The following is a 1099571-nucleotide window of genomic DNA, read 5'->3' as shown; positions in this document are numbered from 1 at the left end:
GCTCCTCCTCTCCCATCCTGCCAAGACAAGGCCTACCCAACATATTTGTACAAAAAAAGAAATAGGGGATAAAGGGGAACAAAGGAAAATAGGGGAAAAGTAGGACAGGAAAAATTCAAATAAACTACTAACACAGCCCAACTATACCCAAACTAACACTACCCACAACAGACTCCCAACTAAACAAAGACAATAGTTTACAACGCAAATGACCACAAAAAACACTCAGACAGGATACTACAACAAGTTTTTAATCACAAAAAGACAATAAAAAGACCACACAGGAGACAAATTCACTAAATACACAGAGACAAATTGAGACACAGCCACACAGTCAGGAAATATCACAGACTCCAAAGTGAAACTGAAAGTACACCCACTGTACCTATTCTGTAAACAGGATATCCTATTACATCACTTCCTGCCCAAAATGCGGGCGGTTTTATTGTCATGCGTCAAAATATTTTTACGCCATCAGTCTGCGCGTCATTTTTATCGACTCAAAGGAGTAGATTTGAGCCCGCATCCATATGTTTCTAAATAGTTTTAACTTAACCAACTTTCGGAGGTACAGTGTGGAAGATACTGCGCAGGGCCAGTGGTTCTTTCAGGGCATTATGCGTTGTTTTTCGGCCATAAGCGTAATTTTTTGACCCATGTGCGTCTTTTTTTGACGTGTATGCAGCAAACTTTCAGCCATTAACTGGGTTTGTGTCATTTTACAATTTGTATGTAAAATTACAGTTGGGACAATACTGAGATAGGCTGATTGCACCCACTTTGGGCATGACAGTGTATGGGCACATGTGACACATCATACTACTGCGGACCATGATCCGCTACTTCATGTACAGGATTTTCACTCTTGACTGACGCAATAGCTGGCCAAACGTGTGGCCTACATATATGTATTGCACAAATTGGGCATGTTTTGCGTCAGGAGAGGATAGCAAGGTGACGCACATAAGTACAATACCTCAATGCCTATGGCTCAATGTGTGTGCACTGGCTACTAATATTGTTGTTGACCCACTGTGTGACCATCACAAGATGCATTATAGCAAATATGCTTCTATGCATGTGGAGTCAATGTGTCCAACCCTCAGATGCAAGTCAGTGTGGAAATGAGAGAGGACATGTGTTAGTCATACATGTAGCAACAACTGCTGTGTGCACTTTATAGTTTTTGGGTAACATAAACACCACAAATGACAAAGCGTGCACCGGATAGATAGCAGACGGTTGTTCATGTCAATGGTCCAAAGCTTGGCCATCACATGTCCTGGAATTTTGGATACTGCTTCCTAGGCACTTGTTGGTGAACCCACCATGAGTCAGGCACATGTGGGTACCGTGTTTTTGACACGGAGAGCCAAAGATAAACCACATTTGTAATCTCACGCCACAGTTGAGGTCATATGACAGAGCCACAACACTCCTGTGGCAGTGGAGGACCAGCAGACCAAGCAGCACGTGGCCACATATTTCCAGTGATCAATTGCACAGAGGTGTCTGGTTCATGTGTGTGGGCCAATGTTAATCCTGTAAATTTTTAGGGGTCTATGTTGTCACAGTTACGTCTAGGTCTAGTCATGAGTCTGTGGTGGCTATTCCTGTATCTACTGAGTATCCTTCGGAGATCACTGGAAGTAAATCCAATGAGGATTTGAGAACCCACATGGGGATGGTCCTACCCTGACACTGCAGACGTGTTATGAGACTGTCAACAGGGCAACCTTGGTGTGCTGAGTAAGATCATATCTCAGGATTCTTGTACCGGCAGGTGTCATTACAACATTTGTACACAGGTTGGCCTCTGAAATTCCCACTGCATCTGGGAACATCATAGCCTCTGTGCTGCTTATTCTTGCAGCTATTCACCATGCATGGCCCATCAATATGTTGTGAGCAATGTGAATCAGCGTGTGAACTGTCAGGGTCCTAACATGTGTGGAGTTTTCTGGCACATTATCTGCCGTTGCTGGTTCTGCTGGAGGCACCATACCCAAGCCCTGCATACGGCCATGGTACACTGTCACAATTTTTTGCTCATGCATACATGAGACCCAGACAAGGGATAGGCCATGATTTGGGTATTTGGAGACAAGTTCCCAACAATGGTACGATAAATAAGCAGATTATGCTATACAATGTATTTGAGTATGCATTGAAGAACCACCTGACAAAATACCCCTGGAGGAATGTGAGGGTTGGGAAAGCAACTATGATACATATGTAGCCACAAGGAACCTTTAGGGTAACGCACAGACAGGTGCCAGTCAGGCTAACAGGATGCAGGGTCAATCAAGATCCAGCAATTTCACAAGGTACATACTCAGTGGTCTGACTGAGACTGGTCGGAGGAGGAACAAGACAGTTGACATGGAAAACTGTGATTGTCCTGTGTTTTGGAAGGTAACACATTAGCCCAAGGGCTGTGTTACACATCTGATTTTTATGGCAATGCATAACAGTGTAATCGATAAATTAGCAGCTTCTATGCTGTTCCAAGTATCTGCAAGGGCAGTGCATGTTCAAATGGCTGGTCTGCATGGAGGTGCTCACAGGTGTGTGCTGTATCAGTCTCCCACAAGTCCTGTAGGTGAGATTCTAGTTCAAATGTCCAACAGTACTTTTCACATGGGAAGCAATCTACAGGTGATAACTGGGCTTAGGGACTACAAGCCAGTGCATTATTTAACCTGACGTCCATGAAGACAGATGTACAATGACTATGGCATACCATACTAAAGGGTGAAGCACACTGGATTAAAATTGTTAGTCTGTGTGTGTGTAGAGGAGGGAATATCTGGGTACACATATTACCATTCCAGGGACCTCTTAAAACGGGTGGATGAGACCGGGAACATGGGTGTGTCAGGATTTAGGACATAGGCTGACATGTACATGGAATTTCATGTGCCCAATGCTTGTCATAGGTGTGGCACTTGTGCTATCTAGGTTCTGCTTATATGGAATTCTAGTCACACATGGTCCTTGCAAAGATAGGTGATGTAACAGTTACTGCTGTCAAGGGTGTGGCCATACATTAATGTTACTAATGCAATAGCACATCCACTGCCTCATGTATGATGCTTTTTGTTCCATTATTGACTGATGGTGTCTTAGTTGTGTGCCATATGCTGCAAAGAATCATGTTGCCAACATGTATGTGTGAAATAGGTGTAGTCCTCTGCTATTGCACTTCAAATGTGAAATGTACAGGATATATGTCATTTACAGTGTGTGTGAATGTGACTGTTGATTAATACGCATCACAATTGCTTTGGACATTTCTGTGTCCTGATCGGTATATCAGCAATGCTCCATGAGGCTACACTAATTTATTCTGATAGTTAATGATAAAGGTGAGCAAAAATGATTACCCAGACCATGATATGGTGATTATTATAGATGTTTATTTACATATGTTAATACAGGGGTGATGGTGAGTTGATTCAAAAGAAATTGTTGACAATATGTTGGCGCCTACATAATCCTGCAGCTGCATTTGGTTGGTCCCCCTCATGTTGATTGCCAGCATCCTCCTCTTCCTCCTCTTCAGGCATTTGTGGCTCTGGTTCTAATAGGGGAATGTTCTTTCGTACACAAATGTTGTGCAGGATGGCACAGGTTAAAATCATCTTGCAGACCATTTCTGGTGAGTATAGGAGGCTTCCTCCAGTGATGTGGAGGCACCTGAATCTCGACTTCAGGATGCCAAAGGTCCGCTCGACTATGGTGTGTGTCCTCCTATGTGCCTCATTGTAGGCACGCTCTGCTGCAGTGCTTGGGTTGCCAAATGGGGTCATAATCCATGGCTGGATCCCATACCCCTGATCAGCTGAAAGAGAAAATGATTGTGATCATGTTGATGTTACTTGCCCCATTAATATCACCTTGCATGGCAGTAGTTCTCTTGTGTTGCCTGTGACTCATTTGTGTTTGTGTTATTGTGTCGATTCCTAGGCTTCTAGGATGTACCATCAGCATTGGGTTGTTTCCTTGGCTGAACAAGTGTTTGGCTGCTGACTGGTTGTCAGCAGTATATTTTGAGAGTTGCAGTACAGTGTGTACTCCCTTGCATTGTGACTTGTGATACAGGTGTCCCTGTGTCTTCACTGGGGGTGAGATGATAGTTCCATACACAGAATCAAATCAACAGTGGTGGTAACATGTTTTCATCTATGTACCCTGGACATCCCATACATTTTGACATATGCAACAGATTAATTTAACCATCAGTGAGACGCTTACATTTTGCAAGGTACGTTGTGATCATTGACGTCTTAACATTTGACTGTACACTAATTTCACATGTGTGACAAGTTCACTGCAGACCTATTTCTCTGCCCTTGGCAAGTTGACTCAGGTTGTAATGTCTACCTAGACTACTGCACATGGTCTAGTTCAGCTGGCTAACTTGGTTGTGAGGTTGTTGTTTCGAGTTTCAGAAGGTCCGTATGGCAGTACATCTGTTGTGTGTGTGTTTATTTGTCACAATGCGTATGTGTAGGAATGTGCACTTTCCATATTGTCCCATCAAGATGTGTTCTTCGCACAGTCCACTTGTCTCTCGGTAGTGGGCAATGTGAGAGCAGGAGTGATGTGAGATATTGGAATGGCCTCAATGATTGCATGTGACCTTGATTGTAGTCATCATCATGCTATGTGAGTCACGGTGTTTGACCTGCAGCAAATTACATTCCACACCCCTTACACAGTACGTATTGGCTGGAAGGGTGTTTGATTGGGTGTTATTGATGTGTTATTGGAGTTTTATCTTTGCAGATGTAATGCTAGCTGACACCATGTGTTTGTCATTGTGTTGTTTTACATTTTCCCCTTGTGTCTGTGGAGTGGCATCAGTTGTTATTTTGAAAGGTCATTTGTCCCTAGGTGTGTCTCCCATTGGGTGAGGATATGAAACATGCCTAGCGGTGTCACAACCTCAGTGTGTTCCTGTCCACATGTCGCTGTCGTGGTGTATGTGTTGTTTGTCCTAGATGGTTGCTATGCAATGTGTATATAAGTAGGTTTCTGTACTTACCAACAAGTAGTCCATTTCCATATCGTCCATCCTGGAAGTGTTGATTTATAGTACAGTGACGGAAGATGAATGAATCATGAACACTCCCAGGATACTTTGCCACAATGTTGGTGATCAATCCCTGGTGATCCACAATGGCCTGCACATTGATGGAGTGTGTGTGCTTCCTGTTGCGGTATAGATGTTCGGTTGCAGCAGGTGACACAAGGCGTACATGTGTGCAGTCAATGGCATCAAGGACGTGTGGAAATCCATTAATGAGGTAAAACCCCCTGTTTGGTCTCCTGCTTCTTCTGCTGTGTGTTGGGAAAGCAGATGTGGCGGGCGTGAGTGTGATGATGGCATCCAGTACCTTGGGCAGGAAGGCGGAGAATGATGGCTGTGAGATCCCAGCAACCAGGGCACCAGTGGTTTGAAAGGAGCCACTTGCCAACATATGTAGTACAGCTAGCAGCTTGGTTTCTGGTGGGATGGTGCGGGGTGTCTGCAAGCTGGGTGCCAACTGTGGCTCAATGTTGCGCAGCAGCTGCTGAATGGCTTGCCAGTTCAACCTGTACCCCTGGATGATGTCATGTTCCCTGAGGCCATGAAGGGTTGTTCTGGTGTGGAATATCCTCTCCTGCCTTCTGCGTTGCCTTTGGGGTTCCTGCTGGTGTTGTGGAGGCTGTTGTTGCTGGTCCTGTGCTCTGCGTCTGCATGCACGCTGGATGAGAAGCACCTCCATGTCTTCCTTTTTGGAGCTCTGCTGTTGCTTCTGTGTGTTTTGATTAAATACAGGTGTGTTTGCCCCATTTTAACGCCTGCCCTGTCCCAGGCGTTAATTTTTTACACTAATCGGGTTGTGCGTCATTTTCCGCCTCCGCCACCCGACCGTGCGTCATTTTTGCGTGGTAGCATAATAAGGCGCACAGGTGTTTTTGTCATTTTTTGGACGGGAACGCTTACCTTGCATATCATTAACGCAAGGCGGTTTCCCGCATCCAGAAAATGACGCACACAGTGGGATTTTGACGTTCGCAGGCTCAGGCGTCAAAGTTTAAATATTTTTTGACGCACATTTGGCGCAGACGGAGTATAAATATGCCCCTTTGTCCCTTGTTCACAGTTCTCTAGATGGGTCACAAACATGTAGCCTGATCTAGTATGCTGGTATGTTGCATGGACAGCCTTTGTGTACTTGTGTCAACACTTTAAAGTGACCGCTCCCCTTTAATGACAGCCAATGAATGCCTTGTAGTGTAGGAGAATAGTATTTATTCTGGGCAGGCCATCAAATGCTCCTGATGTATACTTTCATGAGATTCAATGTACGGGTATGTACGTAGAGAGCATTACAGTAATCATTCTTGGCACAGACAGTATTGATTTTGTCATCCAAAGTAATTCTGTCTTTGAAGATCAGCCTTGGGGTCTTATCCTTATCCCTGGGGCTGTAAGTAGCACAACCTCCCACCTTAAAGCAGAGGTTACTGTTTTCACGTTTTTCACAGAATTGGAGCTTCTGACTAGGAACTCTGTTTTGTCTCCATTTAAAATAAAGAACTGGATAATTATCCAATCTTGAAGACCCAAGCAACTTTTGGGCTATTCTGGGGTCTATTACTTTAACCCCGAAGAGTTTAAAAACTACATGAGTATCATTGGCGTAGTTGTGGAATTTTTCTCTTGATGCCTCCTAAAATTTGTTTTAAATACTTGAAGAGCATGAATAACAGAAAAGACCCTTGTGAGATTTCAAAGGTAACTTCTTCTGGAGGGGACCTAAAATCTCCCACACACACTGCAAAGGCCCTCTCATGTAGAAAGAAGTAAAACATTTATCAGTGACCTTCCAATGTCAACACAGCATCTTTCAATCTTTAAAGGAATTAGTCATAATCAAAGGAGTATGTGGTCACAGAAAAATCCAAAGAATAAGTAGGGCTAACTGAACATCACAGAAGATGGTCAAGATAGATGACTGCACATGCATTAAGGTGGTCTTCATACCCTGGATGGGCATGAACATGGATTGCCAATTACCCAAGTATTCACTTCCTTGGAACCACCATTACACTTGAAAGGATGATCAGTCAAATAGTCGTTCAGGACCCTGGACTAAGGTTTTTAATATTCCTGGATCTAACAGTGCCCTCTGTCTTTGTCGAGCTATATTATATTGGGACCAAATATATGATCAGGGCACCGAAAAAAAAAATAGTGGAAGACATTTGAAAACCATGAGTAATTGGACAATATTGCTTGGGTAGTTCTGGGACAGTTCAGCAACAATCGTGCCTCGCTTCGCTCATAAGGAGCGGGGTGGGAGCAGCACGTGGGGTGGGGAGCAGGTCTAAAAATTAATTAAAAAACAAAAGAAAAAATTACCTCGCTCTTTGCCGCACCGCGCCTCTCCTCCGCCTCGCTGCAGGCAGACTCCCAGCTTGCCCTGCAGCAGGTCACGTCAGGATTGGCTGGGAGCACCCAGCCAGGGTGCTCCCAGGCAGACTGGGAGCCTGTGGAGGTTCTCTCCAGTTCGGAAACACAGTGTTGGGCTGGACAGAGCCTACTGCGCATGTGTGTTTGGTCAGCCCGAGACGGCCGGCCAAACACACATGCACTCTGACAGTCCATTCCCTTCACTGCTCGCCACCCCCATGGCCCGCCCCTTTCACAACAAAGGGATACTAAACATAATTTATTATCCCTTCGTTGGAAAGGGTTTTCCAGCTTTTGCTGCTGGCGGGGGGAGGGTGGGAGCCCCTCCTCCGCCCTAACGGAGGAGCCACCCCTGCTCAACAAGGCCAAGGATAGCAACTCTGTGACCAAAGTACTCCCAAAGAAGGTACACAGCACAAACGAGGAAGTACAACTTATTGGTGAGGGAATGGACAGCATATGTGGTTTAGGTTGTGGATCACTTTTCAGAACCAATGACAAAACATCAACAAACAGCACTTATGCACAGGCAGAACCTGTGCTGGGTCACTTACTGCAGAACTTACCAGCTCAGCTTAACCAAACAATTGTCTTTGGCTTTTGCCTAAAGATAGCAAGTGAGAGCCCTAATGCTAAATAGGTTAGTAAAGCAAGTTTGGTCACCTGGAGTGGAGTGGAGTTGTGAGGTGACATCTTGGGACTACAAGCAGAGGGTTGTCGCCTGTGGGAAGATGTCCTATGTGGACAAGTGATGTGGCTGATTGCAGTGCTTGATTTGGGAACAATAAGTGCAGGTACCCAAATGTTTCTTGGGCAGTGGCCATCTATTTCCATTACTATCCTGCACTGACACCCCTCCCTCAAGGACAGTTTGCAAGAAGTGATTGAAAGGAATGAGTAGAACTTCCTCAATGAGAGCTTGGGGGTGTTCTCCCTTCCGTCGGGGTAATTTAAGGAAAAAAGAGGCTCAAAAGGAGCCTTTTCCAACACAATTTAAACCTTACATTTGCTAGAAAGCCACAATCTCTGAAATGGCACTCTGAAAGAGCACTCATGAAACATTCAGGCTCTGGGTTTGTGGAGTAAGGCACTTTATACAGCGACTATTATATGTATTCTTGTTAAAAATCCTGGAGGTAGGCTAACAAGAGAACATTTGGCCTACAGTTCAATTGTCTGAAATGTGTAGAACATCTAAACTGTTTCTGCTTAGTTGCTCAGATTGTGACATTTTGAGGCAATTTATATATAAAACTGGGATGCATAAGAGCCAGTATTCGATCTTAACAGGATAATATCCATTTCAGGAGGTCTGACTGTAAGGAAATGCCTCCTTGGCATGGTTACCCCCTGACTTTTTGCCTTTGCTGATGCTATGTTTTGAATTGAAAGTGTACTGAGGCCTGCTAACCAGGCCCCAGCACCAGTGTTCTTTCCCTAACCTGTACTTTTTGATTCCACAATTGGCACACCCTGGCATCCAGGTAAGTCCCTTGTAACTGGTACCCCTGGTACCAAGGGCCCTGATGCCAGGGAAGGTCTCTAAGGGCTGCAGCATATATTATGCCACCCTGGGGACCCCTCACTCAGCACAGACACACTGCTTGCCAGCTTGTGTGTGCTGGTGAGGACAAAACGAGTAAGTCGACATGGCACTCCCCTCAGGGTGCCATGCCAACCTCACACTGCCTATGCAGTATAGATAAGTCACCCCTCTAGTAGGCCTTACAGCCCTAAGGCAAGGTGCACTATACCATAGGTGAGGGCACCCGTGCATGAGCACTGTGCCCCTACAGTGTCTAAGCCAAACCTTAGACATTGTAAGTGCAGGGTAGCCATAAGAGTATATGGTCTGGGAGTCTGTCAAACACGAACTCCACAGCACCATAATGGCTACACTGAAAACTGGGAAGTTTGGTATCAAACTTCTCAGCACAATAAATGCACACTGATGCCAGTGTACATTTTATTGTAAACTACACCCCAGAGGGCACCTTAGAGGTGCCCCCTGAAACCTAAACCAACTACCCGTGTAGGCTGACTGGTTCTAGCAGCCTGCCACACTCGAGACATGTTGCTGGCCACATGGGGAGAGTGCCTTTGTCACTCTGTGGCCAGTAACAAAGCCTGCACTGGGTGGAGATGCTATCACCTCCCCCAGGCAGGAGCTGTAACACCTGGCGGTGAGCCTCTAAGGCTTACCCCCTTTGTTCCAGCACCGCAGGGCACTCCAGCTAGTGGAGTTGCCCGCCTCCTCCGGCCACTGCCCCACTTTTGGCGGCAAGGCCGGAGGAAATAATGAGAATAACAAGGAGGAGTCACTGGCCAGTCAGGACAGCCCCTAAGGTGTCCTGAGCTGAAGTGACTCTAACTTTTAGAAATCCTCCATCTTGCAGAGGGAGGATTCCCCCAATAGGAATGTGCCCCCCTCCCCTTGGGAGGAGGCACAAAGAGGGTGTACCCACCCTCAGGGCTAGTAGCCATTGGCTACTAACCCCCCAGACCTAAACACGCCCTTAAATTTAGTATTTAAGGGATCCCCTGAACCTAAGAATTTAGATTCCTGCAACTTACAGAAGAAGAAGACTGCTGAGCTGAAAACCCCTGCAGAAGAAGAAAGAAGACACCAACTGCTTTGGCCCCAGTCCTACCGGCCTGTCTCCTGCCTTCTAAAGAAAACTGCTCCAGCGATGCTTTCTCCAGGACCAGCGACCTCTGAATCCTCAGAGGACTGCCCTGCTTCCAAGAGACCAAGAAACTCCCGAGAACAGCGGCCCTGTTCAACAAAGACCGCAACTTTGTATCCAGAGGAGCAGATTTAAAGACCCCTGCAATCCCCGCAAGAAGCATGAGACTTGCAACACTGCACGCGGCGACCCCGACTCAACTGGTGGAGAAACAACACCTCAGGGAGGACCCTCCGGCGACTCCGACACTGTGAGTAACCAAAGTTGTCCCCCCTGAGCCCCCACAGCGACGCTTGCAGAGGGAATCCCGAGGCTCCCCCTGACCGCGACTGCCTGACTCTAAAATCCCGACGGCTGGAAAAGACCCTGCACCCGCAGCCCCCAACACCTGAAGGATCGGAACTTCAGTGCAGGAGTGACCCCCAGGAGGCCCTCTCCCTTGCCCAGGTGGTTGCTACCCCGAGGAGCCCCCCCCTTGCCTGCCTGCACCGCTGAAGAGACCCCTTGGTCTCCCATTGAATCCTATTGCGAACCCGACGCTTGTTTTCACACTGCACCCGGCCGCCCCCGCGCTGCTGAGGGTGTACTTTTTGTGTGGACTTGTGTCCCCCCCGGTGCCCTACAAAACCCCCCTGGTCTGCCCTCCGAAGACGCGGGTACTTACCTGCTGGCAGACTGGAACCGGGGCACCCCCTTCTCCATTGAAGCCTATGTGTTTTGGGCACCACTTTGAACTCTGCACCTGACCGGCCCTGAGCTGCTGGTGTGATGACGTTGGGGTTGCTCTGAACCCCCAACGGTGGGCTACCTTGGACCCCAATTTGAACCCCGTAGGTGGTTTACTTAGCTGCAAGAAGTAACATTACTTTACCTCCCCCATGAACTGTGAAAATTGCACTGTGTCCACTTTTAAAACAGCTAAATGTGTTTTATGTAAAAAGTATATATGCTATTGTGATTATTCAAAGTTCCTAAAGTACTTACCTGCAATATCTTTCAAATGAGATATTACATGTAGAATTTGAACCTTTGGTTCTTAAAATAAACTAAGAAAAGATAATTTTCTATAGCAAAACCTATTGGCCTGGAATTGTCTCTGAGTGTGTGTTCCTCATTTATTGCCTGTGTGTATGTACAACAAATGCTTAACACTACTCCTTTGATAAGCCTACTGCTCGACCACACTACCACAAAATAGAGCATTAGTATTATCTCTTTTTGCCACTATCTTACCTCTAAGGGGAACCCTTGGACTCTGTGCATACTATTCCTTACTTTGAAATAGTGCAGACAGAGCCAACTTCCTACACTGACTCTATGAAGGTAAACTTTGTATCTGCAGGACAAGTGGAACTGGCACTTACGAAAAAAGAACATGAGCTCTTAGTTTACCCTAATTCCTTTTAGAGGATGTTGGTACTTTAGGATGCTGTATTCGACAACATTTGGTGGACTTTGTCATATTTCTCTTTAATTGAATTTGCCTCACAGAATGCATTCTGAAATATATACCTAGTGCTCTTGACTGTGGGTCTTCAATAGAAAACAGAGGCTTGTGGGCAGGGTGCAGAGGATATATTCCAAATTCAATATGGTCGTACATGGCACTGTGGTACTGATGCCATTGTGCTGGGAGCTGTGCTGTAGGATTAGAGTACTGCAGGGGGGCCTGTAGTGGAGCCATTAGGCTATACTGCTTGAAGTGCACCACAACACTCCGATCAGTGCAGGCACATGCTTGGTGTCACCGCAGAAGAGTACAAATAAAATCAGAGCAAGCTTCCCATCTTCCCTGTGGTGGATCATGCCACCAGGTATTCAGAGCTGTTACTTCTGAAATGGACAACTGCAAAGGTAGCTTCTAGGGCACTATGAGGGATCTTTTCGTGTGTTGAAGTTTGAAGATAGAGAGTTCTGACAGGGTAACAAACTTTATCTTCTCTTACATGAGAGAGATGTTGGGAGCAAACGTGTATGTGACCTACCACTTCTCCATCACATTCCACCTACAAACTAATAGGTTGGTGGAAAGGTTTAAGGAATCCTCTGAAAGCATGATGAAAACTCTACCAAAGAGCCTCAGGAGTAAGTGGGATTATTTTCTATTATGGCTCTTGTTTGCTTATAGAGAAATACCACAGAAGGGGAAGGGTGCAGTCTCCTTGAGCTTCTGTTTAGGCACCCAGTGTTTGGCCCACTCACCTCAATCTGTGAAGGGTGAGAATGAAATTCCAAGTCCTTGGTGGACTATGAGATTAGCCTTAGGAAGCTGCTGGTGCAATACATGAGTTGAGCAAAAAAAGCCTATGGCATGTTAAGTGCTGAAGGGGGTCAGGAGGAGTTGGTGTTTATGGCCACTCGCCTAAGAACTTTGGATGACAAGTGGTGTGGGCCATGCAAGGTAAAGCAGAAGGTTTATGAGGTAAATTACTTGGTGAACACACGTGAACAGGCTTAAGCCATACCTTTGTAGAAACTTTACATTGAGCATTATGGCGACTTTGGAGAAGGCTGAGAAAAACAGTGAGCCAGTATCTGACCTGTTGCGGAGATATGAAGGATGGTTCTGTGTATGGGGTACAACATCTCCCTGGCCTACATCTGAGCAGCCAAAAGTGTATAGAGAAGTGCAGGGACAATTGTCCCATTTCTTTTTGCGAATTCCTAGTTTGACATCTGCTTGTGTACACAACATTGATACAGGAAATATCTTGCCAGTAGAGAGAAAGGTATGCAGGACATCTAACCAAGTTTAGGACTGCATAAGGCAGAGGTTGCTAAGCTGTTCGACTAGGGAGTAAATAAGTGATCCCATAGTGCTTGGGCCTGTCCTTTAGAATTGATGCCTACACAAGAATCTACAGACTTACCATCTTTGAGGACTACTGAGCTCTCAAAGAGGTAACCAAGACCGACTCACAACTCAATCCCAGAGTTCAGGTAATGGACCGGTTAGAGAATGCCTGTTATGTAAGTGAAGTATACAAAATAGTGAAAGACAGAATGCTTGAATTAATCTCTGCTACTGGCAATTACTCGGGCCGCATCTCAGTCCATCATTATTTAGCACACCATGCTACCTCAGTTTGGACCCAGCCATATACAACTCAGTCTAGACCCCAATCCGAACAGCCCAGTTCCAACTGTCAAGCCAGGTCCTCCTTGATCCCAGACACAATCAACCAAAGACTGTTTTATCCCTGATTCGGTGTAGCTTAGTGCCAGTGGCACCGGAGCATGGGACCCATGTCTTACAAACCCATCACATTTAAGGCATTGAACTGAAGTATACAAAAAAGTGATGGATGGAATTCTTGAATTAATCTCAGTCACTGGTAGTTACTTGGGCTGCATCCCAGTCCATCATTGTTTTACACACCATGCCACCTCAGGTTGGAACGAGCCATATACAAATTAGTCTTGACTCTGCCCCATCACCTTGTTTTTGCAGTTGATGCCCTAAATGTGATGCCTAGAAGTAAGATGTGGGTCCTGTGCTTACTATGCCATAACTCAAGATATACCTCAATGATGAGACCTAAGCAGGTCGAAACTGGTCTGGCATTGCTTGTGTTCCCATCCAAGGGGGACCTTGCATGGCAGTTCGGGCTCGACTGTTCCTATTGGAGCAGGGCAAGACTGATTTGCATACAATGGATTTCTATCTAGAATTGCACAGTGGGCAAAAAACAGTCTGGAATGCGGCCAGTGGCTGAGATTAATTCAAGCATTCCTTCGCTCACCTTATTCTTTTTGTAATGAATGCTCAAAGGGAATACCCACATGCAGGTCCTATGCTCACAGTTCCACAGGACTCAAGCTGTACCTTACTGCTGAGACCTAGGTAGATTGAGACCGGTCTGTGGTTGCTTGTCTTCCCATCTGGAGGGAGCCAGGCCTAGCAGTTTTGGCTAAACTGTCGCTAAGGGAGCAGGACTAAGACTGATTTGCACAAGCAGGGTCACTTGGCAGCCTAACACCCATGAAGCTGCCTAGGATGGTGATCTAGACTGCAGAGTGTCAGAAGGCCTTTGGGGACTTGCGGCACGGTATGATTCACCTAGTAGACACCTGCCTAAGGTCAGCCCTTCATTGTGCAGACTGATATGTTGCTAAAGGAGGTAGAGCATTACTGGCTCAACATGATGACAAGAGTAGAGAGGGAGAGGGGGTATCAGCCGCAAAGGGCTCCCTAGAGAACAGAACTAAGCGGCCATTGAAAAAGAATGCTCTGCCAGCCTTCTTTGTTTTGCCCCAAGTTTGTGGTCCAGGGAGATCACAAGCCACGCAATTGGTTAACGGCAATGAAGGGTAAGTTACTGAGATGGTCTATCTCTTTACAAGGCCTAGATTTCACTGTGAAATACAAAGCCAGAAAGACTCATCGGAAAGCAAATGGACTTTCCCGCCAGTTTTGCCGATCTGATGACCAGACGTCTCCAGTGGTGAAGTAGAGATCTCGGTAGACCGATCTCGGAGGATGATCTATTGGGGCGGGAATGTCCCTGCATGGTGAACCTGAATGTACATCTGTTCTGAGTGTTTCACTACATGTGAATCTGGTATCCTGACTTTTATTTAGCCCCTAGTTTCATGCTGATCTAGCATGTGCACAGAGGCATACCTGTCTATGACAATGTGTGATACCTCGACCTGGAGGGACCCACTAAGCATGCCCTCTTAGTAATCTGGACTACTGCCCCTGTCCTGGGTGCACCTTAGAGCGGTGGTGGCAGCATACCATGTTTTGTGATTTCCACTATGACCAGCATTTTTCATCCGTCAGTGAGAGAATAGCATACTAACCCCTCTTGTGTAAATTTATGCTGTTATGTGTAATCCAGAAACTTAAGTCAGATGTACAACTATCTGGTAGCAAACTGCGACCAGTATTTTTGCAACTAGTGATGTGTCAGAGTCCGACCTACCTCATGAATATTAATAAGGTAGGTTGCAAGTAGCAATTCACTACAGTTGGGTGTCATCACAGGGATGGTGGCTTGCTAGGGTTACAAATGTTTTTGTTTTAGAGTTTGCAGTGCCCACGGGGACCACTGACTAATTCCAAGCAAACTTTTTTAACATTCATGAAGGGGAAGGGATCCCCATAGGGGATTAGGGTACAACCTCAATATGGGGGTCAGTAGCTTTACAACCATTAATACAAATAGATAGGAATCAAATTTTGGAAAGGAAGCCTGTAACATGCCCCTTACAAACAGTGATTCCCTAACCTTTTTTTAAACTGATTTTGGGTGTCGGTATAAAGTTACAGAATCCCACAATGAGCTTAGTGTGCTGCTAAAAGCAGTTTTTCAGTTGCAAACTCTGAATCGGAGAATTTATTACTGAAATGCTGCTTTGTAAAACTGGCCACTTATGCTGACATACGCTGTGTATGTCAAGTGTGTGTGCATGTAGAGTAAGCAAGTAGTACATAATGTGGTAGTAGGACTCTAGTGCGTATAAGTCTGCATACTGAAGCCAATGGGATCAATTTTGGATGCCCCTGGTTGAGCATGGCACAAGACAAATCATGAGAACAGCTTACCCTGAGAGTTGAAGTGTATTTCCTGAATTCCTGAGGTTGGAGGGTGGAGATCTAGACATTGAAGTGAGGGGGGTGGAGACATGGCTCCACCACAAACCCAACACATCAAACAACACCATCCCAACCCTCTATGCTCCTGGACCCAACACCAACCCTCTATGCTCCTGGACCGACATCAACAATGAAGACACCATCAACACCATGGCCTCCATCCACTCCGGCTCACCCTCGGACCCCTGCCCACACCAGATCTTCAACAAAGCCAGCAACATCATCGCACCCCACCTCTGCACAATCATCAACAGCTCCTTTGAGACAGCCACCTTCCCGGAGAGATGGAAACACGCCGACGTCAACGCCCTGTTGAAGAAACCCAAAGCAGATCCAGATAACCCCATTAACTACCGACCTATCTCCCTCCTGCCCCTTCCCAGCGAAGGTCATTGAAAAAATCGTGAACAGCCATCTTTCCCGCTACCTGGAGGACCTCCCAATCCGGATTTGGCAAGAACCACAGCACGGAGACCGCACTCATTGCTGCCACAGATGACATCAGGACAATGCTCGACAAAGGCGAAACTGCAGCACTCATCCTCTTGGACCTTTCTGCAGCTTTCGACACTGTCTGTCGCCACACCCTTCGAACACGCCTCCACAACACCGGGATCCGCGGCAAGGCCCTCAACTGGATCTCCTCTTTCCTCTCCGGCAGAACCCAGAGAGACCGCCTTCCGCCTTACCTGTCTGAATCCTCCAAAACCATCTGTGGCGTCCCTCAAGGATCCTCCCTCAGCCCAACACTTTTCAAGGTTTACATGGCTCCCTTCGCCAACATCGCACGATCCCACCACATCACATAGTATCCTACGCAGACGACACCCAGCTGATCATCTCCCTCACGAAAGACCCCACAACAGCAATAAACAACCTCCACAAGGGACTTCACGCTATTGCCGACTGGATGGAATCAAGCCTCCTCAAGCTAAACACAGACAAAACAGAGGTCCTCATCCTCAGCAGCAACCTCTCCACCTGGAATGACTCCTGGTGGCCTACCTACCTCGGAGCCGCCCCCACCCCCACCACCCAAGTACGGAACCTGGGCATCATCCTTGACTCAGCACTCAGCATGACTCAGCAGGTCAACGCAGTCTCCTCCTCCTGATACAACACCCTCCGCATGCTCTACAAGATCTTCAAATGGATTCCAATAGAAACCAGAAAAACAGTCACCCGTGCCCTAGTCAGCAGCCGACTGGACTTCGGCAACGTGCTCTATGCAGGAACCACGGCCAAACTACAAAAGAAAATGCAACATATCCAAAAGGCCTCCGCCCGACTCATCCTTGACACCCCACGCCGCAACCACAGCTCTGCCCACCTCAGAGAGCTACACTGGCTACCCGTATCAAAGAGGATTACCTTCAAACTACTCACCCACGCACACAAAGCCCTCCACACCACACGTCCGGCCTACCTCAACGACAGACTCACATTCCACACCCCCGCCCGCCAGCTCTGCTCCGTCAGCCTCGCCCTCGTATCCTTCTCTTACCTCGCCACCAAGACCTGGAACTCCCTACCGCTCCAACTACGCCAGACCCAAGACCTCCTGGCCTTCAGAAAACACCTCAAGACATGGCTATTCGACCAATAGCTCCCCCCCCAGCGCCTTGAGACACTGACAGGTGAGTAGCGCGCTTTATAAATTGATGATTGATTGATTGATTAAACATTCCATGAAGACTCTGTTAGCAAGGGGCTGCTGACTAGTTCTTCCTGAGCACTGCCATTGGGTAGGTGGTAGGATATAAGGGTGTGTCTGCAGTTTCTGTCGTTCAAGGTTAGGAAGTTTCACAGTGAGGGCTGGCCCTTGTCCCCAATAACTCCTTTAGAAAGGTTCATGACAGACAGGTGCAGAAAATCACACTTCATTGTGTCCATGTGGTAGATGATCCTATTTGGACATAGCCCCAGTGCTATCTGCTGTGCCAAGCATCACTTTACGCAAAGGTAATGTCAGAAAGCAGCCTGACAAAGAAAACTGAAATGAGACAAACCCAAACCAGCGCTGAAGTTTGAGATAGTGCATCCACATACCTGGTCAGAAAATATGTATAAAGGGGGATCCAAACTACCCCACCTTGTTCCAGTCCTAAGTTCTTCTTGGCCAAGGAAGGGAGTGCTCTACAGAGTACACAAAGAGCAGCTGTGTAAACTGGGCTGGTGTTTGCCTGACAGCCAGTCTTCCAGAAGTGAAGGGCTATCACCTAATGTCTCTGCTTTTTGCTGGCACAGCTATGAGTCAACTTAGTGTCTAGCAGCCTGCTTGCCTGCTGAAAGGAGCAAGGCATGTGCCAGGCCTTAAAGGAGACTCTGTCAAAGAGAAGAAGCCCACCATGGTCCGGTGTGTGGAGCACCAAAAGAAATCAAACAGTATGAGAGAGCAAAGCCAGGTGAGACCTGTATTTTACATGGGTCTCCCAGGTACCTGAAAACTGCACTAAAGAACACCAAATGAAGCGTGGCTGTTTCTGCTGTCGGCCTCTGCAGCTGTGAACTAGTGCTGCTGCTACCACTATACCAAGAGTGCATGTCACTGCTGAGTGAGCCTGATCTGTCTGAGAGGCCACCATAGCATGTCCGCCTGTAGACCTGATGAGCTTTGATGGCTGTAAGTGCACACCACCTATGTGAGCCTGATCAGCCTGGGAGACTGCAAATCGCTGCCGTAAACCTGATTGACCAGGACTGGCTGGAGACGCCATGCCATGATACCAAGGTCTGCTGTGTTGCATTTACCCAGTGAAGACGCACCAGGGGGACACTAGCACAAAAATACAAGGCAAGGGCTGCGCCAATCTCTACACTCAATCTACAAGAAGGAAATCGAGTGCGAGGACTTGAGACATAGGCCCTCATTTTGACATTGGCAGTAAAAACCGCCTACCGCCGCGGAGATGGCCGCCAAAAGACCGTCGCCCGGCTACCATCCACCCGTCATAATATGACCACACCCGGATTTCCGCAACAAGAAGGGCGGAAATCCAGCTGTGGCCATACTGGTAGATGGTGGTAAGGTGGCGCTGCTACCACCAGCAGCGCCACGCCAGTAGACCGCCGCCAGCCATATTTTGACAAATAGTACGGCCTAACAGTGTTCTGCAGGCGGGCGCTGCTGGCGGTAGCTGCGCCCCGTCCCCTGCCATAAGACCCCTGGATCCAGGTAAATCGGGTCTCCAACAGGGGAGAGGGGTGGGGGCATTGTATGTGTGTGTATGGGGGTGTGTGCATGGATGTGTGAGTGTGTGCGTGAATGCAAGTGTGTATATTGTGTTGTTTGCGTGCATGTATGAATGTGTGTGAGTGCGTGGATTAATGTGTGAGTGCATGGATGTATGGTAATGTGTATGCATGTCGGCGTGTATGTTATGATGTGTGTGCGGATGTATGCATGAATGAATGTATGCATGTGTGTATGTATGTCGGATGAGTGTGTGTCTGCGTGCATGTGTGTTTTGGGGGTGTGGATGTAGGGAGGGGTGGGGGGCATCTGGGGAGTTGTTGAGGGGGGGCGCCTATCAGTGACAGGGAAGGAATTCCCTGTCACTGGTAGGGCCTACCGCCATTGTTTTCGTGGCGTTAAAACCATGGCGGTATTCAGGGACATGGCTGTCGGAGTGGTACATTGGCGGGTTGGCTTCAGCCAAACCTGCCAATATCATAATGTGGCAGTAAGTACCGCCAGCCTGTTGGTGGTATTACCACCAGATTAGCACCGACCGCCGGGGTCATAATGACCCCCTTAATGCCTAAAGTAAGGCTGAAGTACTGAGTGGTACTTCAGAGCCCAATGGACTAGCAATTATATAATCTGCACCTTTGCCTAATTTGTTTCCTGGTTACCAGTTACTAGTCACAGTAGCGCCTAGGGTTACCCTGGTGTGAAGAGGATACTATAGTGGGAAGACGAAGTACTGTTAAGGACCTGATGAGTTTGAATCTGACATGAACCTGACACTCCACTTTGTCATTGTCAATGCTGACGATATACAGACAAACACTGTAAATAGTCAGGGGGGAGAACAGGGACTGGAAAAAGAGAGAGTAACACAGCTGTGGTCACGTTTCTTCCAAGCATTATATATGGAGACCTGTCTGCTGGTACTGCTTGTTCACCAGGTACGTATTCGTCAGAGTACTCAGTGACATTTCTTGTACAGAATGGTATTTAAGTTAACAGAGTAGTCTGGTACGATCACACCAAATCCAGAGTTATACCACATCAAAAGGAAACACACGTAATAGCAAGACTTACAAACAATTCAGAATTGGCATCCCTCTTTCCAACTTCCACCAGTGGTGCACTGGGGATCTTTGAGAAAGACCAGGAGACCTGCCCAACAACCAGGCAAAAGCCAACACGAGGAAGCCAACAACTGCAGAAGGGGTAAGCAACAGTTGAAACAGCTATAACGTGTCAAACGAGCAGGTATAATTGAACTGAAATGAGGGGAAGGGGAAAGCAAAACAAAAGTGAATGAAGGGAAGGCCGTGAGACCGACTGAAGTGATAGCGAAAACAATTTAGCAAAACGCACAATTCCCAGGCAAGGTCCTGGTTGCTCTACATGCCTCCTTATGCAGGAGTACCTATGATGACCCGGAAGTCACACTTAGAGAACCATCTGTTGCTGCAAAATGCTACACCACTTACCTACGCCTAAGGCGCCATCTCCCCATTTTCCCTTTATTATTTCCCAGCTTCACGCGAGATCCTGACCCTTCTTAATAGATAGAAGTGCCTTCTGAAGAACGCAACCAGGGATACAACCCTGCACTTACTTACAATTATTTTTTGTAGCTGATTATTGGCAAACACTTGTGGAGTTCAGTGTACGGCAATGTTCACACAGTCAGGAACTCACATTTACTCTGAACATGTGTATAACATAACAATGCATTCATATGAACGAGACAATTGCTTTTACTGGCCCAACATATGTTGTCACCCTCATGTTTGAATGTCAGGACAGGAAAGGAAGCCAACCATCCAGCATCCAAAGCTCTCCCAAGAGCCCCATACCTTCTCAAATGTTTTGATGCAGCCACGTCCTTGGTGGACAAATCTTTCAGCACTCAAGCACCAGTCCATATTCCTAGCCCACTGGTGACTGACTCTCCCCATAGTCCAAGAAATCACTGTTTTTGATCCAGAGCTAGTGTTAATGAGGTGACAATGGTAAGACATTGCACCACCTCAGCCCAATAGGCTTAAACCTCCTGGCAGATCCATATCATGTGGATAAATGTTCCCACACAGACACAGCATTGGAGGTGGTCCTGATTATTGGTTTGCCCCATATTCATCAGAGGGTGGCTTGTATAGAAGATTCTGTGAAGTATCTTAATTTGTATTAAATGTAATGACCTAAATTCCACCCTAATCGCACCACCCTGGGATAATGAGTGCCTCGTCCAGTCATCATCACTCCTAGAACTCTCTCAGCAGGGACAGTGTATCTGGCATGCTATTGATTAGTGTATATATATATATATATATGTATATATATATATATATGTATTACAAAGCAAGAAGATTATGGCAACGCACTCAGTTAAGGCTTATTCTTTCACTTTAATCAGTGCAACAAAACAAAACGACGCGTTTCAACCAAACGGTCTTCTTCCGAGTTTACAAGTCCTTTCACTCTGTTCGCTTTTATATTTACTCACCATTATTACCAATACAATGCATTATGGGATTTGTAGTGCATTACAAAAGAAAACAATTACTTTATTTGTGAATAAATTCAAATATTATAGTACCACATAATATAATTTTAAATTTGCATATCCACTGACATTATTTTTACAAAATTAGATTAATAATGAATTTGAGAGAGAAAAAAGACTGTAAATTTCAATATCATATGAAATATTCTCAAGAATGGTTTGATAGCCTATAATTCTCGATTAATTTTGAAGCATCTTCGATGTTTTTTACAGAGCCCAATTTCCTTGATATCAGAGAACTTTAAAATATTATTAAAATATTTTCTCATTCAAATAATCCAATGATTATACACAGATATCGGTGTAGTACCAAAATACATGCTACAGAAAATGTATACATGTACAAAAAGCTCCTCATCATTGTTCAATCCATATGGTGTTTTTGTTCTCATTTGAATGATATATCTCGACTCTAATTGTCTTATCTTCCTGGTGACTTTTTCAAGGCTAAAGAGTGGGTAGAGTTGTAGAAAATTCCAAATTGGGATGTAATATGATACCGATTCCACGAGAACATAACGCTACACGGTACTCCGTCTCATATGGACTGCGCTAGGACTTATCAAGGTCCTTCAATCCAAGTACTTTATAACTGTGTCGACATTCCGTACCCGGGCGCGTTTAATTACCGGCCCAATACAGTTCACGATTTGCATATTACATCCCAATTTGGAATTTTCTACAACTCTACCCACTCTTTAGCCTTGAAAAAGTCACCTGCGTGACGAAACACGTGTTGGCGTGACGAAACACGTGTTCCCTCTCAATGAAGCAAACTGCGTTTTCAAATAAAAAGATTTTCTATTAAGAACGTGGGACATTAACGTGCCTTATTCACCAACGAACTCTACACACCTTGGAAGTTACTATTTATGTATCACTGCTCTGTACATTGTGTGCTGTGGTCTTTACTGCTCATTGATATTTGAAACTCTGTAAAGTTGCCTGGAATAACAATTTCACTATCAAATTGATCCAGTTTTCCTTTTGCCCATCTGATTCATTTGTTTGTTGTATCTATTATGAAGCTGAAATCCCAACCTCGTTGCTTTAGAGAATCTGTGGTTTTAGTTACCATTCAATATGCCTACAGTACATCCATACCTTACATTTGCAAGTACAGAGATAAAGGAGTGGTATTTCAAAAAATAAATAGATACATATGTGCAGTTCAAATGGTATCAAATGTTATTAGTTCTGTATCTGAGCTCATCATTGAAGCTGTCTGACAAGGATAGCTCTTACATAGTTTGAAGAGCCTCAGTGTACATGGCATGGCTTAGGTCATTGTATAAACCAAACATCTTTGTCAGTGCTACATCTTTTGCTTGGGAAGGGTATGGCCAGACGTGGACCTGTGCTCGCTATACCACTGGTTTCAAGCTAGCCTGGCTTATGATGGATGATACCCCGAAATTAGTCCCAGGATGCTTGTTTTCTAGTCCAGGGAGAACCTGACTTGGCAGTTTTGGCTGGATTGCTCCTATGAGGAGCAGGGTCAAGACTGATTTGTATATAGCTTGGTCCAAACTAGAATGGCGTGGCAAGCAAAATAATGATGGATTAAACCCAGATCTGTGACTGGGGATGAATGTTTGACAGTGTTCAGCATTCTGTCCACCATCTTTTTGTGTTGCATCTTTGGCCCACCATCTTATTTCTCCAATCGTGGAGATGGACTGGAACTGTGCTTGAATGCGTTTGTCTCCCTACACGTTCCTACGAAGGTATGATTCCCTGAGACATACAGCACAAGACTTTAGCAGCCCAAACAGTGATTTTGCAGATATAAAGATTTTAGTGTCATCAATCATGACAAGGTTAAGTAAATGTGCGTAGCACCACACATGAATCTGCTCAGGTGCTTTCTTTACTTAGCCATGCTACTCCAGTCTATCCTACTGTATCCCAGTCCAATCCACCCCACCCCAGTTCAGCCCACCCCACTCAGTCCAATCCATCCAGCTCACCCCACTCAAGTCCACCCCACTTCAATCCAACCCACACAAATCCAACCCACCCACTTCAGTCCAATCCACCCCACTCCAATCCAATCGAGTTCTCCTCCTCCCTCCAGTTCAATCTAATCCACCCTACTCCAGACCAGTCTAATCCACATGCTACATCTGTCGAGTTACCAACACAATTTGCAACATTAATGTTCATGGATTCAAGTGCAATAAACAACAGTTCACTTCCCAGTTCGCCTACAATTCATCACAGATACAAGGCATTTGTGGGCATCGGTCACATATCTGATCATAATAGAGCACTGATCTACAAAGGGTATGTCCTGTGTCGTATCCAGCTGTATTGTGAACATTTCAGCTTAATTGATTTCTTATTTTAGTAATGAGGAAATTATACCTATGAGAGAGTTAACAGTTGAAATCAGGGTAACCAGATTGCCAGGTCCTTTACCACTCTCTGCAACTCATGGAATTTTTCACTCTTTTTTATGACTTCTTCAAGGTGACCTTTTTTATAAGGGATCACATTTTTTGAGATACTGAAGAAGTTTCAATTAAATGCCATTATCTAATGGTTCATCTTCTAAGGTGTAAGTTGCATCTGTAGTTGCTTGATTGCTCAGACCTCTATTGCGAATCAGTTTTATGATTTCAACTACTCTTTCTAGAATGCAATGTTTTTTGTTTCACATGCTCTTGTTTCACCGAGGCGTGCTTTTGAAGATGATGGCTACATATACCTACGTTTCTTGATCGCATCATGAAGGATTCAAAATTATTATGATGAAGGATGCTGTCTTCGTGCACATCGATTTTTTCATGCATATGCCGTTCATCAGAATAGACATCAATGAAAGCACTTCTTTCCTTCTTTTTGCTAAAAGCCAGACATACCACACAGAAAAAAGCTCTGGCTTTGTGTGATTAAGTCAACCACTGCCTTGGTTTCCCATTTTTTGGCTGATATCATTTTTTAGCATTCCAACGTAGACCATCTGCTTGACAGGGATGAAACTTAAAAAAGGCATTACATTTTTCATATGATGGTCTTATAAACCATTGTGTCTCATCAACCTTTTTAGCTGAATCAGTCAAAGTCATATCAGCGCATGTTGCTTCCTCAACTATGGGGGCTTCTTGAAACTTATCTTCAAGATCTCCATCACTTTCTAATTCAATGCAACCTTCTATAGACTCAGGGGCAGCCTCCTTTACTGCTGCATCACTGCTTATGTCAGTTTCTTCAACAGTTTCAGTACTGACGCTTGTGGAAGAGGTGCCTCCTTCACGAAAAATCAATTATGTTTTGGACATAAACATGTCACTCACTTTCTGGTAAAGGATTGCTTCGTTCTCATGCTTTTTCTATAATTTTTTCATGGTCTTTCTCAGCAACTCCTTTCTCGTGTGATTTCTTCTTCCCAACACCTTTCCTGTCTATAGTGAAAATCTAGAATGACAGACAAGAGGTTTCTCAGAGCTGACACAGGACTGATGCATTTGGATTTGGAACAAGGCATTCCTTAGAACAGTTCTGCACACAACATAACTAAGGTTACCGGAATTTAAAGAATGAATACTTTTATGTGTTTAGATCTGTGTGATAAGGATTCACAGAAGCCATCACTCTTAAGCTATGCAAATGGAACAGGTAGGTATACTCCAATCATAGCTATGCCGGGCTATGCTATTTAAGCTTGAAATTTGGTAAGCACTTCATGACACTGCAGGTGTTTATGACTATAAAACTGTGCATTATTTCCTGTTCCATGGCTGAGCACCACACACATCTTTGGCAATGCTCTTAAGTCTGACATGTAGCACCTCAGCCACACTACTGAGAGCCACGTATAGCTGTGGCAGGCTACTGCACCTCCATCGAACAGGTGGTAGTACTTACTAGCCCACAGTTCAGTCTACCAAACATAGCTCTGCCATGACACATTGATAATCTATCCGCTGCCATACCAGTCCTTCATCCTCCCCATGTCCCTATGGTCACCCCCACTCACTGGTCTAATACTTTCAGCCTCTCAATGACATTTTCGATCTCAACCTTGTCAAGAGACTGAGAGGGTACTGGGCACCTTTCAGTGACTACAGATTGATGTGATTCAGTCTGATTCTGAATTGCATTTTATATATATATATATATATATATATATATATATATATATATATATATATATATATAGCACTTACTACCCTTATGTGGGGCGCTGTAGCACTTGGCTACGTGGGTAGCTCACTACACCATGTAGGTTTTTTTTGTTGAAAGTGTCTTGTCTTTGTTTTGATCCTGCATGGGAAATGTTTCCACCATGTTGTGCGTGGAGACCACAGAGGCATTGATATCGTGGAACAAAGAGCTTAGCAGTGTGATGGATGAGGAAACGTGAGAGACAGGTGCAATGATCTGGCGACCTGTGGAGGGTCATGGACGACAAGAAACCCTCCTTCGAGTGGAATCATTTGCATTCTCCCATCTCAGGATGGCCTGACCTAGCTGCTGCACTTCAGGACGTTAGTGCATGAAAATAATACATTTATGTTGTTTTTATATTAGCATCCATATCCTGTCATGGGCACTGGGCCAATTCACACAAGTGAGGTACTTTTTATCGGAAGACATGTGGGAAAATAGAATGGTAGAAAATCTCTTATTACCAACTGGATTTTGCTGCATCTGTACCTTCCAAGTGTAAGCCAGTAATTGTTGCTGGGAGAGAAAAGGAAGAGAGAAATAATAAGAATAAGGTGGTGCCTGTTGAAATGTATTTGACACAAGCAGGCTGCAGCATGATATTTCTTGCAGAAACACTGTTCATAGGAGAAGGGTGATATGTAGTGTGGTATGTAGATAAGGGGAGATAAATAACCAAGGTGGATGCTTGAGGCATTGATTGAAGAGGTAACAAACAGGTAACAATAACAGTAGTTTTACAGTAGGCCAATTTACAATTTGCACAGTACATGAATAATTGTAGCAATGAAGTGATGACTAGTATGAATATAGAAATTACAATAATATATGAGAATACACAAAATCTAATAATGACAACTGAAGCAATCTCCCTGGAAACTGGTCCAAATTATTTAGTACAAACAACTCCTCAACTTAGAATTCCAGTCTGAATGTACAGTGGGGCAAAGTCTGGAGAAAGGAGTGTGGAAGGGCCGATCACATAAAAAGTGCAAGGTGAATGAGCCGTCAGGACACCTCTGTACAGTACTTTGTGGGCTGAGTGAGGCAGGAGAACAACTTATAAGAAAGACATCAAACTCCAGAGAGAGGCTCAGATATTTTATTGTGTCTACATTTTCAGTGACTGCGCAGTCCTGTACTTTTCAAAGCTAAAGAACAAGCTGCAACAAGAGCTCTGGGCTCTATTGATCTCTAAAACACAGCAGCGGTTCGGGTGCGCGGAAAGGGCAGGGCGGCATGTTGGGGGGGAGGGGAATGAACATTGATTTAATTTAATTTTTAAAAAAACACTCACCTTCCCTCGCCGCCACGCTGCGCCGCTCCTCTCCTTTATCGCAGGCTGTAGGCACAGGCTCCCAGCCTGCCCTGGGGCCAATCCCGATGCTGCTCAGTGCAGTGTCAGGATTGGCTGGGAGAAACCCAGTCAGGGCGCTCGCAGTCAGACTGGGAGCCTGTGCAGGCTTTCTCCAGCCCGGCAACTGTGTTGCTTGGCTGGAGATAGCCTACTGCAGGTGTGTTTGGCTGGCCCGAGGAGGCCAGCCAAACATACATGTGCAGTGAAGGGGAGTGCTGTACACTCCCCCTCACTGCTCCCCACCTACGTGGCCCTGCCCCTTTACCAGTAAATGATAATAAACTAAGCTTATTATTGTTTTTTTGGTAAAGGTTTTGCAGCTGCCACGGTTGGCGGGGTGACGCTCCTCCGCCCAAACGGAGGAACCGCCCCTGCTAAAACATGAGTTCTCAGATGTAGCACTGGGCCTTCTGCATGCAAAACAGAACTGTGATCAGGCAGCTCGGGACTGCACGCGCCACCAGAGCCTTCAGGGCAGCGACTGGGCAGCTCAGGGCCGCTAACCGGCGGCTCAGTGCTGCGACCAGGCTGCTCGCATTTTGTACATTGGGTCAATCACTGAACGGAGACGTACTGTTTCTTACCTTCACTACTGCACTTGAGTGAACACTGTTCATACCATGACATGTTGGCCTTAGCACAGGAGGGGAAGGACGAAAGTGAGGGAATGGGCACAGAGCAGATGTGCCTGCTAAGTCAGGAGTCTGCCCATCGGTTACCACCAATGGCTGTTGGTTGATTTCTGATCATTCTGCTTGGCTTGGCTGCTGCCCTGGCGGGCTGTTGTGGGCCTGCACATGTACAGCATCTGAAAGAGCTCCAGCCAGCCACTACAAGGTCTGACGTCATCATGTTGACAACTCAGGGGGAGAGCATGAAGTGTGTGACTAAGTGAGGGAGGGTGAAGAACACGGGAGTGGGACAAAATTATATGATTGGTGAGATATTATGCCAGGGTTGTCATTAGTAATGCTTTTGTGCGCTCCTTGAGATTGACAGCTGCTTGACTTTTCATCCTTGGCGTGGTCTCCCTTAACTTTTTGCCGCTGTTTCCCAAGTTGTTGATGTGTGCTAGACCCTGATTTTGCTGTTTTTGTTACTCTGGGCACTTTACCACTGCTAACCAGTGCTAAAGTGCAAGTGCTCTGTTACAAAATGTGTATGTAATTGGCTTATCCATGATTGGCATGTCTGATTTATTAGTAAGTCCCTAGTACAGTACACTAGAGGTACCCAGGGCCTGTAAATCAAATGCTACTAGTGGGCCCACATAAGTAGCTCTGTAATCATGCCTCAGACCTGCCACTGCAGTGTCTGCAGTTTTAACTGTAAATTCGACTTGGCAAGTGTACCCACTTTCCAAGCCCACACCTTCCCTTTTCCTACATGTAAGGCACTCCTAAGGTAGGCCCCAAGGGCAGGGTGCAGTGTATGGTTAAGGTAGGTCATATAGTAATGTGTTTATATATCCTGACAGTGAAATATTGCTAAATATGTTTTTCGCTGTTGCAAGGCCTGTCCCTCTCATAGGTTAACATGGGGGCTAATCTGATTAAAGTGTAGATTCCCTTTGGGAGCGGATGGACATGTGGAATTTGGGGTCTCTGAGCTCAAAATTTAAAAATACATCTTTTAGTAAAGTTGATTTTAAGATTGTGTGTTTGAAAATGCCACCTTTAGAAAGTGAGCATTTCCTTGCTTTTACCATTTCTGTGACTCTGCCTGTTTGTGGATTCCCTGTCTGGGTCAGTTTGACATTTGGGCTGGTTGCACCTCACACTAGACAGTGACACAAATGGAGCTGGGGATGTAGCCTGCATATCCTGATGAGCCATCTGTGCTAGGAGTGAGGGGAGGAGTGGTCACTCACACCTGAAAGGGCTGTGCCTGCCCTCACACAATGCAGTCTCCAACCCCCTGGTGAGTGTCTGGGGCCTGGCCTGGGCAAAGCAGGATTTCACAATCAAGAGAGACTTTGCTTTGAAGTAGGCCTACTTCAAAGGAGAAAACAAGTATAAGAAGGGCACCCAAAAACACAGACTTTAGAACACTTCTGGAAAGCAAGAGGAACCTCTGCCTGGAGAAGAGCTGAAGAGCTGAGGAAGAAGAGCTGCCCTGCCTGTGACTGCTTAGTGGAGCTATCCTGCAGTTTCTACTTCTGCCAGAGAAAGAGGGCAAAGACCGGACTCTGTGTGCCTTCCATCTTGTGAAGATCTCCAAGGGGTTGATTTAGAACTTGCCTCCTGTTGTTTGAAGTCTCAGGGACAGCAATGAATTCTCTCTGCCAGCACATGGAGTCTCTGGAGAGACTCCTACTCTGCCCTGTGGTCCCCATCCAGTTCTTGGGACCCTGAAAGGAGAGGCTGGCAGCCTAAGAGGAAGAAATCCACGCACACAATGCCCTGTTGGGAAAAGATCGATGCAACTCCGAAAAATCGCCGTGCTGCTGGCTTTGTGGCTGAAAATCAACGCTCGCCTGCAACGCGATCGAAGAATCGACGCACGGAGCTGGACAAACAACGCACAGCATCGCTGACGGAGGCTGGGAGTTCGCAACCTGCGTTGCGTGGTTTTCAGATCATCGTGCGGCCGGATTTCCGACGCAAGTACCGCTGGGTGTGTAAAAACACCGCAAGGCCTGCCCGGACCCGAGAGTGCTGACTGGATCGGTGCATCGCTCTCCTGCGGAGAGACGAAACGATGCGCCCCGACCCGACAAAAGGAGAAACGACGCAAGGTCTCGCTCGTGAGTGAAATCTACGCATCGCAAGCCTTTAACACACACTCACCCGTGCTGGATTATTTTTTACGCACCCCAGGTACATTTTCACGCTAACAGTGTTAGTGTGTGTTTAAAACTACATGAAGACTCTTTTTGCTTTTTAAATAACTTGACTTGTGTACTGTGGATTTTTGTCGTTTTAGTCTTGTTTTGTATAGATAAATATTTTCTATTTTTCTAAACCTGTGTTGTGTCATTTTGTAGTGTTTTCATTAAGTTGCTGTGTGTGGTGGTACAAATACTTTACACCTAGCACTCTGAAGTTAAGCCTACTGCTCGTGCCAAGCTACCAAGGGGGTAAGCAGGGGTTAGCTGAGGGTATAGGTGAGACCCAATGTTTGATGTTGGCAACAGTGTCTCAAAAGTGAGATGCATGCGCTAGCACATGCTCTCGCAGGTTTGACCATAAAAATGTAAAAACTGTGGTTCCAAAAAAAAGAAAAAGGGTTTTTTGGGGGGGGGCAATTGTGCTTGTTCCTGAAAGCTGGGAAGATGGTATCTTAGCACAGCAGTTCTTTTGTTGATGCTATTTTCAGGAACAAAATGCTTTCTTGCACAGCCCTTTTTTGCCAAAAAACACGCAAAATGTACAAATGTTTTTTATTTGTTATTTCGATGTCCTCCAAAGAAATCCACAAACTCCAGGTACGAGAAGCCCAAAAATACATGGGAAAAAAGACGTACGATTGGTCCAGCTAACTGTTGTGGAAACAGTTAGTGAGTAGTGAGGGGGTGGGCTACCAGTCAATGGGATAAAGTACATGCGTAAACAAGGGAAAAAACAAAACTATCTTACACCAAAAACATCGGAGTAGCTCACTAAACACAGTTCAATAGGGAGAAGAGCATGATGGGAAGACGGAACTACAGCAGGCGCAAAGGACCTAGCAAAGAAACAACCCGCCTCCCGCCCCAACCTATTGGAAGCCCTCCTGGTCACGTGATCTCCAATTCCCGCGAAACTTTACTTGCAGAAACAGCCGTTCTAGAGAGCTCCGTGTCCGTGGTTTCTTCCAATCTCTATTGTGACCTTACCCGGCGTCCCCTAAAGATACGTGCTGCGGCCGCTCCATTGTTACCCGCTTCCGCGGCGTTCTTTTTCAGAACACCGTGTGCCTCTTCCTTTGTGACCCGCCATGGCCCAGCTTCGGATGACCGATTACTTCGCCCAGGCGAAATCCGGCACCCCGTTCTCCCCCGGGCCCGGCGCAACCAAGAGCCGCAAGCTGCTGGCCGAGCACGCGGCCTCGCTCAGCCCCTCGCGGAACGTCGAGCTCTCCGTGCCCCGCACGCCGCCTGGCACCGACCCGCCCGCCCTGTGCACCCCCCGCTCCTCGGCCAACAGGAAGAAGCGAGCGCGTCCATCATCCGACAGCGACCCCCAGCCCGTGGAGGCCAAGCGATCTGCCCGCAAGAAGCTCATCCTCCCTGGGGTTGAGTTGCGGGAGGTCCCGGGCGTTGAGCAGGTAAGATTGAGATCGAATGAGTGGGGGAAGGGAAGTTTGGCGAGCAACTAAAGAAAGAGGACGCGACAACTGTTTCCAATGGCATGTGTTAAAGGAGACTCGAGCACTGGGAAAGTCCTTTAAACTCGGTTTCCCCTAGTTAGCGCTTCGAGGTAGGCAAGCTTACAGAAAAATGACAAAAGAGTGTAATTTACGTTCTTGTGGGTTTGTGTGTGCGTAAACCAGGGGGTGCATTGGCGCAGGTACTTATACTAGAGGATGCAAGTTGTTTATCGGTGGAGGGTAAGTCCATAATACAGAGTTTCTAAAGTGGGGCGAGTAGTTGCAATGGGGCAACTAGAAAAATAGGTGGAGATAACTTCCCGAATAGTTACGTGATGGGCCTGTATTTAAGTTTAGGAACTACAAGGAGGTATCGAGAATACCCAGTCGCTAACCAGGGTGGAAAAAGTATGTTGAAGAGGGTATTTGTTTCCCGGAAGTGCGAGAGTATGAACCAGTGGCGACAGAGTACGTATGGCATTGTTTTGCATGAAGTATTTTAGCGTAGGCTTTCTGTACACTGCACACTTCACCATACTTGACTTGTATGGCAATGCATGCATCCTCTGTTATGCTCATGTGTGGTGAGTGATAGCTTTGAACACCATTTGCAGGTTGCAAGTCTGAACTCTGGGCCAGTCCTTCAGCCGTCCACCCCTGCATCCCTGGACAAGAATGCCAAAAATGTGGCCAACGGGATCCTGTCACCTGGGCTGAGGCAAGACAGTCGATGGGAAGATGACCCCAATTTTCTGGAAGTGAAGGTGGGCTGAAGGCGCATCATCTCTGTGGCAGTAGTTAACAATGTGTTTTGACACACTTGTATAACATTTGCGGTACCCTAAAGCTGTTTAAGGGCTGAACTAAAAGTGCAGGTGCTATTTTACGTACCTGCCAAATAACAATACAACAGTGTGCAATAAACATCACCTATTAAGAGTTTGTGGGGAATAACGCGTTTAATGCACCCGAATCCTGATTGTACGGTAATTAACATACCTATTTCCAGTGTTAAATTTTGTCGTGTCTGACCTGAAATTTAACAAAGCTTAAGGTGTTTAATGTATCAGATAATTACCGTATACATTCAATTATGTTCATTGCGACCCATGCATAAACAAGGGTTTACTCTGTGGATTGGAATTAACTGACCCACTCGTATTCAGGCTCTTAGTGTTGCAGAGCCGTGTGTGTATCCATGGTGACTTGTACCCTTGGCTTACTCCGTGCGTTGCCCTTTATGATCTTAGCACATGTTGTTGTTCTGCTGTGGCATCATGTCTAGAAGCTTTGAGGTACTCTGTTTTGTGCCTTGCTCCATTGTGTATTAGACTCAGTCACATCCTTAGGAGAACCCCCTTCCCTTGTCCTAATTCTATTTTTCCATTACAGGCCGAGCCAACCCGAAACCTGGCAGAGCTCAGATCGCGCATGCAGAGAATCCAAGAGCTAACCCAGAAACTGAATCTGTCAACATCACCGGCGACCAAGACTCCACCAACACCAGCTGCAACGAATGCCACCTCTTCCCCCAAGGCCCCAACAACAGCACCGCCTGTGATCAACACCTCCGATCTTAAGAGCCTCCAAAAACGGCTGCAGAAGTTAGAAGCGCTGAAACGGAAGCAGAAGGCCAAAGAACTAGAGGAGAAACCTATGCTTGTTGAGTCTGGGGACAGAGCCCAAAGGAGTGAGGAAAGGCAAGTATACCCTGGCGGTTTGGGCTTGAGTGCTTGGCCAGGAGCTCACTAGGACTGCTAAAATTCTTCATTTGGCGCTAGTCTGTGATTTTGCTGATGTGTTGCCTTTATTAGATCTTTGTTGTGTGGTAGCACGAAAGAAAGACTTACGCGCAGAGGTAGGATATGTCGCTACCTTTATTTTTTGTAAATATGAATCTACATGTCCCTTGCTCACCGGCTTCCCAGGACCAACCAACTGCTCTCCCTGGAATCCCGCTTCCACACAGTTCCCCTTAGAGGTAAGATAGTGGCAAAAAGAGATAATTCTAATGCTCTGTTTTGTGGTAGTGTGGTCGAGCAGTAGGCTTATCAGAGGAGTAGTGTTAAGCATTTGTTGTACACACACAAGCAATAAATGAGGAACACACACTCAGACAATTCCAGGCCAATAGGTTTTTGTATAGAAAAATATATTTTCTTTATTTTAAGAACCACAGGTTCAAGATTTACAAGTAATACTTCAAATGAAAGGTATTTCAGGTAGGTACTTTAGGAACTTTGAATTAGCAAAATAGCATATACAGTTTTCACATAAATGCTATATAGCTATTTTAAAACTAGACTGCAATTTTTAACAGTTCCTGGGGGCAGTAAGAGTTTGTTAGTTTTTGCAGGTAAGTAAACCACCTACAGGATTCAAGTTTGGGTCCAAGGTAGCCCACCGTGGGGGGGTTCAGAGCAACCCCAAAGTTACCACACCAGCAGCTCAGGGCCGGTCAGGTGCAGAGGTCAAAGTGGTGCCCAAAACGCATAGGCTTCAATGGAGAAGGGGGTGCCCCGGTTCCAGTCTGCCAGCAGGTAAGTACCCGTGTCTTCGGAGGGCAGACCAGGGGGGTTTTGTAGGGCACAGGGGGGGTACACAAGTCCACACAAAAAGTACACCCTCAGCGGCCGGGTGCAGTGTGCAAACAAGCGTCGGGTTCGCAATAGGATTCAATGGGAGACCAAGGGGGGTCTTCAGCGATGCAGGCAAGGGAGGGCTCCTCTGGGTAGCCACCACCTGGGCAAGGGAGAGGGCCACCTGGGGGTCGCTCCTGCACTGGAGGTTGGATCCTTCAGTTCCTGGGGGCTGCTGGTGCAGAGTCTTTACCAGGCGTCAGGTCTTTGAAGCAGGCAGTCACGGTCAGGGAGAGCCTCGGGATTCCCTCTGCAGGCGTTGCTGTGGGGGGCTCGGGGCCAACTCTGGCTACTCACGGTCTCGTAGTCGCCGTGGAGTCCTCCATGAAGTGATTGTTCTCCACAAGTTGAGCCGGGGGCGTCGGGTGCAGAGTGCCAAGTCTCATGCTTCAGGCGGGAAACACGAGTTGTCTCAAAGTTGCTTCTTTGTTGCAAAGTTGCAGTCTTTGGTGAACAGAGCCGCTGTCCTCAGGAGTTCTTGGTCCTTCTAGATGCAGGGCAGTCCTCTGAGGCTTCAGAGGTCGCTGGTCTCTGTGGAAAGCGTTGCTGGAGCAGTGTCTTTAGAAGTGGGGGAGACAGGCCGGTAGAGCTGGGGCCAAAGCAGTTGGTGTCTCCGTCTTCTCTGCAGGTTTTTTTCCAGCTCAGCAGTCCTCTTCTTCTTAGGTTGCAGGAATCTAGTTTTCTAGGTTCTGGGGAGCCCCTAAATACTGAATTTAGGGGTGTGTTCAGGTCTAGGGGGTTAGTAGCCAATGGCTACTAGCCCTGAGGGTGGCTACACCCTCTTTGTGCCTCCTCCCTGAGGGGAGGAGGGGGCACATCCCTAATCCTATTGGGGAATCCTACATCTGCAAGATGGAATGGAGGATTTCTAAAAGTCATTCACCTCATCTCAGGACACCTTAGGGGCTGTCCTGACTGGCCAGTGACTCCTTGTTTTTCTCATTATCTCTCCTGGACTTCCTGCCAAAAGTATGGGCTGTGTCCAAGGGGCGGGCATCTCCACTAGCTGGAGTGCCCTGGGGCATTGTAACACGAAGCCTGAGCCTTTGAGGCTCACTGCTAGGTGTTACAGTTCCTGCAGGGGGGAGGTGTGATGCACCTCCGCCCAGATCAGGCTTTTGTTTCTGTCCTCAGAGAGCACAAAGGCCCTCACCACATGGGGTCAGAAACTCGTCTCTCAGCAGCAGGCTGGCGCAGCCCAGTCAGTCCTGCACTGAACAATTGGGTAAAATACACGGGGCGTCTCAAAGATGCCCTCTGTGTGCATTTTTTTAATAAATCCAACACTGGCATCAGTGTGGGTTTATTATTCTGAGAAGTTTGTTACCAAACTTCCCAGTATTCAGTGTAGCCATTATGGAGCTGTGGAGTTCGTTTTTGACAAACTCCCAGACCATATACTCTTATGGCTACCCTGCACTTACAATGTCTAAGGTTTTGCTTAGACACTGTAGGGGCATATTGCTCATGCACCTATGCCCTCACCTGTGGTATAGTGCACCCTGCCTTAGGGCTGTAAGGCCTGCTAGAGGGGTGACTTAACTATGCCACAGGCAGTGTGAGGTTGGCATGGCGCCCTGAGGGGGGTGTCGACTTAGTAATTTTCTCCCCACCAGCACACACAAGCGGGCAAGCAGTGTGTCTGTGCTGAGTGAGGGGTCCCTAGGGTGGCATAAGACATGCTGCAGCCCTTAGAGACCTTCCCTGGCATCAGGGCCCTTGGTACCAGGGGTACCAGTTACAAGGGACTTACCTGGGTGCCAGGGTTGTGCCAATTGTGGAGACAATGGTACATTTTAGGTGAAAGAACCCTGGTCCTGGGGCCTGGTTAGCAGGGTCCCAGCACACTTCTCAGTCAAGTCAGCATCAGTCAAGAAGTGGGGGGAAACTGCAACAGGGAGCCATTTCTTTACAGTATATATAATGCATGCTGTGGTGGTCATATTTCTCCTTTACTGCTTATTTATGCCCTGATGATTTCACTCGAAGTCATGAAAAAAAGTATGTCATCCTATTTTCCTGTTTTTATATATTAGGGCACAGATGTCCTTCATCTGGTCCAACATTATTTAGAAATAGTACTCATCCGCAGAATTTCTTGCGTAACTGTGGATTTGCTGCATTTGTCACACAATCCATCTGCTGTATGATCTGCAGATTTTAACAAAAAAATGTCCATCTTTAACAGCTCAAAAGTTACTAGACTCAGTGACCCGAGCTGCCGCACCTTGAAGGGTGTTTGCAAAGGTTGATTGGTCAGCTTTCTGTTGCTTATTGCTATGTTTTATATGTTGGTGCAACCTATTTATTCCCAGACATTTAACAAGTGTAGAAATGACCAACTAATTGCAAAGTAGGCGAAGTGAAATTTATTTGAGATTTAGTTAATGTTGGGACTTATGTTGTTAAACTCATAGGATTAACAAGTACGTTTTCCACCCTGTTCAGATGGTATACTCCCAGTGGCTGGGCATAGACATGCACTGTACGTCCATAGCTTTTCACTAGTATGTCGCCTGCTGAAGTTGTATGTGTGGTATGCAGCTGTGGCTGTCTGGTTTGAGTTTTCTGATGAGGTAGGACATGAGGTGAAACTACTCATAGCTTTCATTTGAGGAGGTTTTGGGAGCTGAGGTGTGGTATGCAGCAGGCCACAGTTTTCATGTTTTTTTTAGTGGGTGGAACTCTTCCATCCATAGTTTCATCCTTTGGGCTCCAGGGTGTGGCTGGCTGGATAGTTTCTGAACCTCCTGTGTTTCCTTTTACCACCACTGTGAGTTTTGACTGTTTAGTGTGCTTTTATACCTTTTTATCATGGTCTGCTGCATTGGATATATGGTACATTTTAGTTATCGTATTTGTTATCTGGGATAATGGTTTAGGTTTTGTGTGCTTGTTCCTGTGTTGGGCAGTGTTCTTCTTCCACAGGAGATAATCTTCTAATGACGAAGGCTGGAAGTGCAGTCTACCTTTCATAGTTTGGGTTGGTGCATTGATGGTTGAGGTGGAGTGTGTATTAAACTAAGTTTCAGTGCTTCTATTTGGACTTTTTCTAATTCCTCCCCTTTTCTGGTCTCTCCAGCCCTGTTCCAGAGAAGGCGCCTGCTTACCAGCGTTTCCACACCCTTGCCCAGGATGTGCCTCCTGGGCTGTCTTTGCCCTACAAGTACAAGGTTCTGGCTGAGATGTTCCGTAGCATGGACACCATCGTGGGAATGCTCTTCAACCGAAGCGAGACTGTGACCTTCGCCAAAGTGAAGCAAGGCGTGCAGGACATGATGCACAAGTAAGTGTGGGCTGTCCCCTGGAGTCAGTTCTTCCGTCGTTCATTTTTCAAGTGTGGGCTTGGGATCCCATTGCCTATTCATGTGCGTGAACGTTTGGTGCTGAGATGTTTTTTGTTTTCGTCTCTTGGTCCTACTGGTGTTACCACTTCTGTCATAATTTTCTCACTGTTTGAGAAGGCTGTGTGTGTTTTGTTCAAGTTATCGAACGTCATGATGTAACTGGTGATGGATAACTAGTTATTTTGATTACAAATTTAGGAACACTTTGGCACAGTGTTAGTTTGCTTGTTCTTGTGACTGTAGCAGTTTGTGACCCATGGTATCCATACTGTTAAGACCTGCAGTATCTCTCTGTCCTCCTTCAGACATATGTCAGCTGGTTCTGGGCACAGGTGATGCCGAAAACAGGAGAACAGGGTGCCTGTTCAGTACTTTGAAAATCTTAGTGGCATAATGGGCTGTACAGGAAGTAATCTCTGCAAGGAAACCAAGGCATGCTTTTTTAAAAGGTGTCTATGTCTCGGAGTATTTGACGTGGTGTAGGAAGTTGGCTCTGTATGCACTATTTCAAAGTAAGGAATAGTATGCACAGAGTCCAAGGGTTCCCCTTAGAGGTAAGATAGTGGCAAAAAGAGATAATACTAATGCTCTATTTTGTGGTAGTGTGGTCGAGCAGTAGGCTTATCAAAGGCGTAGTGTTAAGCATTTGTTGTACATACACCCAGGCAATAAATGAGAAACACAAACTCAGGCCAATAGGTTTTTGTTATAGAAAATATATTTTCTTTATTTTAAGAACCACAGGTTCAAATTCTACATGTAATATCTCATTTGAAAGGTATTGCAGGTAAGTACTTTAGGAACTTTGAATAATCACAATAGCATATATACTTTATACATAAAACACACTTTAGCTGTTTTAAAAGTGGACACAGTGCAATTTTCACAGTTCCTGGGGGAGGTAAAGTAATGTTAGTTCTTGCAGGTAAGTGAACCACCTACAGGGTTCAAATTGGGGTCCAAGGTAGCCCACCGTTGGGGGTTCAGAGCAACCCCAAAGTCACCACACCAGCAGCTCAGGGCCGGTCAGGTGCAGAGTTCAAAGTGGTGCCCAAAACACATAGGCTTCAATGGAGAAGGGGGTGCCCCGGTTCCAGTCTGCCAGCAGGTAAGTACCCATGTCTTCGGAGGGCAGACCAGGGGGGTTTTGTAGGGCACCGGGGGGGGGGGGGGAGGGAGGACACAAGTCCACACAGAAAGTACACCCTCAGCAGCGCGGGGGCGGCCGGGTGCAGTGTGCAAACAAGCGTCGGGTTTGTAATAGGAATCAATGGGAGACCAAGGGGTCTCTTCAGCGGTGCAGGCAGGCAAGGGGGGGCTCCTCGGGGCAGCCACCACCTGGGCAAGGGAGAGGGCCTCCTGGGGGTCACTCCTGCACTGAAGTTCCGATCCTTCAGGTGCTGGGGGCTGCGGGTGCAGGGTCTTTTCCAGCCGTCGGGATTTTAGAGTCAGGCAGTCGCGGTCAGGGGGAGCCTCGGGATTCCCTCTGCAGGCGTTGCTGTGGGGGCTCCGGGGGGACAACTTTGGTTACTCAGTCTCTGAGTCGCCGGAGGGTCCTCCCTGAGGTGTTGTTTCTCCACCAGTCGAGTCGGGGTCGCCGGGTGCAGTGTTGCAAGTCTCACGCTGATTGCAGGGGTCTTTAAATCTGCTCCTTTGGATACAAAGTTGCAGTCTTTGTTGAACAGGGCCACTGTTCTCAGGAGTTTCTTGGTCTCTTGGAAGCAGGGCAGTCCTCTGAGGATTCAGAGGTCGCTGGTCCTGGGGAAAGCGTCGCTGGAGCAGTTTTCTTTAGAAGGCAGGAGACAGGCTGGTAGGACTGGGGCCAAAGCAGTTGGTGTCTTTCTTCTTCTGCAGGGGTTTTTCAGCTCAGCAGTCCTCTTCTTCTGTAAGTTGCAGGAATCTAAATTCTTAGGTTCAGGGAAGCCCTTAAATACTAAATTTAAGGGCGTGTTTAGGTCTGGGGGGTTAGTAGCGAATGGCTACTAGCCCTGAGGGTGGGTACACCCTCTTTGTGCCTCCTCCCAAGGGGAGGGGGGCACATTCCTATCCCTATTGGGGGAATCCTCCATCTGCAAGATGGAGGATTTCTAAAAGTTAGTCACTTCAGCTCAGGACACCTTAGGGGCTGTCCTGACTGGGCAGTGACTCCTCCTTGTTATTCTCATTATCTCCTCCGGCCTTGCCGCCAACAGTGGGGCCGTGGCCGGAGGGGGCGGGCAACTCCACTCCCTGCGGTGCTGGAACAAATGGGGTAAGCTTTTGAGGCTCACCGCCAGGTGTTACAGCTCCTCCCTGGGGGAGGTGCTAGCATCTCCACCCAGTGCAGGCTTTGTTACTGGCCACAGAGTGACAAAGGCACTCTCCCCATGTGGCCAGCAACATGTCTCGAGTGTGGCAGGCTGCTAGAACCAGTCAGCCTACACGGGTAGTTGGTTTAGGTTTCAGGGGGCACCTCTAAGGTGCCCTCTGGGGTGTTCCCAGTTTTCAGTGTAGCCATTATGGTGCTGTGGAGTCCTGGTTTGACAGGCTCCCAGACCATATACTCTTATGGCTACCCTGCACTTACAATGTTTAAGGTTTGGCTTAGATACTGTAGGGGCACAGTGCTCATGCACTGGTGCCCTCACTTATGGTATAGTGCACCCTGCCTTAGGGCTGTAAGGCCTACTAGAGGGGTGACTTACCTATACTGCATAGGCAGTATGAGGTTGGCATGGCACCCTGAGGGGAGTGCCATGTCGACTTACTCGTTTTGTTCTCACCAGCACACACAAGCTGGCAAGCAGTGTGTCTGTGCTGAGTGAGGGGTCCCTAGGGTGGCATAAGATATGCTGCGGCCCTTAGAGACCTTCCCTGGCATCAGGGCCCTTGGTACCAGGGGTACCAGTTACAAGGGATTTACCTGGATGCCAGGGTGTGCCAATTGTGGAATCGAAAGTACAGGTTAGGGAAAGAACACTGGTGCTGGGGCCTGGTTAGCAGGCCTCGGCGCACTTTCAATTCAAAACATAGCATCAGCAAAGGCAAAAAGTCAGGGGGTAACCATGCCAAGGAGGCATTTCCTTACACGTGGCCATTACCAACTTTTCTTTTGTGTTGCAGGCCTTTTGAAGAGAGAAACGTTGGTCAGATCAAAACAGTTTATCCCACAGCCTACCGTTTCCGCCAGGAGAACAATATCCCAACATACAAGGATGGCATGAAAAAGTCTGACTATCAGCTCACTGTTGAGCCCTTAGTTGCCAACGGTAGGTTGCTGCTCTCCCACCCTGCACATCCGCTGTAGTTTAGTTTACTTGTACATTTACTTCCTAGAGGCCCAGAACAAATTACACTAAAAATGTTATTTTGCCCTTCTACAGAAAAGCCGGATGGGCGGCCGCAGCTCTCTGCATCGTGCCTCCTGGAGCGACGCCGCGTCTTCGGAAGCAACCTGTTGAACATAGTAAAGCGGCATCACAGGGTACGGTTGTGATTGAGGAGAGTAAGGATGACTATGTATGAGTGGAACGTCATCTCTACTGTTTTTGCACATCACTTCATTTGCAGTGGGCTTGAGTGGGTACCATAAAGCAAATGCTTATGACTTTATATTTTGGCAAAAAGATTTTAAGTAAAGTCTCCTGTTTTCTCACCCATAGTTGATCTGTGCGGGTATACACTTTTTCCAAGGGGCATTTAATGCAATTCTAGTTACTAGCATACTTGATTTCTTCCTCTGCACAACCTCCTTGGACATACAAACTTCTGAATATTTGATCTTAAGCTCCATGTCTGAAGGAGGGAATGAGAGAAGAGCAGAAAGAATTAAGGAATTAGGGTGGAGAAGTGTAAATGATATCCTAGGTGACATGCATCCACCCTTTTGTAGATAAACACTGTAGCTTACATTGTCGTTTACTTGTGAGTGCTATGTGCCACTTTTTTATTTGATGCTTGGTGAGATGATTTTTAAACATTTGGTCTGACTTTATTGGCATCAGATGGACTTAGGCGTTTGAACTTGTGACTCTTGAGCATGGGTTTCCTGTGCATGTTTAAGCATAGTTTTTTCAGGGCGTGTGCCTTTTATTGCAACACATCCACGCGATATTTTGCTAGGTTTCAAGAAACAATGTCACACTTTTCTGTAAAGACATCAGTATATGAGTAGGACAGGGGCTCAGCACTCACTTGTACAATTTTGTCTCTCACCACCAGTATCCCTCTGCACAAAGTTAAGTGGGGGGGTTTCTATCCAGCACTTCAGTTTAAATGCAGCATGTTGTTGAAGTTGTAATCTGGACCAATATAATTATGCGGATGTGGCAATTTTTGCATAATTAGAAATGTGTTGCATCTGCCGCATAAGCTGCAGATTTTAACAAAAGATGTTTCTAGCTCAGACGGGTCAAAAGTTATAGAAAGATCCAGCAACAGATGTTGCGTGGTGGAAGGCCATTTGCAAAGCTGGACTTGTCATTTTCCTGTTGCTTATTGTTATATTTGAGTACTAGGTTGGTACTAATGAGGTGCAATGACCAGACAGTGTTACCATGTTTAAAAATGACGAAGTGATACTATTACCAAATGTGCCACGTTATGCTGCATCATTTGCCTTTTCTTGCTGCCTAATTTACACAACCCTTTGGCACTCCTCTGCCACCTTATTCCAGCGGCCCTGGTTTTAATACCTCTGTTGGCACAGTTGCCCCTTATGCTCAAGATCTTGTGAGAACTCTGACCCCTCCTTTGACTCCTGCTGAATAATTGAGTGCGGAGGCTCCACTGTTTTGACATGTTTGCTGCACTTTTGTAATAACATTCCATTTTCTGGGCAGGCTTTCCTGGAGTCTCTGGATTCCCGTCTGGTTGTGGCTGATGACAGCATCACTCGCTGGCACCCTCGCTTTAACGTAGATACTGTGCCGGATGTTCCTTCTGCTGAGCTCCCGCAGCCTCCACAGGTCAATAAGATGACCTCCGCGCAGGAAGTACTGAACAGGGCTCGTGGCATGATGACTCCCAAGGTAAGTCCAGGCAATAACAATTATTTGCAATGGGGCTCGCGTTTGCTTGAGTTACAGCTGTTAGTGTTGTAAATTCTTAACTCAACTTTTCTTGCCACATAAAATGAAAAGAACCGGTTTAGAGTGCCACTGCCACCATGAGCGTGAAGGAGAGACACCTAAGGAAAAAGGTTTGCTTGTAGTCGAACATATTGGCAAAAGTGCAATTATCCATGTAACAGTCGATGGCCAAGGCAGTAACAAAACTGCCCCAAGGAGGGACAAACAAAGCCTTTACCAATGATAATAAAGGATTTTTGAAAGGCAAGCCCACGAACGAATTATAGTGATGGGCGAGTGGTGGCTGTGGTTTAAAGTCCACAGATGGATTACAACAGGCCGGAGCGCTTGCCCACTTGACCTAAAAAGGAGCACTACTTTGACCTCTAAAGCTACTTGTTTTTGCTTACATTGACGTTCATTTGTACTGCTGAGAAATAATAGTCAGCGAATATAGTATTACATTAGCTAAACGCTAGTTATGTCCTGATGGCATGAATGGCATCCGGTTAGGCATGAGGACAGAATATACTGTTGAACTCAGTGGTTGACAGGATACAGACTACCTGTGTGAGCGCATGCCACATTGATAAATTGGAGGTACTCTGTTGTTCTCCAGTGTAAGTTCATCATGGTGTGAGCAAAAGCATTGTCAGCAAATCAGAACATTGGAATAAATTACTTCATGCAGCCTTACCACACCACATTATTCGACTACACGACTATTAATTCACCCCCCCCCCCATGCTGATGTCATCCAGTTATGTCGGAACAAAATACAAAACAATGAATTATTGTGAGTGAATGCAATACAGCAAGCAGTTGGAACATTCTTGGAAAGATACATTAATGAACCCATGCCAGAGTCTTCTGTTCAAGAACAATATCATTCGAAAATGAACATGACTTGCTTGAATACCTACAGCAAAAATAAATGTTGCTCAAAGTAGATGAGACATCATTTTCAACAGGTTGGTGTTGAACTTTTTAGCAAAATCGTTTCATGGGCAATAACATCTAAATGTACACTTGGGAATTTGAATGTAGATCACTATTCTGCACAATAACAATGCTCAGTTCTAATGATGCACAGACTCCCCTACAGTGACTTCTTCATCCAAGTGTATACTTGTTACCCAGGACCTACAGTCTGCATTAGTAATGCCTTACAATTTAGGGCTAGGCTTTATAACCTTTGCTCGAAAATACCTGTTCCTTGAAATAATCTGTTACTTTCACCTTGTGATTATCTCTGTGATTGTACCCTCCCTTCGAACAAACCAAAGAGTCCTACGTCTTGGTTCTACCTCTAACTGGAGGATGCCTCGTCACCCTAACAAAACATGTCTGTGTTCCCTGGTTTGCTGTACCCCAGTAAAAATGGTCTTATGGGTGTGTTGGTGAGCATTCTCTGTGCACATTAATGGTGTTATTAGAGAAGGGGGTTATGTGATAAGCCATTGGTTGATACAAGGAATAGTTAGGTTTTGGGTATATGGGTTCAAAGAAAGACTGACAGGCATGTGATTTCGGATAGTCCTCCATACTAAAAGCTTATAGAAGGGGAAATAGAGGGTCATAAATATTTTACTAAAGGACTGTGTGGGTAGCGCACGGTCATTTTACAGATATACAGATATTACACCTATATTCCATTGAAATGGCCACAAACCTTCCACTAACATTTAGTTTTAATGATAAAACTATCTGGTTAAAGAGTGTTTGGAAATTGGGTTTGAACAAAAATATTTAACACTTGCACATCACCAAGTAAATTGTTCTGATTTGTTTTCATCCTATAAAACTTTTTTTTAACCTCGCAGAATTGCAAAAATGTGCCTTCATAACTACTGAAATATATTTTGAAATGTTAGTACAGTTCACTTATTAGTTGTTTCAATGTTATGTTAAGAAAAAAAAAAGCCTAAAATCTTAAAGCCTTTCATTTCACACGTTTTTCTCAGCACGATTGTTCCAGTTCACTTTATAAAGTCCTTCAACTTTAGAGTCCAAGTGAAGTAAATGTAGGAAGGCGAACTGACTTTCACCCATCTCTGAATGCCAAGCATATTTGGCTCGATTTAAAGACCTCTTTATTGCTCACTCACCACCAGTTATTTTTCAGTTCCCCAGAACTTGCGAGCAGGTCCTAGAAACAGCTTGTCCTGATAAAATCTGACTGGCCATAGGGAGTGGGAGAGTATAGTTCTATAACCCTGCACTAAACATGATCATGTAAATATCCACCGACTTCCAATATAACTGGGTGGTTGAAAAGAGTGGTACAGCAGCAATAATTAGTAAATTTGGCGCGCCATTTGTGACCCATCGATTACCTGGTTGAGAATGCTGTAGGAAAGTGCTGCCCCCTCCCCTGTAAACAACCTGGCCCCACAGACCATCTCCCATTGTTTGAATGTCTCGTGGGCACCAGTACTGCCCAGCGTTCACCATGCCTTCTTGTGGGGGGGGGGGGTTTGAAAGCCTTTCATGTATATGTGGGAAAGCCGTCGATCAGACCAGAGGAAATGTTTGAAAGTATTTGCTGTTTGAGAGATCTGATTTCAAAGTATGAGGAACCGTGGAAGGAACGCAGAAGACAACATGCAGGGTGTGTGCAGGTTAATATTAACCAATCAGTATGATGCGGTAGATGTAGAGAGAAGGGACAATACAATTCTTTCCTTGTGATGGCTTGATAACTGAAGTGACTTTGGTGTGTTTTTGTATTTTTCATTTTTTGTAGTCTTATTCTCTCTATGGGGGGGGGTGGCTGCCAGCCCTCTATCGGTTAGTCTGTGTGCCTTACAGCATACAAGGTGGGGGAGTGGGACAGACCTTAAGCTGTTGGCTGCCTTCGCTGCGAGTGACCGCACCCTGTGCTCCCCCAAGGAGCACACCCGCACTCTAAGAAGTGGTCCTTGCTGCCAAGGAGTACTGTGGCAAGTTGTGCTTTTTTTTATACCAAAAAAGCAGTTTGCAATTTTTATTTATTTTGGTTAGTGTTGGTTGAGGAGGAGCCAAACCACAACAAAGCCAAAATATTGGGAGCCAATTCCAGAGTTGTTGCCTTTGCCAGTGCTTGTCTTTTGGTTTGTGAATACCCCACCTGCCCCCTCACTGGTGCCACAGTATCTAGCTATCGCTGTGCGTAAGAGGAGTCCAGATCAGACACCGTGTTTCCCTCACACATTAACACGTGATGCCTTTTCACCTGTATAGATGGAGAAAGCGCTGGCAAATCTGGCCTTGCGGACTGTGGAAACGAACATGGCGGAGACGAAAGAGGCCGACCCTGTGAAGCCGAGCGCCGCCGCCAGCGTCCCCGGTGCCTTGAAGGGAGTTCCAGAGTCCCTCCTGGAGAGAGTGAGTACTACTGCCCATCTAAACATTCTTGTATTGTCTTAAACCAACAAAAGGGAGAAGAGAACATTAGCACAATGTGGCATTAATCCTTCGTATTCTCCCCTTACTCTGAGGGGTACTATGCGACCCCCGTCTCTACCTCAAGCTGTTCTGGTTTGCAAGTTAGCCTTTCCAAGCTCTCTGAAGTTTACAGTTTTGAAGGGTAAGACCAGTGAAAGTTAGTGTGTTTCTGAGGTGGACCTAGGTTACAAATTCTGCCATGGAATTAAATATCGACACTTGAACAAGTTTGCATTAGGCGCTCTGTTTTTCCCTTCCGTAGCTGCACAGTTTTATATACTGTGCGTTTCCTGCCATCTAGTGGTTGGTCTGCAAAAGTTTGCCTGCGCCACACTGTCTGCGCCCAGTTTTTGCCCCATGTATCTGACGTATTTAGTCCCAGCGGACGGGACTGACCACGGATACTTTATTGCAGGAACATGGTCCTCACCACAGCGAAGGAGCGAGCCAAAAATCAAAGATGGTGTCCTGGTCTTATTTCTGGCATTGAGTCCTTGTGCTCTTTTATTCTGAGGACGAGATCGTCGTCGCGCAGGTGTTAATAGGATTGCAACCAAAGTGTATGCAGTTAATAGCAGGTGGGGGAATTGAACGTGATTCTCTTGGTTATAGGCAGGGCCACTGAAATTGTGGCCATGGGAGGGTGAAGCTAAGGAATAGGGTTGACGAAAGTGTTGCAAGAAATGGCAAATTATGCAGCATAAAGGCAAATTTTATGATAGTACGTTAGCTTGTAATTTTTACACATTAGCCTAATCTGGCCAAAGGTTTCACCTCACTAATGGCAGGCTGACACAGTAATACAGCAGTAAGTTACGGAGGTAATCTTTTGCTAAGGGCTTGCCACTGCATCAGCACACCACCTCATGGGCGGGGTCGGGGGGGATGGGGGGGCGGCGGTTATAGGTAAATGTTGACAACAGATGGGATTCCCTTGTCCTGAATTTAATCGAGCCAGATATTTTTCTTAGCATTGGTTGTAGGTGCAGACAAGCCTGCACACCTAGGTGTTGGTATACACCTGTGTAGTAGTTGACAGAAGCATACTGGTCAGATAAAACATCTAGTCGGTTAGGCATAAACATTAATTAGCCTTGCATCCATGATCTGGAGTTAGTCTTTGAGCAACTGCTTGTATCTCTCTTGGCGGCTGTTGATTGGAAAATGTCCTTTTCTATCTCTCTGGGTTGGTGACTGCTACAGGGTGGGAGATGGTCCCATGTGCATCTTAATTGTACCAGCATAAAGCAACATTTATTCCATTTGAGGTATTCAAGTTAACCAATATGCTGCTACTGTTTAGAACACCAGGCAGCCGACACATGTTTCGTCTAGGGCAGTGATACTCCAAGTACGGCCCGAGGGGCCGCATGCAGTCCTTTTGACCTTTTAAATGCGGCCCCCCAGGGAAGCAGTAGCACTAGGCTGCGGTTTACTGAACTCAACAGGCGATACTTTATTTAAACACTGTTGAAGATAAAGGAAGTAAGGAATGAGTCCTGAACCGCTTAACTGCAGGAACACTTTTTTTTTTTTTTTTTTTTTTAAAGAAATCTTGCAGCAAATGTCTGCAACTATAAGGGTCCTTAAAAATTCAAAAAGTGCTTCATTTACACACAGGACCATTTCATCTTACTACTTCAGATGATATCAGAGCATGGAGGAGATTTTTTTTTTTTTTTTTTTTTTCTTTCAACAATAGATTTCAAATATAAATTCAGACACATTCATTCATACCCTCACCTTGATGATAATGCCAATAATGGATTAATTCAGTCATCTGCAATCTTTGATTGGCCCGATTTGCAATTATACCTGAACAACGTCCTAGTTTATTAAATAAAACACAGGAGAAGGGTTCGCACAGCACACATACTGAAGTCATGCATTGTGAGGTCCTCCTATGTGCAATAATAAAGGGAACGTGAAATAAAACAATTGCCTGGGATCACACAATTTGGTAAAGTGGGGAAGCTGGGATGAATGCCAGGTTTTCTGGTTTCACATTAAGCGATTCAGCTGCTAGATTTATATGCTTTGCTGCCCCTTACACCCCTCCCCATCCAGAGTCCCCGCCTCCCTTTGATCATCACGCTGCTAGCATCAGCGCGACCCTCGGTCACACCACAGACCAAACTTTGTGGCCCCTGGGGAAATGTTTGTGAGTACCCATGGTCTAGGGACTTTTTCAAGGCTGTAACACTTCGTCTGAAGCTACACCCCTGTGTAAAGCTTGTACTGCTGCTGCATGTGCTCTGCCTGTGACACCTGTACTGTGGAGATGAGGGTTCTGCTTCAGTGGAGAAGTGTGGCTCAATGGTTAGAGCGGCAGACCCTGAAGCAGAGATCTGGCTCAAGACCAGGGTTCAAGTCCTGCTTCGGCAGGTCTTGGGCTCAATTCCCCTTGACCAGATAATTCTCGCCTCGGTGCCTAATCTAATTCATGGGTCCCACTCTGCAACTCTGGGCAATAGCTTGCTTAATCTCCACAACGGCCCCAACAGCGCTTGGATGCCTGGCTTCACCCTGGGGGTGCCCAGGAGTGGGCACCTCACAGGGAAAAGCCAGGAGGGGTCCCATAGCGGTATGAGTACAGCGCCTTGAGACCCTAACGGGTGAGTAGTGCGCTATACAAGTGCAAATTTACATTTACATGGCATGTGTATTGTGGCGTGTAGTGCTGCCCGGCTGTCTAGTGTGGAGAGCTTGCTCTGCACAATGTGCTGCCCTGTTAGATGCTCACCCGCTGCTGCCACCAGTGAACTCGTTGCCTGTAAGAGCCCTGCAGTGCTGCTTGTCGTGTACCTATGAGACCGCCTGAGCCAATCCTTCCACTTACCAGACGCGCTTTTATATGTTAGTTTCCAGGTTGGTAATCTCGCTGCTCACACTGGGAAGGTGCCTGGTGTTTTGTGGGTGACTGGCCATACATCCACTCCCCCCCCCCCCCCCCTCCCCCTCCCCTTTTTCCTAAGTGCTTTTGCTTTATCGGTAGACCTTTATGGTGCGAATGTCTTGCTGCAGCTAGCAGCACGAGTCGAAATGTGACCCGGCTGGCATGATAATAGCTGGGTTCTGATTCTAGTTTCCGTATTTCAATACATTTTGTGATCCTGGCAGTTCATTTCCCTGAACCTTCTGTAACAAAAATTGTGAATGCATAGGAAAGGATTATTGTCCCATTGTGAGGTTGCACGTGTTCAGCTTTTGAGACCACTTTTCTTTGGGCTGCGCTAGAAAGGTTTGACTGCGTGGCTGTGCCTACGGTGATGCCACCACGGTATCAGGTTGCTGGGAAGAGCTTATGAAGTGATCCTTGCCTGGACACGTGGTGTTCCTCGACACCTGTACTTTTTTAGAAACGTGAAGCTGTTACAGGAGCTGATCCTGCCACCCTCCCTGACCCACTTCCCTGTGTGTTCATGCTAGGTAGGATTGCCAACAAAACTAAGTGGTTACTGGATTTCTTCGATTAAGTATTTGTAGTAGTTAGTGCTCAGGCCTCCATATTTTTTTGTCCATATAATGTATCCACTGCAACTTTGTTGTTTTTGGTTTTTGCCCCTCAACGTCTGTGTGATTCTAAAGGCACCCAGGGTTTGCGGATGTCCCAAGAGGGGACAGAGAAAGTCCAAAATATAGCTTTTTTTTTTTTTTTTTTGTGAGGGGGGGAATATAGCAAAAAATGCTCTGGTTTAAGTCCGTCTCTTCCCCCCAATCTCCCCCCTCACCCCCCCCCCCCTTCTGTCTTACAAAAAATAGCACCACCATAGTTTACTGTGCTAAAATCACCAGCTTTCAGGAACATGCAGAGCTGAATTAAAAGAAGAAAAAAAACTTCTTTGACCAGTTGAGGCTTTTTTCAGAGGTAGCTAAAAAAAACTTTTTTTTCTTTTGTGTGTGCTTTCAACCTACTTCAGTTTAGTAGAAACCAGTATGAAACCTATGGGTGATTCTGAGAAGTTATAGATTTCTGAAAAGTGGCCAGAATTGTGAATTTAGCAAGGGGTCATATGTAGATGCCTAAGGATTTTCCCAAAAAGTGTTGCCCCAAAAAAAAAATTGGAAACAAGTAGGGGGAACACAGCCTTTTTTCAGTGTTCATCTCACTTTGTCGCAATGGCTAATTTACAAAAGCAGTGCACCATTACGTAAGCTAGACCCCTTGGTTTTGGTGATACATAGGGTTTGTAGGTTCTCCAAGAACCGGAGGTAACCCAGATTCAACAACTGAGCTGCACCGTACAATGGTTTTTCATGGAGTACAGAGTGTAGACTAATCCTTATGGTGTAATAGGAAGTGAAAAATTAATATCAAGGAAACTTACATATTCGTGAAATGAGCACAAGCTATGGAGTTTAGGAACTGTGGTTATTTCTACATCTCTGAATTTGTAGGTACCCATAGGAGCATATAATTTAGAGGATATTTCTCAAAATGTCTGAAACCAACTGGCTTACATGTGGGAGGCAGAAATGCAGCAAAATCTAAATGTTAATGACAAACATCCTAGTATTGTTGAATGCTCCCACAAGTCTTCTGATAAAAATCTCACTTGTGCAACTAGGCCTAGTCCCTGTGACAGGAAAGTGCCCAAAACGCAACATGGACATATCACTTTTCCACTCAACTGGCACTTTTTTTTTTTTTTTTGCAAAATAGGTGGCTGTGGATTTTGGGCTGTAGCTCAGCCGGCACTTAAGAAACCTAGCAAACTAAATTTTTTTTTTTTTTTTTTTTTTTTTTTTGTTTTTTTTTTTAACTAGACACCTAGGAGAATCCAGGATGGGATGACTTGCGTGGCTATTGTAGTGTTGTGTTATCCAGAATACCTTGCAAACCTCAGATTTTAACTCTGCAGATTCCAGAACTTTAAATCGCAGAAATGTGAGAGATTTTTGTTTTTGTCATTCACTTATACTGAGCATTACACTTTGGATAAAAAATGGTACCTCATTAGTGTGGGTAGGGCTTGTGCTGCCTGAGGGAACTGCTCAAACCCAAAAAAACAAATGGATACATGAGATTTTTCCACTCAAACCTGACCTTTCTCTTTTCTTCTATTTTTCTATTTTGCAAAGTGGGTTGCTGTGGTTTTTGGGCCTTGGGTCAGCTGGCACAAAACCTGGCAAACATGCACATTTTTTTAAAACTAGACACCTAGCAGAATCCCGGATTGGGTGACTTGCCTGAAATCCCACATTTTCCTTAAATTTCTGTGATTAAAAATGTCTGGAATCTGGTGGAATCCACAGAATTCCCCACTTGTGCCAATAAAAATGATGCCACTGTTCTGTGGCTGGGCCTAGTGCCTGCGACAGGACCGAATCAAGGTCATTCTGAGTCCTTGCATGGGACTCCTATTGACCCACTCCTGTCACTGGCTCCTGGCCCAACCAAACAAGCGGCACTGCGTTTTTATTGGCACAGGTGGTGCACTGCAGGGTGGTAGGACTTTTGTGGATTCCTGTAGATTCCTGATGTTTCTATCACAGAAATGTAAGGAAAAATTATGATTTCAGATAAAGTTTGAGGTTAGCTGCCTTTGTGGGTATGGAAACGGTCTGGGATCCATGCAGATGTCCAGTTTTCAGAACTGTCGGTCTGGTAGGATTTTCCAGCTGTCAGCCTACCCTTGCGAAAAAGTGCAGCCGTTCACCATTGCAAGTGGGATGATATGGCGAGTTTGCCAAACTTTCCTGGCCCGTATGTAAAAACAACTCTGAAGAATCAAATGTCCTTTTTCCTGCCGATGGGATGCTGTAGTCCGCAGGGTAGCAGAAAGACTGAGGTTTTAGGGGCAAGTGTGAGGCCTGATAAGCTGTGTTGGGCCCATTCTATTTTTATTAAAAATGTGTATTGCTGCCATATAGTGGGCTTTCTGCCCTATTCACCCAGTCCCCCAAATCGAGGCAGATCGGGGGTAAAACTACCCCTTTTAGTTGGGTCAGGTGGCATGCACATGGTGCAGCCCGCATATTTCACTGGCGTCCAGTGGACTTTGTGACTGGTTTCAGATCGAGTGTAGTTTGTTTTTCTGCAGATTGTTTTGGAGGGGGGGGGTGATCCTTTTTATTTGGAATTGGGGTGGGGCTTTTAAAATGTAATACTCCCTGGTGTCTAGTGTGGGTTGGGATGGCTCTGTAGGTCATAGGATCTTATGGGACCTCGCCGTCTAACTGTGTAAACTGTTGATTGGATGGGTAGGAGGAGGGCCACTGATATTGCTGGTGAATCCGTTTTGGGACTCCAGGGTGTTGCGAGTACATATGGTTGTGCAAAGAGATGTCCATGTGAACAGTTTTTAAAACGTTAATTCTCTTAGAACTATTTCCCCCCTCTCCGCCCCCCACACTACTGCTAATAATCTTTATTGAATGAAACGAGTCTTAAGTGCCATGATAAGAATAAACCTTAACTACTTTGAGGAGAGAAGGGGCTACTGAGCTGCAGGCCCCAGGGCAGACTGACTGATTAAATAAAAGTAACTCGCTCAGGCGTCAGTCTCCCAGGAGACACTGGGGAACCAAATCCGAATCTCCTGCGAGAACCTGAATAGCCGGAGGGGGGCGTTATTGCAGGACTGAGGTTGTGAAGCTGCCCTAATGGAGGTTCCATCCCAGGTTCTGGGCTGTGGCCTGTGGCCTGTCTGGTAAGGTTCATCTCACTGGTCCTGGAGCAGTTTGAACAACCTCTCTGACCTTTGCTGTTTGAGATGAGCGTGTTCAAAGTCTCTCACCGACCCTAATTCCCAAGTTATAACTAGCGGAACTTGCCTGGTTTCAACTGGCCTGGATTAACTTTCACTTTGCGTAGGATCCCAGTTACTGTTCGTCTTTAATATATTTATGGGAACCTTGGCCACGTGGACACAAGCCCCCTGAGTTGTCCCCTATGGCATTGAGGGGTGTCACGGGCTAGGACTAGATCATCATAGTACACTTTTTTTTTTTTTTGTGTCTCTTCCCTGTTTGGGGATTTAAAACATTCGTTAATCCAATGTCTTGAGAAAGCAGCAGAGACTAAATGCCTGGATTTAGAACAATAGTCTCTGTGCTGTAAATGTGGTTGGCCGAGGCCTTCACTGGTGTTTGGTGTGTAGTGCCTTGGCAGCGCGGAATCGTCACTGTTCTTGACGAAGTGTCATGATTTACTGATGCTGAGGTGCAACCGTACTTGAACGACACCTGTTGCACAAAGTGTTTGGGTAGTAACAATCACACTAACCATGTGTATGCGCTCTGCATGTCTTGGACGCCAAGGAAGAGGTCTCCCTTGTAACTACCTCACAGACCCGATGGAAGCCGGTTTGCGATGTATCGTCCGATTCACCTGTATCTTAAATCGGCCTGCACCTCTACCGATCCGGCCCAGCAGCACTCGGGTAGCCAGTGTGTCCATGTTATTTCTTATGGCCTCCATTGCCAGATTTCTTGCAGGCAGTGGGACAGTCGTCGCCCTCCCTGGGTCATGGATGCTGTTTGATTCCTGCATCCAGTCTAGCACAGAAAATACACGTTTCTCTTACCTGATCCTGGAGAGTTGAGAAGCCCCTCGATCTAGTGGGGTGTCTGATCTTGGTTCAGTTTAATGCACGCAGGATCTCCCTGCGAGAGGTCTGTTACCAGGCTGCTAAGAGGACACTGTAATGCTAGTCCCCAACCAAGCCGTTGTTTCTGACCACCTAAGGAAATTCCCAGCTACATGCAGTTCATTGCTTTAAGTTGCACATGTTTGCTGGGGATGTGTAATTAGATATCTCGAAGAGGTTAACAGCCTGGTTTCTTCTTTCGTTATTCTGATTTTCATCTTTATTTATTTGTTTTCCCCTCCTGCCATCTGTGTAGTCAACCACATATTTAAAATTTCTGCTTCTCAGATCCGAGCCAAGGAAGCTCAGAAAATGCAAGCCTTGATGACGCGGAACCCTCAGCAAGAGGAGCGGCTCGCCATGATGTCCAGGCTTCCAGAAATGGCCCGGATATTGCGGAACGTCTTTGTGTCGGAGAAGAAGCCAGCACTGACCATGGAGGTCTCCTGCAACAGAGTGATCGGCAGCTATCGCTCCTCGATGACGCAGAGTAAGGCTCCATGAGACAGATGTCTCTTTCCTACTATGTGGTGGTTTATTTAAAACATGTTCTAAGACTCCAAAATGACGAAAATAAACATTGATTCTCACTGAGGCTCCGCAGTTAAGCTAACCCCGTAACCACCCTCCACTGCAGTTTAAGCTCACCCCGTGTAACCGCATGCATGGAAGCTTCTCTGGCACGTGAGAACTTAGCGCTGCTTCTATCCCACAAAATTGTGGGGGTGGGGGTTGGCTGGTGCTGGCCCTGGAGTACATTTCCTACTATTTCTCACCACAAATGGAAAGTTTGTTTGTTTTTTGCAATTTGAATTTTTTTTTTTTTTTGCCACTGGCAATCATACATGTGTGGATATATTGAGTACTCGTGTTTATGAAGTCTCTTTAGTGTGCAAAACTTCCATAGACGTTCACACCATGGCTATAATGTAGCTTATCTTCCTTGATCGGTAACCAGAAAGTAACCCCCATGTGTCTTCTTTCCTGATAGGAGAGATGGAGAGACACCTCCGCCTCCTCGCTGTACTGGTGCCCAGCTGGCTCGGCGTTCACACAATCCGGAAAGAAACCTACTTGAAATTGGACAAGACTGTGGAGCTCGGCGCTGTCCTCGAGGCTCTGGATAAGAAAGTAAAGGAAGAAGAAAGACTGTAGCCTTTGTACCTTCGCTTGGACTAGACTCGCTCTGGAATGGGATTTTGAGCGTTGCGCACATCTTTCAGAGTTGCGTGACTGAGCAGACTTACTTTTGCAGCACATCAACGTTTTGAAAAATTTGTATTTGGCATCGGGAATCCTTATTGCAGCAGATCTTGCATTTTGTTTGAAGTACGTTGTAACAGCCTAGGTACCTGGAAATAACTATTTTGGTCCCCTTCTAGGGTTCTTTAAACTTTGTTTTTTTACTGGGTCATGTTCTCCACTTTTTCTGCAGCAGGTGCCCTTTTAAATGCTTTAATCTACCAAGATTTTAGACTCCAAGCACATTGCTCAACTTTAGCTTGCTCAAGCATGGTATCTTAGCAGGACTACTTAACCGTGTTTTTGTCTGTTCTATCAAGTGGCCGTCTTACTGTGATGCACAACCTACGATGTTGATGATGTGGGAAGGGGTGGATTGGTGGGAAGGGGAAAGGTCAACACTGGATTTGTTGGCTTGCACCACGTGCCAGCAATGTGTAGTGGAGGGTTTAGACAGCCCTTCTGAGTCATGGACTTTCTAGTCCCTTTTTATAGAGCTAGCCATGTTAATTTGCACATTTTATTTTATATATATATTATTCTTTTTTTAATAGCCTGTGTTTGGGTCTAACTGTTGCACCATCCATTTCACCTGTTGTATGCAAAATATTGTTTTAATTAAAAAGATCCTTGTACTCAAACTCTTCAGGTGGTAGTTGTCATTTGAGGTCCCATATCTGTTGACCGGGTGGTGAGAATGGGGTTATTTGGCCCAAATTGTATTTTGGTGGGGTTTGTTCTCTGATGCTAGTTTGGGAGTTGTCAGCACTGTGCCTGGATTATCTCTTGTGAAGGAAGTTAAGAGGTGCAGCTTGAACATTCTAACATGTAATGGTAACCAGGCTGGAGTAATCTTGATCGTGTGTCTGTGATTGCCAGTCGTTGGTTGTGGTGCTGCTTTCTCTGGCAGTCCATGTGCGTTGAAGTCTTGGACATGGGTTCTGTCCGTGAATGAAACGTAATGTTTGTCTCCGAATTATCCCCGTCCTCATTGCTGCCCCTTGATGGCTTGTTTAGAAATCGTGGCAGTCAGTCTGACAGCTCACCCAACATTTGAAAAGGCTTACACACTGCTAATTGTGGTTTTGAGGGTACTACTTGGCATACATTTTTTTTGTAAGCTTGCAGTCATTGTAATTGGTTGCGGGAACTTTAAGCCTTGGTACACTGTGTTCCTAAATTGTTGTTTCTGACACTAGGGAATTGGCATACTGGTGGTAGAAGATCTTAAACCGGTGGTTCCCAAACGTTTGAGTTCTGCGGACCCCCACTGAGTCATTACTGGAACCCGGTGACCCCCACTGAATCAATACAGGAACCCAGGAGATCCGCCACCCCCGCCCCAATGAGTCATTACTGAAAGCTGGGGTCTCCGGCCTGAACACTGTACAGAAACCAGTATTTCATCAAACACATACACAAATTATAACTCACTTCATTTAATTTGCAAACAACTAAGCTACAATAAATTACATTTTTAATAATCTGGTTGGAGTCTTTCTAAATTCAAATCACAGTGTCCACATTATATTCTGTTTGCACCTGCCTCGCTCCCACAAATCAATCTGAGGATACTAATTTCATGTTTACCTTCCAATTTCAAATTCCTTCAAATTTACACTACATTTAAAAATGTTCAAGTGTGCATTTAGCCACTTTATTAATTTGTCAACATTCAATTTTCTAACCAGTCGCAAAGGACTCTTCGTGGACCGCCAGGGGGGTCCCGGGCCACAGGGTGGTAAACGCGGTTTTAAACCACGGGCTCTAGGTTAGGCAGACGACTCGTGATTGAGAGGGTAGTGGATGGCGACTTCTCCTGGTTGCATCCTGAGAGCATCTTTGACTGCGTAGAATCTTAGCCCAAAAGACCAATCACTAAGCCTGCAATGCAGGAATAAGCGAGTGAAGCATGAAGCTTTCATATAACCCATCGACATTCTTTTCTTTGCTCTGAGCATTTGAGCTATATTCGTTCGGAATTTTATTGTTAGGACTGTGTGTGCAGCTTTAAGTTCTTTTGCGGCCCGAGTCGTCAGCTCAGTTCTGCTGTCTTCCATTGCATGTGGTCAACTTCCCACTGCTTGCGAGATTCATGCTGAAAAATGCCAGTTTTGTTAAAATGCCTCTTATTTCGGTCAATCGGTTTGTGTCGGTGTGGGCCCATCTTTTATTTTGTGCTTTCTCAGCTGAGAACTATGGACCCTGCAGTGCGCACTCTTTTTAGTTCCTTTATGTACTGGGCTTCTTTTTCAATTTACTGTTTTTCGTGCAGTCACAAACACGTTTAGGAAGTTAGAACGAAAGGAAAACTGACATTTTAACACCAGTCCTTCATTAGCTAATAATTGTGAATGAACCAGAAACTCGAATATAATTCGGACTCCATGTGGGGAAAACCTGTTTTGAATGTTCAAATAACTTCATTATATCCAAGGGGGAGAAAGGCATCTCCGACCTCTTGTTCAACATTCCTTATAACCCCGACGAATATTTGTGAGAAGTTACCTACACTTGAGACCCCGTGGCTGTGGTCGCAAGCCGGATGGGTGATACTGGACCGTAAATTGAATTTCCAAGTACTTTCCCCTTCAGTGCTTCACTCCAAGTGATGGCGGCTGCTGAACCCAGCTCATCAATGTCCTCGCGTGTAAGTGCAGTGCTCGATGTCTTCCACTCTGTGCAGCACCAGTTCAAGTATCTGCAGTTCAAGCACTGATCCTGTTTCCAGTGCAGAGGCTTTCGCAGCAGCTGGTGCTGGAATGTTATTGAGGTGCTTAAGAGCCTGTCACAGGAAGTCGTCACACCCTCCTCCTAAACATGTGAAGCGTCCACCCAAGTCCTTTGCGGCAAATCCGTTACTTTCTATGAGGTGCAGAGGGTAAAGTCTGCTTTTGGGGGCACAGTACTTACCGGAGACGTCTGACCCACAGGCCCACTGCAGGTGGCAGAGTGGGGTCGTTTTGGGGCCCAGTACATATGAATCCCTGGCATGGTGGGAGGCATATTTAAAAGGCACAATATTTTTTGAATTGCTGGTGATTTAAATGTTCTGACACCGGGTTTCCACGTGATTGGGGGCAAAGACTGCACCCCCCCCCCCCCCCCCCCCCACACTCAGTTCCTGCCAGGTCATGTCCCCTGACAAGTGGTGCGAGCAGAGGTGAACCTCGGGGCTCCAGGAGGCATCTTCACTGGATGATCTCTATCTTCTGCAGCATGAATGGAGCCCAGGAATACCTTGGTGGGCTAAAGGAGCACTCCTGTTACCCTTCAACAGGATCACCAGGTCTTGCAATCCCTCTTCCAACCATCCCAACAGCTAGGATCTTGGAGATACTCAAATGCGATTTGCTCACTTCCTTCCTGAGCCACGTTATCTTTACTGACCTCATAAAATGCTAAATCAGGATGCAGAACTAAAATGCCAAAATATCTTAACCCACAGAAGTCGAATTGCATCAAACCTTCTCTGGAACGTCCCCACAAACTCGTAAAAAAATGGGATCAAATTCTTGGTTCTCTGCTCTGCCCACAAATGATGGAACGACAAAAGGCTAAAATTCAACCTAGAAATTAGCTCCGCACCTGACAGCGACACCTACTTATGTGTTGCTTGCTTGTTATTCAGCCCTTGTTAAAGTCGAAATGCACAAGTAGAGTACAAGGTCCAAGATTGTAGGATGTCCTTGTCCCTTAACGGTCAGAATAAAATAATTTATTCCAGGAAACCCCTAAAAATGTTTTTAGCAGACCGCAGAGGATCTTGTGGACTGCCATATGCCACAATGCCAGAGCACCTGCTTTAGGAGCCCCCCCCCCCCCAATATGTGATTAGAGAAATTCTCCTGTTTTTTTTTTTTTTCATGTTTGTTCCTTATTTTGCGCTTCTCTCTGGGTTCTTTCCCTTTTTGACGTTTTAAGTTTGGGCAAGTTGGTGGCACAACAAACGCGTTTCAGATGGAAGGGAGGTTTGAGGTTCCCAGCATCAGGCCTATGAATATGGAATTCCCTACCCTGGTTGTTTGGGTGAAACAACATTTACTCGTGTTTAGTAAAGCTCTAAATACCCAATAATGCAATGGTCTCATCCGTCTGAATGACTTCAGTTGTCCATTCCAACTTGAGCTTGCCTGTCTGCTTTAGAAACAGTGTAGCCAATGGAATTTAGAAACAGTGAGGGTTGTGGAGTGTGCCATACAAGTAGGTAACCATAAAGACGAGTATCTGGATTGTGTGTGGAATTTGGTATCAGACTTTATAAATGGATTATTGCAAGCCCCTTTTTGCAGGGTTCCAAATAGGTATCATTCAATCGCCTATAAAATGCAAAGGGTACTCCAGTGCCTGACCTTATAATCGAATGTATGCAAGGCTAGTGGTGGTGTTGGCTAGTCCCACTCTGCCCACAGAAAGAGAACTTGTTTTATCAAAAGTTAATATTAATTTATTGTGGCCCATCTCCATTTATAAATGTAGTAGTGCAGAACATTAAACATTGTTGTTGACTGTCAGAAGTAAAAGTGCATTTTTAAGATGCGAACAAGAAAAGCTACACAAAACTTAGATACGCAGCGTTTGAGTCATGGTTAGGATTGACTTTTTTCCTTCTATTTTTAAAAAAACTTGTATGACTGACTTAAATCACATGTATCTATTAACTTACGCTAGATGGAAAGCCTTATCAAACTTTCGTTTTTTTTGGTGGTTCACACGTCATCTACTACCCTTTTGCGTTGTAGTCATTTATTCTTTTCTGTATTCACTTAAGATGCGGATTTTTCTAACTTATATGAAAATAACATTTATATAAACAAAGAAAAAAATGGTTAACTGAAATGCTCTTGTAGTTAGCTGTAACAGTAGCCAGTAAAAACTACACGTCCCAGGATCCAATGTAACAGAACTAAAAAATCACCACTAGTCAGCCACCAAAAATCTTTTTTTTTTTTTAAAGTAGCAAGTCCTCTTAACAAAATTATAGAGGATGCTTGTCTGCGTCCAAAAATCCCTAGATGCAATATCCCTTCCAACTGAGTTCACCTCAAAGCTGACTACACTTAATAAGCACGGATGTGGTACTCTGCACCGTTCTATCGCCAAACGAAAGGTTTCAAATCCCTAAACCAAATACATGTAACATCTGTATTTTTGTTCCTTTTTCAATATTTTTGCTTTATTTTTTTTCTTCGTTTTTTTTTTTTTAAGCTAATCAGCCTTTCATCCACTTTTGGAATGTCGAAGACCTCACTGGTTTAGAAAAATTCAGAAAAAAGGAATATGGTGCTAGGCTAAATTGTGAATACTGCTCAGCTGTCCTTGCAGCATGCTCCTTTAGGTAACTAGTATACCTAATTTTTGTTGCTGTGGTAATGCCGGATCATTGGCACTTGCTGAGAAACTTTGGGTTGTGAAAACGAATAGCCTGACAAATACTATGCAGGAGAAACTCAACGTCCTCACAGTAGAAGCTGTTCTGGGGGACACAGTGTGGCAAATTATGCAGAGATCATTCATAGAAAAAGAATTGTTATCGAATTTGTGCAAGAAATCTCACTATATTGATGCCTCCGAGCACAGAGTATCCCATTGTAGAGCGTATAGTCACTCAGCAAAATGAACAGTCACCAGACTACACTGTGTGGAACTTTCTCGGTGGGCACATGTTTTAGTTGCGGATTTTTCATATCTGTGGATCCCCACTAAATCGCCACTGGAACCCTGAATTAGGATCCGAGCAAATTCAACAATTTGAACCACAAAACAATACACAAAAATGGATACAGATATTCAAACATACACATTATAACATATTTAATTCATGAACAAAAAATACAAATCGAAATGTTTTGATGGGCTGGTTGGAGCTTTTTCAAAATATTTTTTTTATTTGTAAAAGATAGATGGGCCAGACTGTAGGATGTCACGCCACTCTTTGCTGCTAATGCATGCTCTTTGCCAGTGCATATCAGTTCTTCAATTGAAGCCGTTATCATCCATCCTAGATTCTGCGCTGAATTTGTGCTACTTCCATTCAGTATGCCAAACTAATTTTTATCCTCCAGTTTAAAATTTCTTCAATTTACAGAGCATTTTTACATTTTAAATTGAGTTTTTATGTGAATCAACTCCTATATATATATATATATATATATATATATATATATATATATATATATATATATATATATATTTTTTTTTTTTTTTTTTTTTTACACTGTGGATGCTAGGGTAAGGTTTGCTAGTCTGGGTTACTCAAACATTGAGTGTGTGCTTCTCCGACATCAGAAGCGGTCTCTCACCAGCCTGCACTGTCCATCCAGTAGAAGCTCAGACAGCTCGCTGGTGGTCTTCAGAATATGCTACTGCTAATGTAAACCACAAACGCAGTCAGTGCCACGTTAATATGAATGAAGGTTTGCTCAGAGTAGAAAAAGGCTAGTTGTATCTGGCTTGAGCAGCTAGAAGGCAGACTTCCAGACTGAACACTGTAGTGTTGGACTCCTGTAGGTGGTTATTGGTAGGCTACAGTTAGTGATTTGTTGGCGTTTTGTCCCCTTGTATCATGCCATCATTAAATGTTAAAATGTACCTCCAGTTGGCTTCTCTTTCCCATTCCCTTTTCTGGGTATTTTATTCACCTGGCTATACTGTACTAAGTAGTCATCTAAATTCAATTATGTGACATAGGGAGTAGGTTTAAGTGCATTGTTTTATTCCAGGTTTTGTTTTGTTTTTTGTTCCTTTAGGGCACAGCTTACGAGACAGTGCAGCTGTCTTGTTTGCTAAAGACATCTGGGGACTTTCAGAAATTTTACCTAGGAATGCTTTCTGCTCTTTGATTGCCATTGGGTTTGTGGTTTGTAACTCACACATTCAGTCTTTCCATTTGCTAGCTTTATTTGCTTTAGGCTCTCCGGGTTCAGTTTTGTTCCTCCTGTTGCCTAAACCTTGGTTTATGTATTCTTCCACAAACATGCTTTCTGTTTAAACAGGCCTTTAAATCTTGTTCTTATCTCGTCACATTTGCTGTGCATTCAAAGACAGGTCAAATGTCAGGCACTATATTCCAAGGGCACTTGTTTACTTTTCTATTTCTGACTTCAAATTGAGAGTATTTATGTGACAATCTTGCTGGATACTGGGGACAAAAAAACTGTTTTCTAGCACACAACATTTAAATGAACTGTAAGTAATTCAGAATTATGAACACACAAATTAACTTTTTTTTTTTTTCCTGAAGTGTTGGAAACAAATACTTTAGTATGATCAAAATAAATCGTTAAACTAGGTTAGGCACATTTCCAAACATTTTCATTTGTATAGTTTTATTAGTAAAGCTGTATGTCTGTGCAAATGTAATGGTAGTTTCAAGTGAAAATGTGTTGTCTGTAATGGCAGTGTGCTACCACCCCATGAATACTTAACTCTATGCTACTTCACTCTGTAACACTCCATACCACTGCACTATAGTGTGCACCACTCCATTTCACACCACTCCACTGCACTCTGCCACACTTCACTCTGTCCTCTTTGCCACTCTACTCTTCGCCACTCCACTCCTCACCACTCCAGTCTAGGCCACAACAATCTATTCTACAGAACTTCATTCTGCGCTACTGTGCACTCTACACCACTGTACTCTACACTACTGCTCTCAATGCCAATACACTCTACGCCAATACACTTTACTCTGTAACACAACTCTATGCCAATCCACTGTATGCCACTCTAATCTACTTTGTACCACTTCACTCACACCACTTCCATGCCATTGCACTCTGCCACTGTACACAACTGCACTCTACTCTGCCCCACTCCACTATACTCTGAAACCATCTACTCTGCCACTCTACTCCCTCTGCTCTGCCACTACACTCTCACTACTCTTAACTGCACTATATGCCAATGTACTCTACATAACTGCACTGTCACTGCATTCTACACCACTGCACTCTGCATCAGTGTACTCTGTGCCACTGCTCTCAAATCCACACCACTGCACTCTGCAACATTGCTCTCTACGCCACTCTACTCTACTATGACACTGCACTCTACGCCACTATACTCTACACCATTATACGCCACTGCACTCTATTCCATTTAACTCTACTCCGCACTTTGTGCCATTCTGTGCTGCATCGTCCTAACCTACGCCACTGCATTCTATGATGCTGCATTGTACACCCCTGAATTCAATGCCACTGCATTCTACACCACTATACTCTGCAACACTCTATGCCAATCCACTTTACACCAGTCCACTGTGCCACTCCATTGTATACCACTTTATGTGGCTCCATACTATGCCATTACAATACGACACTCTGCCACTCCACTCTACAACGTTCTACTCTTCTCCATTGAACTCTGACACTCCACTCTCCTCTATGCCACTAACTTTAGCCATAGTGCACAGCAGCCACGCTCGTGAACAACACGGCTAACACACACTGACAAAGGCAATAGCTTTTGCCTGGGCGAGATCTATTGGCTTTACCAATGCTTGTTTCATTTTTCAAACACACTCGCCCCATTTCTCATCTTCCTCGGCCTGGTATTTGTTTGTTAGGACCAATCCATTCACTCGGCTGGTATGTATGTGTGTCTATTGCCATGTCCTATGCACATTCAAATATAACATGGATTTCTGTAGTTCTCATTGGCTTCCGCCAGGGCGCAGTACAGGCACAGAAGTTGTTGAAATGATTTATAGGTAGTTTGTTGCAACTCTCGGAGTTAATATCTGTGAAGAATGCGCGGGGTCTCGGAGATAATTTCGCCCACACAAGCTACAGGTGTGAAATATACATTATTGTGGAGCGAGAGAAAACTGGCTTGTGAGTTTAAAGGACCTGTGAATCCCCACCAGCGCTGTCAGTAGAACGGATGCCCTGTGCCCTGGTGGAAGCAGGAGAATTGGCATGAGTGGAATTTGCGTGGTCAAATACTGCATTAATCACGGCTCATTGGGACTCTGAGGTCTCTGGGGCCCGGTGCCACTGCACCCACAGATAACCACTCCACGAAGCACGGGGGGAGGGGGGTTGGAAGAGTCACGTGCTCCTGCCCCGTGACGATTTCCACGGGCACCTTAGACCTTTGGCTACTGAAATACGTCGAGATTGGAGCCACAGCCCCAGTTTGAACAAGACTTGACCCCCAGCACTAGGGGTGCCTAAAAAGTATTTCGGGAAATGCCTGAAGACTGAATGGAATGAGGATAGTGATTGAATAACTTCTGACAGGACCCACCCTCTATCGATGTACTTTCCACCCTCTTGTTGATTCTATGGAAGCCTATAGTGCGAGGGGTTATCTGAAACTATTAAATCAATGTGGACATTGTGTAATCTTGTGCAGTCGTTTGTTTCCCAAATCCGTCCAACTTAGCATTCATCCTTCTAAGGTCGATATCATGCTTACAAGCGAATTGCTTTACAAAGGCATCAATTATTTACTTTTAGTGGTCATTCAGAATTTAATTATTTGACTTACTCTGAATCTTTCGAAACTGGAGCTAGTCAGTCTCCTTCGTCCCCTTGTACATTAGCTTAGCTGGAATGACAAAGATGCACTTTTATGGCCTTCTGCATTGCATACAGACCTTTAACGAACAAAGGCCCCTTATATCTTAGAACATGGGTACACAAACATTTTCCGAGGGCCAAAAGTATTGTCTGCGGTGTGACCGAAGGCCACATTGATGGGGGTGGGTCATGGGGGAAGGGAGTGTATTGTGGGTGAACGGGAAGCAAAGTAAGTATATGGTGTGGACAGTGAGTCGGGGTATTTTGAGGGTTTCTTGCCATCCTGCCCTCTGAATTAAACCCTTAGTCTCTGAAAGAGTCTTAGATTTGGCAGTGCTGCTAGCTGTTTCTGAGTACTATCCTTCCACACCTCCGTGTAAGCCTTCCCTGCTTGCTTACCACTACCATGGCCGAATCAAGTAGGCAAAGGAAGTAACTTGATTATTGAATTGGATTGAAATAGAAGTGTATAATGTGAAACCAGAACATCTAAGATCAACCCTGACTGCCCCATGTGACCAAATTGTGTGATCCTATCCAGTTGTTTAATTCACTGCCTCCTTTTTCTTCATTATACCATTTAATAAATTCACGATGTTAGCTGTAAAAAAGAAAAAAAATCCCTTGTTTGATTTAATACAGTATAATGTTATAATAAAAACTCATGCCACCCAGAAAGGTCCAAATCACAAATGATTTGCCACTTAGTTCCCAATCCCCATTGTTGTCCGGAATTTGGGGAGGCAGCCATGAGTGTTTCTGTGTTCATGTTTGAAAACTATCACTTTAAAAAAAAAAAATACTTCTCAATCCACTGCTAATATATTACATTATATACTTATGTTATATGATGAACTAAGGTGAAATGCTTCTGCATGTTAATGAAATACACTTTTTTGAATTTTGAAGAGACTATCATATTTTTACCCATTTGTTGCAAGACGTCTTTTAAAGTGAATGTGTTCCTAAAGCTAAAAGGTGCAGTGCACCTATTTTTTCCTTTTACTTTAGTCAACATGTATGTAGATTCTTGCTTGTTTACCGGCGTTTTGAATGTTAGTGCTTTCTCATGTGAATAGCAGCCCAGTGCCTCTGTTCATCGGGGGTCGCATGTACAGGTCTGGAGGGCAGGAAGTGCTCCTTGGACTATACTTAGAGTCATCACTGTCTTAGAAGAAAGGTGTGCCTCTACAGAGCTGTTCGTGTTCTTTGATCATCCACTGCTAATCGTTAGCATCTACCTGTGGTCCAGAGATGTTTAATTTGACACCTTTTTCTTATAGGGTTCTTAAAATCTGGAATTAACTTCCAGGGGGCCACAGTTTCTTCTGTGTATCTTTCTTTCTGGAAAGGTCTTAAGCTTTTCCTGAAGTAAAGAGACATTTTTAAATCGCTTTAATTCCTCCTTTCTCTCTTCTTGCTGTTGTGACCTCCTTGGAGCCAGGACAGAGGGTCTGCTGACCAATGGTGCGACCAAGCAGTGTTCAGAGAGCAGGTCTGACAGATAAGTGTACACGGGGGTTATTTAGCAGTTTGTGACCCTGTTTTATACTCTGGTGGGCTGCTTTTAGCTGTTGATTTCCTAGATATTACTGCAAATATTGTCTGCTACAAGCACAAATGTATGCAGGCAGCCATACCTTCCAAAACATTTATGCAGCTTGCTTTTACATAGGTAAACTGCTCCGATTTGCAGAACAGGCAGCTTTTTTTTTGCTATCTGGTTCACTACTGATTAGACACTTCCTTTGGTGCTCGGACCTCCTCCGCCAAGTTGACACGTATCTGGGGTACCAGCTGCACTTTAGAAACGATATTCATTCGTAGGCCCAGTCAGTTTCTACTGCATAAATGTTTAAAATCCTGAGGAATATATTTCTAAGAATAAAGTTAGATGCAATGATAATGAGATAATTGTTTTTGAGGCATTTGATGAGGAAACAAAAGAGGTTAGGACTAGACTTGGGCCTGTGATTTGCGGTAATAAAATGCCTTCCTATTGCCTATTTCCATTGCCCAAAAAGTTGAAGATATTTTTTGAGATTAAGATCATCTGTGGAGCATTTTGATTTTGGAGAAAAGAGCCTTTTTGGTATTTAGCATACATTTGGTTGTATTTGCACGAATTTTCACTGGAGGTGGGAGGGGATGCATGGGGGGGGGTGTAGACAAAGGCCCGGAGTTGCTCATGCTGGCTGGTAACTCAGCATCTGTTACTAGCCATTATAATTTTCCAGTTTCCAAACCCAAAATCGGTGATAAATATGTGAGTCATGGAATTACCAGAGTCCGCTGCGAGTCATGGAATTACCAGAGTCCGCTGCTGCATACCGTACATGTGCAAGCCTCATGTTGCGCACATTTATAATTGTTTGGTTTTACCAGGCGAATCCCTGCATCCGGTAAAACTGAGGAGTGTGCAACACTACGCGTGACTATGGATGAGGAGATCGTGAGAGACCAGGCTTTAAACACTGTGCTTGTAGTCTCCTCAAACCGCCTGCTCGACAGTACGTCACCTCACTCTCCCGTGGCCTTTCTTTAAATAGGGCAGAATGTGTCTTCAATGCATCTCCCTAAATCACTTTAACTCACTCTCCAGTTTCGTAACCTGTGGAGAAATCTCCTGATTCCTGCTATTAACAGCAGCACATACAACAAATTCTCTCAGCCCTGTGGTGTCTTGTGTAACAAAGTTCAGAAATATTCCGCAGGAGGCTGCTTTGAAAGTGGGAAAGGAATTCAACTGCAGAGATGAGCCCAGACGGGTTCCAACATTGTGGAGCTATTGAGGATAGCCATGACCAAGAGCTTTTTGGTTTTCCAGAGAGATTATGCCCCAGACCTGGCTAACATTTGCATGCACCACTAAGAATGCACCTTCTTTCTAGGAAACATCAGTTTATGCAAGAGGCATATTGATGATATTTTGATGATTTGCACTGGTGACAGCCAAACTTGTAGAAGGTTTTGGGTAGCTAAGCAGTAGGTCAACAGACATACCTTTCACCTTATCATCCAATAGGTTTGAGATGAACTATTTTGGACATCACTATAAAAGTGAAAGATGAGAAACGGTGCGCCACGTTTGTTTTGCAAGCCCACTGAAAGTAATACACAGCGAACATATACTAGTCATCATCCTAGGGGCTTGTGAGAACTTCCCTTTCAGACAGTTCTTCAGAATGAGGAGGAATTGTTCTCAAAAGGTGGATTTCTTTAGTGAGTCAGACATCTTGATCCTCAGGGTACAAGGCGGGGCTACTTTAAAGGAACTTCTGAAACTTTCCTCCAAGAGAGTCTGGTACTGTCCCAGACAAACTGTCAGAGCACAAGAATAAAACAGGCACCACCAATAAAAGATTGATATGTTATCACTTTTTTCACCCATAGTAATGAAGTTAGGAAGATCATTAATAAACAATGGAATTTGGCCTCAAACGAATTAGCATTAAGAACAAATTACTATTTGCATTCAAGAAAGGTAATTGTGTTAGAGACCGTGTTGTTTGTGCTCTACTAAAGACATCAGACTGTGAATCTGTTATCCCAGTGGAACTTGCCTCCTGTGTTGGGGGCATTTCAGATGTTGTAAATCTAAGGCGTGTCATCTTTCTGTGAACACAAAATAATTTTTGCACAATGCTAAGAAATACACTATTTAGAGTCACGCTGATTTTAACAGCACTGATGTAATCTATGTTGTGAAATGCCCATGCGATCTGGCATATGTGTGCCACACTCGTCAGAAGGTCAAGGCCAGGATTTTACAACATTGCAACAGGATATGATGCAAAACCTAAGGGGCTCCTTTGGTTGAGCACTTTACTAGGATGGGTCGCCCTGCAGAAAGTTTGAAGTGGCTGGCGGTTCAGAAGTCCACCAGGAACCCCAGAGGGGGAGATCCTTCAATTGTCCTAAATCTGAGAGAGTGCAAATAGATTAACTTGTTGGACACTGTTAACAGGGGACTCAATGAGTTGGAAGAAATTACCAAAGAAGTTGCTGTGTTCAGCAGTGGTTGAAACAGATTGTACTTGTGTTTCAAATTCCTTAAGGTTGTGATACCCGACATTGTTCTCTTTCTCAACAAATCTAACATTTGTTACTTTACGTTGTTCTAACCTATCGTAAAAGTGTAGGTATGGTACAAAAAAATTAACTTTTGAACGCATATGGCTTTCAGTTGGGATCCTGACTGCAGGACATCCATAACAGTAATATCATGTGATTTGCATTATTTGGCAGAGATTAACATAGTATTTCAATTGATCCAATTTTCTGACAATATATGGACCTATTGTATAATTTTTCTGAATTCGAAATTTTTTATTTTACCTTAGACCTGATTAGATACGGAACCAGAGGAGTTTGCTTCAGGCTACTATATGTTTTCACCTAAGTGAAATAAATTTGACGATTGCGTTTGAGGAAGAAGCCCCAGAATCCTTTTTTGGATGAAGCCTTTAGTGTTGCCAAGATGGGTCTCAAGTCACCGGTATCAGGGACCCCAAATATTAGGGATGCACCTATCCGTTGTAGCTTTACTGGACTGTTCTTTGAGCCTGTGTCACCTTTCTGTGAAGAGATGCTCTTTGGTAGCCCAATCTAGCAGATTTTAAGTCCACTAAGGGGTACAAGGGAAATTGAACTTTTTTTTCGACCCGAACTTGCAGGCCAGGCATTCAGAATGCTTTTATATGCCCTGATTTCCAAGGCTTTCTACGGGACAAGATCTTCTCTTCTAGCCTAATGCTGAAAGACCCAGTTATCAAAACTGGATTTTCCTTTAGAGCTGTCTAACGGGAAGCACTTCTTCCTTGGACCTACCAGTCTACCGTGGACTTTAGAGGCAGAGAAGTCCTTGCTGTTCTTTGCTTTCCTCACACTCCCCTCCTCCTTGCCCCCTCCCCTTTTCTCCCAGCGCGGATCCTCTGTTTCTGCCTTCCAAGCAAGCGTGCGTCCTCCAAGCCCACCTTTAACCATGGTGTCTCTGACCACTTTTCTTCCCTCGTAGTTACAGCTTTTCTGGACCAGGGACACCGTTTTAGTGCGTCCACATCTCATCCAGCATTGCTTCCAGCCCCGCACCAAGATGTTCTTTGTGCATTCCATGTTGGTGCCGCACTGGGTGTGATCCATCACCTGTATCCCTGGTGTCCTGTTCCCAGGAGGGAGCTGGGGGGTTTGATCCCTTTAGCACTGACATGGCATCTCTGTGACCTTATTTGTATTAGGTGGCTTGTAGCGCTAAAAGTCTTTACTGGTTTTACCCTTTCACACACTATAGCATCTTGGGTATCGCTTTTTCCTGGTTTGTTCCTTAATTAATGTTGCTTATCTTAAAAATAAAAAAAAAGTAATCTTTTATGGGTTGTTATTCGTCTTTGTTTAATATTTACCAGTATGATTTTGTCTGCATTGACTAGCCATAAATGCTGACGAGCCTTAGTATGTCAAGAGAACAGCTCTCCCCAGAGTGAAGCTGCCTGGCTCAGTGGCCCTTTAGATACAGTTTAGGCAGCAATCTGGATGCAAAAGAAGCAGCATGGGGCCTGGGATCAAGGACACAAAAATGGGGGGCGGGGGTTGGGACGGGCTTGGCAGGGTGCAATGGCAACGCAGGGGGGGGGGGGGAGGCTGGATCAAGGTGGCGTGGACGGAGGCTGCGCTATAAGGAGCACAACACCCGCGCTTTTAGTAGAAGGTTGGCCTTTGAATGAGCCATGTTTATTGTTCACCTGACACCACGCGGTGCTACCCCTGCTGTTACTGGTACAGCCCATCACGTGGCTCAGCATTTGACCCTCCCCTTTACATTGCCCCCTCCCCTCTCACTTCCCCCTCCCACGATTCTTCATTCCAGGTAGATATAATTCTCTTTCCTCCCTTTGACCATCATCACCGTCCCTTCTTTGTGACCCCTGCCCCCATCCTTTCCCTCCGGCTCGGGCTGTGGGCCTCTCTAGTCAACAGCTTAGAGAACACCCAGGAACACGGATAAACCAGCTGCAAAAGGGAAGGGACGATTTAACAAGCCCGCCCCCCCCCCCCCCCCTTCCCCCCTTTGAAATACACTGGACCCTTCTGAGCAGGCTCTTGTGATCAACCCTAAATCAGGGTAAATCTGTGCCAGTTGTTCAGTAGCATTTAGAGTAAATTAGGACTTGTGAACTTGCGCGTAGGCGTGGTAGACGCGAGGCATCTGCACGGGTTGGCCCACTCTATGGAGCAACTGTAGAGTGTGGATGACATGAAATGTCCCTGCTGATCAGACGAGGCCCCTCTTCCTGCAGTCACAGTAAGGAATCATCTCCGGAATCCCTATGTGCACCGGACGCTAGAGAACATTCCCAGAGTTCAGCCATCTTTCCCATCAGGCATTGTCACTGTCAATACACATAAAGAGCTCCATGGAAGCAGCGCACGGCTAAAGAAACGGAGCTAAACGCCCGCAAAGAGGGTTTGAGGCAGCCGGCCCAAGAGTAAGAGTAGCACGTGCGTTACTTTCTGCCACTAACGTTTGCTTCCTCTCTGGCCCGTCTTATCGACATTGGAAGGATGAAAAGCCGCATGGATCAGTCGGGATATGAGCACATGAACTCAAGGCAAACAGATTTCTGGAGTAGATGCACTCATTCCTTGACCGAGCAGACTCTGCTCGTTCGTATGGATCCTCTCTCCATTGTTGATATCTCTTTCACACTCCCTTCCTCTCCCTCTCAATGTTCCTTACTCTCTCGCTCGCTGCTGATCTGTTTCCATTGTCTGCCCATCTCTGGTTCACCCTTCTTCATGTTTGACACAGATCTGAGAGACCGTGTAAACTGCTGCTCCAGCATCCTGCCCAGTGTCATCTTAAGGTTTTTGTTGGGGGGCTCAGTCATGACGTACTTTAGGGGCGCCAGTCCAGAACAGTTTTGCATTTTATTACCCATTTTCTTCTAATTCACTCCCAACGACGTCCCTCAATGTTTAATATCATTAAATGATGAGGTGGGGAGTGGAGTAGACAGATGTGAGATGGAGAGAAAGGCCACTTTCCCTTTTCTGTGTAATTTACCTGGGTTTCTTTCTTCCCTGTGTTTCTTTCTGTGGATATCAGCTTTTCCCACTTTATTTGCAGCTTCGTCGGCCTGGGGCCATGTTTCTATGCACAGTTTATGCTTTTGTTTTTGTCTCTGCCTGACTTCCACTTCTATCTCTGCTGCTGCTGTTTCTTTTAGGCTATCCGTTTCTGCGTGTGCCCCGTCTGTCCGCCACATTAGCCTTTTTCTATATCTGCCTTTGGTCTAACTATGTCCCTGTCTCTCTTTGTTAATACATATCTTTTTTTATGAAATGAAATATCTTTATTGCTCAATTAATAAAAACCATTGCAATATAAAATGTAATAAAACATGATAAAATGACCAATTGCTAGAGTCAAAAGTTAAGTTCTTAGAAATGCTTGACGCAATAGGCTCTAGAGTGTTAACAGAGGCTGTATGAAATGAATGAGAGCCCTGCCTGCTTGTTACAGTCATTGATGGAGCAGAGCGGAAACATTTGTGCTCAATACAATCATAAATCATGAGTGGGGATTAAAACTAAGTTCTTAAGGTGGAGAGACTTGCAATGTGGTATTCGCAATGCTGTATGAATCAACAGTTATCTCAAATCGGCCATGGTCAGTTTCTTTTGAAGCCGATGTAAAAACTTTACACCCCTGCAGCAGAATGGAACTGAATCGCCCTTGAGCCAGGTTATTACCGCTGGTCTGCAGGAGCGGATATTATGATTTAAAAAGACAGGTTTTAGCAGCTTCCTTCTTTCTGGGTCTAGATCTGAGCAGATGCAAAAGGCGTGAAACAATGATTCCTGATTGTATCCACAAAGGAGGGAGTTCTGATCTGGATACTGCTCTTTCCAGGGTGGGCGAACATCTTTGGTGTCAAAGAATCCCATGCGATATAGCAGAAATTATTGTTTTGTTCGATTGGAAAAGTGTTCAGCTAGGTAACCTCGAGAAGACAGAATCGAGTAGGATCCTAAAACTGCCCAGGCTGCCGTCTTTTGGCTAAGGAGGCTTTGTCAGTGATGACTGAAGTAGAGCGAACAGAGATATTAACTAATCTAATGAATTTAGACTTTGCTGCACCGCTTTTCCATGCATCTTCCATACCTAGGCTAATAATGACTTAGTTTAGATAACTTCCCCAAGATCCTTTTCTGTTACTAGTTTGTTGTGCCTGGACTTCTTGCCAGCAGGAGTGGAGTATGGAGGTGTTCTCTGCAAGCCGCAGCCTCCATGATGCGTTGAGAAAAGCTCCCTGTCGCTGAAATATCTGATTTTTAAGCCCATCTCCAGCCTGACCTAGGCGGGGGGAGACGCTTTTCGGAATGTTAAAGACGGCCTTGTAAGCTGTAACTTGGCTGGTGCTTAATGATGGAATCTCCCGGCCCTGCAACACTTCGGTCCCATAAGAAATAGCTGGGAGCAACTGGGCTGCCATGATATTTAAAAGGTGAGACCAATTTGGACAATCCAGCTTCCTCTTAAGCAACTTAAAACTGTAAGTTAGTGAGTGGGCCTTTGCCTGGATTGACTGCAGGTGGCATTTCCATCTCAGATGTGGTTCGAGATGGACTCCCAAATATTTATATGACTGGATCACTTCCACTTTTTGTCTCCTAGGAACCAATTAAAAAAGATTTATGATTCGCCCCAAGGAGCCTCATCAGTTTTTTTTTGGCCAGGTCTATTTCTAGACCTTGCTGGTCCATAAAAGTTTTAAGCGCTGATAGACTCTGTTGCAGGCCTCGTGGGGTGTGACTCAGTAATAAGATGTCATCGGCATATTGTAGGCACCCGATTTTCTCTGGACCTAGAGCCGTGGGGGGGGAGGTTGGTATTTACCTGTGCCAATGCACTGGCGAGGTCTGCCAGATATAAATTGAAAAGAATTGGGGCCAAAACATAGCCTTGCTTTAGGCCTAACTTTGTGGGGATTCTTTTTCTGAGTCTGGTGCCATCTCCGATTTTGACCTGAACCCAAGTGTCTGTGTAATTGTCTATAATGGCTCTTAGCAGGTTGTGTGGGACGCCCCATTTGGCCAACTTGGATCAAAGCCTTTCCCTGGGGATCCGGTCAAAGGCCTACTTAAGAACAACAAAAGATGCATAAAAGCTCAATTTCCTGTGGATGGCCTTTTCCACGATAAGGGAGAGGGCGATTAGGTTTGTTGACGTTCCCATGCCTGTGAACCAACAGAAGAGGGTGGGGTAGTGATTGATTGGCGCTCCTACTTCCACAAATTATAGCTTCAAAATTAACACGGTGCACAGAACTCAGGTAACCACCCTCCAAGAATTACCTCCACGATATACCCTTAGGGATATCTAACAGTACTATAAAGAGTAATGGCACACAAGTGATATTTCACTCTAAGTAGATCAAATGTTAACCTTACACCAGTCACAAAAATCTATACACTGTATCTATCTAGAAATACACAACATTTTATCCTTATATACATTTATTACATTTATTGATCCTATTGATCATTATCCTTATATACATTAGTTGATCCTATTAATCAATCTGAAATCCACAAAATTATATGAACTGTATACAATATGAGTATCACTCTATTCCCAAACCTATATAAAGTCATAAATCCGAAAAGAAATACAAATCATTATCAATTTCATAGTTCATAATCAAACCCAAATTTAATTTAATTGACACAACTGTCTAAAACCAACAAAAAACTCCCAAATCGCTTCTCCATCGTCAATATGTGTTTCATCCGGGGGAGAACCCCTAGGATTTCCTCAGGACTTTCTTGTCAAAAGAAGATTCATCAAAGACTTCCTACAAAACAGTATTATCATATGATACGAGTCAATTACTACTGTCTCCTATTCATCCATAACCAATAGTAAATTTCAAATTGAAAACCAACCATGTGCTCAGGTGAGAACCATGCAAGTGTCTGACATCATCATTATATGAGTGGTGTTTCATTGTGCAACTGAGTCAACTACTCATTTTTTAAATATTTCACCCCATATGGTATAGAAAGTATAGTGGTGTATAAACCAGGTGAGTGCATCCCCACTTAAAATTAGATTGAAATCATATATAGTGCCTGAATCATATACACATAAATAAATCAATAAAATAATAAAAGTTTAATTTAAATAATAAATTATAAAATTATAAGAACAGTACAAATATGTCCCATGCCTGCCCTGAAGCCCGTTTGAAATCTCGGAAGAAGCATATTATCATCAGCCCAGGTTTGAAGATGCTGTAACAGGCAGGAGCAGTATACCTTAGTTTCTACATCTGTGAGAGCTACTAGCCTGTAGTTCGAAGGTAGGGCCCGGTTTCCGCTTTTAAAGATACTATGTATAATACCGCCTCTCCACGATTCTGGGATCCGATTAGCATAAGCAGCGGTGATGAAGAGTGGTGTGAGGTACTGCGACCAGTATTCTGGATTGCATTTAAAGATTATTAATACATATCATTCTTTTGTGTATCCTTCTTAAAAAAAAAAAAAAACTTTTAATCATATGCCCAGTGCTTAATTGGAGCCCGTGGTTTCCGGTGCGGGGCACCAGCATTTATTTTTGAGGGCCGGCTCTTATTCTTCTGCCTCAAGCATTTCTTGCGAGCAAAACACACATATGGGAAAGTCAGAGGAAAAAAAAATGAATAAGCGTCACAAAGTGAGAAAGCTGCAAGAGTGAGCCAGAGGGGCAGGAAGTGGCTGTAAATGAATTAAAGAGGCCCGAGATGGCTTGTTCCGTGTTGGGAACTGGCACGTTTTTATTTACAAATGAAGCACTATGTATGCCTGCTCATTCTTCTCTGCCTCTGTCCTTTTCTGTCTCTGACTATGTCTCTGGCCTAATTTGTTTGCATCCCTATCTTATATGGCCAACTATCTTCCTGCCCCACTCCTTTTCAGGGCCATCTTGGCCCTGAAATCCACAACATTAGTTGTGGATAAAAAAGGGCTCAACTGTGACATTTCTGCTGCATGATAAAATTATTATGGCACTGGCAAGGAGAGGTGCCAATTCAAACCACCCAGTGCCGTCACATGCACCCTCCTGCACTCCCCGATATGTCACAAGGCAAGCTGCAGTCGAATGTCCGATGCTGTCCATGGGCTTGAGTAGGGAGTGTCATGGAAATGCCATACTGCGCTCCGGGAAGCATTTTTATTTTTAAAAGTATGGAAACGGTTAATGCCAAATCAAAAAAAAGTACTGGAACGCCATTCTCAACAGACTTCATCAACTGAGCCACATGCCTCGACCACTTGATCATCAGCAGAAGTATCCTTTCCGCTTGTTTGCCAGATTTTACCTGGAGTTCGTAGTTTTAAATCGGCCATCGAGCATGACTAAGGAGTGATAAGACTTTCTTTGCAGGTGATACTCGTCTTAAGGCCTTCAAGTAGATTTCATGGTCTCTGTTTCATAAAAGTTGACATGTTTCATTTCCCTTTTGCAAAATAGCTGACCACCCTATCGTTGTATCTGTGTGGGTTTATCCAGATCTCAGTGGAAACAGTCTGGTTGGACCCAATGATCTTTGAGTTTGCATGCATGGATAATCCTGTTGAATATTGTGAAAATTGTGCTCTTTTCTAATCGGATATCAGGTTTACATTGGCCTTTGAAAAGTAGAAGCGAAACATGTGTCGGCTATTTTCGAATAAAATGCCTTTTTTTGTGAATGATTAGAAATCAATGAATTTAGAAGTAAAAATAGATTATGTCAAAGCTTCAGTCAAAGTGTGCGGTCGCTCTCGAAATGTTTGTCATTTTATGTCGTGGTTGGACCGTTTGACAAAGATTGTAAGTCAAATAATTGCTACAGGGATTCTTTAGAGAGCACAGGTGTAGCACCTTACATCTCTATTTCAGTTTATATCTGTTAATTGCATTGATTGTGCCATATTACGGTGACTTAAAAAAACGGTATTCTTGTTCAGATCTTTAAAACGTGCAATAATTATATTGTAAGCTATTTATTCAGTATTCGCCACAAACTAACTTCTCTATTTATTGACACTTATTTTGCAGGAGTTTTTATTTTCCTGATCAAATGGCCCTCATTATATAGACCTGATAATGGTGAAAAACCAAGTGTACCTCATGATATTTATTGAGCCACGTGGCTGTCTTTCATCTGTGACTTTCAGACAGTCTTCCTTTCTTAGCCAACAACGATTTGTATCCTGGCTCTTGTACTTTTTGTCTTGTCATCCTATATAGAGGTTTACGAGGTCCTACAATGTAATTTGCTCTTGGCTAAAAATCCATGACTGGTTGAAGAGTAAGTAACAGTGTTTTGTACTTGGGCTCTGAAGGTTTTTGGCCCTTGCCGAGATGGCCTTGAAAATTAAAGTTAATGATTTTTTACCTCTTCATGTCTCTAGCTGTGTTTCTGTGAGGATGATCGACAAGTGTAAGAGTCATTCAAAGCAACGGGCATTTCATGCTTGTCTCTGAATGAAGCAAACAGTGATCCCTGCTTTAGGTCTCGGCTGTAGACAGTGCATGCGCTGTCTTGAAGAAACACGCTGTGTCTACTTTTGTGGCCTTCAGCCTGCCCATACGCTTCCCATTTGCTGGCTCTATCGTTGCTCTCCTGTTCTTTCTCTCCCATTGTCCATGGCATGCACTTGTCATGCCCCTTTCTGTGTTTACTCCTTCCTGAGATCAGGGTCCAAGTACACTACCCCTCATTCTATGACCATTTTGGGAGCTTCTTTTTTCTTTGTTAACAAGAATGCTTCTGTTTTCTTTCACTCCAGCGCTGAGCGCCTTTTTTTTTTTATTAGCCCTTCCCACTTTTCATTTGCTCCATTCATCATTGGCTGCGCATGAGGAAGAGCAGGGGCAATAACAGATGACAGTGGCGTGGTTTTGCCGTACGGATGTGTCGCACTGTTTTTTTTTTTTCATCGCACAGAAAGAAAAAAAAAACAGGGAGTGCTGTGTCAGCTTCTCCCCGAGCTCTAGTCTCTCTCTCTCCCTCTCTCTCTCCCTCTTTCTCTCTCTCCCTCTCTCCCTCTCTTCCTCTCTCCCTCTCTGTCTCCCTCTCTCCCTCTCCAGCAACTGGTCAATTGTGGCAGATCTGAAGATTGGGTTTGGAGGCGTCCCTGCGTCCAGTACTCATAAAGAAAGTGTGAATTTTCCTTACACTGTTGATGCTACTGGTTTATAAAGCTACTGCTGTGCTTTGCTTTTTCCTTTGGGGATAGAGCAATCACTATGTCCTGACAACACTACATCCATCTGCCTGCCCTCTGCTTGCCATCACCTTGCCTACAACTGCGACACCTGTGACTAGAAACACACACCTTTACAGCAAACTCATTAGCTAGGATGGGTATCCCATGTCTTCACCAGATTCACATAATGCCCCGGGCAGTATTGCAGGTGCACTGAGGCTCCAAAGGCTTCAGAGAATGCAGACAAGCAAGTTCACAGGCCCCTCTGATCCCCTGGAGGAGATGCTCTTCTCTGAGGTGGACGAGAAAGCAGTCAGTGACTTAGTGGGATCTCTTCAATCGCAGCTGACCAGGCACGGGCCTGTTGCAGCGGGAGGTGGCACTTGGGCTTCTCGGGGACTGAGCAATGCTCAGCAGCAGCAAAGAACTGGTGGGTCAGTGCTTAGTATACGAGGAGGGACTGGGCACAGCGGCAAGAGTCAGATCTCTCCACTGTCAGTGCTCAGCCTGTTGCAAGTGCGCATGTTAACAGTCATGGCAGGCGGCAGCTACTTGGGGCACCTCATATCACAACACCAATGGCTCCCCATGCCAGTGTATTACTATTGAGCCCCCCTGTCCCACCACAGTGCTAAGAAGTTCCAGCAGCCAAATTGCCACCAGTGGGCCTTTCTGCCCCAGCTATAAAGATGAGCTCCGCACCCCTAGCTTCTTTATCTACACCTACGATGAGTTCCACACTGCCTGCTGTTTACAGTCACTTCCACCAGCCTACTCAGCACAGCTCCTTGTCGAATATGTATCCTACAGGGGCAGTTAGCTGTGCAGGCAGCAATAGTTCAAACATGACTATTCTATGCAGTCCCAAAAGTGCATCTCCTGCCGCTCATCAAAGTCCGCTTCAAGCCACCTTGATGGATGTCACCAACCAGCCCTCTTTCCTTTTTCTGAGACACTAAGCTCACATAGCAGCCATTATACAAAATGGGCATTGTAGCTCAGTTGACCCTGTGTTGATGCAGGATGTTGACTGTGCATGGCGCTCTCACGCACCAGCGTCAGTAACACACGTTGTCAGCCATCAGTACCCATCTATAACTCACTGTAAGCTGCATTCTCAATGCAGCTTAAAACATCAGTAGTGCACCTTCACCTTGCGGCAGGATCTTCACTCTGCAAACCCTCAATGTCTGTTTCAATAATGATGCCACCCATAAGCCTAACGCACAGTACTCTAGTTACACTACAGCTCGTTGTGCGGCCTTCTCAATAAAGCACAATCCAGTTGCCTCCAGGTCTTACTATTCCACACAGTAAGTGACTCTGTAATACTTGGATCCTTCTTGAGTTTACAATTTGGACAAACCATTCTGCGTTCCATATTTTTGCTATTGATAACATGAATCATTGTTTTGGAAAAAAAATAAACCTTTCTACACTTTTCACATGTTGTGAAACTAAGCTTAGATACAAATAGATTATTCATGTCTAAGTGATTTCTGAATTCAAGGGCCATGGAGAGATCCTAAAGAAAATAAACATCCAAGTATGGCGCCTCATCCAAGGCCCTGTTGGTGAAGGTAAACCTGGCAGTGGAGTGACACTAAGAGCCGCACTCTCTATCTCTGCCCTCAGTCACTTGTACACCCATCTAGCCCACTCACCCTTCACAGTTGAGGGCACCCCGGTATTGTAGGTGGAGCACGCTCTGCCTGTCCATGTTGTGTGTTAGGGGGGAGGTATGCGCTCCCGGGTGTATGTGGTGTGCGTTACTCTGTATTAGCATGGATGCTCCCCGTTCCATGGATGGACGCCTGCATTCTGTCCTTGTTTGCACACTCTTTCTCTTGCATATGTGGGCCTCCCGGTGCACTGGGTTCTGCCTGTTTGTGCTGCAGCGTCCCTTTCACCATCTCTGTACTTAGGCACTCCCATTGCCAAGACCGATTGGATTTGCCAGTGCTTGTTCCTAGAAGTTCTGGATTGGTTGCTGCAGCATCCTGCCCTCGGAGACCTACGTGGTTTCCTCTGCCAGCAGAAAGTACTCGCATTTTCTTTTCTTTTTATGAAGTGCTGTTGATAACACGTTTTTCAGACGAGCAAATTGTCCTCAAATTCACTTCTAGGAGGCAGGCCTACTTTCCTGTGCGTGACTAACTCGGAGAAGCTAGGAAAAAACGTTCACTCTGTGTCTGCAAAGCCCTGCACTGCCCCACATTTCTCAGTACCTGCCCTTATGTCCTCAGCATATCAAACTGTCGGTCAGGCACCTGACAAATTCTGTTTATGCCCCAGGTTGCTCGACTGTTGTACAATATCAGTGGCAATCTCTGTCCGTGTGTCCTCTGCTCCTTACAATGGGCCAAATTTATCAAGCCCTTACGCCAGTTCAGTGTCACAAAAAGCGATACAAACTGGCATAATGTGCAGCACACGTACAAACTTGGAAAAGTTTTATACTATGTATAAATGTAGTATTTTGTCCTGGACAGTCCAATAGAAAACCAGTGCTAGGGATTACGCACACGCCCTTACATATGGCGCCAGGTCACTTAAAGTGCACCGGAGCATGGGGAGAGAGATACAGCGCTACTCCTTATTAAAGATGGCGCTGTTCTTCTCTCTCCCTCCGACCCAACGCAGCGCCTGTGGTTGATGTGCTGCATCAAATGTAAGTGATTCTGTCCCAGTGCCTCTTCACTTTTCTCAAGCTCCTCACGATATTTGCCTCGAGCTCCCACCGTGCCTGTGTCCCTTCCCCCGACTGTTCACGTTGATCATGTGCCTCAACGTCCACGCACTGTAGGCAATGATTCCTCAACGCTGTGATCATGACCTCCAAGTGCTCAGGGCTGTTTATGCGCTTCATGCTTCATGCTTCTTGCTAGGCCCCTCATGCAGGACGATTACACGTGGTCCTGCGGCACCATTCATTCATAGATTGTTACTACATGACTGCTGCTGTATTAACAATGAGGCAGCTTACACGGCCATGCCACTTGAAGGTGCCGGATGCAGAGCTGCCATATTTTCTCTTCCCCTGGAGGACGTCATGTATGTTTTTTTAATATTTAGAATCTTGTGCTCGTGGCACTTGGGAAACAGAAGAAACATCTGGTGGGCCTGCATCCGAGTTTTGACTAAGGCCATGCGCTCATTTCTGGGGTGCCTTCCTCTTTGTCTGCCCGGGTGATACCGATCTCGTCAGGTTGGTGAGAAGATGCTCAGATTTGACACAACCGGGTCATGGAAGCCATCCTTCCCTGAGTGTGCCCCAGTAGGCATTGGTCTTTAAGGACATTTGACGTGAAAAATAAAGACAGTGTTACAACGCGCTGAGTTTGTCCTGTGGTTGAAGGTGGTGGGCATCTACATTCAACATCAGACTTTATACAAAAGTAAGAGAGAAACCCAGAAAAGGAGAAAGAGAAACATCGTAAAACAGTGACCAAAGGAGAACTCAGGAATAAAAAAAGAGCCCCAAGAGTGGGATAAATGGATACAAAGTGTGGGATGGTGGAAGAAAAAGGCATGAGGTGGAATCAAGACTAGACCGCCATGGAATTCGGCAATTGCAGCATTCAACAGCAGGCACCTAAGACAATATGGTCTCCTTCACTTTTTTAAAAGTGATTAAGCAGTGGTATTAACTGAGCGCTGGGCTTCAGTCAGGGCCCCGAGCATGGTGCAGTGATCCTGACCACCTGACGACTCCCAGGAGCCTCAGTTGCAGAGACTTCTCTGGCTCTTGGAGACACATGAATAATTCAGGCAGTTGTTACAATAGATGAGTGGAACAGAACAAGAAAACCTACTCCCAACAACTCACACAGATTTGGGACCTACCACCACCTTATGGGTGCGAACATGTGCTGGGGAATGGTACAGCTGCGACGGAAACCAGTAACATGGTAACAAAAGGCAACATCACCACAAATGGAATTTCATTTAAAAAAAACGTTTTATTTGTTTAGCAATTCATCTCGCCATCAAGCCATTACCAGCAGACAAAATGACGAACCATGCCATAGTGTATTAAATTAGACATAATCAAATAGATAGTGTATTTAAATGCCATCGCTACACATAATAAATAATTACACGCTATCAATTCACAGAGATACAAAAATATTATTTGTATAGTCTCCTAAATCTCTATATATATGTGTCATGATGACTTTCTTTAAAATCACTTTTTTAAAGGCTCATAAATCAGCGTGGCCTTTCAATAAATAGATCTACAATAAATACATTATAAATACACAATAAATAGATATTAAATACACATCTTCGTCCGTATTTCGATATTTTGCAAGCGCTTAACGATTGCTTACACAGGGAACTAGGCCATCCGGTTTCTCTGCCTTGCCAGCAGGACAGGCTGCATTCCAGACAGGTTCCCAGGGCACAGCGTCAGGATTGAAAGAGTTTGTTAGACTCGTGCTTCAGACAGGAAGTGCGCTTGAGAAACAAATCCGCTTCCAAAGGTGACTGTTTTCACAACTTTGGGGACCAGCTGAATTCGTGAGCTGACTCATTGGAGGTTAAAGTAGCAATTATGCGGTAAAACGAATAATTGGCAATACAGATATGCAATATAATTAACGTACATACACCATATAATTAATAACATTAAAATACATATACCATATAATAAATAGCACTGCTATATACAGGCAGTTCTATCAAATATTTAAACATGTCAAATGCGTTTTGCATTAAAAGAACATAGTACCATACTATAACTTCAACATACTAGCTGGGTTAAAGGTCATTGTGAAATCCAGGATCAAGATTTAGAAGTCTTGTGCATAATGGGTAATCAACCAAAGTCCATTTTTTTTTAATGTGTAACCCAGGGAGGGGGTGGTTTGGCCATTGTGTAGCAGGACATTTTAAAATGGTGGCCATTGTCGCACATCAACATGTGCCAGGTACAAAACTGAACATGGTAACTTCAGACAAACTTTGTAAGGTAATTCTAAATGGGCTTCTATGTGAATTTAAAATAAAGGCTGGTGCTACTGCGCTTAGACACATGGTGAATTCCGTATTAGACCCTATTTAAAAAGCCATCTAACTAACCTTCATGATGAATTACATACGTGGGCACAGGAATTGACTATGAACTTGCTATTGCTGCACAAAACTCAAAATCGAATATCCTGGAATTCCATTCTGCTCGTGAATTTACTGTTCCACCGAGCAGACAATGACCTACGAGGCCCTACTAGTAAAAAGACGTCTTAAGTGTTTTAAAACAAACAAACTGGTTGTGTGTGAACAATCACACTACAGGGTTGGCTATCATCGTACTGAACTCCATAGGAGCTCTGCGGGGGTCACCCGTGGCTGCGTCCTCAGTATTTGGGTACCACACAGGTGCAGCCCACTGGGACCTTGATGTAGTCCACCTCAAAGGTGAACGTGGCTGGTGGATCGTGGCACGGCTTCCGCCGGAGGACCATCATGGTCTGCTCCAGGACCACTGAGTTCAGAGAGGAATTCTCTTCTCCAGTCCGGGTGCTGATGCAACCGGAACACAGGCACTCTGCGAAGGCCAGCTTTTGGGGGTACCGGTCCTCGTCCTCGTGAATTCTGGAAAAAACATAAGAAAATGCAATTTTGAGTCACTTTGAAGGAATAGAGCAGAATGTGAATCCAGAAAGGCCTGGGATATGCACGAAAATGTATATGTCAAGGCCTGGTGTATCCAATGCAAAAAGAAGGCGCTTTGGGTATTTTGGGACTTTCTTTCATTAAATGTGTGCTCTTTAAGTTTTGGTCTTTTAAACACCCAAAACGTAAGAACAACACAATATAAAACAAGTCAATTATTGTGTCTTAATTTTAGAAAAAAAAATTGTGACGAAGTGTATGAGTGTCCTAGTAGTTTGGTGACAATTGCCGTATTTTATATTGTGTTGTTTTTATTAAGTTTTGTGTGTTTAAAAGACAACGTCCTTAAAACTATTTCATGGTCTTATAAAAAGCAACAGCACCCAGAGGCATTTAGGCGATTTACATTCAATAGTAAGCATGCCTTTAACAATTCTCATTTGAGACGGCAAGTGCATTGTGGGTAAAATAAAAGCTGTTCGAAGAGGGCGTGCGCGCGGGGCTGGGCGCGCAGTTAAGGCGTCTTGCAGCATGGCCTCCTTCCCTAGAGCGACGAATGGGACCCAGCTCGGCTCCTCGCAGCACCTCAGGTTTCTAGCCTCGTGCTGCTCTATTTCGCTGTCTCATGGTTTGGGTATCCTAACTGTAATGCTGACTGGCCTTGGAAAGTGCAGCTAACATCTCTGCCATGAATGAGGGGGATGGAAGCAACTTTTCTAACATTCCTTAGTTTAGTACAAACCTCATAACGCATTGAAAATAAACGTCCGATATAGGACGCGCTGCCCTTTCCATTTATACCAGAACTCTCGTCCTATCATATTCATATTTCTATGATTATCCGAGCGCTCCTGGCGCTGTGCAAAACGGCCCAATAGATAAATAGCCTACAAGCTAGTCCCATGAATAGTTAACACAGCACTGGAAATAGTACTCACAATCCCCGCATTACAGTAACTGCTTTTCATATAGTGCCCGGAGCGAAATCCTGCAGCTCCTTAGCGCTATAACTATTGCTCCACTCCGCGATCTTCATTTTATTGACATCGGAAATATGGAAGGCCTGCCAGGGATTCCATTTTTGCCTTGCTTACAGGATGCACGTAGAAGGTAGACTCATCCAGTAATTTGGTTTAATAAACCAAGTTTTATCATAAACCGGTGAGTTTGAATGTTTAGCTATCTAGCTCTCAAATAGATTCGAACTTGCCTACAGGGAAATCGGGAGATTCTGGACCAAACTGAAACAAAATACACACTTCAACATTTTTTCTGCTATTGGCAAAGTCAATAGGTCTGGGTTTAATGCACTGATGTGACGTTAGCCCATTAGAGTGCGACACACATAGGGAGCAAGCAGAAGTGGACAGAGAGGTTTATTATTAATAAGTAGTTCCTCATACAGTGTAATGCAAGCACTCAGTGGGCGAGGAACCCTACCAGCTGATAGCATTTCTGCCTTTCCTGATTTGAAAGCAGTAGAGTTATTGCAAAATTAACACATTGACATATCCTTATGTAATAACGGCCAGACTAAACTTGGGGGGAAAAGCTGTAGTTTCGCAGCTTCTCATACCATGTGCTAAAACAGCACCCCATACGTTTGTACCCTTTTTGGCCTAATTACTAACACCACGTAACATGGCCAAAAAAAATCATTGATAGCACGTCATAGTGCCCCGACAACACCTGACCTCAGGCCAAGTGCAATGCTAAATTTAAAATTGAGCATAAATGATGATTGCGTCCAATTTAAAATCACAAGATTTTTGCAAGTTGCGTTCGGTCCCAAGGTTATTGCATGGTCATTTTTCTCTAGGCAATACGCAGGAAAATGTCACTAGAAAAACAGTGCATAAAGGAGAATACCATGTGCTCAAGCTTCTCATAAATAACTTCTCTGCATGTTGTTCCACACTACGTGGGGGTAAAAAAACATAATCCTGTTGGGCGTGAATTTGATTTTTACAGGCTTCGATTAAACGTGACCCCTTGAATTGGCTAACCCTTGTAGTTCACGGTGTGACTATCTTGCAAGAGTGTAGGTTGGGGGGATTGGATTGGATTCTTACCGGTATCTCCAGGGAGAGATGGAACGTTCGTTGTGGTGTTTGAAGTCATCCTGCGAGATGGACTTGAAAGATGGACACTTTTTGTCGGTGTTCATTCGGTGCCTCTTTTTGTCCCCCTGTATCTTCTCTAGGTGGGGCACCATGGTCACCGCGCTGTACCTGTCCCACTTAAATGTGCTCCCACTGAACTGCTGCATCCAGTTGTGCTCACTCAGCTGCTCCTTGGTGAAGCATTGCGGCTGGTGGTGGTCAGGATGGGGCTTCACTACGTGCCTCCGGCTTGCCACACTGTGTTGTAGGCAGAGGAGGACAAGTGAGCACAGCAACCACTGGAGGAAGAGATGTGGAAAGAGAATACAGGGTTAGCCCAGAGCCTCACACATGCAGGAGCCAATTTAAAAAATAAAACACTTATGAGTAGGAAAAGTAGTCCTACAGGAGTAGTCTTTTACACCCTCTTACATGCCTTTGTGAATCAGCCCAAAAAGTCCACTTCCCTGTTAGTAAAAGTGTAAAGAGGGCAGAGGCCTTTATATTTGAACTAATCATATATGAATATTCACACAATATTCCCGTTTTAGATGTGTTGGGCCATTTCACAAAGCAGTGTAAACATACGTAAAACAGTACTATGGGAGCAAGTATTTCCATGCTCCAATATGCCCTTCTGAATAGGCTCTATAGAGAGCATTCTCCACACTAGGAACTTCCACTAGATACTTCCAGTGAATGCCAGACGTTGACTGACCTGCTGGGAAATTGGGAGAAGACCTAACTCACTTTGTGCCTATAACAAGTTAGTAGGTTTGCATATCAGCTGGTCACATTTTGGGTTTATATAATTTACAGTCCACTTACTGTCTGATGTGAATGAACCTACCCAGCCCTGTCAGTCTTTTACAGGACCCAAGTGTTAAGAAATGCCCTTTATCCCCCACACCCCAAAACCACGGCCAGGTCTGCGTAGAACAGCGTTGACCACACCTGGAGGCCACCGTAGTCTGAGATCTTCTGTAACTTCCTGTCACCCACTTAGAGCTACTCACAAAGTTTCGTCATAGAAGATACAAACCACCTATATCTAGTATTCTCCTGGCCCAGCCCCCTTTGAAGGCCCACTTCTTTAGTTCTCTAGAGTCCCTTTGGTTCTCTAGAGCCCCTGGCACAAAACCAGGGCCTTATTTACAAAACTGTGCATTATCTGCATAGACACCCCAATTAGTCATTGCTCCTGAAAGAAGACACCATAGCTTTATTGGCATTTCTAGGCTAAGGAAAACGGAAGAAGGAGGCGTTGTTTTATTGCCCTACATATGCCAATGGCAACAGCACAATAAGCCACAACTTCATTACCCTACCGTTATCAACGAAAACAGAAGAGGTAGCCGTTACTTGATTGCCACCTCTGTGCCAATGGATTTGCGTTACCAGAAGTTATTGTACTACCAGAGAAACCATATGACCAGTTGTGGCCTTTTCTTTTGCATACCGTTTTAACTTGTGCCTTTAGTTCAACTATTTCCATAGATTCGAACACATACTACAACTCCCAAAATGCAATAGGTTATTTTATGGAACTCAGAAATAGAGCAAGATGCCTCTGTGTCATGTCGAGATCTAGTCACCCTATGCAAGGTAAACACAGAAGAACGTATTTGACACAAGTATGGATTGTTCTGACACATCCATGTGCACTCTAATTACTGAAAATTACTGAAAAAACAGTGTGTAAGTCTAAAATAGCCAATCAGGGGGATATTTTGAAAAAGAAAGAGATGCCTTACAAAGCACGTGCAAGATACCTGCATACGAAAAGCTGCAAAAGAAATGGTCACTGCATACCCTATGAAAATGAACTTTTTAATCAATATAGATGTCAATATTCAGTGCAGGAGCTCCAAATGGGAAACCTAAGTTTGTGCATTAGGTGCTATGGCCTAGTAATCTCGTGGGCAACTGATTCTATACCGGCTGTCCCACTGTGACCAAATTGTGTGATCTTGTGCAAATCATGTTCTTTTCATCGCCTTTAATTTACATTGACTGAAAAACTGTGAGCACTCCAACACTGCGCCCTAACGGTATAAAATTAACAAAAATCCCTTTTAGCAGATGACTTGAGTCCTCCTGACCCTGTCCACTGCACCTGTATATTCAAATACTCAGAAAATGTGTGTACTACTTACCAGGATGGATGACTGCATTGCAGGGCGAAGGCTTCTCTCTAGTTCAGGATGAGGGATGATTTTCTGGCTTCCTGTACCACTGGAATCCACTACCAATAGCAGCAGCAGCTGTTCCCCACCTCTGTCAGCCTCCCAGACTCCTTCAGCACCTACACCTCGGTAGGGAGTCCTGCTTCCCTTTCGCTCTATTCTCTTGGCTGAGCCTCAGACTTTGTACCTGCCTCTGGGGCAGGCCGCCTCCCTTTTTATACACCTGTCTGAAGCTCCAGCCCTCATTGGAAAATCCAGGCAGGTGTAAAATAACCTGCATCTCTTCCTTCCCTTTGATTTTTTTTGGTTGCCTGTGTCGTAAAAGGAAGTCGGGCCTTTATTTACAGTCACTTCCTCATAGGCGAGCCCTGCACGCGCCAGGTTCCCCAGGTGAGGCCACGAGATGCTCAGAGCACGGCCTACCAGAGAGCTTACTTTTTGTTTTGATTTTCACAAATACTTGACTGATAACGTTAAGTGGAAGTTTTTAGTGTGACAGAAACGGTTTATTCAGCACACTGTCTCATGTCTTTTCTGCCGGAAATGGTACATTTCTTCGGCCACTGCGCTCTTTGAGGACACAGACCCAAGTCCTCAAACAGGTGTTATCATTGTTTAATAAAACAATTTAGCAGTGGCTAGACAGCGAGCGTAAAGTGCTGGCTCGAAATGCCTGAACACATCGTTATCACTGTTTTAACATTTTATTCAGCGCGCCTGTGACCTGGTATGAGCTTGACTCTAGCTGCACGGGTTCGAATCCTGCCTCAGCCACTCCTCGTAGCCGAGCCCCTTGTATTCCGTCCTTTTATAACCCACAGTCCCCTGGTATGTTAGTCCCATTGAAGCAAATAAATCCTACAACTTCCAGAAATCAGTGCTTTGTTAAATGTAAGTCCAGAGCCGTTTTTTGTTTGTTTTGTGTACATGGAGCGACAAGTCTTTGGTAGTCTGAGGCCCCTTTCCTGTGGCACTGCAACCAAGTGACCCCTGTACTTTGCATGACAGCTTGTTCTTGAGCTAGTCCTGAATTTTTAGCCGGGAGCTGTTTGCCTGCTCAGGCTTGCTTACAAGGGAAAAAATGAAACTACCTGAAGTAAAGTTATTTTTTTTATTAACTGTCCACTAGTATCTGAAAGTGTCACACTTTACCTGTAGGGGGGGGCAGATGCTGAATGTCACTGGGATGCCATTTTTTGGTGCAATTACCCTAATTAAAATGAACCAAGACTACAACTCCTAAAATGCACTGATATGTTAAATCATTACCCAGAACTGGGTAATGTTGCAGTGACATGAAGTAATGTGGTCACCCTATCAACATGACCTATCAACAGTGGCTGGACATGGTGTGTGGGAAGGAACTACACTGAATATTTTAATATTCTATTGGAAATGTGGTCATGTAGTCAAGCAAATTTTGTTTTTTAGTTGTTAGCAAAGTCCCAAGCCCAATAAATTTAACGCTTGGAGCAAGAATAAGAGAGCTTTATGCGTGTGTTTTGCCACGTTTCTTTAATTCTTGTTTTTAGTTGTGTATCTTTTGCTAAACCAAGAAAATAACTAATTACGAGCAACAAACCAGTTTGATTTAAATTTGTAAAATGCGCATATCTGATATCAAGTACATGTAGTAAACGGAATCGTCCTTTGGTGAAAAGCAGTATTTAATAGGTTGTTATAAAAGTGCTTAGCTTATCAGACTAACTGAACTTTTAACAAATACTTGCTGAATATCTACAAAGCTGTTGGTCATTGGTGCCCTATTCCAGAAATGGCTTTCTAGACATCATCATCTAACATGCTGGGAGGCCCATACTTAAAACAGGCACAACTACAAGATCCAAAATATAAAGCACTGTTTGGCTGAAGAGTCAGGTCTGGGTGATTGTGTCACACAGGACACAGAGCCAATAGGCAGCTGTCTGCCAATTTTAAACCCCTTCCTTCCACTAGTGAAAGCTTGACTGCCTTCATGAGAATCCTTGGGGAGAAAAGGGAGCACCGAGTGGGCATGAGTTTTCAGCTAGTCCATGTCAGGATGGTGAACTTCGGTCCTCTTCTGCCAGTTGTAGTTTCACTTTTCCCATTATACATTTGAACCTACAACTATTTATGTTGCAATACATTTATGTATTTAAAAAAACTCTGCTAACAATAGTTCTGTATATAATAACAACAAACACACAAACGTTAATGGGAGGACGCTTGCAATAAATCTAACCTCTGGCAATTGTTCGGTTGTAGCATTCCGACCTATGTTCTTATGTCCACCGTGCCACTTCAGATTAGACCCATGGAAATCAGTATTGATCCTCCTCAAATAGGAGCAGTCCAGCCTGAAATGCCAAGCCAGGTCCTCTCTGAACCAGAACACAAGCAACCCAAGACTGGTTTTGCCATAATTGGGACTTTTCAGTCAGGTGTATCTTGGATCCAGTGGCTATAGTAAATGAGGGCCCCACGTCTTGGCCACTTGGGGCATTACATCAAACACACAAAAGTTGATGGGAGGATGCTTGCGAAAATTCTAACCACTGGCAATCACTTGAGGTAGTAGTCCAAGTCACCAGGGGTTGCTTGTGTTCTGGTTCAGGGAGGACCTAGTAGATGTGGCTGGACTGTTCCCATTGGAGCAGGGTCAATGCTGATTTGCATATGATTGTGTGCACACTGAGGTGACATGGCATGCAAAAAATGATGGATTGGGATGTGGCCCTGAGTATTTACCAGTGACTGAGATTAATTCAAGCATTCAATCCTTCACTTTTTGTATACTTTAGTTTGTCACCCTAAGTGCGAGGGGTATTCCCAGAGTTGGGTCCCATGCACATTTTGCCACTAGAATCAAGTTATACTTGGTTAATGAGCTCTAATAAAAGTGAAACCATGCTTGGGTTGTTTGTGCTCCTGTCCAGGGAGGACCTAGCCTGGCTGTTTGTTCCCACTGGAGAAGAGTCAAGATTGAGTTGCAAATGGCTAGGTTCAAACACAAGTATTTTAGGCGACACAGTACTGGAGGGGAATGATGATGAATTGAACAGTACTTTACATCATACATTTTTTACCATGCAAACATTTACATTTTCAGGCACAGGGAAATGAAGTGATTTCCCCCCAAATCACACAATTACTGGTGTAATGCAGATGAGAATTCTGGTTCCAGCTCCATAGTGCTGAAAAACAAAACATGGTTGAATATTGCTGCCATGACATCAAACCACTTGCCAGGAATGATAGGAGGGAGTTTTCACCTGCCACCAGAAATGTGAAGAAAGTCTGTGCAACACCATTCTGCGAATTCCAATAAGTGTCCTATTGTACAGCTGCACCTCTCTGTGGTGTATACACAGAACTCTCTCATAAATATAAAATGAAGCTGGCTAGAAATTTGACTTTCTGATTGAACCATGTATATTGGATTTGTTGATTTTGGATGCGATGAACCCTCCCTGACCTTTATCGCAAGTTGCCCATAATGCACTTTTGTATAGGCTGTCACAAAAGAGAAGATTGCATATTTTCATTTTTAGACTAGTCTATCCCTGACCATCCCATATACATGCCTGATATAACTACCCAAGTAAGTTTTGGGGGAAGAATCCATCCCTCCGCGAGAGGGTTGGACTCCATTGATAATCTCCCTTATTCAGTGCACTATGGATGGGAAGTAGACATGTTCCATTGCTGCTTTTGGCGCCCAGTCCAACCCTGATTACGACATTGTGGTTCCACTGGAAGCTTGTGATGTGGTCAGCTTGTCAGAGGAACATGTAAATCTAAGAGATCTGACAGGTTTCCATTTTTCCTGGATGTCAGGGGAATCCTCTGCCTCTCCGGCTTCCAAAAGGTTAAGAACCATTGGTTTAGGCGGCATGGTCTCTCTTCTGCTCCCTGCACAGTCACTCATCTTCACCCTCTAGCTTCTTCCAGGTTATCTACATGCGAAGGTATCCATCCCTCGTGAGTCCCTGGAAGACTGTTTTACCGAGCTTTCCTCTCTTGGAGACCTTCCACTCCCCGAATCCCCCTCCCCGCGCCCTTCCCTGGACTACGGTGGTGCCCGTGCAGGCGCGAGGAGGACCCCGATAGAGGTTCCCATTCGTCCCCCCAGAGAGGAGTCTCCACTGGGAACTGCGCAAGCGATCTCTAGCACCCAACACATCCTGAAGTTCTGATTCTGGCAGGGCAGACTTAGGCCCTGATTATAACCCCGGCGGTCTTCGACCGCCGGGGCGAGGGTCGGCGGGAGCACCGCCGACAGGCCGGCGGTGCCCCGCAGGGCATTCTGACCGCGGCGCTTTGGCCGCGGTCAGAAGAGGCAAACCGGCGGTCTCCCGCCGGTTTACCGCTGCCATGGGGGATTCTGACCCCCCCTACTGCCATCCTGTTCATGGCGGGAAAGCCGCCATGAACAGGATGGCGGTAGGGGGGGTCGCGGGGCCCCTGGGGGCCCCTGCCGTGCCCATGCCAATGGCATGGGCACGGCAGGGGCCCCCGTAAGAGGGCCCCGCAAGGTATTTCAGTGTCTGCCTTGCAGACACTGAAATACGCGACGGGTGCTACTGCACCCGTCACACCTTCCCACTCCGCCGGCTCGATTACGAGCCGGCATCCTCGTGGGAAGGGAGTTTTTCCCTGGGCTGGCGGGTGGTCTTTTGGAGACCGCCCGCCAGCCCAGGGAAAAACTCATAATACCCTCCGCGGTCTTCTGACCGCGGAGTGGTATTATGGGGGCGGAATTCTGGCGGGCGGCCTCCGCCGCCCGCCAGAATTAGAATCACCCCCTTAGTCTTTCATTCGCAAACAGGGACCCATAACATTTTGCGATGGTAAAATCTGTTGCTGACTGCGATCAGAAATGGAGGAAGAGTTGCATGAACACTAAATGGAAATATGACGTCATTATATTTTTTGTTGCGGATTTCTGTAGCGCAAGCTCGACCCGAAGGCATTGGAGCGCTTTACATGAGCACCAGTTACGTTAAACAAGGACACATTCATTTTTGGTAAGCACGGTAAGATTGAGTGATTTACCCAAAATATCATAAGAGCCGACAAAGTTATCTGGTACACAGTTTTATATATTTCAGAATCAGTGATAAGTGTAATCAGTTCGGTCGACTAAGGGACAAGCGCGCCCCTCCTGACTTCTTTTTCACACACTTCTTTTCACACACTTCTGCACTGACCGACGGGTCCTGGCTCAGCCCTGGTAGAGTCTCCTGCATTGACCTCTACTGTCCAGCAGAGGGAGCACTGGTGCTCCGCATCCGGAGAGGCCCAACTCAGTGCCCCGCTGCCGCAGTTCAGTTACAAGAGAAGTATGGGCCCTCCTAGGCTGGGCTCGCATAAATAGGGTGTATGAGTGGACATTTTCAGGATGTTTCAGTTATTTCTGCATTACTCCGTTGGCAGTGGCGCTGACTGGACATCTCCCATAGGCCTCTGCCCTGCATGGAATTTGCGGCAAATAAGTAGCATCAGTCCTGAACGGCGAGGCCCGGTTAGCGCAGAGCCCCAGCCTGACAGGAAGGCACTGGCGCTCATTAGCCTCGTGGGGATGTTGGCTCCGCGTGCTCCATGTCAAGGAGAGTATCTCGTTCAGGCGCAGAGGTAGAGGCCGGCCCCGTTACAGGAATTTATATCTGGATGGGCCAACGGTGCGTTTGGGTAGGCCAGTGTGCGCCCAGTTTTCGACAATTCTGGTGGTAGCCTAAAACCCGGGCTCTGGTGCCACTGCACCTGCTGCATCATTGGCAGGTAAACCCCTGCCTTCTCTTCCGTAACACACACCGCCCCACTGCAGCGTGCCTCAGACATGAGCTAAGGTCGCCCCTGGGCTGTGCTCTTTTTACGGGCATGCCCAGACTCTTGTCTCAGACAGTAGAAAAACAGGGAAAATCATCTAAAGGTGGTATTTTTCTCCCGATCAGAACACAAGTGAAACAGCTATTATTAAGAAAATTGCACTATAAAATGTATTCTAGACATTTCTTATTTCCCCGACTGATAGTTAAAGTGAACAAAAGTGAAATAAAAAATCACATCTGCGGACATGGAGGAAGCACTCGTGCCTTCTCTGTGGCCTATTTTGTTGTTACTGGGCAGGCCAAAGGTCATGTTTGGGTGGGCCTAGCCCATCCGCTTGAACTGGGCCTGGGTAGAGGACAGAGGAGAGTCACCAGACCTGCAACACCCGTGTTGTTACTAAGTGTGCAACTCTAAGTGACTCAACACTATGAGCTCCAATCTCCGCGGGCGCGTGACTGGATTCAGGGCGGGAACAGATGCCTTGAAGGGCTAGCTTCTGACAAACCTCGGTCCCATCCGCCCTTGCTGCAGGCCTCAAAACTACACAGCTGGGTATCACTGGCAGAGCCAATTACTAAGGGGTGACCCTCCTGGCACCTGCTTGCACAAGGAGTCATGCTTCACTGCATATCGTTCACTAGTGTGACTACCCAGAGTGAGAGGAGGGCACCTGTCACATAGACCAATCGGAGAGAGTTACGGGGCTCCTGCCCTTGATGGAGTAAAGGGAGAGATGTTACCTTACTGGTGTGAGTGTGCCATGATGTCAGTGAGAGTGAGGAACAGTATGATTGTTCATAAGTACTCTTGAGTGTACCTATACACCAAGCCGTGCTTGTCTTTCATTAAATTGTGCCCGGTGCAACAGGGCTCAGTCTGTAAAATCCCTTTTTGGGCATGGCACAAGCCAGCCTGTGTCTAGGCCAATGCACAGTTGGGGTTTTCTTGACCCGTGTACACGATCGACAAACTTGGATTCACCTGAAGAATGTCATCATGCTCATATAGGTTGTTGGACATACAACAAGAGCATTGTGCCCTTTCTGTGTACGTTGGCACCAGCTCAACCCACCTAGATGAGTGTTGACTGAGTGTTTTTCACTGTGCACTGGTTACCATTGCTTTCCTAAAATGCTGAAAAGCAGGCTATGTTATTTCCATATTGGGTTCATTAGCCTTACCGCCATCTTCTAATCTTGAGCGAAAAGGTCGTTCTGGTAACATTACGGACATCCTGTTGTGGTTCAAACAGGTTAGATCCTATTAGGAACATTGGATAACTGACTGATATGCCAAGGGATCTTGGCAGGTCAATAACCTGTGACCTAGCCTGACTGGCTTGGAAGAGTCTCTGGTCTGTTGGCAACTCTCCCAATTTCACTGTAGGCCAACCCTTCTGTTGCAAGTCCAGAATATCTCTGAAATTTGGATGAGTGAAGTTGAGTCTTTCACTGCCCAGAAAAAGGCCAGGAATCTGAGGGTAACTTGAATACAGCCATATCCTCTGGTCGAGAATCAAGTCGACTATAGCAGCCCATACTGACGTCTCACCTTACGGCAGCTGGTGGGGTGCAAGGTATTACCTGTGCTGCATTGTATGTCACAATATCGAGGTCAGAAATATTGACCCACACAAATATCTACTCAAAAACATTTACTATTACTATACTGTCAAGGTAACTGTGTATACGGGAGTATAGATTTACTATTCTAACCCCTCTTCGTCTTACTCAGATCATATAGTGAAAGTCCATAACATGTACCAATATTTTAAGGATTAATATTTCAGGTTTTATGTCACAATATCAATGTCAGAACCATCAATCTGCACAAATATCGAGTCCATAATATTTAATATCACTAAACTGTCAAGGTAACTATGTATACACAAAAGTAGAGATTTGCTAGTCTAGCTCCCCATCTATTTAGTCTGTTCATATAGTGAAAGTCGATAACATGCAACCAATATGCCTACATATGGTTGGCATTTAAGGTTGATATTGTGATGCTCTACCCTGAGTTCCTTCTCTGTTTGTGGTAACTGAGGAAAGACAGCTGTCTGTGGCTGCATGGAGACCATACGCAGTTACAAGACCCTGAGAAGCATTGACGGGGCAGCAGCAACATTGAGGTCCTGATTCATAAAGTTAAACTTAGGCCTGATGTTTAAGTTTAGACCTGAAGCATATGTTTGGACTTCAGCTCTAAAGTTAGACTTCGGATCTAAACTTAGACTTCATGCCTAAACTTACACTTCAGGTCTACGTTAGACTCTAGGGTTAAACTTAGATTTCAGGCCTAAGTGTACCTTTGTGAATTGGGCCCCGAGTATCATGGGCTGAGCGAGAGGGGTCCAAATAAAAAATAATTAATAACAGGCAAGCCCGGGTCAGTCTGATGGCCAGTCTCCAGTGTAACAGTACCAAATGGCACACCTGAGGTGGAGGGGCAGGGGCTGAAAGGCACATCCTTCCCGCTCAATTGGACGTCACCCTTAAATACTATTAAATACACTCTGATGGGTCACTTGAAGGAGGTCAGGGGATCTGTTCACATTTTGTTCTCTTACAACTTTTTAAACCTTCCATTGCAAAAAAGTTCTGGGACACATTTCAGAAAATATAGCTTCCCCAATGGATAGAGCTGATTCTCCATTGAACATCAACGATTTAGATTCATGTACAAGCTCAAATAGTGTTTATCACTTTCACATCTTAAAATAACTGCATTGTAATTCTCTTGTTTGTTTTCATAAACACATTTTTACTTTGCCAACATGTGTTTCACACGTCAGTATTTTTGCAGGGCACATTAACAAGTACCCCAGTGCTAGGCCTTTGTTTAAAATCTCCGTGGACACTGAAAAACACAGAAAAAAAACACTTCGTAGTTTACGGCAAGCATGCAGGGACACTTACTAGACAGAGGACTGCTTGAATGCAAGGCCTTAAAGAAGCACTGAGATGCGAAACAGTATTTTATTTCAAAGTAAGGAGCGCAAATAGAAAAACTATTTGTGTGTATACCAATGAGTCTTGAAATGTTAAACATCTGTACCAGACCCTAAAATGTAATAATATGCCAGGACCTAGTGGGTGGTAATGCACTTTACCAATACACATGGCATAACATAATAATCGAACACTGCATAAAATAGATGTGAATATGGATTGAAAGTTGTATTAAGGACTATTTCCAACTGCTTGAAGAAAAGAAAGATGTGTGATTAAATGAAATTTCTTATGGCAATGTTTCCCAAAATGCAGTACCTTTAAAGCCTTCCTAAAACATGAAATATAATTATTTTCCTATTCTTGTGGGAACCCATTCAAAAGTTGGCAGGTCAGTAGTTCAAATCGTAAGGCTAGCTCATCCTTTTTGAGGTCAGTAAATTGGGTACCATTAAAAGGGGTAGTACATAGAACTCAGATTGCTTAGAAACTGAAAGAAAGAAAATGAATAGCAACATGCTTTGACCATGAATATTGTAGAGGCGAACACAAATAAGTTCCAGTGTAAATCTGCAGGGCCAAGGCATGCAAAGGATTCAATGGGAGCACCACAAACTATGAGGGACTCATCACCCGGAACCCTGATGTGAATCCCCCTCCAACACATACACACATACCACAGTCCCCTCAACCACAACCATCAACAAAATCACCACCAGAAACACTGCTACAATCCGAACCACAGGTAGTAGGCACACATTTCCATCCCGAGAATGGAAATCTCTGGCCCACATCCAGACATCCGATCACTACTCCTCATGCAAAGTATGCTAAATACGTAGAGGGAACAGAGGAGGATACATATCACATGGAGTTGATTATTAAATTGGGAAGCAACAATTTAAGGTCAAAGAATTACCTGTATAAATTATGTGAATGATTTTATTTCGATGTACAAATGCAAAATTGATAAAATGAGTGTGAACATGAAGTGAAAGTGTATTATTAAATGCAGCATATTGTGTTTGACTGTGTCATTATTATAGTGCAACAGTGTTGCATCGGATGGTATTGGTGGACAATGGGTCAGTTTCCTCATTCACAAGACACTGCCCAACCACAACAAGTCAGCAATCAAATCTGAAGCTCATATGCATTGTAGACCCCACCTCTGCTTTGTGATCCACCCCAGGAACCTGGATGTGGCTGTAGATCAAGGGTGACACCTATATGTAAGCCCCTTCGCACAGCGATGTTGTGAAACGTGCAGCAGGTTGCTACTATCCTTCGCACAGCTTCTGTGGGGCACAGCAGCAGCCCTCGTACAGTCGGGATATCCGAGGCAGGATGTAAGGATACCAGAGAGTGCTCAGTGGTGTATAGGTGTTTGCCCTATTATACCTCTGTCGAGGCAGTGTGCCTGTATATTGGAAAGATGTGAAGAGTTAATGAGAGAGAGCCCGTCCAATATCACCTGCATCAAAGACGTGATATTTACTAACGTGGTTCCATTATAAATGTATCACATCATATGTACATCCATGCCGTTTCTGTTAAGGTAATGTGTATCTTTTGTACTGTAGTGAATAATGAGTTGGTATGTTTGAGAAGCCATCCATCCATAAATGCACATGGGGCCCCAGTGTGAGATGTTGTAGCTTAGCTTTGAGCCACATGTAACCACAATTCTCAGCAGTCAAACCCACATGCAAGAGCTTTGACTGACAGAAGCTTCCATGTGTGCTTCTAGGAAAGGCAGTGTACACATCAGTGAAGCGCCCCCTGGCATCACAGACAGCTTCCACATTAATGGGGTGCCACCAGTGCCGGTTGTGGAAAAGGTCCTACCTGAGGTGCGGTGGCTGAAGTACCACTTGGAAACAATCAATGGCGCTTAATACATGAGTGAAGTGGGCAAAGGCATTCCATTCCATTGCCATCCCTTGCCTTTGCTCCAGTGACTGTGGCTTGGTGATAAACTGGTGCCTTCTTCTGGCGAGGCATCTCGATATCTGCTACAAGCACTGAGATTGGCTTGCCTGTGAAAAACCTACATTGTCAGATGGGACCTTCTGGAAAGACCCAGTAGCTATGAAATGGATCAAATATTTGGACACGGGTTGGGATAGCCTGGGAGCTGAGTGTAGGCGAGTAAGGTTCCCGCGGGCAGCTTGCAGTCATGTCAAAGATCACTTTATGTAACCACTTCTTTTGAGAAGCAGTATCTGACAATGACTGTACATGCCAAAGATGTTGATCCTTTGCCAGTAAACCATCTCTCTCCACCTCAAATGATTGTTCCTCAAAATGAAGAGCAAACTACAAAGGCATTCACCGATCAAGTGACCCAAAATGTATACGGGGTGTGAGTTCATTTGTTAAGTGGTCCATCTGCATGTGATTTATTGGTCTTGTAACACATTTTACCTATAGATGATTGGTAGAGTCCTGAGCTATCACTCCTCCCCCTTGCATTATCAGGTGTGTTCCTTGGGTTGGGAGCTTGTTGTAACATGTCTTCAAAAGCTTTACATCTTAATGAATATACATACAAAATACCAATACAAATGGTGAAGCCATAAAAAACATTTTACCCTTAATATTTCTATTTTTCCATAGTGTTATTACTTGCCTCCTTTGTTTTATATGAAAATCTGTTGCAGTACCAGTGATTGGCCATGTGTGGTGCTTAACTCATTTCAAGGTATGGGTGGAGTACATTTGAACCTACTGTGTCACTAACTGAGCTATAGGAGAATAAGAAATGTATTTTGAGAATTGTCTTATTCTTTTGTGGGTGTATTTTAATATTTGCATTACCCTCCCTAAGCACCCCCCTAAATGTCCATTAAGCCCACCCATCTTGTAGTAATAATCCCCCATTTTCCAGTCCTTCCCTCTCATCCTTCTAGCATTTACTAAAAAACATATACTGGCGTGTGCAGAAACATGTGGCAGAGATGTCTGTACAGAAAAGATAAGAGATGTGGAGGTGGAGATTTTCAACCAGAGGTGTGTGAATTGTAATTTGTACACAGTTATTAGTTCTACTGGATTATTTTGTAGTGCTACAAGGCCACGCAGCAATACGGACACATGAGTTGGTACTACACATACGCACTGCATTCCAGCCTAAAGCCTGCGCTCCCAGCACACTTTATTTATATGCTCTGATGACATACCCCTGACAAGACCACTCCTGTGCAATGCACAGGGTCACCTCGCTGTATATCAGCACATGGGTCAAACCAAAACCATAACACTAGAGTACTACTTCATGTACTCCAAATTGCAGTTTGTGAATCCGGCTCTAAGTATTACACACAATTATGAGCCAATCGTGGCTGTAGGCGGTGTTATTAGCTTCACCAAGGGATGAAGCATTGCATCATGGGCCTAATGTATTGAACTGTTTTACTGATTCTGTTTTCTATGGTGAAATGTGTTGATACAGAAGGGTCCGTATTTTCACTATCACAAAATGGCAGGGAAGGATACGTGGATCCAATCACATGAAGCCATAAGGAGGGTTTATGTGATGGTTAAGACAATCCAACCTGATGAAAGCTATCAGAAGAAGATCTGCAGAGAAGGAGGAAAAAGGTTTAAAAGTGAAGGAGATTGTGGACTGGGAAAAGCACGTCAGTTTGGGAACCAAACAAGAGTCTATACGTGGATGAAGTGGAGTCATCTTTCAGACTGAGGATCTGGGGAAAGCAGGTACGGCCTCTAAAGGCATATAAAGGAAAAGGGTCATTGTGGACTGATGTGGGCAACAGTGACAGAAGAAGGAAACTTTTGCCTGAAAGTTAGCGAGGAGGAACAGAAAGGAGTAGAGGACAACAGAGTCTGAATGCGTGTTTGCCCCAGGACAAATGACCTATTCAGAAATAAGAGAAAGGTCTTCTGCTTCAAAGTTAGATGAAAAGAAGGATATCCATACACTGTTGGAAGACATACAAGAAGGGAGTAAAAGGAGATCTTACTGTTTGAAGATTTGGAGTACTACTGCTGTAAGGGAGCATGGAGAAGAGTAAAAACACATAGGCCCATATTTATACTTTTTTTTAGCTCCGCATTTGCGTCATTTTTTTATGCAAAAGCGGCACAACCTTACAAAATACAATTATAATTTGTAAGTTTGCACCACTTTTGCATCAAAACATACCTCTGTCCCATAAATAATTGGCATTGCTATTAACACAGGGGTACTCACTCATTCCATCGACTTTAGAAGGATAGTAATCTGGCAGGATTCTAACCATTACCAAATGTACACTAAGCCAAGTTCTGGCTCGCAGAAAGAATTTACAAAGGTACCCCCAGCTAGAATTGTTAGTTGTCCAATTTAACTGGAGAAGAAAAAATAAGGAAAGTCTAAGGCAAGTGGCAGGGCTCCTAAAGAAGGTGAGAGTTCCTTGATGAGGTAATACCAACTCTGCTTAGTGTCAGGGAGTTTTTTTTACTCCTTCAAAACACCCACCCTGTTAATTTGCCTAAGAATTTTACAAAGAACTTCAAATATAGACCTCCGAGGGAACACTTGGACACACCCATTATTGACCATTATCAGGACACACAATAAAGAAAATGTAAACTTGATCTTTCATTGTTTGCCCATAATAACTCTTTCTGCACCAAAGTTTTCTCAGTGCCTGACAGGCTACTCAGAATTCCAAAGTTCCACATGACAGAGACATCATCATCTTGGCAGCTGTAGCTCAGAATACTTTATAAGGCAGTAAAATTGTGTCTTAAATATTGTTTACAGATATATAGTACCACTGAGTGTAGTTCTTTCTATTATTGAATTCAACGGGGCAATATATTTGTAAATGATGTTTAGAGCACAATATTTATGTTGGACAATACTTTGACTGCAATATTTTGAGAGCACACTCATGTTAGTGTCACCCTTTCTCGAGGCAGAAATGACTATCTCTATATAAAATACCAGTAAAGTTATGATTTAAACATCTAACACCAACCTGAAACTCTCCAACACATATTTCAAATGTTCTTTAACTTTAGAAAAATCTAGTGTAAACGGCTGCGATCATCCTACTAACGTCCTCCAGCGTCACATTAAATGACAGGATTCCAAAGGAAATCAACATACATAGTCTCTCTAATTCACTTGACCTACAACTTCTATGAAATCTTACATCCTAGCTCTACTTTTCTTCTCAGGCTTACTAATTCACTGCAACTTAACTCTATCAAAACACCCTATAGTACTCCAGTGTATCTGCCCCCTATTCAAAACATAACAAATTTCATATCATAAACATCTCCCCTAGATAAAAACTCTTATTTACTGAACAATCAATTGAAATTGTTGATAATTGCGACTTTTTATCTAATAACGCTTTAGGGAACTTCGGTCTTCAGTGGACAGGCCCAGTGAGTCAGCCGTCTCTCATTTATCTAAGACACCAATGGATCGATTGCATCATTTCATGGTTTTATTGTACTTCCTTCTATGCAAAAAACGGTAGTGACCCCCTATCAATCAATCAAACACAAACAATGGATCAGTGACTACGAGGATATTTTTCCCACTTTTGCAGTATGGTTCTCCTCAAACTTTCAAAATATCCCAGAAAAGTTCAGGAGCAACTACAGCAGGACATGGTTGAGATCATTGGTGGTACTGAACCACTCAAACGGAGGAGACCAAAACTAAAAAAATAAAAAAATAAAAAAAAGTAATACTTTCTAGAATAGCTCTTAATAAGGAAAGAAAATTAATTTGATCCACTGAAAATATCTTGTGACAAAATCCCTCCCAGAGGAATTTGGAAATATTTCATATGTTTGTAAACAAATGAGCAGCTCCATCGCTAAAGCAACCTTCCTCAGTCTTGAAATAAACTCACAAAAAATACTCCAGAAAGCTATTTCAGATTGTGAAACAGGATACATTTTTTCTTACTCACCTATCCACAACTCCACTAGTACATGATGACAATTTCTCCAAAGTATTTGATGAGAAACTAAACAACATTGAACTCCCCCACTCAAAACCAAAAAGTGAACCCGCTATCTCTCAAAACTTGTAAGAGGCAGGCATCTGGTTATCCTTCAGAGAAAACCCTTCAGAACTCATTAACACCCTGGCAAAGGTCAAACCCTCCTTCTGCTTCCTGGACCCTATCTCCACACTCCTTTTGGAAGGCAACAACACCACACCGAATAACTCCATCCTAGACTAGGGGGAAGTCCTGCACTTCCCACACATAGTTCAGCTCACACCACTATTAAAAACAATCATTATCAAAGCCAATCGGGCTGGCCTTGATTGGCATACATTTTTTGCAAGCATATGTAATGGAAATTAAAAGTTTAATAGCAAAACATAAATACTGATTTTTTTAAAAAACGTTATCACGTTGTATACAGCAATGCAAACAAGTCATGATAGTCAATGAAAAGAGGAATGCGCAATGCAATCCCACCTGAGGTACAGCATTTGAAAGTTAATACATGTCCCTCAGTGGCTGCCAGATATCTTTTGGTCTAGACGTGGGGGGTTGAAGTGACGCATAGGTTTCGCTGGTAGTGTCGCAGTAAATGAGGCTTGTTCGTCATCGCTTGGTCGTGGGCGCGTTTTTGGTTCCCCAGAGGAGTGCTATCTCTCTTTTGGGCGGTAAGAGCGTTTTGGCAGTGAAGCGCCTCATGTTTTTACACATATCTCCCATGCATCCCAAGGGGGCCATCGGTGGGTTAGGGTGGAGGGTCATGCTCAGCATCTGCGAAAGCCGGTCGAATACGTCACGCCAGTAGTGGCAAATGGGGGCGCATGTCCATGTCATATGCAGGAAATCGGCCAGGGGTGTGCAGCACTTGGGGAAGGCAGAGGAGGGGTCCATATGGGCGATAGCACTAGGTGTTATGTATGCCCTGTGTAAGAATTTGAAGTGTATTGTGTCAGTGATTGAAGACACTAATCGGGTTTGGGTGCAACATGCTGACCATATACTCTCGATGGGAGCCGCCCCAGATCCGCTTCCGAGGCCTCCCTGAGTTCACCTCTGAAACAGGTAGGATGGCAATGCACGCTTGGTAGGGTTTGGAGACGAGTCATGCCCCAGAGTCTGCTGTAATGACAAGTCTCAGGGGCCAAAGCCAGCTGTGGCCAATGGATATGAGAAGCGTTGGGTGCACAGGGCACTTTATGGGCAGCATAGTACAAAGGCTTCTAAGTGGGTAGCGTTGGCAAAGCATTCACCTTCAGTGCACGAAAAAATGTGGGAGTTAGGAAATGCATCCCATTAGGTGCGAATATGTAGTGCTTGTAGAGAACATTGAACTAGTATTTCCTGCATGATGGAGAAAAAAAGATTGTCAATGTCCGTGCAGGAGAGCAAAGTAATTCACCCTGAAGTATGCGAACAACTTTACGCCATGCCCAGCTGGCGCTGGGTAGTGTTTGTATGTCCATGGGGAGGCCCTGAGGCGGGAGAGCTCGCTGGGGAACTGGGCAGAAAGATCACACCCTGGGATTGCGTAAGCAACCCATGCATCAGTATAAAACCAGTGGTATGAATTGGCACTGCGCTGCCAAGTAATAAAGTTGAAGAGGGGCACTCCGAAGCCACCGCATTCATACGGGAGGTTGAAGCCTTCCAATTGGATACGGTGGTGCCTACCTGCTCACACAAGCCGAATTAGCGAGCTGTGAAGAGAGGCAAAGAAAGAGTTAGTGAGTGGGATAGGGGTATTTAAAAAAAGATATAGAAATTGTGGGAGTACTATCATTTTAATAAGAGAGATGCAGCCTGCCATGGACAGCTGGAGTGCCACTCGGCGATCCACCTGTGCGTTTAGTCTTTCAATGCCAAGCGCAAAGTTGAGTCATATCGCCTTCTCTTTGTCGCTATGAATGCGAATGCTGAGATATTTCGTTGAATCACTGCATAGTTTTAGGGGGAATTCCGTGCGGGGTGGTGTGGTGCTGTCAGTGAGTGGGAAGAGTTCAGATTTTTCCCAAAAATGTGCCAAAGTGGACTATTTCGTCTAGCGCAGGTTTAAGGTTATCTGCGGGTCGGCGCACGAATGACAATATGTCGTCTGCATATAGCGATATTAGAAGCAATCCACTAGGGAATTGTAGGCCCTTATCGATATATCTGTCCTGCAGGTGGCGCACCAGAGAGTCCATTGCTATAATGAAGAGCAGGGGGGTCCCTATCGGCTACCCCACTCAATGAGTAAATAAGGGGAAAGTGTTCCGTTGAGGCGCATAGTAGCTGAGGGCTGTGTATACAGCAGGGAGACCAGGGCGGTGTATCCATGTGGGAACCCAAGTTTGCTAGCATGGAGGAATGGCCACTCAAGGGGATTAAACACCTTTTCTACATCCAGCAATGCTATCGCTGCCGGCGTCATGGGAGACACCCTGTTTATTACTGAGAAAACCGTGCGGAGATTGATGGACGTGGAGCGGAGCGGGACAAAGCCCGACTGAGCTGGAGATATGATTTGATCTAGGAGAAGGGAGAGGAGCGTAGCTATCTGCCTGGCAAGTATCTTAATATCGAAACTGAGGAGGGATAGCGGTGGTAGGAGCTGCAGTGAAGTGGGTCTTTGCCAGGTTTGGGCAGCTGGGTGATGACCGCCTCCTGCAGTGTTGGGGGGAGTGCTCCAGTCTCAATAACCTCTGTGTACACTGAGTGGAGATGCGGCGCAAGCAGCTGTTTGTATGCTTTATAAAAAATACCAAGTCAGCCCATCCAACCCGAGGGCACGTATCCCTTCTAAGGTGTCGACTGCCTGCATTATTTCCTCAGTGGTAAAGGGTTTCGCTAAGGAATTGTTGTTGGGCAGTGGTCAACCACACCATTGCAACCTCCTCAAGATATTGTTGCAGCGCTATGTGGGATGAGCTAGGTTGGGCATAGTAGAGAGCGGGAGTAGTAGTTGGAAAAATTCTGACTGGACCTCTACAAAATTGGCACACGTGCCATCTTCCCTCTTTAGTTCCAGTATGTATGCAACATAGTAGGATGGGCGAAGAAGTCTGGCCAGGGTGTGCTCCGGTCGTTCTCTCTCCCCATATCTGTGGGCCCATATAATTTACATCTCTTTCTGCAAAGTCGCAGAATTCATCCAGGAGTGTTTTGCATTGGTGTAGTTCAGATTTGGTACCTAGCTCTGTAAGTGTGCCATCAAGCGGCGGAGGCTGTTCCTCTACCCGCGTAATGCTGTGCCGAATATCACGCAACACCCTGGAGTGCGTGGAAATACAGATGCCCCTGGTATACACTCTGAATGCATCCCATAGGGTCCACTTGTGTACTCACAGAGCCATCATCCAACCGGAAATAGTTAGTGATGGCCTCTCCTAGTTTGGAACGGAATAGCGCATCCTGCAGTGCCATGTCCAGGTAAACGCCACTGTCTCAAGACGCCTCCATGCACGGGAATACTTAATGTGATCTGTACTGGTGAATGGTTGGATAATGTGCATGGGAGGTCCTTGATGGAGGTGACCCACTGAGTGATTAAACTAGTTATGAGCCAGAAGTCAATGCACGTCTCGTGGCAGTGGGGCGCCAAATGGAAAGTGTAGGCCTGAGCATCAGTGTTGTAGAGTCGCCACGGGTCATGCAGCGAGTATGTCTCACAGATTGTCTGCAAGACCCAGAGGTATTGGGGTTTAGTGGTTGGAGCCGTGGCTGTAGTGTCTAAAAAAGGATCCATCGCCATGTTCACATTGCCCCCCAGGAGAGCATGGTTGGCCTCAAAGTGATCCATGTGAGATCATAAGGTGTGGAAAAAATCAGGTGAGTCAACGTTTGGTGCATAAACATTTACAAGCAATACCTTGAGGCCTGCGACCACTCCTGCAACCAGTATATATCTACCCTCTCCATCAGCGTAGGAGGAGTCATATTGGAATGGAAGGCTCTAATGCACCAAGATGCATACCCCCGAGAATACATGCTGTAGCTGGCATAGTAGCGATGTGGCCCCTATGTAGATGCAAAGGAATGTGTTGTGCCCACGGGAAGGTGTGTTTCCTGCAGGAAGGCTACCTGTACATTGTGCCTGCTCAAGTATTGCGGCACATGCTTACCCCGGCGTGGGTTATTGCGGCCGCTTATGTTCCATGACATGAAGGTTATGTCTACTGCCTGTCTCCTACTTAGTGCGCTGCCTGTGACGTGCATAGGGTGTTGTGTCACTGCAATTGGTTAATCATTTGTAATATCCAGCATTTCGTCAGGATGTAAGATTTTAAGTGTTCAACCCAGTAAAAAACATGGACCCCAACGAAGTAACATCACAAACTTGGTAGTGTAAAACTTGGTATCAACCATGTGGGCATGACAACGCAATGGCGAAGTACCCCCGGATTAGTAAAGTTGAATGATAGCGGATCGGAATAAGAATGGACAAAAGTTAGTGGTTAGAGACAGTGATTAACGATCCTGAGCAGCAGTCCCAACAAACTTTACTGATGCTTAATGTAATCGCACCTGAAAACAGCAGTGTACAGTTTTGCGGGCAAAGGCAGCGACATCAATCTCAAGGGAAAAGGTCCATGCTGGCGGAGGGGTCCGCATCTGAGGCCTCACGTTCTGGGGTGATGAACTATGTTTAGTTTGTTGTTTACAGAAGGCCATGGCATCAGTGGGGTTGTCAAAATAGTGAGACTTGACATTAACTTCAACCTGCTGCGTGACAGGGTATAGCATGCCATAGCGGAGGCCCAGATTTTGGAGTACTCGCTTCACAATTGAGAATTTCGTCCTAGACAGCAGGTGTAAAGTCTGGGGCTGGAGGAATAACTGTGCCCTGATAGTGCTGTGGTTCTTTCTCTAGCAAGGCAGGGCAGAGTAGCGTTGTCTCTGTAATTGAGCAACCTCGCGATAATGTTAAGGGACTGGGGCCTCAGGGCGGGCTGCGGCCCTAATGTACGATGTGCCCTCTCCACCACGAACGTTGAAGTGAAGTTTTGATGACCTAATAGCTCTACACGTACATAGAGATCCATTTGCCCAGTATTTGTGGACTCCAGAAATACGCAGGTTGTTTTGGTGGCCCCTAGCTTCCAAGTCTTCATTCTTAATGGCCACTGTCCTCAGCCTGGTTTCCATTTTCTCCAGGCTTTTTATGAACTCCGCAGTTCTGTCCTCTAGTCCAGAGATACACTCCTCCACGCCCTCCAGGCATGTTTGTTGTCTGTCGAGGAGTTCCCCCATGCCATCAAGTCTGGTGGTTAGGGTGTTGAACCGAGTGTCGATGGCGCGGAAGCCCACCCGTAGTTGCACCATGATATCTTCAGTGTCTACCATCTGTGACTGTGCTGGCCCCCCGGTGGCCTCCCTCAGGTGTTGGCGCCTCAGTAGTGGTGTCCAATGGTGTGTTCTACTCAAAGGGAAGTTTTTGTTCTTTTGGGTCCCCACACACCATTTCCATATAGGGGCGTGGAGCAATGCCGTCCCTCAGGACCACACACTGCAGGGACTCCCTATGGGCTTCCGTGAAAGTTCAGTTGAATTGGCGCTCAGTCTTCGCAGAAAGGTAGGCAGAGCTCTGGTGTGTGATGGCACACAGTTTGAATAAGGATCCCCCTCTTGGTGCGGCCGAAGGTTGGGCGTCGTGAGTGCGAGGTGTGAGGGTGTCCAGGAGCTGCAAACGTGGGGCCTGGCAGTCGAGCCAAGTTGAGCGATGGTGCAGTCTGCACCAGAAAGGCGTAATAGTGGCAGGGGGAGTGGTTGCAGTCTCTGTTAAGTAGATTGGTGCTTGAGGAGTGGCCAATGCTTATTTATAAATGGTCCCCAGGGCCTGTAGGCAGATCACCATTGCAGGGCAGGACTTTTGTGGTGGCCGATCCTTCGCCAGGTTCATTGCGGCAGGCGGGGGTCAGTAATTTGCACTGGGAGGCCGCGTGCAGGTCTCATTCCTTTCGGCGTGGTTGAGGGGGCCTCACTGGGCTGCACCGCGCTGTGGCAGTGACTTTTGGCCCACACACTCCTCAGGTTCAAGGGGGGTCAGCAGTCATTGGACGGTATGTGGGGGAAGGATATGAGGGGCCAGCACCCAGTATTCACGTACAGTACTGCGCTGCCTGGTCGACCGCATGCTTCAGGTTCACCCAAAGTCCCTGTCACCTCAGGGCCTCCGAAGCGCATTGGCCAATTGTGAGCAGGCCATCAGAAGGCCACGGGGCCAGCTCTAGCAAGTTGAGAGTTGTTGTGGCTCTCCCCCACATCCCCCACCTTCAGGCGATGTGGGCCAGCATTCCTTGCTGTCCATGAGGTCGGATGCCGCCCATCCAGTCAATTAATCTGGGAGGCACCAATGGAGCTTCATCGCTGAGCAGCCATTGCGGTCATCAGAGCGGCCACGCCCCACTAAATACTGGATTTAAAAATTAATGGAAAGAAGAGATTCTTCCACCAGCTGTGGCAATGAACTGCACTTCTTTTAAAACAAATGTGCATAGGTGATCAGCAAAATGCCATCCTTCACAGGGCAAGACAATCAATGGATGAAGTAGGCTGAATGATTGCTCCATGCTTTAAGGAGTGGTGGCCAAAGCAAAATGTGAATGACATTTTAACAGGCCAGGGGAGGAGGAAGTCTTGCTCAAAGCCCCTGTACGTATGCATTTTTATTTATAATTTTTTTTTAATAGATGAGGCTGGTGAAAATTTAAGGTGATACATTAAAACAAACACAGATCTGGAAGATAAAAAAAAACATACATCTGCTCTCTGTCTAATCTACTCTTCTTCGCCAAAGCCTTTGAACAGAGTGAACAGGGGACTAAAAAGTATCCTTGACAAAGGCAGCTCTTACCTTCTTATTCTTCTTGAGCTGCCAGCAGTATCTGGCATGGGTAATCAGTGCCAGACTGGCCGTAGCGGGCATCAAGCGTTTTCCCCGTGGGCTGGAAGGGTGAGCGCCAGTTTTTCAGTGGTGGTGCCAGTTTTGTTGCTAGGGACCGGTTTTGCAGCAGCGCTGCAATATCATATCAGCTCCCAGGAACAAAAGAACAAAAGCAACATTGCTTAGTCCTCCCCCCACATCCCACCCCTGACCCGGGAGCTGGTCTGACAAAATTGCCAGGGCTGCTTTGGGTTCCCAGTCCAGTGAGGGTAATCACTCCTGTCTCCTAAAATCTCTGGAAAAAAGAGTTGCATTTAGTGGGACATTTCTTAGCTGGTCTCCCACCTATCTGGACTACATCTCCCAATGCAGATATCCAACTCTTTTTCCTATGCCACCTTTCTTTTAACGTGGCTCCCCCATAGCTCTGTCTTATCTCCTGCTCCATTTAACTTACATAGAGATCTTCTAGGTGCACTTCCAAAACTCGCTAGCATCTCCTTCCATCACTACACCGGAGTAACCCATCCGCTGAGTTCTAAATCAGGCCCAAAATTATGATCCTGTCCCCTTATCTCATTCCATTGCAAACCTAGTGTGACACACCCCATATGTTTGATTGTACGCCACCCCTCAATTATTGTGCCCAGACTCTGATTTATGCTGGAGAAAACTCTGAACCCGAATGCTCACATAAATTCCCTTGCCAAAGATGGATTGTATCAAATCAGACTCATTCGAGGGATTGAACCTGATATCCCTGAGGTCACATCACATTTTGCCACCCAAATGAGGCTCCCTTTGAAACCACGAGCCTGTTTAAATTGGCCTATATAGTGTCTAAAACTTTACATTGTGGAATACCTGATTGACCTAGACACACTCTAAGTCAGATTCCACTCCCTCAGTGGTCAGATAACTCCCTTCTTGAAACCTCTTCTATCAAGAATAAAAGAGAACCCTCATGCAAGCTTTCTCAGGGTTTGGAACTCGACTCCCTTCCCGCAATTAGCACAAATTCCTCCTAGGGAGTATTCAGAATTAATCTACATTCCTACTGTTTCAGCTACATTTACACTACTAATTCCATGAAGGATGTCATGCTAAATGAATCCTTTCAACTCTGTTTTTTAACCCTGCGGTAATGTCCATTGACCCTATCTACTTAACCCTACGGTATTGTGCACCAACACTGTTCCTCTGCCTGGACCTGTTACTGCCATTGTGCACATGTTTACTATCTTGCTATTGTTACATTGTCCTGCTCAAACTTATTTTCTAAACATTGTTGCTATGTTTCACTTGCTGTGTATACATTTTGGGACCTGACATGGCTATTCAACTATCTGTTTATGTAAATTGCTGTGCTGCTTCCCCCTGGTGTGGTACATGTTATGAAAAACACAAATAAACAAATTTGAAACATTAGAACTCAAAGAGCTCCACTGAATTCAATGGCGTAGCTCAGGGCTAATAGGCTGGTGAAGGCCTCCTGCTCGAAAATTCCACTGTTTGTCTTTATATTTCTCCCTTTTTAATTTAGCACTTTCTAATCCCAGTGGATGGAATTTTGTAATACAATAATAGCCCTACAGCCTTGGGCTATACATTTTGTTAAAGGCCACTACCTCATTATTGGCCCTCGCCTGTGGATAGGGCTTGTACATCAGTTTCAGAACCTTTAACAACCAGTATATCCCCCGGCAGCCTGCTGTAAGGCTATGATAAAGTATGAAGCAAAGTGTGACCATAAGACTTTGCGTCAGAAGCTAGAGAGAGTCACACCACACCATCCACCAGTGCTTCATTTGCAAATAAAAACATGCTGGTGCCCAAAGCTTTCCTATGAAACACGCAGCTGCTGTAATTAAATGTGCGAGCATGGAATACTGAGGCAGTGTAACCCCGAAGCCATCTCGGGTCTCTAATCCTTTTACAGCCACTCCCTGCCACTTCAGCTCACTTTTGCAGCTTTCTGCTTTTTTCCTTTTGTGGTACTTCTTCGTTTATATCTTCCTCCGTCTTTTCCATATGTGTCTTTCGCTGGCAGGAAATGCCTGACGGAGAAATATAAGTGTCAGCCCTCAAAAATAAGTGCTGGTTTAAATAAATTTGCATCTACGCTATGTGTAAAAAGGAATAAAAAGGGTTAGTTAGACTTCTACTATGTGTGGAACACGTTACTGCCAGGTGGTCTATTCGGAATACAGGATAGATGGTGTCTAGTTCCATTTTCAGTATTCATCAAGAATGTGTGTGATCCTGCACACATTATTTTCTTCCTGTGCTTTAGATCTCCCACAAGCAAAAAAAAGTTCTTAGAAATCTATAGAATACCAGAGTCGGTTCCTGTGTAAGAAATACATTTTGTGTTTGGCTTGGAAATGTCTTCGTGACATTCAGTTTGCAGTGTTGTTAATTTCTGTTAATATATATGCATACAACTTTTTCACCATTAAACTGGCCTTTACGTCATTGCCACTGGAATTACACACGAGGGAAGTACCAAATTATGAAACATGGTGTACTAAATTATGCGGCAAGAAAAAGCAAATAGCATACCTCATTATTTTGACATTTTACACGTTAACACTGCCTAGGCAGAGGTTTCTCCTTATTAGTACCAGTTTGATACCCAAATACAGCAATAAGCAACAGAAAGGCGACCAGTTAACCTGTGCGAAGGGCCTTCCACTGCAGTAACTCTTGATCCCTTTGAGCTGGAAACAAATATTTTTTGTTTAAATCTGCAGATCGGTCACCAGATGTGCAAATGCAGCAAATCCATAATTATGCGGAAAACGCTGCTGCCGCAAGATCACATAATTCTACTGGCCCTGCATTAAATACTTTTGTAGTCTGGGCACCCATCAGGTTTCTGTGATTCTTTGCTTTGCAAATCTGCTTTCTCACCCACCCTCTCTTTCTTTCGCTTACCAGGGTGTTTTTAGGCGGGATTTTCTCTAATCGTGCCATGTTTGCCAAGAACGAATGACAAACTGCAGCAGAAAGGGGAAGTCGTGTTTCTGTGAGCCGACTCACTGGAGAGACTGCGATCAAGCTGCCTTGCCCTTAGTTCACAGTAGCTCAATTTGTAATACATTTATTATAGTTTTAGGAAGTGTAGAGGTGAGGAATTTCTATGACATATGTGGCATTTTCATAGTCACAAGTCCTAGTGGGCGTTTCAAAGGGATACTAAGCTGTGGTATTAGTAGCGCAGCCAATGTGTAATGGGATCAGATTTCAAGGAAAGAAAATGCGGGCCCCGCCGACTGCCGTTTGAACTATAAAATGTAGCGTTAATCAGGGCTCAGCGGGCCCCGGTGCCACTGCACCTGCTGCACCAATGGAAGGCACGCCCCTTGGTGCTAGGCGCAAACATGCAACTATACTGTACTCATGAACGACAATTCACCAAAATGCTAGGGGTAGCAGAAGTGACATCACATGCCCTTTGACCTTCAGTTTAACACACACATTCTTACACATACACACTCTCGCTCTCACATAAACACACACTCACCCGCAAGCAGACATGCAACATACATTTAAAAAAAATTTTTTTTACTTACCTTAGCTGCCAGGGAAAGCTATATTCCAGCTAATTATACTCCAATTTGTACAGTAAGAGTGAATAATGAAACAGTATTCACTATTAGTGTAATAAAAACATTGAAAGAAAACCAGAGTGGAGTCCCAACCGACTGTGTTCCTGGCACTGATTTTGCCACCTTTGAGGCCAGGGGTCGCCAGGATAGTGCCAGGGGTCGCAAAGGGCAGGCCAGGGGTCTCAGCTGCGACCCTGGCGACCCCTAAATGACGCACATGACTGTACTATGTTATACTGCAGTTCGATGGCCTGATTCACAAAGCGATGTGTGTAGGTCAGACACTAACTGGCAAACAACTTTGTTGTGAGGGCCAGACCACTTACTGAATTCATAAAGTTAGTTGTACACTTCTAAAAGGATTTACTGTAGAGTGTTTTGTTTGTGTGAGTACATCTAGTTACCGGAGAAGGGAGTAGGGGGAGTTGGACAGTCCATACTTGAAACAGGAGTCTGTGTTTACCCACAAAGCTACATATTTTTGGACATTAACTCTCGCTGGCATCTTTTCATTCGGGAAAAGACTGAACAGTTATTCTTGGCATGAGTAGATTCCTTTTCAGGGTGGTAAAGGTTCTCCCAGAATTAGCAGGGGTATAGAGAAAAGAGTTCCCCGCTGGGGAAAAAATAAAAGCATTTGCACCTGCCGCGCGGATTTTGCGGGAGCAAATATAAAAGTTTACATTTGTTCATGCAGAAATGGAATTCACAAAGGTTTTCCGAGTCCGGCTACTATGACTGCCCCAGGTATGCTTCTGAAGACCTTTGCAGACTTGTAGGTGTCGGGCCCCTATAAACACACTTTGATGAACCCAGTCAAATAGCTCAGAAGTGTCGGAAGGTTCATTGACACAGCAACTGTTACACTGGATCTGAGGTCTGGAAGGCTTAAAAAACATTTTTAAAATTCTTCAGACAAATTTTAAAAAAAATTCCTAACTTACGCGTACCCATCATACACAGACTTAGGCTGTTTCCCTGCAGAACTCTGCTAGGGAGTGAGGCTATCAAATAGATTTCGAGATTTTGGCCATACATATTGTCAGAAAAATATAGAAATGATGATATGGAATACGCTCATCAGATGTTAGAGGATGGTGTGCTCATTGTATAGCGCTAGGTAGTATGCATTTCAAATCCTACAGCATCAATTTGTTCTACTCAATATGCTCAATGCAAAGTGCAATGTAAAAGATGTCATGCTAGAGAACATGTCGTCAGAGAGGGCGAATAGAAGCCCACCATATACTGCCAGTAAGGAAGCCCCTGATAAATAGTGCCAGAAAATATGCCCTCCAAATGGTGTTCAAAAGTGTACCGCTAACACCGTGATTAAGGATATTGACAACTTATGCCTTATAATATGCCAATCACTCATTGTCAACTTATATGCCCATCTTTCAGTGCTGTATAACATTCCTATCAGATTATCAAGCAATAACAAGAATATTTACATGGCAGAGAGCTGCAGGATATGCTCATGAAATGATGACATTAGATAAACTCATCAACCATTAAAGAGACTATAGCCATCAGATTGAGGTAGTTATGTGCAGATCAAATTGTATCAGAGAAAATACCTAACATTTTATATCAGAGATGGCACCCATTACAAGGAGTACGAGAATATGAAGGCAGAGAACATACCCCTCAAAGTGTGCATGAAGATATTTGTCTCAAATGGCTATGGAGAGTACACATGCAGGCAATATGTCTTTCCTGTGTGTGAACCACATATTTTGAGACTTTTGTTGGACCCTATATTTTTGCTGTTTTTAGACCTCAGTGCTCTTTACCTCTGCTAACCTGTACTAAAGTACCTATGCCCCCCCCCTTTAAACATGATCAAATTGGCATATTCCCAATTGGTATATTTAACTTACCTATAAGTCCCTAACACATGGTACAAGTAGGCTATCTTGTTTTAGTTTTAAACCTATAATAAATTATAAAACCCCAAACAAAAGGGAACCAGCCCTCATTAGTGTAAACATATAAAAACAGATAAACATTTGTACAACCACCAACTAAAATGACATTCAAAGACAAGAAAGTGAGAGGAAATTAGCCAGTTTTACTTCTTCCTTAAGGGGCCAACACAATGTAACTTTGTTATACAAAGTAACAGCAAGACAAAACTAATCTAAGATTGTTCTGCTTGAGATGTTTTGTTTAAGGATGTCACTAAAATATTCTTCCTTCTTTTTGTTTCCTCTAGTTTTGTGTGTTTGGATTAAAGGTGCAGGGATTAGAAGCATATTATAGGTCTAACCTGATTTTTATACCCTTCAGAGAATACAGGTGTATTAACATTCTATTTGATCTTTTGACAGTTTTTTATGATCTCACTGATTGGTGAAAATGCTCTCTCATAAGACTCTTGGCCAGTATGTACTGTCACATTTACACTGAGACACAGAATGAGCAAAACCTATTTTCTAACACTTCAGTATTGATTGCAGGTCAACTGACAAACACACTAGGCTTTAACAATGCAATGTAAGGTATAGTGACTGGCAGTGCTTGATTTGTTAATAAGAACGTGCCGGTGCTCAAAGCCATCCTCTTAAATACGCGGCTGCTGCAATTAAATGTGCCAGCACATAATACTGAGGTAGCGTAATCCTGAAGCCACCTCTGACCTTTTTAATCCATTTACAGCCACTCCCTGCCCCTTCAGCTGACTCTTGCAGCTTCCTGCTTTCTCCCATGGTGAGGCTTTTTCGTTTCTCTCTTTCTCCGTCTTTCCCATAGGTGTCTTTTGCTCGCAGCAAATGCTTGAGGCAGAAGACTAAGCGCCGGCCCTCAAAAATAAGTGCCGGTGCTCAGCACCGGAGACAACAAGCACAAATTAAGCACTGGTGACTGGTACATGTGAAAAGAATGCTGTCACCATACAATAAATAGTAGTGAAAACTTGACAAAAGACCTTCAGTATACCAACAAAACCCATAGTTGTAAGGTGTCCTATTGTTATGCATGATACGTTCACCTAATCCTGCCTTTTCACGCGACTGCTTTTTACCACTTGGGCTTTCGAGCCCATAGTTACAGTGATAATGACAAAAATTCAAGTCTCAGAATACAATGTAATGCCTGTTAAAAAGGTTGAGACTGCCTTAAAGTGAGACATTTGTCATAGGGCCCCTGGCAGCTCTGAATGTCAAATCAAATCAAATCCATTTATAAAGCGCGCTACTCACCCGTGAGGGTCTCAAGGCGCTAGGGGAGGGGGTTACTGCTGCTCGAAGAGCCAGGTCTTGAGCTGCCTCTGGAATGCGAGGTGGTCCTGGGTGGTCCTGAGGTTGGCGGGGAGGGAATTCCATGTCTTGGCCCCCAGGTAGGAGAAGGATTTCCCACCTGCCGTGGTGCGGCAGATGCGAGGGACGGCGGCGAGTGCGAGGTTGGCGGAGCAAAGTTGACGGGTGGGCGTGTAGAAACTGAGGCGACAGTTGAGGTATTCGGGTCCCTTGTTGTGGAGGGCTTTGTGTGCGTGGGTGAGGAGCCGGAAGGTGATCCTTTTGTTGACGGGAAGCCAGTGCAGGTGTCTCAGGTGGGCGGAGATGTGGCTGTTGCGGGTTATGTCGAGGACGAGGCGGGCGGAGGTGTTTTGTATTCGCTACAGACGTTTCTGGAGTTTAGCGGTGGTTCCTGCGTATAGGGTGTTTCCGTAGTCCAGGCGGCTCGTGACGAGGGCGTGGGTCACTGTCTTTCTGGTGTCGGCAGGGATCCAGCGGAAGATCTTTCAGAGCATGCGGAGGGTGAGGAAGCAGGAAGATGATACGGCGTTGACTTGTTTGGTCATGGTGAGAAGCAGGTCCAGGATGAATCCGAGGTTGCGTGCGTGGTCTGAGGGGATTGGTGCGGTGCCTAGGGCCGTGGGCCACCAAGAGTCGTCCCAGGCGGACGGGGTGTTTTTGAGGATGAGGACTTCCGTTTTTTCTGAGTTCAGTTTCAGACGGCTGAGTTTCATCCATTCTGCGACGTCTTTCATTCCATCTTGTAGGTTGGTCTTGGCGCCAGTGGGGTCCTTGGTGAGGGAAAGGAACAGCTGAGTGTCGTTGGCGTAGGAGGTGATGTTGATGTTGTGTTTGCGTACGATGTCGGCGAGGGGGCTCATGTAGACATTGAAGAGAGTCGGGCTGAGCGAGGAGCCTTGTGGGACGCCGCAGATGATCTCGGTGGGGTCTGAGCGGAACGGAGGGAGGTAGACTCCTTGGGAGCGGTTAGAGAGGAAAGAGGTGATCCAGTCCAGGGCCAGTCCTTGGATACCGGTGGAGCGCAGGCGGGATGTTAGGGTTCGGTGGCAGACGGTGTCGAAGGCAGCCGAGAGGTCGAGGAGGATGAGGGCGACTGTTTCTCCGTTGTCCATCAGAGTTCTGATGTCGTCTGTGACTGAGATGAGGGCGGTTTCTGTGCTGTGATTGGCTCCGAATCCGAACTGAGAGGGGTCGAGTAGGTTGTTGTCTTCAAGGAAATTGGTAAGTTGCTTGTTGACGGTCTTCTCTATGACTTTGGCAGGGAAGGGGAGGAGCAAGATGGGGCGGAAGTTCTTCAGGTCGCTGGGGTCCGCCGTAGGTTTCTTCAGTAGGGCGTTGACTTCTGCGTGTTTCCAGCTCTCGGGGAAGGTGGCAGAAGCAAACGAGCTGTTGATGATGGTCTGGAGATGCGGGGCGATGATGTCGTCGGCTTTGTTGAAGATGAAGTGTGGACAGGGGTCCGAGGGGGCACCGGAGTGGATGGAGTTCATGGTAGCTTTGGTCTCCTCCGTGCTGATGTGAGTCCAGGCGTTGAGGGTGATGGCTGGGGTTGTAGGTTCTGTGGTGGTTGGCTAGGTCTGGTGTCTGAAGCTGTCGTGTAGGTCGGTCATCTTACGATGGAAGAAGGTGGCGAGGGAGTTGCAGAGGTCTTGTGAGGGCGTGATGGAGTTGGAGTTGGCGTTAGGATTGGAGAGCTCTTTGACAATGTTGAATGTCCACATAACATTAGCGCCACCTTACTGTTGACAGGCAAAGGGGGAGTAAAAGCGGCAGGGCGCATGCTTGAAGCATCAAGTTTCAGGTGCATTACAATCCTTGGCTACTAATTAATCTGGTGTAAATCAAAAGTTTAATGGTTTTACAAGGTACCATGATGTTGGCAGGATTGACCACCCCTACAATGTCATAATACTGAGTAAAGAGTGGGTGAACGACCGCAACTATGTCCAGGAATGTGTTTGTTAAGCATTTGAATACAGCACTCTTACTTTTTAAATCCTTTAAGAGTCCTGTAAATCAGACAGTCCTGACAGAATGAGTGTGATAGGTAATGCAATGTCAGAGAGGGTAAAGAAGTGTGAGAGTGAGTGAGAGTGCATTAAAGGGACTTTCTCTGCTAATAACAGTGTAACATACGTCCATTGGACCCACTGGCGATTGGAAGATACTTCATACCCTGCTTTACTCCTCCTTTAAAATAAAAATGTGCTTTATATAAATCACTGAAAAAAACCAACACAAGGAAAACAGTGTTTCTGCCTATTTTGGGAATGTGGCAGCTTAATAAACACTGATATGCATTCAGAATCAGAATAACGTTTATTGTATAATTATTTAAAATCATTACAAAACAGTGATCATATTTTTTAGGAGACTATATGCACTGAAATCCCAAAGAGTAAAATCACAAGGTATAAAAACCTGTAAGTACCACTATTTAACCTGTTCTAAGAGTGTTAGGTCTCAAGGTATACTAAGGCACAAGTAGCTGCCTTCATGGTGTCATAAGGTGATCATTTCAATGTTCAAAAGAAGCAAAACAAGAGTAAGGTCTCTATTAGAGGAGGGTAGTTACATCATGCAAGTGCTGTACATATATGGGCAAAGTTTGCACTTGCCACTCGCCTGAAGATTTCTTCAAGTTTTTTATCTCAATGTTCATAACTGTCAAAAATTTCATGAAACAACAGATCATTCTAGTGGCCTTCGATCAGAGCGGGCCAGGGTGCATTCCTGCTCAAACATATGTTGCTCCCTGTGAAGGCCTGGCCTCTAGGAACACTCATAAACACTAATTTCAAAAGGTTTGGAAAACACTGAGAAAACACCACTGGAAAAACAGACACCGCGGACACGACAGCCTACGTACAAGGTGTACCCAGGGCCTTAAAGCTAAATGCCACCTGTAGACTACTGCACCAAGTCAATGAGGACTTCAGGAGTTTTCTTCTGCTCACAGAGTAAGCGGAATATAGAATGTAATTTTTGCAAGTGTTAAGGTTTCTTTCTCTGCATTGGTCTTTTTTCTTTTCATCAGACTTGTTTAATCTCGCACATACGTGAAGAGGTACATGCAGTACGATGAGGATCAATATTACTCGGGTCGAGTCTTGTTTCATATTGATTATTTTAAAAAGAAAGAACATATGGTTGAGGGAACAAAACCAAGTATCTTATTATAGTGTTGTCATGTTGGTGATTTTTTCATGGAATATGGAACTTAAAAACGGGGGTTGGGATTTCAGTTTCACGTGTAACAATGCATGATGCTGTCACTGACTTTAGATACATTGTGTTTATGGTCATTTAATTCAAAGCAAATAGGTTAATAACAAAGGAATACAATGAGTGGTTTCATTCTGGTATGTCGAAAACACAGTTTCACCTGTTTAGATTGCTCTTTGAGATCACAATGGCAGTGTGGTTTGCAATTGCAGCTCGCTGCGTGTTGAATGGGCTGGGCGACGTGCAGGGGGGGAACAAAAACATTAAATTAAAAAATAAAATAAAAATGTACCTGTGCGTCGTGCCACCGCTCCTCCGACTCCTCAGCAGGCACAGGCTCCCAGCCTGCCCTGCAGCCAATCCTGATGCCGCTCAGAGCAGCTTTAGGATTGGTTGGAGCGCCCAGCCAGGGCATTCCCAGGCAGACCGGGAACCTGTGCCTGCCCTTTCCATCCCAGCAACACAGTGCCGAGCTAGAGAGAGCACGATGCACATGTGTGTTTGGCCGGCCATAGACGGCCTGCCAAACACACATGCGCACTGAGGGGAGTGCTCAGTGCACCCCCTCATCCCCATAATCCCACTTGGCCCTGCCCCTTTAACAACGAATGGATAAAAAACATAGGGCCTCATTCTGACATTGGCGGGCGGCAGAGGCCGCCCGCCAATGTCCCGCCGTCAGAATACCGCTGCGCGGTCAAAAGACCGCCGCGGTTATTCTGAGTTTCCCGCTGGGCTGGCTGAGTTTCCTGCTGGGCTGGCTGGGGGTAGCCCAGCGGGAAACCCCCTTCCATGAGGATGCCGGCTCCGAATGGAGCCGGCGGAGTGGAAGGGGTGCGATGGGTGCAGTTGCACCCGTCGCGATTTTCAGTGTCTGCTTGGCAGACACTGAAAATCTTGTTGGGGCCCTGTTAGGGGGCCCCTGCAGCCCTAGGGCAGCGGGAAACCGGCGGGACACCGCCGGTTTCCCGTTTCTGACCGCGGCTGTGCCGCCGCGGTCAGAATGCCCAAGGATGCACCGCCAGCCTGTTGGCGGTGCATCCGCGGTCCCCGGCCCTGGCGGTTTTTACCGCCAGGGTCGGAATGACCCCCATAGTCTATTATCCTTTCATTGTTAAAGTTTTGCGGCTGCTCGCGGGGGAACGAAGCTCTGCCGACATAGCGGAGGAGCCGCTGCTGGTGGTTTGGTGATGAATTCCCTTCACAGGTATCACACCATTTCTGAAGAAATACACGCTTAGCAAACATGAGTGACTTGATATAGGTATTGTTCAGTTCTAGATTAGTTGTAGAATCCCTGTATAAGGACTACCAATCTGACATGCATTGGTATTATTTACATTCAGTGTAGAAGCCAAAACATGTGCCTGATGTTTGTAAAATGAAGATTTATAAACATGATGTAAGGAAAGATCTTTTTTTTTTAAATATAGTAGTGAACTATTGCTTTGAAAGAACAAGATGTTCAAGATTATTTTGAAAGCCACTCTGCCTACTAGGCCAATGTTGACCAAGGATTATTAGGGTAATAACATATAAGATATTACTTATACTTGAATGCTGAAGAACAGAAAACCTACTTGATCAGTACGTAAAAAATCTGAAACATTAGATGTGGGTAAGGAGCCTAATATTTTCATACCTGTTATTGTTAGGGCATCAATTGCCTGAGATGTTCACACTAGGCCTGCTGGTAGATCTGTGTAACTTTTCCTTTTTCCATCCTGCCACTTCCAGGTGGAATAAAAAGTATATTCGATGATTTTAGTCTGCTTAGAAGGGGCATCATGTGTTAGGGAAAAATGGAGACCGTCATTCTGAGTGGCAGGGGAATACAGAATGAGTATTCCACAGAATTAACCATAATGTGGGGATCTGGAATTCTGAGATGTGGGCCTACGTTGATATTGCGACTTGTAGCCAGACAAATGGAGTATTACAGTAGGAATACATGTTTTGCAACCCATTCCTCAGGTAAATTTTCATTTTCAGACTGCTTACCAAATGCACATTTTGCCTGTTTTTTGCTGTGCAAATATGTGTGGGGGGCAGGGTAGGGACAGGGGGCTCGAAAGGGGAACATCAAAAATCAGAGATTTTACCCATTGCTTGTAATTCAGAATGAGACAGCTTGGTTACCCGAAAAATTTTAAATGATGATGGCTCCAGCTGAGGGCATGATTATGGTATTTTACATACTTAGAACAATGAAGGAAGCTAATGTAAAATTCCATCTCCATACTTGGACTGTTTGTAACACCATTGTCTTTTTAGCAAATTCTTAAAGGTAAATGGACTGTGAAATACACCATACGGCTACATTTCTTTGAACATTTTCTTGGACTGGAATAGCATATTAAATGTCTCCTCTGAATTACCCCTAGATCCTAATGTGCTTTAAATAATTGTTAAAGTTCTGCGTGGAATGACCCACTTGTTCCCATTTTTAAGTTTTTCTTTTTCGCCCCCCCCCAACACACACACACATATTTTGTTTATGAGGCTCTGGCTTAGACCTTGAGCTCGTTCATGCAATTTGGGGAAGCTATCCCTGCTCCATGAGTTTGAAAGAGCATGTGCTTCCTTTCTGTAGAGCAGGTGTCTCCAACGAGTAGCTTGCGAGCTACTGGTAGCTTTCCAGCTACCTATAAGTAGGTCTCCTGTGTGCAAGCCAAGCTACTAAATTAAAATCTTTTGATTAGTTAAATTAATATAATTGCTCCTGATGGTCCAATGAAATGAGTTATTGTGGTGCTCTCATTTCAGGTGGTGCGTTACTCATGGCAGGAACACGCTGCTTCACAGCAAGGTTCTAATACGCTGCACCCACTGTACAACGAGTCACACTCTCAGGGGAAGCTTACAATTCTTTTTTTGTCCTTTATTTGTCAATTATACAGCAGTAGGGAAAGCTCCCAAATTAATATCAGCATACCAAAATTTAAAAGTGTGTATTTGAGACAATAATGTATGCATTTTTAGAGCTTCGAAGCTGATGTTTTTCGAATAATGGTTGAATTTCCAAAATGTGTTTTAAATCTGTTTTGAGTAGTAAATCATTCAGCGTTGGGGAGCCTTAACACTTATAGAATTGCCTTGGTGCCAGGGTAATCTCAGTTATGGCTGCAATGTATTACACACTATTAGACCTGTCCCTTTTTGCATGGATATCCCCTAGCTTTTTGACTTCTTCCTCCTATTTTTTCCAACCTGTTTTTTTTTGGCTTTAGGACTCTAGGTACTTTACCATTGCTGACCAGTGCTAAAGTGAAAGTGCTCTTTATCTAAATTGCATTGGTGATTGGTTTATCCATAATTGGCATATTTGATTCACTAGTAAGTCGCTAGTATAGTGCACTAGAGGTGCTCAGGGTCTGTAAATCAAATGCTACTAGTGGGCCTGCAGCACTGATTGTGCCACCCACATGAGTAGCCCTGTAACCATGACTTAGACCTGCCACTGCAGTGTCTGTGTGTGCAGTTTTAAACTGCTATTTCTACCTGGCAAGAGCACCCACTTGCCAGGCCTGACCTTCCCTTTTATTACCTGTAAGTTACCCCTAAGGTAGGTTCAGTCCCATGGGCAGGGCACAGGGTATTTAAAAGGTAGAACATGTACTGGTGTGTTTTACATGTCTCACTAGTAAAATACTGCTAAATTCGTTTTTCACTATTGCAAGAACTATCTCTCCCACAGGGTAACATGAGGATTGCCTTGAAATATTTTTAAGTGTAATTTCCCATTGGGAGCGGATAGAGGTCGAGAGTTTGGGGGTCTCTGAACTCACCATTAAAAAATACAACTTTTGGTGAAGTCGGTTTTTGAATTGTAAGCTTTAAAATGCCACTTTTAGAAAGTGGGCATTTTCTTGCTGAACCATTCCGTGCCTCGGCCTGTCTGTGGAATACACGTCTGGGTCAGGATGACAGTTGGGCTGTTTGTGCATTCACTCTAGACAGTCACACAGAGGGAGATGAGGTGTGCCCTGCATATCCTAATGGTCCATCACCAGGCTGAGCTAGAGTGGTGGGAGGAGCTGACACCTGCACCTAAAAAAGGCTGTGCTTTTTCTCACACAAACCAGTCTCCAGCCCCCTGGAGTGCATCTGGGGCCAGGGCGGGGAAAAGCAGGGTGTTGTGCACTACAAATACTTCTCTTTGAAGTTTGCCTCAAAGACAGAAATGGGTATAAGTACTGGACCTCTGACACCAGTGTTAGAACATTTATGGACTGAGGGCATTCTTCAAGGAAGTGCTGGATGATGTAGGGGAGTGAAAGGACTGGACTTTGCTTTCAACATCCTGCTTTCCAAGATTTTCCAAGGGCTTGAGCTGAGCTTGCCTCCTGTTAAAAAGTCTCAGGACCATCAAAGACTTCACTTACCACTACCTGGACTCTCTAGCTGAGAGTCCTAACTTGCCAAGTGGTGCCAAATAAATCCCGTTCTTTGGAAACTAAGTACATGGACTCCAGAGCGACTTTGAAAGCGGTGCGCCTCTCTGACTCCAAGCCGCTGCCTGCACTGGAGCCATGGTCCCTGCTGAGTACCACGATACAACCTGCAAAACAGGCCTGATGCCGCAGCACCTCCAAAGTCCTGCCACAGCGTGTCTCCTGAGTGCCATATCACCGATGTCTGTGACACCCGACTATGACTGCCACAGCACCCGTGGCCCCATGGTGTGACAGTGACATTGCAAAGTCGACACCTTGCTTCTTGACATGCTGGATTCATCGGCCCAGCCTTATCGTAAGGAACTGATGCGTCACAACCAATGCTGCATCACCTCCCCTGCAACTGTAAGGAACCAACAACAAACCTCCCCTGCCTAGCAGTAAGGAACTGAAGCCTCACGTCCCCTGTAGCGGTACGGAACCAAAGCCTCACAGGCTCCAGCAACGTCTCACTTCCCCGACTCCATACAATGTCTTTGCTTCCTCATTGTTTTCCAAGGTACTGTACCTGGGGGGAGTCTGTGCGACTCTGTAACTGGCCCGCACTCCCTCACGAGTTACGTCGGACTGTTGGGAACAACTCTGTCAAGAGGCCACGATAGCCCCAGTTAGAACTATTGTGTTTCTAAGTGCTTTACTAAGATTTGATCTTTGACAATTCATATCTTTACTTGTGCATGTTGGATTTTTGTAGTTGTGGTCTTGTTTTACTCAGATAAACATTGGCTATTTTTCTGAACTATTGTGGAGTACTTTTATGGCGTTTTCACTGTGTTACTGTGTGTGTGAACAAATACTTTACACGTTGCCTCTGAGATAAGAGTGACTGCTTGAGCCAAGCTGCCAACGGAGTGAGTAGGGGTTATTCTAGCTGTGTGACTCCCTTGCTCTGACTAGCGTGAGGGTCCCTACTTGGACAGGGTGCAAACCACTGCCAAATAGAGACCCCATTTCTAACACACTCGTAAAGCCATTCCAAATTGACAGACTCTTTTAAATTACTTTTGGTAAATTTGCCTGCTGAACTGAGGTGATCACTGCTGGTAATCCTGCATATGGTTTTGCCACTAATGTATTTGTCTGATGTGGTCGCTACTACAACACAAATAATATTAGTAGCTCAGGGTGAATTTCATTAAATGTAAGTAGCTCTTATTACAGAAAAGGAGACTGGAGACACCTGCTAGAAAGGCTGCTCTTTGCTGCTAGCGGATTGGCTTCTTGCATTGTGTCTGTGGGATGGAGCAGAGATGCTGGCATCATCCTCAGCAGTGGGAGCACAAGCAGCTGGGAAAATCTCAGCAGGAACGGGGGAGGGGTAGCTATCAACAGTGCTGCAGCTCCAGTGACATCAGAGCCCACCCATGCTTGAGGACCACTGCACTCCAGCTGCATTTGTCTTTTACTACCCGGCTAGGAGCAGGGGGCACATTTACCTTGATGGCATATGGGCTGATGGAACCGTAGCTACACCGATGAGTAATATGAGTAGCATATCCGGGAACCAACTCCCCCTGTAGGGCCAGCTTCTAATGAGCTAGTGTAAAGTAAGCTGGGAACAAAATATCCAAACGCGAGGTCAGTGAAGTTTAAGCGTTTATTTAATAATAAGTAATGTTCCAACTAAATCACCCCAGAGCACCGGTGAGACGGCCCTCGGTGTTGCAGATCCCCACTGCGTCCGGCAGTTGCCTTTCTCCGAATGGTCGGCGTTCCTTGTGCTCACAACGCGAAAAGGAACCCCCAACAGCGAAGAACGGCCTCGTGTGAGCGTCTCCGCTGCGCGTGCGATACCGTAGAACAGCTGACAAGCACGTGCAGCGGTTTCTGCTGCTATCAAAGCCACTACATAGTGGGTTTAAAGATGGGGGGGATACATGGAAGAGGTCCCATTTTACTCACTTGAAGAAGGAGCTGTAAAAGTACCACAGGCCGTAAGAAGTCTGACATATCTGTATTTAGCCTGTGAATTCTCAGAATAGAATGACTAAGGGGGTTATTCTAACTTTGGAGGAGTGTTAATCCGCCCCAAAAGTGACGGTAAAGTGACGGATATACCACCAGCCGTATTACGAGTTCCATAGGATATAATGGACTCGTAATACGGCTGGTGGTAAATCCGTCACTTTTCCGTCACTTTTGGGACGGATTAACACCTCCTCCAAAGTTAGAATAACCCCCTAAGTGTCGCCTTCTGCTGGGAGCACTAGTAATGTCACATTCATTAATTTATGCACATCATGTATAGTATTTCAAGCAAAAGTGTCCAACAAACATTACATATTAGCAGTTTTGAAACATTTCCCACTCTTCAAAGGGAAGAAAGGAGCAAAATAGAGTCAAACACATCGGCCTTCGAAATGCTACGGGGATAAAATCATTACATTAGCGAACAATCAGATTTAGGAGCCACGCTTACTACTGATAACACGTGGACAAGTCTTTGTAAGACTTTGCACAAAACACAGTGTTGCGTTACAGTACGAATTTGCACGGCTATTTAAAATGGCACCTGCAATCACAACAGTATTGAGGAAAGCAGGTTATTTTAAATGTTCGTCCATTTTGATGATGTATGTAGCCATCTCTAAATGTATATAGACATCTCTATATCGGACAAACCCCCGTATTGTTTCTTAGGTGATGTATACAACAGTGCACGTTGTAACGGATGTTGGTTTCGTTTTGAAAACTCAAATAAAGAGATGTGAAAAGGCCCTCACTGTTGGTGCATGTAGTTGCTAGGCAACCAAACAATGTGTTCACCAAACTTTGTTTGACAGGTGCTGACTTGAAGCCTCAGTGCTAGTTGTTAAGTCTGTAGTGATGCGCGACTAACAGTATTAGCCTAAAAACATAAATGACTGGACACCCGATAAGGTTTGAAAAGTAGGCGTAGTTTATAATAGTGCAAAGCTGAATAATGCAACTGTCCTAAAGTTCACAATCTGCTTTTCTCTTCCAATCCTTTGACCTATGACAGGAACTTCCCGGCAGTGTCTAGATACACACATCCACACTGTACATCACCATGGAGATGCGACATACAACTTAAACAGAGAAGTGACTTCATTACTGTCCTGAGGCTCCTGTGACAAATAACGCCGGGGCAGAACTTCTTAACATGTTTCCTCAGTGGAGGCAAATAGGGTAATTTAGAAGGAGAAAACCAGTGCTTCTCAGCAGAGGTGGGATACTCTTAATAAAAGAGTACCAGCACTTCTTGGCAGGAATGTGATTCTTTTAATGTTAGAATACCAGCACTTCACAGCAGGGAAATTATGCTTTGACTGGGAGAGTACCAGCACTTCTCGGTAGGGATGCAGCATTGCTAATGGGAAAGTACCAACACTTCACAGCAGGGATGCAACAGTGCTAATGGGAGAGTACCAACACTTCTCAGTAGGGATGAAGCTTTGCTAATGGGAGAGTACCAACAATTTTCAACAGAAGTGTGATACTTTTAGTAAGAGGGTACCAATACTTCTCATCAGGGATGCAGCATCCCTAATGAGAGTACCAGTACTTTTCAGCAGGGATGCAGCATTGCTAATGTGAATGTTCCAGCGCTTCTCATCAGGGATGCAGCATTGCTAATGGTAGAGTACCAGCACTTCACAGCAGGGATGCAGCATTGCCAATCAGAGAGTACTGGCACTACACCGCAGGGACGCATCAATGCTAATGGGAGAGCACCAGCACTTGTCAGCAGGGATGCAGAATTGCTAATTAGAGAGCGCCAGCACTTGAGAGCAGGGAGGCAGCATTTCTAATGGGAGAGCACCAGCACTTCTCAGCAGGGATGCAGCATTGCTAATGAGAGTACCAGTACTTCTCAGCAGGGATGCAGCATTGCTAATGTGAGTGTTCCAGCGCTTCTCATCAGGGACGCAGCATTGCTAATAGTAGAGTACCAGCACTTCACAGCAGGGATGCAGCATTGCCAATCAGAGAGTACTGGCACTACACCGCAGAGACGCATCAATGCTAATGGGAGAGCACCAGCACTTGTCAGCAGGGATGCAGAATTGCTAATTAGAGAGCGCCAGCACTTGAGAGCAGGGATGCAGCATTGCTAATGAGAGTACCAGTACTTCTCAGCAGGGATGCAGCATTGCTAATGTGAGTGTTCCGGTGCTTCTCATCAGGGATACAGCATTTCTAGTGGTAGAGTACCGGCACTTCACAGCAGGGATGCAGCATTGCTAATCAGAGAGTACTAGCACTACACAGCAGGGACGCATCAATGCTAATGGGAGAGCACCAGCACTTGTCAGCAGGGATGCAGAATTGCTAATTAGAGAGCGCCAGCACTTGAGAGCAGGGAGGCAGCATTTCTAATGGGAAAGCACCAGCACTTCTCAGCAGGGATGCAGCATTGCTAATGAGAGTACCAGTACTTCTCAGCAGGGATGCAGCATTGCTATTGTGAGTGTTCCAGCGCTTCTCATCAGGGATGAAGCATTTCTAGTGGTAGAGTACAAGCACTTCACAGCAGGGGTGCAGCATTGCTAATCAGAGAGTACTAGCACTACACAGCAGGGACGCATCAATGCTAATGGGAGAGCACAGCACTTGTCAGCAGGGATGCAGCATTGCTAATGAGAGTACCAGTACTTCTCAGCAGGGAGGCAGCATTGCTAGTGTGAGTGTTCCAGCGCTTCTCATCAGGGATGAAGCATTTCTAGTGGTAGAGTACAAGCACTTCACAGCAGGGGTGCAGCATTGCTAATCAGAGAGTACTAGCACTACACATAAGGGACGCATCAGTGCTAATGGGAGAGCACCAGCACTTGTCAGCAGGGATGCAGCATTGCTAATGAGAGTACCAGTACTTCTCAGCAGGGATGCAGCATTGCTAGTGTGAGTGTTCCAGCGCTTCTCATCAGGGATGAAGCATTTCTAGTGGTAGAGTACAAGCACTTCACAGCAGGGGTGCAGCATTGCTAATCAGAGAGTACTAGCACTACACAGAAGGGACGCATCAGTGCTAATGGGAGAGCACCAGCACTTGTCAGCAGGGATGCAGCATTGCTAATTAGAGAGCGCCAGCACTTGAGAGCAGGGAGGCAGCATTTCTAATGGGAAAGCACCAGCACTTCTCAGCAGGGATGCAGCATTGCTAATGAGAGTACCAGTACTTCTCAGCAGGGATGCAGCATTGCTAGTGTGAGTGTTCCAGCGCTTCTCATCAGGGATGAAGCATTTCTAGTGGTAGAGTACAAGCACTTCACAGCAGGGGTGCAGCATTGCTAATCAGAGAGTACTAGCACTACACAGAAGGGACGCATCAGTGCTAATGGGAGAGCACCAGCACTTGTCAGCAGGGATGCAGCATTGCTAATGAGAGTACCAGTACTTCTCAGCAGGGATGCAGCATTGCTAGTGTGAGTGTTCCAGCGCTTCTCATCAGGGATGAAGCATTTCTAGTGGTAGAGTACCAGCACTTCACAGCAGGGGTGCAGCATTGCTAATCAGAGAGTACTAGCACTACACAGCAGGGACGCATCAATGCTAATGGGAGAGCACCAGCACTTGTCAGCAGGGATGCAGAATTGCTAATGGGAGCATAGCAGCCCTTCAGAGCAGGGATGCAGCATTGCTAATGGAAGAGCACTGGCACTTCACAGGAGGGATGCAGCATTGCTAGTGGGCGAGTATCAGTGCTTCACATCAATGATGCAGCGTTGCTAATGACAGAACACTAGCACTCTTCAGTAGCAAATATGTCTAGTGGGATGGTTAGGACTGGCTCCTCTGTATTTCCATTACAAGCACTGAAAAGAAGACGATGATTATCAAATCGCTCAAAATTCACGCGAGTGCAGTATTACCACATTATTATATTTTTCTCTGAGGACTAACCCTGGTGTTTCTCTGCAGATTCTTGGATTTTTTTCACTTATTCAGCAGCCAACGCACACATTTTATACCAGGTTGTTCCTTGTGAACCCTGCATAGGGAAGGGAACCCAGGAGTGGGATTTTGAGGCAAATCTCAGGATCCTGATTGTGGTGGAAACGGATTTTCCTCCAGAATCAGGATTACTAATAAAGTTATAACGAGGGCATGTGTGTCCTACTTTTAGTAAGATGTGATGCATGTTCAATAGTGTTCATGGCAGGCTCGGTGGTATATTAAGTAGGGCAGTGGTTCTTAACCTGTGGTCCTGGAAACCTTGGGGGTCCATGAAGTCTATTCAGGGTGTCCACAACTGCTTAGAAAATGAAATAATAACAGAATAATAGAGTGGATAGAAATAAAGAAGCACAACATAAAATCAAACATTTTAAAAGGTTCTTTTAATATTGGTTTGTGAATTGAAACAAATATGTCATTATTTGTGTATTTGTTTGATGAATGCTTGTACCGGTATTTTTTGTGTATTGTTTTGCAGTTCACATGATCGAAAATGCTTGTTCTGGGATCCCCAGCTACTAGTAATGACTCACTGGTTGGGTCCCCGGATTCCAAAATGACTCAGTGGGGGGTCCTCAGACAGTGGTGCTCCACAGAAGTCTAAAGGTTAAGGAGCACTTAGGGCATGGTGTAAGTGTTACATTGACTGAGGCATGTTCTGCGTGCTAGTGTGACCGGGGCATGATGCGTGGGCTCGTGCGACTAAGGTGTATCGTGTGTGCCACTGCAACATGGGAGATATTGTCTCTGATCCTCGGCCCAGGGCATATTCTCTGTACCATGGTGGGTTGGAGCAGATGTACTCACACCTTTTCTGAAGAGCCTAAAAGTGTGATTAGTTATATGACCGGGGACACATTGATGACTGACCGCAGGGTTTTCAACCGATCTCCAATATCCTCTCTTTATTAATAACCATTGCATTCTAAATAAATAATTGTGGTGTTCTTAAATGATGGCTGTGTATACACAATTCATTAAAATGTATTTTAGTAAAAATATAGCATTATTTCACTTAATTAGTTGCAGACTAGGGTTCTCCCTCAAGGGTGTGAAGGAATAAATAGTCCCTAATGGTGCACATTATCAAACAAAGGTATATTCTAGAACCTTTTCTGTAGGGGATTGTTGATGATGTAAGCCTGGGTACCAGGACATGCTTCATACTGTTCGCTGGATTTCCATTTTAGTTGCATTAGAGCTGCTGCCATTTTGATGGACCACAAACCCATTTATTTTAGCCATTTAGCTATCATTTTATTATTCAGATTAGTTTAATTTATTAACAGTTTATGATTTATAAAGAAAGACTTCAAAAGAATTTGAAATTTACACAAATGCAAAGCTGAACATTATCAGCTGTCTTAAAATCCAATTCTCCTCCCCAGACCTCTGGCAGGTACTCACTGCCAGTGTGGGCATACACTCATCCACATTGTACAGCCATCACCATGGAGATAAGATACAAACAACAAACTGGGACGTGGCCTTAATAATGTCACGAAGCACTTGCGGAAAATACAGCCAGGGGCATGTATTTTTGTAACAAGAGACGGTAAGAGGACTTCTGGGTTATATTTTGTGAATGAGTGACTTGGACACACCACGTGTACTGCATTTCTTAAATATCCTGCGCTATATTGCTTAAAACAATCTATGTATGTTGTAATGATTAAAGCGCGTAATGGGTGGTAAACTGGCTTGGGCCCAGATTTACTAACCTTAATGTACAGAGTGTGAAAATCTATAGCACTCCGTTGCATCAATGGTCAAAAATGGCAGCTGGGTTTAGCTTGAGACACTTACCGACGAGGTGATTGGTTGTGCTTGCTCTGAAGGGCTGTTTTAGCGTAATGCCAGCCATACTCCCACACTGTGAAGGCGACTCAACTGCACCCTGTGTGAGATCTGTACTCGGGTGAAACCCTCCAGTACACATCTCAGTGCAAAGGCATCCGACCAGGTGTGAGCCACAGAAGATGTGTGAGTTTTGACAACTTACGTGCAGGAATATCACATGACATTCTAGTTGCCGTTTTAGTGTCTGGTTTATTTTAGGCATTACAATTTCCCACAAAGCCAGGTCACACTGTTCTAGTTGATCTCTCTTTGGATGCGAACCTACGGGTGTTTGCCTTGTTCCCACTCCATAATGCCTTTTTTTCGAGTTCTAAATATTTTATTGGCATTTTTATTAGGGAGCAAGAAAAAAATGTAAGAGAAACAGGGGCTTATTTACAAGCCCCTTCCACCGCATAGAGTCATTTATTTTACTCTAAGGTGTTCTTTTCACCGCGCCATATTTACAAAGTGGTGCAATGCCAGCATTGAGCCACTGTGTAACCCCTTGCGCCACATTATGCCTGCGCCAGGCATAATGTATGCAAGGGGGCATTCCCCCGCAGGGAGGATAGAAACAATGGTGCAGTGAAATTTACAACATTTCTCTGCAGCATTTTTAATGCCTGCTTAGAGCAGACGTTAAAATGTCGCACTCATTAAAATAAATGGGCCTCCCTGCGCTTCGCTGCACTAGTGTCAACATTTTTGACGCTAGTGTACAAAGCTCCACATTAGCATCAAACGTTTTGACCACTTGTACTAACATTCACCATATTGTGCCGTATTGTAAATATGGCGCAACCATGGTGTTGTTAGGTGGCGGTAGGGGCACTCAAGGAACGTGGTGCATCGAGACTGATGCGCCACTTTCTTGTAAGTATGCCCCAAAGTTTGATACAAATTGATACAAAGAGCGAGACATTTATCTACGTAAGGTACAAGGGAGCATGTCCATCATGTAAAACATAACTTATGATTATTGAAAAAGTCACAGAACATCTATGTCACTTTAGGATGATGATTGGCGATTGAACAGGTGATTAGAGGACAATAGGTCATAGAAGAGTTCAGAATGATTGATTTGTGAATCAGATTAGATTTATGGATGGCTCCTGAGGAATGGACCTGGATAATGTGTACATGACATATATGTCATAACAAATGCAGACATGTTAGAGGGTTAAGGAAATGGGAGGAATGGTGGAGACTGGGGAGTGTGGTGTAAGACGATGGAGATGAAATTTCATCATATATGCAGCCAGGGCTTCTGACCAAGCCATAACGATTGGTGAGTCTCGTACTGTTAGGGTATGCTGTGAGTAAAAACGTCAAGGCCAATATTCATACTTTTTTAGCGCCGCATTTGCGTAGTTTTTTTTATGCAAAATAGGCGCAAACTGACAAAATACAATTGTATTTTGTAAGTTTGCGCCGCTTTTGCGTCAAAAAACGACACAAATGCGGCGCTAAAAAAGTATAAATATGGGCCCAAGAGTTTCCCATTTGCGTTGCAATCCTATAGGATTGCTTTTAACAAAGGATTGAGTGATATGTGTGCTTCTTAAGGAGGTAACCCATGCCCACCAAGTATGGTAAGATACATTGTTGATGAACTTCCAGTCGATTAAAATTACTTTTAGGACAGTGGTGAGTAGAGGATCAAGTGAGCTGAGGTCCGAGTCTGGAAGATCAATTAGAGGATCTGCAAAGTGTGGGCCCAGAATGATTGGTGGAAAGATAGTGGGATGGTGGTCTTGAAAAGTTTGTGTAGCAGGGAAGAGATATCTCACCAAAAGGAAGACCATTATGCCTCCTTTGCATAAGCTACTGCCAGGCTGACACTTTGTGGTGCAAACTGTTTTAGTGCAACACACAAGTCAACTTTCGCCATGTAACAGTCTGTGCACGCAAAAGTTGATTGAATGTGTCTTTTGTGCCAGCAGAAGCACATGATGAATCTGGGCTTAAACCATACATCAGTCTTGCAATACTGATGGCACACTGTAGTTGGTTCATGTGGTAATAAACAATTACGGCAACGTTGTGTGTCCTTGTAAGAGTAAGGCATAATTTGCCTACTATAATGACATGTGGCATACTTTGGCCCTCATTACCATTCATGCAGGCATGAATATTATTATTGCACATGGAATTACCAATACTGCAGTGCTGAGTAAGACCATGGTGTAGTATTACCGCATAATTACAAGTTTCCCCAAAGAAATGGGGTATAGCCGCCTTAATCGGTATTTATGCACTGATTCCCGAAAAATTGTCCCTCCTTCGTCAGCCATATTCCAGCACACATTTCACTGGGCTTTTCCTGGTGAAACATGCGTGGGGAAAGGGACTGTGGGGTTTGGTTTTTCAGCAGATCTCATAACACACATTCTGGTGGATAGTCCTGAATCCACGCTTGTCAGGGTTACAGAGAAAGATGTGAAGAGGATATGTGTATACCATATTAATTCAGACATACTGCATATGGGATACTGGCCATGCATTAAATGGAGTATAATTATTGAGACACACAGTATGTACTGTATAGGACTGGGGGGTACTCTGTGTTCTATTACAGCATGGCAAATACTATCTCTGCCACTGTGATAGCAGCATATTATGTGCTCTGTACTCAGGGCCACTGGAGTTATTGAATTGTGCAGCTGCTGTGATTTTTGCATAGTTATACATTTGCCACATAATCTATCATTTGCAACATAATCTGCAAATTTTAACAAAACAAATTATTTCTAGCTCAAACAGTTCAAAAGTTGCTAAAAATTCAGGAACACGTGTTGCTGCAGACTGAAAGGCCCCTTTAAAGCTGGACTGGTCACATTTTAGTTGCTTATTACTATATTTGGGTAAGAAAATGGAACTAATGAGGTGCAACCAATGCCCAGACAGTGTTACCAAGTTTTTTTTTAAAATGACGAACTAATGTAGTAATACTATTACAAAATGTGCCAAATTATTTCACATAATTTGCCTTTTTTGTGGCACTTAATTTACTCAACTCCACCCCATAATTTGGCCCTCTCCTGCCGCATAATTCCAGTGGCCCTCCTATATTGAATTGGCTAGAGGTATTTAGAAACTAGTTCTGTAGGGTCAATAAGTATGGTCTATTGTTTGATCAAGTGCCACATTGATGACTGACCACTGCCTTCCTCCTCACCCAAACGTTGGCAAAAGCATAGAAGGTTTTATCAAGCCCTTTATGAGGAGTGGGATTAGCGTGTCGCTCTAAGGTACTCTGAGGATACATCAGGCCTCATTTACAAAGTTTTGGCGCAGAGCAGCGTCACAAGCATGTATGCTGTGTTGTCCTGCATCAAAACAAAAGGGCAGAAATGTGCTGTATCTACAAGATACAGCGCATTCCTCTCCTTGACCCCTGCGCTGGTATACAAATTGCTGTCATGTGCCAACGCAGGCACCCTGGCACCATGGTGCAAGGATGGCTGCATTGCGGGGATGATTGTTTTTGTGCAGGAACTGACACCTTCCTGCAAAAAAAAAAATCACCATAGGTGTTTTCCTCTTTCTATGTGTGCTGCAGAATAGAGCACACATGGAAAGAGGAAAAACAGGGAGAAATAATGTTATTTCTCCCCCATTGCGGCATCCTTATGCCACCCCTGCAGTAGCGTAGGAAAATCACGCATTCCCATGTTTACGAAAACTTGTAAATCTGGGAATGCATCAGATTGCATGGGTGTTGTGTGGGAGCACCCACAGCAACACCCATAGAATGGCCCTTTCACACAGAGTAGTGCATGTAAGGGGGGTCAAGTCTACAAGGCCATGTAAATCTGTGCAAAGTGACTTTGCGCTGCCTTGTAGATATGGCCCTGCAGCCTGCACCACTTGTGCATCAAAAAATGTGACACATCGGTGGCGAAGGCCGATTGTAACTGAGGTCCATAGTCCGAAATTTCAAAGCACAGTGGGCCATTAACACTGGTAAAGAAATGGAAGCATGTACAGGCCTTTTCAAAGGACGTACAATAGGTAATTTGTCTCAATTATGCAATAACATTATTATCAGGTCATCTGGAATTATGTGACAGGATAGGGCTCATTTATGTAGCAGGTTTGGATAAAATATGCAGCACGAAAAGGCAAATGTGGCACATTTTGTTGAAGTATTACTTCACTATTTTGTCATTTTTACACCTGTTAACACTGTCTGGGCAAACTGTTCACGACGTTAGGATCAAGTGGCCAGATCAACTTGGCAAAGGGCCTGCCACTGTGCTGGAACACGTTTGTTAAAATCTGTAAATTATGCAGCAGATTATAGATTGTGTGTCAAGAGCACCAAATTCATAATTATGTGGAAACCTTTGCAGCAGCAGAATCACATAATTCCACTGGCCATGGCTGTTGTGTGCTAGTTTTAATGTAGACATTTCTGTCGTCTTATGTCCTACTTACAAGCTGACTTGTACAGAGGAGTAATCCAGAACAGTGCAGGAACAAATGCTGCAGTATGTTTGCTACTGTCCTGTTACTAGATGGGTGCTTCTTCGATAACCGTATGGTTGATACCCTAGGAAAGAAGATCTATTTGAAATGACAGGAAATACTGCAAAAACTTTGGGGTTCTATATGTACTAAACTGTCTCGCAACGTTGCGCAGTAACCACAGTTGCGGCATGGCATGAGAGGGAGAGAGCAGGACAGTGCCATATGTACTGAGATAGTGTGTGGTGCTGCACTTTCCCCAATGCTGGCACATAGTCAAGCTGCCGGCTCCATACAGCATTGCACCTTACGGCAAGCATTTGTGCATGATGTCTAGCATTTTTTGTCCTGGAAGGGCAGCCTAACTTTTAAACTTTTCCTACCTTGTCTGTGTGCTGTGCAGTGCAGTACATGTGTAAAGCTGGAAAAGATGGGAGAAATTAAAGAATTTTCCTCGATAACACCAATGTCAAAACAACATTTGGCCTGATTTAGAGTTTTACGGACAGGTTACTGCGTCACAAATGTGACGGATATCCTGTCCGCCATATTACGATGTCCATAGGATATAATGGAATCATAATATAGCGGACGGGATATCCATTACATCTGTGGTGGAGTAACCCCATCCACCAAACTAAATTAGGCCTTTAATTTTTTTATACAAACTTCAGCTACTTTTTTTTTTAGTAGAAAGGGTTTTCCATCAAAAATCATGAATGGTTGCTTGGGAATGCCCATGTACCACCCAAGTAATGCCCCCTTGACTCTAAGTTATGCAAAGCAGTGCTATATGTAGGTTTGTGTTTCTTTCAGTTGACTTTCCAGCACAAAATTAAGATTTGCTCAAAAGTAAATTCCAAATATACATTTAGCTCCTGTTTGCATCAGTTTTGTGACGCAATACCGGCACAAAATGTTAGTAAATATACCCCGTTGTCTGTGCTAACAAATGCAGAATGCATACTAGTAAAAAATAAACTTTTGAAAAAGAGGCAGGCATCATCCACATACTTCCTATATAATCTCCTAAAATCATTGGCACACATCAAAATGTTATTACTGAAGTACAGCAAACAGAAGGCCTAAAAAAATCATCAGTTGACCGGAGGATAAGCTGTGTGCTACGGTAGTCACTAGAGCATATTTTGCCTGTTTGTTAGGTCGGGTACAGCAGCGCACAAGCACTGCTCTTCCTGACATGTTGTAATCTATTCTGTGGGCTTTAACCACACCCACCTCACACCTATCACTTTCATTGGTTCCTGGGCCTGCCTTTCAAAAATTCCTTGATATTGTTGGCATATGCTTTATGTTTGTCTCGCCTTGAGGCTGGTTTGTTACCGCCTTGGAGACTGACGTTGTTACATGGATTATTGCATGATAGCGAGATACCTTAGTGTGGCACACTATTTTTTCATTTGCCCTGCTGTTTCGCGCTGCGTGGCCTTATGTTGTTTCTTCCTATTTATTTTTGGTCATCTTGCTGTTTCTTTGCCATGTCTGCAGGGTCTTTTTTTATTTTATTTTTTCACAGCTTTATGTAGCGCAAACTCAACACTAAAGTATTGGAGCACTTATTTAATATTTTGTTTTTTGCAGTTATATAAAGCTGGAACAGGATACAAAGGTATTACAGCACTTTATATGAGCACCGGTTACATTACACAAGAACACATTCATTTTGGTAACGGAGAGATTAAGTGATTTGACCAGAATCATAGGATATTAAGCCGGTACTGAGACTCGAACCGTGTTCCTCAGCTCCAAAGTCAGCAGCTCTGACCCTTACGCCACATTCTCTCCTTTAGGGTTCTTTGTCTGGTGAATGTTGGGGCAGTCTAGTAATAATTTATATATTTTTTTATATAATGCTTGGTAACACATTTCATAGCGTTGCAAAGCCGGTGCCATTCTTAAAAAATGTGCTATAATTCATTTGCATCGACCTTGCAGAGATGAAGAGGTGAAAAAGCTATGTTAGGATTGTAATCTGTGACATTCTCATTCTGTTAAGACCTCTGCAATGGGTGCATTAACCAAGTGACTTGATTAGAGCTTAATACTAGGCGATAGCACGTGCTCTTGATATCCTCCGGAGGGTCACCAAGCTAGGCAAGAAGATTGTGAAAGGTGTTCTCTCCAAAATGGTGAAAAGGGTTGTGACTACAGCCCCAAGCACTTCATGGCCTCAAGCTTGATAGCAAAAAACATCTAGCATTTGGATGTACATTTGGGCTCTTCCAATTTAGTTCAACTAGTAGAGGCAGCCATTTTCCTAACCTGGTAGCACAAAGAAGCTCACACAAGGGTGGCAACTCACTTGTGTGGGTAGGTCTAATGCCTGCAGCAGGAAACGAAGCATGGACACATCACATTTTTACATTGAAAACTGACGTGTTTATTGGAAAGTGCCTAACTGTGGATTTTGATCTCTAGCTCAGCAGGCAACTAGGAAAACCTACCAAACCTGTGTATTTTTTAAAACTAGACACCTAGTGAAATCCAGGATGGGGTGACTTGTGGGGCTCTAACCAGGTTCTGTTTCCCAGAATCCTTTGCAAACCTCAAAATGTGACCAAAAAAACACTTTTTCCTCAAATTTCAGTGACAGAAAGTTCTGGAATCTAAGAGGAGCCACACATTTCCTTCCACCCAGCATTCCCCCAAGTCTCCCGATAAAATGGTGCCTCACTTGTGTGGGTAGGCGTAGTGCCCGCAACAGGAAATGCTCCAACACACAACGTGGACACATCACATTTTCCCAAAGAAAACAGAGCTGTTTTTTTAAAAGTGCCTAGCTATGGATTTTGGTCTCTAGCTCAACCGGCACCTAGGAAAACCTACCAAACCTGTGCCTTTTTGAAAGCTAGACACCTAGGGGAATCCAGGATGGGGTGACTTGTGGGGCTCTCACCTAGTTCTGTTACCCAGAATCCTTTGCAAACCTCAAAATGTGGCTAAAAAAACACCTTTTCCTCACATTTCGTGCCAGAAAATTCTGGAAACTGAGAGGAGCCACAAATGTCCTTCCCCACAGCGTTCTCCCAGGTCTCCCGATAAAAATGATACCTCACTTGTGTGGGTGGCCCAGGTGTCTGCAACAGAAAAAGGCCAACAACCTGTAGAGATTTAGGGGATAGCACAGCAAGTTGATAAGCACATATTTTTCTCTTATACATATTTAGGCTGGCTCTTCTCTGGGGACCCACACAAGTGAGGTATAATTTTACTTGGGAGACTGAGGGGAACACTGGGTGGTAGGAAATTTTCATCAGAGTGGTGATCCTTGCTTCTTTACGCAAATTTTGAGGTTTGCAGAGGAGTCCTTGGGGTGTCTATTTTTAAAAAATGTCGGGGTTTGGTAGGTTTCCCTAGATGAAGGCTGCACCCGGGACCAAAAACATAGGTGCCTCCCTCCAAACACAGGTAGTTTTGCAATAATCATTTTGATGTGTCCATGTACTTCTGTGATGTCCCAAACACTAAAATTGTGAAAAGAAATGCACTTAGGTTATGTTAAAAAGACCCCTCACCCACCAACCAAGCTGGTGGCATGCTTCATCGCGGGGTCCCACCCGAGACACCTAGGCCCTCATAACAACCCTGGCGGTCAATCCCGCTTTCCACCGCGCAGAAGACCGCCAACATACCGCTGTGGCCGCGTAATTCCGCTACAGGTATTACGACCTGCATCTTGGAATCCGCCACAATACAGACACCCACACAAGTCCGCCACACCAAAGGTCAGTAATAAACTGGCGAAACCAAAACCTACACCGTCACGCCAACGGGAATATGCCCCCAGTATCACGACCCACGAATCAACGCGGCGGTCTTTCAAAGTCAGTAAACCATTGGCGGTACACACCGCTGTGTTAAAAATATACACACATTTACAAAACACAACCACATTGCACAAATCGAAATACACACACCTGATACACATACACACACCACACCCACACACTCACACACTCACACCACTATAAAACACACACCTACATTGCCCACAACCCGTTACAATGAATTTTTTGGAAGAAGCAGAGAGAGAGATTGCCTAAAACAAACACCAGCATCCACAGACGCCCAACACCAACACTTATACAACATACACGCTCCTCAAACAACACACACTAACACATCCCCTCACACATCACAACAGACAGCACCTCACACATCACCCACACCACATCATGACACCTCAAAGACACCCCAGGTTCTCTGAGGAAGAGCTCAGGGTCATGGTGGAGGAAATCGTCCGGGTAGAGCCACTGCTATTTGGATCATCGGTGCAGCAGACATCCATTGCAAGGAAGATGGAGCTATGGTGAAGAATTGTCAACAGGGTTAACACAGTGGGACAGCATCCAAGAACACGGGATGACATCAGGAAGAAGTGGAACGACCTACGGGGGAAGGTACGTTCCGTGGTATCCAGACACCAGAACGCTGTACAGAGGACTGGCGGTGGACCCCCACCTCCTCCCCTACAACTAACAACATGGGAGGAGCAAGTCTTGGCGATCATGCATCCTGAGGGCCTCGCAGGAGTAGCAGGAGGACTGGACTCTGGAAAGTCATATCTTAACTACTTTATCCCCCCACCCCACCTGCATGCCATCACATACCACCACCTTTACCCTCACACCCATCACCCAAACAAACCAGAGATACCCCACTAACACAACCCAGACATCCCAAAACCAAGCCCTGCATGTAACAACAATGCATGGAAACCCATCATCAAAGCATGTCCAGTAGAGAGACTCACTCATGCCCCAAAATCACCAATCACACAAGGGCCACGGCAATAATGCAAGCACAGGAGTAGAGGGTCACTCACCCATTGCACAAGATGACACACACAGATACATTAACTATGCATTTACACCCCAACAGGACCCCTACTCAACATCACCGGACAGGAGGTGCCAGTCATATCCAGTCCCCCCCACAGAAAAGGCCTACAGTGATGACAGCAGCTCTGCACTGCTGGATCAAGATGACCAGCCTGGCCCATCAGCGACCTCGGGACAGTCGGTTCCCCTGACACATTCACAAACCACCACTGAACCTCCCCCCTCAGGAAACAACTCCACAGCACCCACCCAGCGGGCCCATCCCTCTGTCCCCAGGACACGTCAATCAGCAGTGTGTCCACCACTACAGGGAACCCAGGCAACCCCACTAACACAGGACGATCAGGGACCTGGGGGCAGTGGCAGTGGGCACACGGTTCGGGGGACAGAGGCACAGGATAACAGGGAAGCTGGGAGGACTGCTGTGCGACGGGGGGAGGACAGGCCCAGGGAACCGACCCTCCACGAGGCACTCTCCAACATCATGGGAGCTTACCACCATTCCCAGGAGACCATTGGCATGGTACTGGCCAAGTTTCAGGAGACCCAGCGGCTGCAGGAGGAACACTACCTGGGGATCAGGGAGGACTTGCAGTCCATCAACACCACCCTGGTCACCATTGCAGGGGTGCTGGCAGACCTTCTCAACACCAGGAGGGACACAGTGGCACACCAACGGGCCCCTGACACTAACCTGGACGATGAACAGCCCTCCACCTCTGCCGGCGCTAGTGGACAGGAGGCACCGCCACAGGACCAACAGGCCACCAGCACCCCACCCCCTACAGATGGAGAACCACCCCGCAAACAGTCCCTGAGATCCAGGAACAAGACAGAGAACATTACCAAGACCCCCGCCATGAAATAAGACCCCCTGAATGTCACCCTTCTGTCCCACTTTGTCACCCTGTCCACCTTAAACTGCCATTGCTCCACTTCCTATGCCCCTTTGGACAATGCACCTGTGAAACAAAGTGGGACCCAGATCTGTGAAATGGAAATTCACAGTGACAAGTCAGTGTCCATACACTGAGTGAAAATGACAGACTTATGCTAGCTCCAACAATAGTATGAGATGTGGGAAGCAGTAACATCTTCTTACGTGTGTCTCACTGGAAGTATTGCATGATGATGTTGTTTCGGTTGTCGCCATCATCTTCTTCTGCCTCCTCTTCTTCACTGTCCACAGCTGCCACAAGACCACCATCTGGCCCATCCTCCTGCAGAAAAGGCACCTGCCGTCGCAAAGCCAGGTTGTGCAGCATACAGCAGGCCACGATTATCTGGCACACCTTCTTCGGTGAGTAGTATAGGGATCCACCTGCCAGATGGAGGCATCAGAATCTGGCCTTCAGGAGGCCGAAGGTGCGTTCTATAATCCTCCTAGTTCGCCCATGTGCCTCATTGTAGCATTCCTCTGCCCTTGTCCTGGGATTCCTCACTGGGGTCAGTAACCATGACAGGTTGAGGTAACCAGAGTCACCTGCAAATTTCGTGGGACAACTGTTAGACACACACTAACCCTTAGGGACAACCCCATACCCAGACACCTATGTCAATTGTATTGGGACCTTGGCCTCACCTATTAGCCACACACTGTACCTCTGGAGTTGCCCCATCACATAAGGGATGCTGCTATTCCTCAAAATTTAAGCGTCATGCACTGAGCCAGGATACTTGGCATTGACATGGGAAATGTACTGGTCTGCCAAACACACCATCTGCACATTCATCGGATGGTAGCTTTTGAGGTTTCTGTACACCTGTTCATTCCTGCGGGGGGGGTACAAATGCCACATGTGTTCCATCAATGGCACCAATGATGTTGGGGATATGTCCCAGGGCATAGAAGTCGCCTTTCACTGTGGGCAAATTCTCCACTTGAGGGAAAACGATCTAGCTGCGCATGGCAGATAACACTCTGGACAACACGTTAGAGAACATTGGCTGGGACATCCCTGATGCCATGACCACTGTTGTTTGAAAAGACCCACTGGCCAGGAAATGGAGTACAGACAGGACCTGCACTAGAGGGGGGATTCCTGTGGGATAGCGGATAGCTGACATCAGGTCTGGCTCCAACTGGGCACACAGTTCATGGATTGTTGCACGATCAAGTCTGTATATGATTATGATGTGTCTCTCTTCCATTGTCGACAGGTCCACCAGGGGTCTGTACACCGGAGGATGCCGCCATCTCATCACCTGCCCCAGCAGACTTGCCCTGTGGAGGAGAACAGCGAGCAGAGAGTCATCCAACACTGAGGTATCACAATGTGTTATTTGCAGAAACGTTTGTAATTCGCAATGTGCCGGTATCTGTCTGTATTACTGGCCTAGATAGGTGTGATGCAGTTTTTATCCATCCCATGTGGCCCCCTGAAATGGCGGCTGCCTGACCTATAAGGTGAGACAAGGGGAAATGAGGTAACTGCGCTGGCATTGTACACCGTCGCAGTGGGTGGTCAAAGACCGCAGCACAATTTTGCATTTGTTAACATTGGGCCCTATGGGTCCCAGGAGCCATTGACGATGTACGCCGGTGGTGACAGTACGCACTGCCACGGACGTGACCGCCATTTTCTGTCTGTTCACTCACTTGATACCTGACCTTCAACAGGAGAGGACCTACACTGCAAGTGCTGCTGTGACCTCTGTTTGGAAGCGACGATGGCTACAGTGCCTGGGGAAAGGGCCCCTGCCTTCACTGCGGAGGAGTTGGAGAAACTAGTGGATGGTTGAGTACACTGTGAGCATGCTGGGTGGGCAATGCCTGTTTTGAGTGGTGTGGATGGAAGATACATGGGGGGGGGCTGAGGCCTGCATGTGCGTATGGTGAGTGTATGTGCATCAGGGCATGGGTGGGAACTGGTGGCCAATGACTATGACGGTCCGGACCGGTGAGTAATTTCCTTTCCGCCTGTACCATTCCTCTAGGTCAGCGCCCACTAGAAGAAGGGTATTTGGCGTGCCATCGCCAAGGGCGTCCAGACCCTGGGGGTCTACCAGAGACAGAGCACCCACTGCCGTAAAAGATGGGAGGACCTTCGCCGCTGGAGCAATAAGACGGCGGAGGCCCAGCTGGGGATGGCCTCCCAACGTGGAAGGGGTGCCTGTCGCACCATGACCCCCCTGATGTACCGGATCCTGGCGGTGGCCTATCTGGAGTTGGATGGGCGCTTGAGAGCATCACAGCAGCCACAAGGGGGTGAGTACACTCTAATTCGGCTGACTCTGTGCGCATTACGAGGTGTCTGGGTTGGGGAGGTGGGCACTGGGTTCCCCTAGGCCAGGGCGAACTTGGTAGGCAAGGTCTCTTGTGAGGCAGGCTCTGTGGCACCCCAACCCCACTAGTGGTAAGAGCCATCTACACCTAGTCAGGCTCCTGTGACTTCCAGGTGTGCAGCAATTGGGCTTAGGCCTCGTACCCCATGGGCATGTGAATTTTCTAGGAACTGTTAGCGCATGGCGTAGTGCAGAGGGCTGCTCCCTGTGTGTTGTGTCTGCCAACGGTAGTGGTGTTGCATGCACTGAACATGTTTTCTTTCTGTCTCTCCCCCCCCTTTTTGTTGTCTCCCTGTTCTTGTGTGCAATAGCATCATCAGGCGTAGGAGCAGTGGCACCGGAGCAGGAGGGAGCTGCAACCCACTTGTCCCTGGAGGGTGAACCAAGGGAGTCTGAAGCCACCAGTGGGACGGAGGGTGAGGGGAGCTCCACGACGGGGACAGGAGCATACACCAGTGACAGCGACTCCTCCTCTGATGGGAGCTCCCTTTCGGTGGCGGCACCTCTGTGCCCACCGCATCAATAGGTACAGCTGCCACCACCCCTACCAGCACCGCCCTCCCAGCAGCCCCTCAGCGTGTTTCCCGTGCCCACTAACCCAGGAGGGTGGGCATCTCCTTCACCCCAGGCAACTAAGGCCCTGTCCCAGTCAGCCCTGCTGTCTTCAGTGAGGAGGCTATTGACCTCCTGAGATCCCTAGCTGTTGGGCAATCTATGATTTTGAATGCCATCCAGGGTGTTGAGAGGCATTTGCAACAAACAAATGCATACCTGGAGGGCATTCTTTCTGGGCAGGCGGCCCAATAGAGAGCATTTCAGGCTCTGGCCTCAGCACTGATGGCAGCCATTGTCCCTGTGTCCAGCCTCCCCCCTTCAACTTCCTCCACCCAGACCCAATCCCCTGTACCTCAGCCTATCCCAAGCACACCATCAGACCAGCATGCACACTCATCAACGCACAAGAGTGGACATGGCAAACATAAGCACCCCACATACCACAAGCGCTCACACAAGCACCATCCCCAAGCAGACACAGAAACATCAACTGCCTCCACCGTGTCTACCTCCTCCACTTCCTCCCCTCCCTCCCTGTCTCGTCTCCACTCACACCTGCATGCACTACATCTTCATCCACTGCCTCCGTCACCAGCACGCCCATCACCACTCACCACCCCCACTACCATGCACACATCCCCTGTGTCCTCTCCCAGTGTGTCTGTGAGCCCTCCTCCCAAAGTACACAAACGCAGGCACACACCCACCCAACAGCCATCCACCTCACAACAGCCTCTGGCCCATGCACCTTCACCCAAATTCAGCAAACGTACACCTCCTACAACCACTACCTCTTCCTCCACACCCAAACCCCCTCCATCTTCCCATCCAAGTCTGTCTAAAACACTTTTCCTGGCTAACATTGACCTCTTCCCTTCACCTCCCCCCACCGTCCTTCCCCTAGGGCCAGGCTTTCCAGGTCCCAGCCCACCACCTCAGCCACCAAATCCCCAGGCACAGTGGTGCCAGCAACTGCAGGGTCATCGAGTGCGCCACCCATCAGGGCTGCCAGTGTGCCACGTAGCGAGGGCAAGGACATTCCGCCACCTGCCAAGGTGAAGAAGGTGCCCACATCCCGGAGGGAGAAACTGCACCTACCAGCCACCGAGGGCTCCACAAAAATAAAAAGAGATAGTGGCAAGACACCTGGGGCACCATCAAAGGTGGGGAAGGGACAAAAGCAGAAGAGCAGGTCAGGACAGGGCAAGGTGGCACCGACTGAGGGAACAGTGTCACCCCTTCTTTCCACAACAACACCAACCTGTACGGCGGCAAACACCGCAAGCTGTACCAGCACCGCCACCTGCACCGCCACATGCACCGCCACCTGCACAGCCACTGGCATGTTTGCAGCCTCAGCGACAGTCCCCAGCATCTTCCCCAGTGGGCAGCCGTCTGAGGCTGCAGGAGAAATCCTGCTGTGTCCCTCAATAGGTGCTGACCCATGCACCACCGCCAGCACCGCCGCCACAGACACCGCCACCAGCCCGCGACGTGCTTGGACAGTGGCACCACCGCTGACATGGCTGTCATCCCCAGCGGTCAGTCGTCCGAGGCTGGAGGAGACTTCCTGGACCCTGGCCTGCTTCCATGAGGCATGACTTCCATCACTGTTTGCACCTGCAGGTGGAAGGCGAGGCCGCGGCAGTGTGGGGTATGTCTCTGCCTCCATGGCGTATCATGCTACCTGTTCCTCGGCAGTCTCATGGCACACACACCCAGGTGAGGGAATGGTACCGGCCACACTGCACGTGGAGCACTCTGGGCACCATGCCCCCTCCAGAACCAGTGGAGAATGACATCCACTACCTCAGTCCTTGGCAGGATGAAGCACTCTGGGCACCAGGCCCCCTCCAGAACCAGTGGAGAATGACATCCACTACCTCAGTCCTTGGCAGGATGAAGCACTCTGGGCACATGCCCCCTCCAGAACCAGTGGAGAATGACATCCACTACCTCAGTCCTTGGCAGGATGAAGCACTCTGGGCACAAAGCCCCCTCCAGAACCAGTGGAGACTGTTATCCACTTGATAGACTGTAGCTTTGCAATCCCCAGGATAAAGCAGTGGGCCAACCACCCACTGGAGAGACTTGAGAGACTGTGGCTTTGCACTCCGCAGGATAAAGCAGTGGGCAAACCACCCACTGGAGAGACTTGAGAAACTGTGGCTTTGTACTCCACAGGATACAGCAATGGGCATGGAGCCCCCTCGTGCAGCAGTGGCGTTGTGCGTTTATCTGGCTGAGGTGCCCCCCTCCTCCTCCCCCTGAGGTGCTTGCTTATTTTCGCTCTGATGCCCCAGCAGTGTTCTCTCCGTTTCCAGTCAGGTATCTTGTGTGGGCTTTGCCCATGCATTTTGGGACCAGTGGTCCACGGACAATGATTGGTACACTATCCGGACTTGTGTAGTTGGTGTGCATATTTGTATATACTGAATTTTGAACTTTGACTATCAGATTTTTCATGATTACAATCGTTACAATCATTTAATTTTGTCCTTGCATTCTTCCGGGGGGTGGGGGGTGTATATGTAATGTTGCTGCATGTATTTGTGTGTATGTTGTTGTGGGTGAGGGTGTGGTGGGGGTATTGCGTGTTGCATGTGTGTGTCACTCTCTTTTCCCTCCCCCCTCCCCTGTGTTGTAGGTGCAGTACTCACCGTGGTCGTCAACGGCATCTATCCTGCTCCTGATAGAGCAGGAGGAAGAGCAGCATAGGCAGGACGTGTAGTTCGGCCTCCATGGTGTCCTTGTTCCTTGTTGGGTGTCGAGAGGTGAGTGGTTTCCCTCCTGTGTACTGTTTCTGCTGTGCTTTTGATAGCGTTGGTTCCGCCCCGGAAAAGGTGGCGGATAGGCCTGTTGTGATAGGGTGGGCGGTACTTTGTCTTCCGCCTGTCTGTTGGCGGTTACCGCCGCGGTGCTTGTTTCTACCGCCGTGGGGGTCGGAGTGTTAAAGTGGCTGTCTGTGTTGGCAGTTTCCGTAATGGTCGTGATTCCATATTTTTTCCCGCCGGCCTGTTGGCGGTATTACCGCCGCTTTAACACCGACCGCCAGGGTTGAAATGAGGGCCCTAGCGTATGACAGTGTGCTGCGACACCTGATTGCATTGGAGGAGGTTTTGTCATTTTTACCACGCATACTGGTTGGATTTGACACGAGGATGAGTGATGGTTCAGTAGCTCAAATTTTATTAACAAGAGATTTCACAAAAATGAAATGCACTGTTAAAAACTGAAAGGACAAAAAACTGAACCAATGACTCACAGCTCCTGAGCTGTAAAGCCACAACAAGGCACCAACCGCTTTACAGCCCATTCACACACCTTTCATACATGACATGCACAAGACCATTCACGCCGCCAGCCACGGGCCCGGCACATTACAACACTTGCATCGATAGACAGCGCCACTCAAGGGCCCATCACTTACATATGCCCACATGCCTGATACAGGAATCACACCAGCTGATGAGAGTGTGTGCACTGGCGTTTGGCTGGCAGTGTGTTGCAGTAGTCAACAGCAAGTCAATCTTTACACCGCCAGCCAAGCGCCACTCCTTCACTTTTTTTTTTTTAGACAACAAAGAAACCACTAACTAATTAGAAAAATGTACAAAACTACAAACACAAAAGCTGTAACTAAATACATGACAGAAATGCCAACCATGAAACCGAGCACATGAAAATATAGAACAGGCAGTTTATGCTCACTGTAGTACCCAGTAATTCTTTTGGGTGTGGTAATTCCTGAAACAGCCACCCACACACAGCCCAGGCTTTGAAGAACAATCTGGGCAGTACATTTGAGTCTCCCCCCGGATACCTTTTCGAGCACAGACTCTACATTTCTTAGCTGGAAAGTCTTTTTTGGGCGTGGGAGGAATGTGCTCAGCAAAGTGGCGATCTTTCAGTCTAGCCACATCCTCCACCACTGCTTCTCTAGGAACTCTTGCCTGTTCCACCACAATAAGGCTCTCTATCACTGACTCCTAATAATTCACAAATGTCATCTTTGACTCTGGAGACCTATCCTTGAACACAATAAAAGCATTAAAAGTTGGCAAGTGGAACAGGTGATTTGCTAACTTCTTATACCAAACGTAAGACTTACGAACAGCAGTATAAGGTTCCAACCTCTGATCAACTCTATCTACACCTCCCATATGCTTATTATAATCTAAAATGCACACAAGTGCAGGCAATATAGCCATTGCCATCAAGGGACTAGTAGACCAATAAGAAGCCAGTGAGGGCTTCTTTATCAACCCCATCAAAAAAGTCAAACCCAAAAACATTTTCATCTCTTCCAAATTTGTGGGAATCTACTGGGTAGCTCTAGAGTGTGGCCTAAGTCTGGCAGCGTTGTCCCTCAAATACTGTTCTGCACACAAATTAGTTTGCTCAACAATCTCTTCCAAAAACACATCGTCCATAAACAACTCAAAGAAATTGACAGGCAAAATGTTCTCCGTGTTGACTTTCCACCCCGGGAGACCAGTAAAGGCAGGCAACTCTGGCTGCTCCATGGTTGGGGCAACCCAGAGTTCAGGTCTTCCAATGGGAAAACTTTCAGCCCCAGGTTGCTGCACTATTGGCACATGAGTGTCCTCCTCTAAAACAGTCCCTTCATCTGCACTGAGAGTGGCTCCTCAGCAGAAGATTGCTTTCAGACAGAAACAACTTCACTGCCAGAATCTCTCACTTCCTCCTCTGCCTCAGATGCAGAGTCAGTCTCATAATCATGATCAAACAATGACTCAAAAAGCATACCAACAACCTGCTGAGCGGGCATCCTGCGGCTAGCCATGATCCTTCCTACGAAAAGTAACTGGTCAAATGCACAACCAGCACTGTGCAAGATAAGTAATAAACAAAGTTTGGCTTTATCACAAAGAGTTATGTACTGAAAAACTCTACCACTCACCTGCCTGAAAATCTACTCTCCCTGGCGTTCCTGTGGTTTCTGCCTCCTTTGGGGGCAGATCAGCCTAAAAATAATAGGCCTATGGCCATAAAATATATGCCTCCCAAAGGGGATCACCCCTTGCCTAAGGGGCCACTCCCCAACACATATAAAACAAAAATAAAACATATAAATAAAATCCCTGGTATCTAGTGGCATTCCTGCAGCCTGATCGCGATCGGGCAGCAGGAATGCTCAAAGAGACATCAAAGGAAAAGAAAACCATTTACTTTCCCCTGATACCTCTTAGTGTGCAATCCCCCCCTGGCTGGAGGAGAAACTTGCCTCTTCCTTCTATCGTGCGCTGGAAGCAATTGGCTTCCAGCACGACTTGCACCCTCTAATGATGTCAGAGCAGGGGGGGTGAGGGGTGGAAGGGGAAGAGCTCCCCCTTCCATCCCTACCCTGGGGGGGGATGGGAGGGAAGCCCATAGAGGGGGCTCTCGCGCTCCCTCTGAGCTCCGGTGCCAGGATGTAATAGTTACATCCTTGGCACAGGAGCACTGTGCCGCAGGACGTAACCATTATGTCCGCAGCTCAATACGAGTTAAGAGGTAGGGCATGTAATGGTGTGTTTTACATGTCCTGATAGTGAAATACTGCCAAATTCAGTTTTCACCTTTGCATGGCCTATCTCTCCCATAGGTTAACATGGGGACTGCCTTTAAATATCTTTCAAGTACAGTTTCCCAATGAGAGCAGATAGAGATTTGGAGTTTGAGGTCTCTAAACTCACAATTTAAAAATACATCTTTTGGTAGAGTTGGCTTTTAGATTGTTTGAAAATGCCTTTTAGAAAGTGTGTTTTTTCTTGCTTAACCATTCTGTGCCTCTGCCTGCCTCTGGAATCCACGTCTGGGTTAGAGTGACAGTCGGGTTGTTTGTGAATTCCCTCTAGATAGTGACACAAAGGGAGCTGAGGAGTGCTTTGCATATCCTGATGAGTCGCCTAGGCTAGAGTGGGGAGGAATGAGCTGACACCCGCACTTGATAGGGCTGTGCCTGTCCTCTCACAATACAGTCTCCAACCCCCTGCTGTGTGTCTGAGGCAGGGCAAGGCGGAGGCAGGGTCTTGTGCACTACAAAGACATTCCTTTGAAGTTTGAGTACTTCAAAGGAATAAATTAGTATATGTATTGGACTGCTGACCCCACAACTTTAGAACACTTCTGGATCAAGATGAACCTCTGCCAAAGAGAAGAGCAGGAGAGCTGGAGGAGTAGTAATGCCCCTTTGCTGTGTGTGCTTTAATGGGTTGGCCTGCAGTTGCTGCTTCTGCTCTAGAGAGGACAAAGACTGGACTTTGCAGTGTATCCTGCTTGTGAAGTTTATCCAAGGGCTTGAGCTGAGCTTGCCTCCTGTTAAAAAGTCTCAGGCACATCAAAGACTTCATCAGCCAGCACCTGGGCTCTCTTGCTGAGACTCCCTGACTTGCCAAGTGGTGCCACATTCAGTCCCTGGGCTCCTGGAAGGAGAAGCTGACAGAACCTGAGTGAAAATCGACGCACCGGAGCCAAGCAGCAGAAAATTTGATGCAGAGCCTGCACCGCAGCTGAAAAATTGACACATCACCGGTAAAATTGATGCATAGCCAGCTCAGCGTGGATTCCTCGCTGCCGTGCATCCGTATTTCCCACGCATCGTCCCTGTGCGTCAAAGTCTTCAACATCACTGCACGGATCCGACTCTTCACTCACCTGGCGGAGAAAGAATCGATTCACTGCCTCACTTGCAAATAAGGTATTGACGCATTGCTTGCTTTTCTGACATACGCTCGCCCTTGCTGCATTATGTTTCACACATACCAGGTACTTTTGTGCTAGAACAACGCACCAATTTATTTAAAAATTCATATACTTACTTGTGTATGTTGAATTTTTGTTGTTTTGGTCTTGTTTGATTTAGATAAATATTGGCCATGTTTCTAAACTGATGTGGAGTCCTTTTGTGGTGTTTTCACTGTGTTAGTGTGTGTGTTGATACAAATACTTTACACATTTCCCCTGAGATAAGCCTGACTGCTTGCACCAAGCTACTAAGGGGTTGAGTAGGGTTTATTTGAGCTGTGTATCTTCCTTACACTGACTAGAGTGAGGGTCCCTACTTGGAAAGGGTGTACTCTGACTGCCAACTCGAGACCCCATTTCTGACACTCTTGTTTGTTGATATCCTTCCACTCCTTTTTCAGGATATCCCTGATGATATTATGCAAAGGCAAATCATCCACTATACTGTGCATAAAAGCCATCATCCACCAAAGACTTAGGTTCAAAACCAAGAAAGTCTTGAATATGGGCCAACATGTGTGAAAAAACCTTGCCCTGGACATATTTGTCTTTTGGGGAATTGTCCAACTCCTCATCATCATCCACCTTCTGCTTTTTGCAGTAGACTCAGCCAACGCAGCCTGAACCACATAATTAATCAAATCCTGCAAATCAGTCTGGGAAATTTGTAAAACATCATCCTCCTCCAACTCCTGAACAAGTGTCCTCTTGGAAACAGACTTGCCAAGCACAGGTGCAGACTCAGGCAACACAAAAGGATGATGGAAGGAATGCTGAACAATTCAAACATTCACCCCCAGTCACAGATCTGGGTTTAATCCATTGTTCTTTTTCTCACCATGCCGCCCCAGTTTGGACCCAGCCATATGCAAATCAGTCTTGACCCTGGTCCCCATGGGAACAGTCCAGCCCGAACTGCCAGGCCATACCCGAAACTGGTCCCAGGATGCTTGTTTCCAGTGCAAGGAAGACCTGGCCTGGCAGTGCAGGCTGGACTGTTCCCCTGGGAACAGGGTCAAGACTGATTTACATTTGGCTGGGTCCAAACTGTAATGGCATGGGTAGCAAAAAAACAATGGATTTAGGCCCAGATCACTGTACTGGGGGTGAATGTTTGACATTGTTCAGCATTCCGTCCATCACTTGTTCTTTTTGCAATTGTTGCCCCAAGTGGGGAGGATATGCCCAGACATGGGTCCTGTGCTCCCCATGCCGCTGGATTCAACTAGCCTGGCTGAGCAGGGGTGATACCCTGAACTGGTCCCAGGATGCTTGTTTCCAGTCCAGGGAAGACCTGGCCTGGCAGTTCGGGCTGGACTGTACCCATGGGAAACAGGGTCAAGACTGATTTGCATATGGCTGGGTGCAAACTGGAATGGCATGGAATAGCAAAATAACGATGGATTTAGGCCCAGATCCCTGTACTGGGGTTGAATGTTTGACATTGGTCAGCATTCTGTCCATCTCTTGTTCTTTTTGCAACAGGTACAGACTCCTCATCGCCCAGGTTGAGACCTCAGTCAAGCAGGAAGTGTACAACTACTACTTCCTATTTATACTGTCCCCCTAGCAACCAAGTCTCAATCCCTACAAGATCTTGGAGGCATAAAAGACAGCCCTGTCGCCTCCTCCACAGCCATATAGAAACAGAACACAGCTGTAGAGGCCAAGTGCTGCTATAAACACCCAGCACATGATGGCCCTGCTCATGACCTCACAGAACGCTCCAAGCACATGTGCGGGGAGCGCGGCGTGAGAGGAGCAAGAATCCAGACATAATCATTGACACTCACTTATTAGTGTAAAACGACATTTATTAGGGCAGTATTGCAAACGTAACATAACATTGATATACACTGTAAATTCAACTTATCAGCCTTTCAACCCCTTTGAACTCCCCCATCCTTCCTTTTTACTTCATTCTTCCAATCTTGTTTCCGTTCCAGCATCCACATCCATTCCCCCACACATCCCTGTTTTCCTTTCGTCCCCTGCCTGTCTCGGGCATCCCCCACTCTGTCATCCTTCACCTGTTTCTTCTTCTCCCCCTGGAAGGGTGGCCAGACCCGCATCTGACTCTGCACCTTCCCCCATCTACTGCCCCCCACTTCGCAAACCTGCCATACCCTGGCATCATCCCCCCTTTGCTCTTGCCACACCTCCCAATACTAAATCACCTTTACCTCATACCCCATGTAGGGCGGGTGGGTGGCCAACTTTGCAGCAGCGCAGCAGGCTGTTGCGGAAGAGGCTGTTCCCTCGCGCTAACCCCCTGTATATGCCTCCACCCTTAAACCCTCCCCAGCCTGAACCCAGCCAATACCTGTCCTTTCCGTCACTTCCCCCGGCCCGAATGCTCCCGTGGAGAGACTAGAATGCGTCTGCTCTCCACGGGGCCTACATCTGGAACTGCGACTCCCACCCGACAACACATGCAGTAAGGGAAGCGGCGACAAATATATGCAAAAAGCAATAATTCACAAAACAAAGAAAGAAACACTCATGTGAGCTCCTTACACAGTAAAACACGCAGAACCGCACAGGTGAAAGACCTGTCGCAAGACAGGAAAATAAGCAGGCATGGCGGAGGGTGGAAGGGGCCTTTATAATAATATTTTTAAAAGGGACTGGCGATCTAGATGCCTGTCTGGAGGCGGGATCGCCTCACTGTTGTAATGACTGGGTTGAGGAAGTCCTATGAGGGGGTATTGTAAGTTTACCGCCAAATTTACCTTTTTTCACCTACCGGTACTTCAGAGAAAGCTTCCTGGCAGGTGTAAGCCCGTTTATGCGTGCAAAGGTCTCTTCAATGAGCGTGAAGCTCTCCACACCTGCAAATTCCACCCAAGTGGTGGGAAAGTGGGTGGCCATTTGAATACCCACAAAGATGAACATGGTTCAGCATTTGCAAACTCCTCTCATTCTGTTTTAACCTTTAAAAGGATCGGATTCTTACTCTTGCTAACGCCTGGCATAAATTATTTTCCACGGTAGGAAGGGGGATGAATACGCTTCCCCACTTGGTGGTGGTGGAGTGATAGGGGAAGAGGATTTTCCACAGGGATTCTTTTCAGTTCATCATGAGAAAAAAATGTCTTAGCACAGGGCATCTTATTCCCCCTGTGCGAAGATAAATATCTAACGTGGAAGACTGCACAATGGGAACATCAAACGATCTTCACAGGAATAGGCATGGAAAGTAATGCAGCTTTCCACGAACATGCCTGGGAATGTTTGGGAATTTCAGCAAGACGTTAATCTAGATGAACACGCATGAGTAGATCTGCAAGTGCAGATTTCCTTTTTTGTGAATCAGACCCAATGTTTTTCTTTTGATAGTCTTCAGGAAGTTTGTTTTCTAGAACTACGTCAAGTCAGAGCATCGAAGCTGTCATCGGGCTGCAGTATGCTTGTTTTAATAAATTATAAACAAACAGAAGCAGGGAGGTTGTATATTTTACACCTTCTGGCGCATGCTTTAAGGGAAGTGTTTCACCAACAGGCCCTTTAGACTACGCAATGTATCACCATTGACGTACTTTATCGCCCCGAACCCTGCACATCTGCTCCAAAGGTCACCGTGAGTGGGCACCTCGAGGTAAAATGAAAGCTATGTGCCCCTCCGGGCTTCATTGCTGAAACATGTGCTGCCCAAACAGGATTTGTTTATGGGCGAAGTTGTGTGTGACAGCTGCAAGTCAAGCAGGCTGCACACAGTATGCTGAAAACAACACGTACGAAATACGTCAGCTAACGCCAGGATGACGTCTATAGATATGGCGGGGCTTTTTATTCTTCGTTCACGCCCTAGCTGCGCGTGGCTCCTGACTCGTGTGCAGGGTGTAGGGATTTGACATCTGTGTCAACCCAATGAAACACATTTGCTGAATACCCCTACAAACAGCATTATTCGCACTAACCAAAATTGACAGAAGCCTTTGCAGATCACATGCTTTATTTATTAAAGTTGGTGAAATTGCAAGGGTTAATACTGTCCAACCCAAAATCCTCTTTGGGGTCGAGCCTGCTATAGCATGTGCTAGCGTATGCGTATGGCTTGCGAGACGCTGTTGTAGTTAGAAAATGGTTTGGGGCCCATCCATTGCTTATAATTTGTTGGATTGCATGGCACTCTTCTTTATCGCCCATAATTAATGACGGCTGGCATTTCATAATTTCCGTTTCTGTCCATGGTGCAGGGACCAAGCACTGATTGATGCAACTTAATCAGTGCGGGTCCACTGCTCCTGACCTGATTCAGGTACTATTTAGTTTTTTTGAACTTCTTATGAGCTGCAAACAGAAGGCGCGTGACTGCCAAAAACATGCTCACCAGGAAGAATAAATTTGCAAAGTTTTATTTTCCACAATTAACTTTTTTTTTTTTTTTGCCAAGTCTTCTTTTCTCACTTACCACTCATGTTTTACTATGTTTTTGCTCATGGGGACTTTTCTCAAAAGAAGACTATTATCTTGTTCTACATTTATCAAAGCAGCATTGTTTTTTTATGTGTAATTTTCTTATGTGTAATTTTCATAGTTAGGCTGTAACACATAATTTTGCAGTACACCCCAGTCCACCTCACTCCAATCCAATCCACCCCAAACCAATTCGAAACACTCACCCCAAACCACTCCAGTTCACTACACGCTAGGGCAGTGGTACTCATAGTATGGCCCAGGGGCCGCATGCGGCCCCCAGGGCAACAGCTGCACTGTGCTGCTGTTTATTCAACTTGGCACCAACACTAAAAATTGTTAAATAAATGGGCAAGTATTTAATTGAAGGCTAATTGAAAAGGGGAGTAACTATGGTGTCATGGAACTCAACTTTAGAAACACCTTCATTATTAAAGACATTGTGTAGCAAAAATCTAAAAGTATGATGTGTTTGAAATTAAAAAAGTGCAATTCATTAACCTGCAGAACCGTTTCACCTTAGTACACACAATTATATCACTGCATTGAGAAATATTTTTAAAGTGATAGTTTTGCAAACATAAATTTAGAAACTTTCATCCCCTCCCCACACCCTGACAACAATGTGAACAAAGAGGCAAGCCAGTTGTTATGTAAACTCTTTGGGAGGTCTGGGTGTCTATTATACATGGACAACATTATGGGGGTCATTCCAACCCTGGCGGTCATCGACCGCCAGGGTGGAGGACCACGGAAGCACCGCCAATAGGCTGGCGGAGCTTCCCTGCCCATTCGCCGCGGTCAGAAAAGGGGATCCGGCGGTTTCCCGACGGATTTCCCCTGTCTGGGCTAAATCTCCATGGCGGCGCTGCTGAGATTCCGACCCCCTTCCCGCCACCCTGTTTCTGGCATGGGCAGTGCAGGGGCCCCCTAACAGGGCCCCAGCATGATTTTCACTGTCTGCTTAGCAGACACTGAAAATCCCGATGGGTGCAACTGCACCCGTCGCACCCCTGCAACACCGCCGGCTCCATTCGGAGCCGGCTTCTATGTTGCAGGGCCTTTCCCGCTGGGCCGGTGGGCGCTCCTTTGGCGGGCGCCCGCCGGGCCAGCGGGAAAGCCAGAGTGGCCTCCGCGGTCTTTTGACCGCAGTGCGGCCAAATGGCGGTGACCGCATGGCCGGCGGCTACCGCTGCCCGCCGCGGTTAGAATGACCACCTATATTTTATTAAATCCGACACACAAGGTTTTATGCAGCATACATCCTGAAGACGCATCTCGTGGGTCTTATATGTGATGATGAAGAAAAAAGGAAAAGAGGAGATAAAGTGAAATAAAACATTTGTGTAGGATCACACAGTTTGGTTAAGTAGAGAAGCCGGGATTTATACCTAAGTTTCTGTTTTCACATTGCGCAATTCAGACCCTAGGTGTATACTGTATGCTTCACTTACCCTATAACCACTTTACCACTACCCCTCCCCAGCCCTCCGACCACCGCCCTGCTGACATCAATTCGGCCCTCGGTCACATCACAGACCAAACAGTGTGGCCCCTGCAAAAATGTTTGTGAGTAGCCATGCTCTAGGGTGACCAGATTTTGAGAAGCAAAGCCATATAAATAAAAATATATATTCCAAGTGGAGGTCCTGCCACAGCTAGTGTTATATAACATAGCCTTTTAAATTAGTGTATTATATATGTATATGCATTTACAAGGCTACGTTATTTAACATTAGCTGTGGCAGGACCCCCAGCCTGCCCCCCCACTCTGTCTTCTCTCTGCTGACAAACACGGAGCCACCTCCTCCTGTGCTGCCTGAAAGAAACAGATAGTACATTAAATTAGTTTAGCTTCCTGTCTTGAAAGGAGAGCCCAGTTTAATTTCTTTCTTTGCAGAATTACTTTATTCGTCCCAAAAAACAGGACACATTTAGGAATAGTGTTGGGACGCGGGGACAGTCCTCTGAGACTTTCTGGGGAAATCCAGGATGTCTGGTCACCCTTCTTCACCCTGATCCACCCAACCCAACCCACCCCACTCCAGTTTTCCGCACTCCAAAACAATCTGCACCACTCCAATCCAAGAAAAATCTGCCCCAGTCCAGTACATCAGTCCCAAGAAATCTGCCCCATTCCCATCCACAACAATATGCCCCACTCCAATCCCAAAAAATCTGCCCACTCCACACCAAAGCAATCTGCCCCACTCCAGACTACCCCACTCCAGTTCAAAATAATCTGCCCCACTCCATTCCAAACCAATATCTCCCACTCCAATCGAAAATAATTTGTCCCACTCCGATCCAAAACAATTTGCCTCACTCCAATCCAATCCACCCCACCCCACTCTAATCCATTCCACCCCACTCCAATCCAGTCCACCTCACCCGCTATACCCCATTCCACCTCACCCCAACCCACCCAACTCTAATATGCCCCACTCCAAGCTGCCCCACTCTGATCTGACCCACTCCAATCCAGAACAATCTGCCCCACTCCAGTCCAAAATAATCTGCCTCTGAAACACTCTGATCCAAAACAATCTGCCCCACTCCAATCTGTCTCACTCCAACTCAAAATAGTCTGCCCTACTCCAATCCAAAACTGTCTGTCCCACTCCAATCAAAAACAATATACCCAACTCCAATCCAGAACAACCCACCCACTCCAGTCTGCCCCACTACAGTCCAGAAAATCTTCCCCACTACAGTCCAAAACAATCTTCCCCACTACAATTCACAACAATCTGCCCCACTCTAATCTATTCCCGTATAATCCAAAACAATCAGCCCCACTCCAATCTGCCCCACTCCAGTCCGAAGCAACCTGCCCTATTTAAATCCAAAACAATCTGCCCTACTTAAATCCGAAACAATCTGCCCCATTCTAATCCAAAACAATCTGCCACACTCCCTCCATCATGATAATCTACCACAAGGCAGTATGCCGCGCTCCAATCTAAAACAATCTGCTCCAAGTCAATCTGCCCCACTCCAATCAAAAATAATCTGACCAACTGCTAACTAAAACAATCTGCCCCACTCCAATCTAAAACAATCTGCCCCACTCCAATCTAAAACAATCTGCCCCACTACAAACCAAAACAATATGCTGCATTCAAATCTGTCCAACTCCAATCCAAAACAATCTGCCACTCTTGAATCCAAAACAATCTGCCCCACCAGTCTCCCCCACTCCAATCCTGTTATAAATGGGGGTTCTGGTTGGCTAGGATGTGCACCTCAGCCAGGCAGAACCCACCACTCTAGTCAGGGCAAGGAAGCTACACACCCAAGATGCCCACCCCCTTGGTAGTTTGGCACGAGCAGTCAGGCCTATCCCAGAGGCAACGTGTAAAGCATTTGCACAACACACACAACCCTAGTGACACAATAAATACACCACAAAGAAAACTCCACATCAAGGTATATAAAAATAAATTGTATTGCATGGAACATCATTAGACCAAAAATGACATGTATCAGTAATACCCTGCTAGACAAGCAGTTGTCAGGCTATCACATAGGTTAGTATTACTTGGAAAACCAGCAGGAGTCAGATCAGTACATAGTTACTAACACTCTGAAAAAATAAGCAGTTGTCAATATCACCATTATCACCAAAAATGCATATGTCATACATTATCGTGAATGCCAAGACATCACCATGAATGCACATAAAAGAGAAACATTTGCAAATGGTAGATCAGCATTGTCACCAAAATAAAGGCACATATCATGGAAACATTTCCTTAGGGCATATGTCATAGCATGTGATGCAGCAGTGAGGCATGCGAATTATAAATAGTGTGCATCGGACGCAGCACAAGGTACCTGAATCATCACAGTATTATTATCAGGATACCAGTAATAATCCCACCTGGGTACTGGGACCGCTGCACTCCTATTAGTGGAGTTACAGTCATTTTCCAGGTGCCTGGTGGAAACAGGTACACTTGTGCAAATGGGCAGGTCGCAGGTGCCAGCACGCCTACTACAGAGAATGCGGTAACACACTATGGCATTCACAAAGTCTTAGTAGGGCCTCTGTTGAGGATTTGGCCCATATGAATACTCAGGATATCAGTGCCCAAAGGAGGTGCTATTCCCTCAACAAACGAGGTTCCCGGGCCCGGCCCAAAGAGAGGAGCGAGAGTAGTGTCAGAGAGACAATCGCTGCCCCCCCCACCCCCCCACCCGGGGTAAGGTCACCGCAGAGGCAGCCACCCGAAAACACGTGGGACAACTGCTGTGGTGCAAGGTCCCGGGCAGCCCGCTTCTGCCCCGGGCGCTGCAAGCGCAACTAAGGCTGGTTATGAGGTGCCAGCAGCCTGGCCTGTGGCACAGGGCTGCTCGGCAAAGGGGCAGCGGTGCCACTCCAGCAGCGCTTCCCCACAGGGAAATGGGGCTTGGAGACTCGTACCGGCACTTCGAAGACGATCCTCCTGTCGGTCCGCTCCGCGACCGGCCCGGCATGAGGCCACTGCAGCTGACCGCAGTAGTGTGCATGGTGGGCCGAGACCCCCTGTCGGCCACAATATCCTTTATGAGGTAGCAGGAACCTCTCTCCCCTGGGCTCTTTTTCCTGAAAACAGTGTTGCCACTCGGGGAAACCCTCGTGGTATGGGCCGTGCGGTCCAGCAGGAATGCAGTTCAGGTCTCGGGCGCCCAACTTGGGAAGCGCATGTCTTCGGCAGGGGGCAACTGTTGAGTCCCTGAGGAGCCCCTGAAAAGCAGTGGCCCAGCCATTCGCTGGGAGAAAAATAAAACCACTGTCCACTTGCTCAGTAGAGGCTGAAAAAAACAAAAAAAATGAGGTGCTTTCAATACGCAGATTGCAGGGGCCAGGGGCACTCAGTGAATAAGGCAGTTACAAGGCAACATAAACCCTGTGCCAGCCCCTGGGAAAACAGTGGTGGGGAAAACACAAGGCAGGCAGGCCAGCACAGTTAAATTGGTAGCGGTTCCTCCTGGCAGCCCAACAGTGTTGGAGGAACCCCAATGTCAGGGAGCAACTGGCAGCAGGACAACAAGCAGAAAAGCAATCCAGATGAGCCCTTTGGGCCACCCAGTAGACACCAGGCAGCAGGGCAATAAAAGAAGAGCAGGCCAGATGAGTCCTTTGTGCAGTCCAGCAAGTCCTCTGGCAGGGGTTCTGTCCCAGTTCCAAAAGTGCTCTCACCAACAGGAGCAAGAGCCCTCTACTTATACTAAAAAATGCCTTTGTTCAGGGGGTAACATCAAAGGACCCCTTTCAAGTCAATCACATCACCCTTTCAACCCAGCCCTATCTCCAGAGGGCAGGACACAGCCTATTGACATTTGAGGTGTGAACGACCCTCCCTCTCCCTAGCCCATGAAGACTATCAGTGTGCAGATGCCTCTTCTGTCACACCCAGCCCCTCCTGTGTGATGGCTGTCTGGAAAGTATGCACCAAGTGGAGCTGTTACTCTGCCCCAGACATGGATTGGAGTCAGGCTGCAAAGCACTAGAGTTACAAGCACAAAGAGCTGCTCACTTTCTAAAAGTGCCATTTTTACAATAGTAATAAAAAATCCACCTACATCAATAAGCAGGATTTCTCACTACCATTCCAAACATACTAAACATGCCCACGCTATACCTCATAGATCCGAAGATATCACATCAACATTTATCAGGGCATTTCCAATGTAATCCTATGAGAGGAGCAGCACTCACAGAAGTGAGAAGCTAAATAGGCTGTCACTACTAGGACATATAGTACATTAAGACATATGTCTTACCTTTTACATACACAGCACTCTACCCAAAGGGCTAGCTAGGGCCTACCATAGGGGTGACTTAGGTGTAGCAAAAAGGGAGTTTAGGCTTTGGCAAGTAGTTTGATTTGCCAAGTCAGGGTGGCAGTAAACTGCACATGCAGGCCCTGCGGTGGCATGCCGAGACAGGTTTGAAAGGCTAAGTCTGTGGGTGCACTAGTAGCATTTAATTTACAGGCCATGGGTTAATTAATTAATAAATTTTAAAAAGCCAATCAGGCGTAAGACAATCATACCAAGTTTAGAAGGAAGAGCCCATGCACTTTAGCACTGATCAACAGTGATAAAGTGCCCAGGGTCCTAGAGCCAAAAAGAGGTCAGAAAAATTGGAGGAAGGTAAAAATGTTTGGGGATGACCCTCCAAAAAGGGCCAGGTACAACAAATCCAAAACAATCTGCCCCACTCAATCCAAGACACTCTTCCCCACATAAAATCTGTCCCACTCCAATCCAAAACAATCAGCCCCATTCTGATCCAAAACAACCTGCCCCACTCCATTCTACCCCACATCAATTCAAAACAATCTGCCCCACTCCAATCCAAAACAATCTGCCCGCTCCAATCCAAAACAATCTTCCCATTGCTAATACAAAAACATCTGCCCACTTCAATCCATGATAATCTACCTTATCCCAGTTTGGTTTGCTTCAATCCAAAACAATCTACCCCAAACCAATCTGCCACGTTCTAATAAAAAAACATTATGCCCCTTTCCAATCCATAACAATCTGCCCCACTCCCATCTGCCCCACTGCAAACCAAAACAATCTGATCCACTCAAATCCTTCCCACTGTAATCTAAATCAATCTGCCTTGCTTGAATCCAAAACAATCTGCCCCACAGTCTGCTGAACTCAGTCCAATGCAATCTAGCCCACTCAAGTTTGCCCCACTCCAATCTAAAATAATCTGCCACTCCCCAGTCTAAAACAATCTGTCCCACTCCAATCCAAAACCATCTGCCCCAATCCAAATCCAAAACAATCCGCCCACTCTAATGCAAAACAACCTGCCCCACTTCAATCTTCCCCACATCAATCCAAAACATTCTGCTCCACTCCATCAAAAAACAACCTTCCCCACTCCAATCCAAAACAATCTGCCCCATTCCCATCTGCCCCCTCCAATCCAGAATAATCTGCCCCACTCAAATCCCAAACAATCCGCCCACTCCCACTAGCCCCACTGCAAACCCAAACAATCTGCCCCACTCAAATTTGCCCCACACCAATCCAAAATAATCTGCCACGCCCCAGTCCAAAACAATCTGTCCCACTCCAATCCAAAACCATCTGCCCCAATCCAAATCCAAAACAATCTTCCCACTCTAATGCAAAACAACCTGCCCCACTTCAATCTTCCCCACATCAATCCAAAACATTCTGCTCCACTCCAATCCAAAACACTCTGCCCCACTCCAATCCAAAACAATCTGCCCCATTCCAATTTGCCCCACTCCAATCCAAAACAATCTGCCCACTCTAATGCAAAACAACCTGCCCCACTTCAATCTTCCCCACATCAATCCAAAACATTCTGCTCCACTCCAATCCAAAACACTCTGCCCCACTCCAATCCAAAACAATCTGCCCCATTCCAATTTGCCCCACTCCAATCCAAAAATATCTGCCACACTTGAATCCAAAACAGTCTGCCTCACTCCAATCCAAAATAATCTGCCCCACTCAATCCAAAACAGTCTGCCCCACTCCAATCCAAAGCAATCTGCCCTACTCCAATCCAAAACAATCTGTCTGACTCCAATCCAAAACAATCAACCCCACTCTAATCCAAAACAACCTGTCCCACTCCAATCTCCTGCACATCAATCCAAAACAATTTGCTCCACTCCAATAAGAACAATTTGCCCGACTCCAATCCAAAAACAATCTGCCCTACTCCAATCCAAAACAATCTGTCCAATTCTAATCCATAACAATCTGCCACACTCTAATCCATGATAATCTATCCACTTTAGACTGCCACGTTTCGGTCCAAAACAATCTGTCCCAAACTAATCTGCCACACTCCAATCAAAACCAATCTGCCATGCTCCAATCTAAAACTATCTTCCCCACTTCAAACCAAAACAATGTGCCCCACTCCAATCCGCCCCACTCAAATCTTTCCCACTCCAATCCAAAATAATCTGCCACACCCCAGTCCAAAACAATCTGTCCCACTCCAATCCAAAACCATCTGCCTCACTCCAAATCCAAAGTATTATGCCCACTCTAATGCAAAACAACCTGCCCCACTTCAATCTGCCCCAGATCAATCCAAAACATTCTGCCCCACTCTAACAAAAAACAAGCTACCCCACTCCAATCCAAAACAATCTGCCCCATTCCAAACTGCCCCCTCCAATCCAAAATAATCTGCCCCACTCCAATCCCAAACAATCCACCAACTCTCATCAGCCCCACTGCAAACCCAAACAATCTGCCCCACTCAAATCTGACCCACTCCAATCCAAAACAATCTGCCACACTTCAATCTAAAACAGTCTGCCCCACTCCAATCCAAAATAATCTGCCCCACTCAATCCAAATCAATTTGCCTCACTCAATCTGCTCTACTCCAATCCAAAACAGTCTGCCCCAACCCAATCCAAAACAATCTGTCTACTATAATCCAAAGCAATCAGCCCTACTCCAGTCCAAAACAACCTGCTCCACTACAATCTGCTGATCATCAACCCAAAACAATCTGCTCCACTCCAATAAGAAACAGTTTTCCCCACTCCAATCCAAAACAAACTGCCCACTCCAATCCAAAAACAACCTGCCCCACTACAATAAAAAAAAAAAACCTGTCCCACCCCAATCCAAACTAATCTGTCTGATTCTAATCCAAAACAATCTGGCCCACTCCAATCCATGCTAATCCATGCCACTTCAGTCTGCCCCAGTCCAAAACAATCTGCCCCAAACCAATCTGCCATACTCCAGTCAAAAACAATCTGCCACACTCAGTCCAAAACAATCTGCCCCACTCCAACCCAAAACAGTCTGCAACACCCTAAACCAAAACAATCTGTTCCACTCCAATCCAAAACAATCTGACTCACACCAGTCCAGACGAATCTGCCCCACTCCAATCTGCCCGACATCAATCCAAAACATTCTGCCCCACTCAAATCCAAATCACTCTGCCCCACTCCAATCCAAAACAATCTGCCCCATTCCAAGTTGCCCCACTCCAATCCAAAACAATCTGCCCACTCTAATGCAAAACAACCTGCCCTACTTCAATCTTCCCCACATCAATCCAAAACATTCTGCTCCACTCCAATCCAAAACACTCTGCCCCACTCCAATCCAAAACAATCTGCCCCATTCCAATTTGCCCCACTCCAATCCAAAACTATCTGCCACACTTGAATCCAAAACAGTCTGCCTCACTCTAATCCAAAATAATCTGCCCCACTCAATCCAAAACAGTCTGCCCCACTCCAATCCAAAGCAATCTGCCCTACTCCAATCCAAAACAATCTGTCTGACTCCAATCCAAAACAATCAACCCCACTCTAATCCAAAACAACCTGTCCCACTCCAATCTCCTGCACATCAATCCAAAACAATCTGCTCCACTCCAATAAGAAACAATTTGCCCGACTCCAATCCAAAAACAATCTGCCCTACTCCAATCCAAAACAATCTGTCCAATTTTAATCCATAACAATCTGCCACACTCTAATCCATGATAATCTATGCCACTTTAGACTGCCACGTTTCGGTCCAAAACAATCTGTCCCAAACTAATCTGCCACACTCCAATCAAAACCAATCTGCCATGCTCCAATCTAAAACTATCTTCCCCACTGCATACCAAAACAATGTGCCCCACTCCAATCCAAAACAATCGGCCCCACTCAAATCTTTCCCACTCCAATCCAAAATAATCTGCCACACCCCAGTCCAAAACAATCTGTCCCACTCCAATCCAAAACCATCTGCCTCACTCCAAATCCAAAATATTACGCCCACTCTAATGCAAAACAACCTGCCCCACTTCAATCTGCCCCAGATCAATCCAAAACATTCTGCCCCACTCTAACAAAAAACAAACTACCCCCCTCCAAAACAATTTGCCCCATTCCAACTGCCCCCTCCAATCCAAAATAATCTGCCCCACTCCAAGCCCAAACAATCCGCCAACTCTCATTAGCACCACTGCAAACCCAAACAATCTGCCCCACTCAAATCTGACTCACTCAAATCCAAAACAATCTGCCACACTTGAATCTAAAACAGCCTGCCCCACTCCAATCCAAAATAATCTGCCCCACTCAATCCAAATCAATTTGCCTCACTCAATCTGCTCTACTCCAATCCAAAACAGTCTGCCCCACCCCAATCCAAAACAATCTGTCCCACTATAATCCAAAGCAATCAGCCCCACTCCAGTCCAAAACAACCTGCTCCACTACAATCTGCTGACCATCATCCCAAAACAATCTGCTCCACTCCAATAAGAAACAGTTTCCCCACTCCAATCCAAAACAAACTGCCCACTCCAATCCAAAAACAACCTGCCCCACTACAATAAAAAAAAAAAGAAACTGTCCCACCCCAATCCAAACCAATCTGTCTGATTCTAATCCAAAACAATCTGGCCCACTCCAATCCATGCTAATCTATGCCACTCCAGTCTGCCCTGTTCCGGTCCAAAACAATCTGCCCCAAAACAATCTGCCACACTCCAGTCAAAAACAATCAGCCACACTCAGTCCAAAACAATCTGCCCCACTCCAACCCAAAACAGTCTGCAACACCCTAAACCAAAACAATCTGTTCCACTCCAGTCCAAAACAATCTGACCCACACCAGTCCAGACAAATCTGCCCCACTCCAATCTGCCCGACATCAATCCAAAACATTCTCCCCCACTCAAATCCAAAACACTCTGCCCCACTCAAATCCAAAACACTCTGCCCCACTCCAATCCAAAACAATCTGCCACACTTGAATCCAAAACAGTGTGCCTCACTGAAATCCAAAATGATCTGCCCCACTCAATCCAAAACAGTCTGCCCCACTCAAATCTGCCCCACTCCAATCCAAAGCAATCTGCCCTACCCCAGTCCAAAACAATCTGTCCCACTCCAATCCAAAACCATCTGCCCCAATCCAAATCCAAAACAATCCGCCCACTCTAATGCAAAACAACCTGCCCCACTTCAATCTTCCCCACATCAATCCAAAACATTCTGCTCCACTCCATCAAAAAACAACCTACCCCACTCCAATCCAAAACAATCTGCCCCATTCCCATCTGCCCCCTCCAATCCAAAATAATCTGCCCCACTCCAATCCCAAACAATCCGCCCACTCCCACTAGCCCCACTGCAAACCCAAACAATCTGCCCCAATCAAATTTGCCCCACTCCAATCCAAAATAATCTGCCACACCCCAGTCCAAAACAATCTGTCCCACTCCAATCCAAAACCATCTGCCCCAATCCAAATCCAAAACAATCTTCCCACTCTAATGCAAAACAACCTTCCCCACTTCAATCTTCCCCACATCAATGCAAAACATTCTGCTCCACTCCAATCCAAAACACGCTGCCCCACTCCAATCCAAAACAATCTGCCCCATTCCAATTTGCCCCACTCCAATCCAAAACAATCTGCCCACTCTAATGCAAAACAACCTGCCCCACTTCAATCTTCCCCACATCAATCCAAAACATTCTGCTCCACTCCAATCCAAAACACTCTGCCCCACTCCAATCCAAAACAATGTGCCCCATTCCAATTTGCCCCACTCCAATCCAAAACAATCTGCCACACTTGAATCCAAAACAGTCTGCCTCACTCCAATCCAAAATAATCTGCCCCACTCAATCCAAAACAGTCTGCCCCACTCCAATCCAAAGGAATCTGCCCTACTCCAATCCAAAACAATCTGTCTGACTCCAATCCAAAACAATCAACCCCACTCCAATCCGAAACAACCTGTCCCACTCCAATCTCCCGCGCATCAATCCAAAAATATCTGCTCCACTTCAATAAAAAACAATTTGCCTGACTCCAATCCAAAAACAATCTGCCCTACTCCAATCCAAAACAATCTGTCCAATTCTAATCCATAACAATCTGTCACACTCTAATCCATGATAATCTATGCCACTTTAGACTGCCCTTTTTCGGTCCAAAACAATCTGTCCCAAACTAATCTGCCACACTCCAATCAAAACCAATCTGCCATGCTCCAATCTAAAACTATCTTCCCCACTGCAAACCAAAACAATGTGCCCCACTCCAATCCAAAACAATCTGCCCCACTCAAATCTTTCCCACTCCAATCCAAAATAATCTGCCACACCCCAGTCCAAAACAATCTGTCCCACTCCAATCCAAAACCATCTGCCTCACTCCAAATCCAAAACATTACGCCCACTCTAATGCAAAAGTACCTGCCCCACTTCAATCTGCCCCAGATCAATCCAAAACATTCTGCCCCACTCTAACAAAAAACAAGCTACCCCACCCCAATCCAAAACAATCTGCCCCATTCCAAACTGCCCCCTCCAATCCAAAATAATCTGTCCCACTCCAATCCCAAACAATCCGCCAACTCCCATTAGCCCCACTGCAAACCCAAACAATCTGCCCCACTCAAATCTGACCCACTCCAATCCAAAACAATCTGCCACACTTGAATCTAAAACAGTCTGCCCCACTCCAATCCAAAATAATCTGCCCCACTCAATCCAAATCAATTTGCCTCACTCAATCTGCTCTACTCCAATCCAAAACAGTCTGCCCCACCCCAATCCAAAACAATCTGTCCCACCATAATCCAAAGCAATCAGCCCCACTCCAGTCCAAAACAACCTGCTCCACTACAATCTGCTGATCACCAACCCAAAACAATCTGCTCCACTCCAATAAGGAACAGTTTTCCCCACTCCAATCCAAAACAAACTGCCCACTCCAATCCAAAAACAACCTGCCCCACTACAATAAAAAAAAACAACCTGCCCCACCCCATCCAAACTAATCTGTCTGATTCTAATCCAAAACAATCTGGCCCACTCCAATCCATGCTAATCTATGCCACTCCAGTCTGCCCTGTTCCATTCCAAAACAATCTGCCCCAAACCAATCTGCCACACTCCAGTCAATAACAATCTGCCACACTCAGTCCAAAACAATCTGCCCCACTCCAACCCAAAACAGTCTGCAACACCCTAAACCAAAACAATCTGTTCCACTCCAATCCAAAACAATCTGACACACACCAGTCCAGACGAATCTGCCCCACTCCAATGCAAAACAACCTGCCCCACTCCAATCTGCCCGACATCAATCCAAAACACTCTGCCCCACTCCAATCCAAAACAATCTGCCACACTTGAATCCAAAACAGTGTGCCTCACTGAAATCCAAAATAATCTGCCCCACTCAATCCAAAACAGTCTGCCCCACTCAAATCTGCCCCACTCCAATCCAAAGCAATCTGCCCTACCCCAATCCAAAACAATCTGTCCGACTCCAATCCAAAACAATCAACCCCACTTCAATCCAAAAAAAACTGTCCCACTCCAATCTGCCGCACATCAATCCAAAACAATCTGCTCCATTCCGATCCAAAACAACCTGCCTTATTCCAATCCAAAACAACCTGCCTTATTCCAATCCAAAACAACCTGCCTCACTCCAATCCAAAAACAATCTGCCCCACTCCAATTCAAAAGAATCTGTCAAATTTGAATACAAAATAATCTGCCACACTCTAATCCATGATTATCTACGCCACTCTAGTCTGCCCCGTTCCAGTCCAAAATAATCTGCCCCAAAGCAATCTGCTACACTCCAATCAAAACCAATTTGACATGCTCCAATCTAAAACAATCTGCCCCACTCCAATCCAAAACAATCTGCCAACTTCAATCCAAAACAATCTGTCCCACTCAAATCTTTCCCACCCCAATCCAAAACAATCTGCCACACCCCAATCCAAAACAATCTCTTCCACTCCATCCAAAACAATCTGCCCCACTCTAGACCGAAACATTCTGCCCCACTCTAATGCAAAACAATCCTGCCCCACTTCAATCTGCCCCACATCAATCCAAAACATTTTGTCCCACTCCAATAAAAAACAATCTTCCCCACCCAAATCCAAAACAATCTGCCTCATTCTAATCTGCCCCACTCCAATCCAAAACAATCTCCCCCACTACAATCCACCCCACTCCAATTCACTCTGCCCCACTCCAATTCACTCTGCCCCACTCCAATCCACTCCACCCCACTCCAGTCCAGTCCACCTCACCCTGATCTATCCCACTCTGTCCCGCCTCAACCCACCCCACTCCAATCTACCCCACTCCAAGCTGCCACACTCCGATCTGCCCCACTACAATCCAGAACAATCTGCCCCACACCAATCCAAAATAATCTGCCACACGACAATACAAAATAATCTGCCCCTTTCCAATCTGTCCCACTCCATCCCAAAAGTGTCTGTCCTACTGCAATCCAACAAAAGTGTGCCCCACTAAAATCTAAAACAGCCGCCCCACTCCAGTCTGCCCACTACAATCTAAAATATCTGCCCAGTACACTCCAAAACAAACTGCTGTCTACAATTCATAACAATGTGGCCTACTCCAATCTGTCCCAGTACAATACAAAACAATCTGTCCCACTCCCATCTGTCCCCTCCAATTCAAAACTATCTGCCCACTCTAACTCAAAACAATCTGCCTTATTCCAATGTGCCCCACTCCAATCCAAAACAATCTGCCCCACTGCTAACCAAAACAACCTGCCCCACTCCAGTACAAAACAATCTGCCCCACTCCAATCCAAAACAATCTGCCACACTCCAATTCAAAACAATCTGCCACATTCCAATCCAAAAAAATCTGCCCCACTCAATCCAAAACAATCTACTCCACTCAAACCAAATCAAATCAATCTGCCACACTCCAATCCAAAACAATGTACCCCACTCCAATCCAAACCAGCCTGCCTCACTCCAGTCAGCCTCACTCCAGACCACCACACTGAAATACACCCCCTCCAATCCAGTCCACCTCACCCCAACCAATCATCCCCACCCCACTCCATCCCAATTCACCCAACTCCAGTGGCGGCCGGCAGCTTTAGGAGGGAGGGGGGCGGGCGGGACGCAGACGCACACACACACACACACACACACACTCACACAACACATTCATTCTTTCACACACAGACACGCATGCACGCACATCCATTAACAACACTCATACCATTCAAACATGCACACACGCACCAGACATTCATTTTAAAACATCACACACACTCATTCTTTCACACACACACGCACGCACGCATGCATGCACGCACATCCATTAACAACACTCAAACATGCACGCGTGCACCAAACATTCATTTTAAAACATCACACACACACACATTTACCTTCAGCTTCCAGGTCCCAGGAGGCTTGGGACTGCTGTCTTCCCTCATTGGCTGACTTTAGGTCAGCCAATGAGGGAAGGCAGCAGTCCCAGCCTCGTCACAGAGTGGGATGGGGTCAGTGAGACTGCTGACCCCACCCCACTCTGTGACTAAGTGTCACTGATTGACACTCGCCCTGGGCATTTCAGGGCTTAAACCTGAAGTGCCCAGGGAGAGTGTCAATTGGTGATGCTTTCCTCGTCACCCAGGGGAGGGCCTCGAGGCACCTTTGCTGAGCTGAGGAGGTCACGCCCATAGGAGCTGTGACCTCCTCAGCCCAGCAAAGCTCAGCTCACGCAGCCAGGAGTGTGAGCAAATCGCGCATGTCTGCTCCTGGCTGCCTGAGCTGAACATGGAGAGTGTCTTTCAGGCTGACCTTTGTTCAGCCTGACAGACACTCTTCATGAGGGGCAAAAGGTGGGGGGGCATAGCCCATCCGCCCTAAAGGACGGGCCGCCACTGGCCAACTCAAATATGTCACAACCACCCCACACCTATCCACCCCAATCAATCCCACTCCACTCCAATCCAATCTACCCCACTTCAATCCACCACAATCCAATCAAGTCCAACCCACCCCACTCCAGTCCAGCCAACCCCACTCCAATCCAGCCCATCCCCTCCAATACACCACATTCCAATAAAACACACCCCACTTCAGTCCAACCTATTTCAATCCAACCCATTCCAATCTAACCCTATCCACCCCATTCAATCCAACCGCCTCACTTCAATCCATTTAATGCCAATCCAATTCACCTGTGTCCTTCCAGATACAATCTAGTTCACCTTATTCAACCCCTCTCCAAACTAATACACCCCACACCTCCTTAAGCCACCCCACTCCACTCCAAGTCAATCCACTGCACTCTAAATCAAATACATCCCACTGCAATACAATCCACCCCACCCAAATCCAATCCAACCCACCCCACTCAATCCAATCCACCTCACTCCATTCCTGTCCATCCCACTCCAGGCCATCCCACTCCAATCCAATTAACCTCACTCAATCTGGTTTACCCCACTTTAATCCAATCGACCCTCCTTAATGTATTCCATCCCACTCCAATCCACTGTACTGAATCCCTATCCAACCCACCCCACTTGAATCCAATCCACCCCACCCGGTTCACCCCACCCCATTTTAATCCACCCCACTCCAATCCATCTCACCCCACTGTACGTCAATCCACCCCACTCTACTCCAATTCTATCCACTGTACCTCTATCCACCCATTCTACTCCAATCCCCCACTCCACTCCAATCCACCCCACTCTACCCCAATCCAACTAGTACCACCCCAGTTCAGTCCACCCCACTCCAATTCACCCCACTCCAATCCATCCTACTCCAGTTCAATTCACCTTAACCAAGAGCAAATAGGTGAAAAGGAATTTGTGTTAACTTGTCAACATTCTTTTGTAACATGTCAATCATCCATCTATGTGCGTGCACAGTCATTCTGAAGGAGAAAAAATACCAGATTTCACTGTTTTTCCAAATAATTTACTGGTCTAGACTTAAAAATACAGGCCATACAGGCAAAATAATGGCCAGGTCACACCCCTATTTGCATGCTTGTTTTGTATTGGTACAACACATACCTTACGTACCGTGTAATGTATCATGTAAACTGTTCATCCAATCTTGTTTTATAATTCTGACACTTGAAGTTCTGCTTTTCAAGTTAACAGTGTGGTGCTGCAAGAACTACGTGAGCTACTAACAGTTCAATTTGCAAATTAAAAAAAATAAAATAAAAAATAAACAGATAGATAGATAGATACATAGGTAGATAAATAGATATGTAGGTAGATAGATAAAGGCAGGGTCCCACATTTTGTTTTTAGGAGCCTCCCTACAATATGAGTGTTGGTGCTAACCAAATGCAAACAGCGGCATAAATCTGCCATGGGATGCCCTGCACGCCACAGACAGTTCTCACAGTATAAAATACAAGCATTGGCAAAGCCAATAAGCCTCACTTATGCAAGAGCTATTGGCTTTGGCAATGTTTTTATCTATGTTGTACACCAATTGTGGCTGCTGTGCAGCATGGCTAAAAGTTAGTGCCATTGAGGGGTATTTGGACAAAATATCCACTTAAAAATATTGGTAGACAGAACTATTGGAGATTAAATATTGTGACAACAAATATCATGCTACACAAAGATCATTGAAAATAATATCATTTTTTAGGTAAGTAAATCATATTAAATAATATTGATGTTTTAAATGTCATTTCCAATAATATAGAGGGTAAAAATTGTAATTTGTAATTATTTGAATGTGTTTAGGTGATACATTAATATTATGTGTTACTATTGCTTACATAAATGTTATTTGCTTTATAAATCTATGACTTTTAATTTTAAGTGATTTAGAATTTGTTTATTTTTTAATAGGAATTTATAGTTTTGTAGTGGGTTGTTGGATTTATAGGGGGCTAGGGCGGGACGTTTATAATTAATTATGAATTATTTAATACATTTTATTTACTTATATGATTGATAATTTTTGTGTAAATCAGGTACTACTTATTTTCATGTTATTTGTAGGCTGCTAGGCTTGTAGGGACATAAGGTGGGAAGTTAATTAAGTAATAATTAATTAACAATTAATTATTAATTATTTATTTGATTTTTAATTATGCAATGTGTTAAATACTGATTTATTGTACATATATTTCAACTGCAGAATCCTAGTTTTGTATGGGTGTAAAGCAGTAAATAACACTTTATTATTTGTAAATTAATTATTTAATTGAATTTGAAATATGTAAATTACAGAATACTTATTTATTTGAATTATATTTTAGTTGCAGGTTGCTAGGTTTGTAGGGGTCTAGGGTGGAAATCTAATTAATGAATAACAAATATTGACCTATTGATAATTATTTTATTGAATAGTATTTATGTTAATTGATTGTTTTTTTATACATATATATATATATATATATATTATATGTTAATGAATAATTTTTATATTAGGGGTTTAATATTTTTCTACATTTATGGTGTTACTTATATACGTAATGTGTTTGAGGTGAAGTACTTTCCTTTCTCCTTTTTAGACTGCAGTAGGAATAGTAACATTAATCTCTTTGCAGTGTAACACTTTCCCTACCACTAAGCTGTTTGGAGTAAGCATAGTAAATTTCACTGCTCCAAAATCCAATGCCTTCCCTACTGTTTTACAGACTGGAGTGGTAATGGTAAATATTATCCTTCCAAAGTCCAACACTTTCCCTACTGTTGTGCTGTTTGCCTAAAACTCTGAATTTGAGTTTGTGTGACTCATTTATAGAGTTTTCATTTGGACATATACACATATATACACACACACAACTAAAAATATTTATTTTACATTATAATGATTTGTGTCAGTATTTCAGCTGTGTTACTGTGTTACTATATATATATAGTAAGACATTTAAACTATTACAAAACAATATAAATACTAATTCTATTAGTTTTATCAAAATTTCAAAATGTCAAATGTATTACTATTATTAGATAGATAAATAGATAGGTATATTCATAGTAATACATTTTAAATATTTAAAAAATGAATTTAATGTAAAATATTATGTTAATATACCTATATTGAGATAAACAAACACAAATATGTTTTGTTTGTGTGTTTCTATAAGTATATTTATATATAGTATAAAGTATCAGTCACATTTATTTAATTCATAATATATTAAATGTTTATATTATCAATATTATTGCATATTTTTAGATAATATTAGTTTTAACGACATTTGTTTCCGATATATTTGTATTTACCATTATAAGTATAGGAGCACATTATTGTCGTAAACACTATTTTTGTCAAAGATATTTTCACCACAATAGTGGAAGTGATCCGCATAGAGGAGAGTGGTGTGGAGTGGAGTGGCATTCAGTGAAGTAGAATGTTGTAGAGTGGAGTGTCATAGAGCATCATGGAGTGGCTTACAGTGGAGGGTTGTGGAGTGGTGTACACTGGAGAGGAGTTTTGTGGAGTGTCGTAGAATGGAGCAGCCGCGGCTCCCCTGTTAGGGCAGATGAGCGTCACCCCCCGCCAGCAGCCTCTGCTGCAAATCCTTTCACAACCCAGCATTGAGGATGATGAGGATCTGAGGGGAGTGGACTGTGCACTCCCCTCAGTGCGCATGTATGTTTGGGCGTCCATCACAGCGCTGGCCAAACAAACATGCACAGTAGACTGTCAGTTGCCGGGCTGGAGAAAGCAGGCACAGGCTCCCAGTCTGCCTGGAAGCACCCAGGCTGGGCTCTCCCAGCCAAACCTATTGCTGTTCTGAGAAGAGTCAGGATTGGCCACAGGGCAGGCTGGGAGCCTGTGAGGAGACCAAGGAGGGGCACGGCGTGGTGCGGCGCACAGGTACGTTTTTTATTTTATTTTACCCGCATGCGCCGCACCCATCCCGCCCAGCATGATGGCAGCGAGCATGGAATGGAGTGGCATAGAGCGTTGTAAAGCAGAGCGGAGTGTCATGGAGTAGAGTGGAATGTTGTTGAGTTCAGAACATTGGAGTGGAGTGGAACAGAGTTGAGTAGTGTGGAATGGTGTAGATTAGCGTAGAGTGTGGGGACATACAGCAGAGGGGTATAAACTGGAGTAGAATGGCATAGAGTGTCATAGATTGGGGTGGCATAGAGTGGCAGAGTGGAGTGGAGTGGCTTAGAGTGGAGTAGAGGAGTAGAGTTAAGTAGTGTGTCATAGAGTGGAGTGGAGTGTTGTAGAGTGGAGTAAAGTGGCATGAAATGGCATAGAGGGAGTTGTATAGAGTATAGTAGAGTGTCGTGGAGTGGAGTAGAGTGTCAGAGTCGAGAAGCAGAGAGTGTAGGGGTGTAAAGTGGAGTAGAGTGTCAGGCTAGAGTGGTATAAAGTGGAGAAGTACGTTTTAGAGTGGAATAGAGTTGTGTAGAGTGCACCAGACCGCAGTGCAGTAGAGTGGAGTGGTGCAGAATGGAGTGCAGTAGAGTGGCCTCGAGTGTGGTAGAGTGTAGTGCCGTAGAGTGGAATAGAGTGTCATGGAATAGTGTCATAGAGTGAAGTGGCATAGAGTTGAGTAAATAAGTGTGTTGTAGATTAGAGTGGCATACAGTGGAATGACACAATGTGGAGTGGCGTAGAGGGCAGTGGGATAGAGTGCAGTGCCACAGAGGTGGAGTGGAATGGTGTAGAGTACAATGTTGTAGAGTAAAGTGGCGTAGACTGTCATAGAGTGGATGGATTTAGGAAGGCCTAGAGTGAAGTGTCATAGAGTACAGTGGCATAGATTGGAATATGGGTGGTCTGGTAGTGCACTGACATTGCAGATAACACATTTTCAATTGAAATGACCATTACATTTACACAGGCATACAGTTTTACTGCTTATACTATACTGCACACAAATGATAATGTGTGGAAATTGTTTCACCTAGTGTATTGATTTATTTTGATTATATTATAATCACTTGTTTCCAGCATACGTCAGATTACAAAAATGTGCTTTATTTGTACTTTCCTAATGCTGATATAGTGTGAAATATTACGACAAATTTTGTCATGTGTTAGAACAAAGCCTTTCTTTTCACACCCTAAGATGGTCAAATAAATCCTCTCACTTTGAAGTCAGAGAAAGAAAAGTAAACAACAAGCTTCCTTTGAAGACAGTGCCTGACATTTGACCTCTGCCTTTGAATATACAGCAAATGTGACAAGATAAGAACAAAACGCCATGGTCCCCTGCTGCTGAATCGCTCTCTCCTGTTCTCTGTCTCGTTCTCACTGCCTTCTCCTCCTCTACTCCCGTCTTTTCAAGTTCTTTCTCCTGCCCTGCTTCCTGCCTCATTTTCACTGCTTTCTTCTTCCTTCATCTATTTTTCTCAGTGCTTTCTCCTCCTCTCCCTTTGTTTTTCCGAGTGCTTTCTCCTGCTTTCTGCCTCGTTTTTCCTGCTTTCTCACTTCTTTCACCTATTTTTCTCAATGCTTTCTCCTACTTTCTTCCTTGTTTTCACTGCTTTCTCCTTCATTTCCCCATTTTTCTGGGTGCTTTCGCCTTCTTTTTGCCTCATTTTTACTGTTTTCTCCTCCTCTCACCCTGTTTTCTGAGTGCTTTCTCCTTCTTTCTGCCTTATTTTTACTGCTTTATCCTCCTGTCCCCCTGTTTTTGAGTGTTCTCTCCTGCTTTTTGCCTCGTTTTTCCTGCTTTCTCCTTCCTTTCCCTTGTTTTTCAGAGTATTTTCTCCTGCTTTTTGATTACATTTTTTCATGGTTCTTTCCTTTTTTTCCCATTACTGCTGTCTGTTTAAATGCCTCCCGCCTATCCCTGCCCCCCACCAGCGTCCCTTTTTCCTCCCAGAACCTACTTAATGGAGGCCACAGTGTGGGCATGCCACTGGCCTGCCTGCCACGTCAATGGCAAGCCTGTTTGCTCCCATCTGCGCCTTGACCACACCCAGTGCCAGGGCCCATGGCTGTTTCACCCCATGAAAATACACCTCCCCTGACCTCTGAGTCTCCGACCCCCAGACACACCAACAACCAGTGCTGCCGCACATCCCTGCGTATCATGAGAGTACCATTCTCCTGCCGACACTGCCGCCTCCCCTTCAGCATTGAAGCAACCAACAACACCAGCAACACTACAAATGCGGCCGCACCTGGCATATCGAGCGAGGCCACCACAACAGAACTTCAGTGCATCTTACTCAACACATGATCACTAGTTAAACATGCCACCAAGATCTCGGACACGATCTCCTCTCTTACCCCGGACGTCATCTTCCTCACATAATCCTAGCTCAACTTCACCTGCGCACCAGACATCACTAATGCCATCCACAAAGGTTACAAGATAACACACCGGGCCTGAACCAACAAGCACAGAAGCAGAATTGCCATCATCTATAGGGACACCATCCACTTCACTACATCCCCTGACAACCCAATACTGGTAAGGGAACACTTTAACTTCCAACTCCACACAGACCGAAAAAGCACCATCAGAGACACCCATGCCTACAGACCACCAGGACCACGCCCCAGCATCTGCAACACCATGCCAGAATTCATCGCCCCGTAAGCAATCGACTCCCATCACTACATATTCCTAGGGGACCTCAAAATCCACCTCGATTACCCCAGAGACGTCAACTCCACCGACCTCCTGGAAAGTTTGAGCAACAACGGCCTCAAGCAGCTTGTCACTGACCCTACCCACATTGCAGGACACATGCTTGACCCCATCTTCACATCCAGTGACAGAGTCAGGTACCCCCACCCCACACTACTCACCTGGCCTGACCAAAACAGCATACAGTTTATCATCTCAGGACCCACCTACCCAGGCCCCGTGCCCTGCAGTTTCTTGTGAAAAAACTGGAAAAAGGTATCAGAGAACACTCTCCACTCTCACCTCCCAGACTCTACACACAACCCTGAACAAGCAGCAAAGAGCGCCTTCCAATGGATCACAGAATGCACCAGTGCCGCCACCCCTGCCAAGTCAGCCAAGGTCAAAGAACAAAGTAAAAGAGTGAGCTGGCTCACCGAGGAGCTGCACTCCACCAAATGCAACAGTCGACAACTTGAAAGGAAGTGGTGCATCAGCAAAAAAAAGAAGACCGCACCACCTTCAGGACTGCTCTCAACCTGTACCACCTCCTCCTGAAAAAAACCCAAGAAGAACGCACTAGCAGACCGCATCAAAGTGAGCACAAACCACAGCAAAGAACTCTTCGGTATTGTAAAGGAGTTCACCAATTCCGTAGTCAGCGACAATGACATTCTTCCCTCCCAGGAACTGTGCGTCAACCTCACAGATGTCTTCCACACAAGATCCCAGCCATCTACGAAAACTTTGAATGCCAACCCTCCGTCACAAACAGCATCAACCAGCTCACATGCACAAACACAAACCCCAAACACCTTCTCACCCACTGGGAACTCCTCACCACGCAAGACACTACCTCCATCATGAACTCAATGCACTTCGGAGCATGCACCAACCCTTGCCCCTACCAGGTCTTCAACCTCAGAAGCATGACAATTGGTGATGAGCTCAAGAAGGTCCTGAATACCTCCCTCCCTGCAGCCTTCTTCCCAGAGGTCTGGAAACATGCTGCAGTGAGACCCCTCCTGAAAAAGAAAATATTTGCCAACCCAGCTGAACTGAAGAACTACCGGCCCATCTTAGTGCTCCCCTATCCAGCAAAAGACCTTGAGAAAGCGATCAAGCAGCATCTCACCCAACACCTAGAAGACCACAACCTCCTGGACCACTCCCAGTCCGGAGTTCAAGCTAACCACAGCACTGAGACAGCCCTGACTGCAGCGACAGATGACATCTGAGCCCTCCTGGACTGTGGGGAAACAGCAGCCCTCATTCTTCTGGACCTGTCTGCCGCGTTTTACATATCTCCTACCACACCCTGATTAACAGACTCTACCACATCGGGATTCAAGGAAACACCCTAAAATGAATCGCCTCATGTCTCACTGGCAGAACCCAAAAGAACCATCTCCCAGCGTTCACCTCAGAGCCCAAGAAGATCATCTGTGGAGTCCCCCAAGGATCGTCTCACAGCCCAACCCTCTTCAACACCTACATGACCCCCCTGGCCATCACTATCAGATCACATGGACTCAACATCATCTCCTAAGCTGGCGACACACAGCTCATCCTCTCACTGCCTGAAATCCCTCCATCACAAAAACTAACTTCCATAGATGCATGATGAATTCAGCGGACTGGATGAAGGACAACTGTCACAAACTCAACACCAAAAAAACAGAAGTCCTTATGTTTGGGAACAACACCTCCCTATGGAATGACACATGGTGGCCTGCAGAGCTCAGTACACCAACAGACCACACCTGGAAGCTATCCATGAAGAAACAAGTTACCACAGTCTCATCAGCCTGCTTCCACACCCTTCGCATGCTCATGCTTTGCAAGGTCTTCAGGTGGCTCCCATCAAACACAAGAAGGACCGTCACGCAGGCCCTCATCACTAGCAGACTGGAATAGGGAAACACGCTCTATGTAGGAATCACAGCACGCCTTCTGAAGAGACTCTAGACAATACAGAACTCAGTGACAAGACTCAAACTCTACTGTCCCAGAAGGACCAATATCACTCAATCAGTCATTTGTAGAGCACATCACTGTCACCCCTGGGGGTACCTGGGTGCTGGGGTGCAATGTCTTTGTTGAAGGCCAGGTCTTGAGTCTCTTTCTGAAGTCTGCCAGTGAGGGTGCAGTTCAGAGGGGGAAGGGTTCTTGGTGTGTTTGAGAGGGCCAGGGAGGAAGAACGCCGGTGTCTGGAGGGTTTGTGGAAGTGTAGACAGTGGTTGATGTAGCCCCGTCCTTGATCGTTGATTGTAGGTGTGTGTGAGGAGCTTCAAATTACATCTCTTCTGGACGGGGTGCCAGTGGAGGGTTCTGAGGTGGGGGGGTGATGTGGGTGCACCTGGGAAGGTTCAGGATGACACTGGCAGTGGTGTTCTGTATTGTCTGGACTCTCTTTAGGAGCTGGGAGGACATGCCGGCATAGAGATTGTTGCGTAGACAAGGGCCTGGGTGATGGTTTTCTTGGTGTTGGCTGGGATCCATCTTAATATTCTGCGGAGCAGGAGGAGGTAACTGTGTTGATCTGCTGCTTTAGGGTCAGTTCACTGTCAAGGACGATACCAAGGTTGCAAGTCTGGTCTGTAAGTGTGGGAGTGGGTCCACATGTGGAGGTGTGTTTCCCAAAGATCAGGATTTCCGTCTTGTCCGAACTGAGCTTCAGCAAGTTGTTTTTCATCCAGTCGACTACAGTGGTCATGGCAGAAGTTGTTTCTAGTGGTAAAGGGATTCTCAGTAAGTGAGAGGATCAGTTGGGTATTGTCTGCGTAGGAGATGATGTTGCATCCGTGGGGGCTCTAATGATGTCAGCCATGGGGGATCATTTATGTATTGAACAGAGAGGGGCTGAGGGATGAACCTTGGGATATGCCGCAAAAGATGCTCTTGGGTGCGGCGGTGAAAGGGGGTAGTCGGACGCTCTGAGTGTGTCTTGTCAGAAAGGAGGCGATCCATTTGATGGCTTCGTGTTGTATGCCGATGCTGTGGAGTCTGTTAAATAGGGGGGGGTGGGAGATGGTGTTGAATGCAGCTGATAGGTTGAGGAGGATCAGAGCGGTGGTTTCCCCACAGTCGGGGAGTGCTCTGATGCCATCAGTGGCAGCATTGGATTGGGAAGTAACCAATAGATTATTTTCTTCCAGGTAGCTGGTATCTTGATTGAGGGCATTCTCAAGTACTTTGGCTGGGTAGGGGAGTAGGGAGATGGGTCAGTAATTCTTGAGTTCGTTATGGTCGGCAGAGGGTTTTTTCAGGGGGGTTTTGATTTCTGCATGTTTCCATTTGTTCAGAAAAACTGCTGAGGTTATGGAAGTGTTGAGGATGTTGATGAGTTCCATGCTGATCAGGTTGGTTCCAAGGCTGAACAGGTGGTGGGGGCATGGGTCGGTGGGTGCCCTGGAGTGAAAGGATGACATGATGGCTGAGGTGGATTGAGTGGTGCCCATGTGGAGGTTGTACTGTTGGAATGCTCTGGGAAGATGACAGAGCAGAGGTTGGAGATCGTGGGTTGGGGATCGAAGTTGTAGATGCTGGCAATCTTGCTGTGGAAGTAGTCTCGAAGGGTGTTGCAGAGTTCTCGGGGGGTGGATGGTGTTCAAAGTGGCTTTTGGGTTGGAGTGTTCTTTGACTATCTTGAAAAGTTCTACTGTGCAGTTGGATGCGGAGTCAATGCGGGTAGTGAGGGCCGCTCTCTTGGCCTCCTTGTGTTGTCGGTGGTAGTTGCTAAGGGCTGCTTTGTGAGCTGTTCTGTCAGAGGGCTTCCTGATAGATCGCCATTGTTTCTCAAGTTTGTAGAAGCCTTGCTTGGTGGCTCTGAGCTCCGGGGTGTACCAGCTGGCATTTGTTGAGGTTTTGTTGGTTCTGATTGGTTTAAGCAGGGAACTGCGCTGATGCATTCGGGGATCCAGGAGGAGAAGTTCAGGATGGCCTGGTCGAATTAGGCCTTGGGTTTGAAGACCCAGGGGCCGGCGTCCACTGTGATTCAGTTACTCTACTCCAGTTGCGGTAGTCAACTCTGTGGTTCCTGGTGGCAGAGTGTTGGGCATCAGCAACAGTGAAGTAGATAATTCTGTGGTCAGACCAGGAGAGTTCTGTGACGTGGCTGAATCTGAGTCAGTAGAGGAGGTCAAAAGTGTGTCCAGCCTTGTGTGTGGGTACGTTGACTAGTTGGCTGAGGTCTATGTTTTTAGGTTTTCAAGGAGGGAAGTGGAGTTGGCAAAGTTGGGGTTGTCAATTTGGAAATTGAGGTCACCGAGTAGAATGTAGTGGTTGAAGTTGATGGTTAGTGGTGCGACGATGTTGGGGATTGCATTGCAGAAGGCTGGTTGGGGCCCTAAGGGTCTTAACATGAGAGTGCCTCTTAAGGTAATTTTGACATCAGTTTGTATTTGGAAATTGAGGTGTTCTATGAGGGGTGAGGAGTCTTCATTGGTTTGCGATACATCAAATGGAGTTCTTAACCCCTTGGCAGCCAAGGACATAACGGTTACGTCCTTGGCTGCGGTGCTGAGGTGCCAAGAATGTAACTGTTACGTCCTGGGACCGGCTCGGTACCCCTACTGCAGGGATGTAAGAGGAATCGCTTAAAAAATGGGCAAAAGACAATTTGACCCCCAGAGGAGCGACCCTTGTCTAAGAGGTTGCTCCCCACATATAATAAAATAAAATAAACAAAACAAAAAACCTGGTGTCTAGGGTTTTGGATCAGCCTAATTACATTAGGCCGATCTGACCCCAAGGGGGCAGATCAGCCTATTTCTATTATTCCTATCTGCCCCAGGGTGGGGGGCAGAAACCACTTAGGCACCAGGGATTGGTGTGTGTTTATGTGTGTGTTTTGTTTGGGGGGTCAGCCCCTTGGGCAAGGGTCGCTCCCCAGGGGGGCACAATACTGTTGGCCATATCTGCCCCTCTTGGGGGCAGATCGGCCTAATTTTGGAAGGCCCATCTGCCCCCAAGTGGGGCAGAAAGCCCACCAGAGACCAGGGAAGATTTATTTTCCAAAATAAGATGGTGGGGGTATGGCCATACCCCACCCCAAATAAATGGGGCCAAAGTTATTCTGCCCACTAGTGGGCAGATGGGACAATTACCCCGATCAACACCCTGTGGGGGCGGGGGTGGGGGGGGCAGAAAGTCTACAAAATGCCAGGGAATTAAAAAAAAAATAGTGGGGTGGTGGCTACCTACCAGTATGGGCCTGGTTATGCCCCCACCCCAACTGAAGCGGGTAACAGCCTTTCAGCTCTCCACCCGCACACTAAAACATCCTCTCCCACAGCAAGCAAGAGGACATTTGATTATTTTGGGTTTGGTTTTACACAAGCTTGGCTAACTCTCAAAATCGTACCACTGGGAATGGTGAGGGCTGCATTTTTTGGACTTTGGGTCGCTGTCATGTAGAAAAATCCACAAGAACTAGACACATCTGAAAACAAAACATCTGGGTGATTCCAGTGTTGTTTGCTTCACATGCACCCCGCACCATTTTCTTACCCACAATGCCCTGCAAACCTCCAACTTTGCTGGAAATCACACATTTTTCCCACATTTTTGTGATGGAACCTTCCGGAATCTGCAGGAGTCTACAAAATTCCTACCACCCAGCATTGACTCATCTATAACGATAAAAATTCTGCTGCACTTGTCAGCCTAAAATGTTTTTTTTTAAACTGCCCTTTAGGACCCCCTTTGTTTCCCCTCAATTTCGACATGTGTTTGGCTCTTCCCTGTCACAGGCACTTGGCCCACCTACACAAGTGAGGTATAATTTTTACCGGGAAACTGAGGGGAATTTTGGGTAGTAGGAAATATGTCCTGGTGTGGTGATCCCACACAGAAATGTAGGAAAATTGGATTTTTTTAGCTTAATTTGAGGTTTGCCGAGAATTCTGGGTAAGAAAACATTGGGGGATCCATGCAAGTCACACCTCCCTGGACTCCCTCGGGTGTCTAGTTTTCAGAAATGTTTGGGTTTGGTAAGTTTCCCTAGATGGCTGCTGAGCCCAGGCCCAGAAACACAGGTGCCTCCTCCATCCCGCAAAAACAGATAGTTTTGTATTTGATAATTTTGATGTGTCCAGATAGTGTTTTGGGACATTTCCTGTTGCGGGCGCTAGGCCTTCTCACACAAGTGAGGTACTATTTTTATCGGGAGACTTGGGGAAACGCTGGGTGGAAGGAAATTTGTGACTCCTCTGAGATTCCAGAACTTTCTGTCGCCAAAATGTGAAGAAAAAGTGTTTTTTTGCCAAATTTTGAGGTTTGCAAAGGATTCTGAGTAACAGAACCTGGTGAGATCCCCACAAGTCAACCCATCTTAGATTTCCCTAGGTGTCTAGCTTTAAAAAATGTGCACGTTTGGTAGGTTTCCCTAGGTGCTGGCTGGGCTAGAGGCCAAAACCTACAGCTAGGCACTTTGCAAAAAACTCGTCAGATTTCATTGTAAAAATGTAATGTGTCCATGTTGCGTTTCCTGTCGCGAGCATTAGGCCTACCCACGCAAGTTAGGTAGCTTTTTTATCAGGAGACTTAGGGGAACACAGAATAGTAAAACAAGTGTTATTGCCCCTTGTCTTTCTCTACATTTTTTCCTTCCAAATGTAAGACAATATGTAAAAAAGAAGTCTATTTGAGAAATGCCCTAGAATTCACATGCTAGTATGGGGACCCCGGAATTCAGAGATGTGCAGATAACCACTGCTTCTCAACACCTTATCTTGTGCCCATTTTGGAAATACAAAGGTTTTCTTGATACCTATTTTTCACTCTTTATATTTCAGCAAATGAATTGCTGTACACCCGGTATAGGATGAAAACCCATTGCAAGGTGCAGCTCATTTATTGGCTCTGGGTACCTAGGGTTCTTGATGAACCTACAAGCCCTATATATCCCCCACAACCAGAAGAGTCCAGCAGAGGTAACAGTATATTGCTTTCAAAAATCTGAAATTGCAGGAAAAAATTACATAGTAAAACGTGGAGAAAAATGACAGTTTTTTTCACCTCAATTTCAATATTTGTTTTTTCAGCTGTTGTTTTCTGTAGGAAACCCTTGTAGGATCTACACAAATTACCCCTTGCTGAATTCAGAATTGTGTCTACGTTTTAGAAATGTCTAGTTTCCTGGGATCCAACATTGGTTTCGCACTAATTTCTGTCACTAACTGGAAGAAGGCTGAAAACACAAAAAATAGTACAAGTGGGGTATGTCCCAGTAAAATGGCAAAATTGTGTTAAAAAATTTAGTTTTCTGATTCAAGTCTGCCTGTTCCTGAAAGCTGGGAAGATGGTGATTTTAGCACCACAAACCCTTTGTTGGTGCCATTTTCAGGGAAAAAAGCACAAGCCTTCTTCTGTAGCCCTTTTTTCCTATTAAAAAAATAATTTTTTTGCTGTATTTTGGCTAATTTCTTGGTCTCCTTCATGGGAACCCACAAAGTCTGGGTACGTCTAGAATCCCTAAGATGTTGGAAAACAGGACGCAAATTTGGCGTGGGTAGCTTATGTGGACAAAACGTTACGAGGGCCTAAGCGCGAACAGCCCAAAACAGCCCAAAAAGGTCTTGGCACCTGAGGGGGAAAAGGCCTGGCAGCGAAGGGGTTAAATATGATGGTGATGCCACCGCCGTGTTTGTTGGTGCAGTCTCTGTGCATGATCTTGTAGCTGTTGGGTGTCGCGGTGGCGATGTCGGGGTTCGAGGAGGGGTTTAGCCAGGTTTCGGTGATGAAGGCAACATCTGGTGAGAAGGAAGTGATGGTAACCTAGATTTACATGTAGTGCTGCAAAGGGGTATGGCATTGAGCAGGATACACTGGAGAGGGTTGTGGTTGACTGTGACCTTCTGGGTGGGTATGGGGTCTTGTGTGGGCTGGCAGTTCGGTGCTGCAAGAAAAGCAGCAGTTTCAGCAGATGAAGGGTCCTTTGGTAGCACAAGCGGGTGTGGTGCAGCAGTTGTTGTGGCATCCAGGATTCAAGGCTCAGGGCTCCTCGGTGGAGTAGCGATGGGTGGCTGGAGGGCCAGGGTTCCTGATGCTAGGGGTCGTCCTGGTGTGGACAGGCGCAGACAGGCTTGTCTTTGGCGTGCCTTGAGGCGATGCCGCTTCCATTAAGTAGGTCCCGGGGAGGGTGGGGCGCTGGATGGCGGGAGGCAAGAAACAGCGGGAGGAGGGAAACGGGGAAGAGAGGAGAAGAATCAAAAAAGGCAAAAGCAGGGCAAAAACTAGCAGAAAAGAGGAGGAAACGGTGCAGAAAATGAGTAGGAAAGAGCAGGAAAAGGTGCTGAAAAGGATCAGAAAAGACGAGGAAAAGGTGCAAAAAACAAGCAGGAAAGAGGAGGCAAAGGTGCAGAAAACAAGAAGAAAAGAGAAGAAAAGGAGCAGACAGGGAGCAGAACCGGACAGCAGTAGGTGCAGAGGTCAAGCTGGACAGGAGGCTGTCACGGGGGAGCTGGCATGAGGACCTGCTCAATGGGGTCACACTGCAGCCTCCAATAAGTAGATCCTGGGACGAGGCAGGCGTATCTAGTGGCGGGAGGTGGGAAACAATGGGAGGAGGGAAATGGGGAAGAGAGAAGGATCACAAAAGGTAAAAGCAGAGCAATTACAAGCAGAAAAGAGGAAAAAAGGTGCAGAAAATGAGCAGAAAAGAGGAAGAAAAGGTGCAGAAAATGAGCAGGCAAGAGGAGGAAAAGGTGCAGAAGAGGAGCAAAAGAGGGGAAAAGGAGCAGACAAGTAGAAAAGAGGAGGAAAAGATGCAGAAAACAAGTAGAAAAGAGAAGAAAATGAGCAGACAACAAGCTGAACTAGGCAGCAGAAGGTGGCAGAGATCAAGCTGGACAAGAGACTGTCATGGGGGAGCTGGCTTGAGGACCTGCTCGTGCTGCGGCCTCCAATAAGTAGGTCCTGAGGCGAAGGCGTATTGCTGAATGGCAAGAGGCAGGAAACAGAGGGAGAAGGAAAATGGTGAAGAGAGGAGAATGAGCAGAAAAGGCAAAAGCAGAGCAAAAACGATGAGGAAAAGAGAAGAAAAGGAGCAGACAGCAGGCAGAAAAGAGGAGGAAAAGGTGCAGAAAATGAGTAGAAAAAAGGAGAGAAGGAGCAGACAAGAAGTTGAACCAGGCACCAGAAGGTGCAAAGGTCAAGTTGGATAGGAGACTGTCACGGGAGAGCTGGCACGAGTACCGACTCAATGGGAAAGGATGGGGTGCTGGGTGGTGGGAGGAAGGAAACAACAGGAGGAGGGAAATGGGGGAAGAAAGGAGTAGGAGCAGAAAAGGCAAAAGCAAGGCAAAACAAGCAGAAAAGAGGAGGAAATGGTGCAAGAAACAAGCAGAAAAGAGGAGGAAAAGCTGCAGAAAGCGAGCAGAAATTAGGAGGAAAAGGTGCAGAAACCAAGCACAAAACATGAGAAAAGGAGCAGACAACGAGCAGAACCAGGCAGCAGAAGATGGCAGAGGCCAAGCTGGACAGGAGACTGTCAAAGGGGAGCTGGCATGAGGACCTGGTCTCCCACACCATCTCACACCCCGTCTGAAGAAACTACACTGGCTCACAATTCAAAAGAGATGCCAGTTCAATATGTTGACCCATACCTACAAGGCCCTGCACAATGAAGGACCAGCATTCATCAACAAATGCCTGACCTTCCACCAACTGACCAGACACCTCCGATCAGCTTCCCTCTCCCTTGCAGACACCCCATGAATAAGCCAACAGCAGATGATGCTCCTTCTCGCACCTGGCAACCAAGGCTTGGAACAACCTCCCGCTGCACCTCAGGACTGCACCGTCACTCCAGCGATTCAGAAGAGAACTAAAGACCTGGATGTTCAATGATCATACCTCCTCGCAGCAGCATACAGATCCAGTGCCTCAAGACCCTCACGTCTGATTTGCCGCACTCTAAAAAAATGTGATTGATTGAACGTATAGGCCTGTTTACAGAAAGCAGAGACTCATGGGAGAATACAGTAAACATGCTATGCTCTACAGGAGGGACTGACTCGAGCTGAACAGCACAAAAAAACTTTCCCTCTAATTCCTCATCTTATTGATTTCAACTTCACACTTATCTGGTAATTTCTCCAGTTTATCATGGGCTTAGTTTGCACATATGGCTGCTTCTTTGATCAGATATCTCATTTCATCAACACTGTGTGCCAATAGTCTATTTTAATCTATTGTAACATTCTCACAAATTCAATTTTCAAAAGACCAACATTAGTAGTTCTCTCTTTCGGAGTGTCTTCTACCGTGACACTAATAGCACTCAGTACGGCTGTCATTGCAATTTCAGGTGGGGCACTTGTCCTTGGACAAGCAACCACATCCATGGTTGTTCTCTATCTCTGCACAGCTGTGCTGGCTCCTGCTGCACCCATACCTGGTACCCTACTAGGACCAGCACAATTCCCTGTGCACTGTCAGCATATGGAGGAGGTCTAGAATTCAAAAGATCATCAATAAAACGATCTTCCTCATTGGTATAATGACTCTGCTCCATTTCCACCTTTGGTGTTTCCGTATTCTCAGTTTATTTTTTGCAGGAAAAACCCTCACACCTTACATCGAATCCTCCCGCCATCATTTCTCCTGTCTATCCCACGTATTCTCTAATCATTGTCTAAATAAACCCTTCACTTCATTTACCATTTTCTAGCTTTCCTTTTCAGTGGCCATTCGATCCATTTACTTAAGGCCTCCAATTAGGTGAGTCTAGACAGCAACTTTCTCTCAATCATTGTTTGTTTGAGGAAAGCTAGATCATTATGCAGTTCAGATATCCAGATACATGGCTAGAACTCAATGTCCATCAATTCATACTCAGGCATTTCCTCAGCAGGCAATTTCTGACCCCCAGTAGCATGTGTAGCATGTACAACAGAAATGTTGGGGGGCTTATTTACAAGCCCTGTGTGCCACCAGTGCATCACTGTTTGTGGCACACTGGTGGTGCAAAGTGCAGGCCCATATCTATAAGGTCACTTTGCGTGGCTTGCGTGGCTTATTTGCGTGGCTTTTCATGACCTTGTAGATATGGTATAAGGCAACGCAGCGCAGGTCACTACATTGCATTAGACTCCGTCAGGGAGGCGTTCCATGGGTGTTGCAGGTGGTTTTCCCATGCAACACCCATGGGTTTTGACTCATTCCCAGATTTACAAGAATCTGTAAACCTGGGAATGCAACAAAATCTTACACCTCCCTAGGGGAGGCGCAATGAGGAGAAATATCTTTATTTCTCCTTGTGATTTCCTCTTTTGATGTGTGCTGTACTCTGCAGCACACATCGAAAGAGGAAAAAGTGTCCCTGGTGTTTGTGCAGGAAGGTGTCACTTCCTGCACACAAATAATCCTGTCTGTGACACAGGCATCCTTGCCTAAAGGTGGCTGCGGCAGCACTAGGCACCCACTGTGCACCAGCGTAGGGGGAGAGGACTGAAATGCTCTGTTTCTTGTAGATATGGCGCATTTCTGCCCTTTCCCTGTGGTGCAGGGCAGCACAGTAAGGTTACTTGCTGTGCTGTCCTGCGCCAGGGAAATTGTAAATAAGCCCAAAGTTTTTTCCAATTCAGCATATTTTTCACTCAAATCAACCTCAAAAATCATACAAACAACTAGCAAACAATAACCAATCCCAGCACAGCTCAGTCATAGGTCAACCTATCACATAGCGCAGCTATGTCAGTAATCCAGCCAATTAAAGTGTAGCTTTATGGGGACATATAACCAATCCAATTGCAGCTCCCTTGCTGACTACCCAATCACAGCAGGACTTCTCAGTAACCAAGGAAAACAACTGCAAAACATTTCATAATCATTTTACATAAAATACACTCATCTGCTCATCCTAATTAAAAGAAATCAGGAAATTATAGTAAAACAATTCTCAGACTCAAATAGAGGCAAGAACAAAGAACCGGACACTTCCTGATACAGTTTTAAAACACAACTCAAACTAGGTACACTCCCATCCAGCACTCACTCCTGTGCACTAAGGATAAAAGTACACCAAACCAAATTAAACACACAACCCTTTAAAGTAAAGTATGTTAATTCAGAAACTCCTATTTGTGTGCATGCAGCACCTCACACTATAAGGTAAGCAGATAAGCAGATAAGTAAAACACAATATCTTGATATCTTGGATTGCGACGAATCTGATAACCAAACCATCCAATAGTAAAGCAAATTCTTTATAAACAAAATTCATAAATAACTATAATACACCAGCATGACAGTGATCAAACCAGCAATCGAGTCCAGACTCAGCATTGTATACACAAACCGTTCACATACTGCATTATAATCCATCTCACAACTCAACTTCTGTAACACATCACAAACATCACACAAGGCGCAGACCTCATAAAAACATATTACCCTATTCATACTTACACTGCAAATCATTCAGGAACAGCACTGCGAGGTAAACTTCTCTGAAAAATATCGGCACTGGGAATTCTACAGAAAAATCACTATTTCTCAGGCAGGGTAAAAGACCAAAAGAAAACCTAGAGGGGGGTCCATCCTCCTCCATGCAACCATCCTCTGCTACCAGTATTTATGGGAGCAAAACTGTACCCCAAAATTTGGACACCCCAAAATTTAAACACCCCCAAACTTTTGTCTCATCCTGTTCTCCAACAAATTAAATTGCTGGTTAAGGTACACCCTAAACATCAATTAACAGAGTAAACAATTCAGATACATAAGGGGCCCACTTAATAATTAGATCAATTTGAAAGTAAAGAATTTTATTACAAAAATCTAAAAATAAGTGATACAGAATAAATGCTACAAAGGCTTTCAAGTGCAGAGCTATTAAGAGTATGCAAAATCAGAAACATTTCTGAGCCCCAAATGAGCCGCAAAATCAAAGAGAAATTGAACAGCATCGCTTGTTGAAAAGGACATCTTCTGGCTCACCCCACAAATGAAGGGGTTCTTATACACAACTCTCAGTTAATAAATTCTTTAGAAAATCAGAACACAAGGAAAATTACATGTCAGTACTTTAACACATAAGCACCGACCCATTGTTAAAAAAGTATTCAGCACCATCTGTACTAATACCATCCAAAAATGTTCTAACAAATTTGATCCATTTAAACAAAGGAACTTTCAGTGAATGAATGGGCTTTTATTTACTATGGGAGGCAGCAGATGGACCTTGATAATGTTTCAAGTCATTGGAAATAGGCGAAAGTTAATTGAAAGCAAGGTAATCATAACAGTGGAAATAAACCATTACCTGTTAACTTGACCTCTAGTCTGCAGAGCCTGTAGGGGTAAGATGCACACAGTGAGGTCGGAAAGCAGGAGTGAGGATGTCATCCATCTTGTCGAACATGGTGTCTACCTGGAAAATGTGTCATAACTACAAGACATGAATAAATACACTTCTATGCATTAGATGAAATTAGTTTAAACTGCAGTCATATTAATTTAGCCTACATATGTAAAATGTAATGTAAAAAGACATATTAATTGTCATTAATAATGCACAAAATATAAACCCAAAAAAACAATCCAACATTTTCCTGAAGCCCACCAGAATTTCTAGTTACTTATCTGAATCTTTGGAAGGTGATTCTTATTCTAATAAATGTGTGAGTTCGCTCGCAGATTTGTTTCCCTATCCTCTGTGCTCCTAATGCTGTGGTTTGCTAAAGGCGTGAACTAGAGATTTTCCATATGTTGAGATCCACTTTGATTTCAATATACTTCAGAGTTTTGTTCCATACTTTGTCCAGCTTTATCATTCCTTTGCTTGCAGTGCTTAATTTGAAAATAAAAAGGTGCCGGTGCCCAAAGCCTTCCTTTTAAACACACGGCTGCTGCATTTAAATATTGCGAGCCCGGAATACCTAGAGAGCGTAATCGTGAAGCCATCTCGGGCCTCTTCAATCCATTTAGAGGCACTCCCTGCCCCTTCAGCTCACTCTTACAGCTTTCTGCTTTCTACCTTTGTGACGCTTTTTCGTTTTTCTATTCCTCCGTCTTTCCCATATGTGTCTTTTGCTCTCAGCAAATGCTTGAGGCGGAAGAATAAGCCCCGGCCCTCAAAAATAAGTGCCGCTGCTCAGGACCGGAAACAATAAGCACAAATTAAGCACTCTTTGCTTGTCTCCTCCCCAGTCCTTGTCTATGTTTTCACTACAGTCAGCAGTCTTTGAAATGTTCAGTGTTTTGTTTGGAAATCCGAGGGGAAACAATATTTTGATGTTGACTCACTTTACTCTTACATATTTGGGGTTCTAATATCAGACTAATCCTGGTGCTTTCTCTGAATTTTTGTTGTCTTTGTGGATCACTTTTTTCTTTTATTCAACTCAAGATTCCTGGGATACATGTCTGGCGTATTTCCAGATTGTAACTGACCTTTCTTCTTCTTTCTCTCTAAAGGTGGTGAAGTTGGTGGGTCCTGGCACAATCATGTTAAACCAGAAATTGTACTATCCAACCTGCTGCAATTTTGGATGATGTACAGGCATGACCATTGTGGAATCCACAAAAGCCTCCCTCACCATGGAGGCTCCTCTGTTGATGAACTAAATCTGAAACTTTCAATTCATCCTACCCCATTTTGGCCCTTGTTAAGAAAATCATTCAAGAATTCCATCTGTAGTGATGGTTTTGAATCAGTTCTAGTGACAACCCTGATACCAAATTTACATCTGAGCCACTGTAGTTACAAACTTTTATTTGGACATTTTGCATTTTCTAAGGGGTTTTAGGCATATCTTTGTCCAGGCTAATGAATAGTTGGATTGTTCCTTTCCATAGTGATTACTTGTGCTCTCCATCCAAACTTTACTTTGTTCCTTCACGTGAAAAGTTATATCTTGCACCGTTATTTGCCTGCTACACAAGTTATTTTCAAAATGCCTGTGACAATTCATTTTTGTGGTTACTGTGATTTAGAAAACTCCTCCATTGCTTTCTTCATCATCTGTAGTTCTGTGGGTAGTTTAATTCAACATGTTTCAGCCTTCAGCATTTTCTCTGAAGAGTCTGCTCTGAGTATGGCCATATCTTAGTTCATTTTGCGAGTAGGCCTCTGGACATAGATTCTTTCTATTCGGGTCAGTGGTGAGAACAGGTAGGTGGTTTGACCGGCCATCTCTAATCTCACAGGAGGAAGGAGAAGCAATTCTGTATTCAAGGGTTTTTTGCCATGCTTTGCTACAGATGTTTGCTCCTCAGTGCATGTTGCTGAAAGCCCATTATTGCGTGGAGAGACCCAGTATTTATTTCTGGGTTCATCCGCTTTGCTTCTTTGGGCTACTCTCTGTGGGTAGAGGTGAAGACTAGGTGAGTCTTGTAGGTTACTTTATGTGCTTTTTATAACCTACATTTCTGCCATGCAATCCTGCAGTAGATGATGCAGAGGTAGGTGTGTTTCCTTTCCCCTGGGTGAAGGATAATTTTGATTTGAGATGAATCACCAGGAAAAGGTGTATTTTTGGAAAGTGTGTTAATCCATCCGGGCATTCTGGCATTGAATAACATGTTTATTGTTGCCCAACTCAATGTTACAAATTTTTATACAATGTTGAAAAGATGAAATTCTGAGTGGGCCCACCAGAATTCACACCTGGTACCATGAGGCTTAACACGGAATCCGGTAGTATATGAATTAGTCATCAGACCTACTACTTGTGGCAATATTCCACTGTTTCAGAGAGGGTCCTCCGTGTGTACCACTTTTCAGATAGTATCTGGAGTGGCTTTCACGAGCTAATGCTGTCCCGTGTCCCAGTGGCTGCTAATTTCTAGGTGATACTTCAGATAGGGTGTGTGTTGTGGTTGCTCCCTGTCATTGTGTTAGATGACTAGAACTTTGTGGGTGGGACCAGTTTGGATCTCTTTCCTAGTGGTGAGAAATACAACAGTCACTCGTAGTGAGACGCGCCTCATTTTCCAGCATTTTCAGCCTGTTTTGGGCTCCCAACATCTCTCTTTCCAAAGCATTCAATGCAACCCACTGGTGGTGTCCTTCCTCTCCATTCCCAGCCCTCAAGTTGTACAGGCAGCAGGTATAGGTGTTTAGCCATTGTTTCTAGAGATTCCATGACCGAGGCTGGGAGATTTTTTAATGTTTCTCTGGGATGTTATCAGACTCTTTCAGCCTCTCTTTTCAAACCACTGCTTTTTGTTTCAGACTCCACTGTCCCCTTTGAGCCTACCTCTGAATTTGCCATCTATGTACCCTGATACCTCATGATGTTTATTAGGGAGCCATGCGGTCTAGTAGCTAGGCAATCCACATGTTTTCCAATATCAGCTCTGGCATTTGACTGAACATTGTGCGATTCTGTGCAAATCACATAATATCTCTGTGCCTAAAACCATAAGTAAATATATGATACATAATGCAAAAGTGTGTAAATATCTATTAATGTGCAGTGCTTCATTCCTCACAGTTAGATTGGTGCTACATAAATGCAACTGATGCTGGTCATGTTGGCTTCCATTTTAAAGAGCCTTTTCCATGTTTTTTGCATATATTGTTTTTTTTTCCTTTAGGTAGAAAAACGATGTCCTGGTCAGTTGCTGTGATTTTAGTAATTTGTAAAAGAGCCTTTGTAAAGAGCTGCAGTAAAGTGCGTGCACATCAATCCACATTTTAAACACAATGTCAAGAATCCCTGTAAAATTCATTCTGGTTGCAGCCACCAAATTCCCCAACATCACGGGGGATATAAAAACAGTCAAAAAATCTCTTGGAAATCATAGCTAGAGAAAATGTTGGCACAACAGTTATGAATAGTCCCCCAAAAGCAAAATTAAAAATTAAAAAAGGTTCCTCAAAACTAGCCAATAAGCCTTCAATATTTCCATGAACATGCCTATAAAAATAGTTTTATATCACGTTTTGAAACAGTTCGTTATTAACAATATTCATAAAAATACAAGAAACAAGATGTTTCTTTTGAAGTAACACAACAGAGGAACTGTATTGTGATCCTCCTCTAGAGGAGAGCACAGCTAGGAATACAGTCAGGAAAAGATTGCATGTGGAAGAGGCAGTCAGGCTGCTACCAGGAACGGGTGGGAGCATGGGGAGCACGCGGAGCAGGGGTTGCAGGGGCAGCTACATAAAAAAATATTAACTTACCTGCTCCTCTGTGATGCGCCGCTCCACTCCAGGCACCTTGTCTTCTCTCCCAAACCAATAACAACACTTCTTTCATGCTGTTACACAGCATGAAAGAAGTGCAGTGATTGGCCTGAGCCTGCAGAAATGCCGCTCAGGGGGAGAGTGGGGCACTTTTCTTGGCCTCCAACTGGCTGTAAAATACAATCAGGTGGAGAGTTTCTAAGTGCACATGTCAGTTTGGCCGGCCTCGGCCAGCCGGCCCAAGTGACATGAGCATTTAGAAGCGCACACATCATTAATACTCCACTTGATGTGGAGGAGGCTGGACCCGCCCTACTAAGGCGGAAAAAAAAAGGGATAATAAAAAATGCTTTTATTATCCCTTTATTTTTCTGCTTTTCGTCAGTGGGGCGACTCTCCTCCGCCATAGCGGAGGGGCCGCACCTGGGAAGAGGATCACTTTTCACACAAAAAATGATAAACTCTAAGCCTCATTTACAAGCTCCTTGCGCCACAGATGCATCATTTTATTATGCAGCGGCGGCACTAGCAGTGCACTACACTACTTTTACAAACTGATGCATGGAGCCCAATTCGTCAGTTTGTAAAGCCCTGCGCCACATTATACCTGCTCCAGGTATAATGTATGCAGGGTAGGTGTTTCCACGGAAAAAGCCATGTAGAACTAACGCAGTGAAATTTACAATTTTTCACTGCGTCACTTTATGACTTCACTGTGCCAAACTTTAACCTCCTGCTCAGACCAGGTGTAAAATTGACACTGGGCTTTTCCCAAAGGGATCCTCCTCGCATTGCTGGAGTTGCATTGTTAAACTGATGCAAATGCGTCACTTTAGTGCCAACAGATGCATCAGAATTTCTAATGCATCAGTGAAAGTGTGCACCATGGAGCTCTGTATTGTTACATACAGCGCATCCATGGCGTCGTTAAAGGATGTGCGGCAGATGCAAGAAATCTGATGCATTGATGATGATGTGTCAGTTCCTTGTAAATTAGGCTCTCAATGTCAAACACACTCATATGTACCAACAAGAACTGCTAGTGTCTAGTGAGTCTCTAAAGCCGTAACTGTAAACACTTTCAATCACTATATGGCCACACTTATGTTTAAATATCTCATCACTTTCTCTGTTTTCCAGGGCTTGTTTGAGAGAATCTAATAGCCTCTATGAGCACTCCCTAAATAGCAACCAGTGAATAACAATAAACATTAATACCTCATAATACCTCAATTTAATATAACAGAACGAGAATTAATGTCTTAGCAAAGACACATTTAAGTAAGAGCATGTATGCGGGTACAATACTGACCCACAGCAATGTCTCTTCTGGACAGGCATTTTCTGGTGGGTGGCGCCTCCGGCTCATAATAGCCAAATTACTTCTCTCATGAATTTTTGGTTTCAGTAATATCGCCATAACAGGAAGCAGAAAGTGAGACTTGGTGCCCCTTTTTCTCTTGTGAATTATCACGGAGCTATCTATTCTTAGGTATACACAGAAACATATGCACTATATATATATGAGATTGCCCTGGACTAGTTTGAAGATCTCAACCTGTTTTTATTCCTGTCCACTGTCTCCTGGGGATTAAGACCAATATTAGCTTGATGGGCCAATAAAAACGTTAAACTAAATGAAAGCAAAATGATGGTCCTCATCAGGGCCAGTGAGAGGGGGCCCTGGTTATGCTGTTCTGCAGACCAGATTTAGAGGAAATGAAGCTTTCCCCTAGTAGACATGTGTACGTGCATAAAAGAGATTTCCTAGAATCAGTTCAACAGGCCTCTTTAGGGTTCCAAATCTCTCCTGCACATGTATCATGCAACAAGGTTTTGGCCTGACCTGAGGGAGACAGGAGTTGGAGCCATGAAAGTTGCTTTTCCCCTGGCCCATGATGGCGCTCGGTATCCCTGATCCTATTTCCTATCCGCCACACCTCTCAGAAGTACTCGTCAAACATGCTCTCACCTACATTTTTAGCTGGATCTTACCATTTAACTTGTTATTAAAGCCAGCATCTTTAGGACCACTCCCTTAATACGCACGCTCAGCTGAGATGGGTGTCAAAGTTACCTGGTTACCAGTCAGTGCTCCTTATGTGCTCCTTCATAGCAATCTAGAAAAAAAATGAATGACTGCGGGTGTACTGCTAAATTTATTTCTTTACCACTCTAAAGGCCTAGTAGACTTCCATGACCCCTAAGCAGAGGGCGTTTAAATGGCCGGGAGAGCAGTCCTTGGGTTGCAAGGGCATAAACCAATTTTCAGTTCACCTCAGGAGAGACACTGGTCCTGCCTGGAAGCTAGAGTAGACTTAAATGTGACAGGTTTCACCCCCAGTTCATTCATGGGCTGGGCATCCGTTTACATGAGGATCAAAATCCAGCAGTTTCACCCTCTGAGAACCCTCAGTTTATCAGATCAGATCTTGATTCCAAGAAATAAGCTTGAGAAAAGAGTTCTGTGCAATAGACTGCTGAAATCCACAAACATTCCTCTGATATGTGCTTGTATTGAGATAGTGACTGGTCCATGTTATCTGTTGTGCCATGTTGTGTTATCTATTGTGCCACGTTATCTGTTGTGCTGTATATGGAGACAATCTTTTGAATACAACATTCTACAGAAATAATAACAGTAAAAACAAAGAATGAAACTAGCTGTTGTGCGGGATCAAAGGAAGAGTTGAAGACTTTAGTGGGGTTTTGTTCAATTAGAATTGTCAGGGAACAGGTGTTGATGGCTCTTTAGGCCTTTCCTGCAGTTAGCATGTATCATGTTGTATTAAAGACTTTTCTATATCACTTAAGTACATCATAACCAGGTTTCATGGCGCTAGGAAGAGCATAGATCTGTAACCCACAACAGACTATGCAAGTACGGTCAGCAAGAACCCAAACACAAGGTTTTGTGTAGTGGTTTGGGGGTCCGATTTTCTCTCTCTTATTACCTCTTTGCATAAAGGATCAGCGACCACCTGTCCCCTCATGCTATTTCACCTTACAGAGATTTGCACAGCATCATATTGTTATTCACATGGCTTCATAGCGCTGTAGGAGTTCGTCTGCCTTCTAGGGCAGAAAATAAGGAAATGCAGAAATACAACTGAAGAACCCCGCAATTAAAAATAGCATATTTGGGCAATTAAAAGCAGTCACTTTGTGCTTAAATATGGCCAAAAAAAATGCCCTATTCAGCAAAACGTAAGATTTTCCGTAAACCCCCGTGTTGTCAGTCACGTGATTGTAGCAAAGTGTACTGGAGCACAAATGCTGGTTTGCACGTGATCAGTCCCCTTTCTACAGTGGGTCAGTCAAGTGGAGAAATAATGGCACGCGGCGGTGCTACCCACAAGAATTCTAAACCTTTATGACATTTCTGAAGCAGCCAAACCTTTGCAGGTAGCGCGCTATAAAACTTTCAAATAAATAAGTCAAGCATATCAGATGTCACTTTTTTTAAACTTAGAAAGCGTTCAGCTCTGCATGCTTCTGCGTATCCACTGGAACTTCCTCGAGTTCCTGTGCCGGACTGGTGACTAGGCAAACATGTTTTAGTCATGTAAACATCTGAAGAACAAAGCGTTCTTTGCAGTTTAGACAATGGGGGTAGTTTTAACATTGCTTCATTCACGACATTCTGAAATATGATTCGAGAATATAAAGTGAGCGTTAACTGTTGACTAAAACCAAAGAAACATCAGTTTTTCAGTATTTGTTTCTCTTCTTAACACTTCCATTTTATGCAGTCAATAAGTTTGGCCTTTTAAGTGGAGTGCATTTTTTAGGCAATTATCTTCTTCGGCAATATACTGGATACGTGTCGATTTCAGTTAGAATTAGGCTTTAAGACAAACGTCTGCATTTAATTTATGTTTCGACTGGGATCGCGTTAGGGGTAAAATAAAGCTTACATTGTCACTTACATTTTGCATTAAAACTTATACCCTCGTGTCCACAATTGTAGTCATCGCGATTAGCACAGATACAGACTGTGAGGGTGCTTTAGACCCCAGCCGACAGTTTACAGAGCCTATGATCTTTGCTTCTCTAGCAGACGACAGCCCAAGGCTTGACATAGTGAGACCCCCCACCTGCAGAACAGTCACCTCAAATGGTTTCTTTTTAATCCTCAATGCAGCAGCTGCAGTGAATTCTGTGAGTTCTGCAGAATGGTTGCCATGTTTGTTGCTCCAATTAGCAAAGTACTTTTAGTTCTCACCTGCCAACAACGAGCCTGCCCTTGCGTACCATTTGTTGGCTTCATTGTCACTCTTTTTTGCTACATCTTAATTGGCCAGCACTTACCGATCTCACTTCCTGTTCTTTTGTTTGCAGCACAGACCACGTAATGATTGATATAGTTTGATCAGTGTCCTTGCGCTGTCCATTTACTTTTTACGGTTATTCAGGTACTATTTTCTTAATTTTTCCATCCATATTTCTTCTTCCCCTCCTATACCCCTGTTTATTCTCCCCCTCTCATCACCCATCTTTCCCTCCCACTCCCACCCTTGTCTGTGCTGCTTCTTAGCCTCCGACCCTTGTACATGTTGATTCTTTCCTCCTATCCCCACCCTCCAGTTGTCCATATTGCTTCTTTCTTCCTACCACCCACCCTCTCTTTGTCTGTGTTGCCCCACCACCCGCCATAAGAAAAACAAGCACTATGACACGGCCAGCGCTGGCAGCATCATATATCTTTTTTACCATCCTGTTGTTGTTACCTCTTATCCTCCTGTTGACTGTGTTACCTGCTACAACCCTCCCTCCCATTGTCCGCGTTGCCCACCACCACACCACAAGAACACCACAAGAAAAGAAAGTGCCATGACCACATCTTTGACCAGTCAACCTTAGGGTGGTCTTCCTCCAAACGTTTTGCCTGCTTACCTAATATTTTTGCTGACTCTTTTTGTTAAAACTGTAAACTTCTCACTTGTATAGCACACTACTCACCCGTTAGGGTCTCAAGGTGCTGTATGTATACCGCTGTGGAACCCCTCCTGGCTTTTCCCTGTGAGGCACCCACTCCTGGACAGCCCCAGGGTGAAGCCAGGCATCCAAGCGCTGTGAGGGCCATTGTGAAGATTAAGCAAGCTATTGCCCAGAGTGACAGACACTCCTGGACGGCCCCAGCGTGAAGCCAGGCACCCAAGCGCTGTGAGGGCCATTGTGAAGATTAAGCAAGCTATTGCCCAGAGTGACAGAGTGGGACCCATTAATTAGATTAGGCACCGAGGCAAGAATTAGCTGGTCCCAGGGAATTGAGCCCAAGACCCACGAGGCGGGAATTGAACCCTGGTCCTGGGCCAGATCTCTGCATCAGGGTCTGCCGCTCTAACCATTGTGCCACACTTCTGTTGGCCTTAGAACTCTGAGCAAGCACTATACCACTGCTGACCACTGATTACGTGTATGTGCTTCTCCTCTAAAGATGGTAACATTGGTGGATGAACTATTGGCATAATTCATCCACCTGTAAGTACCTTGTAAAATGGTATACCATGTAACCAGGGCCATGTAGATTAAATGCTACTAGTGGACCTGCAGCACAGATTGTGCCACACACTTAAGTAGCCCCTTTAAACATGTTTCAGGCCTGCCACTGCAGAATCTGTGTGTGGAGTCTGACTGCCACTTCAACCGTACAATTAAAACCCTTTGCCAAGCCCTAAACTCCCCTTTTATCACACGTAGGTCACCGCTAACGTAGGCCCTAGGTAGCCCATTGGACACAGTGCTATGTAGTTAAAAGATAGGATGTATACTTTTATGTTTTGCATATCCTGGAAGTGAAAAACTTCCAAAGTTGTTTTTCACTACTGTGAGGCCTTCCCCTATAATAGTTTAACAATGGGGGTTTCTTATTATACTTTTAAGCTGTAATTCCTGATTGACAAGGAGCAGCCATGTCATGTTTCATATCATTGGAATGGTAATTATAAATCTCCTTTACTGGTAAAGCTGGATTTAACATTGCCAATATTAGAAAGTGGGCCTTTCTCTGCTCTTACAGCTCTGTGCACCTGCCGCCTGTCTCCAATACACATCTGGGCTGGGTGACAATTATACTTTGTGCATTCTCTCTAGACATCCACAAACACAGGAAGGTTAGGTGTGTCTGAGTGGTCGTCTGCATTCAGCTGCATTCTGATTGCTCTTCCAGGTCAGGAAGGGAGGAGGGGGCTGACACTTACACCCGAATAGACAGTGCCTGTCCTCACACAAAGGGTTGATTACCCACTACTAATAGTCTGGAGCCAGGGCTGAGAAAAAAAGGATAGTTATGCACTTCGAAGACCTTTCTTTGAAGTCACTCCCACTTCAAAGGCACATTTGGGTATAAGTACTAGGTCTTTGACTTCACCAAATCAGACACCTCTGGACCTACAACTGGACACTGTCAGAAGAACTGCTGTGCTGCATCCAGGACTGACACTCTGTTGGACTGCTGACCTGGAAGCACTGCTTTTCTGCTGTGCTGCCCTGCTGCTCTCTGACCTTGCTGCGGGAGAGCTGGACTCTGCCTCACACCGCAAACTGATCTCCAAAGGCTTGTTGGCTTGCCTTCTGTTGCTAGAGACTCAAGATTATCAAAGTCTCTACTCATGCTCCTGTGCCTGGTTCACTGTAAGCAGTGAAATCAATGCATTTCCTGCCTGATGGAAGCGGCAACCGATGCATCGACCATGCTGCAAGAGTAAAACTGTCTCATCACCTTTGGGACCCAAGCAGCTCTTCTGGAACTGCTGCATCGACTGATGCATCCCCTGCCTGTTGGAAGGGGCAACCGGCACATCGGCACAAACACAGCACTGAAACCACTGCATCCCCGCCATCGCTGAAGGAAGATCGACACAGCCCATCGACAGCATAACTGTCTCCAGAAACCAACGCATTGCCACAACTGAGTGAGAAAAAATCAACCCATCACCCCCACTGTTGCCCTGGCATTGATGCACCCACCAACCATCGCTAGCCTGTGCTCCGCATCTTACTGTTGCGACCAGGATCAAGGTACTCTGTTCACCGGGCCTGTTTGGCTCCTGTACTTGGCGCGCATTCCATCACGGTCAGCTTCAACTGTTGACTTGGCCCTGGTCCAGCGTGATCTCAAGTAATCCCTAAAGAGCTATTTGCTACTAGAACTCTTTTATTCTTCTAAAATCCATATCTCGATTTCTACTCATTGGATATTTGTCATTCTGGTCTTGGATTATTTATGAAATCATAATCTATTTTTCTAACCTGTTGTGGAGTCTCTTTGTGGTGTTTTCACTGTGTTACTGTGCGCGTGTGTTGCAGAAATAGTTCATAAAAATCACCAAGAGTGAAGCCTCTCCATATATATCACCAAGGTTTCTCTGAGCTGATTTTAAGACCCTCATCAATAATTTTCTACCAATTGTATTCTTTCCTTTGGTGTACTAATGGCTGATAGCATCATCATCAGGGGACTACACCCCCCCAATAAACACATTTTCTTGTAAATAGTTGTGTACAGGTGTTTTCAGTTGGGTATGGTGAGGTGTTTGTTTGATTTCATCACACATATTTACACATACGGACAAAAACGCACACACACTTTCTCCCTTTCTCTGTTGTGAAAGTCTTCAAAAATGTTGGTAAGTTTACAAAATACTGTGTTTTCCCTCACTTAGTACCCCAACCAATCTGCATCCCTCGCTCTTTCCACTGCCCCTTAAGCCCCTCTCATGCGCACTGCCCCGAATAATGTATTTTTAAATTTCATGCCAGCCTGATTGTTGGAAAATCTGAAGCTTCCCCTCTCCCCCTGCCCCCCCAGTCTTACTGACCAAGCTAGGCCCCTGATCATCACTGGGCCTTTTTATACCTCCAACCAGGAGGGACTGCCACTACTGGTCATGGAGACATGTTTGGATCTGTGAGAAAGTGCAGTGAAAGTGAAAAGTGAATTAAAAATACCTCTATACCCATATAAATTCGCAGTTTATTATAACTGGTAGAGGGCAAAGATAAAAACAGTGTGATGTGATTGGAACAAACTATTTATCCTTCACTTCGAATGGTCTGGTTAACATGTTTCAGCCCACTTGCACCTAAAAATAGGTTGTCTGCTTTCTTCAGGATTTTTTTATTACAGATCCCAAAAGACCAAAAAAGGATATTCCCCCATGCAACTTTTATACTTATGAGTGCAGGGCCTTCATGGACCTACAGACTTGACTGTCAGTCCTAAAAAAAAACACAAGATAAATGCCAGCCGCTAGATTAGTGTAGCTTAGAAACAAACTATAGTATTCCCAGCCATCTATTATTTACAGAGAGCAAGTTAGAACCCTGCAAAATTGGACCTGAGTAGGTCCTATTATATTAATGTTAGATGAGGTAATTTTATTCACTTTTCACTTTCACTGCACTTTCTCACAGATTCCACAATTTAATATTTTGTAGCCATTATATACACTGGTGTGGCTGCTGTTCAACATTGCTAAAAGTGAGTGGTGTGGAGTGGGGTGGGGTAAATTGGGGTACAGTGGAATGGGGTAGATTGGGGTTGAGTGGAGTGGGGTACATTGAAATAGAGTAGAGTAGGGGTAGAATGGAGTGGGGTGGATTGGAGTGGGGTTTGAGTAGATTAGCATGGTAGATTGGAGTGGGGTAAATTGAATTGGCTAAATTGGTGTGGTGTGGGGTAGAATGGAGTGAAGTACACAGAGTAGACAAGAGTGTGGTAGATTGGAGTGTGGTGGATAGAAGTAGGGTAGATCAGGGTAGATATGGTAAGAGCGGAGTGGGGTGGATTGGGGTAGATTAGAGTGAAATGCGGTAAAATGAAGTGGACTCGGGTAGATTGGAGTATGGTGGCATAGATTGGTGGATAATAGTATGGTAGAATGAAATGGGGTGGGGTAGAGTGGGGTAGTTTGGAATGGGGTACACTGGGATAGAGGAGTGGGGTAGATTGGGTATATTGTATTAGCGTCGGGTAGATCGGTATAAGGAGGGATGGATTGGAGTGGGGTGGAGTGGGGTAGATTGGAGATGAGTGGAGTAAATTGTAGTGGGGTAGATTGGGGTAGATTGGAGTAGGTAAGATTGGAGTGAGGCAGTGGGGTAGAGTGGACTGGAGTAGATCAGAGTGGGGTAGACTGGGGTGGGGAGATCAGGGTGGAGTGGGATATATTGGGTAGATTGGAGTGGAGTAGGGTAGACTGGAGAGTGGTAGATTGGAGTGGAGAGGTGTAGATAGGAGTGGAGAGGAGAAGATGAGGTGGAGTGTTGTAAATTAGGGTAGAGTGGGGTAGAATGGAGTGGGATAGATTGGGTGGATTATAGTATGGTAAATTGGAGTAAAGTGGGGTCGATTGGAGTGAGATAGATAGGAGCAGGGTAGTTTGTAGAGGGATAGTTTGGAGTGGAGTAGATTTGAGTGGAGCTGTATAGAGTGATGTGGGGTAGATTGGAGTAGGGTAGATTGGAGTGGGGTAGATTGGGTTAGGGTGGGGTAGATTGAAGTGGAGTAGACTGAGGTAGACTGGAGTGGGGTAGTTTGGAGTAGGGTAGTTTTGGGTAGAGTGGGGTAGGGGATATTGGAGTGGGGTGGATTGGGTTGGAGTCGGTTAGATTGGGTGGATTTGGATGACATGCGGCAGACTGGAGTGAAGTGGAATAGGGTTAATTGGGTGGAGTGAAATGGAGTGTTGCAGGGTAGGGTAGGTTGGAGTGTGGTAGATTGCGTAGAGTGGAGTTGGGTAGATTCGGGTATGATAGATTAGAGTGGATTCTAGTTTGTAGTGGAGTGAGATACCATGGTAAAGAGTGGAGTGGAGTAGATTGGGTGGATTAGAGGAGGGTAGATTGGAATGGAGTGGGGTAGATTGGGGTTGGGTTGACTGAAGAGGGGCGATTTGAATGCAGTACTTTGGAGTGGGGTATATCGGTTTAGAGTGGGGTAGATTGGACTGGAGTAGATTGGGGTGGCCTGTGGTAGACTGGAGTAAAGTGTAGTGGGCTGTATTGGGTATAGTGGAATTAGGTTTGGTATATTAGGGTACAGTGGAGTGGGTAGATTGGGTGGACTGGAGTGGGTAGATTGGAGATTGGAAAGTGGTAGTTCAGGCTAGTGTGGCGTGGTGTAGATTGGGATGGAGTGGAGTTGGATATATTGGAGTGGAGTTGAGACTGGAGTGGAGTGAGATAGATTAGGAGGAGTGAGGTAGATTGGAGTGCCGTGCAGTAGGGTAGATTACAGATGAGTGGGGCAGAGTGGGTGGATTAGACTAGGGTATATTAGAATAGACTGGGGTAGACTGGAGTGGGGTAATTTGAAGCAGGATAATTGGAGTGGGGTAGATTGGAGGAGGTAGAGTGGTGTGGGATAGAGTGGGGTGGAGTAGCATCAGTGGGGTAGGGTAGAGTGGGGTGATTGGGGTAGAGTGTGGTAAATTGGGGTAGAGTGGAGTAAATTGAAGTGGAATGGAGTTGTTGTGGTAGATTGGTGGGAGGAAATTGGAGTAGGGTAGATTAGGATAAGGTGTGGTAGACTGGAGTGGAGTGGATTTGGGTGGAGTGAGTTAGATTGGAGTGGAGTGGGGTAGATTTGAGGTGAGTGTGGTAGATTGGAGCGGGGTACATAGGAGTGAAGTAGAGTGGGCTAGATCTGGGTAAAGTGAAGTGGGGTAGATTAGAGTGGAGTGAGGTGTATTGCAGTGGGGCAGATTTCAGTGGAGTGGGGGAGATTGTGGTAGTTTGGAGTGGGGTAGATTTTGGTGGAGTGGGGTACATTGGAGTGTAGTGGAGTACAATGAAGTGGAGAGGAATTGGATAGATTGCAGTGGAGTGGGGCCTATTGGAATGGAGTGGGGTAAATTGAAGTGGAGTAGAATGGAGTGTGGTAGATTGGAGTCGAGTAGGGTTGATTGGATCGTAGTGGAGTCAAATCGGGTAGATTGAAATGGAGTGGGGTAGAGTGGGTTAGAGTGGGATACATTGTATTAGAGTGGAGTAGACTGAAGTGGGGCGAGGTGGAGTGGGGTCAGTTAATTTTAGTGAGGTAGAATGGAATGGAGTGGGGTAGAATGGGTGAAGTGGGGTAGATTGGAGTGGAGTAGTTGGGGTAAATTGTAGCAAAGTGCACTGGAATGGGGTATACTGGGGTACATTGGAATGGAGTGGATAGATTGGAGTGTGGTGGGGTAGAGTGGGGTGGGGTAAGTGGTGTGGAATGGAGGCACATAGAGCGGAGGAGCAAAAAGTGGAGTGTTGCGTCATTGAGTGAGTGGCATAGACTGGATTGGTGTGAAGTTACGTGGCGTGTCATAGTGTGTCTTAACGTGGAGGGGAGTGCAGTGGCATGTGGTAGAGTGGCGTGGAGTGTTGTAGAATGGAGTGGTGTAGCACAGTGGAAGGACATAGAGTGGGGGTGGTGTAGTGTGGAGTATGCATGGTGTGGTAGACAAGACATTTTCAATTGAAATGACCACTACATTTGAACCAAAATACGGTTTTACTACACACAAATGATTAAGGGGGTTATTCTAACTTTGGAGGAGTGTTAATCCGTCCCAAAAGTGACGGTAAAGTGACGGATATACCACCAGCCGTATTACGAGTTCCATAGGATATAATGGACTCGTAATACGGCTGGTGGTAAATCCGTCAATTTTCCGTCACTTTTGGGACGGATTAACACCTCCTCCAAAGTTAGAATAACCCCCTATGTGTGGAAATGTCATCACCTAGTGTTTTGTTTTGTATTCAAATATTTGTTTCCACCACACTTCCGAATTACAAAAAAAAGTTCCTCGTTTGTACTGATTCCGATGTATTCTGAAACATCAGACTACACCCTCTCCTCACATTGATACTCGGCAAAATTTTCACATAAATTCTCTCACTTTAAAGTGAGGAAAATAAAAATAAACACCAAGCTCCCTGGAAGAGAGAGCCCTACATTTGACCTCTGTCTTTTAATGCACAGTGAAAGTGACAAGATAAGAACAAGACTTAAAGGCCTGTTTACAGAAGTCGAGTTGGTGGAAGAATACAGTAAACATGGTTTAGGCAGAGGGAGGGACACTCTTGCACTAGACAACCCAAAACAAATAAAACCAGCAAACAAAAAAACAGAAAATGCGAGTTCCAGACTACAACGCCAATGGTAATCAACGGGTTGAATGCATTCCTAGGTAAATGTTCTGAAAGTCCCTTAAATGTCTTTAGCAAACCAAACAGCTGCGGTGTCTGGTAGGTTGCGACCTTAAAAAAAACACTAATGGCCCTGATGTGTTGAGAGTTTTCTCCATTTGCATCAAGGCCATTAATTGAATGCCTTCCCGGGACTGCCATGCTTCACACACCAGTCCCACGCAGGGAAATCTATTGACAGTTGCCTTGCATTAATTGAGGCCAGCAATCAACACTGAGGCATACTTATCCAGTGGAAGACAGGACGCCACGTACAATGCTTACCCCAGAAAAGCCGGCAGAGGTTTTCTGCCTCAGTAAACCTGGCACACTGCCCAACTCTAAATGGTGTAGGGGATTTGCTGAATTGATAGACCAGGAGAATCGCTGATTTACGTGGGACTCCTGCACCAAATATCCTTAAATTACCCCCCATGTGTTCCTTTTCTTCTGTCCAAAAGGTCTTCTCTTCGAGCAATTGTGTCAATGAAAATTGCATTAAGAAAACTCACAAAGATATTACCCAAGAACACCCTGAAGTAGGAGTTTGCAGCTGCATCTCAAACAAAAAGCCAGAGAATAAAAAAAGCAAGGCACGCACTTGTGACCATTGCTGCTTCCATTTTAGGTTTAACTGCTCTTCATTGAAATGTGTAACAACAAAATGGGAATGGCCCGCCCACAACCCCACTTGGACCCGTAAAAACACAGGGGAAGTGAGGGTAAAAATAAAAAACATACATCAACTCTTCTCAAACATCTTATAGAGCATTTCAAGCCTCCATCTCAATGTTATACAGTTCATGACCACTGAGGGACAGAAGGCAGTAGACCAACACCTTCAGGAAATATCTTAATTTGAGCCGGTAGTTTCCGGTTGGAGGACCCTGGCACTTATTTTTGAGGGCCGGCACTTATTTTTCCGCATCAGACATTTACTGTGAGCAAAAGACACATATGGAAAAGACAGAGAACGATAAAAACGGTATAAAGCAACACAAAGGGGAAAAGCAGAAAGCTGCAAGAGTGAGCCCAAGGGGCAGGGAGTGGCTGGAAAAGGATTAAAGAGGCCCAAGGTGGCTTCAGACTACGTCGCCTTTGTATTCCAAACTCGCATATTTAATTTCAGCAGCCGTCCGTTTCAAAGGAGAGCTTTGGTCACAATTGATAATTAGCCCATATAAGTGAAAAAGGCCAATTAATTGTCGATTGCTATGCTAAACAAACACTCCGAGCACGTTAGGAAAGTCACACACATTCATAAAGGAGACCCAAGTTAAAAAGATAGAGAAGCAGGTACAGGGAGAAAAAGAAAGAGGGTCACAGGGTGAAGTGAATTACTAGGAATTGCTGTTCAAGCAAATCAATAAAAATATGTATCCATTTTGACTGACTGTGACAAGAAATTAACACCTTTTCTCTAAGATAATAGGGGTCACAAACCCAGCATACTGACATTAGATTCACAATAAACACTGTCAGAAACGCTGGCAGCCCCATGCACAACACACCCATTCACTCAAACAATCCACTAAGACCTAAAACACATTCAGTTGTACCAAGTTAAGTGCCAAGTCCCCAGGTATTAATTGAAATAGCTGGCATGGCTCAGATCATGGGTACTCGCAAACATTTCCCCAGGGGCCACAAAACACTGTCTGTGGCATGCCCGAGGGCCGCACTGATGCCAGTAGGCCAAGAGTAGGGGGTGATGGCAGGTGGGCACAAGGGGGGGGCGCAAAGTAAGGTAAAACGCTCATGCATTTAAACACTTTTTTGAAGTTTGCTGACAGTTTATCATGTTCTTACATGTCTAGTGCAAGATATCTTTAAAACTAAATGTGTTCCTAAAGATAAGTTGTCTAGGCCACTTAATGTGTAAATAAAGTATGCCCATTTCACAGCTTTCTGAATTTTTCTGCTTTGTCAAGTGAACAGCTGCTGTTCACGGGGGTCACAATTAAAGGTAAGGAGGGCCGCATGTGGCCCCCGGGCCGTACTTTGAGTATTCCTGGCTTAGATGGAAGGTTTAATGACCCACGCCTGACTTCTACACTCTCTGCAGAGACAACCTTTATATAACCACACCCTTACTTCAGCTTAACACCACTACTTTCATAAAATTTTCTGTGGTCTGTCAAGTAGACCTCACATGAAGATACGAACATGTGGAAGCAATATCGATAAAGGACACTAATTGAAGGACATGCGCTATGCGATGTGTGATATAAGGGGTCATAATGTAAGTTCATAACCATTCCATTCAACATCAAATTTTAATGTGGATGGGAACTGGGTTTGTAAGCATTTTGCACCACCACCTTTCATATAAATAATAGTTTGTGTCTCTATTTTAGTGTACATCTCACATATAACACAGTGCTGTATTATTTTCATTTGTGAACATATTATTCCATGTAGTATTAGCTTTCACTGTCAGTAAAGCGTGGGCTTTGCCTATGCCATGGTCTAAATAGGTGTAGAAAACCAGTGCCTCCATATTGGTATGAAACAGCTTGTATCTGAAGTAGTGGCTTAGATATATGTATTATTTGTGATAATCATATGCCTTCCTAGTTGCTTCTCAAAATGGAATAGAAGAGGTGCGAGGCAGTAGGAGCGCAAGAGCTCTGTTTTGGTATTGTTCAACCAGGTTTTGGTGACGATCAGGATGTTGTTGTTGTGTCCGATAATCGTTCCCGAGATCTCAAGGCAGAGTTTGACTGCAGAGCGACAGTTGTGCAGCATGCAAATAAGGGAGGAACTATGGGTCTGTGTTTGGTTTGCCTGAGAGGAAGAGTTGTGATATGGATCAGGCTAGAGGATATGTGTACAGTTAGGGTGGGGATGAGGAATACATCTTGCGTATGGTTCAAAATAATGGTGGGGATAGGGAGGCTATTTTGTTTGTCAAGTTGTTTTTATTGAGATGAAAGATATTACAGAAATCATAATAAGATGTCTTAACTTCTTCTGTCATCGCATAGTAGCCAATTATAGAACACAGCATATAATGTGACAGAAAACATCGTCTCATGGTTATCCCAATATTGGACATTCCAACCTTTAAGTAATTACTAATAACAAGGAAATCAAAACAACAATGAAAAAAGACATTCATGGGTCAAGGGGGGTAAATGTGTTCTTTTGTCTGGTGGGATGGAGCAATCATCAGGTAGGGGTATTGCCCATCGCCCAATGGGCTCTGGGCCTTCTGCTTTGCCATTCCCGGAAGGGCCCAGCAGCAGCATGGATAGCAATCTCGGGGATGGGTAAACCGCCTGCTTCTAAATCTGGAACAGATGTAGGGCAAGTGAATAGTTAGTAAGCCTAACAATAAATAAGGAACTAGAGCTCCCAACATATATTCAAAGTTTTTAAAGTCATTCGCTAATATACTTGCCATCCTCTCTAATGTCAATGCCTTCCAGAGGTGGGCGTGCCACCGTGTAATGGCTGGGGCCTCCTTCTTGTTCCAAGGTGCCGCTAGTGCCATTTTAGCTGCACCAAGGCAGAGCCAGAGAATTACCCTAGCACTGCGTGTTTGGTGTTGGAGGGACACATCACGCACTCCCAAGAGGGCAATGCCAAGTGTGTGGGGTATTAGGTATCCTAATATGTCTTAAATGTGTGCTAGGATTTAATTCCAGAAGGGGCAAATTGTTGAACAATCGCACCATATATGTCAAAAATCGCCCAGTAACTCACATCCTCTCCAACAAAGATTTAATGTGTCTGGAAATAGTTTTTTCAATTTAGTATGGTACACGTACCAATCGTACATGATCTTATGGTGGGCTTCCCTCAAAGAGATGGAACGATTGTACTTTAAAATGTCCTGACACAATTATTCCACTGTGCATCAGGCATGTTATCCCCAAGATTTGCTGCCAAAAAGTAAGGTGGCGAGGTTTTATTAATGTTAGTGTAGTGAGAAGCAAGGCGAGGAGGAAGGTTATAGTCCCTTGGGAGTGATGTTGGGAGGCTATTTTGTTTTTGGCTGGGGAACTGAGTGTTGAAGGCATTGGTGTTTTCATAGCTTTTTCCAAGGTTTTCTATTTCGTACAAATGTGAGAAAATGGGTTGTTGTTGACTAGGGTGTGAACCCTGGCCAAGCAAAAGCCACAGTCCCTGCCCGGGTGAACCACAAAAAGTTACTAAATTAACCTGTTTTGAACCCTAGGTTGCTTTGAACAAAAAGCAGTCAGCCTTAATTTAGAGGCAATGTGTAAAATATTTATGCCAAACACGAACTGCAATAAAGAGAAAACACAACACAAATAAATCCCACTGCCATATCGAGGACTGGAGCAAATTTTAATGAATTATTTGACTACAAATTAACAAAACTCCAATCAGTAGAACCAGAGTTATGAATTTTTAAAGTTTTTAGTAAACACTAGTGTCTAAAAGATTAACGTGCCTAGCGCGGACATCTAGCTGCGTGAAACGATCAAAGTTGAAAAATATGGCCTAGTGCAATGGACCATGGATCAAATATAAGATGTGGATTGGGCCCGGTTGGCACTTACCTTCGGACTTAGAATAAATTCTGGTGAAAAGGTTCTGAAAAGGTAAAGGTCAGTGGGACAAGGCTGCAGGTGGCGTCCGAGGAGGGAGCCTCATTGTTGGAGAGCCGCAAGACGAAGTCGCAGTGAAGATTTCGACTTTCAGGATTTAGTCACTTTTATGGAAGTCAAAAATCTCCAGCTGATGAGGCAGGAGGCTGCAGCGGATGAAAATTGAACAGGATTTGCTGCTGCATCGACAAATGTAGCAGGAGCATCCTTAAAGTCAGGCTGACCAGCAATGTACCTTGGGCAGATAGACAAGCAGATTGGTCCCCGCGTTCGCTCAGTTCTCAGAGCCTTTTTTAGCCACAAATGTTCTGAGTCCCACGTTTTGAATTTTGGCTATCTGGGCATCTTTATCATCACCACCAAGGGTCCAGACTGGAGGGGCACATTTGCGGGGTTACGACTCATGCTGGGTCCAGGTGCGGGTTCAAGATGTTGGGAACAGACGGACAGAAAACTAGCCCTTGGAGTCAAACTGGTGGTCATGGGTTCAAGTGACAAAGAAGGGCTCAAGCAGAAGGAGAGCCATCTGGGGGTTCAAAGCAGGCTCCTTGCAGCAAAGCAGTCCTTCGAGATGCAGCAAAGCAGTCTTATGGAGTACACAGCAGCAGGCAGTCCTCTGAGAGTCCTTCTGCAGATCCAGAAAATAAACTGAAGAGTGGGTCTGAGGGCGTCTAATTTTATGCCTGGTGCCTTCTTTGAAGTTAGGAGAAGTTTTTAGAGGTTTCCCTTGTAGTGCTTGGAATTTGCTCTCTCCAAGCTGGTGCAGAGACAATGCAATGGTGACAAGCCCCTTTGTGCGGAGGCAGAGCACAGCCTATGCAGTTGCAAGCAGGGCTGTGTCCTGCTCAGCCCCTTATTTTGCCAGCAGATGTCCCATAATTCACAAAGTCCCAATTGCAAACTACACCCATTTGTGTAACCAAGGGGAGGCTGCAGGCCCCAAACGGCAGATGGGGAAAAGGCTACTTTATAAAAGTGTCATTTTCAAAATTGTAATTTAAAATCTGGCTTTGCCATTAAAGATGTTTTTTAACAACAATTTCATAGATATCGAACATGAAAAGTGAATTTAGGAGTTTACTATCCGGATATGTTAAAGTTAAAAATACATGTCCAAACTTTTAATTACAATGCACCCTGCCCTATGGGCTATTTAGGGTTTACCTTAGAGGTGACAAATATGCAACAAAAGGGGAGTGTAAGGCTTGGCAAGGAGGCTATATTGCCAAGTCGAAATAGCAGTTTAAAGCTGATTTCAGGAGCAATGGAAGGCCTGGGTCATGTTTTAAGGGGCTATTTAATTGTGTCATGCAATAAGTGCTGTAGGCTCACTAGTAGCATTTACTTTACAGGCACTGTATACATGGCATACCACTCTACAAGAGACTTATAAGTAAATTAAACGTGCCAATCAGGTATAAATCAATGTTACTATGTTTAGAAGAGTGAGCATAACTTTAGTACTGGTTAACAGTTGAAAAGTGCACAGAGTCCTAAGGCCAACAAAAACATACTTCAGCAAAAAATGGAGGAAAATAGACAAAATGTTTGAGGGTGACCCTGCAAGTGGGCCAGGACCAACACACACTGTTTGAGTGGGAATTATGGCAATTTGTGTCTAGGGGGATGATTATCCAGACATTTCTTGATTAGAGAGGGCTCTTGAAGAGGGCTCTTGACCTATGCATATTGAGGTGGATCATATTTGTGAGAGGTAAAGGAATTGCTGGAATAAGAGAAGGCCTGGGTAAGGATGGATATTTTCTTTGTGTTATAAGATATAGAGAACAGGAGTGTAGAGAGAGGCGCTAGTATTGTACATGGGAGACCTGAGGCCTAGGAGGTTCTTTTGTGGTAGGTGTTGGGGAAGGCTAATGGATCCAGGTAGTCAGCTGCATGTGGGATGGAGTGGGCAGAAGTGTATAATTAAGAAAGGAAGTTTTCGGAAGGTGATTGCTCCTTTTGGATTAGACGGTGATGGGGGCAGGTTAATGGCCTGGAGAGTTGTCGACTACCAAATTATTGGAGGTTTGGAGAGAAAGTTGAAGGGGGAGGGTAGTTTTTGTGTGAGGGGTGGGAGGGTGTGTCCTATACAGTGACTCCTCATGCCCATGAACTGTACTGCAACACACTCCTACACATGGCTTGCAGGATCCTCAACTTTCATTTGGAAAGACTTACCTGGTGTTTGAGAACATTCACAGATATACGCTGCACTGGTGCATGCACACTTGGATTACACGTAATAAGCTAAATACACTTAAGAAAACTACATTGAATGAAGAAAAGGCACTGAATGGAGGAAAGCACTAGGTTTCTGCCAACCTTGATGTACTGTTGTTCAGCATTTTTCGTGAAGGAAGTCGCCTATTTTGTCTTATCAGAAAAATTAAGCTTCTCTGAATTTACGACCTCTTATGACTTTTCTCCCATATGCACCAAATGTGCCATCCTGAGAGGTTAATGTTTGAAAGCATTTGTTTCAAGTATGTAAGGTGGTAAATGTGGGAAAGCAATATATGCATACAACATATGTAACAGGTAACCATGCAATCTTGTCCTCCTTTGCCATTGCAGGGGAATGGTTCCTTCATAAACCACAAGACCAAATATTACCTAAACCCTCAGATGGCAATGTAGGAAAATATTAAACAAGTAATCCTTTTTTGCATATTTAGATATTACCTATTTATTTTAGAGCACTTATGAAGAAACTAATATTTAAGCACACAAAAAAATAACATGTATCTCACGTTTAAGGTTTATAAATAGTCCTTCTTTACTCGGTCAATATTTAGAGTTCCCATAAATCGATACATAACAGTTATAGTGTTTACACAGATCACGAGACGATATTGCGAATATTTCAGCCGTTGTAACTTCTTCGGTACTCCGCAGTTCACACTTTACCTTGCAGTAAAGAGAAAGGGCTTTTCTGCCCCGCAAAAATCACGTGTGTTTTATTGATATGGGAACTTTTCACAATTGTAGTTGCTTGGCTGCTGCTTGTCAGCCGAGTTCCTGTGTTTTTCCAGCACCTCGTCTCACAGGTATGTGAGGTCCCGAAGTCCCACGCCGGGATAACCCAGGGGAAGCTCGCTCTTCTGGGACTTTCCTACGTCAGAGGTCAGCGAGGTCTGTGTCCTATGGGGGCAAAACGAGAACTACTGATTCTACTGACGTCAGCTGAAGGGCGCAGGCTGAGTGACCAGTCTCTCCCGAGGGCCTGATGTCGCCAAGGGGAGACCCCGGGGCTGTGGCGCGGCCTTCCAGGCTAGAGCGTGAACAAGTGCTGCAGTTGACCGGAGGCTGTCGGGCCCACTGGGTCCCAGTGGGCCCGACAGCCTCCGGTCAACTGCAGCACTTGTGGGTCCCACTCCGAGACGGCCAAGGATGCAAGGAGACCCTCAGGGGTGCTCTAAGGTAGAGGTGAGCGAGTGACATATGGACCGTCTGGCAGGGGTGTCTTCGAGCGTCAGCGCCCCTTCCCTCCAAGTCTGGAGCTGCAAAACGTTTAAAATAAAATGATAATAGATATAGTTTATTATTTTTATTATAGTTTTATTTTTAAAGGGGCGGGGCTTGGGGGTGACGAGCAGTTGGGGAGTGCACAGAGCACTCCCATCTCCTCTCAGTGCACATGTATGTTTGTCCAGCGGTCTCTGGCCGGCCAAACACACGCGCACAAGGGCACTCTCCAACCTGGAACCATGTTGCCGCGTTGGAGAGAGCAAGCCCAGGCTCCCCAGTCTGCGTTGGAGCGCCCAGCCAGGGCGCTCCAATCAATCATAACGCTGCTTTGAGCAGTGCCTTGACTGGCCTTAGGGCAGGCTGGGAGCCTGGAGTGCGGCGGAGAGTGCCATTGCGTGGTGGCGAGGTTCAGATAAGGTAAAACATTTTTTGTTTCATTCCCTCCACCCCCGCCCGCCACTTTTTTCAGTTGCGGCTGCCGTTTGGGTAATTCTAGGTGGGGTTGTGCGGCCAAATGCACTACCCCATAGGGGAAGCTTGATGTCATTGCACGTGAAGTTGTATTTTGTTCTTTTCCACACAGCCTCAGAGCAGTATTTTTCCTGTGGATAGAGTGGAGAGGTTAAGACACTCATTATCTCTTCACTGCAGTATTTTTCCTAGAGGGATGAGGGTACTGTTGGGAAGTTCTGTTCTTTTTGTCGACACTGTGAGCCTTGTACCATCTAGGTAGGAGATTTAGCAGGTGGCAGAAGTAAGCAAAAGCCGCATCTCACAGGGACTAACCTGATAAGGCAATGAAAAAACCTGAAAAGATAACACGTTTGTAAAAACATCTGGAAAGACACCACCTACTTGAATCCTCCCAATGTGGTTTCTGCTCCAACCACAGCACCGACACCGCCCTTATCACCGCAACGGACAAAATCAGGTCCCTCCTCGACCACAGAGAGAACGTGGCCCTGATCCACCTGGCCCTCTCTGCTGCGTTCAACACCATCTCCCACTTCACCCTCACCTCCAGACTCCACCACATCAGGATCTGAAGCAGCGCCCTCAAATGGATCCATGCCTTCATCAAAGGCCACACCCAGAGGCTCTGCCTCCCAGCCTTCACCTCAGAACCTTAAGATCAACATATGCGGCTTCCTTCAGGATCCTCTTTCAGCCAAACCTTTTTTAATGTTTCAGTGGCGCCGTTGGCTGAGATTGTTCGTTCCAATGGACTCAACATCATCTATTACGCCGATGGCACCTAGCTAATACTCTCCCTTTCCGAAGACCATGCCACCCCCAGAGACAACTTCAGCGTTGCCATGGCACACGTTGCCAAATGGATGAAATCCAACTGCTTGAAACCGAACACGGACAGATGGAAAAGATCATCATTGGAAGCAACCCCTCCCCTTGGAACAACTCCTGGAGGCCCTCCACACTGGGAAAAACCCTGACCCCAGCTGACCACGCCCGCAACCTCAGCATCATCAACAGCCAACTCACCTTCAAACAGCAGATAGACGCAGTGGCCTCCTGTAGCTTCCACAAACTCCACATGCTATGAAAGATCTTCAGATGAATCCCCATCAAAACCAGAAAGACAGTCATCCAAGCCATCAACACCAGCAGACTAGACTACGGAAATGACCTCTACGTCGATCCCCTCGCCCAGCTACTCTACCGCCTCCAGACCATCCATAATGCAGCAGCGAAACTCGTCCTAGACCTCCCCAGAAGGACCCTCATCACCCCCCGCCCCCACCTCAGAGGTCTACACTGGCTACCTGTGCACAAGAGGTGCAAATTCCAGGCTCTCACCACTGCATACTAAACCCTCCACAACCTTGGACCCAAGCTAATGAACCACAGACTTTCCTTCCACTAGCCGAACAGGGAGCTCCATTCAACAACTCTCGCCCTCGCTCATGTCCCTAACACCCGACACAGCGGAGGGCACTCCTTCACCTACCTTGCTGCCAAACCCTGGAATGACATCCCCCCCACCTTCACACCTCGCCCACCCTCCTCAACTTCAGGATAAAGCTAAAGACACAGCTCTTCGAGGAGTAGCTCTAATGCACATCACAACCCTGAGCGCCTCGATATCCCCGGGTGATAAGCCGCACTTTACAAATCTAATGATTGATTGACTGTAATTTCATGTACCCCTGTGCATACTTTGGCTGTATTTGTTGCCTGAGGATCATGCCAGGAAAGTACTTTTGTATTGTTTTTTCCTCTCAACGGACATGGAGGCAGCTCAGCCATACCTGCCAAGGTTCCACATGTAATGTGAGACCTTCGGCTAATGTTTTTTTTTTTTTTTTTTGGGTGCGGGGCTTCGAGGCGAGGGAATAGTATGTTGCATTCTGGAGCTTGAAGTTCCTGCAGATGCAATTTTAGGTGTGAGACAGCTAAAATAAAGCAGTTTGAAGGCTTAACAAATCGGAAGTCTCCCTCCTGAATTGTGTCTGTTGGCATGTATGCTATCCATTTGTCCAGCGTAGCAGTTTTCGTGAAGAAAATAACCAATTTTTTCATAATAACTTTCTGAATTTTAGGAATGCCAATTCACTTCTGAGCGGTAGGGTAAGTGTGTTCTGCTGCTTGGATGCTGCAAACTAAAAGGCTCTGCGACTCACAGTAGTTCGTTTGAAGTTGGGCCTTTTTTTTTTTTTTACCTTAAACTGGTCCATGATTTGTACAAGGAGAACCTTTTGCAGAGTGTGCTCATCTGTCCTCTTTCCAATTAGGTATGGCCCTAGCAAACAGCCTTAAACTTTATCATTTGCACAGCTGGCAACCAATGTTGTTTTGCCAATTCAGGGTAGATCTATTCCGATTTATTGACATTTCAAATGAACCTTGTGGCTACATTCTTGTTAGCTTACAATGTCTTTAAAGGTTTAGCAGGTAAAGTTAGGTACACTGCATTACAATAGTCAAGTTTTGCTGAAACAAAGTAATTTAATGTCTCAACTATTTGTGAATAATGCATGCGGAAAAGACAAGTTCTCACCATAGGTTATTTTGTCTTTTAAAGAGAAGTTATAATCGATTAACAAGCATAGATTTTTTTTATTTTTGTAAGAGCATTGGGGTTTCACCCTTTGAAGGAGGCCAGAAGTTGTGGTTCCAGATTCCATAAAAGAACCTCAAATTTATGCTTTATTCAAATTTAATCAGTTTTAGTTCCATCCAAATTAGACATTACCTAAGCATCTTTTGAGGAAATGTGAACTATTATATGGTGTGATTGTGCGACCTCACCATGTAATACACTTGCCAACCCCTTTAGGACTAGTTGGTTTCATTTTTTTAATCTTCCAGCTTGACCCTGGGGAGCTGTTGCTCTGAGGAGCAAGGCTTACACAAAGGAACAAGTGTAAAGCATTTAAACAGCATCAAAACGACTGAAGAAGCAACCACTGAGACACTCAAGAAATTTGACACCAATTTCTAAAAATATAGACAGTATGTTTGTGTATTTTTAGACACTGCAACAAAAAAGATCTACTGGATCTCTGACCTGCAGACTACTCCCCAGCACCTGCTTTCAATCCTTCGAGTGTTTATCACTGGAAGTAATATCACAAGCCTCCTCTAATGTCATGTTGAATGTCATCTACCACCCTCCCATTCAAACCAACACATTTATTGAAGAGCGCATGGAATTCTTCACAGCCCATTAATTAGTTCTATCAACATTATATTTTTCAGTGACTTCAACCTTCATTGGGGTTCCAAAGGAAATAAACCACTTGACTACTTTTCAAATTACCTAGATGCCAGTGACCTCCACCAGCTGTGCCAGAAACCAACACACTGCAAGGATGCCATTCTCAACCTGATCATCTCCAAATCACCTCTCGTTTTGGCCTTTGATCCAATCCCAGTTAAATGGTTGAATCACCTATAGATTCCCTTTTTAGTGTCCTTCTTAAACAAGAAAACCCTCAGCCATCTGAAAAAAGAAAGACTGGATCAGTGATACCAGTAACATTGATACAGAACCATGGCCAACCTAGCTCTATCAAACCTCTCCTCAATAGTACCTCAGCTTGACATCAGCAGTACTGTGAGCAGTCTCAACTCCTGCATGGATTCCCTGATCGAGGAATTTGTACCCATCAAGAGCAAATATAGTAGGTACTCCAAAGCCCTCTATGAATAAAGGGAAAACATCAGAAAGTTGGAGAAACATAGGAGGTGAGCATCCTCACCTTTAAATCTAACAAAGCTTTGTACTGCGAAACAAAAGTGCAAATGCCACATCTCCATAGCCAAGACATCACATATCAGATCCCTCCTCGATACGGCAAAGAACAGACCAAAAAACTATTTAAGGCAAATAATCAAGCCAGCAACCTTCCCTCTAAACCACAATTTAAGGCATCGAGGGCCAGATGTACCAAAGGGTTTTATCCATTCTGTGTCTATGGGAAAATGTGTTAGTACATATGGGCCCAAATATCCTTTGCCTTAACTATGTAGAATTCTTTGACAAAGACATTAACACCCCTCTTCCTTCCAAACTCGGCAGCATACTTGAAGATTTACTACCCTATAGCCATGGTCCTCTTTCTTCCCAATCTCTGAGGCAGATTCCCAATCTCTGAGGTAGATTTACTTCCAACCTATCAAAGGTGGAACCCTCTAACCATCTTTGCAACACCATTCCTGGCTCCAACAGTAGCTGATGCTTATTTGGGTGTAAGTCAGAATCTCTAGCACATGTTGTATGTATATGTCCCCAACTGTTTAGTGAGGGTTAAGATTGGGCTTCCTGAAAGGTGGCTGTCGTAAACTGAATGAGGCTGTCTGGTGAGCTTTAAAGGACGGAAATATGCAAATGTTGTATGCCCTAGTTAAATTCATACACCAGGCAATTAAGTTGATAACTGGAAAGGGTGAAGGCCTTGGTTTTAGCACTGTTACCACCTAGAACACAGCCCTCAGGGGGAATGAGAAGCATTGTGTGTGATATAGGATAAAATCTGCAGTAAATGCCTACTTATACCTCAGCTACTTCTTTGTTAGAGATGGGATTTTTTATTTAAAGGTTCAAATTACCTGCCTGTTTAAAAGAGGAGGTTTTAACTGGCATTTTAAGGATGTGTTAATTCAGATTTTAACTTTACACTATTGATTATTCTGTTCTTGTATGTTTGACGGTATTGCACTCCTTTATGGTTTTAATTAACTAAATAAAGTTTTTTTTCAAGTCAAAGTCAAACCATTCCAGGCTCCATCGGTAAATCACTAGCTAAGGTACTTCTTCTGATTTGGACAACACTGGTTAACTCATCATTGGTCAGCTTTTGTTCCAAGACCATCTAAAAAGGGGTCAAATTTATCCTCTCCTAAAAAAAAATTAAAAAAACAATCTTTGGACCCCAATGACTTGAACAACTTCTGCCTTATTTCCACCCTGCCTCTCCTAGGCAAGGTGACTGAAAGTTGTGTTGCCTCCTGTCATTCCACATCCTGGACAACAACCTCCTCGATTCCCTTCAGTCCAGATTCAGTCAGGGCAACAGCATGGACACCTCATTCTCAAGTTTGTGGGCTACGCCCTCTGTATCCTAGGCACAGGCTGTGTACTTGCGTTCCTCAGCCTCTCCCTGGCAGTGGCTTTACAAAGGATCCTGCAGCCCAGCAGTGCAGGGGGCTGAGCTCCACGGGGCCCCCTTAGCATAGAATCCTGGACTGAGTGCTCCTGAGTGAGTGTGTGGGGGGGATCCATGTAATTTGCAGGGGGGCCCCCTCAACTTTCATTACGCCAGTTCTCTCATGTATTTGACACAGTCAACCACCAGGTGATGTTTGACACCCTGAAGCACTGAATGGGTATCAATAGTGTCATCCTTGAATGGTTCACCATTTACCTAACTAACTGCTCCCTGACTGCATAAATTGGGAATGCCATCTCAGATCCAGCCATCCTGCATTAAGGGGTCCCACAAGTTTCAATTTTTTCCCCAACCCTTTTCAATCTCTACCTCAAACCCCTCTGCACAGTCCTCAGGAATTCAGGAGTCCTCACACCAATGACACCCAAATCTACTTAAAAGCCTGAAAGTGTGTGCCCACTTATCCAACTCCTTGAATAGAATTCAAACTTGGATAGCTAACAATATCCTCAAACTTAATAAAGTTCAAACAGAGAAAGATAACCTGCTAATCCAAGACTAGATAGATCTCCTCCTGGACATGGCCGGTTCACTTTCCATCATACGGAATGCCAAATCTCTGGGATTCACCCTCAACAGATGTCTTAACCTCCAGAAGCATATCTCCTCCATTGCTAAGAGTGCTCGTTTCCAGCTAAGGCTTCTTTGGGGAATCACAAACCTCATCCCAGCACACAACCTTAATTCTGGCACTTGTGCTCTCCAAACTTGACTACAGAATTGCAATCCTTTTCAACATTCCCAAAGTTCACCTATATACTCTCAGAGCAATTTATCACAGGACACAAAAAGCTGGACCACATCTTCCCCGTTCTACACACCTTCAGTGGCTTCCCATGTAAGAGAGAGCTTAATTTAAAACTACCTGCATCACTCATAAAGCTCGCACTCCACTTTACCCTCATACCTTTTAGAGAAAGTGAAATTCTCACCCCCTCACCCCACCACCTTCAAGCACGATCGATACATGAACCAATCCTTCTACGGAAGCTCCACAAGATTATATAACTCTCTCTCACCGGGCCTCTGCCGGACCACGTCAGGCCACCTTCAAAAAAGACCTCAGCGCTCTTCTCTTTGAATCTGCTCCTACCCCCTCACACTCCCACCAAGTGTACACCAACTTCAACCAGCACAAAGGGTTGTTGTCCAGCTCGTGGTAGTGTACCAACTGCTTGTCACTGCTGTGTTTTACAATAAATATGTGTGCAGCGCTTTACCTCATGGGGAGGCTAACCTGGTGTTCTCTCCACCTTTAATGTTACATGTGTATTTTCCATTTGTTACTGGCACTTCTGACGTTTTGTAAAGTGCTCTGAAGCCTACGGCCTACATCACCACTATACAAAATCACAAAAATAAATAAATAAAAAGTAGTGCTAACAGGGTGAGGGCAAGCCTTTGCCCATGTCAGTTTAGTGGTGGACTTTATTTTTTATTTTCGCAACTCATAAATTGTAACAACAGCACTTTAGGGGCGGATCCTCCATTAGGGCGGAGAAGTGTTGCCCCCCTCCCCCACCAGCTGCAAAAACTTTACAAGAAAACGATAATAAACTATGTTTATTATAATTTTCTTGTAAAGGGGCGGGGCTACAGGGGTGCCGAGCAGTGACGGGGAGTGCACAGCATGTCTTGGGCCGGCCAAACACACATACACAGTAGGCTCTCTCCACCCCAGCACTGTGTTGCCGGGCTGGAGAGAGTAGACACGGGCTCCCAATCAATCCTAAGGCCGCTCTGAGCAGCGTCAGGATCGGCCGCAGGGCAGGCTGGGAGCCTGTTCCTGCAGGAGAGGACCAGTGCAGTGGTGTAAGCGATCGAGGTGTTTAAAAAAAAAAAAAAATTATGTTTATTCCTACTCCAAGGCCCCCCCCCCCCAAACCAGGCTCCGCCCTGCCCCTTCTGCACACCACGAGCCACAACACTTCTACACATGGTTTGCAGGATCCTCAACTTTCATTTAGAAAGATTTATCTGGTGTTTGAGAACATTGATAGATAAATTGCTGCACTGGTGCATTTACACTTGGATTACACATTAATTTGAAGACGCTTAAGGAAAATACACTTAACAAAGAAAAGGCATCGAATGGAGGTAAGCACTATGTAACTGAAAATTATAATGTACTATTGTTTAGCTTTTTTGGACTTATTTGTGAAAGAAGTCTCCCATTCTGTCTTGTTTGAAAAATGAAGGTTCTCAGAATTTACAACCTCTTATAACTTTTTCTAAATGTACCAAATGTGGCATATTGAGAGATTTAAGTTTGAAAGAATGTGCTTCAAATATGTAAGCTGGTAAAAGGGTGAAGATGTATATAAATATATGATACATAACAAGTAATTATAAAATATGGCCCTACGTTGCCATTCGTTGCAGCGGTATGGTTCTTTCATAAACCACGAGACCGAAGGCCCGGCCCTGTAGTTTGTAAATATTACCAGAACCCTGAGATGACATTAGAGGAAATATTAAACAAGTAATCATTTTTGTATATTTAGATATTATCTATTTATTTTAGTGAAATTATGAAGAAACCATTATTTAAGCACAGAAACAAATAACGTATCGCACGTTTAAGGTTTATAAATAGTTCTTCTTTACTCAGTCAATGTTTAGAGTTCCCATAAATCGATACATAACAGTTATAGTGTTTACACAGATCACGAGACGATATTGCGAATGTTTCAGCCGTTGTAACTTCTTCGGTACTCCGCAGTTCACATTTTACCATGCAGAAAAGAGAAAGGGGTTTCCTGCCCCGCACAAATCACGTGTGTTTTATTGATATGGGAACTTTTCACAATTGGAGTTGCTTGGCTGCTGCTTGTCAGTCGAGTTCCTGTGTTTTTCCAGCACCTCGTCTCACAGGTATGTTGAGGTCCCGAAGTCCCCCGGGATAACCCAGGGTAAGCTCGCTCTTCTGGAACTTTCCCACGTCAGAGGTCAGCGAGGTCTGTGTCCTATGGGGGCAAAACGAGAAATACTGATTCTACTGACGTCAGCTGAAAGGGCGCAGGCTGAGTGACCAGTCTCTCCCGAGGGCCTGATGTCGCCAAGGGGAGACCCCGGGGCTGTGGCGCGGCCTTCCAGGCTAGAGCGTGAACAGGTGCTGCACACAGTTGACCCGGGGCTGTCCGGTCCACCGGGACCCACTTCCCGAGACGGCCAGGGATGCAAGGGGACCCTCAGGGGTGCTCTGAGGGTGGGGTGAGCTAGTGAAAGATGGACCGTCTGGGTGGCTCGTGCGGCCAAATACATTACTTCACTGGGAAAGCTTGAAGTCGGTGCACGTGCAGTTGTTACATTTTCCACACAGCCTCAGGGCAGTATTTTTCCTGGTTGGATAGGGTGAGAGGTGAAGGCAGTTCATTACCTCCTCGCTGCAGTACTTTTCCTAGAGAGACGAGGGTACTGTCGGCAGTTCTGTTTCCTCCCACAGAGACGAACCTGGTAAGGCAACGAAGAAAACTGGAAAGATAACACACGTCTGTTATTTCATGTGCATACTCCAGCGGTATTTGTTGCCTGATATTCATGCTAGCAGGTTTTTTCGTGTGTGGGAGGAAGAATAACACGCTGCATTCTGGGGTTTGAAGTTCATGCAGATGAAATTTTAATACAACACAGTTTTTTCTTAACTTTCTGAATTTTAGGAATGCCAATTCACTTCTGAACGGTAGGGGTTGTGTGTTCTGCCGTTTGGATGCTGCAAACGAAAAGGCTCTGCGACTCAGTAGTTCGTTTGAAGTTTGACTTTTTTATCTTAAATTGCTCATTGATTTGTATTGTATTGTAATAGTATTTATATAGCGCTTACTACCCCTGACGAGGCGTCGAAGCGCTTTTCGGTGAGCAGCATGCTACTCAGGAACCCAACAAGAATTAGTGATGGATTAGTATCGGGAAATAGGAGTATAATTTTAGTATTATTATGAGTTAATTCGAGCCGCGGATATGTGCGCTTGTTAGTTAGATTGACTGGAGTAATGGAGGGCGGAGGAGGAAAGAATCCAGAAGTGTTAATTGGAAGTATATGGTAATAGGATTTAGGCTTAGGATGAGTAAAGGGGGATAGCGGAGGAAAGAGTCTGTGGAAGGGGTTGGGGAGATCATAGTAGCAGGGTGAGAATAATGAGGGTTAATTTAGTAGGGTTGTTTGGGAGGTCACGGTAGTAGAGTGAGATTTGCTGAGTTAGATGTGGAAGCGGAGGGAAGAGCTTACGCAGAGTTATATAGGAGATGAAAGTAGTAGAATAGATTTGGGATGAGTCAGAGTGGGAATGGAGGATAGACTGATAGAGACATGACATATTATGATGGGTACATAAGTGTGATAAGATAAGAGCAGGAATTCATAAATATCTAGTATAACAACCCACCCAGGAGCCATGCAATCAATCAATCAATCAAATTTATAGAGCGCGCTAATCACCCGTGCGGGTCTCAAGGCGCTTGGGGGGGATCAAGGGGGGTGCAGGGAGGGTCACTGTTCGAACAACCATGTCTTGAGGTTCTTTCTGAAGAGCAGGAGGTCTTTGGTTTTGTGAAAGTTGGTGGGGAGGGAGTTCCAGGTTTTGGGGGGCGAGGTAGGAGAAGGACCTGCCTCCTGTGGTGGTGCATTGGATGCGGGGGACTGTGGCTAGGGCGAGGTCGGCTGATCGGAGGTTGCGTGTGGGAGTGTGGAAGTTTACTCTTTCGTTGAGGTAGGTTGGGCCGGTGTTGTGGAGGGATTTGTGTGCATGGATGAGGATCTTGAATGTGATTCTCTTGTCTATGGGGAGCCAGTGAAGGGATTTGAGGTGTGGTGAGATTCGTTCATGGCGGGGGAGGCCAAGGACGAGGCGTGCGGCTGCGTTCTGGATTCTCTGGAGTTTGCGTTTGAGTTTGAGTGTGGTGCCGGCGTAGAGGGCGTTACCGTAGACTAGTCTGCTGCTGATGAGTGCATGGGTGACTGTCTTCCTGCTCTCTGGAGGAATCCATTTGAAGAATTTTTTTTAGAGTGCGGAGTGTGTGGAAGCAGGAGGAGGTAAGAGCATTGATTTGCTGTGTCATGGAGAGGGAGGCGTCCAGGATGATGCCGAGGTTGCATGCAGGGTTGGGGGGGGGGGCTAGGGTGGTGGGCCACCAGGAGTCATACCATGTGGTTTTGTTGGGGCCGAAGATGATGATCTCGGTTTTGTTGGTTGCAATGACCCACGAACATGCCAAGCACAGAACAACATACACATATATATATACTTACACACATGAATACACACACATATGCACACATATATGTATATACAATACATATTTAGAGCCATGGGTAAATATACTTAGTTAAACAGGTTTGAAGAGTGTGTGTGTATTTTATTGTTTTATTGTTATGATATAGTAGCAATACATATTTTCTAAAGACCTATACATAACTAGAAATATACACATAATGAGAAACAATATTTATCAACATAGGCATATGCAGTCCATAGTTGTTTGAATATGGTGGTTATGAAGGAAAGAGCAAACTCTTCAGTAGTTTTCTGAAGACAAGAAAGTTATCTGTGGCTCTTATAGTTGGGGGTAATGAATTCCATAGTTTGGCTGCTTGAACGGAGTAGGATGTAACACCTATAGTCTTTTTCTTGTATGGTGGTGTTCTAAGGCGGGGTGCCAATCTTGAGCGGATGTTTCTTTGTTTGATGTATTTGGTTATTTTGTTTCTGATAAAAAGCGGTCCTGTTCCATGTATAGCTTTGTGGGTGATACAAAGCAGCTTGAAAGTGCATCTTTTGGCAATGGGTAACCAGTGTAGTGCTTTCAAGGCAGGGGAGATGTGGGCTTGCGGCTTTACATGTAATAGTAGCCTGGCTGCGGAGTTCTGAATATGTTGTAGTTTTTTCATAATAGATAGAGATGATCCATGGTAGAGGCCATTGGCATAATCCAGTTTGGATAGTACAAGCGAGATAGTAGCTTGCACCTTGTGTGGAAATCCGAGGTGGGGGAAGATGCGTCGTAGAGTCTTCAAGGTGATGAAGCTTGTTCGTGCTAATTTGTCCACTTGGGCATTCATAGTTAACCTGGAGTTCATGGTGATTCCAAGGTTTTTAACTTCCTTGGATAATTGAGGAGGTGGTCCGAGATCGTCAGGCCAGACGCACAGAGGGTCATAACTTTTCCAGTCACCACATATGAGTATTTCTGTTTTGGAGGTATTTAGTTTGAGAAGGCTCCAGGTCATCCACTGATTAGCGGCTCTGAGGAAACTGAAGATTTCTGAGTTTTCAATGTTTTTGGGGCATTCTAGTTTAAGTAGTATTTGTGTGTCATCTGCATAGTTGTAGCATGTGAGATGAAAATCATTGATCAGTTCTGGTAATGATATCATGTAGATGTTGAAAAGCAAAGGTGAGATGATTGATTCTTGAGGGACCCCGGCTTTTGTGAGGTAGGGTTTGGACGAGAAGGGGGGCAAGTAAATGATATTAGCTCTTTTTTGAAGACAGGAAGTAATTCAGTCGAGAGCAGTCCCTTGTATGCCGGCTTCGTGGAGTTTTTGAATTGGGTGTCATGGTCAACCGTATCAAGGGCAGCCGAGAGGACCAAGAGAAGTAGTGCAGCAACTCCATTGCGGTCGACTGTGTTTCTAGGATCATCCCAGATTGCAAATACAGGATACACAGCACAGCAGTCTGGTAGTTTAAAGTAACCAACTAGAAGTGAAAAATCAATGGTCTTCAAAAGTGTTACTTTCCTTATTACAAGAGTGCCAAAAGAGTCTCAAAGATTTTACAGCATTTTAAGAGTAAAACTACTAACAGTCGCTACATGACCAGACGAGCAGAACTTTCTCACAAAAAGAACAAGTTACTTATCTCTGGAAATGCTCTTTTGAATACTCCATCTACCCACAGATTCCTCACCTCTTGAATTCTCCTAAATGATCAGGCAATGTTTTAGCCATGGCTCTTGTGTACAGATAGGCGTCACCATAGCGTCTTCCTGACAACTTCACTGTTCCCCAAACATGACGTCAGTGAGCTGCATACAGACGCCACCCAGACACACTGACATAAGTTTACAGTAAAGCATTGTGGGCCTTAGATGTAGAGAATCAATAACAGATTAGAATTGAGATAGTGTGCAGCATATAATATGTACCTTTATCACAACCTAGACCTTGAGGCTTACTCCATAGAATGGGAAGAATAAGGCAATGAGCAATGTATGGTTAGAGTACCCACCAGAAAGAGCTTTTGAGAAAGAAGTATTAACCAGAAAACAGGTTATTCAAACTGTATAGGCCTCATCTTGTGAAACAATACCTAAGCAGTATGCTCCAAAGGTGATGGGTCTGAGAATAAACTTTACACTCGGAAGTCCTGCAGAGCCGATAGGGCAAATTGACTCTCCCTGCAGACCTTTGCATCGATAAAGTAGTGCCTGGTGGAGGTCTGAATGGAAGCCCATGTAGCAACCTGCCAGATGTACACCACTGGAACATCCCTAGCTAAAGCCACAGTGGCAGTCGTAGCTCTAGTAGAATGACTGGCGGTCCTCAAAAGGGTCCTTAGCAAAGACACAACACACTTGTGTGCAGAGAAAAATCCGGCAGGATAATACCTGTTTTTCTATTTAACACTGGTGAATCTCACAAAAGATTTGCTGTAAACCATAAGCTTCTTAGTCCGATTCACGTAAAAACTACGGACTCTCTTGAAATCTAATCGCAATAAACCTCCCCTTAAAAGGGATGTTGTGGAGAGACGAATGCTGGAAGCATGATAGGATGCCTCACACAGAATGGCGACAATATCTTTGGCAGAAAGGACACCAACGCCCAAAGGACCAAGTTGTCTTGAAAGGTATTATATGGTGGTTCACTGATGCGTAATGCAGAAGTTATTGAGATGAGGAAGTTAGTCTGTTGATCCTAAAGTCAGAAAGAATAGCTTTGTTTAGGCTCAAAGGGTGTGCATGTTCAATCAGTAAGAATTAAGTAAAGGTCTCAGAGTGTTAAAACAATAAGGTGCAAGAAAAAAAATTGTATGTAAAACCCTCCAAAAACATAACAGGTGAAAAGGTAGAAGGGCTGGTGAGGCATATGTATGAATATCAAGAGGTATGGCAAATAACACTTAAAAGTGCCAACAAGGCGTGGCTTGGCCAAGGAAAGGACGAACAGAAGTACATTAAAAAGCTTAGCCTAAAGCAGATCAACCCAACACTCCTTGCGCTAGACCACAAACTTTGCCCATCACCCAGGATAATTTAACTTCATGGAAAGATGGTGAGCAGCAAGGGGACATCCACTAATTTCTAAGGCAGATCTAACCTGCTTGAGTAATTCCACTGAGATGTAGGTTGATGAGGTTTGGAGTTTAAAGGCCACATTGCAATATTTCTGTGAGCAAAATAGATTTAGTTTCCACAGCTGGTGATTGCAGGTCCAACACCTCTGCGGTCCCATAGGACCACTAAACCAAACGAGGTACTCTTCTCAAGGGATGCAACGGTGAGTCCAAGTATGTCTCTGACGTGGCAACAACACTACAAGCACACCGACAGCATTAATACAACCAGCATCAGTATAATAAGGGACAACAGACTGAACCCCCACCTTCATGGTTACGTGGTCTATTTTGAATGACGTATACTGGATCAGTCTGATCTGAACAAGGCTTCAAAATGATGAAAGTACTGGCACAGGAGAGAATCCTCCCACACCCTGTGCTGTGCCTTGGTGATCTCATAATGAGACACTGGTCAACATCCAGCTGAGCGCTTCTCTAGATCCGAGGCTAGTCAAAACTAGCATGACTGAGCAAAGGAATCATAACAAGAGGAGTCAGTACCAGGGAAGAACGTGGCAGTGGAAATCCAACTGGGGGCCCAACCAGGCCCAAAGGCACTCCAAGGGGAAAGTCCCAAAGAGCTGCAGCTCAGCCTCACTGAAAGCTGCTACCTGCCGTGGAATCAAAGATTGCCCAACAAATGGGGGCACATCAGCTCCAACTGTGGAAATGAGTTGCAGTTTGATGAATGGTGTTAAGTTAGGCTTCTTGAGTGCCAACTGCATGATCTCGCTAGAGCAGGAGAAACCAGAAAAGTACTGTGGTCCGGGCCACTTGTGCAGAAATTTCTCCTTCAACTTTGCCTTGGACTCTACTAGATGACAGAAATCTGAACAAGGACTTGAAGAGGGAATGGGCTTGCGATTTGGAGCACAACCGGCCCAGTTTCTTGTGCTATGCAATGTACAACTTCACCTCCAAGGTGTATTTGTCACACAACTTTGAAACATGGTTGGATCATAGATACTAAAGCCAGACATTGTGCAGCCCAAACTTCTGTTTCTCGCAGGTGTGTCACAATTTGAAGCCTTCAGAGAGTACATGTATAATCACAGGGGACACTGAAAAGCCGTTGTCATAACTGTAAGAGCCACCAAAAAAACACAACAGTAGTTGAACCAAAGTTAGCAGGAAAAAAAAAATCTGTGCGAAAAAGGTGGCACAGAGGGGAAATTTAAAAAGACAGTATTTCACAGGTGGAAATATCCATCAGAAATAAACGACTGGCAGGTTTGAGAATGCACAAGCCTCGTGATACGTTAGGTAAAGCACCAAGGCGAATGTTTCTCATACCTAGAAGGAAAACAAAAGCTGGCTAGTTATTCTGGGATTTTAAATGGAATGCAATTACTTGCAATGATCAATGTAAACTAGTAATGAAAAGAGAAGTTATGTTTGAATACGGCACAACACATTTAAAGAGGGTTTCATTCCTTGCAACAGTTTTCCAGTATGGGCTCTGCAAAGAAGAACTGCAGAGGTGAATAGACCCATCAAGTCTTTATAGTGAAAGTGTTTTTTTTATTTTGTAGAGCGCACCAAAGTCACTCTAGACCTCCCGAATTTCCCCATCAATAAGCCCTATAAACAGATTTGAACTAAATTTCATATAAGTGAAAATAGAACTATTAAGAACATGCATCTACCAGTGATGGGATTCAGTCACTGCTTCAATTAAGGCATCAAACCCAAGTTGCTCGTCAGTTTGCGTTTAGTTCCTTATAGTCAAAGAGTGAAGTAGTATTCCCAAAGCCCATGACCATAAATTCTTATTACTAAACTCACATTTACTGCATACATTTTCATAAATCCCACATCTTATTACTATGGCAAGATTCAGGGGGTTAGCTACAAAAATGTTTGCATCTTCAGTGTATGCCAAAAAAGTGAATTTCAGTGCTTCCACTAGGTTTGGAAAGCATGTTAATATTAAAGTTAAACGTTAGGCATTAGAAAAATCAAAATGGCCCCAAAGATGAAACATTAACCCAACGAGGTTAAAGTTATTGTAAGATAGGAAAAATAACTTCGTAGGAATGAAGTTAACTGAGTGATAGTCTATCTATCTCCATGTCTGACAAGTGGCACATGACAAACCTTATCAAATGACTTGGATACATCGGGAAGAAAGATGAAGACACAGTTTAAACTACAATTCTGCCTGTGTTAGTACTCGTCCATATGGGTAGATGCAGTGAATTTGTCCTATAACCTACCTGAACCCTGCGGTGTGTTCAGGAGCCCTCTTTAGTGGAATCATCGTGATTTGAACATAAAGATGAAGCAAGCAGTTGAAGCCAGGTTGCTAAAAAGAAAACCTTTGGCAGAGTGCGCTCATCTTTCAACTGATATATGGCCCAAGCAAACGTCCTCAAACTTTATCCTTTGACCAGCAGGCAACCAATGTTGTTTCGCCATTCCAGGAGAGGTCGATTCGGATTTGTTGACATTTCGAATGAATCTTGTGGCTACATTCTTGAGAGCTTACAATGTCTTTACAGATTTAACAGATACAGTTATGTACACTGCATTACAATAGTCAAGCTTTGCCGAAACAAAGTAATTTATTGTCTCAACTGTTTGTGAATGATTGAACATATATAAAATTCTCTTCAGCCGCTGCATGTGGAAAAGACACGTCCAAACCACAGGTTATTTGGTCTTCTAAAGAGAAATTATAATCGATTAACAGGCCTGGATTTTTTAGTTTTTGAAGGATTGGTGGGTTTTAGCCCTTTGATGGAGGCCAGAAGTTGTGGTTCCGGACTTCAGTCGTTCTTGAATGTAAAATAAACTCAAATTGTCCTCTACTCAGATTTAATCGATTTTAGGCCATCCATATTTGGACATTACCTAACCATGTTATGAGGAAATGTGGAATATTATCTGGTGTGATTATGCGACCTCACCGTGCAATACACTTAATAACCCCTATTATGACCAGTTGGTTTCATTTGTTAAATTCTTATACTCAACATTGCAGAGCTGTTCCACTGAGCAGCAAGGCCTACACAAAGGAACAAGTATAAAGCATTTAAACTGCACTAAAGCAACTGAATAAGAAACCACAGAGACACTCAAGAAATTTGACACCAGTTTATATCAAGCATTTGCAATGCAACAGGTCTCGCATTCCGTCGAGTTAGTGCTATTAGCGTTGTAAGCTCCTAACCGGACTTTTCTTGCCACATTAAATGGAAAAAAAAGGGCACAATCGCGCTGCGAAATAAAGAGAAAAAGTAGTCCAGAAACCATATGGAAAACATGGAGCCTCGTATGTTTCCAGTAGTTTACCGGTGCTCTCGAGGAGGGCTAAACACCTGAAAAGGCATGACATATGCATGCCTTTCAGAAATGAAAACAAACGGATTTTAAAAGGCAAGCCCACGAACCAATGAAAGTGACTGACGTAACATGAGCGTGGTTAAAATCCCCCTAAAGAGAGATTAGAAGAGGGACGGAGCGATTTGCGCTCGCCCCTACAAAAATATACTGTATTTTTGTGTATTTTTAGACACTACAATGAAAAGGATCTACCGAAGGGTTTCGGAGATATAGAGTTTACAAGGTATAATAAATCAAAGCATTTCACTCAACCCTGCACAAGCATTGGTAAATTCAACAAATTTGACACTTGAAATCTTTTCCAGCAAAAAGTTGGGCTAGTTGTATGCGGTCACTAAGAGTCACTTAAGTTGATCAACTCCCGTGGGGAAGGGGGCAGAGCTAGCCAGCCAGCAAGATGGCCGGCACATTGTGAGGCTCTGCTGGGGCCTGCAACCTTTTTTTTTACATTTCTCCGGTCAGGACGGGCCTTTCTTGAAGTTTCCTAGCGGGGCCGCACCTCGGAACGGTGACGCTCTGGCTGCGGTGGCGGCAAGCCTGTTGCAGTGGCGGATTGGTGGGACCAGGCGGCAGAGACAGAGGGCCTGGTCGTGCGGGCCTTCTACCCGTGCTGGGCTGAGGAGGGCGGTGGGTGGCGTCGCTTGCGGCGCCGCCGCCTGCCAGGTGAGAGGGGTTCAGCGGGGGCCTGATCGGGGGTCGGGCCGGACCGCTGTACCCCCGCGGCTCCATTGGGCAACTGCCGGGCTCCTGTGGTGGGGCCGGGCACTGCGCAGCGCTGCTTGGTGACGCTTGTTGGAGTGTGGGGGGCTGCCGGGGGCCGATCGGCGGTCAGGTCGGACCGCGGCTCCCCGGTTTCCCTGTGACTGCAGCAACTTCAGCCCTGTGTCCTGAGGTGAGATGGTCTCGGTGTGGATTGACAGGCTGCGGGGCCTGTGGGGCCGGGCCGCTGGAAGCTGTTGGGCCTGGAGGCCTGGTGGTAGGGTCGGCTGGCTGAGTGGCCACTGGGAGTGTGGCGGCTCCCTGCTGTGCTGCGTCCCTGGGTTCGCGGGGCTGGATGGCCCACGCTGGGGGCTGCTGACCGCATCGGGGGCCACAGTTGACGCCCCTGGCGGGAAGGGAGGCGGCGGACCTGAAGAAGGCGACTGGGCTGAGGCCGGCTGGACAGCTGGTAGGAAGAGTGGACTGCCTGAATTGGACGTGGAGCTGCGGACAACATGCGGCTTCGCTGGACCCGGGTTTCCTACGTTTGGAGTAGTAGGCCTGGCCTGGAGCTGGACCGAGATTGGAGGCCGGAGGAGTGAGGACCGGTGCTGGAAGGATTGGCTGGGGAGGGGTGCCCTGTGGTGCTTGTGGACACGGACTGTGAGACCAGTCTATGTTGACTGTATTCTGACTGCACTGGCGGTGAACAGTTTGGCTGAGGGTTGCCAGTTGCATGATGGGGAAAGCGGAACAGAGACAAGCGAAGATCTCCTTGATGGAGGTCGGAAGAAAGAGGGAGCACCTACTTTTCAGCCTGAGGAGATGGCGGTAGGGGAGGGGTCTCCAGACGTGTCAGTCAAAGCTATGTTCCTAGATCTGAAGAACAGCCTGACAGGAATTGATGGGAAGCTTGACTATGTTGACTGTTTAACGGAGCAGCTGGACCATATCAGAGCCCGGGTGGATGATCACGACTCTCGTATTGATCAACTGGAGGTGCGTGCTTCTGGACTGGAGGATATGCGGCAGAGTAAGCAAGAACAGCTGATACGTGTAGAGAGAGTGCTGGAAGTCATCTGTGCTAAAAATGAAGATGTAGAGGCTCGCTCGCGCCGCAATAATATTAGACTGGTTGGCCTCTCAGAGTCCACGGATATGGGCAGAATGGAGGATTTTGTGGAAGATATGTTCTCTGAACTTTTCCCTGGTCCACTGTCTCGCCTGTTAGTGGTGGTGAGAGCGCATCAGTCGCTGGGACCCCGGCCTCCTCCTGGGACCCCTCCGTGCCCCATAATTATTCGGCTCCTGAATTATCGTGATAGGGATGCGGTTCTGCGACTGGCTAGAGAGCGCCGACCGGTGATATATAAGAACACTGAACTGAGTTTCTTCCGGACTATACTCCTGGCCTACAGGCTGCGCGCAGGGCATTCTTACCGGTTAAACGCTCTCTTGGCCTAACGGATGCCAGGTTTTCCCTTATCTACCCTGTGAAACTGAAAGTGCAGCTGGAGGGAAATTCCATTTCTTCACGGATCTGCAGTTGGTGGCTAAATTTGCCAAGACTCTTCCTCGGAAGTCTGCTGCAGTGCCCCCAAGCGAACATGCTGCGGAGCGCGAGTCCCTGAGCGATAATGATTGAATAGCCCTGATTGCCGCCTGACTATCTGGCCATCTGAATATGCCGCATGTGTCTTGTTGTTGTATTATTTGCTGTCCTGATGCTGCTCCTTCATTTAGGCCCTATGCCTGGCCATCCCTGTCCTGATTAGGATGATGGTTGGGTGGCTAGCTACTCGCCCTTTGGATGAGTCCTGTTACTATGCTTGGTTGGGCATATGTGGTTATAAGGAGATGAATATCTGCTTTGACCTGGTTGGGGGGGTCTGCGTGGGTGGTGGGTGGGGTTTCACCTGGGGCTGTTGTTATATGTTCTTCTGATTCCTCTTTACTGTTTTCTTTGTCTGAGCGAGGCTGGTTGGTCTGGGAGAGTGGCAGTGCTGAACTATGTTTTTGAAGAAGTGAGGCGATGACACAGGAGGGCGTGACATGGATCCGTTGCCTCACTTGGAATGTGCGAGGTTTGAATGACAGGCGTAAGGCGCGGCTTATGTCTACGTCTGTTAAGCGCCAGAATATAGATATATGCATGCTGCAGGAGACGCATCTGGTGGCGGCTACGCTGCATCATTTGAAAGTTTGGTGGATTGGGGAATGTCATGGCTCCGTCTATTCGCGCTATGCCGGGGGGGTAGCGATTCTGATACGGAAGGGGCTGCAGTGGCACACTCAGAGGGCAATTGTTGACCCTCATGGTCGTTATGTATTGCTAAGCGGGACGCTGTTGGACAGGCCATGTAAACTTGTGTCGGTGTATGGCCCTAACACGGACGATCCGGAGTTTTTCAGTGAGGTCTGGCGATTGGCTGAGACACCTGGGGGAGAGGCTGTGATTTGGGGAGGGGATTTCAATGTGATCCTTGACCCTGATCGTGACCGGGAGAGCATGGCACGGGTGCAGCATGTGGCTGCTGCCCGTGCTTTATCTGCGATTATGGCAGATGCAACGTTGGTGGACTTGTGGCGGATGAAGCACGCCGAGGCGAGAGAGGGTACATGTGTCAATAATGTACATAATAGATGGTTGCGCATTGACCGCTGGCTGGGTTCGCGGGATGTGGCGCTGTGGACTCGGTCGGCAGATCATCTGGCTCGCATGCTATCGGACCACTCTCCGGTCAGATTGGAGTTTGCGGTGCCTGGCAGGCCCGCGCGTGCCTTTATGTGGCGTTTGCCACAGGGGGCGCTTCGGGATGAGATGTTCCGCGAGGAGCTACGTCGGGATATTGTCCTATATTTTGAGGAGAATGCTGGCACGGTTGGCAGGCACAATATGGTCGTTCGTGGGATATGTATTTCGAAGCAACATGGCATGATGCGTGTGCAGCGGTGGGAGCTGGCTGAGCTGGAGGCTCAGATAGTGGAGCTGGAGTCTCGTCTGGTGGAGGATTGGTCCGGTGACACGCTGGCGGCTCTTCGAGATGCAGTATCCTCGTACGAAGAGGCATCCATGAGGGAGATATGTTTCTTGGGGAGGTTTGCGAGGGCGAGGCGTTACGGCAAGGGTGAGAGAGCCGGTCGTATGCTGGCGAATATGCTCTGCAGGCCTTGGGCCAGCAGCTATGTTACTGAGGTGAATGATTTGAGGGGTGAGCACGTGTTCGACACAGATGGTGTTCTGAAGGTATTCACTGAATTTTTCATGGATCTGTACTCTGCCCCTACTGAATTGCCTGCTGAGGTGGTCCAGGACTACTTCTCTGAGATCAGCTTGCTCTGGTTTGATAATGCACACAGGGAGTATTTTGATGCTCCTTTTACTGAGGAAGAGGTAAAGGCTGCAATTCGCAGTTTGCCTGGAGATGAGGCCCCCGGCCTGGATGGTCTGACTCCCGCGTTCTATAAAGAATATTCTGATATCCTTGTGCCTCATTTGCTGGAGGTTTATGCCGAGGCCCTGCAGAATGGAATCCTCTCGGCTTCTCTTCGAGAGGCACTTATAGTTACGAGTCTCAAGCCTGGAAAGGACCCACATAGTTGTGATTCGTATCGCCCACTTTCTATGATCAACATAGATAACAATATCTTGGCTAAGATGATAGCGGCACAGCTGCAGCGGCTGATGACGAAACTGGTGTTGCCGGATCAGTCGGGGTTTGTTCCGGGACGGTCTGCGGCGCATATCCTGCACACGTTCTTTGCGGTTGCTGGCTCGGTTGCCGCTGACGATGAGGCTGCGGCAGTGTTTTTAGACACTAGAAAGGCATTTGATTCACTGGTGTGGCAATATCTGTTTGCGCTTCTTGACAAAGTTGGGATGAGTGCACGCTTTGTGAGTTGGATGTGTTTGTTATACATGCAGCCGGTCTCCCACCTGCGGATGAATGGCAGTATGTCGACCCCCTTCCTGGTAGCGCGTGGGACCAGACAGGGCTGACCTCTGTCTCTGTTGCTTTTTGCGATAGCGATGGAACCTCTGGTGGCCTTTTTACGACAGCGCACTAGAGGGTTGCCGTTCCGCCAGAGGTCTATTCTGATTTCTATGTATGCGGACGACGTTTCGTTGTACGTGCGAGAGCCCGGCCACAATTTAGATGTTTTGTTGGATGAGATTGTTCGGTTTGGTGGAATTTCCGTATTAATGATAAGCTGGTCTAAGTCCGTTGTGCTGCCTCTTTCGCCGGGGACGGCGGTTTGCCAATCCCGGTATCCTATTGTGTGGGAGGACGGTCCGGTTCGGTACTTGGGAGTATGGCTGAGTTGTTCTGGCTGGCCAATTATGGGAAAGCTATGTCTTGGCTGGAAGACAGAATTGAAGTGTGGCGCTCCTTGCCATTGTCCTTGACCGGGCGGATTGCTATAGCAAAAATGATGGTGCGGCCTAAATTCCTGTACTTGTTAGTTAATCTTCCTCTCGTCCTCACAGCCTGTTTTTTGCAACGCCTCCGCTCCGCTATGATTCGACTGGTCTGGGCCGGCGGTCATCCTCGAATCGCATGGAAGAAATTGGCGTTACCATTTGAATTGGGTAGACTTGCGGCACCTGACCTGGAGCTTTATTACCATTGTGCGCAGGCTCATTTTGCGTATTACTGTATCCTCCCGGTTCGTTATATGCCGCATCTCGCCTCAGAGTGATGCGGTATGGCCGGATGGTCTGGAGCGCGTGCTTGGGAGCTTGTCGAGGGCCCGCCCCCGGGTTGTGGATACAGTGGTGTGTACTGTCAGAGCCTGGACGGTCCTGCTGAAGCGATCCGGGGTGCGTGAGCCCTTTGCGCTGTCGATTTCGGTGGCGGCTGTGGCCGATGAGGCGATGTTTCGGGATTTGCAGATACAAAACTATCTCCGTGATTCGGATTTGTTGCTCTTTGGGGACTGGTTTGTGGACGGGAGGTTGATCTCCCCGGGGGCGGCGCTAGGGGATGAGCCTGCTGGTGCGCTGCATTGATTATTTGTGCTACGGGTGTGTGCCATGCTTCGTGTGCGATATCCCAGTCTTCCTGAGATTCCGCTGACATGTCGTGCGCTGGAAGTGCTGTGAAGCACAAAGTCCCCGAAGAAGCTTATTACTAAATTGTACAGCTGCATGCAGGAACAAGGGGAGGGACTGGTGATGTCTGCTAAGGCGAAGTGGGTGGCTGATGTAGGAGAGGATATTTCGGATGTAGTCTGGAGGGTGTGCTGTGCGCATATGAGGGAGTTGCGCCTTATTCACTTTAAATTCCTGCATCGTCTATACCACACTCATCGGGCCTGTGTGCTAAGGGGTTGTGTGTGGATGCTAACTGTGAAAGATGTCATGCTTCGGATGCCAATTTTCTTCATCTGGCGTGGCACTGTGGGGCAGTACATGACTTCTGGTGGGAGGTTTTTCATGCGATTGAGGAGATGCTTGGACTAGAGTTGACTCCCTCTCCTGTGCTGGCGCTGCTGGGTGGATGGGGTGCCGTTGGTGGTGCGGAGATTAGTGGGCATGCTGCTGCTTTTGGCTAAGCGCTGAGTCGCGATTTGCTGGGGCCGGTCCCCTCGGGTCTCCGATTGGCTGCGGGATGCTGCGTTTTGTCAGGAACAACTGACAATTTACTGGGAATTGGCACCAGAGGGCTCTAGGCCACGTGATATTTGGCCCCCCCTACGATCCGATCTTACGACTGTGCATAACTAGAGGGCACTCTTGCTGACTGGGTGTACATGTGGGATTGTTTGAGTTACCGATCTTGTGTGTTGCAGCTGGCTGGGAAGACTGCTGATGGTGCTGTCTGCTTCCCTTTCCGGCTTCCTTGCTCTTCTTTGTTGATTGTTCTTCTGTTTTTCGCCCTTCGAGCCCAGATACTTAGTGTGGCTGGTTCGGCTCTATGTTACCTATGAATAGACATTTAGGGGGTTATTCTAACTTTGGAGGAGTGTTAATCCGTCCCAAAAGTGACGGTAAAGTGACGGATATACCACCAGCCGTATTACGAGTTCCATAGGATATAATGGACTCGTAATACGGCTGGTGGTAAATCCGTCACTTTTCCGTCACTTTTGGGACGGATTAACACCTCCTCCAAAGTTAGAATAACCCCCTTAATATCACATTTGGACTCTGTTTTCCAGAATTGAGTGGACTATTCGAGACACTTCGCATTGTGAGCGTACGGAGATGCCTCTTAGCTGAATCAGGCTGAAGCTATGTTTACTTTAATGTTATACGAGCTGAAGGGTGTCTTTTTGTCTGTTACAAAAGCATAAATAAATAAATTACAAAATTAAATAAAAACTCCATTGGGGAACCAGTCAGGGGGACTAGCAGTGTAATCAGAAACAGTTACCTCAGCAGGTGAAAGAGTCCTCAGTCAGTCCCAGACACTTGTATCCGTTGCAGTGGTTTACTATGGAAGTGGTCCTGATGCAAGGTATACAGGATGCTTAAGATACTCAAGGATGCTCTGGATGCCATGTGGCTGAACTTGGGTGGAACTTTGAGCATCAGGTCCCAGTCTCTGGTGCTGCACATGGCAGTTGGTGGCAAGGTGCAGATCTGGGATACCAACATGCCCCAGCAGGCTTCTCGGCTGTAGTGGCTCAGTGCTGTGAACAGGAGGTCAGCAACTGACCCTTTGAGTTGTTTTGCTTCATTTGACCTCTGGAGATTACCTCTCGTCAAGCAGGACACAGCAGGCAGTCATTTACTAGCCATCAGGTGAAGCAGGTACCGTCCACACCAGTGCAGCCTCTCTTTGCCGATTCCTCGGTGCAGCAGGGCAGTCCTTCTGCGGTCCTTTTTCCATTCCTGTCGAGATCTGAGTTCTGGGTACAGGGGCACTCTGTTTATGTTCAGAAAGTTCTCTTAGGGTAGATGTGGTCAGTAGCCAATGACTACTAGTTTCCCCTCCCTTCTGATGACCACTACCTAGATCGTGTGGCATCTGGCTATCCCAAGATGTACCATTTGCCCACTTCCAACATGGCAGAACTCTTTTCTCGACATCCAGAGCTCCATACTCAGAGATGTGACTACCAAGGGGTCTACACACCCCTGGAAAACTGGTTTAGCAACTGGTTTCCCTTTTCCTGTTCCTATATCCAGCCTGTCTCCTATGTGTTACCCATATGCCCTTCAAAGGCACATTCTCCTTTGACGCTCGCCTTTCGGGCCAACCTCAATGTGGCTTCCTGCAGAGGGAGGTAACACCTCTCTCCAGTGCAGGCTTCTCTTTTCTCCTTTCCTGGGAGTCGTAAGCATATCTCCTTAGGAGGGCAGAAAGCGGTCTTGGGTACAGGATCCTTGTGCAACTTTTCAGGACTCGGTAGACTAAAGGCAGCAAAGTGTCAACTTTGTAAAGTTGCACACTGCAACATGTTAGATTAATTTCAACTTGAAAATCAGGTCTGGCTTAATTTATCAAGTTGTTTGATACTTTGAACCATTCAGGAGTTAGTATAGCTTAGGGATCCGTGTGTGTAAGAAAATGGCTCCCTGTTTCAGTTACCCCCCACTTTTTGCCTGATACTGATGCTGACTTGACTGAGAAGTGTGCTGGGACCCTGCTAACCAGGCCCCAGCACCAGTGTTCTTTCACCTAAAATGTACCATTGTTTCCACAATTGGCACACCCCTGGCACACAGATAAGTCCCTTGTAAAAGGTACCAGTGGTACCAAGGGCCCTGTGACCAGGGAAGGTCCCTAAGGGCTGCAGCATATGTTGTGCCACCCTAAGGGACCCCTCACCTAACACATGCACAATACCATTGCAGATTGTGTGTGTTGGTGGGGAGAAAAAAGTAAAGTCGACATGGCATCCCCCTCAGGATGCCATGCACACAAAATACTGCCTGTGGCATAGGTAAGTCACCCCTCTAGCAGGCCTTACAGCCCTAAGGCAGGGATCACTATACCACAGGTGAGGGTATAGCTGCATGAGCAATATGCCCCTACAGTGTCTAAGTCTATTCTTAGACATTGTAAGTACAGTGTGGCCATATTAAGTATATGGTCTGGGAGTTTGTCAAAAACGAACTCCACAGCTCCATATTGGCTACACTGAATACTGGGAAGTTTGGTAACAAACTTCTCAGAATAATAAACCCACACTGATGCCAGTGTTGGATTTATTAAAAAATGCACACAGAGGGCATCTTAGAGATGTCCCCTGTATTTTACCCAATTGTTCAGTGCAGGACTGACTGGTCTTTTCCAGCCTGCTGCTGAGAGACGAATTTCTGACCCCATGTGGTGAGGGCCTTTGTGCTCTCTGAGGACAGAAACAAAAGCCTGCCCTGGGTGGAGGTGCTCCACACCTCCCCCCTGCAGGAACTGTAACACCTAGCAGTGAGCCTCAAAGGCTCAGGCTTCATGTTACAATGCCCCAGGGCACTCCAGCTAGTGGAGCTGCCCGCCCCCTGGACACAGCCCCCACTTTTGGCGGCAAGTCCAGGGGAGATAATGAGAAAAACAAGGAGGAGTCACCCACCAGTCAGGACAGCCCCTAAGGTGTCCTGAGCTGAGGTGACCCCTGCCTTTAGAAATCCTCCATCTTGGTTTTGGAGGATTCCCCCAATAGGATTAGGGATGTGCCCCCCTCCCCACAGGGAGGAGGCACTAAGAGGGTGTAGCCACCCTCAAGGACAGTAGCCATTGGCTACTGCCCTCCCAGACCTAAACACACCCCTAAATTCAGTATTTAGGGGCTCCCCAGAACCTAGGAAAGTAGATTCCTGCAACCTGAAGATGAAGAAGGACTGCTGACCTGAAGCCCTGCAGAGAAGAAGGAGACACCAACTGCTTTGGCCCCAGCCCTACCGGCCTGTCTCCCCACTTCAAGAAAAACTGCAACAGCGATGCTTCCCCCAGGGTCCAGCGACCTCTGAAGCCTCAGAGGACTACCCTGCATCTAAAAGGTCAAGAACTCCAGAGGACAGCGGCCCTGTTCCACAAAGACTGAAACTTGCAACAAAGGAACAACTTTTAAAGGACTCCACGTTTCCCGCCGGAAGCGTGAGACTTTCCACTCTGCACCCGATGCCCCCGGCTCGACCTGCGGAGAAACAACACTACAGGGAGGACTCCACGGTGACTGCGAGCCCGTGAGTGGCCAGAGTTGACCCCCCTGAGCCCCAACGGCGACGCCTGCAGAGGCAATCCAGAGGCTCCCCCTGACCGCGACTGCCTGCTTCAAAGAACCTGACGCCTGGTAAAGACACTGCACCCGCAGCCCCCAGGACCTGAAGGATCCGACCTCCAGTGCAGAAGCGACCCCCAGGTGGCCCTCTCCCTTTCCCAGGTTTTGGCTACCCCGAGGAGCCCCCCCCCCTTGCCTGCCTGCTTCGCTGAAGAGACCCCTGGGTCTCCCATTGAAACCAATTGCAAACCCGACGCCTGTTTGCACTCTGACCCGGCCGCCCCTGTGCCGCTGAGGGTGTACTTTTTGTTCTGACTTGTGTCCCCCCCGGTGCCCTACAAAACCCCCTGGTCTGCCATCCGAAGTCGTGGGTACTTACCTGCTGGCAGACTGGAACCGGGGCACCCCCTTCTCCATTGAAGCCTATGCGTTTTGGGCACCACTTTGACCTCTGCACCTGACCGGCCCTGAGCTGCTGGTGTGGTAACTTTGGGGTTGCCCTGAACCCCCAACAGTGGGCTACCTTGGACCCAACTTTGAACCCTGTAGGTGTTTTACTTACCTGCAAAACTAACCAATACTTACTTCCCCCAGGAACTGTTGAAAATTGCACTGTCTAGTTTTAAAATAGCTTAATGCCATTTTTGCTAAAACTGTACATGATATTGTGTTGATTCAAAGTTCCTAAGATACCTGAGTGAAATACCTTTCATTTGAAGTATTACTTGTAAATCTTGAACCTGTGGTTCTTAAAATAAACTGAGAAAATATATTTTTCTATATAAAAACCTATCGGCCTGGAATTGTCTTTGAGTGTGTGTTCCTCATTTATTGCCTGTGTGTGTACAACAAATGCTTAACACTACCCTCTGATAAGCCTACTGCTCGACCACACTACCACAAAATAGAGCATTAGAATTATCTCTTTTTGCCATTATCTTACCTCTAAGGGGAACCCTTGGACTCTGTGCATAATATTTCTTACTTTGAAATAGTACATACAGAGCCAACTTCCTACAGTGTGTAACCCTGTTCTTACCAATGGGGCGATTAGGTCCTTCCATAGTGAAAAAAAAAAATTCAGTTTCACGTTTTTACTGCCATAACTTGAAAAATACATGCTCTACCCTTGAAACATGCTGCACCCTACTTTAGGGCTCAGTAGGCATTTCATAGGTATTACTTACATATATTGTAGAGGGAAGTTTGGCTTTCACATTGCTTTAAATGGCAATGTCTGACCAGCAGTTTAAAACTGCTCTTCCAGTCTGCAGTGGCAGACAGGGAGGCTCGACTTACCTGTATCAGACCCACGGTGGCACAACCAGTTCTGCAATCCATGGGGTGCCCCCCAACCTACATGCCCTGTGTACCCTGGATACCATATATTAGGGACTTGCAGATAAGTTAGCCTATGCCAATTGGGTGTAGCCATTGTATGCTACACGTTTTGGGGGTCTGGGCACTGTGGTCTGGATAGCAGGCCTCAGCGCTCTCTTAGAGTCGAAAAACTGGCAGCATCAGTCCAAAAACTTTGGGGTTATCATACAAAAAAAGGCATTTCCTCACACATCATAAGAATGTCGCTTAGGCTGCGTTTTCATTAATTTTAAACAGAATATATGTATTGTATGCACACATAACAGAATACAGTCCACTGACTGGAACCGTTTGGCAAATGAGGAGCACAGATTCCAGTGGCATTCCTTAGAATTGTTGCTTTAGGTCAGAAATTTGCCTCTCCAGTTGCACTTGGATGAACAGCTTATACAGAATTCTGTGAAGTAATTTAAACACTGAGCCACGCACACTGAGGACCTCCGTCTAAGTTAATTGTATCTGGTTCTCCGTGGTGTCAAGCACCACAGATAAACGCAACGGGATTACATCCACTGTAGTATTGTGATTGTCATCTGCCCGGAGGACATCTAGCACAGCAGATATGACACATTCTGTACTGCAGCCCTCCCTGAAACCTGCTCGTGATGAGTTGGAAGTAGACTGAAATGACACAGAAGTTGGAAGCTAGTTAAATATGGAAAGTTCAAGCAGTTTCTCTCAAAACAGTTATTGGGACATAGGCCTGTAATTTTCTAGGCGATCCTGGTGTAGAGTGCATTTTTTAGCAGAGGCATGACTCGCACTGCTTTTAACCCAGTAGGCACCATGCCAGTCTTCAAAGAAGCGCTCATAATATCTCCAACAGTAGATTGTGATCCCAGCAGGAAGGATTTATGCCACATGGCAGGTATAATGCCTGCCCCACAGCTCTAGGGCCTGCTGTTCTTAATTGGCACCAGTCTTTTTCATTAAATTCAATAAACTGATGTAATCTGTTTAACTCCATAGGTGCAGTTGTTACACACTTTGATTCACCGAGGACACGGTGCTAGCATCAATCTGAGCATTAAGTTTAACAGTTTACTCCTCGAATAAAGGACAATTTTAAGTACTCGCCCAAAAATCCAAGGGTGAAATATCATCATAACTAGATTGCCATGAATTGTATTGTACATGACATGGGTCTGTTTGGAAAGTGTTGAGTTCTGAATAGCTTCAGTCAGCAGATGCAAGCTGCTTGGAATGTACCTGAGGTGAGGTGTACAGGCACTGCAGAGTGCAGTGTTTACTGTTTTACAATTTCGTTTTTCTGTAATTTCTATGTGAAGAATTGTGCAAGTAGTTCAGTATTTTTCCTGTGAGGAGGAGGAAGTTGATCAGAGTTAATATTTTTGCATTGGTTGGAGAAAGAGTGCAAGCAGTTGTGTACCTTTCTTGAAGGTGGGAGGACAGAGAGTGAGTCAAGACATGTTAGTACTTCCATGAAAGTGGGATTAAGGGGCTGGAGTGAGTGGGTGGATGAAGAAGACACTTACAGACTTCTTTGTTGTGTTGTGGTTGGAGACTGTTCCCTACTTTGCAGCAGGGCAGAGATTTCACCAATTTAGTGTGGATATCAGGTCTCAAAAAAACATTAAAATGTTACCACTCCAGCAAGCCTAGTGACTTGAATAATCTACTTGACGTAACTGATGCCTTTGACCCATAAACTCGTCTCAAAATGTGTGATCCTAGGCAAATAAATATTTTGCTCCACAAAGCCACCTTTATCTTCATTATCACATACAAGAACACCTTCAAATATGTGAGTTCAGCATGTCTGCTGTACAAAAAACCTTTATTTGATTTAATAGACTAATATTTTTTCCATGTGTAAGGCAAATCTAGCCCACATATATTGTACACAGGACCCCTGACTTGCCTCTTAATTCGGTAACAGCATTGTCATCAGGGCGGGGCACCCAAATATTTCTCAGTTCATCTCACTTTCTCAAGGCTTATGCAGAAACGCACTGTCATTTACAATTAGCATGTTTCCATTGAAATGGCCATAAATGTCTCACTGACATGCAGTTTTACTGCTAGAATTGTGCAAGCGATAATGTTTGGAAATCAGGTTTCTGGAAATATTTATAATTTGCACATGGCAAGTAAAGTTCTGACTTGTTTTGACCTTATTTAAATCTTTGTTTCCATCACACTTCTGAATTACCAAAACGTGCTTTCCTAATTGCTGATGGAGTTAGAAATACGTGTACTGTTTATTTACAAGTTATTTAAATATGTTGTGTGTTAGAAAAAAAAACTGACATCTTAAAGCCTTTCATTTCACCACGATTGTGGGGCATTTCATTTGACAAACACCTCTAACTTTGCAGTCAGAGAAAGAAAAGTAAACACCAACCTCCAGGTTAAAATAAGAAGCAATTGTAAGAAGACAGAGCTGACGCTTGACCTTGTTCATTATATGGTTCAAAATAATGTTAGAATATGGTTTAAAAAATGCCCAATACATATTGGTCCAGAAAATACTAATTGCATGTTCCAGAATATTCTCATATATGAAACTGAAAGCATTAAATGCAGAAGAGGTATTGTGAAAGATGTCTCATGTTAAAGGAGAGGGCACTCTTACAATGCTTGGCATACATTTTTTTTATCAAAACAAACTGACCATCATTTAGATGTTTTAGAACATTTGACATTTCATTGGTTGAAACGGATTAGGTATTTTATTTAAGATACTTGATGCAGTAAGACACTGTTCCACTAAGTATTTAAGAATTACCTGTCCACAAAGAATGACTGGATCATGAGAGTTCACGTAAGGAGCACGAACTAGAAACTTCCTTCTATCCTGTTATATTACCTTTTTATGTTCTCTGAGAATTGTACTTTTCCATAATTGTTGCCCTAAAACATCCTAGAATCAGTTTACAAAAAAAATGCAACAACTTCAGTAAAATCATACTGGCACATAAGCTTGATTTGGTACAGATGGCAAACACTGCATTTAAGTGATCCTGTAGTTTATCAAAAAATGACTCTAGAAAACATGGTTAGTATGATGTGATTGTTTTGCCCATTTTTCTTTGGCTATTGATCAACTGGGATGTTTCCCCTTAAATTAATATATTGACTCTTTCACAGAGAAATGCATCTGTGGATTATTTAGCTCTGTCATAGAGCGGAGTAGACCATTTCCAAGCACAGGAGGGAAAATCAGTGATGTGTATAGACTCACCCCTTGTTTTCCATCTTCCAAATTATGTGTAATGAGATTTTGTATGCCGTTCAAGACATGTCCCATTTCAATGTATCCAGGTCTTATTCTATTGGGATGGAGAAAGGTATCAGGGGCGATGGCCAAGGCAGTAACAAAACCTCCCCAGGGAGGAGCAAATGTAAGCCATTTCCCAATGTAATCAAAGTATTTTTGAAGGGCAAGCCCATGAACAAGTGGTAGTAATGGGCGTTATGTGGGCGTTGCTAAAAGCCCAGATACATACCAGCACGTCGGAAAAGCAGCGCTTGCGCCCTGCTATGCTTGACATAAAAACAGCTGCCTGAAACTAAACACTGACAAAACGGAAGTCCCGATCTTCAGGAAGAACCCCTCCGTATGGGACCACAGCTGGTACCCAGCAGAACTCAGACCAACGCTCTCTCCATCAGACCATGCACATAACCTCAGCATCATCCTCGACTGGCAACTATCCATGAATCGACAAGTACACTCAGTCGCCTCCTCCTGCTTATACATCCTCTGTATGCTCTGCCGAGTCTTCAAATGGATCCCCACGGACACCAGAAAGAGAGACACGCATGCCGTCGCCACTAGCTGACTCAACTATGGCAACGCTCTCTACGCCGGAGTGTCCTCCCAGCTACTTAAAAGACTCCAGACTCTACAGAACACCTCAGCCAGACTCATCCTCAACCTCCCCAAGCGCTCAAGCATCATCCCGCACCCCAGGAATCTCAACCGGCACCCCGTCCAGAAGAGATGCCAATCCAGAATCCTCAAACTCTCAAGGCTCTCCACAACCTAGGGCCATCCTACATCAACCACCGACTGAGCTTCTACATCCCAGCAAGATAACTACGCTCCGTGGGGCTAAACATCGCACACACACACCGCAACTAAAGCGGAGGTAGCTCATTCTCCTACACAGCAGTCAAGTCCTGCAACAGCCTGCCCCCTCTGCCTCTGACCAGCTCCCTCCCTGGTTGACTTCAGAAGGAGACTCAAGACATGGCTTTTCGACTGAGACATGGCACCCTTAGCACCCAGATACCCTGAGGGGTGAGAGTGCTGCGCTTTACAAATGCCATGATTTATTGATACCTACAAGATGGAGGACAGTTACTGTAGTCTTTGATAAAATCTGTGGTATAATATTATATACCCACTCATTACACGATCTCTTTTCATCAGCATGAGCGATATATCATGTATTAAAGTACTTGTTCAACTTTGCTGGCAGCAGGATGGCATCAGATGCATGCTATACCATCAGGGTGACTCAATACTAACCAGAGAGCCTGCCGAGACCAAAATAAATCAACCACAAACTGCTGGTCATCACAGGAATCTAATACAGCCCACCCTGCACACACCAAATAGTCACATACCCTGAGCACTAACATCCTAGAATTTAGGAAAATCTTGTCAATTGACATCTCACAATGGAAATATTATAAAGTAGGACTGCAATGCAGTGTATCCAGGCATATCTCTTATCCCACCATAGTCTAACAACACTGGTTACATCTTGCCTATTCATACAATCACAGAGTGGACTCTCTCCTGCCAAAGTCAGAATAGGAAATCAGACCTCGAACAAAAAAGGTAGACAGCCAACATAAAAAAATACCTACAGAGCTAATCAGAACTGACAACATAACCCATAATATAAAAATGCTTGTCTGTCTTTCACAAGCCCTTATTCAGTACACAGCTACGCAATGTAACCCATAAAATGATAACCAAACCTCAGTGCTCTTCATGTACGACATGGATACATTGTCTTTGTAGGCTCAAAACTATTCCTCTGCTAACCACACACCCACTTGTTGTAGCATGCTATCCACAAGGACAAGCACTTCCGCGTCCGACACATGGGTAGTATGCACTATACAAATACCATAACACAATACTGCAACATACAGTACAAGATGCAAGCTCACCACACTTGAGTCCCACAAGACCTCATCAGAGACGGCAGCATTAATTTTGTCATACCCAAAGTCAAAGAGAAGAATAAAGACATCCTAAACTATGACTATTTTGTGAAGGCACTAGTTGAGTCACCGCTGTCTCACAATGGGAACACCTTTATTATTGTCCAGTTTCCAGTCCCACAAGTGTAAAACAGGCCCATACTCACATGCGCACAACCCAACCCACACATCATGCATTGGGAGAAGTAAAGATCCCAGTTCTGGGGGGGTGTTTTGATGTTCCAGGTGAGGATAAATAATGTACCCAAACCACGGTAACAAGTACGGGTAGCAAATTCCACCCTTTTTAAAAATCTGTGCAAAGCAAATACAAAACTTGGGGCAATTCCACCTGTTTTGGTTCGTTTCACATCAGACTGCCCTATAGTAAAAAAAAAAAACAAGCATTTTCAATCCAAGGGGTCTCGCATTTGTTCGAGTTAGAGCTATTAGCGTTGTAAAGCAAAAAAAAAAACGCAGCACGATCGCGCTATGTAAAATGCAGCGCCATCATGCTGCGTGGAAAATAAACAGATAAAGTAGTCCAGACTCCAGGCTGAAAGCATCGAGCCTCTATGTTTTTGGTACTTTAACGGTGCTGTGTAGGTGGGCTAAACACCGTAAAAGGCATGACGTGTGGATGCCTTTCACAAATGAAAGCAAGAAGATTTTATAAGGCAAGCCCACGAACCAATGTAAGTGACTGACATGGCATGGGCGTGGTTTCAAGCCGAAAGAGAGATTACAGAATGGACGGAGCACTTTGTGCTCGCCCATAAAAAGTGAAATACAGACGGAATGCCACTGAAGCAAAAGAATTACTTATGTGGAAAGTGCGTATTTTGTACTCGTCCTATCAGGGGATGGGCAATGTAACTACCATATTGGCATCTGCTTTAAGTTATTTAGATTGTCTGCCACCTCACGGTGCATCTAAGCAGGTTCCCCATCAGTGGAGCCTGTGTGTGGGTCCCAGTCTTGTACAGCACCATGATGACTCTGCAGGCAGTGCTACACGCAGTCCTTTCTGCTGGGGAAGTTGCTTTCAACAACATTGTCAGTGGTCCGTGCAAAGTATTAACCTTAATACAATTATCATTAAGGTAAACATACAGTCCGACTTTTACCATCTTGCGGTAGCCAAGACCTGTTGATTTTACTACAATTATATTTATAATGTGCATGCATATAGGGGCTTTCAGCCAGCCCTCTTTATCCAGTTTTTTCTTGTGTCACTCACATTTTTCTTCCACCCCCACAGCAAGGGGAATGGGTCAGTCCACCTCAGCACTTGACTAACTTCATTGTCAATGGTGTAATTCTGCTATTTCATAAGGCGCACATGCTCACGCAGAGTAGTTACATTCATCTGCCGGCAGCTACTCTTGCAATATATGCTTTTTAAGACCTATCAACGTTTTACAAACACCCTGGCAAAGCAGAACAAGCACTGGCAAATATAAAAGACCAGCTGCCAACACATGCTTGTTTTTTCCTGCCTATGGAGTCACTGCCCACTTTGTGGATGAACAAGTGCCGTTGCCAAATGTTTTGGACAGAAACCCATGGCTGGACCTATTGAATGTCAGGGTGCCGAATCCCAAGAATGATGAGTAGTCTTGATTCCACCTCATGCAGGTACTTTTTGTTTCCCCAGTTTCTCCTTTTTTCACTGTATCTCTGTCTTTCTCTTCCTCCTCCTTTCCCTCATTTGCATTTTTCTCACTCTTGCTCTGAATCAAAATCTGTTGAGGAAAAATAAGTGTCAGTCTCCAAAAACGAGTGCCAGTGGGCCCGACCTACACCGACTGGCTCAAACTAAGCACTGTGTGGAGTACAGAAGCAATCCTGATTCTGCTCTGCAGGTGGAAAAATACAAACAGGTGAATTCTGCATGTTTCAAACTGTGCCTTTTTTTAAAATGCATTAATGTTTATAAATTTTGGTCAGGATCAATCATAACATATAAATAAGGCAATGTATTAAGTATGAGATATTTAAGAAAAGATACAAAAAATGCATTCATACGCCTCTTCAGCTAGAGGCACTAAATCTAGACATAATAGCACTGCAGAGTAACTTTGTACAAGGACAGCACTTCATTCATGAAAACAAACAATAAATCCGACAACACCTTCGGATTAGCAATAGGCAATTACCAATTAGGTATGCAAATTATCCCATAAATCCCAATTGAACTTAAACCAGGTTCTATCAAACTTCTTAAGCGAGTGCCCCCCCCTTGCTTTGGCAAGAGCAAGTAAGTTCTTGCTCAGAAATCCTCTGCGTGTTCGGCCACCATTCCGTGACCCACGGTGGGGTTGAGCACACCCAACATCTGGCAAAACAAAGTCTAGCCGCAACTATAATAATGGACAGCAGCCGCCTAAAACCAACATCATATACCAGTCTGTATCTCATCATGATTCCTTATGGGTAAATTGCATTTCAGAGCAACAACATAACGCTGTTACTTGGCTAACCCTAGCCCAAAAATCCTGCAAAGCTGGGCAGGTTGCAAACATATGTATGATGTCGGCGGCCACATGACCCCACTTAGGGCAGCTAGTTTTATCCACACTAATGTTCCCACCCCACCTCATAATTCTCTCGGGTGTATGATCTAAACAAACAAATGGTCTTAAATTGCTGTGACTTAAGCTTAACAGAGTGCACAGACCCCTCCGCAGTCTCCAAAGCACTGTATATTTCTGTAGGTGTAATCTTGCGGTCAAACGCCTTGCTCCGCTTAGAGGCTAAAAGTAATCCAACATCCAACCTAGACTCACAAAACTCCAGATAACTTGTGCTAATTAAGGATATACTGCAAGTCCAGTGCCGGAAATTCATAATAGTAGAGTCTTCTAAGTCGATTGGGGTCTTCTAGCCAGACAGGAAATCGTTTCTTAACTGCAAGTACTTAAACAAGCATTTTCAATGCAACGGGTCTCGCATTTGTTCAAGTTAGAGCTATTAGCGTCGTAAAGCAACAAAAAAAGCGCAGCACGATCGCGCTGCGTAGAAGATAAAGTAGTCCGGACTCCAGGTTGAAAATATCGAGCCTCGTATGTTTTTGGTACTTTACCGGTGCTGTGTAGGTGGGCTAAACACCAGAAAAGGCATGACGTATGCATGCCTTTCACAAATGAAAGCAAGCGGATTTTAAAAGGCAAGCCCACAAACCAATGTAAGTGACCGACGTAGCATGGGCATGGTTTCAAGCCCAATGAGAGATTACAGAATGGACGGAGCACTTTGTGCTTGCCCATAAAAATGGTGTTGAGGGATATTACAGGTGGCTTAGAGCCTAGCAAATGACTGAAATCTATTCAGGTCATATAGCTGCCCCACAGTTACAATGCCAAATCTCGCCCAGTACCTGCCAATCCCATCATGAAACACCTCCGGAAATGCTGGATTATTACATTGCAGTGTGTTGCAATTTATTAATCCTAAAGAGTATTTGGCACAGATCTCCTGCCATATAAAATGATATCCTTAATAAACTTGAAACAAACCCATTTGTAGTAATTGGGATCCGTTATTCTATATAGAAAAAGCCTATATCGACCCCAGTGCTAGTCGATATCCCTGTACTGAAGGATCTGTCTCACTAGCAGCGAGCAGACTGCGGAGTCGTCCAGCAAACGCTGCCCATCAATAAAGTTTAAAATATGGTAGTGGTAGCCCCGCCTGCTTGTATGGTAACTTAAGATACCGAACAGCGCGACAAGCCCACCTATACCCCCAGATAAAAGCTGCTTAAGGCCCCTTCAAGCCATTTAAAAAACAAATTCGGGACCTTAAGTGGGATTGGTCGAAATAAGTATAAAAATTTAGACAATATGTTCATTTTAATGATGTTGCACCAACAGATAATTCTTATCGGAGGTCTCTTTCGCAGCCTCAGTTTAGAAAGAATGGATTGCAACAAATGCTCATAATTTAACTTAAAAATATTAACCTGGGCGCTCACTTGAATACCCAGTTAAGTAGCTGAAGAAACCACCCCCGGGATTTGGTCAGTTGGTCTGAAATTCAACAAGAATTGGATTTTATGTACATTCAACTTGTAGCCAGAATATGAGCCAAACCATTCTGCTTCTTCTATCACACATTTCATAACATCAGATTGATTAGATGCTAATATGGCATAGGCTGTGATTTTAAACTCGTAGTCTCCAGAAACCATTGGCCAAGTCCCATTATTCTTAAATAAGAACTGCAAATAAGGCTCTAGGTAGAGCGCAATCAGAAGTGGAGAAAGCGGGCACCCCTGCCGGGTGCCTCACAATATCTTCAACGGTGGAGAGGAGATCCCCGAGCAAAACAGTTTTGCACATGTATTCTGATATAAAGATTGCACCCATCCATAAAACAAGTCGCCAATCACAAATGCCCCCATTAAAGTCTTCATGACATCCTAAACATCCTGATCAAATGCTTTCTCCGCATCTAATAATATTATACACAACTTCTTCCCCATTTTTCCAGATACTTCAAAGGCAGCAATTGCTGTACTGATATGTCTAGTGGTGTCTCTGCCAGGGATAAAGCCATGTTGCTGCAGCGAGACAAAACCTACCAGGAGTGGAGCAAGCCGGGTCACTAGAAGTTTAGCACACATTTTTGCATCAGCATTAATCAAAGAGATGGGACAATATGACCTCCTCCCGCAGCCTTACCTATCGGGAGAGCCGCCATACCTGCCAAAATTTCCCCAATAGTGATATCGCTCTGGAGCGCTAACTTTGAAGACTCCCCTAGGCTGGGGAGCCTACAATTCTGGATACATATCTCTAATCCAACAGATCTGGACGCTTGAGACTGGCATACAGTTCCTGATAAAAAAGAAAGAACTGCTCTGTGACATGCCAAGGGATGGTATGGACCAATCCATCACTGCTTTTAATACTTTGTATAGCACATGTTGCCCTTTTGTCTTCAATTTGATGCTCCAGGACCCGTCCCACTAGTTCTCCATATTCATATTGGAAAGCCTTATGTTTAGCGCAGCTAACTGCTACCTTCTCTCTCAGGCTTTGCCCTTAAAGAGACAGTTTATTTATCAGCTGAAGATGTAAATTCTGCTCATCAGACCTACAGTTACCCCTTGTACTTATAACCCTGGCATGCAGTTTTCGGCAATGAGATTTCCTGACCCAACTGCCTCAGCACAGTTAAAGTATTTTGGCTTGTACTGTAAATAAACTGCTCTTTAATCCCCGGATATAGGTTTTCATGGTATCCTACCCCACATACGGGGTGGCTGGCCCATATAAATCCTCAAAAATTCCATAAAGGGGTTGTAAAATATTTGCAGTACTCTGGTTAGGAAGAAGGTATAGTGGAAATGTAAACTGACCTCTCTCCCGCCTTACCACCTGAAGTTTGATTGACAATAGTATGGGGTTATGATCAGAGGTGATTCTGGGACAGACCTTCATGTCAGCATCTAGTGCCAGGGTCCTTTTAGCAAAGATCATATTCATCCTTGAGTAACGCTTGTCTGAAAACGAAAAAAAAAGTATAGCCCAGGATGGTCCGATGCAGTGCCCTCCAACTATCTACCAACCCGTGCAGGTGAGCGAGCTCCTGTGTGGACGCTCCAGTTTTAACCATGCGAGGCATAGCACGATGATTAGTAGAATCAATACTGTAATATTTAACACAGTTAAAGTCCCCCATTATAAACAGCTCCCTAGACTATTCCGACAATTCAAGTTTAAGCACATCAAATACCCCAGGATCATCCACATTCAGTCCATACACAGCCCAGACAACAAATTTCTGACCATTTATCAAACCGCACAATGCTGATCTCCCCTGCGGGTCCACAGCTGTTTTTAATACCCTAATCTCTGAATTATGAGGTACCATAATAGCGACCCCCCTGCCCCCCAAATGGATTCAGACTGAGAAGTGCTAATAATATTTTTATAGTCCAGCTGATTGAGTAAGAAACTGTCTTTATAAACAAGATGGGTCTCTGTTAGGGCTAACAGGAGTGGGGAATACATCCTGATCGCCTCCCGCAGTAGTTGACGTTTGTTGGGTGAGTTGAGGCCTGACATGTAACAACACGTGCAGTTAAACAGTCATTTTAGCAGTGCCCGTAGCTGCATACAGACCGCCAACTGCCAAAATCTATTCTCAGCATAAAACCATGAAGACATTGATTCTGGTAGCAATGCTTGATCGTACTGACCTTTTTCACCCCACAATCCCAGCATGTATGAGACACATCTGCGAAGTGTGATCCCCGAACGTACCCTTCCCCTCAACCCATACCCCTCCCTCCGCATATCTGAATGAGAGAATCCTCCCCATCCCTCGGCTGTCGATGGAAGAAAGAGAGCTCAAGGTGCCAACCTTCCCAGACCGCTCCCCGCTGCCTACCCACTCCCCCTGCCACCCAAAGAAGAGAAAGAAAGAATTTACAGCTCCCCAAACATACCATGAAAGAACCAGGAACAAAACACAGATTACAAAAAGAAAACTGTGAGCACCAAGCATTTCAAGGGGCTCACTCAAAATTGACACCAATTCTACTCACCATTAGCAAAGTCATTAGCAGACATGTAGTCTATGGCGCAGAGCTTTTCACACTGCTTAGAACCTGTGCTGCATCTTGCTCAGTAAGGCACACCCTGGTACAGCCATCCTTGATAATCTTGAGTCTAGCTGGCTCCTGCAAGAAGACTTGGACCCCCAACTGCTTTAAAAGAATCAATCAGCTGACGAAACTTCCATCTTCTGGTTATTGTAGATTTACACAGGTCTGACCGAACAAAAACAGTGATAGAGTCAACAGCCACTGGGAAGTGTAGGATGGGCTTTAAAATATATTGCCTGCCTTAGCAAGTAATTACCAACATAGGTTAAAATTGTTCTAGGAGTTGTAGGCTTAGCTTTGGACTCAGGTGCATCATTATTCTGATTAATTGGAAGCCAGTGTGCCCTTTGTATGTGAGAATTCATATCCCTATCTGATAGATCTGGGAATGCCCTCCCGAACAGCTGCACAATGTATTGTCTTTCATCATCACCTTCCCTCCCTTCTGGAATTCTGAAAACTTGCAAGTACTTCCTCCATTGATGATTTTCCAAAACTTACATTTTTGACTAAAGCAGTGCCAGACAGCGATCATGATTCTTCACAGTTTTGACCATTGCTGATCTAGCCTCTTCCACATTAGCCACTCGCTGCAACAATTCCAAAGCATCTGAAGAGGGGGCTGTTACTTTACCACTTACTTCAATCAGTGATTGCTGGATTGACACTATTAGCCCTGACTTGGGCATAATGTTGTTGCGCCTCCACTCGCTGTGCTTGGAGTAATTGTATTATTGAAGACAAAGACGGTCCCTGTGCACCGCCATCAACAAAAGAGGCATCAGTAGATGAGACTGGTGAAAGGAGTGTACCACCTGAAGCATTAAGGCTGTTCCCAGGAGATGATGAGCTCTCAGATCTAGGAGGGGCTAGGTTAGATACCACTGCGCCTTTCCGCATATCTTCGGATTGTGATGCCCAACACTCCTTCTTAACTGTAGATAGTCAGGAGATTGAGGCTTTATCCTCCCACTTTGACATAACCCAGTCCCGCAATGGGCTACCTGTGATGCCGCTACTTGTTGTCCTCCTCCTTACCTGTGAGGGAGTGGTCTTACCAAGCTGGGGGTCTCTTTGTGCTGCCTTTGGCTTGGGTTTCTTTGTATTGTCCTGGCTTTTCCTTGCAGAGGGTGGAAACAGTGAGACAATAGCGTGTTCTATAATCTTTAAGTCAGTGACTGAAGCATCCACATTAGCACCCCGAGCACCATCAGTCTCACCCTCTTGAATAGATTGAAAAAGTGGGAGAGTGTGGCTAGCAGGAAAACGGGAATCATCAGAGCCTCTGCCAAAGTGGAGTCTTCTCCTAAGGCTGGCGGTCCCATGGCCTGCGTCTGTAAGAGGCCATCTGCTCCTCCCGACTCTAGCAGTTTCAGTATTGGGTGCCCTAACCCCAGAGCGTGCTTCTCCTTTGGTGACTGCAAATGCCCAGGGGCCTCGGAAATCTCGCTATTTGTAAATTGGCCGCAGGCTTTAGTCACACCATGATCCCCATCGGCCACCCAGGTTTCTGGTCTTACTGGAGATCGAGGTTGCTGAGCGGATAACGATCCGCTATACTCTCAGGATCTGCAGTACTCTCAGGAGCAGCATTATGTATCCCCGCTGCCTCCCAGCACACCGTAGTAACATGCACGGTCCTTAAGTGCTCCAGATCTTTTACAAGGCTTGAATAAGGCACAAAAACAGTTTGTGGTAGTGGCTAGAAATCATCAAACAGGCAGGCGTGTGTAGCTGTAGCCGTGACTGCGGCAGCAAGCAGTCAAGCATGGCAGCGGTGTAGGAGAGGGGAGGAGCTCACAGTGGCAAGATCAACCCACCATCTTCCCTCAGCTGGGCAACTGTGCCTGCATTCTTCACCAACCCCTAGTAACAGGTACAAAGGCCTTCGCCTCTGAACTATAATCAGCTGCTGCCGCCATACATCTTCCCATAACCATATATGAGGGAGAAGCTGCCACTCCTGACAATAGCTAAGGGTACATTTTAGGTGCATTCCTTGGTAAGATTAGCTTTGGGAAATGCTGTGGAACGTGGCTAAAAGCATAAAATACTTCCAAGGGACTCATTAACTGAGCCAACCAGAAAAAGGCTGTACTGTGGTCGGGTGACTGACCTTTTCAAGCCTTAAGAAGACGTCATCTCTACATGAAAAATTGTCTTTACTGCACACTGACGTGGCAAGTCTGACAACACAATTACGTCAAATATAGTAGACAATTACAATGGAGGTGTCCATGTTAATAAACCTGCCTGGGTAGAACCATGAAAAATTCTCCCTAAGCCCTGCCAAAGATGAGTCATAAGCTGAAGTCAGTCAAATGGGGCTTCCTTAGTCTTCACTCTGCCCAGGCTAGCCCAGCAGGCTCCTAGCCAACAAGGAAGCTCTGCGCTCTGCTTGCACCGGCCACATGGTTCACCTGTAAACTAGGGGGGAGGAAAGAACCAAGAGCAAGAACCGTCTTACTGAAAAGGTATCTATCAAATCAGAATTTACATTATTAGGTGAGGTTTTAGATGCCTCAACCAAACTATCACAAAGTTTTTTTTAACACTCTTTTATTCTTGGAGGTAGATAGGATAGTACCAATAAAAATAACTCTCTTGCATCCATGTAAAATTAAATAAATGATTGGGAATAGCTTTTATTAACGTCTTTGTTGAATTTGTATGCTTTACATGCTTAGGACACATTTCTATTTTCTGAAACATTGGGATCTGTAGTGGTAATGGGTATACCCATGTGTTAAAAAATCACAGCTGGATAAAGCCACACATTGATACTGCAAATAATCAATGAGAAGTTCACATTATGCAAGAGGCCCCCACGGTAAGTATGTTCTTTTCAGGTTGACAGTTTATCAGGTGGTCATGACTGAGGGGGGAGTAGAGAGGAACAGGCTGGTGTAAGTCTGTCCACTGTTATGTTCGAACCACTAACTTGTTCTATACAAATACACATCTATAAATCGTGGGGGCCTGCAATCTCTGTAGGCAGGCGTAAATCGAATTTCATTTATAAAGAGATGAAGTCTCTAGTCACCTGTATTATGAAACACAGCTGCTTAACTGTAATATGTTATTACAGCTGAGTTCTGACATCATTAAGCCAGCTGACAGAGAACCAGCCAAGGTGAAAGACCGGTCACGGCTACAGTTTAAGCAAGGAAAAGGATACCTGGATTTTCACTCCGGTTATCTTTTTTCTGAAAGGAGCAGTAATCAGCAGAAACAAGGTATGAATGGAGGCGTGTTTAGATCATTGCAGGCAAGATCTGATTTACGAATGTTTTACGCATTCTGAGCTACGGCATGTTTACTCTTCCTTACAGTAAACTAATTCTTGTATCTTTTTGCAACAATTTGAGAACTTCTTTTGTAGTGTTTATTTTGAACTGTAGGTTCTACTTGTGTTCTCTTCGTGTCTACAAACATAACATTTGTTTCATATGAAAGAGAATGGCAGCCAAGACTAAAGCAGCGTGTGTGGAGGTTGATGATGTGACCATTACTATAAGGAATATTCGAGTTTCATGGCCTGACAAAGGACTCTGCCTTCAACCTCGTTCCTCTGTTTGGTCAAATAAATGCTTGTTGGCCTGCAATGCCTTTGTAACATACAGCACAGAGGTTTCTAGCCCATAAACAATCTGAAGCTATATAAAACCGTCAAACAAACTTCTTTCTAGTGGAATGTGTTAATTGTTCCAGTCAGAGGGTGGATTTGTCCGGGGGGGGTGGATGGGAGATTTTTTGAATCACCTGGCTATCTCACCCAACTTGATCTCAGTGACCTTTTTAACATTTTACAATTATTGAGACACAGGCCTAAGGACGTTGCTGTAAAAATGATTTTGATCTCTATCAATTGGCCTGCACGTTTTGGTATGGGAGGAGCAGAGAAACAGGCCCACGGCGCTGCGGTTCTTTTGCCTCCCCCATTAACCCATTAATATAGAAGGTGTTATCTTTAACTTAAGTAACAGTCTTTGCCCCCTCAGAGTAATAGGAATGAAATGGAGCTGTGTGATGTGTTCCCGTTCTTCCAGGTGCTGCAGAAGTACATCAAGGCAGTAATTTGACCCAGATCAATGCCAACCTCCATAATGAGGTTCCTCCTCCTTAGGATCAAAACATTTAAGAAGCATTGACAAAGCCAAGAGGCATACCCATCAACTTCTTGACACAAAAATGCAAGTGCAGTCAGGCGTTTAAGAGATTCATCCTTTTAAATAAATGAAAAATGTACATTTTTTAACAGTAACATATGACTGAAACACAGAAAACTCCATTAAAGACTCATTTTTATTTGTCAGGTAGGCGAATTTCAGTTAAAATAGCGTGTTACGGCTGCCAAAGGTGGGCAACTTGACAGGCCTGAGATTTCGAATGCTGATTGAAATATAAAAGTTAAGCCTGCTGCAGTACAATGAGTCAGTGTACATTTTAGATGTAAAACAGTCCCACTACAGGAGGCGGAATAACATACTGAAAAGCCAATAGCATTCGTAAAGGATACTGCCTCTCTGGTTGGAGCGAAAGTCCACTCTGTTCATAGTTTGAAAAACTGGTAAAAACAGGATTAAAATAGGTGTGCACTGTCAAGCCAAACATAAAAATGATCCCTGGAAAATCACGAGGAGTCCGACTATCCTGTGCTAAAACAACAATGTGCCAGATACCCACGTGAAATGTTGATACATTTCAGTGCTAAATAAATTGGAAGATACTTTTCAGTACTCAGAGCTGTGGTGGCTCCTCCGTTTGGGCGGAGGAGAGTCGCCCCCCTCTCCTCCCGCCAGCAGCGGCAGCTGCAACACTTCTTAAAGAGAAGATCATAAGCTATGTTTATTATCATTTTGTTTGAAAGGGGCGGGCCACAGGGTTGACATGCACTGAGGGGGAGTGCTGCGCACTCCCCCTTCACAGGGCATGTGTGTCTGGCTGGCTGCCTCAGGCTGGCCAAACACACTTGCGCTGCAGGCTCTCTCCAGCCCAGCAACACAGTTGCCGGGCTGGAGAGAGTCTGCACAGGCTCCCAGTCTGCCTGGGAGCACCCTGGGTGGGCGCTCCCAGCCAATCCTGATGCTGCTTGAAAGCAGTGTCAGGATTGGCGCAGGACAGGCTACGAGCCTGTGCCTGCAGTGAGGAGCATCGAGGGACAGAAGAGCGGCGGTGGAGGTAAGTGTTTTTTTAAAATTCAATTGAATGTTTATTTCCCTCCCACACCACCCTGCCCCCCCCCCCCCCCTTCCGCAGCCCGCAACCTGCTAATGACTCACAGGTGCAGATACAAACACCAAGCCTTTTCATTTCCTCTACAGTAAGCACCTGATAATTTATTTTGTAGCCTGCATTAGCAGTTTATAAAACATGTGCAAAATGTATCTCCTTTATGAGCCACCCCCACTGCAGTCACTACCATCAACAATGCAACACACAATTACACTACAACTGAAACAATATCTTGCCTGTTTTAATGCTGGATTCATTTTACGCCTATTCCACTTTACCCAACGTTTTTCAGTCAGGGCACAAGCTGGAACTGACACAGCACGTGAGACTCTTCTTGCAAGCTATTTGAGTTACTGCTCCACGATCCATCTAAAATGAATTCAAAGGTGGACATGACAAGTAGACAAACCTCTAGGACACCATCTTGAAATCATCTTGTGACCATCCAGTCCCTTTTAAAGATATATTAGGTCCAGCAAAAGCTCAACCATCTGAACCCTGGTACACAAACACCCAAGACAGCTTAAAAGCCAGTGGCCATGTGCCCCAGAAAATGGCAGAGGTTGAAAGAGGAGTCTGGTGAATATGCTGTCAATCTCCTGATGTCCTGTTCTAGATGGGCCACTAAGAAGGCAAACCTCCAATATTATAAAATTCAGATAGCTTACACAGTGAACCATAAAAAGGACCTATTTTGGATCCTTGGTCAGGCTACATTACTAACACTGAGTTTCCGGATTTTTTCAAATGTCTGTTTCATATTATTATTATTATTGATTTATAGAGCGCATAGCTATTGTACGGTACTATTTATGTCCTTCGCGTTCATGCATGGATCACCTTGGTATATATCAGAGAGGGGCCAGTGGCTTCTCTTCTTTAGGCTGGGAAAACACCTCCTTTTATTCTATGGAGGCCTGGCCCTTTGTTCACTAGGTGAAAGAGACATCTATATCACCGAGTGCCCGGGAAGACATGTCCTGCTATCTTAATCAAAGCTGTTAATTAGGAATGTATCTGTCCCGATCACCATATCGATCACTAATTTATCCATTATAATGGTTCATGTTTCCAAGTCCCTACAAAATCATCTTTGCACCCGCTGATCCTGCCAGTTACAGGCTGATTGCTGGTACCCGTTTGTTTATAAAGTCTGACAAAAACAGTGGTTATCATACAGTTGTCTGAGTATCTGGAAGTGAACCATCTACTGGGTGACCTGCAATCAGGTTTTCATTTGCAGCATGGAATCAGCTTTTGTGGACATCTGTGAAAGAAAGCGCTAAACTGCGGAAGAGGGTTCGGCATCACTTTTAAGTTTTGCGTGACCTCTTGGAGACTTCTGGCATTATGAATCACAATCTGCTTATTGGCCGCTGCCATCTTGTTTTTGGAGTAGCACCCTCCTACAACCAGTAGTTTAGATAATTTCTAGCTTATATAACCACTCTGGTGTCTAAACATGCTGTGCTTGCTCCAGTGATGGTGTAGCCTTATGGAGTTCTGCAGGATTCTGCTTTACTGCTCTTGCATATGTTCATGAAACCTTTACATGATCTGCTCAAAACTCAGGGGCATGTTTTCACAATCATGTCGACAACACAAATAGTCTTACTAGGGAGTACTAGGGAGACAACTTATTGTCCTTGACCTCACTAATGGAGGATGTCTAGGCTTGAATGCTCTAAATAAAGAAAACACCAAGCTGATGCTGGATGACTTTCGTTCCTTGGTGTCCAAACTCAGTGATTCCAGCCAACAATGGAATGTAGATGAATGAATGAATGAATTAATTAATGATATCATATATACAGCACACAGCTACTCCATGCTCTATGTTAATCTTTGTCCTGAAGTTACAAATCTGGGTGTGATATTCAACTGTTCTATGAGACAGCACGGTCAAGCCAACCATCTAATCAAATCCACTGTTCACCTGCTTTCACCTCTCCAGCCTGGGCTGTCAAAGGATATCTGAGCTACAATGTCCCAGGCCACTGGAGGCTGCTGCCTTGATCACTGTAGCTCTGTCTTTGTGGATGTTTCTAATAAGGTGTTAGGCCATCTATCGAGACTCACGTTTTCCGGTGTGGTTGGTCTGCAGTGCAAAGATCCCACAAGCACTACTCTATGGAAACTAGATTTGCTCCATGTAGCAGTGCGTAAATTAAAGCCCCTAAACATCACCAAGCTTAAAGAGTTTTGTAAAGAGGAGACAGAAGTCCTTACGAGCAGTGTGAGAGACTGGTAAACTTTTACAGGAAACATTTACTTCAAGTTATCGCTGCTAATGGTATTTCCATCTGTTACTGGATCTGTCTTGAGATTTGGAGTAGCCATTTGAATATCTTAACAAAGCATGCAGAGAGTGAAGAAGCAAGAAGAGGAAACAGATTTTTTTTTTTTTTAATTCAATTTTGCCATACACAAAAAACATACATTAGAACAAACAAGTCCCTCAACATGAAAATCAGTGGAAAAAGCTGCAGACCATTCAGCTTCAACATTATCCCAGACCACAAGGAGCTCTCTGTTAAAGACTCTCGCTGTATGCAACAATATCAAGGGACCCATCTCCAAACATCCTCCACAGACGGCGAAGCAAAGATATCCGCAGCGCCAATGCAGGAGGAAGCCTTACCCATCTGAGGTCTCGGCATAGAATAGCCGAATGGAAAAAACTACAGGGAAAACAAACTAACAAAAGGCAGGTGGAGCACACAACCATATCGTACAGGCTGATCTTAATAGCACACCTAATCCAGGGAGGGGATGAACCTCGCCTGCGGGCACCACCAGTCACACCGCTCACACATTCCGGACCGCCAGATATTCATTCAGCGGGCCCAGATATCCCTGGGATGAGACCCCACTGGCATGAGTCCCCAAAAAACCGACAGCTGATCATGGCAGAAAGCTGCATCCCGCAGCCATTCAGATCTACGCGGCGCTCTCCTCCGACCCCAGCACATAGCAACCCTACGCTTGGCCAACAACAGGAGCAAGCCCACTAGACGCCTATGCGGCACCTGAATCTCATCAACACATCCCAACAACGCAACCTTAGGGGAAATAGGCATCTCCAGTTCGACCATTTCAGTGATCGTTTGCCAAACCTCCACCCAGAAATTGTAGACTTCCGCACACTCCCACGCCAGATGTAAAAAGCCTGCATCCGGAGCCCCGCAGCGCGCACAACATGCATCCGCCCACAGCCCCATAGAGTGAAGCCCCTTGGGCGTATAATATAGTTGATGCAAAAACGTAAAGTGCAGCAGACGTAACCTATAGTTCGGGGACAGTGCTTTCATGTGAGCGGAACAGCTGCGCCACGTTGCCTCTGTGATGGGCTCTCCCACATCTCTCTCCCATGCAGTCCTAGAGGACTCCCCATAACCGCCCCCCTGCACCTGCATACAATTGTAAAACTTAGTTACCAGCTTAGCGGGAGACTGCGCACCGCAGAGTACCTCAAGAGCCCGAAACACCAGGGGAGCCCCAGACGAACCTAAAAAGCGATCCCGCAACAGAGCACGGACCCGGAGAGCGTACATTTGTTGCAACACTGTACCATCACAACCCGCAAGTGCCTTAGAGATATCAAGCAAGCGGCCGTCCACCAACCAGTCTCGCAGCACCGTCAGGCCAGCATCCCGAAGGAAACTGCGAACCCCACCGTCGCGAAACATCTGTGCATCAGCAATCGCCATAACAGGCAACAAAGGGGCGAAAGGGGCAGAAACCCCAGAACGCTGCATCCGCGCCCTCCACGCTCTCGCAGTGCAGGCCACCGTGTCGATTCCCTTAGATCGGGATGGCACCCGACTTCCAAGCACATGTACTAAGCCATCCGGCCACACGGAGTCACTCTCAGGCGCCAGATGTGGCATGTAACGGATCGGATTCAGCCAGTAGTAGGCAAAGTGCGCCTGAGCACAATGGTAGTATAACTCCAGGTCTGGAGCTGCCAGCCCGCCCAGCTCAAACGGCAACGTCATTTTCTCCCAGGAAATGCGCGGCTGGTGTCCCGCCCACGCCAAACGAATGAGCGCAGATCGGAGACGCCGGAATTAACCCCCAGCAAGCAGGAGGGGAAGATTCACAAACAGATACAAGAATTTGGGGAGAACCACCATCTTCGCAATGGCAATGCGCCCAATTAGCGAAAGCGGTAGAGTACGCCAGATCTCCACCTTTTCCTCCAGCCATGCCAGTGCTGCCCCGTAGTTAGCGAGACGCAACGCATCCACGTCACAGCACAGGTGTATACCCAAATAGCGCACTGGACCCTCCGCACAAACCAAAGGATACCGAGAGTCAAATCTGTCCACGCTGGGGGTCAGAGGCAGGACCGTCGACTTCGACCAATTGATAGTGACGCCAGAAAAAGTCCCAAAGCGCACTATTTCATCCAGCAAAATATCTAAATTCTGACCTGGGTTTCGCACGTATAACGCAATGTCATCCGCGTACAAAGATATCAGGACAGGACGTTCTCGGAATTGTAAGCCTCTGTTATTATATTTCTATCGCAGCCCCGCTGCCAAAGGCTCCATAGCTGTAGCAAAAAGGAGCGGAGACAGCGGGCACCCCTGACGCGTACCACGCGCAACAGGAAATGGAGCCGATACACATCCGTTAAGACGCAACCTGGCAGTGGGCAGAGTGTACAACAGTCTGATCCAGTGCACAAAGCACGCGCTGAGCCCCACTTGGCCTAAAAGTGCAAACATATATTCCCAGGCCAGGGAATTGAAGGCCTTAGCTGCATCAAGAAACACCGCAGCTACATTATCGCCTGTCTCCAATGAGCCCGCCACCGCGAAGAAGGTGCGCAAATTATGACACATAGATCTCCCAGGGACAAATCCCGACTGATCCGGAAGCACCAACCTGGAAAGAAGTGGCTGCAAGCGCGCCGCTATCATCTTTGCTAAAATGTTATTATCAATGTTTATCATGGAGAGTGGGCGGTACGAATCACACCGGGTCGGGTCTTTCCCGGGCTTTAAAACTGTTATTAACAGAGCCTCCCGGAGTGAGGCCGGAAGCGACCCAGCCTCCAGGAACTCCGCATACACCTCCAACAAGCACGGAGCAAGGATATCCACATATTCTTTATAAAACGCAGGGGTCAGTCCATCAACACCTGGAGATTTCTCGCCAGGTAGACTCCGAATCGCCGCAACCACCTCCTCTACTGTAAACAGCGCATCCAGATACGCCCTGTGCGCCTCTTCAAACCACACAAGCTCAATATTCTCAAAATACTCCTGCACATCCGCCTCCCTCAGGCCCTCCGGAGCCGCATATAACTGTGTGAAATATTCTGTAAACACTTGCATTACACCATTCGATCCGGTCACCTTTCCGCCCCCAGCGTCAATCACCTCAGTGACATAATTACTGGCCCAAGGCCTACGCAGCAACCCCGCTAGTGTTCTCCCCGCTCTCTCGCCCTCCCCGTACCTACGAGCCTGTGCATGTCTCCCAGAGAAGCAAACCTGTCTCAGGGAGGTCTCCTCGTATAAGGACACCTTTCGCCGAATCTCTGCAAGAACTTCACTTGACCACGTCTCAGCCAAACGTCTTTCCAGCTCTATAAGCCTCCCTTCAATATCAGCCATCTCCCGTCTCAAGGCCTTCACAATGCCATGCTGCTTCGAGAGACACACTCCACGATTAACAACTTTAAATGCCTCCCAAAGAGTGCCGACAGACCCCACAGATCCGCGGTTCTCAGAAAAAAAGAGCCGAATCGCCTCCCGTACTTCCTTCCGAAAGACCTCATCCCGGAGCGCTCCCCTGGGCAACCGCCACATAACCATTGATTGCAGTTCACTGGGTATCGCCAACTCTAATTGCACCGGCGAGTGGTCCGACAGCGTACGGGGAAGATGGTCTACCGCTCTAGTCCAAGCCTCCACATCTCTGGTGCCCAGCCAGCGATCAATACGAGACCAACTGCTGTGAACATAGTTCAGGCACGTTCCCTCTCGCACGCCTTCATGCCTCTGTCGCCACAAGTCCACCAGCGCTCCACTCCTCATCACTGCCGCCAGAGACCTCGCCGCAGAAACATGCTGCACCCTGGCTGCACTCCCACGATCCAACTTAGCATCCAGGACCACATTAAAATCACCACCCCAGATCACTGCCCCAGCACCCAACGACTCCACAAGGCGCCACAACTCCAGGAAAAACTCTGGGTCATCAACATTCGGTCCATACACAGCCACAAGTTGACAAGCCCTGTCCAGTAACGTTCCACTCAGTAGAACATATCTACCATTTGGATCGATAATAATTTCACGCGTGCGCCACTGCAATCCTCTGCGGATAATAATTGCTACCCCGCGTGCATAACTAGAATACGTGGAGCAATGAGCCTCACCAACCCAACCAACTTTCAGTCTGCCCACCGCAGCCGCCATCAGATGCGTCTCCTGTAACATACAGATATCTATTCCATGTCGCTTAACATATGCAGCCACCAACCGAGCCTTCCGCCTATCGTTGAGCCCACGCACATTCCATGTCAAACATCTAACAACTGACGTATCATCACCTCTCATCCCAAACTACAGACATCCAGCTCTGCATGAAAACACACCTCTCCACCTGCCAGAAACTTAACAAAAGAATAACCTGAAATGCTCCAGAATTGGCCCAAACCCCCCACCAACCACACAGGCCCCCCAATCGGACCCTTACAATAACCCACCCTCCCAACCCTAAAACCCACCCCCTGTATTTAAAGCAGAAAGTAATAGGACTCATCCTAGGGGCAGTAGCCTGCCTAACAGCTCTCCACCCAGAACATTCTAGGGAAGAGGGGCCCCTGGACCAAGCAGCAAACTACACATCAGGTGACCCACGCACGGGGCAGCCCCGCGCACACCTGCAGCCCCAAACAGTACTGTATGCCATACAAAGCCGGTTAGTCATTGTTGCTTAGGGCGGCATCCCCGGCCCCCCAGATCCCGCAGCCCCCAACTGTCTTGGTAATCGTCTGGCAAACTTGGCCGCCTGCTTTGGGTCCGTGAAATACAGCACTTTGCCCTCGTGCCGCACCCTCAGTCTGGCCGGATATAATAGGGCAAACCCAACTCCAGCCTGGCTCAGCAAACGTTTCGACTGCAGAAAGGCCCGCCTCTGGGCCTCCACACCAGGGGTATAATCAGGAAAAAAAGTTTATTTCGGAATTCTTGTATACTAGAGGCCTTCTCTCCCTTGCCAGTCGAAGGACAGCATCCCGATCTCTGTAGTTCAATAGACGCGCAATAATTGGACGTGGAGGTGTTCCCGGCAGGGGCCGAAGCCCCAAGGACCGGTGCGCCCAATCAATCACCAGCATCCGTGAGAGCTCGCCAGCAAACAGCTCCTGCAACATACTCTCCACAGTCTTCCATACGACTCATATCGGTTGCCTCCGGCAGCCCCACGATGCGTATGTTATTACGTCGGGACCGCGCCTCCAAGTCCTCATTTTTATTCCGTATCACCTCTAGGAGATGTTCCATTTGTGCAATCTGTTCTCTGTCACCCCTGCGCGCATCTTCCATTTCTGACGTGCGTGACTCCAGAACCTCAAACCTGGTGTCATGGTCATCAACCCGGGCTCTAATGCGGTCAAGCCGCTCCGTCACATGGTCCAGCTTGGCATCAATGCCAGCCAAACTGGTCTTAAGCTCTAAGAACATGAACCGCACAGTCATCTCTGGATTCTCTTCACCTGTCTCGGCATCTCCAGGCTGGGAGGCGGGAACAGCGCTCCTCTTTTTCCCACCCTCGAAGGTGAGTTTTGCTTGCCGCTTGTCTGCCTTGCCCATCGTTCAGAATAACACGTGCAATCTCAGCTTGCGCCAACACTCGGATAAAGATCGAAGACAGCGGGCCCCCACCTCCGATAATCACCCTACTAGCAGCCCGGCTCACCCTGCAGGCCACCAGACAGCTTCCAGGCGACCCGGCCCCCTCACAGCACCTCTCAGATCAGGCCAGACTACACCGCAGGGTACTCCGCCGACACCACCAACAGCACGGGGATCCGCACAGCACGGGGGGGAGGCCCAGGCCCCCAGTCAAACCCTGCGTCCAAGAAACAGGGTATTCCACAGCCCCAAACCTCCAGGAGACCTCCACAAGCGTGATCCGCAGCACCGATCCCCGGGCCTTCTTCCTCCCCGTCCAGCCACCTACACTAGAGTCCAATCAGGCCTTCCAGACGGTGCAGTTCAGGGCTTCCAATATAATATGGTGGTCTCCCCAGGAGCAACCTCAGGGGAACACCGCAGATCCGAGCCGCAGTCTTCTCCAGCCGTCCACTCACCAAAACTGAGTGCCCCAGGTCGTCACCCTCCTCTAGCTTATCTCCTCCTCATGGGGCCAGGCAGCTCTCCACAGCATGTGCGCTCTCCGCGCGCCTCCAGGCCGTCCAGGCCCGGTCCCCGCCATCAGCACACTCCAGCCGGAAGTCCTGAGGGCCGCGAGGCCCAGGCAAGTCCCTCAGCCACAGGGCAACAGGAGCCCAGGGGGGCCCGGGCAACAGGAGCCACGATATCCACTGGGGGGGGGGGGCGCGGCCCGATATAGCCACCGAACAGGCCCCCAGTCACTCTCTCGTGCTCCCAGCACTGCTCTCTTGCCGGGAGCGGCCTCAGAACTTCCCCTCTCCCCGCACGCAAGCAACACACGCGCGCGCGGGCAAAAGTCGGCGTCGGGCCCGTCTGCTCGGATCCAGTTTTCCGCGTCCGCCTCAGCCGCTTCCCGGCACACAAAAAAGTCACTGGAGCCTCCGGGGGGAGTCACCCAGGTCTGCGCCCGTCGTAGCCGCTTGCAGGATAAATATAATTAAATAAATAGCCCGGGCCCCGGCAGAGCCTCACGCCGTGTCGGCCATCTTTCCCGGCGGCCAGGCCACGCCCCCAGAGTTGACTTGAGTCATCATGGTTAGTTTGTTTGGTTCCAAACGCTCCGCATGCTATGCAAAATCTTCAAGTGACTCCCTATCAACACAAGAAAGGCAGCACCGCATGCCCTCATAACCAGCTGACTGGACTACGGCAAAGCACTCTATGCAGGCACCAATACCGAACTCAAGCAAAAGCTCTAATCAATACAAAATGCAGCCGCCAGACTGATCCTCAACCTGCCTAAAAAAGCCCACATCATCCGGCAACTGAAAGACCTCAACTGACTCCCAGTCCAGAAGAGATGCCACTTCAAGCTCCTGATCCACACCTACAAAGCCCTCCACGACCAAGAACCTGCCTACCTGAACCAGCGCCTGCATGTCCACCACCCCCACATGAACCTCTGCTCCACACACTTAGCCATCGCACAGATCCCTCACACATGCCGCTGCCACACTGGAGGACGCTCCTTCTCCCATCTTGCTGCCAAAGCCTGGAACGCCCTCCTCCTCAACCTATGCACCTCCCCCTCACTGATCGAATTCAGAAAGGGGTTCAAGACCTGGCTCTTCGAATGAGACCTACATCAAGCGGCTGCATACCCTCATGGGTGACAAGCTGCGTTTTACAAATACATAAGTGATTGATGTGTCATAAGTGTTGAAAAGGGTGGGGCTAAGAAACGATCCTTGGGGTATTCCACAAATTATTCACTGGAGTTCGGAGGTGAAGGGAGTAAAGCAGACTTTTTGAAATCTTTAAGATGCCTATGTTGTGCTGCCTTGCGATGAGTGTGTGGTGGGAGACCGTATTGAAGGCTGCTGAGAGGTGTAGGAGCATCAGAGCTGCAGTCTCTCCTCGGTCACGCATGGCTTGAATGTCATCAGTAGCCGTGATAAGGGTTGTCTCGGTGCTGTGGTTGCTGCAGAATCCAGATTGGGAGGAGTCAATTAGGAGGTTACGTTCCAGATGCAAGGAGAGTTGTTGGTTGACAGCTTTTTCTTATACTTGAGCCAGGAACAGGAACATAGAGAACGGTCTGTAGTTGTTGAGTTTGCTGGGGTCTGCCAGTACTTTCTTTAGTAGAGCACTGACTTCTGTATGTTTCCAGTCCTCAGGGAAGGTGGCATGGCAATTCAGGTGTTGAACAAGGTGGTGAGTAACTGGCTGATTCTGGCTTTGCCTGGTGAGGTTATGGGTCGTTTGGGGCTTCTGAGTGGACCATGTTCATGATGGAGGCGGTGTCCTGAGAGGCGAGTTGTCTCTACTCAGGTATTCAGATGTGTATGGTGGTAGCAGGGTCGTTGTGTTACTTGAAGTTGGTGGCTTTGGGCTGGGGTCTGAAGTTTCTGAAGATGTTGGCGATCTTGTCGTGGAAGTAGTTTGCAAGGTTGTCGCACAGTTCCTGTGAGCGAGTAATGTTGTTTGATGCAGCTGAGGGGTTGGAGAATTATTTTACGATGCTGAAGAGTTCTTTGCTTTTATTGAATCTTGATTCTCTCACCTGTCTGTGGTAGAGGTTAAGGGTTGTACTGAAGGTGGACTTGTCAGTTGTGTCCTTGCTGGTGCATCAACTCCTTTCTAGTTGTTTAATGGTTCTCAGGTCTTCAGTGTACCAGCTAGACTGCCTGCTGGACCTTCTTGCGTGTTGTTGCCGATAGGACTGGTGCTGTAGGAACAGTTGGTGATCCAATTTTTGAAGTTTCTGATGCTCTGGTTTAAGTTGTTGGAGGAGATGGGCTGGGGGCTGTTGAGGGTGTCGATCCATGTGTCCTTTAAGACTTTGTTCTAGCTGTGGTGGGGGATGTTAGGCAGACTGGGGGTGGAGGACTGTGAGCTGGTGATGTTGAAGTGGGCGATGGAGTGGTCGGTTCAGGTGAGTTCTGTGGTGAGGCTGCACCCGATGCACAAGTTTGGTAGGTTTCCCTAGGTGCCGGCTGAGCTAGAGGCCAAAATCCACAGCTAGGCACTTTCCGAAAAACAGCTCTGTTTTCTTTGGGAAAATCTGATGTGAAACCGATAAGTTTGACAGGCAGCAAACTTCTTTTTCCTTTTGTGTGTCTCTTCACGCCGATTCTCATGGCAGCCATGGTGCTGTGAATCAGCTTGCTTATGTGAAATTGTTTTACTTTTAATTTTCAGTTTATGTGGCACGAAAAGTTTGGTTAGGAGTTTACAACGCTAATAGCTCTAACTCGAGCAAATGCAAGACCCGTTGCATTGCAAATGCTTGTTTATTCATGTTGCTATGTTAATCATGGCGTTGCGGAAGATGGCTTTGGCATTGTTGGGGGTCTTCGGTGAGTGAGATGATTAGTTGAGTGTCGTTGGTGTAGGTGTCTGTGAGGGGGTCATTTAGATGTTGAACAGGGTTGGGCTGAGGGAGGATCCTTGGGGTACGGCGTAGGTGATGTTCTTGGGTATAGAAGTGAAGGAAGGAAGGCGGATGCTCTGCGTACCGCCTGAGAGGAAAGAGGCGACCAACTTAAGGCCGTTTTGTTGAATGCCTCTGTTGTGGGGTCTGTTGAGAAGAGTGTGGTGGGAGACTGTATCGAATGCTGCGGCGAGGACCAGAAGAATCAGAGCTGCCAACTCTCCTTGGTCAAGGAGGGTCCTGATGTTGTCCGTGGCATCGATCAGTGCAGTCTCCATGCTGTGTTTGGCTCAGAATCCTGATTGAGATGTGTTGAGGAGGTGGTTTCCTTCGAGGTAGTCCATGAGTGTTTGGTGATGGCTTTCTCAAGCACTTTGACCAGGAAGGGGAGAAGCCAGATCGGTCTGTAGTTTTTGAGGTTGCTGGGGTCAGCAAAGGGTTTTGGGAGGGGGCTGATATCTACATCCTTCCATTCGTCGGGGAAGATTGCCGTAGAGATGGAGGTGTTGAGGATTCAGGATAGTTCTGTGCTAATAGTGTTGGCTCTGAGGTGGAAAAGCCGGTGGGGGCAGGGGTCGGTGGGTGCCTCGAAGTGGATGGATGGCATGATGGATGCAGTAGTCTGTGTGATAATCGGGGACCAGGAGCTTATCGTGCGGCTGATGTTCGCTGCTTGAGAGATGTTGTCTATTCTGGAGATGGAGGTTTGTAGCTCAAAATTGTTGCATGTGGTGGTGATCTTGCTGTGGAAGTAGTCTGAGAGGGTGTTCCTGGGATTAGTGGATGGTGGTCTCTGTGGCTATTGTGTTAGATAATTCCTTGATGATTTGGAAGAGTTGCTTTGTGTGGTTGGCTGGTGTGTCAATGGGGCAGTGATTGCTGCTCTTTTTTTCTGCCTTTATGTGTTGGGGTAGTTGTTGAAGGCTGCCTTCTAGGAGGTTCTGTTGGGGCGGGGTCCTTGGTCACACGTCACTGTTTCTCAAGTCGGCGACAGTCACGTTTGGAGTTTCTGAGCATCAGAGTGTACCATCTTGCTGGTTTGGAGGTGTTGGTTTTAGCTGGTTTCAGCGGGGTGGCTGTCGGCAGATTTGGTGATCCAGATGGTGACGTTTTGGATGGCCTGGTTGAGGTCGAGGTCTGCTGTGGGATCAGGTTCTGTGGTGCCTAGGGCCTGTGCCCATAGGGTCTCGGTGACCTTGTCCCAGCTTTGGTGTAGGGTGCCGAGGTGCTTGGAGGTGGTGTGCTGGGAATTGGAGATGGTAAAGTGGATGATGACGTGGTTGGTCCAGGTGAGTTCAATTATATGGGTGAAATTGATTCTGTGGCTAGAAGTGAAGATGGTGTCCAGTGTCTCTCCAGCTTTGTGCGTAGGTTTTTTGCTTTCACTAATGACCGAGCTGACAAAAATCGCTGGAATGCACTTCTTAGTTTAAAGAAGACATTTATTATTACTTCACCACGAGCTTCCTGAAAAAGGAGATTAGTAGGTCGGAGGCACACGTTTAAAAATAGTAACAGCAATGAAAGGAAAATATATCAAAGTGATTCTCAACTGCAATGTACACAGCAAATATATGTGATTATCGTATAGTATAATTGCAAAGCAAAGAATAAAGGCAAAATTCATCAGCGTAGGGCCTGCCAATGCTCTTCAACTTTCTCATGCCAGCAAGTTGATGACCCCTGTTCAACTGCGAGAAAGAGATTTCCACCCTCACGGGGAAATGTCAGGCATTGGACGTCCAACCTTGACTGAAGTCTCAGAAATTCCCCTCGCTGCTACCCAGGGACACCTTTTATAGCTTAAATAATCATGGAAAAAAGCCTTCTGAAAGGCCCTTCCCTCTCAGATGTAAATATTCAAAACATGCTGGCTACTGTAGGGCAGAGTTGGAAGAAACAAAATTGAAAACTGGCCAAGATTTCAAGGCTCCTTCTTCCAAGGCCAACTTCTTCCCTGCACTAAAGAAAAACACAAAATATGCGCTTCCTTATCATGCTATTGTGTTCGGTATGAGAAAATACGAAAAACACAAGCTTAGTTTACCGGAAAAACTCAGCTCATCTGCAATGTCTCAACTGCAATGTCTAACGACACGATAATGCCAACAGGCAGCTAAACTGAATACAAAATGTCATCTGCAACTGGTGAACATAAAACAACTAATATGCACAGTGGTGAAACACAAAGTCAGTGGTCAAACATACTTATTGTCACTACATCTCCACCCTCTTACCAATGACCTTTGTTTACTTTTCTCTTATTTCAAAGAAAAAAACAAAAATATTGTAAGCAAATCAGGTTTGCATTGTATACAGCAACATAATGTAATGATAAAAGCAATCACTGTAAAGCAATGAAAGTGGATTAACGTATTGAGCTCATAATCTTTCAAATCAGACACACCTACAATGAAAAGACTGAAGAAGCTTATATATATTCTAATTGGGAGAATAACTGATTGAATACTGTCTCTAAAATAGCAAGTTGGTGTAGAATTAGATGGAAACATCGTGAGTTCTAATCATGTAAAGGTACACGGTCCACCTGGAATGTAAGTGAAAGTAAGGTTTCCACATGAAAAACAGACAGCTAACTGTCAAAGTTGCTTAATGAGAACAAGCCATGGGTTAGTTCCGGTGGAAGAATGTAATCAAACAAGTTGACAGAACATCCATGGTACTCTGTATTGATCCCATGCAAAACTTGAACCGGAGACGCAAGTTGCGCAAAATGGATCCATAGGTTTTTGGACTTTAAAAGCAGCAGGAGTGTTGCAAAAAAGTTATCAATCAGGTTCAGGTGGGAGGTGCGGTTCCTCCCCCGCACCTACACGCAAACGCCCAAAGGGAGGCCACACAGCACACTCATGGTCAGTGGTAAGTCGTAGTAGGATCTGCAAAAGAAACAAGCATGACTTTTCTTGCAAATAACATTTGTCATCTGAAATGTGCTCTCCTTTTTCCTTTCCTTGTTTTATAATCAGTAGGACATTATTGGGGCCCTTTGCTATAATTTCTGCAGGTTCTGGAGGGCCATTTGGGGATTCAAACCACACCTTAGCACTGAGGTTTTTATCTGCTGCACCACAGCTTCCCTTTCCTTGCACTGTCAGAAGGGCTGGGGCAGACTCCTTCCTTACCAAACCTCCATTTACTGCACTTATGACAAGTTGGGCAATTCTGTCTCCAATCTGTATGAATGAATCGAATTCTCCACTTTATCAGAATAACTTTGATTTCTCCTTGGGAATCTGCATCAATCACTCCCCTTAAAACCTGAATACCTTTAAAGGCCAACACAGATCTGGAAGCAATCAATCCAAAATGCTCTAGGGGAATCTGTATTCCAACACCTGTTTCACACAACGCTATGTCTAGGGGTTTCAGTCTGTAAGCTTGTAAAGCTTGTAAGTCACGACCTGCAGATTCAGGTGTGGCTCTGTAAGGAGCTAACACTCCAGGTTTTACTTCAGAGTAAGTGATGGTATTGATGGCCACATGTGGTTGTATTTGCAAAGCTGGAGTTAACATTTGCGTCAAAGGTGTTTCCGCATTTGTTACTGGTCTATTGTTCAGAATCTAGAGGGCTTCATTTAAGTGCTCTCTCCAATTTTTCAAAGTTCCATCAGATAATTTACACAATTGAGCTTTCAATAAACCCTTAATTCTGTCAATCAGTCCTGAGGCCTGTGGATTCTAAGCAATATGATTTGTCCACTCAATATTGTGCAGAGAACAGTAGTCATGTACCAAATTGCCTTTGAAGTGTGACCTAGTGTCACTCTGGATCTGGAATGGTACTCCATAGTATAACATTAACACATCCAGAGTTCTGATCGTATTGTGCTGAGTAGCACGTTTGCAAGGGACAGCAATCAAGTATCCAGAATAAGTGTCCACTATAGTGCAGGCGTATTGACACCTGCGACTAATCGGTAGTGGTCCAATGTAATCAATTTGCCATATCTGTTCTGGTAACTTTCCTCTCCCCAATTGACCTTTGACTGTTTGTGGGACAGACAGACCTCTGTTGTGTGTGCTGACAAATAAGACATTGCAAAATCACAGTTGTTATCAAATCTAGGGGAATGTGCATCTCTCTAATCTCTGCCCACCTGTAAGTGACTTTTTCTCCCAGATGTCCACATTTCTGGTGTGCCCACTTAGCCATCCCCACCAAGTCAGAATTCTGGGTTGACACTTCTGCCTCTGCACTTTTGTCTTTAACATCTGCAAGGGAATTGAACCAGCTTTCTAATGAGTCAATGGGACAATGAGCATCTATGACTTTACTCTGTTCTAACATTTCCCAAATTTCCTGGCACAACTCTTTGCTCCTCACCTATTTTGAATGAATGAACCAGTTATGTGCATGCCATGTGGAAAGCCAAACGGCTAATCCATTGGCAGTGAACCAAGAATCAGTGTGAAAATGACATGTCTCAAGCAGCTCTTGCTTTAAAGTCTTACACACAGTGTACAACTCTGCATATTGGCAACTTGTTCCTTCTCCTGTGGTAGACAACTACTTTTCAGTTACTGGATTGTATAACAATGCTTTCCAATGTCTTTTAGTACTCACGTATTTCAATGAATCATTAGTGAACCAAACATGCTTTCTATCCTCAGGGAACAAGAATTCAAATGGTGCACTCCATTTCAATGGTGACTCTTTTACCTGTGGTACTCCCTGCACCCTCTCCTCATCCTGTAAAGGGGCGTGTGACAACTGTTCATGTAGGGCTGCAGTGCCTGTCGGTTCTACTTGAGCCCTGTCTTGTATGTACCAGATCCAGTGAATGATACTAGTCTCTTGTGCATGTTCTATATGGTGAAATTTAAGTGGATTTATCACCCACTGCATGATTGATATTTTAGGTTTCAGCATTACCTTAAAGACTAGTGTCATTTGCTCAGTGTTCAGTAGAGCCCAATAACAAGTCAAAAGCTGTTTTTCAAGCGGAGTATAGTGCTCCACAAAATCAAGTGGTTTTCTAGTCCAAAGCCCCAGGGGCACCCTTGTCCTCCCCTGTTTCTGCCACATACTCAAGTTTGCATATTGTTCTTGAACAGTTACATGTAGCTCAATGTTTCCCTCTCGCACTGCGCACAAATATGAAGTCTGTTGAATTATTTCATTTGCCAAATCAAACCACACAGCTGCTCCTCACTCCATTCAAACTCATGTTTTTTCGTAGTTACTTTGTACCAAAGTGTTAAGATTTTGCTCAGATGAAGGCTATACTGTTTACAAAAATCAAACAGTTTCATGAAACTATGTGTCTCTTGCTTAGTGCAAATAGTAGCAAACTCCCAATTTTTTTTTTTTACTTGTAACAACATCTGTCTATGTTCTGGATTCCACTGAATTCTCAGAAACTGCACATTTTGCAACAGTATCTCTGTCTTGTCTGAATTAATTTTACACATCGTACTCTGCAAAAGTGGTTTGAATGTACCGGTAACATCGTCAACTTCTTGCTCAGTGTAATCTTTTAAAGAATGCACTTCAACTCCTGCCAAAAACTGTGGGCTGCTCTGCGCACGGAGAACTACGCTCTGCTCATGAGGCTCACACTGGCCCCCACCTTTTTTAACCTCCTCATTACTGGAATGTGAAAAGACAGATTCTCCTGTAACAGCTTTGTAAATTTCAGTTTTATCTTGCAATAATTTGTTCTGGCTAATTTGCTCATGTAAATTCTTATTTTCATGTTCTAACTGCTTACATCTCTCATGTATTTTTCTGTAAGCAGACAAAAGTATCCAAACCCTTGTGTCAAGAGGAAAAGGGACATATCATTCCTTTCAAAAAGTACCTTTTTTAAATATGAAAAGACTTTAGTTTTATCCAAGCACTCATCCCAAAACTTAGAAAGTCCTGATAAACAAGAAAACCTGTTTGTCACAACACCATAAGGCAGTTTAACTTCACATGCATTTTCAAACGTGGTTTGCGGTGCTTCCTTTAATTCTCTAAACAACACCAACAACAAAATTTACACTTTTAAATCGTGCACTTCCTATGTCCAACTCAACTCTCAGACTGACGACTACGTCAAAATGTTTTGCTTTAACTAATGACCGAGCTGACAAAAATCTCTGGAATGCACTTCTTAGTTTAAAGAATACATTTATTATTACTTCACCACGAGGTTCCTGAAAAAAAAGATTAGTAGGTTGGAGGCACACGTTTAAACATAGTCACAGTAATGAAAGGAATATATATCAAAGTGATTCTCAACTGCAATGCACACAGCAAATACAGGGAGTGCAGAATTATTAGGCAAGTTGTATTTTTGAGGATTAATTTTATTATTGAACAACAACCATGTTCTCAATGAACCCAAAAAACTCATTAATATCAAAGCTGAATATATTTGGAAGTAGTTTTTAGTTTGTTTTTAGTTTTAGCTATGTTAGGGGGATATCTGTGTGTGCAGGTGACTATTACTGTGCATAATTATTAGGCAACTTAACAAAAAAAAATATATACCCATTTCAATTATTTATTATTACCAGTGAAACCAATATAACATCTCAACATTCACAAATATACATTTCTGACATTCAAAAACAAAACAAAAACAAATCAGTGACCAATATAGCCACCTTTCTTTGCAAGGACACTCAAAAGCCTGCCATCCATGGATTCTGTCAGTGTTTTGATGTGTTCACCATCAACATTGCGTGCAGCAGCAACCACAGCCTCCCAGACACTGTTCAGAGAGGTGTACTGTTTTCCCTCCTTGTAAATCTCACATTTGATGATGGACCACAGGTTCTCAATGGGGTTCAGATCAGGTGAACAAGGAGGCCATGTCATTAGATTTCCTTCTTTTATACCCTTTCTTGCCAGCCACGCTGTGGAGTGCTTGGACGCGTGTGATGGAGCATTGTCCTGCATGAAAATCATGTTTTTCTTGAAGGATGCAGACTTCTTCCTGTACCACTGCTTGAAGAAGGTGTCTTCCAGGAACTGGCAGTAGGACTGGGAGTTGAGCTTGACTCCATCCTCAACCCGAAAAGGCCCCACAAGCTCATCTTTGATGATACCAGCCCAAACCAGTACTCCACCTCCACCTTGCTGGCGTCTGAGTCGGACTGGAGCTCTCTGCCCTTTACCAATCCAGCCACGGGCCCATCCATCTGGCCCATCAAGACTCACTCTCATTTCATCAGTCCATAAAACCTTAGAAAAATCAGTCTTGAGATATTTCTTGGCCCAGTCTTGACGTTTCAGCTAGTGTGTCTTGTTCAGTGGTGGTCGTCTTTCAGCCTTTCTTACCTTGGCCATGTCTCTGAGTATTGCACACCTTGTGCTTTTGGGCACTCCAGTGATGTTGCAGCTCTGAAATATGGCCAAACTGGTGGCAAGTGGCATCGTGGCAGCTGCACGCTTGACTTTTCTCAGTTCATGGGCAGTTATTTTGCGCCTTGGTTTTTCCACACGCTTCTTGCGACCCTGTTGACTATTTTGAATGAAACACTTGATTGTTCGATGATCACGCTTCAGAAGCTTTGCAATTTTAAGAGTGCTGCATCCCTCTGCAAGATATCTCACTATTTTTTACTTTTCTGAGCCTGTCAAGTCCTTCTTTTGACCCATTTTGCCAAAGGAAAGGAAGTTGCCTAATAATTATGCATACCTGATATAGGGTGTTGATGTCATTAGACCACACCCCTTCTCATTACAGAGATGCACATCACCTAATATGCTTAATTGGTAGTAGGCTTTCGAGCCTATACAGCTTGGAGTAAGACAACATGCATAAAGAGGATGATGTGGTCAAAATACTCATTTGCCTAATAATTCTGCACTCCCTGTATATGTGATTATATTATAGCATGATTGCAAAGCAAAGAATAAAGTCAAAATTCATCAGCGCATGGCCTGCCAATGCTCTTCATCTTTCTCATGCCAGCAAGTTGATGACCCCTGTTCAACTGCGAGAAAGAGATTTCCACCCTCACGGGAAAATGTCAGGCATTTGGCGTCCAATCCTGACTGAAGTCTCGGAAATTCCCCTCGCTGCTGCCCAGGGACACCTTTTATAGCTTAAAAAAATCATGGAAAAAAAGCCTTCTGAAAGGCCTTTCCCTCTCAGGTGTAAATATTCAAAACATGCTGGCTACTGTAGGTCAGAGTTGGAAGAAAGAAAGTTGAAAATTGGCCAAGATTTCAAGGCTCCTTCTTCGAAGACCAACTTCTTCCCTGCACTGAAGAAAAACACAAAGTATGCGCTTCCTTATCATGCTATCATGTTCAGTATGAGAAAATACGAAAAACACAAGCTTAGTTTACTATGTGGAAAAACGCAGCTCATCTGCAATATCTCAACTGCAATGCCTAACACCACGATAAAGCCAATAGGCAGCTAAACTGAATACAAAATGTAATGTCTAATGCCACGATAAAGCCAATACGCAGCTAAAGTGAACGCAAAATGTAATCTGCAACTGGTGAACATTGAACAGCTAATATGCACAGTGGTGAAACACAAAGTCAGTGGTCAAAAATATTTATTTTCACTACAGGGGGTTTGGTGACCTTGGTGACCAGTTGTGTGAGGCCGATATCGTTGAGGGTCTTTATGAGGGAAGTGGAATTGATGCCATTGGGGTTATTAAGGTGGAAATCAAGATTGCCGAGTAAAATGTAGTGGAGGGAGTCGATGGCGAAGGGGGCGATGAGGTTGGCAATGGTGTTGCAGAAGGCTGGGCATGGTTACGGGGGTCTGTATGCAAGGGTACCTTGCATTGTGGTATTGGCATCGGTCTGCAGACGGAAGTTGAGGTGCTCCATGAGGGGCATTGGGTCGTTGTTGGTGATGGTGCATTGGATGGCTTCCTTGAAGATGATGGCGATGCCCCTGTCATGTTTGTTGGTGCGGTCTTGGTGTATCATCTTGTAGCCATTAGGGGTAGCCGTTGCGATGTTGGGGTTTGAGGAGGGTTTTAGCCAGGTTTCGGTGATGAAGGCAACGTCCTGGTCATGGTTGGTGAGGGTGCCCTAGATTTCCGTGGCGTGTTTCCATAAGGAGCGGGCGTTTACCAGGATGCACTGGAGTGGTGTTTGGTTGTTCGTAGTCTTCTGTGTGGGTGCAGTGCAGACGTTGGTGTGCGCAGGTGGGCCTGCATTTCAGGAGAAGCGGCAGTGTAGGAAGGTGAAGGGTCCTTTGGTTGAGCGTGGGGAGTCTGTGAAGCAGCTGTTATTGGGGTATCCAATGCTCAGCGCCTGGACCTCCGTGGTGTTGTAGCAGAAGTGGGTGTGAGGACCAGGGTCCTGGCACTGGGTGCAGTCCAGGCACGGAGGAAGAAAGGTGGGCTTGCCTTTGGCGCACCTTTGGGATCCCTGCTGCATGCATCTGCTGCACACCCGTGCTGCGGCCTCCAATATATGACTTGGTAGGTGGGAGGGAGCAGGGTGGGAGGCGGGATGGCAGGAGGGTGGGAGTGGCACTGGCACGAAGGAAGCGTCAGCAGGGGTGTGACAGACGCAGTCATGCTCAGGAATGTAGGCAAAGCTGTCGTAATCAAGCTCAGGAATGCGGGCAGAGCTGTCGCTATCAGGTTCAGGAATGTGGGCTTAGCTGTAGCAGTCAGGTTCAGGAATGCAGAAAGGGCTGTCAGCAGCAGGCAGGAGGGCATGGAGCAGCTAGGGAGCTGTGGCTGGCCCAATAGGTCAGCCACTTCTCACCGAGACTGAGGTGCGGCCTCCATTATATGTCATGGGAGGTGGGAGGGGCCAGGGTGGGAGCAGCAGTGGCGCGAAGGTGTCGACAGGGGCGTGAACAAAAGCAATCAGGCTCAGGAATGCGGGCAGAGCTGTTGCAATCAGGCTCGGGAATGCGGCCAGAGCTGTCGCAATTGGGCTCAGGAATGCGGGCGGAGCTGTCGCTATCAGGCTCAAGAATGTGGGTGGTGCTATCAGCGGAAGCAGGAAGGCCATGGATTGGTTGGGGAGCTGTGACTGGCCCAATGAGTAGAGGTAGAAAATAGAGTAGACCTAGTTTACTATGACTGTGAAGTGTGGAGGGCTATGTTTAGAGTACCATATGTCATAAACCAAGTTCTGGGATCTTCGGTGCAGAATGACTACAAGTACCTTTAGTGCTGATTGAAAAGGCGTTGTTATTATGTAAAATCTGAACCTTGAGGTCATGGTGAAGGTATGTTGGGTGAAGTTCCCAAGTTTGGGTTGAAAACATGTGTGTCCTCTTAGTATTGGGTGCGGGTCCATACTGTTCCATAGTCCTTGGCCATGTTTACATTTGTAGGAGGATTATCATTCTGAGATCTATCCCAGGGTCAGCAGCTGATGTAATTATCCTGGGAACAGCCATGTTCCGAACTTTAAATGTTCCACGCTGGTATTTTTGCTATTTCCCACAGGTGTCTTTGCAGTGTTGAGCTTTAGGTGGTTAATCACCATCCACCATCTTTTTCTCGCTGGCAAACACTTGCACAAATTATACTTTGCACAGGGGAATGGGGTGATAAACCTTATTAAAATTAGTCCTAGAAGAACAACTCGTTTTTTTTTTAGCAAAATGACTGTTTCATTATAATATACCTGTTATTATAGTGTGAGTGGTGTGCTGAAACGTGTGGTGAAAAGCTTTTTGCACCAAATTATGTGTTTGATTTGGGAGCCACTTGGTTGCCTCTCGGTCTGGAGGGGCTGTAAAGAAAGGGTGCTGGCACCTCTGTGCTTTTCTCGCTGGCAAACTCTTGCACAAATTTGACTTTGCACATTGGAACCGGTGGGGGGGTTAGAGAGAAAAACGTTTTAAAGTTATTCCTAGAATAACAACTTGTTTTTTAGCAAAATACCTGTTTTTACTGTAATATACCTGTTTTTATTGTGTGAGCGGTGTGATGAAACACTTTTTGCACCAAATTACCTGTTTGATTGGGGAGCCACTTGGCGGCTGCCATTTTAGTGGGCAGTCTAGTTGTTTCTTGGTCAAGGAGGGGCTATAAATGAAGGGAGCTGGCGCGTCTGTGTCAATCTGCGCCTGTCCGTGAACCGACTGCACACAGCGTCAGCCATGCTGCTATTTGGGATACAGGGGAACTGAAGACATCGGAGAGGTTAATTTACTCGAGTAAGGAGCTACACAAGCTTAGGCCAAATATAAATAGTGAAGAGAACAGGGAAGGGAGACCAGCACAGGGGAAAGAGGTCATGTTAACCCAGCAGAAGGGGGAGGGAATAGGGGCCAGATGTAGCAAAGGGTTTTTCCCATTCTGTGTCAATAGGAAAATGTGTTCGTACATATGGCCCCTAGTGTCTTAACCCAGCTGAAGGGGGAAGCAGTAGGTGGTGAAGATCAAGTGCAGATTACTTAATGCACGGTCCTTGGTAAAACATCCTTCTTGAATCAAATGAATGGGACTTTATTTTCATTACAGAGACCTGAATCCACCCAGATTCAGATGTTAATCTGGGATTTACCTGCCCCTCATTCTATAAAACCATACATCAATCAAGAGTAGTGAAGAGAGGAGGAGGAGTCGCCATTATCTTTGAGGAGAAATTGGAGATAACTGGCAGACAAACTGACAAAATCGAGGTAATGGAGCTAATGGGCTTTTCCCTAAAAATCAAAGGTAGGAAGGCCTTTTCAGGAATATTATCCTATCGGTCACCAAAGGCCATGACTAATATTATATAACCACTATTGGAACTAATTGTAAACCTTGCACTTACACGCTCTAATTTCTTCGCGCTAGGGGACTTCAGTATTTGTGCAGATGACTGCACGTTATCTCAATGTAAAGAACTCCTAGGCCTGAGCAGCATTTTAGGTCTAGAACAACTTGTTACTGGCCCAACACGTTTAGGGGGCATACCCTTGATCTAGTATTTGCTTGAAAAGATCATAATACAGTAGGAAATCTGACCCCCCCCCAAGTTGGTAGATCATGTACTGATACTTTTTGAACTATGTGTCCAAATCGACTGAAGGAGATAGTTTGATTAGGAAAGCCGTTCAGGGCAGAGCTTAGCATAATTTAAAGAAGTTAAAGTTGGGGGAAGTAAAAGTTTTTGAAACTACATTATGTTATCAACATGAGGCCATGGTGGATGATAACTATTATTATTTACAGGAGTCAATAGTAAACACCCTGGGTAAAATAATATCCTTGAAAACGATGAATCAGAGATGCAAAGTTTCAGCACCCCGGTGTACAGAACCTTAAGAGAGATAAAAATTAACTGTAAGAAACTGGAGAGAAAGTGGAAAAGGCATTGAATAACTACAAAAACGAAATCAGGAAAGCTAAACAGAAATAATATACTAAATCTTTCACAGAGCTTCAACCATGCCTAGAAAGGTATTTGGCGTAATAAGGGCTCTAAGTAACCAGATTGTGTGAAACAAGACATAAAACCATTGCAGGAACTCTGTGACAAACTGTTGGAATTCTTTAATAATTAAATTGAGGAAATATAGAGGATATAAACAGTGTTACTCCGATTGAGGTTACACTTTATGAGGAGATGGTTACTAGGAGAACACAAACAGCAGTGGTGCCCTCAAAACTAGACAATATAGAGTTACTTAATGATGAAGAATTTACATCCTTGGCCCTGACAATTTCTTCTGGCTCTCCCCTAGACCCATTCTCCCCCAACATATGGATGGGCGGATGATCTTTGTCAAAGTTTACTGAAGATCTGTGATCAGTCCCTGTTGACCGGTATAGTACCTCAAGCCTGAAAACATGCTTTAATCACCCTGTTTCTAAAAAAGCCTACCGCAGATAAAAATGATCTCAGTAATTATCGTCCCATCTCTTTCCTCCCTTATCCAGCAAAAATAATTGAGAAATATGTTAGGAAGATGTTGCAAAGCTATTTAGAAACTCATAAGATTCTGAAGAATGAGCAGATGGGCTTTAGACCAGCACATGGCACAGATTCAGTGCTGATCCTGGCCATTGATGAACTGAGGATGACAGTGGATAGGGATCAAACTACAGTCTTGATATTACTTGACCTGCCTGCTTCATTTGACAATGTTAACCATCACATATTGTCATCCAGGTTGAGGGAAATTTCAAACATCAAATATTGTCATCCATGTTTGGTGGGAAATAGGGCTAGAAGGCAAAGTACTGGAATGGATCGAATCCTATTTTTTTTTTTAAAAACAGGACCCAAGCAATTTCACCTCCTCCTTTCCGCTCAGAGTTCAAGAAATCAGATCATAGGGTCCCACATTGATCAGCGTTATGCCCCATTCTCTTCAGCATTTACCTGCACCCATGATTGACCCTGATCAGGTCATATTGGATCTCCTTTGTGAAGTACACAGATGATACACAGCTGATTTTGTCCTTCGACAAGAAGAGTCTCATGCCTCCTGAGGGATTCTATAACTTTCTGAAAGAGATGGCAAACTGGTTAAAATTGAATTCATTAAAGTTCAATGAGGAAAAACAAAGTTTCTATGCTGTTCCCCCTCTAAGGAGCCCAATTCACTCTCCGATAATTTCTGACCATGGGCCGACATTGATAATCTTAAAGTGGCCTAGGTGGTAAGGAACCTAGGAGTGCAGGGGGGTGATAAACTAGTCTTAGTGAATCATATTAACAAAACTGCAGCCACATGTTTTGGGTTACTCCGGAACCTCCGGAAAATTGTACCTTTGCTGCCTCATCCAGAAAGGAAACTAGCGGTTCAGCGTATCATTCTAAGCAGGATTGACTACTGCAATGCACTCTTACTTGTTGCAGGTGACTACCTGATTAAAAAACTGTATAGAGTCCAAACAGTGGCGGCTAAGCTTGCATTAAACAAATCCAGATATGATTCTTTTACAAGTGCTTTGAGAGAGCTTCATTGGCTCCCAGTAAAAGAGCCAATAATTTTTAAATCAATATGTGTGGATTACAAAGCCCTGAACAAGATAGGACTGGTACTGCTACAACAAAAATGTACACCCTATGGGCCTCAGTGGTATTTGCAGACCCCCTCTGCTAATTTACTTTGTGCGCAAAAATTTAGGAAAGCATGGATCGGGGGAAATTCTTTCAAGATATAGGCTGCACAACTGTGGAATAATCTTCCAGCCAGCCTCAGAGCAAGTGCGAACACCACCCGCTTTAGAAAGCATCTAAAAACCTGCCTTTTTCCAAAAAATAGTGGAAGCCCAGAGATAGGTTGGTTAGGATAGTTAATGAGATAGTAGGGCAAAGAGCACTTTGTATGGTGGTGGGTACTAGTGAGATGTGATAGCGCCAAGATACTTGTAAGATGGACGTTGTGCTCCTAGTTTCTTACATTCATTTAGCTAAGGCACTGAGGCAATCACCAATCACATCAAATCACCAAATCAAATCAAGTTAATATGAAGTTGTTTTCCTCGGTAAAACTGGCGAGTTGAGTACAAACTGCTCTTTTGAATAGTTTACCTAGGCACAGGGTCGGCCTGGAGTTTGCTGGGTTGGATATGTCTAGGTGCTTTCCCGCGGGCAGTGGGCTATTGTAAGATGTTTTTAACGTGTGGAAACGATCGTAATCGCAAAGACTTGTAGAAAACAGCCCTTAGTAAACCAGAGAGTTCACAACATCTTCAGACAAGTTCCAAACCGTTTACCAGAGAATAGTATTGATGGTGGGAATTCATAATGTTCGCTTTCTTCTCTGACTACTTAAACTGTTGTTGTGTTTGGCCTGAGAGGGTTCTAGTGGCTTATGTTTTCTTTTTGTGCTTTGCATAATTTTAACGGCCCTAAATTTCTATGTCTAAATACCAAAACACAATATTTAACAAATATATAATTTTGTCAGGACATTGAATGTATGCTTACCACTTAACTGTGTCATACAAATTAGAGTTCCATTTCCTCTTTTACCCCCTGCTTGCCCTCGCCACCCTTGGAGTGTTCGGGGTAAAAATGAAGTAACCCGCTTAACCAGTTGCTGTTGCAGATGCATTTAACTAATCGTATAAAAATATGACACACTTAAGCAATAACTGGCGGCCAATGTGGACCCTTTGTTGACACCCCTTTAGCCACGTTCCTGTTAAGTGTGCTCCAGTCAGTCTCCTCAGGGAGTGTCATTTAGTGCCTGGTTTACGCGTGGGGACAGTTCTCCTAAGCGCTTAAATCAAAATTCTATAAAGGCGTGACCCTAGAATCCAAACTCCTCACCCCACACCCACCCCAAGATCCCATTTTATGAATAAGGATATTTTTTACCTGGCCTTATTGTCTCCTAAATTATGAGGAATTACAATAGGGTACGATGTAAAAAAAATAGATACAGCGATTTCATACTATTTATAACCGGTTCTCATTGCTCTCATACACTTCTGCTCATGGGATACTGCACAGTGCACTCCTCTTCGGGAATCAAATTGTTGTCAGATGACCTTACGTGCCAAGTTTATTATGCTTGCTGGCTTGGGCGTTGAGGTGATTTATGGGACATGTAACTGCTGAAAGCTCTGAGTGTGGCACCTGCTCTCTGTGCAGCAGAAAATCACATGGCAGACATGGGACCCAGGTCACGGGATGGCTCGCTGATGGTTTTGACCCAGATGACAAAATACGAGTGCAATGGCATGATCTAAATTAGTGCCATGTGACCGAGGGCAGCCTTCCCTTCACTAACGGATTGCGTCACCAGCAAACATACCAAAGCAGTGCCGTATTGACTCCAGTAGCTGCTGCCAGCCTTTCTTCGCAATTAACTGCGGGTTTTTTAGAAGGTTGTCGGTAATTATCTTTCTGCCTAGCGAGCTATCTTTCTGACCTCTTGTCAAGTTAATTTCACAGCTTCTCCAAAAGCTGGAGGATGAAGCATATCAGTAGGTATGCGTGGCTGTCAGAAGGCATCAGCCTGCTGTCGGCGAGGTTGGTAACACGATCCCGGGCAGTGAACAACAGTAGTGGAGAGGAGAGGCCGGGAGAGCCTGGGGTCATCAGTGGACCCTCACGTGAAGAACTCTGGAAGCTGCTGCGGCCTCTAGCCGCGGCGCACGTGCTCAGCAGAGGGTTGGTCTTCCGTCCACACGGTTCGACCTTTTCTCTCTTTCTCCGAGGAGTCACGTTGCACCAATCTGTCGCAGACTGCACTGGCAAGCCCCCGGAACAGGCACGTCTTTTATAGATAACACTGTAAATGTAAGGAGTATGTATGGCACTAATCAGTGCTTTAAATGGGCAGGTACAGCCGATGCCGAGTACCTGCACTTCTTTAATTCTAAGGGGAGAGTACCTGCACTTCTCAGCGCTGCTGCAGTTCATTACAATAGATGAGTAGCGGCACTTCTCAGGAGCAAATGGTAGTCTAGAGAGCGCATGCACTTCTGTATTTCCATTTCAGCCCTGGCACTAATAACGCGTGTAGCCCCTGCCTTCCAGGATTGTCCTAATTAATAGCTCATCATTCCTGGTCCAGTGTAAGAATAACCCTTGCTCTTGCTAAGTCACATGCATGGCGGTTGGGTGGATAGATTTCTGTACAAAAGCCCTCATTTAGTGTTTCAGTCTCCAGAAGTCGGTAACATGAGTGGCATTGATTTGGCCAGTAATAACCAGGGTTACTGGAATTATGCACTGAAGAACACATTATGGGGCAAGGAAGTACCAAATATGTAGCATACGTAGGTATTACTATTTTGAAATTATAACGAACATTGATACAGATACCATGCCAGCTTTACAGATAATACGAAGGAAAACTGTACACATGTAGGAGATCCCATAGAAAACGTTATTAACTAGCAGAGTGTTTTAGTTTTGCAGAAAACACACAGAACCCCTTTTCACTGTCCTTTCGAACTCCCATATAATTCAGTTTGAATCAAGCATATAATGTTACATTCAGCGAAACACAGACCTACAAGCTTGCACTTAACATAAGAAAAGGTATAATTTTTTATTCTGGGCATCACACATATTTTTTGAAATAGGTCTTCAGTTTCCGGATTAGTCTGTGTTGATATCAAGGGTCTCTTTTTTTATTTTTAAAAACGCCTATTTATTGCATTTTATCAAAGTAGACATGTTCAAAGCTCTACACGAATTGCAGCATGGATGATGTAAAGCAGCTGGTAAAGAAACAAACAAATACTTTCGAACCAAAACCTAAATATATCTCACATGATCAGAAATCACCCAGTAGTAAGTATGCATGCACATCGGTGACAGTATCTCCATTATGAAGACATAGAACAATAAACCCGGGAAGAATTAAAAGTTATCCTCCACCCACAACCATCCCAACCAAACATTCCAGATGCCAATCCCAGTCTGCACAGAGCATTAGAAGTATGGGAAAAGGTCGAAGAAAGTCCCAGCCTATGATGGATCCAATATAATTGTATGTTGATGTGCTCCATCATGTGCGGGGAAGGACAGGGGGTACTGGGCCATTTGGAGAGAGCCCAGAATATCCTGTGAGGAGTTACAAGGTGTCCGGTACTCCTGCACGGAAGTGCTCCAACAAGGTGTCCCACAAAATAGCCATAGGGCGTTTACGCAGGCCTCTATATTCCTCTCTCCTCAGAGCCATAACCTCCACCGAACCCCAGTGGCTAACCTCCTTGTGCCAGCTCTGCTCCGAGGATGAACCAGGTGACTTCCAACAGTGGGTTATCTTACTTTTAGCACATAAAAGTGCTAAGTCTACAAAGCGGAACTGCATCGAGGCAGATTTGGGATGAGGAGATAACCCTAGTATAGAGTGTTTCATGGTACCCTAGTACATGCGCTCCGTAAGAGTCCTAAGCTTGAACCTCACACTTTTCCAGTAACAAGACAACCTAGGACACACCCATAACAAAGGCAAAATATCAGCATCTTCTGCTCGGCATCCCGGACAGTTGGACGTAGCCCAAGGAAATATGTGGAGTGTGGATGGCGTCAGATAAGCTCTATGAAAAAGTGTATACTGGATGAATTAAAATCTAGTATTTCGAGGTCTCTTGCTTGAGTACTCAAAAAGAAACTGCCATTCTATATTATGATAAGTTCGTTCCCCAGCGGTCACAAAGTGCCATCAGACCTACATGTAAATGGGAGCGTATCCCCAGTATAACCATTTAACCAAATGCCTCCCTGTGTCCATTTCGTGAACCGTGTGCACTGGTGCATGGGTATTTGGTTCCGTTCCCTGAGGGGACCAGTGATGACGTATGAACCACAGGGTGAAGGCATGTGTGAGAAATAAAGCACCAGGAAGATCGCAAGACTGGATAAAGTCACGGTGCAGGATTTCAAAGAGATCACCAAGCGCAGATACGCCAGTAGCCTCCCAGGGAATCAGTGTGGCCAATGAAAGAATGCCTGCCATGGTCGGAAGGACACACAGTGGGATGTTCAGAGCGTATGCAGGTGGGGTCCATGTAATACGGAGTGCAGTGTTCCAGTATCGAAGGGCATTGTGGAAGAGAAATGGTAAGGCAGATAGGGGACGTTTACTTCCCGGTAGAAGCAAAGATTGTAAGCTCCCAGTGTGTAGTTTAGTAAGTGTATAATCTATTTGTTGTAAATTTAGACCATCTAGCCAATATGAAAGCCACTGCAACTGAGCAGCAAGGCCCTAGGACCGAAAATCTGGGTCACTCAGGCCACTGCCATGTGTTGGCAGCTGCAGCTTGTGAAGCTCAATGTGGTGATGGCCAGGGCCCCATATAAGGTCGGCCAAAAGAGTGTCTAAGGTCTTGATAACATGTTGTGGAATTACTACTGGAATGTTGGCAAAGTAATATAATAATTTAGGGAGCATCACCATTTTGGCAAGTGTCAACCTGCCCATCACAGACAAGGGCAGAGTGCTCCATAAATTAACCTGGGCTCTCAACGTGGAAATGGCTTTTAGCAGGTTACCCTCAAGGAGATTTATGTGTGTCCGAAAGACCTGAATACCTAAGTAACAAAAAGTATGATGTGCCACCGGGACCTGGTGGTCACCACAGGGGATACCATCACTCAGTGCTGGTCCTTGAAAATGAAAAGCATATGACTTTGGCGTGGTTTACACAGAGACCAGACAGACTACCAGGTAGTTGGAGTATATTGGAAATAGGAGCAAGGTCCCTCCCAAGGTCACGGATATATACAAGCATGTCATCTGCATACAAGGAAACTAAGTGCAATTGAGGCCCATACGAAATATCCCAGGTCCCTGCCTCTTGACGAAGCCTCTGCGCCAGAGGTTCCATTGCCATCCAAATAATAAAGGTGATAGTGAGCATCCCCGGCACGCACCTTGGGATATTGTGATTTGCTCAGAGATATGAGTGCCCGGGCCATTGGTTTAGTGTATAGCACCTTAACCCATGCTATGAATGCGACAGGAAAGTCAAACGTTTGCAACAATGAGAAGAGGTATTCTCAGTCTAAGGAGTCAGAAGCTTGCTGTAGGTCAAGCGATAGGCAGCCAGTGCTGGGGAAAGTGTCATGTGCTAGTTCCATGACTTGGTAGAGGCATCTACTATTCAGTGAGGTACCCTACGAGGGTCAAAGCCACATTGATCTACATGGATCAACTCTGGAAGTAAAGGTAAGGTTCTTTGCGACATGACCTTGCTAAGAATCTTATAATCTGTAGTCAAAAGAGAGAGGGGCCTGTAAGAGGCAAGGTCCTGTGGGTCTCACCCAGGCTTAAGCAAGGAGGTGGCCAGTGCCTGGCTAGTTCTGGGGGGCAGTGTCCCCACTTCCAGAGAAGCCTTGTAGAGCTTCTCCAAGCAGGAAACCAGACGCGTAGCAAAGGTAAAGTAAAATTCAAAAGATAGACCATCAATACCCGATGACTTATTACAGGCCATTGCTCAAATGGCAGTACGGAATTCTTCAGGAGTGAGAGGGGCCTCTAAGGACTCGCACTCCGCCTCCGATACTCGCAGAAGATGCAGAGAGCTCAGGAAGTCATCCTTTACCTCTGGAAGAGGTGGGGGCAAGCTTCATACAGGTGTGCATATTATGAGTGAAAAGCATCATTAATGGCTAGTTGACTAATAGTATGTGTGCCAGCAGATGTGTTTATGGATAGAATTGGCGTGGGTGAAATCTGCGGTCGGCCTTTGAGCAAGAAGAGTACCCGCTCTGTATCCCTTGGAGTGTAACTTGTGTGTATGTTTTGTAGTCAAGCAGAAAACATCTTTCTCTGTGTTCCGTGCATAAATACTACAGATGACCACCGTCGCCCTGTCCAGCAAACCCCGTACTTGGACGTAACGTCTCTGATCATCTATTTTTGTAGTTTGCACTTCAAACTGGATGCCAGCCCATACCCAACCTGCTGCCCCACCGGACGACACCAGAGCAGGTCGTTGCAAATAATTGCCCTATCCATTTCATACTAGCTTAGTGGCTTCCGAGGTAGCACATATACTATGTTGGCTTTCCTACGGTGAAACTGTGGCAACACCCTATGACATTTATGGACTGACCCCAGCCCCCCTGACATTCCATGTCAGTTTCTTATAGCACTGTAGCATTGTAGACGTCTTGTTATTACAGTACTAACCATATCGGAGGGGACATACACAGCATAAAAACAACTGTTAGACTTGGCGGCCACTTTGCTGAAAGAAAAAACAATTACCCAATACTAGGTCAAAGATGTAAACTATGTTGGACCAAATCAAGTTATCACAACTAAGTAGGAAACACAGATAAACCGTTGTGCAATCGTATGAAATAGGGGAACAAGTAGACAATTATTGCCCCTTCTAGTAGGGAGCAGGAGTTGCATACATTCCGTTCTGGCTACCTGAGAACTCTATGCAAAGATAACTGGAGGAAGAAATAAGTCATATTATTGTGTTTCCAGCAACAATTCAAGTGTACAGTAACTACCTAGGAAAGCCAGCTCACAGCCATAGGAGCAGATAACAGGGGGAGGTGGAAAGGTTTACCCATAAAGGACTATGGACCAGTAAATAAACAACAGTGTACAAGAGGTTTCCTTCAAGGTCATATTATAATATCTGCAGTTTGCAGCGTCAGAATTGGGAACAGGGCTATGCTGGCATTAGAGTCGAAGTAAGAGTTTGCACTCACTGAAGAGCTTGATAGAGAGGGCTGACGCTTCTGTGAACCCAGCAATGCCATTGTGGTCAGTACAGCTATTCTGATCTTAAAGGCTTGTTTTGGGGAGTGCGCCTCCTTAGAGATCAATTGCCTCTGCCACCTACGACAAGGCAGTCCTCACTCCACCCGTTATGGTCTCTCCGAGGGGGGTGGATTATGTGCTTTGGGGTAGCGCTGCTTCAACCAATCCCAGGTGGCTTCAGCATCATCAAAGAACAGTGAGCGTTCCTCATGCATGACCTTCAAGCAGACCAGGAACAATAAAGCATGCTGAAGCCCTTCGGCTCTCACCTGATGATTGATCATCTGAAAGGAGGCTCATCGCCTCTGCACTTCTAGTGTGTAGTAGGGGTAGAGAGGTACTATTGTATTGTCGACCCTAATAGGAGCTACCTCCCTGGCCTTCTCTAGGCTCATGGTCCCTGTAATTGAGTATCCGGACTACAACTGGCATTGGCGGTACCCCAAGGGGAGGACACCAAGTGGGCACTCTGTGAGCACGCTCCACTGTGAACAAAGATGAAAGGCCTTGAGGGGCACAGATTTTAGAAGCGATTGCTCTTTGAAGAGTGCTGGGTTGGGACCTTCTGTACATTCCCGGAGGCCCAATATGTGTATATTATTACAGCAGGCCCGGCCCTCGGCGTCCCCTGCTATATCATAAAGGTACTGACATTGCCTCTGTAGTTCCGTTATTGCAACCAGATTTGAAGCCTGCTGGGGGGCAAGTTCTGACAACGTGGTTACCGCTGCATGCATTTTGTAAGAGAGCTTGCGGTGATCTTCTCGTATACGCCCAGGTCTGTAGAGAGGGAGTTAATATGATGCTCAATGACAGATCTGGAGGTGCGTATTTCATGGAGTGTTAAGCATAGTGTATCCTGTGGAGGAGCCAGATTCGTGGGCAGGATACAGTCCTCTTAGGTGTGTGTGGAGGAGGCATCTGATTGACTGTGCTGCGTGGACTCACAACCTTGTTTATACAACGAGCGCACAGACTTGGTGCGCCCCATGATGGTGTCATGGAACTGGTTTTTGTGCAAGACAGTAGGGCACGGAATGGCATTCCCCACGGGGGATGGAGGTAGTTTCCAGACATCCAGCCATGGCAGCTGCCAAAGCCCCGCCTATTCAGCAATCTGCAGGACCACATAGCCCACACTCCAATTCCACGGCCTGGGCCATGAAGTCAGTGCCGTTTCACGTAGCTGCTCTAGGGGCGAGTCGCAGGAAACACAGGCAGGAGCCCAGCACCCCCCACCTCAGGAGATTATCACTTGCACCAAAAGCAGCCCCCCTGTGGAGAAGGGGATCAGAGTTGGACTGCTTCGGGCCCCAACGTCGGGCGCAGCCACAGTATCCAGGCCGCTGCAACACTGCATAATCAACACTAGAGTAGAGGAGACGAAGGAATCCTTGACGTTGAGTTCCACTTCCCTTTTCCCCTGCAGTGCAGGGTGCTCTCTCTTCAGCTGTGACCTCTCTGATAGGAGGGGGAATGGAGCTGGGCAGGTGTTGCACTTCCTCTCGCTGCTGCCTCGGCCAACACAGGACATCCACGGGGCTCCTCCGATATCCTGACAAGGGGAAAGGGAGGGCCAGGAATCCAAACCAGCAGATGATCCCGTGCACACCAGGTCATCGGGCACTGCGTACTCTTCCACTCTGTGTAGTGCTCAGCAGCAACGGCCATTGGAGCTGTAAGGTGCCACAAGGCACTCCACTAGGCCTGTGTGGCCTCACACTTCGTGCCGGCAGGAATCGGGACTGGCTAGGCTAGGCAGGTTGAGGTGGGGTCCATTGCAACTATAGAAGCAGAGCTGTAGTTTAACAGTATGTGAGTCCTCAGTCCAACAGGGTTAGTGACAGATGATGAGGGATTCTCGGCTGCTCTGTGGGAGACTTAGAATCACTCAGCTGCTATCTTCGGCGGTTGGCCACGCCCCCTACACCAAGGTCTCTTAAAGCACCTCTTTCCATGGGAAACTGACCTGTTGTACAATGCGTATGCACCAAGTGTCTCAGTAGGAGGCACTCTATGCTTCAAGATATAGGACCTTTGCTACAGAACTAAGGGGGTCATTACGACCCCGGCAGTCGGCGATAATGTGGCGGTAAGTACCACCAACAGGCTGGTCCCCTGTCGGAGACCTGACTTACATTATGACATTGGCAGGTTGGCTGAAGCCAACCCACCAATGTACCACTCCGACCACCACGGCGGTAACAGCCGCCGGGCTGGAGATATCTATCTCCAGGGGGTCCTGCGGCAGGAGACGGGACAGGGCGCTGCTACCTCGAGCAGCGCCCGCCAGCAGAACACCGCCAGGCCGTAATATTTCTCATAATACGGCTGGCGGCCGTCTACTGGTGTGGCGCTGCTGGCGGTAGCAGCGCCACCTTACCGCCATCCGCTGGCATGGCCACAGCTGGATTTCCGCCATTCTTGTTACGGAAATTCGGCTGTGGTCATAATATGGCGGATGGCTGGTAGCAGCAGCAACAGTCTTTTGGCGGCCGTCGCTGCAGCTGTAGGCGGTTTTTACTGCCAAAGTTATAATGAGGGCCTAAGTATTTAGGATTTTTCTATGCTCTCTGCTGCAGTTGAGAAAGAAATGTACCGTTTGAAAACGGCTACATAATTTACACACTTCAAATTATGTAACCATCTTGAAAACTGTCAACAAAGTCTAGGTGTCCTGCAACAGCATGCAAGAAGTGTAGTGCATCATACATGCATCAATATGCACTGTGGCATAATAAGCTTTGAAGGTAGTGGCAAAATGTAAAGCATGCTGTCAGGGGCATAGCCATCAATGATGCAGCATGTGCAGTAGTACTTTGTCAATGATGCAGCAAGTGCAGTAGTACTTTTCCCCACAGGCCCGGGGATCCACTAATCCATGATTTTTAGCATAATTGTACTATCCATCCGGCAGGGGCAATTTATGTGCTTGCACTAGGGGCAATGGTGGAGTTCCTACTACTCCTCGTGAATCACCAGCATTCCTCAAGCCTCACACCTTCAGTGCTACCATACCAAAAACAAAAGGTTGATGCTCAACATGTTCTACCATCACATACATTCTCCCTTCCAACTACTACCATATGAACAAAATATGCTGATTTGATTCTTCAAGTGATGTTTAGGTGGCAAAAGTAATTACATCAAATGTCTCAAAAATGAGCCTTTCATATTACGAAGAAATAACAATGATAGGGTTTAAAATAAGCTCATGTTATGGCTTGAAATACATATCACATTAATAAGACCTGCTCGATGTGAGATACAAATAAGCAGATTTTATGGGTAATGGCAAGTCATAGTAACACTTTTGGGTCTGCAGCAGTCACTGATGCTTACGCAAAGTCAGTGTTTAATTTAAGTATGAGTGACAAATGAGTGAGTTTGAGAAAAGCAAGGAATATATGGATTAATTTTACTTCCCTAGAAAGTCAACAGATTAACTGGACAAAATTGAAATTAAGTCCAGTTTGAGAAGGGTGCATAAATAGACATTATACATTTTATGTAACTTTTGTTATTAATGGCATGTCGCTCGGTGTTCCCTTCACCACGCTTGTTGAGCTAGGCAGATGGCTGGTCACTGCAAGCTCCTACTGCCAAATGAGGACGCAGAGGTAAATCTTGAGAGACTGGTCTGTGGGTTCAGACTATCTTGAGGGTCAGCATGTGTTACTGTGTGCAAGCCCTCTTCCTGAATCTGGTAGCCACAAGTTCGTGTTGGAGACCTGTCCCTTTGAGAGTAAGGGCTCCTATAGCAGCATGCTAACCACCGAATAATTACCTGAAAGGAGAAGTTACTACATGCTTCTTGAATCTTTAGATGGTTACGTAGTTATAACCTCGTGGCAAATTTAAGTTTGCTTCAAAAAGGGGAAATAGACTTATCAAAGGCCTTGCCTCCCACTATTTCTTTCTTTGTTTTTCCCCGTGGTCTATCCTTTGTGCACATCAGAGAGGACTGAGTGGCTGAGGAGCCTATTTTCCAGCTGTTAGGACTTGCACGCAAGATTTCTTTTTGCAAGGTGAACAGAAGCAGTAAATATCACCTTGTTTTAAACTTGGCACCCAGTGGTGTGTTGTTTTGAAGGCTGGAGACGTTGTTCAGGATTCTTCAAGCTGAGGCACATTCTAGGTATATTATTTGGCATCCTCTGCAGTTCCTCCGGTTTTATGCCTTGAGAGTCACGGAGAGAGGATGTCACAATGGTTTAGTCTAGAGAGGATCAGATATCTTCTCACCTGCATGAAGTGGTAAGAAGGTGATTTAATCTATTTACTCTATAAAAAAATCTGCTTCCTCTTTCATTCTGTCAGTATCGACACTTGATCAGTCTGGTTGTAAATACCCGCCTAGAGTTCTAAAAGGCCTCCACGCTGGACGCCCAGAATCTCAAATTTGGAGATTTTACGGGGCTCAAAATGAAGTTGTACAAGTATGAACAGAAGATCTTTACACATGTCAATCGTAGCAGACCTAATGCGATTCAAAATTAAGTGTCTAAAATATATTTTCATGTCTTTAAACTAGTTTACTAGGAAAACAGTATCAGCCAGAACATCATTTATGCATCAGAATTAAACATTTAATAACCATAGGTTATTTTAAAGTACTTACAAAGGGGAAGGATTCTTCTCAGTTCAGGACCCTTCCATTCGTAAGTCCATACCTGTCAAACTGTCACAACCCTCCTCCCTGTTCATCTTTAGATACAGGGCCGGACTGGGAACCCATAGCAGCCATGGCAATTTTGTCAGACCAGGGAGGTGCAAGTGCGAAGCACTGCTGCTTTTGTTACTGGAGTCTGATATTCACAGCACCTGCACCAAGAGACCCTTTGAGTGGACGTGCTAAACATGCAGTCCCATAGAAGGCACTACAAATCAGTGGTGGCTGGTGACTGAAAGCAGTGGTGGGGCACAAATACAAGACGGAATTGCACCTTGTGAGAGAGCCTCACTACCCACGTATTTCCATTCACCTACTCACCCACTGCCTTTGGTCACCTACCCATTTACTCATCCACATTGTCATCCACTGCCATTCACACAACTCTTATACACAGACACCCACATTTTCTCAGCCACTCAGTCAAGCCCTGCAAACACTTATTCAAATAAGCACACATTGCCTCACCCATCCAGTATCCAGCAGTTTCAGTGATAAAAGCTACATGTTTATTTGAGCTGCAGATTACATGTTTAATATGACATATCACGTCATTAGTCTGCAGAAGAAATAAAACAATAACTAGCCATGATAAATTACTGGAACCATTACTGCCTTTGAGAGATGAAATCACCTACAGAGGCAGTAAAAGGAGAGGAGAGCTGAGAGAACAGATTTTTTTCTTATTGTCTGCAAAAAAGATAGAGCTCCAACTTACTTGTGTGCAGGGTTGTCTTTGGCATATTTATGACTTGAGGTCTTCAGGTCACACTCCTGTCTCCCAGAGAGCCCTGGATGGAGTTATTGTATTTATTCAATTTCTCTGCCACAGACTGCTTGTAATGCAGGAAAAGGGGATTTTCTTTGCACAATGCCACATTCTTTTAATAAAATATGAACCTCTGGTACGTAGACCCTTCTGATCACACCCCACCATTTGAGTAAATAGGAAAGGGTGGAGAATAATATCTCAGAAACCCGGGCTGAACAAAAAACACTCCAGGCTGTTTACTATCAGGGCTTCTGGTGGAGGAGGAGATAAGCCAGGGGCGTCACTGCGTTCTGAGAAAACGTAAGGGCTTTGCGTGGGAAAGCCCTGTCAGCCCTGCTGTGCAGCTTTCAGCCACATACTGACGCAGGCGCAGTGGGGCTTTTCAAAGTGCACAACTTTCACTCGGAAAATGTTGTGCAGAAAATGTTTTACTTTCTTCATGTAATTAAATATATGCTTCACTAGAGAGGCCAGAAAAGGCTAGGGGCGCAGCCCCTTAGCCCTTGAACACCAGCCGCCCCTGCTACAAATAAAGGTGTTATACTTGAAGGTAAAATAATGTTTTTTGAATTTTCAGTAGAACTTACTCCAGATTCGGAATTGATTTTATACATTTATACATCTGGTTAGAGGGTAGTATTTTTTATGGGGGGGAGGGGCATGGTATTTTATTAATGGGCTATAATGTCACCAAAGGGAATATTAGGTAAAATTGTATCAAGCACAATGTAGCCGACTGGGTGCGTTGGTTGGTTCTTGTGGGGCAGCGAGTTCAAACCCATTTTGCCAGGAATCCACTTAAAAGTAAGACTCACCTTAAGGCAAAGAATTGGCAGAGGAGGGCGAACCGAGAGTGTTTTGTGAAAAACATTTGGTTGTAATACATTATAGGGAAGCAATGAGAACTAAAGTTCTCATTGTGTGGAAGACAAATTTCGTCTTTGTCAGGACTAGTCTTTTGTGATTCAGAGGAAGTTAATGTATCTTAATGTAAATGCCATTGTAGATTTGTCAAAAGGCAAGAAAATGCTGTCCTGCATTGATTACATCATGTATAGGATGTCAAAAAGATGTGTATCATTGTCAACTTACATTGTGTCAATAAAGATGGGGTCAAGGAATGCACATGGTTGAAAATAGTTGACTCTTTATTTTCAGTAGGTGCCATGTTGGTCACTTTGTGTGCCCCACAAACCACATGAAAAAAAAACACAAGTACTGTTGGTGGTGGCTCTGAAACAAGGTAACACAGAACTTTTCACAGGCATTTGAATTCAGTAAGGCTGCATTCGGTAAGGCCCCATACCATTATGGTAGATGTAGTCATTGTGTTGAGGTTTAAGTAATGTTATTTCATTTAAACAGTTCAATCTTCAAAAATGTATTTCCTTTTTCGGGACCGAAAGATGTTTTGCTTCCTTTAAAGCACCTCAAACCCAGTGTTGCCAGGTGTGTGCTAACTTTGAATTTTGCAGAACAATTCACAAGGTAAAATACGACAATACTTCTTCCACATGAAAGAAAAGTTTATCCTTTGAGTATAGTTCTCCATTTCCCATAAGAAACCTCACCAGATTTGATTGATTTTCTTTGGTGATTCCAGTTGGTCAACGAAAGAGAACTGAGCTACCTTAACTTTGAAGTGGTCTTCCCTCTGCCTTACATTTTTATTTTTAGCAAACTTTATTGGCATTTTTATTTATTCATGTACATTTTTCTCTTTTCGGTATGGCTTAACATATCCTCTGTACATTTATCACAGTTTTGCTTGAAAGCTGTTCCCACTGCTTTATGTGGACTAGGTAGATTATTGCCTCAAAAACATAGTCACTGATAGACATTTTACATCAATATAATTGCTATTGACCTGAATCAGAATGAGCACTTGTACACTGTTTATCACAAACTCAACTGCTTCTGGTTGCTGGCCTACTTAGCAACTGCAAGGAAAAGAGGAGTGTTTGTGGTACACATTCACAGATTTAATATGAAGTAGTTTGAGATTATGAGAGAAGGAATGGGAGTTTTGGTTCTAATGTTTGAGGATATTACAAGCAAGAATAATGCTTCTTTAAGTTGTGTGTTTTCTCAAATGGGTGGACTAGACAATACATTTTGTAATGATGATGACAGGTCGTGAGTTGAAGCTTAAGGTACTCTCTTGCTGGCCAGTTTAAGAATTCTGGTCCACACAGACATGACCTGTTTGTTTTTTAAGGTGATTCAAATGTTCTTCGGATGGTGGCATCAACATATTGCCTACGGTCCACTTGTAAAGAAGTTCCTCCTCTGCCACAGCAACATTGTTACTTTGAGCTCAACTAGCTAATGAGATCCAGTGGTACGAGAAGCCAGACATTTGAAGTGGGCAGACTTAGAGAGCCATTGGCGTTAAACATTCATGTCCTCTGTGAAAAAAAGCAGCTGTGCACCTAACAACAGCAGGGACTACCCTGTCTTGTGTCTTAACCAGGGATGGTTTCTCTTTTAAGGCTGAGGGGCTAGACATTCATATGCAAAATATTAAAAAGATCGATTTGTTTAGAGATGTGATCGTATCTCCAAACAAATCGATGCATTCAAGTCTGGGCCGTCTGTCCCAGCTGCCTGCACCACCTCGCTTTGAAGCACGAGACAGAACCCAGGCAGTAAATCAACTTTCTTCACTATGACGCACAACGCATGGCTGACTGCTCTAAAGCCCTTCATTTCCAATGTAGTCTATGGCAGTATCCACTATAGGCAAGGCCACTGGAATTATGTGATTGTGCAGCCATGGCGATTTTCGCATAATTGGAAATTTGCCACAATTGCCCTATAATCCATCAACTGCCACATAATCTGCAGATTTTTTAAAAAAAATTGTTTCTAGCTCAAACGGTTCAAAAGTTACTAAAAATGCAGTGCGTGCACTACCGCTCAGTGGATGGCCCTTTGCAAAGTTAAATTTTTGTTGTTATATTGCTATATTTGGGTGATAAAGTGGTAGTAATTAGGTCCAACAATGCCCAGACAATGTTAACAAGTTTGAAAATGACAAAATAATGAAGTAATACTATCACAAAATGTGCTGCATTATGCAGCATAATTTGCATTTTCTTGCTGCATAATTTACTCAACCCTGCCGCATAATTTGGCCCTCTCCAGTCAGTGGCCCTGACTATAGGCTGGTGATGCTTTTAGCGTCATGATTTTGGGCGTTGGAGCCTTTATCCCTGCATGAGGGCAGCCATCTGTCATTCACAGGCATAGGTCCCTCCTCCTTTCCCCATTCGTCACGCAGTAGAAGTAGATGCAAGCACGTGTAACTTAGTGCCTTGTCTTCGGTAACGGTAAGTGTGATAATGCTAATCTTGAGTTATTTTTTATTGTACTGAGACCCTTTGTCACACTAACCTCCCCCGTGTGACACCCCAGGCCCTGGCTGCAGATTGCTGGCTCCTTTAGAAGTAGAGCTGCTATATTTATTCCTCATGAAACTCTTTCAAAAGACAAGCAGGATCCTTGTGAAATGGTTCCAAATATCCGAGTCAAGAACAAGGGCAGAAATACATGCTTGCAGTAAAGACAGTTATATGCTGAATGGCGTTAATGGTGGCCCTAGCTTCAAGCCCTTAACACTAATGCCACAAACATTGATTGATATTCGAACAATGAATACTAAAATGTGTGTATTGTGTGTCAGCCATTTAGTTCTCTTGTTTTACTTAATGTTGCATTCCGCAAGAGAGTTAGCTGTTTGATCATGCTGTGTTTCTGTGCATTGTATTACTCTTGCATAGTGCATACTTTGACTTTTGCCAGGTGTTTATGAGGGGCTTTGATTGAGAGCGCTAGTGCTGAGGCAAAAGACAAAGCAAAGTGCCTGACAGTGGGTTGGTCTCTCTGCAGAGCACACAGAACAATGGTCATGTATTCCAGTTGCAAATGAAATGCAGTGTAAATGTTTGTAAAGTGGTGCGTAGAGGTCAAAATATTTAGAAGGCAAAAGCAAAATGAAATAAAGTGTTTAAATGTGAATGAGTGCAGTGTATGGGGTGGTAAAATGAGGGAGATGCGAGGGAGTGCATTCAGTGGAGAGGGAAATACTTGTGTTAAGAAACTATAACTCATAACCTAAAGTTTCCGGGACAAATGATAGTTTCTTCAGATAAGTATAACTATAAGTGTTAGAAATGGGGTTTCTGAATGGCTAGGGCATGCACTTAAGCTAGGCAGAACCCACCACTCTAGTCAGGGCACATAAGTTACAGACCAAAGATGACCTGTGCTCACCCGCTGGTAGCTTGGCACAGAGCAGTCAGGCTTATCCTTAGAGGTCAGGTGCAAAGACACCACACAAGTCACCCCTGCACTGGCTCTGAGATGCCAGTCAATTCAGAAACATGCCGGTCCCTGTGCAGCCCTTCCTCTTCAAGGCTGAATACAGGTGTGCTAGTAGGGAGCCCGCCGGCCCAGATGCTGTGCTCGATCAGGGCAGCGCGAGTCGGGCACGGGGACATGCTGGTCCCAGGAGCAAGGTACAGCGCTCACCACACGCTAATTTTGGAAGAGGCCGGGAGCAATAACCAGCACTACCCACAAGCTGGTAGCAAATAAGGCGCTTATTACGCGCTTAGTGTTAAAAAGGACGTGAAAGTATAAAGCACTCACCCTGCGGTGAGGACTGTGGGGCCGTACTCAGAGTTTCACTGCCAAATCTGGGTCAATCCAGTCCCAGTAGAACACTTGGGAGGCACAGGGCAAGCAGGCAGGCCAGCAGAAGAGTCCTTATTGCAGGGTGGCAGTCTCTCCAGCAACCTAACACGCGGGCAGGCCAGGATACAACAAGAGGTTCGAATGACAGTTCCTTCCGACTACCCGTGGTGATCGTGATGTACTGATGAGAGCATGGAATATCGTGACATCTTGAGAGCGATGTCACAGTGTTCCGTGTTCCAAGGTGACAGTTGGAAAGCCTCAGAGCTCTGTGCCCCTTTTACTATCTGTACGCTTTGCCATGAACTCTTTATCTATAAATTAAATTTATTAAGGAACGCCCGCTGTTGTTGAGAAATCATTTCAGTGGCGACGAGGATCAAAAGGAAGCTCTGTCGGATACGCTAGAAGTGGAGAGTTCGGCCGTAGAAGTGGAGAGATCGTCCGTCTGATACTGAGCGTTTCGTCGCTTTCACGTGAGCCGCTTCGTTTTTCTTTATTATTTATGAGTCGTGCCGCTGGGGGCACATAGCCGGTTTCGGTGCTGCAAGAATTTTAATTAGATTTTTGTCAGGAACGTTTCCTGGCACAAGCATACCCGCTCGTGCAACGGCACCAGCACACGCGGCCTCACAAGGCTCACTCGCGTGCCTACACGAGCGTGTGTACCTTCATTTGACACTCGAGCGTCTGCACGAGCGCGCGTAGCTTTTCTTTGTACACGCGTCTCGGAACGAGAGCACGTGTTTTCATCAAACTCCCTGTTAATTATGAAAGAAAAAGTAAAAGAAGGGAAAGAAGAAGAAAACCTTCCGGACCTGATTTTTGTGTCACCACCGACGAGCTCCTGTTGTTCATCGAATGCTCCTCTTAAAAAAAATTGGCTGTAAACATAGAAGAGGTATCCAGCCCTGAACTTTACCATGGAAATAGAAGATGGACTCATATATGAAGCTCATCTTTTTGGTTTCTTTTTCAGCCATCTTTTAATTGGTGTTTTGCTTGAACATAAAAAAAATATATAATAACAAGAAGTAATACAGAGTACAATTTTTTTTTTCTTTTCTCTCTCTTTCTCTATTTATTTTTTTAAAAAAATTAACAATAATAATAATAATTATTTGCATATAATAATAATAATATGCAAAACGTAGTACCTCCAGCACCTTTTCTACAAGATCCTGGTGATCCACCTCTTGAATGGAAGTTGTGGCTACTCTCGTTCAAGGCATACCTTGGGGCCATAGATGGCCACAAATTTAGACCACAAAGAAAAAAAAAGTTTATTGTATTATCATCTAGGTGTTGAAGGCCAGAACATTTTTGATCATCTTCCGGCTTATGAATTGGCTGAAGAAGAGGAGCTGGATGAATTTGAAATGGCCATTGCCCAATTAGATAAATATTTTATCAAAACAAAGAGCATTGTGGTACATCGATACAAATTTTTCACAAGATCACAAAACTTCAGTGAGAGCATAGACACTTTTATAACTGCTTTGAAGGTTTTAGCAGCCAAGTGTGAATTTGAGAACTTTACTTCACAACTCATTAGAGATCAGTTAATAGCCAGATGTCATTTAAAAAGAATCCAAGAGAAATTACTGACATGCAAGGATCCCTCGTTAGACAAGGCCATTGACATTGCCAAGAGCATTGAATATTCAGTGGAAGATGCCAAACAACTAGAAGCATCTATGTCTAAAGCTACCATTTCTGGAGCAGTTGTTAATGTGCAAAACAGCAACAATAAAAAACAAGATTAATTTGAAAAAAAACAGGACAACGCTTCGTTCAAGAATACATTTAATCAAAAACTAATATGTTACAGATGTGGTTCTTCTCCGCATGTGTCATCTTTTAAAAACTGCCCAGCGATTCATAAACAATGCAGAAATTGTAACAAAACAGGACATTTTGCGAGAGTATGTAGAGGCGCCAAAAGGAACAATGTTTGTTGTGTATTGTGCGATGACACTGAAAGCGTTACTGGTCACCAAATGAATGAGTATGTTTTAGTGCTCAAAGATGTTGCCAATATCAACAAGGTTGTCAATGATCTGGATATTGATGTAATGATTGACGGGACAAATATCAAATTATTGGTTGATACTGGGGCTAGAATAACCATTATAGCACAAGACAAATATAGGGAATACTGGATTTCTAAAATTCTCTGTCCTCCAGATGTAGCCACGGTTGCGTTTGAAGGCAGCAAGATTGATTTGCTGGGTTATTTCTGCGCATCATTGACTATTTTAGATAAGACATTACGAGGAAAAGTCTATGTTGCTAAGAAAGGCATCAATGTTTTAGGACTACTTCATCAAGCTGAATTCAATCTTGCAATCAAACCAGGTCGAGACAAACCTGTGGTAATAGAAAGAGAGAGTGCATGTCCTATTAATGTTGCTTCCAACCACGTATATCATTGGCAACAAAAGTTTAAGAAATTGTTCTGTGAACAGTTAGGTAAAATTACTGATTATGCACACAGAATAAAACTCAAGCATGATGCTGTGCCTGTTCAACAGAAACTAAGAAATGTACCCTTAAGTGTAAGGTCTTAATTATCTAATCTGTTGAAACAAATGTGTGAACAAGGAGTATTAGAAAAAGTTGAGGCGACATTGTGGTTGTCTCCCATAGTTCTAGCCAAGAAAAAAACAGGTGACCTAAGTATGTGTGTGGACTTGAGAAGCTTAAACGAAGCAATATGGCTAGACAGTTTTCCTCTTCCTAGAATCGATGACCTCATTGCAAAAATTGGTTCATCCAGATGGTTGACCAAACTAGATCTAAAGTCGGCCTATCATCAAGTGGATTTAGATGCAGACTCAAGACATTTGACAGCGTTCATTACTCCGGATGGATCCTTCCAATTCTGCAGGTTACCTTTTGGATTAGCCTCAGCGGCTGCAGCGTTTCCAAGACTGATGTCAGACATGTTTCCTGACAATCCCAATGTTGTAATTTTTCAAGATGAAATTACACATGATAAAATTTTAGAAGAAGTTCTATGTACATTAGAAAATAGAGGTGTGACATTAAGAGGTGACAAATTATTTTTCAAAGTCAGGGAGATTGAGTATCTTGGCCATGTTTTTTCAGAGGGTGGTGTTAAACCTAAGCCAAGTTTAGTTAAAAGTATATTAGAAGCTCCAGCTCCCAAGTCCAGAGATCAGCTGTTGTTGTTTCTTGGTTTGTGCGAATTCTATGCTAAATTCCAAATAAAATTTGCAAAAAACACAGAATGCTTTAGATCAGCGTTGAGAAATTCTGTATTCGTGTGGTCTGATGAATGTAACAGTATGTTTGAGCAGATCAAACATGAAATCATTGACGTTCCTGCCTTACAACCATTTTCAGAAAAAAAGAGTGCTGTAGTGACTGTTGATGCATGTGAATATGGTCTTGGGGCTGTTCTTTCACAATTGTCTGATGATGGATATGAAAGTACTGTGGGGTTTGCATCAAGAACACTAAGACAGGTCGAACATAAATATTCTGTTATCGAAAAGGAACTCCTAGCTTGTGTGTGGAGTATTGAAAAATTTAGACAGTATCTGTGGGGCAGACCTTTCACATTGAAAACTGATCATAGACCTCTAGTGGAAATACTATCTGGCAGAAAAATGAAACGTTCAAAGGCGCGAATTGCTAGATTATCTGCCAAGTTGCTGGAATTTACATTTTCAGTTTAATTTATTCCTGGTGGGAGGAATAGGAGAGCAGACTGTCTATCCAGGTTACCCATTGAAGATAGTGAAGAACAGGAATGGGAAACCGAAATCGAGGAATGTTTTGTTGCCTGTGTAACTGAGAATGACACGCCTTTAAATGAAGAAGAATGGACAAAGGCAGTGTTAAATGACAAAGTTTTGTGCGAAGTAATGCGTATGGTCAAAGTAGGTTGGCCCAAGGAAAAGTGTTTAGCATCAGAGTTACAACCTTATTGGAAAGTATCTGACGAATTGTCTATTGAAGGTGACAAACTAGTCAGAGGGAAGAAACTTGTTCCACCAGTGTGTTTGAGGAGGAATTTAATTGCTACTTCACATACTGGTCATCTGGGGGAACGATCACTAAAAGAAAATCGAGGTCTGATTACTGGTGGCCAGGGATGGATAAAGAAATTGATGATTTTGTAAAAAACTGTACAATGTGTTGTACTAGTGATAAAGTGTTGATTACTGAAGGGGTGACCAGTACTTTTGTTCCGTCTCCTGCAAGAGCTTGGCAAAAATTGGGGCTTGATTTTCTTGGCCCTTATCACATTTTGCCTCCTGACATGAGATATTTTGTGGTCATAGTTGACCATCTATCCAGATGGGTAGAAGTTGAACCAGTAAGGTTTCCCACCACTCGCCTTGTAATTAACTGTTTAAAGAAAATTTTTAGTCATGAAGGTTTCCCAGAGCAAATTCTAACTGACAATGGGGTTCAATTTGTGTCGTCAGAGATGCTTCAATTCTTGAGTAGGTGTGGAGTCAAGCACATAAGAACACCTCTTTATAATCCACAAAGCAATGGCATGGTAGAGTGATTCAATCGTGTTTTAGTAGACTGCATTCAGGCTTCTTACAGAAATCATTCACCAGTAGACCAAGCTATAAAGCAACTAGTGTGGTTTTATCGCACTACACCTCACGTAGCCACGGGAAAAACTCCTTTCGAACTAATTAGAGGGAGATTGGCTTCTACGGAAATATGTCCTTTTTGGATGGTGAAGTTGTTCCATGAGGGTAGTAATTTGAAAGAGGTCTGGCAAGTAGCAAAACATAACGCTAATTTATGTGGTCTACAGAGATCAGACGAGAATAACAGGATTAGGGAGTTGCAAGTGGGTGATTGGGTAAGAGTGAAAAACCCCGTATTACTTAAAAAAGGGCTATCTAAATTCAAAGAGTCTCAACAGATACGTGAGGTACGTAAAAATGCAGTGATGTTATCTGATGGGATTTGGTGGAGCACTTCACGCATAGCTTTGGATCCTGCTGTAAAAAAAGAGGTTAAGGATACTCAATCCAGTAGAATAAGTAAACCAGTTAGTGGTTATCACAGAAGTAGAACGAGTACTAGAATTTGTCACAAACCAAAGAAATTTCAAGATTTTATCACGAATTAGTGATATTCATATAACACACATTTCGATGTGTATTTTGTGTCACTGTAAGTTAGCGGTATTAAAGTTATGTAGTAGTAGTGTATTGTTTTAATTCTGTTTTAAAAGTTAGCGGTATTAAAGTTATGTAGTAGTAGTGTATTGTTTTAATTCTGTTTTTAAAAAAAAGGGGGGAAATAATGTGGTGATCGTGATGTATTGATGAGAGCATGGAATATCGTGACATCATGAGAGCGATGTCACGGTGTCCCGTGTTCCAAGGTGACAGTTGGAAAGCCTCAGAGCTCTGTGCCCCTTTTACTAGCGATGTCACGGTGTTCCGTGTTCCAAGGTGACAGTTGGAAAGCCTCAGAGCTCTGTGCCCCTTTTACTATCTGTACGCTTTGCCATGAACTCTTTATCTATAAATTACATTTATTAAGGAACGCCCGCTGTTGTGGAGAAATCATTTCACTACCCCACATTGCCTTGGTATCTATCACAAAGTCAGGGACCAGCTGGCAGCAGGGCAACAACAGAAAAGCAATCCAATGAGTTCTTTCGCTGCCCAGCAAGTAGCAGGCAGCAGGGCAATAGCAGAAGAGGAGGCCAAATGAGTCATTTGGGTCAGCACAGCAGTCCTTCTGACAGAGGTTCAGTCCCAGTTCCGAAAGTGCTCTATAAATCATTCGGTCAGAGCCCCTGTACTTATACTCCAAAATGTCTTTGTTCAGGGGCTGACTTCAAAGGAACCCTTCGAAGTGTAACAAAACTCCTTTCAACCTAGTCCTGGCTCCAGGCCTCAGTAGGGGATATATCAGCCCTTTGTGTGAGGGCAGGACACATCCTATTGACATGCAAGGTGTGAACGACCTCTCCCAGCCCTGGAAGACTATCAGTATGTAGATGGATGCAGATGCCTCTCCTGTCCCACCCAGCCTCTCCTGTGTTGTTGCTGTCTGTAAAGTATGCACAAAGTGTAACTGTCACTCTGCCCTAGACTTGGATTGGCTGCAAAACATTAGAGGTATAAGCACAGAGAAATGCCCACTTTCTAAAAGTGGCATTTCTAGAATAGTAATGTAAAGACCACCTACACCAATAAGCAGGATTTCTCACTACCATTCCAAACATAACAAACATGCCTATGCTACTCCTTCCAGATCAGAAATTACCACTTAAACACATACAAGGTAATTTCCAATGCAATCCTATGAGAGGACCAGCCCTCCCAGTACTGAAAAATGAAATAGGCCGATTGTCACGACTAGGACATGCAAAGCATAAAAGTATATGTGCTACCTTTTACATACACAGCACCCTGCCCATAGGGCTATCTTGGCTCTACTTTAGGGGTGACCTTGGTGTAGTTAAAAGGAAGTTTAGGCCTTGGCAAGTAGTTTGAATTGCCAAGTATATGTGACAGTAAACTGTGCACGTAGGCACTGCAGTGGCAGGCCTGAGACAAGTTTGAAAGGCTACTTCTATGGGTGGGGCAATCGGTGCTGCAGGCCCACTAGTAGCATTTAACTTACAGGCCCTGTGTATATGAGATACCACTTTATAAGGAACTTACATGTAAATTAAATAAGCCAAACAGGTGTAAGACAATCATACCAAGTTTTAGGGGAGCAACCACATGCATTTCAACACTGGTTAGTGTGGTAAAGTGCCCAGAGTCCCAAAGCCAACAAAAAGAGGGTCGGAAAAATATGAGGAGGAAGGCATAAAGTTTGGGGATAACTCTGCAGGAAGGGCCATTTCCTACAACAAGTGTAACTATAGCTGCTCAATTTCGATGGTTTGGTTTGGGTAAAATGTGAACCTAACTATAACATCCCTTTAACCTTCGTTTTTTTTCATTAAATTTCTATTTTTTTTAACATAAAGTAGTATATAAATACCGTATGTTAATACAAGCACCACCACGCATGGCCTTCGGCCAACCCCCACCCCTTGCACCCAACCCCATGCTGCACGCTCGACCTTTGGCCTTGCACAATGGGGTATGGTGTGTGAGTTTTTTTCCTATTGAACTTCGTATCCGCCGGTACTCGCTGATCCACAAAGGATCAGCGTCCCTAGATAGCTATATTTTTTTCCTTTAATAACTCCAAAACTACTGAACAGATGTAGATTAAGGCCAATATTTATACTCTGTTTGCGCGGGATTTGCGTCATTTATTTTTACGCAAATTCAGCGCAAACTTAACTCCATATTTATACTTTGGCACTAGACCCATCTAGCGCCAAAGTTATGGAGTTTGAGTCATTTTTTGTACGTGAAAACCTACCTTGCGCTAATGACACTCTAAAGCATGTGCGCCTTATTTGTCCTCCGGCGTCAAAATGACGCACAGGAGGAGGCAGGCCTTAAAACATGATGTCCAGCCGGATTGGCGCAGTTTTTTAACGCCTGGGTCAGGGTAGGCGTTAAGGGACCTGTGGGCTCATTTCCATGGTAGGAGACCATAGTAGCAGCCCTTCCCTGCACCCCGGGACACCCCCTGCCACCCTCGCCCACCCCTGGAGGACACCCATGGATGGGGGGACGCATCCATGGTGAGTGCAGGTAAGTATATATATATTTTTTTAAAGTGGCATGGGGGGGGCTAACTTGGGCCCTCTTACATGCCACTGTGCCCAATGGCCATGTCCAGGGGACAGAAGTCCCCTGGGCATGGCCATTGGGCAGGGGGGCATGACTCCTATCTTTGCTAAGACAGGAGTCATTTTCAATCAATATGGGCAGTACTATATGCCCCTTGAAAAAGCGTATTTTAACCCCTTCGCTGCCAGGCCTTTTCCCCCTCCTGTGCCAGGCCTTTTCTTGCCTATTTGGGGCAGTTCGCGCTTAGGCCCTCATAACTTTTTGTCCACATAAGCTAACCAAGCCAAATTTACGTCCTTTTTTTCCAACATCCTAGGGATTCTAGAGGTACCCAGACTTTGTGGGTTCCCCTGAAGGAGGCCAAGAAATTAGCCAAAATACAGTGAAAATTTCGTTTTTTTTAAAAAAAAATGGAAAAAGTGGCTGCAGATGAAGGCTTGTGGTTTTTCCCCTGAAAATGCCACCAACAAAGGGGTTGCGGTGCTAAACTCAGCAGCTTCCCAGCTTTCAGGAACAGGCAGACTTGAATCAGAAAACCCAATTTTTCAACACAATTTTGGCATTTTACTGGGACATACCCCATTTTTGCTATTTTTTGTGCTTTCAGCCTCCTTCCAGTCAGTGACAGAAATGTGCATAAAACCAATGCTGGATCCCAGAAACCTAAACATTTCTGAAAAGTAGACAACATTTTGAATTCAGCAAGGGGTCATTTGTGTAGATCCTACAAGGGTTTCCTACAGAAAATAACAACTGAAAAAGAAAATTATTGAAATTGAGGTGAAAAAAACATCAATTTTTCTCTACGTTTTACTCTGTAACTTTTCCCTGCAATGTCAGATTATCGAAAGCAATATACCGTTACATCTGCTGGACTCCTCTGGTTGCAGGGATATATAGGGCTTGTAGGTTCATCAAGAACCCGAGGAACCCAGAGCCAATAAATGAGCTGCACCCTGCAGTGCATTTTCATTCTATACCGGGTATACAGCAATTCATTTGCTGAAATATAAAGAGTAAAAAATAGCTATCAAGAAAACCTTTGTTTTTCCAAAAAGTGCACAAGATAAGGTGTTGAGGAGCAGTGGTTATTGGCACATCTCTGAATTCCGGGGTGACCATACTAGCATGTGAATTACAGGGCATTTCTCAAATAGATGTCTTTTTTACACACACTCCTATATTTGGAAGGAAAAAATGTAGAGAAAGACAAGGGGCAATAACACTTGTTTCGCTAATCTATGTTCCCCCAAGTCTCCCGATAAAAATGATACCTCACTTGTGTGGGTAGGCCTAGCGCCCGCGACGGGAAACGCCCCAAAGCGCAACGTGGACACATCCAATTTTTTTTAAAGAAAACGGGTGTTTTTTGCAAAGTGCCTACCTGTAGATTTTGGCCTCTAGCTCAGCCGGGGAAACCTACCAAACCTGTGCATTTCTGAAAACTAGAGACCTGGGGGAATCCAAGATGGGGTGACTTGTGGGGCTCGGACCAGGTTCTGTTACCCAGAATCCTTTACAAACCTCAAAATTTGGCTAAAAAAACACATGTTCCTCACATTTCTGTGGCAGAAAGTTCTGGAATCTGAGAGGAGCCACAAATTTCCTTCCACCCAGCGTTCCACCAAGTCTCCCGATAAAAATGATACCTCACTTGTGTGGGTAGGCCTAGCGCCCGCGACAGGAAACGCCCCAAAGCGCAACGTGGACACATCCAATTTTTTGAAAGAAAACAGAGGTGATTTTTGCGAAGTGCCTACCTGTAGATTTTGGCCTCTAGATCAGCCGGCACCTAGGGAAACCTACCAAACCTGTACATTACTGAAAACTAGAGACCTAGGGGAATCCAAGATGGGGTGACTTGTGGGGCTCGGACCAGGTTCTGTTACCCAGAATCCTTTGCAAACCTCAAAATTTGGCTAAAAAAACACATGTTCCTCACATTTCTGTGGCAGAAAGTTCTGGAATCTGAGAGGAGCCACAAATTTCCTTCCACCCAGCGTTCCCCCAAGTCTCCCGATAAAAATGATACCTCACTTGTGTGGGTAGGCCTAGCGCCCGCGACAGGGAACGCCCCAAAGTGCAACGTGGACACATCCAATTTTTTGAAAGAAAACAGAGGTGATTTTTGCGAAGTGCCTACCTGTAGATTTTGGCCTCTAGCTCAGCCGGCACCTAAGGAAACCTACCAAACCTGTGCATTTCTGAAAACTAGAGACCTAGGGGAATCCAAGATGGGGTGACTTGTGGGGCTCGGACCAGGTTCTGTTACCCAGAATCCTTTGCAAACCTCAAAATTTGGCTAAAACAACACATGTTCCTCACATTTCTGTGGCAGAAAGTTCTGGAATCTGAGAGGAGCCACAAATTTCCTTCCACCCAGCGTTCCCCCAAGTCTCCCGATAAAAATGATACCTCACTTGTGTGGGTAGGACTATCGCCCACGAAAGGAAATGGCCCAAAACACACCGTGGACACATCACATTTTTTCATAGAAAACAGTGCCTACCTGTGGATTTTGGCCTGTTGCTCAGCCGGCACCTGGGGAAACCTAGCAAACCAGCGCATTTTTGAAAACTAGAAGCCCAGGGGAATCCAAGATGGGGTGACTTGCGGGGCTCTGACCAGGTTATGTTACCCAGAATCCTTTGCAAACATCAAAATTTGGCCAAAAAAACACTTTTTCCTCTCATTTCGGTGACAGAAAGTTCTGGAATCTGAGAGGAGCCACAAATTTCCTTCCACCCAGCGTTCCCCTAAGTCTCTCGATAAAAATGGTACCTCACTTCTGTGGGTAGGCCTAGGGCCCACGAAAGGAAATGGCCCAAAACACAACGTGGACACAACATATTTTTTTTCCAGAAAACAGAGGTGTTTTTTGCAAAGTGCCTACCTGTGGAGTTTGGCCTCTAGCTCAGCCGGCCCCAGGGGGGGGCAAAAATGCCCTAAAATAAATTTGACCTCCCCCCAAACCCCTCCTGCCCGGGATTGACTCTTGCGTACGGGGTCGCTCCCCCTGCGTGACATTGGCGCCAAAAAACAAATCCCCGGTGCCTAGTGGTTCTTGCCCCCTTGGGGACAGATTGACCTAAAATCGACCAATCTGCCCCCAAGGGGGGCAGAAATGGTCTAAATACAATTTGCCCCCCAGGGGAGCGACCCTTGCCTGATGGGTCGCTCCCCATCTCTAAAAAAAAAAAAAAAAAAAAAAAAAAAAAAAAAAAGAGGAAATTTGCCCTGGCGCCTAGAGGTTTCTGCCCCCCCCTGGGGGCAGAAATGGCCTAAAATAAATTTGCCCCCCCAACCCCCCCCCCCCCCCACCGGGAGCGACCCTTGCCTACGGGGTCGCTCCCCCTGCGTGACATTGGCGCCAAAAAACGAATCCCCGGTGCCTAGTGGTTCTTGCCCCCTTGGGGGCAGATTGACCTAAAATCAACCAATCTTCCCCCAAGGGGGACAGAAATGGTCTAAATACAATTTGCCCCCCAGGGGAGCGACCCTTGCCTGATGGGTCGCTCCCCATCTCTAAAAAAACAAAAAAAACAAAAAAAAGAAATTGCCCTGGGTGCAGAAATGGCCTAAAATACATTTGCCCCTCTCCAACCCTCCCCCCCCCTCCGGGAGCGACACTTGCCTACGGGGTCGCTCCCCCTGCGTGACATTGGCGCCAAAAAACAAATCCCCGGTGCCTAGTGGTTCTTGCCCCCTTGGGGGCAGATTGACCTAAAATCAACCAACTTCCCCCAAGGGGGACAGAAATGGTCTAAATACAATTTGCCCCCCAGGGGAGCGACCCTTGCCTGATGGGTCGCTCCCCATCTCTAAAAAAACAAAAAAAAAAAAAAAAAGAAATTGCCCTGGGTGCAGAAATGGCCTAAAATAAATGTGCCCCCCCCCAACCGTCCCCCCTCCTCCGGGAGCGACACTTGCCTACGGGGTCGCTCCCCCTGCGTGACATTGGCGCCAAAAAACAAATCCCCGGTGCCTAGTGGTTCTTGCCCCCTTGGGGGCAGATTGACCTAAAATCGACCAATCTGCCCCCAAGGGGGGCAGAAATGGTCTAAATACAATTTGCCCCCCAGGGGAGCGACCCTTGCCTGATGGCTCGCTCCCAATCTCTAAAAAAAACTAATAAAATAAAAAAAATTTGCCCTGGCGCCTAGAGGTTTCTGCCCCCCCCTGGGGGCAGATCGGCCTAATAATAGGCCAATCTGCCCCCAGGGGGGGGCAGAAATGGCCTAAAATAAATTTTACCCCCCAACCCTTCCCCCCCTCCGGGAGCGACCCTTGCCTACGGGGTCGTTCCCCCTGCGTGACATTGGCGCCAAAAAACAAATCCCCGGTGCCTAGTGGTTTCTGCCCCCTTGGGGGCAGATTGACCTAAAATCGACCGGGGCAGAAATGGTCTAAATACAATTTGTCCCCCAGGGCAGCGATCCTTGCATGATGGGTCGCTACCCATCTTTAAAAAAACAAACAAACAAACAAAAAAAAAAAAACCCAGGGGGGGCAGAAATGGCCTAAAAAAACAAAAATAAAAATTATCCCTGGTGCCTAGAGGTTTCTGCCCCCCCTGGGGGCAGATCGGCCTAATATTAGAGACGGTTGGAGTCTCGATATATCATCAAATTGAAAACCAAGATGCCATATGGGATTAATTACGATTAAGAATTATATTGTCATCTCTGACTTTGAACATAGAATAGGGATAAGATCTCACTGTCATTGCAAAAATGAATAACTAAAAAACATGAAATAACCATAGTCTAGAAAAATGGGGAGAAGTATCCCTATGGTGAAATGAGGAAATATAGGTTGAAATATTGTTAAAAGGATAAATGTAAATTTCTGAGTTGAAAATGCAAATAGCAAGGACAGTGGAATATTATCACAAGACAATGATGAGTAGAGTAGCTGTTGTAGTGGTTATGATTTTGCCTTTTTTGTATGGTTGCACTGAGATTTTAGACTGATGTATTTGTATTTTTAGTTTTTCTTCTATATTAGTAATATACACTGGGGTCATTCAGGTTATTGGTGTGGTGTTTAGCACAATAGATATTGCAAATACTACATATCCCAGAATGCCACATAAGGGCATTGCTTAGAGGATGAGTATAAATAGTGCATGTAATGGATTGATGAATTACCGTGATCAAGCTCGGGAAGGTCGAAACGCGTTGGTGTTAGGTTGTTGGGTGTCTTTTCATGTAATAAAAGAAGATTGACGGAATCCTGTGAGTGCCGCATCTTTGACTTAATTGTTAAACTGGTGTGAAGATTAATGGGAGTAGGTCCTTCCCTGATGCTGGCACTGACGAGAAACGAGCGCGCCTTTCTTGGACCTGTTGGAGTTGATATATATATATATATATATATATAACATACACACACCTTAAATAGACGTACTACTCGTGCGTAGTAAATGCATGTGTGGTAAAATCTATGTGGTAAAGGCACTTCATGTTAATTGCCACATTGGGAAGGCTGTTGCCCCCCCCATATGTCAGAACCTAAATCTGTAGTACAGGTGTTGCCCCAGGAATTGGCATTAAGCCCTACCCTATATAATGAATACTTGTGGCCGGTGACTAAACTGCTTCATCATGAGGGGTTGGGTTTTCTTTATGAACTATGCTGACGACACCCAGCTTATAATATCTTTTGACCCAAAAAACCCTCAACATATGATAGTTTCCATCAATGTATGCTGTAGATTACAAGCTAGCTGAGTTTGAACTCTCTCAGATTCAATGAAGACAGACAGAGGTACTTTGTTGTGCATTGGACAAGGTCCCACAAGTATCGGCAGCGAACTTTGCCTCAGACCAATTTTCCACAGTCCGCATCCTTGGAGGTCAGAAATCTTAGATTCGTCTATCGCTGACCTCCCATGTTTACAGACTATTTTTAACTTGATTTACACTACTCAAAATATTAAATAAACTATTTCCATTTCTTCCGGCAAAATATTCGAGCCCTTATTGTACAAAGCACCATTCTCAGCCGGTTAGATTATAATTCTCTGCTCTTGGGCACATCTGATTTGTCCATTAAAGGGCTGGCTCGCATTCAGAATGTGGCAGCGCGACTAGCTCTGGATCTTCCACAAACTTCCTCTACCTCGTTGGTGTTTAAAAAGCTGCTTGGACTACAGGTAGGTAAGATGATCCTCTGAATCACCATGCATGGTGTACAGAGCTCTACATATGATGGGACATGTTTCTATGCGAAACAAGCTCACTGTGCAGGACACCAGCGGAGATCAACGGAAGCTGGTCTGATCCTGAGCCTCTCTGGTCGGAGATGGGGCTTTTTTGGTACAGGTAGCTCACTGGCGGAACAACTTACCATTCTCTTTGTGAAAGTCACCAGATTTTAATCAGTTTAGGAAATCGCTTAAAACGTGGCTGTTTACTAGCAAAGGTTGGGATTTAGTGCGACCGACGCCATCACTTTGTGTCAGTACCAGGTCCCCTTTAAGGCAATCTTGCGCTCTAGAAATACAGTTAATAATATTTTAAAATATATGTAAGTACGTGTCAATGTGCAAGGCTGTAGCAGTGCTTTAAACAGGTATAAAGACGAAGTCACAAATGTTATTACAAATGGCTTATTCATATATAAAAAAAAAAATACGTTCTCACATGTATTTGTAAACTAACTATAGATGCTAGTATAACATAAACACAACTAAGTGCTCTCGAATGACGTAAGAATACTAAATATCCATTGCTGGCATTAGAGAGGCCATGCCACTACACCGGGTCTCTGGGCACAACCCAAGAGATAACTGGTGTATGTGTTTAAGATATTGTAAATTAAGTCGAATCTCAATCTGTAAACTAATGGAGAATAAATAGGTTTTAGGAAGCAATCCTGCAGTTGCCTGGTTCTACTCCAGCCATAGCACTCAGATTGAAACTAAATAAAATGTTTGTGTTGTGAATATCCTCAGAGCGACCAGAATAGGAGTCGGAACAACCTATGCTGGAATCACGCATGCCTAAACAACGCGGTCGGAACAGCAACCGCGTTGTTACCACGAATGCCTTTACCACGAATGCCTTTACCACGAATGCCTTAACAACGATTTTTTGTTGTAAAGACATTCCTGGTAAAGGCATGCATGAACGGCATGCGTGGTTCCAGCATGCGACTCCCCCCACCCTAACCCTCAACCCTAAAACATTCATACCCGAACCCCCACCCCACCGCTAAAAGCAGCTCCACCACTACCCCAACCCCCACCCCTAAAACCTAAACTACCCCTGCCCCTAAAACTACAGCGCCCCACCACTCTAAAACCTAAACTACACGGACCCCACCCACACCACCCCAAAAAAATAAAAATACCCCAACCCCCCACCCCGCCCCTAAAACTACAGCGACCCCCCACCCTGGCCCCTAAAACTACTGTGATCCTCACCCCCCTAAAACCTAAACTACCCGAGCCCCCACCCCGCCCCTAAAAACTAAAAATACCCTGCCCCTAAAACAACAGCGACCCCCACACCCCTAAAACCACAGCGATCCCCCACCCCCTAAAACCTAAACTACCCCGATCCCCCAACCCCTGCCACTAAACACAAAAAATACCCCAACCCTCTCCACCCGCCTCAAAAATTACCGCAACCCCCACCCCCAAAACCTAAACTACCCAGGCCCCCACCCCGCCCCTAAAAACTAAAAATACCCTGACTCCCCCACCCCTTCCCCTAAAACTACTGTGACTCCCCTCCCCCAAAAACCTAAACTAACCCAACCCGCCACCCCTGCCCCTAAAACTACCCCAACCCCCCACCCCACCCCTAAAAACTAAAAATACACGACCCCCCCACCCCTGCCCCAAAAACTACCACGAACCCCCAACCCCTAAAACCTAAACTACCTGACCCTCCCACCCCTGCCCCTAAAAACTAAAAATCCCCCCACCCGCCCCTAAACCTAAACTACCAGACACCCAAAAAACTAAAAATACCCGACCCCCCACCCCACCCCTAAAGCTACAGCGACACCTCGTCCCTAAAACTAAAAATGAACGACCCCGCCACCCCACCCCTAAAACTTCCCCAGCCCCACTTACCTGATCGCCTCCTCCGACGAAGCCGACTCCCTTCTTCTGTGCCTTAGCCACGCATGTGCGTTTGTTCAGTACATGTGTGGTTAAGGCACTGAACAAGGAAGTCGTGGTTAACGAAAGCGTTGTTCCGCTTTCGTTGTTCACGACTTTGTGGTGTGGGAGTTGTGCTTGGGGATGTTTTCCCAGCCAGTGTCCCTATAGTAGCACTATGCAGAGGCACCTCAGTTTGATTAACAGAGCAAGGCATCTATAGCAGACATCATGCTGAGAATGTGGAGGTAACTGGGGCTGTACTCCGAAGCACCTCTGCTTCCTATCAAGACAAGGGCGGAGTGATTGAACTGGAGGCGCACCCTGATGTTGGAATATGAAAGAGGCACTGTCAGCCTTATCAGGGGCATGCACTGATATATGCCTTCTAGAGAGGATGGCGCCATAAATTGTATATTTTTTAGATATCGCCTCCAGCAGTGTATGTGATCTCTCTTGTAAGAGATACGTATACAACAAGGGACTTGCAGCCCCCTATTGCTTACCATTTGTTGACTTCAATGTCACTCTTATTTGCTGCCTTCATTTGACCAGTGCGTGCTGGCTTCACTTCCTGTTCTTTCTGCTGGAGCATGGACCAAGTGCTGATTGCTTCAGCTTAATTGCTGATCACACTGTGATTGTGGTACTAATTTTTATCCAACCCTGGTCCTGTTGTATTGTCTTTTTAATTGTCTCGTTGCCCTTTCCCTTCCAGTGTTGCCTGTTCCTTACCACCCTCCCTCGTATTTGTTGCCCACCCCCAAAGAAAAAAAAAGTCTATGACACGGCCAACGCTGGCCACGTCAGCGCCCTTTTTAACAACTTGTAGCCATACTGCAGAGCAGCCGTGCTACTCTACAACATGGCTAAAAGACATTGGCAGTGCGCCTAGGCAATCTGGGTTTCTTCCAAAGCACTCTACAGAATCTGCCTTGGAAGTTGCAGATACATTAAAATTGACATTGAGCACAGGCAAAAATCCCGTACCGGTTTTATTAGACTTATCTGCAGCTTTTGATACCATCTCTCATGAAATTCTTCTTCAGCGTGTCAGAGGAGTCGGAAGAGCCTTTTCTTGGTTAAAGTCATTTCTTACCAACAGAAGACAGATAGTTAAGCTGGGGCCTTGTTTTTCCAAAGAATCCCCTGTTATGTCTGGTGTCCCGCAAGGATCTTCTTTGAGCCCTGTTCTATTTAACATCTATATGGCTCCCTTAATTTCCACTATCCCTTCTTTTGGAATAGATATTATGTCAAATGCTGATGATCCCCAGATGGTATTATCGTTGGTTAACTCTTCACTGGGGTCAGAACAGAATTTCAGTGGATGCATGCCAACCACTTGAAATGTAACACAGATAAAACTGAAATCATGCTTTTTGGCAAACTTAATGATTTTGTGCCCTCTCTATTGTGGCCTTTTCCGCCTGCTTTGTTAGCGGCAGGGACTTACTTCAATCAAATTAAATCTCTCAAGAATTCTTTGACCTCTTGCCGTTATCTGTAAGGAAAACTGTTGCCTGTGCGCTTATCACTTCCAGGTTGGACTAATGTAATAGTTTGTACGCAGGTTCTTCCACACAGACTATACACAAACTACAAGTGGTTCACCATATAGCTGCCAAAACAGTCCTTAAATTAACTATAAGGTAATCTGACTCTGCTGTGTTAAAAACTCTTCATTGGTTACCGGTCGATAAGAGAATTCTTTTGAAACCTCTTATGACCTTTGGAGTCTTCACTGTGACCAGTCCCACATTTCTCGTAGATAGGTTTATTCACCATAAGTCTGGCAGAGCCTTGAGATCATGACAGGCAAATTTGCTTAAACCAGCTTCTTTTAGATTAAAAACCAGAGGCAGCAAATCCTTTTCTGTCCTTGGCACCAAGCTGAGAATACCTTGCCCAGACATTTAAGGTTCATAAATGAGGAATCAGTTTTCGGAAAGCAACTTAAAACATGGATTATTGAGATCCCCGATACCCTAAGCTATTCTCTTATCCTGTGAATATTAGGCTTCTTGGGTATCATCCTTCTCTCATAGCAGTTAGTTCTGATTCACTGTAGCGCCAGGATGCTCCATTGGGAGTGACAGATGTGCTATATAAATATGAATAGAAATAGAAAAATAGCTCTTGGATATGCCAGAACAATTGACTTTGCCAATGCTTGCTGTACATTTAAAATCAGCTGCTGAAAAAGGGCACAGACAGCAATTCTGAATGGCACGTGGTACTATAAGAGGGAAGAAACAATACACTGGAACTTAGAGACTCACTCTGCTGAAGATTACATTGGGATGCAATCGGGCCTTGGGTTGCAGAGGCAAGGCGGGCAGGTTGTCCAAAAGCAACCAGTCCCATAAAATATTTAAGACATGCCTATGTCTGTAAAAGATAATTGCAAACAAGGCCTATAGACTGTGTACTGCAGCCCACTACTGTAAGTGAGGCATCCATTTTGGTTGAAGACATTAAAGTATCTCTGCAATTATGTGGAAAACAAACTGGAAGTGTAGAGGAGTAACTCATATGGTTTGACTTGAGAAAATATTGGACAGGATGAGGTAGGTTAATGTATAGATTAGAGACCAAAAAACTGATGTGTCCACATTACAATCTCATGTGCAGGAGCTACTGGACAGAATTAATGAGCTGGAAGCAAGGAATAAGGATGGTAAAAATAGTGAAAATAGCTCCCTAAAAAATAAGGTCATGGGTCAGCTGGAAATTTATGATCGTAACCAGGAGTGGGCAATTAATTCCACTCCATCGGCAGAGCTGATGGAATTTTGGTCACTCTGCATTACGCATGTAGAAAATCTACTTAAGCGGCAGCAAAATCAACTTGAGCAGCAGTACCCTCTGGAGTGCTGCGTGGTGCAGTTTGTACTGATTTTTCAGCATGGAGGGCACTCTTAGTGGTAAAGTGCAGCACGAGCAGGGTAGCGTGCTGATTTCTGCCTGCTTGTGGAACTCTGCGGAATCTTGCAGTGTTTTCATGCAGCTCGGTGGAATTCCGCAGATTGAAACTCCACGAGTTCCACCCACCCCTATCTTAACATGGGTTATTTTTATTGAAATGGTATGGGCCAAACTGTGGCTAAAGGATCTATCTCCCTTTGCTTCAATCAAAGGGGCTGGAACATGTGTCTTTAAAGCACGAATGGCTAGTGCTCGGAGGGACATCCAATGAGACCTCCAGAATGTTAGGGATGGCTCGCCAATCTTTTACCACATAGAAAAACAAGATCCTTATGTTCCCTGATATGTACGTGGAATGTGTATGTGTGTAAGGCTTGTAAAGCTTGAACTTAGCTATAGAAAGTGTCAATTTTGCATATCACCATTAGCCTTTATCTGCACCCTTTGCAGTTGACTAAGCAACTGGTTTCTTGCCTTGGCATATAGTTCACACCGAATAATTCATTATAATAGTCCTTACACTGGTCCACAAACGTATGACAATAGCTGCCCTTCTCAAAAGCTGAGCTCAATACATACAAGTCAAATTATTCAAGGGTGAAGTGGTAAACCTATATTTCGTATACAAAATCTTTCCTAATTAAGTTTCAAATTCATCCAGATAATCTCCAAATGTACGTGTGGACTTCATTGTCAAGAATGCTTGTGGTAAAGTGCCCTGTTTGTCTACTTCTTCTGTTAACTAGGATCTACAAATATGTTTTACCTTAGCATAATTAAAACATTTACTAAAAGGACAGAAGTGTGATGCAAACATCTGAAAATACGGAGAAGGAGGAGCATTATCCTCTCTTTTGTTTAGCTAGAATAGATAAAATTAATAGGCTTCCCCTCTTTCCGTCCCCCCACTCAACAGCACCTGGCAAGGCTACATAAAGCAGGTAGGGTTTGTGACACCTCCAAAAGGGTATCTTGCTTAGACTTGGTGACAACAAGAGGCATTCTAATGTACTCTTGAGCATCCACTTGTAGGAATAGCAAATATGTTGTTTTAATTGTTGCTAATTCTTGTTTTGAAGTTGACTCCATAATAGGGAAACAGGTGCGAAATTCTGGGGTTGGGATTATGGAAGGGGTAAGATTTGGTACAGTTATGCTCATCTAGTCAACATAATTGAACGGGGTGGATGGGATTGTTTAAGCAGGCGTGGAATTTAATAAAATATCTACTTGTCTATGGGACAGGTAGCATCATACATCTACGTGTCTTGTAAAAGAAAGAAAAATCCACTTGTCTCTTTGGTGCCACGTAGTGCAGCGACCGACAAATTATGGTAGCAATCTCATCTATACAGGAGCTCAGATAATAGTTTCTCTGATTATTCCAGGGCTCATACTATAGTAGAGTTTAAATACTAGCAATTCCCTTATTTTGCCACCTTTTTGCAGATCTACATACTGGGGCTGGAGGTAGCTTATTCTTACTAGATAATTTACCTCCACGCAGATCAGAAGATTAATGTTATACCCCAAGCTTTTCTTATTACTGACTAAAGATATTTAAAGAGTTAAAAGCTGAACAATGGACAGATATTTGGGTATTTACTACAGGCAGGGCCTAACGACTCCTCACATGCCCCGAGGCCGAGACCACAACAAGAATTTTTTTTTCTCTGGGTATGGGCAGGCCTTTGGACCATAGAGAGTGTCAGAATATATACTTTCTATCACAGTGGGTGAACATGGACATATTGTGGTCTATGTCTGAGTGACATACAATAAATCTTAAATGATAGTAGTATCTGCGGTGAGGTACAGGACCAGACTGACTTTAACATTTTCAATGTTCAATTTAATCGTAAAACTTTTTCCTGGGGAATTTGAGTATATTAGTTCATGACCCAATTCATGTTTTTATTCTCCTACTCCAATAACTCATTTTTTTTTTTTTATTTAATTATTTTTTTAATTTTCAGAGGCTGTGTTTTAGGCAGGTGTAGCACACTGAGAATGTGAATTGAATGTCTTTATTATTTTGTAATATTCGAATGCTATTTTAGGGCCATTGAAAAACCTGTTTCAGTGTTTTGACATGCGAGACAATTTGGGTAAATAACTTCTTCTGTGTGCTTTCTAGTACAACAGTAGTGGAATCCCTTTTAAGCTCATTGTACATGAGCTGTTTGACTGACAAACTTAATAGCCGCCTAACAGCCTTTCAAGTCTGAGCCAGTGACTTACGGTAAAGTGAACAGAAGGGGTGGGATTTCCTGCTATCCATCTGATGCAAAAGTATACATCTATTCTTACTTTAGGACTTTCCATCAGTACTGCTACCTGTCCAGAGGTACGAGCCTTGACACATTTTTTTCACATCAAATGGTAGCCAAGCTTCTGTTGAGGTGCTACTGAGAGGTGTAAATCTTTATTCACGCTGAAATTGCTTTCTGATCAAAAACTTTACAAAGTATTGCAGTTTGCATATGTCATAATTAAATTAAAGAACATTCCAAAAGAAAAAGAGCTTCTTAGCGGCAGAGATCAGCTACATGGTAAGTGAAAAATACCTAATGAACCATTTGTTCCATTTGTTAAATGCAAACTGTCAAATGTTCTGCTTCAGTTATAAAACATGTGACACAGTTTAGGCCACTGTCATGTCTTGGCTTGGAGACTGTGTCTAGGTCTTTGGTTAATTCAGTGAATACAAACTAATATTTAGTTTTAGCCTGAACAAAAATATTCCTGCAACTGAAGTCTCAGTTGACTACTACCTGCATCCTGCATCCACTCACCAGGTCACAATCTCAATCTTGTCTTCTCTTAGGTCTTGGCTCTTCAGCTGCTGGGTTACCTACCAATGCCTTTCCCTCATGATGCCCTAATTAGCTTCTCATTTCTTGATGGATTCGATATCAGAAAGCTCGTGGAATAATTTGCCATTCTCCAGCATAGATCCTAGCCTAAATGAATAGGACTGTACCACTCACCTGCCATAAGCCGCCCTCTGCACTAAACAAAAATGTAAAACAGTAAATTCCAGAATGAAAAATGGTTTTGGATTTACCTTTGCCTGAAATGTGAAGTTAGAGCTCTTGACGATGAATCAGAAAAAAATGCCTACGAACGTATGGCTTATTTTATTAATCACTGGTACTATAAATGTCTTCTATTTTGTTCAAAAAAGGTTTAAGTTTAACCCTGCATAACGGAAGCTGATAATTTAGCTAAAGAATATGTGAAAGCTTACAGGTTGATGGTGAACCCCTTTCTCCTTAGTGACACAATCACATTAAGTCATATTTGGGTCAAAAGCAAGACCATTGGAGGCAGTATTCAGCTACCCATTACCACAGCTCACATCCATGTCTGAAATGACTCGTAGAAGAAACGGATTGCACACATTTTCTTTTGCCTGTAAAACAGATACAGAAACATGAATAACACCCTAGTGCCAACAGCCCACTAGTATCAGTATCAGTACCAGGCTTAGTAAATTCTGTCCAGCAACACTTACCTTTCTCATCACTACATTTGTCAACGTTTCTCTCTGCCTTGAGAATGTTCCACTGCTGGTCAAGCATGCTCTGAATACTTCTCTGCTGGAGAAGCCAGTGCTAACTCAGAAACCCTTGCCAACTAATGCCTGAGATCAAGTCACATCTGCTTAGCTAATACTGTATACATAAGTGTGTAGGTAACACTCAACTTTCAGCCTACCGCAAACAGAACACATCCACCTTGTGAATTAATATCACTGTTGATTCTGCCCAAACAGTGGGAATGAGACCTCCATCATCATTATCTGACAATATCTTCTAGCTGTGTTGTATCGAAGGGACTAACTTGCAAGCTATTGTGGTTAGCCCTCCAAATAATATCTTTAGTCCTTCTTCCTGCACCATTTCATTGATGTTGCCTCTGGAGTCCCTCTTCGGGCAGTATTTTGTCCCCTCAGTAGCATTAATGAACCAGGTGATAATGAACAAATCATTCGCTCCTTTAGCGCTAACCTCTGGGCCTCCTTGGGACAAATTAAAAATTGACAATTACTGTGTCATGTGTGGTGTTGTAGAGCAAGAGCCGGATGGTGGTTTCCCATGATTTGATGCCACTTGCGGGTAAGAATCACTAAAACTTTTCTAGTTAAGGCACACTGTGGTCTAATCCAAGGGCAAAAGTTCAGCAAAGCTTATGAGGTACGGGTGTCTTTGGGGAAAAACCCAGGTGGAATCAATCGTCTCATTCCCTTCCTGTCTTGTAGATCATGTGACGCGCCAATGCTTGTGTAAAAACGATTCAGACTCTGACGATAAGGACTTTATAAGTTCTGCTCATGAAAAAAGCATGGCATAAACCATGCATGCATTTGTGTAGCATGTCATTTGCTATTAATTATCGATGGTGAGGAAAGGGTGTCATAATCTACACGAGGCTTCGCCGTTAGTAATTCTTAACTCCCTCCCCAGACTACTAAAGAGTAATAAACATTACTCTCTGTGCATTTATATCATATCTATGTATTTCTTTAAATCTAATACGTGCTGGTCAGTCATTTTATTTTAAGTATAATGTAATACCTCTGTTTCTAATTTAGAATTTACATAATGTTTTTCTAATATTTTCCAAAATGTAATTTTCTTCTAGGTGCATTGGGTCCCCAAAGAGTGTTCACATGTGCATTGTAATTCAAAATGACAATTACTAACCAAAGTGCACTTTTAGGCAGTGCAAATTCATGCAGGTTTCTGTGACCATAAGCATGCCTTTAGCAGAGCAGCACCCTGTGCCCTTCCAAACTCCTTCCAATACTCCATCCCTTGCCCCGATGTCCACTTCAAGTGCAGGAAAGATGTGGCCTAATGGCCTGAGCTGCCGACTTTGGAACTGGTAACACAGGCTCAAATTCTGATGTTGGTTAAAGATCCCATGATTCTAGGGAAATCACCTAATCTCCCTGCCTGAAGGAAAAATATATATTTTTTATATATATGTTTGTATGCCTGTGTGTGTGTATACATATATATATATATATATATATATATATATATATATATATATATATATATGTACATGTATTATGTAATGTTATCTGGTGCCATTGTAAAGCGCTTTGATGCTCTTAGGCAAGGTTTGTGATACAAAAAAAACTGCAAAAAAGGTTCTCCACATTTCTACTAAAGAGCAGAAGCGGTCATAGTCTCATTGTTTTTCTTCTCTCATGCACAAACATTTTTAACTCATCATCTGATATTTAGTTGTATCCACCTCATATATTGTTCTGACCCACAGAGTGTTAGCAGTGCTTTGTGAAGAAGAGAATACCTTTGTAAAAAACCTAATATAATGTCATAGGAACAAATTACGTGTCCTTCACATATATCAAGTCAGAGCGACATGTTTCAGCCCACTCTTGCCCAAAAGGGTCATTGGCTTTCTTCAGGACCAAAGGATCTACAGATCCCAAAGTGCTCAGATATGAGTTTTACCTTGCAGGACTTCTCAATCTACTGCGATGACTTCACAAGCTCCATCCTTGTGGTGTCCTACTGCTCTTTATTCAGAGAATCACATACTCCTTCTGTTTTTTACAGAGACACATCTCTTGATGTTTTACATCATTGTGTTAAAGTCCATGAATTAATTTGCACAGCTTGTATGACCAGATGGTAACTACCTCCTATCACATTATATTTGTTTTTAAAGATACCCTGTCCCAGCCATAGTAAAGTTGGATTGTAGCTGAGGCATTTTTAGATCATTTTCTCACTTTCACTACACTTTTTAGTATTTTCTTCACTAATCCCTAATAGTTTCCTGGACCCCATGATGACGCTATTAGCTATGAGTACACGGAGGAATACTATATTTGTGGTAGAAAATAGCTGGTGGGGGTCTCCCAAAAGAAACTAGAGGGACTCCTTGGTGAATACTGGGACAAGTGGTTAAACGCCTGTTGATATTAAAAGATTGTTGGTTGGGAAGCTGAGTGTTAACCTGATACTTCTACCTCTCCTGCTTGATTCTGGTGCCCTTACAACTGAATGCAACACATCTCCCCCCCTTTCTAACTCAACAAGAAACAAAATAAGAAAACAACACAAAGAAAAATATCAAAAGGATAACAATGAATGCAAGCAACCTGTACATTATCTTCTAAGTAACGAGGAGGTCTACGGTTCCTGGGAATTCGTGACTCCCTTACCTCTCCGGCAGAATCATTCATGCATGCGTCCCTCCACCATTCACAACATCTCTACTCGCCTCCCCTCTTGAATCATTCACCAACTCATCATCATTCATCATCATGTAGCTGTTGAGTCCTTCATTGGTATGTCTCTCATTCACATCAACTGCCCCCACTTTTGTATGGTGCTACTTTCCATTTATTGCCATTCTCCACCTCCGCATACCCTTCACAGACTCTCTTCACTTTGAATGGGCCCCAAAATGTGGATAGTCCTCCACTCACTCTTCCATGCTTTATTTTCACCCAGTCGCCATCTTTCAGGACTCCATTCTTCCCTCATTCACATTCTTCTCAAAACTATTGTTGGTCAGCCATGCTGGAGTTAACTTAGTTCCAGGCTTCCCCCCTCATTTTTGTAAAGGGAGATACACTGGTTACAGTGTTTACTGTAGTGTGATGAGCCCACACTATGTCATTTACCATCATCTCAACATCTCTTCCACATTGAGTGGCCATAGGTATGGTACCCTTCACCAACTGGTTGACCCTTTCTACCATTCAATTTCCCTCTAGGTTATACAATGCTGTGCAATGATGCTTAATTCCGCAAGTCTCCAAAAATCCTTTCATTTCATGCAAAGTGAGCTATGTCCCATCGTTCATTATTAAGGCATGCATAAGTCCCTCCTCGAGGGACACTTTATTAAGCATTTCAATGGTACATCTCATGGTCACTTCAGACAAAAAATTGACAACCACCTATCTGGAATGAACTGATTTTGAGGCCTTGCATGAGGCTGCTAATATCCAAGCACACTATATTTCACGGTATGCCTGGGTCCTCAGTATGCCCTCGCACAGAATGAGCTCCTGTCTTCAACCTTTTTTTGCTTTCTTTACAGACATCACAGTCTTCCATCCATTGTGTTACATATCATCCGTACCCATCTACCAAACATTCTCTCTGATTCTCTTCTTAGTCATAGTCTTCCCAAAAAGACCCTCTCAGGCAATGCTAACACTCCTTTTTTTCAGTCCCTCTGGTGGCACAAATTTGTCATTTCTCATGTAAGCTTGCCCACAAACTTCACATATGGTCTCAATGATGGGGCAACTGCCCTCTCTCTCCGTCTACCTCCAACAACCATTTGCTCTACCCCTTTGAGAACCAAATCATCTTCCATACATTTCTTGCATTCTCCTGCCATAAATGTTTTTTCCACACATTCTTCAACATCACATAACCGTGCTGCAGCCCCCTCATGATTCCTGGCTAAAATGTTGGTACCATCCATTTCTTCCCTATTTAGGGTTAACCTTGAAAGACAGTCTGCTTGCACATTTTTTTTCAGCCAGGGATATGTTCTACCTTAAAGCAATATTCTTGAAGTCTTGAAGCTAATCTCGCTAGCCTGGCAGATCCTATGCCTGCTCCTCCAGGACTCAACACTTTAACAAGTGGTTTGTGATCAGCACACAAGTAAAAATTAATCCACCACAGGAAAGTTCTGAAATGTTCTACAGACCAAGCAGCAGCCAACGCTTTGCATTCCGTCACAGATTAGTTTAGCTCACTGTCTCCTCCTTCCTGCGACGTAGTTGGAATAGGACAGCTCCCACTCCACAAGCACTGGCCTCCACTGTCAAAATAGTTTTGCGCTGTGTATCAGAAGGCCCTACAATACCAGCTTTCTATATGTCTTCCCTCACCACATTAAACGCTTCCTGTTTAACATCCTCCCATTTAAATGCACAGCCTTTGCGCAAAAGCATCCTTAATCCTTCAGTCTTCTCTGCAAAGTTGCTGACAAACTTGGAATAACATTCTATAAGACACATGAAAGATGGTAGTTGATCATTATCACGGGGAACAGGTGCAGATCTAATGGCTTTTAACAAATCTCACTTGGGTTTGATTCCTTTTCCCGAGATCGTGTGACCCAGGTATTCAATCTCCTCAACTACAAATTTACATTTGTCTCTCCTCAAGGTGAGTCATGCTTCTTTTAGTTTGCCCAAATCAAACTTTAACACTGGATTATGCTTCTTTACTGTCTCCCCAAACACCAAGATGTCAGACTTGAAGTATTTCACATTCTGTGCTCCTTTGAAAACTTCTGACATTAATCTCTGAAACACACTCGCAGCTGAGTACAACCCGAACGGCATCCTCGTAAACTGGAACATGCCCTCTGTCGTAACAAATGCTGTAAGAGCTTTAGATTCATCATGGAATTTTATTTCATGGTAAACACTTTTTAGGTCTAATTTAGAAAAGTACTTACAACCCTTAAGTAATAACAGAAGCTCATTTATGTTTGGGAGATGGAATGTGTCTGATGCTGATTCAAGCTGTGAAGATCCACACAGAACTGGCGCCTACCATCACTTTTTTTCGTTATGACCACTGGAGAAGTCCACACTGAGGCCTCCACCGGTTCTATGATTCCTTCCTTCAGCATGTCATCTAAAACTTTTTTCACTTCCCCTCTCACAACTATTGGAACTCACCTCACTTTCTGATGTACAGGAATGGTGCCTTCCTCCAAAACAATTCTATGCATGTACACCTTCTACTCCCCAAACCTTTCATCAAAAACCTCCTTCACCTCATTCAATACTTCTTCAATACTCAAGTCATTCACAACCAACACTTTGTCAGTAGAATGAGGGTCAATTACAATATGCAAGTCATACTGATTCACCCATCCTAATTTGGGCAGTCCAGCTATAGCCATGCAGATTTTTCCTTCAATTCGCAAGACTTGAACACGGTATATGATGCAAAGTATCCTAAAACATCTGTTTTTGATCCTTGATATTCTTTTGGATTAATGTCTTTAGGCCGCAGGGTAATCAGTGGCCACTCCTTCCTCCACATTGTCTTAGGTACAACTGTATAGAGCAAGCCAGAGTTTATAATTAGTTCCACTCTTTAGTCTGAAATCACAAAAGGTGTTTTTGATCTAACTTTTCATTCCTTCTCTTCAGTTTTAGTATGTACCATCAACATGTGATTTTCCCTGCCATCCTTTTTCTACAGATCCTTGTGTGACTGCCACTCATGATTTTCCACCATCTTTGCACATCTGAGCATAATGTCCTTTGCAACTGTATTTTCTGCATTCTTTGTTTGAAGCAAAGCACCAGCTAGCATCACTGGTATGTGCTGAACTTACACATCTAGAGCATACTTTTGCCTTAGTTCCTTTTTGAGACTTGTTGTATTGCCTGCCGATTGTTCCCACATTTCCATGAGCGCCATCTTTTCTACCTACGACAGCAATTTCACCTTCACCGTTTACACTATCTTTTTTGTTTATTTCTCTCATGCACTGTACTGACTCCTATAGTATTTTCACAATGGTGAGAGCATCCTTAAGCGATGTTTTTTTTGCTGCCCATAAACGTTCTCGCGTTTTTTCCTTCTACATTGCACAATAAGTTGGTCACAGATCAATTCCTCAGTCATTTGACCAAACTTACATTTAACTGACAATTCACGTAAGCTTGAGACAAAGTCTTCCAGTGATTTCTCCCAGTTTTTGAGACCTGCTATAAAATTTATAACGCAAAATCACAATGTTCTCCTCTTTAACAAATCTTTTTTCGAAGCACAATTTGGCCTCTTTGTACACATCCTCCATTGGTAGGTTGTCATTTACTAGTACCCCAAGTAAGTATTTCAGCGCTCTAGTCTCTCCGCTGGCACATTTGGGAGGACAGGAAGTGGTGCAAGGTAACCAGATTGGCCACAGGTAAGTGGGGGAGGGTTTTAGGTTTATTGTTTAAAAGGGTGGGGAGGAGGGATCGGCCTCTTTCCGCACCGACCGTTGTGAGGAGCGGAATTTGACCGCCCACCCACCTGGCATTTGGAAGAAGTAGAAGGGGAGATGGCGACACTGGGTGCCACGAAAAGGGGCTAGGAGAGGGTTGTTGAGCGTCAGTTAGGGCAGGTGGCAATATAGGGTAAGGCAGTAGATGGGGGAGGGTGGAGAGCCAGATGCGGGCTTGACCACCCTACCAAGGGGAAAAACAAGTAGGTGAAGAATCAGAGTCGGGGGGATACACGAAGCAAGTAGGGCATGAAAGGAATAGGGGAGTGTCTAGGGGAGGAGAAGCGAAGAGAGGGTTTGGAAGAGAGAAAGATGAGCAAGAAAATCTTGAAGAGTTGGGATTCTTTAATGTTGGGGTATACGTCAAAAGTTTAAATGATGTATTCTGGTTAAATCCTGTCCTAAATAAATGACCTTTTACACTAATGATTGGTGTCACTGTAAGTGTGTCCTGAAATATTTTGCTGCGCATTTAACGTGAGATCACTCACGCTCGTGCTAGTCAGGCGCGCAAGTCACAGTGCGAGTATTCTGATGGGCGAAAATACTACATTCTACGCACATGACTGAAGAGATTCCAGCTGTAGCTGTGCTCGTGTTCTGGTGGCGCTCGAGCCACTACATATGAAGGTCCCTCAATACAGTCTTGTCTCCTTTGTGAAATATTACTCACATGCATATTGTTATTTAATGCTGTACGTGGATTACACGTTTTAGCTCAAACCTTTGTTCAGCTGGCCTCCTCTTTCGCATCTTGCATGTGGGGGTTAAACTTGTGACCCGATGTGGTCACCGAAGTTGAATTGCGTCAGAGTCCAGCAGGGCTGCTTTTACCTTGTGGCTGGCACTTGTCGCCAAACATGTTGTGGTTAAAAGGGCACACAGCTCTGGTGAAAGCAGTTGAATGTGTTTTAATCAGAACCGGACTAACGTGATCCTTTCCTCACCAGCCATCGGGTTACTGACCAGGAGGGAACCACACTGTGCGTACGGTTCTAAATGAATAAGCAAAAGGATCATTCCATGAGTTAAAGGTACAACACAGTAACCAGGAAACAGTGTTAAGGAAAAGGCACAATATGTTTAACTTGAGGCCCCTTACAACTGAATTCAACAATATGCCAAGAGTTCTGAAGATGATAACGTTATTAGTTACGGGATAAAAACGTCAACTTTAATCGCAGGCCCCCACCTACATTGGTGATAATTGATCTATGGACTATGCTATTCTTGTTTCTCCCATGGTAATTTAGAATATTCTACCCTCGGTGGAATGTTCTAATAGCCTTATACCCTTTGTGCCGCGGGCTATACCAGTTGTTAAAGGCCCTCACCATAGTTACTGGCCTTTGCCTGCGGGTTGGGCCCTCTGCAGCAGGCTCTAACGCTCTACTAGATGAGCACTTTTATTTTCCGTTGCATCTGCCTGGAGGCTCCAAGAGGAGGAGTGCCCTGATCGAGTTGCTTCTGTTTATGCCTTAGGTTGGCAATATGAAATTGTCTCAAGATAACAAGTTGCAGTCCTTGTACATCCAAAAAGCACAATACTATTAAAACACACACACTGCACTGCATGTATCATCTACGTGACCAGTATCCACATAGTTCATGTGACGTTGTACCATTGTAAGACGTGTCACCTTTGGAGTTCATTTACTAATGGGGTAGTGGGTTGTTTGGTGGCAGGAGTGATCGACCTGTTTCTGCACCCTGAAGAACTGAAATTTTCTGACTGAAGACATCAGCTCTTCAACAAAATACAATGCAAAATACATTAAAATACAATGCAGTGTAATAGCCTGACATGCATTTATGAGGATTGTTGCACCTCATACAACTGTTCTCATATTGTTTTTCCATATCATGCTGCGCATGAGTAGATGTTTTCATTTTAAGAGCCTTTGCATGGAAGGCGTAGCCCTGGTCCCATATTAGTTTTGCCCTTTATTTTCAATATGATTTTTTGGTAAATAATGGTGTGAAATACCTATTTATTAGTATCTAGGTCCATCACATAGGGGTGCATTTCTAAGAGCAGCATAACGTTGCCACTAAAATGAAGCTGTGCTTTTCAGCCTGGTTTTGTAAAGTGCATGCATTACAAGAGAGTCAGACCGGCTAGCTTTGGCAATATTTTTGTTTTCTTTCCACTTCTGCTGTTAGGCTAATCCGTCTCCATACTCGTTGCAAGATGTTTTGGTGTGATAAATTTTACAAATTCATCTATTTTTAATCTTCTAACCCAAATCTGATCCCTCTAATCCCAATCGTGATGTTGCCACACTGTGTAGCGATGTAAACAAAAATATGGGTAAATGTTACAAATATGTTGCACCCGAGAATGAATCTTTGGGAGAATACTCTGTTGTTTTTTATTCATTTTATTCACAATGTGACTTGACATTTCTAGCAGAGTCGTTTTACACAGTAATAATGACGGTACATTGCTTATGAGACATGATGGATTACATAAAGCAGAATAGATATTGAGGTTTTGAATAAAGATGATGCTTTGTGATGGAACAGCAACATATCAACAGCTAAGAAATAAGAATGGCAAGATAGCAGGCATACATGGTATAGTAACATGGTTTAATAAATATTCACAACATTGGTTCAGTCGTCCATTCACTCAGTTTCCACTGGATGACATTTTACAGTGGGTTTAAAGCAGGCTAGGATCTCTGGTGCAGTGGATTCAAGTGAGATCACAATCTGGAGACTGCACATGGTAGTTTCGTTGTGACAAGGAGGTTCTGGGTACCAGATAATTGATTTCTGGTTGGAGTCTAGTGACTCAGTTGCTTGTAAGGGCGTCTAAGGAGGTATCTAAGGAGGTACCTTGACCACTTTGTATGGTATTGCCAACAGATCATAGATGGAGCTGTTTGTAGCGGAGACCCATCCAGCCTTATCACAGTTGGGAGTAATGGGCGTGTGTCTGGGAAGGTTGAATAAGGTTCTGGTAGCAAAGGTGAGAACTTTGTACACTTGAGAGAAAGAATATTGCTTGTGGGCCAAAAGTAGACTGAAGAAATAATCGAATTTGTTACATATAAGTGAATTAACTAGTGCCTTGGTGATGTAGAACAGAAGCTTCTGGTGCATTTTCATATATTTAGTAGCTGATAACGTGCTCCAGTGGCACACCATTCCGTATGCATTGAAGAATGATCCAAAGTAATGCACAGTGTGAGATGCCACGTTCAGATGAAGGAGGTTAACGACAGGACACAAGAAATTGTGTTGCACAAATGAGATGGGACTGACAACATCAAGTATGGTTTTGGTTGAGTAGAGCACCCAGAAGCTTGGCTGAGAAATGTTGAGAAGTGTGACAGAGGAGACAGATGTGACAAGTTGGCTAAAGACTCAGTGTGCCAGTATGTTGGAGTAGAAAGGTAATTGGGATACACAGTACAGTACAATAGAGTCATTAAACAATTACCCAACCCTTGGCACTCATAGTAAGGCTCTCTCTAGGATTTCCGTCTTGCACAAGCAATTCTTGGAACATAAATTTAGTCGTGCCTCGTCAATTCTTCTGATCTTCATTAGAAGGGTGCAAACACTGTCGCCTGTTCCTTCTCTATGTTGAAGACATACTTTATGCATAACTGTATATCCCAACCTTCTCGCCTCACTGCAGTGAAGAATCACAGACAACCTTGCAGTCTTGTCACCCCATCTCTTCAGATATTATATGTTTTTGTTGGAACTACCCATACTTTGTGTCAGCCTGCAACATCTTGGTCACTTTCCATCCATGCTCTCTTTCAGGCCTCTGTAGTCCCTTGCCTGTTCCCGTCTCTTTGCCAGGGCATGGCAGTTTTCCCCACTCTGTACAAATCCCGCTACAGGCCCTTGCTAACCGGTACCTTGACTCATTAAAGTCGTTGACTGCCCAGCCTCGCACTTGGGTATCCTCTGCAGGGACATTGCGTTTTTTCACATTTTACCAAATCTCACAAAGTTGCAACAGTCCACTGCTGTCCCATTAATGCAGTCATAAGTCGTCTACGCTACGTAAAAAGCTCTCTAGTCTGCTCCTTGTAACTAACTCCTTTCCCAGTATAACTCCTTTCCCAGTATAACTCCTTTCCCAGTATACCTCCCCCCAGGGATAAAGGACTGCTAGCCTCTTATTCAACCACTTTTCTCTCCTTTCACGTACTTGTTGTGCCCCCTGTGTGCAATCATCCAATGTGCTATTGCAGCTTCCCCCTTTTAACTTTGGAGTTGTTTATATGGCACTTCTAAGCAACAGACAGGGCAGGGCGTTTGACTACTGTTTTACATTAAATGCTTGCACACATTTACAAAAATACAATATTCATGAATGTATAACATGCTATTAATATTGCATTATACACTGATGGGTATTTATAGTTACAATTTGTCGCATAGTCACATGACACGTACATTATGTGGTAATCATGTACAAGGAAGAGAATGGGAGAGAGAGCCGGTACCGGCCACGGATGTCACGTGGTGGTCAGTCACAGGGCATGCATGTCGTGTCCCTCAGTAGTAATTGGGGGAAGGAAAATTAACAAATGTTATGTGGTCGGGGGCAGAAACCTCAACCCAGAATGGGGAGAGTACATCATGGGAGGGGGAAAAGGTTAGTCAGGGTGTAGTACGAATTTCCAGAACCCCTGAGCTCCCTGTGCCTTCGTCTCTCACTAGTCTTAAAATACTTTTCAGAACGTATGTGATGCACAGGCCCATCCAACTTGAATGGTAACCTTCTTGTTTGAATTTGTGCTGCCTCACTCTGCCACCCTTCCACCACCAAGATCCTGCCAGCTACCTTGCAGTATATTCACTTCCTCCATGTATATTCCCCTAAAGAATCTTCATAACCACTCCTAATCCTAAACTATGTAGCACCTGAAAATAATTGTTCTACAGTGTTGACTTTGCTCTCAAGTAGTATCACAGAACTTGCATTTTTACGAATGGGGGAATGCATGCCCTGCACAGTAAGAGGAGCAGAATCTGCCCAGGCAGATCAAACTAATACAAGTTGCTGCAATCATTCTTGATACTAATTTTGTTGTTTGGGCAGTGTTGATCAGCAAAGCGGAAATCCACTGCAGTTTGGTAAGAACAAAAAATGTTTTGCAATGGTTAGAACAATGTAGGTCACACTGACAGAGCAAACAGTGAGTTTAGCTATTTTGCATAACATTGGTACCATTAGGTAATAAGAGGTTTCTTAGCTGCAGGGCCAGTTGTCCTCATCTAATTTCCGTTGCCTGAATGTCCAAGGGTACAAGTAGGCTTCTTGATATATCAAGCTTGGGCTCCTCGTCGCATATCAAGTATGACCTTTATTCGCCCAATTATACTTAGCCAAAAAAAAAAGTTAAAATCTAGGCACTTGGTGGGAAAATTATATTTTAATACAAAACAGTTTTATGGAATATATATTTGTGTTTCCTAAACACTGGATTCTTTCTAGAAATCCCACCTCCTAATTGGGTTATGATGGAGCATTTGTAAGCTATGAACCCTGCATTTACATTCAACTCGAGGGAAGGGGGCATCATCTATGCATTCCCCAAATCAGTAGTTCGCCCAATTAATGTCCTGTACCAGCAAAGAGTTCTCTTCAATGTAAATGAGGAAGGGTGGAAATAACAATGGTAAGAGTGCTAATAATCGTAATAGCTCAATATGTTATGCCTGTATCGCCTAGGTTTAGCTGTTCAGGTTCTCAAGTGACTTGCTGGGATGCTGTAGACTTTTGTATGTGCTGTACAAAAATATCTGATAAATAATAAATACATCAGCCAGCTCACAACCCATCAATACAGAGTACAAACAAACAGACACATTCTGTTTTATACGTTGTCACTATGAGCATGGCCAATGTAGGAAATGTAAATTTAAGGTGCTTTTCGAAGCCCCTGTAGGTGACAAGACAAAGGTGAAGGTACCCTTAAATCAAACATGCACAGTTATCTTTTAGCTTGAGGAGGGACATGTCTGGAAAAACGTATGTCGGTTTAAATATGAAACTACTCTGGGCACACATCAGAAACAACAAGAATGGCAGAGGATTTGCAGTTCATTCATGTGGAATCTGCAATTGTCTAATTGGAAGAGATGCTGCTCATTCATTTTCCCAGGTCTTCGAGTTAATGGAAAGTGAAAGCTAGCCATTGAAGAACAAAGTTTATTCAACTAATTTTTATTTGGGATTGGATACGACAAAGGTACCGTCTAAAGTTGAAGCTGAGCTTCTGACAGGCGACTTTGAATTTCCAATGAACCAGCAGTTGTTTAACTTTGTTAACAGTAAAGATGAAAGTCTGCATCTTCCTTTGTTCTTATTCGCGACAGGTAGGGAATCCAGGTCTTTGAGTAGTGGTTGACTCTGTGACTTAAAACAGGACCATATTAGCACAGTGAGTGCAGTCTTGGCCTCAGTGGATTATCAGACTCTCTTGTCAAACTCTCCTACTTGCTGTTAACGCTAGCTTTCTTAGAAACAGAGGATCAGTGTTAATCAGTGTGGACTTGCTCCAGATCTGATTACTTCGTTTCTTTCTTGGCCTATCCTATCAGTTTTTTGTGTCTCTGGCAGTTCAGATATCACTGATAGCCTCGTTTTTGGGAAGACTCACGATTGGCTTATATTTAAAAGGAAGGAGCTCAGGGATAAAGGTACGTCTGTTTGGTAAATGCTTATTATTACTTACCCACCTGCACGAAAAGGTCAAATGTTACACTTCTGCATGCTCTTCTGTCAGCTGGCCAGTGCATGTTGTTCATTTTAAATCCCAGTCAGGTAAAGGGGACCCAGGATGTTTCGGTCACGTTCCTCCTCTTGAATACCCTTGCACCTGATGTCAGAGTTGTTCTAGGGTTATTGCACAAGGCATTCAAAACTATCATGTAGGCCTGAAACTCTTTCTGTATATGTGACTGATTGTGGTTAGGTGCATTTCCTTGTACAGTGCTTGTGCCAAGAGGGGATTTAGCTCTCTAAGGAAGCCAGAAAACTAAGTAAGTGTCCCAAAAAGTAGAAATAGCATTTTGACTAGACATCATACACCATACTACTTTCAATGTAGAATGCATTCTAGAAAGCCTTTGGTCCCAGAAACCACGTCCTTTCAGGCTGAGATATCTGTGACCAAGAAACATGCCCAGAATGACACATCCAGCCCCATACATTGACAACAAAGTATACCTTCAGAAACGCTGTCTTGTCTGTAGAAGAGCAAATATTTTGAGGAAAGGAAGACTTTGAGCCTATGTGTCCATTATACATTCCTTCATCAGAGGTGCAAAGAAAAGTTGTCGGAACACCGTACTGCCCTCCTTGCACGTTTCTATACATTCATTTTGTTTCATAAGAATCCTATGTTACTTGATGGTATACTTTTTCCATTTCTCTGTGGCAAAAATTAATTTTCTCCAAAATGTGTCAAATAGTGTTCCATTGAAATTACCACCAACTCTCCTCACGCAGCTTCTGTGTGTGCTTTATTTATGTGAACGTTCCATGGAGCACTTCCCAGAGCTCTTCAGTTGAGGGCAAGCTCAAATATTGGAAAGTATGTTATAATGTACAACCATAATAAAAATTATTTTATATAGTGTTTTTCACGTTGGCACTGCACGTAAGTCAGCAGTAGCAAAACAGTCCTGAATCCAGAGTCTTCTCTGAGTGAGGCGACCTGTACTAGACTTCTGGGGTTTAGGCGTGTGGAAAGCCGGAGGTGGAACCCCAAGCTTAGGACCTTTCCCGCTGCTACAATATTCACTGGGCTAATCAATAGGGCCTGAACTACAGGTCCGACGCACTGACCATGTTTGTGCCGCAGTGCACCCTTAACCCGGTGCACCTGGCACATCCCTGGGCAGTGCACCCTGTTAAAGAAAATCCACGGTGCCCACGGCATGTGTAAACCAACTCAGAACAGTGCGTTAGTGAAAAATGGAACTGCTGTTTCAAGCAGCCAGTCCACCTTTTCCTGTAGGCAGGAGACCTGACGTCCCCTTCAATAGGGACAGGGGCCTCCATGAAGGCAGGTGCTGTGTGTGGCTTCACCTGCCCCCATGGTTCTGGGATTCCTGTGTCTCCCTTCCTTCGGTCGTCCTCTGGGGGAGGAGGTTCACCGATTATGCGTCACATCGTATGTGTTGCACAGTCGCTACACCTTTCAACAGCTTTCTTGTCTCTGCACCCACATCTGGAACGTGACATGCATACAAAGGCAGGTGGCCCACTCATTTGCATGAGCCCATGTCCCCAAACCTTTGTTATTATTCTGGCCCCTTCTGTAATACCAAAGGTTCTAGGATGTGCAAAAAGTGGAAACAAGCGCCAATTGCACCCTTGTACAACATTATAAAATATGGCCCCAGGTGTTCAAGTAGGAACTGTTAAAGTACATCTAACATTTAAAGCCAGGGGCTGTATCATAATGGACTGTGCTCGCGAAACCAGACCAGAGCGCATGTTTTATGCGCATGCAGTGCATAAAGTGAGTTAATTTAACCTGATATTTTTCTGCGTTAGTGCTTTATTTTCAGCCAGCACATCTGAGAAACAGAAAGAAGGAAACATTGCTCACTGCTTCTGACCGGTGCTATCTGAAAATAAAGCACTAACTAGAAGAAATGCCATGTTAATTTTATTCCCTTCATGCACTGAGGTACATAAAATAGACTCCCATTTCTACGCTGCACCATCAAAGTATTTTATGATATGGCCCCAGATGTAACAAATCCATCCACAAACTACAATGTGCACTTTGCACACAAACTGGTTTGCAAATGCGTATGTAATTTTTTTTTAATGATTTTATGTTCTAATAAGGTTGCATCCATATTGCACATTTGCAGGGTGGGTCACAAAACGACCTGCCAAATGAGCATTAATTGTGCAGTTCACAACTTGTGACCTGTTTGAATGGCTGCGAATGCAGGGATGGTGGCCTTGAAGGGACAGCAGGCCACAATCTTTGCATTTCTTTTCCCAAATACAGAACTTTTTTTTGTTTTTTAAAGTAGCTCGTTTCTAAAAATGTACCTGATTGAGAACGCATCAGGAGGGAGTAGGCAGTGCCCACTTCCCAGACCACTGCCGACTGCCCGACACAGTTCTTCCTCTTCGGGAATCCGATGCCTCACCAACAAGGGTGCCATTGATTCATCCCATTGTGACTTCAAAATAGGAGAGGGATGCCCCTTTCACAGCCCCTGATCTATTTGCAAATTGTAGTGGATCGCAAGCCCCATTTTAAGATTTGGGATGACATTTCCAATTAACAAAAAGCGCTTAGTACACAGCAAAATAGTTTTTTCGTGGTGGCCAAGCTTGTTTTTTGTGGTTCATAGGCTTTGCGTGCTTTTTTTATTGCTAAAAAGTTTTGTAACTTCGGTCCCATGGTTTTAAAACATGTTGCGGCCAAGTTAAGATAACAGTAAGCATTCCGCCTAACGAGGGGGGAACTAAATGTACTCCCATGGCATAGAACATGGATACAAGCCAACATTTTCTCAGGGACCAAAAAGTTTCTTCCATGATGTGACTGAGGGCCGCATTGGTGCCAGCAGGATGACCGTTGGGGAAGTTGGTGGTAAAGTGGTTGTGAGGGAAGCAAAGCATATACATCTAGGTGGATACATTACACAATGTGCAATCAGAAAACCTGGGGTTAAACCTTGCTTTCCCACTTTACCAAATTGTGTAATCCTAGACAGTGGTTTTATTTCACTTTCCCTCCTATTCCTTCATTATCACATGTAAGAGGACCTCAAAATACATGAATTTGGGATGTGTGCTGTACAAAACCTTCTCCTGTTTTTGACTTAATAAACTTTAATCCTCATGTGTAATAGGGGCCCAGGCCACCCAGAGAGAGCACATAACAAATAATTTGCTCTTAGTTAACTGGTGGTATTATTATAAGGGTTGAGGGAAGAACTAATGTTTCCACATTCATGTTTGAAAACTGGAAAAAAACTTCTCAGTGCACTGATATATTCTTATGTGCCATGGTGAAACGGTTCTGCTTTGTAATGAAACACTCTTTGCAAGATGTCTTTAAAAATAAAGGTGTTCCTAGAGTTTGGCAGTGCAAGACTCATTAGTTACTTCCTTTCTTTAACTTCAATCAACCTTTAAATAAATGCTGCCTGTTTACTAAACATCTTTTTATTGTGAGTAGAGTCGAGTACGCAGCAGCCCAGTGCTGCTGCTGCACAGAGGGCTACATGTACAGGTCTTGTTGCACAGAGGGCTACGTGTAAAGGTCAAGAGGGCCGCATCCCCCCCCCCTCCTCCATCCATACTTTTAGTATTACAGTTCTGTCAAGTGCCAAGCATCGCGGTTTAGGCTAACGCATTTTAATGCCTTTTCCTGCATCACCGCACTGGCATTAAATGTTACGCATTAGTGCCCTTAATTGGTCAAGGCGCTGCAGCTATTGTCCATGCAGCTTTAGCGCCCAGTACGGAATAGCTCTGCTGTATGTGCCTCTGGAAGCCAGAGCGTGAGCTGAGCCCAGTGTCCAGGAGGGTCTGCGGTTGCCATGGATACACAGTCATTTCTGTCTGGGCCTGGCTCTCACATCACGTGCTTCTGCCGTCCCTCTTTCCTGGAGTTCAACTGCACGCTGCTTTGTTGTAAAAGGGCAGGCATCTCCTTCCTGTGGTGTCCGGAGAAGGTGGTCGGCAAGCTGTTCCATGACTGGCACCCGACCGTCAGAACCACACAAAACGGCCCGGGACTGGGAGTCCTGAGGCTCGTGGGGCCCTAGGCCTGGTTAAGGGAGCTCTCTACAGATGGGCGAGACTTTATGAAATACATCTGTAATTAGTTGTAGGCTCTTTTGTACCTAGGCACGGTGTGCGCTATTAAACTGTTAAAAAATAAACGTGTAATGATTGCAAGTTTATATTTTAGCAGGTTATATAGTGCAAACCTTGCATAGTGAAAGGGAAAAAAGAGCACGTGATAGCTCTTAAGACTACATTATTAACCCCTTTGAAGCCAGTCCTTTCCCCCCTCAGTTGTCAGGCCTTTTTTTTTGGCTATTTGGGGCAGTTCGTGCATAGGCCCTCATAATTTGTTTGTCCACATAAGCTACCCACGCCAAATGTGCGTCCTTTTTTTCTAACATCATAGGGATTCTAGAGGTACCCAGAGTTTGTAGGTTACCTTGGAGGAGACCAAGAAATTTGCCAAAATACAGGAAAAATTCTGTTTAAAAAAAAATAAAAAAATGGTGGAAAAAAGGGCTGCAGAAGAAGGCGTGTGTTTTTTTCCCCTGAAATTGGTATTAACAAAGAGTTTGCGGTGCTAAAATCACCATCTTCCCAGCTTTCAGGAACAGGCAGACTTGAATCAGGAAACCACATTTTTCAACACAATTGTGGCATTTTACTGGGACATACCCCATTTTTACTATATTTTTTGCCTTTTTAGCCTCCTTTCAGTTAATGACAGAAATGGGTGTGAAACCAATGCTGGACTCCGGAAAGCTAAACATTTCTTAAAAGTAGACACAATTCTGAATTCAGCAGGGGGTCATTTGTGTAGCTCCTACAAGAGTTTCCTACAGAAAATAACACGTGAACCGAAAAAGTATTGAAATTGAGGTAAAAAAACAGCAATTTTTCCTCCACGTTTTACTCTGTAACATTTTCCTGCAATGTCAGATTTTTTAAAGCAATATACCGTTACGTCTGCTGGACTCTTCTTGTTGCGGGTATATATAAGTCTTGTAGATTCATCAAGAACCCTAGGTACCCAGAGCCAATAAATGAGCTGCACCTTGCAGTGGGTTTTCATTGTAAACCGGGTATACAGCAATTCATTTGCTGAAAAAATAGAGAGTGAAAAATAGGTATCAAGGAAACCTTTGTATTTCCAAAATGGGCACAAGATAAGGTGTTGAGAAGCAGTGGTTATTTGCACATCTCTGAATTCCGGGGTCCCCATATTAGCATGTGAATTACAGGGCATTTCTCAAATAGATATCTTTTTTACACACTGTCTTACATTTGGAAGGAAAAAATGTTGAGAAAGACAAGAGGCAATAGCACTTGTTCTTATATACTGTGTTCCCCCAAGTCTCCCAATAAAAATGGTACCTCACTTGTGTGGGTAGGCCTAGTGTCTGCGACAGGAAACACAACATGGACACATCACATTTTTACATTGAAATCTGATTTTGTTTTTTGCAAATTGCCTAGCTGTGGATTTTGGCCTCTAGCTCAGCTGGCACCTAGGAAACCTACCAAACCTGTGCATCTTTCAAAAATAGACATCTCGGGGAATCCAAGATGGGGTGACTTTTGGGGCTCTCACCAGGTTCTCGTAGTACCCAGAATTCTTTGCAAACCTCAAAATTTGGCAAAAAAAACACCTTTTCCTCACATTTCTGGAATCTGAGAGGAGCCACAAATTTCCTTCCACCCAGCGTTCCTCCAAGTATCCCGATAAAAATGGTACCTTCACTTGTGTGGGTAGGCCTAGTGCCCGCGAAAGGAAATGCCCCGAAACACACATCAGAATGATCAAATACAAAACTACCTGTTTTTGCGGGGAGCACCTGCGTTTTTGGTCCTGGGCTCAGGAGCCATATAGGGAAACCTACCAAATCCAAACATTTCTTAAAACTAGACACCCGAGGGAGTCCAGGGAGGTGTGACTTGTGTGGATCCCTCAGTGTTTTCTTACCCGGAATCCTCAGCAAACCTCAAATTTAGTTAAAAAATCTAATTTTTCCCACATTTCTGTGTGGGGTCACTGCACCGGGACACATTTCCTACCACCCAATGTTCCCTTCAGTCTCCCGGTAAAAATGATACCTCACTTATGTAGGTGGGCCAAGTGCCTGTGATAGGGGAGAACCAAAACATGTTGAAATTGAGGGGGAACCAAAGCGGATCCAAAAGGGCAGTTTGAAAATAAAAATTTTTAGGCTGACAAGTGGGGCAGGATTTTTATAGGTATAGATGGAACTGGATTGTAGGAATTTTGTGAATTCCTGCAGATTCCGGAAGTGTCCATCACAAAAATGTGGGAAAATGTGTGATTTCCAGCCGGGTTGGAGGGTTGCAGGGCATTGTGGGTGAGAAAATGGTGCGGGTGCATGTGAAGCACACCACCCTGGGCTCACTCAAATGTTTGTTTTTCAGATGTGTCTAGGTCTTGTGGATTTTTCTACATCGCAGTGCACCAAAGTCCTAAAAGTGCAGCCCTCACCATTCCAAGTCGGACGATTTTGAGAGTTAGACAAGCTCTCATGGCCCAAATGTAAAACCAAAACCCAAAATAATCAAATGCCCTCTTGCTTGCAGTGGGATAAGATGTGTTAGTGTGCAGGGGAAAGCTGAAAGACTATTACCCCCTTTAGTTGGGGTGGGGGCATAACCATTCCCATACTGGTTGGTTGCCACCACCCCACTATTTTTGTTTTAATTTCCTGTCATATAGTAGGCTTTCTGACCCCCAGGGAGTGGATTGGGGGTAATTGCCCCATCTGCCCACCGGTTGGCAGAACAACTTTGGCCCCATTTATTTGGGGTGGGAGTATAGCCATACCCCAACCCTATTTTTTTTTAAACAAATCTTCTCTGGTAGGCTTTCTGCCCCCCTTGTGAGCAGACAGGCCTTCCACAAATAGGCCGATCTGCACCTAAGGGGGGCAGATATGGCCAACAGTAATGTGCCCCACTGGGGAGCGACCCTTGCCCAAGGGGCGGTTCCCCCCCCAAACAAAACACATACACACCACTCCCTAGTGCCTAAGTGGTTTCTGCCCCTCGGGGCAGATCGGCCTAATAGAAATAGGCCAATCTGCCCCCAAGGGGGTGCAGAGATGGCCTAAAATAAAGTTGCCTCCCAGGGGAGCGACCCTTGCCTAAGGGGTCACTCCCCTTGCGTGAAATTGGCGCAAGAAAACAAATCCCTGGTGTCTAGTGGTTTCTGCCCCCCTTGGGGGCAGATCGGCCCAATAATAATAGGCCGATCTGCCCCCAAGGGAGGCAGAAATGGCTTGAAATAAATGTACCCCCCAAGGGAACAACCATTGCCTAACGGGTAGCTCCCCTCGTGTGAAAATTGACGCAAAAAAATAAAAATCCCTGGTGTCTAGTGGTTTGTGCCCCACTTGGGGGCAGATTGGCCAAATAAAAATAGGGCGATTGGGCAGAAATGGCCTAAAAAAGTTTTTTCCCCCAGGGGAGCGACCCTTGCCTAAGGGGTCGCTCCCCACGTCGATTTTTTTTTTTTAAAAAGATCCCTGGTGCCTAGAGGTTATTGCCCCCCGGGGGCAGATTGGCCTAATTATAATAGGCCGATCTGCCCCCAAAGGGGCAATAATGGCCTGAAACAAATTTTCTCCTTCCAGGGGAGCGACCCTTGCCTAAGGGGTCGCACCCCTCCTGTCAAACTACCCCAAAAAAATACCTAGTGTCTAGTAGTTTCTACCCCAAAGGGGGGCAGATTGGCCTAATAAAAACAGGCCGATCTAGCCTAAAGTAAATTTTGCCCCCAGGGCAATGACCCTTGCCTGAAGGGTCGCACCCCACATCTAAAAAAATAAAACAACAAAAAAATTATAATAATCCATGGTGTCTAGCGGTTTCTGCCCTCAGCCTAATTATAGTAGGCCAATCTGCACCCGGGGGGGCAGAAATGGCCTAAAAATAATTTCCCCCCATGGGGAGCGGCCCTTGTCCAAGGGGTCACTCCCCTTATTCAGAAACAAAACATAAAAAACTCCCTGGTGTCTAGTGGGCATTTCTGCTGCCCGATCGCATTGCGATCGGGCAGCAGAAATGCTGTCTCGAGAAATCAAAAGAAAGGAAAGGCCTTTTCTTTCCTTTGATGCCTCTCTCGCCCCCTCCACGTGATCGGAGGAGAAAGGCTAAAGCATTTCTTCTCCGATCCGCGCTGGATGCTGGGGGCAGCCTCTGATGAGGTCAGTGCGCAATCGCGCACTGATGTCATCAGATGCCACGGAGGTGGGGGTGGGGATGTAAGGGGAAGCAATTCCCCTTCTATCCCTGCCATGGGTCGTGAAGGTGAGGCTCATGGGGGCAGCGCTAGCGCTCACCCCAAAGAGCCGGGCTAAAGACATAAAGGTTACATCCTTTTCGCCTCAGCGCTGCAGCCAAGGACATAACCGTTACATCCTTGGCTGCGAACGGGTTAATTGAGTCTGTATTATCACACATGAGAACACCTTCACCTTTGTGATAAGTTCAGGATGTGTGCTGTACAAATTCCTCTCTTGTTTTTGATATAACAGCCTATTGTGGGCTAATGGTTGTGGGGTTTTGGAGCAGTTTCAGGGCCTTTCAGAGCTTTATGTTGTTCAAAAAGCGGGTAATTTCCGATAATATTTATTTTTCCCGTAGACTTCACTGCTTGGTTTTAATCGTGAGAAAGTGTCACTCTAAATGTCACACATTTGGCAGCAGACTGGACTGTCACTCATACTTCCTTTGAAATCAATTGAATGTCACATAAATAATTTTAAAACTTGGCAGGTAAACTGCTCTCCACACTGCAAACGTTTGCCACACGGCGAATGTTCTAGCGCGTAATTAGAATGTTCAGTAGGAGAGCGACCAATAAGAATATTGGAAATAGCACACATGCCTACATGCGGGTGAACTGATTCATTGTTGTACTAACACCTGTTAAGGCCCCATTGATAGGCCTGAGAAGGCAGCAACAAAGTTTTGTTGGAGTCTTGTAATATTCAGGGAAAGTGAAGCGATATGATGGAAATTTAGTGAAGCATGTTTCGTATCTAGCCACTGAAGACTGTAGAGTTAAACTCTTTTCTTTGAAGAAAGATGACAGCATTGAGGATGGAGAAAGGTTTGGCAGCAACTACCATTCATACCTGCCCAAAGGCACTATTACCCATGACATTCTGTATAACACAGTGTGGAATGTTAAAGAACCCTACATAATAACCCCAATAGCATAACCCCAATAACAGATTTTAAAGAGAGAATCCAAAACTTGTGAAATAGCAGGTACTATTTCAAATAATAATCATTCATCCTGGCAGCCTTCTTACAAAACCGTCCTGATTTCATAACTTTCACACTCTCGGCTCCAGTGCTTGTCTTCACCTTTAACCTGATTTACACACCCAGTGTTTTCTTCACTCCCAATACCTGCTTCACCAGTTTCATTTCCAGCTACTTAAGTTGCTCAGGATCAAACACACTGTAAATCACTTACATGGACAGGTGCCATGTATCCTTGTTGCTGTATTACAATATGTCTGTGGCAACTGATACTATCTTTAAATAAACGGAATACAGATTGCTCCCCAGTTTGAACCTCTAAATTATCTTTAACGTCCCACTGGACTAAAAAAAATGGCAAAATGTTCCTGATTACTTTATAATAAAGTCATAGCTGATTGAAACGCTAAAACTGACATGCAGCCTTCTTCTCTTCCCACTACTTTCTCTGTATCCTCAGATTTGGTCTTTAATTTCCCACCTCTCCTCAGCAGAAATTGCCCTGGGGAAGACATGTCCTATTCAGTCAATCCCTTCCCCACAAAGCAACAATGTTCCTTTTTCATACTATGTTACCTTACTGGCCTTCCCCACATCTTTGAAGGTGAAGCATGTAAACCCTTTTTAGGCTAAAGCATACCACACAGCAGAGGTGTCTGGTTTGTTAAAGACATCTGGTGACATTCAGAAAGCTGACCTAGGATGCATTCTGTCAGTTGCTTACCATTGGCTTTGTGGTTTTTAGCTCACATTTTCAGGCTTTCTACTTGCTGGATTTATTTTCTTTCAGCTGCCCAGCATGCATTTATTCCTCCTGTTGCCCAAACCTTGTTTACTGTATTCTTCCACAAACTCACTTTCTGTAAACCGTCCTTTACATCGTGTTCTTATCTTGTCACATTTGCTGTGCATTCAAAGACAGAGGTCAACTGTCAGGCTCTCTCTTCCAGGAAGCGTGGTGACTTTAAAGGGAGAGAAGTTATGTGACATTCCTGCTGAGTTCCCATGTAAGACGTAGGATGTTATAACTGTGCTACACTAGGTGATGACATTTGCACATATTATCGCTTGTGTTCAGTAAAACCTTATTTTGGTGCAAATGTAATGGTCATTTCAATTGAAAATGTGTTGTCTGTAATGGCAGTGTGCCACCACACCATGCATACTCCACACTACACCACTCCATTCTTTGCCCTTCCACTCTATGCAACACTGTTCCTGTCTACAACACTCCTTTCCACTCTACGACATACCACTCCACTCTAGGCCCCTCCACTCTAAGATACGCTACTCTTCTCGACTCCACACCACTCCAATCTATGACACCCACCCCACAAAACAAAATGCCACTCTACTCTATGCCCTTCTGCTCCAAATCACTTACCACGCTCAACTCTACCCCACTCCAGTTTACCCCAATCCACTCCAGTCAATCCCACTTCACTCCAGTGTACCTCAATCTACCTCATCCCACTTCACTTCTCTACAATCTACCCCAATCTAATCCATTTAACCCGATCGACCCCACTCCTCTCCAGTCTACCCTACTCCACTTTAATCTACCCCACCCCAATTTAGCCATCTGACTCCACCCCAGCCTATCCCACACTACTCCGATCTAACCCACTTCAATCTACCCCACTTCAATTTACCACACTCAAACCAGTCTACCCCTTTCCACTCCAGTCTTCCCAATCCACTCCACTGTAATCCAGTCCACCCGCTCCACTACAATCTACTCCACTCCTCTAAGTCTAACCTAGTCTACCCCACTCCACCCCAATCTACCAAACTCTACTCAAATCTACCCCTCTCTGCTCCAATCTACCACACTCTACTCCACGCCACCCCAATCCAATGTACCCCACTCATACCCACTCTACTCCAGTCTGCCTGACCACACTTCAGTTTACCCCACTACACTACACTCCAATTTATCCCACTCCATTACAGCTTACTCCACTCCACTCTGAACTCCACTGCAATCTATCCAACTCCTCTCTACTCTGAGCTACCACACTCCACCACAATCTACCCCACTCCAGTCTACCAGTCTACTTCACTCCACTTCACTCTACCACACTCCAATCCACCCAACCTACCCCATTCCACTCTACCCCACTTCACTCTACCACACTTCATTCTACCCACATCTACCAACCCTACTTCACTCCAGTCTACCACACTCCACTCAAATCTACCAAACTACGCCCCAATCTAACCCACTCTACCTCATTCCACCACACTTCGATTTACCCCACCTGACTCTATCCCAATATACACTACTCTAATCTACCCCACCTCTCTCTACCCCACTCGAATCTACCTCCAGCTACTCCACTTCACTTTACTCCACCCCACTCTACCCCAGTTCACCCCACTCAGCCATACCCCACTGCCATCTATCCCTCTGTACCCCACTTCAATCCCCTTCACTCCACTCCAGTCTACCCCTTTCCAAACTATCCCACTCCACTCATCTCTCTTTTATCTACCCAACTCCAAAGTACCCTACTCTATTCCCATCTACACTACTCTAATCCACCCAGTCTATCCCACTCCACTCTTCCCCAGTCTATCTCACTCCACTCTCGACTCCACTCTAATCTATCCAACTCCACTCCATTCCATCCCTCACCACTTCATCCTCCCCCAGTCCACTCTACCCCAACCTACCCCTACTCAAATTTACCCACTCCAATCCACCCAGTCTGTCCCACTGTGCCCCAGGCTACCACACTCCTTTGCAGTCTACCCAATCTACCCACTTCACTCCAATCCACCCCACATCACTCTACCACACTCCACTTTATCCAAATCTGTCCCACTCCACTCCACTTCACTCTAGTCTACTCCACTTCAGTCAGCCACACCCCCACTCCACCGCACTCCAGTCTACATCACTGTACCCCAATCCAGTATATCCCTATCTACTCCACTCTACTCACTCTACCCCAGTCTGCTGTACTTCATTTACCTCCACCCCCTCCATTGCAATCTATCCTACTCCGGTCATCCCAACTACACTTTAGTCTACCTCACTCAGGTCTACCCCATTCCATTCCAGTGGAACCTACTGTAATCCACCCAATCTACCTCACTGCTGTCCACCTTAATCTACCCCACTCCATGCCAGTCTACCCCACTTCAATTCTCCCCAATCTATCTCACTCCACTCAACTCAACTCTCGACACCAATCCAATCTATCTAATTCCACTCCACCCCACTCCTTTCTAATCTACCCCTCTTCACTCTACCCCACTCCAGTCTACCTACCCAGTCCACCCAGTCTACCTCATTCCACTCTACCCCAGTTACCTATTCCAATTCACTCCAATTGACCACATGCCATTGAATGCTACCCCTGTCCCGTCCAACCTATCCCATTCCACCAAAATCCCCCAACTCAAATCTAGCATACCCTAACCCCCCAAACTACCCTACTCCAACCTATCCTAATCTACTCCACTCCATCCTACCTCCTCCTAACTGAATCTACCCCACCCTAATCTACCCCATCCAAAACTATAGCACACCACTCTATACAACTCCACTCCAACCTTCTACACTCCATCCTACTCCACTTCACTCCAGCCTACTCCAATGTACCCCAGTCCAAATTACCCCACTCCTATTCATCTCACTCCAACCTGACCCACTCCAACTCAATCCACCCCCTTCAATCTGCCCCACCACACTCTAACTCAGAATTCTCTACTCCAATCTACCCCACCTCTACCTACCGTACTCCAGTCTACCTCTATCTACCTCACTCCACTCTACCCCAGTCTAACCCACTTCACCCCATTCCACCATATCCCACTGCAATCTACCCTGCTGTACCCCACTTCATTCCACTGCTCCCCACTCCAATCTACCCCACTCCAAACGATCCCACTACAATCATCCCTCTTCAATCTACCCCTCGCCAATGTACCCCACTCCATTCCAATCTACACTAATTTAAATCCACTCAGTCTATCCCACTCCACTCTTCCCTGGTCTCACTCCACTCCAATCTCTTCAGCCCGCTCCACCCCACTGCTGTCTTCCCCACTCCAGTCCACCTCATTCTACTCTGCCCCTCTAAACTCCAATCTACCCCACTCCAATGAACCCCATTCCAGTCTACCCCTCTGTAATCCACTCAATCTACTCAATGGCTCTCCACCCTAATCTACCCCACTACACTACAATCCAGTCTACCCCACTTCACTCCTCCCCAATCTTTCTCACTCCACTCCAGTCTCAACTCCAATCCAATCTATCCATCTCCACTCCACCCCAGTCTAATCTACCCCACTTCAGTCCACCTCATTCCAATCTACCTACTCCAGTCCACCGAATCTACCTCACCCTACCCCAATCTACCACACTCCACTTCACTCCAATATACCACATGCCTCTTAAATCTACCCAAGTCCAGTCTATTCCATTCCACACAAATCCACTCCAGTCTACCCTACCACACTCCACCCCTAACAGCCCTACTTCAATCTACCCTAATCTACTCCACTCAACCTAATTCACTCTAACCCAATCTACCCTACCACAGTCTACCCCACACCACTATATCCAACTCCACTCCAGTCTACCCCAATGTACCCCACTTCAAATTACCCAACTCATATCAATCTCACTCCAGTCTACCCCACTCCACTCCAATCTACCCCACTTCACTCCGCCCAACTACACTTCAGTCTACCACACTCCAGTCTACCTCGTTTAATTCCAGTCGAACCTACTGTAATCCACCCAATCTACCTCACTGCTGTACACCTTAGTCTACCCCACTCCATGCCAGTCTACCCCACTTCACTTCTCTACCACAATCAGCCAATATATCCCACGCCAATCAACCCCACTCCAGTCTACCTCACTCTACTTCAATGTACCCCAATCCATTGCATTCCACTCTTTCCCAATCTACCCCTCCACTCCACTGTATATTCCACTCCACTCTCCCCACTCCACTCCATTAACCCAACACCATCCCAATCTACTCCACTCCATCACAATCTATCCCAGTTCACTCTGGCACACTCCCTCACTCCAATCTACTCCATTATCTGACAGAACCATGCATGCAATAACCCTGCATGCCTTTACTACAAAACGTATACCACGCATGCCTTTACAATGACTATTTCGTTGTAAAGGCATGCATGGTAAAGGCATATGAGTAGTAAAAATTTAAGAGGTTAGTATAATATATATATATACATACACACACAGGATACAGGGGCGTTATAGTTAGGCTCACATTTTAAATGTACAAAGCCATAGAAAGAAATTCAGCTGTTATAGTTAGAGTTATTTCAAGTAACTATAACTTGAGCCCTAAGGTAACTATAACTCACACCCTTGCCATGCACAGTCTTCTCCTCAACAGTTTTACTGCAAATATTACATTGATATTATCAATGGTGTCATCAAAGATGTCATGAGTGTTGCAATATGTGGGGTAATTAGCAGTGCATGGCGAAGGCGCGAGTTATAGTTACCTTAGGGTACAAGTTATAGTTACTTGAAATAACTCTTAACTATAACAGCTGAATTTCTATGGTTTCGTACATTCAAAAGGTGAGCCTAACTATAACGTCCCTGTAACCATTAGTTTTTAAAGTGAATTTCTAAATTTTTAAAATTCTATCGTCTAACTATAATGTCCCTATAACCTTTGTTTTTTTCAGTGAATTTCGATGTTTTTTAATGTAAAGTAATTTTAATTATTAAACTTTAAACCAGTGGTTCCCAACCTTTTGACATCTGTGGACCCCCACTTTATTATTACTGGATTCCAGGGACTCCACTGAATCATTATTGGAATCCGGGGACCCCCTACTAAGTCATTACTGAAAGCTGGGGACCTAATCTGTTAAGGTTATTTAATTTTCTAATCAGTCATGGACCCCCTGAGGAAGCTTTGCAGACCCTAGGGGTCCCTAGATCACAGGTTGGGAACCACTGCTTTAAACCAACCAGCGCAGTGCACAGCCTTTGGTCATGCACAGTGGGGGTTGGCAGCAAGGCCTGCCTTCACCACATTATAACCACCAAACCCTGCGCCACACACTGCCTTCGGCCTTGTGCAGCGGCTGTTGGCTGTAGGGCCTAGCCTGTGGCCATCCCCCTATAACTGCACGTCATGCATGACCTTAGGCTGTGCGAGGCGGGGTTTGGCTGCAGGGCCTGCATCCAGTCCCCTAAAACCACCCAACCCCATGCCAGGCATGGCCTTCAGCTGTGCGCGGCAGGGGTTGGCCACAGGTCCTGGCTATATTTTTAAACTATGCAGATGTGTTACGCGGACCCCTCTGGATCCCTGGGAACAACCACCTCCCTGGAACAACATTTAAAAAAAATATGGGGGAGTGTCACAGACCCCGCCCCACCCCAAGTCCAGGATACCACCACCTCCCATGAGCAACAACTTTATACTTTTGAGTGTGGGGGGGTACACTGACTCCCCTGGGTACCTGGGACCACCTCCTCCCTGGGGCTACAATAATAAAATAACATGGGGTGGGGGCTTGTGGACTCCCTGGGCTCCATGGACGACCACCACCTCCCCAGGGCTATATTTAAGGAAAAATGTGGGGGGTGGGCAAGCGGGCTACAACAAAAAAATTAAGGGGGTGGACTGCATGTCCTCCCTCCCTAGGCCGGTTTCATCCGCCGGGGCCTGGCCAGATGTGTATGGGTGCCCGGCCCCACCCAGGGCACCCAGTTAAGAGTTATACGGACCACGGGAGGAGCCTCAAGGCACCCACAGTCCCACTGGTTCCTGTCTCCTGCAGGAGGCGGCATTGCTCCCACGCTCTGAGAGCTGCTTTATTAGCAGCTCCCTACATGCAGGAGCAGCGTTTTCATCTCTTTCTCAGGGAAAGAGATGAAAACTTCATTTTCAGCATGTTGGAGCATTTTTCAAGCTCCCGCTTCCTGAAAGTGCAATTATGTTTGCTTCTGCTTGATGGGAGCTGAAGTAAACAGTTACCTCCCGAGGGTGGACACTTCATGAGGTAGCAGGAGCTGTCCCTAGGGGGTGGCAGTCCCCAGGGCCATATATGGCTCCACAAGGGGGGCCGTGCAACCCCGCTCCTTCTTTTCAATTTGGCCCTTGGGAGGTGGTGGTCCCCGGGACCTGGGGTCCACGACAGACCCCCTTCTTAAATGTATTCATAGCCCCGGGGAGGTGGCGGTCCACTGGGCCCAGGTTTGACCCCCCTATTTTTTTTGTCAGATGTTGCCACAGAGAGCGGTGGTCCCTGGAGTGTAGTGGTCCATGGGTGTGTGGGGACTGCACGCCCCGCATATTTGTAAGACATCGCCTCGGGAGGTGGCTGTCCCCGGAGCCATGGGGGCTCTGCAGGACCCCCTCCCCAATTAAATGTATATGTTGCTCTGGGGAGGTGGTGGTCCCCGGGGTACGGGGGCTGTGCTATCCTCCTTCATATTTTATAAACATAACCCTAGGGTGTCCAAAGGACCCCCCTATTATTTAAATAGTATGTTGCCCCAGGGGGGTTGTGGTGCCACAGGTGCGGGCCCCATGGCCCAACCATATACCTTGAAAACATAGCCCCTGGGAAGTGGTTGTCCTTGGAGCCCCGGGATGGTCCACTGGATCCCCCATTATACTATTTTATATTTAGTCCAAGGGAGGTGAAAGTCCCTGAGGAGCAGGATGCACCACAGCCTCTGCATATTTATTAAGCATTGTCCCAGGGAGGTGGTGGTCCCCAGGGCTTGTAAAAGCCCTAGTAGGGGGGATCCCGTGCGCCACCCTCCTTTTTTTTGCCCCCATAATGCCCCCGGGACCTGGCCCACCTGTGCGCCACAGCATTTTTAAATGTGGGAGACCGTTTTTTTTTTAATTCGCAGCAAAATTGGCATATTTTTCTGTGAATTAAAAAAAATGCTTTTTAGCCCTGGAGGGGCACCAGGGGTACCCATGCACAAAGGCTAGGGGGTTAGGTTAATGTACCCTGTCCCCTTTTTTTTTTTTCATTTGTTTTTGAGACTCGGCTGAAGCTGAGTCTCAAAATGGCTACCAATTTCTGGTTGAAGTATTGGCAGGCAGTCAGATCTCTGCATGAGATGAGCAGTTTTTGCGAAGTTGTTGCGACCCTATACATACAAATTTGGATTTCCTTTAGTTTCTCTTAAACTATGGATGGATTTATACCAAATAAAAAAAAGGGTCATCTGCGGACCAAAAGCTACCTTTCTGCCAAATTTGGTGTAATTCCAACTAGCGGTTCAGATTGCGGGCGAGTCTATGGGAATTAACATGGGAAACACACTTTTTTTCACCACCCCCCTTTTTCTGTGCCCACACTTGATGGATCACCCTGAAACTCCATGCACAACAAGACCCTAGAAGGCACTTTTTAAAAAAGTTTTGTTCATCAAGCGGTGCTAAATATAAAGCCATGTCAAAAAACTATTTTCCTATGGAAACTAGGTCCTAACTGTAACTACCTACTGGGGACTGCCCATATATATACTGCATATATATATATATATATATATTAAAAACCAAGGGTCACAGGGATGTTATACTTAGGAAAGAGAATTAAAAAAACAACATAAAAATTCACATAAAAAACCAAAGGCTACAGGGATGTTATAGTTAGTTTCTGACTTTGCTCGCATGAAACCATAGAAATTCAGCAGTTGTGTTTATCTCAAGTAACTATAACTTGTACCGTAAGGTAACTATAACTCGTGCCTCTGCCATGCACAGTATTCTCTTCAATTATTTGACTGCTAATGTTACATTGATATTTTTAATGATGTTATAAAAGATGTCATGAGTGCTGAAATATCTAGGATAATTAGCAATGCATGGTGAGGGCGCAAGATATATTTACCTTAGGGTGCGAGTTATAGTTACTTGAATTAACCATAACTATGACTGCTGAGTTTCTGTGGTTTTGTGCAAGCAAATTCAAAACCTAACTATACCGTCCCTGTAACCTCTGTTTTTTTCAATGAATATATATATATATATATATATATATATATATACATACACACCACTCAATCGCTGATTCCCTGCCACTATCCGACGGTCAGCCTGCAGCAGGGTAGGGACACCTTCGATATCCAACAAAACCTAATCATCTTCGCGTCAGTCACATGCAACAAGCAGAAATGTGCTGCTGCTTCTTTGCACAGAGCATATGCATTTCATTAAATTGTGCAAGCAAACAAACTAAGCCAGTGCGTTTCGGAGCCCACGTTCCTTGATCACGTGTCTTAGTACTTTACAGAAGTGGAGCTTCAATTTGTGCATCTGCTTTGTTATTTTTCTGTAAGTGCTTCACATTAGGTTTACATTTTTGGAAATGAGCTCTGTGCCATAATGAATCCTGCTCTGGGTATTTAGTATAAATATGCAGGGCAGGATTCGTTTTTTTCTTAATTTGTCGGGTACCGGTGGAGGGGGGAGGGGTATGCTGGTGGGGCTTCAAGGCCCTGCATTGCTCCTGCACTCAGGGAGCTGCTGAAAATGCAGCTCCCTGCATGTGGGAGCAATACTTACAACTGACATGCAGGCAGGGAAAGAGATGAAAACTGCTTCCAGCAAGGAGGAGCATTTTGACAGCTCCTGCTTGCTGGAAGCAGTGTTTTTGCTTTTGCTTGGCGGGAGCTGCCACAGCTCCCGCCAAGCAAAAGCAAACAGTTACGTCCCAAGGGTGGACACCTTTAGAGGTAGCAGGAGCCGTCCCTGGGGGGGTGGCAGTCCCCAGGGACATATATGGCTCCAGGATGGTGGCCACACAGCCCCCATCCTTTGTTTAGTGTGGGCTGTCTCCAGGGAGGTGGTGGTCCCCGGGGCCTGGGGGGTTTGCAGAGCTCCAATATTCATTTTATTAATAGCCCGGGAGGTGGTAGTCCCCAGGGCATGCAGGGGTCCGTGCGCCCCCTGCTCATAGTTTCACATGTAGCCCCAGGGAGGTAGACCATAGAGTGTTGTGTCTGTTTCCAGCCCAAACAGACTCATTCCTCAGCACTGTCTCCTTAGATCTCTTTAGCCCAGGCAACGGGCAGTCTGTCACTCGCAGACCATCACCCTCCAGTTCATGGGTGACATCCTTCACATACTTGAGAAGAGTGCCTGCTGGTCCTGTTGGACCGCTTGACAGCATTTGATAATGTTGATCACAAATTCCTGCTGAAAATCCTAAAGACCATCAATGGGATTCAGAGCTCTGCTGCTGAGCTAGTTTACATCATTCTCAGGTATTATTATCAGAATATTATAGCTGGTCATTCTTCAGCTCTTCCATCTCTGGTACCATTGGTGTTACCAAGGTTCCAGTCCACCCCCAACACTGTTGATCTTGTATATGTGGCTGCTAACATCTTGGCACCATATATTTAGAGGCCTACAGTGTCATGGTGATACATAGCTATACCTGCATGACTCCTTAGGGCTCGGTGTCCATCTTAGTGTTGTTAGGTCTGGATTGTTGATTGAAGTCTCAAGTTTAATCCTTCCATGATTGAGCTTGTTTTGTCCCTATGTTTACTCCTTGGCTGTTGATTAGATCGTTCTCACGTTCGTGCCACAACTATCGTTTGGTCTTGTTTGGTGTTCAATTCAAATGCTTCAGTGGGCTTGATGATACCTGCATCTTGTAGCCTGTCTAGTTCTTTTTTAAGCTCTCCCCTATCATAGAGATATTACGAACTTTGTGAATTTTAGGTGTGACTGATGTCTTAACTCTAATTTTGTGGGTGAATCCTTTGAGTTTGCCAATCTTCCCATCAAACACATCTTTGAACTCACTCAGAACCCATTTAACAGTGTTTTCACCATTACATGCCACCAAAACTTGTTCTGAATTGTTGGGATCAATTATAATATTTAACACCCTTTGGTCCTTCCACCCAAGAACCGAAGGCCCATCAGCTGCAACATACAATTTACCTGTGGCTCTATGTTTCTTGAATTAAAAAACCAACAGTTTATACTCTAACATATCAATATTTTTACCAGTAAAACTTTCTGGATTAACATCTGTAGGTTCTAAATATGGTCCTAAGGAATTTACAAACTTATTTTTCCACACACTACGAGCAATGATGGTGGAAGGGAGAACCAGAATCCGCTGCCATCTGTGAAGGAGTGCCCCCAAAACGTATTATCCATAATGGCTTGGATCTGTCACTAATCTTAATGTTCAAAACAGCACTTTTCTTTTTGTACGTTTTGTTGGAACAAAAGCTTCCAGCTCAACTTCATCATAACTTTCTGTAGAATCTGATTCATCACTTTCTGTTACACAAGCAATACTTTTTCCCCTTTATTCTTGCAAACTCTTGTGAAATATCCTGTGATGCAGCATTCCAGACATATAGTTGATTTAGCTCGACATCTTTCAGACCTTTCGTTGTGCGCATTACTACCACAGCGATAACAATGTTAAAAGTTTCCCTTGTTTTGCTGTGTTATGGTTTGGTGGGCGTTTGTTAAGAGCGATTTTATAGTCAAATGTATTACTTGAACTCTTTCCTTTTACATCTGAAACTTTATTCACAGACACGCTCCTCTCAAAAGAAGCTACAGCTTTAGCACACTGTTTAAAAGTCCGTCTTTCTTAACCAACGTTCTGATATCTTTTAAATTCGAGTCCCCTTCAATCCAGAGTTTGTCTTGAATTCCTTTGTTTTTTGTACACAAGACCACTTGATTACAGATTATTTCATCATATAAATTACCAAAATTGCATGATGCTGCCAAGGTTCAAAGATTGGACACTCACTCTTTCATAGATTTTTTTAAAAGTTGTTTACTTTTAAAGAATGACCGTCTAGCCACCTCTATACACACTGTGGGACGGTAGTGTTCCTCTAAGTCCAAAATGGCGCATTTAAATACATCAAAATCACCTGCTCTTTCCACTTTGTGCAGTTGGTTATATACTCTTAATCGCTCAGGACCAAGACATGGCATAAGGAGTTTTTTCTTTCTGTCTGGAGATAACACATTCTTGTTGTCTTCTAAAGTGGCAATATAATTTAGAAAATAATCCTTCCATTCCGCCCACCGACTTCCAACTTTAGTACAGTGTGAGACAGTGCTTGAAATGGAAAATAGAATTGCTTATTTCCAAGAAGTGGCGGTACGCCCCAATTAAAAGTATTACGTTTTTCTTGAGAGATGCATTGTACTATCCCTCTAAAAATAAAAAAGTGCCGATACTCCATACCGGACAGTACCGGCCCATTTAAAGCACTGGTGTGAGAAAATATGCTCAATATGTGATACCTTAATAACTTGTGGAATGAAAACAGACATAAAATTCAAAATACCGTATGATTTGGGGGAAACAGGGTAATTGAGATTTTCCTAGCCTTGGTGTCTGAAAGGCTAGATTTTATTAAAGACACGGAGGCGAGTATTATGCAGTATTTTCTTGCTTTAATTTTAATAGCAGCCAAGTAGAAAACTACAGTTCCCAGTGAAAAACAAACTACAAAGTGACATCATGAAGGAACAACCAATAGGATATCGAACACCAGTACTAATATCTTAACTGCGAGCAACAAGTCTTCTTTTCTTGATGCGAAACTAAAGAGGAGAACTAACAAACAAAATGACATAAAATATAGAAACCAGTGTCTCAATGTCCATGAAACAATCCCGAAAATGGTGAGTGTGGAGCGAAGTCTGGGAAGAGTGCACGCTGATGGCAGAATCCAATGCTGGAAAAAGTTGTCCATGTAAATCATGAAGAGCCAACGCTGGAAGAGGGAGTTGGCACTGAAATAAAGATACAGGGCGGGTTAGAAACAGTGGCGGGATAATACTTGCCTCCGTGTCTTTAATAAAATCTAGCCTTTTCAGACACCAAGGTTAGGAAAATCTCAATTTTATTACAAGACCGGAGGCTCATATTATGCATGTGCAAAGCATGGCAATAACTGAATCTGAAACATGAGAAATTGGCTTACAATAAAAAGTTCTAAAAGTACTTTCATTAGACCAATCTGCAGACTTGAGAATATCTTGTAAAGAGGATCCTGCCAGAAAGCGCGAGAGGCCATAGCACCTCTAGCAGAATGGGCACCGAAAAACTCTATATCAATGCCAGCTAGGGACATGATCCATTTGACCCAGCGAGCTAGAGTAGGAGAGGAAACAGGATTGTGGGGTTTCTGAAAGGAAATAAGTAATTGGGAGCCAGAGGATGATCTCAAATCTGCAGTACAAGTCACATAGCTTTTCAAACAATTTCCAACACACAATTTGGGTTGTGAGGGAAAAAACGGATAATTGACACAAGCTAAATTAGTTTTAGTACGTCTCTTGATTTGAAAAGAAACACCAAGTGGAGAGAAGAAAAATGAAGTAACATCTACTGCCTTAACATCTGAAACACGTTTTAGAGAGACGAGACACAAGAGCATAGTCAATTTAGCAGAAAGCTGTTTGAGAGAGAGTAAATCATTATCTGGCCAAGTTGTAAGAAATGTTAATACTAAATTAACGTCCAACATAACATTGTACTTAGGAGATGGAGGAAAACACATCTTACTCCCTTTAACAGTTGGCAGATAAGAGGATGTTCACCGATTGGTCTGCCATTGATTCTTTGGTGAATCAAGCAGAGATGACAGATCTGTAAAGATTAATAGTGCGATAGGCCTTACCTTGGGAGGCTAAAGAAGCAAGGAAATTTACAACTAACACTACATCATCTGAAAAGGGATCTGAATTCCTGTCCATACACCAGCTGTTCCAAAGGGCCCATGCAGATTTGTAGGCCTTGGAGGTACCAGGGGCCCTAGCCTCCTGGATGAGTTTAGCAGCATCTTCCGAAATTCCTGGGGTTCTCCAGGACGACCCGAAATCCTCCAAGCTACGAGGAACAAGGAATTGCTGAGAATCAAATGATGTTGTTGGCCTTGGGGATCTAAAAGGAGGTTGGGAAAGTGAGGAAGCCAGACGGGCCGATCGATTGCCAACTCAAATAAAGTTGGATACCAAGGTTGAGCCTGCCAGAAAGGAGTTATGAGAACTAGAGTGGACCGTTGTCTGCGTGTTTGTGCAAGGACTCGAGGAATGAGGAGGAAGGGGGGAAAAGCGTAAAGAAGGGATGATGGCCAAGTCTGAAGGAAAGCATCCGTGGCAAGAGCCTGTGGATCTGGCCTCCAACTGAAATAAAAAGGAAGGTGAGCATTGAGGTGAGAAGCAAAAAGGTCTATGGACATTTCGCCAAAGATGGAAGTAAGATGATTGAATACTGAAGGGTGCAATTGCCAATCGCTGGAGTTGTGAAGATGTCTGGAATACCAGTCCGCTACTGTATTTAGCCTGCCTGGGAGAAACACCGCCTTGACTGAGATTCGACGAGGAAGACAATACTCCCAAAGATGTTTCACCAGAGTGGAGAGAATCTTGGATTTGGTACCGCCTAGATGGTTGATATACCTGACCGCTGACAAATTGTCCATCCTTAGAAGGATGGTGCAACTTACTCTGTCCTTTGTAAAAGTGCGGATGGCAAAGGAGCCTGCAAGCATCTCTAAACTGTTTATGTGCAAGAAGGACTCCTTCAGAGACCATGCGCCTCCAGTCGAGAACTGACCACATCTTGCGCCCCAACCGGTCCGACTTGCATCAGATTCTAATACAAGATCTGGGGCGGCAGAGAAGATAGTTCTGCCATTCCAAGCATCTAGATGAGTCAACCACCATAGGAGTTCTTCCTTGGATTCAGAATCTAGAACCAAAGGGTCTGAATAAGCGAGACCCTTGTGAAGATGGCAGATCTTGAGTCGTTGAAGGGCGCGATAATGTAGAGGACCTGGGAAGATGGCTTGAATAGAGGAAGCCAGGAGCCCTACTAGACGAGCCAGAGTTCTGAGGGAGATGTGAGGAAGGGATAAGGATTGACAAATTTCTTTTTTGATTAAGGATACCTTGTGTTGAGGCAGCTGGAGCACCGACTGAGTAGTGTTTATGAGAAAACCGAGAAATTTCTAATTCTGAGTTGGAGTTAGAACCGACTTCTGAAAGTTGATGAGGAAACCCCGGCCGAGAAGAAGGTTTTGACAAAATTGAAGATGGTCGAGAAGAAGACGTGTTTGTCTTGTGCCATCAAGAGAAAATCGTTTAAGTAAAGAATCAGACGAACACCGTGAGCGCGGAGGAAGGCTGCGACGGGCTTGAGAATCTTGGTGAAGCACCAAGGAGCGGAAGAAAGACCGAAAGGAAGAACTCTAAACTGATAGAAAGAGTTTTGCCACTGGAATTGAAGGAATTTCCTGTGTGAGTAATGAATTGGCACCGTGAGGTAGGCGTCTTGAAGGTCCAATCTGACCAACCAATCGTTCTGAAGAGGAATGTCTCTGAGATGGAGGATAGTTTCCATCTTGAAATGTCAGTAGACCACAAAATTGTTGAAAGTCTTTAGGTTTAAGACTAAACGAAATTTCTGATTCTTCTTCTGAACGAGACAAATGGTGCTGAGGAAACCTGAAGGGTCGAACAGGACAGGCTCTATAGCATGCTTCGGAGGAGAGGCTGGATTTCGTTGTGCAGAAGATCGGTTTGATCTTGGGGAAAAAACAAGGGGAAGAGGAAAACAGGATTGAAGTGGGGTTTGGTAAAACTCTAAAAGGTAACCTTGAACGGATTGAATTACCCAGGGATCTGAAGTGAGAGAAAGCCATGAATTTAGAAATAGAGCCAGTCTGCCTCCTACTGGAGGAAGGCCAGAACTGGAAACACTTACCGGAGGTTTGATCTCCCTTGATGGCGTAACCCCTGTGACGATAGCCTCTTGAGCGACAGGGTAGAATCTTGGCTTGTATCCTGTGTAGGTCTCAAGCTGGGGTTGCTGATTGTAGGAGTCTCTGTTTGTATATTGGCCTCTGATGGAGCGGCCGGCAAAGCGACTTCTGCCTTTGCCGGCCCTGGCAAAAACCTGAGATGAGAAAATCTTTTTCATGGAAAGCTGAGCTTTGTCAAGGGATGCAAAGGTGGACACGTATTTGCCAAGCTCTTTGATAAAAGAATCCCCAAATAATTGGCCCTTAGCTGACAGACCATCGTCCTTGGAGGCTAAAGAAGCCAGTTTGGGATCAATTTTTAACAGGAGACTTTTCCTCCTTTCAATGGACAATTGAGTATTGGCATTGCCCAACATACAAATGGCGCGTTGCGCCCAGTTCGAAAGAATCTCAGGATCTATCGGTGTGTTGTCCATTTTAGCCTCCTCCGCTAAATCAAAAATCCTGGTGAGAGAACCCACCAAATCCAGAAGCTTGTCTTGACAACCTGATCAGGCTCTATCGACACCTTTTTTGGGATCCTTGCCAAATTTGGTGGAAAACATGAGCATATTGGGATCAATAACTGGGGTAGAAGTAATGTTATCGGGTAACGAAGGGCGAGGACATTCTGATTTAAGTTTATTCCGGGTAGCTTTATCAAGAGGGTGACGTAAAAAGAAGGAGACATAGTCAGCAACATGGTCAGACGGGTACCACTCTTTTGAATTTGGATGAACCATTAGGGAAGGGTCAAACATGGGCTCACCAGAATGGTCCACCAAAATATGAGACACAGGGTGAACGTCACCACCGTCACCAGAAGAAATTTTACACCTTTTCTCCAGAGGCCCAGGCAAAAAAGGATCCGAAGATCCGTCCATATCATCAGTATGACTAGGGGAGTCATCATCCTCATCATCAGTGTCTCTCAATTGAGTTATATGCATTGGAGAAAGAGAGGAGCCCGATTTAAACACCTTTCGGGTGGAAGGACAAGAAGAAACGCCTTTTGAAGGTACCGGGAGGGTAGCCGCACGTTTCTTGCCTTTGCTAGAAGGCACTTTAGAAGTGGACATAATTTTGGAAAAGGAGGCTTCTAAATTTTTTGTTATGTCAGACATAGAAACAGCAACTGCTTGCTGAACTGAATCCTTGATAAAAGATTTCAAATTTTCTTGGAAAACTTGGGAATCTTCTTCCTCAGCCATTGTATTCAAAAGGGATTAGTAGTAAATATATACGTATCAGAAAAATACCTGTAGTGAAAACTATCCGGATAACCAGGGGTTAAAACTATGAGGAAAATAGAGAAGGAGTGGCTAAAGGGGGCAGGAGCCTCGAATTTGGGGCGGTTCCCAAGAAGCAAACAGTCTCAGAAGGAGACGCGCTCCGAGCTGCGTGTAGAACCGGAGCCCGACCTAAAAGAAAAACGAGCAAAAATACGCTCGAAATGAGCTCCGAGGCAAGGGCTGCACGACGCGTTATTCAGGTAGGGAAATGAAATGAAAGGCGTACACGCTTGCACTCGCGCGTCTATAACGGTCAAAAAAGACCATTGAAAGACGCGCTGCTGAACGGTCGAAAAGACCGTTGAAAGACGCGCTGTTGAAAAACAGTAACACGCGCGTAGAAAGCGCATAAGCAAGCTAAACATTAACATTCAATATAAATAATAATAACATTGCCTTTAAATCACATTATGAATTTGAGGAAAAAACATAGTGATACTTATCTTGACTGCGAGCAGCAAGAAAAGAGGACTTGTTGCTCGCAGTTAAGATATTAGTACTGGTGTTCGATATCCTATTGGTTGTTCCTTCATGATGTCACTTTGTAGTTTGTTTTTCACTGGGAACTGTAGTTTTCTACTTGGCTGCTATTAAAATTAAAGCAAGAAAAGACTGCATAATATTAGCCTCCGGTCTTGTAATAAAATTCATAGTCATGTGCTGATATTGTTTAAATGAAGTAAAAAGCAAAGGCGGGGGAAATATATTCGAGAACGGTAGCCGCTTCCTCAAATTGCCCTTGGGAATGCGATTGCATGAATCACACACACTGTTTAGAAAAACAAAGATGGCGGCAGGTAATGACCTGACGATGGTGGTCGCAGACATCAATGCGCCTGATGCGCAGAATACTGGGGAATGCCGTGCGTCAAGTTCTAAGAAGGACATGTGCACTGAACAAAAAGCATCTTTCAAAGTGAGTGCGCTTTAACTCTAACAGAAAGTAATCTCCGGGCAACAGTCTCATTTGCCTGTAAGAAATTCCTTGATACTTCTTACTGTCCGAGATTACTAGAGAGCAGTGCTTTAAATGGTCCGGCACTTCTTATTTTTCTCACCGTGAGTATCAGCACTTCTCTGCTGCCAAGGAGAGTACCGTACCCATGAAAGGTGGGCTCATGAGTTGCTAGTGAGCACTAGGCTGTCAGAGTTGAACCTGCCTCTGACATATAAGTTGCTTCTGTAGTCCTGAGCCGACCCCAGCTGAGCTATTCAGCAGGGAGTATGTGCCTAGTGTCTGGATATTCGCCATCACGCTGTGTTTGACAGAACAGGGTCCATTCGGGCCCTGTGCTGTCAATCACATTCACACTACTGTGTGCATATGTGCAAACACAGGAATGGAGGCAGCCCCACTGACAGTGACAACTAAGAACGCATTGTGGGAGGGAAGAGGTTTAAAATGGCTTTAATCCCACCTGAGTCTTTTGAACGAGGGTCTGTTTATGTATGTGTTTGCCTGCTTGTATGTGTGTGTTTTTGTGTGAGAGAAAAGCGAATGAAAGAGGGAGAGAGTCGGGACACTTTAAGGAGGTCTGTGTGGAATGCTTTGTGTGTGCGTGTCTGCGTGTTTCTGTGTGTTTGTGCACCCTCAAGAATATACAGTATTGTGCAAAACGACAGCAAATAACAGTATGGCATCGAGAAGCTGCAAATATTACAAAACAAAAGAAATGTTAAAATATCATTGTGTTTCACGTTCGTTTTGTGTAACGAGTTAACTTTTTTTTTTGTTTAAACACATTTCTCACGTGTCTTGGTATGTGCTGCAACTAGTATATAAGTCATAAAGTACTCATGTCTTGCTCTTAGCCACGCCCCTAGCCCCACCCACCACACTACTAGTTAATGAGTACCTGCACTTATTTTTTCCCCAATTAAAGCACTGCTAGAGAGAGATGCACATATTTCATGAAATAATTCCAAAACGATGTAACTCTGTAGAGAAGAGTTTAGGGATAAAGTGACAGATGAAATTGTAGAATACGCGGGGGCTGCTCCTTCGTCACCAAAATCTATGTAGTATCGCCGGGTGTACTCAAAGAGGATACACGAGGTGGATTTAAATATCTCCTTTCTGAGCCGACCGTATGCGTATAGGTTGCAAGTAACCACAGGCGGCGAATGCCTGACCTGTATTCCATGCCCAGCCATTTTGTAAGCCGAACCATGGAACACCATTACATTCACCGCTTCCAAATTAGAATTACAGCATAGCAAAGGTTCCAATGTTAAGCGTACCAATACTACACAAAGCTAGGCTACCCCGGCTCACACAACCTTTACCATGCATGCTCGTTTGCTGAGGTGTCAACTAGTAAAACAGCATGTCCCTGGGAGTTTTAGCGGTTGGGTGGCGACTGTGATATTGTGTTTAGTTTTAGGTCTGGCATTTTGACTGTATTATAATTCTATGTACATTACACAGACCTTTTCAGGTAGCCACTTTGACCCTTTGGTCTGTAGCAGTGTCATTCACTTGTTGAATCAGTGCACTACAGTATGGAATAGGGGAGAATTTGTCAGCCCACTTCAGGAACTGGTATCTTCACCGCGAGTGCCGTTTCAGCATCACACATTAGGACATTATTTTCATTACCAAGGACTACTGTGGGAAATGTGTACATTTTGCGACCAACACATCGTTTTGCTTTTAGCCAATGTTGTATATATTGACGAGTGTGGCAGCTCCCCAAAAATAAAGTTTTAACTAAATCATGACAAAATAAGACTTGTCCAGCCAAAAGAGTGGCAGCCAACGCCAGACCTATTGCTTTGCCAATGCTCGTTGTTTGCGTTCAGTTTGCAGGAAGTGCCTGGCCAGACGCACAGCAAGGCCAGGCATTACCTTTGCTTCCTGGGAGTGCGTGGGAAGAGTCAAGGTAAGGGCTCGGCTCCAAAGTAAGAGCCGCTGTTCTGTACATTACGTCATGAGGGGCTGCATTCCTCCCTGCACACGACTCAGCATTCTCTCCGACAGATCAGTGCTGGGCTTGCAATATGCTGACGTCCTGTATGATTGGGAAACACTGGAAACCCTGCCTTTCAGTCTAGGAGGAGCTACTGGTATCACATAATCATGATTTAATTACCCTTTATTTTGATGGCCTGAAGGATCCTATTTGGTACGTTTGTGTAGTTTTGAATATTTTGGTCCTATTGTACGTGTGCTTTCTACCAGGTGTGGAAAACTACTGTGATAGGCCCACCTGATGTAATTATCCATCAAAGGGAAAATTAACTGCATTGAGATGCCAACTTTTGTTTGTGATTGCATTATGTGTACATTGAGCCAACACAACGAAAATGGCAACTGTGTGTGTCATGCAGCTGTAAGCTCAGATATCACAAATGCGTCCCCCCGGACATTAGATCCAGCGAGACCATGGGAACCTGCCTCTCTATGGCAGTTTGGCTCAGTCTATTAGAGGTCCCGACTTTGCTCCAGCTTTCTAGCTTGTGTGGTCCCCTTGGCCATCTTATGACCTTTTCAGCAGGGTGCAAGTGGATGGGCTAGGCTCACCCTCGACAATGGTGTTTTTGTGGTGCCACTGTGATGGGGGAAGCAGTCGTGGCCTCACCAGGTCTTCTTGGATTATTATTGGAAGCTTGCTGAGTTGTGGGTGATAAGAGAGGCAAAGATGGCAGTCCTGGTGTGGCCACAACCCTGAGCAGTGGTTGGAGGCTAGGCTGGGAGGCAGTGTGGATGTAGAACAAAGCGATAACACAGAGGACGCTGTAATATTAGCGCTCATAGCTGTATCTTGGCACTTATGGTTGCAGCCTATATATAACGATCCCCTGGGGTGGCACACTTGGCTGGACATGAGCTGAGGTAGACCTAAAACCCCAATGTTGGTGGAGGAGACCTCTTTTCCAATGGGATCGCTAGGTTCTGCTGCTGGATTGAACTGGACCCTCTCCTCCTAGGCTCCTTGCTGATGTCTCCTGGGGTGCCACTTTTCACCCAAAATGCATTTTGTCTGCTGAGGTAAGATCTGAATTCTGCATTCTCCTCCACATTGCTGTGAGTAGCCACATTGAAATAACACTCCTTTTTTCACACCGTAACCCATCTCTAGATATAGGAAAATTGAGCCTACTGATGTGCCCCCTGTGAATACTGAGATAACAAACTACAAGCACACACCCCTTACTTCATTTAATGACCTTCTTGCAAAAATGAGGCTAGGTCAATAGATGTAGTGATGAAGGGTGTATAGGAGAAACCGGTGGGCCTAAATAGAAGAGTTTTAAATGTAGTGTACAAAGCTGAGGCTCTGGAAGGCGGGAAACGGCCGTTTCTACGCGGGCGTAACCACGCAAGCGTTATCACACTTGCCTGAACCACGCAAATGCGTGGTTAAGGTACCATGCATATGCGTGGTTCAGGCACACAGCGGGAACAGCTGAGCGAGAGTTTAGGGTTCCGGGCGGGAGGTCTCGGTAGTTTTTAGGACAGGGTGGGATAGGTTTTAGGGTTGGGGTGGGGGGGTCGGGATATTTGTTAGGACAGGGGAGGTAGCTTTTAGGGGTCAGAGCAGGGTGGGCGGGTCAGGGTAATTGTCAGGACAGAGTGGGGTAGTTTTTAGGGTTTAGGGCATGGGGTCAGGGCAGTTTGTAGGGAAGGGTGAGGTAGGTTTTAGGGATCATAGTGGGGATGGGGGGTCAGGGTAGTTTTTAGGACTGGGCGGGGTAGCTTTTATGGTTCAGGGCAGAGGTGGGGGGATTGGGGTAGTTTTTAGGACCGGACAGGTTAGGTTTTAGGGTGGGGGGATTGAATCTTTTTAAGACTGTGGGGGTAGCTTTTAGGGTTCATGGCAGGGGTGGGGGAGTCGGGGGAGTTTTTAGGACAGGGTGGAGAAGGCTTTAGGGTTCAGGGCGGGGGCACAAGATCGGGGTAGTTTTTAGGACAGGGCTGGGTAGCTTTTAGAGTTCAGGGCAGGGGTGGGGGTGTCAGGGTAGTTTTTAGGACAGGGATCAGGGTGGGGGGTCAGGGTAATAGGACATGGTGGGGTAGGTTTTAGGGTTCAGGGTGGGGGGTCGAGGTAGATATTAGGACAGGATGGGGTAGGCTTTATGGTGCAGGGCAAGGGGTCAAGGTAGTTTTTAGGACAGGGCAGGTAGCTTTTAGTGTTAGGAGCGGGGGCAGGGTAGTTTTTAGGGGTGGGTGGGGTAGATTTTAGTGTTCTGGGTGGGTCAGGGGGTCGGACATTTTTTAGGACATGGTGGGGTAGGTTTTAGGGTTCAGGGCAGAGGTGGGAGTGGGTAGTTCTTAGAAATGGGTGGGGTAGGTTTTAGGGTTGAAGGTGAGGGCAGGGGCGTCGGAGTAGTTTTTAGGACAGGGAGGGTAGGTTTTAGGGTTCAGGGGGTCGGGGTAGATTTTAGGACAGGATGGGGTTGGTTTTAGGGTTCAGGGCGGGGTCAGGTAGTTTTTAGGGTTCACAGTGGAAGTAGGGGGTCGGGTAATTTTTAGCTTTAATGGCGGGCTAGGTCTTAGGGTTCAGGGTGGAGGCGCAGGGGAGGGGTAGTTTTTAGGACAGGGTTGGGTAGCTTTTAGGGCTCAGGGCAGGGGTAGGGGTGTCAGGGTAGTTTTTAGGACAGGGTGGGGTGGGATTTAGGGTTCAGAGTGGGGGTGGGGGCTTAAGGTAGTTCTTAGGACAGGTTGGGGTAGGTTTTACGGATCAGGGCGAGGGGTCAGGGTAGTTTTTAGGACAGGGCGGGTAGCTTTTAGTGTTAGGAGCAGGGGGGTCGGGGTAATTTGTAGGACAGGGTGGGTAGGTTTTAGTGTTCTGGGTGGGGACAGGGGTCAGGACATTTTTTTTAGGACAGGGTGGGGTAGGTTTTAGGGTTCAAGGCAGAGGCGGAGTAGATAGTTTTGAGGACAGGGTGGGGTAGGTTTTAGGGTTCAGGGTGAGGGCAGGGGGTCGGGTTGTTTTCAGGACAGGGCAGGGTACGTTTTAGGGTTCGGGGGTCAGGGTAGTTTTTAGATCAGGGCGGGGTAGGTTTTAGGGTTCAGGGGGTTGGGGTAGTTTTTAGGGCAGGGTAGGTTTTAGGGTTCAGGGTGGAAGCAGGGGTCAGAGTCGTTTTTAGGACAGGGTGGGGTAGGTTTTAGGGTTTAGGGTATGGGTGGGGGTCGGGGTGGGGTTTAGGGCAGGGGGGTCTGGTAGTTTTTAGGACAGAGCAGGGTAGGTTTTTAGGGGTCAGGATGGAGCCGGGGTAGTTTTTAGGGCAGGGAAGGATAGGTTTTAGGGTTCAGGATGGGGTCGGGGGAACAAGGTAGTTTTTCGGACAAAGTGGGTAGGGTTTTAGGGTTCAGGGTGGGGGCTGTGGTAGTTTTGTAGACCATGTTGTAGACCAGCATGGCTGCTCCTCAACTTAGCTAAAAGATAGTGGCGTAGAGGAGAGTGGCATTGAGTGGAGTGGCTTAGAGTGGAGTAGAGTGGAGAAAAGTGCAGTAGAGTGGCGTAGCATGTCAAAGAGTGGAGTAAAGTGGCGAAGGGTAGTGTTTCAGAGTGGAGGGGCATAAAATGGACTGGCATAGAGTGGGGGGGGTGGAGGGGGGTAGAGTGGAATAAAGTGTCATCAACATCCTCTCTTAGGATCTCACAGTTCCAGTTAGGTACCACCGTAATTTTAATAAAAAAATAGTATTTATAAAGCGCTCCTGCATAAGCCTCCAAGTTCAGACATCAAAAAAAGGCTTTCTTGATTATAGTCATATTTATTATAAGATAAGAAATAGAGCAGAGTCTTATTTATGTACAGGTATGAACCTTTTTTTTTTTAGCCCTGAAGAAGCGGAGATTCCCCGAAACACGTGTTAGCTACTTCAGTGCTAGGATTGCGCAGCCACAATATTGAAATATCAGTCCATTGAACTATCTCTATACAGTGATCATGATCTAATACCAGTTGATGAGAATTTATATTTCAAATTAGTTGGGTTCCTATTATGAAGAATATATATGTCTATGTAATTAAGGATCCTGTATGCTTGTATTGATGTTACAAACTATATATAAAAATAATGTATCCCTATTTTCTTTTGCGATCATGTATGCTTTGTATATTTGATTCACCATTTAATAGAACACCTTTTTCTCCCCACGATCCCAAAAATAATTGTTGTAACTTGTGTCAGTAGGGTAAGCTGACTTGGTAAGTGAGACTGCAGGTCCAATTTTTCAGTTTACCCATCCCTTTTGTTTCAAATGGATTAGAGTAGGTGTCATATTATGTGGACTGGCTCCACCTAATATTCAGAATCTGGACAGTCCAGTAGGACTCTGAGTAGAGAGTAAGAAAACAGTTTAGTTTATCAATATAACTTACCTGTATCATGGATTGTGTCTGTGTCTAATTTATTGCAAGAAAACCCTGCCTTGGGTCTTTGGTGTTTGCTCTAGAAACAAGCATTGGCAAGGCCAATAGGTCTTGCCTATGCAAGAGCTATTGGCATTGCCAATATGTTTTAGCCATGTTCTAGACCAGCCTGGCTGCTGTTCAACTTAGCTACAAGTTAGTGGCATAGAGGAGAGTGGCACTGAGTGGTGTGGCTTAGAGTGGCGAACCATGTCAAACAGTAGAGTGGTGAAGGGTAGAGTGTCAGTGGAGTAGAGTGGAGGGTAATAAAATGGACAAGCATGGAGTCGAGGGGGTAAAGTGGAATAAAGTGTCATAAAATGGTGTAGAGAGGCGCAAAGTGGAGTAGAGTTATATTGTGGAGTAGCATACAGTAGAATGGAACGGCGTGGCCTTGAGTGAAGTGGCATTGAGTGGAGTGGCGTATAGTTGCATAGAGGGGAGTAGACTGTCATAAAATGGAGTGGAGTACAGTGTCATGAAGTGGTGTAAAGTGTCAGAGAGATGAGTGGTGTAGAGTGGAGTGGTGTAGGGTGGAAGGACCTAGAGCAGAAGGGCTTTGAGTTGAGGAGCATAGAGTGGAGTAGAGTAGAGTAGAGTGGAGTGGCGTAGAGTGGATTATCGTAAGGTGGCCTAGTGTGAAGTGGCATACAGCGGAATGGAGTATTATATCATGGCGTAAAGTGTAGTAGTGTTGTGGCTTAGAGTGGAGGGGCATGGTGTAGAGTGGGGTAGCATGAAGTATGCATGGTGTGGTAGCACAATGGTATTACAGACAACACATTTTCACTGGAAATGACAATTAGATTTGCACATGCAGTTTTACTTACAAAATTATACAGCACACAAACAGTAATGTGTAGAAATGGTGTCACCTAATGTACTGATTTATTTTGATTATATCAAAATATGTGTTTCCACCACACTTCCAAATTACAATTTTTTTTATTCATTTGTGCTTTCCTAATTCCAACATATTTTGAAACATTTGCACAGTTCATCAAACAGACATTTAAATGTTGTTGTGTGCTAGGAAAACATATTTTCTTTCCCAGTACCCACAAGATTGTCATGTAAATCCTCTGACTTTGAAGTCAGAGAAAGAAAAGTAATCACCAAGCTCCCTCGGAAGACAGAACCTGACATTTGACCCCTGTATTTGAAAACACAGCAAATGTGACAAGATAAGAACAAAATTGTAAGGCCTGTTTAGAGAAAACAAGGATGCGTGGTACAATATGAGAAGTAATGGTGAACAAGGTTTGCTCCAAGGAGAGATGAAGACATGCTGGACAGCCTATAACTAAAACAAATGAAGCCAGCAAACAGAAAACCATAAAATGTGAGTTACAAACCATAAAGCCAATGGTAAGCAATGAGTGGAATGCATTCCCAGGAAAGCTTTTACAATGCTGACAAAACTTATTTTCGCAACCAAACAGGCTTCGACCTAAAAAAAGAAAGACGTTTTTGAAAAGTCAAATTATCTTTACTTAGACAAATCTTCAGCAGCCAGTTGGAATGTGTGGATCGACCCAAAGATGCTTGCTTCAAGAATGCCTTTGTTTCACATGTTTCCCTGTTAAAATACCTTTTTTACCCCGTGGCTTACTCTTTTAGATATATTTAAGTGTCAGTGAGGTGGGTCTATGCCATCCAAGACAAGAAGGCGATTGGGGATATAGGCACCAGTCGGGATCTCTTGTCCCCCTCCGTTTGTACCTACTCTTATTTAGGCTCTGTGAGAATCAAATGAAGTCCACAGATAAAACTCAGTACTGTGAAAATGCTCTGTTATCTGCAAAGTAAAAATTAAATATGTGCAACAAAACCCCAGATGAGTTGCCCCAAAACAACATTTTACTCTGCTTAGGATGACCTTGTTCTCAGATTGAAAACAATTGATCTACGGGGAGCAGTACAGAAGGTGTCACTCTGCGTGACAGTGCTATTATTAGATTTCCTTGTGTTGTGGGTGTTAACTGCTATACGTAGCACCTTTTTGTTACATGAATGATGCATTCAAGTGCAGTATGACTAAAAGGACTCCCTTACAATTTAGATGAATGGGAGGTCAACACACTTCTAGTGTGTGGAATTCTCAGCATCATGGAGAGATTGGGCTCTCCATCTGGTGGACATTTTCATTCCTGTGAATGTTTATTAACATCATTTAAAAAACAAATTCCACGAAGGACAGACTTGGCATACCCATCATAAGGATGCTAGGGTCGAAGATGCGGTGAGACTTCATAAACTAGGTGCTCCCTTCTATGCCTGCTTTCTTTTTCTTTATTGTAGTGCAGTATTTGAGTGTATTTTTTGCTCCATTGGTCAGGTGTTGTAGAGGACACAACAATGAAGCGATATGTATTACGTCATGACCCATAGCATTCTCAGGTCAATGCAACCCCCCACCACCCAACCAAGGTATAGCGCTGTCATGGCGAAGAGGAAGAACTGGGTAATATAAGACTTGTTTTTATCTGTAATAATGACTGGGATTTTACCTTGGTTTCTTCTTTGAAGGCTTTCCAGAAGGTGAATGGGTGTGAAAAACTGCACTTGGCTCTTCATATGATTTCCAGTTCCAAGGAAATTGCTTTTATCATTGACAACTGGACCTGGAGCCAGCTTTGAAACATTCAGATCCCAAAACAGTAACCTTATCTGTGGTTAACAGGGGCTACGATTTGTATTTATGATTACTGTGGGCGTGTTACTGCAAGCCAAAGCCTGTGGTATTATAAATACTAACCAGGGAGGCAGGCACGGCAGTGCAGTGGTAAACCCCACCTTTGATGCTGTCACGTATGTTTACACGCTAGCGCAGCTTATCTTGGGATGATGTGAACTACTCCAGAGTAGACCCTGTCACCCTTCACACTGTGCCGTGTTTCTCGTGTTGAGTTTGACTCTCCACGTTTTGGAACACTACAAACTAGCCTACAGAATCGCCATGACTATTTCTTCTCTTCTGCTTGCTTGCAAGTGTCTCAGATGCTAAGACGTGGCGCATACACGCCATACCTGTGTCCCAATGAGGTTTGGAGGGGTCAAGCAGAGAGATCTCGCTAAGCATGCTTCTCCCTTTCTGCAAACCGACTTAGATAGAATGAGAAGATTGGCTGTTGGTGTGAAATTATTCCACACATTGGGATGAAGTTGCTTCCATAAGAATGTAAATGAAGATACTATACATTCAAGGCTTTTCCAAGCGGCTTTGCACTTTTGTTTGTTACCTTAAACACAGCTTCTATGAGCTAGAGCAACACAATTCAAAAAAGATGCCATGGAATTGTTTTAAAGAGGATCTCCCAGTGGTTAGACAAGCAATCTTCCTGATATCTGTTTTTAACAGAGGCACTAACGACACCCATATAAAATAGGTGATTCTTAGGTTCGAAGGATGTGCGTAGAAGAAGAGAAGCAAGGCAGCTTGTCAATTAAAACATTATTGGAAGCTGAATTGATATACCTTTTGGTTGTTTTCCAATTTTTTTTCTAATGTTCAACATTGGTTAATGCCCAACTTGGCATCTTTAGAGGGGACAGCCATAATTTTGAGATTTACAGAAGCCCATTATATGCATTTTCAGCTAGTCGTAAAGACACATACTTGACAGCAGATAGTCCCAGTTTGAGCAAAATAGTTGGTCATGGTTAACATGCTGGTTGGGACCTATGGGTACAGTATTTTGTGTATTGTAGGGTATAACATCTTCGAGCCATCAGTAGACTTTGAGGTGTATGAACACAACTTGCCTTTGCTTTGTGGATTGTGGTTGGAGAGTGCAATAAGACGCCATACATATTGGGTTTAGCACATTTTAAATTGTGACTCTTCAGTTAAAAAATGTTCTGAGTTATACGCAGTAACTGTTGGTGGTTCAGAAGATGAGGGCATGTAGTTTTCTCAGGTTCGGGATAGTAACATGTTCTGGAATTCGAAGTGAGGTTGTTGAGTGATGGTAGTTATTTATCCCTATTTGCTCTATTGGTGTGCCGTAGTTTGAGGCAAACTTTTGCTGGTGTCAACGATTTGTTGGTTACTTATACCTTATGTGACCTTTTTATGCCATGCTGTGATTTATGGCTGGGTGTTGATTGATTTTGTGTGATGTTGGTAAGCAGGGAAATTAAACACCCTCCCCTAATTCTTGTCTCCAGAGTTTCTCTGAGCGCCCCTGCTTTGGTTCTTTCTATATTTCTGTCGGTTAAATGTTTCATACAGGCACTGGCCACATTTTTCTCCATTCCAGTAAACTTGTCCTTTCACCAACCAGAGTCTTTATCCCCATCACATTTTTTCATTGCACCATGTGCCGTGATAGTGACAAAACTGCTGTAATAGATTTCAAAGTACAGAGTGTGCAATGTCTATATATATTATGAAGCAGATCACTTGTGACTCCAAGCGTTCCAATTTCCTTTACTGACTTCCTACTTCATTCCATCAATGGGCGGTGACTCACAACTTTTTTTTAATTCTTGTTTGTCTAATTAGTGTTATTCCTAGCAGTGAGTGCCACTCTGCTGAGCTATCAAGGGACTGCTTCAGTGCTGGTGATGCAACTGGGGACTTCACCTTCATGTTCATTGTTAGACTTTTCATCCTTGGCCTGGTCTCCCTTAACTTTTTGCTACTCTGGGCACTTTACCACTGCTAACCAGTGCTAAAGTGCAATTGCTCCTATACAAAATGTGTATGTAGTTGGCTTATCCATGATTGGCATATTTGAATTACTAGTAAGTCCCTAGTACAGTGCACTAGAGGTGCCAGGGCCTGTAAATCAAATGTAAATCAAATGCTACTAGTGGGCCAGCAGCACTGGTTGTGCCACCCACATAAGTAGCCCTGTAATCATGTCTCAGACCTGCCACTGCAGTGTCTGTGTCTGCAGTTTTAACAGTAAATTCGACTTGTCAAGTGGGGTACCCACTTGCCAGGCCTAAACCTTCCCTTTTCTTACATATAAGACACCCCTAAGGTAGGCCCTACGTAGTCCCAAGGGCAGGGTGCAGTGTATGGTTAAGGTAGGGCATATAGTAATGTGTTTTATATGTCCTGACAGTGAAATATTGCTAAATTCGTTTTTCACTGTTGCAAGGCCTGTCCTTCTCATAGGTTAACATGGGGGCTACCTTTAAATCTGATTAAAGAGTAGATTCCCTTTGGGAGTGCCTGGACATGTGGAGTTTGGGGTCTCTGAGCTCACAATTTTAAAATACATCTTTTAGTAAAGTTGATTTTAAGATTGTGTGTTTGAAAATGCCACTTTTAGAAAGTGAGCATTTTCTTGCTTAAACCATTTCTGTGACTCTGTCAGTTTGTGGATTACACCTCTCACTAGACAGTGACACAAAGGGAGCTGGGGTGTATCAGCATTTCCTGATGAGCCGTCTGTGCTAGGAGGGAGGAGAGAAGTGGTCACTCACACCTGAAAGGGCTGCACCTGCCCTCACACAATGCAGTCTCCAACCTCCTGGTGTGTGTCCGGGGTCTGCCCTGGGCAAGGCAGGATTTCACAAACAAGAGAGACTTTTCTTTGAAGTAGGCCTACTTCAAAGGGCAAAGTGGGTATAAGAAGGGCACCCAAAACCACAGACTTTAGAACACTTCTGGAAACCAAGAGGAACCTCTGCCTGGAGAAGAGCTGAAGAGCTGAGGAAGAAGAGCTGCCCTGCCTGTGACTGTGCTTTGTGGAGCTATCCTGCAGTTGCTGCTTCTGCCTGTGGACAAAGACTGGACTTTGTGTTGCCATCCTTCTTGTGAAGAACTCTCCAAGGGCTTGATTTAGAGCTTGCCTCCTGTTGTTTGAAGTCTCAGGGACAGCAAAGACTTCTCTCTGCCAGCACCTGGAGCCTCTGTTGAGACTTCTACTCTGCCAAGTGATGCCCATCCTGTTCCTGGGACCATGAAAGGAGAAACTAGAAGGCCAAGAGTGAGAAATCCACGCAATGACGCCATGCAGGGAAAAGATCGATGCAACTCCGATCGGTGGCTGAAAAATCGGCGCGCTGCTGGCTTCGCGGCAGAAAATCGACGCTTGCCTGCAACGCGACTGGAAGATCGACGACCACACCTGGAGAAACGATGCCCAGCATCACTGACGGAGACCGGTGAGATCGCAGCCCAAGCTGCATGGTTTTCGGATCATCGTGCGGCTGGAGAAACAACGCAAACACCGCTGGGCATGTGAAAATGACGCAAGGCCTTCCCGGACCCGAGAAGTGCTGACCAGATCGACGAATCGCTCTCCTGCGGAGAGAAGAAACAACGCATGCCGACCCGACTAAAGGAGAAACGACACAAGGTATCGCTCGTGAGTGATATCAGCACATCGCAAGCCCTTTTTTGATGCACACTCACACATGCAGGGTAATTTTTGATGCACCCAAGGTACATTTTCACGCTAACAGCGTTAGCGTTGTGTTTAAAATTACATGAAGACTTTTTGTTTTGTGATAACTTGACTTCTGTATTGTGGATTTTTGTCGTTTTGGTCTTGTTTTGTTTAGATAAATATTTTCTATTTTTCTAAACACGTATTGTGTCATTTTGTAGTGTTTTCATTGAGTTACTGTGTTTTGGTACAAATACTTTACACCTAGCGCTCTGAAGTTAAGCCTACTGCTCATGCCAACCTACCAAGGGGGTAAGCAGAGGTTAGCTGAGGGTGATTCTCTTTTACCCTGACTAGATTGAGGGTCCTTGCTTGGACAGGAGGTAACCTGACTGCCAACCATTTCTAACATGCATGATTTGGTTTGCATTGAGTACTGTGTAATTGATCCTGTTCGCTCCTTCACCTACCTCACCCTCCCAGATTTCATGTCTATCTATTTGTTCACCCACAGCAAAGCTCTTCCTCTTCTCTATCCAATTCACACAGAACCACAGCCTCCCACTTCCCCTCCACATTGCTGGCTCCCCATGCCCTAGACCCTTTGCATTTCTATGCTCAAGCCCTAGGCCGCCTAAGAAAACAAGGCCAAAGCAGATGATTTCGGAAATTGATTCCACAAGAGAAGAAACAGCTAAAGAGACAGCTGCCAATTAATTGCTTTAATTGCTTTACAGAGACTCCCGTGTTTTAATAACAGAAAAAATTGGAGGGGTGCCCATGGTTGGTAAAAGTATTGGACAAACCATCTTGTAAAACTAATGGGAGGCTGATTTAATACAACCTGTGTGCCTTTTATGCTATTTCAGTATAGCATAACTCTCTAACTCTCTTTGTCAGGAAGTAGCTACAAGATTTGGAAGATTAGTTACAAATGTTTATTTTTCAGTTGTTTTAAAGCATACAGCTACGTCCTCTTGACAAACAAACCCTGTGTTGTCTACAGTTTTACCCCTTCTGTATTTCTGCGGGAATGCTCTTTCAAGCATGAACACCTTTTCTGTAGAAGACATTCACATTTCCTAATGTTGATCACGACCTTCTCTTCTGCTAGCTCATTTTGATAACTTTCTTGTTCCTATCTCTCCTTTATTCAAGTGTTTTCTTGTATAACGTTTTATGCTCTTTTGATAGGATTTTTGATTTATACAATCCAGTACTCTTATAGAGCATTTGTACATTTCATGCATGCGTTCAAACCTACATTAGGTAAATCTAACAAGGAATGAGTGGTGAGCTTTATATGGTAAAGTGGAAAGGAAACGTTTCTAGATTATTTACTGGTAGAGAGTGGAGGGAAACACATCAACTTTCTGGACTGTCTCCCAACTCTTTATGTTTTTGATGTTTAGATAGCTAGAGCTAAGCTCTAAACTTCAAGTGAGTCCTATCTACTAGGTTACAATACTCCAGATAAGGCACATACATCTCCACATAACACTCCAGCGGTCCTGCAACAATGCTATGTACATTGGTAAGACTACCTCCCTCCTACAGCTTTCCTTATGCACCACAGCATACTTTTCACCTCCAGAAGTTGTGACACTGTCAAAAAGCTTTAATGTGATCAAACATAAGCCCAACATCTCACAACTGTCTAATAGTAATTAGAACATTGGAATTCTGGGAGCTCCATTGACGACAATGAAGTGGCTCAGCGCTAATGATAGCTGGTATAATTCTTCTGCTCCAGCATTTCAATGTTTGTCTTTAGGTTTCTCTTTTTTTAGTTCAGAACATTATACCCTCAGTGGGTAGAATGTTTTAGTAGCCGTCCAGCCCTCCTAGCTACACCAGTTGTTAAAGGCCCTCTCCCTTGTTATAAGTCCTTGTATTCAAAGCCTTTAACAACTGCGATAGTCTTTGGCAGTGGGCTCTAAGGCCATATAATGACTTATTTTTATATAGCACCTTAGACCACACTTCTGCAAAAAATACAGAGTTTTATTTGTGCTGGTGGTTGTGAGTGGTAGGCACTGGAACTCAGTTTTGGGGATGGTGATTTACTTTTCTTCATCTGACTTTGAGTCAGAGCAAACAAAAGAAAGGTTGGGAAAGGGCAAAGAAGGAGGTACAGAAAGATGGGAAAAACATGACAAAAGAAGAGAATCAGTGATGCCAAAAACCTGCAAGGTTGAGCTAAATAGACAGGAAGTGTTAGAAAGAAAAAAGGCATCAGGTGGAATCAAGACAAGGTACCCTCGTGTTTGCAAGAAACAAAGGTGACTTCCTAAGAAAAACATTAGGACTGTGCACTTATTTTTACTGACCTCAGAAGGATGGAAGCCGAAGTACACCTCGACACAATTTAAACTTTTCACCTGCAAATCACAGCATGTTTTAATGAGCCACCCCGTTGGCCCTACTAACTGCATATTGATATTTGAAACTTACCTTGATTAATTTTAGATCAAGATTTCTTTACTTTAAATGGACCAACCAGTTGAAAGTAAGAAAATAGTCTTTTATCCACTCTAACATCAACTATCTTCAGCCATAATGGTCCTGGAATGTCTCTTTGCATTAGGATGTCTGTTTGGGAAGTTAAACCTAATGTGACATTATACACTAGATTACCCCTTGCTGAGTTGAACCCAAGCTGCCACCTGCTAGACTATTCCATCTCTTCCACCTTTTTAAACGGACAGCTGGAGTAAATATTTGCAATAACAATTTAAGAGACGAGCTACCATGCCGATTTGTGAAACTGCACTCAGTAGATACATTTTAAGATTAAAAAACAGAGAGTTTGTTTTCTCCTTCGGTTGATTGGCCAGTCTCTTTGGACTTATCCGCTTGATCTCAAGATAAGTGACAAGGAATCAGTAGTACGAATGAGTGTTCATTTAAATATATTAACAAGGTTCAGTCTGGAGCCCAACTGGAGACAGGGAATCAATTCTGACATCAGTATCTAGTCTTGGCTGAGCATCTTAAAGCTGTGGGAATCTATGTAAAAGATCTTAACCAAATTTCCCCAAGATAAAGATCATAGTCCACAGTATCCAGCATAGAAAGCTCTTCTTCCCCATCTCTAGACATGGCGTGGTTCATGGTGTAAACAATGCTGAATATTTGAACAAGAATACTAACCTTGCTGTTGTGGCAGACCTTTGTATGCTCTGTTAATGGCCCCACATTAGCAGGCACAGCAAAAACCACAGCACCAGTACCAGAGAAGTTTTGGGCATTATCTTCCCCAACCTTATGGATGAATGCTAGTTGGTTCCTGTTGATGCCTTGCTTGTCAGGCAGGCATTTGGGGAATGTAGTGAGGGTCATAATTATCCGTCATCCCCCTTTCTGCGTGCTCTATTTGAGTGCACTTGCTTCATTGTGACTAAATGTGACCATGATGAGCTAGATTTGTATGGCACCAAAACAAATGAATAGGATAGGGTGGTCTTTAGAAGTGGCTTCACTGGGATCTGAAGGCCTGCATGTAGTTTGTGCCATCTGCTCTATGATTATCTTTAAAGGTTCAAGGCAGAACCTCTGGTATATCTTAAATCATTCTAAAACTGGATCTGCTGCTACCTGCACTAATCTCCCCAGCATGCTGACTGTTTAACAGTAGAATGGCTGGTGATTAATGGCTGGGAGTTTCTCCATTTTTAATCTATCTAGCTTACCTTCTGGTCCAGCATCCCCTACCTTTAGTTTTTATTCACTTCACACAAACATATAATTCATAGTAGTGCAAAAGTAGCGTACTATTGGCTTCCGATTAATGTACATTCACTGCATAGTTTAATCACAGAAGGTTGACTGAAAGAAAGTCAATTCTAAAGAATGATAAAAAGTATTGGCAAAGTTTTTGCCCCCAGCCCTGGCCCTGCATTGCACTTCTTTTTTACCCGATCAGTGCACGTGATTGAGAAAAAAATGCCATCACTGACAGTGCTAGAGAGCTGCAGTCGGCCGACCCATTCTCCTATGCAGCACACCGAAACAAAATGTTAAAGACAGTTGAATGGACCAGTGGATGATGATGGCTGACCTAAAGCCCCCTGTGTATATTTATGCGTTTGTTATTTATATTTTTTGCTTACATGATTTATGCAAGGTAGCCAGCTAAAGTTGCTTCTAATCCAGACTTTAAAAAACGAAAGGGATCTCTCTAGTTATTGAGAGATGCTAATTAGGAGTGGGTTGTTCTCACTTACAAAGTTCCAGGGTTGGAAATTTAGAAGTGTAGACTTTGAGGGCCATAATAATGGCCCTAGTTGCATTGCGCTTGCAGCACGCAAGGTGGTGCAAGCGTGACACAACTCTTAATATAAGAGGCTCCCTTTAGCGGATCAGATATCTAAAAAAGTGGCCTCTTCTGCAAATCATGACAGTTTTGAACATGTTTAAACACACCCTGCAGGTGTTTAGCTTGGGTTGGGCGAGTACATGCATTTGTTCTTGCTGCAGGCAGTGTGTGTGGTAATATCACATAAAATGACAGTAAAAATAGGCAACCCAGAGTATAAAGAACAGGCCCATAAATCTGGAACAGCGCAATGCAGCTCAAAATGCTGTGCTGCGTTACTCTGCCCTGGGAAGGCATTTCATGGGCGTTGCATGGGTGTCCTTGTTTGAGAGGTCTGTGACAAGTCGTTCAGCTGTCTGCTATGGGGTGTCCATGAAGCCCTCATTGTACAGCATGGTGATCACTGCTAAAGCCCATTTCTCAACCTCCTTTATCCACTTGCAGTGTGGAAGGCCCGCAGTGCATTGCCACTGCTCTCCTACTTAGCTCATACTAACGCCAGGTCAGAAATCTGTTCCACACTTGTCCAGGCCTAGTGTGTGGGTATAACCCCAGAGGCATATATCAGGAGTACACACTGCAGTTTTCTTCTAGGCTCGTTCTAGGTTGGATAACACCCTTCGCCAAAGTCGTACAATTATGGGGCAATCCCAGACCATGTGGGAGAAACCAACATCTACTTGGTTGCAGCTCTTGTCCTCTGTTACTGCTGTTAACTTAAATCTGTGTGGTGTTAAGTAGGTTGTGGGCACAAAATTAATTTGTACATATCTGAAACTTGTATTTCTGGAGGCCTTATGTGGGTGCTCCAGTACTTTATTTCTTATCCTTAAATGGTCTATTGAGCTTTCCCTCCCATATAACTCTCAGGGTCTGGGGATGGCCTGTGCACATGGATGCTAATGATTTATAAAGTCAGAATACCACTTTCTGTCCTGTTCCTGATGTGAGGGGGACTTAATTGTATCTATTTCATACATCCTGGTCTGAAGCAGAGATTCCGTGAGAAAAATGAAGAAGCATTCTGGGAGAGTCTTGAAAGTGCAAGGATTTATTTTCTGCAGCCAGCAGGTTTTGATTGGCAAGCCTATGGCGTATGATTGGTTGGTAGAGTCGGGCAGTCTGGTCCAGTAGCAGGAAGACTGACATAAAGTGCTTTAAGTTGTCACAGGATCCTTTTGCCCATTGTTCCTTGGTTGGAAGCCAGGGCAGACATTTAATTGGCTGGGATATACAGGGAGTGCAGAATTATTAGGCAAGTTGTATTTTTGAGGATTAATTTTATTATTGAACAACAACCATGCTCTCAATGAACCCAAAAAACTCATTAATATCAAAGCTGAATATTTTTGGAAGTAGTTTTTAGTTTGTTTTTAGTTTTAGCTATGTTAGGGGGATATCTGTGTGTGCAGGTGACTATTACTGTGCATAATTATTAGGCAACTTAACAAAAAAAAATATATACCCATTTCAATTATTTATTATTACCAGTGAAACCAATATAACATCTCAACATTCACAAATATACATTTCTGACATTCAAAAACAAAACAAAAACAAATCAGTGACCAATATAGCCACCTTTCTGTGCAAGGACACTCAAAAGCCTGCCATCCATGGATTCTGTCAGTGTTTTGATCTGTTCACCATCAACATTGCGTGCAGCAGCAACCACAGCCTCCCAGACACTGTTCAGAGAGGTGTACTGTTTTCCCTCCTTGTAAATCTCACATTTGATGATGGACCACAGGTTCTCAATGGGGTTCAGATCAGGTGAACAAGGAGGCCATGTCATTAGATTTCCTTCTTTTATACCCTTTCTTGCCAGCCACGCTGTGGAGTACTTGGACGCGTGTGATGGAGCATTGTCCTGCATGAAAATCATGTTTGCAGACTTCTTCCTGTACCACTGCTTGAAGAAGGTGTCTTCCAGGAACTGGCAGTAGGACTGGGAGTTGAGCTTGACTCCATCCTCAACCCGAAAAGGCCCCACAAGCTCATCTTTGATGATACCAGCCCAAACCAGTACTCCACCTCCACCTTGCTGGCGTCTGAGTCGGACTGGAGCTCTCTGCCCTTTACCAATCCAGCCACGGGCCCATCCATCTGGCCCATCAAGACTCACTCTCATTTCATCAGTCCATAAAACCTTAGAAAAATCAGTCTTGAGATATTTCTTGGCCCAGTCTTGACGTTTCAGCTTGTGTGTCTTGTTCAGTGGTGGTCGTCTTTCAGCCTTTCTTACCTTGGCCATGTCTCTGAGTATTGCACACCTTGTGCTTTTGGGCACTCCAGTGATGTTGCAGCTCTGAAATATGGCCAAACTGGTGGCAAGTGGCATTGTGGCAGCTGCACGCTTGACTTTTCTCAGTTCATGGGCAGTTATTTTGCGCCTTGGTTTTTCCACATGCTTCTTGCGACCCTGTTGACTATTTTGAATGAAACGCTTGATTGTTCGATGATCACGCTTCAGAAGCTTTGCAATTTTAAGAGTGCTGCATCCCTCTGCAAGATATCTCACTATTTTTGACTTTTCTGAGCCTGTCAAGTCCTTCTTTTGACCCATTTTGCCAAAGGAAAGGAAGTTGCCTAATAATTATGCACACCTGATATAGGGTGTTGATGTCATTAGACCACACCCCTTCTCATTACAGAGATGCACATCACCTAATATGCTTAATTGGTAGTAGGCTTTCGAGCCTATACAGCTTGGAGTAAGACAACATGCATAAAGAGGATGATGTGGTCAAAATACTCATTTGCCTAATAATTCTGCACTCCCTGTATGGTCTAATCTCTGTGGACTGAAGGTAAGGCAGGGGCATAGCTCTGGCCATGTTGTAGGTTGTTCAGAATCCTTGCAAAGATCCTACCATAACGAAAATGATGTGGCAAAACCAGGACAACAAAATTGCTAGGACCAGCATGAAACTAGCTTGTATGTGGTGGACGTATGTCTTGCAGCGGCCTCCAGTTGTAGAAGAGTGACTTGGTTACAGTGTTCACCATGACATTGGCCCAACTGGCCACATGAATATCTGCAATTACTATAGTAACTTGGCACCAGGGTCGGACTAGGACAGAAAAGAGGCCCAGGCACCAGAATACAAGTGGCCACTGTTAGCAGATCATATATCTAAAAAAGTGGCCACATTCGCAAATCGTGGCAGTTTTGAACATGTACAAACACACTATGCAGGTGTTTTTCAAGGGTTGGAGAGTACATGCATTTATTCTTGCTGCAGGCAATGTTTGTGGTAATACCACAAAAATTAACAGTAAAAATAGGCAACCTAGAGTATAAAAAAACAGGTCTACAAAAAAGCAAAAAATAGCCTACACACTGACCTGTCAACCCAGCCACCCTACCTCCCCCCCACCACTGCCAGATTGCAATATTGGGACTTGTGTACTCCCCACAACTGTGTATTCCCTACAGTCATAACGTAGAAGGAAATTAGATCTACGAATTCACAGGGTGGGGGCTGCTTTCAAAGCAGAGTGGGGTTCCAGGCCAGTGGCTCCAATTTACTTGGAGTCTAATGCAGTGTTGTGTGGTTTGAACATCTGTGTCAGGGCTGATTTTTATTTCAAGTCTGGCTATGATAGTGGTGGCATAAGGGTCAAAGTGTGTTTTCAATTTACTTTTGAAAGTAAGGTGGTTTGGGCCAGTGTTTGAAATGAAAATATATAAGTGTAGGTAACCACAATCCTAGAGCAGCTATTTGCTACTAACCAGTGCAGTTTTCATTTGATGTTTTTAGTTTAGATATAAGGGAGTCCATTTGATTTATACCGGTAAAATCCATAGCTATATAAATAAATAAATAAAGGTGTATGTTAAATGGTCAATCCATCAGTTTTTGTAAAGTGTGGCTACACACCTGTGAGGGTCTCAAGGCGCTGAGTGGGTGCCTCATCCAAAGAGCCAAATCTTGAGGTACTTCCTGAAGATGGTGAGCGATGAGCTTTGTCTGAGGTGCAGGGGGAGATTGTTCCAGCTCTTTGCTGCGATGTAGGTGAAGGATGGTACAATAGTGTTCCGCTATTCACCAGGGTTCTGTGATTTTCTATCAGTACCAATATATATTAAATGACATATTTAAGAAGGAAAAAAGTACAAAAGGCCAATAGTAAGGCATGGTATCAATTATGGTTACAACAGAAATATCATCAAGCTAGTCAGTCCAGAGGTTTGTGGCCTACGCAGTGATCAGTTAGATCTAGTCTGATTGCATGAGGGTGGGGTGTCTTTTGCTTTGGTTCTGTTTGGTGAGTATGGGTGGTAGGTTGGAATATTTCTAAAGTTTTAAGTCTGTGCTTTGCTTTAGGCAGGGTGTTTGGTATGTGGTTTTCGCTGTCTGAAGTTAAGGTTTGTATGAGTATTTGTATTATGTATATTTTGGTTGTGTTTGGGGTGCTGCTTTGATTATTTAGTGAAGTGTATTTCTGGTCACAGCAGAGGAAATTGTGTGATGGGGTAGGGGTATTTGTAAGTGAAAAGAACTGGGAAAGATCCATAGTCAAGAGTTGCTGACTTTTTGGCCCTTTGTTGGACCCTGGCGGTGCTGCGGGTGGAGGAGGTGTAGAAAGTCTTGTGTACTCTTTATCCTAAAAACAAACAGGATATGAACGCTGCATGTAATCCAGAACCGAAGTTGAGGCCTCTCAGATTCATTGCCTTCTTATTGGGTATTTAAACAGTGCAGACCATGCCCTGGTGACTGTGTAGTGCTCAACATAGTCTGTGATCTGTTGCTACATAAATGAGAGGTGCTGCATTAGAAAACAAGCATTGGTATAACCAATAGTTCGCGCCTTTGGGACCTTATAAGAGATTAGCTTGAGCAATTGGTTTTGCCAATCTTTGTAAGCTATATTGTACAGTACTGGGCCTCGTTTGCAGCATGTCGATAAGATGCAAGAAGACAAGGAATGAAAACAAAAGTGCTACAGAACCCTTGTAGTCAATTTGAGCACATATTTAAAAAAATATTTATTTTTTTACTGCAAACACGCAAATTAAAAAAACATTTACACAACAAAACAATTTTTAAAATCAAAACATTCACATACTAAATATATAGGACCTGATTACGACTTTGGCGGAGGGAATTACTCCGTCCCAAATGTGACGGATATCACGCCCGCCGTATTACGAGTTCCATAGGATAAAATGGATTTGTAATTTGGCGGGCGGGATATCTGTCACATTTGAGACAGAGTAATACCCTCCGCCAAAGTCATAATCAGGCCCATAGTGGTTTAATGGGTTTTTATCTGAATCTGAACAAAGTAGCATTTCCAACAATTAAATAAAAGCAAAGAAAGAATGCCGACCCATGTGCAGCGTTTAAAAAAAAAAAAAAAACTGTAACAGTATGGTGTTAACAGTACTTTATCTTTTCCTTGCCTGTGAAACAGGGTGGGACTGACCCCATATTGGCAAAAGAAGGTAAGATAGAAAGGTAACAAAGGGCCTCCATGGAGACAGTCGCACTGATCATTTGAGGGAATGTTCACTCGGTAACAGCTGTCTGCGACTGTGGTGTTATTAAAACCCACAGACACTTTAACCAGGAAAACCGACAGTAATTAAAGACCTAAAACACGAGCTGGAAAAGGGTAGAAACATACCACCTGTTTAGAAAGTACACAGGCAAGCACATAAGCGCATATGCCCAAAATAAATACAGTGCACATAAGCTGAGGCGCACATATAAAATAAACATAACTGTGTTTATAAAGGAACAGAAACGAAAGAACAAAATAAATATATAGTCGTTTTTCAGTTTTGATCTAAAACCGAACAAAAAAGCATTTCCAACAATTACATGTAAGTGGCGAAAGAATGCAGACACACGTACAGCGATGTTGAAGGAAGTGTCAACTGTAACAGCAGGGCGCGGTGACCTCTTGACTTTGTGTGAAGCGTGCACAGTGCTGAACCATGGTCACAATCATGCACAAGAGCAGAGCAAATTAAATCTCGGAGGCATTTATGCTGTGTTTAGGTTTGGCGGGAGGGCTAATGCAGAAGACCAGTCTGAAGAATAGGATGGGGTTTATGCAAATGCAACTGTTCTTGTAGAGAAAGTACATCATGTTGCACAGTATTGCCTGGGCAGCCGTCGTAAATGTCAAGGGAGGGAGGGGTAGGGCGGGGGGACAATGGGGAAAACATGGAAAAAAAATACCTACGGTTTCGTCGCCGCTGCCTGCCATCTTCTTCTGTCTCGCTCGTCGCCCCTCTTTTGGTGTCCCAGCATTCAATGCTGGGACACCATCACAGGCTCCCCAGCAATCCTGGCACTGCTTTTATGCTGAACTTAGCATTAAAGCAGCATCAGGATTGGTCTGAGCAGCAGTGACTGCCGCTCAGACACAGCCCTAAGGTCTGTGCAGTTCCTTCAGCCCAGCTGTTAAACATAGCCAGGCTGGAGAAACCTAAGTGCGCATCTGTGTTTGGCCAGCCTGAGATGGCACTCTCCCCTCCTCCCCCTCTCACCACCCGTGGCCCAGCCCCACCCCTAACTGTACTGCTGGCTGAGCCAGCAGATGAAAAATGAAACAATACTAAAATATTATTTTATTTTTCGTCTCCTGGCTCTTGGCCAGGGATCAAAGCTCCTCCACCATTGCAGATGAGCCACCCCGAGTACTGGTAACAAGTTTATGTCGAACACCTTACACTGGTATGAGTAGTGTTTTAAAGCAAAGAAGAAGGACGAAATCTACACATGTAAGGTGCCCTTCCAGCACTGCAATTACACCATGCATGAGACAATAGGAAGAGCACACAGGGGCAAGCATAAAAGGGAAGGGGGAGGGCCGCAAAGAACAACGAGGGCATTAAACACATATGAGTGAGAACAATAGGGAGGGCGGCCAAGAGCAACCCAAGCATTTGCAATGCAATAGGTCTCGTGTTTGCTTGAGCTAGAGCTATTAGCGTGGTATATTCCTAACTGGACTTTTCTTGCCACTTAAATTGAAAATTAAAAGTAAAACTCTTGACATAAGCAAGCCGATTCAAAGCGCCATGGCCGCCATGAGCGCGGAGGAGAGACACAAAAAGAAAAAGAAGTTCGCTTGCAGTCAAATGTATCAGCAATCATGCAGTAATCTATGTAACAGGGGGCAGTCTGCAAGGCAGTAACAAAACCGCCCGAAGAAGGGACAAACGTAAAACATTTACCAATGATAACAAAGGATTTTTGAAAGGCAAGCCCAGGTACCAGTGGAAGTGATTGGCATGCAGTGGGTGTGGTTAAATGCCCACAATACTTACAACAGGTCAAAGCACTTGTGCGCTCAACCTAAGAAAGGTAAAGAAGTATAAATATAGGAGTGTATGTGGAGAGGTAATGAACAATAAAAGCAAGAAGCCTTTATGAAAACGTTATTTACTGACTTTAACAGGCTGTTTGTATAAAGTAAATACTGGAAATGTAGAGCACATAGCTTGATGTAGTGTTGGCGCTATATAAAACAGAACCTGAATTACACAATTGGGTTTAGAGATGGCGGGAACTGGTGGTTGGAGGAGATGTGTGCTGAGGAGGTTATTGGTGCAGTGAGTTTAGAGGAGGCAAGCAGCGAGGTGCTGGCAGGAGTTCTGCAAACCAAATTAAATGTGGGCATGTATAGAGTGAGTAAGTGATTTGCCTCAGTTTACATAGATCCTATGTAAAGTAATTGGTACTTAAATGTAGCGCTCCAGTGCTTTCGGGTGTTGTTGCAATATAAAATACCTGAAAACTAAAATTGTGAAAAGCATAGATTGAAATTTAATAAAAAAACATATATGCAGGTCTGGGTGCAGAAGCAATTTGGAGGTGCATGGAATGTGTGCAAAGGTACCATATTCAATATTATTATATTCCATAGCTCGGTGACTCTGCATACACAGGCCTAGCAGTTCCAGGCCCGGTTTATTAAGGCATGCCCACAAATCAAACATTAAATTAGCAGCAGTACGCTTGGCAAGTTTACGTATGTTTAATGTGTGTTTTTGTAATACGTAACTGCTAAAATACAGGAGTGTATGTGAAGAAGGAATTATTAATAAATGTGACAAACCCTTTGGAAGAAGTGTTTTGGTGGCGTAAGCGGGGTGTTTGTATAAAGTAAGTAGTGGAAATGCTAAGTGCTCCAATACCTTCAGGTAGTGTTTGTGTTATATAAACAGTAACCAAATTAAACAAACCTGGTTAGAGGTGGCGGGAACTGGTGGTTGGAGGGGATGTGGGCTGAGGAGGGAATCAGTGTAATGGGAGTTTAGCGGGTGCAAGCAGCGAACTGGAGGCAGGATATGTAAAGTAATGGGTGCTTATAGGAAGCGCTCCAGTACTTTAAGGTGTTATTGGTGCAATATAAAAGAACAGATCAATTAAAGCATATTTTGAAACTTAGTAGACAAACATATGCGCAGGTTTGGGTGCAGAAGCGATTTGGGGGGGGAGGGGTGGAGTGAATCTGTGCAAAGGCCCTACATACTGTAGCCATGCCCCTTTCAAGCCCGATGCCTCAGCAAACGCAACACCTGCAGCACCGCAATAACAGCTGGATGCGATTAGTAAATGCCCTTAAAAAAGAACAGCAATTCCAAAGAAACGAGCCCTGATATTACCAAAATATTGGGACTGCAGCTTTAGGAGCTTCAAACCTGAGAGGAAGCCTTATTTAATAAACATTACGTATGGTAGGCGCGGCCCTTTTAAGCCTGGTGCCTCAGCAAACACGTTCCCCTCAGTGCCGAGGCTCAGCCCTTTAAAGCCCGATAACTCTGCATACAGAGCCCAGGCAGCGTCGCACCTATAGCTACACCTTTAGTAAATGTATAAAATATTTTCTAAAGTAAGCATTTTGTAAATAAAAATACAATCCAACTTAAGCGACGCATGAGTGCAGCCCTTTGTAGCCTGGTGCCTCGGCAAACACAAGCCCTGTAGCACATCAGCTACAGCTGGACACAACAGCAATCCAAGAAAGACCTGCCAACTCTGGAGATGGGGAACAGGGTTCGAGTTTTGGCACCAGGTCAACATCCTGTGATTCTGGGCAATTCACTTAATCTCCCCTTCCTACCACAAATATGTGTCCTTGTGTATCATAACCAGTGCTCATGTAAAGCACTCTAATACCTTTGAGTTTGCGCTATATAAAACCGCAAAAAAAACCAAATAAAGCGCTCAAATATCTTTGTGTCGAGTTTGCACTAAATAAAACGACAGGAAAAAATAAAATAGAAAATAATCCCCAGACATCACAAAGAAACATCAAAATGTCCAAAAACAAGGAAGAGGAAGAAACAAAATACTGCTATGAGCATGAAGGCAAAAGAAAAAAGTAGTGCGCACACACTAAGGTATGTGGCCCATCTTGCAATAATCCAGTAGGGCCAGTCTACAAGGCGGTAACAGAACAGCTTTAATACGGGACAAACATAAAGCATATACCTAAAAAAACCAAAGGACTTTGGAATGTCAGGTCAAGGAATGAATGAAAGTGATGGGCATGTGATGGCTGTGGTGAAAGCCCACATAAGTACATTACATCATGTTGAGATCTCGACCTAAAAATGGGGCTCGACTATGGGGGTTATTACAACTTTGGAGGAGGTGCTAATCCGTCCCAAAAGTGACGGTAAAGTGACGGATATACCACCAGCCGTATTACGAGTCCATTATGGGGGTCATTAAGAGCTCGGCGGTCTTCCTAGAAGACCACCGAGGCCGCGGGAGACGTAATACTGCCGCAGAATACCGCCATTGCCGGCAGTATTCCTGCCTCCCTATTATGACATTTCCGCTGGGCCAGCGGATGGTAACAGTGTTACCGTCCGCTGGCCCAGCGGAAATGTCACATCAACATTGCTGCCGGCTCGTAATGGAGCCGGCGGCAATGCTGATGTGCAGCGGGTGCAGTAGCACCCGTCGCACATTTCACTGCCCGAAATTCGGGCAGTGAAATGTGCGACGGGGCTATGCCTGGGGGCCCCTGCACTGCCCATGCCAAGTGCATGGGCAGTGTAGGGGCCCCCAGGGGCACCCAAAGTCCCCTTACCGCCAGCCTTTCCATGGCGGTGTATACCGCCACGGACAGGCTGGCGGTCGGGGACTCACAATCCCCAGGGCAGCGGTGCTTGCACCGCTGCCCTGGGGATTATGACCGCCAGGCGGAGACCTGGCGGTAAAGTGGAGGGGCCGGCGGTATGGCCATGGCTTTTGCGCCATAGTCATAATAGCTGGCAGGACACCGCCAGCCTGTTGGCGGTGTTCCCGCCACCTTACCGCCGGCCACCAGGGTCAAAATGACCCCCTAAATCCTATGGAACTCGTAATACGGCTGGTGGTATATCCGTCACATTTGGGACGGATTAAGCCTCTCTGCCAAAGTTGTAATAACCCCCTATATCTGTTACTTTGCAGTTGCACAAACCTACCTTGCTTGCAGTCTGATGGTGTCTTGCTGTGGGTGCACCCAGAGCCCCCAGAGATGGCGAGCTTGTCAGCCAGATAAGTGGAATTGCCTGTTGTGATGATGTTGTCAATGATGCAGCAGGTTTTGAATGATGTAGGCTGGCAAGGAGAGCCAGTGGAGTTCCATCATCATGGGGTGATGTGGTGTGCCATTTTAATCAGTATTTCATTGCCTTCTGATCAGTGCATTTATTTAAAGAGTAACAGCCGTCAAGTGTGGAACAGGTTTTTTTAACTTACTTTGTAGTGCCCAGGACAAAAATGAAGACATTTATGATTTGTAAGCAATATCAAGGGCTACTGAAAAATGCGGTGCCCTGATAATCCGCAAACATTTTCAGACTTGTTGAATTTGAAGTATCATTCAAAGTACAAATTGCAGATGTCACAAAGATATGTTTTATCATGAAAAGATCAAACGTTATAAATCAAACTGCATGTAAAATGCAGGGCTGCTCCTGAAGCTTTACAGGTAATGTTTGCTTACTTTTTACCAGTTAATTGCTCTTTCTTAGAAGAGTTTTATAATCTATTTTCACTCCAAATAAAATAAATGGTCTTTCAATGTACTTCCTAAGGTGCAGACAAAAGGTAATTTTTAGCTAGTTTTAAGGAGTAATAGAAAGTTACATATCTTAACATAATTAAAACAAGCTTAAAAATTACTAGTCGAATATTTTCGCTGAGCTAAATATTAAGGTGGGAAAAATAAGAGAGAACAAATACAATGTTACATATGTAAGCAGTTTCCTGAATCAGATTTCAGTGCTAGTTGTTACTTATTATATTTTTATTTTCACTGTGCAAGTACAAGGAGAGGAAACTCGTCTTTTCCAAAGGAGGATTTGGTTTCCACTGCTGTTATCTATTGCCCTCAGGTCTGCAGTGCAAAGGCTTCCTGGTTGAGGACTCCCACACATGGAACCTCTCTCTAAAAATAGCTGCTTTAAAAAATGAATTTGCATAAAAAAGGTATTTTTGATGTGTAATATGGTGGCTTCAAAATCTCTTCGTTATGACATTTGGGTTGCCTTTCCGTGCCTAGGGACATGTGCTTTCACACTTGGAAACAATGTTTACATTTGTTTTCCGGCACTGCTCTAAATCGCCCATGCACAAGAATATGTTTTGAATGTGTATTTTAGATTATATCTCTTAGTGACAAAGCAGTGGAACCTTTACTGTGGAGGATCACCCTTCCAACAGTAATCGGCTCCCTCTGCAATGCTTCACAAAAAAAAAAACATTCCGTTTGGAACATATTTTATGAAAATAGCTGCTTACCTACAAGCAGCCTTTATCCTACTCAGATTAGAGTGAGCATACACATTCTACAGGTGGTGCACAATCTATTCCAGGGCATCTGAATGGAGGGTCTATATTTATTTTTTTTTTGCTATTTTTTTTTCGGGTTCTCTACAGACCTTTTTGTGTTTTACCTGGAAATAAATTAATCAACTAATGCGATAATGAGTTTGATTCCTTGCACACCGATATATCTGCGCAGCATCTTACAGCAATTCATTGCTCACGGTAACCCAGCACATAGATGGAAATTAATTTTGAGACCTAGTTGAAAAGTACTGCTTTGAAGAGCTTTATGAAGGTGAACTGGGATTGTGTGGTTCTTATTTAACCAAGTACATTGTTCCAAAGCTCACTGTCGCGGGCTGAACATTTTTGCCATCAAACTACTTTTTGAACTCTATAGGATGGATCAGCAAGTAAGAAAAGGAACACAGAAGCTGAGTCTTGGGCATAATGAACAAACATAGTGGCAAGAAACCAGTCCTAGGAATTCAGGGCAGTACTAAGAGGTTTTCAAGATGTGATCGAGGTAGCTGGTAGCTAAAGAGTTGCCCTATTCTGCAGATATTAAATTAGGCAGATTTAGCTACTTGATGGTTCGCCATGAGGCCCTAAAATCTATAATAAACTAGAGAACTATCATTCCCCCAAGTCGCTGTACTATGTAGCTTTGAAATACATAATCTCTCGGACTCGAATCTGAGGTATGAAAAATAAAAAATATCCTGTATTACATATACTTAAAGCCAAAGTATGTGGCACTTTATGTGGCATTACTTCACTCATATTTTATATCACTTGGGTGTTGACATATAACAAACACTTTTGAAAATAGAAAGGCTGTGATTCACAAAGGTATTTTCAGCTATAACCCTTATATTCAGAGCCACAAATTTTGTAACTGAAGTCCAAATGATTTCTGGCTGAATTGTGTGACAAAAAAGACAAAATACTCTGTAATATATGCAATTAAAGGCAATTTATGTGCCACATTCTGTGTCATTATTTACAACCATATTTTATTATTATTGGATGTTGTTATTAAACAAACACATTAGGAAATAAAGAGGACCTAATTAGCAAAGCTGTTTTCAACCATAAACCTATTTTTATTGCTCAGAATATCTCTATTTAAGCCTCACAGTAACTTGAATTAAAAAAACGTCAACATTTCTCTGCATTCCCATACTCTGAGCTGACCATAAAATGCTATTCAGGAGACCAGGGACAGCAACGCTCCTAGGAATGCCATGAGATCTAGGTTGAATGTTGCAAGTTTCACTGCGAGATGCAAGAAGAAAAAAAACACGTGATGGAATGATTTATGGGCGTTACATGATGTATTTTGCAGATTTAATTAGAACTTTTACTAATCAATTGTAGGGCAGATTCACTTGGACCATGCTTTGCTGAGTAGGGCTTAGGCTTACATTTAACTTTCTGAAGACTCTTGACCGAGCTTCTGAAATGCTGACACCTTCCCCTTATTTTTAATTTTCCCTTCCTAATGTTGAATTCATTTTTGTCCTGTTTTTGCTTCTCACCTTTGGCTCATATGTCCTGTAATTAGATTCCCATTTTTGTAGTCTAGATCTCAAAGGAGATGCCCAAATTATTATGATTCATTTCAGCTGGTTGATTTACTTGCACAAAGATTTGACCAGCGCCTGGTTCTGACCATCAGATCATATTCTTAATGTTTTGCATTGCATTGACGAAATTTGTTTGCCTTATGCTAATTTCTTTAGAATATTTGGTTATCCGATTGCTATTCTGTATCATTACAGCGTGCTTTTGAGATTTGTTTACATAAGAGTGTCAATTTGTAGTACAACTCTTTAACTTTATTTCTAACTTGGGTTTTCACTGTGTGGCAAATTGGTTGCACTGATAAGAAAATGTTACTTTGACTTTTTCCTAATTCCCGAGTCAACCTTGTGCCCAGACTCAAGGTCCATCTACCTTGAAATAGAGCATACAATTGCTCCAGCAAACATTCACTGTCACCCTAACTGTCAATTGAAGGCTAAAATCATCAAATATCTATGTATCTAGTTTTGCAATGAGTCCTCGGAATAAATAACTCGTAGATCTACTGGGTGTGTGGATCCCAAATATATCTCATTGTAGGGCAGGCTAGACTCTATTAACATGATTGTTTCCCCACTAATCACCTTCTTGACTTGCATGATCCCTGTTCCAATGTCTCAGGAGTTTTTCTCAATTGGTGATAAAATTAGATTTGTATCATATATATATATATATATATATATATATATATATATATATATATTTACACAGAATTTCTATGGGGGCAAGGAAAAGCTTGTTCCTTTGTATTACACTTGACAGCCTTAGGGTGGTCGCCCCCCAACTTTTTTTGCATGCCTACCTCCATTTGTCTGATCCCACTTTTGCTGGTTTTAGGACTTTGCACACTTTACCACTGCTGACCAGCATTAAAGTGCTAATAATTTCTCCCCTATATATGGTAACATTGGCTCCTACCCAAATGGCATATTTAATTTACCTATACATCCCTAGTAGCGTGCACTATATGTGCCCAGGGCCAGTAAATTAAAGCCTACTAGTGGGCCTGCAGCATTGAATGTGCCACCAACACAAGTACCCCTTAACCATGAGTCAGGCCTTCGATTGCAAGGCCTGTGTGAGACTTTTTTCTGCTACCTTAACTTGGCAGGTAAAACCCTTTGCCAAGCCTCAAATCCCCCTTTTATTACAAATAATTCACCCCAAGGTAGGCCCTATGTGAACCACCGGGCAGGGTTCAGTGTTGGTAATCAGCAGGATATGTAATATTAATTTTTACATGCCCTGGCAGTGAAAAACTGTCAAAGTTGTTTTTCACTATTGGGAAGCCTGCTCCTCTCATAGATCAGCTTTGGGGATTCCTTGAAATACTTTTAAGCTGTAATTTCTGATGAGAGAGAAGCGGATACCTTATCTTTCAAATAATTGGAATGGTAATGAAAAAGCCTCTTTATTGGCCAAGACGGATTTGACATTACTATTAGAGAAAGGTCAATTGAATAACATTTTCAAAACCTCCACTTCACTGAACTTCCCAGTGGTGATACTTGGGTCGCACACAGCAGTATCAACTATCGAGATCTCAGACTCAGACCTTGCTGTACTTGATTTGCTGTTCACTACTGCTCTTGAGGTTATACTGATAGAGTGGAAATCCTTTAACAATGTCTCTTACCATACATGGGGGTGTGGGTAATTTACCGTAGAAGTACACATATAGCCCAATGGCATGACAGGGGCAACCCTGTGACAGTGCATTGCACATGCGAGACACTCGACACCCGTAAGGGTATTTTTTGCCCCTGCTACCTCGATACAGGACTCACATTTTACCTCAATACTATCAAACCACCAACCAGTTCACCTGGCTCCCCCTCCTTTTCTCCTATTCTTCCCCCTCTTTTAACCCCTCTCTCATTTCTTTTTTCTATCTCTATCTATATTTTGTGTCTCAATCAACTGTTGTTTTTCTCGGAATGATGTAAGTTTCAGCCTTTTCTCAAAGTGACCAAACTTATACAAAACGTTTTATCTCAGCTTCCTAAATCAGTGATACCCAAAAGATGTGCCTTGATATCACCTCTATTGTCAATGTTCAGGTGCTCTTCTATGCTCTTTACAATTCCAATAATCAACATTTTGTGTTGTTATGTTTTTGTTGACTTCCCTAAAACCTTCAAAAAAATAATTAGAACAAAAAAAAAGTATGGGACAAGGAAACCATATTTCAAGTTACCCGAGCAGATGGTCCAATCTTCTATTAAAACACACTAATATATCTCTTTCTAGATTACACCATGGCGGTACAGCATCATAGAACCTCATTCCTGGGCATGAAGCTCTGGCAAGTTGGTCTAGGATACTCACTACTACTCCCAGCTCAGCTAAGCTAAAGATTATGGCCAATAACACCAGCTATTTTTTCACCGAACCCACAGATGCATGGGACGGGGTGGAGCAGCGCCAATTTGATACGTGAACCCAATCTTCGCCACCAACGTGGCCCCGAGCAGACAGACCCAGGAGGAGTGATGACAGAATCACAGAACTGTGCAGATTAGAGGAATCCGCACACTGGAACAGGCAAAGTACGACCCATCCCAGACACTGTTTACAGCTACTTTCTGGTGGGCTAAGCAGCGGTCGCCACTGCAGACAGCCACTGATGACGTCCCCTCAGAGGTGGACTCATGAACCTCACTAAGTGGTGCTGCATCCCTGGTCTTCACGGGCGTAACTTTGCAGACAGCCGACAACATCATCTAAACACTTTGGCCCATATTTATACTTTTTTAACGCCGCATTTGCATCATTTTTTTTACGCAAAAGCGGCACAAACTTACAAAATATAATAGCATTTTCTAAGTTTGCGCTGCTTTTGCATCAAAACAATGGTGCAAATGCGGCGCAAAAAAAGTATAAATCAGGCCCTTTGACTCTTAAAGGATAATGACACGTTCAGTTTTCGGCTGAACCCCACCTCTAAGATTTATGGCAGCGTGTGCTGACTCATCTCCCTGCATGGCTTCTCCACCCTAGGAGACTATAACTCTGTCCAAGTCACAAGACTGCCAGCCTACAGCTGATGTGTGAGGTGGCAATTAGTGTCCTGTTCCTCACTGTTTCTAAATTGGAAAAAACTACCTACCTTTGCAGTGAAGAAATGGGTCTGTTTCCCTTTTCCTCCCCCCCTCTTTCCTTGTTTGCTCTTGAAGTCTTCAGTAAATGGGGGTTGACTCCAGAAGGCCACATATACTGCCCCCCTACATGCTCCAAAGAGACAACATCGGTACATGTGAGAGATTTACAGCTTTCCTCTCATGGGATTTTCGGTTAACTGTTTGGATAGTCGCCCATTTTGGGAGTTGAAGGGGGCTTTATCAGTTTTTGTTACACAGATCATACAAACACAGTGGACCTAGCAAATGATGGTGCTTCCCCCCAGGGAATGATGTGTTCAGGCGAGTTTAGTGGTGTCCTTCACAGTCCTCCCTTCCCGGCACTGACCTGCCCCCCTCCACTTCTTCTCCCAGTCCCCTTTTCTGCCCATTGGTATGGCTAAGATTGGGATACTAACTTATAACGTTTGGGGAATGGGTACAACACGCAGGCGGCATGTGGTGCAGCAATACATGAGGAGAAGAGGAGCGCAGATAGCGCTTATCCAAGAAAAACATATTGCTAAACGTGAAAAGAATCACTTGCAAAAGCGCTGGTAAGGGCAATGTGATAGCACTACACATTCTGGTTTTGTGAGAGAAGCGCTCCTCTGGAGCAGACTAGGGGTCCCATTCTGGCACATAGCTGATGACATAGATGCCCTGGTGGATGCCAACCTGACTGTAGACCCCTACTATGGGGGAGCATATATGCACTGAATACAGCAGTCTTGGCGTGCCTTTCCCTTTTCCTAACTCGATGGGCCCACATACCCTGGATTCTCAAGGGGGGGGGGGGAGGGGGGCGGATTTTAATTGTGTCCTTGATCCACAGCTCGACCGCTCACATCCTCCATTACCAGCTTCTCTAGTGGTGTCGGCTGCCACCTGCCTTATGCAGTGGCTTACTCATTGGTCCCTCCATGATAGCTGACGAGTCCTGAACCCAGGGATCAGGGAATACTCCTTCTATTCATACCTACACGAGCTGCATGTGTGGTTGGATCGCATGCTCTGCCGTTCTACACTCCTGGTGCAGGTAACAGGTGTAGAATACCTAGGTAAAACTTTTCCGATCATAACCCGCTTCAGATGTACCGCATGTGGGAAATACCACGCCCCCCAACCCCACATGGCGGTTGTAGAGGATCAGGCCTATAGGGAGGAGATGCAAGTGGTCATAATGCATTACTTTGAAGATAACTCGGGCTCAGCCACCTCCAGTCAAATCGAATGGGAGACACTAAAAGTGGTGATCAGAGGTCAGTCCATTAGGGCAGTGGTGGGGGCTAGAGCAGACATACACAGAGACTGAGGTGGTCATTCCGAGTCTGGCGGTCTTGGGACCGCCAGACTCGGGGTGGCCATTGGACTGCTGCGGTAGTGGCGGTCCGATCTGCCACATTCCGACTGCGGCTGAAACGTCACGGTAATACCGCTGACACCGCCAGGCTGGAGACAGCCTCCAGCCTGGCGGTCCCAGAGGTTGTAATCCACCAGGGCAGTGCTGCAAGCAGCGCTGGCCGACGGATTACGAGTTCCATTCTGCCAGGCTTTCCATGGTGGTTCACACCGTCATGGAAAATCTGGCAGAATGGGGTTACCGGGGGGCCCCTGCACTGCCCATGCACTTGGCATGGGCAGTGCAAGGCCCCCATGCACAGCCCCGTCACGCATTTCACTGCCCGAATTACGGGCAGTGAAATGCGCGACGGGTGCTGCTGCACCTGCTCCACTACCACATTGGTGCCGGCTCGATTCCGAGCCGGCAACAATGTTAAGGCCCTCTTCACCGCAGGGCCGGCCAGCCCTGCAGTGATGTCGTAATAGGGCCGCAGCCGTCAGGTGGTGGGTTGGGTTTGGTGGGCGGCCTCTGCCGCCCGCCAAACTCGGAATGACCCCCTTAGTGTAGACTGAGGCATTGCCAGAGACTCTAGGGTTGGTAGTCTGGTCAAGCTTATTAGAACAGCAAGTTCTAACCGAGGAGTTAGAGCACCATGCCCGCTTGATAGAACAGTTGCGTTGCCTGGACTTGAGCGCATACCAGACAAAGATACATGCTGAAGGGGCAAATCAGGCCATCTATTAGCATGGCTACTGCGCAGTGCAACACCTACAACTCCCATCATCATGATCAGAGAGACTCTGATGCGTACCATCACTAGCCTAGTGGACATACTCTCTGCATTCACCACAGGTTATCAAAGGTTATATGCCCCTTCTCCACAGATCGGGAGAGACACATTGCAGAGTTCCTCAGTGGCATTAAGTTACTTTCCCTTGATCCCTTTGAAAGAGAGGAGCTGAATCCCCCTCTCATGATCCAGGAAATTTGAGGGGCCATTAGGCACATCAACACAGAAACCCCAGGCCTTGACGGCTTACCCGTTGAGTTCTATAAAACTTATGAATCTCTCCTAGGCACAAAATTCCTGGAGTTATACCAGGATGCTCCTACCGAGGGCTGCCTTCTACAGTCACTCAGAGAATCGCTGCTGGTGTCCCTGGCCAAGCCTGATAAGGACCTGATGGAGGTAACCTCTACCCGCCCACTATCAATGCTGGGAACACACTACAGAATCCTCAGTAAAATTACAGCGGTCCCCCTATTCGAGCACCTGCCTCGCCTGGTACAATCAGACCAAAGTGGCTTTATTCCCAGGAAATCCATCACTCCAAATGTCCGGGAATACCACTGAACGTGGGAATGCATGTAGTCTCGCTATATGCAGATGATTGACTCATATATGTATGTGACACCTAAGAAGGGATTCCTGGGGTCACAGAGAGCCTCTTGGACTTCCAAAGGAACTCAGGTCTGGGAATCAATTGGTCCAAATCGTGTGTTCACCCAATTCGAGTGAACTGCCCTCCGCAACAGCTGACAGTGGGCACGCACCCACTGGGAATCCCATACGTTCCATTATTTAGGTATCCATATATACCATGATACACAAGACCTGACAAATGGAAATCTGACAAGAGCCATTTCCTCCGTCCACCCTCAAATGGCTTTTTGGAGCACCCTGCCACTTACAGTTCAAGGACGACTGTACCTGCCCAAAATGGTTATGCTGCCTCTGCTCTTGTATTTCTTTCTTTCACAACCTTACTGTGCATATCCCACGGTTCACCTCTCATGCTTTACACATTGCACTGCAGAGATTTATATAGAAAAAGGGCAGGAGATGGGTGGCACTATGTAAGCTGCAACTGCCTGTAGATAAGTGGGTTTAGGTGCACCGAATTACGAGTATTACTAATTGGCGGCGCAGTTACAATGGCCCACGCGATGGCAGCTGGACGTCAGACAGTAGAGGTGGGTTTGCCAACTAAAGCTAGGGCACAGGCAGTGATTGAAGGAGTGTTGCTCCTACACGCAAGACTTCCCTGAGAGACCAACAATTTAGTGCGCATAGCATATGAAATTTACCACAGAGGGCTTTACCTCATATGCTGTGCATCACTCCATACCCTCCCGCAATGACAATAAACAATATTGGACCATCTTGTGAACAAATAGGAAGGGACGGTCTAACGACCTAGGTTGAGGCTGGGGTGGGAACCACTGAAGATTTATTTAGAAGTGGCACATTTATACCATTTGACCAATTACTGGAGAAATAGGAATTACCAGTGGGGCACTTCCTGGCCTGTGGAAAACTAGTAGCTGTATTGGGCCAGTTATCGAACATCATAGACAATGAACATGAGCAACATTCAGTTGTACATACCCTTCACATCATGGGGACTTGCCGCTGGCTCATTACGTTGTTCACTAGAGTACTGGCACACATGACCCTAGAACCCTTACTTGCGACGCACAGATTCTTGGAAAGAGACATAGACCAAGATTTGACACTGAAAGAATGGGAAACAGCACTACATTATCCGCAGACGCTATCTCGTAATGCTAAATTCCAGTACATCCAACATAACAACCTTAATAGGGCCTACCTCACCCCTGCAGGTTTACATAAAATGTTTGGATCCCCTTCCTGCTGCCCCAAGTGCCATGCTCCAAATGCCAACATGGCAGTAATGTTCTGAAGCTGCTGCATGGCTGCAACACTATGGAGGGAGGTTACAGAAGCGCTGTTGGAAGTAGCAGGTATGGAGTTTTGCTCACCATGGAAGGGACAGTACTAGGCCCATATAAGCAGAAAAAAGCCCAAAAGGTAACTTATCAATTCACAGATCTAGCATTGCTCATCACTCACCACTCCATAGCGATGCACTGGAAGGCAAATGCCATCCCGAGCATGCAACACTGGTGCGCATTGACACTAAAGTGGGGTAGATTTGAGGCAGATGCGCTGAGACGGTGGGAAGCCAGAGGGCTGCATATTGTACCCATAGCAGCGCCATGGCATGTCATACTACAAGATCTGCAGACATTGCAGGATGCTATCACCCCCTAGATAGAGGCCATCTTTCCACAGCAGAAATGCAAAACCATGTGCTAGCCTGTGAATGGCCTCCCCCATTGTTCTTTTTGTACCCCTTCACAGGTATTCCGTTTCTTTCCCCGTATCAGCAGTCTTACGCATAGAAATATGAGAGGGGAGGACGCACAGATGGTATCCATGGTTTTAGACATGCACAGGCATGGAAGGGGCACTTGCATAGACAAGAACATCAACTCAGCAACATAAACATATGAGATTGGACTCCACTGTTGTGATCGGAAGTTTGAAAATGTTACTGTATTTATGTTTCTGAACTATCAGCTCCTACCAACATACTGATCAGAATGTGTAAATGGTTTTGTATGATACAATATTTTGTGTTATACGCCATGATGAAAACTGGTAAAATTGGTTTAAAAAAGTAGTTATGTGGCACATTTTGTGACATTATTCGCTAGTATTATAATTTATTATTCTTGAGTGTTGTTATAAAACCCCCTTAAAAAATAAGGAGGGCTTAATTTACAAAGCTGTTTTCGAACACAAACCTATATGTATGGCGAAATATACCTCCATTTATTTGCTGCCAGCAATTAAAAAAATAATTTAAAAAAACTATTCATTTGTTGGCAATCCAAAACTCTAGGCTGACCGTTTCCCACTGTGGAAATGGTAAGAAATTTACTCCTGGCAGAAGCTTCAGAAAACATCTGTTCCAGGTTGTGATAAATCAATGTTTTTTTCAAAAGGAAATGATCACATAGAACCTCTTTCCCTTTCAGAAATAAAAAAGAAATAGTTTGTTGGGGGGAAGTCAGTTGTCCAAGGGACCACTTTCAGTTCTCAAGCAAACTTTTGAAAAAAATACATTGTTTTCTTAAACGCAGTTGCATTTCTTATCAGGAAAAGGGGCTTCATTAAAAAATGGTTTACTTAAGTGCAATGATACAAGTGCTTCCATCTGATGGTATCCAATCAGAGTAACTTGCAATTTAGTACCTCTCATATTACAATTCATGAGGCAGGTCAGATTGCGACCTCCTTCAAATGCTAATGTTTGCAAATCACCTTTAGCACATGGGCTGGTAAAAATTAACAGTGACCGCAAATTCTAACCAGTGTATGTACATCAGGCCCTAAATGACTAGCACAAATGCTTGAAAACAGAGTTATTCACACTTGATGTCCATGGAACTCTCCACGGAAAAGTGGCTGCAGCTGACTACTATATAATACAAATTTCCCATCTCACCAATTTGGACTCTTAACTTTACCGTCCTAGCACGAAGCTGTCATTCCCTAAAAATCCTCAGCGCTCTGAAGTAGTAAAATGACAGGGCAGAGTTCTTTATAAAACCACTATATAAATATACGGAGGAAATCCGGAGCCACGTGAGCACGAATGGTCTTCTAATGTCATGAATCATACACAGGAAGGGCCCTCCTCCAAATCTTTGGAATTAAACCTAGAAGCTGACAAGTGGGCCTTTGGTTACTCCAACTTTATGATTAAAAACCAGACATGTATACTGGCAGTGTAATTATTTAGTTGTGTAAAGACACTGGTAGATTAGGATTCATTTTGAGTTGCTATCTGCAAACTTTAGGGCTTTCATAATGCCTACCCCTTTTTAAAGTGCATGGAAAAAGTTTCGAATGTATTTCTTACAGAGCTCTATTTTAAACATTATTGAGAAGAAATTGTAGCATGTCCTCTAAGTTTTAACTGATGGTGGAAGTACGAGGAGAGGAAACTCGTCTTTTCCAAAGGAGGATTTGGTTTCCATTGCTGTTATCTATTGCCCTCAGGTCTGCAGTGCAAAGGCTTCCTGGTTGAGGACTCCCACACATGGAACCTCTCCCTAAAAATAGCTGCTTTAAAAAATGAATTTGCATAAAAAATGTATTTTTGATGTGTAATATGGTGGCTTCAAAATCTCTTCGTTATGACATTTGGGTTGCCTTTCCGTGCCTAGGGACATGTGCTTTCACACTTGGAAACAATGTTTACATTTGTTTTCCTGCACTGCTCTAAATCGCCCATGCACAAGAATATGTTTTGAACGTGTATTTTAGATTATATCTACCAGTGACGAGGCAGTGGAACCTTTGCTGTGAGGGATCTCCCTTCCTGCACGTAATCGGCATCCTCTGCAATGCTTCACAAAAAAAAAAACATTCCGTTTGGAACATATTTTATGAAAATAGCTGCTTACCTACAGGCAGCCTTTATCCTACTCAGATTAGAGTGAGCATACACATTCTACAGGTGGTGCACAATCTATTCCAGGGCATCTGAATGGAGGGTCTATAGTTTTTTTTTGTGCAAAAATTTTCTTCGGGTTCTCTACAGTCCTTTTTGTGCTTTACCTGGAAATAAATTGATCAACTAATGCTATAATGAGTTTGTTTCCTTGCACACCGATATATCTGCGCAGCATCTTACAGCAATTCATTGCTCACGGTAACCCAGCACATAGATGGAAATTAATTTTGAGACCTAGCTGAAAAGTACAGCTTTGAAGAGCTTTATGAAAGTGAAGTGGGATTGTGTGGTTCTTATTTAACCTAGTACATTGTTCCAAAGCTCACTGTCGCGGGCTGAACATTTTTGCCATCAAACTACTTTCTGAACTCTAAAGGATGGATCAGCAAGTAAGAAAAGGAACACAGAGGCTGAGTCTTGGGCATAATGAACAAACATAGTGGCAAGAAACTGATCTACTTCAAACATACTCAGTCCTAGGAATTCAGGGCAGTACTAAGAGGTTTTCAAGATGTGATCGAGGTAGCTGGTAGCTAAAGAGTTGCCCTATTCTGCAGACATTAAATTAGGCAGATTTAGCTACTTGATGCTTCGCCATGAGGCCCTAAAATCTCAAATAAACTAGAGAACTATCATTCCCCCAAGTCGCTGTACTATGTAGCTTTGAAATACATAATCTCTCTGACTCGATTCTGAGGTATGAAAAATACAAAATATCCTGTATTACATATACTTAAAGACAAAGTATGTGTCACGTTAAGTGGCATTACTTCACTCATATTTTATATCACTTGGGTGTTGAAATAAACACTTTTGAAAATAAAAAGACTGTGATTCACAAAGGTACTTTCAACTGTAACCCTTATATTCAGAGCCACAGATTTTGTAAATGAAGTCCAAATGATTTCTGGCTGAATTGTGTGACAAAAAGACAAAATACTCTGTAATATATGCAATTAAAGTCAATTTACGTGCCACATCCTGTGTCATTATTTGCAACCAGATTTTATTATTCTTGGATGTTGTTATAAAACAAACACATTGGGAAATAAAGAGGAACTAATTAGCAAAGCTGTTTTCAACCATAAACCTATTTTTATTGCTCAAAATACTTTTATTTGAGCCTGACAGTAACTTGAATTAAAAAAAGTCAACATTTCTCTGCATTCCAATACTATGAGCTGACCATTTTTCACTGTGGAAATGGTTAGGTGTTTTCTCCACGCTGGGGCTGGGGAAAATGTCCCTCCTGGGATGCGATGTATTAATGTTTTGCAACCATAATGGGGCTGCAAAACTGAAAATGTTCTGACTCCTTAGTTGGGGGGTAATGCATTCACCAAAAAGCAAGGGGACAGACACCCCCCCACCCCCCGAGGCCCCTTCCCCTTTCAGAATTAAAAAGTAAAGGTTTGTTGGGGAGTAGACAGTGGTCCAAGTGTTCTCTTTCAGCTTTCAGCTCTCAAACAAACTTAAAAATAGAAAACTTTTTCTGTTTAACACAGCACCATTTGCCATAAGAAAAATTGCCTGCATTTAAGAAAAGTTTCCTTTATTTATATGCAATCACAGAAATGCTTCCTTGTGATGGTATACAATCGGCGTAAGTCTCAGTGTATGCCCACTCATATTAAAATTCATGGGCTAGGTCAGATTGTGATCCCCTACAAATGGGAATTTTGCAACCCGACCGATTTGTACTTAGGTTAGTTCATAAAATTCAACAGTGGTTGTAAATGGTGACCAGCGTTTTGTACATCAGGCTCTAGATGGCTAGAAGAAATACCTGAAAACAGAATTATTTAACTCAGCTTCAATGGAACCTTGCCGAAAAGTGGATGCAACACCAAAGTTCCTACCTCACCCATTTGGACTCACAGTCCTGGCATGAAACTGACATTTCCGTAAAATTGACAGCACTCTGAAGTAATTGAATGGAGAGGCATAACATTTTCTAAAACCACTAAATATATTGAAGGAAAACTTCCATCTTCATGTGAGAAGGAATGGTTTACAAAGGGATGAGAGATGAGCCAAGCACATGAAAGTATCTCCTCCAAATCTTTGGAGTTTGGCAGAGCAGCCGACAAGTGGGCCTTTTGTTACTCCAGTGTCAGGATTAACATGCACTAGCAGAGCCAACAGGTCTCGCCTAGGAGACCTACTGGCTATGGCAATGATTTGTAGCCATGCTATACAGCAGTGCAGCATGGATAAAAAATAATTAGAAAAAAGTGGTAATGCACTTTCTTTAAACAAAAACAAAAGCACATTGCCACTGTGCTAATTTTAAAAATTATTTTTAAATCCTGTGCTCCCCATCCCTTCTCGCAAAAACACTCCCCAACCCTATCCTTCTGTACCACTCTCCTTCTCTACCTCTGCATTGCTTCACCGCAACTCACAGAGTGTGGGCCCGAGGGGCTGGGGTGAGCTCATGGCACACACAAATTAGGCTGGGCAGGAAGTGCTAGGAGAAGCAAAGGGACAATGCAGGGTTGGAGGGGGGTTAAGGTAAGCACACGAACAATGGAAGGTGGGTTGGAGGGGCGGGGAAGCACAGGGCCAATGAGGGGAAGGCGGGAGGGCCTAGGGCTGGCGCACTGACAACAGGAGGTGGGTGGAAGGGGCAAGCACACGGACAATTAAGGCTGCATGGGAAGGGCTGAGGAAGTAAAAGGAGACGCACATGGACAACTCAGGGTGGCAGCTGCTGCTGGGGAAGCACACAGACAACAGAGAGTCGGCAGAAGGGAAATGGAGAAGGAACACGGATGGAGAAATACATGCGAGAGGCAGCTGGAAAACACATATACCCTCGCAGAGTGTTTCAATAAAAAGAAAAAAGTAGTTGATGATAAAGCAAACAGAGAAAATACACAGTAAGGTGCTCATTCACGAGGATGAATGAAAGCCTACAGAAACCGATGAAGTAGAAGAAAGCAAATGAGCGCAATAATTAAGCCAACCAATAGTAAGTAGTGGCTGGGTTCTGAGTCTACAGTAAGGTAACAAAATGTCTTGCAACAGATTGTGCATGCGCTGTATGTGGCAAGACCCAAAATCATAAATGATATGCCAAGAGTGCATTTATTTAGTATGTGTAAAGATATGGATACATTTGCTAATTTTAGGGCTTCCTTATTGCTGCCCCATTTTAAAAGACGTTGAGGATGCGTCACATTTAATTGTAGCACAACTCTAGTTTAAAAATTATTACCAAGAAATACTGAACATGTCCATTTAGTTTTAGCTGATAGTGATAATTAGGGGAAACCAAGCTTTTCCAAAGGAGGATTTTGTTTCAGCTGCTGTGTCTGTTATAAAAATACACTGCACTGTATGTAATTTACATAATACTGTGTGGCACATTCTGTGGCCTTACTTCAATAATTTATAATAGACATGAGCGAGGATGCAAGTTTCTTGCACAGCGTCTCAGCCAATCCGGTGGTAGTTTGTATCATGGCAATCTAGGCAATGGCTGGTAGCAGAGTTGGCGGCCCTGACAGGGCTAGGCAAGGCTACTGAAGGCCCAGGACATGGGCGCCTTGATATTGCTCCCCTTTCCACTCGTTTCATCGCCCCCCCCCCTTGGGTTTTTAGTCTTCCCTGTGTTAGTTAACAGGGCTGTTAGGAGACTGGATACCTGCAAGAGAATCATTGGGCACAGCAGAGTCTTTCGGCGCCGCAGGACATTTCAGGAGCAACAGAGTGCCCTGGGAGAACACCCAGAGGGGATAAAGGAATCTGGCGCAGGGGAAGTGCAAGAGCGCTCAGGATCAGAACCCACTGTGGAACACAAGGAGCAAGTTAAGTTCCCTGTTCATGACACCCACTGCTCTTTGCAAGAAACCATCGAGAGTGGTGGCTGACTTCATTTGAGTAATTCTACTCTTCCCCATTGTACTCCGATGACAAAGCGCCAACAAGAACTGCTCCTTCCGAGCAAGTAGACTGAGAGTATTACTGCAGGTTCAGGGAAAGTAGTGCAAAAAACAAACAAATGCAAAGAGCATCGAGTTCAGTAGCTTTAGTTGTAAACAGAAGAGGGCTGGCCCATCCCAGCCTCTTCCAGAGGATGACAGGCCAAGAAGGGCCTGGTCTTGCCCTGGGTGCATGTCCTGGCGTGTCCTGTGCCGCAGTGCAAATGGAGCGTATCTATAGCATGTGGCACCAGCCCCCAATTAATTCAAGGGCAAAGTCTCCTGGGGGACATAGTCCCACCCCAGCAAGTAGCAGCAACCAACCGTTGCAGAGTCTCTAGGCGCGTCCCGTGCCGCGGTGTAAATGGAGCGCTTCTATAGCATGGGGTGCCAGCCCCGTCCTCCTTCAAGGGCAAAGCCTGCTGGGGGACATAGTCCACTCCATCAGGTAGCAGCAACACGCAGCGGCAGAGTCTCTAGGCGCGTCCTACATAATACTTGTGTTGACATAAAACAAACACTTTAGAAAATAAAGAGGATGTGATTCACAAAGGTCTTTTCAGACATAAACTTCATCCCCAAAACCACAAACCCTGTAGCTATGAAAGAGCACATTAGTCCTGGATGAATTTTGCAGAACAAAATCTGAAAAAATATCCTATATTGTGTTACATTCAAAATATGTGACACATACTGTGGCATTGTGTCTAAAATTGTACTTTATTATTTTGGGGTGTTGTGGTGAAATAAATGCATTAGACGATAATAAGGGCCTAATACACAAAGCATTTTTAAACCATACACATATGTTTATGGCTGAAAATCCTCCATTTACTCCAGCCAGAAAATCAAAAAAATATTCCTCGCTGGCGTAAATGGACTTACTACTGTGAATTTCTCTGCCACCACTGTGGAGACATTCACAATAGTAAATCCCAAACGGGGTGTAAAGTGGAAATTTCAAGCCATGGTTGGCATTATAAGTAAGAGATCTCTTTTTATATAGGTTCACTGGTTGAAGACGAATATTGTAACAAACTACCAAAATGAACATTTCCACCATTCTAATTTTATCTTTCTTGTAACAAGAAACATTTTCAGAATTCTTCTTTTCAGAGAGGGTGATAACAGATGAGAAACGACGTTCTCCTTCTTCAGTCAAGCTCAGGTGGCCAGTTAACTGGGTGGAGACTGCAGAGAGTTGATTGACCTCACTTTTTAAGTACACACTGCCCTTACCTGGGTCATCTGAGATGCCATTCTTAGAGATTTCCGATTTTAACCTGCAATAAATGTGCTTAGAAGTAGCAAAGGAATTGCGAAGGGATCACTTTCCATTAAACTGCAGGAAGATGTTTAAGTTAATGCAGGATTTTAAATTTGAAAAAATGGCATATGGAGGATCAAACAAACCTATTATGATATAGCTTACTTATGGAGGATCAAACAAACCTGTTATTATGATGTAGCCTCCTCACAATGACACTTATATGTCTTGGCTGGGTTAAGTATTTTGTCTGCATAATAAGATCAATGCTATTTCGGCTGACCTTTTCCAAGTGCCATTTTACGTATTTGTCCCATTATGGTTGGAAATGAACTTAATGCTTGGAGTTTGAGGAGAAGAATGTGGACGTAGGGATCGCGTTGCAACAGTGCCTGTGCCCAAACCCACAGTCGGAGCTAGGTATCAGTTGGCAGTGAGCCAGGGTTTATGTGGGAAACCTGTAAGAAAGGGAGAAGCATCCAGTTTTACTGGTCAGTAAAACCGAAACCGCATGTTATCCCGCAGTCTGACATGCAAAACGTGGTAAAGTTGGCCGTCCAAAAGAAATGCCGAAGTCAGGGCGAGGGCTTTGAGCTTTGCACCAATGTGTTTTGCTGCAAAGCTAATTTATAAAGCATGCTCAACATATTTTTATATTATAATTTGTTGTATTTATCTAGCACCTCCTAGCCACGGAGCAGCAGCGCACTTCACATAAAATGTATAGCAAATAATATAGACACATACACATTGTGTAAATAAATAAACATAAAAGAAGAACAATTGATATACAGTGAGTATAGACTAATACAGCAAAAATAGGGTTAACTCTAGTCTTAAGTAAGTATAGTTTGAAGAGGTGAATTTTTAGGTCTACACAGGAGGACGGTAGTTCCTGGTTAGATGTTTTGTATTGTTTTGTTTCTGAGGATTTCAAAGATCAGTCTTTCCCTGATCCTTCTTTTGTTGCTCACTCATGAGTTTCAATTTCTACTTCAGACAGACAGGCAGTCCTTTATGTATTGTTTTTTAGGTTGTGCGTGCCTCCTTAAAATCCATTCTTGCCTAGAGGGTGTCACATCTCCATCTTGTGCCCTTTGTGCGGTGAGTTTTACTTGCCGGGCTCATGTCACCCTTCCCTTGTGGTACCTCCCTGACCTTAGTATTTCCAGTGATGCCTGCTTCCCTAGTGGTGTTTCCCACCCCAGTGCTTGCAATGGTTTCCACCCCCTCCCAAAGTCTGAACCATTGACCCTCCTGTTGCTATGCAAGTTTCATGTAGTTTCCACCTGCAGATATCATGTGTCTATTTAGGATAATTATGTTTCCACCAGTATCCACAATGCACTTGTGTTCTGTTGTAATAGTTACAGTGTCAATAGGTGGCGTAAAAAAACATAGATGCCCCCCCCCCCCCTTCCTGCAAAGTACATGGATGTCACCTCCAGACTCACAGAGGAGCTTTCAGGCCAGAGTACTGAGCTAATGGGGACTCCAGGAGCTCAGTACCCCCTTGCACCGTGAGGGCTATGGGGGCCTTTGTTGCGCCACTAGTGTCAATTACTGTTTCCACCTACTACCTGTTAGGCCCATTTCCATTGGTATTTAACACTTGATTGCTCCCCAGGGTCACTGGAATGTTCCACGCTTCCACGTGGGTCACTTGCCCTTCTGGAACACTCTTGGCTTCCTCTATAAATATCCCCCCTTGAACTTGCATTGGTGCTTGGCCTCAAACCTGTTCCTGACATGTACAAGCAAAATTCCTGCACCCACCTTCCCGCATTCCAGTCCTGCGCAAATCTCTTCTCTGAGATTTGCACAGAGTTTCCACCACTCTAGTCTTCTAAGCCTTTCTGATGACTCTGTGATTCTGGCATCTGCAACGCTTCCAGTGTCTTTCTTCATGAGTTACAATTCTGCCTCTTTTTGAGCTTCTTGTACCATGTTTCCTGTCGCCTTTGGATTTCAGTTCCAGTATTGTTAAGGCTAAGTAATTATCTCTCAGGTTAAAGCGTGCTAATCTATAGACTAGGAATATTCCAAGAATTAATTCCCTAAAGGCATGAGCCTGCTTTCGATTTTGAACATTGTTGGAGTACTAAACCCTCCCCTTGAGGCCCAGGGCTCAGGACAATTTCATCGTGGTGCTCTAAACTCTTCGTACACAAACTGAAAGTTTGTTATTGTGTTTCTTGACAAGATATTACTTATTTAGGAATAAGTTCCTAGAGACTAAAGTTGTATTTGTTAAGAATCGGAAATCCTGATGTTCCGGCGTTCCAGAGGTTCACCATTTATTATTGAATTGATTGGGGCTCTCTCTTTCATGCAATGTTTATAATGATGCCTGTAAGTGTACCAGAAGCAAAAACTATTGTTTGAGATTCTAAGTAGGGAACCTATAGGTAACACAGTCTTTTGTTGCTTGTAGTGAATTGCAGCTGCACAGAGGATATCGAGATCCAGAAAGTCCCAACCTTCTAGGCAGTGCACAAGGCCGTCGAGCAGTTCCCGCAGTGACATGGGCTCATCTTTTCTTGTTTTATCGTATCCCTCTTCTCCCCCTCCCCCGGGGGTTGTCGGTGGAACTAGACAGTTATTACACTGTGCAACCCCAGCTGGGATTGGAGGTCCAGCATCGCCCTGGAGGTTGGAACCAGGTGAGTGTGTGACAGATGGCAAGCAAGGGAGACAGTTTCTGCTCCAGGGTTAATGTGAGATTATCAGATTTTGCTCATTACAGCTAGTGTAATCTACTGATTGTATCCAGCTAGAGCTCTCTGGCAATGAAAGGGCAAAGTAAGCTGTGCTACTGGCTAAATTAAGTGGCATGCAAAGACACAAGTATATTTGATTAAAGACAAAATATGTGGCACATGTTGTATTATTTCAGTAGCATGATATTTTCAAGCACTTGGGTATTAACACTGGGAAAAGCGAAACCTATATGTATTGAGCTATTATCTTAAATGTAATTTACCAATGGTTAATTATTTTGTCTTAACTGGAAACACCGGAAAAGCATTTTGCAATGAAGACCTGGACAAGACCTAGCCACCAAAAAGAGTAATTTTTTTGTGCAAGACTTAACATTTTGTGAGTTGCATTTTTCATTGCCAGCTGTTTTTGTTTTTTAATCTATTTCCAGGAAATTGGTGTATGGTTTATTGTGTGTTCACACTTTAGAGCAGAGACGAAACCACACATTTCCATCATGAAACAGCCTTACAAAAAAGTATGTACGTTATATATTTATTAAGCAGTGTCACAGTGAGACTCTAACCAAGATACAAAACCTAAGACCGGAAGACAGATGTATAATATTAAAGGTTTTTCAAAGCTCTAACTGCTAAATTGAAAAAAACTACAGTTTTGAGTACACTGTGGTGGAGCCAAACTTTGACAACTACTGTGAAAAACACACCATCAGTTAAAACCTAGAGGAAATGTTACAATTTCTTCTCAATAATGTTTAAATTAGAGCTCTGTAAGAAATACATTCAAAACTTTTTCCATGCACTTTAAAAAGGGGTAGGCATTATGAAAGCCCTACATTTTGCAGATAGCAACTCAAAATGAATCCTAAACTGCCAGTGTCTTTACACAACTAAATAATTACACAGCCAGTATACATGTCTGGTTTTTAATCATAAAGCTGGAGTAACCAAAGGCCCACTTGTCAGCTTCTAGGTTTAATTCCAAAGATTTGGAGGAGGGCTCTTCGTGTGTATGATTCATGACATTAGAAGACCATTCGTGCTCACGTGGCTCCGGATTTCCTCCGTATATTTATATAGTGCGCTGAGGATTTTTAGGGAATGACAGCTTCATGCTAGGACGGTAAAGTTAAGAGTCCAAATTGGTGAGATGGGAAATTTGTATTATATAGTAGTCAGCTGCAGCCACTTTTCCGTGGAGAGTTCCATGGACATCAAGTGTGAATAACTGTTTTCAAGCATTTGTGCTAGTCATTTAGGGCCTGATGTACATGCACTGGTTAGAATTTGCCATCACTGTTCATTTTTACCAGCCCATGTGCTAAAGGTGATTTGCAAACATTAGCATTTGAAGGAGGTCGCAATCTGACCTGCCTCATGAATTGTAATATGAGAGGTACTAAATTGCAAGTTACTCTGATTGGATACCATCAGATGGAAGCACTTGTATCATTGCACTTAAGTAAACCATTTTTTAATGAAGCCCCTTTTCCTGATAAGAAATGCAACTGCGTTTAAGAAAACAATGTATTTTTTTCAAAAGTTTGCTTGAGAACTGAAAGTGGTCCCTTGGACAACTGACGTCTCCCCAACAAACTATTTCTTTTTTATTTTTGAAAAGGAAAGAGGTTCTATGTGGTCATTTCCTTTTGAAAAAAACATTGATTTATCACAACCTGGAACAGATGTTTTCTGAAGCTTCTGCCAGGAGTACATTTCTTATCATTTCCACAGTGGGAAACGGTCAGCCTAGAGTTTTGGATTGCCAACAAATGTATAGTTTTTTTAAAATTATTTTTTTAATTGCTGGCAGCAAATAAATGGAGGTATATTTCGCCATACATATAGGTTTGTGTTCGAAAACAGCTTTGTACCTTTGTAAATTAGGCCCTCCTTATTTTTTAATGGGGTTTTATAACAACACTCAAGAATGATAAATTATAATACTAGCGAATAATGTCACAAAATGTGCCATATAACTACTTTTTTTAACCAATTTTTCCAGTTTTCATCATGGCGTATAACACAAAATATTGTATCATACAAAACCATTTACACATTCTGATCAGTATTTTGGTAGGAGCAGATAGTTCAGAAACATAAATACAGTAACATTTTCAAACTTCAGATCACAACAGTGGAGTCCAATCTCATATGTTTATGTTGCCGTGTTGATGTCCTCGTCTATGCAAGTGCACCTTCCATGCCTGTGCACGTCTAAAACCATGGATACCATCTGTGCGTCCTCCCCGCTCACATTTGTATGCGTAAGACTGCTGATACGGGGAAAGAAACGGAATACCTGTGAAGGGGTACAAAAAGAACAATGGGGGAGGCCATTCACAGGCTAGCACATGGTTTTGCATTTCTGCTGTGGAAAGATGGCCTCTATCTTGGCGGTGATAGCATCCTGCAATGTCTGCAGATCTTGTAGTATGACATGCCATGGCGCTGGTATGGGTACAATATGCAGCCTCTGGCTTCCTACCGTCTCAGCGCATCTGCCTCAAATCTACCCCACTTTAGTGTCAATGTGCACCAGTGCTATATGCTTGAGATGGCATTTGCCTTCCAGTGCATTACTATGGAGTGGTGAGTGATGAGCAATGCTAGATCTGTGAATTGATTAGTTACCTTTTGGACTTTTTTCTGCTTATATAGGCCTAGTAATGTCCCTTCCATGGTGAGCAAAACTCCATACCTGCTACTTCCAACAGCGGTTCTGTAACCTCCCTCCATAATGTTGCAGCCGTGCAGCAGCTTCAGAACATGACTGCCATGTTGGCATTTGGAGCATGGCACTTGGGGCAGCAGGAAGGTGATCCAAACATTTTATGTAAACCCGCAGGGGTGAGGTAGGCCCTATTAAGGATGTTATGTTGGATGTACTGGAATTTAGCATTACGAGATAGCTTCTGTGGATAATGTAGTGCTGTTTCCCATTCTTTCAGTGTCAAATCTTGGTCTATGTCTCTTTCCGAGCATCTGTGCGTCGCAAGTAAGGGTTCTAGGGTCATGTGTGCCAGTGCTCTAGTGAACAACTTAATGAACCAGCCGCCACTCCCCATGATGTGAAGGGTATGTACAACTGAATGTTGCTCATGCTCATTGTCTATGATGTTCTATAACCGGCCCAATACAGCTACTAGTTTTCCACAAGCCAGGAAGTGCCCCACTGGTAATTCTCATTTCTCCAGCAATTGGTCAAATGGTATGAACGTGCCATTTCTAAATAAATATCCAGTGGTTCCCAACTCAGACTCAACCCAGGTCGTCAGACCGTCCCTTCCTATTTGTTCACAGGATGGTCCAATATTGCTTATTCTCATTGCGGGAGGGTATGGAGTGAAGCACAGCATATGAGGCAAAGCCCACTGTGGTAAGTTTCATATGCTATGTGCCCTAAATTGTTGGTCTCTCAGGGAAGTCTTGCGTGTAGGAGCAACACTCCTTCAATTACTGCCTGTGCCCTAGCTTTAGTTGTCAAACCCACCTCTACTGTCTGACGTCCAGCTAGCCATCTCGTGGGCCATTGTAACTGCGCCACCAAATAGTAATACTCGAAATGTGGTGCGCCTAAACCCACTGATCTACACGCAGTTGCAGCTTACATGGTGCCACCCATCTCCTGCCCTTTTTCTATATAAATCACTCCAGTGCATTGTGTAAAGCATGAGAGGTGAACCGTTGGATATGCACAGTAAGGTTGTGAAAGAAAGAAATACAAGAGCCGAGGCAGCATAACCATTTTGGGCAGGTACAGTCGTCCTTGAACTGTAAGTGGCAGGGTGCTCCAAAAAGCCATTTGAGGGTGGATGGAGGAAATGACTGTTGTCAGATTTCCATTTGTCAGATCTTGGGTATCATGGTATATACGGATACCTAAATAATGGAACGTATGGGACTCCCAGTGGGTGCGTGCCCACTGTCAGCTGCTGCGGAGGGCAGTTCACTCAAAGTGGGTGAACACACGATTTGGACCAATTAATTCCCATACCTGAAGTCCTTTGGAAGTCTAAGAGGCTCTCTGTGACCCCAGGAATCCCTTCTTAGGTGTCACATACATATATGAGTCAATCATCTGCATATATCGAGACTACATGCATTCCCGCGTTCAGTGGTATTCCCCACTCCCCCACCCTGTTGCCGGAGCTGCTGGACAAGCGGCTCCATCGCCAGGGCAAATAGGAACGCCAAAATAGGACATCTCTGATGGGTCCCTCTACTCACTGAGAATGGAGGTGAGATGAGTTGGCCTATTTTTACCCAGGCCGTGGGTTCCGTGTAAGAGGGTCTGATGAGTGTCTGGAGTCTCCCAGTGATGTCCAGTGTAGTCAGAGTGGAGAAGAGGTAGCCTCAGTCCACTGTGTCAAACGTCTTTCTAACTCCACCAGGAGCAGGCTACATAAGGCCCCCGGGCTGGGACCACCTCCTTCACCGTATACAATCTGCGGACATTTGGAGTGATGGATTTCCTGGGAATAAAGCCACTTTGGTCTGATTGTACCAGGGGAGGCAGGTGCCCAAATAGGGGGACCGCTATAATTTTACTGAGGATTTTGTAGTCTGTTCCCAGCATCCATAGTGGGTGGGTAGAGGTTACCTCCATTAGGTCCTTATGAGGCTTGGCCAGGGACACTAGCAGCGATTCTCTGAGTGACTGTAGAAGGCAGGCCTCAGTAGGAGCATCCTGGTATAACTCCAGGAATTTTGTGCCTAGGAGAGATTCATAAGCTTTATAGAACTCAACGGGTAAGCCGTCAAGGCCTGGGGTTTCTGTGTTGATGTGCCTCTAATGGCCCCTCACATTTCCTGGATCATGAGAGGGGCATTCAGCTCCTCTCTTTCACAGGGATCAAGGGCAAGTAACTTAATGCCATTGAGGAACTCTGCAATGTGTCACTCCCGATCTGTGGAGAAGGGGCATATAACCTTTGATAACCTGTGGTGAATGCAGAGAGTATGTCCGCTAGGCTAGTGATGGTACGCATCAGAGTCTCTCTGATCACGATGATGGGGGTTGTAGGTGTTGCACTGCGCAGTAGCCATGCTAATAGGCAGCCTGATTTGGCCCTTCAGCATGTATCTTTGTCTGGTATGCGCTCAAGTCCAGGCAACGCAACTGTTCTAACCCTAGAGTCTCCGGCAATGCCTCAGTCTACACTAAGGGGGTCATTCCGAGTTTGGCGGGCGGCAGAGACCGCCCACCAAACCCAACCCACCACCTGACCACTGGTGCCATCAGGACACCGCCGGCCCTATTCCGACATCACTGTAGGGCTGGCGGGCGGGAACAGTGTTGCCGCCGGCCGGCCCTGCGGTGAAGAGGGCCTTAACATTGTTGCCGGCTCAGAATCGAGCCGGCACCAATGTGGTAGTGGAGCAGGTGCAGCAGCACCCGTCGCGCATTTCACTGCCCGTAATTCGGGGAGTGAAAAGCGTAACTGGGCTGAGCATGGGGGCCTTGCACTGCCCATGCCAAGTGCATGGGCAGTGCAGGGGCCCCAGGGGTCCCCCGGTACCCCCATTCTGCCAGATTTTCCACAGCAGTGTGAACCGCCATGGAAAGGCTGGCAGAATGGAACTCGTAATCCGTCGGCCAGCGCTGCTTGCAGCACTGCCCTGGTGGATTACAACCTCTGGGACCGCCAGGCTGAAGACTGTCTCCAGCCTGGCGGTGTCAGCGGTATTACTGTGGCGTTTCAGCCGCAGTCAGAATGTGGTGGATCGGACCGCCACTACTGCGACAGTCCAATGACCACCCCGAGTCTGGAGGTCTCAAGACCGCCAGACTCGGAATGACCACCTCAGTCTCTGTGTATGTCTGCTCTAGCCCCCACCACTGCCCTAATGCACTGACCTCTGATCACCACTTTTAGTGTCTCCCATTCGATTTGACTGGAGGTGGCTGAGCCCCAGTTAACTTCAAAGTAATGCATTATGACCACTTGCATCTCCTCCCTATAGGCCTGATCCTCTACAACCGCCATGTGGGGTTGGGGGGGCATGGTATTTCCCAAATGAGGTACATCTGAAGCGGGTTATGATCAGAAAGGTTTTACCTAGGTATTCTACACCTGTGTCCTGCACCAGGAGTGTAGAATGGCAGAGCATGCGGTCCAACCACACATGCAGCTCGTGTAGGTATGAATAGAAATAGTATTCCCTGATCCCTGGGCTCAGGCCTCGTCAGCTATCATGGAGGGATCAATGAGTAAGCCACTGCATAAGGCAGGTGGCAGCCGACACCACTAGAGAAGCTGGTAATGGAGGATGTGAGCGGTCGAGCTGTGGATCAAGGACACAATTAAAATCCCCCCCCCCTTGAGAATCTAGGGTATGTGGGCCCATCAAGTTAGGAAAAGTGAAAGGCATGCCAAGACTGCTGTATTCAGTGCATATATGCTCCCCATAGTAGGGGTCTACAGTCAGGTTGGCACTCCACCAGGACATCTATGTCATCAGCTATGTGCCGGAATGGGACCCCTAGTCTGCTCCAGAGGAGCGCTTCTCTCGCAAAACCAGAATATGTAGTGCTATCACATTGCCCTTACCAGGGCTTTTGCAAGTGATTCTTTTCACGTTTAGCAATATGTTTTTCTTGGATAAGCGCTATCTGCGCTCCTCTTCTCCTCATGTATTGCTGCACCACATGCCGCCTGCGTGTTGTACCCATTCCCCAAACGTTCTAAGTTAGTATCCCAATCTTAGCCATACCAATGGGCAGAAAAGGGGACTGGGAGAAGAAGTGGAGGGGGGCAGGTCAGTGCCGGGAAGGGAGGACTGTGAAGGACACCACTAAGCTCACCTGAACACATCATTCCCTGGGGGGAAGCACCATCATTTACTAGGTCGACTGTTTGTATGATCTGTGTAACAAAAACTGATAAAGCCCCCTTCAACTCCTAAAATGGGCGACTATCCAAACAGTTAACCGAAAATCTCATGAGAGAAAAGCTGCAAATCTCTCACATGTACCGATGTTGTCTCTTTGGAGCATGTAGGGGGGCGGTATATGTGGCCTTCCAGAGTCAAACCACAGTTACTGAAGACTTCAAGAGCAGACAAGGAAAGAGGGGGGAGGAAAAGGGAAACAGACCCATTTCTTTACTGCAAAGGTAGGTAGTTTTTTCCAATTTAGAAACAGTGAGGAACAGGGCACTAATTGCCACCTCACACATCAGCTGTAGGCTGGCAGTCTTGTGACTTGGACAGAGTTATAGTCTCCTAGGGTGGAGAAGCCATGCAGGGAGATGAGTCAGCACACGCTGCCATAAATCTTAGAGGTGGGGTTCAGCCGAAAGCTGAACATGTCATTATCCTTTAAGAGTCAAAGGGCCTGATTTTTACTTTTTTTGCGCCGCATTTGCACCATTGTTTTGATGCAAAAGCAGCGCAAACTTAGAAAATGCAATTATATTTTGTAAGTTTGTGCCGCTTTTGCGTAAAAAAAATGATGCAAATGCGGCGTTAAAAAAGTATGAATATGGGCCAAAGTGTTTAGATGATGTTGTCGGCTGTCTGCAAAGTTACGCCCGTGAAGACCAGGGATGCAGCACCACTTAGTGAGGTTCATGAGTCCACCTCTGAGGGGACGTCATCAGTGGCTGTCTGCAGTGGCAACCGCTGCTTAGCCCACCAGAAAGTAGCTGTAAACAGTGTCTGGGATGGGTCCTACTTTGCCTGTTCCAGTGTGCGGATTCCTCTAATCTGCACAGTTCTGTGATTCTGTCATCACTCCTCCTGGGTCTGTCTGCTCGAGGCCACGTTGGTGGCAAAGACTGGGTTCACGTATCAAATCGGTGCTGCTCCACCCCGTCCCAGGCATCTGTGGGTTCGGTGAAAAAATAGCTGGTGTTATTGGCCATAATCTTTAGCTTAGCTGAGCTGGGAGTAGTAGTGAGTATCCTAGACCAACTTGCCAGAGCTTCATGCCCAGGAATGAGGTTCTATGAGGCTGTACCCCCATGGTTTAATCTAGAAAGAGATATATTAGTGTGTTTTAATAGAAGATTGGACCAGCTGCTCGGGTAACTTAAAGTATGGTTTCCTTGTCCCATACTTTTTTTTTTGTTCTAATTATTTTGTTGAGGGTTTTAGGGAAGTCAACAAAAACATAACAACACAAAATGGTGATTAATGGAATTGTTAAAGAGCATAGAGGAGCACCTGAACATTGACAATAGAGGTGATAACAAGGCACATCTTTTGGGTATCACTGATTTAGGAAGCTGAGATAAAACGTTTTGTATAAGTTTGGTCACTTTGAGAAAAGGCTGAAACTTACATCATTCCGAGAAAAACAACAGTTGATTGAGACAAAAAATATAGATAGAGATAGCAAAAAGAAATGAGAGAGGGGCTAAAAGAGAGGGAAGAATAGGAGAAAAGGAGGGGTAGCCATGTGAACTTGTTGGTGGTTTGATAGTATTGAGGTAAAATGTGAGTCCTGTATCGAGGTAGCAGGGGCAAAAAAATACCCTTACGGGTGTTAGAGGTTGTGAATGACGGTGTCAAGTGTCTCCCATGTGCAATGCACTGTCACAGGGTTGCCCCTGTCATGCCATTGGGCTATATGTGTACTTCTAAGGTAAATGACCCACAACCCCATGTGTGGTAAGAGACATTGTTAAAGGATTTCCACTCTATCAGTATAACCTCAAGAGCAGTAGTGAACAGCAAATCAACTACAGCAATGTCTGAGTCTGAGATCTCGATAGTTGATACTGCTGTGTGCGACCCAAGTATCACCACTGGGAAGTTCAGTGAAGTGGAGGTTTTGAAAATGTTATTCAATTGACCTTTCTCTAATAGTAATGTCAAATCCGTCTTGGCCAATAAAGAGGCTTTTTCATTACCATTCCAATTATTTGAATGATAAGGTATCCGCTCCTCTCTGATCAGAAATTACAGCTTAAAAGTATTTCAAGGAATCCCCAAAGCTGATCTATGAGAGGAGCAGGCTTCCCAATAGTGAAAAACAACTTTGACAGTTTTTCACTACCAGGGCATGTAAAAATTAATATTACATATCCTGTCGATTACCAACACTGATCCCTGCCCGGTGGTTCACATAGGGCCTACCTTGGGGTGAATTATTTGTAATAAAAGGGGGATTTGAGGCTTTGCAAAGGGTTTTACCTGACAAGTTAAGGTAGCAGAAAAACGTCTCACACAGGCCTTGCAATCGAAGGCCTGACTCATGGTTAAGGGGTACTTGTGTTGGTGGCACATTCAATGGTGCAGGCCCAGTAGTAGCATTTAATTTACTGGCCCTGGGCACATATAGTGCACTCTACTAGGGATGTATAGGTAAATTAAATATGCCATTTGGGTAGGAGCCAATGTTACCATGTTTAGGGGAGAAATGAGTAGCACTTTAATGCTGGTCAGCAGTGGTAAAGTGTGCAAAGTCCTAAAACCAGCAAAAGTGGGATCAGACAAATGGAGGTAGGCATGAAGGCTGTCAAGTGTGATACAAAGGAACAAGCTTTTCTTTGCCCCCATAGAAATTCTGTGTAACAATATATATATATATATATATATATATATATATATATATATATATATATATATATATATATATATATATATATGTATATGTTACACATATAATTTTAGCTACAATTGAGAAAAACTCCTGAGACATTGGAACAGGAATCATGCACGTCAAGAAGGTGATTAGTGGGGAAACAATCATGTTAATAGAGTCTAGCCTGCCCTACAATGAGATATATTTGGGATCCACACACCCAGTAGATGTCCGAGTTATTTATTCCGAGGGCTCTTTGCAAAACCAGATACATAGATATTTGATGATTTTAGACTTCAATTAAAAGTTAGGGTGTCAGTGAATGTTTGCTGGAGCAATTGTATGCTCTATTTCAAGGTAGATGGACCTTGAGTCTGGGCACGAGGTTGACTCGGGAATTAGGAAAAAGTCAAAGTAACATTTTCTTATCAGTGCAACCAATTTGCCACACAGTGAAAACCCAAGTTGGAAATAAAGTTAAAGAGTTGTACTACAAATTGACACTCTTATGTAAACAAATCTCAAAAGCATGCTGTAATGATACAGAATAGCAATCGGATAACCAAATCTTCTAAAGAAATTAGCATAAGGCAAACAAATTTTGTCAATGCAATGCAAAACATTAAGAATATGATCTGATGGTCAGAAACAGACGCTGGTCAAATCTTTGTGAAAATAAATCAACCAGCTGAAATGAATCATAATAATTTGGGCATCTCCTTTGAGATCTAGACTACAAAAATGGGAATCTAACTACAGGACATATGAGCCAAATGTGAGAAGCAAAAACAGGACAAAAATGAATTCAACAATAGGAAGGGATAATTAAAAATAAGGGGAAGGTGTCAGCATTTCAGAAGTTCGGTCAAGAGTCTTCAGAAAGTTAAGTGTAAGCCTAAGCCCTACTCAGCAAAGCATGGTCCAAGTGAATCTTCCCTACAATTGATTAGTAAAAGTTCTAATTAAATCTGCAAAATACATCATGTAACGCCCATAAATCATTCCATCACGTGTCTTTTTCTTCTCGCATCTCTCGGTGAAACTTGCAACATTCAAGCTAGATCTCACGGCATTCCTAGGAGCGTTGCTGTCCCTGGTCTCCTGAATAGCATTTTATGGTCAGCTCAGAGTATGGGAATGCAGAGAAATGTTGACGTTTTTTTAATTCAAGTTACTGTGAGGCTTAAATAGAGATATTTTGAGCAATAAAAATAGGTTTATGGTTGAAAACAGCTTTGCTAATTAGGTCCTCTTTATTTCCTAATGTGTTTGTTTAATAACAACATCCAATAATAATAAAATATGGTTGTAAATAATGACACAGAATGTGGCACATAAATTGCCTTTAATTGCATATATTACAGAGTATTTTGTCTTTTTTTGTCACACAATTCAGCCAGAAATAATTTGGACTTCAGTTACAAAATTTGTGGCTCTGAATATAAGGGTTGTAGCTGAAAATACCTTTGTGAATCACAGCCTTTCTATTTTCAAAAGTGTTTATGTCAACACCCAAGTGATATAAAATATGAGTGAAGTAATGCCACTTAACGTGCCACATACTTTGGCTTTAAGTATATGCAATACAGGATATTTTGTATTTGTCATACCTCAGATTCGAGTCAGAGAGATGATGTATTTCAAAGCTACATAGTACAGCGACTTGGGGGAATGATAGTTCTCTAGTTTATTACAGATTTTAGGGCCTCAGGCGAAGCATCAAGTAGCTATATCTGCCTAATTTAATGTCTGCAGAATAGGGCAACTCTTTAGCTACCAGCTACCTCGATCACATCTTGAAAACCTCTTAGTACTGCCCTGAATTCCTAGGACTGAGTATGTTTGAAGTAGATCAGTTTCTTGCCACTATGTTTGTTCATTATGCCCAAGACTCAGCCTCTGTGTTCCTTTTCTTACTTGCTGATCCATCCTATAGAGTTCAGAAAGTAGTTTGATGGCAAAAAAGTTCAGCCCGCGACAGTGAGCTTTGGAACAATGTACTAGGTTAAATAAGAACCACACAATCCCACTTCACCTTCATAAAGCTCTTCAAAGCTGTACTTTTCAGCTAGGTCTCAAAATTAATTTCCATCTATGTGCTGGGTTACCTGAGCAATGAATTGCTGAAAGATGCTGCGCAGATATATCGGTGTGCAAGGAAACAAACTCATTATCGCATTTGTTTATCAATTTATTTCCAGGTAAAGCACAAAAATGTCTGTAGAGAACCCGAAGAAAATTTTGCAAAAAACAAAAAAACTATAGACCCTCCATTCAGATGCCCTGGAATAGATTGTGCACCACCTGTAGAATGTGTATGCCCTCTCCTATCTGAGTAGGATAAAGGCTGCCTGTAGGTAAGCAGCTATTTTCATAAAATAATTTCCAAACGGAATGTTTTTTTTTTTTTGTGTGAAGCATTGCAGGGGGACGTCGATTACGTGCAGGAAGGGAGATCCCTCACAGAAAAGGTTCCACTGCTATGTCACTAATAGATATGATCTACAATACACATTCAAAACATATTCTTGTGCATGGGCGATTTAGAGCAGTGCAGGAAAACAAATTTAAACATTGTTTCCAAGTGTGAAAGCACATTCCCCTAGGCACGGAAAGGCAACCCAAATATCATAGCGAAGAGATTATGAAGCCACCATATTACACATCAAAAATACCTTTTTTATGCAAATTAATTTTTTAAAGCAGCTATTTTTAGGGAGAGGTTCCATGTGTGGGAGTCCTCAACCAGGAAGCCTTTGCACTGCAGACCTGAGGGCGATAGACAACAGCAGCGGAAACCAAATCCTCCTTTGGAAGAGACGAGTTTCCCCTCCTTGTTACTGGCACCATCAGTTAAAACCTAGAGGAAATGTTACAATTTCTTCTCAATAATGTTTAAATTAGAGCTCTGTAAGAAATACATTTGAAACTTATTCCATGCACTTTAAAAAGGGATAGGCATTATGAAAGCCCTAAATTTTGCAGATTATAACTCAAAATGAATCATAATCTACCAGTGTCTTTACACAACTAAATAATTACACTGCCAGTATACATGTCTGTTTTTTAATCATAAAGCTGGAGTAACCAAAGGCCCACTTGTCAGCTTCTAGGTTTAATTCCAAAGATTTGGTGGAGGGCCCTTCCTGTGTATGACTCATGACATTAGAAGACCATTCGTGCTCGCATGGCTCTAGATTTCCTCCGTATATTTATATAGTGCGCTGAGAATTTTTAGGGAATGACAGCTTTGTGCTAGGATGGTAAAGTTAAGAGTCCAAATAGGTGAGATGGGAAATTTGTATTATATAGTAGTCAGCTGCAGCCACTTTTCCGTGGAGAGTTCCATGGACATCAAGTGTGAATAACTCTGTTTTCAAGCATTTGTGCTAGTCATTTAGGGCCTGATGTACATACACTGGTTAGAATTTGCCATCACTGTTAATTTTTACCAGCCCATGTGCTAAAGGTGATTTGCAAACATTAGCATTTGAAGGAGGTCGCAATCTGACCTGCCTCATGAATTGTAATATGAGAGGTACTAAATTGCAAGTTACTCTGATTGGATACCATCAGATGGAAGCACTTGTATCATTGCACTTAAGTAAACCATTTTTTAATGAAGCCCCTTTTCCTGATAAGAAATGCAACTGCGTTTAAGAAAACAATGTATTTTTTTCAAAAGTTTGCTTGAGAACTGAAAGTGGTCCCTTGGACAACTGACGTCTCCCCAACAAACTATTTCTTTTTTATTTCTGAAAGGGAAAGAGGTTCTATGTGGTCATTTCCTTTTGAAAAAAACATTGATTTATCACAACCTGGAACAGATGTTTTCTGAAGCTTCTGCCAGGAGTAAATTTCTTACCATTTCCACAGTGGGAAACGGTCAGCCTAGAGTTTTGGATTGCCAACAAATGTATCGTTTTTTTAAATTATTTTTTTAATTGCTGGCAGCAAATAAATGGAGGTATATTTCGCCATACATATAGGTTTGTGTTCGAAAACACCTTTGTAAATTAGGCCCTCCTTATTTTTTAATGGGGTTTTATAACAACACTCAAGAATGATAAATTATAATACTAGTGAATAATATCACAAAATGTGCCACATAACTACTTTTTTTTAACCAATTTTACCAGTTTTCATCATGGCGTATAACACAAAATATTGTATCATACAAAACCATTTACACATTCTGATCAGTATTTTGGTAGGAGCAGATAGTTCAGAAACATAAATACAGTAACATTTTCAAACTTCAGATCACAACAGTGGAGTCCAATCTCATATGTTTATGTTGCCGAGTTGATGTCCTCGTGTATGCTAGTGCCCCTTCCATGCCTGTGCACGTCTAAAACCATGGATACCATCTGTGCGTCCTCCCCTCTCATATTTTTATGCGTAAGACTGCTGATACGGGGAAAGAAACGGAATACCTGTGAAGGGGTACAAAAAGAACAATGGGGGAGGCCATTCACAGGCTAGCACATGGTTTTGCATTTCTGCTGTGGAAAGATGGCCTCTATCTAGGGGGTGATATCATCCTGCAATGTCTGCAGATCTTGTAGTATGACATCCCATGGCGCTGCTATGGGTACAATATGCAGCCCTCTGGCTTCCTACAGTCTCAGCGCATCTGCCTCAAATCTACCCCACGTTAGTGTCAATGCGCACCAGTGTTGTATGCTCGGGATGGCATTTGCCTTCCAGTGCATCGCTATGGAGTGGTGAGTGATGAGCAATGCTAGATCTGTGAATTGATTAGTTTCCTTTTGGGCTTTTTTCTGCTTATATAGGCCTAGTAATGTCCCTTCCATGGTCAGCAAAACTCCATACCTGCTACTTCCAACAGCGCTTCTGTAACCTCCCTCCATAGTGTTGCAGCCGTGCAGCAGCTTCAGAACATGACTGCCATGTTGGCATTTGGAGCATGGCACTTGGGGCAGCAGGAAGGGGATCTAAACATTTTATGTAAACCCGCAGGGGTGAGGTAGGCCCTATTAAGGTTGTTATGTTGGATGTACTGGAATTTAGCATTACGAGATAGCTTCTGTGGATAATGTAGTGCTGTTTCCCATTCTTTCAGCGTCAAATCTCGGTCTATGTCTCTTTCCCAGCTTCTGTGCGTCGCAAGTAAGGGGTCTAGGGTCATGTGTGCCAGTGCTCTAGTGAACAACTTAATGAACCAGCCGCCACTCCCCATGATGTGAAGGGTATGTACAACTGAATGTTGCTTATGCTCATTGTCTATGATGTTCTATAACCGGCCCAATACAGCTACTAGTTTTCCACAGGCCAGGAAGTGCCCCACTGGTAATTCTCATTTCTCCAGCAATTGGTCAAATGGTATGAACGTGCCATTTCTAAATAAATATCCAGTGGTTCCCAACTCAGACTCAACCCAGGTCGTCAGACCGTCCCTTCCTATTTGTTCACAGGATGGTCCAATATTGCTTATACTCATTGTGGGAGGGTATGGAGTGAAGCACAGCATATGAGGCAAAGCCCACTGTGGTAAGCTTCATATGCTATGTGCACAAAATTGTTGGTCTCTCAGGGAAGTCTTGCGTGTAGGAGCAACTCTCCTTCAATTACTGCCTGTGCCCTAGCTTTAGTTGGCAAACCCACCTCTACTGTCTGACGTCCAGCTAGCCATCTCGTGGGCCATTGTAACTGCGCCACCGAATAGTAATACTCAAAATTCGGTGCGTCAAACCCACTGATCTACACGCAGTTGCAGCTTACATAGTGCCACCCATCTCCTGCCCTTTTTCTATATAAATCACTCCAGGGCATTGTGTAAAGCATGAGAGGTGAACCTTGGGATATGCACAGTAAGGTTGTGAAAGAAAGAAATACAAGAGCCGAGGCAACATAACCATTTTGGACAGGTACAGTTGTCCTTGAACTGTAAGTGGCAGGGTGCTCCAAAAAGCCATTTGAGGGTGGATGGAGGAAATGGCTGTTGTCAGATTTCCATTTGTCAGATCTTGTGTATCATGGTATATACGGATACCTAAATAATGGAATGTATGGGACTCCCAGTGGGTGCGTGCCCACTGTCAGCTGCTGCGGAGGGCAGTTCACTCGAATTGGGTGAACACACGATTTGGACCAATTGATTCCCAGACCTGAGGTCCTTTGGAAGTCCAAGAGGCTCTCTGTGACCCCAGGAATCCCTTCTTAGGTGTCACATACATATATGAGTCAATCATCTGCATATATCGCGACTACATGCATTCCCGCGTTCAGTGGTATTCCCCACTCCCCCACCCTGTTGCCGGAGCTGCTGGACAAGCGGCTCCATCGCCAGGCCAAATAGGAACACCAAAAAAGGACATCTCTGATGGGTCCCTCTACTCACTGAGAATGGAGGTGAGATGAGTTGGCCTATTTTTACCCAGGCCATGGGTTTCGTGTAAGAGGGTCTGATGAGTCTCTGGAGTCTCCCAATGATGTCCAGTGTAGTCAGAGTGCAGAAGAGGTACTCTCAATCCACTGTGTCAAACGTCTTTCTAACTCCAACAGGAGCAGGCTTAATAAGGCCCCCAGGCCGGGACCATCTCCTTCACTGTATACAATCTTCGGATATTTAGAGTGATGGATTTCCCGGGAATAAAGCCACTTTGGTCTGATTGTACCAGGTGAGGCAGGTGCTCGAATAGGGGGACCACTATAATTTTATTGAGGATTTTGTAGTCTGTTCCCAGCATTGGATAGTGGACGGGTAGAGGTTACCTCCATCAGGTCCTTATCAGGCTTGGCCAGAGATACCAGCAGTGGTTCTCTGAGTGACTGTAGAAGGCAGCCCTCGGTAGGAGCATCTTAGTATAACTGCAGGGATTTTGTGCCTAGGAGAGACTCATAAGCTTTATAGAAATCAATGGGTAAGCCGTCAAGGCCTGGGGTTTCTGTGTAGATGTGCCTCTAATGGCCCCTCAAATTTCCTGGATCATGAGAGGGGAATTCAGCTCCTCTCTTTCAAAGGGATCAAGGGCAAGTAACTTAATGCCATTTAGGAACACTGCAATGTGTCTCTCCCGATCTGTGGAGAAGGGGCATATAACCTTTGATAACCTGTGGTGAATGCAGAGAGTATGTCCGCTAGGCTAGTGATTGTACGCATCAGAGTCTCGCTGATCATGATGATGGGAGTTGTAGGTGTTGCACTACGCAGGAGCCATGCTAATAGGTGGCCTGATTTGCCCCTTCAGCATGTATCTTTGTCTGGTATGCGCTCAAGTCCATGCAACGCAACTGTTCTCTCAAGCCGGCATGGTGCTCTAACTCCTCAGATAGAGCTTGCTGTTCTGCGGAGCTTGACCAGACTACCAACCCTAGAGTCTCCGGCAATGCCGCAGTCTACTCTAAGGGGGTAATTCCGAGTTCAGCAGGTGGCGGAGGCGTCCGCCAAACCCAACCCACCACCTGAATGCCGGTGCAGTTAGGACACCGCCAGCCCTATTCCGACATCACCGAAGGGCCGGCGGGCGGGAACAATGTTTCTGCCGGCCCTGCGGTGAAGAGGGCCTTAACACTGACGCCGGCTCAGAATCGAGCCAGCGCCAATGTGGTAGAGGAGCAGGTGCGGCAGCACCCGTCGCGCATTTCACTGCCCGTAATTCAAGCAGTGAAATGCGCGACTGGGCTGTGCATGGGGGCCTTGCACTGCCCATGCCAAGTGCATGGGCAGTGCAGGGACGCTAGGGGTCCCCCGGTACCCCCATTCCGCCAGATTTTCCACGGCGGTGTGAACTGCCATGGAAAGGCTGGCGGAATGGAACTTGTACTCCGGCGGGCAACGCTGCTTGAAGCACTGCCCTGGTGGAGTACAACCTCTGGGACCACTAGGCTGGAGGCTGTCTGAAGCCTGGTGGTGTCGGCGGTATTACCGTGGTGTTTCATCCGCAGTCGGAATGTGGCGGATCGGACCGTCACTACCGCAGCGGTCCAATGGCCACCCCAAGTCTGGCGGTCTTAAGACCGCCAGACTCAGAATGACCACCTCAGTCTCTGTGTATGTCTACTTTAGCCCCCACCACTGCCCTAATGCACTGAACTCTGATCACCACTTTTAGTGTCTCCCATTAGATTTGACTGGAGGTGGCTGAGCCCCAGTTATCTTCAAAGTAATGCATTATGACCACTTGCATCTCCTCCCTATAGGCCTGATCCTCTACAACCGCCATGTGGGGTTGGGGGGCGTGGTATTTCCCACATGAGGTACATCTGGAGCGGTTTATGATCAGAAAAGTTTTACCTAGGTAATCTACACCTGTTACCTGCACCAGGAGTGTAGAATGGCAGAGCATGCAGTCCAACCACACATGCAGCTCGTGTAGGTATGAATAGAAGGAGTATTCCCTGATCCCTGGGTTCAGGACTCGTCAGCTATCATGGAGGGACCAATGAGTAAGCCACTGCATAAGGCAGGTGGCAGCCGACACCACTAGAGAAGCTGGTTATGGAGGATGTGAGCGGTCGAGCTGTGGATCAAGGACACAATCAAACCCCCCCCTTAAGAATCCGGGTATGTGGGCCCATCGAGTTAGGAAAAGTGAAAGGCATGCCAAGACTGCTGTATTCAGTGCATATATGCTCCCCAATAGTAGGGGTCTACAGTCAGGTTGGCACTCCACCAGGACATCTATGTCATCAGCTATGTGCCGGAATGGGACTCCTAGTCTGCTCCAGAGGAGCGCTTCTCTCACAAAACCAGAATATGTAGTGCTATAACATTGCCCTTACCAGGGCTTTTGCAAGTGATTCTTTTCACGTTTAGCAATATGTTTTTCTTGGATAAGCGCTATCTGCGCTCCTCTTCTCCTCATGTATTGCTGCACCACATGCCGCCTCGTGTTGTACCCATTCCCCAAACGTTCTAAGTTAGTACCCCGATCTTAGCCATACCAATGGGCAGAAAAGGGGACTGGGAGAAGAAGTGGAGGGGGGCAGGTCAGTGCCGGGAAGGGAGGACTGTGAAGGACACCACTAAACTCGCCTGAACACATCATTCCCTGGGGGGAAGCACCATCATTTGCTAGGTCCACTGTGTTTGTATGATCTGTGTAACAAAAACTGATAAAGCCCCCTTCAACTCCCAAAATGGGCGACTATCCAAACAGTTAACCGAAAATCTCATGATAGGAAAGCCGTAAATCTCTCACATGTACCGATGTTGTCTCTTTGGAGCATGTAGGGGGGCAGTATATGTGGCCTTCCGGAGTCAAACCCCAGTTACTGAAGACTTCAAGAGCAAACAAGGCAAGAGGGGGGAGGAAAAGGGAAACAGACCCATTTCATCACTGCAAAGGTAGGTAGTTTTTTCCAATTTAGAATCACTGAGGAACAGGGCACTAATTGCCACCTCCCACATCAGCTGTAGTCTGGCAGTCTTGCGACTTGGACAGAGTTATAGTCTCCCAGGGTGGAGAAGCCATGCATGGAGATGAGTCAGCACCCGCTGCCATAAATCTTAGAGGTGGGGTTCAGCCGAAAGCTGAACGTGTCATTATCCTTTAAGAGTCAAAGGGCCTGATTTATACTTTTTTTGCGCCGCATTTGCACCATTTTTTTGATGCAAAAGCAGCGCAAACTTACAAAATTCAATTATATTTTGTAAGTTTGTGCCGCTTTTGCATCAAAAAATGATGCAAATGCGCCGTTAATAAAGTATAAATATGGGCCAAAGTGTTTAGATGATGTTGTCGGCTGTCTGCAAAGTTACGTCCGTGAAGACCAGGGATGCAGCACCACTTAGTGAGGTTCATGAGTCCACCTCTGAGGAGACGTCATCAGTGGCTGTCTGCAGTGGCAACCGCTGCTCAGCCCACCAGAATGTAGCTGTAAACAGTGTCTGAGATGGGTCGTACTTTGCCTGTTCCAGTGTGCGGATTCCTCTAATCTGCACAGTTCTGTGATTCTGTCATCACTCCTCCTGGGTCTGTCTGCTCGGGGCCACGTTGGTGGCGAAGACTGGGTTCACGTATCAAATCGGCTGCTTGGGTAACTTAAAGTATGGTTTCCTTGTCCCATACTTTTTTTTTGTTCTAATTATTTTGTTGAAGGTTTTAGGGAAGTCAACAAAAACATAACACAAAATGTTGATTAATGGAATTGTAAGGAGCATAGAGGAGCACCTGAACATTGACAATAGAGGTGATAACAAGGCACATCTTTTGGGTATCACTGATTTGGGAAGCTGAGATAAAACGTTTTTTATAAGTATGGTCACTTTGAGAAAAGGCTGAAACTTACATCATTCCGAAAAAAACAACAGTTGATTGAGACAAAAAATATAGATAGAGATAGCAAAAAGAAATGAGAGAGGGGCTAAAAGAGGGGGAAGAATAGGAGAAAAGGAGGGGGAGCCATGTGAACTGGTTGGTGGTTTGATAGTATTGAGGTAAAATGTGAGTCCTGTATCGAGGTAGCAGGGGCAAAAAATACCCTTACGGGTGTCGAGTGTCTCGCATGTGCAATGCACTGTCACAGGGTTGCCCCTGTCATGCCATTGGGCTATATGTGTACTTCTAAGGTAAATGACCCACACCCCCATGTGTGGTAAGAGACATTGTTAAAGGATTTCCACTCTATCAGTATAACCTCAAGAGCAGTAGTGAACAGCAAATCAAGTACAGCAAGGTCTGAGTCTGAGATCTCGATAGTTGATACTGCTGTGTGCGACCCAAGTATCACCACTGGGAAGTTCCGTGAGGTGGAGGTTTTGAAAATGTTATTCAATTGACCTTTCTCTAATAGTAATGTCAAATCCGTCTTGGCCAATAAAGAGGCTTTTTCATTACCATTCCAATTATTTGAAAGATAAGGTATCCGCTCCTCTCTGATCAGAAATTACAGCTTAAAAGTATTTCAAGGAATCCCCAAAGCTGATCTATGAGAGGAGCAGGCTTCCCAATAGTGAAAAACAACTTTGACAGTTTTTCACTACCAGGGCATGTAAAAATTAATATTACATATCCTGTCGATTACCAACACTGAACCCTGCCTGGTGGTTCACATAGGGCCTACCTTGGGGTGAATTATTTGTAATAAAAGGGGGATTTGAGGCTTGGCAAAGGGTTTTACCTGCCAAGTTAAGGTAGCAGAAAAACGTCTCACACAGGCCTTGCAATCAAAGGCCTGACTCATAGTTAAGGGGTACTTGTGTTGGTGGCACATTCAATGGTGCAGGCCCAGTAGTAGCATTTCATTTACTGGCCCTGGGCACATATAGTGCACTCTACTAGGGATGTATAGGTAAATTAAATATGCCATTTGGGTAGGAGCCAATGTTACCATGTTTAGGGGAGAAATGAGTAGCACTTTAATGCTGGTCAGCAGTGGTAAAGTGTGCAAAGTCCTAAAACCAGCAAAAGTGGGATCAGACAAATGGAGGTAGGCATGAAGGCTGTCAAGTGTGATACAAAGGAACAAGCTTTTCTTTGCCCCCATAGAAATTCTCTGTAACAATATATGTATATATATATATATATATATATATATATATATATATATATATGTTACAAATATAATTTTAGCAACAATTGAGAAAAACTCCTGAGACATTGGAACAGGAATCATGCACGTCAAGAAGGTGATTAGTGGGGAAACAATCATGTTAATAGAGTCTAGCCTGCCCTACAATGAGATATATTTGGGATCCACACACCCAGTAGATGTCCGAGTTATTTATTCCGAGGGCTCATTGCAAAACCAGATACATAGATATTTGATGATTTTAGACTTCAATTGAAAGTTAGGGTGTCAGTGAATGTTTGCTGGAGCAATTGTATGCTCTATTTCAAGGTAGATGGACCTTGAGTCTGGGCACGAGGTTGACTCAGGAATTAGGAAAAAGTCAAAGTAACATTTTCTTATCAGTGCAACCAATTTGCCACACAGTGAAAACCCAAGTTGGAAATAAAGTTAAAGAGTTGTACTACAAATTGACACTCTTATGTAAACAAATCTCAAAAGCATGCTGTAATGATACAGAATAGCAATCGGATAACCAAATCTTCTAAAGAAATTAGCATAAGGCAAACAAATTTTGTCAATGCAATGCAAAACATTAAGAATATGATCTGATGGTCAGAAACAGACGCTGGTCAAATCTTTGTGAAAATAAATCAACCAGCTGAAATGAATCATAATAATTTGGGCATCTCCTTTGAGATCTGGACTACAAAAATGGGAATCTAACTACAGGACATATAAGCCAAATGTGAGAAGCAAAAACAGGACAAAAATGAATTCAACAATAGGAAGGGAAAATTAAAAATAAGGGGAAGGTGTCAGCATTTCAGAAGTTCGGTCAAGAGTCTTCAGAAAGTTAAGTGTAAGCCTAAGCCCTACTCAGCAAAGCATGGTTCAAGTGAATCTGCCCTACAATTGATTAGTAAAAGTTCTAATTAAATCTGCAAAATACATCATGTAACGCCCATAAATCATTCCATCACGTGTCTTTTTCTTCTCGCATCTCGCGGTGAAACTTGCAACATTCAAGCTAGATCTCACGGCATTCCTAGGAGCGTTGCTGTCCCTGGTCTCCTGAATAGCATTTTATGGTCAGCTCAGAGTATGGGAATGCAGAGAAATGTTGACGTCTTTTGAATTCAAGTTACTGTGAGGTTTAAATAGAGATATTGTGAGCAATAAAAATAGGTTTATGGTTGAAAACAGCTTTGCTAATTAGGTCCTCTTTATTTCCTAATGTGTTTGTTTAATAACAACATCCAATAATAATAAAATATGGTTGTAAATAATGACACAGAATGTGGCACATAAATTGCCTTTAATTGCATATATTACAGAGTATTTTGTCTTATTTTGTCACACAATTCAGCCAGAAATAATTTGGACTTCATTTACAAAATTTGTGGCTCTGAATATAAGGGTTATAGCTGAAAATACCTTTGTGAATCACAGCCTTTCTATTTTCAAAAGTGTTTGTCAACACCCAAGTGATATAAAATATGAGTGACGTAATGCCACTTAACGTGCCACATACTTTGGCTTTAAGTATATGTAATACAGGATATTTTGTATTTTTCATACCTCAGAATCGAGTCAGAGAGATGATGTATTTCAAAGCTACATAGTACAGCGACTTGCGGGAATGATAGTTCTCTAGTTTATTACAGATTTTAGGGCCTCATGGCGAAGCATCAAGTAGCTAAATCTACCTAATTTAATGTCTGCAAAATAGGGCAACTCTTTAGCTACCAGCTACCTCGATCACATCTTGAAAACCTCTTAGTACTGCCCTGAATTCCTAGGACTGAGTATGTTTGAAGTAGATCAGTTTCTTGCCACTATGTTTGTTCATTATGCCCAAGACTCAGCCTCTGTGTTCCTTTTCTTACTTGCTGATCCATCCTATAGAGTTCAGAAAGTAGTTTGATGGCAAAAAAGTTCAGTCCGCGACAGTGATCTTTGGAACAATGTACTAGGTTAAATAAGAACCACACAATCCCACTTCACCTTCATAAAGCTCTTCAAAGCTGTACTTTTCAGCTAGGTCTCAAAATTAATTTCCATCTATGTGCTGGGTTACCTGAGCAATGAATTGCTGAAAGATGCTGCGCAGATATATCGGTGTGCAAGGAAACAAACTCATTATCGCATTTGTTGATCAATTTATTTCCAGGTAAAGCACAAAAAGGACTGTTTAGAACCCAAAGAAAATTTTGCACAAAAAAAAAAAACTATAGACCCTCCATTCAGATGCCCTGGAATAGATTGTGCACCACCTGTAGAATGTGTATGCTCACTCTAATCTGAGTAGGATAAAGGCTGCTTGTAGGTAAGCAGCTATTTCATAAAATATGTTCCAAACGGAATGTTTTTTTTGTGAAGCATTGCAGAGGATGCCGATTACGTGCAGGAAGGGAAATCCTCCACAGTAAAGGTTCCACTGCTTTGTCACTAATAGATATGATCTAAAATACACATTCAAAACACGTTCTTTGTACATGTGCGTTTCAGAGCAGTGCAGGAAAACAAATGTAAACATTGTTTCTAAGTGTGAAAGCACATGCCCCTAGGCACGGAAAGGCAACCCATGTTTCAAAATGAAGAGATTTTGAAGCCACCATATTACACATGAAAAATACATTTTTTATGCAAATTCATTTTTTAAAGCAACTATTTTTAGGGAGAGGTTCCATGTGTGGGAGTCCTCAACCAGGAAGCCTTTGCACTGCAGACCTGAGGGCAATAGATAACAGCAGCAGAAACTAAATCCTCCTTTGGAAAAGACAAGTTTTCCCTCCTTGTTACTTGCACCATCAGTTAAAACTTAGAGGACACCTTACAATTTCTTCTCAATAATGTTTAAATAACACTTAAAATGAATCCTAATCTATCAGTGCCTTTACACAACTAAATAATTACACTGTCAGTATAAATGTTTGATTTTTAACCATAAAGCTGGTGTAACCAAAGGCCCACTTGTAAAGCATCCATTTTAGGACATCCTCATTCCTCACTCCTCATCCCTACTTCTCATCCCTGCTTTTCAGCCATCATCCCTACTTCTCATCCATCATACATCATCCCTACTTCTCATCCATCATCCCTGCTTCTCTTCCATCATCCCTACTTCTCATCCATCATACATCATCCCTACGTCTTATCCATCATCCCAACTTCTCATCCATCATATATCATCCCTACTTCTCATCCATAATTCTCATCCACCATACGTCATACCTACTTCTCATCCATCATCCCTACTTCTCATCCATCATACATCATCCCTACTTCTCATCCCTCATCCATGCTTCTCATCCCTACTTCTCATCCATCCTCTCGAATTCTCATCCATCATACATCCTCCCTACTTCTCATCCATCATCTTTACTTCTATTCCATAATCCCTACTTCCTATCCCTCATCCCTGCTTCTCATCCACACTTCTTTTCCATCATTCCTACTTCTCTTCCATCATTCCTACTTCTCATGCCTCTGCCATCATCCTTACTCCTCAGCCATCATGCCTAGTCATTCCTCATCCCTCACTCATACCAACATATTTTCAGTTTTGTGAAACACACCTTCACACTGATTTGTTGGCAACAGTCAATCAGAATTATGAGAGAGAGAGCTGCATTCTATCTGAGGGAAAAACAGCATTTTCGTTGTATGTGCTGGACAAAGACGGAGGAGAGGAAATGCAACTGTGTGTTTGTTTCCAGTGAATTCAAGCTGTACAACATTTCATTTTATTTAACTAAGTGTTTTTCTGTTTACACAGGCTCCTGCAGAAAGGTCTGCTGGTTTGGGAAATACAGGGAGCCCACACCTTGGGCCACAAATCAGCTCTTTGAGAAAGGGTTATGCAGTTTATCTACAGTTCAGCCAAAAACCTTTCCACAGTGTCAAACGCCTTTCTAAATCCAGTACGAAGCAGGCTGCATAGGGCCACCTCCATCACCCTATGCAATCTTCGGACATTTAGCCATTTTGGTCTGAGTGTACCAGACGAGGCATGTGCTCCAATAGGCAGACTGTTATCATTTTTCTGAGGATTTTGTAGTCTGTTTCCAGCATTGATAGTGGGCAGTTACCTCCATCGGGTCCTTATCAGGCTTGGGCAGGGACACCAGCAATGATTCTCAGACTGATATCAGAAGACAGCCCTTGGTAAGAGCAGCCTGGTATAACTCCAGGAGTTTTGTGGCTAGGAGAGACTCATAAGCTTTATAGAACTCAATGGGTAAGTCATTGAGGCCTGAGGTTTTCTGTGTGGTTGTGTCTCTAATGTCCTGCCGAATTTCCTGGATCATGAGAGGGGGATTCAGCTCCTCCATTTCGAAGGGATCAAGGGGAAGTAACTAGATGCCATTAAGGAACGTGTTATGGTATGTGGACCCATCGGATTAGGATAAGGGAAAGGCGCTCCAAGAATACTGTATTCGGCACATATATGCTTCCCAAAAGTAGGGGTGTACTGTCAGTATGGAGTGATGCACAGCATGATGCATAGCCCTCTGCAGTAACTTTAATATGCTATGTACACAAAATTGTTGGTCTCTCAGGGAGTCTTGCGAAAGACAGAAATAAACAAGCCAAGGTAGCATAACAATTTTGGACAGGGACACTCGTCCTTGAACTGTAAGTGACAGGGTGCTCCAAAAAGCCATTTGAGGGCGGAAAGAAGAAATGGCTCTCGTCAGATTTCCTTCTATGAGGTCTTGTGTATCATGGTATTTACGGATACCTATATAATGGAACATACAGGAATCCCAGCAGGTGCTTGCCCACTGTTAGCTGCAGCAGAGGGCAGTTCACTTAGATTAAGAAGGCACACTTTTTGGACCAATTGACTCCCAGACCCGAAGTCCTTTGAAACTCCGAGAGTCTCTCTGTGATCCCAGGAATCCCTTCTCCAATGTCACGTACATATATGAGTACATCATCTGCATATAGCGAGACTCAAGCATTTCCACGTTCAGTGGTATCCCCCACTCCCTGCCCTGTTGCCAGAGCAGCTTGTCCAGCGGCTCCATCGCCAGAGCAGGTAGGAGCATCAAAAGGGAACATTCCTGACAGGTTCCTCTACTCCCTGAGAATGGAAGTGAGATGAGTCAGCCTATTTTTACCCAGGCCTTGAGTAACATGTAAAAGCGTCTGATTGTCTCTGGAATCTCCCAGTGATGTCCAGTGTATTCAGAGTGGAGAAGAGGTAGCCCCAGTCCACCATGTCAAACACCTTTCTAAATCCAACACAAAGCAGAATGCATAGGGCCCCCGGGCCGGGACCACCTCCTTCACCCTATGCAATCTTAGGACATTTAAAGAGGTGGATTGCCCAGGAATAAAGCCATTTTGGTCTGAGTCTACCAGACGAGGCATGTGCTCCAATAGACGAACCGCTTCAGTTTTTCTGAGGATTTTCTAATCTATTCTCAGCATTGATAGTGGGAGGTAAGATGTTACCTCCATCTGGTCCTTATCAGGCTTGGGCAGGGACACCAGCAGCGATTCTCAGAGTGACTGCAGATGACAGCCTTTGGTAAAAGCAGCCTGGTACAACTCCAGGAGTTGTGTGGCTAATAAAGACTCATAAGCTTTATAGAACTCAACTGGTAAGCCGTGGAGGCCTGTGGTTTTCTGTGTGGCTTTGCCTCTAATGGCCCCTCGAATTTCCTGGATTATGAGAGGGGCATTCAGCTCTTCCCTTTCAAAGAGATCAAGGGTAAGTAACTCAATGCCATTGCAAAACTCAGCAATGTGGGTCTCTGGACCCTTGAGGGGAGGGGCATATAACCTTTGATGATCTGTGGTGAATACTGAGTGTATGTCCACTAGGCTAGTGATTGTACACATCGAAGTGTCTCTGATCATGGTGATGGGAGTCGTAGGTGTTGCACTGCGCAGTAGCCATGCTAATACGTGGCCTGATTTGTCCCCTTCAGCATGCATCTTTGCCTGGAATGCTCTAAAGCCCAGGCAACACAACTGTTATATCAAGCCAGCATGGTGCTCTAACTCCTTGGTTAGAGCTTACTGATCTGCGGAGCTTGAGCTGGCTGCCAACTCTAGACTCCCCAGTGATGCCTCAGTCTGCACTAAGTCTGTGTGTATGTCTGCTCTAGCCCCCACCACTGCCCTAATGCTGAGACCTCAGATCACCACTTTTAGTGCCTCCCATTCAATTTGCCTGGAGGGGGCAGAGCCCCACTTATCTTCAAAGCAATGCGTTATGAACTCTTGCATCATCTCCCTATAGGCCTGATCCTCTAGCATGGTCGGCTACAACCACCATGTGCTGATAGGGGGGGCACGGTGTTCCCCACCTGATGTCCATCTAAAGCAGGTTATGGTCAGAGAAGGTTTACCCAGGTATTCTACACCTGTTACCTGCACTTGGAGAGTAGAATGACAGAGAATGTTGTCCAACCACACATGTATCTCGTGTAGGGCTGAATAGTAGGAGTATTCCCTGATCCCCAGGTTCAGGATTTGCCTACTATCATGGAGGGACCAATGAGTAAGCCACTGCATAAAGCAGGTGGCAGTTGACACTACCGGAGAAGCTGGTAATGGAGGATGTGAGCAGTCCAGCTTGGCTCAAGAACGCAATTAAAATCCCCCCTGAGAATCAGGGTATTTGGACCCATCAAGTTAGGATAAGGGAAAGGCGTGCCAAGAGTGCTTTATTTGGCTCCTATATGCTCCCCAATAGTAGGGGTCTGCAGTAAGGTTGGCCCTCCACCAGGACAAAGCACCCCTCTGAGACCATGTCCTCAGCTATGTGCCAGTATAGGACCACCGGTTGGCTCCAAATGAGCACTCCTCTCACAAAACCACAATATGTAGTGCTGTAACATTGCCTTTGCCAGAGCTTTTGCAAGCGATTCTCTTTGCATTTAGCATTGTGGGTTTCATGAATAAGCGCTATATGCGCTCCTCTTCTCCTAATGTATTGCTACACTACATGCCGCCTGCGTGTTGTGCACATTCCCCGAACGTTCCGAGTTAGTACCCCGATCTTAGCCGTACCAGTGTGCAGAAAGGGGGACTAGTCAGCTCAGGGAAGGGAAGATTGGGGAGGACATCACTAAACTCGCCTGCACACATTGTTCCCTGGGGGGAAACACCACAATTTGCTAGGTCCACTCTCTTTGTGTGATCTGTGTAACATAAACTGATAAAGCCCCTTCAACTTCCAACCCAGGGCAATCCCAAATGGGCGACTTCCCAAACAGTTAACCAAAAATCTCATGATTGGGAAGCTCTAAATCTCTCTCACATGTACCGATATGGTCTCTGGAGGATGTAGGGGGGCAGTATTTGTGGCCTTCGTTAGTCAAACCCCAGCTACTGAAGGTTTCAAGAGCAAACATTGAAAGAGAGGGGAGGAAAAGGCTAAACAATCCCATTTCTTCACTGCAAAGGAAGGTAGTTTATCAAATTCAGAATCACTGGGAGACATCGCATTAGTTGCCGCCTCCCACATCAGCTGTAGTCCGGCAGTTTTGCGACCGTGACAGGGTTATAGTCTCCCAGGGTCGAGAAGCCATGGTGAGGTTATGCATGGAGATGTGTGAGCACCCACTGCCATAGGTCTTAGAGGTGGGGTTCAGCCGAAAACGCATTGTGTCATTATCCTGTAAGAGTCAAAGTGTTTAGATCATGTTGATGGCTGTCTGCGGAGTTATGACCGGGAGGACCAGGGATGCAGCTTTACTTAGTGAAGCTCGTGAGTCCGCCTCTGAGGGTGTCATCAGTGGCTGTAGACAGTGGGGACCACCGCTCATCCCATCAGGAAGTAGCTGTAGACAGTGTCTGGCACAAGTCCTACCTCACTTATTCCGGTGTTGGGTTTCCGCTAATGTGCACAGTTCTGTGACCTGATTCCAGCATCTGCCTCTCCTACTGGGTCTCTCCGCTCGAGGCCACGTTGACAGCGAAGACTTGGTTCCTGCATCAAATCGTGGGTTCGGTGAAAAAATATCTGGTGTTATTGGTCATAACCTTTAGCTTAGCCCAGCAATGAGGCTCTTTGACACTGTACTGCCATGGTGTAATCCGGAAAGAGATATATTTGTGTGTTTTAATACAGGATTGGATCAGCTGCTCGGGTTGCTTGAAGTATAGTTTCCTTGTGCCATACTGTGTTTTTTTGGTTCTGATTACTTTATTGAAGGTTTTAGGGAAATAAAAAAAAAACATAACACAAAATGTCGATCAATGGAATTGTAATGAGCTTGAGGAGCACAGCAACATTAACGATAGAGGCGATTTCAAAGTTCATCCTTTGGGTATCATTGAGCCAGGAAGCTGAGATAAAACATTTTTGTACAAGTCTGGTCACTTTGAGTAGAGCCTGAGAGATGCATAATTGGGAGAAAAAACAACAGTTGATGCACTATCTATCTGGGAACACAATCGAGACAAAAAATATAGATAAACGTAGCAAAAAAGAAAAAGAGAGAGGGGCTAAAAGAGGGGGAAGAATAGGAGAAAAGGACAGGGAGCCATGCGAACTGGTTGGTGGTTTGACAGTATCAAAGCATAATGCGAGTCCTATATTGGGGTAGCCGGATCAAAGGATACCCATACAGGTGTTACAGGTTGTGAATGAAGACGTCTAGTGTCTCCCATATGCAATGCAATGTAACAGGGTTGCCCCTGTCGTGCAGTGGGCTACATGTGAACTTCTAAGGTAAGTGACCCACACACCCATGTATGGTAAGAGACATTGTTAAAGGATTTCCACTCTATCATTATAACCTCAAGAGCAGTAGTGAGCAGCAAATCAAGTAGAGCAAGGGCTGAGTCTGGGATCTCGATAGAGGGTACTGCTGTGTGTAGCCCAAGTATCACCACTTGGGAGTTCAATGAGATCGAGGTTTTAAAAATTCTATTCAAATGAAAAGTGATTTCCACCCAAAAGGAAGATAAGCTGGGGCATGATACCAAGATAAGCTCAATGTCACCAAGTGATGATTTACATGACCAGCAAGTGCCAGAATCTATTAGTTTTAGTTTAAGGAGTTGTGTAGGGGTCCAATAGAGGAAGCGAGATGCAAAGAACTTTGTAACATTGAAGGGATTAGTTTGTTTTGAAGCAGCCGAGGGTACATTTCTGACCTGGTTTCCACAACAAGGGGCACTGCACCTTTAGTAGAGACGTTTGAAGACAATTTTGTTTGTAGGATGAGGTTTCATTGAGTGGGTGTGGCTTTATTCAGTACTTTGTAATTCTTGGACGCAACACGACCCCCCCCCCCCCCGCTTGAAGGAGTTAAATAGTGGGGAGAAAAGATGATTTTCAAAGTTTACTTAACTTGATTTTTGTTTTGATTTGTAAGAAATTGTAGAAATCCATGTTGGAGAATCCATGTTTTATTTGGAGAGACACAAAGAATAATGGTTCGGAGTCTGTATTAAGATCTTCTATTATAGAGGTACCTTGCTAGCCCATTTGGGCTGATGATTAGGGAATTCGCAGTCTGCTGTCTCTTATAATTCCATAGTGATATGGAGCAGGATTTGTGTACATTGGATGAAAGAACATTATCTACTGACAATAAAGCTGAGATTGTGTTTCAAAAAATATTAGAGTGTAGATAAGAGTGGTGGGACATGGTCAAGTTTGCTTGTAATGGGAAGGGGTGACTGGTGGCTTGTTATATATTGAGCCACACAGGTTTTTTGATGGCCTCAACTTCAAAGTGTTAGAAACCGCGGTCTCTGGTTGGCAGAGGTGTGCACCCTGTCCAAGTAGAAACCACAATTTAAATCCGGGCAGGTCACAATGCAAACTAAATTATCCTGTACTCACCCTCGGGTAGCCTTGCATAGATTTAGAAGGCAATGTGTAAAGTATTTGTGCAATAACACATATAGCAACACATTGAAACACTACAAAAACAACTCCACACACAGTTAGAAAAATAAAAGTTATTTATCTGAAGGAATCAAGGCAAAGACGATACAGATTCTCTAAGCAGAGAACAAGAGAATCTTTGGAAAAGGTATCCCCACAATGCGTTGCAAATTGGTGCACTCCTTTTAGGCGTGTTATGGTAAAGTTAAAGTAGGGGCCCAGAGACTGGAAATGGGCACCAGGGAGAGGGCCAGTGGCAGAGCATGCAGGTCTCTGGTAAATCAGTACCTGTGTGGGAACAGAGGCTGTACTCGGCACTCGGCTCCAGACACGATCGGTGAGCAAACACACTCCTCCTGAGAAGCTCATCACAGTCCACCAGGTGGGGGTTCGGTTGCAGAGCTGTTTAGAGGGTGCAGGCGGCACTGCCCTTGCGAGAGGGGACTCTGGTCAGTAGGCACCACAGCTGTAGAGCAGCGTGGGGGCTGCGAAGAAACACCACACTCGCTAGTGGGAATCCACAGCAATAGACACAACTCTTGGGCAAGTGGCTCACAGGCTGTGGAGAGGCCTGCACTCAATAATGATGATCCGGTGCACTAGGCATAACTTCGAAAGAGCAGCGCGAGACAGCAGAGAGGCTTCGCACTCTCTAGCATTACTCCGTGACACCAGGAACAACTTCACAGCAGTGGCACAGGTCCTTCAGAGAAGCAATGTGGTGGCTGGCGATAATCCGTGACAAAGTTTCACCTGGTCAGAGCAGCATTGGGGCTGATGAAGTACCATTCATAGGCCCTCATTACAACCCTGGCGGTCGGTGTTAAAGCGGCGGTAATACCGCCAACAGGACGGCGGAAAAAAATTGGAATCACGACCACGGTGGAAACCGCCAACATAGACAGCCACTTTAACACTCCGACTGCCACGGCGGCACAAACAAACAGCGCGGCGGTAACCCCTGGCGGAAGACAATGTACTACCCACCCTATCACAACCCGTCAATCCGCCACCTTTTCTGGGGCGGAACCAACCAAAATAAAAACACGGCGGAAACAGTACACAAAAGGGAAAATCACTCACCTCTCCACACCCCACGAGGAACCAGGATGCCATGGAGCCAGAACTGCACATCCTTCCGGCGATGGTCTTCCTACTCCTCTATCAGGAGCTCCAACGACAGCGGCGACGACCATGGTGAGTACTGTGCCTACAACACAGGGGAGGGGGGAGGGAAAAGAGAGTGACACACACACACAACACCCCTACCCCCACCCCCACCCACAACTCCATACACACAAATACATGCAGCAACATTACATTTACACTCCCCTACCCCAAGCCTGAATAACGCAAGCACAAAAGGAAATTAATTGAACGATTGTAATCAATAAAAATCCAGTAGTCAAAACTCCAAATCCAGCATATACAATTATGTACACCAACTACACAAGTCCGGATAGTGCACCAATCATTGTCTGTAGACCACTGGGCCCAAAATGCATGGGCGAGGCCCACACTAGATACCTGACTGGAAACGGAGAGAACACTGCAGGGGCATCAGATCGAAATGAAACTGGCACCTCAGCCTGATGAACGCACGACGCCACTGCTCCACGAGGGGGCTCCATGCCCATTGATGTATTCTGGGGAGTGCAAAGCCACAGTCTCACAAGTCTTTTCAGTGGGTGGTTTGCCCACTGCTTTATCCTGGGGAGTGCAAAGCCACGGTCTCACAAGTCATTTCAGTGGGCGGTTTTCCCACTGCTTTATCCTGGGGAGTGCAAAGCCACATTCTCACAAGTCTTTTCAGTGGGTGGGCTGCCCACTGCTTTATCCTGGGGAGTGCAAAGCCACAGTCTCACAAGTCTTTTCAGTGGGTGGGTTGCCCACTGCTTTATCCTGGGGAGTGCAAAGCCACAGTCTCACAAGTGGATAACAGTCCCCACTGGTTCTGGAGGGGGCTTTGTGCCCAGAGTGCTTCATCCTGCCAATGACTGAGGTAGTGGATGCCTTTCTCCACTGGTTCTGGAGGGGGCTTTGTGCCCAGAGTGCTTCATCCTGCCAAGGACTGAGGTAGTGGATGTATCTCTCCACTGGTTCTGGAGGGGGCTTTGTGCCCAGAGTGCTTCATCCTGCCAAGGACTGAGGTAGTGAATGTATCTCTCCACTGGTTCTGGAGGGGGCTTTGTGCCCAGAGTGCTTTATCCTGCCAAGGACTGAGGTAGTGGATGCCTTTCTCCACTGGTTCTGGAGGGGGCTTTGTGCCCAGAGTGCTTCATCCTGCCAAGGACTGAGGTTGTGGATGTATCTCTCCACTGGTTCTGGAGGGGGCTTTGTCCCCAGAGTACTTCATCCTGCCAAGGACTGAGGTAGTGGATGCCTTTCTCGACTGAAAGTGATGCTTCATGGAAGCTGCCCATGCACCTGGAGCTCACCACTAGCCTCGGACAACTGACCACTGGGGATGGCAGCCATGTCTGCGGTGGTGCCACTGGCTCAGGATGTCGCAGGGCCGCTGGCGGTGCTTGCGGCGGTGTCAGTCGCGGCGGTGCTTGCGGCGGTGTCAATCGCGGCGGTGCTTGCTGCGGGCTCTGTGGCGGCGGTGCTTGCTGCGGGCTCTGTGGCAGCGGTGCTTGCGGCGGGCTCTGTGGTGGCAGCGGTGCTTGCGGCGGGCTCTGTGGTGGCGGTGGCGGCGGCGGTGCTTGCGGCGGGCTCTGTGGCGGCGGTGCTGGCGACAGGCTCTGTGGCGGCGGTGCTGGCAACAGGCTCTGTGGCGGGGGTGCTGGCGGCGGGCTCTGTGGCGGGGGTGCTGGCGGCGGGCTCTGTGGCGGGGGTGCTGGCGGCGGGCTCTGTGGCGGGGGTGCTGGCGGCGGGCTCTGTGGCGGGGGTGCTGGCGGCGGGCTCTGTGGCGGGGGTGCTGGCGGCGGGCTCTGTGGCGGGGGTGCTGGCGGCGGGCTCTGTGGCGGGGGTGCTGGCGGCGGGCTCTGTGGCGGGGGTGCTGGCGGCGGGCTCTGTGGTGGCGGTGCTGGCGGCGGGCTCTGTGGCGGAGGTGCTGGCGGTGGACTCTGTGGCGGCGGTGCTGGCAGCGGGCTCTGTGGAGGCGGTGCTGGTCGCGGGCTCTGTGGCGGTGGTGCTGGTGGCGGTCTTCTCCGCCGTACAGGTTGGCATCGACGTGGAAAGAAGGTGTGACACTGGTCCCTCAGTCGGTGCCACCATGCCCTCTCCTGACCTGCCCTTCAGTTTCTGGCCCTTCCCCACCTTTGATGATGGCGCAGCTGTCTTGCCACTATCCCCTTTCGTTTTCCCTGACCCCTTGGTGGCAGGTGTTTTCTGCTTCTCCTTCCGGGATGTGGGCAACTTTTTTAGCTTGGCAGGTGGTGGAATGTCCTTGCCCCCGCTCCCTGGCACACTGGCAGCCCTGATGTTTGGCGCACTCCAATAGCCCGCAGTTGCTGGCACCACTGTGCCTGGGGATGTGGTGGCTGAGGTGCTGGGTTGGGATCTGGAAAGCCTGGCCCTAGGGGACGGACGGGGGGAGGTGTAGGGAAGAGGTCAATATTAGCCAGGAAAAGTTTTTTAGACACACTGGGACGGGTAGATGGAGGGGGTTTGGGAGTGGAGGAAGAGGTAGTGGTTGTAGGAGGTGTACGTCTGCTGAATTTGGGTGAAGGTGCATGGGCTGGAGTCTGTTGTGAGGTCGATGGCTGTTGGGTGGGTGTGTGCCTGCGTTTGTGTACTTTGGGAGGAGAGTTCACTGACACACTGGGAGAGGACACTGGGGACGTGTGAATGGTAGTGGGGGTGGTGAGTGCACGTGAGCGGTGTGTGGTGATGGGCGTGCTGGTGATGGAGGTAGTGGCTGAAGATGTAGTGCATACAGGTGTGAGTGGAGACGAGACTGTTAGGGAGGAGGGAGACGTGGAGGAGGGGGACACAGTGGAGGCGGTGGATGTTGGTATGTGTGCATGGGTATGATGCTTGTGTGAGTGCCTGTGGGATGTGTGGTGCTTATGTTTGCCTGAGCCACTTTTGTGTGTTGAGGTGTGTGCATGCTGGTCTGATGGTGTGCTTGGGATAGGCTGAGGTATAGGGGATTGGGTCTGGGTGGAGGAAGTTGGAGGGGGGAGGCTGGACACAGGGACAATGGCTACCATCAGTGCTGAGGCCAGAGCCTTAAATGCTCTCTGTTGGGCCGCCTGGCCAGAATGAATGCCCTCCAGGTATGCATTTGTTTGTTGCAAATGCCTCTCAACACCCTGGATGGCATTCAGAATGGTAGACTGCCCAACTGTGAGGGATCTCAGGAGGTCAATAGCCTCCTCACTGAGGGCAGCAGGGCTGACTGGGGGAGGGCCTGAGGTGCCTGGGGCGAAGGAGATGCCCACACTCCTGGATAAGCAGGGAAAGGGACACACGCTTAGGGGCTGCTGGGACGGCGGTGCCGGCTGTACCTGTTGATGCGGGGGCACAGAGGGGCCTGTCACTGCAAGGGAGCTCCCATCAGAGGAGGAGTTGCTGTCACTGCTGTCACCTCATGTCCCTTCCGTGGAGCTCCCCTCGCCCTCCGTCCCACTGGTGGCTTCTGCCTCCGTTTGTTTCGCCCTCCAGGGCCAAGTGGGATGCAGCTCCCTCCTGCTCCGGTGCCACTGCTCCTCAGCCTGATGATGCTATTGCACACAAGAACAGGGAGACCACAAAAAGGGTGTGGGGAAGACAGAAGAAAGACATGTTCAGTGCATGCAACACCACTACAGTTGGAGGACACTACAGACGCAGCAGCCCTCTGCACTACGCCATGCACTTATTGTTCCTAGATTATTCACATGCCCATGGGGTACAAGGCCTAAGCCCGATTGCTGCACACATGAAAGTCACAGGAGCCTGACAAGGTGTAGATGGCACTAACCACTAGTGGGGTTGGGGTTCCACTGAACCTGCCTCTCAAGGAACCTTGCCTACCAAGCTCGCCCTGGCCTAGGGGAACCCACTGCCCACCTCCCCCACTCAGACACCTCGTAATGCGCACAGAGTCAGATGAATGTGACTGTACTCACCCCCTTGTGGCTGCTGTGATGCCCTCAAGCGCCCATCCAACTCCGAATACGGCACCGCCAGGATCCGGAACATCAGGGGGGTCATGGTGCGACGGGCACCCCTCCCACGTTGGGAGGCCATCCCCAGCTGGGCCTCCGCCATCTTCTTGGTCCAGCGGCGAATGTCCTCCCATCTTTTACGGCAGTGGGTGCTCCGTCTGTGGTGGACCCCCAGGGTCCGGACGTCCTTGGCGATGGCACGCCAAATATCCTTCTTCTGGTGGACGCTGACCTAGAGGAATAGTATAGGGGAAAAGGAAGATCTTTACCCGTCCGGACCGTCATGCTCATTGGCCCATGTTCCCACCCTTGCCCTGACGCACATACACTCATCGTCCACTCATGCAGGCCTCATTCCACCCCTGTGTATCTTCCATCCGCACCACTCCAAACAGGCATTGCCCATGCAGCATGGTCACAGTGTACTCACCTGTTTGTCTGGAGGACCGTAGAGTTGTGTGTACTTGCAGTGTAGGTCCTCTACTCTTGAAGGTCAGGTATCAAGTGAGTGAACAGACAGAAAATGGTGGTCACGTCCGCAGCGGTGCATACCGTCACCGCCGGCGTACATCGTCATTGGCTCCCCGGACCCATAGGGTCCAATGTTAACCAATGCAGGATTGTGCTGCGGTCTTCGACCGCCTACCGCGACGGTGTAGAACGCCAGCGCAGTTACCTCATATCCCCTTGTCCCACCTTACAGGTCAGGCAGCCGCCATTTCAGGGGGCCACATGGCATTAGTAATAACTGCATCACACCTATCTAGGCCTTGCATACACACAGTAACAGGCACATTGCGGATTAATAAATGTGTGAAAATGACATTTTGTGATACCTCAGTGTAGGCTGACTCTCTGCTCACTGTTCTCCTCCATAGGGCACGTCCGCTGGGGCAGGTGATGAGATGGCAGCATCCTCCGGTGTACAGACCGCTGGTGGACCTGTCGAAAACGGAAGAGAGACACGTAATAGACACCTACAGACTTGATCGTGCAACAATCCATGAACTGTGTGCCCAGTTGGAGCCAGACCTGATGTCAGCTATCCGCCATCCCACAGGGATACCCCCTCTAGTGCAGGTCTTGTCAGTACTCCATTTCCTGGTAAGTGGGTCTTTTCAAACAACAGTGGCCATTGCATCAGGGATGTCCCAGCCAATGTTCTCTAATGTGCCGTCCAGAGTGTTGTCTGCCCTGCTGAAACACATGCACAGCTACATCGTTTTCCCTCAGGTGGAGGATTTGCCTACAGTGAAAGGTGACTTCTATGCCCTGGGACATATCCCCAACATCATAGGTGCCATTGATGGGACACATGTGGCATTGGTACCTCCACGCAGGAGTGAACAGGTGTACAGAAACCGGAAAGGCTATCATTCGATGAATGTGCAGATGGTGTGTTTGGCTGACAAGTACTTCTCCAATGTGAATGCCAAATTTCCTGGCTCAGTGCATGACGCTTACATTCTGAGGAATAGCAGCATCCCTTATGTGATGGGGCAACTCTAGAGGCACTGGTGAGGACAAGGACCCTATACAGTGTGAATAGGTGTCTGGGTGTGGGGTTGTCCATACGGATTAGTATGTGTCTAACAGTTGTCCCTCGAAATTTGCAGGTGACTCTGGGTACCCCAACCTGTCATGGCTACTGACCCCAGTGAGAAATCCCAGGACAAGGTCAGAGGAAAGCTACAATGAGGCACATGGGCAAAATAGGAGGGTGATCGAATGGACCTTCGGACTCCTGAAGGCCAGGTTCCGGTGCCTCCATATGACATGTGGTTCTCTCTACTACTCACCAAAGAAGGTGTGCCAGATCATCGTGGCCTGCTGTATGCTGCACAACCTGGCTTTGCGACGACAAGTGCCTTTTCTGCAGGAGGATGGTCCAGCTGGAGGTCTTGTGGCACCTGTGGAGCCTGTGGACATTGAAGAAGAGGAGGCAGAAGAAGAGGATATCGACAACAGAAACAACGTTATCCAGGAATACTTCCAGTGAGACACAGGTAAGATGATGTCACTGCCTCACATATCTCATACTATTAATTGAGCTATCAGAAGTCTGTCATTTTCAACCAGTGTATGGACCCTGACTTGTCACTTTGACTTTCCATTTAACAGATGTGGGTCCCACTTTGTGCCCTCTGCTATATTTCCTCAAGACCTACAGCTGTGTTTCATCGGTATGTGGACAATTAAATTGACATTGCTATATTCCATAGTTATTGCAATTACACATTAGTGAAAGCACAGACTGACTCCAGATTGTTTTGTGCTTGATGTGTGTTTATTTCTGTGCAAATAAGTGGAAGGGGGTGTAAAATGGGCAGGGGTGATGGTGGAGGAATGTCCATGGCAGAGTACAGTCTATTTGTTTCACAGGTGCATTGTCCAAAGGGGCATAGGAAGTGGAGCAAGGACAGTTGATGGATGGACAAAGTGGGACAGAAGGGTGACATTCAGGGGGGGGGTCTCATTTCCTGGCGGGGGTCTTGGCAATGTTCTCTGTCTTGTTCCTGGATCTCAGGGACCGTTTGCGGGGTGACTCTCCATCTGCAGGGGGGGGGGGGCTCCTGGTGTTGTGGTCCTGTGGCTGTGCCTCCTGTCCACTAGCACCGGCTGAGGTGGAGGGCTGTTCATCATCCAGGTTAGTGTCAGGGGCCCCTTGTTGTGCCACAGTGTCCCTCCTGGTGTTGACAAGGTCCTTCAGCACCCCTACAATGGTGACCAGGGTGGTGTTAATGGACTTCAGTTCCTCCCTGGTCCCCAGATAGTGTTCCTCCTTCAGCCGCTGGGTCTCCTGAAAGTTTTCCAGTACCATTGCCATCGTCTCCTGGGAATGATGGTACGCACCCATGATGTTGGAGAGAGCCTCGTGGAGAGTGGGTTCCCTGGGACTGTCCTCCTCCTGTCGCACAGCTGTCCTCCCAGTTCCCCTGTTTTCCTGTTCATCTGTCCCCTGAACCGTGTGCCCACTGCTACTGCCCCCAGGTCCCTGATTTTCTTGGGGTGGTGGGTTTGCCTGGGTTCCCTGTAGTGGGGAACACATTGCTGCTTGACGTGTCCTGGGGACAGAGGGATGGGCCCACTGGGTGGGTGCTGTGCTGGTGTTTCCTGAGGGGGGAAGGCTCTGTGGTGGCTTGTGCCAGTGTCAGTGGAACCGACTGTCCCGAGGTCCCTGATGGGCTGGGCTGGTCATCTTGATCCAGTTGTGCATAGATGCTGTCATCACTGTGGGCTTCTTCTGTTGGGGGACTGGATATGTCTGGAACCTCCTGTCCAGTGATGTTGGGTAGGGGTCCTGCAGGGGTGTAAAGGCATGATTATTGCATCTGTGTGTGAAATGGGTGTGTGACCCTGCACTCCAGTGCTTGCATTCTTGTCAAGGTCCTTGTGTGATATTTGGTTTGGGGTCTGTGTGGGTATCTGTAGTGGACATGCTTTGGTGATGGGTGTCCCTGCTTTTGTGTTGCATGCAGGGCTTGGTGTTGGGATGGGTGGGTTGTGATTGTGGGACATATGTGAGTTGTTGGAGTGATGGGGGTGAGGGTTAGGGTTAGGGTGGGGGTATGTGATGGCATGCCGGTAGGGTGGGGGATATAATAGTTAAGAGTTGACTTACCAGAGTCCATTCCTCCTGCTACTCCTGCAAGGCCCTCAGGATGCAGTATTGCCAAGACTTGCTCCTCCCATGTTGTTAGTTGTGGGGGAGGTGGTGGGGGTCCACCGCCAATCCTCTGTACTGCAATCTGGTGTCTTGAGACCACAGAACGCACCATCCCCGTAGGTCATTCCACCTCTTCCTGATGTCATCCTGTGTTCTTGGATGCTGTCCCACTGCGTTGACCCTATCGACGATTCTGCACCATAGCTCTATCTTCCTAGCAATGGAGGTGTGCTGCACCTGTGATCCGAATAGCTGTGGCTCTACCCGGACGATTTCCTCCACCATGACCCTGAGCTCCTCCTCAGAGAACCTGGGGTGTTGTTGTGGTGCCATGATGTGGTGTGGGTGATGTGTGTTGTGATGTGTGAGGGGATGTGTTTTTGTGTGTTGTTTGAGGTGCATGGATGTTGTGCGAGTGATCATTTTGTGTGTCTGTGGATGCTAGTGTTGTTTCTAGTGGTGTCTCTCTCTGGCCTTCTTTCGGAATTTTTGGTATTAAGGGTTTGTGGGTGATGTGGGTGTGTGCTTTATATTGGATTGGGTGTGTGGGAGTGGTGTGTGTATGTGTATCAGGTGTGTGTATTTCGATTTGTCCAATGTGGTTGTGTTTTGTAAATGTATGTGTATTTTGAGCGCGGCAGTGTGTACCGCCAGTGGTATACTGCGGTTGAAAGACCACTGCGTGGATTCGTGGGTCGTGATAGTGTGGGTGTATTCCTGTTGGCGTGACGGTGGAGGTTTTGTTATCGCCAGTTTATCACTGACCTTTGGTGTGGCGGACTTGTGTGGGTGTCTGTATTATGGCGGATTCCGAGCTGTGGGTCGTGATAGCTGTAGCTGAATTCTGCCGCCGCAGCGGTGTGTTGCCGGTCTTCTGCACGGCGGTAAGCGGCATTTACCGCCAATGTTGTAATGAGGGCCATAATGTCTTTAATGTCCTTAAGACCTCGGGGAAAACAGGGGGCAAGCCAGCAAACCCTTGAAAATCACTTCTAGTCATGAAGAGGCAGAGTCCTTCTTGCAGGGTCAGAGGGCAGCAGTGGTTTAAACTGTGTTTGGAAAGTGTATGCACCACTTGTTTTTGCCTTGAAAAAGCCATGTATTTGAGTGCGCGGCAAGCAGTATTTCAGTGGTTTCAAATTTGTCCCTTACCTGAAAAGTAGAATCTGCTAGCTTGGAAGTGTGGATTGGGCCTGTCTGTATCCAAGGAGATTTTGAATAGAGGAGCACCTCCTTCCTCCCTTCCACAGGGATCTGGGTTTAAGATAACTTGACCCTTATATAAGTTTCTATTGATTGTTGCATTTGTTGTTGTGATTGGTTGTTGGGACTAGTATTTCTGTTGTTTTAAGGGCTTAGGGTTTGTGTTCTGATTGACTCTAGGGCTTCTTACTGGAGTAAAAGTCTGGGGTTTGCATTCTGATTGGTACTAGGCCTAGGTTTCCTATTTTAATAAGGGTTTAGGATTACAGTTCTTTTTGACTGTTGGGGCTAGGGTTGTGATTGCTTAATAGGACCAGGCCTCCCATTTGCTCTTGAGTTTAGGATTAAGATTCTGATTGGCTAGGGCTAGGGTCTCAATGGCCAATAGGGATATTTAAGCCTAGGTCCCGGGGCGTCTCAGCCAGGGCGTTGAGGCTAAGGATAGAGATAACAAGGGCAGCTGCCTGTTTGGGCCTAGAGTCAGAGATGGTGCCCAATTTTCCATTTATCAAAAAGGGCCTTAATCCCTCCACATTTTCCAACATCCAAACACAAAATCAGCAAATGCACTCTAAACATACACCACAAACAAACCTCATACAGATCTCATTGCCTCAACAACCATTACACAACTGCACAAACCACACCTATATTCCATTTTACCCCAACTACAACACTATGGCACCTCCATTCTCACACAAACTACAAATCTGTCCCATACCACTAACACATCCACACATTACAAACACAATTCAAAGCTACATTATACTAAATATAATGCATCCAGACACACTCCATGTTCATACAAAACACCAGCTCACTACATACTCATAACAGACCCCTTTTTATAATGACAAAATCTATATTCAGCCTTCCATCACACCATCCACAAACACACTCCTCCTCTCTTTACCAATTACACACAACTATAGATTCCTTACACTCTAATCCACCACACATATTACCTCTTCCAGTGATCAAATCCATCACAATTATAACTCATGTTCGTCTCCTCTTACTCACAACGTACACTATTCTCCAAAACACATCACCACTCCTACCCTGTTAAAACACCACCTTCCAGCAGTTGCTCACATACAATCCGTCACCAAAACACTACATCCGTTTCTCCTCTTGCTACTCCTCAAAACCACACACACACAAGCACATTAAAATCACAAACACTTTCAAGATACTTTACATCACACCCACTACCACCCTCCTGACTATACAAATAATGCAAATCCAAAACGACCTTTACTCCAACATGCACATTCTTCACCAACATCTACCACAAACACCCCAACACAGCAACATGCATCCATTGCACAATTCAGAGCGTTACAATATGATCCACATGCTCCACCACCACCCCTAACCCATACTCTTTCCACCCTAAACAGATGCAAACAAGACATGGCAGTCGTCACAATTTTGCAGTCCCATATCTATTGCACAACAAGGACACTACTCTAAAAAAAAAAAAAAAAAAACACACACAACTCACCATCATACACACAACCACTATCTCCACCACCAAAACATGCAGACCCAACAGACCATGGAACAAACTCAATTTTGAACACTTAGATACACTACTAAAAGCCAACACAGATGTAGAAACAATACATTCTATCCAAAAACGTTACAAGTAGCTGCAGAAATCTATGGATATCCTAATACCACTAAGAAAAACTAAACAGGACAAAAGAAAACAAGCACCTTGGAGCAATACAGAAGTAAAAAAATAAAACAACAAATCAAAAGTTTGCAGCAAACCTGGCTCAAATCAAACAACATTGAAGATGACCTTCAGCTACCCAAACTGAATAGAATATACCAATCAACAATCAAAAAAGCGAAAAAAGGTACCACTCAGAATTCAAAATGCTATATCTGCAAATATAGAATTTTATACAATTCTCAACACATTTTGCAAACCTAAATGCACAGAAGGAACTCATCCCATCACTCAACATTTCGCAAACTGGCAAACCATTATACAACCAAGGCAGGCAACTTGGACTCCTATTTAAAGCAAAGGAAAACCACTAGCACCAAACCGTTTCCAAACATTCCCTCCAAGAGTAAGCCAACCCAGCCTCTGCACTCCTTAAAACAAATATCACAAAGTGAATTGATGCATCTAGTCAAAGCAAGCAGGCCTTCAGAATGCCCCTGTGACCCTTGTCCACCACGCAATTTCAGGAATATTCTTTTATCTAGCTGTACTACATCAGTAAGAAGAATCAGCAATACTTCTTTAGCCATGGGACTCTTTCCTGAAGATCGTAAAAAGGCTGTTATAAAAAAATTAAAAAAAACCTGGACCCACAAGAGCCCAACAATTACAGACCGATTACAAATGGACATTTCCTAGGCAAACTGATAGAAAGAGCAGCTTTTGCCCAGATGTCACAATTCATTGAAGATAACACCATACTTTTAGACTACAAAACTATATTCTGCCCAGGAAGAGGCACTGAATCTGCTCTCATCGCCATCTGGTATGATCTTAAAAAACACTAGATCGCAATAGGGGGTGCTGCACTACTTCTCCTGGACCTCACAGCTGCCTTTGACACAGTTGACAACGAAGCCTGCGTGGAGGGGGCTGCTCTCGACTGGATCACATCCTACCTTCAAACAGAACAAATGTCATCCATTCTCCCCCTTTCTCATCTAAACCCTGCTTCACAAAAGCAGGAGTCTCTCAAGGCTCAGTCATCTCACCCATTCTTCTCTACATTTACATGATGTCATTACCAACAATGATCAATGAATTTCAACTCGCATGCTACAACTATGCAGATGACACACAAATACTCCTTAAACTAGAATGCCCTTGCAAATTCACAAATCTTCAGTTGCCTCAGAGCCGTTATCAGTGGATGACATGGAGCCATCTCAAACTGAATGCTTCCAAAACAGAAAAACCCACATGTGGGGATTGGAGAAATGATGACCCACTCTGCGCCTGGTCTGACAATCTGGGGCCATCTCCTCAACTATCTAAGGAAGTAAGAAACCTTAGAATTACCATGGACTCCAAGTTAACAATGAATGCACAAGTGGACAAATTAGCAAGATCAAGCTTCACACCATGAAAACTCTGCAACACCTCTTCCCCCACCTTGGATTTCCACACAAGGTGCAGACTACTATCTCTCTTGTACTATCTAACCTGAATTATGCCAATGGCCTCTACCATGGATCATCTCTATCTACTATGAAAAAACTACAATGCATTAACTTGGCTGCCAGACTACTCCTACATGTAAAACCACTAGCCCACATCTCCCCTGCCTTGAAGGCCCTGCATTGGTTGCTGGTTGCCAGAAGATCCACCTTCAAGCTACTCTGTATCACCCACAAAACAATACATGGAACAGGACCGCTTTTCATCAGAAATAAAATCACCAAATATATTCAACAAAGAAACCTCCGCTCAAGATTGGCACCCCGCCTCAAAACACCACCAAACAAGAAAAAGACAATAGGTGGTAAATCTTTCTCTGTTAAAGTGGCCAAACTATGGAATGTGTATATATATATATGTATATATGTATATATATATATATATATATGTGTGTATTATTCTACACTTGACATGTTCATAGGTATGTTGCTTGATTAGATGCTTCTGAGTCTCTGTTTTTATGTTATCTATCACAATAGGTAAATATTATCTTAACTATTTATTTACTAGCATTTCACTATCGAAATATTGAGGAAAGATAAAATACTGTTATAAATGTAGACAAATAAATTAACTTCAAACACTGTAACTTTTGAAAGCCTGTATTTATACAATACAACTTTAAATATGAATATATTATATTCATTACACATTTATTCCGTTGATTATATAATCATGCATCTATATATTTACTACTCTGATCCTACTGTACAAGAGAAAAAGTTACTCTCTCCAAAGCTTTACTCTGTCTGACCATCAGCCTATACCTCTATCAATTAATCCTCTATCTCCACTCTCTGACTCATCCCAAACCCAATCTACTACTATGATCTCCAAAATAACCCTTCCCAGACTCTTCCCTTCTCTATCCCTCCTGGCTCACCGCAAATCTCAGTTTATGACTATGAACTGCCAAGCAGCCCCACTAAATTCAACTTCATTTATCTCTTCATTTATTTTTCGTTTAACTACTATGATCTCCCTAATACCTTTCTACACACTCTTACATCCTCCACCTCTCCTTTACTCATCCCAAAACTCATCTTACCACTATGATTTCCCAATTAACACTTCTGGATTCTGCCCTCCTCTATCCCTCCATTATTCTGTTCAAATCATCCAACAGACTCACATGTCCTCTGCTCAAATGAACTCATACCTCCCTACACTAATGCTAATACCGTACTCATATTTCCCTATACTATTCCACCACTAATACTTTTGGGTTCCGGAGTAGCGTACTACTCGCCAAAAGTGACTTTGACTCCTCGTCAGGGGTAGTAAGTGCTATATGAATACAATTACCATTACACTGCACACTGCCCAGTGGGTCACTTACACCCTACCTTAGCGGTGACTTATTCGTAATAAAATTGGGGTTTGAGGCTTGAAAAAGGGTTTTACATGCTAATTCGAGGTGGTAGAGTAACTGCCCACACAGACCCTGCAATGGCAGGCCTGACACATAGTTAAGGTGTACTTGCGTTGGTGGCACAATCAGTGCTGGAGGCCCATTGGGCCCTGGGCACAAGTAATGCACCGTACTAGGGACTAATAGGTAAATTAAATATGCCATTTGGTTAGGAGCCAATGTTACCATGTTGAGGGGAGAGAGCACAAGCACTTTAGCACTGGTCAGCAGTGGTAAAGTGTGCCAAGTCCTAAAACCAGCAAAAGTGGCATCGGACACATTGAGGGAGGCAGGCAAAAAACATGTTGGGGGAAGACCACCGAAAGACTGTCAGGTCTGACACAATGCAACAAGCTCCTTGTGCTTGCTGGAATGAGGCTTGCTAATAAAATCAGCGTGGGAAGTTTCATCCACCATCCTTGGAGCTAACGCTTAGTTTTTAAAGACGTATTCTAACCTTTTTCTTGCCCCATAGTAATAGTGAGATAATCTTAGCAATATTTTGATAAAAACTCCTGAGACATCTGAACGGAGAGCATGCTAGTCAAGAAGGTGACTAGTGGGGACACAATCATTTTAATAGAGTGTAGCCTGCCCCACAATGAGATATTTTAGGGGTCCACACAGCCAGTAGGTCTCTTTTATTTCAGTTGTTTTTAGTTCATTCTGAGTTACTGATTCCGAGGGGTCATTGCTAAACAAGATACCTAGATATTTGATGATTTTAGACTTCCATTGAAAGTTTGAATTACTGACACAGGAAGGGTGACAGTGAACGTTTGCTGGAGCATTTTGTATGCTGTAATTCAAGGGCAATGAACCTTTGAATCAGGTCATGGGGGTTGACCCGGGAATTAGGCAAAAGTCAAATTAACATTTCCTTAACAGTGCAACCAATTTGACCACACAGTGAAAACCAAATCCAGAAATAAATGTAAAGAGTTGTATTACAAATTGCCACTCCGGTTATGTAAACACATTTTAAAAACACATCGTAAAGATACAGAACAGCAATCGGATAACCAAATTTCCTAAAGAAATTTAAACTAATAAGCATAAGACAAACAAGACATTCAGTCAATACAATGCAAAACATTAAGAACGTGATCTGATATTCAGAAACAGACACTGGTCAAATCTTTTACACATTAGTACAACTAAATCAACTAGCTGAAATGAAACATAATAATTTGGGCTTCTCCTCTGAGATCTAGTCTTCAAAAATGGTAATCTAACTACAGGACATATGAGCCAAAGGTGAGAAGCAAAAACAGGGTGAAAATGAATTCAAAAATAGGAAGGGAAAATGAAAAATAAGGGGAAGGTGTCAGCATTTCAGAAGCTCGGTCAAGAGTTTTCTTCAGAGAGTTAAGTGTAAGCCTAAGCCACACTCAGCAAAGCATGAGGAAGTCTGTACTTTTCAAAGTCCAAGTGAATCTGCCCTACAACCGATCAGTAAATGTCCTACAACCGATCAGTAAATGTCCTACAACCAATCAGTAAATGTCCTACAACCGATCAGTAAAACTCCTAATTAAATCTGCAAATTACATCATATAGCACCCATAAATCATTCCATCATGTGTTTTGTTCTTCTCCAGTCTCACGGTGAAACTTGCAACAGTGGAGCTAGATCTTACGGCATTCCTGGGAGCGTTGCTGTCCTTGGTCTCCTGAATCATATTTTGCAACAAGTATGGATAGCAACAATTCGCTCTTTTTCGGTTTCTCTATGTACCTTCTCAAGGATGTTTTCTCAGACCCTGTAACTAAGACAATAGCACATCTATCTCCAAACTACCATTTTGTGTGATGAACACCTGCAATTAAATGATACGTTAGCAGAAAATTGAAAACAGTTTCTCACGTTAAAGAAGTCTCAGTCATAGTTAGGCTAATGTCAAGCAAATGCACATTTAATTTCATGCTCTACTGTGCACATGTTTAATTCTTCATTAGTATAACTGCAAAGTACAATTTCTAAATTAGGATCACATGACACCATGAATATAAATGCAGACTTTACTAAAACACAAGTGTAAATTTAATGCAGATGTACATTTCAACCTTAACCTTCAACATTAGTGCGCCCATTACATAAACTATCGTTCTAATTGCAAATACATCCAAATAATAGGAGGATGGTTTTAGGAATCCATTCAATGATTACATTTGAATTATTAGGTTAAAACACAGAAGATACATTTTCTCCTAACACAAAGTGGATGCACTTTAACATAAAGTTCAAGTGCACCACTTAATATTAGATAACAGTTATAACACACAATTGAGTATGTGTCATGGGTACATATGGATCATATTAATGTTGTAAGGTGTAGTAGCTAATTCTCTGCTGCGCCACGTTCAAAGGTAAGACTTGTGTTTTATCTTTATTGAGAGAGTATCCAGAAAGACTGGAGAACTAGTTAATAATATTCAAGATTGCCGGGATTGCTATATCTGAGGAGTATGTAAATATTAATGTGTTGTCTGCGTATACAGCTATTTTGTAGACCAGGTTAACACATTTTATGCCAGCTATTTCAACATTAATAGACAGGGTTTGAAAGAATAAATAATATGGGAATGGTGGGCAGCCTTGGCAAGTACCATGCTGTAAGGCAAAGGGGTGTGACAAGGCACCATTGATTTTAACTCTAGCTGAGGGATTAGAATTCAATGTCATTGTCTTTCTGATAAGAGTCACCTAGGTTACCTTTGTATAAGGTGGCTTCCCTTTAGGGCCAGGACACCTTATCAAAGGCTTTCTCCTCATCTAGAGCTATAGCAGCTGCTGATGGGGAGAGTGAGCTAGAGAGTTTCTCAGTTACATGACAAAATTAGCAAGTATTGTCACAGGCTAATCAGCCTTTAATAAAGCCCATCTGGATAAAATGGACCAGTTTAGTGATCAGGGGTGCAAGCTGCTTGGCCAACATTTTAGCTTAAAGCTTTGATTATATATATATTAACGAAATGGGTCTGAAATGTTTACGATCAGAGTGATCTTTCCTTTCCTTGGTGATATTCACAATATTGGCCCCAGAAGCAGTACCAGACACTTTGCCTGAGGTGGAAACATGACTTAGGACAGACTTTAATGTGTCCATAATCATGGAGCAAAGTTTCTGTAGCGGTAAAGGGGACACAATCTGAGCCTGGGGCTTTACCAGTTGGAATCGTCTTTATTGTTAACATAATCTCTTTCCTGTAGATAGGCCTGTTCAATGCAGGATGATCAGTGGCATAGATCAGTTTTATTGGTAGACTGGAGAACTTTTAAACATGTCTCTTTAGGAATGTTTATTGAAGTGGTGTAAAGCTCATTATAGAATCTCTGGAAGGCTTTCGATATACATGGTTACCTTGGTGATCTTTAATGCTCTGGATTAATGCAGGTTTACTCTTGAATTTCAGGTATACCGCTAGAGACCTACCTGCGTTATTTAAGTAGAACAATTTCTTGCCATGCACCCATAAGTGTGCATGTGTACTGATAACGGAGTCATATTTATATTTAAAACATGTTTTATGTTCATGTTTCAGTGCAGCCATGTCTAAAGGGTCTTTTGAATGCCTATAAAGAATTTCCTCCGCTTTAATCACTGCAGCTAATTTATCCAGGGAGGAGTTTATTGTTTTGTTTTTCCTAGACATGCAACTTGTCACCTGGCCTCTGAAGAAACACTATAGTGAATCCCAGAGTATAATGGGGAGGAGGCAGAGGCTTTGTTCACCTGTATAAACAAGACAAATTCTTTATGGAGTTCACCCACCTCTTGTTATGACTCTGTCGCCCCATCTCTAGGGGGTGCTGTAAAGGGACTGTCTGTAGCCTGGGAATCACCTTGAACACTCATCTAGAGTCCCTTTCTGACTCCCGTTCGTTTCCCTTTTCGCTATGGTATGCTTTTGTAGAATTACATTTGCTTCCTGGGACAGCAAATCCCATAATGCACAGCCTGGTAGTCAGGAAAGCCTGGATTCTGCTATACACTGTTTTCTATGGGAGAAGTCCATTTGCTCCTTTTTACTGGATGCTCTCCTACAAGACTTGCGAGTGTCTGAAACTACACACACCTGAGACCTCTCCTGTGCAGCCCAGTCATGTGATTCCACCTGGGGTTTGCTGCAGACTGGAACTGCTTATAAGCAGCCATTTCCTCAAGATCCTCATTGTGCATTGGAGTTCGATTCCTTTGTGTTCCAGACCCTTTATCGGATGGTGTTCCAGTCTTGTTCCTGTTCTGTTTCAGCTTGAACCTGCTTTCTGTTTCTCTGCCCTGTTCCTGCTTGTTCCAGCCAGAGTCGGCTCCCTGTCTCTTAGCCTTGTTCCTGTTTGTTTCTTCCAGAGCCTGCTCCCTGTTTCTCAGTCCTGTTCCTGCCTTGTTTCAGCCTGAACCTGCTCTCAGTTTCCCAGTCCTGTTTCCTGCTTGTTTCAACTTCCTGTATTCTAGTCCTTTTCTTGCTTGTTCCAGCCACAGCCTGCTCTCTTTCCCATTCCTGTTTCCGCTTGTTCCTGCCAGAGCTTGTGCTCTGCTTTCCAGTCCCTTTCCTGCCTTTGCTTCAGCCTGAGCCTGTTCCCAGTTCTTGCCTCTGCCTCCTAGTTTGTTCCTTCTGTTTCCTCTTGGGTATTTGTGTCTGGTAAGTGTACTATCAGTCTTTACCTGTGTATAAGTATTTTCCTTTGTACTGGGTTTGGCTTCTGGTTTGCAGGAAGCAATTACAGCCCCCATCCTTTGTCTAGTGTTATATGTAGTCTTTAGTGCCTAAAAGTGACAGTGTGCTATTGCTGTTTTTCCAGGAATTGCCACTGTGTATCCAGCTGGACCCACAAGGGCTTGTCTTGTGTATGTAAGTATAATCCTTGTTTGTGCTCCAAGGGTCCAGAGACAGAATCACTTCTGCTGCCTCCTTTCTATGTGGCTTGCCGGGTGATCTGTAAGAGCAATCTGCACAGAGGCATTGATGTTCCCTGTTGCTGTAGGTAGTTCTGAGCCCTACCCTGTGTACAACTTTAGTGGTAACCCTAGTGTGTTTGTCCATTAGTAATCCGTTCTCTGTTTGTTCACACTAAGGTTGCTCTGCTTTTACTTTCCTGTTTCCTGTGCCTGTCCATAGTTGTCCTTTCCAGTGTATGCCTTTAGCTGCTCTTCTGCCCCAGTACACTACCTCTTTGGGATATTCTGTGACCTCAAGGGGTGCCCCAACCAGAGTCCTGATCAGACCCACTCGAACCCGTGACCCCTCTCCCTCATCATCCAAAACCTCAATGTTCATACGCCATGTACGACCTTTAGATCGAATGGGTAGTATCTGCAGGGATATCAAAATAGCACCGTGGTCCAAAATCATGATAGGTTCAATGGACGGACAGGACCTATCTTGGAGTAGAGATGAGTTGATCAGGATGTAGTCACTTCTCGAAAATCTATTGTGCGGTGGATTTATTGTCCCATTGGGGTTTATGCAGTCTCCAGACATCAAATAGTCCTTGTGTTGTACAAAGAGAGTGCATAGCTTTATGAGCCTTATGTACTCAGTAACTGAAGGCAGAGCTCCTATCTAAGGTAATGTCTATCAGAAGATTGAAATCACTGCATAGAACAATCGAGGCTTTAGGGGGAGTAGAAGTGTGAGTTTTGCAGACAATTTGTCCCAGAATTATGGGTCATCTATAGTGTAGGCATAAATGTTTACTCTGTATATTTGTGTTGCACTGCTTTGAAGTTGTATGATGAACTTTCTACCACTATCGTCTTATTCAGACATAATAATTGAGAGTCCAGTATTTTTAGAAATGAAGGTGCTCACACTGTTCTTCTTGGAGACTGCAGCAGAGCAGGCACCCAGCCTGTGCGCATGGAGAGTACTTCTTAATAGCTACTCCTGGTTTCCTGGAGGAAGACTAGATCTCATAAGTGAGTGGTAGTAATCAGCAAACTTTCTATATTTCACCGGATGGCTAAGGCCTTTAGTGTTGAGATAAACAACTTTGAACAAAGGCATAGGTTGATCAGTCATCAGAAACGAAGGTGACTGTTGTATGTGTGGTGTGAGTTGGGGCCACCATTTTAATTTACATAATACAGTATATGTTGTCCTTTGTGTGTCAGAATTCAGACAGGAATAATTTGGTTTTTCATTGCTACAGAGAGGTGTTTGATTTGTCAATAGAAACTTGCTGGTGCCCAAAGCTCTCCTTGGAACTCATGGCTGCTGCAATTAAATGTGTGAGCACAGAATACTGAGGCGGTGTACTTCTGAAGCCATCCCGGGGCTTTTTAATCCATTTACAGCTACTCCCTTCACCACACTCTTGCAGCTTTCTGCTTTCTCTCTTTGTGACATTTTTTCGTTTTTCTCCTCCGCCTTTCCCATCTTTGCCTTTTGCTCACAGTAAGTGCCTGATGCAGAAAAATAAGTGTCAGCCCTCTAAAATAAGTGCCAGTTCCCTGTACCGGAAAACACCGGCTCAAATTAAGCACTGCTACAGAGTCTGTGGCTTTGAATATAAGGTTTATGGCTGACAGTATCTTTGTGAATCACACCCTCTTTAATTTCTCAAGTGTTTGTTATTTATCAGCACCCAAGTATTATAAAAAAAAAATTGTGAAGTAAAGCCACATCATGTGTCACATAATTAGACTTTAAATATATGTCATATACTACATTTCATATTTTTCATATCTCAGAATTCAGTCAGAGATAATATATAATATAGTCATTGCTACGTAGTTTTAGTGGTTTGAGGTATAATCTGCAGTTTATTTTAGAATTTAGGACCTTAAGATGAGGTCCCTGAGCAGTATGTTCCTAGACCTGCCTAATTCAGTGTCTGCAGAGCAGGGCAACTTTCTTTACTACCTTGAGCACTTCTCAAAAACTTGAGTACTGCCCTGAATTCTTATGACTGAGTATGTTTGAAGTAGATCAGTTTCCCGCCACTATGTTTATGCATTATGCTAACATTCATCTTCTGTGTTTCTTTTCTTCCTTGCTGATCCGACCCATAGAGTTCAGAAAGAACAGTTTGATGTCAAATCTTTTCAGCCTAAGACCGTGAACTTTGGTCTAGTGGTGTAATGAAACTTGAGGGGGCCTCCCCGCCTACATAATACACAAAGCCCCCCCCCTCCCACGCAGGACCAGCTTTAGCACTGGGGGTGCCTGGTGCGTCCTTGGTACTTTTGACTCTGCATGTGCTTTTTATGGCTTTGAGAGCCAAAATAAAGTTTTTATTGATTGATTGTGTCACTCGTTTTTGGTGCACCCCCGATGACCTCCTTCTCTACAAATTTCCCCTCTACCACAGTGCCGCTCACCTCTTCATAGCCCCCCTCTGACACACATTTATTTTTTGAAACGCTATTCATAGTTCACTCACAGTTTTGTGATCTGCATGGTATGTGTTCTTTGCAGCAGGCACAGTATCCCTCTGCACTACTTTATAAGTAAAAACTTCCACTAGGCAAAACTCGGATCTCTCACCAGCAGTACCATTAATCAGCAGAGTTATATGGACATTTTTATTGTTGACTGAAAACTGCGGGATGTACAACCAAGTTTAACCCCTCAGTGCCCTGGACGAGCTGCTTTCGCCCTCGGCCACAGTTGCCGTGTGCTGAGGAAGAGACCAACTCGTCCTGCACCCGGCCCACGGGGAGAGCGCTAGCCTCCCACCCCCTTCCCATGGGCAGGGATGGAAGGGGAGTCACGTCCCCTTCCACCCCGACCCCCTCTCCAACCCCCCAACAATCACACCCTGACCTCAGAGGCTACCCCCACCGCGCTGGAAGCTAAGCTTCAGCGCAGATTGGAAGAGAAATGATCGGAAGAGAAATGCCTTGCATTTCTCGTCCCATCTGGGGTTGGGGCAGGCAGAGGCATGAAAGGAAAGGCCTTTCCTTTCCTTTCATGTCTGTTTAAGCATTTCTGCAGCCCGATCATGAAGCAATCGGGCTGCAGAAATGCCCGCTAGATACTAGGGATGTTTACTTTCTTTTTTTTATATTTTTATTTATGCATAAGGGGAGTGACCCCTTTGGCAGGGCGTGCTCCCCAGGGGAGCAATTTATTATTAGGCCTTTTCTGCCCCCCTGCCCCACCCCCGGGGGCAGATCTGCCTATTTTAATTAGAGAAGCAGAAGCCACTAGACACCAGGGAGTTTTTTTATTTTTATGTTAACAATGAAGGGGAGCAACCCCTTGAGCAAGGGACGCTCCCCAGAGGGGCAATTTTTTAATAGGCCATTTCTGCACCCCCTTGGGGCAGAACCCACTAGACACCAGGGGTAATTTTTTTTTTTTAACTTTTATACACGTGGGGAGCTACCCCTTAGGTAAGGTAAATTATTAGGTCATTTCTGTCCCAGATCGGCCTATTTTAATTAGGCAGATCTTTCCCCAAGGGGGCTGAAACCACTAGGCACCAGGGATTTTTTTTTTTTACAGATTCAGAGCGACCCCTTAGGCAAGGGTTGCTCCCCTGGGGGGGCAGACTTATTTTAGGCCATTTCTGCCTGACTTGGGGGCAGATCGGTCTCTATGAAGGGGGGAAGAAAGCCCACCAGAGAACAGGGAAGATTATTTAAAAAAAGAAGTTGGGGGTATGACCATACCCCACCTCAAATAAATGGGGACAAAGTTGTTCTGCCCACCCTGAGGGGGTGGGGGGCAGAAAGCCTACTAGATGGCAGGGAATTAAAAAAATAGTGGGTTGGTTGCTACCAACCAGAATGGGCATGGTTATGCCCCAACCCCAACTGAAGGGGGTAACAGTCTATCACTAAAAGATCTTATCCCAATGGCAAGCAAGAAGACATTTGATTATTTTGGGTTTTGGTTTTACATTTGGGCCATGAGAGCTTGTCTAACTCTGAAAAGCGTCCCACTTGGAATGGTGAGGGCTGCACTTGTTGGACTTTGGGACGCTGCCATGAGGAAAAATCTACGAGACCTAGACATATCTGAAAACTAAACATCTGGGTGAGTCCAGGGTGGTGTGTTTCACATGCACTCCCGACCATTTTCTTACCCACAATGCCCTGCAAACCTCCAATTCTGCTTCAAATCAAACATTTTTCCCACATTTCTGTGATGGAACCTTCCAGAATCCACAAAATTCCTACCACCCAGCATTGTTACATCTATTCCGATAAAAATTCTGCCCCACTTGTCAGCGTAAAAATGTTTTTTTTGCAAACTGCCCTTTCTAGACCTACTTTGCCCCCCCCCTCATTTTCAACATGTTTTTAGTTCTTCCCTGTCACAGACACTAGGCCCACCTACACAAGTGAGGTATAATTTTTACCCGTAGACTGAGAGGAACGTTTGGTGGTAGGAAATTTGTGCCGTTGCGGTGATCCCACACAGAAATGTGGGAAAAATTTGATTTTTTTTTTTTAGCTAAATTTGAGGTTTGCTGAGGATTTTGGATAAGTAAACTCTGGTGGGTCCACGCAAGTCACACCTCCCTTGAATCCCTTAGAGGTCTAGGTTTCAGAAATGTTTGGGTTTGGTAGGTTTCCCTAGAAGGCTGCTAAGCCCAGGAGCAAAAACAGGTAGTTTTGTATTTGATAATTTTGAAGTGTCCAGATAGTGTTTTGGGGCATTTCCTGTAGCTGGCACTAGGCTTACCCACACAAGTGAGGTACCATTTTTAGTAGGAGACCTGGGGAATGCTGGGTAGAAGGAGGTTTGTGACTCCCCTCAGATTCTCGAAATTTGCAGGACCGAAATGTGAAGAAAAAGTGTTTTTTTTGCCAAATTTTGAGGTTTGCTAAGGATTCTAGGTATCAGAACCTGGTGAGAGTGCCAAATGTTATACCATCCTGGGTTCCCCTAGGTGTCTGTTTTTCAGAAATGTCCAGGTTTGCTAGGTTTTCCTAGGTGCCGGATGAGCTAGAGGCCAAAGTCCACAGCTAGGCACTTTGCAAAACAAAGGTCAGTTTTCTTTGGGCAAAAGTGATATGTCCATGTTGTGTTGTGGGGCATTTCCTATCGCAGGCACTAGTCCTACCCACACCAGTGAGGTACCATTTGTATCGGGAGACTTGGGGGAGTGCTGGGTGGGAGGAAATTTGTGGTTCCTTTCAGATTCCAGAACTTTCTATCACCAAAATGTGAGGAAAAAGTTTTTTTTGGCCACATTTTGAGGTTTGCAAAGGATTCTGGGTAACAGAACTTGGTGAGAGCACCATCAGTTTCCACATCCTAGGTTCCCCTAGGTGTCTAGTTTTAAAAAGTGCACAGGTTTGGTAGGTTTCCCTAGGTGCCGGCTGAGCTAGAGACCAAAATCCATAGCTAGGCATGTTCCAAAAAACACATCAGTGTAAACATTTGATGTGTCCATATTGCGTGTCAGGGCATTTCCTGTTGCGTACACTAGGCCTACCAACAAAAGTGAGGTATCGTTTTTATTGGGAGACTTAAGGGAATGCTGGGTCGAAGCAAATTTGTGGTTACTCTCAGAGTCCAGAACTTTCTATCACCGAAATATGAGGAAAAAGTTTTTTTAGTTTTTTTTTGCAAAATGTTGAGGTTAGCAAAGGATTCTGGATAACAGAAACTGGTGAACGCCCCACAAGTCACCCCATTCTGAATTCCCCTAGGTGTCTAGTTTATAAAAATGTATAGGTTTGGTAGGTTTCCCTAGGTGTCGGCTGAGCTAGAGACCAAAATCCACAGCTAGGCACTTTGCAAAAATAGGTCAGTTTTCTTTGGGAAAATGTATGTGTCCACCTTGTGTTTTGTGGCATTTCCTGTCCCGGGCACTAGGCCTACCCACACAAGTGAGGTACCATTTCTATCGGGAGACTTGGAGGAATGCTGGGTGGAAAGAAATTTGTGGCTCTTCTCTGATGCCAGAACTTTCTATCACCGAAATGTGAGGAAAAGTGTTTTTTTTTTTGCCAAATTTTGAGATTTGTAAAAGATTCTGGGTTACAGAACCTGGTGAGAGCTCCACAAGTCACCCCCATCCTGAATTCCCCTAGGTGGCTAGTTTTCAAAAATGCACAGGTTTGGTAGATTTCCCTAGGGGCCAGCTGAGCTAGAGGCTAATATCTACTACTAGGCACTTTCCAAAAAACACATCAGATTTCAATGTAAAAATGTGATGTGACCATGTTGTGTTTCCTGTTGCGGGCATTTGGCCTACCCACGCCAGTGAGGTACCATTTTTATGGGGAGACTTGGTGGAACACAGAAAAGAAGAGCAAGTGTTATTGCCCCTTGTCTTTCTCTACATTTATTCCTTCCAAATGTAAGACAGCGTGTAAAAAAATATGTCTATTTAAGAAATGCCCTGTAATTCACATGCTAGTATGGGCACCCCGGAATACAGAGATGTGCAAATAACTACTGCTTCTCAACACCTTATCTTGTGCCCATTTTGGAAATACAAAGGTTTCCTTGATACCTATTTTTCACTCTTTATATTTCACCAAATTAATTGCTGTATACACGGTGTACAATAAAAGCCCATTTCAAGGTGCAGCTCATTCATTGGCTCTGGGTATCTAGGGATCTTGATGAACCTACAAGCCCTATATATCCCCACAACCAGAAGTCTCCAGCAGACGTAACGGTATATTGCTTTAAAAAATCTCACAATGCAGGAAAAGGTTACAGAGTAAAACGTGGAGAGAAATCACTGTTTTTTTTCACCTCAATGTCAATATTTTAATTTCTGCTGTTATTTTCTGTAAGAAAACTGTATAGGCTGTACACAAATGAGACCTTGCTGAATTCAGAATTTTGTCTAGTTTTCAGAAATGTTTAGCTGTCAAGGATCCAGCATTGGTTTCACACCCATTTCTGTCACTGACTGGAAGGAGGCTGAAAGCACAAAAAATAGTAAAAATGGGGTATGTCCCAGTAAAATGTCAAAATTGTGTTGAAAAATGTGTTTTTCTGATTCAAGTCTGCTGGTTCCGGAAAGCTGGGAAGATGGTGATTTTAGCACCGCAAACACTTTGTTGATGCCGGTTTCAGGGAAAAAAATGCAAGCTTTCTTTTGCAACCCTTTTTTTTCCCCACATTAAAAAAAAAAACATTTTTGCAGTATTTTGACTTATTTCTTGGTCTCCTTCAGGGGAACCCAAAAACTCTGGGTATCTCTAGAATCCCTCTGATGTTGGAAAAACACACTAGAATCCCTCTGATGTTGGAAAAACACAGGACGCACATTTGGCGTGGGTAGCTTATGTGGACAAAACGTTTTGAGGGCCTAAGCGCAACTGCCCCAAATAGCCACAAAAAAAAAAAGCCAGCCATCTGAGGGGGAAAAGTCCCGGCAGTGAAGGGGTTAATGCTTCTAAACCCTTAAGTTATTTTTAAACGCAGCGCCCACACCAAAGTCAGAGCACCGGTTGTACCGCCCTAAAGCAGGATCTGCCCCCTCGCTCGGACCTAGGCAGGATCCCTCTGGCCAGGGGCTCGTGCACAGTGCCAGGGGGGGGGGAACCCTGGTACTTGCCCCCTCCCCCCCACCCCCAAAAGGGCTGCAGGGGCGAATCTGCGAGTTTGCATACGAGCCACTCAAGATCCTTTCACCTCCATAAACCTCTTAAAAGCAACACTTTTATGTCACAAAATTCATTTCCATCTACTGTATGTGCTGGGTTAACGTGAGCCATGAATTGCCTTAAGACGCTGCGCAGATATATCAATATGCAAGGAAACAAACTCTATATTACATTAGTTTAGCGTTCTATTTTCGGATAAGGCAAGGAAAAGGTCTGCAGAGAAACCGAAGAAAATATTACAAAAGTATTCCACGCCCTCCATTCAGGTGCCCTGGAATAAATTGTGCAACATCTGAAGGATGCATATGCTTCCTCTTATCTGAGTAGGATACAGACTGCCTGTAGGTAAGCAGCTATTTTCATAAAATATGTTCGAAACGGTATGTTTTTTTTATTTTGTGAAGCATTGCAGAGGGACGCCGATTATATGCAGTGAGGGACATCCTCCACAGTAAAAGTTCCACTGCCTCGTCACTAGTAGATATAATCTAAAATACACATATAGAACATATTCTGGTGCATGGGCGATTTAGTGCAATGCAAGCAAACTATTTTAAACATTGTTCCTAAGTGAGAAAGCACATGCTATTAACATGCTATGAGGCACAGAAACGCAACCCAAATGTCAAAACGAAGAGATTTTGAAGCCAACACAATACACACTGCGGACTTGAGCGCAATAAAAAGAAGCGGAAAGGAAATCCTTATTTGGAAAACACGGGTTATGCCTTCTTGTCACTTTCACAATCAGCTAAAACTAAAGGGACATATTACAATTTCTTCTGAATGATGTTTAACTTAAAACCTGCAAGAAAGAAACTTGAAACTTCCTCCATGCACTTTAAAAGGGATTCGGCATTATCAAAGCCCTAAAATTAACAAATAGCAACTCAAAAGGAACCCTAATCTACCAATATCTTTACACACCCTAAATACTTACACTGTCTGTATGTGAGTGTCTGATTTTTAATCATGAAGCTGGAGTAACCAAAGGCCCACTTGCCAGATGCCCGGCTTGACTCCAAAAATTTGAAGGAGGGCCCTTCGTGTGTATGACTCATGACATTGGAAGACCATTTGTGCTCACATGACTCCAGATTTCCTCAGTATATTTATATACTGGTTGTATAAGACGCGTTGCTTTGGCATTCTATTACTTGAGAGCGCTGAGGATTTTGGGGAAAAGTCAATTTTAGGCAGGGACGGGGAAGTTAAGAGCCCTAATGAGTGACATGGGAACTTTGCATGATATATTCTTCAGGAGTAGCTCCTTTTCTCCAGAAAGTGCCTTCATAGTCAAGCTTGAATAAAGTTATTCAGGTGTTTCTGCTAGTCAGTTAGGGCCAGATGTAAGAAACACTAGTTGCAAAATGCGACCAGTGTTGAATTTTGCAAAATGATTTATGTACTAGTAGGTTGGGTCACACGTAGTCCGACCTACCTCATGAGTATTAACTAGGTAGGCTGTACATTGCGACTCACTCCATTTGGATATCATCACATCCAAGGTCAGCAAATTACCATTTCTTTGATTGCAGCTAAATAAAGTAAACTTTTTTTTTTTTTTTAATGCAGCCTATTAATCTCCCCCCCCCCCCATCTTCCCACTCATTACTATTTGAGGCACCACAGACAGAGTGCATAACATGCGGTCTAATCCCTGATCTGAATTGTTCAATTATTTTCCTATATTCATTGTAGCATTGCCCCTCCCGTACTGTCTCTGTCCTGCGACAGGAAAGTAAGTCATGCAGCATTTTTTTGTCATCACTCTTTAAATGTTATTAATTGACTTTTGTAGATGTCCGATATATATCTTAGTAAATGCTGATTGGTACCTGTGCATGATGCTGGTTGCAGGGAATTCTTTGCACCAACTTCAGACGAGCTCCCTGCTCATGCTGGGCTGGAGCAGTGAAGCCACGTGGCTTTGGTATTGGGATTGTCAGGAACCACTAGTGAGTGTGTCCTGTTCCTCGGCTAGTGCCTTTTCGAATGCAGGAAGGACGAAGGATGCATGGCAAGGTTTTCCTTGGTAATGAGATCTCACAAGTGTTGGGATTTTGTTACTGAGGTGACCTATATAAACAGAAGGAATGCTGCTAAAGCGCTTTCCAACTCTGTTTAGCAATATGAAGAGCAAAAAGGCTACAGAAGAAAAACATAATATTAATGAGTCTCACCAAATGGAAGAAGATAAAGTCCTCCAGATTTCAAATTCTGATCTTCAGGCATTAATTAGAAAAACTGTGAACTCAGCCTTGGCAGAACCAAGAGCTAAAAGACAGAGTGAGAATCTTGAGGGTGATCAAAATAGGGTCAAAGGGGTAAATACATCGAAGCCACTCAATTAAGTGACCTTCTCAAACACATAAGAGAAGTTCTTGGTTCTGAGGAAGAAATCCTGGTGGAGGGTGGGTTTTTACTTTCAGTACAGTGGGCCTGCTGTGGAGAGTTTGCCGCTGCTTGATGTCATAAAGGCAATAATGTTGAAGGGGTGGCAGAACCCTGACATGTCATCGGTTCCATGCTTTCTGAACAAAAGATACATACTAAAGGACTTTGATGGTAATTTCTCTGAGACACTTAAAGTCAATACCATCTTTAATGGCATCTACATCCTCTTTAGCCTCGAGGAGTGTACACTACCAGAAGTGGTTGATATAAAAGATAAGGCACAGCTTAAAAGATCATATGCAAATTATGCTGTCAGAACTAATATATACACAGCCTATGCCACTAAGGTGCTGCTTAGAGACGATCAAGTGTTGTATGATTGGATTCAGGAAAATTGAAACTTGTATACTATTTTGGGGAATATGGAACTGTTAGCACAATTCCTTTCATATGTGACTTTTGACATATTTTGACTGCTGCAGGAATTGCTAGTTGTCACTTACTCTGGATAAAGCCATGGAAACTTGATTCCAGCCTGAGGTCCTTAATCCAGAAACTGCCTTTTACTGGACAAAAGTTCCATCCGGAGTTAGAAGGTAACTGAGGAGAAGAAAATTCTTAAGCTTTTTAAGTTATACTCTGCCACATAGTCAATTCCGTCCAAATGTCTAACAAAGGACATTCAGGAAAAACATTTGCTTTGAGGCCGAGCCTATGGTGGGGGAGCTGTGTTGGCTTCCAAAACAGAGCCTACCAGTTTCAGAGATCAAACTGGAGGTCAAATCAAAAAGGACTATCTCGGAATTGGAGGAAGGCTAAAACTGTTTTTACTGGAAGGGGTTTATTCAGTTCTCTTTCTTGTACCAAAGGCAGACGGAAGACAACGTCCTGTTTTGAATTTGAAGCCATTGAACAAATATGTTCTAGTGGATTTTTTTCTGAATGATTTTCATTCAGCCTATTAGCTGTACAAAGCCTGCTATTTCGATGCTCCAATTCTCCCTGAGAGCCAGAAGTTCATGTGTTTCACTGTGGCAGATCAACATTTTCAGTTCCAAACCCTTCTTTTTGGCCTTGTGTCTTCTCCCAGAGAATTTACAAAGATATTGGCTGATGTTGTTGAATACCTTCAATAGAGAGGAATCACTATTTCCCATATCTCAATGACTGATTATTTTATGCTGCCTCTTTTTTTAAAGGCAGCCAAGAATGTGGAGGTGGTAACCAAGGAGCTCCAGGATCTGAGTTTTGTGATCAATTTTGAGGCGTCCGTTCTGGAGCCAGGTCAGGAAAAGAAGTTCAATAGTGCTTAGTTTGACACCTGTGTGGGAAGAGTATTTCTTCCCCGTATGAGGATCACAGCAATTCAGGACAGTTTGAGAGACCTGCTCGCACGACCTACACCAAAGGCCACATCTATGTTAAAAGTGCAGGGGTTGATGGCGGCAGATGGCAGTAGTGCCACGGGCATGGTTTCATCTAAAATCCCTGAATGATTGGTCCCAGAGTTCATAACTGTTCCAGCATCTGATTCTGATAACGCCTCAGATAAACCAGGAACTGAGGTGGTGGCTGGTATTAAAGAACTTATAGAAAGGAGTAACATTATTCTACATTGCCTTCAATCAACTGACAACAGATGCTAGTCATTAGGGTGCAACTCTAAAAGACCAGGAAAGGAAGGGCTCTTGGTCCGAAGTGAAGATGAATGGACAAGTTACTTACTTTCAGTAACACTCTTTGTGATGGATTCTTTATCAAGATGCAGATTCCTCATCTTTTGAATAGTCTCCAGTCGTGAGACTGGATCCAGAAACGTTTTTGCAGTATTTGTGCACACTGTCAGGTAGCGTCATGTACATCTGTGCCATTGTCATTCCACTCCAGAAGGAACTTACAAAGACACATACAAGTTCCACCTGTGCATGCTGATGTCAGTTGCTTTCTAGGCCATCTATGTCCCCCAGGTGTAGAGCCCAACAATGTATTGGCTTTGACCACTGTGCAGATCTCTCCACTTGGAACCTTATTAGATGGAAAAAGAGTCCAGTCCACAGAATGGGGTGGGGGGGTGGAATGGAATGGTTGGTGAGGAATCTGCAGTTAGAGTATTCATCAGTAGGAGTGTTACCAAAGGTAAGTAACTTGTTTTCTGAGGTACACTTCTAACTGAAGATTCCTCCCCTTTTGACTAGATACCAATGCAGTACCTCCCAGGTAGTGGGTCAATGAACTGACTCAGACCAAAAAGCCCTGCAGGACCGCACAGGCAAAGTACCCCCTTCTAGGGGCCTGGCCATCCAGACAGCAGTGCTTCGTGAATATATTGAAGTGACACCCATGTAGCGGCCTCACAGATGTCCAGGACAAGCACTCCATGTTCCAACACAGTGGTAGAACCTATGCCTCTGGTGCAATGAGCCTGCAAACATTTTGGGGGTGCTTCTTAGCCATTGCATAGTAACTTGTGTTGTAGGAAGGATCCAGTGAGAAATGGTCCTTTTTTGCACTACCTCGCCTTTCTTCACTCCAGCAAATTCAACAAAGACCTGATAATCCACATGGTGATCCTTGGTACAATCAGTGAACAAGCTGAGGGCTCATTTAGGATCCAGCCAAAGAATTATCTCTTCTGCCGTAGAGGAGTGAGGTGGAGCAAAGAATGCCGGGAGGATGATGTTGTGCCTCACATGAAAAGGAGCAACCACTTTTAGAAGAAAAGATTTTTATGTCCTCAACACAAGCTTGTCTCGAAAGACAGTTGCATATGGCAGGCTGACAGAGAGGGCTTGTAGTGTATTCACATGCTGTGCCGATGTTATGGCAGTATAAAAGACTGCCTTTGGAGGAAAAAACTACATTGAACAGCTATGCAGCAATTCAGAGGGATTAAATATTAGGAATGTGAGGACTAAATTTAGGTCCCACAGGGACATGATAAAATGTGTAGGTGGGATCAAAAGCAACAAACCTTTCAAAAAATGCATCACAACAGGTAATTTAAATAAGGAGGCCTGTGCCACCAACCTCAAAAAAGCTGAAAGAGCAGACAGCCTTTAACTGTGCCCAAACAAGTCCTTGCTGGGCCAGAGACAACACAAAAAGCAATACCTTGGACATACCTGGCCTGAAGTGGGTCAATCTTTTTAGTTCTGTGCCAAGTAACAAACTTGTACAAGCAGCAGGGGCATACTGCTTTTGAGGTGGGACACCTGGCTGCCAAAATGACATCAGCAACTTCAGGAGGGAGGTCAAATGCAGTCACTGTGTCTGCTCAGTCTCCAAGCTTGGAAAGGGAGATTCTGCAGACAGATTTGCAAGACCCTGCCCTGCTGCTGCGACAAAAGCTCGCACTGAAGCAGCATCCTGATTGGAGGACAAATGCTCATGCCCAGGAGTTCTGGATACCACACTTTCCTTGCTCATACTGGTACAACAAGGTTAATTTGGGACAGGTTGTTCCTGATCCTTTTCAGAATTTGGGTCAGGAGAGGTAGTGGAGGCAAAGCATATAAGATTCCCAAGCTCCTCTCTAGATGGGTGTTGACTCTGAGAGTGAGTCTTGGAAACTCTAACCTGGAAAAATGCTCACATTAGAGTGAAAATGTCCCCAATGATTCCGCGTTTCCAGAGGCTTAGTATCTCCTGACACAGAGTCCACTACCCCACCCTACCCCACTGTGTTTATTGCCATAGCACATGGTGGTGGTGTCTGTGAGCACCTGTACGGGTCTCCCTTTGATGGATAGCAGAATGCCATTCAATGCCAATAGGATGGCTAGAAAGTCCAATAGGTTGATGTGGAGCTGGCTGCAGCTGGAGACCTGATGCCTCATCTTCATCTCTCGCAGATGGCCTCCCCAACCCAGAAGTGATGCATCTGTCACCACTTTCAGGGTGGAGTAAGGGGAGGGGCCTACCGGTGACCCAGTTACCATCCAGCTGTTAGGGTTTGTGCACAGCAAAGAGCATGTCCCCTCTCACTGCACTAGTGGGTTCGGTAATAGCTCCCTTTTAAACTTACTATTGAAAGCCTTTCTTGTTATCTCACCTTCCCCCCCCCCCCCCCCCCCCCCCCTAGGCTTCTGTGTATGTTGTTTAATGTGCTGTTTTGTTTACACATTGGGCCTTGCTTTTACCAAGGCTTCTTTAAAACAGTCCTCTCTAGGCCATGTGTTAATTTAACTCATTTGCATAATAACTGAAACTCTGCACACCTTTCAAGAACATGTGCAGCATGTGAGGACCACACCCAGCTCTTCAAACCACACCCAGCTCTGCACACCTTTCAAGAACATGTGCAGCATGTGAGGTCCACACCCAGCCCTGTCTATAAAAGGCAGCCCTCGAGCCTCGCCCAGTGCTTGTGCTCGTCTACCTCCCGCTTACCTGAGGACAGATCCCTCGGCGCTGGCACTCCTGCTCTCTACAGACTTTCATTGGCTTCAATGGGCGCAGCTGCTGGCTCTTCCTTCTTCCGGTTTCCGGTTCCTCCTTGCCTCAGCCTCTCTCCTACAAGCAACCTGCAGAAGAGAAAGAAGACAAGGTTAGACGGATCAGTATCTCTTGCCAGCAACAAGTAAGTGCAAAACTTTTATTACCTGAAAGAACTTTGACAACAATTTCTGGATTCATGTATAGACAATTTGAAACAAGATACCTTCCACGAACATTGTGATTCAAACTCTTTGTTACAACAATACTTTGCGGAACTTTGTGAAGCAAACATTTTTTTATGGAACTTTTAAGAATCGAACCGTGGAAACCATTAACAGCAAGGCAAACAGTAAATCAAGGACTTGCACAAATTACATGCTGTATTTTGACGTAAAAGTACAGTATTTGTTTTATAAAAGATTCTGGAAATATGGGAAAAGTGAGTCTGCTATTGGCAACTTAGGCTTTAGTTATATTAAGATGAATGTTTGATATTGATAATTCTGATAACGGTATTTGTTTAATGTTTTAGAAGCTTTAGAGTAATAGAAAGCACATCCCAGAGCAGTAACACATTCCAAACCTGGAAACTAGAGACCAGGATCCAAGAGGTACTTTTAGAAGAAACTTTCTAATAAATAAAGGGATAGTCAGGAACCCAGTTAGGAATAGGATGTACTTATCTGTTCTTTGTTTATGTTTCATTAGGCACCAGTTTCTACCGAAGTCAGAGAGGGCCGCAGATTTGTGCAGCACTTCAACAGTGGAAACGCAAGAACGCTGTTGTCTCTTTATTTTATTTTATCCACTTCCCCCCTTCCCTTGAGCTTCTGTTCTTAGTGCACTGTTTTAAAAACTAGTGTGCTGGAACAAGCAGTTTCAGGGTGGGGTCGGATTGTCTTCAACCTCCATCAGAACTGAACAAGGACTCAGGTGAGCTGGGCTTTGACAGAAGCACAAGCCTTAAATAAAAACAAAAATTTTCAGTTCTGGTGGACGATGAATATCTGGGAAGAAATAGAGGGCATTGACGTCACGGATATGGCGCAGGCCCTAAATGAGGACTTGGCTCATAATGAATCAGTGTCTGGCATCTTGCAACATATGCAAGAGGAAATAGAGAGATTAAAGATGGAGAATACCTCTTTAAAACAGGATTTAAGCAGGTATAAATTTAGGGTATCTCAGTGGAACACAGCTTTTACGCCTTTGTTTAAAACCTCCTCACAGACAGGGGCGCCATCAAAACATACAACTTTGCCTCCCCCAGTTGAGGTCACTGTTAATGTTCCTAATGCTGTGCCCTTAGCAGCACCTGAACGTTTTCATGGAGATAGTAACAAATTCCATGTTTTTATCAATCAATGTCAATTACACTTCGTTTGTAAGCCACAACAGTTCCCTACTGATGCTACGAAAGTGGCATTCGTCTTGTCTTATTTGGGTGGCACAGCAGCCAATTGGTCAATTCCTTTAGTGGAGAGAGATGATCCCATCCTCCATAATTGGAATCAATTTAAACGTACCATGACCAGCCTTTTTGCAAAACACACTTTCATGCAGGCAAGTGATAATGAGCTTTTAAATCTTAAACAAGGTAACAAGGATTTATTGACCTATCTCACTAGTTTTAATCGTTTACTCACCGAGACACACTGGCCAGAAGAAAAGCGTGTCTCCCTTTTCTATAAAGGTTTGAGAGATGAGTTAAAAGATGCGCTGGCTCATATCGTTGATTTGCCAGAAGACTATTCGGACTTTGTAGATTTAGTTGTGAAATTAGAACATAGACTAGGAGAAAGAAAGGGAGATAAATACAAACTGGAATCACAGTTAACTTGTATTAGACACGAGAAGAAAGACCCAGATAATAAACTCCCTGAACCTGAGCCTATGCAAATAGGGACACTCAGAGGTTCACTCACATCAGAGGAAAAAGAAAGAAGGAGAAAACTTAAATTATGTTTATATTGTGGAAGGGCAGGTCACTTTGCCAGAGAATGTCCAGTAAAGCCTAAAAATCCACAAAAGGGTGCTGTTTCCTCCACCTCCTCAACTGAATCGGGAAACGATTAAGCTCGACAAGGGGAGAGGTTACTTGTTCGAGAAAACATCTTAATCAAACCTCTAATGCTGCAGCCTTCATGGTACCGCACATACCTAGACATTTCATAATTCAGGTCGTTTTAATTGTTACTACCCAAGTGAGGCATTCTCTCCCTGTCCTACTGGACTCAGGCACGACAGGAAATTTTGTGGATAATAAGTTAGCTGAGAACTTAGGACTTCCTATGTGCCTAAAGCCTTGTCCAGAAGCAGTATGTGCAGTGGATGGGTCAAAATTGACCTCTGGATTAATCACAAAACAAACAAGTCCACTTGTTATGGTCTGTCAGAACGGGCACACAGAGGTGATTAGCTTTGATCTGATAGATACTCCTAATTTTGGTTTGATTCTCGGGGTACCCTGGTTAACAACTCATAACCCAAAAATTGATTGGGTGAATAGAAATGTTACTTTGGATTCCTCTTTCTGTAGAACCAATTGCTATCAAGAAGCAGGTACAGAACAGAGCACAGTATTACACTGTGCTAGTGTTATACAAGATGAACCAAGTCTCCCTCCTGAATATTCTGACTTTAAAGACGTCTTTGATCCAGTAAAGGCTAGAGTGCTGCCCCCACATAGGTCTTATGACTGTCGTATAGATCTTATCCCAGGGGCCCCTTTACCTAATAACAGAGTATATGCTTTGACTGACAAAGAAACCAAATACTTAAGAACCTACCTAGATGACCTACTACAGTCTGGGTTCATCCGTCATTCCACATCTCCGGTGTCATCTCCACTCTTTTTTTATCCCGAAGCCGGATAAATCCCTGCGCGCGTGTATCGATTATAGAGGACTAAATAAGGCTACAATAAAGAATAAATATCCTCTTCCTCTAATACCTGTGTTGTTGGATCAGTTAAGACATTCTACTGTATACACTAAACTAGATCTGCGGGAGCTTACCACCTGGTCCGAGTAAAAGAGGGGGATGAGTGGAAGACAGCTTTCAAGACAAAGTTTGTTTATTTGAGTACACAGTAATGCCCTTTGGGTTATGTAATGCCCCTGCGGCCTTTCAGTTCTTTATAAATGAGGTCCTACACGAATTCCTGGACGTTTGTGTCATAGTATACATAGACGACATCCTCATTTACTCTAAGAACTCAGAAGAACATACCCAACATGTTCGTGCAGTATTATCAAAGTTAAAAGAAAATCATCTTTTTGCTAAGTTAGACAAGTGTACTTTTAATGTCAGCAAGGTGGACTTTTTAGGATACTGCCTGTCACCTCAAGGAATAACTATGGATGTAAAGAAAATCAGTGCTATTGCTGATTGGCCAGAACCATCCTCTGTAAAAGATATTCAGAAATTTCTGGGTTTCGCCAATTTTTATAGAAGGTTTATTGCACATTTCACAGACATTGCGGCCCCAATAACTACCTTGTTGCGGAAAGGGCTACGATTTCTTTGGACTGATGAGGCGGCACTCGCCTTTCAACTCCTAAAACAAAAGTTCACTTCAGCCCCAATTCTGAAACATCCTGATCCTGACTTGCCTTTTTTTGTTGAAGCGGATGCTTCACAAGTAGCTTTAGGAGGAGTTCTCTCTCAACGAGATGCAGTAGATGGCCAGTTACATCCTATAGCCTTCTATTCCAAAAAGTTATTACCAGCTGAACAAAATTACACTGTGGCTGAAAGGGAAGTACTAGCTATCAAAGTAGCCTTTTCAGAATGGAGGCACCATTTAATGGGAGCCAAGTACCCAGTTACAATCTTTTCTGACCATAGGAACCTACAGTTTTTTGGATCACTTAAAGCATTAACACCACGTCAGATGCGCTAGTTAATTTTTTTTAGCACATTTGACTTTGTAATACCTATAGACCAGGTGCACAACAAATTCAATCTGATGTGTTATCTAGATACGGACATACTTCAGACATGAAACAAGATAAAATAGGAGAACCCATTATTCCTCCCCAAAAGTTTTTGGCACCAGTACAACAGAAGGATTTCATCACAGATCTATATAATGCACACATGCAAATAGCACCTCAGGATTGGTTAAAAGATTCCCATAACACAATACAACGAGGTTTATTGTATCACGACAACATGCTGTTAGTGCCCACCTCTGAATTACAAACACAGGTGATAATTTGGCATCACGCCTCACTGTTGGCAGGTCATCCTGGTTGGGTAAAAACCCTGGAAAATGTGCAAAAACACTTTTGGTGGGACACTATAAGAAAGGACATTAAGCAATTTGTCACTACCTGTCCAATTTGTGCAAGACATAAATCTTCTCATAAGGCCCCTGACGGTTTGTTAATACCAATGCCAACACCCAAGCAACCTTGGCACACTGTGAGCGTAGACTTTATTGTAGGTTTACCACCTGTAAAATCTTTCACAACAGTGTTGGTTATAGTGGATTTTTTATCTAAAATGGCACATTTTGTACCATTACGGAAATTACCCATGGCGGCAGAATTTGCCGATATTTTTATAAGGGAAATTGTGCGTTTACATGGTTTGCCAAGCAAAGTGGTGTCAGACCGAGGGAGCCAGTTCAACTCTAAATTTTGGAAAAAATTATGTAAAAAACTAAAAATAGATGTGGCATTATCCACTGCTTTCCACCCAGAGACAGATGGACAGACTGAACGACTGAACCAAACCTTACTTCAAACGCTACGTTGTTTATTGGCTGATTATTCTAGTGAATGGTTGGAAGCTCTCCCTGTAGCGGAGTTTGTTTATAATAATACTGAGCATTCAGCTCTACTTTGCTCACCATTCTATTTCTTGCAGGGGTATCATCCAAGAGCTATACCCATTTTGTTAGAAGATTCTCTGTTACCTACAGTAACGGATAGACTAACAAGGTTAGGTGACATACAAGACAAAGCCAGGAAACATTTATTAAAGTACAAGGAAAGCATGAAAAGACAAGCAGACAAACACAGATCTGAGGCCCCAATGTATAAAATCGGTGACAAGGTATGGCTCTCCACAAAGAACCTAAACATAGAGGGATCCCGAAAGCTGCAACCACGTTTCATTGGACCCTTTAGTATAACTGCCATAGTAAACCCGGTAACAGTAAAATTAGATTTACCAAAAGAATATCCAGTACATACTACATTCCATGTGTCCTTGCTTAAGCCGTACAATCCAAAAACCCGACCTGAACCATCACCTCCACCCATACCAATTAAGGGAAATCTAGAATATGAAGTGAAAAGCATAAAAGACTCAAAAAGAATTAGTGGACGTCTGTTTTATTTAGTAGAATGGAAAGGATATGATGAATCTGAGAATTCATGGGAACCAGCATCATATGTACATGCCCCACAGCTGATTAGACGGTTTTATTTAAAAAATCCAGGGAAACTCCGTCCTGTAGGAGGGCCTTTGAGGGGGGCAACTGTTAGGATTTGTGCACCGCAAAGAGCATGTCCCCTCTCACTGCACTAGTGGGTTCTGTAATAGCTCCCTTTTAAACTTACTATTGAAAGCCTTTCTTGTTATCTCACCTTCCCCCACCCCCCCCCCTAGGCTTCTGTGTATGTTGTTTAATGTGCTGTTTTGTTTACACATTGGGCCTTGCTTTTACCAAGGCTTCTTTAAAACACTCCTCTCTAGGCCATGTGTTAATTTAACTCATTTGCATAATAACTGAAACTCTGCACACCTTTCAAGAACATGTGCAGCATGTGAGGACCACACCCAGCCCTGTCTATAAAAGGAAGCCCTCGAGCCTCGCCTCCCGCTTACCTGAGGACAGATCCCTCGGCGCTGGCACTCTTGCTCTCTACAGACTTTCATTGGCTTCAATGGGCGCAGCTGCTGTCTCTTCCTTCTTCCGGTTTCCGGTTCCTCCTTGCCTCAGCCTCTCTCCTACAAGCAACCTGCAAAAGAGAAAGAAGACAAGGTTAGACTGATCAGTATCTCTTGCCAGCAACAAGTAAGTGCAAAACTTTTATTACCTGAAAGAACTTTGACAACAATTTCTGGATTCGTGTATAGACAATTTGAAACAAGATACCTTCCACGAACATTGTGATTCAAACTCTTTGTTACAACAATACTTTGCGGAACTTTGTGAAGCAAACATTTTTTTATGGAACTTTTAAGAATCGAACCGTGGAAACCATTAACAGCAAGGCAAACAGTAAATCAAGGACTTGCACAAATTACATGCTGTATTTTGACGTAAAAGTACAGTATTTGTTTTATAAAAGATTCTGGAAATATGGGAAAAGTGAGTCTGCTATTGGCAACTTAGGCTTTAGTTATATTAAGATGAATGTTTGATATTGATAATTCTGATAACGGTATTTGTTTAATGTTTTAGAAGCTTTAGAGTAATAGAAAGCACATCCCAGAGCAGTAACACATTCCAAACCTGGAAACTAGAGACCAGGATCCAAGAGGTACTTTTAGAAGAAAATTTCTAATAAATAAAGGGATAGTCAGGAACCCAGTTAGGAATAGGATGTACTTATCTGTTCTTTGTTTATGTTTCATTAGGCACCAGTTTCTACCGAAGTCAGAGAGGGCCGCAGATTTGTGCAGCACTTCAACAGTGGAAACGCAAGAACGCTGTTGTCTCTTTATTTTATTTTATCCACTTCCCCCCTTCCCTTGAGCTTCTGTTCTTAGTGCACTGTTTCAAAAACTAGTGTGGTGGAACAAGCAGTTTCAGGGTGGGGTCGGATTGTCTTCAACCTCCATCAGAACTGAACAAGGACTCAGGTGAGCTGGGCTTTGACACCAGCAACCCAGCTGAAGGTCTCTTGCAGTCTCTTCTGAAATCTGGACTCAATCATACATATCCCCCACTGGTGCTGTGCCCAGTGGGACTTCAGATCTCAATGCAGACGCTTCACCAGCAAGATGCAGGAGACCAGTAGCTCCACGATCCTCAGAGCCAAGATCCAGGACAGAAACATCAGGAACGTAGCCCCACTATCCTGGGCTCTCCGCACCGGGGAGGGAGGTACAAAACTGCACTGTGTCTAGAATAGCTCTGATGAATGGGACTGCAAAGGAGTCAGGTATGATGTTGGAACGTAGATAGTGAACCCCAACAATATGTGCAGTTTAGCCATAGTCTGGAGATGAGTGACGACTACTTGGGGCAAGCCCACAGTTGGCAGCCAGTCATTGAAGTCGGGGAACACTAGGATCCCTGACCTCCCAAGGTAATCTGTGACCACCGCCATCACAATTGTGAACACATGAGGGGCACTGATGAAGCCAAAGGGGAGCTCTGCAAACTATAAATAACCGTGAACCGCAGATAGCATCAGTGGGCCTACCGTACCGTAACTGCAGGTCCAATGCTACTGTCCAGTCCTAAGGGTCTGGGACAGATATGACCAAGGGAAGCATCTTGAATTTGCCTTTTTGCAGGGAAGCATTGAGAGGACACAGGTCTAAAACAAGTCAGAGGCCTCCATCCTCCTTTGGCACCATAAAATAGTGGGACTATGAGCCAGTTCCTGTTTCTGATGGCAGGACTCTCTCTGTGGCTCCTATGGCCAGAAGGGCCTGTAATTCCTGCTGTAAAACAGCTAGATGGTCATGTCAGCTGACTTGAGGGTATTTCAGCCCTATTGGATGCTTTCCCGGAGGAAGGAACGCCAAATAGGTTTAAGATGCACAGAGAAGCCTTTGACAAATGTGAGACTACAAGGCTCCCCCCTCGTTCACTCTTTCATGAGGCCAAAAGCTTCCAAACTGAGGGATCTCATGGACACTGATTGAGAAGCGATTACTTCACTCACCAGCTGAAACATTACAAGGGTGTTGATTGTGTGAGTGCTGGTCTTATATGCTTGAAGTCAGGGACTTATTATAGGAAAATACAGGGATTCTGGTCCTGATGAAAGCCCTTGACTTATGCATGACGTCGGCTAAAACATGTTGACCTGATGGATTTAGGTGTAATAAAACTCTCCTTTTGCATCCTATACTATGTTCTAATTAACTCTTCACCAACCCTACTATTAAAGGGGATATTGTCTTTGGACAGGTGATAGGTTTTTTTTAATTTGCTTCCTTCTCTGGGTCCTTCACCACTTATGCCTGCAAATACTCTCAATATATTTGAGTGCCTGCTGCCAAAAGAGGGTTCTTTGGCAAGCGAGGAATGTCCGATGAATGACACCCAGGGCAATGTGTGAGGTCATGCCAATAATTTTTTACAATATTCAAAGTTTCCTATATTGTTTGACATAGGGGACAGCTGTAGGAATTAGGTTTCGTTCAGAAATGAAATCAGGAACACAGAGGCTTTAATATTGAGTTTCCATCATTCTACGTTTTTTGTGTGGCAGGAGTCAGGGTGTCGCCATATTTAAATCACATGTATTTTCTTTGTTAAAAAAAAACATTAATTACAATGGAATGTATATTTAAATAATTCAAGCAGCGCAATGTTTAATAAAAACTGATTTTCAGAAAAAATTTAATAAAATCTATTTCCAGAAAAAAACACCAAAATGTCTGAGTCATTTTTAATTTTTCAAACTGCAAAGTGCAGCTATAGAACATATTTCAAGGGGGCTTTGCATTCTAGCTGAAGAGCATAGAGCTCCAGCTAGGTGTGCTTTAAAAAAAAAAAAAAGGTAAACTCTCCTGGGGTCATGGATTTAATGACCAAGGAGACTTATGTTTTAATGTTCTAAGGCATCGACAAAGCTCCAGTTTTTTTTTGTGTAAAAGAGCACTCCCCAGACATAATAGGGCACTCCTTAAGGAGCAGTGAATAATAAATCATTTACTATTCATATTTGTATTTTATTTTGGGTATCCCGGTGCCTACTGGGGTTACCCAGGTACTTACTATTTGGGGGGGGGGGTGGGGCTGCAGGGGGAGCCCCAGGTCCCTTGCAGCTCTGCTGCCTTCCCTTGATGCACCTATCCTGGGTGCCGGCTTTGCTCCTGTCCTGCAGTACAAGGGTTATTTCTATGCTCCTGCACAGTGGAATTAATCTCTGTTCCATGCAAGAGCATAGGCAGGGAAACAATTGAGTGTCTCGACCCATCGGGAGCATATTTGCAGCTCCCATCGAGTTGGAGCTGTGACATAGGGTGGGCTCCCCAGGACACAATAGGGGAGCCTACCACATGGATGGGGTCCCCAGAGCCTTTAAAGGCTTGGGGAGGGGGGCCAGACGTAGCCCTCCACTACATGTAAAAACATCCTCGGGGATGGGTCCCCTGGGGTCAGGGAGAGGGGTCTTCACTATGTGTGAATTCATCTTTCGTGAGTAGCCTGAAAATGTGCCATTGAGCCGTCCTCCATGATCTACAGTGGGCACCCAATTTAAACATCCTGCAGTCTAGCCTATATCTTGCCATGGTCTGGATATGACTAGCATCGACCAGATCATAGGATGATGTGATCTTTGATAGAAATCGCTACTAACGACAATCACATTATTTTTTTAATTTGGCGATCCGAACAAAAGCTGAACAACCATTTATTGCAGATTTATATTGGCTCCATGAAATCTTAACAGCTGTAAAGACTGAAGTCCAGACTTTCATCCTGGGAGTGAAGCACTCTAAAGTCACCTTCATTAAAGTAGCTGCAGATCATGCACTTGAGCTAATGATAATCAAGATTTAGAGGCTGTGTAATTGGCATAAGGGCATGTGGAAACCGGTCTTTCCTGGTGTCTTCCATATCACATGAAATGCAATATTGGCTCTGTACTAGATGGCGTTTATAGCCATATTATAACATGTTTGGACCCTTTAAATCAAATAAATGGTCAAAAGATGACAATTCAGGATTCAGTAAATTATAGAATTGTTCAATCAATCCTGCTAAAATTACTCAATCAAAATGCCTTTGCCAGAAAGTTACCCGAAGCAGCCAATAACAGGACTGTTGCATTGTTGACATTTTAGTGTAGTTCACGGAGGGCTGATACCAAGACTTTTGGTGACTTAGTGGAGACAATTTAATAGACTGTGATAAAATAATTATTAGCAGATGATGGACAGACCTAGTGAAATACACTTACTCTATTAACAGGACTACAATTATGCCAACTGCTCTTGGAGCAAAACAAGAGTGGAGGTGGTGTACGTTCTTTGGAGATAATAATTGCAGGTCTCAACAACATGATGCCTGTTTATTGGAAGGTTTCCACACCATCCAACCTTAAAATAATAGCCTCCCTCGAATCTCCTGTGCAAAACTAGACATGAAAATCCTCCTGGATGTATGTTCCACATCACCAAATACTGTCCCAGAAGTAAAAGATCCGTTTTACTATGAAGAAGATGACACGTACATGTTTGCCCATATTCATAACATTTTCAGAATACATTGTTGCATTATTTCTCCACAATGGATATTCGAGATTTATCATTTAAACAGCAATGTGATCCACTTCTTGAGCATGACAAATAAGACGCCTATTATATGTTGCACCGTGTCAACATTAATACGACTGAGTGGGCCAACAACAAAACACTTAAAAACACTAAAGTGGCTTTTAGGTTGGCCCCTCCACAAGGTGGTGATTCAGAGTGCACTGAAAGAGTAGGAGAAGAACGAGCTGAGGCATAAATTTTTTTTTTTAGATATTTGTTTTCAACATCTCACTGTGGATGAATTTAAGTACAGGTTACATGACCGCTGATTAAGTGTATAACTGAATCCATCCTCTCTGACGCCCATGTTGAATAGATTACAGCCACATCTCTTTCACACACATCTTTAATCCATATTTCCCTCCTTACTCCCAAAGCACGCACACAATAAACTAACTCGCCAGGCTTTGCAAATAGCTCATCTACAGAACAACACTCCATATCAAGTGAGTCTCTTTACAAGCAACCACCTATGGGAGAAAGAAAAAGGACAATGACAGTGGGTACCCACCCTCTCCCCTCACCACTACCACCCACTTCAATCACCCATGGGAGAAAGACAAGGAAAAGAGGCAGCTCCTTATACTTAATCAATGTTCTCACCTCTCCTTTGCTGCATTCAAAGAGGTCATCTCTGCAAGCACACCCTTGTACATCACTGTCTAATAGTAGTCCAAAATCTCCATGCTGTCTACAACACAAACCCTCCTGCTGTCTCACTGAGGGGAACCATACCAATCACTGCTAAGCCTCTTCGAACTGGACAGCAACAGAATGGATCCCATGAATCAAGGACCCCTCCCTTAGACAACACACCGACCACCAATACCTACTCTTACCAAACAACCCCTACCTCGTTCATCCAGTGTCTCCTCTCTAAGTTGTATGTTCGTCAATGCCAGGTAAGTACCTAAAAACAAAGAACACATATACTAACTATTATCTGACAAAAACAGAGACATATTTTTCATCACAGATTCTTGTCTGCGGGATGATATGGTTCCAGTACTTCACCTTGCAGTTCCACCAAGATATAGATGCTTTGTGCAAGACAAAAAAGCATTTGCAATGTAATAGGTCTTGCATTTGCGAGATTTAGAGCTATCAGCGTTGTAAATGACAATGTCTTTTATCTATGTGTTTTGGTTTGGAGTTGAAATGTGTAGTCTGAATTGCAATTGTGAAATTGTGCGGGGTGGAATTGTATAGTGTGGAGTGTATTTGTGTAGTGGAATTATGTGGAATCTGCAGCTGTTAAAAAATAATAATTTCTAGCTCTAACGGTACAAAAGTTACTAAAACGCAGTGATGTGTTGCCGCCCAGTGAAAGGCCTTTGCAAAGGTTGACTGGTCACTTTTTTGGCTTATTGCTATATTTGTGCCTGTATTAATGAGGTGCAACCTATGCAAGGCAGTGTTCACAAGTGTAAAAACTGGTGTACTTTTAACACATATTTTTGCCGCTTTTTCTATTGCTTTATCTAGACATTGTGAAAGCAATTTAAATGTGCCTGTTTTAAAGGTCATGTGAAAAGGATGTTTGGGCACATAGTTCATCTGTCGCCAGAAGTTGGGTTTGCATCATGTTGCTTCTACTTTCCACACCGAGCATTTTATTCCGTGGCAGTCAGTGCCGAATCGACTTGCATTTAACATTGTGTAATTGTGCTTGTGTGCCACTTGTTTGTCTTTAAATGTGTATTTGATAGGAAGTGTAGCATGAGGACCAGGTGTCTTAAACGTTATTACATTTTAAATTAATAAATGAGACTAAAAATCGATTTTTGCCCTATAATCTCTCTCTCTCTATACACACACACACACATATATATATATATATATATATATATATATATATACACATGTTTAGTCAGGTACAGCATAGTGTAGTGATATTTATGTTGCATGCACACACATATACGCACTCACACACAACACACGTGCACGCTTTTAAATGCATGCTCATGTTTACAAAATACATGTCTATACATTTTATACAAATGTATGTGTACCGATGTATTTTATATGTATTTTATATGCCTATTCTATATGTATGTGCATAAACATATACATATTTATATCTGTATCTAACGCAATCAATGATAGCACCTACTCCAGCACACACACACATGTGCATGCATTTTAAGAAACATCTATAATGTATACATATTTCTCTAAACTTAATATTTACATATTTGTGTTTCGTGCTCTCAGTGATCGGTAAGTGAGAGCTGGTGACACCATAATATTACGCCAAGTTGAAGTGTATTTTTTCCTGAATGCTAGGCTGCGCAATACCTTGCTGTTTTATGCTACAAAAATGGGTTGCAAGTTGCGCGTCTTAAATCTGTCAGTGAGAAATAATGGGCTGTCATGACAGTGGCTGAATGTGCAGTATATAGGTGCCAACAAGGTAACCTTTACCGGACACAACATAAGGGTAAGAAGAACAGATGCTCCATGTCCGAACCTTACAGAAGTGAGTGAAATCATCCACTTTAAGCGCGCATTGCATTTAATCCCATACTTGCCCAGCTAGTCTTGCAGATGTTTGTGGCCTTGGACGTGTGCCATTGCAGTTTACAGCAGTCTTAAGTCAGTGGGAGTGAAGTGTGCTCCAAACTGGCAATGCGCCTCTGGTTTCACGAACGTGCAATCAGGGCGCTGTCTGCCGAGATGAGCGGGAGCCCCAGCCGCTTCCCGGGATGCACTCATCATTATACAGTAAGTTACATCAGAATGTGCCAGGGCTAGCCTACTGAGTAAGTTGGTCACACTTGGGACACAGGGCTGGAACAAAACAGCGCAAGAACAGTGGGTCTGACCCTCAGTGGCAAGGCCTCAAAAGCGGAGCCTGCCAAACACGGTACTTCTGAGCGAGATGCTGGACTTAAAAGCATGTTTTCGTCTTATGTCCATGTGCGCCCATTGTTTATTGTCCTGCGGTATTATCAAGATTTGTTTTTCTCTGACTTTGTGTTTGTGAAGTTTGTACCTGGAATTCTTGGCAACCTACAATTTAGGCAAGCACACAGCTTAGTTTGAAGATATAGCACACTAAGCATGTCCGTGCACAGAGATTATTGGTGCATCATTAGCTAAGTGGGCTAACAATAATGAAGGGTGATTATTAATATTTTTAAAGCAAAATGTGTGTTTTTACCTTTGGAATATGAATGTGATTTTAAAATAGGGAAGCATCTATACGGATACTGAGTGAGGCTGAAAAACATCTAAGCACTGGGAGGAGGGAGGGAATTACAAGCAACGCGATCTAGTCTTTGAACTCACAGCAAATGTGACCAGATAAGATTTACCGCCCAGTTTACAGCAGAGCTCGGAAAGACAAATACTTCCCTCCAGTGCTCCAGATGAAAGATCAAAGTAGTCCCTGAACACATCTTAAAATGGTGAGCAGTGTATTTAGAGTAGCTGGTCCGATCTCGTGGGAGGAGACAAAAAAAAGATGGGACAAAGAGTAAGATTACCCAGTAGCAAGCACGTATTTGTAAAGGACACTGACATACGCAAATCACAATGCCTGGGTGGAGCTGAATCTCACAAACAACAGGTCCCTAAGCAACAGCGCAAGCGCTGTCCAGGCTTGACCTAAAAAGGTGGAGGTCTAGCTGGGATATTGAAGGAATACAATCATCAGCATAAGGTAAGATAACAAAACCATATTGTGAATCTCTGCTGACAAGATGTCACCCTACACCCTATTGTTTGCATGTGGGGGTAGGGTGACACCTCCACCAAAAAAAGAAACATTCACAGATACTCTTCTAGACACCATATCTGACATTACCATCCAATACCCGATTTATGAGTCTTCTATGCATTAAATATTTAACTTGACGAATAAAAATGGAACAGCCTGATGCCATCATGTCTGGACTAGCCACACTCAACTTGTCCCAAACATTCTTTGGGTCAACTTACTAAAGTGGACACAAACTGGACGATGTGTTCTATAATCAGGAGCTTTTGAAAATCACAGAAATTGCCCCTGTCCCATGGAGCAACCATTCCTCATCTCTATGAACCATAATATTCCAACAACACCTCTAAACAATCCCCTGTTTCACAGGTCAACATACAGAGATTGAACAAAACACTCTATTTAAAAGCCAGGTCATCCTTAGCAAATATACAGATGGACCAGATAAAATCAAAGGAAACGCTATCAGACTGAGTTACCATAAAAGTATCAAGACAACAGAAAAGGAAACAGACACAGCTTTTGATGAATGATGATATAGCACAATTCATAGTACAAGACCAACAACATATTGGACAAAAGATGCCTACAAAGACACTGCAGGATGTACCAATCAAAGAGCAAAGAACACCAACAGTATACACACAATTATCACTCTAAATGTCCCACAAGAAATGCACAAAATTCTGTTAGAATTTTGCAATCTAGATTTCTCAACTACGTCCACTTTAATCCACAGTGCAAGTTTGATTTCCAATTAACTTTGGGTTAAAGACCTTTTGTGAGAAATAGACCTAGCCCTTGCTTGAAATTAATCTTGTTTTAAAATCTGTTTAGCCTTTGTGGTTCCTAATTTAATTTCCAAACCTGTCACTAAGTAAGACAAGACATGTGTGAACTGAGTTAATATTATATTTCCTCTGGCAGAGTGGAATCTGAATGCCTTACATGGTTTCTAATTGCGGAAACTAGGCAGCTACATTCATTTAATGACATGCTGATGGAATAAGGTCTAGATGGTGGCTTCAGAAAGGCATGGATCCTAATAAGCATTTACTGGAATAAAATACAGTTGGGTTGCCTGGTTTTCCCATCATTAATTGAGTATTATTTGCCCTGGATTGATGGTTAGATCGAGATGATTTTAAGCTTTGCAAGCGGAGGGAGCAATCTTCGTAATTGTGACAGTCTCCCTTTTGGGAAGGTCAGCTTTTCTATTTAAATTATAGCTTTGCTTTTGATAAGCTCCTTTCCTCTTGACATGTAGACAGGACCAAATGTACCATTATGTAGCTCTGGCATTTCCTCAGTAGGCTGCATTCCGAGGAGGAGGGGCTGACGTAATCCAGCCATAACCCAAATCTGGCAAATGTTATTTACCAGTACTGTGGATGACCTTTTGAAGTACACTGCATTGTGAATGTGGTGAGATGGATTTCAGTGGGTTGTTGCCTGCCCTAAAGCAGTTTGAACTCACCAAATCTACGCTGCTTGATGTTCTGTTCAACAAGAATGGACCACAAACTGCAGTGATATGTTGGCCACATTGCACTAACTTCTTTGTTTCATAATCTTAGAGAACTTCTCCAGTTCCAGAAAGTACAGAGAAAGGTAGGCTTCTAGGACTGCGGAGCAGGGAAAAGCACAGTGGCCAAAGAAAGGTAGCAGCTGCTGCTGAGAGCCATGCTCAGCCAAGCGAATGTTTCAGGTGGCATACATGGTCTATGGAAGAAAAGGGCAAATGAGAGAATGAAAAAAATATTAAGAAGCACAGAGACAATGGAAGAGATTCTAGAAAAGGAGAGAAGAAGAAAGAAAGGGGAGTAAATAAGATCAAAAGACAGGAAGAGGATGATAGATGCAGTGACAAACAGAGGGATGGTGGAGGGTAAAGGTTGAAAGAGGCAGTGGGGACAGTGATTAAGAGATGAGGAGAGAAGAGAGAAAGTAAGAGAGAGTCTGAAGGAGCAAAATGAGAACCCGATATGGGTGGAAAAATGGTGATTGGAGATTTTAAATGGAAGGTATAGCTTATTATGTTTCAGCCATACACCTGACCCAATGTGATTTCAGTTCGCAGTATAGCACTTTGGCCCTCCTTATGACCCTGGCAGTCTATGGTAATTTCCCAAATTATGACAAACTGCCAATGTACCACTCCGACTGCCAGGGTGGTAACGGCTGCTGGGCCGGAGACTTCGGTCTCCAGCCAGGCGGCCGTCACAATCCCACCCTCGGGGTTATGACCCTGCCTACCCCTATGGTTTTTGTGGCAAGCGTACCGCCACGAAAACCATGGCAGTATGCACTATCAGTGCCAGGGAATTCCTTCTCTGGCACTGATAGTGGTCTTCCTCGCCCCCTCCCCAGGGTCCTCCCTCACCCTCTCCTGCCCCCCGCACATTTACACACCCCACGCGCACACATATACACACATGCATACCTACATCCACCCACGCATGCACACATACATACCCACACACCGCAACATACACTAACATACATTGTTGCACACACGCATTCACAACACACAACATACACATACACTCACATTCAGTCATTTACACACTCATTGAACACAACTCACACCCACATGCATGCATACAAAAACACACACACCCCCAAACATGCACACAACACCCCCCACCCCCTCTCCTGTCGGAGAACCCGACTTACCTGCTTGCAGGGGGTCCTCCGGCTAGAGACAGGTCGCGGCACTGCTGTCAGCAGCAGCGTCCGCCAGCAAAACACTGCCAGGCCGTATCATTGCTCATGATACGGTAGGTGGTGTTTTGCTGGCGTGGCGCTGCTGCTGACAGCAGCACCACCTTACCGCCATGACCGTCAATGGAATTCTGCCAGCCTTCTGGTGGAATTCGGTCTACGGTCATAATGCAGGTTGGCGGCTGGTAGCCACAGCAACGGTATGTTGGCGGCCATCGCCGTGGCGGTAGGCAGCAGTTACCGCCAAAGTTGAAATGAGGGCCTTTATTTTCTAAAAAGGGATCTTCGTCTAAGATTACAAAATCAATGTTGCATAGTGGCCTTTAAAGTCTTATTAAGCTCTTCTTGTTGTTACTTGTCCCACATTACTTTTTGCAAACTGTTAAAAATGACACCCCATTGAAATTTGTTGCTAAATCCTCTGGGCAAGAAGAGCTGATTCCTCCTCTTTTAATGCTTACCAGCAATGCCTACGTTTGCTAGTATAGTCGCTTGAAAGTACAGCCTAATTGCTGAGAAGCTCAAATTCCATAATAAAAGTGATTTGGCTTTCTAGTATATATTTAAATCTGTCAGTCTTAACTGTTTCATAACATGAAGCTTGACGGCTATCTGCACCTTTAATAATGATGGCCAATTCCTCTACAAGTATTTATAATTTCTAGTACACATGGCAGGCTTCCATGCTTTCTAAATTTGCCACGCAGAAATGTGCATGGTGGTCCAAGCAATGTTCGGGACATAGAGGGTGCCATCTTGAGGATTCTATGCAAGGAGGTTACTGCATGTGAAAAAAGGAGAATGTCCATATCTTCAGTAGTGGAGGACTGTAGCATCCAAATGGAAGGTACCATGCCAGCATTATCAAAGGGATAGGTCATCAGAGAGCAAGGTCCTAGATGCAAAAGGTGAAACCACCACTCAGAGTCTTAGAGACAGTGCTGCTGCCTGCCCTTCTATGGCTTCTTTAAGTGGAGAAGAAACTACTAGTGTACTGAGGCAAGACATGGGCCTCAGTGGATCCACCCCAGCCTCACACAATCACCTTTCATTTATCATGGCTAAATGTCTTGCTGGTCTGTGTATGACAATGGTCATCTTTCGTACATCACCTTTCGCACAGTCCGCCAGTAACTATGAGGGGTATATGCTAATGTCAGAGCGTCCTTCAAGCCCATGCAGTTTTGACTGTTGCTGTTGATTAAATGTATTTGAGCTATCCTTTTTTGAGGCAACCTTATAGTGAAATTCAACTTCTGTTTAGTTCTCACCATTGTTGCATCCCTAAAATGTTTAAAACACTGTTTGCCACAAATTTTCCAAAATGTTCTTTATGGCAAGTTAAATTAAAACTTCACTTATGAAGTTGGGCAGAGTTTTCGAAGCAGATGAGGTTTTCTAACTTTATGCAAGGTAAGGTATATCCCTTCCGGCATTCCAGGTGTGATGATTTCCTGATGCAGAATGTCCCAGATAGAACATCCTTCAGCAAAAAAGAACGCTGTGTGGGCAGGTGGACATCCATCACCTCAGGTAATAGTTGTTGGAGAGAGGGTTCTGAGCTGAGGTCAGCTTTAAAAAAAAAAAAAAAAAAAAGCTTCATAAGCTTTTTTTATCATAAAAAGCTTGAACAGTTTAGAAAATTCACAAAGTTGCGAGTCAGCTGAATGTACAACTTTACATCCCCTGACCTTAAATCCCATCGAATTGATAGGATTTATATTTTAATTGTGAAAAGTTGATTGGGTATGCTTTAATATGCACCTTAAAAAGATCCATCTTTTCCTTCACATAGAATCACACAGGATGCACACTCAATATCGAAACCAGAATATCAGTGGCACAGAATATGAAGAACAGAAAATCTAATCCAAAACAGTGACAGGTAAGTGTAGATTTTCTATACCTTACTCCACAAATGTACCTACAGGATGTAGATATCTTCAAGGGTACGCAGATGTGGAGTTAGGAATAGTAAATCTATACTTTCCTATATGCACTTGCTTTTCAATCTTCTGTCCTTGATTTTCTTGTACCACGTTATTCGGGGTGGGGAGGCCGATATTTAGTAGTAGAACTTATATTTGGGAAAGAATGCACCTACAGTTCACAACGTTAATGTTTGACACAGCTGAGGCCCCTGTCTCTTAGAGATATACTTCTGGCTACGGCCTGACTGGAGAGAGAGAAGAGCGGTGATGATGTGGCCATAACTTACGGCACTGTTGGCAGCAAGTGACCTGAAGAATACATTTATACTGGTTAAAAGACACTTTTACCGCTGCAGATTCCTCTGTAAGTGTTCTCACATGCTAAACTTGATACTGACACCTGCTTACTAGTCACCAGGTAGCATAGAGTGACAGAGGAACTGTACATGAGTTGTCACTGAAAGTGGCATACATGGGCCATGCCTGTGCGGCCTATGCCCATTCCTTGATACCTTTTCCATGCAACATGGCACACAAGCTGTGCTTGCAGCATCTCTTTATTTTTTTTTCTCATTTAACACATACGGTCTTTTCAAAAGGGTGTCTACATTTTCAAGGCTTCAAACCTTGTGACTTCAACAACCAAATGGCATTGTTCGAACTACAGCGACAAACTGCATGTTGGTTGGTGTCCAACTACAACCTTGGTGTATGGAGTTGTTCTTTGCACTCAAGGCAAACTTTTTTTGTGCTGCACTGCCACAGTGAAAGGAGTGAAAGTGAAACCCAGTCAAGCTATCTGTAGTGGAGCTAGTCTGAGCCGTCCTAGAGAAAACATTCTCAGAGAATGAAGAGGATTATGTGGTCCTTTTCTAAGTTGTCATTTTCATTTAAGCACAGCTCCAGTTTGGGATTGAACCAGCCCCGGGAAAAGAAGGATTTGAATGCACAAAAGAAAATCCAGATACTTTCCTGTCCCTCCGTAGCCCTGCCTTAGTTTATGGATGTCAGACAGTTCATGCTCCAAATGTATAGGAATGTGCCGCCTGAAGATCAAAGGTTGGCCCTTGAAGCCTCATCAGTGGATGACACAACCCCTGATGCCCCGTCCAAGATTTGTGTTTCATCAGCACCACTACAGTCTGTGGATCCCATCATAAAGCTCCAGCAACACTTTTAGTGCCATTGTCTTCAAATGCATCCCGGTTGACAGCTGCAAAGCAATCACCCACGCCCTAGTCACTAGTAAGCCTAGACTACAGCAACGCACTCTATGCCGGCACCACAACAAAGAACATCAGGAAAATACAACTCATCTAAAATGCTGCCGCAAGACTCGTCCTGAACCTCCCCTGCCAAGAACACATCTCCCAAAAGAGAAACAAATCAACTTCAAACTACTCACCCACACCTACAAGGCTCTGCACAACATTGGATCGGCCTACCTGTACCACTGCATCTCCTTCCATAACGCAGCCAGACCCCTCTGCTCTGTCAAGCAGGCGCTAGCTACCATCCCACGCATCTGGAAAACCACCGCAGGAGGAAGATCTTTCGCATATCTCGCAGCCAAGAGCTGGAACAACCTGCCAATGCACCTCAGACAAGGCCCATCTCTCATCATCTTCAGGAAGAGCCTCAAAACATGGCTCTTCGAATGAGGCCCAGACCCACCACCAGCGCCTTGAGACCCTCACGGGTGAGTAGTTGTGCTTTACAAAAACTGATTGATTGAAAACTAAGAGGTTGTAGTCTATTTGGTGCCAGTGCTGCCTCTAGCATCATGTAAGCCCCTGGACAAAGTGAGCCCTATTCCACCTGATGTGGGTCACAGGGCAGAAAAAGCCTCCCTTACGTAGTGAATCAGGAGAACCCAACCCTTTACCTATCTCATCTCTGCCTGTTATGCAGGGATCACCTTGTCTTAAAAGATGGCCTACAGCTGACCCGTAAAATATACAAGTGATCTTTTGCTCTCAACTTGGCTGAGGAACTGGAGCATACTAGAGTTGGGAGGCTTCAGCAAGAATGAAGGGCTGATCCCAAGAAGAAACGAGTGATGTATATGATGGGAGGATGGTGGTCAGAGGAAATTAATACACTACTGAAACAGAGGAATAATATGCCGTGCGTATATTGGCTTACTTGAAGCCAGTCTTTATGAAGGGGCTAAACACTTTACAGTGTGCACTGAAATATTTCATCCATACACCTCTTCCAAACCACAGTGCCAGTTTCCACCTCTACCCTGAAGCTTCTCAGAGATCACCCATCAAGGCTGCATACTCCAACAAACTGAATCAATTCTCTTGGTGCTGGTCAGTATCTTTCTCCTCCATAAACACACATTCTAAAGTTCTAGAGTTTACATTTTCCCCGGCAAGGAAGAATATTTGGTTCATTAAAAGTTTTATGTTGCTTTTTAAATTGTTCGTGCTCCAGTGTAGGGCTCTTTGTTCAAGGTTTTTCTCATTGCATAATTTCAGAAATGGTTGTTAAACCTCTCTTGTAATCACCTACTGTGCGCTTCCTACAGGCTCTAATGCGCCTCCAACTCGTGAAACCTTTCATTCTGAAACAACAGTATCTGAATTTGGTACAAAAAATTCCTAATGGAGAATCCCTTTGAGCCTTATCGCGCCCACTGTATTACAAGTGCCATAGGATATAAGGCACTTGTAATATGGCAGATGGCATATTTGTTATGTTTGACAGAATTACTGTCCACCAAGACAACCTTTCCATTTGATACACTTCATTGGTTCAGCCAATTGCTTGTGTGTTTTGATGCCAGGTTAGTTTGCTTTCCATTCAAGTTTGAGGAACATGTGTTGGATCAACATATATTGATCATTCAGATTGCTTTCTGTCCACTGACTTCCAGATATTTTACTTTAACATTCCAAAAAAAGACTTTACTGTGCAAAACGTACTCACTAGATCAATCCAAATGCGGGACCAGGCACATAAATTAATCTGGGAGATTGAATAATTTCTATGGCTAATTATAAATCCTCTCATCACAAGTTAGCACACTACTGTCCTGATGAGTGATGTCAAAAACGTTTTGCGTCAACGGTCTAAACAGCCCAATATGAAGTCGGTGGTGCTGGTGTGATGTGAAGAAATCAAACATTGGCAAATTGATTGATGTCAGTCACATAGAACCTGCTCCATAAATGGACATTGCTGTCTTTGAAAATGATGGTATGGCCTTGACTGAGTTACTGCCTTCATTCATCTGTAACCCAAAACGTTCTACACTGTAATTACGAGCAGTGATACTTGGCTGCTATCTCTCTTGCTTGACCATGTTGGCTTCCTCGATGGCTGCAAATAGTTTACTAATTTTATAATCCAGTACTGTACCCAATTTTTTTATGATTACCAGAAATTGATGCTGTGGTTACTGTGCAGGTGGCACAACACCTGGAACCACCTTTCAATACCAGGATACCACTGTTATAATGCCAGAGGTATTCTGCTCTATACTGATTCTTTTAAGTTATCATTGGCGCGTGCAACAACCAGACAAATATGGCGAACAATATCCAGTGGAAGTTGTAGCTATACATGTCTTTCTGGTAAGTATTGTACCATATGTACCACTGCATTCTAACGTGGCATAAATGCAACAGTATCCAAGCAACTTCGGATTTTGGACATGTTTCTTGTGAAGTGGATACAAAATTCAGTTTTCTATCCCTTTGATTAGAGGTAGAAAGCGTTTTGGTAAATAGACAAGTTTTTTTACTAACGTTCCCAGATAACTGTCTTCTTTCCTACTCTCTAGTGTAAGACTGAAGGTCCCGTTCTATGCTTCTGGCACACAGGTTTTCAAACGCTCATTACAAATGTTTCGCTTCACATACTAGAGCACTAAAGTGAAATTCTGTAGTGCTAATGGGACTCGTAGAATTGCAGAAAGTGCTAATAACTACATCCTTGTCACATCAAACGTAGGGGCATATTTATACTTTTGACTCAAAACTGCACTAACACAGTTTTGCATCAAAACGTTTAGCGCTGGCATGCGCCATTCTACAGTGCCAGCTGGGTGCTATATTTAAAGAATGGGCTAGAGTAAAAAAAAAAAAAAAAGACACTAGCTGGGTGGGGGTGGCGGTATGGGAAAAGGAGGTTGTGCTACAGAAAATGACGGAAGGCTGGTTAACGACAAAATTAATACCGATAACCAGCCTAGCGTCATTTCCTGACGCACAACTACTCAAAAATGACTCTTGTCTCAGTAAAGACGGGAGTCATGTCCACCACCCCAATGGCCAGCACAGGGGACTAGTGTCCTCTGGACATGGCCATTACACCCAGTGCGAGGCAGGGGGCCCCATGTAAGGGTCCCCAATGGCACTTCAAAAAAAATAATAAATACTTACCTTACCTAGGATGGGGTCCTTCGGGTGTGGGTGGGGGTATTCCTGGGACTTGGGATGGGCACCTGTCAGCCCATTCCATGGTGTTTGGCCATGGAAATGGGTCCACAGGTACCTTAACGCCTGGTCTGACCCAGGCGTTAAACAAAGAAGTTAAGCAAGCTTAGCTTCTGTATTTGGGTCTGCCTCCCACCTGTGCGTCATTTATGCACAGGGAGATAATGGCTCAATGGGCTTAGAGTAATTTTTGGATGGGAACACCTACTTTGTATCTCATTGACACAAGGTGGGTTCACGCATCCAATCAATGGCGCTAACGCCAATATTTTGAGGCTAGATGGGCCTAATGTCAAAATTTAAATATGGAGATAGGTTTGCGACATTCTAGCGTTAAAAAAAAAATATGACGCTAAAATGGCTATGCCCCTTGGTTAATCAGCCACATCGTTTTTAGAACAGTACTGTTAAACATAATTGTATTTCTGTGACTTGTGCTTGAATTTAAAACAAACAAGGTAAGTTCTTCTCCCATAATGCTGAGTGAGCTTCTTCTAGACAGATGAGGCTACACACTTGGAACCAGAAGGGTCCCTCAGCCTCGAAATGGGGAAGAGAAAATGTGAGATTGGCAGATAGAACTTATGGCAATCTATAAAAGGCCCCACAAATGTGTTTTCCCATTTCAGAAAAACTTTCTTGTATCAATGTTAATGCAGTAATCTCAGTTGGCAGCTTACCATCTTTCATTTATTTATTTAATTTTGTTTATTTTATAAAGCTTGCAATTGCCAACAGGCAAGGCAGGGTGAGCGACCTCTGACCTGTTTTTGGTCTAGAGCTCGCCCCCCACGTCCGCAGCACCACCTTGCTGTCTCGTGCCCCTGACCCCCGCCCACGCTGCTGCTAGCGTGTTCGAGGCCCTCCTCCACCCGCAGGCATCCTCCTGCGCCTGATCCCTGGTGTCTAGTGGGCTCTGGTAAGCTTCGCTAGACCCGTGTGCACTCTGCCGCTTTCGCCATATCTGTAAGTGTTTTCTACTTTTCAGCGCCTTGCCTCCTTGCGCTCTTGCCCCCTTTTGTGCCCCTTCTGATTGCTGTATTCCGCTTGTATTTTGTGCCATTTACCGTATTTGTGACTGTTTTTGACTTGTGCTTTATTTGTCACTTTTGTGCCTTTTTTTACCTGGTTTTCGCCCCTTAGGCGCTCCCCCCTGCCTCCCTGCGGCCCCGCCCCCTTGCGCCCCCATTCGCCGCTCCCTCCCGCCTCCCAGCTGCTCCTCCCTCCCCCCTCCCTTCTTAATGGCTGGCGCTGCACGTCGAGGGTGAGCGACCTCTGACCTGTGTTTGGTCTAGAGCTCGCCCCCCACGTCCGCAGCACCACCTTGCTGTCTCGTGCCCCTGACCCCCACCCACGCTGCTGCTAGCGTGTTCGAGGCCCTCCTCCACCCGCAGGCATCCTCCTGCGCCTCATCCCTGGTGTCTAGTGGGCTCTGGTAAGCTTCGCTAGACCCGTGTGCACTCTGCCGCTTTCGCTGTATCTGTAAGTGTTTTTTACTTTTCAGCACCTTGCATCCTTGCGCTCTTGCCCCCTTTTGTGCCCCTTCTGATTGCTGTATTCCGCTTGTATTTTGTGCCATTTACCGTATTTGTGACTGTTTTTGACTTGTGCTTTATTTGTCACTTTTGTGCCTTTTTTTTACCTGGTTTTCGCCCCTTAGGCGCTCCCCCTTGCTGCTTCCCCTGCCGCTGCCTCCCTGCGGCCCGCCCCCCTCGCGCCCCCATTCTCCGCTCCCTCCCGCCTCCCGCCTGCTCCTCCCGCCTCCCGCCTGCTCCTCCCTCCCCCCTCCCTTCTTAATGGCTGGCGCTGCGCGTCGAGGGTGAGCGACCTCTGACCTGTTTTTGGTCTAGAGCTCGCCCCCCACGTCCGCAGCACCACCTTGCTGTCTTGTGCCCCTGACCCCCGCTGCTGCTAGCGTGTTCGAGGCCCTCCTCCACCCGCAGGCATCCTCCTGCGCCTCATCCCTGGTGTCTAGTGGGCTCTGGTAAGCTTCGCTAGACCCGTGTGCACTCTGCCGCTTTCGCCGTATCTGTAAGTGTTTTTTACTTTTCAGCGTCTTGCCTCCTTGCGCTCTTGCCCCCTTCTGATTGCTGTATTCCGCTTGTATTTTGTGCCATTTACCGTATTTGTGACTGTTTTTGACTTGTGCTTTATTTGTCACTTTTGTGCCTTTTTTTACCTGTTTTTCACCCCTTAGGTGCTCCCCCTTGCCGCTTCCCCTGCCGCTGCCTCCCTGCGGCTCGCCCCCCTCGCGCCCCCATTCGCCGCTCCCTCCCGCCTCCCAGCTGCTCCCCCCTCCTTTCTTAATGGGTGGCGCTGCGCGTCCGCACGCAGCGGACGCGCCGCTGGCGCGCCAGAGGCAAGCCCGTCTGCGCCCGTCCGCGCCTGGTCCGCGCCCAGCGCCACCCCCCCTGGTCCGCACGCCCCCCGCACCACCAGTCTTCGCTACTCGGCTAGCGAACTCCTCCCCCTCAACCCTGGCCCCTCCACAGCCTGCTTCCAGGCCACTCCGAAGCACACCAAAGGACCCTTCTCCTGCCACACCTGCAACTTCAACTGCAACAAAACAAGGAAGCCTGCAACAACCAACACCAACCACCTCCACTGCATCCTCCTCAACACACGCTCCACACGAAAGCATGCCATCGAGCTCTGGGACCTGCTCGACACCACCGCCCCAGACGTAGCCTTCCTGACCGAAACCTGGTGGAACGACTCCTCTGCCCCAGACATCGCCATCGCCATCCCCGACGGCTACAAGATCACCAGAAGAGATCGCACCAATGGAATCGGTGGAGGAATAGCCATCGTCCACAAATCCACCCTCAAGATCCACACCCACACGGACAACACCCTCAAGACAGCTGAACACCTCCTCTTCCGGATCCACACGGACCCCAACACTACCCTCAGAGGAACTCTCATATACCGACCTCCTGGACCAAGAGCCCCCTTTAGTGACACCATTGCCGACCTCGCAAGCACCCACGCCCTCGCATCGACAGACTACATCCTCCTTGGAGACCTCAACTTCCACCTGGAGAACAACAACGACGCCAACACCACATCGCTGACCACCAACCTCTCCAACCTCGGACTCAGACAACTGGTCAACACTCCCACCCACATCGCCGGCCACACGCTAGACCCAGTCTTCACTGCAAGCAACCACATCTCCTTCAGCCACACCACCGAACTCCACTGGACCGACCACCACTGCGTCCACTTCACATTCAAGAAACACACTGAGCACCACCGCACCCCACTACCGCCACACCACCGCTGGGGCAAAGTCACCGAAGACCAACTAACCAGCACCCTCGCCATGAACCCGCCTACCGACCCGGACTCCGCCGCCATCAGCCTCCAACAGTGGATCCTCAACTGCGCCAACACCCTCGCACCACTCAAGAGGCCCACCGTCAACCAAGAAAAGAAAAAAGCAGCCTGGTTCACAGACGAACTCACAACCTCCAAACGCACCTGCCAGAAACTTAAGAAAAAATGGCTTCTCGAACACACACCCGACAGCCTGGCAAACCACAAGGAAGCCACCCGCAAGCACCACCAACTTATCCGACTTGCCAAACGCTCCCACTTCACAGAACGCCTAAACAACAACGCACACGACAGCAAGGAGCTCTTCTGCATCGTGAAGGAGCTCTCCAACCCCAGCGCCAACGATGTCCCACCATCCCAGAAACTCTGCGACGCACTCTCCACCTTCTTCTACCAGAAGATCGCCGCCATCCACGACAGCCTCAACACCACACCTCCGCCAGACCCCACCCCGACAACTCCTCCCACGCCAACCGCCTTACCACCTGGACCCACGTAGATGACACCGAAACTCGAAAGACCATGAATTCCATCCACTCAGGATCCCCCTCAGACCCCTGCTCACACCACGTCTACAACAAAGCCGACTCCACCATCGCCCCCCAACTTCGAATGATCATCAACCTATCCTTCGATACCGTGACTTTCCCGGACAGCTGGAAGCACGCCGATATCCAAGCCCTCCTCAAGAAACCCAAGGCTGACCTCAACGAACTCAAAAACTTCCGCCCGATCTCCCTCCTCCCCTTCCCAGCGAAGGTCATCGAGAAGATCGTCAACGCCCAGCTCACCCACTACCTCGAGGACAACTCCATCCTGGACCCCTCCCAATCCGGCTTCAGACGCAATCACAGCACCGAGACTGCGCTCATCACCGCCACAGATGACATCAGACAGCAAATGGACAACGGCGAAACTTCAGCCCTCATCCTCCTGGACCTCTCCGCTGCCTTCGATACGGTCTGCCACCGCACTCTACTAACACGTCTCCACGAAGCCGGAATACAAGACAAAGCCCTCAACTGGATCTCCTCATTCCTCTCCGGCAGAACCCAGAGAGTCCGACTCGCACCCTTCCGCTCCGAAGCCACTAACCTCATCTGCGGCGTCCCCCAAGGCTCCTCACTAAGCCTGACGCTGTTCAACGTCTACATGGCACCCCTCGCACAACTGTCCCGTCAGCACAACCTCAGCATTCTCTCCTATGCCGACGACACCCAGCTCATCCTCTCCCTCACCAATGACCCACACACCGCCAAAGCCAACCTCCATGAGGGATTAAAATCCATCGCCGAGTGGATGAGAAACAGCCGCCTGAAATTAAACTCCGACAAGACGGAGGTCCTCATCCTCGGACGCACCCCCTCAGCCTGGGATGACACCTGGTGGCCCACTGCGCTGGGACCCCCCCCCTACTTCAGCCAACCACGCATGCAACCTCGGCTTCATCCTCGACTCCGCTCTCACCATGTCCAAACAGGTCAACGCAGTCTCCTCCTCCTGCTTCAACACCCTCCGCATGCTCCGTAGAATCTACAAGTGGATCCCGACGGAAACCAGAAAAACTGTGGCCCAGACCCTCGTCAGTAGCAGACTTGACTACGGTAACGCACTCTACACAGGCATCCCAGCAAAAGACATCCAACGACTCCAACGCATCCAGAACGCCTCCGCCCGCTTGATCCTCGACGTACCCCGCCGATGCCACATCTCCCACCACCTAAAGGACCTCCACTGGCTCCCCGTGGACAAGAGGATCACCTTTAAACTCCTCACCCACGCACACAAAGCGCTCCACAACGCCGGACCCGCCTACCTGAACAACAGACTCAACTTCTACGTCCCCTCCCGCCAACTCCGCTCTGCCAACCTCTCCCTTGCCATTGTTCCCCGATTCCAACGCAAGACCTCCGGCGGCAGATCCTTCTCCCACCTCGCCGCCAAGACCTGGAACTCCCTCCCTACCCCCCTGCGCCAGACCCAGGACCTCCTCACCTTCAGGAGACCCCTCAAGACCTGGCTCTTCGACCAATAGCAGCCACCCCCCCTCCACTCAGCGCCTTGAAACCCTAACGGGTACGTAGCGCGCTTTAGAAATTTATTGATTGACAGGCGTCCTGGCACTAAACAGACACCAACAAAAAGCCAATCTAAAAACCATAGTGATGAAAAAGCAGGGGTGGCCCCTCCGCTAAGGCAGAGGAGCGTCACCCCACTGGTTTATTCAAAAAGGAAAAATAAAATGATAACGTACATTACCTTATCATCATTTTATTTTTCCTTGGAGGGCGGGGCTGGAAGGAGGGTGCCAGAGGAGGGCTATGTGCAGACAAAGTGCGCATGTCTTTTTTGCCTGCCGGCCAAAAAGAAATGCACTCTTTGCATGTTCTCTACCCAGCTGTATAGCACAGCTGGGTGTTGAACATGCACAGTTCCCATTGCCAGTATGAGCGGTGCAGCAGGCTGCTCTGACCAATCACAACGCTGCTTTCAGATGAACTCGTCTCCCCTCTAAGGTAAGTGTTTTCGTTTTTATTTTTTTTTAAATTTATTTTATTAAACCTCCCCCGCCCCCCGTCCCTTTGCGCTCTGTCCCACACCGCTACCCCTGTCCGGTGGCAGCCACCACTGCGAAAAAGCTAAATTTTTAGTTATTTCCCAAATCTATACAGATTAGATTCACACCGCAGATGAAGAGTAACCTGGACCTTGATACCCTGTGGAAGGATGACGATGGGATACTGCATCGCAGGCAGCATCTGGTCACCAATTGCAGAGGACATTGCATGTCAGCACGAGGCCCTATGCACGTCACTACCTGTACAGCTGAGATCATATTTTTTCCACTATTGGAGCATGTGTTACTTAGAAATGATGTCAGTTTATATTTGCGGCTGAATTTCCACTTGTTGCAACTCTTACACACCGTTGTTTACACACAGATTAGTTATCGCTTGATCCGGGCAGGACATTATATTTGAATTATTACTCATTACAGCAATATCTCGTGTGGAAGTAGACAATATGTTTCTTGAGCCAAAGGAGAACCCTGGTCGCTAAGATAATTGAAACAAATGCTGAAAATTTTAAATAGATTTTTGCCCTTACTGGCAGCCAGTGCAGTTTCTGAAGATGACAAGGGACTGGCGAATGCCAAGAAAGTTTCAAAAGTGAATTATTTAAAAACACAATTGTATACTCTGCGAGACTAAAAGGAGAGTATTGCAGTAATCTAAGCAATTACAGCTTGGATAATGAAAAGTGAGGTCACACTGGTGATCAGAAAGAAGTTTCCTTCACAGCTTTAGTTGGGAAAAAACACACATTGAGGTACATTTGTCAATCAATTGCTGAAAGGATACAAGAGGTAAATCTCCTGGAGATTCTTTACAGAATTCTGCGGTTCAGGGGGATGACCGAGAGAGAGCCCAGAATATGGATGATCAAGGGGAGGTAGCACGCCCCCCAAATTAAGGCCGCGGTTTTAACCGAGTTTAGTCTCGGGTAGTAGTTGGACATCAGTCTGCAACTACTTTTAAACTTACACAGAAACCACCCAGTCTAAGGATGACCCTCGTGTCACCTGCATAGCTCGTGTGAGATAATTGGGATTTCCTCATAAGAGCTATCTAGGCAGCAACAACATTTAAACAAAAAAAGGCAAAAACGAGAAGGACTAAGGGTAGACTCCTATGGTACACCAGTTTGCAAATAGTAGTGATGGGAATCCATTAAAACCATTTGACTCCAACCGGTTTGAAATTAATAAAACAGTTTCACCACTAGGGTCTTAATGCCAATCTCAACATGCCTGGTCAGTAAAATATAGTAACACAAAAGGATGATGGACGGAGTGCTGAAACTTTTGAAACACTAACCCCCAGTCACAGATCTGGGTTAAATCCATCATTCTTTTGCTCACCATGTCTCCCCAGTTTGGACCCAGCCACGTGGAAATCAGTCTTGACCCTGCTCCCCATGGGAACAGTCCAGCCTGAACTGCCAGGCCAGGTTCTCCCTTGCTTGTTGCCCACTGGGTTCAAGCTAGCCTGGCCGGTGAGGGGTGATACCCCGAAACCGGTCCCAGGATGCTTGTTTCCGGTCCACGGAGGACCTGGATTGGCAGTTCGGGCATTTGCATATGGCTGGGCCCAAACTGCGGTGACGTGGCGAGCAAAATAACAACAGATTAAACCCAGATCTGTGACTGGGGATGAGGGTTTCAAAAGTTTTATATAGTGCAAACTCGTTTATAGCGCTTTACATGCGCACCGGTCAAGGAACTTATTCATCTTTGGCAGCAAGGGGAGATTAGATGATTTGCCCAGACTCACAGGATGTTGAGCTGGCCCTGAGACTCAAACTGTGTTCCCCAGCTCCAAAGTCGGCAGCTTTGGCCCTTACACCACATCCTATCCCCTTGGGTTGCAAAGCAGGTGCCATTCTTAACAACATCGCTATAAGTCATTTGCATTGGCCTTGCATGGATGAAGAGGTGAAAAAGCTATTTCAGGATTGTAATCTGTGACATTCTGATCTGTCAAGACCTCTGCAGTGGGTGCATTAACCAATTGACTTGAGTAGAGCTTAACGCTAGGCGATAGCACATGCTCTTGATAACCTTCGGAGGGTTACCAACCAAGCACATAGTTTGGTTCTAGGCAAGAAGATGGCAATGGTTGGTGGAAAAGGGGTCGTGACCCCAGACCCAAGCACTTCATGGCCTCAAGCTTGATAGCAAAAGACATCTAGCCTTTGGACATGAATTGGGCCTCTTCAAATAGATTTCAGTTAGAGCAAACTTGATACAAAGGTATTACAGCCCTTTACTTGAGCACTGGTTATGTTACACAAGAACACATACATTTTTGGTAGCAAGGGAAGATCAAGTGATTTGCCCAGAATCACAGGATGTTGAGCCGGCACCAAGACTCAAACCAGGTTCCATAGCTCCACGGTCGGCAGATCTGGCCCATACGCCACATCCTCTCCCCTAGGGTTCTTTGTCTGGTGCATCGTAGGGCAGTCTGGGAATAACTCGTTTTTTGTTTTTTTTGTATTACAGCGCTTGGTAATACAGGTTCTGCCATTTCATAGTTCTTTAAAGCAGGTGCCATTCTTAACAAAATCGCTGTAATTCATTTGCAGTTAAGCTGCTTCTTCTATTATTCTCTTTGTGTAGTCAATGTTTTTAAAAGTTAGGCTGGTATTGTCAATGTAGAGGAATCATTTCTTTAAAGGTTTAACACACAGAAATATATGTCTGCTCCCTTTTCTTTGCTCCTAACTCCTTTGACCCCCTCATTCTTCAGTTAAATGCCACAAAGGTGCCTCTTTGTGGCATGTTTGGTGCTATAAAAGTTTAGGAAAACACACTAGAAAGGGTTGCATCTCGAGGGTGTCACAGCCAGTCTGTTGGAATGAGGCAAAAATGCTCACAAGATGGCAGCCTTGTTGTGTACTCTCTCCTGCAGCGACAGGCCTGGGAGGGTTGCTGTAGCACCTGGCATACACCCACTACACGTCAAACCAAAACACATAGGTAAAATACATTGTCGTTTACAACGCCAGTAGCTCTAACTCTCACAAATGAAAGTCCTATTGCATTGCCAATGCTTGTTTGCAATCTGGGTGTCAGTAGATTTTGGGCCCCAGCTCAGTCAGCACCTAGGGAAACCTACCAAAATGCACAGTTTTGAAAACTAAGGGCCATATTTATACTTTTCGACGCACAACTGCGCCAACGCCAGCCAGACGCCAGTTCACACACACCGCCAGCCAGACGCCAGTCCACACACACACCACCAGCCAGACACAAGTCCACACACACTGCCAGCCAAATGTGAGTTCACACACACCGCCAGCCAAACACCAGTCCATACACACCGCCAGCCAAACACCAGCCCACACACACTGCCAGCCAAACTCCTGTCCACATGCACTGCCAGCCAAACGCCACTCAGACATTATGAAACTCCACATCATTTAATGGAGATTTGTGGTAGTCCACTGAGTAGCTGTAGAGTGGATCTTAAGTGTGGCACTGTTGTCTCTCAAATACTGTCCTGAATATAAATTGTTCTACTCAACAATATCATCCAAAAACACATAATCAATAAACAGCTGGTAGGAACAGATGGGCAAAAGCTTTCTTTATTATTTCTACACCCTGCAACACCACTAACGGCAGACAAAACTGGCTGCACCTTGTTAGGAGTAATGTTTCAACACTTCCAATGGGAAGCCTTCCAGCCACTGGCTGCAAACCAGCTTGCTCACGCTCCAGTACAGGGACATCAATATCTACTTCTAAACAAAGTACTTCAGCAGTGCTAGTAAGTGGATTTATCATCAGATGATTCATTTCAGACAGAAAATTCGTCAAATTAGAACTCAACAAACTGTGGCTGTATCAAACATCAAATACAACTACTGAATATAACTATATGGAAAGAAACTATCAGTGGAAACCACACAATGAACTTTCTACTACAAAAAGATACCTAGATGCTTCTGACTTGCCACAGACAGCTAGACTGAGAATCAACTGCACCTACTTTGCACAAACACAGCAAGCCCCAAAGATATCCCATGAGAAAGTAAAAACAAAACAAATACACACAAGACAACACAACTCCGATCTTGCACAAATCCAAACTTGACACACAATAAAACTTAAGTAAATATGCTACAATCTCATAGAGACTTCTAGGCGCAGGTTCTGTACATCAGAATATTCCCCAGGCATCAGACTATATCTGTATTTTTTTTTAGCAGTATGGCTGTGTGCCGGCAGGTGGTATCGTTTGTCTCCGTGTCTTCTGCATTCAATGTGATGTGCGCAGTTCCAATATAGGTGCCACCCTAACGTGCTATCATCAGTTCCTTTCTTTCCGCAACATCAGCACAGATTCAGAGAGAGCTACCTCTGTGCACCTTTTGGACACTTTTTTGACAGATGGTCATTTATTTTTAGACTTTGACTCCCAGTGTGTTAAGGATGTCCCCCTAAACATGGTGGGGTTTAAACCCTGTGGTTCCTGGCACAGAGTGATATCTTGTCAGACCCCAGTCTGGTTTGTCTCTAATGCCTGGAGCAGGACCACTAATCCAAAGCCTGTGAAGACTGTCACACCATGAACCCCAAAGCCTTGTGGGAGTGTTCCTTGAAGTTCCTGTACACTTAGGCGTTTGCCATATTTTAGACCTGCACACTCAACTTCTTCCTGAAAAAGGAGAAATTCAAGATGTTTACGTTAGCTCAGGTTCTATCTGCCCTGGAGTGTGGAATCTGAAGGATAGGTCTGGATTTGCAGGACACCAACTTAGACATCCCATTCTCACCTGCTCACAGGCATCACCCTGCAGTTCACTGTGGGCCACAAGCATTTTCAGTTTGATGTGCTCCTTTTTGACCTCACCAATGCCCCTTGGGTGTTCACCAAGGTGATGGTGGTGGTTGCAGCCCATCTATGAGTTCAGGGGTTCTAGTCTCCCCCTATCTTGACAATTGGCTGTTAAAGGCGGGATCACTCCAATGCAAGTCGTCTTCCATCTCCAGACTATGGCAGACCTCCTGAATTTCCTAAGATTCTTCATCGTCTTGTCAAAGCCACACCATACTCCCTCTCAGGTGCTCACTTTCATCAGAGCTATTCTGGACAAAGTGCAGTTTCTGGCCTATCCTCCAGAGGGGTCAGTCCAGGACATTCAGGCTATGATTCTGATGTTTCAGCCTCAGTGCTGGATTTCAGTGAGACAGGCTCTGCTGGGCCTCATGGCCTCCTGAATCCTACTGGTAACACATGCCCGCTAGCATATGCGAGTCAGGTCCTTCATAACAGGTCCTCCTGGATTTTCTGGTCTAAATCAGTTCCCACCTAGGGGGAGGTATTGTCTGTGTATTGTAAGGTAAGGAATCTGCAGCTAGAAATCTCTATCAGATGGACAAGTTACTTACCTTTGGTAATGCCTTATCTGGCACAGACTATCTAGCTGCAGATTCCTTACCAACCTGCCCATCCTCCCTGCTCCACAAACAGATTTCTTTGCTTAGGGTTACCCTCATAGGTCCCAAGTGTCTGCACACTGGCCTATCAGTTTTCTGTCATGGCTGCATGTGTCTGACGTGGAAAGAACTTGACATCAGCATGCTGTGGTGGCTCCTTTATAGGCACTGCATACATCAAACAAGTTACTTTCCTTCGGTAACGCATTATATGGTAGCGACTCTATATAACTGCAGATTCCTTACCTTTAAAATTTCCAGGCATCAAATTGGAATCCAGAATATTTGCTGAGCAATACCCCCCTGCACCCCCTTGGGTAGTGTCGTTTGGATCCGAGTGGCATCATCAGTATCATTGGAGCCATCTGACACGTCACTGTCACATATAAAGGTAACACCACGGTGCCCGTACATCAGTACTTTTACACAAACTTCCACGCCAGAAGCGCAGAGCCTTGGAAAGACCTACCAGGTTTGTCTGCGCAAAATACTAGGGCCCTGAAAGGAACAATCCTTAACCCAAGGAAATGAGTCCGCAGAGAGGGATAGAGCCTCCACCAGATAATGCATTACCAAAGGTAAGTAACTTGTTCATCTGATAGAAACTTCTAGCTGCAGAATCCTTACCTTTAGAATAGATACCCAAGCCATAACCTCCTGGTGGTGGGCTGCAGACAAATTCACCTCAAACTAAAAAGTCCTGCAAGACCGAACAGGCAAAGTACCTGTTTCTGCAAACCTGACTGTCCAGGCAGTAGTGTTTGGCAAATGTGTGCAGAGACGCCCATGTTGCAGCCTGACGGATGTCCAGGAGTGGTACACCTCTTGCTAATGCAGTGATAGCAGCTTTGCCCCTATTGGAATGAGCTCTCAAAGCCCTCAGGAGGCTGCTTTTTGGCCAGAGTGTACCAGATTGTTATGCAGAGAATGACCCAGCGCAAAATGTTTAGTTGGTCATCCACCCGGAACTCCTTTGTGTGGTCAAGGTAGAACGACAACACTCTTTTTGGTTCCAGTCGATGGAGTAGCTCCTGTTCCTTAGAGGGATGCAGGGGAGCAAAAAAGGTGGGCAGGGTGATGTCCTGATCCAGGTGAAATGGGATCACCACCTTAGGGAGAAAAGAGGCACGCTTGTGAACACTACCTTGTCCGAAAACATGGTGAGATACAGAGGATTTGACGAGAGAGCCTGCATCTCACTCACCCTGCTGACAGATGTTATTGTCACTAAGAAGGCTGTCTTGATGGTAAGCAGCTGGAGGGGGCAATTGTGCAAAGGCTCAAAGGGAGCACACTTGAGAAAAGTGAGAACCAGATTTAAGTCCCACTGAGGCACGATAAAGGGCATAGGAGGAAACATTTGTACAAGCCCTTTAAGGAATCTATTTACATATGGCAGAAAGATATCCCTTGAGTGTGCCCAATGCAGAGCCCTGCTGAGCCAGGGACAACATAAAGAGAAGGATATCGGAGAGAGAAGCAGAAATAGGATCAAAGGATCTTTCGGTACAATAATATACAAAGTGTTTCCAACAGCAGGTGTATACTGTCTTGGTGGAGGGATGCCTGGCTCCCAGAATACCTTTACAGACTTCAGGAGGAAGGTTGAAGGCTGTCAACTGCCACTGTTCAATCTCCACGCATAAAGGCGCATAGTTGACAGGATCGAGTGGAGAAACTTCCCCTGCTGCTGCGACAGAAGATCCTCCCAAAAAGGCAGCCTGAATGGAGGATCAACACTTTTTCAGAAGCTCGGGATACTAGACTGTCCATGCCCAGTCCAGAGCCACCATGATTATTTGGACCCAGTCCTTCCTGATCTTCTTGAGAACTCTGGGCAGAAGTGGTATGGGTGGAAAGGCGTACAAGAGGCCTGAGATCCACTTGCAACAAAGTGTCACCAAGCGATTGCCACCTTGGATACTCCAAGGCACAATACTGCTGACATTGCACATTCTCTTCAGAGGTAAACAGATCTAACTAAGGCTCTCCCCACTTCTGAAAGAGTTCTTGTGCCACCTCCAGGTGGAGATGCCACTCGTGATCCACTAGGCATTGACGGCTGAGTTTGTCCGCCCTGGTATTCAGAGAACCTGCCAGGTGTTGAACCACCTGTGTTATTCTTTGCTGTTCCTGCCATGTCCAGAGGCGCAAGGCCTCTTGACAAAGAGTCCACGACCCCACACCACCCTGTTTGTTGCAGCACCACATTGCGGTTGTTTTGTCCATGAACACCTGCACTATTTTCCCTTTGACAAGAGGAAGAAATGACTTCAATGCTAGCTGGATCGCCCACAGCTCCAGTAAGTTGATATTGAGTCTGGATTCCGCCACAGACCAGATACCTCTGATCTCCACCTCTCCCAGATGACTGCCACATCCCAGAAGTGACATCTGTCACTACTGTAAAATCTGGTAGGGGAAGGGAGAGAAGTCTGCCTCTGACCCAATCGGGGTTCTTTAACCTCCAATGTGGATCTTTTGCAGTTCCCTCCGAGATCTGAACCATGCCAGAGAGGTTTCCCTGATGCTGCGCCCACTAGAACTTCAGGTCCCACTGCAGAGCCCTCATATGCCATCTGGCATGTTTTACTAATGGGATGCAGGAGGCATGAGGCCCAGCAGTTTCAATGCCTGTCTCACCGAAATCAAGGATGGAGGCCGAAACATCGGAATTATAACCTGAATATCCTGGACTCGCTGCTCAGGAGGATAGGCCCGAAATTGCACTGTGTCCAGAACAGCTCCTATCAAAGGGAGAGTCTGAGAGGGAGTCAGGTGTGACTTTGGCACGTTTATAGTGAACCCCAGTGAATGCAGGAGGTTCGCCGTAGTCTGAAAGTAGGTGACAGCCTGGGGCGAAGGAGCCTTCAACAGGCAGTCATCGAGGTAGAGTAAGACTGAAACCCCTAACCTGCGCATATGAACTGCGACCACCGCCATCACCTTGGTGAACACCTGAGGGACAGTGGTAAGGTCGAAGGGTAGCACAGTAAACTGAAAGTGCTCATGGCCCACATCCTGCAAGTCCAGTTCTACCATACAGTCTCCTTGGTCTAAGGCAGACAAGACCTAAGCTAGAGTAAGCATTTTGAATTTCTCCTTTTTGAGGTAGAGATTGACATCTCGTAAATTTAGAATAAGGCGAAGACCCTTGTTCTTTTTGAGTATCAAAAAGTAGCAGGAATAACCACTGCCTACTTCTGATATCGGGACCCTTTCCTTGGCTCCCTTGGACAAGAGAGCTATGAATTAATCGCCGACCAAAACCAAGTGCTTCTCCATCAGCCATTCTTTTTAGGGAGCCATTGGGGGAGGGAAATACTGGAAGAGGAGGGAATAGCCCTTCTGTATGATCTGCAAGGGCCATTTTTCCGATGTTATGGACCGACAGTAAGGGAGATGAAATTGAATCCTCCCTCCAACTGGACGTACATGGCAGGGGGCTGGGTGGCAGACAACTTCTGGTCAGAGCCTTGGGGTCTGAAAGCACCACAACTGTGTCCGCGCACAGGATGTGGGCGTGGCACTGGATGGTGGTAACTTGTGAGTGTTGTGGCACTATGCCCCTTCCTTAGTCACGAAAGGCAGACTGTGGGTGAGGGGCCGCTGACAGGCCTAAGGACTCGCCCGCAGCCAGAGAGTCCTTTAATCGCTCCAGCGCCAAATCTGCCTTTTCGCCAAACAGGCAGGATCCATTGAAAGGCATGTCCATAATGTTTGCCTGGATATCCCCTAAAAACCTGATGTATGTATCCAGGCGTGGTGTTGAAGGGCCACTGTCGATGAAATCACTCTACAGAGCGAGTGAGTCATGTCCAAACCATACCTTATGGTAATCTTTGCTGCATCTTTCCTGTCCTTAACTGCTAGAGAGAGAATGGCCTGCACGTCCTTCGGGACCTGAGGCAGCACCTGTGCCACACTATCCCACAAAGTGTGAGAAAAACCACCCAATAAGCTTGAGGTGCTTACCGACCTCAATGCCAGGCTGTTGGCAGAAAACATTTTCTTCCCAAGCGGATCCAGCCTCTTATATTCTCCATCCGGAGGTGCGAAAGGGAAGGTGCCATGGGAAGTGGATGCTTGGCATACCAAGCTCTCCGAGGTGGGGTGCTAGATGAGGAAACTAACGTCGCCCAGAGCCGGGGGATGGTGGCGGATAATTGTCCTATTTACAGGAGCCCCTGTGCTGGGTTTGGACCACGTCCTGAGCAGGACTTCAGTGAGGGCTTCATTAAAGGACAACATTGGTTCTGATGTGGATGCCCCCGGCTGGAGCAACTCTGTCAGGAGGTTAGTCCTGACCTGCACAGAGGGCAGTTTGAGTTCAAAGACTTCCGCTGCCATACGCACCATCAGTGCATATGATGCACCCTCCTCCGTAGCCACAGTAGGAGGGGAGAGGAAGCCAGTACCTCGAGAGGTATCCAGTGCACTGGCCTCCCCTAGTTTCTCATTCCAGTCCAGAGGCTTAATATAGATTTCAAGAGGGTCCAAAGACCCGTCCCATTCCTCACCAGTGCCTGGTTGATCGAGCAAATGTTCAGACAATGATCTGGCACCTGTGGATGCTGGATCATCAGTGATGAGAATAGGGCTGGTGGCGCCGGGAGCGTCAACATTGGGAGTGGCGCTGGAGAAGGTTGATTATGTGAAGCTGGTGTGGATCCGGATTTGGATCCACAAGGCCCCATCAAAGCTGCAGGCGCAGAACCTGATGGAGCCTCCGCCGACCCCGTGGGGCCTGAAGGTGCTCCTACGGGGCCAGCCTGCTCAAATACAAGGCTCTTGGCCTCTAAAAATTCCTTTAACTGAGAGGGGGTCGCTCTTGCTTCCGGAAAGAGAGAAAGGTGCGGAGCGGCCTTGGCATTGATTTCGCTGAACCATGCCAAGAACGTCGACGTTCCCAAGTCGCCTCGTCGGTCAACGGGTGAAAGGAAGTCCACTTGGATGACTTCTTCTTCTTGTGCCTATTCCCTGAGTGCTCAGAGGACCTCGAGTGGGATGAAGAGGACTTGGGGCTCCTGGTGTGGTCCAGCAACCTTCACCTTGACCGGGACTTCCAAGGAGTCGTGCCCACCAATGTGGACTGCAAGGGCCGCCACTAACTTCAGGGACCGCCCACTCAAAGCTTTCAGAGCCTTGACCCGGCAGTCTGAGCGTGACGTCAAGTCTTGGTTGCATTTGAGACACCAGCATACCTGATGGTGATCTGTCACTGACATGGGGCGATGGCAGGCGCCACACGGCTTGAATCCCATCTTCCTCAAAGTCACCCTTAGCACAGACAAAAAACTTGACAAAAAGGTTTTTAAATGGCCTGTCAAAAAAGACAGTGGGGTAGCTCAATTCCGGATCTGCGCTAACCGGCGCAGAAGAAATAAACGGACAAACCGTGATGTCACGGACTCCTCCAATAATGCCCTGTGGATCCGAATGACGCCACCCGATGGCGCAAGCTGGGGTATTTCTCAGTAAAAGTTCTGGATTCCAAGCTGAGGCCTGAAAATTCTAAAGGTAAGGAATCTGCAGCTAGAAGTCTCTGTCAGATACTTCTGGCATGGATGACGCCACGTGCTGTCATGCACAGGTACTGCCCAAAAATGTCCAGATCCAGCCTAACACCTGGGGAATATTCTAATGTAAGAGATAAGCTAGATAGTCTGTCTACCAGAAAAGGTATTACTGAAGGTAAGGAACTTGTTTATTATTCCAACAGTTAAAAAAAATATTCAAGTCGAACAATGATACTCATTTGAAGTAAACCTTACCAAACACATGCAACTACACAAACTGCAGATCTACCAGCGTCAAAATCACAAGTCGCCACCTTGGAGAGCAAAAGCTTTGTACTGCAATAAAAAGGAGAAATAAAGCATTAAGTTTACAAACACAAATTATCTCAAGCAATAAAACAGCTACAATTATAAAACACAATGAAGTTTGCCACTGGGGCAGATTGGCATCACAAACATCCAGTCTGCCCATAAGGGGGCACAAAACAAAGGCAAAGAATTGGCATTCCAGAGGGGAGTGACCACTATCCCAGTGGCAGCTTCCCCACAGAGAGCAACGTATTCCCTGGTTTTCAGTAATTTTCTTGCCCCCTCACCGCCTGTGGGCAGATTGGCCTAAAAAATAGTCTGATCATCCCATCTCTTTGGAGCGGAAAACAAAGGACATGTGTGGGCAATACTTGGGGGGCAACCCTTGCCCAAGCGGTCACTCCACCATCATACATAAAAGAAAAATTCCCTGGTGTCTAGTGGTTTTTAGCCCCTCTTGGAGGAGGATCAGCAGGGGAGGGGGGCACAAAGCAGATGTCCATTTCAAAATGGGGAACGATCCTTGCCTAAGTGTCTGCTGCCCCACATCCATAAATAAATGCTCCGTGGTGACTAGTGGTTTTCTGCCCATCCTTGATGGCAGGTCAGCCTAAAAAAATGGCTCCTCTGCCTCGGGATGTGGGGAAGGAGAATAGCCATAGCATAATATCACAAAATTGGGTAGACACTCATGCACTAGGGCTGCTCCCCAAACAAAACAAAAAAAAACACAAAAAAAGGAGCCCTGGTGTCTAGTGGGTGCAATCATGTTGTACGGTTGCAGTGCCACCAGCGATCCTGCAGTAGGAATGCATTGATTAGAAATGCCAAGGGAAAGGAAAACTCTTCCCTTTCCCCTGGTATCTCTCTTCCCACCCGTTCCCGCTGCAACAGGACTTACCTTGGTGCAGGTCCTCTTCCCCTTCCAAGCTGGAATCAAATGGCTTCCAGTGCTGCACCTGATGTCATCAGATCACCGGAGGAATAGGAGGGGATCGCAGCAGAAGCCATCATCTGTAAAGTTGTGTGACGGAGAAGCATGCAGTGTCCAAAACATCCTTAGCATCCAAGTGATTATATATATTTTTTTAATTTAAAACAACCATACAAGCTAATTTCTTTTCAGGTAAATCATGTCTGTGCATTGGTACAAACCCGCATCATTTCCTTTTTGCAGCCAGAACATTTAATGTAAAATGTAATTATATTTTATTTTGTTAAAACAGATTTGCTCAATGTTTTGATGCATTTCTGAAATGGAGAAACATAAGTCATGGAACGATAACCAAAGGAAACGTTGCCCTGAATGTCTGTAGTTAGGTTTTCCTAGAGAATATAGTATGCACATTCAATAATGTAGTAGAAGCAGAGATCACTCGGGACTATATGGAACGTATAACAAAAACTATGTAATTACTAATTCTGTACAACCTAAGGAATCTATAGGTGCAGCCCAGAATCATCTTGCGATCACTGGCTGTCCAGTAAAATATACAGAACATAAAGTTTGTCAAACTTTTAGAAGTTTTTTTGTGAACAAAATATTCACTCCAGTCTCACTCACAAAGGATCATACTGCTGCAAAGGCTTGATCCCCCAGATTTGTTCCTTTGGATCTTCTGAGAGTGGGGGTATTAGACATGAATGTGTTTCTCTGGGGAAAGCAGCTGCAAGCAAACGGCAAGTTACTCAAATTTGGCAATTTTCTCTTTGGTCGATACTCTATCTGCACATTCATGGCTAATCTCCTCTAGGCACCAGACTTGATTTGGAAAATTAAAATAGCTCTCCTGTGCCAATAGGTGACATTGTGCTCCATTTCAGCTCTTGGATAAAACACTCAAAAGGACATCACACAGTTACAGACAGTGCAGGACTGGTACATTGACATCAGTTCCCAGTTGTTTTCCCTATGGCATCTGAGCTGGAGAAGAGACTGCTGAGATAGACAGAAACAGCAATGTACCAGAAGTCGGTAGGGACCCCGTTAAAGTTGTATGACCATTCCTTAGAACATGGAGGTGGGTTAAATCAGTGAGTGATCTGCAAGTAGATAGATTATCCACCAGAAGCATCATTACCAAAGGTAAGTAACTTGTTCTTCAGATGGATACTTCTGCCTGCATATTCACTACCTCTTGAATCATTACCGAAGAAGTAACTCGAAGATGATTGGTCTGATGACATACAAAGAAGTTCTATTGCACAGATCTAGCAAAATGGCCACCCCTGCAGTCTTAACAAGTTATTACCAGTGAAGGTATGGTCTGAAGCCCATGTTGTTTGTAGCCCAGCAGATATCGCGGACAGCGCAGATGAAGCAGGATTCACAGTGGTGGAATGGGCCCCATGGCCTCGGAAGGCTCAGTCTTAGCAAGAACATAGCAGATTTTGAGGCACAACGTGATCTAGCTGGAAATAGTGTGCTTCTGAATCACCTTGCTTCTCTTAGAATCAGCACAGCCAAGGAGAAACTGATCATCATGTCTGGTGCCCGCATGTCTTTTCATTGTAAAATCCGAAGGCCATGTGTAGATCCAGGTGATAAAATCTCTCTTCATCTTTGGTGGGATGTGGCAGGAGCTAAAGTGTTGGTATAGCGATGCACTAACTGACCTAAATTGGGGCGACTATATTCAGCAGAAAAGAAGCCTTTGACCAAAAAAGTAGTTTGTTTGGTAGGAATGCTGTAAAGGAAGGACCAACAAACAAAGCCTGCAGCTCGTAGACATGCTGAGCTAATGGAGGTCAAGAACAGTCTTTCAGGTGAGCAGCCACACAGGAGGATTGTGCCTAGACTGAAAGGGTGAGCCTATGAAGAATGTAAGCTCCAAATTAGGGTCCCACTGAGGCATACCAAAAGGGGAAAGGGGAGCAAATGGGGCAACCACCTTTAAAATACATATAATAATAGGAGACTTTAACCATGATCAGCTGAAAGGGCTTACAAATAGCCCTTAACTTTGCCGAAAGCATCAAGAGGTAAAAATGGGCCATGGCTCAGAAAAAAACAAAATGGTAAATGGGTGACAAGCAGACAAAATTGCATTTACAACCTCAGAAGGCAATTTAACTATTTCTGGTTGACTTGCCCAATCTCCAAGCATGAAGGTGGAGCCACTAAAGGTTCTGATGCAGGATGTGCCTCTCCCACTGGGAGTGAAGGTACCACTGTGAGTGAAGGTCCGCCCTGAGTAGAGGAGGAGGGTACAGGGACAAGCAGAGCAGAAAAGTTCTACAACTTCTGAGGCTAGTCTGGCGCTAATAACCTCAATCGCTTGTGATCCTGATGCCTCTTCCTCAGATCCCAAGGATTCAGAGATATAGGACCACTGATAATGAAGAGGAAAATCCCATCTCAGGTTGAACACATCTCCCAGGGCTCCCTGCAGCAGGACCACCAAGACACTGAACTAAGGGCAATGAGTGTTGTTGTGAATGGCAAAGAGATCCAGTGGAAGACTGTCCTGAAGCCTGAAGATAGACTGCTGCACCTCCTGGCAAACACGCCACTTGTGATCAGTAAGAAGGCATGACTGAGATCATTGGCTTGCACCTTCAGAGAGCCAGTAAGATGGTTCATGACCAGCCAGTCATTAATGAGCCTGATTCCAGAGACCACAGCTTCAGGCATAGGAGTGCAAACCTATGCCACCCTGCTTGTTGGATTACTACATTGCAGCCAACCGTCAATCAGGGCTTGGACCACTCAAGTTTGGATGGAAGGCAGGAGCTCTATAAGGACTAGGCGGATTGCTTGGAGCTCGAGCTTAAGCTCAGCTCTGAAGGCAACCACCGTTCTCTGGTCACCAGTGCATCGAGGTGTCTGAAACACCTACCAAAGAAGGTCTCAAGATTTTTCTGGGAAATTCAAATGCTGGCCCATCAGAACCCTCCACTCCTCGGCCTAATGAAAAAGAAGACACTACTGGAATGTATGCATGTACAATCGAGCATGGGCAGGAGGATGTAAGAGACTAACAGGTCCAAAAGACCGAGTACTCTCAGTACCGGCAGCACAGCTCCCTCCCAAAACTTCAGGATCATAGCCTGAATGTCCTGAACTTACTGGTCAGGTGAGGTGGCCTTGATGGAGAATGTGTTCAATTCTGTTCCAAGGAAGAGGAGACATTAGGAAGAATGGGGGTGGAACTTGGGGAGTGATAAAAAAAACACAGGTAAAAGAGGAGGGAGACCGTGGCCTGCAGGTGGTTTGACATGATCTACTGTGACCCAGCCTTTAGTATCCAGTTGTTGAGGTGCCGGAAAACTGCAATCTCCAACCTGTGAAGATGTGCTGTCACCACCAATATCACCTTTGTGAACAATCATGGGGCTGATGTTAACCCAAATGTGATGACAGCGAATGATAGTGGGTGTAGCCACCACAAAATGCAGGAACCTCTTAGATGACTGTAAAATCGGATATCCTGAATGTTGCGTAATACAATACAATCTTCATTGGGTGCCAGACCTCCCTCACCTTGCTTGACTGCAGGGGAGATCACGCTAAACATGGCATTGGTCAGATATTGTAAAACATGGTAGGTCCTTTCAGTCTCCCTTGAGACTCAGCTTTGTTCCACTGGGTCTCCCGAGTGTGGGGTTACCAGACGTGTACGAGTTTTCTAGGGGCATGGCATGCTCAGGTCATAAACTGGGAGTAGTGCATCTGGGGAATTTGGAAAGGAACTTAAAGAGAAATGCTGGTTTAGGTTACCTGTCTTTTGGCCACAAGTAGGACCCCTGGGTTGGATGGAAATCTGCCACACCCATATATGTTAACACACATCAAAAGATTTCTGTCGCTGGGTGACAGTCCACCCTTACCCTGGTTGACTGGCTGGGAAAACATGCTGAACACGACTTTTGCCAGAATTCCAGCATTGTTTTTCGCAAAACACCATGGTTTCCTTAAAACTTCCTTACCCATGAACATATCTCTGCCAACACTTGACCAAAATCTGTGTTCCCCCAAGGTCACCTTAGTATTGCCTTATCAGACGTGCGAGTTGTCCATGGATTTCAGCAAGGATCCACATTCTAGACAGCAGGGTTATATTGCTGCAGGATGCCTGCAGTATTTGAGCCCAGAGTCAGCCAGCACACTGAGAACCTACCCAACCCAAATATCTTCTGAAACCTAGAAACAGGAGAATTCACTGTGATGTGGCTTGCATGAATCTCAACCCTTTTCTGTGACAGAAAACTTCAGATAAATATCCAATGTCCTACCATCCAATGTTCCCACACTCCTCCCAATAAAAATAGCACCCCACACGTATGTATGGGCGCATTGCCTGGGACAGGCATGGGGCGAAATTATGAGCATGCAAAGAAGACACTATATTGACTGCACAAAGTAATAGATTCCTGTCAGTTACGAAAGGCTCACCCACACATGAGGTACGGCTTTATTATTAGACGTGTGGGAACTGAGTGGCGGGAGTCTTTCTGTTCCCAACGAATTGAAGAGCTTTCTGGGACAGAATTTTTTTAGAAAATTCGATTTTTTAAATCAATGTTTGAACAGTGGAGGCAGTCTGTGTAAGAAAAGCAGTGGCATCCCTACAAGCCACACTATCCAGAACTCCTTAAGGTATCATGTACTCTGAAGTGCCCCAGGGGAGGTCGGTTTGCTTTGGTGCCGCACATAATGCAGCTACTCGCATCCCAAAAGTCAACCTAATTCTGAGCTTCTTTCTTGTGCTTGCCACGTGCAAGTTCTTGGGTTGTTACTGTCTCAAGCAATAATCTTGTTGGGTAACTTTTTAATTAAAAGTGTGGCAATGCAGGATGGTAGGACATTTGATATTATCCTTTGAATGTCACAATATTTATGGCTTCCTCTTGTAAGTCAGGGTCCACAAAATACGCCTCTTGAAAAAACGTCGCCAGCATCATCTGGCACTTTGGGTAATATAGAATTTGGTGTTGTACAAAGGTCCTATAGTCCTAAACACAAATTCTTGGGCATATTTCTAAAACATATAGCATTCATTCACCCATTCTTTTTTAGTCAGTGGATTTTATCAAGTGCTACATTCTTCGTGCAGTGTGGAACAGAGTATTTTAAACCACAGCTCAATTACTGGTTCTTGGTATTATGGGCTTTTGACCAAACTACAAAAAAAATGCATGTCTGCTACAGGAAGGGTAATTGCATATTATGTTTGAGTATCTGCCTTCTGTGCAAAGATTTAAAAGTTAAAAACCTTGTGATACGTTACTCAGGCAACTAGTTAGTTTAGATTTTTTTTCTTAGCCTATGAAAAAATCCAGAGTGTCTTGTTCCTTGCTGGAGCACAGATATAGTCCTGCGCATGCAAGGAGCCAGGTGCTGTACGGATTCTTTCTTAATTTACGAAAAACCCTAAGAGCTTCTGGTGCCTTCATGGCACAGACATACAGTTCTGTGGCCCAATCAAGGAGTCATGACAGGCTTAGATTTTTTTTTATAGCCCAAGAAAAAAATCAATCTGTGTCTGGCTACTAGCTGTGGCACAGGCAGCTTTTGTGCCCAAGCAAGAAGTCAGCTGCTGTTTGGATCTTAGCCTGAGAAAAAATCCCAAAAGTGCCTTTCTCCTGGTGGGGCACAGACATGTGCCTAGGTCCCAGTACGGAGACAGGCATGCTTGGCCAAACTAAGAGGCACCTGGCTCCTTTCTGGGGCATATGTGTGGGTCCCAGGAAGGATCCAGATGCCCCATCATTTTTTTCTTAGCATAATAAAAAATCCAATCATCATATATGTGTCTGCGCATCTGAAAGGAGTCATGCTGTTTGGTTCTTCTCTTAAGCTAATAAAAAAATAGCTACACAGTGTCTGGCTCTTCATTTCACAATACCTCTCTTGTACAGAGAATTGTGAAACGAAATCATGAAATGTGGATATGAAAAGGAGAGACTACGAACAATCCAAGTACTGTCCCTTCAGATCCTCACCTTCGGGTACAGTTCTCCTGTTGGTGAGGTGGGAGAGGTTGTAGGAAGGAGCATGAGAAGAGCTTGGCTGGTCCTCCCACCATCTCTCACTCCAAAAGAAAATACATGGATTGAGATGATGGCCATGGATAGGCAGGAGCTGGGAGGCATTAATAGCTGCCTTTAGCCCAGCCCATTAGCTCCATCCTTAGATGGACGTGCAAAGGGCTGGGGAATCATTCCTACATCCACCCGATGTGTGTGTGATGGCAAACATTAATGAGGTGGCCCAGAAATGAGCACTTGGTTGCCTCTGTCAGGAGTTTGTGGTGCCAAGAAGCACCTTCTCATGGCGTATATATAAATCTAAGGGACAGCTAATGGGTAATACTCTTAGCTTGCAGTCTTTTTGGCACAGAGATTATCCATGTTTTCCTCAACTTGATGGATACAATTTGCACTGAAGTGGCATGTGTTTTGAAGTTTGTTAAACTAGACTGGAAAATAATTCATATTTCCATTATAGGATGGCGTAATGATTAATTGATTTTTGAACTTGTAAAGTGCATGTTACCCAAGAGTGCCCTGGTGCTGAAGTCAGGTAATCAGTTGCAGCAACACAGCAATAGGGAAAGAAAAAGTTACTGGGATAAGGGAAAAGCTTCCAAGGATTAACAGAAAGTGAAATGATTGGGTTTACAGTGGATCGCCATGGGGAGGGAATTCCGCCATAGGAAAAGGATCACCTACTTTAGCAGGGTTTAAAGATCCTTGGCTTTATTGGCTGATCTTAGAGTTCTGAAAAACATACAGCAGACAACATTTTATGGAAAATATTGAATTTGTTGGAGGAAGAAGACACAATGAGACCTGCAGTGGGATTCTGATGCAATTTCTCTTGTAGACAGTCAGCCGCTGAAGTTTGGCTAAGCCCGAGGCAAGTCACATTTCTTCAAACCTAACAAGAGTGGCATTAGGTTTTTGGACATGGCTCGTAAACCAGCCCCACACTAAACACATTTGTTGATTCCGTCTGTTGGATTACTACAGACAATGAATTGCTATAGATTCATACTTATAATACCGAGATCTTGCAAACCAACCATTTGAACTATTCATTACATAGTCACCACCGTTTAGTTTGCATAAAAGGCTCTGCCAAGTATAATAGAAATATTCTGAAAAGTACACAGGACTTTGATTTCCGGGGTAAGCCACTTGTGTACCTCCCATAAACCTGAAATACCCATAACGGCACGGTATTGGGAATTTCTATGCAAAATACACTTTTCTCATTTGATGAGAGGTATCGCACTAGAATCCTTTGCTATCCAGGAGTGTGCCACTAATTTATTTTCCTAAATTCCTGTTTTTTGGTTGCCATACCACACCTCATTGTGATGTATTTTTCGAGTTATCACTCTTAAATATTTGCTGTGTTCACCGTCCATTTTGTCGAGACAAAACATACATTAATGTGAACTAAGAAGTTAAACACTAACTGCCAGAGTATGACAAGCTTAAGGGCCCTCACAGATATTCCCCTTCCCTAGTATCTATCTAGAGACACACATAGTACTTTTTCTTTTTGACGGTTCTTGGTTTTATTGAATGTGCCTATTCTATTTAGTTGACCAAATTACACTTTTGTGCCTAGGCATTCCGAGGCAGTGACATAAAAAGGGTACTTTAGGCTCACATGCGTACGGTCAATGTGTGTCCTCTATAAACAGTTTGGTAGTAAAGGAAAAAATAATTTTTTGGCCGAGAGACCCCTCACACATCTGTACCCTAAGGCAACTGCACCTGCACTACTATTGGTAGTTACGCCTCTTTTTGAAGGTTGGCCTCTTCAGGTAAAAACACATAATTCAGTATCGCATTATTACCTGCATATACGCTATGCAACTAATCAATTACAAATAAAGCACAACATCTAACCACTAAGCCGTTCCTCTATTTAGATCTCAACCTCCCTTGCAGTCATGTATTTATTTCTTTTAAAAAAGCAGAAGTAAACAACTTAATAAGCTGGCCAGTATCCTAATAGCGCCAACTTTGAGTGTTCATTAATGCTGTATTGTCTCGATCTCTTACTCAAGTTATTCTTGGATTACTCTGTCCTGCTGCTTCATCTGCTAGTTGAAGTGTAGTAATGCTCTTTTTGCAGTGTTTTTTGACAAATGTATTCATTTTTATAAACGCAGTAACATATTTTTGGCCAGCGTGTGAGGAAAATTCTGGTTGATACTCTGTGTCCAACATTAGGGATGCAACAGAATCCAGGCAAGACTGAAATGCAGAACAGTGGTCACAGTGCAGAAATACATTAACTATAGCTTGTATGGATGGCTGAATGTATCAGAAAAAAGGCAGTTGTCCAAATACCTGTTGTGGGGACTCCATAGAAAAAGGAGTATGTTCCAAACGCTGTCTGGTATCTCCAGAGAACTGCATACAAATGCCTACAGGTTCCTTTAATGGAATAATAAAAAGCTGGTCTAGAAGAACAATTATTTACCTTCAGTAATGTCCTTTACAGGGGGTAGTGTATCTAAATGCAGACTCCTCACCTTCAGAGTATCCCCAAGAGCCAAACTGGATCTGGAGAAATTTTATGAGTTGTACTTCAGTGACCCGACAGGTGCTATTGTGAGGCTTCGTATTAACTATTCTGCCTTGGTTGCGACAGAGCAGAGCCACATATATGTGCCAACTCTGCATGCTGACATCAGTTTGCTCTGTTCCTCTCCACACCTTCAGAAACAGAGCAATGAACAATTGTTGGTGACTATGTACCAGTATCTAACTTGTGACTTTTTTTTAGATGGGAAAGAGGGCACTCCGAGAAAGGAAGGAGAGAGGTCAGTGATGAATCTGCATATCCACTACAAAGAGTAATACAGATGCTAAGAAACGTGTTCTTCTCATGGGTACTTATTACCACAGTTTGCTGACCTTCAGAATAGATACCAAAGCAATATCTCCCAAAGGTGGAGGGTCTGTGGAGTTGTCTCAGGCAAAAAGTCCTGTAGGACCATTCAAGCAAAGCGACTTTCCTGCCAGCCATAGCTATCAAGGCAGCAGTGCTTTGCCAAAGTGTGCACCAATGAGCCTGGCAGATAACAAGTACTACTCTTGTTAAAGCCCTTTTAGTGGCTGTGGCCCTGCTGAAATTGGCTCTCATTTTAGTAGGCTGTTTCTTTGCCAGAACATAGCAGATCTTGATGCAGAAGGCTTCACCAGGTCTTCTTCTGCACAGTCTTCCCTTTCTTTGCTCCAAACATCCCCACAAAGAGCTGATTGGCCACTTAGTGGGCCTTGGTTCGATTCACTATAAACACTGATGAATGAGGCCTCTCGTCCTGTTATGAAGGTTGTGGGGGAGCTGGTGAAGTGACTGGCAGCCCAAGGAGGGAGTCACAACCTTAAGTCCCCGGAAGACCTCATGGCCTTCAAATCCGCCATCAAATCCCACCTCATCAAATCCACCAGGAAAGCCGCCATGCAGGACTGTATCAGTGCCACCGCACAGAACACCAAAGAGCTTTTCACCGTGGTCAAAGAGCTTATCAAACCCCAATCAGAAGTGGCAAATATCCCTCCATCTCAGGACCCCTGCAACAGAATAGCCACCTTCTTTCACCGGAAAATCAAAGACTTCTATGATAGCATTGGACCCCCCCCCCCCCAATACTCCCCAAGCCCACCAACAACCCACCAGCTCAGACCCTCCGAAGCTTCACAGATCCTGCACGGCTAGACCACCCTCACCACAGATGAGACCTGCTCCATCATGAACGGCATCCACTCCGGAGCCCCCTACTGACCCCTGTCCTCACCATATTTTCAACAAAGCCAGCACCTTTATCGCACCGGGCTCCGCCACACTCAACTGTTCCATGGAGACAGCTACCTTCCCAAAGGATTGGAAGCATGCAGAGATCCGCCCGAACCTGAAGAAAACCACAGCCTTGACTTCAAGAACTAACGCCCCATCTCTCTGCTGCCTTTCCCAGCCTAAGTCATTGAAAAGGCCATCAACGCACAGCTCTGCAAACACATCGAGGACAACAACATCCTGGACGTCTCCCAATCAGGTTTCAAAAGCAACCAAAGCACAGAAACTGCCCTCCTCACCGCCACAGATGACATCCGCTTGCTCCTCTGCCAAACAGCCGCCCTCATCCTACTGGGCCTATCGGCCCACTTTCGACACAACCTCTCACCACACCTTGTGCTCCAGACTCCACGCAGCTGGCATCCGCGGAAAGGCCCTACAATGGATACGCTCCTTTCGGACAGGCAAAACACAGAGTCAGCCTCTCGCCTTACCTGTCAGAATCTACAGAGATCAGTTGTAGAGTTTCACAGGGCTTCTCCCTGAGCCTCAAACTCTTCAACATTTACATGGCCCTGCTCGCATTGATTGTCAAGAACAACGGACTGAGCATTGTTTCCTATGCAGACGACACCCAGCTAATCATCTCACTGGCTGAAAACCCCACAACTGCAAAGAAGAATTTCCACAACAGGATGAAGCAGTCACCGCCTGGATAAAGGAGAGCTGCCTCAAGCTCAACTCTGACAAGACGGAGATCCTCATCCTGGGACCCTCCACATCAGCCTGGGACGACTCTGGGTGGCCTGCTATCCTCGGCACGCCCCCCCCCCCCTCCAACAAACCACACATGCAACCTCTGATTCATCATCCACTATGACCTGCCAAGACAACTTGGTTGCAGCCTCCTGTTTCCACACACTACGACTTCTCCAGAAGATCTTCGAATGGATCCCAAAAGACTGTCTAAAAACCGTAACCCATGCTCTGGTCACCAGCAGACTCGACTTTGGCAAGACCCTCTACGCTGGGACCACCCAGAAGAACCTGAATATGTCTGATGAATAGAAGCCAGTATGAGGGAATCAGTTGGAATTTAACACCTTTATGGTAAACAGCATCAATATTAGGATTTCTACTGTTGTACGGAGGTGGCCAGTGACTGACTACTGTGAACCAGGTTTCAGCAGTCAGTCGAGAACCTAACCCCTAAATATATGTAGTGGCAATTGCCATCTTTTTTTTGTGGGTGTCCTTGGCCCCCATGATCCACAAGTACCACCTGTGGGTCTGCAGGACAGATATGAAACTATGCACCCTGCAAGCCAAGGTGACACCACCCTGTTTCCCAGGTTCACAGCAGACTTAACCTAAGCCAATATGAACATTTTGAATGTGTCCAACAGGAAGACATTCCACGGTCAAAGGTGCAGGATAGGCCTGAAGCCCTTTTTCGGAACTGAGGAAAAAGCGTTAACAATCCCTGCCTCTGTCCTGTTAGATGGGACTAAAAGGTGTACCTCCTGCAGCTCGATAGACACATGCTCCCCTGAAATTCATTCTGGTATGGGAGCAATGTGGGATGGGCAGCAAATGAAGAACAAGTTACTTAGCTTCTTTTATGCTTTATTTGGTAGAGACTCTAGCTAGCCACAGACTCCTTACCTTAGAATATCCCTCAGGCGTCAGTCTGGATCAGGTAACATTTTAAGAGCAGTACCCCGTGTGCTGGTAGGTAGTGTTGTTTGGCTTCATGTGTGCTGGAAGTGACGTGCACGGTGGCTATATTAGCACCATCTCAAGACCGCTGATGTCAGTTTTTTTTGTTTTTTTGTGTGCAACATTCCACACCAGAAGCGCAGAGCCACCAGTAACTCTGGCATGAGAGGCCCTTAAAGGGTCATTTCATTACACCATAATCCATTTGAAGGGAGGGTGGCAGGCTTGATAGGGAATCTGCGACTAGATTGAATCGTTACCAGATAAGGCATTACTGAAGGTAAGTAACTTGTTCATCTGATTGAGACTGCTAGCCGCAGATTCCTTACCTTAGAATAGATACAAACACAGTGCCTCCCCCGAAGTAGGACTGCTATACGAGTTAGACTTAAATCCTGTAGGATAGTATGGGCAAAGTGACTGTCACTCTGGACCTGTCTGCCCAGGCAATAGTGCTTTGTAAACAAGTGCAAAGAAGCCCACGCTGCTGTCTGACAGTTATTCAGGACAGAAACTTTGTGTGCTAAAGGAGAGGTTGCAGCCTTGGTTCTAGAGTGAGCGCACAAACTCTCAGGGGAGTTGCTTTTGTTCGCATGCCTAGCCGATTTTAATGCAGAGCACTATCCATTGTGAAATGGTCTGCTTCTGCACCAACTTCCCTTTCTTGGCCCCAACATAGCCCACAAAGAGTTGATCGTCCACCTGGAACGTATGAGTATGATCAAGGTAGAACAGCAGCACATTCTTTGGATCCAGTCAGTGGAGTCTCATCTTTAGAGGGGTGAGGTGGAGCGTAAAAGATATGCAGAGTGATGGACTAGCCTACAAAGAAGGGAGTTCCTACTTTTTGGTAAGAAGGATGGTTGAGTTCGAAGGACCAGCTTGTCTAGATAGAAGGTATGGAGGATTGGCAGGTGCCTGTAACCCACTGACTGGCAGATGTTATTGCCACTAGGAAGCCGTTTTATAGTGAGAAGTCTAAGTGGACGGTTATGGAGCGGTTTGAAGCGAACGCACATCAGAAATGTGAGAACCAGGTTAAGGTCCCACTGAGGAACAATAAAAGACGCTGGTGGGAATATATGCTGGAGTCCTTTCAGGAACCTATGCACAATAGGGTATTTTAAAAGAGATGGCCCTGCTGGGCTATGGTGAGAGCAAACAAAGGAACCTGAGAAAGGGGTGAAGATAGAGGGTCAGCAGACTTATCTGTACACCATGTCATTAACTTGCTCCTAGGCAGGTGTATACAGTCTTGGTGGAGGGACGCCTGGCTGCCTAGATAACACTGCAGTATTCGGGCTGAAGGTCAGAGATGTCAACTGTCGCCGCTCAATCTCCATCTCAGACAGAAGATCCTCCTGAAGAGGCACCCTAGTCAGAGGGCCAATGCTCATGCCCAACAGCTCAGGATACCATACTATCTTTGCCAATAAGGAGCCATAAGGATGACTTGGTTTGGTCCTTTCTGATCTTCTTGAGAACTCTCTGCAAGAATGGTATTGGTGGAAAGGCGCACAGGAGACCAGATCTGCACTGGAGATGCAAAGTGTCTCCGAGCGGGAGCTGCCTTGGAAACTCCAGCACACAGAATTGCTGACATTGTGCGTTCTCAGCAGAGACGAATGTAACCAAGGATCTCCCCACTCTTGGAAGAGACCTTGCACCACCTTGCAATGGAGACATCATTCGTGATCTACAAGGCGTCAATGGCTGAATTTGTTTGCTTGGTCCTTCAGAGAGCCCGTCAAGTGTTGAACCACTAGGGATATGACCTGGTGTCCCCCGGATCCAGGGCAGATAGGACTTGTCTGAACATTATGAATTTATCCTTTTTCAGGAAGGAGTTGAGAGGGCACAGGTCTAGAATAGGACAAAGGCCTCAGTTCGTCTTGTGCACCAGAAGGTAGTGGGAATAGCAACCACAACCTACATGTGATGCCAGCACCCTGTCTATAGCTATCTTGATCAAGAGAGCCAACACTTCCTGATAGAGCAAGGAGAGGTGGTCCTTTGTCTGAATGTCGTAAGTTGGAGACATGGGTAGAGGGGGTGGCTAAAAGGGGAGGGAGTTGCCCTTTTGGACAAGCTGCAAAACTCAAAGGTTGTAGGTTATTGACCTCCAGCGGTCCAGGGGATGGTGTATCCTGCCCCCCCCCAATGGATGCCCATGATAGTTGGAGGGAAAACTAAAGGGGTTTGGAGGCTGCTGGGGTGGTGGCGGTGGACTGGCTCAACGTCTGGCTACCTGTCCCACGTGGTCTGTGGGAACTGCGTCCTAGACCACGAAAATATTGTGAAAGTTGCTAGCTGTGGTGGGTGGGAGACTAGAGATGCAGTTGAAAGCCCCTTCAGTGGCCACAAAAGGGGCAGATGGTGGACAGGGTTTGGCCAGGGGCCATGGAAAGGACAAAGGACCTGGCCGTAACCCTGCTGACCTTAAAGCTCTCCAGTGCTGAGTCCGCCCTCTCTCCGAACAAAAGGGAGGCATCAAAGGGCATGTCCATGGACATCCCCCTGAAAAGCCAGTGGTTCTCAACCAGGCACGGTGCCTCAGAGCAACAAACATTGGAAACGCTCTGGCCAGCGAGTCCTTCATGTTCAACTCATATCTCATGGTGAACTTGCTGCATCTCTCCCATCAGCAATTGCTTGAGAAAATATGGCTCAGGCCTCCCCCGAGACGATGGCAGCACTTGTGCATGCGAGTTCCATATTCTATGGCCGAATTGACATAAGAGGCATCTGGTGTTCACTGAGACAGGGCCAGGCTGGCAGAAGAGAACATGGTCTTCCCAAAGGTATTCAGACTTTTGAATTCCCTATCCAGTGGAGTGGTAGGGAAAGCACACAGGTTGATTTTGGAAGTGGATGCCTGGACCACCAAGCTCTCCTGAGTGGGGTGCTGGGTGAAGAAACTGGCATCCTCTGGGGCAGGCAACTGTCCAATGCACAGGAGCCCCTGTGCAGGACTTGGACACGGCCCCAAGTAAGACTTTGGTAAAGGCTTCATGAAATGTTAGTAATGGTTTGATGGGGTAACACCTGGCTGAAGCAACACCGTGAAGATGTTAGTCTTGACTGCCACTGAGGATAGCGTAAGGTCTAGGACCTCAGCCATCATCACCACCACCGCTGCAAATGAGGTCTCCTCCTCTGGAGTCGTGATAGGGGGAGAGACGAGGCCAGTGTCTGGAGAGGTGTCCAGTCCACTGGCATCTGCCAGATCCTCATACCAGTTGTCCTCACAATCTTAAAATGGCTGGTATCCATAAACGTCCTCCCAATCATCACCCAATCAAGGCCTATCGTAAGACTAAGGCACTAGCTCTGAAATGGGGTGGGGTCTGCTCCCCCCGCCTCCAGTTGACACCATAGCTGGCATCAAACAACCCCTTCCTGACTTCTTATCAGACGGGGCAGAGCCACTGTGAGAGGCACTGGAGCAGGCACCGGGAAAGGTCACTCACTTTCTAAAAGTGGCGTTTTCAAACAGACAATTTAAAAACCAACTTCAATAAAAGATGTATTTTTAAATTGTGAGTTCAGAGACCATTAACTCCACATTTTCATCTGCTCTCAAGGGAAATCTGCACTTTAAAGATGTTTAAAGGCAGCCCCCATGTTAACCTCTGAGAGAGATAGGCCTTGCACAGTGAAAACCAAATTTGGCAGAATTTCACTGTTAGGACATATAAAACACACTAGTATATGTCCTACCTCAAACATACACTACACCCTGCCCCTGGGGCTACCTAGTGCCTATCTTAGGGGTGCCTGACGTGGGTGAAAGGGAAGGTTTAGGCCTGCCCAGTGGGTACACTTGCCTAGTCAAATTGGCAGTTAAAACTGCACACAGACACTGCAGTGGCAGGTCTGAGCCATGTTTACAGGGCTACTAATGTGGGTGGCACAACCAGAGCTGCAGGCCCACTAGTAGCATTTGATTTACAGGCCCTGGGCACCTCTTGTGCACTTTACTAGGGCCTTACCAGTAAATCAAATATGCCAATGATGGATAAACCAATCAACAGTACAATTTACACAGAGAGCATATGCACTTTAGCACTGTGTTAGCAGTGGTAAAGGGCCCAGAGTCCTAAAGCCAACAAAAACTGGTCAGAAAAATTAGGAGGAAGGAGGCAAAAAGACTGGGGATGACCCAGCAAAAAGGGCCAGGTGCAACAGCTGCCATCAAGGCATCTGTGAGGATGTCCTTGAATGGGAGCAAGGGCTCCTACGTCCCTGTCCCAGATTGTAGAATCTCCATTAAAACATTCGTCTTAGTCTCAATGGAGGGCAACTGCATTTCTAGTGCTTCAGCTACCCACCAATGTACAACTGCAAATAAGGCACGTTCCTAAGTTGGTGGCCAGTGTGGTGAGTCTAGCTCTCATTTTAGGGGTGGTGTCAAGCTTAATGGCGTTTTGCAAGTTAAGATAAAATACATTGTTAGTTTAATGACGGAAAGGAAAGAAATCTCCCTCTTCATTGGACAAGTTACATACCTTCTTATCTGGTAGAGAACTTATCTAGTTGCAGATTCCTTACTTAGAATTTTGCTCAGGTATCAGTCTGGATTCAGAGAATTTTCTTGAGCAGTACCCTAATGTGCTGTTAAGTGGTGTTGATTGGCATCTGCATCCGTCATCGGTGCCGGATATGACATTGTGGGTCCTATATAGGAACCACCCTGCATGCTGACATCAGTTTCTTTTCACGACTTTCCATGCCAGAAGAGCAGAGCCATGAAGAACACTGACCACTGGTGCATCAAAACTAGGGCCCTGAAAGGGAGTTCCTGTCCCAGAAATCAGTTCGCAGAGCGGGAAGGATGGGTGTGTCGGTAAGGAATCTGCAACTAGATACTGTCTCTACCAGATAAAGCGTTATTGAAGGTAAGTAACTGATAGAGACATCTAATTGGAGATTCCTTACGTTAAAATATATATACCCAAACAATACCATCCCGAGAGGTGGGTCTCTGAACTAAGATCATAATAGAAAGTTCTGCAGGACTGAATAGGCAAAGTGCCCATCCCTACGGACCAGACTGTCCAGGCAGTAGTGTTTGGTACACGTGCAGAGATTTCCATGTTGCCACCTGGCATTTGTCAAGGACTGCAACTCCGCAGGCTAATGCAGTGGTCATACCTGTAGCTCTAGTAGAATGAGCACCCAAAATTCAGGGGGTTGCTTCCTAGCCAGTATGTAGTATATTTTAATGCAGAGTACAAATCATCTGGAGACGGTACTCTTTGGTACTGCCCGATTTTCCTTTGCACCCACATAAGCAACAAAGAGTTGATCATCCAACCGGAACTCTTTGGTATCATAAAGGTTGAACGCCAACGCTCCTTTTGGGTCCAAGCAGCGGAGTCTCTCCTCTTCCTCAGACAGATGTGGGGGTGCGTAAAAAGTAGGCAATGTGACGGACTGGCCTACATGGCAAGTGTAACCACTTTTGGCAGAAAAGAGGCCCTATGGCGAAGCATCACTTTGTCAGGATAGATGGAAAGGTAGGTGGCTTAGATGACAATGCCTGCAGCTCAGTCACCCTGCGAGCAGATGTACTCAGAGTGAGAAGCCTGAGAGGACAATTGTGGAGAGTCTTGAAAGGGGCGCACATCAAATGTCAAATCCTATTGGGGCATAATAAATGAGATGGAGGAAACATGAGTAAGGCCTTTAAGGAACCCATTCACAATTGGAGACTTAATGAAGGTAGATCAGGCAACCGCAAATAAGCAGAAATTGCAGACATATAACCTTTGAAAAGGCCCATAGCAGAGCCCTGCTGGGCCAGAGAAAGCAAACAACTAAATCCTAAAGAGGGCACTGGGGCAGCACACTTTTCTTCGCACCATACTACAAATTTCTTCCTAGGACAGGCATACTCCGTTTTGGTGGAGGGACACCTGGCTGCCAAGATTACATTGCAGTCTGTGGGAAGAAGGTCAAAAGTTGTCAACTGCCACCATTCAATCTCTATTAAGGACTGGACAGGTCCTGGTGGAAAACCGCCCTAGGCATTCCCCCCTCCGGTCCCCCCCTCCAACAGCACCTTGAGATCCTACTGGGTGAGTAGCGCGCTTAATAGATCTTTTGATTGATTGAGAGGATTGATTGCCATGCTTAATAGCTCGTTAGACCAGTATGCCCAGGGCAGAGCCACAAGGATTACTTGGGCTGGGTCATTCTTGATCTTCTTGGCAACTCTGGGCAGAAGTGATATGGGTGGAAAGGCGTACAGGAAGCCGGAGTTCCACTTGAAACGTGTCTCCAAGCAATTGCCACTTTGGAAACTCCAATGTGTAATATTGCTGACATAGCATTTTCTTTGCGCACATGAACAGATCTCATCAAGGCTCTCTCCACTGCTGAAACAGACCTTGCCCCCCTCCGGATGGAGGCAAGATTCGTGATTGACTAGGCATTGTCAGCTGAGTTAGTCTGTTGTGGCGTTCAGAGAGCCTACCAGATGTTGAACCACTAGGGAAGTGCCATGTTGCTCCAGCCACGTCGAGAGGCACAGAGCCTCTTGGCAAAGGGTCCATGACTCCACCACACTTATTGCAGTACCACAAGGCGGTGTCCTTTAACACCTGAACTACCTTCCCTTTGAGAGAGGGAAGAAATTCTTACAATGCTAGTTTCATCACCTAGAGCTCTAACAGTTTGATATGGAGTCCAAATGTCCCTGATATTAGCCTCTCCCAGGTGGCCACCCCAACTCAGAAGTGCAGCATCTGTCACTAATGTCAGATATGGTTTTGGAAGGGAGAGGGATCTGCCTCTGACACAACTGCAGTTTGTTAGCCACCACTGCAGATCTTGTGCAGTTCCCTCTGAGATCTGGTCCATGTCGGAGAGATTTCCCTGGTTCTGCGTCCATTGGAACTCTAGGTACCACTGCAGAGCCTGCATATGCCACCATGCATGTGTCACCAGCAGGTTCAATGAGGCCTTGAGGATCAGCAGCCTCAGAGTCATTCTCACCAATATCTAGGATAGAGGCTAAACCTTCTGTATCATAGCCTGAATATCCTGGACTCACCACTTGGGAGGATAAGCCCAAACTGAACTGAACTGTGTCCAGAACAGCTCTGTGGAAAGGGGGTTTCTGAGAGGGAGTCAGGTGTGACTCTGGCACGTTTATAGTCAACCCCAGCGAATGCAGGCTGTGGCAAGCCTGACTTCAACAGCCAGCTGTCAAGATACAAGATAGGGGAAGACTGAAACCCCTGATCTTCGCTTGGAGATCCTCCAAAAGTCAGAGGTCCTCAGGCGTGGCACCTAAGGCCACTGTCGAAGCAACTGCTCTGCCCAGTGAGTCGGTCGTGTCCACTCCACAGTGGATCATGAATTTTGCTGCATCTCTCCCATCAGCATCTGCTTGGGAAAGTACATACCGGGCCTCCTCTGTGACCTGTTGCAGTGCTTGCGCAACTGTACCCCACAGCATGTGGGAATAGTGGCCTAAAAGGTATGTGCTGTTTACGGACCGCAATGCCAGGTAGGTGGAAGAAAGCATCTTCCCAAGTGTGTCCAGCCATATGGATTCCTTATCGGGGGTGCAGAAGGGAACACGCCTGGGGAAGTGGAGGCTTTGATAACCAAATTCTCAAAGGTGGGTTGTTGCGTCAGGAAACCCGGGTCACCTGGTTCAGTGCAATGGCATCAGGCAATCGTCCTATTCAAAGGAGCCCATGTGCTGGATTTGGACCAAATTAAGGGCTTCAATTAAAGGGAAGCCCCAGGCTGAAGCACCTCTGTCAGGAGATTAGTCCTGACTGCCCCAAAGGCAGCTCAAGGTCCAGGACCTCGCCTGCTCTCCGCACCATCATTGAATATAAAGCTTCCTCCTCCACAGCCATGGTGAGCAGAGAACGTATGGTGGTATCTGTTAAGGTATCCAGTCCACTGCCTTCACTCAGGTCTGTACGCCATTCCATAGGGTCTTGGAGCTGGTATTCTAAAGGGTCCAGCGACCCCTCCTATTCCTCACTGTTATCTAGCCCAAATGAATAAGGCTCAGGATGTGGCATAAGGGGCAAGGACCTGTTGGTGCCAGGATCTCCATGTTATGAGGATGAAGGTGGCACCACCCTGTGGTATGGGGGGGTGCCAGGAGCGTGAACATCAGGGAAAGTTGAGGTGGTATGAACGGCACCTGTCTGGATCCAGTAATGGATCCATGTGTGCCCCTTGGATCAGAGGCTGAAGCTGCCTGTGTGGAACCTGAAGGGCCCCCTTCCGACTTCACAGGACCTGAAGGCATGCCAGCAGAGTCAGAGTGCCCAAAAATGAGGCTCATAAAACTGCTTGATTTGGGCAGGGATCGCTCTGGCTCCCGGAAAATCGGGGAGATGCGGAGTCAGCCCAGATGCAGGCTCTGCACAGGGAGGACTAGATCGACAATGCTCCCGCGTCGGCCGACGGACAAGGTGAAGTTGAAGAATGCTTCACCTTTGACTTCTTCTTATGCCTGAACTTACACGATCGTCTTGAGGACTTGGAGTGGGACGACAAAGAGGGTGGGCTCCGCGACTGATCCCAAAACCTTCCTCTCAACCGACACCAGGACTTATGTGAAACCGAGCACCAGGCCACCACCAGCTTTCGTGATCGCTCCCTCAAAGCCCTCAGATCCATGGCCTGTCCCTCAGAGCACGACTTTGGGTTATGGCTGCACCCTAGACATCAAAGGCACACAAGGTACGGATTTGTCACGGACATTGCCTAATGGCAGGATCCACAGGGCTTGAACCTGTTCTTACAAGAAGACATCCCTTGACGCACCAGAAGTAGAAATATTCCAAAAAAGCTTTGACAAAAGTGGAGAAAAGACCAGTCAAAAAGTAACTGAGGGGTAGCTCTTTCTTCAGATCAGTGCTGGTTGGTGCGTAAAGAAAAGAACTGACACCAATGTGCAGGGGTGCCACCTATATAGGACCTGTGATGTCATATCCTGCACAGACGATGCTGGACACTGAGTCAGACTGATGCCTGGGGGAAATTCTAAGGTAAGGAATCTGCAACTAGATGTCTGTCAGATATCATTTCTATCCTGGGTTAAGTAAAGGTGGAAAATGTTGATATATGTTTAGTTGTGGATCGTGGTATTAGATGTATGATGTATTTGTATTGCAGCCCTGATGTTCACAGGAAGTGAACGAAACGCGTTGGCTGTATTCTATGTATTTTTGGCAAAAAAGAAAATGAATAAAGGATTTATGAATGTACACTTTTGGACTTGGAGTTGAACTTCAAAAGCAGTCATATGACATTGGTGCACCGTCAATCATAAGGATTGATTATCCCGAGTTATAGTCAGGCCGCATAACAACCAACTGAGCTTTCATAATCTTGCAGCATGACATTGATGGAACTTTGGTTGGGGTCCCGGCACTTGGTCTTCTATCTGCTCCGGTGTAATTTGTATCAGTGTTGGAGCAACAGGATCCTGCAAAGTGTATACCAGAGTCAGTATGGACCCGGTGACTGGTCCCAAGGGTACAATACAAATGGCAAAGGAGAAGGACCCAGCTGTGTAACCCGCCAATACGCCACTGCTGATCTGTTGGCCTAAAGGCTTGCCAGATAGAGCCGCAAGCGCACTAAAGATTTGCAGCACAGCCTTCTTGAAGGCTTTGATTTGCTGCAGGATGGATGACAGTCCAGGGAACCTGAGGTGATTGAGACCCGCTGAGGTATCTGCTCCATGACCTTCAAATAATGCGACTTAAGTCTTGATGCCCCTGTGCCTCCTCTTTGGAGCCACAGTGAAGGAGTGGTGTTGAGTCGTGGTTCTCTGTTTCATCTTTGCTTTGGATTTTGATTTCAACTCACGTGAAGATTTTGAGTGGGAAGTGGAGTGGTTGCGGGAAAGGCTTCATGACTGGGATGAGGTCTGGGCCTGCAACTTGGAAGTGGAACCTGTGTGGAGACAGCAACTAATACTACTGTTCAAGCAAAGTACAGCTCACCTCCAAGTCTCAAATTGCTGTCAGATCACATGAATTCAGAGTCGTGGCTGTAGACTAGAGGCACCAGAGGCGCACCTCATATAGGGGTCCGAGCCAGGGGTGGGTGGGTGTGTGTGTGTGTGTGTGTGCATATATGTGTGTGTATATCTATCTATCTATCAATCACATCCTGGCACAATGAATAGATTAAATTCAATACCATAAGAAGGCAGAGTCTGTAGCAGGGCTCTGGGTCTGTACTTGAAGGCGCAGAAATAAACTGATTTCAGCGTGAACGGGTGGAGCTTATATGCAGCTCAGCTCCGTCATGTCTGGCCCAATGTGGAGTGAACACACCACCCCCACGACCCCACCAGCCGACACAAAGAAGCACTGCAGTTAAAATTCTCAAGATCCATTTTGGCACCAGGGAATATTCTGAAGGTGAAAAATCTGCAGTTAGCAGTGCCTATCAATCAAAAGTAAACTAATTATGATTTATCAAACCCCTCTACATATATCATAATAAAGGCCGCTGTGCTTGAAATTAGAGAAAGCCTAGCTATAAAAAGAAAAGTGGTGCTTCTATCTCAGTTACCAAGGTAGATTCTGGAAAAACCTAGTAATTGCCTCACTACCAATTTCAACCATTTCTTTCTTCACTGTTTCTTGCTCATAATCTTGTGTTTTTGGGGAAGAAGCAGTGCAGACTCCAGCAGCAGACCTTGGTGCCTGAAGTGGTATTGAGTTGTATTCATTAGTCTGTTTACTCTTGACATGATGTGTTTTCAACACCTTCGAGCAGGATAGTGTTTTGGGATCTGCTGTAGCAAAGGATTCGTGTCTAGTACCCCACGTACCAACAAACTGGTACCATGATCCTAGAGGGAGAGACGCGAACAAACTCCAAGATGAACTGCTTACAGACCGATTCACCGAGTTATTAAATGTGAGAGCAGGCAAGAACCTACATCTCATTGATAGAAAAAGATAGCAGTATTATGCGTCATCACTTAAACCTTATTTTCCTGACTCTTCAAAAGGAAAGCTGAGAGAGCAACCTCAGTGGCCAGGGTGCACATAGGCACTTGCTGAGACCAGGACGCTCCTCAATAATACTAGGGAAGCATCTGAGAACACAGTTATTTGAGGCCACAGGGGGCTGAATGGATAAAATTTAAAGGGTTTTGGAGATCAATTCCATCATTTGAAATCACACTGTTCTGATCGTAAGAATAAAGATCCAACCCTCCATTTTGCCATAAAACTGGTCCCTAAGAGCCAATGCAGGGCATGCATATTAGAACATACCTGGGGTGCCCTAAATATACAAGGTGCCATCATAAAATAATTGACTAAAACCAGTCTCCCCAACTACAGACAAGCAAAGGAAAATGTAGCCTATGTCCATGATAAATCAAAATCAGTATATTTTAAAAACCTCACCATCTCAAGTCATTTCCTACGTTGATGTGCATGCAGTGCTTTCTGTTTCACAAACATTGGACATACTCAATCTGCCCACTAATTAATTGGCTTCCTACTTCTCTTCCAAACCACTATCAAAGAAGTGCTTAATCCACAATGCCGCCCCACTTCTTCTACACCCCAACAAACCCGCACTAAGCACTACTCACAATTCAAGCACTTCTACAGAGCTCTTCCAAATTACCGTATCACACCTCTTGTTCTCTCCTCTTAGGTCCTTCCATGATAAACGTATTTTTCTGATCGAGATGTCTAACTGCAGATTTCTCACCTTACAATATTCCCCGGGCATCAGACTGGATCTGAGAAACCTTGAGCAGTAACTGTGAGCACTAGTAGGTGGCGTCTGCAGCACTGTGTCAGTGCGGTCTGTCAGAAGTGATGTGCTCAGTGCCTATATAGGTGCCACCCCAGGGAGCTGACGTAAGTTCCTTGAATTTCGAGGATCTGGAGAGGTACAATAGTCATTTTTTGATCTTTTGTTGAACTTTTTGGACTGTTGCTCCCAGTGTTCTAGGGTATTGTCCTAACAAAACTACGAGTTTAAACCTTTGTGGGGGACTGTCACAGGCAGATGTCTCTGTTGGACCACCACTTGGTCTGTCTTTGGTGTCTGATGTCGGACCACGACTCCAGGGTCTGTGCTGTTGGTCAATGCACTCAAAGGTGATTCATGAGTGGGCCATGAGCCTACTGGCGGTGCTGCACAAGAAAGCACTGAGTTGTTTCTGAGGAAGATCTTGGGCCTTGTTACGGAGTCGGTCCACAATAGGTTATCTGGACCGACTTGGATAGGAAGTCCAAGAAGCACAAGAAAAAAGTCGAAGCATTCTTTGCTTTCTCCCTCTCAACCTTGTGCTTCCAGCCCCTGCACTCTTTTCATGGAGTTGGTGGCTGGGTCCTCTTGGTGCCTTCCTGATTTCTCTGGAGCGACCCCTGCCCAAGTTAGGGAGTGTCTTGCCACCATGCACTCTATCTTTGGGCCCTTGAATCCCTCTGACATGCCTTCCGGCCCCACAGAGCCAAGATGTGCCCTAGCTGAGTTACTGCTGGTGGGCCAATGCCTGCTATCAAAAGGGCCATCTGGATCCACTTCTGAATCTGGTCTGCCTCTGGCCTCGAAGCAAAGACCTACACCAGAGAGGGTCCTCCACATACCACACCCAGTGTCACTGGCACCACCCTATGATACGGAACCCATTGTCCTGTCTGACTCTAAGACAGCGCTGTCACGATGACGCTCAAGTCACCACCATGCTGACTAGACCCCACCTGTCCAGTTCAGGCACATTACCTGTGTCCTTCAATAGATTTGGGGAAGGGGGGAACTTTAAGTTTGAGGATGGTGAGGCCAACGGCTACGAGTACCTCGGCCTAACCGATGACCTATGCCAACCCTATGAGGTGGATAACTGGTATGAGGAGCTAGAAAATGTCAGCAGACTTGACATGTTTCCAGAAACTGCCTTGTTTTGCCTCCAGGAGGGTCCATCCATTCTTCATGGTGGGTAGGAGTGTGTCGGAGGTAACAAAACTGCAAAATTCCTCTGTCACAACAAACTAAAGTAGACATGGGTGCTTCTACTGGAGCTCTCATCTACTAAGTTCCTCCTTACCTTTAATAAAGCACATACGGATATTCTTCTGGAGGCCTATGCCCAGAAATGCACAGGTGTACTGGTCCATATGATGATTGTTAGTCTCCTGCCCTGCACCTGGGAACCCAGCTTTTCATACCCAGCAAAGCAATCCTGAGAGCTTCGGCTGCCAAAGTTAACACAAGCACATTCCCTACCACTCCACTGGATAGGGAATCCAAAAGGCTGGATATCTCTGGGAAGAGAAATTTTTCTTCCACCAGCCAGGCCTTGCGGTTGGTTAACACTGCATACCTCTTGGGCCAGTACTCCCACACCTTGTGAACTCTGTTACGGAAGTGCTGCCCTTGGTCATAGTGGAGGCCCAGGCTATACTCAACCAGGCCATACTTGATGACCGGGATGCAGCAGAGTTCACCATTCGGTGTTGCTCTGACATCATGGACTCTCTGGGCAGGGCCACTGCTTCCACCGTGGCACTCCACGGCCATGCCTGGTTCAGATAAGCTGGCTTTTCAGGGGATATCCAGTTGGCACTGAAGGTCTTCTTCGATAGTTCCCGCCTGTTCGTCGAGAAGGCTGATAGTGTCCAAGTGCTTTCAGGATAGCTGGGTTACTGCCAGGTCATTGAGAACTTCCCTGGTGCAGTGCCAACCAACCGTACTCCCCTGTTCGCTCCTTCTGTGACTAGGGTAGGCAGCCCTGTGTTGCAATACTAACCCCACCCTCCAGGCTTTCAGGCTCTCAGGCTTCCCAGCCTTTTAGTGACTGTGGACACAGTTCCCACAAAGAATGTGGGACTCAAAGCCAGTGTACTGTACAATCCCACCGCACCCCCAGCTACCACAGCCTCCAAGGCTCTTTAGCATGCCCTCAACACAGCGACATCCTGTTGGAAGCAGGATCGTGCACCATCTGCCCCAGTGGCAAACAATATCAGAAAAGTGGGTGCTTCGAATCGTCCTTTGAGGCAATGCCATGCCATTTTAGGAAACCCTGCCGCCCTTTCCATTGTCCTCAGGTCGGCTGACGGGGGACCACTTCTTGCTACGCCGATAAGTGTAGGCTGTTTTGGCGAAAGGAGCCATCAAGAGGGTACCAACATCAGAAGTAGGTGTTGGTTGTTTTTTCTGCTACTTGCTGATGCCAAAAAAGGACAAAGGCCTTGGCCCTATCCTAGATTTTCATCCTCTCAACGCCTTCCTATGAAAGGCTCAGGTCTGGCCTGCCCTTAATCCTGGACTGTTGGATCTCCAGGATGCGTAGTTCCACATACCGTCCCACAGGCATTACCTGTGGTTCACGCTGGTTCAGAAGCATCTCCGGATCACAGTGCACCCTTTTGACCTCACCAGTGCAGATTGGATGTTCTAAAAAAAATTACGGTGGTGGTGGTTACACATCTTCGGAGGTCAGGGGTTCCAGTCTTCCCCTACCTAGCCAACTGACTGCTGAAGATGGGCTTGCTATAAGCAATCGTCTCCCACCTCCAGACGACAACGAACCTTCTCCATTCATTCATTGTGATTTACTATCAACATGCCAAAGACACACCTGACTCCTCCTCAGACGCTCCCCTTCACTGGAGTTATATGGACACAGTGGGGTTGCATGTTTACCCTCCGGAACTGAGAGTCTGGGGCACCCAGTGATGGAGCAAGGGGTTTTCTGAGAACGGTGAGAACTTTGGCTCGATCTATTTGCTACCACCAAGAATGCGCAATGTCACCACTTCTTGTTGGAGTTTCAAAAGCGCTCTCACTTGGAGATGTTTTCGGTTTAGAATGGGACTACTGTATGCAGCTCCACCAATACCCCTTCTGCCTAGAGCTCCCAAGAAGATCAAAACCAACAAGGCCCAAGACATCCTAGTGGTTTCAGACTGGGCACAGAAAGTGTGGTATCCATAACTCCTGGACATGGAGTATATGTCCTACAATCAGGCTTCCCTTTTGGTAGGGCCTCCCATCACACCAATAGGGCAGGGTCTTGCACTCGAAGCTGCACACTCTCCATGTTAATGCTTGGAAATTGAGCGGCAACAGTTTCTTTTTTCCTGCTGAGATCTGAGGCATCATTTTCGGAGCCACATGTTCTTCAACAAAAACCGTATATGCCTGCTGTTGAAACAAGTTTGTGGCTTGGTGCTCTTCACGACAGATTGCCCCACTTTCTGCCTCTCTTATCGGAGGTGATGTTGTTTGTGTTGTCTCTGGTCCGGTAAAGGCCTTGCCCTGGGCACTATAAAAGGATTCTTTCTCCATTTCGTATTTTCTTTTAGTTGCCAGATCAGCCCTCTGTTTCAGTCACTGATTGTGACAGGGTTTCTTAAGGGCTTACCTCATCTATTTCCACCTACCCCTTTTGTTATGTCTCAGTGGCAACATAATTTGGTCCAGATGTATTTGATGTGCTCTCAATTTGAGCCTAGGCATATGTTTTCTCTGAAAATTGTGACCCTTAGGACAGTCTTTTTGGTGGCAGTATGATTGGCTAGGAGGGTGAGAGCTTCAAGCCCTCTCCGTTAACACATGCGCACACCAGCTTCTACTCAGTCAAAGTGGTACTGGCTCTTCGAACTCATGCCTTATTTCTGCAGAAGGTTGTGACCCCTTTCAAAATCCACTAAAACATCATGCTGCTGACGTTTCTTTTTTGCTCCACCTCACTCTTTCAAGGGGAGAGGCTCCATCGTTTGGACCCAAAAAGGGCCCTCTCCTTTAACTTTGCCTGTACCAAGGAAAAACAGATAGACTATAAGCTGTTCACTGGGTTTGCTAGAGCGAAAAAAGGCAAGGTGGTGCAGAAATGGACCATGTCGATGGATTGTACTCTGCATCAAAATCTGCTACACATTAGCTAAGAAGCAGCCCCCTGAGGGAATACGGACTCATTTCACCAGAGCCAAGGCCAATACTACTGCTTTAGCATGCAGTGTGCCTGTTCTGAACATTTTTTTTAGGCTGCGATGTGGGCATCACTCCACACATTTACAAAACACTACTGCCTGGACAGTCAGGCCTATTAAGACGGACATTTTCATGCTCAGACCTCCAGAGCTTTCTGCTTTGAACCAGTTCGCAGAACACAAAAATGGGGTGACTGGGAGTGCGTCTAGGCCCAACATACAAACGCTATAAATATACATGTATACAAGTGGAGTATGAAGTTCCTAAAGAAATCAGAAAAGGAAACCAAATTGGCAATCGGTCGGGATGGGTCTGAGCAAGCAGATCAAAGGGGGTCTGATTACTCAGAAGCAAGAGCCCTCACACAACCAGATGGGTGTTATACTTCATCATTGGGCAGCTCTTTGTTGGGCCAGTGCTGCAATGCCCAGCAGACTCCTCATGAGGGCCTTTTGCCGGAGGTCTTTTAAAATAAGATGCAGTGATGAAATTTAAGTGGAGGTGTTTTGTGTGTGCATTGGTGTAGGTGTGGTGTGAAAATAGCTGAGAGAGATGCATGAAAGTTTTAACACCTACAGAATATTCGAAGGTGAAGAATATGCAGTTAGTCTCTACTAGAAAAAGCGTTACTAAAGGTAAGTAACTTTTTCATTTAACCACACTTCACATTTCGCATCTACAATGAATGCCTCAAATCTGCAGCAGTCCTACCTTTGTTTAAAAAAAGGCCTACTTTCCTATCTTTATTTAAACAAGTGTTGGCAAAGCCAATAGGTCTCACCTATGCAAGAACTATTGGGTTTCTCAATGTGTTTTAGCAATGCTGTACGCAAGTGTGGCTGCTGTTCAGCATAGATAAAAGGTAGTAGCGCAGAGGAGAGTTGTGTGGAGTATTGTAGAGTGGAATGGTGGAGTAAATTGTTGCAGAGTGGAGTACTGTGTATTGGACTGGCAGAGTGTGGAGTCGCACAGAGTGACCTTCACTGGAGCAGCCTATAGTAGAGTGGACTAGCGGAGTGCACTGGCGTACAGTGTTGCAAAGTATAGTGGTGTGCTGTAGACTTGAGTGGCGCAGAGTGTAGTGTTGTGGAGTGGTGTAGAGTTAAGGGATTCAGGGGGCAGTGGCGCAGAATAGAGTCAAATGGCATAGTGCAGTAGCTTACAGTGCAGAGAAGAGTCGAGTAGCATAGAGTGGAGTGGCGCAGAGTGGGCACAGCAGAGTAGTGTAAAGTGGTGTAGGATATAGTGTGCAGAGTGTAGTGGTGCAGAGCAGAGGGATGTAGAGTGGAGTAGAGTTGAGTGATGCAGAGAGGAGTGCAGAGTGAAATCGAGTGGCAGAGTGCTGTGGTGTAGAGTAGCATAGAGTTATCCAGAGTATAGTGTATAGAGTGCAGTGGCATAGAGTGGAGTAGTGCCGGGTAGAGTGGCGGACAGTACAGTGATGTAGAGTATCAGAGTGCAGTGGTTTAGAGTGGAGTAAAGTGGCACTGAGAGCAGTGGTGTAGAGTACAGTGAGTGCAGTTGTGTAACATGCACTGCCGTAGAGTGCAGTGGCGTAGAGTAGATTGTTTCAGAGTAAATGGAATGGTGCACGGTAGAGTGTAGTTGCATACAGTGTAATGGCGGAGAGTAAGGTGGTGTATAGTGCAGTGGTACATGATTTGTTTTGACCATATTAGAGTATTTTTTTCCAGCACACTTTAGAAATAACTAAAATATTTGTGTTCCTTATTACGATATATTCTGAAATACTTACACAGTTCATTTATGTGTTGTTGTGTGCTAGAAAATGTCTCTTTCCTGCCCCCAGTATCCAGCAACGTAGTCACATAAATCCTCTTACTTTGAAGTGAGAAAGAAAGGTAAACAAATGCCCTCGAGAAACTGCGCCTCACATTTGACCTTGGTCTTTGAACGCACAGCAGATGTGACAAAATAAGAACAATAATTAAATGCCTGTTTACAGAAAGAAAGTTTGTGGAAGAATACAATTAACACGGTTTAGGCAACGGGAGAGACAAACTGAACCTGGTGCGTCTAAAGCAAATAAAGCCAGAAAGTATGAGTTACAAACCACAAATCCAATGATGGTAATCTTAGGTCAACTTTATGAAAGTCCCCAAGATGTCTTTAGCAGACCAGACAGCTGTGCTGACTAGCAGGCTGTGACCTAAAAAGGCCTACAGCCGACCCTTCACTGCCCTCTAACTGCCATCCCTTCTTTTCCAAAATACTGGAACAGCTCGTTGTTAATCTCTTCTCTAACAACCTGCTCAACATACTCGAACCTCTTTTTTTTAAAATAGTTTTCATTTAACTGAAGTTGCCCTCACATGTCACAAATTCTGTTGCATCCGTCCACCAGAACCACCGCTCATTAATCCTCCTACTGTTTGATATAACTGCTGTGTTTAGCACCACTGACTTGCCTCGGTTCATACCCTAAGAATTTCTGCCTGTACCTCAATCTGTCAACTGGCTCTTCGCTCTTTAGCCAGCTCTTGGTACCAGGTGATTCCAAATTGTCCACCTTGACTCCACTACCTGTTGATGTGCACCAGGGCTAAGTTCTGTGAAATGTCCAGTTCTTCATACACTCAACCGCTCAGCGATATCTAGTTTAGTATCTCTTACCCTCTAAATACACATATGCTTGTGCATTTCACCTCTTCTCCCAATGGACAATGGCTTAAACGATGGAAACGGAAAAATGCACAGCCTAGCAAAACACACTCCCCACCTCTACTCTTTCATTACCGACAAGACTCCCTCATTGCTACAAGTCCTTCTACAAGCAATGAAAAGTGTTTTTTTAAAGCCACCCATCAACTATACCCAGATTACTTCTAACCCCCTGGCTTGTTACCCCCTTAGTTCCAATTTAAGATCTACGAATCATACATCCCAAGTCTCCCCTAAATCACCATGAGTGGCATCTAGATTTCGACTTCCACTCAAATGCACTCCTATCAGTCATCTGAATGTGCATCTCTCGCCAAGACTTTTAAAAAGCCCTGAAGTGGTGTCACCCAGTGCTTAATTTGTGCTTGTTGTTTCCGGTGCTGAGCACCGGCACTTATTTGTGAGGGCCGGGACTTACTCTTATGCCTCAAGCATTTGCTGCGAGCAAAAGACACACATGGGAAAGACGGATGAAGGGAAAATGAAAAAGCGTCATAAAGGGAGAAAGTAGAAAGTTGCCGGGTGAGCTGAAGGGGCAGGGGTGGCCGTAAATGGATTTAAGAGGTCCGAGACGGCTTCAGGATTACGCTGCCTCAGTATTCTGTGCTGGCAGATTTAATTACAGCAGCCTTGTGTTTAAGAGGAGGGCTTTGAGCACCGGCACCTCTTTATTTACAAATTAAGCACTGGTGTCACCTCCTACTCATAAACTGAAGATATACTTGGTGCTGCTTGTGTCTTTAGCTAGAGCATGTTTATCTGACTTCTGCCTATACTGTGGTAACATTCACACAATGACACCTTGAGTCTCACTGCTTGTTGTACTTTATGGCCTATGACGACCACCCACTTCTCCTCGCTGTAGCAATATTTTCTTTTACAGAGTAGACCTAATGCTTTGGCCTTCAGTCAGAACATAAATACAATACCTTTACTGCAGCTTAAAAGCAGGCAAAATGCAATATAAAAGTATACTGACACCATACCAAGCCACAGAGTGAACCAGAATTGTTTATCAAAATACTTTATTTCTGGAGAATCTACCCACTTCATCCCCAAAAAAGACCCTCTTTGTTGGCCAGACACCTTAACAATACCTTTGAGTTATTTTGTTTCCCCCTCTTTGAAAGAAATAAAACAATCTTATGTTTAAAACAAAAGACAGGCATAATTTTCATTCAAACTTCATCAAATATATATATAAGTATATATATATATATTCATTCCTTGTAAGAGTGGAACAGAGGGAAGGGGAGGGAGAAGGGTAGATATGCCAGTAGTTCACAGCAGATTTCGGTTTCTGTTTTGGACAGTATAAAGGACTGCATTTCTGAAGCCGCGACACAGCAAGGAAAGCTAAAATACAACTCATGGCACTGCGTGGAACGGGAGCAGATGGGGTAGTATTCCTTTACAGAGACTGAAACTGTTTCCTCCATGCATAAGTTACATTGACGAGTCACTAAAGCCTGAAGTCTTTATACAAGTTTGCTCGGTTTCTCTGGTGCTGTGTGCTTACATATGGAGGAAGGCGATCACTGCGTTCTGAAGCTGCGCTAGCCAGATCGGACAGCTTTTGCCTTTCTCGTTTGAAGGCGCTGGCTATTTTGTACATTTTATTAAGTTTAAAAAGAACTTGCAGCCAAAATAAGACAACTCCAAAAACCCCAAAATGGCTGTTCTTACACTATTTATAAAAACAACAAATTGTCTTTCTTCCATAGATGTTCGCTCATAGGTTCATACCCGTGTGTTATACTTTTCCTGGAATTTTTGCTCGTTTGCGGGCAATGGCATCCTCTACAGCTTTCAGTTGTTTCAGAAGCTCCTCTCGCCGTGTCAAGGTGCTAGTTTTGCTAGATTTTGCACTGGTTGATGCTACCTGCCCGGCATCAGCTGGTTTGCCTGGTACACTTGTAACCTTACCAGGAACACTAGTCACCTTGCTGGGCCCGCTTGTACTCTTGCTTGGTCCACTGATACTTTTGCTGGGCCCCCCTACGCTCTTGCTGGGAACACTTGAAACTTTGACCGGACTGGTCTGAACTTTGACAAGTCCACTTGGAATTTTGCTGGGACCGGTTGGAATTTTGTTAGCACCAGTCAGAACTTTGTTAGACCCACTTGGAACTTTGCTGGAACTGCTTGGAACTTTGCTGGAACTACTTGGAACTTTGCTGGAACTGCTTGTGGTTTTTGTCGGTCCACTGGGTATCTTCACCGGCCCACTCGCAGTCTTCCCTGACCCACTTGTGGCCTTGGTTGGCATGCTTGGGCTTTTGCTTGGTATGTTTGTTACCTTGCCTGAGCTCTTCGGCGGTGGAGATAATGCCCGCTTCCTATAATAGAAAGGAGGTCCAAGCATTAGCACTAGAACAAACTGGCCAGTGTGACACATTTCACAAAGATATTAAAACATGCAGCATAGCCGGGCTTTACCAAATCTCGATTAGTATGTTTTTTAGTAACTGTAACTGCAACATTCGCAATGTTTAGAAAAACAGGGTACAGCGGTTCTGCCTGGGGTTTTAGAAACTAGAAGGGGATACATACAGCAACAGGACTCTGGATGATCCTTCACGTGATGTGCTTATTGCAACTGGTGGAGTACGCTGGAAAAAGGACTCCATTAGAGGCAAACATCGAGTGGGTTTAAATAAGGTGAAACTCACCTATTTACTAGACTGAACAATTTGGATATTGCTTAGCCACTTGCAGGAATATCTCAAAGGATAATGCCATTTAACCACATGGGAAAAAACGTGGAGTATCCTCCATCACTAATTGAAAAATGTAGACCTAAAAAAGATAACAGCACAAGCATCCCAACCTCCAAGGAACGGGACTAAAACTGCAAAAATGGTTGCCAAGATCAACTCATAACTTCAAACTCTAAAGACAACTACGTGCTATATGTAACTGGACACCTACTGATCCCAAAAAGCCTAAACTGAAATGTAATGACAATAAACCCCTAAAACGCCCTGAAGCATCAAGCCCTGGAAGCTTGCCAGAAGGAATTCAATCCACACAACTCTGTTTTGTGCCTAAGACTGTGGCTACACCTGGTAGGCACCTTTTGGCACTGAGGTAGTGAACGCATACTTATATGTCGTGCAGACCAGAGAAAACGTACGTGACCCATGACCTTGCCCTCAAAGATTACCTTAAGAAAAAGATTTATTGTACGCCAACCTGCTACAAACCGTCTACACCAATGGTCAGGAATATCACAAGTATATTGGCAATAGTGAAAAACAAAAATGTATAGAAAATGAAGTTATCATTACATCAGTTGCTATGTCTTTTTATGCCCTACACAGCCTAGTGCGAATTACAAGTAGCTAGGTAATCTGCCATAATGAGATGAGATGCAGAACCATGTGATGCTCAGGACCCAAACGTTCACTATCCTAAAGTGTGGGACTGAATTTCATCTAAATAATATTTTATCTCAGTTCCCTTTCTCAGTTAACAGTCATTCTCATCTGAGAAGCTGCCACACAATAATGGCGTTAAACACATTCCCAGAGGGAGTGAACTTTGGCTTTGAGGAACACAAAATCAAACTATTTGCTGACGATGTCTTCTTGAACCTAACGGAGCCGAGCTCATCCCTGGCAGGGGTTTGTAGATACTTGAAGGATTACGAAAAGATATCAGGGATTAGGATCAACACAGACAAATCAGTGAATCTAAATGTGTTTTTCCCAGTGATCACAAGAAACACCTAAGTGATACCTGCCCTGTGAAATGGGAAACATATACAATAAAATACGTAGGCATCTATATCACAAACTCGGTTTCACATGGACCAAGACTGGCCTAAATTAAAGGAGCAGTTAATAGAGGATCTGATCAAGTTGAAGGGGCAATTTAATAAATGTAGTGAAAATGAATATGCTCCCTCGTCTTTTATATCTGTTCCAATCAACACCTATAGCCATACCTAAAACTGGGTTGCGATTCCTTCAGAATTACAATACAAAATATGTGGGGGAGGGAGAGATTGAGTGAGACTTAGCAAAAAAAAATGTAACGCCCCCCCTGGAGAAAGATGGTTTGTCACCTAAGATGTCTCCAAATACAACCAAGCAGCCCAATTCAGAATATTAACAGAATTGTCAATGCATGAATTCGAAACGCAGTATCTCTATATGGATAGAGTGCTGGCGGGAACAGTGCTTTGGGACCTACCATGGCTACCTAAATGTCAAAGACCTGGATCGCTCTATCAGATGTAACTAAAACATCTGAAATATGGGACCACATATTTGGCAAAAGGTCTCTCGACATCTGTGGCATCATACACATCGAACCCAAATTTCCTCTAAGTCTTGACACGGGCTGATTCAGAATTGGAAAAACGGGGGTTGCCTCATGATACGTAACATGTTTCACAATGGAAAAAAATCAACACCTTCTGAGACTATATAAGAGATTTTAAAGTAGACAATGTGAAAGGTTGCAATTTGTTCAGATAAGACATTGGGTGATGCATCAGTGCATCACGGACCAGGCAACTAGAACCCTCAACGCCATCTGAAAAACTGCTTGATATATATGACACCACCAAAGGGCTCATAAGGACTCTGTACCAAATCTTGATGGCCAAAGCGGTTGACTCGAAACAGTTCTACTAAAAAGCATGGGAAAGGGAGCGGACACAAACATACAGAGATAAAATGTGGACTTCACAATGGCAATCTTATGCAAAATAATTAGGTCTACAACATAGAGAGGCAGACTATAAAATACTTATGAAGTGGTATCTCAAATCTTAAAAACGCAAGACCTTGTATCCATCCACATCAGACAAACCTAGAGGTACAGAACTGACAAAGGTACAGTCACCTAGATCTGGTGGGTATGTCCAGTGATTCAGACGGTCAGGAAAGAATTTGTGAGCCACATAGACTCCATAATAGTGGAGGCAAAGGGCTGCTGGAGCACATTCTAGGGGCAGCTAAATGACTGATCACAGCATTCTGGAAAAAAGATGACGACACCATAAACAGAATTATGGATACGAAATCTATGGCAAACAATTCCTCTGGAGAAACTATCTATCTGCTAGAAAACAGTAAAAAATGGAGGAATTTGAACCCAACTGCAACAATAGCTTACCTCTATAAAGATGACACTGTCCATGTTCTTTCAACAGGACTAGGTCATAGTTAATCACTTAATGAAAACACTCAAGCTGAGGTAGCATCACAGATGGCGAGGGTGGACTCTGTTAAGGCAGCTGATCTGGACAAAGCAAGCACGATAGCCGTGTTCCTGGGGAAGGGGTGGGCGGGATTCTGGATTGATTTATTGTGGTTTATCTTTTTGTTTAATGCCATATGCAGAATATGGGGCATGAGGCAGTGGATGTTGAGTTTGATATACTAAAGAGATATACACCATACCCTGATGTATAGGCCTGTAATTTGCAAACCAAAAATCAATAAAACTTCTTATACAATATTCTCAGATTTTATTTTGACAAAAGAAGCAGTTCAGGTTTTAGTGACCAATTTCTTATCACTTATGGTGCTACAGATGTAGCCAAATATGCTTCCAAAACCGTTTTTGCAGGCTGGATTGATTCCTACATCTCCTAATGTGCTCTGCAACAGCAATACTCTTCTACTGAATCTACTAGGAGAACAAGCTACTTACCTTCAGTAAGACGTTATCTGGTAGAGATTATGCATAGCTGAAGATTCCTTATCTTTGAAGTCTCCCCAGGCATATCAGACTGGATCCAGGAGATTTTTTGTGAGCAGTACCCCTGAGCGCTGGTAGGTGGCGTTGGTCAGCTCAGCGAGGCATCATCCAAGTCAAAGGTGACGTCCGATTCACCTGTATAGGTGCCACCTCAGCGCACCGACGTCAGTTACTTTTCACAACTTTCTACTCCAGAAGTACAGCGCCATGAAGTGCATTGCCACTGGTGTGTCCAAACTAAGGCTCTAAAAGGGTTGAATCCTGACCCTAGAAATCTGTCCACAGAATGGATGTGTCGGTAAGGAATCTGCAGCTAGATATAGTCTCTACCAGATAAGGTGTTAGCAAAGGTAAGTAACTTGCTCATCTGAAAGAGACTTCTTGTCGTAGGTTCCTTACCTTTGAATGGATATCCAAGCAATACCATCCCCGGTGGTGGGTCTGCAGACAAACTCAGACTAAGAAGTCTTGTAGAACTAAACAGGCAAAGTGCCCGTCCCTGTGGACCCGACTGTCCAGGCAATAATGCTTGTTTAACATGTGCAGGGAATCCCACAATGCTGCCTGGCAGATGTCCAGGACTCCATGTACCATGCAGTGGTCGCACCTTTAGCTCTGGTAGAATGAGCGCGTAAGTGTTCAGGAGGCTGCTTCTTTGCTAGTGCGTAACATCTTGATGCGTAGAATGACCCCCTGGAGAGACTGTCAGTTTCTGCACCGCCCGACCTTCCTTAGCACCAACACACCTCAAGAAGAGTTGGTTGTCTACCCAGAACTCTCATGTGTGGTCAAGGTAGAACAACAACGCTCTTCTTGGGTCTAGACGGTGGGGTTGCTCCTCTTCTTTAGAGGGATGTGGAGGAGCATAATAAGTGGACAAGGTGACAGATTGGCCCACATGAAATAGTGTTACCACTTTCGTCAGGAAAGATGCACTAGTGCGAAGCACCAGTTTGTCTAGAAACAGAGAGTAAGGAAGGCTTGGAAGATAAAACCTGCAGCTCACTCACCCTTTGGGCTGACGTAATCACCACAAGAAAAGCGGTTTTGATTGTGAGCAGCCTAAGGGGACAATTGTGCAAAGGCTCGAAGGGGGTGCACATCAAGAAAGTGAGAACCAAGTTAAGGTTCCACTGAGACATAATGAAAGGAGAAGGGTGAAACATATAAACAAAGCCCTTTAAAAATCTAAGTTCAAAGAGGGTTGATCAAGCAGCCGCAAGAAGGCAGACAGAGCAGAAAAATAACCCTTTAGAGTGCCCAAAGCAGAGCCCTGCTGGGCAAGGGTAAGCATTAGAAGCTAAATGTCAGAAAGGGAAGCCGAAAGTGGGTTAATTGACTTTTCTTTACAATATGATACAAATTGCTTCCAACAGCAGGCGTAAACAGACTTGGTGGAGGGACACCTGGATGCCAGAGTAACATTACAGACTTCGGGAGGAAGGTCAAAAGCTATCAATTGCTGCCACTCAATCACCACGCAAGAAGTCAATGAGTTGACAGGTTTGAATGGAGGACCCTCTCCTGTTGCTGCAACAGAAGATCCTCCTGAAGGGGCACCATGATCGGAGGATCAACACTTATTCAGAAGCTCAGGATACCAGACTCTCTTGCCCAATCTGAAGCCACATCTTCTTGAGAACACTGGGCTGGAGTGGTAGGAGTGGAAAGGCGTTCAAGAGGCCTGATCTCCATTCAAGACAAAAAGTGTCTCCAAATGAGTCTCACCTTGCAAACTACAACGCACAAAATTGCTGACATTGTATGTTCTCGGCTGAGGCGAACAGATCTAACCAAAGCACTCCCTACAGCTGAAAGAGACCTTGCGCCACCTCTGCGCACCACTTGTGATTCACTAGACATCAACGGCCGAGTTTGTCCGCTCTGGTGTTCAAGGAACCCGTAAGATATTAAACCACCAAAGATATGACCTGCTTTTCTAGCCATGTCCAGAGACGCAGGGCCTCTTGACAGAGGGTCCACAACCTCATCCTTCACTGTTTATTGCAGTACCACATAGTGGTGGTGTTGTCCATGAACAGTTGCACTAGCCTTATCTTGATGGAGTGTAGGAAGGCTTTCAATGCCAGATGAATCGCATGGAGCTCTATTAAGTTTATGTGGAGTATGGATTCCACTGGAGAACAGAGTCCTTGGATCTCCACCTCTCCTAAATGACCACCCCATTTCAAGGGTGATGTATCTGTCACTACTGTGAGACCTGGCTGTGGAAGGCAGAGGGGTCGACCTCAGATTCAATCACGGTTCGTTAGCCACCATGCAGAGGTCTTGCAGTTCCCTCTGAGATTTGGACTATGTCGGAGAGATTCTCCTGATTTTGCGTCCACTGGAACTTCAGGTCTCACTGCAAAGCTCGCATATGCCATCTGGCATGTGTCGCTAGCAGGATTGAGCAGGCCATGAGGCTCAGCAGCCTCAGAGTCAGTTTCACAGAAACTCAGGATAAAGGCTGAGACATAGGTATTATAGCCAGAAGAACGAGTTACTTACCTTCGGTAACGACTTTTCTGGTGGATACATTAGCTACCTGTGGATTCCTCACCTAATGAATACTCCCATGGCGCCAGCATTAGACGGAAATCTTCTTCCTAGTCTCTGCACGTCGACGAGGACGTCACTCTAGCCCACGCGATGCCGTCTGACGTCATACGGGCAATAAGAGGTCCTCGACGACGTGCCGACGTCAGTACCAACATTTTTTACGTGCATGAGAACAACAACCCAATGCAATGAAAGAGCAAGGCAACATCCCATAACATTGTAAAATACACAACATTGCAATAAAATGGCTGTAAATTTAATATAACTCTTTTTTTTTTTTTTTTAAACCAACAAATATATGCAAATCATGTATATACATAAAGATATATATATATATATATATATATATATATATATATATATAAATATACACAAGTATCCATATATACAACATCTATTGCAACCTTGAATACCAAGAGGAGCGCACTCAAGGATTACTTGGTAAGACCAGAAAGGCAACGGGGAGGCGGGTGGGACCGTGAGGAATCCACAGGAAGCTAATGTATCCACCAGAAAAGTTGTTACCGAAGGTAAGTAACTCGTTCTTCTGATGGATACAACTACCTGTGGATTCCTCACCTAATGAATAGAGTCCCAAAGCAGTACCACTCCCGGTGGAGGGTGCCTGTATGGTCAAACCAAGAAATCCTGCAGCACTGACCGTGCAAAATGGCCGTCCCTTCTGACCTCAGAGTCCAAACAGTAATGTTTCGCAAAAGTGTGAAGGGACGACCAAGTTGCGGCCTTGCAGATGTCGACCACAGGAACACCTCTGGCCAAGGCCGTAGTGGCCGACTTAGCTCTGGTGGAATGAGCTCTAATGCCATCAGGAGGATCCTTCTTTGCCAAAGAGTAACAGATTTTAATGCAAAGAACAACCCACCTGGAGAGTGTTCTCTTGTGGACTGCCTTTCCTCTCCTCTTGCCCACGTATCCGATGAACAGCTGATCCTCCAGCCTGAAATCCTTCGTTCTATCAATGAAGAAGCTCAACGCCCTCTTTGGGTCCAATCGATGTAGTCTCTCTTCCTCCTTTGAAGGATGAGGCGGAGGATAGAACGTGGACAAAGTAATTGTCTGGGCCAAATGGAAGGGTGAAACAACCTTCGGGAGGAAAGCAGCCTTGGTCCTCAACACCACCTTATCCCCATAAAAAGTTGTATAAGGGGGTTTTACCGATAAGGCCTGCAACTCACTCACTCTCCTTGCAGATGTTATAGCCACCAGGAAGACTGTTTTAATAACCAAATACCTTAATGGGCAAGAATGCATAGGCTCAAAAGGGGACCCCATAAGGAAAGTGAGGACCAAGGACAAATCCCATTGAGGCATCACGAATGGTTTTGGAGGATATTTATTTAGAAGACCTTTCAAGAATCTGAGAACAATAGGGGATTTAAATAACGATGGTTGATCTGGAAGACAAATGAAGGCTGACAGGGCAGACAAATAACCTTTAATGGTAGCCACTGCACAACCTTTCTGCGCTAGAGACAGAGCAAAAGACAAAACATCTGACAGATGAGCATGTAAGGGATCAATCTGTCTCTCTCCACACCAGATAACAAATTTAGACCACCTATTAGCGTAGATAGATTTAGTGGAGTGTCGCCTGGTCGCTAATATAACATCCACTACATCAGGCGGGAGAGAGAAGGAACTCAGGTTGCCCCGTTCAATCTCCAGGCATGTAGGTGTAGACTCTGGAGGTTGGGGTGTAAAACCTGCCCCTGCGACTGCGAGAGGAGGTCTGCCCTGAGAGGGAGACGGAGCGGAGGGCACAGCGAGAGTTGGAGAAGGTCGGAGTACCACACCCTCCTTGGCCAATCCGGAGCTATTAAGATGACTTGAGCCCGGTCTTGGCGAATCTTCCTCAACACTCGAGGAATCAAGGGTATGGGGGGAAACGCGTAAAGCAACTGGACGCACCAGGTTATCAGAAACGCGTCCCCCAATGCTCCCTGCACCGGATACTGGAGGCTGCAGAATAACGGACAATGCGCGTTCTCCCGAGTGGCAAACAGATCTATCCGAGGAAACCCCCACATCTGGAAGATTAAACGGACTTGATCTGGATGGAGACGCCACTCGTGGTCGGCCGAGAATTGGCGACTGAGACTGTCCGCACGTACATTCAAGACCCCGGCCAGATGATTTGCTACCAAGCAAATCTGATGGTCCTTTGCCCAGGACCATAGTCGAAGAGCTTCTCTGCAGAGAAGGTACGACCCTACTCCTCCCTGTTTGTTTATGTACCACATCGTGGTAGTATTGTCCGTCAGGACCTGTACCGACTGACCACGAAGGGAAGGGAGGAAGGCCTTGAGAGCCAGACGTACAGCCCGTAACTCTAACAGATTGATATGAAACCTCTGTTCCTCTGGAGACCAAAGTCCTTTGATCTCCAGATCCCCCAGATGAGCTCCCCACCCTAGAGTGGAAGCATCCGTTATGACCGTGGCCACTGGTGGCGACTGCGCGAACGGCTTTCCTTGTGAAAGATTGTTGCTCGCAATCCACCACTTCAAGTCCACAGCAGCATCTCTGGAGATCTTGACCGCACCTTCTAGATCTCCCTTGTGTTGAGACCACTGCCTTCGGAGGCACCACTGAAGAGCCCTCATGTGCCAGCGAGCATGCGTGACCAACAGTATGCAGGAGGCAAATAGACCGAGCAGACGAAGGACCTTGAGGACTGGAACTACCGCTCCATTTCGAAACATTGGAACCAATTCCTGAATATCTTGAACCCGCTGAGGCGGAATAAAGGCTCGATTCAATGTTGTATCCAGTACTGCCCCTATGAACAGGAGGCGCTGAGAGGGCTCCAGGTGAGATTTGGGCATGTTCACCGAAAAGCCCAGGTCGAACAACAACTGGGTTGTTGACTGCAGATGATACGACACAAGCTCCGGGGACTTGGCTTTGATCAACCAGTCGTCCAAGTAAGGGAATACTGCTATCCCCTTCATTCTGAGCTCTGCCGCAACCACTGACATCACCTTCGTGAAGACTCGAGGTGCTGAAGTAAGACCAAACGGGAGGACCGCAAACTGATAGTGCTGCGACCCTACCACAAACCGGAGATACTTCCTGTGCGACTTGAGTATCGGGATATGAAAATAAGCATCCTGCAAGTCGACAGACACCATCCAATCTTCTTTGTTCAACGCCAAAAGCACCTGTGCTAGGGTCAGCATCTTGAACTTTTCCTGATTGAGGAACCAATTCAAGATCCTCAGATCCAGGATCGGTCTCAACCGACCATCTTTCTTGGGAATCAGGAAGTACCTTGAGTAACAACCTTGACCCCTTTCCTGCTCTGGAACCAACTCCACTGCGCCCTTTGAAAGGAGGACTTGAACCTCCTGTTCTAGCAACAGGAGGTGTTCTTCTGAACAATAAAATGGGCGGGGCGGGAGGGGGGGCGGAAACTCCCGAAAGGGAAGGGTGTAGCCTTTCTCCACAATACTGATAACCCAAGTGTCCGTTGTAATAGTCTCCCACTTGTGGAGAAAATGCCGTAATCTTCCCCCTACAGGAGAGGAGTGAGTGGGAAATGGTGGAAGCCTAAGGCTGCTTTCCCTGCTGCACCCCTCCAGAGGACGAGGAAGAGGCAGAGTGCTGTTGAGAGGCTCCTCTGGTGCGGGCCCTACCTCTCCCTCTAAATGATCTATAGGGGTGAGAAGAGGCGGCTTGCTGGAACCTCCCCCGAAAGGAAGAGGCGGAAGAGCCACGCCCAAATCCACGAAACCTCCTGAAAAATCTGGAAGAGGCAGAGGAAGAAGGAGCTTGCAGCCCTAACGATTTGGCTGTGGCCCTGCTCTCTTTAAATTGCTCCAAGGCCGAATCTGCCTTTGCTCCAAACAGTTTGTCCCCATCAAACGGGAGGTCTAATAGGGTCGACTGTACATCCGCAGAAAACCCTGAATTACGGAGCCAGGCCTGTCTCCTTGCCACCACAGCCGTGCCCATCGCCCTAGCCACCGAGTCGGTCGTGTCCAGTCCAGACTGGATAATCTGGGTTGCGGCAGCCTGGGCGTCTGAGACAAAATCCAAGAGTCCCTGGGGAAGCTCCGTAAAAGAAGATGAAATATCATCCATAAGAGCATGGACATATCTCCCCAGAATGCAAGTTGCGTTGGTGGCCTTCAACGCCAAACTGCAAGAAGAAAATATTTTCTTGGATTGCGCATCCAGTTTTTTGGAGTCCCTGTCCCCTGGCACCGTCGGGAAGGATCCAGGCGCTGATTTTGAAGAACAGGAGGCTTGTACCACCAAGCTCTCCGGCGTAGGGTGTCTTGAAAGAAAGCCAGGGTCAGATGGTGCAGTCCGATATCTCCTGGCCACAGCCCTATGAACTGCTGAGGAAGATACAGGCTTCTTCCACACCTCCAACACGGGATCAAGCAAAGCCTCATTAAACGGCAAGAGAGGCTCCGCTGCAGCAGAGGCCGGATGCAGCACCTCCGTTAATAAATTCTGCTTCGCCTCTGCCACTGGCAAAGGCAGGCCCAGAAAATTAGCCGCCTTCCTCACCACCGCGTGAAAGGAAACAGCCTCCTCCGTATACTCCCCTGGAGATGAAAGGTCCCACTCAGGGGAAGTATCCAGCCCACTGGCCGTAACCAGACCATGCAGTCCATCACCCGAGTCCTCAACCTCTCCTTCCTCCAGGACTCGATGGTACTCCTGCTCTTCCAACAGACGGAGAGCACGCCTCCTTGAATGTAGTCTCTGCTCAATGCGCGGAGTCGACATGGCCTCTGCCGAAGTCGAAGATCGGCGCCGATCTCCAGAAGCATCCGACGCCGCATCCGGCACACAGACAGCTTCGGCGCCGATGAAGGAACAGGACAAAGGGATCTTGGAGCCGATGGACCCACCGGAGTCACAGGACAAAATCCCGACGTCGACGGGATGGAAACATCCGGAGCCAATCCCTCTGAAGCCACCGGAGCGGCCACCGGCGCCGAGCCCACATTCCCAAAAGGGAGAAAGGGCATAAAGGGTGCCGGCCGAAGAGGCGCAGGATCACCCAATGAAAAGGCCAAAGGCCCCGAAGGACCAGACGGAGCACCTCCTGGAGCCATCTGCTGAAAGATGGTATACATCGCATTCAGAAATGCGGTACTATCGGCTCCAGGGGCTGGAAAAGCCGGATACTGGGGTGCCTGGATCGAAGGCGACCCAGACGCCGGCCTCGACGTCCGCGACGCCGGAGACATCACAAGAGGCTGCATCACCTCAACCACAGACGCTTGTCCAGGCGAAGTCGGTGACGCCAGAGAGGGCAACGGCGTCGATGGATGCGGCGTGACCGTGGGACTGACCTCCCAAGTCCTCTGACGTCGAGCCGAAGGCGACCTCGAACGAGTCTCCTTGCTTGAATGACGCCGTGAATCTCTACGGCGCCGGGAGTCTCGATGACGCCGATGAGACCTTGGCGAGGAAGACTTCTTGTGATGTTTTTCCTTTCTCTTCGACTTCGCCAGGAATAATTTAGCCTCACGTTCCTTGAGGGCCTTCGGATTCATGTGCTGACATGAATCGCAAGTCACAAAGTCGTGATCGGAGCTCAAGCACCAGAGACAGTCGGAGTGAGGATCTGTAACGGACATCTTGCCCCCACACTCTCGACAGGGCTTGAAACCCGACTTTCTCTGAGACATTGTTACCGCAGAGAAGAACTACGCAGCAGAAAAAACACTGTAACCACTACAGTAACAGTAGCTCCCTCGAAGATAACCGCTTCGAATGCACGGAAAAAAGGGAACTGACGTCGGCACGTCGTCGAGGACCTCTTATTGCCTGTATGACGTCAGACGGCGTCGCGTGGGCTAGAGTGACGTCCTCGTCAACGTGCAGAGACTAGGAAGAAGATTTCCGTCGAATGCTGGCGCCATGGGAGTATTCATTAGGTGAGGAATCCACAGGTAGTTGTATCCATCAGAATATCCTGGTCTTGCCGCTTGGGAGGATGATCCCCAAACTGCACTGTGTCCAGAACAGCTCATATGAAACAGTCTGAGAGGGAGTCAAGTGTGACTTTAGCAGTTTGAAAGCGAACCCCAGTGAATGCAGGAGGTTCGCTGTAGTATGGAGATGGGAGACGACAGGCTTGGGTGAGCCCGCCTTCAACAGCCAGTCATCGAGATGCAGGAAGACTGGCACCCTTGATCTCTGCAGGTGAGCTGCGACAACAACTATCAACTTGGTGAACACCCGAGGGGCGCTGGTAAGGCCAAAAGGGAGCACAGTGAACTGAAAGTGCTAGTGGCCTACCGTTAACCTCTGATGGGCAGACAGGATGGGATGTGAAAATAGGCTTCCTGCAAGCCCAATGCTATCATCCAGTCTCTTGGGTCCAGGGCAGAACAGATGTGAGCCAATGTGAGCATCTTGAACTTCTCCTCTTTCAGGAAGTAGCTGAGGGTTCAGAGATCAAGGATAGGATGAACACCCTTGTCCTTTCTGGGGACCAGAACGCAGCGAGAATGGCAACCACAGCCTACTTCTGGCACTGGAACCCTCTTCTATGGCTCCCTTGGCCAAGAGAGCCACGACTCCCTCTCAGAGTATGGACAAATAATTCTTCCTCAGCCGGTCTTACCATGGAGGCAATGAGGTAAGGTTTGTTTCGAAGGGGAGAGAGTAGCCCCTTACAACGATCTGTAGAACCAACCTGTCTATTGTTATGGACTGCCAGTGGTCGAGATGATGAGGGGATCCTACCGCCAACTGGACACCCATGATCTAAATGGACAAGATTAGCTGGGTTTTGAGGCTGCAGCTGCCAACTTCACGGGGGGAGGGGAGAGGGGATTGGCGGTGTTTGGACCACACCATTGGCTACTCGACCCATGGGATTGGTAGCAACTGCACCCTGGTCCACGCAGAGGCTGGGAGGCTTGCATTGCCCAATGACTGCCATAGGATTGACAGTTGAAAGCCCCTTCCGTAGCCATGAAAGGAGCGAAAAGCAGACTGGGGATGATGCGGGGCAGCTGAGAGGCCAAAGGTCTTGGACGTAGCCCGCGAGTGCATGAAGCGCTCCAGCCCAGAATCTTCCTAGTCTTTGAAGGAACAGGTGCCATCAAAGGGCATGTCCATGAGGAAAGCCTGGACATCCCCCAAAAAGCCAGACGTTCTCAGACAAGCGTGACGTCTGAGTGCCACCAGTGCTGAAACCACTCTGCCTAGCGAGTTGGTTGTGTCCAAACCACAGCATATATTGAAATTTGCTGCATCTCTCCAGTCGGTGACTGCTTGAGAGAGAGAATAGCCAGGCCTCCTCTGGGACCTGTGGTTGGAACTGCACAACCATTTCCCACAGTGATTGGGAACAGTGGCCCAATAAGCATGTGGTGTTCACCGAACGCAATGCAAGGCTGACTGAAGAAAACATTTTCTTACCCAAGTTATCCAGCCTCGGATTCCCTGACTGGGGGGTGCAACAGGGAACACACCATAGGAAGTAGAAGCTTAGACTACCAAACTCTCCAGGGTAGTGTGTTGGGTGAGGAAGTTTGGGTCTCCTGAAGCAGGGCAATCATCCTTTCCATAGGAGCCACTGTGCTGAGTTTGGACCACGTTCCCAGAAGGACGTTGGTGAGGGCTTTGTTGAAAGGGAGCAGGAGATCATAGGAGGAAGCTCCTTTTGCAGCATCTGTCAAGATGTTGGCCTTGACTGTCACAGAAGGCAACAGATGGTCATGGTCCTGGCAGGAGTTTGAAGAATACCCAAAGGTGTATACTTGTAGAAGGCTGAAGAGGACACACAGGTTAGGAACATAAGGGCCCTTCCCTACTAGGCATAACAAGTCTGTCAACCAAGAGCAAAAGATAGTAGGTGGCATGAGTTAGGGCATGCAGTGCATACCCTATGGTGAATTTCAGAGAATTTCAGGACTTTTTCTGGTTTGTGTTCGTTGCCAAAAGTAACCTTAGCAGTGTAACCATCTGTTTGTAGTGTATTGTGCTGTAGAAATCACATGCTCTGCATACTCCTGCCTTCAAGTGTTGGACCCTGACATTTATAACTTGTTTTTCTTCGAAAATGTCTGTCAGCCCCCACCCAGTCCATTATGAAAAAGAACAATGACTCCATTTCAGACCGTTTTCCACTCTGTGAGCCAGGGCCGTAAGGGTAGTGTAGTGTAGTGTAGAAAGTGGGTGGGTGGGAGGAGCACTGCAGACCACTGGGTGGGGCAGGAGCACCGTAGACAAGTGTGTAAGGGGGCAACACAGAAGAAGGATGGAGGGGTGGGGCGGGAGGGGAAAGGCACACGTGTGCATTGTGCATAGTAAAGGAAAACATCTGTGGTCATTGCTAGCTTCCAGGGAGGACGGTGGGTGCAAGTAAATCTACAGAACTACACTACAAATGGTTACAGCTAAGTAACATTTCCCGTTTGTTGCATGTGTGGCTGTAGATTATAAAGCAGAGCCTAACCAAAGAGGTTGCTTGTGAGTAAACGATGCAAATGTTTGAAAAAGTACTCCCGGGACAGCTTTGCCAACTAAAGCCTGGCAACTCAATGGTCTGGTTCATGTGAAAAGGTGAAACCACCTTGGGTAGAAATCTAGGGTTGGCCCTTAGAACTATCCTATCTTTGTGAACCTGGACGAATGGTTCCTGTACTCAAAGAGCTTAGAGCTTACTATTAAAACTGAGGGAGCTGACTGCGACTCTGAAGGCCACCTTCAAAGACAAGAGCTGCAGATCACACGTATAGGGACTCAAAGGGAGGGTCCATAAGTTATGCAAGGACCACATTAGGGTTCCACACAGGTGCAAGGGTGTACTTGTAGGTATTAGCATCTTAGGCCTTATAGTAAGTGATGAGTGTAGTCTGTGTTGAAGTTTTGTCGCAACTGTGTTAAGTGTAAGCATACAGAAGTGTGTGGGAAGGTCTATCTTGTATAGGTGTAGAAGATAAAAAAGAAATTCCATTTGTAGACTTGTTTATGCAGCCTGCTTATGAGGCCTGAAAAATTGCTCTCCACTCCCAGCAAATGCTTTGGTGACACATGAATGTTGTTGCAGGTTGCCCAGTACCAAATCTTCTGAGCTACAGCAGACAGAGTGTGGGTGGCCCCTACTTCTGTATGTGAAATAATTGTTATAAGTAGTGTTTTCTCCTTGACAAACCAGAGGAAAGATTGTAGGACTAATCTGATGGCTAGGAGCTCCAGATAGATTTATATGGTGCACCTTACAGACAAGGTAATTTGGACAGTCAGGAGCTTCTCACCCCAAAGAGACACGCTGGTGGTGAAGGACAACAGTGGAAGTGGGTCTAGAAAGGGCCTGCCCACCAATTGGATGTTGCTGTTCCAACACAGCAGATAGTACTGAGCCTCTCTAAAGCCCTTCCGCCTGTGCCTATTGCTTTTAGAGACACTCTTGTAGCAGGTGACTGTTTAACTTGGCCTATGCTACAATCTCATTGCTTGAAGCAATCAATACCAACATTTGTGTCATCGTTCCAACAGGCAGAGCCAGGGTCAGACTAAGTGAACCTTGGGGAATTCAAGATCAGAGGAGGCAGCTGAGATGGGCAGGGCAGGGCAGGTTGTTCCAGGTCAGTGAAGTAGGAGAAGGCATGACTGCTAGATCTAGTTCTGCATATACACTGGATGTGTGCGAGTAGGAATCTGGCTGAGTGGGGGTGTCTGTTAGGTTTGAGGAAATGTATGCTGTTGTTGAGGTATGTGGGGCCAATGTTGTGTCAGGCTTTGTTTAGTTGTGTGCTTTAGGAACATGAAGACTGCTCATTTGTGGATTGGGAGTCAGTGGAGCTCTTTGAGGTGCGGGATGATATGAGTCCAGGGTGTGGGGTTGAGGGGGAGACAGGCTACTGAGTTTCATATGGTCTAAAGTCTTCTGGTAAATTGAGTGTTGATTCCAGCATGGAGTATGTTGCCGTGGTACAGCTTCCTGGTGAGGTGGGCTTGGGTGACGGTGTTGCAGGTGTTGGTGGGGAGTCTTTTTGAGTATCTTGAGCGTGTGGAAGCAGGAGACTGGGACTGCATTCACTTGACCGCTCTTGGTGAGCTGGTTGTTGATTACTATTCTGAGGTTCTTTGCTTGGGCTGCTGGGAGGGGTGTGGGTTTGAGCTTGGCAGGCTACCAAGGTGAAGTCCCAGAGCGAGTTGTCTTTGCCTAAGATTACAACTGCCTCCTTGTCTGCGTCGAGCTTTAAGCAGGTGGTGTGCATCCATCTGCGACTCTGATCAAGCAGGAGGATAAACAGGTCAGGGTATTAGGTGTCTTGCTGCAGAAAAAGAGTATGAGCCGAGTGTCAGCGTAGGATATGATGTTGAATTTGTGGGTGTGGATGATGCTGGCGAGTGGGGTCATGTAGGCTTTGAACAGAGTAGGACCGAAAGAGGATCCGTGTGAAAGTCCACAGATGAGGATGACGGCGTCCTAAGTGATGGGGGGCATGTTGTCCGACTAATACGTTATTAAAAGCCATTCACAGAATCACCATAACTCCAAAGGCAGCCTAGTCTTTCACAGTTCACCCCGCCTTACTCAGTTCGAGACAGATTAATTCTTGTAGCTTATTAAAAGAAGAATACAATTAATAAACAATCCACCTCAAACACGTTCTTGTATATACAAGACATAAACAATATTTTTTTCTGCCCTGGTATCATTTTGCCATTCCCTTCACTGGTAAATGAATCACTTTTCCTGCTTGTAAGTCAAACGTGGTACTCTCTGCTTGTGATGCCTTACATGGCTACATAGGGTTACCTTCCCCTATGCTTGGCCATATGTATGTAATTGAAGTAGACTGTAAAGGGGATCGTGATGAAGTCTTACCTGTCGGGTGGAGTAGCTGCCAATTTTGCATTCAATCCTCTTGCACGGTCTTGCTTTGGTGAGGGTGGCCTTACAGTGATTTTTCTATCACGCACTGAAGGAATAAGAAAATGAAAACTGAGTATTTACTGCCTCTGGGAAATCGTCTGAACTAAAATAACGTTCAACCCACAAATGATACAGTCATGCAAGATAGTATCAAAGCATGTCTTACACCGATAAGCAAGCCTAAGAGGTTGTACACCTCGGGGCAACCCTGGTTCAACAATTCAACAAGAGAACAAATGTGAAGGCATATTTGTAATGTATATGAAACCAGCAAAAGCCAGCATGCTGCAGCTATTCTGTATACAGTATGTTTTTATTGGCAGTGACAGCTACATTTTTAGAAGATGAGCTCCAGGGGCTGGGCTGCTGACTTTGAAAACCGAGGACTTGGGTTTGAATCCTAGTCTCAACTCAACATTAGACTGCTCAAAATCACTTCTTTGAAAATTACAATCCTGCTTCACTTCAAAAATTGAATCTTTGACCAATCACTTGAAGATCACTCACTGCTACCAGTCGTTCTTTGGTTGCTGACTACTTATCGACGCTGCCTAAATCCACATCAAGGAATAACATCCGTAGAGTTATAGGCTGAAAAGGTGTCTGTGTGATGGCAGCCTCTCAAGCAGACGACAGTTTGGACAAAAGCCAACCAAAACAATCAATTGTGCTATTGTAGAATACTGTGAATAGTATGTTTCAGAAAACCTCCCAACTCAGCCTCTCCATTGTCAGAAATACCATCACTCCACAATGGTACTTAACCTCCCAAGCGCTTGATTACTTGAACTACTTACATCTTATGTTTACGTAAATGTGCACCCCGTAAATGTAAACAAATGCAGCCGTTGGAGAAAGCATCTCTCTGGTTACTGTTCTCCCCTCTTTGTTATCGCTCATTTATGAGTTGCTCTTGAAGATTACATACTTGGTTTTGGGAATCCCAGCATGGTCGATCTCCTGGTTTTCATTTTATCAGCACAAGGTTGACCATTATCATGCTGTACTGCAATGGACGCAGTGTGGTCACAGAGAATCATTGGCAGAGCGCCAGACAGGAATTGGGTCCGAGTTTCCAAGTCCGAACATAAAAAGGCTCATATTTTTAATTAATAAAGCAGGGTCACACTAAACCTGCTTCATCTAGAAATACGATCCTGCTTTATATTAAAAAAATGAAACGCTACACTCAATACTGTCTGTTCCGCCAATCAGGGAATGGCTCACTGCTGTCAGCCATGCTACAAGGTAGTGAGAGCTATCATTTTTTGGAACCAATCCTGTTTGAAAGTATTCCAACCAATCATTCAGGCTGGCCTGCCAGCTCCAACTTTCGTGGTGACAGATTCGGGCTTGCCTAGGCCCCACCTCCAACTCTTAACTCTGAATGCACTCAGGAAATGCTATACAGCAGTGGTTCCCAACCTTTTGACTTCTGTGGACCCCCACTTCATCATAACTGGAGCCCGGGAACCCCCACTGAATCGTTATTGGAATCCAGGGACCCCCTAATGAGTCATTACTGAAAGCAGGGGACCTAATCTGTTAATATTATTACATTTTCTAAGCAGTCGCGGACCCCCTGAGAAGGCTTCACGGACCCCCAGGGGTCCCCGGACCACAGGTTGGGAACCACTGCTATACAGTTTTCCCCAAGGGAGCGTGTGTAAGACTCCTGTGTACTCAAGAGGGCATAATTCAGTGCCCATATGCATACTGTTGAATGCTGTACTGGGCATGGAAGGACTGCGCTGTGTCTCACCACTGCCACAACTGAGATACAAATTAAGTTCTGTACACGCTCCAAAGAACCGAATCAAATAATTCTCCAACGGCCGCTCTCATGCATTAGGACAGAAATGAAAAACACTCTTGCTTACCTAGTGAAGGATTAACATGCACTAACTAACCAAAAACTAGAAATTGGGCGCAGGCTAAATTCTTGAGTCAGATTAGCTTGTGACAGTCACTTAGACCAATTTTTTTTTTTTAAGTACTCTGGCAAGGGATGTCAGAACCGGAAATCTATATGCATTCCAACCGGTCCTCTGGTTGGAATGCATATAGTGTCCTTCGGCTGTTAACACTGCCACAATCAACGTGACTTCGGTTTGCTCCTGGGTGGATTCCATAGAGTCTCTGTGACTGAAATGTGGAGCCACTGATTCAGGTTCTCCTGGGTACACTTCATTTAGCTTACTAAGGCTCTTTAACCCCACCAACAGGGACGAGGGCCCGTTAACCCTATGCGGATTCTACAGTTTCCCTGGCGGATTACAGCGACGGCACGGATTTCTCTTACTGCTGGGTTGTCACATTCAGTATAACACCAAGTATCTGTTGATCCACATCGTTTGTGGAACCCACTGCATGATTTAGTCCACCTTACAAATGGCAAGTATCCACTGGGATCTACTCCCACATTCCCTGCATTAGTGCAAGTCTCCAACCCTCCTACACCTCAATCATTACCTGTTCTATTAGTCCAACTACTCTCAACACCCTTTTTGAATCCTGCAGTCTGAGGCGGCGCACAAGAACCCAATGCAACCCTGAGCACTTTGTCACCAAGTCCAAAACAAGCAATACAACTGTTCCAATACAAAGAATGAATGCAGTATCCGGAAGGCTTGGTACGTCAAGAGACCGATACGTTTCCCTCTTGCAAATGGCTAACATATTCGGTAATTCCAGGTCAAAGGTCTTCACAGTGGGAATGGGAAGGTAAAGTGCGAGGCAGGGACGGGGGTCTCCACTCCCCCCAACCACCACTGTGTGAATGGGAATGTTAACTATGAGGACAAGTAACGGGCCGGAGGCACAGTTGATGCTCACCTCTGTCTGGTGAAAGGTTTGCTCTCTTGGCTGGGGGAGAGGGCTGCCGGTCCTTGTCTGAAGGCTCGTACCTCTTCCTGCTTCCTTTATCAGCTGCCTGGAAGAGACAAGAAAATAAACTAGACAAACGCTACATAAACACTCCACAGCAAGGCAAAGGTGTCAGTGCTTAATTTCCAAGTAAAAACGTGCCGGTGGCCATAGCTCTCTTCAGACACGCGGCTGCTGCAGTTAAATGTGCGGTCACGGAATACCGAGGCAGCGTAATCCTCTTTAATCAATGTACAGCCATTTCCTGCCCCTTCAGCCCACTCTGACAGCTTTCTCCCTTTGTGCGCTTTTCCGTCTCTCTTTTCCTCCGTCTTGTCCATGTATCTTTTGCTCGCGGTAAATACTTGATGCAGAAAAAAAAAAAGTACTGGTACCCCTCACCCCCCCCTCAAGGAAACCACCAGCTCAAATCAAGCACTGAAAGGTGTGCAGAAGACGAGCGCCATGAAAAATCGGTACTTTTCCCAACGAGGTAAGCAGCATCACGGGATGCTAAAGCCACATGTGTCACCTGATATGCGCTGCTGTCACCAGGCGCACCCAACTTAGTTCCAAGAATCGCCAGTACAGGATAGCAGCCATGAACATAAAGATTGTTACCTTTATCCTTAAATAACCAGGGCCGTGAACATGTCCTGCGAGATCATTTGACTAATCCATACCTCCTCTTGGCACGAATATGCTCAAAGTCTTACGCGGTATTTTAAAATGCCAATTTGTTTGTTTTGGTACCGGCCTGGGCTCATTCCTGTTCGCTGGATGTCTGCCAATCCTCGTACAAGAAAATAGAAAAATACTTCACTTTCCTTGTACGCATTACTATTAGATTTGTTTCAATGCGTGAATTAGTTTGTGCCCTTATTTGCCTCGAATTTGACAATGTATTAAATAGTGATCCATTAACTACTGTAATGCTGGTCTTCCAAAAAAAGGTGCACGTGCACTAAAATACAAAGGGCCTCTGTTATTCATGTGTATGTACAATGTGCAAGACAAGACACACGTATCAAAAGTCGGGAAACGGAAAGAAGCATCAATCCTTTTGCACATCCTAGCCACATCAGATCAGAAATGTCGATGAACACAACACAATATCACAATTAGTAAATAAAACATAACTAACCTCCATTTGCCATAGGCAGGAATTTTGATTAGCTATTCAGTGGCTTACTTATGAAGTCACTACCAGGGCTTTGTGGGCACCAGCTAGACTGCTCAATACATTTCCGGTTCTATCCCATGGCGTTCGGAGAGGCTAAACTTATGGAATTCAAAAAAGATAGCAGTAATCATTAAAAACAGACTGCCCCAGCCAATCAGGATTTAAGCGGGAGATGCCGAGCTTGGGGCGCATATCACGGTGTTTACTGCCTGGAGGGTGCGCAATTCCAAGCAGGGTAACGATCTCTCATCTCACAGGCTCCTCCTGGGGCAGCCCTCATAGAGGTACAACTACACAGCCCACTCCAGGCTGTGCCCTGCCTTTGGGGTGTCAGCCCTCCATTCTAAATAATGCCGCCTCCTGTCCATGTCTACCAAGGGTGCCAACCAATCTCTGTTTAGTCATTCTACAAATCTAAAATCATTCAGCTCAAAGAAACCCTAACTCATTCATCTCCAGATCCATCGCACACTTAGAAGAACCTCCCTCTTGCCTTGCCTGTTTATGGACCAGGTATGCCTATTTAGGAACCAAAGTGGACTGTTGGCAATGGAACATATGCTAAAGCTGCCCTGAATTCAGTGCTCCTGGACCTACGATTGCCAAGAAAGGGAATGTCAGATATAGTGGTAGAGCGTCTTCTTTTCCAGAACTGGAAATAGGCCAGTCTTCAAACCTGGTCGCGGGGTGGGCTTGCACCCGCAGAAACCGATCACGTGAAAGTTCTCAGCTAGTTTCGATTGGAAGCAAGGATTAGACGTAAAACGCTGTGCATCTCAGACCTGATGGTACCAAGATCCAGGGTACCTGTAAAAGCTGACTCCAGCTGAGAATCGTCAAAAAGCCCCTTCACATTCTCTTCCGCCCTAGGTCTATCAAATGGCTGAAGCACAACTGTTTATCAGTGGTCACAGTGGACAGTGCCAGCGTGAGTCTGGATCTGTGCCAGAGGGCTGAACTATCTGCAGTTCAGTAAAAAATCTCAGAACATAACTATGCAGACCGTCACTCTACTGAGGTCTTTTTCCAGGGATGTTGAATGAATAACATTAAATACAGATCTCTCTCCCATAGCAATCTATTCCAACGACCCTTGTTGATCTGCTTACAATCCGTGCTTTTCGCTGTACTTGAGCACTCTGAAGTTGCCAGGGCAACGTGCAGTGGTTTACAACGCGTCATAATTGTTGAAGCCACATTAGCCTGCAACCAAGAGACTAAACACTACAAACGTAGACTCCTGGGCTGATGAAAAGCGGACACTTCTACAACTTCCAACAACAGGTGGAATACATTTGACTGTAGTCAGGTCCAATTCTACATCCCTTTATCTTCCTACTATACTGTCTTTAAAGAAGCATTCTCTTGTCAACCTCGAAGAGAGGCATGCGGGAAGACAGAACAAAAGAAAAGGCCTAGTTCCAGATCACAGACACGGATGGTTTCGCTATACTAGGGTTCATCAGAGGATCACACATTTCATTTCTATGCATGTTTTACCAACCAATTAAGTCACAAAAAACTCTCGAAATTTAAAATTACTTACTCTGAACCCACCCTGTTAATATTATAACAAAGGCAAAAACATCAAGGTGCTGCTTTTAGAATGAACTGTTTAAATGGACTGTTAGGCTTACACATACCATTGCGTACAACCACCTTGATGGTGAGAAACTAAAACCGCAAATTCCTGGTCAGTATAACTCTCCACATTCCATCTGTATATTCGAGAGCCTCGCAGCTTGCATATTAAGTTACAAATGTAGCCCCACCCCAGCGAGCACACACTGCAGAGAATGGACAGTATAATGCGTTGTCCCCAAGTCACCTGGCTGAACTCAGTTTAGAGCGCTCTTCAAGAACAATGCACATCTGGAGGTATCTTAGCAAGCAGTTTCTCTAAATTCCTTCGAAGTGAAAGACAACACGAGAAACCATTTCGTTTTAAATAAGCTGGGAGATTGTAGTAGTATACGTCTTGTAAGTATTTCTTCTGTGTTTTATTTAATATGTCATTACATTCTGGATTTGGAATGCAGGGAAGATTTTCTTATCTCTAGGGGAGGCAGTCGAGGCGGGCCTGTACAAGACAAAAGCTTTCTGCCTCGTTCCTCCGTCGTGGGTTTTATCTGTATAGACTAGAATAAACTGGAAGTGCTTAAACCACTCTTCGAGTCAACCTTTCTGTTTGCAGAAAGTCCCTACCACTGAGGAGTGAGTTTTCTCCATTGTCAGAACATTCAAAAGCTGAAACAGCCAATCTATGAGGTCCTGGACTACTAGCTTACCCACGGAGCCAGAATGGAATGTACTACTTGCGTTACGGCCAGAGAGTTTGTAGAATGGTGAGCAGCTTTAAACAAGCCATTTTCGCTCGACAGTTCCATAGCTATTTGTTTGTAAGTATTGATTTCCCCACAATATTTTTTTTTTGTTGGGCCAACCATGCTTGATATAATACAGGACTTGTGATAGTAAGGCGTCAACTCCCAGTCTTCTTGTGTGAAAAACTCATCTGATGCAGAAATCAAATCCAACACCCTTACTACACATTCCATGTCTTGATTATCACAAACATCATTAGTGTATGGCAGTGGAAGTCTAGATAGGCAATCTGCCCTTACATTTTTCCCTCCAGTTACGTACTTCACTTCAAGGTTATACTCTTGCAATTTAGATAAGAGTCGCACCAACCGGGCAGACGCCTTACCCATACCTATGCCGCTCAATAAGTATACTAAAGGTTTGTGATCTGTGTAGATCTCAAAATGAGTTCCCCAGATGTATGTCTTAAACTTCTGAATGGCCTAAACGCAAGCTAAGGCTTCCCTTTCAATAGTGATGTAGTTACTTTCAGCACCAAATGCAACTGCAACTGTATGTTCTTGAGCATTCTGCCACTGCCCAAACACTGCGCTCCAAGCCCCTTTAGACCAGCATCAACTGTTATGAACGACCTAGAAGAAGGAATAAAAGACTTCAAAGTAGGTCAGATAGAATAACTTGGTTGATGTGCTCAAATGCGTCATTAACTTGCTTGTCCCAGTCAAATTTGCTCCCTTTTTTCAGTAGTGACTGGAGAGGTTGAACTATTATTGCAAAACCATTAACAAATCTGGAATAATACTTGCACAGTCCAAGAAAGGAGCGCAATTCGTCTTTGTTAGACGGAGAAGGGGTTTCCTTAATAGCTTGCAGACTGCACATTTTGGGTTTAATGCCTTCAGCAGATACAGAATGACCAAGGTAGTCCACACTTTCAACCAAGAAATTGCATTTCTCCGTCTTGATAGTCAAACCACAATTTTGGAGGAGACAAAATACTTTATCTAGAGCTTGCTCATGCTCTTCTATGGTTGCCATGTGGATTAGACAGTCATCTCGGAAAGCGCAAACTTCCTTAAGATGCTCAAACAAAGTATCCATAATTTTTTGAAAAACGCTCGCCGCTGAGGCAAGACCAAAAGGCAATCTGAGGAACTTAAATGCACTGTAGGATGTAACGAAAGTAGTTAAATCTTGGGAGTCCTTGCTAAGGGGAATTTGGTGATAAGCTGAATGTAGGTCTATGGTTGAGAAAAATGTTGTGTTTCCCACCGTGGTTATCAGTTCTTGTATATGTGGTAGTGGGTGACAATCAACCAGGATATTTTTATTGAGTAATCTCAAATCTACACATAGACTAAGGTCTCCATTTTTCTTTTTTTGTGACCACTATCGGAGAAACCCACTCTGATGCATTTGTTGGAGTAATGATGCTGTCTGTTACTAACTTGTTGAGCAACACTAAGTTGGTCTCTGATGGACAGCAGGACTGGCCTGACTTTATGAGAAACAGGAATAGCTCCTTCTTTGAGTTTGATAGTGTGCTCAAAACCTTTGACGTTCCCAACTTTATCAACAGAAATCTTGGGAAACTTAAGTGTATAGTGTTCTGGAACTAAGTTATTGGGCATGATGAGTAAAACAGATCCACCTTCATCCATGTATGGCCTCTCACCTAATCTTATAGGATTCTCCTGCCCTGGGCATAGTACAATGCCCAAACGTGCTAAGTCCTTCCACCCTATTGTGTTCCTGCCTTTCAAAGCCACATAGATTTTTGTAATAATAGATCTACCCAACATTTCTAAAGCAGCATAGAAGAAACCCAAAAGATCAATAACTTGATCTCCAAATGCCTTGGGTGCGATGTCGGCTCTTTCTAGTTTTTAAGTCTCTGGCCATAGTTGGAAAACTGTTTTGTCTGCCAGAATGGTGACAGAAGCACCGGAGTCGGCCATAACAAATATTACTCTTGAATCTACACTCGCTTCACATATTGGACCCTTGAAGTGTTCCCCAAAACACCCCTTACTCTGATTAGGAAGGTCCACAGTGAGAACTACATTAGATAATCTACTAGAACAATGAGCTATTTCTTCTGCATCTTCAGTATACACGTTGCTGATTCTCATATTGGACCCAGAATTCGAATTAAAGCCTGACTGCTTACAAACTGCTTGTAAGTGACCAATTTTACGGCTTTTTAAACACATTTTCCCTACAGCAGGACAGGTAGGATTGTTACCTATGTGATTGTGAGAACCACAACTGAAGCAGGCCCTACCCAATTGGGGTTGAACCTTCTTCTGTTTAATTGATGTCTCTCTAATAAAGCTTACTGTGGATTCATCAACTAACTGATTAAGCGAATGTCATTCACCTTGCCCATATGCAACACTCTGCCCACACACAACTCTGGATGTGACGATTGATCTCTCAATAGCTTTAGCTAAATCGTCAAGCTCACCTAAGGAAGGGTTGCGACACGCTAGTAGGCCTTCTTGAATTTTCTTCGAATAGCAATGGAAAACAAACTGGTCTCTAATGTACGTATCAACAATGTTACCAAAATCACATTTTGCTGCAAGTACACGTAAATTAGCCAAATATTCATCTACAGATTCATCTGCAGACTGCTTGCACATTGCAAAGTTAAACCTCTCCAGCAAAACATTGGAGTCTTCTGAATATTGTTTTTTGATCCTCTCCTTTCCTTCGATGTAAACGTCCCAAACAATGTTATCTCCCGCTGGTGGTTGGATTATAGGTAGATTGTCAAATATACGTTGACCAGCAATTCCCAGACATTTAAACAGAAGCGCCATTTTCCTGGATGGTGAGTATCCAACAGCGTCTATCGCCGACAAATAGTTTTCAAAAATTGTCAGCCATTCATTCCATCTTATTTCCGGATTGCCAGCTTTTTGCAAGAAAGGAGGTAGTTGCATCACCAACTGATTTGAAGCCATACTAACAGGGTATAATGTGAGTGCTCCAAACAAACAAGCACAAAAATGAGCAAAAAAAATAATATCATTATTAAATGTTTCAAGTAATAAAACAGATCAAGACGTAGGCAAATAGTGTCTCACAGAACTCCTTCCCGTGGGATTAAAACAGGCAAAATATGGGCAAGGATTATTATTTTATTTTAATTATTTTTTAAACACCCTTTTTTCCTGCGTCTGGTTCAATGTCAAGCTCCCAATTTTGTGTAACGCAGAAGCCAAGCGTTGATTTGGGACAGTAAAATAATTCACAATCTTTAATGTTACCGCGTCTGAAGTATCGTGCAGAGCCTGGCATGGACTCACAGGATTAAACGTGGGTCTAAATAGATTGTCAGCAGAAGTCAAGGAGATGGTCTCCAGCGTAGAAGCGTTGCCCTAGCAACTCAAGCATCAGAAATACACGCAGTAGGAGACGCGAGGTTGCTAGGTAGCAGTTAGCGTCAAGTGACGCAAGAAGGCACGCTCGTGTGTACACACACCGGGAGTCAGCCGTGCGCCCGAGCGCTTAACGAGGAAACCCTTTTCCGCTCGAGCGCTCAACAAGAAAATCCTTTCTCTCGCTCTCCTCGCCGAAGCTTACCTCCTGGGCAGAAATAAAGAAAAATAAGCATTGCCCACGGAAGGAGGCAAATGTAGTTCTTCGAAGACGTCCAGAAACACCGGTTGCGGTCGGTGGATCAAATTTCGGTACCTCACTCCTGGTACCAAAAATTGTAGAATGGTGGGCAGCTTTAAACACAAGGGAAGAACTACTGCTCACACTCCTGTGTAAGTTCTTGTAGATTCTTTATTAATTTTGATCCATGACAGCAAGCAGCACCTTGTCGAGTCCAGAGCCAGTCTCCAATTGTCAACCACGGGCTATAGAACCCCGCCAGGGCACTGATGCAATATGGAATACAGAACACAAATAGAACAGATAAGTCAAAGAAACAGAACATCACATATTAAAGGGTTGTTTGCCCAGCTGTGAATTGGGGGCACGTTTGCCCTGGGATGGGAAGCCATAAAGATCACCTCTGGGTTTGAACGTTTAGCACATGATTTTCTGCCTGCAGAATGTCGCCCTAATATTTACCTAACTCTGGCCAGTGCCAAAGGAGGTGGCTAAGTACATCCACAGTTCCACATCCCCTCTTGCATGTCTCTCAACCCCAATCCCACATCCAACACCCCCCTCTAAAAATCCCCTTCATTAAACATAACTAATGAAAACCATAACAGAACATTTCCACCTAATGGGTATGTCTCCTCCCTTCACTGGACTGACACAGGTCACTATATCTTCTGAAGTCTGTATGCCTCTCCCTGGCGCACAGCAACCATCTGCCAGGTACCAGCTAGCATCCATCGCCACAGCACTGGTTTCTTGGCATAAAGGGCATCAGGCTGTTGCAGTTGATTCTAGAGATCTTTGCCACATCTTCTCCACCCGATTTGCTGATTGTTTTCACCTCTTACAGGTCCTCCACTGTAGGTTTCTCTATTTCCTTTTCAGAGAGAAGTTTCTCCTGCCTCTGAGGTGCACCATCTGCCTATTTTGGACGTTGTTTGGCTGCACCAGTACCACTTTCCCGTCAAGGGCTATCACAGGACCATGCAGATGCACTTCCATCTGCTTGAATACTCCAGATGCACCCTACATCAGCAAGAGTTTGCCATCACTTTTCATTGTCCCAAGTGAAGATCAGGAGAAATGGATGACCCCCTGACAAGGATCACACTTCTCAAATGTGAAACTCGTCTAAACTCCCTCCTACTCGTCTACATGTTTGCTGCTACATCGAAGACTAGGTCACCTATGTTGAGACCAAGTTCACAATTTTCTCTTTGTCTTCACACAAGTGTACTTTTGGTAAAATGCCTGGTGGGGCTTCCTCCGGCAGTAGTCTCCTCACCCGATGTATACAGTCAGGACAAACTGGGTGGAGGGCATTGGGGGGGGGGGGGGGGGTGGGGGGGGGGGTGCATCTGGTTCCTGATGTAGTGGAGCAGCTTCCTAATAAACATTAGAATATCTGATCCCTTACCATTTGTAGGAAGGCCTCTTATAGGAATGCTTTTGAAACCTGATCTATTCTCCATCTCTTAAAGCTTCAGCAGTAGCTCATTGTATTTAAATTCCGGAGCTAAGATTCAGAGGCCCTTATTATGCTGTTTCCCCCTCCCAGTTGTCGACTGTATTTTCCAAACCATCCACCCTATCCTCTATTGTGCGTATATCATCTGCAACTTGTGCAGGCCGGATATGATCGTGCCCACTTCTTCTCTTATCGTCTTCAAAATTATTTGTAGATAGTCCTGCGTTATAGTGGTTAGAGCGTCAGCGCCTGATGATCTTTCAAGAAAGATCTATCCAAACGAATCGATATATCCTCTGTCACATTTAGTGGCTTTCACAGATAGTATATCTGCCACGGAGTGGTCTGTGTGGCTTCTAACGTTGGCCACTGTGACAAGTATTCACGGCAGAGACCAGATCCACAGTATGGCCTCGCACTATAAGATAAGTGGTAAGAAAATGATTAAGAACCTCTGAGTGGTGATATCGCTAACAGGAGGACAGCATCTAGTGCTGGGTTTGTGGCACTTTTCAGTCTTGTCAAAGGCCTGAAACGATCCTCTGACTTATTGTCTCAGATAACACGGAGACGGAGGAAACAGGGAGCCAGTCACTGGATTCCCGCTTGCACAGGCCTCAGCAAGTTTGGCTCCTGTGCATAGTGTCCCCGCAGGGGCCATACTTTATCACCCTCAGTTACAACACTTAGTTTGAGCTTCTATGCTCCAATGTCCCTGTCTTTATTTAGATTAAATGCATCTGCAGTGGTCCCTTGTAGGTGGCAACTAAAATGCGAACAATTTAAGATATAATTATATTTAAATCATCTTTGCTACCACCAAAACAATTGCAATTTTGAAACTAGTACAGACTGGTTTGCCACATTTCTAGCAGATGATAGTAACTAATTTGACTGAGACATAAGGTTGTGTATGACATTCGAAAGAAGTGGTCCAAACATCTAACATTTTAAAATCCTTTGATAGTCTCTTTTGGAAGAGTCTGATTTTAACTGTACTAAAAAAATGAAAAAAAATAAAGTCTGATGCATATCGAGTGTACATTCTTTTTTCTTAACATACTATTCGGCATCTTCAAAGTTGTATCCCAAAATACAGGCCTGTTTTTCTGTTGTAAGCACAGTCTATTGATCATTCACTTTCTCAACATCATTCAAAGACATAGGGCAGAAAGTAACTCATTAACAACAATGCTCTGATTTATCTTACCTTATTTAAGAGCGTCAACTTGATCTCTTTGTGGGCGCTGAAGCCACTCTGGGTCAGTGACTGCTGCGGTGGAGGTGGCAGCATCGGGGGCAGCAGAGGTACTTTGCTACTCTGCAGTGACTTTGATGCTTTGGGGGTAGTTTTCTGTGACTGGGGTGCCGAATCCCGTTTCCGCTTTTCCTCTTTAACGCTATCTTCTTTTTTTGATTTTCCACCTAAAATGAGAAATCATAATGGTTCTCATGTAGTTTTAATAGCCTCTGAGCTTATTTCGCTTTATGTTGTAAATTTAAGGTACGGCACAAGAAATGGTGGAGGCTGGGCGATAATTAAATACTCCATAGAAAAGTAGCTTTTGACATGGCTTTTGAAAGAGTCCACAACGAAGGAGGCTCCTCGCACTGTGAATCTTCTGTTGGTGGCTCTGATGGTGTTGTGTTGATTGAACCTCCAGGGTCCGAGGTAAAAAGCATCAAAGGGGTTTCCATGCACCTTAGTTTATCAATTACTACATATGTCCATGCCCTGGCTACTGCTCATTACTGCATTACCTACACTCCCTCCTATAACAAACACAGTTATGCTGTTTTAGCCATCTAAGCCAAAATGCCCTTCTATAGATCTCTACACACTGCTGCATTATCTCTCTGCAAGTCTCACCTGAGACAGTGCAAACACTGTCACCTGAGAGTCATTTTGTTTACTTACAGGAGGCTTAGAGCCCACCTGTAACTTGCCATTGGTTGGCTTCATCGCCACTCTGCTTTTATTGCTTCACTTTGGTCAGCATGTGCCAGCTTCACTTCCTATCTGTTTTTGTCCATGGCCCAAGTGCTGGTTCCTTTCCCAGTTTCTTTCCACTCATAGCACTTTTGGAGTTACTTTTTTTCTTTCAGGTGCATCATTCCAAAAGAATGCATGTGTTTACAAGTCATCTACCCCCCGTCCTTTGGCTTATCCTGTCCCACCCTCTCCCCTCCCACACTGTTGCTTGCCCCATCCCATCCGCCCCCCTCCCTGCGTTGTTGCTTGCTTGTCCTGCTCCACCTGCACCCTTGCCTGTTTGCCCTGTCTCTCCGGGCTCCTCCTAAGTTGTTGCCTACCCATCCGGTAGCTGCCTTGTTGTTTGCCCCATCCCTCCCGCACCCCATCAGCGTTACTGCTGCTTGCCCCATTCCTCTGCCACCCTCCTGCATTGCCTCTGCTTGCACCACAGTGCCCCCCCCCCCCATCATTAAGCCATGCTGCTGTGCACTCTCACATAGGGAAGGCCTACTGGCATGTGTTGTAGCGTGTGCTGGGTAACAGAATTAAATTAACTACACAGTGCCATAGACAGAATGAACAAGTTCAATGTATTGCAGTCCACTGGGCCAGAGTTGGACTGCATCCGTTTTATGTTACTACTATGTGCATATAAATGTTAATGGTACTTGCTGCTGCATCACCCTACGCCAAGTTATGATTTAATTTTAAAAGGAATTGCTTCAGGGCCCCACTTCATGCAATACTAAGCAAGCAGAATTCCTAAAGCCCAAAGCGTTTGGGTGGGAGATACCCTGTACTGCATTGGGAAATACTTACCTATTACCTCCTGCCCAAATAATGTACTGCAGTGGAGGTTGATGCAGGCACACTGAAGTCTCATACACTTGCAAAGTGAGGTACATCAAGATTCCCAAAGATAAATATATTTTGAATGCCCGTTTCTATTCATTTTAGCAAGAGAGTTTTCACTGGAAGATTCATATTACCCATAGCATTTCCATGAGATCCTACAGGGTTCCAGTGATGTAACTGATTTTACTCGGAGTTGCTTATGATGCTCACATATACCCAAACCACTTCAGTGGGAGATTACTGTTGCCTGGAGTTTGAAGTAGATCCATCTGAGTAGAAGCAGTTTCAACTTAAGACCTGCTATGCACAATCTACAAATCTAACCGTTCTTGGTATGTGCCCAGTTACATGAGATCAAATCAGGTTTGCTACAAACAGAAGGTGCAACAGTTTTGCAACATAGACAGTAGTGTGGGGACACATAGCTAATATCATCCAGGCATGATAATGGTTCATCTGTAGCTTGTGAAGTGATACAGAACTTGTCAGGACGTTCGCTCGTTTCTCTGACGGAGACACAAGGGTGTAAACTCATGATGCGCGACGTTGCGATACACAGGCAATAAAACACTCTTTTGTGACGTTTTCATTGCATGCGAGGTACATGCGAATTACATCGTATCTCAGTTGAGACCAGGAAGTGAGAGTAAAATTAAAGAATATGATATGGGCCCAATATGAAGAAGCCATATATATAGGTTGTATTGTATCAAGTCCTAACGGAGATTGTGAGACAGAGATGTATGAATGACTAAGCCTTGAAGAAATCCAGTTTGGACGAAACACGTGTCGGCTGATGTTCCATGATCTTCATATTTAGCATCATCATTGTACTGTTGTTTGTCATAAATTGTTTTCATTATATGTGTTGTCTTTAATAAACGTTTGTATGTATTAAATATTTTTTTTGTATAGTACGAAACGAGAACCAACACCATTGTAGGTAATTCAAAATATGATAACAAGAATAACTGGAAATTCCTAATACTGTTTCTAAGACATAATTGGTCCCTAATTTGTTTATACAGTTGATTACTTTGTGTGCTCCACTAATCTTTTTTCTCTCAGGATGGTCATTCCACTGACCTGCCACTTAAACCAGAACACCTAGCCAGAAATCTAAGGCAATCGTTCAGGAGGAGGTGACCATAATTTCTGAACAAAAGACAGTTTTGTGCTAAGATGTTCAACCAACGCCACCTCATCATTCCATAAAACTACACTTGGGAAAGGACATATGATTTTGCCAGATAAGTCAATAATGATCTACCTTAACCTGTCTTTGCACACCTTTTAAATGAAGACAGAAATATTCTGCTACCTGGCACCTTTTCAGGATTGCTTTCCGCAAGAGTGATTGGCTTCCACATGAAGATGTACGCGAGAACTCAATGTTTTGTTTACTGCATGTATTTTGGCCGTGCACAGCATTGGAAATTTTGAGACTGAATCTTCATTATGAGGCGTCTGCATTTTTCCATGCACTAACAAAACGGCGATTCTGCCTAATGCTACGAACTGAGTTTGGCCTGGATAGAAGATTGTCCCTAAGGCCTTTCCCATCGCCACCTGTTCGGTCACTGGGTGTGCGCTAGTTTGAAGCTGGGAGAGGTAACACTGGGCATGTCTTGGCTTAGAGGTTACTATTAGCCGGGATTGGTCATGGGTGCTTACTCTCCGGATGTTTAGTTTGTGTTGGGACCAGTACTGTGTTTTCAGGATATTGTTACTTATCATTTTCAGTAGCTGTATTAATTCTCAATTATTATTTGTAAAGAAAGCTTAGCCACAGACCTTCAACCTACCTATGTTGTCTTCATTCAAGACCATTAGGCGACTATGACTGTGGCCTTATGTCAGGTGTTAAGGCGGTGAACGGATTCTACTTATACTATGGCCATGCAGCCGAGTGGGAGGGGTGAAGACGGGTGGTACTGCCCAAGGGCTGAGCACCATTACAGAATAGGAACATTGCAATCAGTATTCAAAATAAACGCGAAGCACATATTTCTACAGAAAAATGTAGATGGATCCAATGTGCAAATTTGCTTTACAATACTTTAGTGAACAGAGTTTGTGAACCGTATTTAATATCCAGAGTATTGCAGTGTTCCATTCATCTATACAGGTACACCGTGTAAAGCAACACGTGCAATGCTGCCAGTTGCACAGTACAGTAAATGGACAAGAAGGTTTCCCCAAGGAGCTGCAAACATCCGATATAAAAATTACTGTCAAAATCTTTCCTCTGAACAAACACAAATATTTTACAGGTTTAAAAAACACACTCAAAACTGAAAGTAATGCCCAATTCTTGCACAGTGGTAAAAGTCTGCAAATGCAGTTCAATTCTAGTGGGAACTGTAGTCGCTGCCTTGGTCAGTTATGAACCCACAGAGCCTGCTATTCGTTAACTTTTTATTTTCTTATTCGTAGGCAAAGTGACAGAAATCAAATGCCCACCATAGCTGGCAGGACAGAGTTCATGCACATCAAGGCAACCGGCTGACATGAGCTGCAAAAGATACCTTTATCCTTCTTGGTCTGCGCGGGAGTTGGGGACCGCGAGCTGGCCGACGAGATGGGACTGGCGAGGTCTGCATACATGTCCTCAGAGTCGGCGCTACGGACGGAGCTGCTGCTGGAGGAGGCGCTAGAAACCGAGGAAACACTGCTCACGCTGAGGGACCTGAAGCACACAAACCAGAGGAAGAACACTCAGCGGCAAGAACATAGAGAGATCTGGCAGGAAGATGAAGACAAGAATCAACCGTGGATGCGGAGGGGGCAGAATGCACATCTCATTACAACTCCGAAACAAGAGGAATCCTCGAACATTATATACTAATTGTATACTAAGACGCCGGCAATGGCCATCTTTACTGAAACCTGGCCTCCCTTGCCACTTATGAACAGGGTAGTGGACTAAGTCCCTCATCTTTAACGAAAAACATGTATTTGTGGAAAGCAGCGGCAGAAGCCGATAATGTTATGTGACAATCTTTAAGCAAATCGAATGCTTAAAAGTAATTTGGTATATGTTATAGGAATCTCACTTTCATTTTCCCGTCTCTGATGCGTTATGTTTTGTGTACTCCAATAGATGCATAAAGTGGTGTTCCCTTAATAAAGAGGAACTTATGATCTTGTGTTAGTGTTTTATCTTCTTACACATAAGCATAAGAAGTAACAAATATGGCTGTCTCTTAATATTTATATGGCACTAATACATATTTATCCTTTAATAAAATTCGCTCTACAAAACAAAAAAAGGAGAAAACCCTAATCTTGCAATGAACTGCAACACACATTTTTCTGTTGTACAAGCAGGGCAGGGTTATAGTCATAGCGGTATTGTGCTGTTGGGCTCACGTAGTCAACATACCTGGACTTCCTGTACTCGGCACACATCAAAGGAAAGAGGAGAAAAAAAAAACATTTGTTTACACTCAATTTTCTGGCATAATTTACAACCTTTATATCGTGTCACAAACAGAACAGGGCAAAGGCAAACATTTTAAAATGCTAATGTCAGCATGTCAACAAACCCCCTGAACTCCACTTTCTCCATGTTACTCACCTCACAGCACGGGTCATTTCAGCACAAGCGGCAGCCTTTGTGTTGTAACTAAACGCAAGCGAGTGTATTGATAAGAGGCACTACTGGCAGGAGCTGCTCAAACCTCCCACACAGACAGCACGGCAAAATCATCCACCAGGCACAGGTCTCTCTCCCTGCCCCGTGGTTTCTGTGTTATATCAGTGAAGAATGTAGAGGTCAGGGGCAGGATACTGGGGGGAGGGGGGCACATTTAGGACTTCAGTGCAGATGCCTAAGATGCAGGACTCTGAATACCAATCCCTTTTATTTCTGCGTCGTAGGCACAGCTGCCAAGATTTCAGTTTGCTTCAATGAGACATTTCCATGTTTCGAAAGTACTTCTGTATGACACTTCAGTGCGTCATGTAGGACACTTGATAGGGAGAAGAATAAAACATGCTGAGTTCATATAATGCTACAAATATCCGAAATAACCCATCTGACCAGTTTTCTAAGGCATTTAATAGATCACTCTAACAGTCTAGAGACTGCCACAGAACATCTGCGACGTTCCTGCAGTGCTCATGCAAGCTGACTAACCTATCGCTTGCCCACTTTTTTTTTTTTTTTTAAACATGCAGCAGGGAACTGGCATGCACGGTACTTAAACGTTTACCTGCCGTGTGTCTCTTGCCCTGTGCTAGTTCCAAGATATCGGACCAGGATTGAGTGTATCACATCCTTTGCGCCTGCTGTATCCTTTCAGACTTTTGCAGATGCGCCTTTCCCCATAGACCTCTAGATGCTCGGTGTGTCTGCGGGCAAAGGACCTTAAGCTACACAGCTTTCTAATGAGCTGCCCCGGAAGTGAAGGGGACTTTTCTGATGCGGGCAGATCTAAGATCTGATTTAGAACTGAACCTCAACAGAAAAACGTATCCCACCCCTGGATGACGTGCCGAGACTGGAGGAGACCACTAATTACACCCAGTTCAATAGGCGTCCAGCACACGCCACCAGATCGAGCACCTTCACTAGGAAACTAGAGCATTCCCCACCACGACACAGCTTCATACTAGGCCCAATATTTCTGGACTGCAAGACCACTTAGCACACTGAAGTGACCAGAGTGCCATCTCAGGGCTAGATAACACGCCTTTCCCTCTTTTCTTCCTTTCTTCGTCACTCTGCTTCTCCAGATCTCCTCTTCCTTTTCTACTTCCTCTTTTCTACCTCTTCTTTAATAATTTGCTGGTCTTTCTTTCCTCACTCACTTAACCCATTGCACTCACCTCTATCCTGCTTTTGTATATCTTTATCTCCTACCTCACCCATTTCCCCCTTTTTTTTTTTTTAAACTTTTTCATACTTCGTCTCAACCTGCACGCCTCTCTGTCTCCCCCCCCCCCCCCACCCCCCCGTGCTCGGTTTTTTAGGTCGAGCGTGCAAGCGTTCTGGCCTTTTGTAATGTATCTGTGGGCTTTTAACCACACCCACTGCATGCCCATCACTATCACTCGTTCATGGGCTTGCCTTTCGAAAATCCTTTATCATTGGTAAATGCTTTGTGTCTGTCCCTCCTTGGGGCAGTTGTGTTACGCCTTGGCCATCGCCCCTGTTACATGGATAATTGTACTTCTGCCGATAAGTCTGACTGCGAGCAAACTTTTTCCTTTTGTGTCTCTCCTCCACGCTCATGCTCACAGCGGCCGTGGCGCTTTGAATTGCCTCGCTTATGTCAACTGTTTTACTTTTCATTTTCAATTAATGTGGCAAGGAAAGTCCAGTTAGGAATTTACAACGCTAATAGCTCTAACTCGAGCAAACGCGAGGCCCCCTGTACTGCAAATGCTTGGTTTCTTTCTCACCCCTCGAACTCCTCTCTTAACTCTTCTAATGTTCTGTGCTCTTCTTTTTTTGCCTCCAGTGGAATCTCTTTCTCGCGTCTCTATTGGCCGTCTGTCGCTTTCTCTTTCTCTCACTTCGCTTGCCTGATAATTCCTCTCCTTTTTCATCTCTATGGAGTCATCACTCACCTCCCACCTTTGCTGTCCCGATTTCTCACCTCCCTGCCTCCTCCTCTATGGCTGCCAACATCACACAGTAACAGTAAACTCACTTTGGACAGTGTTACTGATTTCAAGTATGTATTTGAGCTCATTTAGTCCTCAAACATAACTCGTTTGGCCCAATATTATTATGAATCTGCAAAAAGAATACTTCAGATATAGAAAGAAACATTTGGTATTCTTCATTCTTATTTATCATTGAAACAAAGAATAAACACTGCACTGACCAAGAACCTTACTGGTTTGGAACAATAAGTATTTTGGCCAAACTTGTCTTTTTATTTTGGTGCAGAATTTCGGCAGCGGTGTTGCTCAAGTCACTGCTACTTGTATAATCACTGCCATGGTATAATGCGCCACTGAATACCTGCTAGCGTCTTGTTTTTCTGCACTGCGAGTGAGGGGAGTCATTGGGGGATGTAGGCTAGGGTGGCTTGGCATCCTGGTGACAGTCCCACTGGTCTTCATACATTGTCCAGACAGCAGTATTGGCAGCACATGCCCTTATGAAACTTTCACATGTTTCTTGGTGCCATAATAGGGTTTTGTGAGTTAACTACAAGTAGAAATTCAGCAATTATGCAGCTGCCGCAGGATTACCAGTTAGGACGAGGCGAGGGGGTCAGCCCAAACCACATCCATGAAATTTCAGTAAGACATAGGCATATGCATGGAAATTTCACCCACTTTCGCCTCCGGGCTCTGCTTGTCCTGGTAATAAATATACACCACCACCACTCTGGAACCCACCAGCAGTTAGGGCATAGAGGCATTTTAATTGCGCGACTAATGCACTTTATTGTGGAGGTGTGGGCACAATGACTAAAGTGGGTGGAACATGGTAGGGAGGTGTATGGTTTTCATTGATAGCTATATATGTTAGAACAGAGCAGCAAGTTAATCTGCAGTATTCTAGGAAAGAATGACGTTAGACTATAACTACATTATATTTTGTCTCTGAAACATTTAACCAAAAAGGATTTTCACAGAAGGTTAGCCGACTGCAGTATATGCTCTGGCATCAGAGACTAAACCGTAATGTTCAGTAAACATACTGACAAATTTCCAAGAACCACTTTACTTATTACATTCAGTCAAAAATTTGTCATCCTTGCTGCTGCAGCTGCTTTTCTCCTAATGGAATGCACTATCCGAAAATGGTCTGTTTGTTAACTGCTAACAAAAGATAATATGGGAGACATTCCATTTCATTCGATGGATTAAATCAGGGAAGGGCAATACATAAGGTACCATAGGTAATGGAAAGATGATAAGATTTTATTCAACATGTGGTTCTGTCTTGGTACAAGACTAGTCGCATCTACAGAATGGAGAGATATTTCAGCTAGAGTTGAAGGATGACAAAAAAAACAGGTAGAGAGCTAGAGTGGTTAATGCGGACATCAGACTACTTTAGGAAGAAGCAACAGATGATTTCTCATTGCTACTCTATTGGAATGAAATGCAGTGCAAGGCTCAACAGCAGACACAGCTTGTAATACACTCACTCTACAAGTGGATGTGACAGTCACAAGGAATGCCACCTTCCCTGACAATTACTGCAATGTTGCTATATTTATTTGCTCTAATGGCGAAGCCATCAGTTTTGAAGAGACCGAATTGAGTAGCTTTGGTGGGGAAGTTGTACAAATGGCAAGGAACATACTTTTCTAACTTCAGAAAATCCTTTTTATTGCCTTGGTAAATATATATATATATATATATGCTGAAAAGGACCTTTTGTATATGCAATTATAGCAGCCAAGTGGACCTTGAATCTTGCAAGGAGCAGAAGATAACAGAAGTATCACCTCTTCTTGAAAGGTAATTAGGTTCACATTTTGTTTTCAGCACTGTAAGCGAAATCCCTCCGGGTTGAAAGAACATGTCACCTTATGGAATGTCTCTTGGCTTTTTTTAAAGACCTCCCACAACACATAGTGGAGGTACGTTTAAATATGCATACTGAACAAACTCACCATGCTGCTAAGTTCAATAATTACATTTTGGGGAGGAACACTTGGCCCTGAAGAGAGTGTATGACATGTTTTCGATGGAATCCTGTTGTGTGGCCCGAAATACATCTAGAGCAGATCCAGATACCATCACTGCCTGAGCTTTATTTGCATAATCAGAACTAATATGGCTTTGAAATAATGCAGTTTGATTAGATCTGATGGTACTAGAGAGATCAGTGGAAAAACAAAGAAACTGCACTAAATCAGGGGTCTCCAACCTTTTCTGTAATAAAAGTTACTTATGTTCAATGAAACTCATTGAGAGCTACTAACATCATCTGTGGTTTAATAGTGACCATTTCAGACAAATTTACATTAGTGGCTACTACGTGCTACATTATTACCAGTGATCACCTCAGTGCAACAGGTGTAGTTGCTAGCCGTATAAAGGGCTTTGCCAATATAGAATGCCTCTACGTGGGTAATACATAACAGCCATAGCAGCAAAGCCTCCGGGACCAAGATATTTTAAAAAGTCTCCCCAATGTCATCTGATTTATCACTCAAATATCAGATTAAACATACTTTGGAAATTCAGCCTTTTTTCTCAAAATATCAGCTTATGAGTTCCTCAAATATACACTCTTAATTTGGTATACATATATTAATTCAACCAAGCAGAAGCTTCTAATTTAGTAGGCTTAGCTGGACAGAGGAGAGGCACTTACAGGTAGTTAGAGAGCTACCAGTAATTTACGAGCTACTCGTTAGAGAAGCGTGAGCTAGATCATCAAAAGTTCATCTTTAGGCAAGGTAGGGCATGGTCTCTTATTGGTATTACCCGTGTTAGGTGTAGTACCTGAGGGACTGGTTACAAGAGTCGTTCATTTAACAAAATATGCTCCGTCAGGTAGCCAGAATAGGGCAGGTGGATTCTTTATAGATAAAGACTAGGTCCATAAAGTGCAAAAGAAAAGGTGGACAAGGAAGTCACCCTGAGGCTGGAGGTACTAGTGATTGTAGTGTGGTTGTGTCAGGAGCCGCAGCGTAGCTCACTAAGTAGCAATTCATGATACTAAGGATCCTGGATTGGTTTGTTGATTCTATAATGGCATGCCGAGTCTGGGGAATTATTAGAGCTACAGTTGTTCTACTAAGTCCCAATGCAATGGGTCTAGGAGAGAGAATTAAGTGGTCCCAGGGATAGGAACACTACAGAATGGACACATAAGAAGCAGACATACCTTTGCTAAACTTAGTTGGATACCTTTAGTGGAAGAATGGTTGAAGTTGTGAGTGTAAAAAGTAAAAACCCCTGCAAGTCGAGAGAGAAGAGAAATTACTCAGTTTGCTGTGGCTCTTGCCGGGGAAGAGGCAGCGGGGGGACAGATGAGTTCGCGAGAGAGTGTTACGGTGTGCTAGAGTGTCACTGCGGGAAGGGCACATGGCAGCATACTTGGAAGGTGCCAGGAGCCCTGTTAGCAATCTAGGTCACTGACATCTCTGCAGTCAGAAATACACGAGGCAGGCGAACTCTGACAAAAGAGGATGAATACATAATTACATATGATGGTGCACTTATGAAACACATTTTTATAAAAGAAGCGAGTTCCTTAATTTATTGATTAACACTGGGAAACAGCCATCGTTGAGTGTTATGGCTACTATTTGCTAGCCCTGTTTCCGTAATCAGGTCTGTAATATGCAGCCAGGAGCACAAGTTCAAAAGTATGATACAAAATGCTGAAAAATAGTGGAAAATCATCAAGGAGGTTAAAAGCTTCATTAGAAAAATAATGATGTAGCCTTTGCTATCCTAATGAGTTTGCGACAATGGCAAAGGAATTAGGCACTATTTTATGACAAAATGATTTGATGCTCAACTAATGGAGCCATAGATCATTATTTTCTTGAGAAAATTGGGGGGTGGGGTCGGTCACATGGGGCACTATCTGGGCAGCAGCTAAGGTGGTCACCCGAGAAGAGCTCATATCCACACACACATACACACACAGCACACAAATTAATACGTAATTAAAAAAAAAAATAGACCTACAGCAAAAAATAAAGAAAATGAAACTCGGACACGAACAAACAGGGTCTAGGCATGTGGCTCGAGGCGAAATGAAGCAAATGTTTGTGGGGGAGGAGGGGTTTTGCCCGCAAGAAGCTATGCTTTGTGTAAGCAACAATAGTGATCTAGCCGATCGGTTGTTTACATACTAATTGAAAATTCAATCTTCTTGCAATTATGTTTAAAACACTAAACTCCGAAAGTGGGATAGTAGGTACACCTGAAAAGCATAGTTCAATGTTTACATGATTCTAATTCAAGCCTCTACAGAGGTGTGGAGGCACCTGATGCAGTCCCGACAATTTTTTTAATTTTATCCAACCTCACAAAAAATACTAATATCCTGATATAATCTGAAACAACACTACTGTCAAAACTTAACGAGGATCCTAAATCCCGTGGGGCATATAAACTCACAACACTACTTAAAATGGATGCCAAGAATTACATAAAAGTATTACGAGGGCGCTTGGAAGATCTCTGGAGCATTATTATCCAACCAGCCCAATCAGGGTTTATCAAGCACAGGCAAGCCTTGGCTTTGGACTCAAGAGGTAGACGTAAAATGAATTCTCAAATGCCCCTTTTCAGGGGTTTAATAGAGTGGACTGCGTGTTCCTAATGCAGGTTATAAAGCCGGCCTGGGTCCCACTATAACCTCTTACATTTTGGCAAACTTCAGCAGCCCAAGCACTAAGCTTAAGGTTAATGGAGTGAAAACGTCCCCTACAGTGCTTATTAGAGGGATGAGACGTGGTTGTCCCCTGTCCCCATCATTGTTTCTCTTGATTTTTGGGAACTCTTGTAACAACCCCTGCCATCCATGGAGTAACAGTTGGCAATAGCTCATATAAATGGTCTCGCTTCGCTGATGAAATTTTGTGTATTTTGACCCAACTTGAACAGTCTTTACTGCATTTAATTACTGAAATCCAGGAATTCGGCAAGGTGTCAGGGTTTCTTAACAATTGCTCAAAGTCACTGGGCTTTGGTGTTCCACAGGCGTCTGAGCATCTGTTAGCCGGTGCACTGTTACAGGGGCTGCAGGTACGTCTTCCTCCCTACACAACATGGGACAATGAATAACTGCTTCTTTACACAAGCTACACAAGGCGACTCTACCCTCTCTTTTAGATGTGCTGTTCACAGATCCGTACCATTGGGGCAAGCTGGGGATATCTTGTGGTTTGGCCGAGTAGCAGCAATAAAAATGAACTTCACTAGTTTAGTTTGTACCAGCTAGACATTACCATTACCGCTGCGACCCAAAGTACTAAAGGGAAATGAAATGAAAAAGAGACTTAAATAGCGCTCTAAACCCAAAGGTATCAAGGCACGGTCTCTCTCCAAGACAAGCTATTCGCATTTACATGGGATAAAGCCCAGAGGAAATAAATAAAAAGAAAACACAGTTTCAACCTATTCATGAAGAAAGCCTTATATGCCCACACTTGATTTCTTATATCCCCATCACCCAGAATTGGCCCATAATGGATACTGTCAATATAAGCAAGGGAAAACCATGGGTGTAGGGTATTTAATCTAGACAGCTTCTAAGTGCTGTTTTGGTTGGCCCAAAGCACCAGGACGTAAAAACTCTATTAACATCAACCTGAATAACTTAAAACACTGGATGGTAGTCACAAGAGGGGGTGGGATGACATCACAATCCCTCCTAATTCCGATCCTAAATAAGCCTGGCTTCCGTCCGGGTCTCCATGATAGAAACTTCAGGGTCTGGCAAGGAGATACTGAGGTCATTGGCCTCTTGTTTGCAATTATGGCACTTCCCTAAGGGGTGGCAATTCTAAATATTTACAGTTGACTCACTGAGCCCCCTGACTCAAAGAGAAAAAGGGTGCTCTTCGAGAACATACCTAACTAGAATCTTATATGAAAAGAAGTCCCACTAAAAGAGGCATCTTGAGTCTATAAATTATTTACTCTCAGACAGCCTCTCCATGAGGAGGTGGTCTCCTCATATGTGGCCACCGTGAAAACAGGCCTAAGATCACAGATTGCTCACTCACTTTCTAGCAGAAGATAGTCTTACGATAAAGCCACTGAAGCCTCCTTTTCTGAATATGTGGTGATGAAAGCTATGGAATATACATGCTATAGACAAACTGACAGCCTTAATTAGGGACACTGTACAAAGTTGAGAAGGACAAGTTACTTATCCTTGGTAACGACTTATCTGGTAGAAACAATACCTAGCTGCAGATTCCTTACGTTAGAATTTCCCGCAGGCTTAAGTCTGGATCCGAAGATTTTTCTCAAGCAGTATCCCTGCGTGCCGTTAGATGGCATCGTCCGCACTGGATATGACATTGCATGTCCTAAAAAGGCGCCACCCCGGCATGCTGACGTCAGTTTCTTTTCACGACGTTCCACGCCAAAAGCACAGAGCCATGAAGAACACTGACCACTGGTGCGTCAAAACTAATGCCCTGAAAGGGGAGTCCCTAATCCTAAAAATAAGTTCGCACACCAGGAGGTGGATGGGTGAGTCAGTAAGAAATCTGCAACTAGATACTGTCTCTACCAGATAAGGCGTTACCAAAAGTAAGTAACCCTCTGATAGAGACATCTAGTTGCAGATTCCTTACCTTAGAATAGATACCCAAGCAATACCCTGCCCGGAGGAGGGTCTGCAAACCAAGATCATACTAGAAATACCTACAGGACCGAAGAGGCAAAGTGCCCATCCCTCTGGACCGGACTGTCCAGGCAGTAGTGTGTGGTAAACGTATGCAGAGAAGCCCATTCCGCAGCCTGACAGTTATCAAGGACTGTAACTCTGCAGGCTAATGTAACGGTCGCAGCTTTAGCTCTGACAGAATGTGCACGCAAACCCTCAGGGGGTTGCTTCTTGACCAGTGCGTAACAAATTTTTAAGCAGAGGACAACGCATCTGAAGGTGGTCCACTTCTGCACTGCCTGACCTTTCTTCTCACCCACATAACTGACTAAGTGTTGATCATCCACCTGGAGGTCTTTTGTACAATCAAGGTAGAACACCAACGTTCTTTGTGGGGCCAGGCGGTGGAGTCTCTCCTCTTTCTTAGAAAGATGTGAGGGCGCGTAAAAAGTAGGCAAGGTGATAGATTAGCCTACATGAAATTGAGTAACCACTTTTGGCAAGGATAGATGGAAAGACTGGGCAGCTTATATGACAATGCCTGCAGCTCATTCACCCTGCGGGCTAAGGTAATGGCCACAAGTAAGGCTGTTTTCAAGGTGAGAAGCCTAAGAGGACATTTGTGTACAGCCTTGAAAGCAGCGCACATCAGGAAGGTCAAAACCAAATTCAAGTCCCACTGAGACATAATGAATGAGGATGGAAAAAACATATGAGTAAGGCCTTTGAAGAACCTATTTATAATAGGAGACTTAAAGAAGGTTGATCAGGCAACTGAAATAAAAGCAGAAATGGCAGATAAATGACCTTTGAGAGTGCCCTTAGCAGAGCTCTGCAGGACCAAAGAAAGTATAAACAACAGAACCTAGGAGAAAGGGGCAAAAACAGGGTCAACAGACTTGCCTGTGCAACAAATTTCTTCGAACAACAGGCGAATACAGTTTTGGTGGAGGGACGTCTGGCTGCCAGATTACATTACAGACTTTGGGAGGAAGGTGGAAGACTGTCAACTGTCGCTGCTCAATCTCCACACAAGAAGGTGGAGAATTGACAGGCTTGGGTGGAGAACTCTTCCCTGCTGCTGCAACAGAAGATCCTCCCAAAGGGGCAGTCTGATCGGAGGATCGATGGCCATATGCTCAGTAGCTCAGGACACCAAACTCCCAATGCCCAGTCCGGAGCCACAAGGATGACTTGGGCCCAGTTGTTCTTGATCTTCTTGAGAACGAAGAGGGATGGGTGTACAGGAGGCCTGAGTTCCACAAAAGATGAAAAGCATCACCGAGTGATTGCCACCTTGGAAACTCCAACACGCAATACTGCTTACACTGCACGTTCTTTGCAGAGGCGAACAGATCTAACAAGGGCTCTCCCCACTGCTGAAACAGACCTTGCTCCAACTCCAGACAGAGAGACCATTTGTGATCGACTAAACATTGGTGGCTGAGTTTGTCTACTCTGGCATTCAGAGAACCCACCAGATGTTGAATCACCAGGGAAATGCCCCGTTGTTCCAGCCATGTCGAAAGGCGCAGAGCCTCCTGAAAAAAGGTTCATGACCCACCCTGCTTGGAGGACCACATGGCGGTGGTGTTGTCCATAAACACCTGCACTACCTTTCCCTTGAGAGAGGGAAGAAATGGAGTCATGCGTCAGGCCGCCATCAGCTTTAGGGACTGCTCCCTCAAAGCCTTCGGATTCATGGCCTGTAACTTGGAGCACGGCTTCAGGTTGTGGTCGCGCTCCCGGCACCAAAGGCACACAAGGTGCGGATGTGTCACAGGCATCGCCCTAAGACAGGACTCACAGGGCTTGAACCGGGTCTCCCTCGATGCACCAGGAGTTAACAACTTAAAAAAAACTTTGACAAAAAGTAAAAAAAGGCCAGTCAAAAACTGACTGAGGGGTAGCTCTCTTCAGATAAGCACTGGCTGGCTGGCATGGAAAGAAAAGATCTGACATCTGTGTGCCGGGGTGGTGCTTAAATAGGCCCTGCGATGTCATATCCGGCACCGACAACGGATGCAGAGCTGATTGACGCCACCTAACACCGTGCAGGGGCACTGCTTGAGAAAAATCTCTGGATCCAGACTGACACATGGGGGAAGTTCTAAGGTAAGGAATCTGCAACTTGATGACTATCAGATAACTTGGACCACACTCTGTACTTTTATCAAGACCATGGGAATCCCAGAGGGGAGAGTTTAGGCCTTATATTTATGGTTCTACGAATGTCTGGTTTGCGTCAGACCAGTTCCTCTAAATCCATTGGATATGAAGAAAAAACAGTGTATCCCAGTATGTAGAATGTACACTCACAAAAAGCTGCTCTGGTTTATAGTTAAGAGGGACATTTATGAGACCTACTTGCAATGAGTTTAATGGTTGATGAATACAATTACCATATGTGAATCCTAATTATTGTGCTCAATATGCTGAACTAATTAATTTGTGGCTATCTACTGTAATAAAGGGTGTTGTAGCGCACTGTTATCACATTCTATGTATCATGTCTGAAATCCTTTAAACAAAAACTTAAAAAATAATAATTATGCTTTTGGTAGGGTGCTATGATGATAATTATTTTAAGCATGAACTGTGATGTTACAATGTTTTTCCTAGTGGTAAAGTTTCCTCTCCCAGTATAATTTTAGACAGTAGCGGAGATATTAAGCTGCCTTTGAAGTATGCTGTATATGAGGATTCTGAAGTTGATACAGTACAGGATGCAGTCATCATGAGCTGGATATTTCCAAAATAAAGTTGGTAACGGGGCCAAGGATAAGAGACGGGTTACCTTTAAATGAGGTCAGAGTTATTTAAATCGCAAGTGGATTTCAGTGTCTTTTTAAGTCCAGATTTGGTTGTCTCCACTTTAAAAATTTGTTCACTTTCCCATCATCTTAATCTAAGCTCCCGGTTAACTTCCTGGGAGTGAATGGGTCAAGATGGCCAAAGCACACAGAATAAATAGTCCAACAGTGTGGCAAGGATAGGAGATCCCTGATGGTGTGTTGTCGGTTGAAGGAAGTAAGAGGTTGAAAAAAGTCTTAAGGCTTAGTTGTAGATGGTGTCTTTATTTGTAGGTGCTAGAAATCATAGTGCCTTCATCAAGATACAGCCAACACGTGTTTCGTCACACAGGTGACTTCATCAAGGCTGTAAAACAGTAATAAAAGCAAAATTGGCATATGTACATGTTCGGAATCGATTGTGGACATGTTGGTGACATATATGAAAGGTTCCATGAACCGGAAACCAGTGAACAGTAATCAGTGTACGAGCTTGAGTATGTGGGTATAGAGTGAACATGGCAAGTCAAATAGGTGATTGGGACCCAGACTATGCAATATGAAAGACAAAGTAAGCCACTGTGACCATGTGAATTATATGTGAGAATCAAAATTCCGTAAAGGCATTTTTATTTATTTAACCAGAGTGTTTAGTGGATAGAAGAAGCGTTTAAGTGGAAATAAATGTACAGAAATTGTACAGAGAGGTGTGATAAGTAGGAGAGTAGAGCAGGACTGAGAGAGACCAGACAAATGGGAGAGTAGAGAAGCATTGAGGGAGATATAAAACCGCACACGGTAAATTAGCGGATAGATAACAAGGGAGGGGGGGCCACAGTAGTAACTCATACCTGGGCCGTCCGTCCAGAATGGTAAGTAAAGTGGGTGCCCGGTGATCAGCTAAGTGGGCTATAGGAAATGAAATAGATCTGGGAAGAGAAAAAAACGGATATTATTGGCTGTGTATAGCCAATAGTCCAAATGAAACGTGAGTAATCTTAGAAACATTGAAGACCAAGTGGTCAGTTCTCTAATGGATGAAAAAAATGGGTCACTGTGTACATACCTATTCAAATAAGTAGATCTGTAAGTAATAAAGCTGCCCATGCAGCAACAGCTGAGTATGGTAATGAGCAAGTGTGGTGTGACAGGTATAGGAGACCCTGATAAGCCTGGAATCAAAACCTACGAAAATGTCAGACAAAAATGCGAAAAGAAAAGACATGAGTAGATTCAACCTGGATGGAGGGAACAAAAGATGTAGTTAAGGTACTGTGTCACCACAAATAGTAGTGGTAACATTGGAGGCAGTAAAATGAAATAAAATAAAACGCTAACGTGAATTCCCAAGAAAATTCAAGGGTTAATAAAATTAGCCAGCAAAAACTATCGAGTTTACAAAGTCAGTGATAGCCATAAACAAGCGGAAAATAACTCATTGTGAATTGCCTCTGATAAAATATAGAACCATGACTATAAACATCATGGACGTGAGCGTTAGGAAAGGTCTAAACAAATACAAGTAGTGAGACTTAACAACTGAAAGTACCGAGTAACCTAGTTAGTTGTTGGCCAGTGACAGTTAGAAGGCAACAAATTGGCAACCGAAACCTAAAGCGGTCGCAGCGTGAGAGAGAACACTTACATGTGGCCAAAATTAATGTAGTCCGATCTAGTAGTGTGGCGAGTCGACTGCAGTTGCTAAGAATTGTGTAAAAGTAATAAACTAGGAAAGAATAGTGGCATGCGGCTAATGTACAGAGCAGTAAGTGTCTCGGCTACAAAGTTGAAATCCGAGTAAACACGCGAATGCGAGCGCGAGGGATGATTCCAATACGCGTCTTGGCTACAAGGTTAAAACCAGAATAAAAACGCGAACGCGAGCGCATTGTGTAGCACGAAGTGAGTGAATCCAGTCGTTCCTGGCAAGAGAGAACACTTACCTGTGAGAACCGGTATGCACAAGTGTAGCGCGCGATGTCCGGAGCGTGTAAAGATCGGGTGAGGTCAAACGCTCGCCTAATAAGATGGGAAGTGGGAGATAAAAGAAGGACTACGAAAAATAGGTGAATTGGGCATAACGGCGGCCATCTTAGGTGTATGAAGCGAAAGTCAATAAACAGGGAAATGGACTAAATCAAAAAGCAAAAAGTGAGTAGGAAAGGAAGCAGCCATATTGTAACAAAGCAGGGCACAGGGTAGGAGCCTAGAGTTAGGCAATCCGAAAGAAATGTGTGTAGTGGAAACGAGCAGAAAAGATAAGAGGCAAGAACAAAGAGAAAACGTGGGAAACGCGGCTGGTTGATGGACAGTGTAGAGTATCCAGTGAGAGGAAAACACACCCCGGCTGCAAGTAGGCTAGAGTAGTTGCCAATAGTATTATGCAATCAGGGGACCGTTATAACAAGATGCTAGAGGGCAGTGATAGATGTGAAGTAAAAAAGACGATTTGGTAACGTGAAAGTAGAGCCGGAGGAAGGTGATAATATAGAAAATTTAGGGGATGCGATGATAAACCAAATGGTGGGTACAACAATAGAATCATAGAGTTTAGTATAACGAAAGCAATGGTACATATCGAAAAACGAGAACACAGAATACAGTAATCAATTACAGCGGTAAGATCATTACATAGGTGCACGAGTACAGAAGTCACACACTAAGTTAACCACAATATTGACACAATTAACTTATGCTGCCATGTATACTATAGGGCATACGCCCCAAATTGTCCATGAGTAAATAGGATGCAAGGTTAAATATACAAGAAAGGGGACAAAGGAACCGATTGGCGAGTACAACAGTGGAAACGTTAAGTTTAGCATAACAAAAGCAATGGAGCAAATCAAAACCAAGACCACGTAATACGGTATTCAAGTGCAGCGGTAAGGTCGTTGTATAAGTACATTAGTGCAGTAGTGGAACACTAAGTTATCATGACATTGTAAAAATAAAGTCATAATAATAGTAAGATAATGATGCATAAGTGCACTGTAGAGCTTAACACAGTTTTTCATGAGTATATATAGGGTGCAGTATTAAGTATACAGAAACAGTACAAAGGAACAGAGCAATCACGTAAGGAAAAAGTGTAATTCACGATCAGTGTTGAGGCCTAGCTCAACTGCGCGAAGTTTAATGATCCATTTGGCCTCACATCTGCGCAGGTCCCTGGTTCTGTCTCCCCATCTTGGTGAGTTGGAGACCTGAGTGATACCATGGAATCTGATATTCAAGAGGTCTTTTTCCCCGTGTGTGGTATTAAAGTGAACAGCAAGGGGATAGTTGATATTGACATTTCTGATGGCTCTGAAATGCTCCTGGATACGTTCCTTCATTGGGCGTATGTAGCTTCCAATGTAAATCAAACCACATACACAAATCAGGCAGTAAACCGTGTACTTCGTGTTGCAATTCATAAAGGTCCTGATGTGGTACGTAGTCCCGGTGTTGTAGGAAAAGGATAAGGTTTTGTTAAGGGCTAGTTGGCAGGAAATGCAGCAGCCACATTTGTAGAAGCCATTTGGTTTCTCTGGGATCCATCCTGGAGTGCATGTATGGGGTGAGGGACAAAGAAAGCTGGGGCACAAAATGTTCCTAAGAGTGCGACTCCTGCTGTGTACAATGATGGGAGACCCGCCTACTGTGTCTTTAAGACATGTGTCCAACATTAGCAAGTGCCAGTGTTTCTTGAGAATACGTAGTACCGCCTTACTCGCCGGGCTATACTGGGTAATGAAAGAGACCGGTCTTTTGTTGGAAGAGCCCTTGGCACCAGGTTCTTTAGGGCTTTTGATCAGTAAATCGTGTTGGTCCTTACTGGAGATGCGTTTGCTGGCTACCGAGATGAGTTTGTTGGTGTAACCCCTAGCTCGGAAGCGGTGAGTCAGGTTCTTGAGTTCCTGCTTGAAAACATCATTATCAGTGCAGTTACGTCTAATCCTGACCATTTCTCCATATGGGATGGCCCTGATTTGTGTGAGGGGATGAGCGCTCTCTGCATGCAGAATAGAATTGCAGGCAGTGGGTTTCCTGTAAAGTCTCGACATGATCTTATTGTTGGTGGTGTACAAAAGTAAATCCAAAAACTCAATGTGAGTGGCGTCCACCTTGTGAGTGAACACTAAATTAAACTCATTTGAGTTGAGGTGTTCAAAAAGTATATCGAGGTCAGGTATGTTCCCAGTCCAAATAGCAAGGATATCATCAATATACCTCCCCCAGTATAGGATATGTTGGGTGAGATATGTCGGACACTTGGACCATAAGTGAATTTTCTCAAATTGGCCCATGTATAGATTGGCGTACGATGGAGAGAATTTGGCTCCCATGGCTACGCCCTGACACTGCTGAAACCACTTGCCATCATGCAGAAATACATTGTACTCTAGCACTAGTCGTGTGAGGTCAAGAAGCATATGTGTGTGTTCATAAAGTGTGGCATCTCGGGCACTGAGCGTGAGCTGGAGCATTTCGAGACCCCTTTCCAGGGGTATGGATGTGTAACTTCCTGGGAGTGCTTGGGAGTAGGTTCTAGTACCAAAATAAGGTGAAGGTTAGATTATGTTTATGGCATTGCAGAACAAGTTACTTAAGTTCAGGAAGTAGACCATCTAGCAGCAAATTCCTTAACCTTGGAATATTCCCCAAGCATCAGGATGGATAGAGAAAACTTGAGCAGCATCTGTGTGCTGGTAGGTGGTGTAGATCGGCTTTGCATCAGCTACATCATCTGCACTGGAAGTGATGTGTGTGGTGCATATGTAGGCACCACCCCAGCATACGGACATCAGTTTCTTTTCATGACATTTAGGCACCAGAAGCACAGAACCATGATAGAAAGCAGATGGACCAGTGTGCAGACACTAAGGAACGACAGGGGCCTTTTTTAGACAGAAAAGTCAATTTGCAGAAGCGGGGAGGATAGGAGGATCTGTAAGGAATCTGCGGCTAGACAGAGTCTCTACAGTTAAGGCGTTACCAAATGATATGGCAAAAAAAATCCTCTAACTGTGCATTAACCAAAGCCTTCCCGGACTAATGATAACACAAACACCACCACGGACAAAGGTGTCAACAGAGAATCAAAAGGTTTGCTAGTGCACCAAGCCACAAACTTGTCCAAACGGCAGACATTTACAGTCTTAGTTGAGGGACGCTTGGCTGCCAGAATAACTTTACAGACTTATGCAGTTAGGTCACAGACTATCAGCTGCTGCAGGTCAATCGTCATGAATGAAGGCGGAGTGTGTGAGGGTCTGAGTGCAGAACCCTGCCCTGTTGCTGCAACAGGAGAATCTCCCGAAAGGGCAATCTGAATGGAAGACTGATGCTCAAGAGTTCGGGATACCATACTCTCTGTGCCCAACCCAGAGCCATAAGAATGACTTGGGCCCGGTTGTTCCTGAACTTCTTGAGAACCCTGGACATGAATAGTATCAGCGAAAAGGCATATAGGAGGGATGAATTCCACTCCAGACAAAATGCGTGAGAACTGCCCTGAAAGCTCCAGCACACTGAAGTGCTGACACTGTGTTCTCGGCGGTGGCGAATAGATCGAATCAAGGTTCACCTCAGTAGACCTTGCACCACATCTGGATGGAAATGCCTTTTGTGATCCGCACGGTATCGACGGCTGAGTATCTCCTCCCTGATGTTCCAGTCATGTCCAGTGATGAAGGGCCTCTTGACAGAATCCACAACCTCACCCTGCCCTACTTGTTGCAATACCACAAAGCAGTGGTGTTGTCTGTGAACACGCAAACCAGCCTTCCCTTGATGGAAGGAAGAAAGGCTTTCAATGCCAAGCGAATCGATCTCAACTCCAACAGGTTTTATGTGGACCTGGGACTTCGCTGGAGACCAGGGTCCTTTTATCGCTATGTCTCCCAGATGGCCACCCCAACCAAGGAGGGACATCTGTCCCCCACCAAGAGCTCTGGGTGGGAAAGGGAGAGGGGTGTTCTGCTGGCTCACTTCGTCAGCCACCAATTCATAACTTTTGCAGGTGCCTCTGGTACCTGGACCAGCTCAGAGAGATTTTGCCAAAGCTGCGCGCACTGGGACTTCAGGTCCCATTGCAGAGAAGCAGCAGGATTCATGAGGACCAGCAGCATCAGAATCAGTCTCACCAAAATCCAGGATAGAGGCTGAAACACTTGCAATCATAGCCTGAATATCCTGGATGCGCTATTCCAGAGGATAGCGCCACAATTTCACTGTGTTCAGAATGGCTTAAATGAAAGGGAGCATCTGAGAGGGAATTCGGTGAGACTTCGGCATGATGATATTTAACCCCAGAAAATACAGGAGCTTCACTGTAGTCTGAAGGTAGGAGACGACTGCCTAGGGTGAGCCCACCTTCAGCAGCCAGTTGTCAAGGTAGGAGAAGACAGGAAGTCCTGACCTCCACAGTTGGGTTGACATCAATGCCATCATCTTTGTAAACACCCTAGGTGTGTGGGTAAGGCGAAAGGGGAGCACAGCAAACAAAGGTTGTGGCTCACCATGAACCGCATGTAACATCTGTGGCCTGGCAAGACTGGTATGTGAAAATAGACGTCCTACAAGTCCAACGCTACCATCCAGCCTTCAGGGCAGACAGGACCTGTGACAATGTGAGCATTTTGAATTTCCTTTTTTTCAGCAAGTAGTTGAGAGGGCGCAGGCCTAGAATAGGGCTGAGGCCTCCGTCCTTTTTCAGCACCAAAAAACAGCAGGATTAACAACACAACCTACTTCTGATGTCAGAACCCTCTGAATGTCTCCTTTAGCCAAAAGAGCCTGCACTTCTTAGCGCAGAGGCGGTTCCCTGTCAACCAGCTGAGAATGTAGGCATGGGTGGTAGGGTTTCTGCACATTGAAGGAAATGTGTAACCCCTTGGAACAATCTGGAGCACATATTTGTCTGAAATGATGGACTGCCATTGGGACAGGTGGTGCTTGATTCTGTCGCCAAACGGTTGCCTATGATGGGAAGAGGACAGATTAAAGGGATTTGGAGGCTGCAGCTGTTGGGTGGTGGACTGGGTAGATCTCTGGCCTTGGGTCCACAGGTCTTTTGGGAACTGCATCTGTGGCCATAAAAGGCTAGGGAGCCTGTTGGCTATGGTGGCTGAGTAGGAATGGACGTGGTTGGTACAGAAGAGGAGAATTCATATCACCTGATGTCTGAGCCATGTGGATTTTAGTTTCAGATATTAAGACTTAAAGTCTTGTTTGTTCTATGGGCAACGAGACATGAAGTTACTGTAAGAAAGGACAGAGCAGTGGCACCCGGGTGGCTCCTAGACAATCAGGACAACAGAAACAGAACCTGTGACTGGCCACAATATTATGACTGTCCTTATGTCCGGGATTGCCCCTTCCTAAGATAAAGCACCTTATGTTGTTAAAACTACGTGGCAGTGGGCTTACGGGCCAGCAGTGACTAAGTGGCTAAGTGGCTGACACAAGGGTGGGTGAAGAAACATCATAAAAATCTTGTTTTTCCCCCAGTCACTGACATGCACAAATACTGGAGCACATGAGCTTTGTGAAAACTGCAAGAAACCTTCAACACTATGATTTTCAAGGTGGGAGAATAGGGAATGAATGAGGCCTTGTACCCATGTCCTTCAGGTTTCTGTGATAAACTTTCTGATAAGTTTGAGCAGCTGCCTCAAACCCAATTCGACAAGATGGAAGTTCTCATTTTCAGCTCCACCCCCTCCGCATGGGACAACTCCTGGTGGCCTGCCCACTTGGAGCCGCGCCGACTCCCACCGACCCCACACGCAACCTAGGATTCATCTTGGACTCCTCATTATCCATGACCCAGCAAGTCAATGCCATCTCCTCCTCCTGCTTCAACACCCTCCGCATGCCCCCGAAAGATCTACAAATGGATACCCACCTAAACCAGAAAAACAGTCACCCAAGCCATCGTAAGCAGCAAACTGGACTACAACAATGCCCTCTATGCAGGAACCACAGCCAAACTCCAGAAGAGGCAACGCATCAAGAACGCCTCTGCACGCCTCATTCTGGACATCCCCTCACCACTGCCACATCACAGACCACCTGAGAAACCTGCACTGGCTCCCAGTCAACAAGAGAATCACCTTCAAACTCCTCACCCACGCTCACAAAGCACTGCACAACACCGTACAAGAATACCTCAACAGACGGCATCTACACCCCGACCCACCATCTCTCACGCGTCCGCAGAACTACAACCGGTGGTAGATCATTCTTGCACCTCGCCGCCAAAACGTGGAACACTCTTCCCACCCACCTGCCCCAGACCAAAGACCTGGTTACCTTCAGGAAACTTCTCAAGACCTGGCTGTTCGAGCAGTAGCAGCACCCCCGCGCCATGAGACCCTCATGGGTGGGTAGTGCACCTTACAAATTCCTGATTGATAATTCCTCCTCCCTCTCTACAAATCGGCCAGATCCCTAGCTTGAAGGCTGCCGCTGGGCCCTCTCGTGGCTTTTGATTCCATGTTTTTCTTGCCCCCTTCTCTCAAGATACTGTGTGCTTTTAATGCGCCCTTGGACTCAAATATCTATCTCTGGTAATAGCGCTGTCAGACGGCTTTGTGCCTTCCCCCAGCAGCCTGCAGGAATTGTGCAGTGTGGGAATATTCAGCTTTCCGTCCACGCCTGGTTGCCCCACTGCAAAGGCTGTGGCAAGGCGTTGGAGTTCTGCTGCAGAGAGAGGATGCGTGTCTGAAGGGTCTGATTGTGTCCACGTAGGATTGACAATACCTCGTATTTTCACCTCTCTCCATCGCTTATCCTGCAACTGCTGAGGCCTCTTTACTTCTGTTCCATGTGGTAATCCTCCCTGTACAGTATTTATCTCAGGCAGATTGACACAGATCAAACCCCTTCTCTCTCCATCAGATCTCAAATATTCCGTCCTTGTTCTCATACAGGCTTTTACTGTTCTTTGCTTCCTGCTCGATCTCCATTACTTCCTCCAGCTCTCCTGAATGCTGAATTACTGACCCTGTATATGCCCATGCTTGTTCTCCCTTGCACTTGTCTACATATTCTGTGTTATATGCCACTGCACTGAACCTATGACCGCATCATGTCCAGTCTACCCTTCCGCCCCTTTCCTCTCAGCTGCCATCTCTGAGTCTTGGCAGAAACATCGGCCAATGAATGGCAATAGGTCTGCTGATGGCACTGTCTGCTGCAGAGTTTGTGTGTTTGCACGCTGAGTGTCTACATCGTGCCTGAGTGTGCATGCATAATCGGGTCTGTGTGAATCTGGGTAGTGGGGTCTGTTGGACCAGGCCCTTTTTGCAGGATTAGCCCCAAACTTTTTCCCTACCTGCTTTTCTGTCCCCCTTTTTGTTGCCGTTAGGACTCTGGGCATTTTACCACTGCTGATAAGTGCTAAAGTACATGTGCTCTCTACTTAAAATATGGTATGACTCACACCTGTTTGCTTATTTAATCTGCCTGTAAGACCCTTGTAGAGTGGTATACCATATACCCAGGGACTGTAAATGAAATACTACTAGTAGGCATGCAGCGCAGATTGCGCCACCCACAGAAGTAGCCTTTCAAACCTGTCTCAGGCCTTCCACTGCAGGACCTGCGTGTGCAGATTACTCCCACACTGACTTGGCAAGGTAACATACTTGCCTAGGCCTAAAAAACCCTTTTTACTACACCTACATCACCCCTAAGGTAGGCCCTAGCTAACCCTATGGGCAGGGTGCTGTGTATGTAAAAGGTAGGACATATTTTTATGTGTTATATGTCCTAGTAGTGACAAACAGCTTATTTTGTTTTCCACTGCTGTGAGTGCTGCTCCTCTCACAGGGTTGGATTGGAAATTCCATTACATATGACTAAGTGGTAATTTCTGATCTATGAGGAAGATGTTTGGTATGTTTGGAATGGTAGTGAGAAAAATCCTGCTTAATGGTGTAGGTGGATTTGTCATTACTATTGTGGAAATCCCACTTTTAGAAAGTGGGAATTTCACTGTGCTTGTGACTCTTGGTCATTGCAGCCTGACTCCACTCCACGTCTAGTGTACAGTGAAAGCTGGGCTTTGTGCATTCTTTCCAGACAGTCATCACATGGGGAGGGAAGTAACAGGATGATACTTGCATACTGAATGGCTTTCCTGGCCTAGGAGAGAGGGAGGCGGGGTGCACTTACATTTGTATAGGCTGTGTCCAGTCCTCACACAAAGGGCTTGTTTACCCCCTATTGAGATCTGGAGCCAGGGCTGGGTTTGAAAGGGGGTGTTGTGCACTTCTAAGATTCTTTTGAAGTTCCCCATAGATCAAAGACATTTTGAGTATAAGCACAAGGGCTCTGGCCCCATGATTTATGGAGTACTTTTGGAACTAGGACTGAACCTCTGTCAGAAGGACTGCTGGGCTGCACAAAGGACTCATCTGTACTGCTCTTCTGTTGTTGCCCTGATACTTGCTGTTGGGTCGCATAAAAGACTCATCTGGATTGTTTTTCTGCATGTTGCCTTGCTGCCAGCTGTATCCTGATATTGGACTGCAAGGAGACTATAGGTACTACCAGGACAGATCGTCATCCAGACTGCTGGGTTGGCTGTGCTGGTCTTCTTGCTGCCAGCCCTCTGTACCTCCCCAAAGAGTCCTCATAAGGGTACCAGTGCGTGGAGAGCCTGAGGTGCTGCCCCATGAATTATAGTGCCTGTTGAGCGCCATAATTTCATTGTTTTTGGTTGTTCCCCTTAGCGCATAGTGAAAGCTTCCTTCCTCAGTCAGCACTATTGGGGCCTCCCATTCAGCACATGGGGTGACCAGCTTGCTAGGATCAGAAAATGCCACTAAGCCCCACAGTCGCACTCTGCCTAGGAGCTATAGATGGACACCATTCTGGGAAATGAGCGCTTGGTGAGGGTTTCATTTCTACTTCCTTTCCTTGTTGCACTCATCATTATGTTTGTGACAACTGCCTAGTGACAAAGTAATCACTGATTTATGTTGTACTGGTTAATAATCTATGTATAATATACTTAATATTTTTCATTGATATTGTGTGGAGTCTCTTATGTGGTGTATTTGTTGTGTCACTGGTGTAGTGTGTTGCACAAAAGCTTTACACATGACCTCATAGTAAGCCTGACTGCTCTGTGCCAAGCTACCGGGGGCGAGCACAGGTTATCTTTAGTGTGTAACTAACTCACCCTGACTATAGTGGTGGGTTCTGCCTGGCTGAGGTGCATACCCAGGCCAACCAGAAACCCCATTTATAACAGGGTCTATCAGGCAGGAGGCTTGGCAAGCAAAGGGATTTGTATGTGTGCACACACAGTGTGTCTACTGGACGCTGAGTGTTGGGCTGACAGATGTGTGCACATCAGTGAAGATGGTAGGCCTGTCTTTGCAGGGTGTGTACATCTGCATGAGGAACATCTGTGTGCGCCTTTCTCTTTGCAGGTGTTAATGGCATGTTGGTTGCTCTTCTGGGACTCAGTTCTCTGTACAGAGTTGTTTAGTATCACTAACTTAAAAAAACTGCTCTTGAAGTGACTGTGCTTTGCTTGTCACTTTAGCAGGAATAAATGATCAAGATAAGATAGCAGTCAAAGAAAGAATAGGCCAAAGAACAAAAGCAGTATTGAGAAAAAAAAAAAAACACACGAATGGTAGGGTAGAGAAAATAATAGAAAGATAGCTGCAAAAATATGAAATAACTAAATGTGTAGGCTAAGGAGCCAGAGATTTAAAAAAAAAAAAAAGAGGACAAGGAAAGTGAAGAGAAAAAACAAATTGCTAAAAAAAAAAAGTTGAACTGTAGTTTATGTGTTAAAATAAGATTTACATGCAACATTAGCATTTCCAACTAAGAGTCGTAGATGTAATTTGCTGCTGACTGGTATTAATATTTGAACCAATTTTAGAGCTATGAGGTTGAGTTTTATTTTAACCCCAGTCACAAAACTATGGGTTAATGCCCCTACTGTTAGAGATCTATGCAATTTCATGCAGCCACATTTTCTAACCATAGTGAGAGATTTCAGTAGATTAGTGCACCAACGACAGCTATTTTACATTTATTGGTCCCAAGTTCCTATCACCATTCTGTATAAGTGGGTTAATGCAAAGGTCTGTGTCACATGTGTATCACACGTACCAACTCTGATGAAATAACTATTCCAGTAGTGTTCTGCCAGTGTGAGCTCTGTACCAGGCACCCAAGATACCTTCAAGCTTTCCCTAAACTATACTTTTTTTTGCCTATTAAACTACTAATGTGTCTGTTCTGGTCCATCTAAATTATAGGAAGGACAAGTAGATTTCTTTAAAGCAAGAGTTCTCAACCTTCTGATTTATGTGGACACCCACTTTATCATTATTGGAGCCCAGGGACCTCCACTGAATAATTATTGGAATCCAGGACCCCACCATTCGGTCATTACTAGAAGTGGGGACCCAGGCCTAAACATTGTTGATGATTTGAACCGCAAAACACAAAAAATACAGAAATAAGCATTCCATCAAACATATACACAAATGATAACACATTTTATTTACTTTTCAAACAAATATAAATACAAAAAAAGAATTTTAATAGGAAGGTTGGAGCTTTTCTAAATTCAACTGGAGCCACATATCGTCCAAACTATATTCTGTTTGATGCACCTGCACTGCTCCCACAAATCAATCTGAGGACACCAATTTAATTTACAGCCTCCAATTTCAAATTCCTTGGCATTTACAGTATGTTTTAAAATGTTCAATTGTATATTTAGCTATTTTATTTATATACATGTTATCAATCTGTTAATATTATTTAATATTCCAAGCAGTCACAGACCCTTTGAGGAGGCTTTGAGGACCCCCAGGAGTCCCCGGACAACAGGTTGGAAACGACTGCTTTAATGGACAAGTAGATTCCTATATCATTCTGCATCTTGAACAGGCTGATTTTTAAAATAATCTCATATGCTTGGGTTGGTAGCCCCAACCACGCCCATGGAAGGCACGAACGGCAGAGAAGGTGCTAGTGCGGGGCTGTGGAGGGGTTCCCAGCAACCAGGAGATGGCTATGCTGTCCTTAAAGTGCTTGAGCCCCGAATCGCCCTTATTGACAAACAGACAAGTGCTTTTGAAGTACATGTCTATAATTGATGCCTACCTGGACATCCCCAAAAAGCCAGCAGACGTCAACCAGGCATGGTGACAGAGTGCCAATGAAAAAGCAACCGCTCTGCCTAGCAAGTCAGTCCTATTCAGTCCGCAGAATATAGTCCCTGCCATCTGCAATAGCCTGGGAAAGTATGGCTCTGGCATCCTTTGAGACCATGGGCAACAATTGCGCAGCCAAATCCTAAACTGTGTGGGAATACCACCCAAAAGGCACGTAGTGTTCACTGACTGCAGTGCTAGGTTGGTGGGAGGGAAAACCCTGTTCGTTAAGGAGAATAGCTTCTTGAATTCCCTATCAGGTGGCGCAGTAGGGAACGCAACAGGGTTGACTTTGGTCGTGGAGGCCTGGACCACCAGACTCTCAGGAGTAGGGGTGCTGGGTGAGGAGAGCGGGCTCTCCAGGAGCGGGGTAATAGTGGCAGGCAATAGTCCTCTGTAGAGAAACCCCTGTTCAGGGCTTAGGAGCAGGACATCAGTGAGGGCTTCATTAAAGGGGAGAAGAGGTTCTGTGGGGGGTAAAAGTACTTCTGAAGCACAGGCTGAAGCACTTCTGTCAGGACGTTCGTCTTGACTGCCACAGAGTGCAGAGTTAGGTCCGGGACCTCAGCCACCCTCCTCACCACCATGGCAAATGAAGCCCCTTCATCAATAAAAGGAGGCATTGTCTCTGGTCCAGAGGGTTGGTTCCGACAGCACAGAAGACAACATTAAACGACACCAGTCCGGCTCTATATCGGAGTTGGATATAAAGATGGGGTCAGCGTCGACGGTGCTGGGACCATCTGTATTGCAAAAGGTTCCAAGAATAGTCGCAGACTTGCACCGGAGCCCATACAGATTCAGGAACAGATCCAAAACATTCAACTGTTGCCGAGGACGAACCCACCAGCAGGAATTCAGTGAGGGCACCTAAAAAACACCTGTGTCACTCGAAAGTGCTGCAAAGGGATGGGCTCACACAACAATGATGTGCATGGCTTCATATAATTCTTTTAGTTGGGCATGTGGGAACAGGGTCAGATCTGTGGCGTCGATTGCACGCTTGGCCGGAAGACTTGGACTGGCGAGGTGAAGTCAAAGAGCACTTCCATTACTTTAACTTCTTAGATTATTTTGTGTGACTTACCAGACGAAGTCTTCAAGTGTGGCAATGATCAACAGGAACAGCTCTGGCGGGACAAGAAGTTGACAGGCATTGAGAGACCAGTAGCTTAAGGGAATGCTCCCGAAAAGCCTTGGGGTTCATAGCATGACAGTCGTGGCAGGCCTTGGAGTTGTGGCCTAGCTCCAGACACCAAAGGCAAACTAGGTGGGAGTCTGCACAAATATCTGCCTGTGATAGTATTCACAGGGTTTAAGCCCCACAGGTTTTTAGGGGCTGCCCTAGAGCACACTAGGAACTCCGCTCAAAAATAATTTTTGAAAAAGGTCCAAAATATAGACTGAGGTAGCTCTCTCCATATCTGCAGTGATGGCGCAGAAAGAAAAGAACTGATGTCAACTCATTGGTCTGGAGTCCATACAGGCACTGCGCACGTCACTTCCAGTGCGGAAGACACAGACAATGCGGAGCCGTTTAACGCCAAGAGTTACTGCCTAAGATTTTCCAGGTCCAGTTTGACACATGGGGAATATACTAAGGTAAGGAATCTGCAGCTAGAAGTCCCTTTCACATAAAAATGTTCCATTAAGGCCAGTCTGTTGTCTTGTCTGTTTTGTGAATATTTCTGTAGTGCTCTTTGATCCTCTGACTTTAGTTGGATTGTGCTACTCAAGTATATCTACTACAAGGGTACTTGAAAATCTAGGTGACGTATCCGGTCACCTACTGGCTCCTGATGTCCCTGCGGACTAGGAAGGCTTGGAGGCTTAGGTAGGGGTGGGGGTGGACTGGGCGACCCACTGGCTCCCTGATCCCTGGGAACGTGGGATCCAGCAGCCATGCAGGGGCTGCACAGCATGCGCGGGTCTGTGGCCAGGTGGAAGAGGACGCGGTTGGGTGCCCCTTCCGTAGCAACGAAAGGGGTGAAAGGTGGACTGCTGGGGTCTAGGTGCGAGCGCGAGGCCAAGGGACCAGGCCGTGGCTTGGGAATCCTTAAAGCGCTCAAGCGCCGAGTCTGCCTTGTCTCCGAAGAGACGTGTGCCATTAAAGGGCATGTCCATCAAGGATTGCTGGACATCTTCCGAAAAGCCAGATGTTCTCAGCCAGGCGTGGCGTCTCAATGCCACAGTCGATGCAACCGATCTGCCCAGAGAGTCGGTCGTATCCAGTCCGAAACGAATCATGAGCTGCATCCCTCCCATCTCTTACGGCTTGGGACAGGACAGTCCAGGCCTCCTCTGGAACTGCAGGCAGCACTTGCGCGACCATATCTCAGAGAGTATGGCAATAGCGGCCAAAAAGGCATGCAGTGTTCACGGTCCGCAGCCCTAGACTAGAAAACAACTTCTTCCCCAAATCATCTAGTCTTTTTGATTCCCTATCCGGGGGTGCGGCAGGGAATGAGCCAGATAAAGAAGAAGCCTGGATGACAAGGCGTGGGGTGTTGGGTCAGGACTTTCGAGTCTGAAGTCGCAGGCCGATGGTGGTGGGCTCTCAGGCGTGGGGTGTTGGGCCAGAACTTTTGAGTCTGACGTCGCAGGCCGATGGCGGCGGGCAATCGTCCTATTCACAGGAGTCCCTGTGCTGCATCTGGACCAAGTACCCAAAAGGACGTCTGTCAGTGCTTCATCGAAGGGTAAAAGGAACTCGGAAGAGAAAGACCCCGGTTGAAGCATGTCTGTTAGGATGTTAGGCCTAACCTCCACGGAAGGAAGTTTGAGGTCCAGGACCTCAGCCGCCCTTCTCACCACCATAGAGTAAGAAGCACCCTCCTCCGTAGCCAGGATAGGAGGAGAGGGCATACCAGAAGAAGGCTCAGTTGACGGATGCCTAGAGCGTCAGTGCTCTTCCCCGTGTCGTATCATCCGACCGACCGGGTGATGTCGAAGAACGCTTGTCTTTCCTCTACTTCTTTTTTGTGACCCAAATGTCCCGCTGACTTGGAGGACAAAGAGTGGTAGTGACTCCGCGTCCGATCTCAAGACCTTCCTCTTGAACGGGGCTGTGAGCGCCGCAGAGTCGAGTGTCGGGCTGGCATGAGCTTTAGAGACCGCTCCCTCAAAGCCTTCAGGTTCATGGCCTGACACTCGGAGCACGACTTCGGGTTGTGATTGTGCTCCAAACACCATAAGCACACGAGGTGCGGATCCAACACTGACATAGTTCGGTGACAGGAGTTTGAGAAGGAGGAGTTTAGTGCACCTGAAGTTCCAACCATCCTCAGAATTATGAGGGACAATCTGAATAACCAAGTAGAAACCAGTTTTTGGTTTACTAATGCAGAATGACCTTACTTTCCATGGGTCGTATTTAAGTTTGGGAATGCAGAATGATTTCATAATGTTTTTGGAGGGCCATATATCCTATTTGGAAAAGGGTTTTTATTTTTTATTACGTCTGATACCATCATTCATGAGTGGCAGCAGTGCAGTTTTTCCTCAAACACAAGCATCTTTCATGGCGGAAACAGTCCCTTATGACAGCTACCAAATTTTGATTAGAGTGCATACAATTTTCTCATTTTTAAATCTTAAATATTCTTCAAATGTTTCATATGAATATTTTCCCAATACTGCTATGTATTGTACAAACCGAGGAACATAAGTCTATCTTGACTTGTGCCAGACATATACTCACTTTCATATCCTTGCTTGACTTCCTCAGATGCATTTGTTACACTGACATTTTGTTCTAAATTTGTGTCCAGAATTTTTACCATTTACCCTGATTTTGTAATGTCACTGTCCTGAATTTGCCTGCCATGCAAGACAGTTTCACTCGAAGGGCCTCATTTTTAATGATATTAGTCTCAGCCAAAACAATCTTCTTAAGGTTTGCAAAGTTGGTCATAACCTCTTTGAAGGGCCTAACTTGTGAAAAGTCTGAGGCTCATATTGTTACTCATGTTGGTACTCGTCCTCTTTAAAAGGCTCCACCTCGTATTCAAATCAGTGCACTTCTAATCGTGCAGGCCTAAAGGCAGGGTCTTAAACCTGCTCTTGGGCACTGACCTCATCTTTCTATTCAGGATTCAGAAAGTACAGCAGAAGTCAGAAAAATAAATTCTGGTGCTGTCCCTGAGGTAGACGTAGTCGAAGAGGCTGCATCCCTAGTCACTGCGGTTAATGGTAGTTGAATTGAAGTTGCTGTTGACGAGGAAGTGATGGTTAACAGAAGGATCACAGACTGTGTTGTCAAATGTACTGTAGTGCACAGAATCTTCTTGGTCGTCAGCTACAGGATACTGCCAGATGACTTTCATGGGGAACGATCTTTCAGGAAAGGGCCGCTCCCCGGGGGCATAAAATATCTGTGTTTGGTCCCTTTGGGGGCTAGTTTGGCTGTTTGTTTTGAGATGAGGTGTCTGTCGACAGAATGGCAGTCAACGAAAGGACTTCTTTCGCTGGAGAATCTGTTGTCGACAACATCTGAGGGGACATCATCAGCACTGGATTTTCACACAATTTTTGTGCATGCTGCTTTTTGTCTTATTTGTATGCCTTTTCTCTGGAATGTTTTGTATTTTCCTTGGAGGCTGTAACTGCAGGGGACTGAGGCAAATTAGAATTAGGAAAACGCCTCATGCTTCTGCGTCCCTTTTGTAGAAGTGCTTTGTGAGGCACTTTCAACTAAATCTTACCCAGATGAATGGGCATCCACTTTAGAAGAGGGGGGATCTCTTCTTTTCCAGCAAATACAGAATTAACCTCCTTTATTTATAATGAAGGGTCTTAGAAGGGAAAAGTCTCACAAATGTCGCTAGAAGATAGTTTATTTTGGAGTACAGACAATACGTACACTGTATCATGAAGATCATCAGCATAGATGATCTTATAGCTTTCCTCTCAGGGGTGTGGAATTTATTAAAATATCTACTTGTCCAGGGGACAGGTTGCTTCTCAAATCTACTTGTCCTGTAAAAAGATCTACTTGTCCCTTTGGTGCCATGTAGTGTGGCGACAAATTATGGCAGCAATTAATAGCCTCTCTGATTATGCCAGGGCTACTACCATAGTAGGGCTTGAATACTTGGAGTTTCAATCCCTACTGTAGCAATTTCCTTATTTTGCCACCTTTCTGCAGATCTGCATACTGGGGCTGGAGGAAGCAGTAAGCAATAGTTCCAGGGCTGGAATGCCTTTGAGTCCGCAAACCTACTAACCTGCATGTTTTAAAGATTTTTACCAGCTTCTCTCTAATATTTTCCCATAATAAGAAATGTTGGACATTTACTCCTGACAATGGCAGAGTTAGAACATCTTCCAGGGTTGGGAAGAAAGTGGCTGGAGGGAAAATGAACTTGCAAATGCTCAATAGATTTTCACATGAGCAAATCTACACATCGTATTTACCCATGCTAAAATACAGTTCACAAATATTTTATAGGGGTACGACATATACCATGGGTGCACTTTTGTGACTTTCTTTTAGAATTTGGGGCCACATGTAGGTAGGTTCAGATTTGTGACCTGCAAATTGCGAGTCGCAAATCCGAATGTAGGATGGTGTCCTTGACACCATCTGTGATTCGCAAGGGCTTCGCAAATGCCCACCTCATGAATAATCATGAGGTGGGTCGCAATTTGCGACCCCCTCGCGAATGGTGGCCGGCTGGAGACAGCAGACCACCATGTCTGTGACTGCTTTTCAAGAAAGCAGTTTTTTTTATTTTTTTTTGTAATGCAGCCCGTTTTCCTTAAAGGAAAACGAGATGCATAACAAAAACGAAAAATTAAACGTTTTGCGGACCACTGCCTGCTCTGAAAAAATGTTTACAGTGACATTCACAATGGGGAAGGGGTCCCATGGGGATCCCTTCCCTTTTGCAAAAGTGTTAGCACCCATTTGAAATGGGTGCAAACTGCGATTGGTTTGCTCCCGCGTTCGCGGTCACAAAACAATCCTACATTGCACTGCGAGTTGCAATTAGGAAGGGAACACCCCTTACTAATTGAAAGTCGCAAACCCGTTTTGTGATTCGGTAACCAGGTTACTGAATCGCAAAACTGGGTTTGTGCATCGCAATGTGCTTTTTGCACGTCGCAAACAGCGGAAGTCGCTGTTTGCGACATGCAAAAAGCTACCTACATGTGGGTCTTGGTCCCTAATTAGGTCTGGTGTTAACAAAGACATTTTGTTTTTATTAAACTTCTATTTCGGCTGGCTTTACTGTGAGTGATCGCATTCTGCTCTTCCACAAGGAGCATATTGCCACACAAAGTAGTTTTGTTCAGTGTCAGGAACTACAGTGGCAATCAGTGAAGTAACGAAACTGGAGGGTGCCCCTTTGCAAAGAACATGGAGGAGTCCCCTCTCCAGACTCACTCAGGGCAGGTGCTGTGCTGAAGGGGCCCCCTGGAGAGCGGCTGCGGGGCCTTTGTTATGCCGCTGATGGCAACGTGTGCTTTAAGAGTTCAAAAACTTTAGGGGGGAGTTTTGCCAATGTTTGTTACAATGTTGAGGGCCTGGTAGCTCCCACAACAATAAAGTGTTACAAAAGCCATGTCAAAACAAGACACACATTGATGAAACTAAAAGACTTATAAAAATATGTCAGATCAGTTGGCTTTGTCAGTGTTGGTTTATTTTCATGCTTCCCATAATCGTGTTGAAAATGGTTACACTGATTTTCCATTAGAAATATTTTTGGGAAATACTAGCATGCATCAACACATTTTACTAAATGACACTTCATTTGCATATAATCAGAGAGCATTCTGGGAGCATTATACTTAGCCTCTTAGCCTAAACTTTTCAAACATGTGTGTACACGTTTTTTTTTTTTTGTACTGGAACCAACGTCAGTAGTGAAGTGTGACCTTAAAATATTTATTTACAGCACTCACCCTAATAATGAAGGCTTTCAAATAATGAATCATAAATACAAGTTCGAACAGCATTATCTTTTGGAAACACATTACCTCAACTGCAGAGAATTCCACTCTCTGTAAACAGGCAGCCAAAGGGTTTGTGCTGCAGGGGGTTGGGCCTACTTGTCCCAAGGACAAAGTAAACATAAAAACTTGTTGCCCTTGACCCCAAACAAGATGTCCCGGGCGGGAATTCCACATCCCTGCCTCTTTTTCAGCTAAAGTGTGGGCGGGTTACAGGCAGCAGGGCCTCCTGGACCAGTAATGAGAAGAAAATTCCAGAAAACCCCTTAAAAACAACTACCAGTTTGATGAAAGCTGAATTTAGGGCAGGCTGAAACCCAAGGATGACAAAGAAGAGGTTGGGATGTAACCAGAATAAGGTCAACCATGGATCAATGCATAAGTCTTTACAGGGACTTCCTAACACACAATGGGCAGTAGAACCAGAGCTAAGGTGACTTCCAGGGGAGTATAGACCTCCGCACTTTCACATAATTGGCTGAAGTGTGGGTTGCTTAAAATGAGGTGAATGTGCAAATAACCAAACATTGTTTTTGGCTCTATATCCAGTTTAACACAGGTTACTGCTATTCAAAGTTACCTGGGATTCACAGTATGATGACAGGGAATGTACCAAACATGTGAATCTATAAAATAACTAATACTGGAGAAACTATACATTTAAAGACTGAAGGAGAAACTATACATTTAAAGATTGACAGCTTTTTAAGGCAACTTTGAAACCTATACATTATATATCCATGCTGACTTTTTATTTCTATTTTGGCAACTATATGCCATAAAGATGCCTTTTTTCCTAATATCCTAACTGAAGTAAAAAGAAAAAAAAAAAGAAAAAAAAAGGTTTCTGAAACTGTATGACTTTAAAATTGTACACCTACTCCTTTACAACAAAGCTCATGTAACCTCGGGTTTAAGTACTAAATAGCTGTGCATGAAGTTTTCAATTCAGACGTACAACTGACTTACAAAGTCTTAAAACTGGCATTTAAATATAAGAACAGGTTCAGATTTACTTCTAACACTGAGGCCTATCCTTGAGCAATAAAAGGCTGTTTTCAGCTCATGTTACAGGGTTTCCTCCAAACGTTAAAGGAAAAGGCTCCTCTGATGGTGTCACACTTCGAATTTGACATCTGAGTAACAAGGGGAATTTGTGTGCAACTAACATATATAACCCAAATATCAAAGGAACAGCAAAAAACAGTTTCCTGATTTATGAAAAGGTACACGCAACAGAGTGGGTTAGCAGTTCCTCAAAGTCCAAAGATCTAAATACCAGCTGTCCAGGGTCCAAAAACCGAAATGTTCCAATGGAAATGCACCAGAAGATAGATTTCATTACACACCACCTCCCCCAAATGTCAATGGAAACTAACCACACTCCTGAGACACTGCTAAGAAGAAAGAATGTACACATTTCAACTTGACATGCCACTTGTCTGATTTCAGCTTCCAGGGACATTCTAGTACGCCCCCCCTCCCGTCATATTTTATCTTTAGTACATCTGGCTATGGCTGGTATTTCTGTTCTTCTGGAAAATCACTGACACAATAGTAAAGCCAAGGAACTTTCATTTATGCCTTTGAGAACTTTACACTGTAATGCTATTATTTGTGGCCAAATTGAGTGTTAACCGAAATCAAGAAACTTCTTGAAAATGCATGTTAGAAATATCTAAGTGTAATTTGTAGTTATAAACAATTCCCCATAATGAAATGGGTCCCCTGGCCTAATGGTAGAGTTGGTTGACTTCGAGCCACAAGTTTGATGATTCTCTGCTTCATCTGTTAACTTCAAGATTAAGCAGACATTTATGAAGGCAAAAATACGAAAAACGTATTTCCAGTAATCAAAACGTGCCATCTGAAGGCATATCCTTTTACACTAATGACATTTTACAAAGTCTTGTTTCCTATAATACCACAACTAATAAATACCAAGGGAGTAATCTTCCACATGAAAGTGACCAGTAATGCACCTGCTAGTGATGTCTGTGTGGTTTGCAAATTTGCTGGTTTGGATTTCAGCAGGTTCAGCTGTTCTTTTGTACTTTCAGGGAGTTTACAGCTTTTGTTTTGGGCAGAAAGTGTTTGCAGGACAAAATCATTTTTATTTAGGGACTAACTAGATTGATTATTTGTTAGTGACCGTTTCTTCTTCAGTTCATATAAGATCCAAGCTCAGGTGACTAGCAAGACTGGTCTTTTTATCCCCAGCCGATCTGCCCCTTGGCGCAAGAGTCACTCCCTTTGGGGAGGGGGTGGGGTAGTTGAAGGAATTGTGTTGCATACCACCTCACCTCCCCAGGGTAGATCAGTTCTTATTAGACCAACATGCCCATGGTAGGGAGATAGGGTCAGGAGACACCATTAGACACCAGGGATTCAGCACAGTTAGGGCAATTTTGGGCACATACTGGCCGATTCTGACCCCCTTTTGGGGCAAACTAGTGATATTTTTAGGCCCATCTACCATCAAGGGGACAGAAAACCACTAGCACCAGGGAAAGTTTCTGTGTGCGGACTTGGGCTTGGCTGTCGGTGTGTGTGGACTGCCGGTGTGTGTAGACTGGTGCTTGCCTGGTGGTCTGCATGTACTGGCATCTGGCTGGGGGTGTAACGTTTTTTCTCTTATTTATTCTAGTGCATAGCTTTTGATTTCCTTTGCTGCGACTTCTGATTGCGGTTTCGGCACTGGTAGATGTGCAGTTTATGTAGTTGCATGTGTTCTGTAAGAAAATCTTTTTTGTACTGTTTATTCCAAATGACTATCACTGCCCTGCATGAATGCGTTTGTTTATAAATGGTGTAATAGTGGCAGCATATTTAGCATTGGTTTTACTGGGTGTGAAATTCTCTCTGGATTTGTGCAAGATGTGTATTGTGTTGTCTTGTGTGTAATTTTCTTTTGTTTTTCCTTTCTATCTGGATATTGTTGGTGCTTGCTGTGTTTGTGCAAATTAGGTGCAGGTAATCCAGAGTCTAGCTGTCTCTGGAAAGTGAGTGGTATCAGTTTTGAGTATATAGGTCTTTGTATGCCTTGGATAAACTAACTCGTCCTTCAGTATTACTATATGCCATAGTTTTACTTTCTGTTTGATAAAGCCACACTTTTTGTGTATCACTTATTTTACACAGTGTTAGTTATTGTTGACTTATTTGTCAAGTTACTTTTACTAGTAAGGATTATGGCTAGCCGCAGAATTACCACTCAGCAGGTTGTTGGTATGCTTTTCAATTCTTCTTCCGACCATTATTATAAGACTGATTTTGCATCTGAGGCAGAGGAGGAAGTCCAGGATTCTGGCAGTTAATTATCTGTCCAAGAGGAATCATCTGACTATGAAACCACTCAGTGTGGAGGAAGTGCCTCATACATTGGTATGCTGATAGTGCAGCAAGATGCATCTGGATTGCACCCTGGGGCTGAAAGACTGCCCACTGGAAATGTTGAACTCTGGGTTGGCCCAAACATGGTGTAACCTATGGTGCCTGCTTTTACTAGTGTTGCAGGATGTACAGTGAATACTGAAAACCTATATTTTACGTGGATAGCTGAGTGGATTAGTAAAGGCAACCTTTAGAAGTGCCTTAAAACAAATGAATGTATGGGAAAGGCGGGGCTATGGCGAGATGAGGGGCACATCTGTCAGGTGGTATTGAGTGAATCCGAGGAGGTGGTCATGGGGTGGGACCCAAAATAGACTGTCGCACAGGGCGCCACCAGCGCTAGCGGCCCTGCTTGAGGAATAGATGATTGTGCAGTAATATTCGTCTTCACTGTCTTTTTCTGCTAGGGCGTACATTATCTCTACATTGCCTGCTGATGTGAGTGTTGTAATATCCTGGGCCCATGATAGGCGGTGTGAATGGTCGTGTATGTCACGCATGCATGAAAGGTGTGGGAATGGCCTGTAAAGTGGTTGGACTGTTCCCATGGAGAACAGGGTCAAGACTGATTTACATATGGCTGGGTCCAAAATGGGGTGGCATGGTGAGCAAAAGAACAATGGATTTAACCCAGATCTGTGACAGAGGGTGAGTGTTCGAAAAGTTTCAGTACTCATTCGATCATCTTGTGTTGCTATGTCCACCCTAAGTGGCAGGGTATGCCCAGATGTGGGTCCCTTGCTCACTGTGCCACTGGATTCAAGCTAGACTGCTGATGAGGGACGATACCCTCAAACTAGTCCTAGGATGCTTGTTTCCGTTCAAAGGAGGGCCTGGACTAGCAGTTCGGGCTGGACTGTTCCCATGGGGAACAGGGTCAAGACTGATTTGCATATGGCTGGGTCCAAAATGGGGTGGCATGGTGAGCAAAAGAACAATGGGTTTAACCCAGATCTGTGACAGGGGGTGAGTGTTTGAAAAGTTTCAGCACTTCATCCATAAACTTGTTGTGTTGCTGCAAAGCGGTGGGTGCCTTGCAGTGACTTTACAGCGTACAAGCTGTGAGTCATTGGTTTCGTTTTTTGAGCTTTCAACTATTAATAGTGTATTTCATTTTTGTGAAATTTCTCAGTAATAAAATTTTTACATTTTGAACCTTTCACTCACCTGCATGCCAAATCCAACCAGTGTTTGTGTACTTGAGGAATAGACGGTTGTGTAGTAATGTTTGTCTTTCTTTGCCATGGTGTACATTGACTCTAGGAAAATCTATTAACTCTAGATATTTTTGTAAACTAGACACCCAGGGGAGTACAGAGTGTTGTGCCACTCGTGAATCCCAACAAGTTTTCATGCCCACAATGCCCTACAAACCTCAAAATGTGACTAAAATTACACCTTTTTCCTTGCATTTCTGTGCTATATTCTTCTGGAATCAGAAGGAAACCACAAAATTCATAGCACCCAGCGTTTCTCCACTTGTCCCAATAGAAATGTTGCCCCACTTGTGTGGCTGGGGCTAGTGCCTGTGATAGGAACTGATCAAACTAACATCAACAGGAGTCCTTGCAAAGAGACCCTCCTTTGACCTTGGTTTGATTTATTCTGGTGCAGGCACTAGGCCCAACCACAGAAGTGAGGTATCATTTTTATCGAGAGTCTTGGGGAATGCCGGGGGAAAGGGAAGTTTGTGGCTCCCCATAGATTCCAGAACTTTACATCACAGAAATGTGAGGAAAATGTGTTTTTTTTAGTCCACGTTTGAGGTTTGCAGGACATTCTGGGTAACAAAACCTGGTGAGAGCCATGCAAGTCAGCCCACCAAGGATACAACTAGGTGTCTAGTTTTCAAAAATGCACAGGTTAGCTAGGTTTCCCTAGGTGCCAGTCGAGCTAGGGTCCAAAATCTAGAGCTAACCACACTGGAAAAAGAGGTTACATTTTGGGTGGAAAAATGCCCTGTGTCCATGTTGTGTTTTGGGCCATTTCCGTTGCGGGGACTAGGTCTACGCACACAAGTGAGGTGCCATTTTGTATCAGGAAACTTGGGGGGGGGGGGGGGGGGGGGGGGGGGGGAATGCCGGGTGGATGGAAGATTGTAGCTCCCTGCAGATTCCAGAACTTTCCATCACAGAAATGTGAGGAAAATGTGTTTTTGTAATGTAAGTTTGCGGTTTGCAAGGAATTCTGGGCAACAAAACATGGTGAAAGCCATGCAAGTCAGCCCACCCTGGATACCCCTGTGTGTGTGTCTAGTTTTAAAAAATGTACAGGCTGGCTAGGTTTTCCTAAGTGCCAGATGACCTAAGGTCCAAAGTCTAGAGCTACCCCCATTGGAAAAAGAGGGTCAGTTTTGGGTGGAAAAATGTGCTGAGTCGATGTTGCTTTGTGGGCCGTTTCCTGTCGCGGGGATTAGGTCTATCCACACCAGTGAGGTACAATTTTTTTATTTGGGGACTTGGGGGGAATGCCGGGTGGATGGAAGATTGTAGCTTGCTGCAGATTACAGAACTTTCCATCACAGAAACGTGAGGAAAATGTTTGTTTTATTTGTCAAAGTTTGAGGTTTGCAAGAGATTCTGGGTAACAAAATGTGGTGCGAGCCATGCAAGTCAGCCCACCACGGATACCCCTAGGTGTCTACTTTTCAAAAATGTACATGTTGGCTAGGTTTTCCTAGGTACCAGCTGAGATAGGGTCCAAAATCTAGAGCTACCCACATTGTAAAAAGAGGGTCCACTTTGAGTAGAAAAATGAACTGCGTCCATGTTGCGTCTTGGGCTGTTTCCTGTCACAGGCACTAGGTCTGTCCACAGAAGTGAGATACCATTTTTAACAGGAGTCTTGTGAGAGCATAGAATAGTAGAACATTTGTTATTACCAATTGGATTTCGCTGCATTTGTGCCTTTCAAATGTAAGCCAGTGTATAAGAAATATGCCCTCTAAATCATACACTAGTATGGGTACCCACAAATTCAGAAATGCAGAAATAACCACTGCTTCTTAAACTCTATATCTTGTGCCCATTTCAGAAATACATAAATTGTCATTATACCCATTTTTCACTGTGCCTATTTCACTATAAAAATTGGTCTGTACTCAATAAAAAAAATCATTTTACGGTGCCGCTCAGTTGTTTGCTCTAGGTACCTGGGGTTCTTGGGGAACCTAAAACCCTATACATTCTGCAAACAGAAGTGTCTAACGGACGTAACGGCATATTGCTTTTGTTAATCAGCCATTATGACAAAACGTTACAGATTAAAATGTTGCCACAAATGCCCGTTTCTTTTTCCCTACTCATTTTCAATTTATCTTTATTTCAACAGTTAATTCTCTTTGGAAAAACTTGAGGGATTTACACATATGACCCCTCTCTGAATTCAGAATTTCATCCAGTTTTCAGAAATGTATAGTTTTTTTGGATCACCCATCGGTTTCACACTGGTTTCTACCACAAACTGGAAGTACGTTGAGAGCACAAAAAACACAAGGAAAATAGGCTATCTCTTAGAAAAATGCCAAATCAGGGTAGAAAATGTGTTTTTTTGATTGAGCTCTGTATGTTCCTGAAGTTTGGGAAGATGGTGACTTAAATACAGCGATCCGTTCGTGGATGCCATTTTTAGATTTTTTTTTTTAGAAAACAGCCACTTACCTGAAGCACTTTCCCCCATTTTTTATTTTTTTTTAATCATAATTTTGTAATATTTTGCCTATTTTCGCGGTCCCTCCAGGGGAATCCATAAACCCTGGGTATGTTTAGGATCACCGGGATATTGGGGAAAAAAGCTGCAAATTTGTCATGGATAACTTATCTAGAAAAAAAAGATATGGAGCCCTAAGCACAAACTACCCCAAGTAGGCGAAAAGGGGATCGAGCAGGTGAAGGGGTTAGCAGCAGAGGGGGTTATAAGACCCCTGTATGTGAGGAAAACATTGGAATGGCATTCCCGAGACATACCAGCGTTACACAGGCTTCTATAGATTAAAACACAACGTCCTATAATAAAGTATTTGGTTCATAATTTCTCATACTGAATTTTGATGCATTGTCATAACCTATATTGATACACGATTCTCACCATCGCAACATGCCTGAGGCCTAATTTGCCTGAATTAAAGCAAGATGTACCATCACTCAGCAATGTGTCGGCATTAGTATCATAATTACTGCTTCCCCATCATAACACCAGCATTCTGTGGATATAATTTGTGCTGCAATTTAAGCTATGGGAGCATTATTAAAATATCTGAAAGATAGTGCTTGGTTCACTTCTCTTTTCTATTAAGCAATTTCAGTACTTTTTGTTTTAGTATAAACTAAAGAGCAGAACATGGGAAAGTACTATACATGGAGAAATGCATTTTGCACAGGAGTAAGTTACTGAGTGCTGTTTTGTAAATGCAGTCACTACCAGCTGCACCCCTCATTAAACCTAAGAATGGAAGGACACCCCCTAAATAAGCGAGAGAGACTGTTTGGCCATTTTCATCCTTCTCTTAGTTTGGATCCATTCACTATGAACCTCTGGTGTGCCCATAAGTAAAAATACTACTAGCTGAAAAGAAAGCAGAAAGGATTGCTTACCGAGATTTCTTAGACCCTGCTGGAGATGGAGATCCTGTTGCTGAGGATGAATGGGAGTGAGACCTGGAGCCAGACCGAGACACTGAGCGGGAACTGGAGCCACTGTAGCTGCTAGCACTACCACTGAGGCTGCCACTGATCGTCCGCCTAAAAGCAAAACGAATATGTTAAATAACGAGGTCAAAATGAATATGCAATTTTCCAGGAAATATGGAAAGGTGCAAAGCTATTCAAGCCACGGCTCCATGTTGGTTGTGGTTTAGATTATTTGTTGGACAACTGAAAACTGACAACGAGTGCAATATGAACATCAGTCATATTTGCCTTGGTAGTGCTTGTGACCATCCTGCATGGTCCTGTATACAGTTTTGGCTACTTAGCTTGATTATGTGGACCTGCAGCAATAAACTGTGCCTAGTTTTTTTCTTTACCCGAGAACAAGAGGTACTGTGCACGCCCACATCTTTGTACGTTCGACAATCTTTTGAACAATCACCTGTGGCTTCTCACAGCAAACATGATTAAGGTTGTTTTAGGGCCCTAAGCTATATGGATATGCTAATTTAATCTTTTGGAGCGTACAAAAATCGGTCTCTACTTCACTGTGCATGCACCTTCTTGACAAAAGCTGATCACAGAAAATGCCAAAACACGCAACATCAAAAATTGAGTTTTCTTTTCTTGCAAGAATGTTCACACATGTAAGAATCTCAGATGCCTCCCATTTATAATATCCCAAGGAGCCAAACTGAATCTGAACTTTTTCAAGCACTCACTCCCCCATTCCAGTAGGAGGTTCCAATGGATTCCTCAACGGCTCAGCACCACTTCCACAAGTGAAGGTGTAGAGCTGCATTTATACGCCACCCCTGCGTGATGAGGTCAGTTTACTTTCAACTCATCTGAGCTCTAGATATGCGGATTCCTTGTGACAGATTAGAGATGACAGTCTGCAGAAATCTGGGACCTTCGTAACAGCTATGAAAGTCCATTCTACTAAATTTTAAGTAGGGAGGGTTGTGAGGAATCTCTGACAAGAAAGAATATCAACCAGAAGAATTATGTTACTTGCCTTGTGAGCATCCATTTCTTATATGTAGTGCTGTAGACTCGGACGTACACAGCTTGATGTTCTGGGAAGAAGTCTTTCCAGTCACAACATTCCGTGACTACTCCTCTTCTAGGTAATGCACATGGTAATCTGCTCCATCGTCAGATTGTTTTTCTCATATCAGGTGCAGGTATAGTGGAGTTAGAAATAGCCTACACCAATGACTATGCGTTGTGAATGTAAATAAAATGAGTATGTGAATTATTTGATTATCAGGAACAAGCAATGACTTCTGAAGAGGAGGGTGGGCGCATGCCAATCTACAGCACAGCATGCAACAAACAGATTCTTACAATATAAGGAACACTCAATTTGTAGCATGTCTGGTTGTAGATACACATGCTATGAATAGTCCCTTAAGAAGTTCTCCTCACGTAGTGACTAGTCACTGGGTGTTGCAGATGTTTGAAATAAAGTTCTCAGTATGGCTTGTTCTACGTGTGCTTGTTGCAAGCAAGAACATCCACATAATAATGTTTGGTGAACATATGAGGGGTTAACCAAGCAGTTGCTTTGTAAATGCCAGGTATGGAAAATGTCACTTACCCAGTGTACATCTGTTCGTGGCATTAGTCGCTGCAGATTCACATGCTGTGCATAGTCCGCCGTCTGGTGTTGGGCTCGGAGTGTTACAAGTTGTTTTTCTTCGAAGAAGTCTTTTTTCGAGTCACGAGACCGAGGGACTCCTCCTACTTTGGTTCCATTGAGCATGGGCGTCGACTCCATCTTAGATTGTTTTCCCCGCAGAGGGTGAGGTAGGAGTTGTGTATGCTAGTAATAGTGCCCATGCAATGGAATGAATAAGTATGTACAAAATGAAGGTTAAAGTAATATATTTACAAATGTACAAATGTTGAGGATTACTTCCAAACGGCTACAGGCTCCCGGGGAGGCGGGTGGGCGCATGTGAATCTGCAGCGACTAATGCAACGAACAGATGTACACTGGGAAAGTGACATTTTCCGTTCGGTGGCATGTGTAGCTGCAGATACACATGCTGTGCATAGACTAGTAAGCAGTTATCTCCCCAAAAGCGGTGGTTCAGCCTGTAGGAGTGGAAGTAGTTTGAAATAAAGTTCTTAGTACGGCTTGACCTACTGTGGCTTGTTGTGCAGATAACACATCTACACAGTAGTGTTTAGTAAATGTATGAGGCGTAGACCATGTTGCTGCCTTGCATATTTCGTTCATTGGAATATTTCCTAGAAAGGCCATAGTAGCACCTTTCTTTCTGGTTGAGTGTGCCTTTGGAGTGATAGGCAGTTCTCTTTTTGCTTTAAGATAGCAGGTTTGGATGCATTTTACTATCCATCTAGCAATACCTAGTTTCGAAATTGGATTTCCTGCATGAGGTTTATGGAAGGCAATAAATAGTTGTTTTGTCTTCCTAATTTGTTTTGTCCTGTCAATGTAGTACATTAGCGCTCTCTTGATGTCTAACGTATGTAGTGCTCTTTCAGCTATTGAATCTGGCTGTGGGAAGAACACTGGTAATTCCACTGTTTGGTTTAAGTGGAACGGTGAGATAACCTTTGGTAAGAATTTTGGATTTGTTCTTAGAACGACTTTATTTTTGTGAATTTGAATAAATGGTTCTTGTATGGTAAACGCCTGTATTTCACTTACTCTTCTTAGAGATGTGATGGCAATGAGAAATGCAACTTTCCACGTTAAGTATTGCATTTCACAAGAATGCATGGGTTCGAAAGGTGGACCCATGAGCCTTGTTAAGACAATGTTGAGGTTCCATGAAGGAACAGGTGGTGTCCTTGGTGGTATAATTCTCTTTAAGCCCTCCATAAACGCTTTAATGACAGGTATTCTAAATAGGGATGTTGAATGAGTAATCTGCAGGTAAGCAGATATTGCTGCGAGATGTATTTTTATGGAAGAGAAAGCTAGATTTGATTTCTGTAAATGTAGTAAATATCCTACTACATCTTTCGGAGATGCATGCAATGGTTGAATTTGATTATTATGACAGTAACAAACAAATCTTTTCCATTTACTTGCATAGCAATGTCTAGTGGAAGGTTTCCTGGCTTGTTTTATGACCTCCATACACTCTTGAGTGAGGCCTAAGTGTCCAAATTCTAGGATTTCAGGAGCCAAATTGCTAGATGCAGGGTTTGGATGTCTGATCTGTTGTTTGTGTTGTGTTAACAGATCTGGCCTGTTGGGTAGTTTGACATGAGGTACTACTGACAGGTCTAGTAGTGTCGTATACCAAGGTTGTCTTGCCCATGTTGGTGCTATTAGTATGAGTTTGAGTTTGTTTTGGCTCAATCTGTTTACTAGATATGGAAGGAGAGGGAGAGGGGGAAAAGCGTAAGCAAATATCCCTGACCAATTCATCCATAGAGCATTGCCTTGGGATTGCCGGTGTGGGTACCTGGATGCGAAGTTTTGGCATTTTGCGTTTTCTTTTGTTGCAAATAGATCTATTTGTGGTGTTCCCCAAATTTGGAAGTAATCGTTCAGGATTTGGGGGTGAATTTCCCATTCGTGGACCTGTTGGTGATCCCGAGAGAGATTGTCTGCTAGCTGGTTCTGGATCCCTGAAATAAATTGTGCCATTAGGCGAATGTGGTTGTGAATTGCCCAATGCCATATTTTTTGTGTTAGGAGACACAACAGAATGTATTTGTGTGTTATCATGGGTTGGAATGCTTTCAATGCTAGAAATACTGCTAACAGTTCTAGGTGATTTATATGAAACTTTCTTTGATGTATGTCCCATTGTCCTTGGATGCTGTGTTGATTGAGGTGTGCTCCCCACCCTGTCATGGAAGCATCGGTTGTTATCACGTATTGTGGCACTGGGTCTTGGAAAGGCCGCCCTTTGTTTAAATTTGTACTGTTCCACCATAGAAGCGAGATGTATGTTTGGCGGTCTATCAACACCAGATCTAGAAGTTGACCCTGTGCATGTGACCATTGTGATGCTAGGCACTGTTGTAAGGGCCGCATGTGCAATCTTGCGTTTGGGACAATGGCTATGCATGAGGACATCATGCCTAGAAGTTTTAATACCATCTGTGCATGTATCTTTTGAGTTGGATACATGGCTTGTATCACCTTGTGAAAATTTTGAACCCTTTGTGGACTTGGAGTGGCTATCCCTTTTGTTGTGTTGATTGTCGCTCCCAAGTATTGCTGTGTTTGACACGGCAAAAGGTGTGACTTTGCATAGTTGATGGAGAAACCCAGCTTGTAAAGGGTTTGTATAACATAATCTGTGTGGTGTGAACACTTTGTTAGCGAGTTGGTCTTGATTAGCCAATCGTCTAGGTACGGGAACACGTGTATTTGCTGCCTCCTGATGTGTGCAGCTACTACTGCTAGACATTTTGTAAAGACTCTTGGCGCTGTTGTTATTCCGAATGGCAACACTTTGAATTGGTAATGTATTACTTTGAATACGAACCTTAGGTATTTCCTGTGCGAGGGATGTATCGGTATATGGAAATACGCGTCCTTTAGATCGAACGTTGTCATGTAGTCTTGCTGTTTTAGCAGTGGTATTACGTCTTGTAGCGTGACCATGTGAAAGTGGTCTGATTTGATGTAGGTGTTTAGTGTTCTGAGATCTAATATTGGTCTCAGAGTTTTGTCCTTTTTTGGTATTAGAAAGTACAGTGAGTAAACTCCTGTGTTCTTTTGTGGACTTGGTACTAATTCTCTTGCGTCTTTTTGCAGTAATGCTTGAACTTCTAGTCCTAGAAGGTCTATATGCTGTTTCGACATATTGTGTGTTTTTGGTGGGACGTTTGGAGGGAGTTGGATAAATTCTATGCAATAACCATGTTGGACAATTGCTAAGACCCAAGTGTCTGTTGTTATTTTTTCCCAAGAGTTGTAGAACTGGCTTAGTCTCCCCCCCACTGGTGTTGTGTGAAGGGGTTGTGTGACTTGTGAGTCACTGTTTATTTTGAGGGGTTTTGGGACCTTGACATTTTCCCCGGTTTCTTGGGAATTGGCCCCCTCTGTATTGGCCCCGAAAACCTCCCCTTTAATATTGTCCCTGGTAGGTAGGTGGTCTTGCTTGTGAGGTGCTGGCTTCTGTGGCTTGACCTCGAAACCCCCCTCTGAAAGTTGTTTTGCGAAATGTGCCAAATGTGCCTCTGCCCTGCGGGGAATAGAGTGCGCCCATGGCTTTGGCTGTGTCGGTGTCCTTCTTTAATTTTTCGATTGCAGTGTCCACCTCCGGCCCAAACAATTGCTGTTCATTAAACGGCATATTAAGCACAGCCTGTTGTATCTCAGGTTTGAAGCCAGATGTGCGCAGCCATGCGTGCCTCCTTATCGTCACAGCAGTATTTATTGTTCTTGCTGCTGTATCTGCTGCATCCATAGAAGAACGAATCTGGTTGTTGGAGATATTTTGTCCCTCTTCAACCACTTGTTGCGCTCGTTTCTGGAATTCTTTGGGGAGGTGCTGGATGAAATGCTGCATCTCGTCCCAATGGGCCCTGTCGTAGCGCGCTAGGAGTGCCTGCGAGTTGGCGATGCGCCACTGGTTTGCAGCTTGTGCTGCAACCCTTTTTCCCGCTGCATCAAACTTGCGGCTCTCCTTGTCTGGAGGTGGTGCGTCGCCTGATGTTTGCGAGTTGGCTCTTTTACGGGCTGCTCCTACGACTACTGAATCTGGTGTCTGTTGTGACGTAATAAAAGCAGGGTCTGTGGGCGGTGCCTTATATTTTTTCTCCACCCTTGGAGTTATTGCTCTGCTTTTAACTGGCTCCTTAAAAATCTGTTTTGCGTGCCTTAGCATTCCTGGGAGCATAGGAAGGCTTTGATAATGGCTATGGGTGGAGGACAGGGTGTTAAAGAGGAAGTCATTCTCGATAGGCTCTGAATGTAGCGATACATTATGAAATTCGGCTGCCCTAGCTACCACCTGTGCATATGCTGTACTGTCCTCAGGTGGTGAGGGTTTAGATGGGTACGCCTCTGGGCTATTGTCCGATACCGGAGCGTCATAGAGGTCCCATGCGTCCTGATCATCTTGGCTCATGGTGGTATGAGCTGGTGATTGTGGTGGAGTCTGTGCCGGTGATACATGAGCTGACGGTGGTGGAGAGGGTGGTGGATTTACCTTCTTTGCCACCTTTGCTTGTGGTTGCTTGTCTTGTTGCTGGAAGTCAAGTTTCCTTTTCCTCCTAATTGGGGGAAGGGTGCTGATCTTCCCTGTACCCTCTTGGATAAAGATACGCTTTTGCGTGTGATCTATTTCTGTTGTTTGTAATTCCTCCTCAAATCTGTGTCTTTTTAGTTGGGAGGACAGTGATTGTTCCTCTGAGTAGGAACTGGTTTTCGGTTCGGTTGCCGGGTGTTTTGGCACCGAAACCGTGTCTTTAGTTTTTTTCGGCTCCGACGAGATCTTTCTCTTTTTTGGTGTTGTGCCGTCTCGGTGCCGAACATCTTCGGTGCCGCGGTCTCTGTGCCGAGCAGCTTCGGTGCCGGTGTCTCTGTGCCGAGCAGCTTCGGTGCTGCTCTCTCGGTGTCGACCCTTTTCTGCACCACTCTCTCGGTCCCGAGATTGCTGAGTGCCTGTGTCTCGACCTGAGTCGGACGACTTCGGCACCAGCTCGCCCTTTTCGGTGCCGATGGACGGTCACCTACTTTATGGGTTAAGCCATGGCCTGTTGGCAGTGGCGTCCCCTGGGCTTTGTCTGCCTTTTCGTGTGATCTTTGTTTCGACGTCCTACTCACGGTTGGTTGATCTTCGACGTCGAACTCTTCGGAATCCGACTCGTGGATGGAGAAAGATTCTTCCTCTTCCTCCTCCTCGAACGTTTGATGTGCTGTCGGCGTGGACGCCATCTGCAACCTCCTGGCTCTTCGGTCTCTGAGTGTTTTTCTCGACCGAAACGTGCGACAGGCCTCACACGTTTCCTCCTTGTGCTCGGGGGAAAAGCACAAGTTACAGACCAAATGTTGGTCCGTATAGGGATATTTATTGTGGCATTTAGGACAGAATCGGAACGGGGTCCGTTCCATCAGTCTCGATGTTGCACGTGGTTGGGCCGACCAGGCCCCGACGGGGGATCGAAAATACCCCGAAGGGCTACCGGAGCTCTTCAAGATTCGGTGTTGATTCTAATCTAACCCGATACCGAACGAAACAATACCAACGTAATTTTCCGAGATTCTGACTAACTTTCCGACCCCAAACACGGAGCGAAAAGGAACACGTCCGAACCCGATGGCGGAACAAAAACAATCTAAGATGGAGTCGACGCCCATGCGCAATGGAACCAAAGTAGGAGGAGTCCCTCGGTCTCGTGACTCGAAAAAAGACTTCTTCGAAGAAAAACAACTTGTAACACTCCGAGCCCAACACCAGACGGCGGACTATGCACAGCATGTGTATCTGCAGCTACACATTTCACCGAACTGGGATGTTACCTAAGAAAGCCACAGAAACAACCTTCTTCCAAGTAGAATATGCCTATTGGTGACTTTGTAGGGTTCTCTTTGTCTTGGCATAACAGGTTGATTACATCTCATAATCGATATAGCAATGCCTGTTCTGGATATGGTGTGACCCGGTCACAGGTTAGAAAAAGCTACAAACAATTGTTGCATTTTCCTAAAATATTTGATTATGCCAATGTAGTATGGTAATGCTCTCTTAACAACTAAAGTGTGGATTGGTTAAGAAAACTCTCAGCTAGTCTGACTGACATGAAAAGATGACAGAACTTTAAGCAAAAACTTTGGACTGGGTCTGAAGATGACTCTCTCCTCATATACTTGACAGAACGGCACTTGTAAAGTGGATGCCTGCAACTTACTAACTGTTCTGAGTGAGGTAATTGTCACTAGAAAAGTATCCTTTCATGAAAGGTATTAAAAAGTACATAAGTGTAAGGACTCAAAAGGGGGACCCACGAGCATGGTTAGTACCACATTAAGATTCCACACTACAGCTGGTGGTGTTCTTAAATGTGTAACCCTTTTTAAATCTTCCATGAACGCTTTGGCAACTGGGATTCTAAACAGTGAAGGTTATTCCCTGTTTTGTAGGAATGCAGCAATGGCTGCAAGGTGAAGATATATAGATGTGTAGGCTAGGTATGATCTCTGAAATTGTAATAGGTAATATAATAAATTGTGTACTGTAGGTTTGAGGGGTTAATGTGTTGTGCAGTACAGCAACAAACAAATCTCTTCAACGTAACTGCACAGCAGGTTCTAGGATATCAATCCACTCTGTGAGTAGGTTTAGGTACCCAAACTCTAGGACTTTAGGAGACAGATAACTAGATTGAGCTGTTTGGGAGCTGGGCATTTGATTATCCTGTTAATCTGTGTGAGAAGCTTCTTAGAGGGGACTACTAACAACTCGAGTACAGTGGTATACCCAGGTAGTTGAGCCCACGTGGGGGTGTTAGGATTAGGCTGAGAGTTCTTTGCTGAGCTTCCTTACCACAAATGTAAGGAGTGGGAGAGGCGGAAAAGTGTAGGCAAATATCCCCAACCAATTCATCCACAGTGACTGTGGGTGGTAAAATCCAGAGATGAACGGTGGCATTTCGTGTTTTCTGCTGTTGGAAAGACATCTAGGTTTGGAGATTCCCAAATTTGGAAGTACTGCTGAAGTATTTGTGGGTGGAGTTCCTACTCATGAACTTGTTGCTGTGCTCTGCTTAAGAAGTATGTAAAGTCATCATCTACACCAGGGAGATACTCTGGGGTTGATAGGAGCTCGAGACAATATTCGTGCTATACTTCTGAAAACACCCATTGGTTGAAGGGGATGCCTTCTTAATGCATCTGGAACCCCAGAAGTCTTCCCACAATGTGTGTTTTGGTCTGGGTGGTGAGTTAAGGGTGTACGGTTGAGTTATGGGTTAGTTTGAGATGGAAGTCATTGTTTGGTGACGGAGGCACCCTGGTTTGTGTAACTCTAACTTTCTCTCTGGTTCCACTGCCTCTTTATGAGCCCTTGACAAAACCATTACCTCCCTGCTAATGGTAAGCCTGCTACTGCTTTTGGTAGGTTTGCCTCTGATCTGAAGTGGATGTTTTAACTATACCCCTCCCTTGCTGAAAGGACTGCTGTGGAGTGGTTGTTTGTAATGCACCCATTGCCTTTGCCGTCTTGTGTCCTCCTTACTCCTTTCTAACTTTTCATTGACCTAGAGGCCAAAAAGATGTTTTCCAGCAAATAGGAAATTCAGCAGGTGTTGTTGCACCTCAGGTTTGAAACCCGAAATATGCAGGAAATATGTTGGATATCCTCCTTCTTGTCCCATTGTGCCCGGTTTTATCTATAGAGCATGCCCACAGAGTTGGTGATGCACAAGCAATGATTCACATTGCCTACAGCCCATCTCTTCCATGCCACCTTGATCCTCTTAGTTTCCTTATGAGGAGGAGGTGCAACTCCTGTCACTTGTGCTGCTGACAGTTCCATGTGGTAGCCACCACTAAGGAATCTGGGGATGGGTGGTCCCTAATATGCAACGGGTCGTCTGATGCTTTATGCTTACCATCTAACCTGGGAGTAAGTACTATACCTTTTACTACTGGGTCTTTATAAATCTCTGTTGAGAGTTTTAACAAAGTGTTTATGATAGGTAGATAACTGAACTGTCCTTTCTATTCTGAATAAAGTCTCTACCAAAAAGTCATCCTCTTTAGGGGTGACACGCAAATCCACCCTGTGGTATGCTGCAGTTCTTTGTATGACACTGTGATAATTCATGGTGTCGTCTGGTGGGGATGGTTAAATGGGGATTGGCTCTAAACCTGGGTCATCCTCTGGGTCGACGTTATAGTCTTCCCAAAGGATTATCAGAGCTCTGTGAGTAATCTGAAGGCCCTTGCAAATCAATCCCTGGAGAATATGGATTTAAGCTTGCAATAGTTGAATGTGTAGAAGAGAGTGAACGTGCTGGAGAGCTGAGTGGTAATTGAGGTTTTGGTGGACTGGTGCCTTTGTTTACCACAAAGGCCTCTTGTTTGGTGGAATAGTCAAAGTCTCTAGCCTACTCTTTTTAGGGACAGTTATGTTACGTCATATCCACTTGATATAGGCCATAAATCATACCGAAGGCATATCTCAGCATTACGCCAGCACAGAAGCCACGCCACAACCTAAATTAGCCAGATCTTCAGATATCCAAGTCCTCTGGAGATGAGGTACGTAGGGGGCACAAGGAGTCGAAGAACAAAGGTTCTTCCACTTCACCCTGTCCGTCGGCGAACGCGACGAGGAAAGAGGAGTGTCGCCGTTCTAGGCCTCGATCCTCAGAGCCTGCGTCTGGATCGGCTCCTTGTCTCCCTGAGTTTCCGGGAACCGGAGCGACCCATGCTTAACTCCTTGAGTTCTATAAGGCCATGTGCCTCATATTTGGGCAGTCTGACTCAGCTGGAGCGCCGTTGGGCCCTGTGGAATTGGCTGGGGCCTCCTCAGGTTCCGTGCCAGCAGCTTCAGCTCTGGAGGGCACCCATGGATTCGTTTTCCTGGATCCCGAACAGGCATCGATCGTACCATGTCGACCTTCCCCAATGACTTTTCTGACATCAATGCTCCTGATGCTGCCCGTGCCTAAGGTTGGCCTCAACCCCAGCCTCACTGCCAAAATCCGACCCGGACCGGTGTCATGCAATGCAGATTCCGACTTCGACAGGGGTACCTGTCAACTTGACACCCTCGTATTCTACCTCCTCATCACTGATGATGATCTCTACCTATGATACCTCCTGCTCTGCAGTGGTCCTCATACTGTCGGCAAGTTGTTGTGCCAGGCAGTGTTTTAAAGTCTCTTCAATTTGAACTGCTGACACACCGCACAGTGCTGGTAGTTGCACCCTAGGGAGAGGCACAAGTTACAAATCAGGTGTTGATTTTTGTGTGGGTATTTTTTGTTGCACAGAAGGCACCTTCGAAATTGAGTCTGTTCCATTACACTTTCTGGAATATTATCTGCTCCAGAAGGAAGGCGCCCAGTAGTCTAAGAGTCATTTCCTTAAGGACTCGCCATTGATGCTTTGACAGCATCGTGGATGATTGTGCTAGCTTATCTGGGCCTGTAAGGCCTCAAGAAAGGGCGGTGATAGAGCTTGAACGACCATGTCCAAGCCTGATGGCAGAGATAAACAATATGAAAATGCAGCAGATGACCATGCACATTACCTCGAAGAGAAGGAGTCACAGGATCTTGTGACTCATAAGACTTATTTGAAAAAAGAAACAAATTGTAAACGTCTGAGCCCAACACTAGATGGCAGGAATATGCAGAGCATGTGTATCTACAACCATACATGCTACGAATAGAGCGTTACCAAAAGTAACATATTTTTTTGCTAGATACTTCTAAGTGCAGATTCCTCACTCTTTGAATAGATACCCAAGCAGTGCCTCCTAAAAGGTGTGAGGAATAGACTTGCAACAAGACATCCTTTAGGACTGAATGCGCAAACTGAGCTTTCTGTGGACCTGGCGGTCACGTAGGGAGTGCTTGGTGAAAGTACGCACGCACAGAGGCCAATGTAGGAGCCTCGCAGATCCACAGGGCAGTCAACTTGGCACAGGTCTGTTTCTGTATTGCCCTTCCCTACTTAGCACTGCCAAAGCGGATAAAAACCTGGTCATCAACTTGGTACTTTCTTGTGCACTTGATGCAGAAGTGGACTCCCTGGTTTTAAATGTTAAAGCCTCAGCTCCCGTGTAGATGGAAGAAGTGGAGAGAAAAAAGCAGGGAGGTTAATGGACTGGCCAACATGGAAGGTTGAGACGACGTTCAACAGAAATTACGCAAGAGTCATCAGCACCAATTTGTTGGGGGAAGGAGGTGGTGTATGGGGGTTATATTGACAGCAAGTAAAGCTCACTATCACAGTGCGCAGAGGTAATCATGATGAAAAAACGTCTTGATGGACAGCAGTTGCAGAAAACAGCTGTGAATGGATTCAAAGGCATGTACATTAGAAATCTAAGGTGCTAAGTTAATGTCAAATTTAAGCCTAACAAAAGGCATTTTTGAGAACATGTATGTCAAGTTCTATGACAAATCTCATCACAACTCGTCACTTGAAAAACAAAGGCTGATAGAGCAAGCTAAAAAGGCATGCATACCCTTTTAGTTTGCCCTCTGCAAAGCCTTGCTGGGTGTCAGACAGAACAAACAAGAAAACATCAGATAACGTGGTCTGTAGCGGATCCAATTGATGGTCACCACACCACAAACGTCCCCTAATGCCCTGAATAGATAGATTTGTTTGTTGGGTGTCTAGCTGCAAGCATCACATCCGCTACTTCAGCAGTTAAGTCAAAATCGCCGAGCAGCTTCTGGTTTACCTTCACACATGGAGGTGTATGTTGTGCAGATTCAGGTGTAGGACCCTGCCCAGCTGCTGAGCCAAGAGTTGCTCGCAAATAGGTAAATGGATCAGAGGGCAAATGCTTAGGGTTAGTACATCAAAGAGCAACACTCATCTGGCCCAACCCAGAGCTCCTGAGATGATCTAAAACCTGTAGGTCTCCTCCATCTTCTTCAGTGGGAAGAGTTACAGGAGTCCTGCTCCACACTGCAGACTGAATGTGTCCCTCAGGGATTCGCTTTGTAGAAACTCAGGTGCCCAGTAATCAAGATACTTTACTTTCTTAGCGATGGTAAAAAGGCTTACTGAGGGTATGATTCACAGGACAAAGCTGTTGTGAGTCACCTCTGGATAAAAGACACCATTCATGGTCCACCAACTCATGTGTACTGAGCTCCATTGCCCCGGCTGTGAGTGAGCCAGTTAGATGATTGGCTACTGGGGAGATCCCTAGAAGGTCTAGGCATATCCAAAGATGCAGTGCTTACTGGCACAAGGTCCAAGACCCTGCGCTGCAGCTGTGGAGGGGGTGAAATGAACACACACCACCATGTGTGAATGTGGTGCATTTACAACCCCACCCACTTTGAAGGTCAAAGCATGTCCAAAGACGCAGTGCTTACTGGCACAAGGTCCAAGACCTTGTGCTGCTGCTGTGGAAAGGTCGGAATGAACACACCACCATAATGTGAGTATGGTGCATTTATGAACACACCCCACCACCCCCCCATCCATAGCTACTTGGTCCATACAGTTTTGGTCCACCTGTATGGATATTACTTTGTGAGGCATGCCCATCAAGAGGAAGAAATTGAAGCAAAGTGAAAAGGTAGAAAGTGGAGTGCACTAGGAAAAGGACAGGGAAAAAAAAAGAAGCAGTAAGATAAAATAAGTCCCGGTTAGTTAAGAGAACAAAAAGGGGTGAAATTAGGCAGAGGCAGAAAAAATAAGACAGCAAATGAGAAAGTAGTTGTTAGGGGGTGCGGGGGAAAGGCTTGCCAAGATGAAAAGAATGTGAATGTACTGATACTAGATGGCACTGATATCGGAGAATAAACATGCTGTCCTCTCGTTTTAGCATTAAAAGTAATACCCAATAAGTCTGTGAATCCAGTTACCTCCCAACATGTGAGACATGAGTTTCCTCCATCCATCTCACAGCTAATTTCCCTAAAACTGTCTACTCATTGGGTCCCCTTTTAGTGTATCCTATCAGAGTTTTTTAGAGGCACCACGTCAACATCACTTACCACAATGTCAGTCCTGTAAATTAAGGCCCTCACGGGGGCTAAAGCAATTCTCAAAAAGCCACAGCCAACATAAGCAACTAGATAAATGAAAAATAGGAAACATTCACACAGCTAGCCTGGCTCAGCTAAACAGTCAACTAGGACAGCAACAGGGGGGTTGGAGGGTGCGACAGGGGGAAAGGAGTAGCGAATAACTACACTAGTTCCTCATATGCACTCACAACCCAGAGCACTCTGATAAGGGTCGAATGGAAAAATTCAGAATTGCTGGCACACAAATTGGTATCCGTACCTGCTTTCAAGCATTAACTATAAAACCATGTGCAAATCGAAGCCCACTTGTTAGCCCAATCTCTTGCCAAAGGCATTCAATTCAAATGGAGGCTCAAACTCCAATGGGGCCATCTGGCCAACTTAGATCAATCAAGGGCACTGTGAACGCAACCAACACATATTGGGTGAAATTGCAAATGACGTGAAGGAAGCAATCATGCGGCAGAGAAAAACAAATGGAAAACATAACCTATTGCACTTTCATTCTCTGACTTATCAAAATATTCTAGAGAAGGGAAATTACACACCCATAAGATATAACATTATATTCTGAAAGAATTCAAAGCAACCGGAACCACCAAGAGGCAGATGCTGCTAGTGCCAAGAGCCCCAAACTAAACAGAACTTATCAACCATCACTGCATAGGGTAGGATACTTCAAACCACTTCTGCTGCTCACTTATGATTGTGGCAGAACAAACCTTTGAAGTGATGAGAACTGCTGATCTAGACACTATCATAAGGTAAGTTGATCGATCGCCTTCATCAAACTAGAAAAAATATTATGTATTTAAGAGAGAGAAATACACAGCCCATCTCACACATTCTTTTCCCCAAACAGAAATTCAAACAAAGACAAAATACACAAGTATCAAACAATACAGACCTCTGCTTCACAGACCAGGACTGCCTGTCGTCTCAATTCTTCAATTGAAAGATAACATTATGGTCCAAAAATCTATTAAAAATAGAGCTCCCAGTAACCCACCAAGGTGATCAAAGCAATGTGTCAGTTGAGCTGCCTTTGATCCCAAGGGTACAAGACTCCCATCCTAAAGCAAGTACAGAGAGGTACCTCTGTGAGGTCCAAAATCTCAATGTCACACGTGCAGGGTGAAGTACAGAAACTTGGTTAAAATGATTTTAACACATTCGCAGAACCGAAAAACAGAAACCCTGGGAAGTTCTCAAGATTAAAACTGTAACTTAGATGAGTGTAAGGGCGAGTCCTGGAATTATGTCTCACCAAGATTTGAAAATATTGACCTGAATCTCGATTGTTAACTGTGACTCAAAATGACTGCATGGTTGTTAGAAAGCCAATCCTTTTAATATATTGTACTCGATCTGTCTGGTGAGGTCTTCATTGAAGAATCACATCCACTAACATACATGGACTTATCTTAAACAGAAGTAGCTCAGACTCTGGAAGCAGGGGAGCAAACAGCAAGGCATACAAATTTTAACAGTATTCACAATGGAACTAACCCACTGCACCCTTTACCAGCCCTTCTCGTTAAGGTCAGTTGAACCCACTTTGAGAAATTCAAGTATGGACCAACAAATCATTCACCCAAGCTGCCACCTGCTCCCTCCACTTCCTTCATTGCTGCAAAGCATTTTATCTGTTTATTTCTACCTACCACCTGCCCCAAACTATCTGTGGTTTATACAACAGTCCCTTGACACTAACAGCACCCCGGTAGATCTCTCTATTCGACTCACTTGACCATACACAATTTTATTTGCCTCTGATGTTTACCTTCACTTTATTATGCATACTTTAAATTTTAACTGGCACTTTACCCCGCATTAACACTGTACATCAAAGTCTGAAACCGTGTACTGAAATAAAACTTAAAAAGATTCGTTCTCTACCTTCCAACATTAGTAATAAAATGTCACTTATAACTAGATTGTCACCATCTTTATTTTTGTCATAAACTAATCTGGGACAATAGTCAGACTTCAAATGAACGAATAAATGAAGAATTTCCCTGTTCAGGCATTCAAGAAACTGGCATTCACAGCATCAATGGAAGGGAAATCCAGGATACGCAATGTGGGACTAGGAGGAAAACATGCTGCAGTCCTGGAGATAAGAAATATTCAAATAATTGCAAAACATGAGGGTTCACTGAACTTACCTAAAGCAGTAGGAAAATGTCCCAATGACAGCAGCGAGAGCAAAATGAAAGAACTGGAAATACCACACTATTTAATCAATTACTAATTCCAAGAGAGAGCAGAAATATACATCATCGGAAGAGAACAATCTGCGGAAATCCCCTTCCTTTTCAAGCACGCTGTAAGATTGGTGGACTCGATGAGAAGGTAAAGCGCAAATGAGACTCTCCACAACATTGTTGATTCGTATGAAATAGGTATCATGTGAAGACTTCAAAGGTAACCTTAGAAAACATTAAGGAACTATGTCTGGTTAGTCCTACCACAACCAAGCAAAACAATAGTTGATACCTACTAGGCCTAGTACAAAAGGGGTCTACAACGCAAATGAAAATAAAACATGAATTTGCAATGCAATAGGTCTTGCATTTGCGAGAGTTAGAGCTATTGACATTGTAAATCCCTAACTGGACTTTTCTTGGCACATAAAGTGGTCAACCCTGCCTCATAATTTGGTCCTTTTCTGCCACATAATTCCAGTGGCCCTGCCTATAATTTACTCTATCTGCAGCCAAAAATAAAAAATGTTTCCATTTAGCATTCTAATTTAAAACAGCCATGCTAATTGTAAAATAACACCACTTTCACCACCCCACCATCAGAGTTGCCCCCAAACAAACACACAAGACAGCCACGGAGGAATAACCAGAGAAATAAACTTGAAGGGTCACCCAAACATATCAAGAGTGTTCAAACAGTAATAGTGTAATAAGGATATTATGTTGGCCTGAATCATCGTCATAATTGTAATGAGGAGATCGGCCAGTGACCCCAATCAAAGTCAAAGGAGCAATAACATTTTAGAGGTTTTATGTTACACACACACACACACACACACAGCACATCAGCACCAGCTTTCCCTTTAAGCTGCCAACCTCGTGGGTTCATGAAGCTCCTGTGTGAGGGCCAGTGGCAGGGGATGGCCTGAGGACTGCTTTTAAGTGACAGGCCGTGTGGCACATGCCTGCATGTGATGGGGCACAGGATAGTGAGGCCTCTAGTGTGATATCTGAGCAGAATTCAAGTGAGAATTCAGGTTGCAAGTCAAAACAAATTAATTATAGGAACACAAGGGATGCCCCTTCCATGCAGAATTACTGCTCATTCTGCCAAAGAGTTACTGCTATGTGAACTCACGAGAAGACACTCCAGGCCTGACTGTACAATAATCAGTCCCAACTTGTCCCCTGAGGCCTACCTTCGGATAAACCACGTGGAGAATTACTTGTTAATTTCCGGGCGAGTACCGCCTTCAAAATGGGGGTGGGGAGTAAGTAAAAAGTAGTGGCTATTGGAGCAGGGTGGGCTCTACAAACACGAGCAGGAGGAGGGGTGAGGGGACAACGTAGAGGCACGGGGTGCACCTGTAAGCACACTAGGCCGCTAACATTGGTAAACGTCTGTAGGATTTAACAGACAAGAAACCACGGGTGGAAGGATTGGAGGGGAGGGTGAACATACAAGGGCCTGCGAGTAGCTAAAGGATAACGAGCAGGCAGGGAAGTGGGTGCTGTAGTCAGGCAAAGGCATCCAGTGCACATTTAGGGAAGTCGACTATAAAACCATACTGGTGTGTACTGAGTTATTTGATCCACAGCACTGTACGTAATATGCTTCTTACTGTATTATTATTAGCTTTTATAAACCGATAAACATAAAAAGTGAGTCAGACAATTCCCCCTTTAAGACCAGGAGAGGCGAAGGGAGGTCTCATGATTTTAGTAAAAAACAATATTGCATGTGCACAAGAGTCCCTCTTGATAGATTCCCCAGATTTAATGGGCATTAAACTCAAATTCACTAGCGGTCTGGTTTTAATTACACTGAATGATTACACCCGATCCATGCCTGTAAAGTGTGATTCACCAGTTTTAAGCATGTTAGATGCTCTAGTTGGCATTTACAGACAGGATGCAAAGTAATAGTGGCCAATATACAATACAACTTTTAAACCCTTGCTGCCTTAATTTGGTAATTGTGGAGGACGGTGAGTACTGGGAGGTTCCTAGAGTGGTAGGAAGACCAATGTGTCAGTATTTTAATACTGCTTAGCAATTAGCTTCTCTGGTGGATGCACATGGTTTGTGAGCTTGCAATGGGTGAACTCTTTCAGATCTAAATAGAGAGTTTACCTTTAAGAGAGGGTGTTAGAAAAGTGTTATTGATTACATCCTGGTGGACGTCCGATTCTGGATTGATCTTATTGATATGTAGTTGGTAAGTGCTACTGCTAGTGACCCTTGTGCACTTTCTTTTCGAGCGCACAGTTTTTGAGGTCACCTTGCTTGGACTTAGGCGCAGTACCTAAACCTATTGTGGCCAAAAGTAGCCATAGAGTCACGTGGCCTAGAGTCATGGCAAACCAGGACTTGCATGCTGAAATCTATAAACTTTTTTGTCCAGCACGTCAGGCTTTAAGGAAGCCTGCCCGGATCCTGGTGTATTGTTGATTACCCACACAGATACAATCACACCCGTAAAACACCTTGTCTGAGGTTTGTTTTTAATTGGAGTAGGATGGTGAAAACACTGGCGCTCTGGGATAACCCTAGGTGGATACATAAGGTGGATAAACAGGTGAAGTCGGCATATTGGTGTCACATTACGAGCACCAACATTTTAGTACTAATTTAGGCCATGTAACAGAAAGGTTCCTTGATGGTAAAGCCACCCCGCAGTTCAAGCCCTTCCTGGATACCGTGTCCCCCCTCTGGCTAAGAGCCTGATCTGCGATTTAGGTATGGGTGTTTTTCTTTGAACACTTCTTATAATACTAGGACAGAGGGGTGTGTATCTGCTTTATGTCCTGTTTTTGCGCTGGCCCGTGAGTTGATTAATCATATTATTATAGGCTACTGTGAAGCTAGACATCGATGGCTTTGACCTAGTTGCTTATCTCAAAGGATTGCAAGCTTACAGGTGGGCACTGCGTTTATTTAGGACCAACATTGCAGATTCAATTGTATTCTCAGTAAGCCTATTCCTGGTCTCTGTACGGCATAAGCTTGCCATATTTTTAATTGGAAATCAAACAAGCAATCCTAAACTTATGGCCAAGACCAGCCCACAAAGCTGCGACTGGATGTGTTGTTATTACTAAAAGGACTTTTTGAATATCAAGGCCTCTATTTAATGGCTGGCCATTTTGCCATTAACCAAAGGACTTTCGGAACATAAAGGAATTAAGAATTGGAGTTTGACGCTTATTGTTTTAATGAACAGGTTGCATAGTATTTATTGTTATCAAACACTCTTTTAGGTCTGTTCTTGGGTGCAAGGTCCAATAGGCAGGGTTATGGACTATAAAATGATCTTGATGGCTGGACCATCTGTTTAGGCAATTATTGATAGAAGAGCTAAAGCTATAAAAAAATGTGTGCTACCCAAGGCACACTCCGCACTGGTTTAGTATTGTGCACGTTGTTTACCCCATGCTTAACCTTATTAATGTCTACCGGGAGCCACAATTCTGTAATAGTCCTTTTTTATATACATATATTTATAACATATAATATTTATTGTTATTTAGGTTATTTCAATGGATTAGGCTGATTGTCTCTGTATTTTATGATATCATGCAATGGTCTTTTATGCATTTTGTTTTTATTCTTCTTGTGTGCTTTTATGATTGTTTAACTGAATAAAGTTTATTATTATTAAGTGAGCTGGACCTACTGGGTTCAGATTGGTAATCCCTGTTATATCGACTATATTTGATAGTGTGTGCATTAAGCAACTGCGCTATCTGACTGACTGATGACCTGTGGACCCTGAAAGAGAAGGACGCAGTGACAAAACTGACTGAGTATGTCTTCACAACCGGAAGTGTGACCACTATCAGAGAGACAGCTGGATCCCTTGAGACTTCCCCCGCATGTGTCACAAACAAGTAGTATGCTAGAGATACACTGCAGCAGCGGCGGAATTAGGAGGCGGGAACGGGTTTGACAAGGCTCCTCAAACTGTGTGATCTTGAGCAATCAATTTTGTATGATCACTTCTGTGCAAAAGTTAGAAGCACTTCGATATGTGCTAGATATTTCCTATCAGAGAGACTGTTGGACCCCTCCAGGCTTCCCCGCGTGTGTCATACACAGTAGTATGCTAGAGATAAACTGTAGCAATGGTGGAGTTGGAAGGTGGGCACTGGTTTGACATGACTTCCCAAACCGTGGGATCTTGAGCAATCCATTTTTGCGCTGGATGTTTTTATTAAGTGCTGGATGGCTAGAGGAAACAAGCTGAAGCATTTCGGTTCTCCCGCCACCATGGAGCGTGAAGGGGAGACAAAAGACCGTGATGGAGCCTGAAGGGGAGAGACAAAAGAAACAATGTGATGTAACTAGTAGTCATGTAAAGCGCTCTGATACCGCTGATCAAGTTCACGCTGTATGAAACTTCAAAGTGCCATGGAGTGGGAAGGGGAGAGACAAAAGAAAAGAAGTAGTTTGCCCACGCTGAAGTATATTAGCAATCGTGCAATTATTCATGTAACAGGGTCAGTCTCCAAGGCGTAACAAAACAGCCTCAAGTCGGGACAAACAAAGCATTTACCAATGACATCAAGGGATTTTTGCAAGGCAAGCCTGGGAACAAATGAAAGTGATGGGCGTGAGGTGGGTGTGGTTAAACCCCACAAATAGATTACAACAGGTCGAAAAGTAGCTCTTGCGTGCTGCTATGCTTTACTTACAAGAAGCAATTGCATGTGAGCAGAAGACGGACAATGTAGTAAGTAGGAGAGGCTTGCACCGAGTTCAAGCTCATTTTTTTAAGCACTTCCGTTTTCGGTGATACAAACGGAGCATCTTTAACAAGCATTATCATTAATCTGACACAAGATTTGTTTTACTTAGTATGTAGTGTAGAAGACACTAGCAGTTTGGGTAAATTTAGTGTAGCAATCAGAGCCTGCAGAAGGTGCTGAATGGAGCGGCATGATATGTATGTTCTACCACAGCACTATATGTGCTAACTGGTTAAAACATCTGGCTACTTTTAGCACCACAGAAATATAGCGGGTACAAACACCTTAGCACTGAATGCCCAAGCAATACTTTGAATGTCAGTAAATATAATAAAGAGCAAAATAATTAACTTTTTGTTTTGCAACATACTTTTTTATTTGAACTGTTTACATGGTAGGACACTTAAAATTCACAATCACTTCGGAGAGGTTTTGGAACCAATAAGTGGTTTGTTTACATAGTTGTTTTAGTGACATTCAAGTCTGTTTAGTTTAAGATGGAAGACTGGAAGGCGCTACGGGGTTCTAAAAACATGGTTCACTTTGGACAGCTGCAGTAGAAGCCCCTTTCTGTTGATGTGCTCTTCGTTATTTGCTTTTGTTTCATGTGTTGCTGTAACATCATTTACTAACCATATGACTTGTTAAAAGTAAACAGGCATTTTACCAATAACATATTCCGTTTTTTAAAGGGTCACTATGGTTGCCTTCAAACTATGGGTATATCATTTGGGTTATCCGCCTGAAAACTTCAAGCAAAGATATTTGCTCAAATAGCTTTTGGGATATCTACAGTCTCCAATGTCATGCCCTGGGTTTCCCATATGCTCTTCAAAAACATATTACCTATCTCATTTACCCATTGAGCTTTTCTAGGAGCATTTTCTATAGGAGCGAGTTACAATAAATGCATTAGATCAGAGGTAAATAGCAGTTAAAAGCTTTCAAATGTAAAATATTAATTGACAGCATAATTCATCACCGTTTGGCATACTATCCATTACCATTTTACATTTCACACATTGCAAAGATATGAATCCCTTTAAGATTTGACACTAGTAAACAAGTGGAGGTCACATCCAATCAGGTGAGAGGGGTGTATAGACTGCACATACTTGGATTCTTCAAAGAGACTGCTAAAAGGGATGCCAAGTGAAGTTGTGGGTTTGGGGGAAGAGTATGGGAACGTCGTCACAGGGAAACAAATGGAGTGAGAGGCATTGTAGGAGAAACCTGAGGGATAGGCCCAAATACAAAGTACTAAATGGAATGACATACAAAATAATAAAAGACAGCACAGACCGAATGAAAAAGGTTCACCTTCCCAATCTCACCAGTGTTAAACATTTTGTAAAACTCTCCTCACCGAACTCTACACCTCTTCTAACATTTGTAGCAGCACTTTTTCCACACATTCAGATTATAATGCTAATTTATAAACTGTATTGTTCACTTGTACCAAGCTGCATGCATGAAGCTCAAGGACGCAATAAAAGATTAGAAAATTGGCAGGGATTATTTCTCTTACACAGTAGTTAGATGCAAGGGTATAGGAGACCAAGTGTACAGAACATGATTCTATAGACACATTTCATTGTAACTACAATATGTCCATTATTTTACGAGGTATCAGACGTAAATCTTGAAAATGCATAGAAAATGCACAGAAGGTGACAGAGGACTCAAAAATAAGAAGGTAGACAAGAACTACAAGTGATCACACAACTCAGAAGTAAAGCTCAATAAAAACTGAAAGAACATCTCATATTCTGAGACTAACGTTTCGGCAGCACCTGAACAAAGCTGATATGAAAGTACACAGAGATAAATATCCCCAGATTGATTAAGAAATTGTCAATTAGCAGCTGAATGACAGGTGTGAAATATCATTATGTCTATGAATCTTCCATCACCCCGATGTGTCTCTTCAATAGAGGTGCTGTCAAGGTGAAGGGCATATAAGGTGGGATGACTGTGGAGATTCCCTTTGTTTTGGCCTGGGGTTAAAGCCCCTACAACACCAATAACATCTACAACACCTGCTTAAAGCAACCTTACTCTAGTCTCTCTATGTAAAACAGCAGGATAATAACTACAACCCCCAACATATCACTGTGTAATATTTGTTCATAAACCAGTGCAGTCTAACAAATTAGTGTACATTCATATTCCTTAAACCTTGATGTGCAGATCAGCAAACAGTGTTGTTAAATCACACTATTTCTGGATAGAAAAAAATAACTAGGAACCCAATACCTTTTCTTGAGGAATAATTTCTGATTTTACCTCAAATGTCTCTTCAAACAGTGGTACTCCCAATTTTCCTAGAAAATTACTCATGGATGATTGTAGGAAAGTACCCCCTTTTTGGCATGGTTACCCCCACATTTTGCCTGCTGTCAGTGTGTTTTGACTGTGTTCACTGGGATCCTGCTAGCCACGACCACATTGACACTGCTCTCTCCCACTAAATTTGGTTACTCCTGACTGAGTACAACCCCACAATCGGCACCACTGGTGCCCCCACGTAGGCCCCTAGTATATTGTACCTAGGGCAATGGGGACCCGGGGTGCCCCATGAGCTGCAGTATGCATTATGCCACCCATGGGAGCCCATGCAAAATGAATCTGCAGGCCTGCCATTGCAGCCTGCGTCAAAAGATGCATGCACCCTTTCACTACAGGTCACTGCACCAGGTCACTGTAAGTCACGCGTATGGCAGGCCCTCCTAGCCCACAGGGTAGGGTGCAAGTACCAGTGTGTGAGGGCACCCTTGCATGAGCAGAGGTGCCCCTATGAACCCCCTGATCCATTTTCCTGGACTTCATAAGTTGCAGGGAAGCCATTTTACCTATGTACTGGACACAGGCCACACTACCTGTGTCCAGCTACATAATTGTAAATCCAAACCTGGGCAGGTTTAGTATCAAAAATGTTGGAATCATACCCCAGTGCTGTTGCCAATATTGGTTGTATGATTCCATGTACTATGGGGGCTCCTTAGAGGGCCCCCAGCTTTGCTCCTACCAGTGTGCAGGGTTTTTACGGGCAGCCTGCGCTGCTGCTATCCTACAGACAGGTTTCTGCCCTATTGCTGCTTGACCAACTCAAGCCCAGGATGGCAGAACAAAGGATTACCTTTGGGAATGGGAGGCAACACCCTTTCCCTTTGGAAATAGGTGTTACAGGGCTTGGGAGGGGCAGCCTCCCCAAGCCACCGGCATGCTTTGAAGGGCACATTTGGTACCCTCCTTGCATAAACCGGTTTGCACCAGTCCAGGGACCCCGGTCCCTGCTCTGGCATCAAACTGGACAATGGAAATGGGAGTGGCCACTCCACTGTCCATCACCACCCCAGGGGTGATGCCCAGAACTCCTCCAGGTGGCCACTTGATTCTGCCATCTAGAATCTAAGATGAGCAGAGACCCCTCGGAGCATCTGAGTGGCTAGGTCAGGCAGGTGACGTCACAGCCCCCTCCTGAAAGGTGGTCACCCTGCTAGGTGACTAATCCCCCTTCCTGGACTATTTAGGGTCTCCCTCTTGGGCAGGTCCTCAAATTCGATGTCCAAGATTCCAGCAGGACTCCTCTGCATAGTTTACTTCATCTTCTGGCCACTGGGACTGCAACTGGACACTTCAGGAACCGACAATCTGCAACTCCAATGACTCTGCTTTGCAAAATTGTTTTTCCGGCTCCTTCCAACAACTGCAACATTTCCCGGGCTGTACATCCTCTGAGGGCGACGAGTCAGCCTGTACAAGAAGCAAGAAGGAATCTCCCTTGGAGTGAAGGAGTCACTCCCCTGCGTCTGCAGGCACCAACTGCAACGACGACCGGCTCTGTGGACCTTTTCTCCTCTGGAACTGGGTTGGTCCTGCATCACATCTGGTGGTCTGGAGTGGTCCCGTTGGTCCTCTCTACCAGCTGTCCAACTTAGGAGATGGTAAGCCCTTGCCTCTCCTTGTAGGACAGTGCCCCTGTGCATCACAACTCTTGCTGCTTGTTGGCTCTCCTTCCAAGGGTCCTTCATGCTGAGTATAGCCCCGGCCTCCAGTACTCTTCTCTGCAAAGCAGAGTCTCCTGCCTGCTGCTCCAGTGACATGAGACTCCTCTCCAGGTGTGCGGAGCAGGTCTCACTGTAACTCCTGTGCCTGCTGCCTATGTGTTGCCTGTGGGGGCTGCATCCTCATCTTCTGACTCTCCTCACTTCTGAGGGTCACCTGGGACTTCCCTCCTTGGGTTGAGTCCCCATGGACCTTCCAGGTCTCCAACAGATCTGGCACTCTTCCATCTGCGACTCTTGCCTTTGCCAAGGCTTGCTGGTGGTTTTTCCATACCACTGACCGACTGCAACTCTTCTTCCGACGTGGGACATCATCTACATCACTTTTGGAACTCTTCTCCTGCTCCTGTGCTGCATAGCCGACTCCTGATCTTCACTGTCGACTTAGCCCTGCATCTGTAGAAGGGTGGGTAGTGGCGCCTGCCCCAACCGGACACTCCAACTCGACCTGGACGAGTTCCCCTTCATTTGCAGGTACTCTTCTGTCAGGATCCACCTTCTGTTCCTTCCAGTCTTGCACAGTCCTTTTACAAAGTTTACTTGTGAATTTGGGGAAAAACTAGGTACTTACCTCGTCTCTCCTGGTCACTGGGGAGCACCTTGTTACTTACCTTTTAGAGTTCCTAGTTCCTTCAGCTCCTCTCTTACGGATTCCACTACCTGGGTGGGGGACTGACGTTCGCATTCCACTTACTGAGTATATGGTTTGGTCTACCCCTATGGTCCTCATTATTTTCTGTTATTTTGCTGTTTTCTATAGCTTTCTATGCTAATTCCTGACTTCCAGTGTATGTAACAGTGTGTTTACTCACCTGCCAGTGGAGTATTGCCTATACAGTATTTTAGTATTTGTGTTACCATAATAAAGTACCTCTATTTTTGTAAAACTGTTTGGTTCTTTCATGTGTGTGAGTGCAGTGTGACTACAGTGGTATTGCATAAGCTTTTCGTCTCCTAGGTAAGTATTGTCTGCTCATCCACAGCTACCTCTAGAGAGCCCTGGCTTCGTAGACACTGCCTACACTTCACTAATAGGAGTTACCAGGCCCTGGGATAAGGTGATAACACCATAGGTGCTCACCATACACCAGGCCAGCTTCTTACAATGATTCTCACAAATATTTCCCTGATGAAAGTGTAACTCCTTGCTTTCCCTTTAAACTTCTTCTGGATGGACCACAAATACTTTCCTTAGGAAGCAGAGTCCTTTCTTCATTACTAATTAACCCCTTCGCTGCCAGGCCTTTTTTCCCCTCAGGTGGCGAGCCTTTTTTTTTTTTGTTGGCTATTTGAGGTAGTTCGTGCTTAGGCCCTCCTAACGGTTTGTCCACATAAGCTATCCATGCCAAATTTGCGTCCTTTTTTCCAACATCCTAGGGATTGTTAAGGTACCCAGAGTTTGTGGATTTCCCTAGAGGAGACCAAGAAATTAGCCAAAATACAGCTAAAATTTCGTTTTTTTCAGGGGAAAACAGTGCTGCTGAAGACAGCATGTGTTTTTTCCCCTGAAAAATGGCATCAACAAAGGTTTTGCAGTGCCAAAATAACCATCTTCCCAGCTTTCCGGAACAGGCAAACTTTAATCAGAAAACCCAATTTTCAACACAATTTTGGCATTTTACTAGGACATACCCCATTTTTTTTTTTTACTATTTTTTGTGCTTTCAGCATTCTTCCAGGTAGTGACAGAAATGGGTGTGAAACCTATGCTGGATCCTGGAGAGCTACACATTTCTGAAAAGTAGACATAATTCTGAAATCAGCAAGGGGTCATTTATGTAGATCCTTCAAGGTTTTCCTACAGAAAGTAACAGCTAAACAATAAAATAATATTGAAATTTTATTTGAAAAAATAAAAAAAAAAGCCCTTTCTGTCCACGTTTTCTTCTATAACTTTTTCCAGCTATGTCAGATTTTTGAAAGCAATATACCGTTACGTCTGCTGGACTCTTCTGGTTGCGGGATATATAGGGCTTGTAGGTTCATCAAGAACCCTAGGTACCCAGAGCCAATAAATGAGCTGCACCTTGCAATGTGTTTTCATTGTATACCCGGTATACAGCAATTCATTTGGTGAAATATAAAGAGTGAAGAGCAAGTTACTTACCTTCGGTAACGCTTTTTCTGGTGGATACATTAGCTACCTGTGGATTCCTCACCTAATGAATTCTCCCCATGCGCAGCATTCGACTGAAACTTCTCTCTCTAGCTCTGCACGTCGGCGAGGACATCACAACTGCCAGACTCCACGCAGCTCCGCATGACGTCATCGTGGCAATAAGAGGTCCTCGCCGCCGCGCTGATGTCAGTTCACGCCATTTTTGACGTGCCTTTGAAACCTATAAAGAACATCGACAATCTACACCCTTTAAGATTAACAAGAATAAACTTTATAGAGAATCTTCATCTAAAAACTTTTGCACAATTCTTTAAAAAAAAAGGGCACATACCAACATGAATGGTTTGCAAACTTGAAAATAACTTGAATTAGAACTATAAACATATTTACATATGTAGAAACATTGAAATTAAAGCACTGAAGTGCACACCCAAGGCGATCCTGGTATGACCAGACAGACAACGGGGAGGCGGGAGGGACCGTGAGGAATCCACAGGTAGCTAATGTATCCACCAGAAAAAGCGTTACCGAAGGTAAGTAACTTGCTCTTCTGATGGATACAACTACCTGTGGATTCCTCACCTAATGAATAGAGTCCCAAAGCAGTATCACCTTGGAGGAGGGTATCCGTCTGGTTAAACCAGGAAATCCTGCAGCACAGACGGTGCAAAATGCCCATCCCTCCGCACCTCCGCATCCAAACAATAATGCTTCACAAAGATGTGGAGGGAAGACCAAGTCGCAGCCTTGCAAATGTCCACCATCGGAACACCTCTGGCCAAAGCTGATGAGGTTGACTTGGCACTGGTGGAATGAGCCCTGATCCCCTCAGGAGGATCCTTCTTTGCCAATGAGTAACATATTTTAATACAAAGAACGAACCACCACCTGGAGAGCGTTCTCTTGTGGACGGCCTCCCCTTCCTCTTCCCCACATATCCGATAAAGAGTTGTTCATCCAACCGGAACTCTCTTGTCCGGTCGACATAAAAACTGACAGCCCTCTTAGGTTCCAGACGATGGAGTCTTTCCTCCTCCTTAGATGGATGCGGAGGAGGGTAGAACGTCGAGAGAGTTATTGATTGTCCCAAGTGAAATGGAGACACCACCTTGGGAAGGAAAGCCGCCCTGGTCCTCAAAACCACCTTGTCCTTATAAAAAGTGGTGAAAGGCGGGTGAGCAGAAAGAGCCTGCAGTTCGCTAACACGTCTAGCCGACAGGATGGCCACCAAAAACACAGTCTCGAAAAACAAATATCTTAATGGGCAGGAATGAAGTGGCTCAAAGGGGGAGCCCATCAAAAAAGTCAACACCAAATTCAAGTCCCACTGCAGCATAATAAAAGGCCTGGGAGGAAATTTATTAGTAAGCCCCCTCAACAATCGAACAACTAAAGGAGATTTGAATAGGGAGGGCCGATCTGGAAGATATAAAAAAGCCAAAAGGGCAGAAAGATAGCCCTTACCGTGGCCATAGCACAACCACGCTGAGCCAATGACAATGCAAACAACAAAACATCAGAAAGATGGGCACTTAAGGGATCAATTTTCTTCTCTCCACACCAACGAACAAAATTAGCCCACCTACTTGCATAGACCAACTTGGTGGAGTGTCGTCTGGCCGATGAAAGAACATCCACCACCTCTGGGGGGAGAGAAAAGGAACTCAGGTTGCCCCGTTCAATCTCCAGGCATGAAGGTGCAGGCTCTGGAGGTGGGGGTGTAGAACCTGCCCCTGCGACAGAGAGGAGGTCTGCCCTGAGAGGGAGACGGAGCAGCGGGTACAGTGAGAGTCTGAGAAGGTCTGCATACCACACCCTTCGTGGCCAATCCGGAGCTATCAGAATGACTTGGGCCCGGTCTTGGAGAATCTTCCTCAAAACCTGAGAAATCAAGGGTATGGGAGGAAACGCGTAAAGCAACTGGTCGCACCAGGACATCTGAAACGCGTCCCCCAACGATCCTTGCATCGGATACTGAAGGCTGCAGAACGACGGACAATGCGCGTTCTCTCGAGTGGCAAAGAGGTCTATTCGGGGAAAACCCCACATCCGAAAGATGTAAAGAACTAGATCCGGATGCAGACGCCACTCGTGGTCGTCCGAGAAGAAGCAACTGAGTTTGTCCGCACATACGTTTAGGACCCCAGCTAAATGGTTTGCCACTACACAAAGCAGATGGTCCTGCGCCCAGGACTAGAGTCGCAGACCCTACACCTCCCTGTTTGTTGATATACCACATTGCGGTCGTGTTGTCTGTCAGAATCTGAACTGACTGACCGCGAAGGGAAGGGAGGAAGGCCTTGAGGGCCAAACTAATCGCCCACAGCTCCAGCAGATTGATATGAAAACTCTGTTCTACTGGAGACCAGCGACCCTTGATCTCCAGATCCTCCAGATGAGGTCCCACCCTAAGGTGGAGGCATCCGTTATCACCGTGGCCACCGGAGTTGGCTGCGAGAACAGCTTTCCTTGAGAAAGGCTGCCTTCCACAGCCCACCATCGGAGATCCGCTGCATTGTTTCTGGAGATCCTTATTGATTCCCCGAGATCTCCTCTGTGCTGAAACCACTGCTTGCGGAGGCACCAATCATATGCCACCGTGCATGCGTGACCAACAGAATGCAAGAAGCGAACAGACCGAGCAAACGAAGGACCTTGAGGACCGGAACTACCGTTCCTTCTTGAAACATTGGAACCAACGCCTTAATGTCCCGTATCCGCTGTGGCGGAGGAAACGCTCGATTCAACGTAGTGTCCAGTACTGCCCCTATGAACAGGAGACGTTGAGAGGGCTCTAGGTGAGACTTGGGCACATTTATTGAAAAACCCAGACTGAACAACAACTGGGTTGTCAGCTGCAGATGACAAAGCACAAGCCCCGGAGACTCGCCTTTGATCAACCAATCGTCCAGGTAAGGGAATACTGCTACTCCCTTCCTCCTGAGGTGTGCTACAACAACCGCCATCACCTTCGTGAAGACTCGTGGTGCGGAAGTAAGACCAAAAGGAAGGACCGCAAACTGGTAGTGCTGTAATCCTACCACAAACCGGAGATACTTCCTGTGCGACTTGAGAATGTGAATGTGAAAATAAGCATCCTGCAAGTCGACCGACACCATCCAATCCTCCTTGTCCAACGCCAAAAGCACCTGTGATAGAGTCAGCATTTTGAAATTCTCCTGTTTGAGGAACCAATTCAAAATCCTCAGGTCCAAAATAGGCCTCAGACGACCATCCTTCTTGGGGATCAGGAAGTACCTGGAATAACACCCCTGACCCCTTTCTTGCTCTGGAACCAACTCCACTGCACCCTTCAATAATAGGGAGAGAACCTCCTGTTGTAGCAGCAGGAGATGATCTTCTGAACAAAAGGAAGGACGGGGAGGGAAGGGAGGAGGACCCTCCCGAAAGGGAAGGACGTAACCTCTTCTCACCAAACTGATGACCCAAGAGTCTATTGTTATAGACTCCCATATGGGGAGAAAAAGTGAAAGCCTCCCCCCTACCGGAGAGGTATGAGAAACAATTGTAAGAGGAATAGGGCTGCTTTCCTTGAGGTAACCCTCCAGTGGAAGAGGAAGGGTGCTGCTGCTGGGTGGCACCTCTTGTGCGGACTCTACCCCGCCCCCCTGTATGATCGATAAGGGAGGCTGGAGGACTGCTGCCCCAGCTGCTGTGATCACCCACGAAAGGAAGCACCTCTTCCAAAAACACGCAGCCGTCTAAAAGATCGAAATGGGGTAGAAGCAGCCTGCAGACCCAAAGATCTAGCTGTGGCCCTACATTCTTTAAAGCGCTCTAGCGCAGAGTCTGCTTTTGAACCAAACAGTTTTGCCCCATCAAAAGGCAGATCCAGCAACGTAGACTGGACGTCTGCTGAAAATCCGGAAGTGCGTAACCACGCATGCCGTCTGGAGGCAACGGAAGTCCACATGGCTCTTGCAATAGAGTCTGTGGTATCCAGCACTGTCTGAATAACCTGCGTAGCCGGCGCCTGAGTGTCCGAAAGAAGACTACGCAAGTCCTGGGGCATGTCCGGAAGTACAGTCTTCGTCACATCCATTACAGCATGAATATACCTGCCCAGAATACTTGTTGCATTGGCAGATTTTAGAGCCATGCTGCAAGAAGAAAACACCTTCCTGGCCGATTGGCCCCCCGCTTGGATTCCCAGTCCGACAGTACTCCCGGAAACGAACCAGGGGCCGACCTTGAACAGCAGGATGCTTGCACCACCAAGCTCTTTGGTGAAGGGTGTTTGGATTAAAACTCCGGGTCCCCAGGCGCAGATCTATAACGCCTGGCCACCGACCTACTAACAGCCGAAGAGAAAACAGGCTTCTTCCAAACCTCTTCGATCGGATCCATCAGGGCTTCATTAAATGGTAGAAGAGGATCCGCCATGGCTGTAGCAGGATGCAAAACCTCAGTCAAAAGGTTTGTCTTCACCTGCGCCGTCAGTAAAGGAAGATCCAGAAATGCTGCGGCTTTCCTAATAACAGAGTGGTAAGAGGCTGCCTCCTCTGTATATTCACCAGGGGAGGCCAGGTCATACTCTGGAGAGGTATCAAGACCACTTGCTGTGTCGAACCCTGGGAAATCACCCTGGGGATCAGTGATCTCCCCTTCTTCGAGGAATTGCTGCTGAAATTCCCTCTCCTCTAAAAGTCTAAGGGCCTTTCGACGTGACCTCAACTTGGCCTCGTGCCCCGGCGTCGACATGGAGCGGAGCGACGTCAGTGAATGGTGCCGGGAAGGTGTCATGACAGTTTCTCCGGATACACCCGACGCATTCGACCTCTCGGCTCCATCACCGGCGTCGAAGGTCTCTCCCTCGATGTCGAGGGCTGCACTGTCGGCAGAGGGGCCTGACTTGAATCCCCAGCCGAACAAAATGGCATAAACAGCGTCAGTTTATATGGAGCTGGAACGCCGAGATTGAAAGCCAGAGGACCAGTGGGGCCAGCCGGCGCACCACCTCCCAGAGCCATATTATGACGAACATGGCATTAAGGAATGCCGCAGGATCCGGAGCTGGGAACTAAGGATAAGCCTTTGGAGCCGGTCTGGACTCTTCAGGTTCAGGATGCACCGGCGAAGCCAGATGACTTTGAGGCTCCACAACTTCAAAGACTGACAGCGCCGGGGACGTCTGCGGTGTCGCAGGTTGAAGGGACACAGTCGGACTCACTTCCCAAGACTTGCGGCGCCGGGACGATGGAGACCTCAACCGACTTCTGGACCGACATCGGGAGTCACGATGACGTCGCTTCTTATGGGTTGACTTTCCAGAAGGGGACCGATGGTGCTGCTTCCTCTCCTTCTTGGACCTCGCCAAGAAAAGCTTTGCCTCGCGTTCCTTCAATGCCTTCGGATTCATCTTTTGGCAGGATCCGCATTCTTGGACGTCGCGATCAGAACTGAGGCACCGAAGACAATCGTTGTGCGGATCAGTCACAGACATGCGACCTCCGCATTCCCTGCAGGGCTTGAAACCCGACTTTTTTTGGAGCCAACATCCTGGAAATACACAAAGTATCCCTTCCGAAGAGATAACGATACAGGTAACAGAAAAGTAACGGTTATCGAAGGCACGGAAAAAAGGGAACTGACGTCAGCACGGCAGCGAGGACCTCTTATTGCCACAATGACGTCATGCGGAGCCGCGTGGAGTCGGGCAATTGTGACGTCCTCGCCGGTGTGCAGAGCTAGAGAGAGAAGTTTCCGTAGAATGCTGAGCATGGGGAGAATTTATTAGGTGAGGAATCCACAGGTAGTTTTATCCATCAGAAAAGTGAATTACAGGGCACTTCTCAGATAGACTTCTTTTTTACACGCTGTCTTACATTTGGAAATAAAAAATGTAGAGAAAGACAAGGGGCAATAACACTTGTTCTTCTATTCTGTGTTCCCCAAGACTCCTGATAAAAATGGTACCTCACTTGTGTGGGTAGGCCTAGTGCCACCAACAGGAAACGCAACATGGACACATCACATTTTTACATTGAAATCTGACGTGTTATTTGGAAAGTGAACAAAGAAAACAGACCTGTTTTTTCTCCCCCAACGTGCCTAGCTGTGGATTTTGGCTTCTAGCTCAGCTGGCACCTAGGCAAACCTATACATTTTTTTAAACTAGACATGTAGGGGAATTCAGAATGGGGTCAGTTGTGGGGCTCTCACCAGGTTCTGGCAACCAGAATACCTTTCAAACTTCAAAATGTATAAAATCTAAAAATACACTTTTCCCCTCGCATTTGGGTGCTGCAAAGTTCTGGAATCTGAGGAGCCACAAACTTCCGTCCACCCAGCATTCCCCACAAAAAAATTAAAATGGTGCCTCACTTGTGTTGTTAGGCCATTGCCCGCGACAGGAAACGCCCTGAAAACGCAACATGGACGCATCAACTTTTTACACTGAAAACTAACGTGCTTTTTGGAAAGTGCCTAGCTGTGGATTTTGGTCTCCAGGCGGCACCTAGCAAACCTGTGCATTTGTTAAAACTAGACACATAGAGGATCCCAGGATAGGGTAACTTGAGGCACTCTAATCAGGTTCTGTTACCCAGAGTCCTTTGCAAACCTCAACATTTGGCAAAAAAAAAAAAAAAAAAAAACTTTTTCCTCACATTTCGGTGATAGAAAGTTCTAGAATCTGAGAGGAGCCACGAATTTCCTTCCACCCAGGATTCCCCCAATGGTACCTCCCTTGTGTTGGTAGGCTTAGTGCTGGCGACATGAAATGCCCCAAAACACAACACTGACACATCAAAATTATCTATTACAAAACGACTTGTTTTTGCAAGGGGGGCCCTGGGCTCAGCAGCCATCTAGGGAAACCCACCAAACCCAGACATTTCTGAAAACTAGACACCTGAGGGAGCCCAGGGAAGTGTGACTTGCATGGATCCCCCAGTGTCCTCTTACCCAGAATCCTCAGCAATTCTCAAATTTAGAAAAAGAAAATCAAATTTTCCTAACTTTTGTATGGGATCACTACACCGGCACAAACTTCCTACCACCCAATGATCCCCTCAGTCTCCCGATAAAAATTATACCTCACTTCTGTAGGTGGACCAAGTGCCTGTGACAGGGAACGGCCAAAAACATGTCGAAACTGAGAGGGAACCAAAGGGGTTCCAAGGGCAGTTTTGAAAAAAATGTTTTTAGGCTGACAAGTGGGGCAGAATTTTTATAGGTATAGATGCAACTATGCTGGGTGGTAGGAATTTTGTGAATTCCTGCATATTCCAGAAGGTTCCATCACAAAAATGGAGAGAAAATGCATGATTTCAAGCAAAGTTGGAGGTTTGCAGGGCATTGAGTAAAAGAAAATGGTGTGGGGTGCATGTGAAGCACACCACCCTGGACTCACCCAGCAGTTTCGTTTTCAGATGTGTGTAGGTCTGGTAGATTTTTCTAGGTGGCAGTGTTTCAAAGTCCAAAAAGTGCAGCTGCTCACCATTTCAAATGGGATGATATTGAGAGTTGGCCATGCTCCCATGGCGCAAATGTAAAATCGAAACCCAAAATAATCAAATGTCCTCTTGCTTGCCTTTGGGATAAGATCCTTTAGTTTGCAGGGGCAGGGGGGCAGAAAGACTGTTACCCCATTCAGCTGGGGTTGGGGCATAACCATGCCTATACTGGTTGGCAGCTCCAACCCCTCTATTTTTTTTCAATACCCTGGCATCTAGTAGGCATTTTAGCCCCCTCCCCCAACCCACCCCTGGAATGGATCAGGGGTAATTGCCCCATCTGGCCACCGGTGGGCAGAACAACTTTGTCCCCATTTATTTGGGGTGGGAGTATGGCCATACCCTCACCTGCTTTTTTGGTGTCTAGAGGGCCTTCTACCCCCGTTGGTGGCAGAAGTGCTTAATAAAAATAGGCCTATCAGCCCCCAAGGTGGGTAGAAATGGGCATCAGTAATGTGCCCCCATGGGGAGCGACCCTTGCCTAATGGGCCGCCCCACCCAACAAAAAACACACACACCAATCCCTGGTGCCTAAGTGGTTTCTGCCTAATGGGCCCAATAGAAATAAGCTGAATTGCTCCAAAGGGGGGGGGGGGGGGGGGGGGGGGGCAGAAATGGCCTAATATAATATGCCCCCAACCCCCGGGAGTGACCCTAAGGGTTCGGTCCCTTTATGTAAAATTAGAAAAAATCCCTGCTTTCTAGTGGTTTCTGCCTACCTCGGGGCAGATTGGCCTAATAAAAGTAGGCCGATCTGCCCCCAAAGGGGGAAGGAATGGCCTGAAAATATTTTGCCCCCCCCCCTCCCCCCCGGGAAGCGACCCTTGCCTAAGGGGTCGCTCCCCTCATGTCAATAAACAAAACAACAACAAAAAACTCCCTGGTGTCTAGTGGGAATTCCTGCACCACGATCGCTATGCGATCGTGCTGCAGGAATGCTCCGAAAGACATTAAAGGAAAGGAAAAGCCTTTCCTTTGATGACTCTCTGATCTCCCCACCCCCGATCGGAAGAGAAACAAAAGCTTTTCTCTTCAGATTGCGATGGGGGTGACCTCTGATGAGGTCAGCGTCCAGCGCCGTGGCTGAGGACGTAACCAGCTTGTCCCAGGCACCCAAGAGGTTAACCACTTATGGGTAAACCTCACCAAGAAAAAGTATCATATATATCTCACATTTTCCGTTTTAGTAACAGACTTCCCTACTATAATCTTGTTAAGCTCACTGTTGGTAGATCTTACTGTTACTTCACTCAGGGACAGCACATCTCTTTATGTTTTGTACAACACATTTAGGTGTATATCAGAAAATACTAGAACTGCACAACTGTCTATGCCCTTGATCCTTTGCATCTGGGTAGTCTCTGCAAATATAGTGGGACCCCAAATACAATTGTGTTTCCAGGTACATTGATTTCCTCTATTCTCCTTGTAAATAATTTCATAGCAAAACTAGCAATAATTTTTTTCAAGAGCTGGTCAACTGGATGTTCTGTATCATTTATGTGTAGAACTCTAGTTTCACTTTATGTACACAAGGGAGAAATTGCCCAATAATATTAATCTGTGGACTAGGATCTGGTTTTACAATTAAAACAATTCCTAATTCCAGTGACAACACTTCTGTTGACTGACCTTCCTTTAAATAAAACTTGCCCCAATATCAACTATATTACTGGTATTCTTCTATTACAAAAATATTGCAAACGAAGAGATAAAGCCCCTGAAATTCACTAACCCCATCCCTCTACTACACCCTTCTCTGTTCCAAGAACCCACAGGCTATTTTATTTTGCCTCCAGGTTCAAAGATATAAAGGATACCCATCCTTTTGCTTACTTTAAAATGGAAAACCATATACACGCTCAGTGGATTGTTTTAATGAGATAGTCAAAAGACCAGACTGCCCTAAAGATGGTAATATAGCAGATCCAATGAACTCCAATTATTTTAAACAAAATGCATAAACAAATGAGCTCTAACACTCACTACAATGCATCCACTTCAGTATTTAGAATTCAATAGAAAAGATTATACAGATCAAATCAAATGTATACGAAAATGCACAAACTTTACATATACACTGCTATTGCCATGCTCACAACAGCACTAACTACTAAAATGCCAAACATGCGACAACCTAGAGAACACATTAGACCGAAAACTTCACATACATTAAACACAGGACAGAAATGCAGAATAATTAGGTGTCACTGTGCTCAATACAGCACTAACCACTAGGAAACCACACACACATAATCCAAGAGAACACCTTATATAGAATGCAGATAGTCTAATATTCTTGTAACATAGCACCGATATGCCCTATACTGGTATTTAATGGGTGTTCATAATACCACTCTCATTCTCAACATACCACACACAAATCTTTTTAATCAACACATCAGCACTCATAACATCCATCCAACACCGGCCAGGGGCCATATTATCGAAAAGGCGCACTATCCTTTAAACAGGTGTGCAGGGCACAAACGGGAACAGCACGCCCTTTAACAAAGAATACCCTGTACTCATGGCAGCCACAAACCTGTGCTGCACTGGGGGCAGCACACTCAGTGAAATAAGGAGCAGTTGCTTCAGAGCTGCGCGGTGTTTCGCAGAGCAGGAAGCATGCTGCTTGCACTTCAAAGAGGGAAGAGGGATTCCCCCTGCAGGCAGACGCTTTGAGTGATTGCACCAGCTTGCAGGGGGGGGGGGGGTCTGGGGGCGTCCATGGGACCACTTATGTCCCCTGCAGAGGCCTGCATTCAGGAGGCGCACCAACAATGGGCTTCCTTTTTTTTGGGAGAATTGTCCCTGTGTCTCTTAGGAGCATGTTTGCCGCTGCGTACGTGTATATGGCCCCTTCTGTAATTCCATTGTGTCCAGAGGGCACACAAAGTGGGTACAATGTATAATACAGCCTGATAGGCCAGTTGCTATTGTGGTCTCCCCAATAACAATTTACCAGCCATTTGACTTGATACTTGATAAATAACTCCCGCTACTTCCAATGACCCCTTTCACACACAACATGGCCATACAGCACCAAATCAATATATAAGAATTCGGACCCTGCTTATAAAATACTATATCTAAGGAATACTTACTGCAAACATTAAAATACCCACAAATACACCACTACATAATGATACAATTTTACAAGCCAAATCAAACTCTAGCATGTGATGACATTCTCAAAACTGAAGTTAAAAACCGAAGTTGCCACTGTGAGCCATACTAATAACAGAATGAACCCTCTAGCTTTCATAGATCATATATGTTTCTCAAGCTAAAGATCTTAGAAGAGAAGATGTATGGTAGGGGAGCAGTTATCCAGATCAAAATCTAAACTCACTGGAAGCTATGGTTACACAAATCCAGTTCTAACAACAGGATGTGAAAGACTCAATAAGGAAGAGGTTCTCCCAAAAAGGACACATAATACGTCTATCATAATGTTTCAACAGGACGGTATTTCTGTGGTCCTTGGTGGCTATAAAGTAGCTATACAGGGAGTGCAGAATTATTAGGCAAATGAGTATTTTGACCACATCATCCTCTTTATGCATGTTGTCTTACTCCAAGCTGTATAGGCTCGAAAGCCTACTACCAATTAAGCATATTAGGTGATGTGCATCTCTATAATGAGAAGGGGTGTGGTCTAATGACATCAACACCCTATATCAGGTGTGCATAATTATTAGGCAACTTAACAAAAAACAAATATATACCCATTTCAATTATTTATTATTACCGGTGAAACCAATATAACATCTCAACATTCACAAATATACATTTCTGACATTCAAAAACAAAACAAAAACAAATCAGTGACCAATATAGCCACCTTTCTTTGCAAGGACACTCAAAAGCCTGCCATACATGGATTCTGTCAGTGTTTTGATCTGTTCACCATCAACATTGCGTGCAGCAGCAACCACAGCCTCCCAGACACTGTTCAGAGAGGTGTACTGTTTTCCCTCCTTGTAAATCTCACATTTGATGATGGACCACAGGTTCTCAATGGGGTTCAGATCAGGTGAACAAGGAGGCCATGTCATTAGATTTCCTTCTTTTATACCCTTTCTTGCCAGCCACGCTGTGGAGTACTTGGACGCGTGTGATGGAGCATTGTCCTGCATGAAAATCATGTTTTTCTTGAAGGATGCAGACTTCTTCCTGTACCACTGCTTGAAGAAGGTGTCTTCCAGGAACTGGCAGTAGGACTGGGAGTTGAGCTTGACTCCATCCTCAACCCGAAAAGGCCCCACAAGCTCATCTTTGATGATACCAGCCCAAACCAGTACTCCACCTCCACCTTGCTGGCGTCTGAGTCGGACTGGAGCTCTCTGCCCTTTACCAATCCAGCCACGGGCCCATCCATCTGGCCCATCAAGACTCACTCTCATTTCATCAGTCCATAAAACCTTAGAAAAATCAGTCTTGAGATATTTCTTGGCCCAGTCTTGACGTTTCAGCTTGTGTGTCTTGTTCAGTGGTGGTCGTCTTTCAGCCTTTCTTACCTTGGCCATGTCTCTGAGTATTGCACACCTTGTGCTTTTGGGCACTCCAGTGATGTTGCAGCTCTGAAATATAGCCAAACTGGTGGCAAGTGGCATCGTGGCAGCTGCACGCTTGACTTTTCTCAGTTCATGGGCAGTTATTTTGCGCCTTGGTTTTTCCACACGCTTCTTGCGACCCTGTTGACTATTTTGAATGAAACGCTTGATTGTTCGATGATCACGCTTCAGAAGCTTTGCAATTTTAAGAGTGCTGCATCCCTCTGCAAGATATCTCACTATTTTTGACTTTTCTGAGCCTGTCAAGTCCTTCTTTTGACCCATTTTGCCAAAGGAAAGGAAGTTGCCTAATAATTATGCACACCTGATATAGGGTGTTGATGTCATTAGACCACACCCCTTCTCATTACAGAGATGCACATCACCTAATATGCTTAATTGGTAGTAGGCTTTCGAGCCTATACAGCTTGGAGTAAGACAACATGCATAAAGAGGATGATGTGGTCAAAATACTCATTTGCCTAATAATTCTGCACTCCCTGTATAAAATATGGTGACAAATGAAAACATTTACACATGGGTAAATGTACAATATTAATGCCATGGCAAAAACAAGTTCTTGACATCTGAATACAGCTCTTTCTTGGTTATTGACTAAATGAAATGTATTTTACTGCAGCTCACTTTCGATAACCATTTACATCATCAGGTCTCTAAGGAGCCCCAAGCAGAATCTGGAAAAGACTAGTTAGAGGAAGAAAATATTGTCAAGTAGGGAAGATTACTATGCAGGCAAAGAGGTGAAGCACACACATTCCCATGTGACTTTCATATGGATTACAATTTAATACATTTCCACAAAGTCTTCCATGTATCCAGATCGTTTGACATTCATTCAAAAGATGCATTCACAGATATTAGTAATGTTTCAAAATGGAATCTGTAACTTATCCTAAACCATACATAAAACATTTTCCATGTCCAGGTAAGTCTTGTGAAGGGGATTCAGAGTGACACTTCAACAACATCTTTAGTTGCAACAACTTGCTTATGCAGTTATGATACTTTTGCTTCTCTTAGAATGTTGTGTAAAGAGCGTGCTGTGCTGAAGTGCAGAGCACATGGCACTGACAATGGAAGGTGAAGGCTGCACCTCGCCTGGATGTAGCTACACAGCTGATGCACTCTTCACTGTGGTTGATAGAGCTATATATAGTACACAACAAATTTGGGAGGCATCAAGAAAAAAAACACACATTATTTTTAGTTGTTAAGATGAATACATTTTTATCAATACGGAATTTCACAAGCTGAAAAGCACCACCCACCAAATTCACCAAAAAATAAGCAATGTAACAGGTAACCCTATATATTTTTGTGCCTATGTCAGACCATGATAACTCTCATGAACTAAAATTGCAAAATGGCATGTTGGTAATGGTCACTGAGGTCTCTGGTGAGATCAGTCTGCCAGACAGGTAGAGACAAATTCAAGTCCAATATCAGGCTTGATATTACTCACAATACATTACTGGTAAGGCAAACCAAAGATGAAGAGCCTTTTACAGTCTTCTCCAAACATGAATATGTAATTAAAGTGAAGATCAACTTACCAAATCCAGATCTTCTTTCAAACTGAAGGCCACAATTTTGTAGGTGGTGCACTCATTAGTTTTTCCAGTGATATAAATAGTTTGAGCTCAACGGATAATGAACAAGTGACAATCCACGAAGGTTTGAGTTAATTTTGGCACCAACAGCTAGAGAAGGTAGACCTCCAGGCCTCAATATCCCTTTAGGATGACTATTCTACATCAATAAACTATTTTTGTCAGCTTCTTAGAACCCTGAATTAGAAAACAACATGTGCTTCAGGAAGCAAATGCCTATTTTATTGTCTAACAAACAGGGGTAGCTGGGACCCGAACATATCTTCATAAAGATTGTGATGACCCTGATGGTTAAATGGTGGGCTAAAGCTAACTTCCCCAAGAACACAGACTGATTTTGAATACTGACGAATTTGAGAGTCTGTGAAGGACATGTTTCAATGTGTTATCATCGTAAAATGTAATGTACTTTAGGAACGGGCTCTTGTTGAAGGGCCCAGAATCCTTGGTTATTCTCCTGTGTTTATGAAAAATGTTTCATTTATTTTTTAATAAACATGATATAATTGAGTGAAAACTCTGGCCTAATCGTTGACGTGACAAAGTTGAATTCTGCACTACTGCCTTTAATAATCACGACTGCAGGTAAGGAAATGGGCAGGCTAGCTCCTGCAGTCAATATCTGTGGATCTTGGATCTCACTTTGCATTTGATCCTTAATTATTTAACTTTTCAGAATGGTTAACACAAAACCTTTATTTTTTCACTTTTCCGATGGCTTAAAATGCCCATTGGCTTTTACACCTTAGAATTTAACAAAAAGTTCTTCATCCTTTTCGCTCCAAATAAAAATGAAGAGCTTTCTTGGGATAGAGACAATATAACCGTTCCTCTTCCTCTGAAGTTTGAGGTGGTGCACACAAGGATGCCAAAGTTACAGATTGTCCCAAATGAAAGGGCGAAACTATTTTAGGAAGGAATGCTACTCTCGTTCTAAAGACCAACTTATCTGGTAAAAAGGAAACCTAAAGAGGAGCCAAAGACAAAGCCTGAAGACCACTTACTCACCTGGCAGACGTAATGGCCATAAGGAATACGTTTTTCAGAGTCAACAGATGCAAAGAACAACTTGCATAGGCACAAGTATTTTTACAGATGCCTTGTGAAGAGGTTTGACAGGTTTCCTCATTAGTTATAGTACTATGTTTAAGTTCTATGTAGTTGCTGGCACCCTTCTGGGTGGTGCTCTTCTTTTTGCTCCCTCTAAAAATATTTTAATTACAGGAGAAGGAAAGAGACTTCTTCCTATGTGGCCTCTTGTATGGGCCACAATGGCTGCTAAATGTACATTTAAGGAAGTAAATGTTAGTTTGCAATCTAGAAGATCAGTAACATATTTCAGTACTGTAATGTATTTTGTATTTAGATGTAGTAGGACTCACCTTTTGCACTAAAGAGTATATTTCCTATTTTTTCATAATATTTTCTTGGAGTTAGCCCTCCTCGTTTTCCTGAGAACCGCCACTGTTATCCCTGGTAGGTGTCGGTTGACAAATTCTAAGTCTTCAAGAGCCATGCTGCTAGACTTAAGGTTTCTGGTTAGTGAACTTGTCCCCTTTTTATTGACAGAAGGTTGTGATGCTTTGGCAATTTCTGGATGTTTTGTTTCTCTTACTTGAGAGTAACAGGTCTGTTTCACCTGAGGGCCAATATTAATAAGTGTCATCTTGTCCTGTTTACATTTTTTGATTACCGTGTTTATCAGGGGTATTGGGGGAGAAGTGTATGCTAAGATCCCTGACCAACTTATTGACAGGTCATTCCAAACTGATTGGTGGTTTTGGTGTCTGGATGCGAAGTATTGGCATTTTCCATTTGCTTGCGCTGCAGAGAGATTTATTTTTGGTGTACCACAACGTTTGAATATCTGTTTCAGTACTGATTAACTGAGTTCCCAAACGTGGGTAGTTGATGCCTGTCTGCTTTAACATTGTCCTTCCCTGGGAGATGAATTGCTGTCAGGTAATTTTCTCTCTGAATTGCCCACTCCCAGATTTGTTGTGCTAATTTTGACAGGACAAACAACTGAGTTCCCCCTTGTTCTGTTGAAATAAAACATTGTTGTAGTATTGTTTGTTTGTATTAGGAATGATTTCCTCCAGACGCTAGGAACACTACCTTTAGTTCCAGGACATTGATATGCTGTACTGCCTCTTGTTCTGTCCATACACCTCTTACATTGAGTGGTTCCACATGAGCTCCCCAACCAATATGTGGGGCATCTGTAGTAATGGTTACTGTAGAAGCTGGTTGTGCAAATGGCCTTCCTGCAGTTAACTGTGTTCTGCTCTACCATGCCATCTCCTCCAGAACTTTGCGTGTGACAACCACTAGATCCTCCCAACTCCCTGTTGCTTGTGACCACTGGTTTTGTAGCTGCTCAAACTGGTTTCATATGTAGCCTTGCATATGGAACAAGCGGGATGCATGAAGCCATCTTACCGAGGATTTTCTCCACAGTCCTCACAGTCAGACACTGACCCTTCTGGTAAAGACAAGTTTCTAATAGTATTGAGGCTACCCTCTTTTCACAGGGTTAAGCTTTTGCCTCTTTAGTTTATTCTTGCTCCTAGAAAGAAACTTTTCTTGCTCTGACAATGTTGATAATTTTTCTGTATTTATTGAAAATTCTAGATTGAACAGTGTAATTACTTTTTGAATATCTGTTTTCCATTTGCTTTGCTCTTAACAAACAATCGTCTAGGTAGGGGTAGAAATGAATTCGCTGTCGTCTTAGGTGTTTTGTAAACACTCTAGGTGCTGACTTTATTCCGAAAGGAAGTACTCTGAGTTGGTAATGTTTCTTGTTGACTCCATATCTCAGGAATCTTTTGTGATTGTGATTCATTGGAATATGCAAATATGCATCCTCGAGTCTATGGTTGCCATAAAATACCCATTTTGAATCTGTGGGATAACCTCTGGCAGTCATCTTTGAATTTCTGTGTTTTTATGAACTTGTTTATAACTCTTAAGTCCAGAATGGGTCATATAGTTCCCTCTGGGTTTGGTATAAGAAAATATGTTGAGTACTTTCCCTGACTGATTTCCTTTTTGGGCACTTTTTCTATTATTTCCTTTCCCAGCAACTCCTCTACTTCTTTAAGTAGATGTGATGTTTCTTCCTTTGTGAGAGGACCTTTTGCTGGGTGTGTTCTTTATCATTCTACACAATATCCATATTTGATATTTATGATCCAATTTTCTAATGTTATCCTCCTACACTCTTGAAGGAAGTTGTATACTTGCTGAATGTGAGAGGCTTTGATGCCAAGCAGCCACTTAGTGGTGGGTTCTGATCCTCCTCTAGGAGGCTGCTCTATTCACCTTGAACGTCCCCCGAAAGGAGTCACCCTTGATTATAAAATTGCCAGTGTTGAGGTGTTGCCTGGGACTGACTTGTTCCTTGAAACCGTGATGTGAGGTTGTACTTGAGAAATTCCTGCTTCCTGTTGGTCTTCTAACAGGAGTTGTTTCTTTTCGCAGGTGACCTCCGAACTGTAGAGCTCCCATAGATTTAAAAGGTATCGTTGTCCTTTTTCAGCTGCTGTAAGGTTTAATCTACAGCATTTCCAAAGAGATGTTTCACAGTTGAATGGTACGTTGATTATGTTTGCTTGGCTCTCCAGTTTGAAACCAGACAGCTTCAACCAAGCATTGCGTCAATATCATCCCCGCAATCATTTAACGGCTAGCTGTTTCTACCGCATCTAGAGTTGATTTGAGGCACGTGTTTTGCTATATTTTTTCTTTCCATTGCTAGTGTAGCAGATTATTTCGGTACCCCTCCGATAGGTGCTTTATAAGCTCAGCCATTTTGTCCCATTGATGATAGGCGTACCTACTTAGCAGCACATTGGAGTTTGTGACTCTCCATTGGCTTGCTGACCCTCTTTCAAATTTTGTACCAACAAAATCCATCCTCTTATTTTATTTATCAGGCAGTTGACCAGATGTTGCTGTTATATTTGCCCTTTTCCCTGGAGTGTGTGCATTGATTGAATCGGCTAGAACTGTTACTCTCATGTATATAGGATCCTTGGAGGAATGTCTATACTTTTTCTCAGCCTGAGGTATTACCACTCTACAAGTTCCTGGCTCCTTGAAAGTTTCTCTCACTAGTCCAAAATGCTTGGGAGTCTTGATAGAAACAGTTTTTTTTATTTGAGAGGGCAGTAATGTCTCAAGTAGGAAGCAGAACTGGGCCTTTTCCTTTTCTAATTGCACCCTATATTTCTCAGCCTTCTTCTTTAAAAGCTGACCAGACATATCAGTTTCATCTGGGGGCAAAGGTTACAAGGGGTACGAGTCCATTCCCTTTTCCGGGGAATCAGTCTTGATGTCTTACCATTGGCTATCTTTGTATTCAGATCCTTCCTGCAGCATTTCAATTGCTAAATTTTCAAGATCCTCTTCTTCAAAGAGAAACTCCTACTCCAATTCTTCTTTGTGGTTCAGGTATTGTTGGAGGTTTCTGTTCTTCGACTTCCCCCTTGTCACTCTCATCCTGTCTCGAGAGTTTATGTGGAATACGAAATTTGCAAAGGGATTAGTTGAAATGCCTCTTTCTGCAGGATTGCTGTCATTTCTGCTCCTAGCTGCTTCCTTTTCCTCTAAACGTCCTCAGCCCTTTCTCTGGCTTGAGTGCCGATGTCGACTTTCTTTTCGACGTCGACATTTCCTTCAACACCTTCTTAAGCATTTCTGCCTTTCTCTATCCCTCGACAGTGAAGCTTCTCCGCTTTAATCCCCCCTTCTCGATCATCTTTCAATAGCTTTTCAGGAATCCGGCCACCTGCGGTATCCCTAGCCTGGACTAGAGAGGTTCTTTTGGTTGTGACTTGTTGGTTGACTGCTTTTTTGACGCGAAGGCCCCCTTTTCATTTCTAGAGTCAGATAGCTTTGAGTCTCCCACAGTGTATTTTTTCAGGGATACCTTTTGTTTGCGCTATTTCCTTTCAATGTCGACGATGGATTACTCAACGTCAGAGTCGTCTTCGTCTGCTCCCTCAGAAACGTTTTCTTCTTCGTTGCTGGACAACCCCAAGTCCTTAAGGGATGGGGTTGGCTTTTACCCCTGCATGGTGTAGTAAGCCTGTCTCTGCTTATCTCTTGCCCTTAAAGTCTGCACAAGCCTTGATGTCTATGCTGTTGTGGTCGAGTGGTAGACACAGGTTACACTCCTGATGTTTATCTTTTTGGGGAAATCTATGGTGCCCCTTTGGGCAAAATTGGAACAGCGTTTTCTCCATATTAGTCGAAGCAGGGAGCCCCCTATCTGGGCATTCCCGACAACGATTTCAACATACCCATTGGCCACTCCTCTTCCGGTACCTCTTGTTGGTGGTTTCTTCTTTCTTCTACAAAAAACAACTTTTCCAATTTCTTTAGTTCGCAGTTTGGAGAGCCTCTGGAAATGCTTCAGGTCCCAATGGCAGAAAAAAAGAATCTGAAGAAGGCAACCAACAGCAAAGGCTTCCTGAGAGGGCATATGACGCCACAAGAAGATGGTCCAAGCCCCAAATGGTTAGAAGTCATCGATGTCCAACTACACACAAAAAAAGGGAAGAGAGGAACGACTACTACTACATTGGAGAATTCCGGGTCCAACAACTAGATGGCGGAATAATGCATAGCATGTGAATCCAGAAAAGATTCATGCTGCAAAACATCTGTTAAGGACTCATTAAATGGTAAGAAAGGAGCCTGCAACACTTGTGACAGATCTAAAATCTTAGTCAATTAAAGTAGTTTTAACCTCTTGTGTAAATAAAACAATGATGAGTCTCTGCTGCTCTCTGCATTACAGCTGGAAAGGATGTCGTCTCCTCAATAGCCATTACTGGTGCAGGGAATGATAAACCTATATGGGGAGAAGTGTCAAGGCCGCTAGCATCTTCTAAATCATGCAGAATATCAGCTTGAGAATATTCTGCATCAGAAAGATACTCTCCCTGTGAAAGAGAAAGTTCTGATCTAGCATATGCAACTGACATTTAAATCCGGCGGAACAACTGAATCTGCCAACTTTAATGCTGGCCCCAATGTTGTATGCAATCTCGCACGAGGAACCTATGGCATCAATTGTGGCACCAATGAAAATGAAGTTGAAAGTTCCATAACTGTTAATTCCAACGTCATCGGCCTCAAACCCGAAACAAGTGGCAACATCGGTGTTCAGGATGAATCCACTGACGTCTGACCACCTAGAGGATTTGTACAGCCCGAAGGCACACCAACAGAATCTGGATTAACACCAAACATCGATTCCATTGCTTTCTTAAGCTGTTGGATCTGATGCAGTGTTGCTACGTTTTTCTGCTGGGAGAGAAAAGACGTCAAAGGTGGATCCACTGAAGGAGGCCCAGCAGGAGAACAACTTCAAGCAGAAGGCCCATTTACCTTATGTGACTCCAAATAGCAGGAACCATGACAGAGGTGGAGAGCAGGAGAACCTTGCTTGGATTTCTTAAGACTTCTTATGACTCTTACTTGACTGCGACAAAGTCCTATCCATTGATTGACCTCACGATGGAGAATAAGGCAGGTCTCATGACTCAAACGAGATCAACGAACCATGGGCATCGAATGGGACGCAGTCTTCAATTTCTTGAATGCTGTTCTCGCGAGTTTTGTTTCCTGCTCGCCTTTTTGTTCATCTAGGCAAACGATGAGCACAACTTCGAGTTGTGGCAAGAACCCAAACACCAAAGACATCATCTGATTCTGTGACTGACATCTGTCTAATATACATCATCCATGGCTTAAACTGATGGCTTTGGTGACATCTTGCACACAAAAAAAAACAATTTCTAGAAAAATCTAACCATTAACAATTGAATGACAGTTTAAGGTCCTAATCTGCGTTAGTTGGCACGAAAAGAAAAGAACTGACACCAACGCAAGCAGGTGACTTATATGTAGGTAAGTTGACATCACAACCTCTCAAGAAGGAGTTGCACGCAGAACCTGGCATTGACACGGCGCCACCTGTTGACGCTGGAGGACATTGCTATAAAAAGGTTTCCAGACCCAGTCTGTCACCTGGAGGTAGTTAATAGGTAAGGAATCGGCAGTTAGAAGTCTCTATCAGAAATATAATTTACTACTTGCGTACCACTGTATTTGCCTTCAAACAATAGATATTTTCTCAATATTGCTTTCAGTCTGCATTGTTTCATACATTTGCATAACACATCTGAATCAATACAAATGAAGAAGTGAAAACGTGAGACCAATAGTAAAACATAATTCTATAATTTTCTTTTAACCTGCCAAGTGTTGCTTATTTATATTTGAAATTTTGTATAATGTGTACAAGGTCTACCCCACACTTATCACAGAATGTTTTACCATGTCACTCATTTACACCCTTGTTAAAAGTCACAGCACCTCAAGTGTCTAGGAGGACCTTAATGAATTGAAGCAATTGTTACAGCTTCATCTAATAAAGACCGAAAGGACATTTGTTCTAATGGCTATATTACAGAGTGTGGAATAAGACGTCCATTCCTGCTTCCATACCTGGACAGTGTGAGTGATCTGTGATCCTACCCATGCAAATACCTTCATCATCATGTGCCTCAGTTGTGCTCATGTATTAAAAAAAAAAAAAAAAAAAAACCTAGCTATGATTTAGATCACAAGGCACACTAAGATAAAATGATTTCATTATGTTGCAAGAGCATGGAAAAGGCTTAAGAGAAGACCTATTGTTTTAAATTATAAGGAAATCTCAATCTGTGGACAGAAGAAGATTATTGCAAACTTGGTCATTCTGTTACAGCCAGCCTGCAGTGATGGGCAATGTACTATCAACATAATTAGATAAGTACATGATCATCCTGTTCCTGAAGAAGCTGGCAAAATCTTATCAGGAATGCCAAAAATCATGTTTAGCTTCAGGGTACTACACTGAACAATTAATATTAATCTCTATCACATAACACTCTAATATTCATAGTCCTAGTCCTTACTTCATAACTTTGCGTTCAAGGCCGGGAAAAAGGATACCTGGCAGCCCTTTAATAAAAATGTAAACCATACATACTGCCCCACAGACTTGGATTGAAATATAAAAATAAACAAAAATGTGATTAAAATATAAAAAGCTCATTTATAAAACAAAAAAGAGCTTTAAAATGAGGAATGGCAATTAAAGATTGACGAACAAGACACTTCCTCTAATAATACAGAGATTGAATCTTAGTGGTAAGTTAAAAATCAAAATATAATGTATACAACATTTTCTCCAAAAGAGTTGAACTCTTTATTCCTAGTCAAATGCAAATACTCAGTAGGTGACTAAAACAAAGGCAAGCTACAAGCACAGAATTTAAACCAATAAGAAAAAAAAACACTGAAAGCCACAAAACCCACAATGGTCTACCAATTCATAATATCAATTATGTCAACCACACCTTTGCTAGGTTCTACTCATTATTTAGCTCCCTATTAATTAGAGAGAAAAATAGGAAGACCTTTCTAAATCATATCACCACACTTACCCAAAGAAGATAAAGTAATTCACAACCAAGGGAATGCATGCAAATGAAATTAGAAATAACATATATTCACTAAATCTTAATTTGTAAAGGAATAACAGCTAGGGCTCAAGTTTGTTTTCTGGATCAAAGTCTAATGATTAAAAAGAATTCATGGTCCCCAAAAACAGAGTGCCGGTGAGACCTACCTACAAACATCGAGAAATTAAGCACTCCGCTGACTTGATTAAGATACATTTCTGATCGAGTCTGACTTTCAAAGTAATTCTTCAAAGCTTTCCCAGATGAACTTTCTCAGTTCTTATGCAAAGTCTACAATCTTAACATGAACGAATAACCCTTCCCTCGTTTTATGAAACAATCTCAAATAAAAGAGAGAATTTTGAGAGACTTCTGGAGTCATTACAATGCTAGCGGTCCTGGGATCACCGGCCCTGCAGTGGCAGTCCCACTGCCACATTACAACAACGGCTGGCAGACCTGCCTAAAGACTGTCAGGAACATGGTTCCTTACATGGTGACAGCAGTCAGGGCGGCGCTGAACTCAGCGCCGCGTGGCTGATTTCCAAGCACTTTCCGCCAGCCTTTTTATGGCAGGGATCCAGTGATGAAAAGGCTGGCCGAAAGCCATTGCCGGAAGCCCCCCTGCCCAGCACTGACAGAATGCATATTGTCTTCACTGCAGACAGTGCACATTCCAAGGGTACTGGAGTGCTAGGATATTGGCCTCAGCTCCCTTAAAAGAGCCAAGGCCAATTTTCTAGCATTGTTCCCGCGGTCAGCCAGGCGGGAACATTGTAATACTCCCCGTGAGTTTGGCAGTCCTGTGGTGGGAATGTCAAACCCATAATGAGGCCCTTCGTTCTTAACTGATTAGCATACTCTCGAGCACATGGAGAAAAAGGTGAGCCTTTTAGAACGATTATGAAGAGTTCCATTATTGAGCAGATGATATCTAATTCGGTGTGCTGGCAGGAGCACCCACTCTCTATCCTCCTTAGGCACAAAGTAAGAAGGTAACTGTTGTTGGAATAGTATTCAGGAACAGAGCTAGTAAAAAGTTTGATAAAGTCGCCTGGCAGTGCAAGTGACTGCAAAGTGCTAGTGGACCCAATCGAGGATGAGCCTGAAGGCCATGCGTTAGAACAGCCAGATATCCCAGACAAACTCCAATGCACTTCTAGTGTATGTATTTGAAGATAAATCTTGGGACACTGTGTACTCTTTTGCCTACTATTAACTGTCTCCAGGATATGTTTAAAGACTTTGATTGTGACAGTAATGTTGAAAAGCATTTGCACAACCTTCAGATCCTCATCTTGGTAGCATTTTGCACTGAAGGTATTCCAAACTGTAGCAAGAGCAGGTCGTTTACAAGATGTGCACTAGGCTGAAAACAAAATCTTGCAGTGGGCGATTCATATGGAGTACAAGACCCCTCTCTTGAAGGAGAACAGCTGATAGAGTGGTGGATGCACTCACTTCTTTCTAGGTAACTTCTAAAAATGTGTGGAAACACAACATTCTTTTTGCAAGTTTGAGATTTGAAACATGTGCCTTGAGGGCATATGACGTACATTTCTGACCTTTGAGTCTTGTAGCGATTGGTCCTTGGGCTGGAATTCTCTTAAATGCTTTCTGCCTGGTAGATAATTCATGGTTAACCTGCTGCAGCCACAAACAACAACAAAGAGCTTTCCAATGCCAAGTGTATCTCTGACATCAAATGGACTCACAACTCAGAAGGATGAGCAGGCAAACATGTCAAAAGTGGTCGATTCTTTGACTTGGTGCCTCGCCTCCGATTTCCCTCTTTTTGAAGAGTCAGGGGCAGAGGAACATGCTCAGAAATGGAAGAAGTGTCTTCACTAGGCACATTTGAAGGCCACAGCCGTGGTACAGCTTTTATGCAGAATACCAGCAGGATCGTCAAGCTTACGGCGAAGCCCAATAACTTTCTTTGTCCAAGATATATCTTCTCACAATTTTTAGTAAAACGAAACATCTTAGCTAAGTGACTCGGGAAAACACCACAACACCAAATCAACACAAGATGCCTTTCAGATGTTTTCCTCTTGAATGAATGGCACTTTACAAAATGTGAAGGCATACTTTTTGTGGGCAGTCGGAGAGGAAAAAAAAAAGAGCTAAATGATGAATCCTTTAGTGACAAATGACTTTCGCTCACATGAGAGCGAAAGATTGGAGTGACAACAATACAGATTGAACACTTAAAATATTGGATTTGGCAAATGTATGCTTTAAGGGGGGAAGAGACCAGTACTTGTATATCTTACTCACAGGTACAATAAGAATTAACTGATTTTCATCTGCCACAAGTGTCTTACGGCACAATGAGACTACTTGCTTCATTAAAGGATCATTGTTCCATTTGATTGTTTTGACTGTTATACAATATTCTATTGCACTTCTTTTCTTTTCAAAATAAAGCGAATGGCTGGGATCAGCTCTTTTTTTTTTCCTTTTTTTTTTTAAACCTGGCCTACCTACTAATGGGGTTAAATATAAAATAATGTTTCTTGCATATAATGTAGTGTTTCTCTTTGTAATAATTTAATCAGATTGAAATCAAATGGTGGAGAACAACCTTACGAGTGACAGAAGCCAAAGAGGAAGTACACTGGTAGAAAGGGTGACAAGCTTTTAAAAAAAGCTTTATGTACTAGTGGATCATACAAATCATTATCCTAATACAGTCAAAATATTTTTTAAGAAGGAATACTAAAAAAAAAAAAAAAAAGAACAAAAAAAAAAGAAAAAAAAAAAAAACACCACACCACAGAAAGGGAAAGTCAAGGAGGTTGAATCTATAAAATAAACTGTATGGAAAATGTGAGTCCTTTATAGCTGCCCACTATTATATTTTTTGTTTGTTTTGGACTCTCAAACCTTTCCTACAAGCCAACAATATTCGCTGACATTCATGATAACATCTATCAGAAGCAACAATATGCTAATTTTACTTGCGCAAATTACTTTAAAAAACAATTAAATCAAGAAATCACTCGAAGCACTAATCTAGTGCTACACCTCACTTACAGGGTCCTCCCCGAGAAAGATGTGAAAATAAAGAAATACATTAAAATACAAACACCAGACCTCTACATACTGTCATATAGCATGGTAAAAAAACGTGTCAGTCTTTTGAGTAGTTGAGATACTGTAAGAGTCTTGTAATTACAGTTTCTGCTCAAAAGAACATTCAAAGTTAATTCTGCATTATCCATTAAAACATTCCCATACAGAAATTAAAATAAACTCTAGACTTCTTCTACTTCTTCCTATTGCCCGCATACATAATTTTCAGACTGACCTTCGAGGAGGGGTCTTTGGCTTGACTTCCTTCCTTCGTCCTTCTCTTGTATCGGCAGGCTGAGGGACTTCAGGGGCAGGTGGTTTTGGGGGTTTCACAACTGGTGCTGGGGCTGGCAATGTGGCAGGCAATGGAGCTGGCTTTTTCACAACTGGCTTATCTCTGTGCAGAAGAAGCAAAACAGAAACTGAAGACTGGAATACCCCCAGAACCCTCCTAATGTTTGGGGTGTTTTTGGTAACTAAATCTATTAACTATTTAACAAGACAGACCTGAATTTAAAAGAGCTTCAAATGGTTATGTCTCTGTAGAGACTATAAGTAAAGGTAGGTGTGACAACATGTTCAGAAATGTTTTGGCTCAACATACCACTTCACATACACTAACAGAGGATGCTTTACTTGAATAATTAGTGAAAGTTACAAAGTTTATGCTAACTGTTACAATATGCTTAAATGACATGTCCTTGAGAGGACTTTCGCTGTAATGCACCCAATCTTTTGAACACATTTGATGGCAACTTGTTCGGGCACATACCCCACTCAGAAACTGGCCGTTCTGTAAGTTTCATGTTTTGCACAAAACACTAAGTCCCAAATCTAAAAAAACAAAACCTGTGCTTAAGAAAATACACACATTCTGAACTACAGAATCGGAGATGCAAACCACAATGAAAAGACAGAAGAATAAGGGGTAAATATAGAGAAAGGGGTCTGCTTGGTAAACCTTAAGAGTCTGGGAATTCAAACAGCACATTGGTAGTTTGTTTACATTTTTGTTAAGGAAAGAGGCTAGTCGAATTCCTACACCTACATATCAGCCTCCCCTAGTCGAAGCTACACATCATACAATTAAACCAGTCATCAGCTTGGACCCAACAAGGTGGCTGGCTCCAACTAGGCTTGCTTTTGTAGAAGGATTGTTGTATTTGAGTCACAGGTCATTAGCCTATCCAATGGCAAAATAGCTAGCAACCATGGGTAAGTCTCTTAAATCACTGGGTGCCGGCAGCAATTCAAGTTGCTGAAAGGCATCTCCCACCCATTGTCATTGTTAGCCACATTAATAAGGCCCTCAGGTCAACTTGTGCTAAAAAAAAAAAAAAAAAAAAAAAAAAAAAAAAAAACTAAGAAGGAAGTAAAAATCAATATACCCTTGGATTGGCATAGTAAAGCCAATAATAAATATACTCTCACATTGAAAGTGTAGCCTTAAGACATCGCCGGGTCATGCCCACGCTGCTGGTATCACTAGCAAAACCAGTGTCTCTGCAGTCTTTACCTGGGTCCTAATTTAGGTTTCAGCCAGGGTCCTGGAACTCTGAATGCTGGGAAATATATGATATACATTCCCTTGAGCATCAAATTCCCCTGAGCCTCTGTCTCAATATGCTGTACGCCTCCCTCAAACAATGGGTTTTCCAAAACATGTACGCAGCGGCTGATCAATTACGCAGAATAATTAGCTTGGTTAAAGGCTCAAATATTTAGTGGGTCCTCTGCTGATGACTCCGCCCTTATTCCTCCTCAGGTAAATAAAACTAGTTCCACATGCAGAGTGAAAATGGAAAACAGCACAAGAAGCAGTAGTTAAATATTAGAAAAAGAAAAAACAAACTGAAAGAAGACAGACGTATCCTAGAATGAGCTATATTAAATGGACTGGATACAACTCAATCTTGCTTCGTATTGCTGATAGTTTCCTACCCTTTAGCAGCAGGAGTAGGAGCAGGAGCAGTTGCAGTAACAGCAGCAGCAGCAGCAGCAGCAGGGGCAGGGGCAGGGGCAGGGGCAGTTACAGCTGAGGTGGCAGGTGGGGCCACTGGTGGAGCAGGATTACTTTTAGGTTTAACAGGGGCTCTGTGTGGCGATGGCGATGGGGAAGGGGAAGCAGATGTGGAATAGGATCCAGACCTGAAATAAGAACAAATAGTCAGTCACGACTGTGTTGGCAAATGCATTTAGAGAACAAAGAAAAAACAGTATATTCCTTCTGAAAGTGATTTGATGCTTGTTGCTTTTTTTTTTTATCCCAGGACTCGCCTGAAACAGCGCATGCAGTCATTTACAAGACATTTTGTTTACTTACAAGGGACTTAGTGCCAGCCCATTGCTTACCATTGGTTGGCTTCAATCTTACTCATTTCCTTGTTTCTTTTTGGTCAGTGTGTGCAGCTTCACTTCCTCTTTATGTGTTTGCCCCTCCCCTGGAGCATCGCCAATCTACTGCTTCCTTGCCCTGTTTCCTTACACTACTTGTGCTTTGGGAGCTGTGCTTTTGTAGCTATTTTCAACTGTTAGGTGCAGCACTCTATGAAAGTTCATATGTTTGCAGGCTGTCTTCCCTCTTCAGCATTGCTGATTGTTTGCCCTGTCTCACCCAAGCCCCTCCCACGTTCTTGCTTGTTTGCCCCGTCCCACCCACATCCCTCCTGCATTACTGCATGCTTGCTCCCCTCCCCAGCCAGCCCCCGTTGTTGCTTGTTGACCAGTCCCTCCCACATCCCTCCTGACTTTTGCTTGCTTGCCCTGCACAATCTGGCACCCCCCCTCCCTTGCTAGGTTGTTTCTTCGCCCATCCCTCCTGCATGGTTGTTGCTTGTCCCATCCCTCCCTCCAGCATCCCACCTGCATTGTTGCTTGCTTGTTGCACCTGCGTTACTGCTTGCTTGCCCTCTCACAGCGACACCCCTCTTGCATTGTTGCTTGCTTGTCCTGTCCTACCTGCCACCCTCCTGCATTTCTGCATGCTTACTCCATCCCTCTCTGCCCCATCCTGCTTTGTTGCTCACCCCTTCCCACTTGGGCTTCGAGTGTTGCTGCTTGCCTCATTGTATTCACCTCCCATGCACTGCTGCCTGCCCGTCTTACTTACCCCTATGCATTGCTGTTTCCCCCATTACACTCACCCCAATTCGTTGCTGCTTGCCCCGTCCCAGTCACCCCCAAAGCACTGCTGCTTGCTCAATCCCACTTCTTCCCAGGCACTGCTGCTTGCCCCGCCCCACCTGCCTAACTCCTGTATTGTTGTTTGCCTGTCCAGTGTGTCTCGCCACTCTCCTGTGCTGTTGCCGCTTGCGTCATCCCTCCAAAATTACTGTTGCTTGCCTTGTCCATCTGCCTCATTGTTGCTGCTTGCCCCATCCCTCCAGCTGTATTGCCATTTGCCCAATCCCTTCTGACTACTTCTGTATTCTTGTTGCTTGCCCTGTTCTCCTCCTGCTCTCCTCCCCGTGTTGCTATTTCTTGCTTCATACTTCACGCCCCCTCATCCATTTTGTTTTTGTTTGCTCCATCCCTCCCACCCCCACCAGAGTTATTGTTTGCCCCCTCATGTCTCACCAGGAAATAAAGCAACAATGAGGCAAGCGTTGGGTGCAGCCATGTTGCACAACATGGCTAAAAGACAATGAGAAAGCTAGCAGCTATTGCATAGGCAAGAGCTGTTGGCTTTGCCAGTGTTTGTTGTAAATGAGCAGTGAATGTGACTGAAGACATTAGTTTCCTATCCAGGATTTTCATTTCAATTTTCCCTAACTCTGGACTCTTTTTGTCCTTAAGAAGGCCAAATGACAATGGGGTTTCAATAGACAATTGAAACATGTAAAGGTAATGAGGGCCAGAAAAAAAAAGTACACTGAAGTTTGAGGTGGCCAAACTCCGAAGAATGACCAGAACGATGAGACTCTTTGTAGGAAATTGACCCATTTACAAGCACAAGTGAAATCTTGATCTGAATCCTCAAAACACTAAGCAAATCCAGCCATTTCTGGAAAAAAAGCTGGTCACTGCTTCAAACTGAATTTTAGTGTTAAATGTGGAAGGACACTAGGATTACCATACTGTGTGTGCAACCAAACACATACACACAACATACACACTTACTTCAGAGCAATGTAGTGTGGTTGAAGACTTCAGTCATCTTGACAATGCCCAAGGTTGATAGGGTTAGCCCGTGGGAACCTTTAACCCATTAATTAGGGAGTCCCCAGGTGTTTTTCCCACCCACTAGCTTGTCCAAGGCATAAATGTTGCATCTCCAGCCACCCACTTCAGAACATACAGAGGCCTGATAAAGATCAGAAGAGGATTGAACCTGCTTGTCTTCAACCTGTCTCTCTTGTACCCATGACAAAGAGCTGTACACCAAGGGTTATAATGCTGACCTCTTGTTCAAGGTACAGGGATTCAACAAGATATAAGAGTCCTTTGCTGCAACTGCCCAGCAGATTAGTGGCAAATGGACCTGGACTGGAGTCTGCCTGATACCCTGGTAGTTTTTAAGTGCCCCCATGAGGTTGAAGGGGCTGTAGCAGTATGTTCCTGTGGTGGATTGAGAATTAAAGGACTGAAGTCTTTTAAGGTAAAATCTTAGACCAGAACAAACATGCTTAGAGTAACTGCCCCATGCTCCATTGCGGTCAGCGTCAAACTGTGCCTAGGTCCTGCTCTACTGCGACTATTAACTATCATTGGCACTTTGTACTTCTTGGTGCTATGTGTATTTAAAACTTTAAGAATGTTTATCTTCGGTTCGTCTTATTGGATTCGTCTGGTCATTTAGGGGTCATTTTGTTTACTAAATTTTACTCTACTTATTAAGTCATTTTGTTTTTTTATTGTTTAGTATTTCAACTTTATTACTGTTTTACTATTGTATAAATACTTTACACTTTGCCTCTGTGTTATGCTGGTCAGCTCTATGTTATAGCAACAAGGGTGCTGAGCTAAGGTTTATTTAGTGACTTTAGTGGTGTACCCCAACAAAGACTGTGATTATTACTTGAGGTGGGTACTTACCCCTATCAACTAATAACCTAATTTATTACAGCCCTGAAATATCTCTCACCGGAGCAACAGCCGCAGCAAACTGTTTTCTCTAAGCGGTTTGTAATGATAGTCTTGGAAATAAGAGAACATAGGCCTCACAAGCCATTTTAGACCAACCAATGAGAAAGCGGATGTATTAGATGGAAAAAATGGGGCTTTTGATGAATTGTGTAGTCAGAGTAAAGAACATTTGACTCTTACTACGTTTGCCTGCCTTCCCTTTTTGGTTTGCATTGGTGGTCCTCTGCTTTATTCTCCACTACTGTGCAGTAGTAGGCAAGAAGTACTACAGGTAGCAATTTCTTTGGCTTTATTTTCATTTCTAGTCTTACCCTTCCTTTTTACATTAGGAATATATATATATATATATATATATATATATATATATATATATATATATATATATATATATATATATATATATATATATAATATGTTACTTACCCAGAAGACATCTGTTCGTGGCATGTTGTGCTGTAGATTCACATGCTTTGCATAGACAGTAAAGCAGTCCCCTCCCAAATTAAGCAGTGGCTAGCCTGTAGGAGTTGTAGTAGTTTGAAATAGTGTTTTAAGCACTGCCTGTCCAACGTTTGCTTGTTGCCGAGATAACACATCCACACAGTAGTGCTTAGTAAATGTGTGTGGTGTAGACTGTTTGGCTGGTTTACATATGTCTGCTATTGGTATATTCGCTAAGAATACCATTGAAGCTCCTTTTTTATAGTGGAATGTGCTTTAGGAGTTTCTGGGAACTGCCTTTTAGCTTTAAGATAGCAATTATTGGATACACTTCACTATCCATCTGGCTAACCCATGTTTTGAAATAGGATTACCTTTGTGAGGTTACTGAAATGCCACAAAGAGTTGCTTGGTTTTCCTTAGATCTTTTGTTCTGTCTATATAGTACATGAGCTCCCTTAACATTAAAAGTGTGAAGAGATCTTTCAGCTACTGAATCTGGCTGTGGAAAGAAGACTGTCAATTCCACTGACTGATTGATATGAAAAGGTGAAACCACCTTTGGTAGGAAATTTGGGTTTGTTCTAAGAACTATTTTGTTTTTGTGAATTTGAAAGAAAGGTTCTTCCAGAGTGAATGCTTGAATTTAACTAACTCTTCTTAAAGAAGTGATTGCCACTAAGAAGGCAACCTTCCAAGATAAAAACTGAAGAGGGCAAGAGTGCATGGGTTTAAATGGTGGTCCCATAAGTCTTGTGAGAACAATGTTAAGATTCCACACAGGGGCTGGTAGAGCTCTTGGGTGGGTGGAATAACCCTTTTAAAAACATCCATAAATGCCTTTAAACAGGAATCCTAAACAGGGAAGTATTTTGTCTGTTTTGGAGGTAAGCAGCTATTGCTGTTAAATGGATCCTATCCCTGACAAATTGATCCATAGAGTTTTGCCCTTAGATTGAGGGTGTGGGTACCTGGATGCAAAATTTTGGCAGTTTGCGTTTTCTTTTGTGACGAAAAGATCTATGTCTGGGGTCCCCCACATTTGGATGTATTGTTGAATCACCTGGGGGTGGAATCTCCCATTTGTGTACTTGTTGCTGCGTCCTGCTTAAGAGGTCCGCCAATTGGTTGTGTAGTCCTGGAATATATTCATCCAGTAATTGAACGTGATTATGAATTACCCATTTCCAAATTGTCTGGGCTAAAAGGGACAGTTGAGATGAGTGCCCCTCCGCCCCCGTTTTTGCAGATAATATATTGTGGCCATATTGACTGTCCTCATTAAGACTGTCTTGTGTGTTATTTGTGTTCGAAAGGCTTTGAGCGCTAGGAATACTGCTAGTAATTCCAAGTGGTTTATATCATACATCTTTTTTAATTGAGTCCCATTTCCCCTGTATAGTGAGGTTGTTGAGATGGGCTCCCCAACCTATCATTGATGCATCTGTTGTGACTGTGGTCCGAGGCACAGGGTCCTGAAAGGGCTGCCCCTTTGATAGGCTGGTGTAGTTCCACCATAGCAGAGAGCTGAGAGTCTGGCGGTCCAACAACACTAGAACCTGGATGTGACCCTGTGTCTGAGACCATTGTTGAGAAAGACACTGCTGTAGTGGTCGCATGTGTAGTCCTGCATTGGGTACTATTGCTATGCATGAAGCCATCATTCCCAATAGTTTTATCACCAACTTTATTGTTTAAGTGTGGTTGCATTGTAGCTGAGTTATGAGATTGTGAAATGCTTGAATTCTGACTAGGTTTGGTTATGCTAATCCTGATTGTGTGTTGAAAATTGCTCCTAGATGCGGTTGTATCTGTGCTGGCTGCAGGTGAGATTGTTGATAATTGATTGTGAATCCTAGATTGTGTAGGATGTTTATGGTATATTAAGTATGTTGTTGACAGATTTGGATTGTACTGGCTTTTATGAGCCAGTCGTCCAGATATGGGAAGACATGTATGTGTTATCTTCTAAGGAATGCTGCAACTACTGCTAGATATTTGGTGAATACCCTTGGTGCTGTTGTTACCCCAAATGGTAGCACTTTGACTTGGTAGTGATTTCCTGCTATAACAAATCTTAGATATGTTCGATGTACTAGGTGTATGGGACTGTGGAAATAAGCATCTTTGAGATCTAATACTGTCATGTAATCCTGTTTTTGTAGTAGGGGAAAGAGATCTTGTAGAGTGACCATATGATAAGTGTTCTGAACGGGTGTACTGATTGAGGGGTCTGAGATCCAAGATTGGTCTGAGAGTACCATCTTTCTTTGGTATAAGGAAGTATAGTGAAAATACTCTGTCTCCTTGTTGGGATGTAGGTACCATCTCTATGGCACCTTTGAGTAGTAGTGATTGTACCTCCTTTTTCAATGTTCTGGAGTAAGTCTGTGTGGACGAGGGAGAATGTTTGGTGGAGTAGACATGAGTTCTAGACAATAGCCATGTTGGATAATTGCTAGAACCCATTGATCTGAGGTAATGTTGTGCCATTGTGGGTAACAATTTACCAGCCTTCCGCCCACAGGAGATGTATGCTCTGTGGAGATGTGTAAGAAGTCAATGTTTTGTTGAGGTGGAGGAACCTCTTGGAGCGGCTGATTTACCTCTTCCTCTATAATTTGTTGCTCTGTAAGAGCCTCTAAATGAACCTTTGTTGTAGAAGTGTGGCTCTTGTTTTTGTTGGGATATGGATGGTTCTGTGGTTGATGATTTGAAACCACCTCTAAACTGTGGCCTACGAAAAGTTCCTCGATTGGGTGTAGTGTATAATGCACCCATAACGTTAGCTGTTTTGGAGTTCTTTTTCAGCTTTTCTATTGTAGTGTCAACATGTTGTTTATCAAAGGGCATATTTAATACTGCTTGTTGTATCTCTGGTTTAAAACCTGAAGCCCATACCCAAGCATGTCTCCTAATGATGATGCTGATGTTGACTCCCCTTGCTGCTGTATCAGCTGCATCTATAGCGGATCTGATTTGGTTATTAGAAATAGCCTGCCCTTCAGCTACTATTTGTCGTGCCTTTTCTTGATGCTCCGATGGAATATATTGAAACAAGTCTTCCATTTGATCCCAATGAGCTCTGTCCTACCTTGCTAGGAGTGCTTGAGAGTTCACAATCCTCCAATTGTTAGCAGCTTGAGTTGCCACTATTACCTGCTGCATCAAATTTACGACGTTCTTTATCTGGAGGAGGAGCATCTCCTGTAGACTGGCTCACTTTCTTGCTGCACTAACCACTATTGAGTCAAGTGGTAGTTGTGCTCTGGATAAGAGGGTGCGGAGATATATATATATATATATATAGATTAATTAATTTTTTTTTAAATCGACCTTAGGTGTAATGGCTCTTGATTGTACTGATTCTTTAAAAATATCTTCGGCATGTTTAAGCATGCCTGGCAGCATGGGGAGACACTGATACTCTTATGAGTAGAGGTTAAGGAGTTAAATAAAAATCATCCTCAACGGGATCTGTATTTAATTGAACATTATGATATGCAGCTGCCCTAGCTATAACCTGATTGTAAGTAGTGGTATCTTCAGGGGAAGATGGCCTTGCTGGGTATAAATCGGGATCATTGGGAAGAATGGGATCTGTGTCATATATATCCCATGGGTCTACCTTTTCTTGAGGATTGGATAAATCATCCTTATGCAGTAAAATAAGGGATTCTTGTGTAGAGAACTGTGTATGTGAAGTGGTGGCGGTGGAGTAGCAGGTGGTGGAGAAGCAGGAAGGGAAGGTGAATGTGGTGGTGAAGGCTGCTGTGGTGCCTTTTGTTTCTGCTTTTGTTTACAGATTTTAGTAGGTGGAGTCCCAGCATCTAAAGATTCTTGAAAAGTTAATTTTCTTTTGGTTGTTGGAGTAGAGGATATGATCTTTCGTGTGTCCTTATGTATATGGATCTTTCGCCGTTTAGCGTCTATAACCTCCAATATGGGATGTATCTCTGATGACTCCTAAGTAGCTGGAGCATATCTACCACAACAGGTTTCAGCTCCGAAAGCTTGGATACTGAATGCTTGAATCTAGCTGAAAATGTCAGCTCCAAAAGCGCTGTTACTTTTTTCAGCTCTGATGGAAGAGTCAGATTTTCGGCTCGGTACCGAAACAGATATGGTATGCTCTTTGCTTGGTGCCAAATGCAGTTTGTCCTTTTGTTTCAGTGCCGAACCCGAGGGCTGGTCATCCAAATGTATTTTTCGGGTCCGACCATGGCTTGAAGGCAGTGGAGGACCGAAGATCAATTCAGAAGTCTTTTTTATTGTCTTTGGGTGGTGGGACGGGAACGGTGTACTCATGTACTGCACCAGTGGGATGGATTGGTTGTCGACATCAGAATCTTGATCCAAATCAGAGCCTGCCATGGAAACTGTTGCACACTGTGCCTCTTCTTCTTGCGCGTGTTTGTCCTCGAAGATGTTGGGTGTAAGCTCTGATGACTTGGATGCAATTTCCATTCGATGCGCTCTTTGAACCCTAAGAGTCTTTTTGGATCGAAAGGACCAGCAAACATCACAGTTTTCTTCTCTGTGATCCAGAGACAGGCAGAGACTGCACACCAAACGTTAATCGCTGTAGGGAAATTTGGTGTGACACCGAGGGCAAAACTGAAAGTGAGTCTGTTCCATTAGCCTATCATCACTTGACTCCAGCGTATCGAAGTAGGCCCAAAAAAGGGCAAGGTCACCCTTAAGAGTGTGTAATCGACCCAAACGACTATAAGGGTGGAAAACACGATCTAAACTATACTGATGTTTACAGAAAGTTAGAGAAAAGTTCAGCTAATATGGAACCGAGAAATACCGGAGCAAGAGAAAACACGTCCGAACCAGACGGCGGAAAGAAAACGATCTAACAAAGGACTCAATTCCCATGTGCAGTATCACCGGGAGGAGGAGTCACTCAATCTCGTGACTTGGGGTAAAACTTATTCGAAGAAAAACAATTTGTAACACTCCGAGCTCAACACTAGATGGGGGACTTATGCAAAGCATGTGTATCTAAAGCTACACATGCTACACATTATATATATATATATATATATATAAAATGTCACTTACCCAGTGTACATCTGTTCGTGGCATCAGTCGCTGAAGATTCACATGTTTTGCATAGCTCGCCATCTGGTGTTGGGTCGGAGTGTTACAAGTTGTTTTTCTTCGAAGAAGTCTTTCGAGTCACGGGACCGAGGGACTCCTCCTCTTTGTCTCCATTGCGCATGGGCGTCGACTCCATCTTCAATTGTTTTCCCCGCAGAGGGTGAGGAAGGAGTTGTGTGTGTTGGTAATAATGCCCATGCAATGGAGTGAATAAGTATGTACCTATTTAAGGTCTAAATAACATATTTACAAATGTACAACGTTGAAGTTAACTTCCAAACTGCTACAGGCTCCCGGGGAGGTGGGAGGGCACATGTGAATCTTCAGCGACTGATGCCACGAACAGATGTACACTGGGTAAGTGACATTTTCAGTTCGATGGCATCTGTCGCTGGAGATACACATGTTTTGCATAGACTGTAGGAGTGGAAGTGGTTTGAAATAAGGTTCTTAGCACGGCTTGACCTACTGTGGCTTGTTGTGCAGATAACACGTCTACACAGAAGTGCTTGGTAAATGTGTGAGGCGTAGACCATGTGGCTGCCTTACATATTTCGTGCATTGGAATATTTCCTAGGAAGGCCATGGTAGCGCCTTTCTTTCTGGTTGAGTGTGCCTTTGGTGTAATGGGCAGTTGTCTTTTTGCTTTAAGGTAGCAGATTTGGATGCACTTAACTATCCATCTGGCTATACCTTGTTTTGATATTGGGTTTCCTGCATGTGGTTTTTGAAATGCAATAAATAGTTGTTTAGTCTTTCTGATGTCTTTTGTTCTGTCGATGTAATACATTAGTGCTCTTTTGACATCTAATGTATGTAGTGCCCTCTCAGCTACATAATCTGGCTGTGGGAAGAACACTGGTAGTTCTACCGTTTGGTTTAGGTGGAACGGTGAAATAACCTTTGGTAAAAATTTTGGATTGGTTCTTAGGACTACTTTATTTTTGTGTATTTGGATAAAAGGTTCCTGTATTGTAAACGCTTGAATTTCGCTTACTCTCCGTAGAGATGTTATGGCGATGAGAAATGCAACTTTCCAGGTTAGAAATTGTATTTCGCAAGAGTGCATGAGTTCAAATGGTGGACCCATGAGTCTTGTTAATACAACGTTGAGGTTCCATGAAGGAACGGTGGTGTTCTTGGTGGTATAATTCTTCTAAGTCCTTCCATAAATGCCTTAATGACTGGTATCCTATATAGTGAAGTTGAATAGGTAATCTGCAGGTATGCAGATATTGCCGCAAGGTGTATTTTAATGGAAGAGAAAGCTAGGTTAGATTTTTGTAAGTGTAGCAAGTAACCAACTACATCCTTTGGAGATGCGTGTAATGGTTGGATTTGATTATGATGGCAGTAGCAAACAAACCTCTTCCTTTTGCTTGCATAGCAGTGCCTAGTGGATGGCCTTCTGGCTTGCTTTATGACTTCCATACATTCTTGGGTAAGTTCTAAGTGTCCGAACTCTAGGATTTCAGGAGCCAGATTGCTAGATTTAGCGATGCTGGATCTGGATGCCTGATCTGTTGGTTGTGTTGTGTTAACAGATCTGGCCTGTTGGGCAATTTGATGTGGGGTACTACTGATAGGTCTAGCAGTGTTGTGTACCAGGGTTGCCTTGCCCAAGTTGGTGCTATCAATATGAGTTTGAGTCTGTTTTGACTCAATTTGTTTACTAGATAAGGAAGGAGAGGGAGAGGGGGAAAAGCGTATGCAAATATCCCTGACCAGTTCATCCATAGGGCATTGCCTTGGGACTGCCTGTGTGGGTATCTGGATGCGAAGTTTTGGCATTTTGCGTTCTCTCTTGTTGCAAACAAGTCTAGTTGAGGTGTTCCCCAGAGTCTGAAGTAAGTGTTTAGAATTTGGGGGTGAATTTCCCATTCGTGGACCTGTTGGTGATCTCGAGAGAGATTGTCTGCAAGTTGATTCTGGATCCCTGGAATAAACTGTGCTATTAGGCGAATGTGGTTGTGAATTGCCCATCGCCATATCTTCTGTGCTAGAAGGCTCAACTGCGTTGAGTGTGTCCCCCCCTGTTTGTTTAGATAATACATTATTGTCATGTTGTCTGTTTTGACAAGAATGTATTTGTGAGTTATGATTGGTTGGAAAACCTTTAGTGCTTGAAAAACTGCTAGCAGTTCTAGGTGATTTATATGCAGTTTTGTTTGATGAACGTTCCATTGTCCTTGTATGCTGTGTTGATCGAGGTGTTCTCCCCACCCCGTCATGGAAGCATCTGTTGTTATTACGTATTGTGGCACTGGGTCTTGGAAAGGCCGCCCTTTGTTTAAATTTATACTGTTCCACCATAGAAGCGAGAGATATGTTTGGCGGTCTATCAACACCAGATCTAGAAGGTGACCCTGTGCTTGTGACCATTGTGATGCTAGGCAATGTTGTAAGGGCCTCATGTGCAGTCTTGAGTTCGGGACAATGGCTATGCATGAGGACATCATGCCTAGGAGTTGTAATATCATTTTTGCTTGTATTTTTTGTGTTGGATACATGCGTTGTATGATATTGTTGAAATTTTGAATTCTTTGTGGACTTGGAGTGGCTAGTCCTTTTGTTGTGTCTATTATGGCTCCTAGGTATTGTTGTACTTTGCACAGCAGAATGTGTGATTTTGCAAAGTTGACGGTGAAACCAAGTTTGTAGAGGTTTTGTATGACCTGATTTGTGTGGTGTGAGCACCTTGTCAGTGAGTTGGTCTTGATTAGCCAGTCGTCTAGATACGGGAATACGTGTATTTGCTGCCTTCTGATGTGTGCAGCCACTACTGCTAGACATTTTGTAAAGACTCTTGGTGCGGTTGTTAAACCAAACGGCAATACTTTGAATTGGTAATGTATTCCTTTGAATACAAACCTTAGGTATTTCCTGTGCGATTGATGTATTGGTATATGGAAATACGCGTCTTTGAGGTCTAAGGTTGTCATGTAGTCCTGTAGTTTTAGCAATGGTAACACTTCTTGTAGCGTGACCATGTGAAAGTGTTCTGATTTGATGTAGGTGTTTAGTATTCTGAGGTCTAGGATTGGTCTCAGTGTTTTGTCCTTTTTTGGTATTAAGAAGTACAGTGAATAAACTCCTGTGTTTATTTGTGTCTTTGGTACTAGTTCGATTGCATTCTTTTGCAATAATGCTTGGACTTCTATTTCCAGAAGGTCGGAATGTTGTTTTGATAAATTCTGTGCTTTTGGTGGTATGTTTGGGGGGATTTGTAGAAATTCTATGCAATAACCATGTTGGATAATTGCTAAGACCCAAGTGTCTGTAGTTATTTCCTCCCATGCTTGGTAATAATGACCTATTCTTCCCCCCACTGGTGTTGTGTGGAGGGGATGAGTGACATGTGAGTCACTGCTTGGTTGTAGGGGTTTTGGGGCTTTGAAATTTTCCCCTATTCCTAGGGAATTGTCCTCCTCTGTATTGGCCCCGAAAGCCTCCCCTGTACTGTCCCTGGTAGCTGGACGGTGTTGCCTGTGAGGTGCTGGCTTGTGTGGCCTGACCCCGAAACCCCCCTCTAAAGGTTGTCTTGCGGAAGGTGCTGTAAATGCCTCTGCTCTGCGGGGAGTAGAGTGCGCCCATGGCTTTAGCAGTGTCAGTGTCCTTTTTCAGTTTCTCAATTGCCGTGTCCACCTCTGGTCCGAACAGTTGTTTCTCATTGAATGGCATATTGAGCACTGCCTGCTGTATCTCTGGTTTAAAACCAGACGTTCGTAGCCATGCGTGCCTTCTTATAGTCACAGATGTGTTAATTGTTCTCGCAGCTGTGTCCGCTGCGTCCATAGAGGAGCGTATCTGATTATTAGATATGTTCTGTCCTTCCTCAACCACCTGCTTCGCCCTCTTTTGTAGTTCCTTGGGTAGATGCTCAATGAGGTGTTGCATCTCGTCCCAATGGGCTCTGTCATAGCGCGCAAGTAGTGCTTGAGAGTTAGCGATGAGCCACTGGTTTGCAGCCTGTACTGCGACTCTCTTTCCGGCTGCATCGAACTTGCGGCTCTCTTTATCTGGGGGTGGTGCATCCCCAGATGTGTGGGAGTTGGCTCTCTTGCGAGCTGCTCCTACTACGACGGAATCTGGTGGCAGCTGTGTGGTGATGAAAACAGGGTCTGTGGGAGGTGCTTTATATTTCTTTTCCACCCTTGGTGTTATTGCCCTACTCTTGACCGGCTCCTTGAAGATTTCCTTTGCGTGCCGAAGCATTCCTGGGAGCATAGGCAGGCTTTGGTAGGAGCTGTGGGTGGAGGAGAGGGTGTTGAATAAGAAGTCATCCTCGACTGGTTCTGAGTGGAGGTTTACGTTGTGGAACTCTGCCGCTCTAGCCACCACTTGTGAATATGCTGTGCTGTGCTGTCTTCTGGTGGTGAGGGCTTTGTGGGATACGCCTCTGGACTGTTGTCCGACACTGGGGCGTCGTATAAGTCCCAAGCGTCTTGGTCCTGGTCACCTTGGCTCACGGTGGTGTGAGCCGGGGAATGTGATGGAGTTTGTGCTGGTGAAACGTTAGTTACAGGTGGAGGAGAGGGTGGCGGAGTTACCTTTTTCACCATTTTTGTTTGTGGTGCTTGGTCTGTTTGAAACTCGTGTCTCCTTTTTCTCCTAATAGGGGGAAGGGTGCTTATTTTCCCTGTTCCTTCCTGAATGAAAATACGTTTCTGCGTATGGTCCACTTCGGTGGATTGCAACTCTTCCTCAAATCTATGCTTTCGCATCTGAGAGGACAGTGATTGCTCCTCTGAATAGAAACCGGTAAACTGGGTCGTTTTGGTACCGAAACCCTGTTTGTATTCTTTTTCGGCTCCGAGCTGACTTTCTTCTTTTTTGGAGTCGAAACCTCTCGGCGTCGATCTTCCTCGGTGCCACTGTCTCGGCATCGAGCCGTTTCGGCACCGCTATCTCGGCGTCGATCTTTTTCAGCAGCACTTTCTCGGGCCCGAGAAGGCTGCGTGCCGGTGTCTCGACCGGAGACGGACGATCTCGGCACTGTTTCGGCCTTTTTCGGTGCCGATGGTCGGTCACCGAATTTATGGGACGAACCATGGCCTGGTGGCAGTGGCGTCCCCTGGACCTTGTCACTTTTCTTGTGTGTGGTCTTCGACGTCTTACTCACAGTTCTTTGATCGTCGAATTCTTCGGAGTCCGATTCGTGGATCGAGAAGGTTTCTTCTTCCTCTTGTTCCTCGAACTCTCTGTGTGCGGTCGGCGTGGACGCCATCTGAAGTCTTCTTGCTCGAAGGTCACGGAGTGTCTTTCGGGACCGGAACGCACGACAGGCCTCGCAAGTCTCTTCACTGTGCTCAGGCGACAGGCACAGGTTACAGACCAAATGTTGGTCTGTATACGGGTATTTGTTGTGGCATTTGGGACAGAAACGGAACGGGGTCCGTTCCATCAGCGTTGTTTTACACGCGGTCGGGCCGACCAGGCCCCGACGGGGGATCGAAAGCTACCCCGAAGGGCACCGGAGCTCTTCAAACTTCGATGCGGTGTCGATTTTATCTAAGCCGATCCCGAACGCAACAATACTGACGTAATCTTCCGATAGTTAGCTAACTTTCCGTTCCGAAACTCGGAGCGACAGGAACACGTCCGAACCCGATGGCGGAAAGAAAACAATCGAAGATGGAGTTGACGCCCATGCGCAATGGAGACAAAGAGGAGGAGTCCCTCGGTCCCGTGACTCGAAAGACATCTTCGAAGAAAAACAACTTGTAACACTCCGACCCAACACCAGATGGCGAGCTATGCAAAACATGTGTATCTCCAGCGACAGATGCCATCGAACATATATATATATATATATATATATATATATATATATATATATATATATATATATATATATATATGGAAAATGTCACTTACCCAGTGTACATCTGTTTGTGGCATGTTCCGCTGCAAATTCACATGCTATGCACAGGTCCTGCCATCTAGTGTTGGGCTCGGAGTGTTACAAGTTGTTTTTCTTCAAAGAAGTCTTTTCAAGTCACGGGACCGAGTGACTCCTCCTTTTCGGCTCCATTGCGCATGGGCATCGACTCAATCTTAGATTGTTTCCCCGCAGAGGGTAAGGTAGGAATGATCGAGTGTAAAGAAAGATGTCTATGCAATGGAATAGAGATATATAAACATATGTACACATTTAAATGTAACTTAACTGGCTACAGGCTCCCGGGGAGGAGGGAGGGCGCATAAGAATCTGCAGCGGAACATGCCACGAACAGATGTACACTGGGTAAGTGACATTTTCCGTTCAATGGCATGTGTAGCTGCAGATACACATGCTATGCATAGACTACAAAGCAGTTCTCCTCCCATAAATGGTGGTTAGCCTGTAGGAGTTGAAGTTGTTTGAAATAGTGTTCTTAGTACAGCCTGTCCTACTGTGGCTTATTGTGTTGCTAACACATCTACACAATAATGCTTGGTAAATGTATGGGGTGTTGACCAAGCGGCTGCTTTACAGATTTCTGTCATTGGTATATGCCCTAGAAATGCCATTGTTGCTCCTTTCTTCCCGGTGGAGTGTGCTTTTGGTGTTACTAATAGCGGTCTTTTTGCTTTTAGGAAACAGGTTTGGATGCACTTTACTATCTATCTGGCTATTCCTTGTTTTGAGATAGGATTACCAGTATGGGGTTTTTGGAATGCAACAAATAACTGTTTAGTTTTTCTAAATGATTTTGTCCTGTCAATGTAATACATTAAAGCTCTTTTTTGTCTAATGTATGTAGTGCTCTCTCTGCTACTGAGTCTGGCTGTGGGAAGAAGACTGGAAGTTCCACTGTTTGATTTATATGAAAAGGAGAGACGACCTTAGGTAAGAATTTTGGGTTTGTGCAAAGTACGACTTTGTTTGTGTACTTGTATAAAGGGTTGTTCAATAGAGAATGCTTGTATTTCACTAACTCTTCGTAGTGAAGTGACTGCAACGAGGAATGCTACTTTCCATGTTAGATACTGAATCTGACACAAATGCATGGGTTCAAAGGGTGGACCCATGAGCCGTGTGAGTACAATATTGAGATTCCATGAAGGCACTGGTGGTGTTTTGGAGATATGATACGTTTTAGTTCTTCCATGAAGGCTTTGATGACAGGGACTCTAAATAGAGACTTATTTTGTATATTTTGTAAATAGGTTGAAATAGCTGTGAGATGTATTTTAATGGATGAAAAAGCTAAATTTGCTCTTTGTAGATGAAGTAAGTAACCTACAATATCTTGTATGGATGCGGAAAGAAGTGTTATGTGTTTGGATTGGCAGTAAAAGACAAACCTTTTCCATTTGTTTGCATAGCACTGCCTGGAAGTGGGTTTTCTTGCTTGTTTAATTACTTCCATACATTCCTGTGGAAGATGTAGATATCCAAACTCTAAGACTTCAGGAGCCAGATTGCTAGATTGAGTATTGCTGGATTGGGGTGCCTGATCAGTTGTTTGTTTTTTTACAACAGATCCGGCCTGTTTGGTAGCTTGATGTGTGGTACTAGTGACAGGTCTAACAATGTTGTGTACCACGCTTGGCGAGCCCACGTCGGTGCTATAAGTATTAGTTTGGGTTTGTTTTGACTTAGTTTGTTGACCAGATAAGGAATGAGCGGGAGAGGGGGAAAAGCATAAGCAAATATCCCTGAACAGCTGAACCATAGAGCATTGCCCTTGGACTGAGGGTGTGGATACCTGGACGCGAACTTTTGGCATTTTGCGTTTTCTTTTGTTGCAATAGATCTATGTTTGGTGTCCCCCAGCAGTAGAAGTGATCCTGTAGGATTTGGGGATGTATTTCCCATTCGTGATTTTGTTGTTGATATCGACTGAGATTGTCGGCTAACTGATTTTGAATGCCTGGTATGTATTGTGCTATCAGGCGAATGTTGTTGTGAATTGCCCAATGACAAATATTTTGTGCTAAGAGAGACAGCTGTGACGAGTGTGTACCCCCCTGTTTGTTTAGATAATACACTGTTGTCATATTGTCTGTCTTGACAAGAATGTGTTTGTGGGCTATCAGTGGTTGAAACGCTTTTACTGCTAGAAATACCGCTAGCAGTTCCAAGTGATTTATGTGAAGTATTCTTTGTTGATTGTCCCATTGACCTTGTATGCTGTGATAGTTGAGGTGTGCTCCCCACCCAACCATGGAAGCATCTGTTTTGATAATGACATGAGGCACTGGGTCTTGAAAAGGCCACCCTTTATTTAAATTTATAGGGTTCCACCACTGAAGCAAAGAGTGTGTTTGGCGGTCTATCAACACTAGATCTTGTAGTTGACCCTGTGCTTGCATCCATTGTTTTGCTAGGCACTGTTGTAAGGGCCGCATGTGTAGTCTTGCGTTTGGGACAATAGCTATGCATGAGGACATCATGCCTAGTAGTTTCATTACAAACCTTACCGTGTAGTGTTGGTTTGGTTGTATGCTTGATCTTACATGTTTGAACGATTGAACTATTTGTGGACTTGGAGTGGCAATTGCTCTTTGTGTGTTGAGTGTTGCTCCCAAGTATTGTTGTAGTTGGGATGGTTGCAGATGTGATTTTTGGTAATTTATAGAAAACCCTATTGCGTGTGAAATTGACATTGTTGTTGAGTGTTGGCTTTTATTAGTCAATCGGCCAAATATGGGAATACGTGCATGTGCTGTCTCCTTACGTGAGCTGCTACTACGGCTAGGCATTTTGAAAATACTCTGGGGGCTGTTGTTATCCCGAACGGTAGCACTTTGAATTGATAATGTTTGCCTTGAATTACAAACCTTAGGTATTTCCTGTGAGATGGATGGATGGGTATGTGGAAATACGCATCCTTGAGATCCAATGTTGTCATGTATTCCCCCTTTTTTAGTAAGGGAACTACGTCCTGAAGTGTTACCATGTGGAAATGATCTGATCTGATGAAGAGATTCAGTGTTCTGTGATCTAAGATAGGCCTTAGCGTTTTGTCCTTTTTTGGAAAAAGGAAATATAGTGAGTAAACTGTTGCTTTTTGGTGATTGGGTACTAACTCTATTGCTTGTTTTTGTAGCAGTGCTTGGACCTCTATATGTAATAAGTCTAAGTGTTGTGGAGACAGTTTGTGCAGTTATGGTGGCACATCTGGAGGGAATGTTGTGAATTCTATGCAATAACCATGTTGGATAATTGATAGGACCCATGTGTGTGGTAATATGTGTCCAATTGTGGTAGTATTTGGTTAGCCTCTCCCCCACTGGTGACAAGTGTTGGGGTGTTGTGAGATTGAAGTCACTGCTTGTTAGGGCTTGGTGGGCTGGAATGTCCCTCTTCCTCTTGGGAATTGTCCTCTATAGGAACCACAAAGCCCTCCCCCCTTGGTACTGTGACAGATAGGTGGGTGGGTTTTGTTTGGGAGGTGGATGGTTCAGATGTTTGTTGCCGAAACCCCCCTCTAAATTGTGGTTTCCTAAAAGTGCCTCTGAATTGTGGGGAGTAAAGTGCGCCCATGGCTTTGCCCATGTCTGTGTCTTTTTTCATCTTTTCGATCGCAGTATCGACTTCCGGCCCAAACCACTGATGTTGGTTAAACGGCATATTTAGTACCGCTTGTTGTATTTCTGGTTTGAATCCAGAACTCCGCAGCCATGCATGCCTTCTAATCGTTACAGCCGTGTTGACAGTCCGTGCTGCTGTATCTGCAGAGTCTAATGCAGACCTTATCTGATTGTTTGATATGGCTTGTCTCTCTTCAACTACTTTGCTGGGCACGTTTTTGATGTTCCTTGGGCAAGTGCTGGATGACTTCTTGCATCTCGTCCCAGTGTGCCCTGTTGTAGCGTGCAAGTAGGGCTTGTGAATTTGCAATTCACCATTGATTGGCTGCTTGTGATGCCACTCTCTTGCCCACTGCGTTGAATTTTCGACTCTCTTTGTCAGGTGGTGGGGCATCCCCTGACGATTGTGAGTTCGCCCTTTTTCTTGCAGCCCCTACAACCACTGATTCCGGTGTGAGCTGTTGCATTATAAACACTGGGTCTGTCGGGGGTGGTTTATATTTCTTTTCGACCCTAGGCGTTATAGCTCTTCCCTTTACAGGCTCTTGGAAGACCTGTTGTGCGTGCCTGAGCATGCCCGGTAGCATTGGCAGGCTTTGATAGGATGCGTGGGTGGATGCCAGAGTGCTGAAAAGGAAGTCATCCTCCACTGGTTCAGAGTGCATTGTTACGTTGTGGAACGTAGCTGCCCTGGCTAGTACTTGCGTATATGCTCTACTGTCCTCTGGTGGTGACGGCTTGGTTGGATAACACTCTGGGCTGTTATCCGATATTGGTGGATCATATAAATCCCATGCATCAGCATCATCTTGGGTCATCCCAGTATGTGTGGGTGACTGCATTAAGGGTGTTCCCACTGGTGACAAGTGTGGTAAGTACAGTGGGGATGGTTGTGGTGAGACCTGTGGTGGTGGTGACTTGCCTCTAACCACTTTGGCTTTTGGTTGCATCTCTGATTCTTGAAAGGCTAGTTTTCTTTTAGATTTGAGTGGAGGGATGGTCTGAATCTTGCCTGTATCCTTTTGGATTTGTAACCTTTGTTGCCTTTGGTCAGGTTCTTCTGTATCCAAATCTTGCTCAAATCTATGCCTTTCTTTGAGTTGCATCGAAAGCCCTTGCTCCTCAGTGTATGAGGGTCGTTTCGGCTCCGAGGCCGTTTTTTTTGGTAGCAAAATTCCTAATGTAATAGTCTTTTTCGGGTCCGAGGAGCTTTTTCGGGGCTTGCTTGATTCGACCACTCGATGTCGAAATTTTTCGGTGCAGGAATCTCGACCGGAGTCGGAAGTCTTCGGCAACTCTTTGGCCTTTTTCGATGCCAATGTTATCTGGTCACCTTCCTTTCGGTGGGTTGTCCCATGGCCTGCTGGCGGTGGCGTCCCCATGGCCTTGAGTTTCTTGGTGTCACCCTGGGTTTGGGAACGGGGCAGGTTTGGGAACGGTTTGTTGCTCCTTCGAGGGTTGTTCACCGTCGGATTCATCAGAGTCCGTTTCTTGGATGGAGATTCTTTCTTCCTCCTCGACGTCGAGATCTTGTTTCGGCTTCAACACCATTTGTAGTCTTCTTGCGTGTCGATCTCTCAAGGTGTTCTTTGATCGAAACGCTCGGCAAGCTTCACAAGTATCCGCTCTGTGTTCGGGCGACAAACACAGGTTACAGACCCGGTGCTGGTCTGTATAAGGATACTTTGCGTGACACTTAGGACAGAAATGGAAGGGGGTCCAGTCAATTAGTCTTGGACGACAGGTGTGGTCGGGCCGACCAGGCCTCGAAGAGTGGAAGCCCCGAAGGGCCGCCGAAGCGGTCTTAATGTCTGTGCTGATACACTAACACTAAACCGGTACCGAACGAGAACAATACCGTAAAATTTTCGATACTTAGCTAACTTTCCAGATTCGAAATACGGAGCGAAGAGGAACACGTCCGAACCCGATGTCGGAAAGAAAACAATCTAAATTGGAGTCGACGCCCATGCAAAATGGAGCCGACGCCCATGCGAAATGGAGCCGAAAGGGAGGAGTCACTCGGTCCCGTGACTCGAAAAGACTTCTTCGAAGAAAAACAACTTGTAACACTCTGAGCCCAACACTAGATGGCAGGAACAGTGCACAGCATGTGTATCTGCAGCTACACATGCCATCGAACATATATATACATACACACACACACACTTATGTATACATTTTCTAAAAGAACCAAAGGTTAAAGTAACGTTCTAGTTACTTGAATTTGACAGAGACAACATTTATTAAACCCACAGAAATTCACCAGTTATAATTCGCAGATCTACCTATAACTTGTGCCCCCACCATTCCCTGCTTATGACCTCCCATATTACATCACTCATGACGTTCTATGGCATCTCTTATGACATCACTGATGACATCATTCTAGGAGTGTTTTAGTTTGTTTTATAGTTTACACAGTGGCTGGTAACTACCATATTAGTTCTCTACCTAATTTTGTAAAGCCTGTGCACAGCCAATGGGTGCAAGTGTTTACAAAACGTATGTGTTCCTAATGCATCATAGGTGTACAGAGGTATAAAGAAAGTTATAAATCGTTGTATTGGAGAGTAGCTCTGTATGCAGGTGACAGTTGACGATTTGTGTTCATTACATAACACAAAAGGATGATCAACAGAGTGCTGAAACTTTTTAAACACTCACCCCTAGTCACAGATCTGGGTTTAATCCAGCCTTCTTTTTTTACCATGCCATTCCAGTTTGGACCCAGCCATATGCAAATCAGTCTTGACCCTGCTCCCCATGGAACAGCCCTGCCCGAACAGTCGGGCCAAGTCCTCCCTGGACCAGAAACAAGGATCCTGGGGGGTTGGTCTCAGGGCCTGGGTGTGGAGGTTAGATTAATGTATAGTAATGAAAATTACTATATGTTAAAAAAAAATAAAAAAAAATCATGAAAAAAACCAAAGGTTATAGGGACGTTATAGTTAGGAAATAGAATTTTTTTAAAAACAAAGAAATTCACTTAATAAGAAAAATTAAAGGGACGTCATAGTTAGGCTCACATTTTAAAGGTACAAAACAATAGAAATTTACCTCTTATAGCTAACTCAAGTAACTATATGTCGTGCCCTAAGATAACTATAACTCGTGCCCTCGCCATGCACTGCTAATTATCCCACAAGTTACGGCACACACGACATCTTTGATAACATCATTGCTTTTACCAATGTAATATTTGCAGAATTATTTTTGACGAAAAAACTATGCATGGAGGGGGTGCAAGTTATAGTTACCTTAAGGCACAAGTTATAGTTTCTTGAGTTAGCCCTAACTATAACACGTGAATTCCTATGGTTTTGTACGTGCAAAATGTGAGCCTAACTATAACATCCTTGTAACCTTTGGTTCTTTAATTAGGTTCTGAATTTACTCGTACAAAACCATAGAAATTTAGCAGTTATAGAGTTCTTTCAAGTAACTATAACTCAGGCCCTTGCGATGCACAGTTTTCTTATCAATAATTTTATTGCAACTGTTGCAGTGTTAATATCAAAGATGACATAGAAGATCTCATCAATTACATAATACGTGGAGTAATAAGTTACAGTAACCACAAGAAAGAGTATTAATGAAGACAAGTAACTTCTCATGGATATATATATATATATATAACCACAGATTGTTCATCTTGTGAATTAGTAACAATGTTCAGTGTAAGTCTGAGGAGAGGTCTTACACCAGGAAGTCTGCATGACCAAAAGGGCAAAATACAGAAGAGAATTCATTGTGATAAGGTTAATTTCTGAAACGTTTTTCCATTCACCGGTGAACCAGACAAACAGTTTATCGCCCACATGGTACTTCTTATTTCTATCAAAGCAGAAGCAAAGGGCATGACGTGAGTCCAACAGGTGCCTCTCCTTTCTTCAGGCAGTTGTCAAGTGGAAAAGAACATGGGAACGTGGCAGACTGTCTCGCAAGGATGGGGGACACCAATTTTGGAAAAAATAAAGAAACACTGGTTACAGGCTTTCAAGTGACAGCCAGAGAATTCATTTCCGTACACGGAGGGACTGCCCTGTTTATTCAGTGGGTACAATAAATAGCAACAGCAAATGTGATATTCAGAGGATGAAATTTTGATGTTTTGAGCTGGGTGGTCGTTGATTCTTGTGGAAATTATGCTTAGCTGTATTTTGCGAAGTTTGGGCTATACAAACAGCATATGCATACATACAGCAAACCCTATCCAGGAGAATGGGCAGTATTTATTTACCAGGGCTCATGAAGTATCTTTGCTTTCACACATCTTTAGGGTCGAGCCTGCGAGTGCCTGCGCTAGTGCATGCGTCTCAATTGCGCAAGACTGCTGTGTTCAGTACAGGGCTTGGTGCCCGCCTGTCACTCACCATTTTTGTTGGTTTGTCTTCTTTACAACCTATTAATTTGTCAAGGCACGCCTGGCATCACTTCCATTTCTCTGTGTGGCGCAGGGATCAAGCACTGATTAATGCAACTTAATTAGTGTCCATTTGCTGCTCACGACATGATCACGGTACTATTTGTCGTTTTTAACTTTGAATGCCCTGCAAACAGAAGGCTTGTGGCAGGCAAGCACATGACCAGCAGGCACAAAAGCTAAGTTTATTTTATGTTGCCAAGCCGTCTTTTCTCAGTTTCTTCTCATGTTTTGTTTTTGCTTGTGGGAACTGTTTTCAAAAGATGACAATTAACTTGTTTGAAATATTCGAGACCTAGTGCATTGGAAATGCTTGTTTTTGCATGTTGTGCATATAGTGTAACATGACTGCATGGTAGGTTCTATTGAATGGAGTAGTAATAAATGACAGTTGGGGTCCCAGACTCTTCACTGTGACTGAGAAATTAAAGGCAGACATGGTGTCAAACTTTCAAGAGGATATCAAGATATTTTTTTAGTACAGCAAGGCATTCTTTTATTTGTAAGTTGTTAAGAAATAAAGGTTTAAGATTAGTGTAGTAACCTTCACCTGCCATTTTGAAGTAAGCTACAAACACACTTTCACTTTTATGGCCTTGTGTGATCCTCTCTAAAGATCTATGAAGTTCAGAGAGTATTACAATGACCGATTCAAATCTGGATAAAAGCAAGAGAGGCACAATAGATTTATGCAAAACAAAATAGCAATTATTTTTTCAGGGATTTGAAAACTATGCATGGCACATACATTAATCAATATACTAATACACAAATTAGGATACTACTTGGGATCTAAATATTGAAGACATTACCTGGATCTGCTGCCAGAGAACGAACTGTGCCTAGATGATCGACTGGAATAGGAGCTGTAGGATGAAGATCGAGAGTTTGATCGTGAAGATCCAGAGCCGGTGTAAGATGATGAATGAGAGGACGACCTTTAAAAGAAAGAAAGGCAATAAATCAATTACTCTCAACTGCCTTCACTGATATTGCTCAAAGGTGAAAGAGAAGATTTGTCAGTAATCTTAGCAATCAGAGAAGGAGTATGTTCTTAGGTAAAGAGTAACATGGGATGGAGTGGCAGCGAAAAGGTTTCATCCAGAAAGAACTGGACATTAAAGTATTATCTGCACTGCAGAACTTGCCTTTCACAGCTAAACTGTACAAAAGACTTATATCTTGCCATAGTGTGCCATACTGGCCATTAAAGGCAGGCTCCAACATTACAGGACCAAGGCTACAGGCCTTTAACAAGGTAGTGGGACTTTGGTGGCCAGTATCAATCAATTACAGCATTTGTAAAGCACAGCACTATCACCCCAAAGGATATCTGGGTGCTGGGGGTGTCAGGTTCTCTAGTATAGCCCATTAAGGCAGGCTTTAGAGGCATTAGAATAGTCAGCCACTTAAGGATCTCCTGTGAGACATAGGGGACCTGCACTGCTCTGATCCTTCTAAGCTCCTGTTGTATATGTTTAACAGTTGCTGGGGTGCACAGAGCCACAGTAGTTAACTGTCATACATGGGCGGCAGTTAGCCCCTAGTTCCTCTTTCGCTCCTCCAAACAACCTTTCATAACTTGGCACAGCAGAGGGGGGCAGGATCCAAGGAGAATTCTACCTCTTTAGGAAGCTTCAACAACATTGTGAACCACCAAAGAAGGGAGAGGGAAACACTTGGTGTTTGCCCTCACCACAGCCTCTCCTCTGCAAGATCCACATTTCCTGAGGAGATGTAGTGGAGAGAGACTCAGACTATAAATTCAGGGATTGCAGTGGTGAAAGCAGTGGGCCTATACCAATGTTTACAGCCCGCTGTTACTCTATTGTCTTCAATGGAGCTGTCAACATTCCAATGTTCTAATGAGTTTTATCTTCTTACAGAAAAGTAATGGCAAACTAACAGTAGGAGAGGTGCTTGACACTTGTAGACTAGCTTTTATTCATCAATCTGAACTGGCTGAAATAAGCTGGGATGTTTCAAAGGAACATCATTCAATGTTGGCAAAGTTGTTAATGTGCAGTCTGAACTACAACAACAATAGAACAACAAGGAGTGGGTTCTACAATAACAGTGAATGAGACTAGGACTGGAACTGCAAGGGGTACTGCTCAGGTCAAAGTCTGATGCGCTTACATTTTTATGGGGAGTGGGATATGGCATCCATGTCGTTTTAGGTTTCTGGCACAGGAAATCAAGGGAGGAAGATTATATTGTAGAAGGTTATCGTGTTAAGGGGTTGAACAGCAACTGTGTGATGTAATGTGAGCAAATGATATCATTCAATTGTGTCAGAGGCAAGTATAAACAGCAGTAAGCTTTCAAGTAAAAATCAGGAGTATATCTATTCTGGGTCACAGTGGCTTCATGAGCAGTAAAGTCACTGGTTAAATTGGTAGTGCACTACAGGATTTGTTGCCAGCTGCAATTAGAATGTTATGCAAACAACCCAAAACTGCAGTTACTGACACCACATAAAAAGGGGCTCTCAATTCTTAAGAAAACACTGATACAACTGCAAAACTACAACCACTGCAAGGGAAGAATGTTAATTCAAAATTAATACTACTATTGAACATCCTGTCAACTATTTTGAAGCTATTATTTCAAAATGTACAAAAATTGTATGCGCTATTCCACTTTATGACATTCTACTGTACCCCACTCCAATCTACTTCATTCTACACTATCTGATGGGAAGTCACTCCACTGTATGCTATTACACTCTACCCCATGCCACTGTACGCCACTCCATTTTACTGCACTCCATTATACGCCTCTCAACTGTATGTTATGCCACTATACACTATTACACTCTACACCACTCCCCTGATCAGCCCTACGCTATATGCAACTCCACTTTACCCTATTATACTGTACACAACTGTACTCTGCCTACTATGCTGTATGCATCTCTACACTACGCCTCTTCAGCATATGCCACTCCGCTATACACTACTCTAGTATATGCTATTTCACTATATGCGATGTCACTCCCCTCTGTTATTCCACTGTATGCCACGCCACTCTCCTCCACTCAACACCATTCCAATGTACACCACTTCACTGTATGCTATTACATGCTACCCAATTCCTGTGTATGCCACTCCAGACCACACCACTGCACTGTATGCTACTCCACTACAAGCTATTTCATTTTACCGCACTCTACTGCTACTGTACACCACTCCACTGTATGCTACTCCAATCTACGCTACTCTAGTCCATTCTACTCTAGTCCATTGGACGCTAATCCACTCTACGCCATTCAAATATATATTTCACTGTACCCCACTCAACTGTACTCCACTCCACTGTATGCCACTCTACCCTATTCTACTCTACGCGACTTTACTTCATTCTACGCCACTCCACTCTAAGCTATTTCACTGTGCGCTATTTTAATCTTTGAGTCTCTACTGTATGATATTACATTCCACTGTACACACTCCACTGTATGCTCTACCCCACCCTACAATACACCACTCCAGTCTCCACCACTTCAAGCCACTCCACTGTATGTCACTCCACTATATGCTATTACATTTTACGGGGGACGCCCTCAAGTTTCGTCACACCACTGACTCTACTGTGAGGTGCCACTCCAATTTATAACAGTTTCCTCAACTCTAGGCCACTTCAATATATGCTATCCTACCCTTCGCTAATCCACTGTACCCAACTCCACTCCACTTTACAACAGTCCACTCCATGCTATTCCACTCCACTCTTCTACACTCCACCTTAGAGTATTCCACTGCATGCTACTCCACTTTACAGGAACTCACTACGCCACAACAGTGTCGACTAACTATTGTATGACTCTCTCCTCCACTCTAGAAAAGTATACCACACTTTGTGGCATTATGACATTCTATTGCGCTCAATCCCCATGCACTCCACTGCCCAAATGTATACTCTGCTCTATGCCCGTACACTCCAATGTGTAATACTCTATTCCACTATACGACACAGCACTCCACTCTACTGGACGAGACCTCACTCCAATTTACAACCGTTTACTACCTATGCTACGCCAGCACAACCCACTCCATGCCACACGACTATGACAAACCAATACACTCTACTGTACTTTACTCCACACTATTACAGCACTCCACTCTACGCAGTTCATGTTTCACACATTACTGTACTCTATGCAACTCCATTCTACAACACTGCATGCCACTCTGACTCTTTACTCCTGCCTATACTTTTTCACTACACTGTACAACATTGTACTATGATGTGAGCCCCTGTACAACGCCTTATAGTACTCCTGTCCACTGTATGCAACTCTTTGTATGCCACTGCACCCCAATTTACTCCACGGTATGCCACTGTATTCTAGAACATCTGTATGCCAATCCACTCTACCAAACTGTACTGTACACTACACAAAAATCAACTAGACTTTATGTCATTCTACTGGAGTCCATATCACTTTCCAATACTGTACAACACCACACTACACTCTACTATACAGCATGGTACTCAAACTTATTTACACTTTACTCAAGTGTATGCTAGGTTGCTCCACGCCACTAGAGTCTACAACACTTTTCTCACTCTGTCACTTTGCGCCAAAGTGCACTACAATCTACTACACCTTATCCACTCTACGTCACTGTACTACATTCTGCCCTATGCCGCTCCACTGTCCAACACTACTCCACTGATGCAACTCCACTTTATAACACTGCACTACACTCTGTGCCAGTCTATGACATTCTACTCCTCTCTATGCCCATCCACTTTATGCCACTGTACTATACTGTATGACACTCAACGACATGCCACTCAAATTGTCTCTATGAAATGTCACTCCATTATACGACTCAACCCACTGTACTGACACCAACTTGATGATACTCCACTATGACACTCTACTTCACCCTCCTCCACTCTGTGACAGTATACGAAAACCTACTCTACTGTTCGACATGCCATTCCACAGTAAAACTCGCTGCTCCAGTCTACGATACTTGACTACACTATGCCACTACACTATGACACTTCACTGAACTATAAGATATGCTACTACGCTATATTCCACTAACAATTTTACAATACACTCCTCCACTGTACTGTACCACACTCCACATCTCTCTCCACTTGTGACACTGGCCTGTACAGTTTGAAGCACATTCTTTTTAAAATTCTTTAAAAAATTAAAATCAATAAAAAAAAAAAACCACATTTAAAGATTAAAGCAAGTTTAATCTACAAAACGTAAAATAATGAAAGTTATAAATTTAATTTGTAATTTATCCACCACCTTCAAATTATTATAAGTAGCAGACCTCGTTACACACACTTTTCAGCTCACTAACCAGACAAAACTAACTATAACTTGCCACTCTTACCAGCTGTGCAGTCAACCCCCTGCAGGGTTGGTGAGTGTGTATATTTTTTCGAGGCTCCTTCACAGATTTACACTTTGGGTCAGGTTGAGCGACCCAGTGGATCCTTGCGGGCCCTTTATGTCACTTTTCAGCCCCCCCCCCCCCCAGCACTGAGCCAATAAACAAAACGGTGGCTGTAACTTTTCTCTCAGGCTGTGGCCAGCTAATCAGGATTTGCTTTGACGCATGGATCCCCCCCAGATGAATCTGCATCCCTAGATATCTATATTTATTTTTCCTTCAATAACTCAAAAACTACTGAATGGATTTGCACCAATTTACAAAAAAGCACTCTTTCTGGGCGAAGATCTATCTTTCTGCCAAATTTGGTTTAATTCCATTCAGCGGTTTTGGCTGTAATCATGTTCAAAATCCCTGCGTGAATTGCATGGGGAAAACACATTTGGGATCTCCACCCAGCCCCCACTTGGGAGAATCACTCCAAAACTGTCCACAGAGCAGCTGAAGTGAGCTGCGTCTTAGTTTTGAAAATTCCGTTAAGATTCGTCAAACAGTGCCAAAGTTGTTGGTTTATTTTTTTTATTTTTTTTAAAAGCTTTGTCTATAGTCCCAACTATAACGCCCTACTGGCGACCACCAGTAGGAGATTGATAGATTTAGATAGCTATGGATGCATGATGAGGCAACACTTAAGTCAATATCATATTGGCTAAAATACATTATACACCTTTAGACTCCAGCCAGGCTTCTGCTACAAAATTCAACACAGGAAATGCCTTTCAAATTAATTGTCATTCCAACATTCAACAGGACAGGGTAAACATCTCATTTCGGAACCTCTCAGTACAGGTATCAGGTGAGTTTAAGGGCTCTGAGAAGCAGTATCACTTTTTCCAGATTTTGTCCTTAACTTTTTTTGGCCATTTTTTTTTTATCTTTCGCCCTGTTTTTTGATGCCTCAAGCTGGTCACCCTGTGCTTTGGTGAACCGGCACCTGGTGGCTGCTCTCTTTGTCTCCTGTCCTCTGGAACATTGCCTACCACAACTCACAGGCTTCAAATAGAGGCTGCAGCGCAAACCCACCAGTGGTGTGCCAAAAAGGCATCCCAACCCGAGGTACTCTGCTCACACTGTACAAACTCATTCAAGGCCAGTCCTTGCATCTTTGCTTGCAGACCTCTGCTACTTTCGTCAAAGGTGCTTTTTCCTGCCTGCTCTATCTCTTCTCCTGTCCTCTCCCCATTACCTCAGGCATACTGGACTTTTATCCTCACAATGCGACCACCTCTCCCTCTCTATATTTCCACCATACTCTGCTCTTATAAGGACCCTGTTGCTATACCACTGAAATACTTATTCATCAACACCCCCTCTTTAATTGACCATGCTTTGGAAGTTTGGCATCAAATTCATGTCAATACGCCTGACTTGCTTTTCAACTGAAAAGTGACTTAAACCAAAATCTACCCTTGACATAACCATTACTGTATACTCAAACAAGAAAGAACTTATAACCCCGTGGGTGGAGTAGCTATCATCACTGTTCCACCCTTAAGTGTTCCATCATCTCCGATGAAGTAAATGGATGGACTGAGTACCTTAAATGTAAAATCTGCTCTCCCATCTCTCCGGCCTTAGAAGGGATTTTGGTATATCTCCCCCCTACCAAGGCCCAGTAAAAATGTCAGTGCCAGTCTTATGAAGATCATTGTGTCATTAGCTCGATATTTTCTAACTTTTTTTATCTTAGGGGACCTCAATTATCCTCTGGAAGATGCCTCATACTCTCACTCCATCAATCTTCCAGATGACCCAAGGTTATTAGGTATCTCCCAACATGCAGGCCATCCCACATAGGTAACCTACCTGAGCCTATTTTTTATGCTTTTACACATCAGGGTGGAGATGTCCTTATCCCTCACCTGCACTGATCACTTTCTTACCATTTTTATACCCCCTTCTAACAATCCAACAATTTCACCACATGCAACCTCAATACAGTAAGATAAAACACCATCCTCAAGGAAAGCTGGAACTCAGAGCTTCTAAAATACTCACCACAACTACCCAATGACCTGTCTACTGTGAACACTAACTTCAATAACTGGCTCACACATGCAGCTAGTGTCCTCCCCTCTACGAAGACATTGCAAACCCTGTTGTACTCCCCATGCCAACTGGCATGTGGACTGTTGCTGTCAGACTGCACAATATATACAACAAATGCACTTTCAAATATGTGCTCTGCAGCTTTCACCATAATCTTAGACATAATAGGCACCCATACCTTATCTCCTGCATCCAGGAAAGAGCAAACACTACAAAGCAAATATTTACATTTGGGAAGGAATTAACCACTCCCTCTACCTTCTCATAACCCATTATTCCACCCCACAACCCCTACTCTGAATTTTCTAGTTACATGGGTGATGAGATTTTGTGAATCAAATTCAATCTGACTCCCCCTACCAACTACCTGGATTTTTTAAATATTTTTTTCTCAACACCTTCTGGGGCTTCTATGCCCTATCTGACACCTCTAACAATGGAAGAAGCCATTAGGACAATGCTTTTGGTAAAATCAAGCTCCCTCATGGTCCCTGCTCCGCATTCTATTTTCTCTCTTGGTCAGGAACACAATGGTGCAGTACTCGCCACTCTTCTCAACCTTTCACTGTTGACAGTCTCCTTGCTTGCAGTTTGGAAACATGCTATCATTTTATTTTGCCCCTACTCAAGAACTCTTTAGCTGATCCCAAGAAATTGTTCAATTAGAGACCAATTTTTCTCCTTCATATCAAGACAAAGTCCCCATAGGTTAGACAATGTTGGATTCAAAATCCCCTTTTAGACATAGTTGCCCACTCGAGGGCAAACTGAAGAGGTTTTGGAAGAGCTGTCTGGAAAAGAAGAGGATTGATGCTGTTGCTGTTCTTGCCATTTGGCACTGCCTCTGCCCTTAGCATCACAAAAAGTTTGATACGGTCCCTGGATGCACTGAGAAGGTTCACACTAGCGGAAGGCAAGACCACTAGAAACTCCTCTGAACTTCATTACTGTTGGTGAAATTGTTGGGTAGGGATAACAATCTCAAGGAGAAAGCCAAAGGCCTACTATTTTTTTTTAAAGATATCTGAGGCTGCATTGGTTTTCTCACAGAAGGGCTGTCCCAGTCAAAGGGCATTTCCTTCAATTATTTATTGACTTCACCCTAAAACCCAGTGGAGTGCTTCTAGACATGCTATCTAAAAATGACAGTGTATGCAATAGCACACGTTGCAGGTCAGTGATGTCCAGACCTTAATGAAGAATTGCTCTAGATGCACTTTTTGGACAGTTTGGGGGGACCCATTATGCAAGTACTCGGGCAGCATAGGAAAAAACTACCTTAACATGTCAAGGAGGGTAAGGCTATAGGTCCTAAAATGCAGATGGCTTTCAATAAATGTAGTGCCAGACAACAAACTTTCTTGCCAAATGCATCAATTCTTTTTATTTCTGATCCAAAGGCAAGGAAGGAAAGGAGGTAGAATTGACTTTACAAGTGGAGGCCTGCCTCACAAGTCTCTTTTGAGTAGGGCGTTGTGTTAGGAACATAGAGTCACCAGATGCTGGTCCATGGTAGCTAGCAATGAGGAAATTCATTGCAGGAAAAGAAAATGGTTCTGACCAAGTTGTCATGGTTAGGACTGCCAAACCTTGTAACATGCCAGCAGTGTTTCTGAAATAGAAGGTCCAGGTTGCAAAATCTGTCAGATTAGCTTTAATCAATTTAACGGGGAGTGGTAGTTCCAAAAATGTGGATGCCCTCCGAAACACAAATGTAAATGATGCAGTCTTCTTCAGTTGGGGTCCAAGGGTGAAATACAGTGGATTGAGGGGAGGTATCTAGATTTCTAGCATTTTGTAAGTCAAGGTACAAACCAACATCATTATAATGTGGAGGTCAGTGGAAGTATATGATCTGCCTCCTCATCATCATCGTCATAATGCTGGGCTGGCTAAAAGTCTTGTATAGTATCGAGTCTGATTCAAAAATAGCCTACATCCACCAGAAGTACTTCTGACGTCTAGGTGAGGAATGCATCTGAATCCAGGGCCGATGGAGGAATAACTGGTGAGTAAGTGAGCCAACTTCAACTGGGCCTAGTTAGCATCAGGGGAGGACCTGGCAGTGAAAGACAGGCTGGGACTCAGAGGATTCTGTGGGCCCAGAAGGCACACCAGATAAGCTGGGAAGAATATACAGATATGTAATATGTTCACTTGTAGGCTGAAACTTGCTGCAGAGTCAGTAATGACTCATAAATCTTAGGTGATTGTCTCCGGATTCACCATCAGGTCTGAAGTAGAAAGTAAAGCCTAAGTCAGGTTTGCAAAATTCAGGCTCCCATAACTCTCCCTGGAGCTGGAGTATCTGCATGTGAAAGAGCCTTGTTTGTTTCTTCTATATTTATTTCTTTACCTGTCCTAAAACTTCCCTGATAAGGGCAATCATGGACCAAGGCAGGCTTTGTGATAAGGACTGGGATCAACTACGCTTTAGAGTTTGGCGACACACCGCTTTTTTTCCTGCTCAATGATAGCTCTGGGCCAATCACCCAATCAGGGAGTATTTTCTCACAGGAGTTGGATGTTTTTTTTGGTGCAGAGGCAGCACAGGCAATTCTGTGAATCCACAACAGAGATCTGTTTCCGGCAAGCAAACACTTGCCGTTTTTGGGAGCTACATCCATGCATACTGCCAAAATAATTTTGAGAAAGCAACAAGGCCTAAAATTGGTAGAGTGTAGGGTGGTGGTTATACGTGGCTCTTTCTATTTAGATATGTGGTGATGGAGACCAGAGTCATGAAAGAGACTAATGGTGCCAACTGTCAGTGTGCGCAGGCTTTTGCAAGAGTTCTGCATCACTCTAGTGCTTGGGGAGAATCACATGGTGATAAATATGCAGTTATAAGTATCCATCAGAATCGCTGCATTCCTCAGTTTTTATTCACACTGATTGCTTCATCCAGCTGACCAACTGCCCTCTTTGTTAATAATAAATCTACTCCAGCCACATGGTTAATTTCAGGCAGTTGATAAGGCAGGCAATTAGCGTTGAGTGATTAATAATCAAGCAATACTGACTAGAAGAACACAGAGTTCCTAGATGATGGGAGACACAATGACTGTTCTTAACAGACAATCAACACTGATACCTCACACTCTGGCATGATTTCAACTTTGCATTTCGCGTTCACCTTTCCCAATCACCAATAGTTCTCTCAGACAGCATACAAGACTAGCTATTTACTGAACAACAACATTTAACACAATGTTCTAAATACTTAGTAGAGATTTTAATTGAGATGTTCTGGAGTGATGTCCAGTTGGCATATTGAATAATATACTTCTCACAGATGCATATTAATATACATTTTCCTTCATTTGACTTCCCTTATTTCAAAACCGGTGATGTTTAACCAGTTAAACCTACCTCTTTTTGGGGTAGGGGCCAAGCCAGCCAAGTTAGTGGTCGCTTTTGTCTAGAGCTCCCGTCTGGCCGTGCTTGTACTGTACAACTTCTGGGGGCTGACAGGAGTCTGTACAACTAGACGACCCCCCTGCTGTTGCGGAGTACCTTGGGAGATAACATTGCGGCTGGAGTGGCAGAAGAGGACCGGGCCGGTGGGAACCTGCATCGAGAAGGCAGCCATGCGGCACCGATGCTGAGCTAGGGGTGCACGCTGCAACTGAATGCTCGCAGGATACGGGTGAGGAGGGCTCCCCTCTTGCAACTGGCAGAATTTGGTGGCCTGGAGTGGCTGCCGTTGGAGGTCAGGCTCTCCCGCTTTTTCCTCTCGGTTCTCGCGCTCAGTGGGAGTCATACTACCGCCTGTGTGAGGGATGCAGGAGCCCAGGAGACAGGCAATCCAATGACGGGAGGGGTTGGATCGGGTCCCTGTCCCCTTGCACTAGATTAGAGGAGGCCTGCTGATTTCCCCGCTTGAGCTGCACTGGTCTCCTCCCTGTGGGCCCTTTCAACTGAACAGATGGAGCCCCTGGCCCAGAGGTGAGGCTTAGTGCCAGCCGGTTCAGGAGCACGGCTCTGCATGGTTGGACATAACGCCCCCAGGCTAGTGCTCTCCAAACGGTGCACAAGACTGGACTTAAGAGAGTTCGCAACAGCACGTGCTGCTCATCTCACAGGTTGGTAGAGCAAGCGGGCAGTCAAACGCTGCCACCTCCATTCTGCAGGGTCACTCCTGTGGCCTAACTTGCCTGTTCTGGATGGGTGATTGCCTGGCTCACCCAGTTCTCTCATTGAGCTACAATTACACAGCCCGAACTTCGGGACCCTGCGGGCCCCAAAATCCGGTTGTCATCCTGCAGGCCTCCTCACCAGCGAAAGACATAGGAGCTGTCTTATTGGCGATGCAGGCTTTCCGAATTGTGCTGGAGTCAAAAACTAGGCAGGTAGGTGTGAAAGTATCCCTCCTACGTCAAGACCGTTGTGACGTGGTAGATAGGGCCACAGAGGGCGAGGGACAAGTCTCACTGGTTGAAAACACCCTTGGCAAACTCCAAGCAACGCTATCCAGGCTGGTGGCTTCAACAAAACTTTTTGAAGAATGCGCTGAGGATGCTAAGAACAGAGCCTGGTGCTGCAATGTCTGCTTTGTGGTCTTCGCGGATGGCTCTGCCCCAGAACATTTACTGGAGGGATGGCTTGCCTTATGGGTGACTCAACTGTCTACTTTCTTCGTGGTTGAGGGGGCCCAGTGGGCTCTAGCACCTAGGCCTCCCTCCTCTCCCGGTACCCCTACCCCACCCAATTATTGCCAAAGTCCCTAACTACAGGAATCAGGATACAATCCTGCAGGAGGCCCGAAAAACTGGAAACTCCACCAGTCAATCACAACAAATTATGATATTCCTGGACAAAACTTGGTAGGTTCAACAGGCTTGGAAATACTACCTCGCCTATCAAGCACAACAAATGATGATACTCCTGGCCTTCACTCATAACATTCAACAAGCTCGGAAATCCACGTTCAACGGGCTCAGAAATCCTACAACAAAGTTGAGGTGAAACTCTAGGTGTTAAGCTATACATGCTGGTGTTCCCAACGCAAATCAGTTATTCACAACTCCAAGTCCCTTTTTTTTCTTGCCACCCCCGAATTGTCGTGGGACTGGGCATCAGACTAAAAGGGTGTCAATCCAGTGCCCTTGTTTGGGGGTGGTGGAGGCGGTAGGTGGTTGGACTCCCCGCCCAGAAGTCACGACAACAGGGTTGCAAGGAATAAGCAGTAGTGCAGAGACAGAAGATCTACATTCGGGGGCTGGGCTTTGCAGTCCGGGGATACACTCCCTGTAGCAGCTAACCAGCTGGCTCACGGCCTGTGAACTTTCAGTGGACCAGACAGACATACCTTGATGCCCCCCAGCATTTTCAGTCTTACAGACCATGTCAGGACCACAGCCTCCTTATTCATAACCTGTCAGAACGGACCCAGGGCGGTGAGAGGGGAGAGACAGATGTTTCGGGGGGGGGAGTGTGGGGTGGGAGGTTGGTAAGGAGGGTCACAATGTTCACCTGTGGTTGTAGGTTCTTGTTTTCTTCTTGTGTTGCAATTCATGAGGTTTGTCTGCTTGACACAACACCACAGTGGCCACTACAAGCGTAATGTTTTCACCTCATCCTCACCATGAGCTACATCATCATTAGCTAACTCGGTACAAGAGACAGGTAGGCACCCACCACACACACTTCTTCGCTCGCTGTGGGTTCATTTATGTAGATGACGTGGAACGTTAATGGCCTTAATGACCAAATTAAGTGAGAGGAAATACTCTTCTTTGCCAAGAGGCATGGGCGCGTAATCCTGCTCCTGCAAGAGACCCAACTACTGGCTACTAACTGCCCATTGCTGGCTAGCTATGGGTTTGACAGAATTTACCATGCGAGTTACACGCAGTTATCTTGGGGGAAGGGTCAGGTTTGGGGGGGAAGCAAGAAGAGGTCAGTGGTACTTCTTCACAAGACATTCCCCTTTGTAGTCACACAAGTACCCTTGGACTCCCTAGATTGGTACGTAATGGTGGAGGGTACTTTCGAGGGATGCATACTTTCCTTAACTGGTATGTATGTACCCACCCCCTCCCCCAACCCTGGCATGGCACACTGTGTACGACCTTCAAATGCATGTCCTCAGACTTCCTCATGGAATAACCATCACCGGAGTTAATTTCAATTATATTACGGTCCCACAGGTTGACTTAATGGGTCCAGACAATGTCAGAGGTAGGGAGGGCAGGGGACTGCGTGGTTTGACGGAAAGCCTGGGACTCAATGGTGAGTGGAGAATATGGACACCTGGGCCTCAGCATACACCTCCACCTATCCACGGTGAACAGATTACCTGCCCTGAACTGACTTATTCTTGCCCCTGGCCTTAGACCTCTGAATTAACACAGGCTCAGAGATACTACCTATGGCATGTCGGACCACGTTCCTGTGACACTCGCCTTCAGTCTGCAGTATACAGGTCCCAGCCCGAGGTGGAGACTCAATGCCTGGCATCTACAGGATATTGATTTCAGGGACTACCTAGCCCAACAACTGGGGGATATACTACTAAATGAACCATGACAACATAGCTTCCTCAGGCATCCTATGGATGGCTGGCAAGGCCGCCCTACAAGGACTGGCGAGACCCTACCTGAGGGGAAAGGAAAGAGCCACTCACGAACAAACGATCAACTTAAGATTCCTCCATCCTTCAGCTTGAGCAAAAGGGTATATGGACATGGTCAACTGGGCGTTACCTGTTCGCATAAAATAGATATTGCTTCAGTAGTTGGCACTTGAAGCCTGCCAGTGTTGGCTGGCATCAACGCAAAGGGTCTATGAGTAGGGGGACAAATCTGGTAAGCTCATCTATTGGTTGGTGACGAGAGAGACAACTGCTCGGATTGTTCCCCTGGGGATGGAGTAGTGGAAGAGACCGGCTACGCCCCAGTTGGCGCACTTGCAGATTACTACCATAAATTATACCACCCCCCTCAAACAGCCCCCATGGGAGGCAGCCACCCTGCTTGTGGCAGACATTCCCATGCCAAAACTCATGGGATAAGATAGAACAGATGTGGATTGACCCCTCAGAATTGAAGAAATTACCCTAGCCCTCCGGTGACATGAACTCAGGCAAGACCCCAGGCCCAGGCGAGTTCCCCATAGAGTACTACTGACATCTCCCGACTCAACTGGCTCACCATCTCCTCAGTCTCTGACAGGAGGCAGCTGACAAAACATACTTTCCTCCAGAACACGGCATGGTGACTAGTAGTGTTGCCTAAGTCAGACCGAACCCTGAACAGATGCACCTCCTACCGCTCTATGTCACTCATCAACTTCAAGCTTAAAATCTGTGCCAAAATGTTGTCTACTTAAAGTCCTTGTGCTCTTGATCCGCCCAGACCAATGTGTGTTTATGCCCATAAGAGGCTCCAGATACCGTCTGTGCAGGGTACATGTGGCCCTGAAGTGCCTATTATTGTTAGGGGACAGAACCGCTCTTCTCCTACTAGATTTTGAGAATGCCTTGGAGGTTGTCAACCAGGCCTTCCTATATGAAGTGCAGATGAAAAAGTGGGCCCTAGCCCCAAATTTTGATTACTAGTCCACGTATTGTATTCCAATACCAGACCCATGCTAACGGTCGCAGCCCCCTGTACAATTGGCTGTGGCACCCATCAGGGATGCCCTTTATTCCTGCGCCTCTTCACCCTGGCTATAGATCTCCTGGCAGCCTGGGTCAGACGGAATATGCAGATCTGGGGTTCGACTGGGGTACTGCGACAGAGAACCGCATTGCGTTGTGTGCAGATGATGTTCTTCTGTACATCTCTCGACCATCTGTTAGGATCCCACAACTGCTATAGATGCAGTCTCTTAGGTGATGCCTTCGGACGACAGATAAATTAGTCTAAATCAGCCTTGGTCCACCTGATAAGCCTGGAAGAGGATTCGAAGGGGCAGTCCCTACTCATGGTGCGCAGACTCAGTTTTCGATACCCGGGGATACACATAGCCTTCGAACCAAATATCATCTGGAGTCTTAACATACAGACCCTATTGCCTCATCTCACAACAGATCTTAAAAGATGGGCAAAGTTGCCCCTTAAAGCCTGGCTTGTATAGCTTTGTATAAAATGATCGAGTTGCTCTGTCTGCTCTATACCTTGCAAAATTACCCCTGATCCTGTTACAACAATGGTTTTGTAACATGTAGGAAAGTGCCTTTTTGTTTTTTTAAACATGGTCACTCCCACTTTTTGCCTGATAATTGATGCAATTTTGAAAGAAAGTGCGTTGGGTTCTTGCTATCCAGGTCCCCAGTGCCAGAGCTCTTTCCCTAAAACTGTACAATTGTTCCCAAACTGCCAATACCTTTTGCAACCCCCTGTAAGTCCCTACGAAATTCTACCCCAGGTACCTAGTAGAGGTGAACCAAAGAGGGTCTCCAAGAGCTGCAGCGTGTATTGTGCCACGTTCGCTGACCCCTCACCTAGCACATGCAGACTGTGTCTCTTGGTGCAGCTAAAAGTGAAAACACAACATGGCACACAACCTGTGTGCCATGCCCACTAACACTGCATGCATTATATGTTAGTCACCCCTACAGCAGGCCCTCCAGCCCTAAGACAGGGTGTATTCTATTACATGTGCGGACATATCTGCAAGAGCATATATGCCCCGGCTATGTCTTTGTTGACTTGTAGACATAGTACCAGGGAAGCCATTTTAAATGCATGTGCTGGACAATGGTCAATACGATTTACCCAGCTAGTTACATGATGGCTAAACTAGGGATGTTTGGTATCACACATTTTGTATTAATTAAATCCTCACTGACTCCAGTGATGGATTTATTAAAACATGCACACAGAGGGTACCTTAGAGGTGCCCCCTGAAAACTTATCAGTTGCTTGTGTACTGGTAGACTAGCTTTAGCCAGCCTGCCACCAACAGGCATGTTTCTGACCCCCAGGGTGAGAGCCTCCGCTCTCAGGAACAAAGCCTGCTCTGGCAGGGGTGTTGACACAACCCTACCAACAGGATGACTTGCAAATCTGCATTTCAAGGCAAAGGGGCGTCGAAGAAGCTCACCACCCATGGTATGCAGATCTGGCTTCCCTCAGAAGGGAGATACCACCCAACTGTCTCAGGGCCCATTTGGCACCTAGACAGGGGTGACAATTAGCAATCAGAGAGGTGTGTCGGCCCATCAAGTCAGTCTCACCCCTCAGGTGAGCTGTATAATGTGGACACAACATTTAGAAATCTGTCTTATTGGTGATGGCAGAAGTAAGAACTCTGGGACAGGTTTATGCCCACATCCCCTAGGAAGGGATCATATAGGGGGGTGTAGTGACCCTAGGGGTAAAGTAGCCCAATGGCTACTACCCTACACACACACCCTTATTCCCCTAAATCCAGTATTTAGGGGAGCACCTAGCACCAGAAAATTATATCCTGCTGACCTGAAGAAAGAAGCACACCCAGAAATGCAAAAGCGAGAACTGAAGGGCGGTGACTGATTTGGCGCCAACCCTGCCAGCTCACTTTGGCAATCGAGCCAAAGACGCCTCGTCCTGCAGCTGCCTGTGCCGGGAGTACTTTCAGCCTTCACCCATGATCCAGGATTTCAATGGCGCAGCGGAAACTGCTTCTCTGCATCTTGCAAGCACACCAAGAGACACTGTGAGGACTTCGGACTGCCAAAACCCGACGCTGGACAGCACCACTACACTCGTGTCTACTAGCCCAAGCTGAAGTGGGCAAACGGTGCCAGTGTGGTCTCCAGACCCTCCAGAGACAAAGTCCATCGTGGGTCTCCCCACTGCAACCTTCACTTCGATGCCTGAGGCCTCTTTCTGCAGGCCCCCCTTCTACTGTGACTGTCTCCAGTCACAGAAACCTGACGGCCTACTACACCTCTGCACCCAGCCGCCCCGGACCGAGAAGAGGACCACTGCTGTTCCTGCATCTCTGAGGATTGCAAGATTTGAGCCCACTTGGTGGTTCACCCTGACTGGTTACCCAGCACCCTGCATGCAGTGCTGTTCTGACCAGACCGATCCCCGTTGACTTCAATGGGGCACCTGACGTTGAACTGCACCTCTGCACCTAGCCGCCTCTGTGCTGCCCGAGGTGACCGGTGGTGTGGCCTAGGACCCTGACCCATACTCACCATAAGTCTGGAAGTCGTACTGTAAGTCACTGCTAAGTCCCTGTTTGCTGTATATGAGTTTCCTCCATAGGTTAACATTGCAGCTTCAGAAAATTGTTGGCTTTTCAAACCTGTGATAATTTCTACGCAACACATACTTACCTGATTGTATTGTTTCTGGTGCCTAAATACATATAAAGATACTTGTTATTTTTGTAATTTGGTGTGGATCTCATTTAGTCGCGTGTCTCATTTAATGACTGTGTGCCTATGGTGAATGTCTAACACTCCTTTCTGATAAGCCTAAGGCTGCTCGAACACACTAACCCCTAAAAGGAGCACCTTGGGATTGCTAGAGCAAGCCCCTGTCCCCTAGTAAGGGAATCCCTAGACTCTTTGCACAGTATACCTCAGTTTGGTATACTACATAAAGAGCTAGCTTTCTACACTGGTGGTGCAGCAGTGGAATACAAGACTAGCCATTTGCTGTACCACTTGGTTAATAAGTGATTGCATGAAGGAATTCAGAATTGTCCGTAGACAAAAACATGTATTTTTTCAAAATTCTTCGATTGTTCTAAATTTTAAAAAAATAACTGCTATGGGATTGTGGTAAGTCCCCCAGTCCAAACTGTTTATAATTTAAAATGCTTTAGTCAGGCCTTTTTAGAAGTAGACTTAGATTTTTTTGAGTTTCTAATAAGGTCCCAACTACTTTAAAAACATGACCGAGGCAGCAGGACCATCCCATGTGCTCAACATGGGTCCCTACAAAAACCTTAAGTTGGTTCAAATTAAGGCCCTCTGCCAAGCATGGAAGATGGCCATAATGTCTAAACCCATTAAAACACATTTGCGCTTGACTGTTTTTTTGCATTCTGTATTCCAGAACTGTCACACGCACAAATCGAAGAAAGGGTTTACAAGATGGACACTTTATTATACATCAGCACTCCATTATAAATTTAAAAATCAAATTCAGATAAGTGCCCAGGAAGGACAAAAACAGAATGTAGAGGATTTGGTTTCGCACTGCCAGGGACTGCCCTTACCTGGACACATTCTAATGAAAATGTTTCCTTCACATTAGCTCTTGTCACAAAGTTTTGATAGGACCATCACCTTAGAGTAGCCTCATAGAATATTCACTCCATTTGTCAAGTTTGGGAATTCACTTGTGAACATTTTATTCACTGTGCCCTTTATAGGACAAACTCTTATTATACAGCATTGGAAATCAGCTGCACCTCTTTGATTCTCAGTGGGGTTAGCTAAGATGCATAGTTCTAGGAAATGTAAATTATTGTCGTCTACGGAGAATGACCCTTATATATATGTATTTAAACTACTGGCAGTTGCCAGTAAGTAATTCTAGTTAGGACCTAGTTTCCATAGGAAAAGCCCTTTTAGTTTTGCCAATAACCATGGCACCGCACGACGAAACTTCACAGAATTTTCAAAATGAATACAACTGTCAGTCCAGCTGCTGCCTTGAAAGTTTCAGGGTGATCCATCAAAAGTGGTCTGAGAAAAGAAAAAAAGAAAAAAAAGAGGGGAGGGGGCTGACATGTTTTACTCATGCATTTTCTTATAGGGATTTTGAACACGTCTCCAGCCCAGCAGCTGGACGGAATTACACCAAATTTGTCAGAGAGCTAGCTCTTGGTCCAGGGAGCGTACTTTTTGTGATTTGATGTAAATCCATTCAGTAGTTTTTGAGATCAGATTTTCAAAAATACAGATATCTAGGGACGTGGATCCTCCGCGGATCCAGCTTGTCCCCAGGCTGATATCTGATTGGCTGCCAACACTTCAATAAGGAAGTGTTGGCAGCAATTTTGGGACTCTGCTTCAGCCAAGTCCCACAAAAAAAGAAGGAAAAAAAAAGAATAGGGGCCAAGGTAGGGACATCCTGATCCCCTAGCCTTGGTGCAGGGGTCCCCAAAGATACCCCACCAGTGCTGGAAAAACCCGTAGGTTTTTTCGAGCTATAGTTAAAAAAAAAAAAAAAAAAAACGGTCTCCCTTAAAAAGGAGGGAGTGCACAGGCCCCCCACCTAGGGCTTATCAAGGCCCTGTGAAACCCCACCTCCCTGGGGCAAATCTAAATAAATAAATGAGGAAGACCCATCCCCTCCCCACCCCCGCAGCCCCAGGGACTGCCACCTCCCAGGGCACTTAATATAAGTATGCGGACGGGCCCTACCCGCGCCCCTGGGACCGCCACCTCCCTGGGGCTAATTATAGTAAATTAATGTGGGGAGTGCTATGCGGCTCATGCATGCAGCTACTGACAACCACACAGACACTCACGCACCTACTCACAGACTCACTCAGACATTCAAAGACCCTCTCAGACATTCATGTACTCACTCACAGATCCACTCAGACATTCATGCACCCACTCACACACTCAGAAACTCATGCACTCAATTAAAGACCCACTCAGACTCATGTACACACTCAGCCCCTCACGCACCCTATCACAGACCCACTCATGCACGCAGTCATAGACGCACTCAAACAATCACATACCTACTCAGAGACCCAGTCAGACAGTCATGCACCCACTCACAGACCCATGCACCCACTCACAGACCCACTTAGGTACTCCTGCACGCAGGCAGGGCCCCGTAGCCAACCCCCACCACGGATTGCAGAAGGCTGTGCATGCCGTGAGGCTGAGTGGTTATATGGGGCTGGCCGCAGGCAAGGCCCTGTGTCTAAATCACCAGAGCATGGCCAAAGGCTGTGGATAGCGCAGGGTTGGGTGGTTATGGGGGTTTGGTAACAGGGCCTGGCCCCAGGCCAGATCCTGCAGCGAACCACCGCCACGCACAGCTGAAGGCCATCTTGACACGTCAGGTAGTCAGAGTGGGTTGGCCAAAAGGCTTGCCACAGGTCAGGCCCAGCGGCCAAACCCCACCGTGCACGGCCGAAAAGACATTATAGTACAGAAATAGAATTTTTTTTAAACATAGAAATTCACTTAAAAAAAAAACAAAGGTTACACATACGTTATAGTTAACATCTGAATTTACTCACACAAAACCACAGAAATTCAACAGTTATAGTTATGGTTAGCTCAAGTAACTATAACTCGTGCCCCAAGGTAACTATAACTCGCGCCCTCCCCATACACCGCTAATTACCCCACATATTACATAACTCACGACAACTTTGATAACCTCATGGATAATATCAATGTAACATTTGCAGTAAAATTATTGAGAATAAAACTGCGCATGGCGGGATGCAATATTGAACAACATGACTTGATGGAGCAGTATAAGTAAGTATCCTGGTGACATGCAGACAGAAGGTCAGCTACTGCATTCCTTATCATTGACCCAACACATCCAATAAGATACAGATTACAGGCAACTGAGTGATGAGGCAGGAGGGCTAGTCGCATGACGTGCATTTGTAGTCTTGTGTACATCTTGTGTGGCATCTCTCCTCTTTAGGAACACATGCAGTGGACACCATGTCCCTTTCGGCCTGTAGGTGACAGGCTGCAGCATCTCGTAGTCCTCCTCTCAGTCGTTGCAAACTGCCCAACCAGTTGATAGCGTGGGCATTGTGTCTTCATGCAAATGCATTGCTAGTTGTCATTTAGCTAGAGGTGGGGTTATTGGTATGAATCTCCTAGCCATTGCCGGGACAAGCCAGAAGTATCCCAGTAGTGCAACTGTGCCTTCGGGAGCCACTCTGTGGCCAGTCATTAATGATATGTGTTTGAACACTTCTCCCTAAAATCTGTGTATTTGGATGCTGAACCAGCCCATGTGTACCAAGACTAGTTAGGCAGTGTAGCATCTTGGGCAGTGGTCTGTGCAAAGAGGATGAATATTGTGTTGGTTGATTGGGTGTGGTATGCCATACAAAGAAAGTTGTAATGGAGCCGCTTGTGTATGTGGTTCATGGATACCGTAAGTCCAATTTTCTCTGTGATGGCTACTCCCAACTCAGTCTCTCAGGCCTATCTATAGCAACATGTTTTTGCCTGTCTCTCATCAGATATAAGTTAGTAGAGTCTTGAGACCCACCTCATCCCGTCTATGCTTGCGAACAATTGTATCATGGGCGTGACACCCCTTAGTTCCTCCGGAAATTCAGGTAGCTTCTTGAGGATCGAAAAAAGTGAACAAGTTTAGAGAGGTGGATCTGTGCATTACAAAGCCTGCCTGAGTAGGAGAGGAGATCTACTCCATCAATAGTGAGAGTCTGATATCTAGTATCTTAGTGAGGATTTTGCTATCTAGATTTAGGAGGGATAATGGGTGGTATGCGTTATAAAGGGAGGGAGTCTTCCGTGGCTTGGGGAGGGCTCACACTATGCAGGAGTGTTCTCCTCTCAAGCACCCCTTCATGGACCTTCAGAAGGCAAAGAACCAGAAGGTGCTTGTACGCACTGTAGAACTTAGAAGGCAGGACAGCAGGTCATCTGACCTGGAACCTTGCCATCAGCAAGTTCCTCCACTGCTTCCATGATTTCATCAGCATGAATTGGAATAGCAAGGAAAGAACTGTGGCAGTTTTCAAGCCATATCAGAGCCTCCTCTAATGAAATGCTTGTGCACAGGATAGCTTCCATTAAGAAGATGTTTATTATTATTAATGACTGGCACAAACCTCAGAAGAACACCACAATCACAACCTGTCTCGTTGGTTTCATTAAAGTTCCTACTCACATTCAATAATTCTAAATTCCCCCAGGTTCTAACTTATGTCACTGTCATAGGATTCTGTGCCCCAAAGGGGACACTACTAGAAGCTGACAATACAATGCACCTCCCTTCATTTAATAAACAAAGGACAAATAAACCTCTTTTTTAACTATAGTCTTGGACATAAAATCAAATACTTCTATAAATAAAAGCAATAAATACAATGTATGGAAATATAAATTTGCTGTAATCTATAATGTTATAAGAAGTAAAAAAAGTTATACATTCTATGCATTTTAAACATGATAAATTACTCACTATTGTATAACTAGCATTGGAAGTAGACTTTATACACACACACACAAAAATTACATTCTAAGTATATGAAATACATTCTAGTAAGAACAGTTAATCATGCGCTATTTCTTTCCGGCCTCATCTTAACACACATACTAATCACAAATATAATCCTGCAGATTTTTCGGTCTAAAAAACATTCAACTGAACCTACTCACTTTATTTTCTGGACCTGTACACTCACACTGTTCCGATCACTCAAATTTGTTTCTTAACATAAGTAACCGTCTCAATGCTTAGGTCTTTGTATAGACATTCAGAGAAATTCCTCACAAATTTGTAACAGAATTCCACTAATCCTAAAAATGCTCGTACATCATCTTTAATAGCTTCTAACACTTCTTCTTTTGGTTTGATACCTTCTCTTGTAATCTCATGTCCCAGATAAGTAACTTGTTCATTCACAAACCTACACCCTACACTTACTAAATTCTTCTGTCAAACCTTTATATTCCAAGATTCTCAATACTTGCATTAGTTTGGGAGTGTTTTTCTCTGGGTTTACCCATCACAAGAATATCGTCTTGGAAATATAACATGCTTATCCAAACAGGGTTATAAAAGTGGTTAGCCTTTTACTATCAGGGTGTAGAAAGAAACCTGATGGTATGCGGATTTCATATCAATCATAGTAAACCATTTCACACCCTTAGTTAGTGATAGCATTTCCTTAATTCTAGGCAACGACCAATATGTTCCTATTGAGATTTGAGGTCTACATATAATCTCAATTGCCACTGGCACGTTTTGCTACCACCAAGGGCAAAACCCATTCCAATGCTTCTACTTGTTCTATAACACCACCTTTTTGTATTTTTTTTTAATTTCCTCCTCTACTTCATCTTTCACTGAAAAGGGAATATTCCTAACTTAATGTGCATATGTTTTTGTTTCTGGCTTCAACATTATCTTGTGTAGAAATCCCTAGTCTTTTTCTATCTTTAGAAAATGTATTACACATGTTAATACTGAATTCATCTTCTGCTTGTAGTAGTAAAACAGGCTCTGCACTATTAGGATTCAGAGTTATGCCCAGAATCACCTGATCCATCCACCCTAAAACAGACTATCCAGTGGCAGAAACATGCAATTTACTATATGTTTTGCCGTCCTTAAACTTAAATAACTATTTCCTAATATCCAATATGTCAATGGGCTCTCTTGTGAATGACTCAGGTGCAATATCAGGATTTACCAGATTCTCTCCTAATACTGAAACAATCTTAGTATCAGATATCTTTGTTCACTATAGTAAATGGGGAACCGAAGTCTGCCACAATAGAAGTGTCCAACCCACTAATGGACATTTCACACACTGGTTTTCTTTTTTTTCCATCCACACATAGAACATAAACATTCAATATGCATATGTTTAGTTCTGACTCATCAGAAGAACAAGAGTGAAGATCATTCTCAGGACCTACTATTTTAACAGAGCTCTCTACTTTCCTCTGGCCCACTTTGTAAAAATTAATTACATACATAGTGCATTTCTGCCTGCTTGCAGGACACTTCTCACCATTAGCTAAATGTACTACTCCCACATTTATAACATTTTTATACCAGTTGTAGGTGAGATCGATTTTTTCTCATTGTCTGGATTATCAGGATATTTTCGACTAAAAGATCCAGGAGAAAAGGTTTTAGTATTTTCTGTTCTGGTGACTACTGAATTATCCCCCTTAATATTTCATTCAGATAGCACAACTTTGGCACATCTGTCAGTAAGCTCTGCTCTTTTAGCAATGTCTATTACTTCTTGGAGAGGACTCTCCCTTCACCGAGAGATTATCTTGTATACTAGGGATAGCTGCATGGATCACAATTTGGTCGTGGATGAGCTTTCCAAAACAACACTTGATCGCCAGATTTTTTTTTTTGTTTTTTAACAAGGACATAAAATACTCTATGAACTCATTCTTCCCTTGTTTTCTGTGGCACACATTTATAACGGCCTACTGCAACACACACTGTGGGTTTTTTAAGTATGTATGTAAATCTTCTACAGCATTGGAAAATACATCTCCTTGGCCCTCCGGTCTTTGTTTTTTGCCAATGCAATTATAAATGTTTAAACCTCCCCGAGCAAGACAATTTAACAATATTTCCTTCTTTATTTCTGTGGCAAGACCATCCTTTTTTGTCCTCAAAAGTAGATATATAATTCACAAAGCAGTCTCTCCATTCCTCCCATTTTAGAGTCGACTTTCCTGAAGCTGGAAGAAATGGCTGAAGTGGTGATTCCCCACATTTCCTAATGCCCTCATACCCGAGGATAACTTTTAGTTCTTAAATGGAAGAACGAAGTGGAAATAGTAAATATATGTGGTAAAAAAAAAAAAAATATATATATATATATATATATATGGAAAATGTCACTTACCCAGTGTACATCTGTTCGTGGCATTAGTCGCTGCAGATTCACATGCTGTGCACATCCCGCCATCTGGTGTTGGGCTCGGAGTGTTACAAGTTGGTTTTCTTCGAAGAAGTCTTTTCGAGTCACGAGATCGAGGGACTCCTCCCATTTCGGCTCCATTGCGCATGGGCGTCGACTCCCTCTTAGATTGTTTTCCCCGCAGAGGGTGAGGTAGGAGTTGTGTATACTAGTAATAGTGCCCATGCAATGGAGTGAATATGTATGTACCTAATGTAGTTTAAAGTTATGTATTTACAAACTTACAAATGTTCAAGATCAACTTCTAAACGGCTACAGGCTCCCGGGGAGGTGGGTGGGCGCATGTGAATCTGCAGCGACTAATGCCATGAACAGATGTACACTGGGTAAGTGACATTTTCCATTCGATGGCATGTGTAGCTGCAGATACACATGCTGTGCATAGACTAGTAAGCAGTTATTTCCCCAAAAGCGGTGGCTTAGCCTGTAGGAGTTGAAGTTGTTTGAAACAATGTTCGTAGTACTGCTTGACCTACTGTGGCTTGTTGTGCCGTTAACACATCTACACAGTAGTGTTTGGTAAACGTATGAGGCGTAGACCATGTAGCTGCCTTACATATTTCGGTCACTGGAATATTTCCTAGAAAGGCCATGGTAGCACCTTTCTTTCTAGTTGAGTGTGCCTTTGGTGTAATAGGCAGTTTTCTTTTTGCATTAAGATAATAGGTTTGAATGCACAACTATCCATCTAGCAATGCCTTGTTTAGAAATTGGATTTCCTGTATGAGGTTTTTGAAAAGCAATAAATAATTGTTTTGTTTTTCGAATAAGTTTTGTTCTGTCAATGTAGTACATTAACGCTCTTTTGATGGCTAATGTATGTAGTGCTCTTTCAGCTACAGAATCTGGCTGTGGAAAGAACACTGGTAATTCTACTGTTTGATTTAAGTGGAATGGTGATATGACTTTTAGTAAAAATTTAGGATTTGTCCGTAGAACTACTTTATGCTTGTGTATTTGTATAAATGGTTCCTGTATGGTAAATGCTTGAATCTCACTTACTCTTCTTAGAGATGTAATGGCAATTAAAAATGCAACTTTCCATGTTAATTATTGCATTTCACAAGAGTGCATGGGCTCAAAAGGTAGACCCATGAGTCGTGTTAAGACAATGTTGAGGTTCCATGAAGGAACTGGTGGTGTTCTTGGTGGTATAATTCTCTTTAGGCCCTCCATAAAAGCTTATATGACTGGTATCCTAAATAGTGAAGTTGAGTGCGTAATTTGCAGGTAAGCTGAAATTGCGGTAAGATGTATCTTAATGGAAGAAAAGGCTAGCTTTGACTTTTGCAAATGCAGTAAGTATTTCATGATGTCTTTGGCAGATGTGTGTAAGGGTTGAATTTGATTATTATGGCAGTAATAAACAAATCTTTTCCACTTATTTGCATAGCAATGTCTAGTAGTAGGTTTCCTAGCTTGTTTTATGACCTCCATACATTCCTGTGTAAGGTCTAAGTGTCCGAACTCTAAGACTTCAGGAGCCAAATTGCTAGATTCAGCGATGCTGGATTTGGGTGTCTGAGCTGTTGTTTGTGTTGCGTTAACAGATCTGGTCTGTTTGGTAGTTTGACATGAGGCACTACTGAGAGGTCTAGTAGTGTTGTGTACCAGGGTTGTCTTGCCCATGTTGGCGCTATTAGTATGAGTTTGAGTTTGTTTTGACTCAACTTGTTTACCAGATATGGAAGGAGTGGGAGAGGGGGAAAAGCATAAGCAAATATCCCTGACCAGCTCATCCATAATGCATTCCCCTGAGACTGATCTTGTGGGTACCTGGATGCGAAGTTTTGGCATTTTGCGTTTTCCTTTGTTGCAAATAGATCTATTTGTGGTGTTCCCCAACTCTGGAAGTAAGTGTTCAGTATTTGGGGGTGAATCTCCCATTCGTGGATCTGTTGGTGATCCCGAGAGAGATTGTCTGCTAACTGATTCTGAATTCCTGGAATAAATTGTGCTATTAGGCGAATGTGGTTGTGAATCGCCCAATGCCATATTTTCTGTGCCAGGAGACACAACTGTGTTGAGTGTGTCCCTCCCTGTTTGTTTAGGTAATACATTGTTGTCATGTTGTCTGTTTTGACAAGAATGTGTTTGTGGCTTATTATGAGTTGAAAGGCTTTCAGCGCTAGAAATACTGCCAATAGTTCTAAGTGATTTATGTGAAACTGTTTTTGTTGAGTCTCCCATTGTCCTTGGATGCTGTGTTGATTGAGGTGTGCTCCCCACCCTATCATGGAGGAATCTGTCGTTATTACATATTGTGGCACTGGATCTTGGAAAGGCCGCCCTTGGTTTAAATTTATACTTTTCCACCATTGAAGCGAGATGTATGTTTGGCGGTCTACCAACACCAGGTCTAGAAGTTGACCCTGTGCCTGTGACCATTGTGATGCTAGGCACTGTTGTAAGGGCCGCATGTGTAACCTTGCATTTGGGACAATGGCTATGCATGAGGACATCATGCCTAGGAGTTTCATCACCATCTTGACTTGTATTTTTTCTTTTGGATACATGGCCTGTATTAAATTGTGAAATGCTTGAACCCTTTGTGGGCTTGGTGTGGCAATCCCTTTTGCTGTGTTGATTGTCGCCCCTAAGTATTGCTGTGTTTGACACGGCAGAAGGTGTGACTTTGTGTAGTTGATTGAGAAACCTAGTTTGTGGAGGGTTTCTATGACATACTTTGTGTGTTGTGAACACCGTTCTAGCGTGTTGGTTTTGATTAACCAATGTCTAGGTACGGGAACACATGTATTTGCTGCCTTCTGATATGTGCAGCTACGACTGCTAGGCATTTTGTAAAAACTCTTGGCGCAGTTGTTATTTCGAATGGCAACACCTTGAATTGGTAGTGTACCCCTTGGAATACAAACCTTAAGTACTTTCTGTGTGAAGGATGTATCGTTATATGGAAATATGCATCCTTTAGGTCTAGTGTTGTCATGTAGTCTTGTTGTTTGAGCAGTGGGATTACGTCCTGTAATGTCACCATGTGAAAGTGATCTGATTTGATGTAGGTATTTAATGTTCTGAGATCTAATATAGGTCTCAGACTCTTGTCTTTTTTGGGTATGAGAAAGTAGAGAGAGTAAACTCCTGTTCCTTTCTGTTGGTTTGGTACTAATTCTATTGCCTCTTTCTGTAGTAACGCCTGAACTTCTAGTCCTAGAAGATCTATATGTTGTTTTGACATATTGTGTGTTTTCGGTGGGACGTTTGGAGGGAATTTGAGAAATTCTATGCAATAACCATGCTGGATAATTGCTAGTACCCAAGTATCTGTTATTTCCTCCCAATGTTTGTAAAATTTGGTTAGTCTCCCCCCCACAGGTGTTATGTGTTGGGGATGTGTGACGTGGAAGTCACTGCTTGTTTTGAGGAGTTTTAGGACTTTGGAACTTCCCTCTATTCTTTTGGAAATGTACCCCTCTATATTGTCCCCGAAAACTTCCCCGCTGATACTGGCTCTGGTAAGTGGGTCTTGTTTGTGAGGTTGAGGGTTCTGTGCTTTGCCCTCGAAACCCCCCTCTAAACTTTCGAAATGTGCCTCTGCTCTGTGGGGAGTAGAGGGCGCCCATGGCTTTGGCCGTGTCAGTGTCCTTCTTACGTTTTTCGATGGCAGTGTCCACCTCCGGCCCAAACAACTGCTGTCCGTTAAATGGCATATTCAGCACAGCATGCTGTATTTCTGGTTTAAATCCTGATGTACGCAGCCATGCATGTCTCCTTATTGTCACTGCTGTGTTGACAGTTCTAGCAGCTGTGTCTGCAGCATCCATTGCTGATCGTATCTGATTGTTGGAGATACTCTGTCCTCCTTCTACTACTTGCTGTGCTCTTTTTTTGGAACTCCTTGGGCAAATGTTCTATAAAATGTTGCATTTCGTCCCAATGAGCCCTATCGTATATGGCCAACAAAGCCTGAGAATTTGCAATACGCCACTGGTTTGCTGCCTGTGCCGCCACCCTCTTGCCTGCTGTGTCGAATTTGCGACTTTCTTTATCTGGAGGTGGTGCATCTCCTGAAGTATGTGAGTTTGCTCTCTTGCGAGCTGCCCCTACTACAACTGAGTCCGGTGTTAGCTGTTGTGTGATGTACACGGGGTCTATTGGTGGCGGTTTATATTTTTTCTCCACTCTTGGAGTAATGGCTCTTCCTTTTACAGGCTCCTCAAACACTTGTTTGGAGTGTTTTAGCATCCCAGGTAGCATGGGAAGACTCTGGTACTGGCTGTGTGTGGACGACAGTGTATTAAATAGAAAGTCGTCTTCAATGGGCTCTGCATGTAGGCTGACATTATGAAATGCCGCTGCCCTCGACACCACCTGTGCGTAGGCTGTACTATCTTCTGGTGGCGACGGTCTAGCTGGATAACAGTCAGGACTATTATCTGACACTGGTGCATCATAAAGGTCCCATGCATCAGGGTCATCTTGACTCATCCCTGTGTGGGTCGGGGATTGCATCATAGGTGGAGTGGCTACCGGTGATGTTTGCGGCGAGCGTTGTGGCGACGGTGGCGGGCTTACTTGTTTAGCCACCTTTGCCTGTGGTTGCTTGTCTTTCTCCTGGAAGGCAAGTTTGCGTTTCATTCTAATAGGAGGGAGAGTGCTGATCTTTCCCGTTCCTTTTTGGATGTGGAGCCTTCTTTGGGTGTAATCTGGCTCCATTGACTCTAATTCCTGTCCAAATCTATGTATCTTCATTTGTGAGGACAGTCCTTGTTCCTCTGTGTAAGAACTTGATTTCGGTTCCGAAGCCGGATGTTTCGGTATCGAAACCTTTTCGGCTACCTTTTTCGGTTCCACCGAAATCTTTTTTGTTTTCGGCGTTGTTGTCTCTCGGTGCCGACTCATTTTGGTGCCGAATTTGCTCGGAGCCGCTGTCTCGGGCCCGAGATTGCTGTGTGGCGGTATCTTGACTGGAGTCGGATGACTTCGACACCAGCGTGCCCTTTTTCGGTGCCGATGATCGGTCACCTATTTTTCGGGTTAAGCCATGGCCTGTTGGCGGTGGCGTCCCCTGGGCTTTTGTTGTTTTCTCGTGAGTTTTCTGTTTCAACGTCTTACTCACGGTTTTCGGCGTATCTTCGGGATCAAGCTGGTCTAAATCCGATTCCTGGATGGAGAAGGTTTCTTCTTCCTCCTCGAAACGCCCTTGTCCTGTCGGCGCCAACGCCATTTGCAGTCTTCTTGCTCTTCGGTCTCTTAAAGTCTTCCTGGACCGAAACGCTCGACAGGCTTCACAAGTATCTTCCTTGTGTTCTGGCGACAAACACAAGTTACAGACCAGATGCTGATCTGTATATGGATACTTGTTATGGCATTTTGGGCAGAAGCGGAATGGGGTCCGTTCCATCAGCCTTGAAGAGACACGTAGCCGGGCCGACCAGGCCCCGACGGGGGAATCGAAAAAACCCCGAAGGACCACCGGAGCTCTTCAAAAGTCGGTGTCTATCTGTTGTAACTAACCCGATAACGAACGCAAACAATACCGACAATTTTTCCGAGATTCTAACTAACTTTCCGACCCGAAACACGGAGCGAAAAGGAACACGTCCGAACCCGATGGCGGAAAAAAACCAATCTAAGATGGAGTCAATATATATAATGCAGTTGGTTTAAAGTGTACATCGCATTCATAGTACTGCAATCTGGGACCAGCGTACAGAAAAATGAACCATATAGGTGTTATCTGAAGTGGTGGGGCACTATAGGTGTGGTGGTTGCTCGGTATGGCGGTGTACTTGAAACACAAGAATACTATTTTTCAAATTGTAATACCAAGAATATGATGTATGTCATCAAATGCCTATGCTTGCTGAAATATGAAGGTCAAACCAAACAAATAGTTAAAAACAATGAAAAGCGCAACATTGCAGCAGGGTCAAGTGGGGAGTGGAGGGTGCAACTTTGGTACATCAGTTTTCCGAATTATGACCCACCAAGGACGAGATGCATTGTCAATTAACAGTGGTGATGGCCACGGCAGCTGAGGTGGTAACATCAAAACACGTCTGCAGAGATGGGAATGTAAAAGGTTGGACTTACTTTATAGCACCCAGAGCTGTTTGAATGAGATACATGAACTGAGGCACCTCTCAATATTATAATGACTTAGTAACAGCGTACAGCGTTAAATCTGTTGTGAATTTTTCAATGTGATCCATTTACTCTGTTGTTATTTTTACTTGGGTGTAGACATATGGATCTCACAGTCAAGGGAACATATATAAATAGATATATGTAGTAGATTAGATAGGATACTAGATATGACAGTAAATGTTTATACATCAGCCTTTTACATTCATAACCCAACTATGATAAACACACACTAAAAATCAGTACTCATGGAGGGGTTGAGGGTTATTAAGCTGTTGGCCTAATGATAAGTATACAATTGGGCCACACGCATTGAGGTGGCTGGTACCAAACGTTAGATTTGGTACCCCCAAGATAGCTGCCGACCGGCAGCGGTCTAGTTGTGTGAGAGACAAGGAAAAGGGAGACAAGGGGAAGTTGTGGCAGTGCCTGCCACAACTTCCCCTGCCGACATGTGTATCTTCCTTGAAACTTCGGTTGTGAAGGAGATGGTTTAACGCTGCTCGCAGTAACGGTAGGTGAGAGAGGTATGCCCCATACATGTTGATTTAAGATTGTCAACTGGTAGATATGGACAGCATTAACTGAATTGTTTCACATATAGGATTGTTCCGGATGAGGACAGCGTTCCCACACGGCTACGGTGCACTCGTGGCTCAATTAAAGAGGCAGTTTGCTTTGGTCACAACTACGGTTCACTTGTGGCTAGATTACAGAGGTGATTAATTTTGGTCACTTTGTGTGGTGTGAGGTCAATTGAGAATAAACTATATGTATGTGGTGTTGATCTCCACATCTATCTTTTGATTACGTCTTTGGGCACTTCAGCAGTTTGAATGCACAAAGTCTGACAAGTCGTAACGTATGAGGGAACATTATTTCCCACCACTGAAAGAATGGATTTGATTTGCATGTTGAGCATGCTATGGTTTAGGACAGGGTTCTGCAAAGTCAGTCCTGGAGAGCCGGGTCCATGCCAGGTTTTTAGCATATCCACATTTAGAAAAAAGATGTTTCAGAAATCTACATTTTTCTAAATGTGGATATGCAAAACATCTGGCATGGACCCGGCTCTTCAGGACCGACTTTGCAGAACCCTGGTTAAGGAGATGAGATAGGCACATGTAGTCAATGCTGGGTGTCGTTTTTGGACAGATTGGGTAAGATTTTGGCACACACTTGGGGGTATGATGGAATGTTATATGGTTATATGATTATATATATATATATATATATATTTTTTTTTTAATTCACTCTCCTTAGGCCAAGAATATTACAGGCAATGAACGTGATGAAAAAGATTGCGAGAGGCTCAACCAGAACCTACTAGGTGGTGTGTCATTTTAAACTTATTGCTAGTATGAGATTACAGAATGGTGAAGATATAGAGACTAAGAATGGCATCTGGTTTCTGACGTTGATCAACTGCAGGTTGAAAGGTCAGATGACTTAGTCCTGATGAGACTCTATAAATAAAACAGGGCTGAAACGCTGAGACAAACAAACCCCTTAGCTGGTGTTAAAATAAATTCATAAACAGGATGAACTGTGATTTATTACATATCCCTGTCAGATGTATATGGACTAATGATAGGTACAACCAACGGGTTGTTCAGTGTCTTTGTTCAATGACTTGTTTTAAAAAACTACTGGTTGTATTTTCATATTGGAGCACTGCATCTTGTGCACTCGGTTCACCCTTTCATGTGTAACTGCAAGTGAAGTGTGTGTGTGTGGGTGTGTGTGTGGGTGTGTGTGTGTGTGTGTGTGTGTATATATATATATATATATATATATATATACACACACACACATATATACACACACACACATATATTTACATACACACACAATATACATATTATTGACAGAAAATCAGTACTTTGGACAGTGACTTCACCCGTTTCATTTAACACTATCATTTGATGTGTAGTGCAATAATGAAATGTTGAAGGGACTCTTGAATTTATAAGAGGGGTCCGCCTATAAAGGAGTCCCATGGGACAACTGTACATATATTACACATATGTAAGGAAATGCCTCCTTGGCATGGTTACCCCCTGACTTTTTGCCTTTGCTGATGCTATGTTTTGAATTGAAAGTGTGCTGAGGCCTGCTAACCAGGCCCCAGCACCAGTGTTCTTTCCCTAACCTGTACTTTTGATTCCACAATTGGCACACCCTGGCATCCAGATAAGTCCCTTGTAACTGGTACCTCTGGTACCAAGGGCCCTGATGCCAGGGAAGGTCTCTAAGGGCTGCAGCATGTATTATGCCACCCTAGAGACCCCTCACTCAGCACAGACACACTGCTTACCAGCTTGTGTGTGCTAGTGAGAACAAAATGAGTAAGTCGACATGGCACTCCCCTCAGGGTGCCATGCCAGCCTCTCACTGCCTATGCAGTATAGGTAAGACACCCCTCTAGCAGGCCTTACAGCCCTAAGGCAGGGTGCACTATACCATAGGTGAGGGTACCAGTGCATGAGCACTGTTCCCCTACTGTGTCTAAGCAAAACCTTAGACATTGTAAGTGCAGGGTAGCCATAAGAGTATATGGTCTGGGAGTCTGTTTTACACGAACTCCACAGCACCATAATGGCTACACTGAAAACTGGGAAGTTTGGTATCAAACTTCTCAGCACAATAAATGCACACTGATGCCAGTGTACATTTTATTGTAAAATACACCACAGAGGGCACCTTAGAGGTGCCCCCTGAAACTTAACCGACTATCTGTGTAGGCTGACTGGTCCCAGCAGCCTGCCACACTAGAGACATGTTGCTGGCCCCATGGGGAGAGTGCCTTTGTCACTCTGAGGCCAGTAACAAAGCCTGCACTGGGTGGAGATGCTAACACCTCCCCCAGGCAGGAGCTGTAACACCTGGCGGTGAGCCTCAAAGGCTCACCCCTTTGTCACAGCACAGCAGGGCACTCCAGCTTAGTGGAGTTGCCCGCCCCCTCCGGCCACGGCCCCCACTTTTGGCGGCAAGGCTGGAGGGAACAAAGAAAGCAACAAGGAGGAGTCACTGGCCAGTCAGGACAGCCCCTAAGGTGTCCTGAGCTGAGGTGACTCTAACTTTTAGAAATCCTCCATCTTGCAGATGGAGGATTCCCCCAATAGGATTAGGGATGTGACCCCCTCCCCTTGGGAGGAGGCACAAAGAGGGTGTACTCACCCTCAGGGCTAGTAGCCATTGGCTACTAACCCCCCAGACCTAAACACGCCCTTAAATTTAGTATTTAAGGGCTCTCCCTGAACCTAGAAACTAGATTCCTGCAACAACAAGAAGAAGGACTGCCTAGCTGAAAACCCCTGCAGAGGAAGACCAGAAGACAACAACTGCCTTGGCTCCAGAAACTCACCGGCCTGTCTCCTGCCTTCCAAAGAACTCTGCTCCAGCGACGCCTTCCAAAGGGACCAGCGACCTCTGCATCCTCTGAGGACTGCCCTGCTTCGACGACGACAAGAATCTCCCGAGGACAGCGGACCTGCTCCAAAAAGACTGCAACTTTATCCAAAGGAGCAGCTTTAAAGAACCCTGCAATCTCCCCGCAAGAAGCGTGAGACTTGCAACACTGCACCCGGCGACCCCGACTCGGCTGGTGGAGAACCAACACCTCAGGGAGGACCCCCGGACTACTCTACGACTGTGAGTACCAAAACCTGTCCCCCCTGAGCCCCCACAGCGCCGCCTGCAGAGGGAATCCCGAGGCTTCCCCTGACCGCGACTCTCTGAAACCTAAGTCCCGACGCCTGGAAAGGACCCTGCACCCGCAGCCCCCAGGACCTGAAGGACCGGACTCTCACTTCAGAAGTGACCCCCAGGAGTCCCTCTCCCTTGCCCAAGTGGAGGTTTCCCCGAGGAAGCCCCCCCTTGCCTGCCTGCAGCGCTGAAGAGATCCCTTGATCTCTCATTGACTTCCATTGCGAACCCGACGCTTGTTCTAACACTGCACCCGGCCGCCCCCGCGCCGCTGAGGGTGAAATTTCTGTGTGGGCTTGTGTCCCCCCCCGGTGCCCTACAAAACCCCCCTGGTCTGCCCTCCGAAGACGCGGGTACTTACCTGCTGGCAGACTGGAACCGGGGCACCCCCTTCTCTCCATTGGAGCCTATGCGTTTTGGGCACCACTTTGAACTCTGCACCTGACCGGCCCTGAGCTGCTGGTGTAGTAACTTTGGGGTTGCTCTGAACCCCCAACGGTGGGCTACTTTGGACCAAGAACTGAACCCTGTAAGTGTCTTACTTACCTGGTAAAACTAACAAAAACTTACCTCCCCCAGGAACTGTGAAAATTGCACTGAATCCACTTTTAAAATAGCTATTTGTGAATAACTTGAAAAGTATACACGCAATTGAAATGATTCAAAGTTCCTAATGTACTTACCTGCAATACCTTTCAAACAAGATATTACATGTTAAATTTGAACCTGTGGTTCTTAAAATAAACTAAGAAAAGATATTTTTCTATACAAAACCTATTGACTGGATTTGTCTCTGAGTGTGTGTACCTCATTTATTGTCTATGTGTATGTACAACAAATGCTTAACACTACTCCTTGGATAAGCCTACTGCTCGACCACACTACCACAAAATAGAGCATTAGTATTATCTCTTTTTACCACTATTTTACCTCTAAGGGGAACCCTTGGACTCTGTGCATGCTATTCGTTACTTTGAAATAGCACATACAGAGCCAACTTCCTACAACATATATAATATTTAAAATGTTGGTGTTTGGAAGTAGTTTGTAATATTATGTATTTTTCTATTTTTAAATTCGATCATAAAATTAAAAAAAACTAGGAACAAAGACCACCACCTTTAGTAGACTCAAAACAATCGACGAAGGACAGAGAAATATAAATGCACGTCTAAAAATAAGCCTTAATTTTACGAAAGATGTGTTTATAATATAATCTATAAATGCCCTCATAATTCCCAGAGATCCTGATTCTTTGATAAGTTCAACAAGCAGCCCTGCAATGCTAATGGAAACACATTTGATACACGAGATTACCCCCGTTTTGACTTTGTTTATCCGGTATGCCAAAATTTCCAAAAAACATCCCTGTAAACATCTATTTAATACTTTTATGTGCCGGAAATACAGATGTAAATACAGAACGAGCTCAACTTGCAACCTTAGTTTGGAGGTCACTAGTATATTCTGTCATTTCTAAAATATCTAGCGAGGGGTTCGGTGTTTATAGCAAATAGTAATGGCGATAAAGAACAGCCCTGTCAGGTGCATATTTCAATTGTAAATCAACCTTACACATTCCCCATTGAGCAGTGTGTGCTTCAAATGTATGGACTTTATCAATTTGGTGAACTCGGAAGGGAACTTCCTTCCCCATTAGCACATCTGTAAGACGAACAAGTTACTAACCTTCGGTAATGAGCTTTCTGGCTGATGCCGTGTGTAATTGAAGATTTTTCACCTTTAGAATATTACCAGGTACCAGAGTGGATCTTAAGATTTTTCAGCAATGCCCCCCATGCTGGTAAGTGGTGCTATTTGGCTTCACAATGAGTAATCTGAGATTAGAAGTACCCATTACATAACCCCAGTTCACTATGTTGAGGGCCTTCTACGTATCCAATTCTGCCTGGGCCCAGCCCTCCCATCACGTGCTGTCCCTCTTTGCTGGAGTTCGACTGCACAGTGCGTTGTTGTAAAAGTGCAGGCATTTCCTTCCTGTGGTGCCCAAACAAGGTGGTCTGCAAGCTGTTCCAATACTGGCACCAGACCTGCTGGATGACCCAACTGTCAGAACCACACAAAATGGACTGGCACTGGTAGTCCTGAGGCTCGCAAGTTCAGGATGTGTGATGAATCTTCTCATGTGTTTGATTTAAAAGCCTTTAAAGTGCTAATGACTTATTTTCATAAGTTTTGCAGAAGCTTCAGGGCCTTTTGGAGCTTTTTTATTAAAAAAGCAGGTAATTTCCGATAATATTTTTTTTCCGTAGACTTCACTGTTTGGTTTTATTCATGAAAAAGTGTCACTCGAAATGTCACACATTTGGCAGCAGACTGGACTGTCACGCATACTTCCTATTACATCAATTAAATGTCACACATAAGTAATCTGAAAGCTTGGCAGCTATGAATTCCTCAAAAGCTAAAGAAGCCCATCTAAATGTTCTACTAGTCTATGCAAATTGAAGAGAATTGTTTAACCACTTCGCTGCCAGGCCTTTTCCCCCTCCTGTGCCAGGCCTTTTTTTGCCTATTTGGGGCAGTTCGCGCTTAGGCCCGCATAACTTTTTGTCCACATAAGCTAACCAAGCCAAATTTGCGTCCTTTTTTTCCAACATCCTAGGGATTCTGGAGGTACCCAGACTTTGTGGGTTCCCCTGAAAGAGGCCAAGAAATTGGCCAAAATACAGGGAAAATTTTGTTTTTTTCAAAAAAATTGGAAAAAGTGGCTGCAGAAGAAGGCTTGTGGTTTTTCCCCTAAAAATGGCATCAACAAAGGGTTTGCGGTGCTAAACTCAGCAGCTTCCCAGCTTTCAGGAACAGGCAGACTTGAATCCGAAAACCCAATTTTTCAACACAATTTTGGCATTTTACTGGGGCATACCCCATTTGTGCAATTTTTTGTGCTTTCAGCCTCCTTCCAGTCAGTGACAGGAATGGTCATGAAACCAATGCTGGATCCCAGAAACCTAAACATTTCTGAAAAGTAGACAAAATTCTGAATTCAGCAAGGGGTCATTTGTGTAGATCCTACAAGGGTTTCCTACAGAAAATAACAGCTGAAAAAGAAAAATATTGAAATTGAGGTGAAAAAAACATCAATTTTTCTCTACTTTTTACTCTGTAACTTTTCCCTGCAATGTCAGATTATCGAAAGCAATATACCGTTACGTCTGCTGGACTCCTCTGGTTGCGGGGATATATAGGGTTTGTAGGTTCATCAAGAACCCGAGGAACCCAGAGCCAATAAATGAGCTGCACCCTGCAGTGCGTTTTCATTCTATACCGGGTATACAGTAATTCATTTGCTGAAATATAAGGAGTAAAAAATAGCTATCAAGAAAACCTTTGCATTTCCAAAAAGGGCACAAGATAAGGTGTTGAGGAGCAGTGGTTATTTGCACATCTCTGAATTCCGGGGTGACCATAGTAGCACGTGAATTACATGGAATTTCTCAAATAGATGTCTTTTTTACACACACCCCTATATTTGGAAGGAATAAATGTAGAGAAAGACAAGGGGCAATAACACTTGTTTTGCCATTCTATGTTCCCCCAAGTCTCCCGATAAAAATGATACCTCACTTGTTTGGGTAGGCCTAGCGCCCGCGACAGGATATGCCCCAAAACACAACGTGGACACATCACAGAAAACAGAGCTGTTTTTAGCAAAGTGACTACCTGTAGATTTTGGCCTCTAGCTCAGCCGCCACCTAGGGAAACCTACCAAACCTGTGCATTTCTGAAAACTAGAGACCTAGGGGAATCCAAGGAGGGGTGACTTGTGTGGCTCGGACCAGGTTCTGTTACCCAGAATCCTTTGCAAACCTCAAAATTTGGCTAAAAAAACACATGTTCCTCACATTTCTGTGGCAGAAAGTTCTGGAATCTGAGAGGAGCCACAAATTTCCTTCCACCCAGCGTTCCCCCACGTCTCCCGATAAAAATGATACCTCACTTGTGTGGGTAGGCCTAGCGCCCGCGACAGGATATGCCCCAAAACACAACCTGGACACATCACAGAAAACAGAGCTGTTTTTAGCAAAGTGACTACCTGTAGATTTTGGCCTCTAGCTCAGCCGCCACCTAGGGAAACCTACCAAACCTGTGCATTTCTGAAAACTAGAGACCTAGGGGAATCCAAGGAGGGGTGACTTGTGTGGCTCGGACCAGGTTCGGTTACCCAGAATCCTTTGCAAACCTCAAAATTTGGCTAAAAAAACACATGTTCCTCACATTTCTGTGGCAGAAAGTTCTGGAATCTGAGAGGAGCCACAAATTTCCTTCCACCCAGCGTTCCCCCACGTCTCCCGATAAAAATTATACCTCACTTGTGTGGGTAGGCCTAGCGCCCGCGACAGGATATGCCCCAAAACACAACGTGGACATATCACAGAAAACAGAGCTGTTTTTAGCAAAGTGACTACCTGTAGATTTTGGCCTCTAGCTCAGCCGCCACCTAGGGAAACCTACCAAACCTATGCATTTCTGAAAACTAGAGACCTAGGGGAATCCAAGGAGGGGTGACTTGTGTGGCTCGGACCAGGTTCTGTTACCCAGAATCCTTTGCAAACCTCAAAATTTGGCTAAAAAAACACATGTTCCTCACATTTCTGTGGCAGAAAGTTCTGGAATCTGAGAGGAGCCACAAATTTCCTTCCACCCAGCGTTCCCCCACGTCTCCCGATAAAAATGATACCTCACTTGTGTGGGTAGGCCTAGCGCCCGCGACAGGATATGCCCCAAAACACAACGTGGACATATCACAGAAAACAGAGCTGTTTTTAGCAAAGTGACTACCTGTAGATTTTGGCCTCTAGCTCAGCCACCACCTAGGGAAACCTACCAAACCTGTGCATTTCTGAAAACTAGAGACCTAGGGGAATCCAAGGAGGGGTGACTTGCGGGGCTCGGACCAGGTTCTGTTACCCAGAATCCTTTGCAAACCTCAAAATGTGGCTAAAAAAACACATGTCCCTCACATTTCTGTGGCAGAAAGTTCTGGAATCTGAGAGAAGCTACAAATTTCCTTCCACCCAGCGTTCCCCCAAGTCTCCCGATAAAAATGATACCTCACTTGCGTGGGTAGGCCTAGCGCCGGCGACAGGAAACACCCCAAAGCGCAACGTGGACACATCCTAAATTTTGGAAAAAAACAGAGGTGTTTTTTGCGAAGTGCCTACCTGTAGATTTTGGCCTCTAGCTCAGCCGGCACCTAGGGAAAGCTACCAAACCTGTGCATTTCTGAAAACTAGAGACCTAGGGGAATCCAAGGAGGGGTGACTTGCGGGGCTCGGACCAGGTTCTGTTACCCAGAATCCTTTGCAAACCTCAAAATTTGGCTAAAAATACACGTTACTCACATTTCTGTGGCAGAAAGTTCTGGAATCTGAGAGGAGCCACAAATTTCCTTCCACCTAGCGTTCCCCCACGTCTCCCGATAAAAATGATACCTCACTTGTGTGGGTAGGCCTAGCGCCCGCGACAGGATATGCCCCAAAACACAACGTGGACATATCACAGAAAACAGAGCTGTTTTTAGCAAAGTGACTACCTGTAGATTTTGGCCTCTAGCTCAGCCGCCACCTAGGGAAACCTACCAAACCTATGCATTTCTGAAAACTAGAGACCTAGGGGGATCCAAGGAGGGGTGACTTGCGGGGCTCGGACCAGGTTCTGTTACCCAGAATCCTTTGCAAACCTCAAAATTTGGCTAAAAAAACACATGTTCCTCAAATTTCTGTGGCAGAAAGTTCTGGAATCTGAGAGGAGCCACAAATTTCCTTCCACCCAGCGTTCCCCCACGTCTCCCGATAAAAATGATACCTCACTTGTGTGGGTAGGCCTAGCGCCCGCGACAGGATATGCCCCAAAACACAACGTGGACATATCACAGAAAACAGAGCTGTTTTTAGCAAAGTGACTACCTGTAGATTTTGGCCTCTAGCTCAGCCGCCACCTAGGGAAACCTACCAAACCTATGCATTTCTGAAAACTAGAGACCTAGTGGAATCCAAGGAGGGGTGACTTGTGTGGCTCGGACCAGGTTCTGTTACCCAGAATCCTTTGCAAACCTCAAAATTTGGCTAAAAATACACATGTTACTCACATTTCTGTGGCAGAAAGTTCTGGAATCTGAGAGGAGCTACAAATTTCCTTCCACCCAGCGTTCCCCCAAGTCTCCCGATAAAAATGATACCTCACTTGCGTGGGTAGGCCTAGCGCCGGCGACAGGAAACACCCCAAAGCGCAACGTGGACACATCCTAAATTTTGGAAAAAAACAGAGGTGTTTTTTGCGAAGTGCCTACCTGTAGATTTTGGCCTCTAGCTCAGCCGGCACCTAGGGAAACCTACCAAACCTGTGCATTTCTGAAAACTAGAGACCTAGGGGAATCCAAGGAGGGGTGGCTTGCGGGGCTCGGACCAGGTTCTGTTACCCAGAATCCTTTGCAAACCTCAAAATTTGGCTAAAAATACACATGTTACTCACATTTCTGTGGCAGAAAGTTCTGGAATCTGAGAGGAGCCACAAATTTCCTTCTACCCAGCGTTCCCCCAAGTCTCCCGATAAAAATGATACATCACTTGTGTGGGTAGGACTAGCGCCCACGAAAGGAAAGGGCCCAAAACACAACGTGGACACATCACATTTTTTTATAAAAAGCAGTGCCTACCTGTGGATTTTGGCCTGTAGCTCAGCCGACACCTGAGGAAACCTAGCAAACCAGTGCATTTTTGAAAACTAGAAACCCAGGGGAATCCAAGATGGGGTGACTTGCGGGGCTCAGACCAGGTTATGTTACCCAGAATCCTTTGCAAACATCAAAATTTGGCCCAAAAAACACTTTTTCCTCTCATTTCGGTGACAGAAAGTTCTGGAATCTGAGAGGAGCCACAAATTTCCTTCCACCCAGCGTTCCCCTAAGTCTCTCGATAAAAATGGTACATCACTTCTGTGGGTAGGCCTAGCGCCCACAAAAGGAAATGGCCTAAAACACAACGTGGACACAACATATTTTTTCACAGAAAACAGAGGTGTTTTTTGCAAGGTGCCTACCTGTGGTGTTTGGCCTGTAGCTCAGCCGGCCCCAGGGGGGGGGCAGAAATGGCCTAAAATAAATTTGCCCCCCCAACCCCCACCCTCCCCCGCCGGGAGCGACCCTTGCCTACGGGGTCGCTCCCCCTGCGTGACATTGGCACCAAAAAACAAATCCCCGGTGCCTAGTGGTTTCTGCCCCCTTGGGGGCAGGTTGACCTAAACTCAGCCAATCTGCCCCCAAGGGGGGCAGAAATGGCCTAAATACAATTTGTCCCCCAGGGGAGCGACTTTTGCCTGATGGGTCGCTCCCCATCTCTAAAAAAAAAAAAAAAAAAGAAAAAAAAAAAAAATTCCCCTGGCGCCTAGAGGTTTCTGCCCCCCCCCCCCCCGGGGGGGCAGAAATGACCTAAAATAAATTTGCCCCCCCAACACCCACCCCCCCCCCGGGAGCGACCCTTGCCTACGGGGTCGCTCCCCCTGCGTCACATTGGCGCCAAAAAACAAATCCCCGGTGCCAAGTGGTTTCTGCCCCCTTGGGGGCAGATTGACCTAAAATTGGCCAATCTGCCCCCAGGGGGGCAGAAATGGTCTAAATACAATTTGCCCCCCCAGGGGAGCGACCCTTGCCTGATGGGTCACTCCCCATCTCTAAAAAAAGAAACAACAAAAAAAAAACACACAAAAAAAAAATTGCCCTGGCGCCTAGAGTGTTCTGCCCCCCCCCCCCCCCCGGGGGCAGTTCGGCCTAATAATAGGCCGATCTGTCCCCCGGGGGGGCAGAAATGGCCTAAAATAAATTTGCCCCCCCAACCCCCCCCCCCCCCCCGGGAGCGACCCTTGCCTACGGGGTCGCTCCCCCTGCGTGACATTGGCGCCAAAAAACAAATCCCCGGTGCCTAGTGGTTTCTGCCCCCTTGGGGGCAGATTGACCTAAAATTGGCCAATCTGCCCCCAGGGGGGCAGAAATGGTCTAAATACAATTTGCCCCCCCCAGGGGAGCGACCCTTGCCTGATGGGTCACTCCCCATCTCTAAAAAAAGAAACAACAAAAAAAAAAACACACAAAAAAAAAATTGCCCTGGCGCCTAGAGTGTTCTGCCCCGCCCCCGGGGGCAGTTCGGCCTAATAATAGGCCGATCTGTCCCCCGGGGGGGCAGAAATGGCCTAAAATAAATTTGCCCCCCCAACCCCCACCCCCCGCCCCCCGGGAGCGACCCTTGCCTACGGGGTCGCTCCCCCTGCGTGACATTGGCGCCAAAAAACAAATCCCCGGTGCCTAGTGGTTTCTGCCCCCTTGGGGGCAGATTGACCTAAAATCGGCCAATCTGCCCCCAGGGGGGCAGAAATGGTCTAAATACAATTTTCCCCCCAGGGGAGCGACCCTTGCCTGATGGGTCGCTCCCCATCTCTAAAAAAAAGAAAGAACAAAAAAAAAAAAACACAAAAAAAAAAATTGCCCTGGCGCCTAGAGGTTTCTTCCCCCCCTGGGGGCAGATCGGCCTAATAATAGGCCGATCTGCCCCCAGGGGGGGCAGAAATGGCCTAAAATAAATTGCCCTCCCCCCCAGGGAGCGACCCTTGCCTAAGGGGTCGCTCCCTTTGCGTGAAATTCACGCAAAGAAAAAACTCCCTGGTGTCTAGTGGTTTCTACCCCCCTTGGGGGCAGATTGGCCTCATCAAAATAGGCCAATCTGCCCCCAAGGGAGGCAGAAATGGCCAAAATATAATTTTCCCCCAAGGGGAGCGACCCTTGCCTAAGGGGTCGCTCCCCACCAAAAAAAAAAAAAATGAAACAAAAAAAAAAAAAAAAAAAAAAAATGGTCCCTGGTGCCTAGAGGTTTCTGCCCCCCCTGGGGGCAGATCGGCCTAGTAAGGCCGATCTGCCCCCAGGGGGGGCAGAAAAGGCCTTTTCAAAAAAATGCCCCCCCCTGGGAGCGACCCTTGCCCAAGGGGTCGCTCCCTTTGGTCAATTTCAATGAAAAAAAAAAAAATCCCTGGTGTCTAGTGGGGTTTCAAAAGCCGGATTGCAAGCAATCCGGCTTTTGAAACCCTCGGAGGGACTTCAAAGGGAAGGAAATACTTTTCCTTCCCTTTGAAGCCCCTCCGGGCCTCCCAAGTGATTGAAAAAGAAATGCTTTTGCATTTCTTTTTCAATCGCGCTGGAAGCAGAGCTTCCAGCGCGACTAGGGAGGCCCCTGTGACAAATCAGCGCGCGCTCGCGCGCTGACGTCACAGGGGGGGGTGGGGGGTGTCGGGGGTGGAAGGGGAAGGGATTCCCCGGTCAGCCCTGACCTGGGGGGTGGGGGGGGCGTCCCTCGGGAGGAGCGCTAGCGCTTCTCCCGAGGGAAGCATTCAGGACGTAATGGTTACGTCCATGGCGCCACACGGGCGCTGCCATGGACGTAACCATTACGTCCGTGGCGGGGAAGGGGTTAAACGAGGATTCTTTTTTTTTGTTTTTGTTTTTTTTAAAGGTGAAGGTTTGTGTCTATGAAAAGGGGTAAGGATCGAGTTTGGCATTTGTCTCTTCTTGAAAGTGAAATACCTGGGGCCAGGAGTCAACTGACATCAAGGAAAAAATGGTTAAAGATGTTCTCATGAAACTATTAAAGGTGTAGCTGGCAAGCGTGCTTAATATTTTCTTATTTTTGAGCTAAGACACAACACAGGATCAAACTGCAGTTCTAGGGAAAACTCTGATCCTACCTAATTAACCTTCCTTCTAGAGACTGGCTGTGCTACAATGTCCCACTAGCAATATATAGTAGCCAAAAACAACGTAATTATTATATAACATATGACTCACCATACTAGTATTGTAACTTTTAAGTAAGTGACTTTTTGACAGCCCTCTGGCCCCTCAGGGCAGCCAGAAGCAGAATTAGGACATTACATGAACCTATGTTATTGTCTTTATTCAACAATCTAGATGAATAGTCACCCAGGTCTTCACCTGGGTTTGGGGAAAATCAGGAAAACAATAGCAAACATAACTAATTTTATGAATACTATTGCCTGCCTAGGTTTCCTTGAAACAGCATGCTGAATGTGTGCTTATATAACAGACACAGAAAATCACCTACATGTTGCTTAATCCCGGTGATATGCTTAATCCTTGAGATACTGATACTCCAGTAAGAGATTTAAGGAATGTTCAAGCTTAGTCTGCCTTGGACAGATATTCATTTGAAGGCTGGCTGGGACCTGCCCTGGCTGTTCAATTCACCATTGCTGAAGTAGGAATATCCTCCAGCTGACTACTGCAAAAACATGGTTGGAAACTTCAGTCGTAGGAGTAAAATAACTGGATGCATGGATTAAGTTTAGACCATCAACATTTTTCTGAAAACCTTACCTAGAAGAATCTGAACCAGACCCAGAAGATCCAGAAGTCCTTCGACGCCGACGACCTCTGCTCGGAGAGACGGAGAGCCCAGATTTCTTTTTGGGGGACTTGGATCGGCGCCAGGGATCCTTCCATTCATCTGCTCTTATTTTTGATGATGTTCTTGTTGACAATGCTGTGGTGGTAGTGGTGGTGGCTGTGGTTATGGCTGTGTTTGTGCCTACTGCTGTTCCTGGTACAGATGCTCCAGTAGTCACTGCTTGTGTTGCCAATGCAACAACACCATCTTTTTTGACTGGATCAACTGGACGGCTGAAAAAGAAATGGCAAGGAAGTATTTAGTCTTCCTCCATGTAACTATATATTCTTATTCTTGTTAACCAAAAGCAACATCTTATTAGACCTTACTAGGGAATACAGTAGTCGTCAATCCAAAGTTTAACATTCAAATTATGCATGAAAAAAGAATGCTGAAGGGAAAACACAAGAGGTTTGTTTTTTTCAATCTAACAACCCCATGACAGACGGCCCTTGTTAGCCAACCAACAAAAGTAAAAACAAAAGGTATGCCCTTTTCAATCACATACATGCTCTGCACTCTGTGTGTTAAAACCTTTTTGATTCTAGTGGAACAGAGACTCCGCCCCTGCCCTGAATCACTCTTTGAGAATTGAGTAAATTCCTGTATAACTGTAAAATTCCCTATAAAGGTCTTAATGAACAAGTTACTTACCTCCAGTAACAAATTATCTGGTAGAGACTCTATATAGCTGCAGATTCCTTTCCTTAGGATTCCCTGGCGTAAGCTTAGAATCTGGAATTTTTCTGGCGAGCAGTACCCTGCGCACGCCGTCAGGTGACGTCGTTCAGATCTGCGTACGTCATCCGGCTCCACGTGTGTCGTCAGCTTCGTTGGAGTCGTCTAGAACGTCACGGTTGTCTACATAGATGCTGCCTCGGCGCACGTACATTAGTTCTTTTCCCACAACTTTCCACGCCAGAAGCGCAGAGTCACAGAAGGACTAACAGTTATAGATTTTATCTTTTTCACTTCACGGTTTGAAGGAAAAATTCTTACATGCCTTTAAGAAAGGCAAAAGTGCCAAAAAACATATATACATAATTATATATATAAATAAAAATATCCGCAGAGCGGGGAGGCTTGGGTGGGTGTAAGGAATTTGCAGCTAGATAGAGTCTACCAGATAATTTGTTACCAAAGGTAAGTAACTTGTTCATCTGATAGAGACTTCTAGCTGCAGATTCCTTACCTTAGAATAGATACCCAAGCTATAACCCATGGTGGTGGTTCTGAAGAATATATTTTTATACTAGAAAGTCCTGCAGGACTGAGCGGGCAAAATGCCCCTCTTCTCACCTGGCCAGGCAGTAGTGTCTTGCAAATGTGTGCAAGGAAGCCCACGTTGCCGCCTGACAGATGTCCAACACGGGTACACCACAAGCTAATGCAGTGGTAGCAGATCTCCCTCTGGTAGAGCGAGCTCTCAAGCCCTCTGGAGGCTGCTTCTTTGCCAAAGCGTAGCAGATCTTTATACAGAGAACGAGCCAGCACGAAATGGATCGTTTCTGTACTGCCCGACCCTTCTTTCCACCAACGTAGCCCACAAAGAGTTGGTCGTCCACCCGGAACTCTTTTGTGCGGTCAAGGTAGAACAACAACGTTCTTTTTGGGTCCAGCCGCTGGAGACGCTCCTCTTCCTTAGAGGGATGCGGTGGTGCAAAGCAGGTGGGCAGGGTGATATTTTGACCCAGATGGAAAGGGGTCAACACCTTGGGGAGGAAAGAGGCACGAGTTCTTAACACTACCTTGTGAGGATATGTTGTGAGACACAGCAGTTTTGAAGCTTAAGCCTGCAGCTCACTCACTCTCCTGGCAGATGTAATTGCCACCAAAAAGGCTGTTTTAATAGTGAGCAGCCGGAGAGGACAGTTATGCAAAGGCTCAAAATGAGCACACATTAGAAAGGTAAGAACAAGATTAAGATCCCACTGGGGCATGACAAAAGGCACAGGTGGGAACAAATGCACAAGCCTTTTCAAAAATCTTTGTACTATAAGAGACTTAAACAAAGATGGTTGATCGGGCAAGCCTAAAAAAGACGATAAGGCAGCAAGATAGCCCTTAAGGGTCCCTAAGGAGGAACCCTGTTGGGCGAGAGATGGAATACACAAAAGGATATTAGAAAGAGAAGAAGAAAGAGGATCAACAGACCTCTCTGTACAATATGAAACAAAACGTTTCCACAGGCAGGCGTAAATCGACGTAGTAGAGGCACGCCTGGCCGCCAGAATGACATCACAGACTTTGGAAGGGAGGTCATAAACCATCAACTGTCGCCGATCAACCTCCACGCATGAAGCCGCAAAGTTGACAGGTTTGTGTGGAGAACCTTCCCCTGCTGCTGTGACAGAAGATCCTCCCGAAGAGGCAGCCTGATTGGAGGACTGATGCTCATTTTGAGAAGCTCTGGATACCAGACTCTCCGTGCCCAATCCGGAGCCACTAGGATTACTTGGGCCCAGTCGTGCTTGATTTTCTAGAGAACTCTGGGCAGAAGAGGTATGGGCGGAAAGGCGTACAGGAGGCCTGAAATCCACTTGTGACGAAAAGCACCACTGAGCGATAGCCCTCTTGGAAACTCCAATGTGCAAAACTTCTGACATTGCGCGTTCTCTACGGAGGCGAACAGATCTAACCAAGGCTCTCCCAACTGCTGAAAGAGTCCTTGCGCCACCTCCGGATGGAGATACCGTTCGTGATCCGCTAAGCATTTTTGGCTGAGCTCGTCCGCCCTGGCGTTCAGGGAACCTGCCAAGTGTTGACCACCAGGATTATGCCCTGGTGTTCCAGCCACGCCCAGAGACGCAGAGCCTCTTGACAAATGGTCCACGACCCCACACCGCCCTGCTTGTTGCAGTACCTCATTGCAGTAGTGCTGTCCGTGAACACCTGCACTACCTTCCCTTTCACAATAGGAAGAGATGCTTTTAATGCTAGTCGGACTGCCCGAAGCCCCAGTAAGTTGATATGGAGCCCAGATTCCGCCGGAGACCAGTGACCTCTGATCTCCACCTCTCCCAGATGGCCAACCCATCCCAGAAGTGACGCATCTGTCACTACTGTGAGATCTGGTTGGGAAAGGGAGAGGAGTCTGCCTTTGACCCAATAGCAGTTCACTAACCACCACTGCAGATACTTTGCAGTCCCCTCCGAGAACCACGTCAGTAAGATTTCCCTGATGCTGTGCCCACTGGAACTTCAGGCCCCACTCCAGAGCCCTCATATGCCATCAGGCATGCTTGACCAACAGGATGCAGGAAGCCATGAGTCCTAGCAGCCTCAGAGTCTGTCTCACCGAAATCCAGGATAGAGGCCGAAACATCGGTCTCATAACCTGAATATCCTTAACTCGCTGCTCGGGAGGATAGCACGGTAAACAAAGTGCTTGTGGCCCACCTTGAACCACAGGTAACGCCTGTGGGCTGGCAGGATGGGGATATGAAAATACGCGTCCTGCAAGTCCAACGCTACCATCCAGTCTCCTTGATCTAGGGCAGACAAGACCTGAGCAAGAGTGAGCATCTTGATTTTCTCCTTCTTGAGGAAGAGATTGACGTCCCTTAAATCCAGGATAGAGCAAGGCCCTTGTTCTTTTTTGGAATCAGAAAGTAGAGGGAATAACAACCACTGCCTACTTCTGACATCTGGACCCTTTCTATGGCTCCCTTGGCCAAGAGAGCCCATCACTTCCTCGCGGAGCAAAACCAGATGGTCCTCCATCAGCCGTTTCTCTGACAGAGGGAGAGAGGGAGGGAAAGACTGGAAGGGGAGGAAGTAGCCCTTACGTATGATCTGCAGAACCCATTGTCCATTGTGATGGAAAGCCAGTGAGGGAGATGAAATTGAATCCTCCCTCAAACTCGACGGACGTGGTCCTGCAGAACCATACTAGGAGGGTTGGGGCGCAGTGGAGGGGGGCTGTGTGGTGGCCGACCTCTGGCCAGACCCTCTGGGTCTGATGATACCACAACCACGTCCTCTTCCGGGATGTTGTGAAGCCTGAGGATGGTGGCTAAACTGTGGCTGGCATGGTACCAAGCCCATTCCGAAGCCTCGAGAGGGGTGAAAGACAGACTGTTGTCGTACCGGCGCTGAAAGGCCAAAAGATCTGGACGTACTTCGAGAATCCTTGAACCTCTCAAGCACAGAGTCTGCCTTCTCACCAAAAAGGCGAGAACCATCAAAAGGCATGTCCATCAAACTTGACTGGACATCCCCCGAAAAGCCAGTTGAACATAGGCAGTCGAGGAGACGTAGGGCTATGGACAATGAAATTGCTCTGCCTAGCGAGTCAGTCGTGTCCAATCCTCACCTGATCGTAAACTTGGCTGCATCTCTCCCATCCTTGACAGCCTGGGTGAGAGTGTCCCATACGCCCTCCGGGACCTGGGGCAGCACCTGTGCCACTGTATCCCATAAAGTATGAGAAAAACAGCCCAAAAGGCAAGAGGTGTTTACGGACCTCAATGCCAGACTGGTGGAAGAAAACATTTTCTTTCCAAGCTGGTCCAGCCTCTTGGATTCCCTATCCGGAGGAGCGGAAGGGAAGGCACCACGGGAGGTAGAGGTTTGGACTACCAAGCTCTCACAGGTGGGGGTGTTGTGTCAGGAAACTAGGGTCGCTCTGAGCAGGTCTATGGCAGCGACCGAATGTCTTATTCACAGGAGCCCCTGTGCTGGGTTTGGACCATGTACCCAGAAGGACATCTGTTAGGGCCTCATTGAAGGGCAACATTGGTTCTGATGTAGTCGCCCCCGGTTGTAGACCCAGTCAGGAGATTCATCCTGACTGGCACCGTAGGCAAGTCTAGGTCCAAGACCTCAGCTCCCCTACCCACCACCATAGCATAAGAAGCTCCCTCCTCCGTAGCCACATTAGGAGGAGAGAGCATGCCAGTATCTGGAGATGTGTCCAGTCCACTGGCCTCCCCTAGATCCTCATACCAGTCCTGTTCCAGGTCATATTCCAAAGGGTCCTCAGACCCCTCCCATTCCTCTCCTGTGCCTGGCTGTTCTAAATAATGCTCAGACAATGATCTGGGCTGAATCGGCGCTGTCGGAGTCGGAGTTGTACGACGTCCCTCCACCTCCAGATCATCCAGAATGAGGATGGGCTACCACCAGTGGGTGCCGGTGACGGAAGCGCCGATGTTGGACCCGGTGCCGGAGGATGTCGACTGTGAGGGACCGGCGCTGGTCCGGATCTGGTATCGGATCCTGGGGTCCCCAATGGCGCCGAGGCCGAATCCGCTGCCCCCGAAGGGGCCCAAAGACCCACCCGAGGGTGCAGCTCGCTCAGAAACGAGACACAGGGCCTCGTAAAATTCCTTTTAGTGGGAGTTGCTTCGGTACCCGGAAATGGGGGAAGATGCGGAGTCAGCCCTGGCGACGGCTCTGCGGAACTGCGCTCGGAATGTCGATGTTCCCTAGACGCCTCGTCGGCCAACGGGCGCGGCGAAGTCGAAGTCCGCTTGGACTTCTTCTTCTTGTGCCTCTTAACTGAAAGATCAGATGACCTCGAATGTGAGGAAGAGGACTTGGGGCTCCGGGAGTGGTGCCGCGACCTCCTCCTTGGAGTCGCGCCGACTGAAGACGGCTGTCGGGCCGCAAGCAGCTTAAGGGATCTCTCCCTCAAGGCCTTCGGAGCCATGGCCCAACAGTCAGAGCACGAGGTGGAATCGAGATACTTCTCGAGCCACCAAAGGCAAACACGATGGGGGTCCATCACCGACATGGTGCCACAAGGCTTGAACCCAGTCTTTCTTGAAGACATGACTTCAAACAGTCAAAAACACCTTGATGAACGTCGAAGAAAGGGTAGCTCTAGTCCGGATCTGCGCTTAACCGGTGCGGAAGGAAAAGAACTGACGTACGCGTGCCGAGGCGGCGTCTATATAGACAACCGTGACATCATAGACTGCTCTAACGAAGCTGACGACACACGCGGAGCTGGATGACGCACGCGGATCCGAACCACACCACTCGACAGCACGCGCAGGGTACTGCTCAGCAGAAAAATTCCGGATTCGAAGCGGACGCCAGGGAATTCTAAGTTAAGGAATCTGCAGCTAGAAGTCTATCAGATATAAAATCTTAATGAAAGAAACATGAAGAATCAATCTTGGCATATGCATCACTAATTAAACCTTTTCTACATGACGTCATGCACAAAACTCTAAATTAATTCTCTCCACCAACACTACGAACGAACAGCCACAGGCAACAGACTTTGTTACTGTTGTAGTCTGTATTAGTTGAGGAGCATTCTTTCTTCCCTATACAAAGTGTGCAGTACTTAATCTGCTGAAAAATAAAAGTTCAGTGTTTATTTTCCACTATTTAAGCTACTGGAAAATAAATGTGCAATGTATTCTGTGGCAGTTCTGTGAAATTTAATGGTTAACTATGGTGCAAATTGTCACTATGTATTCAGAGAAGGAACAATTGTCATTTTTTGTGTGCAATGCGGTAAACAGTTTTAAAAGGGGCATTTATGAAGCGCAAACAAAACTTTGAAAAGCAGGGGAGTGCAGTACAGTGGGGTAGGTCAGGGCCCAGCCAATACAACAGCAAAGTTAAGGTGAAACCCAATTCCAGTTAAGGGGAGTTAAGCATAATATAAGACCAGAGGCTTGGTAGGCTAAAATAGCGACCAAAACCTAAAAACAATGTCAATAAATATATATCTCAATGTAGAGCTCAACACTTACTGCTAAGTAAACACTACCTATCACATCATGAAGCATCAGGAAGAAAAAGTTATAGGAAGATTTTGCCCAAAAATAATCAGATGGCTTTTGCACATCAATGTCCAATTCCGAATCAAGAAACGTTACTGTTACTACACAAACAGGCTATCCTGAATCAGTCTGTACTTTTTAAAGTGCTAAGCCTGAAAGGCTTCCTTTAATTTCTAAACACTCCTTACAGATGTTTGCAGAAATACTCTAGAAATGTCTGAATAACTACCCACTCGAAGCCCCACACGTAGTAAGAGACTTGATACAACGGCATGTCTAACTACAAAAAAAAGGGCTACGGCTTCCTTGGAGAGAGATAGAAATATAGAAAGGGATTTCTACAGCCAGTCTGCAGAGGTAACATAATGTTCTTAAGTAATGTTATGTACCCGAACACATACAGTGCTTTAGTAGCCTATGCAACCTGTTACTGTTCAGTTTGTCTCTGCTGCAAGTTCTGCCTGGGACTTGTAGTATTGAGCTGGTCTCTAAACGTGGGCGTGGCCACAGATAAAGGCCTTGGTGATCCTACAACAAATCAAGTAGGTGGAAACATCTCCTGATTCACATTCTGCCTTTCATAGCTTGAAGAAGCAGCTAAGGAAGTCCGATGTTTGTCCTAACTGGCCAGTGCTATCTTCATCTCAAACCTGAACAAAATGGCTTATATGGTCAGAGGATATGTGCAGTCATGACGTTTCATTGAGTGGTTGTGGCAGGAGCATAAGATAAAAGATGAAAACATTACCTAGGACAATGGGACCACCACCAAAACATTCAGCATGAGGCACTCTTTCTGTTTCGGTCACAAGGGTCCCCAGACTAGGTTAGTGGGGACCCCAAAATAATAACCCCTCCCACCATTCAGTCCCTTTTTAAGCTCTCATGTCTGGAACTTTTGCTTTACAGCTTGGAGTAGTTTGTGTTCTAAGGGCCTTAGTATTGCAATAGGCCTGTAAATGTATAAGGCACTACGCTCTCTAGGTACTAAATATATGACTACATCATTCTGTGCTATTTTCATGTGGTTATGCCTTCTAGGGTATAATTATATAATTACATGACCATGTTTCTTACAGGTTATATTTTTATTGTGGTGTTCTAAAGGGTCTGTTCTGAGTTTTACAGCCAACATACTACAATAGGTCGCCCCATGATACTTTGCAGGGCATTCTTTTACAAAACATTTTTGCTCATAACTCAGCCTGTGGTGGTTCTATGACAATGGTACCAGCTTCAAAACATTCACAACAACCTACTCTTTTCCCCTAAATCTCTGGTTTCCCACACTAGGTCAGTGGGGACCCCAAAATAATAAGCTCTCCCTCCATTCAGTGACTTTTAAACTCCCTCATGGCTGGAAATGTTGTTCTACAGCTCAGAGTAGTTTGTGTTGTAAGGGTCTTGTTCACAATGTCATTGCAGTGGGCCTACTAGCCCTGAAAATGTGCAATACACTGTCGACTAGGGACTAAATATATGGCTACACTACAGCACTTTTAGTCATTTTCTCTTCCTGTGGTTATGTCCTCTATGGGCTACCTGTATGGTAATATGACCAAATTTCTGACAAATACTATTTTCATTGTGGTGTCCTTTAGGGGCTGTTCTGAGCCTACAGTCTAATGCCAAACGTTTATTTCTGATAAGGATATTTTTGGGTGTATATGATAATTGTATATGTTTATGTTTCTTTAAGATCTCCTTATTGCAATTAAGACCATGATTTAGGCCAACTTAACATCCTTATTACACTATGACTGTTTGAACACTCTTGGTATATTTGGGTGACCCTTCTAGTTTATTCCTGTCATTATTTCTAAGTGGCTGTCTTGTTTTGGGAATTGTGGTAGCCAGCCAGCAACTCTGATGGTGGGGTGGTGAAAGTGATATTCTATTGGAATTAGCATGGCAGATTTAAATTAGGATGCTAAATGGCAACATTTTCATTTTTGGCTGCAGACAGAGGAAGAAGGTAAATGGAAGTGCTTTAGTTATATGCAGGGCCATTGGAATTATGTGACAGGAAAAGGCCAACTTATTAGCCAGGGTTGACCAATTTATGTGGCAAGAAAAGTCCAGTTATGAATTACAATGCCAATAGCTCTAACTCAAGCAATTGCGAGACCCATTGGATTGCAAATACTTGTTTATAGTGTAGTTGCCCCAAACCCACCTACCGGACAGCACTTTTCTTCTTTTTTTTTTTACATCGTAGTACAGGGAGACAACTTTAATGTTGCCTGTTCAGTTCCCTACGTTTCTTCTGTTTAGGTGCCTTATCTCACCTAACGCACCCAGATATATATTTTTTTTTCTCGTTTTTTTTTTTTCAAACTAATGGCAATGTGGAGAGCCAATTTCTGCATTGCCAGGCTGGCTACCCTCCTGCCAGCACATACCTTGCTGGTAATGGGAGCTGGCAGCTTCCTGCTTCTCGCCTGCTGCATGCTGGCAAGGAGTGCCGATGCAGTGTAAGCCCTACTCTCCCGGGCAAGGTGAGCGGGAGCATCACCCTGCGGCGGCTCCTCCCCATCGCCTCCCTGTTTCAGAGTCCCAGGGGTGGGCATTCCTCCAGGAAGATGGTGGTCTTCTGGGGTGGAAGATAAATGTTTGGGGAGGGTGGCCTAAGCACCTCCTTCCCAAATGTAGTACAAAAGTTTAAAATGTGTCAAAACCCCCCCCCCCACACTTTGTTAGAAGTACAAGGAAACAGAACTTGAAAAGTAAAAAATATATATATATATATATATATATATATATATATATATATATATATATATATATATATATATAGTACAAAATATCCATTCCAGTACATTTTTGCCGATAGGCTGGGAAATGTTAGTCACGATAAAGTGCTCTGGTACTAGTGATCAAGTACTGTTTGAAAAGAAATGGCAACTTGTGAGGGGACAGGTACACACAGGACACTTATAGGATATGCTACGTTGATTGCTTACACAGAGCTTTACTTAGGGGCTGAAGATGGAAAAGAACACTCCTCACCTAATCTACTACAAAGTACAAAGCACAGCTCATCACAGCTTGCTGCTCATTCTGGATGTGGAAAAGACCGGTGGCCCAAATAATAGGAAACTGTAGCAGTCTATAGATATAATAATATTTGTGAACTGTCGTAGTCTTACTTATAAAAAGGTGGAAACATTTATTGTACCTTCATGTTGAGTTTCTCTTTGTACAAGTTCCCTCCTTTTCCATTGCAATGTGCACAATGTGCTAATGCCGGGTGGTGGCATGTGTACTAGTTTAGCATTCCAGGGGTATAATACACCTGTCCTTTTAGTTGCTTAATGTACTTGCAAAATCCTCCATTCTAAAGCAATTTTGCTCCTGGTTGCTGTGCAAGAAATACCCTGAGATAAAGCTATGGATAAGGACAGAAAGAGAGAAACTGTAAACCAAAGATTTTTACGAAGACCACACTCTTGAGACTTCTGAAAAAAGGTCCGCTTTTGGAGTACTATTTTAGAATGGGGCTTAAGGTTTTATACAGACATCAAATGGCTAGTAAAATCAATGGGTCGGTTTCCCCTCAATACTCTGGAATGCAAATATTTAAGTCTAGTTTTCTGCACAGATTGTGCATCAGGCACATTTGTTCAAAAAGTGTGACCCTACATGGTGTAGGGAGACAATGCCCAGAATGTAAGCGTGTCTGATTTTCTTTTTTGTATTGAAAATGACCGGTTTTGTCTCGTTTTGAATTTGCTAGAGCACGTTTCAGAGTTTTCTTTAAAGGGTGGCACAAATGCAGATCATACAATAAACCAGTTTGGCGGCTGACTTAGCTATAGTTAAGGCTTTTATTGGAGAAGAGATCCCCCTTATGCCTCATGCTAGGAAGGCACAAGGTGGTGGAAAAGCTTTCTCTTTTTATGCCACCCGTCAATATAACTCATTGGCTCTGCAGTTGCTATGCATCATTCACTTTCCCAGTTTCAGGAGGAAACCAAACACTTCGCATTTTTAAATCTTGATTTCTCGTTTGTTAGATTCTCTTGTGCTAACACTAAGAAATCCCTTGGGGTGTAAATGCAATTAATAAATGTCCTATAATATAGATCACCTGTGCCAGGCTACATGCAACTGTGTCGTGAATTTCTTTTACCGTCAAGCAGCAGAAAACAATGTGAAAGCTACAGGAGGCGGGGACTATGCTCACACGGTCTGAATCGCAGGCTCACCCCCAACTGCAACATGTTTTTTGTGCAGCTGTAGGGGTGCTTGTTTGTGGGAGGGCTGTTTTTCAAGCAGGTAACGAAAACAAGCATTTGCAATACAATGGGTCTGGCATTTGCCCGAGTTAGAGATATTAGCGTTGTAAACGCCTAACTGGACTTCTCTTGCCACATAAATATAAAGAAAAGAAATGAGCGTGATCGTGCTATGTAAATACCAGCGTGATCGTGCTGCATGAAAAATCAAAAGATAAAGTAGTGCAGAAACCAGGCTGAAAATATCGAGCCTCGTAAGTTTTCATTAGTTGGCCGGAGCGCTCAAGGAGGCTAGACACCGGAAAAGGCATGACGTTTGCTTTAGGTTAAAAAAAAAAAAAAAAAAAAAAAAAAAAAAGGCATGGGCGTAGGGATCCCGTTTATCAGGGAAAAAGTTGGTGTATGGGTTTGGACAGTGCCTGTAACTCGCTGACTCTCCTTGTGCTCAGTTACTGATGTAGAGAGTAGAAAGAAAGGAAATTAAGTTAGCGGGCTGGGGTGGCGCACCTATATTGGTACCCTGCAAGTCATATCCGGCACAGGCGCTACCGACCCAGAGCTTTTCTTTGCCACCTACCGGTACCCAGAGGTACTCCCAAGATTTTCTTGATCCACTGTGATACTGGGGGAACAGTCTAAGGTAAGGAATCTGTAGCGAGAAGTCTCTATCAGATCTTATATTTTCAGGATTGTGTCACTCATTTGGGGCATTCAAATGTATTTTATATAGAAAAACACAGTAATTAACTAAATACCATAACCACTTGTGCAACAGTTTGCAGGGTCCAATTTAATTTGCTATCTATTGTTCAAGTTAGCACTAGCTTCAAGTCAACATTCCCATCACTTAGTTCTATCTCCCAAAATATCCTGGATGTAGTCGGACCCCCTACAATATCCTTCAAGGAAACAGATAACAGCGCCTCCCTTCCAGGGCAGCTACGCTCGGTTTTAGGGGAATTTAATATCCAGATTCACTAAAGGCTGCAACAGGTTTCTGCCACTGGTCTGCCAGAGTATTCTGGCTGAGGCCTCTGTACCCTTCTGTCTCAAGGCGGCCCACTCTCAACACTTCCATTTCTCCACTTCCCTCTTCTACCTACTATGGGGTGGTCCCTTCTGGGATTTCCAGTATAACGCAAAGTGTCTTCACGAGATATTCAAAGCCAGATCCGAAAATCTGTTATTAACCTTCCTCAGTTTCTGTCTAGCATATAAACCAAGCAAGCAATTTTTTATTAATTTAAAGCCCTCCTATTCAGTGCTCTTTCCAAGTCGGTTGTGACCCCAATCCAAAAACAATGGACAGCTCGAGACCAACATCTGGGACAACTAAGCTGATGGTATCTGGGTGCATCATGGTACTCAACCTATGGGGTTGAAGGTGTGTGGTATGCAAATAACTGAGCCGCATAAACGTAATTGGATGATTCTAGAGACCTTATGGAAATACAAGACTCTGCCCATTTTTACCACATAACTGCCAACGTATTTTCTCCTCCCACATAGCTCAGTCAGTAACCTAACAGGGACCATGGAAACAGTGTGTTATATAGCCATTAGATTGATCTGTGCCCATTACCAATGGTAAGGAGAATCTGCAGTGCATCATCTGTCTATAGCTCCAGGGCAGAGTCTTCAAAGATCTGACAAAATGTCTGCACCATTGCTCCAGACTAAAAACTGTGCCAATCAGTCTTGAGCGCCCCTTTTTGTATAAACCCCAATGGTCTCAATATCCACGGCTGTCCAGTCCCTAAGACATGTGGCTGTGAAGTGGTAGCCAGCTACAGCTTAACCCTACGACATTTGCATAACACATTTGATACGTGTCCTACCCATCACCCACTTCTGTACCATCCAAAAAAATAGCAATCATCAACTGAACAAGCATGGGATAACTGAAGATCTGTAACATCCTGGTGGCCAATCGGGGGGATTCTAATTTAGTACACCACTGCAACTACCAACTAACTACACTCTATGATCTCTTCTTTGCACTTCCCAATGACAGCTATGGGATGCTTGTAAAGCCCCTTGCAGCACATCCCTCCACCACTTCTCTCTCCAACCAAGTTAGCACAGGACCAACAACTGATACAAAATATCAGGTTGCACAAACCAGTGCAGTAACCAGCTAAGTAGGGTATAATCATAAGAAATACCATAAAGGGATCTCTAAAGCTTATCAAAGCTGCCAGCTTACACAAAACCATACACTGTGCATCTATCTCTCATCTATTCATCTATCACACTAAGTGCTGCGTCCCATAACGTGATATCCACATCTTTGTGGTCATCACACACGAAGCGGAAACTTTTCCCACATAGGATCAACAAAGACAGTACACCATCACCCAGCGAAGCTTGCTATCCATTCAGGCAAGCCTTTCTGTGCTCCACATGGGGTAAATAAGGGCTATATAAATGGTATAATTCAGTTTAGAGTTACATCTATGGCAAATGTGGGATGAAACCTCTGACTGTTTTATCTAGTACAACAGGGGATTTGGGGTTCAAATATAGCGCAAAGAACCAATCCAACTTGTGCAGCAGCAGTACAACTCTCCAACACAGAAATTGCGCAACAGACTGCAGCAGTGCAAACTTGCTTGACACAGTCAATAGGTGCAGTACCAGCACAAGCTTCACTATCACAGAGAACAAATAGAAAATAGGCAATAAAAGCAGTGTAAACTTCACATAAGTGCGGAAGCCATACAGTAGAGGCAGACAACCCAACGCACACACCCATCTTACCCACACCACTATACCTCAGCTCCTACTTTTAAAAGTTTGTGTGGGAAGCACAAAACATTTTCTTTCCTGGTGTGAATGTTTTTGAGTAGGGAATGGGTTGTAAGGCTCCTTTTATGTTTAAACAATGGTTTTGTTTAAATTCATGTAAGTTAAAAGTTGCATTATTTATCGTTAAAGCTCCATTACAGATGAGGGATTAAAAGAAAAGAGGAGTGGCTTCTTGCAACATGTCATTGTTGTGGTCACCTTTCTGGAGATAATAAAGGTGGCCTAGTACGAGTTCTCGCTCCTAAAGAAAGCGATACCACTAGTTTAGCCGTCTCTTATCTAAATCCTGGAATCAACTGATCCTTGGCCTCCCAGACTTCACAATGGCTATCCTTTAGGGCATCATACTGCTGCAGCATACCTTGTCCAAGGCCTGAAAAAATATATGAACACATCAACCCATCCTGATGGAACTGCACTGGCCCCCTTTCCCGGCCCACAGCCTCTTCAAAGCTAGATGCATCATTTACAAAGCCATCAAGGCCAGCACCACTGCTTATCTTGCTGACAAGCTATGTCTGCTGGTTTTCAGTACAAACACAACCAGGAAACCATCAGACTGCAGACTAAGAAGTGGTAATAGAAAAGAAGAAGGCAGCAGGCTTTATACCCAGGATCTGGAACGTATCCATCAGGACCACGACAACACTGCCTCAATCTAGGATAAAATTGACCTATGTCACAATGCACTAATCGTCCACAAACCAACTACACCTCTCCTGTAACTCGGTTACTTTATGATCGTCTTTGAACCTATGCAGAGCTCTGCTGCCTTTTGGCTAGGTCTGCGCTTTGGAAATACTACTTACATATATAGAGAGCCTCTATATTGCAAAACATTTTTTCCTACCATTGTGAAATATGTCTCAGCTCTCACTCACAATAGTAACTAGAAGACTGTCTCTCCACTCCCTGGGAAAACTGTATTCCAGTCGCCCTGTCTTGCTTACTTCTGACTGGCCAATATTAAATGGGCCTTCAGTGCAGGCCATTCTCCACTCCCAGATTAAGGTGAACATCCTGCAAAAAATCCGAGGCTGTAATATCCGGAAACAAACAGATAACCATGCATAGCATGCATAAAGCGATTACTGCTGTAAGCCTAAAAAATGAAGTGCTTTACAGAAACATTCTGCTATGTACAATGTTTTCCAAAATATTTGCACTTAGTATAAAGTGTGTGAGAGAGAGAATCTCGAAGCACCTAAAACACTATTTTCATGCACGGCAGCATTTGATGGCCACGTCGCCTATTCCTCAATAAAGCTACCAAACGAAGTATGTGAATTTACAAATAACCTATAACAGTAACGTCTAACATGCAACGGTGTTCCGTCTGGCATTGCTTCTTATTGCTTGACTTTAATAAGACTTAAGTAATCATTCTCACTCTAGCAAGAACTAAAAAGCATAGAAGTATGTCTAAAACGGGGCCTGTCTCGTCAGTACTGGGCCATTCAAGTTGCTTACCAAGACTTCATTAATAGGCAAGGGGCTTGGACAATTCTGGGTTTTAGCACCATACTCACTGGTTTCTAGAACATTTACATGAAAATATAGGACTGCCTTTTTCACAGAAATAAGAATTAGAACATGCATTTGCAATGCAATAGGTCTCTCATATTTCGAACAAGTTAATTATCATCTTTTGACAATAGCGCCCACGAGGAAAAACCACAATAAACACGAAAGGAAACTAAGAAAAAATGACTTAATAAAATAAAGTTAGGTTTAAAAACGTAAAACTTTACACATTAGTTTCTCCTGCTGGGTACCTTTTTGCCAGTCACAAACCTTCTATTTGCAGGGCACTGGAAGTTAGAAGAAAATAGTGCCTCAATCACGTCGGAAGCAGCGGAATTAGCACTAATTATTTTGAAATCACTTAGTGCGTGATCCCTGCTCCATACAGAGAAATTGAAAAAATGCGAGACATGCCATGACGAATTACGAGGCTGTAAGGAAGAGTGCCACGCACACCAACAAATGGTGAGCGACAGGCAGGCTCCAAGCCCTTTACTGAACACAACAGTGTCCCGCATGTACTCGCAGGCTCGACCCTAAAAATGCAAGGAAATAGGATTTTTCACCGTGAGCACAAGCAGTTCTCTGTGTTTTGTCGGACTGTTTAAGGTAGAGTGAACATATAGACAGGATTATTAACTCAGGCAGAAAGTCTTAGCATCTCGGTAGGGCGCTTATTATCATATAATCCATACATTCCGGATGTGGAAGAACACCCCTACCTTATCCATGTGGACCACGCCAAAGCTGCTGCATCTTAGGAAAGAGCTGTAGACTCAATTCATTAACCGCTTGGGTGCCGAGGACTAGGTGATCTCGTCCTCGGCGCCGGTTCCCCGGTGCAGAGGACGAGATCACCTCGTCCTGCCATTTGCCCCCGGGGGGAGCGCTAGTGCTCTCCCCTATGGCCAGGCACCCTCCTCCCCTGGGCAGGGATGGAAGGTGAATCGCTTCCCCTTCCACCCCCGCCCACCCCGTGGCGTCTGATGACGTCAGCACCTCATCAGAGGCCTTCCCTCCGGCACTGGAAGCACTGCTTCCAGCGCCCGATCGGAGGAGAAATGCTCTGCATTTCTCCTCCAAACACGTGGAGGGGGCAGAGAAGCCTGAAAGGAGAGGAAAGGCCTTCTCCAGGGGGGCAATTTGTTTTTTGGCTGTTTCTGCCCTCAGGGGGGGCAGAAACCCCCCTAGAAACCAGGGAGTTTTTTTGTGTGTTTTTTATTTGTGGGGAGCGACTCCTTAGGCAAGGTCGCTCCCCTGGGGGCAAAATGTTTTCTAGGCCATTTCTGCCCCCCTTGGGGGCAGATCAGCCTATTTTTATTAGGCCAATCTGCCCCCGGGGGGCAGAAACCCCCCTAGACACCAGGGCTTCTTTTTTGTTTTTGTGTTTTTTATTTGTGGGGAGCAACTCCTTAGGCAAGGGTCACTCCCCTGGGGGCAAAATGTTTTCTAGGCCATTACTGCCCCCCTTGGGGGCAGATCGGCCTATTGTAAAACCTCTAGGCACCAGGGATTTTTTTTTTTTTTTAGATGTGGGGAGAGACCCCTTAGGCAAGGGTCGCTCCCCTGGGGGCAAAATTATCTTTGGGCCATTTCTGCTCCCCTTGGGGGCAGATCGGCCTATTTTTATTAGGCCAATCTGCCCCCAGGGGTGCATAAACCACTAGATACCAAGGATTTTTATTTTTTTGCAAAAATTTCACGCAAGGGGAGCAACTTCTTAGGCAAGGGTCGTTCCCTGGGGGGGGGGAGGGGGGGGGATTTATTTTAGGCAATTTCTGCAGAGCTGCCTATTTTTATTAGGCCGATCTGCCTCCAAGGGGGGCAGAATCCACTAGGCACCAGGGATTTTTTTCCCCGCCAATTTCATGCAAGGGTCGCTCCCCTTGGGGGGGCAAATTTATTTTAGGTCATTTCTGCTCCCCTTGGGGGCAGATCGGCCCATTTCTATTAGGCCGATCTGCCCCCGGGGGCAGAAACCACTTAGGCACCAGGGATTGGTGTGTGTGTTTTGTTTGGGGGGGGGGGCGGCAGCCCTTTGGGCAAGGGTCACTCCCCATGGGGGCACATTACTGTTGGCCATATCTGCCCCCTCCGTTGGCTTATGTTTGGAAGGCCCATCTGAAAGCCCACCAGAGAAGATCTTTTTTTTTTCCAAAATAAGAGGGTGAGGGTATGGCCATACCCCCACTGCAAATAAATGGGGACAAAGTTGTTCTGCCCACCAGTGGGCAGATGGGGCAATTACCCCTGATCCACAACCCGGGGGGCAGGAAGTCTACTAAATGCCAGGGAATTTAAAAAAAAAAAAAAAAAATAGTGGGGTGGTGGCTTCCAACCAGTATGGGCATGGTTATGCACCCACCCCAACTGAAGGGGGTAACAGTCTTTCAGCTCTCCCCCGCACACTAAAACATCTTATCCCATGGCAAGCAAGTGGACATTTGATTATTTGGAGTTTTGGTTTTACATTTGGGCCATGAGAGCTTGGCTAACTCTCAAAATCGTCACACTTGGAATGGTGAGGGCTGCACTTCTTGGACTTTGGGATGTTGCCATGTAGAAAACTCCACAAGACCTAGACACACCTGAAAACTAAACATCTGGGTGAGTCCAGGGTGATGTGCTTCACATGCACCCGCACCATTTTCTTACCCACAATGCCCTGAAAACCTCCAACTTTTCTGGAAATCACACATTTTTCCCACATTTTTGTGATGGAACCTACCGGAATCTGCAGGAATCCACAAAATTCCTACCACCCAGCCTTGTCTCATGCATACCGATAGAAATTCTGCCCCACTTGTCAGCCTAAAAATGTTTTTTTCCCAAACTGCCCTTTTGGACCTGTTTTGGTTCCCCCTCAATTTTGACATGCTCTTCCCTGTCACAGGCACTTGGCCCACCTACACAAGTGAGGTATCATTTTCACCGGGAGACTGAGGGGAACGTTGGGTTGTCCCAGTGCGGTGATCCCACACAGAAATGTGGGAACATTTTGATTTTTTAGCTAAATTTGAGTTTTGCTGAGGATTCTAGGTAAGAAAACACTGGGGTATCCACACAAGTCACACCTCCCTGGACTCCCTCAGGTGTCTAGTTTTCAGAAATGTCTGGGTTGGTAGGTTTCCCTGTATGGATGCTGAGCCCAGGACCAAGAACGCGGGTGCCCCCCGCAAAAACAGGTAGTTTTGTATTTGATAATTTTGATGTGTCCAGATAGTGTTTTGGGGCATTTCCTTTCGCGGGCACTGGGCCTACCCACACAAGTGAGAAACCATTCTTATCAGAAGACTTGGGGGAACACTGGGTGGAAGGAAATTTGTGGATCCTCTCAGATTCCAGAACTTTCTGTCACCGAAATGAGAGGAAAAAACGTTTTTTGGGCCACATTTTGAGGTTTGCAAAGGATTCTGGGTAACAGAACCGGGTGAGAGCCCCACAAGTCACCCAGTCTTGAATTCCCCTAGGTCTCTAGTTTCCAAAAATGCGCAGGTTTGGTAGGTTTCCCTAGGTAAAAAACACCTCTGTTTTCTGTAGAAAAATGTGATGTGTCCACGTTGTGTTTTGGAGCATTTCCTGTTGCGGGCACTATGCCCACCCACACAAGTGAGGTACCCTTTTTATCGGGAGACTTGGGGGAACGCTGGGTGGAAGGAAATTTGTGGCTCCTCTCAGATTCCAGAACTCTGTCACCGAAATGTGAGGAAAAAGTGTTTTTTAGCCATATTCCGAGGTTTGCAAATGATTCTGGGTAACAGAACCTGGTGAGAGCCCCACAAGTCACCCCGTCTTGGATTCCCCTAGGTCTCTAGTTTTCAAAAATGTCAAGGTTTGGTAGGTTTCCCTAGGTGCCAGCTGAGCTGGAGGCCAAAATCTACAGCTAGGCACTTTGCAAAAAACACCTCTGTTTTCTGTGGAAAAATGTGATGTGTCCATGTTGTGTTTTGGGGCATTTCCTGTCCCGGGCACTAGGCCTACCCACACAAGTGAGGTACCATTTTTATCGGGAGACTTGGGGGAAACATAGAATAGCAAAACAAATGATATTGCCCCTTGTCTTTCTCTACATTTTTTCCTCCCAAATATAAGACCGTGTGTAAAAAAGACATCTATTTGAGAAATGCCCTGTAATTCACATGCTAGTATGGGCACCCCAGAATTCAGAGATGTGCAAATAACCACTGCTCCTTAACACCTTATCTTGTGCCCATTTTGGAAATACAAAGGTTTTCTTGATACCTATTTTTGACTCTTTATATTTCAGCAAATGAATTGTTGTATACCCAGTATAGAATGAAAACCCACTGCAAGGTGCAGCTCATTTACTGGCTCTGGGTACCTAGGGTTCTTGATGAACCTACAAGCCCTATATATCTCCGCAGCTAGAAGAGTCCAGCGGACGTAACAGTATATTGCTTTCAAGAATCTGACATTGCAGGAAAAAGTTACAGAGTAAAACGTAGAGAAAGATTGCTGTTTTTTTCACCTCAAGTTCAATATTTTTTTATTTCAGTTATTTTCTTCAGGAAACCCTTGTAGGAGCTACACAAATTACCCATTGCTGAATTCAGAATTTTGTCTACTTTTCAGAAATGTTTAGGTTTCTGGGATCCAGCATTGGTTCCACACCCATTTCTGTCACTGACTGGAAGGAGGCTGAAAGCACAAAAAAAAAAAAAAAGAAAAAAAAAAAAAAAAAAAATGGGGTATGTCCCAGTAAAATGTAAAAATTGTGTTGAAAAATTGGGTTTTCTGATTCAAGTCTGCATGTTACTAAAAGCTGAGAAGCTGGTGATTTTAGCACCACAAACCCTTTGTTGATGCCATTTTCAGGGAAAAAAACATACCTTCTGCAGCCTTTTTTCCCCATTTTTTTTTTTTTTTTTAAACGAAATTTTCACTGTATTGTGGCTAATTTCTTGGCCTCCTTCAGGGGAACCCACAAAGTCTGGGTACCTCTAGAATCCCTAGGATGTTGGAAAAAAGGACGCACATTTGGCGTAGGTAGCTTTTGTGGACAAAAAGTTATGAGGGCCTAAGCGAGAACTATTGCAAATAGGCAAAAAAAGGCCTGGCAGCGAAAGGGTTAAAGAACACTACATCACAATGTAGAGGCCGTCCACGACCCAGCTCTCTCCTGGCACTTGTTAACGTTATGCTCTACAATTGACCTTGCCCCGCTGCTTTTTGGCTAGGTTGGCGCTATAGGAATAGCGTGACAGCTTTTTGGATGTTTCCACCAAGATTAGGGGACGTGCAAGCTGCGCCCGCAAAGTAGTCAATTCAAGCAGGTGGCGAAAGATCTGGTATTCCACAGCGCAAAGAGCACCACTCCTGCACAAATTAACGAAGGCGAGGCGCTTGTTGCGATTGGACCACCCTGCTCAATTTTCGGTTTCACTTAGCTCTGTCCAGGCACAGGAGAGAGGCCGCACAGCTAGTGTAACTCGATGCTCAGCACAGAGGAGCACAGGCTTCACAAAAATAACCCCGCGGTCACCGAGGCGCTTTAAAGAGGAAAGTCCGACCTGATTATGAAAGGGAGTAGGTGAAAAACCGACCCCCTGGGACCCGACCTTCACACACACGCAGCACCAGGAAAAGTCCCGCATAACCGTCACACAATGGTCGTCGCTGTCACTGGGGAATGCACGGCGTTTTTTCCCCTTTGTGCAACAAGTTGCTCGATTCTACGCTTCGGCGGATGCAGAGATCACTCGCTAAATCTGGCTGAAGGCCACACTGCAACAGCAAACACTGCAGGCTAGCCACATGATTCTAGGCCACCTCAAGGCACTCGTGCCTCACTAATATGTGCATTAGAAAGAAACGCCAATGACGTGTTAATGGCTGAAATAATATATTCAATCAAACAACATGTGGGTTGTCTCTAAAAACATTAAAGGCGTATACATGTAAGAGCTGAAACATTTGTCTGAAACGGTTTTTTTCCAGCGAGAATCTTTTACAACACTGTTAGCTTAGTAAAATGAACACAGGACATCAAAATAAAAATAAATAAAAAAAGACGCCTTACACCATACATGTCCAAGACTAAAACACACCTTGTACAGTTTGAAGGTGAGCCACGCACGAGGCCAAGTTTGTCAATGGTGATGCAACCTGGCGACGTCAGAATCAGATTGCAAAACGTTTTATCATCACAAAGACAATAAATATACTTCCACTACATGTAATGACTTCCTGTGCTCACCACACCCGACAAGACAAGGTGAAGTCCAACATTAGCCAAGAAGTAACTGATAAAGGATGGGTTTAGGCCAGTTTCAACAGTGGTTCAAATGTGTGCGAGCAAACAACACACACACACGGAGAAGGTGCGGCAGATTTGGTTCTTTTCAATTTTCTCTTAATTATTTACAGAAATGTTTGTTGATTTTTCGTTTCACCATAATGGAAAAAACAAAAAGAGAAACATTGCATCTGACGGCCAACAAAAGGCAAGTGCCATGTTGCCTTGGTTTTTTGTGCTCGACATAATAACTTGCTTCCTTCCGGTCTATGCCTTTTTGAGTTCCATTGCTTATTTTCCACGCTGCTTGTAGCGTCACCCAGAAGAGAAATCAAATCTCCGCAAAGGCACCACCTGCGCCATCAAAGCTGCATTTATTCATGGAGCAACACAGGCGGGGTAGAAGACCGAGAAAGCTTAAAATATGTCACAAGGAACAGACAGCAAACAATGAGGCCCTGCATGGAACCAAGAAGCAAAAAGTTCCCCTGCCTGCTGTACAGAAATACAAAGTTTCGAAATATATCAATAAGTCAGACACGTTTTTAAGGTTTTTCTAAAAGAAAAAAAGGTTGTTAGTCTAAAGCTTGATTTTTAAAGGAAAGGCAAATCCATAGCTCGGGAGGAGGGAATTCTGAATGCACACCTTTTAGTTTCAGTCCTAGAGCAAGCAACTACCCCGCGACATTTATTTGAAGACCTAAAATGTCTTTGAGGACCATACTAGGCTAAAAGATTTTTAGGAGAATTTCCACACAGATTCTAGTTAGTTAAACACAGAGCCTTAAAACAACTCAATTCTCAATGATCAGCTGGGGCAAGTTCTCTAAAACAGACAACAGGTGGCCTAAGAAGGATGCTCCTATACCCCTCTTCCTCCATGATGTTGGATAGTTTGCAGCAGTTTCATAAAGCCCTCACCAATTCTCAAATACAGAGTACTGCAATAATCTAGCCTTCAGCTCAATAAAGCTAATACTGTCATTTGTCACCCTTCCTCGGTAAGACCAGGTAAGTTTAAGGCTCAAACGTTTACTTTCTTTTTTATTTTTTTTATTAAAATATCCTGAGGTCACTGCAACCAACTGATTTTTCAAGATTGGTACCAATCCTATTCCCAGGTTCTTCCATACCGACACTGACAAGGGACACTGTCTCATCTCCTTGAGCTAATAGTTACTGCTTCAGAGGTCTTATCTCATGCAGTTAAAGTCTGTCTTTTCTGAGATAAGTTTGACAATTTTCCCCATGACTTTCTTAACTCTCCAAAGTGAGTGTTTGGAGTGCCCCTAAAGGCTCTCTACTGTCAAGCTGTAAAAACAGTTGTGCGTCACTGAAATAAGCATAACATTGGAGGCCTAGCAAAAGGATGACGGTTACCAAAGGGGCCACAGAGGTTGAAAAGTAGGGAACTCCATATAGAGTGGAGATAACTCTGGAAGATGTGTTAAGTTCAGTTTCACAAATAAGACTTACACAACTCGATTGTAGTTCTAGCAAATCAAATCAGCATCAGTGTGGAGATAAAAAATACTGTCAATAGTGCCAAATGCTGGTGATATATTTAATAAAATTAACGCACAGACACTGTTGACGTTGTCAGCCAGAGCAATTCAGGCTGACTTAGTATTCCTATGTGGACAAAAAACACAAACTGGGCATCAGTCAGGATTTCCAAAGTCCTTTAACAGATGTCACAGTTGGATAGGGTGACCAGGCGTCCCGGATTTGCCGGGACAGTCCTGTTTTTTCACCAGTTGTCTCAGCAGATTTCGGGAAATTTAGCTCATGTTATGGTTTGTAGCAAGGGTCGCCTCCAAACGGTGGAAGGTAATTTTTATTGTTTTACAAAGTAAGAGCTAGTTATCAGGTGTTATGAGAAAGCAATTTAATCAACATGCATTATACTGGCTTCAGAAATGTATTTTTTTTATGTTCTTAGTGATTCCTCTGTCATTCTATGGTGATGAGCGTTGTCATCACGCACTATGTAGTGCAGGATGTGTGCAGGCGAAGACTAGGCCCATATGCACCCGTCCGCGGCCAGACTGGGCCACCCCCTTTGGCCCCACTTTTTGGAGGGATGTTTTTTTTTTTTTAAATAAGGTATTGTGCTATATTTACTGGAATCTTTTATTGAACGGCCACATCAGTTTAGACAAGGTGACATAAAAGCTGATTTGATTGCCCCTGTCCACAGTGACTCATTTATTGGTATAGGGATTTTATTTGGAGTAGCTGTGGAGAAAAGAAAAATGATTCCCGCGCCACCTGCTACAAGTACTACTCTGCATGGCTTTTTGAAGCGAGAAGTGGGGATAATAAGCAAGGAAATCGAACTCGAAGGGAGGAGACTGTCCTTATCTTCACTGCCGCCCCTTGAAATGGTTACGGCTCAAGAAGCAGGAATTTGTGGGGCGGAGGTCTGGCGATCACCACAAACCCTAGCTCCATCCACTCCTATAGTCACTTATGACGACCCCCTTAAAAACCTAGTCAGCTGTTCACAACTTTCAGTGTAAGAAATAGGTTAGAGGTCGGAAAAGACTCAAGGCTAGCACAAACAATAAAAAGCAGCGTCTCTTACCACAAAATGGCCCGATCAATCCTAGTCAGGAGGAAAGTATTTCTCATTTGCATGAAGGAAGAGCCTCTATTTCTCCCGAGCAGCTTTTCTCCCATACTGGGAGTTTTTCAGAAGCCTTAAAGCCCATAATGTATCGGCTGGGGTATTTAGAGAATCATCTGGAGTCTTTGGAAAATACTATTAATAAGGGTCAACACACGTCTCTCTTAGATGGGCTCCGTAAACCAAGACAGTGTTCTTCCAAGAGCAAATGGAGTCTACGCCACAGGCCTACCGATTGGTTCCACAGCAGAGCAGATTCCAGTTCATATTAGTCAACCTAGTGTTAGTGCCCCTTTGCCCCCCACAACCAAGACATCTGCATTGGGAAACAGGGCTATTGGTTCCTTGAGCTTGGGACAGGAGTCCTACCATAAGCAATTGCCCGAGAATAAGAGTCTATCCAAGTGTTTAAGCAAAACCCATTCGGCCCAATCTAAAGGGAGACCAGAAAGTCTGCATTTACCTCCTGACAGTGCCCCATATACTTTGCTGCTGGCCATAGTCCAACCAGTGGTACAAGGCCTACACACGACTTTTTAAATAAGTCTGTGTATTGGTGTAGGAGGAATGTGGAATGTCATCCAGAAGTTATTGATGAACATATCACAGCTCATAGAGTAAATTGAAATGGTCCTACAGAGAAATCTATGAAGGGGGATTGTATTGTTTTAAACTTCAAGGATCCAGAGTGTGTTCGTTTTTGTTATCACGTTTGAGTTTTATGAGTAATATCCCTGGTAAAATAAGTGCTTATCCATTAGGATATTTTTACCTACCCTCACGTGGCACCCTCTTATTGTCTTGTATAAGGGGGCCCAAAGTTTCACACAAAGGGTGCTGCCTTCAGTAGCATTTGCCCACCCTAATTGTTTTGAGGCTTTCTCTGGACTTTAAGATAATGACTGGCGCCCTGTATCATTCCCTGGTCAAGGTTCAGCTGGCCCAATAAGTGGGATGGAGGTTCTTTCGGTCTCTCCCTTATTCCGCCGTCCATTTTGTAATATGAACACTGCCATGTCTAATGTGGAGCACGGGCAGGGCTTGCAGTTTATTTCTTGGAATATTGCAGGGGGTCAGGGAGTAGCTTAATAATGAGGATTGGGTGCCTTTTATTCAAAAGTATGATATCATATATTGCCAAGAACCCTGGGATGTTGATTCGATTGCTTTGAAAGGTTTCACATCTTTTTGTTCTCCTGAAAGTCCGTCAACTATGAGGAGAAATAATGGGGGTGGGTCTGGTTACTTTTGTATCATGTTGTATTGGAAAGCTGAAGGCCAACAGTGTAGTGTCCACTCCTTGTTAACAAATTTTACATTTACAACTGACTAATGCGTTAAATGTTAATCTAGTAGATTTTTATTTTAACTTTTTCCTCACAGCCAAAATAGATTGTTAAGGAGTTAGGGAAAACACTTTCGGCTGAGGTCATCAGGCAGGGGGGAAATAACATCTCAATCATATGGGCAGGTGACTTCAACATCATGAAATGTTCATATAGGGGGGAGCGTATCTGTGGGTTTACTGATATACAGTGGGCCCCTAGTAGTCACTTTACCCATTCAGCCTATGGTGAAGCTTTAAACCAGATAATCGTATCATATAATTTGAGCTTTTTATCAGGTTTATACGAACAAGGTAATTTAAACCCCCCCCCCCTACATTTACAGGAAGGGGTAAGGAGAGTACAATCAATTTCGTGCTCTTGACATATGAGTTAGCATATAATCTTGTGTGCTACAAAGTTTGTTCTCTTCCATTCAGTGACCAGTACTCTATTCGCCTGTCTCGCCATTAACTTACGCACAGAGCCCTTTGATAAAATGGAGCAGTTGGTTAGCTACTCTGCAAGTGAAGGGGTCAGATTGTGCTGGAATAATATCGATTCGAATGCGTTTTTCAGTGATTTGGTTATTGTATTGATTAATGATATTTTGTGCTGCCTTTCCCTGGACAGGGTCCCAGACGATATTTTGAAGACCTTTACTAGAATCTGTAGACTTGTGGCATGCAGTTTATTTACAAATAATCCACTGAGTGAACGTCCTGTCAAGCCATGGTTTAGCCCAGAACATACAGCTGTGCTTAAATCACGTAAAAAGGCTACTAAAAAGACACCACGCAATGTAGAGGACATACGAGGTGCCAGAATTAAATACAAGCAAGCTCTTGAAAATAGAAGGCAGGTAATTAGACAGAAGGCCTTGGGATGACCTTGGAAAAGTGACCCCATCGAGAGATAATAGATTATTCTGGGAATCTGTTAACGGTCTTTCTTTTTTGCTGATAAGGCAGCCCATGGCATTGACTGCCACATTTGCAAGCAGGATTGGACTGATCATTTCTTACACATTTTTAATAGATACTAGGAGGCAGATATTTTAGGTGAAGACTTTAGCTCAGATGCCCCAGATCTAAATGAAGAGTGATTAGCAAGCCTTCTTGAGCTGGCATCTGTTTCTAAAGCCATCTGGTCAGTAAGGCCCTGGGTCCCAATGGGGTCCCAATAGATCTATTTAAAACACAATGTAGAGCTCGTGGCCCGCTTTAAAAAAATGTTTTTGAGGGCAGCAGTGAATGGTAATTTAATGGTTTCATGGAGATAGGCCATCATAGTGCCAATATACAAAAAGGTGATTGGAATCTGCCGACATGCTACTGCCCAATTTCATTAATAGATTCTTCAGCAAAGATCCTTGGTGGGTCATTCTAGGCAAGTTGGAGGAGCGGGCTGCATCTCCTTCCTTCTCACCTTTTCAATATGGCTTCAGTCCCAGTTTGGGGACCGCTGAACAGGCCCTTAATTTGACTGTTATTTCGGGGAAGTATGTCAAGGTCAGGAGAGGTGCCCTTATTATGGCACTCATGGACCTATTCTGTGCCTTTGACCCAGTGGACAGGATGATACTGTGGGAGCTAATGGTTCCAGGCGGGCATCAATCAACATTTGGTGGACCTGGAGAAGCGTATGCATTGGGATCCGTTATACACAGTCAGGGGACTGTACAAAGTCAATAAAGGTTACTAAAGGAGTGAGGCAAGGATGCATTTTTGCTCCTTTTTTGTTTTTATTGTACACCAATTCCTTAGGACATTGCAGAGATATCCCTAGAATTGGTTTGCACGCAGTTCTGGTGCTCCTTTATGCAGACAACGCTGTCCTTCTAGCATTAACAGCAAATGGTCTACAGAATCTTTTAAATGGCTTAAATGATTTTATGATAAAATTGAATTTTAAGGTTCATCTGCAAAAATTATTTGTAATGACCTGTGGTAGAAAAATAAAGTCTAAACGTTTTAATATTGGCGGGGGATCCACACAGACAAAGTTAAAAAAATTATATATATTTAGGCATCATGTTTGAAGCTAGTGGATCTTGGGAAAGGATAACCAATCCAGGAGCTCAGAAACACGAGGGGCAGCATGTGACATGATATTTAAGTTTGCCGATAGGACTGGCTGTAAACCAACAAGAGATGATTCAAAACTGTATAAGAGCAAGTGTCTTTCACTTGGTGTTTATGGTGCTGAAGTGTGGGGTTGTATAGTCCAGAGGAAGCTGCAGGTCGTAGAAAATAAGCTTCTGCAGACTCCAAGCGCTACCACCTACCTTATCAGGTTTCATCTTACACCTAATACTGGGAATGGGTTTTGTGGAGGATTTTGTGGGCATTGCCACTTCTATTACAGTTGAAAATTTGGAGTACCCCAGAGGCCGGTTTCTCACAGGATGTCTTAGAGGATTGTCTTAATTTGGACAATATGCTCACCATCCCATGGCTGGCCTATGTCAAGAACAGTTTTTACAATTTAAGGTTTGAGCACTCTTTTTGATTGTCCTGAAACAATAGGTCCTCAAACAAGAACTGGGAAAAAAGGGCATTTGCCTTTGACAGGGAAAAAGAGCGAATTGTAAGGTCCCTTAGAATGAGCTCTATCATTAGTTACATGCAAGTTTTCGATGCTTCAGGTTTGAATTCTTATTTAACACGAATAATAAACCCTCAGTATAGATTTTATCTGACAAGGCTAAGATTGAATATGGTCCATCATATAGTAGTTTTTCCTTGAACTGGCTCGAGGGTGGCCTTATTTTCTTGCTGTTCATGTGATGTGTCCTTACAATCAACCACGCATTCTATGATATTTTGTAAATTGCATCATTCAATAAGAGGTCGGTTTTTACATCCCATTTTGCTGCACAAGCAGTTTACATCCCACATTGAAGGTTTGAGATATTTGAAATCTCCAACTACTCTAAAGGTCTGTTTTTCTGTACTCAGTTTAATCAGATGTCCGATAACATTTAGGGGAAGCTATGCTTCTTGGTTGATTAAATTATGGTGTTTTAATATGTGAATTTTAAGGCTTTTTAGCAAATGTATATTTGTATTCAGGATAATGTAAGGTTATTAGGGTTGGGGCAAATTTGCACTCTAGGAATTTCTTTTTACACTTTGAGTGTTTTATTGATGAATTGTTGTGCTTGTAATTTTGTGTTTGTATTTGTTTTTGTGCTTTTATGATCATCATGTTGATTGAGTAAAGTTTTTTTGGCTGACTGAGTAAGCTGCAAGAAGATAGTGTGTGTCAGAAAACTGCTACAGTGCTCATGAATGGGTAAACTAAGTGAGTGTCATCACCAGAGCAGCTGCTTTTTTAGTCTGTGGTATCTTATTAAACTATTGTCATTTTTACCACACCATTCTCCTTTTACACTACGCATGTTTCCTGGCATACATAGCCATCTCCAGCTGATGATTCTTTCATCTATATTTTTTTATACTTAGAATTCTGTACTTTATCTAAAGGTTTAATAAAAAAACATTTTATTTAAAAGAACAGGCATTGGCAAAGCCACTAGGTTTGGCTCTGGCTGCCAGACGTTTGGCTTTGCCAGTACTTACTTTGTCATGGGTTTTGAGAAAGCTATTTTTGGTAGAGGTGCCTGACACCTAAGCAATAACGAAAAAAAATAAACAATAGATAAAAATATTTTTTGTCTCAAAAATACTTAGAGGTCCCTTGCACTGAAGAAAACTGACCAGTGTACAGATGTGCTCCTTCTGAAAGGGCAGAATGTCATCACTCAGTGAAGTTAAACAATGAGTGAAGTGGACTGACCCAGTGTCGTGTGCTGTAGTAGCAGGTTAAAAAACGTGAACAATAGCAGACCAATGAATGAAGAGAGTTGGCTGAAAGATCCACAATATAAAAATATACACACAAACTATATATCTCACTGAAGAAAAAAGGTTACAGGGAAATTCTAGTTAGGTTTTGAATTTACTCATACAAAACAATAGAAATTCAGCAGTTCGCGTTGGATTTATTTTATATTTGATGGAAATCTGTAGGGCACTCCAGATTTTTGAGGCATGGACAAAAAACAGAGTAACCGTATTTCTCTAGAAGTGTTTCAGTGAGAAAAAGAGATTGGTTCTCAAATCTCCCACACCACTGTTGACCTTAGGCTTTTGCTATTTAATGTCTTTTCGTGAGTAAAAGTAATAACTGGTATTCAGGAGGACACTCGTGTTAGATTACAAACTGAGGTAGGAAAACATGACTGCCTTCCTCATAACCAAATACTCAATCTCTTTAAAATCAAATTTATCAGAAGACAATATGTCTTTAATGTTAACTGGTATTCTGTATGCATGCAAAGACGTTTGCTTGAACAGATGGCTTATTACAAGATCATTGTTTAAACTATTTCAGTACCAGTTAATCGCTGTTATAACAGAGGCACATTTTGAACACATTTTCCCTTTCAAACTCTTCATTTTCTTTAAATTAACTAATGGTTCAGTACTGGTTTAATATTGTTTTAACAGGGTCACAACTTCAAATTGTTTTCATTTTCACATTCTGTATGTTTTTGCTGGTTATGTACTCCATGAAGAATTATTCACTTCCATCATAAAAACTTTTTTTCAAATGAATGAATTGCTTTCATATTTATTTACGCCTGTTTTTGATTATTATTTTTTTTGCAGATTTACCTTTGATTATTCCTGAAGATTGATTTGCCTGTTTTTTCTTTGTTTTGCTCTTTTTTGCAGATTTGCCTTTGAATATTCTTGAAGACTGATTGCATTGATTGATTCTTTATGTGTCTTTGAATAGACACAAATGAAATAAGAATAACTGAACAATAATTGACAAATCATCTTGTAGGCCATTTACGGCAATTTATCATTCAGACACAAGCAAGGCTTGAGCTGACTGATGCAACTGGATACTCCGAGGCATAATTATCTATGCTATTAACAACTGCCCATCTTCAACATCATCTTGTGTATGCCCCATTGCCACCCCCATAAAAAATAAAAAATCTCTTCCCTGCTCAAAAATCTCACCACCCCCTAGATATCACACCAGACACTGAAGCTATCTGGACAGAACCTGTTAAATTTTAGTTTCTGTTACAACATCTAGATAAGTTGAAATCATTTAAGACAACGGACACTACTAACAAAACAAGCGCTGTGGATGACAATGGTTTCAATGAGCACATCGAGTCACGTGCTTCTATCTGTTGCTATCAGACATAGATTAGGAAGCCAAATCAGGAATTCGCCTGTATCCTAACAAACCAGTATAAAACAGAGATTTTGGAAATGGCTAGAGGAAACCTCTTAATATATAAGTTACTTAGCTTTGGTAGTTCTCTTTCTGGTGGATACTCTAACAGCAGATTCCTCAACTTTAGATTATACCTAGGCGCCGGTATGGATCAGGAACCTTTTAACAGCATTGCTCCTGACATTCTTATGTGGAGTCATGTACTCCTTACCAAAATATATAACATCAGATTTACCAAGAATAGCCCACTTTGGGCTGTACCCACAAAGCTGACAAATGTTTATCTATACACTAGAGATCAAAATCAAAGTAGAACATTTCAATTTTAAATGCTCTTTTGTTGGTGTAGAAGCTGAAAAAATTGTCTGCAACTCAGCATGGAAACGAAAGGGCTACGGTTATTTGAAGTCAGCATGGACAAGAATGTGCTTTCGTTGCGGGACTCACATGCTATTTGGTTATCCCTTAGGGCTGTGTGCCAACTGTAATCCAAATAGTTTTGCAACACTTCCTCAGTCTTTTTTTCTTACAACCTAAGCAAGGTAAACCTAACCTATTAGCACTGCTGCTTGCATCATAGGACTTTCCAGACCTCTGATCTTCAAAAACACAAAGCATACCGCATTGGAGTGCTTCTCTAGAGGGCAAAACAATTTCTCCGACAAATGTACCCAAGTGCTAATGTTTTATGAAGGGGAGAAGGGATGTGCTGGCACAAACTGTATCACTAATTATCATGGAAAAAACTATTAAGTGCTGATTCAAACATAAGTGCCAACATCATACATCCTGCAGTAACTCACTAAGAGACAATAACAGCTTCTGTAGTACCCACATTTTGTTACGAGCAGCCATATTTTATTTACCAAAGTATTTGTCATGCTTTATAAACTTGTACTGTTCAAACTACACTAACCTTTGAGTATAACCAGCATAAGTATACTGAAACACCAGCATGGTGGTCTTATTCTGCTGCTGCTTTACATTTATTCCTTTTACTGAGATGCATGATGGTGCCAGATTGTTATTCCGGCCTTTGCTTCTTGCGAAGGCCGAAATAGCAAAGAAGGTCACTGAGACTAAAACAAGAAGTGCTCCTAGGAAACAATCTTCTAGTTTGAGCATTTATTTCATCAAACCGATAAGTGGTTGATTTAAACTACTGTCATCACACACAGATGATGATGAAGCATTGCATTCTGTATAGTATTGCTCTATTTGTACGTAAAGTTGAGAAAGCAGTCCCTAGACTACAGTTGAAGATTGATAAAAACAAGCCTCACCGAATTACCAATTTTGTTAAATACCACACTAACACTATAGCACTGAGAGAGCTACTTTTCAGGTTGGTGGCTGAGAAGACCCCCTCCTTACCAACTACAGAAACCACCTCGCACTCCTATACCTGCTGAACCCCTCAGCATCTTTTGACATTAGATCAAGCAATGATTTGCACTCTGAAAAGGCACACAGACTCTTGACACTTCACAATGATTCACCTTTTGACTTGCCAACTGTCACTACATTTTAGGTCGAGCCTAGTCGTCACTTGCGCTGTCGCTTAGCGCCCTGATGTAGATGGTTTGTGAGGTTCAGCTCCACCCAGTCACTGTGATTTGTGTATGCCAGTGGCCTTTGAAACTCCTTGCTGGCTAAAGGGTAATCTTACTCTTTTGTCCCACCTTTTTTCTTTTTTGTCTCTTCCCAAGAGATCAGGTCAACTACTATCTAAATACACTGCTCACCATTTTAAGATGTGCTCAGGGTCTACTTTCATCTGGAGCCCTGGGATCAAAGGAGGTACTCTCTCCCCGAGCAGTCATCCGTTCCCCTGATGTGCCCCTTCTTGGGACAGATCCATAGGCCTCAGCCATGCAGGAGACTAGTCGACAGGAGAGGAGAGATGTGCAGCTGCTGTATGGGAGCGTAAGGGGCAGACCATTTTTATTAAAGTTTGTTGATGTTTTATTTTTGTTAACTCTCCGTTGCTGCTTTTTTTTGTTGTCGTTTTTTTTTACCGAGGCTTCGGCGGCGACTACCGCTGCGGGTTGGGTCCAGCTGACTGAACTGATTTGTAAACAGCTGAGACCCGCTGCGGCTGGGTTGCTGCAGACTTTCCTCGACTGCAAGTGCAGGGGCTTCCTTTTCACACTAGTAGGTATAAATCATTTTTCTTTTAATAATAAACTCCAAGACTATTGCTTATGTTATCTGTTGTGGTACAGGGGCCTGCATGTTGCTACAACAGGCTTCCATGCTTACTTTTAACTCCGCCCATGAGTGAGGAGGACCTTGCGTGACTAATGTTATCCCTTTTCCATGCTCTGCAGGGAAAAGGCAGATTATGGCGTGGTGCCTATTTCTGTCTGTTAGTGGTATGGTCGCCAGGGAATCGGCCCTTCTAAATAAAATTATGTGTACCCCTCCTCCCTCAGGCGATGTGTACTCAGAACTAACGCAACTTTTTGTCAAATTTCTTGTGTGTCCAGCAATTTTAAGGCAACAATTAAAATTTCAAGGTAACTCTTGTGAATGATGCTCATACTAGAGGGAGATCAGCCTTTTGTCTAATGCCAGTTTTCCCCCATCATGAAGCGGCACAGAGGGTTAATGTGCGTGCTGCAAAGAATGTGTACTAGGCAGATCACAAAACTTCATTTTATGCGGCTAGCTCAGTGGATTACTGCTTCTGTCACAGAGATCCATTTGTCTCCTGCAGTTCATAAATTACAATCCTACTAGAATCCTAATATAATACAATTACATCAAGTAGCTGCAGTCAAAGTGTGTGGTATAGGTTAGGACATTACGTTCCCCAGTCTCATTATCCTAATGTTGCTAAAAGGGTTAGTTTGGTAGCAAGACATTCTTTTTAGTAAAACCAACCACTGTGGTACGTTTTAAATCCAGAGTTTGCACTTCTCTGGACCAAACACACTTCAAATAGATTGCCTACTGGTATCGATGATGTGATTCCTACAGCTTATAATCCTCTCTCTCTTATGTAACATTTCCTTAAACTGATTTGCAGATGCATGCTTGTGATTTTTTAAATAGCAGGTACATGTGAGGGGAGCTTGCATTGTACTCTCTCTGTAAGGGAAGCTTGCATTTTACCTTCCGTGTGAGGGAAGCCTGCATTGTACCTTGGCCGTGAGGGAAGCTTGCATAGTTCCTTCAGTTTGGGGGGAAGCTTGCATTGTACTTTCTCTGTGAGGGGAACTTGCATTGTAACTTCAGTGTGAAGGAAGCTTGCACTGTACCTTCTGTGTGAGGGAAGCTTGCATTGTACCTTCTCTGTTCGGAAAGCTTGCACCCACTGCTGCGTTGTGTGAGGGAAGCTTCCACTACTGCCTGCACTGTATCAGCTCTTTGTGTAAGAGAATCTTGCATTGTACATTCGCTGAGAGGGAAGGTTGCACTGCTGCTGTCTGTGAGGGACGTTTGCACTGCTGCTGCCTGTGCTTTATCTGCGGTGTGTGCGATGGAAGCTTGCATTGCTGCTGTGTTGTATCTGCTGTGTGAGGGAAGCTTGCACTGCTGCTGCATGTGCTGTATCTGCTCTGTATGTGATGGAAGCTTGCACTGCTGCTGTGCTTTATCTGCAGTGTGTGAGGGAAGCTGGCACTGCTGCCTGTGCTGTATTTGCTCTGTGTGAGTGAAGCTTGCCTTGCTGCCTGTATTGTCTCTGCAGTGTGTGAGGAAAACTTGCATTGTACCTTCTCTGCGAGGGAGAACGCACTGCTGCCTGTGCTGTATCTGCTGTGTGTGAGGGAAGCTTGCATGATAAGTTCTAAACGAGGGAAGCTTGCATTGTACCTTCTTTGTTAGAGAAGTGTGCATTGTACCTTCTGTGTGAGGGAAGCTTACATTTTACCTTCTGTGTGGGGGATGCTTGCATTGTACCTTCTCTGAGAGGGAAGCTTGCATTGTACCTTTTCTGTGAGGGAAGCGTGCACCAGTTCCTAAATAAATTACCTGTCCCTCTCTGTCTTCCTTTCTACTATATGCAGCTCTCACCCACATATATATTCATCAGGCCACATAATTCTACTACACAAATACACTCCCTACCACACGATTTCACACTGCATAATTTCACAAATGAAAATACAAACCACAAATTTCCACTCCACACACATCCCATACATTTCACATCAAAACACAAATAAAAGACATTGTCATTTACAACAACAACAACTCTAACTCTCGCAAATGTGAGACCTATTGCATTACAAATGCTTGTTAAAGATTGTGACCAAAATAAGTCTAAAATCTCCCCCATCTGATCTAAAGTGCCCCAGGTTTCTATACTCTCTCATCTTGAGTCTCTATAGCGAAACACTATGAGCATTTCTCAGCCACAAAATTAATATCCATCTCTATGATGGCAACAACACTCAACTCCTCCATAAAATCTCCCCCATCAAGGAAATTTAGAAACCCAAGCCCGCTTCCAGAATTGGATGTCACTGACTTACCTAAAGTTCAACCATACAATGACTGAGTGCCTCGTATATACCAATAGCTACAAACAACAATATATCCAAGCACTGCTATCTAACATGAACCTAGATAGCTTCACCTCTCAGCAGGCACTGGAACTCACGTGGGTTCTTCTTCAACATATATCACCTTCAAAAAACATGCTGCTTGGAAAACAAAGATGGGTTAATATCGGTATTCCTCCTTAGAAAAGTCAAAGCCTTCATTTGTGAAACTAATTTCACAACAGTCCAAGCCCTGGTCCTCTCAACTTTAAGGAGGCAATGCTTTGCTAACAATCCTACCTGTGACAACGTTGGTACACTTAAATGAATTCTTAATGCTGCTACGTGTCTCAACATGGTCTTTAAGAATTTGAACAATATTGCTGCAATGCTGAAGGAATTACATTTGCTCTTCCGCCGGACTTGTGTCACCTTCAAATCCATCTGCATCAGTTAAAAGGCAATCAAATGTGGTACCGCGCCACAAAACCTAACATCCCCAGATAGACAGGACATAGCAGAGGACAAGATGTCGTCCGAATGAAAATGAAAAAGTACAAGAAAGGAAAAAGGCAGGCTTTCTGACACGCGGTCCCAGGAAAAGGAGCAACATCACAATTGTTCCACCTGTCCTGCCAGTCCAAAAAAAAAAAAAAAAACACGCAAACCACCTCTCTTCAAAGTCCACTATCCTCAAACCCAATCTTCCGACAAATGCTCATCAAAAGCCTAATTTTCTGTATCAATCATGAATCGTATCCTATGGCTTTACACACTGTTTAGCTCTCTTTTGAGGGGTAAGCTTTATAAAAATAGTCTTACTAAACATATATGCTTTAATGTACAGTGAACAGATGCAAAGCTAGAGCTTGCTTCCAAATACTCTTGTTTTAAAGAAAATCGAATTACTATTATTCAGTAAACAACCAAATCATACCAAATAAGAGGTGTTGGTTTCCAGAACAGGATTAAGACCATTTTAAGCCATTGTTTACAGTACAACTGCCCACAGTTGGGAAGAAATCAACTTGGGAATTTAATTGTGCGATGGTATCAGTTGGGAGAAGATAAAGCGATATGAAAATCCATCTGAATCTAAACACTAAGACTGGGTGGGCATTCCTGTAATGGAGGAAAGGTGAGAACATCTACAAGATGATCAACAATGAAGGAGGTCGAGTACATGCACAAAAGAAATTAATAAAATAGATTCATCCCACTACTTTAGAAAACCGAACACATTTTAACAGAGAAAGGAATGTTTCCGAGGCCAAAGCGAAATAAACAGACACACCTCTGAACAATGTGTCCATCAGACAGCTGCACAATCAAGTCAGACCTCAAAAGGAGGCATACAGACTTTGCAGCATGTGGCGCAAGGATGCCAGAAAAATGTGTCAATGAGGGCTGGAGATATTCGATCAAGGCAGTCCAATAAAGCAGAGGAGGGTGGACCTGAGAGTCGGGGGTTGGCAGGAGGTCACCCACTTCACCCCACCTGCAATGCAGTGGGAAATCAATGTTTTTTTTCAGTGCCGGGAACTGGAAGGCTCTGACCACAGTTTTTTTTTTTTTTTAACCTTTTAACTTCTGCGGATCCCACTGACTAGCAACTGGAAGCTAGGGACCCCAAGCCAAGTCTACAATTTGAACCTTAACAATAATACACAAACAAGTACATACTTTATGAATTCAGCACAGTTACTTCCCTCTGCAACTGCAGGTAAACTACACACGGGTATAATAAGACTTTTCAAATTAAAAAATCAATAGGTAGTCATGTAAAATCGACCTCTCAGCAGAAGTGGCGAGACAGAAAGTAGTAACTGGATTGACACTGGTCTCGGAAAGAGCCAATGCAGCAATCTAGCTTCATATCGACAACGCTGACGACCAGGCAATTCCTTTGTGTCAAAGGGTGACAAAGGCAGAAACTGCATAACAGCTAGAAGGGCAGGTGGTCATTAAGCCAGAGTACGGTGCCGCCTACTGTGCCGCCTACTGTGCAATGGTGTTCTGCCTGAGAAAATAATTCAACTGTGCTGAAAATCTCAGGCGTGCCTCATTTGCAACATAAGAGTAGGTGGTAGGAGTCCCCAAGTGCCTGCCCCTATAAAGCACTGGATGAGAGTGCGGGTAGCCTGGAAAGGCCTTTGGGGCAGAGCAACTAGGGAAATATGCAAAGAGCACTGGTTCTCCAAGTGTTCAGATGTGTACGATTTACTTAGAAGACCACAAGCAATTCAAGTGTTTTAGTTAGTTCAGGCGGAAAGTGTTTGAATGCAAAAATCGACTGTAATCTGTCATGAACTAGTAATCAGCTTCTGACTTAAAACGTTTTTAGAGAGCTTGAGATTATTTTCTTTAAACATACTTTTGATTTAATCAATAAATATTTCAAAAACAATAAGGAGGCAATACTGTAGACCACCTAAGCATTGTTGCTTGACAAAACTAGCATCCTCGCTGGAGGAATCACTAAGATACAACTATTTAGCTCAAAATTATTTTGATTAGACAGAAAATAGAGGTCAGTGCACATGTGGCTCTCGCAACAGCCTGAACAGTCTGGGGTTCATGGAGCAAATGTCAAGCACGACTGGCATAGAAAACTGAATGGGGGAAGTGTTCGTACTGAACTGTTCTAGAACCACCATAAACAAGCAGTGCGCAAGACTCCTCCTGAAACCCCTCCTTTTGTTAACCTTTAATGGACCATCCGGACTAGCAGGTCGGCTCAGATTTTCCCGTCAGGACATGAGCGAACTTCGCCAGAGCTGCACACTAGAAAGCTACAAGGACTGGGAAGGAGAAGAAAACACACTGTGCGCCTTTAGTCAGTTTGGCACAATAGATGGTATTTCAGCTTGCTTTCTTCAAAGACAGCAATGATGTGTAGGCTGAATAGTGAGAGTAAGCACTTCACTTATTGCTCCCTGTTCACATTTTAGTTCCCAAAAGATGAGGAGGAAGGGGCATCCTGGGACAACCAGGTCATCTCTTCTGGTCAAAACTGCCACGTAATATTGTTGCTACCTTACTCTACATATTTGTTTTCATAAATCAAACTACATAGGGAGATTGTTAACTTTCAACTCAATTACATTTAAGTTCATTAATAGGTAAGACTGCATTGCCATTTCATTTATTGTTATTTTTCGGATTACAAAAACATTTTTGTGGAGCACTGGGGCAAATTAAGAGTATTTGTTTTTCGTTTATTTTTAAACTCACTCATTTTAAACCTTTGATCACGACACAGAGCTCACACTGGAGGTGCAAAACTGGAATTGAGCTACTTCGTTATGATTGGTACGTATGATAAACATATAACAACATATGTGCATTAACCCACTTATACAAGACAATGATTAGAATATGGGAGCAATAAATGTACAATATGTATTTGGTGCACTGAATCCAATGAAATCTCTCACTACAGTTAGGATATGTGACATGCATAAAAATACACGGATCTCAAATGGTAGGTGCATCTACCCACAGGTTTGTGACAGGGTTTAAAACTCAAACCGGTAGCTCTAAAATTGGTTCAAGTATTAGTACCAGTCAACAAGCAAATTACATCTATAACTCTTGGTTAGGAACACTAACGGCTTATAAATCATATTTTAACATAGGAAACAAAATACTTACCTGTACAATGCTGTTCACCAGTATTGGTATCTTTTATAGATTTGCATGCTTGAATCTTCCACACCGTCATGGTGAGAGTCCCACGGTAATAATAAGCAGTGCCAAACAAGCATTGAGAAGCTGTGACACTAGTAACCATTTCACCTTGTTTTAGAAGAACAAAAATTCAACCAATCAGAACTCGGACCCTGAAGCAATCTTCTCCTGCAAGGTCACCATACCTCAGGATTTCAAGAACAAGTGTACAAAAAAGTATGTAAGGTATTCAGAGTGGTGAGCCCCAATGAAGAGCAGGGAGGGTCACATGTGAATCTATGAAAGATATCAATACTGGAGAACCAAGGAGTACAGGTAAGTAACTTGTTTCTTCTCTAGTATTGAGTCTTTCATAGATTCACATGCTTAAATCAGATTAGTAAGCAGTGTAACACAAAAGAGGGGAGGTGCGTATGGCAAACCACTCTGATGAAGAAAACACCATGTCCTAATTGACAATTACCAAGATAAACTTTTTTTTTAATTCCAAATATGAAACTTTAAATATAAACCATGAATTGATATGTAATAAAAAAATCAGCAATCACTTAACTTGCGAAAAAGGCAGTGTATGACCACTTGCCCAACTGTGGCATCTGCATTCCACGTTGGCGCTCTGGGAATGGCCAGTAAGGAAACCCAAGCATATAGGGTTTTCGATATGGCCACTTTTCTTGTGGAATGTGCATTAACCTTCTCGCTCGGTGGCCTTCCCTCTGTCATGGAAAAAGGTAATAACTGCAAATATCCAGCGAGCTATACTATTCCAGGATACAGCAAAACATTTTCTAGGCAGGGCATACACTATCAGTAACTAAAAGGATTTTCTAAAAGTCTTTGCTCTCTGTAAAAAATTATAAACATTGTCTGACGTCGAAAGAGTGTAGGTATCTTTCAGCTGTGGTGGAAGTGTTTTTGAACAATATCGTCAAAACAATTGGCTTGTTCAAGTGAAATGAGATTGGAACCTTTCGGATGAATTTGGGATTCATTCTTAAAATCACACTGTCATCTTTGAATTCCAAATGAAAGCTTGTATTTCTCCCATTCCTCTAGCTGAGGTGAGAGCCAAGAGAAGGGCCAGTTTCCACAATACATATTTCATGTCTGCCTTGTAAACAGGTTCAAATGGACTTTTCATCATCAGTTGTGGTAGAACTGTATTCAACTGCCTAGTCACTGGAGGGCTCTTTGAACGAGGGTAGGATCTGACGAGACCTTTCATTAATTCCTTGGCCAGTCTCAGACCAGAGAGATACTTTATCCCTTTGTCTCTGAAACCTTGATGTAGATGACAGATTATTTTTTACTGCATTATGTGCTAGACCTGACCCTGCCCAGTGGAATAAGTAAGGTAGAATGGTTCCTGAGAGGGTGCAAAAGGGCATAGATTGTTATGTGCACAAAGGTAGCAAAATCTTTTCTATTTTTCTTTATATAATTTATTTTTGGTGTATCTCTAGTATATTCAATGATCTGCATTCATTGTCGTGAAGGCCCATGCTGATAAGTTGAGCGATTGCATCTGCGGATGAACTATCTGACATTCATTCATGGAAATGAGGTTTGCTTTCGGTCTGAGCTGAAAATGTGGACATTGTCATAGGAGAAGTAGCTCTGGGAACCAATATTTCCTTGGCCACACTGGAGCTATCAGAAAGCCGTGGCTTGGCTCTTGTTTCATGTTTGAATATCCTTGGCAAGTAGAGGGAAAGGGGGAAGGGCGTAAGTGAACATTCCTGTCCAGCCAAAAGAAATTCATTTCCCCAAGATTTCCTCTGAGGAAACTTGCTTGTATACATCTTGTATTTTTGTTCTGAGCAGTTCCCCAAAGTTTGAAAATTTGAAGCAATAGTTGATGATTAAATTCCTGTTCATGGCGCTGTCTTGCAGTTCTGCTCAGGGAATCTGCTGATCTGTTCTCCACTCCAGGGACATGCACCTCTTTCAAGGAAATGTAAATAAGGCATTCCCATAATTGCTGGGATTGTGTAGACAAGATCTTGGATTTCGTTCCTACCTATTTAATGAGATAGAACGTTCGTACTAAGACAGAGAAATTGGGTATCCTGGGAAGAAAGGATTGGAAACCTAAGAAAACAGCCTTCAAATCCATGAGGTTGATCTGCGTCCTTGTTTCTCAAGAAGACCATTTTTCGTGAATTTTTGTGTCTTGAAGATGAGCTCCCCATCCCTCCAGGGAAGCGCCCATTGTAATTATGAAGTGGGGATGCACTGAGATGAATGATAGCCCGTAAAGGTATTTTCTGTTCTTCTCCACCATGCCATAGCTAACCTCATAGCTGGAGTAATGCCGATCGAATCTTCAAATGTTTCCTGTGTCTGAATCCACTGCGCATCCAATTGTTCTTGCAATGGTCTCATCCAGAGTCAGCAATTTGGAGTTAACAGAAAGCAAGAAGAAATTATTCCCCAATATTGATCATAACGTCCAAAAGAAATTAGCTTTCTTTTGGATAGGAAAGTTGTTATTACTGTCATGCACTGAATTCTTTCCATCCTTTGATAAGCTTTGAAAACATTTGTATCCAGAATTGCTACCAAGAAAACGGACAATCTAGATGGTGTTAGGAATGACTTTTCTGTGTTTAATTTTAGACCTAAAGTTTTGAATAACTGAAGTCGAGCCAAAGTAGATGATCTTGCTGAGTGAAATGTGGGCCTCTGATAAGCCCGTCGTCCAGGTATGGGAAACACCTGCCACTGGGGCTATGCATTTTGTGAAAACTCTGGGACTCGATCCAAGCACAATGGGACACACTTTGAATTGGTAATGGCACCCTGCTGCTTTGAAATATAGGAATTTACAGTGCTTTATATGTGAGGGGATATGGAAGTACACACACAGGAGATCTAGGACATCATGTAATCTCCAGAAATTAGCAGTTGTAAAATCTCCTGTAAATACAGCATTCTAAAAGGCTGCTTCTTTATGCATTTGTTCTACGTTCTCACACCCATAACTTGTCTCCATTTCCCAGACTTTTTCTTGGTAACGAAGAAGTTGGAGTAGAAGCCCTTGTTGTGATTTACGGGTGGGACTATTGTGGCCTTGGAGGCAAATAATCAAACTTCCTTTTTTAACAGAGCAGATGTTGGTGAGACCTCTTGTGACGAGGCTGCCTGAGAGGCTTTTGAACAAATACAGGGTGTGATTGCGCTGTATTACACCTAACATCCATTTGTCTAAAAAGAGGTTCTTCCAATGATCGTAAAGTTGGAAAGAGCCTTGCCTAGAAGCTGCTGTCAAGAGACTAAGGGGACTAGTGCCTGCAGATTGTCACTGAATCCTGGAGATGTAGTGGCATTTCCCCCAGCCTGTGGTCATATATGAGCAGGCTGTTCTGTTTTTGAGAGGTGTATTGTGGACGATATCTCTGCTGAAATTGGGGATAGGGTTGCTATCTATAAGCTTGGTAAGAAGCTCTGGGCATAAATTGGACTCTTCCTCTATCTCCCTGACAGGGCTGAAAACAATGCTGTTGTAATGGTCCCAAAGATCGTGCCATATCAGTTTCTGTTTTAATAGATTGGAGGCCATTATTGACAAGTTTTCCAAAAAGTTTTTTGACCATCAAAAGATATATTTAATATTTTGACTTGCACTTCTGGACGAATGCCCTGGCCTTCAGCCAGCATTATTGGTGTAGGACTGCTGTACCCATCATCTGTCAAAGCCAGAGAGGACCGCTTCATAGATGTGCCAATTATTTCAGATGAGCCTCTTTCACTTTCTTGAAGGAGTTTCTTTGCTTCCTTGCTCTTATCTTCCAGTAGAAATACTAGACAACATGTCTGACAACATCCGTTTCCCACACCTTCCTAAAATAGCCAGCACATTTGATGCTATGATAGATGTTGCTGCCACTGCTGAAAACTGCTTTCCAATGTTAGCCAGACGTCAGCCTTTGTCCAGACGCGCCGAACATAGGATGGAATGATTTCTGGACCTTCTTTGGGTCGCTTGCATGACAACTTAATCAGGACGTGAATGGCCTATCAAACAAAGGTGAATTTTCTGGTGCTTTATATTTCTTGTGCAGTCGAGGAGCGACAGCTTCAAAAGAAGCTAGACTCTTCATAAGCTTTAATCCCTCCTCCCAAATGTCATCTACTATGGGAATTGATCTAACAGATCTTCTAGCTAAATTCTTAAAGTCGTAAAGAAAGTGTTCTCTTTGTTTGACCGGCAAAGGCAGGTCAGAACGTTTAGAAGCCTGTTCAAAGAGCTCATGAAAGCCTCTTATGTCCTCTAGAGGAGAGAGAGCAGGTGGTGGTGTGGGCGATGTAGCCAGAGGGGCAACATAATCATCCCACTCCTGACCAGTACTTGATGGATCGTGAGGAATTTTCCCTTCTTCTGGCTGCTCATCCATATCACTTTCAATATAGTCAGCTTGAACATTAATCAAACGCTTATTTCTACTTTCCTTTTGTATCTGCAAGTCCAACGGACTTTAAGGGAGTGATGCAACACCAAGAGTATCACAATGCCCCAGAGTATGTTGTGCCAGAGCATTAGCCTCAGGAGCGTCTTGCAGTGGTCAATTAACATATGCTGCAAATCTGTAACTAAGGAAATGGGCACAGATATTGTATCCTCATGCGAGCTATGTTGTTCCTCATAAGGTTCAGCCTATGAGTAATTATATCCATTGAGTCATTACTAAAAGCTGGGGAACTAACCTGTTAATATTATTCAAATTTCTATGCAGTCACGGACCCCCTGAGGAGGCCTTGCAGACCCCCAGGGGACAACAGGTTGGGAACCACTTCTCTAGGTATATCCTGGCGTTATGAGGTATGTCACTGCCGGTTGTTGCATTACCCAGAGTAATGACTGTCATTCCAGCGGTAATATGATATGCACAATATTTATGGTTCATGCACAGTATCTATGATTTATGATGTCCTTGGCCCTGATCTATACTTACAATATAACACCTATATTATTACATAATTCTGCGTGGAGTCTCTTTTGTGGTGTATTTATTGTGTCATTGGTGTGTGTTCCCCAATTGCTTTACACATGACCTCTGGAGATAAGCCTGACTGCTCTGTCCCAAGCTACCAGGGTGTGGGCATGGGTTATCTTTGGTGTGTACTTTACATGCCCGGACTTAAGTGGTGGGTTCTGTCTGGCTGAGGTGCATACCCTAGCCAGCCAGAAACACCATTTCTAACAGTAATTTTCCTGGAAAGAATCATAACGATGTAATGCATACTGTTGCATATCTTGAAAAGAAAAATCTCTTTCAATATAGGTTGAACTGTCTTTTCAGGTTTATCATCAGTATCCTGGTATTTGTCATCAAGTTGTATGGGACTATAAACTGGACCAAATAGTTCCTCAGCACCAGAATCTTCCATCTCCAGGAGACATACAGGAGGCAGTGATGACACCTTACTCTGAGAGGTCTGATCAGGGCATAAAGCCACTGGAAACCCTTCTACAGTAGTTAGTACAGTATTCTTTGCCGTTGATGGTGCAGATGACGAGGAAAGAGTTGCCTTCTTGTTAGCTACGTTTGAGTGTGACAATGGTTTAGTTGCTGTAAAAGTCCCTTGCGATGCAACTACTGTAGACGGCAAAATGTTTGTCGGCTTTCGCGACAAGGAAGACGTTGGGATCTTTCTCGTCAGTGTCATTGGAACTGGGACGGTGGTTGATGTTGATAATTTCCCCGTCAATCAGGGATCTGTCAACAAGCAAATTTTCTTTGAGGAAGACTCCTTAAAAGCAGTTACAGCCACTGATGTATATGTGAAAGACCTTTTATGAGAGGAAGCTGAACCAGAAACCCCCTTAATCTGATTATTTTCTTTGATTCTTTTTATATGAGGCCGAGCCCTCATTTTTAAGATTCCTTCCTTGTGAAGAATTGCTCTGCCCCTTGCCTTCAGAAGTAGAGTCAGAGTGAGTCTTTTCCTTTTGAAGACATAGAAGTAGTCCTTTACAGTTTTAGCAGAAGAGGTTCTGCAATGCTTACATTCCTTTGGCTTAAAACAAGGGTGTAAGGAATAAAGGCATTCCTTATGGGGGGACCTCAGAAAATAATCTTGGTTTCCCACAAGATTTACAAGGCCAGAAAAGTCTCTTTTTAGATCCCCCCCGACATAATGCTAGCCAGGAAACAACACAACAGGTGTTACCACTGAATTACTTGAAGGATCAAACAGATCACTGCTGAAAGAAGTAAGGGTCAAAAGTTGACTGAGGCACTGAAAACTGAGCAGAGCAACCACGACCCGTGTTTAGAAATCCCAGGTATAGTGGTGCTGCAGGGGAAGATTGCTTCAGAGTCTGTGTTTCGATTGGTTGAAATGTGGTTCATTTAAAACAATGTGAATGGGTTACCAATGCCATTCAGCTTCTCTATGGCTATCAACGCCTATGTTTGACACTAGTTTTTACTACTGCGGGACTCCCGCCATGACAACGGGGAAGATTCAAGCATGTGGATATATGAAAGATTCAATAATGGAGAAACTAAAGTTCAACTTATTTTTTAGAAATTTATATTTGTTCTTTTCTCTTTCCTGCTCCTCTTTCTAAGCTAAGGATTCTTGGTCTTAGGACTTATTTCTTTCATAGATATGCAGCTATCAAACTTTTCTCTCAATTCTGCTTTTATTATGTGGCTTCTTCTTGCTTTGCCCACTCTCCAACCTTATTCTTTCATTCCTGCTAAAATGACAAGTAGAGCACAATCACTTCCAGAGTAGTTTTAAGGTCGAAGCCTACAGACAGCTCTGTTGTCTGGTTTCAGAGACATACTGGGGACATGCTGAAAGGATCCCTATGAATGGATACTGCCCTTTGCTTAACACATTTGATTGCTATTTGCGGGATTTGTCTGTTTTACGCTGTCCAGCATGTCTTTGTCCCTTCTTGGAACATAGGCTATTTACCACCTATCTGATTGGCTCCTTGTAATCATCCACAAGTGTTCTCTAACTGGGAACTCTTTTTTTCTTGTTCGAGAGGCAATCCACTAGAGTACATGGGCTTTCAGCTGTCTCCCCCTTATGCCAGTTCACAGCAGTAAATGTGATGTATTTCTTTGAAAAGGTTCCTTCCTATCTTTCTGCTTGACTGATTCTCCTTACCTTTGCCAATACTAGTCAATCTTGCTTACCTGTGAGGAACAATATTCTGTATGTGATATTGTTTATTTTGATCAGTTCTCTTTACTGATAGCATAACTTAATCAAGCCTCTTCCTTAGTTTCATGCCCTTGCCATAGGCGCTGCAAGTAAGGGAGTTTGGTGAGGTGGGGGTTTGCTGAAACATCCCCAAAATAACAATGTTGGAGTTCAGAAGTGAAATGAGCAATAACTAGGCCTATAAACTGTGTTTTTATCTTCTCACATCTGATGTGCATTCAAAGAAAAAGGTCACATGTTAGGCTATTTCTTCTGAGGAAGTTGGTGATTACTGCTCTTTCTCTGACTGCACAGTGAGAGGATTTATGTGACAGTCTTGCTGGGTACTGGGATTTGAAAGGAAAGGGTGTGGGATGTTATTTTTTCCAGCATGCAACAAAAGTCAAATGCCAGTAAATGACCTGTACTAATATTTCAGGATATAGCAGAATAAAGAAAGCACAAAAAAGCACATTTTTAGTAGTTTGGCAGTATAGTGGAAACAAATATTTGAATACAATCAAAACAAATCAGTGCACCAAGTAATGCTGTTTTACACGAATTGTTTGTGAGCTGTACAGTTTTATCAGTAAAACTGTATGGCTTTGCAAATGTAATGGTAATTTCAACTGAAAATGTGTTGTGTGTAATGGCAGTGTGCTACCACACGCCCTTCCACAACACTCCATGCCCCTCCCACCATTGCCCTTCCCCTCCACGCCACTGACTTTTAGCCATGCTGAAAAGCAGTCATGCTGGTGTACAACATGGCTAAAACACAGTGGAAAAGCCAATAGCTCCTGCATAGCATAATGTACTTGACTTTGCCAGTGCTAGTTTACGCTGATGTAGAGGAGCTGAGTCCCAGAGAAGCAACAAAATCCCCACTAACATTCGCAAAGAGATAAGAATTCAGACATGCCTCATGAAAATACACACGCCCCTCAAATACAAAACTACCATCATCTTCACGGATGCGCACACAACCTTCAGCCCAAACAAACGTCCTGAAGAGAGAGACTGTGAGCGCGCACACACACGAGTTCCTTTGGTTGACACGCCTTCTGCTATGACTCACAGAGACCCAAGTTGAGCACGCGCACATAGAGACACAACGTGCAAACACACGAACTCTGCAGCAACCTATGACATCAGCAGACCTATTCCACAGTAAATACGCCTTCCAATGGGGGAAGCTTCCGCTTAAACGGAGTTGGAAGCCGAGAGGACATGCGGGCTCATAGGGTCAGCGCTGTGGCAGATTCACGGAATATGTAAGTGGGAGGGAGGCTAAGCGTGACCATATGCAAGGTCAGTAACTTAGCATTCAAGACAGCTGGGGGAAGTAATGGAGATCCGGCATGGAGCAGAGAATATTAAAGCTTGTATGAGGCCAGGGACGGAGAAAGAGACCTGACGGTGCGAAAGAGGGTTTGTTTCATCTGTGTCAATCTGCATTAGATAAGTGCTGTACAGGGAGGCGTTCTACATGGAACGCCAGTAAAGAGGCCTGGGCAGTTGCAGGACAAGCGACGAAGAGAGAAAGCTAGGTAATCTCAATCCTAGAGACACGCACAAAAACGAACTCTTCAGACACATTCTCTATCTGCAGCAGAACCCCAGCACATTGCTGCAGGTGGTGCAGAGGAGAACCAGGCGTGGACGGAAAGCTGAATATTCAGGCGCTGCACAGTTACTGCAGGTTGTGGAGGAAGGCACAAAGCCGGCTGACAGCGCCATTGTGGGACAAAGATCTCATAGTAGAAACCTGTACAGCAGCGATGAGAGCCCTCGTTCATTCCTCACGCTCCCGCCTTGACGTTTTGGAGCTTTACTTGCGGTTTTCACAAGGCTCTTGTGTTCCAGTATTTGTGGATGTCAGTGTCGTGGGGAAAAAATAAGAACGGGAAGCGGCTTTTTCACCCAATCTTACGTGTGGCATATGCAACTATAATCAGTGCTTGCCCGTGAGCCCACAAAGGGCAGTTTAACAGGAGATGAGTTTCCTTAGAGAGGGCAACCCAGGACACGAGGACAATTAATGGACTCGTAGCCAATCACAGGCCTTCGAATATTTCTCACATTGCTGGGAACTGTTTCTGCTGCCCTGATTGGCTATGATCACCAGGGTGCCACAGCTCTGTCCTTTCTTACAGTAATGTCATGTCTATTTGCCCTTCGGGCAAACTGGACTTTAGGGTAATGTCCGTGACTAAAATCCAATTGTCTTGGACGTCGGGCAACATAAATCCCCACCCCCGAACCTTAAGTTGATACCGGGACTTTTGGGCGGTGGAATAAGTCAGTAGTGGGGTTTGTGGGTAAAAGTGTAGCAAATGAAAACGAGAATTGAAACACTGTACGTGCAAGTTGAAGCTGAGGTCTTGGGCAACTTTGAACGCAATGGGAAAAACATTATAAACACTGGCAAAACTAATAGGTTTTGTCTTGTGGCCCTTGCCAGTACTGTCTGCTGATGCTGAGCAGGTCCGGAAACAGCATTTATTTATTGATGCTGCACAGTTTCAGAAAAGATAAAGGCAGACAAGCATTTGCTATGCAATGTGGCTCGCGTTTGCTCGAGTTAGAGCTATTAGCGTTGTAAATTCCTAACTGGACTTTTCTTGCCACATAATTTGAAAATAAAAGCATAACACTAGACATAAGAAAGCCAATTCAAAGCGCCATGGCCGCCATTATCATGAGCATGAAGGAGAGACAAAAAAGGAAAAAGAAGGTTGCTCGCAGTCAAACGTGCAATTATCCATGTAACAGGGTCAAGGCCACGGCGGTAACAAAACTATCCCAAGAAGGGACAAACGTAAAGCATTTACCAATGATAACATTTTTTTGAAAGGCAAGACCATGAACGAGTGATAGTGATGGGCTTGCGGTGGGTGTGGTTAAAAGCCCACAGATAGATTACAACACATCAGAGCGCTTGCGTGCTCAACCTAAAAAGGAGTGGTGAAACCTGCAGCTGTGTCACTTCACATGCATGGGCAAGAGTTATCATGCAAGCGCATACACATCAGCATACACGCGGACTCCTATAAAATGACACGGGCACCATTTAAATATTTTTTTTTTTTACTGAGACGAGATGGATTGTTAATTCAAAAAAATGAAAGTTAATTAGCAGGAGATTATTTTAAAAGCGGCAGTGTGGCAGTAATTTGGTGCCTGGTCCTGCAGAAAAAAGTGAAAAAAAAAATAAACAAAATAATATTTAAAAGTATTACCAAGCATTGGCAAAGCCAAAAGTTTCTGCCTTTGTTTTTTTCTTTTTCATTCTATTTTACTAACTGGATTATACATATTAGAAAAATGGTATGTTTGTTTTAAATTTGATAAACCGTTGTTTATGATGTGATGTATGTTGAATTAATATCCCAGGGTTCCTAAGTTGTAATGTCTACCTTATTTAATATGGCACTGTACTTGAGTATAGTAATGTGTAGTTAAGTAAAGTGCCACTGCACCATTCAAGTCATGCTCCTTTGAACTGCAAGGTAATGACACTTGTGACTGCATGCTTAGTGGTAATATTTAGCAATAATCTGTGTTTAGAGGGGTTCTGTTACTTTGTGGGTCTGGTGCAACTGCACCTGCAGCACCATTGAAATCATGACCATAGTGTCTGCTAGATAACTGCACTTGTGACAGCCTATATAGTAGTAAAATTTTGCAATAATCTGTGTTTAGGGGGTTCTAACACCCTGTCAAATATAGTAATATCTGGGGTTTAGATGAGTTGACAGCTTTTGGCCCTGTGCCACTGCAGCTGCTGCACTATTCAACTCATGATCCTAGTGCCTGCAAGATAACTGCACTGGTGACTGCCTGTTAATAAGTCTCTGAGAGAATAACAATTCAAAATATAAAGTCGCCAAATTATACAAATGAATTTTCTTTTAAAATTAGCAAGTGGTAATTTAAGACACTGACAACCAAATAATTTTAATATTTACAACTTTTATTCATCAGAAATGTAATTAAGTAATGAAAAACAACATAATGAGACCACTCGCTGTTTGCTTTACATCTACACTTGATACTCCATTGCAAGAAGGCTGACATTTACACACATTTCAATGCAAATTGACTTGCGTTCAGTTCATCTTTTCACCTACAAACACTAACAAGTAACCAATCACCCAAAAACCAGAAGGTGTACTTCGGACATGCTCCATGCAATGGCAAAAGCAGAACAGAGAAGCAAGAAGTAACCTGCTTGCCAATAAAAAGCAAATAAATTGAAACAACGTTTGAATGTACAAACAGGAAGCTCAGGTAAGTAAGGGGCAAAGTAGGGGCGAGGTCTAACTCCAGTTAAAGATTTTTTTTTAGTAACATAAGACTTTTCAAGCACAGTGTAAGCGCTGTGCAGATGAAACCTTAAAATGGACTCAAGATGTCGGGGTAGGAAAGGAGGTGTGGTTAAAATAAAATAAATCCAAGTGAGTGGAGGAGGGGAAAAGCAGCACACGTGGAAGAGAGCAACAGAGCAGTGGGAGGAGAACACAAGGCAAAGAGCAATACAGTGTGCGAAGGGCGGATAATTTGGAGGAAGCAGCATGCAACAGAGTGAGCAGCACACAAGGGAGAGTTCGGGTGCAGATATTTTGCAGGGAGCGAAGGTAAACAAGGAAGAGAGAGCTGGAAAACACATGCAGTCGCATTGAGTGCATAACCAAAAGGAAAAAAAATAGTTTACAAAAAGTAAGTATTGGAAGGATTCAAATCAGCCAAAAGGATGGTAAAAAGAATATGCTCCAGGGTAGGGAGAAACAAGAAGAGGAAAGAAAGACATCAAATAAGAAGCAAATGAGCAACAATAAAGCTAATTAATGGTAAGCAATCAGACAGCTGTAAGCCCGCTGCAAGGTTTGGCAGGCCAATGAGCGATAGGTGAGACCTAAAACCGTTAGTCAGAGTTTTTTTTTTTTTGGGGGGGGGGGGGGGGGAAACACACATCAACATAAATACAGCACGCCGTTTAACGCAGGAAATAGGCGAAACAAGCAACTATGCGTCACATTTCTAAAGTGTGGCAAATTACTACGCCTTAAACAAACCCTTACCGGCCACCATGTTTTCTCCGTCATACACTGAGGAAAGAGCACGGTGGCTGCAAAACAAAACAGGATTTGAAAGAACACTGACATCCATAGTCTAATTTTATTGCCATTATTTCCCCAGAATGAAGATCATTCTTTCGTTCCCCTTCCACAGACACTCGATCAAGAAACTGTTTACTGAATTCCAAAATCAAACTACTTTTAATGGTGGAAATGAGGCTCGTAAACGTGGAAATAAATAAGAATACAAAGTGACAAAAAAGTTTTGTAAAATTGGACGCATCTTCCTCCTGCTACTGACAAGAACCCAAGCGCTATTAATAATAAAAAAGGACTGTCTAAAAATAAACTCATGTAATTTGAACTGCAGTCATGCAAACTAGTGTGATGCAAAGTGGCATGAAAGATAAACATTATGTAACTTTTCCTGGGCACTCAGACATGTCCACAAGAATGTCTATTTTTAGCAAAAATTTCGAAGAGCTAAAAATGGCAACTGGTGCGATCTATAAATAGATCAGTGACGCACTATGAACTAATTTAAGAACTGTGAATTCCCAACCCTTACACAAACCCCGTACAGATGTTTGAATCACGTGCGTCACAGGTCGATTTGCCGGAACGCAGATCCAGAATTTAAGTCAGCCGACTGATGTTACTCGTGATGATGAAATCTTCCTAGCAAATGAAATGTTATTTCAAATTCAGAAATATAAAATTGGCCTAAATGAAAAGTGAATGTTTTGTAAAAATAAAAAGCTACCCGTGGCGTCGCAGGGCATTCACAGCAACATACAGCTCTCTCCCGTGAACTGAGTAGCATCACATTTCCCCCCGCGGCTCCCGTTCAGCAGCGCCTAGCTACACTTCCGTCCGGTGGTGGTCCCATTCATCTCCGCTCCCTGGGCCTGTTCAATTGCACCCAGTGAGCTAGTGCCCCTTGACCAGCTCTTGCCAGGGCCGGCTTTAGCGCTGGTGCCGCCCAGGGCGACAGTCTTTTTTGGCGCCCCCTCACTCCATGCCCACCTCCTCAGATTTACTCGATACCACCCGGGAAATGTGCCCCTAATCTCTTCATAGCCCCTTTTACATGTATTCATTTGTTTTAAGGCGCTTGTAAAGGCTGGCTATACCAATTCCCTCAGCTATCCATATAAAATGTAGTTCTGTTCTTTGCAGCAGGTATATTAACCCTCTGTGCTACTTTATGTCGAGTCAAAGCTGCCCGTAGAAAAAAACTCCCATCTCTCTCCCTAGCAGGAACATTATTCACAAGAGGTATCCCAACATTTTAATTGTTTCTAGAAGGCTGGACGCATAAGAACGTTTTCTGCAGGTACATTTAAGTCATTGCTCTTCCCATTATAGCCTACCTCCCCTTCTGCCGCCCTTATTTCCAGTAAATCCTCTCCTCGCCATTTTCATTCTGAACAGCAACCATGGACTCGACTATCCACGGACTTCAACGCACTGAAGCTGTAACATTTCAATGCGACACAATAATATTATATCCCATTGTATTACTGGGTGGTGGACGACTGACGCACGAAGGTGGGTAACACATCCAAGCTAAGACGGGAACTATCTGGGTGGTTTGTAACATTAGGCTTCAGTTGTCCAATTGTGTGCCGTGACCGTTCCCCACTGGAGTTACTTGTTTCCTCGCTGGAAGTGATATCCTCTATGCTGGAGATTCGGGTGTCTCCGATAGCCACACAAATTAACTTCAATAGGCTAGTGGATGCTTTGAAACAAGGGTCCTATGCACTGGTGTCAAGAGGTCCAGATATCGGATCCCAGCCTGCCGACTACACTTTCACATTGGTTCCTATATATTTACCATGGCCACTCACCTGCTACCGGCTGTGCCAATGCCGGACGATTTTAAAGGCACCCGCGCACTGAAAGCTAAGAACGGCTACCACCATGGCTCAGGAAATGGCTGAGAAGGGGGGAAAAAAAGTAAGCGGTGAAGGTGTTGGGGGTAAACAGGCAGTGGAACCTGCAGTGAAAGAACCACCACTTAGCGTGCTGTGCAGGAGCACCAAGGGTGGGGATGGAGTATCTGAAGGTGAGTGAGGAGCACTCTCAATAAATGGATAAAAAAAGACAACATGCACTCTAGCGACACCATAAAGCAGTGAGTCCAAATTCTTGAGCTCAAAACACAGACTTTGGGTTAGGCTGACTTAAGATTTCATCTTTCCAAGGTAGATTTAAAGAGTTTAGCAGAGCTTGAAACGATCTCTTCCTCCCATGCCCGTCCCCTACCATCTCTCCCTACTGCTTGTCTTCACAGTAGCGACTCGTATCTTTTCAGCATTCGCAGGTATATATGAGTTATAATGAGTCTGGAACTAACCTGCCTGCTTCCTTTCCTCTCTTCTGCGCTTTCGAGCAATGCTTGGATGTGGTCTAATGAACATATTAAGTGATGTCGTGCACAACAAAATCATGTTCCCCTTTCCCTTTCAACTGTACCTTAAGTTCATCTGATTTGCCCCTTACCTCCATCCTTGCTGGAGTTCCTCAGTCCTCACTCTACTTTCCCCAGTTCAAGCAACCCCACATTCAAAGCCCGTACTGCGGTCATCCACTACAGAATTTGACAATATCCAACCTATTCTGAAGGAGCCGACCCCCATCGAAGCAACATTTAAACTGAAGACCAGCTTCCTTGCTTAAAAAGCCATCCACTGGGCCTATTCAACATACAAGACGACAAAAACCTTGGGAGCAAAAAGGCCACTGATGGAAACACCTAGGGCCTCATTACGAGTTTGGCGGTCACACGACTGCCACACTTGTGGTCTGGACCGCCACCTATGCAGCGGTCTGACTGCCACATATCAACCCTGGTGGTCTGAGCACCAGGGAACTGACAGCACTGCCAGGATCTTGGATCCCGGCAGTCTGGAGGTGGCGTAGATCCTAATCCACCAGGACAGCGCTGCACTGCGGATTACGGCCTTGTTCTCTGCCAGCATTTTCATGGGGGTAACACCGCCATTAAAAGGCTGACAGAGAACAGGTGTAGGAGGACACAGGGCAGCCCCCCCCAGCACCCTCGCAGTGTTCGAGGACAGTGAACACTGCAAGGGTACTGATTCACCCTGCAGGCTACAGCATTGCCGCTGGCACAATTAGGAGCCGGAGACAATGCTGTAGTTCGTTTCCCACTAGGCTGGCGGGCACAAATCTAGGTTTCCGTGCCCACCAGACTAGCCGGAAACTCCTAATGGGTCGGGTGGAGAGGTAGACAGTGTGGCAGCAACCTCCCTGTCAGATGTTCGGCAGATGGTGAAAACCGTTTGCTGACCACCTAATGAGGCCCTTAGACTGAAGACCTGGTGAGAACTGAAGCAAACCATCTCAAGTGCTGCACCAACCTTTTGGAATTCCCTTGTAGTGGACTTCAGCAGTCAGCCCACGCCAGACATTTCAGAAGGATCTTACAATTCACTGCCTGTGTTTGTGCCTGAAATCAACGTGTTCTCCACAGAATCTGTGGCTCCTCAATCTTACCCTTTTAACCGTGTTTAGTGCTGCTGTTCTCTCGGTAACTGCCGTGGGTCAGTTTTACTGTGAGTTGCACCTACACTTAGAGCAAAAGCGCCAAATAAAAATGCTTCATTTCATAAACGAAAAAATACCTTCCTGCCCACTATTCTCCTCTCAGATGGCCTGTCCCCTCAGCGTCATCCCACCACCACATCTGCCTGCGTCCCTGTCATGCCCGGCAGCGATGTTCTGTTTAACTAGAAAAGCTGAAGGGGAGGACCTACCTATACAGTGACCCCGACCCACCGCACGGATGCAGTTTATATCAAGAGGTCTGGTGAAAAAGGTGTATGTAGCCATAACGAGTTTGTTAATTATGGGGACATTTTGTTCTCGTTTTCTGTCCTTGACATTCGAATTGCGAGCAGTCATGCGTTATAACGGCAAAGCAGCACTTCAATAAAAGAAGTAATTTAAAGGAAATATTTTTCAGGTTAAAGCAGGAGGAGGAAATCTCGGATCACAGCAGACATCAGCCGTGCCGGCTTCAGGGGCACTTAGATTTGGGGACAAGAGGGTTCTTAAGGAAAAGTTAGCTACTTAATCACTGATCTAGTAATCTCTACAGTGAATGTAAGGAAATTTCATTCAGAGAAAAATAATAGCCAAAAAAGTCTTGGCCATTAAAACGTCCATTTTATTTAAAAGACAGGATTATTTAATCCCACGAGTGTGCACCTGTGATTCTGACAGAACGACCAGAGCAGCAGATCCAGAACAGATTGAGAAACAAACACTGCCACCTTGTGTTCTTCATAAGAAACTACGAGTATCAACAAATCACATTAGCATTGAGCCTTTGACATTTGAAAGACTGGTTGGTTTATGTGGCAAGCGCAGTGGTGCTCTGGCCGAAGGACATGGAGCCCCTACCTGCTGCAAAGGATCCCCAGGACAGGCATTCTGGATAAGACTGAATGGAAAGCAATTTATGAAGGCGCATTAAGCATCGCTTTTCAAGCTCCTGTCCCATTACAATGTAATGTACTTTTTATGTAACTTCGCAGTAAAACAAGTGACACTTAACATACTCAACGCCCTGCATTTACGTGAGATTTTGAAGCCATAATCTCCCAGAAAAAGTTTTAAGTAATTAGAAAACAAAATGATATTTATGTCGGGGACATTTTCTCTTCCAGGCTACTAGTTTACCACCTTGGTGAAGTGCTTGGAAGCCTGGAGAGGCCCTCGGAAGCTCTCGACATCACAGTCTGTAGACTTGCCATCTGTTCCTTTCTCTCCTGGCCTCACCAGTGCAGTTTTGAGACCAGGGCATCTCCCAGTCTCCATGATGAATAGCTCTCCGAGGCTCGGTGGTGCCTGGACGCTGCCTAGCCTCGTCTCTCTCCATTCAGATCCCTGCTCCTGGTTTACGGGTTGCCCCTTTGGGGACGGGCATGAGACGCACACGAGCTCTCCTGCGATGCTTGGTACGGGATGGCAGTAGATGGTGAGGAGAACTGTGTGTGGGACGTCTTTCACGCACACAGCTGAATGCCAACAGAGCGACCCCGATAACCTCAGCCCTGGAACAGTTGAATTGTGCACAGATCGCCACCGCCCTTTGTCCCACCCCGACTAGGCTCCCATCTGAAGGGGAAAGGAGCGGTCTCACTGTTCGTGCTCTGCCGGTAACACTAGAACGCCGCCTTCTCCCCAGGTTTCACGCACACACCCTACGTAGGGCTTGTTCTCCCCCCCCCCCCCCCCCCCCCGGGCAAAGGTCAGACCTTCTCTCACTCTTCAGCACCCTTTAGTACTCATCAGCAGTACTTGCAACCCTCTTTTGGAGTCACTCTCTCACCGTTAAAGAGGCGACTCAAGGGGTTCTTTCAGTTGGTCCCCGCCTCCACACAGCCCTCAGCAACGAACTCCTTTACACCTACGACCCTACTAGCGAAACCTACCACCGTCCTGCGTTCCCAATCGCTCTTCTTGAGCCTTCATCCGCTGTGCCTTCCAGTGATCCACAAGGACCTTGCTCCATGCGCCATCCCATTGGAATCCCTCTGTTGCAACTGGGCTGGCTGGGGGCGTTGGAGTCGCCCCTTCTTCCTTGGTGGCAAGCTTCTCCAGTGTGAATATGTCTGACCGTGTAAGGCTTGGGGGTGGAGAAAGGAAACTGTTGATGCGTTTCTCTTCAGGGCTGCCTATGGAGATAATGGCAGGCAGCTCTGGCAGAACTGGCCATGAGGCCCAAGAAGAAGAAAACAGGTCTGTGCTTGCTTCTGTTTCAGACCAGAGTGAACCTGCCCTTGAAGTCCAGGCGTGACTGTTCTTCTGTTCCGTTGACTGGAGAAGGACCAAGTCTGAGTTCCAAATGTCTGAGCCTTGTTGGAGTAGCACAGAGGGCACACAAATTATGACCTTGAAAACAGCTCGACGAATAGTGAGAGTTTAACTGAAGCATCCCATCCATAACTGTTTTGTTTTTCTCAACACGTATTACGGTGATACTTCTTGTGGTTTTTGTTTTTAAAATACGTTTTTATTGGGAGCGTGGGCAAGATAACATACGAGTAGGACGTGGGTCCTGAACCCTCCATCCCGTCACTGGGATCCCCAGCCGCCCATTGACTTAATCAGCCCAACTGATCCCAAAGTCTCCTCTCAAGACACTGAGGCCTCCAGCGAGCTCTATCAGCGGACACGGATCTGGTGGTGCAGCGGCACCCAGGCCCATCCTACGACCTGGGTGCCCGGAGGACATCAAGATGGCGGCGCCCGGGTGCTGACGAGGACGTCTGTGGCTTGAGGCTAGCGTGCAACAGCATTTCCCTCTGACTGGGATCTATAGGCCCCTCTTTGGAGCCGGTGATCCTCCCGAGCGGCCAACCAGCGTTTCACTCCAGGGGTCTCCTTCATTTGCTGGCAGCTACATTTCAACAAGCACCTCAGCCGCGCGGGGCCTCGCAAGATTGGCCCAGCCCTGCGCCGGCACACAGTTTGAGAGCGGAATCCTGCTCCTGGCGACACGAAGGTCAGCGTACTTTCCTCTCCCAGCCAAGCCTTACAATACTTCCTGCTCAGCCAGCCTTTCATTGCACATAACGCCAGCCTACCTTGTGGTGGACTCAGACCCCCAGTCTGCTTGGTCCTTGGGGGGCACCCTAGGAGAGGAGCCTTTGTTTCTAGAAGGGCCCCTGGGAGAGCTGCAGCTTTCGACCACCTGGGGAAGGTCGCTACAATGCAGCCATCGCCTGGGAGACCGCCGAGCATGCACCCACAGTGGCATGAGCCTGGAGGGGAGGACATTAAATACGCTACAGCGAGGTGGCCTGAAGGCATCAATTTCTGGGGGCTGAGACGACACAGCTACAATATTATTGTCCCCTCCGTTTTCTTCTTCTGCTCCAGCGCGGCTGCTCCCAGCTACAATAGAAGGGGTTTGTGCTGGTCTTCGTCACCGTAGCGCTCGCCATACGCACCTGCATGGCGGAGGCCTCCTGACTCGGTGAGGGGTGAGCTGGCTGGCCCCTGGGCCTGTTTTCGCCACCCGACATGAGACTGGCTGTTCTTATGTCCTAAGCACCAAAAGTTTCCCCTCAGCAGGGCTTACTGCACCCGGCATGTAAAGGGATCCACTGCTTCTACCTGCGTCGCATCTCTTCCGGCTGAAGGGCTGCCAATGAACCCTCTGTAGGGACACATGGGGGAGCCTACACTGCTCTACATCCAAGTGATACATTTCTCGCACAGCGCCGGATTGGACTGGGGGCCTCTGCAGTGGCCGCTGGACATTGCTAAAGCAGGCCGTGGCTGCAGCCTGTACTCAGAAGGGCCCCACATTGAAGGAAATGCTAGCTAGGCAATCGTGGCATCTCCCCCCTGACCAAACATCCAACTGATGCGGAGCATAATGACAGCCGGTGAGCCACACATTTCTGAAAGCCCCCTGCCTCCCTCCGAGAAGACTTGCAAATGGTTAAGAAAGACTTAAGGACCTGAAGGAAGTTTGCCGTGAGCTGGTAGAGATAGGGGAGCCAGTCTCGTATCTAGAAGAGTACAAGACGGGCAGAGACGAGGATATTGAAAAACTGCAGCAGGGACTGTAACAACTCCGCGAGCAGCAGATCAACTTACAAGCCCACAGCAAAGCCCTGGAGAATCAGTCTCAGCGGAATAACATACGCATACACAGGGGCCCCCTACCAACGCAGAGGAAGATGACATCATGACCTACACAAGGGCCTAGTTTCTTCAGATCTTAAGGACAGCACTGGACAAGGACACCCAGCTCGACAGGGTCCACAGAGGGCCCCACCCCCCCACACCTGGAAAAGCCTGTCCAGCTGCTATCCTGATATGCGTACATGACTTCAGCTCAAGGAGCAGATCCTTCGCAGAGTCAGAGACTTACAACCCTAAAATTCAAAGGCCACACATTGATCCTGATATGCGTACATGACTTCAGCTCAAGGAGCAGATCCTTCGCAGAGTCAGAGACTTACAACCCTAAAATTCAAAGGCCACACATTGGTCTTATACCAAGACCTGTCAGCCATCACCTTACAGAAGCACAGGGACTTTCGCCCAGTCACGACCCATCTAAGTGATAAAGGAATAACCTACTCTTGGGGTCACCCCTTCTACATTGTCTTTCATTGGGAAGGGAAGCTTCACCAGATCCTTTCCCTAACGGAGACCTGCAGGGTGCTGCAGCTCGAGGAACTGTCTGAGTGCGCTTGCCGCCCAAAAAAGCGCATGGGTAGGAAATGCCATTCTAACGTTTTTGTTATGGGTTTTTTTGATTGTTGGGATGGGAGTACACTCGCAAGACACACTACATATCAGGGAGTACTGTTGTGTGTCTCCCCTAACTACATGACAACCCTCTGAGTACATGGTGCTCCACCAGTGATGACTGATAGCTTGGGAGAAAACCTTGTCCCCTCCTTTCACACAATCAGGTAAAAGTTCTCACCCTTAAAGTAAAGGACTCAACAACGTGACCAAACGCCATGCGTTCCTCTCATATCTAGAATATACCGGAGCTGATCTATGCCTTTTACAGGAGACACACACACTACCTGGGGATTGCGACAGACTTAGATCCTAGGCCTTCCCCCACCAATACATCTCCTCTGCGGACATTAAAGAAGTGTGAGTGCCCCTCCTGGTCTCACGCTCCTTCTAGGTGAAAGTGGGGGAACAAACTGGCTGAGATCAATTGTCAACCAAACAGACATGCACACTTTGTGCAGCCAAAGACTTCCTCCGCCCTCCCCCCTCCAGCCCAGCCCTACCCCTTCTCCCAGGGAAAATAACATCATAATAACATAGTGTTATCATTTTATTTTTCCTTTCTCTCACAATCCAGTGGGGCGAAGCTCCTCCGCCTCAGCAGAGGAGCCACCCCTGATAGAGCGCTCTGGCACCCATTCCTAGCCCTTCTTTCTAAGGAGTTGCAAATACTTGTGACTACTGCGAATGACAGACATAAACGTCCCCCTTGGTCCACAACATCTACTTAACAGGCCCCCATCGCAATCATTCTGAGCCTTTTGTTATGGCTTCTTTGCTATGTGTACTCCCAAGGTTGGGGGGGGGGGGGGGGGGGGGGGGGGGGGGGGGCGAGAGTTATTTTGTTGATACTTAAGTTATATAATTGAAGGGGGCTGCGTCGCCTCCCAGTTGGTTTTGTTTTCCATGTTTTGCACTAAATATCTTGTAAATAAAGAGATTTGAACCATAAATGCATTTTTATTTAATTTTACAACCATCGTTTTGGTCAACATTACAGTCATCTTGATAGGGACACGTTTTCCATTTAGTATCACAACAGAGGGGCATTAGAGTGATACAAGTTTTCAGAAGGAATGTGTCGCACTGCCCATGTGACACAAATAGTGGATCCAAGGGGAAATTAAGAAAAAACTGACACTTCTAGTGTCTGTGTGATTTTCCTGGAGGGGGCTAGGCTTGCTCATGGTGCTTACTCCATACACTGTGGAATGATGTGTCATCGAGTCTCAACAGCTGCTTACAGCTACACGTCCAGCGTTGGCAGTACCCTTCTGGCACAGTGGAGAGCAGTATGGTGCACAGCGCCTCTCTCCACCATCATATCTCTACCAGTGTCCACTTGTCACAGAAGTTGGTGGTTCTTGCAGCACCCATTAAATTAACTTCTATTTTCATTTACAGATTGCTTCAGAAAGAACTATTTGACATGGAGTACCAATGTAACAAGTAGCCAGAACGCAAACAAAAAATAAAACACACGTTTGTGTCTAAAGCCACAGAGCTTGCAATACCACACACACACACACACACACACACACACACACACACACACATTAATTATAAGTTTAGGTCCACAGATCTGACGCACACTTTACATTTTCAATCAAATGAAATGCCATCCAGCTGTACCTCACAAAACCCTACTCTCCTATCTCATCTAGTACAATATTGGTGACTAACACGACCTCTTAAACCGCCCCCTGGATTGGCACAGTTTTAGGGTTGGACCAGAGCAGAAACACACAATATAGCACGACTTGCAAGACATCTCAAACAACTCACAGGTTATGAAGTTATACTACATGTGCTATACAATGCTAACATAACACAGTAATATAAATGATCACAATTTGAATCTCACTTGCACGTTTTTGTTTTGAGACTTCTTTTAATAACAAAGACCATAAGCAAACGCTGGGAATATTAGCTGAACCCGAAGGATACATAAGGTAAAATGTTCGACATTCAAACACCTTAATTGTGCACGTAAATAACAAGGTATTATTCATGTTTACGATTTTACACAACTACAGAAGGCCTCTTCGAGGATTATTCAGTATACTTATTGCACAGGGCAAAGCAATTTAAACATTGCCAGTATCTCAAGTAGTTTATCATCTATTAAGGTAAGGATTTTACCAAAAATTAAAACTTCTAAAATGTATCTGATCAATTCCTTTCAATAGTAAAATGTGTATGAACACCCTTGTCCTTAGTTACATGGACGAATCAAACTGTGTTGATAAGTATATCACTAATTAATGATTTTGAAAGTTATTTGCGATTTCATAGAAACATTATTTCATGGAATACCATTACTAAGAAACTATTTCATTCAAATTGTTGAATGGAAATTTTCAGAATACATGGCATTTACCTTTTCTTAGTAACCAATTCATAAAATATCTTTTTGATGGAATTTGGCTTTTGGATGCTTATTTTTTTAATTGTAAATGCAAAGGTTACAGGTCTTGCTTTCAGAAATAGTTTTGACAGATTTCAGTGCTTTACTTCAAAGGACGTTATTTCATATTTATATCTTTTACATTGTCATACATTTACTCCGCTGACCCATCACCACCCGTAAACACCATCCATCACGGATCCTTCACATCGCCTGATCATCATTAATCCCTGCCCTCTTAACTTCACCACACAAACTGAACTCATCCCTGAAGCCTACAAGTCTTTTCTACCCTAAACATTCACCATTCATAAACCATAAAATTACTCATTACCCCAAAACTTCATCTATTCCTGAACCCTAAAATCCCTTTCCTACACCTAAAACCCACCCATACCACACCCCTTAAAACACCTCAGCACACTCAAACCCCACCCATCCCTAATTCCTAAAAAACCCTCACCACCTTAAACACCAGCCATCCATGACCCATATGAACTGCTCATCATTCTAAAATACTCCATCCTGAACCATGAAAACCCCTTTCTACATCTAAACTCCACCCATCCATGAATCCTTAAAACCCACACCACCCTAAACTCCACCCTTTTCAAAACCATAAAAACTCTTCACCACCATAGCCGCTACTGAATCTTAAAAACCCTCCCCTGCCCTAAACTCCGCCCATTCATGAACCCTAAAACTCAACAGCCTTACACTCCATCCATCCCAGAAACCTAAACACACCTCACACACGCTTGAACACCACTCAATGAACCCTAAAAAAAAAAAAAAAAACTAAAAAAAAAAACCTTCACCACTCCTACGCTCACCCATCTCAACCTAAAAAACCATTTCTATACCCAAATGCCAATTATTCCTGACCTCGAACAACTCATCACCCTAAACATTAATCATCCCCAAGCCCCAAAAAACCCACAGTAGTCCTAAACTCCACCCAAGTTTAATGTGATTTTCGATGTTACATTAAAATTAACTTTCCTTTAAAATGTTTCCTTTAATTTTAGATTTTTTTGTATTTTCTTAAAATGGACTTTCCTTAACATTGGTTTTCCACTAAATTTCCTCCAATTTGGTTTCTCAGTTTTCGCTTCTATTAATTTACACAATTCATATTTAGAATTTAGTCTGAGTATCTGCAATAAAAGGCCTTTCAGCTCATTCAGACACCTTTTACCATTCTGACAGAGGGAATGAGGCACAATTGCATTATCACATACTGTGGTGAGCATACAGGGAAGGTACCTATTAAGATATGTTCAGTTCTAATGAGGAACCAAGGAGCTAAGTCTGGATTCACCACATTTAATAATAGCTTTAGGCAAATTGCAGAGGTTAATGTATCAACTTTATCTTCAGAACAACTATACAGAGTGCTCCAAGTAAAACTTCAGCTGGGAGAGAGAAACATTAACATTCGCGTGAAACTCTGTGGTGGATTTAAGTATAACACCATTTAAATTGAACAGCAATCTCTTTTTAATCCTGTAGATGCATTCTGTGACTCTGGTTTTGCCGCAGAGATATCTTAACCGAAGTTATAAATGTTAGAATAATTCTCTGCAGCGTGTCTGCAGATCCACAACCAATGGTTACTCACACTCCTGGTTCTGCATCGTTGACATCTTTCTTGAAGTCATAAATGTTTGAATAATTCTTTGCTCTGTGTAGGACCCCCGAGCACTTCATATTAATACATTTGTTTAATCTGGTACAAATTTCCACATGTTCATATGATGTGCAGCACCCCTCAGGCACGATGTTTCCGATATTTAGCCTGCTTAAACATTTGTCTCAAGACTGCATTGCAGCATCTACAGTGTAAATGCAGTACCTGTCTAACATGGAGGGAAAAGCGTAGCATCATAGACTACAATGAATAATCCTGACCCTTTAAGACTACAGGAGCTTCCACCAACTATGATGGTTTGTAAGAGCAGCTGCCTCAAAGTCTGTTCTTTTGGAAGAGAGGTATGGAGACATGAAGCAAGTGAACTAATTGCTGTTTCGAATACCCAAGAAAGCTGAAGCCGGAGGGTCGTTTATGACTTCAATGAAGATTCACAGGTTGAAGAACCAGGACTACAAGTAACAATTTCTTCTGCATCTTTGGATCTTCACTGATAGTCGTAAACGTTAGAAGTGCTAGCAAGAGGGTTTGGTTTTTAGCTTCCTATTCTTTTCTAACGGGCAGCCTGATCTGTATTTGTATCAGGGTAATGCCTTGTGAAGACATGCACTTACTAACAGGTGGCTGCCTTGTTTGTTTGTGAATGGGATATTTCTAAGGCAAGCTGTGTTGGCTGTTTAATCCCTAGTGGATTGGCCCATGATTTCCCTGGTAGAAGTTTATCAATCAGCTGGTTACATATGGATAGGTAGACAACAATCCAGTGAGCAGTGGATTATTTATGTGACCAGTCCTTGGTGAACATGCCCATAAATTATAACTGCATGATTAGAACACTTCTAACATTCAAATGGTGAGGGGGCGTTCTGCTAAAGTAGACTGATTCAGAAAAAAAACAGACTGGCAAGGTAATGGTATGGTTAATGTGAAATTCTGACAACTCTGGAGAGAAAAAAATGATCTGTTCTCATCAACAACCTGTTTGAGTGAAACACAGAGACGATGTTATTGATGGTGCACCTTCAAGGAAAGATGCTGCAATGAAGCCTTGAGGATAGGTTCAAAAGGAAAGCCTCTTAATTTAGGCACTACTAAACTGACCTCCCATAGAGAATACTCTGTTCTGATTAGAGTGAACACTTTCTTTGGACTTTCAAAAAAAAAAAAAATTCTTGATCACAGGGATCTTGAAGGTGGACACCTGGTTTGGACTCTCTATATTTTGTAATTGTAGCAAGGGGTACTTGGACACGCTTAGGGGGAGGAGGAAACCCCCGGCAACCTTTGTCACGGGCAGGAGCCCTTTAAACTTGGAGACAGCGCTCCCGCCTCGCGGGACGCGCTTAGGGGGAGGAGGAAACCCCCGGCAACCTTCGTCACGGGCAGGAGCCCTTTAAACTTGGAGACAGCGCTCCCGCCTCGCGGGACGCGCTTAGGGGGAGGAGGAAACCCCCGGCAACCTTCGCCACGGGCAGGAGCCCTTTAAACTTGGAGACAGCGCTCCCGCCTCGCGGGACGCGCTTAGGGGGAGGAGGAAACCCCCGGCAACCTTCGCCACGGGCAGGAGCCCTTTAAACTTGGAGACAGCGCTCCCACCTCGCGGGACGCGCCCGTGCGAAGGGCGGGCCCGTCCTGCGCCCGTCAGCGACCGGAAGAGGCCGGGCTGGGCCATATTATTTTCTTCCTGACTCCCGAGGTCGGTGTCCAGCGGACGAACATATCTTACCCACCCGGACACCCTCTTAATATAGATGAGCTGCACTTCTGACCCTCCTGGTGTCTCAGTTTTTCTTAACAAAACCCCAGTAGAGCTAAATCAAGGTGGGAGCAGGAGAGGAAGGGCACCCATGGAAATAAACTGCCAAACTTTGGGACTGGACTTAAGTGCCTTATCAAAGCAAGATGGGTAGACGGAAGGGGGGGATGCCTTTGGTAAAAGCCGACAATAACAAGACTCTAGATGGTTTCCTCCAAAAAGCGGTTGGGGCACTAGAAAAAGAAATTGAACTGGTGGAGCGCCGTCTGACTGCCCCCCCACCAACGGAGGTTTTGTCGAAAACTCCACTACAACCTTTACACCCACCAGCTCTCCACTCTGCCCCGCCAACTCCACCTCCAACTATCCAAACTACCCGAATGCCCGTCGCAGAGCCCCTGGACAAGGTCATATACCCCTCAGAAATTACACAGTCTATGCCAGATAGGCCTGCACCCTCCCCAGAGCATAGCTCAAAGGGCAAAAGGAAACGAGGGGAGGTAAACCTAAAGAACAAACGGGCCCGTGTTTTGAACTCCCCCAATCATGCCGTGCCTACTCGGACCAAGGACTGTACACCTGCCCAAGCTACTAACAACGGCAGCCTAGACATAGCTTTCATAATAGATTCTATAAAAGACTAGCTTTCCAAAAAACTATACCCTATAACAACTCGTCTATCAGCTATTGAGGAGAAACTTGACGCTCTCATCAAACTTAATCAGCCAAATACCTCTTCCTCATTAGATTCACAATATTCGCAACAATATTTTCCCCCTTGCCCTCCAGTCAACAGTGCCAGTAACCCTCCTCTATCATCAAGTACGGCCCGTGAAGTGAAGGCTTCTACTGCTAGACTGGCAAACCCCCCTAAAACTTGGTATCCAAAGAGAGATTCCCTCCTCCCAAGGCGGACTGATGAAACTGCTTCTTCCATGAACATGGGCACAAAACTGCCCAGCAGACCGGATGCACAGGGATCTAGGAACCAACACGAGAACTTTACACCTACCACCTGAAGCTTGCCCTTATGTGCTTGTTATTACGAATGTCCCTAAGCTTAAGCCTAACATTCCCGAATCATTTACAGAACTGAAAAATAAGGTCATTCACTGGCTTCATAGATATGCTAGATTTGCTTTTCACATGATACCCTCAATATTAATGGTGAGGAGGGTGGGTTGGGTGGGTCCACTTAAAAACCCCGGTACAGGGGATTGTATTGTTATTAATTTCGATGCGCCTTCCCTTGTCCAACAGCTCTCCTTGAATGTGTGTCATTCTAACCCTCTAGGGGGAGTAACCTCACTTTGTAGGCTCCAGGCTTTTTATCCTCACAAAGCTGTACCAACTATTAAGGGGGTAACAATGTTACCCAGAGGTCCCACTAGGGCACAGATGCAGCCTGATTTTCAGCCGAGACCCAGCCCTTTCTCGCTCTCGCTTTCTGAAACTGATTGACTAAAAGACAGTACTAAGTACAGTTCATCTCAGCCTCAAGGTTCAAATAATTGGGATAAAAAGCACTCTATAGTGAAAAATAATAAAACTCACGCAATAGGGCAAGGTAATCCCGAGGTTGAACAACCCCCCACTGCAGACACCAGAGACCCTACGCCAATTCCTTCACTTGCCCAGCCAGATCCTTCTAAGATGGAAACTAGCATCTGGCTTCCCTTCTGTGCCCAGAGTTCTGAAATCTGTACTGGGGGTGCAAATAAGGTGCGCAAGGCGATGGAGACTAACTTAGCCATAGATCTAGTAGACCTCAGTAATGAAAATGTCACTTACCCAGTGTACATCTGTTCGTGGCATCAGTCGCTGAGATTCACATGGTCTGCATAGCTCGCCATCTGGTGTTGGGTCGGAGTGTTACAAGTTGTTTTTCTTCGAAGAAGTGTTTTCGAGTCACTGGACCGAGTGACTCCTTCTTCTGTGCTCATTGCGCATGGGCGTCAACTCCATCTTCGATTGTTTTCCCCGCAGAGGGTGAGGTAGGAGTTGTACTATAGTAATAGTGCCCGCGCAATGAAATGTGTAAGTATGTACCTATTAAAGGTTTAAATAATATATATACAAATGTACAAAATTGAAGGTAACTTCTGAACTGCTACAGGCTTCCGGGGAGGTGGGTGGGCCCATGTGAATCTCAGCGACTGATGCCATGAACAGATGTACACTGGGTAAGTGACATTTTCAGTTCGATGGCATCTGTCGCTGTAGATACACATGGTCTGCATAGACTAGTAAGCAGTTATTTCCCCATAAGCGGTGGTTTTGCCTGTAGGAGTAGAAGTTGTCTGAAATAGAGTTCTTAATACAGCTTGACCTACTGCAGCTTGTTGTGCGGATAGCACATCTATACAGTAGTGTTTGGTGAATGTGTGAGGCGTAGACCATGTGGCTGCCTTACATATTTCATGCATTGGGATGTTTCCTAAAAAGGCCATTGAAGCACCTTTTTTCCTTGTTGAATGTGCCCTGGGAGTAATGGGCAGTTGTCTTTTTGCTTTAAGGTAGCAGATTTGGATGCATTTAACAATCCATCTGGCTATACCTTGTTTTGATATTGGGTTACCTGCATGAGGTTTTTGGAATGCAATAAATAGCTGTTTAGTCTTTCTGATGTTCTTTGTTCTGTCAATGTAGTACATTAATGCTCTTTTGACATCTAATGTATGTAGTGCTCTTTCAGCCACAGAATCTGGCTGTGGGAAAAAAACTGGTAGTTCTACCGTTTGATTTAGATGGAACGGTGAAATAACTTTTGGTAAAAATTTTGGATTAGGTCGTAGGACGACCTTATTTTTATGTATTTGTATAAAAGGTTCCTGTGTTGTGAACGCTTGAATTTCACTTACTCTTCTCAGAGATGTAATGGCGATGAGAAAGGCAACTTTCCAGGTTAGGAATTGTATTCCGCAAGAGTGCATGGGTTCGAAAGGTGGGCCCATGAGTCTTGTTAGGACCACGTTTAGGTTCCATGAAGGAACAGGTGGTGTTCTTGGTGGTATAATTCTTTTAAGACCTTCTATGAATGCTTTGATGACTGGTATCCTATACAAGGAAGTTGAATAGGTAGTCTTGCAGGTATGCAGATATTGCTGCAAGGTGTATTTTAATAGAAGAGAAGGCTAGCTTTGCTTTTTGTAAATGGAGCAAGTAATTTACTATATGTTTTGGAGTTGCGTCTAGTGGTTGTATCTGATTATGATGGCAGTAACAAACAAATCTTTTCCACTTACTTGCGTAGCAGTGTCTAGTGGATGGCCTTCTGGCCTGCTTTATGACTTCCATACACTCTTGGCTAAGTTGTAAGTGTCCGAATTCTAGGATTTCAGGAGCCAGATTGCTAGATTCAGCGATGCTGGATCTGGGTGTCTGATCTGTTGGTTGTGTTGCGTTAACAGATCTGGTTTGTTGGGCAGTTTGATGTGGGGTACTACAGATAGATCTAGCAGTGTCGTGTACCAGGGTTGTCTTGCCCACGTTGGTGCTATTAAAATGAGTTTGAGTTTGTTTTGACTCAATTTGTTTACTAGATAAGGGAGGAGAGGGAGAGGAGGAAAAGCGTAAGCAAATATTCCTGACCAGTTCATCCATAGGGCATTGCCTTGGGATTGCTTGTGTGGGTATCTGGACGCAAAGTTTTGGCATTTTGCGTTCTCTTTTGTTGCAAATAAGTCTATTTGAGGTGTTCCCCAGAGTGTGAAGTAGGTGTTCAGAATTTGTGGGTGGATTTCCCATTCGTGGACTTGCTGGTGATCTCGAGAGAGATTGTCTGCCAGTTGATTCTGGATCCCTGGAATAAACTGTGCTATTAGGCGAATTTGATGGTGGATTGCCCACTTCCATATGTTTTGAGCTAATAAGCTTAACTGCGTTGAATGTGTTCCTCCTTGTTTGTTTAGATAATACATCGTTGTCATGTTGTCTGTTTTGACAAGGATGTATTTGTGGGTTATGATTGGTTGGAAAGCTTTTAGTGCTTGAAAAACTGCTAATAATTCTAGATGATTTATATGCAGTTTTGTTTGATGTATGTTCCTTTGTCCTCTTATGTTGTGTTGATTGAGATGTGCTCCCCACCCTGTCATGGAAGCATCTGTTGTTATTACGTACTGTGGCACTGGGTCTTGGAAAGGCCGCCCTTTGTTTAAATTTATACTGTTCCACCATAGAAGCGAGAGGTAAGTTTGGCGGTCTATTAACACCAGATCTAGAAGGTGACCCTGTGCTTGAGACCACTGTGAGGCTAGGCACTGTTGTAAGGGCCTCATGTGCAGTCTTGCGTTTGGGACAATGGCTATGCATGAGGACATCATGCCTAGGAGCTGTAGTATTGTTCTTGCTTGTATTGTTTGATTTGGAGACATGTGTTGAATGACTCTGTTGAAATTGTGAATTCTTTGTGGAGTTGGCGTTGCTACTCCTTTTGTCGTGTCTATTATGGCTCCTAGATATTGCTGTACTTTGCTTGGCTGAATGTTGGATTTTGCAAAGTTGACGGTGAACCCTAGTTTGTAGAGGGTTTGTATGACTTGATTTGTGTGGTTTGAGCATTGTGTGAGCGAACTGGTTTTGATTAGCCAGTCGTCTAGATACGGGAATACATGTATTTGCTGCCTTCTGATGTGTGCAGCGACTACTGCTAGGCATTTTGTGAATACCCTTGGAGCGGTTGTTAAACCGAAAGGCAATACTTTGAATTGGTAATGTATTCCTTTGAATACAAACCTTAGATATTTTCTGTGTGATTGATGTATTGGTATATGGAAATATGCGTCTTTGAGGTCTAGGGTTGTCATGTAGTTGTGTTTTTTGAGCAATGGTAACACTTCTTGTAGTGTGACCATGTGAAAGTGGTCTGATTTGATGAATGTGTTTACTACTCTGAGGTCTAGAATTGGTCTCAGTGTTTTGTCCTTTTTTGGTATCAAGAAGTACAGTGAATAAACTCCTGTGTTTATTTGTGTGCTTGGTACTAATTCTATTGCATTTTTTTGCAGTAGTGCTTGAACTTCTATCTCTAGAAGCTGTGAATGGTGTTTTGATAAATTTTGTGATTTTGGTGGTATGTCTGGAGGGAATTGCAGGAATTCTATGCAATAACCATGTTGGATAATTGCTAGGACCCATGTGTCTGTAGTTATTTCCTCCCATGCTTCGTAATATTGACCTATCCTTCCCCCCACTGGTGTTGTGTGGGGGGGGGGGGGGGGGGGGGGGGGGGGGGGGGGTGAGTGACGTGTCAGTCACTGCTTGTTGGTAGTGGTTTTGGGGCTTTGAAATCTTCCTCTATTCCTAGGGAATTGCCCTCCTCTATACTGGCCCCGAAAGCCTCCTCTGTACTGTCCCTGGTAGGTGGACGGTGCGGACTGTGAGGTACTGGCTTGTGTGGCCTGACCCCGAAACCCTCCTCTAAAAGGTGTTTTGCAGAAGGTGGTATAAGATCCTCTGCTCTGCGGGGAGTAGAGTGCGCCTATGGCTTTGGCAGTGTCAGTGTCCTTTTTGAGCTTTTCTATGGCTGTGTCGACCTCCGGACCGAACAGAAGTTTTTCGTTTACTGGCATGTTAAGTACTGCCTGCTGAATTTCTGGCTTGAATCCAGACGTTCTGAGCCATGCGTGCCTACGGATGGTAACCGACGTATTAATGGTCCTTGCGGCTGTGTCTGCTGCATCCATAGAGGAGCGTATTTGATTGTTGGAAATGTTTTGACCCTCCTCAACAACCTGTTTTGCTCTTTTTTGTAGATCTTTTGGGAGATGTTCAATGAGATGCTGCATCTCATCCCAGTGGGCTCTGTCGTATCGCGCTAGCAGCGCTTGTGAGTTTGCGATGCGCCACTGGTTTGCTGCCTGGACAGCGACCCTCTTCCCGGCTGCATCGAACTTTCTGCTTTCTTTATCTGGGGGAGGTGCATCCCCAGAAGTGTGTGAATTTGCCCGTTTTCTGGCAGCCCCTACCACCACAGAATCTGGTGGCAGCTGAGAGGTGATGAATACAGGGTCCGTAGGAGGCGCCTTATACTTTTTGTCCACTCTAGGCGTTACTGCCCTACTTTTAACTGGCTCCTTGAAGATCTCCTTTGCATGGCGTAGCATGCCTGGGAGCATAGGCAGGCTTTGGTAGGAGCTGTGGGTGGAGGAGAGGGTGTTAAATAAAAAGTCATCCTCTACTTGTTCAGAGTGTAGTTCCACATTATGGAACTGAGCTGCTCTAGCCACCACTTGTGAATAGGCTGTGCTGTCCTCAGGTGGTGATGGCCTAGTTGGGTATGTGTCTGGGCTGTTATCAGACACTGGTGCATCGTACAAGTCCCACGCGTCTTGATCTTGGTCATCGTGGCTCATGGCGGTGTGAGCTGGCGAATGTGACGGGGTGTAAGTTGGCGAAGCCGGAGTTACAGTTGGAGGCGAGGGAGGAGGTGTTACCGTCTTTGCTGTTTGTTGCTGAGGAGCCTCTCGTGCTACAAACTGAAGTGTTCTCTTTCTTTTGACAGGTAGAAGGGTACTGATCTTCCCTGTCACCTGCTGAATAAAGATACGCTTTTGCGTGTGATCCACTTCAGTGGATTGCAGTTCTTGTTCGAATCTGTCTCTTTTCATTTGTGAAGACATAGAATGTTCTTCAGTATAGGAGCCTGAAACTGGGTCTGTTGGTGCTTTTTTCGGCTCCGAAAACCCTGTTGTTTGTTTTTTCGGCTCCGAGGTAACCTTCCTCTTCTTTTGTGCCGAAAAATCTTGGCCTCTATGGTCTTCGGCGCCACTGTCTCGGCGTCGATCCGTGTCGACACCGAACTCTCGGTGTCGATGCTTCTCTTTAGCACTCTCTCGGTCCCGAGGAGGCTGCGTGCCGGTGTCTCGACCGGAGTCGGACGATCTCGACACTGAATGGGCCTTTTTCGGTGCAGATTGTTGGTCACCGTGAATTTGGGTTGAGCCATGGCCGGTTGGCAGTGGCGTCCCCTGGGCCTTTTTGCCTTTTTTAATTTCTGATCTCGACGTCTTACTCACAGTTTTTGTATTGTCGAGTTCGTCGGAGTCTGAATCCTGGATGGAAAAGGATTCCTCCTGTTCCTCTTCTGTCTCGAACTGTCGATGCTCCTTTGGCGTGGACGCCATCTGCAGTCTTCTCGCTCGACGGTCGCGCAGAGTTTTTCCGGACCGGAACGCCCGACAGGCCTCACAGGATTCTTCGCTGTGCTCGGGTGACAGGCACAGGTTACAGACCGAGTGTTGGTCCGTATAGGGATATTTGTTGTGGCATTCAGGGCAGAATCGAAACGGGGTCCGTTCCATCGGCGTTGTTCTCCACGCGGTCGGGCCGACTAGGCCCCGACGGTGTGCCGAAATCTACCCCGAAGGGCACCGAAGCGCTTCGATGTTCAATGCGTCGTCGTATGTGTTTATCTCGAACCGGATCGCAACGATACCGTCGAAAATCTTCCGTTTTCAGCTATCTTTCCGTTCCGAAACTCGGAGCGACAGGAACACGTCCGAACCCGATGGCGGAAAGAAAACAATCGAAGATGGAGTCGACACCCATGCGCAATGAGCACAGAAGAAGGAGTCACTCGGTCCAGTGACTCGAAAACACTTCTTCGAAGAAAAACAACTTGTAACACTCCGACCCAACACCAGATGGCGAGCTATGCAGACCATGTGTATCTACAGCGACAGATGCCATCGAACACTAGGATATCCACCACTATTTCAGACACCCGAACTGCTCACGTCATCCCCCGATCTAGACGGGGCAAGAAATACTTTGGGAAATACTGTAGTGGGAAATAAAAACACGGCTGGTATAGACAACTGAAAAGGGTATAAAACTTCCCCACGGTATTCCATTTGCAAGAGAGAACACCTGCGGTTGAAGCTCCCCAAGACAAAATAGATGGCTTAGATACCATCCTTAGTTGGAATATTGCAGGGTTGGAGAATAAAATGAATAACCCTGAATGGGGTAAATTCATAGACAAACATAAAATATGCCTTTTCCAAGAAACATGGGCTCTGGAGCCCAAATACAGAATTGGCTACAAAAGTTACTGGGTCCCAGCAACTAAGGTGAATTCAGGGAGACCCTCAGGTGGGCTGCTTATATGGCTCAGTTGTTCCTTCAAATGTCGGATTGAAATAATTGACTTGGGCTGCCCTGATTTAATGGGGTTATCAATACCATCTCTTAGCGAGAAACCACTATTAATAATTAATATTTATAACAGGAGCCTGGGTAGCAAATATGAGTCCGACACACTGACTATTTTGGACAGCTTTCTTTCTTGTAAATCACCTTCCCACTTTATTCTTATTGCTGGAGATTTTAATGTCACTTTTGAACCCTACTCGCTGGCCCAGGAATTATATAAAGATGAAGACGCCTACTGGGGTATCCCTCAACTGGTATCTAGCAAAAGACCAAAAACAAATAGATTAACACATCAGGTTGTGGATATTACACTGGCACACGGCTTGCGGGCTTGCAACGGGCATTCCCGCTCGGATCCCAACCTTCACCCTACATTCAGGCGCGGGACACAGAAGAGCCAGATAGACTATATTTTGCTTGATATCCGCCTGTGGGGCTATATGATCGACATGAACATTGTAGAACATGAGGAAAGCGATCACGAACCATTGATCTTATCTCTTAGGAACCTATTACCCCTACTTGAAATCTCTTGTTCCAAGACCCACGAACAACTGCTTGCATTGACCAACAATAGACGAAATGTTAGATGGGAATCCCTGAGCACCGACACAGCCACCTTGGCATCTGTGTTCAGGCAGCTGGCTGATCATATGGATCGTATATCTCAGCCTTTAGAAGATAGTGGTGTGCTTATAGCAGCTCACACGCAATTTTTTAACTCTCTAAAAAATCTTTTCACTAAAGAGTCTGCAAAAGAAGTTAAAAAGAAGTGTAACGCAAGGTGGTTCAACGCCGCATGTAGGGAAGCACAACACAAACTCCTGAGAGCTTTAAGAGGAGGCCAATCAGACCATATAAGGGAAGCCAGGAAAGAGTATAGACAGGAACAAAGTAGAGCCCGTAGGACATGGGATGAATCTAGATGGGTTTCCCTCCTGGAGTCTGCTAAAATAAATGACACCTCGAAATTTTGGAAAATAGTGGCTGATGCCAGCGAAGAACCTAATTGTTCGCCCGGTGCCTCAATACTCCCTGTAGAGTGGACAGACCACTTTTCCCGATTATATTCTGGGATTACTGGTGTTACCTCTAGGGAACTGACCCATACCATGATTACTGAGAGTCCCAAAATTGAATTCACCCTGGCAGAAACCAAGGCTGCGATCGCTTCACTGAAATGGGGAAAGGCCCCCGGCCTTGATAAAATACCAGGTGATTTATACAAGACAAACCCAGATATATGGGCCCCATATCTGAACCTCATTTCCAATGCGGTAACTGCAGGAGCACCTGTCCCGAGCTCCTGGATGGGAGCAGAGATAGTTCCCATCTTTAAGAAAGGTAACCCCTCTAACCCTGTTAACTACCGTCCAATCTCCTTACTTGACAACTTCCAAAAACTTTTTGCTAAGCAAATTTTGTCTCGTTTAGAAGAATGGATTCTGGAAACTAATGCCATTTCTGATTTGCAAGCAGGGTTTAGGCCCGCAGTTAGTACCATAGATCAGGTGCTAAGATTTTTAACATTAAAATGGAAGACTGTAGAAGTAGGCGGAGGTAACCTTTTCGTAGTTTTTATTGACCTTAGAGCCGCGTTTGACTTGGTCCCCAGAAATCAGCTATGGCTGACACTAGCTAATATGGGTGTCCCGCATGGCCTCTTGAAACTCATTATCCGACTACATGAGAATACTTATGCTCAAATCAGGTGTGGCAAGAAAGGTGACCTAACAGAAGCAGTGGCTATTGAGAGGGGAGTCAGACAGGGGTGTGTTTTGGCTCCTACCCTTTTTCTTCTATACATAAATAATTGTATCAAGTATTTAGTAAACTGCACTAATGATTCCCCAAAGCTGGCCGGGACCAAAGTACCATGCCTACTTTATGCAGATGACACTATCCTTCTGTCTAAATCATCCATGGGAATTCAGAACCTGGTCAACCAGTTCGGTGTTTTCTGCAGAGATTACGGGCTAGACATAAATCTTAAGAAAACTAAACTCATGATATACAGTGCCCCGAACAGGAAGCTTAGAGCAAACATCAGGATGGATTCAATTCATCTGGAGAGGGTAATGGAATACGATTATTTGGGTATTAGACTATCTGATAAGGGCAGCTGGGATCCAGCTATAAGGAAAGGGGCACTAACAATCAGCCAAAGATGTGGAGTGATAGGACGTAAGGCTAGCACTGCAATAAGCCCTCCTCTGACCCTCATCTCTGAAATCTACAAAGCCCAAATTCGTGCCGCGGCCCTCTATGGAGCGGAACTTTGGGGATTTCACAGACAAATGGACACTGTTCAAACCAAAGAAAATTATTTCCTTAGACGCATATCCAGACTGGGGAAGGGCACGCCGATGCTCCCCCTAAGACTGGACCTGGGTCTAAATAGTATTAAGGACACAGCATACCTAAGACCACTTCTGTACTGGGTCAGATTATGGAAAACGGAGGAACTCGAACCCTTCAGATTAGCAGTTAAAGAACTATTGCCACCTTGCTATGGATGGGAAAAAGTACGGTGGCTTAAGGAGATGAGGGCGGCTTGGGTTAAACTGAACTTAGCCCAGTATTGGGAGAATCCCGAGATGATCCCTGGCAATGCTAAACGCCTGATCAAAGATCGCTATTGGGAAAAGATCCATGAGGAATCCCTCGGCTCAATTGGGTTGGGTCGGTTGACAGAAGAGTTTCTGCTGGTTAAGCATGAACCTCTGCCTGAAAGCTTCCTGGATCTCCCTATGCCAGCCCGTGCTCGTTCCTTATTACTTCAGTTCAGATACGGAACATTGGCAGTCAACAGCTTCACAGCTTGCTGGTTAACCAATAGTTCTTTATCTGACAAATGCATAAACTGCCATCTATGCAAGGAAACTTCTGAGCATGTCCTATTTTTCTGTCCTCTGTACAAATGCCCTCGTGGGAAGTGGATTATCCCTCTGTGTAAAACACTGCCATCACAAAACCGAAACAGTATATATAGAATATGCAAATATGACACTTCCATGCCGATAGTGAGTTCTGTTTCCAAATATTTGGCAGCAGCATGGAAAATCCGCAGTAGGACTACTACAGATCTTAACCCATCGATTGAAGAACGGTCTAGAAGTTAGTGAACTAGCACCCTGTTATATTAATCTGGGATTTCAAACGATTAGTATGACCTATCGACGATAAAAGAATGTAGCCCCGCGCATGATGGCTAGTGGGTTACCCCAATCAAAATGACTCATAGTTCCTCAGCATATATAATTTTAAAAATCGCAAGTCGCAATTTATTCGATCAACCTATTTAATAGAACTGATTAACTTATGGCATTATTTTCCACTGGTTGACCTCTAGCCTTTGCTAATAGGAGCCACTATATGTAGTTTTTATGTCTTATTTTATATATAAACCTGTTTTAGAATGATTTTCATGCTTTTAACAATTGGTTAGCATTATTTTAGCATTTAGCCTCTTGCACAGGGTAAGATCCAGAGATTATTCTGAGAGTCTTGTCTTAATTATTTATGAAACTTTTTATCTAATTTTATGAACTTTTTCTTTCTGTATTAACTGCTTAATGTTTTTTTTACTAACTGATGTTTCATGGCTTTTATCTTTTTGTATGTATGATCACTTTTAACTATTCAAATGGTCCAAATTTGGACCGAATAAAAAATATATATACTTGGACATATGAATACTGCAGCTGGGATAGTGTCAAATGAAGAAGATATGTGATCAAGACTTACTCCTGGCAACAGATATTAATTAGTTGTATGAATAAAAAGCTCTTGTCAACTTTCAGTTACAACGGTCCTTGATTATTCAGGCAGTGAATTTTGGTCGCATTGTCAATTAGGATGAGACTGGTGCTCATTGTCAGAGACCGAAGGAAAGCATTAACAAATCCTCTCTCCACTCCATCAAATTGATATAAGAGCTCTCCATTTCTGATCAACAACCTTGCACTCACCGCTGACTTAGATGAGTTTACCACTCTGTAGGTAGGAGGGATTGGGGGTTTCACTGTCGGTTATCAGAGGACTGCCTTCTAAATATATTGATGTTGATGGTGTTGACGTCTCCTTGCTCTGCAATTTAACCCTGGCCTTGCTGGTGGTTGTGTTGCTGTTGATGAGGCCAGTGAGGGGACTGAAACCTTTGAGGTTTCTAGCTGCGCTATTTAGACTTGTACTAAGATCTGAAGAATCTCTTATTTCTTCAAGCCCCCTACCACCTTCATCGCCTCCGCCTCATTTTTCATTATTGCCATCGCCTCGTACGCATGTTGACCAAATAAGGAGAATCCTGAGAAGGGGAGATCAACAATCTTCATTTGAGTGTTTGGCTTGAGGGTGTCCAAGCACAGTCATGGTGACATTCGAGGACATACTGTATGGCAATGCCCAGTTTCCACCAAGCCAGCAAAGTCCATGTCTAAGTTCTGACTTGATAACAAGCAAAGGAGCCTTCTCTTATATTTTCAGAGTCCTGTTGTTGATAGACAGGGCAACTCATCTACAAAGGTCATCCCTTCTCACATGTCCAGGGGTGTGGAATTTAATAAAATATCTACTTGTGCATGGGACAGTCTGCTTCTTAAATCTACTTGGCCTGTAAAAAAATCTACTTGTCCCTTTGGTGCCACTCAGTGCGCCAACAAATTATGGCAGCAATGTCATTTATGTAAGAGCTCTGATAATAGCCTCTTTGATTATGCCAAGGCTAACGCTATAGGAGGGCTTGAATACTAGCAATTTCAAGCCCTACTATAGCAATTTCCTTATATTGTCACCTTTCTGCAGATCCACATATTGGCGGCGGAGGAAGCAGTAAACAATAGTCTAATGCTTTTGAGTCTGTGCCAACCCACTAACTTGCATGTTTTAAGGATTTTCTTATGAATTCATGAAAGCCCCTAATTCAAATACATATACCACAAGTGCACTTTTGAAACTTTCTTTAAGAATTGGGCCCCTAATTAGGTCTGGCGTTAACCAGGTAATTTTTTTTATTAACATTCTATTTCTCTATCGATTGGCTGGCTTTACTGTGAGTAATGGTGTTCTGCTCTTCCACAAGGAGCATACTGGCACACAAACTAGTTTTGTTCATTGCCAGGAACTACTGTGGCTATGTGTGCTTTTTGATACCAAAAAACGTTTTTTGCCAATGTTTGTTACAATGGTGAAGGCCTGGCATCTCCCACAACAGTGTGTTACAAGAGCCATGTCAAAACAAGATACACATGGACAAAACCAAAAAACTGACAACCAATGTCGAATCGGTTGGCTTTGTCAGTGCTTGTTTATTTTTATGTCTCCCATAATCTTGTTGAAAATGGTTAACATTGATTTTCCAATATGAATATGTTTTGGGAATACTAGCAATCTTCAACACATTCCACTAAATGATTCTTCAAAGAAATAGTTTCTAAAATTTCATATTAATTTAGCAAAATGTTTTTTCCTATTGGCATTTTTTTCTGAACATTTTATTTTGTAAGCAAAGATTCATCAATCTTGCATAAAAGCATCTGCAAAAGCTTGCATCTAATCAGAGCATTCTGGGAGCATTATACCTAGCCTCATATTGTTAAACTTTCCAAATGTGTGAACACCTTTTTTTTTTTTTTTTTTTTTTTTTTTTTTTTTACTCGAACCACTGTCAGTTGTGCAGTGTGAGCTTACAGCATTCATTTACAGTGCTCTCCCTAATAATACAGGCTTTGCATTATTGAACCATAAATACAAGTTCAAACAGCATTAACATATGGACACAAATATTACCTCAAATGCAGACAGTTCCCTTCCCTATAAAATGGCAGCCAAAGGGGTTGTGCTGCAGGGGGGTTGGGCCTACTTGTCCCATGGACAAAAACAATGAAACCTGTGGTCCTGGACCCCAAATAAAATGTCCTGGGCGTCGGGCTACAAGAATTCCACACCCCTGTATCTCTCTGTTGTACCTTTGTATAAAGTTAATGCATTAGCAATCATCAATGCGGTAGTCGATGTGACTCACATTTTCCTACCTGTAGCATCTATGCACCTGCTATCTCTGTCCCCTGGTGCAGTCATATCTGGGACAAAGGCAGGTCTTCATCTTATCAACCGGCTATTACCAAATCCACCTCCTACTGTGGAGGCTAATATTTTTTGGAAGGTGTGAAATTGCTGCCTTTACAGTGGCTGAGGTCAGGAACTTCTCAGCAATCATACGCAGCAATGAATTATTCTAATGTTTATGATTATTAATGAAGATCCTATGATTTAGAAAGCTCATTTACATTCATGCTACAGGTAACCTTTCAAAGACTTTCTTTTTGGACTGTCCCTCTTTACCACTGCCCTCAAGGTAAAAATGTTACACCATATGAGAGTGTGGTTGTAAAGTGCCTATGCTCTGGCAATCACAAACCAAAAGGAAAGAAGCCCACAGAGTGCAGAAACTCCCAGATATTGGAGGCAAAACGAGACTAGTTGATACAATCCATGTAGAATCAAGTCTAGAGCAGGTGTACATTACTAGAAATGGTTACTGGGACTGTGCACGTCACACAGAAACAGTACAACATGGAACCATGAAGAAGACAATATACTCAGGCATAAAGTCTAGAAGAACTAGCCACACTCGTTCATTACAACTCCGCTCCCAACCTCATTACCCGAAGCAAGTTCAAACTCAAGCTGTGATCACCAGATGCAAACACCACAAACCCAAGACTTGAGGGACGAAACACACAAGCATGTCAAAACACTAGCAATATGGCAAACGTCAAACAGAAAAGGAAAAACAGCCTGCTCTACTCACTAAAAAACCCAGTAAAAAGCCTGACCAACAAAGTACAGCAACAGGACATGATCAAGCTTATACAAACACCGACCATGCAGTGTACATTTTATAAATACATATATTTATAGATTTTTTTACATGTATTGCCCAAATATCTGAACAAGGGTCTATGGTGCCACCAAAACACTGTACTATAGACTGCATTGTAAGATCTGTGTCCCAAGAGTAATGTATCCTTATGTCCTACCCAAAGCTCAGGAAGGTTAAACAACTCTAATTCTACTAAAGTACACATCTACAGAAAATCACTTACAAGACCACAGCATTAAAAAAAACACCTAACAGATCGAGTTTGAGGCCAACTGTCAGCTATAAAACACAGTATAAGACAGTAAAACTTGCCTCTCAAGTCACATGAAAACCGTGTATTTTCAAGAACACATTTTCAAAGCGAAGGAGCTGCTAACCACAGAGATTTCGGTCAGGCAATAAACATGAATACATCCAGAATAAAACTGCATCACCATTGTAACTGTTATAAAACTGAAAGACCCTAAAAAGAGATCGTCATGAGCCCATGCAAGTTAAAAAAAACGGGAATGAGCTGAAACTAACCCGGTGCCCACTGCTAACACATTACATCATCTACAGATCAACTTATTTACGTGAGCCCGCAGCAGTCTGTTAGGTCAATTATCTTTCAATTTCAAAACATATGAGTATTTTAATGCACCAAAAATCTGGAAAGAATAGAGGAATTAATTGACAATCCTGCAGAAAATTACAGAGTAATATTTGGCAATCTCAGCATTAATGTTGGCAAAACAGTTTTGTCTAGTGTAACAAAGCAAGGGGTAAATAACGAATAAATTGTCACAAGAAAATACCAGATGCCATTGCTTTGTTCAAGTAACATCAAGGTTCAACTAAGAGCAACATTCCAAGGGTAGCATTTCAAAAGTGTGGACAGTCACTTACTTTGGTAGTAGAGGTGATTTTGGCTTTGTTTTATCTTTATCCTTTTCGCGCTCTTTTTCCCTCTCCCTTAGAGCCTTGTCTTTCTCTTCTTTCTTGGCCCGCTCTCTCTCCCACTCATCTTTCCTCCGCTGGCGTTCTTTGTCTCGTTCTCGCTCCCTTTCTCGCTCTCTCTCCCGCTGCCGCCGTTCTCTCTCACGCTCTCTCTCTCGCTCCCTTTCTCTCTCACGCTGTCGATTTTCCCTTTCTCGTTCTCGTTCCCTCTCCTTGGGAAATCACAAAGCCAAACTTCGGATTAGAGATCACCACACTTGCATGACATAAAAAAAACTTAACTATAAAAAAGACGTACAAAATACTTAATTCGACTTAAAAAAAAAAATGTACTAAATTTAAAGAGACTACATGAGTTAGATTATGTAAAATAATAAAATCTCAAATTGTAAATTTCTGCAAGAGAAAGGGTATTAAGTCTGAAACTATTGCCTTAAGGGCAATTTTGAGTGTTTCAAGTAAGTTTAGTTCTATCACCGCTGGAACTATTGTAATGCTGCTTGTGCTTTCACCTTTCTCCAGTCAGCAGCAATAGATAATCCTGACACGCAGAATATTACACTTAGGGTTTTCCCAATTATGCACTGTTACTTGGATACCTCAAATTTCACAAACTCAGGAATACTAGAAACACAACACTTCATAATATCCTGCACATAACCAATACTGTTTTTAAAAAATCCCTATTTTGGGCACCTTCAACAAATTTAAGAGCGGTCACCTTTACTTTCAGGAGCACAACAATCCTCTTTCTGAGGATCCAGAAAAGACTGCCTTAAACTTGCTAAATGATTATTTTTGAAAATAAATCATTTTATGTGGACTTCTTCATGTTTAGTCCAAATTCTATGTTTCCTGTATACTGCCTTTTTGTAACCGTCATACAGAATTCAGTTTTTATTTGAAGATTCTGTAGCTGGTAAATTCTTTTTGCACTGGTTAGATGTTTAATCTTCCCCACAAGAAATGTGACAGATTACCAAACAAAGACCATTCCAGCTTGTTGCGTACAGAAAACACAGAAGTAAATTCTTTGTTAAAATAAATAGACATCGATAGTAAATGGAATGAATTAATCAGTGATTTATAGCATTTATAACATTACTATCTGTCGATTTCTAAGGCTCTTCATTTAATGCCATAAGTGCCAATCCAGAAGTAACACCTTTGTGATTGCATGCGCCCATAGATAGGGTGGATTGTCTTGTTTGCTGATGTATAAAACATCTGATAGGGTTCTACTTGTTCATGTCTGGTCTGCATTTATATAGAAAGTAGAATGTTCCTGTCAAATTAAATCATTTATTATGCATAGCCTAATTGTAGGAAGTTGGCTCTGTATGCACTATTTTAAAGTAAGGAATAGTATGCACAGAGTTATCAAAGGAGTAGTGTTAAGCATTTGTTGTACACACACAAGCAATAAATGAGGAACACACACTCAGAGACAATTCCAGGCCAATAGGTTTTTTGTATAGAAAAATATATTTTCTTAGTTTATTTTAAGAACCACAGGTTCAAGATTTACATGTAATACTTCAAATGAAAGGTATTGCAGGTAGGTACTTTAGGAACTTTGAATTAGCAAAATAGCATATAGTTTTCACATAAATGACATATAGCTATTTTAAAACTAGACAGTGCAATTTTCAACAGTTCCTGGGGGGAGTAAGAGTTTGTTAGTTTTTGCAGGTAAGTAAACCACCTACGGGGTTCAAGTTTGGGTCCAATGTAGCCCACCGTTGGGGGTTCAGAGCAACCCCAAAGTTACCACACCAGCAGCTCAGGGACGGTCAGGTGCAGAGGTCAAAGTGGTGCCCAAAACGCATAGGCTTCAATTAAGAAAGGGGGTACCCCGGTTCCAGTCTGCCAGCAGGTAACTACCCGCGTCTTCGGAGGGGAGACCAGGGGGGTTTTGTAGGGCACCGGAAGGGGGGGGGGGGGGGGGGGGGGGGACACAAGTCCACACAGAAAGTACACCCTCAGCGGCACGGGGGCGGCCGGGTGCAGTGTGCAAACAAGCGTCGGGTTCTCAATAGAAATCAATGTGAGACCAAGGGGTCTCTTCAGCGATGCAGGCAGGCAAGGGGGGGGCTCCTCGGGGTAGCCACCACCTGGGCAAGAGAGAGGGCCACCTGGGGGTCGCTCCTGCACCGGAGGTCGGATCCTTCAGGTCCTGGGGGCTGCGGATGCAGTGCCTTTACCAGGTGTCGGGTCTTTGAAGCAGGCAGTCGCGGTCAGGGGGAGCCTCGGGATTCCCTCTGCAGGCATCGCTGTGGGGGCTCAACTCTGGCTAATAACGGTCTCGCAGTTGCCGGGGAGTCCTCCCTGAAGTGGTTGTTCTCCACAAGACGAGCCGGGTGCAGTGTGTCAAGACTCACGCTTCCGGCGGGAAACGCAAGTTGTTTCAAAGTTAGTTCTTTGTTGCAAAGTTGCAGTCTTTGGTGAACAGAGCATCTGTCCTCGGGAGATCATGGTCCTTCTAGATGCAGGGCAGTCCTCTGAGGATTCAGAGGTCGCTGGTCCCTGTGGAAAGCGTCGCTGGAGCAGTGTCTTTAGAAGTGGGGAGACAGGCCGGTAGAGCTGGGGCCAAAGCAGTTGGTGTCTCCGTCTTCTCTGCAGGGTTTTTCAGCTCAGCAGTCCTCTTCTTCTTAGGTTGCAGGAATCTATCTTGCTGTGTTCTGGGAGCCCCTAAATACTTGATTTAGGGTTGTGTTTAGGTCTTGGGGGCTAGTAGCCAATGGCTACTGGCCCTGAGGGTGGCTACACCCTCTTTGTGCCTCCTCCCTGAGGTGAGGGGGGCACATCCCTAATCATATTGGGGGAATATTCCATCTGCAAGATGGAGGATTTCTAAAAGTCAGAGTCACCTCAGCTAAGGACACCTTAGGGGCTGTCCTGACTGGCCAGTGACTCCTCCTTGTTTTTCTCATTTTCTCTCCTGGACTTGCCGCCAAAAGTGGGGGCTGTGTCCAGGGGGCGGTCATCTCCACTAGCTGGAGTGCCCTGGGGCATTGTAACACGAAGTCTGAGCCTTTGAAGCTCACTGCTAGGTGTTACAGTTCCTGCAGGGGGGAGGTGTGAAGCACCTCCACCCAGAGCAGGCTTTTGTTTCTGTCCTCAGAGAGGCCCTCACCACATGGGGTCAGAAACTCGTCTCTCAGCAGCAGGCTGGCACAGACCAGTCATTCCTGCACTGAACAATTGGGTAAAATACAGGGGGCATCTCTAAGATGCCCTCTGTGTGCATTTTGTAATAGATCCAACACTGGCATCAGTGTGGGTTTATTATTCTGAGAAGTTTGAAACCAAACTTCCCAGTATTCAGTGTAGCCATTATGGAGCTGTGGAGTTCGTTTTTGACAGACTCCCAGACCATATACTCTTATTGCTACCCTGCACTTACAATGTCTAAGGTTTTGCTTAGACACTGTAGGGGCATAGTGCTCATGCACATATGCCCTCACCTGTGGTATAGTGCACCCTGCCTTAGGGCTGGAAGGCCTGCTAGAGGGGTGACTTACGTATGCCACAGGTAGTGTGAGGTTGGCATGGCACCCTGAGGGGAGTGCCATGTCAACTTAGTCATTTTCTCCCCACCAGCACACACAAGCTGGCAAGCAGTGTCTCTGTGCTGAGTGAGGGGTCCCTAGGGTGGCATAAGACATGCTGCAGTCCTTAGAGACCTTCCCTGGCATCAGGGCCCTTGGTACCAGGGGTACCAGTTACGAGGGAATTATCTGGATGCCAGGGTTGTGCCAATTGTGGAGACAATGGTACATTTTAGGTGAAAGAACACTGGTGCTGGGGCCTGGTTAGCAGGGTCCCAGCACACTTCTCAGTCAAGTTAGCATCAGTATCAGGCAAAAAGTGGGGGGTAACTGCAACAGGGAGCCATTTCCTTACACTAATGCTTTAGGAAAGCCAATCTTTTCTCTGTGCTTAGGGATATAAGAAGCTTTCCTAAAGCCCTGGTCTTTCTCTTGTTATAGCAAATGTAATTAGTTTATTCTGTAAATATTAAAAATGTGACAGGGTTATTGGAAGTCTTCAGTCTTTAGATATTTTGTGACTCATCACCCACAATGCACCACGGCAGGGACTCCACCTCAGATTTATTTTTACTCCAGCAGATAGCAAAAGAGAAGGATGACTAAGAAATGACAAACATCTTAGATTATAGCTTGCTTTTGAGAAGACAAGAGGGTGCGTGTCAATCTACAGCACTACAGGCTACAAATAGATGGATGAAGGTTAAGCAAAAAAATATTGTCAGGAGCATAAGCTGCTTTATATTACATGCATTGCACAGACTGAAAAGCAGTATACTGTAATAAAATGGTGGATAGTGAGCAAGTTATGTAGCTATAGTTTTCCAACTAAAGCCTCTTGGCAGGCCTTGAATGTAGACGGCAAAACTGCTTTGTAATGTGTGTGTGGCATTGACTCTGTAGCAGGTTTGCAGATTTCTGCTACTGGTAGTTTTCCTAAGAAGGCCATCCTTCCTTTCTAGTAGAATGTGCCCTGGTCACTGACCGCAGTGTGTGCTTACCCTTAGTAAGCATGTTTGTATGCACATGACTATCCATCTCGCAGTATTACACTTGGAAATAGGATTTCCGAGAAGATGATTTTGTGGACGAACAAACAGTTGATTTGTACTGTAATGATTTTAACCTTTCAATGTAACACATTATCGCTGTCTTGACATCTAATGTCTGTAATGGCCCTTCTGTCAAGGTTTGAGGCTGTGGAAAGAAAATGGGTAACTCAGTCGTCTGGTTCCCATGACAAGTGAATATCTTTGGTACAAAGTGAGTATTTGCTATTAGAACAAATCTATCCCTGTAAATCTAAATTAAGGGTTGATCTATTGGGGGCATTTACTTTTATGCTACAAGCCGGGGCTGGTGGACTTCTAAGAGTAATAATTCCTTAAAGGCTCTCTGCAAAGGCTTTAAAAAATGGTATAGAACAAAAAAGAGTGTTTTCTATTTTGCATATAACTTGCCACAGCAGCTAGATGCAAATGGATGGAAGGGTATGCCAATCCACCTTTCTGAAGATGTAGAAGGTAACAAATATTATCAGGCACTGATGCATTAAGTGGTTGGATAACTGAGCCGACCCTTGTGCTGAGTCAGGACAATAATGAACAGTCATTTTCATGCAGACTGACATTTATGACTGTCTCAATCATGTTGCAGGGGTGTGGAATTTATTAAAATATCTACTTGTCCAGGGGACAGGTTGCTTCTCAAATCTACTTGTCCTGTAAAAAGATCTACTTGTCCCTTTGGTGCCATGTAGTGTGGCGACAAATTATGGCAGCAATCTCATTATGTAAGAGCTCTGATAATAGCCTCTCTGATTATGCCAGGGCTACTACCTTAGTAGGGCTTGAATACTTGCAGTTTCAATCCCTACTGTAGCAATTTCCTTATTTTGCCACCTTTCTGCAGATCTGCATACTGGGGCTGGAGGAAGCAGTAAGCAATAGTTCCAGGGCTGGAATGCCTTTGAGTCTGCAAACCTACTAACCTGCATGTTTTAAAGATTTTCACCAGCTTCTCTCTAATATTTTCCCATAATAAGAAAGGTTGGACATTTACTCCTGACAATGACAGAATTAGAACTTCTTCCAGGGTTGGGAAGAAAGTGGCTGGAGGAAAAATGAACTTGCAAATGCTCAACAGATTTTCACATGAGCAAATCTACACATCGTATTTACCCAAGCTAAAATACAGTTCACAAATATTTTATAGGGGTACGACATATACCATGGGTGCACTTTTGTGACTTTCTTTAAGAATATTGGGCCACATGTCGGTAGGTTTAGATTTGCGACCCGCAATTTGCGAGTCGCAAATCCGAATGTAGGATGGTGTCCCTGACATCATCGGTAATACGCAAGGGCTTCGCAAATGCCCACCTCATGAATATTCATGAGGTGGGTCACAATTTGCGACCCCCTTGCGAATGGCAGCCCTCACAGGGATGGTGGCCTGCTGGAGACAGCAGACCACCATGTCTGTGACTGCTTTTCAATAAAGCAGTTTTTTTTTTTTTTTTTTTGTAACGCAGTCCGTTTTCCTTAAAGGAAAACGAGATGCATTACAAAAACGAAAAATGAAACGTTTTCGTTTCATTTTTTAAGAGCAGGCAGTAGTCCGCAGGAACACTGCCTGCTCTGAAAAAATGCTTACAGTGACATTCACAATGGGGAAGGGCCCTTTAGCGAGTGTTAGCACCCATTTGAAATGGGTGCAAACTGCGATTGGTTTGCGCCAGCGTTCGCGGTCACAAAACAATCCTACATTGCACTGCGAGTCGCAATTAGGAAGGGAACACCCCTTCCTAATTGAGAGTTGCAAACCTGTTTTGCGATTCAGTAACCAGGTTACCGAACTGCAAAACTGGGTTTGTGCATTGCAATGTGCTTTTTGCACGCCGCAAACAGCGAAAGTCGCTGTTTGCGACATGCAAAAAGCTACCTACATGTGGGTCTTGGTCCCTAATTAGGTCTGGTGTTAACAAAGACATTTTGTTTTTATTAAACTTCTATTTCTCTCTCTTTCGGCTGGCTTTACTGTGAGCAATCACATTCTGCTCTTCCACAAGGAGCATATTGGCACACAAAGTAGTTTTGTTCAGTGTCTGGAACTACAGTGGCAATCAGTGACGTAACGAAACTGGAGGGTGTCCCTTTGCAAAGAACATGGAGGAGCCCCCTCTCCAGACTCACTCAGGCTAGGTGCTATGCTGTGCTGAAGGGGCCCCCTGGAGGGCGGCTGTGGGGCCTTTGTTATGCCACTGGTGGCAACGTGTGCTTTTAGAGTTCAAAAACTTTTTTTTTTTTTTTTTGCCCGTGTCTGTTACAGTGTTGAGGGCCTGATAGCTCCCACAACAATAAAGTGTTACAAAAGCCATGTCAAAACAAGACACGCATTGATGAAACTAAAAGACTTATAAAAATATGTCAGATCAGTTGGCTTTGTCAGTGTTTGTTTATTTTCATGCTTCCCATAATCGTGTTGAAAATGGTTACACTGATTTTCCATTAGAAATATTTTTGTGAAATACTAGCATGCACCAACACATTTTACTAAATGACACTTCATTTGCATCTAATCAGAGAGCATTCTGGGAGCATTATACTTAGAAAAGTTTAGGCTATGAGGCTAACGTGTATACACGTTTTTTTTTTTTTTTTGTACTGGAACCAAAGTCAGTAGTGAAGTGTGACCTTAAAACATTTGTTTACAGCACTCACCCTAATAATGAACGCTTTCAAATAATGAACCATAAATACAAGTTCGAACAGCATTATCTTTTGGAAACGCATTACCTCAACTGCAGAGAGTTCTACTCTCTGTAAACAGGCAGCCAAAGGGTTTGTGCTGCAGAGGGTTGGGCCTACTTGTCCCAAGGACAAAGTAAACATAAAAACTTGTGGCCCTTGACCCCATAGTGAGAGACATGAATGTTTGCTTCCTCACTACTTATGAATCAGAGGGAGTGGAGGAAAAGTGTAAGCATATATCCTTGAACAGTGCATCCAATGTGCATTGCTTATGGACTAAGGATGTGGGTACCTGGAGGCAAAGCTTGAACATTGTGTTTTCACAGGTAGTGAAAAACGTAGGCTGTGGGTGATAATATGCTGGCCTGTTGGTGTGGGGGCACTTGGCTTGATGGCACCCTTGCATAGAAGATCCTGTACTTCCTCTCACAACAGTTTCTGGTGTTGCTGACTGAGTGTGTGCTGATGAGATGGTATGTTTGATAATGTGGCACTCTAGGCAACATTCCCAATGAACGACAGACAGGACCCACATATCTGTAGCAATATCTTCCCACTGTGGTAGGAATAGCTGGATTCTCCACTTGGCAGGTGCTGCGTGGTTAGGGACGGTTTCCAGTCACTGCTTGGCAGTGGAGGAGCCCTTTTCAAAACCATCTTCACCCATTTCTCTACCATTGCCTGATAACGACCTTGTCAGTATGGTCTGAAAGTGTGCCTTACAATAAAGATTACTGCTGATGGTATCCTGGACGTCGAATAGTGGTAACAGTCTTTGTATCTGCTCTTGTCTGCTGCTTAAGAACCTTAGTTTTGAAGGACTAGATTTTCAGTACACCGTTGCTTTGGCAGTGTTGGTGCCCCTTTTGTCTTGTCAAGGATACTGTCTACTAGAGTCAAGAAGAGATGTTGAACAATAAGTTTATGAGGAGGTATTGAACCTCAGACCAGGAAATGGACACTTGCAATCATGCGTGACGGTCAAGGATAATACTTGTATTAACAACCTAGATGTGCCAGCTGCATCCAGGGAACAACTAATGGACAAGTTACTTAGCTTCAGTAACGCCTTATCTGGTAGAGAGTATATCTAGCTGCAGATTCCTTACCTTTGAATTCTTCTCAGGTGTCAGACTGGACCCGGAAGATTTTCGTGAGCAGTGCCCCTGTGCACCGATTGGTAGCGTTGATCGGAGAGCCCACCAGGGATATGCCCTGCTGTTCCAGCCATGTCTAAATGTGCATAGCCTCTTGACAAAGGGTCCACGACCCCACCCTTTACTGCTTGTTGCAGTATCACATGTCAGAGGTGTTGCGCGTGAACACCTGCACCATCTTTCCCTTGATAAACGGAAGAAAGGCTTTCAATGCCAGCCAGATTGCACTGAGTGCCAGCATGTTGATGTGGCGTCCCGCTTCCAACAGAGACCGGATGCCTCTGGCCACCCCATCCCAAGAGTGACATCTGTCATTACTGTCAGATCTGGTTGGGAAATGGAGAGGGATCTGCCTCTGATCCAATCACAGTTCATGAACCACCGATGTAGATCTTTCACAGTTCCCTCCGAGATCCTGACCCTGTCAAAGAGAGACCCCTGATGCTGTGTCCAATGAGACTTTAGGTCCCTATGCAGAGCCCGCATATGCCATCTGGTATGTCTCACCAGCAGGATGCAGTAGGCCATGAGGCCCAGCAGATGGAAAGTCATTCTCGCTGAAATCCAGGATAGAGGCTGAAACATCTGTATCATAGTCTGAATAACCTGGAATCACCGCTTGGGAGGATAAACGCGAAACTGTATCCAGAAGAGCTCAGATGAAAGAGAGCATCTGAGAGAGAGTTAGGCGTGACTTCAGCACGTTTATAGTAAACCCCTGCAAACGTCCAGGGGCTGCCGTAGTCTGGAGGTGGGAGACAGGAGTCTGGAGTCTTAAAAGGCCAAATGCTGAGTTTGGGGGATACTGAAACCACCAATTTCAATGGATGAGCTGCAACCACCGCCATCACCTTGGTGAACACCCAAGGATCGCTGGTTAGGCCAAAGGGGTGCATGGTGAACTGGAAGTACTCATGGCCTACCGTGAACCACAAGTAACATCTGTGGGCAGGTAGGGAATATGAAAATAAGCATCCTGCAATTCAAACGTTACCATCCAGTCTCCTGAGTCCAAGGCACATAAGAACTGAGCCAATGTGAGCATCCTGAACTTCTCCTTTTTGAAGAAGAGATTGAGGGATCGAAGGTCTAGGACAGAGTGAAGACCCTTGTCATTTATGGGGACCAGAAGGTAGAGAGCATAGCAACCACAGACTACTACTGGCACTGAAACCCCCTCCATGGCTTCCTTGGCCAAGAGAGCAGTAACTTCCATGTGGATAAGGGACAAATGATTCTCCGTTATCTGATCGTAGGATGGTGCTATTTTGGTAAATTTTGGAGATTACTGAATGAAGGAGCACATTCTTTCTCAAGCTATAAAACTGAGGAACTTTAAGTTTGGTGACAGCTTCAGCATGTTTTTGGATATGCCTATTGCAGCTACCCACCAACGTCGCAAGTTCGTTGGACTTATAGATGATTTTAAGAGATTAGGGCCCCCAGCTGGTATTGTGCAATTAGCTAAACTCAAAGTATTCCATAAAGGACAAGCACAAGTTTTCCAGGGAGTACAGGAAGCAAGGAACTTCCTTTTGGAATTGCTAAAAAACAAACAATGATGTGGTTCTTGGTGAGGGGATGAGGGAGAACGAGTGAAAAGAAGGAGGGGGGAAATATATGGAAAATGTCACTACCCAGTGTACATCTGTTCGTGGCATGTTCCACTGCAGATTCACATGCTGTGCACTGTCCCTGCCATCTAGTGTTGGGCTCGGAGTGTTTGAAGTTGTTTTTCTTCTAAGAAGTCTTTTCGAGTCACGGGACCGAGTGACTCCTCCCTTTCGGCTCCATTGCGCATGGGCATCAACTCCATCTTAGATTGTTTTCCCGCAGAGGGTGAGGTAGGAGTGGTAGAATGAGAATAGTAAAGATGTCCATGCAATGGAATAGATCTGTATGTACATAGTTTGTGCTAAAGTAGTGTTTATTTACATATATACAATTTCCAATTGCACCTTAAACGGCTTCAGGCTCCCGGGAAGGTGGGAGGGCGCATGTGAATCTGCAGCGGAACATGCCACGAACAGATGTACACTGGGTAAGTGACATTTTTTGTTCGATGGCATGTGTAGCTGCAGATACACATGCTGTGCATAGACTACAAAGCAGTAATCCTCCCAAAAGCAGTGGTCAGCCTGTAGGAGTTGAAGTTGTTTGAAATAATGTTCTTAATACAGCCTGTCCTACTGTGGTTTGTTGTGTTGCTAACACATCTACACAGTAGTGTTTGGTAAAAGTATGAGGTGTAGACCAAGTGGCTGCCTTACAAATTTCTGTCATTGGTATGTTACCTAGAAAGGTCATTGTTGCTCCTTTTTCTAGTGGAGTGTGCCTTTGGTGTAATGAGTAGCTCTCTTTTAGCTTTAACATAACAAGTTTGTATGCATTTCACTATCCATCTGGCTGTGCCCTGTTTGGATATAGGGTTACCAGCATGGGGTTTCTGGAATGTGACGAATAATTGTTTAGTTTTACGAAATGGTTTTGTTCTGCCTATATAGTACATTAGTGCTCTTTTTATGTCTAATGTATGCAGTGCTCTTTCTGCTACTGAGTCTGACTGTGGGAAGAAGACTGGGAGTTCCACAGTTTGGTTTAAATGAAACGGTAAAATGACTTTTGGTAAAAAAAAAATGGATTTGTGCGGAGAACAATTTTATGTTTGTGCACTTGTATAAAGGGTTTCTCAATAGTGAAAGTTTGTCTTTCATTAACTCTTCGTAGTGAGGTGATCGCTACTAGAAATGCCACTTTCCAAGTTAAAAATTGGATTTGACAAGAATGCATGGGTTCAAAACGTGGACCCATGAGTCGTGTAAGTACAATATTAAGATTCCAAGAGGGTACTAGTGGGGTCCTTGGAGGTGTGATCCTCTTTAGTCCTTCCATGAAGGTTTTTATGACTGGTATTCTAAACAGTGATTTTGTGTGTTTAATTTGCAAGTAATCCGAGATTGCAGTGAACTGTATTTTGATGGAAGAAAAAGCAAGATTTGCTTTTTTGTAGGTGTAGTAAATAGCCTACAATGTCTTGTATGGACGCATCTAACGGTGTGATGTGTTTCGCTTGGCAGTAGAAAACAAATCTTTTCCATTTGTTAGCATAGCAATGCCTGGTGGTAGGTTTTCTTGCCTGTTTAATGACTTCCATACACTTTTTTGGAAGATTTAGATAGCCAAACTCTAAGCCAGATTGCTAGATTGAGCATTGCTGGATTGGGGTGCCTGATCTGTTTGTGTTGCGTTAACAGGTCTGGTCTGTTTGGAAGTTTGATGTGAGGTACTACTGAGAGGTCTAACAGTGTGGTGTACCACGGTTGGCGTGCCCACGTTGGTGCTATGAGTATTAGTTTGAGTTTGTTTTGACTCAGTTTGTTGACTAGAAAAGGAATGAGTGAGAGGGGGGGGGAAGCGTAAGCAAATATCCCTGACCAGTTGATCCATAGAGAATTGCCCTTGGACTGAGGGTGTGGGTACCTGGACATGAACTTTTGGCATTTTGCGTTTTGTTTTGTGGCGAACAGATCTAGGTCTGGTGTTCCCCACTGGCGAAAGTATTTTTGTAGTATCTGGGGATGTATTTCCCACTTGTGAGTTTTCTGGTGATCTGGACTGAGATTGTCCGCTAATGGATTGTGGATGCCTGGGATATATTGCGCTATTAGGCGAATATTGTTGTGAATTGCCCAATGCCAATTTTTTTGTGCTAGGAGGCATAAATGTGATGAGTGTGATCCCCCTTGTTTGTTTAAGTTGTACATTGATGTCATATTGCCTGTTTTGACAGGAATGTGTTTGTGAGCTAGAAGAGGTTGAAAAGCTTTTAGTGCTAGAAAGACTGCTAGCAGCTCTAATTGATTTATGTGTAGTTGTTTCTGTTGGTTGTCTCACTGTCCTTGTATATTGTGATTGTTGAGGTGTGCTCCCCACCCAATCATTGATGCATCTGTTGTGAGAATGGCGTGAGGCACAGGGTCTTGAAAAGGCCGCCGTTTGTTTAAATTTACGGGGTTCCACCATTGAAGCGAATAGTGTGTTTGGCGGTCTATCAACACTAGATCTTGGAGTTGACCCTGTGCCTGCGTCCGTTGTTTTGCAAGGCACTGTTGTAAGGGCTGCATGTGTAACCCTGCATTTGGGACAATTGCGATGCATGAAGCCATCATGCCTAGGAGTTTAATCACAAATCTGACTGTGTGATGCTGATTTGGTTGTATTTTTGGTACCATGGTGTGGAATGGTTGTACCCTTTGTGGGCTTGGACTTACAATCGCTTTTTGAGTGTTGCTCCCAAGTATTGTTGAATTTGGGATGCTTGCAAGTGTGATTTTTGGTAATTTATAGAAAACCCTAGTGTGTGTAGGGTATCTATTATGTAACGTGTGATTTTGGCACTGCTGTTGAGTGTTGGCCTTTATTAGCCAATCGTCGAGATATGGGAATACATGCATGTGTTGTCTCCTTATGTATGCCGCTACCACAGCAAGGCATTTTGTAAATACTCTGGGGGCTGTTGTTATCCCGAAGGGTAATTCCTTGAATTGGTAATGTTTTCCTTGTATAACAAACCTTAGGTATTTTCTGTGAGATGGATGGATGGGTATATGAAAATACGCATCTTTTAAATCCAGTGTTGGCATGTATTCTCCCTGTTTTAGTAATGGGACTACGTCTTGTAGTGTCACCATGTGAAAGTGTTCTAATTTGATGAATAGGTTGAGATTCCTGAGATCTAAAATTGGTCTTAGTGTTTTGTCCTTTTTGGGAATAAGGAAGTACAGGGAATATACTCCTGTTCCCTTTTGTTGATGAGGTACTAGTTCTATGGCTTGTTTTGTCAATAGTGCCTGCACCTCTGTTTGTAACAGTGTTAGATGTTGCGATGACAGTTTGTGCGCTCTTGGGGGAATATCTAGAGGAAGATGTGTGAATTCTATGCAGTAACCATGTTCGATAATTGATAGGACCCATGTGTCCGTTGTTATGTTTGACCATTGATTGTGGAACATTCCCAGTGTTCCTCCTACTGGGGATGTGTGTTGGGGAAGGGTGATGGGCAAGTCACTGCTTGGTATTAGTGGCCGGCTTTGTGGCTTGGAATTTTCCCCTGGACCTTGGGAATTGTCCCCTGAATGACCCACGAAACCCCCCTCTCTGATACTGCGATTGGTTGGAGGGTTTTGCTTGAGAGGTGGATGTTTCTGCTGACTGTGGTCTTAAACCTCCCCTATATTGCATTTTTTTTAATGTCCCTCTGTATTGGGACGAGTAGAGTGCTCCTATTGCTTTGGCCGTATCCGTGTCCTCCTTCATCTTTTCAATGGCCGTGTCTACTTGTGTGCCAAATAGCTGTTGCTGATTGAATGGCATATTAAGGACATCCTGCTGAATCTCTGGTTTGAAGCCTGAGGATCTCAGCCAAGCATGGCGTCTAATTGTTACTGCAGTGTTCACTGTTCTTGCGGCAGTGTCAGCAGAATCTAAAGCAGATCGTATCTGATTATTAGATATTGCTTTTCCCTCCTCTTCCACTTGCTGAGCTCTTTTCTGGTATTCCTTGGGGAGATGTTGGATGATATCGCTCATCTCATCCCAATGAGCTCAGTCATATCGTGCAAGAAGGGCCTGAGAGTTTGCTATGAGCCACTGATTGGCAGCTTGGGACTCTTCTCTCTCTCTCTCTCTCTCTCCTGCCGCGTCTAACTTCCTACTCTCCTTATCTGGAGGTGGCACATCTCCAGATGACTGCGAGTTGGCTCTCTTTCTCGCAGCTCCAACCACTACAGCGTCCAGGGGCAGCTGTTGTCTGATGAACACTGGGTCCGACAGTGGTGGCTTGTATTTCTTTTCCACCCGCGGTGTAATGGCTCTCCCTTTCACAGGTTGCTGAAAAATTTGTTGGGCATGTTTGAGCATGCCTGGGAGCATAGGAAGACTCCAATAGGAAGCACGAGTAGTGGACAAAGTATTAAAGAGAAAATCGTCCTCCAATGGCTCTGTATGCATGCTCACATTGTGGTATGCGGCAGCCCTAGCCAAGACTTGAGTATATGAGGTGCTATCCGGGTGGAGAGGGTTTCAAAGGATAGCACTCTGGGCTATTGTCCGACACAGGGGGATCGTAGAGGTCCCAGGGGTCTGTATCCTCTTGCGACTGCACAGTGTGTGTGGGTGACTGTGCAGTGGGCGATGCAATAGTTGACACTGTTCTTTGCGGAGAACATGGAGGAGAAAGTTCTGGTGAAAAATGGCGTAATGGAAATTTTTCTCTGGGTACTTTAGCCTTTGGCTGTTCAGTGTCTGTCCACCCTTGGAAAGCTAGTTTCCTTTGGAATTTGAGAGGAGGTGCAGTTTGGATCTTCCCAGTATCCTTATGGATCTGTATCCTTGCCTGTGTTTCATCAAACTCCTCCATTTGAAGTTCCTCCTCAAATCTGTCTCTCTCTTTTAGTTGTTTCGAGAGTCTATGTTCCTCAGTGTACGAGGATTTTTTCGGCACCGAAATGCCCATGCTAGCGGTAAGCCTCGGCTCAGAAAGACTCTTTCGAGGCTTCGTCGACTCGACGAGTCGATGTCAAGTTTTCTCGGTGACGTGTTCTCGGCTCGAGTCTGTAGACTTCGGCACGATTTTGCCCTTTTTCGGTGCCGAAGGTGTTGCTTGGTCACCACTTAATTTTTTATGGGTCGAGCCATGGCCTTCCGGCAGTGGCATCCCAAGGCCTTATGTTTCTTAGACTGACTGTGGGCTTGGGTCGGGGCAGGCGTACTCACGTGTTGGCCTGCTGTAGGTGGTCGGTCTGCGGAGTCGTCAGAGTCCGAACCTTGGATGGAGATAGCCATCTTTTCTTCTTCGACATCAAGGTGCTCTGAACTTTTACGCCATTTGCATTCGCCTCGCCCTCCGATTGCTCAAGGTCTTCTTCGATCGAAAGGGCTTGCAGGCCTCGCAAGTATCTTCTCTGTGGTCGGGTGACAATGAAAATGTCACTTACCCAGTGTACATCTGTTCGTGGCATTAGTCGCTGCAGATTCACATGTTTAGCACAGTCCGCTGCCTGGTGTTGGGCTCGGAGTATTACAAGTTGTTTTTCTTCGAAGAAGTCTTTTTTGGTCACGGGACCGAAGGACTCCTCCCTCTTCGGCTCCATTGCGCATGGGCGTCGACTCCATCTTAGATTGTTTTCCCCGCAGAGGGTGAGGATGGAGTTGTTTGCTATAAATAGTGCCCATGCAATGGAGTGAATACGTATGTACATAAGTTTATAATAATTATTTACAAATGTACAAATGTTTAAGATTTAAGATCTACTTCTAAACGGCTACAGGCTTCCCGGGGAGGCGGGAGGGCACATGTGAATCTGCAGCGACTAATGCCACGAACAGATGTACACTGGGTAAGTGACATTTTCAGTTCGATGGCATATGTTGCTGCAGATACACATGTTTAGCATAGACTATAAAGCAGTTACCTCCCCTAAAAGCGGTGGTTTAGCCTGTAGGAGTTGAAGTAGTTTGGAATAATGTTCTTAGTACAGCTTGGCCCACTGTAGCTTGTTGTGCATTTAGTACGTCTACACAGTAGTGTTTAGTAAATGTATGAGGCGTAGACCAGGTTGCAGCCTTACATATTTCGCTCATAGGAATGTTTCCTAGAAAGGCCATTGTAGCACCTTTCTTTCTGGTTGAGTGTGCCTTTGGTGTAATAGGCAATTCTCTCTTGGCTTTAAGATAGCATGTTTGAATACATCTGACTATCCATCTAGCAATGCCTTGTTTAGAGATTGGATTTCCTATGTGTGGTTTTTGAAAAGCTATGAACAGTTGTTTTGTTTTCCTGATTAGCTTTGTTCTGTCAATGTAGTACATTAGTGCTCTTTTGATGTCTAATGTATGTAGTGCCCTTTCAGCCACGGAATCTGGTTGTGGGAAGAACACTGGCAATTCTACTGTTTGATTTAAATGGAATGGTGAGATTACTTTTGGCAGAAATTTTGGATTTGTTCTTAGAACTATTTTATTTTTGTGTATTTGAATAAATGGTTCTTGTATGGTAAATGCCTGTATTTCACTTACTCTTCTGAGGGATGTGATTGCAATGAGAAATGCGACTTTCCACGTTAGATATTGCATTTCACAGGAATGCATGGGTTCGAAAGGTGGACCCATGAGTCTTGTTAAGACGATGTTAAGGTTCCATGAAGGAACTGGTGGTGTTCTTGGTGGTATAATTCTTTTTAGCCCTTCCATGAATGCTTTAATAACTGGTATTCTAAATAGAGACGATGAATGAGTAGTTTGTAGGAAAGCAGATATTGCTGCGAGGTGTATTTTTATAGATGAAAAAGCGAGATTCGCTTTTTGCAAATGTAGTAAGTATCCCACTATGTCCTTTGTAGAGGCATGCAATGGTTGGATTTGATTGGTATGGCAGTAGCAAACAAATCTTTTCCACTTAGATGCATAGCAGTGTCTAGTGGAAGCTTTTCTAGCTTGTTTTATGACCTCCATACATTCTTGTGTGAGGTCTAAGTGTCCGAATTCTAGGATTTCAGGAGCCAAATTGCTAGATTCAATGATGCTGGGTTTGGATGCCTGATCTGTTGTTTGTGTTGTGTTAACAGATCTGGTCTGTTGGGTAGTTTGACATGCGGTACTAGTGAAAGGTCTAGTAGAGTTGTATACCAAGGTTGTCTTGCCCATGTGGGTGCTATCAGTATGAGTTTGAGTTGGTTTTGACTCAATTTGTTTACTAGATATGGAAGGAGAGGGAGAGGGGGAAAAGCGTATGCAAATATCCCTGACCAACTCATCCATAGAGCATTGCCTTGTGATTCGCGGTGTGGGTACCTGGATGCGAAGTTTTGGCATTTTGCGTTTTCTTTTGTTGCGAACAAATCTATCTGGGGTGTTCCCCAAATTTGAAAGTACTTGTTCAGAACTTGGGAGTGAATTTCCCATTCGTGGACTTGTTGGTGGTCTCGCGAAAGGTTGTCTGCTAGTTGGTTTTGGATCCCTGGAATAAATTGTGCTATTAGGCGAATGTGGTTGTGAATCGCCCACTGCCATATTTTTTGTGTTAGGAGACACAATTGTGTTGAGTGTGTTCCTCCTTGTTTGTTTAAATAATACATTGTTGTCATGTCTGTTTTGACAAGAATGTATTTGTGTGTTATTATGGGTTGAAAGGCTTTTAACGCTAGAAATACTGCTAACAGTTCTAGGTAATTTATATGAAATTTTGTTTGGTGTACATCCCATTGTCCTTGAATGCTGTGGTGATTGAGGTGTGCTCCCCACCCGGTCATGGAAGCATCTGTTGTTATAACGTATTGAGGCACTGGGTCCTGAAATGTCCGCCCTTTGTTTAAATTGTTGCTGTTCCACCATAGAAGCGAGAGGTATGTTTGGCGGTCTACCAACACCAGATCTTGAAGTTGACCCTGTGCCTGTGACCATTGTGATGCTAGGCACTGTTGTAAGGGTCGCATGTGTAGTCTTGCGTTTGGGACAATGGCTATGCATGATGACATCATGCCTAGAAGTTTTAGCACAAATTTTGCTTGTATCCTTTGGTTTGGAAACATAGCACTTATTACCTTGTGGAATGCTTGCACTCTTTGTGGACTTGGAGTGGCAATTCCTTTTGATGTGTTGATGGTTGCTCCTAGATATTGTTGTGTCTGACACGGTTCGAGGTGTGACTTTGTATAGTTGATGGAGAAACCCAGTTTGTGAAGGGTTTGTATGACATATGTGGTGTCGTTTGTGCACTTTTTTACTGTGTTGGTCTTGATTAGCCAATCGTCTAGGTAAGGAAACACATGTATCTGTTGTCTCCTGATATGTGCTGCTACTACTGCTAGACATTTTGTGAATACTCTTGGTGCAGTTGTTATTCCGAATGGCAACACCTTGAATTGGTAATGTATTCCTTTGAATACGAACCTTAGGTACTTTCTGTGAGAAGGGTGTATCGGTATATGAAAGTACGCATCTTTTAGGTCTAATGTGGTCATGTAATCTTGCTGTTTGAGCAGTGGAATGATGTCTTGTAGTGTGACCATGTGAAAGTGGTCCGATATGATGTAGGTATTTAGTGTCCTGAGATCTAATATTGGCCTTAATGTTTTGTCTTTTTTTGGAATTAGAAAGTACAGGGAGTAAACTCCTGTGTTTTTTTGTTGTACTGGTACTAACTCTATTGCATCCTTTTGCAGTAGTGCTTGAACTTCTAGTCCTAAAAGTTCTAAATGTGGTGGTGACATTTTGCGTGTTTTTGGAGGGATGTTTGGTGGGAATTTGTGGAATTCTATGCAATAGCCATGTTGGATTATTGCTAATACCCAATTGTCTGTTGTAATCTGCTGCCAAGATTGGTAGAATTGGCTTAGTCTTCCCCCCACTGGTGTTGAGTGAAGGGGTTGTGTGACTTGAAAGTCACTGTTTAGGTGGAGGTGTTTTTGGAGTTTGGAATCTTCCCCTACTCCTTGGGAATTGACCCCCTCTATATCCCCTGAAACCTCCCCTTTGGAATGAACCCTGATATGGTGTGGTTCTTGTTTGTTGGCTGGTGGTGTCTGTGGGTTGGCCACGAAACCCCCCTCTAAATGGAGTTTTTCTAAAAGAGCCTCTGCTCTGCGGGGAGTAGAGTGTGCCCATGGCTTTGGCTGTGTCTGTGTCGTTTTTAAGTTTTTCAATGGCTGTGTCCACTTCAGGGCCAAAAAGTTGTTTCTCGGTGAAGGGCATATTAAGGACAGCCTGCTGGATTTCAGGTTTGAAGCCTGAAGTGCGGAGCCAAGCGTGTCTCCTTATGGTGACAGCAGTGTTGACCATTCTCGCTGCAGTATCGGCTGCGTCCAGTGAAGAGCGGATTTGATTGTTTGAGATTGTTTGTCCCTCTTCAACTATTTGCTGCGCCCTTTTTTGGTATTCCTGGGGAAGATGGTCTACGAGAAGTTGCATCTCATCCCAGTGTGCGCGGTCATATCTGGCCAGCAGCGCTTGAGAATTTGCGATGCGCCACTGGTTGGCTGCCTGTGATGCTACTCTTTTTCCTGCCGCATCAAATTTTCTGCTTTCTTTGTCCGGAGGTGGGGCGTTGCCAGATGTATGGGAATTTGCTCTCTTGCGAGCTGCCCCTACTACTACGGAGTCAGGTGGTAATTGCGAAGTAATAAACACTGGGTCTGTGGGTGGTGGTTTGTATTTCTTATCCACCCTTGGGGTGATGGCTCTTGATTTTACGGGCTCTTCAAAAATTTGTTTTGCGTGCCGTAACATCCCTGGTAGCATTGGGAGACATTGATATTGGCTATGTGTAGCCGAGAGGGTGTTAAATAAAAAATCATCCTCTATAGGATCGGAATGCAGTTGTACATTGTGGAATTCTGCAGCCCGAGCCACCAGTTGCGAGTATGAGGTACTGTCCTCTGGCGGTGACGGCTTTGTGGGGTATGAATCGGGATCATTGTCCGGCACTGGGGTGTCATATAGGTCCCAAGCGTCTTGATCCTGATTATCTTGACTTATGGTAGTTTGCGCTGGTGAGTGCATTTGTGGCGGTGTTTGTGCCGGCGATGCCTGTTGTGGTGGAGAGGGCGGAGGCGTGACTTTTTTAACCACTTTGGCTTGTGGTTGTGCGTCATCCTTAAGAAGTCCGATCCTTCTTTTCCTTATTATTGGGGGAAGGGTTGATATCTTCCCTGTGTCTTGCTGGATGTACAGTCTCTTTTGTGTGTAGTCTGATTCTACACTTTGGAGCTCTTGTCCAAATCTGTGCATCTGGCCACTTATTCCTTGTTCCTCTGTGTAGGATGAAGGTGTGGAACTTTTCGGCGCCGAGAGAGAATCTTTTTTCGGCTTCGGCACCGACAGAATTTTTGTGGATTTCGGCAGTGTGTCTCGGTGCCAAGGTTTTTCGGTGCCGGCATCTTGTTTTTGCCTCTCGGAGCCGCTATCTCGGCTCCGAGGTTGCTCCATGGCGGTCCCTCGACCGGAGTCGGGTGTCTTCGCAACGGGCGTGCCCTTTTTCGGCGCCTTCGACGGGTCGCCGGTCTTATGGGTCGAGCCATGGCCTGTTGGCAGTGGCGTCCCCTGGGCTTTTGTCTTCTCGATGGTTTTAATTTTCGACGTCTTACTCACTGTTTGTTGCAGTTGTTCGACGTCGGAGTCTCCGGATTCTGATTCCGGAACCGAGAAAGTTTCCTCTTCGTCGTCGAAACGTTGTTTTGTTGGCGTGGACGCCATTTGTAGACGCCTGGCTCTTCGGTCCCGGAGTGTTTTTCTGGACCGGAAGGCTCGACAGGCTTCACAGGTATCCTCCTTGTGCTCGGGGGACAAGCACAAGTTACAGACCAAGTGCTGATCTGTATAAGGATACTTACTGTGACATTTTGGGCATAAACGAAACGGGGTCCGTTCCATCGGCTTCGATGTCGCACGCGGTCGGGCCGACCAGGCCCCGATGGGGGAATCGAAGCTACCCCAAAGTCTTCCGATGATCGGTGTCGATGTACCTAACTATCCCGATACCGAACGGAACAATACCGACGCTTTCTTCCGAGATTCTGACTAACTTTCCGAACCGAAACACGGAGCGAAAAGGAATACGTCCGAACCCGACAGCGGAAAAAAACAATCTAAGATGGAGTCGACGCCCATGCGCAATGGAGCCGAAGAGGGAGGAGTCCTTCGGTCCCGTGACCAAAAAAGACTTCTTCGAAGAAAAACAACTTGTAATACTCCGAGCCCAACACCAGGTAGCGGACTGTGCTAAACATGTGTATCTGCAGCAACATATGCCATCGAACACACAGATTACAGACCCAGTGTTGGTCTGTGTATGGATACTTGGCGTGGCACGGTGGGCAGAAACAGAAAGGGGTCCGGTCCATTAGGCTTTGATGTTTTCTGTGGTTGGGCCGACCAGGCCCCGGCTGGGTGAGGAAGCCCCGAAGGGCCACCAAAGCTGTGTTTCGCTGGTGTTGATGCAAGATGTTTCCCGATCGAACACAATACTGACGCTTTTGGGTGATTTTAGCCTTTTTCCCGATTCTAATACACGGAGCGAAGAGCAACACGTCTGAACCCGATGGCGGAAAGAAAACAATCTAGGATGGAGTCGATGCCCATGCGCAATGGAGCCGAAAGGGAGGAGTCACTCGGACCTGTGACTTGAAAAGACTTCTTCGAATAAAAACAACTTGTAACACTCCGAGCCCAACACTAGATGGCAGAAACAGTGCATAGCATGTGTATCTGCAGCTACACATGCCATCGAACACATATATATCCATCTATCTATATGTGCAGTATGGCATCCCGCTTCTTGGGAACATTCTGAACATTTTGAAGTGCTGTGCTATATGTTTTTATATGTTTTTCTATTGTCTTATGTTTCCTCTGCCCTGCTGCTCTCCCTGAGACCAGGCTCTAGGAGTGCCATGCCATCGCACTCTTTTTTTTGGATGTGGTGGAGGGGGATGGGGAGGATATGGGTGGGGCCTGGAACACTGCTTGGCAGAGTCATGATGGGCGAGACCTGCTGGAGAGGGGGGGATCCCCCGTCTGGTGGTAGGGGGTGTTTGCACTAGCATGGGGAAATAGAGCAGATGATAAAGCAGTCAACAAATGGAAAAAAATATTTACATGCAGTGCTAGCTTGGGGGTCGTCTAGGACACTGGCATATGATAGCACTTGGTAAAGGAGGGTTAGGGAGAAAACTAAGAGTTAAGGGCTATCTCTTGTAACATTAAAGGTGCTAGCAATTGTGTTAAGTTTGCTGCAGTACTTAACTGGCTTAGGGCTTTGCAATCACGGATCTTTCTTTTACAGGAAAGACATCTAAAACATAAAAATAAGCTCCCAAAGCTCCCTAAATTTATTGTTCAGGCGTATTATGCATCGGCTAATGCTGCTATTCAAGGGGTCGCTATATTGATGTCTCAGGATTTTCCAGGGAAAGTATCAGATCCATAGAGACCCGCAGACATGGTGGGTAGTTATTAGCACTTTTATCTTGCATCACCATATTCATTTTGCGAGTTTTTATGACCCACTAGCAGATGATCCAAGTCCCCTTCAGGGCCTTTTTGAGGTGTTGAGCTCTCTCCCTGGCTTTATTATTGGTGGAGATTTCAATGTTATCCCAGATACTCAGCTTGATTCATCTCGTAAAAACAAAAAGCAGAACAAAACTAGAGTTTCCCAGTGGGTGGGTAAGATCATTTCTGATTTAGCATTAGTAGACCCTTGGAGGGCGGATCACCCGCGGGATCAGGAGTATACGTATTTCTCAAAAAAATATAATACAGCTTTCAGAAGATACTTTTTTTTTTAACTTCATTTCCTCTTCCACGTAGGAATATCTTTATACATGCCAACCCTTTCTCGGATCATTCAGCTCCCCAGGTCAATTTTAAATTACAGTTTGAGAGGGGGGTTCCTCCTCACTGGAGCTTCGATACATCTCTTTGGACAGACGAAGGATGGGTACAGATTCTCAAATCCTCGGTTACTAATTTCCTCGCGATTATTAGAGACTTAGTTTCCCCAGTCTCCATTTGGGAAGCACTCAAAACCTTCATAAGACAGGACACCATATCGTACAAGGCTTTTAAGGTAAATTAAATAAGCAAAAGTTAAAGGAGCTCCAATTGGGGTTCACTCAAGCACAAAGAGCCCTTCTGACTTCCCATGATCCAGAGGCATTTACAAGATGTGGATCAGACCAAATTAAGAGATTGTTTTTTATATTGTGATTTAGTCAATTGGTATACAAGTCAACCAAGTTGGTACGAAGAAAGTGAACACGTAGGCAAATTTCTGGCAGGATCTATCAAAAAAATAAGATACCGTAAAGATACTATTAAATCTATATTTGACGAGGGGCTAGGCATGCTCGTAAACCATCCAGAAGATATTGAAAGGGTCTTTCTGTCACAGTATGCAAACATTTATTCTCACTCTCCACCAACCAATATTCAGCAGATCAATGCCTTGATCCAGTGATTCTGCCAAGTCTTGATGAGCCCTCGAGGGCAAAACCTTTAGCACCTATCCCTCTTGTTGAAGTGAAGGAGGCTATTTTGTCCTCACCGAATGGAAAGGCCTGTGGGGAAGATGGCCTTCCGGCAGAAGTCTATAAATCTTTTGTACACCAAATAGCCGGGTGTCTAGTTGTTCTTTTTAATAACATCTTGCAGGGGGCAGGCATTCCTGCATCATTTACAAGGGCTACAGTGATAAGTTTTCTGAAGAAAGACAAGCCACCTCAGAAACCCGATTCTTATCGCCCGATTAGTCTACTCATGTTTTACTATAAGCTTCTAGCAAAGTTACTGGCTCAAAGATTGGCCTTAGTAGCCCAAGAACTAATTTATAAAGATCAGTGTGGCTTTCTTCCGGGTAGGCAGTTAGCGATGAATACAAATTTCTTAATTCAAGCGACAGATTATTACTCTCATAATAAAACGGCGGTTGTCATTGTTGGATGCGGACAAAGCCTTCAATTTAGTCCACTGGGAAGTGCTTTTTAGGATCTTGGTCAAGTTTAAGTTTCCTGCACAATTTTTTCAAATATTGCAAAATCTTTATTCTAATGCCCAAGCCAATATTCTAGTCAATTCTCATATAGCTGGAACCTTTCAAATTAATCGAGGTACGAGTCAAGGATGCCCCCTTTCCCTGGTGCTTTTCGCACTTTATTGAGCCTTTAGACGCTGTGCTGCGCCAACATACAGCTATTCTTTCCCCCATGCCCAGGCACCACAACTAAAACTGTTTGCCGACGAGGATTCTATATCTAGCAGCAGAGATCACAAATATTGATAGGGCTTTTGCTAAAATAAGAGTCTTTTCAGATCTGGAGGGGTATAGGAACAATCATTCCAAATCGGAAGCTCTCCTGTTCAAGTGCCTCCGATAATATCCTTCCTTTGGACATGCAGGCTCAGTACCATCTGTTGCCCCATTAGATATTTGGTTTATTAAGTTTCTCACGATGTTTCTGATTTTTGCCCTAAAATATATCTCTACTGTACAGAATGTGCAATGCCTACTACAGAAATAGCAAGCCTCCCCTTGTCAATTATCAGATGTGTGGCACTCGTTAAAATGATGACCCTTCCTCTTGTGAAAGCAACAATTTTTTTTTTTTGAAAGAAACTGATGCACTTCTTCGGCAATTTATATGGGCCAATAAAAAAACCTAGGGCATAGTTGGATACTGTATCCCTGTCAGTCGAGGATGGTGGATTAGCATTGCTAAATTTTAGGAGGCATTATGAATCTGCTTTTTTAGATTGGGGTTCCAGTGCAGCCCTATCTCCTAATCTTAATTTTTATTTGAAGTCAATGCTAACAGAGCACGAATATCAGTTAGTGCAATTTCTCAAGTTTCCACATCAACCTAAACATAAGAGATATAAAATTCCTACAAGTAATCTATGTCAGGCTTCTTCAATTTCGAGAGATGTATTAAATCCCCAGCTTTCATCATGCAATGTTATTGGCCCATTCAGGGATGATGGGACTAAAACGGTTTTCATCTCATCTAAATCAATGGTTAAATCTGGGATGTACTAGATTCTCTGACTTTTTAGTAGGAAACTAAGTCAAGACCTGGGCACAGTGGCAAGTAGGAGTCCCTATTCCAGACCTTCTAAGATTTTCCTATCTGCAGATACTGCATTTTTTGCTCCTTTTCATCCCTTCAGCAGACCTATCTTTTCCCTCTATCTTTCAGGCATTCTACGTGAACCAGCAGGGGATAGGCCATTGGTACCGGATCCACATTTCTCAGGGAGCAACGCGAATCCTTCCCCGCTTCCTGATGAAGTGGGAAAACACCACTGGGTGTAAAATTGAGTCGAAAGTATGGAGAAACCTCAATACCATATCTCACAAGGCAATGAGGGGGGCTAACTTTAAGAGAATGGCTTTCTTTTCAAAATGGATGCTTTATCCCACCCCAGCTCAAATCAAAAAAGCATTCCCGTCCACTTCAGGTTCTTGTCCTCGATGCAATGGCAAACCACGGGACAGGCTCCATATGTGCTTTACTTGTGCCAAGCTTATGGATTTTTGGGACAGAATTTTCCAGTGGATCAGCGTAAAGAGTTGGTGTATTCTGGTCCCAGATGCCTTGGGGGCCTTGCTGGGCACTTCAGGCCACCCTGAATTAACGACTCTGGAGAAAGAGTTGCTATTTATAGCATCATTGATCACAAAATCCCTACTTTTACAGGCCTGGAAATCACCTATTCCTACTACATTTAAAATTTGGGAGGCGAAAATGTATGCAGTGCGTTTAAGGAAAATGTGTATGCGCAAAGAATAGGCGCAGTCTGCAAGTTTAAGGGTATTTGGGGGCTGACCCTCAAAGCGATAGTTTAAGATGCTAACACGCGCCTTTCTCTCCCATATTGGATGTTTGTTCTAGAGTAAGTTTAATTCTGGTTGTTCTCTCTTTTCTCGTATTTATTCGTTAACGATAACTGTATTTTTCACTCCATGTAAATCTCTCATGGTTCATATCGGCTCAAATAAAAATAAAATAAAAAAAGTCTGCATGCCAGTCCATTTCACTCACAGGGTTGGTATACTATAGGGTCCAGCGACCCCTCCCATTCACCCCCAAAGCCTATCCTATAGGAAAATGGTTGAGGATCCGAACGAGGAGGCAAGGCTCCCGATAGCATTGGAGTCCGCATCTTGCGACACCCATCAGGCTTCATGTCAGAGTTGGGTAATTACAATGTGAATGGCACTGGGAGCGTCTGCGTCGGGATTAACATCAGGGAAGGTCAAGGTGGCACGACTGATGCTGTACAGGACACAGGACTGAATCCCTGGGAGACTCGAGTGTGGAGCTGCTGGAACGGAACCCAAAAACCCTGTGAGGCTTGAAGGCACTCCAGCAGGGTTGGTTTGTCCAAAAATGAGACTCATGGCCTCATACAACTCTCGGAGTTGGGCAGGGGTCAATCCAGCTCCCGGAAACTCAGAGGCCTGCAGTCGGCCCAGAAACAGGTTCCGCAGAACGAAGCCTAGAGCACAGACGCTCTAACGTCTCATCACCCGACAGACGAGAAGTCGAACAGCACTGTGACTTCTTGGATTTTTTCTTCTGCCTTGATTTACCTAAGGACGTGGAGTGGGATGACAACTACTTTGGACTCCACAACTCCTCCCAGATCCTTCCTTTTGACCAAGACCTCAATTTGCACGAAGTCAAGCACCAGGCCCCCCAGCAGCTTTAGGGACTGCTCCCTCAAAGCCTTCGGGTGCATCTCTCAGCACGACTTCGGGTTGTGGTCACGCCCCAGACACCAAAATGACACAAGGTGCAGATTCGTCACGGACATCACCCAATAACAGAATCTGCTGGCTTAAATCCTGTCCTCCTAGAAAACAATCTCGACTCACCAGAAGTAAAACTAAAAAAAAAAAGAATTGACAAAAAGTAGAAAAAAAGAGTCAGTCACTATCTGACTGAAGGGTAGCTCTTTTTGGATCAGCAATTTGCTGGTGCAGAAAAAAAATAACTTATGCCATTGCGCCTGGGTGATGCTTATATAGGACCCTTGACGGCATGTCCAGCGTCGACGATAGACAGAGCCGACTGACGCCACCTACAGGCACATGCAGGGGTACTGCTTCCAAAAATCTTCCGGATCCAGTCTGACTCCTGGTGAGAATTCAAAGGGAAGGAACCTTGTGAAAAAGTAACCTCTTACTAGCATGGTTACCCCCATTTTGGCCTGTTTGTCAGTGTGTTTTGACCATGTGACTGGGATCCTGCTAGTCAGGACCCCAGTAATTATGGTTTGTGGCCTACTTGTCAGTCTGTTTCACTGTTTTTGTCAGTGTGCTTAACTGTGTCACTGGAGCCCTGCTAACCAGAATTCCAGTGCTTATGCTCTCTCGGGTTCAAAATGTGTCCTTACATACTGGTAACCCATTATTTCACTCCAAATTGGCATACTGGACCCCCCCTCCCCTTATAAGTCCCCAGTATATGGTACAGAGGTACCTAGGGCATTGGGGCTCCAGGGGATCCTTATGGGCTGCAGCATTTCTTTTGCCACCCATAAGGAGCCCATACAAAGGCTTCTACAGGACTGCCATTGCAGCCTGAGTGAAATGGTGCATGCACTATTTCACAGCCATCTTCACTGCACCAGGTCATTTATAAGTCACCTGTATATGTCAGGCCTTCAGACCCTGAAGGCTGGGTGTAAAGTATCTGTATGTGAGGGTACCCCTGCACTAGCAGAGGTGCCCCCACCTCCACAGGTCCATTTTCCCGTGTTTCGTGAGTGAGGGGACGCCATATTAAGTGTGCACTGCACATAGTTCAATACCTATGTACAGCTTCACAATGGTAACTCAGAATATGGCCATGTAAGGTGTTTAACAACTGGGAATTTTACCCCAATACCGATTCCAATATTGGTTTTACAATTCCATGCACCCTGGGGGCTCCACTATGGACTCCCAGTACTGCCATACCAGCCTTCTGAGGTTTTCACTGCAGCCCAGCTGCTGCCACCTCACAGACAGGCTTCTGCCCTCTTGGGGCTTGAGCAGCTCAATCCTAGAAAGGCAGAACAATGCATTTCCTTTAGGAGAGGTGTGTTAAACTCCCTCCCTTTGGAAATAGGTGTTACAGGCATGGAAGGGGTATCCTCCTAGAGCCTCTGGAAATGCTTTGAAGGGCACAGATGCTGCACTCCTTGCATAATCCAGTCTACACAGGTTCAGGGATCCCCAGTCCCTGCTCTGGTGCGAAACTGGACAAAGGAAAGGGGAGTAACCACTCCCCTGTTCATCAACACCCCAGAGGTGGTGCCCAGTGCTCCTCTAGAGTGTCCCTGGGTTCTGCCATCTTGTTTTCAGGATGGCCAGGGGACTCTGGGAGCATCTGGGTGGCCAGTGCCAGCGGGTGACGTCAGAGACCCCTCCTGATAGGTGCTTACCTGGTTAGGTGACCAATCCCCCTCTCAGGGCTATTTAGGGTCTCTCCTCTTCAGATTTGAATTGCAAGACTCCAGCAGGGATCCTCTGCATCCTATACTTAATCTTCTACCAGCGGATCAACAGCTGACTTCTCCAGGAACTCTACAAAACTGCAACAAAGAACCAAAGACGACTTCTGGGACCTTGTAACTTCAGCTCCTGCCAGCAAATGCAACAGTTTCCAGGTTGTGCACGCTCCGAGGACTGCCGGTCTTCATCCTGCACCAGAAGAACCAAAGAAATCTCCCGTGGAATGATGGAGTCACTTCCCTGCTTCAGCAGGCACCTCTTTGCAGCGATGACCGGTACTCAGGGTCCACTCTCCTGATAACGAGCGTGGATCTGGGAAAACGGGCGGTGGACTAAAGTGACCCTGACTGTCCAAAGGTCCAGCTGTCCAAATCTGGTGAAGGTAAGAGCTTGCCTCCCCAGTGCCAGTGAGTCACCCCTGTGTACTGCGGATTTGCACGCTCCTAGGGGTTCTGTGTGCTTTTCCAAGAATTCCTTTGTGCACATCCCAGCCCAGGTCCCCAGCACTCTATCCTGTGATGCTCAGCTCCCTGAGTTGTTCTCCAGCAGCGTGGGATCCTTTGTGTAGTGCGACGACTGCCATTAGCAATTCCTTTGTCCCTGTGCTATGGGACTCCTGTGTGCACTTCCTGGTCTTCCAAGGGCTCTCCGAGTTGCTGAGAGCTCCTCTGTCTCCCCCTCCTGGGAAGAGTTGACCTGGTCCTTCCTGGGCCCGGGCAGCGCCATTTGTCATGAAGCATGATTTTTGCATTTACCAAGGCTTGTTGGCAGAATCCAGCGACACAAACCAGACTGCATTCATCCATCCGGAGCGGGACATCTTCTGCACCAACCAGGAACCTGCATCTATCTTCTTTGGTGCAATACTGTCTTCTCAATGGTGGTTCTCCTTTTGCACCTTCATCCGGGTTAGCAGGGGCTCCGGTTCTCCCTGGACTCTTCAGTGCTTCTTGGACTTGGTCCCCTTCCTCCACAGGTCTTCAGGTCCAGGAATCCATTGTTGGTGTCTTGCAGTCTCTTCTGGTTCTTGCACTATCTTCTACCACAACTTCTACTGTGTTTTAGGAAATGTGCTGTGTTTTACCCCTGCTTTCCTGGGCTCTGGGGTGTGGTATTTTACTTACCTTTGGTGTTTTCTTACACTCCCAGCGCCCCTCTACACACTACACTTGCCTAGGTGGGAAAACGAATTTCGCATTGTACTATTTTGGTATATGGTTTGTGTTCCCCCAGGCCCATTGCAACCTTTTGTGATTTTCACAGTTTGCTCTATTTTCTATTTACTTGTTTTTGGTTACTAGTGTTCTTATTGTGTAATTTACATACCTCCTAAGGGAGTATAATCTCCAAAGAATTTTTGGCCTTGTGTTACTAAAATAAAGTACCTTTAATTTTGGTAACACAGAGTATTATCTTTCATGTGTGTGAATACTGTGTGACTACGGTGATATTACAAGAGCTTTGCAGGTCTCTTAGTTCAGCCTTGGCTGCTCTGCCTACAGCTACCTCTAAACAGCGTGGCTTCTAGACACTTACTACATTTCACTAATAAGGGATAACTGGACCTGGTATAAGGTGTAAGTACCTTAGGTACCCACTACAAGCCAGGCCAACCTCCTCCAAACCTGCAACTAGAAGTCTCTATTAGATATTTTCATTTAAAAGTATTTTAGCCGCTCTTGCGGATGCCTATGGTAGGTACTTAAACAACCCATTTATTTCCTCCAAAACTCTTGTGGAAGCTGAGAACCAAGATTATTCGTCAAGGAGGGGTGGATGTAGCTCTTGTTTAACATGATGTCAGGTATCTCAGGGAGCTCAATGGCTGGGTCATCTAACAGAGCTGAGGTTTTACTAGAACTTGGCACTGGAGACGGTGCTGGTGTTGGCTAGTGCAAGAGACCTTGGCTCAAGGCTTCTCCAAATTAGAGAACACTTGGAGTGGGTGGGCCCCAGGTATGTGGTTGTACCCAGAGATCAATACTTATGGCAATCTTGGAGCCTGAAGGCAGAACCCTGCTACTTGAAACTATTTCTGAGGTTTATCCCAGGAGGGTCAATTGTCAGGTGTAGGCCCAAGGATTGGTGGCTTTGTTCTGGGCCCCGTGATACCTGTGCAGGAGCAAGTTGCTTCTCTACATCAGAGCCCTCTAAAGAGAATTATTTGCTGTTCTTGAGCAGACAGCACACCATATTGGTAATTGTCCTCGTTGTATGGTCAGTTGGTATCCTTGGAGCTGAGGGAAGCATGCATGTCGTGAAGTTTCAGAACTGCATCATATTGTGTTCCCATTGACATTCTCTATGGTACACCAGATAGTCTTTTTATACTTGAATGTCTTGCATGGCTGGCAGTTGGATTTCCTGTGGTCTTAAGGGAGGCACAGGCTGCACACTTGATGCTGGTACTTCCACAGAAATATGGCAATACAATTGGGACAGAACTGAAAATGTGTATCCTACACAACCAATCCCCACTAACAGACATTCTCATACAACCTTACTAATGGAAACTGTTTGAATGTGAAGCACAATTCATATATTGTGCACTTTTTTTTGTAAAGGGTTCAATTGAGAAAACTAATTGCAGAGTGGAAAAAGACAAGCCATGACTAGACCCCTTGTGCAGCCACATTTTATTTTAGAGGAAGCCAATAGTGTTTATCCAGGATGCGTCAGTGAAATTCAAGCCAAGACTAGTAAGCTTCTAGCCTTTTCTATTAAAGTCCAGCTGACCTCCTCATTGTCAAACAGTAGCAGCACAGCCGGTAATAATTTCCTTTCGTTTACGCACATTTCAAAACCTCTGTCTAAGACACACAAAACCCGGTTCACATGGATGTTCCAGCAGTGGACGAATGACTATATAAATAACGAACGAGTTACTTACCTTCAGTAACGACTTTTCTGGTGGATACATTAGCTACCTGTGGATTCCTCACCTAATGAATACTCCCATGGCACCAGCATTCAACGGAAATCTTCTTCCTAGCTTCTGCACGTCGACGAGGACGTCACATTAGCCCACGCGACGCCGTCTGACGTCATACAGGCAATAAGAGGTCCTCGCCGACGTCAGTACCAACATTTTTTACGTACATGAGAACAATAACCCAATGCAATGAAAGAGCAAGGCAACATCCCATAACATTGTAAATCACACAACATTGCAATAAAATGGCTATAGATTTAATATAACTCCCATTTTTTTTTTTCCTTCAACAAACAAATATATACTAATTATGTATATACACAAAGATATATATATATATATATATATACACACACACACAAATATCCATATATACAAAATCTATTGCAGCCTTGAAGACCAATAGGAGCGCACTCAAGGATTACTTGGTAAGACCAAAAAGGCAACGGGGAGGCGGGTGGGACCGTGAGGAATCCACAGGTAGCTAATGTATCCACCAGAAAAGTCGTTACCGAAGGTAAGTAACTCGTTCTTCTGATGGATACAACTACCTGTGGATTCCTCACCTAATGAATAGAGTCCCAAAGCAGTACCACGCCCGGTGGTGGGTGCCTAAATGGTCAAACCAAGAAATCCTGCAGCACTGACCGTGCAAAATGGCCATCCCTTCTGACCTCAGAGTCCAAACAGTAATGCTTCGCAAAAGTGTGAAGAGACGACCAAGTTGCGTCCTTGCAGATGTCGACCACAGGAACACCTCTGGCCAAGGCCGAAGTGGCCGACTTAGCTCTGGTGGAATGAGCTCTAATGCCATCAGGAGGATCCTTCTTTGCTAAAGAGTAACAGATTTTAATGCAAAGAACAACCCACCTGGAGAGTGTTCTCTTGTGGACTGCCTTTCCTCTCCTCTTGCCCACGTATCCGATGAACAGCTGATCCTCCAGCCTGAAGTCCTTCGTTCTATCAATGTAGAAGCTTAACGCCCTCTTTGGGTCCAAGCGATGTAGTCTCTCTTCCTCCTTTGAAGGATGAGGCGGAGGATAGAACGTGGACAAAGTAATTGTATGGGCCAAATGGAAGGGTGAAACAACCTACGGGTGGAAAGCAGCCTTGGTCCTCAACACCACCTTATCCCCATAAAAGTTTGTATAAGGGGGTTTTACCGATAAGGCCTGCAACTCACTCACTCTCCTTGCAGATGTTATAGTCACCAAGAAGACTGTCTTAATAACTAAATACCTTAAGGGGCAAGAACGCATAGGTTCAAAAGGGGACCCCATAAGGAAAGTCAGGACCAAGGACAAATCTCATTGAGGCATAACGAATGGTTTTGGAGGATATTTATTTAGAAGACCTTTCAAGAATCTGAGAACAATAGGGGATTTAAATAACGATGGTTGGTCTGGAAGACAAATGAAGGCTGACAAGGCAGACAAATAACCTTTAATGGTAGCCACTGCACAACCTTTCTGCGCTAGAGACAGAGGAAAAGACAAAACATCTGACAGATGAGCATGTAAGGGATCAATCTGTCTCTCTCCACACCACATAACAAATTTAGACCACCTATTAGCGTAGATAGATTTAGTGGAGTGTCGCCTGGCCGCTAATATAACATCCACTACATCAGGCGGGAGAGAGAAGGAACTCAGGTTGCCCCGCTCAATCTCCAGGCATGTAGGTGCAGACTCTGGAGGTTGGGGTGTAAAACCTGCCCCTGCGACTGCGAGAGGAGGTCTGCCCTGAGAGGGAGACGGAGCGGAGGGCACAGTGAGAGTTGAAGAAGGTCGGAGTACCACACCCTCCTTGGCCAATCCGGAGCTATTAAGATGACTTGGGCCCGGTCTTGGCGAATCTTCCTCAACACCCGAGGAATCAAGGGTATGGGGGGAAACGCGTAAAGGAACTGGCCGCACCAGGTTATCCGAAACGCGTCCCCCAACGCTCCCTGCATCGGATACTAGAGGCTGCAGAATAACGGACAATGCGCGTTCTCCAGAGTGGCAAACAAATCTATCCGAGGAAACCCCCACATCTGGAAGATTAAACGGACTTGATCTGGATGGAGACGCCACTTGTGGTCGGCCGAGAAATGGCGACTGAGACTGTCCGCACGTACATTCAAGACCCCGGCCAGATGATTTGCTACCAAGCAAATCTGATGGTCCTTTGCCCAGGACCATAGTCGAAGAGCTTCTCTGCAGAGAAGGTACGACCCTACTCCTCCCTTTTTGTTTATGTACCACATCGCGGTAGTATTGTCCGTCAGGACCTGTACCGACTGACCACGAAGGGAAGGGAAGGGAGAAAGGCCTTGAGAGCCAGACGTACAGCCCGCAACTCCAACAGATTGATATGAAAAATCTGTTCCTCTGGAGACCAAAGCCCTTTGATCTCCAGATCCCCCAGATGACCTCCCCACCCTAGAGTGGAAGCATCCGTTATGACCGTGGTCACTGGTGGTGACTGCGCGAACGGCTTTCCTTGTGAAAGATTGTTGCCCGCAATCCACCACTTCAAGTCCACAGCAGCATCTCTGGAGATCTTGACAGCACCTTCTAGATCTCCTTTGTGTTGAGACCACTGCCTTCGGAGGCACCACTGAAGAGCCCTCATATGCCAGCGAGCATGCGTGACCAACAGTATGTAGGAGGCAAACAGACCGAGCAGACGAAGGACCTTGAGCACTGGAACTACCGCTCCATTTTGAAACATTGGAACCAACTCCTGAATATCTTGAATCCGCTAAGGCGGAGGAAAGGCTCGATTCAATGTTGTATCCAGTACTGCCCCTATGAACAGGAGGTGCTGAGAGGGCTCCAGGTGAGATTTGGGCACGTTCACCGAAAAGCCCAGGTCGAACAACAACTGGGTTGTTGACTGCAGATGATGCGACACAAGCTCCGGAGACTTGGCTTTGATCAACCAGTCGTACAAGTAAGGGAATACTGCTATCCCCTTCCTTCTGAGCTCTGCCGCAACCACTGACATCACCTTCATGAAGACTCGAGGTGCTGAAGTAAGACCAAACGGGAGGACCGCAAACTGCTGGTGCTGCGACCCTACCACAAACCGGAGATACTTCCTGTGCGACTTGAGTATCGGGATATGAAAATAAGCATCCTGCAAGTCGACAGACACCATCCAATCTTCTTTGTTCAACGCCAAAAGCACCTGTGCTAGGGTCAGCATCTTGAACTTTTCCTGTTTAAGGAACCAATTCAAGATCCTCAGATCCAGGATTCGTCTCAACCGACCATCCTTCTTGGGAATCAGGAAGTACCTTGAGTAACAACCTCGACCACTTTCCTGCTCTGGGACCAACACCACCGCGCCCTTTGAAAGGAGGACTTGAACCTCCTGTTCTAACAACAGGAGGTGTTCTTCTGAACAATAAGATGGGCGGGGCGGGATGGGGGGCGGAAACTCCAGAAAGGGAAGGGTGTAGCGTTTTCCCACAATACTGATAACCCAAGTGTTCGATGTAATAGTCTCCCACTTGTGGAGAAAATGCCGTAACCTCCCCCCTACAGGAGAGGAGTGAGTGGGAAATGGTGGAAGCCTAAGGCTGCTTTCCCTGCAGCACCCCTCCAGAGGACGAGGAAGAGGCAGAGTGCTGCTGAGAGGCTCCTCTGGTGCGGGCCCTACCCCTCCCTCTAAATGATCTATAGGGGAGGGAAGAGGTGGGTTGCTGGAATCTCCCCCGAAAGGAAGAGGAGGAAGAGCCACGCCAAAATCCACAAAACCTCCTGAAAAATCTGGAGGAGACAGAAGAAGAACAAGGGGCTTGCAGCCCTAATGATTTGGCTGTGAGCCCTGCTTTCTTTAAATCTCTCCAAGGCCGAATCTGCTTTGGCGCCAAACAGTTTGTCCCCATCAAACGGGAGGTCCAACAGGGTTGACTGCACGTCCGCAGAAAACCCTGAGTTACGGAGCCAGGCCTGCCTCCTTGCCACCACAGCCGTGCCCATTGCCCTAGCCACCGAGTCGGTCGTGTCCAGCCCAGACTGGATAATCTGGGTTGCGGCAGCCTGGGCATCCGAGACCACATTCAAGAGTCCCTGGGGAAGCTCCGTAAATGAAGATGAAATATCGTCCATGAAAGCATGGATGTATCTCCCCAGAATGCAAGTCGCGTTGGTGGCCTTCAACGCCAAACTACAAGAGGAAAATATCTTCTTGGATTGTGCATCCAGCTTTTTAGAGTCTCTGTCTCCTGGTACCGTCGGGAAAGATCCAGGCGCTGACCTAGAGGAACAGGAGGCTTGCACCACCAAGCTCTCCGGCGTAGGGTGTCTAGACAGAAAGCCAGGGTCAGATGGTGCAGCCCGATATCTCCTGGCCACAGCCCTATGAACAGCTGAGGAAGATACTGGCTTCTTCCACACCTCTAACACCGGATCAAGCAAAGCCTCATTAAATGGCAAGAGAGGCTCCGCTGCAGCAGAGGCCGGATGCAGTACCTCAGTCAGTAAATTCTGCTTCGCCTCTGCCACCGGCAAAGGCAGGTCCAGAAAGTTAGCCGCCTTCCTCACCACAGCGTGAAAGGTAGCAGCCTCCTCCGTATATTCCCCTGGAGATGAAAGGTCCCACTCAGGGGAAGTATCCAGCCCACTGGCTGTATCCAGACCATGCAGTCCATCACCAGAGTCCTCAACCTCTCCTTCCTCCAAGACTCGTTGGTATTCCTGCTCTTCCAAAAGACGGAGAGCACGCCTCCTCGAATGTAGTCTTTCCTCGATACGTGGAGTCGACATGGCCTCCGCCGAAGTCGAAGATCGGCGCCGATCTCCAGAACCATCCGACGCTGCGTCCGGCGCCACAGGCAGCTTCGGCGCAGAGGAAGGAGCCGGACGAAGAAATCTTGGAGTCTCTGATGGACCCGCCGGAGTCACAGGACGAAATCCTGACGTCGACGGGATGGAAACCTCCGGGGCCAAAACCTCTGGAGCCACCGGAGGAGCCACCGGAGCCACCGGAGCGGCCACCGGCGCAGAGCCCACATTCCCTAAAGGGAGAAAGGGCATTAAGGGTGCCGGCCGTAGAGGCGCAGGATCACCCAATGAAAAGGCCAAGGGCCCCGAAGGACCAGCCGGAGCACCTCCTGGAGCCATCTGTTGAAAGATGGTATACATTGCATTCAGAAATGCGGTATTATCGGCTCCAGGGGCGGGAAAAGCTGGATACTGGGGTGCCTGGATCGAAGGCGACCCCGACGCCAGCCTCGACGTCCGTGACGCCAGAGACATCGCAAGAGGCTGCATCACCTCAACCACAGACGCCTGTCCAGGCGAAGTCGGTGACGTCGGAGAGGGCGACGGCGTCGATGGATGTGGCGTGACCGTGGGACTGACCTCCCAAGTCTTCCGACGCCGAGCTGAAGGCGACCTCGAACGAGACTCCTTGCTGGAATGACGCCGTGAATCCCTACGGCGCCGGGAGTCTCGATGACGCCGATGAGACCTTGGCGAAGAAGACTTCTTATGATGTTTCTTCTCCTTTCTCTTCGACTTTGCCATGAATAGTTTAGCCTCACGTTCTTTCAAGGCCTTCGGATTCATGTGCTGACATGAATCACAAGTTGCGACGTCGTGGTCGGAGCTTAAACACCATAGACAGTCGGAGTGAGGATCAGTAACGGACATCTTGCCGCCACACTCTCGACAGGGCTTGAAACCCGACTTCCTCTGAGACATTATTCCCGCAGAGAAAATCCACGCAGCAGAAAATACACTGTAACTATGAAAGTAACAGTCGCTCCCTCGAAGATAACCGTTTCGAATGCACGGAAAAAAGGGAACCGACGTCGGCAAGGACCTCTTATTGCCTGTATGACATCAGACGGCGTCGCGTGGGCTAATGTGACGTCCTCGTCGACGTGCAGAAGCTAGGAAGAAGATTTCCATCGAATGCTGGCGCCATGGGAGTATTCATTAGGTGAGGAATCCACAGGTAGTTGTATCCATCAAAAATATCATTACTGGCTAGTGTCAGTGGTGTATATGAGTTCAGTGGCAGGCCCCTTTTCTAGTTTAAGCAGTAGTGACATATCTAGTGAGGCCAATTAGTCAGTGAACTACCAGTCAGGACAAAGTAGTTAAATAAGGTGCTCCAAGAGGCCCATAAATACTCCACAGTGCAAAGTAAAGTCAACATCTAGCTGAGCTTAGCTGCTCTGGTTTCTTCTTTCATAATGGGGCATCCTGTTGCGAACTATGTTTGGAGCTAATCATTAGTAATTTAAGCAAGACTGCATCCACCTTCAAGCGGTTGAGTTATCAAAGCCATCATTGTTAATCGATACACATTTTGAAATTCTATAGCGTTCCACTATTCACTTTGACCTAACGTCTCCTTGGTGTTTCTCAGTTCTATCTGTTACACTACTTGATGTTGCATTTTCAAGTGAAAAGAGGAGCAAAGAGGAGCGGTGACAGTTGGCACCCTTATCCGGTTCCTCGTATTGGGAAGGCTTCTGACAGGACCCCATTAACTTGCACTAGAGCCGTCGGTGTGGAGTACAGCACCTTCACAATGACCCGGGGCTCAAGTTTGAGACCTGCACGTGCCAGCAATGACTGAAGGTACTCCCAAAATCTACTGTGTCAAATGCCTTTTCAAAATCAATTAGAAGCAGCCCCAGATCCCCGAGAGCCGGTGGGCCAGGGCCACCTGAAGTCTTCGAAGGCAAGGTCTTGTGCTGTATGAAGGCAATGTCTTGTGCTGTGTAAAGGCAAAAAAACACATTGATCTAGGTGGATCAGTTTAGGGAGGATCGTTTTAATTCTGTTGGCCAGTATGGTCGTGAAGATTTTGACGTCCCCACTGAAGAGAGATATAGGACGGTACTCTTTGCAACACGTCGATGGTGGCTGCGTTTTAAGAATAAGTACTATTGTAGCCTGGTCCATCTCAGAGGGGAAGCTACCCGTCTGGCCGACCTCCGTATATAATGAGAGCAGGTGGGGTGAAAGGATAACGTGGAACGGAGTATAGTACCCTGATGGAAAACCATCGGGCCCAGCATCTTACTGGCTGTTAATCTTGAAAACGCCTCCACGTCAGCAAGGGGTTCATCTAGAGCCTGCGATTCCTCAGGGGACAAACGGGGAAGGGGAATCGCCCCCAGAAAATGGCTGTGGGAATGTGAACCACGCTGCTCCGGAGGCCTGGGTACTCTGGAAGAGAGAGCATCTGCACGTAATCTTAGTCAATTATCTCAGGTAAAATTCTCGAAGCATGACAATGTGAAGCTAACCATTATAGCAACTTGCTGTTTTTCTCCCCCACCCGTAGAACTGGGCTGTGGTGGCCCCCAGGGAGTGTTAGGATATCACCTCGCAGACCAGGCTTAGCTGGCGGGGGATCTCCTCCCAAGAGTGGGAAGTGAGATCCCCCTCCAGCTGAAGGGCCTGTGCCTCCAGCTGGGTAATGTGTTTGGATCTCTTGCGCTCCTGGGCCCGAATCTGACCCGTGGCATGTTCTCATATGGTTGCCTTACATGCAGCCCTTAGTGTGGTGACTTCTGAGACAGAGCCTTCATTAGATTTGAAATACGCCTGTAGTTCTGTTTGCAGAAATTGGACAAACTGGCCGTCTTGAAGATACCAGCCACAGCCGCTGAGGCGCCATATTGGCTTCTGGCCCGGTCTCGGGAAGCCCACACTAGTCAGGGGAGTGGTCTGAGATTCCACAGGGGAGGATAAGGATTCGGGTCAAGAGCTGGTAGAAGAATCAAGTCAATACGGGAGTGGGCACGATGTGTGGTTGAAGTATGGGTGAATTGATGGTTTCACAGGTGCCAGGTCCTCCAAGCATCGCACACAACAAGCTTATCAAGCCATTCCCTGAGGTGGCCCACGCCAGTCCGTCTTGCATTCGAAGAGGATCCCAAACATTAAAATACAGGTCTGGGATCTCAAATTGTGAAGCCCAGAGGGAAATTCAGGAGGACTTCTGAAAGATCATTCATGCAAGTGAGAAGATTAGTGGGTGGCACAGAGACACTGACAAGGTGCACCAACTGCCCTTCTAGGGTCCCCGTCAGACCTACAAAGCGACCCTGTAGGTCACGGAACAAGCTTGTGACTGTCATGGGGAAGGAGCGTTTCAAGACAATGGCCACACCGCAGGAACCCCAGGTATAGCCTGAGTGGTAAACTTGATCCAACCCTTTGCGGGTAAGGAAGGGGCAATTCGACCCCATAAGATGGGTTTCCTGCAGCAGTATGTCAGGGAGGTGGCGGAAGCATATGTAAATACAGCTGCTCGCTTCAGACGATCCGAGAGACCATTAACATTACAAAACATTATTCTAAATAAAATTGGGATCAGTGAACAATGTACCTGTCTGATTTCATTTGGGGGTGGGTGGGGTGGGCGGGGGGGAACCCCTCACGAGCTCCATTTTAGAAGTAGGGCTCGGTGGCCCTGTGTTGCTGGACTGTAGCAATCTCAAGCTGCACTTCAGGTATCTGTAGAAGTGTATGCCACAATTTGAGGGAAAAGGAAAAGACGGAGCATGTAGAACATACATCAATAACAAATGTACAACACCTCACCCCACCCCTCCCGATACTTCTACCGATGAAGCATCTGTCGCCCTGTAAGAAAAGTTAAAACTGGAACATTAAGTTTCATAAGAAAAACATTTGATTGGGGTTGGGGGGAAAACTCCTTCAAAGAGAACAAACTTTATCAAGGCACTTCTCATGTAACCCTTAGGTTCAGTGTTCTGTTCATGTAAGAGAGCTCAACAGGGTACACATCTTTATGGTCAGGATGATTTCTTCGATTGTGAGGACCTCTGTGTCTACGGGGAGACCCTCTGGCCGGTGGAGACCAAGGACGCAGAGGTCAGAGGACAAAGTCATCTTGGGGAGCTACTGTGGTTTGCAACCGGGGTGGGCTGGATAGAGCTGTATCCCCCTCTTGCTCACCTCTGTCCAAGAGCGACCTCAATGCAAAGTGGTGCCGGGGTGATGCCTGACCCAGAGAGGATCGAGGAGGGGACTCCGAGAGAGCACTTCTACGTCACCTCCGAGATAGGTTGCTTTTCCTTTTTTGCTTGGGCAGTGGATTTGGATGTTTCGATTAGTCTGTGACCAAATGCTTTGGTAGTTGGCTGGACAGTCACCAGAGTGGGCAGTCTTTGGTGAGCTATTGCCAGGCCTCTTTAGCATCCTCAAAAACATTAGACTAGTTGTCATGGATGACCTGTAGCCGGGCCGGGAACAACATACGATATTGAAGCCCCATGGCAGTTTTTGCTTGACATCTGTGTATGATTTCTGTTGATGTTGTACTTCATAGGTGTAATCGGGAAATATAAGAACTTTGGTGCCGTTGCAGCGAGGTCGGCTACTTACGGGCTTTCCGAAGGACCACGTCTCTATAGTTAAGGTTAAGGATACGTGCAATGATAGGGTGGGGGTTGGGGACGGGGGGGGGGGGTCCAGAAGGCGGCCTGGCGATCAGAGCCCTATGAGTCCTCTCCACAGTGACAGGAGGTCTGGAGCTACCCACGATCTAATAAATTTTTCCACTAAGTCAGTTGACTTCCTGGGATCAGCACCCTTAGCTACCTCTGGAAGACCACCACGTGCAGGCTATTGCACGGAGAGCGATTTTCAGTGTCTTCAGCCTGTCTGTGGGACCCAGTGGTGCGGGTGCGTAATGAGGATACCTGGGATTTAAGCATTGAGACATCATCTTCCACTGTAGATATTTAGGATTCTGTTTCGGCAATTTGTACAGTAGTATTTCAGAGATTAAGCGCAATAGTGCCACATACATGCACACTTCTCCGAACTTTGTCTCCACAACCGCTTAGGATAACTGGATGGCTTGAAGAATGGCTGTAAGGTCACTGGACGTGGAGGCCGATGAGCCCTTTGCGTTGGGAACAGGCTGGCTGCCGGCAGACCCAGTGGTATTTTGGTCAATCCGCATTTGGGACGTTGTTAAACAAGGAACTATATCCAGTGGTCGCAGCTTGATCCTCTGAGTGAAGAAGGATCCCCCAGCACGATCCAGGCAAGGACCACATAGTCCACCCACCAGCTCCACCAGGACCACCCCCCACTTCGGGGCAGTGCGTGGTGCACACCCATGAGACTTCGGCACCAGGCCCCATTATGAGAGTCCCAGTCCCATCTAGTGCTCAATTCAGTGGCCAACGGACAATACCGTCCTCTGGGGTAGCGTTTCAATCAGCGGGAGTTAACTTCACACCCTCTTCACATTACCTCATGGGGAAGGAAGGCAATGGAGGCGAACCCCCACCCCGACTCCCAGTCTCACTCTTACTCCTCTCCTCTCCCAATCCCTCCCCCCAAGCCAGGAGTTTGGTTGCAGTAGCTCAAGTACCCAGCCAAAAGTCACATAGGGCCTTATATCTACATGTGGCGGGCCCCAGGTCACCACGACCTGGGCAGAGTGCGTCCCCAAAACAAATGTGGCTAATTAAGACTCCCTCCCTCAGGGCCCGTCTGCACCTTGTAGTGGTAGCCGGAGTCACAGCGCCCTCTCAGACGGTTGGGAGTTTCACCAAAGACCCTGCGCCCAGACGAGGGCTGGTCACCACCTCAGCCCAAAAATTAAAAATAAAATAAAAGGGGGTGGGGAGGAGTGGGTGATCCAAGAGACCGTCTCCTGGCATCCAGACCCGCAGACTGCTACCAGCAGAGTACCCCTCAAGGCCCCAGGCCTGACCAGCGGGTGCGATGAAGGATAGAAAAGGTTATGTGGCTCATAAGGAGACAGACTGGGACAGAAGGGGCTTTTTTGTGCGGGAGCACACCGTAGACACTCACTCGGCTCCACCTAAACGATGCGAGGCACATCTAGACCAGGTGGCACAGCTGCCATCAGCTCAGTTCAGCGAGGGGAGGGAGCGCAGCACCTCCAAATATGCTCCAGATTCTTCCCTTTAGGTCGCTGGACACGACCGGGCCTAGGCGGCTTGGCACTCCTTGTCCCGGCTCGAAGAGAGGGCCTCGCTCGACTGTCTCCCCTCGCTTCACATGGGTCGTTGTTGTGGGCTCTCACTTTCTCCCTAGGCGTGGGCCTAAAAAGTCCTAATCAGTAGTCAGGCAGCCACTTTAGTGTCCCATGAAAGTAAGAAAAAGCAAGGAACAAAAAGGAGGCTTGGAGAGAAGCGGGTTCATGTTGTGATGCACAAAGACTAGAGAAGGATCAGAGAAACAGTTCAATAGACTGTACAGGCAGATTGAAGAAAGGGTATAATATTAGTTTTAACTTGGAAGGTTTTAACATGGGGGAAGAATAAACACACTTGTTAACAAAGTGGTTTTCAAATCTTTCCTAAAAGTGGAGAAAGTCTCCTGATTTCTCAGTGTGGGTGGCAGAGTATTCAAGAGCTGTGTTTCCCTTTCTTTTAATATACTTTCCTCTGGATACCATTTTTTTGGAATAGTTTGAGTTGTAATGCGCAGGATGATCTCAAATTCCTCGCTGGATGATATGGTGAAGTCAATAATTGATAGAACTGGGGCCCCGCTGATATGATGCTTTATGCATAATAGCTTAAATTTCAACCTGTAGCTGGTAGCCAATGAAGATTCAAGGAGACACAGGTCCAAATTTGAGATTAAGGCAGATTCTTGCAGCTTGATTTTACATTCTTTATAGTTTCTGTAAATGGGATTTTGTGGCCATTCATAGATGCAATTGCAATAGTTTAGGTGTGGTAGAACGATGCTCTTGTTAGCTTAATAATAGTTGACATGAGGGTAGGCCTGCTTTGCCTTAATATTGATAATTGGGAGTTGCCACTCTCACCTGAAGTGTTTCAGCCTTCCTGAAGGCCCCGTAAGTCTGAATGACTAACTTTAATTAAAGGTCGGAATGGCACCTCTGAAGCACTGTCAAGGCGATGTTTTATTTGGAAGTAGTTAGGTCCTTCAATTTTGTGGTATGGACCACAACATGACCAGACCAAGATATTGGAGTGATGTTTGTGCTCGTAATATTAAGATTCCAAATAAATATTAAATCAATGGAATGGCTATCTTTATGTGCAGGTAAGTAATTGACTTGGTTGAATCCTACGAGGTCCATGTTTTCAAGTAAGTGTGCTGCCCAGTTAGCAATAGATTCAACCCAGAGATTGCAGCCTCCCATAATTATAACTTTTTTGGCTAGTGACTGAAGATGCAAGGAGAAGTTCAGAAGCATTTTTAGTGACTAGCATTTTTGTCGGTACAGTAATCGCAATAAATTTTCTCCTAAGCAGCACATTATGTGATTAGGTTTTACAGTAGTCAGAGGTCTCCCATAAAAAGTGGGGAATGGGTCTCTGATCCCAAATTTACGTTTGGTGAACCAGGTTCTTCAAGCACTCTGCTAATGAGGCATTCGTTGAAGTGTTGACTTGGGGTCTGTGGTACATTTAGGCAAATATCCATGGGGATTTGTAGATGGACTGTATTCACCCATTCATGCCACCTCTGACCTTAAGGATAGACTAACTATCCAATAAGAAAGAACACCTCATATGTAGAATGATATACTTAGAGGAAAAGGTGTTGCCTGAGAGTCTCTTGCGTCGTACTTCTTATAAAGCAATGTTCTGCTACAGGAATTTGCGAGTTGGATATGTCACAGTAACTATGTCTGTGTCCTTCATAACTTCTCATTTCACACCAGATTAAAATTCGAATCAAATATGATCTCATTTGACACAAAGCAGATAACAGATGTAGAAATGAAAGTATAAAATGCACTGCCTGGAAAATGACCAAAAGTGAGCAGTACAACGTCATCATAAAAATCCCTTGTGTGTGGGCTCCTATGCACTCCCTCCATCCTTAAAGTATGCCTTTAGAAATAATCACTGCAACCCCTGCTATTTCAATTTAGCTAAGGCCAGACATCGAGTAGGGAACACACACATGGGAACATAGAATGATCCCATTGTTACAGATGCATTTCTTCAAGAAAACTACACTGGAGTTTATTAACAAATCACACTCTAGTTTTGCAAGGGCTGACCTCTCACTTATCATAATGCTATTTTGATGTATGCCTTACCTTCCATTCTCTTTTGCCTTCATAGTCAGGATTTTGCCATACATGTTCCTATGTATCTTTCAGCCGACAAGTACAACTATGTTACGACAATATGTCAGCCACAACAAAGCAGCCTATCTCAAGGCAACACAGTGAACTTTTCAGAGTAATCAAGTGCGAAAGAGATGCAATGGGATAGGGCCATATGTACTTCAGTTACCTTTCTTTGAGCCACTTAATGAGTGATCTGAATTGTTTTTCTGTAGGTACTTGAGGACAGATCCTCATCCTGCAGACTCTTTCCAAGCCTATTCCAAAATACAGCTAATTTAGTATGGTCTTTGACAGATACTGAATGGCTACTGCTTATTTTAGAGTGCACCTGAAGAGTTTGAGTTCTGATTTTATCAACCTCACCCTATATTCTGGTCACTGTGTGCTGTTTAATAAGAACAATGTCTTGTATTTTCATTTAGAGTGCCTCACGACCTGTGTCTACTGTTCAGTCCCATCTTTCCCATCCCCTCTGCCATGCCATCTTTGCTTCTGTTCCAAATATATCTACCTAGGATGATGTGCAACTGAAAATGCTCATCCCTAACAGACATGTAACTATCTTTTCTAAGAATAGCAAGTCAGGACCTGAGTTCATGTTTAATAACCAAGTTGCTGACAGACTGATGCTAGCCTCCGGTGTTCCATCTCAAACTCAAAGATTGAACAATGCTCCGCCTTTATTATTCTCTACCTGTTCCCGTAGTATCAGGTCTAGCTTGACAGTACCACTGTGTAGAAAAATCGTATGTTACCAAATCTTTAAAGCATAGCATGTTTTGAAGCCGTCCAGAGGAGTAGCTCTCAGTCATCTTATACTGTCTGTTGTCTGAGGATTAATTCCACTTTCTATGAAGTGGTCTCATCTGAATGCATGATGAATAATTTTATATCTGAAACCTACACTCAATCATCATGCTGGTTGTCACACAATTATTTATCAGCTATATGCGTTCCATAAATAAAACTACCATCTTCGGCTACGTTTTTTCTCCCAGCAGCAAAAAAAAACATTATGTCTGACTTTATAATGTTGCAAAGCATTTGGGTCTTAAGCTGTGAGAGAAAGAAAAACCAGAAGGGGTGGTCTTTGTTCTCCTATAATTCTAGGTTTCTTTTGTACAGTAAATAACACCAGGCTGCTAAAGTATTTTCAGTGTAGGTGGATAATTAAGTTGCTGAAATGGAGACAGCATTCTTGTTCTCCTCTGTGTTTTAAGTATTTTCTTTGTTGTATAAATAACATCAGGGTAGTGAAGTATCTTTGTAGCATTTGAGTAATTTAATTAGAGAAACAAATTAGCAACAATGCAAAATTGATAGAATGACCCTCGACCCAATATCAAATCTATATAAATGCTGAAAATTGCCTCGATGATTTGCATATATGCAGCAAAGAGCAGTGTCTTTTGAGCTGTGATCCCTAACTGGAGCCATCTTCTCTAGTTTGTTTGCTAAGGTCATACATGTAGACAGCATTTATGTTTATATAATGGCCCATATAATCATTACCTGAAACATTTTTTAACATTAAGTAATTGATGGAGAAAGTTTATTGCCTGCACTGATTGGTATCCAATGCTTTTTCGGTGACTGAGTGGCATTTGGCGAGGGGCACATATGAACAAATGTTTTTGTCCTTCATTTGTGATGCGAGGTATTCCACAGTATTTGAAGTGACAAGGTTGAAACATAAGGCATCTACCTCTTTGTGTCTCATTTTATTGACACCTGACAACAATAACCAATCCCACATCTCATTTATTCTGTATTCATCTTTCTAATCCTTTGCCTTATGCAGGTTTACAAGCTAGGTTTTTGTAGTGTAACGTCTTGTCTATATAATTGTGTATATCTTGATGTTAACACACTATTTTCTCGGCTAGATGTTTGAGTGCCTACCACAGGGTATGTAAGCGCTATGCAAATGCTACAATACAATATGCTATGTCACATAAGAAGATAAGTTACTTACTTGTAACTGTGGTTCTCCAGTATTGGTATCTTTCATAGATTCAGATGCTTGAATCATTCCCCGTCGTTGAAGTGGGAGTCCCACAGTACATAGAAAGCAGTAGAAAAGAAAAAATCTCCTTTTTGTTTTCTTTTGCTTCGTAGTCAATGGCAAAAATACATTCACTTTCATAGCTTCATTAAAAAAAGGCCCAAAGTTCAGCCAATCAGGTGAGACCACCCATTAGAACCCTCAGCCCAGAGGCTCAGTCTCTCAGATTTTCCAGCACTAGTGAATTCAAGAGAGAGACGAAAGAGGTGAGACTCCATGGGGAGGAGGGTGGGTCGCATGTGAATCTCTGAAAGATACCAATACTGGAGAACCACATTTACAGGTAACTAACTTATCTTCTTCTCCAGTATTGGGGTATCTTTCATAGATTCACATGCTTTAATCAGAAAAATCAGCAGTAGAAGAAGATGTTAACATCTATATCCATACATATATATATATATGCATACATAATAACATACAGATATAGTTAGAAATACTTATCAATATCTATATATAAAATAAATATCAGTCTGGAAATATTAACATTCGAGGATGGCGGCTAAAGAAGATTATTGGTTCACTTTATGCAAATAAATTACGCAAAACTGCTTGTACTACTGCTGCATCCATCCTGTTAGCAGCATCCAAACAGTAGTGTTGAGTAAAGGTGTGGCTGCGAGTCCATGTTGATGCTCTGGCAAATCTGGTTTAGAGGCACTCCTGTGAAGAGAGCTGGAGTGCACCCTAACGTTGGTTGTTAGCGGTCTTCCCGCTAGCTGGTGACAGAATTGTATGGCAGAGGAGAACCACTGTGCTATGGTTTGCTTGGTAACAGCATTCCCTTTTGAGAGTTGGCCATAGCTAATGAACAACTGATCAGCCTTTTGAAAGTTGCTAGTCCTCTGGATGTAGAATTTCAGACACCTCTTAAGATCTAGGGAATGTAATGCTCGCTTTGCTGGAGTTCGAGGGTTCGGGAAGGAAGTCTTTAAAACCGGTGGCTTGTTCAAATGAAAGTTCGAAGGATCTTTAGGAATGAATTTTGGGTTAGTCCTCAGAATGACCATATCTGATTTAAATTGTAGAAAAGGTGGTGACACTGGCATTTTGTTTGCTCCTGTTGCAACTCTTGGGCTCCTGGTTGCCTCTGGTCCTGCAAGGGGTGTCCTATATACAGCTGTTCGCTCTCTGCCTCATCATCTTCATCCTGGCATTTTACACGCAGGTCTGAAGGGCTACATGCGACCGGGAACAGACCATCGTCCAAGTATATGTCTCCCTCCTCGTCATCAAACAGATGTTGTGGGGGTGCCGGCGATACCTTACTAGGTGACATATGAGAGGGTAAAAGAGTTTGGTTACTGGATTTCCGTCTTATTGCCAGAATTGTCAAAGGCACGAAAGAAGAGTCTCCAGATTCTTTGGTTGTGGAATCTGACCCGTCAACGATGCGGTCATCGACAGTGGTGCAGTCGACAGTGATCTCGTTGACGGTGCTTTCGTCGACGGAGTGATAGTCGATGGTGAAAACGTCGACACTGCCATCAGTGGAACCGTCGTCGACGATGCTCTTTGCAGCTTACCAGTAGACTCTGATGTCGACGGTGTGCGCGTTGACGATAGAGACCTTTACTTTTTTCTCCGTCAACGGTCTCTTTGAAATCTTTATAGTTTGAGTAGCTGAAGGCCCATACTTTAGACTCACCGACGTTATAGTTGTTGAAGACAACGTGATGAAGTCATGATCATGGGCAATGATGGAGCTGTAAACTCTGGACTTACGTTTTTGGAGCCAAAGGAGGAGTCTGGCTTCTCTTTCGCTGAGAATCTTGCTGGGAAATGTTCTACAGATCTTGCAGTCCTTCACCTTATGCTCTGGGTGAAGACAGTAGATACAGACCTTGTGAGGGTCCTCACAATGAAGCCTTAGCTTACCACAGGTGCTGCAAGGTCTAAATAAACCTTTCTTAGCTGTAGACATGATGACAAAGTGCAGCTGATAAGTTAGAAATGAAATATCTGGACCATGGTTTTAGTTTAACTCAACACTATTCATATACATACTTGCATGTTATTTGTTTGAATGATTTAACTTGTAAAATTTTGAGCAATTTAATATAAATCATATTCTTTGAGAGGATGTAGGCTTTTGTAGTCCTCTGGATGAGTGTAATGGGTGAATGCGGTCTTCATTTGCAGCATATGATTTAATCATGTAAATTACAATAAATCTTCCTCTTACTCCTGTGAGTCACATGGCAAGATGCCCACATTATTTAAACTGACTCAAAAGGTAGCAAAGACAGTGATATTTTCCATGGAGTTAAAGGACACCTGCTTGGCATTCTTCAGGAAGAAGACATAAGCTTATGTCTACTGTCCAGTTCTGGTCAAAGGATAAAATGAGCAAGGAGTTTTGCTGCTGAGGTAATAGCTTTGTGTGTCATCCCAGCTTGTTAATAGCCAAATGGAAAACTTAGGCATCAGTCTCTTTGAGTTTGACAAACTATTCAAAAAGGCTTTATTCTAGAGCACTGGCTTGATAGCATGGTGTGCCACAACACTCTCTCTACACAGCTACACTGCATGGGCTGAAAACTTCAACAAGCAATGTGGTGCCATGAAACAGTTAACAAAAAACAATTATACACAAGTGTCTAGTCATACAAATCTCTTGTTGAATGTTGGACAACACCTGAACGGTGACTCTCATTGAACAAAGCAAAAATAAGTGTGTGGAACGCTCACTCTTTTCTAATTCTAATTTCAGATCAAAACCGTGCAATACGCAAGCATATAAGTGAAAAAAAGCACATTACAAAATGACGTTTGCAAGAGGGACCAGGTTCCTACATTAGTATAAATGAAAATAAATCCACTGTGGGAAATTATCAAATTGGTAACATCAGATTAAAAGAAATAAACTAACAGAAGAGAACCCCTAAAGTAATTTCACAAAGAAAAGTGCAACATGTCAATTCATTGTCACAAAAAAATTAAGCAGGATCTGCCAATCTCTGGAGTTTGCAGAAAAACCCTACGGTTCACGCCTTTGTTGGAGACTCGGAGGCCAAAGTTTAGCACTTACCTTTTTTTGGACGTTGACTGCTGCAGCTGCCAAATTTGCCCGATATTGATATGGTGCATCTGCATACTGCACTCGAAAACTTTCATATTGAATCCTAAAGTTTTCATACTGCCCGCCTCTCCAGAGTCTCTCCATATCAGGGTCACCATATGCATCTGCATAGGGATCACTTTTGTATAAAGAGAAATAAGAAAAATTAAAATGAGGAATATAAACTTCAGATCTGAGACAAAATATTTCTAAGTGTAGTGAACTTTGTAAAATAAGAAACAAGTTATTGACCTTAGTGACTTTTCTTTTCTTTCACAGGGATGTTCGGATAACACTTGAAAGCAGATACACAAATACATATTCCTATTGTCAAAGATAAACTAAAAGGTCACAAAATATATGGATTGTAGCTTATTGTGTAATATGAAGAACCCAACTCATCCATCACAAAAACTCTAGAACTACCTCAGCACATTAGAGTAATTGACGCAGAAACATGCAATATTGTCACTGAATTGTGAAGGCGCTCCTTGGAAGGGAAACTGGTAGAACACAAGGAAAATCTATTAAGACTACGAGCAAAGGTAGAAAAATGAATGGCACACAGCTCCAGACCATCACATAACCCTTCTACCTCTATTTGCCTGTGAAGATACCAGCTTCAGTGAAGATCTAAAGTATGATTTGGCCAGCAATGCAATAATACAAATAGGGAATGCAACTTCATAAAATGAGACACATGTAAACCACAATCAGAAATCTAGAATAGTGTGTAACTGAAAAGGTTAATGACTAATGTTCTCATGCTAAACGGTCAGTTAGTTGTAGCAATACCATGCCCAAAAATACACATACCTCAGGTATTTTCAAGATGTGATATCAGGGCTTGCACATGAAATTACTAAGGATTTCCCCTCTTTCCAACCAGTTTTATCCATTCACATTTCACCAACATTTTCATGGTGGAATGTTAACAGGTACACTTTTGGATGTATGGTGAATTTGCACAACCTTTAAATTCAAACTACACCTTCTGCAATATAAATTTACTGAAAGGTATTTCCATGGAGTACCTGCCATAGAAGAGGAAATAAAGGGCTTGTTTTGTCCTCATTAACAAAACCTGAACCATTTTCAAAGCTAGACCTGTGGATCTAAACCCTTCCCTTTCATATATTTATTAAACCTTCTACTGAATTAACTAGGAATGACTTTTGCACAAACATGGGAGTTTTCATAAGTACTCACAACTTTCTCCCACTCCCATCATACAATTTCAGTCTGGTAAAAGGTACAGAGACAGAGTACAGATCACATGTATATAATGTTGTCCTAGAACTGCCTTACTCCTTCCGTTTTAATGGTTTCTCCATTTGAAAGTTTGTTTCTGTTCCTTTAATTTCTGTTCTGTGCATCTTTCTTTATAAAGAAAGCAGCAAAACAGCCAACAAGTCTTTTGCCTGGTCTTGACACGCAGGCCTGGGGCTTTTTCAAGACTGGAATATACAATGATGCAAAAAAAAGCAAAATCCAGAGACCATTTTTTTTGGAAAACAAATTCCATACTAAAAGGGTTTTTGGTGCTAGCCAAGTATCACACGGCGCACACATGAGCAAAGAGAGCCTCCTTTCAATCTGGTTTTCTTTGAAGGCACACTTGTAAAAACGCATGAGACAACTATTGTAATACAAAAAAAAAACCTTTGGGCTCAGATTCAAGAGCAAACCCTTTCTCATCAAAAATCATGGATGGTGAAGGTGGTGAATGACCTGATCATGCACATCTGTGCTAGTGACTAGTTGAAAGGTATATCTAAACCTGGTTTAGAATATAAGCACAAGCACAAGAGGAAAGATTACAAAGATCATTGATGTGTTTAGAGTCAAAGTTTTCAAATATAGGTACTGAAAAATATAATCATAACTTGGCCTAGGCCATAGTTCGGTACTGAATTTCATACCTCTAGTCTACTGTTGTGGGGTTAACACCTTGAATGGGCACATTTATTTTAGCTCTAGGCCCGTGGCCTGTACCCTTCTACCCAGTTTCATTTTATTCCTTTTTATTATTTTAGCAAAAGCTTAATTTTAGCGGTTATGTTTTATTATTTTTATCAGCTGCCCATCCATGCAGAATTTGTTATTAGCTCTTTTTCACAACATTTAATCTTGTGCTCAATGCAAAGCTGTATGTGGCGGTACATGATTGTTTACAGAGTACTGCTGGTCCACAGAGTATAATGTCTACCCTACACAGAAAAGACATGTTATCATGTCAAGGCAATTCTCAGAACAACACGTTTTATTATAAAACACCAGACTGCCACTAATCAGGTTAGATGGGAACATTCCAGCCAGTCAGCCATCCTACGCTGTATCCTGTCGTCGCAGTTCTCCTCATCATTCCAACCACCTGGGAGGACTGCGGGCAGACCAATGGGCAACCCCCCACTGCTTATTATCCAGGTATGGGGATGGCTCTTCCTTGCAGAGACTAAGTATGGGCAGATTAGGGCAAACACTGCTTTTGCTGTTGTGTAGAGTTTAGTAGTGCAGGCAGGGATTATAGATTTACTAGTGTGAATGAATGTTGGGACTTTTTATCTGTTTCTCATTTTTCATCACAAAGATGATAATGTTGTGCTTTAAAATCCTAATAAGTACAATCCATGCCTCTTTACGTAGAACGCAGTCGCTTCAATGAATATATATATTGAGCCAAATCCTGCTTCTGTTTGTTTTTGCAAGGAAGAGACTCGTGTAACTGAGGGAAACTGGTAAGATCTGTTCCACCATGACTTCCCTGAGGAGTCATGCTTCCAGCTGCCACAAGTCACCTTTACTTCTAGGTTTTGGTGAGGTTCTGCAAGCTAGCCAGAAGGGTTACCATACTATGTGGGATACGACCTCAGTCCCCCACCTGTGGAGGGGGGGGGTTGCTGCCACCTGAATCCAGCAGTCTAGTCTCCATGACGAGAGTCCTACAACATGCCGCACCAAAGTTGGCTAGGCACTAACTTTACAGATCTCCGAAGTATCTGTCTCTTTATATGCTAAAGGCACCCTAATCACCTCATACAGAGACATCTGGGGTATTAGGGAATATTGTCCTCGGATAGATAGGTAGGTTTGGGTTATAGGTTGTTCAAGCTTGAACCTTAACAAGGATTTCCCCAAACTGCTGTTTCTAGCTCTGAACTGACCATTCCATAAATAAGGCAGACCCTCAATGGGTAGAAATTGCAGCAAATATGAGAGAACCTCTCACAACACATTTGTTAAATCATGGGCTCACCTCAGGGAAGCCACATTTGTAGTGTAAGCTAACACAGCTTACAGAACTAAAATGTTCTATTCTTGGGTCACCTTTCCAGCAGCAGATGAGAAGAAAAACATTTTGTCACTACTACAGAGCAGACGCACCAGCACAATACAGACCATACACGTATTTAGAAATACCTTTATCTTTTCAAGAACACCGTAATTAGCTTGATGGCACCCTACCACAAGGTGCACATAACATTAGACTAGGTCCTCCAAGCAATGAACGCCCTTGCGTGGCCAGAATCGGACACTTATTCCCCTAATGCAGATACCGTAGCAGAAGTTCGCTCCCCTAAACACTAATATATTAGAAATATACAGGTAATTAATACAATTTGTAATGAGGACTTTGAACACCGCCCAGCAAGGGCTGCTCCACCAAAACCACATTTGGCTATAGCAGGAACACATCCTGCAAATGTGTATTCAATAACAGGTAAGGTACCCACCAAATGTGAAGAAATTCTGTAACGGTTAGCACAAAAAATAAGCACTTTGGAGGCAGTATTTCCTCATACAGGACCCCAAGAGGAAAAAAAAATCTCACAATGTGCTTGCCATTTGGGATGGTTCCCTTAGTGGACAAATGTGCTACTTGGGTGTAGTTTTTGTTGCACTCTATATTACAACAAATTGTGCACCAACACTTGCAAATCTTCTGGAAGTGTTAAAACAAATTCAAGATGAATACAGGGCAGCCCCAGCCTTGGGGAAGGTATTAATGGGCAATTCTGTCACAGTGCCCTCAATAATATTAATTAAACTTAGTGGGGAAGCTGTGGCATTGGCAGTACGCCAGCGGCTTCTGGATGTCCCTGCACAGGATCAAGAACGCGAGCTGCAAAAGATTAATCGCCAAAACCTATACTAGGATAGATAGGGATAGTCTGGGAGCCAGACCAGGTAAACCACAACTACAAGGTAAATCCAATAAGAATTCTACCAAACAAAAACAAGAGGGTTCCAAAAAAAGGTGGGATAAACAAAAACAAAACAAAGATAATAAAAAAGAAAGAGGAGAAAAACTCTACAATCTTAGACAGAGAAACTTTAAAAGAAACAAAAATAGAGAGAGGAGGGCGATCAGAACACCAATACAAGTATGTGAAACATAGAAAAGATCCACAACACTTATCCGAAGTTTAAAAAAAAAAAAAAAAAAAAAAAGAGAAGCAAAACTTCCGCAAAAGAAACCCCAATTCAAAAAGATAAAGGCTGCAGCCATCTCAGTGAGAAATGCAGCACATATTGAGAACTTTACTGACGAATAGGATAAGCAGTGACTCTGCTCCACGGATCGCACTAGTGCGCCAGAATCTTCAAAAGCTTCTGGATGAGACAGCAACCAACGACTCACTTGAACTCGAAACTGCGGACAGGCGCGTCTCCTTACCTGACAGGGTTTATAAACTGAAAACACAAATGGAGGGAGACAGAGTGCACAATTAAAGTTACATTTTGGGGAAGATTAACACTTAGTTACGACATCCTACTGGCAGAAAAAGATTGGCCACCTAAATTTGAAATCTCCACAAGGGGAAGAGGTTATTATGCCTACTTTCTTGGTCCTTGTTCCAGATACACAAAAAAAAAAAAAAGCATACACTGTAGATTGGGCATTAGCGCAGGCTCCTGCTCTTTATCGCAACCATCAAGAGTGGGAATAAAATCCCCCCTACCGGGTAACACCAATTAGGTCTTCACCACAGGTTCAACCACAATACCCCATTAAAAAGGAGTTTAAAAACAAAAACAAAAAAACAGTGAGAGAAATACTCTCACAACTTGAGCACCAGAAAGTAACTGAACCCCGCGTATATCCAATGAATAACCCTTTGTTTAACGTAGCTAAGCCAGACCCTTCTTATAGAATAGTTTTAGATTACAGATACCTTAAAAGTTATACATGCATGTTTGCTATACAAAATACACTTAGCACCGCACTTATCAATTTAGTGTGCAACAAATACGAAACCACCTTGGATATTTCCAATGTTTTTTTTCTGCCAAAATCTATCGCCTGAAGGTGGGGAATTCAGTGCCTTCAGTGTGCTTGGCTCTCAAAAACATTTTTTGCCGACTCCCACAGGGGAGTGAGAACAGCCAGGATTGTTCTCAGCTGTGTAACATCCATATTACGCTATACTGACCAAGAGGCGTTGTCCCATGTAGATGATATCTACCTCACAGATGACTACCTCAGAACACACCTGAAACAGGTGGACCGCATTGTCGTAGGATTTGCGGAACTAGGCTATAAAGTTAATTTTAAGAAAACTAAAATTGCCTTCCTCACTGTCCTATTTTTGGGATCTGAGTTATCAGATGAGGGAATGAGTCTGGCACCGCACTTTCTAGATAGGTGCGCACAGTAACAATCTCCCAAAAGCCATCAAAATGATAGTCATTGCTGGGCTTTTCCAATTTTGGCAGAACTTACATTGCATATTATGCCCAACACATAAAACCACAACATTGGACATGAACACACACGCATCCTTAGAGTACTACAACAGGAAATGCTTTCTTTAAAAAAATATATTTTATTGCGATTGTAGCAAAAAGAAAGAACACATTACTTTTATGCATGGAAGGCATCCCAAATTACAGTGCACAGTAGGTTATCCATAAAACTTGAAGTACATAAACTGGAGGAGGAAGGAGAAAGATCCTTCCGGGGCTACAGCGCACATTCTCCGCCCATTTCCTTATCACACATCAGCCACAAAATCACAAGGCCAGTCTCAAAGCTGGGACATCAACTGTCTATGGAGAGGGGGCCTGTGTAGTATCCAATCATGTTGGATAGCCTATGTGGCCCCTGAAATTGTCAGTATATCTGGACATGTGTAGCATGTCAGGAGGGGGAGGGTATCACTGGTGGTATCTGCCACGTCAATCGCTGGAGAGGGGATTAATCTCTTGATCGTCATTCGGTGCATTGCCCAACAGCCCTTCCTCCAAATCACTTGCAACATTATTGTCGTTACACACCCTATGCAATCTACTTTCCTCAACCGCTGCCCACTCCTAGCAGTCTGCTTTCCATTTTGCCAATCTCGGCCTCTCCGTGCTGGCCCAGTGTATAGCTATGCGTCGCAGCGTGAGCACCTGTCCCAACTGTGCAAATCTAGATCTCATTTTTTCCCCCCTTTTTGGGTAAGGGTAGCAGGCTCAGGATGCAATGGCAAGCTGAGGATTCCACCTTGTATGCCGTTACTCTATCAATTTCCAGCCTTACTTTGTCCCAAAACTGTCTGATTGGTGTACACTCCTATGCCACATGTCCAAACCCAGCAGGTGTTGTGTTGCACCTGGCGCAACAGGTCAGATGCGATGGGTATGCTTTGTGTAAGCGCTACAGGGTAATGTAAGCCCTGTGTATGAAGTAGAATTCCACAAGCTGAAAACTAGCTTTACTGGCCACCTCTTGAACCTGAGAAAGGGTTCCGCGCCATTCTCCAGCATGTCATCACAGGCTGCAAGGCTACGGGTGAGACTAGTATGCCTATCACTCTTCAGAGCCTTATTAAGGCAGGAGATGATACCTCGGGATGAGCCGGGGTCTAGGAGCCATTGCAGTATTGCTTACAAGAGAGTAAATTTATATTCTGTTTATAAATATATATATATATATATATATATATATATATATATATATATATATATATATATACACACACACACACACACATATACATACACTTTTTATCATTTTATTTTTCTTTAATTTATTTCTTCATTATTTTATTTAATTTACATATTTATAATTTGAGTTTTATTTATAGATTTTATTTTATTTATAAACACATATATACATTCACATACATATACATATTTAATTGTGAGTAAATATACATTTGGTAAACAGGTTTAAAGATTATGTATGTAATGTATTATGACATAGTAGTGATACATAACTATACACATCTAGAATATACACATTCAGATAACAAATATTTATCAACACAGGCACATGCAGTCCATTGCTGTTGGAATTTGGTGGTTATAAAGGAAAGAGCCAACTCTTGAGTAGTCTTCTAAAGACAAGATAGTTATCCATAGATCTTATATTTGGGGTAATGAATTCCATAGTTTAGCTGCTTGAACGGAGAAGGATGTACCACCTGTAGTCTTTTACTTGTATGATGGTGTTCTAAGGCGGGGTGCCAATCTTGAGCGGCGGTTTCTTTGTTGAATGTATTTGGTTATTTTGTTTCTGATAAAAAGTGGTCTTGTTCCATGTATAGCTTCGTGGATGATACAAAGCAGCTTGAAGGTGGATCTTCTGGCAACAGGTAACCAGTGTACTGCTCTCAAGACAGGGGAGATGTGGGCTTCTGGCTTTACATGTAATAGTAGCCTGGCAGCGGAGTTTTGAATACATTGTAATTTTTTTCATAATAGAGATGATCCATGGTAGAGGCCATTGTTTCCAGTTTGGATAGTACAAGAGATAGTAGCCTGCACCTTGTGTAGAAATCCGAGGTGGGGGAAGATGCGTCGCAGAGTCTTCAAGGTGATGAAGCTTGTTCGTGCTAATTTGTGCACTTGGGCATTCATAGTTAACTTGGAGTCCATGGTAATTCCGAGGTTTTTAACTTCCTTGGATAATTGAGGAGGTGGTCCGAGATCGTCAGGCCAGGCGCACAGTGGGTCATACTTTTTCCAGTCACCACATAGGAGTATTTCTGTTTTGAAGGCATTTAGTTAGAGATGGCTCCAAGTCATCAAGTGATCACCAGCTCTGAGGCAACTGAAGATCTGTGAGTTTTCAATGTCTTTGGGGGATTCCAATTTAAGTAGTATTTGTGTCTCATCTGCATAGTTGTAGCATGTGAGTTGAAAATCATTGATCAGTTCTGGTAAAGATATTATGTAGATGTTGAAAAGCAAAGGTGAGATGATTGATCCAAGGGGGACTCCTTTTCTTGTGAGATATGGTTTGGATGAGAAGGGGGACAATAGATAATATTAGTTCTGTTTTGAAGGTAGGATGTCTCTTGCCTATACGGTTTTGTGTAATGGTTTGATAGCCCAGGGGAACGGCTTCATACAACACTGGGGCCATGTCATCTTCCAACCATGATTATGTTATGAACAGTAAGTCAGGTTGTGTGTCTGTGAGAAGGTCGTAGATGTGGTGCTTGTTTTTTTTAGAGTGATCGAGCATTTATAAGCTGGCAATTTAGAAAAGTGTGTTAGTGGTGGTGTTGTTTTGTTTGGGAGAAGGGTGAGGAGTATATTTTGAGCTTGTAGCAGGTGTGTTGTTAGTTGCGATAACTGTGTGAGGGTCACAATACTCCTGTTTTTCAGTATAGTGTTCCTCTTCCAGCATGCTCAGGAGGCATTTTGTTGGGTCTGTGTGTGTCAGTGGTGTACTTGGTGGCTGAAGAGTGTACATTTGTTTGTAGGTTAGCCTTATTATGTAACAGACAAGGGGATACAAAGTTGTTAAGAGTGGCATGTGGTGTATATTGTTTGCATCTGTTTAGTATGTAAGCAGTAAGGGTTAGGGGGTGGTGGAGGAGTAATGGGATCATAATGTAATGTTCTAAATTGTGCAATGGATAAGAGGTGGTGAATGAATGTTGCTATGTTGGGGTGCTGGTGGGAGATGTTTGTTAAGAGTGAAAAAGTAGGGGTAAAGATAGGTCAGGATTTGTACGTTTTGTGTGGTCATGAGGGTAGGGGCGACGGAAAGCATTATGAAAGTTTGTGTTATTTTGATGTGCTGATGTGTGTGGTCTGTATTGTTTTTGTGGAATAGTGTGAGGGGATATTGATATAGTGGTTTACTGTGAAGGATTTGTATGGGAGTTAGTGCTGGTGAGTGGTATTGGACTATTACGGGGGTGTTGTGTTTTGGTGATGAGTGTATGATGTGTGTAAGAGGGGATGGATGTGTGTCAGGTGGGTTTGTGTTAGTTGTGATGACTAGAAGAGGTAATATTTGTGGTGGAGTTTGAGGATTGTATGGTTGTGTGTAATTGGTGAAGAGAGGGGAAGGGTGTTTGCAGATGGTGTGTTGGAAGGCTGGGTTTAGGTATTGTCATCATAAAAGGGAGTCTTTGTGGAGCAAATAGAGGATAGTGCCGGTGGTTTGTATGAACAGGAAGTCTGTATCTGGATGGCTGAAAGTAATGTATAATGTGGTTTTGTGGTGTGTGGGTGATGGCAGGTTGTGTTAGTGGGAATGGACAGAGTAGTGTTTGCTGTGAGAATGTGGGTCTGGTCTCCTAACTGTAATCCCCACTCTCTCATCTGTTCCGTAAGGTATATCGCCAATGGTTCCATGGCCAGGGCAAAAAGCAGTGGAGAGTGGGCAACTCTGTCGCGTGCCACGCTCAATATGGAGGATCTCCGAAACCTTCATTCCCACTCGTACCCTCAGCATATGATATAGCAGCTGCACCCAGGCCGCAAATCCCACCCCTAGCCCCATCCATGGGAGTATCTGCCACAAATAAGACCAGGAGAGAGTGTCAAAGGCCTTTTCAATATCTAAGGCCTCAAGGGCAGCCCTTAGGGAGGTGGACCGTGTGGCATGCAGTACATGCGATAGGCGTCTTAAATTCATTTGTGTATTTTGCCCCGGAATGAAACTACATTGATCAGTAGGAACCAATCTTGTGATGACCTTGTTCAATCGAAGGGCCAGTATCTTGGCCAGCACCTTCATACCCACATTAAGCATTCAAAGTGGCCTATACGAGCTTAGGTCAGCGGGTCCTTTTCCGGTTTGGGGATCATGATAATAATAAGTTTCCCTCATGTGTGGGGAGAACATGCCCACTTCTTTTGCCTCCAATATGGTCTCAGGCATGGAAAGGAGCAGGCTGGAGGCATACCTCTGACAGTATTCTACTGGGAGACAGTCTGGCCCCGGACTCTTGCCATGGGCCATATCACCAAGGGAATCCCCCAGCTCTTCCAACAAGGAGTCCACGCCCAGCACCACCGCCTGTTCCCTTGTAAGCCGCTAAAGTTGCAGCTGAGCTAGGAATCCCATCATTTTAGCTGTGTCGACATCTCCAGGAAGGGCGGAATACAACTGAGCCAGATGGAAGTGCAGCAGGTTCCCTATAGCCCCCTGTCCCATTACCTGGGCTCCACTGGGGCAATTAAGGCAAGTGTAAGGGGTGGGAGACGCTCCATTTTAAGTAACTAGGCTAACATACGGCCCAATCTGTCTCCCTCTCTATGCAATTTCCATTGTATGTCTTTCCAGATGTAGCAGTCCAGTCTGCCCCAAATGGCTGCCACCTGTCTATGGAGGCCTGCCAGTGCTTCGTTCCCGCTTTCAGTTCCCCTAAACTCGACTTGCATTGATGCAAGTTGGCCCTCTGCTGTTCCCAACTCCTTTTCTAGAATGTTTTGGATACCATGTTTTATTGAGGCTGACTCTTCGTGCCACCACCTTGAACGTCCCCCACCCTACGCCTCTCATGCTCTCCGTGTTCCAATTCATATTAAAGTACCGACAGAGAGTATCCCTCATATTCAAATCATATTCTGCGTCTTCTAGCACCCCTGGGTGTAACCTCCACAATGAGACACGAGTGCTATAGGCCCGCAGTGTAGTCTCCAGTAAGAGAGGGGCGTGGTCGGAGAGAAAGCGCACCCGATAGCTAGCAGTCACCACGTTTATGATTCTTACCAATGAGGGAAACGATCTAAGAGGCTATGTTCCGTGGGTGGGAGAATAGCAGGAGTATTCCTGAAGTCTGGGGTGTAGTTCCCGCCACTCATCCATTAGCTGCAATTCAGACAGTGTTGTGCAATTCCGCCATCATGTCAGGCTTCGTGCCCATTCGCGGAAGGAGTCTATCTTGCTGACCATCTAAGATGCAATTAAAATCTCCTGCCCATATCGTAGGTAACACCATGTACGGTATTAGTTCAGTGACAAGTGCCGAGAAAAATTCCTAGTCATCAGTATTGCGAGCATATACATTTAGCAGGCATACTTCCACACCATCCAGCAATCCATACAGCAGCACATACCTCCCAGCAACATCAAGCACATGTCCCCGCAATTGGAAGTGGGTACCCGGGGCCACCCATTTAGACACTCCTCGAGCATACGCAGAAAAGGTAGAGGTGTAAAATTGCCCCTCACACCTGGGTAAACATTCCAAAACACAAAACATAACTGGTGTTTACCCTGTTAAACAATAAAACTAAACCCTCCAGGCCAGCTAAGTATATCGAGGTCCACAAGGAGCAAGCTCCCTGTAATGTATAACTGCAAGGGGGAAGATGTGGTCCACCACTAGTGCAGCTTACTCCTCCTCCCTTCGGACCCAGTGAACTCTTAAGATCCACCTCTGCGTATCCTACCCCCTAGAGAAGAAAGAAGGATACAGGGAAGAATTAATCTAAACAACAAGAGCTGCAGCGGATGGGAGAAAAAGTGTGAACTTTAAGGTTAACAAAAAAGAAAATTCACAGAGGGCGTACACAGCCCCCATGTTACTCTGCCCCCTCTCTAATGAACCCCCCCCTTATAACCCCCACCCCCCACCACCACCTCCGGATCTCCCCGCACAATAGCCTATACCGGCCATCATGCCTCTCTATACCCTTATGCCATCTAGGAGGAACCAAACTGCTGACCGTCACCAAGGTCACTCTTCAGCGTGCAGTCCGGGTGGCATTACTGTATTCAGTAGTAAACTGCTGCACAGGTGACTGACTCAACCAGAGCCCTCGTCTTCTCCCTTTTCAGCCTCTGCGATTCAAGATCCAAGAAGCCACCTGGGCACACCACTATCCTCTCTGCTGCGTGGGGTGATTTCCTCCATCTCTGGCTGCGCCTGTGGGTCGAAGTTCCTGTGGGGTTGAGGTGCTGGCCCAAAGCACAAGAGCGGCCAATGCTTTGTGCTGGTATGCGGTCATCCTCACGCACCGCCAACTAGTCCCAGATTTCCTCTGGTGTCAAAAAGAAGTGCATGCGGCGATCGTGCAACAGGACATGCTTGAAGCAAAACACTTACATACACATGATACTATAACACACTTGGCCATCCGAATAATTGCTGGGGATCGGGTTCACCTCTGTAACATTCAATGAAGGTGACATGGTACCCCATAACATATAAATCACATTTATATTCAAATGCTGAACAACCTTGTGCTCCCACGGAAAAAATTCTGACTACTGTTCAGATGGCTGCCATAAAAGAGACCTCTGGCCCAAGGTAAACGCATTATTGTTGTTACCCCAATACCAGCCATTGAGGATGTCACAAAAGCTAGTGATCCGAACACAAAATCATTACATCCACGTTAGATCCAAAGGGCAAGGTCTCTGATGGCCACTGATGTTGATTAGGTTTGTGATCCAAAATTACAGACACAAGAATTCCTCCAAATATGCACTTGGATACCCAATGCCTACAAACATTTTGCCTCATGAAAAATACCAAATGATCATTATGATATGATGATATTCACCCCAAGAAGCAGTAGGTACTAAACACCAGTACTACACCACTTTCGCAGCTGATGAGGAATGGTGCATTTCTACATGCAGACCTTAGGGAACAGCTCTGCACAACCTGAAGAGCTTAAGTCTCTAATCTTGGCAATGGAACACATGGATCATGAACTTTCTACACTGAACATGGGTGATTTGTTTTACTGTGTCCAGTCATTCAATGAATATCTGCATTATTGGCACCAAAATGGGTTCAGAGATTCTAAAGGGAACACCTTCAAATGTAAATTATTGTGGGGAGGGCAGCAGATCTTAAAGACAAGCCACTGAAGGCCCATGTAGTTCATTCACTGGGTCACCAATGTGCTGGAGTATATGCTGTAGGAAACACTTTGGCCGATGAGGCAGCCAAACCAGCAGTGGCCACGGCTTCTGCTGTTGCAATTACTCGCTCTCATACGAGACTAGATGATGAAACACTAGCTGCTGTGATGGCTTTGGTAGACAGCAAGCCCTTAACAAGGGCATATCCTGCTAAATATTTCTACCACTTAAGTGCCCAGAACATTGCATCCGCAACAGTACAAGGGTTGGATGAGTGTGTGATCCCCAAACAAGACCAGAGACTAGATCTCATAAAAGCAGCGCATGAGGGAGTTTCTTCTGCCTATGAAGTTGGGGAGACTACTATTTCATTACTTTAAAAACGCACCCACAGGCCAGGTCTCTACAAACAGACCAAACAAGTCCTTTGTTGTGACATCTGTCAGCAAACTAAGAAGTCCACAGTCAAGCGCCCACCGCAGACACCTCTCTTGGTTTCCAACAAACCACTTTAATGGATGTACCTTGACCATTGTGGTCCGTTACAACTTGGTAGTGCATACAAACACATCTTAGTCACTGTTGATTCATGTTATAGATTCCTAATGGTATGGCCACAATGATCGGCTAACGCTCAAGCTGTTACTAAAGAATTGCAGGTGTTCATCAGGACATATGCTATTGCAGCATTCCACTCAGACCAATGTACTACCGTTGCCTCCAGGACATTCAGGGACACCATGGTGATGCTGGGTGTTCAACTGCATTTCTAGTCTATTATCCAGAGGGAAACGCAATCGCGGAGCACAAAAAAAGGGACTTAAAGCAATCCTTAAAGGCAAGAGTACTAGGTACAGGTTGTAGTTGGCTACACCACCCGCATGGAGTCCAGAGAGCTTTAAATAATCTGCCCAGAAGGGAAGAAGGACACCATACTAAGTCCTGTTGGGAACACCTATTTATGTCCCAGATCTTGGTGGGTCTGGCGCAGTGGTGGCAGAAACACCTTTTGACATAATGAATGTGTCACTGTCTTGTTGGAATTACAACAGTTCCGTGATGAAAATTCATTTGCACATGCCGCCACCTTGGGAATGAGGGATTTGCAAAGAACATCAACCTGCTGGATTCCTAAAGTTGGGGATCTAGTGTGTGAAAAAATTTCTGTTAAGAAGGAATTTGGTCCAGCCTACAGAGCACCTGTTCCAGTGCTGGGAATACAGGGTACCAGAACTGTCATTCTGCCACCACTGCCTGGTTCTAAAGAAAACTGCTTTGTTTTCATTGACAATGTCAAGTTACACCATGTAGCCAGTCAAGCACAGTACCCCAAGAGGACTCCTGGGTAGTTCCCGTACCCCTCTCACTGCCCATCAGAATGTGCCTCTACAACAACTAAACAATACTGAAGAAACTTCCCCGAGCTCAGAGAGGGTGGAAAATGATCTTTCATGGGTTCCTGTCAACAAACCATCCAAAAGAAATGTCCAAAATTCTGATTTACTTTAATCAAATTCAACCCAAACGGATGGAATCATTTACTACGAACCACAACAGAATACATCTGTCAGTGCTCCTTCACCTGCTCCAGTATTTGCAAGTACTGTTTCTGGTTATTTTGCCGACATCAACAACTTCTTTTCACATTCTACAGCATCTTCTGCAGTACCATTATCAAAAGCATGTAAGCTTTTCAACTAGCTAAAAAAACAACTATTTGATTCATCCATGGTATTATCTGTGGATATTTGTGACTTTGCTTACCTTTCTTCTTTGGATTGGTTTTGTCATCCTTTTCTTTCTGCTTATAAATGGGCAATACCTTCCTGAATGCTCTGCTGTTGAACTGGTGGATGAGGCTTTGAAACCTCATCTACCCTCACATAAGGTCCCAGTGAACATTTCAGATGTTCCAATATCTGATGGGATTGTTTGGGATAAAGTACTGTTTGAAATCTTCGGCCCTACAGAAATGCTTCAAATTCCATATGTACTCAAAGTTTCTATGAATAATATTTGAACGCAAGGGGTTGTGTCTGATGATTGGGATGGAAAAACAGTGGATTCTATGCTTTCCGAGCTTGAATATTACACTATATTTGAAAGTGAAGATGTTTAGCAAACAACTGCGAATTATGGGGAAACGTTCTGTTGCCATCACTTTGGACATTAGTTTTTGCACAAGCCAGCACCCCGAGAACTGTTTATAATTACACACAATGGAAAAACTGTCCGACCCCCACCAGTGGGGAGTTCAAAAACATATGTAGAAAAGTTTTCATATTTTACTAAGCATGGTGTTAAAAATACTGAGTTTTATTATTTTAAATTGCCACCCTCCAAATTGCGGAACATTTTGTTAACTGATACCGAATTGATTTATTCTGATTCCTTTGTTTCCCAGCTGGATATTGAAGGCTATGAGTATTGGTTGAAGTTGATTGACTTGATGTGTTTAAGGAACTAGGGATTGGCAAATGCAGGGTAAGGAAGCTTTATTTAGAGCATGCCTTATTCAGTTACAAATTATACTTCCCAATGACACTGTACAACAAACAAGTTGCTTAGGCTTAGCAAAGATTAAATAATTGAATGCGCCCAGTATTACCTCACTATTTAAATTTGAAAAATGTCAAAAGATTTTAAATGCCACAGAAGAACAGCTCAATGGGTGGGTACTTTTAATTTGAAACTTTCAGGTCCCAACGGGTGGTTATTGTGGCCACAAATGGTTGCCATGCGTTTTTTGTAAACTCCACACAGGGTTTTAGAGCGAGCCAACCTGACCCTTGTTACATCATCAGACAACATTTGAGTATTGTCACCACATATAGTGTGGGTAAACTGCTTTTAAAGAACACCTCCACCTCCTGTCAGAAAATACAGACTTCCTGTTAGGTCCTAGAAAAATATGCAAAAAACGTTTCTTATAAGCAATATATAATGAAATTTGGAAACTTTCCCAAAAGGAAGCTGTAGCCAGATTAAGGCAAATTGATTAGGATAATCTGTAGAAAGCTCTAGCCGTTGTCGATAATGGTATAAACACATTGTCCAAACACATTTACACCCTAAACAACATTGTGTCATCTGCAAATGACATTACTCAAAACAATGTCATTTTTACATCATAGACAGAGTCAACTTGGGTCTATTATGCAGTTAGGTTGGACATTACAAGTTCTGAAAAGTGGCTGCGTGCCTAGGAAACATGTCAACTCCAGAGAGATGTTTGCCACATTTAATTTGACATGGAATCCGCAGATAATGGCTAAGAAAGAAGCAACTGAAATCATGTTTAATATCGAAAAGTTGCCTTTTATTGTGGCAGAAGTTCTATCTGCAGTTTGGTTAATTCATGGAGTGATTAATCTGCCCATTTTAATATTATAATTCACTTTGTGCTTAAAAAACATTCTAGTAGGCAGATTTGAGTGGCTAGGAGATACTTATATCATGTGGGAGCTAACCGCAAATGCAAGACTTCTTTGAGACATTCAATGATTTGTAAACAGCTGTCCTTGCACGTAGCATGTAATGCTTAAGTAGCAAATTAAGCTTATTATCTGAAGGGTGTTCCTGTCCCTTTGATTCGCTCAGTGTTTCAGGTGCTCTCGAATGGGAGTTATATCATGCTGAATGATGAAAGCTGTTGTGGTATGCAGGTCGTAATCACCTACACGGTTTAGGTTTCCCAAACTGTGACAGTAAATTGCTTCTCCACCCCCCCCCCCCCCCAAAGTGAGAGATAAGAGTAGCAGACATCTTGCCTCCTATTGCTACCTCAAATGTACATTTTGACAAGTTGAGCAGACTGAAGGCTCTTTTGTTTCAAAAACACAAGGAGCTTACATCCGCCTGCGAGACCTATGATCTTCAAGAAACAGGTCATTAGTTTTTCACTAAAGTTAGTGCAGTCATTGCTGTTCATCTCTATACACGTGTTTCAGGGTAATTGCCCTTCATCAGTAGAGAGTAGAAAGCTGAGGAGCTCTGGAGACGCGCCTGTGAGTGGTACTAGACCTGAGATGATTTTGGCAGCATTTCCAGCAACCCCAGATATTTTTGATGCTTTCTACTCTCTACTGATGAAGGGCAATTACCCTGAAACACGTGTATAGAGATGAACAGCAATGACTGCACTAACTTTAGTGAAAAACTACGGACACTTTCAAGTAAGCGTTAAATTTGAACTGCATTTACCAGGATGCAAAGGGGCGAACTCGACTGGGATGTGAGGCAGTGTGCTCCCAACCCGCCTTCCTGTTAAAAGGCTCCCTTGAGCCACTGAGCTGACGAGCTCTGGAGACGCACCTGTGAGCCTGTGAGTGGTACTAGACCGGAGATGATTTTGGCAGCATTTCCAGCAACCCCAGATATTTTTGATGCTTTCTACTCTCTACTGATGAAGGGCAATTACCCTGAAACACGTGTATAGAGATGAACAGCAATGACTGCACTAACTTTAGTGAAAAACTACGGACACTTTCAAGTAAGCGTTAAATTTGAACTGCATTTACCAGGATGCAAAGGGGCGAACTCGACTGGGATGTGAGGCAGTGTGCTCCCAACCCGCCTTTTCATTGCCAGAGGTGCCCACTGAGATTGAGATTGCTGCGGGATGCTTCCTATGAGTGGCCCTTTGTGCAATTTGTGGCTCCTGGTGCTCTAACACCTGGCACTGCACGGGATACTACCTCCTCAGCCGGACCCTATGGTTGAGGCACTGGAACATGAGTGCCCCCCTCACTTTCCTAGTTAATGAGCTGGTTCAATTATTTCCTGCCGAAGTCGGATCTTTCCTGGATTCCATCACCATTGATATTGGTGATTTTCTCCAGGATCACAGCTATTGCTGAACATTTACATTTGGCATTAATTTGCATCCATTGTTGTTCAAATTCTAATTTGACCATTCAATTCGGCCTGACCTTGGTCTGTCTTGCTTGTCAACATGGACATTTTTATCTCCTTTATGTACACTTTAGAGTGCTTTTAAATAAGTGTAGGAATAGTGATTTTAGCACATGCTTTTTAGAACAGACTTCTGCTCTCTTGCGCCGTCAATGGGGAGGGTGTTTTGGGGTTATTTTGGCGCTTTGCATGGGCACATTTATTTTAGCTCTAGGCCCATGCCTGTGCCCTTTTACCCAGATTCATTTCACGTATTCCTTTTTATTATTTTGGCAAAAGCTTCAGCTTAGTTTTAATGTTTAATTATTTTTATCAGCTGCCCTTCCATGTAAAATTTAAATTATTTCTTTTGCACGCCATTTCATCTTGTGTTCAGTCCACGGCTGTATGTTGGGGTACCTGATTGTTTAGAGTATTGCCGGTCCACAGAGTACAATGTCTACCCTACACAGAAAACACGTTATGTCATGCCAGAGCAACAGATTTTATTATACAACAAAAGATAGTCACTAGCCTGGTTAGAGGGGAACATTCCAGCCAGTCAGCCATCTTACACTGCATTCTATCATTGCAGCTCTGCTCGTCATTCCAACCACCTATGAGGGCTGCCTGCAGACCAACATTCACTCCCCTGCTTATTTTCCAGGTATGGGGATGAGTCTTCCTTGCAGAGACTAAGTAAGGGCAGATTTGGGCTAACACTGCTATGTCTCATGTAGAATTTAGTAGTGGAGGTAGGGATTTTAGATTCATCAGTGTGACAGAATGTTAAAACCTGTTAACCGTTTCTCATTTTTCGTCACAAAGATAAGTGTTGTTTTATTGTCCTAATAATTGCATTCCATGCCTTTTTGTAGAAGACAGTTGCTTCAATAAATATGCATTCAACCAAATCTTGCTTGTTTGTCTTTTCAAGAAAGAGACTTTTGTAACTGAGGGAAAGAGGTAAGATCTGTTCCACCACAACTTTCCTGAGTAGTTATAGAGAGTCATGTGTCAGGCTGCCACAAATCACCTTTACTTCTAGATTTTGGTGAGGTGGTGCAAGCTAGCCAAAAGGGTTAGGCTATTACTAGACGGTGTAGGAAATGACTCGGTCCCCCACACACTTGGTGGTTTTGCAGCCCAAATCCTGCAGTCTAATTTCCATGATGAGTCTTGCAACACTGAAAGGGGAATTTCCACCTTGTGATCAATGTTTGTAACCACACAATGGGTGTCACTCTGTGGGCAAATAAGGACAGGATATTAGCTTTTTTCCCAGTTCCAACGGGTCTGTTAATTTATCTACAAGTGTACATTTTCATTATCATAATCTCAAATACAGCTAGGTCTTAGTGACAATAATTCATGTGTATTTAGTTTCTTCTTAAAGGTTGTGCTGCATAGAAAGATATGAATAGGCTTGTCAGACAACTGGGAGTATCGGGGTAACAGGCATGATATAACGTTCCTCTGTTATTTTTATTAGCTAGTGATTCAAGAAATCCAAACGGCCTCTCATAGTTGTGAACTCCTCTTTACTATTCCTTGTGGTAGCCCAATCAAGGAAACATTGTGAAATTTGGTGAGGAAGTAATATATATATATGGAAAATGTCACTTACCCAGTGTACATCTGTTCGTGGCATTAGTCGCTGCAGATTCACATGCTGTGCACATCCCGCCATCTGGTGTTGGGCTCGGAGTGTTACAAGTTGTTTTTCTTCGAAGAAGTCTTTTCGAGTCACGAGACCGAGGGACTCCTCCCATTTCGACTCCATTGCGCATGGGCGTTGACTCCATCTTAGATTGTTTTCCCTGCAGAGGGTGAGGTAGGAGTTGTGTATGCTAGTAATAGTGCCCATACAATGGTGTGAATACGTATGTACATAATGAAGTTTAAAGTAATATATTTACAAATGTTCAAAATCAACTTCTAAACGGCTACAGGCTCCCGTGGAGGCGGGTGGGCGCATGTGAATCTGCAGCGACTAATGCCACGAACAGATGAACACTGGGTAAGTGACATTTTCCGTTCAATGGCATGTGTAGCTGCAGATACACATGCTGTGCATAGACTAGTAAGCAGTTATCTCCCCAAAAGCGGTGGTTCAGCCTGTAGGAGTTGAAGTTGTTTGAAACAATGTTCGTAGTACCGCTTGACCTACTGTGGCTTGTTGTGAAGTTAACACATCTACACAGTAGTGCTTGGTAAATGTATGAGGTGTAGACCATGTTGCTGCCTTACATATTTCGTTCATTGGAATATTTCCAAGAAAGGCCATGGTAGCACCTTTCTTTCTGGTTGAGTGTGCCTTTGGTGTAATAGGCAGCTCTCTTTTAGCTTTAAGATAGCAGGTTTGAATGCACTTAACTATCCATCTAGCAATGCCTTGTTTTGAAATTGGATTTCCTGTATGAGGTTTTTGAAAGGCAATAAATAGTTGTTTTGTTTTTCGAATTAGTTTTGTTCTGTCAATGTAGTACATTAGTGCTCTTTTGATGTCTAATGTATGTAGTGCTCTTTCAGCTATCGAATCTGGCTGTGGGAAGAACACTGGTAATTCTACAGTTTGATTCAAGTGGAACGGTGAGGTTACTTTTGGTAAAAATTTTGGATTTGTCCGTAGAACTACTTTATTTTTGTGTATTTGAATAAATGGTTCTTGTATGGTAAATGCTTGAATTTCACTCACTCTTCTTAGAGATGTGATGGCAATTAAAAATGCAACTTTCCACGTTAAGTATTGCATTTCACAAGAGTGCATGGGCTCAAAAGGTGGACCCATGAGTCGTGTTAAGACAATGTTGAGGTTCCAAGAAGGAACTGGTGGTGTTCTTGGTGGTATAATTCTCTTTAGGCCTTCCATAAATGCTTTTATGACTGGTATCCTAAATAATGAAGTTGAGTGCGTAATTTGCAGGTAAGCTGAAATTGCAGTAAGATGTATTTTTATGGAAGAGAAAGCTAGTTTTGACTTTTGCAAATGTAGTAAGTATCCTACTATATCTTTTGCAGATGCGTGTAAGGGTTGAATTTGATTATTATGGCAGTAATAAACAAATCTTTTCCACTTATTTGCATAGCAGTGTCTAGTGGTAGGCTTCCAAGCTTGTCTTATGACCTCCATACATTCTTGTGTGAGGTCTAAGTGTCCGAATTCTAGGATTTCAGGAGCCAAATTGCTAGATTCAGCGATGCTGGATTTGGATGTCTGACTTGTTGTTTGTGTTGTGTTAACAGATCTGGTCTGTTTGGTAGTTTGACATGAGGTACTACTGAAAGGTCTAGTAGTGTTGTGTACCAAAGTTGTCTTGCCCATGTTGGTGCTATTAGTATGAGTTTGAGTTTGTTTTGACTCAACTTGTTTACTAGATATGGAAGGAGTGGGAGAGGGGGAAAAGCGTACGCAAATATCCCTGACCAGTTCATCCATAGCGCATTGCCCTGAGACTGATGTTGTGTGTACCTGGATGCAAAGTTTTGGCATTTTGAGTTTTCCTTTGTTGCAAATAGATCTATTTGTGGTGTTCCCAAAATTCGGAAGTAAGTGTTCAGTATTTGGGGGTGAATCTCCCATTCGTGGATCTGTTGGTGATCCCGAGAGAGACTGTCTGCTAACTGATTCTGAATTCCTGGAATAAATTGTGCTATTAGGCGAATGTGGTTGTGAATCGCCCAATGCCATATTTTCTGTGTCAGGAGACACAACTGTGTCGACTGTGTCCCGCCCTGTTTGTTTAGGTAATACATTGTTGTCATGTTGTCTGTTTTGACAAGAATGTATTTGTGGGTTATTATGGGTTGAAATGCTTTCAGCGCTAGAAATACCGCTAACAGTTCTAAGTGATTTATGTGAAACTGTCTTTGCTGTATGTCCCATTGTCCTTGGATGCTGTGTTGATTGAGGTGTGCTCCCCACCCTGTCATGGATGCATCTGTTGTCATCACGTATTGAGGCACTGGTTCTTGGAAAGGCCGCCCTTGGTTTAAATTTATACTGTTCCACCATTGAAGCGAGATGTATGTTTGGCGGTCTATCAACACCAGATCTAGAAGCTGACCCTGTGCTTGTGACCATTGTGATGCTAGGCACTGTTGTAAGGGCCGCATGTGCAACCTTGCATTTGGGACAATGGCTATGCATGAAGACATCATGCCTAGTAGTTTCATTACTATTTTGACTTGTATCTTTTGTATTGGATACATGGCCTGTATTACATTGTGAAATGTCTGAACTCTTTGTGGACTTGGAGTGGCAATCCCTTTTGCTGTGTTGATTGTTGCTCCCAAGTATTGCTGTGTTTGACACGGCAGAAGGTGTGACTTTGCGTAGTTGATTGAGAAACCTAGTTTGTGTAGGATTTCTATGACATATTTTGTGTGTTGTGAACACCGTCTTAGCGTGTTGGTTCTGATTAACCAATCGTCCAGGTACGGGAACACATGTATTTGCTGCCTTCTGATATGTGCAGCTACTACTTCCAGGCATTTTGTAAAAACTCTTGGCGCAGTTGTTATTCCAAATGGCAACACTTTGAATTGGTAATGTATCCCTTGGAATACAAACCTTAGGTACTTTCTGTGTGAAGGATGTATTGGTATATGGAAATATGCATCCTTTAAGTCTAGTGTTGTCATGTAGTCTTGTTGTTTGAGCAGTGGGATTACGTCTTGTAAGGTAACCATGTGAAAGTGGTCTGATTTGATGTAGGTATTTAATGTTCTGAGATCTAGTATAGGTCTGAGAGTTTTGTCTTTTTTGGGTATCAGAAAGTACAGTGAGTAAACTCCTGTGTTTAATTGTTGTTTTGGTACTAATTCTATTGCTTCTTTCTGTAGCAATGCTTGAACTTCTAGTCCTAGAAGATCTATATGTTGTTTTGACATACTGTGTTTTCGGTGGGACGTTTGGAGGGAATTTGTGAAATTCTATGCAATAACCGTGCTGGATAATTGCTAAGACCCAAGTGTCTGGTATTTCCTCTCAATGTGTGTAAAACTTGGTTAGTCTCCCCCCCCACAGGTGTTATGTGTTGGGGATTTGTGACCTTGAAGTCACTGTTTGTTTGGAGGAGTTTTGGGACTTTGGAATTTTCCTCTATTTTTTTTAAATTGTCCTCCTCCATATTGTCCCCGAAAACCTCCCCGCTGATACTGGCTCTGGTAAGTGGGCTTTGTTTGTGAGGTTGTGGCTTCTGTGGTCTGCCCTCGAAACCCCCCTCGAAATTGTGTCTTTCGAAATGTGCCTCTGCTCTGCGGGGAGTAGAGTGCGCCCATGGCTTTGGCCGTCTCAGTGTCTTTAAGTTTTTCTATCGCACCTCCTGCCCAAACAACTGCTGTCCGTTGAATGGCATATTTAGCACAGCTTGCTGTATCTCTGGTTTAAATCCTGATGTACGCAGCCATGCATGTCTCCTTATTGTTACTGCTGTGTTGACAGTTCTAGAGGCTGTGTCTGCAGCATCCATTGCTGACCGTATCTGATTATTAGAGATACTATGTCCCTCTTCTACCACTTGCTACGCTCTTTTTTGGAACTCTTTTGGTAAATGTTCAATAAAGTGTTGCATTTCATCCCAATGGGCCCTATCATATCTGGCTAACAAAGCTTGGGAATTTGCAATGCACCACTGGTTTGCCGCCTGTGCCGCCACCCTTTTGCCTGCAGCATTGAATTTTCTACTTTCTTTATCTGGAGGTGGTGCATCTCCTGAAGAATGTGAGTTGGCTCTCTTACGCGCTGCTCCCACTACAACAGAGTCTGGTGTTAGCTGTTGTGTGATGTACACTGGGTCTGTTGGTGGCGGTTTATATTTTTTGTCTACTCTTGGAGTAATGGCTCTCCCCTTGACAGGCTCTTCAAACACTTGTTTGGAGTGTTTGAGCATTCCGGGTAACATCGGAAGACTTTGATATTGACTATGTGTCGACGACAGTGTATTAAAAAGAAAGTCGTCTTCAATGGGTTCTGAATGAAGGCTGACATTGTGAAATGCTGCAGCTCTCGATACCACTTGAGCGTAGCCTGTACTATCCTTTGGCGGCGATGGTCTTGCTGGATTGCGTTCAGGGCTATTATCTGACACTGGTGCGTCATAAAGGTCCCATGCGTCAGGGTCATCTTGACTCATTCCCGTATGAGTTGGGGATTGCATCATTGGTGGAGTGGCTACAGGTGATGGTGGCGGAGAGTGATGTGGGGATGGTGGTGGTGTTACTTGTTTAGCCACCTTTGCATGTGGCTGTTTGTCCTTGTCTTGGAAGGCAAGTTTACGTTTCATTTTGATTGGAGGAAGAGTGCTGATCTTCCCAGTATCTTTTTTAATAAAGAGCCGCCTTTGTGTGTGATCTGGCTCTGTTGTCTCTAATTCTTGTTCAAATCTGTGTCTCTTCATTTGTGAGGACAGTCCTTGTTCCTCTGAATAGGAACTTCTTTTCGGTTCCGAGGCCGGATGTTTCGGTACCGAAACCTTTTCGGCTGCCTTTTTCAGCTCGGACAAAACCTTTTTTACTTTCGGCGTCGTGCCTTCTCGATGCGACCTATTTCGGTGCCGCTGTCTCGATGCCGAATCTTCTCGGAGCCACTATCTCGGGCCCGAGATTGCTGTGTGCCGGTATCTCGACCGGGGTCGGATGACTTCGACACCAGCTCGCCCTTTTTCGGTGCCGATGGACGGTCACCTAATTTTTGGGTTAAGCCATGGCCGGTTGGCGGTGGCGTCCCCTGGGCTTTAGCGGTCTTCTCGTGAGTTCTCTGCTTCGACGTCTTACTCACGGTTTTCGGCGTTTCTTCGGGATCGATCTCCTCCGAGTCCGATTCCTGGGTGGAGAATGTTTCTTCCTCCTCCTCCTCGAAACGCCCTTGTCCTGTCGGCGCCGACGCCATTTGCAGTCTTCTGGCCCTTCGGTCCCGGAGTGTCTCCCTGGACCGAAACGCTCGACAGGCCTCACAAGTATCCTCCTTGTGTTCTGGTGACAAACACAAGTTACAGACCAGGTGTTGATCTGTATATGGATACTTGTTATGGCATTTTGGACAGAAGCGGAATGGGGTCCGTTCCATCAGCCTTGAAGAGACACGTGGCCGGGCCGACTAGGCCCCGACGGGGATCGAAAAAAAACCCGAAGGGCCACCGGAGCTCTTCTTAATTCGGTGTCGATCTGTTGTAACTAACCCAATACTGAACGCAAACAATACCGACGATTTTTCTGAGATTCTAACTAACTTTCCGACCCGAAACCCGGAGCGAAAAGGAACACGTCCGAACCCGATGGCGGAAAAAAAACAATCTAAGATGGAGTCGACGCCCATGCGCAATGGAGTCAAAATGGGAGGAGTCCCTCGGTCTCGTGACTCGAAGAAAAACAACTTGTAACACTCCAAGCCCAACACCAGATGGCGGGATGTGCACAGCATGTGTATCTGCAGCTACACATGCCATCGAACATTATATATATATATATATATATATATATATGTATATATATATATATATATATATATACACACACACACACACACACACACACACACACACACACACACACACATACAGTTTGGGCTCATCAAGGGCAAAGTGGCCAGTTTCATTGTTCAGGTCTATTGGTTTGTACTGCAAGCTTCAAACGTCCTAGTATCACATATGAACAAATGCAAGGCACCATCCTGTTGAGAGATGTCTAGGAGTTTAAGGATCATTATGCCTGATTGGGTCCATGCGCTACTACTAGTCCCCTGGTGGAATACAACATAGGCTGTGGGACAAACACCAGTCGGAGCCACCTGTGCTCTGTGGTCTCCCTGACACAACACAGACTCCCCTGAAATAATTCCTACATGCTGCAGATCATCTCTTCACAAGCCAAAAGAAGTCGGACCATAATCCTTCAACCCTTCAGGAACTATACTAGATCTCCCTTTCAGCCTGCATCAGTTACAGTCTTAATGGTAGATACTCTACCTATCTGCAGATTGCTCACCATCTAAATCCTCTTCAGAAACCAGACTGACCTGTAAAATTTCCAATAATTCCCTAGAGACTTGAAGTTGATGCCACATGGCTTTAGCTGTGGCTCTGACATCTTTGTAACATTAGGGACTCCTATGAGGCACCAGCTTCTGCAAACATGTCAGTTTCCATTCTTTCTGCCATACTCTCAGAGGAGGAGACAATACTAACACAATTACTGATGGAACCCAGTGTACACTGTAGCAACACCAGTTTAGGACCTTAGCAACCAGCAAGACCATTCACCTGTTGTTTCTGTGCCCTTTGATGGAGATTTAAAAATGCACTTCTCAGTTCTTTCCATCAATTAAATCAGTATTTCATCAGAACAGTATACATCTTTTTAAAGGGGCATGCCAACCCCCAAAGTTCCAGGTTTTAAAGGAGTCATACTTGTCTCAAGTAGACATCTATTTTGGATCATTCAAATCTCCCTAACACACACCTCTGTTGCCTAGACCTCAAATATGATTGACTATTGCGAGAAACATAACTGCATGCATAACAACTGCATCCTCAGATCAACACATTTCAAGCTAAAATATAAAGCTAAATGTCAGATTTGCATTGAGTAATTTTCCTGAAATTACACAAAAGGACGTTACGTGAATTAGCACACCCCTGGTTTTAAAACATTCACCCTTATGCTAGTAACCAATGCAAAGCAATCTGGTAAAAAAAAATATTCAAGATGAATGTAACCTACATTGTGGTACATTTTTGAACTTTTTCGCACAACTATTAAGTTTATTATTTGCTCCATTTAGAAATGTAAGGAACAGTTGTTTCTGAATGTGAATATTCTGGGAAAAATACTGCCACCAACCTAGCTTAGACTAATTATTTAAGAAAGTTAAGTACGTTTCAGGGGAATTTACTGAACACAGCTTATGCTGGGTTCTCATTTATGGAGGAGCTGGAGCACTTTAAAAGTTTGATGCAATTTACCAGATGGTTATTGACAAACTATTACAACATTCTTTTCTCTTACAATGTGAGCCCCAATGTAATTTACCAAAAGGTTTTTGACACACTATCTTACAAAATTCTTTTCACATACATTGTTAAGACATATTGGACTCTACAAGGTCATCCCCAAGCATCTTGCCTTCACCCTCCTGTTTTCTGAACCCATTTTTGTTGGCTTTTATGACTCTACACACATTACCGCTGCTAACCAGTGATAAAATGTTTGTGTTCTCTCAGTTAAACATGAAAAAAATTGTCCTACACTCAACTGCCACATTCAATGTATTTGTAAGTCCCTAGTTAAGTGGTACTACATGTACCAGGGCTTGCACATTAATTGCTTTTGGGACTGCAGCACTGGTTCTGTCATCTACCTAAGCAGCATTTTTAAACGCGTCTCAGGTCTGCCATAACAACCTGTCTGTGCAGCTGTAAACTGCTATTTCGACATGACAAAATAAATCTTTTGCCAGGCCCAAACTTCCTTTTTTTTACACATATAACACATCCCAAAGGTAGGCCCTAAACAGCCCTTATGGAAAGGAACATTGTGTTGATAATGCTGGACATGTACTTTTAGGTTTTACACATCCTGGTAGTGGAAACCCCCTAAGTTTGTTTTGCACTGCTGTAAAGCCTACCTCTACCACACCATAACATTGCATGACCTTATTACATTTAATAGGTTATAGCTTTGGACTGGAAGACGGGTAGTAAAGTCATGTTTGACGTCTAAGGAAGTGTAATATAACACCCTCTAATAGTAAACTTGGATTTTAAGACAATTAAGAATAAGCGATTGTAAAAAGCTGGCATTTTCTTGTCCTAAAAATGTAGGACCTGCAGTCTGTTCCTGGATCAAATGACTAGGTGTAGTTGACGATGGCCTTTGTCTATTCCTCACAGACAGACACACAATAGAGGGACTAGGTGTGTCTGGATGAGCCATCTCTGGAAGGAGGGAGGTGTTCAAAGGCCTAGCTTAGCTCATAAAGGACTTCACACTAGCCCATAGTGCTGCCAGGATGACTAGGATCACGGCAGGAAGAAAGGAAATTCCAGACATCCCTGTAGGTGGATATACACTCAAAACCCTGTTGAACATAATTCAAAGGTCCAAGGAAAATACTGTACTGAGTCTAATGATTCAAAAAAGGGGGTCTCTCTTGGGTGTGATTCCAAGTTTTTTTTCCTTCTTCAAGAAAATGTAAGTTGTGGTTCAAATCTCCTAATACAAGCATCACACCTTTAAATAGTATTGTCCATTTTGCAGCCAACACGTGTTTCACCCCTTGACATGTCATGCAAGCCTGGGATTCATTAAGGCTGAAATAACAAAGTAAATAAAAAGTAGGGTAAAGAAACCATTACATCATTCTCTGTTTGTCAAGAATAATGTTAAAATGTGCCACACTGTGATTCAATCATGTCACTGTGTTAAAGCCATTACACATGTGCTCATGAATCTTATGTTGAACCTTATATGCTGGTGAAAAGAGAAAGCGAGTACAGAAAAAATAAAACACTGAAAATCAATTATATATTATTTTTGATGGGCTGAAAACTGTATTGCTTTTTATTTAATTAATCTTTAATTGTTGGAATGTATTGACTATAGCCATTAGGTCTAGTGCACTGGCATGGAAATGAAAATGTCACTTACCCAGTGTACATCTGTTCGTGGCATCAGTCGCAGTAGATTCGCATGTTCTGCAATAGCTCGCCATCTGGTGTTGGGCCGGAGTGTTACAAGTTGTTTTTCTTCGAAGAAGTCTTTCGAGTCACGGGACCGAGTGACTCCTCCTTTTGTCTCCATTGCGCATGGGCGTCGACTCCATCCTCGATTGTTTTTCCCCGCAGAGGGTGAGGTAGGAGTTGAATTGTAGTAATAGTGCCCATGCAATGGAGTGACTAAGTATGCACTTATTTAAGGTTGAGATGATACATATATAAATAATTGAAGGTAACTTCCAAACTGCTACAGGCTCCCGGGGAGGCGGGTGGGCACATGCGAATCTACTGCGACTGATGCCACGAACAGATGTACACTGGGTAAGTGACATTTTCAGTTCGATGGCATCTGTCGCTGTAGATACGCATGTTCTGCAATAGACTAGTAAGCAGTTATTTCCCCAAAAGCGGTGGATCAGCCTGTAGGAGTGGAAGTAGTCTGAAATAATGTCCTTAATACAGCTTGACCTACTGTGGCTTGTTGTGCGGATAACACGTCTACACAGTAGTGCTTGGTGAATGTGTGAGGCGTAGACCATGTGGCTGCCTTACATATTTCTTGCATTGGGATGTTTCCTAGAAAGGCCATGGTAGCACCTTTCTTTCTGGTTGAGTGTGCCCTTGGTGTAATGGGCAGCTGTCGTTTAGCTTTAAGGTAGCAGATTTGGATGCATTTAACTATCCATCTGGCTATACCTTGTTTTGAAATTGGGTTTCCTGCATGAGGTTTTTGAAATGCAATAAAGAGTTGTTTAGTCTTTCTGATGTTCTTTGTTCTGTCAATGTAATACATTAATGCTCTTTTGACATCTAATGTATGTAGTGCCCTTTCAGCTACGGTATCTGGCTGTGGAAAGAACACCGGAAGTTCCACTGTTTGATTTAGATGGAACGGTGAAATAACCTTTGGCAAAAATTTAGGATTGGTCCTTAGGACGACTTTATTTTTGTGTAGTTGTATAAAAGGTTCCTGTATAGTAAACGCCTGAATCTCGCTTACTCTTCTCAGGGAAGTAATGGCGATGAGAAATGCCACCTTCCAGGTTAGGAACTGTATGTCGCAGGAGTGCATGGGTTCAAAAGGTGGACCCATAAGTCTAGTTAGGACAACATTTAGGTTCCATGAAGGAACAGGTAGTGTTCTTGGTGGTATAATTCTCCTAAGGCCCTCCATGAATGCTTTAATGACTGGTATTTTATATAGGGAAGTTGAATAGGTAGTCTGCAGGTATGCAGATATTGCTGCAAGGTGAATCTTAATGGAAGAGAAAGCTAGGTTAGATTTTTGTAAGTGAAGCAAGTAACCCACTACATGTTCTGGAGTTGTGTGTAATGGTTGTATTTGATTAATATGGCAGTAGCAAACAAACCTCTTCCATTTACTTGCATAGCAGTGCCTGGTGGATGGCCTTCTTGCTTGTTTTATGACTTCCATACATTCTTGGGTAAGTTGTAAGTGCCCGAATTCTAGGATTTCAGGAGCCAGATTGCTAGATTCAGCGATGCTGGATCTGGGTGTCTGATCTTTTGGTTGTGCTGTGTCAACAGATCTGGCCTGTTGGGCAATTTGATGCAGGGTACCACTGATAGGTCTAGCAGCGTTGTGTACCAGGGTTGCCTTGCCCAAGTTGGTGCTATCAATATGAGTTTGAGTTTGCTTTGACTGAGTTTGTTTACCAGGTAAGGAAGGAGAGGGAGAGGAGGAAAAGCGTAAGCAAATATCCCTGACCAGTTCATCCATAGGGCATTGCCTTGGGATTGTTTGTATGGGTATCTGGATGCGAAGTTTTGGCATTTTGCGTTCTCCCTTGTCGCAAACAAGTCTATCTGAGGTGTTCCCCAGAGTTTGAAATAAGTGTTCAGTATTTGGGGGAGAATTTCCCATTCGTGGACCTGTTGGTGATCTCGAGAGAGATTGTCTGCGAGTTGATTTTGTATCCCTGGTATAAACTGTGCAATTAGGCGAATTTGGTTGTGAATTGCCCAATGCCAAATTTTTTGTGCTAACATGCTTAACTGCGTGGAGTGCGTCCCTCCCTGCTTGTTTAGATAATACATTGTTGTCATGTTGTCTGTTTTGACGAGAATGTATTTGTGAACTATTATTGGTTGGAAAGCTTTTAGTGCTTGAAAAACTGCAAGAAGTTCTAGGTGATTGATATGCAGTTTTGTTTGATGTACGTTCCATTGTCCTTGTATGCTGTGTTGATCGAGGTGTGCTCCCCACCCTGTCATGGAAGCATCTGTTGTTATTACGTATTGTGGCACTGGGTCTTGGAAAGGCCGCCCCTTGTTTAAATTTATGTTGTTCCACCACAGAAGCGAGAGGTAAGTTTGGCGGTCTATTAACACCAGATCTAGAAGGTGACCCTGTGCTTGAGACCACTGTGATGCTAGGCATTGTTGTAAGGGCCTCATGTGCAGTCTTGCGTTTGGGACAATGGCTATGCATGATGACATCATGCCTAGGAGTTGTAATACCATCTTTGCTTGTATCTTTTGTGTTGGATACATGCGTTGTATGATGGTGTTGAAATTTTGAATTCTTTGTGGACTTGGAGTGGCTACTCCTTTTGATGTGTCTATTATGGCTCCCAGGTATTGTTGTACCTTGCGTGGCCGAATCTTGGATTTTGTGAAATTGACGGTGAACCCTAGTTTGAAGAGGGTTTGTATGATATGATTTGTGTGATTTGAGCACTCTATTAACGAATGGGCCTTGATTAGCCAGTCGTCTAGATATGGGAACACATGTATTTGCTGCCTTCTGATGTGTGCAGCGACTACCGCTAGACATTTGGTAAAGACTCTTGGTGCGGTTGTTAATCCGAAAGGCAGTACCTTGAATTGGTAATGTATTCCTTTGAATACAAACCTTAGGTATTTCCTGTGCGATGGGTGAATTGGTATATGGAAATAAGCATCCTTGAGGTCTAAAGTTGCCATGTAGTCGTGCAGCTTTAGCAATGGCAATACTTCTTGTAGTGTGACCATGTGGAAGTGGTCTGATTTGATGAAAGTGTTGACTACTCTGAGGTCTAGGATTGGTCTCAGTGTTTTGTCCTTCTTTGGTATCAGAAAGTACAGTGAGTAAACTCCTGTGTTTATTTGTGTGTTTGGCACTAATTCGATTGCATTCTTTTGCAATAGTGCCTGCACTTCTATCTCTAGGAGATTGGAATGGTGTGTTGTTAAATTTTGTGCTTTTGGTGGTATGTTTGGAGGGAACTGTAGAAATTCTATGCAGTAACCATGTTGGATAATTGCTAGAACCCAAGTGTCTGTAGTGATTTTCTCCCATGCTCTGTAATAATGACCTATTCGTCCCCCCACTGGTGTTGTGTGGAGGGGGTGAGTGACATGTGAGTCACTGTTTAGTAGTAGGGGTTTTGGGGCTTTGGAATCTTCCTCTATTTCTAGGGAATTGCCCTCCTCTATATTGTCCCCGAAAACCTCCTCTATACTGTCCTTGGTAACTGGACGGTGTGGCTTGTGAGGTGCTGGCTTGTGTGCTTTGACCCCGAAACCCCCCTCGAAAGGGCGTTTTACGGAATGAGCTGTAATTCCCTCTGCTCTGCGGGGAGTAGAGTGCGCCCATGGCTTTGGCAGTGTCCGTATCTTTTTTGAGTTTCTCAATCGCTGTGTCCACTTCTGGACCGAACAGTTCTTTTTCATTAAAAGGCATATTGAGAACTGCTTGTTGAATCTCTGGTTTAAATCCAGACGTTCGGAGCCATGCATGCCTTCTGATAGTTACAGATGTATTAATTGTCCGTGCAGCTGTATCTGCAGCGTCCATGGAGGAGCGGATCTGGTTGTTGGAGATGGCCTGTCCCTCCTCAACCACTTGTTTTGCCCTATTTTGGAAGTCTTTGGGCAGATGTTCAATGAGATGTTGCATCTCGTCCCAGTGGGCTCTGTCATAGCGCGCAAGTAGTGCCTGGGAGTTCGCGATGCGCCACTGGTTTGCAGCTTGTGCTGCGACTCTTTTACCAGCTGCATCAAACTTGCGGCTTTCTTTATCTGGGGGTGGTGCATCTCCAGATGTGTGAGAGTTGGCCCTTTTCCTAGCTGCTCCTACAACAACAGAGTCTGGTGGCAGCTGTGTTGTGATGAAAGCCGGGTCTGTAGGAGGCGGCTTATACTTTTTTTCCACCCTTGGTGTGATTGCCCTACTTTTGACCGGGTCCTTAAATATGTCTTTTGCGTGCCGGAGCATACCAGGGAGCATAGGCAGGCTTTGGTAGGAGCTGTGGGTGGAGGAGAGTGTGTTGAACAGGAAATCATCCTCGACCTGTTCTGAGTGGAGGCTTACGTTGTGAAATTGTGCTGCTCTAGCCACCACCTGAGAGTACGCGGTGCTGTCTTCTGGTGGAGATGGTTTTGTAGGGTATGCCTCTGGGCTGTTATCTGACACTGGGGCGTCGTATAGGTCCCATGCGTCCTGGTCTTGGTTACCCTGGCTCATGGTGGTGTGAGCTGGGGAGTGTGATGGCGTTTGTGCTGGTGAAACGTTAATCACGGGCGGAGGAGAGGGTGGTGGTGTAACTCTTTTCACCACTTTTGGTTGTGGTACTTGTTCCGCCTGGAACTCCAACCTTCTCTTTCTCCTAATGGGGGGAAGGGTGCTTATTTTTCCTGTCCCCTGCTGAATGAAGATACGCTTTTGCGTATGGTCCGCATCAGTTGCTTGTAGCTCTTCCTCAAACCTATGCTTCTGCATTTGGGAGGTTAGCGAGTGCTCTTCTGTATAAGAGCCTGAAGCTGGGTCGCTTGCAGTTTGTTTCGGCGTCGAAACTGTGTCTGCGTGTTTTTTCGGCTCCGAGGTGACTTTTTTCCTTTTCGGTGCCGAAACCTCTCGGCGTCGATCTGTTTCGGTGCCGCTGTCTCGGCGTCGAGCCGTGTCCACACCGGCATCTCGGTGTCGAGGCTTGTCTCCAGCACTTTCTCGGTCCCGAGAAGGCTGCGTGCCGGTGTCTCGACCGGAGTCGGACGATCTCGGCACTGTTTGGGCCTTTTTCGGTGCCGACGGTCGGTCACCGATTTTATGGGTTGAGCCATGGCCTGGTGGCAGTGGCGTCCCCTGGGCCTTGTAAATGTTTCTTTGTGTGGTTTTCGACGTCTTACTCACGGTTTGTGTATCGTCGAATCCTTCGGAGTCTGAGTCTTGGATCGAGAAGGTACCTTCCTCTTCCTGTTCCTCGAACTCCCGTTGGGCTGTCGGTGCGGACGCCATTTGAAGTCTTCTGGCTCGACGGTCTCGGAGTGTTTTTCGGGACCGGAACGCACGACAGGCCTCGCAGGTGTCTTCGCTGTGCTCAGGTGACAGGCACAGGTTACAGACCAAGTGTTGGTCTGTGTAGGGGTATTTATTGTGGCATTTGGGGCAGAAACGGAACGGGGTCCGTTCCATCGGCGTTCTTCAGCACGCGGTCGGGCCGACCAGGCCCCGACGGAGGATCGAAAAACTACCCCGAAGGGCACCGGAGCTCTTCGATCTTCGATGCGGTGTTGAATCTAAGTACGCCGATCCCGAACGCAACAATACCGACGAAAATCTTCCGAAATTAACTATTTTTTCCGTTCCGAAACTCGGAGCGACAGGAACACGTCCGAACCCGATGGCGGAAAAAAAACAATCGAGGATGGAGTCGACGCCCATGCGCAATGGAGACAAAAGGAGGAGTCACTCGGTCCCGTGACTCGAAAGACTTCTTCGAAGAAAAACAACTTGTAACACTCCGGCCCAACACCAGATGGCGAGCTATTGCAGAACATGCGTATCTACAGCGACAGATGCCATCGAACATTATGTTACCTGTTCACTGGTAAGTAAGTATTAAAAATCCTATATCTGACCTGCAAGCTAAGAGTGGCCTTGAGAATATTGTGCTTCCTTCAGTTAGGATAAAATAAGCCAGAAGCATGCTTAAACGATTACCTCTATTTCTTGTTAGGAGCTGGATATGTGCAACTAGAGAGAGAAAAGAGGAAACTAATAGTCAAAAGAAAAGGCTAATCCTAAAGTTCATGAGTGTGATTGGCAGCAAAACTGGAAAAGTATTGCACTATTTCTGGAACGATAGACACTATTGCATCACTTGCTAACAGGAGATGCAATAAATCCAGAAATAGATGGTGATAAGTAAACATCAAGGGTAAGGGAAGAATCGTTGAAAAGAGAGAGAAAAAAACTTCTATAGTCTGCCCAAAACTCACCAATGTCTGGCTCATATCCCAATCAAGTAGTAACATCTCTGAGGACCTTTCCTAATTAAGTCTGTTGGTGTCTAAACTGAGGGGCAGTTTAAATTCAAGTTGGACCCCTAAGTCCTTTGTCGATGTTTAGGACCACATGCTGAGAAAGTGGTTGAGAAATGGGCGCCATCTGAAACTGTCGGTTTGTAAACAAGTCAATATAGAGAACTAACGTGACGAAATGTTCTGTACAAAGTAAACACAGTTTTGTTCTTTAGTCATAACATTTCTTAGCTTAAATCAAACCAGTTCCACTTGGGTACGTCCAGTGAAGAAGAATGAGCCCTATTTTAAGTTCAAGTTAGGCTTTTAGGTTCTTTGTCGGTGTCTGTGACCAATGACAGATAAAGTACATGAGCGCCATCTTAAATGGACTAGGTCAAAACAAAAGAACATAGAAAATGCTTGTGAAGAAATGTTGTGTAAAAAAGTAAAAGAAATTGATTAGTCATAGGATTCATTACCTCAAATTAAACAAGTACCACTTGGGATAGTCAAATAAGAAGAGTGATAACCAAAAGAAATAGAAGGAGTGTGAAAGAACACACCTAGTTATTCAATACTTCAAATTCAATTGGACACCAACTTCTAAATAGCCACCCTAAATGTTATAGGAGGATGGAAGATTCCACACAGCAAAATGTAAAAGAAGGGTGCTGTAAACCAACTAATTGATAATTTGGTCCTATAAAGAATAACTTGCTTACATTCATTTATCTGAAAATGGAGAAATGGAAAAGAGGGGGTACATATGGGTATGAACTTGCTAAATAGGAAAGAGTTGAATAATTCCTGTGCATTAAAAGTTATAAGATGATGATGGGAAGTATGATGGGAGGTCTACCTATTGATACTAAAATATTGATGAAAAGGAATTCGTAAAAATGGATTATTGGTAGAAAGTGTTAAACTTGAAATTTGTACTCATTCCCATAATGATCAAGTATATCCAAATGCCACATACAGTCCTCAACAACATTATATAGGTATTACATATCTAAACATTAAGAAATACGAGTGAAAAACAATCCTTTATTATATACAAGTGAAAATGAAAACCAAGCAGTATTTTACAATGACATTTTCATATTAGTCAGCTGTGTAATTTTGCATCCTTGATGAGCCACTGCTTCACAGTATCAAATATTAATATCAGTTTGCTTTCTCGCTTGCATAGTGCGAGTTCTCGACTTCCTCTTCATAGATTTATCTTATGATTCTCAATCCCATAAAAAGTCAAAAGCAATGCGTTGGTGCTGACCATGTAATTCATAGTGTTCCACCAAAGGTAATGCTTTTTCATTTTTTTTTTTTATAGTTCTGAAATATTGTTGAATCCTCTGTTTGAGTGGTTGGATAATGCTGCCCATGTGTGACGTATTGCAAGGACAAGTGTTCAGGTATATAACACAAGTCCTTTCACAGTCATTGATACCATAAATGTAGCTATTCATGGGGATTTCTAAGGTTTTCTTTTTAACGAGTTTACAAACTCAACAATTGGTGCATGTATAAAAACCTTTTGGCATGTCCAAAAATGTGCCTCCTTTTTTCATTGTGTCCAAGAAGAATGACTGGCATTGCTTTTGACATAAGTTGGGTGCCCTCCCAAAACTCATCTGTGGATAGGGTTGTATACTGTTCTGTAATTGCGGATTGTTACTAAGAAATGACCAATGTTTGTGTAATATTTTTCTAATATGATGACCATTGAAGTATTGAGTGATGAACCTTATCTGTGGTTTAAGTGATGATTTTACTTTTGGTGTTTTTCAGAAGTTCACTTCTATTTGTCTGTTCGACTATTTGCATTGTTTGAATCAACACTATTGGGTTATACCCTCTGTTGGTTAGTCTTTTAATGACATCCTTAAATTGTTCCTGGAAGTCTGCTTGTTTGCTACAGTTTCTTCTCTCTCTCAAAATAATCCACCATATGTTATTGGAAAGAGCTTTGATGTATTCTTCCAATGAGAGTAGTGATCCCTGCCAGATTAGTAATCGATCATCGATGCGACGGCCCCATAAAATTTGTTGGCATTCCAATTTTCCAATCTCCCCCCACAGCCAATATTTTTCAACGCCTCCCATTACTATACAGGCATATGGTGGCACAAATTTAGCTCACATCGCTGTCCCTTGTACTTGCAAGTAGATGCTATTGATTTTAAAGAAGTTATCTGTGAGGCAAAACTAACATCTCAACACCATCTGGTTTCTTTGCAACAGGTGTACTGATCATGTAGCTAATGCTTTGGCTATTGCTTCTAACCTGTCTTTGTGCTTAATGGAAGCATATAAAGCTTACAACATCTATAGTTGCCAGAACGTAAACTGGTTGCCATTCAGTACCATCAAGTTTCCTCAGGATATCTTTTGTGTCCTGGGTGTATGATAGGAGGTTCTTCATGGATGGTTGTAGTTCAGTGTCAAGGTATTCTCCTAATCTAGAACAGAATGAATAGATTCCTGCAATAATAGATCTTCCTTTAGGTGGGAAGCCTGGTTTGCAGACTTTTGGAAGTATGCACCTGGTTGCCATTACTTGGTGTTTGACATATAAATATTGTTTACGTTCAAGTGTTAATAAACCTTGATTGTACCATCTGTCAAACTTTCTGATAACTTCTTAAGGGTATCATACATAGGACTTCTTGATAATTTTTGATAGTGGGTGGTATCATCTAGCTGTCGATTAATTTCTTGTAAATAGTCTTCTTTATGCAGGAAAGAACGAGTTACTTACCTTCGGTAACGACTTTCCTGGTGGATACATTAGCTACCTGTGGATTCCTCACCTAATAAATACTGCCATTGCTACAGCATTCAACGGAAATCTTCTTGCTAGCTTCTGCACGTCGACGAGGACGTCACATTTGCCCACGCGACGCCATCTGACATCATACAGGCAATAAGAGGTCCTCGCCGACGTCAGTACCAATATTTTTTACGTGCCTGAGAACAATAATCCAATGAGATGAAAGACAATAGCAAAATTTCATGACATTGTAAACAACACATCACTGCGAGAAGATGGACTACTAATTTAATATATATTTTTTTTTTACAAGTAAATAAATATAAATATATATATATATATATATATACATATATATACACATACATACGCACATATATACATAATCTATACCAGTCCTCAAAGCCAAGAGGAACACACTCAAGAATAACTTGGTTAGACCAAACAGGCAACGGGGAGGAGGGTGGGACCGTGAGGAATCCACAGGTAGCTAATGTATCCACCAGAAAAGTCGTTACCGAAGGTAAGTAACTCGTTCTTCTGATGGATTCAACTACCTGTGGATTCCTCACCTAATGAATAGAGTCCCAAAGCAGTAACGCGCTCGGTGGTGGGTGCCTGAATGGTCAAACCAAGAAATCCTGCAGCACTGACCGTGCAAAATGGCCGTCCCTTCTGACCTCAGAGTCCAAACAGTAATGTTTCACAAAAGTGTGAAGGGACGACCAAGTTGCGGCCTTGCAGATGTCGACCACAGGAACACCTCTGGCCAAGGCCGAAGTGGCCGACTTAGCTCTGGTGGAATGAGCTCTAATACCATCAGGATGATCCTTCTTTGCCAAAGAGTAACACATTTTAATGCAAAGAACAACCCACCTGGAGAGTGTTCTCTTGTGGACTGCCTTTCCTCTCTCTTTCCCACGTATCCGATGAAAAGCTGATCCTCCAGCCTGAAATCCTTCGTCCTGTCTATGTAAAAGCTTAACGCCCTCTTTGGGTCCAAGCGGTGTAGTCTCTCTTCTTCCTTTGAAGGATGAGGCGGAGGATAAAACGTGGACAGAGTAATTGTCTGGGCCAAATGAAAGGGTGAAACAACCTTCGGAAGGAAAGCAGCCTTGTTCCTCAACACCACCTTATCCCCATAAAAAGTTGTATAAGGGGGTTTTACCGATAAAGCCTTCAACTCACTCACTCTCCTTGCAGAAGTTATAGCAACCAGGAAAACTGTTTTAAGAACTAACAATCTTAAGGGGAAAGAATGCATAGGCTCAAAAAGGAACCCCATAAGGAAAGTTAGGACCAAGGACAAATCCCATTGAGGCATAATGAAAGGATTTGGAGGAAATTTATTCATAAGGCCCTTCAAGAATCTAAGTACTATAGGAGATTTAAATAACGAAGGCTGGTCCAGAAGGCAAATGAAGGCTGGCAAAGCAGACAAGTAACCCTTAACAGTAGCCACTGCACAACCCCTCTCTGCTAAAGACAAAGCAAAAGATAAAACGTCTGACAAATGAGCACGTAAGGGATCAATCTGTCTGTCTCCACACCATACCACAAATTTAGACCACCTATTAGCGTAGATAGATTTAGTGGAGTGTCGCCTGGCCGCTAAGATAACATCCACTCCATCAGGCGGGAGAGAAAAGGAACTCAGGTTGCCCCGCTCAATCTCCAGGCATGAAGGTGCAGACTCTGGAGGTTGGGGTGTAAAACCTGCCCCTGCGACTGCGAGAGGAGGTTTGCCTGAGAGGGAGACGGAGCGGAGGGCACAGTGAGAGTTGGAGAAGATCGGAATACCACACCCTCCTTGGCCAATCCAGAGCAATTAAGATTACTTGGGCCCGGTCTTGGCGAATTTTCCTCAACACTCGAGGAATCAAGGGTATGGGGGGAAACGCGTAAAGCAACTGGTCGCACCAGGTTCTCTGAAACGCATCCCCCGACGCTCCTTGCACCGGATACTGGAGGCTGCAGAATAACAGGCAGTGCGAGTTCTCCCGGGTGGCAAACAGATCTATCCGAGGAAACCCCCACATCTGGAAGATTAGATGGACTTGATCTGGATGGAGACGCCACTCGTGGTCGGCCAAGAAATGGCGACTGAGACTGTCCGCACGTACATTCAAGACTCCGGCCAGGTGATTTGCTACCAAGCAAATCTGATGGTCCTTTGCCCAGGACCATAGCCGAAGAGCTGGTCTTAAGACTTCACTACTCCCTGTTTGTTTATATACCACATTGCGGTAGTATTGTCCGTCAGGACCTGAACCGACTGACCGCGAAGGGATGGGAGGAAGGCCTTGAGAGCCAGACGTACAGCCCGTAACTCTAACAGATTGATATGAAACATCTGTTCCTGTGGAGACCAAAGCCCTTTGATCGCCAGGTCCCCCATAGGAGCTCCCCACCCTAGAGTGGAAGCATCCGTTATGACCGTGGTCACTGGTGGAGGCTGCGTGAACGGCCTTCCCCGGGAAAGATTGTCGTCCGCAATCCACCACTTCAAATCCGTGGCAGCATCTCTGGAGATCTTGACAGAACCTTCGAGATCTCCTTTGTGTTGAGACCACTGCCTTCGGAGGCACCACTGAAGAGCCCTCATGTGCCAGCGAGCATGCATGACCAACAGTATGCAGGAGGCAAACAGACTGAGCAGACATAGGACCTTGAGGACTGGAATGACCGCTCCACTTTGAAACATTGGAACAAACGCCTGAATGTCTTGAATCCGCTGAGGCGGAGGAAAGGCTCGATTCAATGTTGTATCCAGTACTGCCCCTATGAACAGGAGGCGCTGAGAGGGCTCTAGGTGAGATTTGGGCACGTTCACCGAAAAGCCCAGGTCGAACAACAACTGGGCTGTCGACTGCAGATGATACAACACAAGCTCCGGGTACTTGGCTTTGATCAACCAGTCGTCCAGGTAAGGGAACACTGCTATCCCCTTTCTTCTGAGCTCTGCCGCAACCACCGACATCACCTTCGTGAAGACTCAAGGTGCTGAAGTAAGACCAAACGGGAGGACCGCAAACTGATAGTGCTGCGACCCTACCACAAACCGGAGATACTTCCTGTGCGACTTGAGTATCGGGATATGAAAATAAGCATCCTGCAAGTCGACAGACACCATCCAATCTCCCTTGTTCAACGCCAAAAGCACCTGAGCTAGGGTCAGCATCTTGAACTTTTCCTGTTTGAGGAACCAATTCAAAATCCCCAGGTCCAGGATTGGTCTCAACCGACCATCCTTCTTGGGAATCAGGAAGTACCTTGAATAACAACCTTGACCCTTTTCCTGCTCTGTAACCAACTCCACCGCTCCCTTTAAAAGGAGGACTTGAACCTCCTGTTCTAACAACAGGAGGTGTTCTTCTGAACAATAAGATGGGCGGGGCGGGATGGGGGGCGGAAACTCCCGAAAGGGAAGGGTGTAGCCTTTTCTCACAATGCTGGTAACCCAGGCGTCTGATGTGATGACCTCCCACTTGTGAAGAAAATACAGTAACCTTCCCCCTACAGGAGAGGAGTGAGTGGGAATTGGTGGAAGCCTAAGGCTGCTTCCCCTGCTGCACCCCTCCAGAGGAAGAGGAAGAGGCAGAGTGCTGCTGAGAGGCTCCCCTGGTACGAACCCTACCCCTCCCTCTAAAAGATCTATAGGTGAGAGAAGAGGTAGGCTGTTGGAATTTCCCCCAAAAGGAGGAGGATGAGCCACAACCAAATCCTCGAAACCTCCCAAAAAATCTGGAGGAGGCAGAAGAAGTGGCTTGTAATCCTAACGACTTGGCCGTGGCCCTCCTTAAACCTCTCCAAAGCCAAATCTGCCTTGGCACCAAAGAGCTTGTCCCCATCAAAAGGGAGGTCCAACAGGGTCGACTGCACATCTGATGAGAACCCTGAGTTGCGAAGCCAAGCCTGTCTTCTCGTAACCACAGCCGTGCCCATTGCTCTAGCCACCGAGTCAGTTGTATCCAACCCAGATTGGATAACCTGGGTTGCAGCAGCTTGAGCGTCTGACACGAGATTCAACAGCCCTTGAGGAACCTCTGTATGCGTAGATGTTATTTCGTCCATCAGAGCATAAATGTACCTCCCTAAAATACACGTAGCATTGGTGGACTTTAACGCCATGCTACATGACGAGAACACTTTCTTGGATTGCATATCCATCTTCTTGGAGTCCCTATCCGCTGGCACTGATGGAAAAGACCCAGGTGCAGATCTTGCCGAGCAGGAAGCCTGGACCACCAAGCTTTCAGGCGTAGGGTGTCTGGTATGAAAGCCAGGGTGAGTTGGTGCAGCCCGATACCTCCTGGCCACAGACCTATTAACAGCCGAGGAAGATACCGGCTTCTTCCAGACCTCCAACACAGGTTCCAGCAGCGCCTCGTTAAACGGCAAAAGAGGTTCTGCTGATGTAGAGGCCGGATGTAAAACCTCTGTCAGCAGATTCTGCTTCGCCTCAGTTACCGGCAAAGGCAGTTCCAGGAAGTTAGCTGCCTTCTTTATCACAGCATGAAAAGTGGCTGCCTCTTCAGTACACTCCCCTGGAGATGACAAGTCCCACTCAGGGGAAGTATCAAGGCCACTAGTGGTGTTCAGCCCATGAAGACCCTCGCCAGAGTCTTCAATTTCTCCTTCCTCCAGGATCTGCTGATACTTTTGTTCTTCCAAGAGACGGAGAGCACGTCTCCTCGAGTGCAGCCTCTCCTCAATCCTCGGCATCGACATGGCGTCAGCAGATGTCGAAGAACAACGCCGATCACCGGATCCGTCCGACGCAGGGTCAACAGGCGCCACAGGTAGCTTCGGCGCCGAACCAGGAGTCGGATGAAGAGAAGACTGCTTCGGAGTCGCAGAAGGCCCAGTCACTGGCTGAAACACCGAAGCCGCTGGAGTCGAAACTTCCAGAGCCGAAGTCTCTGGAGCCACCGGAGCCGACACCGGCGCCGAACCCACGTTCCCCAGGGGGAGAAAGGGCATGAAGGGTGCTGGTTGCAGCGGAGCCGGAGCACCCAAACTGAAAGCCAAAGGACCCGAAGGCCCAGCCGGTGCACCACCCGGAGCCATCTGCTGAAAGATGGAAAACATCGCATATAAAAATGCGGTATTATCGGCTCCAGGGGCCGGAAAAGCCAGATACTGGGGTGCCTGGATCGAAGGCGACGCCGGCCTCGACGTCTGCAACGTCGGAGAGAACATTTGAGGCTGTGGCACCTCAAATACTGAAGGCGGCTGGCCCGAAGACCCAGGCGAAGTCGGCGAGGCTGGAGAAGGCAACGGCGTCGAAGGATGAGGAGTGACTGTGGGACTGACTTCCCAAATATTCCGACGCAGAGTCGATGGCGACCTCGACCGAGACCTCTCCTTACTCGACCGGCGCCGTGATTCTCGACGGCGCCGGGAGTCTCGATGAGACTTCCGCGAGGAGGATTTTCTATGGTGCCTCTGCTCCTTTTTCTTCGACTTTGCCATAAAACGTTTGCCCTCTCGCTCTTTCAGGGCTTTCGGATTCATATGCTGACATGATCACACCTGGCCACATCATGGTCGGAACTTAAACACCACAAACTCCGAATGTGGGTCCGTAACCGACATTTTGCCCCCACACTCTCGACAGGGCTTAAAACCTGACTTCCTCTGAGACATAGCAACCTCAGAGAAAAAACACAGCCGAAAGACACACTGTAACTGCCGAACAGCAACCCTCGAAGATAACCGTTTCGAATGGCACGGAAAAAAGGGAACGGACGTCGGCGAGGACCTCTTATTGCCTGTATGGCGTCAGACGGCGTCGCGTGGGCAAATGTGACGTCCTCGTCGACGTGCAGAAGCTAGGAAGAAGATTTCCGTTGAATGCTGGCGCAATGGGAGTATTCATTAGGTGAGGAATCCACAGGTAGTTGTATCCATCAGAAAGGAAAATGTTACTTAGCCAGTAAGCATCTGTTCATGGCATGTAGTGCTGTAGGATCACATGCTCTGCATACTCCTGTCATCTAGTGTTGGGTTTGGCGTGTTGCAAGCTGTTCTTCTTTGAAGAAGCATTTTCGAGTCACGGGATCGAGTGACTCCATCTCAGGGATACTGTGCATGAGGATCAACTTCTTTATTAGAATGTTTTCACACAAGTGGGTGAGAAAAGGAGTGTACAGGAAGTATAGAGAAAGATGTCCATGCAAATGTAACTACATATGTACAACTATATACAAGTATAAAATAAACTGCCACAGGCATCTGGGGAGAAGGGAGGGTGCATGTGAATCTACAGCACCACATGCCACGAACAAATGCTTACTGGGTAAGTAACATTTTCAGTTTGTTTGCATGTGTGGCTGAAGAAATACATGCCCTGCATAGACTAAAGCAGTCCCTCCATAAAAGCTGTCGCTAGCCTGTGGGAGTTTCAGATGACTGGAAAAGTGTTCGTAGCACAGCTTGACCTACACTGGCGTGCTGATGTTCTAATAAGTCCACACAGTAATGCTTTGTAAAAGTATGTGGTGTAGACCTTACAAATGTCTGTTTCCAAAGAAAGCCATAGTGGCTCTTTTTCCCCCCGTAGAATGTGCTCTAGGAGTAATAAGTAACTAACTGCCTCTTTGCTTTAGCGTAGCAAGTTTATATACATTTTACTATCCATCTAGCTATACTGTTTTTTGGATATTGGACTGCCTTTGTGAGGTAGTTAGAAAGCTACAAAGAGCTGTTTGGTTTTCCTAAAGTCTTTGGGTTTGTCAATGTAAAACATAAGTGCTTATTAATATCTAGAGTGTGGAGAGCTCTTCCTGCAACTGAGTCAGGCTGCGGAAAGAACACTGGTAGTTCAATGGATTGGTTGATATGGAATTGAGAAACTACTTTGGGAAGGAAATTCAGGTTTGCAAGAAGGACACCTGGTTCCTAAGGATATGGAAGAAAGGTTCTTCCAAGGTTAGGGCCTAAGGGTCACTAACACATCTGTGTGATGTGACTGAGACTAAGAACACCACTTTCCAAGATAAATACTGAAGAGGGAATGGATGAAGTGGCTCAAAAGGAGGGCCCGTGAGCTTGATAAGCACAATATTGAGGTTCCAGGATGGTGCAGGAGGCACTCTGGGTGGAATAACCCTTTTAAGGCCTTCCATGAAAACTTAATTGACTGGGATTCTGAACAAGAAAATATGTTGTCTGTTCTGTAGATATGTAGCTCTAGCTGCAAGATGTAAAAAAGTTGAAGTGTAGGCTAAATTTGCTTCCTGTAAGTGTAGCAAACAAACAATGTCATGGACAGTAGCGTTAATGGGATTAATACATTTTGGTTGTCAGTACTATACAAAATGTCTCTATTTTGCAGCATAACATGCTCTGGTTGTGAGTCTACAAGTCTCCTTGATAATGTCCATACATTCCGCAGGCAATCCTAAGTAACCAAACTCTATGACTTCAGGAGCCATATCACAAGGTTGGGTGACTTGGGCGTCTGGATGTCTGATCTGTCCTTGATATGAGTGAGAAGGTCCGGCCTGTTGGGGAACTTGAGGTCCAGAAGGGTGGTGAAACATGGATGACGTGCCCAAGTGGGAGCTACCAGGATAATGGTGAGAGATGGGTCTGTCTCATCTTCCAAATCAGAAATGGAACGAGAGGAAGTGGTGGAAAAGAGTAAGCAAGTGTCCCTGACCAGTTCATCCATAGAGCGTTGTCCTTGGAGAAAGGATGAGGGTAGCTGGAGGCAAAGTATGGGCATTTTGCGTTTTCTGCTGTGGCGAAAAGGTCTATGTGAGGAGTTCCACACCATAGAAATATTTTTGAAGGACCTGTGGGTGGAGTTCCCATTCAAAGACATGTTGCTGCATCCTGCTGAGCAGGTCTGCAAAGTTGTTGTCCATTCCTGGGAAACACTCTGCCACCAAGTGAATGTGGTGTGGTGATGCAGAGCCTACTTCCATATTGTCCACAAGAGCTGTGACAATTGTCACAACCGTGTCCTCCTTGTTTCTGTAAATATTACATGGCTGTCTTGTTGTCTGTGCGGACTAAGACAACCTTGTGAGACAGATGATGAAGAAATGCCTTAAGGTCCAGAAGACTGCCTGAAGCTCAAGGTAACTGATATGTAGAGTTTGGTGACCGAGATCCCAGTGGTCCTGTACTGTGAGGTCTTGAAGGTGAACTCCCCAAAATGTAATTGATGAGTCTGTGGCCAGAATGACCTGAGGAACAGGACCCAGAAAAGGCCACCCTTGCAACAGGTTGGCAGTGTTCCACCATTGCAGAGAGTGATGAGTATGGTGGTCTAACCACACTCGATCCTCCAGGTGATGCCGTGACTGACTACTGATGTGACAGACACTGCTGTAGGAACGCATGTGGAGTCTGGCATGGGGAGCGATGGCAGTGCAAAATGCCATCATCCCCAATAGGTGCATGCTAGTCCGGACTGTGTATGTGCGATTCTCCTGAAACTGGGGGAGAAGAGACTTAAAACTCAAATTGGGCCGGGTTGAGGTAAACTAGCCCTAACTCTGCATTGAGAATATCTCCTAGGTAAGGCTGTATCTGAAGAGGTTGTAGATGGGATTTCACAAAGTTGTGTGTGACGCAGGTCCACTGTCATCAGAGTGTGATATTTGCACTGTCATAGTGTTCTGGCTTTCATAAGCCAGTCGTCTAGATAAGAGAACATGTGTATGTTTTGCCTTTTGAGATGAATGGCAACTACTGCTAAGACCTTTTAAGAATCTGGGAGCAGTTGTGACGCTGAAAAGAAGGACTTTGAACTGGCAATGTTTGCCTGCAACTGTTGTAGAAGCAGAATAACGTCTTGAAGAGTAACCATGTTTAAGTGTTCTGAGAGAATGTAGTGGTTCAATGGTCTAAGGTCCAGAACAGGCCTGAGGAGAGAGCTGCATTTTTGGTAATGAGAAAGTATAGGGAAAATACTCCTAAATCGCTGCTGTTGTACGGGGGACAGGCTCAATGGCACCTTTGGAGATGAAGGGACTGAACTTCATCTATGAGAAGTGTGAGATGCTCTTGGGATAATCTGAGTGCAAGGGGGAATGTTTGGAGGAGTGGTAATGAGCTCCAGACAACAACCATGTTGGATAATGGAAAGGACCCATTAGTCTGTGGTAATGTTGACCGATTGTGGATGAAAATGTTGAAGTCGATCCCCCAACAGGTGTGGAGTGTGCAGGGGGGGAGTGGGAGTGGGGAGGGGGTTGCAGAGGAGAGATGAGGTAGTCACTGCTTTGTTGTGGAAGTAGACACTTGGATGGTGGTGCTCTTACCTCTGCCTTGTTATTGCTTCTACAGGCTCCCCTGAAAAAAACCCTAGAATATGAGGCTGAAGGCTGTCTGGGCTGGAAAGTAGATGCCTCTGAAGTTGTGGATTTGTAACTACCTCTGAATGTGGGTAGACAAAATGTGCCCCTGTATGAGGGTGACTGAAATGCACCCATTGTTTTTGTGGCATTTATCTTTTTAAGCTTCTCAAGGGTGGAGTCCATTGAGGACCGAAAAGCTACTCCTCATTGTCAAGGAGCATATTAAAAACCACCTCCTGGACCTCTGGTTTGAAGCCAGACCATCAAAGCCATGCTTGTTTCCTTATTAACGCACTAGTGTTGATACCATGTGCAACTGTGTCTGCAGCATCTAGAGCACAGCAGATAGAACTATTTGTGATTGTTTGCCATTCTGCAATAATCTGCTGTCTTCTTTCAGTGCTCTTCTGGAAGAAATTGAAGAAGCACCATCATCTCATCCCAGTGAGCCCGGTCATATCTGAAAAGCAAGGCCTGTGAATTGGCAATATGCACATGACTGGCTGTCAGGGAAGCCACCCTTTATCCAGCTTTTTTACTGTTCTTATCTGGGGGAGAGGAATCCCCTTTGGCTTGACTATTGGCCATTTCCCGTGCAGTGTTGTCCTTCCCATCCTGAAAGCTGTCAGAGTTACTCCAGTAAATGTCAAAAGTAACCAGTTTCAGGATGGGAAGGGGAACAGAAAATATTTTGCACTCCCCCAATCCCCACTTGGAAAAACAAAGAAATCAAACAAACCATTAGAAAAGCCAACAGGTCTGAATTTTATGTGCAAATACAGGCAGTATTAATACAGTAAAGCAAGGCACAAGAGAAATCCCACAGGAGCAAACACAGGGCGATAGTTGCAAGGTTGTTTGTCTTTAATTTCAAAGCAACTGAAAAGTGGCAAGCCAATGGATAAGAGACTTGAAAACAAAAGTTGAAGTTAAAGCCTACACTACATATATAGTTAACAATAGGTGAATTTGACAGCTGTGATGTGAAAACCCAGACTTAAAATGTGCACTTGCACAGAGGACTGCATTTCATCAATGCAGAGTTGCACCCAGTCTATAACTCTGCAATGAGAAACTAGTGGATTTCACATAACATGCTTGTCGGAACTGGCATGTTCAAAATAAATAATTAAATAGTTAATATGACCATAAAAACATTTTTTCTTAGAAAAACAAATTTAAAATCAATGTTTTACCCTTGATCTCTTGCAGTGATGCGATAATTCCATTCCCTGAAAACATCATTCTCTTTGTCAAACTCGCGATCATCTTCTCCTATGGTTACTGTAAGCCTCTTCTCCTCGAAATCAGGCTCTTGCTCTTTTCGAAGTAAGGCCTTTTTTAAAACCTGAAGGCACAAGTTACAGGAAAAACACAAAAGAGCTTACCGCTGAACACACCTGAGCTTATTTTTTTCTTAGTGTTTGCTTAGGCCTGGGGGAAATTTAAATTACAATTGCGTAAATTACATAATTTCTGTAATTTCACAAAGCGCTTGGGACATAAAAGTCCCCAAATTACACCTCTTTATGTAAGTACACACCATATGTGGTAAAAATGTACAGAGAATGTATAGGAGCAGAACACAAGTGGAGGTTGTTCACGGTTTGAATGCGCCCTCACACCATAAATTGACACAAGGGTGAATTTTGCTTTAAAATATAGCATGAAATGACGGATTTGCATTCCATTTAAATATGCGTTCATGTAATTTTGCCAAAAGTTTGCATTACGTGAGAGCAATTTATGTAAATTTAGTACATCCGTATGTTAGATCTCGGAGTATTAGCGTTTTCATCTTTTTTATGGGCCAGTTCATTGCACTAAACATCCCTGCCTAAAGCCACAAAACAGCATCCTCTGTCCTAAAAGTACAAAGCTGTCAAGTGCTCTGAAAGAAGTAGGTGAAAAAAAAAAAAAAGACCACACATGACCTCACTCTGAAAATTCAAGAAGCTCTTGTGCATACTTGTTCTTTAATCAAGACAAGCTTGTCTGACCAGGGCAGTTCCGTCTTACAGAATGCCAGAATACTGCAAAACAAGCAGCCACATTGAAACATGAAATTGTGATCTTAACAAGGGTAAGGTTTTCATCCATCAGGTTGTATCATTTAGACTTAGAGAGACATTTCAAATTGCAGGATTTCAAGCCACAAACACTTCTTTTCAAGTGTATTACATTTATCTCAAGTGGACAGATTACAGTGCCATTCAGCATCTCACATGATCACATATACTCAAGTTTCTGATTGTTTTTATCACGCACACCATCTTCCGGCTACTACTACATTTAGTTATCTATGCCTATTAACTCGTTTTTGTATCGCAATCTGAAACATTTTCTAATGTTGTGCTTATCTTCCTCTATGGGATTATTCTGTTAAGAAGAACAGAACAAGTTACTTATTTTCGATAATGCTTATCTGGTAGTGACTATCTAGCTGCAAATTCCTTACCTTAGAATATTCCCCAGGCGTAAGACTCGAACCGGACATTTTTGGTAAGCAGTACTTCAGTGCGTCAGTAGGTGGCGCTCGGCTCCGCCTGGCATCATCTGTGACAGAAGTGATGTGTGCCCAGCCTATATATGCGCCATTCCACGGCACTGACATCTATTTCTTTTTACAACTTTCCATGCCAGAAGCACAAGGACACGGACCACTGGTATGTTTGGTTAGGGCCCTTAAAAGGGGAACAAACTAACTCTGAAATTCGTTAGCAGAACCAGGAGGATGGGTGAGTCGGTCGGTAAGTAATCAGTGGATATATAGAGTTTTTACAAGATAAGATGTTACCAAAGGTAAGTAACTTGTTCATTTGATAGAGACTTCTAGCCCTAGATTCCTTACCTTAGAATAGACACTCAAGGCATACCTCCCGGAGGAGGTGGCGGCTGCAATGCAGATTAGACTAAAGTGCTGTAGGAACAAACAAGCAAAGTGTCTGTCACGACAGACACTACAATCCAGGCAGAAGTTTGTTGTAAACGTGTGCAGGGAAGCCCAGGTTGCTTCTGACAGATATCCAGGACAGGAAATCCGCAAGCTAACAGTGGTTGCCTGCTTGGCTCTTGCAGAATGAGAACGCAAACCCTCAGGGGTTGCTTTGCTGTCAACGCACAGATTTTGATACAGAGTAATATCCATTATGAGATGGTCCACTTCTGCACCACCTTAGCTTTCTTTGCTTCAGAGTACCCCACAAAGAGTTGACTGTCCACCTGGAACTCTCTTGGGTTGCCCAAGTAGAATGACAACACTCTTTTTTGGTCCAATCGATGGAGTCTCTCCTCTTTAGAGGGGTGAGGTGGAGCATAAAGGGTAGATGATGTGATGGACTGGTCTACGTGAAAGGGAGTTGCCACCTTCAGTAGGAAAGATGCTCTAGTCGAAGGACCAGTTTGTCTGGGAAGATGTTGAAGTACGGAGGATGTGCGGATATGGGCAGATGTACTGCCACTGGGAAGGCCGTTTTCATGGTAAGAAGCCTGAGCGGACAGTTATGTAGGGGTTCAAAGGGAACACATGTTGAAAATGTGAGAACTAGGTTGAGGTCTCACTGTGGCATGAAGAAAGGTGCTGGTGTGAACATATGTTAGAGACCTTTCAGAAACCTATGTACAATAGGAGATTTAAAAAGGGATGGCTGATTTGGTAGCCGCAGAAATGCACAGATGACAGAAAGATAACCTTTAATGTGCCCAAAGCAGAGCCCAGCTGAGCCACGGAAGGAGTAAACAAAAGAACCTGGGAAAAGGGTGTAGATTGAGAGTTAACATGTTTATCTGTACACAGTACCACAAACTTGCTCCAGTGGCAGGTATATACCATCTTGGCGGAGTGAAGACTGTCTGCCAAAATAACATTGCAGACTTCTTGCAAAAGTTCAAAAGCCATCAACTGTTGCTGCTCAATGTCCATGCATGAAGGTGAAGCATTTTCAGGTTCGGGTATATAACCCTGTCCTGCTGCCTTGATCAGGAGACCCGTGCTCAGGGTCAACAGCTGAGGATATCACACTCCCCGTGCCCAACTGGAGAAATCACTCTCCGTACCCAATCTGGAGCCCCAAGAATGACTTGGGCACGGTAATTCCTGATCTTCTTGAGTACTCTGGTTAGGAGTGGGATTGACAGAATGGTGTTTAGGAGGGCAGAGCTCCACTTGAGACGAAAAGTGTCTGTGAGAAAGAGCATCCTTGGAAACACCAGTGCACAAAACTGCTGACATTGCACATTCAACAGAGGTGAAAAGATCTAACCAAGGCTCTCCCCACTCTTGGAAGAGATGCTATTTGTAATCTGCTAGCCATTGACAACTGAGTTTGTTTGCTCTGGCATTCATAGAGCCCGTCAGATGTTGAACCACTAGGGATATGCCCTGGTGTTCCAGCCGAGTCCAGAGGCACAAAGCCTCTTGACAAAGGGTCCAAGACCCCTCAAAGCCCTGTTTGTTCCAATACCAAATAGAGATGATGATGTCTGTAAACTCGTGTACCAGCCTTCCCTTGACTGAAGAAAGAAAGGCTTTTGACGCCCAACACTCCAGAAGACTGATGTGGAGCCTGGAGTCTGCCAGAGATCAGAGTCCTCTGATATCCACCACTCTCAGGTCTTTTGCAGTTCCCTCTGAGATCTGGACCATGTTGGAGAGATTCCACGGATGTTGTGCCCACTGGAACTTCCGGTCCCACAGCAGAGCCTTCATATGCCAATGGGCATGCATAACTAGCAGGATGCAAGAGGCCATGAGGCCCAGCAGCCACACAGTCGGTCTCACTGAAATCGAGGATAGAGGCTGAAACATTGGTATCATAGACTAAATATCCAACCTTCGCAGCTCAGGAGTATAAGCCCAAAACTGCACTTTGTACAGAACAGCTCAGATAAAAGGGAACGCCTGAGGGGAAGTCAGGTGTGACTGTCACACTTATGGTGAACCCCAGCCAACGCAGACTGTTCGCCGTAGTCTGAAGATGGGAGACGACTACTTGTGGCGAGCTCACCTTCATCAGCCAATCGTCAAGGTAATGCAAGACTGGAACCCCTAACCTCAGAAGTGAGCTGTGATCATCACACTTCTGTGAACACTTGAGGGGCACTAGTAAGGCCAAAGGGGAGCACAGCAAAGTGATCTTGGCCGACCATGAACCACAGATAACGCCTGTGTACAGGTAGGACGGGGGTGTAAAAATATGTATCCTGCAAGTCGAACATTACCATCCAGTTTGCTGGGCCCCTGGGCAGACAGGACTTGCATGAGCAACTCAAATTTCTCCTTTTTCTGGAGAAGAATGTGAACATGCAGATATAGAATAGGACCCAATGGTATGAGGTTTTGAACTCCACTCCAGTGGTGCAGGTAATACTCCCACCCCACATTGGATGCCCACGATGGTCGGAGGGTAAACTAAAGGGGCTAATGGGGATGAAGGGGAGTGGGAGGTGGTGGACTTGGGAGACTTCTTGCTACATGTCCCACTGGTCTGTGGGAACTGTGTCCTCTGCCCAAAAGGACTCTGATTTGTTGGGCGTGGTGGCTGGATGTATAACGATGCGGTTAAAAGCCACTTCCCTGGCCACGAAAAGGGCAGAAGGCGGAATGGGGTTGGAAAGGACCATGGAAAGGCCAAAGGACCTAGCTGTAGCCCTGCTATCCTTGAATCACTCTAGCGTGGAGTTTGCCATCTCTCGGAACAAACGGGTGCCATCAAAGCGCATGAGCGAAGCTTGGACATTCCCTGAAAAGCCAGTCATCCTCAATCAGGTGTGGTGCCTAAGGGTCACAGATGATGAAATAGCTCTGCCCAGCGATTTTGTTGTGCAGTCTACATCTTATGGTGAATTTGGCTGCATCCCTCCCGTCGGCAATTGTTTGAAAAAGTATGGCTCAAGCCTACTCCAAGACCATGGGCAGCACTTGAGCAACCGAGTCACAGATCGTATGGGAGTACTGGCCCAAGAGGCAACCGGTGTTCACCGATCGCAGTGCAAGCTGGCAGAAGAAAATATCCTCTTCCCAAAGATATTTTTTTGGATTCCCTATCCGGTGGAGTGGTAGGGAATGCACCAGTGTTGACTGGAGGTGGAGGCTTGTACGACAAAGTTCTTCAGGGGTGTTGTGCAGGCGAGTCCACTGTGAGGAGTAATGGCGGCAGGCAGTTGTCCTATGAATAGGAGGCCCTCTGCAGGGCTTGGACTAGGCCTGAAGTAGGATGCCAGTAAGGGCTTCATTGAATGGGAGTAATGGTTTGGTGGGGCAACTATGGCTGAAGCACTTCTGTCAACATATTTGTCTTCACCGTCACTGAGGGTAGCATAAGGTCCATGGCCTCAGATGTCCTCAGCACCACCAGTGCGAATGAGGCACCCTCCTCCAGTGCCATGGTAGGGGAGAGAGAGAGCAGGCCGATGTCTAGATAGGTGTCCAGTCTACTGGCATCTGCCAGAGCCTTATACCAGAGGATCCTCCAACGTCTGGTAAACAAAATGGTCAGCAAATCATCTCCCCCTCCCCCCACCCCAAATCATCATCCAAATCCGGGCCTGACATGAATAAGGCACTGGCTCCGATATGAGGAGTTTGCTCCTCGTTGGCACCGCAGACTGTGTCAGACGATGCTGTGTGCTCCGTATCAGAGTTGGGAATGATGGTGGGTGAGGCGACACCGCTGGGCATCGGCACTGAAGCAGGTGTGGGAAAGTCAAGGTCTGGTGAAGCCAAGGGCAAACCTGCCGGCAGAAGCCCATAGGAGCTCCTCCAGAACCCGTGGGTGCTCCAGAGGTGTCAGGCAGCCCAAAAACAGGTGCACAGCCTTGTCAAATTCCTTAATTTGGATAGCAGTGCACCTGTTCCTGGAAATTCAGGGAGACAAGGAGACAGCTCTGGCACAGGCTCCACCACAGAGCTAGACCTCGAATGCAGATGGTCCACGACGTATCCGCAGACATGCACAGTACTTTTTAAGGTAGTTCCCCAATGTCTTGGAAAAGGACAATTGGCAGGTATGACTTCACAAGCGATCTCGAGACCTTCCTCTTGACTGAAACCTGGAGTGTTGCATTATCAATATACATTGGGCGGTGATAAACTTGAGGTAGCATTCCTTCAGCGCCTTAAGCTGCATTGCATGGCAGTCCTTGCAGGTCTTGGCATTGTGGTCTTGCTCAAGATACCAGAGACAAACCAAATGCAGGTCCCTCATCGACATCTGTCGATGACCAGCGCCACACGGCTTAACACCTGCCTTTCTGATGGACATTAGGCGCACCAGGAGAGAAAGTCTTAAAAAATTATTTGTCAAAAGCTTGGGAAAAAAAAAAAGTCCATCAAAAAGTTTTCTGGGGTTAACTCTTCTCCAATCTGTGCTGATTGGCACGGAAAGAAAAGAACTGACAGCACACTGGGGTGGTGCCTATGCAGATACGGTGGTGCACTTCACTTCTGGCATGGAAAAAGCTGATGATGCCAATCAGAGCTGAACAACGCCTCCTACCAGCGCAAGATTACTGCTCACCAAAAATGTCCAGATCCAGTCTGACACCTGAGGGAATATTCCAAGGTAAACAATCTGCGGTCTTTATCAGATTCTTCTGACCTAACTTCTGAAGGCCTATACAATGTCGACAATACTTTTGATCCATGCATTATAATTTCCCTTTTTTTAAGCTAATTTCAGGTTAGAAGGTAAATGACACCAATGTTTAGTGCACTTAAGATCTCCCTCTTGCTCTCTAAATCCGCAACTTTCACCAGAATTTCTGCATTCCAATTGCATGTTATTCACTTGACAGCATCATTGCTAGTCGCTGGCCCACCCAACATTTCAACATTTTCTTTTTTGCACAGATCACAGCTCATTTGATCCGCTTACTTTAAGGTGCCATCTACCTCGTATCAATCCCTTTCATTGCCAGAAAACATGCATGGTTCTCCTTGTTACAGTGGCGCAAAGGATGAGAACATTTCATTTGGACAGCACATTTATTTTACCTGCAACACGTTTACTTTACACAATTTGAGACAAAGGGAGATGAAGCCACATGCTTGAGATCACATGATTTTACATCAGATGCTGAAGCCTGGATCAGGGAACATCCCTTAAAGCAAGTATCCTTTAAGGAAGAGAACTCTATAGAGGACCGATTCCTGTGGTAACTTGTGGTCTAGTTTTCTTTAGAAAAGACCCCAACAACCAATTCAATGCTATTTTCTGAATGCTATTCAGCCAAGTAAAGCTTTCAACTACATTCCCTCCACAAAGCTACTTAACCGGTTGACGATTCAGTCTTTAGTGTAGAATGATATCAAAGTTTTCACTATGAGAGAGATTTATCTAGTTGGACACTGTCAAACCTTGCTGCTATGGTCGCTATAACTCACTTCCAGTTATTTGTGTTTTCTTTCCTGTTTAGTTATGATTGGTCAGAAATGATACGCTAGGGTGTACATGCTCTCATGTTTAGGTACAGCCTGAGAGTGCAACTGACTGTAGACCTATTGTTAGCAATTCCTTAAAATATATGGAGCAGGCTTTAGCTATGTCAAGGAGAACCTTTCTCTAGCACCTAACGTTATTGGCTGATTAGGTTATCATTCTGCTTTAATGGTGTGTTTGCACTAGAATGAATGAGGCTCTATGAGCTACTGCACCAGGGGTTTTCGAAACACAGGTACATCTAAACAGCTGTTCAACAAAATGTATTGAACGGTTTGTGTTTGGACACATCATTGGTGTTGTACACATTATTGATCGTAAATCAATAACAGGCTATGAACCAGAAACACTGATCATTTGAAAGAGGTCATACCAGATTGTGCTACGATTTCAGAAGGCGACATCTGAGAAAATGCGTTTATTAATGAATTTGGAAACAACTCAATTAGAATTTTAATGTGAAATAAAACTATTTAGCAATACAAGCAAACAGCCCCACTACGACTCACTTCCCAAACAAACTGAGAAAGTAAGGAAGGCGAGTGATGCCTCATCTTTTTTTAAGAAGGTTTATTATGCCCCAAAGAAAGGTTTAATAAAGTTTGATTTCCTAAATGATTCATTTTAAAGCACAATATTCAAATGATTTGGCCAAAAAGCTCACGCCTATCAGGCATTTTTTAAAGATCACTCAGCGAATATTTTAAATAAAAATACGTTCCGCCTCCTAAAGGTACCTATGGAAGGTTTGGGTCCCAAAAATAGTCTGAAAATATGGGAACACACTGCATATTTTACAGTACAATAAAAATGCCAGGTCTCAAGATGCACTCATGAAACATTCCAATATTGCATTACGTCTATTATTATATAACAAACAAGTTTCATTCTTCCAGGTGCTTTGTGGGGTTCATCACCCAACAAAAAAGTACCATCTGCAATGATAAACATGTGACCGATGGTCAACATGACACCCAGATTTCACACAATATTCCAATGAGGACCACATTATGCCAGGCCACAATAATGCTTTTAATGCTCGCAAAGAGTCAAGAGGATCATTTTATGCATCGGCTTCATCATTGAATGCCCAAAATATACCAATCATGTATGCCTCGTTCAAGCAAAATACCTGAAAAGTCAAGCATGCATATCAAATCTTAAAATCTTGCATTTATAGACAATTTTATTTTTTAGTTTCCCTTACCTGAAAATTCTGAGCTTCACTATTGTCTGTATGGAATCTCTATTGTTGATTTGAGTTTTATTTACCTAAACAAATCTTCACAACTATAACCTCCTTCACACGCGTATCGATACACTGTGTTTAAAATCCTTCTCCTATTACTTTTCTTCAACTGATCATCTCCTTTAGTCACACTATATCTGCTTTTGTGTCTACTTCAAATAATTTGTGTTGAACTAAGTTCTCTGGATTTCACACACTTTATTTCATCCTTTTTTTCCCCTCTTTGATAGTAATTTGACTTTGGTGCTCTATTTCCATCTCCTTATTCATCGTTTTTCTGTTTTTTGTTCCTTTCATTATCTTTTATCACCTTCTTGTCTCAAGCACCCTTTCTTTTCACCATCTTGCTATGAATTCATTTTCTTGTGTTATTTTTTCTAATATCCTTTCCCTCTTCTTCCATTTGTTTTTTATGCTTCATTTGCAGCGCTTAATGTACACTTATAGCTTTGCAAACCAATTGGCTAGTACCAACATAGCATATTAGGAGTCACACACAACAATAAATAGGAGTAAAGTATGTCTATGAACACAAGTGTTTTGTAAGTATGCTTTCAAACATTCTTACCTCTTTTGCATGCCTAAGCCCTCGCTCCCACGCACTCTCAGCTTGAGGTTCGGGAGGAGGGACTGGAAGGAGCTCCTCAGCAGCTGGTGTCCCCTGTCAAAGGGAAAAAGGAACAAGCCTCTGTAATTCTCAACTCAATGCAAAATATGAACAATTCAAAAGTACAAAGAAAACACACAAGCAAAAATAATAATAATGATTTTCACCGAAATACAAAATACCAAACAATTTTATGGTCCTAAACAAAAGCGGCTTATCAAACGATCTCTTCCAGTAAATATACTGTGTAAATGAAAATGTCTTATTTTTAAATACAGGTGAATGAAATGACAATGATACACGGAGGCACCATGAACATTTTATTTATGTTCTTATCAACTGTTCGTGCTGTGTGATAGATTTCCAGAGAAACAAAATTATCAATGCAAACTGCAGGAGATAACTGCTGGTTGTTGCACCGGCCCCATTAAAAGCACTTAATTTATTACTGCATATTCAACAGCTCCATCTTAGTATCCAACTTCAGAATAGAGTTCCTTACTTGACAAGATCTTGAAGTGTTATAAATCAATCACTGTAGCCAGTTAAACTTTAAAGTGACAGGTTTTCCTACACTAGCAAAACTTATTGCTCATGTTTGCTAGAATTGAATATCAAGGAAAATAGTTAGCATATGAACGTATTCTCCAACAAGCTTGTATTTATAGCTGCATCATCATAAGACCTTGGCACACATGCAGAGTCTCTGCTCTGCAATTTCCCCTACATCTTCCACATGACGGTGGATGCCCCTGCCTGTTTAAATCTAGCCGGAGATAAAACAAAACAATTTGCACCATGGCACAGCAAGATTACAAGAAAATACATCACGAAAACAGATCCAAGGAAATCTATTGGCACAAGGGCACCATGCTCAACTCGCACCTGCTGAATACAGAGGAAAACGCTACTTACTACAAAGCCACCACCGGCAAGGCCTCAATTGAGAGCAGGGTATTCTTCAAAGTGATCAAGCACTGTGCTAACTCCATCCACCAATCAGCCCCTCCAAGGAAAATTAATTTATCTGTTCAACAAAAGGTAACAGCACAACTGTACTTCACATGATGATAACTACCACAACTTGCAATGCATTCAAATGGTTCACATTCAACATTCTACTTACTAGCAATCTACCAATATCATTCTTATCTCTGAATACTACATCTAAAATAGGTGACATTATCCCAGCATCAGCTGCTAAGGGTATCATGGTAAAACCCTGACAACCGATACCAAACATAGCCAATGCGTCCCTCACCCAATGAACCTTCCCGGAGGTCCTCTGAGTCAGATAGCTACTGTTCTTTATAAAGATTAAGCAAGGTATCAGTGATCTTGAAAATTACCATACATGCATTTATTATTCCAGAGAAATAATTGAGAAGGCATGGTTTTCAAGAGCCTAGACTCACTGTAGATGTATGTAACATGCCTGGGATGGGCAGGCAGTTAACAGTGAATTTGGAATGTAACATATGTACTGGACAGAACTCAGATATGCATAAATACGGTTCACACTAACAACCTCTCACAGAACATATTACATAACTGATGGCACGGACACACACACACAATACAGTTACCACATAAATAACTGGCTAAACTCGTGCCACATTAATGGTGCAAGCACACACACATCTAAACTCGCAGACACATAGAATGGTATCTAGCCTACAGAATGGGGAACAATACCTCAAAACAAGCATCTAAAGAATGGCAATAGATAAGTGTACACCGCAGCAGAATGAAACAAAGGGCAATGTTTCTCCGGCGCTCACTTTCATACACACAATGCTCCAGACTGCTACATAAGAAAATATACTCAACCACTATCAAAAATATTCCACCAACAAACAATACTTTAGTTCACAACAAACTTGCCAGCCAGTATTCTATATGACTTGTATTGAAACAGACAGGAAAAAACAACCAATATCAACCAACCACTTTGACACTGCTTAAGGAAAGCCAAATAAATGTGTTGGGCACCCAGATTCCAAATTTGCTTCTAGACCAAGCAAATTATGGAAATGTGCTTGATGAATGCACTTAACATATGACTTTAGTCTGGTTATGAGAGTCACCACTCATAAGACTGTATTGCTACAATTCAATATCTAATGTCAAAGATTCACCCCAAGACGAAGCCAACATCAAATGACTCATTCTTCATCTCTGGCTAGGCAGCTGCCCTCCACAAACTGGTGACAGCATCAAGTCCGTGGAATTCCACAGACAAATCCTAGCTTCAGGGGCACATCACATACTTTCCGAGATCCGTTCTCTACTCTCCAGAAAAAATATCCCCCCTCCCCCTCCAAAGAAAGCAGACTTAAAAAATCATACCAAAGTATAAATAGTATCAAACTGGACAGCATCAACGGTTTGCTGACTGTTGTTACAAGGCCCACCTGACACTACTGAACATCAGCTTACATGCAGCAAACCATTTCAGAAAACATCTTTGTATCTACACTAGAATTTTGGTGCCACTCAAAAGATCTATGCTGACTTGATATGCTCACCCGTATCATATTCAAGACAAGCTGCATCATCAACAAGGCACACCACTACACATACAAGAATAACATTAAGACTTTGAGTGTAACACACAAGATATACAGAAGTAGCACTGGCAGAAGGTCAACCAGGAACGGCATAAAGGAGATGATACTAGGCTTGCCTCAAGGGTACAGAGCTCTATCCCAGTCCAAATCTCCAATTGCAATCTCTCTTCTCCACTTCTGTGGGTCCCATGCTCACTGTGCCACTGAATTCAAGCTAGCCTGGCTGATGAGGGGTGATACCCCGAAACCAGTCTGAGGATGCTTGTTTCCAGTTCAGGGAGGACCTAGACTGGCAGTTCGGGCTGGACTGTTCTCATGGAGAGCAGGGTCAAGACTGACTTGTATATGGCTAGGTCCAGACTGGGTGGCGTGGTGAAACATCAAAACGATGGATTAAACCCAGATCTGTGACTGGGGGTAAATGTTTGCATTGTTCAGCATTCCGTCCCTAATCTGCTCTTTCTGCTTTTGAAAAAGAAGAATTAGTCAAGCAAAAAAATGCCACATTGTCAACTCCATAGAACTGAACTGAGTAACGTAATTAAGATGCTTTTCAGGTTACAAAGATTGCCCCTTCCCTCTGAAACATTAAGTACTAAATGTTCAAAAGGGGAGCTCTAAATCCACATGTATAACAGGTTTTACACTAACAGTCATCTCAGCATAGCGCACCACAAATCTAAACAATATTTTATGTACTCACTGTGACAACTAGCCTTTTAGTGTTTTTTTTAAATGGCAGGATTACATGTTTTTGTCTGTCTCATTGTGCTTCAACCTTATAATAACCAATGTGCAAGAAGACCTGGCAAAACGGTGCCTTTTTCAACCGAATGTGCTGTACTTAATGTACCATCAAAAAACTCACTTCTTCATGGAGTCATGTACACAATTTTGACACTCCTAGTAGCCCAAGTTATTCCTAATTAGAGATCAGTAAAAAGACCAGGGCTCAAAATGTACAGGGTTGAGTGCATTAGGTTTATCCACCAAGGTATTCTCCTTAGAAGGCATATCTAATGATTCTTGTACCTTTCAGGAATGCTCACAAGTTGTCACTGGAAATTAGCTGTGTTTTGACTGACAACCGGGATGGAACGAAGAAATCTGCATCAGACTCGTATCAAATTTGGTCTTAACAAAAGATGCAAACTCAGAGCCCAGAGTACATTACTTATAAAGTTAGTTTCCTTAATAAATGGTTTTGTAAAAATGTTATCTCAGAGCCAGGGGACTCTTCAGAACTGTCGCACGTTTACCTCACTTCAAGTATTTGTATATCATCAATACAGCAGTGCTTTACAGTAGAGCATTTGCTTGCTAATTGGAAAAGTATGCTGAGAAGACAATATGCTGGAAGAAAAAAAAAAAAGATTATTTTAGCTAGTGTTCTAAAATTCCTACTGCAGGGGAAACGAGCACTTGTAATGCAACAGGTCTTGAGTTTGCTCATGTTAGAGCTGATCGCGTTGTAAACTCATAACGCAACTTTTTACCTATCGGCAAATGTGCATTTATGCACGTAACCCGAAAAAGTGCAATTATCTATGTAAAGCGCTCGACTTTTGCGAAGCGAAATCAGGCTAGTAAATTAGAGAAAAAGTAGTCCACGAGCCGGACAGAAAACAGCGAGCCTCGCATGTTTTCTGTACTTGGTCGATGCGCTCAAGGAGGGCTAGCCACCGGAAAAGACATGACGTATGCATGCCTTAGACTAATGAAAGCAAGCAGATTTTAATAGGCAAGCCCACGAACCAATGAAAAACACGGACGTGACATCGACAGGGCTCCGAGCCCTTTTCTAAACACTAAAGCATCTCGCAGGCTCGACCCTAAAAATGGCAGCTCCTAAAGCACAGGGACGATTCCCTTCCTGTAGGAAGCTTGCAATGGCCAACTTTCAAAGCCCTATCTTTCCAAGATGTTGCAGACAAACTCACGTCCCTTAAGCCACTTCTTACGATGATGTCGTCTTATCACAGTCTTTAATCAAAGTTCCCTTTGGAGATGCTCTCATCCTCTATTTAACATTGTCAATGCCTACCTTTGAGGCTTTTTGCTAGAAGCCCTAAAGAATGGCCAGATTCTCCCGCTCATAAAGAAGTGTACACTAGACTCTGGTGATCTCACCGTCTACCAGCCCATCTCTCACCTACTTTTCATCTGCAGGATCACTGAAAGGTAATTCTATGTTCAACTCCAAGATCACATGAATGCTAACCATCTCCTGCACAACTACCAGTCTGGCTTCAAATTGCACTGCAGCACAGAGACAGCCACCTTACTTTTCTTAGACCATGCCCTCTTGATCACAGATGAAGATGGCCCGTCCTTCCTGATATTGCTGAATCTCTCAGCTGCATTCTACAGTCGACTATCCCACCCTCAAATATAAACTAGTGTTGCGAAAGAGGTTCACCGAAAATGCCCTTCTTTTACCTTTCATACCAACATCAATTTGTTCACATGGACAACACCAGGTCACACAAGTTCCCTATAACATGTAGAGCCCGCCCAGGGTTCCATTCCACCCACGGTTCCATACAGCCTTGTCTATCTTCAACTACTATATGGAGCTGCTTGTTGCTCTACTCACAGAAAAGAGAATCAAGATTCCCTATTATGCGAATCACACACAACTTTACTTGAAAGTTTCCTCCGATTCATACATCCAGCGCCTCAAACACTGTTTGCACATAATCCAGACCTGAATGTCCAGTGCCCACCTGAAGCTCAACCCAATAAAGACAGAATTCTATTTGCTAAAGGTAACAAGCAAGATACAGTACATACCCTTCTCAATGGCAAGAACCCTGACAGTGTCTAACCTCATCTCTCATCAAATGCCAAATTACTGGATTCATCCTGGGCATCAACTTCTCCCTCACAGAACACATTGTCAAAAAAAAAGAAAAAAACACAAAATAAACCCCACAAAGATGTCCTGGTACCAGTTCTCCCTTCTAAATAAAGTCATTCTGTATCCCACAGCAAGTATCAGGGGTCTGAAGAAATAGGACCACATCAAACAACCACCCCCACCACAAAGGAACTTCATTGGCTCCCCTTGCCAGCTCACACCATCTTCATAACTAGCTGCACCACAACAGAAAGAGCACCCCCCCCCCCCCCCACCACCACTTATCTTGAAGTCAAGCTCACCAACTCTGGTGGCTCTCAGCACAGCCACAACATCACCTGACTGAAGACTAAGAAATGTTTTTAAAAAAAACAAAAAAAGAAAATAAAAACCTTTTCCATCAATGCACACAAGATCAGAAACAATATCCATGGATGCATCATGACTATGCCAAAGCTGTTCAAATTTAGATAAGGGTTGAAGTCTTATGTCTTTAAAGAATGAATCTGTAGGTAGAAACAAAAAGTTCCCCCCAACAAGAGGGGTTCAACCCACCTGGTACCATAAAAATGTACCAGGTAAGTCATCAACAACGAAGCACGCCACATAGATATATGAGGGTGAGAGTCTGTTAAAAAGCAGGAAAACTGCCCTCAAGATAGCAAGGCCCCTTTCTGTATATTGAGGTTACCTCTCGTGATATTTTTGTTTTACTCTAATTATATGACATTAACCTTTGCCTTCTTCGCTTAATCATGTTGCTTTTTAGGTTGAGCATAGCAGCGCGGCAAGCACTGCTTTTCGACCTGTTCTAATCTATTAGGTGGGATTTAACCAGGCCCATCTCACACCCATCACTTTCATTCATTCCAGGGCCTACCTTTCAAAAAATCCCTTGATGTTGTTGGTAAATGCTTTACGTTTGCCTGCCTTGAGGCTGTTTTGTTACCGCCTTGGAGACCAGGTCTGTTACATGGATTATTGCCCGATCGGCCAGACAGCTTTGTCGGTGCACTATTTTTTCTTTTGCCTGGCAGCTTTGCTCATGGCGATATGTTGTTTTACCTCGTTTTCGGGAACCTTGCTGTTTCTTTGCAATGTCTGCGGGTTCTTTTTTATTTGTTTATGTTTTTGCAGTTTTATGCAACGCGAATTCGACACAAAGATATTGGAGCACTTTTTTGTGGTTTTATATAGCGCAAACCTGACACGAAGGTATTGGAGCGCTTTACATGGGCACCGGTTACATTACACAAGAACACATGCATTTTTAGTAGCAAGGGGAGATTAAGTGTTTTGCCAAGAATCACAGGATGGTGAGACGGCAACACGACTCAAACCGTGTTCTCCAGCTCCAAGGTCGGCCGCTCTGGTCCTTATGCCACATCTTCTCCCCTAGGGTTCTTTCTCAGGCGCGTGTTGTGGCAATCTGGGAATAACTTTTTTATTTTTTATTTTTAATTCAGCGCTTGTTAATACAGGTCCTGCCATTTCATGGCGCTGCAAAGCAGGTGCTACTCTGAACAAAATGGCTATAATTAATTTGCAGTTAAGCTGCCTCTTCTGTTATTCTCTTTGTATACAGTCAATGTTTTTAAACGTTAGGCTGATATGCAGAGGAATAATTCCTTAAAAAGTTTAACACAAATGTACTGGCTGCCCCCTTTTCTTTGTTCCTTACTCTTTTGACCCCCTCATTATCCAGGTTAAATTCTATAAGGGTGCCTCTAAGGAGCTTGTTTGGTGCTATAAACGTTTAGGTAAACACACTAGAAATGGTTGCATCTCTAGTGTATCACAGCCAGTTTGTAAGAATGAGGACATAAACTGACAGTCTGTAAGAATGTGGCCAAAACACTCCAAAGATTGTAGCCTTGTTGTGTCCTCTCTCCTGCAGCGATAGGCTTGGGAGAGTTGCGGTGGTGCCTGGCATACATCCACTACACTCCAAACCAATACAAATAGGTAAAATACATTGTCATTTACAATGCCAATAGCCCTAACTTTCACAAATGCAAGACCTATAGGATTGCAAATGCTTGTTAGAAACTTATAAGAAATCAAAGTCTGCAAAGACGCACTGTACATTTGAAAAATTCATAATTCCAAAATCAATAAAAAAAAAAAACTAAAAACGTACCCATTGGTTTGCTGGCAACAGGGCTGGGACACCAGCCGGAGGTGCACAGTTGCCAGTGAAGGGATCTTGCTTGGGTATAAGAGAATAACTTCCTTTATCATTCATTCCAGGGTGGAGAAATCTACAGTCCATTCCCCATGTGCAGTTCCCTAGAAAATAAAGATTAGAGTAATATTAGGCTGCCAACAAATCTTCAGAGATTTTGCTTAACTTCAACAAAAGAAAGAGCGACTTTCCTACAAGAGTAATATTGCCACCAGAATTTGTTTAGTATCTCTACAATATCATGCAAAGGACCACAGAAGTGTTTCTGTATGTCTTGTTTGTGGCTTATTTACTTCATTATGAGCAGACACTATTTATTTTGTTCCGCAGCCTCAATACCATATTTGATTCCATTCTGTAGCAGAAGAAATGAGTGGCCCTGTGGAATACTTTAAAATGAAGGAGAGAGCATGCAACTACAGATGACATGCTTAAGCAAGGGAGCCAGTAAGGAGCAAATCAATTTGTCATCCAGCATGGTATATTCTTTACAACTGTATAATGGAAAATTAAGTAGTAGATTTGAAACAGACAGTATGTACATTCATATAGTGCTTCAACTCCACTAAAGCAACCAAGCTGGGTGCTCCAGAATCTTTGTTTTTAATTTGCCATGAGCGGAGATGGATATTTCCACCATTGTTTTCTGAAAGTCACCTGTTTTGCTTTGGTTTAAAGATAATGGGAGGTTTGTTCTGGGAAGGAGCTTGGGTGGAAGATATTGCTGGGGTGAGGCTTTCTCACTGCTCAGGACATACTGTTTGGAATCAGTGGTAAAATGTTTTCATGTTTATTGTGCCCATTGGACAAGAAGGCCAATCCACTACAGCACAAACCTATTCTGCCATTATCTAATACAACAAAATGGATATGTGTAACAGGATTGTCTTCGACTAAGGAAAGGTTAGTATCCATAGGTATAAGCTGCTCAAACATGAATATATGATTACATATTGGAAAACATTATTATTAGGGTAGCACTCACAGGAAATTTCCGACTTTCTTTGTCGGGTGGTGGTGCGTCTCCAGATGTTTGTGAGTTTGCCCTTTTCCGGGCTGCTCCTACTACCACCGAATCAGGAGTTAGCTGTTGTGTAATGTACACAGGGTCCGTAGGGGGAGGTTTATATTTCTTCTCCACCCTAGGTGTGATGGCTCTGCTCTTGACTGGGTCTTGAAACAGCTGTTTGGCGTGTTTTAACATGCCTGGTAACATTGGCAAACTTTGGTATTGGCTGTGTGTAGATGACAGGGTATTGAACAAGAAGTCCTCTTCTATGGGCTCTGCATGCAACGCTACGTTATGAAAAGTAGCTGTCCTGGAACCCACCTGCATGTAAGCAGTACTGTCCTCCGGTGGTGATGGCCTTGCCGGGTAGCAATCCGGACTATAATCTGAGACCGGTGCATCATACAGATCCCATGCATCCGGGTCATCTTGGCTCATCCCTGTGTGCGTTGGTGACTGCTTCATTGGGGGTGTTGCTACTGGGGACAGATGTGGCGAGTGCAGTGGCGATGGCTGTGGAGAAAACTGTGGTGGTGTTCTTTCCTTAGCCACTTTTGCTTTTGGCTGCTGTAGGAAGTTGGCTCTGTATGTGCTATTTCAAAGTAAGGAATAGCATGCACAGAGTCCAAGGGTTCCCCTTATAGGTAAGATAGTGGCAAAAAGAGATAATACTAATGCTCTATTTTGTGGTAGTGTGGTCGAGCAGTAGGCTTATCCAAGGAGTAGTGTTAAGCATTTGTTGTACATACACACAGGCAATAAATGAGGAACACACACTCAGAGACAAATCCAGCCAATAGGTTTTGTTATAGAAAAATATCTTTTCTTAGTTTATTTTAAGAACCACAGGTTAAAATTTTACATGTAATATCTCATTTGAAAGGTATTGCAGGTAAGTACTTTAGGAACTTTGAATCATTTCATTAGCATGTATACTTTTTACATAAAACACAATAAGCTGTTTTAAAAGTGGACACAGTGCAATTTTCACAGTTCCTGGGGGAGGTAAAGTATTGTTAGTTTTCACAGGTAAGTAAGTCACTTACAGGTTTTAGTTCTTGGTCCAAGGTAGCCCACCGTTGGGGGTTCAGAGCCACCCCAAAGTTATCACACCAGCAGCTCAGGGCCGGTCAGGTGAAAAGGTCAAAGAGGTGCCCAAAACACATAGGCTTCAATGGAGAGAAGGGGGTGCCCCGGTTCCAGTTTGCCAGCATGTAAGTACCCGCGTCTTCGGAGGGCAGACCAGGGGGGTTTTGTAGAGCACCGGGGGGGACACAGGTCAGCACAAAAAGTACACCCTCAGCAGCGCGGGGGCGGCCGGGTGCAGTGTGCAAACACGCGTCTGGTTTGTAATGGTTTCCTATGAGAGATCAAGGGATCTCTTCAGCGTCGCAGGCAGGCAGGGGGGGCTCCTCGAGGTAGCCACGACCTAGGCAAGGGAGAGGGCCTCCTGGGGGCCACTCCTGCACAGGAGTTCCGTTTCTTTAGGTGCTGGGGGCTGCGGGTGCAGGGTCTTTTCCAGCCGTCGGGAAATGGAGTTTCAGGCAGTCGCGGTCAGGGGGAGCCTCGGGATTCCCTCTGCAGGCGTCGCTGTGGGGGCTCAGGGGGGACAACTTTGGTTACTCACAGTCGTAGAGTCGCCGGAGGGTCCTCCCTGAAGCGTTGTTTCTCCACCAGTCGAGTCGGGGTCGCCGGGTGCAGTGTTGCAAGTCTCACGCTTCTTGCGGGGAGTTGTAGGGGTCTTTAAATCTGCTACTTGAAACAAAGTTGCAGTTCTTTTGGAGCAGTGCCGCTGTCCTCGGGAGTTTCTTGTCTTTCTTGAAGCAGGGCAGTCCTCAGAGGATTCAGAGGTCGCTGGTCCCTTGGAAAGCGTCGCTGGAGCAGGTTTCTTTGGAAGGCAGGAGACAGGCCGGTAAGTCTGGAGCCAAAGCAGTTGGTGTCTTCTGTTCTTCCTCTGCAGGGGTTTTTCAGCTCAGCAGTCCTTCTTCTTCAGGTAAGTTGCAGGAATCTAAATTCTTAGGTTCAGGGGAGCCCTTAAATACTAAATTTAAGGGCGTGTTTAGGTCTGGGGGGGTTAGTAGCCAATGGCTACTAGCCCTGAGGGTGAGTACACCCTCTTTGTGCCTCCTCCCAAGGGGAGGGGGTCACATCCCTAATCCTATTGGGGGAATCCTCCATCTGCAAGATGGAGGATTTCTAAAAGTTAGAGTCACCTCAGCTCAGGACACCTTAGGGGCTGTCCTGACTGGCCAGTGACTCCTCCTTGTTGTTTTCTTTGTTTCCTCCGGCCTTGCCGCCAAAAGTGGGGGCCGTGGCCGGAGGGGGCGGGCAACTCCACTAGCTGGAGTGTCCTGCGGTGCTGTGACAAAGGGGTGAGCCTTTGAGGCTCACCGCCAGGTGTTACAGCTCCTGCCTGGGGAGGTGATAGCATCTCCACCCAGTGCAGCCTTTGTTACTGGCCTCAGAGTGACAAAGGCACTCTCCCCATGGGGCCAGCAACATGTCTCTAGTGGGGCAGGCTGCTGGAACCAGTCAGCCTACACAGATAGTTGGTTAAGGTTTCAGGGGGCACCTCTAAGGTGCCCTCTGTGGTGTATTTTACAATAAAATGTACACACTGGCATCAGTGTGCATTTATTGTGCTGAGAAGTTTGATACCAAACTTCCCAGTTTTCAGTGTAGCCATTATGGTGCTGTGGAGTTCGTGTAAAACAGACTCCCAGACCATATACTCTTATGGCTACCCTGCACTTACAATGTCTAAGGTATTGCTTAGATACTGTAGGGGCACAGTGCTTATGCACTGGTGCCCTCACCTATGGTATAGTGCACCCTGCCTTAGGGCTGTAAGGCCTACTAGAGGGGTGACTTATCTATACCTGCATAGGCAGTGAGAGGCTGGCATGGCACCCTGAGGGGAGTGCCATGTCGACTTACTCGTTTTGTTCTCACCAGCACACACAAGCTGGCAAGCAGTGTGTCTGTGCTGAGTGAGGGGTCTCCAGGGTGGCATAATACATGCTGCAGCCCTTAGAGACCTTCCTTGGCATCAGGGCCCTTGGTACCAGGGGTACCACTTACAAGGGACTTATCTGGATGCCAGGGTGTGCCAATTGTGGAATCAAAAGTACAGGTTAGGGAAAGAACACTGGTGCTGGGGCCTGGTTAGCAGGCCTCAGCACACTTTCAATTCAAAACATAGCATCAGCAAAGGCAAAAAGTCAGGGGGTAACCATGCCAAGGAGGCATTTCCTTACACAACCCCCCCCCCCCAAACGAAAGAGGATGAGACTAACCTTTCCCAAGAGAGTCTTCATTTTCTAAGTGGAAGAACCTGGAAAGGCCATCTGCATTGGCATGGGCAGTCCCAGGTCTGTGTTCCACTATAAAGTCCATTCCCTGTAGGGAGATGGACCACCTCAACAGTTTTGGATTTTCACCTTTCATTTGCATCAGCCATCTGAGAGGTCTGTGGTCAGTTTGAACTAGGAAGTGAGTACCAAAGAGGTATGGTCTCAACTTCTTCAGGGACCAAACCACAGCAAAGGCCTCCCTCTCAATGGCACTCCAAAGCTGCTCCCTGGGGAGTAACCTCCTGCTAATGAAAGCAACAGGCTGGCCAAGGCCATCATCATTTGTTTGGGACAAAACTGCCCCTATCCCATGTTCAGAGGCATCTGTTTGCACAATTAATTGCTTGGAGTAATCTGGAGCTTTTAGAACTGGTGCTGTGCACATAGCTTGCTTCAGGGTGTCAAAGGCCTGTTGGCATTCTACAGTCCAGTTTACTTTCTTGGGCATTTTCTTGGAGGCGAGTTCTGTGAGGGCTGTCACAATGGATCCATATCCCTTCACAAACCTCCTATAGTACCCAGTCAAGCCAAGGAATGCCCTGACTTGAGTCTGGGTTTTTGGAGCTGCCCAGTCCAGAATAGTCTGGATCATAGGCTGGAGTGGCTGAACTTGGCCTCCACCTACAAGGTGTCCCAAGTAAACCACAGTTCCCTGCCCTATCTGGCATTTGGATGCCTTGATAGAGAGGCCTGCAGATTGCAGAGCCTTCAAAACCTTCTTCAGGTGGACCAGGTGATCCTGCCAGGTGGAGCTGAAGACAGCAATATCATCAAGATAAGCTGCACTAAAGGATTCCAACCCAGCAAGGACTTGCTTTACCAACCTTTGGAAGGTGGCAGGGGCATTCTTTAAACCAAAGGGCATAACAGTGAACTGATAATGCCCATCAGGTGTGGAGAATGCTGTCTTTTCTTTTGCTCCAGGTGCCATTTTGATTTGCCAGTACCCTGCTGTTAAGTCAAAGGTACTTAAGAATTTGGCAGCCCCTAATTTGTCTATTAGCTCATCAGCTCTAGGAATGGGATGAGCATCTGTCTTGGTGACAGAGTTGTGACCTCTGTAGTCCACACAAAACCTCATCTCTCTCTTTCCTTCTTTGGTGTGAGGTTTGGGGACTAAGACCACTGGGCTAGCCCAGTGGCTGTCAGAGTACTCAATTACTCCCAATTCCAGCATCTTGTGGACTTCCACCTTGATGCTTTCCTTAACTCGGTCAGACTGTCTAAATATTTTGTTTTTGACAGGCATGCTGTCTCCTGTGTCCACATCATGGGTACACAGGTGTGTCTGACCAGGGGTTAGGGAAAAGAGTTCAGCAAACTGCTGCAGGACCTTCCTACAGTCAGTCTGCTGTTGGCTAGAGAGGGTGTCTGAGCAGATCACTCCATCCACTGAGCCATCTTTAGTGTCTGATGAGAGGAGATCAGGGAGAGGTTCACTCTCAGTTTCCTGGTCCTCATCTGTTACCATCAACAGATTGACATCAGCCCTGTCATGGAAGACCTTAAGGCGGTTCACATGGATCACCCTCTTGGGGCTCCTGCTTGTGCCCAGGTCCACCAGGTAGGTGACCTGACTCTTCCTTTCTAGTACTGGGTAAGGGCCACTCCATTTGTCCTGAAGTGCCCTGGTAGCCACAGGCTCCAGAACCCAGACTTTCTGCCCTGGTTGAAATTCAACCAGTGCAGCCTTTTGGTCATACCACAACTTCTGGAGTTGTTGGCTGGCCTCAAGGTTTTTACTTCCCTTTTCCATGTACTCTGCCATTCTGGAGCGAAGGCCAAGTACATAGTCCACTATGTCATGTTTAGGCTCATGAAGAGGTCTCTCCCAGCCTTCTTTAACAAGAGCAAGTGGTCCCCTTACAGGGTGGCCAAACTGAAGTTCAAAGGGTGAGAATCCTACTCCCTTCTGAGGCACCTCTCTGTAAGCGAAAAGCAGACATGGCAAGAGGACATCCCATCTCCTTTTGAGTTTTTCTGGGAGCCCCATGATCATGCCCTTTAATGTCTTGTTGAATCTCTCAACAAGGCCATTAGTTTGTGGATGATATGGTGTAGTGAACTTGTAAGTCACTCCACACTCATTCCACATTTCTAAATCAATTTCTAATGACAATTTTTGGAATTTGTCGTGTGATCAGGTATTGGCTGAGTAGTCCAGCAAATGCAAAGTCTTGTACCCCACCGCTGATCCACCAATGTAGGAAGTTGGCTCTGTATGTGCTATTTCAAAGTAAGGAATAGCATGCACAGAGTCCAAGGGTTCCCCTTAGAGGTAAGATAGTGGCAAAAAGAGATAATACTAATGCTCTATTTTGAGGTAGTGTGGTCGAGCAGTAGGCTTATCCAAGGAGTAGTGTTAAGCATTTGTTGTACATACACACAGGCAATAAATGAGGAACACACACTCAGACAAATCCAGCCAATAGGTTTTGTTATAGAAAAATATCTTTTCTTAGTTTATTTTAAGAACCACAGGTTAAAATTTTACATGTAATATCTCATTTGAAAGGTATTGCAGGTAAGTACTTTAGGAACTTTGAATCATTTCATTAGCATGTATACTTTTTACATAAAACACTATAAGCTGTTTTAAAAGTGGACACAGTGCAATTTTCACAGTTCCTGGGGGAGGTAAAGTATTGTTAGTTTTCACAGGTAAGTAAGTCACTTACAGGTTTTAGTTCTTGGTCCAAGGTAGCCCACCGTTGGGGGTTCAGAGCCACCCCAAAGTTATCACACCAGCAGCTCAGGGCTGGTCAGGTGAAAAGGTCAAAGAGGTGCCCAAAACACATATGCTTCAATGGAGAGAAGGGGGTGCCCCGGTTCCAGTTTGCCAGCAGGTAAGTACCCGCGTCTTCGGAGGGCAGACCAGGGGGGTTTTGTAGGGCACCGGGGGGGACACAGGTCAGCACAAAAAGTACACCCTCAGCAGCGCAGGGGCGGCCGGGTGCAGTGTGCAAACACGCATCGGGTTTGTAATGGTTTCCTATGAGAGATCAAGGGATCTCTTCAGCGTCGCAGGCAGGCAAGGGGGGGGCTCCTCGGGGTAGCCACCACCTAGGCAAGGGAGAGGGCCTCCTGGGGGTCACTCCTGCACAGGAGTTCCGTTTCTTTAGGTGCTGGGGGCTGCGGGTGCAGGGTCTTTTCCAGCCGTCGGGAAATGGAGTTTCAGGCAGTCGCGGTCAGGGGGAGCCTGGGGATTCCCTCTGCAGGCGTCGCTGTGGGGGCTCAGGGGGGACAACTTTGGTTACTCACAGTCGTAGAGTCGCCGGAGGGTCCTCCCTGAAGCGTTGTTTCTCCACCAGTCGAGTCGGGGTCGCCGGGTGCAGTGTTGCAAGTCTCACGCTTCTTGCGGGGAGTTGCAGGGGTCTTTAAATCTGCTACTTGAAACAAAGTTGCAGTTCTTTTGGAGCAGTGCCGCTGTCCTTGGGAGTTTCTTGTCTTTCTTGAAGCAGGGCAGTCCTCAGAGGATTCAGAGGTCGCTGGTCTCTTGGAAAGCGTCGCTGGAGCAGATTTCTTTGGAAGGCAGGAGACAGGCCGGTAAGTCTGGAGCCAAAGCAGTTGGTGTCTTTTGTTCTTCCTCTGCAGGGGTTTTTCAGCTCAGCAGTCCTTCTTCTTCAGGTAAGTTGCAGGAATCTAAATTCTTAGGTTCAGGGGAGCCCTTAAATACTAAATTTAAGGGCGTGTTTAGGTCTGGGGGGTTAGTAGCCAATGGCTACTAGCCCTGAGGGTGAGTACACCCTCTTTGTGCCTCCTCCCAAGGGGAGGGGGTCACATCCCTAATCCTATTGGGGGAATCCTCCATCTGCAAGATGGAGGATTTCTAAAAGTTAGAGTCACCTCAGCTCAGGACACCTTAGGGGCTGTCCTGACTGGCCAGTGACTCCTCCTTGTTGTTTTCTTTGTTTCCTCCGGCCTTGCCGCCAAAAGTGGGGGCCGTGGCCGGAGGGGGCGGGCAACTCCACTAGCTGAGTGTCCTGCGGTGCTGTGACAAAGGGGTGAGCCTTTGAGGCTCACCGCCAGGTGTTACAGCTCCTGCCTGGGGGAGGTGTTAGCATCTCCACCCAGTGCAGCCTTTGTTACTGGCCTCAGAGTGACAAAGGCACTCTCCCCATGGGGCCAGCAACATGTCTCTAGTGGGGCAGGCTGCTGGAACCAGTCAGCCTACACAGATAGTTGGTTAAGGTTTCAGGGGGCACCTCTAAGGTGCCCTCTGTGGTGTATTTTACAATAAAATGTACACACTGGCATCAGTGTGCATTTATTGTGCTGAGAAGTTTGATACCAAACTTCCCAGTTTTCAGTGTAGCCATTATGGTGCTGTGGAGTTCGTGTAAAACAGACTCCCAGACCATATACTCTTATGGCTACCTTGCACTTACAATGTCTAAGGTATTGCTTAGACACTGTAGGGGCACAGTGCTCATGCACTGGTGCCCTCACCTATGGTATAGTGCACCCTGCCTTAGGGCTGTAAGGCCTACTAGAGGGGTGACTTATCTATACCTGCATAGGCAGTGAGAGGCTGACATGGCACCCTGAGGGGAGTGCCATGTCAACTTACTCGTTTTGTTCTCACCAGCACACACAAGCTGGCAAGCAGTGTGTCTGTGCTGAGTGAGGGGTCTCCAGGGTGGCATAATACATGCTGCAGCCCTTAGAGACCTTCCTTGGCATCAGGGCCCTTGGTACCAGGGGTACCACTTACAAGGGACTTATCTGGATGCCAGGGTGTGCCAATTGTGGAATCAAAAGTACAGGTTAGGGAAAGAACACTGGTGCTGGGGCCTGGTTAGCAGGCATCAGCACACTTTCAATTCAAAACATAGCATCAGCAAAGGCAAAAAGTCAGGGGGTAACCATGCCAAGGAGGCATTTCCTTACAGCTGCATTTCCGCCTCATGGAATGCGAGCATCCGCTTCATCTTAATTGGAGGAAGAGTTCTGATTTTTCCCGTGTCTTTTTGTATATGGAGCCTCCTCTGGGTATGGTCAGGCTCTCCCATGCCCAGTTCTTGTTCAAACCTGTGGCCTTGTAATTGTGGGGAAAGTCCCTGTTAGTCTGTATAGGAGCTGTGTTTCGGCTCCGAGGATGCGTGTTTTGGCACCGAAACCTTTTCGGCAGTCTTTTTCTGCTCCGAAGAAACCTTTTTGTATTTCGGGGTGACCGTCTCTCGGTGCAGAGTCTGGTCGGAGCCGGTATCTCGGTGCAGAGTCTGTTCGGAGCTGGTATCTCTACCGGAGTCGGATGTCTTCGGCTGCTGGGAGGCCTTTTTCGGTGCCGATGTTTGGTCACCGTGCTTTCGGGTAAAGCCATGGCCTGTTGGTGGTGGCGTCCCTGGGCCTTCATGATTTTAGAGTGAGTCTTTGCCAGGGCTGGTTTACTCACGGACTCTCGGACGAGCCACAAAGGCCTCGTCGGCTGCTCACGCTCAGGCTCGTCCGAGTCCGAATCTGGAATGGAGAATGTCTCCTCTTCTTCGACGTCGGGGTGTCCGGCCGGTGTCGACGCCATTTGAAGTCTTCGAGCTCTACGATCCCGCAGTGTCTTCTTGGATCGAAATGCCCGACAGGTCTTACACGTATCCTCTTTGTGTTCGGAGGACAAACACAGATTACAGACCAAGTGTTGGTCTGTATAAGGATACTTAGCGTTGCATTTGGGGCAGAAGCAGAATGGGGTCCGTTCCATGAGCCTTGAAGATGCACGCGGTCGGGCCGACCAGGCCCCGCGAGGAGTGGAAGTCCCGAAGGGCTGCCGGAGCTCTTCTTTTCTTCGGTGTTGATGTGCTAGCACTAACCCGGTACCGAGCACAAACAATACAGTCTAATTTTCCGATTGATAACTATCTTTTCCGAACCGAAACACGGAGCGAAGAGGAACACGTCCGAACCCGATGGCAGAAAAAAAACAATCTACGATGGAGTCGACGCCCATGCGCAATGGAGCCGAAAGGGAGGAGTCCCTCGGTCTTGTGACTCGAAAAGACTTCTTCGAAGAAAAACAACTTGTAACACTCCGAGCCCAACACTAGATGGCAGGATAATGCACAGCATGTGTATCTGCAGCTACACATGTCATCGAACATATATATATATATATATATATATATATATACACACACACACACACACACACACACACACACACACACACACACACACACACAACAATGGTGCTCACCCACGGATTTCGTGGTAGGACCAATCAGGCAACGGGAAGGCGGGTGGGACCGTGAGGAATCCACAGGTAGTTAATGTATCCACCAGAAAAGGCGTTACCGAAGGTAAGTAACTCATTCTTCTGATGGATACACCTACCTGTGGATTCCTCACCTAAAGAATAGAGTCCCAAAGCAGTACTACCTCCGGAGGTGGGTGCCTGAATGGTCAAACCAAGAAATCATGCAGCACTGAGCGTGCAAAATGGCCATCCCTCCTAACCTCAGAATCCAAACAATAATGTTTGACAAAAGTATGGAGGGATGCGCAAGTTGCCGCCTTGCAGATGTCGACCACAGGAACACCCCTAGCTAAGGCCGAAGAAGTAGCCTTAGCTCTGGTGGAATGAGCACGAAGCCCCAAAGGTGGTTCTTTTTTCGCTAAGGAATAACAAAGCTTGATACAGAGAATGACCCAACTGGATAGCGTTCTCTTGTGGACTGCTCTGCCTTTCCTTTTCCCCACGTATCCAACGAAGAGCTGATCGTCTTGCCTGAACTCCCTCGTCCTGTCGACAAAGAAGCTCAATGCTCTTTGTGGATCCAGTCAGTGGAGCCTCTCTTCCTCCTTGGATGGATAAGGCAGAGGGTAAAAGGAAGAGAGAGTAATAGACTGCCCCAAGTGAAAGGGTGTAACAACCTTCGGGAGGAAAGCCGCCTTGGTCCTTAACACCACTTTGTCTCTAAAGAAGGAAAGGTATGGAGACTCTACACGAAGAGCCTGAAGCTCACTCACTCTTCTGGCCGATGTAATGGCTACCAGAAATACAGTCTTAAGGACCAGCAAACACAAGCGCAAGAGTGCATTGACTCAAATGGCGATCCCATTAGAAATGTTAATACCAAGTTAAGATCCCACTGTGTCATAACAAAAGGTGTGGGAGGAAACCTATTAGTGAGACCCTTAACAAACCTCAAAACAAGTGGAGATTTAAACAAGGAAGGTTGATCTGGGAGGCACAGAAAAGCCAACCGTGATGATAAATAGCCCTTAACTGTGGCAACTGCACAACCCTTCTGTGCCCAGGAAAGAGCAAATAATATGTCAGACAAGTGAGCCTTTAAGGGATTAATTTGGTTCTCTCCACACCAACGTACAAATCTAGCCCACCTACTCGCATAGATCGATTTGGTGGAGTGTCGCCTGGCCAATAAAATAACATCCACCACTTCCGGCGGGAGAGAAAAAGCACTCAGATTGCCCCGTTCAATCTCCAGACATGAAGGTGCAGACTCTGGAGGTGGGGGTGTAGAATCTGCCCCTGTGACTGCGAGAGAAGGTCCACCCTGTAAGGGAGACGGAGAGGAGGGCACAGAGAGAGTTGGAGAAGGTCCGAATACCACACCCTTCTCGGCCAATCCGGGGCTATCAAGATGACCTGGTCTTGGCGGATCTTCCTCAGAACTCGAGGAATTAGGGGTATGGGAGGAAACGCGTAAAGCAACTGACCCTTCCAGGACATCTGAAACGCGCCCCCCAAAGCTCCTTGCACCGGATACTGGAGGCTGCAAAACAACAGGCAATGCGCGTTCTCCTGAGTAGCAAACAGATCTATCTGCGGACACCACCACATCTGGAAGAAGTAAAGAACCAGATCCGGATGAAGACACCACTCATGGTCGACTGAGCTGCGTGGACTGAACATCCGCACGTACATTCAGAACCCTGGCCAATGATTTGCTACCAAGCAAATCTTGTGGTCCTGAAGCCAGGACCAGAGTCGAAGAGCTTCTATGCAGAGAAGATCCGACCCCACTCCTCTCTGCTTGTTTATATACCACATCGCGGTAGTGTTGCCCGTCAGGACCTGGACTGACTTACCGCGAAGGGAAGGGAGAAAGGCCTTGAGAGCCAGACGTACTGCCCGCAATTCCAATAGATTGGTGTGAAACCTCTGTTCCACTGGAGACCAAAGGCCTTTGATCTCCAGGTCCCCCAGATGAGCTCCCCACCCCACAGTGGAAGCATCCGTTACAACTGTGGCCACTGGCAGAGGCAGCGAGAACGGCCTTCCTTGCGACAGGTTGCCGACCGCAGCCCACCACTGAAGATCCACCGCAGTGTCTCTGGAGATCCTGATCGAATCCTCGAGATCTCCTTTGTGCTGAAACCACTGCCTGCGGACGTACCACTGAAGAGCCCTCATGTGATAGCATGCATGAGTGACCAGCAGTATGCAAGAAGCAAACAGACCGAGCAGACGAAGGACCTTGAGGACTGGAACTACTGCTCCATTTCGAAACATTGGAATCAACGCCTGAATGTCCTGAACCCGCAGGGGCGGAGGAAAGGCCTGATTCAATGTTGTGTCCAGTACTTCCCCTATGAACAGGAGGCGTTGCGAGAGCTCCAGGTGAGATTTGGGCACATTGATCAAAAAACCCAGGCCGAACAACAACTGAGTTGTCGACTGCAGGTGATGCCGCACGAGCTCTGGAGTCTTGGCTTCGATCAACCAATCGCCATCCCTCTTCTTCTGAGCTCTGCCACAACCACTGCCATCACCTTTGTGAAGACTTGAGGTGCTGAAGTAAGACCAAATGGGAGGACCGCAAACTGATAATGCTGCGACCCCACCACAAACCGGAGATTCTTCCTGTGCGATTTGAGGTTCGGAATATGGAAGTACACATCCTGCAAATCCACAGACACCATCCAATCTCCTTCGTTCAACGCCAAAAGAACCTGTGAAAGGGTCAGCATTTTGAACTTTTCCTGCTTGAGGAACCAATTCAAAATCCTCAGGTCCAGAATTGGTCTCAACAGACAATCTTTTTTGGGGATCAGGAAGTATCTTGAATAACAGCCCTGACCCCTCTCCTGCTCCGGAACCAACTCCACTGCGCCTTTTGACAATAGAAATAACACCTCCTGTTGCAGTAACAGAAGATGGTCTTCCGAACAGAAGGATGGGCGGGGAGGGAACTCCCGAAAGGGAAGAGCATACCCCTTCTTCACAATGTCAATGACCCATGAGTCTGATGTTATAAACTCCCACATAGGAAGAAATTGGGCAAGTCTCCCCCCTACCGGAGACACGTGAACAGGGAGTGGAGGAGGACTAAGACTGCTTTCCCTGCTGCACCCCTCCTGAGGAAGAGGAAGAGGCAGAATGCTGCTGGGTGGCTCCTCTCATACGCACTCTACCCCTGCCCCTGATGGATCTGTAAGGCAGGGATCCTGCAGATTGCTGTGGCGCCTGGAACCTGCTACGAAAGGAGGAGCCACGTCCAAAACCTCTAAACTTCCTATATGATCTAAAGGTAGAGGAAGTCCCAAAGACCTCGCTGTGGCTCTGCTCTCTTTGAAACGGTCAACGGCAGAATCTGCTTTTGTACCAAAGAGTTTTTCCCCATCAAAAGGCAGGTCCAGGAGAGTAGCTTGCACATCCGAGGAGAAACCTGATGAACGCAGCCAAGCCTGACGCGTCGACACTATGGATTGTACCAATAGCCCTTGCCACGGAGTCTGAGGTGTCCAACCCAGACTGAATCACCTGGGTCACCGCCGACTGAGCATCTGTTAACAAATGCAACTCCTCTTGTGGCAATTCAGGATGATCCTTCGCCTCCTCCATAAGGGCATGAATGTAACGCCCCAAAATGCAAGTTGCATTGGTCGACTTCAAGGCCATGCTGCACAAAGAGAAGGGGCTTCTTTGTTCTCTGGTCCATTTTCTTAGACTCTGTCCGCAGGGGTCCCGGGGAATGAACCAGGAGCTGACCGGGAGGAGTGCGATGCCTGAACAACCAAACTCTCCGGGGTTGGATGTTTGAAGAGGAAGTCCAGGTTACTTGGAGCCGGACTATAGCGTCTCGCTACCACCCTGTTGACAGCTATAGAAGTCACTGGCTTCCTTAAAATATCTTTGATGGGGTCCAAGAGAGACTCATTGAAGGGCAAGAGAGGCTCCGCCACTACTGAAGCCGGATGCAGCATTTCAGTCAGAAGGTTTCTTTTCATCTCTGCAGCTGGAAGAGGAAGATCTAAAAAGTCTGCAGCCTTCCTTATTACCGCATGAAAAGATGCAGCCTCTTCAGTATACTCCCCTGGGGAAGCCAAATCCCATTCAGGGGAAGTGTCAATGCCACTTGCTGTGTCCAAGCCTTGGAAATCACCTGAAGGCTCCAAGATTTCACCTTCCTCCAGATGCTATCTGCTGTATTTCTCTTCCTCCAGGAGGCGTAATGCTAATCTCCTGGATCGGAGCCTGGATTCAAGTCCCGGCGTCGATAAGGTGTCGGCCGACGCCGAAGATCTTCGCCGGCACCGCTCCTCAGAACCATCTGACGCCGGACCCTCCGGCGCCACAGGCAACTTAACTGTGGACTGGATCCATGGAGAATCCACCAGCGCCGGGGTAGCAGACACTGTAGGCGCCACAGGCTTCCTGGGCGACGCCAAGGGCATCGGCGCCGAAGCGGCTCCAGAAGGCAATAATGGCATAAAGTGTGTCAGCTTTTAAGGAGCCGGAACACCCAAGTTAAAAGCCAAAGGGCCTGACGGACCTGCATGCCCTCCACCAGGCGCCATGGTGGAAAAGATATTGAACATTGCATTTAAAAATGCAGCAGGATCCGTACCCGGCGCCGGGAAAACCGGATAAGCTTGCGGAGCCTGCGCCAACATAGAGGCCGATGATGGACCAGGCATCTCCTGCTCCAGAGAAGCCGCCGGTTCCTGATGAGGCTCGACTTCAAACACCGACAAGGGTGAAGTCGGAGAAGCTGGAGTCGTGGGAGGCGGAGGAGTGATGGTCGGGCTAATCTCCTACGTCGGACGGCACTGAGCTGACGGAGATCTGGACCTGGACCGGCCCCTGCTTGATCGGCGCAGAGAGTCGTGACAACGCCGAGTCCCCATGGCGAAGATGAGTCTTCGAAGAAGACTCTCTACGATGACGCCTTTCCTTTCTTTTCTTGGAACAGGCTAAGAATAATTTCGCCTCTCTCTCCTTAAGTGCCTTACTTAGGGTTCATGCGTTGGCACAAACCGCATGACTCAACCTCATGGTCGGAACGAAGACACCATAAACAATTTTCATGGGGGTCAGTGACCGACATCCGACCCCCACACTGGTTACAAGGCTTAAAGACAGATTTTCTTGGCTGCGACATAGTAACACCGAAGTGCAACTGTAGCTCCCTGTTAGCCTTGAAGAAAAACAGTTACTCGAAGGCACGGGAAAAAGGGAACTGACGTCTGCGAGGGCTTCTTATTGCCTGGATGACGTCATACGGCATCGCGTGGAGTCGGGCAATTGTGACTTATTCGTCGACGTGCAGAGCTGGAAGAAAATTTCCGTTGAAGCTGGCGCGAGGGGGAGAATTCTTCAGGTGAGGAATCCACAGGTAGGTGTATCCATCAGAATATTATAGTTCGTGCATGGGTGCAGGGAACACTCCACCTCACATAAGCAGCTTAAGCTGGGTTGCCAGTGGGTGCCATGGGCAGTTGATTATGGGCCTCCTCTGTCTGCAGATCTTATGATAAAGTGCTCATAAGTAATACTGTTAGGTAATAAATGTCAGAAGGGTGCGGGAGGTGGACAGACAGGCCCAGCTAAGGAAAGAGAAGGAACAAGCATTAGCAAAGCCAACAGGTCTTGCTTATGTGACCTCTTGGCTTTGACAATTCTTTTAGCCATGCTGCACAGCATCCCCGGTGGAAGGACAGGCCCGGGTCCAATGCGACAGGGTGAAGGAACAACAGGACCTGAAGGATGAGAGAAGAACACGAGGGAGACTGCTAAAACACACACACTCTCATGGAATGATTAACATTAAAGAAAAAAGTAGTGCTTAGAAAAGAAAGCAATGGAAGCACAGATGCCAGTCAAATAAAAGTGGTGATGAAGAAGGAATGTTCCAAGGGAAGGACAACCGAAAAGACTGACAAGCTGAGTGACTAATAAGAAGCAGACAAATGAGTGACCCACAAAGTCAACCAATGGTAAACAACGGGAGCTCCAAGCCTCTCTATGTTCAAAGTAAGCCACAATACACCCTGCACAAGAACACAAAATATGCTCATACGCAAGATATACCATCTACAAAGTGTATGCATTCACTATACTGCAAACATGTGCTCATTCTATTCTAAACACAAATGTCACTTACCCAGAGTACATCTGTTCGTGGCATGTAGTGCTGCAGATTCACATGCTATGCATTGCTTCCGCCATCTAGTGTTGGGCTCGGAGTGTTGCAAGTTGTTTTTCTTTGAAGAAGTCTTTTCGGAGTCACAGGATCGAGGGACTCCTCCTCTCGGTCATACTACACATGGGCATCAACTCCAATGTTAGATTGTTTTACCGCAAAAGGGTGTAGGAAGGAGTGATAGAGTGTAAGAATATAAATGTTATATAAAAATAGTAAGTAAAAAATAGATGTCCATGCAAATGTAAATGTAAATACATTTGTACAAATAAGAAAAACTGCAACAACAACAGGCTTCCGGGGAGGAGGGAGGGTCCATGTTAATCTGCAGCACTACATGCCACAAACAGATGTACAATGGGTAAGTGATATTTTCTGTTTGATGGAATGTGCAGCTGCAGATACACATGCTATGCATAGACTACAAAGCAGTTGCTGTCCCCAAAAAATGCGGTGGCTAGCCTGTAGGAGTTGGAGTTGTTTTAAATAATGTTCTTAAGACAGCTTGACCAACACTGGCCTGTTGCTCTGAGAATACATCTACACAGTAATTGTTTTTAAAATGTATGTGGTGTAGACCATGTGGCAGCTTTGCATATGTCTGCCATTGTTATGTTTCCTAAAAATGCCATAGAGGCACCTTTTTTCCTAGTGGAATGAGCTTTAGGTGGGATTAAAAGTTGTTGTTTTGCCTTAATGTAATATGTTTGAATACATTTAACAATCCATCTAGCTAGCCCTTGTTTAGAGATAGGATTACCTTTATGTGGCTGTTGGAAGGCAACGAAAAGCGGTTTAGTTTTTCTAAAATATTTTGTTCTATCCATGTAATACATTAGAGCTCTTTTAAGATCAAGAGTGTGAAGGGCTCTTTCAGTGGTTGAATCTGGCTGTGGGAAGAAGACTGGCAATTCCACTGTTTGGTTTATGTGAAAAGGTGATACAACCTTTGGAAGAAATTTTTGATTAGTTCCAAGTACAACTTTATGTTTGTGTACTTGGAAAAGGGGTTCCTCAAGAGTGAATGCCTGTATTTCACCAACTCTCCTTAATGAAGTAATCGCTACTAGGAAAGCAACTTTCCAGCTTAGAAATTGAATCTCACAGGAATGCATGGTTTCAAAAGGTGGGCCCATTAGTCTTGTGAGTAGAACATCGAGATTCCAAGTAGGAACTGGTGGTGTTCTAGGTGGACTAATACGTTTTAATCCCTCCATGAAGGCTGTGATAACTGGAACTCTAAAGAGAGAGGTATGTTGTGTAATCTGCAAATATGCTGATATGGCAGTAAGATGAATTTTAATAGCGGAGAAAGCTAAGTTTGACTTCTGTTAATGAAGTAGGTAGCATACTATATCTTGAATTGATGCTGTAAGTGGGTCAGTATTTTTATATTTACAGTAATAAACAAATCGTTTCCATTTGTTAGCATAGCATTGTCTAGTTGTAGGCTTGTGTGCTTGATTGAGAACTTCCATGCATTCTAATGGAAGTTGCAAGTATCCAAAGTCTATGACTTCAGGAGCCAAATCACTAAGTTGAGAGCACTGGGATTTGGATGTCTGATTTGACCTTTGTTTTGTGTTAGCAAATCCGGTCTGTTTGGATGTTTGTAGTGAGGTACTACTGACAGGTCTAGGAGTGTTGTGTACCAATGTTGTCGTGCCCACGTGGGAGCTATAAGTATCATGGCGAGAGAGGTCTGACACAGTTTGCTGACCAGAAACGGAAGTAGTGGGAGAGGGGGAAAAGAGTAAGCAAATATCCCTGACCAGTTGATCCATACAGCATTGCCCTTGGACAGAGGATATGGGTGTCTGGATGCAAAGTTTTGGTATTTTGCGTTTTTGCTTGTTGGGAATAGGTCTATTTCTGGTGTCCCCCACATTTGAAAGTACTGATGAAGTACCTGAGAGTGAATCTCCCATTTGTTTATCCGTTGGTGTGTTCTGCTTTGGAGATCTGCTAGCTGATTGTGTATTCCTGGGATGTATTCTGCTAGTAGATGAATGTGATTGTGAATTGCCCATTTCCATATTGTTTGGGCTAGAAGGGACCGTTGAGATGAATGGGTCCCACCTTGTTTCTTTAGGTAATACATGGTCGTCATATTGTCTGTTTTTATCAAGACAGCCTTGTGTTTGAGAAGTGGTTGAAATGCTTTTAGGGCAAGGAACACAGCTAATAATTCTAGATGATGTATGTGATAATTTAGCGGTTTTGAATTCCATTCCCCTTGAGTGGTAAGGTTGTTGAGATGAGCTCTCCAACCTATCACTGATGCATCTGTTGTTATTGTTGTCTGAGGCACAGGGTCTTGAAATGACCGCCCCTTCATTAAATTGCTGAGATCCCACCATTGAAGGGACGTTTGCGTTTGGCGGTCTAAGACTAGATCTCGCAATTGACGCAGTGCTTGAGACCATTGCTGTTAGAGGCACTGTTATAGTGTTCTCATGTTTAAATTTGCATGCAGTAGTACTGCTATGCAGGATGCCAACATTCCCAATAGTTTCATGATAAATCTTACAGTGTATTGTTGATTTGGCTGCATTTGTGGTATGAGGTTTGGAAAGCTTGTCTCCTTTGTGTATTTGGATAGGCTAAGGCTTTTTGCGTATTGAGAATAGCACATAGGTAAAGTTGTACCTGTGCTGGCTGAAGATGCGATTTTTGGTAGATGAGAGTGAACCCTAATGTATGTACGGTTATGGTTTCTACTGCGTATTGAGTGTGTTGTTGACATTGTATAAAATTGCTTTATTTTATTAGCAAATCGTCTAGATAAGGAAAGACATGTATTTGTTGTCTTCTTAGGTAAGCTGCTACTAATGCTAGACATTTTGTGAATACTCTTGAAACTGTTGTTATGCCGAATGGTAGAACTATGAATTGGTAATGTCTTCCTGCTATCACAAACCTTAGGTATTTTCTGTGAGCTGGATGGACGGGTATATGGAAATACGCATCTTTGAGGTCTAAAGCAGTCACGTAATCTTGTCTTTGTAGTAGTGGAATGACATCCTGCAGAGTTACCATCAAAATTTTCTGACAGGATGTATAGATTGAGAGGCCTGAGGTCCAAGATAGGCCTGAGGGTGCCGTCTTATTGGGGAATGAGAAAGTATTGTGAGTTTACTCCTGTACCTTTTTGAGAGTGTGGAACCAATTCTATTGCTTGTTTTAATAGTAAAGATTGTACCTCTTGTTGCAAAAGAACGCTATGTTCTGGGGACAATTTGTGGTATCGTGGTGGAATGTTGGAGGGGTGGAGATTCATTCTAGGCAATAGCCACTGTGGATAATTGATAATACCCAATTGTCTGTGGTGATATTTTGCCAATGAGAGTAGAATTGCTGTAGTCTTCCCCCCACAGGAGAGGTGTGGAGTGGAAGGGCGGGCAGGAAGTCACTGCTTAGGTGGTGTAGTGGATTGCTTTGAGGTTTGGAACTTGCCTCTGTTCCTGAAATAAAGTCCTCTGTAGGACCCTCTAAACCCCCTCTTTGATATTGGGTTTGTTGTCCCTGCTTTGTCTGGGAGGTAGAAGCAACAGAGGACTGTGGCTTAAAGCCTCTTCTAAACTGGGGTCTGCGAAAGGAGCCTCTATATGGCGTGGCATATAAAGCTACCATTGCTTTCGCAGTTTCTGAGTCTTTTCTCAGTTTTTCAAAAGTGGCGTCTACTCCAGGGCCAAATAGATGCTTCTTGTCAAAAGGCATATTAAGTATTGCCTGTTGAATTTCTGGTTTAAAACCAGAAGAGCATAGCCATGCATGCCTTCTAATTGTAATGGCAGTATGGACACTCCTCACAGCTGTATCAGCTGCATCGAGGGCAGACCTTATCTGGTAATTGCTTATAGTCTGTCCCTCTTCCACAACCTGTTGTGCTCTCTTTTGATGCTCCTTTGGGAGGTGCTGTATGAGATCTTGCATCTCGTCCCAATGGGCCCTGTCATATCTGGCTAGAAGTGCCTGAGAATTGGCAATTCTCGATTGGTTAGCCGCATGTGTGGCGACTCTTTTGCCAGCTGTGCCAAATTTACTACTTTCCTTATCAGGAGGAGGTGCGTCTCCTGATGACTGGCTGTTTGCTCTTTTCCTTGCTGCACTGACTACCGCTGAGTCTGGAGGGACCTGATGTCTGATATAGTCTGGGTCTGTAAGGGCAGGCTTATATTTTTTGTCAATTCTAGGGGTGATGGCTCTAGCTTTGACAGGCTCATTAAAAATTTGCTCAGCATGTTGATCCATTCCAGGCAACATCGGGAGAAACTGGTACCTGGCGTGAGTGGACGACAGTGTGTTAAATAGAAAGTCTTCTTCCAGGGGTTCAGAATGCATAAGCACTCAATGATAAGCTGCTGCCCTAGAGATTCAGTGTAGGCAGTGGTGTCTTCTGGAGAAGATTTAGATGGGTGGAGGTCTGGATCATTGTCAGGACTGGGATAAGGGTCATAGAGATCCCATGGGTCTACTGTATCTCCATGTGAATATAATGAATGTGTTGGAGAAGGCAATGGTGGTGGACTATTGTGAGGTGAAAAAGAAAACTGTGGAAAGTGAGGAGGAGAAGTAGGGAGAGGTGCTGGTTTCTCCTTTTGTTTCTGCACTTTTGCTAGTGGTTGAACAGAGTCTAACTCCTCTTGAAAAGCCAACTTCCTTTTAGTGTTTAAAGGAGGTGCAGCAATGATTTGTCCAGTCGCCTTATGTATATGGATTCTCGATTGTCTTTCATCCATAACCTCTAATATTGGCTCAATCTCAGTTGCTTCTTCAGGAGCTTTGTGAGATTCCATCATGGGCTTTGAGATTTGCTTTAATTTTCTCGAAAGTCCCTGTTCCTCTGTGTATGAGGATATTTTCGGCTCAGGTGGTTGGATCTTTGTCGGTCCCGAAAAAATAGTCAGTTGTTTCGGCTCCAAAATAGAGTGTCGAATTTTCGACTCCAAGGAATGAGGTTGTTTTCTGGAGTCTGAAGTGGAAGCTTTAACCGATTTAGTAAACTCAGAGGTGGACGGAGCGGCCCCGACGGTCGGTCGCCAACAGTCTTTTCGGGCCAAACCATGGCCTTCCGGCAGTGGTGTACAAAATGCCTTCGGATGTTTATGTAGGGGTGTAGGGGCAGATGTACTCACATGCTGGCCAGCTGTGATGAGTCTATCATCTTCCGATTCTTGTTCAGAGTCAGTGTCTCAGATAGCGACTGCGCCTGCTCTTCCTCCATGACGTTGAGATGTTCGGTGCTTTTTAACGCCATTTCCAGTCTTCAGGCCCTGTGATCTCTCAAGGTCTTCTTTGATCGAAACGATTGACAGGCCCCGCAATCTTCCTCCCGATGGTCTGGAGAAAGGCACAAATTACAAACCAGGTGTTGGTCTGTATAGGGGTACTTCACGTGGCACCGAGGGCAGAATCGAAATGGAGTCCGATCCATCAGGCTTTCCACGCGGTAGGCCCGAGCAGGCCCGAGTTGGGCGCGCGCGCCCGAAGGGCGAAATTAAGGTTCCAACGGTACTACCGGTTCAATGCTAGATGGGAAACGTGATCAAAACAAGAGGATTTCCGATTCGAAATCTCGAAGCGAGAGGAAACACGTCCGAACCCGACAGCGGAAAGAAAACAATCTAACAATGGAGTCGATGCCCATGCGCACTGTAACAGAGAGGAGGAGTCACTCGATCCCGTGACTCTGAAAAGACTTCTTCGAAGAAAAACAACTTGTAATACTCAGAGCCCATCACTAGATGTTGGAAGAGATATGCATAGCATGTGTAGCTGCAGCTACACATTTCATCGAACATTACACACACACACACAGTGGAAAAGATCTTCTACAAGCTACTATGCACACAATATGCTTAACAAGCAAATACATCAAAATAACTAGAGCATGTAAACACACAGCATGCACATAAAACAGGCAACACACACACTGTATACTTGCTAACTTATGCTTATTGCCCCTTCTAGGGTATAGGTTATCAACAAGGACTCTCCAGCCACCTCTGTCCTGGCCTTTTCTTCTGACTCCAGCTGTAACCAACCTGCTTGCAGTCCAGGTCTCAGCGCCAGGTGTTTCTTGGCCTTCCTCTTTTCTTTTGAGGGTTCCAGGTCAGGGCTTGCCTAGTGGTTTTTGATGTAGACTTGCGAAGGGTGTGGCCCATCAAGTCCCAGAGTCTTTCCATGATTTCTTCAAGACTAGAGGGTTGGAAAGTCTGCTGCCAAAGGTCGTTGTTGCAGATGGTGTGTGGCCAGCTGATTTGGAAGATTTTCCTCAAGAAGGTGTTGGTAAAGGTCTGGACTTTGTTGGTAGTGGTCACTGCTGTCCTCCAAGTTTCTGCTCCATGCAGAAGAGACGATTTTATGTTGGTGTTAAAAAGCCTGATTTTGTTTTGTACCATTAGGTTCTTGGTTCTCCAGATCTTTAGCTGAATGAAGGCAGTCCTTGCTTTGCTGATTCTTGCCTTGGTGTGAGTGCTGCTTGGCTTTTCTATGACACTGCTCAGATAAGTGAAGGCCTCAACCTCTTCCAGTGCATTCCCTGCAAGAGTGACTGCAGTAGTGCTGGCCTTGTTAGCCTTCAGGATCTTGATGCCAGTCTTCTCTTGCATCTACAGATGGGTATCGGAGAGTAAGGCCAGGTCGTCTGCAAAGTACAAGTCGTTGAGCTGCGTCCAAGGCGTCCACTGAATGCCATTTCTTCTCTTTGCTGTGGAGGTCTTCATGATCCAGTCTATGGCCAGGAGGAAGAGAAAATGTGAAAGCAAACAACTTTGGTGGACTACGGACCTCAATTGGAAGGCTTGGGCGAGTTGTCCTCCATTGACTATCTTGCAGGTCATTTCCTCACAAGAGTAATTGATGATTCTCACTGGTTTATCTGGAACACCGTAATGGCGGAGGAGTTGTGAAAGGGTCTCTTTGTGTACGCTGCTGAATGTATTCTTATAGTTGGAGAAGCTGACCGAGGGAAGAGTTCCATCCCATTGATTGTTCAATCACGATGCACAATGTTGCAATCTGGTCTGTACAGGATCCATCCTTGCAGAAGCCAGCTTGCTGATCTCGCAACTGAGTGTCAACTTTTACCTTCATTCTGTTCATGATGACTGTTGAACACTTTGCCGGGGGTTGATAAAAGAGTTAACCCTCTGTAGTTTGCAGTTACTCAGGTCACCTTTCATGGGGAGCGTGATGAGATAGCCCTCCTTCCAGTCTGATGGCACCTTCTTCTCTTTTCAGATAATTCCAAACATTGAGAAGAGCATGTCTACTGACGTTTCAATGCCTGCCTTCAGTGCCACTGCAGGAATGTTGTCTGGCCCTGCTGCCTACCCATTTCTCAGATGTTTGATGGTTTGCTATACTTCTTCCTTGGTTGGTGTGCTGCAGTCAACTGTAAAGTCCATGTCAGCTGGCTGTATGTTAGGTGGAGTTTAGCAGTTCATCAAAATGTTTCACCTATCTTTGTTGTTGGCCTTTGTTACCCATGATTGTCTTCCCAGCTTTTCCTTTAATAAGTGTTTCTGGCTTGCTGCAGCTGCAGTAGAGTTTCCTTGTTATGCTGCTGAGTTCTTTCGAGTTCCCATGGCTTAGTAATTCCTGCGCTTCTGTAGCAAGATTATTGACAAATCTTAACTCGTCTGCTCTTAAGCTTCTCTTTGCTTCCTTGTTGGTTTTGGTGTATTCCCCTTCAGCTTTTGCTTTTTCTGCTCTAGTTCAGCTGGGGTTGACTGCAGCTTTCTTTTCCTTTCTCTACACAAGCCCAGTTGAAAAAGGAGGAGGGATATGTGTGGGGCTAGCTACCCCACAATGTAAAACAAATCCTAGCTACAGAAACACTGCATGAGCTAAGAAAAGGGTGTGCAATGAGATCATGCCTGTCAACTGTTCCAACACTTAAAATGCAAGGTCTTTTTATTTTATCATCCACATGCAATTTGTGTCTGATGTGCAGCACCATCCACACAGAAACAGCACACAACATTTATGAGAGTGGTTGCAGGGGACTAACTGGATCTTGCTGCAAAATGGCTGAAGGTACCACAATGACAGTGCTTAATTTGAGCCATCCACCAGCACATATTGTGGGAGCCTGCACTGATTTTTCCTCATCAGACATTTCCCAAGAATAGGAGGGGAAAAATGCAAATGGGAAATTAAGAGGAAGAGAAAGAAAAACTGAGAAACCAGGGACCTGCATGAGTGAAATAAAGGGTCAGGCAGTGTCTGCCAGTGGATTAACGAAGCATGAGGTAAGAGACTATGTGGTTTGCACATGCTTCGCCAGCTTGGCCCTTTCATTAGCTAAGAGAGCGCTTACACTACACTGGAAGGATTCCCCTGGCCTCATCACTACAGGCATGGGAGGGTGCAGTGAAAAAGGGGGGGGAAGCAGAGGACAACGCTCTCCGCTATGAAGAGGCTTGCCGTATCCAGAGGCACCCCCATTTCTCCAGAATGGGATGTTCTAATGCTAGAGTTCATCCAACTCACCACGCCTAACGATTCTTCTCCAGACTTCCCAGCATTAATGCCTAATGCAGGACCCTCCCTACAACCTGTCCTTTCTCACCTTGTGCTAACTCCTGCCGATTCCACAAACTATCGCAATAATTATACACGCGATATGAATTGTTCTTGTAGGTTCCGAAATGTAAAGATCAAAAATCCAATAAATACATTCTTGAAAAAATTAAATAAAGAAGCATGAAGTAAATTTAGGACTACGTAGCCTTGGTATTTGGCATACTAACATGTAAACACATTTACTTGGCTTCTAGCACTGGTTTGGGCATCGACACTCATTTCACAAACTAAGCAACACACTATGGTATAAAATAAGCATGGTTTCACGATGAATCCTCAGTACTAGAAACGTACAGAACAGTATAGTACAGTACAGTACAGCTCTTGCGCCCTATTCAAGAGTCAATAGTGAAAACTAATTATGGAGAACAAACAAGAAATATGTCAAAACTTTCTAGGAATCCCGGTCAGTGTGGACACAGTGAGAATTGTCTGAAAAACAGCACAATTACAATACTAACAGCACTGGATCTTCTTCAACCCCCAGCAATGAGGCCATGTATGGAATTGGCATGGGGTTTCGACTTTTTCTGGTGGGAGAAGCTAGCACAAGTAACCAAAATGAAATGTTGGCTCAGGTGTGCAGTGAAAAGCTGTAACTGATTGCTAGTGTAAGTAACTCACACTGCTGCCAAAGACTTCAGGCCCCAATGCTCTTAATTTCATGTTTCTCAGCCAGACCACGTGCCCACTGTAAAGCCACCAACGTACCAGGAAGCGCAAGTTTACAGACACAAGTATACAGTAAAATAACACCACAGCAGTCAATGTGTGGCAAATGTTTCCAATACGTTTGTGTTGTTTACGTCCTACCTTTTAATTGCTCACTGACTAGAGACTGCAGTTGACCGAGAAAGTGCCCCATGACACTGTTTCGTTTGCGCCACATACCCAACTTTGAAGCCTTGAAGTTCCCTTAAAGTCTGTGTTCCACGTGGCAGTATCTCCTCCCTGGCAAAAGGGTTGACACTTCCAATTTATAGCACTTACTGCCATGGAACAAGTGGTACTTATAGCACTGCATTTAACATGCTACTGTAACCCACTGGTACCAGTTTCAGGAACCTTGCAAGCTCGATGTATTATGGCGTTGGCTTAAGTTTAACCTATAACCTGCATTTTAAATACATCGCTCAGAAGTGGATGTAAATGGGATGTGGCACTGGAACTACATTCTCCTTTCTTGCGGGGTCAAGGCTTATTTGCACATATAGTCTCTGTCTTGAGCCCAACAAAAGCATTTCCAGGTTGACCTGACCTTTGCCTCAAAAACCGGGACATTTATGTGAAATGAACAAAAGCGTAGGGACACCGGGACAGTCCTCTAAAAACAGGGACTGCCGGGGAAATCCGGGACGTCAGGTCACCCTATCCTCAGTTCCAAAGTCGGCAGCTCTAGACATTTAGCTACATCTCCTCTCAATGAATACAACGACGCACTGGGTAATTTTATTGATTGAAAACACTCTCCAAAAAATGAAATTCGGACATGAATATTTTGAGACGAAAGGGCGTCAAACTCTGACCGGAGTCAAAAAAGCAGGTCCAGGGACCCAGAAACCCTAAAAATACAACAAACCTTGCACGTCATTTTCAGTGTATCAAAATTTAAACGGAACAGCATTCAATGTGGCCATTTCAAGTAAGCTCTGCGCTGTAAAACGTGGAAATCCAGCTTCAGTCAGCGAGTGTCTGCCAAACTAATGAACCCCTGCAGGTCAAATTAGCTGCTGGTGGGTTAGCATGTGTAGAGGGGAGGTTTACTATTTCGACAGCCTTACTTGCCAGCTTTCATGTCTAACATATTGCTAGCATAAAGATGAAATTGCCCACTATTTTTCTATCTATCTGTACTATTTTAGGATAAAAATGAGAAAAACACACCATAATAAATATGATTCATATAAAATACTATTTTAAATATTAACTATGTACCTGGCGGAAGATAAGTCTGGAAAAATGTCACTGACATAATTCCAACATCTTTCCCCGGGGCCACTAGAAGAGACTCTCAACTAATTCTCCCAAATTATACAATTACCACAATAGTGTACAGCCATATCTATAGCAGGACAAGCAGTGGGACCTAATCCTACTCGCCAATCCTAAACATGCTTTGTTGTGGAACCTAAACCATCTTTATACAATTTTCCGACCCCCTGCATATTACAAAATTAAAGAACATGTTGCTTTCCACAAAATTAGGCATGCGCCCAATCCTGCACGCAACACTAACAACTTCCCATTCAACAGCAAGGAACAGCAGAAGGAAAAAAACAACCGTGACTCAAATTACACTACACTGTAATGGAGATCAATAAAAACAGCACCCAGAACCTTTGCTTCCCATATGTGCAGCATCAAAGCCTCCTATCTATCAGATCCTCCCAGAGGGTTGCTCAAAAGCAAAGTGACAAAGGAGGGCAGAAGAACTCTGAGTAGACCCACGGGATTGAATACTGTGCGTTATTTGGCCGCTTCTTAATATTATGTGTTTAATGAACGAGTTACTTACCTTCGGTAACGACTTTTCTGGTGGATACATTAGCTACCTGTGGATTCCTCACCTCATGAATACTCCCATGGCGCCAGCATTCGACGGAAATCTTCTTACTAGTCTCTGCACGTCGACGAGGACGTCACTGTCTCGCACGCGACGCCGTCTGACGTCATACAGGCAATAAGAGGTCCTCGACGACGTGCGGACGTCAGTACCAATCATTTTTTACGTGCATGAGAACAACCAGGCAATGCAATGAAAGAACAAAGCAACATCCATTATATTGTAAAAATACCCCACATTGTATGAATAACTGTAAATCTTTTTATGTACATATATATATATATATATATATATATATATAAAACTCTCTCTTTTAAAATATATACACACACCAAGTATATACATAAAGATATATACACATATACCTACATATATATAAATATATTATATATATACATCTATTGCACCCTCAAAGACCAAGAGGAGCGCACTCAAGGATTACCTGGCAAGACCATAAAGGCAACGGGGAGGCGGGTGGGACCGTGAGGAATCCACAGGTAGCTAATGTATCCACCAGAAAAGTCGTTACCGAAGGTAAGTAACTCGTTCTTCTGATGGATACAACTACCTGTGGATTCCTCACCTCATGAATAGAGTCCCAAAGCAGTACCATGCCCGGCGGTGGGTGCCTAAATGGTCAAACCAAGAAATCCAGCAGCACTGACCGTGCAAAATGGCCGTCCCTTCTAACCTCAGAATCTAAACAGTAATGTTTTGCAAAAGTGTGAAGGGACGACCAAGTTGCGGCCTTGCAGATGTCGACCACAGGAACACCTCTGGCTAAGGCCGAAGTGGCCGACTTAGCTCTGGTGGAATGAGCTCTAATGCCCTCAGGAGGATCCTTCTTTGCCAAAGAGTAACATATTTTAATGCAAAGAACAACCCACCTGGATAGTGTTCTCTTGTGGACTGCCTTTCCTCTCCTCTTGCCCACGTATCCAATAAACAGCTGATCCTCCAGCCTGAAATCCTTTGTTCTATCGATAAAGAAGCTCAACGCTCTCTTTGGGTCCAGACGGTGCAGTCTTTCTTCCTCTTTGGAAGGATGAGGCGGAGGATAGAACGTGGACAAAGTAATTGCCTGAGCCAAATGGAAGGGTGAAACAACCTTCGGGAGGAAAGCAGCCTTGGTCCTCAACACCACCTTATCCCCATAAAAAGTTGTATAAGGGGGTTTTACTGATAAGGCCTGCAACTCACTCACTCTCCTTGCTGATGTTATAGCTATCAGGAAGACTGTTTTTAAAACCAAATACCTCAAGGGGCAAGAATGCATAGGTTCAAAAGGGGACCCCATAAGGAAAGTCAGGACTAAGGACAAATCCCATTGCGGCATAACGAATGGCTTTGGAGGATATTGATTTAGAAGACCCTTCAAGAATCTGATAACAATAGGGGATTTAAATAAAGATGGTTGGTCTGGAAGACATATGAAGGCTGACAAGGCCGATAAATAACCTTTAATGGTAGCCACTGCACAACCTTTTTGCGCCAGAGATAGAGCAAAAGACAAAACGTCCGATAGATGAGCATGTAAAGGATCAATCTGCCTCTCTCCACACCACGCAACAAATTTAGACCACCTATTAGCGTAGATAGATTTAGTGGAGTGTCGCCTGGCCGCTAATATAACATCCACTACCTCAGGCGGGAGAGAGAAGGAACTCAGGTTGCCCCGTTCAATCTCCAGGCATGTAGGTGCAGACTCTGGAGGTTGGGGTGTAGAACCTGCCCCTGCGACTGTGAGAGGAGGTCTGCCCTGAAAGGGAGACGGAGCGGCGGGCACGTTGAGAGTTGGAGAAGGTCGGAGTACCACACCCTCCTTGGCCAATCCGGAGCTATTAAGATTACTAGAGCCCGGTCTTGGCGAATCTTCCTCAATACTCGAGGAATCAAGGGTATGGGAGGAAACGCGTAAAGCAACTGGCCGCACCAGGTCATTTGAAACGCGTCCCCCAACGCTTCCTGCATCGGATACTGAAGGCTGCAGAACAACGGACAATGCGCGTTCTCTCGAGTGGCGAACAGATCTACCCGAGGAAACCCCCACTTCTGGAAGATTAAACGGACTTGATCTGGATGGAGACGCCACTCGTGGTCTGCCGAGAAGTGGCGACTGAGACTGTCCGCACGCACGTTCAAGACTCCGGCCAGATGGTTTGCTATCAAGCAAATCCGATGATCCTTTGCCCAGGACCATAGTCGAAGAGCTTCTCTGCAGAGAAGGTACGACCCCACTCCTCCCTGCTTGTTTATGTACCACATTGTGGTAGTATTGTCCGTTAGGACCTGTACCGACTGACCACGAAGGGAAGGGAGGAAGGCCTTGAGAGCCAGACGTACAGCCCGTAACTCTAACAGATTGATGTGAAACATCTGTTCCTCTGGAGACCAAAGACCTTTGATCTCCAGATCCCCCAGATGAGCTCCCCACCCTAGAGTGGAAGCATCCGTTATGACTGTGGCCACTGGTGGCGACTGCTGGAACGGCTTTCCTTGTGAAAGATTGTTGCTTGCAATCCACCACTTCAAATCCACAGCAGCATCTCTGGAGATCTTGACAGTACCCTCTAGATCCCCTCTGTGTTGAGACCACTGCCTTCGGAGGCACCACTGAAGAGCCCTCATGTGCCAGCGAGCATGCGTGACCAACAGAATGCAGGAGGCAAAAAGACCGAGCAGACGAAGGACCTTGAGGACTGGAACTACCGCTCCATTTCGAAACATTGGAACCAAATCCTGAATATCTTGAATCCGCTGAGGCGGAGGAAAGGCCCGACCCAATGTTGTATCCAGTACTGCCCCTATGAACAGGAGGCGCTGAGAGGGCTCTAGGTGAGATTTGGGCTCGTTCACCGAAAAGCCCAGGTCGAACAACAACTGGGTTGTTGACTGCAGATGACGCAACACAAGCTCCGGGGACTTGGCTTTGATCAACCAATCGTCCAAGTAAGGGAATACTGCTATCCCCTTCCTTCTGAGCTCTGCCGCAACCACCGACATCACCTTCGTGAAGACTCGAGGTGCTGAAGTAAGACCAAACGGAAGGACCGCAAACTGGTAGTGTTGCGATCCCACCACAAACCGGAGATACTTCCTGTGTGACTTGAGTATCGGGATATGAAAGTAAGCATCCTGCAAGTCGACAGACACCATCCAGTCTTCCATGTTCAACGCCAAAAGCACCTGTGCTAGGGTCAGCATCTTGAACTTTTCCTGCTTGAGGAACCAATTCAAGATCCTCAGGTCCAGAATTGGTCTCAAACGACCATCCTTCTTGGGAATCAGGAAATACCTTGAGTAAACTCCTTGACCCCTTTCCTGCTCCGGGACCAACTCCACCGCGCCCTTTAAAAGGAGGACTTCTACCTCCTGTTCTAGCAACAGGAGGTGTTCTTGTGAACAATACGAAGGGCGGGGCGGGATGAGGGGCGGAAACTCCCGAAAGGGAAGGGTGTAGCCTTTTCCCACAACACTGAGAACCCAAGTGTCCGACGTAACAGTCTCCCATTTGGTGAGAAAATGCTGTAATCTTCCCCCTACAGGAGAGGAGTGAGTGGGAAATGGTGGAAGCCTAAGGCTGCTTCCCCTGCTGCACCCCGCCAGAGGATGAGGAAGAGGCAGAGTGCTGCTGAGAGGCTCCCCTGGTGCGGACCCTACCCCTCCCCCTAAAAGATCTATAGGGATGGGAAGAGGCAGGTTGCTGATATCTTCCCCGAAAGGAAGAGGAGGAAGAGCCACGCCCAAATCCACGAAACCTCCTGAAGAATCTGGAAGAGGCCGTGGAAGAAGGAGCTTGGAGTCCCAACGACTTAGCCGTGGCCCTGCTCTCCTTAAAACGTTCCAAGGCCGAATCAGCCTTAGCCCCAAACAGTTTGTCCCCATCAAACGGGAGATCCAACAATGTGGACTGTACATCTGCCGAAAAGCCCGAGTTACGGAGCCAGGCCTGTCTCCTTTCCACCACAGTTGTGCCCATTGCTCTGGCTACCGAGTCGGTGGTATCCAGTCCCGTCTGGATAATTTGGGTCGCAGCAGCCTGGGCATCAGAGACAAGATCCAAAAGACCCTGGGGAAGCTCTGTAAACGAAGAGGAGATGTCATCCATCAGAGCATGAATATACCTCCCCAGGATACAGGTCGCATTAGTGGCTTTTAACGCCAGACTGCAGGACGAAAAAATCTTCTTCGACTGCGCCTCTAGCTTTTTTGAGTCTCTGTCCCCAGGCACCGTCGGGAAAGAACCAGGCGCTGACTTGGACGAACAGGAGGCCTGCACTACCAAGCTCTCCGGCGTAGGGTGCCTAGATAGGAAACCAGGATCAGTTGGAGCCGTCCGATACCTCCTGGCCACGGCTCTGTGAACTGCTGGGGAAGATGCCGGCCTCTTCCACACCTCTAAAACCGGATCCAGCAGAGCGTCATTAAAAGGTAACAGAGGCTCCGCCGCGGCTGAGGCCGGATGCAACACCTCCGTCAAAAGGTTTTGTTTCGCCTCCACCACCGGCAAAGGCAGGTCCAAAAAACTAGCTGCCTTCCGTACCACTGTATGAAAGGAAGCAGCTTCCTCAGTATATTCCCCCGGGGACGAAAGGTCCCACTCAGGGGAAGTGTCCAGCCCACTGGCCGACTCCAGTCCACGCAGCCCATCACCCGAGTCCTCTAGCTCTCCTTCCTCTAGGGCTCGTTGGTACTCCTGCTCTTCTAGTACCCGGAGAGCACGCCTCCTTGAATGCAGTCGTTGCTCAATCCGCGGAGTCGACAATGCCTCCGCCGAAGTCGGAGATCGGCGCCGATCTTCCGAAGCCACCGACGCCGCATCCGGCGCCACGGGTAACTTCGGCGCAGACTGAAGAGCAGCTGAAACAGATGGACCCACCGGAGTCACAGGCCGAAATCTCGACGTCGACGGGATGGAGATCCCTGGGGCCAATCCCTCCGAAGACACCGGAGCGGCCACCGGCGCCGACACTGGCGCCGAGCCCACGTTCCCAAACGGGAGAAAGGGCATAAAGGGTGCCGGCCGAAGAGGCGCAGGATCACCCAAAGAAAAGGCCAAAGGCCCAGCCGGAGCACTCCCTGGAGCCATCTGTTGGAAGATGGCATACATCGCATTCAAGAATGCGGAACTATCGGCTCCAGGGGTGGGAAAAGCCGGATACTGGGGTGCCTGTCTCGGAGGCGACCCCGACGCCGGCCTCGGCGTCTGCGCCGGAGAAAACACTTGAGGCTCCAATACCTCAATCACCGACGCCTGTCCAGGCGAAGTTGGTGACGCCGGAGAGGGCAACGGCGTCGAAGGATGCGGCGTCACCGTGGGGCTGACCTCCCATGTCTTTCGGCGCCGATCCGGAGACCTGGAACAAGCCTCCCTTGAATGACGCCGAGATTCTCTACGGCGCCGAGAGTCTCGATGACGCCGATGTCTTGGAGAAGACTTCTTGTGATGCTTCTCCTTTGACTTGGCCATAAACAGCTTCGCCTCACGTTCTTTAAGGGCCTTCGGATTCATGTGCTGACATGAATCACAAGTCGAGACGTCGTGGTCGGAGCTCAAACACCAAAGGCAATCGGAATGAGGATCCGTCACCGACATCTTGCCTCCACACTCACGACAAGGCTTAAATCCAGACTTTCTCTGCGACATTATTTCCACAGAGAAAGAGTACGCAGCAAGATATACACTGTAACCGCAAGAGTAACAGTTGCTCCCTCGAAGATAACCGTTTCGAATGCACGGAAAAAAGGGAACTGACGTCCGCACGTCGTCGAGGACCTCTTATTGCCTGTATGACGTCAGACGGCGTCGCGTGCGAGACAGTGACGTCCTCGTCGACGTGCAGAGACTAGTAAGAAGATTTCCGTCGAATGCTGGCGCCATGGGAGTATTCATGAGGTGAGGAATCCACAGGTAGTTGTATCCATCAGAAACATAGTTTACAAATGGTCTTGAAGTCACTCTCAAAGCTAACTTACCTGGACTGGTAGCCTGTTCACAGGTTTGGATTCACCCAAACGAAAGGTATTTGGTGTTGGAAAACAGGCAGTGTCAACAGTAGTCAGGATGACATGTCTCTCTGCAGAGGAGAGTGGTTAAGTGTATGCTCTTGTGTGGGCTGGGAGGGTGCTTAGCCAAAATACCGGAGAAAATATATTGTGTGGACAAAATACAGTGTCAAGAATATCAAGGACAAAAATATTGTGAAGGTAAGTTTCTACAGCCAAGCAAAGTGTTACTATATATAAAGCCACATGTATACACCTTGACAATCTATATATCTTCAAGGTGCTTAGATGTGGAGTTAAGAATAGTAAATCTATACTTACGTATTTGCACTTACCTTCTCGATATTTTGGCCACAATCCTTTTGACGAGATGTTCTGTCTACACAATTGTTCGGTTTCCGATATTCTGTCAGTGATGCGAGTGGAAACAAGGTGGTTTCATGTACTTTTTTTTTTTTTTGTTTAATGTATTCATATTAGGTGGTGCCCCAAAAACAAGATTAAAATTGCTCCACAGTTTGCCTCCTAATAAGCAGAAGTTTTTCCTGTGTATTTGCTTGCCCTGAATTTGGGCCTGCATATCGATCTAAAGTGCTCTCACAAGTTCTGGGCTACCTAGTAATGGCAACTCCTCTTTGAAGTTTTCATTGACGAACACTAGTTTATCACCTAGACAAATATTTGAGTGGAAGTCATTGAAGCACCTTTGGAGAGGGTTTGATGTGAGCGAAGCAACTTGCTTCCGATTTGTGATGCACATTCACAATTTATTTTTCAGGATATCCACGTGCACAACACTGATGTTACCTAAGTTGGACAGAACCAGAGCTCTTCTTTATTCCACCCAATGACTTACTAGAGGGTGGATCATTTTAAACATGGTTTGAAGCAGGCTGGCATTTCAAGCAGCCATATTGATAGATGATCGGTTTGTCTCAAATCAGATTTCTGGATTCTTTACTCTTGACAAAGCTTTTGGCTTTGCAAACACAAAGGTAGAGTTCAATCAACTAGAATCATGTTTCGTTTTCTTTCAACCAACATCGAGACCTTTCTCAATAGTAGTGTCAAAAGAAAGATTACTTCAATCCAGAAAGAAAAGTAATCACAATTCTCCATCATAGGTATTCAGTCTCTGTGCTCATGTCGGATACCAGAACACAATTTTAAATACATACTTCAAGATTGGAAAACAAATGCAAATAAAGAAAACTGACTTAAAACACAACTCTAAAACAGAATGTTAAAGCACAAAAAGGGCGAATTGTGCAACTATACTAAGTGGCACTATCTAACCATGCAAATTAGAGTCAGACCACACCCCCACCCCAAAAGTTCTATGGGTGCCAAAGCCTCAACCATGCAGGTTGGGAAACTTGCAGACTGTGGTGGCAAGGCGGGTAGAGCACTGCTGGAAGCCCCTTCCATGGCCACAAAAGGAACAAAAGGCAGACTGAGGTTGACGAGTGCCATAGAAAGTCTCAAGGACCTGGTTGTAGAACTGTTATACTTGAAGCTCTCCGGCTCAGAGTTCGCCTTGTCTCCGAAGAGACAGGAACCATCAAACAGCATGTCTATAACTAAAGCTTGGACATCCTCTGAAAAGTCAGTTGTCCTCAGTCAGCATGGTGCCTCAAGGCCACCGAAGAAACCACTGTGCTTAGTTAGTTGGTCGTGTCTAGCCTGTAAGGAAATGCCTCCTTGACATGGTTACCCCCTGACTTTTTGCCTTTGCTGATGCCAAGTTATGATTTGAAAGTGTGCTGAGGCCTGCTAACCAGGCCCCAGCACAAGTGTTCTTTCCCTAACCTGTACCTTTGTTTCCACAATTGGCACACCTTGGCATCCAGGTAAGTCCCTTGTAACTGGTACCCCTGGTACCAAGGGCCCTGATGCCAGGGAAGGTCTCTAAGGGCTGCAGCATGTCTTATGCCACCCTGGAGACCCCTCACTCAGCACGGACACACTGCTTGCCAGCTTGTGTGTGCTGGTGGGGAGAAAATGACTAAGTCGACATGGCACTCCCCTCAGGGTGCCATGCCAACCTCACACTGCCTATGGCATAGATAAGTCACCCCTCTAGCAGGCCTTACAGCCCTAAAGCAGGGTGCACTATACCATAGGTGAGGGCATAGATGCATGAGCACTATGCCCCTACAGTGTCTAAGCAAAACCTTAGACATTGTAAGTGCAGGGTAGCCATAAGAGTATATGGTCTGGGAGTCTGTCATGCACGAACTCCACAGCACCATAATGGCTACAGTGAAAACTGGGAAGTTTGGTATCAAACTTCTCAGCACAATAAATGCACACTGATGCCAGTGTACATTTCATTGTAAAATACCCCCCAGAGGGCATCTTAGAGATGCCCCCTGAAACCATACCCGACTACCAGTGTGGGCTGACTAGTTTTAGCAGCCTGCCACACACCAGACATGTTGCTGGCCACATGGGGAGAGTGCCTTTGTCACTCTGTGGCTAGTAACAAAGCCTGTACTGGGTGGAGGTGCTTCTCACCTCCCCCTGCAGGAACTGTAACACCTGGCGGTGAGCCTCAAAGGCTCACCCCCTTTGTTACAGCACCCCAGGGCACTCCAGCTAGTGGAGTTGCCAACCCCCTCCGGCCACGGCCCCACTTTTGGCGTCAAGGCCGGAGGAGATAATGAGAAAAACAAGGAGGAGTCACTGGCCAGTCAGGACAGCCCCTAAGGTGTCCTGAGCTGAGGTGACTGACTTTTAGAAATCCTCCATCTTGCAGATGGAGGATTCCCCATTAGGATTAGGGATGTGCCCCCCTCCCCTCAGGGAGGAGGCACAAAGAGGGTGTAGCCACCCTCAGGGCTAGTAGCCATTGGCTACCAACCCCTCAGACCTAAACACACCCTTAAATCGAGTATTTAGGGGCTCCCAGAACCTAGGTAACTAGATTCCTGCAACCTAAGACAAAGAAGGACTGCTAAGCTGGAAAACCTGGAGAGAAGACGGAGACACCAACTGCTTTGGCCCCAGCTCTACCGGCCTGTCTCCCCACTTCAAGAAAAACAGCAACGTGTTCTACAGGGTCCAGCGACCTCTGAAGCCTCAGAGGACTACCCTGCATCTAAGAGGACCAATAACTCCTGAGGACAGCGCCCTCTGCTCCAAAGAAGAAACATCTTTGCAACAAAGAAGCAACTTTGAAAGAACACACGTTTCCAGCCGGAAGCATGAGACTTTGCACTCTGCACCCGACGCCCCCGGCTCGACTTGTGGAGAACCAACAGTACAGGGAGGACTCCCCGGCGACAGCAAGCCCGTGAGTAGCCAGAGTTGACCCCCCTGAGCCCCCACAGCGACGCCTGCAGAGGGAATCCAGAGGCTCCCCCTGACCGCGACTGCCTGCTTCAAAGAACCCGACTCCTGGTAAGGACACTGCACCCGCAGCCCCCAGGACCTGAAGGATCCGACCTCCAGAGCAGGAGCGACCCCCAGGTGGCCCTCTCCCTTGCCCAGGTGGTGGCTACCCCTAGGAGCCCCCCCTTGCCTGCATCGCTGAAGAGACCCCTGGGTCTCCCATTGAACTATATTGCAAACCCAACGCCTGTTTACACACTACACCCAGCCGCCCTCGTGCCGCTGAGGGTGTACTTTTTGTGCTGACTTGTGTTCCTCCCCCCCCCCCCCCCAGTGCCCTACAAAACCCCCCTGTTCTGCCCTCCGAAGACGCGAGTACTTACCTGCTGGCAGACTGGAACCGGGGCACCTCCTTCTCCATTGAAGCCTATGCGTTTTGGGCACCACTTTGACCTCTGCACCTGACCGGCCCTGAGCTGCTGGTGTGGTAACCTTGGGGTTGCCCTGAAACCCCAACAGTGGGCTACCTTGGACCCAACTTTGAACCCTGTAGGTGGTTTACTTACCTGCAAAACTAATAAACACTTACCTCCCCAGGAACTGTTGAAAATTGCACTGTGTCCAGTTTTAAAATAGCTTATTGCCATTTGTGTGAAAACTGTATTTGCTATTTGGCTAATTCAAAGTTCCTAAAGTTCCTAAGTGAAATACCTTTCATTTAAAGTATTGTTTGTAAATCTTGAACCTGTGGTTCTTAAAACAAACTAAGAAAATATATTTTTCTATATAAAAACCTATTGGCCTGGAATTGTCTTTGAGTGTGTGTTCCCCATTTATTGCCGGTGTGTGTACAACAAATGCTTAACACTACCCTCTGATAAGCCTACTGCTCGACCACACTACCACAAAATAGAACATTAGAATTATCTCTTTTTGCTACTATCTTACCTCTAAGGGGAACCCTTGGACTCTGTGCATGCTATTTCTTACTTTGAAATAGTACATACAGAGCCAACTTCCTACATAGCCCACATCCGATTTTGAACTTCGCTGCATCTCTCTTATCAGCCATAGCTAAACAAACTATAGCCTGGGTCACCTTCGGGACCATAGGCAGCACCTGCACAACTAAATCCCAAAAGAAATGGGAGTAACAGCCCTGAAGGCATGCAGTGTTCACAGACTGCACTGCCAGGCTGCCGGAAGAAAACATTTACTTGCCTAAGGTGTCAAGCCACTTGGATTCTCTATCCGGTGGAGTTTTTGCAAAGGCACCATGACTTACACTGAAAGTGGAGGCTTGGACTACCAAAGTCTCAGAGGTGGGGTGCTGGATGAGGAAAGAGGGGGTCCCCTGGGGCGAGGAGATTGTCCTGTTTAGAGGAGCCCCTGTGCAGGGCTAAGACCAGGCTCCAAGCAGAACATCTGTTAGTGCTTCAGTGGTTCTGAAGGGGAGCCTCCCGGCTAAAGCACCTCTATCAAGATGTTAATCAGGATAGCCAATGAGGGCAGGTGAAGGTCCAGGACCTCAGCCACACTCCAAAAGCAAACGTGGCACCTTCCTCTGTAGCCACAGTAAGGGGAGAGACCAAGTCAGTAACTGGAGAGGTGTTTAGCCCACTGGCCTCTGCCAATTCCTCACACCAGTCCATGCCATGGTCTACAGGCTGGTATTCCTCAGGGTCCAATGGGCCCTCCCAATCTTCCTCAAGTCCTAGCCAAAAGGAATAGGGCTCAGGCACCAGTTTGAAGGGAACAGCTCGATTCTGTGTCCGACGACGCCCATCCAGCTCCATGTCTCAGTAGGGGATAAGAATGGGGACAGCACTGTTGACATTGGGACCGATGTTGACGAAGTTTGAGGTGGTACGACCGGCGCAGGTCCAGAACCATCAGTGAATCGAAGGGACCCGAGACCGGGGCCTTAGGGAGGACCTGTTGGTAGGGAACCACTGGGGGCCCCTCCCAAACTAGAAGGGCCTGACAGCACGCCAGCAAGGACAAAGCACCCAAATATGAAGTGCATGGCTTCATAAAATGTTTGGAGTTGGGCAGTGGTCACTCAAGCTCCAAGAACCTTGGGGAGACGTGGAGCCAGCCCAGGTGCAGGCTCAACTGCGGAGCTAGGCCTCAAATGACAACGCTCGCTCATCTTGTCAGATGACTGAGAGACGAGGCAAAGCCCTCTTACTTTTTCTTTTTGTAGGACTTACCCGAATGCCCTCAACTGCGACGAAGATCGATGGCTCAGCGACTGATCCTGGGACCTTCCTCTCGACTGGGACCGAGACCATTGCAGTATTGCAACTTGATGGGCAAGGAGCTTGAGGGAGCTCCCTGAAGACCTTGGGGTGCATGGTGCAGCAGTCAACAAAGGTATTTGCATCATAGTCGCGCTCACTGCACCAGAGGCAGACGACATGTGGGTCTGTCACTGACATCTGTTGGTGACAGGTGCCACAGATCTTGAACCCAGCCTTCTTAGTGGACATTCTTGCCACACCAGCAGAAAGACCTCAAAATACTTCGACAAAAAGCCCAAAATGTGAGCCAAAAATGAGGGGGGTAGCCCTCCCAGTATCTGCGCTGACTGGTCTGTCAAGAAAAGAACTAACATCAGCATACTGGGGTGGCGCAGATATAGGCACCGTGCACATCACATCTGGCGCTGACAACAGCAGATGGAGCCGAACAATGCTAACTACAGGCTCGCAGGGATTTTGCTCATGACAAATTTCCAGAGCCAGTCTGACACCGGGGTATAATTCTAACGTAAGGAAACTGCGGCTAGAAGTCTCAACAAGATTAATGGTTTGGTTAAAGTGTAACCACACATTGTGAGAAAGTAAGGAAACCAATCAACTGTTGTTAATGATAAAGGGCATGCAGTCTGAAATCTTCCTGCTACAGCTGCATTTCTCAAGAACCTTTGGGTTTTGTGGAAAAAATTTGTTTAGATCATTGCTTTTCACTATTTCCTACGTGACTACAAATGTATATACATTTTTTTTGTTGAAATCATTGTTTTTCACTATTTCCTATGTGAAGACAATTGTACGTAAGCTGAGTAATTTGTAAGCCGAAACAGACTCTATGGTAAAGGCTCAGACTCCACTGCTGCAGTGGAAGTAGAATAAATGATATTGAAGATTTCTGTGACTGACTCCTCCATTATTTGATGACTTCTTCATTTCAGCGTTAACAATTTATGGCTCGTAAGGGGATGAACAGGGGCCACGCCAGTCAGTTCTCAGCACCGCAGTGAGAGGGCCAGCATGAACCCCCATATATCCCAAAGTGCTCACCTCAATTACAGGACTCGTTTCCTGAGTAAGCATCTGCGAAGGACTAGCTGAGCGACCCCGACAAGGTGAGTGACACCTGCTTCGTCCCAAATAACTTTTGAGAAGTCAGTCATTGGGTAAGGGTGGAAAGCAGGAAAAAAGAGACCGAGAGGCACTGATAAAGGGAGCAAAGGTGATTGGTTTCCCCAGGGAAGATGATTCTTCTTCAGTTGAGGAGGTTGAATCCCCCACAATAGGCTATTTGAAGTTCACAGGGTTTGTTGGGAATTTTGGAGCGCCTAAGGTTAAGATTGATAATGGGTCAAGCTTAGACCAAAGTCAGCCTTCGCCACCCAAAGGGTCAACAGCCCATGAAATAATGACAAAGGTTTCTATATCAACAGGTTTATTTCTGAAGCAATGGCATGAGTACACTAAGGACAATATTTATTTGCAATTCCCCTTGGAGGGAACCTTCGACTTATTGAAAAACAGTATTAAAGGCACTGCACGGTGAAAAAATACCTGAAAAAGAAGATATAAATGAATGTATGTATGCATGTCATATAACTGAGGTGTATGAAACTGTTGAAGGGGACATTGAGATAGGAGTTCCAGGAATTTACACAGGCCAAGAGTGTGCAGAAGAGTAAAGAATAGTGGAGCAAAGACACTGGCAGAAAGTAAGGCTTTTATGTCAAAGTCTTAGGTGCTACAACAGGAGGAGGAGGAAGATTAAATAGAGGGAGCTTAGGATGGAAGGCTTCCTCCCAACAGCGAGACTAAGGCAGGTGATGAAGGGACAGAGAATGTTGTCAAAAGGAAGAAAGGCAAAGTTAGGATCAAGAAAAAGGCGTGAGAGTTTGAAGAGCGAAACCCCAAGAGATTCCGAGATCGGGGAGTTAGCACAACATTTTCTACAAAGTGGAGATGATTCAGTACTAGTTGCATTGGAGGAAAAAGCAATGAATGGGTGTGAGCATGATATGGTAGGTTTGGAAAATAAAACGCATACTGATGATCTTTCCTTTGCTCGGTGGCACCCTAGTGATAAAGAGCACATGTTACAGGGCAGACTGTTACAGACAAATCACTGTCTGGGGATGGGACTTCAACAAAAACACCTGGTTCACGAATCGTTCTAGAACCCAATACTAGCCTGGTAAGGTTCTTCCTAAGAGGGAAGTGTGAGAAGAGGTCTCTTGTCATGGTTACACCCCCCCCCCAACCCACTTTTTGCCTGGTATTTGAAGTGGTCTCAAAATTGTTAGTGCCCAGGGCCCCTGCTAACCAGTTTTCTTGGGCCAGATCTCTTTCCCAAAACTGTTGTGATGCATTGGCAACACTTTTAGCTGCCACTATAAGTCCCTAGTAAATGGTACTTAGGTAGCAAGTGGTATGGGGTACTAAGGGTAGGCCCCTGAGGGCGGCAGCACAGATTGTGCCACCGTCTAGGGCCATGCACCCAGATACATCTAGCACTGCCATTGCAGGGTGAGTGTTCTGATGCAATCCTAAAATTAAAACTCAACATGGCACACAGCCTGTATGCCCTGTCAGCTATATTACATGCAGTGTATAGTGAAGTCACCCCTCTGGCATACCTTCTAGCCCTAAGGCAGGGTGAATATTGTAGGTGTGGGCATGGATGCATGAACAAAATGCCCCTACTGTGTCCCTGCCAAACTTGGGACATAATAAGTGAACAGTGCAGACATTTTTAATGCTTTTGCTGGACACTGGTCAGTACAGGTTTCACAGCTACATGATGCCTACTCTGAACCCTGGACTGTTTGGTATCAAACAACTCCGAATGATAAATCCAAACTGGTACCAGTATTTGGATTTATTACAAAATGTACCCAGGGTTATCCTTAGAGGTGCCCCGTACAACAACTAACTACCCTGGCATGGTTGATGGCCGGTCACAACCAGACTGCCACCACCAGACAAGATTCTGAAACCCTGGGGTGAGAGATGCAGCTCTCTGGGTCCCAGAACAAATCCCTTCCTGTGCTATCACACCTCCCTCCAGGAATGCGCACTTCCATACTAGCAAGCTTCAAAGGGCTTACCACCCTTGATACTCAACCCCCAAGCCTGCTGATAGCAGCAGATGGACACCCCCCCATAGAAACTCCCATTTTTGGTGGGAGCAATGGTGGGGAAACACACAAAGGACAGGAGGAGGAGTGGTCAGCCCCAGCTTCCATCACCCCTCCATTTCATTTCCCCCCATATTGCATGGAAGGAAAATAGCCAATCAGGTGTAGGGAAGTGACCTCTGCCCACAGGAAGTTGTCACTTCGTGACTGTAGCTACCCTATTGGTCACTACCAGGTACTCCCCTAAACCCTAAATACAGAATCTAGTGGGCACCCCTAGACCAGAGATTCAGATTCCAAGGACAAAAAGAAGACCAGCAACAAAGAAGACCCAAGGCTCAAGAACTGAAGTCCTGCTGCAGCAAGAAAAGGTGGCACACCCTCCCTGCTGCACCCATAACTCTACAATCACCGCTGAAGGGTTGCTTGGATACTGAATGGACTCTACAAACTTCCACAGGACCCCCACACTTCGAAAATCGCCAACCATTTCCCTCTAAGAGCGAAGGCATCACTTTCCTGCAACAAAAATCAAGGACCCAGTGAAGTTCACTTAATTGACCGACTGCTGAGCAAGGAACCGGATGCCGCAGCCGGGCCACACTCCACCCAACAGACTGTGAGGACAAACCCTGCAAGTGTGACTGGTTCAGCCACTGGAGGGTGTAGTGCCACCAAACCTGATTATTGTCCCAGGTAGTGGTCACCTAATATCAGACACCCAGAAGGACAGTCCATTCCATTCCATTCCATATTGTAAAAGGACCAGGAGAAAGCACCAGTCGAGGGACTTCAGAAAACACCAGGGTCTCCTACTAGAGTGACCCTGCTGACCTGCAAGCTACCCTCAAAGAGACCTACCTCCTGCTTCCATGGGCACCTTTGAGCACAGCTCTCGGCTCACCGATTCGCTCTGCACCCAGCCACCCAGTGTCTTGCACCGAAGAATTAGCTGTGCTCTAAGGTTCCACTACCCCTTGCGACCTCGACACTGCAAGGGGACCCACCAGACTCATCTCAAAGTCTACCCGTGAGGTACTTTTCCAAGTGGTCCCCTGCAGTGGCCTGGCATCAGCTCCAACAACTTTTTATCCCTGCTCCCGTCAAAACCAGGAGTTGTCCAAACTTCTCCAGATGGTACATAGGGCCCATCGACAACCTCAACATACCTGCAAAAGGAGACATTGGTAAACGCACTGCCTGATTTTATATGCATTTTTAAAGTATTTCCCTGTTGATTCCTATGGTGTGTAATTACACACAAAAACACTATTTTTGCTAAACTTAAAATAAATTCATAACTTATAAAGTACTTGCATGATTATGATGAATATGGTCTTAATTTTATATAAATCTGAAGTATTTTTGTAAATTAGTCTCGAGATCTACTTTTGAGTGTGTGGTCTCATTTATTTATTGATACTGTGAGTTCAACAAATGCTTTGTATTTCTACAAGATTAGCGAAACTGCTCAACCAAGTTATCATAAACAGAGCTTTAGATGGTCTAGTTTTTACCTCTGTGAACCAACGTATGTTTGCCTGGACACACTGCACAGTGTTCCTAGCTTTGCACCCTACATAGAAAGCTAGCCATACAGAAGTCCTGGGAACAGCAACTGAAAAGTTTCACTATGTTTACACTCTATGGATCAAGATGGACCTATACACTTTAACTAAAGATTTTCCTAGTTTATGAGAGCCCCCCAATGTATGGTACTTGAAGGTTGAACAGGTATTGAAATTAGGTAATCTGCCCATAATAGACCTTGATACTATGTTTTCCATAATTATATCATCAGGACTGTCGGCTAGGGTTGAAACTGCTGATGAGATGCAGTGATCAAAGGAAGAGCCAGATAGACAAGACAATGGTTTCCCTTCCCAGGACACTTTGGACCTGCTACAAAAAGTTCAATGAATTGGTACCTCATAACCATATTGACTGGAATAAAATATTTCAGGTAGTTAAAAAAAGAAAAAACAATGAACCTGTTCATTGCTATTCTGAGAAGATGAAAAGGGCTTTAAGGTACATAGTGGGATAGACAAAGACGATCCTGGTTCTACTTCTGCCCTAGTTATGCATTTGTACAAGGAATACTGCCTGCCGCTAAGAAACACCTCCAGACAGTTATTTCTTGCTGGTCGGTAGAACCACTTGATAAGATATTGGCGAATGCTCAATATTGCTTTCAACAACAGGGGGACCAACAAGAGAAGCAACAAAAAAGGATACTAAAACCAAGTTGATACTAAAACCAAGTTGATACTACAAAAGTTACAGCAATTTAATACCATCACTGGAGGATGGGGCAGGGGATTCTGTGGCAGAGAGGTGGAGGCTTCAGGTGAGATGGACAGGGTCGAGGAGGACCTCCCCCAGTCAGATCAAGGATGTCGTATTGTGGTGCTAATGATCACTGGAAGTTAAATTTGTAACAAATGAAGCCCCAGCAAGAGTATCATCATGTATAGTATACTATGTTGCAATAAAAATGATGATGGCATGCCATAAAGAAATGAATGTTTCAGACTGCTGGGTATGTATGCAGATGCCTACTGAGGTGAAAATAGGTCACCATTTGTTACATATGCCTCTACCCATTTAAAGTGTCAAGTGGTCTTTATTTAAAACCCTTACTTTTAGACCAACCTCAATAACATTATCAGAATATAATAGACAGGTTAATATAACTTCTGGTTGTATAGAATGGGCGATGTCAGGAAATAAGGAAGAACTCATCGTAGCAGTTTTCTGGATTTAATATGGAATGGTATGGCCCTTTCTATCTAGGTATCTCTGCAATAAAGGCAGAGCTTAAAGAAGACCATCTGTTTAGTGGACGAAGGAAGAGAAGAAGTGGGAGACAGGTAATGTGAGAAGTATTGTAACATAAGCAACACCACTTCATTGGGCTACCCAATGCACATTGAAAACAAGTGTATATTATATGTGGGAAAATAACATATTCCTGGTTGCCAAAAGATTGGGGAGGTTCCTGCTACACAAAATGGATATTCCCTACCATACAATACCAACCAAAAACACACTTATGGAAAAGTACATTGGTAAACTCTAACGTCATACTTAGGGGAAATAAAAGAATAGACCAGACGGACACAGCAGCCCAAGAAGCCAATGACCTTGGAAAATTGAGAATACTGATGCTGGAAGTAGCCCTTAATTCCTCACAAATAAGACAATTCTGTTGATTACCGGAGGCAAATAAAAATAAAAACTGATTAGCATTAGGAAACCTAAAAGTAGAAATGCTTTCCATGAGAACTGTGGTTCTACAACACCGGTTGGTTTTAGACACATTAGCTGAAAAAGGTGGAATCCGTAGGATGATTAAAACAATTTTTGCCTTGGAAAATCTGCACCAAGTGCATGAAGCAACCAAAATAACTTTCTGGGATGATTAGACGTCCCTCTTTGGGTCTTGGGGCTCATGTTTATTAAAAAGGACTATTTATCAGATTGGCAATATTGGTAACAGCATTTATTCCCATTAATATATTACCTGCATGACTCTCTGCATGTATCCCCAAGTCTCGTGATACTGCAAGTAAAGACATGATGTCCAAGATAAACCTCAATCAGCATTAAACTATGCAATGATGCAGATAGAAATATAGCGAATCCCTGTGTAAAATGGCAATCAAAGGGAGGACTGAGAGAGACTGTCCTTGTTTAATATTGCTTTTTTCCTCCTTTCTTTATCTTTTACATGAACTTATTCCCGGGATAAACAAGTTTTACAAGTTTAGCTGAGGGCACCTGGGTTCAAGGAAAGGTCAGCTGAATTATGTGCCTAAGGAAAGGCTTTGACTGCAGAATGCTTTCCTTCCCTATCAAAGATCACTAAACACAAGTGTTTCTCTCTCATTCACTCTTGTAAACTGTCACCAGGGCCCAAGAGCCGATAATGAAGCTGAAGCTGTGCAGATGTTCTCTTAAGATTAGTTATAAACACCTCCATCTCCCAATTGTGTTCTCAAGGTCAGTGAATAATGGTTTGTTAAAGTGTATCTAGGCCCTGTGAGAAAGGAAGGAAACCAATCAACTGTTATAATGATAAATGTCAATCTGTCTGAAATCGTCCTGCTACAGCTGCATTTCTTACGGGTTTTTGTGTTTTATGGTTTGTTGAGATCACTGTTTTCTACTATGTCCTATTTCACAACACATATATATAAGCTTGGTAATTTGTAAGCCGAAGCAGACTCTGGCGAATGTTGAGACTGTTGAGAGTCGAATGTTGAGACTGTTGCAGCAGAAAAAGAATAACTGATATTGGAGATACCCCATGACTCCTGTATTAACGGAAGACTTCTTCATTTCAGTTGTAACAGTTATGGCAGTGATGTATTTTGATTGGCGCTGGCATGGAGCTATAGAATTAAATTCATTGGAGATATGGCATGGTGACGGGATATGATCCAACCAATGAAGCTTTGTTCAGTGGGTGAAATATTGCACCAAGGACATGACTACTTTTTACAAAGGTCCAGGAATTTATCTGAGAAAGTTCATTGATTGAAGGTTTAAGAAGTTGTTTATTTCGATGTGAGTTACGTTCGTCAAACCAGGTGTTGATGGCTGTAGTATTTTAAGACTATCTTGGCAAATAAATATGGGAAGGGTTCTGCAAAAGCCGGGCATATGGCAGTAGCCTATAGAAATCCAGGAAGGGTTTTGCAAAATCTGGACTGTTTAGCAGTAGCCTGCAGATTAGAAGACATGAGCAGGTAAAGGTTGGCAATGGACAGCATAGAGTCTTTTGGTCCACAGTTGTGCTTCGCAGACAATGGTTAATCCACCTCCAGACTTTTAGGATCGATTATTCTTTTGAGATATCTTACATCTAGCTGGGACGATCTCTTATAGTAGCAGTAGCACAACACTAGATAGCCTGTATTCTGTCAAATAAATTGTGACGAGTGGAGTTTATGATATTTTCGATATTGAGACCATTTTCATTTATTGATCTGTGTTCAGTAGTAAGTAGGAGAGGCAATAAGATTCGAGAGGTTGGAGAACGGAAGAGTAGATCTAGAGGAATTAAGAACTGTAGTGGTGAAAGTTGGAGTAGTAGTAGGAGGAAGAGGGGGAGGAGGACCTGAACGGAGGAAATGCACATTCACCGCGGAGCTAACACGTGAATTGGTGTGTGGCTCAGTGGGGGTGGAATGAATTAGACTTGAGGTAGGAGAAACACCGTACAATAGAATTATGGGGTAAAGTGGAAGGCATTTATATACCCTACAATAGAATTAGAGGGTAAAGGGGAGGGCATTTGGATATACGATCTCAAAGTGAGAGATAGTGTGCACTAAGTCCAAGGGTTCCCCTTAGAGGCTGATAGTGGCAATAATAGATAATACTAATGCTCTATTTGTGGTAGTGTGGTCGAGCAGTAGGCTTATCAGAGGGTAGTGTTAAGCACTTGCACACAAACAGGCAATAAATGAGAACACACACTCAAAGACCTAATTCCAGGACAATAGGTTTTTATATAGAAAAAATATCCTTTTCTTAATTTATTTTAGAACTACAAGATTCAGAATTCAAGAAAATACATACATTGTAAGGTACCTGGCATAGATAAATATGGAACTTTGAAGTAAAACAGTAATGTGCACAGTTTTGTCAAGAATGGCAATAAGCTATTTTAAAAGTGGACAGTGCAAAATTCACCAGTTCCTGGGGGAGGTAAGTACAAGTTCATTTAGCAGGTAAGTAAAGCACTTACAAGTTCAGTCTCCGGGGCACAGGCAGCCCACCGTTGGGGGTTCAAGTCAACCCCAAACATCCAGCACCAGCAAAACAGGGCCGGTCAGGTACAGAGGTCAAAGTAGTGCCCAAATAGCATAGGCGTCTATGGAGACTAGAGTTGCTCCAGTTCCAGTCTGCTAGCAGTTAAGTACCTGCGTCCTCAGTGAGCAGACCAGGGGGGTTTTGTAGAGTACTGGGGGGGGGGTCACAAACACACAAAATACACCCTCAGTGTCACAGGAGCGGCCGGGTGCAGTGTGCAAAGTAGGTGTAGGGTTTTGAATAGAAATCAGTGGAGGGACCCAGGGATCACTCCGGCGATGCAGGCAGAGCACCAGGGGGCTTCTCGGGCCAGCCACTGACTGGGCAAAGATGAGGGCTGCCTGATGGTCACTCCCGCACCAGTAGTTGGTTGCTCTCCGGCCTGGGGCTGCAGGTGCAGTGCTTCTTCCAGGCATCAGGTTCTATGTTACCGGGCAGTCGCGGTCCTCTGGATTCTCTCTGCAGGCATTGACGTGGGGGTGCAGGGAGGTCACCTCAGGGTGTCCACGTCATGGGAGTTGCTGGGGGTCCTTGCTGCAGTGTTAATTTCTCTGGACACGAGCAAGGGGCGTCGGGTGCAGAGCGTTGGGGACTCACGCTTCCGGAGTGAGACTGGAGTCCCTTTGAAGATGGTTACTTCTTTGTTGTTTAGACAGAGCCGCTGTCCATCGGAGTTTCTTTGCCCTTTGGGTTGCAGGGCAGTCCTCTGAGTCGGCAGAGGTCGCTGGTCCTGCTGGATGCGTCGCTGTTGCAGGTTCTTTGAGTCTGGAGACATGCCGGTAGGGCTGGGGTCAAGTCAGTTGTCATCTCCGTCGTCTGTGCGGGGGTTTCAGGTCAGCAGTCCTTCTTGTTCAGGTCATGAGGAATCTGATTTTCTGGGTTCAGGGTTACCCCTAAATACTAAATTTAGGGGTGTCTTAGGGCTGGAGGGCAGTAGCCAATGGCTACACCCTCTAGTGCCTCCTCGCTTTGGGAAGGAGGGCACATCCCTATTCCTATTGGGCTAAATCCTCCAAAACAAGATGAAGGATTTTTCTAAGGAGGTGGTCACTTCAGCTCTGGACACCTTGACCTGGCCGAGGGGGTGACTCCCTTGTTTTTCTCATTATCTCCCCGGACTTACCACCAAAAATGGGGGCTGTGTCTGGGGGGGGGGGGGGGCAGGCATCTCCACTAGCTGGAGTGCCCTGGGGCATTGTAACACGAAGCCTGACCCTTTGAGGCTCACTGCTAGGTGTTACAGTTCCTGCAGGGGGGAGGTGTGAAGCACCTCTAACCAGTGCAGGCTTTGTTTCTGGCCCCAGAGAGCACAAAGGCCCTCACCCCCGGGGGTCAGAAACCCATCTCTCAATAGCAGGCTGGCACAGACCAGCCAGTCCTGCACTGAAGGATAGGGTAAAATACAGGGGGCATCTCTAAGATGCCCTCTGTGTACATTTTTTAATAAACCCAACATTGGCATCAGTGTGGGTTTATTATTCTGAGAAGTTTGATACCAAACTTCCCAGTATTCAGTGTAGCCATTATGGAACTGTGGAGTTCGTTTTGACAAACTCCCAGACCATATAATTAATATGGCCACACTGTACTTACAATGTCTAAGAATGGACTTGGACATTGTAGGGGCAAATTGCTCATGCAGCTATGCCCTCACCTGTGGTATAGTGTACTCTGCCTTAGGTTCTTTAAGGCCTGCTAGAGGGGTGACTTACCTATGCGACAGGCAGTATTTTGTGTGCATGGCAACCTGAGGGGGATTCCATGTCGACTTTGCATTTTCTCCCCACCAACACACACAATCTGCAATAGCAGTGTGCATGTGTTAGGTGAGGGGTCCCCTAGGGTGGCACAACACATGCTGCAGCCCTTAGAGACCTTCCCTGGTCACAGGGCCCTTGGTACCTTTTACAAGGACTTATCTGTGTGCCAATTGTGGGAACAATGGGAGGGAGAGGGAGAGGGAGAGGGAGTGTATAACTGCAACAAGGAGGCATTTGCCTACACTGTACAATAGAATTATAGGGTAAAGTGGAGGGCATTTAGTCTAGGGTTGAGGTGAGGGGGAAGTATAATGCGTAGGCTGGGTTGTGCAGGGAGCTTAAGGCGCATGTTAGAAGAAAGAATGTCTGCACTAATGCGAGAAGATTAGTACAGAGCTGGATGGTTCAAAACTGGTAGGGTTAATGATGGTAGAGGGTGGAAGTGGCAAATGGGGGGGTGGTTAGAGTGGTGGTATAGGTGGGTAAGGTAGGTGATAAGGAGTAATGGAGGTAGTTGGATTTGGGCATACATTGTTTTTCACATTTTAGTACTTTCATTGCCTTTTTTGTATCACATATCTATCAGGAGTGAACACTGTTACCATGCTGGTGATTCTCTGCCTTATATAAGTTGTATTACAGTCAGGTTCAGGTAACCCGAGATTGAGTAGCACTGGCCACTGCAATACTAAAAGAGAAGCTGATCTATCTAGAGTGGCACTTTTCATTTCTTTAATTCAGAAATACTTGGAATACATGTGATCAGGTGACTCTGCACAGGGGAGAGCGTACCTTTCAACAGCTGAGGGCGGGGGAAATCTGTGGTTTTGCTCAACAATGTCTAGTGCATGACACTAGAGTTGTATGTGAGAAGCCCACGAAGTGGCATAAATGGTTGTGGGCTGTTACCGCACAAGGCTACAGCCCATAAAGCACAGTAGTCTTTCAACAGTAAAAGTCCTGTATAAAGAAAAATAGGGTGCTGCTGTACAAACACAGCAACCAAAATAACCAAAGGGAAAAGTTTCAACCTTTGTCAAATGGTAAAAACAGAAGACGCTGCAGGGTGTGAGGAAGACAAAGTGCAGGGGGAGACAGGGATAAGCAGGAGTTACGCATACTACGCATCAGAAAGGTTAAACGTCTAGTACCGCAAAAACTGCTGCGCTTTTCCAAAAGCTTTGAATGGAAGGGAGTTGGATGTAAGCTCCCAATGTGGTATTGGCTTTAGTATTGAAGCCTACCGTTAGGTTTTTGCTTAAATTAATCTGTGTACAGATATGTGTACAAGTACTGATGTCCTCCAAGAAACTGAGGAAAAGCAAAATGGCCATGTACATGGCACAAAATTTTGCATGGAAAACTTTGGATGAGCACCTCCGGAATGGAGAAATTTAGTTGTAAGTGGAGATTCAGTTTGTACTGATACCAAACATGAGTATCTCTGTTATAAAAGTAGCCTCAATTCACAAATCCATGCAGTTTGTTAGAACCCTGTTCAGAGGGCCACAGGACATGCAGGGACTACTGGGCCCACATTAGGGGGTTGAGGTCTTTTACTCCTGATGTCCCAGGCCTGACCTACAATGGGTTCTGAGCAACTGGGTCAAGTACCCACTCTGCACTTGACTGTCAGGTTAAGCATGGTCAGAGGGGTCAAAGGCTCCCTCAGGGGTGGTGGATACAAGATAGTGAATATGGGCTCACAACTGCAGCTAGACAGAGTCTCTACCAGATAACGCGTTACAAAGGTAAGTGACATGTTAATCTGACAGAGACTTCTAGCTGCAGATTCTTTGCCTTTGAATAGATACACAAGCCATAACCTCCTGGAGGTGAGCTGCGGACACCTCTACTTGCACTAAAAGGTCCTGTAGGACCGAACAGGCAAAGTGCCCGTCTTTCCGTACCCAATTGTCCAGACACTAATGTTTTGAAAACATGTGCATCGATGCCCATGTGGCTACCTGACAAATATCCGGGACTGGAACCCTCCCCACACCCACGCCCGAGCTAGCGCAGTGGTAACAGCTTTGCCCGTGGTAGAATGAGCCCTCAAGCCCTCAGGAGGCTGCTTCCTGCAAATGCATAGCAGATCTTGATGCAGAGAAAGACCCAGCATGAAATGGTTTGCTTCTGCACTGCTCTACCCTTCTTTGCTCCCACATACCCCACAAAGAGTTGGTCATCCACCGGGAACTCTTTTGTGCGGTTGAGGAAGAAAGACAACGCTCTTTTTGGGTCAAGCCGGTGGAGTCGCTCCTCTTCCTTAGAGGGATGTGGTGGAGCAAATAAGGTGGGCAGGGTGATGTTCTGACCCAGATGAAATGGGCTCACCGCCTTGGGAAGAAAAGAGGCACGAGTTCGGAGAACCACCTTGCCTGGATAGACGGTGAGATACGTACGGTGGCTTTGATGATAGAGCTTGCATCTCACTCACCCTCCTGGCAGATGTTATTGCCACTAAGAAGGCTGTCTTGCTGGTGAGCAGCCGGAGGGGACAGTTGTGTAAAGGCTCTAAGGGAGCACACATAAGAAATGTGAGGACCAGATTTAAGCCCTATTGGGGCATAACAAAGGGCGTAAGGGGAAACATATGTACAAGCCCTTTGAGGAATCTATGTACAATGGGAGATTTGAAAAGTGAAGGCTGATCAGGCAGCCGAAGGAGTGCCGATAAGGCAGAAAGATAGCCCTTGAGAGTACCCCAAGGCAGAACCCTGCTGGGCAAGGGATAGTACAAAGAGAAGGTTATCAGAAAGAGAATCGCTAGACCTTTCTGTATAATAATATAAAAAGAGTTTCCAACAGCAGGCATACACCGTTTTAGTGGAGGGACGCCAGGCTGCCAAAATAACTTTACAGTCTTAAGGAGGAAGGTCAAAAGCCATCAACTGCTGCCACTCAGTCTCCACGCATGAAGGTGCAGAGTTGACAGGTTCAGGTGGAGAACCCTCCCCTGCTACTGCAACAGAAGACCCTCCTGAAGGGGCAGTCTGATCAGTGGATCGATGGTCATGATCAGTAGCTTAGGATAACAGACTTAATGCCCAGTTTAGAGCCACAAGAATTACTTGGGCACAGCCGTTCGTGATTTTCATGAGAACTCTGAGCAGAAGTGGTATGGGGGGGGGGGGGGGGGAGGAACACAAGAGGCCGGAGCTTCACTCGAGATGAAGCTTTGTCAAGCGAGTGCCGCCTTGGAAACTCCAACATGAAAAACTGCCCATTCTCTGCAGAGGCACATAGAGCTTACCAAGATTCTACTCAGTGCAAGAAGAGACTAGCGCCACCTCCGGATGGAGATGCCATTTGTGATCGACTAAGCTTTCCTGGCTGAGTTTGTCTGCTCTGTCGTTGAGAGAGCCCACCAGATGCTGAAGCACCAGGGATATGCCCCGCTGTTCCAGCCACGTCAAGAGGTGTACAGCCTCTTGACAAAAGGTCCATAATCCCAGTTTGACCTGCTTGTTGCACATGGCAGTAGTGTTGCCCGTGAACAATTGCACTGCCTTCCCTTTGGGAGAGGTAAGAAATGCTTTCAATGCCAGCCTGATCGTCTGGAGCTCCAGCCGGTTGATATGGAGTACAGACGCCTCTGATTTCCGCCTCACCCAGGTGGCTGCCCAATCCCAGGAGTGACACATCTGTCACTTCTGTCAGATCTGGCTGGCTAAGGGAGAGGGATATTGTAGGAAGTTGGCTCTGTATGTGCTATTTCAAAGTAAGGAATAGCATGCACAGAGTCCAAGGGTTCCCCTTAGAGGTAAGATAGTGGCAAAAAGAGATAATACTAATGCTCTATTTTGTGGTAGTGTGGTCGAGCAGTAGGCTTATCCAAGGAGTAGTGTTAAGCATTTGTTGTACATACACACAGGCAATAAATGAGGAACACACACTCAGAGACAAATCCAGCCAATAGGTTTTGTTATAGAAAAATATCTTTTCTTAGTTTATTTTAAGAACCACAGGTTCAAATTTTACATGTAATATCTCATTTGAAAGGTATTGCAGGTAAGTACTCTAGGAACTTTGAATCATTACTTTAGCATGTATACTTTTTACATAAAACACAATAAGCTGTTTTAAAAGTGGACACAGTGCAATTTTCACAGTTCCTGGGGGAGGTAAAGTAATGTTAGTTTTCACAAGTAAGTAAGTCACTTACAGGTTTTAGTTTTTGGTCCAAGGTAGCCCACCGTTGGGGGTTCAGAGCAACCCCAAAGTTATCACACCAGCAACTCAGGGCCGGTCAGGTGCAAAGGTCAAAGAGGTGCCCAAAACACACAGGCTTCAATGGAGAGAAGGGGGTGCCCCGGTTCCAGTCTGCCAGCAGGTAAGTACCCGCGTCTTCGGAGGGCAGACCAGGGGGGTTTTGTAGGGCACCGGGGGACACACAAGTCCACACAGAAAGTACACCCTCAGCAGCGCGGGGGCTGCCGGGTGCAGTGTGCAAACAAGCGTCGGGTTTCCTTTAGTTTTCAATGGGAGACCAAGGGGTCTCTTCAGCGATGCAGGCAGGCAAGGCGGGGGGCTCCTCGGGGTAGCCACCACCTGGGCAAGGGAGAGGGCCTCCTGGGGGTCACTCCTGCACAGAAGTTCCGTTTCTTTAGGGGCTGGGGGCTGCGGGTGCAGGGTCTTTTCCAGCCGTCGGGAAATGGAGTTCAGACAGTCGCGGTCAGGGGGAGCCTGGGGATTCCCTCTGCAGGCGTCGCTGTGGGGGCTCAGGGGGGACAACTTTGGTTACTCACAGTCGTAGAGTCGCCGGAGGGTCCTCCCTGAGTTGGTTGTTCTCCACCAGTCGAGTCAGGGTCGCCGGGTGCAGTGTTGCAAGTCTCACGCTTCTTGCGGGGAGTTGCAGGGGTCTTTAAATCTGCTCCTTGTAACAAAGTTGCAGTTCTTTTGGAGCAGTACCGCTGTCCACAGGAGTTTGTCTTTTTCGAAGCAGGGCAGTCCTCAGAGGATTCAGAGGTCGCTGGTCCCTTGGAAAGCGTCGCTGGAGCAGGTTTCTTTGGAAGGCAGGAGACAGGCCGGTAAGTCTGGGGCCAAGGCAGTTGGTGTCTTCTGTTCTTCCTCTGCAGGGGTTTTTCAGCTCAGCAGTCCTTCTTCTTGTTAGTTGCAGGAATCTAAATTCTTGGGTTCAGGGGAGCCCTTAAATACTAAATTTAAGGGCGTGTTTAGGCCTGGGGGGTTAGTAGCCAATGGCTACTAGCCCTGAGGGTGAGTACACCCTCTTTGTGCCTCCTCCCAAGGGGAGGGGGTCACATCCCTAATCCTATTGGGGGAATCCTCCATCTGCAAGATGGAGGATTTCTAAAAGTTAGAGTCACTTCAGCTCAGGACACCTTAGGGGCTGTCCTGACTGGCCAGTGACTCCTCCTTGTTGTTTTCTTTGTTTCCTCCAGCCTTGCCGCCAAAAGTGGGGGCCGTGGCCAGAGGGGGCGGGCAACTCCACTAAGCTGGAGTGTCCTGCGGTGCTGTGACAAAGGGGTGAGCCTTTGAGGCTCACCGCCAGGTGTTACAGCTCCTGCCTGGGGGAGGTGTTAGCATCTCCACCCAATGCAGGCTTTGTTACTGGCCTCAGAGTGACAAAGGCACTCTCCCCATGGGGCCAGCAACATGTCTCTAGTGTGGCAGGCTGCTGGAACCAGTCAGCCTACACAGATAGTCGGTTAAGTTTCAGGGGGCACCTCTAAGGTGCCCTCTGTGGTGTATTGTACAATAAAATGTACACTGGCATCAGTGTGCATTTATTGTGCTGAGAAGTTTGATACCAAACTTCCCAGTTTTCAGTGTAGCCATTATGGTGCTGTGGAGTTCGTGTAAAACAGACTCCCAGACCATATACTCTTATGGCTGCCCTGCACTTACAATGTCTAAGGTATTGCTTAGACACTGTAGGGACAGTGCTCATGCACTGGTGCCCTCACCTATGGTATAGTGCACCCTGCCTTAGGGCTGTAAGGCCTACTAGAGGGGTGACTTATCTATACCTGCATAGGCAGTGAGAGGCTGGCATGGCACCCTGAGGGGAGTGCCATGTCGACTTACTCGTTTTGTTCTCACCAGCACACACAAGCTGGCAAGCAGTGTGTCTGTGCTGAGTGAGGGGTCTCCAGGGTGGCATAAGACATGCTGCAGCCCTTAGAGACCTTCCCTGGCATCAGGGCCCTTGGTACCAGAGGTACCAGTTACAAGGGACTTATCTGGATGCCAGGGTGTGCCAATTGTGGAATCAAAAGTACAGGTTAGGGAAAGAACACTGGTGCTGGGGCCTGGTTAGCAGGCCTCAGCACACTTTCAATTCAAAACATAGTATCAGCAAAGGCAAAAAGTCAGGGGGTAACCATGCCAAGGAGGCATTTCCTTACACAACCCCCCCCCCCCAAACGAAAGAGGATGAGACTAACCTTTCCCAAGAGAGTCTTCATTTTCTAAGTGGAAGAACCTGGAAAGGCCATCTGCACTGGCATGGGCAGTCCCAGGTCTGTGTTCCACTATAAAGTCCATTCCCTGTAGGGAGATGGACCACCTCAACAGTTTTGGATTTTCACCTTTCATTTGCATCAGCCATCTGAGAGGTCTGTGGTCAGTCTGAACTAGGAAGGGAGTACCAAAGAGGTATGGTCTCAGCTTCTTCAGGGACCAAACCACAGCAAAGGCCTCCCTCTCAATGGCACTCCAACGCTGCTCCCTGGGGAGTAACCTCCTGCTAATGAAAGCAACAGGCTGGTCAAGGCCATCATCATTTGTTTGGGACAAAACTGCCCCTATCCCATGTTCAGAGGCATCTGTTTGCACAATGAATTGCTTGGAGTAATCTGGAGCTTTTAGAACTGGTGCTGTGCACATAGCTTGCTTCAGGGTGTCAAAGGCCTGTTGGCATTCTACAGTCCAGTTTACTTTCTTGGGCATTTTCTTGGAGGTGAGTTCTGTGAGGGCTGTCACAATAGATCCATATCCCTTCACAAACCTCCTATAGTACCCAGTCAAGCCAAGGAATGCCCTGACTTGAGTCTGGGTTTTTGGAGCTGCCCAGTCCAGAATAGTCTGGATCTTAGGCTGGAGTGGCTGAACTTGGCCTCCACCTACAAGGTGTCCCAAGTAAACCACAGTTCCCTGCCCTATCTGGCATTTGGATGCCTTGATAGAGAGGCCTGCAGATTGCAGAGCCTTCAAAACCTTCTTCAGGTGGACCAGGTGATCCTGCCAGGTGGAGCTGAAGACAGCAATATCATCAAGATAAGCTGCACTAAAGGATTCCAACCCAGCAAGGACTTGATTCACCAACCTTTGGAAGGTGGCAGGGGCATTCTTTAAACCAAAGGGCATAACAGTGAACTGATAATGCCCATCAGGTGTGGAGAATGCGGTCTTTTCTTTTGCTCCAGGGGCCATTTTGATTTGCCAGTACCCTGCTGTTAAGTCAAAGGTACTTAAGAATTTGGCAGCCCCTAATTTGTCTATTAGCTCATCAGCTCTAGGAATGGGATGAGCATCTGTCTTGGTGACAGAGTTGTGACCTCTGTAGTCCACACAAAACCTAATCTCTCTCTTTCCTTCTTTGGTGTGAGGTTTGGGGACTAAGACTACTGGGCTAGCCCAGGGGCTGTCAGAGTACTCAATTACTCCCAATTCCAACATCTTGTGGACTTCCACCTTGATGCTTTCCTTAACTTGGTCAGACTGTCTAAATATTTTGTTTTTGACAGGCATGCTGTCTCCTGTGTCCACATCATGGGTACACAGGTGTGTCTGACCAGGGGTTAGGGAAAAGAGTTCAGCAAACTGCTGCAGGACCTTCCTACAGTCAGACTGCTGTTGGCTAGAGAGGGTGTCTGAGTAGATCACTCCATCCACTGAGCCATCTTTAGGGTCTGATGAGAGGAGATCAGGGAGAGGTTCACTCTCAGCTTCCTGGTCCTCATCTGTTACCATCAACAGATTTACATCAGCCCTGTCATGGAAGAGCTTAAGGCGGTTTACATGGATCACCCTCTTGGGGCTCCTGCTTGTGCTCAGGTACACCAGGTAGGTGACCTGACTCTTCCTCTCTAGTACTGGGTAAGGGCCACTCCATTTGTCCTGAAGTGCCCTGGGAGCCACAGGCTCCAGAACCCAGACTTTCTGCCCTGGTTGAAATTCAACCAGTGCAGCCTTTTGGTCATACCACAACTTCTGGAGTTGTTGGCTGGCCTCAAGGTTTTTACTTGCCTTTTCCATGTACTCTGCCATCCTTGAGCGAAGGCCAAGTACATAGTCCACTATGTCTTGTTTAGGCTCATGAAGAGGTCTCTCCCAGCCTTCTTTAACAAGAGCAAGTGGTCCCCTTACAGGGTGGCCAAACAGAAGTTCAAAGGGTGAGAATCCTACTCCCTTCTGAGGCACCTTTCTGTAAGCGAAAAGCAGACATGGCAAGAGGACATCCCATCTCCTTTTGAGTTTTTCTGGGAGCCCCATGATCATGCCCTTTAATATCTTGTTGAATCTCTCAACAAGGCCATTAGTTTGTGGATGATATGGTGTAGTGAATTTATAAGTCACTCCACACTCATTCCACATGTGTTTTAGGTATGCTGACATGAAGTTGGTACCTCTGTCAGACACCACCTCCTTAGGGAAACCCACTCTGGTAAAGATACCAATGAGGGCCTTGGCTACTGCAGGGGCAGTAGTCGACCTAAGGGGAATAGCTTCAGGATACCTAGTAGCATGATCCACTACTACTAGGATGTACATATTTCCTGAGGCTGTGGGAGGTTCTAGTGGACCAACTATGTCCACACCCACTCTTTCAAAGGGGACCCCCACCACTGGAAGTGGAATGAGGGGGGCCTTTGGATGCCCACCTGTCTTACCACTGGCTTGACAGGTGGGGCAGGAGAGGCAAAACTCCTTAACCTTCTGGGACATATTGGGCCAGTAGAAGTGGTTGACTAACCTCTCCCACGTCTTGGTTTGTCCCAAATGCCCAGCAAGGGGAATATCATGGGCTAAGGTCAGAATAAACTCTCTGAAACTCTGAGGCACTACCACTCTCCTAGTGGCACCAGGTTTGGGATCTCTTGCCTCCGTGTACAGGAGTCCATCTTCCCAATAGACCCTATGTGTTCCATTTTTCTTGCCTTTGGACTCTTCAGCAGCTTGCTGCCTAAGGCCTTCAAGAGAGGGACAGGTTTCTTGTCCCTTACACAACTCTTCCCTTGAGGGTCCCCCTGGGCCTAAGAGCTCAACCTGATAAGGTTCCAGCTCCATGGGCTCAGTTCCCTCAGAGGGCAGAACTTCTTCCCGAGAAGAGAGGTTCTCTTTTTGGTGTTGTGTTGCAGCTGGTTTCCCAGCTGACTTTCCTTTTCTCTTGGTAGGCTGGGCCATTCTTCCAGACTCCAGCTCTACTTTTTCACCCTGTGCCTTGCACTGTGCCCTTGTCTTGACACACACCAGTTCAGGGATACCCAGCATGGCTGCATGGGTTTTCAGTTCTACCTCAGCCCATGCTGAGGACTCCAGGTCGTTTCCAAGCAAACAGTCTACTGGGATATTTGAGGAGACCACCACCTGTTTCAGGCCATTGACCCCTCCCCACTCTAAAGTTACCATTGCCATGGGATGTACTTTAGTTTGATTGTCAGCATTGGTGACTGGATAGGTTTGTCCAGTCAGGTATTGGCCAGGGGAAACCAGTTTCTCTGTCACCATGGTGACACTGGCACCTGTATCCCTCAGGCCCTCTACACTTGTCCCATTAATTAAGAGCTGCTGCCTGTATTTTTGCATGTTAGGGGGCCAGGCAGCCAGTGTGGCTAAATCCACCCCTCCCTCAGAGACTAATGTAGCTTCAGTGTGACACCTGATTTGCTCTGGGCACACTGTTGATCCCACTTGGAGACTGGCCATTCCAGTTTTAGCTGGATGGGAGTTAGAAGTGGTATCTTTCTTGGGACAGGCCTTGTCTCCAGTTTGGTGTCCAGACTGACTACAGCTACGACACCAGGCCTTTTTGGGATCAAAGTTTTTACCCTTGTACCCAGAATTGTTTTGTGAAGAGGCTCTGGGGCCCACCCTCCTGTGCAGGTTTTTGGGGCCTGTAGAAGACTCTTTACTATTTTTGTTTTTGGCTGTCTCACCACCTTTCCCCTGGGGAGGTTTAGTGACCCCTTTCTTTTGGTCACCCCCTGTGGAAGTTTTGGACACCCTTGTCTTGACCCAATGGTCCGCCTTCTTTCCCAATTCTTGGGGAGAAATTGGTCCTAGGTCTACCAGATGCTGATGCAGTTTATCATTGAAACAATTACTTAATAGGTGTTCTTTCACAAATAAATTGTACAGCCCATCATAATTACTTACACCACTGCCTTGAATCCAACCATCTAGTGTTTTTACTGAGTAGTCTACAAAGTCAACCCAGGTCTGGCTCGAGGATTTTTGAGCCCCCCTGAATCTAATCCTATACTCCTCAGTGGAGAATCCAAAGCCCTCAATCAGGGTACCCTTCATGAGGTCATAAGATTCTGCATCTTTTCCAGAGAGTGTGAGGAGTCTATCCCTACACTTTCCTGTGAACATTTCCCAAAGGAGAGCACCCCAGTGAGATTTGTTCACTTTTCTGGTTACACAAGCCCTCTCAAAAGCTGTGAACCATTTGGTGATGTCATCACCATCTTCATATTTAGTTACAATCCCTTTAGGGATTTTCAACATGTCAGGAGAATCTCTGACCCAATTTATGTTGCTGCCACCATTGATGGGTCCTAGGCCCATCTCTTGTCTTTCCCTTTCTATGGCTAGGATCTGTCTTTCCAAAGCCAATCTTTTGGCCATCCTGGCTAACTGGATGTCCTCTTCACTGGAGTTATCCTCTGTGATTTCAGAGAGGTTGGTCCCTCCTGTGAGGGAACCAGCATCTCTGACTAGTATTTGTGGAGTCAGGGCTTGAGAGGCCCTGTCTTCCCTAGATAGGACTGGTAGGGGGGAATCACCCTCCAAGTCACTATCATCTTCCTCCGAGTTGCCATCCTCAGAGGGGTTGGCTCTTTCAAACTCTGCCAACAGCTCCTGGAGCTGTAGTTTGGAAGGTCTGGAGCCCATTGCTATTTTCTTTATTTTACAGAGTGACCTTAGCTCCCTCATCTTAAGATGGAGGTAAGGTGTGGTGTCGAGTTCCACCACATTCATCTCTGCACTAGACATTATGCTTCTAAAAGTTGGAATACTTTTTAAGAATCTAAAACTAGTTCTAGAATCTAATTCAAACTTTTACCAAACTTTTAAACTCTAAAAGCAATGCTAAAAGGGACTAACACAAGGCCCTAGCAGGACTTTAAAGAATTTAGAAAAATTTCAAATTTGCAAAAATCAATTTCGAATGACAATTTTTGGAATTTGTCGTGTGATCAGGTATTGGCTGAGTAGTCCAGAAAATGCAAAGTCTTGTATCCCACCGCTGCCACCAATGTAGGAAGTTGGCTCTGTATGTGCTATTTCAAAGTAAGGAATAGCATGCACAGAGTCCAAGGGTTCCCCTTAGAGGTAAGATAGTGGCAAAAAGAGATAATACTAATGCTCTATTTTGTGGTAGTGTGGTCGAGCAGTAGGCTTATCCAAGGAGTAGTGTTAAGCATTTGTTGTACATACACACAGGCAATAAATGAGGAACACACACTCAGAGACAAATCCAGCCAATAGGTTTTGTTATAGAAAAATATATTTTCTTAGTTTATTTTAAGAACCACAGGCTCAAATTTTACATGTAATATCTCATTTGAAAGGTATTGCAGGTAAGTACTTTAGGAACTTTGAATCATTACTTTAGCATGTATACTTTTTACATAAAACACAATAAGCTGTTTTAAAAGTGGACACTTAGTGCAATTTTCACAGTTCCTGGGGGAGGTAAAGTAATGTTAGTTTTCACAGGTAAGTAAGTCACTTACAGGTTTTAGTTTTTGGTCCAAGGTAGCCCACCGTTGGGGGTTCAGAGCAACCCCAAAGTTATCACACCAGCAACTCAGGGCCGGTCAGGTGCAAAGGTCAAAGAGGTGCCCAAAACACATAGGCTTCAATGGAGAGAAGGGGGTGCCCCGGTTCCAGTCTGCCAGCAGGTAAGTACCCGCGTCTTCGGAGGGCAGACCCGGGGGGTTTTGTAGGGCACCGAGGGGACACAAGTCCACACAGAAAGTACACCCTCAGCAGCGCGGGGGCAGCCGGGTGCAGTGTGCAAACAAGCGTCAGGTTTCCTTTAGTTTTCAATGGGAGACCAAGGGGTCTCTTCAGCGATGCAGGCAGGCAAGGGGGGGCTCCTCGGGGTAGCCACCACCTGGGCAAGGGAGAGGGCCTCCTGGGGGTCACTCCTGCACAGAAGTTCCGTTTCTTTAGGGGCTGGGGGCTGCGGGTGCAGGGTCTTTTCCAGCCGTCGGTAAATGGAGTTCAGACAGTCGCGGTCAGGGGGAGCCTGGGGATTCCCTCTGCAGGCGTCGCTGTGGGGGCTCAGGGGGGACAACTTTGGTTACTCACAGTCGTAGAGTCGCCGGAGGGTCCTCCCTGAGTTGGTTGTTCTCCACCAGTCGAGTCGGGTCGCAGTGTTGCAAGTCTCACGCTTCTTGCGGGGAGTTGCAGGGGTCTTTAAATCTGCTCCTTGTAACAAAGTTGCAGTTCTTTTGGAGCAGTACCGCTGTCCTCGGGAGTTTCTTGTCTTTTTCGAAGCAGGGCAGTCCTCAGAGGATTCAGAGGTCGCTGGTCCCTTGGAAAGCGTCGCTGGAGCAGGTTTCTTTGGAAGGCAGGAGACAGGCCGGTAAGTCTGGGGCCAAGGCAGTTGGTGTCTTCTGTTCTTCCTCTGCAGGGGTTTTTCAGCTCAGCAGTCCTTCTTCTTGTTAGTTGCAGGAATCTAAATTCTTAGGTTCAGGGGAGCCCTTAAATACTAAATTTAAGGGCGTGTTTAGGCCTGGGGGGTTAGTAGCCAATGGCTACTAGCCCTGAGGGTGAGTACACCCTCTTTGTGCCTCCTCCCAAGGGGAGGGGGTCACATCCCTAATCCTATTGGGGGAATCCTCCATCTGCAAGATGGAGGATTTCTAAAAGTTAGAGTCACTTCAGCTCAGGACACCTTAGGAGCTGTCCTGACTGGCCAGTGACTCCTCCTTGTTGTTTTCTTTGTTTCCTCCAGCCTTGCCGCCAAAAGTGGGGGCCGTGGCCGGAGGGGGCGGGCAACTCCACTAAGCTGGAGTGTCCTGCGGTGCTGTGACAAAGGGGTGAGCCTTTGAGGCTCACCGCCAGGTGTTACAGCTCCTGCCTGGGGGAGGTGTTAGCATCTCCACCCAATGCAGGCTTTGTTACTGGCCTCAGAGTGACAAAGGCACTCTCCCCATGGGGCCAGCAACATGTCTCTAGTGTGGCAGGCTGCTGGAACCAGTCAGCCTACACAGATAGTCGGTTAAGTTTCAGGGGGCACCTCTAAGGTGCCCTCTGTGGTGTATTTTACAATAAATGTACACTGGCATCAGTGTGCATTTATTGTGCTGAGAAGTTTGATACCAAACTTCCCAGTTTTCAGTGTAGCCATTATGGTGCTGTGGAGTTCGTGTAAAACAGACTCCCAGACCATATACTCTTATGGCTGCCCTGCACTTACAATGTCTAAGGTATTGCTTAGACACTGTAGGGACACAGTGCTCATGCACTGGTGCCCTCACCTATGGTATAGTGCACCCTGCCTTAGGGCTGTAAGGCCTACTAGAGGGGTGACTTATCTATACCTGCATAGGCAGTGAGAGGCTGGCATGGCACCCTGAGGGGAGTGCCATGTCGACTTACTCGTTTTGTTCTCACCAGCACACACAAGCTGGCAAGCAGTGTGTCTGTGCTAAGTGAGGGGTCTCCAGGGTGGCATAAGACATGCTGCAGCCCTTAGAGACCTTCCCTGGCATCAGGGCCCTTGGTACCAGAGGTACCAGTTACAAGGGACTTATCTGGATGCCAGGGTGTGCCAATTGTGGAATCAAAAGTACAGGTTAGGGAAAGAACACTGGTGCTGGGGCCTGGTTAGCAGGCCTCAGCACACTTTCAATTCAAAACATAGCATCAGCAAAGGCAAAAAGTCAGGGGGTAACCATGCCAAGGAGGCATTTCCTTACAGATATGCTTTTGACCCAATTGTGGTTCATTAGCCACCACTGCAGATCATGCACAGTTACTGCCAAGATCTGGACCATGTCGGAGAGTCTCCCCTGATTCTGCCCTTACTGAAACTTCAGGTCCCACTGCAGAGCATGCATATGCTATCTGGCACGCGTCACTAGCAGGATGCAGGAGAACATGAGGCCCAGAAGCCTCAGAGTCCTTCTTATCGAAATCCAGGATAGAGGTTGAAACATTAGTATCATATGCTGAATATCCTGGACCCGCTGCTCAGGCGGATAAGCCTAAAAATTCACTGTGTCCACAGCAGCTCTGATGATAGGGAGCGTTTGAGAGGGAGTCAGGTGTGACTTTGGCACATTTATAGTGAACCTAAGCAAATGCAGGAAGTCCGCCTTAGTCCCCTGATCTGAGCAGATGAGTTGTGACCACGCTATTACTTGGTGAACACTCGAGGGGCGCTGGTAAGGCTAAAGGGGAGCATGGGGAACTTAAAGTGCTTGTGGCCCAAGTGGTAGTACCATCTGTGGGCAGGTAGGACAGGAACGTGGAAGAAAGTGTCCTAAAGTCTGCCGCTACCATCCAGTTTCCTGGGGCCACAACAGATAAAATCTGAGCCAGTGAGCATTCTGAACGTCTTCTTGAGGAAGAGATTGAAGGACCAGAGGTCTAGGATAGGGCAGAGGCCCTTGTCCTTTTTGGGCACAAGAAAGTAGCGGGAATAACAATGATGATCTGCTTCTGGCACAGGGAACATTTCTATGGCTCCCTTGGCCAAGAGAGCCATAATGTCCTCATGGAGAAGTGCCAAGTGAAACTCTGTCATCTGATTGTAAGATGGTGGCATGGCTGGCGGGGTAGTCTCGAAGGGGAGGGAGTAGCTCCTTTGGTCTATTTGCAAAACCCACCTGTCTGACACAATGAATTGCCAGTGGAGTAGGTGATGGGGAGCCCTACCTCTGAATGGACCCTGGTGGAGAACAGTCAGACTACAACATTCTGAAGGCAGCTGCTTGGGTGTGGGGGCAGTGGACTGGCCAGACAGCTGGCTCCCTGATCCACAAGCACAGTGGATTCCACATCCCAGGCCATGCAGAGACTGGACAGTGTGAGCGGTACGGTGGCTGCAAGAGAACAAACATGGTGGGATGCCCCTTTTGTACCCACAAAAGGGGCAAAAAGCATACTAAGGTGGACGAGAGGCAGCCACCAGGCCCAAGGACCTGGCTGCAGCACGCGAATCCTTGAAGCGCACGTGCACCGAGTCTGCTTTGTCTCCGAAGAGACAGGTGCCATCAAAGTATGTGTTTAGAAGATTGGCTTGGACATCGCCTGAAAAGCCAGATGTCCTCAACCAGGCATGGCTCCTCAGCACCACCTTTAATGCAAGCGCTCTGGCCAGTGAGTCGGTCGTGTCCAGTCCACATCAGATTGAGAACTTTGCTGTACCTCTCCTATCAGCGACATCTTGAGAGTACAGCCCAGGCCTCCTCCAGGACCTGTGGAAGCACTTGCTGAGCCATATCCCACAGTGTGTGGAATTAACATGCCAAAAGGCATGCAGTGTTAACGGACCGCAAATGCCAGGCTGGCAGAAGAAAACATCTTCACAAGTTGGTCCAGCCTTTTGGATTCCATATCTGGGGGGTGTGGAAGCAAAAGTGTCCTGCGACGTAGAAGCTTAGATAACCAAGCTCTCAGGGGAAGGGTGTTGCTTCAGGAATGCTGGATCAGATGGAGCAGGCTGATGACAGTGTGCAACAGTCCTGTTCACAGGAGCCCCTGTGCTGGGTTTGGACTAAGTACTGTTGGAAGCTGGCCTGGTGTGTGGTGGGTACCCAAGGTACTTACACCTTATACCAGGTCTATTTATCCCCTCTAAGTGAAGTGTAGGCAGTGTCTAGAAGCCAGGCTCTCTAGAGGTAGCTGTGGATGAGCAGCGAAAGCTTACCTAGGAGACATGCAAAGCTTATGCAATACCACTGTAGTCACACAGCCCTCACAGACATGAAAGAAAATACTCAGCTGTACAAAATTAAAGGTACTTTATTTTTGAAACACAAAACCACAAAAAACTAGAAGGGCAACCCTCCAATAGGAGGTAAGTAATACACTAAATATATACACTAGCAATCAGAAATAGGCATAGAAAATGTTAGAAACCAGTGCAAATAGCAGTATCCAATAGTGACCCTAAGGGAAACACAAACCATATACTAAAACAATGGAATGCAAACACACAGTACCCCCACCTGGATTAGGGGAATGTGTAGAGGGGAGCTGGGCATATTAGAAAACCACAGAGATAAGTAACACAGTACCCACCAGCGACCAGGAAAGCAGGAGTAAATCACTGGATTTTCTCCAAACCACTCAAAAGGAGGAAAAGTAGAAAAAGAAGACACCCAGAGAAGACTACAAGAAATTCAGCGGTGGATTCAGGAGGAAAGAAGACCTGTGGAGAGAAGGGACCAAGTCCAAGAGTCACAGTGGAGTCCAGGAGGAGTAGGAGATACTACCCACCCAGCTGTACTTGCAGGAGTTGGTCAACGGTGAGGAAGAACAGGTCAGCACTGCAGCCCTGGAGCCGAAGAAGAGTTCCTGATGGATGCAGAAGATGTCCCACGCTGGAGTGAAGATTGCAGACAGGTGTGGGTGCAGGAATTCCACCAATAAGCCTTGGCAAAGGCAAACTTGTGGTTAGTGGAAAAGTGGTGCTGCCGGGGACCAGCAAGGCCCAGGAGGACTCAACCCAGGAGGGGGAGTCAAAGGGGACCCTCAGCGTCGCAGAGTCCATAAGAGAAGAGGCAGCATCCACAGGGCGGGGATACAGGAGTCGCAGAAAGAGCCCACATAACACTACAAAAGAGGATACCACGCCACTGGAAAACCACGCAGGAGGCTGTGTTTTGCAGGAAGGAGTACTTGGGGCTGGAGCTGCACGTCATCTGAAGATCCATTGGAGGAGATGCCAACAAGCCTTGGCAGCTTCAAAAGACACAGTGCACGGGGGCACTGTCCTATGTGGAAAGGCAAAGGCTTACCTTAACTAAAGCTGGCAGAGAGGACCAAGAGGACTATTACGGACCACCAATTGTAATGCAGGATCCACGCAGCTCAAGGTAAGGGGAGATCCACGCGGCCGGTCGCCGCTTACTGTAGGTGCCTACAGTTGCAGGGGAGTGACTCCTTCACTGCATGGCAGATTTCTTCTTCTTCTTGTGCAGGCTGAAGAGTTGTCTCAGCCGGGGAAATGTTGCAAAGCTGGCAGGAGTCGTGAAAAAGTTGCAGAAGAGTCTTCTTCATTGATTGCAGCGTTGTCGGTTCCAGAAGGGTCCAGTCGCAGTTCCAGTGGCCAGAAGTAGAAGTAGAGGTAGCAGAGGAATCCTGCTGGAGTCTTTCAAACCGAACCAGAGGACCCCACCCAAGAGAGAGCAGTGACCTGTAGTGAAAATGGGTGCATGCACCCGCTTCACGCAGGCTGCAATGGCAGGCCTGCAGAACCCTTTGCATGGGCTCCCTATGGGTGGCAGAATACCTGCTACAGCCCATAGGGATCCCATGGAAGCCCAATGCCCTGGGAACCTAGGTACCATATACCAGGGACTTACATGGTGGACCAGTATTCCAATTGTGAGAAGAAAAGGGTAAATTTTACAGGAGAGAGCAAAACTACTGGGGTCCTGGTTAGCAGGATCCCAGTAGACACAGTTAAACCACTGACAACAGACAGAAAATGGGAGTAACCATCCCAAGAAAGAGGGTACTTTCCTACAAGTACCCAGCAGGACATCACTAAGGGCTTTATTAAACGGCAATATGGGTTCAGAGGATTAAGTCCCAGGCTGAAGTACCTCTGTTTAGGAGGTTAGTCCTGGCTACCACCGAATATAGCTCGAGGTCCAGGACCTCAGCCGCTCTTCACACCACAATGGAATAGGACGCTTCATCCTCTGTAGCCACACTAGAGGAGAAAAAATCATGTCAGGGGAAGTATCCAGACCACTAGCCTCACCCAGGTCCATATGGTCCTGTAGCTGGTACTATAAAGGGTCCAGTGACCCCTCCCAATACTCCAACCCATAAGAATAAGGGTCAGGATCCGACATAGGGGGCAAGGCCCCTCTCGAAGTCTGAATCAACATTGTGCCATGTTGGTCCGGCTCCATGTCGCAGTTGGCAATGAGGATGGGGTCGACGCCACCTGGGGGCATGGGAGGTGCTGGGAGTGTCAATGATGGACCCAGCGTCGGGGGAAGGTCGAGGTGGTATGACTGACACCTGCTCAGATCCAGAAATGGATCCACGGGTGACCCCCGGAGCTGAAGCCGAAGCTGCCAGTGAGGCACCCGGAGATGACCCAAGGGCACTCCAGCAGAGCATGGCCTCATAAAACTCTGAGCTGGGCAGGGGTCTCTCTGGCTCCCAGAAACTTGTGGAGGCGCTGCATAAACCCAGACGTTCCAAGGACAAAGACCTAGAATGACATTGCCCCTGTTCTGTAGTCTAGTCAGCCAACAGGCGGGATGAAGTCAAAGAAGGCTTGTTCTTCTTTAACTTTTTCTTGTGCCTCATCTTACCCAAGCATCCCGAGGACTTGGAATATGACGACGATGAATAGGGGCTCAGCAACTGTTCTCAGGACCTTTCTCTCGACAGACATTGGGAGCAACGCGGAACAGAGTGCCAGGCTGCAAGGAGCTTTAGGGACCACTCCCTCAAAGCTTTCGGATTTATGGCCTGTCACTCAGAGCATGACTTTGGGTCGTGGTCGCGCTTCAAACACCACAAGCACACAAGGTGCGGATCAGTCACGGACATCGCCTGATGACAGGATCCGCCGGGTTTGAATCCAGTTTTATACAAAGACATCATTGATGTACTAGGAGTGTCAACACTCAAAAAACTTTGACAAAAGAAGAAAAAGATCAGTCAAAACCCGACTGAGGTGTAGCTCGGGTAGCTCTTTGGATCAGTGCTAGCCTGGGGCGGAAAACAAAACCTGACAGCGCATTGGGGTAGCGCCTATATAGCACCCGTCGTATCTGGTGTGCATGACCCTGACGACAGACGCAGAGCCGATCGATGCCACTTAACAGCACGCAGGGGTACTGCTCAAGAAAAATCTCTGAATTTAGACTGACACCTGGGGGAAATTCTAAGGTAAGGAACCTGCAACGAGATGTCTCTATCGGATATATACTTACTGACCATAACCAAGAGAGCAAATTTCTTATTACACAACTGTCCAGATGAAGTTCACTTCATGATATGATGTGGTGTGGTGTGGTTTTTGTAACACCCCAACCCGCAGCACAAAAACATGAAAGCTGGCTGTTCAACAAATTCTTTGATTAGGATCTAATCTTGTACAGCAATCTACAATGTCACAAACACTTTTCTCCTTTCTGTCATCCTCACTCTAAATATATATTTCTATAAAAAGCATTTGGTAGTTTTGAGTGGTTTAGCAGCGTAGAAGCAACAATTAATAAAAGTAAGGCGAGATGCAATGTTATGATAGTTCATTGCTAATTTCAAACAAGTTATTTCTATATAGAAAGGAATAGACAGTTTAAAGAACATTAAACAAATTCTGGTTCTACGTGCAGTGTGTGGTTACCTTTCATGAAAAATCGACAGGTGAGCCGTGGCCGCACCTTCCTGTCACTGGGGTCCTTAACTTCTCCTTCTTCCAGGTCATCGTCCTGTAAAATCACAGAAAATATCATAACAATGACTAATTTGAGTATACCTAAATCAGCAACCTGTTGGGAAATGCAGGTTTAACATTAAGGGTAGGTATTCTTAGTTCTCGGTCAGGGGAATCAATAGGTCACAAACAATGAACCATTCTGCTCATGTGCAGGATCTCAGACCACTTTACAAAGAGAACATTAATTATTGTATGCTCAGACAAACAGACGTGTAAACACACACAGACCGACCACCTCCATCTATATGAGCAGGTCACATCCACTGCATGTTGAAGCAACACGCAAATAGTAAACAGATTATTGGTGGATATGGGTGGCTGAGGCATCATTATTAAATCCATTTTAAAGGAAAAGCAAAAGGAAGTGAAAATCCCAATGGGGCAATAAAGCAGCTTCAAGCTGAAAAAAAGGAACAAACTATATGCCTTTCTAACATTGCCAGCTAATATTCGCCACAGAACTTTCTGTTTTTGAGGGCGATACTATTGTTCAATTTTTATAGCTTAGCAGGATGCTTTAACTTATACTAATTACTATCCTATGGCTCAAGCCAGGGTGTAAGGTGGGTCCAGATTTCGGTCAATTTCCATTATGTAAAAGTAGGTAATTGAACATTGTTCTTCACTGAACGATCTTCAACGATAGTCAAACACTGAATAGAATAGCAAGATTATTTTAGAAAGATGCCAAAAGCTGCACCATGTATAAAAAAAAAAAATCAGTGTATGGCAGAAAAGCAGAATCAGAGAATAGTGCAAGGTAAAGTTATTTGTAAAGTCCCTGTCTCTTTAATGGGCACATTCCTAGCAGCAGAGTTTTGACAGTGTAACTAGCTCTTGGCTTCCCAGGACTGGATTATATTTCTAAACCTTCTAGTGGCACATAAATAAGCAAAAAAACTATCCACCTTACAAGAGAGTTACTGGAATTAGCCAAATCAAGATGAATGGGTATCCATCTGCAGTTTGATTAGATTTCCAGATCCCTTTTGTTTTTCTCTAGGCAATAATGGAACATTTTGTTCATGAATCTGTGTAATCTCTGCGCTGAAAATGCTTAGCTTTAAACTGCACTGCAAATGCCATTAGAGCAAAATTATTACTGTTACAGTTACTGTTCAGTTACTTGCGAGTTTAGGTACTAAGCACATCATTCGTGCATGAACTTTCACTCATTACTGCACTCATGCATCAACTCACTGATTTATTCTTAAATTCATCCACACACCCATCTACAATGAAACACACTCACAAACACAAGAAGCACAAGCAAAAATGAAAGAAAGACTGAACCTGTTCAGTCCTGTACCCAGGACAAATGACTGGATTCCAAGGGTCATAAGGCAGGCATCCTGCATCCTGTTAAGGCTACAGCGACAAAACAAGCCAAAAAAGGCCTTTTCCTGCAGCTGCCTAGCTGACCAGTGGTAAGTGGACCTGGACTAGATCATGCTGTTTGGCCTCTCCCTGGCATTGTGGGAGCTTTTAAGTGCCCTCCCCGAAGTCTTTGGGATTTTAAGGGGTGAGGGGGGCGGAAGGTTAGGAAGAATACATTAAATAAAAAAACAAAAATAAAAAAAACGTACAAGGCCACCCATGTAATTTCATAGCCGTGTTCACCAGGCACGCGTGTGGATACAAAACCACACCAGACAGCAGGCACCTTTCTGCCTTTTTACTTAAAGAGTAGATTTGGAGCCATGAAAAAAAGGAAATGTGTGAATGCTTTCTTTTTTTTAAAGTGGGTTGGGGACGCAACACAGAGGGGGTCAATGGGAAGCAGCAGCATTGAGGGCCCAGGTGGGTGGGAAGAAACACAGACAGTGCTGGAGGGATGAAACTGAGGGTGCGGTTTGGGAAGCAGAAACAGAGGGTGTGGGTGGGGAGACAACTACACAAATGGTGCAGGTGAGAGAAGCAACACAGAGGGTTGGGAAAGTAACAGGGTGTGGGTGAGACAGCAGCAACACAAAGGGGGGCGCGGATGGGGAAGAAGCAACAAAGAGGGTGTGGGTGGGGACAGTCCTGAGGGAGGAGGAATGAAACAGAGGGTGCGGGTGGAGAGGCACCAACACAAATGGCGCATGTGAGGGAAGCTAAATAGAGGGTTGGGGAACTAACACAGAGGGCATGGGTTGGGAAGCAGCAACACAGAGTGGGTGTGGTGGGGAAGAAGCAACAAACAGGGTGTGGGTGGAAAAGCAGCAAAACAGAGGCTGCGGGAAGCAACACAGAGGGAGGTGGTGGGGAAGTAACAACACAAAGGACGCAGGTGTGGAAGCCGCAACACAGAGTGTACAGGTGGGGAAGCAGCAACAAAGAGCATGGTTAGGGAAGCTGTTAACTATGGATTAATGTGATCAATGATTTTGCATTTATTTTTGAATTCTGTATTTTAGCCTGTGGCATGTGATGCATGTTTTCTCAGTATCACACTTAACTTTTTCTGTATGAAAACAGTCCACGTTTTGCTCTATTTTTGTCCTAGCACTCAAATCTTTACCCTTCCAGTATTTATTTCAGTTTGACTGCTATACAGTGTTATCCTGATCACAAGTGCAGTCTCTAACCGCCAGATCAACTGGAGACGCTGGAGGTGAATTACTTAGGTAAAATTTCTGGGTGATGAAATACTGGGGTTCTGATGATTATTGGGGCTCGGCTCACACACTGTTCAGCAGCACAGATTCTTTTTGCTCGGAGATGGCACTGAATTAAGCTTCGTAAAACGCTCCCAGGATTATTAAAATAATAATCCTGGCCAGGATTATATAAATGATTAGAAGAGGCAGGCAGATTAGAAAAGAAATCTGCGGTTTATTCTTCCAATTGTATAAGAACACATTATTAACGTACAACTGTCTGCAATGTGATGTGTACGAAAGTGGCCTGGTGTGTCGTGGGTACCTAAGGTACTTATACCAAGTCCTGGAATCCCCTATTAGTGTAGTGTAGACAGGCTCTCCAGAGGTAGCTGTAGATGAGCAGCCAAGGCTTATCAAGGAGACATGCAAAGCTCATGAAATACCACTGTAGTCACACAGCACTTACACACATGAAAGAAAACACTCAGTGTTGCAAAATTAAAAGGTATTTTACCATAGTGACACAATTACCAAAAAGTACTAGATAGGCAACCCTCCAATAGGAGGTAACACATTAAATTTGTACACCAGTAACCAGAAATAGGCATAAAAAGCTGTAGAAAACAGTGCACATAGCAATAGGCAATAGTGACCTTAGGGGGAGCCCAAACCATATACAAAAAAAATGGAATGCAAATGCAGGACCCCCCACCCAGGTAAGTGGAATCTGTTGAGGGGTCTAGGGTTACTAGGAAACCACAAAGGTAAGTACCACAGTGCCCCCTAGTGGTTAGGAAGAAAGGAATAAGCTACTAGATTTTCCCCAAACCACCAAAAGGACTAACAGGAAGAAAAACGCAACACCCAGACAAGCAGAAAGAAACCAGTGGTGGATTCCTGAAGACGACGACCTGAAAAAAGAAAGGGATCCAGGTTCAGAAGTCGCAGGAGTGTCTGATGCTGGCAGGAGCCACTACCATCTGTCTGTGGTTGCAGGAGGTGGTCGAAAGTAAGACGAAGACGGTCAGCAGGCAGCCCTGGAGTCGGTGATGAGTTCCTGGAGGGAGCAGTCCCATGCCAGATGGAAGACTGCAGTCAGTCTGTGGCATGGTAAAGCCACCAACAAGCCTTGACAAAGGCAAGAGTCTCGTTAGAAGAAATGTGGAGCTGCGGGGGACCAGCAAGATTCAGGAGGACTCAACCCATGGGGAGGAAGTCTCAGGGGTCCCTCAACAAGGCAGAGAGTCCACAGAAGAAAAGGCAGCCCCCACAGGAGACCCACTGGAAGAGGACCCAGGAGTCGCGAAGGAGCCCAGGTAGAACAACTGAAGAAGGGTCCCATGCTACAGGAGAAGCATGCAGAAGGCTGTGCATCCCATGAAAGAGTGCTGGGGCTGGGGCTTCACGGAGCCTGAAGATCGCTTGGAGGAAATGCCAACAAGCATTGTTAGCTGCAAGGGGACGAGGTGCACTGGGGTACTGTCCTGCGTGGGAAAGCAAGGGCTTACCTTTACCAAAGTTAGCCAGCTGGCAGAGAGGACCAAGGGACCACTCCAGACCATCATCCGTGATGCAGGATCCACGTAGCTCAGGATGAGAGGAGATCCACGCAGCCAGTCGTCATTGCAGTTGGTGCCTGCGGATGCAGGGGAGTGACTCCTTCATTCCAACAGGCATTCCTTCTCGTGCAGACTGAAGACTTGCCGCCCTCAGAGGATGCACAGCCAGGGAAATGTTGCAGAAACTGGAAGCAGCCTTGGAAACAATGTTGCAAGAAGAGTCTTTGTTGTGGATGCATACTGTTGGATCCTGGAGGGTCCAGTCGCAGTTCCGGTGCCCAGAAGTAGAGATTGCAGAAGAGTCCAGATGGAATCTTGCAAGCCGAATCGGAGGATTCGGGGTAGGGGTGCCCTCACACACAGGGACGTACACCCTGCCCTCTGGGCTAGGGAGGCATAGCATAGGGGTGACTTGCAGTGACCTGGTGCAGTGACCTATAGTAAAAAGGGTGTATGCATCCTGTCACGCAGGCTGTAGTGGCAGGCCTGCAGATACACTTTGTCTGCACGCCCCATGGGTGGCATAATACATGCTGCAGCCCATGAGGGACCCCTGGTACCCCAACACCCTGGGTACCATCTACTAGGGACTTACAAGGGGGCACCAGTATGCCAAATGTGGGATGTGTGTGTGGTCCAAGCAACCAAGTTTAAAAAGAGAGGGCATAGTCTCTGGGGTCCTGGTTAGCAGGAACCAAGTGATCACAGTCAAAACATACTTACAACAGGCAAATAGTGGGGGTACCCATGCCAGAAAGAGGCTACTTTCCTACATAACACACCCCAAAATTATTCAAAACTGGATCAGGACTGACATGTTGCTCGCCTTTTATTCTGGTTTGTAATTTATCAGTTTGATATTTATGAATTTCCAGAATACATTTTTCTATGGTCTTTAAAGAAATAAATGAAGGCAAGTTAGGCTACTTTAATTAGTAAAACAATATCCACATGGACAAATTAGTGAGCTTCAATATAACACTAACATAAAACTGCACAATCACTGGACACAAATAGGAGACCATGTTTTTTACTCTTAAAACCAGGCAGACATTTGACATTATGAACAAGTTACTTACCTTAAGTAACGCATTTTCTGGTGGATACAGTAGCTACATGTGGATTCCTCACCTTATGAATTCTCCCAATGCGCCAGCATTCAACTGATTTTTTTCCTAGCTCTCCAGGTCAACAAAGACGTCACAATTGCTCAGCACCGCACACAACTCCGTCCAATGACATCGGAGCCATAAGAATCCCTTGCCGGCGTACTGACGTCAGTTTCACCATTTTTTACAGTGCCTTTGAGGCGCACAGGTGAGTACCAAAACATGTGCCAGCTCAATATATATATATGTATAATAAAGTATTTAAACAAAAAAAAAAAAAATATATATATATATATATATATATATAAATAAATCAAATACAAATACAACCTATACATATATAAATATACATATTATCTATAACATCAATAGTACTCTTGCTATGACCGGACAGGCAACAGGGAGGCGGGTGTGACTGAGGAATTCACAGGAAGCTACTGTATCCACCAGAAAGTGTTACCGAAGGTGTAACTTGTGCTTCTGATGGATACAACTACCTGTGGATTCCTCAACTTATGAACAGAATCCCAAAGCAGTCCCACACTCGGAGGTGGGTGCTCGACTGGTCAAACCACAAAGGACCTGCAAAACAGAACTGGCAAAATGGCCATCCCTCCTCACTTCCGTGTCTAAACAATATTGCTTTGCGAAAGTGTGGAGGGAAGCCCAAGTTGCTGCCTTACAAATATCAGCAATCAGCACACCTCTAGCTAAAGCCGAAGTGACAGACTTAGCCCTGGTGGAATGTCCCCGAATACCCTCAGGAGGTACCGTCTTTGCTACTGAATAACAAATCTTTATGCAATGAATGACCCACCTTGAAAGAGTCCTCTTGTGGACAGCTTTGCCCTTCATTCTGCCCACATATCCAAAGAAGAGCTGATCATCAATTCTGAGTTCTCTTGTCCTTCCTATGCAGAAGCTCAGGGCCCTTGGATCCAAGCGATGCAGCCTTTTCTCCTCCTTTGATGGATGGGGAGGAGGGTAAAAGGACGGAAGAGTTGTAGATTGTCCCAGATGGAAGGGAGTGACTACCTTAAGAAAGAAAGCCGCCCCGGTTCTCAGCACCACCTTGTTAGCATTAAAAGGTACTGAAAGGTGGTTTCACACTAAGAGCCTGAAGCTCACTCACACGTCTAGCCGACGTGATGGCTGTCAGAAAAACTGTCTTTGAAACTAAAAGTCTTAATGGGCAAGTATGCATGAGCTCAAATGGTGAATCCCTCAAAAAAGTCAAAACTAAATTCAAATCCCACTGAGGCTTTACAAAGGGAGTGTCGGGAAACGTGTTTGTTAACTCTAAGGAACCTAAGAACTATAGGGGACTTAAATAAGGAAGGCTGATAAGGTAAGCAATGAAAAGTCAACAGTGCTGATAGACACCCTTTCACTGACGCAACTGTGCAACCTTTCTGCGCTAAGGAATTAGCAAACTGCTAAATATTAGATAAATGGGCCTTTAGGGGATGAATTTGCCTCTCTCCACACCAAGTAACAAATTTCACCCATCTACCGGCATAGGCAGTCTTGGTGGAGTGTCGCCTGGCTGATAAGATAACGCCCAGCACTTGAGGAGGGAAGAGAAAAAAAACAACCTCTGATTGCCCAGTTTAATTGCTAGGCATGTACGTGCAGGCTCTGGAGGTGGGGGTGTAGAACCTGCCCCTGCGACTGTGAGAGGAGGTGTGCCCTGTGAGGGAGACAAAGCCGAGGGCACAGGGAGAGTTGGAGGTCTGTGTACCACACCCTTCTTGGATAGTCCGGGGCTATTAATATGACTTGGGTCCGGTCTTTGCAAATCTTCCACAGAACTCGAGGAATCAAGGGTATGGGAGGAAAGGCGTAAAGCAGTTGGTCGCTCCAAGTTAGCTGAAACTCATCCCCCAATGCCTCCCTCATCACATACTGGAGGCTGCAGAACGTTGGGCAGTGTGCATGCTCATGAGTGGCAAACAGGTCTATCTGAGGTGCTCCCCACATACGGAAGACGTGAAGAACTAAGTCTGGATGGAGACGCCACTCGTGATCCGCAGAAAAGTGCTGAATGAGACTGTCCGCACGTACGTTGAGAACTCCGGTCAAACGGTTTGCTACTATGCAAATCTTATGGGCCTGTACGCAGGATCAGAGCCGCAGAACCTCTCTGCAGAAAAGGTACGACCCTACTCCTCCCTGCTTGTTGATGTACCACATCGCAGTAGTGTTATCTGGTAGGACTTGTACCAACTGACCACAAATGGATGGAAGGAAGGCCTTGAGAGCCAGACGTAGCGCCTGCAATTCTAACAGATTGATGTGAAACAAAAGGCCTTTGATCTCCAGGTCCCCCAGATGAGCTTCCCACCCTAGAGTGGAAGCAGCTGTTAGGCCTGTGGTCACCAGAGGACAAAACGGCTTTCCTAGAGAGAGGCTGCTGTCCACAGTCCATCTCGTTATTGACACCTCAAGATCCCCTTTGTGTTGAAATCACTGCTTGCGGAGGCACCACTGGAGGGCCCTTATGTGCCAACTCGCGTGAGTGACCAACAGAATGCAGGAAGCAAACAGACCGAGCAGACGTAGGACCTTGATGACTGGAACGGACGCTCCCTATGAAACATTGAAATCATCGCCTGAATGTCCCGAGTCCTCTGCGGAGGAGGGTAGGCCCGATTCAATGTTCCGTCCAGTACTGCCCCTATGAACAAGAGGCACTGAGAGGGCTCCAGGTGAGACTTGGGCACGTTTACCGTAAAGCCCAGATTGAACAACAACTGAGTTGTCACCTGCAAATGATGCAGCACGAACTCTGGGGACTTGGCTTTGATCAGCCAATCGTCCAGGAAGGGAATACAGATATTCCCTTCCTTCTGAGGTCCGCTGCAACCACTGCCATCACCTTCATGAAGACTCGAGGTGCAGAAGGAAGACCAAAAGGAAGGACCGCAAACTAGTAGTGCTGCGACCCTACCATGAACCGGAGATACTTTCTGTGCGACTTCAGAATAGAGATAAGAAAATAAGCATCCTGCAAGCCGATAGACACCATCCAGTCCTCCTTGTTCAACGCAAGAAGCACCTGTGCTAGAGTCGGCATTTTGTACCTCTCCTGCTTGAGGAACTAATTCAATATCCCTAGGTCCAAGATAGGCCTTCTTGGGATTCAGGAAATACATTGAATAACATCCCTGACCCCTTTCCTGCTCCGGAACCAATTCCACTGCTCCTTTTAACAAAAGAGTGTGCTCCTCCTGCTGAAGCAACAAGAGATGCTCTTCTGAGCAAAATTAATGACGGGAGGGAAGGGTGGGGGAGGAAACTCCTGAAAGGGAAGGGCGTAACCTTTTCTCACTGCGCTCAACACCTAAGAGTCTGATGTTATTAACTCCCCCTCATGAAGAAAACGCAATAGCCTTCCACTCACAGGTAGGACATGCCGGTAAATGGAGCGAGAACTAGGGCTACTTCCCTGGCTGGATCACCCCAGAGGACGAAGAGGAGGAAGAAGGCTGCTGGGTGGCTCCCAGCATTCTAACTATCCCATGACCCCTATAGGACCTGTAGAGAGGGTTGACAGGCTGTTGGACGTGGGACTGCTGCCTCCCACAAAAGGATGACCCATGGCCAAACCCTCTGAATCTGCAGAAAGGTCTGAAGGACGTTGAAGAAGCCTGAAGGCCCAAAGATTTTGCAGTGGCTCTATCATCCTTTAACCTTTCCAGGGCTGAGTCCGACTTTGCCCTAAACAGTCTCGCACCATCAAATGGGAGGTCCATCAATGTAGCCTGTACATCAGAGGAAAAACCAGAACCTCTGAGCCAGTCGCAATGGAAGTCCCCATGACTAGCAACTGAGTCCGCTGTGTCCAGACCTGACTGAATCACCTGCTTTGCTGCCGCTTGATTGTCCCACACAGTTCACTAAAATGTTCCTATACTTCCTGCAGCAATTTAGGGACGACCTCCTTCGCCGTATCCATTAGGGCATAAATGTACCTCCCCAGTACACAAGTTGCATTCATCGACTAAGACCTTGCTTAGTGAGGAAAGGCATTTCTTTGCCGACTGCTCCATGCACTTTGACTCCCTACCAGATGGTGTTGTAGAGAATGATTCCCAGAGCCGATCTTTAAGTACAAGCTTCTACCACCAAGCTTTCCAACGTTGGGTGTTGGGACACAAATTGCTGATCACCTGGAGCAACTGTGTACTTTCTGGCCACAGTCTTTGAGACCTCAGATGTAATAACCAGTTTCTTCCATATTTCTAATATGGGCTCTGTTAAAGCATCACTGAATGGGAGAAAGGGCTCTGAAGAGGAAGCTGATGGATGTAAACCTCCGTCAGAATACTGTTTTTTAACTGTCGCAGGCAGTGGCAAGTCCGACAATTCTGCTGCCTTCCTAATCACCCCATGGTAAGTAGTCGCTTCTTCCGAGAGTTCACCTCCAGGGGATAAAAACTCCCACTCAGGGGACGTATCCATCCCACTAGCAGTATCTAATCCCTGGAAATCATCTGAAGGCCCAGGAATTTCTCCTTCTTCCAACTGTTGTCGTTCCTCTAGATACTGCTGCTCTTCAAGAAGTCTTAAGGCCTTCCTTTTAGACCTTAGCCTAGACTCCAAACGTGGCTTTGATAGAGAATTCATCGACGTCGATGACGCCCTTAAAGGAGAGGGCAAGACTGGTGGAGGAGGAGCCGAATCCACACTCAGCACCGGAGTACAGCATCGAGATGTATCCAACGTCGGCATCTGCGCCACCGGTGCCATCATCTGGGTTAGAGGTGGTGACATCCTTGGCGCAGTGCCAATACCATCAAAAGGTGTTTTGCTGGTAAAAAGGGCATAAATGGAGCCTGCTTATACGGCACCGGCAACCCCATTGTGAAAGCCAATGGACGTGTGGGACCAGCAGGTACACCAGAGGGGACCATCACCCTATTAAAAATGCTAAACATAGCATTGAGGAACAAAGACTGATCTGCTCTCCGAGTTGGAAAGGCAGGATACTCTTGTTCCCCTTGTGGTGGCTGTGATGGATCTGGCACTCGAGCCCCAAACTCCTGCCATTGGGAGGATGTCTGGGAAAAGTGACTCGCTGGACTCGCAGGCGACTATGAGATCTCAATCAAAGTTGGCGCCAGAGATGCCACAGTGTGACTGTGGCTGGGGAGTCACAGTAGGGCTGACTTCCCAAATCATGTGGTGCCGTGACCTCGAAGTCGGGAGACGCTGACCTATCTCTGGATGAGCGGAGCCGTGACTTATGCTGTTGACGTCCCTTCTTGTGAGACCTCGACAACATGTGCGATGAAGTGTCCAGAGTCCTCGATCTTCGTCGACCTCTTTTCTCTTTCTTAGTTTTTGTTAGAAAGAGCTTTGCCTCCCTCTCCTTTAAAGCCTTGGGTTTCATGCAATGGCAGGATAAGCAACCGGCCACATCATGATCCTAGCTCATACACCAGAGGCAGTTCTCCTGCAAATGCGTCACTGACGCATGGCCCCCACACTCACTACAAGGTTTAAATCTGGATTTCTATGCGGGAGGCATATTAGCGCTAAAAAATTATTCCCTCTATACAGTTGAGATACAACAGAGGTAGAAAACCGTTAGTGCTGAAGGCGCAGAAAAAAGCGAACTGACGTCAGCACGCCGGCGAGGTCGTCTTATGGCTCCGATGACGTCAGATGGAGTTGCGTGCGGAGCTGAGTAACCATGATGTCCTCGCCGACGTGGAGAGCTAGGGAAACATTTCCGTTCAAGGCTGGCACATTGGGAGAATTCATAAGGTGAGGAATCCACAAGTAGTTGTAGCCATCAGAAACAATACTTTTGCCAGCTTATCACAAACCATGATTTCCACAACCCCTAGATTTTTATACAGTGCAACATTAAGTGTTCATAGTGATAAATGCTTGAACGGTTGTGGGAACTGAAAACTGGTTATTCAAAAACAGCCTTCAGTAGAGTGAAGCTCTCACAACACCATACGGTATTCCCTGCTGAATGTAGGTAGAAAAGGGTGCCTGAGAGGGACCTCTCTCTGAAAACGGTGAAAATTACTTCAGAAGTTCCACTTTGATGTAAGAATTGTTAGAACAAGATGCAAAATGTACTACCTTCTCACTGCTCTACACAGGGCTTTTTTTTTTAAATGGGTTTTCAGTGAATGGATGGCTGAGATAATCCTATTAAATCCAGACTAGCCTAAAGCTGAAACGCTACAAGAAGCATTTTCTTTGAAACATGCTCTAAACAGAATGTTCGATGGAATGACACCCTTTCTGAGGAGGGCTATACTGTTGTTGAAGGCCCTGTAACTCGTTCTAGGCTCTTGTTCCTACAACTCTGTTTCTGGGCTTTAAACAACTAATATGACATCAGAATTTTGAGAACGCCACTGAAGACAATGGAGTAGCTCTGGGCTTATAATGGCTGGTATAAGCCCAGAGCTCCAACATTCCAATGTTTGACTTCATATTTCCCTCATTTTTAATTTAGAACATTCTATAGATAGTGGGTGGAGTGTTCTAACAGACATAGTCCTTCTGTTGCAGGTTATACTGATTGTTAAAGGCCCTCTCTGCCGTATCATACCATATCAATGAAATACACTTTTTGAATTTTGTTTAGACTATCATATTTTTAGAACCCAATTGTAAGATGTCTTAAAAAATCAAGGTGTTGCCAAAGTTAAGTGGTGCAGGACACCCTATTTACTTCCTTTCTTTATCTTAAAATAACCATTAAATAGATGCCAAACTTTTATTTCATGTACTTTTCATGTTTGTGCTGAGTCAAGTAAACAGCAGCTTACTGCTGCTGTTGACCAGAGGGCCGCATGTAAAGGCCAGAAGGGCCGCATGTAAGGGGCCTTACTTTGAGTATCACTGATATAGACAAACAGTTAAAGATTTAACTGCCTATCTGGATGGAACTGTCACACTGACTAACACAGAGTATATCTTTTATTTGGAGCCAAAGAAACACTCTATATATATATATATATATATATATATATATATAAAGACTAAATTTCACTGTACAGTTTTATGTGATTACTTTGGCCTTTCTCAAGAGTCATTAATTATTAAAGAAATAATTGAAAATAAGATCCAACTTTATTGAAGTGTGTTAAAATTCAGAGCTTCAAGTTGTATCAGGAAAAAGAGCATTTTAGTGTATAGTTGTATTTTTGAGGGTGGGAAAATCTACAAATTAAGCTGTAAGCATCTGACTTGTTGACTTGAGATAACACCAGTTTCCTACTACCTCAATCCTCTTCACAATAATGTATAAACAATGAGTAAATCACTTCTGCTCCAGGGCTTGTTATTCAACATCTGAAAGGTCCTACCTGAAGGTTAAATGTTAACAACTTAATTAATCATTGCAATGGACCCACGTTTACTAAACCTTAATATCCCATTATACAACTTTGCCATCACAAAATGTCAATGGTGCACGTTTTTCAAAGAGGTGCTCCCTAGTGACTATGATGCTCAACAGTGAATCTAGGAAAGCTGCCCTGGCGCCCCAAGCCTCATCATATGGCTACCACATTTGGCAATAACATATCTTCAACTGAGTCTAAGAAACAGATGGTCACTATCAACACTTAAAATCGACTTTTGGATTTAATAAACAAGTTACAAATTCTTAGCTAGAAGAAAGCCCTCAAAGTTGAAGACTAGGCAAAATTTGACATGAATTGGTTTTCCTTTCTAGAATTGTATTGCCACAGTGTTGGCAAACTTGAAAAATCAATTATAATGCAATTCCATCACGCTGCAAAGGAATTTTAGAGGCTATAAGGTATGTTCTGTGTTTCTATATTTACAATCAAATGTAAACTTTTACAGTAAAAGAAAGCAGTTTCTATTTTTATGGTTGATAATGTCAAAAACCTTAAATTTGAAAAAATAGATATTTACATTCTTTAGCCCTACACTCACATAAGAAAGGCCGATGTTATGAAATGGAATATTACTCTAATTCAGACAGCCCAACAACTACCTGCATGTTGTGGAATGTTACACAAATGTTAAAGAAAAAAAAAATATATAATAGTTTCAATCAACCTTCAGTACGACAGCTGTTTTGGTTTAATACTAAAAAAATAAATATGTGATAGTACCAACCCTGGGCAAATACAGACACTTAATAGATCTGTAACACTGGCATACTAGGTTGCAAACACAGAAACTTAACAGTTCTGAAACATTAGCATACTAGTGTGTAACATTATGCCATGGGTTGCTAGTTCATCAGTCATACTGTAGCAATAGTGTTAGCATTCTGAAAAATATATGCGCTTCCCACACCCCATTATTTGCACAACATTTCTACTAGACTCAGAGAAACAAGTTGTTTTTGCGCGCTGTACTACTGACACTATTATCTTCATCTACCAAATTAATACTTACATCTAGCTCTCCTTCATCAATTTCCCCTTCATCTTCCTCTTTCTTTTTTTCATTTTGTCCATCAGCATGTCCTTGGTCGTCCTCACTTTTTTTGCTGGGTTCCTTTTTATCCCCGGGGGCCTTGTCACTCTTTTCCTTCTCCTCTTCATCATCGTCGTCCTCTTCATCCTCATCCTCAGGCTTTTCAATCTCATCTTCGGGTGCAGCAGTGCTCTGCTCATCTGGAACCTCTTCATCATAGTCCAACTCATGCTCGTCTAGTTCCCGTGTCACAGAGGATGTTTCATCCATCAGATCATTTTCTTTAAGTGTCCCTCCTTCTTTATGGCTTGGAGAGCCCTTAGGGTCCCTGCTCTGTTCGTTATCAGAGTCCTGAGACTTTGTTTCACTGAGACGGTCCTCTTCATCTGAAGGACAGTCCTTTTCATTTTGAGGGGACACTTTTTCTTCTGATTTAATTTTCTCTTCCTTTTCCTCCTCCAAGCTACTTCCTTTCTTGCCCTCTCCCTCCAGGTCCCTCTTAGAGCTGTCATCGTTGTAAAGATTGTTACTATCGGAGAGCCGCTGTTGCTCCACTGAAGGACTCTGGTTATCTTGCTTTGGGCTCTCAGGCATATCCATCTGTTGGTGTAAGTCTGACCAAAACATGGGGGAAAAAAAGAAAGAAAAAAAAAATAATCAATGCAACAGCAAACACTAGATATTTCACACAGTAGTTCTTCTGATGCAATAACATAGGAAATACAGATAACTGAAAAGGTTAATACACCCCAGAAAAGGATCTTACCATGAAGAGCAACAAAAAAAAAAAAAAAAAAAAAAAAAAAAGAGAAATGCATTCTTACATAGACCATTTTACTGAAATCCTATTTTGAGAGAGCAACACTCACTCATAGACTTATTTTTCCTAAATCAGGGCGTAACTTTCAAATTGGGAATGCTATCCCAAGACTCTTAATAAAAAGTCAATCAATCAGTCTGTAGATTCACTATTCTTCCTGCTACAAACACAGCATTGAAAAGAGAGCCACCCAATACCAGTTTGCTATTTTTCTTCTGCTGTAGTGAAAAGTGCTAAGCTGGGGTGCATGCCAATCTGTCTCGCTTACCTTTAAACACAAACAAGCCAGAGTGACACTTCCAATACTGGTTTAGTCTCATGCATCAAATTATCAAGGATGGATAATCCATTGTTTGTGACAACTAACCAACATAGTCCAACTCAAGGTATTCTGACAAAAGATGGCAAACCAACGAGCAAGGACACAAAAGCATCTAGAAATTACAATTGCTCATAACATTTGCTACAGTACCATAATTAAAAAAACAGTTTCAACCATCTATGGTGATTCAACCTACAGCAACAAAATATCCTTAGCAACATACAAGTGTGATGGCCGGCTAGACACTCCTTACAGAGCTCCCGCCTGTGCAATTAAAATCCTGTATAAATCCTCCAGTATCCTGCGCCATCTCCACCCCTTTCCCAGCTCCCCCCGTGGGCCCTTTTTGCAGATAAATCCATGGCAGCTGTGGAGCGACCCCCTCACAACCACAGGTGCTCCTGAACCTTCCTGCACCTGGGCCTCAGGGCTGTTGCAGCCCCTGAACGTGATGGTGGCACAACGAGAAGTGACTGACCGCCACTGCCTACTCCGTTGGTGCCCCCCTGAACTGGTGGCAGCCCAGAGGTCAACAGCTGGCTGGCTGCACTGGAGGAAAGTGGCAAACCCACCAGTGGCAACCGTACGGTGTCTACCAGCGGTGGCGGGGCTCTGTCCTGACTGACCTGGGGCACACTAAGAGCCTGCATCAAATCTGCGACCCCCAGAGTAAATACCAGTTCTGCCCCAACAAAGACAAGGTTACAAGACGGGCCCTGATCCCCAGATGAGTGGCTGTGCTGCACTGTGAGCAACTTCTCATGTGCATCTTGGAGAAGTGTAGCCTGGTGCCCAACCGGCGCGTTCCTGCAAGGAGTGAATCTGCACTGGGTCGACATTGAAGCCCTGCATGTCACCGGGGGCACTTGCCCCCACAAGAGATCCTGTGGCTGGGGACTGATTTGAAGACGGACGCTCCCATGCAGGTGTTTGAGGAAGATCGCGTCCCTCTGTCCATGAAGCAGCAATATTGGAAGACAGCGTCCGGCCCAGACACACGAATTCAGCAGACCTTGCTTGGGCCGGAGGAACTCAGCGAGAGCCCACTATGAGTCCTGACTGCTGTGCCCTTCTGCGAGGCCATCGGGGATAAGTGCATGACAGACAGGCTCTCACACAGGCTGCCCCAACAGAGTGCTGTGGGGCACCAGACCCTGCAGACACATGAAGACCCCCCCCCCCCGAAGGGACCGTGTAGTAGATGATGATTAAGGTACTGTGGTGCCCAACGCACCTGCAGATCGAGGTAGAAACTGGCGTGGGACTCACTGGCAAAACTCTAATGTTTTCTGTTTAGCGGCCACTTCCTGGAGAAAACTTTTACAGTGAATCTCCAGCTAACGGAAGATCAGGCAGGGGTGCTATGACTGGCCCTGCTGACCCACTCCTAGCTCCTGCAGAGTGCCAGATTTTGTTCTGTAGGACTAAATCGACAAAATGCCTGTATGTGGACCTGACTGTCTAAGCAGTAATGTTTTGCAAACTTGTGCAGTGATGCCCACGCTGCTGCTTGACAAATGTCTAGGTCTGGAACTCCATGTGCCAACGACATGGTTACAGCTTTACTCCTGGTGGAATGGGCCCCAAGGAGGCCAGTGAGTAGCAGATTTTCTTATTTTATTATAATTATTATTACAGATAACGTTCATTTCTGTACTGGCCAACTTTTCTTTGCTTCCACATATCCCACAAAAAGTTAGTTGTCCATCTGGGACTCTTTTGTGCAGTCAAGGTAGAACGACCCCTCAATTTGGGTCCAGTTGGCGGAGTCGCTCCTCTTCCTCAGAAGGATGCAGGGGGAGCAAAGAAGGTGGGCAGGGTGACAGTCTGCCCCAAATGAAATGGGGTCACCACCTTTAGAACGAAAAAGCCCAGGCGCGAAGCACCACTTTATCAGGAAACACTGAGATATGAAGATTTGGATGATGAAGCCTGCAGTTCACTCACCCTCTGGGCAGATGTTATGGCCATGAGAAATGCTGGTTTGGTAGTGAGCAGCTTGAGGGGACAATTTTGAAGTGGCTCAAAATGAGCACACATCAGAAATGTTACAACCAGGTTCAAGTCCCACTGAGGTATAATGAGGGGCAAAGGTGGGAACATGTACAAGCCCTTTAAGAAACCTAATTACAATAGGGGACTTAAATAAAGAGGGTTGGACAGGCAGCCAAAGAAAAGCAGAAAGAGCAGACAGCCGATAGGAGTGCCTAGAGTAGATCCATGTTGGGCAAGATACAGAATGAAAAGGAGACCATCACTTAAAGCAGAAAGAGGATCTATAGACCTATCTGTACAATATTTTACACATTTTTGACAACGGCAGGCCTATATCATTTTGGTGGAGGAAAGCCTGGCTGCCAGAATAACATTGTAGACTTTATAAGGAAGGTCAAAGGCTGTCAACTGTCACTGCTTAATCTTACGCATGAAGGCGTAGAGTTGACAGGTTTGGGAGGAGGACCCTCACCTGCTGCTGTGACAGAAGAGCCTCTCAAAGGGGCAGCCAGATCAGGAGTTCGATGCTCATTTTCAAAAGCTTGGGATACCAGACTCTCCATGCCCAGGCCTGACCCACAAAGCTTACTTGGCTCTAGTCATTCTTGATCTTCTTGAGAACTCTGTGCAAAAGTGATATGGGTGGAAAGGTGTACATTAGGCCTGAACTCCGCTCATGATGAACAGTGTCACAGAGCATTTGCCGCCTTGATAACTCCAATACACAAAACTGCTGACATTGCTCGTTCTCTTCGGAGGAGAGCAGAGCTAACCAAGGCTCTCCGCACTGCTGAATGAGTCCTTGTGCCACCTTCGAATGGAGGATGCACTCATTATCCACTAGGCATTGACGGCTGAGTTTGTCTGCCTTGGCCTTCAAAGAACCTACCAGGTGATGAACCACGAGGGTTATACCCTAGGGTCCACGACCTCACACCACCTGCTTTTTGTAGTACCACATTTTGGTTGTGTTGTTCGTGAACACCTGCACTACCTTTGCCTTGAAAAAGGGAAGAAATGCTTTCACTACTAGTTGGATCACACACAAGAGTTCCAGCAAACTGATGTGGAGCCCCGACTCCGCTGGAGACCTGAATCCTCAGATTTCCACCTCTCACAGGTGGCTACGCCAATCCCAGAAGTGACGCATCTGTCACTACTGTGAAATCTGGTTGGGGAAGGGAGAGGAGTCTGCCTTTGATACAACTGCGGTTCGTTATCCACCACTGCAAGTCTTTTGCAGTTCCTGCTGATATCTGGACCATGTCGGAGAGATTCCCCTGACGCTGTACTCACTGGAGCTCCAGTCCCACTGCAGAGCCCGAATATGCCAACATGCATGATTCACCAGCAGGATGCAAAAGGCCACGAGGCCCAGAAGCCTCACAGTCAGTCTCACCGAAATCCAGGCTAGAGGTCGAAACATTGGTCAAATAACCTGAAAATCCTGGACTCGCTGCTTAGGAGGATAAGCCTGAAACTACACTGTGTCTAGAACTGCTCTGATGATAGAGAGCATTTGAGAAGGAATCAGGTGTGACTTCGGCACATTTATAATGAACCCCAGTGAAGTGCAAGAGGTTCTCCCTAGTATGGAGGTAGGGGATGACAGCTTGGGGCGAGGTTGCCTTCAACAGTCACTCATAAATTAGGGAAAGACTGAAACCCCCTAGCCTGCGCAGATGAGCTGCGACCACCACCATCAACCTGCTGAACACCTAAGGGGCAATAGTAAAGCCAAAGGGAAGCACAGTGAACTGATTGTGCTCATGGCCTACCTTGAACCACAGGCAATGCCGGTGGGCTGGCAAGATGGGGATGTGTAAATATGCATTCTACAAGTCCAACACTACCAGACAGTCACCTTGGTCTAGGGCAGATGAGACCTGAGCCAAAGTGAACATCTTGAATTTCTCTTTCATGAGGAAGAGATTGACCATCCGTAGATCATGAATCGGGCAACCACAAAGTAGTTGGAATAGCAACCACTGCCTACTTCTAACAACGGAACCCTTGGCCAAGAAAGCTGTAGCTTCCTCTTGAAGCAAAGTCATGTGGTCCTCCAGCAGCTGTTCCTGTGTTGATGGTAAAGGGTGAGGGAAATGATTGGAAAGTGAGGACATAGCCTTTCTGATGATCGGCAAGACGCATGAGTCCGATGAAATGGACTGCCAGTGGAGGAGATGATGTTGAATTCTCCCTCCAACAGGGCAAGGATGGTCCAGCAGAATCAAACCAGGAGGGCTTGGACGCTCCAGCTGCAGGGGCTAGGTGGCGGACAACTTCTGGCTTCCAGACCTTCTAGGTCTGAATCCATCGCGCCCAGATATTTGCATAAGGGAACTTGGGCAGGACGGTGGCTAGCTTAGTGCTTGTTCGGGGCATGCCCCTTCTGTGGCTGAGAAAGGAAGACTGTTGTTAGGGGTGGGGGAGGGTAGGCAGTCGCCGAGAGGCCCAAGGACTTGGCCATAGCCTGAGAGTCCTTAAATCAATCACTTCAGCACCAAGTCTTCTTTCTTGCCAAACAAGCAAATTCCATCGAAGGGCATGTCCATAAGTTTGTCAGGACATCCCCTGAAAAGTCAGATGTTCTCAGCCAGGTGTGGTGCCATAAGGACACCGCCAATGAAAACGTTCTGCCCAGCGAGTCAGTCGTGTTCAGACCACACTTAATGATGAACTTGGCTGTGTCCTCCACTGCTCTCCACTCCGCCATTCCATATGAAGCACCTTCCTCCGTAGCCACAGTTGGAGGAGAGAGCATACCAGAATCTGGAGATGTCTCTAGTCCTCAGGCATCTCCTAGTTCCTCATATCAGTCCAATGAAGTAGGCTCCAAAGGTGTTCTGAAGGGCCCAATGACCCCTCCCAATCTTCCCCTGTGCCTCGCTGTTAAAAACAATGATCAGGCAACAATCTGGCACCCATGGACTCCTTCGATACTGAATCGGAGTCGTGTGACGCCGTTCCAGATCCCTATCGTCTGGAATCATAATGGGGCTGGCGCCGCTGGTGGGTGCCAATTGCACAGGAAGCATTGCAGTGGAGAAGGTTGCGTTGCTATGACGGGCACCAATCTAGAGTTGGCTCCATGTGAGCAATTGGGAGCCAGGCCAGAGTAGTCGGCACGTTAGTGATGGGGGCCTCTTCCAACCCCACAGGGTCCAAAGGCGCATGGCCTAGTAAAAAAAAAAAAAAAAAAAAGTCTTTGACTAGGGGCGGTGGTCACTCCCAGAAATGGAGGGAGTCGAAGCGTCAGACCTGGCAATGACTGCAGAACTTGGAACCCAGACTTTCACAACTCGACACATCATCCGACAGACGAGGTGAAGTCAAAGTCCGCTTGGACCTCTTCTTTTTGTGCCTCTTCCCAGAGTGTTCCAAGGACCTCGAGTGAGAGGAAGAGGACTTGGGGCTCCTGGAGCAGTCCCACGACCTTCTCCTTGACCGGGACCTCCGAGGAGTCCCACTTGCAGGTATCGACTGCCAAGCTGCAAGCATCTTTAGAGACTGCTCCCTCCAAGCATTCAGCACCATGGCCCTGTAGTTAAAGCACAACTAAGTTTCATGGTTGCGTTCGAGACATCACCTTAATCATAATGGGGCAGTGACAGGCGCCACGCAATTTGAATCCTACCTTCCTGGATGACATCCTCAACACCCTTTGAACAAATATTTGTCAAAAATGCCAAAAAAGTGGGGTAGCTCTCTCCGGATCAGTGCTAAGTGGTGCAGAAAGAAAAGAACTGACATCCGTGCACCTGAGTGCCGCCTATTTAGGTGACCGCAGCGTCCCATCCGGTGCCAACACACAGAACCGAAATGACCGCAGCGTCCCATCCAGTGCCAACACACAGAACCGAATGAAGCCATCTGACGGTGTGCGCAGCGGTACTGCTCAAGCAAAAGTTTCTGTATCCAGTCTGAAGACTGGGAAATTGAAGCGGTAAGGATCTTGCAGCTAGAAGTCTCTATCAGATGAGCCAGTGACGGAGAAAGACTGGGTACAGATACACAAAGGGGTACAGACTGTCAGTTCCAATTCTATATTTAAATACAATGTAACTATATCCACCAAGCAAAGCTCCTCCAAAATATTACATACTAATTACACTACCGGGTCATTTGCCCCTCTGCGGGCGTCTGGCAGCAGATTTCTTACACATGGTGTGATCTTGTGTAGCATTATCCTCTTATTAATGGACAGTTCTTGACAACCTGAACAGAGTTACTGGTTGGACCATTCAGCTTGACACATTATTGGGACTGATACTCTCCCCCTCAAACAAAAATTTACATAAAAAAAAATAAAAAAAATAAAAAAAAGAAAACTTAGCAGGAAATGTGTCCTGCTCAGCCTACTGTTGGCAAAACAACGAATAGCTATCAACTGTATATGGATTGGCTCAGGGATGTCTCAGAATGGGCAACAGCTGAGGATATTTTGATGAAACTGTATGCAAAGATGAAAAGCTGGACGATTATCTGAGGGGTTGGACAGCTATACTGTTTGACTTGAAAGAACCACTAAGAAATGTGTCAAAAGGGGAACCAGTCATATGATGTACTTATGGGGCTTGGGACCACCAAGGGGTAAGGGTGGCTATTTGATCCTATATGGCTATGTAATTCGACGTCAGACTGTCGTTATGTACAGGCGATTCTCTGGATTGTCTACGAGGCTATGTACAAGAGATGAGGAGGTTGGGGAATAGTTGGGGATTGTTTACTTGGTCTTATTGTGGTTCAATCACGGACATTTACAGCGCAACTTTGCTCACTATTACTGTCTTTAAAAATATTCTTTAAAACTTCAAAAAAGATAATTTGGGGGGGAAAATCCTCAGCAACATACTCATCTGGCTTTTCGTTTTAAATTGAATCCCCTTCAATGTGAGATTGAACAGCCTACTGGCAGGTAAATTTAAGAGAACCAAGTTGGTAATTAGTTTGCAAGCAAGTGATGACAGAAAGGCTTCTATTCTTATTTTAATTGACCTCTGACAAGGTGTCCCATTCCCTCTTAATATATTATGCATTTCGTTTACCTGACCAGTTCCTCCGTTTACACCAAGCGTTTTAAGGTCTAGGCTAAAAAAACAGCTTTCACGGTGTGTAGGCATATTGTTTCCTGACAATAACAAACGTATAGCAGGCTTTGGATCAGCCTTTCGCTCGTGACTGGACGGCTGTCGTTCCTCCTTATGTTGTATTTGCCCCGTCTAGGAGCATTTTAGTCTCAGATTGTTGTTACTGGAAGAACTGTATCCTTTCAATACATATGTGAAGGATATGTTTTATTGATTCTTTAGCACTTCACAGAAGTGCATGTTTTCTTGCTTTCTCTCCCTTCTTTTTTTCCTCTTCAACCCTCTGTGAGCGCTTTTGACTCACCAGCATCCTAATGCTCTCTGCCCCCAGTGTTTTTGCCTATGTGCGCACAGTTCCTAATAATTCTGTTTATATTTTAATTTATCATCATTATCACATACCCAACTGCCATTTTAGAATGGTAAAATAAGAACGACTGCCACAATGCATGCACACAAATACATGAAAATGTGAATGCACGATGCATGTGTGGGCACCAGCTGCCATCTGGGAATGAGTTTGTTTTATTAACAACCCCACTGCCAGACTGCTTGCAATGAGTGTGCATGCATTTAAAGGTGTACTGCACAAGGCATCGGGAAAACCAATAGCACAGCTCTAGACAGCTAAGATGTACTAGCTTTGCTGAGATTTGTTCTCATTTTCAGCAGTGTCTACCAAGGACTCGTCTTTTAAAGAGCACAAAAACAGTCTGGAGTCAAACAGGGCGCCACGATTACCTCCAACTTATTTGAACATTCCCCCTATGCTTTTCAATCATAGCTGCATTGCCCCAAATGAACGAGTTACTTACCTTCGGTAACGACTTTTCTGGTGGATACATTAGCTACCTGTGGATTCCTCACCTAATGAATACTCCCATGGTGCCAGCATTCGACGGAAATCTTCTTCCTAGCTTCTGCACGTCGACAAGGACGTCACAATAGCCCACGCGACGCCGTCTGACGTCATACAGGCAATAAGAGGTCCTCGCCGACGTGCCGACGTCAGTACCAACATTTTTTACGTGCATGAGAACAATAACCCAATGCAATGAAAGAGCAAGGCAACATCCCATAACATTGTAAATAACACAACATTGTAATTAACACAACATTGTAATTAACACAACATTGTAATTAACACAACATTGTAATTAACACAACATTGCAATAAAATGGCTATAGATTTAATATAATTTTTTTTTTTTTTTAAACAAATATATACTAATTATGTATATACACAAAGATATATATATATATATATATATATATATATATATATATATACACATACACACACACACACACAAACACAAATATCCATATATACAAAATCTATTGCAGTCTTGAAGACCAATAGGAGCGCACTCAAGGATTACTTGGTAAGACCAAAAAGGCAACGGGGAGGCGGGTGGGACCGTGAGGAATCCACAGGTAGCTAATGTATCCACCAGAAAAGTTGTTACCGAAGGTAAGTAACTCATTCTTCTGATGGATACAACTACCTGTGGATTCCTCACCTAATGAATAGAGTCCCAAAGCAGTACCACGCCCGGTGGTGGGTGCCTAAATGGTCAAACCAAGAAATCCTGCAGCACTGACCGTGCAAAATGGCCGTCCCTTCTGACCCCAGAGTCCAAACAGTAATGCTTCGCAAAAGTGTGAAGGGACGACCAAGTTGCGGCCTTGCAGATGTCGACCACAGGAACACCTCTGGCCAAGGCCGACTTAGCTCTGGTGGAATGAGCTCTAATGCCATCAGGAGGATCCTTCTTTGCTAAAGAGTAACAGATTTTAATGCAAAGAACAACCCACCTGGAGAGTGTTCTCTTGTGGACTGCCTTTCCTCTCCTCTTGCCCACGTATCCGATGAACAGCTGATCCTCCAGCCTGAAGTCCTTCGTTCTATCAATTTAGAAGCTTAACGCCCTCTTTGGGTCCAAGCGATGTAGTCTCTCTTCCTCCTTTGAAGGATGAGTCGGAGGAAAGAACGTGGACAAAGTAATTGTCTGGGCCAAATGGAAGGGTGAAACAACCTTCGGGAGGAAAGCAGCCTTGGTCCTCAAGACCACCTTATCCCTATAAAAGTTTGTATAAGGGGGTTTTACCGATATGGCCTGCAATTCAATCACTCTCCTTGCAGATGTTATAGCCACCAAGAAGACTGTCTTAATAACTAAATACCTTAAGGGGCAAGAATGCATAGGTTCAAAAGGGGACCCCATAAGGAAAGTTAGGACCAAGGAAAAATCCCATTGAGGCATAACAAATGGTTTTGGAGGATATTTATTTAGAAGACCTTTCAAGAATCTGAGAACAATAGGGGATTTAAATAACGATGGTTGGTCTGGAAGACAAATGAAGGCTGGCAAGGCAGACAAATAACCTTTAATGGTAGCCACTGCACAACCTTTCTGCGCTAGAGACAGAGCAAAAGACAAAACATCTGACAGATGAGCATGTAAGGGATCAATCTGTCTCTCTCCACACCACATAACAAATTTAGACCACCTATTAGCGTAGATAGATTTAGTGGAGTGTCGCCTGGCCGCTAATATAACATCCACTACATCAGGCGGGAGAGAGAAGGAACTCAGGTTGCCCCGCTCAATCTCCAGGCATGTAGGTGCAGACTCTGGAGGTTGGGGTGTAAAACCTGCCCCTGCGACTGCGAGAGGAGGTCTGCCCTGAGAGGGAGACGGAGGACACAGTGAGAGTTGGAGAAGGTCGGAGTACCACACCCTCCTTGGCCAATCCGGAGCTATTAAGATGACTTGGGCCCGGTCTTGGCGAATCTTCCTCAACACCCGAGGAATCAAGGGTATGGGGGGAAACGCGTAAAGGAACTGGCCGCACCAGGTTATCTGAAACGCGCCCCCCAACGCTCCCTGCATCGGGTACTGGAGGCTGCAGAATAACGGACAATGCGCGTTCTCCAGAGTGGCAAACAAATCTATCCGAGGAAACCCCCACATCTGGAAGATTAAACGGACTTGATCTGGATGGAGACGCCACTCGTGGTCGGCCGAGAAATGGCGACAGACTGTCCGCACGTACATTCAAGACCCCGGCCAGATGATTTGCTACCAAGCAAATCTGATGGTCCTTTGCCCAGGACCATAGTCGAAGAGCTTCTCTGCAGAGAAGGTACGACCCTACTCCTCCATTTTTGTTTATGTACCACATCGCAGTAGTATTGTCCGTCAGGACCTGTACCGACTGACCACGAAGGGAAGGGAGGAAGGCCTTGAGAGCCAGACGTACAGCCCACAACTCCAACAGATTGATATGAAAAATCTGTTCCTCTGGAGACCAAAGCCCTTTGATCTCCAGATCCCCCAGATGACCTCCCCACCCTAGAGTGGAAGCATCCGTTATGACCGTGGTCACCGGTGGTGACTGCGCGAACGGCTTTCCTTGTGAAAGATTGTTGCCCGCAATCCACCACTTCAAGTCCACAGCAGCATCTCTGGAGATCTTGACAGCACCTTCTAGATCTCCTTTGTGTTGAGACCACTGCCTTCGGAGGCACCACTGAAGAGCCCTCATATGCCAGCGAGCATGCGTGACCAACAGTATGCAGGAGGCAAACAGACCGAGCAGACGAAGGACCTTGAGGACTGGAACTACCGCTCCATTTCGAAACATTGGAACCAACTCCTGAATATCTTGAATCCGCTGAGGCGGAGGAAAGGCTCGATTCAATGTTGTATCCAGTACTGCCCCTATGAACAGGAGGCGCTGAGAGGGCTCCAGGTGAGATTTGGGCACATTCACCGAAAAGCCCAGGTCGAACAACAACTGGGTTGTTGACTGCAGATGATGCGACACAAGCTCCGGAGACTTGGCTTTGATCAGCCAGTCGTCCAAGTAAGGGAATACTGCTATCCCCTTCCTTCTGAGCTCTGCCGCAACCACTGACATCACCTTCGTGAAGACTCGAGGTGCTGAAGTAAGACCAAACGGGAGGACCGCAAACTGATAGTGCTGCGACCCTACCACAAACCGGAGATACTTCCTGTGCGACTCGAGTATCGGGATATGAAAATAAGCATCCTGCAAGTCGACAGACACCATCCAATCTTCTTTGTTCAACGCCAAAAGCACCTGAGCTAGGGTCAGCTTCTTGAACTTTTCCTGTTTGAGGAACCAATTCAAGATCCTCAGATCCAGGATTGGTCTCAACCGACCATCCTTCTTGGGAATCAGGAAGTACCTTGAGTAACAACCTCGACCCCTTTCCTGCTCTGGGACCAACTCCACCGCGCCCTTTAAAAGGAGGACTTGAACCTCCTGTTCTAACAACAGGAGGTGTTCTTCTGAACAATAAGATGGGCGGGCGGGATGGGGGGCGGAAACTCCCGAAAGGGAAGGGTGTAGCCTTTTCCCACAATACTGATAACCCAAGTGTCCGATGTAATAGTCTCCCACTTGTGGAGAAAATGCCGTAACCTCCCCCCTACAGGAGAGGAGTGAGTGGGAAATGGTGGAAGCCTAAGGCTGCTTTCCCTGCTGCACCCCTACAGAGGACGAGGAAGAGGCAGAGTGCTGCTGAGAGGCTCCTCTGGTGCGGGCCCTACCCCTCCCTCTAAATGATCTATAGGGGAGGGAAGAGGTGGGTTGCTGGAATCTCCCCCGAAAGGAAGAGGAGGAAGAGCCACGCCCAAATCCACGAAACCTCCTGAAAAATCTGGAGGAGGCAGAAGAAGAAGGGGCTTGCAGCCCTAATGATTTGGCTGTGGCCCTGCTTTCTTTAAATCTCTCCAAGGCCGAATCTGCTTTGGCTCCAAACAGTTTGTCCCCATCAAACGGGAGGTCCAACAGGGTCGACTGCACGTCCGCAGAAAACCCTGAGTTACGGAGCCAGGCCTGCCTCCTTGCCACCACAGCCGTGCCCATTGCCCTAGCCACCGAGTCGGTCATGTCAAGCCCAGACTGGATAATCTGAGTTGTGGCAGCCTGGGCATCCGAGACAACATTCAAGAGTCCCTGGGGAAGCTCCGTAAATGAAGATGAAAAATCGTCCATGAGAGCATGGATGTATCTCCCCAGAATGCAAGTCACGTTGGTGGCCTTCAACGCCAAACTACAAGAGGAAAATATCTTCTTGGATTGTGCATCCAGCTTTTTAGAGTCTCTGTCTCCTGGTACCGTCGGGAAAGATCCAGGCGCTGACCTAGAGGAACAGGAGGCTTGCACCACCAAGCTCTCCGGCGTAGGGTGTATAGACAGAAAGCCAGGGTCAGATGGTGCAGCTCGATATCTCCTGGCCACAGCCCTATGAACAGCTGAGGAAGATACTGGCTTCTTCCACACCTCTAACACCGGATCAAGCAAAGCCTCATTAAATGGCAAGAGAGGCTCCGCTGCAGCAGAGGCCGGATGCAGTACCTCAGTCAGTAAATTCTGCTTCGCCTCTGCCACCGGCAAAGGCAGGTCCAGAAAGTTAGCCGCCTTCCTCACCACAGCGTGAAAGGTAGCAGCCTCCTCCGTATATTCCCCTGGAGATGAAAGGTCCCACTCAGGGGAAGTATCCAGCCCACTGGCTGTATCCAGACCATGCAGTCCATCACCAGAGTCCTCAACCTCTCCTTCCTCCAAGACTCGTTGGTATTCCTGCTCTTCCAAAAGACGGAGAGCACGCCTCCTCAAATGTAGTCTTTCCTCGATACATGGAGTCGACATGGCCTCCGCCGAAGATCGGCGCCGATCTCCATAACCATCCGACACCGTGTCCGGTGCAACAGGCAGCTTCGGCGCCGAGGAAGGAGCCGGACGAAGAAATCTTGGAGTCTCCGATAGACCCGCCGGAGTCACAGGACGAAATCCTGACGTGGACAGGATGGAAACCTTCGGGGCCAAAACCTCTGGAGCCACCGGAGCGGCCACCGGCGCCGAGCCCACATTCCCTAAAGGGAGAAAGGGCATAAAGGGTGCCGGCCGTAGAGGCGCAGGATCACCCAATGAAAAGGCCAAGGGCCCCGAAGGACCAGCCGGAGCACCTCCTGGAGCCATCTGTTGAAAGATGGTATACATCGCATTCAGAAATGCGGTATTATCGGCTCCAGGGGCGGGAAAAGCTGGATAATGGGGTGCCTGGATCGAAGGCGACCCCGACGCCAGCCTCGACGTCCGCGACGCCGGAGACATCACAAGAGGCTGCATCACCTCAACCACAGACGCCTGTCCAGGCGAAGTCGGTGACGTCGGAGAGGGCAACGGCGTCGATGGATGTGGCGTGACCATGGGACTGACCTCCCAAGCCTTCCGAAGCCGAGCCGAAGGCGACCTCGAACGAAACTCCTTGCTGGAATGACGCCATGAATCCCTACGGCACCGGGAGTCTCGATGATGCCGATGAGACCTTGGCGAAGAAGACTTCTTATGATGTTTCTTCTCCTTTCTCTTCGACTTCGCCATGAATAGTTTAGCCTCACGTTCTTTCAGGGCCTTCGGATTCATGTGCTGACATGAATCACAAGTTGCGACATCGTGGTCGGAGCTTAAACACCAGACAGTCGGAGTAAGGATCAGTAACGGACATCTTGCCGCCACACTCTCGACAGGGCTTGAAACCCGACTTCCTCGGAGACATTATTACCGTAGAGAAAATCCACGCAGCAGAAAATATACTGTAACTATGAAAGTAACAGTAGCTCCCTCGAAGATAACCGTTTCGAATGCACGGAAAAAAGGGAACTGACGTCGGCACGTCAGCGAGGACCTCTTATTGCCTGTATGACGTCAGACGGCATCGCGTGGGCTATTGTGACATCCTCGTCGACGTGCAGAAGCTAGGAAGAAGATTTCCGTCGAATGCTGGCGCCATGGGAGTATTCATTAGGTGAGGAATCCACAGGTAGTTGTATCCATCAGAAATATTTTGTTTCATTACACGCGGCTGAAAATTAGCGTGTCAAAACGTTCGTGATCTTTAGCAGCAAGATGTCTCGCTGAAGAGGTCTGGTGGCCCGCAGATCACAAGCTTGAAATGTCAGCAGACTCAACTAAGCAACTCATGTATGTCACTTGATAAAACAAGCCCTATTTGGCTGACATTAACATCACATTTACCGTGCTAGGACACAGCCCAACTGCCACAGTATGAATTATTGAAAGTTGTATAAAGGAGTGGAATGGATGAAGTGTAGTCCCACAGTTCTGCATGCCATCAGCCAAACTAACAGCAAGGTCAGAAAAGTATGTTAAACGATTTTGTGGCTGAACTCTCAATTTTATATTTTCCAATGTAAAGTTGTGACATTGTTCTTTGCAAATATAGTGATTACTGTCTGGTGAACATCTGTAATGATCGACCAATAAGCAGAAGAACAATCTCCAACAAACTAATGGATGCAAAGAAACTTATAAAAATGTAAAACATTGTTTTTTTCCTAACAGTTTTAACTTTAGATTCAAATGCATTGTACAATACAAATCATAATAAATCAGAAATAAAAGTTGACCTAAAGAAGTGTTAGGTAACAGAATGGTCTGGGCTGACATCCACTTTGGAGCAAGTGTCCAAGTGCTTATGTTAACAAAATATGTAAATTAATTTAAAAGAAAATGAATGTAGATTAGAGACGATATTGCTCAGAAATGTTACAGTGATAATACTTACCTTTTGTAAAGCAACCCTTCAAGTATTTAAAAAGGGTCCCGAGGGGAACAATCAATAAAGCAAGCACCTATTCCCCTGGCAAAACTATTCTTAAGCACATATTTCAACCTTTGAACAAAACTTTGTAAGATTGAAAACACATTTCATCTGTGAATGCCTTCAATTTTATCCAAATAGAGTGCCAAACATATTCTAGCAATGGAGACACGCAAACAGCAACAGGAACACAAATTTATTAACAGGAAAAGTAGAAAGAACCAATACAAAAAACATGAAGTAGTTCCCATTCCATCCTTTAGTTTAGTTACTAAAGTATGGAAACACCCGTGGCAAATTTTATTTATTCAATGTTTTTATATAGTCCCTTCTCACCAGAACAGGTATTAAAGTAGCTTAAAAAGAAACAAACTTAACTTACATGGCCTGATAAAGAGGAGAAGAACAAGGGGGCACAAGTGGGTGGGCATGATTGGGTGGGGACAAGAGAGATGAGGGCAGAGGGAAGTTGCCAAAAAGGAGGACCAACAACTAACAGTGGAAGAAGGTAACTGGCTGGTGGCAGAGATGTCAGTTTGATTCTATGATTCGGACACTTTTAGTTTGAAGGTATTTCACAAGGATGTGCATAAATTAGCAGTAGTGGTTGGATTAATTTGCCATTGTAGCAAAAAAGTGAATAGAGGAGGAGCCTTAATGGCCCTTTGAAGTGTCAACATTACGCAGCAAACAGAATTTCTACTTTCAGTAGTTAAGCTGCAATTAAGCGGTTAGTGCTTCTCTTTTAAATGAGGAGCATTCTTTATCTGAATAGGGAAGCACAGATTTAAACAAACAGCTATGTGCTTACTAAACGTTGTTGTAAAGCTTCAACTTGACAAAGATTTCGCTGAGAGGTTGCCGGTACTGAGAGCCACACGAAGGAGAGACACTGGTTACATCTATTTTTCCAATGTTTGCCTCTTTGAAAGGAAACAATTAATTTGTTATACGTTTAAGCCACTGTCAAAAACGGAATACGCTAATGCTGCAGGCAAGCTGCCAATAAACTGAAGAAGGAATCACTAGAGAAAACAATCATTGTCAAAGCCAATGGGTCTTGTCTAGCAAGAGTTATTGATTTTGGCAATAATTTTTTGCCATGTTGTATACTAGCATGGCTTCTGTTCAGCATGGCTACGAGTTGGTGGGGTACGGGAAAGTGCATTGAGTGGCACAGAGTTGAGTGGTGTAGAGTTTTGTGGAGTGTCATGCAGGAAGTAGTGTCCTAGAGTGGAAGGGAGTAGAGTGTCATTGAATGGAGTGGCACAGAGTATTGAGGAGTGGTGTGGCTCAGAGGGTGTTGCTTTGAATGGAGGAGAATGCTGTAGAGAAGAGTAGTGTAGAGTGGCAGAGTTGAATAGATTGTTGTAGAGTAGGAGAGTCGAGTGGCATTGAATGTCAAAGTGGAGTGGTGTAGAGTAGTGTGTTGTAAAACAGAGTGGAATGGAGTGGCATAGAGGGAGTTGATTAGAGTACTGTAGAGTAGTGTCTTAGCGTGGTATAGAGTGAAATAGAGCGTAGTGGCTTAGAAAGTAGTGGAGTAAAGTGCACTGGTATAGAGTGCACCAGAGTGGCGTAGATTTGAGTGTTGCACACTAGCGTGCAGTGGCGGAGAGTGTAGGCTTGCAGAGTGCAGTGGTGCAGAGTACAGTGACGTAGAGCGCAATGGTGTAGAGCACTACGGCATAGAATGCAGAGCTGCAGAGTAGTTGGCATAGAGTGCAGTGGCATGTAGTGCACTGGGTTTGAGAAAAGGGGTGTTGAGTGCAGTGGTTTAAAGTAGAGTGGTGTAGAGCTCAGATGTAGAGTGCAGTGTCGCAGAGCAGAGAGGCGGAGTGCAGTGGCAGATTAGATTTGCATCAGAGTGGAGTGGTGTAGGGTAGAGTGCAGTGGCATAGAGTAGTGGCAGAGTGGCGCAAAGAGTGGCATAGAGTGCAGTGGCATAGAGTAGATTGTTTCAGAGTAGACTGGAGTGGCCTAGAGTGGTGCAGGGTAGGGAGGAGCCATGCAAGGTACAGTATAGTGGCATAAAGTAGCGCTGTAGAGTGCACAGGCATAGAGTGCAGTGCTGGAGAGTAGGGTGCATAGAATGCAGTGGTGCAGAGTAGGGTGGAGTAGTGGCCTACAATGGAGTGGTGTATAGTGCTGTGGTGTGGGGCAGAGTGCACTGGCACGGAACAGAGTGGTGGAGAATAGAGAGGTGGAGAGTAGAGAGGCGTACATTACAGTGGTACACAGTAGATTAGAGTGGCATAGAGTGTTGTGGTCTGGAGTGCAGAGGTGTATGCAGTGGCATGGAGTGCATGGGCATAGATTACATTGGTGCAGTGTGCACTGGCATAGAGTGGTGCAGAGCAGAATGGCACAGTGTGCAGCTTTGTAAAGTACAGTGGCATAGAGTGCAGAGGCTTAGTGTGTATTGGTTTTGAGTAAAGTGGTGTTGAGTGCACTGGCATGAAGTGCAGTGGCTAGAGTACAGCAGCAAACAACAGGGTGGAGTGGAGTGGCAGAGTGTAGTGGCACAGGGTGACAGATTCTTTCAGAGTACAGTGCCGTAGCATAGAGTGCAGTGGTAGAGTGGCATAGAGTGTAATGGTGTACAGTGCATTACTGTAAAGTGCAGTAGATACCTTAGAGTGGTGCAGAGTTCAGTGGCAGAGAGTGGAAAGTTGCAGAGCAGAGTGGTGTAGAGTGGTACAGAGCAGTGTAGTAGTGCAGGGTAGCGTGCAGTAGCATAATGTGTAGTGGCGTGGAGTGAACTCGGGTAAAGTGGCATAGAATAGAGTGATACAGGTTAAAGAGCAGTAGCATGGAGTGGCAGAGTGCGCAGTGCTGCAGAGTACACTTCCCTAGAGTACAGTGTTGCAGAGCATACTGTCTTAGAGTGCAGCGGTGTCTAGTAGTGTAGTGCAGAATACAGTTGCATGCTGTGGCAGAGAGTGGTGCAGAGTAGAGTGGCAATAGTGCAATGGCTTGGACAGAAGTAGCATAGAGTGGTGCAGAGTAGAGTGGGATAGAAAGCAGTGGTGCACAGTAGAGAGAGTGGCTTAGAGTTAAATGGCATAGAGTGCAGTGGTGTATAGTGCAGGGGGTAAGGAGCTGCAGAGTAGAGTATAGTGGCATAGAGTGTTGTAGAGTATAGTGGCACAGAGTGCAGTGGTGCGGAGTAGAGTGCAGTGTCGTAGAGGCACTGGTTTTGAAAAAAGTGGTGTAGAGTGCACTGGAGAAGAGTGAAGTGGCGCAGAGAGGAGCACAGTAGTCTACAGCGGCATAGAGTGCAGAGTAGATTATAACTGATTAGAGTGGAATGGCACTGCCGTGGAGTGGTACAGATTAGAGTGCATTCACAGGGTCCAGTGGCCCAGAGTGCAATGCTGCAGAATAGAATAGAGTGGCAATAGAATAGAGTGGCATAGAGTAGAGTGACGTAGAGTGTAGAGGCATGGAGTACAGGGGCTTAAAGTGATGCAGAGTATAGTGTGAAGACTGTTGCAGAGTAGAGTAGAGCAGCACAGAATGCAGTGGTGCAGAGTAGCTGGCGTAGAGTGCGGCGGAACAGAGTGCACTGGCTTTGAGTAAAGTGGTGTAGAGTGCAGGGGTACAGAGCAGCATGCAAGGGTGCAGAGTAGTCTGGGGTAGAGTGCATCGGCATAGAGAAGAGTGGGGAAGAGCAGACAGGTGGAGTGTAGAGTAGAACTGAGTAGTGCAGAGTAGAGTACAGTGACGTAGTGTGGAGTGGTGCAGAATGGAGTGCCGTAGCGTGAATTATGCATGGTGTGGTACCACACTTCCATCACAGACAACTTATCTTCACTTGAAATCACCATTACATTTGCACAGACATACAGTTTTACTGACTAAAAGAGAGCATATAAACGATAATGTGTGGAAATGTCATCATCCAGTGTATTTATTTGCTTTGAATGTTCTAAAAGATTTGTTTCCAACTAGCTTCAGAATTACCAAAAAATGTGCTTCATTTGGGCTTTTCTAATTCTGAATCATCCGCACAGTTCATTTACAGACATTTAAACACATCGGACAGTGTTTCTCAAGCACTCCTCCAGAGCCAGCATGATTGCCACATAAACTCTCTTACTTTGAAGTCAGAGAAAGAAAAGTAAACACCAAGTTCCTTGGAAGACAGACTGACATTTGACCTCTGTCTTCGAATATACAGCAAATGTGACAAAATAAGAACAAGACTTGAAGGCCTGTTTACAGAAATTGAACACTGGTGGTCAAATACAGTAAATGAATTTCGGGCACGGAAGGGGACGAACTTGAGCTGAACAGCCTAAAACAAATCGAGCCAGCACATAGAAGGCAACCAATTGTGAGTTACAAACCACAAAGCCAAGGGTAAACAATGGGCGGCATGAATTCCCAGGGAAGCTTTCCGCATGTCCCCAAGAAGTAGCTTGCAAAACCAGATCTGAAAAAGGAAAAAAACAAAAAAACAAAAAACACAGCATAATAAATATTGATCTATCCATGGTGTAAAATGTCAGTAGTGGTAGAATCTTTTTATTAGAAGATGAGATAATCTTGTCCTACTACTTTTTTTTCTTTGCCTGTTACTGGAACTAATTTTATAAAAGCTATATTAAAAGTACCCGCAAATTCCCCGACTCTGCCTATTAGGATGGATCTAAATTTTCATTCCATCTCGCACAAATTGTTTGGCTAAGTGCCCTGATGAGTACAAAACAAAAAGTTAGGTGGTGCATCTATGTTGAAAAGACTTACTAAACTTGGGTTGGGAGCTTATTGGACAGATCCTTCTCACCTCCCAAAAAATGCTTTGCAGGTTGCAAAAGATGTGTACTGGTTAAATGTACAAGTAGAAAAGTTAGCAGAGGTGCCTTCGTTTAGTATGATAAATAACTTTCTTTCACTCAAATGTCATTATGAATTTGAGTATTTTATGGATTTGATTTTATCTCCCTTAGCACGCGCACTTTACATTAGATTAGGATCGTTACCGCTATGCACTTTTACTTGCAGATGGACCAAATCTGATAATTACTCTGATTTATGTCCAATGGGATGTGGAGTTGCTGAATGCATGGCCCTTGTTTTATTTCAATGCCCTGCCTACTCTAAGCAGAGGGCACGTTGGATTATAAAACTCTGCAGATCCATGGGTTTTAGGAATCTGCTATTAACGCTTAGGACTTGCAAAACAAACCATCATGGGAAGGTGGCATGCACACTGGCAACATTTTTGGGAGCAATTTGGTGTATTAGATGTAAATCCTCGGAGTGTAATTTATAATGCATTGTACTGAAGTTGTTATGAGCATGGTACTGTAGTTTGATAGTTAATATTTTATTGATAATTTATTAACTTTAGTTTACAAATGAGAATAGGAGTTATGTTGTTCTCCTTAAGCCATAATTTTAAATATTGGGTCAGAATTTAAAATGTATTATATTGTATTGTATTTTTTACGACTATTTTATTCTTAGATTCCGTAAGTGGCACATTTGTTTCATGGGCGTATGAAATTATTAGTCAGAGGATATTATAAACATTTGTTTTATTATACCTATCAAAGTGTTTTGTAAATGTGCTTTTAAGGTATCTTTTTACCAAAATAAAGCTAAATTTGATTGTGATTGATTTTGACTGGAACCAATTTAGATAAGGATTTTAGAGCTTAGCTTTAACTGGAGTTCAGTTTAGCTACTTTTCTTTGTCCAAAGAGCGTACAAACATTACATTTCTTGCGAGTGGGAGGTTCAGTAGGATGGGAGGGGAAGAAGGATGGCGAGCTCATGGAATTTAGCGAGTGGTAGTATCTTGAGTAATTCCATGTTGACACTTTATAAATGGAAGAGTCTGTAGGGACAGTTCTAAAAGAATCTTGGGAAAAGGCAAAGAAGCCCCAATTCCATGCTCATTTTTTGGGGGGGCCTTGTGTTTCAGTAGGCTCCGGTGGAATGAGCTAGAAGTCATATGGACACTGCTGGAGACATGGACTTGGGCTGTCTGCGGTTATTACCCTTAAATCATCAGTGATAACCTGTAATTAAGTGATGCAGGATTATTTCCAATTTAGATTTCATAAGCAATAAAAAGTGAAACCTATATTAATGATATCTGATGCTATTTCTTTTTTTTTCATATCATGTGTGGAGTAGAAACCAACAGTTTTTTTAGTCCAAGCATTCATACTTTCCTAAATTTTGTGGTTCAAGTTAACAACATTTCTACTAGGATAGCAGCAAGCGCAGCACAGATCCAAGGACCAATATTTTAGCAATTATGTTTTTTGAGGACATCACCAACAGATTCTACAATGATGATGTTGACAAAAACTATCCTGTACTCCAGGCCGTAAGGGTGATATTTTTGTCCAGAACATTCTTGCTAGAGTTACTTTTATAGTTGTGTATCTTGAAAGTGATAGGCCATATAAGTTAAATATAGTTCGTACTGCCCAAGCAAGGTATTTGTATTTCCTCCTTCAATAGTTCTAGTCAGAACATGAATGGAAAACTACAAGAAAAGAGAATAAATCTAGTTGGACTATAAGAAGCACAAGGAGTGGCAATAGGATCAGATGGTTTATATAGTCGCAGTATGTAAGGACACCGAGGGGTACGCACAGCAGCTCAGTCAGTGGTTTTTCAATAGGGCCACAAGAGGAAGCTGAAACTCTAGGTTTAAAAATAGAGTAAATAGAATAAAGTTTAATCTGCAATGGTTTTTAAACATAGAGGGACTGCTCCCTCTTCCAGCCCTGTTTATAAACCAATCACTGCTGATTAATTCCCTCGGGGGAGCAGCGGAATTTATTAGTAATTCTGCGTTACAAACGTAATGTGGACTTACTAAATTCCTCCAATTCTGCTCACCTCTACAGAAAAGCAGAAAAGTCACTTTATTGACCGATTGGCTTTGCCAAAACTTTGTTGAAAAAAGGTGTAATGACATGACAACTGATGCCATCTGTGCCCTTCTGCTGGCATGTGTGTAAGACGACACAAGCATTGTTTGCTTTTTTAAAAAAAAAGCAATCTAAGATTGCAGACACCACTTAAATCGTAAAATAAAACAAGCAATGGCAAAGCCAATCAGTTGCTCCTTTGAGACCTATTGGCTAGTCACATGATTTGTGGCCACGCAGTATATCGCAGACAACAGCAAACAGGTATAATATTATATATATATATATATATATATATATATATATATATATATATATATATATATCACAATGAACCGTCATTTTGTATACATTTGCAAAGTAAGCATGCCTATAAAATGCAGGCTCCTTTTTTTCTTTTTTTTTTTTAATTTAGCAATTCAAGATATTACAAAAAAAAAAAAAAACATAATTAATGCAAAAGCACTTTTAAGTCAGAAGCAATTTGGTACCTAGTCTCCCACCAAAAAAAAAAAACACAAAAAAAAAAAGGACTATGGGAGTTGGCAGAAACAGGGAGCAGGCAGGTGGGAGGGGGAAGTAGCGAGGGAGGGGGCCGCAGCATGGGACAGAGAAGAATTTGAGGTAGCACTCCAAGGTGAAGCACATATGAGATAAAGGAAGAAACTCAGAAGCGAGAAACCAATACAGAGGGGAATGTAAGAGGCAGGGTGGGAGAGAGCAATACGGAAAGCAGAAGGGGGGGATAAAAAGAACATGAGGGAGCCAGCTGAAAAAAAAAAAAAAAAGCACTTTCATTAAGTGCTCAACCAAAAAGAAAAAATAGTACCTGAAACATAAGCAGTGAAATAACACAACACAAGCAGTGAGGCTATGCTCAAGGGGAGGGACAGACGCAAGAAGAGGAAGGAAAGCTCACATTAAGTAACAAAGAAAATGAAGGCAAACAAGAGGGACAATGAAGCCAAACAATGCAGAGCAATTGGCTGGCTTTAAGGCCACTGCTAACTCAAAAAAAAAATGTTTCCCTTGCTCTGTCTGGTAATTAAGAACTAAAAAAGAGCAGAGTAGCAACATCTGTAAAGGTTGGATTCATTGAACCAGGTTATTTTAGAAGACACAAATATAATTAATTGCCATAATCAATGTGGGATAAAATGCTAGCAAGAACCAAGGATCATTCCACAGGCAGGAGCGGGATAATTCTGTAAAGCAGTCACAGATAAACCCAATGAGGGCCAGATTGTTTTCCCCATTCAGCCCAAATGTGTTGACCATCATCCGGCTCAATTGAAGGTGCAGACGCATAATAAGACGCCCCAGACTGTTATGTTAAAAAAATATATATATTTTACAAGTATATATGTCATCTGCATAGAATATCAAAGAGAAAAGAGATGTAGAATAAATCAAGCAGCGTAGTTTGATGGATGTTAAAGAGTGTGGAATTCAGAAGGATCCCCAAGTAACACCACAAACAGGAGGTTTACAGGAAAAGCAGAAGAGAAAGCATGACAATGAGATTGATGCTCAAGAATGGGTGACAGCTAGGCTCACAAACTCCTGCTGAACAAAGACTGTACAAAAGAGTGGGAAAACAGTACCGCTTCCACTGTCTAGCGGGATACCATCCGAAACAGCCAAGAGGTGGTCCTTTGTGTAGAGGAAAAAACAGAAATCTGCTAACCTTCATTGAGGATACTGCAAATATTTTTACTTGTACCTTGCCCATAAGTAGCAATATCATTAATAGTTAAAGGAAGGATCTGTTGATTTACCTACATAAAAATACAATACAAAAAATTGATGGCAGGCAAAATCCCACCAGATGTGATTTTTAATGTAACAATGATTTGCCTTCAAAGACCAAGGCGTTTGAAGCAGCTCAGAGTGTTGTGTGTTTTTTCATTGAGCAAAGAGTTAACATGAGTTTAACGTTGTGATCCAGCGTTTCTGGAGCACTGTATGCCAATGCCAGTTGACTTGAAAGGCTTACTGGTACATTCTTAAGTACTTACTGATGATGCCCTTTAAAATGAATACAGAAGAGCTATAAAATCAACAATGTCAAGGCACCGATCTGCAAAGTGCTTACTTCACCTGTAACACTCAGAAATCTCACATCAGGTTAATCCCCCAGCACCTTCATGGAGCTATTGCAAAGTTGTGCATGTCTCACAGAGAACGAAAAGGACCACAGATTTAGAAAACAAATTAGACCTGGATTTGCATTCTAAAATTAGCCCTAGGAGCACTGAAACTAAATATAATTTGCCTTATAAGGCAAACACACAAGGCATGGTGGTCTTGAACCTTTGATTTTAATGATACTGATAGGAAAAAGCACAAAGCAACCTTCAAATACACAGACCAGGTGGTCTTGAGCGAATGGCAAACAAGCCAAAAAAATGCAAAAAGTTTCAAGCATTTCCTAAAGGCACTAAATAACATTAAGGGTTTTTGTAGGGGAAGTATCTAATAGTGTAAAAAATATATATATATATATATATATATATATATATATATATATATATATATATATACACACACACACACACACGTATTATGATATATATATATATATATATATATACACATATACATACACACACACGCACACACGCACACACACACACACCCCATGAGACCCCAGAACCTACTGAACTAGCACATAAATATTTTAATCATAAATACTTCTATACAAATGTTGATTCTGAATAACAAATGCAATTAGTCAAAGTTATTCCTAAAACATTCTTGGGATTTTCAACAACTCCTCACATGCATGCAATTCAAGTGGCCATACACTAAGTGAAAGTCTTTCTGTAAGTCCTGGTCTACAGTCAAATACCAAACTGCTCTCCACCACTTGCAATTTCATTTTTAACATAGTAACAACAGACTCCGAAATCAACAGGCTTTCCGCCACACTACGGTATGTGTACCACTGGCAGGAGAAACTTGAGTGTCCCAAGTGAAGGGGATGTGTTGAGACGATGTAAACACCCAGAGATAGTGGTGCATACCAAAGCTAATTTCTAGGATCCACACCAGACAGGTAACCACTGCAGGAGTACCAATCTAAGCAAGTGAGGATAGTTTAGTGAACAAACAAAATGGAGAGCCAGGACTCAACCAGATTGACAACCCCCTGGACAAGAGGCCGACACATAATCACATAGGAGGCACGTAATCTTTGAGGAATTTCAGTACGATTATTTGAGCATTACAGTTCCAGCATCACATTAATCATTAGAGGGACATAAATACCCAAAGATCAGAAAAAGCTAATGAGACCACAGATTGCTCATTCAGCTCTAGACTGCGTAGATGCTGGTGAAACAGCTTTTACATTAGTCAAATAACTTATAACCTGAATTACTCTTGAAATTTCTAATTCAGTTTCAAAAGCATATTCGGGTTGTTGTAATGAGGGTATTGTACAATGTCTTTGTAAATTTTTTAGCAGGACGCGAGTCATAAGAACAAGTTACTCACCTTCGGTAACGCATTATCTGGTAGAGACAGGATCTAGCCACAGACGTCTTACTTTAGAACCTTCCCCAGGCGTGAGACTGGCTTCGGAAACTCCTCCCCCTCCCTCCCAGCATGTCTGCGTACTGTAAGAGTGTGCTGCGCAACTGCATATGGACATCATCCACCGTAAGTGATGTCAACGGAGTCCATATAATCCCCTTGCCAACATCAGTTTCTTCCGAGACTATTTTCTGCGCCTCAACTAGAAGTCACATATAGAAACTGCCTATTGCAAGTGTGCTAAAATAAAAGACATCCTTGTGTCAAATATTCTCTGAATACTTCATTCAGGATGTGAATTTCCAAAACAAAATCAGTGAGACAAAAGAGACTCAGTTCGCAGAGTGGGGAGGATAGGAGGGTCATTAAGGAATCTGCAGCTAGATCCTGTCTCCCAGATAATACGTCCAAATGATAGAGACATCTAGCCACAGATTTTTTACTTCAGAGTCTGATACTTACGTCATACTGTTCCAGAGGAAGGTCTGCTGAGACCATTAAAAAAATCTCTAAGTAAAACAAAGCCATTCTAAAAGAAGAGAAATAGATCTGTCATTCATAATAATTTAGGTGAGCAATTACAAACTCTATAATATAAAAGCCTTTGGAATGAACCATAGGTAAATAAAGTCATAAGACATTAAAAAATATGGGAATAAAATTATCCATGTTATTATGACAATTGTATGTCAAGAAGCGACTCAACAATCTGAATATAAAATTATTTTCATCTTTTTGGAACCAAACCCATGCATGCTCACCCCATAAGAACAGGTGAAAAGTCCACAGTAATAAGAGTCACGAAGACATTGAAAGCATGGGGATAACGTTACCCATGACAGAAGGACAATTTTGCTAAATTACCTTATGAATATAAATTCATTTGCTCACATATCCAGACCCAAACTGCGTGTTTGATACTTATGAAATAAAAGATCAGCAGGCCATGCCACTGAAGAACACCACTTTGCCATATTAAGCTGTATTCTAGCCAGACCTGTTCTCTTTAAAAAAAGATAAATAAATAAACACAGAGAAGGCTCCATCTGCCATGAATAAAGCATCATAAGTGCTCTAATAAAAATAGGTTGAGTACAAAAATAGCAACTTTTGGCATAGAATCATATTTTTTTCTAGAAAATTTAACTAGAGATCACACAAATACCTCTAGGATATATGATTTGATATATATATATATATCTCACACATACACACACATATATACACAAACTGATACAAAATGTTCTGAAAACAATTCATCAGTCACTTCAGCTGCTGTCTGGAAAGTAAGTTTCAGGGTGATCAGTCGAGCAGCAGTTGAGAAGAAGAGAAAAAAAAAAAAAAAAAAAAAAAAAAAAAGGGGGGGTCCACAAACGTGTTTTCCCCATTCATTTTTCCAGAGAGATTTTGAACAGCGATAGCCCCCAGCCCCCCCCCCCCCTCTTAGCCCAGGGACCACCACCTTCTTTAAGCTTACAACTAATATCATGCGGGGTCCCGCTCCCACCCGCTGCCCTGGGGACCACCACCTTCCCGGAGCAATGATTAAAAAAAAAAAAAAAAATATGCATTGTGCCACGTACAGCTCCGGGGACCACCACCTCCCTGGGGCATTTAGCACATTGTGTGCAGGGGCCGCACACCCACCCCCCCCCCACCTCCTGCAGGGACAACCACCTCCCAGAGGCATTCATTAAACTATGTGCGCCTCACCCCAGAGCTCCAGGGACCACCACCTCCCAGGTTACACCAAAAGAGTGAAGGGGGGTCCGTTTCAGACCCCCCCCAAATCCCTGGGGACCACCACTTCCCCGGGACCCAAGAGTAATGATTAATTTAACACGGGGTGCCCAGTCCCCCTGCAGCTCCAGGGGACCACCACCTCCCCAGGGGCTATACCGAAATAGTGAAAGGGGTCAGTTTCGCCCCCCCACCCTTTAAAGCCCCGGGGACCACCACCTCCATTTCTTTTAAACTTCAAAAGTTTAAGTAACATACTGAAAGGTGATCTCACAGTTGTTAATTGACAAATACCTTTTTATTTTCAATTTGTATAGAAATATCTCATTCTAAGTATCTCATCCACCAAAGACTAGAAAAAAAAAGAAAAAAAAAAAATTCTACCCCTTTCACTGTCTTATTCTCTCTTTTTCATCTTTCTCCCACTCACAGAACCACTCAGACCCTTATGCATCCACTCATAGACTAACTCAGACACTCATGCACCCACTCACAGACCCATCTTTGACCCTTGTGCATCCACTCACAGACCCACTCAGACACTTAACAACCCACTCACAGACCCACTGAAACTCATACACCTACTCAGACCCACACGGACGTACCCACTCACAGACCCACTAAGACATTGCCGCACCCACTCTCACACCCAGACAGACACTCTTGCAGCTGCTCTCATACCCAGATACACCCTGTCACACCTATTCTCACACCCAGAGACAGAGGTCAGAGCCAGCTCCCGCTGCGCACATCCAAAGGGCCAAGCGCAGTGTCGAGTTGGGTGGTTAGGGGTGCTGGCCGCAGAGTCTGGCATGCTAATTTCCATACAAATTACAGCACTCATGACACCATATAAAATTTGCAGTAACATTTTTGATGAAAAATCTGTGCATGGCGGGCGCGAGTTATAGTTATCTTTTGGCATGAGTTATAGTTACTTGAGGTAACTAACTAGAATTGGGGAATCTATATGGTTTGGTACATTTAAAATGTGAGCCTAACTATAATGTCCCTGTACCCTTAGTTTTTTCATTGAAAATATACATATATATACACACACACACAGACACCTTAATAGTAGTATAAGGTTGAATAATATAAGTTTTAAAAAGAAACCTTGATAACCTGGTGAAAACGAAGGTTAGTACGTGACCCCACTATATGAATAGAGACCCATCTTCAGATCAAGAAAAGGTCTCCCATACTTAAACTGGAAAATTTAAAAGATTCAATAATAAAAAGAATCAGGCTGATTTTTTACATTCCATCCATAGATAACACTCCTTAAAGTGTAAACCCAAACTACCAACAACCAGAGTCAATTGAATGATGACAATGTGACAAAATTCAGTACCTTGAGACCCTCACATGTGAATTACTGTGCTTTGTAAATACTGGATTTATTTACTTATTACCTAGAAGAGAAATGATTGTTCAATTCAGTAATAAAAGTCTTCAACAGAAAAACATTATGAGGCAAACACCTACTCTTCTCATGTACAAATGAATATGAATATCTTCACATAGAAGAAAAGGCACACAATTAGAATTTTTTTTGTAGCGCCCTCAAAAGAGTCAAGAATATTAGGACCTTTCTTTTTTTCTTTTTTTTTTACAATGGAGTGAATAAAATCGATCGAGAGACTGCATCTCCTTGGAGACCTATAAAAGCATGACATAGTCCTAGGAAAACTGAACAATGTTCAAAGAACATGTATAATCAACAATGTCTACACAAAGGTATAGAATAGCTCCCAAACTGCAACAGCTATATGACAGAACCTTAAGAACAGAAACACAGTGCCATAAGGCTCACAGGACTAAAACCTTCTAGTGTACAGTGTACCAAATCTAGCAAAAGTAGAGAACTTTTACCATGAATGATAAGTAATGTCCTCCATCTCTCAACAATGCACGTACCAACTGTAAAAATAAAACCCATGTGAACGAATTATTAAGGTCACAATCGACCTTCTTTGAAAATACAAGTAGGAATTTTGAGACAGCTATCTTCAATGGGGTCTAATCTCATCACTGGAGTATTTTCTTAACAGAATAATAGAAAAGGGAGCTGCAAAGAGGCTCCATAGGTGTCCCCAAGAAAGACTAGGGGAGGGAAAGAGGGATAGAATTAAACTATCAATTTCAGCTCAGAAGCTACAAAAAAAAAAACGGAACACATTGCAGAGGGAAATTAGGAAAGACCCACAATATAGAGATTTACATTAAACCTTCCTTAAGGGAAATAAGAGTTGGCAAAGACTGGCCTGGGTAGAAAAAAGGAAAGCAAATGATGATTTCTGTGCCAAGATGCTATATCTAGCAAAACAAGGGAAAAAAAAAAAAAAAAAACACAACTTACGGCAGTCCTGGAAAGCTGCAAATGGAATAAATCGCCCACAAAGTCCAGTAGTTAATTCCAACACAGCAGAACAGCCATGGCTACAATTCTTAAATGAAACATTTAAATCATCAATCTAATCGGGCCTCGGGAAGAAAAAACAATAATTGAGAAAAACAGGAAGGGGAGGCTTAGAAACCAAAGACTGCGTTATAGATAGTTTCCCCGGAGAATCAAATAAGGAAAATAGCACTAAATTCTAAGAAAGATGGTCCCCCAGGACCAAACTGACTTCCCCAAGTATTGTACACATCAAATATAGACCTATGGATTCCAGTATTAGCTAAAGTTTATAACTGTGCGTTACAACAGCAGATGGTGCCAGACTCATGGCGGGCTCTAATAAACCCCATATATAAGAAAGAGAACAGGGATGTACCTGGAAACTATCGGTTGATAACGTTCCACGTTATAGAAGTAAAGTATTTTGCTAGCCTATTACTTAATTAATTGCGAGAATGGGCAATAGATAGAAAGATTGTCCCACTAAACCAAACCAGATTTACACAAGGAGTAGGAACAGAAACTAGCATATTAGCATTATCATTGTTAATGGACAAACAAACCCTTAAGAAGTTACAAATGTGCCTTTGCTTCGTCGATTTTAAGTCAGCCTTCGACTCAATGAATCGTAATCTATTGTGGAGGAAACTTATAGCATTGGGTATTCCGTCCGATCTACTCAAAGCTAACCAGTTCCCATACACTGATACTTGGGTGAGGATACGGACAGGGGATGGGACTGTCTTGTCAAGAAAAATAAAGACCTTCCAAGGACTAAAACAAGGCTAAGTCCTGGCACCCTATCTGTTTAATTTGTTCCTAGCAGACCTTTCGCACAAACTAAAAGTAATAAACTCACATGCACTGAGACTAGGCCCGATGTCCATATCTACGCAGATTACATTGTTCTTATAAGCCAAACACAGATCGGACTACAAAGATTAGTGGGAAATTTATCAAATTATTCAAAGGAAAATTGTCTTATAGTAAATTTAGAAAAGACAAACGTAATGGAATGCAGCCGGAGGATAAATAAAAAGCATAGATGGTTCATGAATGAAGAACAGGTGGAGTAAGTCCAATCGTTATCTGGGAGTACGGTTCAATGAATAGGGATGCTTTACCAAACATAGGGAGGACTTAAAAAGGAAAGGTTTAACACTGCACATAGCCTTCTCAACTCCAAAAAGAACCTTGAATGGTCCAAGCATTTTCAGGGGTGTGGAATTAATTAAAATATCTACTTGTCCATGGGGCAGGTTGTCCTGTAAAAAAAATTCTACTTGCCTCTTTGCTGCCATAATTTGTCGCTGCACTACATGGCACCAATCTCATTATGTAAGAGCTCTGATAATAGCCTCTCTGATTACATCAGGGCTACTACTATAGTAGGGCTTGAATACTTGCAATTTCAATCCCTACTATAGCAATTTCCTTATTTTGCCACCTTCCTGCAGAGCTACATATGGGGGCTGGAGGAAGCAGTAAGCAATAGTTCCAGGGCTGGAATACCTTTGAGTCTGCAAACCTACTAACTTGCATGTTTAGGGATTTCAACAGCTCTTCTCTAATCTTTTCCCATAATGAGAAAGGTTGGAAATTTACTCCTGACAAGGACAGAAGGAGAAGTTCTTCCGGTTTGGAAGAAAAAAAAAAAAAAAAAGAGAAAGAGGTTGGAGGGAAAGTGAACTTGTAAACGCTCAACAGATTTTCACATGAACAAATCTACACATGCATATTTGCTAGTGCTAAAACACAGTTCACATTCTGTAAGTTCTTGTGAATTCATGAAAGCCACTCACTCAAAGACATAGACAATGGTTGTACTTTAGTGACATGCTTTAAGAATTGGGTCCCTAATTAGGTCTGGCGTTAAAGACATTTTGCCCCAGATTCAAGAAAAGTGGTGCTTCACATCGTAAAGCGACACTTTTCTTGTGTCCCCGCCAACGCTACTATTTAAGATACGGCCCACCATGGCGGAATTAAGTACAATAGTGTCAAACTTTTTATGCTACTGTGGTGCTTTGCTCCACTAGCGTCAAAACTTCTGACGCTAGTGGAGTAAATTGCAAGGAGGCCTATTGATTCTAAAGGGTGTGTTCTTTTAATGCCTGCTTTAAGCAGGTGTTAAAAATGACACCAAAAATGGCACAATGAAATCTTGTAGACTTCATTGTGCCATTTTTGCGGGCCTCCTTGTGCCAGAACACCCCTTTGCATACATTATGCATAGCGCATGCATAATGTGGCACAAATGTCACAAAGTGGCGCAGTGTAGAGTGGCAAAGTAATGGCACATTAACATCAGAAAAATTATGCTAATATAGCGTTAGATGGCGCAAGGCCATCCATAAATTTGGGCCTTTGTTTTGAATAAACATCTATTTCTCTATCTATCGGCTGGCTTTACTGTGAGTGATTGTATTCTGCTCTTCCATAAGGAGCATATTGGCACACAAAGTAGTTTTGTGCAGTGCCAGGAACCACTGTGGCAATCAGTGTCGCAATGAAACTGGAGGGGGGCCCCCCTGTAAAGAATATGAAGGGCCCCTCCATCCAGACTAACTCAGAGCAGGTGCTGTTCTGAGGGGGGCTCCTGGAAAGGGACTGTGGGGCCTTTGTTTAGCCACTAGTGGCAATGTGATCTTTTTGAGACCAAAAACTTTTTCCTTTTGCCAGTGTTTGTTACAATTGTATGGGCCTTGCAGCTCCCACAACAATAAAGTGTTACAAAAGCCATGTCAAAACAAGGTATGCACTGAAAAAACTAAAAGACTCACACAAAAAAATGTCAGATCGGTTGGCTTTGCCAGTGCTTGTTTATTTTTATGTTTCTTATAATCTTGTTGAAAATGGTTACACTGACTTTCCATTAGGAATATTTTTGGGAAATACTAGCATGCATCAACACATTTTACTACATGACGCTTCAAAGAAATAACATATTTCATAGAAGCAAACCAGGTGACCTAATCTTAAATTCTAGTATGGTGACACTTTTAAAGAGGGCAGAGAAGAAAGTTTTAGGAAATGTGTGACCAGAATTATGTGGCCAAGAGCGGGACAATACCACACAATGAGATGAGATATGATTTAATCACCAAAGGGGTACCAATAAAGATTGATATCACGGGTAAAATCTGCCTTTTAAACTGTATCTTCCCTTAAGAATTGTAATATTTATGTTTTTTATATGGTAAGACTGATTTTATATTTGGTAGCAAATGGCACATTTTTGTAAGAATCGAAATATTTATGCATTTTATATGGAAAGACTGATTTTATATTTGGTAATAAATGGTACATTTTTGTAATAGTTTTTAGTAACTGTACAATAAAGATTATTCATTCATTAAAGAGTATCATTCTTCTGGAAGTAAGAGAGACACTTCTAAATAGTAACCATGATTAATAAAAGTTGTGTCTAAATACACTCCCTTATCAGAAGGCAAATAATATTATGAGGCTCCCGTGAGGCTTCTAATATCAACACTTCCCTATAAAGGATACTAAGTTAGAAGAAAGTAACACCGTACGGAGGGGGAGAACTGTGTACCATTAAACAATAAACTAATACTTCATAAGCTGAACTATCTGGCCCAGCATATACTCACACATATATAAATATGTTCACCAAGTATACAAAAATATACTCCACCTAGAGTAAGGTACACACCATGAAGGCATCTACTCTTGAGCCCAGGCTCTTTTTCAGAGTATGTCCGGTACCATGTAATATACAAAAAAAGGTAAACAACTGAAAAGCGGGCATCAATAAGCCTGGAGTGAAAATCTACCACTTCTACACCACCTCCTGTAGAACAGGAAACAAGGCAACAGTGCATCCACACAATGCTATCAAAACACCACTAAGAAAGTTGCCTGATAGCAGCAGGCATGAAAACCCCCATGGAATCCTAAGGTAATATGTGCCCCAAGGAGGGCAAACAAAATTATAATAACCTGCCATTGACAGTGTATACAAATGCCTCCCATATAATCAAGAATGGGAGGAACTGGCTAGGCAGAGTGTATCGAAAAACATTGCTAGTCTACTGCTCCACTTAGAGTTTGCGAAAACGACTTAAAGGAAAGTCAGCATGTGTGCAGAACAAATGGGCACCATCAAAAGCCATGTCAAAGTGGCTTGAATAGCCCCTGAAAATCTGGAGGAACATAACCAGGCACTGCGACGTAGTGCCACTGATGAGTCAATGGCCCACCCCACTGGGTCAGTGGTATCAGTATCACAACAAATGATTAACTTAGCTGCCTGCAAGCCATCTTGGATCAAAGGGACAAGATCATTCTGGGTATCATCCAGAAGTGATGGCAGGATGCGTTCCAATGAGTCCCACAATGAAAGGGAAAAACATCCAAGATAGCGCTGAGCAGAACTATTGGACGAGAAAATCCATCTGCCAAGTTTTCTGGAATCTCTATCAGATGGAACATGAGGGAGAGAGTTTGATATTGTGATGTGGAAACAGCCTGAACCACTAAACTAGGATGTCGTAGAAGGCAGGTTGGATCACCAGGGACTGGTCAGTGCCTATGAGATATAGGGCGATCAACAGGAGGCCCTGTATCAGGCTTATTCCAAGGCCCTATCCAAACTTCATGCAGGGCTTCACTGTAAGGCAGTACCGGCTCAACCCCTGTTGAGCCAGTACAGAGGATCAGTAGCCAACTCCATAGAGGGAAGTGTCGGATCCAAAACTTCAGCAACTCTCCTTAGCATATCAGCTAGAGAGGTGGGGAAAGGAGGCCCGAGTCTAGAGAAGAATCTAAGCAACAAGCTGCCCTTAGATCAGCCAACCAACAGTCCTTCATATGAGGCTGAGCATCTCTTCCTCAGCACCTTCAAAACCATGTTCCTCTGAAGGACAAACTTGAAGAGACTTCCCAAAAAACTGAGGGAACACGGCTGGCATGACCATTGTTGTACCTGATGTCGACTGGTGCCAAAATGATGCGGTCTTGGTGTCAGAAGGGAAGAGGGGGGCGAAGTTGATTGCCGTCACTGGAGTCAGCTGATCGGATACCAGCATCAGAGGTGGGAACCCCAAAGGACTGTGCACTGGCGCCGTAACAAAGGCCTAACTGGGAGCGAGCGCAAACCCACCAGCCGAGACACAGTCAAGGTATCCTGCACCTCTTTGGGGCCGACAGGCGCTCCAGGGGAAGGTGATTTCCCAAACTTAGCATGAAATGGTCCTTAAAATTCATGCATCGGTTAGTATCGCCCCAGCCCCGGGATAGGGAGGGAAATACGGGGTGGACTCAAGTCTCGACTCCTCATCAGAGGAATGGTGGGAGGCCGTACGAGGTGAAGACGGCAACTGCCATGACTTCTTTCGCTTGCAACCCGGCTTACTGTGTGAAGTCGATGGAGAACGAAGTCCACAAGAATTACTCCTTGAACGGACCCATGAACAGACCTTAGTGCGAGGAGACAGAGGACAATGTGAAGTCCGAGACAGCTCTGACAGCTACACCGCCATAGGCCGTGCCACTTGTTTTAAACAGGTCAAGAAGGGTGTCAGCCTCCGCAGCCGTGAAAGAGTTATACTGGCTGCCGATCAAACAAAGAATTGACTTAAAGTACCTCTGCATTGTGTTTTTAGCGTTCCAAGGATTGGGCCCAGTCTCCCTGCGTAGGTGCCTGAGGAGATATACTCTGAGCTGACATCTTTGCTCATCCTCGGCCAACCGGCCAACCTGCTTGAAGTGTCACAGTTTAAGCAAGTGAGACAAGGAAGACTTTTATGGTCAAGGCAGCTGGGCTCTGGAACCAGCTTCCGATCTTTGTTAGATCGATTACCGACCTCTTGACATTTAGAAAGGCACTTAAGACCTAGGTCTCTCCCAAGTAGCTGAGTTTCTTGTATTGCAATCGAATGGCCCGTAGTTGAACTGTCTTCTGTTGATGATTAGTGCCAGGATACCAGTCTCGTGACAGTGCGCTTTATAAGTGTTATAAATAAATACGTTTCATATGGCACTCAAGCAGTGCTTTCAGTTGAAGTTGGCGACAGGAGTCGCACTCTAATGCGTTGTGGTGCTCACTCAGGCACCGTATACAAATTGAGTGGGGGTCCTTGGCTGACATTTGTCATTTACTGGACTCACAGGGTTTAAACCCCAAAGACACAGACAGGGAAAAGCACACTGTTCTGTTGACGAAGAAGTCGAAGTAGGCCGAAAACAGGCCAACACACCTTTACCCGATCTGCGCTGCAAGAGCAGAAAAGAAGGAATTGACTATGGCGCATCGGCGAGCGGGGTTCTATGGACTCCCTTGACATCACTTCCAGTGGACAGCGTTAGTATGGAACCGCACAATGCCCTATTCCCACACGCAGACGTGCTGGGGGGAAAAAGTTACCAGAATCTGGTAATTGGTCAAAATGTTTGTTGCATGTCTAATGTCAATGCCTTTGTGTAAACCTTTTTGGTGTCAAATTATGTTAATTGTGTGTGTGGAATGAAAACTTATTAATTCTGCCTCAAAGTCATTCTCCCTTGAAAGAACATATGGTGCAATGGATATTTTAGGTATTAGCTGCTATTTACAGTAAATAGGTAAAATAAACCAGTGTACATGAGACAGCATTCATGGTGGGAGTATACAGTATGAGCACCTCAAACATGGTAAAGCACCGAGTAAACCACACCACGAGAACCATATTGTATGTAGTTAGGGATCGGCAAGACTTGCTACTCAAGGCAGTCAGTGACCTACGGATATCGCAGTGAATTGGTGTATCCATCACTACTAGTGACTACTGCGTAAGGTGTTTGGACTAAAGAAAATCAATAAGTGTGGGTGAAATTGCAAAGTTCCACTAAATAACAATCTGACGGCAAAATATGGTTTGCCTGTATCTTGTATGACTTTTTTCTTCCCACATGAGCATGGGTTAAAAAATAAATAAATAAAAGTGTGGAAAGATATCAGCAAGAGACCGATTCAAGCAAAAACAATTTTTGTGAGCCCTCTGTGGGAGCTCGTCTGCTAGTCTCCATGTGAAAAAATTACAAAAAAAGATTGTGTAATGAGAAATTTAGGAAATCACACAATTTTCATCAGTATTACAAAAACTTTTTCCAAGGCCTAGTAAATCATCCGCCTGATTACAGAGCAACCTAGTTCATTTTCACCATGGCTGACCTAATTAAAGTGCACCTCTACTTCAACAGCTAGCAGGGAGTATGCCTTTGCTTTTCCACAAATTCTTTGAAAAGCCATTAGCTGACAAAGGAAGTTGAAACAACCCCCTAGGTCTCCTACAACAAGAAAGAAAGTCACAAAGCATTCACAGAAGAGTTAAATAACAAAATGATAATTCCAAATGAGAGAATGCGGTAATCCCTGGCTTGCTTTCTGGCTGGTCACACCAATATTGTTCAAAGTTGTGGCGTTGCCCAGCTAATGTGTCCTTCATGTCTTGGGAACTACAGTTAATTGAAGTGACGCTGTGGCACTGACGAGAACATCCGCCACCACACTCTCCTTTCATGAAATTTGTAGGTAGCCCTTATAGCAACACACAAGAGGATGAATAGCATGTACGTTGAGTAAAAAGCTACAACTGCACCACCCGCTAAGTACAATACACCTAAAGGTGGGCATAAAGCTTTTTTGGGGAAGTCCACAAATTATAATCTGTATAGAAATTGTGTATAGCAGCTAGGGTATAGAGCTTAAAATGGTCACTTAGAGAAAAGAAAAATAATCAGTCTTTATCAAATCCATCATCACCAAAAACAACTACTCATCTTGACTGCAGTGTTTTAATGTTTTGTGAATGGTTAGGGTCTGAAGTATACATCATCATTCAGTGTAAGGGCAATTTAATATCATTTTTTTTTTTTTTTTTTTTAAAGACAAAACTCCCTTTCATAAATACATTTAAAAAAAAAAAAAGAGAGAAAAATACTTCAGCCTCAAAACCTTGTCTGAAAATGCAGTTCTCTGGATGAGGAGGACCACCAAAATTGACAAGTATAGAATCAGTGATGACAATGAAGGAGAATTTAGTCTTGCAAGAAAAAGAAGTCTAACCCCTACAGTTCTATGTAGTTCTTTTAACCCTGACATCTGTAAACATTTGGGGAGCCACAAACTGTCACTTAGCCTTCACACACAAACACATCCACGTCAAGGTTCCACACAGTCTTTCAAACGACTATGCAGAGTAAGTTCCCAAAGTGTAAACACCCAGGCACAAAAGTATACACTAATGAAAGTGGGGAACAAAACAATTTTTTTATTTATTCAGAAGCAGTAAATCTCATGTCCTAAAAGACACCTCACAAAAAAGCTTGACGGGGTTACAATTTATTAAACTGTACCTGCCTGATCATTCTGGATACAGGTAACAGCCTGTTTATTTTTGGCTTCTTAAAGGACAAGTGCCACTTGAGATGCTGCTCACAGGCCTTTTCACAATGCCGAGAGATGCGAAAGAGAGCCAAAAGGAAGCAGGAGGCTCTGCGTATTCCTAAGGGTCTACGACACACATCCACACTCTGTACTACACTTTAACCGCAGATAAAGCAATCACAGCCTTCAGTTTCAGATTAATGTGACCCATATACGGTGCTAAACCAGATGTGGCAGTGATCTCTAAACACACCTCTGAATAGCAAAGGTGAGTTGTAAATGTAATCATAGTATGATCCTACGCCAAAGAAAATCCTACCTTAACCACAAGTGACAAAAGTGACGGATGTAAATAAGAATATGGCCATATACACACTGACATAGTTGTCAGGAAACTGGCATTACATCAATGCTTGTAAAAATCTTACAGAACAACTTGGGTATCAAGAGCAAAAGAATGTAATCCCCTGTGGGAAATTAGCAGTGATAGAAAACAAGAATGCATAGTGTTTCACAAACTCTTGAGGGACCGTTATGAAACAGCCCTGTGCCACAAACTCCTTGGAAACCAATTACAAATGAACACCCACTGCAAGTGTACCTTGTATCAAATAAGGCAAATGTAAGCTTCACGCAGTTCTGCAAGAATGTATCAGAAATACTCCACATAGATGCCCTGTTCACACGTAGATATGATTTTGAAAAAAAAAAACTGACAGAACAGAAAGTCCCAACTGTATAGTACTTACTTGAATAGTGATGTCAAAATCTTTTCACAGAATGGATACAAACGAAAGGAAATGGGCTTCTAGACACAAAATGCGTCTGGAAGGATATTTGTGAACATGTCTTTCTGCCTGATTTAGCAGGATTATCTAATCTATTGTTTTTGACACGTCCTTTCTGTTACTGTTTTTTAAAAAGTGGAAGCACTAAAGACCATTTAACCACAAACTGGAAAAGTTTTCTGAAAAATGTTTTATCTTCAAGTAGTCCAACTAATGAGCAGAGAGAAGCAGCAACACAGATGACAAAGGGCGTGGAGGTCCGAAGACCTTCATACTCGGGTTGACAGTCAGTCTGCCAAAACTTTTGTGGTCCGACTGCCCAAATTACAAGCCTGGCAGGCGGACCCGCCAGGGGACTACCATTCCCGCCGGGAACATTGTTTCCAACGGCATGATGGCGGTCGGGCTTGTAATCAGCCACGGCTCAGCTTAACTCAGCGCTACATAACTGATTATAGCCCCTCTTTCCACAAGCCTTTTTATGGATGGAACCCTGCCTTGAAAAGGCTGGAAGAAAGCCAGGGGCCAAAGGAGGGCCCCTTGACTGCCCATTGGGTGGGCAGGGGAGGGTAGGGGATGGTGTCACTGCTATGGCAGTGGCATCTTCCCCGTGGTGGGACTGACAAACTCATAATGAGACCCTAAGTCACGCAGACTACATGGCATTATTTGTTCAGCACTTTTGGAGAACTGTTCCTTTTTTTATACTCACTAACTTGGCACTGGAGGATGGAACTCTACATTTGTTATTAAGTGTCTCATTGGATTGCATTTTTAGATGTTGTATGTTTTTGTTTCCTACTGAGAATACATGGCACTATTTGTTGAGTAGTCTTGGAGAATTGTACCATTACTTATACTCATTAGCCTGACATTTGATTCCTTATACTTTTACGTAAAACTGCTCTAAAGGCCACTTTGGTGTCACACAACCACTCGCCCCATTTTTCTTTTTTTATCTATGCTTGACTTACCACAGAGAACTTTGACAAGTTATTGGATTTTGTTTGGTGCGCATTTGGTACTTTTTGGAATTATTTTAGATTGAATTTTATAACTGGTCAAATGTAATGAAAATTAGCCCATCAGTAGACATTTCGGATAAGAAAACATTATTTCGAGCAATATGTAGAAATCATTAGTTTGTGTGTGTGGCAAAGTTATCAACATTCTTCATTTTGGGGTTGCTTTTTCTATACTAACTGCTGGATGCTTGAATGAATATTCACATAAAAACAGACCATAGTTATTCGAGATGCACAAGTATTGGGTCTGCTTCAGCTAGTTTGGTTTCATTAATGACCAACGTTTGTCCAGAGATAGTCTAATCGCATCTTGATAAGTACTAACATTGGGGAAATCACTACCCGTTTAGGCAGACATTTCATTTGGTGAGATTTTCAGACACCTACATTTCCAGAGATTATATCAGAGCATTCTGGTGACATCATTTAAGAAAGAATGTGGGAGGCTTAGGGAACATATTGTTGAGAAAGTGGGGAGTGTGGTCACAGCAGGAGATTATCTGAAACTCTAAGTACTTTTATTTATTGGGGAGGGGGACTGCAGAAAGAAGGGTGGGGAACTGGGCTGGCACCTGGACACTGCATACAGCACTGTGGTTTCTGTCCTTGTGCAGGTTTCATCTTACTACCTCACCTTATCTCGGTGTCAGTGAGTAATTAGAGGTTGGTGTATACCACAATAATCTCCTGAGGGCTGCACTGGAGGACAGGTCATCTGAAGCTCCAGAGCTGGGCCATGGGGCTATCAGAGAGGCATGTTCCCCGATATGTGCAACCAGACCGGAGCAGTCCTCTCTGAGAAAGAGATGAGGAAGGACCGCTGCAGCCTCAAACTTGCAGGCAGAGAGGTTGCTGGTTCACAGCATCCTCAAAAGATCTAGTGAGTAACAGTTTCTCTTAACAGAGCAGGGTTACTACCTGAAGTACATTTTATGGACCCAGCCGGCTAGAACTTTACTAAGAGAAAGCCATCTTGCCAGATGGCTAGCCATGTCCCTCCCTTAAAGTTTGGTAATTTCAAAGTCAAATATTTGGTAGGTTTGCAAATGCCAAGCAATGCTAAATAATTGACAGCAACAGTTTCAAACTGGTTTATGCGAGACAGAGCCTAATTACGACATTGGTGGTCCCACCACTGGACCACCAATGCAGCAGGAAGGATGCCACCAGCATGCCAGCGGCACCCCTTCTCAGTCGTAATACAATGTTCCCGCCAGGCTGACCGGGTGTGAATATTGTATTACAACATTCCAGTCAGTCAGTCAGTCAGGCGGGAACAATGCTAAAGGTATTGATTGGTCTTGGCTCCCTTAAGGGATCCGAGGCCAATACCGTAGCACAACAGCACCATCACAATGCGCACTGTCTCCAAAGCAGACAGTGCGCATTCCAATGGTGCTGGGCAGGGGGGCCCCTGCACAGCCCATGCCATGAACAATGCAGGCACCCCCCCATGGCCCCTGGCCCTGGTTTTCTGCTAGCCTTTCCGTGGTGAGGTGTCTGCTATGGAAAGGCTGGCGGAAAGCGAGTTGTAATCAGCATTGCAGCAACTAGTTCAGGGCGGTGATTGCAGTCTTTCGACGGTCCCGTCTACCAGGTTCATAATGTGGCAGTGGGACCACCTGGAGTGTGGTGGTACCACCGCGAGCGTGATGGTCTGAATACCAACACACTCATAATAAGGCCCCAAGTCAGAGAACAAAGGTCTGTGGGAGGACTGTAAAAAAATAGGGTGTGATTTAAGCAAGAAAATACAGGCGTGACTCACAAACTGTAAAAAGGGGGCTTAGCATTTGCTATACTGAATGATAATATTGTTAGTCCATTTCACTTTAGTTCTAACCAAATATATAGGAAGCCTGCTTCAAGTAAACAAAAATGGCAAGCGCCATAATAAGGAGAGGACACAACTTATAAAGATTTAGCTAGAAAAAGATTACTGATGCTCGTTCAAGACATTGATAACTTTGATGATCACTAAATTTGAGAAGTAACTGACACTAGTGTGGCTTTACTGAGGGACAGAATGAAAGCTACAGCTGCAACCAATAAAGGCAAGGACATTTTCTATTGCTTCCATTTCAGAATAGTGGAATAATATTTTGTACATGAGTTTATTAACACTATAATAGAAATCCATGACATTCTGATCATCGCTGAAACAGAATGGAGGCAGATGTGCTATATATGATCAAAGGAAGCAAAACCCCCCACAAAACAATCTCCCATTGCAGCAGGGGGCTGGCTACACACTGGTTCAGCAATAGGGGCGGTTTACCCAGAATTTTGCAAGCATTCCAAGAAAGTCTAAGATTTCTAGATAGCAAATGAGGGGCAAAATAAAATCCAGTATTTTCTATATACCTGAAAATTAATTGTCTTTAAAATAGAGGGTAAAATCTTGCGAGTTCTGCAATAACATCACGTGTTAATGGACAGTAAGACTTGCTTCTAAGACTCATAAAATCATCATTGTTAACTATCTATTGTCTTTTTGCATACGGAGGAAGTCAGATTTGAATATGCACAGATGACTCGAATTAAACAACACATGGGTGAAAACTCAGTAAAGTATTATCAAGATCTTTCCCAGGATTAGTAATAGAAAATAAAGAAAACTTATCCCCAATCTCAACTAGAGAAACCTCTCATCTTCAGGTTTCAAGCACTCATGGAAACCTATTAACAAGCAGCATTTTGTGGTACTTTTATACTTGTATCACAAAATGCTATTCAGAAAACATACATGTGATGGTCTCCGCCTCTCCTATCTCATGTGCAGAGATCGCTACACACAAGTATGTGTTAAACTACTGAAGCTGGAAGAGAAGAGGGTGGTTGGGCAATGGCGAATAGGTACTAGTAAATGGAAAGGGTAAAGAGAAGAAAAATATGGGTGATGAGAGGGCTAGGGAGAAGCTAAAAGGAGGGGCATGCATACACCCACAGAAGGGTAAGCTTAGTGCTATTCTACAGTTACTACAGCCACAAAGGACCCAACACAGTAGAAAATGTTTTCCAGCTCAGAGCTGGAATAAGTCCAGCACCAACAATAGCCAACCACTGGTACTGCAATACTCCCCTGAAAGGGAACAAAAACAGTTGCCGTGGCTTAAAATAAAACCTTGTAGGAAATTATGTTTAAAAAAATACATTATTAAAACTATTTAAAAATACTATAATTATGTATTTATTGTTTCAGTTGTCAGCCTTACAATAATTAAAAACAAAGTTGAGACAAATAGAACAAAATAAAAAATAACAATTAAAAGTGTATCATAAAACCATGTGCAATATTGTCAACTATTAGTATTACTACTACATTAAATTGCGATAAAACTATATTCTGGTAGTTAGTACAGACAGAATTTGTTTAAAAAAAACATATGTAGCATGTTCAACTTTAAGCTGTGACAGCACAATTCATTAAACCCTATTCAATCCATAAAAGGCAGCCAACCAGTTCACCAGCACAGACCCAGATTGAACAAAAGTGCACGTGCATAAGTAACTTTAAAAATATATATACACATTTTATTGTGATCTAACCATAAATTTTATTTGGATTATTTTATTAATTTCTCTTCAATTTAAAAATCAGTGTAACATTAATGTTGCAAACGTGTAGACAGGGACTTTGATCATTAACCACTATCATAGCCACACTTATAGCATCAGGGTGCTTTTTAAAGCAAATAAGGGGGCTCATCAGAAAGCCTGCTGGAGCTAATGGTAAGAGAGCATTTTAACTCTAAGAATAAATATTTTGGCTGTCAGTTTTAGCAAATATTTTGCTAGCGTGCTGAGCATCACCAGTAATCAGTACTTGCTAGAAATGGCAGAGTCAGATTTCTCTACTAGAAACATTGTTGAGTTCACCAAAGCATTACCCTCAGCACTGACAGTTAAGCTCTACACTGTCCTATTTACCAGGAACCACCATTTTCAAGATGTTAGAGTGGAGTTAATTATTGAGCCAAATTACAAGGGAACAGATTGACAAAGCAGGAATTATTAATGCTAGACACTGCCACTGGAACAATCCATGCAGTTCACCTTACTGACAAGAGTACTAAAGCAAGTGACTTCCATTTCAAGAGCCACTTATAGGTGTATTATTACATATTTAATCGATCACTAGCTTCCTGGCAAACAACTTCAAACATTTTTCCATAAGTTAACTATATACATTCTCAGGAATGAGAATCCTGCACTACTCTCAAGACTCTCCTAGATTATGGTTATCCTTAAGTGTTTATGATCATTCTCACTTTTTGACTCATTTGTCAAGAAAGATAAAGATGGGGAGGGAGGGAGAGAGAGAGAGAGAAAGAGAGAGAAAAAAAAAATAGGTCTCTTTTCAGCCACTCCTCTGACCAGTTACACGACGGCACAAGGACAAACAGCTCCCGGTCCAACTCGAAACATCAGACAATTTTTTATTGTTGTTCTGCTTTGGGCATCATAACATTAAGTGCAAAGGGAGTGCGAAACATTTAAAAAGAAAATGAATGGCCTATGCGTTTCGGCTACCCCTTCAACTGGGCCACACATACACAGGTGTGATAGCTGCTTATGTATTGTGCAACTGTTATAGCATTTCTTGTTGACATGTTTTGTTGCTGCAATAAACAAATTCCAACTTTATTCCAAACAGCTTGTTTATAAGCATGCAATAGAAGCTAACTTTGGTTTAAATGGATTGCTGTCAATGTCCCACATTTCTGCAAAGTAACGCCTGAAATGCTGACTTAAGGTTTCTATGTACAATGTAAATACTAGCAATTACAGATCCGATCTCTATTCTGGCTCAATGTCACAAAATTACAAAGAAGTCTTACTTCATTTGCCTCAAAGGAAACATAGTTTAAATCAGTGGCCATCAAGTTAGGAAAATGAATTACAAATACAGTACATTTTGCAAATTGAGTATACCAAAATTTATAACGACTAAAGAGAGAAAACTCCAAAGAACTGCAAACCTATGCATCACTCACAACTTCAGTTAAATGGACCGAATGAGTAGCAATGTTTCACTCATCCAATACACAACTGCATTTATTTAACCATGTGCAAATGTAAACATTTTTACCCCTTTATCCAAATAGATTGCTTTACTGGTTTGTGCTTTTGATGGCCAAATGATAATGCTCTATTTAGCAAAAAGGGCAATAATTACTCTCTCTCTCTCTCTATATATATATATATATATATATATATATATATATATATATATATATATATATATATATATATATATATATATATATATTTTTTTTTTTTTTTTTTTTTAAATGCACCCGTTTTCCGAAATCGTAGACCCAAGAAAGATTAAATCATAATGTATTAAAAAAAAAAAAAGCAACAAGTTAAATGTAAGACGTGTTAAAATAGGCAGATCTAAGGACCATTTGCTTTGATTCATAACTGTGAACCTCATCACTTTTACCAAGATGTAAATTGTGCTTTTTACTCTCAAGTCACTCTAATGTTTTATACTACAGTCACACCTGGTTCCTTTCTTCATGCATTTTTAAATGCTGCAGAAGATGGCCTTCTGCTGAGAGCAGTTTGTCTTTATATATTCCTTGCAGAATTCGAAGGGTGCCAAGGGACTGAAAGTAATAGGGTTTGTCTTGGTTTAATACCACTCAATTATTTGCAATCACAGCACACATTACAAAAGCGGGTCCTAATTAAAGGATGGCAGATAGACAACCATTACAATAGATTTTTGCACTGCACGACGCAACCCACTTGCAGTGTTTCACTTATTTATTTTAGATTGCCAAATCTACTTTTTCACCAAGTAGAAATTCCTTGAAACGTATCACCACAATAAATGCATTATCATACTTATATTCTGATACGCAAAAAAAAAAATACATTGCATGCAACCACTTTTCGACCTTATATTTAGCTTTGCCCTCTCCTCCACTTAAGTATATGTGTCATTTCACCAAATCAAATATGTTCAAAGAAAACCATGTTCAAAGAAAAAGTTTAAAAAATACCAAAGCACATTTATCCAAACCCCAAAGTACCTACATCGTATCTTAAACCCAGTAGGGGCATCAAACGCTGACAAAACAGCAGGGAGGAGTAAATTAAAAACACAGAAAGGTGCCACTGCCAATCTAAAACCACGCTGGGTTTTTGTGTATTGTAGGCCTAAACTCTTCATGTTTTTCTTTGTTTTCTGTGTCGCTGACTTCACACATCTCGGTTTCAGAGCACAGTAATGGACTTTAATAGATATGAGTAGAGAAAGCATAAAAAGGGTCTTCAAAAATAAGATTAAGTACATTTAGTGGAGAAATTTCGGAACCACTGTAGAAAGGAGTAAAATACCCACTGTAACTGAAACAATTTAGGGTAACATTAACCTAGGTAGTGACAAAAAACGTCATGGATATCTGTGTGATAATTCCCAGTTAACAGTATACCATTTTTCAAATCAAGCAATACGTAGGGTAAGCGTACTAGAAGTAATTGTTTTCAAGAGTACGAAAACCAACCAGTAGATGTCAGTGAGACATAGATAGCCAAGTGCAGCAGAGGGTTAAACAATTTAAATGCCTGCTGTGGGGAAAACGTGCTCAGGTAATTAGAAGAACAAAGGTATATAATGAAACTGAGAATGGCCAAAAACAGTGAGATCAGATAGTACATTGATAATGGAATAAAATAACAGATAACAGAGTGCAGAAAGAAGTACATTATTCAATTAACACGATGAAGATGTTTCTCAATTAGCATGTTGTAATATGGATCTGAAGGTAGAGATAATGAGGAATTCCGTATACGTACGACAAGAAAGTTCACGATCGTGGAGCACTGCCCTAGAAGAGATCTGCACATGATGCGTTTCTTCTTTGAAAAATGAATTCAGAGATCTCTTGTTTTTGCTCCCAGTTTTTTGCGTGCCTTCTCTTCGCTCTTCCCCTCATTTTCACTGCTTTCTCTTTGCTTTGTCCCTTATTTTTTGTCGCTTCTCCTTGTTTTTCCCTCATTTTCACAGCTAACTTCTTGTTCCCCCGTGTTTTTTTGTGTCCTCCTCTTGCTTTTCCCTCACTTTCACTGAGTTCTCCTTGCTTCCCCCCCTCATTATTGCCGCTCCCGCGTAGCTCCGCCAGGAACTACTTAATGGAGACCACAGCACGGCATGCAGGCGGCATGCCAAAGGCAAGCACATCTGCGCCCAGCGCTAGGACACCTGGTCCCCAGCCCACCCACAATTGCGACTACGCCACCCTCCATGCCCTAAACACTGGACAACCCAGCAAAGGATGCTGCCACGCCGCACTCAACAGTAGGACCATTCTCCTGTGCCAGATGCACCTTATCCTGCACAATCACCATCACACTGCACAGCACCACATCGAACTCTCACCACAACGTGTCAGAAGCAACACAACTCCTAATTCCACTGCCTACTACTCAACACACATGAAATGTGCCAGCACTCAACCAAACCATGGGACCTAAACACTACCCTTACACCAAACATCCTCTTCCTCATGGAAACCTGCCTCAAACCAACGTGCCCCCTGGACATTGCCTTAGCAATCTCAGATGGATAAAAAATTGCTCACAAAGACCACATCAGCAAGCCAGGAGGATAACAGCCATAGTTCACAAAGAAACCATACAGTGCACAACCCTCAACGACAACACTACCACCCCCATGGAGTACCTCAACTTACAGCTCTGTAAGGACGACAAAACTACCACCACAGGTGCCCTAACATACTGACCCCCAGGACAGCACGCCAGCTTCTGTCACACCACTGCAGACTTCATTGAGCCCCAGCCTTAGAATCCAAGGACTACATCCTCCTCTGCAACCTTAACTTCCACATCGAGAACCCAAAACAACAGCATCACCGCACACCTCCTCGAAAGTTCAAGCTGCCTTGGATTAACCCAGGTTGTCCACGACCCTGCGCACACGGCAGGACACATGCTAGACCCCTTCTTCACCTCCAGCAGCTGTGTTACATACAGCAATGCCACCGAACTCACATGGACTGACCACTCTGATACCCACTTCGACATCTCCAGCTTACACACACACACCCACCCCCTCCGGTGAAGCAAAGTTTCAGAGACCAACTCGACGGACATCGTCAAGACCTCCAGCCTCATCACGGCCACGCACTTCAAACAGGGAGTAAAGAATTTCCACATGTGGATCAACAACTGTGCTGACAGCATTGTACCCATCAAAAGCAGCAGCCACAGAAAACCCTCCAATGAGACCAGATGGTACACCCCGATCTTAGAACAGCTTAACGAGACAGCAAACAGCTGGAGAGGAAGTGGTCCGCCAGCCAAGACACCTCAGACAGAGCAGCTTTCCAGGCCTCCCTCAACCTCTACCACCACCTGCTGAGAGGACCAAAGAAGGCAGCACTAGCCACGTGTATCGAAACCAGTGGCAACAACACATAGGAACATTGTTAAGGAATTCTTCAACCAGATGTACAGTGAAAACAACAACACACCATCACTGAAGCTGTATGATAACCTCGCAGATTTCTTTCACAACAAAATTGCAACCACATACAGGAACTTCAAACCCCAACCTAAACCTACAGACTTCATCAACAGAGTGGTCACCACCACAACCAACACCAACCACAGACTAACCACCTGGAACCGTCTCTCCACTGAGGACATAACCTCCACCATGATATCCATCCACTCGGGAGCCCCACAGACACCTGCCTAGATCGCTTCTTCAATCTCACCATCTGAATTTACACCAGTCATCAAGAAGACAATTCTCCACCTTCTTATCATTTGTCCGCACATCACACATCCAGCCAGGGCTTTAAATGGGCCATATCCTGCCGGTGCAGAGCACCGGCAGTTCTAAAAAGCGGGTGCTGAGACAGGTCCCTATCATGCTGTCCATTTTTGCCCTCACCCTCAGAGTGAAAAAAAATCTTAATTCTGAAGCAGTACCACCCTATGCTGCCTTTGATGTAACTTCAAAGAGGCTCATTATAGTTCTTTCACATTCTCATCAATTAAGCATTTTCAATATTTTATACAACCAAACCATTGTTGTTGCTAATTTTTCTTATGCAACTAACAACCACTTATAAATGCCAATAATCCTGGCTTCTTGTATGTGTAACGTTAGTTCTTGTATTATATATCTGGATGCACTGACAAAAGGAAGTAGTAAAATACCAGTCAGGCGGCACAATATGCTAAGCATAGATTTTTAGCTTACATGTTTTTAAGCTACACCCTTAATTACAGCGGACACGCCCCTTTGAAAGACTTGCAAGGTTTTTCATCCAACTTAAAGCCCTGCATCTACCTTAGCAGAAGTGGAGGGCATGCATTCTCCTACGTAGCAGCAGAAATCTGGAACAGCCTTACCACACTTCACCGGACCATCATCACCTCTCATCTGGAATGCTTTGGAGCATTCAAGACCAGGCTATTCGAATGAACCACTGAGACTTGCATGCGCCTGGATACCCTAGAGGGTGATTAGTTGCACTTTACAAATCCCGTTTAACTGATTGATTGTGGAACCCTACCTGCCACCAGAAGTCACACACCAGAGAACCTTGCAATGCACCAGCCATCACACACACACACCCCAAAGAACACTGTTTTGCACAGCTGTTACAGGTCAGAGACCACCGTCTAGAAGCAACTGTCACCCTACATTCCCTGCAGCAGACGGCAGATAGTGAAAACAACATCACACCATCACTGGAGCTGTATGACAACATCGCCGATTTCTTTCACAACAAAATTGCAACCATATACAGGAACTTCAAACCCCAACCTAAATCTTCAGACTTCATCGACAGAGTTGTCTCCACCACAACCAACACCAACCACATCTTCAATCTCACCATCTGAATTTACACCAGTCATCAAGAAGACAATGCTCCACCCCTTATCGTTTGCCCACACATCACACATCCAGCCAGAGCTTTAAGTGGGCCAGATCCTGCTGGTGCAGAGCACCCACAGTTCTAAAAAGCAGGTGCTGAGACAGGTCCCTATCATGCTGTCCATTTTTGACCTCTCCCTCAGGGTGAAATAAAAATATTAATTCTGAAGCAGTACCACACTATGCTGCCTTTGATGTAACAACTGTCACACTACATTCCCTGCTGCAGATGAGTCAACACACTATTGAAAACTTGACATGGTTCTGTCATCTTATTATAGAAATTCTCGTCTGGTATCAGCCATTATAATGTAATAAAAAAATGTTTTGGCATCGCCCAACAAACTGTAGAAACTGCGCCTTGCATTAATCAGGGCAACGTAGGACATATTTCATGGCATCAGCCGTTACAATTTTGGTAGTTCTGCTTGCATTTGCCATCACATTTAAGGAAGCTCCATTCAGTACAAGGAATTACGCTATAAAGAACCCCAATTGCCAGGAATCGGAAACTACAGAGCGCTGTCAGAGTCAAGCTATGACACTAGGCGAGATCTGCCAGACTGCACCTGCCACCCTGGTTAGTGCTGCTTGCTTGTCATACTAGGCGGAGCACGCCCAGCAGCAGCCTTCATCTTGATTGACCTGGAAAGATAGCTATCGTTTATCTATTACACTGACTGCACTTATGGTAATTACTTACCGAGTGAATATGTAGAACCACGATTCAACCCCTCTGGAACTTTTTGAACAATGCGCCCTGACAAAAATGACCCAGGAAGCAATAAACGATACAAACTGTCCACTTCTCAGAAACTAAGGAACGAATCATTTGTGAGGGGGGAGACTCGCTTGAGTAAAGGTTAATTGAGCGGATACTTGTCAATGCACACGCTTCCCGTGTATGGGAACGCTGGTGTATCAATCAGAACCTCTGCAATACTGCCCCAGATAATTACCCTACCACCCTCTCTTACTCTATCTCCTCGTCGCCTAAGGAACACACCGGTTGGTGTTCTGACAGATTTACTTTATTACAGCTCTTTACACCAGACCCGCACAATCCGTCGATTCCACTTCTATAGCTTAGTTCCTATGTGCAAACAGGCTCCCTCCGTAACCTATTTTCCTCGTGCCTCTATGGCCAAAGCCTCCCCATTCAGTTAGTACCCATCTCCTCTTTTTCCTTTCCTAGGCAAACTCAGACCAAGACCTTTCCCCCATCTACTTCCCCCGAGATGCTTCCTGGTCTACAGCAGCCCCTTTCCCAAGCCCCCGTAGGCCTCCTGTTCAGTTCACGAGTGCTGGCAGTTCAGCTCCAGAGCCTTTCAAATATGCAGTCGCCTTACCTGGCCTCCCCTGCTGGCCTCGGCGGCAACGCTGTCCAAGCGCAGGCGCACCAGACTAGGGGGCTCGAGGCTAGGGGGCAGTTTGGAACAGGCTGGCGGGCTCGCTCTACTCTCGCAGACCGGCCATGACGTGACGTCGTCAGTGCGCGCCGCACCGTGGGAACCACTTCCTGCCTGTGCGCCAGCGCTGTATTGTCAATCCCTGTAGTCTCTATGATCAAACTTGTCTCAGTGGTTCTTCCTGTGCCAGCCTCGGAAGTACTTTGGATAATCACCGAGAACAGTGCGCGGGCAACAGCTCTTCGTGAGAGTTTGCCCCCAGAAATACTGAGCAAAGCTATGTTTTTTTCGGTGTCAGTTCTTCGTTCCGTTTGTGTTCAGATATTTTTTGCGTGTACGCTTTAAACGCAGTGCATTATTGTCAACCCGATGGCCTACGAGACAGGATGAGGCTGATCCCTTTAAACCCTTCGCTGCCTGGCCTTTTCCCCCTCAGATGGCAAGCCTTTTTTCGGCTATTTGGGGCAGTTCGCGCTTAGGCCCTCATGACATTTTGTCCACATAAACTACCTGCGCAAATTTCTGTCCTTTTTTCCAGCATCCTAGGGATTCTAGCGGTACCCAGACTTTGTGGGTTCCCCTGAAGGAGAACAAGAAATCACCCAAAATACAGCGAATATTTCCTTTAAAAAAAAAAAAATGGGAAATAGGGCTCCAAAAGAAGGCTTGTGTTTTTTCCCCTGAAAATGTCATAAACAAAGGGATTGCAGTGCTAAAATCACCATCCTCCCAGCTTTCAGGAACAGGCAGACTTGATTAAGAAAACCCCAATTCAGTTGCTGAAATATAAAGAGTGAAAAATAGGTATCAAGAAAACCTTTGTATTTCCAAAACGAGCACAAGATAAGGTGTTGAGAAGCAGTGGTTATTTGCACATCTCTGAATTCCAGGGTGCCCATACTAGCATGTGAATTACAGGGCATTTCTCAAATAAACGCCTTTTTTTACAGAGTGTCTTACATTTGGAAGGAAAAAATGTAGAGAAAGACATGGGACAATACCACTTGCTTTGCTATTCTATGTTCCTCCAAGTCTCCTGATAAAAATAGTACCTCACTTTCTTGGGTATGCCTAATGCTCGCAACAGGAAACACAACATGGACACTTCAATCAATCAAATAATTTCTTAAGCGCACTACTCACCCGTTAGAGTCTCAAGGCGCTGAGGGGGGCTGCTGGTTACTGCTCAAAAAGCCATGTTTTAAGGTGCTTTCTGAAGGTTAGGAGGTCCTGGGTCTTGCGTGGGTTGGTGGGGAGGGAGTTACAGGTCTTGGCGGCGAGGTGGGAGAAGGATCTGCCTCAGGAGGTGGTGCGTTGGATGCGGGGAACTGTAGCGAGGGCGGCGGAGCGGAGCTGTCCAGTTGGTATGTGGAAGTTTACTCTTTTGTTGAGGTAGGCCGGTCCAGTGCTGTGGAGGGCTTTGTGTGCGTGGAGGAGGACTTTGAAAATGATCCTTTTGTTGATTGGCAGCCAGTGTAGGGATCTGAGGTGGGTGGATATGTGTTCACAGCGAGGGAGGTTGAGGATGAGACGTGCGGCTGCGTTTTGAATTCGCTGGAGTTTTCTTTGAAGCTTTGGTGTGGTCCCTGCGTAGAGGGCGTTGCCGTAGTCCAGTCTGCTGCTGATGAGGGCGTGGGTAACTGTTCTTCTTGTTTCTAAAGGAATCCATTTGAAAGTCTTATGTAGCATGCAAAGGGTGTTGAAACAGGAGGATGATATGGCGTTGATTTGCTGGGTCATGGAGAAAGATGAGTCTAGAATGATGCCAAGGTTGCGTGCAACACTTCACATTTTTACATTGACATCTGATGTGTTTTTTGCAAAGTTCCATAGCTGTAGATTTTGGCCTCTAGCACAGCCGGCACCTAGAGAAACCAAACAAATCTGCGCATGTTTGAAAACTAGACACCTAGGGGAATCCAAGATGGGGTGACTTGTGGGGCTTTCACCAGGTTCTGTTACCCAGAATCCTTTGCAAACCTCAACATTTGGCCCAAAAAAAACATTTTCCTCACATTTCGGTGACAGAAAGTTCTGGAATCTGAGAGGGGGGCACCTGTGGTTTTGGTCCTGGGCTCAGCAGCCATATAGGGAAACCTACCAAAGCCAGACATTTCTGAAAACTAGACACCCAAGGGAGTCCAGAGAGGTGTGACTTGCGTGGATCCTCCAATGTTTTCCTACCCAGAATCCTCAGCAAACCTCAAATTTAATTAAAAAATCAAATTTTTCCCATATTTCTATGTGGGATCACCACACCGGGACACATTTCCTACCACCCAACGTTCCCCTCCGTCTCCTGGTAAACATGATAGCTCACTTGTGTAGGTGTGCCAAGTGCCTGTGAAAGGGAAGAGTAAAAAAATCTCGAAGTTGAGGGGGAACAAAAGCGGGTCCAAAAGGGCAGTCTGAAAAAAAAACATTTTTAGGCTGACAAGTGCAGCAGAATTTTTATCGGTATAGATGAGACAATGCTAGGTGGTAGGAATTTTGTAGATTCCGGAAGGTTCCATCACAAAAATGTGGGAAAAATGTGTGATTTCCAGCAAAGGTGGAGGATTGCAGGGCATTGTGGGTAAGAAAATGGTGTGGGGTGCATGTGAAGCACACCACCCTGGACTTACCCAGATGTTTAGTTTTCAGATGTGGATTTTCTACATAGCAGCGTCCCAAAGTCCAAAAGGTGCAGCCCTCACCATTCCAAGTGGGACGATTTTAAGAGTTAGACAAGCTCTCATGGCCCAAATGTAAAACCAAAACCCAAAATAATCAAATGTTCTCTTGCTTGCCATGGGTTAAGGTGTTTTAGTGTGCAGGGGGAGAGCTGAAAGTCTGTTACCCACTTCAGTTGGGGTAGGGGCATAACCAGACCCATACTGGTTGGTAGCCACCACCACACTATTTTTTTTCTTTTTTTATTCTCTGGCATCTAGTAGACTTTCTGCCCCCCCGGGGTGTGGATCGGGGGTAATTGTCCCATCTGCCCACTACTGGGCAGAACAACTTTGGCCCCATTTATCTGGGGTGGGAGTATGGCCATACCCCCACCCTCTTATTTTGGAAAAATAATCTTCCCTGGTCTCTGGTGGGCTTTCTGCCCACCTTGGGGGCAGATGGGACTTCTAAAAATAGGCCGATCTGCCCCCAGGGGGGGCAGGTATGGCAAACAGTAATGTGCCCCCATGGGGAACGACCCTTGCCCAAGGGGCTGGCCCCCCAAACAAAACACACACATACACACCAATCCCTGGTACATAAGTGGGGGGGGCAGATCAGCCTAATAGAAATAGGCTGATCTACCCCCAAGGGGAGCAGAAATGCCCTAAAATAAATTTGCCCCCCAGGGGAGCGACCCTTGCCTAAGGGGTTGCTCCCCTTGTGTGAAATTGGCACAAAAAAAATCCCTAGTGCCTAGTGGTTTCTGCCTCCCTTGGGGGCAGATCGGCCTAATAAAAATAGGCCGATCTGCCCCCAAGGGGGGACAGCAATAGACTAAAATTTATTTTCCCCCCAGGGAAACGACCCTTGCCTAAGGGGTCGCTTCCCTTGCATGAAATTGACACAAAAAATAAAAATCCCTGGTGTCTAGTGGTTTCTAAAAGACAATTTGCCCCCCAGGGGAGTGATCCTTGCCTAAGGGGTCACTCCCGACATATAAAAAAAAAAAATCTGGGTGTCTAGGGCTTTCTGCCACCCCCCCCCCTAGAGTCAGATCAGCCTGATTGCAATAGGCTAATCTGCCCCCAAGGGCAGAAATGGCCTACAATAAATTTGCCCCCCGGGGGAGCAACCCTTGTCTAAAGGGTCGCTCCCCTCACTTGAAACTGACAAAAAAATCCCTGGTGTCGCCTAATAAAAATAGGCCGATCTGCTCCCAAGGGGGGCAGAAATGGCCTAAATACAATTTGCCCCCCAGGGGAGCGACCCTTGCCTAAGGGGTCGCTCCCCATATATAAAAAATAAACTTAAACATAAAAAAATATATCCCTGGTAGATCGGCCTAATTATAATCTTGTTGCCCATTTCTTTCCGTTATTTCAGTAGTACCATAGAAGAAAACAATGAGTTCAATCCAAAAGTTAATTTTAGTACTACAATGTACTCAAGGCATACACAGCACAGACATCCTCAGGGGAACCCCCTCACACCTCCAGCTAAGTATATACTATACTTCTGGCACATACATTCACATAATCACATCACCAACACCATGACTACAAATTAACTTGACACAGTCTTCATCACTGAAACATGTCACTTTCTCATTTTTGCTTATCTCTGACATCTTTGTACCCATTGGCATAAAACCCATGAACTGGACACAAGGCTAGTGGTGGTTTTACCAGAACTCCCAAGGCTTCCTGGCCCTGCATGCTCCAGAATCTCTGTTCTGTTCCCTTCAGTGAGCTTTTCACCTCCCACTTTCCTTTCTCAACGTTGCATTTGACAACCTTCCACCCGATGTACAGTCTCCCCAACAATTTAATTAAAACGTCTCTAAGCTACCTTATCCATCAGCCTCTCTGGAGACAGCACCACCCTTATCAAAGAAAAAAAGCACACCTGAATGTTGTGATACCAAAAAAATCAAGCAACAAGTCAGTGAAACAAAGCAATCTAAAACTATCAAAAGCTATTTTCCTCACCATGACAGTCATTTAATACCAACAGCCTTTGCCACTTGGTTGCTCAGCCATCTATGCAGTCCTTGTCATCATCTGTCGCACACCATCCACTCCCTGCAGCCATTCTAATGCTGCAAAACAACAGTACTTCACCTTTAGTTATTACCCAATTGAAGTTATTGAGCAAGACTGGAAGTACCCTAAAATTACCTGACTGCCCCCCATTACTTTTCTTGTACACAGAGAAAAAGAATGCCAATTATCACCCACAAACTGCACTCATCAAAATCAAAGCTTTACCATTCCTGGTACACCCATGAGTGAACCTACAGCAAATAGGCTACCGGCAAACAAGAAAACATAAGGGGAAACCCCCATCTCTAAGTCAACCTTTCAAGTCTGCAAAGGTAACCACTCAACCTACAGTAACTTCACGAAAAACCTATTTTCCTTAGCTAAATACACCCATCATGCATCAACCATCATGGAAGCTTCCAACAAAAACAAAGTCTTCTTTAAAATTGTAAAACATTGCACAAATAACATCACAGATTCCACTCAATATCTAATATAATGGACAAGTGCGGCACCAATAATATGTTCTTCAACAAAACAGTCAAGCCAGACACCATGTCGAAAGCACCAAATATTACAAAAGTATTTCCTTTCACCCCTCCTTAATAAATTTGAAAATTGACCTCCTGATTACTCATCTATTCAGAACACAGTGACTTGCTTGCCACTCTAGAAAAGATCACATATGGTGATGACTACCTTTCCTTGATTATCATTAAAATATTCTGTAGAGATGTGTAAAACTCTTCACTTCAAATTTAAAAGATCTTTAATTCGGCACTATGATCATAGGCCATAAAAGCACCTTATATGCAATAAGATACAAGGTATCATAAAACAAGTTAAAACAGTGAAATATGCGTCCATGGCTCAATTATAGAATAGCAATACAGTGCCAAAAAATAATGAGACATTCTTTTCTTAGCACAATATGCTTTACAAATAAACGTTGGAAGATTGAAACAAATGGCAGAGGACTCCAAAGTGCATAAGAGACGCATAGCAGCTTTCTGGTCCCAAATACCATATGGAATAAAAAATAGGTTTTAAAAAGTGCTTCCTTAAGTCCAGATAAAACTGACAAAAAAGCATAAAGTGCAAAGTGGTTTGTTTTTAGGTTCTGTCACAGGGGCATGGGACGGTCATTGTGTCCCACTGATTAATGTTAGGAAAGTAAACAAGGTGGTGTACAATGCACAACCGCAGTCTGGTCAGGATAAAACTGTGTTGCGTATTTGTCACCCAGGCCAAGTTGGGTTGAACACCATCGGATCGGGTACAGCATAGGAAATATATGTCACTACCATTTATTTCACCTCATCAGCAGAGACTCTCTTTCTTGCCCTTGCATCTAGAAGAACAGCTTTTATCACAGATTTCTCAAGCATTAGGATCCCAGCCGGGTCTTGAAGGCAGAAAAAAACAAACACCGACCTAAGAGTGCTGTTGATAGAGGACAGCCGCATGATATTGAGGGCATAATCTAGTGTTAAACAGTCTTGTATGATTGCCTTTGTAAATTCGGTCTTGGGTTTGGCCCATATAGAGTGCCACAAAGAAATGGGTTTGGATATCAATATATCTACCAGATGGCTCAGCTTTACTTCCCTATGCATGATGGTAGATGATGCCGAGAGGGGTAAATACGTTCTTAGAATCCATAAAACATGCAAAAGAATCCATTAGTCTCTGCAACTCAACAGCAGTCCTTGACAAAAGGACCGAGGTGCCTGCATAAAGGAGTACAGGTACCAAGCGACCAGTAACAATTAGCGGGGTGGCCTGCAAGGACCAAAGAGATTAGCTACCTCAGTTATAAATAGAGACAATGAAAAAGGGGGACAGCACACACACCTGTCTTACACCCTGCCTAATTCTTAAACGGGTAAACAGTTCACCATTGGGGCCATATCGAACTTTGGCTGAGAGCTTCTCTTAGAGCCTTGCAAGATGGCAAACGATATCCTCCTGGGCTCCAAAAGAGAGCACAATATGGATGATCCACTCAATCAAATGCACTAGTAAGATCTGCAACATACAGATAAAGTGATCCTGGCTTCGCTTTTGTATATTTCTCAACCATAAGCTCAAGATTTAGGGATTGTTCCACTGTCCAAGCCTCTTTCTGAATCCATACTGGACCTCCGAAAGAATGGAGTTGTCTGTTGCCCAATCCTCCAGTCTCATTAGAACAACCCTACCCAGGAGTTTCACAGATGAATTAGTGAGGGAAATGTGACGGTAGCACTTCACGTCTGATGTATCACCTTTTTTGTATGTAGGCACGATAACAGACTTAGCCCATGAAGAAGGTACAAAACCTTTTGCCACTGGATTAAAAACTCAAGTAAGTACAGGGGCCCAAACTCGCCCATGCCAATAAAGGCATCAACCTAGACCCCATCGGGTCTAGGGTCTTTCCCTTTGGCATGCTTATGCATTGCATCCAGGACCTCATCTAACGTAAATACTAGGGGCAGACCTCTCATAGGAATGGAACTTCTTTCTGGTTCTTCTAAGGCCAGTATAGAGGACCTTGACTCACTATTGGTTAAAGGGTCGAAATTCCTCTCAAAGGTGGTGTACCCATGCTTGTAAAGGGACATGGATGATAGATCAGAACAAGAGTCGCTCTTCAAAACAGAGGCATTTACTGTATTTTACAGCATTTATGGTGTTCAGAATAGGGTAGTGTTGTTAATGTCAGCAGCCTGTACCAGATTTAGCCATGGCTTTTCCCTTGCCTCCATATTCCTGGCTGCTAGGGCAGTGGCGTGATCTCTTGGGACATAATGTAAAGCAGCCCTCAGTTTTTTTAAAGCCCGTGTGCACGTGTGATTGAACCAACCCTGTCTTACGGACAAACCTGTTTTAGCTGGCTGCACCTGGAAGAAATGAAGGGCCTTAGCAATAAGCTCAAAGGCAGAAACCAGGGTGTGGTTAACCACGACAGGGGCCAAGCACATTTCAAGCTCATTTGATATTTGAGACAAAATCCTCCACATTATACACATTGGGTCAATTTCCAACCACCTAATATGTTCTACGTTTGGTCTAGAAGACTTCCAAAAAGTACAGGGAAAAACACACTAAGAACAAGCTGGAAAGTCCTAGGAAAAGCAGGGAAACGTAGAGTCCAACAGGAACCTTGAAGCCCTAAAACCTATGGGGAAAAAAAACAATAGGCAAGAATAATAAGGGCTACATACGCCGCACCTACATCAAAGAATAAGCATGTAGCGGTCAAGTCTCTATTTCAACGCTAGACTGCAAGATCAGTGTTACACGCTGCAAGCCGACTATCAAAATAATGATGGTTAACCCCTCATTTTATGGCGGTAATGCTTAACTGGTATTTTCCTTGTTGATTATACCTTAGTGTCATAATGAGAACCAGATACATATAATTATACATACCACGTTCTTGACAGAAGCAAAGCTTTTCTCTCCCTGGAGATAGCTCTCAAACGTACTGTCTCTGGTGGGGAAACCAGTGATGGCGTCGCCTTTTCACTGTCATCCTAATTATGCTTCCCCTTAAAGCCAGATATTTGAAACAAAAATATCATTGTGCTATTGTAGTTGTCCGAAGAGGGCTATTAAAATTGTACGGGCTGGTGGAATGCGTGTATGCCAAGCTTCTTTGTACAACTTAGGCTCACAATGTGGGGTCAGCTTTCTTCTGTACCGCATTCTAATCATCGGGTGCTCTCACCAGCTAAATGGGCGTTCTTACTAAGCCTAGAATCAATTGACAAAGAGTAGTTTTTGTATTTCGACTCGTGTGTCTTTGTCCAGCTTTTATGTTCAGCGCGTGTTCATGAGATGAAGTGAAATAGCTCATAAATTCAGTGCAAATAAGTGTGAACTGACCGATTCTTATAAATAATAAAATACCGAGCCAATGTCGATCAAGGTGTTTATTATGTACCTGCTAGCATGAAGGTAACCCCATAGGTAATTTTCCCTAGTCCACCCTATTTTGTAGTCAGTCGTACAGCCAGTCAGTATACTTAGAATGCAGCTGTTTGCTGACATGTTGCATTAGGCCAGAGTAGCCTTATTTCCACATGCTGTTAGGCATGACAAGAAGGTAAATGTTCTTGCCCCTTGATATGCTCCCTCACTCATATCCGAATATGCTAACCATTATTAACATCCAAAGCAGATAGTGATAATGTTTAAATCCACTGCCAGAGATATTCAAATATTTTAAATGGCAGTTCTAGTTTCAGCATCTCATTTGACCTCCAATAGGATCTGCATTTTGGCAGGGCCGAAGGGGGCAGTGTCTGTGGTCCAGTCAAGGAAGATGCTTTTGCTACTTCCTTCCCATATCTCCTGCATAAACTGGCATTCAGTTATAGTCAGGGTCGCTGGAACATTGCGGTAGGGGAGGGCCGAATTATGCAGCAGTGTTCAGTAAATTATGTGGCAAGAAAAGGCAAATTATGCAGCATGAAGCGCCACATTTTGTAATAGTATTACTGCATTATTTCATCATTTTTAAGCTTGGTAACACTGTTAGAGCATTGGTTGCACCTTATTAGTGCCAGTTTAACATCAAAATATAGCAATAAGTGACTACTTCAGCTTTGCAAGGGGCCTTCCACCGCGTAGCAATGTGTTGTCACATTTAGTAACTTTTGAACCGTTTGAGCTAGAAGCAACACTTTTTGTTATATTCAGCAGATTATGAGGCAGATGATGGACTATGGGGGTTATTCCAACTTTGGAGGAGGTGTTAATCCGTCCCAAAAGTGACGGAAAAGTGACGGATTTACCACCAGCCGTATTACGAGTCCATTATATCCTATGGAACTCGTAATACGGCTGGTGGTATATCCGTCACTTTACCGTCACTTTTGGGACGGATTAACACCTCCTCCAAAGTTGGAATAACCCCCTATGTGCCAAATGTGGCAAATCTATAATAATTGCAGTGACCCTGGTTATAGTTCTAGCCACATGTTGCGAGTGGAATTGCCACTCCCTTACATCCAGTGCTGCCCATGACTCCCTCTACTGTGTCAGTCGAACAGCTGCTGCCTTTATAGACCTCCTCTTCCCAGGGAGTCGGAAGCTCCACAGTGTGGCAGAGCCGAGATAAACACAGAAACTGCCCAGCCTTCTTCTGTGGCTCCCACTTTCATCAAAATGAAAGTTATATCAGAGGCTGTCACACCCTTATATGCATATCCTGCTGCAACATTCATTCAGTGAAAGTGTGTGCTTCACCAGGGAATGCACAGTCACTGGGAGCCAGGGTCGGGCTGGGAGAGAAAATAGGCCCGGGTGCCAAAATAAAAGTGGCCCTCCTTAGTGAATCACATAGCTAAACAAGCATTTTCAATGCCACGGGTCTCGCATTTGCTCGAGTTAGACCTATTAGCGTTGTAAAGAAAAGAAAACGCAGCGCAATCGCACATTGTAAAATGCAGCGTGATGCATGGAAAATAAACAGATAAAGTGGTCCAGAAGCCAGGCTGAAAACATCGAGCCCTTTATGTTTTTAGTAGTTTACCGGTGCTGTGTAGGTGGGCTAAACACCGGAAAAGGCATGACGTATGCATGCCTTTCACAAATGAAAGCAAGCGGATTTTAAAAGGCAAGCCCACGAACCAATGTGACTGACGTGACATGGGCGTGGTTTGAAGCCCAAAGAGAGATTACAAAATGGACAGAGCGCTTTGCGCTCGCCCATAAAAAGTGGCCCACTTTTGCAAATCGAGGCAGTTTTGAACTTGTAAAGACCTACTGTATAGGTATTTGGTAAGGTAGGAGCATTTGTGCTTACTACAGGCAATGTTTGTGGCAATATCATGGACAATATGAAATAAACAGCCCACCAGACCATAAAACAGGCCTACAAACAGTCCAAGCACCAACTTGTGAGACCAGCCCATCAAGCACCACCTGATTGCTCTATAGGCCAGTTCAACTCTTCTGGGATCTACCAAGGCTCCTGCGGAACAGGTGATAAATTGTGTAAGTGTTTCATCAAGGGGGAAAATGCCATAATAGGCTTATGGCTTTCTACTGCAAGCTCTATCAGCCCATAAACTCCTGTCCACTTTCTATTGGCCAAGCGAAAGCTTGCGTCCAGTGGCTGTTAATTGCCTGCTTTGGGTGGCAATAAGGCTATGTTAGAACATAAGAATATTGAAACCTGCCAGAACGCTGCCGCAAGACTCATCCTGGACATCCCTCGCCACCACCACATCTCAGGACACTTGAAAAAACTCCATTGGCTCCCCGTCAACAAGAGGATCACCTTCCGACTCCTCACCCACGCACACAAAGCCCTTCACAACCTCGGACTCAAACTCATCAACAACCGCGTCTCCTTCTACACTCCTCCGCGCACTCTACGATCCGCCGGACAGGCCCTGGCAGCCGTACCCCGCATCCGCAAAGCCACCGCCGGAGGAAGATCCTTCTCTTTCCTGGCAGCGAAGACCTGGAACTCTCTGCCCAGCCACCTTCGCGCCATACCTGAACACCTCTCCTTCAGAAGGCAGCTCAAGACCTGGCTCTTCAAGCACTGACACCTCCCCCCCCCAGCGCCTTGAGACCCTTTATGGGTGAGTAGCGCGCTTTATAAATGCGAATGATTGATTGATTGAAACCTCCATTAAATGAATGGAGAGACAGTGTGCAGCAATTGGTGATAAAGTCCTTCTACTTGAAAATTATGTTCTGCCTCTAGCATCTATGACAGATGCTGTAACTGAATGCTAGTCACAGCTGGATGAACTCTGGTGTAAACTTACATGAAAAGAGCAGTCACTGAGAGAATGAGGGCAAAACTGTCATGACCAACTGGGATATCTTATACTCTTTCCCTTTTGGATCTTTAAAAGCTGTGAATGTTCTTGAACAGCTTCGCTTTCTCGATTTTGTTTATGAGTTCTATGTGAGAATATCATTAGCAAAACTATAATTTAACTGAAATCTAGTGTTTTTAATATTATTTACAAAATATTGTTCTATTGGGTGTACTTTTAAAATTATTATGTCCAATTGGGTGATGTTTTCGTAAGCAATATTTAGGACATGATATTTCTGTCAGACTATATTTTAGGTGTGATATTCTAGTACCATAACTGTTAATGAATGTGTGAAGGACTAGACATGGGATTAAATCCTTTACCTTCCAGAAAGAAGAGTGAATGTTTTTAGAAGTGGCATTGCCTGTCCTGAGCTGAGGTAGAGGATTCCGATTGATGACCCCTGGAAAGTATGCTGGAAGGCTCTGTAAAGAAAGAGCCACAAATCAACCTTCTGACTGCTTATACACTGTATCTGTATTCTCAAAGTTAGATCAGAGTTTTTAGTCCAGTGGTGCTGGAGCAAGTTTCATAGTGGGGGTGCTGCCATTGTGTTACACCACTGCACTCATAGGAATTCTGAAGAATCCAAACATCACCTCAAAGAGAAAATGTAGCAAATGAGCCACTCTCCTTTAGCAAGAGTGGTAGGGGTCTAGTATGTAGCTGGTGTTGCATTTTGGAGTACACTGTCACAAACATATTACTGAAGCCAGATGTGATAGCACAATATCATTTACAGACAGTACATTTTTGTATTGAAATTACCAGTAAATTTGCACAGACATACACTTCTACTGATAAAACTATATCTAGTGCACAGACAGTATTGTGTGGAAATCTGGTTTCAGTGAACATTTGTCATTTGGGCATCACCAAGTAAAGTGTCTTGATTTGGTTTGATCCTATTAAAAAGGTTATTCACACATCATACTTCAGAATTACAAAACAGTGCTTCATTTGGGCTTCCCTAACTTATGATATATTTTAAATATTTCTTGAGTGCCTTTTATAGATATTTAAATGCTGTTGTGTGTTGAACCAAGGTGAAAATCAACAACCTTTCTTTTCACACTCCCTGTACCCTAGCAAAATTGTGACATAGTTCACTTTACAAAATTCTCTCAATTTGCAGTCAAAGAAAAGCAAACACCAATCTCTATGTTAAAAGGAAAGGCACCAATTTGTCATAAGAACAGAATGGCATTTGACGTCCACAAAAGTGACAAAATATAAACAAAATTCAAAGTGATGTTTATTGCTGTTTCACCTTCAGAAGTCCAGCAAGGTTATTTTGGGGGTTGCTGCAGCACCCATAGAAGCACTATTTCCAGTGCCTTTCTTTCACTCTTTACATCAATGGATCACAGGGGATGAGCAATGGCTTAACCTTTTCAGGTTCCAAACAGTGGAGATAAATGCCAAGGCAGGTACAGCCGCACCTGTGATAGCTGGATATGCTGGAAAATAATAAACAGTCAGGAGCATAGACAAAAAGAGCAAACTGGAGAGGATGGACAGAATGAGACACAGCGTCACAAAAATATATGTGGCATTGTTATAACACCTTACCAAATGTTTAAAAAAGCTCAGAAAAACACTCACTGTTAAAGTCCGGTTATAGTTGCAGATTAATTTAAAAAAACACTGACATTTGCAAGTTATGGTTAGGACCAAAATCCCAAACTCACACAGCAGCGATTCAAAGCTATAACTTGCCAGTGCTAGCCCTTAGACCCAACCCATCTGCTGGTGGCCAACTCTGCTGTGCATGGCCTGTGCAATGGTTCTTGACCATAGAGTCTGGTCTAAGACCAGACAATGCTTCCTTTTTTTAAAAAAAATGAAAGAAACAATTTGGATGGGCTCTGCTGAACCAGGGCTAGCTTTCCTGTCCCGATACCACAGGCATAAACAAGCTTCCCTTGCTGGTGCCCGATATGAGGATCCTCCATGGATTCTCGAAGGATTCTCAAATCCAGAAGATCCCGAACGACATATGAGTGCCTTGCTGGAATGTGAAGATCCGTGGATCCCACAAGAGTTCTTTTTGTTCTAAACACAGGGCGGTCTTTGTGATCTACCCATCACTCCCCATCATGGGCTTGGGTATCATGGTACGTTCACCCTGCCTGCTTTATATGTACTTTCAGATTTGTTTTTCCATGACTCAGGGATTGAGTCCCTGAGTCCTGTAATGCCTGTCACAACATTTTCTTTCAATGTTGTGACAGCCAATCAAATCGTTTTGGAGGATCAGGGAACCTAGTTATCTCTATAGGATTTTTGAGCTTTAACCCTTTCATACCCTAGTCCACATTTAAATGTAAATTACTTGAAAACTACCAAAAAGATTTATGTCAAATTAGAAAAAGTACAATCCTTGAGCAAAGTTCTACCTTTGTTCCAAATTTGCTGTACTTCAGTTCAACCATTTTTTTATGTATTGAGTTGGCAATAGTCCTGTGGGAATTAAAATGGAAAATGTTTTTTTTGGGTCACCTGCCCCCTTTACGTGGCCCTGGCTTGACGAATCAGCATACAACGACGTAGAGAGAACCCAATGTAGATAAACGTTTGTTTTGGACATTTTCATGCAGATTTGTCAAATGGCACAAATGTTATTAGGAAAACAAAACAAATCCTTCCTATTGGGTCCACTCTCATTATATTGAACAGCAGTTTTTCTTCTGTCTGTTCTCTTGAACAATTATGATAGCTGCCAGTGATACATTTGTGGCTCATCAACCTTTTAGGTATGGATGGTCAGTTCAATAGTTTCTCAATTTATCTTTATTTCGGCTAGTAAACCACAAAACCGCTCTGTCACATAGTGCTGAGGCAGATGCAGGAGTACTGTCACTTACAATGGTAACTTCCGTGTCTCTTTTTTTTACCTTCTGGCACCTGGCAACCCGATGCACATGAACACAACGTGACTCTGGAGGCCTGGCACACCACGCTGCATGATCCCATGTGATGTTGCAGGAGTAGCTGGCACAAGTTTTTACAGCCCCTCGGAGTTGATCAGTTTGGCCAGGTCCAGTGGCTGCCACAGGGAATGGCCCATAGTAGTGGTAGAGCTGATTCCAGACCAAGAAGCTCAGAAAACTAGGAGCCGGCAAAACTGAGCTGACAGTAAGGGGCTTCTGGTATCTTTTTTTATTGCTATTGCCCCACCCGGTTTTAACCTGTTTGCCATGTGTAGGTTTGTTGGCTTAGGGCTTGTTGTAGTTGTTGTATGTTACCTCTACAGTCAGTGCCAAGAACTCATTTACTTACCTTTCCTTAGGGAGAGATGTTTTTGGTGTTGCTGAAATGCAGCACACAATAGCAGGCACAGTTGGGTAAACTGCAGAAGAGTGGGTGGGGCAGCAAGTGTCCCACAGTGAGGCTGATTTCCTATGGTGAAAGTTAAAGGATTCGGTGCCCTGATCAAGGGGCAGTGGTTTCCCCATGCATACACCATTCCTAACCTCACCCATTCCTTACTAAGTCCTGTAGCCACAGAAAAGACCCTGATCCTCAACAGGTGCAACCCAGCTACAGCACACAAATCATCATGTCTTTGTAGGACACAGGAATTAAGGCAGGTGGATGCACCTGCTTGTGGGTAGCCAAAGTAAAATCTCTCAAGGGATGACTTTGCTGCTGCTGTTGTCGGGGCTGGGGGCTGAACTATGTGTCCCAGATGCCCTTGGAGCGAGGAAGGAGATGAGAGCATACAGCTGCACCAGTCAGGCTAATACCACGCAGCATGGGTTGCGCCAAGAGCTGGCCCGTCTGCCCACGTCCACAGCTGGATGAGACTGGGTTGGGCCCTGTCTATTGGTCGTGCTAACTGGGGCTACTGAAGCAATATCTTGGCTGAATGACATGATGGCACGTAATCTCCTGGAAGTCAGTGGTATTGCTCTACATTGATAATTTTGATCAGACTATCTCCCACAGCCCTGCTTATTTTACCCATTCCATAGGTGGCTGGACATTTCTGATAAAATGGGCAAAAGAAAAGTAGCGAGTACCAAACCCTCAACGGGCCACAACCACACCACTATTGACTCTTTATTGGCCAGAGTGGTAGACGCCATCTCAACAGAAATTGATCTGGCTGAGAGGTGCCTGTCTTTGGGTCTTGCCCGGAAGAGCCACTGTCTCTGTAATGGATGATGCTGATGGTGCAGAGTCAGCAGCCGATTTGGAAGTTTTGGAGGGGCCTACCTCAAATGTGTTCTCGGAGGTGATTTCTCTCTGTGCTTTCACCTTTAGGCCCAGTGAGGATCTTCCAGCCCCAGCTCCCCCCTCGCTTGTCTTTTCCTAGCTGCCAAGAGTAAGCGTAAGACCCTTGGGGATGCTGAAGCTCCTTTAAACCCATTTGGCTCCCTGGGCATTACTGACTCCAACCATACAGGTGTCTGTTGTGTCCATCCCTGAGCTCCCATTTTGTACAAATGTACAGCTATTACCATGGATTTTTCACCTCTCTGTGGGAGAAATTGGATAAGCTGGAGTTGAAAGAACGGACAATCCTAACTACTTGTCAGCATCAACAGAAGATCATTATAATGGAGCCTCTGCCCTCAACTCTTGTCGCAACCAAGCATCCACCGCTACTGAGGATCAATTTTCTCCTACCCTCTGATCACATAGCCCTTCAGTCAGCCAGCTGTGGCTCCTGCCCATCTACTCTCCTTACTGCTCTAGTCACTGTCGAAAGAGTTTCCTATCTTCCTCCACTCTGTGAAGCTCCTATTTTGGCTGCTGATGAGTCGTGCCCTGCGCTTATGTTACCAGTGATCAACCTCCCTCTTGCTCGCTGTCCCTATATTGTGGTTCTGGCAGGTGTCACTTCACCGCCAGATCCTAACCAGGAGTCCACTGGGAAGCACCGAATCAAGGTATGCCACCGACTTGCCAGCCACTCTAGATTGAATATCCAAGCCCACAAGAATATCCTGATGTTATGATGCATGGCTTGGATCCGCCCATCCACGAAGTCCACCCAAGAGGACTTTGTCATAATACATTTTAGGTACCCAGCTACTGCAAGAAATATCTTGACCCAGCATAATCAGATGCAAACTGTGGACAATAGCAAGAATATTTTACCCATTGGCTTCTTTTATAGACCATCGCACTCGGGCCATAACCCCTCTCAGCCTTTGGGCCCACTAGATAATAGTATCTATGATCGTTGCTGTATTCCATGTAAGAACTGCTATGCACCATTACTGGATCTCAAAGTGTTGGACTGACTCCCCTTCCCTTGTCTACCAGGAATTTAAGTTTGATATCTGATCCTGGGCAACCTATTCAGGCTAGGCTGGGCGGGCCTCCCAAATGTCAGAGCTTTGATGCTGTACCCGGAGTTCCTCCAAAAAGCTTACACACTGTTTTGAAGAATCCCTCCTTGGCTCCTAGCACGCAGTAAAGGGGCTAGAGGCAGGGGAGGCAAATTTGGGGGATTTCTTTTCCCTTGTAAGTTGGAATATGGCTGGGCTAAAACATAAGATCGTAAATCCCAACTGGTTGGCTTTCATTGATAATTATTGTAATGCAGGAGACCTGGGTTACCTCTTCCATCTCCTGTTAGGGATTTTCCTGTTATCCCAGCCCCACTGTGGTTTCCCCTCATTGAAAGACCAGGGGAGACCTTTCTAAATGAATCATATTAAGTCTTAGGATAGAAGTATCTGTTGAGGATACAGCCTGCCACACATTCCAAACCCTGTTCATCAAGGATAGTCATAGCTCCTTGTTTCAATTTGGTTAATTTTTATAATAATGATTTTTTAATTTATTATTTTTATTTGTTTGAGGAGCTATTTTAATTTATCATGGGCCTGGAATCACCAGGGATGGGTAATGCACTCCAACCACAACTCGTATTATGTGGAGATTTCAGTGCTAAGCTTGGGGATGAGCCAACAGAGTTGGGCTGTGTGAGTTCAGCTGCCAAAAGAACACCTCAGGATGCCAGAGGTTCGGAGCTGAGTAAATCTGTTGCCATGTTAGACCTTGTAGACACTATCAACTACTTTCAGGATGCGGGGCATAGTAAGCCAACCTACAGGGGCTGGGTGTCAGTCATAGATTACATATTGGACTCCAAGTAACTCTTACAGTGGTGTTTTAATGGTGCAGTTGTAGAAACCCAGTGGAGCGACCACAACGCTCTTTTGATTGAAGGGGTCTTTCCGCTCTGCAGGGTCAAAACACCTTTAGTGCACTATGGAATCAATCCACATTCAAGGGATGGACTCAGGGTAGTTTGGTGCCCTAAAGACCCTCATGCCACACTGGGTCTTCTACATAAAAAGAATTTCCCTGTGTTTTTGGGGTGGTTAGGTAGAGATTCAACGGAAGTCCTATCTGCCTGTTATCAACTTCTATGTACCTATATCAAGAACCACCTGTTAAAACCAGTTGATTCCATCTCAGAGCACCCACTTTGGTTTGATGCTAAATGCTCAGCGGCCAACGGCTGTTTGAGGAAAGCATTGTCGTTGACACCTAGAGATGCTGGGGTAGTCCAGGAGGCTAGGCTAGCTTATATGCGCCCTTAGGGGGAGGAAACATTCCCTAAACAAAAGGGACTGAAAAATGCTAGAATTTGGAGCTGGCCAGAATAGCAGTAAGGTATTCTGGGATTCAGTTAATAGGTTTTGACAGCAGAATGCCCCCCTAACCAACTCCTGATAGGTAATATCTTGGGCCAGGACTGGGTGAAGCATTTTACCCCCATCTATCATCTGCCTGAAGACATTGGCCCTCATTAC

The 1099571-nt window shown here is 44.9% G+C and overlaps 3 protein-coding genes across 3 annotated transcripts; 1 reads left to right on the top strand and 2 right to left on the bottom strand.

The window, feature by feature from the left end:
• The first annotated feature begins 30762 nt into the window (after positions 1–30762).
• Positions 30763–55256, top strand: LOC138267812 (DNA replication factor Cdt1-like). The gene is made up of 10 exons (XM_069217029.1): positions 30763–31279; positions 31936–32085; positions 32714–33021; positions 37043–37246; positions 40410–40555; positions 40670–40770; positions 42128–42316; positions 45578–45721; positions 53662–53863; positions 54365–55256. The coding sequence occupies exons 1-10, from the start codon at positions 30950–30952 to the stop codon at positions 54526–54528; spliced, it is 1938 nt and encodes a 645-aa protein (XP_069073130.1). The 5' UTR covers positions 30763–30949; the 3' UTR covers positions 54529–55256.
• Positions 55257–81335: 26079 nt separating this feature from the next.
• IL17C (interleukin 17C) lies at positions 81336–87468 on the bottom strand. Its single transcript, XM_069217739.1, has 3 exons — positions 87265–87468; positions 85079–85407; positions 81336–82985 (listed from the first exon to the last, which is right to left on the bottom strand). Exons 1-3 carry the CDS (start codon positions 87280–87282, stop codon positions 82748–82750), a joined length of 585 nt encoding a protein of 194 aa, XP_069073840.1. The 5' UTR covers positions 87283–87468; the 3' UTR covers positions 81336–82747.
• Positions 87469–551908: 464440 nt separating this feature from the next.
• ZC3H18 (zinc finger CCCH-type containing 18) lies at positions 551909–1081395 on the bottom strand. Its single transcript, XM_069215853.1, has 19 exons — positions 1081203–1081395; positions 1029233–1029867; positions 1015478–1015562; positions 945466–945614; positions 937857–937949; positions 928798–928949; positions 880583–880751; positions 830905–831167; positions 749573–749875; positions 705097–705222; positions 681643–681849; positions 679937–680098; positions 627559–627705; positions 587743–587751; positions 586886–587046; positions 582738–582952; positions 572898–572994; positions 570015–570108; positions 551909–553239 (listed from the first exon to the last, which is right to left on the bottom strand). The coding sequence occupies exons 2-19, from the start codon at positions 1029851–1029853 to the stop codon at positions 552654–552656; spliced, it is 3639 nt and encodes a 1212-aa protein (XP_069071954.1). The 5' UTR covers positions 1029854–1029867; positions 1081203–1081395; the 3' UTR covers positions 551909–552653.
• Between the last annotated feature and the right edge of the window lie 18176 nt (positions 1081396–1099571).

The sequence above is a fragment of the Pleurodeles waltl genome, chromosome 12 (assembly GCF_031143425.1).
Source record: "Pleurodeles waltl isolate 20211129_DDA chromosome 12, aPleWal1.hap1.20221129, whole genome shotgun sequence".
NCBI lineage: Eukaryota > Metazoa > Chordata > Amphibia > Caudata > Salamandridae > Pleurodeles > Pleurodeles waltl.
Note: the sequence above shows the minus strand (reverse complement) of the source record. Positions and strands in the feature narration are given on the sequence as shown.

What these genes read in the sequence shown, in the direction of transcription:
- IL17C (XM_069217739.1), bottom strand. An exon ending in ATCTCTCCCTGGAGATACCG is followed by an intron (nt 82,986 to 85,078) that starts GTAAGAATCCAA and finishes TGTTTTTTCCAG; the next exon opens with AATTCACGAGGACGAGGACC.
- ZC3H18 (XM_069215853.1), bottom strand. Translation starts at nt 1,029,853, where the DNA reads ATGGATATGCCTGAGAGCCCAAAGCAAGATAACCAGAGTCCTTCAGTG. An exon ending in TTGATGAAGGAGAGCTAGAT is followed by an intron (nt 1,015,563 to 1,029,232) that starts GTAAGTATTAAT and finishes GTGATTTTACAG; the next exon opens with GACGATGACCTGGAAGAAGG. An exon ending in CTGTCGATTTTTCATGAAAG is followed by an intron (nt 945,615 to 1,015,477) that starts GTAACCACACAC and finishes TTTATTTTCTAG; the next exon opens with GGAACTGCACATGGGGAATG.
- LOC138267812 (XM_069217029.1), top strand. Translation starts at nt 30,950, where the DNA reads ATGGCCCAGCTTCGGATGACCGATTACTTCGCCCAGGCGAAATCCGGC. An exon ending in GCCCAAAGGAGTGAGGAAAG is followed by an intron (nt 33,022 to 37,042) that starts GCAAGTATACCC and finishes TGGTCTCTCCAG; the next exon opens with CCCTGTTCCAGAGAAGGCGC. An exon ending in TCGCTCCTCGATGACGCAGA is followed by an intron (nt 53,864 to 54,364) that starts GTAAGGCTCCAT and finishes CTTTCCTGATAG; the next exon opens with GAGAGATGGAGAGACACCTC.